At 33.9% G+C, this 1,153,433-nt stretch overlaps 13 protein-coding genes and 1 long non-coding RNA gene across 49 annotated transcripts; 6 read left to right on the top strand and 8 right to left on the bottom strand.

Annotated features, from left to right (window-relative positions):
* Positions 1 to 50,591: 50,591 nt before the first annotated feature.
* Positions 50,592 to 72,557, top strand: LOC143234191 (growth/differentiation factor 8-like). The gene is made up of 4 exons (XM_076471352.1): positions 50,592 to 51,656; positions 61,267 to 61,457; positions 63,576 to 63,761; positions 68,964 to 72,557. The coding sequence occupies exons 1-4, from the start codon at positions 51,089 to 51,091 to the stop codon at positions 69,348 to 69,350; spliced, it is 1,332 nt and encodes a 443-aa protein (XP_076327467.1). The 5' UTR covers positions 50,592 to 51,088; the 3' UTR covers positions 69,351 to 72,557.
* Positions 72,558 to 87,652: 15,095 nt separating this feature from the next.
* On the bottom strand, positions 87,653 to 112,444 carry LOC143234189 (protein Abitram). Its single transcript, XM_076471350.1, has 6 exons — positions 112,385 to 112,444; positions 112,090 to 112,162; positions 111,832 to 111,877; positions 105,961 to 106,075; positions 103,042 to 103,188; positions 87,653 to 89,575 (listed from the first exon to the last, which is right to left on the bottom strand). Exons 2-6 carry the CDS (start codon positions 112,160 to 112,162, stop codon positions 89,447 to 89,449), a joined length of 510 nt encoding a protein of 169 aa, XP_076327465.1. The 5' UTR covers positions 112,385 to 112,444; the 3' UTR covers positions 87,653 to 89,446.
* Positions 112,445 to 116,458: 4,014 nt separating this feature from the next.
* On the top strand, positions 116,459 to 116,984 carry LOC143235706 (uncharacterized). Its single transcript, XM_076473918.1, has one exon. The coding sequence runs from the start codon at positions 116,583 to 116,585 to the stop codon at positions 116,982 to 116,984; it is 402 nt and encodes a 133-aa protein (XP_076330033.1). The 5' UTR covers positions 116,459 to 116,582.
* Positions 116,985 to 146,554: 29,570 nt separating this feature from the next.
* Positions 146,555 to 163,013, bottom strand: LOC143234187 (inhibin beta chain-like). The gene is made up of 2 exons (XM_076471349.1): positions 162,296 to 163,013; positions 146,555 to 149,425 (listed from the first exon to the last, which is right to left on the bottom strand). The coding sequence occupies exons 1-2, from the start codon at positions 162,711 to 162,713 to the stop codon at positions 148,569 to 148,571; spliced, it is 1,275 nt and encodes a 424-aa protein (XP_076327464.1). The 5' UTR covers positions 162,714 to 163,013; the 3' UTR covers positions 146,555 to 148,568.
* A 60,949-nt stretch (positions 163,014 to 223,962) lies between these two features.
* Positions 223,963 to 294,438, bottom strand: LOC143234186 (serine/threonine-protein kinase OSR1-like). Of its 4 annotated transcripts, none has more exons than XM_076471346.1 (18): positions 293,862 to 294,438; positions 275,174 to 275,409; positions 271,460 to 271,572; positions 270,219 to 270,327; positions 264,659 to 264,800; positions 263,368 to 263,423; positions 260,164 to 260,273; positions 259,203 to 259,304; positions 253,660 to 253,793; positions 244,290 to 244,338; positions 242,033 to 242,098; positions 240,237 to 240,359; positions 237,091 to 237,672; positions 236,673 to 236,734; positions 234,211 to 234,263; positions 231,337 to 231,401; positions 228,124 to 228,185; positions 223,963 to 226,482 (listed from the first exon to the last, which is right to left on the bottom strand). In XM_076471346.1, the coding sequence occupies exons 1-17, from the start codon at positions 293,978 to 293,980 to the stop codon at positions 228,162 to 228,164; spliced, it is 2,145 nt and encodes a 714-aa protein (XP_076327461.1). In that variant the 5' UTR covers positions 293,981 to 294,438; the 3' UTR covers positions 223,963 to 226,482; positions 228,124 to 228,161. The 4 variants fall into 4 exon arrangements, with proteins under 4 accessions (XP_076327461.1, XP_076327460.1, XP_076327463.1 ...); XM_076471345.1 differs by having other exon boundaries at positions 231,333 to 231,401; positions 293,862 to 294,437; XM_076471348.1 differs by lacking the exons at positions 275,174 to 275,409; positions 293,862 to 294,438 and adding an exon at positions 274,717 to 274,950 and having other exon boundaries at positions 231,333 to 231,401.
* A 16,490-nt stretch (positions 294,439 to 310,928) lies between these two features.
* LOC143234183 (partner of Y14 and mago-like) lies at positions 310,929 to 337,606 on the top strand. Of its 2 annotated transcripts, XM_076471343.1 has the most exons (4): positions 311,170 to 311,213; positions 315,343 to 315,436; positions 321,340 to 321,551; positions 330,090 to 337,606. In XM_076471343.1, the coding sequence occupies exons 3-4, from the start codon at positions 321,469 to 321,471 to the stop codon at positions 330,565 to 330,567; spliced, it is 561 nt and encodes a 186-aa protein (XP_076327458.1). In that variant the 5' UTR covers positions 311,170 to 311,213; positions 315,343 to 315,436; positions 321,340 to 321,468; the 3' UTR covers positions 330,568 to 337,606. The 2 variants fall into 2 exon arrangements, with proteins under 2 accessions (XP_076327457.1, XP_076327458.1); XM_076471342.1 differs by lacking the exon at positions 321,340 to 321,551 and having other exon boundaries at positions 310,929 to 311,213.
* A 2,803-nt stretch (positions 337,607 to 340,409) lies between these two features.
* On the bottom strand, positions 340,410 to 360,483 carry LOC143234182 (carbonyl reductase [NADPH] 1-like). Of its 2 annotated transcripts, XM_076471340.1 has the most exons (10): positions 360,331 to 360,453; positions 355,474 to 355,609; positions 353,867 to 353,906; positions 351,862 to 351,943; positions 350,700 to 350,878; positions 350,159 to 350,271; positions 347,715 to 347,840; positions 345,276 to 345,417; positions 341,608 to 341,671; positions 340,410 to 340,684 (listed from the first exon to the last, which is right to left on the bottom strand). In XM_076471340.1, the coding sequence occupies exons 3-10, from the start codon at positions 353,885 to 353,887 to the stop codon at positions 340,584 to 340,586; spliced, it is 828 nt and encodes a 275-aa protein (XP_076327455.1). In that variant the 5' UTR covers positions 353,888 to 353,906; positions 355,474 to 355,609; positions 360,331 to 360,453; the 3' UTR covers positions 340,410 to 340,583. The 2 variants fall into 2 exon arrangements, with proteins under 2 accessions (XP_076327455.1, XP_076327454.1); XM_076471339.1 differs by lacking the exon at positions 355,474 to 355,609 and having other exon boundaries at positions 360,331 to 360,483.
* A 5,253-nt stretch (positions 360,484 to 365,736) lies between these two features.
* Positions 365,737 to 369,393, top strand: LOC143234181 ((3R)-3-hydroxyacyl-CoA dehydrogenase-like). Its single transcript, XM_076471338.1, has 2 exons — positions 365,737 to 366,128; positions 367,205 to 369,393. Exons 1-2 carry the CDS (start codon positions 365,963 to 365,965, stop codon positions 367,801 to 367,803), a joined length of 765 nt encoding a protein of 254 aa, XP_076327453.1. The 5' UTR covers positions 365,737 to 365,962; the 3' UTR covers positions 367,804 to 369,393.
* A 1,286-nt stretch (positions 369,394 to 370,679) lies between these two features.
* LOC143234180 (acidic mammalian chitinase-like) lies at positions 370,680 to 422,410 on the bottom strand. Of its 2 annotated transcripts, none has more exons than XM_076471337.1 (9): positions 422,267 to 422,410; positions 402,879 to 403,036; positions 393,919 to 394,210; positions 393,211 to 393,337; positions 392,375 to 392,484; positions 388,364 to 388,487; positions 385,237 to 385,404; positions 373,736 to 373,855; positions 370,680 to 371,771 (listed from the first exon to the last, which is right to left on the bottom strand). In XM_076471337.1, exons 2-9 carry the CDS (start codon positions 403,015 to 403,017, stop codon positions 371,637 to 371,639), a joined length of 1,215 nt encoding a protein of 404 aa, XP_076327452.1. In that variant the 5' UTR covers positions 403,018 to 403,036; positions 422,267 to 422,410; the 3' UTR covers positions 370,680 to 371,636. The 2 variants fall into 2 exon arrangements, with proteins under 2 accessions (XP_076327452.1, XP_076327451.1); XM_076471336.1 differs by lacking the exon at positions 422,267 to 422,410 and adding an exon at positions 409,879 to 410,283.
* Positions 422,411 to 430,470: 8,060 nt separating this feature from the next.
* Positions 430,471 to 453,106, top strand: LOC143234178 (inositol hexakisphosphate kinase 3-like). Of its 8 annotated transcripts, XM_076471328.1 has the most exons (8): positions 430,607 to 432,975; positions 433,688 to 433,987; positions 437,026 to 437,464; positions 437,652 to 437,705; positions 438,766 to 438,910; positions 443,390 to 443,493; positions 444,517 to 444,692; positions 448,924 to 453,106. In XM_076471328.1, exons 3-8 carry the CDS (start codon positions 437,206 to 437,208, stop codon positions 449,500 to 449,502), a joined length of 1,317 nt encoding a protein of 438 aa, XP_076327443.1. In that variant the 5' UTR covers positions 430,607 to 432,975; positions 433,688 to 433,987; positions 437,026 to 437,205; the 3' UTR covers positions 449,503 to 453,106. The 8 variants fall into 8 exon arrangements, with proteins under 8 accessions (XP_076327444.1, XP_076327450.1, XP_076327443.1 ...); XM_076471329.1 differs by lacking the exons at positions 430,607 to 432,975; positions 433,688 to 433,987 and adding an exon at positions 430,471 to 430,600; XM_076471331.1 differs by lacking the exon at positions 433,688 to 433,987 and having other exon boundaries at positions 430,607 to 432,393.
* A 2,845-nt stretch (positions 453,107 to 455,951) lies between these two features.
* On the bottom strand, positions 455,952 to 473,281 carry Mettl5 (Methyltransferase like 5). 5 transcript variants are annotated; one of them, XM_076471324.1, is made up of 7 exons: positions 473,144 to 473,218; positions 470,730 to 470,885; positions 467,662 to 467,781; positions 467,196 to 467,310; positions 461,630 to 461,814; positions 460,716 to 460,798; positions 455,952 to 457,760 (listed from the first exon to the last, which is right to left on the bottom strand). In XM_076471324.1, the coding sequence occupies exons 2-7, from the start codon at positions 470,815 to 470,817 to the stop codon at positions 457,563 to 457,565; spliced, it is 789 nt and encodes a 262-aa protein (XP_076327439.1). In that variant the 5' UTR covers positions 470,818 to 470,885; positions 473,144 to 473,218; the 3' UTR covers positions 455,952 to 457,562. The 5 variants fall into 5 exon arrangements, with proteins under 5 accessions (XP_076327439.1, XP_076327438.1, XP_076327441.1 ...); XM_076471323.1 differs by having other exon boundaries at positions 470,387 to 470,885; positions 473,144 to 473,166; XM_076471326.1 differs by lacking the exon at positions 470,730 to 470,885 and having other exon boundaries at positions 473,144 to 473,281.
* A 56,514-nt stretch (positions 473,282 to 529,795) lies between these two features.
* On the top strand, positions 529,796 to 946,885 carry LOC143234172 (coiled-coil domain-containing protein AGAP005037-like). 10 transcript variants are annotated; one of them, XR_013018535.1, is made up of 21 exons: positions 529,796 to 530,004; positions 641,311 to 641,914; positions 675,771 to 675,836; positions 771,682 to 771,824; positions 821,139 to 821,319; positions 838,839 to 839,037; positions 849,068 to 849,215; positions 860,676 to 860,838; positions 868,931 to 869,237; positions 872,496 to 872,626; positions 879,219 to 879,290; positions 882,336 to 882,383; positions 883,639 to 883,740; positions 885,730 to 885,884; positions 893,440 to 893,555; positions 894,420 to 894,550; positions 903,158 to 903,233; positions 910,130 to 910,213; positions 910,850 to 910,989; positions 941,870 to 941,920; positions 946,718 to 946,885. XR_013018535.1 is itself a non-coding variant. In XM_076471309.1 (21 exons), exons 2-21 carry the CDS (start codon positions 641,359 to 641,361, stop codon positions 946,721 to 946,723), a joined length of 2,841 nt encoding a protein of 946 aa, XP_076327424.1. In that variant the 5' UTR covers positions 529,796 to 530,004; positions 641,311 to 641,358; the 3' UTR covers positions 946,724 to 946,885. The 10 variants fall into 10 exon arrangements, 9 of the variants coding, with proteins under 9 accessions (XP_076327424.1, XP_076327427.1, XP_076327426.1 ...); XM_076471309.1 differs by having other exon boundaries at positions 910,850 to 910,955; XM_076471312.1 differs by lacking the exon at positions 883,639 to 883,740 and having other exon boundaries at positions 910,850 to 910,955.
* LOC143234174 (rho GTPase-activating protein 23-like) lies at positions 938,715 to 1,009,828 on the bottom strand. 10 transcript variants are annotated; one of them, XM_076471320.1, is made up of 17 exons: positions 1,009,756 to 1,009,812; positions 1,007,093 to 1,007,172; positions 1,003,272 to 1,003,369; positions 986,895 to 988,022; positions 977,328 to 977,444; positions 976,059 to 976,170; positions 966,019 to 966,082; positions 965,654 to 965,755; positions 960,035 to 960,124; positions 958,439 to 958,636; positions 953,887 to 954,064; positions 950,977 to 951,110; positions 946,665 to 946,973; positions 941,813 to 941,902; positions 941,017 to 941,142; positions 939,971 to 940,112; positions 938,715 to 939,459 (listed from the first exon to the last, which is right to left on the bottom strand). In XM_076471320.1, exons 4-17 carry the CDS (start codon positions 987,469 to 987,471, stop codon positions 939,152 to 939,154), a joined length of 2,547 nt encoding a protein of 848 aa, XP_076327435.1. In that variant the 5' UTR covers positions 987,472 to 988,022; positions 1,003,272 to 1,003,369; positions 1,007,093 to 1,007,172; positions 1,009,756 to 1,009,812; the 3' UTR covers positions 938,715 to 939,151. The 10 variants fall into 10 exon arrangements, with proteins under 10 accessions (XP_076327435.1, XP_076327429.1, XP_076327433.1 ...); XM_076471314.1 differs by having other exon boundaries at positions 976,059 to 976,173; positions 1,009,756 to 1,009,811; XM_076471318.1 differs by having other exon boundaries at positions 976,059 to 976,173; positions 1,003,272 to 1,003,372; positions 1,009,756 to 1,009,809.
* Positions 1,009,829 to 1,146,415: 136,587 nt separating this feature from the next.
* On the bottom strand, positions 1,146,416 to 1,151,579 carry LOC143234171 (uncharacterized). Its single transcript, XR_013018534.1, has 3 exons — positions 1,151,429 to 1,151,579; positions 1,149,552 to 1,149,770; positions 1,146,416 to 1,148,313 (listed from the first exon to the last, which is right to left on the bottom strand). It is a non-coding gene; the product is annotated as an uncharacterized LOC143234171 (long non-coding RNA).
* Positions 1,151,580 to 1,153,433: the final 1,854 nt, after the last annotated feature.

Below are 1,153,433 nucleotides of genomic sequence, written 5' to 3'. Positions count from 1 at the left end.
GCACTAACTGTGCCTAATTTAGTAGTGATAGACAAGGGGAAAGGCATCTAGTTAACGTCATAAACCGCTAACTCTCGGGCTACTCATTTACTATCAAATAGTGGGGTTGATCGTTACATAATAACGCTCCTACGGCTGAAAGGGCGAACATGTTGGTTGAAAACATTCAAAAAGAACTATACCCATCGGTTCAGAGTATTGAGCTTTAGATTTGTTCACAATAATGCAAAGTGATGACATTCATTTCGTGTTTGAATCGCTCACAAACATGCGATTAAGCTATGGCATATGATTAAAACTAACTTGTTTTATTGAGCTTGTACTATACATTAAATATTTGAATTTTTTGTGACGACCTCAGAAACCTGAGGTGAATACATATATAGCTCTTATTGTCAGTGTAGTGGTTTGTGTGTTTATTTTTGAATTTCGCGCAAAGCTACACGAGGGCTATCTGCGCTAACCGTCCCTAATTTATAAGTGTGAGACTAGAGGGAAGGCAAATGGTCATTACCCGTCACCGCCAACTCTTGGGCTACTCTTTTACCAACGAATAGTAGGATTAACCGTCATAATATAACCCACACAGGGCTGAAAGGGCGAGCATGTTTGGTGTGACTGGGATTCGATCCCACGACCTTCGGATTACGAGTCGAATGCCTTAACCACCTGGCCACGCCGGGCCGATGTAATGGTTTTGCCAGGTACTGTGAAAAATTCAATAGAAATAAGAATAAAACTGTATAATAAAAATAAACGAAAATACGTTCATTCACATCGTTAAATACTCTAACCGTATTTGTGTTTTTTTTTAATTTAAGAACAATTCAAAAAATAAGGTTTACTACAGCCTTAAAATAATTGCTAAATAAATATTTAGATAAGCTATATAGTGCGTTTGTTCAAATAGCAAGACAACATTTCGGATTTATACATTTTTATTTACCCAATCTTAATAAATGATTAATCTTGTTAAAAAAAATGGTTTCTATTTTGTTATTACTGAGAGAGAAATAGAAGCACTCGCTTAGTCATTCCAACAATATTAACAAATTACAATGGAAAATAACATTATTAGATTACGTTTGAATTCAAAAAGAAAAACAAAAGAAATTTCTTAATTAACTGGTCGATTTAAGGTTCATAACCTTAAAACTCACACTGTCGTTGTCGTTTTCTTAGTGCAAAACTAAACAGTGGGCTATATGCGTGCTGTGCACTGCATTATGCCAGACTCCAGATTTTAGCGTTGTTAGTCTGTACATTTACCGCTGAAACATCAGGAAACCATGTATGCTATCATTAGCCCTTAATAGAGTAAGTGTTTAAAAATTTAAATTGTAAAGGTTTCCACTTTATTTCGTGCTGTTACCACCCTGGAGATCAGAGTGATATAAGGAAAATCGGAAATTACATTTCGCTTGCATTAAAATAACAATAGTGTATTTATACAAAGCGTGAAAATTCAGACCATATAAGAAAAATAAAACGGAGAAAAATATGCTTTTTATACAGTATATTTCATCAGATATAATTAACATTGCTTTTCGAAAAAATATTGAATTTTTTTAAAACTTATTATAATGGACCTTGCGATGTATACATCCAAAAGTCGGATCTCAGAAACTACCGCACCGATCATCACCAATCATAACTGTGTAATACCTTTACAACTAAGCAGTATTTTTTTATAGTTGAGCAATAAATAAAACAATTGAAATTTCCACAGAAATGACGTTTCAGATTTAATCAATAAAACGTACAAACAAAAAGAAATGACTTTCAGATTTAACCAATAAACATTTTAAAAAAGGAGTAAGTTTCAAATACAAAGCAATCAAAAAACAAACTTAAAATAATTATTTGTTTCTTTATTGAAAATCTCATAAGTGTTGGAACAGAAAAGGAAGGCACTTTAATTGATAAATACGTCTACAAAGAAATATTCCATAAATTTACTTTGTAATGTAATGTTGTAATGATAGTTTATTTTTAAACTAAGATTTCAATAAAATCATTTTTCTTATGGATGGTGAACAATATTGACTATCAAGTATGATTGCATTATTGTAGAACTATCAGATAATTCTAGAAAAGGCTGCAGATCCAATATCCTTCCGCAAGAACTAGCGGTTATATATGCCTGGAGATGGGTATTTCTGCTAGTTCTTTTAATAGCAATACAGTAAAGAAAGTTTAATTATTTTTCCTGAAAAGGGGTCGAAAGCCTGTTTTAACCACTCGCGCCACTTTAAAGTAGAGTGTTGTGTGTAAGTCAATAGACAATAAAATGACGTCACATATGGGAAGATTAACAATACATATTATACTGTCTTGACATCAGTGAAACTTGTGCACGCCATGAACCACGAGAAGAATTATGCACTCAGTAGGCTACAACACAGCATGACATTTAGTACTCTTATTTTTGGTTTTATTTACTTTTGAAACAGGACATTTTCGGAGATAGTGCGGAGTACAGCTAGTATAAATGTGTGTATATATACATCTTTAGTGTATTACATAGCGTATTTTTTGTTATTTTAACCTAGAAATACTTTTATCTTTTTAACCGATTACAACTATTCTTCAATCTTAAGTGGTATCAACTAAAACATATAAAATGGTAAATTGAATCTAACGTCTATTCACGAAGCTGAAGTTAATTGTACTGAGAATTAATCGAATTTTATAAGAACTGTGTTCCAAACCCTATGTTGTCCTTGGAACTACTTCCTATATCGTTGATCATGTTCAGACTGATGATCATGATTTCTCACGATTCCCTGACACGCAATCTCCACTGTAAAAAGCTTCTGCGATGAATAGTGGAGCCACTCTTATTAAACATTACATTTTATAAACTGTGCTCAGACCCTCCACTATGCGTGAACGTTTGTTTCCAAGATCAAAGACAAATAAGCCTATTGGAACTGCAATGAGAGACTTGGCAGACATGTTTACGAAAGAGATTGTGTGATTTCAGATTCTTTGTTCTTGTGAGATCTTTCTTGTGAAAACAACAGATGATTTTAAAGTTTAGCCGGAAGCTTCTAAGCGTATGCTTTTGTCAATTTCGAATAATACTTTATGTTATTTTGTTAATTGTGCCTAAATTTATCACAGCGTTTTTATTTTTTTTTTAAGTTAAAGGGTTTTCTTTCGTAACCATATCCTTCAATAAGCGGATTAATGTATTACCTTCTGATTGGATCGAGTGTGAATTCGGATCCTATTGTTGTGTTAACCACTCCAGTGTCTAGCTTTTCCTTTTCTATACAGAACTTTGAAGGTCTCTTCTTTACAGCGCTCTTCTTTTGGCTCTTTATCATTTAACACCTCATTATAAGAACATCCTTTCTTCAAATTACTGGACTGCGAAGTGATGTTTTAACGTGATTTCGTTATCGAATTTGTCATTAACTAAACATACATATTTTTGCTAAGATTATCGTTCGTGGCAGCTCTAATCTGGGGCGACATATCATTGTATTAGCAAATGCAAACCATTATTTAAAAATGGGATTATTTCTTGTACGTGTTACTATATCGAAAATCCTAAAATCTTTCCATATGTTTATTATTACAGTAAAAGATACAAAAAGCTTAAAAGCCATGGTCGCTCTCTAAAAGTTTAATTTTAAAATTATGAGTATTTTATACAAATGATATAATAATACAATTTAACAGTTTAGATATAAAATATTATTGGATTAATAGTTCTTTGTGAGAATAAGCATTACATTCTATTCGTTCTGACAATTTGTTTGTTTTGTTTTTCCCCAACGAATATTGGGATTGACCGTCACATTATAACGCCCCCACGGCTAAAAGGGCGAACATCTTTGGCGCGATGGGGATGCAAACCCGCGACCCTCAGATTACGAGTCGCACGCCTTAACACGCTTGGCCATGCCGGACCTCGTTCTGACAAAGATGTCTCGTGTCAAAGCATTCCATCATAACCTTAAATAAAATCTAATTTCTATTTTCTCTTTGGTTTATTAGAATGTATAATATATTTCAGCCTGTATAAATTACGCAAAACCACATTTTGTAAAATCAAAAATGAAAAGAAAATAAATTTTGCTTGTGTTTTTGTTTTAATTAAAACAGTGAAAATTGTACCCCACCCCTCCCCATTGGCACCGGTTTCCATTACTGGTTTTCATTTAAATTGATCTACTATAAATGTAATTTTGAATAATATTATCTTATAGCTGTAACTAAGCGTAAGCCTAACTTTTGCAATGTAAGATCATGGATTCAGTTTGGTTACATTAGGGAAACATCTTTTCTTTGCACGTTTTATTTGTTTAAAAAAGCATTTACGTACTCGTGTCGCGTTTCAGGTAAATCCACAGACAACCAATTATAGGCTCTCCAAACCTTCTTGAGGTTTTATTAGGAAGCCTCATGAAGAAAATTTCGAAAACGTAAATATGCATACTTATTTTGAACATTTCCTGTTCAAAGCAACTACCCAACCCTGAAGCATCCCTAACTGCTTTGACTTCTTATGAGACTAAAACTTCAAAATTTCTAAAAGAAGAGTTTAAACTGTTATTTTGAAGAAAACCTTATGTTATATCGGTTTTCAACTAAAATGGTTTAATCTCTGAGAGTTCTTACAATCTCTCGTCCCCCATTTTTGGGTAGAAATCCAAGTCTTTACTCAAACGTTGTGGAAAGAGAATTAATTAAACACAAGCACAATATATATATTAATATAAAGTATAATTTGGAAAGTGGTTTGTTATCTCGAATACTATTTCCGTTACAAACGTTTGTAGCATAACGAGAACATTTTTACAAAAAGTTAAATAACCAAAATTTTGAGTTAAATAAAAAGGGGCTACACGTATGTCTTTTTATAATGCCAAAACATTTTACATGGAAAAACGTAACAGGAACAACAAATCAATGTAAAATTAAGTTAACCCTAGTTACCCTACTTATCTCTATCTATATCCAGATTATATTGTGACTGATACATTTTAACTGTGTATCATAAATTATTAGAATTGTAATTAAATATGTACAACTAATTAAACTTCAGTATGTACATTTTATAATATGCTAATATTTTTATTTCTAGAACTTGGTCCAATTGTTTTTTCTAAGAAATTATGTATGAAGTAGCTTCGTATAAGAAGTTTTTAATCAGTTAATTTTAGATGTAGTTCAATACCTCAATGAGTCTATTCTTTCTAAGGCGATAAGTGTATTATGATAAATGTAAGTCACAAATTTTACTATCTTTCTAAGCTTTACTTAATCATAAATATGACGTACACCTCTTTACTTTTTCTCTGAAGATACTATTGTTCTAACAACTTATGGTTTAGCTAATGAATGTTTAGTAAGTATTTTGTGATGATAACTTAGACACACCTCATGTACATGTATTATTTACAAGCAATAATGTTGTTGTTATAGATAAATATCACCATTTGGATTCTCTTTTATTCAAGGATTAATATCGTACTGAACAGTAAAATAGTGGCATAAAAAAGTATGTTAAAGGCTCGAATGCGAACAAGAAAACTTAAGCTTGAAATCTTTAATTGTCCTTCATAAGCGGCCCCGGGCATGGCCAGGTGGTTAAGGCACTCCAGTCGTAATCCGAGGGTCCCGGGTACGAATCCTCGTCACACTAAACATGCTCGCTCTTTCACCCGTGGCGCGTTATAATATAACTGTCAATCCCACTATTCATTGGTAAAAAAGTAGTCCAAGAGTTGACAATGGGTGGTGATGGCTTGCTGCCTTCCCTCTAGTCTTACACTGCTAAATTAGGGACGGCTAGCGCAAATAACCCTCGTGTAGCTTTGCGCGAAATTAAAAATCAAACCAAATCCTTACAAAACATTTTAATTGACACAAAAATGTCGATAGTTAGCTACTATAACGTTACTCTATACGAATTTATTCGCCACACGAATCGTTGATTTAATTATTTAACAATTATGAGATTGAAAACCTGTTGGCAAATTTCTTATTTAGTTTTACACAAAAGTTCAACACGAGCACTAACGTAACTAATATACAAAAATATTCGACCAGTTCTCCTGATCTGACTTTTTTATTGAGCGTTGTTAATAAGCTTCACGAAAAATTAAATATTTATAGGAAAAAAACCACAAACACATGCCTACATGCTAAGAATCAGTCGAGCTAAATTATATTTGGTTATTTCTCTCTAAAGTGGAAAAAAAAGGAACATATTACAACCATCATTAAAACTAATTTGATTCTGAGTAACTGAATATTCTGTAAAATAAAAAATAAAATATTTTGATTGCAAATAACAACTTTGCACTCAACAAATAAGATTAATTTTATCTAGTCGTCGTTGGTGAGCATTCTTGTTCGACGACTTTTCTATTGGTGTACAAGAAGGGTAATCGCTGGTTTCAGGTTTCTTTTGCCTGAGCTATTGATAATATATTTTTATGTCACTTCAAATACTAAACAGTCACAGTTATATTATTGTGCCGGAGAAAATTCAATGATTCATTTATTAATTTTGTGGACTTCTTGAGCTACTAGGGGTAATAATGAGTCTTGAACGTAATTTAATTTATCAAATCGCTGTTTGACATTTCAATTTGGGTTTTACCCTATAAGATAATTATGATGCATCTGATTGGTTTTCTAATAGAAATGAAATTTCTAGTCCTATTATTTAATAACAACCTGATGAGAAATTACATATGCATCAACTTCAAAATTATGTACAGTAAGTAGACTGACAGTTGAACTTTCACCTACATTATTCAGACGTAAGTACATAATGATATAAAAATTAAAGAGTCGCTTAAAAGTTCTGACACTATTTGAAAACAAAATCTATTCTTTAACTTCTTCCTCATGAATTTGGATAGATATTGAACTTTTATAGAATATGCAGATGATGCTGGTAGTTTGTAGTTTATATTTTGATAGTTCAGAAATCCCTTTTCAAATATAATATTTCGTTAGCATAGAAAACAAAAATTAAATCACAGTAGAACATTTACATATATAAAATTTAAACATTATGAATATTTCATTCTGAAGATTTTAAAATTTGTTTGTGGCTACTTCTTAACGTGGGTTTTGAATTGTACAATAAGGACCAACAGAGGCTATTTCTTATCACACATGTCAGGGAGAACAAGAATATATATCTTTCAAGGAGCAATCAGCTGGGTTCCAGGGTATGTTTCAAGGCCGAAAAGCTAGGTTCCATGAGGGAAAAAAAAAAGAATATACCTCAACAGGCAGTAATTGTTGATATTTTACATTCAGTCATATTCTGATGGTAAAGTTTAAGAAAGTCATGGAAATCAGAAACGGTGGATGAATTCAAAGCATTTTTAGCTTCTATAGAATAGGTATTTAACTTTCTCAACTCACATTTCGTTGTTATTGAGTTTTTTCATTCAAACATATGATTTCCGCTTTACCAAAATTGGATAAAACAAATAAATTCTATCTCAAACGAGGGAATACTTGTTTCTGTCTATAACTTTCTTCTAAGAAGTAAACGTGAAGGTTTGACCAAGTTACTTATTGCACAGTTGAGAAACATGTACTTGTAACGTATAAACTATATAAAGAATTCAAATAAACAATAGATTTTTACGAATGAATTTAGAAACTGTGTAAACTGTCTTACCTTAAATATCTTTACTGCTTTGTTTCTAAATCTGACGGTTCCTGATTGCTGTATATTTATAAACCATTAACTTTAATTACAAAATATAGTAGTAATTTTAGTTATAACACACTTTATGCTTCTCGCTAACCGTCTGGAATCGTTCCTAATTTTTATTCAGCATGTAATTTATATTTCATATATGTCTAGCACAATTCAGACCTCCGTTTTCTTCAACGTTGACTGGTTAGTTCACTTTATGTCGTCCCCGTCTGTGTGCTGAAATTCTGTAGAGGACTATCAGATGATTTGTGGGTCGATTTTATTCGTTTTTCGTAAATTAATCCACGTGTATCTCGTAGAGAAGATGGACGTAAATATATTGCTAGTCAGCTCGGTCCGTAGTCCGTTTCATGTAAACTAGACGCTACTTCACACTATGCGGAGTATAACATCGAATTCCTTCAATATCGGCCGAACACTCTTTCGCTTAAAGGTAAAATTTGTTATTGTGTAGAAAACGTATAACTTGAAAATATATGTATACATTATTCTCACCGAAATGAAAGGTCTTCAAGGATGAACGGACAAATTTTTCAGGTGATATATTAAGAATTTCTTTTAAATGAACAAACCACTAATTTTTCCTCGGTTAGTGATCACTTTACTTATGCCCTTATGAAAAGTAGTTAATTGGAAGTTCTCACTTATAGCTTCGTAAAACTATCATGTAAATGTTATTTGAAACTGTTATAATGTTATTGACCAATCACTGCGATGTATACAACCATTTTTATATAAATTTTATACAGTTGTTTAAATTTTAACACAAGTTGTTGTACCGACGACTTGACAGTACTAAATACAAGATTCAGAAAGTGGATCAAATTATAGAATAGTGTTTCAGAGTAAAGTAACGACAACCGTTATATAAATATCGAAAACTTTGTGTTCACAAGTGACACAGCGGCAAGTCTGAGGATTTATGATGCTAAAAAATGGGGTTCGTTGCGCGTGGTACGCATAGCGTAGTTAGCCCGTTATGTAGCTTTATGCTCAACTACAAAAAAACTGAAAAGGTTTAATAACTCTCTTACGGTATGAAGATAAAGTTACATATTTCGTTTGATTTGAATTTCGCGCAAAACTGCTCGAGGGCTATCTACGCTAGCCATCCCTAATTAAGCAGTGTAAGACTAGAGGGAAGGCAGCTAGTCATCGCCACTCACCGCCAACTCTAGGGCTACTATTTTACCAACCAATAGTGGGATTAGTCATCACATTATAACGCCCCCACGGCTGAAAGGGCGAGCATGTATGGTGTGACGGTGATTCGAACCCGTGACTCTTAGATTACGAGTTAATCACCTGGTCATATTTGAAATAACCGAACACCAATACATTAATATAATCTTTTAGAATCCACTTTAGTATACAGAAAATAGTTTTTTTAAGGTGGCACTTTTAGTTTCATAAGTCCGATGTAAATACGGATATAAAAATTAAAGATGGGTGGTGTGATGTACTTACGAATAGGTAGGTCTTCTAAAACATTCAATCATGCATACTTTTCATAAAGCATTTAGTTTAAAGATGGGTGGTGTGATGTACTTACGAATAGGTAGGTCTTCTAAAACATTCAATCATGCATACTTTTCATAAAGCATTTAGTTTAAAGATGGGTGGTGTGATGTACTTACGAATAGGTAGGTCTTCTAAAACATTCAATCATGCATACTTTTCATAAAGCATTTAGTTTCGTATAAGTCTTATTATATATTTAATCACTGAGAGAGTTTGTAATATTGATTATTGACATGTCTTAAGGTACGTTTAGTTACTGGCAAGTCTTGTAATATTGATTACTGACATGTGTTAAGATACGTTTAGTTACTGACAAGTCATGTAATATTGATCACTGACATATGTTGAGATACGTTTAATCACTGACAGATCTTGTTTAATCAGTGACAGGTCTTACATTGCACTTAATCACTAACAAGTTTTACGATATTAATCATTGGCATATCTTATGATACTTTTTATCATTGTCAAATTTTGTGATATATTTTATCACCGACAGGTCTTATGAAATGGATTATTCATATATCTTATGATGCGTTTAATCACTGACAGGCCTTATAATATGTTTAACCAATGGCAGGTCTTGTTACACTTCGTCACTGACAAGTTTTACGACATCAGTTATTGACAGGTCTTATTATACTAATCATTTATATGTCTTGTGTTACGTCAAGTTCGTAACATGTCTTGTGATAAGTTTAATCACAGGCTGTGTAGCATATCTAGTCATTGAGGAATATTTGTTTATAACTGGAACAGCGTAAACAACAGTAGTGGTTTGTTCTCACTGTTCTTGTCGTGGGAGCAAAATCAACAAAACGCAATATACCAAAGAAATATTTTTAACACTTTTATTATAGCCCTCGTGTAGCTGTGCGTGATATTAAAACAAAAACAAACATTATCAACGATTTCTAGCGTTGTAAGTACACGGACGTGCTGCTGTGTCGCTGTGGGAGGGGGGCATTAGCATGCAAACATTTAAGTAAAAATGAATCTTTTACTATAAACATTTCCCCTCCTAAATTTTGTATCAAAGTTAAAATGGACGAAGTAGTTTATTTGTAGGTGAGTTTGAAGTTATTCAACGCCTTTGTCTTATTTTATAAACCAGGCTTTTCATACAAGTTAATACTTGACTAATATCACAATCATATGAGTTAGTTTACTCTTGAACTATACAAGTTAAGCCTATTAAGTCGTCGTTCTTAGAGCGGTCTCTAGGGGAAAAGCCAATACTACGTTTGAATATTAATTTGCGTTAGTTCACATCAATATTCTGAATCAAAATTTAAATTCATTTTATTGGAATAACTATTTACTGGTATCAATGCGATTTTTTGTCTTATAAGTTGTAGGACTAAAAATAATGCGTCTGTAAATGTATTTATTCCTACTTCGCTTTAACAATTAAATAAATGTGCCCTAATTTCACTAGCAAAAGCTAGAATAGCCCTAAATAATTAAATATCGAAGTATCTGAAGTTTTTATGTTGTAGCGGCTCCTGATATCGTCAGTGAAACTGTTGATGAATAGTATCAGATTTGAGTTTCAAATACCAATCTAAAATATAACGTTAGAAATTTTAATAATAATACAGTTTTTATCTCACTAAAATATGAAAGATAGAAATTACTTTTATTCAAGAGAAAAACGTGTCAGTTTTTTTTTCTTGCTTCATGTATTTATGAGAAGTGTTTTCAACCTCTACAATACCTAATGTGCAAGTAGGCTAAACGGCCAGGTCAGAGACCCAAAGGTTCATATGTAGCCGTCCCTAATCCTCAACTACTGACTACTGTAATTGTTAAAAAAAAAAAAGGACTTAGAGGGAGCCTGGCCCTCTAGTATCCGTACCCTGATATACTCGTTTCATTTCAAACTACGACCAACATGCACACATCTTGTTTCCTACGTCTGTAATTGACATTATAACACAGACTGATTGCTTCTCAAGAAACAGTATTCAGAAGGTTATAAAGAAGATAACTTGTCTTGAAAAGATTATCACTGATGGCAGTTATATAAGCTGTACTGCTTATTTCCAAAGAAGTTTTTTCTTTTGGATTTAATACAAATTATGACAACTGGTTTCTATGTAAATATTGTTATTCTTGTTTTATCTTTTCTGTAAAATAAATAAATTTATGTTTCTTTCATTAAGTACTGTTTCTAACAAAAGAGTAATCCTTGCAAAATTCTCTGTTATCATAGTTAACTAGTAAACTAGTTTTCATTGTTGGTATTTTGTATATAACAATGTATATTTCATTTACTGTATGTAATGCGCAGGAAATAGCTACTGTTTTAACTTTATATTAAATTTTGTAACGAGTACAGTTTTCGAACTGACCTTTAATTCATGAATTTTGCTCATCGGATTGTTTGTTGAACATTTTGATGTTAGAGATACACGCGTAATTTGAACTGTGACGCTTACTAGTTAATAAAACAAATTAATATTTTTCGTTAAACTTTGTTTTGGAAACGTGAAAAATAAATTGTAAAGGTGTATATATATATATATTGTTTACACTGTGTCAAAGCAGTTTAAAAGAGTGAGCTCTCTTCGCCATTGTAGATACAGTTTTCAAGTCGACTGAGCTTTGCAAAGAAGGTAGATTTTGAAAAGACGAAGTATATAACAAACTTTATCGTGAAAGTACCAGAAACTGTACACTAACAATAGCATGTCGCTCATAAACTTGATTTTATTTTAAAAATATATAAGTTAGAGGTGAGTTAAACATCGTAAAGATAATTACATCTCAACAACAATATAAGATACATTTCTTAAAATCATGGTATTAACATGTTGCTACAGAGATTTTTATTAAAAGTATAAAATTTCAATACTTACGGTGTTATATGTCAATTAATCCAGTGCATTAATAGTTTGATTTTTCTCTGTATGTAGGTTTATTCTGGATTGAGCTAAAAAAATTAAATTTGTTAAGACAGGTTCGTATTTGTGGCTCAATATAAATATTAGAACTTTGTTAATAAATTTACAGTTGCATGATATGAAGTGAAGAAATAAGATAAAGTAATATGTTTTACTATAAATGACGTCAATTAATTACAGTGCTCCTATCGGATCATTTTACTTAAGTAGTAGTTTCTCAAAATAGGCCAAAGTGCCCTCAAGCTAATCAAAGTAATTTTTATCTATTATTTTTTCCACCTCTAATGATAATACTACAATTAGCATATGTGTACAGATCTCTGTTTTTTAATAAAATAATTCTGGTATATGAAATAAATGTAAACGTAGGTGTATATTTTAAATTATTACTAATAAAATATAGAATGGAAAAAATCACAAAATCGCAAGTGAAAACATAAAATCTAGGTTGGTTTCGGAGACATAAACCGGTATTTATTTTTATAAGTGTGTTTCGAAAAAAAGATAAAGTTAGCATTATGTTGCTGAGAAACCTTACAAAAATAACTTTATTATTTAGATAGCCTATCAAATAGTTTTTCAGACTAAGAAAAGTAAGTAACTTTGAGTAACTATAAACGTTTTCCTTCGTTTAAACATGCTACAAAACAGGATATTATTACAGTACGGTAAAAGCTTTGATTTGCTGACATTCAATTGCTTCTACCAGGGGACACCACATTGGCATAAATTAATGCTTTACAAAACTTTTAAACATGCTACAAAACTGGATATTATTACAGTACGGTAAAAGCTGTAACTATAATAGCATAAGCAGTTTGATTTGCTGACATTCAATTGCTTCTACCAGGGGACACCACATTGGCATAAATTAATGCTTTACAAAACTTTTAAACATGTTACTATAACGCCATCATATTGACCTGTTGTAGTTTACGTCTTGAAAGTAATACTTTATATACTTAATTGTTAACATATTTAATAACTAGCAATAGATATATTAATTTTTCCGCCCCTTTAATTTTGTGGGTTTTGGTAGTAAACGTTCTAATACTCAACATCAATGGTGGAAAAAAACTGTTTTTAGAAGTTCTTAATTAACTTGTTTCTCTTCAGTTTGTTTGAGAAGAAATAAGGAACAAGAGTAAACTTCTTCGTACTTTACAAGAGTTGTTACGTTTATAAATGTTGTTAAATTTTGATTTGGTTTGTTTCGAATTTCGCGTAAAGCTACACGAGGGCTATCTTCGCTAGCCGTCCCTAATTTAGCAGTGTAAGACTAGAGGGAAGGCAGCTAGTCATCACCACCCACCTCCAACTCTAGGGCTACTCTTTTACCAACGAATAGTAGGATTGACCGTCACATTATAACGCTCCCACTGCTGAAATGGCGAGCATTCGAACCCGGGACCTTCAGATTACGAGCCGAGTGCCTTAACCACCTGACTATGCCGGGCCAAACATCATGAAATTGTATCAAAAAAAGCTTATTTTTGCAATAGCATAACTGAAACTATTTCATGGCCCCCATTCCCTTGAAGTTAAACATTCAGTAGCGTTTTGTTTAAACTAGATATTGCCATGAAATCTTCTATAAAGTTCATGGTCGTCTGTTTGTTTTGTTATGTCCAAAGCTACATAAAGGGCTATGTGTGTTCTGCCTATCACGGGTATCGAAACGCAATTTCTAGCATTATAAGTTCACATACATAACACTGTGCTTCTAGGGGGTTCATAGTCGTAATTCTATAAAATATTTATTTTGAAATGGACTAATGAATTCGGGCTTGCCTTGCTTTTATCCGCTTCTGAAATTTGTTAAACTGTTAGAACCTGATATATGATTGTTGCTTATCATATGTAAGAATCAAATTACAAACATTTTGTGTCAATATTTTTGAAACTAGAATCATTATATGGTTTTGGTAAAATGTTTTTAAGTGTCCTCAAAAGTTATCAGCTTATATCAGTATAAAAGCTTACTGACCTGATTTCATGAAGAGCTCGAGAACCCTAAACGTAATAGTTTTTTGTTGTTTTTTTAATTATACGAGCTCTCTCTTTGTGCATGAAAACGTCCAGTTTGGGGAAACGTCAATGTAACATGCAATACTCGTAGTTTAAATATGCGATGTCTGGTGTAAAATAAGCGTGGGGACAACCATAAAAAAATAAAGCAATATATTGATGTAAAAAATGTGTACGTTTCCCATAAGAATATTTAAATAGTCTGTAATACTGAGAATGTAGGGCCTCACTGGTGTAACGGCATACAGGTCGATTAGCTCGTTGAACCAATCAACAGGTATTTTCTGCTATAAAAGTCTAGTTGTATTAAAGAAATGTGAAGCATCAGGTTCCTGAGTTGTTTATATAATCTACGAAGCTATCAAGTTTGTGAATTACACCAACATCTGAAGTTTGGCAGTTTTAGCCTCCGGGTAAATCCCCCTTTCACCCCTGCGGAAGATATTAAGTGTATATGCATGCATGCTTTTAGAACTGAATTAGTGACATATTGAGTGATGTTGCATTTCTGGAAAATGTAGAGAACAAAAACACAGAAGAACGTTTTGTTCGTTCATTGTTAATTGAGGACGCAGTACAATAGGTTGTCTGTACTGTGTTAAGTACGGATATGGAAACTCGTGTTCGACGTTTTAAGCTCTCAGACTGTACCATTAGGGGAGCAAATAAGAATTAAAAACTTTACCACGACTCACAGTGTCTATCGTAATTTATGACTATTATATACTACATTTGTTACATGTGACTGAGATGATGTAAGTGCACGTGGGGTCATACTTTGTACCATAGACAATGGGCCTGTGGATCACTGTATACGGGAGTTTTTAGTGAACACCAAAGTACCATTTAAAGTGTGATCGTGAATAACAGGAACGAAGTTGGAACAATAACTGAGTTAATATTTTATAAATCATACACTATCACATTTTCCGATTCGTCTTTTTTTTACTTGTATTTTAGTTTCCATTACAATCTCAAGTAATGGAAATAACACCGAAGTGTTAACTGTGTTATGATTTTTAAATCCCGTGATATTACTAATTCCTTTCTCTAATTTGTTGTTGTTTTTTGTGACCTGTCGCTCATTATTAATTCAAAACGAAGGGTGCATTTTATAATAAGTGATGAACATACAACTTTGTACGTGTGAATTTTTATTAAATTTCAGTACCTGCACGAGAGTGTACATGTGTGGTATTTGTATTGACTGCCTTTTCTCTGTAGTACTTTATTTCTTTTCCCCTTCACATATAAACGAACTGGATGATTAATAAAAACTGGTTTATTTGGCCTACATCCCATTTAAGGGATAACGAAACGAGTTTTGTGCTAGTATTTTTGCAAAAGATATAATTTACGCAACAGAGGTAACAGAGTTCTGAAACAGTTTTATGTTTCGAGCGTAATTGAAAAGTTGGCAAAGCTTCGACTTTTCTGGTTTACGAAGGAGATTATTTTTGTCTTATAATTTCTATTTGTGCCCATGCATATCAAAGACGTAGTTACATAAAATCTGAAATGAAATGCAATGTAAGCAATGCATGACATAAACTGCTATCTAATGTATGTATTTCAAATAAGTAAACAAGTTAGTACAAGAGGTAAATCCTCGTAGTTTTTAAAAGTTTTTATTTAGTTTTAAAACTTCCCACTAATTTTATTGATTTAGTTTGGGCATAATGTCTTCTCTAAACCATAGGGAATGTTACGAAGTACAATATAAAATGTATGCACATAAGTTACACTAATATGAAATTCTTAAGCATTTTTCTGTTTTTTAGATCTGTGTTTATTCTGTACAACACGTTTAGGCATTGTTCTTTTCTGTTTGTTATGATAAAGCATGAGACCAGTTTACAATAACTCAGGATGGGATTGGTTTTGAACTAATTGCTTTGCTGCCTTTTCGTTGTCGCTGTTTATTTCGTCAATTTGTTTTCGTTTAAAAGCCTGTAAACTGATACTACAATTTATTTTCAAGTGCACAAGAAAATCAGTTGAAACATGTCAATATTTAAGCTCGACGTTAAGGGTTAGTAGGGTACGTAGTGACTGAAGGCTGCAAAAGTGATGTAGTGTTCACTCTTATTTCACCCAAGTCTTCCAGTTTGTCCCACATCGAGTGAAAAGCGTGTTTACTACCGCCTAGCAACACGGTTTCAGGTCACGGTAACTAAGCCGTTCCCACCAGTATCCGCGCGCTAAGCGGTATGAGTTACGAACGCTCTCTCGGCTGCAACAGAATGTTAGATTCCGATTATTTCTAACCTAAAAACACGTAAATTCGTCTTAATAAATTATGAAAGAATTCTCCAGGCTTATAGCATTCAGTTTTATATATTTAGTAGTATATTTCCAGGTTTGTTTCGCAAGTTGCAAAAACTGATCAGTTAAATCTCGTCTACAGCAAGTTTGACACCAAATGATTTTTTTATTCACATTTCTTAAATATATAATTTTACTATTTTGTTTTTTAATAAAACGTATATCTATAGGTTTGGGCACTTGAGTCACGAAAGTGCGCTTTTCTTGCTGAAAGATTATTTCTATCTGAACATATAAAATAACTTAAGCCCCGTTTTCATCTAACTAACTGCACAGAATCTAATCAATACACGAACTAGTAAGTAATTTAAAGCTATGTTTACTTACGAAAAAGAGAAGTCGGTTAATTTTTATATAACGAAGAAGTTTACAACGTTGCATAAATCTAAACGCACGTTGCAGTTATGAAACCGTTTAGAATTATGTGAACAAAATCGGTAATTTGTACAGAAATACATGTGTGTTGGTATAGTCACTATAGTGAATATTATCACTTCTGTTGTATAGTTATTGATTGATCGTAGAATCTAAACATTTTTCTGTGGGTATTTGAATACCATTAGTTAAGTAAGAAAGTGCCTAGTAAGCTTATGTTATTTCCTCTACTGTGATGAAAATAAAACTGAATGACACGGCCTGCTTAAAAACTTACGTTCAACGATAACAATATTAAGAACAACCCAGTGTATTTCTTAACGTGAGAAACTGTTATAATACGCTGGATAATGATCCCAAAGTGAGTGAGAAATGTTTTAACTAAACCACACGTAGATAAACAATTCTTAGAAAATATTACTACACGTAAACCTTTTTGTTTTTTGTTGTCATAATTTTGTTTTTAAAGTATATTTCCTGAGATATTGTTCGAATGCGTGAAACTTGAAACGTCTTTAGTGTAAGACCACAATTACTAAAATGTGTGGTTTGGATTCGTAGGACTTCTTTGTTTTAAGATGATATTTTCAACTTGAGCTACACCTCGTGCGAAAGAAACATCGGCTAAATACCTCTAAGGTTCTAGTAGTTTAGCAGCCACTAATTTCGAGCTGTTATTAACAACTGGTTAGCAACATCTTCCACCTCATCGGCAACTCCTAAACAAGTGGTGGTGCTGTATGTCACGATTCTAACGCTCTCATAGCTGAAAGTGCGTAAAAGTTCAATAGCATGTAGCATATCGCGGTTCGAGCCTTGGACTTTCCAATAACCACCCGCACCATAACCACTCACTAGGTTAAGTTCGACCATATATATATATATTCTGGGCTCATGAACAAACACATGCTTCAAGTTTTGTGCAATGATCTTTAAGTTGTATTTTCGCCAATCCGTAACAACTGTTGAGTTCATTAACATATGTTACGGAGTTGTACGTTGTACCGAAACTATATAACATATAACTGGCGCTATATTATATAGGAGTTTGCCTCATATAGAATAGAGAGTATCTCACATATTTTTGCATTCGCATTACTTACTTGGATAATTTAAGCAACATATGATCTCAGTTATTACAAATGACTATAATCTATTAACCTGAAGCAACCTGAACGAGATCAAACGCACTAAAGAAACGCTAAAAGTTTGAATAATATAATCTGCAGGAACAGCTTTAGGGTCATGAAGTAACGTAATCTTACACGTTAAATAAGCGTTGTTATGGCAAATGTTGTAAGTTGTTTTAAATTTTAAAAACAAGCTTATTTCAGTTTAAAATATTTTCAACTTGCATTACATGGAAACAGGTTTCAACGTGAGGCTTACTCAGTATAATGAGATAGATAAATGATGTTCGTTTTAATCAAATTACACTTTTTTAATTCTAGAAATTTTTAAACGTTAGTCCAGTACTATATATATATAGTATATGAAAGCTAAACATTATGTTAAGATAAATATAGTTTTGATTAACATTATAAGTATTCTCATGATGAAAGAATTGAGGTCGCTGTGTTGTTTTTTTCTAATACAGTGTCCTTATTTTAGGGCATTACAGATCCTTTATTTGTGATTTGTAATTCTATATATATTGTTATTTCCACTTTTCTCTGTTTATTTATATTTAATTAATTGATCCCTAATATCTCTAACGTAGTACGTCATTCGAGTCTTATGTAAATTATTCTATTTCAAGTACATAGGTTAGTGTGACTTTTAACAATGGTTTTATGCATTGTGATCCTATAGACCTAGAACAAGTTAGTCTACTGTTCATTATTTTACGAAATTTACTATCATAAAACTTAACAAAGATGGATGAGAAAATTAGAAGTGAAATGAACGCACATTTTTTTCTTAGAAGAACAATTAGCTTAAAACGTAAAACTACAAACTGAGAGTTTCAAGGTTTGTAAACGTACTTAGTATTAACTTCGGTTAGAGCAAATTATATAATTAAGACCAAAACTAACAACAAACCAGATGTTACGAAGACACTGCCTCCAAGTTGATCACGTTTTTGAGTTCATTTAGTATGAAATAAATTCGAGTTCTTTCAAGTAATTTGAAACAGCGTTGAAAAGAAACTAATAACGGAAATTGAAGAGAACTTTTCTAGAATCTAAATTTTCAACGTTAAATTTAAAGAGTTCTAAAGACCTTGAACTGGTTCTCTATGTGATTAGACTATGACCTGTGACTCCATGTATATAATAATTAATTATTGAATATAATGCTATTTATATATAATCCGGACTTCGAAGTGTTTGATGGCGTAACCTACTGATATCGTTGGCCATTTTGTCACGAAAAACAAGTTCAACATCATTGTAAAATGATTTATTTTATTGGCATATGATAACTTGGAATAGAAAAGGAAACACATTTTATGGAGGAAGCTTGTAATTATTTCTGGAAGCTAATCATTTTATCAAAGTAAAACATTTGTAAATCAATATAAAAATAGTGTGCATCTTGTTTTCTAAGATGGTTAATGTTTTTCGTAAACACACGCGAAATCAGATTGAAAATGAAACAAAACAGCATATCATTGTTGAATTATAACATTACTTGAAGCAAAAATCATGTTGTAAAGTGAGTTGAAGTTAACGTAGGTATTTATTAACATTTTCGTTTAGAATCTGCAGTAATTTCATATAAAATAGACAATTAACATAAATTTTTTTGAACTATCAGTTATAAAGTTTTCTACAGGAGAATTAATCATGCAGCATCTGAGTTCTAACTCACTCAATCAATCTAATAAGCTAGATAAAATAGTAAATAGCAGAGTTTATTTTAGATAAAAACTAGAATATCCATAGCCTCATCACCTAAAAAAACCCACTTTATATATGTTATGCGTGTACTGACAATTACGATGTCCTTATAAGGAGTGCTAGCCACGTTTCAAGAACGTAGATAATTTAAATTTTGAAATATATACTTTATTTAGTTCTCCTAGTGTTTAGTTACTTCGTATGTGTATCAACTTTAACATGTAATGGATCACAGTTACAGAGAGAATACAATTAATACATACTTAGGTGTAAAAGAACTAATTGTATTTCCATGAGCCAAATTATTTTATGTCTCAGCTACTCACAAAACCAAATATTACAAAATTAACAAGTTACAGTCTCGGTTCTGACTATATATATATATATATAATATACGAACAAGGGCGAGGAAGATTTTAGCTGGTTGTTATGTAATGTTTGAAAGGTGACAGGAGTAACAGAAGGCCCAGCATGGCCAGGTGGGTTAAGGTGTGCGACTCATAATCTGAGGGTCGCGGGTTCGCATCCTCGTCGCACCAAACATGCTCGCCTTTTCAGCCGTGGGGGCGTTATAAATATGACGGTCAATCCCAGTATTCTTTGGTAAAAGAGTAGCCCAAGAGTTGGCGGTGGATGACGATGACTAGCTACCTTCCTTTTAGTCTTACACTGCTACATTAGGGACAGCTAGCGCAGATATCACTCGAGTAGCTTTGCGCGAAATTCAAAAACAAACAAACAAGCTCTCACAGAAGGGTCTTATCAACAGTTGCATATTTAGGTCCTCTGCAGCTTGTCATCTCACAAGTATGTTAGTTAAGTTTATGTTACAAATAGACGCTATTGACAACTCTGCAGCTTGTCATCTCTCAACTATGTTTAGTTTATATTATAAACTGATAGCATTGACGACTCCTTAGCTTGTCCTCTTACAACTATGTTCATTTTGTGTTACAAACTGGAAATGACGAGTAGGTAGGTTATCACCAGACAACGTTTTACGGTCGGAAAACTGAGTCAGTTGGGAACGTAATGGTGATTTATTTTTCATTTTGAAGTTTCTGGCTGACAAGCGATTGGTAAAGTGTGCCTCACATTTGGACGAAATTTGAACCAAATTTGAACGTTAGTTACACTTATAAAAAAAATTTTGCACATCCTGTTTTGTACTTATTCCACCAAGAAAAACAACGTTATAAAATGTAATAGAACTTTGATTCAGGGTTTTTACAGCATTCGAAAAACGTTTATTTTGTATTATATAGATCATGTATCATATACTGTAGAGTAATTATTGGCTTCATGCTGCAAAAATGAAATTTCTTAGCGAATTCTGTTTTATCTGTGTGTGTGCGTGTTTTTCGAATTTCGCGCAAAACGACACGAGGGACATTTGCGCTGGCCCTCCCTAATTTAGCAGTGTAAGGCTAGAGAGAAGGCAACTAGTCATCACCACCCACCGCCCACTCTTGGGCTACTCTTTTACCAACAAATAATGGGATTGACCGTTATATTATAACGCTCTCACGGCTGAAAGGGCGAGCATGTTTGGTATTACTGGGATTCGAACCCGCGACTCTCAGCTTACGAGTCGAGTGCCTTAACCACCTGGCCATGTTGGGCCTCTATGTGCTTGTTTTACGCATACAAATTCTGCATTTTCACAAAGTTGTAATTATAATTAGCTGCACTTTACGAAACTCAGGTCACGAGAGTACAGTACTCTTGTCGCAGTTGGCTCTTCTCTCTCGAGAAAATCTTACAAAACTGCATAGACTTGCTATAACTTTGATCATACGATTAATCAATCCTTACTGAAGAAAGAAGTCGAAAAACAATCAACTTAAAGTCCCCAACTAACCTCTCCTTTGCGTCAGTTTACTTTTTCAACGATGCTTGATGATGAAAGCTATAGAAGCAAAACAATTTTGAAAATTTATTTTGAATATGAACTGTCACTGTATTGACACACAACTACCGAATTAAAATGTCATTTCAATAATTTGCATTACTAAGCATTTCATAACCTGGAACAAATCCGTTTAATTTTTTACTAACGTGTATTTTGATTCATCCACCTGTTTGAACTTGTTTTATACTTCGTCCATTAATGAAGATTATAGAAACAGTTTCGGTTAAGATGGCGTGAGCCAAAGAGCTGGCTAAGGAATCCACCGCTCATCTGAGTTTATTCCACAAGACTGTGAATCCAGCATTAATGGTTCACTTTAGTTCTTATATACCTATCTATGTATGTATTAACTGTATTCACTCTATACCTGTGATACATTACATGTTGAAATTGATACACAGTATATTGCACAAAAAATTGCGCATTTTTGAACCATTGAGTACGTTATAAGAGTGACGGTCAAGCCCCACTATCCAGTTAGAGTAATAAAAGAGTTGGAGGTGGGACCTGTTGATTGGCTGCCTTTTTTCTAGTCTGGAAACTCAAAAACAGGGGCTATTAATGCAGATAGCTCTTATATACATATAAATATCTAAAACAAAACCCATTTATTATATATATATATATCACCAATTACGTGTTCAGTAGCAGTTCCATCTCCCGACTGTATCTAATTATATAAGTTTTTCACAGTTTACCTTCATTAATATAACGAAATTTCTGCTGACAAATAGGAATATCATACTTAAACGTGCTTAGCAGCAGGTTTATGAAACTCGGTAAACTTTTAAATATGATATTTGACTGAGATAAAGTTTGAGAGCTCAACTGTCATTTAGAAAATATTGAATACAATGTAATAATGATAAAGGGACTAGTATGTTCATTTCAAACGTTTGTGAAATCAATTTTGTCATTAGGATTTGTAAAAGTAATCAAACACATCTGGAGTCAAATATAATTTCCTCGCATTTGTTATATTTTGACGAGTATTTGTTTTGCCGCTTGAGGTATTTTGCGCCACAGTATTCATTCTTTGTGTGTGTGTTTACTTATAGCTAAGTCACATCGGGCTATCTGCTGAGCCCACCGAAAGGAATCGAATCCCTGATTTTAGCGTTGTAAATCCGTAGACTTACCGCTGTACTAACGGGGTGCTTTATTCTTTGTATTGCACACAAATGGCTTTTCAGACAGACTCATGACTGCTATACGTCAACCCTACTCGATGAACTCCGGTATTTCATGATAGGCTTCTTGGCATGGTGTCATAAAAATGCAATTAAGAGGAATGTGACAAAAAAGTCGTCCAAAATCATACGTGATTTTCGTAACATTTGTTAGGTACGGTAGTTAAACGGGATTAACTCGATGGAAACGTAAGACAATAGAAACGTCAACCGAAAACTTGCCTCAAATGAGTACGGTCCAGCGCGAAATACACAAAAAGACCTCATGAACAAAGACGGAGAAGATCAATATATTATCATCAAAACTGTGTGAAAAACAACCTTGTTGGGTAAATTCTCTTCCAGAAAATCAATTTTCAAAACAATGCGAAGTAAGGATATTTGTTCTTAATCATGACTAGGCCCAGCATGGCCAGGTGGTTAAGGCATTCGACTCGTAATCCGAGGGTCGCGGGTTTAAATTCCCGTCACACCAAACACGCTCACTCTTTCAGCCGTCGGGGTGTTATAATGTGACGGTCAACCCCACTATTCGTTGGTAAAAGAGTAGTCCAAGAGTTGGTGGCGGGTGGTGATGACTAGCTGCCTTACCTCTAGTCTTACACTGCTAAATTAGGGTCGGCTAGCGCAAATAGTCCTTGTGTAGCTTTGCGCGAACTTTAAAACAAACCAAAGCAGTCATGACTGTCCATTGGAGACACTGTTTTTATTTACCAAAAGTTTTCAGGACTTCTCTAATGTGTTTGTAAATATACAAAGGTGCATATAATTTCATATTTTTATACTGATATATAACACGTATTTTCATAATAATTATTATTTAGCTGACAATTTGTAGTCTGTATGTCAACAGAACAAACTTGAGCTCATTAATCAACAATGTGTTTTGTTACTTATCATTTTTAACTGACAATGTTAAACTGTAAGCCAACAAAATTTGGAACTCATTAATCAACAATGTTTGTTCTTACCAACTCTTATCTGCAAAGTAAGTGTTATGTTTAGCAGTTGCTATTTTAAAATTATTATATATTTGTTTTTAAAACAATAGTCCTACAAACTTTTAGCTAATATATATATCATATATACCTTGAGGAACCCAGTAACACTTAAAGTTTTTTGAATAATGTATTCACTTCTGTATTATATTTAATTTTTGAAGGTAGAAAATTACTAATATTTGCAAAGAATTAGTTTATGTTTATAGTTGAAAATAACGTTGTAGTTGTACCAGTTTTCCTTTATCAATAGTTGTAACAGTTTTCCTTTATCAATAGTTGTACCAGTTTTCCTTTATTAATAGTTGTACCAGTTTTCCTTTATTAATAGTTGTACCAGTTTTCCTTTATCAAATTCATTTCTTCTTCTTAAGCTATCCAACAAGCTGATGAAACTATTAATTTTTAATTTTCTGTTGAAGTTAAAGAAACCGGTTTCACTAAATAAAGTAGTTTATCAACATTTTCATGAAAATGTTTTCTTGGTCACGAGTACCTCTTTCTCCTTTCTTTCTCCTGCTTGTACAGTGGTAAGTCTACTCCACTGATTTACACGCTAAAATCAGGGTTTCGATTCCCCTCGGTGGGCTCAGCAGATAGCCCAATGTGGCTCTGCTTTAAGAAAACACGTTCACATAATATCCTTTCTAGAAATAGGTGATCTAGAATAGCTGAAGTGATATAACCTGTTTGATATTTGAACTGACAACTAAATATACTTATTTACTAACAGCATAATTGTCGTGAATACATTATAATCGAATGGCCCATTAACTTAATTTTTTGTAGTTCAAACTGTAGTGCTTTTGTCATTTTGACCAGGTATCAAATTGCTAGATAGAATGTATGAATCTAGAGATTCTGGTGGTCACTTCAAGAAACATATGCAAGAGTAGAAAACAGTACTGCTTTACCAACTATTTTTAGATTTGCAACACCTGTATTCTAAAAGTTTGTTTCAGTAAATAAATCGGAGGAAGGTATTATTTTTCAAATGCTTTTATATAGCAAGGAAAACAGATTAGTCTGCTTATTTAAGTGCAGGGTAAATTCCGCACAATTGTTTATATTTATTTTTTTTTAAAAAAGATAGAACTTATGAAGTATTAAAATAATGTGATGCTCATCATATTGCTTTCGTAAGTCTTAGGTGTATAAATGTATTCAAATAGCGCGTAAAGTTAGTATATAAAGCTGCAAGGCTTTCATTATGTTTGGTAAAGTATTGATTTTTTAAATTCAGATCTGATTAAGATGTAATCATGAATGGCCTATTCTTATTTCTAAACATTGTTGCTTTTATTAAATCCCAAATTTCTCGCTCATGTTCAAGGACATACAATATATAATTAAAGACCTGTATTATTACTGGGACCGAAAATCAGTCTAATCTACAAGTTAGTAAATCTGCGTCAGGAGCTAAGACAAATAGAAGAATGTTTTACAGGAAATGTGATACACAAGGTTCTAAAGCGAGTTGTATTTGTGTCCTATTTTCTCAAAGCCCATTATAATGTTTAAAGAATAAACTACAAGTGGGCTTAAACAAATTTCATTTTTATTTAAATACCAAATAACTCTCCATGACATATATATTTTAATTACTAGAAAGGCCCACTTTGTTTTTGTTTCCAAGACAACGTGTCATTTTTAAATACGATGTGTTTTTATGCACATCAATCTTCGTAGCTGTATATTAACCAATAAATACACTTAGTTCATACATATACCCCGAACGAATACGTACGAATCGTCAAATCTTGAATGTTGCCCTTGCTAAATTAGGTAATCCAGTTTTATATCCTTTGCTTTGATCTGCTGATTAGCTGTGGTTGAAATATAAACATTGCAAGAGGTTATCCTGCGTTCACTTTACACAGAAAAAACGAATTGAACATGGTTATCATTTGAGCTTAATCTGTTTTCATACAATCCTTTTCAAACTGTCTTGGAGCTATTGCTGGAGAAAATTTGAATTTGTTTTTACGTGAAATGATTTAGCCAAATGAGTACAATTAAGAATTGTAAAAAAAAAAGAATGTAACACATAATTATCAATTATAATTTAGTGAAAATCAAACTTAAAATTCCAATCTAAATTATCTTTAGAACCGATTTATGTAAATAATTCAAATCATTTTCATAAGAAGCAGCTTTTGTGTTACCATGTAAAACACAATTAGTCCACGTTATGTAACAAAATTATTCCATGTTCAGTTTCTTGTTACTTTACTTTCATCATCCCTTTTCGAAGAGTTCTGAACCATATACCTTACTAACTCTTGCACTAGAATTTATGTTTGCTTAGACTTTCAGTTGTGTTCATACGGCACTCAACCAACAGAAGGACTTGGTAAGTATAAGGCCTCCCCTAAACCAAAACTTTTAAAATGTGTGTAAAAGATGTATACTGGGAAAAAACTTATATTTTATTAGTTGATCTGAAATGCTTTAAAACAAAGGGAAATTAATTCCTTCTCGTTGTTGTTGTTCGCTTAATCTAGTTAGAAATAAGTGGATTGAAAGTAAATTTATTTGTAAAAAAATCCTGGTTGTGTCAATGTTATTTGTAATTATTAACCTCACATGATTGACTCAATAGTGTTTTGAGCTTTAATGTCGATGATGAGGAATGTTATTCAGTCAAATTTTGTATCACAGTAGTTTATTTTATTTTTATGAAATGTTTTTGCAACATTTTCTAAATGCGTGCCTTCCGTACGAACAATAATAATAACTGCCTGTGTTGTGTTGTTTGTTTTTGAGCGCAAACCTTTCAAATTTACTTACTATCTACGTTGCACCCAACATAGGGATCGGATCCTAAATGCTGTATTGTGAGTCCTTAAGTTTACCACAGCGTCACCGGGTGATTGTGCGTTCTAATCAATAGTAAATTACGCTATTTTTGTATATGTAAGTTATAGAAAACATATACATATATTTAAACATGACTAATACAATATTAATGCCTCTTGTAAGTGCACTCCCTGGTGGCTTAGCGGTGAATTTGCTTGTTTTAGAGCAAACCCACATTAATCTATCTGCTGTGTCCATCGCAGGAATTAAACCCCAGATTTTAACATTGTAAGTCTATAAACCTTCCTCTGTCCCACCAGGACACTTATCGATAAGACTGAGAGCTTATAACACTAAAAATGCGGTTTTGATATTCGAAGTGGGCAGAACACAGCTAGCCCGTTGTGTAGTTTGATACTTTACAAACGAACAAACATGTAAGAGCAAATACGATTCAACCATAATATATAACTATATATTAAAATTTTAAAAATAAAAACAGTTTAGTTCTTTTTGTTTAAATTATTTTCTAAAAGGTAAGAGGAATTTAACATCATTAAAATCAAAAAATAGTTTCGTTCACGACAGTAAGGCTGCCTTTATAGCATTTATTAATAATGTATTGATTTCTAATCCTTATAAATGTTTCATGCAAACAGTACCGCTGATAATGTTATTTCTAATGTTGCTGTAAAATAAATAAAAGAAAGTAAAGAGATTAATTATGATGCCTAATTGTCAATACATTTGCTATTAAATTCATTTGAAAATACTAAGTCTCCAATATATGCATTTATAAAAGTTCAAAATGAGATACAAAAGTACTGGAGTTAGACTAATAAAAACCAACTTAACTTTCTTAGATAATCAGGAAAATTTCTAACAGCTAAATGCTGTAATAGATAAAATTCTGTTCATATTTGAAATCATGCGCCATAAAACAATTTTGAAATTGTTGTACTTTTGAAACTATTTATTGTTATATTAGGTATATTGTTTCAAGATAGTGAAACTAAATTCTTATGATCCAGATAAAAAAAAAACAATCGATTAATTTCAATATAATTTATTTCTTCACTATTTTCTAAACAAAACATGGTGTAAGCACCAGATGGAGCTCGTACAAACCTTTTTTATCCATTCAATAACCTTGCCTAAATCCAACTTCCCACTTCATAAATTTAACCATTTTGTAACTTGAAATTATGTTACGGTTATCTCGGATGACTTATTTACAGCTAAATTAACCTAAGTTACATGTAAATAAGGGTCTAATAACTACTAAAAATTACCAGCTTTCAGTTTTAAGTTAGTCCGACCGTAGAAGAAAATTTAGATATGGTCTGTCAGCCAAAACTATGAAGGCAAACTTTAATCTTTCAAAACCTCAATTTTATTTGTCGTATCAGGTACGGCAGCCTAAATTTGATAAGTCCTAAATACACTATTTAAGTATGAACAAGGTGAACAAATAAAGAACGTGTTGCATGTCTACGAGGTAACAAAAAAAAATCAGTTCATCTGTATATTAACCTTTTAAATCTGTAAAAACCATCCAATTAATTAATGTCCCAAAGTAACACAATGCTGGCAAATCTGTTAAAAAACAATCAAACTGAAACATCCATATATAATCGAATGGTTTCATAACATTTTATAAAATTTTGTTTAAATCCTTAAAGGCTGTACGTAAAAAAGCCAGTAAAAAATGAGACTCAATGATACAAAAGTTAGTCCCTAAAGTTAAGACAATTATTACATGAAAACGTTAGCAAATCAAATAGTCATTGCTCTTTATGTGAACAAAAATACAACTTTTCCATACAGAAAAGAAGTATTAAAAACTTATGATTTAATGTATCTCATATATTGAGGCCAAGTTACTGCTCATCTATAAAAATCTATTACTAAGCGAAAAAAACCGATGGCTAAGAAGCACTGCGTAGCCAATTTATTAGGACCTCCAGCGAAGTATCGTGTTGGGCCACCTGTTGTCACGATAATAGTATGAACTCAACAAAACATACACTCTGCAATACTATGGCAGCTTCCATATTCTAGCCCGTTCACGGAAGAGTCTGTTTTGCCATCAGTTCAGATATTTTTCAGAAGATTGTGAATTTTCAGGTTAATCTCAGAGTTGCTCAATCGAATTTACATCTGTACAATGGTGCTGACCAAGGAAGATGACTGAAGTCTCTATCCTCTCTGTGAATAAGTTTTGGACAATAGGAAAGATCGGTTGCACTTTGGATGAAGCATTGTATATTAGAGTGGAATACAACAAGATAGTTAAGATGTAATAAATAAAGCACAGATAAACTCTAGTTATCATCCATTCTTTTAAAGATTTAAAGAACCTAGTTCCCACTAGGAGATTGTTCTTCATACTATTATATCACTTCCTGCAGCTCAGTTTGCATCGTCGGAACCACAAGAGAAGGGTCATATGCCTCATGTGGTTTTTCTCTATATATTTTCTTTACTGTCAGCACAGATAAGGGTGAACTGCCAACCATCAGACCACACCAAACGCTCCCAACCCTTCACTGTTCACACCTCTCTAAGTACCAGTAAAGTCGTGCTTCCCTTGTGGTTTCTGAGATATAGATTTTCGGTTGTCGAATGTCACTCCTTCTAATGTCTTCCGCGTAATATAATTAGAGATAGTCGATCGTTGAGTACTGTTGAAAAAAATCGATCAGTTAGAAGAGTCTGACGACTGTTGACTTTACAAACTGGTTCAAGTGTTCCTTTAGTTAACCACAACCATTTGGTGGCCACAGTTTTTCCTCGTGGAGTATTATATTCCCTTTCGACCATCACTATTAACAATCTTTTATAATAGATGACACTATGACAACATATTTGCAATTTTAGGTTTCAAACAAGTACCTAACACATCACATGATCAATGTATTTTATATGTGAAAATAAATGAAGTATTTTACAAATTTGTTTGTGTATACGAAGAGGTCACAATAAAGTGACCATTCCCAATAATGATAAGATATTACGATTTACAGCTGATGAATGGACAGCTAAGGTAGAACATTTATTTATCTATCGAATATGCTTTGATATAGAAGTTTTACTTTGTAAGTTGTAGAGTGTTAGCCAAAAATTATATATTCTTTCTTTAATAATAAATAATAATATAAATTTGTTATTGGGGCATAAATCCACGCCCCCCGCTAGTATAACAGTAAGCCTATGGATTTACAACGCCAAAATAAGGAGTATGTGGATATGCATCCATGAATAATTAAACGTTTATAAATAGAAATGTAAGAACAGTATACCTAATAACTTTCTCTTATTGCTAAGCTGATTTTTAGTTTCGCTATAAGTACGTTTCTTGCTCTGATTGGAAGTGAATATTTATAATTACAATACTTATGTTGACAGTCATCCTTCACTACTTAACTAAAATATTTAACCAAACGTTCGTGTAGATATCCATGATTGAATTACCAACTGAAATGTTGAACCAGAAGTTCAGGTAGGTATCCATGACTGAATTATTAACTCCAATATTTAACCAAAATCTCGTGTGTTTATTAGTCTTTTAATTACTGACTGGTGACTTAACTGGAAGCTCATATACTTATCCATCACTGAATAATTAACGTTCATATTTATCTGGAAGTTCATGTAGATGTTCATCATTTAATTACCAGTTATATTATTCGAATTTAGGTAATTAGTTACCTGGGTGCTAATTTAATGGGGTGGAAATATTCTGAGATGTATGGAAATAAATGTACATATAATACTGTTTAGCTGTATATCTTGTTTATGGACTTCGAAGGAAGAGAGGGAGGCAAGGAGCTACGTTTTATGTTGACAGCTTTTAATGGGAGTCCCGCCTAGCCTCCTCCTGCTGATATTTGAGACTGGAACACATAACAACGTAGTTTTGTGGTTTCTCGTAAGTGACCACATTGCATCCAATTTGCGCTTCCACCGGAAACCGTATTCTAAACCCTAGATACAATTATTCTTTTCATTGAAACTCGTCACCAGAAACTGGTATATCAGTGTATATAGACACAAGAATAAGTAAAATTGAATATTTATGCCGATAATATAAAACATTAATTAATCTTACATTCCACCTTTTCTATGTTGCCTTCTCAATCCTGCATTTTAACTTTCAGCATACACACACACACACTTATATATAGGTTTGTTACACAGAAATAGGGAGCTATATCCGGCGCCCCACCCCACACCTAAGGCTCTGCCATCTAGAACTATAATATTTAACACAAATATATGTTGATAGAGAATGTTTAGCTCATGCAGATATCGATTTTTGAAGGACCAGCTATAATATTTAACTGTTAGCTCATGGAGATATCAATCTGTAAACAGTCAATTTTAATATTTAGCTGTTAGTTCATGTAGTTATAGATCTTTGATTAACCAAATAAAGTATTTAACCGTAAGCGCATGCAGATATCGAATTTTGAATAACTCACTACGTTTATCCGTAAACTCATGCAGATATTGAATTTTGAATAACTCACTACGTTTGTCCGTAAACTCATGCAGATATTGAATTTTGAATAACTCACTACGTTTGTCCGTAAACTCATGCAGATATATCTCTTTGAATAACCAATTATATTTAACCTTAAGCTCATGCAGATATCTATCTTTGAACAATCAACTATAATATGTAACTCTTATCTCGTATAGATATCGGCCTTTGAATAATCAACTAGAATACTTAACCAGAAATCTACATGTATACTTGTCCTTAAATAACTGAAATGTTTAGCCAAAAGCTCATGGAGGTAGTCACGCTTGTTAACCAACTAAAATATTTAAACCTGGTGTCAAGAATTTTTGAAATTGAATTTTGTATTATCAAGGCATATTTAAACTGACTCGGCATTAATAAGGTGATAAACCACAAACAAATTTATCCTTCGCTTATAAATTAACGAAATATTTGCGATGAGTTCCTCAGTAATCCACTGACTGCTGATCCACTCAGTTGAATGCGAATATGCTGTACACAGTGTTCGGCTCGCAAAAATTGCGCGCGCGCTTAAAGCAGTCCAGTGAAAGGGTTAATTTCGTCTAACTTTTTTCCCTAGTATGATGCCGCCTTTGAAGTATGGAATGTTCCATAAATCCTTGAAACAAAACTACTGGAGTCAGGAAGACGGTGGTATTACAGTTTAAAAATTAGAAAATCTAGTTGTATTTTCAATACGTTGTTTTTGTTAGGTATTCAAAACATGTCTGCTCGTTTTAAGGAACATCTACATTTCTGCATGAATTTTTATAAAACGCTAAGTTACGTTGACGATATATTATGACTATCAGTACCACTGAGAAGACATATAGCGACAGCAGTCTTCAAGTAGTGGAATATCGTTTAAACCGAACTATGAAAACAAAGCCGGGTGAAACGTCGACCTCAACAATCAATGTCTTTGACTTAGTTTTTAACAGCTTTGAATGTCAAAACAAAGTCACTGTGTAAATTGAATTACTTCTGCGATAAACCAGAATAATTGGTCTTATGATAAGCAAGGGTGAAATATAAATACACAGTCATGTGTATCTTCTGGTGTTTTTTTTTGTTTGTTTTTTCAGGAAATATAAGACTCAGATGTCTAGGTAGATGTGTATAGTGGTAAACTTCATTGGCTCTTTACCTAACTTTTCAAATCCTAAAGAAATGTTTGTTGGTATCTGGTATTACTTTTGTTCTATGTTCACATTGGTTATTTTATTCATCTTAATCCTTGGTTTTTATATTGCATAAAAACGTTTTCCACGACAAAATTCTTTCCTTTGTTCAGGTCGGCCCGGCATGACCAGGTGGTCAGGGCACTCGACTCGTAATCTGAGGATCGTGGGTTCGAATCCCCGTCACATCAAACATGTTCGTTCTTTCATCCGTGGGGGCGTTATAATGTGACGGTCAATCCCACTATTCATTGGTAAAACAGTAGCCCAGGAGTTGGCGGTGGGTGGCGATGACTAGCTACCTTCCCTCTAGTCTTACACTGCTTAATTAGGGACGGCTAGCACAGATAGCCCTCGAGTATCTTTGTGCGAAATTCAAAACAAAACAAATTGTTCAGGTCTTGTTCAGGTTACGTAAATGTTTGCAAAGCAAAGTATACACAGAACAATGTGTAGTGTCTATTATTCTTTTTCTTTTTACAATTGTATTTTAGGTACGGATTGGCTTTATGGTAGAGTTCTGGATTTTATAGTTGGGAATCCAGGTTAGAATCCGCGCGATGACAAAAATATTCCCTCTAATGTAAATTGTGGGTGCTTTAAAACACTTTAAAGTTGATCCCTTCACAGGAACGTTTTAATTGTAAATAATCCCGGCGAGCTTCAGGGCTCATAACCATAAAATTTGGAGTTCGATTTCCGTGGTGTTAATAAAAGCAACCATCATTTGCCTTAGCGTATAAAAGCAAATAATTATTTACAAATACCAATGAACATAATGCTCTATTTTTATACAATGATTAGTTAAACGAACACTCAGAGCAGTTATCGTATTCAGTGTTTATTTCTCATTCGCAAAAAAGTACTGAGATTACGCTAAACAAATACAACGCTAAAGTCAGGGGTTCGATTCTTCTCGGTGGACTCAGCAGACAGTCCGATGTGGCGTAGCTATAAGAAAACAGACACAAACACACAGACACACACGCTCAGCAATAAACACTTTGTATGTGTGAATATGTATGCAGTTAATGATGTGTAACAAGACGTATTTTATATCCTCAAACTTTTGTATGTAAATCCAGTTAAGTTTAATCAAACACGATATTAAATAAATGTTTTATGACAATAAAAGACCATCATACGCGGTTCCATATCTTAAATTATTGACAAAATAACCGAGTAATCATTTCATCAGTTTTCTAACCAAATTAAATGCTGCGTACAACATTAATTAACACTCATAAAATATATATATAGTGCAGAAACAAAATCTGTAAATTCTTTCCAAACGTATAACGTGCGCAACGTAATGCAGTTTCTGAAACGAAAAGACACCAAAAACGTTGTTTTGGCACAAAGTTCAAGTATGGGCTATCTGATCTATGCCTACCACAGGGAATCTAACTCAGGATTTTACCATTGAAAGTATGTAAACTTAGCGCTTACTCACTAAGGGATTAGAAGTAAAAAAAATAAAGATCTGTTTCGTATATAAAATATATAAATATAAATAAATCACTAGTGTGGAAGGAAAGAAATTTCTTGAGAAACAGTAAGTACATTGTTATGTTTTTCTGACTTTTAAAAATATATTAATATATATTTATTACTGTTTAGAACACACTGTTATGTATTTCTAAGTTTGTAAAATACACTTTACTGCCTGTTTAAAACACATTGTTATGTGTTTTTGGCTGTTTAGAATATATTGTGATGCATTTCTTACCATTTATTAATTGAGTCTACTCTTTAAAACAAACTAAAACTCAGAGTAACACATTACTCATTTAAAATAGCAACTCATTAACTCTACTATAATTGTTTTATATGGGAGAAGTGTGTGTGTGTGTGTATATAAACCGGATATATCATGAAAGTAGGTCAGATTTTAAAACATACATCTACTATTAAGTACAAATAAAATGTCATTTCTAATTACAAGTTTAGAAATAGCGCTATAGAAGTCGTGCTGTGTAAACATACTCAAGAGAAAGAAAGATACTAGGCTTACAATGTCAGTTTGATTATACAGTAGTGTTGTATCATACGTATACATAAGAACAAAGTGTGCATGAAAAAGAAGTGAAGTACAACAGAAGATGTCTTGAATATTCTGTTTTTCTGCAGAAGTATTTTCGTATTTGTTTATTACGCTGAAAATTTGACTTTTACAAATTATAACTAATATCAGTGTTTTTAAACGAAGCATTTACAAATTATAACTAATATTAGTGTTTTTAAACGAAGCAAGTGATATAAAAATATACACAATAAATCAAATTGTGTAATCTCAGTACTAATAAAACAAATGGTCTGCAAGGTTTTATGTCAGAGGTATTAAAATAAGTTATATGGCAGTGACAACTACTTGAAATAAGGATAATTATAAGGATACGAGTCAAGTATTATATTAGCACAGAAAAGTCGAAATAAGCGTTGTATCGGTGATACCAGACATATTAGACGCTATATCGAGACAGATAAGTGAAAATAAGTGTTATGTCAATGATAGTAAACGAAACATGTGCTGTATAAGCCAGATAAATCGAAACAAGCGTTTTATTAGTGGTACTAAACGAAACAAGCATTATATTAACACAGATAAGCTGAAATAAGTACTTTATCAGTGGTGTAATACGAAACAAGTGTTGTATTAGCATAGATACACATGTAAGTGTTGTATCAGCAGTGATAAATGGAAAAGCACTATATAAGCACAAATACTAAGAAATAATAGTTGTTTCAGTAATAGTAAATGAAATGAATACTATTTAATACAGGTAAGTCAAAATAAGTGTTTCATCAGTGGTACTAAAAGAAACAAGTACTCTATACGCTCTGATAAATGGAAATAAGTGTTTTACCAGTGGTACTTAAAGAAACAAGCACCATATACGCTTTGATAAGTGGAAATAAGTGTTTCATCAGTGGTACTGAAAGAAACAAGTAGTATATACGCTCTGCTAAGTGGAAATAAGTGTTTTATCAGTGGTACTAAAATGAACAAGTACTATATACACTCTAATAAGTGAAAATAAGTGTTTTGCCAGTGGTATTGAAAGAAACAAGTACTATATACGCTCTAATAAGTGAAAATAAGTGTTTTATCAATGGAGCTAAACGAAAAAAGCGCTATATAAGCATAGACAGATATAAATAAGTATTGTATCAGTAGTGCTAGAGAAACAAACACTCTATAAGCACAAATAATTCGAAATAACTACTGTGTTAATGGTGCTAAACTGTATAAGTGTAGATAAGTGGGAATGTATTTTTTCAGCTGTTAAAAAATAAAATTTGTTTTTCTAATGCTGTTTGAAGTTAAGCACAAAACAGTGGACTATCTGTGCTCTGCTCAGTACGGGTATTGACACTCAGTCTATAGCTTGTAAGTCCGCAGATATACTGCTGTGTCACTGAGGGGCCTCTGTTCTATACTGCTGTGTCACTGGGGGGCTTCTGTTCTAACCAACGGTAAGCCGAAATAAATACTATATCAGTATTGATAAAAAAAAAGTGTATACAGAAGTTACCTTAACGCAAGTGCAATGAAAGAGATGTTGATGTGTATTAATGCTATCTTTATATAACAACTGATACACAACTGTTATTTTACAAAATTAAAATTATTTAAACAACAGATGATTTTCCTAATGCTCCGGATATTTTCTGTGCCACATGTTTATAAGATCAAGATTTATACCTGAATAAGGCAAGAAAGAACCTGTTACTTATAAATGGTTAGTATGTTCTTTATTTAATGCAGCCTTGCGTTTAGTGGCTGAAATTTCGGGGTCCATAATATGTGTCTCTGGTGTTATCTAAAACATCTCTTAATAATTTGTCAAGAGAAACACTTGGAGAGTAATACGGATGTATATACAATATCGGTTTGATTCTGAACTAAACGTTAGAGATGTATAACCTTATTATAATAGAGGGTCTGATATGGTTTTCCATTTAGCGTATCAAGAGAGAGAATATAGATGCGATGCTGCTGAGCACACTTTGTATTTTTACTTGCGGTCGCTTTATAACAATCCCAATATTTGGCCCTTTCACTTGTAGACACCTTAAAACAAGATCACTGTTTGGCCCTATCACTTGTAGACATTTTATAACAATCCCATTATTTGGCCCTATCACTTGTAGGCACTTTATAGCAATCTCACTATTAGGATCTTTAACTTGCTGGCACGTTAAAGCAGCCTCACTATTTGCCCTTTCACTTGCAGACACTTTATAACAATTCTACTATTTTGCTCAAAGTTTCGAACAAATTCCTTTTGGCGGCGGACGACGCTAATTGGGCGCCTTTCCTCTGCTCAGTAGTTCAGTATCTATAGCTAAGCCTTACTGCAGGATTTTTTAAATCCAGGCGTTTTCAATTAAAATTCCGGATAAAAATCATCTAGTAATCCTGTAACAATTAAGTCCTTCTGTTGATTTTTTTCTTCACTAAGCATGACAATGATCAAATAAAACCTGATATAATCACAAAGTGTTATATCAAAATAGCTAATTAAATCGTGAACACTACAGACAATTATTTTTATCCTTAGTTGCAATTTTTGTTGTTTGTTTTTGAATTTCGCGCAAAGCTACACGAGGGCTATCCACGTTAGTAGTCCCTAATTTAGCATTGTAAGACAAGAGGAAAGGCAGGTAGTCATCACCACCCACCGCCAATTATTGGGCTACTCTTTTACCAACAAATAGTGGGATTGACCGTCACATTATAACGCCTCCACAGCTGAAAGGGCAAGCATGTTTGGTGTGACGGGGATTCGAACCCATGACCCTCATGTTGTGAATCAAATGCTCTAACCACCTGGTCATGCCGGTGTAACGATTTCAAATTACCCCCGTTTTTAAGTTACCCCCCAATAATATGAAATCGTTTTCAGAGTACAGGGGGAGTAACATGAAATCGATTTTAAATTACCCCACTTGATTTCAAATTACCCCCTCTTCTAACGCCAAAATGACAAACATAATGATTGCTTTCAATATTTGTAGTGCGTGTCGAGTACGTATCTAAGTACATGGTAATAAGCAAAAGGCGTGTGTGTGTTTCGTATAGCAAAGCCACGAAGGGCTATCTGCTCAGCCCACCGAGGGCAAAAAATTTACTGTAAGGGCAAGCATGTTTGGTGTGACGGAGATTCGAACCCGCGAGGATTACGAGTCGAGTGTCTTATCCACCTGGCCATGCCGGGCCCCAAGCAAAAGGCAAAAAAAAACAGACGGGGTTTACATAAAATAAAGAGTTCATATGTGAAGTATTCGGGGTGGGGGCGAGTAGGTGACAATACGTTTTTTTCCAAATAAATAACAAAGTCTTTTTCGTGAACAGCGATTTTTATTTGGTCAAATCTGACACTGAGACTTTTTACACCATTGAACACTGAACGCAATGATAGTCCAAATTCGTTCATAACATTGCAGGTTCAAAATGCTGTTAAAACGGGTCTATCGGGAAGGGGTAGTTTGAAATCAAGGGGGGTAAGATGAAATCGATTTCAGACTACTACCGGGGATAACCTGAAATCGATTTTGTCCTACCCCCCGGAAATATGAAAACGAATTCAAATTACCGGGGGGTAACATTTACAGGGGGTAGTTTGAAATCGGTACACGGGCTTGTTTGAAGTATGATCATGTATGCATAAAACATAGTTTTACTTTGCATTAAAGGAAACAAAAGTTTAACAAAATGTATTTCAATTTTAAAGAAACACTAAAATAGTATATTGTCAGTCGCATTACAAAGTAGCATATGCATACAAAAAGCTATTTGTAAATTGTACAGTTATTCATTTTTATTACATATTTCACCTTTGGAAGAATACAGTTTTTCCTCAAAAAACATATTTATTCATAAAGATAAAATCAAACATTCATTTTCCATCAATCAATAAGAAAAAGGTTCAAACTATTTTATTTATGCCCGCAGAACTGGTATATTGAATGACGTGGCGTACTTTTTTATCTTCAGACTTTTTTACATGAGAATCCACAACTCAGTGTAAAAACCATTAGTAATATTCACATATTCTCATAAGATACTTAAATATAATCTGTTCAGAGAAAAAATACTCACTTTATTTCCTCTAATTGACGATCTTAATGCCAGTAACCGATTTAAAACTATCTTATCTTCACTTTCTTATTCTACATTCAAAGTATACAGTCACTTTGAAATCAAATGTTAAATAAGTTTAGAATGCTCGGTGCATATCCCGTAAATTCAAGCATATGTGTTGTGTACAGAGAAGAACAAGCATTTGAAGTATAATTGCAATGGAATACTATGTTTAAGCAGTCGGACAAGACACCAGAATATTTGTATTTTGTAGTCTGAAAATAAGCATCAATAAGTCACTCCAATTTATCCATATAATAAAATTTAGATTTATTTCAAATAGAAATGCTAGTATTTGCGCTTTCGGTTATCCTTGCTCCTTCAAACATACATTTCTGTATTTTGAAATGTTTAAACCTATATACATGTTTCTTAGGTTAATTTTACATCCAGTTTCAACGAAAGTGTTACATAAAACGTAAAAGCAAGCTCATTCGTTCTTGGACGTTCTAAACACGTTTTCATAATTTCCTCTTCCCGTGATTATCTATAAAATATAGTATATTTTGTCTTTTCAACTTTTTTTTTTCTTGTGTTGTTTTAGCTGCACTAAATAACAAAATGTCGGAATCGCTAGGATTCACCTGAAAATAATACATCGTTTGTAAATATTCTACATTTTCACTTCCCCAGAAAAAAGAAAAAATCGAATTATTTTTTATTTCTTTTTAAAACTAGTTTATTGCTAAGTGGTAACTGTAAACTTTTCACAGTTTTCTCTTACAAAATAGCTTAATAAATAAAAGGGTTTTATCACAAAACAAACAGTATGGTGCAGATTCACTTAATACCATCATCACTTATATGTGATACAGAGTGTAGCAGTTTTTCCAAAGATATTTCATTTCGTCGTTTAGCTATTGATTAAAAAAAACACGATCGAGATTTAAAACGTGATATTATCAGTTCATTATGTAACACTATATATAGAGAGCAGTGAAAGACTAGAGGGAAGGTAAATAATCATCGTCACCCAACGCCAACTTTTGGGCTACTCTTTTACCAATGAATAGTGGGATTGACCGTCACATTATAACGCCCTTTATGGATGAAAAGGTGTGAATGTTTGATGCACACGAGCCGCACACCTTAACCCACTTGGACATGCTGGGCCAGGAGTTTCTTTACTCTGGATAAGACCTAAGTAGATTGAGGAGATCTAATGTTAGTTGAGTTCGAGACCCTTAATTGGTCCTACTTTGAGCACGATTTCCTAAACATTATATACATTCTCCTGTATACATCATATGACAGAGCATGTATCTGACTTAATAGTTTTCATAAATAACTGAATATATTATAGTTTTTCACTGCAAATATTTCAAAATAAAATTTTAACAAGGCTCTCTGCTGGTGACAATATTGCTGGCACTTTGCCTTACGATGTCTTGTAAATAAAAGTACACATTTATTTTAAAATATGCTCTTTAATTACTTATATAACCCAGGTAAAAACTAAACTGACTTGTTCTAAAACATAAAAATGCTTTTTAATCAAGTATGGTCAGTGACGCACAAGGTCGACAAACATTTTGTTTTTGTTGGAACGAATACAAAGGTTTCTAGCAATGGAATCCATGGTGTCAGGACCAGATTAAGGACAAATTTTGTGGGAACCCCAAAATAATCAAATGTAGTTCAGTATTGTGTATTAACTACACTTTGACCAATGGGTAGATAATATACAAAATATTAATTCTAGTAATTATAGTAAACATAAAAATAATAACAACGAATGTTTTTATATTTTTAATGACCAAACAAATATTTACTAAAGAACAGTATGCAAGGACATGTTTTCACTAAGTCAAGGATCCCTTCGAAATAGGGAGATCCACCCCCAAAAAAAAAAAAAATTAGGTCTTACTTGGTGTCAGAGTGTTTCGATGTGGCACAATAAATGCTTGCTAATGTTTATTCCTATATGATCATTACTATCTTCATTTATTTGTCTTGTGTGATTAAAATGTTTTGTATATTTGAAATAATAAACTGGAGAAAAGCAATGGTATCGAATAAAAACATTAAAAATGTCAAAGGTTAAGTAGGTATGATGACTTTTGTAGTAAGTACCATTGTCAAAACTGTAGAAATTATTATGTTGCTTTCTTTTTTATGTTGTCTATAGGTTGGACTGAACAGTTCATACATCACAGGGTATTATGTTACTGTTTTAAGCAAATGTAAGCTTTGTGTCTGACTAAAGATCGTACGGGTTATTTGCATGGCATACTGTTTTATGGATAATAAATAACAAAAACCTGGTGAAGTTAGTTAGTTAGTTATTTTGAATTTCGCGCAAAGCTACACGAGGGTTATCTGCGCTAGCCGTCCCTAATTTAGCAGTGTAAGACTAGAGGGAAAGCAGCTAGTCATCACCACCCACCGCCAACTCTTGGGCTACTCTTTTGCCAAAGAATAGTGGGATTGACCGTCATATTTATAACGCCCCCACGGCTGAAAGGGCGAGCATGTTTGGTGCGACCGGGATTTGAACTCGCGACCCTCAGATTACGAGTCGAACGCCTTAACACACTTGGCCATGTGGGGCCACCTAGCAGAAATAACGCTCATTTTATGCGTTGAAACAACTAATCTAATTTCTTTATTTCCTGTTTTTATTATTTACAACAACAATTGATTTTAAACGAGAGCTGCTACCTTTAATTGAACTAAGAAATGAATCTTACGTGAGTTATTTTAAGGCACTAGTAGATGAAGTGATAATTTGGTGTTTTATCTTATACTGTTAACCTTAATACCCATTAAATGAAATCATAAATTGTTGTTTTACCTCATGTGATTAACTTGAATACCTATTAGGTGAGATGATAACGCATTATTTTGTGGTATGTAGTTAATTTCAATACACATTAGGTGAGATGAAATATCTTTTTGTTTTTATCATCTGTGATTAACTTTTGTACCTTCTACATGAGATAATAACTTATTGTTTAATCTTATGCAAGTAACATTAACACGCTATTAGGTGAAACGATAACTTATTATTTTATCTTATGCAATTAAATTTAATACATATAACACAATAGGAAATATATTAAATTGTTGTTTTATCTTATGCGATTAATTATTCAAAGTTTTCTCTCTTTGCCTATATCAGACACGATAAGTCCATCGCAAGTTTGAGAGGCAATGGTGTTAACTGGTGGTTCAGTTTTAGTTTTGAGTTTCCAGTTGGGAGTGTTTTTCTTTCCCCGTAATGCATACTCTTATCTATCTGGGCATTATGAAAAAAGGAAGCTTTCCTAATTCAAAACTTAAAACCAAAGATCAACAATCAGCTAACAGTACCATTGTCTCTCAAACCTGCAATAAACCTATCATGTTGCGGTAGGCAATGAGTGAAACCTTCGTCGAACAATCAGATGTCTAAACCTACTTGAAGTACAACTAATTATGCGGTTAACATCTACTAGGTAAAATAATAATTTATTGTTTTACCTTACGTAATCAATTCAATACTCACTGGTTAACCACTAGTACAGGGTGTTCGGAAAGTTACTGTGCAGTTTTGAAAGCAGCGATAACAGCATTCATTTAGTATATTTCAAGCCAGCAACTGATAGCGGTGTTTAGAAACAAAATAAGAAGGATCCAAGCCTGTATTGATGCCAGTGGGGGTCACTTTCAACATTGTTTATAATTGTCATTCATATTCACCTCCTGTATTCTATATTGAAACATGTCTGTTAATAAATATATAAGTGCACAGTGACTTTCCAAACACACTGTAGGTGAGAGGATAACTTGTTATTTTATATTAGGCGAGGCTTTAATTCTATTAAGGTGAGATTATCATTGTTGTTTTATCTTATGCTGTTAACTTGAATACCAACTAGGTAAACTGAAAGGTTGTAGATTTGGGGTTAGTTTCAACACCTTCTAGGTGAAATGGAAACTTATTATTTTATATTATGTGATTAACTTCAATATCATCCAAATGAAATAACAACCTTTTTTACTTATTGTTTTCTGTTATGTGAGTTGCCTTTATAAACCATTAGTTGTGATAATAACTTGTCCTTTTATCTCATGTAATAAGCTCTAATACTCACTGAGTAAGAGGATAATGTATTGTTTAATCTTAAGTTACTTGTTTTCATACACTATCAAATGAGATGATATCTCGTTGTTCACCTCAAACGTTTGACTTCGATACTCAGAAGGTGAGATTATAATTTATTCGTTAATCTTATATGAGTTATTTTACTAACTAATTTGGTGAGATGAAAACTTATTGATTTACCTTTTGTAAATTAATTAAATACCCACCATGTGAAAATATAACTTATTTTATTGCCTTATTTGATTAACTTTTAATACCCACATGGTGAGGTATTGTTTTACCTCAGGTGATGAACTTCAATAACCACAACGTAGAACGACAACTTATTTTATTATCTTGTGCAAATAATTTTAATGCCCATGAGTTGATATTATAATTTGTTACTTAGTATAATTCGCTTGCTTTAATACACCTTTAGGTGAAATGATAATCTATTGTTTAAATTATGTGAGGAACATTATTACAACATTAAAAGATTATAACATGTTATTTTACCTTATATGATGAACTGTTAACACTCCGATAGTTTAATGTAATATGATTAACTTTAATGTTTTGTAGGTGAGATTATAATTTATTCTTTAATTATATGTAATTACCTTTAATACCCATGAGGTTAGATAAAACTTATCGTTTAACATTACTACGTAAGTGTATTCGTAATAGAAGCAAAAACTGTGTAAAGGACAATGTTAGATAATGTTCCCTTCCTTCTTTCTTTTGTTTTTAAATCCTTAATGATCTCATAAGATGCTAATTGCGTAGCTTGGATTGTGTAAGCTAATAATTTAGTCATTTAAACTGGTTAAATATTTTTGTTTTTAAATTCAAACTCAAAACTCTAAAAGAAATATTAAAATGTGTCCTACTTTAGGAATTTATTTATCTTATAATCCTTCTCGGGCAAAAATCCTTAAACAAATTGCCAATACACACCATGAAACCAGTCAGCTATGGGTGATATAAGTTAAAATTATATAGAGAAGTATAAATTATAGTAATCGAGCCAGCCAGCTGGGAGTTATGGATGCTAACAAACATATACAAACGATCGTTCTTTATTGTAAGGTGTGAGTTACTTAAATACACCATTATATAAGATAACTTTTTGTTTTATCTTATGTGAGATGATAATAGTTATTTTATCTTATGTCATTAACCTCATGTGTTTTACCTCAAATAATTAACGTTAATGTTTTCTTATGAAGATGATAACTTTTAGCCTTATGTGATTAAATTTAATACGCTTTATGTGAAATAGTAAATTGCTGTTTTATCTTATTGTATTAACCTTAATACTCAGTAAGGTGATATTAATGTTTAATCTCATGTGAATTACAGTAACACACAATTAGGTGAAATGATGACTTGTGTCGTATCTGATTAAGTTTAAAATCTACTAAGAGAAGTAATGGTTTGTTGTTTTATCTTATCTAATTATCTTTAATAACTTCTGGTGAGATCCTGATTATTGATCACCTTATGTGAGTTACTTTAATACATCATTGTTTACTTGATATTGTTAACACAAATAATCAGTAAGTAAAATGATAATTTTATGTTATTCAACTTAATACCCACTAAGTGAAATGATAAGGTGTTATATATTTATTATTAACGTGAAACCGACCAGATGAGATTACAAGTTTAATACAGTTTAGGTTACATTATAACTTACTGTTTTATTATATGCAAATAACTTAGATAAAGTCTAGATAAGATTATAACTTATGAGATTTAGTCTAGTATCTATTAAGAGAAGCAATAATGTATTGTCTTAAATGCATAACTTTTAATTCCCATTAGGTGAGATGTTAACTTGTTTTATCTTATGTTAATTATACTAATACTCTCTAAGTGAGATTATTACTTGTTGTTACATCTTATACAACTAACTTGAATATTCTCTGGGTGAGATAATAACTTGTTATTCTATCTTATATCATTAAATGTAATACTCACTAAGTTATAAGGTGATGACATATTGTTTAATCCTATATCAATAACATTTATAGTCGTAAGATGAGATTATAATTCACTGTTTATTCTAATGTCTGTTGCTAAAATACACCATTAGGTAATTTATTCTGCTACCTTAAGTGATTAACTTTAATACACTATTAACTGAGATTATTCTTGTTGTTTTACCTTATATGAAGTAGTTTAAGTTAATTTAGGTGAGATGACAATTGTTGTTTTATCTTATTTGAATAAATTTAATATTCTCCTCCTGGGACTGTAATATCTTGGTTCATCTTATTTTGCTAACCTTAATAACAGCTAGGTGAAATAATAAATTGTCGTTTACTTTGTGTTATTAACTATAACCCACTAAGTAAGACAATGACTTGTTGTTGTATCTTGCGTGAGTTACTTTAAAATACCTTTACGTTAGATGATAACCTAGTGTTTACGTTACGTGATTAACAATGATATTTATTTATTAGGTAACAAGTCACATCTTGTTTTATCTTGTGTAATTAGCTTTTATACAACATTAAGTGATATCATTGTTGTTTTATCTTATATCGTCAACTTTACTGTACATTAGTTGAGATGACAACATTGTTTTACCTTATGCCAGTTACTTTATACCATTTAGTGGAGGTGGTAAGTTATAGTTTACTTTTTATATTATTAACTTTAATAACGTTTTGGTGAGATTATAACTTATTGTGTACTCTTATGTAAGTTATTTTAATATATAGTTAAGTGAGATAATAGCTTATTGTTTTACTTAATGTGATTTATCTGTAGTACCTTAATACTCACAAGGTAAGATAATAATTTGTTGTTTTATCTCATATGAATTACTTTGTTACCCATTATATGAGAGGATAAAATGTTATTTTACTCTATACGATTAAATTTAATTCTCACTAGATAATATTATACCTTCTTTTATAATTTTATGTATTAAATGTTATTACATTATTTGTTTATAGAAAAAATTAAAATTTTCCTTTAATTGTTCAACCTAAATACAAGATTAGGGGAGATGATAACTTATTGGTTTACCTTATGTCATTATTTGTAATATTCACCAGGTTAAATAATAATTTAAAGTCTTATTTATCATAAATAAATACAATACCTACTAGGTGGGATGATAACTTTCTATATTTTCTCATGTGGGTTACTTTATATCACTTCAGTCGAAACGATAATTTCTGTTTTACGTTATAACATTAATAGTTTGTAGGTTAAATGATAAGTTATTGTTTTACTTTTTCTGGTTAGCTTTAATACCTATTAAATGAGTTTGTAATTTATTGTTCTGTTGTATATTATTAACTTTAATACCAACTAAGTGAGATGTTGACTTATTATATATGATGTGAGGTATTTTAATACTAAATGTATAAGATGATAAGTTGATATTTTATTTTATGTAATTAACTTTAACTTCTAATAGGTGAGTTAATAATTTCTTCTTTTAAATTATTTTATTAACTTTAATGCTCATTATGTGAGATGATATATTGTTATTTAATCTTTTTTTAACTTGCTTTAATACCTATATGTTGACATAATATCTTATTGTTTAGTCTTATATAATTACATACAATGTCTATTAAGTTTCTCGATAACTTGTTGTTTCATATGATGTTATTAACTTTACTACCGTCTAGATGAGATGATAACTTGATATTTTATATTATGTAATTAATTATAATTCCCATTAGGTGGGATGGTAATTTATTGTATGATTAACTTTAATAACTTGTGGATAACTTTTGGTTCTTCAAGCGCCCGTGAATTAATCTTACACCACAACAACTAATAATAATTTGTGTATATCTGAGGTTCTGGTATAAGTAAATAGCTCAAATAATCTCTTATTTTCAAGAGTCTATAAATTATGTTTATTCGCCAGTATATAGTTTCATTTTTCTTGCTTGTATGAGCTACATTGGTATACCAGTATCTTAGCTGGTTTATGTTTATGATTATTCTCCAGTATATAGTTTAATTTTTCTAGCTTGTATGAGCTACATTGATATATCACTGTCTTAGCTGGTTTATGTTTATTCACCAGTATATAGTTTCATTTTTCTTGTTTGTATGAGCTACATTGATATACCAGTGTCTTAGCTGATAACGCATTGTTCTAGCCCATAAAATTTACTTTTATGTACGTCAACTGATAGCTTCTTGTTTCCCTTTCTTGAGTTCTCTGAATACACTACTATAGATGATAAAGTATTGCTCTTGCGTACATAAATTACTGTACACACAATCTAGGTTAGCAAGTATATCCTGGTTCTAAATAAGGAAAGTTTCATTCGCTGTAGCAATGGATGAAGTAATGAGTCATTATTCTAAATTGTCTGACAAGAATAATTTTTACACAGACCAATATGAAATAATGATTACTTGATCTAACTTAAGTACGTTTCATTTATATGTACTTTTAGGTGAGCTGGTAAGTCATTGTTCTAGTTTATATGATCTCCATTGACTTTTTGTTCTATTCTAATGTATGCTTCTTCTGTGAAGTACACATTGAACTAATAACTCTTTAAGATGACCGAAGTCGGTTGAAACGATGTTCTCTATTTTATTTTAATAAAAGTTTTTAATACTCATACCAGTCGCCTTGAAATACATTTTTACTTCAAGTGGGTTTCTCGTCATCACGAATTAATAACACATTGTTCTAGTTCATGTGATCTAATAACTTATTATATTTAATGTATGTTTCTGCTGTGAAGTACTATATCATTTAATAACTAATTGCTATAGTTTGTCGACTTACTTTTACTAATTACTAAGTGATATGATATCTTCTTGTTTGTAGTTTAATGTTACTTTACCTCCAAGTGGGTAAGTTAATGACTGATTGTCCTAGTTTTTTTATGTTAATCATATGCACTATTTGATGAGCTAATAAGTGATTTTACTAGTTTATTTACATTAATTATATGCGTTATTTGGTTAGGTAGTAACTTGTTATTCCAATGTTGGTAACTTTTATACACTAGATAAGATAAAGACCTTTTATAAAAGTGATCTTATGTGATCATTTTTATAAGCCACGAGGATCACATTGTGTTTTTTTTCAAACTTACGTTTTACTCTACAGTAGATGAACTAAAAAGTGATAATTATAGTTTAAATACTCATTTTGACGCGCCTTACATGAACTTTATTTTGTACACAAATACCACTAACTTGAAACTTCACGTTCTAATTTATGTATGCCACTAACCTAACTGATAACTCACAGTTTTATTTCAAGTGACTATATACACCACTAGTTTAGCAAGTAACTTCACGTTCTAATTTATGGGACATTATTTTGTATTACACTAACTCAGTTCGTAACTCAATGTTCTGGCTTGTGTACACCACTGGTTAAAGGTTACCATTCTTCTAGCTAAGCGAATACGCCTTTATATAAATTTAGGAGGTAATTTAACAAGTTAAGAAAAGCTGAAAGCATCTGAACTGTTTTGGTAAAAATATCTCCCGTATACTGAATCTGTACCTTACCTTAACATGTGAGTAATAATTGGAATATCGTAACTTTAGCTTGTTTTTGTTTGTAACTTTTGAGAAAGTAATTTATTTGTTACGCTTTTTTCGCTAATTTTTGGTGATAAAATGGACTTCAAAGGGTTATTTGCTGTTTTTTGTTTTTGTATACTTGTAGCAAATACGTTAATTTTTTTAAAAAAATAGATATTTTTACATAAATATATTTCCCCTCGATAACTTAGCAGTAAGCTTGAGTGTTTAGATTGCGAAAAATTTAAGTACGATCCCTGACGTAGGCATAGCACAGTCAGCTCTCTCTGTACTTTGAGGATTCAACAACAAATAAACAAAAGAGAAATACCTTAAATACGACAAAAGACGGTTAACTGACTTAAACGATTTCTTAGATGACACAAAAGTTTTTCAATGACATTTGAAAGGCATCTAAACTAAATATTCTTACTAGTTCAGGAAAGAGACTGCAGTGGTATCAGGTCTTATTTGATCTACGGGCTTAGATATCGGACAGGTCGACGAAACTTGGCTGATGCCGCCTGGTCAGAGCCCCTTTATTTAATGGTATGTCGCTCCGTGTCAGAAACTGACCTTGATTCTATTTAGTTAATACTCAGTCGTATAAAAGTTTATATTTAGAGATTCGACCTGGCTACATTAGCTTATTTTGGAGCAAAATCTAGACAACTTAGCAAAGAAAGTGAGACAGGTTAGCTACCGAAAGCTTTCCAAACACTTGAAATAATCAGCCGTCTCGACTATACGTTGTTATCCAGACAGATATCTGGTGAATAAAATACTCGTATTTATACCCCCAGTTTCTGGTTGGTTCTAAAGTTAGATTTTATTAAATAGAAAAACTAGTCAAACTGCCTCCAAAGAGACGCTGTAATAGAATATATTGTAGTACTCTGTTTGGAAATTACATGTGACCTCAAGTAGCCGATAAAGCGGTGTCGGCAAGACAGAAATAGAAGGATTCGGAGGTAGTGCTGTGCTTGTAAGGTGACTCTTCTCAGACTTCTACCTCCACCTCTATAGGTCACAGAACTGTCTCATATAGGCAGACATATGAAAAAGAAGTGTCACATTTGTCCTTTTCATTGTGGACTTCTCTTTTTGATTCGGTTGGATGCTGCCTGAGTTTTCAGTACAAAGTGTACACATTGATGAACAGCAGTAAGTTAGGTCTCACCATTAGAACATCAAACACTTTTCTTAAAGAGTTTCACGCCTTGAATTATAAGATGAGAGATTGTATGTAATATAAAAACATTCGTATCGTTTGCTAACATGTACATTAAAAAAATTATTTCCAAAACTGTAACAGCAAAGCATTTAACAAAAGCGTCACATGCAACGAACTGTATACATCTTAGCAATTATTTTATAATAAAATTGCCACAGAGTTTCAAGAATCATGTTACTAAAATTAACAGATTGAGATAACACGACATATAAAAATTATCAAAAAAAGAAAAAAGGCTTTCTGTTACGTTCGAAATGGTAGAAGGTTTACACAGATAGTGAACGGTAAAGGTGAACGTTTCGGAAAAACAGAGCAATATGGTGCATAGGAATTTAATAGAACGTTCGTAAATATTTAAAATGAAAAGGATAAAAGTAAATGTATACACAAAAATCAAGTGAAAGTTTGCTATTATATAACAATAAACTTGTGAAAGTCACTAATGAAATTCATCTGAAAATGGATAAAAAGACGATGAAAAGAAGTGTCTTATACATAAAACGCATAATTTATTTTTATACTTTTTTATAAAATAATATTGTTTAGGTAAATAAAGTATGTAGGTGAAATTTATACTTGTAATATGAAAAACCCGTGGTATTAAACTTATATAGTTATTACAAATTATTATTTAGCACTTTCGTCGTGTTTGTTATAGCTGATACTGTCAATAACAAATGTAAACAAACAGTCGCAAATTTAGCAGTTTACTATCACATCTTTTACTTTGTAAAGACAATTATAAAAGTTAATGCACTTTATGATCTTGTGTTGTTGAGTTTGCAATTCTTCAGCTTCTAACAAGTGACGCCACTTGCACAGTTATTGTTTAATTATCAAAATATTCAATGAAGTATTTAAGCAACAGCGATTACTGCTGATAATTAAAACTAAATAAGGTAGCATTTAAACTGCGATTCAATACAGTTTTCAAATTAACTTCACGGTTTGAAATCGATAAATTCTTAATCTGAGTTTGAAATTCATCATTATCTGTTATACCGTACAGTGTTTTTACAAGCCCTTAATTAAATGTGATAATATATATATTTTAGGTGTATGTGTGTAAGAATGTTTTATGTGTAGATGACATTTTTAAAGACAGTCGCTTATAAGAATCATGCTAACTTTTCAAATGTTGTGATGATTTAAAGGAACATTTCTACTATATTTTATAAACTTTATTGCGCGAAAACTGTTAATATATTTTTCTTTTTTTATGTTTCTTTCTTATTGTTTTTTCACGCACATTTTGATATTTTATGATCAGCATCAAAAGTTTATAAAATTATTAATTACCCATTTGCAGTGAAAGGACAAGTTTGACCACACTTTATACTTGAACTAAATACACATGTGGTACATATAGATGATGGTGACAGTTATTCTTCATATCTAAGAGCTTCACGGCCACTGTTTGGGTGATCATCTGCCTCCTAAGGACCCACTCGTGCACGATTTCAGTGGCCAGTCTTAAGCCAGGGTTCCATGAAGTAGACAGTTGATTGGTGCAAACTAAGAAAGTGGGTGGTTACAGGCAGCAGTGTCGCTGCTACAAAAAAAAACCTCAATTGCCAAGTGAAACAGGAGGCGTGTTTAGATGCTCCCCCACTGTATTCCCTTCCCCCCTTACCATATGATCTGAATTTACCTATAAAACCCCTGCGCGCACCCAGAGGTTGAGTTCGTTAGAACTACAGCATTCAGTAAGCCGCAGTCCACTGGTTGGCCTTTTTCTTTCCCAGAAACACACACATACACAGAGTTTACTACAGAGATTCTGATAATCGACTTGCCATGTTACGAAAGAACTCTACCGTTCTTCGCCAGTCCAAAGTTCTACTTGGAGCCATGTGTTTGGTTCTGACAGCCTGCACGCTAGGGATGTCGTCACCGACGGAGAATACTTTCACTGCACAAGATGATGACATGCAGAAACTGGAGGTACTGACCAAGATGGACATAGAGGCACGAAACCTGACCGAACAAATAGATTCATTGCTCCAGCAGCAAAAAGAATTATCCGAACAAGAACCTGAGGAGTTTGAACAGGATCCTGCTTCAAGGGAGGCAGAGACAGTCGCCACGGGCTCGCGGAGGTGCCGGAAGTGCTTGCCACCAGAGCAGGAGAAAGAAAAACGATTGGAGATGATCAAAGCACAAATTCTCACTAAACTAGGTATGAACCAGCCTCCAAACATCACAAGAAAAAATCTGCAGAACGTCCCTCCCCTTTATGATCTTATTAACCGGTATGGCATTCAAGTTGATGTCCCCTTTTTCCAACGAGACCAACCTGAACCTGACGTACAGGAAGAAGATACAGCCACGCCAGATCTGGCGTTCGCTTTTGCAGCAGATGACCGTGAGTACTTTATTTTACGTTTTACTGATGTTGTGCTGCACGTGCTACTCGTTCGCTTTATTATTAAGGCTTATATCTGATGCTGTACCGTATAAGCTAAGTTTAAGCTACTATTGTTATAAAGGAGCGCTTTACTTTTTTTGTTAACATTTGGCCTGAACAATGCGTTGTACACATGAATATGTTGTGTGTGCGTGTGTGTGTATATATATATATATTTACCATATATTTCCTACTTAGTTTAATATGCTATCGCATAACTCCAATAATAGAAACAGTAGCCATCCTTCGTCTACATCTTCGTATTTGTAATTTTTGGTTTGTTTTATATGAAAAGAAAACTAAAAAAAAAATAGTACATTATTTAACTTACACAGCATATAAAAACACAAAAGTAATTAATTATATGCCAGTATTTTTAGATAAACAACGGAGGAAGGAATATATAATAAGTCTCGATGTCGTAAAAATAACTTGAATTGTGAAGTAGACATAATTATTTCACCTGCAACTCTCACAAACCAGCAAACGAGGTACGTATAAAATCATCGTTTAAATTTAATTGTCTCCCAGTCGTACAGCGGTATGTCTGAGGGCTTATAACCCTAGAATCCAGGTTTTGATACCCATGGTGGCAGAACATAGGTAGCCTATTGTATAGCTTTGTGCTTAACTAAAAAAAAATAATTTTCGTAACAAATAGCAAGAAGATACGGTTACAACTGTAGAGATAGAAAACACAATTAAGATTACCCAGTCAATATTTAAATTATTTTTTTAAAGGAAAACTAAAGTATAAATGATATATAAAACATCATTAAACATATCAACGCTTAAAGCGTGTAAAATAAACTTCCCTCGAGATCTACTAAGCTTCCACAAATAGATCAACTTGGTTCTAAGATCATTACTTGTTTTTTATTTAAAGTTCTTTAATACTGTTGTCGATATATTTATCAATAACTGACATGAACTGCTTGTTAGCTTACAGGATTGTGAATCTGAGAGTCCATGGTTCGCATACTGTTGCCGCAAAATCGCTTTCTGCTGTAGGGCCAGGGATGCGTTATGAAAGTGACGGTCAAATATATCGTATTAGGTTGCCCGTGGTTTAATGGTTATCGTGTCGGATACGCAAAATCGAACCCAGCACTCTGAATCTGTGATTGCATTATAAAAGTTAAGTCAAATCCCACTTTTGGTCAGACAAGAATAGCCCAAGAGTTGACGGTGGCTGCTGTTGACTGGCTGCCTTCTATCTAGTCTATCAGTTAAAAATTAGGGACGGCTAGTGCCGATAACCCTTTCTGTAGCTTATAGCATATGTCCGAAGGAAACAAATTACTTACAAAATTACATATTACAAAATAACTTAAAATGACATACAAGAAGTTCGCGTTTAATATGTCTAAATTTATAGCCAAGTAGTATAATTAGGCTTACTTTTAAGTCGGTTGTAAAAGTCAAGTAGCGGTAAATGTTTATCACTTCAGTTCCAACTAAATATAGAATCAATACGTAACAGCTGATATATTCCACAAATACTCGTTTATATATATGTAGGTATGCACATAAAAGATGAGAAACTCAGTATATCAAAATAGTATTACCGAATAGAATTATGTAGGATTGTATGTGAGTACAGCTTATTACCTGAAGATGTGCAAGAACTAATGTACTGCTTTAGTGCAAAATTTTAAATGTTCTGTAAAAAAAGATGTAAATATAATACAGGGAAAAGGTAATTCATATACGTACTCTATACTAAAAGAAAAAAAAAAAAATATGGCCATTTATTTTTCATTTTTATAACTTCCATCACTGCAAGTGTTCTTTCTTCAGTGAAAATTAGCCAGTGAAATTTGTAATTGAGTAATTGTTATTATACGTAATATCTTATTTCTTTCTAAGAGTGCTTTTTATACTCAGTTGAGACTTGCTAACCAGGAAGAACGAAATATATTCTGACATCACCCATGTTTCAGTCTAATATACGTTTTTCGTCAAAAACTAATTTTTAGTTCATTTATAAGTTTATGCTTTAAGCATTTTGAAGGAAATAACTTCTCCTGATAACATAAGGAAGCTCAGGGAAAAAAGTCTGATAATCTGGATGCGAACTTTCAATCTTACTCTGCCCAAAACCAACAAATGACAGCTGAAAAAATGAAAATGATTATTATTTATAACAGATTTTGGTGGCTGCGAAGTGAAACAGACAACAATTGAAACTATAACACCCATCTATCAATTCCACAAACACGGTAAACAGACGTAACGGTGTTCTATTGGGTGATTTTTCATAAATGTCAAAATTCACTGAATGTAACTTCGAACATAATTTTCAGATATTTCCATGCAATGACAAATCGAGTAAACTACACTGTTATTAAACATCTTGCAATTTTATATATTTTGCCAGCTGTTGATTAGGTTGTTGTTTTCCAGCTCCAGTCCATCCATTATTCAGGGATGAGCGTGTGGTTAGCGTGTCAGGCTGCGTTCCGGAGGGTCCAGTGTTCAAGGAATCATTTCGCTGAGAGCTCCCCGCTAGAACAGCGGTATGTCTCCGGATTTACAACACTAAAATCAGGGGTTCAATTCCACTCGGTGGGCTCAGCAGATAGCCCGATGTGGCTTTGTTCTAAGAAAACACACAAACACATACACATTTCGCTGAGCATGCTCCCCACTTTCATCCGAGGCGATGTTATAAAAATAAGATCCGAACCAATGATTCGATTTACAATGCTACAAAAGTTTCTTGTTGCGGTGGGTGTTCCTGACAGATTGCCTTCCACCTGATTGGTAGTTCGAAATTAGGTGCAATGTACCTAAAAACTAAAGTTCTCTAACCTGGTCATTTAGGTCATAATGTGCCGTATATATTGAAAATTTCAATTCCGTTATTCATTAAAAAGCATCTTAAAAGCTCGTCACAGTATTTGTTGTTGTGTAACGAAACTTTTCAGGATTACGCTCCTAGCATCTTTCGATCGATTTTATTCCACGAATTATCAATTCAATAATAAAAACACTAATAAACTAGAAAAAACTGTTTTACAACACATGTTTAATAAGTCAATTTTAGTTTTAATTTGTAAAATTTCTAATAATTTTATTTTATATTTAGAGTTGAAGTTGCTAGTTTAATTTACTTAGTCGGACGTATATAGTTTATTTTGCTTGAATTTGTTTTTATCTACAAATAACTTTCTTTTAAATTTTATTTAACGGTTGAAAAAGGGCCTTTTCCAGTTACGAAAGCGTGTAATATGACAAGGTGAACAATGTCAGTTGTCGACTGTTGTAACTGTTTAGATACATCTACATGTTCACACCCAAACGCTTGTCAAAATAAAAAGGTTTTATTTGAAAGTGGACGCACTTCTAACTAATTCGTACTTTTAAGTTTCAAATATTTTGGTATCTTAAGACACTTTCGGTCTTGCAACGTATGAAGTATATTAAGGCTATGTAGGCGTCAGAAAACTCATAAAATTCTTGGATACATTCATCAAACCGATCGTTAATAACATTAATACAAGAAAACAAACAACATTCAGAAGGTTGTTTTCGTTAAAGTGAGTAAACTTTACGCATAGTATTTTACCTTTTGCAAAAGTTATCGAACTTCGTATTTTCAATGCAAGTAAGCGTTTTGTCTAAGGTTACAACTAAACTATCTCAGATTATTGTCAAAATATAAAAGCCAAGAGTTCACTCATATGAATAACATGGTGTAATAATCAAAACTGAAACATGCTACCTGGTTTTAAAACTGTCATTGGTTTCGGAGATTGTTCGTTTGTTCTCTTTTAAGTTGGAATTAAAGTAATTGAAAAGTAGATTTTCATATGCTCAATTAGAAAATAAATGCACGTGCTAATATCCATATTAAATATTAATGAGTCTTCTCTGCCAATTCAAAAACAGTTTGTTTATTGTTAAACTCAAAGCTACACAATAGGTTGTCTGTGTTGTGGCACCGTGGCTATCGAACCACGGTTTTTAGCATTATATATCCAGAAACTTACAGCTGAACTGCTAGGGGACACCAATCAGGGAATTTTGTATTATTATTCTTATCAAACTGCAAAAAACAGTTTAGTAAACTGGCACGAACTATTAGGTTAAACACTTTAGGAAGAAATGGGTACTGTGTAAAGAATTAAAATCATTTCTGACGTAAGATTAGTAGCAATATTTCTCATGATGCTACATTTCATTCAAGGATATACTAACAGATATGAGAACACATTTATACAAGGTAGAGAACCCTACTAAAGTTGTGCTGACACCTACAACACTGTTTAAAGAATATAAGCTTGCATGTCTAACTTAATATGCTTTATTTAATAAGCTGCTATGAAATTTACTTTTGTTATAATTGTGAAATACTTTGACTCTTTCGAAGCAGATCGCTATAAGGATTTTTGTTGTTGTTTTCTAAATCGACATGCTCCATTCAGAAATTTGTTATTCTGTTTCTGATGTATAATGTTCCCATGGCAACGGGCTGAAGAACTGTTAAGGGCAAACTATTTATAAATAACTTTTGCCTATATTTGGGTGAGGCCCAAAACTGTTGTGGTAAATGCTTCCCCTTGACCTATGCAGTGAGTTCGTTTTGACTCAAATGTTGAAGGGTCATTGCTAATCTCTAATAACGCTATAAATAACTAATGACCTTTTTAAACATTTTCTTTGCTCCATGATTAAAAATTGATTGGTAAGAGTATTATCAGCAATAGGAATGATTTTTAATAAACTGATTTAGAGTAGATGTTGTTTGATAGGCAGATATTTTTAAAGGGACAGCACACTTGCTGGTAACTTGAAGAAGCTAAGGGTCGTGATGAATAAGCATATAACTCTAAACTACAAATATCCTGCAGGTTTCACTGAGCAGGGAGTCTTTTTGGCTTTGCCCGATATTTAAACAAGGCGCGGATTTTGATAGCACGTGACAAACGACCTCGGCGTTCCAACACGCTCCAGGCACGTGGAACGCGACTCTCGTACAGTGTGCCAGGGAAATTTATCGTAGCCAAGTGAAGTGAACTCCCTCCAAAAATAAACTACATATTCAGTGCAATTAGGCCCTCAATATTTGGAGTCCAATCACAGCTTTCACCAAACCTTCCCATAAATCAACGAAATGTTAATTATACCGTGACATTAATTACACCGCAAGAGTCATATATTACAAAATAAAAATTGTGATTCATGGCCATGTGAGGTTCATAGGTTGATAGTCTTCAGGCTGCCAGTACAGTAAAGAACGGTTGGAATGATATGGTGTATTTTACTAGAATCCTTGATATAACTGCTTACATTCAAAAAATATTCAAGAGAGGGTGGATGTGAAGGAAACAACAGGTATTAACAGAAATACTTCTACCACTGTTATTAACTAGCGTTTCAAAATACAATTATATATATATATATATATATCGTTTTGCGTTACGTGTTAGTAGAACAAGTCTTAAAATACACTTAATTACACGGGTTAATGTATTACCAAAACTTGTTTCCGAAAGCGTCCAGTAGTAAGCTTTACGAACTTAAAGTGTTTTTACCTTTAGCAATGATATGTAATTTATTTTATGGCCAACAATTGCCTGTTATCGTTTTATGCATCAGTACATTTACAGTGTTAACCTTAGAAGCTCTTTCAAAAACTACATCCATTGTGTCTATTTAAGCTCAAATTTTGATCTCAGTTTCATAACTTAATATCTGAATCTATCCATTAGTTTTTACGCAGTAACAAATGGTGAATATCCTGGTCTACCAGATAATACACACACATACACACACCTACATATATATATTTAAATTTGATAACGTAATCAAACTTAAGAGTAGGGAATTGTTTATTGTAAATATAAATTAGTAAAGTGGTTTATAAGCAACCCAGTGGTACAGCGGTATGTCTACAGACTTACGACGTTAGAAATCGGCTTTCGATACCCATTGTTGGCAGAAAACAGATCAGATAGCCCATTGTGTAGCTTTGCTTTTATAACAAACAAATATTTAATCTTATATAATAGACAAATCTGTGTTGGATTTACGAAACATAGGTTAAAGTTTAAATTTCGGTCTGAATTTGTGGTAATCAGTTTCGAAAAGAAAATACATGGTATTCTAATAGTAGTTTCTATTACGAAAAATCTGTAAAATTTAAAAGAATTGAACATCACTAAAAATATCACTTAAGCAGCGTCTAACTATCTTGTTTCCTATAATCCATCTTGTGCAGGATAATAAAATAAATAAACTGTAAACAAGTATGTTGTATATAGGTGATTTGCTGTAAACAAGTGTATTGTACATATGTGATTTGATGTAAACAAGTAAGTATATTATACATAGGTGATTTGATGTAAACAAGTAAGTATATTGTATATAGGTGATTTGATGTAAACAAGTAAGTATATTGTACATAGGTGATTTGATGTAAACAAGTAAGTATATTGTACATAGGTGATTTGCTCTAAACTTTCATTAACTTAACAAAAACGTAAGCGTAAAATATACACCCACCCATAATCAATAAATACATTTGAAGTAACGTTTGCATATGAACATGATGATGCGATGTGATGAGAAGACAGTAAGATACAAAATGATAAATATTTATTTTACTACATAAACATTTTCTCCCTTTGTTTCACATTGTTTGTTACATAATAAAAACAAAATACATAAAAGCAAGAAGTTCTCTGAACACTAAGAGTTAGCTAGATTTATGCTAGCTTTACCTCGCTGTAAAAAGTAAATAATGTTCATGTTCCTTCAGATAACGTTGTGAGCGTGTCTGACAAATCGAATTTTTAACAATGACATTGTAAAAGCCTAAGGCCGAGTAAAAGTGTTAATAGTGTTAGACGTTGAGCACAAAGCTACATAACAGGCTATCTATGCTCTACTCACTGGATGTATTGAAACCCAGTTTTTAGAATTATAAGGCCTTAGATTTACCGCTGAACCACCTGGAGGGCGGAAGAAAAAATGGTGCCAGGAATAATCAACGCTTTGTCACCTACTTAACTTGCACAAGCAAGAAAAAACAAAGAACAGTCTTATAACTGGAAATAGTTTAATCTGACAACTTTACTTTGGAGTGGAAACAACAACAGCGGGTACAAAGGTTTTGTGTCATTCTGTATAGTACAGAATTACAAAGTGTTTCCTATCAGATTTAATTTGAGAAGCGTCAGTAATTGAACGTAATTACGCGTATATGTCGGAGTGAATGTATTCGTCACTCACGCATAGTTTCAGCTGTTTTGTTGAGTTGTCATGGTTACCGTAGGAAATTAGGTCATTTGAAAACCTACTGTGTTTTAGTGAAGAACGTATATCCGTATTCTCGAAACAATCATTGTTTTTAACTTGTTCCTTTCAAGGAAGACAATTTCAATTTAAAAGTATTTGTTTAGTTTTCCTCTTTCTTTATTTTTTAACTAAACCTAATTAATTATCAATTATTAAACCTTAGAAGTAAGCTTATTTGTTTTTGGAATCAAAAGCTATCACACTGTAAGTTCATTCCACATGGCCTAAACTAACACAGAGATGTAGTGATCAGGCTTATAAAACCATTTTCTAAGTTAGGAAAAAAAATCCGAAGGTCGAATTGAATTAAGGACGAAGGGCATTAAACTACATTACTGACCACACAAATCAAGTGAGAGGGCGTGCTGAGGTTAACTTTGACTGTCCGTTTATTATCCCAGCATGTTTCATTTGCACGCGGCGAGTTAGGCCAACAAGGTCAAAAGATGCCCTAAGCAAACTAGAATAAAAAAAGGAAAGAAAGAAAAACGAACGAACCTCAACTTGCTGAGAGCAATATGAACCGTGCTTTACGCCCTGATAAAGTTCCAGCTGTGCAGGGTCATGAAATATGGGACAGTAACTGTACAAACTCAAGTGGAGACCTGGAGGTCAGGAAAGGGTGAAGGTCGACCACTACCACCACGGCCTCTGAGCCCATAAGGTAGCCAACAAAAGGCCTGTCATGCACGATGATGAACCGGCAATAAGGCGGAACAACATATGGAGCTTTTAGGAGGGAGAAAAGCCCGTAAAAGTTTGGGAAACGGTATAACTTGAAAGGCCTTGCTGTACGCCTCGGGCCATCAGGGGATAAACATATGCTGGCTTCTTCCACTGTTCTTGCTGAGTGAGGTACAATACCGGGCACTAAGTAGCCGCCGGCAGTTGTACAAAATGATCTATCTCGCCATTAGCTCGGGTGTCGAATGTTCCACGATCTAGATTTCGAAGAGTATATGGGAAATGGTAGGCGGTAGGGTGGGGGACTGTGACTTTCCCCTTTTCTTCGAGCACAGCAGGCTTGTTTACTGGTTTACGGCGGTGAAACATGCCCAAAATCATAAGTCATTCTGTTGTCGTGAGTGATATCACTTTGGGAAAAAAAGAAAGAAGACATAATTTAAAGAAAATTTTCGTTATTGCTATCATCTATGTGTAAAGGTTATATTAATGGTGTCAGCGACCCTCAACAGTTAACTACGTCCTTTCTGCTTGCGTTACACATACCCACGTATGGCTCAGTATGACAAGAAGATAGAGACACGTGATAACGACGCTGAACGATAGAAAAAAATTATAAATCATGTATTTGCATATCCAAAATTAAGAGCGGATTGTGGATTTGGTGTTTAGATATTGTAATTCACTGCTTTTACTTTAGACATTAAGTGTGTTATTTTACGTTCACATATCCTGTATCGAGAAACCACACTTTAATTGAATAAGTTTCTAGGTTTCCGTTTGCCTACCAGAGGGCGCGGAAAACTGATACCTAACCATTTTTGTCCGCAGTTAAGCACAAAGTTGCACAGTGGTATTATTTGTGCTGTGCTCTGCGTACTATGGGCATTGAAACCCGGTTTCTAACGTTGTAACTCCGTTGATATACAACTGTGCCACTACAGAGAGGGAACGATACCTACCAGAGCTTAGCCAATTTAATTTGCGTGCGAGAGCTCTTCTGTAGTGGGCATTAATATTGTTTAAACGAATAAAAGAAAAATAATTTTGTAAGTAAGGGTCATTTCAAGTTACGTGGAAAACTTTGTTCCAGAAAAATCTATTAAGGTCATTTGAAGTACGGTATGTGTAGAAGTCCTTCTGGTGTATCAATATACTCCTGCAAGCTAGTGTTAACAGCATATTTATGTAAATGTAAATAAAAGGAATGTAAAATATTTGTGTCGTTTTTATGGAAAGATCGTTTGTAAATTGAATGTTTATACACACACACACACATATTAAATTTATATATATGCACACGTGTATATAAATAGATAAATTTAATGAAATATTATATTTGCAGTTGTGAGACCAAATACAGTGAAGGTTAAAGTGTTATTGCTAAAGTTATTTGAGAACTTCAGAAATTCAGAAAATTTATCTCTTATAAATTTAAATTTATTTTTGGATGTCCATGATGTTTGGGGTTTTCACTTGCTTTTGTACTGTACATAGAATACGTTTTTAGACACTTATTACCGTAATTTTTAGGCACAATTGCTATTCCAAATAATGCCATTTATCTTCCTTTAAACAGCGTCAGAGCAACTTACAATGCCAGAAAAGAACATTCTTCGCTTTGTCTTCTCTGAGAAAGTCATGAAGTCCAGTCTGCGGAAGGCTCATCTTTGGTTATATCTGAAGTCTATTAAAGGTCTCCACAATGGAGGTGTCACAGTCTACATAAATCAGGTGGTTCGAGGTATTGAATCTCTCAGCTTGTTACAGGTAAATTATACTTCGTAATCGGTCAGTAGGTTATTATTGAAATATTTACTTCCCCAGTCAATAAAGGTTTTGTCTTTAAACAAATATAATATTTCCATACTAAAGTATTTATAAAATGTTTGTGATTTTTTAAAAATCTGATCCATATTGTTTTAATTCAAAAATCAAAACAAACTTTTACAGAAAACGCAAATCCCGTAAAATGTTTAAAACGTTCTTCTCGCAAATTATTTAAAAAATAAAAATACAACCGACCGTAAGCTCTAGGGGTTACTTTATTCTACAAAAATGCAACCGACCATAAGCTCTAGGTGTTAGTTTATTCTACAAAACTACAACCGACCGTAAGCTTTAGATGTTAGTTTATTCTACAAAACTACAACCGACCATAAGCTCTAGGTGTTAGTTTATTCTACAAAACTACAACCGACCATAAGCTCTAGGTGTTAGTTTATTCTACAAAAATACAACTGACCATAAGCTCTAGGTGTTAGTTTATTGTACAAAATGACGGTTTATCATGATCTTATACTATCATAGAATATAGTTTATCTAATTCTACAGTAATCATGAGAAGGATATTCTATTATTAAGTACGATTCTCTGTTATTATTATTATTAAGTACGATTCTCTGTTATTATGGTACAAGATAATTACTGCGAATTTCAGTCTAGGACTCGACCCCTAAAATCACAAACTATACCCTGTCGAACTTCTCCGGATCTGTGTAGAATTTCTGTACAAAATATTGATTTATCTGCTACAGTATTTCCGTAAAATTCACGTTTTAAACTTTTAAAATACTTAGTCACAGCTACACAGGTATTACAGACCTTTGAAAATAGAGTCTACGATAATTTCATCGAATCTCCGTCACACCAAACATGTTCGTCCTTTCAGCCGTGTGGGCATTGTAATTTTACGGTCAATTTCACTATTCGTTGTTAAAGAGTAACCCAAAAGCTAAATTAGGGACGGCTAGCGCAGATAGCCCTCATGTAGCTTTGCGCGAAATTCAAAACAAACCAAACCAAAACCAAATTTCATCACTTTTGTTTGGATTATATATATATATGTTTATTTATTTATAGCTAGGTCTAACTAAAAGCTCCACACCTTTATTGAGTTCAACCCAATTTGTAAAGTTAATAAGTAATATATTCTACACTCGGAAAGTTTTCCAGTAATACTGTGATGTTTCGAATACAAGGAAAAAAAACTCTTCTCAAGTTAAAACACCATAAGAATACTCCTTGAAACAGTGAAACATCTGAAAGCATTCAGAAACAAGCAGTAATTAAAGAATTTCATTATTCAAGCTGTATTAAATAACTTATTAATGCTCAGTTGTTGTTGTTTTGTAAGAAAGAATAAAGTGGAGATTGTAGTACAACTTCTATCGAGAGTCCTATGCAATACTAAAGACATATTCAAAAGAAGTAATATTAAGATTAGATCCATAGGCCTGGTATGGCCAGGTGGTTAAGGCACTCGACTCGTAATCCGGGGATCGCGGATTCGAATCCCCGTAACACCAAACATTCTCGCCCTTTCAGCCGTAGGGGCGTTATAATGCGACGGTTGATCCCACTATTCGTTGGTAAAAGAGGAGCCCAAGAGTTGGCGGTGAATGGTGATGACTAGCTGCCTTCCCTCTAGTCTTACACTGCTAAATTAGGGTTGGCTAGCGCAGATAGCTCTCGTGTAGCTTTGCGCGAAATTAAAAACAAACAATGCAATACTCAAATATTCTAAATACGTTGTCCAACATTAATTTAAAATTATTTTATCAGGTATTCATAATAATAAGTGCCCAGTGAATCAGTGGTAATACTAGGAGGTCCAACTACTAAAAATCGAATTTCTATACTTGTGTTCGAGAAGCACAGATAGCCTATCGTGTAGTTTATCACTTGATAACAAACTAACAAACATATTAATACATCTATAAACAACACACAGCCTACACCATTGCCTTATTTCTGGGTATATTGGTTCTTCTAACAGATGTAGAACGCTATATTCAAGAACTTAAAGATTATTTCCAAAGTTATGTATATATATATATTTTATAAATCAAACATCAATCTCATAAAAAACAATTAATATTGGTGCAGTATCGAGTCAAGCATATCGATCTGAGAAGACATCATGGCCACTGGATCAAGTTAGACGTACGCAAAGTCGTGTCCCACTGGATTCATCACCCTGAAGATAACCTGGGGCTAGTGGTCGAAATTGAAGATTACAAGGGAAACATCGCTTCCATTGCTAACCCTTTTGAGAATGATCAAGAGTCTCACGTAAGTTTCTATTAAACATCGCATTAGACTGTATATCCACCATTCCAAAATACTATTTTTTTTCTAATCATGATTGTATATAAAGTGGTAAAAGCAAGGTCATGGATTCGGTCATTTTGGTGAATTTGCTGTTGTTTAGTTTTATGCATATAACGTATAATAGTATAGCTTATATACAATAATTTATATTTTTGACGTCATTTCTCAGTAGTTGTCAGACATAAATTTCTAAGCACGACCTTGGTTCAAGTACACACAAACATATGAACTAATATAAGTATAGATGTATTTATACAACTTGCTGGGAACAATAGACCATTGTTTCGTCCAGAAGTTGAAAATACAAACACGTATATCGTGTAATAGTTATGAAATGTGTACAAAATTTCACATCGAAAACAACTGTGAGTGCTTCAACGTGTGATAATACCTCAGGCACAAGCATTCCTCATTGTTCATCCTTCGAGTCCCTTGTGCATATTGGGAAAAATGTGCGTGTATATGCTCTTGCATTTCAGATATGTCTTGTTAAGGCTTAGTGTGTAGAAGGAAAACTTTCTGAAAAAAGAAAATAACATAAAATGTCCAAAGATATCGTCGTTAATTTTTAGACATCATTTAATAGTACAGAAAATTGACATGCCGAGCTGTGGATTGAAAAGTCCAAGGTTTGAGCCCGCGATGAGCCATTTTACACACTTCACATTTTCAGCTTTGGACACGTTATAAAATTAGCTGTATAGGCTGTTCATGCTGCTTACTGAGTGCCTTATTCCTAGTGAATGAACATTTCTAATCACGGACGATATTAAACTCTAGTTTACTTAACTTACATGAGGTACTGTTTATGAAAAATTCCATAGAATCACTTAGAACGTTGTAAGAGTAGGCAAAAACGTATATAGTTATCAACACATAGAACAGTTAACCTTATTACACTTAAGAAATTATTTTTTCTGTTACAGTTGTCATCACAAAGATTGGTTCATGTTAAAGTACCAGTAAAGAAGCATAACTGACAGCACGAAAACTCAACAGTAAGCCATAAACTGATAGGCAAAAGTAATTTAAAAAAACAACAGGAAAGTTACTAACGTTATTCATTAACACGACATTAATAAGAGAAGTACAAATCACGTCCGGCCCGGCATGGCCAGGTGGTTATGGTGCTCGACTCATAATCTGAGGGTCGCGGGTTCGAATCCCCGTCCCACCAAACATGCTCATCCTTTCAGCCGTGGTAGCGTTATAATGTTCCGGTCAAACCCACTATTAGTTGGTAAAAGAGTAGTCTAAGAGTTGGCGGTGGATGGTGATGACTAGCTGCCTTTCCTCTAGTCTCACATTGATAAATTAGGGACGACTATCACATATAACCCAATGTATAACTTTGTGCTAAACATCAGACAAACAAGATCAAAAGTTTATAAAATTATAAGAGAACAGAGTTGTAGTTTTGAATTGTTAAGAAAAGATTACCATATTGGTAATGAATGACAAAAGAAACAATATAAATTATGGAAATAAAAAAAAAAATTATGCATGGTTATTAACACACACATAAAATGTGTTGAAACCTGAGTCCGGTATATTGACTGGTACATCAAGTCGAGGCCTAACACCAAATTTTAACGGAGAAACTGCCTTGGTAGTTTAGGAGTTCAGGATGACAACTCAGCTAATACTGAGCCAAAGGTCAACACTCCAGTAAAAGTTAATTTCAATTTTGAAAGTACAAGTCTTGTTCAGAATCATGAGTTTAGATTTACAAATTACCATTTTTGTGATCACTGGCACGTCGTAGTATGTGAAGACACGACTGTGTTGTTTCCATTACAGGTAAATACTTGTTTCTTGTTCCACTCGTTGTGTTATTCACGTAAGATTTATTATAAAAATTTAGAGAACCTTAATCGAAACCAAACTAGAATATCAAATTTTCGTTGTACACCGTCTTTTTGAAATATATTCAAGGCGTTAACAGACCATCTACAAACACTGCTTCAACAAAATGAATGCACATAATGGAATCTGAACTGAGTTGTGTTTTTTTAACACGTAATTATAACTTAATTAATATTATGCCAAGCCTCACTTAACAGTTACTTAGTCTGAATTATTTTGTGGCAGTAGCTTTTGAAAGTGACCGTCCATTAATCTTTAATGTATAAGTAATGCACTGAATTATACATAGCTGTGTGTAATTTTTTATAGAATTATTTATCTGGATTAGTAATTAAAGTGTGCTAAAAACGTTACGTTATTAATTCACATTACAACTTACAAGTGAATCAATGCGTAATGAATAATAAACTGTTTTATTCACGTTTGTTTTATATAGTAGCCGCCCAGTAACTTTATGATATGCATTCCTTGTTGCCGTATTATATTCATTTATGCATACTATGATATATGGTTGTGCTACTGTTTGCAGAACGTAATCGTTGGCCCGGCATAGCCAGGTGGATTAAGGGGTGCGACTCGTAATCTGAGGGTCACATGTTCGCATCCCCGTCGCACCAAACATGCTCGCCCTCCCAGCCGTGAGGGCGTTATAAAGTGACAGTCAATCTCACTATTCATTAGTAAAAGAATAGCCCAAGAGTTGGCGATGGGTGGTGATGTCTAGCTGCCTTCCCTCTAGTCTTACACCGGAAAATTAGGCTAGCGCAGGTAGCCCTCGAGTAGCTTTGCGCGAAATTCAAAAGCAAACAAACAAATGTAATCGTTTGAACCAAACAAATTATGTAACGTTTGATCGTGGTCATCGCCATTTAGTTTTCTATGCATTAAATGTTAATGTTATTGCTATATTGATATAGATTAACATTAGCAAGATGGATTAAATTAATAATCAGATTAAGCAAGTCCTCAATATTAAGCATTTGCAGTGGCTAAAAGTGATCTCGTGCAAACGTAATCTCATTTGGTTTTAAATTCAAATAACTTCATCAAAAAATGGTGTGTGTGTGACGATTGTATTTTTAAACATTATTCTTGCTCGTATATAACTGTGACTGCGTCATTTATAAGTTCTTCCATCTTATGTGTCAATTAGTATTTATTAATTCAAGGCACGTTTGATTTCTATAATGACTAATCAGATTTAGACCAGTATAATCTCTGGTGATATTCATACCGAACATTTTATATTAATTGTATATTTACTCGTGAACTCCTCTCATAGGTTTAAAACTATCAGGATTAAACTTGATAAGCGACTCAGAGTGCCCAAAGTTACTGTTAGTTTGTCTACCTGAAAGGTTATTACAGGTACGAATGTGGTTTAGAAGAAGGTTTTAGGAACTGGATTCGAACCTAACATCGGATGTAATTTTGACCACTTCCTTCAAGAACTTTACGGTGTACTGCTTGAAACTCTGATCACGCTTCCCCTCTCACAAGCTAGGAGGACAAAACGTGACACATATGGTCAAGTACTACGGGCAGGCCCGTCATGGCCAGGTGGTTGAGGCACTTGATTCCTAATCGGAGGGTCATAGGTTCGAATACCCGTCCACCAAACATGCTTGCCATTTCAGCCTTGGGGACGTTATAATGTGACGGTCAATCCCACTATTATTTGGTAAACGTGTAGCCCAAGAGTTAGCGGTGGGTTTTGATGACTAACTGCCTTCCCTCTAGTCTTATACTGCTAAATTAGGGACGGCTAACGCAGATAGCCCTCGAGTATCTTTGCGTAAAATTGAAAACAAACAAACAATACTACAGGCAAGAGTACTAACAGGGTTTAATTTGTGAATATTGACCCCCCCTCTTGAGATATTTATAAAAGTAGTTGAGGATTCTTAAGGAGTTGAATGAGAACTTTTTAAAATTCACAGGGGTCTCAATAACCATGCACCGCTTATGGTTAGTTTTGTACTACATATAGATGGAGAAAAATGTGTTTAACTGTTACAATAGTGCTCTTGAAATTAACTTCATTAACTTTAACCATTGTTCAAATCACACTTTTCTTCTTTTTGTTTTGGCAGGGGGGGGCTGTTATGATGTATGTATGTAAACAGTATGTATTTAAAGTTAGTATTTTACAGAGTAACTCTTGATAGGTACATACATGCCTTTTATTTACCTTTAATAACACGTAACTATAGTTTCAAGCAAAAATGTTAACAATGACAACTATGCAAGAATGAAAGAGTAATACGCTGTTGTTGTTTTTAATTTCGCACAAAGCTACTCGAGGACTACCTGCGCTAGCCGTTCCTAATTTAGCAGTGTAAGACTAGAGGGAAGGCAGCTAGTTATCACCATCCACCACCAACACTTGGGCTACTCTTTTATCAACGGATAATGGGATTGACAGTAACATTATAACGCCCCCACGGTTGAAAGGGCGAGCATGTTTGGTGTGACGGGGATTTGAACCCGCGATCCTCAGATTACGAGTCGAGCGCCTTAACCATCTGGAGATGCCGAGACGAGTAATACGATCTCCTGATTTGAATTTTAACTGTTAAAAGGGAGCTTTTGTGAAATTTAGCCTCCTATCTTTCTTTTAAAAAGATGACGTATTCGAATTTTATTTATACTTTTTTCTAGCAATGCTTTCTTCTCTTTACATTTCAAAATAATATGTACAATTGACGTTAGGGGTGTATGTAAATATTGTGCATGTGTAATTAACTGCAGATATCGTATTAATTTGCTTTTTGAATCTCTTTGTGTTATAGCGATATCATCTTATATATATGTGTATTTAAAAATGCTTTGTTTGTTGGTTTTAGAGCAAAATCACACAATAGGTTTTCTTATGTTCTATCCGTCACAGAAAATCTAACTCCTGATGTTAGCGATATAAGTCGGTAACTCATCTTAGAACTGCCAGGAACAGTTCAATAATTTTTTTTTTAAATTAGGAACGAGTCATCCGAAACATGCATGGATGTATATTATAGTACTGTTTGATGATTGAAATATATATTTAAAATGTGTTGATTTATTAGATTACCAGATTGCTTAAAGTTGCTTTTAATATTGAAATATATGACCTTAAAAATCAGTACTTGCTAGTGTTCAGCATTATGATTACATTATTGGCTATTTTTCCGCCATGTTTGTTGGTTTATTTTGCAAAATAGTGTGTACACGAAACTTTTTAGGAATACGGTAGCGATAATTAATGTAGAGTTTTTAAGTAAATTACTAATTACAAACATAACTTTTTTTTTCATGCAGAGACCGTTTATAGAGATAGAAATGAAGAAACCCCAAGCGATGCGCTCCAAACGAGACACAGATGGTCTTGTGTGTAATCTGGACACAACCGAGGTCAGGTGTTGTCGTTACCCTCTCACTGTAGATTTTGTGGAGTTCAAGTGGGACTGGATCATTGCTCCAAAGAGATACGAAGCTAATTATTGCAGCGGAGAATGTCCATTTGTGTTTCTTCACCGTTACCCTCATACCCATTTAGTTCAACAAATCGATCCCTACGGATCTATTGGCCCTTGCTGTGCGCCGTCTAAAATGTCTTCCATAAGTATGTTGTACTTTGACGACAGCAGCAATATTATTTTGGGATATTTACCGGGAATGATGGTAAAAAAGTGCGGCTGCTCGTAGTTAGGTTTAGAACAAATCGTTTTGTAGCTGTACTGTTCTTCTTGGACTAATTATAATTTAAAGACTAAGCGTTCCTCGAGTTATCAATCATCTGGCTTAAAGCCTTGAACTGTAAAGGCATCTTTTGTTTTTAACTCTACCGTCCAATGGCCTATATTAGAGGCTCAGCTGTGAGATGTCAGGCCTAAGATCATTTTTAATTTTATCTCTGTTTGTATGTGGAGATTCAATTGTACACACATACATATACACCAACACACACATACACACACAGAAGCTGAGAAAATAACCAGTTGCTTGTGAGTTTTGTAATTGGGATATTCCACAGCAGAGTGTTTGCTAAGGGGAGAAAGGGTTGCTTCATTTGGGATGTATATAAAATATATTCTGACATGACTCATCCAGAGAATTAACTGGTCCATGCTATGTATATGGAATTTGGTGGGGGGAGTTGTACTACCTATATAGTACAGCACTATAAATGTGTATACAGGGTAAAATGTCACCGATAATTTAGCAAAATTTCAGTATTTATCTTTTGTGACAATTAACTCCCCCCCTCAGAGAAAAATAAAAACTATCTTCAAGCTGCTTTCTGAAACAAATTCTGTTTATTAAATTTCTGTTTCGAAAATCCCGGTTTGCATTATCTTTGTAGAATAAAATGTTTATTTTACTTGTGTAATTTGTTATAGTGTGTGTCTAGCGAGGAAGTGTAGGTGTTTGTAACATTTGGAATATATACGATTAATACTCTATTCCTTCAAAGTAGACAAATACAATAAAAATTCAAAGAACGAAACGGAAATATCATGATGGCAATTTAGACTAGTAACGATAAAACATTGTGATCTATATCAGCACGTGATTCATCGCTTGACCGTTTTTACTACACAGGGGACCTGAGATAGAAAAGAACGTTTTCCTCCATTCGTTTAACTCCTGTATCGGAATTGTGTTTACTCAAGCAACGTTTAAATGAAGCCATGTGTGATATATCTATATTTCAAATGATACCAGTCTTTATTTATTACACTACCTTACTCTGGCATCTATCGTGAATTAGGATTTTTTTTGTCAGAAGCATGTGGTTTAATACCGTAAGGTTGGTGCTAATTACGTCTGAGAATTAAAATCTTATTAAGTTGTGCAAATTAATAACTTTATAGGAAATAAGTAATATTTCTGAATTAATCAGTGAATAAAGATATGCAACAAAGTTATAAGTTAGAAATGAAAAAGAAGAGCCATTATAAAACGTTTCACGATAAACGTTTCGATGTTGTAAGATTCTTATTATTGGTTCATTATTCAAATTTTAAGATTCAGTAACTTTTTACTTTGTTCATCAGTAATTTTTTATATAGTTTGTGACAACTTTCGGATTGCTTTTTTGCCATGATCAAAACGACGTGTAAAAATATCTTATTGGAACTTATTCATGTATATTTCCTTGTGAATTATGTCTCATAATCAAGATTATTATTTCCAGTTATTATTATGCAGATTTTGCAAAAACAGGCCTAACAAACTTTTCATTGCCCCAAAAGCCCTTACGTTTCGAGTTATGTTAGGGTATATCACGTACAAACACGAGCAGTCATCTATCCTTTATTTTTAAAAGTAATATGTGATACTGCGAAGCTCACATTGTATATATCAAAGGATTTTCTTTTGTGAAATCTTATCAAAAAAGGGATACTAAGTGTTTAAGTAACAGCTAAACTCTGTTGCTTAGCTAATGATGAATTTCACTCTTTTAACCAATGGAAAAAGTTTATTTGTCCAAACAATGAAAACGTTTCTTCAACAATGACTACATTCATTTTACTGAATTAGTATTGTTGCCAGTTCTCTGAATCACTGCTGTAACAAACCTAGAACTGAACTACGAAGTTCATTATAAAGCTTGACGTCCATCATTTTTTAAATCCTGGTCCAGACAGAAGTTAACGCAGAATATTGTGTTAAACCAAAAGAGACAGCAGTTGAAGGAGAAAACCATATTTTCTTGACAGTGTCTAAGTTCTTCACTGACCTATACCGACAGTTCACGTATGATTTTCAACAAGGACTGTATAAAGGATTATTTAATGCATGATTAAGCAATCGTTTACTAAAGACTATTAGAAAAGTAGAATATAATTACAAAATATATATATCTTTATATTGGTAGATTTAAACTGGATAAACAAGAAAAACAATCCCAAAATATTTTACGTTAGTATTGTAAATATTAAGATAAGGATATGAGCTACGAACACTGGACCCAGAGTACCTGATCAACCCTAACTTTATGACATATCAAGGGGATGACTTTATTAACGCCAATCAGCACTTTTTGTTTATTTTTTAACATCTTGTTTGTTAATCTTTGGTGATTCAATAGTTTTATTCATTCATATTATTAATCTAAAATAAAATATATCATGTGAGAACATTTTGAGGTTTACTTGTTTTAAAGCATCATAGTTAAATGGTATAGGAAATCAACCAATAGTTTGTCGATGTGCCTATCGTTTCTAACAACAACAATTATTGTGATTACTCTATATCTGTGTGCATGAGATTTTATTATATTTTGATCTCATTTTCAATGTCTGTTTTTCAAACCACATTGTTCATATATGCTCATATAAGTAAGTGAATAGACAAAATTTGGGAGCCGTATAGCCGAATGAAACATAAACCTTAAAACTGTGATATCTTGGAACAGTAAAGCACCATATTCGGTGCAGCAACAATAAATGGAGAAACTGCAAATTCGCAGTATCGTGTGTTCTGGGTTTATCACGAATATTTACCGTCTGTCATTTTCAAGAGGTCAAAGGGTGGTGTGGATAAAACCTTATAGAAATTAATCGTTAATGTATTATTATACTCTTGTGTAGTTTTAATTTCTAAGTTAAGTGTTGTCATGTTCTTCACGAAATCTGTCACGTCTAAGCTTTGCAGTTCAGTAAATGTATGAGAGTTGATAAATTCCATTGTAGTAAACATACAATCAAATATCAGATAGTCAAGCAGCTTTGTTAAGCGCACAATACTTAATTGCGGCATTTTATTATGTTTATAAAGGTTTGTGAAGAAGACGTATCTTGTTTAAAGTACTGCTATTCATGCCTGTATTTGGTAGCAAATATTTCTGTTGTCTTCAAATAGGACAGGTTAAGGTTAAATGTGGTGTAAATAAACAAATAAAATAACTTTGAGAGTTTTTTCTTTCTTTCTTTCTTCACACACTGCACATTGTTTATTCAATGCGTATGTAGGTCATGTCAATCTCTTAAAATATAATCCAAAGCAAGTCCAAATAATTTGACGCGTTATTAGTTCTCTGAATACATGTTATAATAATGGCATTAAGAGTTCTAGGAAGAAAGGAACATCGAATGTAAATTTACCAATGAAATGTAACATAAAAATTATAAAAAAAAAGCGGGTTTCACGTGGCTTGTGGTTAGAGTGGATTTGACGAATCGCGCGCGACTCGCATCCCATTGTCGCATTCCCAAATTTGGAGCCGTGAATACGCTATAAGATTGATGGTAGAATCGCACATTTAGATAGGAACAGCTAGTGGAGTGTTTGATAGCTGCTTTCTTTACAGTTCACGTAATCCGAAGGTCATGGGTTCGAATCCCCGTCACACCAAACATTGCTCGCCTTTTCAACCGTGGGGACGTTATAATGTTACAATCAATCCCACTATTCGTTAATAAAAGAGAAGCCCAAGAGTTGACAGTTGGTGGTGATGACTAGCTGCCTTCTCTCTAGTCTTACACTGCTAAATTAGGGACGGCTAGCGCAGATAGCCCTCGTGTAGCTTTGCGCGAAATTCAAAACCAAACCAAACCTCATAGTTCATCATTTCAAAATTAAAGTCGGATATAAATGTTTGCACCAAAAATCTGAAAACATAAAGAAGAAAGTAAAAACATATAATTAGACAGTGTTGTCACAAGGTTTACTCATAACATGCTGATACGCCCAAAAATGATTCAAAATGTTTTAAAGAACATATGTCTTTTTTACCAGGTGCACACGATATGTACATAAAGAAATGTGTTTGAACGGGTCCTATTATCTACTTAAAATGCAGCCTTGAAAGGTAACGTGGAAAATTGTTCAATGTGTGTTTGTTACAATATTTTTTGTTTGTTTGTTTGTTTGAGATTTTTCAGCAAAGCTACACAACCACTACTTGTTCTAGCTGTCCCTAATGTTGGACTGATTGACTAGAGGAAGAACAACTAGTAAACAGCACTTACCGCTAACTTTCGGGTTTATATAGTTATGAATAGCGGAATTTTATCGTAATTCGTATAATGCAATCACGGCTCTAGTGTGGAAAGAGATTTTGCGAAAACGTGACACGGGATAGAGGGCGGCAGATTCCTAATTCAGCATGTTAACCATTAAGCTACGACCGAACTATTGTAAAATAAATTACGATGTCAGGTAAGCGTGTGTTCATGGTCAACAAACTGATAAAGACTGACAGTAGAGAAAGTAGTTTCAAGGCCACTATGTTACAAAAGTACCTGGTTCAATAATTTTGTTATACGAATATCCTTCATTAGAAATGGGTTCGCCTAAATCCTTCAGCCATCAACCTTCTGTTTGCGGCATTGCACGATTAAATAGTAATGTGCCGTGAACGAAATAAACAGATACCACACATACTGTTGAAAGCACAACTACCTGTATCTGCAGAGATTCGCTGCTGCAATAGCGTAGGTAAACATATTATGAGAAGGCATGTTTAATCCTTTATGAGATACATTGATTTGTTTGTTCCAGAAATTTGAGTAAAGTTGCACAATACTTGCGCTACCAGTCTTACGTTCGAAGTGATAAACAAGAGGGAAGGCATTTAGTCAAGAACACCAACCCTTACCACTTGGGCTTCTGTTACTGAATATTGAGTTTCGACTGTCACTCTTATAACGCACAACTTCAAAGTTCGGAGCGCTTTTTGAAATAACGAGACGTGAACCATTTACTACTGAAATATTAACTGACGAAAACTTTCATTTATGATATTTAATTAGTAACTGTTGTGCTGTTATCACTTTATTTCGCAACGCACGTTGCATTTATTTTGAACATCTGTTTTGAAATAAATACATACTTTAAATTCAAACAACTTATAATTTTATAATGTAAATATCGTACAGAATAACAAGTTGAACGTTAAACCTTCTCTAACTTCCCTAACAAGTCGTTAGATGGTACGTTATTTGTAGTTTTCCATTAAATAGTACCTTGTGCGCTCGTGCTCTAAGCGACCTTGAGAGGGACCCCTGGATTTCAACGTGTCCCCTATTTTTGATTTACTAACAAGGAAAACATGCTCGCCTTTCCAGCCGTGGGAGCGTTATGAAGTTGTGGTCAATCCCGCTATTCGTAGGTAAAAGAGTAGCCCAAGAGTTTGCGGTGGATGGTGATGATTAATCTAATCTTACACTGCTAAATTAGGGACGGCTAGCGCAGATAGCCCTCTGTAGCTTTGCGTGAAATTCAAAACAAACCAAACTAACAAGAAAAAAAGACACCAATCAGCTGCAACCACTTTTATAAGGGTTTGAACCGAAAAACGGGATTGACTCTCACACTTGTAACACACCAACAGCTGAAAGTGCGAATGTTGTTCAACGTTATCGCGACGCGAACCTATAAACATGCAACTTGATGTACTAACCACTATGGTACACCTGTCTCCAACTGTTAAATTACATTTCTGTACAAATTAATAAAATGTATAAAGTATTATTGAAAACTAATAGCAATTAAATAATAAAATACTAATAACTTGACAACTTTGACATATTTTAAGACAAGATTTTACTTATTGTTTTAAAAGTTAATTTTCTTAGCACTTTGAGGAAAATTTGGAACTGCATATATATACACTACGTTCGCCTTGCGGTGGCTCAGTGGGAAACTTGATAGTTTATAGCATTGAAAATCAATGTTTGGTGCTCGTGGTAGGTATAACACGCATCCCATTGTACGGATTTACGCTTAAGACAAATAAATACGAACTATAAATTCTATCACCATTGGAATTGCGAAACGAAGGCTGAAATATTTTATAAAAATAATTTAAAGAGATGACTTCACTCTTTACGCTAGAAAACAACTTCGCATGCTTACTCTTTATTTATAAATATGTTAAAAATTCGAAACTTAGCGACGTTGGCGCGCACAAAACTAGGAATAGTTCACCACTAAGGACTTTTCAGGTGTAAAGTATGTTTAAACCAATAACAATAAAAATGTTTTCAAGTTAAAGATATGTTGTCAAGGGAAAGGGTTATTTTGGCTTAACTGAAGATAAAACGAACACGGTAAAATATTATTTTATATGCCATTCGAAATTTAGTGTCATGCTTTTAAAAATGTGGCGTGTTTATTGGTGAAATGTGCGTGTTTTTTTTTTTTATAGCAAAGTTACATCGGGCTATCTGCTGTGTCCATCGAGGGAAATCACAGCCTTGATTTTAGCGTTGTAAATCCGTAAACTTACCTCTGTCCCAGCGAGAAACATCGGGGAAATCAAACATCAGAGTTTAGTTTATGTTTGTGTAAAATAATGAAACGGATTTGAAAAAAAGTTTACAGTCTTGCTTAAACTGAAAAACAGGTATGCAGAGAGTTACACATGTTTCGGGATTTGTAAGGACAAGAAATATAACAAAAGTTCAGAAGGTCAAATTAAACTCGCGGTACAGTATTTTTCAGTCCACTTTCTTCTTAAATTTGAATAAAAAAATAATTAACAAATTAATTATATATTACCCAGAAAAAAAAAACACTTTTTATTATTTATTTTAGAGCAAAGTAACATATTGGTGTATCCACGCCATAGTCACAGCGGGGAATCGAATCATCAATTTTAGTGTTTTAAGTTCATACCTTAGCGCTGTCTCATCGAAGACAACAAATGATAGCAAAATAACTTAATATTAATATATATATATTTATACTTTATGAATACTGTAACGTGAAAAAATGAACCAGTAATTATTTTTGTATTAAAAGATGTAGCCTATGTTAGACAAAGACCCATGTCACATAGAAATAAAAACATATTTTAAAGATAATTTCTTATATCATAATTATCTATACTAAGAGACATAGTAGTGATAGTTATGGACCATTTAACAAAGCCGGTGTAAGGTTAAACACGCTGCGTCTCTCAACAACATATCCATATCCTTTGATTATTTACTCCGACCACCACCAGGTGTACAACTTCCAATTCCAACTCCTTTGAAATAGCATATAAGTTTTCTTCTGTACGTTTCAATGTGACATATAGCAACTTTTCAAGCATACTTACATCATATTTATTTTTATGTATAATCTTATCACCGATGTTTCTTAGTAACTTTTTTTTCAGTATGTCTACTTACCGATACGGATTAATTGACGTGTTTCACTAAGTATACATAAATATGATTTTTTTTTCACCTGTAACGTTTACAAAAGTAATGAAATGTTTGACTCTCTACAGTTTCCACATAATAATGAATTTTTTACAGACTTGCCATTTCATACCGTTTCTAAGACTATTTATAATAAATTTTTGAATTTTACCACGATATAATGTGTGTGTGTGTGTTTCTTATAGCAAAGCCACATCGGGCTATCTGCTAAGCCCACCAAAGGGCATCGAACTCCTGATTGTAGAGTGGTGAATGCATAGACTTAGCGCTGTACTAGCGGGGGCCTGCTAAGATAGAAGAAACAATTACTAAAGTATCTTACTCAGTCCTTGGCCTTTTCGATTAACTGTCATCACGTTTGTATATGTTTGGTTTAGTTTGAATTTCGCGCAAAGCTACTCGAGGACTATCTGCGCTAGCCGTCCCTAATCTTGCAGTGTAAGACTAGAGGGAAGGCAATTAGTCATCACCACCCATCGCCAACTTTTGAGCTACTCTTTTACCAACGAATAATGGGATTGACCGAACCATTATAACGCCTCCACGGCTGAAAGGGAGAGCATGTTTGGTGCGACGGGGATTTGAATCCGCGATCCTCAGATTACGAGTCGAGCGCCTTAACCATCTGGAGATGCCGGGCCATTTGTTTTTGTAAATGTAGACAATTTTAATCTTAAAAAGAGTTTTATTTCTGTGTAAAGACCCCTAAACTGAAAAGGTGTAGACGTATCATAAAAGGAGAGTTACAAATATACTGGAATGTGTTAGGCATATTATTTACATATGATTCATAGTAGTACCACGGCTAAAACTAATCTATAATATTTTGATATACGTATACACAAAAAACATTGCTCTACATCTGTCATTCATAGTTACTTGTATTTCAGTTCTTTCCAATCTCGTTCACCTTGAGTCAGATTATAAATAGCATGTCCTCCTAGGTATCTATGCATGTTATAAATGCAGTATTGAAATATAAATAAAATTAGGTTATTAGCTGCGTCGTCAAGCAGGTTCACACGTTCCGCAAAAAGTGTTTCTTTCTTAAAAACATAAATGTTAAAACGACTTTACTCATACTCGCTTAATTAAGAATCTAGCCTCATTTACTTTAAACATGCACATTACAACATGTGGAGTAATAAAAGGTTTCGAAGAAAAGTCGTTGTTTCAGAGCAATACGAAATAACACTCATTTGTACTTCTGTACTATTCCACTACAAATCGAATAGCAGCGCTCTCTAGTAATATAAAATTACAATATTTTAATATCGTTGCATATTAAAAAGGGTCGTTTATTTTTTAAAGTTATTTAAAGTAATACTCATTTGTCCTTGTATACCACAAAACCACACTGTGCAATGGCAACAGTCTTTGGTGATCACAAGATTTCTAATTTTATTTTTGTATAATTATATACTTACAAATATTGAGCAATATTTTTTTTCCTTACAGTATTTTCAAACATTAATGAAAACCAATAAGAGTTCTTGCATTATTAATAACATGGCTAAAAGACTAAAAGAATGTGTAATCGTAATAAAAGCGTTTACGTGAACAACGACAAATCTAAAGTCAAAATACGTCAATTTCAGAATGTCTACATGGATTTAGTTGACGTGAAAAAATAGATATCCTAGCCATTTTCTACTACTATTACACCTGAAGACGGTGTTGTTATTCGATTAATCAAACCATTATTTTATATGATTGTTGTGCTTAATTATTCATTCAAGTATTCGGGTCAGTAAAGTAAGTGTTCTGCAGTAACAAGAAATCATGAGTTTATATACAAAATTCGAAAACAAATTCCAATTTTATCAAAAATTTCTACCGTTTGTTTTAACACTCCGACGAAAAGTGGGGCCTAATAGGCCCCAGAGCAACTTGAAAGGTTATTAATATTAGGCTAATAATTTTGTATTTAAATGAAATTGCCATTTAAATCCATTAATGAATGGATTAACGAGATTCCCACTGTCCCTATCTACTATCTAGCGAAACCACAGCAAGGGGAACGAGCTTGGAGAAATCAGGACTAGAAACGTCTTTTCGTAGGAGTGTTAAGTACTTGAATTCATTTGTTTGCTCTATACTTTAATGTTAGACGCTCTTAAACATTGCAGAATTTGTGTAATTAAATTATACCAGATAACGAAAAACCGAATGCACTAAACTGGTGAATGGTTCCATATTATCGCTTCTGCTTTCTAAGCTTGGTCAAATTAGCAACATTTTTCTTGTGTTCTTCGCTGTTTACTTTTTAACAGACGAACTATATTTAGTAACTTATGCTACTTTAAAATACGAGATTCTGTATATAAATTTTAAAGAAAACAGCAGCAATACACCAACTAAAAGTTGAACTGTTCATGAGATAATATTAAAGCACATCTACGGTATCAAAGTGCGGAGCACGTTCTTGCGGGAATCAGACACCAACAAAAAAGGCAGGCCTGGCATGGCCAGGTGGTTAAGGCACTCGACTCGTAATCTGAGGGTCGCGGGTTCGAATCCCCGTCGCACCAAACATGCTCGCTCTTTAACCGTGAGGGCATTATAATGTGACGGTCAATCCCACTATTCGTTGGTAAAAGAGCAGCCCAAGAGTTGGTTGTGGGTGGTGATGACTAGCTGCCTCTCCTCTAGTTTTCCACTGCTAAATCAAGGACGGCTAACGCAGATAGTCCTCGTATAGCTTTGCGCGAAATTCAAAAACAAACAAACAAACCAAAGACCATTGGTTTCATAGTCTGAGTACACTAGACCACGCCCATCCCTTTAGAAAAGTCAAACAATTTTTGGTTTCTTTTTGCTGACTGTGGAAAGAAAAATTTTGTCACTTGTAAATAAATCAAGATTGATTTAGTTGATAAAATAATACTAATAATAATCAGGTTAAAGTATAAAAGTATAAATGGATGTGTGAACATGGAATAAGAAAGATTTTTTTTTAAAAAAAAAGATTTTATAGTTCCAGAAAAGAATTACGGTTATTACGGTTGACACATAAATTATTTTTTCTCTTGTTTTCAGCAAAACAACAATTTTATGACACTCGTGTGAAACTTGTGCTGCTCCTTTGAAATATTTCTACCAATGACTCTTGATTCCAGGGAATATGTTATTGTGATAAAACACTTTTAAATTCATAAAAGCGATCTTTATCTTACATTTTAAATACATAAAAGTGATCATTATCATACACCAAAATATTATTTTTCTGACATAGTCTTTTTCTGTTTTATAAATTGTCAGCGAATTAGTTGTATACTCGTGTATATGATTCGTAATTGTATGACAGCTTTTTCGTTTTGAATTTCGCACAAAGCGACACAAGGGCTATCTGCACTAGCCTTCCCTCATTTAGCAGCGTAAGACGAAAGGAAAGGAAGCTCTTGGGCTGCTATTTTACTAACGAATAGTGGAATCGACCGTCACATTATAACAACCCCACGGATGAAAGGGCGAACATGTTTGGTACCACGGGGATTCGAACTCGCGACCCTCAGATTACGAGTCGAGTGCCTTAACCTTAAAACTGGCCATGCCGGGCCAGTACCACAGCTAAAACTAATCTATAATATTTTGACATATGTGTAAACAACGAACAATGTTCTACATCTGTCGTCCTTAGCTACTTGTATTTCAGTTCTTTTCCAGATATATGCATGTGTAAATGCTGACTGGAATAAAGATGGGTATTCACTCACGAAGCTATTCATTCCGAATTTCTTAAGTGTAACACACATAACTTCGCCATAAGCCGGGGTTTCAAACCAGTATTAGGATACTAGACGTACGTTATTACTTTAAAAATTGTGATTAGACGCAATTAACTAAAGAAGCCCATTTCTATTTCATTATACCCTTTTAGCTTACTTTGAAGTTAGTAATACAGTACAGGATAAAGTAAACAATTACTTTGCTTTTGTTGTTTCTTCCCTTCCACGATTTCCCCGAAATAATTCGGGTGTACTCCATGTTTAAAAAATAGTTACCAGAATTAATTCAGGTAAACTATTTCTCGCCGTATTTTTTATTGTTTGCTCGAATTTATTCACATATTATCATTTAGGGCTCGTTAAATGGCACTGGAATTGCTGTCTGTGCTGATCTCTGTCGGATTTACTCTGAATTATGTATCACAAATACCAGAGAAAATCATTTTTTTTTATTTACTGTAATTTCACTGAAATAATAAATATCACATATAAATATAAAAATAACATTTATCCATCGAATATATTTTGTGCAGAAATATAATAAAAATAACAAAATAAATTTTCTTTCATTATTATATAAATATAGGCTATCACAAACCAGAAATAAAGTACCCACTCATTTTTTCTTCATTTCCCAAAATTAATAATAAAATAAAAAACTTAACTCGAGAAGGGGCAAACCTTGCTTCCATAGTTTTAACGGCTATAAAACTAAACTAAATATTCAAAGGAATTGACTTCAAATAGTGTAGTACACACCTGAGTTCAGTAATTAAAGAACTGTCACTGGATAATGTTTGTTTCTCCTCATAAAACAAGGAATTGACAAGCACATTTTGCTGGGGATCAAGGACAGGTTCATCAAACCTTTGCTAATCCTCCTGTGTTGTTCAATCCCTCTGCAAGAATCCCCGAATCTATAGATGTGTTTGAAAACCTTCAATCCTGTATTGAAGCAAGACGTTAGCAACTGAGAAATATTTCAACACGTGTTAAGATCACTTATCTTGCAATGTCCGTTAAAAATGAATTTTCAAACAGCGTGTGGCGCCATACTATAGAAATAGCTACACAGCAATTGCTTTCACTTTGGAAGATGACTTTACTCCACCAGTAACTCCTGTGATGAAGATCAGAGCTTCATGGTTACAAACAGTATCATCATAGCTACAGCTACAGAAACACGAGCAATGCTTCCTACGGATGAACTGAAAAATATATGTTAACATATATGCTTCGACTAAAGTCGAAGAAAATCATTATCTCAGTGTAACAGTTGGTTGCATTATTCAACCATACTTTAAGGATGTGATGATTTAATATCAGTCGTTATGACTGTTTATAGCCATAGTTAATAATTAGACTTAAGCAATATTAATTCTTTTCATAACTAAATACTATTTACTGGTTCATCCCGAGTCGTCTTTATAGAAATTCTAGTGTATTCAATCGACTAGTCTTTCCATTACAACGTGAAACAAATATGTCAGTGTTTTCAAAAGGTTTCTGGGTTGTGCTGTCTTCTATCCAAGGTTAATCAAGTGCGCCATTAGTTAGATGAATATAAAAGGTTTTGTCTGTGTAAGTGAGGAAAATTTAAAAAGTTTCGTAGTTTAAAAAGGTTAAACTGAAAAGGTATCTACAAAAATTTTATGATAAATTTAACAATCATGAAAATGTCTGTGACAGATCTGAATTTCTTTGGCGTATCTTTTTTAAGGTTGCGAAAAAAATATAATTGTTCTTACACGTTAGGCTAAACAGTAACAGCGTTAACAATAGGCTACTGTTACTAATTATTAATTTTCATTCTGTAGGTACAATGATTAAGAATAGTATAGAAGTGTTCACAGTTTGTTGGTTGAAATGACTGGGTTTTATTTGGGAACTCTGGACTGGCAAGTACTTTTAAGAAAAGCTAGTTATGAAGATATGCAATTTTTATATAGAGGTTGTAGGAGATGTTGGAGGCTGTCCTAATTAAAGTAGAAGCAATAGATAAAGAGAAATGGAAATTTCAGTAGGATTTCAGGAAGAGCTTAAGCTGTTTACGTGCAAGGGATACATCAGCTAACAACAACATCCTGAAAGATAGAAATAATACTATTAGATTTAAAAGAAGTGAATTTAGTTATAATGAGCCTATTCTGTTCAGCAACAAATTTCAGCCCTTGGCTTCTGAAGGGGAGAAATTATTGAAGAGAAGAAAAACAAAAAGGTAAGAGAAAAGTGTGGATTATAAGGAAGTTACAGAAGATTAGTTGATGAGGCATTTAGACAAAATACTGTGGGGTAAATACAGAGAAAGGAATCAGATTATGCTACTTAGGAAAACAGGTGGATGATGTAACTGAAAGAATAGATGTGATGAATAGGTTAGCAGAGATGCAATTACATCAGTTACTGAAAGAGTAGGAGATGTAATAAATAGGTTAGCAGAGATGCAGTTTTTGTGGTGCATATAGGGGCTAATGATGTAGGGAAAGGTAGGTCACAGGAATTAGTTAATAAATACAAGGGACTGATAAATACATTTAACTTAATATTGTCAGGGATACTGTCCAAGATTAACTATGAGGATGACGTTATAAGCAAGTCTCTAGGACTAATTTTAGTCTTAGGTTTATATGTAAAGAGGAACAGATTGGTTGGTTGGACTAGTTGGATCAGTTCAGTGGAAGAAAGCAGCTTTCTGGAATGGATAGTTCACATTTAAAAAGGGTATGGGTTGTTTGCTTAGCTGGCTTGTTTGCCAAGTCTATTAACTCAGCTGTAAGAGAAGTTTTAAACTAGAATTAAACAGTGGTGAGGGCCAGGAAAAACTAAATGCACAAAAAAAAGGAGATAGAAAAATATTTAATATAAGAAATGAATATAGTAGTAGTTACTATTTTGATGTTAGAAGTATACAAAATAAAACATGACTTTAGGGCAGCGATGGGAATGGCAAAATTTGATATACTGGGAATTACTGAAACATGGTTAAATGTAGATGATTTTAATAACAGAATATTCTTTAAAATACAGAGTTAAGGTCATTTAATAGGGACAAAGCAGTAAAGAGGGGGATCAGTAGCTTGATACATAAAATGCAAGTTGCATCTTGTTGAAATTGATGATGTCAAAAATAATAGCAAGGATCAATTTGGTTTTCATTAGTGGATGTAAAGGAAAAAGGTTTCTAGTACAAGTTTGTTATGGGCCATCAAATGACAAAATTAGTGTGAAAGTTTACAATGAGATTAAGATTTCATCTGTTTTATGGGCAATTTTAATTTTAGACACTGACTGTGAAATGCTAGTCAAACCATGGAGAGAGAAAGGTTTCTGAAAGCTGTTCAGGATGGGTTTCTTTACTGATTAGGAACCAACTAGAAACAAATTGATTTTAGATTTTGTTGTTAACTTCAAATACAGGAAGGACTGAGAGGGTAGAAATTGGGGAACATTTAGGTACAAGTGACCATTGCAATATTAGGTTTGATGTCTTGCTGCACATGGAGATAAGGAATTATGATATTTTGATTACAAATTTCAAAAGAGCAAATTTTGAAGGGATGCAACAAGAATTATTTAATGTGAATTGGACAGTTGAGTTATTTGGAAACACTGAGAAGATGTGGAAAAATTTTAAAGATAAACTTATAAATATTCCAGGTAAACATATTCTCTATAGAAAGAAAAGGGTAGCTGCAAGTAAACTAAACAGGGTCATAAAAAGTTTAAGAGAAAAAAATTAAGGAAAAGCACTATAAGTTTAAGAAATTTAAATTGACTTGTATGACAGAAAATTAAAAAAAAAAATTATAAAATAAAGTTAGTGAAATAGGTTGGCTGAAAACTTAAAAATTAACAATAAGGATTTCTTCAAGTATATAAAGGATAAACAAAATGTTACAATGAGAGTAGGACTCTTGAGGGGTGATAAAGGAAGACTGATGATTATGAGATTGCTGGAGATTTTATTTTTGCTTTTCATTTTTTTATTTATGAAGATTTGTATTTTCTTATAGCAAAGCCACATCAGGCTATCTGCTTTCTCGACCGTAATGAAGATTCAAGCAGTGTTCCACATCCTAAACAGTTAATAGATCCAAATGAGGTTAAACAAGATGACTACATTAACTCCAAGCTAGTTAAGGAAAAATTGAGAAGTTTAAGAAATGATAAGACACCTGGGCTAGGTAATATTTTTCCAAGGCTTTTGAAGGAGGTTAAAGATTGGATATATGAGTCCTTGAATAGTGGGCAAGTACCAGAGGATTGGAAGTAAGCTAATGTAATCCCTCTTTACAAGGGAGATGATAAAAATTATTCCAATACTACTAGACTCATTAGTCTTACATTAGTTCTGAGAAAAGTTTGTCAAAAACAAAGTTTTTTTCAAAGCCATTTAACAAAATTAAGAACTTTATTGGTAATCAACATGATTTCACTAAAGGAAAAACTTGCCTTATAAATCTTTTGTTATTCTTGAAAAGATTACTGGTTATTTAGATGGGAGTAAGGGTGTACCTGTATTCTCAAGTGTGAGGCATAAGTTAGCTAATTGGATAGAGAAGTGGCTGAATAGAAGAAAGCAGAAGAGTTGTTGCAATGGATTTAACTTGTCCTGGATTAATGCTCCAAGTTGGATACCACAGGGTTCAGTCTTAGAACCATGCTCCTTCTTGTTTTACATCAGTGACATAGATGAACGAATCGTTAATAAATTACTTACACTTCCAGATGATATTAAGGTCTTGAGTGTTAACTAAATGGCAAATTGGTTCTAATTATAACAAATGTGGGTTATCATAATTTGATATTTAAGTATAATTTAAATGGTAACAGTGCTATGAAAGAAAGGGGATGTGGTGTAATAGTCTATCAGTCTCTATAAAGTTATCCAAAGAGTGTGCTGTTGCTAGGAAAAATAGGATTTTAGGTTGTATTTAAAAGAAATATTGGATACAAGTCTAAAGTTATAATTTTATCATACAGTTCATTGGTTAGAAAAGGGTTACTAGAATGATGCCTAGAATGGAGGAGTTGTCATATGAGGAGAGGATGAAAACTTTCAAATTGTTTTCTCTTGAAAAAAGAAATGTTAGGGGGAACTGACAAAGGTGTTGTAAAGAGAACTGATAGTGTTGGTGCATCATCTTTTTCATACCAATGAGAAGAGTAGGACTAGGAGACAAATTTTGGTAGGGTACGAGTCATCTTCAGTTAAGATAGTTTCATTTTTTAACATGGTTGGGCTTTGATACAGGTTGCCTTCAGATGTTGTAGATGCAGTAAATTTGTTTTTTTTTTAAATTAGCATAAAGCTACACGAGAGCTATCCACACTAGCCTTCCCTAACTTGGAAGTGTAAGACCAGAGGGAAGGCAGCTAGTCATCACCACCCACTGCCAACTCTTGAGCTACTCTTTTACCAACCAACTGTGGGATTCACTGTAACATTATAATGTCCCCATGGCTGAAAGGGCGAGCATGTTTGGTGCGACAGGGATTCAAACCCATGACCCTCAGATTACGAGTCAAGCACCTTAACCACCTGGTCATGCTGGGTAAGTAAATTTGTAAATTTAAAAGGCATTTAAGAAAAAGCTTGATAACTATATGAATGATAACGGTTTGTTTTAAAAAACTTTTTTTAATTTAGTTTAGAGGATGGAACAGCTCAGATGGACCAATAGGTCCCAAAATGTTATGTTAATTTATTTAAATTAATATCAGAGCTAAAAACAAAATCTATAGTATTGTGACATATAAATATGTTATTTCATACCTGTTATTTATAGCTACTCATATTTCAGTTCATTTCAATCTTTAATACCTTGAATCAAGATATAATCCTTCTAGATATCCATGTATTATAAATCCACAACTGAAATATAAATAAGATAAAATTATTATGAACATTATCAAGCTGGTTCATGTGTTTCTTGACAACACAAGTGTTAAAACTTTTCTTAGATTTGATCAACTAATAGTACAGAATTTATTTGATATAAAACACACACATTTGAGCATGTGATATCAAGCATGAAAGAGTTTTCCAATAAGTTATGTAGAAGGCTAAATAACATCTTCCATAAGAAGTATTTAACCACTACCATGATTGTTTTGCTTGGATTATTTGATATCAAACAAACAGATTAGAAGGCTTACATGCTGACAAGATAGTGAACCATATACAGATATAAAGCAGAAATGAAAAAAAGGTGTTACACAGATATATAGTAGGAAGTTTTATGTAGGTAGGTTTTTACGCAGATGTCAGAACTTCATAGTTACACAAGTTTTTTTCAGCCAAAAAAATTTAAGCAATACAAAATAACATTCAACTGTTGTATAGCAATGCAGTCTAATAATATAGAATCAATACTTGGTATATCATCAGTATAATTACATAACTAAGAGTCCCTCGTATTTATAGTGGTTATTTTAAAGCAGAAAATAATCACACTCGGTTGTTCTTGTCTACAAAACCATAACTTACAACAGCAGTGCCTTCTATTTACATAAAATAACACTATCTTAATATGATTACATAATTAAGAATGGTTGCTTAACTTGTTATTCAAAAGCAATACTAGCTTGTTTTAGCTTGCTAATAAAGAATGTTAAGTAACAGCAGTTGTATACAGCAGTTCTTGTGAAGTGTTTGCAGCCACTAATAAAAGATTTTGACAGAGCTGAATGATTAAAAGTTTGTTTATAATACTAAAAGGTTTGTATGTGAACATTATAAATCCTTAAGCCAACATGCATCTATTTCAGAATGATTGTACATATGCAACCAACACACAAAAATAAAATGTTTATTATTGTGTGACAAAATCAATATTTATTGAGATAATGTTGTATCATTTTCATAATATGAATATATATATATATATATATATATCTGTAGAAATTCCCGTTTCTCAAACAAGTTATCGTAACACTTTTTTTTCTTGCACCATTTTAAATGTAGTCCCTGCACTTTCATATTTTTAAACTTATGAACAACAAATACAAACATGTAAGACAGTAATCCTGCATGTATTATATAACAGCTGTAATTCAACTGCTATGTTAAGCCTACAAGAATGAATGTCTTATTGGATGATAAAGAAATATAAAACAGTTACAAGCTTTTTTTTTTTTTTATTATCAGCATAATATATAGAGGGAGTTTTGGGCTTTACAAGTACATTATTATATATAATGATGACTAAGGTGATAAAATTTTCTATAAAAGGCACCTAATAAAAATATATTACTTTTATTTAAAAGAAATCAAAGCTATCATACCTGTGTGTGTAGATTTTAACAACACACAGGGCAAAAACAAGTCTTACAAGAATAACAAGTCAAGCCCACAGATCTAAGAGAAAAGGTTATACATGGTAATATTTTCCAGTAGAAATTACAGAGATAATGAAAGTTTGCACAGCTAATTGAAGCATTTGACTGTAAGTGGACAAAGAACACACCATATTTGTATCTCAAAGAGTTAACCTCTGAGGTAAGTATAGGCTACACTTTCCAAAACTTCTGCTAAACTGAGATTATATAGTGACACAGACCAAAACTTGAAATTAAACCTTTCTGAAAATCACCTATCCCAATTACACTACAAAGAGAATAAACAGGGTTTCTTGTAGAACATTACAAATATGGTATTATCCTGTAGTAATTTTAATTATCTTTACCACATGGTAAAATAAAAATATGAAAATACCTTTCACACCCCCACCTAACAAAAAATAAGAAATTGTGTGACAAACATTTCTGGACTAAGTTTTTACTTGAATTGTAATGGAAAAAGTATGGTTGTTAAGCCTTTCAGATTGGCCACATTTTCAATTAAAAATGGATGTATAAAATTAAAATAAACATACAAGGCAGAGTAAAACAGCAACTAGTTTTTAAAGAATGTCTTAAAAACCCAGAAATACAGCACTGTTTTAAATAAGAAAAAACATCCATGTTCTGTAAATCAGAGCCTAAAGATCATAACCTCTTCATTACCTTTCCTTTAAATTGGAAGTGAGTATTAAAGCAAAATAATGGATGTATGTAATCAGTCAATTTACAGAACTAATTGAATGTTTTACAGCATATGCTAAACTAAAATGTAAGATAATTTTGACATTTAGTAAACGAGTAAGGAATACAATTGTGTTTGAGGGGAGAAAACAGATACCTCAGTTTTTTGAAGTATACACAGCTTGTGTGTCCTCTAATTTTAAGAATATTCTTATATACTCAGTGAAATTACATTTGTGGAGAATGCTTCCAAAAGTATAATAGGATAATAAATATTTAACATCTGAAACATAAAAGATCTAGTATCGATTTCATGTCTCCATTTTCAAACTTATAACTCCCAAATTGCAAGTCAAGCACTTTAGCCACCAGGCCCACTTTTGACCTATGAAATAAAAAAAGACAATATGACACTAGCTCTTTCCTTACCTGAAGTAATTAGAAAGTATAGAATTTTTAAAGAATGTTTAATACACAACCATAACTGATTTATGTAATTGCCATTCCTGAAAACTCACATTTTTAGGATCATTAAAGAAAAGGTTAGGGATATAGATTGAAAAAAAATTGCCCAGATATCTCTGTTTTTCCACTGGTGTGACAACAGTAAATCTAAAGACTCACAATGCTAAACTTTCCAGTGGACACTGGAGGAAGCCCAGTGCAGCTTTGCTTTAAAAAATAAATTTCCTTTCCCCCCTCTCTCTCCCTATGCATACATATATGTGTGTATGGTATATACAGCATTTATATCTTCAGACTAAATTGATTGTTGCTACATATTTCATTTGCAAGAAAAATGTATCAGTTGACTTAATTGGAAAAAAAAAAGCTGGTTTATTGTATAATTTTACAAAACTTACAAAAATGTTAAATTAACATAAATGGATTAAGTAGTACAGGATATTTTCATTTTTTCCAGTTTCTGGTAATTTTCTAATGATAACAAATTCTTCTTTTGGTTTTCCGACTTATGTAATGGAGGAAGAATAACTGCAATGTATCCATCTGACCACGGCTAGAAGTAAAGAGGAGACTTATTAAACATAGTCTTTATTTATTTAATAAGCCAAAATTAATAAAAAATCACTATTACAATCTCATATTCAAATATACTTTTTATATAACCATTGTTCTTGTAGTAATTGTTGGTTTTTTTTGGATAAAGATTTTATAAATAAAAACAGTTCATGTTACATTTAAAAGCAGCTTTTATTTACTGAATAAAGTTAGTGAATAAGTAACATAAATAACATAATGCTAGTCATAAACTGTGAAACATAAGTACCCTCAAATTCAGAGTTTGGTATCACAAATTCAGTTTGGAGGAAAGAATCACGTTTGACAAAAACAAGAAAAAAACAATTATGAATACCAATTGCAAATGAATTAGCAAGATATATTTCTGATTGTTTGGAATATAAATGTAATGGGGATCCATTTACTAGTAAGTGCAGTTCCAATTTTTTGTAAGCTGCATAGTAGTTAACACACCAATGAACATTCAGGAAGTCTCGGGAATGTTTTACAGAATTGTGTCAGGACCTTTGACGAACAGTTCATGGTGTTCACTGAAGGTAGTGCATAGAAGTAAGGGTGCAACACATTTTGTACACTTTGTATCAAGGCAAGGTCTAGTCCAATCACCCAAGAGCATCCAGGAATACTTTCAGCTGTAAATCTGACCCTCAGAAGCACAACATGATTTGCATACTTAAAACACACTGATGCTCTCACACCATAACTATATTGAAATGGTTATATTCAACAATACTGCATTATTTGTATCTATTTCTGGCTTTATGTACACTACTCTTAGGAATAATGGTTTAAAAAAAAGAAAGTATTGGTTGAACTGGAGAAAAACAACATATCTGATTGTGCCACCACTACTACTGGTGATCTTGGAAAAAAAAAAAAAATCCACATAAAATGTTCAGTTAACTATGAAAATGAAGCAGAACACTTAGTTTAAACTGGACTCATGCAATCTACTTCTCATCAACAGATGGCTAATAATCACTCCAGCTGCTGTTCTGAAATAAATAAAGAGCCACTGAAAAGAAGACCTGGATTACTCGTGGCCATGCTGTATAAAGTCATCATACTCTGGCCTAACTGACCTACTGCCACCTAGTCCAGGCTATTACACACAACCTTCACACTACAGACCTTGATAAACCACAGTTAGTGACCACATCCTTGTGTTAGTCAAATTTTAAATTTCAGGGTAGCTTTAACTACATGCACACACACACACTTCTGTCAAAAAATCTATGCCTGCATTATACAAAGAAAATTCCCTGTAGCAATCATTGAAGAAAAAATTAGCAAAACTGACAATGAGATAAGGGAGGGTACTGTCTTATCAGGGCTACAAACATGAAACATTGGGGAGAGAACTTTGTATTCGCTCAATAGAATGTGAAGTATTTGCAAAACTCATATCAAACTGATTCAAGGAATCGTATTCTGGTGTTTACCCCCCTTCAAATTTAAATTTTTTGTTGTTGTTTTGGTGTAGTGTATAATAACAAAAAGCATGTCACACTCACTAGAAAAAAAAGTGTACCATTACTATTTATAATACATAGCATCCACTAACTTTAGGGATAGCCACATTTTAATCCAAAAAAATATCAAAATTCAGTACAGATGAAGAGCAAATATTCTTTCAGAGAATAGTTTTAATTACCTGTACACAATATTGGTTATACCAACTTTTACAGGACTTCACAAAATCATAACATTTTACTGAGACTGCTAAGTTGATACAACTAAGATATGGCTAACTTTATAATCATCTGGTTTGGTTTGTTTTGAATTTTGCACAAAGCTACACGAGGGCTATCTGCGCTAATCATCCCTAATTTAGCAGTGTAAGACTGGAGGGAAAGCAGATATTCATCCCCACCCACTGCAAACTCCTGGGCTACTTTTTTACTAACTAATAGTGGGATTGACCATAACATTATAATGCCCCCATGGCTGAAAGGGTGAACACGTTTTGTGTGATGGGGATTCAAACCCAGGACCCTCAGAATATCCACTTGACCTATATATAATCATCTGTATACAAATATAAAATAGCACGTGTGAATGTTGAGCTTTGGGTTGTATTAAACCTTCATTTATATAATAGTAATAATAATATTTTGAGTAAAACTTTTTCTCCTTTATAACCTTGTAAATTATTTTTCAAATAACCATATATTGTGTCGTATTTTTTGTACATTGCATATCTAACATTCTAAATGTACACAAACAATTTTATTACAATTTCTACTGCATTATGTAAAGTAACAGTATATTTGATTATTGGGTGGACAGACAATACTAACATACTAAAAATTAAAAAGTTGTCTGATCTACATTAATATACTTTTACCAAATGTATAAACTGGGATTATGTAGACTAAAGCATCTGTAGTTTATGCTTTTTCTTTTTTATATATAATAAATTTTAGGCCTATTGGTTTTTTATACTTTGACTTTTAGCATTTAAACCATAGTTTTTGATATGTTAAACAATTAAGTTGTTAACCTAATTACATGAACAGGTTTCCTATTAAATTGCAACTCACTTTAGCTGAACAAAAATCAATAGACTGCTAGTAAGCTTTAAGCTGGCGTACTGATTTCTGAGCATGTGACTTGTTTTTTTCAGTTTCTTCCAGCCTGTACGAGTAATGAAGACATGCTAATCATTTCCATGTGTTCTTTCTAAACTTTCATCCACATCAACAACTTCTTATTTAAGAGCTTATGATGCTGTTTTAATATTCAGTTATATTTTTAAGTTTTTCACACTGATCATTGGAATTAGAAAAAGTCCAAAATCAAATATTTTTTATATTACCATGATATTTAATTTCAATTTCCACCTCATAGACCATTTTAATCTCTGTAAAAAGAGTTCATATAGTTACCATAACAAGTTCTATTGCCAAATAAACTATACTGTCTTGATTTTTTTTATGATTGACATAAATTATATATTATCTTTCACACAGTGTAAGCCCTTTTCTAGTTTTATCACAAAATTTAAGTTTTTTTTTTTTTTTAAACAAACAGTTACTTAATTTAGTTTTAGTAGAATAATATTGTGAAGGGTTTTGTTTGTTTGCTTTGAATTTTGCACAAAGCTACACGAGGGCTATTTGCACTAGCCATCCCCAATTTAGCTGTGTAAGATTAGAGGAAAGGCATCTTGTCATCATCACCCACTGCCAATCCTTAGGCTACTATTTTACCAAGGAATAGTAGGACTGACCATCACATAATAATGACCCACAGCTGAAAGGGCAATTATGTTTGGCATGATGGGGATTCAAATCTGCAACCCTCAGATTATAAATGAAGTATCATAAACACCTGGCCATGCTGCACCAGCTTTGTAGGGAAAAACACCACAGAATGGTAATGATTGTATTTTCAACTTGTTACAAATTTTACACTCCATTGCACATACAATATATTTTCATGCCCAACACTTTAGGGTTAAAAAGTAATTTAATCATAAATTCTTATTCCTGAAGATACCTATCAGGTTATATGAAGGGTAGTTACAAATGTCTTAAAAAATGAAGTAGGAATATTTGGTAACCTTAGAATATTCAATTAATGAGCCTAACAATTAAACAAATAGTAAATTCTACAAATTGCCCAGTTATATCTTCAAACAAGGATGAAATATTATAGCTCAGTACAAAATTAGTGCCTTGCATTCAACAAATTTATTTGCCTTACACGAAAACTAGTTCATATATATATATGAAGCATGACTTATTTATATGTACAAACTTACATCTTTCGTTATCACAAACTTGTTTTTCTTTCAGGAATTTCAAGCCAAACACTTAATGGGATTGCTTACCTCCTTTGACAAGACACCACATAAAAGTACTGTATGAAGTTCATTCCTACTTGTTTTGCATTTGAATAGTTGCACAAAACTACACAAGTGTTATATGCACTAGCCATTCCTAATTCTAAACTAATAGGCTCAGAGAGAGGTAGCTAGTCAACAGCACCCACTCCACTCTTTGTGCTACTATAATTGAAAAGTAAGTATGATGAGAGAGGAGAGGATTATGTATATATATCCACAGAGAAAACTTTAAAATCCTCATTATATTCTTAATTTAACCAAGACTTAAAGACATTAATATCTAACATGCCAACAATAAAAATTTCTAGTATTAGTTTAAAAGCAACTGTTATTTCTCTGAAGTTCCATTAACAAACAACTATCCAAACTCTCTTCCTCACTACATCTTGAACTTTTGCACTCAGTAAAATGTGTCTTATGATAATTCAATGATCTCATCTGTATACAAACCTGTGGATCTCCAAATACAAAAGCCTCAGAATCATTCCCTTTCCCATGTGTTTCACACTTACATGAAAGCTACTTCTGCTAAAGAAGATCTGCCTCACTAATCTCTGACCTTCAATAATTTTGTACTTTGAGAAAAGTTGATTATGATTTAATTCATGCTAATGCTACACTATAAACTTCTTTACATGCACCAGTAATATACTAGTTAATTAAATGCAGACTGTCTTTATTTAAACTGTTTTTAAAATAAGAAGAGATATCTTATATTGAAACAATTGTAAGGAAGGCACTCATTTTTTATTGTGGTTGATATGGTTAGCTTGTTTTTCCCAATGCTGAGTAATTACATAGAATTTATTAAATATGTTTCATATAAACTAGAGCCAAAGATGAAATTAAATAGTCTGAATTTAAGAAAATGAAAAACAAAAAAACTTAAAGAACAAAAGCTGAGTACCCTGTATGCATGAGAATTACAGATGGTTAAATAACAAGTGATGAAGCCAAAATTAATTGTATCAGGATTATAATTAGAAGTCCAGTATATAAATAATTTAGATATTAGTGTTTTATCAAAAATATTTCATCTGCCAGGTAATTTATTTATCTTTTGATACAAAAACAACAATATTAGTTTGGGGACAGTTTGTTTTGTTTTGTTAATTTTACACAAAACTACATGAGGGCTATCTGTGCTGACTGTCCCTAATGTAAGACTAGAGGGAAGGCACCTGGGCATCCCCACCCACTGCTAACTCTTTGGGTCCTCTTTTACCAACGAACAGTAGGACTGACAATCATATTATAATGCTCCTATGACTGAAAGGGCGAGCATGTTTGGTGTGATGGGGATTTGAATCCATGACTCTTGAATAATGAGTCGAGTTTCTTAACCATCTGGTCACACAATAATTTATAACTGGAATGTATTGTCTCACCTGCTGAGCATCTTTGATGTTAGCAATATTTCTATTAATAAACCCAAGATCTTATGATATTCAAGAAGCTTCTGAGATTTAAATTAGTCTTAATTCTATTTATTAAGTTAACAATGAAATCAACTATAATAAAATGATAGATTAATAATTTTAATCAATAATGTTAATGAATCTAATATTAAAGAAAGAATAAAATACAACTAACTTAATGCACCATCATCAGGTCACTGTCTGTGAAAAACATAGTTACATTTGTAAAACAATATAATCTTCCCTAAAGACTTGTGGTGATTAATGAAAGCACATTAAATGACCTGAACAATGTAATTTTAGAATAGCTTAGCATACGAGAAAGATTACTACAACACAACTGTTTATCTATAGTTGTGTAACGGGACAGAACAAAGAGTACAAAAAACTGTCATGTTTAGGATTAAAAAATAAGATGAATATAAACTATGGAATAAACAGTAAAAACATTAATACTCAAATAAAATACAAAAGCTAACTTTTAAAGGATTGTATAATTAATATATCCCTAAGACTAAAGCTATAATTGAGGAATGTAAATATGAAAAAACGACATTTGTTTATTTATTTTTTAATCAGCATTTCAATTCTATTGGTGTAGAGTTAACATTTTCAAAACATAAATAATTAAAGTTAACTTGGTGCACGTATGCAGTGTCTTAAGTGGAATGTTCTTGCTGTGCAACAGTCATTTATGATATACAATTTGCAAAGAAGCTACTTATACTACGTAACAACAATTTCATAACTGTTGAATGTAATTTACAAATATGGTATGTGAATTGTCTTTATTGCTAGGTTGTTCAACAGAAAATACAGAATTATTGATGATGGAATTTCTTAAGCCTAATCTAACTTAATGATAGGTGGCAGATTCAAGGATAAATTTGATTTCATGCTTCGTCCTTGCCATGGTTCCAATTTTTGGTGATGAGAAAAAAATTATATTATCTTACAGTAAAGTACTGCTGCAATGAAATTATGCTGTATTTAAAAAATGAACTTTAACATAGAACTAGAATAAACTAAAAAACATGAATAAAGATTATCTTGAGTAAAATTATAAAAATGTTTTGGGATGGTAGTAAGAGATGTAATGATAGGTAGCTTTCTGAACTTCAATGATCAGAATACATTACCAAATGAAGATTCAAACCTTTGGTACTACTAATTTGCATAATTTATTGATAATATATCACCATAACTAGCATCTTATATTTGACTGAGAACCCTCTTGTTTTACATATAAGTAATATAAATGAAATAAACCACTCGCATGTAGTTTTAAAATGTTATATAGAACAGTAATCGTGTTTTACTTTAGAAATAAAAATCAAGAATATACACCGTTTATGTCCATGCATTTGATGCTGTATGTCAGACTTCAATAACTATTTACAGTGAGCTTCCATTGAAAGAACCACAGTTGAATTAACTGAAACAAATCTAAGATTAACAGTCATAGTGTTTTTGATTAATTAAACATACCTAATTAACATAATCAGAGATGCCAACTATTTCAAATGACTGAGTATAATGATTGTAGACAGAGCCGTTTATCATTTGCAGCTACTAAGCCTGACCAATGTCTCTAAACTGTTTATTATTATATTATTATTATTACTTATTATTTATTACTACTATAGATTGCTCATTTATGACTGTTTTGTGTATTTAATAAATAAATTTTAAAAATTCATTTGAAATTACATCTTATTTAGTTCAGAGTAACAAACATACTGGTAAAACAACACTGAACATGCACAAACAGTAAGCAGAAAAGGACTAGTTTATATCATGTTTATGACACTTATCGTAAAGGTTTTGCAGCTGTTGCAGCCTTTGCTTTCATGATAATGTCTCTGGATGGTTGGGAGTTATAACAACATTGTCTATTTGATTGCATACACATCTTGTGTGTTATAATACTGCTCAAAACTGAGGAGCTCAAGTTTGGTCTGAACTTGCTTTTGTTTTTAGTCACTGAACTAAATATTCTTTCACTGTCAGCATTAGAATGGAAGATTGTAAGAATTTCAAGCATAACCCTACACAGAATGTCATACTTCTGGTTGCCATTTCCATCCAACTGTAGACAGCTGAACCCAAAACTTGTCTACATTCAACTGAAGGACAGTTTCAGAGAAAATATCAATTTGATAGTTCAAATATTGCCCTTACAACTTGTCAATAATGTTGTGCTCATGTGTATTGACAAGGACAAGGATACCTGTTTGTGAAGAAGCACAGAGAAGAGAAATCTTTGCTTTCAGTTTTGGATCAGCAACCTCTGTGTGAATCAGAAGTTCATCATTTAGAGGGAAATGTTTCATCATGTAATTTGTAGCTGCAATATAGTATTTCTTGACACTGGTGTAGAAGCTGATCAGGTCCAGGTTCTTTTCATATTTAACAATGTATTCCTTGGCAGCATTTCCAATAGAAACTGCCTCATCAAATTTGTGTAAGGATTCATTGTTGTAGTCATGTTCAGTGGTGTTGCCTTCAAGATATTCTGACTTGATGTAACTGACAAGTATATTTTTAACTTGTGTAATCAGAGTTCTATGCATAATGTGTATGCAAGGTTCTTCTCTTTGCAATATCAAATTGGCTTGCTAAAATAAAGGAATTGCAGATTGAAGAAAAAGACAAAATAACAAGTTCATTTTGTTGTCCAAGAAACCTGTTAACTTATATAACTTGCTCTGTGCATAACTTTTCTTGGTTACTTCCTTGCTAGCTTTTGTTTTCTTCTCTTTTCTCATTGATTGTCTCCTTAGTTCAAGGTCAGACTGCCTAAACATATATTGAATTATATCAAACGTTTCTTTGTCTGCTTTTGGAGATTGTTGTCTTGTGTACCTGTGTGGCTGAGAGGATATCCTGACTGTTAAAGTCTTGCTGCCTGACTGAGCTGCATGTTTAGATCCTTTTAAATCTAGTTTTTCCTTTTCACAGTGAAAATACTTCTTCAGTGGCTTCCACATGTCCAATATTCTGTTGAGGCACACCCCAAATGATAGTCATCTTGTATTAACAAGTTGTAGAATTTTTCTTGTTTCTTTGTCATACAATCCTTGAAACTCTTTAAAATGTTGTTTTCTGCTAGCACTTTTGTCCAGAAAATAGTAGATATCTATCAATATATCAGGAACTGGGCAGGGCAGTTCTCTGGAAGCTTTCTGGGTAGCAATATTCATGAGGTGACAGGCACAGCCCATGAAGTAAATGCTAGGCTATCATCTTGAGATGTGTCCCATCACACCTTTACCTATACCAGACATAACTGAGGCACTGTCTAAAGAAAAACTAAGACAGTTTTCCCATGGAATTTTCCTCTGTCAGTTCGTGGTCCAGAAGCTTGAAAATATTCACTCCCATTGAAGCTTCTTTCCATTCCACCATAGTCAAAAGAGAACAAACAATTTTTCCAAGCAAAGGGTCAAGATATCGTACAACCACTGGATTCAGTTTTTAATCATCCATGTCTGTAAATCCATCTGTGGCTAAACTGTAAACACTGTTAGTAAGTATGCTTGAAATCATTTTGTCATCTTCACAACCCAACATTTGTACAATGGCTGTAGTTTTGGTTCTAGCACAGCCATATTTTGTCACTATATCAGAGTCTGGGAACATTTTTCTGAATAGATGTCCTGCATGATCTGCTACAACTAGGGGTAAATTATGAGCAATGATGAATAGCATGAGCATCACTTCTGCATTTATGGTTTCATATTCTGAATTCTTACTCATAAATGTCATTATCTGCATCGTTTTTTGTCTTCGCCTCAGCCTTTTGTTGGTGAGATGCCGATTTTGTATGTCTGGAACAATCGTTTATCCCCCGCCATGAGCCACAGAAAAATCGATGTGACAAACTGTACAAAACGCACTACTGTCACTGACTTTTGATGCAATGACCGGATATTTTGCACTATACTCTTTCCTAAATTTTTGATTCACAGTTTTAGCCCTTTTAGATTTGCCAGAAACAAGATAATCTGGTGAATGAGGTCTCTTTTTCTCCATCTTGTGAATGATCGCATTGGTGTTTCTATGTCGCTTAAAAAGCGAGAAATACCCATCTACATGAGCTCTGATTGGCTGAAAAGCACTGATGATGTAACTATGGATTCCCCCACATACCCAGTATGGAGAAGCACCGCGCTCAAACTATTGGTAGACTTCGGAGATACAAATATTTTTTATTATTTCAAGCACAATTATCGCAAGCACAATAATTACAAGCGTGATTATCGCAAGTAGCCATTTGGACTATGTCTTTTATTTATTATCAAAATTTATTTGTATCTCACTAGAAATTTTCTTTACACCCCTTTCAAGCCCTGGGGGAACAATTTATCACTTTATTGTATAGGCCTATAAAATAATTTGAGAGTTGCAACAAGTCGTAATATTTGTCTGTATGAGTTTATAGTTGTAATGTATACACCAAAATCGTAATAGTTGGCATCTCTGCATAATACTATATAAACAGTATGAAATATACATGTAATAAGTAGATCAACTAAAAATATGTGCAAACCTTCAGTGATAACAAAAACTGTTATTAGTCACAAAATTATACATTTACTATAATGAAAATGTATTTGCAATAGGTAATTAGTTCCTGTCACAAGATTAGCTATTTCCATGCAGTGCTGCTCTTTATATGCAAACTTTTACTTTATGTATACCACAAACCTTCTGCTCCCCTGTTGAAATTACTATATGAGGACTTCAGCAAAGGCACCACACAGGGAGAACCCCACCAACGACAAAAGATCCCTGAAAGCGAGAGAATATAATGCCCACTCTATAGGATATATCAGGTCGAGGTATGAAAGACAATCACTAACTAGATTGAAAGCACCCAGTACATGACATATTACAAAGCAAATGTGAAGTTCATAAACCCAGTATAGTAGATCCAACATCTTAAAACAAAGATCTTTGGAGTGGGTGACCCCTTTGTGGGGGATATGTGTTACCACCATGGAATTTTTCAAATAAAACATCACTAGAGAATGTCGAGCAAGAAGAATGATATGATGCAATGCCTGACATATAGCTAGAAATTTGAGAATAGTAATAAACAAAGTGTTTTTGTTGCACACCAACAGACCAAAGCTTTCTGGTGATTGACCCATGCCACCCAATCCCTGAAGGGTTGCATCCATAAACAGATTTAGATCCAAATGTGGGGCAGAAAGCAGCAAGCCTGCTGACATACAAGCTTTGTCCAACCACCAATGCAGGTTGTTTTGCAGGGAAAGAGAAGGAGAAATGGGGTCAGAAAGAGGGTCCCAAGCAAGGTTTCAATGTTCATGGAAGGACCACTGAAGAGATCATGGGCATGATTGAGAGGTACCAGTGCAATTATGGAAGACCACATCTTCAAAAAGGAGAGTACTTCACAAACAGTAAAATATGATCAAGCCAAGAAAGCACGGTGAACCAAAAGTTCTATCTAACAAAGTTGTAAAGGAAGAGTCAGTGTTCAATTGATATTTGTCATGAAAAAGATCCCCTAAATGGAAAAGATATGGAGTGGATCACAGAAAGGACTTTTCCAATTTATCCTAGCCATCACATAAAATAGCTATTGAGCACAAGTGACAAATTCTTGTTCAGAAGGAGTAAGAAGGAATCAATCATCCATGTAATAATGAAAATGTAGTCTCAAAGCATGGAAATGAATGTGCAAAACCCTGGACTATTCAACAAAACACACAAGGGGAGAGACCAAAATTGTTAAACCACCCTGAGGTGGACAAATTGAAAATAAGGATGAGATTGAGATGAGATCAGGGTGTGTAGGTAAGCATTACAGACAGTCATTTTTGTCATCCATAATCATGGGGAGAAAGCCCATCTCATAATGAGAAAAGACTCCATGGTGAATTTGGGTAATGATATGAAGCAGCTGAGGCGAGATAAACTGATTACTGCCTACCAATCCTTGGTTTTCTTGGGGGCAACAAAATGGTAGAAATGAAATCCTCTAGAAGGATGCAAAAGCTATACTTAAGTTGCTTCTGGCAGTTGCTGGCTGACCATGCAATCTTGAGGAGGATAAAAGGCAACAGAAGAAACAATCACTGGGAAAGTAAATGGATAACAAGCCCTTCTGGCAGTAAGTAATCATTGATCTTTGACAAATGAATGCCAATGAGGATGAAGCTCAAACAGCCAAGTCCCCCACTAGACCCAAACACACCAGGTAGTCATTGGTACTGTTGGCAAATGAAAGTATATCTTCAAGGGAACTGACAAGAAGTACCACAATTACAAGGAATGGGAAAGGGTGGAACAGGAAAAGGGAATTGGAGTCATATGAGACTGACTGAGAAAAACATGCTGAAATATTTGTAAGAATGGATTGTTGGTGGACTGTTGTCACCAAAGACTCAATAGTTTCTGAAACCATATTAAAAACTTATCATCTCAGTTAAATCTCCAAGATACTTCAAGGGTAAAAAGCCAATACAGCATCCCGACGTACGATGTTCCAACAACAAAGAAACTACACATGTAATGCCAGAGCCAAAGACAATATATGTGGAATAAAGTAGGAAAGAACGGCAAGTGTATCTGCCAAAAACCTCTCAGGACTTTTATGGAGAGCTTCCAATGGGAGGCATATGAAAGAAAGATACCATAAGAGGTTGGTAAGGGTGAGATATAGAAGAGAACATCAAGCATGGGTAAGATTTGCATTTGATTCAAGAGCTGACCCCAAATAGGTAATAAAGAACCTAATTACTGTTGATCTGAAAATGGATTGTCCATATAATGGAAAGAAAGGGTGAACTGATTGGAAGTCCTCATGGACTGTAGCATGCTAATTCCCTCACTTAATTGCAAGTTGATCAGCACATACCCAAATATCAGTGGAGGGAAAAGCAAATGATTTGAAAGATTGTTAATGCAATAAGGAAGGACAAGGTGAATAAATATATGAACAGGATAAAAACATCACAAGCCTGAGACACAAAATCCATACAGACTGAATTAGGCCTAGAAGAGTAGGAATAGGAAGGAACAGCAAACTCTGAAGATGAAAAAAGACAATAAAAGCCCTCATCAGCCTGCACAGGTTTAGCTGACTTAGGAGGAGCCTGGGGATAAAGTTGACAAATGTAACATTCGATCTCTTGACACATAAATTCACCATCAGGTTATCTGTACCTCAAGCATGAGAAAAAAATGATGGTCACTGGAGTAACCCCTGAAGTGGTAATATTGACTTCAGGATTCACTGCATTAGAAAAGGTTTATGAAAAGTGAGTACAAAAATATATCTACTAGGATTAACTGATAAATAATATTTTAAGAATTGGAATGAATGAAGATAAATGAAGGAAAAATATAACCACTGTGTGGAAAAAATATTCAAACTGGAAGTACACAAAGAGAACTTATAAATTTAAACACTTTGGTAGAGGAATGTAGGGTGTGTCACATGTGAATTTCATACCACTATTATTTAAAAAGGTGATGCATGATAATTTGCATGAGAAATATGTTGGAATTCCAACAGGGAGGAATGGAGGGCTTGAAGCATGAGTAAAGAAAAAGCTTTCATATAGAGGGCAGCACTGATTAAGAATTGCTAATTTATGAGAGAGGGTAAGTAGCATATCAAAATTTTGTTTTAACATTGCAAAATAAGAAAACTTGTCTTCAATAAAAGTTTCAGCCAAATAAGCAGCTAAACAGAACAGAGTAACAGTAACATTGTGGTTAGAGAAAAAGAAAGGGGCCTTTTTAGATCTTGTACACTAGTCACTCATTTTATTGAAGTAATGCCACCCCTAAATATAACCCCTGTGCTCTATCATGATGATTTGCTTTGAAGTGTGAAAGTAAAAGCTATATATAACTTACTATTAAAAACACTGTCAGAGAAGTTCTGTTCATGAGAGAAAAAAAAACACACTGCTTAAATGCAGACTCCCAAACCTTCAAACATAGCCCTAAGAAACAGAATTAAACAGAACATTACAGATATAAAGTAAGGACATTTTATTACTGTTAAACAGACTTATTTTATTTCTTTCATAGAACTACTGAATTGGATACTATCAATAAATAAAGTAACTGCTTCAAAAACTTATGCAACAAATATGCTCCATAAAAGTGATATATCTTATGAAAAGTAAATACCTTTTTCACCAGGAGTGAAGGATTGTCGATGAGCGATTTATTGATTTCAATTAGAGTTCCTTGAACACGGCTGTACATTGTAAATTGCGTCCCATCTTTGCATTTAATCAGACAGAGTGTAGATTCTGGCTTCATAAATTGTCCTCCCTTACATTTGAAAACAGAAATAAATTTTTATTGTACATGATGCATTTAACAAACCTCACAATATAATTTTAATTATAGAAATTTTTTGAAAACAACTTAAAACAGAACTTTTAAAATTTAGTTCATTCAATCAAAGATCCTTTATTAACGAATACATCTGTAACAAAATACAAACAACTGATGTTGGATATTTATTTTTACCCATAAACATGAAGTATAAGGTATTTAACCCTTTCAAAAAGTTTCTCATAAATTATGAAGCATATAGAAGTAAACATACTTTATATGAATAATCTGATAGTTTACATAAACTTTTTCTAGAAATAAGCTGATATTCCATATATAAAACATTTTAAACAATAATTAGGTTAAAAGCACAAGCACATAAAACTGAATTGAAACAGTTGAACTGATTATCTCAATTTTGTAGCAAAATATTTCTTAAATTATTATTTACCAATTATAGAAAATCATTTTCACTTTTTGGAAACAATTAAGCTAAATATTAAATTTTAACAATCAGATCTCCAATAATTACATTCTATCATTTCCCTTGCTTCTTACCAAATGCTCTACAATGACGTATTCATGAGATAAAGCTTCTTTGAAGAATGGCAATATCAATGTTGTTCCACCTCTTTTGTTGAGCTTTCCATAAACCAGTTAATATCTCAGGTCTATGGCTTCAAAGTACTTGCACAAGCACACAAGTTCCATGGAAGTGCAATTGATTCTTACACATACTTTGTACCTGCCAAGGTATCAATTCTATAGAAATGCAATTGCAAATGCAACTGATTTTGAAGAGTGGCTGGATCATTTAGTTTGTCAGCCTTCACCAACTTAAAATTCTTGTTAATAACAAAAAGATACCGTATTTTCCGGTTAATAAGCCGAATCGCCGAATAAGCCGAGGCCAATTTTCAGCTCTGAAAATGAGGGTTTTGCTTATTACCTCCCAATAAACCAAAGCCATTTTTAAGAAGTGACAAGTTTCTTCAAAATGATTTCTTAGTCTCATTTCAGCATCAGCATGCATGTTGTGTGTGATCATTGGCGTTCTGTAGTAAAGCAGAACGTGTTGTATTGAGACAGAGATGGAATCAATATGTCATTCGTTATTGGCTCCACTCACTGTAATTAGGTAACCAATGAAATTCCAGAAACAACGTTTCACTGTAGTCTTAACGTGCTTTGCTGATGGGACAAAATTACCGCCTATGGTAATTTTCAAAAGAAAAACATTTCCTAAGAAGAAGACATTTCCGAAAGGAGTGATCGGCCAATAAGCCGAGCCCAAAAATCAGGTCCAAAATTTAGGGCCAGAAATTTGGCTTATTAGGCGGAAAATACGGTATGTATAACTTTACTGCAATATATTTTTTTAAAGATCACTTTACAGATGAAGTCATTGGTCCCAATCAGCTTTAGTGTTGTTTTGAAACACAGTGCAGTCCTTGATGCTCTTTTCTGCAAGTACTTTTTGTCTTCATGATGAACATTTTATGCCTTTTTGAAATATTGTATCTTTTGACTATGGATTGTTTACTATAGTTGTACATTTCTTTTTAAAATGAACAGTCACATACTCCCAATAACCAACATTAAGTTTGGAAGCATTTCAGAAGCTTTAGAACACTAATCAGAAAAGTTTGACTATATGTGTGACAGGTGCTTGCAGGGATTAAAATATTTAATTTATAAGTTTTCATATAATGTGTAAATTACCTACTGTGTTCACTTTTATATTACACGAAAAAAGCACAGGCAATACCAAGTCCAGACTGTTAAAAAAAACGAAAACTAGCAATCTCAGATACATCTCTAACATAAGACACAGATGAAATATTGTTGAAAAAAGATAAGGTTCAATAGCATTCACAAAAACAACTTGAAAACAGCATTTTGTAATTTTGCTTTCCACCAACATACTAAACTACAAAATTCCTCAAAAAATATTTTGTTTGGATAAATTAAAACTACCAGAAAAAATTATTATTTTTTGGTCTGTTTAGTGAATTTCTTGTTTATCAAGTTATGGTGAAAGAAACTGGAACCTTTAGAAATCAAGAAACTGCTGTAAAAAATAAGAAATTATACCTAGAATTACTTGAAAAACTTCAGATATTAAACTGATATTCCATATATAACTATGATTAAAATATTTATTTTTCAGCTGAGGTACTTCTTAAATAATAGTGTCAATTATTTTGAACAATCAAATATTTATGTTGTAAAAAATTTTAATGCATTATAAATCTATCTTATTCTGTTTAAAATAAAATGAAGTTAGTGTTATTTCTATAATATATCTATTATGAATATTCTAAAATTTTATTTCTCTCTTCTAAAACCCACAATATCAATACTTTATTGCTGTTGTGTCAAACCATTTAAGCACAAATACCCACTTATAGAGATGCATGGTTTTGAAATTACAAGATTCAGGTCATGTGAAATACTATTTATTAACAATATAACAAATGTGCCACTGATAGCTGGAAGATGCATAATGCAATTATAATGCATGCAAAATGTAGAGTGACATTATCTTGGAACAATTCCTTCTAAGGCACAAAAAAGGTGAACTTAGTGGTTTTGATGTAAAGCAATGACTTTTTTTTTCTTTTATATTTAATCAGCATTTTCAAAATAATAAAAATTATTTTAAAACTAATAATTTTTGTTTCCATAGTTTTATAATACTAGATAATTCCAAAGGCTAAAAAAAAAATCAAATAAGAAATATATGATTTTTAAGTCGGTACTTACTTTTTTCCAGCGACCAAAAACTTGGTTGTTCAAACGACTTTGGAAATCTATAGAGTCTATTTCCTTCTCCTTAGTGAACAATGGATGGGAAGGAGCTATTGTAATGACACATATCCTGTAAAAGCAAAATCCTACAAATGTAAATATCTTTGATCATGAAAAAGTAATTCAAAACCATCTGTGTGCTTTCAACCTTAAGTATGTGGGTTCAGTCAAAAGTGACAACTTGACTAACCCTGTAACTGTTAAACTGAACACACTACAATTCAAATGTACTAACTTTCTTTTCACAAAATATAGCAAGATTTTTACTGTGAATTCACTAAGCTTCTACCTTTTCACTCAAATTGACAATGATTTTCATATTAAGAATAAAAATACTTCTTTTCAAATTATTTTCATAACCTCTGGAACCTCCTAAATAAATATTGAAAATTAATTTCCAGTAAAACTTTATATGCTGTCTTTTACCTTTTCTACACTAAGAATAACTGTAGCAAGATCGATGTATGGTGAAGTGGAAATTTGGAAAACATATATATCAGTAATATCTTTTCTCTTTCCTAGAATAACTACAGACTGTAGCAGCAAATTACATCTCCTAGCACTTTCAGCTTCTAACTTTTCACATCTGCTTTTATTTGATTTTATTACTGTATCGTGGACTGTCTGTGCATGAAAAGAAATAAATCATAGAGGAAGAGCTTAGAGTCAAGAATCATGGTTGTTACATGACACATACCAACTAACTGACCTTGTGAAGTTAATATTTAGTTTCTTCATTTTTGTTATCTAACTTCAGAAGGTTTTAATTTTTACACGTTTGTTACTTTTGTTAAAAAATAAATAAATAATGCTTTAGAAAAATTATTCTCTTACTTCAACTTGATGCCATTTGTACCTGGATGCTGTACTTAGTAACCCTACTTTTCCCCACCATATTCTTGTCTAAAAATTTAATTTATATAGCTTTCAAATATGCACTTTAGAGTGAAAAAAAAAAAAAGAGTACAAAAATCAGATAAAATATTCCAAAACAACTAATTTATCTGGCTTTCTAAACATTCTAAAAACAGATTAAAAATTATCACTGGTTGGAGCAACAACTTTACTGAACAACTACTATCACTGACTTCCAGAGTTGAACAATGAATTTATGAATTCCTACACATTACAGCATTCTGTTTCTGTTGGTAAAAAACCTATCTATCAGACAAGTAGGACTGAGTGAACAACTGACTTGTAATGCATGAAAAGATAGGTTTCACTAGTTTGTTTTACAAATTTATTGACATATCAATAAATCAAGATGACAAGAGGCTCAAATTCTAAATTCTTCTTTTCCAGTATGTGTAATTTGTGATTATATTTGGTTAGGTACCACATGAGCTGTATTGGTGAAGTCTGAATATCTATATCATAAAAAAAATGAGATAGATCAAAGGGCAGATGTATCGTGCAACAAAAAGAATGAAGCTTAATTTGATTTAAATACAATGGTACCTTGGTTCTTGAACGACTCCCTTCTCGAACAATTCAGTTTTTGAACATATTGTTTGAGAAAAAAATGTCTTGGTTGTCAAACATAAGCTTGGTTCCCGAACCAAGCTGTCATGATCCGAACCCCCAAAATAACCCAACTGATGACCCGAACGACCCTTCAACCATTTTTGGCCCACACCAAGCTTGCCCAAAACATTTTACCCACACCTATCGCTCAGTCCACATCCCCGCTAAAATCTGCTGTGAACGTTATCGTTTTTCTTTTTTTTTGTTGTTGTTTTCCTAAATATTAAGATTAAATAAGTCACCAGGGGGTCAAAGAAGGATAATGAAAGCAGCAAACCAAAAAGAAAATTTGTCAGAGCCACAATAGAGGTGAAAAAAGATCTCATAGCGAAGTATGAGAGTGGTGTTCGTGTGTCTGACCTTGCTACACAGTTTGGTATGGTGAAGTCTACAGTCTGCACCATACTGAAAAATAAAGAGGTCATCAGAGGAGCTCATGTTGCAAAAGGAGTGACAGTGCTTACGAAACAAAGATCACAAACAATGGAAGCGGAAGAAAAACTATTGTTGATTTAGGTAAACGAAAAACAGTTAGCTTGTGATAGCATTTCTGAGACCATCATTTGTGAGAAAAAGCAAAGCAGTTGCATGCTGACCTCCTGAAAAACACCCCTGGAAAGAGTGCTGATACAAGTGATGCCTTTAAGGCTAGTATGGGGTGGTTTGAAAAATTTAGGAAGAGAAGTGGCATACATAGTGTGGTGAGAGATGGGGAGAGTGCTAGTTCTAACAAAGACACTGCTGATAAATTTATGGAATTTAAGGACTATGCAGAAGCTAAGGGTTTTATTCCCCAACAAATGTTCAACTGTGATGAGACAGGGCTCTTTTGGAAGAAAATTCCAAAGAGGACCTACATCACCAAGGAGGAGAAGTCACTGCTAGGACACAAGCTAATGAAGGACAGGCTAACTCTATTGTTATAAAGTAATGCAAGTGAGGACTTAAAACTTCAGCCTTTGCTTGTGTACCATTCTGAGAACCCAAGGATTTTTAAGAAAAATAATGTCCTGAAAAGTAAACTAAATGCCATGAAGTGTTTGCCCCAAGTCTAAAGAATTACCTCACGGAAAAACAGTTGCCACTCGAGGCCTTCTTCTGATGGACAATGCACCTGCTCACCCACCAGGCTTGGAGGACGGGTTGGTGGAGGAGTACAGTTTCATTACAATGAAGCTCTTGCCCCTAACACGACTCCTCTCATTCAGCTCATGGACCAGCAGATCATATCGAACTTTAAGAAACTCTCCACCAAAGCACTGTTTCAAAGGTGCTTTAAAGTGACCTCTGACACAGAGTTAACCCTCAGAGAGTTATGGAAGAATCACTTTAATATCCTCCATTGCTTGAGGATCACAAACAAAGCCCGAAGGGAAGTGTCTTTGAGGACCATGAACTCAGCCTGGAAGAAATTGTAGCCAGACTCAGTAGCAGATAGAGACTTTGAAGGCTTCGAGGCTGAGCCTGTTGTCGAGGATATTGTCTCACTAGTCAAGTGTATGAGCTTGAGTGTGAGTGGTGATTATGTTGAGGAGTTCGTGGAAGACTACAACACAGCTCACCACAGAAGAACTCCAAGACCTTCAGAAGAAACAGCAACAGAAGGCAACTGAGGAAGTGTCTTTAGATGAGGAGAAGGGAAGGGAGGATATTCCGAGTTCACAAATCAAGGAAATGTGTGGAAAATGGGGAGAGTTACAAAATTTTGTGGAAAAATTTCACCCTTACAAAGCTGTAGCAAACTGCAGCATAAACCTTTTCAATGACAATGCCATGTCTTACTTCAGAAACATTTTGAAATGCAGGCAGAAACAAACCTCTTTAGACAAGTTTTTAGTGAGAAATAGGTCCAGTGAGTCTCAAGCAGGTTGTAATGGTGCAAAGAGATAGAAAAGAGAAAGAACCCCAGAAGGAAAGTAACCTGACGATTTTATGGAAGGTGACTTCCCTTCCAAACAATAATAACCCTCCTACTCTCCATGTTTCTCACCACCTTTCACTTATGCCATCAGCTCTTCTCAGCACAGTTAAAGTGCAGTTAAATTTTCATTTATTGTTTTTTTTTTATTGTGTTTATAGTTTTTGTGGTTGACTTTATGCATGTAAGTATTATTATACAGGTATAAATAAGCAATATTTTTACTTAAAATGCTTCATGATGCATAATTCTTGGAGGTCTGTAACAAATCAATTTAATTTACAGTATTTCTTATGGGAAAAATTGATTCTGTTTTCGAACAGCCTTCTGGAATGGATTAAGTTCGAGAACCGAGGTACCACTGTACTTTGATCAGAAAGTAAGAAATGAAAACTTGTATAATATTAAAAGTGGATTATAAACTGCATTTTGATGTCAAATTTACAAACATAAAATGATAATAAAATTATTGGTAAAAAGAAAGCTGTGACACATTCAAACTGACTGAGCCTGTATGCATTAACTTTCTTTAAATGAAAACTACATCTCTAATGTCCATCCCATAGTCTGCATGCATCTTTAAAATCGTACTGCTACACTTACTGTGAGAATGACAAGTTTAAAATAAGATCTTGTTGATTGTACAAGATAAATCTACCAGAACTGACACTCATAAATATGTACAAACATGAACACAAACTGAGTAAAATAAATATTATGCAAATGGTGAGTCTTTTTTTCAAATTTTTTAATGATAACTAAAATGGTCGAAAAATATGTTCTTTCTCAATATTATCAATCATTTGAGCAACACTAGTCTATTCAAATATATGCTATCTATTATTAAAAAAAAAAGGTTATTCACAAATAGTAAACTTACTTACAATAATAAGACTATTAACTGTATCTCAGAATAGCTGGTATGGGTATTGACACTTTTATATTGATAAGGAGAGAACAATGTTTCGACCTTTCTAGATCGTCTTCAGGTTATTTTCTTGTCCTCACCTTATCAATAAAATACCCATACCAGCCATTCCAAGATACATTTTTACTTCAAGTGGGTTTCTCCTCATCAAGAACGACTATTAACTGTTGGTAAATAAAAAAATAATATTAAAAAAATGATACAAAAATGTAAAGACAGTCTCGTAGCAATAATTCATTACATCAGTATGGTAGTTACTGATGGTAGAGTTAAGAAAAATATTTTGTAATTATTCAAAATATAAAATATTTGTATTTATACTTTAATCATATTCTTAAGATGATCTAAAAGTTCAAAACATCTAGAATGATGAAAATCAATACATTCAGGTTAGAAAAAATCTTGCAAAAAAATGAGAGGAAAGGTGTGAATGCAACTTAGCAATTAACTCGATCATATTGATTAATGTCTTGTAAAATAATCAATATTACAACTAAATCAAAATTAAGTGTCATGAAAACATTCAAGTAATCAAAATTTGTATTCATGATTAATACAGGGTTTTTATTATTGCAACTATCCAACTATTGCCATTATCACTTCTCATTATTGTTTTTGATTAAGTTAAGCTTGTTCAGCTTCATCAGTTAGTGTCGTAATTCACAAGTATAATCAACTAACTGTAGTGAATGTTTACAATTATTTCAACTATCAAAGTCTCACAAAAGAGTAATTAGTTGGTTGACTGTAACAGATTAACGAACCCAATGATTAACCAGAAAGTCAATTCCAATGATCACCCAGTAAATATGTGTTAGGTGTGGAAAAAGAAGAATACATCTTTTACATGAACCAAATAAAATTACTCCTACAAAAAAAGCTCTTAAACGAACAATTTTTTGAAACTTTGTATGAGCCACACAAATTCCAAACTTCAAAAATATACAGCCAGCATTACAGTTACTCGCAAATTCCCAACAAAATGTGACATGCCTATTTTATATATTTAAATTTTAAAATACTTAGTGGTTGGCTGTATTTAGTTTCATTACATTTTTTTTAATTGTATAATGCATGTGCAGCATATGTATTGTTATCAATCAGAATTTTACAATAGACAAAAAATAAAACAAGCTTAAAGTTGGATTAAAACTGTAATTACATTTTGAAATAAATAAATCTATATATCAATATGTATATATACAACAATGAAATGAAAAACATTATGTTGTTGGTGGTGCTTCACTACTTACAATGTTACAGGTCAGTCTTTTTAAAAGTAGAAATTTGGGAAAAAAAACAAAACACAATGGTCATGAAATACCTACTCATTAAAGATTATGATAGTACTCCTTGCTGGACCCAAAATTAAAGATCAGAAGACTAAGTTACATGCCATTTATTTATCAGTGTAAATTGTATAATATTATTAACACATAACGGAACAGACACTTGCCCATTTGAATGAAAAAGAATGCACTGGTCTCCACTATTAGACTGATCTGAAAAAAAAAAATCCAAATGCAGCTTTTTCATACTGTCATTGTTATAATTATAAGAAATTTCTATTAAATTACCCAAAGGTTACATCTAATGACATACAGACGTAAGTTATATTTCTCCTTACAAATCATGTAAGTTTAAACATACTATTACCACACAGTATAGGCTGCTGAATTGTTCACTAGTAATATTAATATTACCTACTACTTACCGACTACAAAATATGGGGTATAATACCGTTCCCAAATACATGGGAAAAAATCTACAATACGCATTTTATCCATCTGTGAAATAATGGAAAAAACAATACAGTATTTAAAACAAAGTTGTCAATTCAGATAAAGAGCAGCATAACCAAACGCTTGGTACGCTGTTTACTTAAAAATTAAAACCAAAATTCTAAGTAAATAATTAATGTAATATACACAAGTAATTACATTGTCACGTAAAGTATTGGAAATTACTTTTTAATATTTATTTAAATGAATAGTAACATATCATATCACCGAAATTGTACGTGGTGCTGGATAATAATAACCATTCGATACGTTTATATTTGTATTATTTATCGCTTAATTTTTACTTTGATTTTCAAAAATTCAAAACACAGTGGAAATATTTATATCTCTTAAATTAAAAATTTTTATACTTTTTGATAATCATAATTTCTCATTTGTTATATTTTTCTAGAAAAACAGGAAATTGAAACATAGATGTAACCTTTAATTTTTTTTTTCGTTTAGACGTTTTCAACAGGGACAGACCTTTTGCGATAGTAAAGTCATGGGTAAGGAACCTTAAAGTTTAAATTTAGAAAAAAAAAAAAAAACTATACATCTCTCATAGAAAGTTTTATTGTCCCCCCCCCCGCTATTACAGCGGTATGTCTACGGATTTATTGTTTGTTTGTTTTGGAATTTCGCACAAAGCTACTCGAGGGCTATCTGTGCTAGCCGTCCCTAATTTAGCAGTGTAAGACTAGAGGGAAGGCAGCTAGTCATCACCACCCACCGCCAACTCTTGGGCTACTCTTTTACCAACGAAAAGTGGGATTGACCGTCACATTATAACGCCCCCACGGCTGGGAGGGCGAGCATGTTTTGGCGCGAACCCGCGACCCTCAGATTACGAAGTGCACGCCTTAACGCGCTAGGCCATGCTAGGCCCTACGGATTTATAACGCTAAAATAAGGGGTTCGATTCCCCTCGGTGGACTCAGCAGATAGCCAGATGTGGCTTTGCAAAAAGAAAACACAAGCACAGAAAGTTTTATTCCAACCGACAATCATTAGGAGAGCAAAAATAGGCCAATAACGTTGGATATTGAAATCAAGAGGAGTAATTTTGCTATTATTATTTTTAGACATTGTATAATATGATAATCGTAACAATTAAAGACCACTACATTTTGGACAAATTTTGGAACAATACTATTGTAAGTACAACTTCTGTAATTTGTTAAGTAACCGTCACAGACAATTCACAACTTCAGAAAGCCGAGATTATTGTCAACTTTTATGGAAAAAACAAAAACAATTCAGATTATTATCCTTTCGATAACCACCACTGTATCAACGATGGACCATCATTGTAGCCTTTTTATAGAATCTCAACAGACCCAGTTTTACCCCTATACTTTTAATATTTTAATTTAGATGTTTATTTACTAGAGAGCGCATGATGCTACATCTAGAAAACTCATAAAAGATAAGGCCTCGCTAGTATATTGAAATTTCACAAATTATGTAGAAACGAGGGTGCAATACAAAAAGCAGAATCAGTGAATCGATCGATGAATCACCCAATGAGGTAAAACGTTGTGCTGGTCTTAAAAGTAAAACTTCAAAGATAACAGCTGCTTACTAACAGTTCTGAAAATTCGGTCTTCTTTGTTTTAAAGTGCGAAGCACAATTGACTGTTTTTGCTGTGCTCACCGCGAGCATCTATCCCTATTTTTAAGTATTAAGCTCTTAATCTTACTGCTGACCTACTCGTGGAGAAAAAAACAACAAGAAAAAACAAACTAGTCTCCTTCACAAATGCAGTTTAGTTTTTGAATCTTAAACTTTTAAAAGCTTGAACTAAACAGCCTGGTCATAGATCCCTACGGTTCAGTATAATCACCCATAATTTTAAAATTACTGCTTAATAGAAAGAAAGCCGCTCAGCAGCATTCACCGCTTTCATCGGCTTAGAACCAAATGATGGGATTGATTGTTTTTCCCGTTATAACGCGCTTACAACTGGAAGTGCTGGGCGCATCCAGCAGTATCGTGGCGTAATACTATTCATAAGATGAAACCTTACTTGATATTTCAGTCTCTTGTCCTCCAAAATGTATAGCAACTCTGAACAACTTAGGACCCTTAGGCTACTCTTTACCAACAAAACGTGGGATTGACCGTAACTTTATAATGTATCCCCCGCCGAAAGATCGCATTCACATTGCAGATTGTGAATCATGTGCTTTAACCATACACTGTAACAGCAGGAGTGAAAAATAATATTCGATTTTGTTTCGTCCTGAGGTTACATATAACCGTTTGAGCATTTTAACTCTGATATATTATCAATGATTTTCGTGCGAAATTATCTGATGGCACCGTTTCACTTCCAGGTAGTCGTCCCTAATTTAGTAGTGAAAGGCTAGAGGGAAAGCTTCTAGCCAACACGACTCACCGCCAACTCTTGGGCAACTCTTTCAGTGACAGATAATGTGATTGACCATAATGCATAACACTCCCACGGCTCAAAAGATGAGAATGTTCGGCGACGGGGATTCAACCTGCGACCCGCAGGTTGCCAATCATATTGAATCTTCAACATATTTAGGTGACTATTCTCTCAATGATGACCACCTTGCCCTCTGTTGGACACAATTGTACAAATAATTATGATCAGTTTAAATATATTGAAAATGAGGAAGTTAAGGTCAATCAATATATAAAAGTATGTAAATCATGCATAACCTGATAAAATTCCAGTTTCATACTTCATTTTCCATTACAATCATTATACATTTACACATACGTAGATCATCTCTCTCTTATTTTTTCTCCCATTTCCCAGTGGAAAAGCGGTAAGACTAACAGACTTAAAACGCTAAAATTGTAGGTTCGATCTTACTTCGGTAGACACACGAGGTACCCATGAAACAAACAAACCTCTTACAACAGCAGGCAACTAAGACGTATGAGTCAACTAATTAGCCTCCGCAACTTTTCACAAAAGCAGAACCTACACTTCTTATATTCGATACATATCACTACAACATTGTTACTCAAATTTTATTGTTATACGCCCTGAGCACACTCGTAGATTTCTATCAATAAATTGAAAACCAGTAATGAAATCCAGAAATTTTTACTTATCGATTATTCGAAGTCGCAACTGCTATGAAAAATGACTTCGGTCTGGAAGTATTCATGCTTTTACATATATATTAAGCTGTGTATCGTTTTCCAAGATAAAAAAAATGGAGCCTGCTTTCTTTACATTTTATCTATGTGAAAGATTTTTCCGTTTGTGATCTACTGATCTGATGCTCTGGTTACTTCGGAAATAATATCAACAAATACTGTTGTTTTTTTTGTGTGTGTGTGCATATTTTTGCTGTTTTTATTCTCTTCTTAAGCAAAAAGAAGTGTATGTTTATGTTTTTCTTATAGCAAAGCCACATCGGGCTATTTGCTGAGTCCATGGAGGGGAATTGAACTTCTGCTTTTAACGTTGTAAATACGTAGGCTTGCCACTGTACTAGTGGTGGGCAGTGAAAAGAAAATCATTAACTCAATCAATGAGGCAACCACAGAAGATAATTTTAAAAAGTAGAAAGGAGAAGGGAATAAAGAAGAAAATCAATAATTATTTGATGATCAACTGAAACACCATAACGTTTTTATTGATCCAAAATTGAATTAGTGAAAAAACAACAACACAAAATCCTAGTTTAGTTTAATCACTGGGTCGTATCTTATAAACTCGGCAAAATGAAGCAACTATGCATTACCCATGTTCAGTTTATTCATGCGTTGTAACTTTGAATCTACATTCAGTTTAAACCCTAATTCTCCAAACCGCATTTTGTTCAGTACATTTAACTTATTCTTAGATGTTTATTTTGAAGTTCGCGCAGAACTACACGAAGGCTATCTGCGCTATCCATCCCTAATTGGATGCAGCTAGTCATCACCAACTACCGCCAGTCCTTGGGCTACTATTTTACCAACTAATAATGGTATTGAATGTCACTTCATAGCGCTCCAAGGGATGCAAGAGTGAGCATGTTTGGTGTGACTGGGATTTGAACCGACGACTCTCAGAAAGCAAGTCGAGTGCCCTGACTACCTGGCCATGTCAGGCCATTCGTAAGTAAGTTAGTGTTTTACTTTGCTGTGAGATATCACCTGTTATGTATGTGACATTATTAGCCAATCAGCACTTAGTATTTTGTATGTGCGAGGCTATTCTAAATAATTACAGGAAGCTGCGGCACGTCTGAGTTTTGTTGTTACTCGATAACAAGTGTTTTATGCGAACCCAAAGACATAACATGGTTGTCAGAAGTGGAAGTTTTATTTAAATTGTGCCTTAGAAGCGGCACACAGTCAAGATAAATACAAACTTTACGTTCACAAACTGTAAATTGACATAATCGTACGAGATACGATTCTCGCGGAAACACACGTGTTCTTCCCAGAAAAATGGCGGAAGCAAGTTTCAAGCCACCTGTTTTTAATGACAAGACGAATGCTAGTGCGGCATGGAAGAATCCCAAACAAGATTTGCGGATTTTCTTCATGGCATCAGGGTTATCAGAGGCAACAGAAGAACGTAAAGTGTCTATATTGTTGTACACACTCGGTTCGAAATACACGACAGTTTTCGATAATTTTGGACTGACAGAAGCTCAACAGAAGAACTATAAACATGTAATCAGAGAATTCGACAACTATTTTCAGCCAACCAAGGTAACAAAGTTGTACATGAAAAAGTTTAAGGACCGAAAGCAGCAACCAGGTGAGACTGTGTCCCAGTATATCAGTGCACTTAGAGAGATAGCACAGAACTGTGAGTATGGTGATACTCTCGAACAACAGTTGTGATCAGCGTAGACGTCAGTGATCGAGCATTAAGAGATAGACTGTGGTCAGAGGATCTGACACTGAAACAGATTACAGAGAAATGTCATCACCATGAACAGAAACTAGAATCACTGAAGGAAATCGAAGGATCCACAAGTACCGTAACAGATGTAAACTATGTACTTCGAGGTCGAGGTCAAAGCAGAGGTCGTAGTCGCCACAGAAGTCAAGGTTCCAGAAACCAGCAAAGACGAGGCACACAGGTCTACAGAGGAGCCACGACACGGAGACCGCCACAGAGGAACTGTACTCGGTGTGGAAAACTACCACATCACAGTCAACAAAGATGCCCAGCATTAGAGAAAACTTGTAATTATTGTAAATTAAGAGGTCACTTTGCTGTCATGTGTAGAAATAAGAATAGAAATGTACATCTTGTAAACACATGTGATGATTATTTTCAAGATGTCAATAATTATGATGATTGTTATGAAATGTGTAATGTAGAGGAAAGTATGAATTCTTTGAATATTTACTCCATTGGTGTAAACAAACCTACTGAGTATTGGTCTGTCATATTAAGTACCCCATATGAACAGGGTAAAGGTGCAGTGCGTATGAAAATAGACACACAGGCAGAGTGTAATATATTGAGTAAACAGTCATTTGATCGCATGGCACCTCATGGTTCATTATCTTTGTCTAAGTCACAGGTAACCATAAAAGCATTTGGTAATCATAAGATCACACCTGTTGAAAAAACTACATTTACTGTTATTCACAAAAGCAAAATGTATGATATTGATTGTGAAGTTGTTGATGGTGATGTACCTAATCTTCTTGGAGGTGAATCTAGTACTAAGTTGGGGTTAATACAAAAAGTAAATGCAATTAGTACTTATGTACAAGGTAAATACTCGCATGATCGGAGTTCACAACATAGGCTACCTCCAGGTCCCGAGATTCCCACTGTTCAAAGCCCCCCTCATGAATCAACACAAGTTACGCCCCCCCTTCGATTGATAAATCAAATAAGTGTACTAAAACCCAGACTCAGTCAGACTCCGAGTTCCTAGCCCGGGTTCCTAATATAAACAAAGTGCCACAGAGTATTCGTGAAATTTTGCTTCAGTATAAAGACAGATTTCCCACAGACAGAGTAGGCAAAATACCGGGAAAATGTACGTTGTATATTGACCCAGATTACAAAGATGGCCCTGTGTCACAGGCTGTTAGGCCGATTCCTGCAGCGATGAGAGACAGAACCAAAGTACAGTTAGACTTTTTAGAGTCACAAGGGATCATTTCGAAAGTACCAGTTGGTATACCGACACCGTGGTGTAGTCAACTACATGTTGTACACAAGAAAGACGGAAACTCAGTGAGAATTTGCATTGATCCTAAGTTTCTTAATAAAGCACTACTGAGAGAATACCACCCTATCAATACACTAGAGGATATACTTACTCGTATTAATGGAAGCAAGTATTTTACTGTCCTAGATGCGAACATGGGATACTATCAGCTACAGCTCGATGAGAATAGTCTATTACTCACCGCTTTTAACACTCCGTGGGGTCGTTATATGTACTTACGTTTGCCGATGGGAATTAAGTCGAGTCCTGAATTGTACCAAAGAGCGATGGAAGAAATATTTCAGGAGCATGATCATGTGAATAACATTTTTGACGATATGCTACTCGATACTGTTACACTACCTGAGCATTGTAAAGTGCTATGCAACACGTTGGAAACAGCTAGACAAAATGATGTGACATTTCGACTATCAAAATGTTTGTTTGGCCAGCCAGAGGTAGACTACACAGGTCATGTGATCACAGGCAACGGCATCAAAGTTTCTAATGAAAAAGTGCGTGCAATACATGAAATGCATACTCCAACCAATCGCGACGAAGTAAGAACACTGCTCGGAATGGCTACGTACCTGTCCAAATACATACCTAATTATTCTGATTTAACTGAACCTCTACGAGAAGTAGTCAAGAAGAAGACAGAAGAAACGCATGGATTCTATTTTGATGTACCACAGCAGGAGGCGTTTTCAAAGCTCAAGACTGCTCTCAGCCAAGCTCCAGTTCTGAGATATTATGCACTTAATGAACCGTTGACATTGTCATGTGACGCATCACAAGGTGGACTAGGTGTTGTGATATTACAAAACAATCAACCAGTTGTCTATGCATCTAAAACACTAACACAAACAGAAAGAGCGTATGCACAAATAGAGAAAGAACTATTAGCAGTTGTATTTGGTTGCAGAAAATTTGATCACTTGTTATAAGGCCGAAATGATATCACAGTGGAGACAGATCATTTGCCATTGGTCCGTATTCAAGACAAACCATTGGGACAAGTTCCATTACGACTACAGAAAATGCTTTTAAAACTACAGCCGTACAACATCAGGTTAGTCGGAAAACCAGGTAAAGACATACCTATCGCAGATGCATTGAGCAGATTTCCAGTGAAAGATGAATATCCTGGCCTGGTAGATGATATGCGAGATTGTCAAGTTTTCGCAACTGAAGTCGCAAGTTTGTCTGCATTCACCGAAGAAAAGCAACAAGAGCTAAAGATCGCGACAGAAAATGATACAGAATATCGAATTCTCAAAGAACAGATTGTGAAAGGATGGCCCGAAAATCGAGACGAGGTACCACCAGAAGCAAGGCCATATTGGGATTTCCGAGAATAGCTGACAGTATATGATGGTATATTATTCAAAGGAGAGAGAGTCATGACACAAAGGTCAATGAGACATAACATACTGAAACTCGTACATCAAAGCCATCAAGGAGTTGTGAGATCAAAGCAGCTTGCACGTGACATTTTATTTTGGAAAGGAATGAACAAATAAATCGAAGACACTGTCTCAAAATGTACCACATGTCAAACAATGAGAAATGCACAACAAAAAGAACCAATGATCAGCACACCTACACCAACGTTGCCATGGCAATATGTTTCAACAGACTTATTTGAAAACCAAGGAACACATTATCTAGTAGTAGTTGATCATTACAGTGGATATTTGGAGATCAATGAATATGAAAAAGAGATCACATCCGAACAAACAGTTCAGAAGTTGAAGAAACTTTTCGCTACGCATGGCATACCTCAGATTGTGTATTCGGACAATGGTCCACAGTATGATGCTAAAGAGTTTAAAGATTTCAGTCAGATCTGGGGATTTAAACACCAAACATTCAGTGCCCGATATCCACAAGCAAATGGACTGGCGGAACGCGCAGTTCAGAGAGCGAAAAGACTTGTTATAAAATCTCTGAAAGAAAAATCAGACCTGCATTTAGTATTGTTAGACTACCGAAATACACCAAAAGATGCAAAAATTGGATCACCAGTGCAAAGGTGCATGAGTCGTAGAACCAGAACGAGGTTACCGACAAATGAGAAGTTGCTTATTCCACAAGTGATAAAGTGACGTCAGAAATCGACATTCAGAAACAGAAAAGTAAATCAAGATATGATCAGAATTCAAAACCACTGCCACCACTGGATCTTGAAAAATGTGTAAGATACAGACATGAAAACAAGTGGATGCCAGCTCAGTTATTAGGGCAAGCTGAGAAACCCCGAAGCTACATATTACAAACACCAGCAGGCAGGATGATTTGTAGAAATCGTAGACATTTATTGCAAACAAATGAAGATGATGTCTATCACAGTGCTCGACAGAGATATCTTAGAAGAAAATCACAAGATGATTTGATTGCAGAAGAGTCTGTCCCAGGAAATATGCCAAATATCCCTAAAACACCCCCAAGACAAAATATGTCTCAATCAGGGTCACCCAGAGCTAGCCATATATGTGAATCTCCACAATTGAAACAAAGTATTACACATGCTAAAAATAAAAATAAAATGCAAATATTGCTCCTGCTCAAAAGAGTGAAATTTTAACAAGAACAGGTAGAATTTCTAAAGCTCCTACAAAACTAAGAGATTTTGTTATGTGAATTGTTAAAATGAGCAAGAATGTTACAAGAAAAATGTAATACTTAATGATTGAGAATAAGAGTTGTAAAAGAAAGAATACTTTTGTATTTGTAAGAGTTAAAATACTCTTGTATTTGTGTAGTAATTTGGTAGAATTTTTTTTACTTCATTTTATATATTATTATGTTGTTATATCTGATTGATATAATGTGTTATGTAGTTAGTAAAAAAAAAAGGCCCAGTTTTTAATGTTAAAGAAAAAATTTAATTTTCTGTGTTTTTACACTTATCATATTAAAAGAAAAATACATTTATCATATTACCAAAATAGACATTAATAACAACATAGTTTATTATGTCTTTTGATGTTATAACTATAAGATATGTAAATCCAAATTTATGTAACAATAGTTAATTGTCTTAATTGTTAAAAAAAAAGGGAGATGTTATGTATGTGACATTATTAGCCAATCAGCACTTAGTATTTTGAATGTGCGAGGCTATTCTAAATAATTACAGGAAGCTGCGGCACGTCTGAGTTTTGTTGTTACTCGATAACAAGTGTTTTATGCGAACCCAAAGACATAACATCACCTATTGTTTGAGATGAAGAACAATTTTAGTAGGCTTTTTTTCTTTTGCTCAAACATTTTTGGATACCTTTAACTTATTATTATGTGTTACATAAACCCAAAAGATCACACTGTAATCAGTATTGTTTAACTAGACCTACAAAGAGAAGCAACTCGTACAGGGAAATAATATACAAATCAGGATATTGCTGATATTACACACATTACCTAGCTTACGCAGGATTAGAAAGTGCCTCACTTTTGAGGATGAAACGTATGAGAGACAATTAGTATCAAAAGGAGGGTAGTTTAGATTTATTTCGTTTGTTTTTTTTTTTGTGGTTATGAGATCAGTTAAATTGAATAACCTTGTACAGAGTTACGTTATTTAAAATAACAAATAAAATATGAAGTTTTATTGAAAACAAACATCTGAAATGTATTTTGGAGGTTTTATAGATAATACAAATGAAATTTGAAATTCTTGAGATGAGAAAATATTTTTAATTTTAATTAAAATTACTTTGCACACAAATTATTCAAAACAAACATTCAGTGTATTCAATAATAAACCCTTTTTTTAAGTTAGGAAAAATACTTCGCTAAAGATGTGATTTTTTTAAAGGCTTATAATGTTTAACGAAAGACTGACAAATTTCGTGAAGACATAAATTATATCAAACACTCGCAGTATCGAATCTATAAAGACTTTATACGAGTACAAAAAAGGTCTAGTGGTCAGTCCAATCCTATGTGGAGAGAGTTCAAATCACACATCAAGAACTCTAGCCTGAATTTATCAACTATTTATTTATCATCCGTTACTTTCCTTTGGAAAGAGTATTCCATCCAGAGAATATGCACTATTGAGACCCATGTACTCACGATATACATATGGTTTGCTTGTTTGTTTGTTTTTAGAATTTCGCACATGCCTGGCATGGCCGAGCGCGTAAGGCGTGCGACTCGTAATCCGAGGGTCGCGGGTTCGCGCCCGCGTCGCGCTAAACATGCTCGCCCTTTCAGCTGTGGGGGCGTTATAATGTGACGGTCAATCCCACTATTCGTTGGTAAAAGAGTAGCCCAAGAGTTGGCGGTGGGTGGTGATGACTAGCTGCCTTCCCTCTAGTCTTACACTGCTAAATTAGGGACGGCTAGCACAGATAGCCCTCGAGTAGCTTTGTGCGAAATTCCAAAACAAACAAACAAACCAATCGAATTACATAATTAGGCCTAGATGTGGGCTTTTTCAGTAACCGAAATGTACATCTTTAATATAAGCTTGCTTTTAAGCTTTTCGATCAAAGTTTATAGTTCGTAACTTCGTAAGTATCAGTCAGTAGGCCTAAGTATACATGCAAGTAACGTGGCAACAAGATTATTCTGTGACTGCATGTTTACAGCTTTCAGGTTCACGTAATCAGAGATTACCAATTTGCAAATTGAACAGTCCACATAAGTGGTTGCAAAAATAATCTTACACTGCTAAATTAGGGACGGCTAGCACAGGTAGCCCTCGCGTAAGCTTTGTGCGAAATTCTGTTTGTTTGTTTGTTTTTGGAATTTCGCACAAAGCTACTCGAGGGCTATCTGTGCTAGCCGTCCCTAATTTAGCAGTGTAAGACTAGAGGGAAGGCAGCTAGTCATCACCACCCACCGCCAACTCTTGGGCTACTCTTTTACCAACGAATAGTGGATTGACCGTCACATTATACGCCCCCACGGCTGGGAGGGCGAGCATGTTTAGCGCGACGCGGACGCGAACCCGCGACCCTTGGATTACGAGTCGCACGCCTTACGCGCTTGGCCATGCCAGGCCATAATTCGATTGGTAAGAACACGAGAATCACAAGAACAAACACACAATTTGTAGGCCTGTGATGCAATAAAACAATTCAACAGACCAAACTGTAGGGGGGGATGATTGTATGCACCATGCCCGCACCTAAAATGAAGGGGGGATGTATACCCTCCACCCCACCCCCCAGGATCTACGCCCTGCCTCTTATAATAATTTATTTATTTTGAGATAATCGAAAAATAATCATTTGATTTATAACAAAAGATTGTATTACGACTATGATTGCCACTTCAATTTCAGTATTGTGAGGATTATGACTAACAATGTCTTAAAACAAGTATATACCGGAGATATTGGACTCTAGAGCAGTATTTTACAAATAAGATATTTTCGTAAATAGTGTATTAGTTTATTTTGAAGTTTTGTTAACGAATGTATCAAAATGTGTAATACTTAAGTCTGAGATGTTATTTATATATACTAAAAATATATTAGTCTACGTTGAGAAGTGAGTTAGTGTATTGCTATTTAACGAACTATTAGGCGAACACAAGGTTAACTTTACTTTCACCACAAGGCTATATTTCCTAACAATCAACATTAAAGGGTTTTATAAACTTGGAGTTTGGCCCTGTATAGAACCAAGCCTGTCAATGGTTTTGAATATGTGTGTTTTCAAACAAGGCCACGTCGAAACCATACGCTGTGTTCATTTAGGGGAATCGAACTTCTGATTGTAACGTTCTTAATCCGTAGACTTAGTGCTGTCCCAAAAGGGGACATTTCAACACGCCATATTTGGCAAACTGTATGTTGAGTCAAAGGCTGATGGACGATGATGACGTCAATATTTGCAGGGTGGTTTTGTGTACTGTTAATTAATATTTGACACGCGATTAAATCTAGTATTTTGTAACGCGTTTAGAATATGATGTCATAATCCTTCCTTTATATAATTACTGTCTGTATGTACGCGTGTGACCACTTGACTACCGTTGCATCAAAGTTTAACTTGCTTGATGTCAGTTAGGGATCATATGGGTCTAAGAGTTACTTAGTCTTTTGAATTTAAACAGAGAATGGAGAAACAACAGGTGTCCTACGGTACATTTTTTGAAAGAAGCTATGAGAGCTTAGAAACGTATTCCATATTTTCACAAGATTTATGTATAGTAAAAAATTTAGAGGCGTATTTGCCGGCGATCAATTCGTAATCGCGTTAGACAATCTTCAAAGTTTTAATTTATAGAAAAATAACTGGGTAAGGAGTAAGTCATTCATTTATTATTTTACAGACGTTAAAGTAGGCGAAATAATGGTTTTAACACTATGAAATCTAGACAGTAATCACATGTGAAAGTATGATGATACTGTTACAGTATATACAAAATATTTGTTTAAATCCCATGGACAGAAGTTAGCATAATGGTTTTAATACAATAAAATATAAATATATGTTGAAGTATAGTGTACATTTATGTATAACATGAGATAAAACTATAAAGTGTAATGTGTAAAATTTATAAATTCAAATTAGTAAAGTGTAAGTTTTATTGACAATGCACATTGATTCACAATAAAAGTAAATTGCTTTGTAGAACACCATTCATCTTTGTAAAACACGTGTAAATGAATTATTATGTCAAGCTATAGGATAAAATCAAACCAGTGAAAGTGTAAATTTAACTAATGCATGATATCGTCCTTTATCCGGTATATAAATGGTAAGAAAGTGTAATTAAAAAATTAGTGTTAAGGGTCTTTTTAGGACGATTACATAAAAGTGGTCAAAACATTTTAAGACATCAAAAACTAAGCTTTAATTATTTCATGATATCGTCTTTTTAGTTAAGGAAATTGATTAATAATTTAGTGACAAGTGTCATTTTTAGGGCAATTTAATTACAAATAATTTAATTAACTAATTAATTAGTGTTTAACATCATTTTAAATCTTTATGCAGCGAAAATCTTGTAGATAGCAGTATCAATTGATGACGGCCGCAGTATAAGGGTTAAGGACGATTTAATTACAAATGATTTAATTCTCTAATGAATTGGCTTTAACTGTTCTTACGGCCCGGCATGGCCAAGCGCGTAAGGCGCGCGACTCGTAATCCGAGGGTCGCGGGTTCGCGCCTGCGTCGCGCTAAACATGCTCGCCCTCCCAGCCGTGGGGGCGTTATAATGTGACGGTCAATCCCACTTTTCGTTGGTAAAAGAGTAGCCCAAGAGTTGGCGGTGGGTGGTGATGACTAGCTGCCTTCCCTCTAGTCTTACACTGCTAAATTAGGGACGGCTAGCACCGATAGGCCTCGAGTAGCTTTGTGCGAAATTCCAAAACAAACAAACAAACTATTCTTACTATAACAAATTAATTATAAATTATTTAATTAACTAATGAATTAGTGATAAGCGTCCCTTTTAGGACGATTTGATTATAAACTATTTATCATAATTCATATTGCTGTCTAGTAACTCTCTCTACTTTTAATCATTAATGTTGTTGATGTTTTCATTTTACTACTTCTTCTAATTTGAGCATCCCCGTCGCACCAAAGATGATCGCCTTTTCAGCCGTGGGGGCGTTATAATGTGACGGACAATCCCACTATTCGTTGGTAAAAGAGTAGCCCAAGAGTTGGTAGTGGGTGGTGATGATTAGTTGCCTTCCCTCTAGTCTTACACTGCTAAATTAGGGACGCCTAGCGCAGATAGCCCTCGAGTAGCTTTTGCGCGAAATTCAAAAAACAAATAAACAATCTAATTAGAGAATCAGATTAAGCTTAGTAACAAGATGTATTTAGTTTTAAAAAAAATTTTGAAGTCCTACATAGTAGGACTAAGTAAAAATTGAAAATAAAAGAAATAAATGTATTAAAAGAAACCATGGCGTTAAATTTTGTGAAGTCGGTATTAGTGTGTGATGATTTTCATATCTTATTGTTCAAAGCATAATGCATGTTGTAAAGATATAATACACTTAATTAAAAATAGACGTATACTCCGCAGACAGTACATTCAAAATCGCAACCCCACACTTAAAACTCAGATAAACACAATAAGGAATAAAATACGAAACTTAATCAGACAACAGAAACAAGAAAACTGGGACACCTTCCGTTCCGATCTAAATCATAAAACTGATCCTAAACAATTCTGGACACATTTGAAAAGATTTACAAACACAGGAACAACAAACACAGTATATCCACCACTGGAACTGGATGGAGAAACAGCATACACTAACACAGAAAAAGCCGAGATATTTAAAAAACACCTAGAAAACACGTTCAAAACACATCATGAACCAGACATGAACAGATACTTTTATAATACAGTCACAAACTTTATTGATCAAAACAGAAGCATTTTTACACCTAAATTTCCAGTAAACACTATTACACACCAAGAAAAAACAAAAGACTGGAGCACTCATCAACTGGTAAAACATATCACTGTTACAGAAGTCGTAACTGCTATTAAAAACACAAAAAACAAAGCCCCTGGAGAAGATGGTATTCAAGCTATCCTCCTAAAACAAGGCACTCAGAAATTATATGAACACCTAACAGCGTTATTTAATCTCTCACTATCAGCTGGATATATCCCGTTTCTTGGAAGGAAGCAATAATATTAATGTTCCAGAAAGAAGGAAAGCCAGCGAATAAACCAAACAACTACCGCCCGATTAGCTTAACCAGTTGTATTGGCAAAGTATTAGAGAGGATAATTAGTAATCGTCTGTCAGTTTACTTAGAAGAAAATTCAAAATTACCAGAAATTCAAAACGTATTTCGAAAAAACCGCCAAACTACAGACCACCTGATTCGACTTACAGAATCAATTACCGACAGCTTCAACAAAAAAGAATGCACTGTAGCTTGCTTTCTCGACATTGAGAAAGCATTTGACACAGTGTGGCATAACGGCTTACGACATAGATTGCTTGAAATGGTATTACCCCAGGAAACTATTCGCTGGCTGTCCAACTTCCTGGATAACAGAATGTGTAAAGTAAATGTAAATGGGGCCCACTCAGGGTCCTTTTCACCCGAAGCAGGAGTCCCGCAGGGAGGGGTTGTTAGCCCTATATTATTTATCATGTACGTGAGTAATATGCTTCTGTCGGACCTAAATTTAGGTTATGCATCACAGTTCGCTGACGATGTAGCAGTCTGGAAAAGTGCCCCTACTCCGTCAATAGCAGCAACGAACCTACAACCAGTCCTAAATAACATCGAAGAATACTGCCAAAAATACAGAATCAAAATTAATATTCCAAAAACCCAAGTCATAGTATTCAGCAGACTGAATAAGCTGAAAAAGATCCACCAAAACTCTATATGAATGGATCACTTTTACTGACTGCTACTTCTGCTAAATTTCTAGGTCTAACCTATGACTCAAAATTAACGTGGCTACCACATATTAAAAATGTGCTGATACGAATCTGGAAAAGAGCAAACTATGCAAGAAGTCTTTCAGGTAAAATCCAAGGAACATCACCAGACAACATACTTAAAATCTACAAAACGTACATTAGACCAACAATAGAATATGCATCACCTGCCTGGATTAACATAGCACCCACACATGTACAGAAACTTCAACATATACAAAATTCTGTACTAACTTCAGCATATAAAGTACCACGTAGCACCTCAACCACATTCATGCACAAGTATGCAAACATAGATACAATAGCTGAAAGACTTGCATAATTCTCTAAAATGTTTCAATAAGAATTGGCATAAAAATGACTTAATGTGTGATCTCGACAGATATCACGTACCTGATGTAAATGGTCCTAAATACCTCTCCCCTTTTAACATATATTTAAGAAATGTAACACAAGCTGGCCACTATGCACTAGACACTTATTCCTTGTTTCTTTTTATTTTTATAATTATTATTTTCTTTTTAGATCAGTATTATTATTATTATTTTTTTTCTTCTCTTTTTGAATTATAATTCAAGTATTGAATAATAATAATTATTATTACTTTCTTTCCTGTGTGAGTGTTTGTGTTACTACAAGTAGTAGTAGCATTCTCTCAATCGAGAAAAAGGAGAAAAATACAAAAAAAAAAATATATATATGAAAATACAAAAAAAAATAAATGAAAAAAAAACAAAAAAACTTCTTGTTCGTCCATGCATGGACTGAGCCCTGAAATGGACCTGAGTATGATGTTATACTTTTACTCTGGCCCAAAGCTTTAAAAAAAAACAAAAAAAAAAAACCCTAAAGACAGACGCTATAATCGTTCGGGAGGGAGGAAGAGATCAAATGTACCTGACCCTCCTGGGTATTTAACAACATCAATACCCAAATACCCACACAGTCAAACTAGAGAATCATCAGAACAGTTTTAGTTAATGTCTCATTTGTTTAACTACCTAGACTTTAAAAAAAAAGAAAAATTGAGATGTACTCATTAGGATTAAAAACAAAAACAAATATTAAAAAGTAAATATTTAACACAGTTAATGAACTAACAAAAATGTCCAACTATATATTTTCGCATAATGTTAGTTATGGAGATTTAACTGCTTTTGTTTTTAATGTCTTATTACCAAGAATCATGGGTTATAAAGCTTATTATTAAACATTGATTACCCGAAGCTCATTATCGTTTGTTTATGCAAAAGTAATAACAATTGTATGAAGTAATTAACTGAACAATTAGGGACAATTACACTTAAGCATTATACAGATACAGGCGATTAATAATTATTGGCTGTCCTATACATATATAGTAAACAAACGCACGTGCCTTCAGCATAACGTTTAAGTACCTTTGTTACGCAATACTATTGAATACAAGCAAGGCTCAAGACATAAAGAATTTTCAAGACTGTTTATACTCAGCTGTCTGCTTAGATACGTCATGACGAGTTTTTCTACATCTTTTATTTTCATTTTTTTTTACACTGTACAAGAGTTACAGTTTGAATAATTACAGATTTTTACATAGATTTAATCCCCATGGTTTGAAAAGGAGATGTTCTTGGCCAGTACTTACTGAATGTATTGACAGTAGCCATTTCCCACTAGAAAGATATCTACTATTACTTAGCCTCAGATCTCTATATACGATGAAGTACATTCAAATCATGATATTAAAAACACCACAAAAACAACAAACAAACAAATAACTTGGATACTACAAATATCATAAACGCTTATTAATCGGAAAACTACACATAATTGACCAGGAATATTCGTAAATTTTGGACATTAAAAACTGTACAACTTTAGATAATTAACTTTGAATATTAATATTTTTAGCAATTAACAAATGCGCATTCTTGATATTCTCTTTAAATGCAGTTCATTAACTTATGTCAATGGTAAACAAAATAGGCTAAATATGGTTTTAAATCAAAATTAGAGAGTCAGAACACCAGAGGCAATTTGGGATATTTTTTCTGTGCTGTTACAGGTATCGAAATCTGATTTTTATCGTTGTAAGGCCACAGATGAATGGGGCTCATGATAGGAGCTTGTGGGTTAAACATCTTTCACTACACTTATCTTGCTCGCTTGAATACGTTTAAGGGAGTTAATCGAAAATAAACATTGCTTTAATGCCATTCGGCCCAGCATGGCCAGGTGGGTTACGGTGTTCGACTCGTAATCTGAGGGTCGCCGGGCTACATAAAAATGCCAAAAAAAATAAAATGTTACGTTTCAAACATCTCAATAGATGGCGGTAAAGAAACCGTAGTGAGTTTCGTCTTTAAATATATTGTAAATAATTTGTTTGCTCGCAAAATAAAATATATACATATTTTATATAAAAAACGGAATTTGCTGCATTTTGTCATCTTAAGCCTGTACACAGATTAAATAAAGACAATAAGTATTATTGAATTTAAAAGATTAAAATATCGCTTAAAATTAGTTAGAATAAAATAAATATATTTGAAAAATCTGAGAAAAATATCATAAATACTAAATTAAAAACTTAATAAAAAATTACAAACAAACTTTGAGGCAGGCTTATGTGTCAAGGCTGGATATAATTTTGCCAGTCGTTAATTCAAAGATATAACTATAAAACCTTAACTGAATTTTAAAATAAACTATCTGTTGTTCATGGTAGTTAATTAAGTGTTTAGTGCTATGGAATTTTACAGAATAACAGCCCTTAATGTTCAGTAATTTATGTGTGATGCTGGTCTGCAATTAGTATCAGGAAAGCTTAAAATATTTATGATGATACTTAACCAGATACTACAAAGAAAATATTGAAGATCATTAAAACTTTTATTCGTTTATTCAGATATTTACTCCGTAGAAAATTTTGAATAATTTAGTAATTTATTGGGTTTGGCGTTGCCCGTTTGTCAACGTGTCGGACAGCAGATCAAAAGATCCAAAGTTCAATACACCATATACCACTTAATACATTCCATACCTCCAGGAGTCGTTGTAACTATGACTGACAATGCTGTAGTTTGTTTATAACCAATCGAGTTAGTGGGCATTGCTGTTTATTTGTTGCTTTCACTCTGGTTAGCAGTTTTAAGTCATGAATGAATAGACCTTATTGGTCTTTGACACGTTCGTTTAAATTGGGTGTTGTATAAGATTCCATTCAGGTTGAAAATACAAAATACTAAAATTACTTACCATTAGAGATACTATATCAGTCATGGTTCTTAATTACGAAGTGTATATATTACTAGACGCATTTTAAGAAATGCATTCTTTAAAATCTATAATTATCCCAAACACACACCATATAAGCAAGAATTATGCAAAAGTAAAGATAATCTTCCTTTGTTTAAAATTTCTAGTGTACACTTGTGTCATATGTGAAACATACAAAGCCTTTCTTCTCTCTTGAGTTTAGAAAGGTGAATATTTCTTGTCATAAAAATGTCAAAAAATACCGCATTCACACACTTTTTGCACATGCAGTATAAATATATATAGCCATTTTTGAATGGGTTAACTTTCTTCTTGGTAGTTACATTGCCAAGAATCATTCCTCTTTAGTGTTTTTTAATTATCTCACAGATGGTACAGCTAAATACTTTAAATCTGTAGGAATATGCTATTTAGTAACATCGAGTGTGTAGAGGTTTAAGAATGCTTATATATTCCCTAATTGTTTCTATTAAATTGTTAAGTCATGTGAGTTAAATTTGCCCTCTGGGCAGAGTGGCCAGATTATATGATGTATATAATAGTTAATTTTTTCTGTCTTAATCAGTTGTTTCTTTATCTCGTCAAATTCTATGACCATTAAAAGAGTGAAAGCACCACTGGTGGATGAAGTCTTACAAATGAAACTTTCTTACACCCAGTAGAGGATTGTGGATCTGTGAAGTACATGAAAACTACCCCCCCCCCAAATGGACATATGATGCTGTAATTTAAAAATAATTACAAGAACTGCCTTACACATTTTTCTGTGACAGCTTATCAATATATAGATAGAAAAGAGGAACCGCGTATCTCCTGATATTCAAGAAGATAGCCGAGACGTTCTTGCACTCTCTCTGTACAGTTTCAAGCAGATAACTGCTCAGAAAGGGTGGATTCAGGAATCCAATAATGTCTAATGCTGAGTCTGAATGATCCAGAACCCGATTTAATGGGGCACTTGGTCAAAAAATAGTTAAACCTATTCACTGTGGCGGAGATGTATATTTCCCAGTGCTCACACTGTAAATGGAACAAATGTTCCCCTTTGTCATCGCTGCTTACACCTTCCTTTGCTATATTCAGGCTCATCATCTTGACTATCATCACTAGATGGAGAATTAAAATCTTCTTGTCTCATTGCCTATTCATTATTACGCATTTGAATATCACTTGACTTACTTTGACTATTTTCTAAGCTATGCGAATCAAGCGCATCAAGCATATTTATATGATAATTAGAGTTATTATTCGACACCATAACGACCCGAACACGGTCGGTACACAGTTCTCGTACATTATGCTTAGGCATCTTGTTGGTTGCTGAAGGGTTGAATGAAAACCATTGAGGAAAACCATATATCAACATTAGGTGGATCATGATAAGTACATTCCAATTCATTTTGCTCCCATATATCACGTGCAGCATTTTTGAATGACAATGGAAAACATTTGTTGCACTCGCAGTGTGAGGGGGTGGAAGCACTGGGAGATATATGTCCTAGCTGCAGTGAAAGGGTTAATGACTGGAACAGTCATAACTGAGTTATATAATTTTTTCATTGTGGCAGATAGCTCAAACCAGGAAGAATAATAAGATGTAGGTCACTTTTTCAGATGATTTATGTTATCTAGTATATGAGAAGGCTTATTTCATTTTGACAATTCCATAGCGTGGTGAATTCATCATTAGTAAGATTATAGAAGATCTCTTAAACAAAGTGGTAGAGTGCGTATTATACACTTCTGTGGCCAAAACATATATAAAGGGTATTTCAAACAGCTCACAGGAGGGGAAGAGGTCAACAGCAATAGCTTTAATGGTTTCAATTTGGAAAATGCTGATTCAACTCAGAATGAATAATCACAGGCTTATTGAAAGTAAATGAGTAGCCAGCGCTTCCCTAGGCAGTCATAGTGTTTGTGTTGCAGTAGCAAATTGTACCTCTCCTAGATGACAACTTGAGAAAGATGGCATTTCAAATGTAATTACTGGCCACTTTACTCTGTAAAAGATTCAAATAAGGCATAAGTACACCGTGGTTGTCAATCGTTTCCTTAGATAGAATTAAACTAGAGAAACTCAGGTCAAGATTGACCACCCATCAGGAGGACACCTTGGTTATCTCATGCCTAAAGATATGGTAGTCAGTCCAATTAAAACCAAGCTGGGTGGGACTTGATATGTGCCGCTAAGGTTGAATTCCTGGTAAATAAAGCCTGGTTTTATCAGAAGTCTGGTAATCATTGAGACGTATTAGACACTTCAAGCGTAGTCACTATTTAGACAGTTTATACTAATTTTTTTTTAGTTAACAATTACAGGATGTAGGTGAAAACAGGGGCAAGTCTCTGTATTTTTGTTTGTTTTTCCAGACACAGAACAAAGATACTGCCGCCTCTTATATTAGACCTTACAATTGTGTCTTAAGGATTGTCAAATAGTTTTGATATGGTTACAGGTGAATTGAAATTCTTCCTGTGAGAATACTTTATGACTTAGTGAATATAATAGGAGTGAATATCTGGAATTAACATGCATTTAAGATTTTTTCATTTGAATCACATGTGAGATCAAACTGATTATCAGAAAGAACATCTGAGACTATTGGTTATTGACTGCACAATACATTTGAGAACCTATTTTACTAAGTTGTTGATATAATATGGCAGTAGTTTTGTAGACCTGATGGCCATTTGAATCAGATAGCAATATATCGTCACTATAATAATTCCTATCAAACAAACACTATGCCAGCCTCTCTGAGATAGAATGGGTGTTGAAAAATAGAATCAAGCAGCCTTCAAAGATGCTTAGTCAACACTATTAGTGTTGTCACGAAGAAGAAAGGTATATTAGGTTTTACGTTGGTTTCAGATGGATAGAGACACTGATCTGTTTTTAAGCTTTTTTCAGTGCCATGGACAAACACATATTTGAATGTATTGGAAGAAGTATATTGATTCAATTCATCATATTTGACTTCTGGATATTGTTAAGTTAATCAATGAATCTAGGCCTACAACTAATTGCTCTACTTGAGAGAATTTGCATAAATTACACATCATGTTATTTGGTCTGGGTAATGTTTCTATTACCTTTCAGTAGCCTAGAGGTATTGCACTAAAAGAGCTATAATGAGAGACGTGTCTTGCTGCTTGGTTTTGTTGTTTAGTCTTACTGCCAAACTGAATATGGTTCTGTAGTGACTAAGAAATATAAGTTTGAAGTGGAAGCCGAGAAAATGTGCACTTGTATGTACACAAATGGAATTCTTTGGTCATATTATGCTAAATGATGGAGCATTGATACTTCCAAAGATTATTATGAAATGAGAGACCACATCACATTACTCATACTCTGTGGCCAATTTCTTCAAGTGTCTGCACAGATTAAAGTGAAATGTGTTTTAAGAGGACTGAAGATTATGACCAAGTATTTGAATCTCACAAGCATGATTTAGTTGAGGCTTCACTGTTATTATAGCTGAGACAAGATATTCGATTCATTTTGAATATTTATGCCAGCGATAATGGAGTTGAAATAGTACTATAACGTATGCAAAACAGGGTAGAGGGCGTAATTGTATATTCTAGCTCTATTCTAATGGCTCCAAAATGTAGATTCTACACAACAAAGAAAGAAATAACTACTTGTAATTGTATTATTTTCGAGCATTATTGTCAGAACTAGTTGGAAATTCACAATTAATGTGGCATATGTATTACTGAAGTGGTTACAGACACTCTCTGCTGAAATACTGTATAATAATATAACTACCACAATCATAAATCATCTTTATTCATTGGTTTGCTGTTGTGCTCAAATGTACCCAATGGGCAAGTTGCTCTATGCTCATTACAGGTATAAAACCCAGAATTTTAGAGTTATAACTATCGATTTTAAATGCGCAGCAGAGTCCGTCTCTGATAATTAATGTTAAGACAATTAGTAATAATTCTTTTGATAATTTCCTAAAACCCAATATTTTATTTATTTGAGTTTTATTTTTCCAACAACACAGATATCTACTATTATGTGTGTCACTACTACTGTTTAAAGAACTGTGAATTTTTTGAAAAATGTACGAGTATTTATATTGTATATTTATATAGAGGGTGATTAAAAAGATAACAGCACATTTGTAATGATTGTATCTTCAAATTATCCCCTTCTGGTATAGCCATAAGTCTACGGATTTACAATGCTAAAATCAGTGGTTCGAAATCCCTCCGTGGATTCAGCAGATAGCCCGATGTGGCTTTTCTGTAAGAAAAATACAAGCACATCTTCAAATTATTCCTAGGAAATCAATTCGTTTTTACCACACACACACACACAGTGAGAGGTATAGGCGTTGTCAAGGTACAAGTTGTTTTAAAACCGTATTTTACTGTAGATCTAAACTGCTTTTTCCCTTAAATTAGTTCTTTTTTATTTTCTCATTCATTCGGTGAAATGTATAGAATTCGTCAGTGTGCAGGATGGTGCAATTGTTGCTAGACTGTTTCTTGAACAAAAGAAAATTCCCAAAATAAAACAAACGTTGACTTTCTGTAGTTAAACCCTAATGGCTAGCGAATTGAGTTCGTGAATCTAATGTTAGTGGCTTTTGCACCGTTGCCGCAAGAATGCGTTTCGCACTTTCAAAGTGTGGGATCGCATTAAGAGTAACGTAAAAATCCCTTTATTCTATGAGAAAAGAGTGGTGGGTTTGTTAACAATCTGTCTTCACTCTAGTCTGTCTGCTTAAAACTGAGAACGATTACACACAGATAGTCCTTGTGTAGCTTTGTGTAAAAATTCTAAAACAGAAACGAAGAAAAAATGTACGAAACGTTTGTTCTATTAGCCTGTCAGTAGCTATTAAGGAGCAGCTTGCTCCTGGAGTGAGCTTATGGTCGAAATGTTCCACAATAACTATATATTTAATTGTTGAGGGCAGTAATATGCATTATTTATTTTTTTGTTATACTCTGCAATTATTCTTAGACTAACATAGTCGTGTTTAAACGAAAATTAACGAAACAGTGTTAAGAAATGATTATAATATATTATGTTATTGTATCTTGTAGTATTACATTAGATAGTATATAATGACATGATGCAACACAAAACCTATAGTTTTATATTGTTTCTCAATAACCAGAAAAGATTGTCACTTTGCCGTAACGAACCTATTTATCTATGTTCAGTGTATCGCTTTTCAGACAGAAACAATTTTGTTATTACTATTGGCGTCGTATAAATCCTTGCTCTGGAGATTTGGACGCCAGCCAACCAAATGTAAGCTTCAAATATTATAGCAAGTTAGCCTACACAACCACATGAAAGTTACAAACATAAACCTTAACAAAACTGAAATGGACTTTTGTTATTTTATTTGAGAACTGTATTAATTTGGCAATTATACACTGTTTACGACTGGTTTTATTATCATAATTATAAAGTTTTTCGTTTTTTCACAAGAAAATATGAATGCTTAAGGTATTCTTAAGCATAATGTACGAAGCGATACGTCAACGTAATGCAGATTGAAAATGTTGGTTGCTTTGTAATATTGTAAACCCTCTGAAACGATGGAAAGGCTCATAGCAAGATGATTCCTGTCTTCAGTTTATTGTTACAAAACTAAAAAATTATTTAACCAGCGTAAGTCAGTCAGAAGATTTACTGTTTTCCCACCGAGGGACAACGATTGTTTTTGGTTGGTTTTGTTTGAGTTTCGCGCAAAGCTACTCAAGGGCTATCCGTACTAGCTACCTAATTTAGGAGTGTAAGACTAGAAGGAAAGCAACTAGTCATCACCACCCATGTCTGGGATTCAAAGCCGCGACTCTCAGATTACGAGCCGAACGCCTTAACCGACCTGGCCATGCCGGGCCGGGCACAATAAGTAACATGCAAGTAATTAAACATAGGAACTACACTAACTGATATAAAGCATTTTATGAACTGTAACATTCCATGGGAACAAAATCAAAATTTACACACTTGGCTACAAACAGTGATAGATGTCAACATTCTTTATTGTGGTAATCATTGAAAAAGGAAAACAAACAAACAAAGAAACAACTGTTAATGGAAAAGGCCCAGTAAAGATGTATGTAACAATGAAAAGTAGTTGTATTTGGGTCTTATTCTACTTCTGTATATGTAAATCTTATTCTCTTACTAGGACACTCTTTTAACTGCGCGTAGGTGTCCTTTTGTCTGGCAGCGGTCTCAACTCTACCAGCTGGCTGTTCCTATGGTGGCCTTATTATATATTTTATAGCTCCACCTAGCAACTGGAACGATATGATACTTTAAAAAAAAAAGAAGATTTATTTTAATTATACATTGGGTGGCTACCAGCAGAGCTATGAACGTATTAATGTTATTGTGTTTCCTTTACAATGTTGTAATAATTGTTTTTAGGCTTTGACGCTATGAGTATGTTTGGCATGTCAATGAGCTAGCTGAAGGCATACAAACAATATGGATTCTTCGTAAGGAACTTGAAGTAGCCATATTTTTAGTTAGAATGAGTTCTCTTTCTTGAAACGATTTTATTTCCTGTAGTAGGTAAAACCTTCGCCAGGTGTAGTTCGAATCACTAAAACCATATGAAAGATATATTCTCTAACCCAAGTTTACCTTTTATTTGCCCCCTGTGGCTCAGCGGTATGTCTGTGGACTTACAACGCTAAAAACTGGGTTTCGATACCCGTGGTGGGCAGAGCACAGATAGCCCATTGTTTCGCTTTGTGCTTAATTAAAAAATCAACAACAAATATTTTATTTGCACATTTTACCCTCAAAAAATTAAACATTTTGAGTGGAAATAAGGACGTTGAAACTTGAAATAAAAACATAATATTGAAAATTAAAAATGCTAGGAAGATAACTTTATTTGGAAATTTACGCTCATCCTTTCCAATAAAGAAATTTTTAATATAATCTCCAATGGAGGCTCACTGAAACGGAAACAAACATAATTCATCTATGAATCTGTGCACAACTCCCCAACTGTGGGTATTACAAAACGGAAAACAAGTTTGGCAATCGATTTTTCGTAGTTGGAAAGCTTTTGATTCTGCAACAATACTGGATAAGGTCCAATAAATATGTGATAGTAGAGGGAATTTACAAAATAGTTTTTATTAATTACACTTGACAACAAAGAATATGCAACGCTGAAACCTCAAGTTTTTCGGGGTAATTGGATGGTGTTGATTTTAAAAATCTAGTCAGAATTTGCCCATCACTTGTAGATTTTGAGTTATTGTAAGCTCTCAATATTTTATCAACGTTGTGTGAAATACCATGCAATCAGCTCGGTAACATAGATGTATGGTGTGCAATTAAGTTTACTTGTACAGTTTAACAGACCAAAGACATACATTTTTGATAACTTCAAATACTGGCTGTATTGTACTGACGTAAAATTTTAAATATATTATTCATATATGCTATTTTTCTCGATATATTTGTAGGAAATTGCGCCACCGCTTACCTGCTCCATTCAGGAATCACGAAACTCTCACTGCTCAGTTTTCTAGAACATTCGAGATGCCACTCGACTGAACATAAATGGAAAGGAATCAGACGCCTCTGTCTCGGTTACTTCTCACTCACTAAGTTGGTCACTTCGCCTCCTTCCACACACAGTCAAAATAAAGACCAATATTCTTCATCGCATTACACACGCGATATAATCAAATTGTGCAAACCTTAATTGTATTTTAAATATTGTAATATAGCTGTGTAAAAATAAATTATTTTACATTTTTAAATACCCAGTTCAACTAAAGTTCGAAAGCGTAAAACACAAATCACCGAAACAATTTCTGCTACACAGAAAAAAACATCATACACAAAGTAAAGGTAGCTTACTACCACAGTTTTCAGTGTAACATTAATGACCAAGAAAAGTATTGGGCTCCACATGTGTGTTATGCAGCTTACATACATGGCTCGACACAGTGGCTCAAGAAGAAAAGAGCAAATATACCATTTGCAGTTCCTATGATACAGCATGAACCTAAAGATAATCAAACTGGCTATTATTTTTGCATGGCTGATGTTTCTAGATATTCAGGCAAAACAAAATAATATAAGAAATATCCATATATTGTATACTCTTCAAAAAAAGAAACGCAAAAGGGATATTTTTGTTATTTTAAAGAGAAATATATGTAAGAACGTTACAAGCTCAGAGTATGTGATGTTACATGTGTTAAGGCACTGATTGTCAGACCAAAATGACAATAAAAGTTGCGCTCTTTGAAAACGGAGGAAAACATCGGATTTTTCGCCAAAACGCATTCGTGCCCAATAAATTTGTTTGAGAGATCTGCATGTTCTGCAAGTGCAACATGTGCAAAATCCCTATAAAAGTGACAGGTTCTCGGTTTTCATAGCTCAGTGTTAAGCCACCGACACACAATACAGTTACGCCAAGACTGACTGAAGCACAACACAACAACGCCATTGGTCGCTTGGAAGCAAGCGAATCTCGATCAGATGTTGCCAGAGCTGTGAATGTCCACCCAAGCACCATCACAAGGCTATGAAATCGTCACCAACAACATGGAGCAACTCGTGACCGTGCACGATCTGGCAGACCTCGTGTGACCACGCCCGCACAAGATCGCTACATCCGGTTACGTCACCTTCGGGATAGGACCACCACTGCGACGTCTACTGCCTCAACCATACCAGGACTGCGTAGGATTTTCGATAAGACCGTACGCAACCGTCTACGAGATTCTTAGGCCCCATGTGCAACCCATCATGGTGAAAGTCAAAGACGTTTTTCAACATGACAACGCCCGTCCTCACACAGCCCGACTCACCACTGTCTTCTTGAGACACCACAACATCAACGTTCTTCCCTGGCCCTCCAGATCACCCGATTTAAACCCCATCGAACATCTTTGGGACGAGTTGGACCGACGTCTGCGACGACGACAACCTCAACCGTGGACTCTACCTCAGCTTGCAGCAGCTTTGCAGGCTGAGTGGACAGCCATTCCACAGGATGTGATTCGTCATCTCATCGCTTCCATGGGCAGGAGATGCCAAGCAGTTATTGATGCTTACGGGGGGCATACTCGTTATTGACGTTGAGTGACGTTAAACTTCAACTAGTGAGCGTGGACTTCGCCTTTGCAGACTTTGGATGTTCAGCAGTGAATGTGCAAAGTTTCACACATGTCATACAGAACTACCCGGAATAAACTTGTTAACAATATGTCTCAAATTTTGCCTTTTGCATTTCTTTTTTTGAAGAGTATATATGCAATGAAACCAGTATCTCATGGGGATGGTCTTTCAATGCCACATCTACCAGCGAATTGGAAAACAGAAGAGTTATCCTGCAAGGAAGAAAATGAAATATGTTTAGCCTCTTCATCTCGGAATAAAAGTACTGTGGCACCTTAACATAAACTGCCTCATCTGATCCTATCGAAAACTAAATTATCTGATTTGTAATTTGTCTCTACCAAAAGAACATGAAGAACTTGTTGACTCTTGTTTACAGCAATGGGATTTATTGGCTCCAGGAACACGATTTTAAATTTACCGAAGTAGCCATCAAAGTCTTACTTCTCACTACAGAATACAGTATATTTTGTGTTTATTTAGAAATGTTGATGTACCAATGGACATCATCCTTAAATTGGATACTTTTATTGACTCATTCAAAGCTGGTCTGAAAGCTGTACTTTTGTACAATAAGAATACTAAGCCATGGATACTTGCTGTTCATGCTACGAAAATGAAAGAAACTTATCAAAGCTTGAAGGTTATATACTTTGGACTATCAAATATGCTCACGATAGATGGAACATATGTGGTAATCTAAAAGTTACTGTACTTCTGTTAGGCCTGCGGATTTAGTATACCAACAATTGTCGCTTTTTCTGTCTCTGGGACAGCCGATATGATAAAAAACCATTTAAAAAAGAAGGCATAGCCATTGAGATAAAATTATATGCAGGAGAAACAGTATGTCGAGTATTAACCTTTAGTGAATCCTCCAAAGGTGTTTCTGCTCCAACTTCATGTTGAACTGGGACTCATAAATAATTTTATAAAAGGAATGAACAAAGATAGCAATGATTTCAAATATTTTCTGATAAGTTTTAAAATATCAGTGAAGCAAAAATGAAAGGCGGTATCTTTGTCGACCACAGATTTGGAAAATGCTAATGAATGATGATTTTAAAACAGTACTCAATCAGAAGGACCTTGCCTTAAGATCATTCAAACTGATGGTTGTCAAAAAATTTCTTAGGAAGTCACAGATGAAAACTATGACTGATGACTGATGATATGGTCAAGAACTACAGAAAAATGGGATCTAAGATATCTCTAAAGAAGCACTGATTATACTCCCCATTTAGACTTCTTTCCAAATGTTCTAAGTGCAGTGAGTGATGATGCTTCCACCAAGATATTTCTTCAATTTAAAACGATATCAAGGACGACGGAATCCTGCGACGATGGAAGATTAATGTTGGTTTTTACAGCGACGACGTGAAACTGAGAACAGACAAAAGAGGCGCAACAAACAAGTCAAGCAGGTAACAAAAAATAATACCATCATGAAAGTTTTGAACATAGCCTGAATGTAATTTCAGTACGTAATATTTTTATACTCTTTGCTTTTTAAACAGGTATTGCTATTATGAATTAGTTTTGAACACTCTTAAATGTAATTTTTAATGAATAAATAAACTTATTAAAGAAAGTTATTTTTACGACATATTTTGGATAAACCTATCGTAACTCGAAACTAGAGGTAATCAGCAATTTTCAATTGATTTTTAGTATCAGAATCGCCAAATTACTGAAAAACAGTTCCTGTTTAGGTGTAGCTGTTGTTGTTTTTGCTGTGTTCTATATATTTTTGACCTAAAGGTATTTATTTCCGAATTGTATAAATGAGTCTTGCCTTTCTAACTAATACGAATAAAAAGGGAAGTTTCAGTAACTAAGCCAGTTATGACTCTTGATCTTAAAAGTTAAGATTCTTATTTTTAAGAGCCCCCAGTAAGTCAATGATACGTTTACATACTGGTAACACTAAAATCCGTGGTTCGATTCCTTTTTGGTAGACACAGTAAATGGCTCAATGTGACTTTGCTCTAACAAACAAACATAGTAAGCTATTATGTTTATGCCTTTATTATTTCAGAATCTAAAGGCTTTAAAAGTATGTGATATAACATATTCAGGTCCATACACAGAATTTTTGAAAGGGTGATTATAATTTGAAAGGGCAAAACCCGATACATGTAAAAAACATTATTCAAAGCATGCTAATGCTACAGGGGTCTGGGGACATGCCCCAGAAAATTAGTACACAAAAGAATAGGTGTTATGAGATTAAATATGCAAGCAATTTTGCAGGAAATATAACTTAAACAGCTGTATGGCTGTTCACATTAAATCCACAAACGTCCGATAAAAGTTAACAAATCATCATTCTGTTGTGATAATGCATAAAAACTAGACTTAAATTACCATAAATATGTACATTTTATTATAGTAAAGTACTGTACTATCTAATACTACATGTAGAGTAGTTATTAATTGTTAAATTATATTACTAATTTAGATAATTTTGACAAAAATAGTATATTAGCTATTTCAATCATTGGTTATCACTTACGTAATGTATGCACTATTGAAATAGCATGTCAGCATGCTCCATTCCTCTAAGTTGTTTCCCCACAAATAACTTGTGCACAATTTCAATGCTGATAGCAGTGTCATAATGATTATGTATTAATGGTAAAACATCAACCATTTTAAAATTGTCATCTCCACATCTCCGCGCATGTGAACTAAAAATGTATGACATAGACAGAGGCTTTTCCAACCGTCAGTATTCTCAACCCAACGTGTAATATACATACACAATGAACAGTGGAAGAAGTAACAAATCGGATCCATGCTAGATGCCCTTTTGACAGATTGCATCTTACAGTTCTCCATGTTCAGATGAGAAGTTAATCCAAATAACTATTCACTTAATTAACTTGATCGATAGCATTCGTATTGGTGGAACTGAACATGGATTTATAATAGCAAGATTAAGTGAGTCTCACGCAAAGAGTGTACAAGGTCTTGCTTTGCAAATCTCGAATTTATTTTTGGACAGAAAATCCATCACATCCTTGACTATGCAATTCATTCAGAGATAATCCAACATCAGTCATCTTTGTAATTACGCATACAATATCTGTTGCTCTGAACATTTGCTCTGAACATTTGTAGCCTAACAAAGCCAATAAATTCTTCTCTAACTTCAAATTTGTCATATACAAAGTGGAAACATTGATTAATGCTCCACATTGTGAGAAGACACTTTATCAGAAAGAACAGAGTAGAATTTAGCCTTTTTTACTCGAATTACATCATATTCTATGACCTCAATGATGTCATTTTGTGAGCGAGGAGATAGATAGGTAAAATTGTTTTGCTTTGAATGATATAAATGAGTTCTCAATATTTCATAATTTCCAGCATTCTGTTTCAGATAACTCATAAAATTGTTAGGATTTTTGGTATTACCACGAAATACCAAGCCTTGTTTTTTCTGCGGTTATACAGAATTGAAGGGCACTGTTAATAATAATTTTAATTCTACTAGATGATAGATGTTCATTGGAAGTCTTACAATGCCATCCAATCCAGCGCTGCATAATAACCATGAGCATTTGTTTAATCAAAGCTGTTTTTAACTTATTTTTACATCAATGAGAAAAAATGCTAGGAAACATATTTGTTGGTGCCACATACTTATAATGTTAGAAATACTTTTCAGCATATGATAGATTACTAATAATTTGGAATTTTTAATCCATTGATTTTGTTTATGTCAATAAATTACCAATGCATAACCAAGTTGGTTCAGAAATACCATGACAAATCTCTGATGAATCCATAATAGCTGTATTATAAGGTGATGATAACGAACCAGGATGAACAGAGTTGTTAGTGCTTTAAGCAGTTTGAAGCTCAATTGAACCAGTCTGCATATTTCCAGTGCCATCACCACAAAACTATATCTCAATAGTGTCAACCTCACAATCATTGCAAGCATCAAAGATAACTGCTGGTTAAGGAAACTTCGTGACTTATTGAATTCCAAAGATTCTTCCACGCATTTTGCTTTCTAAACCGAATGTGATAATAATATTCTTTTTTGTTTAGATGTTTTAATCACAAGAAATTCCAATGAAACATTGAAACAAAAGTTTATCGAAAATAAGTAGTGTTAATAAATTACTATACGAAACATGAAACAATGTATTTATAAATTCGACCAAAAAATTGGTGTTTACAAAGCGTTAATTTGACATATGTTCAATACCAACTCAAACCAAAAAGAATCGAACAAGAAATGAACTGCTTAAGAAATGTTGCTGTATAACAAGGATTTTTTTTTTCCAAAGAATTATTAAACAAGCTATTGAAATACTCAAGACCGCAAACAAATTCATGAACAACGATACAGGCTTTCAGTCGAACCCATTATGGAAGCATTGTTCAACAGAATATGTATGAATACACCAGACTGAGAAAATAACACTTGATAGATGTCGCTGTGCAAAAACGAACAGTATACTCACGAAATTGACATATGCGCACGTCGAAACTAGTCGGGTTCTCATCTTCATAATTTTGTGAATTGTGTTTATAAAGCTGTTAACGTTTACATCACAAACTTCTATATAACTTGATTATCCATAGTCTTAAACTGGTATTCAGCATTTAATCTTAGTGAGTCTGAGTTTTTAGGCGAAGTTGTACTGTACTTCTGAAACCTAGTATTCAACCAAACAGACTAACTGAAAGTTTTGTTTTTGTTTTGTTTGGATTTCGCGCAAAACTATACGGGATCTATCTGCGCTAGCCGTCCTTAATTTAGCAGTGTAAGACTAAAGGGAAGTCAGCTAGTCATCACTACCCACTGTCAACTCTTGAGCTACTCTATTACCAACAAATAGTGGGATTGACAGTCACATTATAGCGCCTCTACGGTTGAAAGGGCGGGTATGTTTGTTGTGACAAAGATAACTAAACTAAAAGTACAGGTTTAACACCAGGTAAAAGGTTTAGGTAGGAGACTTTAACATCACTACAGGAGACTTTAACTGTCTTGAAATTCCTAAAAGATTGCAGAGACATTAAAGTGATTCCAAAATACGTTCATATACACTGCGATGTCCCTATAAACAAAATACCAAAGTTATTAAAAATGTAAAAGTGAAAATCTTAATAGAAATAATCTTAGAAAAAAAACAGTTTGTTTTTCAATGGAATTAGAACATTACAAATTACACATAGAACTAACGACACATTTGAGTAATATGCACTGGGATCATATAGGCATTGTTAGAAAAAAAAAGAATTACAAAAAGAAATGTGCATCTCTAACCAACAAAAAGAAAAGTGGTTTCATTCGACCCAAAGTTTAAACCGGTTGTTTTAAGTAACACCACTGAGAATATACTGAGCCACCATTTATGAGAAACCCAACTACATGTATTGGAGTCCCCCGTTGGTGCAGCAATAAGTTGAAGGACTTACAATGCTAAAATCAGCAGATAATCCAATGTGGCTTTGCTATAAGAAAACACACGCACATGTGTTGGATTTGAGGTTGAATTTTGCAGTCTCTCATAAGAAAGTGAATTCTAAAGAAATTATTTCACTCAAAGCTACACGAGGGCTATCTGCGCTGCCATCCCTAATTTAGCAGTGTAAGACTAGATGGAAGGCAGCTAGTCATCACCACCCACCGCCAACTCTTGGGCTACTCTTTTACCAACGAATAGTGGGATTGACCGTGACATTACAACGCCCCCACAGCTGAAAGGGCGAGCACTGTTTTCGATAAAAATAAAACAGATTAATTTTTTTCGTGTGTTTCGAGTATAATAAAACTTTCAGTGTAGTATTCCTAAAATGTTCTTCCTTTAATCTTTGAAAAATACTTTATTGTGTTAAAAACTGTGTAGTCGTTGGTACAAATAACAAACTCACGTTACAAGTACTAAGGTCGTCTTTGTTCATGAAATATTTTAGTTTGCAACTTGTCTTACAAACATTAAATGATGTTATTAAGAATAAAACTACATAGCATTCGCTAGTTTCTGTCTGTGCAAAGTCGGAACTGATTGGAGTTCTAAAGCTAGTTTGCCACTTTCTAACTTTTCATAGTAGTTTGATAATCTTTATTTTTATTCATATCTGTCCGTTTTCTTTGTTGATGTAGATTGGATATTAATATTATACAGAACTTTGAAACTCACTGACAAGTATATATAAATAAGACCATAGTCCTTTACGTCTTATGTGTCTATAGAAATGAAAAATACATCTCGAAATAAAAATGAAGGTTTATTTGTATAGAAAATAACAGGCATAGATAGAGCCTAAGCATTTTTTTATTTTAAAAGTCGTGTTGAACAAGTTTGTAAAGACCGAATGTGAAACAAGAAGGGAAGTATTTGGTGTTAAATACAACTAAACATTTTTTTGTTTTTAAAGCTGTGTGAATGTAAAATAATAAATGTTTTTATACAAGCAAAAGCTTTTATTCAAAATTCCGTATCAACGATACAATGAACTTTATCCACAACAGAATATCACAGGGCATTCCACGTTTGTTGCTTCAAGTATGGATTTCAAAATTAGCACTTCTATAACAATACTAGAATCTACTGCTATCAAATTTAACATTTTTGTTATTTAGTTGCTATATTTTGTTTGTTTGTTTAACAGATCTTATACGTAAAGTAACAATAAATTATTAAAGATAAGTTGACTGTTATTCTTATGATGAGGGTACCTGTATATATATATATATATATATATATATAGGTTAAAATTTAAAATATTTCTAAGTCAGACAAACAGCGTATTAAGATGTAGAATACATTCAACCTACATTGTATTATAGTTGGATGATTCCTCTAATTTGTGAGATACAACTTACTTCAAATACCTCCAATTTAATTTTCATACCACTTTCTTTCTTACAGATTTGGTAGCCTGTATTTATATGGTATGACTAGCTTTAATGAGCTTCACGAACATATCTGTCATTTCTTTATGTAGATCTCATTGAGACAACGCATTTCCAAATATTTTATGACAGCTTTCAGACAGACAAGGATTGCTTTTTATTCTTATAAAGACAATACTTCGACCTAATGAAGGCTTTATCGCATACACCCAGAAAAAAAAATCACATTTCATGTTTCTACAAGATAAAGTCTGACCGTGTATAGAACATACGTGAATGTTTATCAAACGTACTGCACCATCATTACTTTCTTCAGTATCTTTACTTTATTCTCTGATAAAGCATAGAATATAGCGTGGCGTGAAAATGAAATTATCGTTAGCTTCATCGTGTACAGACCAGAAACTATTAAGAAATAAGCCATAGTTATGAGAATAAAATTGAAATGAAGGTTAATCGACGCATTGATGTTGTGAACTACACGCGTCACAGACATTTGTTTTCGAAACGTACAATTTTTTTGCAATATCAAAATTCATGATGTTATTTTGCAAATTGGAATTAACTTTGTCCTCTATATGTTTCTCTAATAAGTTTCTATTTAAACTTGTATTAAGAGCAATTTATCAATTGATTCTTGATAAACAAATCGCGTGTTCTATGAAAAATAGGAGCATTTATTTTTAACTTATTATACAAACATTTGTTATGCATTCTTTAATATCTCGGAGAACTAATATAAGGGTAAGTTTTTTAAATCTAATACCTAAAAATTTTTTCTCATATATAACTAAAAAGTATTCTTTTTTTGTTACGTACTGAAATATGCTGTATTAATTAGGAAAACTGCTTTCAAAAACACGCGAATTAAATGTTTTGAACAATCTAATTAAAACTGAGTAAGATAATTTACAATATTATATGTTCTTAAAAATTTTAAAGAATGTAAGTTACTCTGTAATAATGTTTTTATAATACAGTATTTTTTTATTTTTTGTTGCCTTCACACACAACTTAATAAAAAGACAGTATTTTAAGAATAAATCCTGCTCTGACTTTGAATTACTTAAAATATTTATTACGACGTAGAATAAAAATACGGAAAAAATATATATATTATTAACAAATATCTTAAGATTGCTGAGCTTCCTTTTAACCTACCAAGCCATAGATTTTTTCAATACAATTATGATACGTTCAAAATATAAGAATTTACTGGCCACTTGAAACATAGGCTAAATTCTGAAGGTGTTAGATAATAAATGATGAGCATTAATACAAGCAAGAAGTAACTTGTAGGTTAAACAGCTTTTTTTCATGGCGTTTAAAACAAAGGCACCACAAACGAACTATCACAGTGCGACTTGAACTAATTCAAGAATTCACAATCTCCCGCAACCAGAGCTAAGATTGGCCTCTGACCTATTCTAGCTCAGAAAAATATTACATCACTTTTATTTTTGGAATCGGTAGTTGGACCAGAAACCTTTAAGGCTATTATCTTCCGATTTATCGACACAACACTAGGACGGATTTTCAAGTTATTTACTGATATCAGTCACTACGTACAGCCACATTCCTCCACTTTCATGTTTGGAAGATCGGCCTTGTAAATATTTCGGTCTCCATCAAGATACACTATCGACATTTTTGTCAACTTTGTTGGAGCACAACAAGGAGTTATAGATGCAAACGGGTTCTTCCGACGATACTCATCTAAAACTTGAGAATAATAATAGCGATCCGGAAACAAGTCGGGCGTCTGTGGAGATCGACCACATTCTCCTACACAGTAATTAGCGCTGTACCCTCTGGGCCACACGATCCAGTCGTCCCAATTAAGTTGTTTGAAACTAACCCACAGGCTCTGCTTACAGCATTGAGTGGTATGAGTGTTACACGTAACAGCATATCTTCTGCTTCTTCGTCGAGGTATGGGCTCTGTAGATATTGCTAAGAATGGTCTGATACCCGGTGCCGATGACTGGTTATGTCTATGGGAATGACGATGTCGTCTCCGATGACCTCTCCTTCTTATCCCGTTAACGCCGCTGAAAAGGACTGGTTCTACAGCTGTACCACAACCACTACAGTCAACAAGTAGAGTTAATTTTGTACTTTCAGGCTTAGAAAACCAATCCCGTACAGGGACGCGTAGGTTAAACCGCTGCCATCCAACTGTAGAAGACTCAACATCGTGGGATCGGAGCCATCTCAGTGTTTTCACTGTATTGTTTGGGAATCGGTCTGCCTGGAATACGTATAGCGTCAGATTATTTCTCGGTGTTGTCTCATCTGAAACTCTTGGCGTTTTCTGACGGAGCTGAATCCACAGATTTGCCGATACTACTCGAAGTCGTTGAGAACGGCTTTGGGGATGGTAGAAGTCCAACAGAATATTCTCGTTCCATCTACCACCTGCAAGAAAAATACAGTTTATGTTATTAACGTTTCACGTTCATTTCTACCCGAATGGAACATTTCTGTAAAAGGGATAATTTCAACCCATATGCCAGTCCTACAGCTCTCTACATAGGTTACTAGATATAATACATAATATGTTTTAAATATGCAAATATAAAATTAACTAATTAATAATTAGAAATAGGTAATTAACCAAGATCATAATTGCTAGGCGATTACTACAACCTCAAATTTGCAGTCGTTGAGAGTGTATATTGTAATACAACTTTCAATTTCTTTTTGCTTGTTTTAATATTTTTATGGGACATATCAAGTAAATGAAATTTGTGCAATAAAATGATTAGCGAGAATGTGCAGTCATGACCAGAAACGTTCTTTATAATAAAACTTATAGGAATTAATAAGATTTTTATCAATAAGTAGTGATACACAGTCAAAAACCGGTTGCCTTATCTGTCGGTTTTGTGAACGCAAGTCGTTATTCATATTACATTACTGAATATACTTCTGGTTCGACTATTAGCAAGTCTGTATTTCTTCCGAGACATTTAAGTAATTTAGTAGTGTTTAGTGAGTCAAAAGACGTAAAGAATCAATACTTATCATACAGTCACTGTGGTATTTGGCATTTCGTAGCCTATAATCCTATACGGTCCCTACGCCTCAATGGGTTTTATAAATAGATTTTCTTCAACCATTTAGGCATCTAATTATTTGTGAGCCTGTGGTTTTGTTGATTACAGACCTTCTAATGATATGAGTCACAGAAGAAAAAAACACCAGTAATATTACAGCTCGTCCTATTAATTAGTGTTGGGGTTCCCTGTGTATTTTACATGTATATTTCATCCATTTGTTTTATTCTTGGCCAGTTCTCTACACGTGCGTGGTAATCGTCGAAAGCAAAATTATTCGATACCACGTAATGTGTAGACCCTTCCCCCTCCAGTAATGAACGGAATAAATTCACCCCGGTAAAGATTAATAACTACTACAGTAAATGCCACGGAGAAAATATTAAGTAGAAAACTCTTTTTACCAAATTAACAAGTGTGTACGTAGGCTTAACTTATGTTACAACCACACAGCATTTGCGAAAACTCATCTGCACAGACTATGGTCAGATTAAAATTATCTCTAGAAAAATCCTAGACATCTCGTACTTTTGTTTCTTGTTGTTGTTTTTTTTCACTTTACTTGGTTATTCAATTATAAGACTTTTAAGTGCAGTGTGTCAGGCGAACGAATAGAACAAAGACAATCTGTAACAGTGAAGTGCAGTGGGTAACACAATTTGGACTTCAACAACTCTAACCTAGGTCAGTAGGTTAACATATTATGAGCCAGAACTACAGAGCAAAGTGAAGTAGGCTAAGTTTACTCGTGAATCCGAACCGTTAAATGTTTAAACATAAAAGGGAACTGCATCTGTGATGAAACTCAACTGAAGCCCTTTTGGTCAACATTACAGTAAATTCACCATAAAACAAAACCGAGTTTACGTGGTCTTTCATACATTCCATCGGTGAGACTGGGCAATGGTATGTTTATGGACTCACAACGCTAAAATTCGAGGCTCTGTTCTCCACGATAAACACAGCAGAGAGCCAAATGTAACTTCGCTTTAAAATAAAATATAAAATGTATGCCTTGCAGATAAAGTAGATAAAGGAAACTTCAAAAAACAACAAAAACAGAAAAACATGCCCACAAAAGTTTAAATATTTGTTTCTTTTCTGTTCTTTATCACGTGGTGCAATATAAAAAAAGCCACACTAGAAGCTTTTTCCTTTATAATACAATATGTTTTATGCAATCGATAGACCTTTATGAAGCCAAATATATGGGTTTCAAATTCTAAGTTTTTGTTTTCTTTCTACATTTTTACTAGTGTTAAATATTAATGAGGTTTGAACAGCGGTACTTTTCATATTTTTATAGCTTTCATTGTCACATTTATTGATAACAAATTTCCAGGATTATTTTTAGTTACATATGCGGTGTTGTCTGATTACTTATATCTTGATTATTAGTTATCATATCAATAATATTTATTTTAGATAATCGCCAGAAATATTTTTACATATAATTGTTTTGTCACATTATAAAAATTATGAATTTCAAACCATTATGCGTGTATTTACTTAGGAATTTGTAAATTAATTTTCGATATTTATATTTTAATGTTAATATATTTTTAATTATAAATTTTATTCCACATCTATTTGAAAATTTGCTTAATATCATATCGTACTTTTCAATGCTGCAACAAGAGCTATAAGCCTAGCATGACCTAATCATTAGTTCATTCAAGTCTCATTCTACGTGTTCGAATCCCGTCGACAAACATGCTTGCCCTTTCAGAAGTGAGGTTATATGTGGTGGTCAATCCCGCTATTCGTTGGTAAAAGAGTAGCCCAACAGTTGACGGTGAGTAGTAGTGACTAGGTGCCTTCACTCTAGGCTTACACTGCTAAATTAGGGACGACTACCACAGATAGTTCTCGTGTAGCTTTGCGTGAAATTCAAACAAACCAGCCTTTTAGAAGTGAGAGCATTATAATGTAAAAATCGATCCCACTACTCGTTGGTAAAATTGTAACCCGAGAGTTGATAGTCGATGTTGTTGACTGTTTTCTCTCTGCTCTATCGTTTCAAAATTAGGAACGGCTAGCGCAGGTAGCCATCGTGTAGCTTTGCGCGAAATTAAAAACAAACAAACAAAAACAACAACAACAAATAAACAAATCCAATTCTAAATCAGACAGCACTCATTAGATTTGTAGACAATTTTTATCAAGATACGTTTGTCACAACAGGTGTAAAGAAACTATTGGCAAATAAAATCAAGTTTTACATTTTTGTTTATCCCTGACGTAATGTCTGATGGTGAGACACAGAAGAATAAATAAAAGGTATTTATCAAAATAACAGAATGTTGAAACCGTTGGCAGGTATCCAACAGAGAAATCATCGGTTCTGAACGTTGTTTGTAGCGCGTCTGGAAACCCTGCAAGAACAAAATAGATCATAGCTATTTGTTTTATATTACTTCTACGTTCGCATTACTTCAAACGATGAAGCCGATGACAGGTGTACAAAAGCAAAATCGACGATTCTTGTTAAAATATCCATATTATCTATAAAAAAAACTGTTCGTAGCGCGTCCAGAAGCCAGTCATACAAGGAAAATAGACTCAACAGCTATTTGTTTTGTATTAGTTATACAGTCACATTCCTTCAAGTGGCGCGTATTTCAATAGCGAAATAATCAATTATGGTTAAAACACCAGTATTAGCTATAAAAAGACTTGTTTTTAGTGTGTCTAGAAGCACTAAAGTGACACACACACACACAGTTATTTGTTTCATATTACTTTTGTGCTCACGTTCCTTCAGCTGGCAGACACGACCATGCACACAGCTCCACAAGGTAAACCTGTGGAAGAAACAAGCCCGGTCGAACTCAAACGTCACTGAGGTCACTATCCCGAGCCATGCTGTGAGGCCGCAGCACAGATATGGACCTTTTAGCGGTCAAACACATTTTGTTGTTGTTGTTTTTGCAAAGTGCAAATGCATAACCTCAGGTCTAAAATAAAACAGAGACGCAGACTTTAATATGCTGAAAATCGCCACATGTTGTCCTTACCTAATGTTTATTATTTAATTGTTACTATTTCCTGAGTCTGGTCGTCTGGTGTATTTAATACTGCTGTGACGCTCGTGACCAAAAGTGTATATTTTATTCATTAACATTTTATTAACGTTAGTATGAGCCATCTTTCTCATAATATACTTGAATGTCTCGGGAATGTTCTTCCCCATACCTCACTCCCCGCTGTGCTAGCAATAACGGCGTTTTCTGCAAGAGCGACTGCGAAAACACTCAGTTTTCAAAGTTGTATTACGTACAAACTGTTTCCTTGAATTACAAAAAGAAGGGAAGGAACGTGCTTAATTTGCTTTCAGATCGGACGAAACAGAATATTACCATTCATAAAAATGGAGTATTAATAATTTTAATGGCATGCACTAGATGCACGTGAATAATTTAATGAATTACTATATATGAGAAGATTCGTTGAAAACATTTACCTCGTGGTGCTTACTTCTGTATCTTCAATTTGCATCATAAACGCATTAAAAAAAATTCTGACTCCTTTGAAGTTTCAAAATTTAATGGTGATTATTGAAAACAAAGTAAACCAACAAACATTTAAGGATGAAACTTAGAATTTTTTTTGTACTACGAACCCTGTTTTCTGTTGCTTTTTTTTCATTCATATGAAGGAATATTTTTTACTTTCATTTCCTACTCGCACCGGCATGGCCAGGTGGGTTAAGGCGTTCGACTCGTAATCTGAGGGTCGCAGGTTCGAATCCCCGTCGTACCAAATATGCTCGCCCTTTCAACGGTGTGGACTTTATAATGGGACGGTCAATTCAGTAGCCTAAGGGTTGGCGGTGGGTGATGATGACTAGCTGATTTCCCTCTAGTCTTAAACTGCTAAATTAGGGAGGGCTAGCGCAGATAGCCCTCGTGTAGCTTTGCGCGAAATTCAAAAACAAGCTCTCCTACTCGTCATATTTTCATAAGAACAAACCAAACATTTTAATAAATACATGAAAACTTTGTGAAAAACAGATCTATGTGTATTAATGAAAAAAAGGCGTAGGGTTAGAGAAACTTAAATTATTCTCCTAATCACAATTCTCCTAATACTTACATATAGATTAATGGGTTATTGCAAAGATTAATTTTTCCTCAGTTTTAATAAGTACGAAATGGTTACTCATTTGTTTCTAGGTTAATTAATATATAAATATAAAATGTCTCAAATTAGTTAACTACTAATAAAGCAGTTAAATGCTAAGCCTTTATAAACAGAAAAGTTCAAACATGCGTCAGGACTTCTGTTACTAACAGTGTATTCCAAACTTTGGTTGCTATGTTAACAGATTTGGAGATAATGGCACTTAGTATTGATAAACGTGTGGAGGTGGTACGGATTGAAAGTATTGAGTATTGTAACGATTTGTTTGAGGCCGGTAATTTTCAGTATATTTTCTAAGCATTGTTACGGATTATGATTTATCTCGGACAAATTTCAGATTTATTATATTACGTAGGTTAAGTATTACGATTTCAAATGGCTGGAAATTTTAGTTTTAATTTAGAAATTAATTGAATATCGATATATCATAAATTTATATTTGTCAACAAGATTGATACACATAAACATTAATAATACAATTAATAATAATGATTATTACAAATAGTTATTTCAAATAATGGTTTACATACAAGATTTTTATAAGCTTACAAACAATACTCAGTCTTCTATCTACTCGGGAACTGAATATTTTATCGATGGTCCAGGTCCACGACGAGCGAATTAATTCTGAGTTGATACTGTTACACGTTGCTTAAGCTAACTAACTCTTTATTCTTGCCTGACCTTACCCTTTGCAAGCTGACTTTTTACCGATGAAGTTATATAATGTCCTCATAGAACTACTAGCATCCGAAGTTAATTCACTGAAGTCTGCAATGTTCAAAATCTATAAACTTTCCCAGACAAATATCTGTAGTTTTCTGATTAATAAGCTTGTTTCACAATTATAGCTTTCGACGCTTATTGTATACTGACTGTAGCTGACAAATAATATTATATTACTGTCTGTCGATGTCTTGCGATGGCTTGCTTTTATGTACTCATTAGAACAGATTCTTGAAAGTTCAACAATATTCGAAGATACACTAGCGCTTTCGTCAACCATATATTGTTGATTCTTACTCTCGAGAATCTTCTACAAATTTAGAAAACAGACGGAATTTGTGCAATACACGTCTAACAGTATACGTCATATGCATTAAACTAAAACAAACGCAGATATTAATCAATGTATAACGATAAATCCGTTACAACGTGTAAAGATATCCAGCCTATGCCAAGACTTCTTGTAAGAAGACCCTGTATAAAAGAAAAGGTTGTGATATTTCTCAGAAAGTTGTGTTAACTATAAGTATTTCTTTTCCTTTATGTTTTATTAGAAGTCAAAATGTGTAGTAAATGAGTGTATGGATTTAATTTCGCTATATAGAAAGAGTCAAGTCTGTTGGCTGGGCAGCTATAATTGAATTGTAGAAAGTCAAGCATGTTAGCTGGGCAGCTATGACTAAATTTTGTATCAAAAACAGTGAAAATGTGCCTTTTAACTATTGCGTCATCAATAAAATACATTACATCAACAAATAGTAGAAAACGTTCTTTGTAAGCTGAAGGACTTATAACTAAAAATCTAGTTTCGATATATGCAATGGACAAAGCACAGATATCCCATCGTGTACTTTTGCGCGAAAAATGCAACACAAATTCGCACTCAACATTTTAACGTGATACATGTTAAATATATATTTATCGGCGTAGATATATTATGTAACAAAAAATTGGGACGAATGGACACACACACACACACACACACATATATATATATCCACTAATATTTTTCTTTTTATCTCTTTAATCCTACGATTTTATTTTTATTTCTCAATAGAATTATTTCATATCTAATAATAATAAATAATACAAAATATATTATACTCACTCATAAATGTGAAATTCCGTAGACATTGCGATTGAATTTATTTTATGCACGTGACTTATGAGAGGACAATATTTTTAATTAATTTTTTTTAAATATGTGTTTCATACTGACCTTATTTAACGGTTAGCTAATTCTTATTAAATTGAAAATAAGATTTATTTCTTGTTCTTTTTATCGAAAATGATGGTGCATAAAATACGATTAAAGTAGTTATTTTCTTCAATAAATGACATCATTATAAACAAATGCACACTAGAGAAATTATAGAGTTTTATAATTATTTTTTGTTGAAGTTTGTTTATTTTTGAATTTCTCGCAAAACTACACGAGGGCTACAGGCGCTAGCCGTCCCTCATTTAGTAATGTAAGACTAGAGCAAAGGCAGCTAGTCATCATCACTACCCACCGCCAACTCTTGGGCTACTCTTTTTCCAACGAATAGTAGGGTTAACCGTTACATTATAATGCTACCACGGCTGAAAGGGTGAGCATGTTTGGAGCGATGTGGATTCAAACCAGCGACCCTCGAATTATGAAACGAGTACCTTAATCACTTGGCCATGTCGGGCCTTTTTGTTGAAGTAAAACCTAAAATAAAGTTTAGACAAATAGTTCATAGTTGAAATGTTGTATCTGAAATTCTTGGCCAGCACGTTAAGTTTTTTACTAATTATTTGTACTAGGTCTGAATTTCGGGATTCTGATTGTAAATTCTGTGAAAGCCTTAAGTTTTTTCAGAGAAACAAATGGTATAGTATTAGAATGAGAACAGTTAAAGATAAGTCCATCAGTTATACGGTAAACATTGTTTTAGTTTGCTGAATTTCAAAGTGTCAATAATTTGTTGGTATAATTTAGTTAAAGATAAGTCCATCAGTTATACCGGTAAACAATGTTTTAGTTTGCTGAATTTCAAAGTGTCGATAATTTGTTGGTATAATTTTTTTATTTTGTTGTTTTTGTTTGACTGGTTATTGCAAAGAGCTAATTATACTTGTTCGCAGTCATAAAATTGATTTCCTTGTTTATTTTGTCTGTTTCTACAGCACTATAGACCTGCAGGTATTTCTACTGTTCGAAAACATAATCGGTAATAAATAAATTATGGATTCTGCATACCAACTGTAATACACTTTGGGACTTTTCCTAACATAATAAAATGGATGCTGATGGAAAATGACAGATTTCATTGTTCAACTTACTAAAACACTTGTTCAGTAAGCAGTCAACGAACATGCAAGTCTCGCTTACCAATAGTTTTCGTTTTTCAGGAAAAATGTATGTTAATTGCTTGTTTACTTTGTGTGTGATAGCGTACTTCATTTCTATGTGTGTGTGTGTGTGTGTGAAATTTCGGTGACTTCAACTTTTTCTTTATCCATTTTGCTTTATTTTAAAGCTCAAAGTATATGTAATAATTTATTTAAATTACTTTTTATCTTCGTTGTTTTCTGTTGGTACTATTTATCTTACTGTATTTCTTATCTGTTGTTTCTTCTATATATTTCTGTTTAATAATCGGTATTAAGCAATCATGGAAATTAAATAACGCCCCCTTGCATTCTTATTTATTGGTTTGTTTACTCTGGTGTGCAGGTTTCACATTTTTCTTGCGAACCGAGAGCTTCTACCAGGTGTTTAGTATCAAGTTGTTTGCTGAGTGTGAGAACAAACGCGAAGAATGAGCTCTGGCTTTTAATTGGTAATTCTCTGATGGAGGGGTCGGCGAGGGCAGGTCATAGGGCACGCCTTTATGTACTGTTTATAGAGCATTTGAAGGCTTAACAAACATGTTTGTTCTTCAGTTGTTTAGAGTCTGTTTTGTTACTAGTATCATAAAAGTATTTTACTTCTTCACTGAGACAGCAGTGATTATTCCATTTACTGATTTATTTTTACAGTATTTTTGCTACAAAGTTTCGGTTTTTGCTACAGTTTCAAAACCAGTTAAACAGGTTATTTATGGCTTCACGATAGAATCCTTTGTTATGTGACGTCACGTTCATTCATTTGTTAGCAAACATCGCTTGCATGACGTTATAAGTCCTACTTTTCATAGTTGCGAAACATTCATATCGTGTATACACGCATGCACGCAACGCGCACTTTACAGATATCTTGTCCAAAACTTATTTGGGATTCATTATTGGATTCTCTGACATTCTCTTCTATGATTTTTCTGAACTAATAGGGAGTGATTTTGTACAAGCGAAATCATAGCTGTCCCTTTATTTTTCTTGTTTTTCTTCGTTTGTTCGTTTTTTTTTTTTGCAAGTTTGTCATGGCTGAATAGCGATTTACATTTGCGAAAATAAAGTAACAAGTATGAGATTTATCCTACAAGTTTTAAGAAAGCGTGTTATCCCACTGAAGAAATGCGGTGGTCACGTCACTTTATCATGTGATCTGTACAATATATAACCAGTAGAACACTTTGGGAAATTCCCTGGGATGCATTATATACGTATTTAAGGCCACTATACTGGAATTTAAAAAAGAAAGAAAGAAAGGAAAATCAGTATATGACGCAGAGTCCACTGCACAATGTACCACACACATATGTCATATCGTAGGTCCTACAACAGAACGCATAAAAAGATTTAGTTATACATTGTTTCACAAATGTTGGTTGGCCCGGCATAGCCAGGTGGTTAAGGCACTCTGCTCGTAAACTGGAGATAGCCTATTTGAATCCCCGTCATACCAAACATGCTTGCCCTTTCAGATGTGTGGGCGTTATAATGTACGGTCAATCGTACTATTTGTTGATAAAAGAGTAGCGCAAGAGTTGGCGGTGGGTGGTGATGACTAGCTGACTTCCCTCTAGTCTTACACTGCTAAATTACGGACGGTTAGCGTTGATAGCCCCCGTGAAGCTCTGCGCGAAATTAAAACAAACAAACAAACAAATGTTGGCCAGCTGAAGCTCAGGCACCTATTTTACTCGGAGATCACAAGAGTGCTTTACACATTGCTTTCAGGGTTAAATAATTTGGTTGTTGACGTAAGACACTCCTGTGAGATTAAGTCAACAACAGAGCATAGCCCATAGTGTTGTAAAATGTAAGTTTATATATATATATGTTTTTTGTGTAATAATGAGTGACGTGTAATCTTTCAACGATTCTTTTGTATAATATAATGCTTTAAATATAATATTTAATAATTTTTCTTGTCAATGCACATAAAACAGATATGAGACTACGCATGTGTTATCTGTATATATTTTTTCACTTATCTGTTCGTATGCTGAAGTAAAACAAAACATTCTCTGAGACTACATACCTATTTTCTTCTAGAAGCACAAGTGTGTGTGTTTTCTTATAGCAAAGCCGCATCGGACTATGTGCTGTGTTCACAGAGGGGAATCGAACCCTTGATTTTAGCGTTGTAAATCCGAAGATTTACCGCTGTTCCAGCAAGGGGGTACAGAAGCTTAAGTACTGTATGAGAATGAACCACATTAAACAATGTGTTGTTAAAGCTTAACAAAGAAATGTATTACTCATTAATTAAAGTAATATTGTAATTTGTATTTCTTTCTGCGAAACACACATATTTTCCTTTTTCTAATAATGCTTAATTTTTCCCAATGTTTTTTTGTTTTGAATTTTTTGTGCTTACGTTAACAAAAATAAACAACAAAACAAATGTAGAAATAGTTTTGGAATATAAGAATGAATCATTCCTAAAAGTTTTCAAAATGTACGATCGAGAAAACCTTGCATCTTTTGAGACAAATTAAACTGATGAAACATGTTAATTACAAAGTTGAAGCCTTTACGTTTAATGAAAATAAATATTAATGATAACTGGAAGCGTAAATCGGAAGAACCTCAGCATTTAATCTTCTAGTTAACCTAAAAAATAAATTTCGCTTCGGTTGATGTTTTATCTATATTAAAAACAAATCAGGAAAATAAACTGTGTTTTATAAATAGATAAATAAAACATCAACCGTAGCGAAAATATTTTTTTTCAGGTTAACTAGAATATTAAATGTTAAGATTCTACCGATTTATGCTACCAATTATCATTAATATTTAGTTTCATTAAAATTTTGTGAAAATAAACTGTTTTTTTTGAAAATATATGTTTGTTATATAAGAGGGTATGTACTTACTATATCAAAATTTTGAAAAAAGTAAAAAACAACATTACTATACAATGACAAAAGTAAAAACAACATTACTATACAATGACAAAAGAAAAAAACATTACTATAGAATGACAAAAGTAAAAAAAAAACACGTTACAAAACAATGAATACATTCATTTAATGATTTATGATAAAAAAAAAGAACCATACCTACCTGAACTGAAATAGTTAAGATAAGGTTTAGTAAACCTGTTTACCCCTTGCTGGAATGATTAAAATGTTCATATACAAAAGTTATATTGGCTGTATATCATTCTGCCTTTGAATAGCACTTTGATTGTAAGTTAAAAGATTGAATGTGATTTTACAAGTCACTACGCTTGATATTGTAAAATATGATTACGCTAAAAAAGTACAATATCACATAAATATTTAAATAATAAAATGATGAACAGAGCATGACGAAACATATTTATTTTAACGAAATAAAAATACGAACAAAGTTTTATCCATATAAGTATAGATACTCTCTGGAAAAGACGACATCTAGTGGTGCTGAGCTAAACTGGCAATATTGAAACTAAGTTTGTTTTGCTTTTTGAAATTCGCGTGAAACTTATCTGCGCTGAATTTAGCAGTGTAAGACTAGGATTCAGCTAGTCATCACCACCCACCGCCAACTCTTGAGCTACTCTTTACCAACAAATAGTGGTATTGATCGAACCATTATAACGCCCCACGGCTGAAAGGGCAAACATGTTTGTTGTGATGGTGATTCGACCCAGCGATTCTCGGATTGCGAATCAAGTGCCTCGTTAATTGTTAAGAAATATTAATATTCAAAGTTAATTCTCTAAAATTGCACAGTTTTTAATGTCCGAAATTTAAGAATATTCCTGGTCAATTATGTGTAGTTTTCCGATTAATAAGAGTTTATGATATTTATAGTATTCGAGTTATATGTTTGTTTTTTGTTTTTGAATTTCGCGCAAAGTTACACGAGGGCTACCAGCGCTAGCCCTCCCTAATTTAGCAGTGTAAGACTAGAGGGAAGGCAGCTAGTCATCACTATCCATTACGAGCTCTTGGGCTACTCTTTTACCAACGTGTAGTGGGATTGACCCTCACATTATACTATCCCCACGGCTGATAGGGTGAGCATGTTTGATGCGACGTGGATTCGACCCCGCGACCTTGAATTAGGAGTCAAACGCATTAACCCACCTGGGCATGCCGGGCCTATATTGAAACTAATAATTCAATATATATATTCCAAATTAGAGGAAGATGAATTGACCATTACTTTTGCCTTGGGAAATACACGTAACTTAAATACTGGGATGAAGATTACGCTTACAAAGAAAAAAAACTGTTTATTACACATTGATAATATTACTACAAAACTGAAAATATGCAATGATAAAAATTTATCGATATGATACTACAATCGAATGATCAGGAGAAGTCGAAATTAGACAAATGAAAAAAACACCACAAAAAATTAAGAATAGACAACAGTTTGCATATTTTTATACATTTTATTTTAAAAATCGAAATTTAAAACTGTTCATGTCATCTCGTAACAAATCAAGTTTTACTCTTACTGATAAGTAGCTTTTATTGCGAATAACACGAATATTTAATGTTCAGACGCAAATGTTTTCTGTATGTTAAGGGTGAGGGTAGGTAATTAAGTGGGGCAAACAACTACAGAAGAAAAAAAGGCACAGTATCTACAGTCTACGAATATTTCATAATATTATAAATATACTCGTGGGCTTCATTACCTCAGTTTTGATAATTACCATAAAAACAACGTCAGAGAAGATGTAATGCACTACTTTTTTCGTGCGCATGACTATAGTTTATAACTGCAAATAACTGTGTGTAAATGTGGCGCGTGCTTTAAGTAATTAATGTCAATTTGCACTTTAATGCCTAGATATTATTTGCAGCAGAAAATATAAAAATAAGTTTGTACCTAATGAATTGTAGCGGATAATTAGATTGTAATTATTTTAAATTTGCGTTCTATGAACAACTATGAAAAAATAAACAACTGTTAATTAAGTAGTCTCTCCTGTGTTCCTAAGTGCTTAAAGTTAGAGCAATTACGAATGGATTAAAACAATAGCTTGAGAACTTTCACCTACCATGTTCGGAGAAGACTATAATTTCTGAGGTTTTTCCGTAGAACTCCTCATGGTCGTCTTCGTCTTGCTCCTGGTCTTCAGTTGTCTCTCCAGCTGGCTGGTCCTGCGGCAAAGCTTCAGGAAATAAATGTCCCGAGCTCCGCCGGAGGGCTTCTAGAACGACCTCCCTAGTTACAGGGGATGTCATGTTGGGCCGCTGGTGTAGGTTTAGTTTGGAAAGAATCTGTTGTTTGACAGCCTCGAGCTTCAGCTGCTTCCCCACGTGCCGATCTAATACCGTAAGACATTGCGGACATGCATTGATTAGTATTGTGTCTGATTGCCCCGGGCCATTGTCGAGGTTCTGTTCTACTGATTGCGATAGAACTGCTGCAACCAAACCCACGAGGGCTACCGTCAGTTCTTCAGACTTGGACATCCCTCTTCTTCTGAGCTCAGTGGGGTACTGGGCAACCCCTCCGGCAGACCCTATAACTTCACGGGAAATTGGGCGATGAGCACCCCGACTAGCGGCCGGCGTTTGAAGCTTCGAAGTGGCATAAGAAGGTGTTCGGACCAGATTAATTTTTCATTTTGTTTACTACCACGTTAACAAGGTGTGAGATGGCCGGCAAGAAGGCGCCAAGCAATCCCCGGATTTGACAAGGCTGCGCACATGTGCCTCGTGTCTGTATCTTAACACTTTACCAGCTATCAGTGCGAGCTAAGTGCGCGCTGTGTTCGTATAGGCAGACCGAGCTCTCACCTGATTTCAACCACTTACTACATATAGTCTTTCGTACCCTCTGCCCGCTCTCTCACGTGACTTACGGCACCCATGAAGTTTAAGCCTTCTAGACGTATTAGTTAATAATAGAGACAGGAAACGTGGTGTGAAAAACTCTTTTTATTGACAGCTAAATGGTAAACTGCTAACAACGCTTAGAAGCTGAAATACAATTTAAAACACTTACTACTCATGAAGTTGATTTACTTTCAATCACAGAGAAATTGAAGTGAATTATATGTACTTATATATATACATATAATAAGCATTAAGAAGGTATTTAGAAAATAATTTTTAAGTCCCTGTCACCACCTTAAAATCATAACAGATATAGTCAGAGATGTTGTCTGATGTCTATCAGACAAAATCCAGAGGTTGAGTTAAACTAACCAGCAATCATGGAAAAATCATTTAAGGGTAAGAGTTGAGTGCTTGCACTCACAAAGACTCAGTTCCTACTGTTTGTTGAACCAGTTGTGGGAAGTAAGTTACTTTTAAAGATTCTTCTACTTCCTACTTAAGTTCATTATTGTTTTATAGGAATGATTTTAATCGCTTATTAACAATGAAAGTAATTAATGCAAATAATAATTTTCAAGCTACTTAATTTATTATTTATATATATACACACAAGTACATATTTTTTCTCTTTCAGAAATTTTAGTCAACTGAAGGATAAACTAAGATTTACATAAAATTCAAAATAATTTCTCGTGATCCACGACTTTTTTAACGCGCTAAAACCTATCTTTAGAATAAGTTGTACTTCTGTAAATAAACATAGTTGCTTTTATGCCTCCCTAATAAGAGCAATATTTTATCCAGCAAGAATTATTTTACATGACCAAAAATGTAGTAAACGCAGTCATGTCTATGACAAACACTCACGATTCAATAGACCTCGCTTATTGTAACTTCTCAGCCTGTCAACCTATTAGATTAAATCACTACTTTTTATAACCTGCTACGTACATAATAAACTCATGTTACAAGAAAGGACAAATACCTTTGTTTTGTAGCACTTCAGTGACGTCTTTCAACACAAAACGTATCACCACAATAAGTCACATATATGGTTTAAACTTAATTACCTTGTATCTGTAAGCCAAAAGAAACAAAAAACGTATACCAATACGGTTCTTGTTCAATGTGCTTTTTGTTTGTATTATTTTAAATAATTATTTTACATAATTTTGATACACGCTTCATCACAACACTCATTCAACAAAGTTAACCACACTTGGTCTATTAAGTCTGTCACCAATATTGGTAGACTTAACGAGACATTCTGCATCAGACTACTCATTCAATGAAGTTTACTTGACTTACTTTATTAGGCCAGTCATTCTACAATGCTTACCAGATACGCTCCATTACACCAGTTAATAAGATGACTAAACGTGCTCCATTAGGCCAATCAACAACGTTAGTAGACTTGTGATTCGTAATGAAAAAAACTCGAAGTAAAAATATATCTCTAGACGTCTGGTATGGGTATTAAAAATTTATTAATATAAACTAGAGAACAACGTTTCGACCTTCTTAGGTCATCTTCAGGTTAACAAAGTGAGTTTGCAACTGACCGTTAGTAGACTTAACTAAGCATCTTACGTAAGGTCAGTCTTTCAACAAAGCTGGCCAGACTTGCTTTATCAAGCCAGTCGACAGCTTTAGTAGACTTGACTAGACATTCTCCAATAGGCCAGCCAGTAAGTATGATGGTAGATATGCTCTATTAGAGCATTCAGTACTGCCTGTTGACTTAACCGGATATGCTACATCAAGCCGGTCAACAAGTTTAGTCGACCTGACTATATATGCTCCAACAGGGCAATCAGTATGGTCGATGGACTTGACCAAACGTATTCTATCAAACTTGACTAGATTTCCTCCATCAAGCCAATCAACAAAGTTAGTAGACTTGTCTACACAGGTTTCATCACGCTAGTCAACAAGGTTGGTAGACTTGACTAGAAGTGCTCCATCAGGTTTGTCAACAAGGTTGGTAGAGTCAACCATATAAGTTCAACTAGACTAGTCATTCAATAAGTTTGCCAGACTTACACACTTTGACCCACTGATCAACAGCTCAACTGTGTTTGCTCCATAATGCACTTAACTTTTCAACAAACCACGTAAACTTGGACTCAAAGAAATGTTCCTCAATTCATTAACTAGACATATTACATTATATTTATTAGTAACCAGACTTACTACCACTAGCTTTATTAGACTCGTCGATCAGTTCTCCATTAACACCGACATCATGAAATCTGGTTTTCAACAAATCAAGCAGACTTGATACATTGTAATCGTCATTTAATAGTAATCCAAGACTACTGCAACAGACAAGTAGTTTGCTGATGGATGCATTGCGTGTGTAGAAAGATACAAGTCACAATACGTAACTAAGATAACAGCTTCTACATGTCAAAGAATACACTGTATCGTTGGAAGCCTTATAAATAGGTAAAAGAGATATAACACACGGATAAATGAATAGAAACCTTTCTTTAAGAATAAATAATTGATAAGTCGAACTTCTGAAAGGGCTCTGTCTATATTACTTTTAATCAGAATTACCGGCCAAGCATAGCCAGGTGGTTAAGGCAATCGACTCATAATCCGAGGGTTGCGGGTTCGAATCCTCGTCACACCTAATATATTCACCCTTTCAGCCGTGGGGACGTTATAATGTCACGGTCAATCCCACTATCTGTTGGTAAAAGAGTAGCTCAAGAGTTGGCTGTGGGTGGTGATGACTAGTCGCCTTCCCTCTAGTCTTACACTGGTAAATTATGGACGGCTAGCGCAGATAGCTCTCAAGTAGCTTTGCGTGAAATTCAAAACAAACCAAACCAATCAATATTATCTCTGTAGTCAAAGCACCCCGACGTCTGAGGATAATGAGATCACCCTGCCAGCTTAACACTGATTAAAAAAAGTCACCTTAATGAAACCTATTTCTAGGCCATGTTGTTGGAACAAATTATCTATTAGAATAGATATATATATAAATATAAGTATTGTGTCACAGAACAAAATATATAATGTACAGGTAAAAAATACAAAACTTAGGTGGAAAGACAAGAAATTAGAGTTAATCTCACTTAATAACAACCACGTGGTCTGTTCGGTTCTATTTCTTCCATCGGGATTACAGATATTTTAGTTTCCTTCATTAAAACGGAATCTGGCTTGATACGGAGATACTGCATGTAAGAATGTATCAGGAGGAAGATGAGTCAGAGGCAGTGCAGAGATAAAAGGGGTACACTATATAGTTATAAATATAGATTATATTTTTGCGTAGGAGGTACGTTTTAGTGATATACAAAACAGGAAATAGAAATGGTGTAAAATGCTACAAAGAAAAAGTCTCTTTTAAAGAAAGTGCGTTTGTTTTAGTTAAGGATGTTTTCAAATATTGCTATACTGTATTTGATACGTTTCAGTAATGTTATATCGTACGTCACTAGAGAATACTACAAACTTGATTATTTATTTTATTATTTGGAATTAAGCACGAAGCTACATAATGGGCTATCTGTGTTCTGCCCACCACGACTATCGAAATCCGGTTTCTAGTGGTGGAAGTCTGCAGACATACCGCTGTGTCACTGTGGGGCAATCCTATAAGACAAAAGTATTTATAGTCAATAGTTGTTTGAAAATAAAATATTAAAACATTTTTAAGATTAATTTTGTGCAATTTTATATAAAAAGGCTTAGGACATTAACTTCATGTTGTTGTTTGTTTTATTTTTCTCATATCAACGAACAAATGCATCCAATGTATTTAAGTTACTAAAGTTATCTCAGTGTTGGATGCATATAGATGTTATTACAAATTGAACAAAAATAATAACAGTGTTAATACAGAAACTTCACGTAAATTGATTATAAATCATGAACAATTTCTCTCACATGAGGTTAAATAAAAAAAGTTTTTCAATACAAAGTTACCCAGTTGAAGAATTGATTTTTTTTGCGAAACGCTGTTGCAAATTTAGCTTCATAAATTATTCATTCATTTCCTTTGTGTGGTTGTTGTTAAGCCTAAAGTTATGCAATGGGCCATCTGTACTCATACAACAACGCGTATCGAAACTCAATTTTCACATTTACCACATATATTAAACCTGCAAGTTAACTGGTAACAATTACAATTTAGGGATATATAATAATCCTGCAACTAAACTAATAACATGTGGAATATATATATATATATATATAACCCTGTAAATAACCTGGTAAGGGAAGGCTTTACAAAAATCCTTCTTTCTGGTACCACATGCAAATGTTTACAGAAAAAAAAAAAACATTTTTTTTGCATTGAAAATTACTGAAAGAATGAACATGTAAGAAAAATATCAAAAACCTGATGTCTGAAGTTTTCTTACTCTTACGAACAGCGTTTAACAAGTATTTAGTTCGCGAAAAGGTCCTTAGGCGCTAAATTTTATATTATCGCGATAGAACGCCTCATTTCAAATCAAATGGTGTGCCGCCTATTAAAATAAATGTATGGGCCTGTCAAAGATTTTTAGTGGATTTTGTGGACCTCTACACCTCAGAATAACCCATCCTTGCTCGATGTATAATAATGCTGCTCACGTATAGAGTCACCTGACTTCGTAAATACAATAACTAAGATTATGAGAAGTTCTTAGTTTTTAATATTTAAAGGTGCTCGCTTTATAAGAGGCACAGCACTTCGTTGACTAATTCAGTAATTGTTACAATAAATGTGTTTCTCATAATATTTTTTACAATAAATGCGTTAATCATAATCTGGTCAGAAAGTACGTCATCAGAAGCAGTTTCACTTGAAGCACACATACAATTATTTTTGCGGCAGCAGAGTTTGGTCCAAAGTGGCTTTTTCATTTTGATAAATCTCTTGAATACAGAAACTCACACTAAAGTGACATTGTAACGTGTTAAAAACAAAAATATATCTATTCACAAGTTTCTGTAACTATTATGAGTGTGCGGTGTGTAGAATCGTCTGTGTTGAAGGTGGATGGTAATGACTAACTGCCTTTCCTCTAGTCTTACATTGCTAAATTAGGAACAGCTAACGCAGATAGCCTTCGTGTAGCTTTGCGCGAACTTCAAAACAAATCAAATATCTCTGAAAAGCTGTTTTTACTTCATTTCCATTTATACGTAGATTGTCTTCACGCTTCCAGCATTAACCAGCAAGTATTTCCTTACAATATTTATAAGTCTTAGCTGGTTATAAAGGAAATTTCAGGATAAATTATAAGTATTTAATCAGTGACGCCACATCCTTTACACAGATGGTAAGGTCAAAGAAGGACTGCAAATTAGAACTATTAGATATATATATAAGTATATGTTCTGCAATATAGTTATTTTACTCAGTTAACATCTAATGTTCCGGAGATAAATAATTAAAACATACAATGTCAATTATTTATTTTAGCACGTGTTGCCTCCAGTGGCCCAGCAGTAAGCCTGTACTTATTAGTCTAAAATGCAGGTTATGATACCCTTGATGGGTGGAGCATAGATAGCCTACCGTGTGTGTGTTGTGGTTAACAAAAGCTAAGCCAATTAGTACGTGTAATACGTTTATTAACTTATTTGGTTTGTTTGTATTAATATGTATTTAACAAATTAAGCAAGGCATTAAATGCTGTAGAAAAAATAAAGATAGATATGACGTAGTCCATAACCCACAAAATGTTTTTAAGAAATCTTAGTAGAAGTTCCTCCCCCCCTTTTCGTTAATGCTCATCAATTACACTGTGGCATGTTTGCGGACTTCCAACGCTGGAAGGCGGATTTCGATATTCGTAGTGTACCGACTTTGGGCTTAACGTTATAAAGAAATAAACACTTCTTTTATTAAATTTAATTCATTGTTTACTACCAATAATCCTATGTAACAGTGAAGTTAGAAAAGCTGTAAAATGTATACAACTCGTATAGGTTCCATTTTAAAAGTAAATTACTCTTAGAATGTTAGAGTTATACAGAACCCAATTTGCATTGAATGAAGAACGCAGCTGTCTTTCTGTGATTTTGTGACAAGCATGTAAAGGCATTTAAAATTATACGTTTACAAACAATATCATGGACGGTAAAGCAATTAGTTGTTGTTTGTTCTTTTATATGATTTGATTTACAATCAACGTTAATTAAGAAGTCATATTTTGTATAGCCTTCTTTATGTGTTCCTTAATATACAACCATTATGGATAGTTAAGCAGTCAGTTATGTCTGTCCTTTTATGTCTTTTAGAATTTATGAGTTCTGATTATTTTCCATTTATACTGGTTATTCTTATTACAAGTCGTTTATACGAAACTGTATTGTATTGTTGAATAAAAGATTGCTTGGATTTCACTAAAGATTAAAAAAGTTATGTTGCTATACGAGCTATCATAATATAATGCAAGTCAATTTCAGTTTCTCTAAATTTAATTTTACAAAAGTGATATGTGTTTTATGTAAACACAAGTGGATAGCTAATAAACACAAATGGATAGCTAATGCATTTGGACGTACGTTTTTATCCATTAATTTAAGAGTTTTCTTATATTAATTTGATATTTATTATATATGTATGTGGAAACAATTGCTAAGAAAATTGAAATCGCTAGAATCCAATAAAAATAAAATTGTTATGCATATTTATATGAATTTGCGATCAATGGACTGTCTGTGTTCTTCCCACCAGATACTGAATAGTGAACTCTGATGTTTTCTGTTATAAGCCACTGAGCCAATGGAAGCTACTATAACTTTTATCTCTCTTGCGTCAAAAAATGTTTGTCTTTGTTTATTTTAAGCACAAATCTTCAAATTACCGTATCTCTATAGCGGCCACTACTGGAATTTAACCCTGAATTTCAGCATTACGAGACTTCAAGTATACCGCAAACCCATCACGAAGGCACATTAACAAAATAAAATATATTACTGGAAACAAAGAACCTACATAACGATTTGATTTTTTTTGTCATAATGCGACAGCAAAATACATTTCAACTTTAAAATTTGATTTGCGATTTTGTACAAGTGTAATATCGAAATATTATGGCTGCATTCGTTTGAAACTTTTGTACATGGTTATAATATATTATAATATATGTTTATTCACTCATATTTAGGTAATTTATATGGGTCAGCTGTGAGTACCTATAAACGGTAAATAAAATGGATGTATCCAGCTGTGATTAAACAGCTGTAATTAAAAACTATTTCTGAGGAAGGTCTTGCTCGAAGCATTCCAAAGAAGTGAAATGAGTAGACCAAGAAACTGCTATTGTAACACTTGATAGTAAGCTTGGATGATTCTGAACTTGATCTTATAGAATACTTGAATGCGTAAAAAAGTAGTAAGTGAAACACAGTCTTGTACAAAAGCACCTAAGATCTGACGCAATAAAAACAAATAATCCACATGGCTCAACTTGAAACTCAAAAGCATTCAATCCATTTAAACTTGGATGATTATGTGGATAGCCTATGATGCTTACATGAGAGGAATTATACCAGTATGGCATTGACAAATAATGAAATTATCTTTACTATCAAGTTTGCCAACAGGCTTCCAAGAAACCCATTGCAGCACCACAAGAATGCCAAAGACATGTTGCCCTGGATAGGAGTAATTCCTATGGCAGCGTGACTCAAGGTGCCACATCAAAACATTTTCTGAAACAAATATCTGACAGTCATGGCAACATTCGCTTAAACTCCTCCAAAATGTGCTTTGGAGATAGTACTGTCTCATAACAAAATGTGCTTTGGATATAGTACTGTCTCATAAACCTTGAAATATTTGATTGTTAACGCCATCAAGGTTACATTAAGTGTAACCATACATTTCATCATAAGTTGGTAAAGCTTCCCAGAACATGTTAGCAAGGCAGAATTCCCACTGCAACAGTTAGATCATGATAGACGATGCTCTGAAAGGAAGGAATGCTTTAAATGTCATCAGGAATTTCCAGTTATCCTACATTTAAAGCAGATGACACTGTGATTATTCTGTCATATATAATAAAGGAAAAAAAGATTTATTTTGACCATTCATTAGTTATCCTTCAAGCAGTAAGTGATGCTGCTTTGAATAACTTTAAAAACTGGAACACTGATTAGTTCTAACTATCAATATAATTGGATGCACAAGCTTGCTTCTGTGCTAAGGCGTGGTGATGGTTAACCAAGTTTGTCTAGAACACGCCTTTTATTGATATGTGTATGTAAATATTTATGCGTGTTAAGTTTAGTTCTGATGAACAGTGATTCTGCCAGACATATGTTGAATTTAATAGTATCTCATACTTGCCAAGTAAATTTGTCATTTGATCATTCATTATTGACTTAATTCTGAATAACAGAAATATAGTCGAGGTAAAAAGATAAACAATACTTCATCTTGCTACAAGTTGAAAAATGAAGTTCATTGACTCTGACCTCTGGTCAAACATTTGTATTTCAGGTTTGAATCAGCTGCAAAAAATACAACTATCAACCAGCACAGCGTTGGAACAGGTGAACTGTAGATCTATGGTAAGACCATTCAGTTATGAGTTGAAAGAGCCTAGAAACAGTAGAACTGCATAGGCACATGTTAAATATGAAGATGCAGTACCTTTAACTGTACAACCTTTTTTTATATCTATTATGCTGAAATTGCCTTCTGTTGTGGTGAAACAGACACACGGAATACTCTGCTTCAGTACATAACACAAAGTTATCTTCTTTACACAATTACTACTCCAGTGCCAGCTTTGTACGAGTACTTGTTCGTAATTGTGGACAGAGGGTAATTTATCTTCTAATTGGACTGGTTATCAGCATGATAAATTAGATGAAATTGACTGAAGCTGGATTTATAGTTAGTACTGTTTTAGCTGTTCTCCATCCAAGAGCAAATGCATAGTGACCAGAGGTTATTGACTAAAGATTGTTTATAAAATATGGACTTGAAAAAAGTGAAATAAACTCTGCAGTTTGGTTGTGAAATACGCTGATATTTTGTGAGACCAGATGACAGAGTGGGCAGAACAACAGTCACTTTTTATCATATAGGCACAAGGAAGATGCCTCCAATAAACAATCACTGCACGAGGATGTTTACCAGTTTTAAAATAAAAAGGATGTGAGAGATGAAATAATATAATTTTCAAAGAGTGTTTAATCATTTCCAGTTGTATCTGTGAATAAAAAAAATGGTACACCAAGCTTCTGAGTGGAATACAAGTTCACACATGTTGGTGACTTTCTTATTGCAGTGAACACATAAACATCTGGATCTCTCTGATGGCAGTTATTGGTTCAGTATTCTAGACATGAGTTTTGGCTACTGACAGGTTGAAAGGATGATGAAAGTGGACCAAAGATTACTATCTGCACTTGAAGTTATTTAAGTTCTATGTCAAGTAATTTAGTCTATTTAAGTACCTAATGGAAAGTAAATTGAGTAGAATGCAATGCAGAAAAGACTAACAATGTGCTTGTCATCTTTATATTTAAGCATATGTTTCATTCTGCTTCTAACAGTTGTTGTTTTAGTGGATAAAGAAGGCAGCTTTATAAATGAAGCTGCAGAATATTCAGGATGGTGTCTTTACAGATTTTTCAAAACTCCTAATGAGAAAGAACTGACCCTAGTCTTTGACTACGAGAGAAATATGTAAATATGTAGACTTTACATCTTATTATCAGCATTACTAACCTCTTTGTTTTTAAATAGCTGTACTGTTATCTGCTCTGATTAAAGCTGATACACATTTTAAGTAGGATGAATATTGGGAACAAGTATGCCAGTCACTGAAATGCTCTTTAGTGAAGATGAAGTTTTAGATTATCCATTCACCGTCCAAGTAGGCCATCATGCATCATCAAAATAGCTTACGAAATTCGAAAATCCAGAAGGTGTGGTTCTATGTAAATTTATACTATCGAAGAAGAAATGCAGCTTCATCATACAACATCACGGGGTGGGCAACAGCAAGATAATGTAAAGAGATTATCTTGTGAGGTTGTGAAAATCTGCCCATTTGCTGTAATTTTACAATCTAGATACTGTACAAGTACAGTGATCAGAGGAAAACAAATCATTCACACAGTAATGATTTTACTAGTGGATTAACTCCACAAGTGATACATCAGTAGCTTTGGGAGAAACAATTGAAAGACACAGATTTTATGCAGCAGGGCGAAAAGTGGCCTTCAAACATCAGTAAATATAACATAGGTGCATAGCATCTATGATACTTTTATGAGCAGTTATACATGCAAAATTATGTGCTATGCTACTACCATTAACTACATAAATGTAGTAACGTTCTATAATGCATCTAGTGGTCCCAATGGCTTTGAGGCAGATGATACTGATGAATTTGAATGACACAGAGACTGAAGGTCTGTAAAAAGTGTCGTGTATTGCTGCCAATGTTTTGAAATGTGATTCTGTGTATGTTGCATCAAAATGCTCAGATGCCTAAAGATGCTAACTATAGGTAGATCAAAGTTTATTCACTGATTGACATTTCACTGCAATTCATTGCTGATAAGTAGGGTGATGGTAGACAATATCATCGTTAGTTTGATCAGTTGGATTATACAAAATGTCAATCTTATGGTTGCAAGATTTATAAATCTTGACAGGCATGAATATTTACCGCATGCATTCATTCCATACAGGGTAACGCAAACGATGAATGGCTTTGAACCAAATGGTCTGATATTTATATATTCAATGGATACAACACATCGTTAATTTTCATGTGCAGATGGCTCAAGATATCCACAAAAATATGTGGAGTAGACACGATATACATTAGCTGACCCATACGATTTTTTTGCGTTGACATGTTCCAGAAAATGCATATCTCAGCATGGAGTTTTTATTTGTATAATTAGTTTTATACGTGAGAAAAATACATCCCCTCTCTGTGAACTGTGCTTATTCCAAATCTTAGGCAGACACTCACGGTCAGACCTAACGTAGGTGTATACGCTTCAGTATGTGGCCAATATACCAAATAACTCACAAAGTTTAGTATGTTGAACATATGCAGAGGTATAGATACTTGAAACTGTTTTGTCTTTTTGAATAATGCGATATCAGTTACGTGACGTTAGGGAAGTAGTGGAATACTTTAATTTGAATATAGATCAAACACAGCTAGTTATAGGTGATAATTGACAAGGTGTTCACCCTGTGCAATTCTTAAAGCTTATATTTAGTTGTTGTCTACACGATGTAGAAGTTAGTGACTATAGTATAAAATGCACTGTCTTTCATTCCTTCTTCTTTCAAATAATGTGACGTTTACAGTGAAAAAAAAAACTGCCTATTCTGCATTTCGCTTCGTTCGAGTTTGGCTTAATCACAGAGTTCAAAGAAGTACTAATAAACTTCTGGTACTAATGTGTATTTAAAGAAGAAAACGACCTTTATTCTCCAAATAATAACGAAAACCGTTTTACATCAGCCAACGTTTCGCCTTTGCAATTTCATCAGGAACTCCAAGTAACACAATAGTTTTGGCTTACTTGATTATACCACACGTTGTTTAAATAATCTTGAGATATAAGTGAGCCAGCGTAGACAACTGGCATGATATCAACAAGTTTTACCTGATGTTAGGTATTAGAAAAATAAAGAGTGGAAAATATGTATTGTTGTAGAGGGCGTAAGAGGCAGATGGTTTGTCTATGGTATTCGGCATACAAGAGCATCTTTGTTTCTCAGTCAAATATTAACAAACAAGACTCCAGGGAATGGACTGTGAGAAAACTTATTACAGAAAAGCGAACGATAGTAGCGCAACAGCAAGGTCATGCTGTTTCCTACCGGAGACGTTACTAGTCTTTCAGCATTGTAGCAGTTGTTTGAATTTCGCGCAAGGCTATTCGAAAGCTATCTGCGCTAGCCGTCCCTAATTTAACAGTGTAAGACTAGAGAGAAGGCAGATAGTCCTCACTACCCACCATCAACGCTTGGGCTACTCTTTTACCAACGAATAGTGGGATTGACCGTAACATTATTATAACGTCTCCACGAGTGAAAAGACGAGCATGTTTGGTGTGACTGGGATGCGAACCCCGCCCACCGAATTATGATTATGAGTCGAACGCTTTTAACTACCTGGCCATACCAGGCCGTAGCAGTTATGGCGACTAACTACTTGCCACTAAAGCTAGCCTTAGTAAGCTTCCACAACTATTTTGCAAGATTTTTTAGGTTAAATATAGCCTTAGTCACAAATTCAGTATGTCAGATACGTGACTAAAAATGGTATTAATGAACTCTTGAATTTCCATTCCTACTTAATATATTACTTTGTATAAATATATCTATAAACTTCTTCATCATTATTCAAACAGTTAATTATTTTTCAATTTTTATAATTTTTTGCAAGAAACGGTAATGTTTTCATACTTTAAAATCAGGTGTCGCAAACTCGTTTAAAAATTTTGATAAATGTGCTGATTCTAAAAAAATATTACCTGATTAAGTTTCGTCATTCTTTAAGAGCATTAATAAAACACCTAACTGGCAACAACTACGAAATAGACAAGCAATTTCGGAATAATTAGATCATTAGTTTTTCATTATGTTTGTGTTACTACTATCAAAACATTCATACGTAATACAATCGCCAGAAACACGTGTTTTCGAAACCAGGAAGTGTAAATTAAAACATACTTAATGCAGTCGTCAATTAGCGTCGATTTGAATGGTTAACTATGCTTCCTAATCAACGACTCGAAAAACTTTCCAAGAACAGGTACACGACAAGTCTCATTCCAAATACTTCCCTGGCGCCAGCTTTGGAACCATCGATTCAAACATGTACTTTACACTGGAGGTTTGTCTACTATTACACAGCATTCTACAGTTCTTCGAAGGGCGTGTTCTTTTACGTACATAATATGGAAATAATACGATTTCCTGCAGTGCAACTCTTCTCCTAATACTCATCAATTAATTGTATGCTGACATAGTATTCTGTCTTTTTCGTTTTCTATAATATGATTCGGTCTGAAGATGTATGAGCTGAAAGTAGGAAAGGTCAAGCAAGGGAGAGACTTCATTTAGACATCGATAAGACTACATGTCTTTCATAACCGGAAGTTATGTCTGGCCCGTAATGAAAACTAGTTAGCAGATCACTGAAATTACGTTTAGGCTCAGTTGAACTTCTTAGAATACACAATTCAGAAATATTACATGAATTGTCGTCTCTTTTTATACACTTTTGTACACTTATTTATATATATTTGTTTTCTTTTAAACATATTTAAATTAACAGGTTGCATTAATTTTAAACTGCATGAAACACACTGAAGTAAATTTTTAGTGATGTTGAGAAAACCCACTCGTAGAGAAAAATATATATGTAAAAACGGCTCGTTTTTTTCGAATCAATTTCATTTAACATGTAAAACGTTTAGTATTAGTAATGCTTCAGTAACACAAGCTTTTGTCAAATTCACTATTAAAACTGCTTGTGAATTCTCTTACCAGTGTAGTTTGAACACTTGCCGCAATCCAGTTAAGAAAATTCTATTATTGCCATATTTTGTTGTAAAACAGTTTTATTATTAAGATAGTTTAGTTAATGTTAAACCCTGATTTTAACACTTTGATGTTTAAGTTGTATTAGATAACACGTTTTAAAATAATAATTGTTTATCGGCTGGCACATAATTAAAAGTTTCTATTAACTGTAACTACTATTTTTTATTATCTCATTGATTGTTTGGTTTGTTTTCGAATTTCAAGCAAAGCTACATGAGGGCTATCTGAGTTAGCTTTCCCTAATTTAGTAATGTAAGACTATAGGGAAGACAGCTAGTCATCACCACCCACCGCCAACTCTTGGGCTACCCAACGAATAGTGGGATTGACCGTTATATTATAACGCCCCCACGGCTGAAAGGGCGAGCATGTTTGGTGTGAAGTGGATTCGAATCCGCGACCGCCGGATTACGAGTCGAGTAACAAAATTGGTTGAACTAGAAAGACACTTCCTTAATTGTTTACTTATTATATTGTAGAAAAATGTGCTAATATATTCCGTGTTTTGTGTTGTATTTTATGTTAACGTCTGGAATAGTCTAATGTTTATTTCCTCAAGAGAGTAATGAAGAACTGCATGTATGTATTCGAATGTCTGCTTTACAGACACATTTTTTCAGTGTCTGCACTTTAAAACGTTTTGTTTTGATTATTGCACTATATATTTTAATTATTTTAAACGAAAAACAAATATTTTTAACAACATGATTATTCCTAATTTTTCTATATTTTAGCATAAATGTTTGAAGTTGATAAAAAAAAACAACTCATTAAAATAGACAAATTCGAAAATACCTAAAGTTTTGCTAATATATTTCAAACTAATTTGCGTTAATTGTAAAGGAAGTAACTGCTTTATTTTCTCAAAATATTGTTCTAAAATATAATTAATTACGTCACTTTTTTCTACCCTTTATTTTTTCTGTCTATGGTGTGTAACGCTTAAGCTATGAGAACATAATCCATCAATAACCAAAACTGTAATATTGTGTTACGAAGAAATTTTAATAACATTGAGTCACAGCACTATTTATTAGCCCAATATGAATTTCCAGGGACGGTACTGTGTAACAGCATTTAAGATTCTTTATCTAGTTGTACTCTTGTTTTCCTGAGTTATATTTCCTCCTGATTCTTATACTGAACTTTCATATATCTGATGAAAGTGCTTTCCATTCATCTTCGAAACGTGTACCGTTTATTTACACAAAGTATTCATGTCCAAGGTGCCAGTAACAGTTCCCAAGTTATCTACAATGGCCTTCATCTTCATTCTTACAAACTTCAGTCACAATTTCATGGAAGTTTCTTGCGCCTTTATTTTAGTTCTTTTAGTATGATATAAGGCCATTGTCAGTGCTGGTATGTTGAGACACATTATAGGTTATTAACTCCGAGTCAGATGTTTTCTTTGCCACATAAAATTCCTTATTACCACAGTTATTGTTTGAGTAAATTGCTACACACAGTAAAAGAATGAGAAAATAATCAATTTGCCATCTTTTGGTACTCCTTTAAAGGAAAATCATTTCATTTTCTTCTGACTTCTCCACAAAGACAGTCGTGAACCCAATCTTTCCATAAATTACAGATTAAAGCTTATTGTTTTTTCTCTTCAAGATATCTTTGGAAAGCAATATGATAATATATATGGTCAATGTTCCTAATTCTTTCAATCAATTCACCCTCGAAACCCAACATATGAATGTCCACCATCTTTATGGTACTTTACCATAGATTCTATACCTTTATTTATGATAATGAGTCAATGTAGTTAATGTGTTTAGGAAACACCTTTCCACCGTTTCTGTCATCTGTACTACAATTTGCGTAGTAGTTTATTACACTACCTCATTTAATGTTATTGGATCTCTCATCCATGTGGTAATTAACTCATTAGCTAACTTACTAGTCTATTATTTAGATGAAATAGACAAATAGTTTGTACAAATAGCCATATTTTCCGCATTCCTTTAGATTAGTGATTTGAGCTCAGCACAGCCACACTATTATAAACGATGAAGGCTTCCATGGGTACTCATCTTTATACGGACACTAACAGTGAGCACCAAAAAGATTCAATAAAATGACATTGGCTACAGCTACCTAAAGCTTGGGAAACTGATACCACTTTCAGCTCAGAGTAAGAGAGTGACTGGACAATGATGATGAGATAGCACAGATTAATGACACCAACACGACTGTGAGATTTGTTGACAGCTGAAAGCCACCTGGAGAGGTTACCTGTTTAAACCACTCGCACCATTATAGAGTATTGTATTGTCTAATAGTCAGTTAGTAAACACTAAAGTGTTGTTAAGTCAATAAAACGCACGCATGTCATGAATCACGAGAAGAATTATGCACTCTGTAGGTACACAACACTGCATGACATTTAGTACTCTGTAAGCAACAACACTGCATGACATTTAGTACTCTGTAAGCAACAACACTGCATGACATAGGAACTTCAAAAGTAAGAAATAAAAATGTTTGTTACTCCTGAAAGATAAAACAGTTTAAATTATGTTACTAATTTGACTTACTGGAATTTGTATATGGTCAAAGTGTGAATCCAGAACTGTTATAAGTATCATTGTGGTAATTCCTTAGAAATGTACCGACTTGAAACGAAAATTTAACATTCGTTAATATCACAGTTCTCTAAAACTCTTATTACACAATATGCTTTTACATTTTTTTTATTTTTCTGAGAACACATTCATCCAATGACGTTACATACATTTCCTTAGTTTGAGGCAGTTTTTCCTATAAAATACAAAAGTTTATGAGAGAAATCACACAAAAATTTAATCATCTAATATTCGAGAAACAATCACCAAAAATTAATAACTGACGCAGAACAGATAAAAAAATCAGCTTTATAATAGAATAATTTAAATTCCCGCATCAGTTACAAGTTTCCAGTCAATTTCACCTGTTATTTTCTGGATTCCAGCATGTGAAAGTTTGTTTACAGGTTTGTTTGTTGTTAAGCGAAACACTACACAATGGGCTATTTGTTGTTCGTCCGCACTAAGAAGTACATGTGAGAGATTAAATGATTTATCGTTTTACACTTGACAAATGGAAACTGGACAGACGATCCCCTTCACACTTGTCTTCCCCAATAACACAGCGATATGTCTGCGAAATTACACTGCTAAAACCCCTCCACCCACACACACAATGGCTCAACGCTGAGCTTCAAGGTTTATAACGCTAAAACTCGAGTCTGATCCCTGCTACAAACATAACTCGAATACCTCGTCGTACAAGTTTGCACTTAAGCAAACTTTTAAAGTCTAGCATAAATATTCACACTTTATCCTATACTCTTATATGTAGCATATTAATTTTGTTTTGTTTTTCAAAAGACATATTCGTAAAACAAACAAGTAAATTCATTGTAGTTCTTCGTCGCTATCAGAATTGTTTTTACCTTATTTTCATGTTTATCTATTCATCAAAAGTTACTTTTTAATTGACAATTGTTTCGCAGACATCATGTGTAACATTCACAAAAATTACACCACATAGCAATAAACAGTCGCTTATTAACCATTCATAAACATCACCTTCAACAAACATTTTTATCTTGCAAAAGATGTCCTTAATTGCTATCGTAAATAAAGCATAAATAGAATTATTTTAAAACGTTATTTAAGCAGCTACCACAGAGAATTCTTAATTCCGTTTTATATTGAAGTATTTATTTTAAGCTCACTGAATGGCAAAGTACCCTGATGCGAGTCTCAAAATAAGTGATGAAGCAGTATTAACATAATATAATCATTTTACAATTTTGTGCATTTTGAAGCAGAATCATATAAACACATATAAATAGCTTACTTCTTGAGTATCTCGGCTTAACGAAAATTGTGTATTTTCAACGTGAGATTGCTTAAAATATTTTAAGAGAGTCATCAATTTCACGACTGCTTGTTTGTTTGTTTTTAATTTCGCGCAAAGCTAAACGAGAGCTATCTGCGCTATCCGTCCGTAATTTAGCAGTATAAGACTAGATGGAAAGCAGTTAGTCATCACCACCCACCGCCAACTCTTGGGCTACTCTTTAACCAACAAATAATGGAATTGACCATCACATTATAACGCCCTCGCGGTTCAAAGGGTGGGCATGTTAGGTGCGACAATAATTCGAACCCGCGACTCCCAGATTACGACTCGAGCACCCTAACCACCTGGCCATGCTGGGCCTTTCATGGTTGCAATGCATCACATAACTTTTTTTAGCTTTTAAATGTACAAACTTAGTATTGAAATCGGTCAAATTACAGGCTCTCGTAATATTATAAAACTCTTACTGATTATGATTTAAACTGTGTCATGCAGAGACTTCAAAATGAAATGTTGTTATTCATCACAATTTAAAGTGTGTTTTTCATACAGCAAAGCCACAAAGGGCTATCTGCTCAGCCCACCGAGGGGAATCGAACCCCTAATTTTAGCGTTGTAAATCCGGAGACATACCACTGTACTAGCGGGGGGCCACAATTTAAAGATATAACCCATTTCACCAACATTGGTTAATAAGTTTCATGGACGAAATTATAACCCACTCAAAATTGGAGATAAAGTATAACCATACTCAATTTTGCAAATATTTGTATCATGTCAACTCACCGCGCAGCTACCAACACCTTGGGCCATGCCAAACGTCAATGCCCTTTAGTGATTATCCGTAGAATGATTTCTCAAAAAACACCATTTCGATTTGTACTCATCGTTGGATTTTCACAGCTTCGCGAGGTCCTCTTGAGGTTCTCTTCAGTAATTCTCCATTTTTTCTGTACGCTTCATATTTGGTGTATTACATTCAGAAATCTTCAATTCACTGTTAAACCTGACACATGGTTCTGGCAAGCACATTAACTCGAAAAATACCTTGATGTTTTCAAGTATACTTTTACATTCAGTCTTGACATGTATTTTTAAAAGCCTTGTTTCAACTGGGCTTTGCAATAATCTGACGTTATATGTTGATAAAGTTGCTATTATTCCAGATGACTATTATTTTATAAGGTTTCACTTTCAGAAGAAAACGGGATTTATAATTGTATCCATTGTACACATCTTCGACATCTTAGTTTCTAAAACTACCACCAATTGTAAAAGAAATTAAGTTATCAAAGTACCTGAAGATATATTAGATATTAATTTTATTTTCAACGCTATAAGGCTTGAGTTCAGTTGAAACGAATTGAAATAACATCTTCAAATTAGTTTGTTTTGAATTTCGTACAAAGCTACACCTGCGATATCTGTGATAGCCGTCCCTAATTTATTAGTCTAAGACTAGATAGAATGCTGCTAGTTATCAGTAATCTTGGGTTTACTCTTTTACCAGCGAATACAGAGATTGACCACCACATTATAACACCCCCACGGCTGAAAAGGAGAGCACATTTGGTGGAACGAGGATTCGAACCCGCGACCGTTAGTTGCAAGTTGACCACACTAACCATCTAGCAACACCGGGACTACAAATTAGTACATTAGTTAGTAAAGAATTAAAAAAGGAAGTAACTGAACACAATAAAACGAAGTATTTTCCAATCCATAAACCAACATTTTTAAAGAAACGTTTCAACAAAAGTGTGGATGCAGGATATCACAAAAACAATTGAAATTATAGTTAGCCATCTTTGAGAGATGAACTACTTGACTCTGTACATGAAAATCATATGAAAACCAATAACACTCTGTGAACGTATGTATTATCAGGTCATCCCATAAATAATGTCTGAGAATTTAAATCAAAAAGTGCATCATCATTTCTGTCTTTGTAGATGGCTTTAATGACTAATATATGTAATAGGAAGTGTATAAAAATGTTCAGACAAATAAAAAAAACTAACCCAACTCCACTTTTTCAGATCATTAATCAAATAAACCCTTATGAAGATGGATGTGTCTGAGGAGCAAATGAGGCATATAATGCTTTATGAGTTTAAAAAAGGGAATAGTGAAGCAGGAACTATATGATACATTCAAAATGTTTATGTTGTGGAGTCTCTCAATGATAGAAAATGTCGAAGGTAGTTTCAGAAGCTCAGATCAGGTAATTACAGCTTAAGTGAAGCGCCACGTTCAGGTTGTCCTGTTGAATTTAATGATGACTTGCTGCTGGCTGCACTTGATGAAGATTGTGTTGTAACAGTTGAAGAACGAGCACAGAAGCTTAATTCAACCCATTCAACAGTTCACCGTCATTTGCAACAGATTGGAAAGGTGTCAAAACGTGGAAAATAGGTCTTACATGATTTGACAGAAGGCAACCTGAAAGCAAGAGTAGACATTTGCACTTCTTTGCACTCTCATGAACGTAACTCATCTTTTTTTTACAGGTTAGTGACTGGAGATGAAAAATTGATATTTTATAAAAATGTTAAGCGTCGCAGGCAGTGAGTGGCTAAGTGTAGGTAAACTGACTAAAGCACAGGCCAAAATGGACCTTCACCCATGAGGAACACCTTTATACCTATACTAATTAATACTTAACATCCACCTGCAACGCCCCTACAATCCTTTACCCGTTTATACTCTCGTCCCTAAGATATCTGTCTGTCAACGGTCACATTCAAACACTCTCTCTATTTTAACCTGAAGATGACCAAGGAAGGTCGAAACGTTGGTTTTTCCTTATCAGCAAAAGTGTTAATACCCATACCAGCCGTTCTGAGATACATTTTTATTTAAAGTGGGTTTCTCGTCATCAAGAAACCTTACCTATGTTTGTTTGTATTGTGGTAACCCTACATTGTAGTAGTTGCTGTATCCACCGAGAAGAATCTAACCACTGATTTTAGCTTTGCAAATCCAAAGACTTACCACTATCCCAGCGGAGGATTTAACATTACTTACTGTAAAAGAGCCCCGCCCCCCGCTAGTACAGCGGTAAGTCTATGGATTTACAACGCTAAAATCAGGAATTCGATTCTCCTCGGTGGACTCATCAGATAGCCCAATGTGGTTTTGCAATAAGAAAAACATACATACCGTAAAAGCTGTAAGTTGTACTAAAATATACTTAATCAGTAAATCAACTAAACACGAAACTAGTGTTATTTTTTGTTTAATAGTAAACAGTAATTTAAGCTTTATTTTGAAATCATTGTATCTTGAAATTATTTTTTAAAATATTTTGTAAGTATTCTCTATAACACTATGTAACACAAATTTTGTTCCTAGATAGTATGTGTTATTTCTTAAAAGCTTATGTTGTAAAAGTACAGAAAATGGCCATTATTCCCTTCAAACTTTTGTGACCTGGATAATGAAATTTAGAAATTAACCTATTTTCTATGTAAAAACGGGCAAATTTGCACATTTTCATTTACATAAGGTCTGAATAAAACAACATATGAATGTAGATTTACATGTATTTATATTAAAGTTATACAAAAATGTTTAGAAGTGAGTAGTTTTCGAGATTTGCGACTGTAATGTAAATCACTTTCACGTATCAGCCCCCAAATATAGTCTCCCATTGTGTTTTTTGTAGCAGCTTTCAAAGTCCAGTATATCTTGGTGGAAGCGCTCGCCTTGCTCCTCTGAGTATGCTCCCATGTTCTCCTCGAATTTATCAAGATGAGCGTCAAGGATATGGACTTTCAGGGACATCCTGCAGCCCATTTTGCTGTAATTCTTCACCAGAGCCTCAACTAATTCCACATAATTTTCGGCCTTGTGATTGCCCAAGAAGCCTCAAACCACTGCGACAAAGCTGTCCCAAGATTTTTCCCTTCCTACTGAGCTTCTTGGGGAATTCTGTGCACTCCAGGATCTTCTTTATTTGTGATCCAACGAAGACAACAGCTTTGACCTTTGACTCAGACAACTTAGGGAAGAAGTCTCGAAGGTACTTGAAGGCTGCAGACTCCTTATCAAGAGCTGTGACAAATTGTTTCATAAGACCTAATTTTATGTGCAATGGTGGGAACAACACCTTCTGGAAGTCCACTAGTGGCTCACACTTGACATTGTGCCTCCCCACAGAAAACTCGGTCCGTTGTGGCCAGTGCTTCCTGTTGTAGTGCGCTGCGGTGTCCCTGCTGTCCCAAAGGCAAAAATAACAGGGAAACTTGGTAAAGCCTCCTTGGATAGGTCTATGTGCTCACTTAGGCAGCTAGAACTAAACTGAAGTGGTGAGTGGTGAGCCCCTGTATATATATTACTGTGGAAAGTTCTAGAAAATTCTAAAAGGTTCTTGAAAATTTTTGTAAGTTCGAGAAAATTCTCTATCAGCTACTATGCACTGAATCTACCTGGAATGTTCTGGAAAAATGGTAAATTTGAATTTTTCATTACCCAGGTCACAAAAGCAAAGTTTGAAAAGAAAAATAGGTATCTTCCATTTACTTTAGGCATAAGCAATTGGAAAATAACACTTTCTGCTCAGGAACAAGAAAAAGTAAAACTTTTGTTACATAGTTTAACGTTTTGGAATCCGTGACCTACTCAGAGTAATATTATTTATAACATCTGGATTTCACGTGTTTTAAACTGATGACGAAAACAAGTTTATAATTAAGAAACAGCAAAATAAGTGTTTATAATACAACTGATTTTTTTTTACATATTACAGGCATTCATAGAACTATGCTTAGGAGTGAAACCATTGGTTTATTAGTAATTTGCAGATAACTATTTGCTGACTACAAAATCATAAAAATAACCAATAGTTATTTTAGCAAAATTGCCACAGTAATCAGAAATCTTACCAAAAAAAGCCCTTACACATAGATAGACGATAAAGTAATACAGCAAAAGCTAAAAAAATGGATGTGAAACTCTAAGTCACGCTTAATGTAACCCAAGTTTATGAGAAAGTAAAACCTATGCCAAAGAGGAAATGCGCTATCTATCAGATTTAAGTTTGATATTCACAATATACGTGATTAAAGACCAGAACTAAAAGTGGAATTTAAAAGATCAGGAGTTCCTCGTCTGAAACGGACACATTCTAAACTTACCTTCCATTATCATAAAAGGTGAAAAAAAAAGCGAAGGAAAATGCTGAAAAACGAGTTACTGAAACAAATTATGTTACATATATATATATATATATATATATCACAGCAGTCTATTGCATCAGGCTAAAATTTATATAACAAAAATAAGTGTGAGAAAACAGTGTATTACATCAGATAAAAGTTTATACAAGTAAAATAAATATGTGAAACAATTTCTATTGGATCAATTTTCATTCTATATAACAAACATGAAAATATGAAAACAATCTCTAATGCTGCATATGCTATACGTGACCATATATATGTAAAGCTGTCTCTTTTTACACCAGAATTTGTAACACGTCAGATATTCCAGACGTATAATTCATTTTTTTCAACAACAATTATCTCTTGCGTCATTGTCCCGTGATAACTAAAACATATTTATATTGTAAAAGAAAATCAGAAACAGAAGGTATTTCCACAACACACGTGTGTGGCCTTCTTTTTTACAGGAAGCATGCACCTTACACGTTTGATTCCTTAGGGCTTTATACTGAGAAATACGGACTTAAGTTGCTGTCAGACCACCATAGGAATGAGAAAAGATTAAAAGATTGTATCAGATCAACAGTAGTTAGGTTGGTTTTGTTAGTCGTCACATGTGCCATGACTCGTCAAAATAAAAATGACAAGAGGAACATGTGTTCATTAATCATGGAAACAAGCTTTATCCCCCTGTTCAGCAACTTAGTTGACCGTGAGAGAATTTCCAATTCTTTAAAAGCTGATAATATAACTACCATATCAGATTCATTTGTTTTTAAGTTTCTTGAAAAAAAGGAACATGAGCAAAATAACTTTAATATAATGTTAAGGAATTGATCCGAATACAAACTTTATTTGTAGATACTATATATATATACATATATATATTTAGTTAATTTTTAAATACTATTACTATACAACAAGGGTCGTGTTCTTTAAAGTTACTCTCGTGAAATACCAATTTAAGCATAATGTTGATTTATCTATTTTTTACAGCGACCTCTTGAAAATTTATCTTCAAAGAAAATATGGAAATGTTTATTTTGTTTTGAATTTCACGCAAAACTACACAACGGCAACCTGTGATAGTCGTCCCTAATTTGGTAATGTAAGACTAGAGAGAATTGTTATTTGTTATTTTGAATTTCGCGCAAAGCTACTCAAGGGCTATCTGCGCTACCCGTCCCTAATTTAGTAGTGTAAAACTAGAGGGAAGGCAGCTAGTCATCACCACCAACCGCTAACTCTTGGGCTACTCTTTTACCAAAGAATAGTGAGATTAACCGTGACATTATAATGCCCCCATGGCTGAAAGGGCGAACATGTTTGGTGCGACGGGGATTCGAACCCGCGACCCTCAGATTACGAGTCGAGTGCCTTAACTACCTGGCCATGCCGGACCAATATGGAAAGGAAACACACCTCAGGCTTGCAGAATAATACGTAAGACTGCTATATACGAGGGCTGTTCAAAAAATACGCGGACTGACGTCATAAAACAAAATGTACTTTATTTAGAAGTTACAGGTCTGGGACACCTTCAAAGTACTCTCCTCCCCAACGCACACACTTATCCCAACGTTGTTTCCACTTGTTGAAACAGTCCTGGTACGCTTCTTTTGTAATGTCCTCCAGCTCCTTCGTCGCATTTGCCTTAATCTTGGGAATCGTCTCAAATCTTCTTCCTTTCAAGGGTCTTTTGAGTTTGGAGAACAAGAAAATATCTCAAGGAGCAAGGTCAGATGAGTAGGGGGGGTGGGGAAGAACAGTGATCGAGTGTTTGGCCAAAAACTCACGAGTTCTGAGGCACAAATTTCGCAGCAACGCGGTGCATCTTCAATATTTCGGTCAAAATCTCGTAACAAGATCCAACTGATATCCCACACTCTTCAGCAAGCTCCCTGACAGTCAGGCGTCGATTTGTCTGCACCAGGGTGTTGATTTTTCGACGTGGGGGTCGTCAGTTGACGTGGAAGGACGTCCAGGACGCTCATCATCTTCAATGGACTGTCGACCATCCTTAAAACGTTCATGCCACTTGAAACATGCCGTACGCTTCATAGCAACATCACCGTAAGCCGTGTTAAACATAGCAAAAGTTTCAGTCGCAGAGTTTCCAAGTTTAACAAAAAATTTCACAGTGAGTCGTTGCTCCTTCAAGTCATTCATTCTGAAATCCGCCAAACGAAAAAATCGCACTTCACTTAAAACCGCGCAGCTAATACACAAATGAAGATATCTGCAATCGGGAAATGGCATCGTAATCAGCTGATCTGTGCGAACCTAGCGACACTAAGCGGATTCCCCTGGAACCAACTGGAGCCGCGCAATTCAAACAGTCCGCGTATTTTTTGAACAGCCCTCGTATGTATGTAATATAATTATGTGACTTTTCATTTTTATTATTTCATAGAAACTTTTTCGTACATATTTCGAGTTTAGTTTAGTTAACATTAAAACAAACCTAAGAATCTTTTAGCCAAAAGAAACAAATAAATTATATTGACAATAAGACCTATGTTGTCCTGGCCACATAAAATGAAATGAGTCGTCTCTTCAATATAATGATATATTAGGTGTCCAAGATTTTCGAAGACAGTTTTGGAAAAACCATACTAAGAAAACAATTTAACATATACACATATACAAGGTTTATTGCAAGTACAAAAACATTTTTATAAGTTTCGTTTGTTTTTTACAGTGTATGGTCATTGCAGTTGAACACATGTGTCACGAGTTACACGCGAAATATTTTAGTCTGTGCTCAATCTACTACCAAATATTTTCAACATTGTAGGAGCAACCATTGTGAGGAATTCTTGGATACATTGACGAAATTTATCCTTACTCGCAACCTCATATAAACCATGCCGTTTATGAAGCCCCACAAAAATATATTCCATAGGCGTAATGTCCCCATAATGATTGGACCCAGTTGCGAATTTAAGGTTGTGTGGGCCCAAGAGCTAATAATTTTTGTGAGTCCTAAATCTCATGTAATTTTATATAGAATAAAATTATCAATGGAACCAAATTAAGACCACGAGCTCTGGAGTTAAGTCTCCCTCTAGCCCCTACCTAAATACGCCAATTATTGGGCTTTCGCACTCAATTCATAAACTGTGGAATGTTTAATCGAATGTGTTTCTGGCGCTAAGCGCGAGTGGAAGGGCACCATCTTGTTTGTCTGTTTGTTTGTTTTCGGAATTTCGCACAAAGCTACTCGAGGGCTATCTGTGTAATAGTAATCCGAGGTCTGCGGGTTCGCGCCCGAGTCGCGCCAAACATATTCGCCCTCCCAGCCGTGGGGGCGTTATAACGTTACGGTCAATTCCACTATTCGTTGGTAAAAGAGTAGCCCAAGAGTTGGCGGTGGGTGGTGATGACTAGCTGCCTTCCTTCTAGTCTTACACTGCTAAATTAGGGACGGCTAGCACAGATAGCCCTTGAGCAGCTTTGTGCGAAATTCCAAAACAAACAAACAAAACAAGCTTTAAATGAAACAAATACGTAAATGTAGATATTACAACACTTAAAATTCTTTTATTTTTTACTATTCCTTGTTAATTTCTTTCATTGATTTCGTGACTTCGAACGTTGCTCTTTAGGATGTAATTTTACAAATAATCTTTGATAAAACATTTAAATGACATTTTCAACTAAATCTAAATTAAATACATACATATATGTGTATTCTGACTTCTTCATGTCGAGATCAAAATGAAATTGCCTATCCATTACCAAACAAGAAGCCTAACGACTGAATATGTTTTGACTGGTATAAAGTTATGATAAATTGATAATAATCATTGTTATAGTTGTAATCTGCAGAAACTCCATGAAATTAAAATCATGAGTAAACGTTCGCAACTTTGTAGAAAAAGGGCCACCTGTTAATATGTAACTTAAAGAAGTGTAAGATAGTTAGTGGTAGAATAAGAATAGCTTTCAAGGATTTAATATATAAAATAGTGTTGTGTCTAGAACTTACGGAATATAATTGGTTACACTTTATGAGTAGCTTATTTACTATAGTAGAGAAAAACGGTTATTGCTTGTAACTATAATAAATACGTTATTTCCTCTTCTCTGTAAATGGACAACACACTTTACTGTCATTAAATGACCACTGCGATTATGATGGAGGGTGCGCGCGTGTGTGTTTTTATTATAGCAAAGCCACATCGGGCTATCTGTTGAGTCCACTGAGGGGAATCGAATCCTTTATGACGTAGAAGTTTATCACTTATTTTATTATAAAGATTGTCTTACATTGTTAGTTACGTTTTACATTTAGGGCCAACCTAAATCTTCTTAGCTGGCTAAATTTCGTGAGATATTATTAGGTTTATGGCCGAAAATATCGATAGCAACATGGATACCCAAATGATGAAATAATGCATTTTAATTTTTATAAGTAGATACGTAAGAATCATAGAGTTGATTTGCTATATGGACGGTCATTTTAATTTTTAGTTTCGCTATGATTACGTAGTTTACAATGACTGGAAGTTATTATTATCTGATATTTATTTAAGCAATTTTTTTTCACCACTGAAATTCTGAGTACCGGCGTCAAAGGAACGTACAGCATAGTCTATCTTAGCACTTTTGTCCTTCTTTACACTTTTATCATTTTTCTGCTAATATTAAACACATTTATAACTGTATTTTTTATTATCTTAATTCCTGCGTTTTTTTAGAGTAAGTACATAATAAAACTACTTTTATGTATATATTGTTATCAGGGGCGTAAATTTTTTACACCCGATGGGAGGGATGATTTTTACAACCACATATGTGGACTGTTCAATTTGCAAATTGGTAATCTCTGATTACGTGAACCTGAAAGCTGTAAACATGCAGTCACAGAGTGATCTTATTGCCACGATAGTTGCATGTAAACTTAGGCCAACTGACTGATACTTACGAACTATCGCTTAGATCGAAAAGCTTAGAAGCACACCTATATTAAAAATGTACATTTCAGCTACTGAAAAAGCCTACATCTAGGACTAATTATGTAATTCGATTGGTAAGAACACGAAAATCACAAGAACAAACACACAATTTGTAGGCCTGCGATGCAATAAAGCAATTCAATAGACCAACTGTAGGTGGGGATAATTGTATTCACCATCCCCCCAGGATCTACGCACCTGATTGTTATTCTTCTAACTTAGTTTGTTGTCTTGTACGTATCTTATCTATGGACTTATTGTATGTTGACATGCCGTTATATTAAATCTCATACTTATATTCTTCCGTGCCAGTTGTCTATTTACTGCTTATAGCTTAAGTATTAACTCCTGCGTTTATTTATTCACCATTCTGTTTATCGTTTATAATTTATCACCACGAGACTATTTACCGCTTAAAAGTTTCTATTGCGCTTGTTATAGGTTTATTTGCAATTGTACTTACAGGTTGCCTTTTTTATTATACTGTATTGTATGGCTATATACAAGTGTGACTAACTGCATGTTAAAAATTTACTTTTCGCTGTCCCTCATTTCTTTATTAACTGCTATACTTATTGTATGGCTATCAAATAAACGAAATTGCTATATTAGGCCCAGCTTGTCGGCGGGTTTATTGTTTTTCTTTTCATACGTGTGTGAACTTGGAAAGTTTTCATTTAATTTTTTATAAAATTTCTTGTAGAAGCTAATGTGTCACTGAGGGATAGCTGGTTAACTTTTGATGAAGGTAGCTCAAAGTTTCACCAGTTACGTTATAATGATAGCAAGAAAGGATTTTGAAAAGCTGTCAAGCTTGAGAACAAACTGGGATAAAAAGATTATTTTGCCACCTAGGCCTACATGTTTGACAGATTATCATGGCACCTAGGCCTACATGTTTAAAAGAATATCTTGGCACCTAGGCTTACATGTTTGAAATATTATCTTGGCACTTAGGCCTACATATTTGAAAGAATATCTAGGCACCTAGGCCTACCTACACGTTTGAGAAAATATTTTCGCATCTAGGCCTACATGTTAGAAGACAAGGAATTGTTTGGTATGTATTCCACATTAGCAGTTGTAAAACTTAAAAACACTGTGGGGAGACTTACACCTTCTGAGTATCACCCTAGTTATACATTTATTTACATGGACTTCGCTTATTTGTCAACCATTTTTATTATTACATATATGCATTCAAAGTAGCTTGCAATACACTCACATACTGCTGTGCCTTTAATATATAATTTTCTATCGTTCGTAACTGTAATATATATATATATATACCTTTAGCGCTTGTCATCACTATGCTTTATAATACTTTGCCTATAATAAGTTCATTGTTTCCTAATAGCTCTTCAATCTATTTACTGTTTCGTTTATCTCGTAATTAGTTACTGGTGTGCTTGTATATTCGTGAGGTTTGCTTGTCTGTCCGTTTTTCGCTATATCTATTGTACTATCATTTACTATTATGCACAATATTAAACTCTTTTTCGTTAAATTATTTGTCTGTTTGAAATAATAAATGGGTCTATTGTGCATGCACTTTATAACAGTCAGTAGACTCTATATGTAGGGTTTGCCAAGGTACTCGGTGGTCATAATACAAATATACATGCTAAAAAAATCAACAATGACAAAGATTTTCACTTTAAAAGATTGTTAGCACTCACTTTCACTTATTCCTTTACCCAAACGCCCAAAAACAAGGCAAGAACTCATCGCTAAAATACCAAACCAGAAAGTGGCCAACCCACTAAATTGTTCATCTTTCTCATTCTTGATTCAGTTGAGATAACTCTACAAATGTTACACAACTAACGCCAGGTTAAACCTAAATCTACTCGATGTGTTTGGGCAGTACACGATATCATCACTTAGTCGTAATAGCTAGTAGTAATCTAAAAAAATCATAATTCCAGTGTCTGGGAATGTCTAGCGTCTGGAAACCTTTTTTATTTCAGCCAAGGCCTTTCATTACTAACCCTGATGAAACTGTTTTGTTATTGTCTGGAGAGTAAAGGTTGTTTTTTTTTTCCCAACTTTATTACCAAAATGTCAAAATACCTCTAGTAGGCACTACAAATTATAATGAGAATAAGCTAATTAATTACCTTTTGGCTTAAAAGGTTTCATGTATATTTGTTTCTTAGGTTTCGAACAGGGTCATACGTTTCTGTTGTTACTTCAAATGCTCTTTAGGCACAGAGTATTAGAACATAATACAACTGTTTACTTCGCGTTGCCTGTCAGTGACTTAACATCTTTATTAATACATGTGAAGCTGCTATGATTAGGATCGTTATGCTCTGTTCAGATTGTCAAAATTAGAGAAGGTTATGTCTAAACCTCAAGGGTCGCTCGCTTACCTGACCATTTAGCCACATGCGCGTGATTTGCAGTTCTTTTTTTTTTAATTCTAATCCTAATTATACGTTTAATTAAATTAAAACAACCAAATAGTTATATTTTTTAATTCTCTATTTCAAAATATCTAAGATTTCTACAGTGGTCCAAAAATTGATGTGTTTACATTACTCATGATTCGTGTTGTAATGCATATTTCTTGATCCACTCAACGTATTTTAAACATCTTAGCCAGTTTTGTTTTGTTGTTTTTTTTTGACAGAATTAACACATATATCGTTCATAATAGACAAAACAGCAATTTGTATATTAGGAAGAAACACAAAAACATCTTATTTCTCGTGATTACAGATGTCTTGTGTTTCTTTGTATTTAGTTTACAGGATGTATTTAGTATGAACAAAAATATTTACCGTAATAAATGTTTTAAGTAAGCAAATATCTTATGTAAAACTGAGTAAAATAGCACATAAAATAAACAATAAATTTGCCCATTCAAATACGTTTTTACAATAGTGTTATGTCAAATGGTAAAAAATAAACATAACATTGTATTTTATTGTAATTTTCATTTAACCAAAAATCACATAATTTATTCACCTGATAAAATATCATTCACATATCACTTGTTACATATTATAACCATCATTTACGTTGATTTGTCCATTCCTCGTCCAGTTTGTCACTCAATGCAATTATGAATTAGCGAAACGTTTGTTGAATATATTACTGCTCCCCCAAGATAGCTTATTTGAGAGTGTGATCGAAATATAAGCTACATACTTTATATATCAAACCTCAAAATTCAACGAATGGAAGTTTATTCATTCCCTTTTACAATCCTGAAAATAAAATAAAATAAACATCAGAGGTGGAAAAGATAACGACGCTATTTTACGAAATGAATTAAGTTAACAACAAGTGTGCAACACTTCAATTAATTAAACTACATTCATATAAACACTTTTTCTTTAGCATTTAAGTTATTAAAAATAAAATAAAATTTAAAAAATAACAGTTGTAAGAGCATAAAAGTACAAGAAGTTACACTATAGTTTACTTCTAGTAAAACTAAGCTGTAGCTTTAGTGTCATCACCCAGTTTAAGTATAGTAAACTCAGCTAACCCTGAAGTGTTGCTATGCCAGCACGATCCAGTGAACTAATCAGTCGTAAATGTTATTATTAGATACCATCCATAAAACGCAGCTGAATGATAAATGTTATTGGCTAGTAAAGTGAGCTGAGTTTTAAGTGTTATCATACTACGTAACGTAAAGTCAGCTAAGTCTTAGGCCCAGCATGGCCAGGTGGGTTAAGGCGTTTGACTCGTAATTTGAGGATCGCGGGTTCGAATACCGGTCTTACCAAACATGCTCGCACTTTCAGCCGTGGGGGCGTTATAATGTTACGGTCAATCCCACTATTCGTTGGTAAAAGAGTAGCCCAAGATATGGCGATGGGTGGTGATGACTAGTTGCCTTCCCTCTAGTCTTACACTGCTAAATTATGGACGATTAGCGCAGATAGCCCTGGCGTAGCTTTGCACGAAAAACAAAACAAAACGAGCTAAGTTTTAAATGTTATCATAGCAGTAACTGTCCAGTGAATGTAGCTGACCCTTAATTATATTTAGAGAAACCGATCTTATCCTTCAGGTTTATCATAATAGTTTTAACCAACTAATACCAAGTGTGCATCATAGGAGCATACATAGTATACAATTATGCACAAAAAAACCTTTTTAAATCAACCTGCAAAAGTAACTTAGTATTGATCCATGTACTCATTGAAGATAACGTCTTGGTAGCGCTGATAACCTACTCACTTAGTCACTTAAGTCAAATTGTCTAGCAATTCATTACTGTTCATATTAACTATTATCTAGTTTTGGTTGGTAATCTGTTGCCGTCTCCAGATGGTTTGGTATGTTCGAACTTTGGTCGTCTTGTATTGTGACTTCCATATACTATCTTGACTTTAGGATGTTCGTATATCCTCTGCACGATTTCAGGATCCCTCGACATTGTGAGATACGGATGTGTGTATTATTTTGTTCCTGATTATTCTTAGTGTTTATCATTATTATATCTTCATGGTATCCATTATCAATAATTTTAGTGCTGTGCTTTATTCATTCTTCTTTTCAGCTTTTGTATTACGAATATTGTTCATTCTGAATCTGGCCAGTATTATGCGACGCATTTTTACACTTTTCGAGTGATGTGGTTTATATTTATGTATTTATCTGCTTCTCTCGGTTTTCGGTAAACTGTACACAAATTGTTTGCTTTTAGTGACCATAGCGTAGAGGAGTGGAAGTTTGATTTCTAATACTTTAGAACTTTTAAAATTTCAAGTAAATATGTGGTGTCTTTATATGATGTGGAGTTTTGATCCTTTCCATCGGAAATGGAAGATAACTTTGGTTAGAAATGTCAGGGACATTTGGAAGTTGATACGCAAAGAAAATATGTCCAAGGAAAAATATCAAACTGTCTTTTCTATTTTAATCTGTGCTATGGCCAGTTTATTTGTTAATTTCTTTCACACTAATAAGGACGTTTACGTCATCATTCAAAACAAATCGAGTACAGACACTAACGAAAAAACTTAAATTCCAAATATATTAAATATTTTTTTGTTTTACCATGAAATAAGAAAGTTATGTCGATAAACCTGGTTGAATGTGTTTTTTTCTTATAGCAAAGCCACATCGGGCTATCTGCTCAGCCCACCGAGGGGAATCGAACCCCTGATTTTAGCGTTGTAAATCCGGAGACATACCGCTGTACTAGCGGGGGGCAAACCTGGTTGAAACTTTGTATACATATCGTTTATAACTTAGTACTGAAGTACTACAACACGCTTTAATTATTTTTATTATTATATTTTAACTGAGTTCGTTCTAACATTCGTCTTTTTTACGCAAGATTTCAGGCCGATGTGAAGTTGTTCTCTTTTAGAGCTTCATGTTTAACAAGGTTCTTAAAATATATTGAGAGTTCGAACTAATATGTGGGTCATTGCTTACTTCTTCAGGTCATGATAAACGGGTAACCAGTCGATGTTTATGTTTAACGCATCATTACACTGTTAATTCAAATCTGTAATAAATCCATTTGGTTTTCACTAAATTTTCAAGTAGTAAAACGAAATTAGTATTTCACTCTTAAGTTTGATGTGTAGCGCATATGTTGTTACTCTGTTAATATTTTTTAACAATAAGTGCCCCCCCCAGCGGCATAGCTGTATGTCTGTGGACTTACACCACTAGAAACCAGGTTTTGATATCCATGGTGGGCAGGGCACAGGTAGCCCATTATGTAGCTTTGTGCTTAATTCCAAACAAGCGAATTCAATAACAAGTATAAAATTGTCTATTAATTTCCTCAGCAAAACGTGAATTTCATGAAGAAAAAGTGATGTAGAAACCTAATCTATTATTTTATTCATCACGCCCACTGCAATAAACAAGTTTCGCCGAATTCAAGGTTCATTAGTGCTACTTAGAAAAGCGAAACAAATAAATAAAATAAGACTCACATAGTGGTGGAAAGTTAGCAGTTTTGTTTGATTTAGCTTCTTTTTATTTAAATTCACGTTTTGGCAAAGAAAAGGTAAATAAATAAATATCCAGTGCGCTCAATAATAATGAATAGTTAATTGTAACGGCGTGTCATTTGCTATCCAAACACATACAGTACTTTAGGTTATTAATGGTAAGTAAATGACTATACAACTAAACTAAACAAGCTTAAATTTCACATTTGAATTACAAAATAAGAGGGAAGATTATATGAACACATGGGTTGGCGGTTTGGGCGCTCGACATGTAATCTGAGGGTCGCTGGTTCAACTCCCCGTCACACCAAACATGCTCACACCTTGTAACCCTAGGGTGACACGAAGTCTATGCGCGCTAGCCGTCTTTAATTTAGCAGTGTAAGACTAGAGGGAAGGCATCTAGTCATCACTGCAAACTCTTGGGCTACTCTTTTACCAACGAATAGTGACATTGATCGTAACAGTGTAAAGCCCCCACGGTTGAAAGACCGAGCATGTTTGATGTGACGGGGATTCGAGCTCGCGACCCTCGGATTACGAGTCGAGTGTCTTAATTGCTGGACCTGTCACCTGAGGACAAGTGAAAAGTTGTGACGTAAGTTTTCGAACTAATTCTTCCCAGATGATTTCAAAATTATGTTCAAATTGGTTAAGAACTAAATTCTGAATACGTTAATATCATTAATTTGAAGTCTTGTATGTAGTTGTTGAAAGACATAATCATTATACTAACAAATTACATTATCTCACAGACCAAAAAAAACGTTAATTTAAAGCGTATGGGATCCAAGAATACAGATATGCAGAAAGTCTCAGATGGATCTCCCATCCAATGAAGAATTGGTAAAAATATAGTCAAGCTCTGCAGTTTGTTTATCTACCCACCCCCCAAACGCATTTTTCCATAAAGTTAAACTTTGTTGTAGAGCTTTTACCATTTCTCAAAATTCACGACCAATTACTGATATTTCAGTACTGGGAGGTAAAACAGCATCATGTATTCTTGTATGGTTTGCGTACCTGAGCACTACCACGTGAGTGGAAAGCGCACTACCCACAGTTCATGCAGGTGCCAATTCACATGCTGTTACATTGGTGGTTGCGAAATCATTCATAATCTGTAGTACAAGTAATTCTCCTCTATTTTCATCTAAACAACTGACTGATTGTCCATTTTTGACATCATTTGCGGCTAACTAAAACATTTCTTACATGTTCTACAATCAAGAGTTCAATATCATTGAATTTGGCGAATTGCAGTGGGCGTAGTGAATCAAATGATAGATTAGGCCTCTACAACACTTTATACAGAATAAATTAAATGTAACCGAGCGGTATGACTATTTCACGTACTGACTGTTCACACTTCTTGTTTCAGGCTGACTTTATGCAATTTTGGTACCTCGCACACACTTTTCTGACACTAGTAATCTGTTACCTGATGTGTTTTTGTTTATGTATTCACTGGCGGTTCTTAGAGTACAGTAAATGTGTATGGTTAAAATGTGTTACGTCTTAAAACTTATAAGTCGAGTGAAGTTATTTTTTCTAGAATATTAAAGAAGCATTTCGAAACCTTATCAGAGATATATGTTTACACCATTCAAAACGAGTAGATGTTAATCGAAAATCATGATATCACAGCTATAGTGAGGCAAGCTGCTGATTACAGAATAATGTAAATCAGTCCTTTTCTCAGTTCGTTATTTTGAAAATCAGGCATCTAATTACAATTCATCTGATTGGAGATGTAAATAACTGGTCATTCAACTTATATTGCTTATAATAATTTTAAACAATATTTTTTTAGTTGTTACTTTGATGTACCAAACTTAAAGCTTTCCAGAGTGTTCATGAACAAAGGCCAGATCTAAGAAAAGACATATGAATCACAGATTTTTTATTCACATGGAGAGTCATTGAACGAATGTAAGCTGGCCAATTACAACAGTCTGTTGTGATGTAAGTACAAATGTCTCAAGGTGTCATTATCAACATGAGAAACCAGTATCAGAAAAATGATACGATTTCTTGGGCACCTAGATAAGATAAACCATGAACCATAACACCTGTCGACACTGATTCACTGTAATCATAGGGCGTTGCTCCAAGCTGCATCAAGTGCTAGCAACCACAAATGAACGTCGTGTCTGTGTAAAAGACGTTGAAAAAACAGACTCTCCACTCGACAGGTCTGTATTTCAGTGGACGGTGAGATGTACTTCATTCAAAACAAGGTAAAATTGGTTCCAAGAATTTGCTCAGTGTACCAAAAGTATTTATAATCTTTCAAGAAATAAATCACGCTTCATTTTATAGTTAGATAACAGATGTATGCTTATTCAAAGATAATCCACAAAAGGGTCCACTCCATTTCCTTATAGGGATGTGATGCACATTGCAATGCGTACATTGCGGTCAAGGAAAAACTGTGTTGAAAATACCCTCCTTAGCATTATAGGAATCACGCTTTACAATCCTGTACACAAATCTACCACATGGTACCAGTGTGGTCTAAACGACCAGTTAGTAACATTTCAAATCACATGTCAAGACTAGAACCCTATATTAAGCTAAGTGAAACGAGTTGATTAATACTCGTCGCAGTATTCTTATGATATCTTATCTCACTCTTTATACTGTAAGGGATCATGAATCACTAGCTTGAGTGTTAAACGATTTGATTATTTTGATCCTGTTGAGACACTATGGATAGCAATTTACAAGACAGTATCAGTTTGGTTTGATCATATTCGACCTTAAAAAATAAGAAAATATAGTTGTATGTCCGTCGTTATAACGGATAGGAACCCTTCATGGCAGACAAAGAGGAATAATATTCCATATATATGTTCATCAGGTTCCATCAAAATCTGATAATCGTTTACTGAATTATAGCCCCACAAAATGTGTTTCCATGTTAAAAAATAGTTTTTTTCTTCGTGACCTTGCTGTGATCTTGAACTTTTGCCTTGTCCATCCAAAAATTATGCACTTCTACGTTTGTTTATAAACCAAATACGTACCAACTTTTGTCCAAATTTATTTAGTCGCTTTCGAGAAATCTTGCTGACAAACATACACCGCACACACACACAGGGGAGAAAACATAACAAGTAGACACGTTTTACATGTAAGGTATCTGCCAGTTACTAGTTTATTTAATTATGGCCAAGATCATAAATGCACTGCTCAAGGGCAGTGGAAGAAAAAAAATTCCAAGTATCTCTTAACTAAAGTAATAACTTTCGTGCAAGATTAACACAAACAACTAACCAGTTTTATATTAACAAGTTGCTTATTCTTCTTGTTTCGGCTGTTTTTATTCGTAGACAGCTGCTAAGTTTAATATCTAATTAGTGATGTTCTTTTTTTACCAACAAGAATTAACACTAACCTTGTAAGTTATTGCGTAAGAACTTAATATTAACTTGTTGATAAAATCTCCAAACAATGTAGTAAAAAGAAAAATAGTTATATTATAAATACATTTCCAATAAATTATACGAGTTATATAAATTAACGATTAGCTGAAGAACAGCACGCGCTATATATGTATAATATTTACGGAAATATAATTATCTTAATTTTTTACTGCAACTTTTGGTGATTTTTTTCAACAAATTCATTTAAGTTGTTTGTTATTATTTGCACAATGCGCGTTATTCAATTCTTATCCTTCCACGCACTGTACAATTGTAAGCAAAGGCCACATCGTAGCTGTTATCGAAAATATATTTTAAAGAATGTCTCTCAGTGGTATGCTTATAAGTGGGACAGCAATAAGTCTATGGACTTAAATGTATCGGGCTCAAACTCCCGCGGAGTGCACAGCAGATAAATAGACCAATTTAGCTTTGCTTCAAGACAAACAAACTCAAACATATATGACAAACAGTAAATAAAAAGAAATTATTCTGTATATCTGCTGCATTAAATTGGACAATTATCTTCATTTATCAGAATAGCTGTCTCTACTAAAGTCTCCGGGTGGGTTTTGATTTCATAGTTAGTTCTAAATATCGCGCAAAACTACATGGGATCTAAATGCGCTAGCCGCCTCTAATTTAGCAGTGTAAGACGATAGAGTAGGCAGCTAGTCACCACCACCCACCATTTCTAACTCTTGGGCTGGTATTTTACCAATGAATAGTGGGATTGGCCGTTACATTATAATGCCACCACGGTTGAAAGACCGAGCACGTTTGGGGTGACGGGAATTCAAACCCGCGACTCTCAGATTAAGAGTCGAACGCCTTAACCCACCTGGCCATGCCGGGCCAATTTGTTTGATGTTAAACATAAAGATACACAATGAACTATCTGTACTCTGCTTACACTACTAGAATCAATTGATCAATTCTGCCTCGGTGGACACAACAGTCAGTCAGACGTTACTTTGCTATAAGAAAACATAGATTACTTTTTTATAGTGTTTTATGATCTGAAACAGATGCATTACACACTTTTTTTACACACAAGTTATATAAAGAAAATAACTTGAAGGTGTATTATCCAACAGGAGGTGCGAAAAGCCACCCAGTGATATAACGATAAGTCTGGGTTTCAATACTCGTAGTATACACAGCACGGACAACCCATTGTGCAGCTTTGTGCATAACAACAAAGAGAGAGAGCGAAAACGAGAGGCACTATGAGTAATAGCAGCTGGTCACTTCTAACAGCTATTACTCACAAGTTTTGTTTCAACTCGGCATTAAAACATATACTTTCTATTGCACCCTGAAAAGAAACTAGTGGTTACAGTAGATAATTATTATTGTTTCTGCACTAAGTTAATACAATGTTAATCTTGATAGAAATTGTCTTCCACAGACTGTAAATAAAACTGATATAAAGGTTGGACAACGGTACCCAAAAGAAAATCAGTGAGTCAGTAGTAAATTTCTGGACTTCTAAAACTAAAGCCCTGGAGTCAATTCCTTGTTGTGGACAAAATGCATATCTTTGTTTAAAACAAAATCAGCTTTGTCAAAGTAAAAACTGTAGTATTTTGTTGGATAAACTTCATTTTATCTCATGGTTTCCGAGTTGTTTTGATATCCTTTGTTACAAATTGAGTCCATATACTGCATATATTGAGTAGTTTTACGTTTGTGCCTGTTATAGGACTCGATACAAAAAAAAATGGACAACGAAACTGGGTTGAATAACTCATTTTCTACAGAATATAAATGAAATCCTAGCAATAGGTAGGAATGCAAATTGCAGCATTAATGGGATTTCTTTTTTATGCTTTGTGTATGTGTGTAAGTCAAATGTTATTAGGGATCCTGTGAACAGCAAAATCATGGACAATCGGTTCCGTAATAAAAAAAAACAACGGGTTTAGCTATCCGTGGTGAACAGACTATAGATGACCCATTGTGTAACTTTCTGCTTAATTCCAAACAATCAGTCAATAATAGTTGAAAATAAAATTGTCAGTACTTTAATACCAGAACATATATGCATTTGTCTTTCTAAGATAGGAAAGTAGTTATGTGATCAACTTTGATCAACGCAATAGAATTCATTTATGACTAAATACTGCTTTATGTGCGTGTTAACAGTAAATATCCTACGATACCTGAGTGTTTTTGAAGAAGAAAAAAGGGCTGAATTCCTTTCAAGATAAAAACAACATCATCGGATGTCGAAATGCAGATGAAAGATTGATGACGTCTTTTCAACGTCATCAGTGTGAAACCGTTTGAAGGTGAAGTTCTACACCTGGATACTACATCGTGAAGGTCGAAGGTTTTATACTTTTCTAAAAGGATAACTGCTTCAGCCTGTTGTACTCATGGCATACTTTTATTTTATCGACTTGATTAATTACACGTCTAACAAACATAACGAGAATATTAGCATATCTTTTAAACAGTGAAAAATAACAAAGATCGAAAACAAAAAGAGTCACTTGAACTGAAAAAAATACTATTAGAATCGGTTTATACAATAAACCTTATTTTTAAAGTTGGTTTAAAAGGTAAGTCTCAATTACGTATAATATTTAACGCAAAACTAAAACTTACAAAATGTATCACTAATCAAAATAACTCCACAAAACTGCGACTACGAATTCAACAAATTAACGTAAGAATTCCATTCTAATATGATAAGTTATACATAGTCTGCAACAACTACCTAAGGTATGATTTCCTTAGCAGGCTAGACTTCTCTACAGGATTTAAAGGCGGCTGCTTACACTTTTAAAATATCGAGTTATGGTCTTTTGGTTTACTTCAGCAATTTATTAGAAACACTGGTAAGTCTATTTGAAAAAGTTAAGGTCGCAAAACAAAGTCTGTAATTTCGTCTGTTGACACGTACCAAAAGAAAATTAAAAATTCTGCCATTCGGTTTTAGAGGGCAGACAAAAACAATTATCGTAATTCTAAGGTCGCGGGTTCGAAACCCCGTCACACCAAACATGCTCGCCATTTCAGTCGTGGGGACGTTATAATGTGGCGTTCAATCCCACTCTTCGTTGGTAAAAGAGTAGACCAAAAGTTGGCAGTGGGTGGTGATGACTAGCTGCCTTTCCTCTAATCTTACACTGCTAAATTAGGGACGGCTAGCACAGATAACTCTCGTTTAGTTTTGCGTGAAGTTCAAAAACAAACAAACAAAAACTATCATAGCTAGAAGTTCTGATTGTCTTCTTTTTGGCCATAAGTTCAATACAGACGGCTATAACTGAACACTAGGAATCTCTAACCTAGCTATTTATTCCATGCTCAAAGAATTTGTCGTTCGGGTTGAATATACTAAACAACCTTTTAACTTAGAATTATAGAGTTTATGTTATTGTTTCCGTCCTGCAAAACTATATTATGTGTTATATGCACTCTGTTAAATGGGGGAATCGAACTCAAGATTTTAGGGCTGTAATTTCGTAAAATTAACACTTGCTCACCCGGAAAAAGCAAGCAGGTGTATCTTGTTTTTTTCTCGCGCGAAATTACACAATGGGCTGTTTACCCTAATTTCTGTTAGGAATGCGTCTACGGTGACTTTAGTAAACGTTTTGTCATACGAGGTATTCCGGCCTTTTCTAACACTGAGGCATATTTTTAAGCTTTGCATCTGTTTCTCTGTACCCAGAGTACCGAGCAAGAGAAATTAAATTTTTTATTTATATTTCATAAAGGTTCGTTGAAACTAACTTTTATACAAATAAAACTTTAGTTTAGCCACAGAGAAAGCGATTTCAACTGCACTAAATCCTGTAAAGTTCGACGGAGACGGGTTATTTTCTATTGCACGAAAACGCTTTCGAAATTATCAGATAAATAAAGTCTGGGCCTTAACCACTTCAAGAATGAAAGATGCATGTATATAACTTTAGACCTTGACATATGTATAAATATATATATTATAGTAAAATTAAATAATTACATATGAAGCCAAATAAGTAAACAAAATCATGAGGAGGGACTGCGTTAAAAACAGCTAATTACAACCTCTGATTCATTATATCATAACTATTATTTTTAAGCCATAAACAAAATTTGTATTTTATGTTTTATTTATGCCTTAAAAATTTATCATTATAATCCCGCGTTGTAGCTTGTACCTAGGATCTTTTTAAAAAAATATATGCAGCGCATTTTGTTACATTTTAATGTATGAATGGGGTTAAAATTTATGGTTATAATTTATATATTCGAATCCCCGTCACACCAAGCATGCTCGCCCTTTCAGCCGTTGGGGCGTTATTATGCGACAGTCAATCCTACTTTTTTTGGTAAAAAAAGTAGCTCAAGAATTGACGGTGGGTGGTGATGACTAGCTGCCTTCCCTCTAGTCTTACACTGCTGAGTTAGGGAGGGCTAGCGCAGATAGCCCTCGAGTAGCTTTACGCGAAATTAAAAACAAAACAAATCAAACAACTTTTGTAAAAAGGACGTTTTAACGATGAGCAAAAACATATAAATCATATACATATAAATCATATATATATAAATCATATACATATAAATCATATATGTATAAATCATATATATATAAATCATATATATATAAATCATATACATATAAATCATATACATATAAATCATATATATATAAATCATATATACGAGAGTTTGTTTATAGTTAAGTAAAGAAGTACAAACTTGTGCTTTACTTACCACGAGTATAGAAATCCGGGTGTTAGAGTGGTAAATCCACAGACATACCGCTGTACCACCTGAAGAGCGCTACATGACCGTTATTTACCCCACCCATCTTTAACTTTAATTAGTAATAAACCAGAGAGAAGGCAGATTCTCAAAAGCACCCACCGCCTATATATACGAAAACATTTGTTCAAATATATTGCTGAACTGATTTACGGGACTGATGCAGTGATAGCAAAAGCAACACACAGCCACGTCAGTTTCAAATCAAGTTATAAATTTCAAAAATCTGTTTCTCCCCTGCAGAAATTGATCATAATCGAATGTCCAAATCGTCTCCGGAGCGCATTTTATTTTCTTTAAGCACATACGTGTTTTGTACACAAAAAGACAGTTTTTATAAAATTGCAGCAGCAAAGGCACAGTATTAAAAGCTTTTAAAACAAGTCACGTGTGACGTAATATTTCGTAAAAATTGGCGATGATATAACATGATCAAACACATAAAATGGGATTAAAACATAAACGTGATTCAAGACTTGTTCGTCTCCTCAATGACAGAAACAGTTAAAACTTTTTCCGTTAATATGTAACTTAATACGATTTTGTAAGCCATGCTTAATAGGGTTAAAGATCTTATAAAAAGACTTGGAAGAAACTCGTGAAAAGCATGGAAGTGGAAAACAACTACAATTAATAAGTAAGAAGGTGACGTAAGGTTCACATTATCACAAAGTGAAACAAAAGGCGAACGGTGATAGTAAGTGCAACTGAATGATTAAAGCATTGATTTCAAGAAGGTTCGTGAACCTCTTTACCAGGATAAAGAACGAAGATCGGAATATACGACGTATTTGTGATACTATTACAATGCTACAAAAAATGTCGGATTTTACTGACGGTGTCCGAAACGGACATTGATGAAACAAAACGAAGAATAATTAAAATATGTTTAAAGAGTGGGATCTAATTAATGGTGGATGTAAATCAATAAGAAGCAAAACTGACCATCTAAGTTGAAGATAACCACAAAGCTGAAACACAGTGGTGGACCTTTGATATCTGAAATACAGTGGTGGACCGGTGATAATATCAGAATATATAAGTGAACATTTTATAACTAATTTGGCTTATTTATCAAAAGTGATGCAAAATGTTCGATTTGAGAAGAGATATTTAGCGCAAGACGTATTAGGATGCAAAAATAATAATAGTTATCGAAATCAAACATAAATTTATCTCCAGGTTATTGGTATTAAAAACTACAAATTCATTAGTGCAGTAGACACAGACTAAATACAATGACCACAGCACAGAAGTAACTGTACGTTTAAAGTTTTATATATTTAAATTTACGTTGCCAATATTTTAATGTTGAAAAACTTGAAAATTTACGATAACTATATCTATAAAGACATACGAAGTAAACCCTTTAGTTTACAACTGTGACTTGTATTACTAGTTGGGAACTAAGCTGAAATTCTATCCAATTTTTAAAATGTTTTAATAACTCATTTACACTAAATATTGTTGCGAATAGTCTAACGGTGTTTTTCATATAATTTATTCAGTTTGTCAGTGAAGAAGAAAGATCCACCATTCGAAAGCGCTATGGTTATAAGGTTTTTATTATCATATGATTTATAAATATATTTATTCCATGTGATATATATATATGAACACGTTTGTAGATATGTTTCATTTTATTTATTTATATTTATATATATATTATTATTGTGGTTACTTATAATGTGGAATTAGTATACATAGTGTTATTTTTCAACAGTGTAAAGTATTTAAACACGTTGAGAGTCGCTTTGGAAGAACGTCTGAGAAAAAACTTAAATAGTTCCATGATCGATCAGCCGTACAATTAGCCGTAGCGCGCATGTAATTTAATTGGGTGGAGTTTGCTGCTAGTGCATGTATAATGCTTATATTTTACGAAGTTGGTAATTAGCGCAGAGGAAAATTTGAAAATGGGTCACTTTCAGTTTTTCAGCCAGGTACCTAGCCATCTTGATCGTTAGCTACCTAACGCGGAACTGGCGAGTTAGACACGCGGAATGTAATGCACGTGAAGGCCGCCTATGATGACGTCTAACTGGAACTGATGGTCCGCGAGCCGACTTCTACCCACCAACAGTGGTACTTCCTGGCGCCGGATAGGCCAACTGGCAGACTGGTAATTTGCTATCAGAAATGCCTGCAGAATGTCAAACACAAACTTGCTTGTCGACGGCTCTTTGTAGCCGCTGCATCGTTGATCGGTTGATCTGCAATTTTCACGCCGTCTAGTATTAATATGTCAAAGCACGTGAATCTTTGATTTCCTTCAAAGTGCCGCCTTGTCAAAAACGCAACAAAGTGCTAGCATGCCGAACGTTTTTTTACAACAGTCCGGGAACCTGAAATCTACTTAATTATCCTCTTTTGCAGATTTTATTTATCTTTACGTGATCCGATATTAACAATACAACATAAAAATTTATAGCGTGTTCTCTAGCTTGCTAAACACGGGTGCCATAAACGTTTAATCTGAGACTGACAATCTATTAGCGCTGATGTATGATGTGTCAATATGTATTTCTACCTGTGACCAGACGCATAAAAAGTTAATAAAAGACAAGCTAGTACACGGCAGACAGTATTCTAAAAACTGGTTAAGGTTTCATGGGTGACTGTACGTTTCAGGTTCACGCGGATGTAACTGTAACTTACTCATTTCTTGGAAAGGTAAACCCGTTCCAAAAATTTTCTCTTTTATTGTTTCGAATTGGTTTTAGTTTTGTCTTTTGAAAACTTGTGAGGTGCAATAACACAAAACTGTTTTATGTCCACATATCTAATTATGAGTGCGCTAAATATTTTTAATACAGTGTATTTTATTGTATAATTTTAGTTTTTTTTTTTTAGAATTTTACGGTGATGAGCCATTAAGGTGTAGAGCTCAAAAATCGTAGTTTGTAATTTTTTATGTCTTTAATGGTAACTTATATGTAGTGCACCCTTTCCAATTTCGCTGATTCACTTGTTTATTTGTTTGTTTTTTATTTCGCGCAAAGCTACTCAAGGGCTATGCGTTAGCCGTCCCTGATTTAGCAGTGTAAGACCAGAGGGAAGGCAGCTAGTCATCCCCACCCACCGCCAACTCTAGGGCTACTCTTTTACCAACGAATAGTGGGTTGACCGTCACATTATAACGCCCCAACGGCTGAAAGGGCGAGCATGTTTGGTGCGACGGGGATTCGAACCCGCGACCCTCAGATTACTAGTCGAACGCCTTAACCCACCTGGCCATGCCGGGCCGCTGGTTTACTTAACATTAGGTTTGCAAGAATTTGAATTAATTTTTTTTTCTTGAATTTGAAAGTTGTTTTATTGTGTTGAAAAGAAATTAACAGTTCGATTTTTAACTGTTTTTGTACCACTAATATCATTTTTCAAAATATTGCTGTTTTTGCAATCGAATGCGTTAACTCGCAGCGCAGTGTGTGTAATTTACACTGCTGTTTCTAATTATGGAAAGAGATATTTTCGAAATAGTTATCTAACTTGCAATGAATATAATGTGAATGAACAGTACAGACGTTAAAAATATTCATTTTGGAAAAAGATTTGATAATAATTTTACTTGTCGTGAAGTAAAGAAACAAAAGATGTGCCTGCTACGTATTATAATAACTTATATCGAGAGTAAATAAAATTATTAAATAACCCATTGATTAAAACTTTGATAAGAAAAAAGCTCTGATCATTTAAAATGAACAATTACATTTTCCTTCCAATATCAATCAAATATTAAATGCTTTTAATGAGGGTTTGGTTTTCCTATGAATTATACATAAGTTCAATTGTATGCAACTTTCCTATAACAGCAAATACTATTCAAAGACAGATGGTGTTGTTTACATATAATTAAAAATAATTTCTCAGAATATTCACAGTACGCTATAGACCACTCTTCCTTCTCTTCGTCCACTTGTTTAAGTGCAAATAATAAAGGTTTAGTATTTCATCTAAACACGTGATTACACTCAGAAACAGGCAGAATTTTGTAAGTGATATCCAAATAGATTATTCTCATGTTGTATTTGTCTGATCTCTAGAAATCGTTATTGTGAATTTTTTAGTTTGTTTCTTCCTAGTTGTGCTTAACGTCTTAACAAACATGTAATGCAGTGAAAAGCATTGCGTAGAATTTAAGGGTAGAATAATGTTAGTGTGATATAATTCAGGTTAACACATTAGTCTGGTGTGTATCAAATTTGAAAATTATTTATATCTTTACATCGTTGCTTGCTCTTAATTTCACTCAAAGCTACAGAAAGGCAATATGCGTTAGTTGTTCCTAATTTAGTAATGTAAGGCGAGAGAGAAGGCAGTTAGTCATCACTATCCATTGCCAAACCTTGGGCTACTATTTTACCAACGAATAGTGGGATTGACCGTAACATTATAACACCCCCACGGCTGAAAGGGCGAGCATGTTTGGTGTGACTAGGATTCGAACTCGCGACCTTTAGATTACGATGCGAGCACCCTAACCACCAAGCTATGCCGGACCTCTTACATCAACCCAAATGTTTTGCATTACATCTATCTGTGCGTTTTATTCAATGTAAACATTACTTTCGTAAAATGTTGCACAAATGACTGTGCATTGCCTTTACTAATTTTAAGGTGATAAATTAGATGCAAGGAAAGACTTCAAGAACACCTATCGCTAAATCTTGAGCTACCCTTGTCTGACCGAAAAATGGGATTTGACCGCCACTCTTACAGTGCACCCACATCTCCAACGTAGAAGTCTGATTTTGTAGCTACTTTACCTATAGGCCACGCCCTGCCCTCCAAAAAACGGACACCATTTGAATAAGAGAATCTTACTGATAGCAAGATATTTCACAAAACTAAATGTATTATAATGACAAAGCCTAGAGTGTAATTGTTAAGCTACATTCTATCTCGACACGCTCATGCATGTAGTAAAACTTACCTTCTTAAAAGGTACAAAAATTTAAAACAAAAAAAATCTAAAGAAGTCTAAATTACCATGAACTCCAGGCAAGAAAAAATTAATAAAAACAGACTAATTAATTTAATTAGCGGAAAGGAACATGCCCCACTCCCTGGTTCCAATCTATGATAGCTACTTTCATGAGACAATTCGGTTTCGGTCAGTTCGTGACCTCCAGTGGCACAGCGATATGTCTACGGGCTCACACCACTAGAAACTGGAATTCGATATCCGTGATGGGCAGAACAGAGATAGCTCATTGTGTAGCTTAATTCCAAACAATCAATCAAGTCTATTTGCTCGTACCAGAAATATCAGGTATGGAAAAAAAAAAGACTATATCTTCAGATTCACTGTTTGTGAGTGAGTGTGAATGGAGGGTTGAGAACCGTTACAAATAGTTCCTAAAAAGTGACGATCTTCTTTGAATTAAAATTACTTAGTTCGTAATTATATGATTATTAATTGTTTGTTTTGTTTCCGAATATTAAATTAACTCTTCTCCAGGGTTATCTGCGCTAGCGTTTCTAAGTTTGAAATGATGAACTAGATAGAAGACAACTAGTAAAAGGCACTCAATTCCAACCATTGACCTATTCTTGTCTGACCAGATATTGAGATTTGACCAATACCCTTATAGTGCACCACGAGGCTCCACAAAAAAACATAACTCGATTTTTTATTTTTATCGGCAGTAACACAAAGCGAGAGGTGTACGCTAATCATGGGGCTCTCTCGGCCCCGTATGATTATGAAAACCAAAGAGTAAACATAGTTTTGTGTTTTATAAGTCAGAAATATTGATTCTGCATATATAAATCGATTAAATACAGTTGTAAATTGTATATCACATTCTCCCCTAAGTGGAAAGAATACAACTCTAAAAAATTGAGGTTGGATCCCTATTGCGAGCAAGGGACGGATAACTCACAGTTAAACTTTACGTTTAACAGGAAAGGAAAAAAACCCTTAACATGATGCCCTGTTAGGCTAAAATAGAAACAATCAATACAGAAACAAACATAAACTTTTATGTAAGAACAATTTTTTTTTCCGTCTGGACACCTCTGTCATTTGATAATGTGGCTGATATCACCTGATATAATATTGAACATTTTCAAGATCGTAACTGATCATTTGAGATGCATTTAGTTTCACTGATGTTTTTTGTTTGTGTGTAATTAATGCTCTTTATTGCCAATACTCTCCATGTGGTGACGTTTTTTTTTTTTTATAAAATACCAAATAATTTAAATGTTCCTCTGAACGTATAACACAAAGAATCTTCCTTCCATTACTCATTATTCGCTTCGTAACTCAGTATCTTGTGGTATATGGACTTTTGTTTTTATATTTATGACATTGTCTTTTCTTTTTGATTTTAAATAGTTTTAATGAACTACTCAAACGTTTGAAGAGCTCGATGCTGCGTTCGTTTACCTTTTGATAGCTAAATATAGTTTTTGTTCTGTGGAAAATCAGCTATAAAACAAAATTTCCACCTCTAGCTATAACAGTTTGGGAAATAGACGGTACCGAAAAGTATCTCTTTTCTGAGATACGATAATCGAAAGCCGGTTCCTAGCAGTGTGGCATGCCGCTGTGTCACTGAGGAGGGTGGTATTTTCAATATGAATGACATTTTTCCAGCACTTAGGACAAGAAGCCAAATGAAACACCCGAAAATTCCGACGTAGACTTCCTAATTTAGAACTTCTCACCAGACAAGAGAGCAACCCATCAGTACACCTAGACACCTACAAGTACTATTGGCTCCACAGGACCAGATGATTAGGGCATTTGCCTCGCAATCTGAAAAGTTCGAATCTCCGTCCTCCAAACATGCTCGCCGTTTCAGCCATGGTGGTGTTATAATGTAACGGTCATTCCCACTATTCGTTGGTAGAAGAGTAGTCCAAGAGTTGGCGGTGGGTGGTATGACTGGCTACCTTCAAAAGAGTCTTTCATTGCTAAATTAGGGACGGTTAGCGCAGATAGACCTCGTGTAGCTTTGCACGAAACTCACATTAAACCAGCCAAGTACTAAATGAATAGCAGTATTGTCTGTAACTTTCATAACGCGTCTGAAGTTGAGATGTTTGTTTATTTTAAAGTTGACCACTAAGCTACACAATGGGCAGTCTATGTTTACCACGCGTATCGGAACTCGTCTTGTAGCGTTGTAAGTCTGCAGACATATCGTTGTGCGACTGAGAGGCAAGCTGAAATGAGAGACGTGTTTAGCAGTATACCATGTATAACATTAACTTAGAATCTTCCGATTCGCATCTCGGCACGATAATCAATAGGTCACGTCGACCAGAGGTCGGCTACAAGATTGAAGGATTTAGGTGGCTTGCTTGCCCAGTACTTACCCATCTAAGATCAATAACAAATCATTAATGAAGTTAAAGTTAATAACGAAAATAATAACATAACTAAAAATAGTCTCATTATTTGTGTAAAATTTCTAGAATTTAATACCCTTAGACTAATAAGTACCTGTTGGAAAATTCCCTTGTAGGATACCCTTAGTCGGTATTAATGACATTTTCTAGTCTGCGCATTCTAAGATCGGAGACGTATTCTCGGAATGAGCTAACGCACCAGTGCATGGCTCTATTTTTAACAATAGTTGCAATTTTAGGTTATTACCCCTTTGTTCAGCATCATTATCATTTTTCCTACAGACAGTTTATTTATTCATGAAAATAAATGCAACTGATAATTTACAGCTGAATTTTGTAATTAATAGAGGGAAAATTATTGCACCTAAGGGAATGGAGTTGTTCGCGAGATATATTATATATACGTATACACTTCTGAGCGCAAGATTTATCAGTTAGTGGAAAATAAACATTGTATGTATAATACACATTCATTACATTACAGTATAGTTTTGCGTGTATGAGGTATTTGTTAATTTCACTCTACACGACTGTATTCAGTTTAATTAGCTCATACATTAAGTTTGCTGGTGGTTTAATGATAGTTTAAAAGTAAAACTTTGTTGGAGGAACTATAATGTGGTAATTTGTGCTGTGTTGATGTTTCATCTTATTTTGCAGTCGGAGAATTCATGAACTTACTTTTCGTGACCCCATTGAAGTGTAGCGGTTTAGTAATGTATGTAGATATATATATAGTATTATCAATATACTGCTGTTGTTGTTTCTAGCCATTTTAGAAAACTTTAATTGTCAAATTTTTACATATTTTTTTTGCTTTTAAGAAACATTAGTAATATATCTTTTAACGTGCATTCTCTGTTCGGCCCCTTACGTGGCCGAATGGTTACCATGCCAACCTACGGTCAAAGGATCTGTGGTTTGAGACATATGCCACAGAACACAATATGCACTCTTAGCTGTAGGCGCGTTATAAAAGTAACAGTTAGTTCAGTAATTCAGTTCAAAAAGCTTTACAGCGTGAGTGTGGCAGTAATTGAAATTTGGGGACAGTTTTACGTAAACTGGTTATTTACCTAATCATTTGAGCTTCCCTGACAACACGGTGCTGTTCGGGGTGAATATTCTTAGTGTCAGCATGATTCGTTTTGAAGCGTATTTCTGAAAGTTCTCTAAATAATTTGTGGGTTTACAAATATGTGATAAAAGTTTATTGAGGAATTTAATGGGGGAGGAAAGCCTGTGATAAACTCTTCAGGCGTAAATTAGTACTAACATCATTTGATTTACATTGGTTACCTAGTTTTTATTTCTTTTTGTTTAAATTTTGAGCAAAGCTACACGATGAATATCTGCGATGCCCATTCCTAATTTAGTAGTGAAAGGCTAGAGGAAAGGCAGCTAGTCATCGGCACCTACCGCCAACTCTTGGTCTACTCTTTTATCAATGAATAGTGGGATTGATTGTAACTTTATAGCGTCCCTACAGCTGAAAGGGCGAGCTGTACCACTGGAAAAAAGTTGTGTTGTGTGCACGTTTCGGAGAATGTGCGTCATAACATTAAATAATTATTTTTCCTTTTTTTCTAGTTTTAAAGGTGTTATACGGTAATTAAAAAGTAGCAACTGAACATTTATCATAAATGTGTTCTTTTATGAATATTCTCAGTCATCGAATTGCGATAACAACATCACTATCTGTGTTGGCTCTGCTTTAACAGTAAGTACCACAGACAGTAATGGCTCTACGATAACAGCATCACAGACAGTGATGGTTCTGCGTTAACAGTATCATATATACTGATGGTTCTGTGTTAACAGTATCATATACACTGATGGTTCTGCGTTAACAGCGTCACTGACGATGATGGTTGTACAACAACAGCATCACACACTGTAATAGTTCTCCTTTCGTAATATGAGTTTAAAATGTTAGACTTAAAACGCGACGGATTAAGAATGGCTTGAGCTCCGAGTGGTAGGAGAAGAAAAGGCTTCCATATCCTGTCATAAATATATTAATCTCTAACGAATTGGGTCAACTTCACTGTCAAAATTATAATGTTAAGCATGTACATGTGAAAACATTTTAATGATATACATACCCTTATAACACTGGAAACAGTAGACAGTGTTGTTTAGAAGTGAAAGGACAAAGTCAAAAATTAGATTTAAAACTACTTTCAAAGAACAATGGAAAGTAAATCATAGATTAGGCTTCAAAATTTTATTAATCTTCACATTTATAACAATAGAAACTCAGTGGAATTTAGCAAATAGTTAAGAATTTGTTTGACCACTTTTGCTTTAATACTCACAGACAGTTTTTCAACCATTGTTGCAGCATTTTTTAATCAAAGTGTTCTTAAGGGTTTTACTCCAAATATCTCTAATACAGTTCCTATAAAGTTTCTTTAAGTAACTTATGATTGGTCAAATTTTTTATCTATCAAATACAAGCTCTGCTCAAATGGGTTGAAATCGGGACTCTGTGGAGGCCATTGTATCATTTGAATGACTTCAACAGCTTCTTTTTTTAGCTAAGTAATTTCTGCACAGGTTGGATATGTGACTCAAGTTGTTATGTTCTGTGTAGTAGAATCCTTTACCAATAATACGCAAAACCACAGGATATACCATAACGGATCAGTATCGGATGGTACTTGCGCTGATCCATTATTCCATCTATTTTGCAAATACTTCCTGTCGTCTCAACAAAAAAACACCTCCAAACCATCACACTACTTCCCCCATGCTTCTTAATAGGTACTATACACTGAGATATGTATCTTTTATCTTTCTACGCGGGACGTACAACCTATGCCTTGAACTAGATATTTCAAGCTTGGAATCGTCCGTCCATAACACCCTTTTCCAATCATTAGCAATCAAAGTTTTCTACTTTTTATCAAATTTCAGTCTTTTGACAATACTTGGAAATCAAGGATTTTAACTGCTACACACTCTTGACAATACTTGGAGATCAAGGATTTTAACTGCTGCACACTCTTGACAATACTTGGAGATCAAGGATTTTAACTGCTATACAATCAAATATTCCATTCTCATTGATTTTTCTTGATACTGTAGATCTGGACACCTTTGTATAATTTGGTACTTGGTCATTTATCTCGTGCTTGAGATCAGTGGCAGGCTTCCTTCTGTCTCAAAAGCTATATAAGCGAAGTTACTTAACATCAGTATAATTGAGTTTAGGTGTTCCGCCTTTTCCTTTCCTATTTTGAAATATACCTGTCTCGGTCTCACGATGTATGATGTACTTGGCAGTGTTTGGGGAGCATTTCAAGTCTGCATCAGTTTGTCGGGGAATCCAATAAGCATCACATAAAGCTTTTATGCGAACTGTCTGCTATACTGACAGTTTTCTACTCTTTTTGGGACGTAACATGACAATAAAACTTTAAAAAATGGTGTTGAATACTATTTTTATCAAGGATTATTTGTGGAATAATTTTAAATTGATTTATCCTAGCATATTCTAGCTTCTTTCTATATAGTTTGAGAAACATTTATGAGGTACAATAACAGTTATTTCAGTATGTTCAATCACGCAAAACTCTTATGACATGTCCTGGATATAAGTATATGGGAATTTTAATGAATGATGAGTATTCTCAATTTGGTTCGTTTAGTTGTTAACAGAGATCAGTGAAGCATTAACATAGTGTTTAAATTTAGATTATGTAGTGCCATGATCTTTATCAGCCCCATAAAATGAAAAGAATGACAAAATATATTGTCCTAATACTTTTTTAAAATACTGTTATAGAAAATTTCCACAAGCTACACTCGCAAGTAGTTTGTGCATGTGTAGTATAATTCGAGATTATAACATAAGCTGCACGTTTGTCAATGATTTATGACTTATAATGATCCCAATAGTTGTTAAATACTGTTCAATGGGTAATAAGACAATAAATTTTAAGTATAGATAAATGTATAGTGTTACAAGTTTATAAGTATTAAAGATAAACTAATGTAGTTTCATGTTACAGTATGAATTCATTCTGGAAAGAAAAACATTGAATTCATTTCGATTTGTTTATGGTGGTTACAAGGTCGGTCAAATGTCAAACCCTGTAAAGATTTATGGTAATTATACCAATGAAGTTTCACACTTTTGAAAGGAAGAAAAGTATTTTTAATTTTAACATAAATATTTCTTTACAGTAATATAATTTGTCCATGAATATAGTTGTAGTATTTTTTATTTACTAATATAAGTAAATAAAAATACTATAACTATATTTATGGACAAATCTTTAGTGAAAATACTTCATTAAAAACTGATTTCATGTATACAAACGACTTATAATGTTGTCTAAACACTGGTAAATTTTGTGAAGATGTACATACTTTATTAACAATGATAGTATTAAAGCTATGTACTGGTACAATATGGTCACATGGTCGGTTCCTGGGACCGAGCTCATATCGAAAGAGTTAAAATAACAAGATAAATTCATAGATGTCATCTTATTTTTAATATTTTACTTTTCTGTATGGGCCCACCATAGACTATGGGCCTCTGGCAGTCGCCCAAGCCATAATTCGTGAATCAATTTCGGAAATCTAGCTGGATTCAAGAAATAAACATCATATAAATTCCACTCTTCATTCAATAACTGCTAACGTAAAGAAAGCTCGTAAGTGGTCATATTAAGTATTCAAACTTTGGTACTCAGTTAATATCAAAGCGTACGAGTAATGATTGAACTAATCAAGTGCTGAGGTATAGTACTATGTCTCATATGAAATTAACTAAATAAAATTTTGTTTAGTACACTTCACCTAAAATGTTTTTATGAGTTATAAACTGTTATAGGGATACATTGAGTGTGTGATACAATCTGAATATTTTTAACCAAACTGAGCAAACAAACTCATTATGGGAATCTAAGTGATGAATTTTACGGATTTCTTTTATTATGTGTAATTAAACCGTTAATATTACATATGTTAAAAACACACGAATGTAATTTTATTAATCGTTTTAGATAAACAATTTTATTTTCTACACTAATTTCGTTGACAGGTTTACCTGAAAATTATTGTGAACAATTTGTACCAGTTATCTTGATATTATGTTTGGTTCTTGAATGTTAATAGTCAAGATTATTATCAGATCTAGTTTATTAACATTTACTCATATATGATCTATTTGTTTCTCTTTCAACAGGCTGTAAATTGCTTGCATTACATACACGACAACACAGATTTACTTTAGTCCAAATTATTATTGGTGAGCTCGTATTTTTGAAAAATTAAATGCTGTAGCTGTGAGGTTTACAGTTCGCAAAATAACAAAACATATTATACATATATTTGACCTAACACAGTGTAATATTTATTTAGAAAATTAAATCAGACGAACTAACACAGTATATAGTTAAACCAGTTTTCAAAATGTGCCAAGAGTTTACGGAAATAAGTTTAAAACAAGTATAAAATTGTGACTGTAATTGTTAAAATCATAACTGAATAAAAAGTGGTATTCGATGATTTATTACCTCTCTATGTACGTGTTTGTTGATGGAGATAGTCATGCATGTAAATCCGTTTCCCAAAAGGATAAGAATGACATGAACAAATTTACTAGGAAAAAAGTTCGACAATATTAGAGAAAAACGAGTCTTTGCTCATTTCAATCAGAGGGAAAATAAATTATACGCAGGTTCTTTTTTCGAGCATGTTAACTAAAAAAGATTCATCATGCAATATCAAAGTATAATAAGGTTTATGAGAAGCTTTTCTAAATTTGTATTACATCTGTTTCACGGCACAGCATGGCCAGGTGGTTTAGGCACTCGACTCGTCATCTGAGGGTCGCAGGTTCGAATTCTTGTCACACTAAACATGTTCGCCCTTTCAGCCATGGGGGCGTTATAATTTGGGATCAATCCCACTATTCGTCGGTAAAATAGCAGCCCAAGGGGGGGGTGATAACTAGTTTCCTTCCCTCTAATCTCACACTGCTAAATTAGGGACGACTAGCGCAGATAGCCCTCGTATTTTTTGCGCGAAATTCAAAACTAAATAAACATCTGTTCTGTCTTTCACATCATCACGTTTGGCTCGACTCTTCATATATATGTGTGTGTATTCATAAAAAAGTGTATATTATCAGAAAAAATTCAATTTATAACTCTGTACTGTTGCAAGAAACCACTTTTGGCTTGGTATTATTTTGAATTTCGCTCAAAGCTACAGGAGAGTTATTTGCGCCAGCCTGCCCTAATTTAGCAGTGTAACACTAGACGGAAGGCAGCTAGTCATCACTTCTCACCGCCAACTCTTGGGCTACTCTTTTACCAACGAATAGTGGGATTGACCGTCACATTACAACGGCCCCATCCCCGGCTAAAAAGAGCGAACATGTTTGGAGCGAATGGGATTGGAACCTACGATCCTTGGATTACGAGTCGAGTGCCTTAACCACCTGGCTATGCCGAGCCGGAAACCATTTACTGGCAGTTCTTGAATAATAATGGTAATTACGTTATTTTTACCTTGAGAGGTGTAAAATAAAATATGTAGGAATAAAAACACTGAGATTTTTTGTTTAAACAATATTAATATATTTGTTTCGTGATTGGTATTTGCCTTAGACAACTCAGTTTGTTTGTTTTTTCTATTGAATTAGAAATATCATTATATTTTTCTAATAATTTAATGAAAACTAAAGGATTGCTTGTCTTTTAAACACAAACTTGCACACAAAGACATCTACGATGTGCGAACCGCAGGGATAGAACCCTGAAATGCATTGTTATAAGCCTTTAAGCTTACGACTGGGCCACAGGAAATCACAAAAACACAAATATTAATGAAATTAATTTTATACAGTTATTTTTGTTGTTTAATTTCGCGCAAAGCTACTAAAGGGCTATCTGTGTTAGCCGTCCCTAATTTAGCAGTGTAAGACAAGATGAAAGGCAGCTAGTCATCACCACCCACCGCCAACTCTTGGGCTACTCTTTTACCAACGAATAGTGGGATTGACCGTCACATTATAACCCCTCCCCACGGCTGAGAGGGTGAGTATGTGTGGTGCGACGGGGATTCGAACCCGCGACCCTCGGATTACGAGTCGAACGCCTTAACCTACCTGGCCATGCCGGAGGCCTATACAGTTACACTGGCCTCTTAATTTAAAATTTAGCCCAATATCATGGTAATTATACTTGTAAATTAACGATCATAATTACCAATGTAACATTTTGTTGCTATTGTGAAACCTTAAGGAGAGTTTTACTCGAGTCGGTCATAATTTGCCCGTGATTCTATGTAAATTAATCTAAACGAGTTATAACCGTTACCTAGACTTGATATTTCTAGAAAAAATTAAAAGTTGCTGCCTAGATTAATTTTCCGCCTTTCTTGTCGTTCACTTGTTGTAGGAAGACTCTTCACGAAGAAGCTAATTTTGTATTTCTTTATCATCAACATCATAATTTAAGAAACCATCTGATATTTATTCTATTCTGTAGTGGAAAGAGCACAGATAGTTCATTGCGTAGGTTTGATCCACTTACAAACTAAACAAATACAAACTGAAGCGAAGCTTCGGTAGCCCTGACAGAACCACAGCTACCGTCGCAACGGAGAGACATGCTTTTAGCAATTTTATTCGGTAACTGGTTTATTAAGGTTTAAAGAGACATGTCTGTAAGTACAACCATTTGAGGACGTGTTTGTGCTACAAGACAAAAGCAGCTTTTAGCATTAACTGAAATATAAAACAATACAACTTTTAACATCAGGACAATTACAGTCCTCAGCAGTAAACTGACACACTTACAACTCTTAGTACTAACACAGCAGCACATTTACAACCCTTAACAGACAGACAGTCAGCAACACACTCATAATCCTTAGTACTAAGTGAGTAACCAACACAACCATTAGAGATCGGAGATTCTGTAACACTCTTATAACCATAACCAGTCAAACAGCTAGCAAAACATTCAGAACCCTTAGCAATAAGACCATAACACAAAGTATTTAACAGCAAGACAGTTAACAACTCACACTTACAGTTCTTTGCGTAAAGGCAGTAAATAACTTACTGAAGACTCTTTAGCAGTGAGACAGTTACAACACTTTGCAATAAGACAAACAGCAACACACGGAATTTAGAAGTAAAGCAGTCAAAACTCATATATATGGTCTTTAGCTTTTAAACATCGGCAACATACTTAGAACCCTTAACAATAACATAGTCAGAAATACATTTGAAACATTTAAAAATAACACGCTTACAATCCTTACTTACTGAGTATCTATTCCGTAACACACTAACAACCTTTAAAATAACACACAATGCGTAGCAGTAAAACATCCAGCAACGCACAACAGTTAGCAACGGGACAAGCAAAAACAAATAAACAGCATCTAGCAACAAGAGTCAGCAACACACTTATAATCCAAGAAGACGGTCAGCAACATACGTACGACTCTTAGAAGTAACATAACACACAAAACTTAGCAATAAGTCAGTCGGCAAAACACAACATTCAGCAGTAAGACAAGCAACAACTCATAAGTAAGCCCTAGTAATAAGAGTTAGCTACATACCTATCACCCTCATCAGTAAGACATTCATCATCACGAAACTTCTAGTAATAAGGCAATGACCAGCTCATTCAAAACCATTAACAGTAAGATAGTAAACAACACACTTAAAACTCTGACTAATAATTCAGCAACACACTTGCAAGCCTTAAAAGTCACACATTCGGTAACATACAACCCCTAGCAATTGAACAATAACCAACAATTTTATTACTCTTAGCAATAAAATAGTCAACAACCTTTACAACCCTTAGCAGTAAAGCAGTCAGAAACACTTATAACCCTTACCATCAACACATCCAGCATCACTTATATCCATTTACAGTAAGAAAGTCAGCAATATACGTTTATCTTCTGAAAAGGCTACGGCGTCAGTGCTCCTAATTGATAAATAGTTCGGGTGTATCTGATGACAGCTTGACCCAGATATAAGCTCATTTATTTACACTCTCTCTGAGTCAACTCTGCAATGCAAGATGAAGACCCCAACTACGACTAACTAGTAGCCTTCGTGGAAGCATAACTTATTACGCCTTCAAAGCAAGCGAAATATCAGTATGTTTAATCACCACCTGGAAATATTGGGACACAAAATAGTTTCGTCATCCGTAATGGACTTCTCACTTTCTGTAGATTTACATCACAATTTGCAGTTTTATTTCTTCCAACAAACTAATACGTTTTATCATCAATAAAAAAAATCATAGTCTCTTTGATATTTAACATTTAAAAAAAAAACATTAATTTCAATAATATTATTAAAAATGTTGTTTAAATAATTTTGAATGTTATTTTTATAAATTTTTTATACATCTGAAGAATATTTTGCAATATTAGTTTTGTACATTATTTACGAGTAACCTAAATTTTCTAAGCTGTGTAATGGCTGAAAACATTGTTCGTATGTAGGGTATACAGTTGTAATTCAGTAAATTATAATGGTAAGTTTTAGTTTTCTTGTGTAATTGATTTATATTACATACTTCTTGACAAGTTACTTTGTGTAATTGGCCTAATTAACTTATAAGTTACATTTCTTGGTTATGATATATATGCAATCACCAATAGGCCTAAATTTCGTGTTAAAAATCACGTAACTGAAGATGCTAATGTTATTTGTACACAAACTAGACTTAGTGTTTTCTAAATATTCGCCTGCTTTACGCATGTCGTAACTTATGTGTGTGTATTTATATATAACAAGGTTATTTTTTATTTATTTGTTTGTTTTAGAGCAAAACCACATTGGGTTTTCTGCTGTGTTAACCGCGGGGAATAGAATACCCATTTTGGAGTTGTAAGTCTGTAAACTGCCACTGGCACACCATATATCCTAGTTGTCAATAATTCGAAAATTCTGAAATGTGAGCTTTCCAAACATAACACAAACTAACAACATGCACACGAAAAACAACAAAATCATAACCTATACATACTAATTTTTTAAATAAAAACGAGGAGTTAATAACAACGAAATAAATTATGTCACTGTTTAAAAAAGTATTTAACAAGCCAAGAGGTATATACGTATTAGGCACAAAGATACACCATGAGCTATTTGAGCTGTGCCCACTACAGGCAGTGAAACCCGGTTTTCAGCATTTATGTTGAGCCAATTAGATAGCCATTCTCAATAACTTTAATATTAATAAATGGACTTATTTCTTTTATTTATCAAGATCGTTTGAAAGAAAATAATTGATGCAAATAAAATGGCGTTTTAAGCAGCAAGTGAACATCTATGAACTGGATTTTCAATTTCGCGCAAAGCTACGCAAGGACTATCTGTGACTATAAGACGAGAGGGAAGACAGCTTGTCATCACCGCCCACCGCCAACTCTTTTACCAACAAATAGTGGGATTGACCGTCACGTTATAACTTCCCCACGGGTGAAAGGGCGAGTATGTTTGGTGCGACGAGATTCGAACCCGTGACCCTCGGATGACGAGTCAAACGCCTCAACTACCTGGCCATGTCGGGCCTCTATGAAGTGGAAAAACAAAGCAAAACGTGTTTTTCTGCGTGTGTGTCATTACAAACATTATAAAGGTTGGTTCTTCGGTCATTTAGTAATTTAATAAATCCTAATTTCATTACAATTTGCAGATTATTGTTAGTATTTGTGGACTATATTGTGTGTGAATCAGTATTTAGTTCAATGAAGATATGAAGTGAAACCAGAAAAGGGGCTTCATATATTTATATGCTCAAGTTCGCTTTTTTATTTTGTATAATATATATAACTATTATTTTATTATGGGCAGTAGTGGGACTAATTCTAAAATGAACAGAACGTTTTGTTTTCCTGCCACACTCTAACTAGCGCATAGCTAAATTTACCTAAGGTGTAGAATTAATATTCCTAGAGTGCTCATATAATTTTAAAACAGTGCGTTTTAACAATAACTGTACCATATGTTTTGCGAAAAGCGAATTGTATCAGCAATAAAAATAAGATAATACAAAAACTAAAGTATAATCGTATGATAACCAAGCACGTATTACAAAATATCTACACGACATTTGCTAGTACCTTTCGGCTGGATATTTAGTAGTGGTCACTGTGCCCCCGCTGGAAATTCGAGGGTTTATACAGTGTTGATGCACACACAAAAAAAATCTGCAATTTTGAGCCAATGGTGTGGTATAAGAGTGACAGTCAAATCGAATTATTCGTTCATATACAAACGTAGCCTATGAGTTAGCGATTATTAGTAAGCTGTTCTGCTTCTAGTTTACTAATTTAAAATTAAGAATGGCTGTGTGCAATTTTGCTGGAAAATTCTCAAACTGCTGTGTGATACGCATAATGTAAAGTATCTAGTTTGCCATCTAGTGGTAAAGATTGTAATTATCACTGATTTCTCATCACTTTAAAAACCAAAAATATCCAACACATCTCTTTATACAGAAGAGATTAAATCGACTTGTTTCATACAGATTATAATATTTTGTGCACGTATTCCAAATAAATCACCATTTTTATATTAAAAGTTGAACTGGAAGAGGCATTACAACTTGTAATTATAAGTACCAAATGTGTGTGTGTGTGTGTATATATATATATATATAGAGAGAGAGAGTTAAATTCAATCTTTAAAATTCGGATAATAAAAGGGCTAACCAGGGAAAGTTTAGACAACTACTGTTAATTTTGAAGTATATCTCCAACTTGTTAAATACTACTTCTTAAGATAACTTATTGTAGGTTAAACAAAATTATCCTTTTTTAAAGCATAAGAGGCAAATTAATTTACCTTACAATAACCTCCAAGTATGGAGCATCGTAAGAGCATTTCTAAATAATTTATTCACTTTAATAACAAAATAATTTTTGTGACTACATTATTAATTACACCACCTCACATATACATTATGATACGATTTGGGGGGATAGCAACCATATATTAATAGTTGTCTTTAAACAAAACTTAAAAATATTAACATTTGTATTATTCACCATCTTAGTTAAATGCAATGATTTATTCGATCTTTAAGAAAATAATAAATCAAATTCTTTTATTTCTAAGACACTACTAAAATAAACTTTAAATAAGATAAATGAAAATGTTCTTCATTCAGTGATAATTCTTAATGAAATAGAAATGTCTTATCTGTCCAAGAGTGGTGCATAGTATAGGGAAACAAGTGTTTAACACATTTTTAATTAAGTTGGTGAAAGTTCAAAATGGAAAAAAAAAATTGTAAAAATTTTATACCAAAATATAATGCACACAATTCAAAATAAGAGAAATCTTCAGAAATTAAAAGTAAATATGAATTTTGTAATATGACAAATAGCTACATGATAGTTCTTCTAATTTTACCTGGACTCAAAACACTGACAAAAAAGACTAAAATTGTTGAATATAAATAAGGTTATGTAATTTATATGGAATAACATAATTTTTGGCCAGTTTTCATAAACAAAAATCTCTTGGGTTCAATTATTCATTAAAAAAAATAAAACATATAATTAATATGTTCGTCATTTTGAAGAAATGTGTAAAAGAGCAGAATGTTAAAACAAAGTTTTGGCCTAAGTGATTTTATAAAATATAGCACTGACTATAAACCCTGTAATCAAACTGTATATTAAGTATATCAATACTAAAATAGCATAAATATTATTATCCTTTGCTCATATTTTTTCTCTCTCACCTAGATTTAAATCTATTTTACTTAAACATGACTTTAATAAATCCTCACAAAAAATAGTTTTTCAATATCTGTTTACAATAAGATATATACTTTATCCATATTATAACTGCAAATATAAACACAAATAATTAATCTTATAATTAAAATACTTAGTTATTTAACTTCATATAAATGTTCTAAAAGCAGAAGAAAAGAAAGGTGTACATAATTCATTCTTGCATGCATTACTGACATTTAAACTTGCTATTAAAACTACTAAATAAAGCAGTAAAACTTTAAGCAAGCTCAAACATTCTTTAAAAGAGGTCAGAAGGTACTGAGCCAATAAACAATTTCTCTTAAAACTTGAAAATGTGAATTAAACAACCAGTACTTGCTGCAAAAAGAGTATAATTGAATGATATTTTCACTTGCTAAGAGAAAAGTGTTTCTTTAATTTACCTAGAATTAAATGAACCAAATATTTTCATAATGAATGAACAAAAATCTGCAATTCCAAGTTAATAAGTTATTGGACTGCAGGTATCCCATGAATGACTAATAGTAAGGTCCATCTCATATTTAATACTTGAACAAGTAAATTATAATTAACATAAAGTTAGAATAAAATTTGACTCCTTGGTGCACATATATTATTATTGTACAAAAAGTAAATTCAAGTATTTTAATAACTTATAAAATGAGCTATAAGTCCTTAAAAGAATAGTAAATTACATACTACCAAACCCATAACAGATATTACATCTTGAAAATATTCTGTCACACCAATGAATATGCAAACAATTACTTAAATAAACTAAACACCTTACTTGCTGTTCACAAATAAATCATTCAAAAATTTCACTGGAAAACAAGAGGAAAGTGGGAAGTTGATCACAGTTTCATTTTACAAGTTACCATTGATTAAAATATTTATACCCTTGTATTTGAACAAACACATAATAATGTACTACAACAAGCTTCCTATCACAGTAAATTGTGTAACATAATTTGCTCAATTACAAAGTCTAGACACTTCATTCATTTTCACATTCTTGTTTTCTATCTTAAACATGCTTCACTTTCTTGTGTATATGTAAAAAAAATATATCAAATAGTTGTAGATTTTCCATTTTAATGCATAAATACTTGTAAAATGACTCAGTGGTTGAATATTTAAAATATGCAAAACAATACATTTGTTTTATTCAGTTTTAACAACTAATCTCTAATCCAGGATACACTTCAGTCAGGAAATGCAAGACGTAAGCAACGATAACAAAGGTATCAGGGTATAAATTAAAAACATCTTAAATTGGTTAGTCACGTTGCTTTCTATAACCTGCATATCCTTGTGAAAGACCTGTATGAAGATAACCATAAAAAACTAATAAAGACATTGAAAGTAAAGTTGCTTTCCTTGTTCATTTGTTTAATGCAAATGCATAGCTTGTTGTCCAGATCCTGGTGATCTTGAGAATAAACTAGTAGAAAGCTTGTTCTTTTTGCCAAGTTGCATAGAATATTTATATACTGCACACTCCTTATTCAGTTCTAGAGAGATGGCCATAGCCAATAAGTAACTTTTCATCTAGGACACTACAGCTGTCCTCTTCATGTTCTTGGTTCTGTTAAAAATTATACAAATAACAATATTTTATAGAAATTCCACTTACTTGAACTAAAGCAAATATAAAACAAACTAATTAATTTCAATTCACTTTCTCACAAACATCTTAAATTTTAATATTTTCTATATGAGGTATATAACAGGCAGTGAAACATTTTTATACAAATGTTCTAAAACCATTGACATTTTCTCAAAAGTTCCAAAATTAGCAAGACATTAGTGAGCATGAACCCAAAATGAATGAGTTAACATATGGATTTCAGACAATAAAAAAGGTTTTCTAATTCTTCTGTGCTCTTTTAAAGGTTTTTATCTGGATAAAAACTGTCATTCTTAAAAAATGGTTTTGTAAGAGCTCCTCTTTATCAGTACTTACAACTTCAGTAGTTCTCTCTTTAAGCAGTAATAATGTTTGTTTTTCAAATATTGTAGTGTTGGCTGAAGTTGCAAGTTACTTATTAAAATACACAGTAAAATAACCATATATTAGTATGGAGAATCTTTTTATTTGCTACTAGCAAATAAGTTGTGTCCCTGATGAAGCTGTAAAGTGAAATATTGGAATGCAACATCGATTTTTCTTTACCAGTATAAGGCTTTTTTATGTCTGTTAAACAATACCAAATATACAAAAAACTTGAATAATGTAGTTTACCCCAGTTACAAGTTATTATTTTGATACACAAATATTATTCACAGTTTTGTTCTAAGCAGTGAATATTTATGGGTGAATTCCCTGTATTGCTTTTCACGATTTTGAATACCTTAGTACTGGAATATTAAAGAAAATTTTATTTTGATCAAATTGAAAAAAACATAATATAAATTAGTAGTGAAGGTAAAAGTAATATAGAGGATGTCAATAATATTTTTAAATACATTTTAAGAATAACATAAATCATAATACTATTAAAAAAAAGAGCTTTATATTTTCTCCAAATAACTAACATACCTTAATTTGTTTTATGCTAAAAACTTTAAATTTAGTTAGTGCTTTTCCTTTCTTACTATTGATATTTATACCTTGGATTTCAAGCAAGAATATTTTTTAAGAGATACTGATAACTATTTAAAAATACTGAATTGGCAGTTTTCATCATGTTTTTTAAGCACAAAATTAAAGCCTAATTTTATTTTTGCTGTAATTACTTGAAATTCATAATACAGGTTTAGACTATAAAATAAATTATATTATTATAATTTTCAACATCGGTAAGTTACTGTCACATTTGCAAAAGTATATTATAAAATTATGAATTTTTTAGGTAATTATCATGTAGTTTTTAAGATCTCCGATATTCAACTTTCATAACTATCAACATAAAAAAAAAACAACAACATTTATTCAGTTGACATTCAGTATATACATGTACAGGTATTTAGCTGATTTGATTATTGTTCGAGCTTAAAGTGAGTTATAGGAAAACTTATTACCACCAATATCTCTTTTTACAATTTCAAAACATTAATATTCGTTTGATTGAAAGGAGTTTCTTCAGCATTCATTAAAAACATAAATAAAATTTTCACTTACCTTTCACTAGCTGTTATCAGTATCAATAAATAACACAATTAATTCACAGGGAACATTAATATAAAGCAATTAATATAAGAAGGATCAAAGTTTAGAAGTTCCTACCAGCAGGAATGTTAATGATTCCAAAGATGGATTGTCTATCAACTTCTGCAAATTAGCTGCAACTGGAAGAATATTACATATTCTAAGTAGCTTTTAACACTAAACATGAATATAATAAGCTCTTTACATTTAAAACAAAATACAAAAACATGTTTCATTGCTTCTTTGTCCCAGAACTAGGAAGTAAAATTAACAAAACATTAACAAATAATTAACCTTTAGAAGAATTAGACTGAGAACATCATGGATTTGTTTAAAAGCAGAAAGATGATTTTTAAAGTTAATATTGGCTATTTTAAACTGAAGAAATCTGCATATTTCATCAAATACAATGACCCTATGAATTTCATAAAAATAATTATTTTTTGAAATTACCAACTTCATTATATAAGTGTTAAGTTATGTGATCTTCTCTCTAACTATTAAATGTTTCATAGTTGTGTATCCTTATTTTATTCAAAAATTTGGTGCTGAAGTTGAAGTCCAGCAATCTTTACATGCAATATCCAGATTTCCATAATCATAAATTTAAAAAATATAAACAACAGATATTTCCACTTGAATATTATTATACAAGTCCCTAGTAATATTATGGTAAGTAAAAACATCTTAAAACAAAGAAACCTTTAAGAATTAAAACAACAAAACACAAAAGACTTGTGTTTTAGAATAAGTTTAGATTATGTGAATAACTCTTTCTCACACACACATGCAAATTTGTGTATATGTGTAAACAGGGTGGGGCAAAAGTGACTATACAGTTGTTTCAGTTAGAATATAACTTAATTTCAATTGTAACATTTTTTTAGTACCAACCATATGTAATGCGAACGGTATTAACCATATAGTACCACCTAAATTTTTGCCTCACTCTGTAGAGATGCATGTTAATGACAACAATATAGTATCTTTTTATTTCAAAAGTGCTAACAACTTTTTCCAGAAGAATTATTTAAAGGAATTATCCTTCTTTATGTTTATATAACTAAGTCATATCTAGATTAAATCTCAGCCTGTAAACTGTCAAGATCAATTACATTTCAGCTGATGGAATCCAAAAATAGTGATTTCCTTAACTAAATTAAAGTTTAGTTTCTAAATTCAAAATGGGGTAATTGAATAAAATCAAGAAAATCTAAGCTGGAGGATTCCAGAAAGGGTCATTACCTAAAATCAGTTAAAGCTCAGCTGGAGGAATACAAAAGGTGTGATTTCCCAAACTCATTTAAGTACAAGTTTGGGACCTATGGAATGATAAATGGCAAAAATCTATTATTCCTTTTAATTGAACTGAAACGGGAATAATATCCCAAAATTATTCAAAGTTTTAGCCTCTGAACCTAGGAGAGTGATTATTCAAGATCAAATAAACCTAAGACCCAGACATTTGGGAAAAAGATTGTTGTCCAAAGTAGTTTTAATTTTTATCTCTAGATTTTGGAACACATGGCTGCTTAAAATAAACTAACCCTGAATATCAGGAACTAAACAACAATAAAAAAAGAGTAACATCAGCCCTATTCTCAATGATAAGAAGTTGTTTAAAATTAATATTCTCAGCTTACAGAGGTTGTAGGAATAATGATTAGTTGAAACTATTAATAGTCACAAAAAAATCCAAAGAATATTGCTGTCCAAATCCATCATATCTCATGCAGCTCTTGCAAAGGATTTTTGATTCAAAATGTTATTTATAGTTTTTCTTTCAGTATTTTATAAAACATGGTGTAAGTTTAATTGTTTTTTTAAATTCAAAGACTGTCAATCTCTTACATAATTTTGGGTTAGGGGATTGAACCCCTTTCTCTGATTTGAGAGTGCAGCAAATCATAACTCTTTCTATCCTTGACACAACATAACGTTTTGGGACAACATGGCACCTATTGGTCCTTCTTGGCTATTCCATCCTCTGAACTAAATTAATTTTATAAAAAACTTTAAAGCCACTCTCATCATTCTTGTATCTCATAATCATCAGATACTAGTCTTCCTTTACCATCCCTCAAGGGTTCTACCCCCATTTTAACATTTTGTTTACCCTCAGTGTATTTAAGGAAATCCTTACTGTTAATTTTTCAATTTTAACCAACCTTTTCTCACACACCCTTTTTGATGTCCTAATTTCCTGTTTCACAAAATTTCTTAATTTTTATAATCTTATAAATCTCCTGCCATACCAGCTATATTATTGTGAATAAATATTTGTTACTTGTTCATTTTTGCTCATGTCTTTTCCTTTGCTGTCTATGATCAATTTATTCTTTATTTAACAGTTCTGAACGTGTATTCTTGTGTACACATTTAAGTATTTGGTGAATATCGGTATACCTGAATAAAAACTGCAACAGGAATGTTAACCCACCATCATCATTGTATTCTATGGGGTTGTGTTGTTGTTTTTTGCAATTTATGCAGAAGAATATTCCCTTGGAGGAGCAAAAATATGTTTGTCTGAACTTGTATATATATATAAAACATTTTTAAGATGCAAATTTTGAGGAGAGGAAAATCTACTGTTAGTGGCAATTCATTCAGTATTTTGAAATTGAGTTGATATAAAGAACTTTAATAAATTATAAACTGAATACAAAACATTATGCTTGATGCACATTTACTAATCCTAGGTAGAATATAGACTGAATATAGCTTAATCACCAGTGGACTTTTCTAGCACATATTGAATGTGAAATGCAATTGAAAGCATTCATAGTCATAAAGATGATGACATTGAATTATAAGCAAAATTCACATCTACCTTAAGATATGAAAAACATTTTGAGTACATTTATAGCATGATGCAAGATGGGGTGAATTGACAGATTTCACACTTCCCATGAAATGTGAAACATTGTTGGGAAGATCTAAAACAATGAGTAAGATAATGAAAAATTACCAGCAGAATTCATAGCTCATTTAAAATATGAATCACTTTACATTAATGAGCATCATACCATTGTACATGATAAATAGAAAGATTTAACTAAGTTTGAATTTAGTTTTTCAAATGTTTTGGGATTCAGATGGTGCCAAGTAATAATGTGTGATGGGTTGTTTATTGTAGTTTCCAAAAGATGAATCATGTACAGAGAATTTGAGAAATATATTCTAATCAACTCAAGCAAAATTCAAAGAAATACATACATTGGATATAAATGAGAGACATATTTATACATTTTTGATGACTGAAGGATGACTAAAAGGAAACTTACCTACTGCAACATTTTTTTCTTCCACTAATCCAGCCTGTACAAGTTCTGATGCTACCCCATCTACAAAATCTGAAAACAACAACATAATGAACATGAACAAGTTTAAACCTATGACAAGTTCTGAAGTATTTGAAGCATCTTACTGGAACTATAAATGGTTTTGTAATAAGAAATAGAATGTAGATAAATGCGTGCAAACAGGCTGCTATCTAAGACTCTTGACCATTGCCAATTATTATTTTTAGTTTTTCCTTGTGCTTAATGATCAGCAGAATTAAGTAATTTGGACAGAAGGTCTACTTGCGACCTAAACCTGTAATGCAAGTTGAAAAGACATAACAAATTTAATAATTATTTAACTTTGTGTTTTAGACTCAAAAGTCAGTTCTCTGGGGAAGAAACCAGTGACAGTAGACTTACTGTAATCTTGATTTCGGACTCTTAACCAATGGTTTATTACAAAATTTGATGAATATACATCATATAAACCTTTTGTAAGCATAAACTGTTACTCTTGCCCTAATCTAACAGTGTAGTTAGGAAATGATGTATAACATGTACAAATAATAAGATGATGTTGAAAGAGGACTCACCTCTACAATTAGTAAGATTTATTGAAGAAGTAATAGCTTTATTAATGGATATCTTGAAAGAAGTAAGTATTAATCATATCTCAGAAGTTAAACTATGTCTGAATGTCTATTCTTATTATACCCATCCTTATTATTCTTCTATTTTTAGTTTTAATGTATCCCTCCAGTGAGACATCAGTGAGTTTATGGACTTAGAATGCTAAAATCAGGGGTTCATTTCCCTTCAGTGGGCACAGTAGTCTAAAACAAACAAACAAACTTTCAATTTACTAAGATATCAATTCTTCTTGTACACTTTGAAAATATTAGTTGTTTTTTTTATGATAACTTTATACAGTTATATTATTCCCAAATTTTTAGCAGCTTGATGACAGACCTAAAGTACAATTTCCACCACTAAAATATCTAACATAAAACTGTCATGTTCAAAGCACACTTCCTTTCTCAGGACAATTTCCATACTCCATCTCTTGTACAAAGGTGACACTTTTTCCAATGTAAATTTCAAAAATCTGATCATGCAGAAACCCATAGTTGTTGCATCCTGTGACTTGACAGGTATGTCTTTGTATGGAATAACATGAATACCTATTTCATTTTACAGCTACTTCAGGTATGTGATGGTTAACTTAGAGGTATGACTCAAAGTCATGTCTTGGTGAACCAATATACTGTAGGCCTCATTTACAGATAGACTCATGGAAATCTTTTGTCACTGAACTTTGTGTTTATGGATTCTAACCTGTTACAGAATACCAATTTTTTTTTCTTCCAATGCTATTAAGTATAAAGAGCATCCAATCTTGGAAATTCTAAGTCCATGATCTAAATACACTAATGATCTGAGAGTATGAACATTTAAAGTTGAAAAGGGTTGTTATATGCCTTTCCCAATAGTGATTAATTTTCAGTGGCATCACACTACCTGTGAAATATCAAATAAAACCAAAACATAGTTCTGGTACAAACCATTCTACAGTGACTTTATATCAGCTGTGGTTGTTGTGTAACTTGCTGATTTGGATCTTCAAAACCATTTTAATATAAAATACTTAATGTTCTGCACTAATTCACTAATAAGACAGTTTAGTGATTATTCCTATATGGTCCCTATGTGTGACAAAGTAGCTTGATATTTTCTTGTCTAAAAGAGTGAAACAAGACAAATGTATAAACCAATATTTAAATTGTTCCCTTCGGCAATTCATAATTTATTAAATTGCAAGAATTATTTACTATCTTTTATCTAAAATTAAACTCATGTGATGTTTACAGTGACAATATAATTAGACTGAATATGTAGAGAACAAGTCTAAAATAAATATTATGTATTGTACGAGCATTTAGCATATTATTTACAACGTAAGCAGCATACTTAACACAAACATACTTCTAATTTCAATTATTTTCATGTGATCTTAAAAGAGCATACTTAACACAAATGTACATCAAATTTTAATTATTTTCATGTGATCTTAGAACAGTATACTTAACACAAATGTACTTCAAATTTCAATTATTTTTATGTGATCTTAGAACAGCATACTTAACACAAATGTGCTTCAAATTTCAATTATTTTCATGTGATCTTAGAACAGTATACTTAACACAAATGTACTTCAAATTTCAATTATTTTTATGTGATCTTAGAACAGCATACTTAACACAAATGTGCTTCAAATTTCAATTATTTTCATGTGATCTTAGAACAGCATACTTAACACAAATGTGCTTCAAATTTCAATTATTTTCATGTGATCTTAGAACAGTATACTTAACACAAATGTACTTCAAATTTCAATTATTTTTATGTGATCTTAGAACAGCATACTTAACACAAATGTGCTTCAAATTTCAATTATTTTCATGTGATCTTAGAACAGTATACTTAACACAAATGTACTTCAAATTTCAATTATTTTTATGTGATCTTAGAACAGCATACTTAACACAAATGTGCTTCAAATTTCAATTATTTTCATGTGATCTTAGAACAGTATACTTAACACAAATGTACTTCAAATTTCAATTATTTTTATGTGATCTTAGAACAGTATACTTAACACAAATGTACTTCAAATTTCAATTATTTTCATGTGATCTTAGAACAGTATACTTAACACAAATGTACTTCAAATTTCAATTATTTTTATGTGATCTTAGAACAGCATACTTAACACAAATGTGCTTCAAATTTCAATTATTTTCATGTGATTTTAGAACTTGTTTCAAATGTTTTGTTTAAGAAAAATATACTTTATAAAAGTTAATCACTATTACCTTACCTCTTCCTTTACAAAACTCAAACCTAATGTCATTCAGTTCTCTCTTCCCATTTCTGCAAGAATTTAATAAAAAATCTAGTAAATATTCAAGTAAATTAGATTGGTTGGTTGGTTTGGTGTTTTATGGCATAAAGCAACTGGGCTATCTGCACCAAACATCCAGTAAAAAGTTAAAAGTAAAATTATTAAAACTCATAAAAGGAAATTAAGGTAAAACAAGTCAAAGTTTAATTTTTGAATTAAAGACATAAATAGCATTAAATCCGATTTTTACATCCAGTCTACAGCAGTAAGAGGAAAACTACAGTAATACAAGTTGTAAAGGACTTTCTGTAGCATAATCGTAATTATCATAATTCGCCAGGAAGACTAACGGGTAAGTTCAGTTAGATAACTGATCTTCTAATTCCTTCCTTATTTTAACTTGCAAAGTTTTTACAAATAAAATTATTAAAAACAATATTTTTAAAAATGACTTAAAGTATTGATGCACATAAATACTTTAGAAAAAATGAAATATGAATAACTTTTTTAATAAAATTAAAATTACAAATTTAACATTAATTTGATATACACAATAGTGTGCAAAAGTGTTATAACAAACTCACAAATTAAAGTTCAGGCTACTTTCAAAAAACAATGGAAGATTGATCATTGGTGAAACATCAAAATGTTATTAATCTTCATAGTTAGTGCAACAGAAATGCAGTAGAAGCCCTTGAGTTTAGCACACAGTTAATATCTTGTGTGTCCCTATTTTGCTTTATTAACTACAGACAGTCTTTCAGCTATTGTTACATCATATTTAATCAAAGTGTCCTTTGGGATTTTACAACAATGTCTCTAATACACTCCCATAAAGTTTCCTTGGAAGTATATTTTTGATTTGTCAATTTTTTTATTGATCAAATTCCAGATATACTCAGTTGGGCTGAGGTTGGAGCTTTGCAATCATTCCATCATTTTAATGACTTCAGTTACTTCTTTCTTAGCTAAGTAGTTTCTGCAAACATTAGATGAGTGTTTGGAGTCATTATCTTCTTGGTGGTAGAAACTTGTATCAATAATATACAAACCACTGGTTATACCATGTCAGATTAGTGTCTGATGATACTTGCACTGATCCATCATTACATATATTTTTCAAGTATCTTCTGTTGCCTCAGCAGAAAAACTCCTCCAAACCATCACACTACCTTTCCCATGCTTCTTAGTAGGTGCTATACATTGTGGTATGTATTTTTTACCTTTCTTTCACAGGATTTACAACCTGTGCTTTGAACCAGATATTTCAAATTTGGACTCATCCATCCATAACATCCTTTTCCAATCATCAGCAGTCCAGTTTTGTACTTTATAGCAAATTTCAGTCTCTTGACAATATTTGGAGATTGAACTAAAGATTTTTAAACTGCTTCATGACCAAGTATTCTATTCTTGTTGAGTCTTCTTGATACTGTATATCTGGACACTTTTCTGTTATTTGGTACTTTGTCATTTATCTCATACTTGAGAACAATGGCAGACTTCCTTCTGTCTCAAGGGCTGTATAAATAAAGACACTTAACACCAGTATCATTGCATTTAGGTGTTTCTGCTTCTTCCTTTCCTGTTTTCAAATTTAACTGTCTAAGTCTCACGATATAGGACGTAATTGATAGTGTTTAGAGAGCATTTTAAGTCTGCAGCTGTTTATGAGAGAGTCCAACTGGCATCACGTAAAGCTTTTAGGTGAACTCTTTACTGTATTGACAATTCTCTATGTTTTTTGGACCATGGCATGACAACAAAACTTAATATATAATGTTAAACACTGTTTTTATCAAGATTTATTTGTGAAGTTCTATTACATAGATTTCTTCTAGCATATACTGGCACCATATGCTAGTTCCTTGCTACCCTCTTTAAATATAGTTAAGACACTTCATGGGTTACCATGACAGCTGTCCTCTGCTGGGACAGCTGTAAGTCTTCGAACTTACAATGATAAAATCAGGGGTTTGATTCCCCTTGGTGGGCACAGCAGGTAGCCCAATGTGGCTTTGTTATAATAAAAACAAACACATGCATGACAGTTATTTCATACCATAAATTTGATCAGTATATTCATTACAGTAGAATCTTTATGACATGTTCTTGGTACAAGTGTATGAAAATTCTCACCCTGACTCATTCAGATGTCAGTAGGGATCAGTGAAGCATTACCATAATGTTGAAATTTACATTCTATAATGACATGAAAAAATTAGTCCAATAAAAAGGAAAGAATGACAATATATTGTCTCATCCTAACACTTTTGTACAGTACCATATACATTGGTCTTATTTTACATGTAAACATATACAAACGATATTTCCTGAAAAGAGATGTATTAAAAGTTTTTACACACACTGATTAAGTACTGAAATATAAATAACTTTTGCACTAAACTGGAACTAAAAACCTAAAATCAGTTGCTTACCTTAGCCGTAAAACTAAGCTAATATTTGTGTCTGAGTTGGTAGCTTTGACAGGTTCTTCTTTCTAATAGAAAAACACAATTAGAAACAAAAAACAATCTGCACTAATAAAGCAAACTTCTATGTGTTAAATGCAATACTAAATACACTTCCTATTGAAAGGCTAAAGGCTATTAAAGACTCTGACCTAGTATCTCATTATGTACATAATAAACAGGTGTTTACTATTATAAATTATTTTAGTATTACTTAATTGCATATATCAAAATTTTGCTCAAGTTAGCACATTTTTTCATAGCTATAACTCATAAGTTACTCTACAGTTTCTTATCAAGAGAAATTTGTTTAAGTTCATTTAAAACATTTTTCTGTTTTTATTCAAAAAGTCTGAACAGACACGAGCTCTCAAAATCTTTGTACCTCAGATGATATAATGGCTTGTTCTTCTTGATGTATGGTACTTTGGTGGCAGATCACAGGGGTAACAACACAAGTTTGTCTGTCTCCCATCTTAAAATCCCATTCTTGTGTTAACTGAGATGTATTATTGTTACCAAATGTTTCATTAGAAGTGTTAGTTTGTTCTATAAGATCCTTTGTCTGTTGAGTAACCTCAAAATCTTCAGTTTCTTTCAACAAAACTGTTTGTTGGGGAATTGTATTTTCCAGATTTGTTTCTGATAATTTTGTGGTGTTTTGTTGACCTTCGGTTTGTTTAGATAACAAATTTTCTGAATCTGAAGTTTTGTTCAGAGCATCTTGTAGCACTGTTGGCTTCACAGTTTCTTCAGATTCACCAACAAGAGCATCTTGTTTTAAATTATTTTTCAGGTCTGGGGAGGAAAATTTTGTAGAAAAAGTAAATGTGTGTTGAGCCTCATTAATTGGAGTTATATTTTCTTCTGGTGGGTGATTTTTAAGTGATGATGTACTTGATACAGACTCCACTTCTGAAGGTGGTTTTTCTTCTGTCCATGGTGGTACAACAACTACTTTACATTCCTGTGAATAAAGATATACAATAAATAGCTCAAACATGTTCTATAAAAATGAAAAAAACATTAAACCTAAGTTCATTAAAAGGTAGTATTTTATTATTGATCAAATATTAACTGAAATTTGGAAATATTTAGAAAAGAAAAAGCTGAATACAATTAACTTAAACACTGCATTTATCTATATAGTGATGATAAAGTTCAAACATGTACAAGTGTGTGTGTATTATATATGCATATGTTTATACATATATATATATATATATATATAATGTACTGTCCAAAAGTATTAAGAAACAGTCTAAAATTAGATTTCAAACTACTTTCAAAGAATAATGGAAAATAAATCACAGGTGAAATATCAAAATTGTTAATCTTCATATTTAATACACCAGAAACTCATTGGATGCACTTGAGTTTAACAAACAGTTAACATTTTTGTCCCCCTTTTGCTTTAACAATTGCAGACAGTCTTTCAGCCATTGTTGCAACATATTTATTCAAAGTGTCCTATGAGATTTTACTTGAAATGTCTCTAATACACTCTTCATAAAGCTTATTTAGTATTAACTTGTGATTTGTCAAGTTTTTGATCTATCAAATCCCAAATCTGCTCAATTGGTTTGAGATTGGAGCTATGTGGAGGTGGTTGCAGCATCTGGCTGACTTCAGCATCTTCTTTCTTAGCTAAGTAATCTCTACATAGGTTGGAAGAGAGTTTGGGGTCATTATCTCCTTGGAAGTAGAATCATTTACCAATAATACAATTATGGATCGGTATCTAATGGTACTTGCTCTGGTCTGTTATTTCATATATTTTGCAAATATCTTCTGTTGCCTCACCAGAAAATAACTCCCAAACCATCACACTACCTTCTCCATGCTTCATAGTAGGTGCTATGCAATGAGGTATGAGCTTTTCACCTTTCTTCTGCTGGACGTATAGCTTAAGCTTTGATAGAATATTTTAAACTTGGACTCATCTGTCTGTAAGACCCTTTTTCAATCATCAACAGCCCAATTTTTATACCTCAGATTTCAATCTCTTGACAATATTTGCAAACTGAAGTAAAGATTTTTAACTACCATATGACCAAATATTCTATTCTGATTGAGTCGTCTTTTTAACAGTGTAGATCTGGACACTTTTCTGTCATTTGGTACATGGTTGTTTATTTTATGTTTAAGATCAGTAGCAGTCTTCCTTTAGTCCTGAAGGTTGCATAAATGAAGATACTTAACACCAGTGTAATTGAGTTTAGGTGTACCTCTTACTTCTCTGTTCTCAAATTTATCTGTTTCAGTCTAACGATCTATAGTGTACTTGCAAGTGTTTGAGGAGAACTTCAAGTCTGCAATAATTTATTGCAAAGTCTAACCAGCATCACATAAAGCTTTGTGAACTATCTGCTCTGCTGACAATTTTCTATATTTTTCTAGCCATGGCATGATAAATTTATTATATAGTGTTAAACACTGTTTTTATTAAGGTAGATTTGTGTAGTGCTATTAAACTGATTTCTTTTAGTATATACTAATACCACATAATAGCTTCTTTCTATATAGTTAAGACACTGCATAGGGTACCATGACAGTTATTTCAGACCCTAAATTTGAACGGTATGTTCATTGAAGCAGAACCTTTATGATATGCCTTTGGTACAAATATATGGGAATTCTAAAAAATGGTAAGTATTCTCACCCTGGCTTGCTTACTTGTCAACAGTGATCAGTAAAACATTACCATAGTGTTGAAATTTACATTCTGCAATGGTGTGGAAGAATTAGTCTCATGAAGTGAAACAGTATGACAAAATATTCTCTTGTTCTAACTCTTTTATACAGTTTCATATAAATATATTTGTATTCACATTTCCAAAATGTGATTTTTTTTTTGTCTAAGTAAAATAATAAATAACACTAACAATCAAGAAAAATATTCTAGTGGAGGCTAAACTCTATATACTACAAAACACTAACAATAAATAAAAATATTCTAGTGGAGGCTAAACTCTATATACTACAAAACACTAACAATAAATAAACATATTCTAGTGGAGGCTAAACTCTATATACTACAAAACACTAACAATAAATAAAAATATTCTAACAATAAATAAAAATATTCTAGTGGTGGCTAAACTCTATATACAACAAAACACTAACAATAAATAAAAATATTCTAGTGGAGGCTAAACTCTATATACTACAAAACACTAACAATAAATAAAAATATTCTAGTGGAGGCTAAACTCTATATACCACAGAACACTAACAATAAATAAAAATATTCTAGTGGAGGCTAAACTCTATATACTACCCTAACTTCTAGTGAGATTACAAAATTCCTTCATTTTTGACTGTACAAAGCTAAAGTAGCATAACACTGTTTAATATTTTGGTAAAGCACACACACATACATATAATTTGTCCCAACAGATTTACCTAATATATATATGTATATATCCACACACACACCTATCAGTTAATATTTTATTAACAATCATGAGTATTCAAACTTATGACCTGCCAAAGTTAAAATTTAAATTGAATATCCAGTTCAAAATTTACTCTAGCAAAGTTGATGTAATCATCTTCATCAGTGGATTCTTCATCAGATGACCAAACCCAGTCGCCACTTTCCATTCTGTGCAAACGCCCAATAGCACCAGGCAATCGTCTATTCTTCTTTAACTGCAACAAATAAAACATTCATCTTGCATCATTTTCTATCAAAATACACCTTTGTTTGACCCAACAACAAAATTACTGTATTTAATACTAATAAGTTAACATAGTGTGGGAGTTTAGATGTAGAAAGAGAAATATACAGATGAAAAGGTTTTTGCCTGTTTGTTGTTAAGTATAAAGGTTATCTTGGCAGTGTTCACTGCAAGGATCAAACTCAAAATTTTAGTATCATATACCCTCAAGCTTACCACTAAAGGTCTAATTATTCTGATCCTCCAATAAACATCTGGTTATCCAAAGATATTTGGACTAGCTGCAACTATTCTAAAAAACTGACAATAATATACATGACAAGGTAATTTTTATTTTACAACTTTACCTTATTTTAGTACATTTGAATATTCATTGTTTTGCAAGTTTTTCTGTAACCTGCTGAGAAATATTCTCATTTACAATAACAACAATTTAGATTCTTTCTAAGAAATTAATTACTTTAAAGAAAACATAGAATATTTGATTTTCAGCAGGTTTGTAGAGCTCCCTAGAATTGTATACACTTTTGGCCTATTCCTACAAAAGGTAGGAAACTATAAAACGTAGTTTATTTAGAGTTTCAATTTGTCAGTGAGTGTAGAATTTCATTTATTAATAAAACACACAGAAATGTTCATGCTACAAAATTAGAATGACTACAACATTAGATAAAAGATAACATATATATTTTTTTAAGACTTATGGCATCAAGCATAATGATTGTATGTGAAAATATTGAAAAGAATTTCAATGATGAGATGCACATCATGATTAATCCATGTGATTTTTTATTTCTTTTCTTATTTCTAACAAAAAATCACAAAATTTTATGGATATTTCTTGAACCTCCAATTTAAATCAATTACATATAATCTCACTGTAATGTTGGATTTAACCATCACTTTTAGAGCACAACCATAGCTCCCAAATTGCAAAGCTTGTTTTTATGACATTGGGTTGTGGACCATGCATTCTCGGATTTGTGGTCCAGGAACATAAGTCACTAGGCCAGATTTATTTTATAAAACTTAGAAATTTTCAATCCAACTCTAAAAAATGCATATTTTTTTATTTATAGATATCTTTTATGCAACTCTGATAAAAGCATTAAATATATTTATACTTACATACTTAAAACATTTTAAGACTCTGAAGTAACTGAATTTTTTTTATTTAAATTTCATTACATTTTAAAGTAGTGATGGAGTAAATAATAATTTCAACTTAATTTTTGTTTTATAAAAACAAATTCAAGTTCAAAAAGTTTTGAAATCCAACCATTCAATATACATTGATAAATGTTATGCTATATGGTATGCTTTTTCTCTCTGTTTATGTGATGATCTGTCATTTCTGACAAAAGAAATACACAGTATTATGTTGATGAAAAGCCCCTCGTAATTTCTGGTAAAGTTCTGAAAACAATAATGCAAAGATAATCAAAAAACACAGTATCTCAATAAAATTGATAATTTTTGCACTAAGTTTCAAGGATGATAGTTTTAGATACTTCTAAATAGTTATATCATTTTTTAAAATTAAAAATTTTAATTTAAAATACATGGCACCAGAGTATAAAATTATCAGATCAATTTTCACAGCGATCAGTTAACTACATTGGTAAACAAATTCTTGTCTATTACCTTTTCTGCTCTTTCCTCTTGACTTGGGCCACACTTCACCAAGGTTTCCACCAAGTAAGTTTTGTCCTAAACGTTTTTGGTGACCAAAGTTATTAAATTACACCGTTCAGATATAACAAAAATACACAGATATATATAGTAGTTAAAAAAATGTTTTTATTCCTTTTCTAGTTAAATCAGCTAGTAATAATCTTTGGAAATAGATTAAATTTCATTATGTTTGTGATAAAAAATTGTATTTATTGAGGTATTGCTTGATAGAACTTTGAAACTGTTTTATTGCAAATGGTAAATATGACAGAATTCTGAGTTGTGTATATATATGTATATCTATGTGTCATGTGAAAAAGTTAGGACACCCTATGAAAGCCTGTGTATTTTTGTAACATTTTTGGATATATAGATATTTAATCTCAATTTTAACAATACTGAGAGATTATAGGAATAAAACTAAACAATTAAAACTGAAGAAAAGACTTTTCAAGATCTTCTGTAAATGTAATTCTACAAAAATGCATATTCTAACTGAGGAAAATGTTAGGACACCCTGCCCCCTAATACTTAGTGTTACCCTCCTTTGGCTGAAATAACTGCAGTGAGATGCTTCTTGTAGCCATCTACCAGTCTCTGACATTGGTCTGAAGAAAGTTTGCCCCACTCCTCAATGCTGAATTCTGTCAGCTCTTAGATGTTTGAGGGGTTTCTTGCATGTACAGCCCGTTTCAAGTCACCCCACAGCATCTCAATGGGATTAAGATCTGGGCTTTGACTAGGCCATTCCAGGACTCTCCATTTCTTAGTTTTCAGCTAGTCCTTGGTGGATTTACTGGTATGTTTTGGATCATTGTTGTTTTGCAGGGTCCAGTTCCACTTCAGTTTTAATTTTCTTACAAATGGCTCACATGTTACTCAAGCACCTTCTGATACACAGTAGAATGCATGGTGGATTCTATAATTGTGACCATGACACTTCCACCTCCATGCTTCACAGTTGGTATGAGGTTCTTTTCCTGGAATGCTGTATTTGGTTTAGGCCAAACATATCCTCTGTTCTGGTGTCCAAATAATTCAAATTTGGACTCATCTGTCCAAAGAACATCATTCTAGAAGTCCTGGTCTTTGTCTACATTCACTCTGACAAACTTCAGTATGGCCGTGATGTTTCTCTTAGAGAGCAAAGGTTTCCTCCTTGCACACCTCCCATGCAAGTTAAACTTGTGCAGTCTCTTTCTGATTGTAGAGGCATGCATTTTCACATCAGCAGTAGCCAGAGCCTGCTGTAGGTCCCATGATGACATGTTAGGGTGTTTGGAGACCTCTTTTGGCATCTTGCTGTCTGCTCTCGGGGTGAATTTGTTTGAACGACCAGACCTAGGCATGTTAGTAGTTGTTTTGAAAGCCCTCCACTTGTTGACTATTTTCCAGACAATGAAATGGCTGATTTCAAAATCCCTTGGGATCTTTTTAAATCCCTTACCAGACTCATAAGCTGCTAAAATTTTCTTTCTGAAAGCCTCAGACAGCTCTTTTGCTCTCACCATGGTGCTCACTCTCATTTCAACAGTCAGGAGTACACCAAACTAAATGTCTGAGGTTTAAATAAGTACCCTTCATTATAAATTTGTAAAATTAATTTAAAAAAGCATTTCTTAACAGACATTGAGTCCAAAATCACAATCTGCGAGTTAAAAGATCACTATACAATCAATATGACAGTTTTACTTAAATCATATGGAGAAAAACATAAATTCGATACCGGGTGTCCCAAAAGTCAGTAGCCATTTTCACACTGAGGAAATTAGCACTATCTTTATTGTTTCTTTACAGATTTTATAGATAATTGCACTGAGTATTGACAAACACGTGAATGTAATTTGTATTGAAGATCTTCAGTGACATATTGATTTTTAGAGCAAATATTTTGAGTATACCTCATTAATTTGTACAGACATTCAGCCTATGGCAACTGAATTTTGGGAGACTCTGAAAATGTTTCATATAAATTCTCAAATACATATGGATAGGTGCTGGTTAATATGGAAAATACTTTTAGAAACCATTAAAAGAAAAAGATTTATAGAATAGACTATATTTTGCTCTTCTTAGACAATATCTTGGCAGATTGATACACATGAACATATTGACACAATTTTCAAATTGCCTTTTACATATATTCAGTATTTATATTAGTATAAAATTTAATCTGAATTTAAATATAAAATGTTAGTTGAAGTATTAAATGTACTCAAAGACTTACTTTAGCTTTTTTTAAGAAAGGATATTTTAACAGTTCTGTGGCTGTTGGTCTGAAAAAGAAAATCAGTATTAGATGAACAGGTCCAATAAGTATTACAAAACACGAATATTGTAGCTAACTGCTGAGTTTGACAAAGAAATACTTGACAAAGTAATACCAAATTTATTTTTGATAACACAAGAAAAAAGTATTAAAATATTTTCTCTGTTCATTTAGTGTTGTTGCAGTTTTATAGTTGATACAAAACTGATTACTTCATAAGCAATCAATGGAGAACAGTTTAAAGATACACAGAAAGCAAGTCAAAAAAGAGGTAAAGTTTCAAGAAAGCATAAATTAGACTAAACTGTGACTTACACATTTGAACATCAGAATTAAAAGAGTAAATTCCTAATTTTTCAGCAAGACTGAAAAGAAAATTATATTAACGATGTAAATTTGAGATATCGAAAGGACTGCTTTAAAGAAATACTGTTTCAATCAGCATTGTTTGGTGCAAATACTTTAAAATTATCACAGTTTTTTTAGAATAAACACAATCAATATTAGTTTTATGTTTTTATTATTTTCATTTAAAGGCTTCATTATGAGTGCAGTTCATCATTACTTTTAACTGTAAAAAAGAAAAATACTTCATGCAATATTAAAAAAACAACAAGAAGATGATGAGATTTGGGTCCTTTTTAATCATATATTTTTCAAACTTTAGCTATTTCTAAACTCTACAACTTTCTAATGACTAAGCATGTTAGTAAAAATGTTTTATAACCAGTTTCAAGGTTTTAGTAAGGAAATCCTGAATATCACGTTAACTTTTATGTTAAATGCATACTTAATTAAATCTGTTGCATTTTTAGGTAAAACTCTCAAGTTCTACATTTGTCCATGTGTATAAGCCTTAGTAAAATTTGCCACTTGAAATTCTGTTCCAAAACATTTCCTATAAAACTACCCAGTGTGGTATCAATTTTAAAGTTTAAAATTGGATTAATTTTTCATGAATGTAATGATACATATACCTAAGGATTTGTATCGTTGGGTTTAACAAAATATTGTTACAAAACCCTAACTTTGGTAAAATTAAGACATTTATCGTCGCCATTCTCTCTTAATTATGATCTGTTTTGAACTGCCAAAATACATCAGTGCTTTTATTCTCAAAATTGTACTGTTTCTCAGTGAAGAAATTTTAAAATTTAATCTTATTTTTAGCATAGTTTACCTTATTTCTCGTTAATTATAATTGAGCCAAATTTGTCAGTTTTAAAGATGAGACTTATTATAAATTTGGAGCTAATTGTTTCGGCAATTTGTTTTCATTACCAATAAAATAAATGTATATTAGCAATAATTAGGATTTGAAGTTATTTTGTTCTACCTCTATAACATCATAAATGTATAAAAATATCTTGTAAATTTCAAAAGCTCCAGAAATTTGATCACTTTTTAATAGTTGGCTACTTGTGTTTCTTTTTTATTCTTGAAACATTAGTCAACTAGTTGAAAAGTTTCTGAGACTTTCAAATTGTACCTGATTATTTTGGTGATCCTTTGTGTTAATTCTTTCATCATGACCAATAAATTGGTGACAGTGTAAAAGACTATGAATTGTGTAAAACATTTGTAAGTTTTAAAGAAATATTACTACATTATAAAGTTATCTAAAAGTATTTTTTTATTTCATAAAAAGTATAATAATATTAACAATTGATAATTATAGCAGACTACCTAAAGTGTAATTTCACATCACCCTAGCTTCTATAGCAAATATGTTTATTAAAAATTAAGAGGCTGTAACTTTCTTTCACCTGAAATGTATTTCAAACAGGTACTTTTATCCTTTCACAAGATTTGCTATTCTTATTCAGTGGTTCTCTCTGTATGGGAACTATTACTTTAGGCATGTCATAAGCCTTGTGCTCCCTCTTGTTGGAATTATTATATTCCAACGTGTCTCTCTTGTAAATCATTATGCATCACCTCTTAACCAATTGTAGCATCACATGCTCACATAACACACATGGATATCTACACTCCTCTACTGAACCTTCACTTCAAAGTTTAGCAGAAGGTGTAATTACCAAAGAGGCAGAAAGGAAGGGTGGAAAATGTTAGAGAGGTAAGTGCCAATCACAAATACACTTTCAGAATAGGAAACTTATAGCTTACTATAGGGTACTTACCTCTATTAAGAAGATTAGCTAAAATCCCACATTCAGAAGGAGGGACCAGTGCAAGGGAATCACAGAAGTACCATTGAAAGCATCCAAAGGATACTCTTGACAATGAGAGAAATTAATTCTAAGATCAAAAGAGGAGAACTGCATGACTTCTGATCCACATATATTCTTTGCCCAAATATATAGTTTGTAATATACAAGGGCAGAAATTGTGAGGTGTAGACTGGCTATGGTGCAATGGCCCATGGTTAACAAGTCAACTATATTCAATACTCCTCTCTGGGTACTGGCATCCTCATGAAAGTAAGATGGAGATTAAGACCTGCATCAGTTGCTGGGTAGATCACGAGAATTATCATTGATCTATCAATCTGGGAATTGTAACTCAGCATCAAAAGGACATCAGTCACATGGAATCAACTCATCTGAGGACTTATGGTAATTGGTTCACTCAACGCTAAGAACTGACATAGAAGAAAGCGTGATATGATGAAGATAGTAGGAGATGAACATACTGGGTGTGGTTTACATGCCAGTAGGCAGAACCTTCTCATATGGATGATGAAGACGAGAAGTGAGGGAAAACGTGAGATGTCAGATTTGATAGGGAGAAACATAGAAAAAGTTATTGGAGGAAGAATGTAGAAAGGAGGAGGCTAAACAAATCAAAAGGCAGAGCCAAACTGCATGGGTGGAAGGATGAAAATGGAAATGGTAGAAAAAGAGGAAAATCCTTCCAAACTATTGATGTCCAAAGAAGAAAGGATCAATTGGGAGAAAGAGGAATACAGGTTGGGTGAAAAGGGCAAGTGAAATGTCAAAGGCAACAAAGTGAACCAGCAACATCCACAGACCAAGAGAAGGATATATGTTTGAAGAGACAGATGAAATGAGAAATACAAGAAAAGTGGTTCAAATGGAGGGAAGTGAGGGCATGAAGGTCTATACTAATGTCCCAGGCTAGAAAAGCAGGATGTGTGGGAGGCCTATGAATCTGGAAGAAATGCATGAGCAGAGCAAGAATAAGGAAAGTAAAAACCTTATGGTATCTGGAGAAGGAAGTCTGATGTTCATAAAGCAAGGACACTAAAGACCCATAGAGGAAAAGCCAGGTAAGAAATTCTATCACCAAAGTCACAGAAGGCTTGTCAATAGGAAATTCCCTGTCAGTATACCAACAGCAGAGACATTCTACTTGCACTGGTACACTTTGGACCTTCTCATCAATGATTGGATAAAAACAGGTATACAGATGGGGGTCAGGAACATATGGGTGTACAATGTAGGATTCAGTGTGATGAAGAAGAGAAAGAAAAGGTGTAAGAGGGACAGGTGCTAATAGGAGCAGATGTTGTGATTTTAGAAACTGAAGTTGTACTGGCCAATAGCGCACTATGCAGTTGACACAACAATGTATTGGAGTGGACCAAAGAAATTAGCTAATGAAGCAATCATGGCAGAAGGCATTGATATCCAAAGTCTACTGATGAGATACAGGTGATCAAAAGAGGAGCAATGTTGTTGTATTGAGGCCTGTAGCAAAGACATCCATTTGAAGAGAACCCATTCAATGGCCATTCCATGGGATACATCTGGGCCAGTCGTGAAAGACAATCTGCAGTAACAATGAAAGTGCCCCAAACTTGACATGTGATAAGAGAAATATGATTTTTATGGGCCCAATATAAAAGATTCAAGTTCTAAAACAGAGATATCTGAATCAGGTGTCCTATTAGTGGTTGATATGTGGCACCACTATATAGTTGTCTGAAAAAACAAAAAACAAAACAATCACCAGACTTGATATGCATAACAAACTACCAGTATGGTATCATCTGCAGATCAACAGCCCAAAACTTCCTGGTTGTTGACCCTAGCCCTTGATCCCTGAATGGATGTGTTCTTTAAAAGATGTATATTCAGAATCAGAAGAAGAAGTGGGACACCCACTGACATATGGGCTTTGTCCAGCCACCACTGCCAATATTTTATTGAAAAGAAGAATGAAATGTTGATGGAAAGGAGATTTTGAGCAAGGTTACATCATTCATGAAGGGATCACATATGGACACAACCAAGTAGGATCAAAACAACAGTTACAGAGACCCACATCCCAAAAAGCAGCAGAACCTCCTAAGCAGTAAGTGACCATGTTGAGAGAGTATAGTGAACTAAAAGTTAAATGTAATGTAGTCATAATGAAGAAGTCAAAGTGCAGTAGATATTGGTGTCAAAGAAAACCCCCAAATGCTCTATAAGGTGAGTCAAAAAAGTACTCCTTCAAATTGATCAGTCAGCAAGAAAGAAACTCTAACAGACAAGATCCCAAACCCACAGGGTAGTTATTGCTATTGTTGGAAGTGGGTAGTACATCATCAAGGAAATCAATGAAAAGAAGCACCATGACTTGAAGGAACGGGTAATGGTTGGGAGGATGAAGGACCGGAAATAGGAATAGGTAGCATCTGAGGCTCTGACCAAGACATACAGGCTATAAAAGTCATAAGGGTTGACTGCTGATGGGCTATTATCAACCACAGGTCGGTATTGTCAGGGACGACATTAAATACATAAAACCTCAGAAAGAAGCAAGTCTCTGAGATATTTGGAGTAACCATGTAAGTAACCCCAAAGTCAAGGACAAAATATGGGCTGAAATGAAGGAGAGTAAGTGGAGGATATCAGCAGACAATCTCTCATGATGTCAGTGGAGAGCCTCCAAAAGCAGATGTATGGAAAAAAGATACTTGAGAAGGGTAGTTAGGGTAAGATGAAGGCAAGAATGTTGAGCATGTTTAATGTTATCATTTGATTTGAAATCTGCTCCCCACTGAGGTAAAAATAAAACAACTGTTGATTGAAAAACAGTCTGCCCAATGGGAAGAAAATAGTGTACTGAACACAATTTCTCAGGAAGTGAGACATCTTAATCTCTTCACAGAAACACGAGATGAATGGAACAGCAAGAACCCAAATATCAGGGGAGGGAGAAACAATCAAAAGGCGGAGAAGAGTGTTCATGTAACAAGGGAAGCCAAAGTGATAAGAAAATAGGTAAAAGAAATAAAACATCATAAACCACTGAGACAGAAAATCCCATGAAAACCAAATTGGGCCTCGGAATCTCCAAGGTTATGAACTGGAAAGATCAGCAAACTCTGGAGGCAGAAAAAGATTATCAAAGCCCTTGTCAGCCAGTAAAGGCTCAGCAGGTTCAGATTACCCACACCTGAGACCCAAGAAAAACACTAGTCGCTAGTGTAACCCCAAAGTGGTGACATTAACTTCATAATCCACTGCATCAAACTCAAGAGCAGAAATAAAGTAAATTACATGAACTGACAAATATAAGAAAAGGAATCTAGTTGAATTATTCAAATACAGTTGATAATGCAGCAAAAAACAAACAAAAATGCATATTCATACTCAAATGCTGTCAAACAAGAAAGGAAGGTTAGGCAGAAAAGTGTAGAGGGAGCTGCATGCATCATGTGAGTATGCCATGTTACTACTGGTTAAAGAGATGATGCATAATGATTTACATTAGAGGCCCATTGGAATATACTAATTCTTATAAGGGGGGAGTGCAAAGCTTGTGGCATGTGTAAAAAATGATTTTGTGTATAGAGGGCAAAATTGAAGGAGAATAGCAAATCTTGTGAGAAGGGTAAATATAATATCAAAATATGCTGTTTAAATATAAGGAGAAGAAATACTTGTAAAAATATAACTCTGACATGCAGTATTATAGTTCTATGCAGTAAACAATTAGGAAGAATATGAAACAAGTTTGTGTCACACACAACACTAATATTTTTAGCTATACACATGCTATTATATTTAAGAAAGAATGTAGGAAAGTGGTTTACATAACTGAAAAGGAAAACAGTCACATTTTTTTACTTTTAAAGTGCTATTTATTTTCAGATAATCATGAGAATTAATTTTGCAACTTCAAGACACTTTCTGCAATTTAGCATAACTATTAATTCCATTGTTAGGGGGTTTCAAAACTATATACCAACATATGTACATCAAATGTTATTATTTGCTTCTACTGAAAAAATATTTCTGAAAGGTACATACTTCCTCTCGCATAAAGGCTATTCTCATTTGGTGCTGCCCTCTATAAGCAAACTTTTTTTGCATCCTACCACTTTAAACTCCCACCTATCCACACTGGTTCACTGCATCACTCTATGTAAACCATCGTGTGACAATCGTCCACCAATACGACAACACTCTTCTGACACAAGTTACTCTTCCTATTCAATTCTACCTAACAATCTCTTTGAGGTCAGGCAAAAGGAAGCACTGTTTTTAAGTGGGGAGAAAGGATGGGAAGAGTGAGAGGAAGTAAGTACCAATCAGAAATATATTTTCAGTGTAAAAAATATTACCTTCCAAAATGGTACCTTACCTTCACTCACAGAAAAGATAAAATCCTCCTTTGAAACGTTGGAGGGAACAATATGAGGGATATAGATAAGTATGTAAAAAATATCTATGCAGTGTGAACCCACATTAGGAGAGGAACACAGGTGGGATATTACATCACTTCTATACAAGGTATGCTCTTTGCCCAGTTAAGTAGTAGGTGTTGTATAAATTGATCAATATAGACAGGAGCACATCCTGTGGTGAGGAAAAACTGGGTTATTTTGACCCCATATCCCATTGCAATCACTAATATCATAGCCCAGGATAACAATGAAAGTATGACCCTAATCAGAAAGTGGATGTTATAGAAAGTTAAAATGGATGTGTCCCATAATGTAGAGTGGCCAAGTAGCAGTCTGCTATATAATCTGATAAGTGGTAGGAGAAGGGTTTACACCATCTTCACCTCAAGATTAGAACAGAAAGAGAAAATTTCCATACTAGTCTGATAAACAGGTCAGGTATATACAAATTTACAAACTACACCAGTCACTTGGGTACTTGATGACTGAATGATGGTGGGAAGGAAGTGTCAGTATGGTGGTTCACTTCAAATCCAAAACAAATTGGATGACCAGTGAACTGAGGTAAAGAAGCAGAGAAACAACAATTGCTCCATGCCATAATATACTCCAGACAGGATTGCACAGGAGCTGGAGCACATGGATTATCAGTTGACACATCAAGCAACCACATAACTGAGGGGAATCAAACTGGATTCATGCAGCATCAACCTCTAACACCCATTGCACAGAGGTAGAGCACTTGAGGCAAAAACCTAAGACCAAGATTAGAAGAGGAATCACAACTAACACATATGAGAACTTATGTTGATTGGTCCAACTCTAATCCTTAACCATGATATGGGAACTGACACCCAGTTGATAGTTGGAAAAGGGATCCCAATCAGAGGGGTGAAATGCAACAAGGAGAATCTACTCAGATTCATGGAATATACTATTGTGGCATATTGATATATGTACAACATCATCTCCTAAATAGGGCCACACAGAAACTGGACATGCAAAATCAACCTCCAGACCCACTGTATAAAGATAAAGCTCATGAGTGGAGGATTTACACCATCTACACTAGTAGAATGCCATCAGCCTACTCTCTACTGAATGTAAGTGATCACATTCAGAAGGTTACCTCATGGTCCACTACTCCAGTTGCTAGAAATTAAAAAAATGGCAAGGAGAGTCACACTTCAATAAAAGCATTAAAGGAGAAATGCTATGGAGAGTCTGGAGGAATGATGACACTGGAGACACTGCAATGAATAAACAAAAAAAACATATTATACAAAGCAGGCTGTCCCATATTTATTCAGTTAAAGGCATGGAAAACAATCCCCTTCTGCTATATCCATGTGTTAGTACAGTCTGAACTGGGCATGTGGATGAAGCAAAATACCATGATAAAACCTAGTAGCTATCTTGTGGAACATCCCCATCTTGACAGTGTGCATTATTGGTCATGGATGTACATCAAGATTGGTGGGATTAGCTTCCACCCAAAGAAAACTTTGGTGGGACATGCCATACAACCTTTGTTGAGATATCCTGTGCAACATCAACCTCTAGATAGAACTGCATGGAGGCTGAAGCACATGTATCACCAGCAGACATTTTGAGTAACCACAGTCCACAGGATGATCAGAGCCAGGACCACAAAACATCATCATCTAAGGCCCATCGCATGGTGCTGGAGTAACTTATGTGACTAGGTGGCACGTGACATACTCCAGTACAGTGCAGATTTTAGAATGGCGTGAACTACAGGTGAATAAATCAGATAAAGTGCCCCTACTGAGTCAAACATTATTGGGTTACCACTCAAAAAAACTGCTGGCAAAAAGTACAACTACTAGTCAAACAACAGACTGACAGACAGACCCTTGGAGTATAGAACAGGCAAATGCTTGAAAGGTGAAGTTAGGAAAACAAGTATAGAATAAAGTATAGGAGCAGGCTGAAACAAACAAGCAACCAAGGGAAAAAAAAGTTTATTTTTGCCTTTTAGATTTCATACATACCTCCAAAGATTCAGAAGTATCTCAGAAAAAAAAAAGACTTATGAAGAAAAAGCTATCCATAGGTCATAAAGATATATACTTTTTTTAAATACTCTTATTACAAACTACCAAAGAATGCTGCACAGGGAATCCAGGAACAAATGAATGGAATATCTGTTATGTCCACTAAAGGGAATCAAACCCCCTACTTTTAGTAGTTTAAATCTGTAGACTTACTGCTGTACCACAATGAAACATTTTTAATAAAAAAGTTAGTTTTAAAGCAAAGCCACACTGGGTATTCACCATGTGAAATCAAACCAACCACAGTTCTTAAAGTTGTAAGCTTGCAAACGTTTTGCTGTCCCACCAGGGTACTGACAAGGCCACTGTCCAACAAAAAGTGATGGTTAAGTAGAATTAAATAGAGAAAATCACGTGTGTCAGGAGGGTGTGTTGTACTCATAGTGGTGGAAGATTGTCACATGATGATTTACATGTGAAGACATTGTGAACCACATTGATTGTGGTAGATGGGAGTTTCAAGGCAAAAAAGTTTGCATATAGAGGGAAGCACTAAATGAAAGTAACTTTGATGGAAGAGAAGGTAAGGTTTCATATTGAAAGTAGAACCAGTATTTGACAAACATAATATACTTCCTTTTCAAAATAACAGACAAATAAAATACAAAAAGAAAAAATGTAGTCATATTCTGAAATTAAAACAGCTCACCTTTTTGAAGGATCTTTTTGTAGGCAGTCACTTATCAATTTCCTAATAGACTTTCCATATTGTTTGTATTGGTCTTTGGATTTTGATCCTGTTTCAAGATTAGGTGGTTCATTTTGTAAAGTTAGCATTAATATCTAAAATGTTAAAAGATAAAAGAAGTTAAACAATACTTTTAAATATGCAATGTTAAAATATTGAAAGTAAATGTGAAAAATAAACTTACTTGGAAAGTTCAGAATATTTTTAATAATTTTTAATGCAAAAAATCTAATGTAATTCCCATGCAGATAAGTTTATTTTTCTTAAATTTTCTTAAATACTTTTAGTAATATACTGAGAAAAAAATACTTTGTATTCATTTATCATTTTCTCATGGCATAAAAGTAGCAACAAAAAGATTATGCTCATTTCATCATATTTTTTTAAATTCAGCATCTCATGTTAGGCATTTAGTTCTTATACAAAAATGAAATCAATAAAAAAATATTCTATGCATATTTTGGAAGCTTCTGGTAAAACCTAATATTTTTTACCCCTAAACACAAAGTATTAATCCAAGCATTTAAAAAAAATTAAATGAAAGAATTTTTTTCAAGAACAGTTTATTTAGCTAAAATTTACTTTGCTCATATTTTAACCTTGATCTTAATTTAAACAATTCTCAATTACCAAATGTATGATAGAAATAAACATATAATTTATCATAATATTCTCCAAAAATGTCTTTATGCATACTTTATATATATTTAGGTTTGTTTAGTGGAATTTCAAGCAAAGCTACATGAGAAGTAGTTGAGCTATTCATATCTTATTTAGAAGTGACTGACTAGAAGAAAGGCAACTAATCCCTACCATGCACTACTTTTAGGAAACATTTTAACAATGAAAACTTGGATTAACCATCACATAATAAAGCCCCCACAGCTGAAAAAGAAGGCATGTTAATGATGGAATTTGAACTTGCAACCCACTATTTGCAAGTTGAGTGCAATAACCCCCAGGCTAGGTCATTTTCAGGTTATTTATGATGTCATGAATGTTACAGAGTTCTATTTAACAAATAACCTTAAAAATGAATACTTTTATAAAAGTTATAATTGTTTTATACTGAAAATGTATTTCCAATAGTTACTTGCCTCCATCATATAAATAGCTATTCTTGTTTAGTGCTGCTCTCTATATGGTAAAATGTTTTTATGCATGCCACAAGCCTTTTATCTACCCTTAGTTGGAATTGATTGATTCTAATGGGTCTCTCATGAAAATCATTAGGCAACAACTTCCATAAATAAGAGTGAGACATACTCTCTTGACACATGTGACTCCCTCTCTTCATTTCTACCAAACTATCACTCTTAGTTTTGGTAGATGGAAGCACCAGTTTTCAGTGGAAAGAAATGATTGGAAGTGTGAGAGGAGGTAAGAGCCTATTAGAAACACATTTTCAGTGTAGGAAAATAATAACTTCCAAAACACTAACATTACCTCCTTCAAATAAATAGCAAGAATCCCACAGTGAATAGGTGGAGGGACTGGTACATGGGAAAGTATGAAGCATCTGAATGACACTCTCCAAGATAAGATGGTCAAATTCTAGGATCTGATGTGGGAGCACGCATCACTTCTAAATCAGGTATACTTTTCACCCATCATTGAAAGATGTTGAATATATAAGCAGAAAAATAGAGGAGCACATCCAAGTGGGAGAAAACTATTGCCTGATAGTGATCCAAACCCTGCAATATTTATGAAACTCAATTCCAAAAAACAACATAAAAGTGGGTAAAATGAAAAAGATGCACCCTATGTGTAGAATGGCTAGGGCATGATGGATAGTCAACTACAATCCAAGAACCAGCTACCAAGTACCAACATCCATTTGGGAAGTAGAAAAGAGAATCATACCACTAACAAGTTGACTACAATTCAAAACTCAGACCACTGGGAACTGACATTCATGCAAGGGTAGGAAAGAGAATCACATTAATGCAAACCTGTCTGAACTAGATGACAGTCAGGGCAAAAAAATGACGAACCAGAGATAAAAAACAAAAGAGGTAACTGACTGGAAAAGAAAAAAAGGTTCAAAAACTTCACACAGAAGAGTATCCTCCAGAAGGGAGAGCCACTAAAATTTAGGAAGATCAGAAGGTCACTCCACAGAAGAAAATGTCAGGATTGGAGATTCAGTTAGCAACAAGGACAAATCACCTGGAACATGACCCTCCAGGAAGTGTATGTCGAGTGTATGGGCTCAAAATTCATTGTTTACCTCAAAGTGTCCCCTTGGTGAGTAATATGAGCTACCACTATCAAAAGTCAAAACAGAACAGGATTAGTCAGACTAGACAAGAAGAAGAGTGTAAACTAAAGCATCTCAGAATGGTGGAAGTATCTGGGTGTAAAGAGGATAAAAACTTAAAAAAAACAACATAATCCTGAAGCCTCCTACTGAGAGAACAACACACACACACACACACACACTGATCTTTGGAGAGGAGCATCAGTAAAGAAAAACAATCCATAAGAGGACAAGGAAGTGGTAAACCCAACTTTGTGATGAACATGTTGAACTATCAGTGCATATTGTTGAAAAGGGAAGGAAGAAAATTGAGAAAAACCCAAAGTAAAGGGTTGGATAATCTAAAATATTCTTGAATGCATTCAATGAGGAGAATGGATGTTCCCTTAGGAAATGGCATTTAAAAATGCACCACAAAGAGGCTACAATGTAAGGAATGTAAAAGAATTCAACTACCCAAAGCTGACTATATGAGGAGTAGATGAATATGATAAGACTATTCCCATTTGAAATAAACTATCTGAAGCCAAACATCCAATGAATGTTTTGCAGAAAATCCCCCAAAAGTGTAAGTTGAACAAAATGAAGACCACCTCATAAAAGAAGTGTGGAAACACACCACGTTCAAAGGTCAAGGCATGAAACTGGTGCCTAATCATGAGATGAAAAAAAAAAGAAAAGATAAGAATGTTTACTGTTGGCAGTATCAGTCCTGCAGAAACAGCCTACCCAGATGTGATCAAAGACAACATATTAAAACAGGGAAAACTGAAAATGTGATTATGGTGAAAATGATCAATCCAGAACTCCAATCAGCATCAAGTAAACAAAATGAATGAAGAAAATCTGTAGGTAAGACAGGTAAGGGATGGGCAGGTGCCAAACACGAATAAAAAATAAACGACCATAAGACCCAATTAGCAGTGGCTGGTAATAAAAAAGTACCCCACCACAAAAATTACTAAAAGTAAAAAAGCCATGTGTGGAGATAATGAACTGAATAGGACAAATATGCTAGTATGAAAAGGAGTAGGAGGTATCCCATAAACATCCATAAATACAAACTGAACACTGAAAAAAGGAAATAGAAGGTAAACTTTAACTGTAGGAGTGTCAATAGAGTAAAGCAGTGCTAAGACAAAAACAAGGTAGGGGGATAAAATGGATAGGATTAACAGAAATAAAATGGACATAAATCAGGAAGAAAACCTGTCTGATGGAAAGCTAAAGCAAAAAAAGAATTAATGCCTGTTGCAAATATCCAATCTCAAATGAGAGAGCAAAAAAAATCATTATAAAACAGTGTCATGAGAAAGGGCATATACAGAGAAACATACCAGTCAGATAGGTCTAGCACATCCTGCAATAAAGGCTTGGAAGACACTCCATGTCAAGGTGGAGAAAAAATGACAAACTATAGGTCATCTGCAAACAGGTTCAGCCATTATAGGAGGAAGGGAGCAATACTGAGAGCAGGTATGATGGACCCTGGCCGTCAGGGGCCCTTAGAAATGAAATTAATAGTAAGAAGTAAAAACTATAAAGAAAGATAAAAAATGAAATAATTAATACAGTGGAAATGTTAAGAAACTGTGTAGTGAAATAAAGATATGGATGTGATGTAATATGTTGATGAAAAAAAACCTTAAATATTAATGAACCCACAAACAGAACCACAGGTAAATTGAAAATAACAGATACTTATTAAGCCTAATTGAACAAGCTATTTAACCTAATTCTCAATTAACCCAGAAGTATAGCTACAGGTAAACAAGACAAAAAACACTTGTAAAACTTAATTGAACAACACGTAACAAAAAATATCAATAAGCATTGAAAGAAAAACTTAACTGAACAATAAGTGTGTACAATATTGGCATAGCTGTGTGTGGACCCTAGCATAAGTATTCTACACAAACCAACTGAACACAAAAAGATAGAGAAATAATAACAAAATGAAATAGATGTGATTGTATAAAAGTAAGAAAGTGTGTAGTAGCTCTAATCTATGTATGCGACATGATGTATCTAAAGAAAACATAGTGAAATTATTGATAGATATACTAATAAGATGAATTACAGGTAATCCTGTACAGGTAATAACAAAGACAATGGTAAGCCTAAGCAAATGGTATACTACAGGGTGTTTGGAAAGTCACTGTGCAGTTTTGTCTGTTAATAAATATATAAGTGCACAGTGACTTTCTGAACACACTGTAGAAAAAAATACAACTACGACTAATGGCTATCCTAAGTTTTACTATAAGTATTAACCAATCTACCAAAACTTATGTTCTGGAACACAAATAACAGCAGATAATAATTTTAAAAATAAAAGTATATAAAAACCATAACAGTATGACATCTTATTTTTCCAAAGTTGGTGGGCTGTATATCAAAATGTGTAGTCCTCCAAACTTGAGGTAAGGCCTGATGAAAGTTATTTCTTTGCATGATCCATCTCCCAATGAAGTATAGGTGAAAAATTTTATCATGAAGCACTGTGATTTGAAGTCTATGTAAATGTGCTAATAAAACATACAAAGTGGTAATGTAGAGTTTGTAATGCAAAGTGAGTAACCAAACACAACAGTGTTGGCAGAAACAATAAAAAGTTTTTGTAATGAAGTGATAAGTTCTGTAACCAGATAGAAATAGAAAATAATAACTACTTCAAAATAACTCATTGTATTACAAATAGAACTATTGTATAATAAGGAGTAATCTTGCTGAGAAAGACATTAATATAAAGATATGGAAATATATTAAAACAAGACACCTGAAGAAAGCACACAGTGAACTTCATAACATGAGTCATACAAAACAAGAAGTACTAATTCACTAGAACTGAACAGAGGGAGTTACATATTTCAAAAGATTATGTCTTACTTATACTGATAGTATGATGATTTGCATGAGATACTCATTGGATTCAGTAACTTCCAACTGAGGAGAGATAAAAGACTTGTGGCATGAGTAAACGTTTTTGCATATAGAGGACAACACTAAATGAGAATAGCTATTTATTTTAGCAGAGGTAATGTACTGTATTGGAAGAAATATTTAGGAAAACTAATCTAAAAAATATGAGAAACAGATTGCATAATACATGTATTATATCAGCACTAAATTCCTTGTCATGTGAAAAACCACCAAAAAGTTGAACACAAAAATTTCTTTCATAAAATTTTATTTCTATATTTTTTCTAAGTTTCCAAGTTGTAAACTAGTATTCAAATACCTTCATGGGAGGAAAATTGTGATAAGGTGCTTTTCCTGTCACTAATTCAATAGCAGTTATCCCAAAGCTCCAGATATCTGCCTTAAAATCATATCCAGTCACCTATCCAGAATGATATGGATTGTTGAGATGAATGAGGCATGAATACTATATAGCCATTACAACATACAGTTATTAAATAAATGTAAACATAAATATTAGTCACTTCACAATATATGTAAACTGTATGCAGATTTCTTCCAATATTTCAAAATATTACTGTAAATGTCTGTTATAAAAACAGCCCTAAAGATTTAAATATTAATATGAATATTTGGTGGAGTTTTTTTATTGCTTTCCAGTAAAGCTATACAATAGGGTATCTATGCTGTGCACACCAAAGTAAATCAAAAGCAGGAATTTATTGGATGAATATATAGATACCCAATGATGCTGGAATGTATTACAGTAATACAAGGGTATTCAATAAGTCATTGCTGTAGAACACTGTTTAATTTTCAACTAACAATTTCTGTTTATAAGAAATTATGTTGAATAAGAAACCAAAAGAATCCTGGTAATAATATCTTGAAATATATAGGAATCCAGCAGTCTTATACCAAATCTATTTAATTTGTGTTATATATTTTTGCCCCTGCATAATCACTGACAACTCTATAACTGAAATCGTGGATCAACAGTAAAAAATGGAATGCTAATTAATAAAAATCATGAAAGTAAAGTAATTATTTATATACAAAGTAAGTATTATCGAATATCACTTCAGATAATCAAAACAAAGTGTCTAATTTGTTTTATAAGTTTAATTAACTGTCCTGAACATAAGATTCTGCAATTTAAACTGAAATATTCTAAATATATGGGTACTTATTACTTAGATGCCAAGTAATAGAAAATTTTGACAGAAAACTTATTAAACAGATTATAGAATTTCATAAAATCATCTAATTCTGTATAGCACCTGTTCCATTACTTCAGGAGCCATCCAACATGGTGTTCCAACAAAAGTATGGCGAGCCTTTTGTCGTGACAAATCCCCTCCAGTTGCAAGCCATGAACTCACTCCAAAATCTGTTTTAATATATTCATAACAAAATCCTTTATTTGTTGAAAACATGGAAACAGTTTTTAAATGTTAGGATGTACAAGCTGCTTTCATCTGTAAATGGAGGTATACTTCAGTGAGCTTCTTTATAGAAATAAAAACTAAGATAAATTAAACCTATTTCCAAGATCAAAAGTTCAAGTTATTTCAATGAATACAGTGTTTGTTACAAACTCTCAAGATTAATTATTTTGACCTTGAACAACAATAATTTATTATGAGCACAATGTGCAAATTAACCAGTTGAAATCTATTATCACATTACATTGTTAAAAGGAATAGAAATGTTTACTAGCTTGTAATACATATTATTGAATCAGTTCTAATAATTAATGTATAACAAATTACCCATACAGATAATATCATTTCTAGTTCAAAAAGTAAAATACTGAAGGTAGTTGAACAAAGAAATCAATGAAAATAAAGAGCTTGCATGTTTTTTTTATGATTACTTAGAGCAGCATCTAACTTTTCTCCAATTATAGTTATAACTATGTATTCAATTAAATCTATTATCAATATATCAGGCCCAGAATGTCCAGGTTGTTACAGTGCTAAACTCGTTTTTTGAGTGTTCCAGGCTCAAATCCTTGTCCCACTAAACAATGTTTGCCCTTTCAGCCATGGGGGTGTTATAATGCATGGTCAATCTCACCATTCATTGGTAAAAAAGTAACCCATGAGATTATTGTGGGTGGTAATAATTAGCTTCCTTCCCTCTAGTTTTTCACTGCTAATTTATGAATGACTAGCACAGATAGCCTTCATGTAGCTTTGTGTGAAATTCAAAATAAATAAATATTAATATATCTATACCTTCTGTGAAAAAAAAACTTTTACCTTAAAATTACATTAAAGAACTTATTAAAAAAATTGCATTCAAGTTCAATGATAAATTTCATTAAGCTACTCAAATCCTGATATACATTTAATCGGTTAATTAGGAATACTCAAGTCAAATCACAATTAGATATGAACAATCAGTTAATGTAGATTACTGAATTTAAAACATTTTGTCAGTTAGACAATTAATTTTGCATAACAAGACCAGGCATAAAAACTAGTTGAAACACTCAAGTCAGGTATTCAACCATATTAGACTGTTTAGCTCAGCTGTATCTATAAATAATTCAGTACAAGTTTTGAGAGAAGTTATTTAAATAAATACCAGCACACTAACATTAAATTTGATTGAACAGAGTAATCTGAAGCTATGAGGACCTTATTTACTTTGACCTAGAAATATTTTTCTCCAAAATTAAAAAACACCTATGACAACTGTTTATTAATGTATTTTCTTTAAAAAATGCTCTGTTATTCAACATATAGAACAACAGTTTTGTAAACAGTATCAATAGACTGTTGAAACTATTTCCTTATCATGTGTTACTTTTATGAAAAAAAATGAGAAAATATTCCTGGAAAGGAAATGTAAAGAAAGATATATACACTGCTGGCCAAAATCTTAAGGTCAATGAACATAAAAAAAAAAAATATGCATTTTGCATTGTTAGACTCAACCACTTATTTGAGTAGAACTTCAAAAGATGAAAATAAGAAAAGGGAAAATAAAATCAAAAAACTTTTTAGCATTTAATAGGGAAAATGTGAACACTATAAAATTAGCCTAAATTCTAGCTAGTCAAAAGTTTAAGACCATACCAAAAAGAAGTCCTAAATAGGGTAGGAAATGCCCAACAAGAGGTCTCAGTAGTAAGTTGCATGGCCATCATTGCAAATAACTTCAAACATTCCCTTTGGCATGGTCGATATAAGCGTTTGCAGAAGGCTGGCGAGAATGTTATTCCAAGTGGTGAAGATGGCTTCACAAAGATCATGCACTGTTTGGAATTGACGTCCATTTCTATAGACTTCCCTTGCCATCCACCCCTAAACATTTTCAATGGGGTTCAGTTTGGGTGAACACGCTGGATGGTCCAAAAGAATCACGTTATTTGCCACAAAAAAGTCCTTTCTCCTGCAGGCATTGTGGATTGCAGCATTGTCCTGCTGAAAGATTCAGTCATTTCCACACAAATGAGGGCCTTCAGTCAATAAGGATGCTCTCTCCAACATGTCAATGTAGCCAGCTGCTGTTTGACGCCCGTGTATAACCTGAAACTCCATTGTTCCATGGAAGGAGAAAGTACCCCAGATCATCATGGAACCTCCTCTACTGTGTCATGTAGAAAATGTTTCCAGTGGCATATTTTTATTGTGCCAGTGACGTTGGAAGCCATGTGGAACATCCAGCTTACATTTTTTCTCATTAGAGAACAAAACTTTCTTCCACTTTTCTACGTCCCATGTTTAGTGCTTCTCAGCAAAGTTTAACCGAGCTGTTTCGTGGTGTGGAAGGAGGCCTTGTCTTTGAAGATATTTAAGTTTTAAAGCCTTTCTCTCGTAGATGACATCTCATTGTTCTTGAGCTGCATTCTGCATCCATAAGGGCCTTAATCTGGTTCGATGATCAGCTGGTGTCTTGCTGGACAACCCATCGAATCCTCCTGCTCAAAGTCGGTGAAATGTTCTTGGGCAAACCACTTGAAATTCTCGTTCTGTATCCCTCAGGGTCCTTTAAGAAGTTTGCAACAAAAGTTTTACTACGCCCAATCTCACCAGAGATGGCACGTTGAGAGAGACCTTGCTTTTGCAGCTCGACAATTCTGCCACGTTCAAACTCTGTCAACTTTTTAGCCTTTGCCATATTTTTACCCAATGTAACACAGAAGATGTCAATGGGAGATGTTGACAATGCTAATGCTTGAACACAAATGACTAAATTTCGTTACATGTTTACTGATTAATGCTTCATTTCAGTATGGTCTTAAACTTTTGACCAGTTAGTATTTAGGCTAATTTCATAGTGTTCACATTTTCCCTATTAAATGCTAAAAAAGTTTATTAATTTTATTTTCCCTTTTCTTATTTTCATCTTTTGAAGCTCTGTTGAAATAAGTGATTGAGTCTAACAACACAAAATGCATATTTTTTCTTTATGTTCATTGGCCTTAAGATTTTGGCCAGCAGTGTATATATATATATATAAATATATCTTACCTGCTATTTGTACTGTACCATCATCGCCTAACAAAATATTACCAGCTTTTATATCCCTAATAAAACACAAACAAAAAATATATTTCTATATCAAAGCAAAAGAAGAGATACATACAAGTAAGTATAAAATATTCAATAGGTTTTTTCAGTATTTTATTACAACACTTAGGGTTTATATACAAAAATAACCAAGAATATTTGAAACTTATTTAAATTTAAAGAATATAATAATATGTAAAGGCATTTATTTTAAATTCATTTAAATAATGGATTTAACATTTTTTATGCTATGTCCATTTTCCAAATAACATACTTTCAAGATTTAAAATATCAACTTCAACAACTTTATGAAAACCTTCATTTAGAAGCGTCACAACAAAATATCAGAGATAAGTCTATCATTACTCTGATTTTCTTATCATGATCATGTGTATAGCTTGAAGGTACTGTTTTGTATGCCATCAAAACTTGCAGGCATGATGATACAGGTAATTTTATATATAACACTGAACACCTGGAATTACAATGATTGAATTATACAGTAATTAAAAGTTTCTGTTTAGAAATTCCTGTTGCAGAATTCAGGTACAGAAAAATAAAATTGGAAAGAAAAGTTTTTTTAAATTATTTAATTACAATTACTCTTTATAACTCAAACCTTTATACAAAAAACAAAATAAATGAATTTCAGATCTGTAATTAATTATCAATTTCTGTTGTTTTTTCAAAATAATTAATTTCTGAAATTGAATATGGTTTATGTATTCTTAAAAAAAACCATTTAATTTTCAGTTCCTTAATACAAGCTAAATGTAAACAACTAAACATCTTAAAACTAGCAACATCCTTACAGGAATTTATGATGTGAGAATGAAAGAATCTTAAAAGGAAATCATGGATAAGAAAACAGGTTTAATTCAATCAGGTAGTCATTAGTGCTGATCTCTGAAAAATCTCACAATGGAAGTGTTTTTTATGTATGGTGTCTGAGTACAAATTTTTACTACTAAGAAGTTAGGATCTATGTTCAATAGTCTTGTTTTGTAAGTGCATTAAAGTTTTGATAAAAATAAATAAAACCAATTATGATTTTGTTTGTCCAAGAATTTTAAGAATAACTTAGTACACTCTGAAATTCCTCAATGAATAAAAATTAATTGAAGAATTTCAGATTTATATATATATGATTTAAGCAGTCATCTGGATTCTACAAGATAGTTTTGACAATTATAAGGATGAAAGGTTTTACTAAATATGATAAGCTTATAATTATGTGATGTGAATATTATACCTGTGAATCTGCCCATTATTGTGAAAGTATTCCAAACCCCTTGCCACTTCTTTCAGAACTGTTGCTATGGTAGCTTCATCAAAAACCCCATGGGTGCAGTCTTCTCTTTTTACCTTGTGCTGAATTATATCTAAAAGTGACCCTATAACATAACAAAACTCAGTATATTACAAATATTAATATTAAATTAATATTTTACATTTATTTAGTATCCTTATTTATAAATTTTGTTCATCATGTTGTGGGAAGGAAAATTTATTTTAGAGTAATAATCTTTTTTTTTTCAAACCAGAAATTTTGTGAAATTTTCTTGATTATAATAAAATATTTGCTTTAATATTTTGTAATTTATTTCATTTGTCAGTAATTTTCTTTTAGTTTTTAGATTTGCTGAAAGTTACTCAAGAACCGTCTGTACTTGTTCCTAATTTTGAAACAATAAACTAGAAAGAAGGCAGCTAGAAAACAGCACTCATTTCAGTTATTGAGATACTCTTGTCTGTCTTAACAGTTGAATTTGATTGTCACCGTCACAATACACCCACAGTTTCAAAACACAGAACACAATCCTTTTTAGTTTGTTTTTTTTTATAACAGGATGTTAAACCAGTTAAAGAATGTAACATATTTATAGTGAACCATTAGGCCTAGTTACTGTGATATTCGTGTGTACTGATGTTTGACAAAAAAGTTCTAAAGTATCTTCATTATGCAGATCCAGAGCTGTTAAGCAAATAATAAATCAGACACAGAGACCAAAAGGAAATAATAAACATAAGAGAATTTGAAAACAAACTTTTTATTCATATCAGTGTTTGTGTTACCAAAATAGTATTGTGTGTAAATACTGTTTGACTATTGAGGTTTAGGGCAAGAATATAAGAACTAAAACCCAGGAATAACAGATAGTCAAAATCAAGAGACAGAATCAATGGAATGTACCACTTCTTGTGTTTAATATGATTACCTGACAACACTTAGCTCACAGGCAGTAGATATGAGATAACCTCTAACCAGTACCTTGATAAATGGCAGCGTACAACACAGATTTCAAAAAAATTATGGTCTTGACAATCCCACTGTAAGAGGCAGGGTTCATCTGTCACATTTTTAATCCATTTTGAACTGTAGTGCTTAAAAACTGTCAATGTTCCTCTGGTAAAGGGGTTAGGATTATTTTCAATCAATAATTCAAAAAAGTTAATTTACTTAAATTGTACTTTATTTGTAAAATTGCTATCAGTAAAAAGTATGCAAAGTTAGCTAATACAGAGAGGATTTATCTACTAAAATCTAGAAAGCAACAACATAGTGGACATCTGAGCTATAACAGAAGTATGTATTTCAGCATATGTTTCAAAACCCAGTAGACACCAATTGTTCAAAAGGTGAATAGAAAAAGTTTTGAGAACAATAGCAATATCATAAAATTTTGAAAAGCAGTAAATAAAGTCCTTAACTTGTGACACAGAATAACAGAAAAACACAAATATTAAACATTAGAGCAATCCATTAGGCAAGGCTTCAAATCAGGAAAAGTTAATTTCTTCAAAAAAGTATTTAAAAAATTCTTCCATCTGTGCCATCATTACAAGATAAAATTAACCAAAAATAAGAAAAACATAAAGTTAAAAAAAACTTGCTTATCCCTACCTCCATTATGAAATTGTATAAGAAAAGATATTGGGTTGAGGAATAATTCGTGAGCATTTTTTCAAGTTAAAAAAATATATTCATAAATGAAATGCTTTCGCAAAATATTTCATGTCATTTGGTAGATAATTTTTTGCTCTAATAGATGGTGTGTTTGATTTTCATATGTCTTTAATTTTTGCTTTCATTTTCAGCTCATTAAATGGAATGTCAAGTGGACAAAATCGAGCATTTTCGACACCATCTGCTTTTCGCATTTAATTTCTTGCAATTTCGTTTACAACAATGCATACTATATACCTAGGTATTACATGAAATAAAGTATCATAATAAATGTTTTGGGTGTAATGTGTTCATGCATTGAAGTATTATATAGTCTTGCATGTAATGCTTGAATGAAATTATTTAAAAACGCTCAAGAATTATTCCTCAACCTAATAGATCCAAGCTATAAACTGAGAATTGCATAACAACAAATAGTAAAGGTGAAAACAACTCGAAGGGACCACAGAAAATGTGAATCTCATGACAACAACAGAAAAACTCAATACCCAAAATTCTGGAAAGTATTTGCTTCTGAAAAGGTAAAAGAGAAGAGGTATTTAAATAAAGATTTGACCAACAATGACATCTAACAATTCATTAAAGCATTTCCAAACTGTGATCAAAAGATAGGACAAATGAGTTCAAAGATTTAGCAAATATGTTTAAATAAGTCTAAAAAAGGTTCTGGTCAAATTGATGGTGTTAAAATAAATGTACTAGCCCATAAGGCAACAAGCACATTACTGATACTTCTGAAGGTAAGTTTGAACCAAGAGAGCAGCAGGTAGCGAAACACACGTTTGTTTTTTGAGAGAGACAAAAAGTGGAATTGTTGCAAAACAAATAAAACATGGTTTGAGCCTTGAAGTAGAGGTGATGGAAGACCCAAAACATTGTAATTGGGAACAATAGTTGAATATTTTGTGACATTAATTGTAATTTTGACTAATGAATTATTTTATGTAGCATTAAACAATATAATCAATGCTTGTAGATGATCATGCCAGTACATTAATTGAGTCAGTCATTCAGCTTTACCCAAGAACACGGATCATATTGCATGTTTTGTATCAATATCAAATTTATTTAGGAAATGTTTATGCACAGCTTTAAAGCACATATTTAAAATGTAATTTCATTTATTTTTCTTGAAATAGTTGGTTAGAATCTTCAAAATAAATAATATAAAACAATGTTCCATCAGTGAAGATTTTTAGACCTACAATGTTTGTAGAAGAATGACATAAACAAGTAAGAGAAGAAATTTATAGAAATTAGTAAAAACAAATTTAGTTGAAACATTAACAAAAGCATCATCTTAGCTCAAATGTCTGACAAACTTTTTTAATATGTAAACATTATTTTAAAATTTAAATGTATTAAAAATGTTTTTAGGAATTATTCCAATAAAATTTAAAACAAATTGTACAAGTAAAGGAAAAATTAAAAAAAGGAAGTAAATGTAGGAATGGCTGATACCGATTCTCCAAAAACAATACAAATAAGGTAGCAAAGATGGCACTTGCATCATCCCTACATAATGGGACAGACACACAGTGTAGTGGAATGTTAACAGATAAAAATAGGATAAATTAAACTTAACTGTGATTTAATAGTTTTGTATATTGATATATGTTAATTCTTTTCTAGATAGTACAGAAAGCATTTAGATTGTTTTTGAAGGATTGATATTAGCCATCCTTAAGTTTACCTTATTTTTGTCAAGTTTTTTCTTTACTTGTTAGCTTGTTTCAATAATGGAGTGTTTCAATAGACACAGAAAGGTTGTTATTTACACTCAGTGGCCACTTTATTAGGTAAATCTACCTAGTACTAGGTATGACCCCTTTTACCTCCAGAACAGCCTGAATTATTCATAGTATGGATTCAACAAGGTGCTAGAAACATTCCTTAGGGATTCTGGTCCGTGCTGACTCAATAGTATCACACAGTTCTTGCATATTTGTTGCCCACACAGGGATTCTGGTCCATGCGGACACAATAGCATCACACAATTCTTGCATATTCATCACCCACACATTCATGCTGCAAATCTCCCATTCCACCTTATTCGAAAGATGCTTTATTGGACTGAAATCTGGAGACTGTGCAGACCATTGGAGTAAACTGAAGTCACTGTCATGTTCATGGAACCAGCTTGAGATTATGCGTGCTTTGTGACATGGTGCATTATTCTGCTGGAAGTAGCCATTGGAAAACGGGTACACTTTGGCCATAAAGAGATGCACATTGTCAGCAACAATGCTCAGCTATGCTGTGGTATTTAAACGATGCTCAATTGGTATTAAGGGGCCTAATGTGTGCTGTAAAAACATTCCCTACACCATTACACCACCACAATTAGCCTGTATCATTGACACAAGGCAGTTTATGCCAAATTCTGACCCTACCACCTGCATGTTGCAGCATAAAATTAAATTCGTGAGACCAGGCAATGTTTATCCAGTCATCAGTTGTCTAGTTTAGGTGACCTCATGCCCAATGTAGCTTCATCTTCTTGTTCTTAGCTGACAGGAGAGGAACCTGGCATGGTCTTCTGCTGCTGTAGCCCATCCACTTCAAGGTTTGACACAGTGTGCATTCAGAGATGCCTTTCTGTACACTACTGCTGTAAAGAGTGGTTATTTGAGTACTTGTGGCCTTTCTATTAGTTTGAAGGAGTCTGGTCCTTCTGTGACCTCTCTCATTAACAAGGTGTTTTCACCCATAGAACTGTCGCTCACTGGATGTTTTTTGTTTTTCACATCATTCTGTGTAAACTCTAGAGACTGTCATGTGTGAAAATCCTAGAAAGTCAGCAGTTTCTGAGAAGCTGGAACCACCACATCTGTCACTAACAATCACTCCACAGTCAAAGTCACTCAGATCATGCACCTTCCCCATTCTAATATTTGGTCAAACAATAACTGAACCTTTTGACTATGTCTGCATGCCTTATATATTGAGTTGCAGCCACGTAATTCGCTGTTTGGCTATTTGCGTTAAAGAGGCAGGTGTACCTAATAGAATGGCCACTGAGTGTATAACCAAGTTCTAAATACAATGAGGTTCTAACTGTAATATTTATTGCTTAATTTATTATTGGCTGGTAATTCATGTTTCACCCTGTTCTAAAACTTCTTAAAGAAACATCAAATTTCTGTAAGAAAGCTAACTTCAAGGGGTAGTGATAAGGTAATTTACACTACAAATAGGATGTTTTAAAAATTACTCCTAGTTATTAATGACACTTATGAAAGTATGTCACCTCAGTAAAACTAGTTGACACCATTGTTTTGTTTTTTGAGTTATTATGTAATAAAAAAGAAACAGAAGAAAAAAGAACAAGAAATTCAAACATTCTGCTATAATATATACAGACATTCCCAGAACTACTGACTCACTCATTACATACATAGAAACTGTTGTAAGAGTAAAACTGTATAGTATTGTAAAGTTTGATGGCCTGTTGAGGAGATGTTTAATATACAATTTTGTTGAACAATCTGAGCCATCCCAACAAAGGCAGTACTACAACCTGCCTGATTTTCAGTATAATAAAAAATTTACTACACTTTGTCCCAGACCCTACATTAAAACAAGCATAACATAAAATACTTCTTATTTTTAACCATCACGTACATTTCATATTAAATAAAAATGAACATCAGAAATCCTGCCTACACCAACAGCAGGTAATAAGTTTAATTCACAACAGTCTTCCTTCCTGATAAATCTTTCTTTTATTTACAAATTTTTACTTCATTACTTTAAACCATTTTTTTTTTCAAAACACAAAAATAATTGAAATAGAATGAATTTAAAAATAAATACACAGTAAAATATGATGCTTATCACTTACCTCCTTCAAGAAGTTTGATCACTAACCATAATTCTTCCTTAACAACAAAGGAGGTATAATATTTCACAACATTTTCATGATTGCATGCACTCATTGCCTGGATTTCTTTCTGGGTGCATAATTAATAATAAATGTTTAGCATTAAGTCCAGTCAACAGAAATACATATTACTCTATATTTGAACCAATGGTGAAAATTCACAATCTCTTTATAAAACATACTGGTTAAAATTTTAGCACTCTTATTGAATGTATTAAACATATTTGATACAGAATATTTAGAAAGATTTAGTTTTACTTTCAGTGGCATTAAAACCTCAGCTGTGCTTGTTTTGTTGACAAGCATATAAGTGATTAACTTTTTCTTTTATTCGATCTGTAAAACTTGATGTAATTGAGTAATATTGACAGGAATAACTTCAAAGCTTGAATTTAAAACAATATACTTTCCACAAGTACATTGTTTTTGGAAGTAAAATTAATAATGTAAAACAAATTATTTTGTTACATTTTATAGAGCCTAAATATCTTTGAAAATCAGCTAAACACTTCTCATAAGTGATTTTTGGGTAACTAAAAGATAATCGTTTGATGTTCTTTTAAAATAAAATTACATAATATAAATACATCTCTGACTTAGTTAAAATTTGCAATAAATAAATCATGTACATTCTTCACATAAAATTTCAAAATTATGACCATTAATCATTTTCAAAAGTGATAACAGTTACCAGCAAGATGTATGTTGTTGTTGTTGTTTTTACACAGTACTTTTAAAAATATTATTATTTGAAACAGTTAAGTCGACTTGGCACAATTATATTTCATGAAGTTTTTTTTTTAATTAACTTAAACAGACAATTTATTAGAGTGTTTTCATTTGACTACTTTTTATCAACAGAAATTACAATACAGTGCTGTTAAATGTTTGTTATTATCTTTTTTATTTGTTGATTGATTGATTGCAAGCTACGTATGAAAAAATTAATTAGTAGTTTGGAAACTTTCTAGTTCTTTCTGTGAAATGTTTCAGGGTTGTAAAAACGGTTTTAATATTTGATTGTGTACAAAACACTTTGTTCTGTTTAACTTTACACAACAAAGTAGATTTCTAATGCATTATTCTGTTTACATAAATTTTATATAAAAAGTAATTTAATGCACAAATACTGTGAACAATCAGGAAAGCTCATTAATAAAAATACATCTTTTTTTTTCAACTACACTAATTTGTTTACTCACAAGAAGTTCTTCCATACTTGTGTTCCATTTTTCCAAATTGATTCTTTTGATTGCACAATTTTCATTCCTTGGTTTACATACTGCACTATGTACAATTGCTGTTGCTCCAATTCCTGTGAACAAATTTTTAAAAACAATTTTAAACAAAATTTACTCAAGATATTAGTTTCACCTGCAAAAATATTATAATAACTGTTTCTTTGGTATTTCAAAATCTAATATACTTTAATTTTGACAGATCCATTAGCAATTTTACCTACAGAAAATTTTTAAAGTCTTAATAACTTAGTCAATTATAATTCTAGTTAGTGAATCAAGATCATCTTATCATATATCTGTGGACAATCCTCTATATTTTGCAAAAAAAATAAAAATATTTTATATTTCAAAATAACATATTTAGATGCTTTTAGTTTTGTTACATTGAATAACTAAATCTATAATATTTTCAAATAATCATACCAAGAACCTAAGTGTAATTTTGTTCTATTAATACATTATTTTAAGCATGAGTGAAACTCATTAATAACAGTTATATACATTTGTATTCTGCACAAATAATTACAATAAAGAAAAACCTGAAATTCCAGCAATCAGTCTGTTGTAGATGTACCTGTATTGTTAATACATTTCATTAACTGTATATTTCCAAATTTATAGTTACTCAAGAAAAACTGAGTAAATTACTTAAAATTTAAGGGATTACAATAATCTATAACAGTACCAACAGTTTTTTCAAACATACTTCAGTTTGTTTAACTACTTGATAAAGTGAATCAGTGTTTTTATCTAATTAATAAAGTCCTTTACTTTGGAATTATTTGTTAAGAAATTCTGAGCAGCAACTCACTCAGCTATGACTATACATTTTCTTGACAAACCACACAGTATCAGTAATATTTACAGCTTTATCCTGACACTATAAAACAGCTTCTACACTTGAGCCTCTGTCCACTAAGAAATAGTACAAAATTCAACAGCTTCCACTCTCTCTCTCTCTTTTATAATAATCTGAAAAAAATTAGGTAACACAGATTTCTCCAACAAGTACACACATCAAAATATGGTTGATGAATATTTTGATGTTCTAAATGCTGTAATTGTACTTCATCCTTATAACTCAGACATTACTAATAATAAATTCACTCTCCCCTATCAATCTACAGAATATTTAAAATACAGCACCAACAGTAGATCCATCAGATACTTACAAAAAATACCAATCTAACTATAAATGTGTGTGCTTTTCTAATATCTAGACACAGCTTATAGTAGATGCACTCTCTTCTTAAAATACATACTAACCAAAAGTAGATGCACTCCTTTCTTAATATACTTATTATTCCACAAATATGCACACTCTCTTTTAAAACTACTTGCTATGCCAACACTACTTTGTCCAAACAATCAGCTCATGACTATTTGTACTTGCAATTTTCATGAGTTTATTCACCTCCAACTTTTGGTTCACATATTTCCTGGAAATTCATAGAACACCAGAAATATCTCTGTTGTAAATTTTTTTCTCACAGATTGAACTGCACCACTATTATAACACATTACCTCTTTATTACCCATAAGCCAGCAACAGTAACTATATTCTCTTCTTACAATCCACAGATCCATTTTTTGTCTTTCAACCATTTCAAACCTATAAGTAGAATTGAAACCTCAAACAATTTTAAACAGTGTCACATTTGCATTATAGTGTTCTTTCAACTTGCATTTGTTGATTTTCATACACTTAATTATCTTCCATTTGACTTGTTTCATATACTTATAGGTTTGGTGTTTTTAGTTAAGCACAGGATGGCTCCTACCCTGCTAAAATATATATTTGTGTCCCTTATATTTATCATTTTCACCATTAAATCCAAAACAAAAAATGATGATGCAATGACACTTTCAGTTCCCTTAGTTATTTTAAACATCTCAATTAAATCCTCTCTAACTCTTTTTTTCCAAGATGAAATAATTTCATAGATCATAAGCTGACCCCCATGTGGCAACCTTTCTATCTTGTGTATTATCCAAGCAACCCTCCTCTGAAACCTCTCCAACAATTCACTACCTTTTCAAAGGTAAGAACACATCATTGGACACACTTCAAGTGTAACCTAACCAGTGACCTATATGATAAAATTATAACATATTCAGACTTGTATCCAGTATTTCTGCAGATATAACCTAAAAGCTATTTGTGATACCACTAGTAACAGCACACTGCTATGATGATGATGAGATTTATTAACTAGATTACCAAAGACGTTGGACTGGAAAGATGTAAGAATCATAACTAAATTATGTTTATAAAATATAGATTATTGCATATACTCACTTTCTTATATGTAATTTAACATTATTTGGAGAAGTTTTTAATAGTATTCCCTGTTATGTAACATTATGTATTAGATTTTTTCTTCTGGTTCTTTTTTCTTAATTCATTGATACTGTAATTATTATATGGTGTAATGTGATATCAACAAAAGTACTTCTTTAAAAGTTTAATTTAATCATTTATGTTTGAGCTTGAAATGTTTAGCAACAAAGTCCTGGCTAGATACAACTTATTAAATTACCGATTTCTGATTTTTTTTTTTTAATTGTGATTTCCTTAGTTGTAGTAGTAACTTTACATTAATATTATATGGTTGTTTGATATTGTTGTGACGTGCTCTTTTGTTGGGGTTGTTCTTTTTAAGTTAAAATATAACTTGCTTGTGGAAAATAAAGTCAGTACACATAATAATAACAAACTCGTTAAATTTCTTCAAGTTTATAAACACTACAGGCTACTGCCACCTGTACACAGTTCTAACAAAAATAACGTTTGGTCTTCAATATAGATTTATTCATTAAACCCTTTACTAAAGTCAAGCCTAGAGATACAGCTTTTGAGTGGACTATTTAATTTTTTTCTTAGCAGTATTACAACGTTTCGATAGTTACCTGATGATAACCACAGGCATGATCAAAACGTTTTAATAACAGTATTGTTACTGATATCGTTAAACAAAAAAACAAACCAATATACGTTATACCATTACCAGGGTTTTTCATAATGTGCAGTTGATAACTGGTTATACACCTGTAAATTTTAAGTTCAAGTAGTCAGATATTAAAAACAAAACAACAACAAAAAATTTAATATTAGAGAATTCCATTAGAGTAAATAAGCAAGTGTATTTATTATAATAGTCTTTATGTTTGGGATTGTTACTAGGCTTGTATATACGAAATGTTATAAAGCGCCGTACATTTAAAAAGGAAGGTAAAATATAATCCAGTTGAAAAATCCGTAGGAAAAGCACTGCGAAAATAGCTTATAAGTTATAGCAGACATTAACACTGATCCTAATAATTCACTGAAACTAAATGCCAAGTACTCTACACACTGATCACTGACTAAGTGCTTTATTGATTCTCGTGTTAATTGCATATTCTTCGGCCAACAATATGTTTACCATCATTAAACTTCTAAATTTTCTAGAATCACTTCTATTATTTTACTTTTCCTTAACATAAAGCGCCCTCTAACAAATATCTAAATTAAAACAGTAATAAATAAAGATTGTAAAACAAGTCAGAATAAATTATTTGACACTATATCTATATTTTCTTGCTTCATAAAATAAAGTTCATTAAATTAAATATCATACACTACGAATGGAATTACACCATGAAAAAAAAACCCTGTTTTAAAATAATACCAACCAATAATTTCCCCAACTTCATAGTCTTCTTTTTTATTTGACCAAACATCTGATGCACTGTTGTAGGAATTGCTTACTTCAGCCATTTTAACAGCTAAGAGGTCACCCACGCTCCTGCTGAGTGCAAGGTCTCTTAGCAACACGTCTTTAAAATCAAATACTTGACTGGAACTGATCTTATGACAAGGACTTGATGGTTCCGAATCGGTTCTGTTGCTCTGGCTGGTACTTGTTTTTCTAAAATTAAGGTTTAAATTAATTACATATAAGATTGTGAAATAACGAAATCTACATTTTTTATTCGTTTATTATTCCATTTATCATTTAGTTCAACTATGAATGTTAGTTATATTAAATTTGAAGTGTTAACTTATCTTCTGAGTAGAGCACATTGATTTTGAGCATATACATGCTACGTATTATAATTTATCTCAAGCTTCCAATTTATTACGTTACGTATTATAACTGTATGAATCTAAGTTCAATTGTAATATTAATTTAGAAGTTAATTAAATGTGGAGATGTATCAACTTTGTAAATCTGTTACATACAGAACTATGCCTTCCAATTTCACCCCAACTCACTACATATACATACAATCGACTCAATCACATGGTAAAGTCATGTCAATTAATGGAGGATATAGTACCATGAATACACACACAGCTGTCGGGCTCGGCCCTACTAAAATTTTAAAAGAAAAGTAGACAGCTATATAATGTTTTAATAATTGAGAATATGGATTTTCAAATCAGACATCAATAACATGTACACAAATATGTCAGTTCAATAAATATTTAATCTCCTTGATACATAGAATATCAATTTACATTATTCGTTCTTTATTTATATTTTACTGAACTTGTTTTGCATACATATTTTTCGTGCAATAAAAAGTTACAAATGGTCGTTATAGCAGAAAAATATGTGCTGCTATCTAGCAACCACAATGGAACTATCATTCATGAAACATAGAAATAATATACGCTTATAAACTGAATTCACGTAGTTTTCCTTTCTATTATTTCCCCACAAAAATACGTGTCGCAGAAAAACAGAATAATATTACTAGTAGACAAGCTGTGAGACACTCAATAATGCCAACTTGGTGCTCAAATAAGGCTATAACTCAATTTTAGCATTTATTTGTAAGCATCATAGAGCAATAGACTGGATTATGTGTTTGTGTTTGAATTTCGCACAAAGCTACTAGAGGGCTATCTGTGCTAGCTGTCCCTAATTTAGCAGTGTAAGACTAGAGGGAAGGCAGCTAGTCATCACCACCCACCGCAAACTCTTGAGCTACTCTTTTACCAACGAATAGCGGGACTGACCGACACATTATAACGCCCCCATGGCTGAAAAGGCGAGCATGTTTGGTACGACGGGGATTCGAACCCGCGACCCTCAGATTACTAGTCGAACGCCTTAACACACTTGGCCATGCCGGGCCCAATAGATTGGATGTGACAGCTATTTTATCTCGGCTCACCCTTACGTATTAAACGTGAATTTTATAGAAAAAAAAAACTTTGCAGTCAAAAAAACTACTTGTACTGATTAATTTTGCAGGCTCACATTTTTTATTTAAAAAATGTGCTAATAAATGAAACATAGAACTTGGTGCAGAAAGAGCCCTTTCCGAGCGGCAATCCGAACGTTTTAATTTTTAGATTTGCCGCTAGAAAAAGTACTGTGACGTAATAGTTGCCAAACAAACCGCCAACGCCAGCGCGTTGAATATAAATAAACATGGCCAGTGCATACGGAGAAACAGAGGCGGAGTCTGTTTTGACTTTGTGTTCTGAACGGTGTTGAGTAGCGCCATATCAATTCGAACCTACTCTGAACGAACCTAGAACAGTTACTTTTGGCACAGATCTGACAAGTTCCAGTGATGAGGACAGTTCCACGAGCGAGAGTAGCGGAACTGTGAGTGATACTGATAGCGCCCAGGCCGGTTGCGAGTCGGTCATACCTCCAGTAGAAGAATGGTAAGCCTAAGTCATGACAACAAATATGGTCTATATTGTTTCACGTGCAATTTTAAGCATCTCGAAACCTGTCTGGTGTTTATAAATTATTGGTATCACAGACTGGGTTTTATTTGTTTATACATTGCCGACTATGGTAACTAAAACTCGGCCCTTCTACAATCATTGTACCGGGTATTTATGACTGGTAACAAAATGAATTTCAATTATACGTCATAATTCTGTAAAATCAAAATAGGTGTAGCAGTCTGAATAGTTAATTTAATATTTACCATAAACGTATAATTTATATCATGTATTCCGTATGTTTGTGCAAGGTATTGGTGTGGTTCATGCGAGCAAATGCTAACCAGGAGAGAGTGCATTTGTTGTGGCTCATACGACAAGGTGTCAAACCGATTAAAAGATAAAGAGTGCATTACCCAGACTCATACTATGAATTTGTTGACCAGTAACTATGTTATCATAAAACAAACATGAAATAGAAATATCAAGACAAAAAATAGTCTCACAAAGTATGTAATCCGAAAAAAGCACCGATAGATTTTCATAAAACACCAGCACCATATCTTTTAATTTATTTTTTAAATTTCCAATAGTACAGAAAAAATATCACATATAAAATATTTTACATGAACCTCTTACACATTAGTTGTGGATGAAATAAATTTATTCTTCATAATAACAATTTTATTTTGTTCTTTTGCAGGATGGTACAGAGGGGAAAAGAGAGCCATGGAGTTCGCTATTCCAAGAATTTGGCGTGAATCCACTAATCACTCAAGCAATTGCTACTTCTGCATGGTGGACCCTTCGAAACGTCTGGCCGACAAGAATGCATCTGCTATCATGTATCCGGACCTTCCATCATCCATCGTCCCAGTGCCACACTGCCCTGAGCTTCCTCTACCCACTCCGCCAGAAATAAAGCAGCCATCCTCAGAAGAGAAGGTAGACTTTGAAGATCCAGATTACAATTTCAGAGGTGCAGCTGGTGAGAGAAACCCATACCAAAGAGACCTCAATGACTTGATCAGAGATTTTAGTCTTGCAAAGTCGAATGCCGAGCTTTTGACATCTAGGGTCAAGGAGTGGGATTTCTTAGATGAAAGTGTGCAAGTCACAAGTCAGAGGAAGCGTCGCTGACATTTTTCAAGCTTCTTCACTCCTCAAGATGGACTCTGCTTCAGCCACAATGTATCCGGTCTATGTGAGGCAATTGGAATTGCCTGTAACCCGAATGAGTGGCGCCTCTTCATTGGCAGCTCATCCAGAAGCCTCAAATCTGTGCTGCTCCTAAACGGGAATAAGTATCCGTCTCTTTCCCTGGTTCATTCGGTGTACCTCAAAGATGAATACAACAGGGTCAAGACCTTGTTAGAAGCCTTGAAGTATGGTGAGTATGGCTGGGAGGTTATCAGAGACTTCAAAATGGTGACATTCCTGATGGGTCTCCAAGGAGGTTTACCAAGTTTTCCCGTTATCATTTTCGTTCATTTTTGTATAACTTTAGTATAAATACATGTAAATTTCTAAATTTCATTATCCAGGTCATAAAAGCAAAGTTTGAAGGGAATAATGGTCATTTTCTTTACTTTTACAACATAAGCAATTAAGAAATAACACATACTATCCAGGAACAAAATTTGTGTTACATAGTGTAATAAGTAAAACGTATATCTCTTTTGACATTAAAATCTATTCATGTTATGAAGTGAAATTGATAAAGATAAATAATAAAGATGTCACAATGCATTTTTGTTTTATCTGTTTCTGTCAAGAATAGTAAGGCATCATAAAACTGTTGTGAGAGATTACCACAAGTGTTTATGAAAAGAAAATTACAGAAGAACAAAATATCAACAATAGAATATTCATCACGGAATTAATGATGTCTATATGATTTTTTTATTGGAGTTAGCATGAAAGTTACATTTCCATGTCAGTGGGAATCACACAGTGTAATGAATTAGAAAATCTTAACAGACGATACCTCAGATGGAAGTCTGACGGGGCATAGCTTTAAAATGGGAAAGTCTACTGCCACCATGTCTCTCTGATATATACTTTCCCGTATTGAATATTTTATACCTTCTGGTAATCTTGAGTTCAGATTATGAATCCGTAAATCAGTGATTCGCATCCTGTTGCATCAAAAACAAACTTCGCATTTTGAAGCCTCGAGTGCGTTACAAGAGAAACGGTCAACCCCCAATATTCGATCCGACAAGAATATCCAACGAATAAGCAAAGTGTAGTATTGATTAAATATTCGCTTTTCCTTTAGTTGTCTATCTTCAAAATTAAAGATTACAGTGCGAAGATAGCACTTTGTATAGCTTTGTATGAAAATCTGAAACAAACAAGTAAGATCCGGTTATCTTGAATTGCATTTTGTGTTTGTTTCTTTCGTGATCAGATTAGATTTAAAACATAGTAAGTTGCTGCTGCAATGTTCATAATATATCGATTGAATATAATCCAAAAATTACCTTATGCTAGTATCTCTGAATAATAGGACAACTCTTCGAATTAAAACTTACTGGATTGAAAATTTATTTTTCGCAACATCATTTTTCTAAATTATGATCTCGTTGTATTTTATTGTTTGTTTTGGATTTCATGCAAAACCACTTGACGGGGAAGGTATCTGTGCTAGCTGTCCGTAATTTAGCAGTGACAGACTAATCAATACCACCCACCGCCATCTCTTGGGCTACTCTTTTTATAACAAATAGAACTGACTGTCACATGACGCCCCTACGAGTGAAAGGGTGAACATGTTTGATTATGGCGAGTCGAACCTTCGACCCGCAGGTTGTGAGTCGCGTGCCCTAATCATAAGGCCATATTGGTTGCTGATCTCGTTATATAAAAACAACGATCGAATCACTGCTTTTTACATTATTCCTTTCACAACACAACCATGTTGTGTATATATTTTTTTAAAAAAACAAGATTTATAAATTATCTATATTTTATTCTAATCAAAACTGTTACCTTTAAAAAAATAAACTCCGAACTTTTTATTTTTAAATAAAAAGTTTATGGTTTATTACACTTCGTCAAAGTTGTGTTACATCCAGTATTAACTTTGTCCTTTCCAAGTAACAAATCGTGATTGAAATGCATTAATGAAAATCTATCATGAGCACGTGATTGATTACACGTAACGATCTTTGCAATATCTATTAATGACTCTGCAATAAGATAAGTGCAAGTGATTAGTCGAAACCATGCTATAGTAAACATTATATTATGCCTAAAATCTTCATGAATCACATATACACGAATATAAAAAAATACTCATTCACATATATTGTAAAATTACATGAAAAATTGTATTTCCAACAGCAACCTCAAAGTGGATGTTTGTACCTCTTAAAAACAAAATACGTCAATATATCCGTTATTACAAACGAACACAGAATTCTACACATGTCCACCAACTTTCATCAAAACCCGATAGTTTTTTACTGAATTATAGAGCAAAAATAGTATGAAGAATCGATCTTCATGTTTACCAATGTAAATATTTTGCTTCCAAAATCTAATCGCTTCTTATTTCAGTTATATTCCCAATGTACACCAATTTTGGTCCAAATCCATTCAATCGTTTTCGAGAAGACTTTTAAGCAAATACACAAATAATCGTAGGTACACACTGAAGTGAAAACATAACCTCCGTCCACCTTTTCTTGATTTGACTTTCTTGCCTCAATACATCTGTAACATTAAAACTTCCTATATTACTATAGCTAGCTAGGTTACGTATTATCGAGGCCCGGCATGGCCAGGTGGTTAAGGTACTCCATTCGTTATTCGAGGGTCGCGGGTTCGAATCCCATTCACACCAAACATGCTCGCCCTTTCAGCGTTACAATGTGACGGTCAGTCCCACTATTCTTTGGTGAAAGAGTAGCCCAAGAGTTGACAATGAGTGGTGATGACTAGTTGCCTTTCCTCTAGTCTTACACTGCTAAATTAGGGAGGGCTAGTGCAGATAGCCCTTATGTAGCTTTACGCGAAACAAACTAATTTAATTACTAATAGCGGTAAAAGCATCGAGGGACTCGACATGGCCAGGTGGTTAAGGTGATCGACTCGTAATCCGAGGGTCCAGGATTCGAATCCCCGTCACACCAAACATGCTCACCCTTTCAGCCATGGGGGCGTTATAATATGACGTTCAATCCAACTATTCGTTGGTAAAAGAGTAGCCCAAGAGTTGGCAGTGAGTGGTGATGACTATCACTCTAGTTTTACACTCTTAAATTAGGGACGACTAGCGCAGATAGCCCTCGAGTAGCTTTGCGCGAAATTCAAACCAAACGTTTTACAGATAATTAAACCAATGGGCACGCATCTCCTGCCTGGATAAACATTACACAAACTACAAACAATACAAAATTCAATCTTAACTTCATCCTATAAAGTACCACGTAGTACTTCACTCACATTAATTCACAAACATAGAAAGAATATCTGTAAGACTCTTGCATAATGCACTAAAGTATTTTAATAAGAATTGGCATAAAAATGACTTAATGTGTGATATTGACATATGCTACGTACATGATGAACATAGTCCTAAGCACCTCTCTCCTATGAATATATATTTAAGAAATATAAATCAAGCTGGCCACCATGCACTAGACACTTAAAACTAGTTTTATTTTATTGTATCTTACTTTATTTTTATTTATTTTGTTGTAATTATTATTAGTAGTGGTACTTCATATATATGAAAAAAAAGATTATGAATATACAAGTGAAGAAGAAACACAAGAAAACAAATAGAAAAATTGAAAAAAAACAACTTTTCAAGATTATACATGGACATTGCCCTGAAACGGGCCTGAGTACGGTGTAATACTCTACCCAATAACACACCGTAAAGAATAGATGACATCAAAGTTAGGAATGGAGGAAGAGGTCTCATGCACCTGACCCTCCTGGGTATTCAAAACAAAACAAAACATATCCAAATACTCACACAAAAGAAGCGAAGCCCCCTATGGACGTCGGGGGGTAGTGACCCTTTTTACACCCGCGAAATATATCACGTAACCTTCCTTACGTTAACAATATGTTTGTGACACCAGGTACTAAAATGTTCAAAATTTATGAAAACCTGACAGTAAATTATATGGATATTCCTGTTTGGATGAAAACAATTCATGAAATGGCTTCTGAGGAGGTGGAAGATATCGGTGCTGGCGGTTGTCTCGTGGGATCAGTCATATAAATCATACTGCGCAGTATAGTAGTCGCTTTGTCAGTTCAATAAATATTACTATCTAAAAAGAACCTAATACTTTTTCTTCCTATTCCTAAGTAAAAATTTTCTGTTTCAACCGTCTGATTGTTTAAACTTGTATGAAACTGACAAAATGAAATAAAGTTCTATTTTACTCAAGTTTAAATGATCCTCTGCTGACAGCCGTTCGGTGGGTTAAGGGTAAGTTTATGAACTTACAGTGATAAAATTCGGGATATGCTTTCCCGCAGTGGACACAGCAAATAGCTTAATGTGACTTTGCTATAAAATCAAACAAACAATAAAATTCACTCACCAAAAACAATAGTTATACTTATGGAGGTATATTCGAATCTGAACAACAAACCAACAGCAATTTAAATATTAACCATATGACTTTATTACGACAGTAATTTACCACTGACAGTCAATCGCAGTTTTGGAAAAAAAAACAAAAAAACTTTGCTGAATGGAAACAAATTATATCCAGTTTTGATATTTCTGTAATTTAATACACAATTCCTTATCTAATAGCCCATTCAAACGTTAATTATACAAGGTAACTTTCAAAGTTGCTCACAAACAGTGGTTTAATTATGCCCCTGCAACTGCAGAGAGGCCCAAGACAAAATGAAGCCCGAATGAGCCAGAATCATAATTACAATTATAGAGAAGCAAATATAAGGGACCTAATTATTTTCATGAGCTCTCATGTTTTGTGGTTACGCCACTTTTCACAAACACCATTAATTATTTACTTCATCACGATAGAAACCAACAATGACTCAATATGTGACTTTATGAAAACAAATAAAATACAGAAAGCCTTTGGATAAGGATATTTGGATGTTAGGTATAGGTTAATGTCCCGTTTCTTGTCAACAGAAAGAGTATAATGACTTCAGAGAGAACCTATTAAAACTAGCTACGTCATCATGAGAATTTTTTAGAGTATCTGACCAGTGCTAGGCTATTTTGTATTTGTTGTTCACTGTATGATTATTCGGTATGACGTCAGTTATGCAATAAAGAATTCTTCAGCTGTAGTGCTGCTTGTCACGTAGAACTTTCAGCAACTTTAATTGTAAAAAAAAAAATCATTTATTTCTATAATTCATGTCTTCATAATTGAATACTTAAAGCAACCTGTCGTGATGTTACTGATTTACAACGTGGAACATCAGTAAATATGGCCCGGTATGGACAGGTGGGTTAAGGCACTCGACTCGTAATCCGAGGGTCGCGGGTTTGAATCCCCTTCACACCAAACATGCTCCTCCTTTTCACCCGTGGGGATGTTATAATGTGATAGTCAATCCCATTATTCGTCGGTAAAAGAGCAGCCCAAGAACTAGAAATGAGTGGTGATGATTGTCTGTCCTCCCTTTAGTCTTACAATGCTAAATTAGGGACGGCTAGCGCAGATAGCCCTCGTGTAGCTTCACACGGAATTAAAAAACAAACAAACAATCAGTAAATTATAGTACTTGCCATAAGACATTAATATTAGGCCTATAGGTATTTTATGAATTAGAAGAGTATATGATAATATTCTAACCAGACACTATATTTCTTATGTCCATTTCCGACTTTTTAAGAATTATTAAGGAACGAATTAAAAAAAGTTGTTTAAAAATGTAATAAGCTCATTGTAAAAGGCATACACACCATAACCACTAAATCACGTACAATTACTCTTTTAACAGAAAAATTTAAGGGGAGAATAAATTAAAAAGCTGGTATTGATCTAAATTTTGAATAAAATGGTGATTAAAATAAATCGAATGTAATAGTATTTATAAAGTTTTATTTATTTTTATGAAATTATACGAAACAAGTTTATTATATATAAAAGTTAAAAATAATATGTGATCAGTGTTTCTAGATTTTTCAGGGGGTCAGACCCCTGGCTATACATCTACCCTATTCAGGCTTTTTATTGGTTTAATACTCTATTATACGGTTTCCCTTCATAATTAATAAATCAAGAAGCTAAAACGGACAATTTTACATTATTTTCTGCAGCATGTGTGTTTGTGTTTTTCTTATAGCAAAGCCATAAAGGGCTATCTGCTCAGCCCACCGAGGGAATCGAACCCCTGATTTTAGCGTTGTAAATCCGGAGACATACCGCTGTACTAGCGGGGGGCTTTCCGCAGCAAATGAGTAAAATGACCAGAGCATGCATAAAACTTTACCAAAATTCTATCTTTCCCAGAAGATCGAAAAAAGCATAGGCTTCGGGAAGACAATGAATGTATGTGTGTGTTTAAAGAGCGGTTTGTTTTTTAATTTCGCGCAAAGCTACTCGAGGGCTATCTGTGCTAGCCGTTCCTAATTTAGCAGTGTAAGACAAGAGGAAAGGCAGCTAGTCATCACTATCCATCGCCAACTCTTTGGCTACTCTTTCACCAAGGAATACTGGGATTGACAGTCACATTATAACGCCACCGTGACTGAAAGGGCGAGCATGTTTGGTGCGACTGGAATTCGAACCCACAAGCCTTGGATAACAAGTTGAGAGCCTTAACATGGCCAGGTGGTTTAAAGATAGAAAGAAATATTGAAATGTTTAATGGTTCAAACTTCACGACTTCAAATTGTCCTTTTTTAAATATGAGTTGATTCTGATCTCCAGGTGAACATGTGGTAAATCTAGGGACATGTAATACTAAAATCAGAAATTCCATTTCTCGTGGTGGACAGACGCAGAGTAGCATAGTAGATTATCACTCAGTAAACAGCACCAACGTTAAGTTGATCTTAAAATAGTGTACCTTATAAAATGTTTACACTGCATGGAGCCACTCGTATAATAAACCTACTCTATTAACTACGGGGCTAATTTTTGTCACAAATGTTAGTCCATTTTAATTTCATTTTAACTCTCAGAGTTTAATGCTATTACTTTAATTACTCAGTATTACTTTATCTTTGAAAAAACTAACAGCGTGATTGCTTACTGTGAATATTTTTTCTTATTGAAAGCAACAGTATAATAATAGAAATATGTTGCTTTGCTATACAGTTGGCATCTCGTAGGTTTATTTTCTGAAGGTTATTGCACTTTAACTCCTTGAAACTCAGAAGCAACAGCAACCATTTGAACAATAAAACCGATAAATAAAACTGACTGGTGGTTAAAAGGATGTTTACAGTAAGATCTGTGCTAAGTGGTTAGGGCGCTTGACTCGTAATGTGAGGGTCGCGGGTTCGACTCTCCATCATACTAAACGTGTTCGCTCTTTCAGATGTAGGGATGTTATAATGTGACGGTCAAACCAATTATTCGTGGGTAAAAGAGTAGCTCAAGAACTGGAGGTGAGTGGTGATGACTAGCTGCTTTCCCTCCAGTTTGCTAAATTAGAAAAGGCTAGCGCAGATAGTCTTTGTGTAGCTTTGCGCGAAATTCAAAACAAACAACACGACCTCCTTAAAATAATAAACCCACTACGCGAAAGATAGCAACGTAAGAAGGTTGTGACCTTCTGAAAAGTCGTTTGTTACGGTTACTAACACTGTGTTTATGCTATGTAGTTTCGTTTTTCCTATCTACTGTTTTTTTCTGAATATGCTTTCATTTTTGTTTTCCAAAAGTTGTAGTGCATACTGGTGGGATTTACACATTTTGATACAAAAGCTTGGGTAAACGACCTTTACACTCTAGATATATATATTATTTTTAAACCAACGTTTCGTCTTTACAATTGAAAATGTGGCAAAGGCGAAATGATGGTTAAAATTTATATATATATATATATACACATCTGGAGTGTAAAAATCGTTGTTTTTTCTCTAAACTTTTTTGCTAAAATGAATGTGCTTTTACTGAAAACAAAAACCTTTGGTATTTTGAAAATTAAAAGGGTGGGTTTGGAAAACAGAAAACTTCATACAATTCAGTGTGATTTTTTTAAATAATGTTTTTTATTATAATGTAGGATCCAGTGTTATGTAATAGATATAACACAAACTACACGAATATCAGGGTTTTGCTCAAATAGGTACAAATGTAAACGTGTTTTCAGAACATTGGAACTGACGTAAATATGCTTTGTCAAGAATGTTACATATAGGAGAGGAGTTCGAACAAACCCGCTATTATTGTGATGCAAAACGTTATGCTTATAGAGTTATAAAGCAGCTGCTTATGGTATTTAACATTTTCTAGATAGTTTAAATTCTTATGATAAAGGATTAACCTTTTTTTTTGGCTTGAAATAGCCGCATGCAATGGCTGCTGATTTCACTTTGTAAGTGGATTCCTGAAGCAGTATTGCTGTTGTCAGGTTTTGCAAGCCTGATTATTTACATTAGGTTTCTGTGACTTGGAATTTATTGACGATAAATGTCAACATGAAACAAACATCAACACAGTCGATTTGTTTTATAATAATATATTGAAATAAGTCAAACGTATACACGATTGTTTGTTGAATTTTCATTGAATGTTTGTGGATTTTATGTGAACAGCCATGCAATTATTGAAGCTATATATCATGTAAAAATTGCTTCCAAATTTCATCTTATAGCACCTAATGTTTACACTTTTCTGGGGGAGGATCATGCCCTGAGATCCCAGAGCATTAGTTTGCTTTGCATGCTGATCTACTTAGCACAATACATTCTGCTTGAGAGCTTCACATAAAACTAGTTTATTTAAGTTTTCCCAGCTATTTATATTACTAGTTAACTGGCTAGGACTCTTTAAAATTAGGTCTATGAAAGGCTCAGCATGGTCAGGTGGTTAAGGCACACGACTCGTAATCCGTGGGTCACAGGTTCGAATCCTCGTCGCACCCGCCATTGGGTCGTTATAATGTGACGGTCAATCCCACTAAAGAGTAGCCCAAGAGTTGGCGGTAGGTGATGCAGACTAGCTGCCTTCCCTCTAGACTTACACTGCTAAATTAGGGATGGCTATCATAGATAACCCTCATATATCTTTGCGCGAAATTCAAACCAAACAAAAGGTATATGAAAATCCAGATTATGTTGAAATATTGAAGCAACTTTAATAATAAATATGAAATAGTCATTTCAATTGCACACCTAGAATGCGGGAGAATTGTGTGGTGTATTTCTTGATAAATATACAGTATTTTTACCAGTTTTCAATTTTGCAGATTTTTATTGATTACCATTGGTAAAATAGACGTATTCTCAACATATGTCTATCACCCATATGATTTCGTCTTTGCCATACGATACCTTTGGTTTGTTTTGATTCGGATTTTCTTTGTGAATATTGTGTGAATTGTTATTAAATTAAAAGTAATGTATACAGTTTTTAAAAGTATACTAAAGTTACTACTATATTTGCTGGTTGTGTATGGTCCAGCATGGCCAGGTGGTTAGGGCGCTCGACTGGCAATCCGAGGGGCGCGGGTTTAAATCCCCCTTGCACCAGACATGATCGCCCTTTCAGCCGGAGGGGCGTTATAATGTGACGGTTAATCCAACTATTTGTTGGTAAAAGAGTAGCCCAAGTGTTGGCGGTAGGTGGTGATGATTAGCAGCCTTCCTTTTAGTCTTACACTGTTAAATTAGGGACGGCTGGCGCAAATAGCCCTCGTGCAGCTTTGCGCAAAATTAGAAAACAAACAAACAAACACAGAATGGCGCTAAGTTTTTCATGTACAAACTTATAATTCATTGCTCCCTCGTCTCTTAACTGATTTCAGAACGATTTACAGTTTGGTTCAGGAGGTCAAACCCTTTCAACTGACGTATTTGACCATGCACAAGCTCTTATAGATTAATTTACTCTAATCCTGCCGAAAATAATTTCAATTTGAGGGCAGACTGGTAAAAATTTTGATGAGTAACAAAATTGAGTCAGAAATATTCGCGTCTCACTTTTGGTATTGCTTGGAACACAAAAATATAGCTAATGAAAAAGAAAAGAAAGAAAAAAGATCTCACAGATTAATGTACTCTAATCCTGGCTAAAATAATTTCAAGTGCTGTGGCTATTGAGGATTCCCTGTTGTTTATCTTGTTTGCTTGCTTTTCTGAGCTCAACTATGGGCAAAAGATAACTTGATATAGTAGTTAACTTCATACGTTATGATGATAATAAGGATACCTAGTATCTTGCTGTTACATTTTTCATTTCATATATGATATAGGGGTTGGCTCCCTAAAGGCACTGACTGAATAGTATACAAAGCATTAAGTATGTAGATATTACAGTCATCTAATGTTCGTCTGTTATTGGCTTGCAATTCCGGTTTCATCCTCTACTTAAAATTCTTGGAGGAACACAATATATATGTAAGAAAGCTAACTTTAAGGGATAACAATAACATCCCTTAACACTAAAATTATGATGTTTTTAGCTTATGTAAAATATGAAAGAAAGAAATTATCCTTTCGATACCCCTACGAATTTTGCAGTACTTTATTTAATATTCTAAAAAAGATTTGATTGCAATATACTCAGTCGTTTTTGTTGTAGTCTGGCAATAATAATAAGACAATTAGAAAGTAACCATTATAAGCGGATATTCCTTTCCTTGCAAGTCAAACACGCTTAAATTTTCGTTGATGTTTATAGCCTTAGTAGTTAACAGTAAAGGTCTTAAAGTGTTGTTTGATGCGCACCTTTATTGTTTAAGGTGCTTCTAGCCCGAACATTCTATTAGGGTTTTGTTCAGTTACTTGTGATCCCTGTTTTGAACCGCCATCATGGTTCATGATACAGTCACTATAGAATATAAATGATCATACATACTTTAACTCAAGTCCAAGGATTTATCACATCACATAAATTTAAAACTATATTTCTTATCTCTGAATTTCCTCAAACTGTGTACTAACTTTTTTCTTAAATTATCCTTCTGCTTTAGCTCCCTAGTGGCACAGCAGGAGCGTAGATTTTTTACACCCGATGGGAGGGATGATTTTTACAACCACTTATGTGGACTGTTTAATTTGCAAATTAGTAATCTCTGACTACATGAACCTGAAAGCTGTAAACATGCAGTCACAGAGTGATCTTATTGCCACGATAGTTGCATGTAAACTTAGGCCAACTGACTGATACTTACGAACTATCGCTTAGATCGAAAAGCTTAGACGTTCGCGTCGCTCTAAACATGCTCGCCTTCCCAGCCGTGGGGGTGTATAATGTGACGGTCAATCCCACTATTCGTTGGTAAAAGAGTAGCCCAAGAGTTGGCGGTGGGTGGTGATGACTAGCTGCCTTCCCTCTAGTCTTACACTGCTAAATTAGGGACGGCTATCACAGATAGCCCTCGAGTAGCTTTGTGCGAAATTCCAAAACAAACAAACAAACGAACGAAAAGCTTAGAAGCACGCCTATATTAAAGATGTACATTTTGGCTACTGAAAAAGCATACATCTAGGCCTAATTATGTAATTCGATTGGTAAGAACACGAGAATCACAAGAACAAACACACAATTTGTAGGCTTGTGATGCGATAAAACGATTCAACAGACCAAACTGTAGGGGGGATGATTGTATGCACCATACCCCCACCTAAAATGAAGGAGGGGATGTATACCACCCATTCCCCCAGGATCTACGCCCGTGTGACACAGCGGCATATCTGCGGACTCGCACCGTTAGAAACCGGATTTCGATACACGTGGTGAGCTGTGCACTGATAGCCCATTGTGTAGTTTTGTGCTTAATTCTAAACAAACAAACCGTCTGCTTTAAAGAGTTATAAGCCTTTGGTTAGTTCCACATATAACCACTTCCCATTTCTATTTCAAGTCTGGACATTGACCAAACTTTCTTCAGCATGATGGTCTTCAAGTGCATTGTTGATTTGACCAGATCTATTAATAACTACATATTCACGCAGGCTGTGCTATTTTTATGTGGATATTTAACTGGAACTTGACACATGCGAAATGAGATGTAAGTTTCTATGTTTTTCTATAATTTATAGTAAGTTAAAGTTATAAAATTTAATTAATACGGTACTTGTTTTAGTCATTTATAGTATAAACTAGATTGCTATATATTATTAAATATCTTAACTAGTAATAACCATATCAGCCAGAATGGTTATTAGAAACACATTGTAGTTTACCTGTTACTTATAATTACGACCTCTGTGTTTGGCTTTCTTTTTGTAAACACTGAATAGTTGCAGTTGAATTAAATTTAACGTTAATTTAAATTATTATTTTGTGTCTACGTATTTTTATATAGATTACAAGTGCTTATTTTATAAAGAAAAACAATACGACTCTCCTCAAGTTCCATTGCTTATACAGGTCAAGTACAAAAATCAGTCTTCAATATACTGGTGTTCTTTAAAAGCGACTGCTTGACTTATTTTCCACAATAAATTTACTTTTCTTCTGGACTCGAGTAAACACACGCTATACTGCTGTATATGTTCTTACTTTGTATAGTAAATGTAAATGTTTTATAAATACAAAACAAAAACAGGATGTTACCACAAGAACCTGGCCTGCATCATTGCTTTTGAATTCAAGGACGGTGTTTGTGCGATGTTCAAATACGCTTGAAAGTCACATGTGTTTTGTTCATCCGTCAATGAAACAAGTTTCGGCAACGCCTACGTGTGAACACTCTTTGTTTGTTCTTTTCACCTTTATTTACTGATTTATTAAAAGGTATTTCTGACGTAGATTTAAATGAACGTGTACATATTTTAATATAACTGTAAGCTATACACATACACGCAGATGGAACATACATTACAAAGGAAAACATCTCAGTCGGCCAGGACAAAACATCCTAGTGAAATTGAATGCATAAAATTCTTTGTTTTTTAACTTCACGCAAAGGCTATCTGCGTTAGCCGTCCCTAATTTAGTAGGGGTAAGACGAGAGGGAAGGCAGCTCATCATCACCATCCACTCTTAGGTTACTCTTTTACCAACGAATAGTGGGATGGACCGTAACATTATAACGCCCTCACGGCCGGAAGGGCGAGCATATTTGGTGCGACCGGGATTTGAACTCGCGAACCATAGATTACGAGTCACGCGCCTTAACTACCACGCCATGCCGGGCCATGGGTGAAATAAAATAATACTTATGAGGTCAACAATATTTCCATACGATAAGTCACTCTTAAAGTGAACGAACAGGCATAAAACGGAAATAAATTACTTTATTGGATTATGAGATATGTCTTGTTTTTGTTTTGGAATTTCGCACAAAGCTACTCGAGGGCTATCTGTGCTAGCCGTCCCTAATTTAGCAGTGTAAGACTAGAGGGAAGGCAGCTAGTCATCACCACCCTCCGCCAACTCTTGGGCTACTCTTTTACCAACGAATAGTGGGATTGACCGTCACATTATACGCCCTCTCGGTTGGGATGAGATATGTCAAACGAAACATAACACTTATGCAAAAAAAAAAAAAAACCATTTAACAAATTGAAAAGAAGAACAGTTATACATGATTTTAATTGTTTCTTTTATTTAAAAAAATAACATGTTTGTTTTACTTAAAATTTGCCTCGGGGAGGATGGTTAAAAAAACAAACAGACTGTGATATAATACACTTGCTCATAGTAAATAACAAAATAAAAATAATTCCACAATACTCCCGTGGTTACACTGACACGACATCTTGAATATGTTAAAGTAGTGATTATTTTGTGAGAAAATATTTAAATTATTGAAATACTTAATTTATTTCGTTATACTCGCCAGATATTAAAAACTTTAATTTTATATTTGACTGCCAGCAAGTTAAATATTCAACTTCATGTTTTCAAACACAAAAAACAAATCTTTTAGCATCTGCAGTTGAAAATAATTCAGTTTTTTCAAGTTAAGCACAGTATATTTTAACTTGAAAACACAAGCGTATGTAATATCTTTGTTCGTTTGTTTATGTAGTAAAATCCCCCAAAATGGACAAGTAAATGAGAAAAACCGCAATGTTATTTTTCAACTTTAACTTTTATTATTTCTTTTACAAAATATTAACGACACATAACTACCACTGTATTGACGACGTGTAATTACAATCGTATTGACGATGTATAACAGTGTTAACGACGTATTATTATAACTGTATTAACGATGTATAATTATAACTGTATTAACGATGTATAATTATAACTATATTGACAACGTATAATAGTATTAACGACATTTTATTACACATCGTTAATAGTTGTAATTATACGTCGTTAATACAGTTATAATTATACGTCGTTAACACTGTTAGTCAATACGGTTGTAATAAACTGTATAACTGTATTAACGATGCATATAACTGTTAACGACGTATAATTATAACTGTATTAACGTCGTTAATTATAACAGTATTATACGTCGTCAATACGGTTGTAATAAAACTGTATAACTGTATTAACGATGCATAATTATAACTGTATTAACGACGTATAATTATAACTGTATTAACGATGTATAATTATAACAGTATTAACGATGCATAATTTTAACTGTATTAAATAATTAGAACTATATTGACGACGTATAACAGTGTTCACGACGTATAATTATAACTGTATTAACAACATATAATTACAACTGTATTAACGACGTATACAGTGTTAACGACGTACAATTATAACTGTATCAACGATGTATAATTGTAACTATATTGACAACGTATAATAGTGTTGACGACGTATAATTATAACAGTATTGACGACATATAATTATAACTACGTCTTGTATGTAACTTTTCTTTCAAAGCATTTTACAGATTTAAACGTTTGTCACTTATTTTATATCGTTTGTTTCTGATATAGTTACAAATGATTACATAAAAACACGTCAATAGGAAAATAAATTACAAAACTTTCTGCGTTTGAAATCACTGTTTAACTTATTTCGCATATAATACATAAAAAACACGATAGAATAAACCTAACGATTCAATGAGTACTTGAACAGTAATGTTACATGTACGCGTTGATGGAGAAACTTGAAAATATAATACAAATATTCAGAAAAAAACACTACACAGTTTCACTGATTTTTACAGTATACATGTATATTAACTATTTTCAATTATATTGTGTGTTTTACTTAAATTTTCTCATTTATTTTCCCAATATAAACAAGTTGTTATTGTTTTTTTCTTTCTGGATTTATTTTAATATAAAATATTAGCTGACGACTCTTTTTATTTTAACCAACTACTTCGTAAAAAATATATCATTATGTATTAGCCTTGAAGTAATTTGTTTTTAACGCTGTTAAATGTTTTGCTAAGAACCCAAAGGCTTTGAAGTTATGCAGCTACGAATTTAACTTATAGAATAAATTATTCTAAACAACATTCATATATACGTTGATGTTTATAACCTTTGGGTGTTCATTTTTCTATTAGTTCTGGATAATAGCTCGAGTGAGGGCACCAAGAGCACCATAATGATGGTGCCAGAGGAGGATGATACAGAGTTTATCAACGAAAACGAATATTTTAAATTTACTTACCTATATTTGGGAGAATTTGACGAAACAGAGTCAGTTGTATCATCCTCATCATCTAAGTCACTGTCAGGGTTAGGGAGTTGGACATTGCAACGCACGTGATGAACTAACGCGTTTCCCATGGTTATTGTTCAGGTTCTGTAGTATCAAGAAGCAACTTGGAAACTAGCAGACATTATAATGCAGTCTATTAACAAAACGAAAAAGTTACCAGAGCAATTACCACCACATTTCCTTACGGACAAAGCAGGTGATGATATTTGAAATGAAAGGTGTCTGAGATGTCGTAGCTCTCCGAGTGTGACCTGAGCCTCAATGTGCTATTTGCTCTTCCAACATGTACTATCAATAACGATCAGGCAAAGCCGTGAAAAATAATGACACAGCAATTAACAGGGAGCAGGTGCTTTATCATGAGGTACAAAATTAAGATATGCTATCTCAGCAGTGCGCGTCGCACTTTTATAAGTCACAGTCTCATACTATCGTGACGTTTTCGCGGTAGAGTCTGAATCGAATGTTGTAAATCTTGACTGCTTCAAATCAGAATTAAATATCCACCATCTTCATCGAGGTTACGCAAACCATGAAGCAGACATGCTCCGATGTTGCAAGTAACCTGTGCTCTGTCATTATAATACTTCGTAACGAGAAACAGCTGCCATTAACACAATACTTGATAACTTTTATATCACCTGTGCTCAAATGATGGACCGTTTTACCCTAATGTATAGGGTACAGCAAAAATGAATACACAGTTGTTTCCTTTAGAAAATAGATTTTTTTTTTTGATATTAATGTGAAACAAAATAACCGATTTGAATTTTCTTGTTGGTGTTATATTTTCTTGTAACAATTGTACAATACCATCATAGCCTCCCAGTGGCACAGCGGTATGTCTGCTGACTCCCACCGCTAGAAACTGGGTTTCGATACCCGTGGTTGGCAGAGCACAGATAGCCCATGTAGCTTCATGCTTAATCCTAAACACACAAACAAACAAATACTATCGAAAGTCAAGTATCCAACTGTACCAACCATAAAGTGTTCTCTGTATAATAACTTTAGCCTCGCTCTGTATACAGAATAATATGCCACGTATAATGTAGATTAGAATCATTGGGTTAAGTTATTATGTGAAAAACATCAACGTAAGGGTAAACGTGGCCAAAAAAATACGTCGCTTTATACCTTCGGTTTTAGAGGTGTTTGAACCGGAGGTGTTGTAGCACCCCCACTTTTACATTCTGGACTTGCTCCCTTGATTTAAGTTCTTTTAGGAACACAGTAACTTATGCTTTCAATCTCTCATTGTACAATCTCTATGTCTAGCCAAGAACCACAATTTGTAACTCCTTCCTATACCAATGGTTTACGTAACAATATCATATAAACTAAAATATCAAAAAAAAATCCAAAACTACTTAGGGCCAAGAGAACAGCCTAATCATTGCCAAACACTGATTTATTGCTGTGCAATTAAATTTCCACATCAACTCACCTGCTAGGCACCTAAAGTAACCTTTATAACAAACTGAAATTTATGACATATAATTTTTATACGAAGTGTGTCAGTGTATATATAACTATATGTACTTCCGCAGGGTCCCCGAAAGTGTTCTATTTCAAGAGTAAATAAAACCAAAATATTTTTATTTCTTGCTTTTGAAGTTCATATGTCATACTATGCTGTAGCCTACAGAGTTTATAATTTTTCTCGCTATTCATGACATGCTCAAGTTTTATTGACGTCACAACAGTACAAATTGCAATGTTAAGTGTCCTTTAGGTGAGATTACTTTAGTGTCTACTGACAAACTGACAGATAAAACACTACTGTATACTGGTACGAGTGGTTAAAATAGGTGGTTTCTCCAAATGGCTTTCAGCCTCCAAAACAAGCATTGTTTATACATCCTTTCCGGTAGATACTAAAGATTTGTTAACAGAGATTGTTCGAGCGAAATTCTGTATTGCCAAAAATATCACTTTGCATTGTTTCATACAAACTTTTGAAAATCTCGATTGTGACAATGAAGTTCAAATTAAAATAGTAGTAAATTATCTGATTTTTCTTTCCAATATACAACCTTCAAAATAATTTCAAAATTTTTCAAAAAGAGTAAGCTATGAACTGCATATTAAATAATACTTTGCAATAATATTTTAACAGCATTTTTAGTACAACACCAACTTACAGAAACTTAAATGAGTTATATCTTAATATGTGGCTCATCTATGGTATACTTTGAACTTACTATGGGCTGAACAGCTTGTATAATTATTTGTTGAATTTGGTAAATATATATCATCATTTAATTAACTGTTAAACATTATTCGTCCCATTTTTTTTCTTGAACCACACTGTATCTTAAAAATTACGCTCAGTAACAAAATTTGATTCTCAACTGCAGGTTTCTGTGACATGGCGTATTTTTTTCTGAAAGCCATACAAATTTTTAGTTGGCAGAGAAATTACATTTTCTAACAAGCACTTGTATTCACATACCAGTAAAGGAAAAAAAAAAACTTTTAAAAGTGTAGAAACAACTATTGTCAATGTTTCAAAAACTATTCAAGCAAGGTAGTATGTCTGTGCTATTTTCTATGAATGATGCAAATACCATTCCTATTATGTTGTTTGCATCATTTTGAAAGATTGATGTTAGTCATTCTTAAATTTTAAAGATTTTTTCCCTTTACTTGTATATGTATATAAGTGAACGTTACAAAAGGTGTTTATATTAGCCATCCTTGCATTTACTGTTTCTTTTTGTAAGTTTTTACTTTTTTGTTTTATTAATGCAGTGTTTAAATAGACATACAGTAAGGTTCCAACTGTAATATTTATTGCTTTCTTGTTATTGCCTGGTAATTCCTGTTTCACCCCGAACTTGAGCTTTTTAAAGGAATACTAAATTCATATAGGGAAGCTAACATTCAGGATTAATGATAGCATCGTTTACATTACAATTGTAATTTATTTTTAGCCGCGGCATAACGGCTCTGAGATTTTTGTTTTCAAATACAGACTTTTAGTTCATGGCTCCATCATTTTTTAACCGATTTCAGATTCAGTTACAATTTTGGATTCGGGAGGTCATATCCTTTTGATCTATGTGTTTGACCACGCCCAATATCTCATAGACTAATTTACTCTAATCCTGCCTGAAAATAATTTAAAACTTGAAGGTAGGCTGGTAGAGATCCTGCTGAGTAATAATATTGGATCGGATATACGATCGTAAAAGTATAGCTAATAAAAAAGAGGAAAAATGTTTCATAGTTGAATTTACTCCAACCTGCCTAAAATAATTTCGACTACCGCGGCTATTGAGGATTCCTTCTTGATTTTAAATACTGCTCGTTAATAATACTTATAATAATAATACTTCAGTCATTACATAGTTATTGTTGTATAGTATTGTAAAGTTCTGATGAACAATTGAAGAAATATTTAAAATAACATTTCAATGAACAATCTGAAGTGTCCATATATAGAGAGTTCTACTGCCTATGTGATACATGTACAAGTTGAGTTAATCAAGTTTCCAAAGCTATCAACGTCACAATGATTGTATCAATAATAGTAAACTGTTGTAGGGCTACGCACATTTTGCCTTTGTTTCATAAAAGAACAAACACTCATTTCGTATTTAAACTGTCTATGTTTTGAGGTTATTTAATTACATACTTCCTCAAAAGTTTTGTGCTGTGTCGTATGTAATTAAGGCTTGGTTTATTTGAAATTGTGATGTGACGTGTAGTGTGCAGCCAATCAAGAACAAGTTGACGCGCAACCTTTAATGACGAGTGTTCTTTCGCAGACAAAGATCGTTTGCAATCTGTATCACTACAGCCGAAGATGCTATGCAACTTACATATTCTTAAAAGTTCCCCGCTGGGACAGCGGTTAGTCGATGGATTTACAACTCTAAAATCAGAGGTTCAATTCCCTCGATGGACACAGCAGATAGCCCGATTGTTTGCTTGTTTTTTTTTTTAATTTCGCGCAAAGCTACACTAGGGCTATCAACGATAGTTTGTGCGATGGGGATTCGAACCCGCGACCCTCGGATTACGAGTCGAATGCCTTAACCCACGGTTGTGTAAGATGGATTTGGCTTTCTTATAAGAAACACAGACACACATATTCTTAAAAATATTCATTTTCAAAAAATAGACAGAAGATGAATGGCGGTTTCAGTTTTGTCCTTTTGATCTCACCAGAATATAAGTACTTATTTGTGGGTTATTTGATCTTATAATTTGCTAGTTAATAATTTCTAAATGGTATTCTAGGATCAATTTTGCATTTAGAAGTTTATATTCTTAAATTAATATCTTCTTGGAACATACAAATGATGTAGGATGTAAGGAAGAAACCTCTATTTTATTATGAAATGATGAGACTTTGCTTTGCGAAAACTAATATAATTGGAGCTAATATTTACATAAATAGATTGATAAACACCAAATAATACAATCAGACATGCCACTAACGAATAAGTGTTTGTTTCTCTGTTTGTTTTGAATGTCGCGCAAAACTACAGAAGGGCTATCTGCGCTAGCCGTCTCTAATTTAGCAGTGAAAGACTAGAGGGAAGGCAGCTGGTCACCACCACCCACCACCAACTCTTGAGCTAGTTTCTTACCAACAAAGAGTGAGATTGGCCGTAACTTTATAACGCCCCCACGGCTAAATATTGGGTTTTGATAATCACGTTGGGTATGGTGCAGCTAGTCCATTGTATAATTTTGTACTTAACAACAAACAAACAAACCTTTGAAAATAAAACCAAACCAAGCCGTCTTCCTCGTAGGAAATCTTATATCTGTCATTGATGTTGTTATAGTCTGATGAAAACTACAAATTTAAATTGATAGTAACATAGTTTTTTTTTGCTAATGTTAATTTATATATTTTCATATAACGATCCTACAGTTTTGTTCCATAATATTAGTTTATATATTTTCTTATTACACCTCTAAGTAGTACAGCTGTATGTATGCAGACTTTCAACGGTAAAAACCGAATTTCGATTCCACTGGTGGGCAGAGAACGGAGAGCTATTTGTGTAGCCTTGTTCTTAGGGACAAAAAATTAATATAACAATTTAGGCCTCATGTCAAACCTAAATATTGCAAGAAAATAACGTGAAGACGTCAAACCATGAATTCCATTTTTTCATATAACAAGTTAAGCCTTATATCAAAGTGTGGTATTGAACTAACCTTTCATAGAGTTTGTTAGTTTGTTTTTCTTATAGCAAAGCCACATCGGGCTATAACGTGAAGACGTTATAAAGCCGGAGACATACCGCTGTACTAGCATGATTCGTCTATATGACAATAAACTCTTCTTATTTGAAAGTGATTGTGATTAAATCAGTGGTTAAAGTGTAGCTGGATCCTAAACGCTTTACCCCTTGGGTCGTTTCCCTTAGAAAACTTTTACAAATCAAATATTGAATACAATATTTAATTAAATATATACTTTATAAAAAGAAAAATACGCCAAACGGCGATAAAAATACGTGGAAAACATAAACATTACACTGTGATACGCTTAGGTATGAAAGGGGTCTTGAAAACTCATGTTATGATAACCAAGTGCTTATGTGGATTAAAGTGTAAGTACGCATAACAACATCAAATCATGAACTCTACTATCACAACGAGTTCTACCTGTTTGAAAGTGGCCGTGCTCACTATAGAACAACAACACGGAACCTGTGTTCTGTGGAACATAAATCTGGTATTTGAATACCTACAACGTAATTCTAGCTTAAAACAATAGAATTGTCGTAGGTTAATAAAACAGAACACAGTATTTATACTGAATTTCACACTATTTGCATATGCATAATAATATTAGCAAATTCAGGCTTACCCTGATATAAACTGAAAGTCAATACAAAGATTTATTCAAGTAAACAAGTTGAATTGAAAACCGCTTGTCGTTTGTGGAAAATACAAAATAACTTGTGTTCTTATCGCTACAACAATAAATTGCTCACACAGGTTCATATATATAATGTGTGTGTGTGTGTAACTGCAATGTAGTATTGTCGAAATTGTCCGGATTACGTAACACTGACTTTTGAATTCTCTAATCTGACAGAAATTCTGGATGTGCTCCATCAGTTAACAGAACACTACTGATTAAAATGCATAGTTCATTTTCTTCGTTCACTTGTTTACTAATTCTATTACTTAGAGTATACGTGTAAACTTTCAGTACAATGATATGCTTAAATTTCAGTGTCATTTCTGATGATTTGATGTTTGTTTATATTTAAGCACAAAGCTACACAATGAGTTATCTGTACTGTGCCCACCAGGAGTATCGAAACCTGGTTTGTTTGTGTGCTTGTTTGTTTTTTAGCGTTATGTTTGCCTTTGAAATTTCGAGCAAAGCTACACGAAGGCTATCTGCGCTAGCAGTCCCTAATATAGCAGTGTAAGACTAGAAGGAAGGCAGCTAGTCATGACCACCCACCACCAACTATTGGGCTACTCTTTTACCAAAGAATAATGGGATTAACTGTAACATTATAACGCCCTCACAGCTGAAAGGCGAGTATGTTTGGTGTGACGGGGATTCGAACCCACAACCCTCAGATTATGAGCCGAACGCCCTAAATACATGGTCGTGTTAGCGTTATGAGTCCCCAGTCTGAGAGCTGAACCGTTGGGGTTGATGTGATGTTCTTTTAGCTGCTTTAAAGCTATATATCGACTTTCAAATCAAACGTATTGAAACAATATTGTTTGCAATAATTGCTCCATCCAATTTAGTATTATTGACATTTAATGCAATTATATTAAGTTTTCCTGTTAAGTTGACAAATCGTCATCAGAGCTGCAGCTATGGTAAGGCAGGAGGGGCATTTGCCTAGGGCGCAGTTCGAGAACTTAGCCTGTTATTCAATAATTCATGGAGAACATAACACACTGGAAAATTACACAGGGTGCAAAAACGACTGGATATGGCTGTGATTATGATTACAGAATTAGGTTATATCTATGGTGACCAGATGTTCCAATTTTTTTACGTTGTTCCAGTTCTAATATATATTTTTAGAACGCTCTAATTTCATTGTTTTCATTTTTCTGTACTTTTTTAACACTTGTATTCAGTAATTTAAATCCCTGGGACCATGAACCAATAGATACAATTTGTTTGAATTGAATAGAGAAATTATCAAACAACTCGGAATGACTCAGCAGGCGACATGATGTTACTATTGCAGGTGTCACTGAACATGAAATTTTCCACACACCAAACCAATGAAAAATGACTGAGAGCTTGTTTGTTTGTTTTTAAATTTCGCGCAAAGCTATACAAGGGCTAGCTGCGCTAGCCGTCCCTAATTTAGAAGTGTAAGACTAGAGGGAAGACAACTAGTCATCACCACCCACCGCCAACTGTTGAGCTACTCTTTTATCAACGAATAGTTGGATTGACCGTCACATTATAACGCTCCCACGGCTTTTATGTGGCCAGATTAGACATTAAGTATAATTTCATAAATAAACACATTCAACAGTTTTACTCTTGCCATGTATATTACACAAATATTTTGAATGATCGGCGTTGTCAGTAATTACTAGTTGAATCCAACTGTGACCAGTTTCACAACACATGATCATCGAACCTCTAGCACATGCATTTCCTTTTATATTTTGTTTAGTCACGGGCTCAAAAAGCTTCTATTAAACACGTACTCATTGAATAGGTATTTAATTATACGGTGCAGCACTTCGCATACTTCCAAGCAGTTTTTTATTTCAGAAATCTTCTTCCAAATCTAACTTTACTTCGCCTTTTGCCCGAATTGTTCCATGCCTATGCCTATTCGTCCAACAAATATTCTGTCTTCTTCAAAGAATCGAACACACCATTCTAATGTTGCAAATCCGAGAACTTACCGCTAATCCAACGAAGTCAAAACACAACATACTGACACACACTTTACTATCAAGTAACGAAAACAATTTAAAGAGCTTTAAGCACAGAGTGGTGGTCTAAGCGTCACTTATAAAATTATAAAAATGACAACAACAACAAAAATTCAGCCGAGATATTCTTGGTTTTATTTTCAACCTTCATTAAAAGATTTCCTTAGAGATTTGTTTTTCTGTTTGTTTTGATATTTCGCTCAAAACTACACGAGGACTATCTCATAGACGTAAAAGCATAATCAATTTTTTATCTAAATATTTGTTGAAAAGGTTAGATGAGGCTTTGAACATTCCGTTTGTTTGGCAGCTAGTCATTACCACCCACCGCCAACTCTTGGGCTACTCTTTTAGCAACGAATAGTGGGATTGACCGTCACATAATAACGCCTCCACGGCTGAAAGGGTGAGCATATTTGGAGTTACTGGGATTCAAACCCGCGACCCTCAGATTACGAATCGAACGCCTTAACCACCTGGCCAAAAAAAAATATCATGGCAGGGGTTTAGTTTTACAGGAAGATTGATTTCCCAACTGGGGTGTTCAGGGAAACTGATATCCCCCTTCGCCCCGCTCGCGATAAAATTTTTGTTGAAACATTGAGAATTTGAATTAAATATTCGGTCTGGCTTGTTTTTATTTTACTCGATTGATACTGGAGTTGTGAAGTAGTTTCAGAGAATAGCGAACGTAGGAGTTCGATCGAATCAAGATGGCGGAGAGAGAGCATAACCACCTGGCCATGCCAGTTCAATTAATATTTATGCTGCTACTGAAGTGTATATGAATATACACTAAAAGAAAACACAACTCCTTCACTGCACATATAGAAGTTATATTCACAGTTGAGAGTACAAAAAGAAGTCCAGTGAGGGTTGAATGTTATGCTCTGTATAACTTTCACAACTCAGCTGGATCGAATGAGCGGTTATTTCGAAACATTCCATGACATTTTACCTCGGAAAACTACTTAATAGTCGGGAAACCAAGAGGCATAAGTCCCTTTCAGTCGATGATTTATTTTTTCAACCACATAGCCTTCCTGGCTTATAAAAATCGATCATTTATCACTCAATATCTTAGATATCTCTTATTGTAAAATTCTTTTCGATAGTTTTTTAGTCCCGTTAATCTTACGAATAACAAATCATCCTAGCTTATGACGATAATCAAACAGATGTCACTCGATATCTAATGGAAATTTTTGAATGATATTTTGCTTAATAGCTCGGAAAGGAAGGGCTGCAATACCCTTTCAGCTGATTTTTCGAACTTCTTACAACTATTTTCATTAGGGCAAATTTCTGATGGGATACATCTACTCACTCCAGTCACCATAATTTATCAGTGGTAATCACATGATATATGCATGTATCGTACTGTGAAATACCACACAATAAGTTTGAAAATGAATACTGCCACTCCACTTTCTTTTAATCACTGATACTATTATCGTGGGCTGTCCTGTCGCTATACGATCAGGTTTCATCTCACTCACAGCAACTGGGGATCATCGTTAGCTGACACTTGAAGTTCTATCTCGTATCTAGATCTGGCGCTTACTTATCTAGCCAGATAAGTATTTCTTGTTTCTTTAATTCATACTCTGTGGGAATAAGACAGTGATATAATTTGTCTTTGACACTTCGGTGTCTTCCTCTAATCCCTCGTCAAACAAGTACATAAGATGTTCGTCAGTAAAATAAGGACACAACTTGTCGTCACGTATGTGTTTTCATACTTTTCTGAATTGTTATGACTCGTTCGTTATTGGACTAACTTGTTGAAGCACAATTTTTGAAAAGACTTTGTCCAACCGTAACTGAGTTGCTTTCATCCCACTAGTTTGAAACCTTCCAGGATAACATCATGCTTTAGAACTCCGGATATCACTTGCTACATTACATGCTGATAACTACATTCAGTACATCACATCACCACGCACTCATAATTGACACAGATTACATGTGTCCATGGTTTCTTGCGCTGGCATCGCCAGTTGGTTTATATACTAGACTCGTAAATAAGTGACGAGGGTTCGAATACCCGTCATACCAAACATGTTTGCCCTTTCACCCGTGGGAGGCGTTATAATGTTCGATCAATCCCATTATTCTTTAGTAAAATGGAAACCCAAGTGTTGGCGGTTAGTGGTGATGACTAGTGCCTTCCTTCTAGTCTCACACTGCCAAATTAGGGACGGATAACGCAGATTGCCCTCGTGTAGCTTTGCGCGAAATTAAATAAAAACAACAAAACTTTCATTGTATAATTCCCAGTGGTTACGTTTAAAACACCTAGTACTCAGAATGTGAGTCGAAATATCTAAAGCACCTTCAGTGGAAAATTCATTCATGTAATAAATATCATTTACGTTTCTTCTTCAAACGACACTTTATTTCTTTCAGCATTATTCACTCAATATATCCAATTTATGCTAGTTGTGGCCTGTTTTTTTATAGCTATTGGTTTGGTTGTTATGAGGCGGAAGAATACACAAAGGACTATATGTGCGTAAGACTAGAGGGAAGGCAGCTTGTAATCACCACTTACCGCCAACTCTTGTGGTATTCTTTTGCCAACGAATAGTGGGATTGGCCGTCACATTATAACGCCCCCACGGCTGAAAAGGCGAGCATGTTTGGTGCGGCGGGGATGCGAACCCGCGACCCTCAGATTACGAGTCGCACGCCTTAACCACCTGGCCATGTCGGGCCACGATGGTAAGGGCAGTGAATTTTATTATGAATTTCGGGGTGTTTCTTCTCTTTGACCGCTTTAATTTCGGTATTTTTCAAAATTGAAATGTGCTTCAGGTAAAACATTCTAGCTATTACAGAGTTGAGAAGGGTAGGTAACAACTCTTCACAGCGCAAGATATTTATACACTCAGATCAGAAAGAATTGTTACGATTGTGAATTTAAATTTTCTAAGTCGTAAAAATCTATTTCAAAGAAATCTGATTACTTTGGGGACTCAGAAGAAGACAACCAACAGATTGTACCCCAGCTGTGATAAGCAAAGCATCTAGTAAAAGGTAAGAATGTACAAACATGAAGATCAGTGACAACAGCCATCCACGTTTCTCAAAAAACGATATACAACTTATTCAGGAAGGATATCTGTTTGGAAAAGTAACACAAGTCATGTTTACTAAAATGCTTTAATAACCGATTCAACCACTGCGTACATCCACCAACTTGAAAGTGAAAGGGGTATTCGTGCCATTTCATACAGAGAAATACTTGTGAAATCGACAGATACAGTGCATATGGATCTCTGTGATATTGTAATACTCAAATAAACACTTGGAATACATCATGACAACTACGCTGTATGACTATCTTGCTGTATCTTGTTATAATGGAGCAATGGTGTGGTCGTCTATATATCTCTCTATCTATGTGACCGAAATTATAAATACAATATTGCCATCTGTTGTGCAGTAATAGAAGAAGACTTCAATGTTAGAAGTGGTTTCTGCTAGATGTCAAAATGATGCATGACCATATGTGGTTATATGGAATGTAACTTCGTGGTGAGACTACAAAATCTTTAGAATATAACATGGTCAGTCTCCATACGTAGGAAACTTTATAAGTAACTAGAATATTAATTGCATTACTTTTTTTTTTTTGTTCATGTATTTTCTGCTATTCTTATGTTGTCATACATTCTGTAATCAATAACTTAATACATCTACAATGCGTTTTAAAGTCTACAAGGCTCCAGCTGTAAGTCAATCGTTAGGCGTATCTTAGATATTAACTTATTTTCACATCTATTTACATCAATATTTATTGAAAACTTCATAAAAAATTATATATTTTAGATCAAGACAAGCACTACGAAAATATATATACAAATTAAACAACACTAGTAAAGCAGTTGATAACAAATCTAACATCAAGACAAAACTTTCTGGAGATATTTTCTGTGACATTTCGTTCTTTCCTACAGGAGTAGTAAGCGTGTCACATGTAAGAAGAGAAGAAAAGAGAGAGAGCTTGTTAATAGAAACATTATGATTGTGTCATTATTAGACATATTTATTCGCATTATGAAAAATTAATATAAAACTATCCAAAAACAAACTGTACTTTTATATGTGTTTACCATTCCTGAGACATGGTGAAGGCAACGTAGGTAAATGAACAGCAATGGAAAAACATTTGCAATTGAACTTTGGCAAAAATACATGAGAAATAATAATTAAATATCAATCAACCTTTCCGAATGTTTTCAAAGTAACATTTCAATATAATAATAAGTTAACAAACAATGATTTATAAGCATAATGAAGTAATTTTTCTGGGGGGGGGAACGTACTACATCGAATCATGTAGTAGATTAGCCCTGAAATAAATCACTTTATTATGTTTATAAATCGTTGTTTGCCAACTTATTATTATATTAGGATAATATGCTTTCTTACTTTAACAGTTCAACATACCTGTTTTTTTATAACTTGCTTATTAATTTTGTACTGAATATTTGTGAATAGACTTTAAGTATTATAATACCATGCCACATTTATTTGTAGCTGTTTTGAGATACGATGTTTGAGCAATTTATCTAGGATTCATAGATAGCAATGTTAAGAAATGCCCAACAATAGAGATGAACAAGCAAAGGTAAGTCACATCTGGTGAAAAAAGAAAAGAAATATGTAACACACACGAGTATATAATCAGTAAACAACTGGTTTGCAAAATAGAATCGAATAATGAATTAGGTGGAACGTCGTAGTATTATTCACACATTAATGATAGAACAAAAGATTTTGTCCAATTACAATATCTGTTGTCCATTTCTGGTATTTTTATTTACAAAATTGATAAATAGTTTGTTGAAAATATAAATAAAAAGACAGACAATGGCTCTCAAATGTAACAAAAATACTATTCTGGTTTCAACAACAAGACATGGGACGGTGAAATTTACGCTTGTTTTCCCATAATGCACAGTTTCGAGCATTTCGGCATTAGCCCTTTCCATGATTTGCCCACGATAACTCCTTATTTCTGAAATGTTTTTTCCGAGTGTTTAGTTTATTTGTTTTGAATTTTGCGCGAAACTACACGAGGGCTATTTGGGTTAGTCGTCCCTAATTTAACAGTGTAAGACTAGAGAGAAGGCAGCTAGACATCACCATTCACCATCAACTCTTGAGCTACTATTTTACCACCGAATAGTTAAATTGACTGTTACGTTATAACACCCCCACGGCTGAAAGGGCGAGCATGTTTGATGTGACGGGGATTCGGTCCCACGACCCTCGGATTACGAGTCGAGTGCTTTAACTACCTGACCATGACAGGAATCAATATATAAAAAAGCGAAATACGAAGACACTCTGCCACAGAAGACGTTGATGATAGAGAGAGCAGAACATTAAGCAATAAAAGTATAATTAGTGTGAGATGAGTGGAAAAAGCAAACAGAGAAAGAGAGAGCAGACGAGAAACAAAGTAAAGCCACGAAGAAGGAACGTTCGTACAGAGAAGGAAAGCCTAACGGTTAATACAGGCCCAATGGTTGATATATATTAGAGCAGTGGTTCTTAACCTTGTTGGAGGTACTGAACCCCGGAAGTTTCGTACTTGCATTCACTGAACCATTCATAATTGGTTTTGTTTGTTTGTTTTGGAATTTCGCACAAAGCTACTCGAGGGCTATCTGTGCTAGCCGTCCCTAATTTAGCAGTGTAAGACTAGAAGGAAGGCAGCTAGTCATCACCACCCACCGCCAACTCTTGGGCTACTCTTTTACCAACGAATAGTGGGATTGACCGTCACATTATAACGTCCCCACGGCTGGGAGGGCGAGCATGTTCATAATTGTAAAAATAAAATATGATTTTTTTCAAATTCAAAACATAAGTAGATATCTTATTAGTGCACAAAATGAACCATGCATCAGTTGCACACAATATCACTGTGTTCAAAGAACAAAACCAACAAAACATGAATTTCACACAAAAACATAACTCAATGAATATTGCAAATCAATGTGACTTTTGCTGTTGTCTTTCAGAGACAAGTTCAGAAATGCACGGCTCCACCTTGGCAAGTGCCACTCTCATATCATTTTGCAACAAAGTCTCTTCCTTTTCTTCGTTTTTATGTTTACCATCCTCGAAAAGGATTGTTCGCAAAGATACGTTGTAACGAACGGTATGAGTATCTCAAGGGCTTTCTTAGCAATAAGAGGGTACGCTACGATTTGGTGACATCAAAACGTTGTTGTCCTGAAAAGTTGCTGTTGAACCTGGCTCTGCTGAAGTTCAATGATTTCGTCGAGGTATTCATCATTGACATCTGCTGTCGCAACACTAAACGTAAACGGCTGTCTCACCCATGCTGGATGTGACTCTCTGATGGGGAAGTATCCGTCGAGAGACTTTGCGAGCTCATCTAAGTGCATGGCAATTGCTTGCTTCAGTTCCCCGGATACAGAAATGTCTCCGATTTGAGACACATCTTCGATCTTACTTACACAGTCGTCCAGCAGGGGAAAATTTGCAAAGTTATCATTCTCTGCTCATCGTTTCCATAACGGTAACTTTTTTTTGAAAGCCTTCAGGTTTTCCTCCACTTCGATGATGTTGACTCCACCGCCCTGCATCTGTTGATTGAGAACAATGAAGATATCGGCCATGTACGTCAAAATGAGAATGAACTCAGATTTTTCGAAGCAATCTGCATGACAATGTTGGTGCTCTCGCAAAAACAGGGCTAATTCCACACGCATGGCAAAAACACGATTCAGAACCTTTCCCCGGGATAACTACCGAACGTTAGAATGGTACAGAAGTACCTCGGATTCAGAGCTCATTTCATTACACAGCTCTTTGAAGATGCGATACTTCAGGGCACTGTTTCGCACAAAGTTCACTCATTCCACTACAATGTTTAATACTTCTACCAGTTTTGAAGGCAATGTTTTCGTTGCCAACGCATGCCTGTGCAGAACACAGTGCGTTACAATGATGTGTGGTGCATCGGCTTTCACCAGCGCACCAAAACCAGAGTTTCGTCCCAGCATGACTGGAGCTCCGTGCGAACAAACTGCAGAAACCATATCCCACGAAAAATCGTTGTCTCTGAAGAAGTCATCCACAAGTTTCTTCACGTCGGCTGCATTAGTTGTTGTTGTAAGAGGCTTACAAAATAAAAAAAATCTTCTTTAATCTCGTCGTTCTTCACGTCGGCTGCATTAGTTGTTGTTGTAAGAGGCTTACAAAATAAAAAAATCTTCTTTAATCTCGTCGTTCTTCATACAACAGGCTGGCTCAGATTGGAAACGTCGGTGGTCTCGTCGAGTTGAAGGCTGAATTTTGCTGGGCTTGAAATCAGATCTGCAACTACTTGAGCCAAGATGTCATCGCTCATGTCATCTATTCTGCTGCTGATGGTGTCATTTGAAAGAGGAATTTGGGATAACTTATTTTCAGCAGCTTTACCCAGCATGATATTCGCCATCTTCAACGCAGCTGGTTTTACGAGTGTTTCATCAATGATGTGTGGTTTGCCCTGCTTTGCAATCAAGTACGCAACTTCGTACGATGCTGTGAAGATCGGTTTGTCGATGGATACAAAGCCGAGAACAGGCAAAGTAGCCTTTTCATCGAACTTGGCTCTCTTTACCTTGAATTCAACAAGCGTTATGTTCTTGTATTTCCCATCTCCATGCAGTTGTAGGAAGTGTTCTCTTAGTTTTGCAGGTGCTAGACTAGAATTGCTCAACTTGGCATTGTAAATCATGTATTGAGGACGCTGACTCCCATCATTTTCCGTTATACACGTGAATCCATATTGTACGTATTCGTCCGACCACTTTTCGTTTTTGTTCGACATAGTTAGTATGAAGGGATTGAAAGATTAGGAAAAAAATCACAAATGACGCACGATTACTACAGTCACAAGTCGACTGCTAAGCGCACGAAGTTCCCTGCAGCACAGATATTAAGGCCAAATGATGTGACGTGATCAGCCGCAGCCAATGATGGCCAAGTGGAGCATGACGTCACGAATCATATGATTGGAGTGAACGGAACAGACACACACACAGTATGTGTGTCTTGACCTCTACTGAACCCCTGAGACTGACTCACCGAATCCCTGGGGTTCGATTGAACCCAGGTTAAGAACCACTGTATTAGAGGAAAACTAATAATGTTGAAAGAGGGAAGAGGCATAGTTTATTTTGTCAAAGGGAGTTCGAAAGCTCCTCAAGGACTATCTGCACTAGTCGTCTCTAATTTATCAGTGTAAGACCACAGAGAAGGCAGCTAGTTATCACCACCCACCACCAACTCTTGGGGTACTCTTTTATCAACGGATAGTGGGAATGATCGTCACATTATAACGCCCCCATGACTGAAAGGGCGAGCATGTTTGGTGCGACCGGGATTCGAACCCACAACCCTCGGATTACGAGTCGGACGCGTTAACACGCTTGGCCATGCCAGGCCTGCAAATAGAGTATAGCTGTTGTTGTTTTGAATTAAGCACAAAGCTACACAATGGGCTATCTGTGCTCTGCCGATCACGGGTATCGAAACACGGGTTTTAGCGTTGTAAGTCCGCAGACATACCGCTGAGCCACTGGGGTGCTAAAGCAATTGAATAGAGCTAAGTGAACTTTTGACAAGAAGAAGAGAATTATATAGTGTTCATGATATGCCAATGTGCTGTCCGTTTATTTTTCTAATTTATTACCAACAAGTCACTGTAGAATAATCCTTAGCCAAACAACAACACACTGTATATGTATGTTAACTTGCCATAAATAATAAAAAAGTAAGTTTCCTGACAGTAGGACCAATTATATCTCAAAATTATGGTTTCTTCTTCGTTAACTAAGAATGGCCAGTTATTTGAGAAGTACTAATCACAATGGGTAAATCTGGCAATTCCTGTTAAGTAAGAAATTTCATATTTAAACAGTACTACACAAGATCTTAAGTGAATAGAGTGCTGGGATATCATCTTGAAGGAAAATAATATTTCAATAAATACATGAATTTAACAGAAAGGGACCATCAGCTAGTGTTCAAGTGCGATTTATTTGACGAAAGAAATGAATTTTTTAATTTAATACTTAAATTATTTTTTAAAAATAGGTTTTATGAAAATCCTTTAATTTTAGCTAAATTATAAGTTCGAAAGTGTAATAACAGTAACATTCGGGCTTACCTCAAGGAAGTTTGCTAACAAAAACGTCATTAGTGTGTGTTTGATTAAAATACTAAAGTTTATGGTTAAGTATTTCATCTTGTTTCGATAGCATCTGTGTGAGGTGGAAAGCTCGCTCGTGAAAAACACATCTGTAAATAAGTCATGCTGTGCAAGAATGGCAGCTCAATATGTGTCAGATGAAAGCGGTAAGTTAAATGTGATTTATTTAAGTACAACTTTTATTGTGTGTTTCCGAATAGCATTCTTATTGCATTTTTCTTGAAATGTTAAATATTTTCGAAGACTTGTTTATATATGAAAAACATAATGCAAACGTAAGAAAGGTTAGCATTTTAGTGATATTATGGTTTAATTTTAAAAACATTACTAATAGTAAATGAAAATAAAATTATGGAGCGTGGATAATTTTGAAAATAAAACCATAAAAAGTACTTACCAAATGATAAGTCATAAAATAATCCAAAACGAGTACTAGTGATATGTACAAAGTAAAAGAACTATTTTTAAAAGGTGTCTGTGTACTTTTGAATTACGAGGTCGTATCTGTTATCACTTTCACATTCATGGATATGAATATTTACCTAACATTGAAATTTAGACATCGTGGTCGTGAAGTATAAATATTGCAATGTAATAGTATAGCTGAACAATTCTTTTTATTATGGAACTATGTATAGCAGAATTAGCTTGCCCTTTCGAAAAAATAAAAACAGTGCTAAAGCGCTTGTAACTCATATAATAATGCTAATTGTAATAAATATCTGAATACTTACAAACTTTCATTAATTACATAATTGTAAAAATATTTAATTTTTTAACATGCATTACTGTACTTATGGATTATTTCCTCTAACTATAATTTATGTAAGTTTCATATTAGAATATATTTAAATAAATATTCTAATAAATTTGATATAGATAATAAGATTCTGAGAATGGCTGGTGTTTTTCAGATGTTTTTGTTGCTCTAAATGAGTAGTGCATTATCTGATTGCAGTGAAATATAGAAAATAAACTGATCTGAGATTTAAAATATTTATAGTAGTTGCACTTAAGATTTGGTAATATAAAAAAAACAACTAACTTTTTGTGTAAGATAAGCTGGTTTTATTAAAAAATAAGATTAATTTCCTTCTTTTTTTAAATTTTAATGTTGATATGATTATATTGGTTAAGTGTGATATACAGACAAGGGACCATTTTACACTTGCCATATCTTTTAAGGAAATCATCAGTTCCTTTTTTAGAAGCCAGTAAAGTGCTCATGTTTGATTTACTTGAGGAATAAATCAGCAGCAACAAAACCATTCTGTTATAAATATAAAGCTGTCTTAACTGGAATCCAGCCTTTCTTTTAAAATCTTGAATGTATATCATCCTTTCTTATTTTCATTATAACACAGTATAAAGATATCAAGGATTTTATTCTGTAAGTTCTGTAGATAACCCTGTAAACTTCACAAAATCATTTGTTACTTTTCTTTACTCAAGAGAGAATAAATGAGATTTTAATCTGTTCTTATAAGATTATCCTTTCATAAATAGGGAGGTTAAAATATACACTATTCCAATTAAAGTTAAACTAGTTATCTGTGTGTGTGTGTGTGTGTGTGTGTGTGAAAGATAGAAAGAATTAACTTCTTGTTGTTGGGGCAGTAAGATACAGCTTCATGCATTCTATCATTTTGTCAACTATTAGAGCTGAGCATTTAGTGGAATTTTCTAATCAATGAGCTCATTAATCATTTACATTTAACTATCTTATTATGTCATCAAAGCAAAATTAAATCATCATCAAAGTAAAGAGACATTAAAATATTGAAACTTATGGTATGTTTTATATATAAAATAACTTTATTTATGCACACAAATCAATTGTTTGTCAATTTACTATTGTATTAAGTTATAAAATGCCTCATTTTAAGTAAATGATTTTGGTTATTTTCCTACTTCTAACTTAATACTACATTAACAAGCTCTTAAGTTTATGGGGTGTAAAAAATGTTTAAATTAAACATATTAAACTATTCAAAATAGTACACATGAAGTATAAATGTATGATTTGAAGCATTGTGTTTTTAAAAAATACATTATCAGAAAATGAATAAAAGTGTAAAATGGTTACCAATTCTTCTGTCATGTTTTCTTTATTTATTTCAGTTAAATCATTATTAGCAAAATACCTCATTTTGATTTTTTATGAAGATTATTATCTTAAAATTAAAGAACTCAAATAGACTAAGAATGACATTTAAAGGTTTTATTTAAAAAATTTTTCATCTTTTTTATTAGAGAAGTTAGCTAAGTATTTGCAAAATTGAAGTCCTTAACTGGGCAAAGGATTAAATATTTTTAGTTCTAATTAAACAATTAATCTTATCACTGGTTCACAGGTTAGAGACAATGCTATCATGCTTGTTGATGTACATTTAAAATGTTATTGCACTGATGTTTTATGAATTTATGTGAAGTTTTTGGTGTCAAACTGAAGGTGGTAATTCAAATTTTGGTATTATGCATCTTTCAATTTCTTAATTTAAAATTAAATATTAAAAAAACTTTAGTTTGCTCAAAATTTTGTATTCTTTTAGACTGTATCACTATAGTAGTTTATGATATTTGGATTATTCAAATCATGTATGAAACCTAAAAAAACAAAATTGCTTCAGATCCTCCACATGCAAACTTTCTTAAGGCTAAATAAGCTATGAGAAGCAGAAACTTGAGTACAAAAGTCATAATAATAAATAACTATTTGCTTTACTTATTCATTTACTGTTTTATGTTATAAGAAAAGTTTAATAACTTGTTTGAAAATAGTAATAATCTACATAGTTATGTAATGTAAAACTGAAATGTGATTGTATTTTACAAAATACTAGTCCACAAAAATGCATTGGATACAGTAAGATGATGAGAATGCATGTGACATGTCATTGTAACTTGTGTATTGTTAGCCAGACATGACTGAAAGATCAATATAATAAAAGGTATAAATATATATTTGCATCTATAATGTTATGAAATTTAAGCTACTTATACTAAACACTTGTGTTTTAGTGTTATAATTTCTAATCTTTATACAATGAAAAAAACAATTTATATTTATTTCCGAATTTTTTTATGGAGGTTACTTTGTCGGTCAAATTGACAGACCCCATAGAGTTAGAGAAAATAACATACAAAATATAAAGTTTTGCTGAAAATAAATATTTTAAATATAGTTATGAGAGTTTATGGATTACACAAATGGTATTTGAGATTTTTGGAATGAAGAACGGCTGTTTTTAATCATGGCATGAAAATTGCTTTGTACTCAGGCTAATAAAGAAAACTGACTATTTTTACAAACAAATCTTCAGTAAAAGGTACATCATTAAAAATATCAGATTGTTTTTGTGTATCAAAAGACTTGGAATCACTACAAAAAGTCTACCAAAATTTATAAAGATACTTAAGCATTAAAAGTTATGGTATAAATGCTTAATGTGTAAATATATACATGAATTTGTTTATTTATACCAACCTTTAAAAGGAGTTAGTCATGGTTGATTTAAGTTTTATTTTTCTTCATACTTTCTGTAATTATATTCTGCATTGTAGTAACAGAAAATCCTTGACTTAGAAGTCTATATTTCTGTTGACTTGTGGAAGACTTTGGATCAATGTCTAGGGAATCGGTAAAGTTAATACATATAGGAGTATTATTTTTGTATAAGATGTTAGAATTCACAAGTTAATAAATAAACCAGTCAGTAGCAAGACTTTGATTATTTTTAAATACAAATTCAAGGTCTTTGGATTGTAATGTTTTGTTTTAGCTGGCTATTAGGTGACTCAATTTGAAGTTTTTAAATTCAACAGTCATTTCAATATATGTAATGGCAGTGATAAATTTTTGTATAGTATTAGAAAGAGGCGATAAGAATTGTTCATCATGGGTACCATTTAAAATGCATAGTATTACTAATAACAGTGAAAGATAACAAGGGATTTTTTGGTCCATCTAGGTGATTTCTGTGCTAAATTCATTTTTATGTGCCATGGTCTTATGGTTCTGATCATTCAGTATGAAAAAAAATTACTACAAAGTAGCCTCTATCATCAGAAAAAATTAACTCTGGTTCCATTGTATACTTGTATATGTAGAGAGAAACTTCAGTAATTAGTGATCATATAATTAAAACATATGATAATATAAATGTGAAAGTCTAGATATATTTAGAATTATATTTAATTCTAGCTTCTTTTGTTTTGTTTTTTATGTTGTGGTTGAAGTACATGTAATATAGCAAATTTCTTTTCCATCTGTAGGTACGTACATCCCAGCGACACAGAGAACAGATGGCTCATGGCGTAAGCCAAGGAGAGTTAAAGAAGGTTATGTTCCTCAGGATGAAGTCCCCCTGTAAGCATTGCCTTGCAAATTACACATACATGAACATTTTCTCATTGCTGTAATTTTATTTGTGTTATGTTAATTATGATTACATTCAACATTGCTTTTCCATGTGTCGTAATTTTACACGAGTGCATTTAAAACTGTTGTAGTCCATTTTGCAAATTTGTGTAAGAATTGATACATGTTATATTGGGGTATGATACCACATATAATAATGTTGTTCGAGTGTACAATTCACTGTGTATAACTACAGGGTGTTTGGAAAGTCACTGTGCACTTACACCCTTCTGCAAATTAATTGAAACAAGATGGAAAATTACGATTTTTTTCAATTTTTGCATTTCATTTCTAAGAATACAAAAATCTCAAGTTAATACATGATATGACCGCTTTTATTTTTCAGAAGATCATTAATCCACTTTGACATTGAGTCCACAAGTTGACTGCAATCTTTACTAATTTTTGGATCATGGTACCACACCTCAATTATGGCCTCAGTTAGCTTATCTTTCATAGTACAGTCTTTTCCCCGAAGTCTTTCTTTACAAATCACCCAAAGATTTTCAATAGGATTTAAGTCTGGAGAGTTTCCAGGCCAATCCAGCACCTTTATTTGCATTGTAGTCACAAAATTCTTCAAGTTTTGATGTGTGGCACGAAGCCAGATCTTGCTGAAAAATGCCAGATCCATCTAGAAATCTTTTTCAATTCTGGAACGACTCTTCTCAGCAAAACTTTGATGTACTGTGGTCCTCGCATCATACCTTCTACTATATGTAAGCCTCCGACGCCATAGTAGTTGAAAAAGCCCCAAAGCATCTTCAAGGGTTGTTTTACGAACTGATTGATGTGAGATTCTCGAAGCTTCTCACCTGAAGATCTGCGAACATGCAGACTTCTTTGACTCTGTATGAAGAAATGAGTCTTGTCACTGAATAACACCTTCCTCCATTGTTCTTGCATCCAGTTCTTGTACTTCAGACACCATTGATACCATTTTTAATACATTGAGTTGATAAGAAGTTGTTTTTAGACTGGTCTCCTTGCCCTTCTAACGCAATTTTGTATGACATAATGTTCCTCAAAATTTCGTCATATATCCCAAAAATAGATCGATCGTACTGCAAAACACAGCTAATGACGCAGTCTGTGTGAAAAAATGACTATTAAAGGAAATCAGCGGGTCCAACAAGCCTACACTGGCTGCCATGCTTAAAATATTGTTAATGACCATTTGTTTTAATTAATTTGCACAAGGGTGTATATATTTATTAACAGACATTTTTCAATATATAATACAGGAGGTAAATATGAATGACAATTATAAACAATGTTGCAAGTGACCCCCGTTGGCATCAATACAGGTTGGAGCCTTCTTATTTTGTTTCTAAACACCACTATAAGTTGTTGGCTTGAAATAGACTGAATGAATGCTGTTATTACTGCTTTCAAACCTGCACAGTGACTTTCCGAACACCCTGTAGAAAGGAGAATAGTACTCATGTTATATCTACAGAACCAGAACTATTCTGTAAAAGGAGTGACATCAGATCATGTAAATATGGTTTTATATAGGTTGTATAAATGCTTAATGTAACATATCCTTTATTGATGACATACTGCACAGAAATGAACACACAAATAGTAACAAAGTAGTTGATACAGTGTGATTGATTAACTTCTTGCAGGATTTAAATATCTAAAGAGAACGTAAAACTAATTTGTTCTTGTATGATATATTAGCACTAATAATAAATATTGATATGTTAAAACTTTTTATGAAATCGCATTGTGAGAAGTACAGATAAAATTCCACTCTTTTGAAAAAATTGTTATTATCCATTACCACATATAGTTTCATAGTGTTTGAACAGTCAGTAATACTATAGGAAAGTGATTGGACACAAACAGATGTGTATATATATTTTCTTTTTTACAGAATAAACAGATTCTTGTCTGTTAGTCATTCATGAGTTTATATATGTTGTTTTTGATTAATTTGAGACTTGGTGGTGCATTGTTTGTAAGTTGAGCATCACTACATAACAAGAGGAAATCTCTGAGCAACATGAAGTAAATTCATTCTGTAATATTGATAGTTATTTGATGTTCAAAGTAACTAGTTTTCCACTGTATAATATTCTTGTGACTATCGTGTAGTTTTTAAAAAAAATTTTCGCTAAAGAACCACTTTTATGATTTCTTACTTTTTTTAATTGTATATTCTTCATATTGTAGTAAACTTTGTAAATTTTTCTAAAGTTTTTAGGCTTTTTTTTGTAAAACTATCTATCTTAACATTGATTTGAAACCTATCATAAATTAAGTTATTCTACTTTTTTGATTGTGCCTAGTGAGTATAAAACCTACCTTAAAAATGTTTTTGTACTTCAACAGACTAAAGTGTGTTTATACTGTTAGGTGTAACTACAAACAGATATATATGGCATTTTTGAATGTTTTTGTTATAATTGATATACTAGACGATCAAAACAGTTTATTATATTGAAGAAAGGCCAGGTTAGCTATGTGAAAATGATAGTTTATGCATGTTTATTAGGAATTTGATTAAATTTGCCAAAATATTGTGTAGTAAAAACATTAAATTAATTATAATATTTTATTGGATACCTTAACATGTGAGGTTATTATCTTGTATAATCAAAATTAATTTCCAAAACACAATGTGTTTCAGAAGTTAACTTTTTTTTTGTATACAAAAAATGTATTTTTGATAATTCATGTATCCTTTTACACTCTCTCACTCTTCCTACCAATGAAATAGCCAGTATATGGGTGTATTAATTTTTACTGTCCCAAGAAATGAACAGGAAGTAATAATGGAAATCTTGTGTGTGGATGTAAGATAGGGGGCTCATTGATATAGGTGGAGAGAATCACAATATTTAACTTGCTTTGGGCAATATAGTTGGGTATAAAGGCTAGAGAAAGAGTGGTAAGATTCCAAGTAATGCTAATATTGGTAGAAACGAGAAACTTTTTGGTTAAAGCTGTAGTGCGAGAGGAAGTAAGTGTTATTGGCGATATGTTTTCAGTAGACAAAATACATTTGTAATAAAAAAACAAAAAAAAAATTGTCAAATACATTTTATTGTTTAACTTTTACAATGCATTTTGTATAAAGAGTCCACCTAGAGTTCTGACTGATTGACTCTACATGGACAATATGTAGATTCATGAGTAAAAATTTGATGTTAAGTTTCTTTGCCATCAAAATACAATTGATTTAATCATAGTTAGAATCAATTTCAATTAAGGTAAACGTAATAAAGGAAATATTTTACGTTGTTATTTTGCATTGTATTTATGTGATACACAAAAGAATGGAATAAGTATTGAAATGCTACTTTAAGAATTTTGTATGACTACTTGTAAAGTCAAAATGACTTTTAAATTGGATTAATATTTGCATCTAAAATGATTCCTAAAAGTAGAAAAAAAATTCAAAGTTTGTATTTTAATGTAAAAGACTCATATGATCATTCAAAAAGTATTACTTTAAAATGTATATGAATTTTTTTACCAAAATAACTTAAGAATCTAACTTTCTCTGTAAAGTTTTAAATACTGTATACTTTGTATAAATAAAACAGATAATTGTAAATTGAGTAACAATTGTTTCTTAGTTTTAAAAGTCACGAGTAATTTAACTGCTAGGTCCAGTTATATGCACTTTTAATGTACCTTTGTGGTTTAATGCATTGTGAAGAAAAATACGGAAGAAATGATCTGAAACTTTGGAACAATTTTCTATAAATTGTGTAGCTTTTGGAAGTAAAATATTTTCATATTTAATGTTTGTATGAATTCACTGCTAAGAAAATTTAAAAAGATTTTATTATAGTATGTTTGTTTTATAAGAAACAAGCAAAAATATCGGTAAGATTCTGTGTTTTTGTGAAAGTTTTTTATTTTACAAAATGTAAATTTTATATTTCTTGATTTGAAAAATACCATCTATAATTTCACTTTACGTTCACTACTATAAAGTAAAAACATATTTATGATACCAAAGTTATAAGCAAGACAATGTTCTTTTTAAAACTGTAAATTCCAGTAGTTTAACTTGTATACTTAAAGTCATTTGTATATTTTTCTAGATTTTCTTTGCTTGTTTGAGCATTTACTTAAACTAATAAGGCCTTATATAAACAAGGTCTAACAGGCTAGTCTTGTTGGTCAGTTGAAACTTGATATGGTCAAGTGCAAAATAATTCAATTTAGCTCACCTTCTATCATGCTACAGAATTATAATTTGAATGAAGTAGAGAGAGGTAATGAAGTATTTACAAAGAAAAAAGTTTGGACTAATTGTGGTGGAAGTTGTTCATAAGCATTTTTGTTTCTAGCAGCATATTGAAATTTATTATTTTGTTCTGATCTCTCTGAACTGGAAGCCATATTGGTTTATGCAGTCGAAAAGAACATGATTAGATTACTAGTCTATGGATCCCCTGCTGGGACAGTGGTAAGTATTCAGATTTACAACAATAAAATCCGGGGTTCAGTTTTCCTCAGTAGACACAGCAGATAGCCCAATGTGGCTTTGTAAAAGAAAAATGCATACTAGTCTGTGGTTTCCCACAGGGTGTGCATATATATATATATATTTCTACAATTACACCCAAATACCTAATTTTGAAAAATGGTTATTGGTGAAAAATCAGTCATGCTACAAGGTCAACTTAGCACTGATTTGCTCAAAAGTATTATGAATTTTTTTTTTAGGTTACTGTAAGTGCTGTATTTGTGTAGATAAAAACTTGGCAATTCACAAAAACTAACAATTTCATTTTGACTGTGCTGAAATCAACACAAAACTTGTAATTTTTATGTATAAAATTAAATAAATACATTTTTTTTTTTTTGTTTGAAATAATCTAAACCTGGATTTATTCTCCTTTAATGTTTGGGAAAATGTTAGTTTAATTTCTATAAATTTTGTGAATTTGTCCTGAAGTCAGGATACATCTGTAACCTAACATTTTAGGAAAACATGGGACCATCTTGGTTGTTTCATAACAAAAACTACCTTAATGCCAGCTCTTATTATTCATATACTTATCAAACTTTTTCTTAAATTTACGTATAGTTACTGTCTCTGCAACATCCAAAAGCTACCCACAGTGTCAGAAAAATGAAACTGTCTTAGCTGAAGTTGACTCCTACCCTGATAAAATTTGTATTTGTGTCCCCAGTTTTACTATACTCACTGTTAAATATATAAAAAGATGATGTATCAATAGTATTTTCCCTTTACAATCTTAAACACTTTAATGAAATCCCCCTCAAACTCTTCTTTTTTCAAGAGAAATAGTTTTAGAGATTTCAACATCTTATATAAGAACCCCTCTATCCAAGGCATCATTCTAGTAACACTTCTCTGAACCCTTTCCAACAATTTATTGTTTTTCATAAAGTAAGGAGCCTAAGAGTGAACACACTGTTTTAATAAGGTACTCTCTCTTTCCTCTTACAAGATTAGCTTATTTTGTGCTGCACTCTGTGTACAAACTTTTTCAGAAATACATGATACTAGCCTTCATCATCCTTCTGTTGGAACCAAAGTTCCAACATTTGTCTAATGGATCACCTTCCCACTAATAGGAGAGCATTACTATCATGTGATGCACGTGTCTGCCTTTACAAGCCACTACTAAAGTATCATTTCACATTTGGCAGCTGTCAAGTTCACACATTCTTTCTTACATTTTTCAGTTTTTTGTTTTGTTTTTTGCCTTAACTTTATTTACTGCAGTGCACATTTGTGGAGGTTATATTTTTATTAAACCATCACTACTGTATTTGCCTCTTTTTCCCATTTATGAATTCCAAAGTTATAGTAACCACTTCAAGTATTTCACCAGTGTCTGATACCATACTTTCAGCCATGGGTGTGGGCAGCCCAGTGGGAGATATGTCATCACTCATTCACCTGGAGATTGAGCTGTATATGAGCTAACCTCTCTTGCTTCCTTCCTTTCCACTTCCTCCTGAGCCTTTTGAGCTAGGTCAAGATGACAATGATATTGAAAATTACTTGTCTTCCTCTTCACTACATGCTGGTTGTTCAACAGGTTATCCAGACTACATCTTTCAGGTATGTGATTTCTTACAACTGTTTCCTATGACTCTAGACCTTTACTCATACATGAAATAACTCTTAACTTTTTTCCCATACCCCAATATTAAGATTCATGTGGACTAAATTGATTCTTGACTGGTTAGGAGTGTTAGCGTACCTTGTCCTCTACAGACTTCAGATCAACTTGCCCTTGCTTATCATTGAGTGAACTTTTCCTTTCTCAACCATCAGTTGTTGGGGTCAATTCTACCAGTTTGAGGGGCAAACCCAGATTATCCTGTCCATCTCATCCAAGCCTAATTTTATCTTACCCTCAGGACCCTGTTCAGGTACATTTTCTTCTATCATCTCCTTTCAGAGTCTCTTCACAGGAACTTTGAGGGGTTTTCTGGTGAAATATACATCATTACTTCTTCATTGGCTAGTCTGTTGTCTTTAGCTCTTGTGATTTGTTTGTTGTTGGGAACTTATGTGTTGTGAAATAGTGCTGATGCAAATTTATTTTCAGGCTCCTTATTTGAGGGACCTCTGCATGGTGCTGTTTTTATGATGTTAGATGAGGTTCCCAAGTCTTTGGAGTCACAAGTAGCCTCCACCCATCAATATTCTATCATTACTAACTTAGTATCATGTTTGTCACAGTTGGGGCTAAGTGCAGCATTGGTTCCTGTTCCTGACCTTTGTCTTTCCCACTCCTTTCTGTTCCTGCTGCAACACCAAGGTTCAACAATTTAATAAACAACACGTGATCCACTAATACAATACCTGTGACTGTGGGGTTTGTTTGGGCCCAATTGTATTTTGTCTATTGAAATTCACTCTTTGGTGGGGACATTTTCTTGCTGTGATATGGATTCACAGAGTTATTCCCTATCTCTCCCTTCCTTTAATATCCAGTGTTGCTGTTACCTTCCTTGTTTATATGAATGGTTGGCTTTTTGTTCATTCCAAACAGGAATTGGCCTATCACACTTGTCAGCTTCTGGCTAATGATGTGTGGGTGGTCTGCTTTGCCAGTTTTAAGGAGTCTTTCCTTTGTCCTGCCCAGTACCTTATTCAATCGGGTGTTTCCTTCAAAATCCATCTTGATCAGGCCCAACCTTCTCTTCTACAGTTTCATTGTATAGAGCAGACTATTTGAAAAGCCCTGTTTGTTCCCTCGCTTACAATACAGCTTTTGAAGTTCTATTGATTTTTGCAGTGTGGTTTTCCATAATCTTTCTCATACCCCCAGGCAAGGTCCATAGCAGTTTCTTAAATAGGTCCTTTGCATCAATGGAACCTCCTTTGGAATTCTTTGGATACTTCATCACTTCCTGCATCTCTTGTAAATGATTTACATTGTTGGTTGAACAGTGCCAAAATGTTGGCAGGGGTCACACCTCCAGCTTAACAACCAGATTTAAATCTCTTCATTGATGCATCCTTTCAGCATTGGGGTGCCTGTGTAGATCATCAAGAGGTTTTGGGCATTTGGTCTGTGGAGGAGAGTTCTTTTCACATTAATGTTCTCAAATGCCTACTTTTTCTTTGAACTTTAGGCCATTTTCTTTCTCTTGCAAGCCATTGGCTGGATATGATCCATTTTATAAATTTTACTATGATGGCTTATATCAATCACTGAGATGGCATCAGGTCCAGATCCCTGTCTTTTTCTCTATCTTCTTTATTGGGCTCACACACATCAACCAGTGTTGATCCAGAGTGGTCCCTGCATTCTATTGTTTTTTCAGCAGTTCTGTCTGCATCTAGGTACACCCTCTGTTGATTTGATGCCTTTTCCACCATCTTAATTGCAAATTACATTGCTTTAAGACCAAGTTTCCATCCTCAAGCCTTGGCTATCGATGCCTTCAGCTAGAATTCGGCTCATTTGTTCCTTTATGCTTACCATTCCATCCATGATCTACATCATCCATACTACTTTATGTGCAGCCCTTCTGATTACTCCCTCCTGGTTCCCTCAGTTGCTCCAACTGCAGGTGATCTTTCCTCTTCTCCTCCATCAACCTTTGTCACCAGTGTGCCATCTGTCTTCTATCTCCATGCTTGGCTTTTATTAGGCTCTTGTCAAGGAGTTTTGGTTTCATTTACAGAGTGGTTTCACATTTAATCGATTTAGGCACTTTTCTTTGATTTTCTATTCAGATAAATGGAGCATTTATTACTCCTCAGCATTATTGTTTCCAGTCTTCTCTGTATCTCTGAGTTTCTTATGTGGCCCTTGGAGGAGGATTCTTCTGTCTCCTTGATTTCAGTGTTTCAGGCAACATTATCCCATACTTTGTTTTCCATTTCCATAGGATTTTTGCTTTCCATGTCTTTTCTGTGATGATTCATTCCTTCTGAGTTGATCATCAAGGCATCCATTGCTCCTGGACTGGAACCTTAACATGGCCCTTCATGCCATCACTTTAACTCTGTTTGAACTGTTGTCTATGTGTTCTCTGTTTCGCCTCTCTTTGATGGCCTGCAGACATTATAGGTCGAATTTATTCACCCTTGACCTTACCATCACCTTTTATACTACTCTTCATACCTTATCCTTTATCCAGGTTGTTTTCTTTCCCAAGACCTCTCTGGGTCAAGAAGGTCAGTTTTCCTTTTCTCCTATCTGCTTGTCATCTGTTTCTCATCTTTACTGTTGTCCTGATCTGGATAGACTCTTCTGTCTAGCCTTTACCCTCCACTGATGTATTGCTCATACAGCTTCTTTCATGGGTTTTCATTTCTACTTTTTTTATCCCTTGGCAGCCTTTCACTTCCCATGATCTTTTCTTGGTTACCCTTACCAATTTGGTTCAAAATTTGATCCAGTTGGCTTATTCCTTCTTGTCTCCTTTCCCAGTATGATCTCTTTCATATTTCCTTACATGAAATCCATCATCTTACCTTCTCCCTTTTCTCTCGTCTTCATTTGCCATTGGAGGAGATTCTACAATTGGGCATGTGGATAACTTCACACATGCTCGTATTCCCTTACATACACTACATCACTGTTTCTGCTTCCAAGGGGTGTTACCTGCCACCTGTGCTTATTCTACAGACTTTGGTATGCTTCACTTTGGATGCTGGTCTGGCAAGTAATGTCTGACCAAGTATTCTATCTTTACTCAGAATGGGTTCCACTTAGATGGCTATAACCATTCTCAGACATCTTACTATCAAGTCTGCACTGTAGGCCTGATATTTATACATTATCCATGGCTATGTATGCTTACCCTTGAGATAGTCTATCACAAGATCACTAGTGTAAATTTCTGGTGATAATTCTGTCAAAATGTGCCCATTCTGGACCATACCACACATGGATGGAATGGGTAAGGCAGAAGGGGATTGCTACCCATCCTCGTCATACCTAGGTTCAATAAATTTGTATGGTCTGCTTTTAAATATAGGGGTTTTGACCATTCGTTGCACTGTCTCAGGTGTTGCAGTCCCTCTGAACTCTCCACCTCACTTTTTCCCTATTTCTTTCAGTGGAGTATGGGAGTTCTTACCAATTCCAAGCCACTTGGTTGGTTGATCATGGAGCAATTATTGGATGGGTTCTATAACAATGGCTATAACCATTGAGTTCAGTGTATGGCAGTGGTGTTCTGCTGGTATAAAGGAAGTTACAAGATTATCTGGATGAGTAACTACCATATTTTGCAGCTTGTAAGATGCTCTGGTGCATAAGACACACCCAAATTTTCAAAGTAATATTCAGAAAAAGTTTGAAGCAGAATACCAAGTAATATTTACACCAACAAAACTCAATTTTACCTTTTTATGAAAATTCACATTTATAATTAACATTTTATTGCCCAAACAATAATATTTAATGATCAAAATAAAAAGATACACTAATATAGAAATAAATTTCAAAATAGAACAACAATTTTTGGAATAATGGAAAAGCAGATTTAATTCTTCACTCATATTTTTCACCGAGAAAATTGACCACTGTTGTAATCTTTTCAACGACCACTACCAGTCATTGATATTATCAGAATTATCAATGTTGTTTCTCCACTCAAAAAGGTAATCTTCTGTATTATCCATTGCATTACTGATACCATAGTTTTTGAAGGATTTAATGTTTCTCTGTATTAACTGCTTCCCAAGCAGTTTTAACCATGTGACACACCTGTCGTATAATTAGTTTTTTTGTATGACTAGTGAATGTAAATCCGTGTGGGCCCTTTATCCACTGACCCTATTCTTTCCTTATAATAGTTTTGAAGGGCTTTATTAATTGATATATCCAGTGGTTGTAGTTGGAATGCCAGACCACCTGGAATTACAGCAATTTGTGTTTTCCGTTGCTGTACTTTTCTTTTTGTCACTTCAGTTTTATGAACCATAAACTTGCCCCACATGCTGGTTTCATAAGCAAGCCATCTGCTCTTTTTTCTCAAACTTTTTCAAGCCAAAATTTGACCCTGTTTTCATCCACCCTCTTTAACGAACATGATAAATTATTACTGGAATTTTGTCCTTTGGCATGTTTTTCAATTAAAAATCAGAAGTGGTAGGAGTTTATTTCATCAGCACAGCATGTCATAACTGCTGTATAGTGACTTTTCACTTCCAGATGTCTTAAGTACAATTTTTGTAGCAAGTTTGCCCATGGTCTTATTCAAAGGGACATCAAAGGTCAGGGGGCATTGTCTGTGTTTCCAGTTTGGTTTGGCTCATAATTCTCTGGGCAATCTTTATATGGGTTTATACGACCAATCCATATTGTTTCATGAATCTGTAACACCAAATTGGAGTTGTTGAAAAGTCTTCAATCCCTTTTTGTGTGGCCTTGACCCTGGCCTCATTCATTGAAGTTTTTGTAGAAACAGAATTATCAAGCTTACTTTTATTCACTACTCAATCCTTAACTACTGCTTGTTTTGGTCACTGTGCTAATTTCTTACTAAGATTATGTTTGCTATTCTAAGTGGCACTCAATTTGTCCTCTTGCTTATGCCAGGCTCTAATCATCTTCTCAATAGGCCATGGCTCAAATTCTCCCTTCTATACCTCTATTACCACATATTTTGGCAAAATCAACTATGCGTAATTCATAATGAATAGTTTTAACCATGTTTCTTGTTAAAATTCAATGTGCTAGAAGTGTTATTATGAATTCAAAATATAAAAATTTACTGCAGTATGGTGGAAATAGTTGTATACCACTGTTTACCAATGAACAGAGAAAAAAATTAAACAAAATGATTTCAGTATCATACCAACCAAAGTAGGTTTAGGCTTGGCGTAAGCTGACCATCAGCTTTTGATGATAGGATGTGTGGTGATATTATAAATTTGTGTTTTTATTAAATCCATCTTATAAGCTGCAAAATACGGTTGTTCTCAGAGTTGAGATGACCAAGTGCAGTTTATCTCTCCAACTGAATGCCCCTCCTGACCAATACCTTCTCCATTTCAATGTGGGATTAAGTTAATCTTGTGAGGGAAGGGAAAATACCTTATCAGAAGTTATAATATAATATTCCTGGATGAAAATGTATTTTTGATAAGTACTTTCCTCTACTCATGCTTCCTACAATCTTTTTGTGCCTGCAACTTCTGCCAAACTTCAAAACTTTGGTGGTGGCACTTAAAGGGAGTCACTTGTGGCACATGATAGTACTGTACTGCTGGTGAAGAGGTGAGACACAAAAATGTGAATGAGAGAAGCGTTGGAACTTTGGTTTCCAACAGAGCTACAACAAAGACTTGTGGCATGCATTTCTGGAAAAGTTTGCCTACAGAGGGCAGCACAAAATGAGAAAACTATTCTAGTGAGTGGAAATACATTTTCATTTAGGAAAATTATTGCTTCCAAATATGGCCAAACCAGTGATCTGTACCATGAAATTATAAAATCTTCAGACTTATTTTTAATATTTCTGTAGGTACCATCTAAAATCCTATTTGCCCTACCAGTAGCAACAGCATACTGGTTGGATGACTTTAGAGACTGATAAACCATTACCAAGGTTACAGTTTTCCTTCATAACACTGTTAAGGTTATTCCTGTCCAAATTATATTTATAATTCAAATTATCTTGCATTTACCATTAAATTGCCAAACTCTCTAAGTGATCTAACACCTTTTGTAAATTAGCAGCATCCTCTTCACAGCCAGTAACACTGAAGACCTTGATATCATCAGCAAATTTATTGACTCTTCCTTCATCTGTGTCATTGGTATAAATCAAAAAGAGGGAAGGTCCTAATACTGAATCCTGAAGTACCCCCACTTGTGACATTAATCTAATTTGACTGAACTCCATTTGTAATAAGCCACTGTTTTCTTCCATGTAGCCACTCTCCTATCCAATTTGCTTTTTCCTCACACCTATATAGATAATTATTTTATGAGCTTTTTGTTGTTAAATGTTTACTGAAAATCCAGATACATCAAATCTACACAATTATCCTCATCTACATAAACAGTAACCTTTACAAAAAATGTCAAAAGATTTGTAAAGACTGTCCAAAATTTTTCCCACAGTTGATGTAAGATTAATGAGGATAATTTTTATTGCCTCCCTTGAAAAGAGGAGTTACATTAGCTACATCCCAATCCTCTGGTACCTGCCCACTATTCAAATACTGACAATAAATAGTAGTGAGTAGTTCATGTATCCAATCTTTAACCTCCTTCAAAACCCTTGGGAAAATATTATCTGATATAGGAGCCTTGTTGTTTTTTTAAACTTCCCAATTTTTTATTGAGCAGCTCAGAATCAATGCAATCACCTTGTTTTTTCTTGTTTCCAGTTATCAACTATTCAAGATGTGAAATACTGCTTAAATCTTCACTGGGAGAGAATAAAGAAAAAAACAAAATTTAATAACCTAGCCATCTCATAATTATCAAATACCAGATTTCCTTTATCATTCCTTAAGGGTCTTAACCCCATTCTAACATTAATAATTAGTAATTATTGCTCTTAGCTACATAAGTGAAATATATGAAGAACATCAGTAATAACACATGTATAAAGAATATACCAAAAACTGGAGATCAGCTAGATGTTCCAGTAAACTATTACTGCTGATGAGCATTTATACTAAAGTTGGAGAAATTTATAAAAATTGTTAGTTTGAGGTTTTTTAAAGAATATTTTGCATAGGATATTTTGTTTAACCTTATTACATTTTAAATTCATAATGCAAGTTTTATTTTACATATATAATTAAATTATTATATTAGCTTATCTCTGTATGTAAGAACAAGTATTAGTAGTCAATTTTGTAGATACATAATTAGTTCTTTCCTCATGCAAAACCATTGGATAAATATTATCTGGCCCAGGAGACTTGCTATTTTTTAAACAATTTTTTTTTCTTATTAAGTTCAGAAATAATGTGATTATGTTCAGTCTTGCTTCCATCTAGCATTTATTCAGGATGAGAAATAGTTGCTTAAATATACATTAGCAACAATTGAAGAAAAGGTATAATTCAGTAACTCTGTCATCTCATAATCATTAGATATGAGTCATCTTGTATCACCCCTTAAAGTTACTAAACTCATTTCAACATTTTACTTACCTTTGAATGTATTTAAAATAATCCTTACTCTTAATTTTTACATTTTGGCAAACCTTCCTAAATTTTCTTTTCACTTTTCTAATTTCATGTTTAACCAGCTCTTCTCTGTTATAACAGTCTAAACTGATTAAATTTATAATGATTTACTTTAATTTTGTTCCATAAACCTTTCAAGAACAAACCAGTTATTTTTTGTTTTACATGCAGCCAGCTATATCTTCCCTCTATAAGGAAAAACTTTATCTTGAATATTTAAAATTTCATTCTTAAATTTTTTTTCCCACATCAGATCAGTTAAGTAACTGTCTAATTCAAAATAAATAATTCTTGTTACATCCCTTCAAATTTTGTTTTAAAACTTTATAACAATAATTATACTTGGTAAAAAAAAGTCAAACTTAATTGAGAAATTATTGCTTTCACCCAGATGTTCTCCTACCTTTACCTTTTTAAATGTTAATAATTATTCAATAGCAGTGTTCACACTGAGGTTCTATTATCAACTGATTAAGAAAACCATCTTGTATGATTTCGTAAAAACCTCTCTCTCGTGGTTTAACTCTGAAGCATTTGTCTATGTGACCTCCATAATAGCTGAAATCAATGTCACTGTAGAGTTTCCATTGCTATCATCAATTTCTTCTGGTGATCAGAAACAAATTTCAGCTGAATGCATTGTATAAACTGGCTTGATCACTAAAGTTTTATCTCTCTTCCGGATTCATCTTCTGGGGGCAGACTACACTGTAGTGTTCAGAGATAAGTCTTGGCAGTATCTGTAGCAGTGTTATGACTTTTTTTTTTAATGCCTTTATCAACCCCTGTGCTTATCAGTTAATTCCTCTGACCTACCCTTCCCTAAGTCATGAGTCTTTCAAAAATGTTAATGTGAATAACACTTTCGTGCTTTAAATTTAATATTTGAACTGTTAACATACCAAGTGATATATTTGTAGAAAATGTTACTATGAATAAATATATTGATTTGTTTGCCTTTTTCTTGTGTTGTAGCTATGAAAGTAAAGGAAAACAGTTTGCCAAGAATAAACCAATACTTCCACCAGGTCTTCATCCTGAAGTAGTAGTCAAAGTACAGCAGGGTCAGTTAGGCACAAACCAAATACCTGGATTAACAGAAATTCCAACTGCTACTAAATCAACTAAAAATAAAAAGAGGAAGAAGAAACACCAACAACAGGGTAATGGAAGTGACCAAAACTTAACAAAAGATGTGACCAATCTGCATCTATCTGAATCAGGTTCGGATAAAAACAGTGAAACTTGTGAAAACAAAGCATCTGTTGACCCAGTAAAAAGGATTAAAAACTTGAAAAAGAAGTTGCAAGATATCAAAAAGCTTGAGCAAAAAATAGAGTCAGGAGAACTTCTTTTACCGGAAAAAGAGCAGTTGGAAAAGATTGCTAGAAAAGGGGAGATTGAGGCTGAAATAGAGGATCTGGAACTAGATCTTGAGCTACATGATGCTTGAGTCAAGCATTGGGTAATACTTTGCACAACAGTAAATAAAGATTGCTATAGAATTAATAACCAACAAACTTATGTTTAAAGATACTAAATTTATATTAAGAAAACTTCAGGTTTTGCTGGCTTACTCTAAGTTAAATAATGGATTTAAAAACCATTGTTTGATTTTTCATGTCAGTTAATCTTGATTGCAGCATTGATGTCATAACTTTGTTGTTATTAAAGAAGTTAAATACATCTATGCTAACACATTATGCATTAAACACAACACAAAGCATTCATTATTAACCTTATCTGCAACAGCTTAGCTCTATGAATTCATAGTTGTATGAATCCATAGTCAGATGGTTGCTAATTTAAGGCTGATTCATACCATGCTTTTGTGCCCTTGAGCAAAAACATTTTACCCTACTTGTTCAAGTCTATCATGGTTAAGTTTAAATCTGTAATGGAATAATTTTCATTCCTGGGGGGTAGGGGGTCATCTTGAGTCACCAGAAACCATAATTTAAAGCACTTGGCCCTAAGTGCCTTACAAAGGCATGGTAAGAGTTTAATTTTAATTGTCCTGATCTGCAGAACATATGTGAATTGCACTCTTGTATATAAAATTTCAAAATATAAGTAGAAATAATAATTCTAACCATTTTTAAACAAAATAGTTGAATTTTATATTTTGTACCATTTATATAGTATAATTTGCTATGTTTCTGAGAGGATCTCACTTGGAAACAAAACATTTCAATTTTTTTTTAGAATTTTTTTTCATATCCTAAACTCTAGGTTTATGTTTGGTAAGAAACTGTTGTTCCTTGTGAATGTAATTAGCGCATCTTGTTTCTTATGATTTTGCATCTATTTCAGTAGTTATTACTAAAGCTCTTCATTCTCACCCTTAATGGTGTCACATTGTATAGCCTGAAAAATCACTTTGAAAATAGTCACAAAGTTTTAAATATGATTGATACAGCTACTTGTAAACTGTGTGCCATTGTATAAAGCAGTGCAAGTGGTAATTTTTTTGTTTGTTTTTATTTATAACCAAATGTGTTGACTACTGCTAGTGGCATAATAAAGTTTCAAGAGCAATATGTTAGTATAAATAAACTTGAAAATGAATATAAAAAAGAACTTTGTGATCAACAAGTATCTCACAACAGAATTTTGAAAATTTCAGTCTTAAAAATGACAGACAAACCAAGTCGTATGATTTTTTTTTTAACTGAAACAAGATTACTATTTAGTATGTTTGTACCAAGTTCTTTTCAGTTTGGTTAAGAATTTATTTTATGAAAAGGAAAAAATTAAATGATATTTGTAATACCTGTTTGTTTTGTAAATATTTAGCTGCAATCTTTTAATTTTTTTATTTGTTCATCTTAAAAGTACTAGTAATGTCCAAATGTTACATCCAGGGTTTAAGAAATTAAGATAATGATATTCTACATGCAACTTCTTTGCTTAGTTCTAGACTATTGTGCTCTCTTTCTCTAAGCCTAGGAAGGATTCCAATGTTTTATCTAACTATCATCCAATTGTTATGATTAGCTGCCTCTGTGAAGTCTTAGAGAGGATAGTTAATGCTTGTATAATTTGATTCCTCAAACCAAACCTCCTCCTCCTCATGCACCCATTGTGGGTTCCTTCAACAGCGATCCATCACGCACCACCTGATTCGAACTTGGGATCCCTCAGGGTTGTGACTTGAGTGGCACACTTTTGTGTATCCATACTAATGCCATCACTAACAACCTCCTCCTCCTGTTGCAAATGGGCTCAGTGTAGACAATTTCCATATCTTGTGTTGGTCATCAAACCTGATATTTATTGAGTCGCAGCTTCAGTCCACCCTAAATCACTTGTTAAAGTGTACCACAATATATGGTTTTACTTTTTCTTTCTCCAAAGCCATTTGCACACACTTTTGCCACCAATGGGGTATACACTTTGTTTTGAAGCTCCATCTCAGTGAACTTGTTCTTCTTGTGGTCACTGAGGCAAAGTTCTTAGCTTATCTTTGGCCATAAGTTGACTTTCATTCCTCACATCAAGCAGTTATGTGTCAAGTGTACGAGGGTGCTGAACATTATCTGTGTCATCTCTTTCACCTCTCTGGGAGCAAATCGATGTTCTGTGCTCAGAATCTATTGTGCCTTCATTTGCTCCAAACTGGACTATGAATCTCTGGTCTGTACTACTGCCAGGACCTTTGATCCTGAATGTCATTTACCAACAGGGGGTTTGGCTCTGCAAGGGCACTTTCTGCACTTCTCCATTCCAGAGTTTGTATTGAGTCCCATGAACCTCTTCTTCACCTCTGCCATTTGCAACTTTCTTTGCAGTATACCATTAAACATTACCACAGCATCCTAACTAGGATTGTACATCCATTCCTCAGTTGGCCATGCTGTTTTGGAATAGATGGTCTGAACTTTGTATCCATACACAGCTGGCTTAATTGGGTTTGTTACTGAAGATGTTGCTTTCTCTACTGATTTGTCCATCTCACCTTGGCTAATTACCATCCCAACCTGTGACCTTTCTTTGAATCATTTGAGAAAAGACAGATACTTCTGATTGAAAGTATCATCTCCTCTTTGCTGAACATCTTTCAAACCATCCTTCCTGCCCTGTTTATACAGATACTTCAAAATCAGGTGACTCTATGGGACCTGTCATTGTTTGTTGTAACTTCATGGTTGCTCACAGGGTGCCTTCTACAGTTTCTGGGTTCACTGCCAAGTTGTATGCCATTTCTCTTGCCCTGGATCACAAAGAAGTTATTCAGTACACAGATTATGCTATTTTCTCTCTCTCAGCTTAATGTTAATTCTTACCCTGTTCTCCTCAATATTCAATAACAGCTGGCCAATTTCTTTCTCTTCTGTTTGTATCCAGTTTTCCTATATACTTGGCCATGTCAGTATTCATGGAAACAAGCTTGTTGACACTGAAGCAATGTCCATCTGCTCTGGTGCCTTCACAGCTGTGCCTATCCAATATATGGACTACAGTCCTATATTAAAGGCTTGGTTTCATGCCAGTTGAGTTGGAGTGAGCAACATCATAAGAAGCTTTTCCAGATAAACTGCATTTTTATTCTTAGGTCATCCTGTTTCCATGAGAATCAGAAGGAAGAAGTTGTCCTTAGCTACAGTTACATTTTCTTTTATCTTGGACTAATCCACCAATGTGTAGTTTTTTGATAGTCAAGTCACAATAGCCCACATTTTCTCTCATGTTGTTGCTACAACCATGAGTCATGGTACAGTTTTCAACGTTTCTCTCAGTTTAACCCTGACATTGGACAGTGTCATTAGCAATGGTGACACTGTCCAAGTTTCTTGTGTTTTTAACTATTTGTGGGCCATTGATCTTTTTAATTCTATTTAGGTCTTTTATCCGAATTTTGAATGTTGTTTATACAGATTTTACTTTGACTTTTTACTGGTTTGGTGCAGATAGCCTAGTTGCATTATGCCAATAAATGCCAAACAACCAACTAATGGTCCTTTGAGAAATGTATGTTGTACACTATCTGCTACAGTGACCTAAGCAATGTTTAGTTGAATATTGGATTAGATATTATTAGTTGTTTCTTTCATTGAACAGTGGTGGTTGGCTCTACCATAGCTGCTGTAGATGGTTTATAACAGATTTAGTTTGAATCATCTTATCCCCTTTGACTTTGTGATGTAGAATAAGTGTCCTGTTTGCTGTACCTAAGGCATTAGGAGATCGTACAAAATATCAACAATATTTTTCCATGAAATTTTCTATTAGACTTATTCAGTTAAGTCTTAATACTGGTATTATGGGGCAAAAGTAATGACAGTGAGAACTATATGGCTGTTCCACATAAGGTCCTAAATTCTTCACTTTTTCCTATTTCTGAAGTCTCCATCATGGGTTTATTCTTTTTCTTTTTGAGCTGATGAGAGCACCTACAGTGCTTCATTCAGAAGCATCAGCCTATGGGTTGCTCACTGATTATTACATCTTTAATATATTGTAGAAAGTGTTTCAGACTTCCTTACTGACAAAACTTTAAAAGTAGATCTAATCCTATTTTGTAGTCCTTGTCATGGGTATCATCCTACTCTTTTCTGTGAACTTGAAAGATCTTTTATGTACAACTGTATTTGGTACCACACCTATGATTCCACACTAAAACTTCATCAAAATATTGATTTTGACTATCTTGGTCTTCTAGTTCCAGTGAGGTAATCCAGAATGTGATTTATTTCAGGCATATTTACTGGGCAAGGTTCTTCATTGGCTTTACCTTCCTTTGAAACTTATAGGGTTTCTTTTGTTGTTGCTGGTATTTCTTTCATTCTTTACTGTTATGTAATAAGGTAGTATGTTTTTACATTGTACCAAAATGAGAAAGTACTTCATGCATGAAGGCTGTTCTATCATAAGGCAAGAAGTATTCTATATTCTAGATATGGAAGAAATTGAGGTAGGCCTCAGACTCTTACATGCATTTTGGATGAATAGTTATTGCAAACAAGACAGGATTGGCTCTCGGTTCAAGTTAACATTATAATAAGCTGGAGTCAGTTCATCCTATTTTGTGCCTCAATAGTTTTCTTCTAGGTTATAAAAATTAATATAAAGGTCTGTTTAGTCATATTTTAATGATTGGCATTGCTGTTCCTAGCTGTTTAATGACAGCTATTCCTAGTTAATCTTCTGACTGTGCTGCTTTTTATAGTGAATCAGCAGTCAATGGGTTAAAGTGATCATATACTTTTATAAAGTAGTTAATAGTTAAAATTATTAACTTCACCTTTAAATGTTAAATTCTGCATTGCAGTTGTACATAAGCAAAATAACCTTTTTTTTTTTTCCAGACATCTGAAAGGCAGACACAAACATAAATTCGTGGGTTTCTAAAAGGTTATAAAAGAGTAATACCTCATTTCCCTGTTTGTTTGTGTGTTCAAAAGTAATTGAAGTAAACTATGTTTTGTAAACATGGGTAATAACTTGTGAAATATGTTGAACTTAATATTTTATTGGTCTTTTTTGTTTACTTGAGGAATTTGTAACCAGAATGAAAGTTTTGGAAGCAATTAATAAGCTCGGTGGAAGGTGTTTGCATAAAGTACAACTCATGGAAGCTAATAAGGGGTTCTCAGAGGGAATTATCTGATATTGTCAGAAATATTGGTATCTTTTATGTAGTATTGTGTGTGTATATATATACACATATATACTTGTCCTAAACTGTCTTCCTCTGGAGCACCTTTATAAAATTACTTTTAGGTCATAATTCATCATATTTTATCAACTGTATGTTTACAAGGCACTGTAAATACTAATGCCTGTAGTTTCTTTCTTTTCTTTTGTTATACATCCAAAAGTGACCAGCACCTTATAACATCATTGGACATCAGTCTTGGACAAACTAAAGCATGAGTGGTATAGAAAGCACAGATATTAGATACAGGATTGGCAATGCTATTTCAATTTATTCTGCATGAAACTTTTGTGAAAGATTAAAATCTTAAAGATAATTATTTGCAATTTAAAACTCAAGTAAGAAAAAAGTGCTTTTTAAAGACACTGTTACTATAAAGTATTGTTCCTGAGGAATCTGAACAGCAGTAGTAGTTATGCTCACAAGAATCAAAAAGGAATATTTTTTCATACCCTTCTCTAAACATACAGTGTAAAATGAAAAATGTTTTAGGTCTTTTTGGAACAAATTGGTGACATTTTTGTTAGAAAGATTTTAAATAAAGAAAATATTTTTGGAGCTTAAAAGGCAGATGCAAAGATTGATACCATAGACTTACATTACAATAACCAGTTCAACCCATCAAAGTGGGTTGTTAATAAATTACCTTACAAACTGAAGTGTTCAGTAAAATCCTCACTTAAAGTTACAGCTAACAGGGCTAACTAAAAGCTGAGAGTGAGTAGCAGAAAAGCTTAAATATATATCATTGTAGTACTAGCAGGACTACATAACTATGCTGGAGTTGACTCACTATTTTATCAAATCTTATGAATTGATAAAAGTTTTGCTTGTGGTATATCAACATCTCTCATGTTTATAGTTACAATTAAAGATAGATGCTATTTGCATCTGTTAACCTCACTGTTTAGTAATGCCATTTGTGCTGGTTCCTTTTGTGCAACAAGCATATTATTGTTGTAGTTTAAATGCCAAAAGTGGAAGTATTAGAAACCAATAGATCTGAAATGCTATTTTTACACATCTGTGATTTTTAATCAGAAATGGACAAATTAAGAGGAATATGTAAGGTGTTGTGAAGTAATAATCTAGTTTAAATGTTGCTTTGATAAGAAAATTTCTTTTTCAAATGCCATAAGGAAGGCATAACTCAATAAACCATTCATGGAGAGAAATAAAATAATTGAAGATAACTTTTGTCTTGCAAAATTAATCTCACATATTTAAAAAGTTTTACTTGGGTAAAACAAGTTTAATTAGAGCAGTTTTATTTCTTTTTTCTTTTTTTTTTGTGGTTGTTGAAACTTAATCATATTTTTACTCTATCAATGTTGTTTAAATACATGTAGATGTTACATCAAGTTACATTACATTTTTTGCAGTCAAGATAAACTGTTGGTATTGGTACCCAGACCATTATTTTTTATTTTCATACATAAATTTTTCTGTGAGTATTCAAAATTATACTCTTGTTGACCTATATTCATCCAATTAGTGGAAATATAAATTTTTAAGGAACTTTCTTATGTGTGTATTTTTAACCAGATTTAAATAGTGGTTTTTTTCTTTTTTTCTTGAGATGTGTACATAATGAGAGTATTAGCACTTGTGTATTTATTGTTGCATCTCCTGTACTTATACTAAATGTGAAAGTACCACGTGCAAGATCGTTCTTTATGCTTGTAGATTGTCATTAATTATTAAAACCTTCAAAAGATAAAAGGTTTTACAATAAGTCTTCCAGTGGAAGTGATTTGAGTTTTCTGAATGTGTGTTTTGTACAAGTTTAAAATATAATGTTCTTTTGTCACACAATAATAAAAGTAGAGGAACAGGAACTAGGCGTCATTCCACAACTCATTGCCATAAGCAACCAGATCCTTATTTTCGACTGAACAAAACAGCATACAATTATTAAAAACTTGCTGCTTAGAAGATTAAACCTTGATAGACTTAATGTTGCTTTAAGATAGTAAATATCTGCAAGATTTTAATTATATCAAAATTACATTTGTTTGATTCTAATACAAGTTGTTTTACAAGGGAAATTTAGAGATACTACCTACTTTTGAATGGAACAGTCAGGTACTCAGTTTTCAAAACTGATATTAAAAGAGTCACTGCCCAGATTTGGGCTTTCTATTAGGGGGGGGGAGTTTATAAAACAATTGTTTCTTGTTCTACAGTTTTCTGTGTGTGCATTTTATCATTTGCATTGAATAGTCAAAGCCAAAAACAAAAGTACTTGTGAATGGGAAACAAACAATATAATCTTCTTGGACAAAGGATTTTTTAAACCCTTAGCTGCAGAGTTTTTTGTTGAAAATGGCAGCACAGTGCAGAATGTTATTTATATTTATGTTTCAATTCTATTATGTAATATTTCAGCATGTAAAAGAAAATTGCATGTAAATTTTTAATCTAATTTACTCACGTTTTTTTAGGTAAATCATTTTTGTGTGATAATCTTCAAAGCATAGTGTAGGGGAAAGATAATTTTGCATTGCTTGCACAAATAGTGAACCAAAGTTTTTTTTTTTTTTTTGCTGCACAAACAACAATCTTTGTTTATGTCTGGTCTTCCCCATAGAAGATTTATCTTTAAAAAAATGACAGGCAGGAAGACAACTTGGGTTTGGAATGTTGGGCCTACCAGCAGTATGGTAGTTGTCAATACTGTAACCATACTTAACACAAAGCTGTTATCTATTCCAATTCAAATTGGAGTAGAGTAAGATTGTCACAAAGTGAATCACAAGAAAATTCAAAAGCATCAGTTTATTTTATCACCTAACTGCTGTATCACCTTTTCTTAGCTGTGAAGAAATCAGTTTCTTTGGAAGCCACTTTGTTTTTTTAATTGTGTTTATGACATCAGTTCTATGTGAAGCCACAATCAAATAAAAATATGCTGGAATAATAATTATCCACTAAATCTTTCAGAATGACAGGGCTATTTTCATGGCATTGCTTTCTTTTGTTAGATCTACATCTAGTAGATTTGTAGGAATGTTCCCTTGCCTTTATATATCATAAAATTATATATAGCCTCCTATGATTTCACAAAGCAGGAAATGTTCTACACCAATTATTGCTTGTTTTAGAGGAATAGGCACCTTCCAACTCAATCTTTTCCATAGTAAAAGGCTTTCATCAGTAGAGATGTCACAAGAAGGGATGCAGGCAGCTTGAAAACTTTATACAGTTAAAAGTTTATCTATTTTGAATAATTTGTTGTTTCAAATGCTGAAAAATTTCAGCATCGATAAAAGAAAAAAATCAATCTTCTTCATTTCATAAAATATAAGTATTTAGTATGGAAAGTTTGGAGAAATGAAATTGTAAAGTTGGTTTTTGTACAATCAAAAGCCCTCAACCAGCCTACTTTCCTCTCTAAAGATGTATTTTCACTAATGCTGTTAAGTATTATCAGAAATAAACTTAGTGCCATATTTATGTCTCATTACAAATAAATTGTATAGCATTCACTATGGTTTCAAAAATTCCTAAAACATGTTATTACATTACTAATTTTGGGACAAACATTATTCCACAACTCACTTAGTCAGACTCCTGTCAGCCACATCATGTTCAGTCACTTACTAAATCTAATATTTTATCTATATCAATATCACTATATGAATTAAAAACAAACAAACATGAAAGCTTGATTCATCACTAGCATCCACATCTTTAAATAACTTAGAAATTTTGCCATGGCCAGAATCAGGAAACAAAAAAGTATGAAAATACACACAATCAAGTGCCATAATATTATAGATATTGTACATACATCGGCATGCTTTGACCCAATCATATTAGCAGAAAGAAATAGTCAACCAAGCAATTAGCTGCACTCTGCAGGCTGCTGCACAAAAGAAATTAAAGTGCAAAATATGGCATATTCTGCAGCTAAGGGGTTAACAATATGAAATTTAAAAGTCCCAAACAATCATGAGCATGTTATTTATATAGATTTGATTTTATTCTAAAGTTATTTTTTAAACTAATTTGAATATTTACTTCACTATCTGGGGAATAGCTTTTATATTTAGTGTACACTTTATGCTTACAGTACCTGACATCAGTTTACAAAGGCGACATAAAAAATTTTGTTTATTGTAAACAAGTGACAAGAGGAAACCTTATAATTTAGAATTGTAACATCTATAACTTCATTAAAAATCAAGGTTTTGGACTTTCATTTCAGTTTATTGAAAAATGTATTTATATCTGTTAATCTGAAATGTACGAAAAAAATTCTAGAAGCATCTGACCTTTCATATAATATGTATAAACTGAAATCTCCACATTTATTTTCTCATGTTTTTTAAACAGTTTTGAACAGTTGAAGTTAGCATAGTGTTTTAGCTCAATGATTTTATTCTGATGTTATTTATGTAAACCTTTTAACTATAAGCAACAGTATAGTTTCTGTATCATTGAACTTCCATTTTTATGTTCCAAAGACATTTTTCAATCTGTCAAAAAGAAATTTGGCACAGAAAGTACTAACAGTGTAAATATATCAAACTCTATGCATACCAATAAAAGTAATGTTAAATTAACAGAAAATGAATTTAATTTTATATCTGTTACCAATAAGTAAAATTAAAATATGCTACACAACCAGCTGGTCAGTTTTTCATATCCTTTGAAAAACTGATGATTTATTCCTACATCTACATCTTTATTAGAAAGTGTTTTGCACGTTTAATACTTGATATATTGTGCAAGTTACAAGTAACTGGTAATACAATATTTTTCAGCCACAATGGGATTTTCTCGGTTGTAGTTTTGTTGCACTGGATTTACACCCATGAAACAACTTTAGAGTCTTCCCAAATGTATTCACCTTTAGGAGACTTTATGTTAGGTGGCAGTAAAGCTGCATATACAATAGGTTCAGCACCTGAAAAGTATTTTATACACTTTATTGATAGCATAAAACAAAACAAATACACTGATTCTTCCAATGTTAGCTGTCCGAGATAAAAACAGTGCTAGATATATGCATTAGTTTGTTCTTTTCTTAAATTGTTTAGATGTGTTTTCATTTTGTTGTCTTAGTTGTTTACCATGAAAACAGCACATTACAGCAGCAAACTTATTTTTGAAGAAACGACCAAAGTTTTAAGTCAGCAACACGGAAAAGCATCTTTTATGTCTCTAGATTTGATTAATTGGGGATAAAGGGCAGATTAATGTGTAGGAATACAAAATCAAAGGAAAAATTAGGAAGAAACATACAAAAAATTTAACACTCCTAGAAAAGTGGGGCCTAATAGGCCCCAGAGCAACTTGAAAGGTTATTAATATTAGGCTAATAATTTTGTATTTAAATGAAATTGCCATTTAAATCCATTAATGAATGGATTAACGAGATTCCCACTGTCCCTATCTACTATCTAGCGAAACCACAGCCAGGGGAAGGGGCTTGAAGAAATCAGGACTAGAAATGTCTTTTCGTAGGAGTGTTAATTAGATATAATGAAGAATTTATCTCTTCCTTTAGTGTTAACAGAAAAACTGGTTTCAGTTTTAAAAACGTTGATACAAAAGTTTATTTTACTCATTAATAATAAACATTCTCCTGGAACTTAGAGGAAACCCTAACAGCTTTGTATATCTGACCATATTAAAGTTTGTTGTGTAGTTTGAAAAAATAAATTCATCCAGAAAACCTTTTCATGTCAAATATTCACAGTTTATCCAAGTAAATATGGAGTATTTATCTAATGGTGTGTAAATGTCTTTCATTTTTCAAACTTTGGAGTTGTTAGATGTTAAGTTTAAAATTTTATTGGACACAACAAAAAGAACAGAACTAATTACCTTCTTCAATGCTACGAACCCCTTTTCCACTTGACATGTCTGTATTTACGTATCCAGGATGAACCTAAAGCATGGCCGAAAGAAAGATTTGTAATCCACTTTTTAAAGTTGGTGTATAAAGCTTTCTACATTATATACATTTTCATCAATAATTCTGATTAAAGCAAACTACTTACACAGCTCTATAAATTTACATAGTGTAGCTAATTTAATATATACCAAGTTGATGTACAACATTAATAATTCTGAGAATTACTAATATTTAGCTTAATTTTGATCAGGTACTCTTAATAACAGCTCTTAAAGTGCAATATTGAGAGTGGTGCAATTACTCCCAATATACACAGTAATACTTAATCCGTTTGTATGTGTTTATAGAACTTCCAAATTCTGGTAAACAGCAATTACAAAAACTATCGTACCTTTTGAGCAGTTTAATTTGCACATACTTGACTGTAAAATTGTCTACTTTACAGATTATGCTTTTCGTCTATTACATGTTATTAAAATGTACATACCACTTAGAAGTTATAAAACATACTTCATAAATGTACCATATGTGCACTGGATTAATCGATTGGACTGTGCCCATATTGAAGAATTAATATTTATTATACATATCCTCACAAGATTTCATTAGTTTCTAGTAAACTACAAGTACATTTTATAAAATGGTCCACATTTTTAATGTAGTATTTTTTATGGAAACTTAAGGAGTTAGTCTGGCTATGGGATTTCCATGCTAAGCATTTTTTCCCCTCAAAATAACTAAATATTATAACAGTATTAAACTTTTATCTTAAGAACTTTCACTTTTCACACATTAACATTTAATTTTTTATTGCTCTTTAAACCACGTTTGGGGACGTAACACGTAAGTCCCACAGTGTGAGTGCTGAGAGTTGACTAAACAAACTTTATTTTATATAATGTAATATCCACACATGTTCTCATGGTGACTTAAGGTGTAAAATGAAAAGATTCTTATTGTTGTCTAACCCAACAAAGTTTTTTAATTTTTAAATTTAAGTTACTTTTGTTCAAAAATATATATCAAATATATGCATAAAAAGAAATTTACAATTTTCCATTGCTTAGAAACTTATTTGGACTTCAGAACATATTTTGCTTAAGACTTTTTCACACTATATTAGTTTTCCAAAAACTAATCAGTGTAGTTTTTAAACATGCATTTTGAAACACAAGCAATAATTCAAGCATAAAGTACAATGCCCCAAAACTGCTATAATTTACCTGGCTTTCTGCCTAACCTACAAGAAGGTTTAAAATTTTTTATTACTTACTGGAACATACAGTTTAGTCTATAGTCAGTAAAATGTGCTTGGGTAAGTAAGTTCGAGTTACCAATTTACCAATATCTCAAAAAATTTACCAATATCTCAAAAAAATTAAAAAACAATGGGTCCTATTTTAAATTCTAGCTTTCCAATACCTATAGTTTTTACGTGTAATTGGTGAATATCCTGAAACTCATATAAGAGAAGAAAAAATCTAAAAAAGGAAAATTCAAAACAAAGAAGAATGTAAAAGATAAGTAGAGATCAACAATTTATTTAAATCTCTTCAGATTATATAGTTTGATGTATAAATTACATTACACTGCCATGTTTATTCACATTAATAAAGCTGTTGTGTGAATTTTGACTTCTTAAAAGTTCAAAAACATTTTTATTTTGCCTGTACACACACATGTTGCAAAGTGCATTAATTATAACTTACACATGTCATAAATGAAAAAGGTTAAAACTACCAATTTGCAAATAGCACTGTAGAATATCCCAAAGAACTTTCCATACTTTTGTTATTTATTGTTACTACACGTTTAGCATAATTATTTGGGTTCATTTTTAAATCATTAGCACATTAAAATTAACTTTTGCTATGTAACTAGTAAAAACTATCAAAATTTAACAAATTAGCTGTGGTATTTCACTTGGCTTCCATCATTTCCTACTAATACAAAATCTAATGTTTAGCTACTAAAATACACTTTCTAAAATTGCTTTTAAATGTAGAAACCATGTTTATAGTGCAAGTACTCACCTCACTTTCAAAGATTATAATCAGTCATCCAGGTTTTTGTACTTGTTAACAGAACTATTTTAGAAAATTATATACCAACTATTTGAAACTCAAAAACATGCTAACTGGACATGCATTTTCTTCAAAACATGATATGGTTTGTTTTGAATTTTGCACAAAGCTACATGAGGGCTACCTGCACTATCCATCTCTAATTTAGCAGTGTAAGACTAGAGATAAGGCAGCTAGTCATCACCACCAACGGCCAACTCTTGAGCTGCTCTTTTACCAATGAATAGTAGGATTGACCATAACATTATAACAACCCCAGCCCTCATATTGCAAGTCGAGTGCCTTAACCACCACTTCAAAATATGAAAATGGAACATTTTCTATTAGCATAAAATTACAAACAGTACTCTGATAATTGGCTTTTACAAAATTTCAAAACCTAGTATTAGAGGCAAATTATCATTTAAAAATGTTGTAAAAAAAGGTTATTTGTTAGATAACACAAACACACAAAAAACGTACACATATACCAGCTGCTATTAGTAGTTCTTATAACAACATATTTTTGCAAATTCTTTGTGTTCATACACAATTGATGAAGATATATCGATCTACCCAAGGTTATATATTATTCTGTATGTAGAAAACATTAAAATACAACAAAACCTACAGAATTGTGGTAGATCAAGTCAGTCTAAAAATAAAGACTTCTCCTTGTAAAGACAGTTTAATATTTTCACCTTAAACAACAAATATTTAACCAACTGAATTAGCCTCCCCTGGATGAATCTATATAAAGCTAACAAGAAAAAACTGGCTGAGCTAATTACAACCCTGATCCTTCCAAATGATATTACTCTTACATTCTAGTTTTAAATTAATATGCAACCTATTGCTTGTCATAATTTAAATATAATGTTATTGCTTTAAATCTAATTATTATAAGAAATAATTAGACTTAGATGATCAAATAGGCAAGTGGTTTCCAACCTTTTTTTTTTTATCAGCCAAGAAATGGTTAATTCCAATGCTAAAATTTCCTGAGTTATTTCATACAATATTAACATTTAAGTACTTTTAAATTACATTGTAAAATAATAGAATTTGTTAATTATATTTGAAAATTTTTTTCAATCCTCCTGTGTACCGGCTGCAATATTTTCATGGACTAGGCATATTTAACTATAAGTTACTAACCATAACAATGGTTGATATATGATCACTACAATCTTTATTTAGAAACTTCTCCTTGGCAAGGTATCAATCAATGTTAATAATTATGTACAATGAACGCTTAATCATTATATAGCCAGTAAATTTTTAGCAACATTATACATTGTATATTCATTTTAAAAAAGTAAATACAAATATTGAACACATGCAACAAGTCAATAAACTTTTCTGAACATCTCAATAATATCATTTTTGTTGTCATGTAAGTTTTTTGATTGAAGTGTGCAAGAGTTTCTTGTATCTACTTAAAACCAGTTTATTATTTTAATGTATCTAAGCTACAATACAGTTACTTTTTCAGTTTTTATACATTTTACCTTTTAACTGGACTATTAAAATACTGATTTGAAATAATAAAATTCATCTTAACTAGGACTTACAGCATTCACCACAAGGTCTTCTCGAGAATCTTTATCAAATTCTTTCTGTTGCAAAATAGTTAGAGCAGTAACTCCAACCTTGGACATCTGATAATTAGTAGGAGCCCAGCCTTTCTCCCTTTTCAGTCCTGCTTTGGTATCACTATCATAATACTAAAACTATTTAATACAGTGTATACTAATGAGAAAAGTTACAACATTAGAGCTACATTACAAACGTTTTCACAGTAAGTACACAAATATTCAAACAAAACTGACGAATTATTTACAAGATTCAGCAACAAATGGAATAAAACAAAACAGTTATCTATGAGTCAAGTAAGCCAAAATGTTGACATGGAAAGTAATACTGAGTTCTCATAGTAAGATACTGAAACCAGTGCATGCTTTTTACTTTTACTGGTGGAAATGATATCAGCTCCTTTCTTTTTAAGGCCATTTCTGAGACAAAAGTAGAATGAACAGAAAATAAAGATCACAATCAAAACATAATTCATGTAAGTTGTAAACAAAAGGTTATCTTATTTGCTGTTAAAAATCTGTAGTAGTAAGAAACTAAATTAGTTTCATACATCCCACAAAGTCATTAGTATATTTATTCTAACACCATATTTTATTCTCCAAGAAACTAAATTATTTGAAACTGTTTAAACTTGCATTTGTTTTGTTTGTATCATCTTTAACTACAGGAATAATTGACCATGAGGTTCTGTATTTTTCAACATTATTACCAAACAGTGTTGGCCATGTACTAATAGTAATAAATTTCCTTTGAACGTGATAATAATGTTTGTTATAGTGTACCAATTCTTACTGCACTAACATGTTTACAGCATGACCAAATATATTTGCATATTGGTGTAGAATCAGTATTCACTATAATTCTGAATTTATTGTGTATCACAATTTTGTAAAGAATGTTTGCTGAATATTTTTCTATGATTTCATCTGACTCAAACTCTGACTAATCTGTGTGAAAGTGGTTTTCATGCCAAGAGTAAAAATACTCCTTCTCATCTTAAAACTTACAATTTCATTTCACTTAGAACCTCCTAATTAAATATCATAATTTTATTTTGGTATGACTGTATACTTTATCACTCATTTTCTCTACCCTAGCACTAACTGCAGTGAAATCAGCAATGAAATGTAAAATTAAAAGTTGAAAAGTACAAAGTAAATCTCAATTACCTTTTTTTTTCTTTTCTTGAATCACTGCATGTTGTAGTAGACAACTGCACACTATTTATTCACACTTCCAAAACAATACTTTTCAAATCTGACTTTACTTAGTTTGATTATTATACACCTGTACTTACTTTCCACAGTTAAGTAACAATTGTACCTTACAATATACAATATACAACAGGGTATCTGAAAATTCTTTTATTACTCTCTTTTTTTTAATGCTGTTCTCTAACCTAAGTACTTTAATAACCACAAACATAAAAAACAAGAACTTTAGCACTTACATGAACTTTCTATCATTGACTGCTTAAGCCTTTTTCTTTGTTGTTGTTGTTGTTGTTAGAAGTTAGTTCAGTTTTACGTTATTTCAAATAAGCAATTCAGAACAAACATTATTAAACAGAAAAACAGTCCTAAAATTTCTATAACTGACTTCCTAATTAAACTATAAATACAATTAAAACTTCCATTAGCTGTCAAGCCAAACAGATGCAACTTAGGCTAAATATTTTAAAACCTGGTGCCCCACGACAAATCTTGCAAAGCAGAATATTCTCTCTGTGTTTGTTATGAGTAGCTCAACAGCAAACAGCAGAGAGAAATAGGAATTTTTTGAGAGACAAAATAAGGTAAGAGGAGCATGGCATATGGATTTAACTTTGCTTCTTCAGTAAAGCAAAAAGCATGGAGGCTATAAATTTACATTATGTCTTAGCGATAATATATTCAGACTGAAGCAGCATTAATTGATAGAAAAAGTAAAAAATAAATATTTATTTTTGAAATTAAGCAATCAAAACGTTTATAATATAAAAATTTGAATTATAAACTAACATACTGATAGTTGTTCAATTGAATTTCAAATGTAACTGTAATGCATCATAACACAAACACTTTGATTCCACTAGTAAACACTGAATTAATAAATATGTTCAGCGCACTAAATTTGTAACAACAAATGAGTCAAAAATGTCTTTAGAAATGTAACAAGAAAGAAAACTTCCAAAAATACAAAAAAGTTAGTCAAATTACATTCATTTTCTTACTTTGAAAGAATAAACAAGGTCCAAAGTAATCCACTGTACTGCATGATTGCATACACGTGTGTGCAATTTTTTGCTGGGTGATCACATTACACATTCACTGGATTTACTTTATGTAAGCTCTCTCTATTTGTGTTTTAAACAGTAAGATAATAGTTTGTTTTTTTTCTGATACTTGCATACACAACTTCACCAGAACAAAACTTACCTTACAAATTCTTTCATTAGGCTACAGAGCTCTTCTTCAGTAAAGTCTGGTGCCAGAAATTTCTTTTGCAGTTCTTTATTGGGAATGTTAGAAAGCCTTCCTGCTGAGCTGGACACATTCACAACTCTGTAACACAAAAAAAATTAATTAATTGCAGTCATTAATACAGTCATCATTCCAAGTTCTTCTAAAGTTCGTAAGTGGAGTCAACAAACATTATATACAAGAAAATATGTATTTTATGTTAATTTTTTCTAAACTGAAATGGCCATGTTATAAAAAACAATTATTTATATACTATGAAACACCACAAAATGGAAATTATCTTATATTTTATTCTTTGGGTAACAAAACTGTATATATTTATATTTTGTTGTTTAGAAATAGAAAAGGAACTATCTTGATACAAGAAACGAATTAGTTACTTCATGAAATTTTCATGGTTTAAAACAATCATTTATAATTTCGTTGTAGCTTCCCTAGTATACATGATGAATCAATAACTTATATTTAATGAAGTGTATTCTTCTAGATCTTCTGATGAACATGACATTTACATAAACATCGATGTAAATTTAAACAAAGTATGCTACTGTTAATATTCATATCAGCATAAACAGACATATTAATGTTTCTTATCTAACTTTTCTTGGTAAAATGTAGCTGCCATAAAATTTAAATACAAAGATATAGTTAAAGTAAATCCTTTTTTAAAGAAAAGCAAACTATTAACCCTTTTGCCCCAGGTATTCTTTACATTGCATGACAAATAGTTTTAGCATCTTACATTCAAACTTTTATTAAACTACTTATGTTTTACCAATTAATACAGTATAATCTTAATAGTATACAAGTAAAGTTCTTAATTTTATAAGGAAATGTTTTTAAAAATTCTGAACTTCCCCTTGTGTTAAATAGACATCTCATTTTATCTATCACTCCTTCAAAATGTACAAAGTTAAACATAAATTGCTCCATGAAATATCCTAACTGCTCAGACAAATTATAATTTCTATTGCCTTAAGTTTTGTTTGGTTACAGAGGTATAAACAGAAAATCAAAACCCTCTTGCAACATGTACCTGTTGCATCATCCCTTTCAAGCTTTGTTAATAGTTCCCTTTTATATTTAATTATAAATTATCTATAACCAATACAAGTAAAGGTTTTCATCTATCAAATGACTTATTGTATAGCACTGTGTTCTGAACAGGTACGAATCAATTTCACTCAGAGTACAAGCTTCATTCCCATGGAAAAGTTAACATCTAGCTAAGATGAATTTCTAATGACTCTTCTTACATAGTTAGAAACCCAGAAAAAAAACAAATTTAGTTTGTGAAAACTGTCTTTTTTTTGCATGCCATTAGTCTACATTATTTGGTGCATTATTTAATGCATTACTACTACATTAACATAAAATATGTAGACTTAAATATACTCAACAATCAACAGCAAGAAAAAATATTGGGTGAATAATTTATTTCTTATTTTTCATGTCTATACTTTATTCACTACTATAAAAGTAACTAAAATGTAAAAATAGGAATCTTTTTATGTTACATAAAAGTAGATTAGGTAAAAGAAATAACATAATAAAAACATTTCACAAGGCACATACAGGAGCGCAGCACTTAGGTAATGTAATTTCATATAGTAACATGTTACTATGGAATGGATAGTAGTTATAGGGTTCAAAAGGTAATACACATAAATAAAATGTAATTATAAATCAATATATACTGTTAAAAGCTTAAAGCTACTTAGGATAAACTACTGTAATTATATTACAATTTGAAGTCATTCAAGAAAGAAAGAAAGGGTAATTTAGATTTATTTCAATTTTCTTTTCTTGATGGTTACAAAGTTAGTCAAATTTACTTAACATATTTTGAGTTAGGTCAGAGAAAACAGAAGAAATATAAAGTGTTACTTGAAGAAAATGTATGAAGTGTATTTAGGAGGATTTAGGGACTATGCAAAGGAAATTTGAGATAACTGCAATGATGAAAAATATTTTTAATCTTGATGAAACTTTGTAGAATGGACGATAACTGCCAGTTGTGGAGACAAGTACAGAGGACGATGTTTCAAAATTCTTCTGCCATATCGTCTTCAGGTCCATTCTACAAAGTTTCATCATGAATACTCTGCCTAAACAATTTATCAAATAATTTTTAATCTTAATGTGAAAATTACTTTGCATGTGGACTATTCAAAACAAATACTCAATATATTTATGTACAATTCTTTATTTTAACTTCTTATCTAACACTTAAGAATGAACCAAAAACCTTTCAATACAGTGTGTGTATCTTCAAAGTTAATGTTGGTTCATTCTTAAGTTAGATGTTTTTTTAACTTAAAATAATTTGAAAGACAAACAGCCACAGACTTCAATAACTTTTAAAAATACATTATATAGTATTATAATAAGATATTTACCTTGCATGTGGTCTCAACAGTGGAAACAATGCCTTACAAACATTCAGTGTTCCAAAGAAGTTTGTACGTATAGTATTTTCAGCTTGTTCTGCATCAGATGCTGTAGACGCCATCTACAGAAATATAAAAAATTACAAATAAAAATACACTTCTTTAATATATAAAAGCTTACATAAGACTTAATATAACAGAAAAAGATATGTATTCACACAGTCAACAAAATATTTCTGTAACATTATAAACTGGAATAATGTCCTGACATTTTAAAGAGAGGTGAGAATAACATTTTTTTAAAAGCTAAAGCAACGGATATATAACTTCCATGACAGAGAAAGAGTTAAAAGCATTATCTAACAATACAATAAAAGACCTAAATATTCTTTAATGGTCACTAAGTATTTTCATATTGCAAATGATGTCTTATACAATTTTAGCAATAATACATTTTAGAACAGTATTGGAGTTTATAATTTCATTTACTTCATCTCATAAACTAATATTTATATGTACATATATTACAACATTATTCATTACCATGTACCTTGTAGGCAATTGCAGCATTATTGACAAGAATGTCCAAACCTCCATATTCTTTAAGCAAAAAGTCTTTCAGATGAGCTACACTGGTGGTATTATCAATATCAAGCTGATGATATACTGGGTTTAAGTTTAAAGCTTTAAGTTGTTCCACAGCATTCTTTCCTCGAGCCTCATCTCTGGCTATAGATTGCAAGATAAATCTCTAAATGTTATGATGTACATGTACAAATAATATGTCATTGTAAAAAATAAAAACAAGATATCAGGATAGGGTGAAATAGTGAATTACTTAGCACTTTAATTATTTTTCATAATTTCTATAAATTAATTATAAAAACAGCACTTAAAAAAAATTTGAAAAAATGAAAAGCAATAATATAAGATTAAATAATTAAAAATACAATTTTGAAACAAAATTTTAAAATGTTTCTTGGTACATTTATGTGTTCACAATTTCTGGAGATGGTAAACCATTAAAGAAAAACCCCTGATGCGTATTTCAAAACAATGTGTTTAAGAACCAAGTTTTCAGCTAGTATATTGTATTATTAATATTTAATACAAAACCTCTTCAACTTGATCATACACATTTTATGTATAATACTAAACTACACAATAAAAACCTAAATACTTAACATACCCAATTCATATCAATTTTGTATCTTTGAACACATTCAGTAAAATTTCTTTTAAGGCTGCACCAATTAATCAGTTTCACTGGTAGCAGCTTGTCAGTGAGAGAACAAATTACTTAGAATCATCTGATATTATGATACCAAGTTACCAACTATTTGAAAATAAAAATTATGAATTGAGACCTTTAGGAACGAAATTTCAAATAGAATTGAAAAGCTAAAATAATTCTTACTTTAACTTCTTTCTTTTATTTAGTATTGTTAAAATTTACAAAGATTGTGAAGAGCTAATAATGTTGTATACCTTGAACTACTAGGTAAAACAAAACTGGATGTACTTATTATAAAAAAAGATAACTGGTGTGGAAATATTCTAATTTAGATTTATTAAAAAAATAAAAAAGGCAGTTAAATAACGCACCACTACAATCTTTTCAATGATACAGTTTATATACATGCATCATTTAAGATAAAATTATTCTATCCACTAAGAAAATTTACAACACTATTTTATAACATAAGACTTACCAGCCAAAATCACATCTCCATTGAATTTGCAACACAATTCTTTAACTATGGCATATCCAATTCCTTTGTTTCCACCTGTGACCTTTAATAAAAAATACAAACCTTTAACTTCATATCTGTATTTAAACATTACATCTGTTATAATAAAAGTAAATCTATGTTTTTATTTTCCCTTTATATACACCAAGGTACACATAACTCAGTTTATCTAAAGTCCATTTTTAACTTTAAAAACGTAATTGCCATAAATATTAGTTCTAAGCAAGATAAAAGTATAATTAATATATTAATTTATTATCAGATTATTACATTTAGGTAAAATGTAACAATAATCCAAGAAAGTTGGTGTAGTAAAGATGATAAGGTGAATGTAGTCCATTTAGACAACTCTGAATAAAATGCAAAATTGTATATTTTAAATGCATAAATTACAAGTATATTGTGCTGTATTTAAGGTAGAAGATACATTTCCAAATTGATAAACATAAGTTTGTTTTTTTCTTTTTATACAGAATAAACCGTGGCAATTAAAAAAAAACGTTTCTTGGATCTACTGTTTAGCAGTGCACAGAAAATATATAAAATTATTTATAGCTGTTTCACTGTACCTCATTATTTCATATTAGTTTGTGGTGTTTCAGAAATCTTGTTTTCTCATTATTACAAAGTAATATTTAATTCTTCTGAGAAAATATAAACAAATGTGTAAAAACATTATTGAATATGTTGATTACAAACATGTTAATAGTACTTCCATTGTAACTTATAAATAAGTAAGCTATTTCAAAAGTTTATAACCAGTGTATCAATAAACTATTAGTATTAGCATCCAATCCCTTAGTACTTACTTCTGACAATTCCTTATCAGACTAACACATTCACTATACAATGAAAAACAGCATTTTTTTACTCTTTGTAATTATGTGAAGGACTCGTGTTGATGGAAATAATATTATTTTGAAATTGAATATTTCAAACCTTAAACACTGCCATTACTTGATGGTAAGTTCAATAATAGGATGCTATAAAGATAATTTGTATATCAAGACACATCATAATGTTATTCAGCATACATTTATTACTCAACATTTTAACTTTTAAATGTGCACAGGAGAACAGCAGACACTGTAAAAATTATAAAAATTATTAATCATTAAAAAAACACCTGGAACTACTTTATCAAAAGATCGTTATATCAAAATAAACAAAAACCAAAATGTCACTGCAATTATTAGTTTTAAAATTCTTACATCACTTAATACTGCTTAAATTTATAATTTGCAGTTTCAATGTTGAAAGCCAGTGAGGTATTTGAAAACTAATTGATCAATTTGGTTTTGAACAGAAAGCTTATTGGGCAGTGACTTATAGATTAAAAATGTTGTTTTTTAAAACCACTAAATTTGAGCCACATTTGACAAGATAAAAGTAGAAAAAATGGCCTAGATTTAATTTGTTTATATTTAAAATCCTTGAAATCAGCCAATAAAATATGCCAATTAGAGATTATTCAATAGAACTTGTGTTATGCATAAAAAATATAAGCAGTAATTCTGAATTAATAGACCCTTCAAAAAGCAAATACAACTCAAAAACAAAAGATGAAAAAGTCCAAAATAAGTTAATTCAAGCAATATTTTATTTCTGTTTTATGCTGTGTTTGATCAGTTTTACTCAACTTTAGGACTCATTTTGATTATTCAGTTTATCAACACTTTTATTATAAGCCACAAATTAGCAGCTTTTTTAACAGAACTCAAAAATATGTATAAAAAATTAAACTCGGAACATGCAGTCAACTGCTAAATTACTTATTGACTATTACAAAAAGAAAGTTAACAACAAACAAAACTGGCAAGAATTAATGACAGAATATATAATTACAAAAAATAAGTATCCAAAACCAATCAACAAGCCTTGCACATTTGCATTTTTTATTACTTTTATATACATGTAGTTATTTTTTAAAATGTTTTCATGAGTACAAATACAACAAGCACCTTACCACAGCTACTTTTCTTGCCATTATAATTTCTTTTTCTTTCCTGCAACATAAAGAAAAGTTAACTAACTACTATATAATGTATGTAATATAATAATATTCAATGTATGGTGTTAGGCTTATCGAATACAGATAAATACATTTCATATTTTAAGCAATACCACAGAACAGTAAAAATCTATCCTAAATTTAGCTAAGTTCAAGAGCCACATGCTCTTATTAAAAAGAAACATAAATAACATTTCTTTAGTTAATACTATGTTTATGACTGTACAATTACAAATTAATTTTAAAAACTAATGTTATAGCACTCCCATGAAAAACATCAATGTATGACATACCTGTATATAGTAATGTAGATATCAGTATACACAAACTATAAATATCTTTATAAGTGTAAAACATCAACATCCATCTGACCACTTTCTGTAAACATCCACTAAATAACAAGTTACATTATATTTTGCCAGAATTCTAGTCTGGAATAGGACCTGGCACAGAACCCCCCATAAACTGAAAATAATTTATTGAATTGTAACTTTTTCATCAAAAAGTGTGGCCTGCAACTAGATCACAGACAATACCATGATCTTATACATGATGAATAGAGTAACATTTAAACTGTTCACAAAGATATTCAAATGGATTAAGATCCAGTGACTGTTTCTTAGTGAGGATGACAACAGTATTACTGTAGGTTACATTACTGTCTTAGAATAATCTGTATCCATGAGAGTCAAAATTCAGAACTGTGACATGGACAAAACGAACATTCCTCAAATACATTCTAGATGATACTTTCCCTTATAAAGGTCAAAGTACAACTGTTAACACACAGCAAAATTATTTGACCTTTCACATGACTCATGACAGTCTAAATTGCACACACCAATAAATGAAGTCTTACAAATGATCAGGAAATGAAAATAATGGTATTACTGCACTATTTCAAGAACTTTTACCATGACTATAAGAAGATAAAATTATCTATAAAGTTACACTGAACTCTTATTAACTTTAAGGTTCTAAAAAAAACATGTCTTCTTTAATAAAACTATTTGCTGTATGAGTGAACAAACTTTTCAACTGAGGAGTCTCATTAACACTTTCAAAAATGGATATAATAATTTCTTCACAATTCACTTGCATGATAAGGGTATTGACTTGATTTTAAATTCAATGTTATCCTCCAATATTTAACTTATTTCCATTTGGTAAAATTTAAAATTGCAAGTACTTTATCTCAAAACCATCTTATGACTAGGAGCCTTTCTAAAAGACTGTAGCATAATGCAATAAAGTGGAGAATGCCCATATTGATATCTGTGCTGTTACAATGTTACTATACATGTAGTGTTAACCATATTATCTCACTGTGATACCACAAATATCATAGGATATTTTACCCTTAACAGCATCCATTACCTTGAACAAAGAAGGAAATTACTGATTAAACCTTTATAATTAAGTCACAAATTGTTATTCAATATTCATTAAGTTACAAGTATTCAAAAATACTTTAGTTACACTTTTAAATATATATATATATATATATGATTGTCTGTCATAACAATTATGACAGGCACACATTTCTATTTCCAAATATTTACTTTTCTTCATTGTGGCTTCCATGGGCCTAAAGATGGCTCCATACATAGTTGTCATTTACATCACACATCCTGGTATTCCCCAGTGCATCTGCCACCTTTCAGGTTGAGCCAAAACATGTATGTTGTTTACATTTATCTGTATCACCAGAAAATATCAATTTTTTTTAAACAAATTAACCATGAATGAGAAGTTATCCACAGAAATACCCAAAATCACATACCAGGAAAGTTTAGATGTTGTTTAAGATATTAGAAAAAGTTAAAATTAAATGAAGATAAACACCCATGCTAAATCCCTAAGCAAAGACCACCTAGAAATTAGTATCTAGACACAGTAAACTATTTTGTAAATGCATAAAGTGCATATACTTTGAATGATTTAAAGGCTTACAAATTTTTGGAATCATGTAATCAGTTTGTAGTTGGGTTAAGCACTTCTGTCAAATAATTATCAGTAGAAAGAGCTTAATGTTAGCAAGAATAAAGCATTCTCAGCAATTAAATGATACACCCCTTCATGCATGGTTAACTGGTGAAAAGGATAAGATTTTAGCAACATGCTATAATTGTATGGTTGATCTTGGAGAGAGTTACAGTCATGTTGATTGTTATGCTTTTTGTTACTGAAACAGCAGTGAAACTTAGAAATGCAGTAACACTTAACACAAGAAAAAGGATATTGACTTTACTTCTCAAAAAAATAAAATGAAACAATTATAGGCAGTTATAATAAAATAGGTCCATTACAATATCAAACACAGATTCAAAATCTCCCAAAAATATACACGTGCCACCTCCAACTGATAAAGAACTAGCTATTTATTTCCAAGGCTAACACAACACTGACATAACTAAATTAGTTATGTCACTAACTCCTAACTGGACAAAAATATTCCATCAGTTTTGTCAGAACTAAGATATGAAAACTGCATAACTACTAACAAATACACTTTAAAGAAGCACTAAGTTTTTAAAACCATTACCATTAGTGAATAGGAAACAAGTGTGGAAGAGGCAGCAGAAGACTAAGCAAGAAGTAAAGAGCAGAAACAGAATGAATTACAGCCTCACAAATGAAGTTGTTTATTACACATCCATTGATAAGACTTCCAAAGCTTAATTGAAGGAGTGGGTTACCCGCCCACCATGAAATTTTCAACTAAAGCAATACAATATGGACGTGAATAATAAAAATATGACCAAAAGCAATTTACTGAAGCAATAAGTCAGAGTTATGAAAACATGGCCTTAAAATATAATGGGCTAATATTAAATCCAAAGTATGCATTCACAAGTGCTCCACTAGATGGAAAATTATTCATTTGATTGCTTTGTACAGTTTAGAAATGAAATTTTCTTCCATTAAAAGGACTTAGAATTTGGTAAATCATTAAATAATAGGCTTTATTTAAAAATGCATGATGTTAAATTTAGATTAAAAAGATCTCATCAGCATTACTATTAGGCAGTGTCAACTTACAGTATGTTGAAAGATATTTTGTGACTTCATGGTGTGGACTGAAGTTTATAATCATGCAGACAGAATTGAAACTGAAACAGAATTTTGTAAGAATAGTCAACAAATTCAAGTTATTCTTTATTTTACTTTTACCAAAATTAGTAAGAAGACTATTCCCTGGACCTGAGTTCAGTGTCTGGAGCAAGTGATTTAAATACACAAGATACTTTTCCTCCTGGAGAAACAGCAGATTCCAGAAACAATTATAAAAAATTTAATAAAGAGAATTTGTCAAATTCAGTATGATTCAGAGAAAGATAATGCAACTTAATGCAACAGTGACAGACATTCTTATGTTTGGTTTCATTTTAAGTACTTCTTGCAAAAAACTTGCTAAACCATAGAAACTTAGAACTTCTATAATTTATCAAGTTTCAGTTTCAATAAAATGTTGCCAAAGTTTTGGCCAATTTCAACATTTTAGGACGTTTTTCATGGGACATCAATCTCCCGATTATGCATTGCAGCTGATGCTATGTTATATTTGTAGTTATACATTTATGTGTTGCAAAGTATTTACCATGACTCTCAAAATTAATTTTTTTTTTTTTACTGATGCATATACATATATATGAATAGTGATAAAATAGTTGGCAAAAATTTTGTTAGCAAAAGTGTTTTCATCTTGTAGTCACCATGAGCTAAAAATAGTTTGTAATAATAGAATGAACAATTGAACAGATTTTTGCTTTACAATAATTCTTGAAATTGTTATACTTTACTAGTAAATTAGCTTTTAAGCTGTATATGGTAGCCCAATAATTTTATGAAGGAAACTGGGTTTTGAAGAGAAAGCCCTTAGCCATTGACAAGTAAATGGCAAACCTCATGTATATAAAATTTCATCTGTTATGTGAATATTGTTACAAGTATTCCTGGTTGACTACACTCTGTAAGTAATAATTAAATGAAAAAGATATTTATTTGAAGCAGATATCTAATCAAGAGGTACAACAGATTTACATAAATTTGTCAGTGTACAACAGACAATTTTCTTGAAGGATTGTCATCATCTTCACTTTGTCTTGAAATATATATGTCACACAAGTCTAATAACTCTTTCAACATGAATTCTTACATTTGCTATGTTTCTTGTTGATTCTACTTCCAGGTAAACTGGAATTTTTACTTCACATGCAAGTCCCACAATTTCAGATATATCAGGTTATATACATTAAAATTTCAAAGCAATCTATAATACTTGCCACTTTCAAACCAGAACTTTTCTTGAATTCCACGAGCATAGTAAATTGTAGTTGTTCTCTAGCTGGTTAGTACACGTATCCTTTCATTCATGCATGCATTACATTATTATATATCCTGGAAACAGCCAACTTTGAAACATTAAAACAGTATGCCAAATCCTGGAGAGGATAACTTAAGTTTCATTAACACAAAGGATTAATTTCTCAAATTTTGTCAACAAGCTTCTGGCAAGTTTCCAGTAAAAATGGTTCAATCAGTTGAAATGATTGCATAAGAACTACATATCCAAGCAGACATGTGTTTCATTTTTTCTTACTTCCCTTTTAATGTCTCAGGTAATTTTTCTGCAAAGTTCAAATTTTCACCCATAAGTCTTTGGAATTTGTTACCAACTTTTACAACCACTTTTGAGTTTTCATCATCACTCAACTGGCAATTATCTGAACCTAAATTAATTAATTCCAGTTGTTTTATTCCTTTTTAAGACAAGTTGTTACAAAATCATAACATTTTATACACCAAGTTGTTACTAACACTGTTATAATTGCATGAAACAACTAAATACAAAATAAGCTGTTTATGCACACACTGTTGGGAGGGAATTGTATGGTTGACACAATGTAATTGAAGACTCACCTGTAACAAAATAATCAGAACACATTTTGAAATAAGGCACTGGTGTCCAGTATTTTCTCCCTATCCTTGTACTTCAAAATTCTCTCCATTTTGTTGACAATCAAATCACAATTTCTCCATGATTTTTAGTTACTTTTGAAACAGTCTGGCATAACCATTTAATTTCCTCATGATTCAACATCCATAAATAACATGTATTAATCACTGTGTGGTTTAATTTTAGCTTGAGGATTATTTAAATTTCAATGAGAAGTGTAAACATCTCGGTAGCACATCATACAAGATGGTGGACGACCTTTTGAAGTTTTAGTACTTATATCACATGAAATCTGCATATAATCCTATTTTTGCTTGGAACATTCTTCTTTAATGTGGGAACCATAAGTCAAGAGACTAGTAATAATTTAGAAGAATGACTGGCATCCATTTGCATGTGATTTTTTTATTATAGCAAGGAATAGTTGCACAGAGTTTTATCTTACTTTCTTAGCTTCTTCCATGTGGTTTCCAGGGGTAATATAAAGTTAGACTAACTGGAGAGGAACTTAACAGCAGTGAGATTGCCATCAATATCTGCTGCACTCTTAACAATTACCTAAGGGACATTAATTCGTACATCAAAACACAACGAAATCTTGAAGAATAACTGGGTTGAACTTATTGATATCAAGATAGTGTTTAGAAACACAATATGAACAATAAGTTTTGTTTATTACAATATACAAACCAATTTGTGCTGTGATATAAGTAAAATGAGGTTTCTAAACATTGTCTCAAAACAAATTATCATTATAAAATCACAAGTCTTAAGCAGTTAGTTTAGGTAGAATGATTGAAAATCCACATACAATATGCTAGGTGTTTTGCTACACTAAAGCAAAAAATTACATAAAAATGATAATGCAAGCATGCTAGTTTACTGCAGACAATACTGAGCAAACATGCATACTATTATTTACAAAATGTCGTCTGTAAAAAACTAATAAATTAAATGTAAAGACTACTGTCTATAACTTTTTTTTATGCTACAAATTATAACCATCTTGAAATGTTTAATGAAGTTTCCTTTATGGCATTTATCAGGGCCAATGAAGACCTTTTACTTCAACACAATAACCTGAATAATACCGACTAAAAATACTTTCAGTTACATTTAGATTGTTTAATCTACAACTCGAAATACAATGTTTGATTTAGATCTGTGTGAAATCAAAGCGTATTTGAGTCTGTGGCATTTAGTAATACACTAACAATAGAACCAACAAAATTTTTCTTAAACTTAACCTTTAATCCTGCTACAACTAGTTGCAAGGCTGATAGTGATTACACTTATCATCCTTACTGGTACAGTAGAAGTAATACTACGTAAATTTAATGCAAAATGTTAAAAGTACAGAGGGTAATCAAAATTCGGTTATTAATATCTACTTCTTATAATTACATAATTATCACCACAGTTTGGCAGTAACTAAGATTTCAAAAGAACCACAACTTACAAAATGTTTTTATTAATGTTAGCACTAGTACTAACACGACCGCTGTCTGGTATGTCAATAAAATTACGATCAACACACTTATGCTTTACTCTCTATGGTACAGTACAAAGACACGTAATTTTCCCGCGCTCAACTCGCTACCAAATTCTCAATGTCCTTGAACAAAAACTCCCCCAAGACCACTCTAACTGATTCTAATTATGAATTAGAAACCAAAATAAAGAACAAGTTAAAAAATTGACAAGTTTTATAAATTCTTATTTATGGTAAATGACGTTTCGATCTAGTTTTACTCATCTGGTTACTAGTAAAATCCAGAGCTTTGTTTGTTTGTTTTGAATTTCGCGCAAAGCTACTCGAGGGCAATCCGTGCTAGCTGTTCCTAATTTAGCAGCGTAAAACTCTTGGGCTACTCTTTTACCAACAAATATTTGGATTGACCGTTAATTTATAACGCCCTCACGACTGAAAGGGCGAGCATGTTTGGTGCGACCGAGATTCGAACCTGTGACCCTCAGATGACGAATCGAATGCCTTAATCCACCTGGCCATTCCCCGGCCTAAATCCAGAGCAAAAGCACATATGCAAAATTTCTATCACAAGACGGCTGGTATGATTATTAAAACTTAGTAAAATAGAAAGCAACGTTTTGACCTCCTTAGGTCAACTTCAGGTTAACAAAAATCTTGCCATGTACAAATTTTGAAAATTGTATGTGCAGTATTTTGAAGTTTTATTTTAAATTTTTTACGAAATTATATATGTTACTAAATATTATAAAAGTCATTAGAAATTAAAGGTTTGTTTGTTTGTTTGTTTTGGAATTTCGCACAAAGCTACTCGAGGGCTATCTGCGATAGTCATCCCTATTTTAGCAATGTAAGACTAGAGGGTAGGAAGCTAGTCATCAGCACCTACTACCAACTCTTGGGCTACTCTTTTACCAACGATAGTGGGATTGATCGTCAATAATAATTCCACCACGGCTGAAAGGGCGAGCATGTTTGACAGGCCTACTTAGAGTAGGAACAGGGTGGATATACAGTACATACAATACAAACTACTTACTGATATTGTTACCGGCCTGGCATGGCCAAGCGTGTTAAGGCGCTTTAAAGTTTTCTAGTTGTTACTAGAATATTAGAAACTTCGCGTTCTGGAAGTTAACATATCTAGAACATCCGTGTAAGTTAACTAATTACGAGTTCCATAATCGCAGAGGTACCTCCAGGATAGCCAATAGATTTAACTGGAATCGTATGAAGAGAAACATATAATTAATTAGAAATTGAGTAGTCCATATCGGAAAGTTCTAGCAATTATTAACAACTCTGAACAAAGAAAAATCGAAGAGCAGAACTAGGCTTTTTCTTAAGGACAAACAATTTATAATAAAAACATAAAATTATTTCGTTAACGTTTCTTATCAAATTGAGAGTCTGTGTACACTTAATGACATATAGTGATGATTTTATAACCATACATTAAATTCCACCGTTTGTCTGCTTATTAAACCTACAAATGATAGAGCTTAAATCATTTTGAAATACATATTATTTAAAATAAGTTAGATATATTAAAATACGGTTAGAATTAGTAGAGTTTACTGTGCAGTATTTCAGAAGATACCTGCAATATCATGTTAATTTTAACTTGTCTATGATATACGGTTACCTTCGCTTTTGTAGATATAAAATTCCTGTTTTAATTTTCTCATACTGTTAGGCACGGCATGGCCAGGTGGTTAAAGTACTCGACTCGTGATCTGAGGGTCGTGGTTTTGAATCCCCGTCACACCAAACATGCTCGCCATTTCAACCGTAGGGGCGTTATAATGTGATAGTCCATCCCACTAGTTGTTGGTAAAAGAGTAGCACAAGAGTTGGTGGTGGGTGGTGATGACCAGTTGCCTTCCCTCTAGTCTTACACTACTAAATTAGGGACGTCTAGCGCAGGTAGTTCTCGTGTAGCTTTGTGCGAAATTCAAAAAACAAAACAAACAATATTGTTACTTATTACAGTTTCAAATATCCTAAAACTGACTTAAAGTGTAATTAAGATTTAGAAGTTAAATGAATGTCGATATGTATCTAATTTATGACACTTCCTAATAAGAGCGACACACAAATTTTCTTTTTTTTTATATACAAATATATTTTAATATACATTCAATAACATAATTTACAATAACGGTTATTAAAAATAACGATATGTATATACAAAAGGTTTACAAATTACAAACAATGTCTTCTATCTGGTCTGGCACTGTGTGTCTCAACGAGGGTTCACTGTGAGCAAATTAGCATTGAGTTAATGTAGATACAATTCACTTAACGTGGAGTTAGTTAGCTCTGTGTTCATCTTGTTGTCACCGTTCCCACGTCAAGTTTTATCCCTTTTGATGAAGTTATGTATTGTTTTTGTAGAAATATTAATGTCCGATGTGAATCAACGAAAGTTAAATGGTTTTAACGTTCACATTTTATAAACATTCCTGGTCAAATACCTGAAGTTCTCGATTAATAAAAGTTAATCACACTTATAGATTCCAAGATTTATGGTACAAAACTGTACGAAACCAATAATATATACTGTTTCATGGCGCGTGGTGTTGGTTACATTTATAGGCACGAGGATAGTCAACAAACATTGGTTCCCTGATTGAAATTTTCAAAATTTAATAACAATATGCTTTGGGAACAACGATTTGATAACTTACAGCCCTATCCTCTCTAGATGGTAGATTTGGTGGTCTTCATTTTCTCATGAGTACACCATCTTTGCAAAAGTAACAATTTGGAACTTTCTCCAGTTTATTTGGGGGAGTGTGTATTTAAAGAGTGAAGAGATATGTGAATAAGTTTGCTTTAAAAAACGAAACTTCACCAGGGGAAATAGATCCCTCACATCCATCATTATCATCCACCGAAGAATCATGAACAGAACAATTATCCATAAGATCCCTATCATATCTAAAAAATCTTTGATACAAATCTATAATATCATCCTCTGAATGTATGTCTATCGTTTTGTTTTAGATTTAATTTCTTTGCCTGAGCTCAAGTCACAGCACACGAAAGGAACACGTAAGAATTCCCCTCAATTACAACATAATCCTTAGATGAAATAATGATTGGCTCACTAATCATTTTGGGTTCACCAACAACTTTTACCCATGCCAAATCATGCCCCAACAATAATCAGCCGTTATATAAGCGACCAAATTAACAATCTCGAGTTATCTGGTGAAATTACACCCATACGTGTACACAAACACATTGGGTATTGCCTCTTTTTTTCTTTCCAAACACTAACAATTGGACACAACTTGACTAGGTTTTCTACAAATTTGATGAAATTTTATCTCGGCTGTCAAATAATTTTGAACTAGAAGACCTGAATTTTTAAGAAGAATTCTAAACTTTAGTGGATTGAAGAGATACACGTTTTTATTGAGATGGTAGGATTTTTTAAAAAGTGATTTTATGAGTTAAAGTGTAATCATCAGAAAAGGCAGGTGCTTCCTGTTGTATTTCGACTTTAGTTTTATCAAAGCGAGTTTTGAGGTAGTCACGTGAACATCGTTTAAAATTTTCAGTTAGACACAGTTGTCTTAGTTTCCCGAAACTATCGTTAATTTGCATAGAATTATACCATTTATTAAAATAAAGCTCTTTCTCGAAGGCAAATTCCATATGAAGGTCAAAACGTTTTTCTGTAATTAAAGTACTGATACCCATACCAGCCGTCTTAAGAATACATTTTTACTTGAAGTGGGCTTCTCGTCATCACGAATTGTTTGTTAGTTTGTTTTGTTATTATACACAAAGCGACATAAATAGTTATCTGTGCTCACCACAGGTCTCGAAACTCGGGTTATAGCAGTAAAGTCCGCAGACATACCACTCTGCTACTGGGGATTTTACTCAACTCCCTATGTAAAAGAAGAAATTAACTTTACAAAGAAATCCTATACTCGCACCAACAAATTTCTGCCAATTGTTGTTGAAACATTTTCAAATAACCTGCAGAAACAACAACAACAACTACTACAATTTCAACTCACAAACAAACAATAATACTCCAAACAACACTGAAATTATTTTAAAGATAATTCACAGTTGGAGAAAATTAATTTACCATTAAATACAAAATTTCTGTCAGCTTCAAATTAACTCCAAAACATAAACCTAAACTAAAATCATTACTAAATAAATATTAGGTAGAACAGGCAATATCTATTCAGAATTTTACATCATAAAAACCGGAAGAAACTTGGAAATCAGAGTCACCGAACAAAATGAAAAACTCTCCTACGATTACCATCATTACGACTGCAGGGCCTGGCATGGCCTAGTGCGTTAAGGCGTGCGCTTCGTAATCTGAGGGTCGCGGGGTCGCGCCCGAGTCGTGCCAAACATGCTCGCCCTCCCAGCCGTGGGTGCGTTATAATGTGACGATCAATCCCACTTTTCGTTGGTAAAAGAGTAGCCCAAGAGTTGGCGGTGGGTGGTGATGACTAGCTGCCTTCCCTCTAGTCTTACACTGCTAAATTAGGGACGGCTAGCACAGATAGCCCTCGAGTAGCTTTGTGCGAAATTCCAAAACAAACAAACAAACAAACCCTCTAGTCTTACACTGCTAAATTAGGGACGGCTATCACAGATAACCCTCGAGTAGCTTTGTGCGAAATTCCAAAACAAAATACGACTGCAATAAATTATAATTTTAAACAAAGAATTATACATAAAGAAATGCATAATAAGAGAGGCTACTTTAACTGAACAAAATTGCCTTAATCCAAACCAGTATCCCGGATGGCCTTTGCGTTTCTTCCCTCCACCTCATAACCTCTACAGCATATTAATGGCCTTGCAATGTTTATTTCAATTGTTAGGCCTGAGAACTAACAACAAATGTGTACATATATTTGTATTGTGCATTGTCTTAACGCTGGTTTCATAAAATTCTTCCATAAATGGGGTGAAGAGGGGCATTAAATATGCTTAAACACTAGTTGGAAAAAGTTTGTAATAAAGTTTTCCACTACTTATTGTAGTCGTATCCAAACTTTATTAGCTGAAAATTGGTTCACAATATTACTTCTTAAAAAAAGTATACAAACTTTTCTTGTATTAAAAGTAAGATCAGTACATTGTGTGGAAATTATATTAAAAATGAGCCTTTCTGGTCATAAATATTAATATGCAGAAATGCCATGATTTCTAAAGTAGCTAAATAATAGCTTCACAACTGTGCAAAATTCAATGCATTAAAAAGTATGTTGCATCTATACAACAATATGCATTAAAAATACTTTTACTAGTTCACTGAAAATGATGTAAATGTATGAAGAAGTTGTTTAACAAGTGCCGTGTACAAGTTTTGTTCATAGAGGAAAACGTTTAGAAAATAGTCTTAACTACCGACAGGAGAGGGCGAATACTCACCTAATCGGTGTGTTTGTTAACGTTTGTAGATATGAGTTGTTTGTGTTAGGTATTAATCTTAAATTGTGAGAATTAGAATAGCGTTAGCAAAACAACTAATTTTGCGATAAGTCTCAACAAAAAAGTTTTATGTATGTATATTTGTTGCCTAAAACTTAATGTATTAATTCGTTAAGAGGATATGGCTTCAACTAAATTGCTCAGTGATCGGTTGGCTCTTGTTACTGGAGGTGGTAGTGGAATTGGTAGAGCAGTGTGTCAAGCTCTTGCTCGAGAAGGAGCAAAAATTGTGGTAGCTGACATAAACGAAAATGCTGCAACATCAACTTTACAGTCACTTCCTCCAGGTCAGTTTTTGTGCATACATCTAAAAACGTGAAGATGCTCTGTGTGTAAAAATTGTTTTTAATCTCAATCTCAAAACTTGTTTTCGTTTTTATATGCAAAAACGTGAAAAACTTGCTTTCTCGTCATCACTGATTATTTTCGACTCCTGTTACTCTTAGGTTTAGTTGTACAGTTTGTCGTATAAGTAATGTAAATACAAACTTTCCAGAGACCTTTAAAACTAGTAAAACATGTTTTACACAAGTTTAACTTTAGAACTTGTATAATTGTTCTAAGAGCATGTTCTCGAGTTACAGTTTAGTACTTTACCTTGTAAAAAAATGAGCTGATCGAATACTTTAATAATAACAATATTAATAATTGTAATGCTTTCCATCCTCCAGTATTTGTTGATTTTCTTATCCTAAGTAGTTGACAGTGATCCTAAATCATTAAATGGTTACATAAATCCATAAAGAAGGATTTTAAGACATTTCTCATAATGTCTTTTAGTCCTATGCCTTTGTAAATTGTGCTTTTTGGAGAATAGGATGGAAAAATCGTTGTGGGAATTAATATTAATTTAGTATAAAAAAGTATAAAACAAGATATATATATTATAGCTATATGTACTATATCTACAGGTTACTTTTAAATACTTTCAAAGTTAACTTATTAAAAAATAATGATCAGGCTGTTTGTAGCCTAGCTATAGCTAGGTAAAGACTCTGAAGATCACATTATGTACTATTGTACACTGTATGTGAACTGTGGCAAGATTTCATTGTCCAGATACCTGCATATAATGGATTGAAATGTGCTGTACTAAAATTTAAAGAAACTTCTAGTACCTTTAAGTACATTGATAAGTGCCATTTTTGTAAGTAGTGCAGAAATCATTAATAAGAGATTGATGAATTAAATGACAACATATGTTTGATGATAATGATAAGTTAAATGATAGACTAAAAGGAACTCTTCCTATTGCACAAACTATAATTCACATGATTTAATTCTGTTTGTGATTTTCATTTTATCAATAATAGAAATATATGCATTGCTTAATATAAAAACTGTTTGCTCTACTGAATTTTAGGAGGAGAAAATTCATATATTGTGGAGATAGTGGATGTAAGCCAGTCTCAAAGTGTGAATAATTTATTTACGACCATCAACCAGAGGCTTTGTCAAGCACCTGACATTGTTGTAAATAGTGCAGGAATTACTCATGATGGATTAATGAATGAAATGACAGAACAGATGTTTGATGATGTGTTAAATGTTAATCTAAAAGGTACTTTCCTCGTCACACAAGCTGCTTGTCGACTGATGATTGCACACAAAATAAAGATTGGTTCAATAATCAACATTTCTAGCATCATAGGAAAAGTTGGAAACATTGGCCAGTGCAATTATGCAGCATCTAAAGCTGGTGTTGTTGGGTTAACTAAGAGTGTTGCAAAAGAGATGGCTAAATATGGAATTAGGTGCAATGCCATAATGCCAGGCTTTATTGATACTCCCATGGTTATGACTGTTCCAGAAAAGGTAATGACTCACTTTAAAAAGTTAACACCAATGGGAAGATTTGGAAAACCTGAAGATGTTGCAGAAGCTTCTTTATTCTTAGCATCTAGCAAAAGTAATTACATAACAGGTGAAGTAATAGAAGTCACTGGGGGCCTTTTCATGTAGCAAAGTTTTTACTATGGTAGTTACTTACATGTAATATTCTGATTATGTAGCTTCCATCTTGTTTTCCATGAAACCCTACAGTTCCTGAAAGATACATTTCTATTAATGTAGAAAATTACCTGTTTACAGTGTTTGTAAAATAATCTGTAAGGTAGTACTTTACACAAAGATGTACTAGATGACCTGAAACTTAAGCATATTAGAAGGTAATTAAAAACATTTTGTTTTACTTGTTAAAGTTTCAACGTGAAACTTTTACCACCTGCCAGTAAAATATGAATTAAAAATAATGTTATATTGTAATATGCAATAAAACAGAATTGTGGACTTGTAACTAAAACTTACATCCCAATATATTTGTTTCACAAATCTGTTTATAGGAACATTATATCTCATTTAGTAATTAGTGTTTTGAATATATATATATCAAGTGTTTTAATATAAATTGCATGTATATATTTTTTTAATAACCAGAATTACACATACACTTTACACTTTTATACTATGATTGTGAATATTGAATATACAGCTTTATGTTTACTATTCTTCATTCTGTCATTATAATGTGCTGTTATCATTTTTGTCTGTTTGTGTTGGTATTGGTTCATTACAATATTCTGAAAATCTTGGGAATGTTCTGCTCTATTGTGGAAAACAAAGTATTGTTCAAATGTTGATACTTTAATTGGTTCCATACTTCTATTTCCTGTCTACATTTCATTTTTAAGATTTTATTTATTGTGCAGTTAGATTTCTCTTTTAAATATAACTGAATCAGAATGATAACAGACTTGTCACTTATGTTCCCATGGTCTCTATAATAATTGTAAACTTATCAATAAAGTAAACTTCTCCTCAAGATGCTAGAAATATTAATTAAAGTATTTTTTCCTTGAAAATATTAATAATAGAAACTTTGTATTTTTTTGAAACTTTTCTCTGAAAGCCTAAGTTTGGTTTACATGATCTCAGTAATGGATAGATAGGGTTGAATATGTTATATTAAAATAAATTTGGAGCCTCAATATATTGTTACATTCCATGTTGTATTCCCAGTCTCATAGCTGTGTGTCTTTACAGTAACCCTGCAGCATATTTTTTATTGCAAAATATACCATAATATGCTGTCATATTTAAAGCATACTATTACTCCCTGCTGGCTGTGCATAATTCATTTAATATACAAAGACTTTGAAGTTTTTGATAGTTAAACAAGAAATATGAATGAAAACTTTCTTTAGTTATCCTATACTCTCTTGGCCTTGTTACCGTCCAAAGTCACTGTTTTTAGTGGCACAAAAGGTCCAGAACATTTCCCTGATTATAAGTAGAATTCATCTTGAAATTTTGTATCAACTCACTTGATCCTTAACTTGTCCTTGGCACAGAATCCAATACTGGTCATAAACTCCTTTTAAAAGTATAAAATGTATAAGAGAGTGTAATCTAGAAGTTTAGCACACAATTGATAAAATTTAAAAAAACAATTTTTACCTCTGCCTAGTTTGAAAAAAAAATTTGATTTATGAATGGTGTGTTCTAGATACTGTTGGGTACTAGGTAACTTAATAAAGATATACAGAATACAAAGTGTCATACATCTTTCCCATTCTTGATTTTGTATACAACCATAAAGTAGTAAATGTTTAACATAGTTAATGTGAAATAAGCCTATTTAAAGTAAATGATACACAGTGTAAAAAAATTACATTTTCTATATATTTAAATGTATGTTTACATTTATGAAAAGACGTTGTTGGTTGTTAGACGTTCATATTAATTTCTATAAGTGATCTACAATTTTCATGATTCATTCAACACCCTTTAAGGAAAAAGGTGCAACTTGATTTTCTGTTAAGAGAAAGCCTTCTTAAACATCTGTACATACAGGGTGGTGCAAAAGTCATACCTCATAACTATTTGGAATAACAACAAGAACAAAAAATACATTTTAGTTTATTAAAGTAAATCTTCAAATTGTTAGCCATTAATTTTGAGGTGTGTACAGATTCAAAGTTAATGGTCAGAAATTTGAACATTTACTTTAATAAACTAAAAAGTATTTTTCGTTGTTGTTATTCAAATTCCTTATGGAGATCAAGGATTGACTTCGAGTTTTTTATTTCAAATTTTAATAGTTCAGGGAATGGGACAGCCTAATGGGTCAATAGGTCCCTTGTTGTCTCTAAAAGCTGTTTTATGTATATTTAAAAATAGAGTATTATAGCAAGTACAATAGCCTTTCCTAAATGTTTTATGTAGAACCAGTGGTATATTTGCAGGATTAACACAGAGTTGTTAGCACTTTACAAGTAGAAATGTCTTGAGTATACTGGAATGAACAGCAACTGCCTGTTGTAAAAAGAACACAAATGTAGAAGATGACATTTTGTAGTTTTCCATCTTTTGATGAGGAAGAGAGAACAATATGAGAGCTGCTGGCTCTTTCAAACAGAGTTCTTCAGGAACAATCATTCCTCTTCAATCCAATGTGTGAGAACATATTTCAATCATTTTTTTTTTTTTTTTGTAAATTTGAGAACATTAGTTATGTTTCACATTGTAGTATTGATGGAAAGTTGTGAAGGAGGTTAGAGAAGGCATAATGATTTTGACACTGATTGTAGTTTAATTAATGTTCATGTAGTGCAGGGATATGGAGAGACCAAGACATGTAACCAAAACATCTAGTTCTAACATGTATTTCAGTCTGTTTTGGTCATATTTTACCATTAAAAATTGTGGTTGGTATGAGAAACATTGAAATATCAAATTAAATTCATATGCTTTTGAGCTGTTTTGGAAGAAGGTCATTTAAGAGATGTAGGGCCCTTTTCAGAGAGGCTGGGACTAATGGGTTCAATACCCAGGTGAATTTTGACATGGGGTGGGGAAATGGAGTACTTGGAGAAAACTCACTTCACAGAACAGACTGTTCCTAGTCTGAAAATCCAGTTTAATCATTTGTTGGAAAAAAATGTATGTAAACATATTCAAACACACTGTACAATCCTATTAAGGATATATTAAATGAAAGTTAATTTTATTCATAATTTTTTCTTCATACAAATAAAGTATCCAACAAAAGTAACTTGTAATACATTTTTATTGTAAAAAATTTTTACAGACAAAAAAACACTTAAATTCTGGAATATTTCAACACAAACTATGTCAATCCTAATAGCGATAAGTCTCTTACATCCATTCAGTGTATTCATGATGTTAAATATGAGATAGTCACTGATGCTGGACTAACATTTTCTAAATTATGTGCACAAGAAAAAGATGAGAAATGAGGATTTTTGTGAATTTTTTTCTTTCATGATATTTCACAGTTAAATATATAATGCAAAATAAAATTATATTGAAAAATTTTCTTTGTGCACATGGCCCAAAATGTAGTTTAACCTATAGTTACTAGTACTAGCCAGTTAACTATGTATTAGAAAAATATCTATACATTTTATTTTTTAAGTTTTCTGCTACATTTGAGGAATTCTATTCTTATTACAGAAGAAACTTGGTTAAAAGTAAGTTTCCCATTATTTCTCAACTAAATAGAATAGGATATGGTAGCTCATAAAACCCTGCTTTATCTTTTCGCTCTTTTTGCCTACTGAATACTTACCCATTTAAGGTAAAAAAAAACCCACATACAAGCATTCTTTACATGTGTAACATCTAATGTCTGTGGTTAGTTATTCTTTCAAGTAGTGGGAATTTTTGGAAAAACACAAATTAATCATGCGTGTATCACATTCTGACTGTAATACCACAAATTAATGGTCTTTTCTTGTTTAACTAACACTTTTTTTTTATTTTTTTTCCAAAATCTAATCACTTAATGCATCTCTAATAGCATTATGAAGAGGAAACCTTGTTTGACCATCACAGGTAGCATTCCAATCGTCTCTGTTAAGGTTGTATGTCATGACTCCACCAAAACCTTGTTTCTTTGCCCACTTTGCCTAATGAGTAGGATTGCATTGAAAGAAAGAAAAAAATATGTAGTTACATTTTAAAACATATTACTATAAAAAAATTGCTACAACACAAAAATTTCATTTGTTAGGTTATAAACTGAAACATAGCAGAATTGGATAAGAAAGAGTTCAATATTTTATTTATTGAGGGTCTCTTACAAATATTTTCATCAAATATTAGTGTTAATAAATGTTATGAAGATAGATGTAAGAAACATCAGTTGGGTTTGAAGAAACTAAAAAAGCTTCCAATTTTTGGTCAGTCTCTGAGGAATTGGAGGATTATAGTACTCTTAAGTTGTAAAAAAAAAAAAAAAAAGATTCATATGGCCAGCAAGTTAAGTGGTAGGGAAACAGTGAAATCCCCAGTGGTTCATGAAACTATCTGATACACAGGAAACATGATCAAGAAGAAAACATGTTCAGCATGGGTTTGATACGGTTCAATAAGAAAGAAAATATCAACAAATGTGTGAGAGAGAGAAAAAAAAAACACGAAAGATGAAAGCAATATGCTGTCAGTCAGAAAAAAAGCTATTTCTAAATCGATGTCATTCATTATAGCAATAAACAACAATTTTTATGTTTATATGAGTACATTCCTGATAGGAATAGATAAAACCTAAATAAAGTTGATAGACACAAGAAGGAAAGTCAAGTGTAGGTGTAGCACAATTGTAACAAAGTGTGAAAACAAAAGAGTTTTCAGAAATGTGTATGTGTTATGAGAGTGGCTGTCAAATCTCACTATTTTGATAAGAGTAACAGCACAAGAGTTAGTAGTGACTATTGTTTACAAGCTGTTTTCCTTCTGGTCTATCACCTCAAAATCACAATACATAGCAGGAGTCTCCCAAAGAGGCAAGATGTGGCTTTGTGATTAGCATGTTAAGCTATAGTTTGGAAGGTTTGGAATTAACTGCCATTGGTTGTTTTCCTTTTAGTTAGCAGTTATAAATTGAAGTAAACTATGTCCAAATTTTGGGAGTCTCTGAACTGGTTAGGACACTCAACTCATGAGTTCAAATTCCTGTCCCACCAAACATGCTCACCCTTTCAGCCATGGGTGGAGGGAGGGGGGCATTATAATGTGACTGTTAGTCCCATTATTTGTTGGTAAAAGAGTAACTGAGGAGTTAGCAGTAGGTGATTATGACTAGCTGCCTTCCTTCTAGTCTTTCAATCCTAAATTAGTGATGGCTAGTGCAGAATAGCCCTCATGTAGCTTAGCTCAAAATTCAAAATAAACAAACTATACTGAATGTCCTCAATAGAAAGTTTATTATTACTGGATATCTGTACAAGTCTCAACGATATAATAAAGATGCAGGGTGAATACTTATTTCAAGAGCTTTCTATGTATGTACTTATTTGAGCGAGGTACAGGTGTTACCCAAATTCAACAGTCACATTACTTACATTTTAGAATACTATTTCCAACTTGATTAAGTTCAATCCTTATATTTGTGTATTTTATTTTAATTTTAATTCCTCAGTGATCTTGCTACTTTTCTCAGTGGTTATACTTGGTCGTCCATCACTCCAATCATGTTTAGAAACATATTACTTTTATTTTTTGTACAATTTTACCCAATGATTAAACCAAACTAGTAACCTTTATTAAACCATTAACAAGAAAGCCTTCATTATTGTGGAATTAATTAAAAAGAAGAAGTAAATATTATAAAACTATCTTCAATAAACGATCTGGATTTCCGATGTTTTTTACCAATCAGATACAGTACCTTATTACTACACGTTATTATTTTAGAAAATTGTGCATAAATTATTTCTCTAAAAATAAATACATTTTGATTTTTTCTTACAAATAAGTTTACCAGCATAAAATACGGTAACCAAATTAATGAACTGTATTAATATTTAAATACTGCTAGTTTATTAATTCATTGTGAATTGAAGCAACCCCACCCAAAGAACAATGGGCTTACCTTTAAAGTGACGCTTTTCTCGCTTTCATATGCTATCCACTCGTAGCCTTTGAAAGCATATGGTACGAAACTGAATTCGTCGAAAACAGTTTGAGCTCCTTCTTTTAAGAATCTACAGACCTGTGAGGATACAGAAAGGCAACATCAAGAATCGAAGACCATTATTATAAACTACAAAAAGATCGTATTCATAATATACATAATAACGTATTATATTAATTATTATACACTACGTGGTATCGGTTAGTTTTTGTTTTTGAATTTCGCGCAAAGCTACTCGAGGGCTATCTGCGCTAGCCGTCCCTAATTTAGCAGTGTAAGACTAGAGGGAAGGCATCTGGTCATCACCATCCACTGCTAAGTCTTGGGCTACTATTTTACCAAAAAATAGTGGGATTGAACGTCACATTATAACGCCCCCATGGCTGAAAAGGCGAGCATGTTTGGTGCGACTGGGATTCGAATCCGCGACCCTCAAATTACGAGTCGAACGCTTTAACCCACCTGGCTATGCCGGGCCTCCAGTCAGGATTAAAACTATAAAGAAAATAAAGTATCGCAATGCATTTCCTTACCAACTGTTAAAATTCTCAAACGGGACAAATTAAATTATTTCCTTCGGCGAATTTTTGTTTACTATGCTTCTACTTGAAAAACAAAACAACTAAATATCGTGGTTTAAATATTTTATTATCGTTTACTGTTTAATTCTTATGTTTTGCCTACTGCAGGTATCGAAACTCAATTTTTTAGGATTATTAATCCATTGAGTTAATGCAGGATAAAACATAATTCTAAACGATTCCCTGCAGCTGACGATAACAGTTTTGTTATTATGCAGTATCTAAATATTCTTGCGCGTTCGTCGTGGGATCAAACCCTGGATTTTTGCTTCTTAAGTCCACAACTTTAACGCTGAGTCACTACCAAGAGGCGAGAATTTTTAAGTATATGTTATTTTAAAAATACCATTAATGGATTACATTTTCTATAAATTATATGTTTACCGGAAAATATTCCATCTGTTAAAACTGGAAATAATTTTAATTTTAGCGGGAAAGTTAGTTTTTCTCTAAAGCTAGCTTATTAGGAAACTGCGCTGTTTACTTAATGGTTGTCATATACGTTTAGTGAACGTTTAGGTGCACTGATACTTAACAGATAAGCTTAGAGTATCTGGAGAATGCTGATTCCGGAAATGTTGTGCTGAGAATAAACAAATACAAGTAAACTAATAAGCAGATCGTTTCTCCACATTAATATTTGCGTTTGCCAGTAAAGTGATCAGTTTCCTAAGATTACTTTCCATTGTGATATTAACTGCTTGCTGGGGATGAAAATATTTTTCAAACGTCTACACCGTGTAGATACCAGAATAAATCAAAATCGAGTAATGTGTGGATACCAAATCATTATAGCCGGACTAAAGACTTAGTGTGAAATTCTATAAGTTATTAGGTTATGTACTTCACCTAGTTATCTATATGTATAATCTCAATCATCTCGATCCAATTAGTTTGTACAGGCTTGTACATAATAGCCAGAGGTTAATTAAGAATTATTGGTGCTCTTAACTTGAAGAAAACTGAGGATCCTTTCCATTAAAACAAACTTTTATAGTGATATACACGAAGAAATAGACCCATATTATGTTTATACACACTGCATTAATAAGTTGTTTTACAATATACCAAGTTTACATAAAAATGCTTAATTTTGTCACATACAAAACGTAATAACAATGACTATTTGTATCAGGTTAGTTTGTTGTTAAACAGAAAACTATACAATGGGTTATACGTGCTGTGCTTACCGTCAGGGGCGTAGCCAGAAATGACCATTGGGGTGGGGGGGGGGTAGTTTGAGTGCTTGATGCAGGAGCCAAGCCATGCTAGAAGCGTCCATGGGCATGCCCCCCTCGGGAAAATTTATAATAAAAGCATAAAAGAAAACACTGAATTATGCATTCTGAGACCACCTTTATGGCACATTTTAGAATGGCACACTGAGGTGTTTGTTTTATTTTTTAATCATAAATAAATATATAGGTCTATATATATATATATGATATATAACTTAAAGTTATCAGGCCCAGAAAAATAGGTCTACAGACCTGTCATCAACATATAAAATATAGAGTCATTCAGGAGAGTGCAAAATATATGTATAGTGTCTATAATCTGTATTCAAATATCATGGACAGTGTATGTTCAGATTCCCTGGATTTCAAGAATTAACTTTACAAATAAACAGGCAGGGTGTTTTGCACCGTGGCAGGCTGGCAGCACCATGGCACTAACCTAGTACCATTATCGCCATCTATAGTGAATGATTCACTATACATGGCGTCAATGGTACTGTGAATGTGACGTTGACAAACAGAAGTTGCGATATACAATCATTCACTGTGTCAAGCCTGAAAAAGCAAAAGACACTGCATGGGTTCTTTAAACCCATTCACGAGGCTGAACCTGATCAATCTGCTGCAGCCAATCAGGTTGAATCAGAATTGTCAACTGAATTGTCAGAGTCATCACCGTGTCCTTCTACCAGTGCTGCCACTACCATCTCAAGTTCAGTCTGGGACATTGGAAATTACATTTCTGATGATGTCAGCATAGGTAAACAGGTAAGTCGACTCCTCATTATATTAATTTTGTAAAATCATGTAAACACTCTGATTAGTTTTAGACTGAATATTCATTGCTGCTAGTGATTGTAGGCCTACAGCCACAGGATGTTAGGACTGCTCTGTGAAGTACAGCTCTAAACCTTCCTCTTCGAGGTTATTGTACTCTCTTAATAAACTTTCCTATGTGCAAAATAACTTAATTAGAACACTGTCTTTCTGTCTCTTTTAGATAAACGCTGAAACCAAAAAATGCCTCCTTGAGAATGCCTGGAAGCCAGGGAGTGATTATGTTTTCCCCCAGTGTGGTCCAAGAAAGCTGCATTTTCAGCATCGTTGGCTTTCACAGTGGAGATGGCTACTCTACAGTCACCATGCAAAGGGTGCTTTCTGCAAGTACTACTGTCTTTTTGCTCCTGATGGTGCTGGTGTTGGAAGCCAGAAATTGGGACAACTAGTGAAATTTCCATACACAAACTGGAAGAAGGCTGTTGAAGACTTCAGGGCACATGAATTGAAACAGTACCACCAAGACAGCAAAGAAAAAGCTAACAATTTTCTCCAGATCGTAAACACAAGTTCATCTGTGCACTTGCAGCTTAATGCAACTTACAAGCAAGAAATTGAACAGAACCGGCTATATTTAATGCCTATTATTGATATTGTATTGCTGTTTAGGAGACAGGGTTTTGCTTTGAGGGGAAAATATGATTCTAGTCCAATGTTTGTTGGTGAAACTCATGAAGAGCCCATCAATTATGATGGGAATTTTCGGGCAATTTTGCGCTACAGGGCAAAGGGTAATGTCAAGCTTTCAGCACGCCTTAAGAATACAAAGAGGAATGGCTCTTTCGGTGGAGAATAAAGCACCCGAATCGAAAAAAAAGTGTGAAAGGTCTCTGCCCTAGTCATTGTCTTTCTATAATTAATCCATGCAGTTACAGATCCCCTTGATACCATATCAGGTTGGCAAGACAGAGATTCTGCCACGCAAGCCAATCAATTGTTGTGTTCTATAACACAGCCAGAATTCATCATCACTCTACTTACCATTGCTAAATCGTTTTCCTTTAGTTTACCTCTGTGCTACTTACTGCAGCAACAGAACATTGATTTAGGTGCTGCGATGCATCACGCAGAAATAGTGGAAGATTTAATCCGTTCACTCAGAAATAATACTGTGAATGAATTTAACAACATTTTCTGTGAGGCTCAATCTATGTGTAGTGAGCTTCAAATTGACATCATAATGCCAAGGCAGGCTTTCGTTTTGTTGTATTTGTATCATTTGTTGATCACTTTCTTTTACAAATATGTGACCGTCTGTCCAGTCACAAAACTCTCCTTACAAACTTCATGTGTCTACTACCATCAGGATCTACCACAGAACGGTCAGAACCTACAGCACAACAATGTGACCAAATTAAAGAGTTGGTGAATATATACAAGGCTGATATTGACAGAACTTCACTAACTGCAGTCGGTGAACTTAGGGTTTGGTACAAATCACTTGCGAACAACAGACAAAAAAGTATCATAGATGCATATGCAATGTGCAATGCAGAAATGTTCCCAGTCATTTCTAGACTGTTGAAAGTATTTGCCATGCTGCCTGTGTCAACGAGCTCAGTGGAGCGTTCGTTTTCAACTCTCAGAAGACTCAAAACGCATTTGAGAAATACCACCACTGAAGATCGATTGAATGGCCTGGCCTCATTATACATTCACCGTGATATAAAAGTTGAACCAAACTGTGTTGTAGATGTCCTGTCAAGAACGAACAGGCGTTTGAACCTTTCATAAATATTCGATTGTATTTCTCTCGTTCTGACCAAACTTGCTGTATTAAAAGAGTGTTCAATAAGAAATTTGCATTTGACCATTTGTTGTGTGTGAAATTATCTGCCATGCAATCACGGATCATTGAACTTGTCTAAAAAGTTTGGGTCCGTGGGGGGGGGGGTTAACCCCCAAACCCCCCTATGCCCCTGCTTACCGTGATTATTGAAATGAAATATTTCGTATTGTTTAGATTCTTCTCACATTCCACTGAGCCACCGTCTGCTATAGGTAAAATGTAAACGATTACAAAACACAGTTAATGTGCGCATGTGCGTTAATCCTCTGCATAATACCTGTTCAAGTAGGCAGACTCACTACAAATTCATAATGAAACTAGTAAGTGCTAGTATGCAACTTTTATTTGTAAAAAGATTAGCACATGTTTAAAACCTTTCTACATGCTGTTTACACGTACGTGGTGAGTACTTGCAGAAAAGAATGGAACTTTAGGTACTTCATCTTAATATGCCTAAATAAATATGCATTCTATACAAAGCCAATCAAATATTGCTCTTAGATACAGGGTGGCCCGTAAGTCCCTACCCATCCATATATCTTATGTATCCAGTGTATCTGTGTGCTGTCCCTCATTCTCGTTGCATAATATTATGCGCCGCCATGTTCTGTGAGACATTTTCCTCAACATAGTAGGGGTTATTGTTTCAAATGCCGCGTTAACAGCTGCCTTCAACTTATCATTAGTATTATAACGTTGTTTATAATAACATATGGATGGGTAGGGACTTACGGGCCACCCTGTATAGGCAAATTTTTTCAAATACTGCTTCCAAATCACACACATATTACGTTGTTTAATTTTGTTTCAAGACAACCCTGCCTATATGTTATAACTGTCAGCATTTGATTGGTTTAAAATGTTGCATTGACTGTTTAAGAACATCCATTAAAGCTGCGAAACTATTTTCTTTTCTTTTTTTTTAATTTTTGCAAATTAACTACAGGATAGCTGTGTCTATATCATTCTATGCCTAAGCCTTTTTTCAGGAAAAGGGCCATTCTCACCACCATTTCTTCCTTCTGCCCACTCCCTCTACTCCTGGCTTCCAGTTTGCCATACCCCTCGACTGCTACCTAGGTCACATACTCCTCAGACTGCCATTGATTCTGGAAAGGTGAAATTAGTAGCTATTTAAGCTACGACAACGTGAAAAAGACATTGTGTTGAAAAATTTGGATAGTCACATTACTCGCGACACTCGATTATCTAAACAAATAAATCCATTAAAGATCATGTATTATATTCCTCCAAGTGAAACAAAAGACGTCTCGAAGCATATTAAAGGATAAAGGAAGAAATATCTCCTTAAAGGCAAATGTCATTTTTGCAGCTACACGATATTTCATTACTTATGTTACCGATTACTCAGGCCTGCGAATTTAAACTTCATAAACGTTGCTTTAGTTTTAATAACAAATTTCTATAATTCAGCTACGCATATTTCGAAAATAACTTCAATCACGTAAAGATTTTTTTTTTTCAAATTGGGAAGAAAAAACAACTCTTACTAACATCAAATTATTAGTTCGTTTACCACAATGAACATTTTCTGTTATTGTGTTTGTTTTGTAAAACGACCGATAAGGATCTCGGGTCGCAATTGGTCTGGAAAAATATATTGCCAGTGGTTGTCAACGTTTTAAGCATAATGAAATGCAACCAGATTTGAATGAAAATGGTTCATTTATGTAAAAGTGCATATGACGTTTTGTGGAAAATCTGCACCTGATGGGAAAAATGGATATCATGTTCAGTGTACAGGAAGTAGTGTAGAACATGTAAAAATTTCAAGACAATTAAACCATTGTAGGGCTACGTTATGTTTGTCAAAAGAAACGTCATTTTGTTTGCTACATTACATCTCCTAATTTATGTTACATATTTCATCAAAAGTGCACACACAATGTGTCGTGAATAGACTGTTTTATAACGATTAGAATATTAATGTACCGTCAAAATAATTTTTGATACTTAGAAGTAAATAACTTTAGAAATTTTCAAATTAAAAATAATTTAGCTTGTTATCAGACTATTGTCTGTGTGACAGTCAGTAAAATCTGGTTGTAGTTAGAATAATGACCTTTACTATGAATTCTTATTAAAAATTACGTTTATTTCCAGCTCATCAAGCCTGGCATGGCCAGATGTATAAAGGCGTTCGACTCGTAATCTAATTGTCGCGGGTTCGAATTCCTGTCGCACCAAACATGTTCGCCCTTTCAGCCGTGGGGGCGTAATAATGTTACGGTCAATCCCACTATTCGTTGGTAAAAGAGTAGCCCAAGAATTGGCGGTGGGTGGTGAGGACTAGCTGCCTTACCTCTAGACTTATACTGCTAAATTAGGGACGGCTAACGCAAATAGCCCTTGTGTAGCTTTGCGCGAAAAGTCAAACAAAAATTTACTGCACATTATTTCAATGGGACATTATTTTTTTTAAACCTTCTCAAAAATTTCCAAAGAATAATACAAAAGTACGTTATTGTCGCATATGAAAAATGAAAATAACTTACAGAAGCAACTGTTGTGAACCTTATATTAAGACCGAAAAATTTCTACAATAAATCAAAAATATTCTTCCAATCCTTTTGCCTTTTCGTCCGCCAATGAATTTAAATATTTCATATGTTGTTTTATTTCATGTTAACAAGGGTACTTTTTCATAGAGTGTTGAACTTCATAGAGGGTTTTACGAGCGATTTTTTTAATTTTTTATAGTTTACAAGTATCTGCTGTAAACACCCACGCACTAACAGTAACAATCAAAAGGTGATTCTTATGACAAAGTTATTATGGCTCCTAAAATCGTCAATAATTGTAAGAAATTACTAATTACTGGGGGAAGGGGGAGTTGGAAGCATTTCAACTTATTGCTACTTAACTTTCTATGGAAACTTTTTGTTTTAAATTTCGAGCAAAGTTACAACCGCTGAAAGGGCGAGCATGTTTGGTGTGACAGGGATTCGAGCTAACGACCCTCAGATTACGAGTCGAGCGGCCTAACCTCCGAGCCATGCTGGGCCTTGTATGAAAACTATTAAGAACATCAAGTTGCTCCTTAAAAATTGACACGTACATATATAGTATTATTCTTCTTGTCATAACCTCACTCAGAATCAGTCTTACAGTCATTCGCTTGGAATGTTAGAAATTGCATTTATCAAGTCTCCCGATGACTTAGTAGTAACAGTTGCGAGTTCGATCCACGTGGAAGAACCAGCGCTGATAGTCCGTTTCGTGTCTGAGTTGAAACAAATAGTTTGGACCCGCCATGCCTTAGATGTTAGCGTGCTCGTACGGTAAATTCAAGGGTTTAAGGTTTACGGCCTCTTGTCGCAGAGCCAGGCTCTATGCTTTAATACCGTGCACGCCCAATAAGAATAACAGTTGACCCTATTATTTGGTCAAATAAGAGTAGCCCAAGAACTAGACGTGGGTGCCGTTGGTTAGCTGCCTTCCCTCTGGTCTATATGTTTAAAAGTAGGTATAAGTGCATGAAGAATATTCCTTTGTGCGAAAATAATCAGGACATCTCTGCTCCAATCAAACAAGTAAAGAAGTGTATCGTGTTTGCTTACAACGAAATATTCATATATTTTTCATTTGTGCAATGCTTAAAGGGTATCTGTAATAACTTCATTTTTTGTGTGCTTAGAGAACGACATTTATGTGGGTGTTTTTTGCTTTCTTGACAATGTTTTTATTCTATGCTTATATTTATTTGTTTTTAATATTCCGTGAAAAATATTCCTGTTGCCACATTCTGGTCTAAATCTAAATTTTAGTCGTCAGAACTTTTAACATATACCACACGTAGTGATTTTAATGCGTTTGTTTGTTTTTGGAATTTCGCGTAAAGCTACACGAGGGCTATCTGTACTAGCCGTCCCTAATTTTGCAGTGTAAGACTAAAGGGAAGACAGCTAGTCATCACCTCCCACCGCCAACTCTTGGGCTACTCTTTTACCAACGAATAGTGGGATTGACTGTACATTATAACGCCCCAACGACTGAAAGGGCGAGCATGTTTGGTGCGGCGGGGATTCGAACCCGCGACCTTTAGATTACGAGTCGAACGCCTTAACCCACCTGGCCATGTCGGGCCATTTAATGCGTTTATAGAATCAAACCTACAGCCAGACTTCAGTGATCCCGATGATTTATATACTCTATATCACAACACTTGACACGTCCATCCAAATCAGTTTAAAGTACCACAAATTAATTTACTAATTCTAATAGTTTAAAGGAAAGTTAGTTACTAATTCTAATAGTTTAAAGGAAAGGTAGTAACTCAATGTATTTGAGTCTAAATCTTGAATAGCATTTGCTTCAAGCGGTGCCACGAACACACTTTGAAAATGCTGTAGTATTGAGTGTCAAATTTCATTTAAGTCCACTGGTCATTTTTATGTTGTAGATTTACAGAAACAACGTTTAACATTCACGAACACATACTTGCAGGTAAGAAACGACTCAACATTATATTTATACACATTGTCTAGTCAAATTATTAAGACTTCTCATTTATACATCAGACAGATTTGTCGATGGAAATAAGGCATTTATACAAAGTGTAGTGTGATATTTATGGCTGCATTAAACACAAAGACATTTCAATGCGCCTGTACCGTCTTTTCTTTAGTTTTTTTAAACTTTTGCGATTCCTCTTCCTTGACTTGTGAAACTGCCCTTGGTAGATAGTCTTATTTATGGATCACACTGGAACAACGCTTTAGCCACTTCCTCAACCTATATGTCTTTATTGTTCTTTGTTTTCTTGAGGGTTCACAATTCGGGTCTCATTTCCGAAACAAAACAACAACATATGCGCTCATCATTTTGAGGCTGTGGGTATGTTATTAGAGTAATAGTTAGGTCACACCATTTAGCCGGACAAGAGAAGTCCACGAGTTGGCGGTGGCTGCTGTTAGCTCCTTCCCTCTTGCCTTATGGCTAGTATCCGACTTATAATTTGTTGTTTACCCATCAACGAAAATCCTCGCTCTTTTAGGAAAGAGGGCCTTATAATGTTAGGATTTATCCTACTACACGTTGGTGAAAGAGTAGTCCAAGAGTTGGCGGGACAGTGTTGATTTGCCGCCTTTCTTCTAGTCTATCACTGCTAAACTAAGGACGGCTAGAACAGATAGCACTCGAGTACGTTTGCGCGAAGTTACTAAAAACAAACGCCTCCCTTCAGTGTGCGAGTAAAATAATTAGGGACGTTTATGGTGAGGCAGCCTTTACGTAGCTTTGCGCGAATTCTAAAATAGCCATACAAACTATTACGATTTGGGAAAAAACTAATATACAGTATCGTGTCTAAAGACTGAGAGTCAAATTGCTGTTCTGAGTTAGTAGTTTCATCGGGTGTTTGTAACGCACAACCTGTGCCTTAATTTCTTCACCTTTTTAAAATCCTTCATACCAAGGTTTTCCTTGTTCCTTACTTCAAGTCGTTGTGTTGCAGTGTTCGATATTTTTAAACAATTCTTTTACCACCAGTGTTTCATAGAAAGTTCCGGCGTTTTTTATTTACTCTGTCTCTTTTTTTTTTACATCCTGTATTTTTTCCTTGTCTGCAATCACTAAGGTCACATTGAAATTATTTTGGTAATAACATTGCGAATTTTTTTCATTATCTCACCTCATGTTACGTTTCTTAACATGCTTCTAGTAGTGATGAAAACGTGTTTAAAACTGGTTGTAGGGAAAAAACTGTTATGGTTTATTTGTTTTTGAATTTCACGCAAAGTTACAAGAGGGTTATCTAAGCTAGCCATCCTTAATTTAGCAATGTAAGACTAGAGGGAAGGCAGCTAGTCATCACCACCAACCGCCAACTCTTGGGCTACTCATTTACCATCGATTACTTGGATTGACCGTCGTATTATAACGTCCCTACGGCTAAAAGGGCACGCATATTTGATGCGATGGAGATTCGAACCCGCGATCCTTAGATTACGAGTTAAGTGCCTTAACCACCTGGCCATACCGGGCCTATGGATCTAATCTTAATATTACTTCTTTTGAATATGTTTTTAGTCTGTTGTATCCATGTATTTTGTTTTCGTGCTGGTGTTTTACATGTACTGTAACATTGTTTTTTAACCAAATGCTGAAAGGTCGTAAATATGTGATAATTCTTTTAATCAGATACAGTTTATATGTCACCGGATAGAAATTCGTACCATTTAGGCCTTGGGCCTTTTTTAAAGAGTAGCGAGCCAATCTCAGTGGGCGGCACAGAGTCTTGAACAAAGTGAAAACGGTTTTCTCTTTTGGAAATCTTATTTCAAATAGTCTGTGATGTAAGCAGCGTTTTAATCTGGTATACTTTACTTTAACATATTTCATTTCGGCGGTAAATAAGCGTTCTTCTTGTCTTTGTCATGCGAGGACATTTTCAGAGCTTTACACCACAGCATCCAGTATTGTTAATCTACAAATCACAGGCCAAATTCGAATTTATCATATGCAGTACATTTTTTAACTCCGAGTTCTACGGATACTTTTAAACTTATCTTTCGATCAGCAGTGTACCAGAATACCATACACACTGTTTCACAACAATGTGCCACATACAAGTAGGCCCGGCATGGCCAAGAGCGTTAAGGCGTGCGACTCGTAATCTGAGGGTCGCGGGTTCGCATCCCCGTCGCGCCAAACATGCTCGCCCTCCCAGCCGTGGGGGCGTTACAATGTTACGGTCAATCCCACTATTCGATGGTAAAAGAGTAGTCCAATAGTTGGCGGTGGGTGGTGATGACTAGCTGCCTTACCTCTAGTCTTACACTGCTAAATTAGGGACGGCTAGCACAGATAGCCCTCGAGTAGCTTTGTGCGAAATTCCATAACAAACAAACAAACAAACACACATACGAGTAAATAATTGTAATGTATTTTCCTTGGGCTACCTACTTACGTATTTATTATAACTAACACTCATTGATTGTTATTACCCTATATATACTAAATAAAGTTAAACTCGACTCATTTTTAACCTACCTCATTGTAATTGATCTTTCCTTGACCTCGACCAGGACCTTTAGCAAACGAATCAATATCATGCGTATGTGGATCGGCTAGTATGTAAGTACGTGCATACATAGGAATACCAATCATTATTTTCTCTTTGGGCATACCACTTCCAACCCAGTAGAGAGAGGTCCATGCCTGAAAATATCGAATACGTTATAAAAACACAGCATGTTTACATAATTTTTCGTATAAAGTGTATAATAATTACTATGATTTTCGAAAGCGTATGAGAAAGTACGAAACATTGGTGTATGTGTTTTTTTCGTAGGTGAGACCAAAGACTAGAATTATTTCATATTTGTTTATTAGTTTTTGGCTTTTTAGCAATGTGAACACAAAGTAAGACACATAAGAAATACATATAGTTGTCTCATATGTTTTACTATCTGTTATAATAATGCCCTTTTTTTTGTCTGTCACTTTACTATCTATATACACATGCGCGTGCATTTCGTTTCAACAGATGTAAACAAAAGGCGATACAAATATACTTTAGAAGACATTTTATATAATAACATACTAAAATCAAAGTTTTAAAAACGACCTAACGTTAGGTCGTAAAACAGTATTAGATTTATTTATTGATAGTATTATGTACGGTAAAGGTTATCCCTAACTAAGACGTACACAAGTTGCAGTGATAAATTATCCCTTTATCAAGCATAGGCCGTACCTAATAAAAGCTTAACTGATGTTAAGATTTAGACAAGTGGGTTTATACATATTTCAGTGTTGCAATTAGAATTCTTTTATATTATTTTAGAAATACTGTACTTAAAAAAGTATTGTTTCAATAAAAATATTAAATTGGACTGCAAATATTTTGCGGTTGTGTATTTGTAACTGAATTGTCATATTATAGTGTGGTTCACATATCATTGTATATTTTCTCTGGTTCTATTGAAAAAAAAAACTTTTGATGGAAAACAGTTATTAAACTATGCCACAAATCCATCTTCAAGAAATAGAATTAAGTTAAATTAATTAACTAAAAATGAAAAACCACAACAGCAGAATAACGTAACATTACATCCGAGTGCAAGTTACCTGGCGGATAAATATAAAGTACATCCTGGTTTTGGAGATGTCTGGGAATACACCACGTACGAAGCAATTTCGTGAAGTATTTAGCATATAACCTGAGATCTATTGTTACATTTAATGGATTAGCATATTAAGGTCGTGCAATAAATTTTAATTGGTTCTAATAATTCCTTATTAATTCTTAGACTCTGACAACTGTGGGATAATACATATATTTATTTTTCAACATTTCGCGCTTTGCCAAGACATGCATTTTTATTATAAAATGACATGTCATAAATTTGACAAATTTCTGAAATCTTTGATTGACTAATGACAAACATTGTTTTTTTATATATTGTTTCAGAAGTTGTAGATTTATCAGTGCATTATTTCATCAAATTATTTAAAATGTGGCATTTATTGTTAGTTCGATTAATAAACACAAACAAAATTATTTCGGAAATTCATACAGCTCAAGAGGTCCAAAACGATTCCAGGATCTAATTACATTCAAAATGCAAAGCACTTAAGCTCTCTTTTCACGATCTCGAAAATTGTCATGAAGACGGCGAATAGGAGACGTCTGCTGTTATCAGAAATACCAACCTATTCAACATTCTCTAATAATAATATAATATATTGTTTGCTTGTTTTGAATTTCGTGCAAAGCTGCACGAGGACTATCTGCGCTAGCCGTCCCTAACTTAGCAGTGTAAGACTAAAGGGAAGGCACCTAGTCATCACCATCCACTGCTAACTCTTGGGCTACTATTTTACCAACGAATAGTGGGATTGACCGTAACATTATAACGCCCCCACAGCTGAAAGAGCAAGCATGTTTGGTGTGACGGGGATTCGAACCCGCGACCTTCAGATTAGGAGTCGAGTGACTTAACCATCTGGCCCAACCATTTGGTATATATAGTTCACATAAACTTCCATTACTTCACCGAGTGTTATTATTACTTCACCCCTACACCTGTGTATTTGGTACAGTCCACATAAACTTCCATTACTTCACCGAGTGTTATTGTTACTTCACCCCTACACCTGTGTATTTGGTACAGTCCACATAAACTTCCATTACTTCACCGAGTGTTATTGTTACTTCACCCCTACACCTGTGAATTTGGTACAGTCCACATAAACTTCCATTACTTCACCTCTACACCTTTTTATTTCATGAATATGATTGACCGTCACATTATAACGCTCCCACGGCACAAATGGCGAACATGTATGGTGTGACGGGGATTGAACCCGTGACCTTTAGATCACTAGTCGAGTACCTTAACCACCGGGCCATGCCGGGCCCAGAATATAAGATATTCATAACTATTATTTACGATATATTGGAATATTAAATGCCCTTCAACATTCATTTATCTAATTAATATATCCTGTGTTTGCATATATAAAACTGTCATGCATATGGTTAAACCAATACCAGTGGTTAGCATTTAGGACTGTGTGTCTGTGTATCTAGCGTTCTCTTCTCACGTTGTAAAGGCGGTGATCAAATTCTAATCTTACAGTCAGAAAACTGTAGCCTAATAGATGGCTGTGGGCGCTATTGATTAAGTACTTTCCCGGACCTTTATCCTATTTGTTCAAAATAGTTCTATGATTCAGAGGTATAGCTCTAGACTAGTGGCACTGAAAATTGGGTTTCAATACTAGTAGTGGGAACAGCACAAATAGGAACGGCTAACTCAGCTGGTCCTCGTGTAGCTTTGCACAAAATTCAAAAATAAACAAACAATATTCTCTCAGTTGTCATTTTTTACTTAAGAAACGGCAAAGTAAACGATTATGTTTACCAACAGAATATCTTTGATAACACGAATACTGCTAGAAGTTTAGTTTTGGTTGACTGTTTATAGATTGGGGCGACATTTCGGTTTCTTCACTGCGCACACTGCACAAGTACAGAACAGAAATGTCGTCCTACTCTAGAAACAGGCAGACTCAATTAATTGAATTCAGAACTCTACCATGTCTATATGTTGCCTAAACTGTGTTTAAAAAATCATTCAAAGAAACTACAAAGTTTCTCCAGTATACTCACGACATTATCCATAATCTCCTGACTGTCAGGTCTCTGATACAGTGGACTGTGATGAGATGTATAGGGCGTGGATGGACGCCAGTAGTGGAAATCGTAACACATCAAATTCACAAAGTCCAAGTAACTGAAATTTATCGTTACAATAACAGGACACTTGAACACTTGCCTCGAGTAGCAATTATAACAACAAAATATATTATATTAGTTAATATATTAGTTACAACAATGAAAACGAGGATGTATCTGACATTTCAACCACAATGTATAATGTTATTTATACGGGGCTGTAAAAAGTTCTTTGAATATTTGTTTTTCATTGTTGTTGTTAAAAGGTTATTTCATCCTAACTCGCTGCCAGATAAATGTTGGAAAAATCATTAGATGTGTTATGAATGTAAAGCCTTAGTTAGTTATGTAACATGTGCTGTTTTAAAAAGGACTCAAATTGTAAACAGAATTTTAGATGAAAAGAATACAAAGCATAAGAAAAACTAGTACTATCTATAGTGTTTTACAAATACATTTAATATTATTTTATATTTTTAAACTCCAAAAAATGTTTGAGGTTTGGATTAGTGGGAGGGGGGGAGGATCCTCTTGAACACGCTTACGTAATTAGTCACAATAAAATGCTGGATACGTGTTTTGCTCCAATAAATACTTTTATATGCTTTGTAAACTTTTATATTTCGCCTCCAAACAATATTTGACTAAATATGTGTATTTGACATATTTTTAAATGGTCCGTTAAATTAGTGTTGCTAGGAGAATGGATTTGATAATCTTTTTTTTTTTTTTATTATATATATATACAAGTGTAGTGCTTACGGTGACAACAACAATTGCTGTACCAAAGGTAGTACAGGGTGTTCGGAAAGTCACTGTGCACTTATATATTTATTAACAGACAAAACGGCACAGTGACATTCCGAACACCCTGTATAACAGGTATATCTGAAATTATCGTTCATTAACTTGAAACAGACTTTAGCGTTGTATAAGCAAAGCGTTTTAAAAATTCTGTGAAATGTATATAGATATTAATATTTACAACGTTTCATTTTGCCCAATATGCTATTGTTGTATACATGCTAGTTTTGTAAAATAAAAAATATTAAAGAATTAGCGTTATTTAAGTACATTTTGTTGCTTGACAACTCTTGGATTTGTATATTGTTACTGGTTGAACTAAGAAAAAAAAACTAATAATTCCCGAGTTGTTTTGCAAGTTTTATTAATAATTAAATAATAAAGTATTAATGACTTATGTAGGTATATAAAAATTACTTTCCTAAAATATTTTACGACAAAGAACAGCACTTAGCATATTCAAACGTCGTTCTTGAAAGATCTGCAAAACAGGTGGACCAAATGTCATTAAAATTTCACCAAAATTTGTAATTCTGTTTTTAAAAGATATACTTGAAATGAAGGTATTTGTATAAAACTGTTGTTGTTCGTTACTATTATAACAGAATATTGGTGCTTTTAAGTCTATCTCAAAGTACAACCCGAGATAATACATGATAATAATATGCATGATAATATATAAAGTTAAGTTTGTGTCTGGTTGTTTGCACCTTTCAGCCCCTATAATACCAGGCCTACAGAGGATATGGAATAAGCGCACTCAGGTTTAATGTCTGTGGCGTAACATTTTTAGTGTAAATAAAAACTTTGTAATCCATTTTTCCCACAGAAGACAGACAGGATCTTTTGGCTGATTTAAGTGGAAATAGTGTAAGAAACATTTAATATTTATGTGTATTTCACAAAGAGGCGTACCACTATTGTGGTGTCGTCAGAATGAAAATTCATCAAATGCTATCGTGTCTACTAACAATTTTTTAATGAAATAAACAAGCTGAACCCACGAAGTTTTGAAAAACAGATTGGTTTCTATTCAATTTATTTTGGGAGGCGAGTTGGGTACAATAAACATGTCAGACACTGATTATGCACCTCGCAGTAAAATGTCGAGAAAACATTTTAAAAATTGATTGTCAATCATAAGCAGTAAAACGTATGCAACAAAAATGACAAAGTGAGATGCTATCATATCAAACTGAAACACGCCTTGACACCCAATAGAAAAGACAAGCTGCTCATCGCCAAACCGAGAGTGAGCAAGAACAGGAATTTCGCAGAGATAGTGAATGCACCTACCACTGAGGGCGCCATTCATAAGAACTATAAAGAACGTAAGACTTTTTTTTTTATCCTTTCTGTTTAAAAATAGCTAAAACTCGACGCTTCCCTGGGTAATATCCGGGCAACACCGGGTAAGGACGGCTAGTTAACGATAAAGTTACTGGTTTCCAAAATTCGATATTTTCATTATTCATCATTAGGTGGTGCATTTAAAAAAAATGTAATTTTGGCACAGATTAACAAGAATGATGGTTGGCTTCATTTAGAGAAAACGTTATGAATAAATCAATATTAAATGCAAGAAAGACTCTTGCATCGTCGTAATGAAGTAATTGTGAATCTTAAGCATTGTTAGGTAATTGCTTGAGTAACTGAGTAAAAATGAAGATGAATCTATGTTATAGAAATCTCTGGGTGTGGCACCCATGTTAGGAAAGAAAGGAAAATGGCGTGAAATAGATCATCTACTCGGGCAATGAGGTAAAGAACTAGAAAAAATACAGTAAACTGGCAGAGAGAATTAAATGTTCATAAAAAATCCCATATCTAGCACATCTATGAGGAAGTATGAAACAAAAAGATAGTCACGAGATGTACAGTGACAAACAATGACGCTGCTCTAGTAGTAGAGAAAATGCTGCTAACATTAATGTTGGAGGCAAGAATCGGGACTTTGATGTGGGATTGACAATAAGAGAAACGTGTAGCAGTACAAGTTAATAGGCCGCCGATTTACCGACTATGAATGTACCCAATCACCACAGAGCTTTTGTTTTTGTTCTTGGAAAGTCTAATGAGTTGCAGAAGTAAGCCAATAAACTGTCAGAACTACTTGTGAGTAGCATGCACACTACTTGGAAACGTGTGTGAATACTGAGGAAATATCATGTCTGGAGCTGGATATCAGATGCTTTCAAATGTTCTCCATGAATAAAAAAGAAAAACATTCCTTTAGCATCAAGAGGACAGCTCTTAAAGTTTTCAAAAATGTTAAAGTTATTTCACATTCAACGAGGTCAGAGCACTGTCTCAACCTTAATGTAAGTAAAGATAGCTCTTTGTCTTGATCAACTAATGTAGTTAGCAAATTAAAGTATAATGTTTAATCTAAAAAAAACTTTTAACTTAAAATATGTCTGAGTGTGATCCACATAGTGTTTTGATCGAGAAATTGTTAAGAAAAATATATAATTTATTGAAACTTTTTATAGAGGAATTATTTAAAGTGATAGATAAGAATCTAATGTGAAAAGTTGTATGTAATAAAGTGAATAATTATTCAAATTTGATGCGTTTATCGTGGAACCTCAGTCTCAGAGTCATCCATTTACTCTCACTGCAAACTTCCTCAGGTTAGTGGCTTGTCTGCTCCACTCACAACTGTATACCTCAATTTAATATAAATTTGGTATGATTGGCGGTAAAGTCGAAACTCCAGCGACCAGTACACACGCCTGCCCGTCACAGTGACAAGCACATATTTTATTAATGCTTCTGAAAAATAAATTATATTTAAGATCCAACAAAAGTCTATCAACAGACTTGTCAAAAGTGCTAAAGTTTACCCGTTTTGTGTGATTTACTAACATTTTGAACATGCATATGTATTTTACATTAAAAAGAACGCTTCTGAGTGTAGTTATTGCTAAAAAACCATAATATAGCATGCAAATAATAAATTATACTTAAAATACTACTTTTCCTCTAATTTTTTATTTTATAAGTTCTCGTTGAGACAAAAAAAAAAGTTAAATAATATGATACTTTAAATTTTATGAAAACCACTGTTAAATCAACATGCTTTTTATCAACTTCAATAATCGTGTTGTAAGCAATGGATGTAGAGTTTGTTATACTTACTGAGCTAAAGCTGGAATGTCATATGCTGTGATAACTATCGACCGAGGAGCAGCAACGGCGGCTGTAAGTAAAAATTCTTTCTCTTCTGCCTTGAAAAAGTTTCTAAAATCCTAGGAAGAGCGAAACGATATTTTATTATGTACATGCAACGTTAAATGATATGGCTTTTTTCAACTTTGTATGAATAAATCTCAGTAATTTTGTAATTTCTATCTTAGCACAGGCAAGAGTTATCGTAAATTTTTAATACGTTATTATCAAACATTAAGAATTATCCATTATTTATTAGACGAACATTTTAAAACTTTTAATATTTATAATTTTCCCTGCCTTTTCACATATTTATCATCGTATATATATATATATATATATATATATTAGTCCAAGGAGTTGTGTGTATGTGTGTGTTTCTTATAGCAAAGCCACATCGGGCTATCTGCTGAGTCCATCTAGTGTTCAAGGAGTTGTGCATAGAATACAATTTTATTGTGAATAATAAGTAAGTTAATTAAATAAAATATTGTTTCAATAACATATGATTTTAAGATAAAAAATAATTTTGAGTGAAAAAAATTCTTACCCAGATTCTAATATAAAACTGGCGAAAAATTACATTTCATCAACTTTAAAATTGTTGTCAAGTAAGTCGCTTATATAAATAGTGTCCAACTACAACTGTTTCCGTCTTACCAGAGCCGACCAAAGAGTTATTGTTTTTGGCGAGATGTCTCGTCGGCACTGGATATTGTAGGTGTGGTATAGTGAACTTACATTCTTTACTGTTATATATTCTTTTTGTTTTTTACTTTCATTCAGAAAACTTTATTAATAATTACCCTTAACAAATATATAAAAGAAACTCTATCTAAAGGGGGCGATCCTTTCCAAGCTGGAAATTCCCAGTCAAAGTCAATACCATCGAAATTAAACTTTTCCAACAGTGCAACTGCCGACGTCACAAATCTGTAGGGAGGGGAAAATAAATACCTTAATAAAGTAAGTGATAACTTAACCTCAACTTATTTTTATGTTATCATAAAATAAAATTTTGTGTTGTCACCTGCCTGCCAAAGAAATGTCTTTCAAGTAATTACTTACACATAGATATTGCTTTTTATTCTTCTCAGAGATTAATAGCAAACACTCCTGTATAGCTCAAGCGGTTTCATATAAAATTCCATAATGTTAGGTGTATAACAGTAAAAAGGATCTTGACTGTACATATTCAGGGAAACAGCATGAAACTAAGATAAAACAAACAAACAAAACATTCATGCTTTATAATGCATACAAGAATTTGAAATCTTTATCTTACGGCCTCTTGTGATTCATTGGCAAGTTTTAGAACATATAAAGCTAAAAAGCAGGTTTTGGTACTTAAAGTGGGTAGAGAAGAGAGAGCCCGTTAATTAGACTTGCGTTTATCAATAAAGAAACAAATCCTTATTTTAAATTATGTTACATTTCTTTCTAAATTCATTAATCAAGTTGTTTTCCCCACAAAATTTAAGTATAGGCTTTTAAATGGAAGACGTAAATCTCACTTTTTTCTACCAGGAGGAGAGTTCACCATTGCCGAGAATTTGCCACCGCTTCCGGCTCCAACGGACAACAGCACCTTTAGCTCAGGTTGATTTACCTTCAATGCTGTAACATTTCCGTAAACGTACAAGTCTTTTGGATGTTTCGGAGCCAAATAATCGTACGCAATACTTGCAAACCCTACTATTATATGAGTACAGACAGACGGATCAAGAAGGTCGGGTTTTAGTGGAGTGTCTTTATAACCATGCCGGATCGTATAATAGCATACTCTTTTCAAAGGGGGTTTGACCTCTGCAAATAAAAAATAAGAAAACCTTGCATCTGGTTAATTCTATCAAGATTAACAAAAAAAATATTTTTTTTGTATTTTCATTTATATAATTTTCAAAGAGACGTGATGAATACATGTGTAACAAATAAAAGCCGGAATGTATACACAGAGGTATTTTAAACGTAATTCAACGTAACGAAGGGTGAAGTAAAATGAAATAACCTTTATGTACAAATACAAACGAGGGGTCTCTGCAACACTACAGTTGTCTCTTAATAATGCTATCAAAATAAATGGCTGAGCGTAGCCTAATATTTAGCGTACCTGTACTGTGAATCTGAGGCTACTTTGTTCGCGTTCCTTTACCGCAAAGGAGGGGTTTGCACTTTCGTGTTGTGGTTGCACTATAACAGTGCGTCAACTTTCATATTTGCTCAGACAAGCGTGACCCAGGTGTTTACAGCGTGGTTTGCTGATTAGCTACCTTCCCTTTAATATATCAGTTTGTTTGTTTGCTTTGTGTTTGAATTTCGTGCAGAGCTACACGAGAGCTATCTGCGCTAGCCGTCCCTAGTTTAGCAGTGTAAGACAAGAGGGAAGACAGCTAGTCATCACCACCCACCACCAACACTTGGGCTACTCTATTATCAACGAATAGTGAAGGCCCGGCATGGCCAAGCGTGTTAAGGCTTGCGACTCGTAATCTGAGGGTCGCAGGTTCGCATCTCCGTCGCGCCAAACATGCTCGCCCTTTCAGTCGTGGGGTCGTTATAATGTTACAGTCATTCCCACTATTCGTTGGTAAAAGAGTAGCCCAAGAGTTAGCGGTGGGTGGTGATGACTAGCTGCCTTCCCTCTTGTCTTACACTGCTAAATTAGGGACGGCAAGCACAGATAGCCCTCGAGTAGCTTTGTGCGAAATTTCAAAACAAACAAACAAAACAAAACGAATAGTGGGATTAACCGTCACATTATAACGCTCCACGGCTGGATTACGAGTCGAGTGGCTTAACCATCTGGTCATGCTGGACCGTAATATATCAGTTCAAAATTATGGATAGCGAGGCAAAGATGTATTCAAGGGTTTCATCATACATATTTTGAAATATAACCCTTATCTAAATCGAATGTTAACTTTCCCTTACCACGATGATCGAAATTCAACTAAATATGGAGTTTCACGGTTTACCATCGTAATTATTAGCTTAATTTGTCTTGATAAATACTATTTTTAATATTACTGGTACTTACCTAATTTATTTTTTTTTATTTTTGTCTCAATTCCGACCATTGTTGTTTAGAGTTGGATTCTGTTTCTTACAAATATTTACAAAGTTTGTCTGTAATATCACTTTTAGGAATTTGGTCTAACTTTATATATATATATACCTGTTAACATTTAATTCATAAACGAGCAGACAACTCATTTTGAAAAAAAAACCAAAAAACAAACTGTCAAACGTATTTCGTCCTAATTATTTTTTTTTCGGAATGTGTTGGCTTTTCGCAGTTTTGAAAATATTTTAAGATGTTGTCATTTCATTATTTTTTTTATTGCTGTCAACTTTCGCCCACTTCCGCATAGTGTTGTTAAGCTTTCATTTTGTAACTTAGTACATGCCTGTAACCTGTTGACTGCCAAGTATTTCAGCTGCTACAATACAACTCTAATGCCTCTTCATTTTGTAACTTTTTCGTGACGCCATTTTGGATCGAAAGTGAAACAATTTGTAAGTAGGTCAAATGCATGTGTGGTGCTGACATCTAGCGTTGAAGGTAGGTATTATTGAGAACGAATTAACTCGTCCGTGGCACTGTGTTACCGATCGGCTTGGACGAGTTATCTTGTCTACGGCACTGAACAGGTTAATGTTTTCAGTCTAGGTCAAAATGACCAAGAAACTGCTTTTCTTTTTTTAAGAAACAAACAAACCATTTTTTACTTATCGTTAGACGCTAGGACAGCAGAAAAATATATAAAAGAGTCCTAATTTCAATAGTTTAATAAAAATGTTGTATTAATAATAAAATTTTTGTCAGCTTTACATAAAAATACAATAACTAAATCAATTTATTCTATTACTTTTATATATTTTTGTGATAAACGCAGAATAATAGGCCAATAAAATAATTTACAACACATAACATAAATTGAGAACTGACTGTACTTCCTACGATTTTACGCCATTAATAGTAAATGAACCAAAAAATAAAAAGTCCACACAAGTCACATTAAATTAATTTATTTCACCTGAATTCAAAGTATTTCCGGCCTTTTCAAAGCTTAACGATGCTATCACGTGCTTCACCATTATACTCTGAAGTCAAAGGAAACGTTTACCATCTGATAAATTTATAATGAAAATTAGAATTTAATTAGATCACAGAATATCGGTTAATGCTGTAGAATATAAAGCGTTGCCTATAATTACAATAACTTACTCAATTGTGAGAAATTTTACTTTCGCGTGCAGGTTAAAAAATGATAACGGTTTACAAAATAAAAAATCCGATGATACGATAATGTACTGAAGAGGACGTATTCCGTGTCGTTATTCACATTATGAGACTTTATAAAAATTCATAATTATTTTAGTCCATTGAAAAATGGAAAAGAAATTAATATCGGTAATTCAAACAATTGTTATTGAGACTGTTTATTTTATTTATATATTTATGGTAAAGCTAATAAGGCTATCCGTCGCTGTCCCTGATTATGAACTACAGACCAGAGGGAAGGCAACAAACCACTAACACTTTACCTCAAATAACGCTCTCATAGCTTAAAGTGCAGAGAACATTTTATGGTATTTCAAGGATTAGAACGCAGATCGCTAGCTCCGCAATCTAGAGCTCTACCACAAGGCCAACTCTAGGCTCGGCATGGCCAGGTGGTTAAGGCACTTGACTAGTAATCCGGGAATCGCGGGTTCGAATTCCGGTCGCACCAAACATGCTCGCCCTTCCAGCCGTTGGTGCGTTATAATGATACGGTCAATCCTACTATTCTTTGGTAAAAGTGTAGCCTAAGAGTTGGCGGTGGGTGATGATGACTAAATGCCTTCCCTCTAGTCTTACACTGCTAAATTAAGGACGACCAACACAGATAGCTCTTGTGTAGCTTTGAGCGAAATTCAAAACCATACAAACAAGATCAATTCACGCTCCGGCAACGTTCACCATAAATAAATAATTTGGTTTGATTTGAATTTCGCGCAAAACTAACCAAGGGCTATCTGCGCTAGCCGTCCCTAACTTAGCAGTGTAAGACTAGAGGGAAGACAACTAGTAATCACCACCCACCGCCAACTCTTGGGCTACTCTTTTACCAAAGAACAGTAGGATTGCCCTACTTTTATAACGCCCCCATGGCTGGAAGGGTGAGCAAGTTTGATGTGATGGAAATTCGAACCCGCAACTCTCGAATTACGAGCCGAGTGCCTTAACCACCTGGCCATGCCGGACCCCATAAATAAATAAATAAAATTACAAACACCACTACGATGCAATTGTAAGTTAAGTTTCTACGTTCTCCCTATTTTGTTGATAGAGATTTTAGCCATTCTCTCACAAGACGACAGAATGCTGAAAAATACAGCCAACAAAGAACTGTCCTCTGAAATACTGTATTGTTTTAATAGTGCACACATTCAATAATGTGCATGGTTTGTATTAATTTAGCAGGTACGTCTCTCCTTCCTATCTATTAAGAGCAGCTTTGTGCTTAACATTCAACATGCAAACACGTTATGTTTCTGGAGTCATTAATGACCACTGTTGAATGTACGTATGTACATAGATTTACATTTTTGTTTCAGTGATTATTTTATTTATTCCGCAATACGATAGAATTTTAAACGTTAGTCGATAGCACACAAATTTGAGATTTTATTTTTTTACTCGTTTGCCCTCAATGCTCAAGATTTTCAAAAACTGAAATATTCATACTATTTGTAGCCGTCGATATCAGATAAACCAAATATGTATATAAAACAGTTCATTTCCCATATAAATTGTACTAAGCCTTAACAGTGACTGGAATAAGAGAAACAATTATTTGAAGGGCATAGATCTGCCTTTTATCAACTGTAGTTTATTATAATAATATTTAAACATATACAATATCAACCTAGCAAATGTCGCTAATTAACATAAAATACAAGCTCAAGTATAGAGGACTAATGTTTTAAGCCTTAAGGGTTTCTTGTGTAAAAACAACAAACATTTTCAGTTGTTTATTACTTATTACATAAAAGAATGTTAATTTTTCTATCTACAATTACAACATATTTACTTTATGTGAATACTAACTGAAACGTTCACACTTAAAAATATTGAAAAAAACACCATTTAAAATGTTTTACATGTGGTACTAAAGCAGTATGAGCCTTCCAACTGGCAATAATTCGATTTGGCAATGAAACTGCACATTGAAGGTCTTTGGACAAATATGACATCAATCCTCAATCATTCGACTGCAAATAGCAAGGAGGCCCGGCATGGCCAGGTGGTTAAGGCACTCGACTCGTAATCTGAGGGTCGTTGGTTCGAATCCCTATCACACCAAACATGCTCGCCCTTTCAGCCGTTGTGGCGTTATAACTGACGGTCAATCCCACTATTTGTTGGTAAAAGACTAGCCCAAGAGTTGGCAGTGGGTAGTGTAAGACTAGAGGGAAGGCAGCTAGTGTACTAGTTTGTCGAGCACGAGGAAACCTTTAATAATCTACTCTAGTCTGTCAAGTGATAAGGTTTTAACCTCTTTGAATTGTTAATTTGCGTTTTTAAAACCAGTTTTCAAGATTGTGTTTTTGCGGTGGTATTTGTTTATTGTTTATGTTTGAATTTCGCGCGAAGCTACATGAAATTTATTAAAATTGTTTCAATTTTGAGTCATGTTGTCAATTGGGTTAGCAGGGGAATCGTAACGACTCAAAGATTAACTCCACGCTGCAAATGCCTTATAATGAACAATGAATTGATTGTTTGGAATTAAACATAAAGTTACACAATGGGCTAACTGTGCTCTGCCCATCACAGGTGTCAAAACCCGGTTTCTACGTTATATATCTACAAACACCATGTATGGGAGGAACTTTATAATGAACTTTTGCAATAAAGGTACAGGTTACTTAACCTATCAACACACAACTAATAAAGGTACAGGTTACTTAACCTATCACACACAACTAATAAAACACAACTACAGGTTACTTAACCTATCATCACACAACTACAGGTTACTTAAGGTACAGGTTACTTAACCTATCATCACACAACTAATAAAGGTACAGGTTACTTAACCTATCATCACACAACTAATAAAGGTACAGGTTACTCAACCTATCATCACACAACTAATAAAGGTGCAGGTTACTTAACCTATCATAATAAAGGTACAGGTTACTTAACCTACCATCACACAACAGGTTAAACCTATCAAGGTACAGGTTACTCAACCTATCATCACACAACTAATAAAGGTACAGGTTACTTAACCTATCATCACACAACTAATAAAGGTACAGGTTACTTAACCTATCATCACACAACTAATAAAGGTACAGGTTACTCAACCTATCATTACACAACTAATAAAGGTACAGGTTACTTAACCTATCATCACACAACTAATAAAGGTACAGGTTATTTAACCTATCATCACACAACTAATAAAGGTACAGGTTACTTAACCTATCATCACACAACTAATATAATTAATTGCAGTAAATTTACAAATTTTCGTAGTTTCATTTTCTTGGTGTTTTTTGTGTTCTAATTATTCTTAGGCCAATCTGCAATTTTTTCAGTAATTTTAAATAACTATTTCTAAGACTTTATAAAAAACAATTAGTCTCGATTAAAAATATATATATTTTTAACATAAATTACGTAATTTGATCATCTATAATATTTTTTTCAGTTATTACTTAGCACACCAGTTGATTATGAGCTATATTCATTACTTCATTGGGCATTAAGCCTATGGTGTTAATACTTCACTTTCTATTGTAATAGAATTATGTAAAATTTTTCTTTTTTCTGGTCAGAGAGTAACTATCGCCAACTGCATCATGCAAAGAACAACAATTGGAAGTGTTGTATAGCTGCCAGTAACCAGTTCGAAAACAGCTAATCATTAACGGTACTCAGGGCACATGCTGTAGACAATGAGAGATTTGAAGTGTCTGTTTAAATGTGATATGATGGTTGCGAGTTCCCTGATTTTTTGTTTTTATGGTGCAGTAAATTATGGAGGAAACAAACTAACCTGATCCCATAAAGGAAAAAGGTTCCCAAACCCTATAATGAACATATGTGAAATAATGGATAAAATGTTTGGTGTGGAGACGCGTGTTTTTTTAATAAGTTCCTGTTCGTTGAACATATGAATGTGTTTTTTTTTCCTAATGCATCCCGTGAATTAATGTCCTCAATAAAATATTTTCTGTTATATTACAATATCTGTTTCAAGAAAAACACCACCATCAGTGCCTGAATTTCGAGAGACCATAAAGCTGACTTCATACAGTTGAGAAGCCCCCCTTACACAGATTATTGTGATATGATTACAATTATAAGCATCTAAGAATCTCAGAACAAAAGAAACAGAAAAGTCGGGTGAGAGAGAATATTTTCACGTGAACTCAAACTTCTAAGTTAGTGCTCGCGATAACACTTACGTATTAAGAAAACTAGGAATCACGTTGAACCTATCTTCACGCTTTTACTGTCTAAATGAAAGCGAAAGCCAATGCAACAAAATCACATACTTGAAGAAACTAAAAAAATACTGATAAGAAGCTTTTTCAAATGTGCATTACTTTGGTTTTGGTTTGTTTTGAATTTCGCTCAAAGTGATGTTAAAGCGATATAATAAAGTTTGTTTGTTTGTTTCTAAATGTCGCGCAAAGCTACAAAAGGGCTATCTGCGCTAGCCGTCCCTAATTTAGCAGTGTAAGACTAGAGGGAAGGCAACTAGTCATCATCACCCACCGCCAACTCTTGGGCTACTCATTTGCCAACGATTAGTGGGATTGACCGTTATGTTATAACGCCCTCACGGCTGAAAGGGCAAGCATGTTTGATGTGACGGGGATTCGAAACCGCGACCCTTCGATTGCGATAGAATAAAGAGAAAGCATTTACTAAACATCACCCACTGCCAGTACTTTAGTTAATCTCTATCAACGAATAGCGGGATGGCTCCGTATGACCAGGTGGTTAGGGCACTCGACTCGCAAACTGAGGGTCATGCGTTTGAATCCCCGTCCTAACAAACATTTTCACCCTTTCAGCGGTGGGGACGTTATAACGGAACGATCAATCCCACTATTCGTTGGTAAAAGAGTAGTCCAAAGGGTTGATGGTGGTGACTAGCTGCCTTCCTTCTTGCCTTTCACTGCTAAATTGTAGATAGCTAGCGCAGGTAGCCTTTGTGTAGCTTTGCGCAAAGTTCGAAAAACAAACAAACAAACAAACAAACAAAATAAACGAATAGTGGGATTTACCGAAGTGCATGAAACAACAAGTTTGGACTATTCATATTCTATATATGCAAAAGCGGCTGGTATGGGTTGAGAAAAATTGTTTTTATGCAGAGAAGCGAACAACGTTTCGACCTTCTTCGGTCATCGTCAGGTTCAGAAATTTTCTCAACCTTTCCAGCCGTTTTTGCATATACATTTTTCTCTACAAATGGGTTTTCTCGTCATCACCGATTGTTCATATTCTACTTTAACGCGTTCGGTGATTGGTTGTTTTTTTGAATTTGCACTTGAGTGAAGGTAATTTATAATGTCTCGGGGCGTTAATACCAGTTTCATTTTTTTGAAGAAAAACTGTGTACATCTATCAAATTAACGTCGAAATAGTATTTCATGAGTAAACATACACATTGTAAATGTTATACTAAGAGTGATGGTATATGTGACTGGATATAAGAGAGAAAAAACGAGTATGAACTTACGTCAGTTTAAATATAAGAAATTTCTTTAAAACCTCTCTTTATTCTTCGAACGTTTTTGCTTTTCTGTTTGTTAGTGTTTTGCAACTGAACAAATAAGATATGAACAGTTAATCCGGTACAAAAACCACGTTCTGTAGATTAACATATCACATCAGTAGACAAAGCTCATCCCGAGTAAGAAATTAGATCTGGACTGTAAAATGTTTGTACAAGATTCACACTCTTTTCGGAGTTTCACGCTATGTTCTCAATCATTGTGAAAGACTGTTTTCAAAAGTGGTTTCTTGATGAATATAAATGTGTCAAATGGTCATGTGATCATTACTATCTTCCAAATAAAACAGATAACTATTATTTAAAATTTCTATTATTTGCACCAATAATTCCAAAAAGAAAAAAATCTGTTTTATTAATTTAAAGCCCTTCGTCTATGGCACAGCAGCATGTCTGTAAACTTACACCCCTAGAAATAGGGTTTCGATACCCATGGTGGGAAGAGCACAGATAGCCCAATGCGTAGTTTTGTGCTTAATTCCAAACAAATAAAATAATCTAAAGAGACGATCAAATCTCGTTATTATTTCCAAAATTAACCATAACCCACAATCTAAAACATATTTCATATTTAGCTTACTCGACTTTTGAAAATAATAGGTAGGATAATGATATAAAAATCACTGGTATTTATTTCATATCAGATATACTTATACAGGTCCTACCTGCTTTTTTCTCTTTCGCTTTCTCTTCAAATTCTTTTAGAGTTCCTTTGTAGTAGAGGTATCTATCTTGGTAGGCGTAGTATACTCCGGTGGTAAGAAGTAAAGCCATTGTTGCCAAAGCATATTCTGCTGCCACCATGTTTTTTCCTTTGAACTCACTGCCAATAAAACGTTATTTACACAATTCTTCGGCGACATAATTAGCTTTAACGCATTTTCGTAGCTGTGCTCACAGTCGTAATACATTAAGTTTTAAAAAAGGAATTAAATGCTTTCTATATATTCATTCATGTGCAATAACAAAACGAAAGTTGACGATTTAACGCCAGTGCTATGGATATAATTCATTAATTCGTAGTAATTATTAGTAATAAAATAATTATTTCACTTGGTTTCTCATACATTTATTAAATAGTTCATTTTATATTATCATGAACTAAATGAAGGTCGGAGATAAATGGTGATTTCTCATTAACACAGACCCTATTACGGGCTCGGCATGGCCAGGTGGTTAAGGCACTGTACTCGTAATCTGAGGGTCGCGGGTTCGAATCCTCATCGCACCAAACATGCTCGCCCTATCAGCCGTGGGGGCGTTATAATGTGACGGTCAATCCCAGTATTCGTTAATAAAGAGTAGCCCAAGACTTGGCGATGGGGGTGTTGACGACTAGCTGTCTTCCCTTTAGTCTTACACTGCTAAATTAGGGACGGCTAGCGCAGATAGCCCTCGTGTAGCTTTGCGCTAAATTCAAAACAAACCAACCCTACTACCGAAAATATTTTTTCACAGTACAAGCAACACGCATTTTAAACTTCCCACACCCATACTAGTGCCCTACTATTTATTATTTGTCTTTTTTATTGTGCACGGAAGTTTAAATAATAGTACTTTTATTAAACTTTCTACATAATGGGTTTTGAGAAACGTTAAAAATTTATTATCAGCATGTAAACAATTTTGTTTACATAACTTTCGGACGCTCTTTTCATTTATAGTTGGTAAGAATATATTTTTAAATCAAATAATTTGACTTTTCGACTAAACTGGATCAGATTTAACTCCCCAGGCAGCAGGCCCGTTTATTCCTCCAAATTAACGAAACCTTTCATCAAAGCCACGGTATTTTATGATACGTGTCAATTGCGACGGAAAAACGAACTAAGAATGGCGCAATATTTGCCCTCCAGTGGTACAGCGGTATGTCTACGGACTCGCACCACTAAAAACCGGATTTCGATACCCGTGGTGGACAGAGCACAGATAACCCTTTGTGTAACTTTGTACTTAATTCAAAACAAAAAAAAATCCTGATTGTTTTCCTTCAAAAGTTATAATTTTATAGATAATAAAATTGCTGATAAGTATCTGGAAAATGCAATGATACAAACACTTATCTTCTCTAATTTCAAATGTTAGTTAAGCCTCATTTTGTATATTCTTGTAACATATGATCGTAGTACCAGCATCTGTTTTTGCTACGTACTTTTTTATTGCTTAAGGAAAGGTAAATGAAATGTATAACCGGTTAACAAATCTAGCTTCCACATTTAATTTGCAGTATGTATATTAATATTATGCGAAGGACTGAAAATATGGATAATTCTCTAGTTAATAACGTTTACACTGTATTAGTTTAATTAACAAAGTACGTGTTTTAATCAAAATGTGGTTCGTAACCAGAACTATATCGCACTGTTAAAACACGTATTGTTTCGTTTTTCTTTTTTTTTAATTTCGCGCAAAGCTACACAAGGGCTATCTACGTTAGTCATCCTTAATTTAGCAGTGTGAAAGTAGAGGGAAGACAGCTAGTCATCACCACCCACCGCCATCTCTTGAGTTACTCTTTTACCAACAAATAGTTGGACTGATCGTGACATTATAACGCTCCCACGGCTGAAAGGGCGAGCATATTTGGTGCGACAGGGATTCAAACCTGCGACCCTCAGATTACGAGTCGAGCACCCTAACCACCAGGCCATGCAGGGCCTCGTTTTGATTTATTGCAGTAAAGAGACAGTCAAGTTTATTACTCTAAATTTAGACAAGTTTGGTATTTTACTCTACTTCTTGGTAAAGAGCAAACAGAAAAGACAAGTTCAGTTTAGAGTTATTTGAAGAATAACGAATAATAAGGTTTAAAAACGAAGTTCTTAAAAATATTTTACTGCAATTTTCTAATGTTAAAACGATAAAACATTTTACGAGTATTATTTTATTTTGAATTTCTGTGAAAGTTAAATATTAAATAATCGGGGCATAATGTGACAAAGCTTATGTCCCAGGTTTAATTGAAGACCTACACGTGATTTTATAATGTTATCAAAATTATTTAATCAGTATAAATCCTTGATGTATATTTTAGTTGTGTTTTACCACGGTGAGGACGCTTGGACTGAAACAAACCCGTTCGTGTATTAAGTGAGTCTTTAAGTAGAAGAATATTTTAAGAGTAGAAGAAGACATCAATCCGGTAGAAGTAGGGTTATAACTGAAATAAGCATGTACCAACTGTCTTGTGATCGATACAATCTAGATGAGTTGATTCTGAATATAAATGATGTCACTTCACATTCTTGATCGTTTCGAAATATTCAAGATGGCGGCAGAAATGGTTTCCAAAATATATATTTGCCAGTATCTCAGTTTTTACTTGTGATATAACAATAAAATATGTGTCTACACCTAGATGTTTGCATTTTTAATTACCCTTGAATGAATACTTTATCCAATATGGAGGCCATGATGGCAGTAAATGTCTATTATGCTGTTACCTTAACTCAGGATAAATATTTTCAGGTGTTAACAATAAGCAAATACAACATAGATATACCGTAAACATACGTATTTAAATACACTAGTTTCATCTGAACTTAGTTTCACGCTTGTGACGTGGGATATTTATTCACTTAACAACCTTCTGCAACAGGGGTTTTAGTTGTTGTTTTTACCATGGTGAGGACACTTGGACTGAAACAGACCCAATCGTGTATTAATTGAGTCTTTTATGTAGAAGAATATTTTAAGAATAAAAGAAGGCACCAGTCTGGTAGAAGTAGGGTCAGACATTTTATGAGTCCGCTTGCTTCCATAGCAGCTAGAGATAAACATATACTTATCTTGTAATTAAATAAAACTATACCAATTACGCTATCATATATATTCTAAGAGTCCTATTATATGATATGTTGTCATATTATCTTATCAATCTCGACAGTACATTCTGGAACCCCTCATCGCTTTCAGCAGTGTGGTTCTTTACTGTTTCAGTCCACTTTCAGCAGTGTGGTTCTTTACTGTTTCAGTTCACTTATTATCGCAGTTTCTGTTGCTTTCAGTCTTCTTGCACATCACACTGTATAGCAACTAATTTGCTTCACAGCTATAGCTGGCTGTTCAGTAAGGTCATTCACTTGTACACCCACAGCAAGCTACCTGATGTATATTGGATATGGTTACTGATTTATCAACTGATAATTGGAACTTTTCATTAATCGGGAGTCATGGCGTTGATCAGACAGGTTGTTATAATTCCGCTTACTTCCATAACTAACTACTCCACTTGAATCCGCCACTGCATGGCTCTCAAAGCCTAAGTGTAGATTATATTTGCCTGCAATATTTTAAGCAGAAGCAGAAATAAGGTCAAATTTATGTTTTGAAAGCCATCTTGAATATTTTGAAACACTTAGGGATGCCAAAGTGGCATTATCCAGATTCGGAATTAGCACATCTGAATTGTATAATAATCATAGATAAACATTTGCACATTTTTTTGGTTTTCGCAGCATAAGTAAAAACTGAATGAACAAACAAATTTGTAAGATCATAATAGATTAATATGTTTGTTTTAAAATTTCTCACAAAGCTACATGAGGGTTATCTGCGATAGTCATCCATAGTTTAGCAGTGTAAGAATAAAGGGAAAGCAGTTAGTCATCACCAACCATCGGCAACTCTTGGGCTACTCTTTTACAACCAATAGTGGGATCTTTTACAACTAATAGTGAGATTGACCGACACATAATAACACCCTCACGGTGAAATGGTGAGCATGTTTGGTGTGACGGGGTAAGACCGACACATAATAACACCCTCACGGTGAAATGGTGAGCATGTTTGGTGTGACGGGGTAAGAGATTAATGCAATCTCAAACGGAAATTTACAGGATACATCTTGACGGGGGTTCGGGGGAGTAGTCGCCCCTAACAGCTTGCTTTCCTTTAAAGCTCGGTATCAAGAAATGTTTTCCCAACTGAAAGCTTTCAACACATTTAATGAGCCCGGGATATACAACATTTGTTGTCATAACACTATGGAACAAGAACCCTGATTGTACATTTTTTCAGAAAAGCTAGATTCCCAAATCCAATTCTTATGTGTAAATATTCGGACTCTGCAACTAAAATATGTATACATAAGAGGAAATAATGTCGGGAAATCATGATAAGTATTATCCATCCATTCACGGAAAACTGCAACCTTTCAGGCCATATCCAGTGTGTTTTTTCATAAAATTTCCCAACTTTTCCAATCAATTAATTTAATATATTAATTTTAAAATAATTCTCTTTTGACTATAGGACCTTTGGTGTAACGAGCCCTTGGACTAGAGACCAACACCGACAAAACATATTTAGGTATGATGTGGGCAAGCTGAAAAAGGCCATTTACCCAAAATTGGTCTTTGTGACTCGAATTATACTTGAATAACTTTTGTCAAGGGAGAATGGATGTTTGATTAACTATTACCGAACTAACCAGGTAAGAGCTTATGTAATAGTTATTTAAAGGACGGAAGTTGGGAGTCATAGATATATAGGGTGGTTTATTTTTGTTATAAGGTTATGTTAACTGTTTTGCCTTAGAATATTAGGGGTAACTGAGCTTCCCAAAACTGGCTGCAGTCAGTGAAGGGCTGTAAGAGTTAAGATGTCGTGGGTCAAAGCACGCATCTCTTTAATCTCTACTTAGTTTGTCATATGCGTTTGATCATGTACGACGGATAAAATATCCTCAGCGCTTTGGAGTGTTATGTCTACAGATATTTTCCGTCATAAATTTAAAAAATAATGACAAGAACTGGAAGCGGACAAATTTCTATTTTTTTAAATTAAAATATTGTATGTGACACATCGGCTTTGTTTTTTTATATACTAACTTTCATCATTGTTAAATAATGTTGGTCGCATATATACGTTTTATGTAAATTATATTATTAGAATTGTTTACTCACTTATTGTTAGTATTATATATGTATATATAGGATTTATAATAATTTTAGTTATCGATTAACTCCACATCTAGGAAAAAACTGACACATTAAATTTCTAATTTATTATTATGTATTGAAACACGATAAATCAGTATTGCTTACAATTTCAGATAAAATTCACTTTACTTTTATACTTTTAAACACTATGTTACCATCACTTGCTCTCCAGTGGCTCAGCGGTATGTCTGTGGACTTACAATGCTAAAAACCGGGTTTCGATACCCGTGGTGAGCAGAACCCAGATAGCTCATTGTGTAGCTTTGTGCTAAATTCAAAAACAACAACCATTATTTATTTTTTATTAACTTAAAGCTCTCTTCACTATGTCTCCGGATTTACAACCCTAAAATTAGGGATTCGATTCCCTTCGGTGGGTTCAGCAGATAGCCCGATGTGGCTTTGCTATAAAAAAACGCACACGCTTTTTAAAAAATGTCCGGCATGGCCAAGCGTGTTAAGGCGTGCGACTCATAATCTGAGGGTCGAGGGTTTGCATCCCCGTCGCGCCAAACATGTCCCCTCCTTTTCAGCTGTGGGGGCGTTATAATGTGACGGTCAATCCCACTATTCGTTGGTAAAAGAGTACCCCAAGAGTTGGCGGTGGGTGGTGATGACTAGCTGCCTTCCCTCTAGTTTTACACTACTAAATTAGGGACGGCTAGCACAGATAGCCCTCGAGTAGCTTTGTGCGAAATTCAAAAACAAACAAACAATCTTTCTTCACATACATTAGATTAGATTGTAGCGAGTCTTTTTATAATCAGCAGCCATGTAAAGGGATTTAATATTGTTTCCAATCAGGGAAAAATATAAACAGACAAAATTTTAATATAATGTCACTTTTCCTGTGAAAACAAATACATTTACAGTCCTTAAGATCACGCCATTGTTGTTATTAATCAGAACTAAAAATGTTTTGTTTTTTTCTGCACCGTTGCATAACAATTCAATCTCTGTGTGTTTTTCTTACAGCAAAGCGACATCTGGCTATCTACTGTATCTACCGAGAGGAATCGAACCCCCGATTGTAACATTGTAAATCCGAAGACTTACCATTGTCTTAGGAGACCATAACAATTCAAATGAAATAAAACATGTCGCGCTGGTGGTGCCCTCACAAAATTTTGGGAAATTCAAAACCCTCAATTAACTTATAAGGTGTGAAATAAATAATAAGTTATTAGTGTTAATCTCAGGCTGAAATATAACGTATTCTTAGCCAAGAATATTTCTATCCAATAATTGTTAAGAATACGAAATCACTAAAACTTAGATTTACATAATCCCTTTAACGACAGCCATAGTCAAGCACATCATTACAATTTTAAACGATTTAAAAAATCAAACATAATAATAATTACGCATTACTACAAGAAGCTTGAAGAAAAAAGAAATACAGTTCTATTGCTTTGATTATAACCTAACTAATACTACATTCAAAATGCTTATTTTTTACGTTAATTTGTAAACTTATGTTTTCAAATTTTCAAAATATAATCTGTCCACCGTATATCAAAATCTGCAAGTTTATACTGAACTCTTCTATCAAAACATAGGCGTAATATACTGCAACAATAAACCGAGAAACAACAATACATTCGTAACATGTATTAATACAATTAAGCAACAAGTTAATAAATTAAACCCTTAGTTTCACATCCTTCAACTATAATTGCGTTTCGTATTTTAAACTTTTATTTTGTACCATATTAAATCTCACCTGCGGTGTGACTTTTCCGCCGACTGGTTATAATTATTAAAAACAGAAGACAAAAACACTTCTCGGTCACTTGTTATAAAGATGTGAACTCATACACGGAAAGAAAGTATCTTTATATGCGTTGCTACATCAGTTTTCAATGTTCACCTCACAGGCTTTTGTTTAAAAAACGTCCAATCATTCACCCTAATTAGCAGACCAATATCTTCTGAGTTGTTAAGAACGCGATGTTTGACTTACCACATTCATAAGCTTCCTGTAATGATAGACCTTAAGTTGGTACATTTTTCACATAAAAGCTTCGTCACTACTTCATCCTCGTATTTTCAAACTCAGCCACTTTCTCGCACAAGACTAATGCTTGGAGGCCATGAACTAGTCAACGCTGAAGTTGCACGTTCGTGTACTTCCTACTTGAACTTGAGTTCTAGAAAAACTCCACTCGGTCTTGCTACATTGTGCTGATAAGTCATTGACCTGACATTGACCGCTATTGCATTGAAAGATATAGTGCAACCAGTATTTCTTATACGATGTGATTATTTTTACAGCTTTGAAGAGGGGTTTCCCTCGCATGAAAACTAAAATACGATCAGGTTATCGTCAGTAAAAGCTAGGTTACACTTCGAATAATCACTCTTGGCAGTTGTTACGAAACCATTTTATTCTGAAGCAGATAGGTAACTAAAGAAAATCTGTAGCTTTTATAATTTTTCTCAAGTCAAGGGGTTATCAAATTTGATAACGTTTCTTGTAACTTGAGAAAAATAATGAAAGTTAAAGATTTTCTTTAGTTACTTTTCACGCCATCTACGCTCACCATAGGAATCGAAACCCGATTTTTAGCGTCGTAAACCTGCAGATTTGCCGCTAAAAATTGGATTTCGATTCCCATGGTGAGCACAGATGGTCCGTTATGTACCTTCGAGCTTAATAACAAAAACTGACAAACCAGATCAGATTAGCATAATGTTGACATCTAGGAAACCAACAAACCAAAATCGCATAAAATCAACTTGATGTATTTTCCGTGATGAAAGTAATACACATTTTAATTTTATGGAATATACCTTTAATTAAATATAATTTTTAGATTATCTTAAATAACTGTAAAGCACAGAGCAACACAATGTGCTATTTGCGCTCTGTTTATTGCTGGTATTGAAACCACATTTTTAGCGCTATGAGCCCAGAGACATACCACTTCACTCACATGGTTGATACAAAGATAATTTATTTATTTATTTATTTTTGAATTGCGCACAAAGCTACTCGAGGGCTATCTGTGCTAGCCGTCCCTAATTTAGCAGTGTAAGACTAGAGGGAAGGCAGCTAGTTATCACCACCCACCGCCAACTCTTGGGCTACTCTTTTACCAACGAATAGTGGGATTGACCGTAACATTATAACGCCCCCACGGCTGAAAGGGCGAGCATGTTTGGCGCAACTGGTATGCGAACCCGCGACCCTCAGATTATGAATCACACGCCTTAACACGCTTGGCCATGCCGGGCCTACAAAAATAAAAGAGGCCTACAATATAAAAAATATGATTACCAATTATACTGTGAGTGTATTAGTCAAGGTGTTTTTAATTTAAAATAAAGAAAAACAAAATAAAACTATTTTCATGAATAGGAAAATAACTTCCAAATGTAGGGAAGATCGACAGGCGCTAATTGAAATAAAATCAAAACAAAATAGAAATGAAAAATAACAGAAATAGAACAATAATTTGAAAATATCGAATGATTGTTTTTTAATACATATCCTAATACTATTATTGGTTCTTTTTTTTATATCACTGCTTGATGAAATTCGTTCATTAATTGTTTCAGTTTTATTTTGATGTAATTAATCAGCATTTATTTTCGACCGCATTTAATCTATCTTTAGCATTGGTTTGATTGTTTAGAATTAAGCACAAAGCTACACAATGTGCTATCTGTGCTCTGCTCACCACGGGTATCGAAACTCGGTTTCTAGAGGCGTGAATCCACATACATACCGCTGAGCCACCAGGGGGCTTTTAAAAATGGAATTTTATTTGATTTGATTTTTTAGTAAAATTTTAAAACAGTAAATGTTCAATGTTGTACGTTTCTGTTATTTATTTGCCGTTTGTTTGTAGCAAAGCACAAAGCTACACAACGGGCTGTGTTTGCCACGGGTATCAAAACTCCGTTTTTAGCGTTATAATTCCACAGACTTGCCGCTGTGCTATTGAAGAGCCATTTATGTATTACATGTCTTTTAAACCAAATTAATAACTCTGTAACCGCAAAAATGCTTAAACATCGTTGTAGCCTCATCATTGCAATAACAAATTTTTAAAAGCCTTCAGATAAAGTTTAAAAATACATCTCCAGAAGCATTAATACCAGCTTTTATTTTCTTGAGAGTTAATAAATGTTCATTGGTGGTTAGTTTTCTCTGCTTGTCTGTCTATTTATTTATCAACCCATAATTATATTCAAAACATATGTGAAATAATATGGCAGAATTAATTTAGTGGAGTAAACTGGTATCATATATGAAATTTAGTCATTTTTTGTTTTGATTACTTTAGATTAAAAGTAAAACTAAATATATATATATTTGTAGCTAAACAAAGAGAAAAGTAGTTCACATCAAACAAAAATAAAAAAAAATTCGTAATGACTACTTACGCTGTATAATGTTATCAGGCTTACTTTAGATAGTTTAACAAATTAGGGGCAATAGATTAAGTTTTGTTTATTGTGCACAGTTTAACGATCATGGAATGTAGCTTCCTACTTTCTCTTTCTTTCCATGTATCGATGACCTGCGTTAAATATTTTGCCCTTTCAGTCTTATGGTGTTAAAATGTGACTGTCATTTACACTAATCGTTGGCAAAGAGTAGCCATTGATTGAGACGGCGACTTCAATTTTTGATTTGTTTGGTTTGTTTTGAATTTCGCGCAAAGCTACATGAGGGCCAACTGCGCCAGACGTCTCTAATTTAATAGTGTAAGAGTAGAGGGAAGACAGTTAGTCATCACCACCCGCCGCCAACTCTAGGGCTACTCTTTTACCAACAAGTAGTGGGATTGACTGTAACATTATAACGCCCCCACGGCTGAAAGGGCGAGCATGTTTGGTGCGACAGGGATTTGAACCCGTGACCCTCAGATTACGAGTTGAACGCCTTAACCTACCTGCGGTACTGAAAGCATACATTTTAAACGTTACGATTCGCTATTGTTGAAAATTGACAATTTCTTCGTGTTTCAGAAGGCCGGTTGTACAGCTTTGTGTTTAACAACAAACAGAGAAATCTTAAGAATTCACTAAGATCATTATTTAAAATAGCTTCATTTACACTCGGCTTTTAGACACTTCTGATGTCTTCTGGGTCAGGGAATCGTATTTACAAGTCATGTGGCAACCTCAGGGTTTTTTTTTTTTGAGCGGAGAAAAGGAGGTCAACCTGTCACAAAACAGAAAGGTCATGCATTTCTCACAATTCCCAAAATTGCGGGAGAGCCCGAGCCAGAGGTAGACCCTAAGGGCTTGAAACACTTACAGAATTGCCGACAAGGAGATAAACATATATACAATTTAATTTGTTTGAACTATAAAGGTCTGAGGGAGGTTTGTGCTATTTCGCTAAGTTATCATTATTCATCAGCCTGAGTCGTAATTACAATTATAGGATAATAAATGTAGGCAGCGAGGGTGAGTGTCATCTTTTGTAGTTATACTACCGCCCCTTAATCAACTGTCAATGAGTGGCTGTTTTACATTAACGTATACAAACCAGCCGTCTTTAACAGAAGTTTTTTTTTAATTTCGCACGAAGCTACTTGAGGGCTATCTGTACTAGCCGTCCATAATTTAGCAGTGTAAGACTAGAGGGAAGGCAGTTAGTCATCACCACCCACCGCCAACTCTTAGTCTACTTTTGTACCAACGAATAGTGGGATTGATCGTCACTTTATAACGCTCCCACGGCTGAAAGGGCGAGCATGTTTGGTGCGACCGGGATTCGAACCCGCGACCCTCAGATTACGAGTCGAACGCCTTAACCCACCTGGCCATGCCGGGCCCTTTGCCAGAAGACACTTTAAAAAGTACCTGAAATGGAATTTATCTTTTGACAAGAATAGCTAATTAGTACTCCTATACAGATAACTATAGACAGAAAAAATGCAATTCAGAAATGAAAGTACAAAACAATAACTTTACATAAACTTTTCCCTTAGTTTACAATTACTTATCCTCTCAGTGGACTCAACAGATAGCCCAGTGTGGCTTTGCTGTAAGAAAAACACACACACAGTAACTAGGTCTAATCGTAACAGCTAGAAGCAGTGATTGTGTTATTCAGCATGTAGCGCAGAGTCATCTATTGATAACTATATTAAATATGAAAAAAAGATGATCACAATGATGTCCTGAAACAATAGATGGAAATTTATATGTTCTGACAATTTTATAAAATGATTTTCGAAGACAAAAAATTTAAATTGGGAATGAAAAAAACATATACCGTTTAACAATACGTTATATAACTTCTTTCATTTTTAAAGCATTGTTAAGAAATAGTTAATTCTACGTATTACAAATTGTACTCAGTCAATATTGGAAGCAATATTTATGATTTTAAATGTTTGATATAAATGTCTAAATACAGTAAAACCTGTCTAAGGCGGAATCCCATGGGACGACCAAGGAAAATTTCCAGCTTAAGCAGGTTTTCCGGCTTAGAGAGAGAACATGCATTTACTTAATTATGTATAATTTTTGAACGTAACGTTATACTTGATTGACTCAACGGAAGTAAGACGCTTGTGAATAAAGTTATTATACTGTTATTGTTATATTTATTAGAATAAGAACAAAAATAGACATTCAAAACATACATAAGTACACAAAATCTTAATCAAATTTATTTGAAGAAAGTGTCCAATTTCAACTGTTTCGCCTTTTTATTGGGCTTTCTCATGCGGTTAAAAGAGAACGCCAGTTCTACGGCCTTTTCAAGGAGTTCATTTTCCACTTCATCTTTGCATACAATTTGATAGTGTTAATATAACTTAACACTTGCGATGAAATATGAATTTCTATTTCCTCACTATCTTTTCCATTTTGTTCATCTTCTGAATCTCTCACACTGTTACCATCTTACGATTCTATTATAGATTTTAAATCAGTTTCATCAATTTCTGTTAAAACATTCTTTTCAACGTTCACAAGACTTTCCACGTTCACAAACTCATCTGCATCAATCTTTTCAATTAGAGTTTGGATCTCACTAGAATCGTCATAACAAACAACTTCTCCACAATCTCCGCCATTATCAAGAATAAATCCACAGTTTTGAAAGCACTTTATTACACATTCATCCTTTACGTATTTGATTGAATGATTTAAAAATGCAATTGCATCTAACACATTAGTTTTCATGGTCATTTCAGATGCTCTCTTACTGTCGTCCATGTTTGCAATAATATGCTGAAGCATCAATTTTCTGTATTTCAATTTTATACACTGTATAATTCCATTATCTAGTAGATGTAGAACTGATGTTGTACATGGAGGTAGAAAGACTAAAGGAACATTTGAAAGTTGAACTTTTGCATGACAAGTTGTATTATCTAGAAAAAGTAGAATATTCCTATTTTCGTGTTCCATTCTTTTGTTTAATTTAACCGCAAAAATAATGACTGCAGAAAAAAGAACAGAATATATTTAACCAATACTTACTGTAACAAAATGTCCGATAATTTTTTAATATTTAAACAAATTATTAATGAAACAAGAATTTTTTAATATTTAAACAAATTATTAATTAAACAAGAATTTTTTAAAATATTTAAACAAATTATTAATTAAACAAGAATTTTTTAAAATATTTAAACAAATTATTAATTAAACAAGAATTTTTAAAATATTTAAACAAATTATTAATTACATAAGAAATTAATACTTGACCAAAACATTTTTTTCCGCCGTACTCAGGTTCTAATCCTACTTGTTGATAGATGAGGTAGGTGAAAGATAGTTGCGCAGTTCCACCATATAAAGGGCTTTTTATAAGAGAAATCTTAAGATAATGCTGCAAAATTTTGATATTTCCGGCCTGTACAGGTTTCCGCTTTATGCAGTTTCCGGTTTAGACAGGTTTTACTGTATGCAAAATTCTAAGTTGTATTGCATCTTCAAATTCGTAAAAATCAATAAATTTATGCGATCCTGTATACAACACAAATAACGTTGTCATTCTGATATCATAGTATATTCACCCGTTCAGTTAGGTTTTTGAGGTTATATAAAATGCATCCATTAATCTTATTCGGATTAGGATTATTATCATAATTCCAGTTTATGAACGCTATTCTATCTGGAAGCGAAAATATTACGAACATAGTTCTATATACGACCTCTTAATGGCACGGTAAATACGTCATGGCTCTATTTTCATTCTCGTAAAGCCTCATTTTAAATTATTTGACAATGCAGTTTCATAAGGTAATCAACTTTATCAAACTATTGAAAAATAACCGTACTTCGTTTAATGTGAATTTTAAAGCAGTTATTTCTGCAATTGCGTCTATTGTTTTGTTTGGGCTATCTGTACTGTGCCGACCACGAGAGTCGAAGCCCCATTTTTAAAGATGTGATCCCGCAGACCTACCACTGATCCACTGTGGGGAGAGGCACGGTTTTGTGTTTTCCCCCATTTCTTGTCTTAGTAACTTCATTCACGTTCTATAATGTAATGGTCAGTCCCACTCTACGTTGGTAAAAGAGTAGCTCAAGAAGTGGCGGTGAGTTGTGTTCAATAACTGTCTTTCCTCTAGACTCTCGTTTCTAAATTAGAAACGGGTAGCATAGATAACCTTCGAGTAGTTTTGCAAGAAATTCAATAAATGAACAACATGTTTTGTTGCTTATTCAAACTAACTGGTATCGCAATAATCAAGAACAAAAGCAGATGAACTCACAGTGAATATAAAAACCATGTAATGGGTTGTTTTTTACATACTTGTCTTCAAAGACTAAAACCTCTTCATTCCTGAAAAACACAACTGAAAGTGAAAAATGTGTTGCTTTGTTAACAAAGATTATTGTATTAATTTTCTGGTTAAGGTATTAAGATGATTGTTTGTTTGTTTTTTGAATTTCGCACAAGGCTACTCGAGGGCTATCTGTGCCAGCCGTCCCTAATTACTAGACGGAAGGCAGCTAGTCATCACCACCCACCGCCAACTCTTGGGCTACTCTTTTATCAACAAATAGTGGGATTGACCTTAACACGCTGGCCATGCCGGGCCGTCTATTAAGAAGAGTATACTAAACTAAATACTATATGTTTCTATCTTTTCTGGAGAATTAATGATAAAATAACAATAAAACAAATTTTCTTTCAAACTTATACACCATTGGTTCCGGCTGTAAGAATACAGACTAAAATTCGAAATTCGATTTCTCGCGGTGGACAGAATGCACCTAGCGCGCCCTCTAGTAGTACAGCGGCATTTTAGCGGACTTATGCCGCTATAAATTGGGTTTCGATACCCGTGATGGGCCATTGTGTAGCTTTTCATTAAGACAAAAAAAAGTCGCTGAAACTATCAGTAATTAGTGGACAGCAGAAATATTGAAATTAGCATAATATATCAATGTTTTTATAATATAAATATGTTAAAACCTACTTAAGTCATGTAATCCCTCAATTTAGAAAGTTATGTTTATACTGTGCACAACTGGTATAGTCCACATAATGCGTGCTACGTATTACAATTTTAAATAGCCTAAAATTGAGTTAAATTGTAATTTAGATTTTGAAGTTAAATAAATGTCGATATGTATCCAATTTGTGATACGTGCTAACAAGATTGATTCACACAGTTTTCGTTTTTAATAGCAATATGTTTTAATATATAAACAATTATACAATTGTCAATAACGATTACTACAAATAATGATCTATATACAAAAGTTATACAAACATACAAGCTATATTTAGTCGAATTTCTAGTCTGGAACTTCCCTGATTTCTTATCGAGGGTTCACGATGAACGAATTTATTTTGAGTTGATGTAGATACAATTTACTGAACAAGGACCTAGCTTGATCTATGTTCTTCGCTGTTCACAAGTCGATTATTCACTGTTGAAGTCATATAATATCTTCGTAAAAATACTTATGTTCGATGTGAAATCGCTAAAGATAAATGGTTTGGAATGCTCGAAATCTACAAACGTTCCTGGTCAAATATCTGAAGTTTCCGATTAGTGAGCGTAAATTACAATTATAGCTTCCGATGTTTATAATATATCTCCGGTAGCAAACTAATAATATATAGTCTCTTGGCGTGTCTCTTTAGTTACATTTTACAGGCATGAGGAGAATTTTTAGAAGCTTCAGTTTGTGCAACAATATAAAAATACACCATTGTTTACTTAAACACATTTGTGACTAAACCGAACACTCCCACTTGCATAGATTTTACTAGTTGTCACGATTTAAACATGCATATTTCATGGGGAAATGTAAGTTCTAAACACATGCAAGTATCTTGTTTAGATTTTCACGAAATAATTATACCCTAGACTGTAGTTTACTCACTCCCAAACGAATATTTATGCACAGTTCGATAAACTGAAAATTATTTGAATAGTCAAGTTTTATAGGTTATATGAGCAAGATGTCAGTTTATGATACATTCAAATGATGAGTATCGAACCACAATAACATGAAAACTTCACAAGTTCAAAATCATAATTTTTCTACTACATTACCAATTTTGAATGATCGTGAAATGTTTTCGCAGACACATCATTGATTCTTTGGTTTAATCTAACAAAAATTTGATAAAATAGATATATGTTTGAACTGCTTCTTTACAATATAAAATATATTACTATTCTCATCGTTCCTTTTCAAAGAATAGTGTATTTGTATGTAGTGCTTCTCAGACTGATCTGGACAAAAATCTTCACGTTTTGATACTTTAGAAACGCATGCTGTTGAAAACATTAAAGTTTACAGTTAGTTGAATTGCTTCATTTGAATTGAAATACTGACAGTTAATCATGTGTTAAGTATTCACAGGTACAGCTTAAATAATTCTTTGATTTCATGTATTTTAAACGTACAATCGCTTAAATTTCTAAAATTGTTTTATCAAAGAATACAGAATGGGGCCTGTGTGCCTGACTGACTGTCACATAAACTTTACAAAATACAGAATTAGAATATTATTTCATACAAAGATGTTTCATACAAAGATTTCATTCATATCAATGAATTTCTTTATAATCAAAAAAGGAGCTGAGAAACCATCATTCTCATACACCAGATGAATGACGGAAATCAACAGGTAAGGGTAGCACACTTTGGACATGACAAGTATTACGGTGTAGCTTTTAAAATGCAAACTAACCTGCAAGATTATTGTAAAGACGTAACGACATGGACTGTAACTACAAGTTAAAGGCTTTAAATGCGTTCAGTATACTCTACTAACCCCTAATATAATTTACTTTCCAGTCTGATAAATGCAACAACAAACAAACATAAACAAGATACTGTGGTATTCGGTTTCACTGGTATCCAATATATGAAGTTTAAAAAAATAATGATAATTTTGGTGCTGTCACTAGGATATAAAAGGGCAATGCATCTGTTGTAAACAAGACCTATTCTGTGTCTACTTTTATGCTCAAGAGACGGCCCCACTTTAGGCGCGAATTTCTCTTCGTAAGTTATTTTCCATGATATATTTCCTCGTTTAAATTTTAACCTGAAGCCTGTCACACGTCAAACGAGTCTTCTATTGACTGATATAAAGAGTTAATTCACTAGAACTTGTTAGTTAGGTATTTTTAACAATTCAAACTACTAACAGTGGCGGCGCCCCCCAAAATGAGCCAAGCTCCCCTCAGCCCCAGTATTGTTACATACGAGGGCTGTTCAAAAAATATGCGGACTGTTTGAATTGCGCGGCTCCAGTTGGTTCCAGGGGAATCCGCTTGGTGTTGCTAGGTTCGCACAGATCAGCTGATTACGACGTCATTTTCCGATTGCAGATATCTTCATTTGTGTATCAGCTACGCGGTTTTAAGTGAAGTGCGATGTTTTCGTTTGGCGGATTTCAGAATGAATGACCTGAAGGAGCAACGACTTGCTGTGAAATTTTGTGTTAAACTTGGAAAATCTGCGAGTGAAACTTTTGCTATGCTTAACACGGCTTACGGCGATGTTGCTATAAATCGTACGGCATGTTTCAAGTGGCATGAACGTTTTAAGGATGGTCGACAGTCCATTGAAGATGATGAGCGTCCTGGACGTCCTTCCACGTCAAATGACGACCCCCACGTCGACAAAATCAACACCCTGGTGCAGACAAATCTACGTCTGACTGTCAGGGAGCTTGCTGAAGAGTGTGGGATATCAGTTGAATCTTGTTACAAGATTTTGACCGAAAAATTGAAGATGCATCGCGTTGCTGCGAAATTCAGCCCTCAGAACTCGTGAGTTTTTGGCCAAACACTCGATCACTGTTCTTCCCCACCCCCTACTCACCTGACCTTGCTCCTTACGATTTTTTCTTGTTCCCCAAACTCAAAAGACCCTTGAAAGGAAGAAGATTTGAGACGATTCCCGAGATTAAGGCAAATGCGACGAGGGAGCTGGAGGACATTACAAAAGAAGCGTACCAGGACTGTTTCAACAAGTGGAAACACCGTTGGGATAAGTGTGTGCGTTGGGGAGGAGTGTACTTTGAAGGAGTCCCAGACCTGTAACTTCTAAATAAAGTACATTTTGTTTTATGACGTCAGTCCGCGTATTTTTTTAACAGCCCTCGTACATATATTCATAAAATATTGAAAACACAATCGTCATCGTTGCTTAACAATTAACATCAAAGACACATAGATTTGTAGAACTAAACGTCTTCATTAAGACGGAAGTATGTGTCATGCGTCCCATAGCAACGCACTGAATGAACTGAAACTCATGTGCTGTATTGCCATTCTATCTTGAGCTTTGACGAATATTAGACAACCACGTTGATTTCAAATTACAACAGGTCATTGAGGATTTTACTTGATAAACCAAAGGTTTCATTGGTATTTACCCATTAATTTCATTTATCTTTTATTGAAAAGTAAAACATAGCATGCATGTATAAGTGTATTGTGTATTTTGAAGTAATATTGACTATAAACACAACGTGATGAAAGATAGTCAGCCTGATAGTGACCTCACTTTTCCTCAGAGTGTATTAACTTCACATGGGATAATTCATTTCTGCTATGTAAACTATGTCTTTATGTTATATTTCTTTTTATTTGTAGCTTTACTCTTAATGGTATATTAAATGTTCAATCTGAGCTAATCTTGATTTTCTTTATTATTATGTATTACCTTGGGTGGAATTTAGGTGAGCTTCCTCTTTTACATATATGCATATTTTCATAAACAGATTATTTCTAATTTGTAATAATGAATTATTAACCAGAGTATGAGTTTCCAATGAAAACTGTATTGAAAACGCAGTTCAAAATAGCACACCTTTCTGAAATGTGCCTTGAAATTTACATTATTATAATTTACCATCTATACTTCATATTGATGGCATTTTGGGAAGCCCCTCCACAGTTTACCTCAGCTCCCCCCCCAAACGAAAATATCCTGGCGCCGCCACTGACTACTAAATATTCTTAACCTACATTTGTAAGCCTTATTTTACTTTTTAGATGTATTTTACATCATTAAATTATTTAATGATCAATATAAACTTAAAGGTACTTTAATCTCTAAAAATTTGGAGATTCACAGAATCATGAACGTAAACAATTCGCAGATCCCTGTATGTACGATGGAGGGGAATGGTATTTCCTTTTCCCTTCGGGATTTATGCACTGCCCCCATTTTTAACCAATGCTTACGGTCGGTAAATCTTAAAATAATTTTAATTGGTGGACACGATAGACAATTTTCAATTGTGTATAATAATACCTAGTTTGGAGATTGTAAAGCACAGCGTGGATAAACTTTGTTATACATAACAGATTACATTATTTCACTTTGTTTGACAGACACTATATAAATAGTCAAATATAGGACAGGTTACTGCAGACGAAAGTTTGGTTTTTTTGAGCAGTGTGAAAACGAACATAAGTATGCTTACAGAAAGATTCATGAATGAAACATTAAGTTATTATTAGTAACTTTATTCAAAATAGTCTTTATGACAATTTGAGCAGTTTCAATTTGCAACAGACATGCCAGAAGCCTAAATTTAGCTTCATATTATATTCAACTTCGAATTGCTGATCCGAAAGAAGGCAACCAATCAGTAGCATCTACAGACAACGTGGTTATTCGTAACCGACTAATGGGTTTACCTGTTACTTTCATACAGTTGCTGTTACAGTCTAGAGGAGATTTCAGCATCTAACAAAGCGTATCTCCTTCCACTTATAGAGGCCCAGTTTTCAGTACTTGTCAGTGCACAGTCTAGGTGCGTTAGGCCGTGCCTAATTTCGAACTATTGGCTTTAGAAACAATGTACTGCTAAAAACACTAACACACACGTATATATACATCACGTACTCAAACCTTGGAACTTTTGATTCGGAGTTTGACACACTAACCACTAGGGAACGCCCATTTTAACAAAAACTTACAAAATAAAGATTGTTTTGACCAAGTTACCTATAAATCTGTTAGCTACGATCTGCACCTGTTACAGCAAACTAAAGTTCATCAGTCTGGATAAAAATCAAAATAAAATAAAGCCAGTATGATCACTATTTTTATTTCTAAATTATTATAACAGTCCATGAATACAATTGTGTTAATATGTATACAATAATAGAAATGTGTTACAAATTAAAGTAATAAAATATATTCTGTGTACATTTGGATTTGCTGTCTTATGCACAAAACTATACAATAGATTATTTGCGCTCTTTCCACCATAGTAAATCTTACACGGGATTTTACAATTGAAAGTTACAGAAAAAAATGTAATATGTTAAAAAAAAAAACACTTCAAATTAAGAAAGATAATAAATATGCGGTACAAAACTCTCAAAATGCTGAAAAACGTAGCTTTGTCACAATAATATATTTATGTACCACGTAGCTGACCTAAATCCTGTTTTATTATTGCATAATATAAGTTATAAGTTACAAACAAACACATGGGTGCTCTAATTAAAAATAAATAACAGATTTAGGAACGTGAGAATGGTTCCAGATTACATGGCTTTAGTTTCGTTGGAATGTTTGCCGACTTTCGCTTCTCCTCAGATATGTATTATATTGGATTCTACATAATTTTTATTTTTATTACTACGCTCACCCTATTATTATATGTAGGATCGGAGAAAGGAAGGAGAGGGGAAATAGGAAGCAATTGTCTGGGTCCCCCAAAGCGAAGTTACCCCTTCCATCAAATAATGGCTCGGTTTGCCCAAGTGGTTAGGGCGCTCGACTCGTAACATGAGGGTCGTGGGTTTGAATCCCCGTCACAACAAACATGCTCGCCCTTTCAGTCGTAGGGGCGTTATATGTGTCGCTCAATCCTACTCTTCGTTGTTAAAAGAATGGCCCAATAGTTAGTGGTGATTGGTGATGACTAGTTGTTTTCTCTCTAGTCTTACACTATTAAATTAGTGATAGCTAACGCAAATAACTATCCTGCAGCTTTGCGCCAAATTCAAAACAAACAAACCCACCTAAAAAGATAATAAAAATACAATAATATTAATTAAAAAACTGAATGTTTAATTGAAAAACATATTTGCAACTATTCCATTATGACTGTTTGTTTGTTGTATAACAGTAATAATAACACAAAGCTACATAAACAAGCTACCTGTGTCCTACCCACCTCAGATATCGAAATCCAATTTGTAGAGTTATAAGCCCCGAAACTTCATGCTGAGCTACTTGGAGCGTCAATGCGACAACAGCAGCTTTATACATTTGATTTAAATCAGTTGTTTTATAAATTTTCTTCACATGTTCTTGCAGTTTGCTCTTTCGTAAATACTTCTTCGGCTATTAAAGGACCGGCATGATCACGTGGTTAAGGTACTCGACTCGCAACACGAGGGTCGGGGATTCGAATCCTAATCACACCAAACATGCTCGCCCTTTCAGCCATAGGGGCGTCATAAAGTGACGGTGGAGGTGATGACCAATTGCCTTCCCTCTAGTCTTACACTGCTAAATTAGGGACGGCTAGCGCAGATAACCCTGTTGTAGCTTTGCGCGAAATTCAAAAAATGAACAAACAAACCTCGGCTATTTAACGAAAACAAACAAAAAATTATTTATTATAGAAATTCGATGTAATTATATTTATAATTAGTATTTTGTTTGTTATATGCCTGTAAGTTGTGTTTGTGTATAATTTTAACTGTAGTTAATGAATAGCACTGAATTGTATTTGTGAAGTACGGAAGGTCCCTATACAAAATTTGACCCTGAGGTCTCGGTCCTGGTTACTTGTCAATATTAGATAATGTAAGACTATTTGCATCACATACATCTCACACTGTAAGACCCACCAGTAATAGTAAAGTTATTAAAGGTTATAAAAACCTTTGAGGCTTAAAAAGTTGAGTAATTTTCTTTGTTACAAAGAAAATACTCTAAATACATAATAGAGTATTACTCAGTGTAAAAATTTAGGGTATAAACTCTGTAATATAGGTTATAATACCAACACTAATTACTAAGTGGCATACCGGTATGTATGCAGATTCCTAACACTAAAAATCGGGTTTCAATAGTTGTGTGGGCATTGAACAGATAGCCCACTGCATACCTTTGTACTTAACTACAAATAAACAAACCTTTTGCGATTCTAATACGTAGCAAAAGTTACTTTGTCTAAACAGGAAATTTAAGATTTAGATGAGTCACCACAAATTTCATATTAAAAACTGTATACTCTCGTAAGCTGTATTTGTAATTTTGTCATCGTGAACCTGACGATGACCAAAGAAGGTCGAAACGTTTTTCGCTCCTCTACATAAAATTTTCTCAACCCAAACCAGCTGTTTTTTCATGTATAAAAAGTTAAATAATCTAGGCCAAGAACATCTAAATAGTTTAAAAAAGATTTGACGTAATAGCTTCTAATACATTCAAGGATAAATTATAAATGTTAGGTTCAGTGAAGTGTTGGAAAAGGATATAGCTAGTGGAATGAATCAGTATTTTGCATTTTTGTTTTTAATTTAGCTTTTTTATCTGTGTTAGCTATGGTACATATCGAATTACTTTGTAGAAATAGGATTATTTTTGTGTTAGTGTGGTACAGTTACAGAGATGGAGTTTCTGCAGAGCATGCTAAGATAGCAGCTATGAAAGTCTGTCTGTAGTATTCTTATTTTCACGTTATAATACCGATGGTGTTTGGTAAACTTCCCCAAAATAGCAGTACCATTACCTGATTTTACCAAAATTGAAACACACTTTGGATGGAGAGAGGAATGTGATCAAGCATTCCAATATCTAATATTCCTTTAGTGGATACTCCAGTACTAGAATAGCTATGCAAAGACAGCAAATTGCTATTGGCACTAGAAATAACGAAATTATAGTCTTATCTAAGTCGCCATGTTTCATTGTAAACTTCCACTTTTAAAATAAAGTTCTTAACCATTCTCACTTTTTTCTTCAACTAGCCAGTGGTTTTCTTGTACATTGCTCCAATATACTGCCCCTCCGCTAATACAGCGGTAAGTTTACGGATTTACAAAGTTAAAATCAGGGGTTCAATTTCCCTCGGTGGACTCAGCAGTTTTAACCCGATGTGCCTTTGCTGTAAGAAAACCTCACACACACACACACATACGCCTTAATATAATTATTTTTCTACCCGTTTCAAGGTTTACATTTAATTAGTCCCTGACATCTTTTATAAAGAAACTATCGACGTCTTTGCTACTCACGTGACTTTCCTTTCAATTACTATTTCAGAAACCATATGTTAAGAGGCTTTTATGATGTCACAGCAAATGGTGTGAGTAGTAAGAAATGCACTTTCACCTCGAAACAAGATATGTCCAATACCTTAAACAGATTAACTTGAAAAAAAACTAAAAACACTGTTGTCTGAAATTAGGCACAAAGCCATACACTGCGTTATCTGTGCTCAGCCCACTCCAAGTTTCGAAACCCAGTTTTTAGCGTTGTAGGTCTGCAACAATACCACTGTACCGCTGGGAGAAAAAGGTGTTGCCTATCTATTCAGGCTCGGCATGGCCAGGTGTGTTAAGGCGTTCGACTCGTAATTCAAGGGTTACGGGTTCGAATCCCGGTCGCGCCAAACATGCTCCCTCTTTCAGCCGTGGGAGCGTTATAATGTGACGGTCAAACCCACTATTCGTTGGTAAAAGAGTAGCCCAAGAGTTGGCGGTGGGTGATGATGACTAGCTGCCTTCCATCTAGTCTTACACTGCTAAATTGGGAACGGCTAACGCAGAACTATCTATTCAACATAAAGTAAATGAAGTAAGATGAGTAGTAATGTTTTTTTTTTAATTTAATACAAATAATTTCTCATAACTGAGAACAAAGGACTTCAATACAAAGTTCACAAATATCCAAAATAAGACATGATCCTATTTTTTATAGTTTTCTTTGGCAATTTATTTTAGATACATTTTTAACATTCTATTATGTTTATTTTAAATCTACGGGAATAGCCTTATGTGAAAAAACATCAGGTAAGGATATTTGCAGTTAGTAAATACAGTAAATAAGACGTTTTGTAAGAGCCAACTAATCAGATAACAAATATTAATTGTTTATGTCATCAAATTTACTGTTACTTAAAAAGTATATACAGGAACTCTGTGGTGATTGTTCGCTTTATGTTGAATTGCGCGCAAAACTACTCGAGGGTTAACTGCTCTAGCAATTCTTAATTTGTAACTGATAGACAACACTGAATGTAGTTAGTTAAATTATCTTCCTCTTGAGCTACTCTCTATTAATAACAAATAGGATTGATTTAACATCATAACTCTCCGACGGTGGAGGGGGTGAGCATGTTCTTGCAACCCACACATTGTAAGACGCATGTTCAACCACTAGGCCATGCAAGACCCCTCAGTAATTGAAAGCAAACGATAATTATGAGGGAAAACTAAGCTTGACCGAAAATATACTTGAAAAATATCGCCTTTATTGTAGGTCTAGGATAGAAGTGCAAATTGTGTTTATAATTGTAAATGTTTTTATTGTATATTTGTATTTTATGCTATTTTAGTTGTTACCTAATTGCTTCAATAGGGAAGGATATATAGGAAATATAAAAATAAAATTTATTAAAATAAAATAAGTTAAAACTAATTAGATATGTAAAAGGAATTTTCTATTAATAATGCTAACAAAATCTGGTTTTCTTTCTTTCTTTTAAACTTTTAATCACAACTTTCATTGTTTATATATAAACAAAGAATAAAATGAGTATGTTGTTACAAGAGAGTATGTTGTTACAAGAGCAAAACAAAGACAACAATTATAGTTTTGTTGAAAAAAATGACTACTAGATATATTTACATGATTTAAGCACAACATGAATAAATTAAAGCAAACAGAAACTGTGAGGGAAAATGAAGTATTTTTAGATTATTTAGTGAGTTGCGCAAATAAATGAAAGATGGATTTTAATTATGATAAATGCAAGATACTGCATGTAAGATATCATAATTTAAATAACAAACATAGTTTGGATGGGAATAAGCTTGATAGTTTCATGAAAGAAATAGATATTTGTGGAATGATTGATAGAGGGAAGGCCGTCAAGTTAAAAGACTAAATAATTGTATTTTGATTATATTTACTTTGTCTTTCTTATTCAGCATTTTTTTGCTAGCTGATTTTTAGTAAGTTTTCAATATAATTTCAAGCATGCGTCATCTTCATCGTGAAAATCGGTATCGGTTTATTAATTTTTTTACTGAAATATTCCCATTTCTAAATCAATGAGTGACAATTTCTATTGTAGAGTGTTTTTTACTGTTTTCAAAAAGTAACTGTGTTTATAACAAAGAAATAATTTTATTTCTTCAGCCTCAAATTATCTCAAACAGATTGTCATTTGCTAATTTCATATCTCTTGGTTTGTTTGTTTGTTTTCGAATTTCGCGCAAAGCTATACGAGGGCTATCTGCGCTAGCAGTCCCTAATTTTGCAGTGTAAGACTAGAGGGAAGACAGCTAGTCATCATCACCCACCGCCAACTCTTGGGTTACTCGTTTACTAACGAATATTAGGATTGACAGTAACTTATAACTCCTCTGCGGCAGAATGGGCGACCATGTTTGGTGCAACGGGGATTCGAACCCGCGACCCTCAGATTACGAATCGAGTGCCTTAACCACCTGGCCTTGTCGGACTGACATCTTTTGGTATTGTTGAAACACACACTCAAAATAAACAGCAATGAAGTGACTAACAGTAACAAAAATTCATTAACAAACTTCGTAGTCAATCCATTTGTGTCACTGACTCTCTTATCAATTAAAATTAATTTCTTCACTCGCACAATATGTGTTGTTTTATTTTCAATTTATTTTTTTCAGATAAAGGTATTATCAGAGTAACATCAACATTCCTTTTGGCAAAACAAGGATGAAAGTGTTTGAACTAAAAAATAAAATTCTACAACAATACAAATGAAATAAATGAGTTGTTCCATTACAGTTTCTTATTTATAGCAAATTTACTAAGGTTACCTGTCACCATTCCAAAGTTGGAAGTATTAACCAGAAGGAAAGGAGTCAGTAAGCATCATTCTATCATCCAACATCAACGCTAAGGGATTGGCTAACACTTTCCTAGAATCCACATTTAAAGTGGAAAAATGATTTTTGATATTGTACAGATGTGGATCCTACTATAGAAGACAGGAACTAGGAAGTTACTTGCCTCAAACTTTTAATCTGACAATGAAGTGCCACTTTGAATGGGGAATATAGTATTCTCTGACAATGATTTCATTGTATTGAAGTTTTTGAATGTTATACGGTAATTCCTGTACGATGAATCCAAAAATGATATCCATTTTTCTCCATCATGTACAGATTTTTCACAAAACACCATATGTACGTTAATATAAGTGAAGGCCCGGCATGGTCAGGTGGTTAAAGCACTCGACTCGTAATCTGGGGGTCGCGATTTCGAATCCCCGTCACACCAAGTCGTTTCAGTCGTGGGGGTGTTATAATTTCACGGTCAATCCCACTATTCGTTGGTAAAAGAGTAACCTAAGTGTTGGCGGTGGGAGGTGATGACTAGCTGCCTTACCTATAGTCTTATATTACTAAATTAGGGACAGCTAGCACAGATAGCCCTTGTGTAGCTTTGCGCGAATTAAAAAAAAAAAGCAATATAAATTAAACATTTTTATTAAAGTCAAGTCACGTTTTGTTATGTTTAAAATATTGACAATTATTGGCTATAGATTTCTCTAAACCAATCACGACTTAAGAGTCTTATCGATCGTTCTAGAATCCAAACATAACAAACATGATAATGAAATATGTTCATCATGGTAAACGCAATAATAATTTGTTCCAAGTTAGCGTTTTCCCTTCCAGATGGCCCGGCATGACTAGAGGGAAGACAGGTAGTCTTGTTTGTTTGTTTGTTTTGGAATTTCGCACAAAGCTACTTGAGAGCTATCTGTGCTAGCCGTCCCTAATTTAGCAGTGTAAGACTAGAGGGAAGGCAGCTAGTCATCACCACCCACCGCCAACTCTTGGGCTACTCTTTTACCAACGAATAGTGGGATTGACCGTCACATTATAACGCCCCCACGGCTGGGAGGGCGAGCATGTTTGGCGCGACCGGGATGCGAACTCGCGACCCTCAGATTACGAGTCGCACGCCTTAACACGCTTGGCCATGCCGGCCCCTTCCCTCGTCTTACACTGCTAAGTCAGGGACGGCTAGCGCAGATAGCCCTCGTGTAGGTTTGTGCGAAATTTAAAAAATAAACAAACAAACATTTCCAGATTCGTTTAAAAAATCCTTACGTGCTAGAAAAAAAATTCTGTTTTCAAAATCTGTGCAGCTGAATTATGGAAAATGTGTAATTAAAACTAAATTAATGTTTATGAACTTTAAATTCACAGGCCTGTGTAATGAGGGACATTTGTAAATAATATATAGCGAAATTAGCATATAAAGCCTTTCCAGTCATTACTCCTTCTCCTGCAATTCAGATTTATACCACTGTTTCAAAAGAGACACAAGTTAAAAAAGAAATAGGAGTTTACTCGAACCAGCTGTAATTAGAGCAAAAATAAAATAAATAGTGATTATTTCAATTTTCATTAATCTATTCATACAAATAACGTTTGAATAATTACTCGAAACTAAATTTTCATTGTTTGCGCATTGATTTAATGAACAAAAGTATATTTATATTTTGTACATCTGATGTTATTAAATGCTTAGACATATCTTAGTATTTATGCTTTTTCGTATAAATTGGGCGTTTTAATATGTAGGTAAAATTTTTTACACTGCTGATAGCAGTAAGCTGGTTGCTAGGCTTACGTTATTGGTTAATAGGCAAGTCACATGACCACTAACAGGATGTGATGTATCAAACACAGCTGAAACTTGTTATGTTTCAAGAGGTCTATACATTATAATAGAAATTTTGTCTAATGAAAGATAGTAGACTTTTATACCACAGACAGGTAGGTTATGTTAAGAAATAAGTTGAATTTACAGATTGTTTGGAAGTAAACTTAACATGTTGTCCAGTTCATTGTGATACTATTATTAGTAGTATTAGACACTTATAGTGACATTGGGTTATAATATTTCTTTAGCATTACTGGTGGTTGAGGTAATAACATTTATTTAGGAATTAATATATACAGAATTCAGGTCAGTTTTAACAGTACTTATAAAATGCTATAGATCTGGAACATTGCAAAGATCTTCTTTTACAAACATGAAAAATAAGACATTTAAACATCAACTATTTTAGTACAATGAGAACCTAAAATTCAGAGTTATAGTACATGCTGGAGCAAATATAGTATAAACAAGATAAGAGGAGCTACTTGAAGAGTACAGGAAATTAATAAATGCATTTTATTTTAGAGGTTATAATTACTTTTATTAGGGGTAGAACTGAGATTTAATTATGGTGAGCAATTTTAAGTAAATCAATAGGACAAAATGGTGGAGTGAAACTTTGTCATTTGGAAGAAGTTGTGTGGTTAAATTGGTTGGACCTGTTTGTTGGAGAGAAAACATCCTGTGGATTGGATGATCTTCATTTTAGTATGTGAGAAACATTTTTTTTTTTTTTTTTGTAAATGTTATTAATTTAATCAGAAAAAGTAAATATTGATTTGGGGATATGTGAGAAAAGTACATTGTTTAATATAGTTGTAAAGATTGCAAGAAAATGGTTGTGGAGAGTGCATGACAATAGGTTAATACTGATTAGAATGATTAGAGATGTTCAGAGATCAATTAATTTTAGTAATCATCAAGGAGCACCTTGCAGCAAATTACAAAATCTTCATCCTTCATGTAATGTATGATCACATAGAGCCTAACCAAGAATTGGGCTGTGCAGGTTTCTTTTTTTTTTATTCCAGTACCAACATCCAAGCTCTCCAAAATATCCACTTGCTTCCCATCACTACCAGTAAAATTCTATAACAACCCCTGGTTATATGGAATAGTTTGCAGTCAATGGCATTAAAAGTTGTAGCATTGAAGGAGGTTGAGAGGAGCCTGGAGGAGTATTTTTAAAAACTGAGATAAAATATAAGAAAAGAGGTTTCATTGAGTAGTTTGGAGTAGGGTTGTATTAGAGTATTGTATAGACTAAGTGAACCAAAGTCCTTTTGTTATCCTTTGGAAATGAAATGATAGTTGGTACTGATGGAAAAGGGTACATGTAGTTGAAATGCTATTACACACTTTTCTTACTGGAAAAATGTATTAGTTAATAATGTATGAGATACTGTAGTGCAATACTGTGTTTATTGATTATTAACAATTATGAACTATCATTTTAAGGTTTATACACTGTAAAACATATTTCTGATTGGTTGGGTGAAAAATTAATGTTTATACTGTAGCCATCATGTAATAACAAAATGTCTGATAAGTAAGCCTCACTTATGGTCATAAATCATATTTTGTATGTAATGTCACTGATTAACTGACACACCCTGATGGGTGCAACTCATTTCAAGGATAAAATTGTACTATAGTGTTTTACAAAATACAGATAAAGAACTTAAGTTGTTCTTCCACACATAAAAAAACTAAACTTCACAACTGAAATGTATTGAGTGAAAAACGTGTTTAATTGTTTCATAAATACAAAAACACATTTCAAATTTTTAACATGGGTTTTTCTGCATTTTTTTTTCTAATGCAGAATATGGTACTTGTAATTCTCCAGAAGAACAGTTAAAATAATTTGAACAGAACAGTGCTACTTTGACCATGTAACTTTAGAGTAAGTGTAGTTTTATGGACTTCAGTCAATTGCTGTTTCTTATCCTTTATTATCAAGATGTGATGTAATTGTTTTAATTTGCCTGTATTTCAATTTTGAGTTCTCTCCAGCACGTGTCCTTTGTAGGGTTTTAAGTTGACTACTTCTTCCATATTCTTTACCACACTCTAAACAACTGTAAGGTTTCTCCCCAGTGTGTACTCTTTCATGTCTTTTAAGTTCATTATTCTTTACCACACACTAAACAATTGTATGGTTTCTCTCCAGTGTGCACCTTCTCATTGATTTAATGAACAAAAGTATATTTATATTTGTACATCTGTTATTAAATGCTTAGACATATCTTAGTATTTATGCTTTTTTTTTATAAAAATTAGGTGTTTAATATGTAGGTAAAATTTTTACACTGCTGATAGCAGTAACCTAGTTGCTAGGCTTACATTATTGGTTAATAGGCAAGTCACATGACTACTAACAGGATGTGATGTATCAAACACAGCTGAAACTTATGTTTCAAGAGGTTATAAATTATAATAGAAATTTAGTCTAATAAAATCTAGTAGACCTTTATACCACAGACAGGTAGGTTATGTTAAGAAATAAGTTGAATTTACAGATTGTTTGGAAGCAAACTTGTCATATTGTCCAGTTCATTGTGATACTATTATTAGTAGTATTAGTCACTTATAATAACACTGGGTTATAATATTTTTTTAGCATTACTGGTGGTGAAAGTAATAACATTTATTTAGGAATTAATATATACAGAATTCAGGTCAGTTTGAACAGTACTTATAAAATGCTATAGATCTGGAACATTGCAAAGATCTTCTTTTACAAACATGAAAAAGAAGACATTTAAACATCAACTATTTTAGTACAATGAGAACATTAAAATTCAGAGTTATTGTACATGCTGGAGCAAATATAGTATAAACAAGATAAGAGGAGCTACTTGAAGAGTACAGGAAATTAACAAATGCATTTTATTTTAGAGGTTATAATTACCTTTATTAGGGGTAGAACTGAGATTTAATTATGGTGAGAAATTTTAAGTAAATCAATAGGACAAAAGGGTGGAGTGAAACTTTGTCATTTGGAAGAAGTTGTGTGGTTAAATTGGTTGGACCTGTTTGTTGGAGAGAAAACATCTTGTGGATTGGATGACCTTCATTTTAGTATGTAAGAAACATTTTTTTTTTTTTTGTAAAGGTTATCAACTGAGCTGTAATGTATAATCACATAGAGCCTAATTAAGAATTTGGCTTGTGTGGGTTTCTTTTTTTTCTTCCAGTTCCAATATCAAAGGTCCCCAAAATATCCACTTGCTTCCCATCACTACCAGTAAAATCCTATAACAACCTCTGGTTATATGGAATAGTTTGCAGTCAATGGCAGTAGAAGCTGTAGCATTGAAGGAGGTTGAGAGGAGCCTGGAGGAGTATTTTTAAAAACTGAGATAAAATATAAGAAAAGAGGTTTCATTGAGTAGTTTGGAGTAGGGTTGTATTAGAGTATTGTATAGACTAAGTGAACCAAACTCCTTTTGTTATCCTTTGGAAACGAAATGATAGTTGGTACTGATGTTAAAAGGGTACGTGTAGTTGAAATGCTATTACACACTTTTCTTACTGGAAAAATGTATTAGTTAATAATGTATGAGATACTGTAGTGCAATACTGTGTTTATTGATTATTAACAATTATGAACTATCATTTTAAGGTTTATACACTGTAAAACATATTTCTGATTGGTTGGGTGAAAAATTAATGTTTATACTGTAGCCATCATGTAATAACAAAATGTCTGATAAGTAAGCCTCACTTATGGTCATAAATCATATTTTGTATGTAATGTCACTGATTAACTGACACACCCTGATGGGTGCAACTCATTTCAAGGATAAAATTGTACTAGTGTTTTACAAAATACAGATAAAGAACTTAAGTTGTTCTTCCACACATAAAAAAAACTAAACTTCACAACTGAAATGTATTGAGTGAAAAACATGTTTAATTGTTTCATAAATACAAAAACACATTTCAAATTTTTAACATGGGTTTTTCTGCATTTTTTTTTCTAATGCAGAATATGGTACTTGTAATTCTCCAAAAGAACAGTCAAAATAATTTAAACATAACAGTGCTACTTTGACCATGTAACTTTAGAGTAAGTGTAGTTTTATGGACTTCAGTCAATCTCTGTTTCTTATCCTTTATTATCAAGATGTGATGTAATTGTTTTAATTTGCCTGTATTTCAATTTTGAGAAGTCGTAAGCTACACACACAAGAAAATTCTTTTTTTTTTTCAAGTGTATAAGTCAGCATCATTTCCATTTCAATTGAAATTCACATAGAATTCAGAAACAAATGATAACAGTTTAACTTAGTAATATGTTGCTAAAGAGAAAGATCTAAACATTTTGCACCATAATTATACTCCTGAATTATTTCTAAACTTGATTTATCATTTTATACTTCATTTAAATAATAAGATTGCAGTATGATATCAAAATAATTTTGTTTAATTAGTTTGATTCTGTACCTGAATGTATGAAGCTCAGTTTTGGAGACAAGGCAACCATGTTAAATCTATGCATTCACTAGGTATTATCTGAGTGTTCAAAAAATATTTAAAAGAAATATGAAAAATATATAAATAGCATAAATTGGAATTAAAACTTGTTACATATATTGAATGGAATCTTCAGATCGTAACTATTAAAAGAAGATTATCTAACCAATTTGCAAAAAAGCCATTGATAAGGGCCAAACCTAATGTATTATCAGAAGTGTTTACATAGTAATACCACTATTATTTATTTTTTTATCAGATTTAAATAGTAAAACATCATGTGATAAAAAGCAATATGATATATATTAAGAGAAACAATTGGTAAAAGAAAAAGGTAAAAATTAATTTTTGTTGTTGTTCTGTGTGCACAAAAGGTAAAACATAAACAAAACAATATATAACATTTGGGCACATTACATTCTACAGAGAATTATAAGCTAGGAAGTGCAACTGTTTTCCACACTAGGATGTATTTGCTTAATAATTAACGGTAAGGAAAATGTAAACTGTTGTTGTTTACCTGCTTGATTACTATGAAATGGAGTGATTGTTGCTACTTAATATTTTTATGAAGAAATCTGCTTTTGAATAGTACTTTTAAAATTAAGAAAAATAATGCCAACTAGTGGTTATAACCACTACAAATAATAATTATGAAATTGTTTAGAACGTACATGAAGGATCTGCCACAACTATAAGTTTGTTTGATTCTTCCAGACTTAAAACATTGTTTCAGATCAGTCCTTATTAAACTTCCAGAAATAAAATGTTGATCTAGATGGGATTATATCTTAGCCAGTGAATATGAAAATTAACTTTCATTTGGTGTTTTAAGAGCTGGTGAGTTTTGATCTAAATTAAATTACAAACTTACAACGATTTGTAAGCACATAACTTGCATACGTTGTCCATAGAGTTGGATAGTTAATTTGACTATAAGTTAATGTTTCTAGTGATTACTGTTTTTGAATGTTTCATTTATCCATGTAAGTGAAATGTTGCCAATATAATTTCTTATCTTTATTTTCACTTAATTTAAAGTTATTTAGTTTAATTGGTTAGTGTCTCAACTCAGGAAAATATTCAACTAATCAATATTAATGATTTGGATTATTACTGTTTCAGTTATTCCTCTTATCTAAATTTAATAAGAATAATTGGGAGTGATTGATTAATGTGCCTAATAATTAATTGATTAGGAAATGTCATTAATTTCAAATACTTGGACAGTTCAAATCATCAGAAACATCTACTAATGAATTATTTTGTTATATCATGCTGATTGACTTAATAGATGTTCATATGCAATTGACTTTCTGGACATTCATATGCACAAAATTTATTTGGAATGAAATGTACACATTAAGCTTCAGGGTGATTTCAGCATCTATAAGTTATGGAAGTACATATGGTTGGATATTTAGTATGTTCTTAATATATTTTACTCCATAGAGAAGAGATTATTAAGTATGAAAATATATTTTGGGTAAGCTAGTGAATCTTGATCTCATATTTAAAACTAAAATCACTGTTGATTATGTTTTTCCTGACTGTTATGCATAATCTTGGTTTTTGTTTCATTAGCAAGTAAAACTATCAGACTCAAAGTAAAACAAAAAAATTATTTTAAAAACCAAAACAGTTCTAAAGTAAAAGCTAGGTTATACGTGAAGTATTTGTTCTATGTTTAATTTTCTGTTATTGATTCCTTCTATGAATAAGTACATTTGAAACTAATAGTGAGTTTATCTTCACCTGTCTTTTACCAGGTATGAAATTAACTTTTTGTGTATCTCAGAACAGCTGGTATGGATATTAACACATTTACTGATAAGGAGAAACAATGTTTTGACCTTCCTAGGCCATTTTCAGGTTAAGATGACCTAGGAAGGTCGAAATGTTGTTCTCTCCTTATCAGTAAAAGTGTTAATACCCATACCAGCCATTCTGAGATACATTTTTATTTCAACTGGGTTTCTTGTCATCAAAAGATAAACTTTGTTTTGCTGCAAACTTTATATACATTGTTAAAATATAATTAACTGTTTCTTTTCAGTTTCTTCATACAAGTTTCAATTTAACACAATTGGAGTAGTGGATAAAACACTAAACCAAACACTTTTGTCATTCCTATAATTGTATGTTGATAGAACTACTTTTAAAGGAAGCAGAGAAAATTGGAAATAGTTGTGTTGAAAAATAACTACCTTTTGAGTCCCAAACTTCTTTTGTTGTAATGGAAAATTTTAACTACATTTTGAGAGACCAAGAAATAAGAGAGAACAGTTCAGAAGACTGTGCATCAGCAATAATGGAATCACATGGACCAAACAAAGATGTTAGAGAGATGTACCCCTTTAACCACCAGGTTGGAGGTCATTCACAGATGTTGCTTTTGGAACCAGATACTTTATGCAAACCTCTCATTCAGCAAGAACTTCATTTCTACCTTAATGTTCCTAGAGAAATGAAACACTTCACACCCTGCTATAAAGGTAAGTTGGTAATTGATGTAGAGACTTATGTTTTTTATTTGTTTTTAAATTCAAAGACTACTTCAAATGTGGAAATGAAACTATTAAATTATTGCATTTTTATGAAGAGTTTTTTGATAATATATGAAAGTTTTATTTTGTTTCTAACATTGTTCAGTGCAAATATAACTTAGTTTTCCTCGTACAGGTGCTAAACGGCATGGGAAACCACTGGGATTTTCCAAACTAACAGGAAATATAAGTAACACACAATGTTTTTATTTTAAAAGTAACTTTTTAAGTACATACATAAATTTAAGTTTGACTTATAATCAATGTTGCAAAATATAGTGTGCTGTAATATAAAACTAACTTCCCGAGATACAGAAAGAAAACAATTTTGAAAGGTTTTCTAGTTGATTTAATATTGTTTTCATTTATTTTAAGTTAATTTTTAACAGCTTGTGTTTGATCAGAAGCTCTTAATGATACATAAGTAGTTGTAGCTAAAATGTAACCAATATCATGTATTTATTTACAAAATGTATGCAGATTACTGTAAATGCAATTTTAAATATATTACCGAGGTGTGACATGGAATACTTAGTTTCATGTAGAGACATAAAGGTTTTTTTTTTTAAATAGTGCTTTGAGGTCTTGCTTTTAACATATAAAGTAGATTGAAATTAGTCACAAATATAGAACAAAATGTTTGAATAAATTCATATATTTACATGTAACAAATAATTATATACTTATTGCAATGAAAATTTACTGTTTAATCCAGTAACACCTATCTCAGGTCTCAGCTTACTTATTCATAGGCTGAGGATTGAAATAAATGTTTTTGGATCAGATACTAAATTTACATGACTTCTTAACTAAATCTATTAATGAAGTTTGTTTCTCATACATTTTTATTCAATTCACTTTCCTTAACTGGTTGATTTAAAGAGGCTTAGATATTGAACTTCTGTAATAGCCTGTCATGAATTTTTTGACCATTTTTATTTATTATCTACATTGTATATAATTAGATCTAGTCTAGTCCCCTGCTGGGACAGCAGTTAATCTACAGATTTTCCACACTAAAATCAGGGGTTCAATTCCCCGCAGTTGACACAGCAGATAGCCTGATGTGGCTTTGCTATGAGAAAACTTACAAAGATCTAATTTAACATTATGTATTAACTGTCACTTTTTACATAAGTAATATTAAACAATTTAAAACTTTACATGGAAAGTTCTAACTTTTGTTTTCAGTATTTTCCTATTAATGCTTTTTTGACATAAATTTGCTTATCTTCATGTGTTTCTCCTAGGGGTTATCCAGGTTAGTGAATTGGATAATAGATCGGTTATTCTCCACTCAACAAAACACAAAGACATTTCAGCAAAAGACCAATGCAGTCATAAGATGAGGGAAGTCAGTAGAAAGTACAAATGGAATTCTGAAGAAAAATTTCGGTAAGTACTTCATTAATTACTGCTGTTAGTCTAGGGAGTATCTACAACAACTGTTTTATATTTATAATAACTATATTGTACGATGTTCATTGTTTTAGGATTTTAAAACATTAAAGGTGAGAAGAATGTTTTGGAAGTCCATTCCTTCTAAAATAGCATTAGCAAACAAGTATTTTCATCAGGCAAGATCAAACAAGTTTGTAAAAACTAACTGAAAATTTAACTACAGCTCGTCTAACACTTTCTAATTAGAACTAGAGCAGTACTTAGATACTGCTGCATTGGAAAAGTCATGAAATCTCAAGAGTTTTTTGAGGTTTTTGCAAGAATTGTACTAGATAACTTAATTGCAAGTATTGGTAAGTTCTGCGAATGTGACTTTTTAGCATCAGTAAACTAGTATGACCATTTTATCTGGAACATGCATGTACATCTTGAAGTTTGGATTTCTCTAGAAATAAATATACACATAAAAGAAAAATTAGCTATTGAGGTTCTGAAATGAGGATTCTGAGGAATTTTATACATTCTACATCACTTATAATTGGGCCCCAATTTTTGTATTTACATAAAATATATCTCAAAAAATGTTATTCATAATAGTAGTTGAAAATTTCCAGATTTAAAAAAAATACACAAGCAATTTTTTTATTATTTTCAAGCCCTAGGTACAAATGAAGGTGGCACACCTGTTCACATGTGAATTCGTTTGCAAATACTTGTTGTTCAAAGGACATGTATGCATACTTGCATTTAGATCTTATCTTAATACTTGGGTCTAGATTAATTACACTGAGGATGGATGGTGTTGATTTGATGTAAAGGAGGCTGGTAAAAAAAAAAAATTACATCCTTGAGTCTTGAAGTGGTTTTGATTTGTATTTAGGTTCTTTATTGTACTTGTTGATGTTTATTTTGACATTTTATGAATTTTGTGACAAAGTATTCTATTAATGCAACAAAATGGACTTTTGATAAGTAAAAAGCAATAATTTTTTTTATAATTTAACAACAAATCAACTAGTATTAAGCTTAAATTTACATGCCATATTGCAGTAACTGTGTTTCTAAAAAGTACTGTCACTTTTCTTCATAAATGTAAAAGACCTCTTTTTCTGTTACTGATTATGTATTAATAGAAGATAGCAGCTTTACAAGTGCAGTATGCTTTAGTTATGACATAGGCTTGGTCATTTTTGACCAACCTTGCAACCATCATGTAACAATTAAACTACATATCTATACATACACTTTAATATAGTGTACTTTCATAAAATTTAGGAAGCTCTTTATAAATGCTATAAATTCTTTTTATATCAAAAATTGGATTTTCAATAAAGTTTTTCCACCAAAAATTTGTCTGAATTTATAGGGTTAGTCTGATTAATTCTTACTAGTCTGAGTTTAAGGGAATTTAAATATTAAGATTAAAAACAGTTTTCAGATTTCGTTTGCATAACCTCTAGAATCTCTTAAATAAATATCAAAATTTTTCAGTAGTACTTTATTTTATATTTTACTTTTTCTACTTTGACTTTATACAAGATTGGGCCACTTGACCAAACTTGTAACCATAGCAACAAATATAAATAAATAAATCCAAATTACTTTTTTTTTCTAGAATGACTGTATTGTCAAACAATTACAGTACTGTTTATTACAGCAGCCTAAACTAATACAGTTCAGATCTCCTCATCATCTAGATTGGTTGTTTTACTGTCATCAGATTAGTGTCAAAGTAAATTATTACAGCAGTTAAGCTTTGTGTAAATACAATACCAAGTTATTACCTTGTTGGTCAACTTGTGCTATACTCATACTGTTACATATTTTTGCATTAATTTTCTTTTATTTAACTTAATAACTTTGTAATTTTTATTACAATAAATAAACAAAATCCAGTACTTAGATGTAGGTTTTTTTTTTTTTTTTTTTAATTTCAATGAAAATTAATCCTGTTTATTTTTTAGGGAATTTAATGTTTTACTTTATTTATTTTAATTATACATTTCAGAAAACAAAATATTAATATAAAACAAAAAAAACAATGTGTTTGAACTGTTATGATTTAATTGATTTCTAATGAAACTAAGCAATATGTATCTATATAAATATAATAGTACTGACTGTTGTATGTCCACATAACTAGTAACTACTTCATAGGGTATGGATAGTTCTTTACCAAAATTGGTATGGAAGTTCATTAGGTATATGTGGAGGTACATACAGATTTTCCATTTTGCAGTTCTTCTGAGCATTTTTGTATTTTTTACCACTACTTTTCCCCCTGCACATGGAACTCAATTAAATTTTGTATGGAGGTTCTTTGGGCCTCATAGGAAGATATATACAAACTTTCAATTTTTATGGCTGTTCTTGTATTCATGTTGCTGTTTTATTATCACTACTTTGCTTCCTCTTGATGGATTTTCAACAAATGTGGCATGAAGGTTTGTAAGTTCATGCAGAAGTGTTTTTGGTTTCACTTTTTGTTTTTTCAGTTTTTATGGGCATATTTCCATTTTTGCATATCAGGGAAGCAACTTTTCATCTCCTAAGATAACCTTTCATTAATCATGAATTTATATAACTTCTCTCCAGGGAATGGGTACACCAGCTAGTATCAGGATAAGTTACTTAGCTGGTTCAGGTGGTCTTGGAGATGGCAATCTATAAAGTTTATGCAGAATAACTCTAAATCTATTATGACAAAAACAAACTAGCCATATATGGAAAGTATTGGATTGGAGTATTTAATTTTTATTGGGTTACAAATAATCCAATAGCAAACATCAAAATGAATTGTTGACAGCATATGGTAAGAGAGGTGTGGCATGTGATTTTAGTTTATGTACTATGACTTAGTAAAGCAAGAAGAATGGAGGTAAAGTTTTCACTTTAGCTCAGGAATATCTAATCTATAAGTGAAACTTGGAAGTTAACACAGTGTGGAAAGATGTTCAATAAAGGGCTATTCAAAGGAAAGAAGTGTTACAAGACACAAGTAAAAATTGAATTTAATTTGAAATTAAAATTTGTATTCAAATTTGAATAATAAATTACATTTTTGTGGCAGTGTGTATATACTTGGATTGCTAATTTTGTTTTAATTTTTATTTTAAAAGTATATATAGTATTTACAACATTTTGTAAATTCTTTTTTTTACCAATTTACCAATTATTTTTGCATATTGTTATTTTATTTATCACACTTATTAAGTGTGAGAATTAAGAAAACTGCTAAATATTCTACTCTAATATTACAAGAAATTTTTAATTTTTTTATATTATTGAAACTGTTTTATAAAGAAATGCCAACAGCCTTGTTAAAATATTCACTTGTGTGGAATAAATATTAGTAAATGTACTTTTATAATTTTTACATTTAGTTGTTTAATATTTTTGTTTTATTGTGTGTCGTTTATTCAAGACAGGTTGTTTTAGGTACTGTGGAAAGCATTTTACTTTGTCTTTCCACTAAACTTCTCTGCATTTATTCTGTTCTTGTGCCCTTTAGGAGTGGTAGTAAGGTTTATGACACCTGCTCCTTGTCAGCCAGGATTTTCAAAGTTAGTAAAAGGAATAACATCCAGTATTAGCAACATCAGTTATTTTAATTTATTCAATTTATTTTCCTCCTTGTCCATTCTATTTGCCAAAACTTACTGTTTTTTTTTTTTTTTTGTTTCAGTCTCTTTCAGATAGAATAGCTGTGGGAAGTTCTTTAAATAAAATTCTGTTGTTTTTTCAAATATATACCTTGATATAAGTTGATTAAAATAAATTTATCTTAGCTTTTTGCATGTCTAGAATTAAATAATTTAATACTAAAATAATCTCTATTTTACCTGCAAACATAAATTATCTCTTACCATTTAGGGTAATCACTTGTCTACCAGGTGTCCCGTGCATGACTGAAAGATAAATTTTATTAACTTTGCCTCTTAACAACATTTTTACAACTTTTGTTAGATAGTGTGCATGTTTTCCTGTCATAAACAAGCTTAGTTTTATGAGTAATAAATAAATTGTGAAAAGAAAGCCAACAGGTTAATATGCTATTTAGTAATTTAGCCTTTTTGTTAATACATACCATGTTTAAATTACATTTAAAATAAAATATGGTATTTACCCATAATCCATTACAGCTCTTTAAAAGTACTAAAAATATCACATGCATTACAAGTAAGGTGCATGTAGATGAAGACGTTAATGGTTGATAAAATTGACAGTACAAAGTATAAGTTATATTATCCAGTTAGTTACCCAGACAGTTTTATTGATAAAAAAAAAAGTAATTTATTTTTGTGAAAGCTAGGAAATTGATAACTTTGATAAAAAAGTTTAGATTAATAACTTGTTGTAGCATATTGTATCTACATTAACATAAACATTTAACAGTATTTCAAGTATTAGTTTTGAATATGGTTAAAAAATGTTACACAATTTTTTAATAAGGTTGTATTTGTTTACTTACAGGGTGAAAGTTTACAATTGTAAAGATGAAGTGATGTTACTCCAAGGTTCTTACCCTCATTACTGGGGTGATCACAATGCACATAGTTACAAATCGAATCACAAACGTATCCCTTTTTAGTGGAAAGAAAGTTTTATAAAGACATGAATGTATTTTATACTGAAATGAGTTTATTATAAGCATCTCTCTTGATAATTTTCAAGCTCTGGTTAGATCAGAAGGCCTAAACCTTTATGTAACCATTATACTATTTGAAGAGACTTAATATGGAGAATAAGTTGGATAAGATTCACACTTTGTCATTTACTGATGCTATTTCACTGTTTTTAGGTGAAGTGTTACAGTTTATATTCAGTACTAGTTAATAAATTGTTGTTCCTTTGTGTTTAGCAATGCTTTACTTAACTGAATAATAGTTATTTTATCTGCTGATAAGTAAATGTATAATAAAACCTATTTAAAGCAGTTTGTAACTACAGCATATTAGGTTTGTACTTGCACATTTAGCTAACAACACTTGTGTATAATTCGTTATGTCATGTATTGAAAAACAGGTTTGTGTTATGAAGTTTTAAGAATTTAACTTTGCTTTATCTTGTATTTTCAAGCAGTAAATCTAGTAATAAATGTATTAAAAAGTACAAAACTTAAGAAAGATATGTTTAGAATGCCACATGACTTGGTTATAGCAGGTGTATAGTATTTCATATTGTTTACATATTAATAATTATATGGCAAGGCAAAATTATGTGCCCAAATTGACTAAAAAACGAAAAAAAAATTTATTGGGAGTATGTATTTATTTAAATATAGTTTGGGGGAATGACTATTATTGAAAGTAACCAGACTTTGAATAAAATCAAAATGTATGTTCTCATATAACTAACTGAGTAATTTGTGTTTCAAGCACAACATTTGAAGGGTCTCTTAAAAATCTATTCAATTTAAAGTTAGCTATAAATTCAAACTAATGTGTTCTCGATCGAGAAAGAAAAAAGAAGTAATTTTTACTTTAATCTTGTTTCTGTGGTTACCAGTGCATTAGGATTTAAACACTTCAAAATACAAAAGTTGAAAAAAATCTGCATGAAAAGAAAGTCAGCAAGTTTTGACTTAATTCCTGCTTTAGATTTTTTACTTTTGGAAAATGTTACGTACCGATTTCGCAGACCATGCATATTGGATCTTAAGATGGGTACAAGACAACATGGTGATGATGCATCAGAAGAGAAGAGGCAGAGACAGTTAGCTAAATGTGCATCAACCACTTCTTCATCACTAGGTGTCCGTGTGTGTGGAATGCAGGTGAATTTCTAGGATTATTCTATTTCACAAACCATTTGTAATACTTAATGTTCAAGAAAGTTTTGAACCACTTTTTTTTCAGCTCAAGAGACAAGAATGTTATTCTACTAGATTAGCATATATGATTCTCTAGCTAAAATGTTTATTTACAAATTTTTCAGAATTTTCATATGTGTATCACTTGAATATTAAAATAAACTTTTTTCTGAAGAATATTAACATATAACTATACTCTTGATGCATGTAGAAAATGTTTGAGACTCTTTGCATCTTGTTGGTTATTAGTTGTTTCTTTTGAAATATTAAAAAAAAAGTGCAATTGACATTGATTGTTGTACAATTTTTTTTTTTTTTTTTTTTAAACAGGGTGAATTCCCAAAAACTATACATGTTTAGTAAGCTTATTGAGGACATTTAATGTGACAGTTATTGATAAGTATTGATAAATCATGCTTAAAATATTCAAATAAAATGCTGTTGTTTTAATAAGAACAGTATGTGTGCAAAAGTTTACTATATTAGGTCAAAACCCATTGTCTGCTAAATATTATTGTATTTATGCTAGCACTTGGACTTGACACTTTAATGTTGGTAACCAATATACTGTATTATTTTCATAGGTTTATTGATCAGTAATTATAAGGTTGACTTTTGAGTAAAACTAATAAAGATGCTGCCTTTTTTTATTTGTTTTGCTTTAATGCCTATACAAAAAACAAAACCAAAGAGCACTAAAACCAAATGTATTTGTATTGGATTTCATAAGTATTCCCTAGGTTCTTTTAATGTTTAATAAATATAATTTCATTAACATAAGAAATAACTTTTTGTATTTTAATTAATGCTATTAAGTGTACTTCTAATTAAGTCCTATATGGTGTGTATTATTTTCTACACTTTTACATGACATGCATTATTTAAACCAATAGATTATCAAATCCTAGATATTCATTAATATGAATAAAGTTTGATATTAATTACTGAGCTGACTCTACACAGAACTGGCTTTGTATTTAATTATATTATAGTTTTTAGAGGATGGAACAGCTGAGATGGACCAGTAGATCCCATGTTGTCCCAAAACTTTATTTTACCAGTGCTGATCTGTGTATTTAATATATTATAAAACATACAAAATTTATTTAGATGGACAGTTGTTTCATTTTTAACTGTCCCAACTTTTACAGACTTGTCATAGCAATCTACAAATGCCTGTTCATGTTTTCTGCACCTACTATAAGATAGACAAAGTAGTTGAAATGACAGCACTTGTCATGCTGATACTTTACATGCCAGTGTCATCTAACAGTTCACTGATCATGTTAAGTATGTTTTTCAAGTGTTGAACATGATGTTATTGTGAATGTATTCTAAAATGTACATAGCTGTTATAGTACCTGTGTCCAGTTAATGAAAAAGTGTAACCTTTATGTTGCACATAACATGGCTAATGATTTGGAGGTTGCTCATACAAAGTGAGTATATGACCCATAACTCAAATTTGGTAGAATTTGCAACATTACTGGGTATAAGCTCACAAATACCCCTGTTAAAACCTGCTATGCTAATTTCTTAATTAAACATACTCATTAAAATATCTTTGGCAAAAATGTGTAATCCATAAAGCAAAGAATGATTCAAATTATACTTGTCATAAGACATCAGTATTATGCTTATTACATTTTTAATCTTGTCCAGTCGTAAAAGGTGTATGCACTGTATAACTGTATCAGGTGGCTTATACAAGTAGTATTTCTATATGATATCTTACCTCTCTCTCTCACAAAATAGTTTTTCTCAATTAGTATTACCCTTAGTGCAAACTTTCAATGCTTGCTACTAGCCTTCCACCTCAAGTGTTTGCATATTCACATGTAAATGATTATGCAACAGCTCTCCACTAATAGGAGCACAAAACAACCCCTATCATAACTAGTGCCCTCTGCACATTTGTGCTTGTTAATCACTTCTCAATTGGCAGTAGTACTGTACAGATGTGCTTGTTTTCGCTCACAACTTTGTCAGTGTTTTCTCTGTACTACAGACTTAGTTTTTTTCTTTACTATGTTTCTGTTATTTATTTACTTACAGGAGCTTTATTGTTAATGTATTATGGATTCCTCTGGTGCCTGGCTTGATATCCTTTATTTAAATATCTGCACTTGATATCAATTACACTGCAGCTTTCATGCCATGGACTTCAATTCCAAATGCTACCAGATATTAATTGTGTTTGTATTGAATTGTCACCTGTGCCAAAACAATTATGTTGCAGGATTAGGTTAAGCACACCATAGAGATGGGGTGTTCTGTAAGACTGTTAGTTCTCTCTAGTGGTATTTTGATTCATAAATATGTTCATTCCAGACCATGCATTTGTGACACACATGAGTAGAGCAGACAGGGATCGTTTTTCTCCTCTGATGCTCTGTGGCATTGAGACTTTTCATTTGGAAGATCATCTTCCATACCAATTCCCATTTTGAGGTAAAAAGGTGAGCAATTCTCTACCTACCGTGGAACTGATGTATAATTTTAGATACTATGAGATGTTGGATGAGGTCAAATGATCCCATAAAATGTTTTACCAATTAATGGAACCACTGGGTATTAAATGGCTAAAGTGCAACAGACCATAGTGGTAGTTTGACCTCATCCAACACCTTATAGTACTTATATTTTTGTGACACAGTCATAAAAGTGTGAGGAATATACCTAAATCAGATATGATGTAATCTTCCAATAAGGTATGATACTTTCTTTTTTGGTTCCACACCTTCTGGTCTCTCTTTAGGCACTTCCTAAAGGGGAGATCATTTTTTACTGGTGCTCCACTATTCCAGCTATTATGTGAAGAGGTAAGATATGATATTGTAAGTAAACATTTTACTAAACTATAAATCTATTTCTGAGAGATATTTACCTCCTTTCACATTTCCCATCCAGCTTTCCCAGTTCTGGTGATATGTGGTGTAGGTATTCTGAGCAGTTTCAAAATGATTAACAAGTGCAATATTGGAGAAGGTGCCAGTTAGAATAAGGGTTGTGTTGTACTCCTATTGGTGGAATGCTGCTGTATAATCATTTACATGTGGATGTGTAGAAGGATAGTGATGAGTGTTAACATTTTGCACGAATAGAGGGCAATACTAATCAATAAAAACTATTTTGTGAGAAGAATATGTCAGTAATACTTTCAGTTTAAGAAAACGTTAATTGGCCTGAAGATTCAGAAAAATGCATCATTGCCAATAGATATGACAAATATAGTGTGGTTGAAATACTATTATTATATGCTCTTCTAATTCTTGAAAATCCTTAGGAATGTGGTGTTTAAACATTAATTTCAGGATTAATGTATATGTATACTTATTTACATCTGTAGCAATAATAATGTTGCTGAAACAAAGAAAACTCGTAACCTCGTCATGAATTACACATTATAAATTTATATTGATCAGGATATGTATGCCTCTGTTCATAAAGGATAACTTCTCTTATTTTTTTGCACAATTTGTTTCAGAAGCTTGAATACGTCCCTGTTAAATATCCATTGAAAAAAGTCTTTATTGTTAATTTACCAAAGCTATTTCACTTTGCTTGTAAACTTTCTTTTATCTTAGAAATGTTTGTTTTTAAAAAATATTTAAAGGACGTTATCTTGTATTTTGATATAAGAGGCAATAAACTGATTTCTAAATATAACCAAATTGTAATATTATAAATCATAAGCATGTTTAAGAGTTCAAGTTTGTTGCCTCCTTAGGAATAATGAATTATTGTTAATTAGTAGGTAAATTTAGTGCTTAAAGGATGTAGTAAACTTTTTTTTGCTTTTATCATATAGATGTATTGATTAACATTCTTTCCAAAGTTTTTTTAGACAAGATTGAATTAACTATTAGGTTTGAATATCTTGACAAATATAATGTATTTCTCCTTATACATTATTGTTTAGCCTAAAACTACTCAATAAGCTTATTATGGATCTAACATCGTGTTGTGAAAATGAGGTGAATGCAAGGTAAGTGAAAGCTTATTTAAAACTGAATACTAAAGCATGTTTTGTTAATAAAGATTGAGAGAGGTTATTCTTTTTTTTTTTAGCATCAGGTTTTTTTTTGTGCAATTATTGGATAGAGGGAGTTTTTTTTAGTACATTTAGTTATTCCATAAGTAAATATATATTGTTTAAAAATAAAATACTGTTATGTTTTTTAAACATATTTAGGTTTATCAAGCTGACTGTCAAGCTTTTTTGTGGAAAGACAAATACTATGGCCGTTCCTTGGATGAAAGTGGATTCCAAAACACATTATTTCAGTTCTTCCATAATGGATTCACATTGCGTGTAGGTGTTATAGACACAGTTATTGAGAAGCTGCAAGAATTACGGAGAGCTGTGGAAAAGCAGCATTCATTTAGGTTTTATTCAAGTTCTTTACTTATCATCTACGAAGGCTGTGGAGAAGATGAGGGTGAAACAGAAGACTTACTAGATGACAGTTTAGAAATGACTCTTGTCAAAAATAATCCTTGTCCATCTGAATCTTATATCGTAAGAAGAGATTGTATTGAAAAAAAAATTGCTAAAGAAGATTCAGCGACAAAACAACAGAATATGGAGAGGTTTTACTCTTCTGTTGATGTAAGAATGATTGATTTTGCTCACACTACACATGAAGGTTATGAAGGAAATACTGATGTTCATAGAGGTCCAGACAAAGGTTACTTGCTTGGATTGGATAATTTAGTTCGTCTGCTACTTGAGGTTCAAGGGATGTGGCAAGAAAATAGCTTAAGTAAATAAAATATTTCTACTGATATTTTACATAGAAAGATATACTTTAAAAAGGAAGTTATTGAAGAGAGAATTTATGGTCCCAAAGAAAGAAATATAGGGATTTTAGTCTCCAGTTTAATATTTAATTTGATATTGTTCCAAGGCATCTTACAAGAACAACTATCATATGGTTTATACCTTTACCATTAGATATGAAATAAATGATGATAATTTTTATAATTAACAAAATTTAGATTTCAAATCTGTTTGGGTAGTTTATTTACTTTTGAAGAATTATTTCTATTTATTTTACTAATTGTTATTGAAGTTTTCATTTTATAATGTTAGTATGTAAAAAGACGAAAAAATTGTTTTATGAAGTTAACTTCTCTTTGTGTTCATTTTCAAAACAAGTTCTAAAATGCGTTTTGAATGTGCTAATGTGTTAAATTTTTTAAAAGACCTGTTTGTTTAGTCTAACTATTCATAAAAATGAAAAATTGCAAGTTATAGAAATGATTTTATTCTAAGATTTTACCTATTTGCAAAAAAAAAAAAAAAGCCAAAAAAAACTAGTTGATTTGAAATATGCAGTGGAATAGTTTAAGTTTAGTTTGTTTTGTATATGTGATAATTTTTCATGAACTAACACCCAAAATTATATCCAATACATTTTGATGTTCATGTGATAAATCTAAGAGGTTTGTACATTTTTTGGTTGTAAATTGGACTTCTTTTTTGTAATGTATGATGTACATGTTAATGCATGTTTTCTGCATACATGAATATAGGTGACAGGTTGTTTTGTTTTAAAGTAGAAAAAGTGTGAGGGAGGGCTTGTGCTTAATATTTATGCCTTGCAGCATCAGAAACATTTTGTATACTTACTCTATGTATAAATGAGTGTTAACCTTCTTAAAGTTAGCATAAAGAGAAATCATATATAAATTTTTTTTTTGGGGTGTATATTTGTGTTACTTGTTTTGTATTGAATTTTATAATTGCAGTCAGTATTTGTGTATTAGATATCTCGGCTAATTGCAACCACCACTATCTTTATTTAAGGGATGTATAAAGGTCTTTAAAAGTGTGAAGTTATTAGCACTGGATTTATGTTCCAGCCACCACTGAGGCTATTATTTTTCATATAACAGTTGCTTTCCAAATTCCAATGTATGTCAATAGTAGTAAATATCATATTGTTATTGATGATAAAATTTTCTATTTGTATGTCTATCTTCATTCATTAGTTGGTAACTTAATGTGTTCTGTTCTATTGCTTGTGAATTTAGGTATTACTTTAAAACTATCTTTTTATGAATTCAAAGGTCCAATTAAATATCACTTTCACGAAGTTAATTTGTAATTGCTAGACTGGAAAACAGCAGTTGTAAATGCACATGTGGATTTGGGTATATTTTTTAAGATATGTGTTGGCAGACTTTTACAGATGTGCAACAGTTACTTTAATAGCTGTTGCTTAGCTACTTCTACTCTGTATATACATGTGTGTGTGAATCCCTCTTCACTGCACTTTATTGTACCTGTTACAAGCACCACATAGGCAATGCCTCAAATGTTTGTTTAAATTTGATTGTTTTGAACTAATGTTACAAGGATACCTAACATAGTAGGAGTTGATAAGTTACATCAGTATAATGATAAATGGATTTTGTACAGTTTTTAAGCATAAATCATTGCATACAGTGTTAGAATGTGTTGTTTTTCATTAAATTTTAGAATGTTACATGTGCATTATTAAATGATTGAACTGACTCTTGTTGGTTTCTTAGCACAGCCTTATTTTTGCTTTAGAGGTTTTCTAGGTATATTTTAAGAATAATTAGGTTGTTTACACACACACACACACACACACACACACACACACACACATCCCTCCCCCCCTCTAAGGTTAGCTCCTAGATTTAGTAGTACCCTCACTAATCCTCTTAAGGATGAGACATGTTAACTTGTAAAACATGGAATGTTATTGATTTAATAGTAATCAAACATAGTTAAAAAAGTAAAATATTCTAGTTTAACTGTTCATGGCAGTGGTCTAAGTAAAGGTTCATAATTTATGGAAAATCAGCAGTAGTATATTGTATAGAATCCATTTGGATCTGCAGAGATAAATATAAATTTCTGGTGGCCTGCAGACAAAACCATTTGAAAAACCACTGCCTTAGGGCATCAAATACAATAAATACTGATTAGAAGTTTTAAATATGGAAATATACACATGTGGTTTCTTCCATCTTTGGTTATTTATCACTCCCCTTTAATACCTGTGCATTTATACTTTTTTTGCATTATACAAGTTTATGCTCAACTCAATCTGTAGATTCAAATCTCATCATTGAACATCTTTGCCCTTTTAGCCACTGGGGAATTATAATTTTATGGTCAAACTTGCTGCTTGCTTTGAGCAACCCATGTGTTAGTGAATGGTGTTGACTAGCTGCCTTCCCTCTAGTCTGTCACTTATAAATTAGGGATGGCTAATGCAGTTAACCCTCAAGAATAAAATATATTTTGAGCTCCAATTCATTGTGAAAATATTTTATACAGTTTTATTTTAAATATTACTATATTACCATAGTTTTCACCTTGTTGAAGGTGAATTACCTTGAATGCTTCGATAAGAAGTGATCTATCTACTTGAATATAATAGTTGTGGTTTACACGACCTACTAAAAGAAGCTTGTTGATAGACTTTTAGAAGTTTCTGTAGTTTTAAAGTAGAATGTATGTAGTTAGGTATACATGTGTTATCCCAGTTCATGCATTTTGGTTTAAAAAAATATTTATAATTATAATAGGCACAAGATTCAAAGATGATGACAGTGTACGACTACACAATACTATTGTGATAGCAGGTACAATATACACAGAACTTTCCTTGTACTCTTCCAACCCAAAAAGTGCAAAGGAAATATTTTGCAATGACAGACCAGTGATTATGGTTGAAAGTGATGTTGTACTTGTGTAATTTCTCAGTGCAATAGCTATAATAATAATAATCATAATGAATAGCAGATATAATCTTTTGTTGGCTGTAATCATTCAGTATTTTTCTTTTAAACAAAAAGGCCAGTTTCAAAAAATAAATACATGTATTTTTACATAACTTTGGTTGCTGTTAAATTGTCAAATTTTTCTCATAGAAGTAAAATAAGAGAACAAATTTATTTTTATGCAGTTACATTCATATCATACTTGTGCTTCCATACAAAAAACGAATGTACAACTGTTCTCGCACTTGGGTTTCTTTATTCCACATTTTTTGTTGTTGTGTTTTGATTCATAAGTTCTTGTGATAATGTTAATTATTTCTGTTAGAAGGTTTAATACACTAGTGATTTTTTTTTTAAATATTTAATTATTTTCCTTCAATATTTAATGATTCAGTTTCATTCTAATTATATTTGATTGCTTTGGGAGTTGTTTGGTGTTTAATATATTTGGGATAATATATGTATATATTAACAAATTGTGTAATACACTTGCATTTAATAATTTTCTGGTCATGTTTTCTTTATTTTCATTACTTGGAGGTATTTCTCAAGAATAACTAAATTTAACAAATGTATTTGTTTGAAGTTGCATTAAAGGAACTGTATTGTTGCAACTGCATAATGTGTAATTTTTAATATTAAATGAATGTTCTCTTTTTTTTATTTCTATGCTTGCTCACTTGCACATGTACTCATAGCCAGTTAAATAATCAGTTTATTAAAATTTCGTTTGTCGCCTCATTTTAGTTTTAACATGTTAAAAGTCCTGTCACTATGTCAAAAGACGGAACAAAAATCAATAATTGAAACAGAACACAAAACGAGTTGTTGCACTAACAAACCATATATTTAATAATTAGGAATTAATAATTTATAAAATGTCTCTTTTAAATTTAATTATTATAGTGCAAGGGCTGACATGGCCAGGTGGTTAAGGCACTCGACTCGTGATTTGAGGGTTGTGGCTTCAAATCCTCATTGCACCAAACATGCTCACCCTTTCAGCTGTGGGACATTATACTGTGGTCAATCCCACTGTTCATTGGTAGTGGAAGGTGATGACTAGCTACCTTCTATCTAGTGTTGCACTGCTAAATTAGGGCAGATACCCCTCATGCAGCTTTGCAAGAAATTCAAAAACAAACTCATAGTGCATATTGTTTTATACAAGACAATTTAATGCTATAAATAAATGACCTTATGACACCAATTTTTTTAATTGAACACTCAACATTTTGCTATATAGCTTCCTCTGGAGCATTCCACTAAAACATGAACTGTAATGGTTCACACAGTTAGGGTTTGTTTTTTAGTGTAATGCTCCTGAAGAAGCTATATAGCAAAATGTTGAGTGTCCAATTAAAGAAAAATAAATTTAGAATTATAATGTTCATTTCTAGTATACTCGAGGTGAACCAGTTTATTACTTTCATTTTTCACTTTCTAAAACCTGTTTATACTTCCTGTTCTTGTTTTTACAGCACAAATGAGAGAAACTGTGAAACTGCCAAAAGTTTTATGTTTTCTAAAGGAAAACTTCAGGCATTGAGAATGACTTCATGCTTAAAAACTTGAAATAAAGTTTTCACACAACCATATTCTACAGCAGTGCATACAGACACAATAAATTTTATTATATGGTATTAATTTGTTTTGTGAAGTACTCTCACAAATGTACAAAAGGTCATCTGCTTTAGCTATTCCAAGTTTTGAAACAAACAACCAGTCAACAGCGATCACTGCCAAATTTTAACCTGCTTTAATTGAGTAAAAGGATTTTTTTGGCAATGAGATGGAAGTCGCAAACTGTGAAATCTACAGCAATACGAAGGCCGTTCATGGCACAACTTTCAAAATACTGATAGTTTTGAACTATGATCTTTTACGTATAATAAAATGGGTAGACCTAATAAGTAACCTATCATGGTAATGGCTACAGAAAATATTGTATGAATGGAGGCATTATAAGAGTAATGTCAAATACTGCTATATGATGTGAAATGCCCATGATTTGGTGGTGGGTGGTGTTGACTAGCTACCTTTTCTCCAGTCTTCTATCACTTCAAAATGAGGAACAGCTAGTGCAGATAGTCTTTGAGTAACTTTAAGTGAAATTCAACAAACAAGAACTTCTCTATTAACTATTCATGTAGTTTATCACATTTCATCCTAACTGCAACTTGTGCTTTTGTGTACTACTCAATACTCAATGTCAGAAGCAATACAAAATATCTTTTTCTTCTGTTCATTGAAATATTTATTCTGATTTGACAGTGTCAAGCTTGCTTTTTTTATAGTTATCAACTTGTCTCACTAATGACAAATTTCCTTCTGTAGCAAATTTAATTTTTGAAAAATAAAATCCATTTGTTATTTTTCTTATTGAAAAACCATGAACCTAATATACCAATAAAATATAAACTCCCATCTTTTCTATTTGTTCAAACATCCCTCTTGTACTGAGTCAAACACAATAGCCCTACTCTCCTCTAATGGTTTTCTCAGCTATTTTCATGTGTTGGGACTCTTATCTCAATCTTTCAAAATAACAATTCAAGGAGGTAGGTTGTATCTTTAGTCTGCTCAAAATTTCATATATTTTTAGAAAAAATGTAGTTGCTAAACTTGATAAAATAAAATGGAATTATATGCTACTGATATAGTAATTTATGATTTTTTGGTTATTTCAAACATACTTATAAAATCCCCCCAAAATTATTTTTTTCACGTCCTCCATATTCGGAACTTCTAAAGGCTTAGCAAGCTACAAGCAGCAGCAACTGAGTACAAAGGTTGTAACAAGAGGAGGAAATTATTTGCTTTATTTCTTCATTTACTGTTCTATGATTTAAGAAACATAACTTTAAGATCTTGTTTGTAAATATTATTAATCTACATACATAATGTATAATAATTGAAATGTGGCTGTATTTTACAAAACAGTATATCACTAAACACAGCCAAGACAGGCCACTTTGTAAAGACTAAAGGTCAGTTTTACATTATTGAATACAATGAGTGCTCATGTGCCACATCATTGTAACTTCTGTACTGTTAGCCAGACATGACTGAAAAATCAATACAATAAAAATAATACATATATAAATGTATAATGTTATTAGATTTAAGCTATTTAGACCAAACAATTGTGTTTTTGTATTATAATGTGTAGTCACTCTAAAATGAAAAAATATAATTTATATTTATTCCCAGTTTTTATGGTGGTTACGAGATTAATCAAACTGATAGACACCATACAGTTAAGGTACAGAAAATATTATACAAAATATAACGTTTTACTGAAAACAAATGTCTGAAATGTATTTAAGTTTTTTTTAAAGATTGTACAAATAATATTTGAGATTTTTGAGACAAAGAATATTTTGCAAATCGTGACACAAAAATCACTTCTCACTTGGACTAGTAATGAAACAGACTCAACATATTCACAAATAAATCTATTGTTAAAACACTTTATTAAAATCTGACAAATTTTTTGAAAATACATATACAGCATTAAGAGTTATAGTATAAATACCTAGTATGTGCTAATGTGTATACAACTCCTATTTTATACCAAGCCCATCATGAAAGGGTTAAACTAGTTGAAACACACAACCCTTGTTAGTAAATTACTCAGTTTTACAGACTGAAAGGTTATTTTGTACATTAGAAGGCCAAAATGTGAATGATTTAATTCTTGAATAGTGTACTTGATGGTACTGCAGATCCTCTGTCATTTATAGCACCTTGTAGTTTCATTTAACTTATATGGAATATTTTCTATAAAGCTTAATGTTCACTAAACGTGTTACTGAGGTACAACTATAGAGTTTCAAATAATCATAAATGTACAATTATTTACTTTCAGGTGGATTTTCCATCCTGCACAATACCTATTCAGGACTGTACTATTATTAAATTTTGGCCAACAAGGCAGGGAAATCTACCAGTATTGCTTACTTAAGAGAAATCTTGGCCACCTTGCTTATCTAGTGAATCCACAAATGAGTGTCCCTTATGTTAGTTTATTGCAAGTCAAGCAAGGCCATCTAATTACAGTACTCTGTGACCTGTTGAGAGCCATGTCAAAAACAGCATATAGGCTTTGGCCTTTTCGAAACTCAAATTAGAAGCTTTTTCCATTGAATTTAAGGGAAATTGGCAGGCTACCTATCCGTAACTAACCAGTTTGTTTAGATGGTTGATAAAAATTAATATTACAGCTTATTTATTTTATTATCAGCAAGGATTCAATTTTAGCCAAAAATACTCCAAACAAACTTGTTTAAAGACAAGTGTCATTTCTGTATCCCTTTCTACTTCACACAGACAAATGGTAACATCAATACTGCTACCACACACAGCAAAACATAAAACAATGTATATGAAGTACAGAAAAAAAAAATCCATTTTCCACCCTGTACTATTAATAGAAATTTGTCCATCCTGTACTTTTATTCAAGACCTTACTATTATTCAGAACTGCATAGTAAATGGCAAAAACATAAAAATATTCAATGGACAGTACCTGTAGAGTAAGTGTTTGTGCAAAATGTTAATTTAATAAACCTTGGTCTACTATGACTCATGTTAAAATCAGTGTATGATGACTTTTGGGAGGGGGAAAAATATGTTTTACATATCAGCCTGGGAATTGAAAATGTGAAATAATTTCTCACCAAAGCTAATAAATATCGATTGTTTTCATAAAATTTTTTCTTTTGACTTGCCATGATTTACTTCAAGAGCAATTTCAAAAGCAGAAGAGTACCTGTCTCTAGATTTCTCACATGCTTACCAAATGTAAAATGGAGAGTGTATCAACCAAGTTCAGAGGGTACTCACATTTACTTCATCCCTGAAAAAAAATATTGGTATTTTCTTAAGTTGGAAGTAAAAATCAGACACAAATGTATCTGCTGCTACTAACCAACAGTTGCAATATAGTAGTATGTAGCAGTTCAATGTTCTCTTTGGATAAAAACTTTTCCCACAGTACGTTTTAACTGATCATGGTTATAATGAAAAATTACTATCTATATACAAGTGATTTTTATATCATAATTACTACTTTTTCCATAATAAATTATTTTTTTCTGTACGACTGATTGGAAGATGTGATGATGGAAAAGAAAACCTAATGAAATCTACTTGAATGTCCACAGATTGATGTTTGTGAAACTTGTAACTTGACAGAAGGTCAAACCTAAGTTCAGAAATCACTTCCATGTTTACACCCCATTCTTTAGTTTTCTTTCGTATATGCTGCAATTGAAGGAAAATATACTTAATTATACTATCATAATACACTAGTATTAGGTTTGTAAAATTTTAACATAACATTCTTCATTTAAACCCTTAGGGTTTTTCTAGAAGTGTATACAATAGTATTTCAAATACATTACATTTGCCACATTCATTACTGATGACGTAATCTACTCAGAGTTAATTAAGCTGGATGGGACACAACAAACACAGTAGTGATCAGAATACTTTTTAGTTAAACCACTTCTTATGATGTGAATGCCATTTCTAAGACAACAAAGCATAAGTGATAAGACATTATTATTATGCCCATTATATTTTTTTATTCAGTTCCTTAGGGTTTTTCACAGAGAAAAAGAGTGTATAACAGTATTTCAATCGCACTATGTCTGCCACATCCTTTGCCAACAATGTTTCACTCAATACAGAGCTGCCCATGTTGGCTGAGACACAGTAAACACAGGTGGTGGTCAGAACAAGTGCTTTAACTTTAATCCCATAATATTACTAACACAGCTTTGAAGTTCTAAAAATCTATTGAATAATATTCACAATGATCTTACACTTGTGAAGAAACCTATTAAATATACCTTACAGTTGTATGTCACACAGTTCATATAACAGAAAATATACATTTGAGTATTTAGATATTTTTATTTAGTGAATTAATGAAAACTACATGCAACACAACAGAAGCATCACTAAACCAAATAACAACTAAAGGCAAATAGATATTTCCTATTACAGTCAACTGTCATGCTCTATAACATCTTATTTGTTTTGCCTAAACATCTACTAAACTGAGAAGAAAGAAGTAGAGCACATTGCAACAATAGATTAGACACCAAGTCAATCACCAGTTTTTTTCTACATTTGAAAATATCAACACTGTAAAATTTAGTTAATTGAAAATATAATGTTATGCCTATAGTTTTCCAACATTACATTTTAATCTAATCCTTTAAAGATTTTTAAATTAAAAATAAAGTAAATTAATAGTATTTCAATAACATTATATTTGTCATATAACAGGCCTAACATAATGTCTCATGACAAGTATAATTGTTATAATGCTTTGCCAGCTTGTAAGAGGCAGTCATACCATAACAATAGTTGTAAGACAAACACACAGCATTGGAAATAGTGAAATAAATGGGCAAAAAGGATTTAAAACAAAAGACAAATTCTACAGGAATGATATCCCTGTATTTTGTGTAAAACTGAATGCCAGAGAACAGTCAAGTTATATTGTAACATCAATACATAGCTTTTAAATGTAGAGGTGCTAATACTGTGCCTAGTAACAGTAGCTTGAATCAGTTATGGCTTCCAGGACTGAAATACTATGTGAAAAACATGTACAAATCAATGTTTTGATTTTTCAAGAATATTCTAATGTAACCAACTGCAAGATATTCCATGTTTTAGTAGGAACTGCATGCAAGACTCTGAAGAGGGTACAATTAATAAGAAAAATTAATGGGGTTGAAAATTTGAAATTATCCAAAGGTTAAGTATCATGGGTGCTGTGGGTGTTTGAACATCCCCTAAATGTGTTGATGGAAGTGTTGCTGAGCACTCTAAAACTGTGCATGAAATATAATACCCAGTACCCTAATTATTAGGGAAAGTTGGCACTGTTGTCACAAGGTACATGCTTTACAAGTTCAATGATGGTTGACTACAGAAATTGCTATAAATACAGATGTGAATGTTACTTTATGAACAGTGAGATATAAATTATCACAAAGTAGTCTCAATGAATTGGTAACTGGTCAAAAACCAAACTGTTAAAATGAGCACTGGACAACACACAGTGAAACAAGCACAGCTACAGACATATGCTAGATACAGATGTATCTTTAGGAACAACTGACAATGAAGCATGTTAGGAGATCAGTACAAGTCTAGGGTTGCAACTCAATCAACAGTGTTGGTGATCTACACAAAACTGACGGTAACCTGACTGCTGACAAGTATCACAGATTGTGATCCATTATTAGCAAACAACTTATATAGTGGAAATTTATCAACCACCAAAATAATGATTCCCATCTTACAGCCATTATGGCATATCAATATCTTATGTGTAAAGAGAGTGAATGAATACATAATAAAGCCTCAGTGTAAAAATCTTTAAGGTAGGAAGAACCAAAGGTGCCAAGTAACTTTGATGAACTGTGGGAAATTATACAGGATACATATCACATGTGAACTTTTTGGTTGCATGAAAACATATTGTAATATTATACAGAGTCAAGACATACAGAAATACTAGGTGGAGTGAACAACTTGTGTATTTCTTACTGACTTGCTGCAATAATGTTTTGCACCATTAATAAACTAACCATCTAATTCTCATTGTTCATTGTTTGTGACTTCTGTATGTCTGTCACTTGTGTGTCTTCACAATTATTTCAATTACTGCATGTAATTATTTATTTATCATTAAAAATTACAAAGTTACATGCTGGACTATTTGTGCTGTGTCCTTTTCATTGATTTAATACTATGAGTTTTCAAGCTTAGCACTATTTACCTTAATGATGCTACACATAAATTTGATATGTAGGTTTTAATTCAATGTGTGACTAAAAAGATTAATCAGAACTTACACAATTTTTACTCCTTACTGATCACCTTTCACTATAGTTTATACAACTTACCCTGTATTCCAACAAACAAAATAACATAAATCTTAAAGTTTTAAAAGTTATATTTATAAGTGAAATAACATAAATTTTGATAAAATGTTTGCAAAGAAAATATTCAATACAATGTAATTCAAGATAGCACCTTACTGTGCTCAAATTGTTACCAAACTTCCTGTGTAAATTCAATTGATTTTGCAAAATTCCAAAAAAACAAAAACATCATATTTAGCAAAGGGATAAAAATCTTGGTCAACAGAAGTTCTATATGAAACTAAAATTATAGACCTATTTTAAAACATACCTCTCTTGTGGCAGTCTTGTGCAGGCTGTACACAGCTCGAGTGGCCATATTAAGCCCAGTTTTTAAGAACAGCATATCAATTCCTGATCATAATACCAATTTCTCAGTAACTTACATCAACTTTATATCAAAGCAAACTACTTAGATAAATATCATAAACAAAAATGATCTTGATAATAAAAATAGGCAAGTAAATATACTGTTCTTATCTGTAAAAATTATATACATTGTTTCATAAATCAAGTATAGTCAATGTTAGTGATACTTTCAGCTGTAAATCTAATAACTCGGAGGTTTGGCAAACTTAGGAGATCTAAGTTACCCCTATATCCATATACTAAACAAACAGTAAAAATAATTTCAATAATGAAAAATACATAAACATTTAACATCATATTTGATACTGTTACTGAAATTAAAAAAGAACAGAGTGTGCTTATAGAATACATAAATACTGTTGGTTTGATTAAAAGTATTATTGCAGATTTAATGTTAACTGAAAATTTTGGCATCACAACACACTTAAAAATTCATATTTATAGTTCTATTATTTACCTAAAAGCTTAGTTTAAGTAGTTCAGTTCTTTCTGATAATCTAATCCCTTTTTTAACATAGCAAGTATTAACTCAACTTGTATATTTTGATACACAGAACAGGATTTGGTGTATTTAAGTTAACATCAATAAAATGTATTGCACATCAATGCATGTATTTCACTTAACTATTTAGTTTGTTAAGATTAAACCTTTTATGAAGTTAATTGGACTCTTGTAATGGGTACCATGCCCACAATTTGAAACAAAAGTATTTATCTTAGTATGGCAATTAAATACAGTCAATGTTAATGCAAGTGGAATATTGCATCACTTACATATAACTATATCATTACTTTTCTACATCACAAAATTTTTACCTCTGTTCTGTTTTGTCCCAAATGGGGGATTCATGATAACAGTATCAAACAGCTGGTTCCACTGTGTACCAGGCATCTTTGTCACATCCATCTGTATCAACTCCAAATTCTTCAATTCATATTCACAGTAATTCTGATAACTAATGTCCAGAGCATCCTTATCAATGTCAATACCAAAGCACATACTGAAATATTGGAACCATTTTTTTTAACTCTTGAAACTTGAAAAAAATAAAACTACTTATGGTTTAGTATATGCAATGTACAATATAAAAAGCTCTATCAGAATAATTTGCCCATGTTATTACAGCACAGTATCATTACAGATGTGAGACATGGCACCACAAACAACACATACAGCATCTTTATACACTTGGTGTACAATAAATTCCTGACAATTAAATAGTGCAATGCTGCCACAGATAAGCTTATAGCTATAAGATGGCACCACAGCTCCTTTCAAAGAAATATATTCAAACATTGAGATTGTTAAATGATGTAGAGCCAAAGGGCAAACATTCTAAAAATGTAAGTCCTTAACAATTTCCATAGAAATAGAAAATTTCACATGGCAATTTATTTAACATAACTATTGGTTCCCAAACCAAGCTGTGATGGTTTTGCATAGGCCAAAAAGAAAAACATTCATTGTGGTAAATAAATGAATGCAGGTATATCTTCCAGCACTATTGGAAAAACAATAAACAGGTATTTGAATCTTATGAAGGCTCACAAGTTACCAGCCATACCTTGAAATCAAAGGTTGATTTTATGAAAAAACAATTACAACAGTTTCAATCAATACCGTATCTACTGGCTTCAAATATAGTTTGAAAGTTCTAACAGATCTTTTTGTGCTATGGCCAATTTAACCTAGTCTTTGAAAGTCAACACTCACATATTACAGAGGGTATGTAGAAAGTTTGCCAAATGTGCAATTCTAAGGGTAACCTTGCAAACCTTTGCAAAAGATAATTACTTTGAAAATTGTATTGTTAATCCTATTGCTTATCAATATTACATTTTTGGAACATTTGTTTTTCTTTTATGAGCTATCTTAATTAATTGATATTAACTGATAATCATTTTATTTTTATATAGTAAAATTTGATATTGGGATTTTTATTTAAATAAACTCCAACTGTTTTGTTATACACCTTTTTGAATTGAGGCAAACATGAAGGATATGGTAATCTGGTAACATTTTATTATTAAAATCTGATAATTATGAGTAATTTTTCTGTAATAATTTTTTATTATGTAAAAATAGCTTTTCATTACATGCTTCCTTGCATGCATGAGCACCACATAAATTTAAAGTGTCTGTTTTAGGGGATGAAAATTTTTGGCAAAGAAAAAATGTCCATGTATCTAAGTTTTGTAATGAATTTTGGGTCTTATTAGAAACATTACACTGAAAAAAAACCTTTGTGGTTATAAGGATTACACATAGAAAATGTGAGATTTTTGATATGACAAAATAATTTTAATCTTAACATGAACATTACTTTGCACATGGACTACTCAAAGCAAATTCCCAGTACATTCATGAACAAATATTTTAGTTTATTAAAAATTCTTTGCTACAAAAATATGATTTTTTTATATGTGAAAGATTTATAATGTTAATTGACAGACTACCATATTTTGTGGAAACATACACACTACATTTAAAGTTAGAAGTATTAAATCTATAAAAAAATTTAAACTAGTACAGAGAGATGACATGGTCAGTTAAACAGACCAAGCCTGTGTTGAAAGAGTTAAATCTACAGAGAATTTTGTGAGCTCACAATGTATACAGCTCATTGTATTCAAATACTGGAGGCAAAATGTACTTAATATGATAAATCAGCAGTCAATGGGTTCTGAAATACCTGCTTTAAACATATTATAAAAAATGCATTTTAAAAATAGGATTCTAAATAATTATTTCAGTATACAGAGATGCCAACTATTTCAAATGACTGAGCGTAATGATTGTAGACAGAGCCCTTTATCATTTGTAGCTACTAGGCCTGACCAATGTCTCTAAGCTGTTTATTATTATATTATTATTATAACTATTATTATTTATTACTGCTATAGATTGCTCATTTATGACTGTGTTTTGTGTATTAAATAAATAAGTTAAAAAAATTATTTTGAAATTATGTATTTTATTTAGTTCAGAGTAACAAACATACTGGTAAAACAACATTGAACATGTACATACAGTAAGCAGAAAAAGCCTTTGTGTAAGGACTAGTTTATGTCATGTTTATGACACTTATTGTAATAGTTTTGCAGCTGTTGCAGCCTTTGCTTTCATGAGAATGTCTTTGGATGGTTGGGTGTTATAACAACATTGTCCATTTGACTGCATACACATCTTGTGTGTTGTAATACTGCTCAAAACTGAGGTGCTCAAGTTTGGTCTGAACTTGCTTTTGTTTTTAATCACTAAACTAAATATCCTTTCACTGTCAGCATTAGAATGGAAGATTGTAAGAATTCCAAGCATAACCCTACACAGAATGTCATACTTCTGGTTGCCATTTCCATCCTTAACTGTAGACAGCTGAACCCAAACCTTGTCAACATTCAACTAAAGGACAGTTTCTGAGAAAATATCAATTTCATAGTTCAAATATTGCCCTTACAACTTGCCAATAGTGTTGTGCTCATGTGTATTGACAAGGACAGGATACCTGTCTGTGAAGAAGTGTAGAGAAGAGAAATCTTTGCTGACTTTCAGTTTAGGATCAGCGACCTCTGTGTGAATCAGAAGTTCATCATTTAGAGGGAAATGTTTCATTATGTAATTTGTAGCTGCAATATAGTATTTCTTGACACTGGTGTAGAAGCTGATCAGGTCCAGGTTCTTTTCATATTTAACAATGTATTCCTTGGCAGCATTTCCAATAGAAACTGCCTCATCAAATTTGTGTAAGGATTCATTGTTGTAGTCATGTTCAGTGGTGTTGCCTTCAAGATATTCTGACTTGATGTAACTGACAAGTATATTTTTAACTTCTGTAATCAAAGTTCTATGCATAATGTGTATGCAAGGTTCTTCTCTTTGCAATATCAAATTGGCTTGCTAAAATAGAAGAATTGCAGACTGAAGAAAAAGACAAAATAATAAGTTAATTTTGTTCTCCAAAAAAACTTAACTTATCTTACATGCTCTGTGCATAACTTTTCTTGGTTACTTCCTTGCTAGCTTTCATTTTCTTCTCTTTTTTTCATTGATTTCTCTACTTTAGTTCAAGGTCAGACTGCCTAAACATATACTGAGTTATATCAAATGTTTCTTTGTCTGCTTTTGGAGACTGCTGTCTTGTGTCCCTGTGTGGCTGAGAGGATATCCTGACTGTTAAAGTCTTGCTGCCTGACTGAGCTGCATGTTTAGATCCTTTTAATCTAGTTTTTCCTTTTCACAGTGAAAATACTTCTTCAATGGCTTCCACATGTCAAATATTCTGTTGAGGCACACCCCAAGTGATAGCCATCTTGTGTTAACAAGTTGTAGATTTTTTCTTGTTTCTTTGTCATACAATCCTTGAAACTCTTTGAAATGTTGTTTTCTGCTAGCACATTTGTCCAGAAAATAGTAAATATCTATTAATATATCAGAAACTGAGCAGGGCAGTTCTCTGGAAGCTTTCTGGGCAGCAATATTCATGAGGTGACAGGCATAGCCCATGAAGTAAATGCTAAGCTTTTAAATCTTCTTGAGATGTGTCCCATCACATCTTTACCTATACCAGACATAACTGAGGCATTGTCTGAAGAAAAACTAAGACATTTTTCCCATAGAATTTTCCTCTTTGTCAGTTCATGGTCCACAAGCTTGAAAATATTCTCTCCCATTGAAGCTTCTTTCCATTCCACCATAGTCAAAAGAGAACAAACAATTTTTCCAAGCAAAGGGTCAAGATATCGTACAACCACTGAATACAGTTTTGAGTCATCCATGTCTGTGGATCCATCTGTGCCTAAACTGTAAACACTGTTAAGTAAGTATGCTTGAAATCATTTTGTTATCTTCACAGCCCAACACTTGTACAATGGCTGTAGTTTTGGTTCTAGCACAGCCATATTTTTTTGCTATATCAGAGTCTGGTAACATTTTTCTGAAAAGATGTCCTGCATGATCGGCTACAGCTAGGGATAAATTATGAGCAATGAGGAATTGCATGAACATCACTTTTGCATTTATGGTTTCATATTCTGAATTCTTACTTATAAATGTCGTTATCTGCATTGTTTTTGTCTTCGCCTCAGCCTTTTATTGGTGAGATGCCGATTTTGTATGTCTGGAACAATTGTTTATCCATGTGCCACAGAAAAATCAATGTGACAAACTGTACAAAGCGCACAACTGTCACTGACTTTTGATGCAATGACCGAATATTTTGCACTATACTCTTTCCTAAATTTTTGATTCACAGTTTTAGTCCTTTTAGATTTGCCAGATACAAGACAATCTGGTGAACGAGGCCTCTTTTTTTCCATCATTGTGAATGATCGCATTGGTGTTTCTATGCTGCTTAGAAAATGAGAAATACTCATCTACGAGATCTCTGATTGGCTGACAAGCACTGATGACGTAACTATGGATTCCCCTAAGTACCCAGTATGGAGAAGCACCGCACTCAAACTATTGGTAGACGTTGAAAATACCAATATTTTTTATTATTTCAAGCACAAACATTATTATTGCAAGTAGCCATTTGGACTATGTCTTTTATTTATTATCAAAATGTATTTGTATCTCACTAGAAATTTTCTTTTCACCCCTTTCAAGCCCTGGGGGAACAATTTTTCACTTCATTGTATAGGCCTATATGATATATAATAATTTGGGAGTTGCAACAAGTCATAATATTTGTCTGTATGAGTGTATAGTTGTAATGTATGCACCAAAATCATAATGATAACGCTCAAATCGTAATGATTAGCACCTCTGAGTTTAGAGTTAACTTATAACTAATATATTCTATATTAAAAATTCTGTATTATAAATTTTTTCAAAATGGTTGGTTTGGCATTTTATAGTGCAAAGAAACTAGGGTATCTGCAAATTTTCAAAATGTTAACCTGAAGAAAAAATATCCCTAAGTTAAAAAAAAATTAATTTTTATATTGGCTGTTTAGATTATCATGAACGTATCACTTAATCTTTTGGGTTATAATTAATGATTTCATTCAGTAGTTATATTTCCTAGCAAACTAATTAAATTATAATAACATTTCTACTGAATTTATTCCTCACACAAGAAGCACAATGTCAAGTGCTTGTTTTATAATAGTTAAACTAACTTCTTAATCTATTATCTGTAGTTATCTAAATGTTAAAGAAAACTTATAATGCAGAATGAGGAGTATTGTCTTATGGTTGAATAAGATAAATCTGAATGCATGATCCTAATCTTTGATTTTTCAATTTATAACACTGTGTACTACGTGCTATAGCTAAATGATAAAGGAGATGTCTGTGTAGGAATTATACTACATTACACATTCACTAATGTGTAGACAAGCTTAAGAATGCACATGGAAATAATATATTTTAATTTACCTTGCACCAAGCAAACTTGCTCCAATTGCCAGGACTCCACAACCACATCCTAAATCTGCTACCGTACAACCATCCAAATCTTTATAACGTGTGTCAATTGTATGCAACATCCGTGCTAAATTATACAGAAATAAAAATATAAAGGCATGCATTTGCTGTACAGTACATATATATGTATACATATGTAAATGTCTCAATTGTTCAATAAAAGTACTGATAATTTAATATTATTTGGTTCCATTTATAAACTTCCACAGGTTTTAATACCTTTATATAAATAACTGGTTAAATCACAATTTAATTCTAATGTAACTGAAGTATTTATGATAATATTATCCTTAGAATCAAAAGAATCATGAAATAAAAATATTTGCAGAATGAACAACTTAAAATAACTATTAACTGTGGTATGCAATAATTTAGATTAATTGTATAAAGAGAAGGTGTTTGTCAATAAAACCCTTACCTGCAATATGTGGACTTGTTGGGTACTGTTCCAACTTCACTTTTGGACTTTTGAAGACTTCCAAACCCTGCAAATAACTTTCTAGTTCTTTCAGCTTCATGTCACAGGTCCACAGAGTTTCTACATGTACATATTAATAAATGAAAACCATTCAACAATCTTCGATATAAACACGTTTTTTTTTTTGTTTCAATAATAAAGCATGTAAATTGCAACCAAAACCCCACATGAAAGAACTTGAATATCACTTGCACAGAAGGTAGACTTCTTATCTTTCATTACAATTATTTTTAAAAAAACCATTTACTTTTAGACACTGAAGTACTGTACACCTAAGCATAATAGCAACTCAAAACAAAAGTGTTCAATGCAACAAAACCTTCACTTTAAGCTATGCAGATAAACAACTTAATATCAGGCTGTTTCATAAATAAAACCATAATCACACAAGATATTTTTTACTTCTATATGTTTTAAATGGCATATAGAACTGGTTGGTTAGCAGAATTTCCTAAGCAATTAATTACTCATTAATCAATTATTGACAAATGCTAAAATTTATAATCTAAAAATTGTGTTTTGATGCTTGTGGTGTGGGCACAGTACATGCAACCCATTTGAAGGGGCAGTAAACAGTTTTGCCTCTGAGTCTTTTAAGATCTAATTGAGCCATGCACTGTTTCTATATGGTTGTTACAAATAAAAAAACATACTTAAAATAATTACAAGTTTCAAATTACTTGTCCTATAGAAGCTAAATTTCATCTAAGGCATATACAAATTTAAATATTTTAGTACAGAAGTTCATGTGTAGTTTTAATCTTATTTAAGAAAGGGAATTGACTTACTGGAAAGGGTTCAGAGGAGAGCTACTATGATAATTTTTGGGATGGAAGAATTATCTTATGATTAAAATTTCTGTAATATATTTTTTCTTGAGAAAAAAGGGTACAAAGTGATTTTACTGCAGTTTAAAAAAGTCTCACTGGGGGATGACATGACAAAGACCCTCAATTTCTTTATTCCAGAGAAAACAGTACATGGATGAGAGCATACAAGTATGCAATTTGGAAGAACTATGCACCAATTAAGACAGGGTAATTGGCTTATGGAATGAGTTACAAACAACAGTGGAGACCAATGGGGTGGAAGAAATAGTAGAATTTTTTACCACTTGAATTTATTACCAATAACCATTTTTCCTGGATTTTACTCACTTTTATACATACAAGATATTATAAATAGTATGTTACCCAATAGGTTGTATAACACAATAAAAAACAATCCTCCACAACCTAAAAAAAAAGAAAAAGTCTGAGTAAATTTCAACAAAGGTAATCCTTCTTAATATGTTTCCAGAAAATTGAAGTATGTTCCAACAACAATTCTCTTTCTAACAAGACCTTAGTTACTCACACTACTACTGACAAACAGTAATACTTTAAACTATAACTTTCTCATGATTCAAATGAAAACCTTCATATCTTCTAAACTCTTACAGTACCATGTAAAAGTACTTATCCACTTCCACCCCCCTGTGCTGGTAATCAATTTCAATTATTTTCTTGTGAAAGACACACCTGAAATGGTCAAAAATAATTATACTAATCTCACACAAAGAACAAAACATGTACTGTGACTCACTTTAGTGACAACACATGAAAAAACATCTTGGAAACACAAGTTGAGTCTTTGCTCTCCAACATTATTATGCAGTTAATACTTGGTTGAAATATGAGAACTGAAAGTTGTTTTAGATAAACCTCCACAAAGTTTACACACTACGCTGAAGATATTTTTGCCCACTTTTGCTTACAGATATCCTCCAGTTATTGAAGTTGGAAGGGTGTCTTTGATGCACAGCAATTTCAAGTCTGTGCACAGATTTTTAAGTTGATGTAACTATGGGATTTGGCTCAACCAGTCAAGGACTCTAATTCTATTTCTCAGACACCATTCTTGGATTGTCTTTGATCTATGTTTTGGTTAATTAATCATTGTCATGTTAAAATGTAAACTTTAGTTATTCAGGTTTACCTCCAACATATGCATACATTTTTCACTGTCCATGATCCCTTGGATGCATACATGTTCTCCAGTGCCAGCTGTAGAAAATATCCCCACAATATTATGGGCTTACCACCATGGTCCACAGTTGGGACTGTACGTGCCAGGTCATAAGCAGTGTTGGGTTTCTACCGTACATACCATTTGTTTATTAACCCCAAAAGTTATATTTTGGTCTTATCTAACCATAGAACCTTCTGCCACATTGTTGTAAGTAAAGTTATATCAATGAGAATAAAAGCTGAGTAGTGTGTGGGCATGAAGACCTCTGCAAAATGCATTTTCAAAATTTTTATATTATATCACTAACTTGCCTTACAATGCACCTTTTTGTTCTTTGTAAACTGGTTTGAGATTAATAAATATTTTTAGCCATTTTGAGTTATGTTTCTTTTACAAGAAAATACCTAAATACAGGAGGGTGAAGATACTCTATATACTCTTCATTCAGCCAAAGTGTAAGAAATTGTAATTGTTGTGTATCCCTTCAGATGCAGCTCACTGGTGGCACATAATCATTACATATATAATCATAATATTACACACTTATTACTTTATACACAACACAAACCTTCCATTAATAATAACTTACATTTGCAACCATCTTACCTATCATTAAACTTTGATTAGTTTATAATGTAACTCAACAGTCACTTACTTTGTACAAATTGTTTGTTTTTGATCACCTTGCGACAGTGATATGTTTTTAGTAACTGTGAGCATTTGATATTGATAATATACTGACTTGTGGTACATAAATACATAACTGCCAAGATTAGAGGGTTTTAAAGAATTTTCCATTACTATTGCTTCTACATGTAGGATTTAATATATCAGTGCCTGACTGGTTTAGCTTCTTAAGGTCACTTATTAGCATTTATGAACTGTTTTAATTTATATTTTTATGATAATAAACAATTTCTGAGTTTACTTATTACTGAACAAGTCATGCCAGCTGTCAAAAGCCTAGCTGTAAGTGGTAGTTACAAACTGTCACATACTTTGTTCAAAACTAAATACAGGGTGGCAGTAAGTCCCTACCCATCCATATATCTTATGTATGCAGTGTATCTGTGTGCTGTCCCTCATTCTCACTGCATAATATTATGCAAAATACACTCTTCAAGTGTAAATGGGCTTACATCAGCCATATTTCTCTGAAAAAAAAGAAACAAATTTATAATACATGCATAATTGAATATAACATAACATATGAATGGGTAGGAACTTACGAGCCACCCTGTACATACAAAGAGCTTAAGTGTATTACTAAACATAAAGTGCTAACTACTTTTTTCTTTATTAGTTAGCATTATAGTTTCTCATTTCCCATACAACACACTTCATTTTTCAGTCTTTTTCCCCTTTCTTTTTGCTTAGCTCTTGAGACTTGGTTGCTTAAAGGTTATGTTTTTAATGAAAGAATAAACTATGTAAAGTTTGTTAAGTATGCTAAAGGCAGAGTAGGTTACCTTTATTATTATTTTTAAATGTTAATAAAGTTAAGAGTTTCAAAACCCAGAGTCACTCAATAGGGCTTGTCTGCAGAGTTTACTTGCTGAAGGAAAAATAGTTTGTCTTTGAGATAACTGGTGGATTGAAAACAAAAATTCAAGTAATTTGTTGAAGTTACAAATTGCATGAAGAAAGGAAATACAAAATTTTGAAGTTATTGTTGCTTTTGTGAATAAATGAGAAAAATGCTATATTTACAATAAAGTAAAATGCTGCAATTGAAAGGGCACAAAATCTTTCAAATTATAAATGAGTATTTCACAGTAATGTTTGTGTGAAAAGAAACAACTATCACTTTTCTTTCTTTCCAATGTAATTTAATTGTATATCGTTGTTTAAATTTATTATCCTATAAATAAATGTTTAAATATTTTTACTAATATTTAATCTAACAATTTAAATTTTAAATAGGTATTTATGACCACAGGTGACATACTGGATCTATCATCACAAATGTTGTTTCACAACCAGCAGTGTGCAGACCATCATTTGTCCATCATAACCATATGATGTTTGAACAAAAAAATGAAAGAATATTAATATTCAAGTTGTCACCATTTTTAGTTGAACTTGCATTTTAAAATTTTATAGACTATAAATTTTCAGAAGTCAGTGGCTCTTGATATTAGAATGATTAAGCAATTGTGCATGATCAGAACACAATAAATTATAAGGAAAGCACTTGCAATGTAGTGTCATTTTTTGTTCTTTAATATACCAAGACACGGTTTTCCATATATGGAAATTTAATGTCATTGTGAGAACAAGGATTAGCATTTTGGCTAGTAAACAAAGCAGACTATCTTCACCCATTCTGCTCTTAACCACAGCTATTACATAAGCCATCAGGTAGTTAAACATAGATATTCACTCATAATTTCCCAAACCTCACTCCTTTCAAAAGGTAAAGTTTAACAGTGCACTTAGAAAATAAGTGGAATAGCTACAGCTCAATGGATGATAACAGAATCCTTTTAGGCCTATATTATACTTAGCCAGCTCTATACATCTGGTTGTATATGAGCAAACCCATTTCATTTAACTATGGTTGTCCCATTTCATTACACTCCCACATAAATTATAATTCAAGTTATTATAATCCACATCCAATATTTTGCAATTATTATAAATAAAACTCATTTGATATTTATTCACTCTATTCATCAAATGATCTAAATCCTTGCATACAGTTGCAGCATTCTCTTCACACTTAGTAGTACTAAATACTTATATATATAATCAGCACCTTTAAGTAATTTATTGACATTTATTTCATTTATGTTCTTGATGTAAATCAAGAGCAAAGTTCCAAAGACTGAGCTCTGAGATACCTGACTTGTGACATAAATCCTGTGTGTGTGAACTCCATATATAGCAACACCCTGCCTTCTCTTACGCAGCCACTCTTCTATCCAATTAGCTAACTTATCCTCTACACCTATCTAGATTTTTTACAAGCCTTTTATGTATCACCTTGTCAAAATCTTTTTGAAAATCAAGTCTACGCCTTTACCCTCATTCACTCAAACAGAAACCTTTTCAAAGAATGTTAAAATATTTGTAAAGCAAGATTCCCTTTATGCCTTAGTGAAAATATGCTTGCTATCTACTAACATTTTTAACTTAGATAAAAGATGCTTTGAAAGTCATTTAACAGACTTTTCCACACTTTCCCACAACTGATGTAAGACGAGTACCAGTAGTAATACTAATAGGCCTATAGTGTGTATGTTTACTGGATGATAAATATAGTGTAAATAGTAATTATTCATTTACTGGCTTTAGTGATCTGTTATCATAAAGTTGATTTAATGTTACAAAGTTTTCGAATTATTTAACGTAACAAAGCAATTTGTACTTCACACAAATACATATGAGCACTGAAGCACTTTCACCATACCTTGTAAAAGACCACGTGCTAATGAGCTTACTCGTCAAAATAAACGTAGTCAATATGGCCGCCGAACAGCATCCTGGTAATGGTATGTATAACTACCATAATTTTTTATGCCATAAACCTCAGATTAGGCTGAGATGTACACTATGTACAGTAAATATACTAAGCTAGTACTTCAAATAGCTATTAAAAACAAATCTCACCACAAAAATTAATAAACAATAATAACTAAATATTCTGTACAAACAAATGCTGCACTTATGTTACACACGTTAAGAATAATGAGAAATGATACACTTATCCAACCAAGAAATTCAGATTGAAGATGAATGGCGGAATACTTTCGAAACGTCGTTCGCTACGCTTGTGTTTTTACAAGATCCAGTTGTGTGTCTATTAAAAGTAAAAACAAATCTTGGGAGGAGCTCTCAGATATGATTCCTTTTTGCACTGCGGTGTTATGATTAAACTAATATGTGAAAGAGTTTTCGTTTCATGTTTTGAATTTAACTTGATTGTTGTACGTAGGGTGAGTTTGTTGGGGATTGAAACTGGGTAAGCTAAAGCGCTTACCACCATATACCTTATGAAAAACTGCGAAATTCTGTAAGCATGTCGGTTTAACTAGTCTTGGCTGCAGCGGTCGTGCTTGGTCGGAGAGAGAGGCTTCAGTGAAAAGCATATCAGTTCGAAGGAATATGTACTTTCTAGTGTGTGTTTTTTTTTTAACTTCGCGCAAAGCTACTCGAGAGCTATTTGTGCTAGCCGTCCCTAATTTAGCAGTGTAAGACTAGAAGGAAGGCAGCTAGTGATCACCACTCACCGCCAACTCTTGGGCTGTTCTTTTACCAACGAATAGTGGGATTGACTGACACATTATAAGTGGTCTGATGTAACCTTTGTATTTTCCATCCATTCAACTACGTTTCATCATAAATACTCAACCTGAACAATCGACTCGTAATCCGAGAGTCGCGGGTTCGAATCCCCGTCACACCAAACATGCTTGTCCTTTCAGCTGTGTGGGCATTATAACGGTCAATCCCACTATTCGTTGGTAAAAGAGTAGCCCAAGAGTTGGCGGTGGGTGGTGATGGCTAGCTGCCTTTCCTCTAGTCTTACACTACTAAATTAGGGATAGCTAGTGCAGATAGCTCTCGTGCAGTTTTGCGCGAAATTCAAAACAAAGCAAACCAAATAGTCTATATCGAAGAAAGTCATTTATAGCCTCAAGGCTTTCGTACTTCCTATTCCCCAACCAATGCTAACATAATAACTGATACCGATATAAATACAAGATATGCAACGCGAGAATATTATATTAATAATGCTCAGATGCAAAGATATAAAATTTATTATTATTTCACTGTAGATTTAAGAGTTCTTTCCACTGAAGTAAGGAGTGTGTGTGTTGTCTCATAGCAAAGCCACATCGGGCTACCTACTGACCCCACCGAGGCGAATCGAACCCCCTGATTTTAGCGTTGTAAATCCATAGACTTACCGCTGTACTAGCGGGGGGCCTGTAAGGAGATCCTAACTGTTAAATAAGATAAGTTAGTTATAATACACGATACTTAACCACTAAGAAAATATTCGCGACTTCATAATAAATGGTAACTTGATAATTTGTAATTTTATGGAAAGCTACATGAGGGCTGTTTGCGTAAGACTAAAGGAAAGGAAGGCAGCTAGTCATCACCACCAACCGCCAACTCTTGAGCTACTCTTTTACCAACGAATTTTGGAATTGACCGTCACATTATAACGCCCCAAACGCTGAAAGGTCGAGCAGGTTTGTCGTGATGGGGAGTCGAACTCGCGACTCATAGATTGCGATTCGAGCGCCTTAACCACCTGGCCATACCAGGCAACTTCATAAATCGAAATTACTGTTAAAATGTTAAAACTGGAAAATCATAAGAAATCAATATGCCTAAAATCTGTAATACACATACAGTTTACATAATGTTTATTACAAATTTTACAAAGTATTATAATTTTGAGCCCGGCATGGCCAAGCGTGTTAAGGCGTGCGACTCGTAATCTGAGGGTCGCGGGTTCGCATCCCCGTCGCGCCAAACATGCTCGCCCTTTCAGCCGTGGGGCGTTATAATCAATCCCACTATTCGTTGGTAAAAGAGTAGCCCAAGAGTTGGCAGTGGGTGGTGATGACTAGCTGCCTTCCCTCTAGTCTTACACTACTAAATTAGGGACGGCTAGCACAGATAGCCCTCGAGTAGCTTTGTGCGAAATTCGAAAACAAACAACTATAATTTTGTTTTTCTTGGTGTTAGCTTTATTGTTATTGTATTTGAATATTATTGCATTGATCAATTTTTGGATTATTGTTTGCCATAGACATGATATTGTTTGTGAATTTATCGGTTTTATTTTATAACAGATGGAAAAAGTAGATTTTCATTATGTAATAAATATTTGCGTATTTATGATATACGTGGCGTTTTGTAGAATTATTAAACAATTGCTTTGTTATTAATATTCCAATACTTATGAATGCATACACACACGCTTTATTTATTTTTTGCTCATTGTGAAAACTTTGATATTATTAATTGTGCTTTATATTTTCATTTTTTGTTTATTATTCTTTTATATATTTGAGCAATATATACTGGTCTCGACTTTTGTTTCAGGCATTTAATGAGCTACTTTTTAACGTATGGTCAATGTTTATATTTTGACAATTATAAACACACGGCTACAAATTTAAACTTAATAAACGTTAATTTGGTTTTAATAATAAATAAGTGATAAGAAAAAGAAATACGCTAGCAATAAAACAACAAAAAGTTATACCATTTGTCAAAGAAGCACAAGAGATATAATTTTAAACAAAATCAAATTTCAATAATAATAAAGAATTATCTGAAGAATAAATACTCAAACAGAACAAAATTATATCCATGGTAAATTCAAATGAACTGTATTTACATACTTAACTTATACTGATTATGTGCACAAAAACGAGACTTGTTCTGGATATGAAATTGCATAGTGTTACAAGACAAAATTACAGGACAGGACAAATGTGTAACACTTAATGACAATTTTTTGTTAAATTTCATACACAGTCAGTGTGCCTGCTACTTTACAAAGGACAGTCACATCTTCAAGATGTTCCTAGTTTTAGATCATCCGTCGGATTCACTAATAAAAGTAACTGGTCATTCTTATTACACTTAGTTAGAGCCGTAACCTGAAGATGTTACTTGTAAATTCATTGAAGGACATTGTTGTTAACTTCTTAATATAAAATTGCTTTAAGCTATAACAAAATGTACGTTTAAAACATTCTACATACTTACTGTGCACCATTAAATGACGGATTTTTCTTTGATACATCTTTGTTATTGAAAACGTATACTGCTATTATCCTTGTTCTGTAGCCTAAGTGTTCTTTATTTCTGCTGTACATCCGCCTTCCTCAATAAAATATTGTCATATATACAGTCATGTGAAAAAGTTAGGACACCCTATGAAAACCTGTGTATTTTTGTAACATTTTTGGATATATAGATATTTAATCTCAATTTTAACACTCCCACGAAACGTGTGGCCTAATAGGCCCCAGAGCAACTTGAAAGGTTATTAATATTAGGCTAATAATTTTGTATTTAAATGAAATTGCCATTTAAATCCATTAATGAATGGATTAACGAGATTCCCACTGTCCCTATCTACTATCTAGCGAAACCACAGCCAGGGGAACGGGCTTGGAGAAATTAGGACTAGAAACGTCTTTTCGTGGGAGTGTTAACAATACTGAGAGATTAAAGGAATATAACTAAACAATTACAACTGAAGAAAAGGCTTTTCGAGATCTTCTGTAAATGTAATTCTACAAAAATGCATATTCGAACTGAGGAAAAAAGTTAGGACACCCTATCCCCTAATAGCTAGTGTTACCCCCTTTGGCTGAAATAACTGCAGTGAGACGCTTCTTGTAGTCATCTACCACTCTCTGACATCGGTCTGAAGAAAGTTTGCCCCACTCCTCAATGCAGAATTCTTTCAGCTGTGAGATGTTTGAGGGTTTTCTTGCATGTGTAGTCCGTTTCAAGTTACCCCACAGCATCGCAATGGGATTAAGATCTGGGCTTTGAATCGGCCATTCCAGTACTCTCCATTTCTTAGTTTTCAGCCAGTTCTTGGTGGATTTAATGGTATGTTTCAGGTCATTGTCGTGTTGCAGGGTCCAGTTCCGCTTCAACTTTAATTTTCGTGCAGATGGTCTCACATGATCCTCAAGCACCCTCCGATACATAGTAGAATTCATGGTGGATTCTATAATTGTGAGCTGTCCAGGTCCTGCTGCAGCAAAGCAGCCCCACACCATGACACTTCCACCTCCATGCTTCACAGTTGGTACGAGGTTCTTTTCCTGGAATGCTGTATTTGGTTTACGCCAAACATGTCCTCTGTTCTGGTGTCCAAATAATTCAATTTTGGACTCATCTGTTCAAAAAACATTATTCTAGAAGTCCTGGTATTTGTCTACATTCTCTCTGGCAAACTTCAGTCTGGCCTTGATGTTTCTCTTAGAGAGCAAAGGTTTCCTCCTTGCACACCTCCCATACAAGTTAATCTTGTGCAGTCTCTTTCTGATTGTAGAGGCATGCACTTTCACATCAACAGTAGCCAGAGCCTGCTGTAGGTCCCGTGATGACATGTGAGGGTGTTTGGAGACCTCTTTTAGCATCTTGCGGTCAGCTTTCGGGGTGGACTTGCTTGGACGACAAGACCTGGGCATGTTGGCAGTTGTTTTGAAAGCCCTTAACTTGTTGACTATTTTCCGGACAGTGGAATGGCTGATTTCAAAATCTTTTGGAATCTTTTTAAATCCCTTACCAGACTCATAAGCTGCTACAATTTTCTTTCTGAAGGCCTCAGACAGCTCTTTTCTCTCACCATGGTGGTCACTGTCACTTCAACAGTCAGGAGCACACCAAACTAAATGTCTGAGGTTTAAATAGGGCAAGCCTCATTCAAAATGCTGAGTAACGATATTCTAATCATGTGCACCTGGTGTGATACACCTTTATGTGAGTTGAGCTATTTTTTGACTGTTTTTGAACCTGCTTATTCTCCTCACAACATGACGTTTTTACCAATGCTAATGAAACCATTGACATTTACTTCTCCAATCTTTTGAATGACAATATCCTACATATTAATTGTATAATCCATTAAGATTTTAAAATGCGACTTGATCTCTCTGTGACATTTTGTTTACAATAAAATTTTTCTTGACTTAAGAGATGGGATTGATATCAGCTCATCATATGGCCAGCTTCTAGCTGCATCTTTTTTATCGTTATTCTGAATGCACGTGGCGGGACAGTTCTCGTCGAGTTAACGTTGGTCATCTTTAAATGGTGCGTAAATGATACTTTTGTATTATTCTGCTCTAATGGTCACGTTTCTTACTCTCTAGACTACGCAATTTTCTGACATTAAATTGATCTGTGAACTTAAACAGAATCATGACTTATTTTATCAGATATTCTGCTAATACTAACCTTTACTGTTTCTACATCTCTTTCCAGTATACACACAAAAGGGAAATTGATTTATTCACACCGTTTCACTCCATTCTACTGTATCTTGTTCACTGTGTATTTAGACTGAATCTATAACCTTTATTCTAGCCATCAGTTCTGACACCATGAAATCAGCTTTCTGCAAATCATCTGGAAAAAACGTGTGTTTTTTATAACTGCTGCATAAAATCATACATAAATACCTTAATAATAAATATGAACAACATCCTGTCATTTTCTATGTTCAAAAATGCCCAATGTACCTTATTTTCTTTATGTGGTAAACAGAGCGTATTGTTGCAACACATACACACAAAAGAAGACACCAAAAAGTTTCTCAAATGACTACATCTTCAGTTGCAACTGAGTTTTATACGTAAGTCATCTCTTCGTCTCAGAAATTCATTTTAAAAACGGGTATCGAACTCATTAAATTCATTGATCATTTGCGGTTGTGTATATTCAGATACTGATAAACCGACAGGTCAACTTAATTTTAGAATCGATGAATACAAGGAACCTCATTTTAAACCGAAAAAAAAAACTTTCTGTTTTATTTTAATTTCGCAAAGCTACTTGAGAGCTATCTGCGCTAGCTGTCCCTAATTTAGCATTATAAGACTAGAGGGAAAGCAGCTAGTCATCACCACCCACCGCCAACTCTTGGGCTACTCTTTTACCAACGAATAGTGGGATTGACCGTCACATCATAATGTCCCCACGGTTGAAAAGGCGAGCATGTTTGGTGTGACGAGGATCGAACCAGTGACCCTCAGATTACGAGTTGAGTGCCTTAACCACCTGGCCATGCTGGATCAACAACTTGCGGATCCCTGCCTTTCTGCAATAAAAAACATATCCTGAAAACAAAAATAACTTATTTTGTTTTATGTTTTTGCTTGTTAATTTTCGCGCAAAGATACTCAAAGGTTATCTGTAGCTCTCTGTAATTTCGATGTAACAGTTTGTTTGTTTTTCGAATTTCGCACAAAGCTACTCGAGGGCTATCTGCGCTAGCCGTCCCTAATTTAACAGTGTAAGACTAGAGGGAAGACAACTAGTCATTACCCCCACCGCCAATTTTTGGGCTACTCTTTTACCAATGAAGAGTAGGATTGACCGTTGCATTATAAAGCCCCCACGGCTGAAAGGGCGAGCATGTTTGGTGCGACAAGGATTCTAACCCGCGACCCTCGGATTACGAGTCGAACGCCTTAACACACTTGGCCATGCCGGGCCTCGATGTAACAGACGAGTGATAAAGCGACTCGTCAAAACTACCTATCGCCAACTCGTGGGTTACTCTGATGGAAGAATGGGATTAGCTGTCAGATATAAAGTCCCTATCCTGACGGCTCAACAAGCGAGCATATTCGGTAATGAGATTCGAACACTTGAACCTGAATTTACCAGTGAAGTGGCCTATCCACCAACAGCACTTTTATTTCCTGAAGACAGTTTAAAATTGCTGGTTAATTTTTTTAATTAAATACCACTGTAGGTTCATGTTGGCTAAATCTCATTTAGCCGTCATGGATGAACTGTTACTCTAAAATGTGTACGCTCCAAGTATTTATAGCTATATAGGTTTGTTTATTTATTTGCCGTACCATATATAACATATAATTACACACTTTTCCATAGTTTTCATTTTTGCTATTCGTACATTATATTTTACGACAATATCAAATACAACAACAAAACAGTGGACCAGCTTTTTATTATTTCAGCTAAAGAATTTTGCAGTTTTACAATATTCCAATTTTTTTTTTTTTACTCCAGCAACGTTTGATAAAATATACAAAGTCAAATAATTTAAACACACCTTCTATTACTTTATCCTGTAAAATTTTATTAGAATTATATTTAATAAACTGATTAACTTCAAGTTGTAGTTTAACTAAATACGCTGGTACTACATTGACAAGTTAACAGGCTTGAAAAGCGAAAAAAGAAGAATAAAAAGTCCTAACTAATTATGCATCAGGTCTTTACTAAGGTTCTATTCTATTTGTGTTAGGTTGTTTTAGTTACGTGTTATATAATAACCAATAGTTTTCTTGTTTGGTGAAGTGTTGAAGATGATCAATTAAACTCTATTGAAATCAACTGTTTGTGAGTTTGATTTAGTTAGGTTACTAAGAAACGAAGTTTCCATGACACTAGTTCTCGAATCACATCCAGTAAGAATAAATTTGAATTTACTTGTCATTTTATCTACGTCTGATACCAAACAGCATTTGTTTTAAAACCCTGCAAAACCTACAAACAAGGAGTCTTGAGTGTATCTTAGTGTCACTGTAAGTAGTGGTTGCTATACGGTTGGACAGTCTTTCAGTTTACCAGTAAACTGATATTAAGTGTGTACTGGCATATTCACATGCATTCCTTAGCGGTGTAATACGATGGACTTTTATATGGCATATGAAAGTAAGACATTATTTATTATTTCCCGATAGAACACTTGCTTTGTTTTGAATTTCATGCAAAGTTACACGAGCGCTATCTGCGCTACCCATCCATAATTTAGCAGTGAAAGACTACAGGAAAAAACAGCTAGTCATCACCACCCACCGCCAACTCTTGGGCTACTTTTTTACCGCCGAATAACGGAATTAATCGTTACATTATAACACTCCCACGGATGAAAAGGCAAATATGTTCAGTTGGATGGGGATTCGAACTCGCTATCCTCAGACATTAATTTCTCTTCGTACATCATTTTCTGACACATCTGAGTGAAATTATAATTCTTCTACTAGTAGGATTCAGAAAAATAGTCAAAACTCCTTTGCGCAAGTAACATTTCATTAACAATTAGAAAACTGAGGAAATGAGAAAATTCGACTTATTAGAAATACGTTGCTCTACTTTGTTTGTTTGTTTGTTTTTTGAATTTCGCACAAAGCTACTCGAGGACTATCTGTGCTAGCCGTTCCTAATTTAGCAGTGTAAGACTAGAGGGAAGGCAGCTAGTCATCACCACCCACCGCCAACTCTTGGGATTCTCTTTTACCAACGAATAGTGGGATTGACCGTCACATTATAACGCCCCCACGGCTGAAAGGGCGAGCATGTTTGGCGCGAAGGGGATGCGAACCCGCGACCCTCAGATTACGAGTCGCACGCCTTAACACGCTTGGCCATGCCGGGCCTACTCTACGAGGTATGTTAAAAAAATACGCGGACTGACGTCATAAAACAAAATGTACTTTATTTAGAAGTTACAGGTCTGGGACCCCTTCAAAGTACTCTCTTCCCCAACGAACACACTTATCCCAACGGTGTTTCCACTTGTTGAAACAGTCCTGGTAAGCTTCTTTTGTAATGTCCTCCAGCTCTTTCGTCGCATTTGCCTTAATCTCGGGAATCGTCTCAAATATTCTTTCTTTCAAGGGTCTTTTGAGTTTTGGGAACAAGAAACAATCGTAAGGAGCAAGGTCAGGTGAGTAGGGGGTGGAGAAGAACAGTGATCGAGTGTTTGGCCAAAAACTCACGAGTTCTGAGGCCTAAATTTCGCAGCAACGCGGTGCATCTTCAATTTCTCAGTCAAAATCTCGTAACAAGATCCAACTGATATCCCACAGTCTTCAGCAAGCTCCCTGACAGTCAGACGTCGATTTTCCCGCACCAAGGTGTTGATTTTGTCGACGTGTGGGTCGTCAGTTGACGTGGAAGGACGTCGAGGACGCTCATCATCTTCAATGGACTGTCGACCATCCTTAAAACGTTCATGCCACTTGAAACATGCCGTACGCTTCATAGCAACATCACCGTAAGCCGTGTTAAGCATAGCAAAAGTTTCAGTCTCAGATTTTCCAAGTTTAACACAAAATTTCACAGCAAGTCGTTGCTTCTTCAGGTCATTCATTCTGAAATCCGCCAAACGAAAAAATCGCACTTCACTTAAAACCGCGTCGCTAATACACAAATGAAGATATCTGCAATCGGGAAATGGCGTCGTAATCATCTGATCTAAGCGAACCTAGCGACACCAAGCGGATTCCCCTAGAACCAACTGGAGCCGCACAATTCAAACAGTCCGTGTATTTTTTGAACAGCCTTCGTACAGCATGCCAAGCAAATGCGCGTTGTGTGGGCTGTGGGGAGAATCACCACATTACACAGTGTACTAAACAGAACCCGAAACCCAAATGCTGCAATTGTGGGGAAGAACACACGGCAAATTATAAAGGATGTCAGAAATATAAATCCATTAAAACACACTTGTACGAAATTAAAAATCCCAACACGAACAAGCCGCCACCACCACGAACAATTAAGGAACCCACACCTACCACTCCAGCACCACAAAGCACAACTACACAGACAAACACTTACGCTGCAGTGGTTAAAAATTCATCATCCCGACAGGAAAAACCATCACCATGTGAAGAGGAAATACCAAAACCACCTCAAAATACACAACCAACAACGATTGAAACCACACTGTTCCACTTTCTCGGAAATAATGGCAGAATATACAAACCCTACAAACACCAACAGTCTCACAGACATAATAGTTAAAATCATATTGAAAAACATACACAAATTCTTGCCGCAAATTTTAACCTCCATCATAAACACAACCAAACATGGATAACTTCACAGTCCTTCACATCAATATCCAGGGTGCTCTTGCTTCCAAGAAACATGAGATTGAAGATACAACAAGCTCCATAAAACCTGATGTAATTATAATTAGTGAAACTCTCTTATATAACTACCATAGATTCAAATTAAACGGCTACTCCATTATTAGACATGACAGGAAGGATAATAGAGATCCAAACAGAGGTATTTTATTATTGTATAAGACTGAACTTATAGTTCAGGAACTTAGTATCCCATCAGTAATGAATCAATAATTATTAATGTAAAAAACGCAAAATCAAACAGACGTTACTGTGGCGGGCATCTACTGCTCGCCTAGTACAGTGTTAGATGTAAATCTATTGAACATATTGTATAATAGCAACTGTAATTTTATTATTATCGGCGACCTAAACAGTAGGTCTGTTACATTCAACTGTCGTAGTACAAACGCAAATGGCAATTTACTTTTTCAGTTTTTGGATGAATCAAACATGACTTTATTAAACGATGCAACACCGACACATATCTCGTACGCACACGGCACCAGTGAAATACTGGACCTATGCCTGTGTTCGTCAAATATGAGTCGCAAATTCGTAAATTTTCATGTTGGTCACGATTTGGATAGTGACCACCTCCCAGTTTGGTGTATCTTCAATCTCACCCCCCCCCCCACTTAAATAAAATCATAGTTAAAGACCAACTGAACGACAAAAAAGCTAATTGGCCAGTTTTTCAAACTATACTAAATGAAACCTTACCTCCAGAAGTACTACATATTGCCGCGGACGCATCAGATATAGATGGATACTGTCATATCATCTCTGAGTGTCTAAAACATGCAGCCAACAGATCTATACCGAAACAAAAACACTTCACAACAACTCATTCATGGCAACCACACAAAGACATAATACACTTAATTAAAGACAGACGTATACTCCGCAGACAGTACATTCAAAATCGCAACCCCACACTTAAAACTCAGATAAACACAATAAGGAATAAAATACGAAACTTAATCAGACAACAAAAACAAGAAAACTGGGACACCTTCTGTTCCGATCTAAATCACAAAACTGATCCTAAACAATTCTGGACACACTTGAAAAGATTTACAAATACAGGAACAACAAACACAGTATATCCACCACTGGAACTGGATGGAGAAACAGCATACACTAACACAGAAAAAGCCGAGATATTTAAAAAACACCTAGAAAACACGTTCAAAACACATCATGAACCAGACATGAACAGATACTTCTATAATACAGTCACAAACTTTATTGATCAAAACAGAAGCATTTTTACACCTAAATTTCCAGTGAACACTATTACACACCAAGAAAAACAAAAGACTGGAGCACTCATCAACTGATAAAACATATCACTGTAACAGAAGTCGTAACTGCCATTAACAACACAAAAAACAAAGCCCTGGAGAAGATGGTATTCAAGCTATCCTCCTAAAACAAGGCACTCAGAGATTATATGAACACCTAACAGCGTTATTTAATCTCTCACTATCAGCAGGATATATCCCCGTTTCTTGGAAGGAAGCAATAATATTGATGTTCCAGAAAGAAGGAAAGTCAGCGAATAAACCAAACAACTACCGCCCGATTAACTTAATCAGTTGTATTGGCAAAGTATTAGAGAGGATAATTAGTAATCGTCTGTCAGTTTACTTAGAAGAAAATTCAAAATTACCAGAAATTCAAAACGGATTTCGAAAAAACCGCCAAACTACAGACCATCTGATTCGACTAACAGAATCAATTACCGACAGCTTCAACAAAAACGAATACACTGTAGCTTGCTTTCTCGACATTGAGAAAGCTTTTGACACAGCGTGGCATAATGGCTTACGTCATAGCTTACTTGAAATGGCATTACCCCAGGAAACTATTCGCTGGCTGTCCAACTTCCTGGAAAACAGAATGTGTAAAGTAAATGTAAATGGGGCCAACTCAGGGTCCTTTTCACCCGAAGCAGGAGTCCCGCAGGGAGGGGTTGTTAGCCCTATATTATTTATCATGTACGTGAGTAATATGCCTCTGTCGGACCTAAATTTAGGTTATGCATCACAGTTCGCTGACGATGTAGCAGTCTGGAAAAGTGCCCCCACTCCGTCAATAGCAGCAACGAACCTACAACCAGTCCTAAATAACATCGAAGGATACTGCCAGAAATACAGAATCAAAATTAATATTCCAAAAACCCAAGTCATATTATTCAGCAGACTGAATAAGCTGAAAAAAGATCCACCAAAACTCTATATGAATGGATGACTTTTACTGACTGCTACTTCTGCTAAATTTCTAGGTCTAACCTATGATTCAAAATTAACGTGGTTACCACATATTAAAAATCTACTGATACGAATCTGGAAAAGAGCAAACTATGTAAGAAGTCTTTCAGGTAAAATCCAAGGAACATCACCAGACAACATACTTAAAATCTACAAAACGTACATTAGACCAACAATAGAATATGCATCACCTGCCTGGATTAACATAGTACCCACACATGTACAGAAACTTCAACGTATACAAAATTCAGTACTAACTTCAGCATATAAAGTACCACGTAGCACCTCAACCACATTCATGCACAAGTATGCAAACATAGACACAATATCTGAAAGACTCTTGCATAATTCTCTAAAATATTTCAATAAGAATTGGCATAAAAAATGACTTAATGTGTGATCTCGACAGATATCACGTACCTGATGTAAATGGTCCTAAATACCTCTCCCCTTTTAACATATATTTAAGAAATGTAACACAAGCTGGCCACTATGCACTAGACACTTAGTCCTTGTTTCTTTTTATTATTATTATAATTATTATTTTTATTTTTTAATCATTATTACTTTTTTTCTATCTTATTGAATTATTATTCAAGTATTGAATAATAATTATTATTATTACTTTTTGTTTTGTTTTGTGTGTGTGTGTGTGTTACTACAAGTAGTAGTAGCATTCTCTCTATCAGGAAAAAGGAGAAAAATACAAATATATATATATATATGAAAATACAAAAAACATAAAAAATAAAAAATGAAGAAAAAAAAACACAAGAGAATAATAAAAGGAAAAAAAACACAAAAAACTTCTTGTTCGTCCATGCATGGACTGAGCCCTGAAATGGGCCTGAGTATGATGTTATACTTTTACTCTGGCCCAAAGCTTAAAAAAAAAACAACCTAACGACAGACGCTATAATCGTTCGGGAGGGAGGAAGAGGTCAAATGTACCTGACCCTCCTGGGTATTCAACAACATCAATACACAAATACCGACACAGTGAAACTTGGAACAGCCTTCGTACTTTGTAATTTACGTTACGTGAAAATAACTGAAAGACACACAAAATACATTATTTGGTGTTTAAAAAAGTAAAATAACTGGAACATTTTGAGAAATGTTATATCTTATATAAACATACCTTGTTTTCATTAGGATTGATTACAAAAATTACGCTAGCCGTCTCTAATTTTGAACTGATAGACTTGGAGTGGATCACCTATTCAATAGCACCCACCGCCAAATCTTGGAATATTATGAGAACAAATAGTAGGATTTCACTGTCACTCTTATAACGCACCCATGAGCTCAAAGTACGCATGTGGCAAAAGATTGCATTACTTTGTTTCGGTGGGTATTTACTTAGGTACGCTAAATATTGTATCAAACGTCACGTAGATGTTTCAACTTAAAAATAAGTAAAATTACACATTTTTGATGAATTAGTAGAGTTTACTGAAGCTGTGACAGCTGACAGTTAATTAACTAATTTTGTGATTTCATAACCTGATTGAAAAAGCAATGTATGAAGAACTTTGACGTATCATTTAACACTCAAAGACTGGGAAAATATATCCAATATTAAGGTCCCTGAGTTTTCTAATAAATATAAAAATATACTTGTTTCATTTGGATAATATTTCTGATGGATGAAATTACAAATACTTCTCGAATACCTCCTAGCGTCATCTAGCGAGAGGTAAGAACATTAGTAGCGTATCCAAATATGTGTTACAACGTGATGCATCTCGGCTGAGCTGGAAAGTCACAATTATGTTTAAATCAATAACGATCTTGAATTTTAATGACAATTCTTTGTAAATGTCATCTATGAGACCATGGGAAGTTGTTTGTTCGTTTCTGAATTTCGTGCAAAGCTACACGAGGGCTATCTGCGTTAGCCATCCTTAATTTAGCAGTGTAAGACTAGAGGGAAGGCAGCTAGTCATCACCACTCACCGCCAATTCGTGGGCTATTCCTTTACCAACAAATAGTGGGATTGACCTTTACATTATAATGCCCCTACGGCTGAAAGAGCAAGCATGTTTGGCGTAACGAGGATTCGAACCCGCAACCTTCAGATTACGAGTCGAGTGCCTTAACCACCTGGCCATGCTGGGCCCCAAGAGAAATACGATGAACATTTTTTTTTGATGTCATACTTTTTCCATTTCTGATTTGTTTTGTGTGAACAGCAACAAACCCCCAGAAAAGAACCCTAAAGGTAACAGTTACTCTATTACCCTTGACTAAATTATTATTTCAATTTTAGCAAGCAGACGTTAAAATTAATTATTTATGAATAACGGGAACTTTAAAAAATAGCATATGAATTGGGTCAGTGGTATTTTACGTATATTTCTATTATTAAATTATGGTCTCTATATCACGAAACTGTTTTATTTTGTTATTGTTAAAATTCCTCTGAAAAGCTTCTAATATAAATCTGTAAGTGTATATTTTGATTACTATTCTGTTAGCCTAGAGACCTACGTGTATAAGAAAACGGAAGTCTTTGATAGTTTTTAGACTAGTTGATAGATAACTTTCATTCTACGCATATACTTAGCCCGGCATGGCCAGGTGGTTAATCCGAGGGTCGAGGGATCGAATCCCCGTCACAGTAAACATGCTCGCCCTTTCAGCCGTGGGGCGTTATAATGTAACGGTCAATCTCACTATTCGTTGGTAAAAGAGTAGCTCAAGAGTTGGCGATGGGTGGCGATGACCAGCCGCCTTCCCTCTGGTCTTACACTGCTAAAGTAGAAATGGCTAGAGCAGATAGCCCTTGTGTAGCTTTGGAAGAAATTCGAAAACAAACAAAAACATATACTCAAAGACAGTGAAAAACGAACTAAAACTCGAAAGCGTCACTTTTAAAATATCTGCAGACTTTTTTATTGGTTTCGTGTAAAACTAATATTTTACTATAAGTTATAACTCAAGGATGATTCAGTGAGATGAAATTTTGTATGCATGATTTACGAAAGAGTCCACTTACAAATTTTTAGATTAAATCGTTAGCGATTACCAAACGTTGTAGTTAATATTTAGATAAATGGTTTGCTATTTCTGAAAATAACTAGGCTAGTACATTAAAAGTACACACTATGTTCACTTTGGAACACGCAATTCTTGTATAGTTATTACAATTATTTGAACGCAAGAGTATAAAAAACAGCATTACAAAATAACTAATAATTAGACATATAGTTACATACCTAGACCTTCATTTACAGTTGAAATTTATCATTTCGTTTTTGCTTTTTTATTTTAGTTAATTTAACAGACCCTCAAAATATGAAGGCGTTTGGAAATCTCGTTCTAACTTTTAAACGATTAGCAACTTCAAACGAGCCACTAATCTTATTGTTCTAAACTGAACCGTAAAACGTATTTACAAAAAATTACATCTAATATTTTTGAGGTATTGCCTATAACAGATGAGTTAAAGCTCTTCTATAGTTAACCTTTTACTATACCTTTTATTTGAATATTTTGTCTCATTCTCTTATTATGTAATTGATTTACGTATCTTGCTTCAATCCTCAACGATATTCTCAAGTGTATCACACAATATTTGATCATCAGTGTGAAACAATGGACAACCTTCCAAACTGTAAGTTATAATAACAACGATAATACTAACAAAAATAGTTGTGATGTAAGAAAAAAAAACTATTTAACTTCAAAATGTAATATGAGATTATTATTTTGGAATTAACGTTTACAAAAATATTCCTGAAAATTCGCATGCATCTGTTGACTATTACAGTTGTAAATTTGAAAAATTAGTTTAAGGTCGGTTGTTTTACTAACGTTTTTCTTTTCGAGGAAATGTGTCAGTGCATAGCTTTTTTTAAAATGTGTAGTATTGATTAATTATTTGACACTAAGATCGTGCTGCTGCACTAACTGAAAAGGATTGACGTTTTATTGTTTCTCAAAGTACACTTTCTTTGTGTTGGATTGAAAGTAAAGTTATTGGATTAAACTCCAGAAATTACCTATTGTCTTTCTTTACGCATAAACAACACCTTAGGAATTCAATAAAAGTTTGTTGTTTTTAAAATTATTTTCTTACTTTTGATAGTCAAAGTTTCCAAGATTAACTTGACTGTTGTTGTAAGAAATCAACAAATATTTTTTAAGAACGTCAAGCATCTGTATTGTATCAGACATACGTTATACTATGTAACTTTTCTCTTTTAATTTTTATTTTTGATGACAAAAAGTACAAAATAAGACCTTACAAGTACAATAAATTGACTTTGTTAAAAAGTATCTTAATAATTGCTGCTAATAGTTTAAACCCTTTAGTTTATTTAGAATGGTACTCACCTGGTGTAAGCAGGGCCACATTAAGGTTTATTTGGGCCATAGGCCCAGAAATTACTTAGGATTAATAGTCATTAAAATAATAATCCTATTATGATGAAGCTTACAATGTAAACATTCAAAACACGAATCTCGTAAACAGTCATCACTAATCATGAACGGGTAATATTATTATAACTACACAGTATTTTTTATAACTGAGCAATAAGTAAAATGTTTAACATTTCCACAGAACTTGTGTGTTTGAGATTTAAACAATAAAATTACAAAAAGAGTAAGTTTTAAATATAACACAACCAAAAACAAACTTAAAATTCTTACTTGTTTTTCTTTATTGAAAATCTCATGATTGTTGCAACAGAAAATCAGGACACTTTCATTGAAAACTGTGCCCACAAAAAAGTATTTCCATAAAATCTACTCTGTAACGTAATACTGTGATGATAGTATATTTTTAAACTAAGATTGCAATAAAATCTCGTGGGTGGTGAACATCATAGAATATCAAATATGAGTAAATTGTTGTAGAATGATCAGACAACGCCAGGAAAGCCCACAAGTCCAATAGCCTCCAGGAACTTGTAGTTATACCTTCCTTGAGGGCGGGTATTTCTGCTGATAAAGATAATAATAACAGTAACTCATTCTTGCTTCTCTTTCAGGCACGACATGGCCAGGTAGTTAAGGCGCTTGACTCGTAATCTGAGGGTCGCTGGTTCGAATACCTCTCACACCTAACATGCTCGCCCTTTCAGCCGTGGGATCGTTACCATGTGACATTCACTCCCACTTTTCTTTCATGAAAGAGTAACTCAAGAGTTGGTGGTCTTATACTACTAAATTAGGGACGGCTAGCACAAATAATACTCATGTAGCTTTGCGCGAAATTCAAACAAATTTCTATTTTAATAGTTTTGCGAACTATTTTTTTTTTTAACCTGGTGGCTTGCAGAACTCTTGTATGGCTGGAGCTCTGGGCCTGAACCTAGGTGGTCTATGCGTTAATCTCGTACTGGGTGTGAAAGATCTTGAACTCAAGGGATGGGTGAGCCCAGGTTTGTTCAATGAAACAGTGGTTTAAAGAAATTGAAGTATTTTAGACATATTGATTAATAAAAACAAATTGTATATTTTGTAAAAATAGGAAACAAAATACTATGGTAAAAAGTATGAAGAAACAACTAGTGTGAATGCTGACAACATCAGCATCAGGGACGTAGATTTTTTACACCCGATGAGGGGGATGATTTTTGCAACCACATATGTGGACTGTTCAGTTTGCAAATTGGTAATCTCTGATTACGTGAACCTGATAGCTGTAAATATGCAGTCACATAGTAACCTTGTTGCCACGATACTTCAAGGTTTCCATGTAGGTTTGTATAAGTGAGGTGTTGTGAACACTTTTCAAAATGTTAACAGAAAAATACAAATGTGTCACAAATTAACTACCACATGAATTTATTCCTGCACACTGCACAGTATAAAAGATGGCCATAATACTTGACAAAGTTACTAATAACTTTCATTGCATGAATTACGTTTTCAAATATTAATAAAATTAGTAAATACCGTTGATAAGTTTATATATACTGAAAAATTGTTCATGTTGTTTGATAAAAATAATTAAAATGTCTTTGCAAACTGTTGAAAATTACACATCAATACAATGTAGCACATAATTATTCATACTTTTCATTGAAGTAAGATTCATTTAGTCCTCTAGTCTACATGTTCCCAAACGTAGACCTCCTTTGTGATGATCTGTTTATGAATTATTTCATAAGCTCTTCTATATTTATCTTGTCGACCTCATCTTTGTGAGTGTGACAAACTGCCACATGGTTGAGACGACACTGAGACATAGTTGACCTTAACCACGTCTTCAACCGTCTTAATGCAGAAAAGCTGCGTTCATATTTGCAGCTAGATACTGGACATACAAGCAAAATTTTCATGAGAGGAAACACTTCACTAAACATCTGCTGGCTTGTTTTATGCATTTTACAGTAACCATCCTTCGCACCTTTCAGAGATACTGATTTTGTTGTTCTTTTGAACATGGGCAAATGCAACTCGAGTCGTTGTGCAGAGAGTTCTGGATAGAAGTTTATAACCGAGTTGTCAATTTTGCCAGATGTGATCATGTTCTCAAGTGCCAGATATTGCCTCAAGTTATTGTTGTCTGCATTGAATCTAGTGTCCACAAATTCAAAATATTGGCTTCTGTAGTAATCTCTAGCTGCTGCAGCATGGTGTGCTGAGCCATCACCTGTGATCCTTCTGGGGGGTCTGCGAATGCATGGTAGTTCAATAGGCACCAGATCCAGGGAAGTTACCTTTTTCTCAGTTTCATCAAATATCTTGTTGTAATTTTCCTCTGTTCGCAATACCCGCAATTGCTCAACTGTCATTGCAGATGCTTTAATCATGCCAGATACTGTCGCTGATTTTGCTTGGAATGCACGGTTTAGCTCCTCTAATACAGCTAATGGTTGCTGAACCATCAGCAATCCTTAAACTGTCTTTCCTTTGTCAAATCTGTCCAGCAGACCTCGTGCTTTCACTGCTGCATCTGATTTTTTATTTGCTAATTCAGACAAAGAATAAACAATGTCACTGTAGTGATCATTAGCACATGTAATTGCAGATAGGCGGCACAACCAGCGTGTTGGACACAGTGGGCGGATGTATTTAACTGGACCATTGTAGCTGTCTGACGATACAATATTTTCAAAGATTGTCTTGTATTTGCCTGACCTCTGAAGCAAGACACCAAGTTCATGTACCCACTGAATAGAATCTCGAACACATTCACAAGCTTCAACTGCATGTTGCATTATTAAATTAGCCTTGTGGGCTCTGCAGTGAAAAAACAAAGCTGACGGTTGCTTCTCTTTTATTTTTGCCTGGCATCAACTGTACGCACCACTCATGTTAGCGGCTCCATCATAAGTTTGTGCTCTTAATCCTGATAGTGGTAAATTGACTCTAGTCAGTACATCAAGTATAGTCCAGGATATTGTTTCACCAGTTGTATTGGAAACACTGTATAAACCAAGAAATGTCTCATGGACGTCAAGGTTCTCATCTACGTATCGTACATATATTGCTTCCTGTTCGGCACCTATAACATCTTGAGTGCCATCAACCATTAATGCAAAGATTTTACTTTGCTGCACTTCGTGTGCCATGTTCCTCAGTATTTGATGGCTGAACATCTCCATTATTTCATTCTGAGCCTGGGGTGATGTGAATGTGGTTTTCTTTGACAAGTAGGCCGTCAACTCAGGATCTTCCTCTTCCAGGAGCTTCATTAACTGCAGGAAGTTCCCCTCCGTATCAGTATGTCGGATAAAACGCCTAAACAAAAACTAGCAATACAATTCGAGTAGAGACTTCAGGCCATTGAAATCGCTCCTTTTGTGTTCTAATTATACACGAAAATACAATATTTTTACTTTATATGCAAAAACGGCTCGTTTGGGTTGAGAAAATATTTTACATAGAAGAGCGAACAACGTTTCGTTTCTTTTGCGTTTCTTTTTTTGAAGAGCATACGTGATGATGAGAAAACCAACTTGTAAAGAAAATTATATATTTATAAACGGCTGGTATGAGTAGAGCGAGCACTAGTAGAGGAGCGAACAACGTTTCGACCTTCTTCGGTCATCGTCAGGTTCACAAAGAAAGAGGTAACTGACCGGAAGCTGACCACATGTTTGAAAGGGGTTGTGTAACTGTGTGTCGAAATGTAGAGGGCGGTATTAGATGTTTGAATATATAATTTTATTTATTTTATTATATTAATATAGGTATAAAGGCGTTCCTTTATATTGGTTTATTTTGGGTTTAAGTTGTTGTACAAGTAAGGCTTCTTTAATTTTGCGTTTGTTTATGTTTGTTTCTTTATTTAGTATTTGAGTGTTTTCTATTGTTATGTTATGTTTATTTGACTTGCAGTGTTCGAGAACGTGTGAAGGTGACTTTTTTATGTTCTTTGAATCTGGTTTCCATTTTTCTACTTGTTTCTCCAATACAGAAGTCGTGGCAGTTATCACATTGTATTTTATAAATAATGTTGGTGTGGTGTTTGTCAGTGTAATTTTTACATAGTATAGACCTCAGTTTTGTGCCTGGTTTTTTGAATAAATTTGGTATTAACTGGAATGTCATATTTTGTTACTAATTTTTGCCAAATGTTGGTTATTTGTTTGCTGATGTCAGGAATATATGGTATACAGCAGTATATGGTTTCGTGGTTTTTTGATTCGTGAGCTGTATTTACTTTAGTTGGTTGATTTTGCTTTCTGTCTTGGTGTGTGCGTATAATGTTTTCTACGGTTTGTGGAGGAAACTTATTGATGTTGATGAAGTATTGTTTTATTTTGTCTAATTCATCGTTAATTTTATCTGGTGAGCATAGTTTTATGGCTGTGTTTATTTGGTTTTTTAGTATGTTGAGTTTTTGTTTTGTTTCATGTGCTGAGCCTCAAGGAATGTTTTGTCCAGTATGGGTGATTTTTCGGTGGATTTCTGTTTTGAATTGTGTGTCAGTTCTTGTAATTTTGAGGTTAAGAAATGATATTTGATTGCTTTCTTCCTGTTCACATGTGAAGTTAATGTTGGGATGTATATAGTTGATGTGATTGAAAAAATTAAGTGTGTGTTCTGTTGATTTGAATCCCGCAACCGTGTCATCTACATATCTGTACCAGTATAGTGGTGGATGTAATGCTGTGTTAATTGCTTGTGTTTCAACTTGTGTTATAAAAATATTGGCTAGAACTGGTGATACTGGGTTGCCCATGCTTAGGCCATTTGTTTGTATATAGTTTTGGTTGTTGAACATGAAGTTTGTCTTTATCGTGGTGAATTCTATTAGGGTTGCTAACTGGTTACTGGGAATTTCTATAGTTGGGTTAGGGTCTCGGATATAGAGTTCTAAGGCTATCTTGCAGGCTTTAGTGGTTGAAACTTCTGTAAAGAGGGATATAACATCGAAACTGGCCATTAAGGCTTTATTATTAAGTTGATTTAGATTAGACATGAAATTAAAAGAGTCTTTGATGAATGAGCTGGCTGATGTTACATATTTGGAGAATGCCCATGCTATGTATGTACCAAGATTGTAATTAAACGATTCATATGTGGACGTTATTGGTCGTAATGGACAATCTGGTTTATGAGGTTTGGGGATGCCGTATATTTGCGGTGTGCGTTAGTCGGTTTTACGTGGGTAGGAATAAAGTGTTTGTGAAATTGTGTTGGCTTTTTTCATTTGTAGTAGTAATTTGTTCAGTTGCGTCTCGTGTGTCTTTGTTGGATTTGTGTGTATTGGTTTAAATTTGTTCGTGTCTGATAGGATGTTATTCATTTTTTGGATGTATTCATTCGTGTTCATTATGACTATAGCGTTACCTTTATCTGCTTTTAGAATTTTTATGTTTTTGTCTTGTTTTAGGTTTTTAATGGAATTAATGTCTCTTTTTGTGAGGTTGTTTCTTAGTTTTCTGTTTTGTGAAATTATGTTGATGGTTTTGTGAAAAAATTCTTTGAAAAAATCGTTTAAGATGTTGTTTTTAGGTGTTTTTGGAAAATATAAATTTGTAATTTTACCTGGGAAGTTTGGCTGTTGGATGTCAATAAAATTATCTAAGTTGTCTTCTTTCTGTTGGTTGTGTTTGGTTGTTTCCTTGTTTTTCTTCTCTGTAGAAAGTATCACAAGTCTCCTGGCTAGGTCTTCTAAACATGTTTTGATTTCTATGGTTGGAATGTACCTAGGTGCTATTGCGAAGTTGAGTCCTTTGTTAAGTAGTTGTTTCTCGTCTGTGTTTAATTGACGGTCGGATCTGTTAATTATGAGGTTAGTCAACGGTTTGTCGTTTTGGTGTCTTTTCTGTTGTTTGCATCTTAGTTTTTCTAGGTTTTTTTTGTGGCAGATCTTTTTGTCTCTGTCGTTCTTAGTATTGATTTGGTTTATATTTCGCTGTATAAGTCCGTAAATCTCTGGTTTAATGCAGCATGCCAGTTGATGGTCTAGGTTCATTTTTTGTTTTTGTAAGTCATGGAGTTCTTTGTATTTTGTGTTCAACATGGCTTTAAGTAGTTTTTTTCTGTAAATTTTGGATAATGTTTATGTATGTATTAAAATTTTTTGAAAGTTTTACCTTTACAAAATTAGGGGTTAGTTGTTCTTTTCTACATTGCTGAATAAAATAAATGTCATTTCTTCTATTAATAATTCGTTGGTTTAACTTTCTTAGTTTCTTAACGATCGTGTGAGCGTGTACTGTTAATAGTGGTGTACGGTATGCTAGTTCAGACATAATGGTAACAGGTAAGTACAAATACACTGAGAAAAACACAAAAAAATAAAAAATAAAACAATATTTTTACTATCTATGATAAGAGAATATATTGTTCTTTTACCATAAAGCACCAGCACTTTATTAGAGGGCGGTGATAATCTGAAATTCCATAGATTAATGAGGGCCATAAACACAGGTCTAATGAGCCCTGTTGTAAAATCGAGGCTCAGACTAAAGGGAGCAGAAGGGGGTGATGTAGGGCGCGTCTGGATCCGAGCGGCCCGAACCTGTCGTTAACTGTATACTAAACGTACACTACGGTCAGTGCATTCGGCAGCTAAGGAGAGTAAGGCGTTCGACAATAAAACCGGCTAGACATGCATAAGAACAAATTGCGTAGGAAAACCGCACATTATACACATAAGATTGATGCAGCTACAAGCTACAAATGGCCTGCCAGATGTAGATCACAGGAGTTTACGCTTGGGAGTAATATTTTCGAATTTCATGATCTGTTCAATCTGTTGCGATGAAAATTTTACTTAATCTTACACTACGTACAAGACCTAGAGAGATTCTGTGATAGTGCTTGCAAGCCTTGCATGTATACTTAGGCCTACTGACTGATACGAACTATCGCTTAGATCGGAAAGCTTAGAAGCACGCCTATATTAAAGATGTACATTTCGGCTACTGAAAAAGCCTACATCTAGGCCTAATTATGTAATTCGATTTGTAAGAACACGAGTATCACAAGAACAAACACACAATTTGTAGGCCTGTGATGCAATAAAACAATTCAACAGACCAAACTGTGGAAGGGATGATTGTATGCACCATACCCCCCACCTAAAATGAAGGGGGATTATTCCCCCATCCATCCAGGATCTACGCCCCTGATCAATATAAAAAATCTATTATAGTAACACTTAAGATTTAATCTGTTCTGAAATTGTGTGCACGCTTCACAATATAAATGCGCATGTGCGCGCAGTTCATTTCAACTGACGTAAACAGAAGGTGGATGTAAATATACTTTAGTAGACATTTTGTACAAGAACGTACTGAAAACCTATCAAAGTCTTAAGAAGGACTAACGTTAGGTTATAAAATAATATTATAAGTTTATTTATTGATAGTATTAAGTGCGGTAATATTTAGACCCAACTAAACTAAAGCAAAAAAACCGCATTGAATTTACAATGTTAATTTATGTCTTTATCGAATATTGCTAAGTCTAAGACAAGTTGACATATAATTTTGTTTTAGCATTCTTTTATATTATTCTAGGAATCCTGTATTTAAAGCAGTAAGATGCAGTATCAGTCTGATCGCAAATGTTTTGTTGGTTTCTTTTCAATAGAATGAAATTAACCAGTACTTTCTTATAGTAAAATAACATTAAAATAGGTAAATATTAAAGCATTTAAGAAATTCGTTTGTTTGTAGTTAAGCACAAACTATACAATGTGTTATCTCTGTTCTGCCCACCACAAATATTGAAATCAAGTTTTTAACAGTATAAGGCTTGAGATATATCGTTGTGCAACTGGGGGTAGTTACACTAAATGGTAGAAATTTCACATATAAATAAATACAAAGAAAGCCGAAGTTAATTTATTACAAATATTCAAATTTATTCCATGTAAGTATTTGGCAGATTTTATTTACTGGCCCATGGTTGTCTTATCATGGGTGTCCAAACGGTGTGGGTGTGTGGAGGGGGGATCTTGCCCTCCTGGAAAATGAGAAACATAATTCTTTCTGTATTAATTTCCATGCTACTTATTGCACGCAATTTTCAATTTTAATTATAGACGCCAGGTTTGTCAGCAGTTTTACTTAAAATCACTAGATACTTATCTTGTAGCTAAATGTTGAAACACATCGCTACTAGGGCGACTTCTTGGATATTGGAGTTGGCGATTCCCTTTTTACTCAGGTCCTCAAAGAGACCGATTCTGTCTTGCCAACATCCCCTGAGCTCTGACACAGTGTGATCGAGGTAAACCTCTGGCTATCTGTAGGTAATAGCAGCAGCAGGTCATCAAGGAGACTGACGCTCTTCCATACAGTATATATAATTGCAGGTTTATAGCATGACGTAAAGTAACCTTACAAACATCAAACTTACCAAATCCGACTGTGGGAGCTTCCCTATTCTCTTCACTGAAAGTCTAAAGGTGGGTCCTTGATTTTGATCTGCCTCCCAGTATATTTCTGCAGACGCCCTTGCGTCTTATCTTGATATTTACATATCCAAATAATCTTTGAACTAAAATAAATCTTTTTAATTAAGTCCAATTTGTTAATTAGATTATTTAAAATATTATAGTTATTGTTAGATAGTCTATCATATCCAGAAAGCACTTGCTAAAAATACTTAATGTTAACTACCTAGATATGTACTCCTTATGTGCAGACAGTCAGGTTAGTACAGAAATTTTAGTCGTTTTCAAAATTATAAATAACTCTTACTCGAATGTGTAAGTATTTTAAGGAAGGTTAAACTACGTAGAAACGACATATTAAACATGAGTTAGTATGCAAAAGTATTTTGATAATTCTTTATAACTTTTAATCAATATTTCAAATTGTTTGAAATAAATTGAATTTTATATAACTTAGGCTTAACAGTATCTTTGAGTTTATTCAGATTAATTAACTTGTAATAAACAGGTACTTTGTCCCAAGTATTCAAGTATGAGGTATAATGCAGCCAGCAATATCTGTAAAGAAATATACTTTTGCCATATTTGTGTTTTAAGTACATTGATAAATCATTTCTGAAAATGTAAATTAGTAATATTCACATGTTTTTAAGAATGTTAAATAGTAAAAAGCTGAATGGGTAGAGATCACGAGCTACCGATAATATGACAAATTATTAACAGAAATGGCTCCAGTGTTTGGTTATCTTTATCAAAAGCTGCAAATACAACATTTAGCACATATTCGGATAGGTAGAAAACACTGTCCGAGATTAAACCTTTACCTGTTAGAATAGTGAGGAAAACGTGCAATAAATAAGGCCCGGCATGGCCAGGTGGGTTAAGGCGTTGGACTCGTAATCTGAGGGTCACGGGTTCGAATCCCTGTGGCATCAAACATGCTCGCCCTTTCAGCTGTGGGGGCGTTATGATGTGACGATCAAAACCCCTATTTGTTGGTAAAAGAGTAGCCCAAGAGTTGGCGATGGGTGGTGATGACTAGCTGCCTTCCTTCTAGTCTTACACTGCTAAATTAGTGACGGCTAGCGCAGATAGCCCTCGAGTAGCTTTGCACGAACTTCTAAAAAGAAACAAAAAAAAAGCAATGAGTAATTTGAAACAAAATCGTCACAGTTCACTACATTCAGTAAGACCACAAATGAACGGCATCATTTGTAAAGTCTGTGCAGATTGTTTTCTAAGAACACTTATGGAAGCACTAATATGTGTAAACCATGCACTAATACTAAGGATGCTTTATACTGATATGAAGCCCGTCAGCAGTAAAAACTTTACCAGTGATATCGAATTTTAGGAAGTGATGAGAACTGGTTCTTCCAGTATTGTTTGAAATGCTAGTTAAATACGGGGCTAGAGATAGGTACTTGATCAGTTCGATCATAAGTTATGTTTGTTTGTTTGTTTTAAGTTAAGCACAAAGCTACACAGTGGACTGTCTGTAGTTTGCCCGTCACAAGTATTGAAACCTGCGTGAATTATATGTATAGTGTTGCACGTATATATTGTTTGGTTTGTTTCTGAAATCACAAGTTACAAGGGACTACCTGCACTAACTGTCCCTAATTTTGAATTGACAGACTAAAAGGAAGGCGCCCACTACTAACTCTTGAATTGCTATGGCTGAATAATGAGATTTGACAGTCATTCCTATAACTCACCCATGGTATTAGAACGGAAAATGCGTATCGGTGGCAAAGGGTTGGATTGTATTGCATCAGTAGGTATTTATGTAAATTTATGCATAAAATGCAACTGAAGATATTAAAAATTAAGTAGAATTATAAAATCTTAATTATCTAGTTGTACGTATCCTGAATTTACGATAGTTGGAAGCTAATTAACTAACTTTGTGAATTTATAGTTTGAAGTTTTAAATATCAATATATAAAAAGAATTAGAGCATTTGTTGATATTCAAAGACAGGAAATGAATATATAAAAGCTTAAATTAGTTTAATGAATAAATTAATTGTTGGATACCACTGTCCATTTTATTACGCACTCGCAAAATGGGAAGCGCAATTTGATGGCAAAGGGCAGGAATACGTGAATCTCGAATTCATAGTTCGGCACTCTCACCACCAGGCCTTGCTGGCTGACGCGTTTATCTGCCTAGTAAGACAATATTATTTTTCCTTAAAGCCATAAGTGATTTAAAAATAATAATATCAACCTCTTAGAATGATCTACTACCAGCCCAGATATTAATTTATAAAGATATTTGGGACGGAATTATGGTTTCGGACATACATTTGACAGAGTAGCGTACAGGATTGCTGGAATTATATTAAACGACGTTGGATACATAAATAATTAAGTTACATGACATTCACAGTCAAAATAAAATCTTAATGGAATGGCATGTATCAGAACTTCATTTTGACATTCTTTAGTCTAGCAAAAGTAGTGTGATGTCATCAAAACTTTATTACTTTTAGGAAGGCTATATAGCAACGCTTTTCTAAGCGTATTCATATTTTGCTTTACAGATGTGTTCAGATCGTTGGTTTAAAACATTAGACTTAAGGAACATGAAAAAAATCGATCAGCTGCTCAACTTGGGGTACCAAGAACATCCAGAAAGAGACCCCAAATTAGTCCTGCTCGAATTGTGGTAAGCAAAGTGCGACACTTTGTGACAAGTGAAAATCCATAACTACAAAGATCGGTGATATAAAAAGTCCACACGCTCTGAGCAACTCATGTTATTCCGAAGAAGATATAGCGGTCAAGTTCACAGACTTTGAATTTGCCTCTGAATTTCTGTGCGGTCGGACTGATGAAACAGACGCGAGGAAGCTATTGTCTTTATACACTAGATGCGTTATGGATAGCCAGTAGAGAGTGCTCTTGTGCTTTGGGTTCCCTGCTGAGACAGCAGTAAGTCTACGAACTTACACCGTTAAAATCAGGGGGTTAGATTCCTCTCGGCGGACTCAGCAGATAGTCCGATGTGGCTCTGCTATAAAAAAAAAAACACATATACATTTGTGCTTTGAACATGGCAGCCTAACGACAGAGTATCTTGCAAACGAAACTTTGTGTTCAGGGCATTTGTGAAGAAATGCATGTTCATTGAGAGAGCGTGACCGGTCGTGACGTCATTGACTTTATCAATGCGTTGAGACTTCAAAATCGGTTTGATATAACATATTAAATTTTCTATAAAAAATATACTGATAGCTTGGTTTCGGTTGATCGATTTATTTAAACGACACATTGAACAGAATAACGATAAAATTATCTTTAATGTCATTTATCATTACACATACATTAATCCAAGCAATTTTGGGGTAATTATACACAAACTGTTAACTGTTTGTGAGATGTAACAATTATTATTCAGAACTTGTAAGTTGAATGTTAGATCGTTTCTGTATAAAGCTTAAGTATATTTAATGTTTTGATCATCACATATTATTCATTTTAAGTAATACGATTATTTAGGCACTCGTCAAGTGACAGTAATAGCATTTATATATTTGGTATTACTAGTGATATAATGCTAAAAAGATTACATGGTAAAATGCTCTCTCTGCCAAGTCTTAATTACTAACAACCGAAACCTTTCATCAGATACATGTTAATAAATTTAGTTTATATTTTATTTGTTATATAGTTTATTATTATATCTTTACTTGACCTGAGAATCTCAGTTTAAATCATATCATTTTAATACTATATATAATTACATATAAAATCAAAGCCTTGCTCTTCGTAAGGCTCATTACTGGTTTATATAACATTTTATACTTATAAAAATACATGTCATTACATCTCCTGTGTATCAAAGAAACCTTGTTCTTGTGATTGAGTTTAGTACTAATTTAAATATATCAAGATGTATAGTTAAATAATTATGTAAAATGTGTAAGTTTCTTTCTCATACTGTTATTACAAGGGTTTAGGAGTATTGGTTTGGTTTGGTTTGAATTTCGCGCAAAACTATACGAGGGCTATCTGCGCTAGACGTTACTAATTTAGCAGTGTAAGACTAGAGGGAAGGTAGCTAGTCATCACCACCTACCGCCAACTATTGGGCTACTCTTTTACCAACAAACAGTGGGATTGACTGTAACATTATAACGCCCACACGGATGAAAGGGCGAGCAAGTTTGGTGTGGTAGGGATTCGAAATATATTACGAGTTGAGTGTCTTAACCACTTGGCCATGCCAGGCTGAATTTAGGAATAACCATAAATAATTATCAATTCTAAGCAAAGCAGCCACTTTGTCATTGACACAGTGGTATGTCTGCGGATTTACCACACTAGAAACCCGATTTCGATACCTGTGATGGATAGAGCACAGATAATCTGTTGTGTAGCTTTGTGTTTAATTTTAAAACAAACAGAACAAAATCAACAAAGTACCATTTATCAAATTATTTTATATATAACTGAAATTCTATTTAAATCGTATCTCATCTTGTTTTAAATATTTCATGGTTCGTTTCTTTTAAAGGAGATATTTCATAGCTTTCACTTTGTGTTATTGCCTTTGTTTAAAGTTCAAAGGCTCCCACTTACTCACTTGTCAGCTTGGGTGTTTCTAAGTCTAGATTCGATTCCAGCGATGGGTGCTCCACAGCTACAGATTAATGTTTAAAAAACGATTAGACAGCAAACATGTTTAATTCTTTAGAAGTATCTTGCTGACTTTATTTGTTTCCGTGATCGACAAAGAAAAACACCTTTTTGGTATATCAACATTTTCATTTAATTTTTTTGTATATAATTAAACACAAAGCTACACAATGGGTTATTTGAGCTTTGCTCACCATGGGTATTGAAACAAGGATTCTAGCGTTATAAGTCCGCAGACATACCGCTGTGCCGTTTTTTTAAGAATCTAGATGTTTCTTTCAGGTATGTGACTAGTTTTTCTGTGGTTAATGTAGTATTGTAGATTAAATTTATACGATAGAATTAATTTTAAGGATACAAACGGATTATAGAAACGTTCTCACTGTCATAAACTGGAAACGCTCGATTCTTACTTACGTTGTAAAATACAATTAAACTAAGAAAGTTTTCTCGACATCACTGAAAAACTTTTTATGTAGATGTCGAGAAAATATTTTTAAAAAATATTTTATGTAGAAGAGCGAACAACATTTCGACCTTCTTCGGTCATCGAGGTTGAATTTTGCTAAACTAAAAGATTTGAGTAGATTATTGAAATCAAAATTCATTACCATCAACTTAGCTTAGAAGTATATTAATAGCTATTAGTAACCAACAAGAAGTATAAATCTAGGTTTATGATAACTAAGGTGTAAGAAGATTTGAAGATTCTATTAAGATGCTTGCCAGTAAAGTTGTAGCTAGGACGATACATGTAATATTTAAATCAGTAGAGGTATACTACAAATGTAGAGTGAATAATTTTTTGTTTGACTTTTTTTTTGTAATGATTATATTGGCCCAACGTTCAGTGAATATGTAAACAACGTTATGTGTTGTCCTTTAATTTTCTGAACAGTACTTATTACATTGTTGAATCATGGTAGAAAATGATAACCTTACAACATGCAAATGAAACTGATTATTAAACACAACTTTACATGATAACTATACGAAACTGATACTACTATCTTATTATAATGGACGTAGGGTGTATGTAAGTGTCTATACATGTAACCAAAACTCGTGCGTTACCTACTGAATGGCATCACAAACAAAAATCCATAAAAAATTCACATTTTGGGTATTCAAGACTTAGATAACTAGAAAAATAACTGTGATATGTGCAGCAACCATTTCTATATAACAGATAACACTTTTAAATAAAACAAAAACACAACTTTCACTAGGATTACGTTAGGGTTTGATTACATCCTTATTGATTTAATTTGTAAATGCAGTACTGAGAAACTGGAGCTCATAAAAACTATTATTTTTTCCATAAACGGTACCACTTTTAATATACAAAAGCATTAAAATTTACATTAGTAAAATGTATGAAAATTTGGACTTCTGTACATTGAATCATTTTAATGTGATGAGTTGCGTATTACTGAATAACACGATCCAAACACTTTTACCATACAGTACTTCTCAGAAAAAAATTAATTTTAGAAAATGTTCACTGTTTCTAAATTCTTTTCAAATATTTCTACGATTAGTAATTACTAGCACAAACTGCCAACCGTAGGGCATCGTTTCTGTTAGTACGTATTATATTTAAAAAGCAAAAAAATTGTACACTACTGACAAATAACATCTTATTTAAACAGCGTAACTAGATCTCATGGGGTCTGTAGATCAAAAGTACATGGATGTCCTTAACCACTATTCTTGACTGTGTGGACCTCCAAAAAGGTGACCAGAAGCTCTTGGAATGGATGCAAAGCAAGATAACTAGTTGTTTTTTTGTACGACTGACGTGTAATGGCTCTTATTTACTGTTGTAGATATTTCTACTGCCTGGCTGGTTCTTTTGCATTATTCGGTTTAAAGAATGCAGCCCAATTTACTTAATGATTTGTTTTTTCAAGAACAGTCTATAGTGGGCTATCTGCTATGTCCTCACAGTATAAGCCGTAAACTTAACACTGTTCCTCCGAGAAAAATTCACTTAAGGAAAACGAAAGCATCTTATTTCTCGGACGAAAAATTCTATAAGTTAGCTTTACAAATACACACTGGAATTCAAATGTTTACATTATATGTTAACACGACAATTTCACTTCCTTGCTAACTTTCTCGTGCGTATTGTACTTCTCATGTCTCTAGTTCTTCGCTGAAATGTAGTCCAGGTATTTATAAAACATAATTAACTGATTGAAAGTGAACAGCACAGCTAACAAGCTCCTTCATTCAGTAATAAATCATAAATAGTCTAGCTTTACTAAATTAAATCGCGATTTGATACCGCTCAAATCGTTTTTTCAAATTTCAAGATGGCTATGTTGATTACGCCACGTCCTCATTACACATACACACAGTATCCTACCAAAAGTCATGTGACGCGTCACTAATTGCAGGAAAATGGGTGTGACGATGAAATATACAAACAGTTTAGCTTATGAAGGTGATTAGTGGTTGGGTCGAAAGTCATTTAGAACTTGCACGCCGAACAACGACGAATACAAGAAAAGAGCTAACAGAGTTTCGGAGGACAAGATGTCATTTGGGGAAAATGTCTTTACGTGCTTTTGTGTAACAATTAAACCTTCCCAGATCAACAGTTGGCAACGTGCTAAAGAAATAGAAGTTCACAGGTAACAATGAGCCATGAAACAACCAAGCAGGCGTAAAATACTGACTGACAGGAGCCAACGCTCCTTGAGAGAGCTTGTTACCTCATCTCGTCGCTAGAGCCTAGAGAATCCATATTTGGAGATGTAAGCAATCACAAACAGTCTTATAAATGTTTCAACAACATGTCGAGAGCTGCATGCAATGAACTTTCACAGAAGACCTGCAGCCCACATGTCGTTTATAACAAAAAGACATGCACCCTGTCGATTGGCATGGGGTAAGGCACACCAAACCTGGAATCAATGGAAATCCATCCCGTAAAGCAAAAAGTCATACTACACGCTCTTCTAGTCCGGTGGACGTGTTTGGGTATGTAGTACTCCTGAAGAACACTTATTTCTTAAGTGTGTTGTTCCAACACTGAAGTTTGGAAGATGCGATATCATAGTCTAAGGGTACTTCTCTTGATGTGAGCTAGGTCCACTGGTCACAGTGTGTGGATACACGAATGGTGAGTCATACATTGATGTTCTGAACAATTCTATGTATCCTACATTGTGACAACTTTATATTACCGGCCCTTAAACCTTTCAACTTGACTCCATGCCACAAATGGGGATGAACTGGAACGCAGAATTAGGGTAAGGCCAAGATGGCCCTCTTCAGTGGTGAAGCTAACTAATGCTTTAATAGACGAATGGAGCACAGGACAATCTCCAACGACGCATATAATCTGTCATTAAGGCGGGCCAACGTGCTATTATAGCAAACCATCATTCTGATTAATTTCGGTTGTTTTTGTCGGCTTGAAGAGCTCTGTATTCAGTCTGTCTGTTGTACAACTACCGTATCTACCGTATTCAAATATCTTTACATTATTTTGCACAACAATTAAATATTCCCAGATCAACACTGGAGGACAGCTCTGAATTAAATGAAACGTGATATCGATAATGGATAATGGCCTGTTTGACCTTAAATTTGAAAATAAATGTTCATTTTCATCACCGTCTATTTGATTTTTTTATTTTAAATTTGAAAATGAATGTTGATTTTTTATAACCGTCTATTTGACTTTAAATTTAAGAATTTGTAAACACGACAATCCAGACAAGGATTTTGTGGTGAAAAACCCCTCGAAACAGCTACTTTAGGGTCAAATAAACGCTTTCATCACAGGGTTATACCAAACATGCTCGCCCTTTCAGCCGTGGGGGCGTTATAAGTACGGTCAATCCTCCCACTATTCGTTGGTAAAAGAGTAGCCCCAGAGTTAGCGGTGGATGATGATAACTAGCTGTCTTCCCTCTAGTTGTACACTGCCAAGTTCGGGATGGTTAGTGCAGATAGCCCTTGTGTAGCATTGCGCGAAATTAAAAATAAACAGATATTACAGGGTTATATTTTTCTAATAGCTGTGTGAGAATAGGAAAAAAACATAAAAAATAAACATTTCAAAGTGGATGAAATGCTAAAACGTTTTGGTATTATAATGATACAAGTGACAAAGTTAGGTATAATGATATCCATAATATTAGAAAGCATGTTATAAGAAGCTTTATATCACATTATATTGCTGTATTTTCTTAGGTGGATTCTTATTCCACAGGTAAAAAAATCATCTTAAATTACCAATGTTAACTCCGATCAGAGCCTTCCTTGATCTAACTGTAAGTAAAGAAACCAAGTGAAAAAAATCAGTAGTTATTGCATACTCCAAAGACACTGTGTTATCATAAAGAAGGTAAAGAAAAACATGAATAAGAGACTAGACTATTGTCGGTAGGCGATAAGAGAAAGTGTAGGAAAAATTAAAAAAAGAGCTCTTATATTTATCTTGATACAGTGAATACATTTTTTTTCCCATAAATGAATATTTTTCCATGGTGAAATGTGTGTGTGTGTGTGAAACACCTAAAGTCAGTGTACTTTCTCATTAGAATACAACGCGAGGATCGAGATTTCGATACTTGTGGTTGGCAGAGCATAGATGGCGAATTGTGTAGTTTTGTGCTTAATTGCAAATAAACAAACAAATTATGATAGTATATATGTGAAGCATTTAAAGTCAATATGCGTTTTCAAGAAGGTGAGTGACAAAGACTTGAAATCTGTGAGAACCTTCCATCGCGAAAATTAAAAAATCGGTATGTGAAAGTGATTTTTATGTACTTCGCTGACAACAATCTAATTTGTCAACCAAAAAATAAACATGCATACACTGCTAATTGCAGTGCGTATCTGCATAAAAGGTGATTGATAAATAAATCGTAATTATGTATTCTGATTTGCGACTTTAACTGATAAAAAAAATCCTCCCGATACAAATGCAAAATATGAAATAGATGTTTCTTCGATGATAACGGATACTGTAAATTAGTTGCTCACGCATGTTCACAAAGTCGTGCAGTAAAACGGTATTATGTGAGTGTGTGTGTACGTGTGTTGATATATTTTGACAATACTTTTATTTCTCAATCTCATCAGAAGAAACTGCAATAATTGTTAGTTAAAAATCGACGTTTGCTACTTTTTTTTATCGGATGTATACAGAGTAAAACTTTACCTTGTCCCAACGTTTCACTAAGCTTACATGGCATTATTATGCGAGTACAAGAACCGAGGTTAATAGAAAATGATTTAAATTAAGAAAATGACGTATTTATGATAATAATAATCTAAAAAGCATATAATCTAGCAGTTGTATTATTAATAAAACAGTTATCAATGAATTGTCTAATACATAAAAATAAAGCTCTAAGGCCTGTATGTATTTGAGTATGATCGAACCAGTGTTATAAATACAGATCTTACTGTAAAAGCTGTAACTTGCAATCAAATACACTTACTCAGTAAGAAAACTTCAAATGAAATTATTAACAACATATTTTATTGAGTAGTGTAAAGAGAACATGCTCGCTGTTTAGATTTGCTGTCAGTGCCAGTCACCCGGATGTAAAACTTCTCAGCTAATACAAAATGGCCGAACAACGACCCCAAATCTTGATTAGATTAAAGTCGAACGAAGAAGAAGAGAAAATCGGTGTAGCGTTTGCACATATTTTGAGATAAAATTAATACATCTAAAAATTATATAGTATTAAAACTAGAAAGTCATTTTTCTTCAGTTCGACCATGTAAAATATGTATCATTTTATCATGATAGTTATTAGATTTTTGTATAGAGGAATTACTAAAGACTTATTTGAAGGTGTTTTCTAAATAGCAGAGATTGCTTTTAAAAGATATCCTGCTTTCAGTGATTTATTATTTTACGTACAAATCAAAGCAATATCTAGCATAATTTATTATATACAAACTGGCGTCCACTATTAATTAAATGTTAAACATATTCTTGATATGGCATAAGTGTACAAACGATTAGTGTAAATTAGGCATTAAATAATCAGTAATAACCGTACAGTAAAGCCCATTAAGTACGTTTAAAGTACTTATTATGAGCAGAACCCTCACAGTTTAGGAAAACTGATTAATTATTGGTGTTGACATTGTTACACATAGGGTAATTTCTCTTAACTGTTACATTCAACCAGCCATGATTTCCCAAGATCAAACCTTTGGTAGCGACATATACCAAGAACATAATCTGTTAATGCATTTCTGTCGCTCAGAAATCTATCTATTCGTCTGTTTTTTCAGACATATTGTGTTATTAGTAGTTATACCAACTACTTTTGTTGAAGCTAAAAATAACCACAAGTAAACAATTCAGGAAGATGAATGCGTTAGATACAAGAAGACGAGTTTTTTGTTTTTTTTTGTAAAGCACATGTATAAATAGTTTACGCTAAATCCAAAAGAGACTGTTTTCAATTCAGGACTAAAAATGTTCAAAATGCTTTACTTTCCATTCAAATAAAAATCCACAATTTTTGAATTTTTTGTAATTGTGTTGATCTTTTTAAGTAACATAGTATGTGAAAAATATATAACAGATGAATAAGAGTGAAAGTGGAACTTAAGATATTATTTTTGATATAATGGTCAGTTTATATTGCATAACCATTTTATATCATTCTGAGGTTGAAAACATGGGTTATTACAAAGAAAGATTCTATTCGATCTTCGTTGAAGATTCTTTGGCATAATCTTGTAGTGTAAACGTTCTTCAATTAAGAAAAAAATTCCAAAGCGTTCATCCCTGAGTTGTAGTTTTGTTGGCTCGTTATATAAGTTATAACCTAATTAAAACACTTTTTAATATTAATATTTTAATTTATATTTTAAAATATTAATATTAAAAAGTGCATTCAGGGAAAGAAAAAACCTTAGCGTCTGCGGACTTATACTGCTAGAAACTGGGTTTCGATACTCGAGTAGCTGTGTGCTTAATAACAAATAAACACAACTTATCGCAAAGAGCTCGTCTGTTTTGTTGCTAAGCGCAAAACAAGGCAACGAACTATAGCTCTTAGACTTATGAGCCACCTGAAGGGTGTAAGGAATTTATAAAAAGTTACATTTTCACTATAATTAACAGGAGATCGTGTAAGTGTTTTATAGGTTTCGTTCCCTTAGCAGGATGATTTATTGCTACATCATAATAATAAAGGTTCTGTTTAGATGGTAAAATGTGATAATTATGAAATAAGAGTCTGAATGCATAATTTCTTAAACCAGTGGACTAGTAAATATATAATTACTACTCGAAATTGAATTTCTACCCAACTTTTAGAAAGTATCAATACCTCGCCCATTAAAACAAATTTGAAAGCTTTTATTATTAGTCTAGAGGGCAAAGTACTTCCAAACGAGAAACTGACGAACTTTTCTTATAGATAATAGATCTACATGATCTATAAGGTCTTATTACGAACGATACTTGTTTTCGTATAAAGTTCAATGACATTTAATGTTTTATTAGACCTTGAATATAAAATAGGTCATGCAAATATTTGTGCGCTAAGGTAATACAGATGGTTTAGACTTCTTAAATTTCCTGGTCCAAAATAAAAGTTCTAGTCAAGTTGTGATTTTCTACTCAGTAAAATATATAATTTACTAATAAAAGGCTCTATTGTCCTCAATAAATTTCATCTCAAATTATAAAGTTTTATTCGCACATATTTACAATTTGATTATTAGCGAGATATTTTCTAAACTGAAACAATGCAAGATTAATTTCAGTTTTACTTTAAAAAGCACATACATTAATATTAGACTTATTACATGTAGTGTTTAAATACGTAATAGGCCTAAAACTGACAAGTAAAATGGAAATAATACTCTGTTATTGCTACTATGAAGTACTTAATAACCAATATGTCTTGAGAATAAAGACTGTTTCGAGTAAATATTAATAATTAGTTTATTTTGTGAATGACTGTTTTACGATTGTTTAGTTAGCTGTTTTTATTATGAGAGTATCTTATTGGAAATTATATTTGTGACTTATTGATGTTGAGAATATAGTAAGCATAAGATTTAGTAATAAAAAAAACAACTAGTGCGTGATGAGCGGGAAACAGCAGACAGAGAAGGACAATAGCAGAGGAAAGCAAACGCGGAAAGGTTTGGCGTAAAGTTAACTTCGGTAGAGGTAATAGGCCTAACATGTAATATGTTAAGAGTAAGACTAATAATAGCAGAATAGGAAAGAACAATAATAACTTATTCCGACAAATCATGGTTAGAAATTAATTGAATCAACCTAAGTGAACTTTGTCAAAGAACAGAAGATATTTTGAAGAAAGAAGACCAAACAATTACGATTGCGGTAAGTCACACCAGATTTTGAGTGAATTATACATGTAATACTAGTGCAATAGAAATAGGGACACGTAGTTAGTTTGGCTTGTTAATCGAAATTCTTAAGTAACTGAATACGTTTTGTGATCTGTTATAATTTATCTCGGACGATTCTCCGATTTATTATATTACTTACGTTACGTGTTACTATTTCAAACAGCTGAAAATTTTAATATCTGAATTTCGATATGTATCAAATTTATGGTATTTGCCGACAAGATTGATGTGCATTATTCTCTATATTTTAATAAACAAATAACAGTACAAGTTATAATAACGGTTATTACAAATAATGATTTATATATACACAATAATTTTACAAACTTACAAACTAGACTGAGTCTTTTATCCGGTCTAGAACTAAATGTTTTGTTGACGGTCGAACGTCTTCAACGAAGAAGTTAATTCTAACTTAATATTATTACACCTTGCTTAAGCTAGCTAGCTTGGTTGGCCTCACGTCGCTGACTTTATGTAAACAGATACAGATTTTCGACAAAATTATAGAAATTTCTTTTTGTATGAAAAGTAGTGTTAAAATGTAAACATCGAAAAGGAAAGCTGTTTCCTGTTGTGTTTTAACTTTCTTTTCATTCAAATAACTTTTAAAGTCATCACTTGTATAGCGTTTAAATTTCTCAATTAAACGTAATTGCTTTAATTTGTCGAAACTGTTGCCAATATGCACAGCATTACACCATCGATTAAAATAATTGTTGTTTTTTTTGTGGGCGGATACCAGATAAGTTTGTCTTTCCAGCGATAACTTCATGACCTTTTGTGATAAGTCTCAGGCACTAACTCTTATGTTTTGAAAACAGCTGCTTTAACCATATCATAATCTGTAAAATCTTCTAGAGAGAGAGCAGCATAAGCTATTTGCGTTTTACCAATCAAAATACTCTCTAACAATAATGACCGGTTTTCGTTGGGCCATTCCATGGTTTGGGGAACTTTCTCAAAATATTGGAATTATATATAATTTCCATTTTTAATGAATGGTTATACTTTAATATATCGATTTGCTTCAAAATTATCATTTTGTCTTGGTAGATCAATGTTGAGTCTAATTTCCATCTCTTTAAGTCTAATTTCTTTCTCGGTTTCGATGCGGGCATGTTCAAGCTCGATCTATTTGAGTTTTAACTGTATTTCTAACTTATTTCAATCACTCGATTCTGGTTGGCTCGTGGAGACACTAGAGGGTTCCCATAATGCTTTTTCTCAGTCAACAAATCATCATCAACTAATATTTTAACAATACGCTTTTTAGTTCATTTTTTCTCATTGATTTTTCAACCTCTAATTCTAAAATTTTGGCAATTTTGAACAATTCACTTTTGTTATATTTTTCTAGTTGTTAGAGGGAGGGTGATTCAAGAAAACATTGATGATAAGATATAAACAAATCGTGTTGGAACTGATGAATATAAATCAAATTATGATTTGAGTTTATTTAGAATTTTGTCTCTGATTCAGATCTCGGACACGAGCCCCCCCCCGTTTATTATGTTAGGTATTGTAATTTATCTCGGATGAGTCTCCAATTCATTTTATTACTTACGTTACGTATTACGATTTCAAATAGCCAGAAGTTTCAATTTTCATTTTGTAGTTACTTGAATTTTGATAAGTGCCAAATCTATAATATTTGTCAACAAGATTGATACACACTATTTTCTTTTTTAACTCAAATATATTTTAATATACAAACAACAATGCAATTATAATAACGGTTATTACAAATAATGATTTATGTACAACAGTTTTACAAACTTACAAGTTATACTGAGTCTTCTATCCAGTTTAGAACTGAATATTTTATCGACGATCTAGGTCTACAACGAGCCAATTAATTTTGAGTTGATCTTGTTACACCTCCCTTAAGCTAGCTAGCTTGATTAGCCTCACGTCGCTGACTTTTTACTGGTGAAGATATTTAATGCCTTCGTAGAAATATTAACGTCTGAAGTTAATTCACTGAAGTTGAACCTTTTGTAATTTTCGAAATCTATAAGTGTTTGTGGTCAAGTTCTGTAGTTTTCCGATTAATAAGCGATAATCACAATTGCAGCTTATAGTGTACTTTCTGTAGCTGACAAGTAATAATAACTGTTTCTCAGCACTTTGGTTTCTATAGTTTAAAGCGAGATCTTCGAACATTCTATAATGATCAAAACCACGCCAGCATTTTCGTAAAACCAATATTGTTGATTCTTATTCTCAAGAATTTTCTATAAATCTCGAGAACATTTGGGACTTGCCCAATACATATTCAACAAGATACGTCATATGCATCAAACTGACACACGCTTATGTATTAAAATAAACGTATGACGGTAAATATGTTACAGTGTAGGTGGAGTTTTGACTAAAGGAAGAGCCTATAGTGATTATGATGTTTTTGTGATTACTATAGTGTATAGAATTTGTGATATATACGTTAAACTAGTTTCGAATATAAATAATATTTTGAAAACGCGTGTAGTGTATGCTGTTATAGTTGAATTTGTCGCCAACATATCACAGATACCTACTGTAGAAAAATCCTAACCCTAATAAGAACAACACCAAACACGTTTAAAGGTTTAAACTGAAAGAAGCATAACTAAAAGCCTTTAACTGATAACTGAAGAACTCAACCTTAACATGTTACACAATAGTAAAGGTATTTTATCGTTTCGGCTACAGCAGTACAAGTTTTATAAATGGATTTAATTATTGTTTGTTGATAGGCCTGTCTATGAGTTAGCTTAATCACTGAGAGCCCTAGGTTTACATTAAACAATACTATTACGATTTATTTTAATAATTTTCTTCTGTTTCTTGTTGTTGGTGTGAACGCGTTTTCTAAGTCAGCAAAACATGATTATAATTAATTACACTTGTTATAAGATATTAGTATTGTGTCTATTATATATTTTCAGTATTTCATTTTTCATAATACGAGCTCCCGAGCCCTATCTGTATTTCTTCGTTAAAAAACGAAGTTTCAAATATCAAAATTAAATAATAGAACTAGTTCTAAGAGAGCTATGAGTTAATGTTTGTTTGTTTTTGAAATTTCGCGCAAAGCTACAGGAGGGTTATACTGCGCTAGCCGTCCCTAATTTAGCAGTGTAAGATTAAAAGGGAGCTAGTCATTACTATTCACCGCTAACTCTTAGGTTACTCTTTTACCAGTGAATAATGGGATTGTCCCTCATTTTATAACGCCCCTGCGGCTGAAAGGGCGAGCTTGTTTAGTGTGACGAGGATTCGAACCTGTGACCCTTAGAATACGAGTCGAGTGCCTTAACCACTAAGTCATGCCGGGCCTACTAGCTAATGAGCACGTACGTTCAGTTTTAATTTAATCAGTCTGTTTTTTCTTTCGCTAAAGCTTAACAAAACAAAATATATTCTGAGAAAATATTAAGAAGATAACTGTTTTGTGTACTTTATAAACTGTGATATAAACGTATTTAATAGTCCGTGTATTTGTTACATATAAGACTATGAATAACTGACATAAAAAAAAAATTTTTATATATTAAACTGCTAAGAGTTGAGTTTATTGATTTATTATGTAATGTACATTATTCGACGTGTTTTTTGGATTATTCGGTAAAAAAGACGAATACAAAATTCTATATACTTCTTAATGACGAGAGTGACTCATTTCTTCGATTAGGAAATTGATGAGGTAGTTTAACTAGTGTTTACTAATAGGCCTAAGCTTACAGTCCTGCCAGATGTTAATGAAATAATTTGATTTATTTACTAACTCCCTTGCATCACTATTTCTTCATTAACAAAATAAACTTAATGTTACAAAACATAATTAAGTAACTGACTTGTAAACTCAGTTTACAAAATAGCATTTTGTGGCATTTTCATGGTTATTGAAAGGAGCCTATTTTGCTAAGTCAGGAAAGCATCCTTTATAAATTCTTAGGGATGTACTATTTATTATATTTGCAGTGATCTTGAACATGTTTGAAATACCATCACACCACAATCAACTAACGCATGTTGAATAATACTTGAATTGCCTTTAAACCTTGGTTTACTGCATTCTTTTAGATATTAGCTTCTTATTGTGAAACCAGTACAAGCAACCTCAAATGTAGGGGAACAGAATTTATAAATCTCATTGGATCGCTAAGGAAATCAATGCTATCCTTAATTGAAAAAAAAACAAAACCCATTTGAATCTGAGTACAAACACATTTTAGCTCGACTCATGGATAAACTCTTTTTTTATAATGACATTCAATTTATTTTTAATTTGACTGGTACACCGCTATACGGCAGAATTATGAACACCGATAGTTCTGGAATATCAAAATTTAATTAAAAAGTGTTGGCCTTGCATATTCTGATATTCAAGCCGCTAGATTTGTAAACTGTGGGTTGCGGGTTTGAATCCCTATGTCATCAAAGATGTTCTTCCTTTAAACTGTGGGAGCGTTATAATATGTGATCGCGTCTACTATTCGTTGATAAAAAGAAAGTGATGTCACTACTAAATTTTGATAGCTGCTGCTATGCGCGAAATTCAAAACAAACCAGTTAGAAACTGTTGCTAAATTATTAAGGTTTTGTTGGAACAGTTTAAAAGTGTCAGAAGGAACGTAAGCTCGCTATACAAGCCCTTGATTTTACTTTCTTAATAATGATATGATAAAATACTATTGAAGAGATAATAATATATAGTGTATGTTGGTTAATGATGTTTTCCAATAACAGACATTTCCAGTTTATTGTACATGAGAGTGCCTATAAAATTTAAAAGTACGTTTTTAGTATTCAGAGGTAAAAATTCTATCTTACCAAGTCGAAGATTCGTATAGTAAATAAACTTCATTAGCTGTTCTTTGTGTCTGGATAGGTAGGACGCTCATTTTGCAATCTGTAGGTCAAAAAATTGATACTCTTCACCGGACATGTTCGTTCTTTCAGCCGTGGGGACGTTATTATGTTACAGGAAATCCTATATTCGCAAAATGTGCCGAAACATTTGGTAGTAGGTAATGTTGGCTATGTACCTACTCTAAAGCATATTACTTCAAAATGAGGTATGGCCTGGCATGGCCTAGCGCGTAGGGCGTGCGACTCGTAATCTGAGGGTCGCGGGTTCGCATCCCCGTCGCGCCAAACATGCTCACCCTTTCAGCCGTGGGGGCGTTATAATGTAACGGTCAATCCCACTATTCGTTGGTAAAAGAGTAGCCCAAGAGTTGGCGGTGGGTGGTGATTACTAGCTGCCTTCCCTCTAGTCTTACACTGCAAAATTAGGGACGGTTAGCACAGATAGCCCTCAAGTAGCTTTGTGTGAAATTCCAAAACAAACAAACAAAATGAGGGACTATTAAAGTATACAGTCTCAGTAAATCTCTGCGCAAATTTCAACAAAAACTTTACTTCATTCTTAAATAGAACAAATACCTCATCAACATAATGGATATTAACAGGTGGTGTAAAATGAGGGCAGTCATTTATGATTTAGCCATTTTTATCGGTAACACAAACCAACTAGAGGTAAAACTAGTCAGGAGGGAAGGTAAACACGAACCGTTACTTATCAAGTCGCTTTCTTCACAGAAACCCTTCGTTAAATTAAGAAAATTTATTATTTGCAAATTCGATTTATTTCTTACATATTTTCTGCGTTACCCATTCATTAATTGATTTTAATCAAATGTGAACTCGAAGTATAATTAAAGTAAAGGTATATTTGTGAATAAAAACTAAATATCTGAACTAGCTTTAAATATATCACCACCAAACTTCATATTAACTATTTTTTTTAAATTAAAAATTTGTAGATTGTAATTATTATAAGTAAGTTACGCCAGAAATTGTTCAAGAATTTGGTTAAGTTATAGCTGAACGAATCTCCATTAGAGATTATAGGCTGAATAAAGCAATAATGTAAACAAGTATCTTAAATAACTTTTGTGATTGGAGAATACTTAATCAGTTTAGATATTTAAGTGGTATCACAGATAATCTGTTTGTCCCTTTCTTTATATTGTCCCCTACCTAGAACCACACATTAATTTTTACCTGGTTTACTGATAACAGCTTGTTAGTTAGAGTTTAAGTTATCCAAAGCATATTTCTTTCTTTTGCTAGTGTTAAAAGGTTTATTACATAATTATACTAATCCTGTTAGGCCTAGTGTACAGTATTGGGACACTTTGAACTTTTATTAATAACCATGAATAACTCGTAAAAATCTCTAAATTTGGATGTATATATATTTCATCCATACATCACAATAAGTATGAGACGCTTTGAAATATAAGTGTGAATTACTTTTGGTAAATTTACTAATTATAAAGAAATAAAACCCATTACGTAACATAACAACATACTATGACTATTTATAATGGCGTTACGCAGGACGTCCCTAACAGCAAGCTCACAACAGTACCAGCTGTTTCTTACATAATCAGCGTATAGCCAAGGTTAGACAAATTATCGTTGAATATTCTACCATATCTCTCTTTTGCTCTTACACTAACTAAAATATTGTTTATTACACAAAATAATATATGCAGACGAATATATATTATAGATACGTTATACAGTAATTCAGCTTCATAATTTTTTTATGGGCTGGAGTGTTCTAGAGCGTGCAACTCATTCCATGTGTGCATCTAAATCACCTTAAAATGACGTCGAAATTCTCTTTGTCAAACAATACAGATATATTTAAATTTATTTCAAAAACGTATCTTATATTAATATATCCTTATAATGTTTTAGTTTTGATTTAAAGTCTCTTTATGTACCTCATATTTACTAATTTATTTGTTAGTTTTAGATGTCGCATAGTTTTTGTATAGTTGTACTCTTATGCGTAACGGTTTCTTTATGCATACAATTTAAGACTTTTATTTTGGTTATTAAAATGAATAATTTATAGTTGACAATTTCTTTATGCAGGTTAGGTTTCGGGATATTTCACTAGTGTTAAAATTTCAAAATTTATTAATATTATAATGTATAGGAAAAAACTGTAACTGTCCAAATATTCAGACAGTTATATTTAATGTTGTCAAATTCACATAGATGTATTGCGTGTTTTTGTGTTGTGTTGAAAATATTCTAGTCGTTTATCAGTTACCAATAATTTATACTGTTTCGTGTTCTTATTTAATAGATAATATAGAAAAAATATTTTTTATCGTAAATTTATTAACTTACAGGACCAGAAGTATTCCAGAATTTATTGGTGTTGAGAGGGAAATTGTTCCTGCATATCTTTTGTTTTGAGTTATAAAAACGAATAAAATCTCTCTTAAACTTTAAAATATTGGGTTACAGTTCTCAATGGAATAGTGTTATAACGTTCAATGAAATAAACTTTACCGTCAGATTAAGATATATTTAGGTTTTGTTTTTTAATTTCGCGCAAAGCTATGTGAAGGCTATTTGCGCTAGCTGTCCCTAATTTAGCAGTGTAAGAGTAGAGGGAAAGTAGCTAGTCATCATCACCACCGCCAACTCTTGGGCTACTCTTTTTTTACGGAATAGTGGGATTGACCGTAACGTAATAACGCCCCCACGGCTGAAAGGGCAAGCATGTTTGGTGTGATGGGGATTTGAACCCGCGACACTGAGATTACGAGTCGAACGTCTTAACCCACCTGGCCGTGCCAGGCATGGTATTTAGGTGAGTAGCTTCTGTGAGACTGGTATGATGAAAATGCATCTATTTCGTTTTTTGGGAATTATAAATTAGACCTCCTGTGGATGCTGCAGATCAAATGTTGTGGTAAACGCGTTCTTGTAAAGACAACACGTGCATCAGACATACTGGTACATAACTGATGAAATAGTTTGAAGTTAGAAGTACGTCATGAACCAGCATATTTTAGCGGAATTTAGACTATCTACAGAGTTTAAAGTTTTGCGATGAACTGTTATAGAAAACAATTTCATAACCATTTCAACAAATAGGTCGTGTAAAATGAATACCTCGGAAAATTTTATAAAAATGAAACTTTGTTCCTAAAAGTAAGATAAAACTTGTGGAATTTTCACGAAAATTAGTTGATCGATTTTAAAACGCAAGAAACATCCAAAGTTAATTATTTTCAAGGGAAAAATATTATAATAAACCCAAACTAAATTTTTATTTGTTCTTTCTTATATAGAAGTTACGCCCTGGCATGGCCAGGTGCGTTAAGGCACTCGACTCGTAATCTGAGAGTCGTTGGTTCGAATCCCCATCGCACCAAACATGCTCGCCCTTTCAGTCGTGGAAGCGTTATAAAGAACCTGACAATCCCATTATTCGTTGGTTAAAGTTTAGCCCACGAGTTGGTGGTGGGTTGTGATGACTAGCTGCCTTCCCTCTAGTCTTACACTGCTAAATTGGGGATGGCTAGCGCAAATAGCTCTCGCGTAGCTTTGTGCGAAATTCAGAAACAAACAATATATAGAAATTAATTATTTCTGGTTTTAAAATTATTAATTTTATGAACAAAGTGAAATTATTTTAAGCAGTGTGATTTACAATAAACAACTGTTTATTTTAAAAGACAAATTACTCGTAAAATAATTCACATGATTTTTATTCAGCATTTATGACGTATACTTTATGTTGGCTTAATTTTAATTTCACACAAAGCTACTCGAGGGCTATCTGCGCTAGCCGTTCCTAATTTAACAGTGTAAGACTAGAGGGAAGGCAGCTAGTCATCACCATCCACCGCCAACTCTTGAGCTACTGGTTTACCAACGAATAGTGGGATTAACAGTAACTTATAACGCCCCCACAGCTGAAAGGACGAGCAGGTTTGGTGTGACGGTGATTCGAACCCGCGACCCACGGATTACGACTCGAATGCCTTAACCACCTGGCCATGTCGGGCGTCCTTGTGTCATAGGTAACCTTGTGTAAAGCAATAAGATTCGATAAATAATTTTTAACGCAATGTTTTAGTTTTAAATGACTTTATATTACATTTTTAACACTAACACCTGTGTTCTGCTCATGTATAGACCAGACCAAAATTTACGAGTTCTTATTAATTAAATCTTTTGAGTCACTGAGTTATCATTTATTTTGACTTGCAAATATTTGGAGCTTTTAAGTTCTTCATGCAGGCAATTGCGAAAACATCAAACTTGTCTTACTTTCTTCGGTGTTACCGTTAATTCATTATAGTAATGCTTTCTAAATGTGTCTTATATCATGTTGTTAGTTATTTTATAATTAAAATTTAAAGTTCTTAAACCAACTGTACATTTTTACTCCAACTATCTGGAAAGTTTTAAAGAAGTGCAGTTAGAAATTTACGTGTGCATTCTTTATACAAAATACGATTTCTTATCTAGCAGTATTATTGAAAACTAGGAAGTAACTCATGAGCCATTTTAAATGTAGACATAATTAAAAGAATTTCATTTCCCAAATATCTATTTGCAACAAGCTCTCTCTGATCAAGGAACATACGCATGCGTTTAAAATCCATTCGTTTATTGTGTATTTGAGACGGAGATAATGTAATAATACTAAACTCTAATAGTATGTTTTTCAGAAGCTATGAATTTCTTAGTTGTATCAAATTATTACATCGATAGAACAGCAATAACTAACTTTATTTAATTGTACGTGTGACATTAAAATATTTTGAAAGTGTTTCGATAATATTAAAGTGATTCCAAAGAAAGAATGGTAAAGTATGAGTTAAACAGCGGCGTTATTGTAAATTTATATACATATATATTACATGTGATTCCTCCCTGTTGCAAAAACGTATCTCCATCGACACTTGAAGCGTGTTTTCAGTGACTATTCTATTGAATTTAGTAAAAGGTGAAGTGAAACTGAGAGGTAAAGGGAAGTAATTAGGGTTGATATTAAACATTAAATCTATGTAATTACCGATAAAATGATCACTATTAACATTTATTAAAGTTTTGCGGAAGGCTTTAAAATAAAAAAAATATTAGAATTTGAATGAACAAAAACAACTATACCACATTTTTCTTAAGTATATTTGTTGATACTAAAAGCATGTTTTTTAAAAACGCTTTGATGATGGTGGAAGATATAACTGAACCAAGAAATTTAGATTTTTTGTATTGGTTTGGTTTGTTTTGAACAGCTGCAGTTTTTCTAATGAAATGTGTTATAAAACATCTTCTGGTTAAAGTTAATTTCCAATAAAAGAGACAAGAGACTTAAAATTACGAAATATGTTTTCATCAAATAAAGATGAAGATTTCGTCGTCACTATTCAAAAGTATTTGGTCCAAAACTACGTTAAAAACAAATACATTTTATTACCTTGAAACCAAATATATGTGTATACTATCATATATCAGAGAGATAAAAAATATGAGTAACGTATATTTTCGTTAATATACCAAATTATTAGATTTCTGACGAAGGCTTATATTTCAAACAGTAAATATATATTAAGAGGTCTTATTAAGAAAAAACATCAAACCTTTGTTTCATGAACGATAGATTCAGTTAGGATTCACATAATATTATGTATTGCTTTGTATTCTGTATAAACATATATATGTTATAGAAACAACAAAACATACATATAAGGGTACATTTGGATAAAGCTACTGTTAACATAACAAATAGTTGCCCATTGCATTTTTTAGAAAAACATTAATAAATCTACTTTTGTCAAAACAAAATTATACTTGACAAGAATCCTTTAAAAAACAAACTCCATTTTGGTACATTTGTAAAAACAAAAACAAAACAGAGATTATTTTACGAAAAATTATATTATTAGAAAATTTAAAACAACATTCAGTGTTACATTGCTAATTCGTTTAATATGTACAATTTACTTAATAATATTGAATAATTATTGTATTAGGTTGAGGAATAATTCGTGAACGTTTTTAAATAATTTCATTCAAGCATTACATGCAAGACTATACAATACTTCAATGCATGAACACATTACACCCAAAACATTTATTATGATACTTTATTTCATGTAATACCTAGGTATAAAGTATGCATTGTTTTAAACGAAATTGCAAGAAATTAAATGTGAAAAGCAGATGGTGTCGAAAATGCTCGATTTTGTCCACTTGACATTCCATTTAATGAGCTGAAAATGAAAGCAAAAATTAAAGACATATGAAAATCAAACACACCATCTATTAGAGCAAAAAATTATCTACCAAATGACATGAAATATTTTGCGAAAGCGTTTCATTTATAAATATATTTTTTTAACTTGAAAAAACGCTCACGAATTATTCCTCAACCCAATAATATCTGTTCCTCGTTGGTTCAACGGTAAGCTTATAGCGTGTAAATTCAGGGTACGTTCTTCGCCTTAGATACAGCATATATAACCAACTGAGTAGCATTGCACCTAACAATAGCCAGCCAATATCTGATATAAAATTAAATGACATTCATACTCAAGTTTCAATTTCAATCGCTGTTTGCAAGTTTAGGACTAGTTTGCTTTTGAAAGTTATTGAAATAGTAATATAAATATTCGTCATGTTCTAAAATATTTAAATGTATGCTACTAATGCCTGAGTGACAAATCTTTGTTGAAGGAATTAAACTGTGCATGCAATTATAAATGTAGCAGGTATTGAAGATTTTTTGTTCGGAGAGGTGTTTTGTTTTAATCCCTGCTTGCCCCACAATTCATTACATAAAAGATTTAAATTACATCTGTTGCAGTTTGTCTTGCATGCTTTGAAACATTAAACAATATAAAACTGATTAAAATTGTATCAACTCTTGGACAATGTGTTGCCTGTCTTGGTGTAACTCTATTTAAAACATACTTATATCGTTACGTTCCATCAGAATTCATTCTAATTATTCAATTTCACTAAGTGAAGACAGGACGAATTAAAAATTGCACCGTTGTTAAGCGTTATAGAGAGTATACTTAGAGTGTAGTATATCAGTTTTGGTGAAATGTCATCTTTCTATTTCATTATCCAATAAATTATCTTAGTGTGAAGTTGTGACAACTTCTAATTAAATTTATTTTGTTTTGAGTATCGCAAAAAAGCTACATGAGGGCTATCTGCGCTAGTCATCCCTAATTTAGCAGTGAAGAACTACAGGGAAGGTAACTAGCCAACTCTTAGGCTATTCTTTCGCCAAGGAATAGTGGAATTGACCGTCGCAATATAATCCCCCATGGCTGAAAGGGCGAACATGTTTAGTGGGATGGGGATACGAATACACAACCCTCAGATTGTGAGTCGAGCATCCTAACCACCCGGCCATACCGGGCCCCCAGTGGTACAGCGGTATGTCTTCGGACTTACAATGCTAGAAACAGAATTTCGATACCCGTGGTGCGCTGAGCACAGTTGGTCCACTATGTACCTTTGTGGTTAACTTCAGAGACACACACAAACTAAAATAATACTCCTTTAAATTTAATAAAATTTCGAAAATGACATTATGCTAGAAAAACAATAAAAAAAGATACGAAGAAAACAATTGAACTTTGAAGTTAAGTGGTTCTCGCGCTCTTAGTGTTATATGTCTGTGTGTTTTAATATTTTAAGTTTCTGTGTAGTATTGTCATTTGGCGTAAATTCGTTAAATATAGAAAGTATTGTTTGGTTGTTTGTTTGTTTTTTGAATTTTGCACAAAGCTACTCGAGGGCTATCTGTGCTAGCCGTCCCTAATTTAGCAGTGTAAGACTAGAGGGAAGGCAGCTAGTCATCACCACCCACCGCCAACTCTTGGGCTACTCTTTTACCAACGAATAGTGGGATTGACCGTCACATTGTAAAGCCCCCACGGCTGAAAGTGCGAGCATGTTTAGCGCGACGGGGATGCAAACCCGCGACCCTCGGATTACGAGTCGCACGCCTTAACACGCTTGGCCATGCCGGGCCTATAGAAAGTAACACTTATACAATACATTATTTATAATATTTAATTTCTTCTAACGAAATATTAGAGAAATTGGAAACTTTTTTTTTTTTGTAGTAACGAGACACACTATCTAACGTTACTCCCGGTAGCTCAGCGGCAAAACGCTAAAATTCCTGATTTGATACACGCGCAGAGAACATCATTTATGCAGCTTTACTTTTTTAACAACAAAACAAACACATTACGTATAACATGAAATGTAATACTTCTAAATAACTATCTTTTCATATTTACCGGCATGATATTTTATCTGTCTTATTGATTTTGTTTTGTATCAACTTGAAATTATGTTTATTTTCAAACATTTGGTGTTTCCCATACAACTGTACTCGTAATAATTAACCATTAGTTAGCACTTAATATAAACAAATTTTAAAAAAAGTCCTTTGAAACGTTTTGAAAATAATATTTCGCAGGCAATAATTTTCAAAGTTAGGGACAAATAAAACAGTGATTTACCACACTATACATTGATATTCCATAACTTTCAAACAAGTTGCAGGGAAGAATTGCACCTGTGCAAGTTTCTTTTGGCGAGCTCCGAGGACAAAAAGTAATTGGCAGTGGGTGGTGATGACTAGCTGCCTTCCTCTAGTCTTAAACTGCGCAGATAGCCCTCGTGTAGCTTTGCGGAAACTTCAAATCAACCCAAATCAAAGTGCAGGATCCTTTTGCTATACAAACATAAAACAGCGTGCTCAGCAAAATATTTCTGTTTGATTCAGTTTCATTTCATTCAGTGACCTCACACTCATTCACTACTAAGTCTCGAAATGTGTTGTACATAGCTAACTCTTGGGCTACTCTTTTACCAACGAAAAGTGGGGATTGACCGTAACATATAACGCTCCCACGGCTGAAAGGACGAGCATGTTTGGCGCGACGGGGATGCGAACCCGCGACCCTTAGATTACGAGTCGGACGCCTTAACACGCTTGGCCATGCCGGGCCTGTGGGAGCGTAATAACATCACCTTCAATCCCACTGTTTATTGGTAAAGAGGAGTCCAAGAATTCTGAGGTAGATTTCTTCGATTTTTGCTCATTCGGGCGTGACAGTTGTTTCATTACGTCAATATGTATGGCTTTATTTTGAGTTCCAGTATGGGTAACTTATTCGATAATGTTTAGGGGTGGGAAAGTTTCTCCGATTGTATAATTTATTTTACTGCAGAGCTCAGCTGAATTTCTTTAAGGATATCATTACATAGAATACCAGAAAATTATGATATATATAGGACAGTATTTTATGTGTGTTGTTATTCTGTGTTATTATTTGCATTATTTAATTACATAAAAACATTATTTATTCTATTAATATCATTAATATATTAAAAGGTAAGCTTAAGTTTTGTGACAAATACAATAAAAAATGAAGAAAAGACCAAGGTGTGTACTTTATTCCATCTTATTAATGTTTTTTTCATTATCCATTATTATAACAGTAAGTAAAATGTAAAAATAGAAACTTATGAGATAAAGTAAAGTTCTTTTCTTAGATAACCTGGTAATATTATGATAAATATGTATGTTTTTCATCTGTATTATTTTTTATCTTTAGATGATTTTTTCAGATACTCGAACACTTCATTTTTTAGCTTATTATAAATAAAATATTTTCTGTTGGAGAAAATAAAACAGCAAATTCTCATATAAATTAATTTCCAGCAAAGTGGATTGTATTAGTATTGTTTTCAATGGACTACATCTGCCTAGAGCTCAGAGGTAGTTGACGTTTCGGTTTCTGGTTTGAACATAAACAGGATTAATCCTTATAGTTAGTCAGGGCTCATATACAAGGACCCTCTGCTGGTGTAAGAAAAAAGTGGTGACAAGGTTATGACTTAGTGTGTTTAATGAATGGTTTGTTTGTTTTGAATTTCGCGCAAAGCTACTTGAGGGCTATCTGCGCTAGCCGTCCCTAATTTAGCAGTTTAAGACTAGAGGAAAGGCAGCTAGTCATCACTATCCACCGCCAACTCTTGGGCTACACTTTTACCAACGAAGAGTGGTATTGTCCGTCACATTACAACGTCCTCACGCCTGAAAGGGCGAGCATGTTTGGTGCGATTGGGGTTCGAACCCGCGACCCTCGGATTACGAGTCGAACGCCTTAACACGCTTGGCCATGCCGGGCCCTTAATGAATGGACATTCATAATTATGCGTAGTATGTTTTGTCTTGATTTATGGCTAACTTCGAGCAACTCCAACTCAAAGGATTTCAGTGTCGATAGCTATTTATCAAGGCATTTTTACTTATTGTGTTGTTACTGATTAAAAAAAACTTGCTAAAGAAATCAAACGATAGTATATTTCACACAAACACACACAACATTGCTTCATGCAAGGACTGAGTGTAAGAAAAATTAACTGTTTCTGTCTCAAAAACTGCAAAAAGAGTAAAAATGATTCCAGCTTTTAAAATATTGTTTTTTATTTGTTATTAAGCACAAAGCTACACAAAGAGCTATCTGTGCTCTGCTCACCACGGGTATCTAAACCCGGTTTGTAGCGGTATAAGCCCGCAGACATACCGCTTGCCACTGGGGTGGAGAGCTAAAATTTTGTCATACTTATTCATATGCGTAGACGTATGTTTCAGACAAATATGAGTAAATGTGTATTTACCGTAAAACATTTGTGTGTGTGTTCGTGTTTTTTTCTTATAGCAAAGCCACATCGGGCTATCTGCTAAGTCCATCGAGGGGAATCGAACCTCTGATTTTAGCGTTGTAAATCGGTGGACATACCGCTGTAATAGTGGGGGGCAAAACATTTGTGTTGTGAAGCAACTCAAACATTGTGCTTTTTCACAAAAACACAAACTGTGTTCCATAATTTGTATTTTTTTATTTATAGCAAAGCTGCAAAGGCTGTCTGCCACTATCTCTGATTTTTTAACAACTCATCAAAGGGAAGACAGCTGGACAATAGCACTCTGCAACTCATAATCCACACTAAGATATTTTACTGTTACTTTTATAACGCAGTCACAGCTTTAAGCGCATAGAGGAAACATGTTGTAGTATTTGAACTTCGCTTCCCTGCTCCGAAATCCATAGCTATACCATAGCTTTCCCCGTCTTCCAAAATTAAGACTTATAAACTAAAGCACGAGCAGTTGTTGTAGCAATATAAACACGTTTTTTTTGTGTTTTTTTTTCAATGACACGAATGACATACGATTTTCACTTGAATGTTTTTAAATACATTGCTGTGTCGTGAAGTCACCTTTTTATGACGAATTCCGGTTGGAACCGTTTAGGAATTGCCTGAGGTAAGTTTTAAAATAATATGTTTGTTTGATTTTCTTTTACATTATGAAGTGTACTTATATTTTTGGATGTATATAGATAGTAATTACAATCTTAATATTACAACTGTCTTATATACTGTAATAAATTGCACTGGATACAAACCAACCGAAATGAAGCAATCTGTATTTTTTACTATATAAAGAAAGACAACAACACAAAAGCACCGAACGCTACAGACTTCAGAACAATCTGTTTAATCAGTCATATCACCAACCTGTTCTTGAAAGTAATACAACACTGAATAGCAACCAAAATAGACCAGGAAGTATGCAACTTACAGAGTGGGCTCAGATCAGAATATGACTCAAGGGAAGGTATTTTAAATCTGAGAACAACCAGTGAATATTTTACAGAGGTTCAACAAAATGTAACACGCTTCCTAGAATACACTAAGACTTTCGACAGATAATCGTGGACAGAACGCTCGCGGGAGATAGGAATTGATGAGAAATGTACCACATCATCACAAAGAACTAACAACAGTAGTAAGAACAAAACAGTGAGTAACACTGGAGTTTAATATAAAATAAGGCATAAGACAGTGATGTGTATTATTAACATCTAAGACCTAGGATACGCAGATGACACACAACAACTAACTCTTCAGTGTATAAGTGTAAACTAAATGAGAAAGGAAAAGACTGTGGAATGGAAATGAATAGTAAAAAGACCAAGTCGGTGGTAGCAACTGAGAACGAAGATGTGCATATAATCATTCTAATTATAAAGAGAGCATCAGTTGAACAAATACAAATGTTTACATATATAGAACACATGAGCATTGAAGAAGGTAAGGACGATATGGAAATTCAAAGAAGAATAGAAATAGCCAGGGGTGGATTTAAGAATATGTCAAATACGTAGATGGATAACATCAAAGATTGGATGGAAAACATCATAGTAACTGTGTTAGAATATCTGAAAGAAGAGAACAATGGTGCCCATAATAGTGAACCTGTTTTGAGCAGATGACGCATGATGATGAAGACAGATTGAACAAAAGTCAACATAATGAATGTGCATGAGCCAACACATCCGAGTCCAGTATTGTTCCACCGAAGCGATTGTTTTGTTTATAACTTGATCTCATTTGTAATCGATTAAACACCAAGCTTGTATATCAAGCTGTCTTGTTTTTAGTAAAAGTTTGCTGTTTAACAGTGTATTGTTCACACACGGGACTCGCAGATCTTGTTACAGAACAACAACAAAAAATCCATAAAAAACAACAACACAAAACGGAACTACGAAACTCTACACGTCTTCATCGTTAAAATTGTAACTGTGTTTCAAACAGCATTATTGATGTCATGTGCACGTCAGGTGATGTGTAAAAAAAATGACAATTTAGTTACATTGCAACAGTGCAGGAGGAGTACTGCATGTGATTTCAGTATATTGGGGACACGTGATTAAGTCTGACAAAATGCAGGGGCCCGGCATGGCCAGGTGGTTAAGGCACTCGACTTGTAATCCGAGGGTCGCGGGTTAGAATCCCCGTTACACCAAACATGCTCGCCCTTTCACCCGTGGGGGCGTTATAATGTGACGGTCAATCCCACTATTTGTTGGAAAAAGAGTAGCCCAAGAGTTGGCAGTGGATGGTGATGACTAGCTGCCTTCCCTCTAGTCTTACACTGCGCAGATAGCCCTCGTGTAGCTTTGCGCAAACTTCAAAACAACCCAAATCAAAGTGCAGGATCCTTTTGCTATACAAACATAAAACAGCGTGCTCAGCAAAAGATTTCTGTCTGATTCAGTTTCATTTCATTCAGTGACCTCACACTCATTCACTACTAAGTCTCGAAATGTGTTGTACATAGCTGCAAATTCATGCACGCGCTATTTTACCCGTGGCTAAACCATGCCATTAATTTTAATAATACCACGAGGTTCTTTCGTTACGTTGTGATAACACCAGCTAGACACGTTAGCATGTGTGCGTCACATATTTTCATATGATTAGCAGGCCTTCGTTTTCAAATTAACCAGAGACGTGCGTGTCTGGAGAGCATAACAGAGGCCATTGTTGGGAGTTTTCACTGGTGGCGCTACAATTCATGCGCTTTCGAAACGCTGACCGTATGCATCTGCGGTGTCAGCGAGCACGCGCTCACTGTGGGATTGTGATGGGTTGATAGAGTGGGATTGGACTTAACGCAGTTGAGGCATGTTCTTAAGCAGGATAAGTCGCGAGAGTCCATATGTCTAACAACTCCATATCAGAGTGTATTTCTAAAACCAAAGCGCATATCCACCAACAAAATATAAGTAAGTCTACGAAATAGCAGGTCTGACAGATATCGGTTATGGTAAGTTGCTTGTTTACGGTTCTTAAACACCAACTTCCATGTATTAGTACATCTGAGAGTTTCCGTAAAGTACATAGCATTTTGGCGGTATTAATTCACAAATAAGAAACGTTTATGAATTTCATTGTTTATTAGAATAATACGTCGCTTTTCAGTGCTGTGTAATCCAAAGCTAAAGAAGTTTAACGTTTTCATGTAGTTTATAAACATTAATTAAATCACGACTTCATTAACCAAAGCAGAATCGTTGCTTGTATTGATTTTCAGACAGGATAGCCAGGTTCTAAAAGCGAAAACAAATAAATCAATATGTACACAGCTCTAGAGCTATGTTTCTATGTATGTATTCAAATCACATAACGTAAAGTAAATTTACAATAAGTTTTGTAGGTCAGATAGATTAAATAAAGTGCTAAGTGTGAGAGTAAGTTATGGTTTGTATTTAAGATGTTATTATCATCAATGTCTGGTGTAAGCAAACTAGCTACATAAATCACAACTAAGATTTAACCCGATAATTAATACTGCTAATTCAGTTTACCTTTTTTCTTATAATGATAAGAACGCATTGATTCATCATTTATGTAACCTAGCTGGTCGCGATATTTTCGGCCCTAATCCCAATAATATCTCATAAGTTTTGGCTAGCTAAAGTGATCTGAATTCAGAATATTCCTTTATGGAATAGTTTTAAACTTTAAAGAGTTAAACACTAGACATAAACTTAACAGTGTTTTTATTATTAAGAGCAGTGACTTCTAATTTATGTCATGTTGTTATTATTGACTCATACATACATATTTTCTGTGACATATATATATAACAGAAAATATTATTACAAAACATTCTGTAAGTTTATTACAATTCTAGATTTATTTCTAAAAACACTACTAGTTCTAGTTTTAAAGTATTAACATCGACATATAAAGGTTACCAATTAGCGGTTCTTGGAAAGGTAATATATTTATCAAAACCATAATAAGCCCAAAGTTTGAGACCATGAAAACTCAGTTACAGAAGCATTAGGAAGTTGTTTGTAACTATTAACTACGTGTACATGAAGAATATTTTAAGATGAAAGGTTTGAACCCTTCGTTGCTTACGTTTTCCACACATTATTTGCTGGATACGAGGTTATTTGTTTGTTTGTTTGTTTTTGAATTTCGCGCAAAGCTACTCGAGGGCATTCTGCGCTAGCCGTACCTAATTCAGCAGTATAAGACTAGAGGGAAGGCAGCTAGTCATCACCACCCACCGCCAACTCTTGGGCTACTCTTTTACCAACGAATAGTGGGATTGACCGTAACATTATAACGTCCCCACAGCTGAAAGGGCGAGCATGTTTAGCGCGACGGGGATGCAAACCCGCGACCCTCAGATTACGAGTCGCACGCCTTAACCCACGTGGTCATGCCAGGCCATGACGAGCTTATTTACTATAGTTCTGAAGCCTTCATAAGGCACAGTTTATTTCGCGTGGAAATTAAAGGGGTTGACTAAAAGGTAGTCATTCGTGATAAAGAGAAACCCATTTGAAGTAAAAATGTATTCTGAAGACGACTGATGTGGGTATTAGTACAGATTACCTAAGAAGGTCGAATCGTTGTTCTGCACTTTATTTTAATTAAAGTTCTAATACCCATACCAGCCATCTTGAGAATACATTAAAAGTTAGTGAGTTTTTCAGTTTATCGGGTGGTTCAATGGTAAAGATGAGTTCAAGTTCTCCATGGATCAAACAGTTTTAGAATCAATGATTTATAGCATCGACGCTGTATAATAAAAGCTTATTAGTTACAAAATATAAGTACACGTTATTTTAAAGCTTCAAGGAATGTCTTTTAATTAACAAGTTTTTTTCTATTTTATTACTAGAAGATATTAACTTCTACAAGATAGCAAGGAAATTTCTGTTTTGGTTACAGCGTGGAAAAAAATATTTCATTGTTTTTGTAAACTGAGGCACATTAAACCTTAACGTGTTTTCGTTATGAATGCATTCTAAAAATACAGCCAAGATCTGTGGTCTTAGGCATAATTAAAGAGATTATTTGCACAATATAGAATCTGTTATATTATAAATCTTAGTAGTTTCTTTATGTTTGTTTGCTGTATAAGCACAATGCTATACAATGTGCTATCTGTGCTCTGCACACTGCGAGTTTCGAAATTAGATTTTTTGCGTGAATAAGCTCCCTGATTTAACGCTCAGGAGATATTTCCTGTTGAGATTTATTATAATCTCTTGCACAAACAATTTAAATATACTACAACAGTGATATGCAGACCAGTAATAATTAAACAGTAAATGGGCAAACGCCAAATTTCATAAATGAGAAGTTAGCAAACATCGTATTTCTTAGATAATAAGTGGGTAAACATCGTCTCCTCCTAACGAGATGTGGGTAAACGCCGTATCTCCCCTCTAAAAAAAACAACCAACAAAGTTGGCAACTAGGATTAAAAACTATGTTTTCTCTCAACTACATACTCTAGTTTATTTTTTAAACTAAGCTTATGAATAATTTTCAAGGCTTGCATTTTCATATTAGACCCATTTTATGAATTAGATCTGAGTATGGGCCCGGCATGGCCAAGTGTGTTAAGGCGTTCGACTCGTAATCCGAGGATCGCGGGTTCGAATCCCGGTCGCACCAAAACATGCTCGACCTTTCAGCCATGGGGGCGTTATAATGTGATGGTCAATCCCAATATTCGTAGGTAAAAGAGTAGCCCAAGAGTTGGCGGTGGGGGGTGATGACTATCTGCCTTCCCTCTAGTCTTACACTACTTAATTAGGGACGGTTAGCGCAGATACCCCTCGAGTAGCTTTGCGCAAAATTCAAAACAAACAAACAAACAAGATCTTAGTATTTTCTTTGTACTTTGTTTAAATATGTTTAGGACTCTGTTGAACCATTTTCATGAATTAAGAGTTTCCAAACTAGACATGGTTTAAGGTTAAAACTTTGTCGTTTCTGCTGAATACAGCTACTTTCTCTGTTCTGTTCACTCCTGTTTAAGAATCTATTAAATAAAACTTTAGTTAATTAAGACCTTTCAGATTGTCTCTCTCAGTGAACTAACATTGGTCATTAAAGATACTTAGAGCGAATGTGATCTTTTGTTTCTTATCTGAACAAAATTACCATAAGAGATACGCGGAAGTGCAATAAAAAGTCAAATTAAAGTGAAAGACACTTAATAGTCCTAGTCTCTAATGTAATATTTTATCTAATTGTTCAGTATGAAAAACTACTTTTGGATGATGTCTGATGAATTTATTCAGCACACGTGAGAGTGGAATAAGAATTATCAAGAGTAGAATACATTAAAAGTTCTATGCTTTAAGCTAATTTTTATTATGATAAATAATGTTTTCTCAGGGCTAATTTCAAGGATTCCGGAGGGCTTACTTAAGAAATTTGAGAGATTGATTTTCGATATGTACCAATGAAGTTTATCAACGTACCAAAAGAAAGTCCAGACAGTTAACTTGTTTATTTAGAATTAATTTTCATTTAAATCCATTAGTTGTTTACTGAGTTCGCCATAGGTTTGCTACCATATACATGCATTTATTTTTCACATATTATAAACTTTCAAGTAATTCGATTTCTTTAACAAACGGAATTATTGCGTTTTGGCAGTGACACATGCTTATTTATCAAGTATTCACCAGAATGAAGTCACGTGCACTAGCCTATATATATATAAAATATATATATTTTTGACTGAACCTTGGATTTAGTAATTTCGACAGCAAATAAAGGTTTTATGATATCGTTCATTTTGTATGAGCGACGTTTTCATAAGCTAACAAATTTCTGAATGGAACTTTTTTATCAGGAATAATTGTTTTACATTGAGCCTTCAGGCACCGTCATTCAGTTTTTTCTTGTATTTTTCACTTAGAAAAGTCGAAAATAATTTACATTGTAATTCTCTTGTACATTTGAATATTTTACTTGTGGAACTCATAACAAGTCTGATGTTAAATGAAAAACTATTGACATGTAATATAACTTTTCTATGCTTGTTTTGAACCAGGTTATTACCATTCACCCAGAGTCATACGTTGAGTAATGATAACTCGCGTTAGGAAACGTGCTAGATAAACGAGAGAATTCTTAAAGGGCTTTAATTCTTTTTTTATTTTTTTGTGGGCTGGAAGTAACCCAGTTATTCAGCGTGTAAACTGTGAATCTGAAGATCTTTGGATAATGGTCTGTTACCGTAAAATCGCGTTTAGTACTTTGAGGCTCTGTAAAAGTGAGAGTCAAATTCCACTATTTGATTAGATAAACTCAAGAGCTGGCAGTTGGTGATAATGACCAGCTTATTAATTAAAATTATAGGCCGATATATATATATATGTAGATAGCCATTATGTAGCATTACGTGAATATTCGTAACAAATAAATCTTTTGTTGCATATCTTAGTCTTGCTTATGGTGTGACAGACCAGAAAAGTACTATTCGATATTATTTTAAAAGTCATAGACTGGTCTGAATTTCGCGCAAACATACACGAGGTTATGTGTGCTAGCTGTTCCTCTTGCAGTAGTGATTAATTATAGGTTAAGCGGCTAGTCAACACCAACCACCGCCATCTGTTCTAACTAATACTGAAATTGACCATCACATTATAATGTCTCCATCGCTGAAAGGGCATTATGTTTGATGGCGGGATTCGAATCCACGACCCACAGATTGCGAATCGAGTGCCCTAATTTTTAGGCTATGCCACGCCCTAAATGTCAACGAGTCTTTTCTAATAACATAAGTTTTAAAATATGTTTGTAATAACCATTTAACCCAAGAATTACTGGTAGTGTTATGAGGCCCCATCGAATTTATAATCACACTTTTCTATCATATTTATTCATGAAGTTGCCTATAGGTTCATAACGTTGTTGGTCTTAAGGTTTCTAATAGAATATGAATCACAAAAACAAATGTAAACAGAAAAGTATTATCAATAGTGCAATTAACCTTATCCATTACTGGTGAGGTTCCCTATGTATTTTACTTAGAAATTTAACGATTTCACCCATTTTATTTGTTTAGGTATTGGTTTTGATTTCTTAGTGCAAAAATAACACAATGGGGAGATATGAACCATATATTTTAACATTGTAAGTCCGTAACCTTATCACTGACGCACCGGGGGAATATTTGAGTAATTTTACACTTCCAGTATAATGAAAGCCTGAAACATAAAAATCCTAAAACATAAAAATTATTCAGTATGATACAACATGTGTACCCTGTTGGTAGTGAATAGTTTAAAAACAAGTCAATAATTTGTTGGTCATCGTTTTACTTGATAGTCACAAAATTCAGGAAAATGGTCAATTTGTACTTGGTACTATTACATTACCGCAAATGTGATAACTGATTTACTATATGTTTAAGCAATAGGGGCATTTTGTTAATAATGTTCTTGGGTATTTTGAGGAATTATCATCACTGTGGTTTTTATTCAATATGATTTTATATCTTACAATTTAAAGAACACTTTTCTACATCATATTTTCGAATACAAATGCGTTAGATCATTGTTGATAGTACATCAGCTACAGAATGTTTTCACAGTCTGAAAAATGAACCAGGAAAAGCAGCTTAAAAAAAATTAAAAGGTGAAGACAATAGTCCATCCACGTTTCTGCATTCTAACTAATGTATCTGGCTTACAAAGCAAAGTTCACACGCAGCTTTCCAAAGGCAACGATTCCACAACAATACATGCGTTTCAACATTCATGCCCAGATGCAACGTTTCTCAGGTGGTGGTAATTTTCCAAAGGATTTTTGTGCGCTCCTATTTCAATATCACATGATGAGCACGCACTTAGTTATGGTTTTTTTTCGGTTTGCTCTGACTGAAACTTTCAAGAAATTGTGTTGAATAGAAATGGTGACGTCGTTCTCTGAACGAGCTTCCCCCTAGGTGGAAATAGATTGCCGATAATTCAACTAATAAGCTAATTCTTAGAAAACTTTGCCAAGGTTATCACTATTTGCCAAAATATAGGTGAATTTTATATTGCTTTATATTGGAAACACAGACTAATCCTTCTTCGCTGGTGACACTATTAACTCTAACGACAGTCAGATACCAAAACTTCTTATGGTTTCATGAATTACCAGATTGCTTCTCTTGCAAGGTTTCAGTTTATTTATAACAGTTTGAAATGGTAAATGTAAAGCATCAACGTTAATCTTCTAGGAAGTTTGAAAAATGTGTAGTAAAAACATTATAGAATAGTTGCACAGATTATATGTATCAGTTGGATAGCGTTACGTAGATCGAAAGGAAGATAGATAAATATACTAAGTTGTCTTCTCAAAGTAGGCTTAGCAAGATTATTTGCACACATTTGAACCTAAGATGCACGTATGATTCAGAACATTTAATAGTGGAGTGAAAATTGTTGCACTAGCGGAGCAGTTGTTTTAATCCAATTTAGTTTTCGTTTTAAAATTTTAAATATTGCATCTTATTACATAAGAGTTGTAAGAATACTTACACAAGAGCTTAAAACAGTAGGATAAACATGCATTTGAATAAATGAGCTGCGTTTTAGGATCTTCATGATTTTATGAGTTTTTTTTTCAATTTATACCCAATATAAGAAATAAGTTACGCTTAATTAGTAGGTGATATTATCTTATTTTAAGGTATTTTTAACTTTTATAACTTAATTTGAAGTTCTTTTTTTTCTACTTTAGTCATATAAGTTAAACGAGTGTGTTTTGCGTGCGTGTTTTTCTTATAGCTAAGCCACATCGGGTTACTTGCTGTGTCAACTGAAGAGAGTAAGTTAAGATATTTAATAAAATGTTTACGGCCTTGATCAGACTGGTTTAGAAGAACATCTTGGTACAGATTAGTCTGAAATTCGTTGGAGCTCAGTGGCCAGTTTTCTAGTGATACAATAACAAAATGAATATTTCTAAGCTACATGTGTTCCTTGAGAGTGTAGACGACAGTAACACGTACCAATAAAACTTGGTTTGGAGCAGAGAAGTTCTGCTTTGAGTAAGAAAACTGAAGTGAAACTCATGAATTCAGTTAGAAATATTTGTAATGCAATATGTGTTCATCGAGTATACATTTCATTTATTTTGAACTTAGATCAGTTTTCTCTTATATTGTGAAATTCTATGAGTTTTTCGATGAAACAATGACAGGTTACAGTGTTGACACTAGTTTTGCGGATAAGTGTCAAGTTGTAGAAAGATACTGGACTCGAGGGTGTAGTGTAAGTATAAGGTATGTATATATGTTCACGTTTGATTGTGTTGCTTTTGAGTTCAGTGCTCACCATGTGTGTGGATGGATCTTCGATTTTTGGAGTTATAAGTGCGCAAGCTGAAAAGGTATATACAAACACACACATATGTATGTTATAACCAGGTTATGAAATGGTTATTAAAAGTTTTAATTTCAAGTTTAATTTTTTAAAAAGTAAACAAATATATATTTTCATTTTTGTAATGATAAAGATGTGAATTTCATTTTAAGTTACGAGACGTTCTTTGATATCAGGTTTGTAGATATTTAGAAGTAAATTTTCCCTGTCTGTTTTATGAAATATGATATCACAAACTCCAGATTCTTTTGAGCATGTACTTGTTTCTGTTTAATATGTTTGTTCTTGTGGAATAGTAAGTATCTATGTTTACATTGTGTATTAATGATAGCCCCTTATGTAGTTGCAGTTTATGCTTAGTTAATTGTATTCAATACGTCAATGAAGCTCGACTTTCGTCATTTAGATGATTCATTTTTTATTTTCGTATCGAAAATGCAGCTCTCTGGTAACATAAACTTACATCAACCTTTTGACGTATTAGCTTTAATGTATTTTTATTAGGTGTTTTAAGTATATTTTTAATTGCAGACATATTTTTATTTGTTTTGATTCATGATGGGTAGTCGAAGTCTAGATTTTTTGTATATAAAGACTCTTTAAATCTATGCTTTTTATAATTTCACCAATAAGTATGATTTTTTAAATATTGGTTTTAGTAAATCTTGAAATTGATCTATCTATGAGAGACTAAACTCTCCAAACCTGGTATAAAATATAATTACCTTGTGTTTGTCCTTAAGTCACTGTCTGAAGATTTAGATGGCATATGTGCGTGCGTGTATATATATATATTGCATAGTGGGATTGAAAGTGCGAGCATGTTTGGTGTGACGAAGATTCGAACCCGCGACCCTCAGATTACGAGTTTAGCGCCTTAATTGCCTGGCCATGCCGAGCCGCTACACAATAAACTATCTGTGCTGTTCCTACCACGGGTATCGAAACTCGGTTTTTGGTGTTATAAACATTCAGACTTGCCGCTGAGCCCCTGGTGGTACTATCTACAGTAATTTTTAATGTAATAAAATATAATCAAGGTTTACAATAGTAAAAAAAAAATCCAATAAGGAGGAACATCTTCGGATACAGATGTTATTCTTCTATATCCTTTCAACGTCCCCCACATACATTTCTGTACATCAAGGTGATGTACAACTATATTTATCACTTGACTGGCTACGTTGAGCTACATGTTACGATAGTCTTACGCTGTAAGTTAATTGTACTTGTGCAAAACACTTCTTTTCAGGTGCTCGGCTTTACGGCACAAAGAGTTTAATTTGCACATTTTTAATATAAAACGTTAATTCTATATGGTTATGAACCAACTATATTTTGCGTACGTGATGCGAAAGGGATATATGGCTCCATTAACCCAGTGATTGTGTAACATTCGTATGCGCAGTATCACATAAGAGTTCGGTTAAAAGTTAATATCATATATACACTAATTCGTATAAGCAGCTTGCCATTCTTAGAATGGTAAGTAATGTGAAGGTATTGTTACAAACTCTTTCAGACGTTATTTTCAGTTTTATTTGTTGTTGTTTTTTCAAATTAGGGAAAAAATTATTTACATTTCAACTTCTAGAATACATTTATTAAAATAAGCGTTAACGCCTGTAAATTAATATCAGACAGTATTCGAATTTCGATGACAAAATTCTTAGTAAATGAATTTTATGCATGTATTCTAAAGATAAGTGGTATGTGTATTACAACTTTAATTAAAGTAAAGTACAAAACAACGTTTCGGCCTTCTGGACGCAAGAACAATGGAGGAAGGTGTTATTTAGTGACGAGACTCACTTCCTCGTACAAGGTCAACGAAGTCTGCATGTTTGCAGATCTCCAGGTGAGAAACTTCGAGAATCGCCCATCAATCAGTTCGTAAAACATCCCTTAAAGAAGATGTTTTGGGGCTTTTTTCATCTACTATGGCGTCGGAGACTTAGATATCGTAGATGGTATGATGCGAGGACCATAGTACATCGAAGGTTTGCAGAGAAGTGTCGTTCCAGAAGTGAAAAAGAGATTTCCAGATGGATCTGGCATTTTTCAGCAAGATCTGGCTTCGTGCCACAAATCAAAATTTGTGAAGAATTTTATGACTACAATACGAATAAAGGTGCTGGACTGGCCTGAAAACTCTCCGGACTTAAATCCTATTGAAAATATTTGGGCGATTTGTAAAGAAAGACTTCGGGGAAAAGACTGTACTACGAAAGATAAGCTAATTGCGATGTGATCCAAAAATTAGTAAAGATTGCAGTAAACTCGTGGACTCGATGCCAAAGCGGATTAATGATCTTCTGAAAAATGAAGGCGGTCATTTCATGTATTAATTTGTGAGTAATTTTTGGATTCTTAGAAATAAAACTCAAAAAATTGAAAAAAATCGTAATTTCCCGTCTTGTTTCAATTAATTTGCACAAGGGTGTATATCCATCCCGACAGCCTTAAAATTATTTACATTAGTGTGCTTGGATTTCCACCCTTGCATAACAAAGCAAGTACGGGGGGTACTTTATACCAGCGGTTCCTAATTAAACTTTTAAGTTTTGGATCCTCAAGACCTTAGACACTCTAGCTGAGGATCCCCACATGATTCAATAGAACTTTTAAATAATAGCCTTTCGGAGTTACCTTACTTCCATTGCAACGGTTTTGTTGTTAAGCATACATCTACTGGTTTGCCCACAACAGGTATTAAAACCTGATTTTTAGCGTGGTAATCATTGTTGTACTTATTGTAATTGATAAAATTCTCGATGATCGTTGTTTGACTACAAAGTTATACAACGGACTAGCTGCGTTTTGTTCATTTTAGAGAACTGAGCCCAGGATTTTTGTGTTCGAAGCCTATAAACGTACCGCTGACCCATCTGGGGATTACGTTGGGGAAGTGATAAAGAGAATATTGCTTGATATTCTGAGACCCTCTAGATTTTTTGTGGCTCCAGTTTGAAAATTATTGTTCACAGAAGTTAATACATGGCTAAGTTTATGAACATTCAACGATAAAAATATTCAGCCTGTTCATCTATAAGCGAATTTTAGTGAATTACGGATCATAAAAAGATGTTTTTGTTAAAGCTTATGGTACAAAATGATGTACGAGAAATTTCTAGTTTAAAAATTATATCATCATAAATACGTCAGAATTAAAGTGTAAAAGAGAAGAGGAAACCGAAAGAAAATGATTTTTCCTGAACTCAAAAAAAGAGCAAAGTACGTTTTTATTCTGATCAAACAGTGACGATTTGAAGCTTTTAATGCATTTACTGTAACTGTATAGTCTACGTCTTTTGTTTGTTTCAGTTTAACTAACATACCACTGTGCGTTTCAAGCAGCAACATGTGTATTTACGAGCGCCCGACTATAACAGCACGTTTAACGAGTGAAACATAGGGAAGGTATACGTATGATCAAATGGTTTGGAAGAAAGGATGAAACACAGCATGCGTGAAGTGTCTGATTATACATAATTATTAATTTCTAGAGCATTTAATATTTACTCCTTCCCCCCATTACTAAGCAAAGTTTAATCTTCTGATTCTCTTTCGACTAATAGAGACTAAAAACGAAATATCTGTTGTTTTTTCTGTGGTAGGAATATATATAGTTGGAAACAAATGATCACACAGGGGGCACTTTGTTCCTGACAGTTCCGTCGACACGACTAAAACCCCAGAAGAGACTAATTAGCACCTAATCAAACGAATTTCCACGTATATTATACTGTATAATATGATTTAATTTTTGGCGTTTTTTACCCTCCTAAGAAAGAAATACAAGACGTGGATGTTGAATGAAATATTAAGACGCTCTAACCTTAGATTTGTTATATATACATAAAGAAATAAGTGGGAGCACGAATAAAGCGTCAGTAGTAAACAGAAATAAATTTACCATAAATTGCTGTCAGCATGTTTTACACTCTCACATAGCAGAACAAACGTCCTTTGTACACGAATGAACGTTTTGCCTGTTATATAATAGCTGTTTTACAAGAGGCGTGCGACACAATACGACCTTTATATAAACGTAGTTTAACTAAACGTATCTGAGGTCGAGTCATCTTCTGAAGCATTCGCTGATTTTAATTATCATTTTTTTAAACGAATAATGGTTTTGACTATTAGTTTACCGTATCTGTTTTACATTTCCGATTTTTAAAACTTATATAAGACGTTTCTATATATATATACATAACCATAAAAGTGCATGTTATACACGTTTTTTTAAAATTGTCGTTGTTACGATGACGTATGGTATTCAACGGGATATCGTTTTACGTTGTTGTACCTGTACAATGTTTCAGTTCGTATTTTATATTTCTGATCATTATAATTCTGTTATTATAACAAAATTTATAGCGTACATTTCTGTGCGCTGTCATGTTCATGAGTCATAAGAGAATGTATAAACTATATGTTTTGTCTTTCATATAATTATCCTTGGATCTGCTTAAACTTCACTTGTTAAGACGCCATTACATGCCCTCCGCTAATACAGCGGTATGTCTACTGATTTTCAACGCTAAAATCAGGGGTTCGATTCCTCTCGGTGGGCTCAGCAGATAGCCCGATGTGGCTTTACTATAAGAAATCACACACGCGCCAATATATTTGTATTTTGTTACTCTTATAGATTCTAAAGCGATGAAACAGCATTTACTACACTTTCGAATGAGATACGTTGCAATTATTTGATGCAGTTTATGGTAAAAAGAAAAAAACTAATTTATTTATGATGTAAATCCGCATTTACATTTAACTTTGAAATTAAATGTATAAGTGAAGTTCAAATTAAAACCATAAATCAAAGGAGGTTTATATTATAGTCAGCTAGCAATGCAAACGTTTGATTTGGTTTGTTTTGAATTTTGCGCAAAGCTACTCGAGGGCTATCTGCGCTAGCCGTCCCTAATTTAGCAGTGTAACACTATAGAGAAGGTAGCTAGTTGTCACCACCCACCGCCAACTCTTGGGCTATTCTTTTACTAACGAATAGTGAGATTGACCGTCACATTATAACGCCCCCACTGCTGAAAGGACTAGCATGTTTCGTGTGACGTGGATTCGAACCCGGAATCCTCAGATTACGAGTCGAACGCCTTAACCACCTGGCCATGCTGGGCCCGTGGTTTTGTGGTTTGTTTTTAATTTGCACTTTAAAATGGTATGTATACTTGTAAATGCTAATTGGTACAAACTTGAAAGGTACCTCACACTTTTATTCAATATATTACTTAAGCTCGGGCTTTTCATGTCAGTAAGTAGTGTTGGTTGCTGTCCGGCCTTTGTCCTGGGAGAACAGTCAAATGTTCGGTTACTATGGCTACGGTAACTAAGAGAGTGTTTATATTGATGCTGAAGTAATTTTTGTATCTTGTTTACATGAACTGAGATTAAAATGGAGTTGTTTTTATAAGCCTCGAACCAAATATTTCTGTTTGCAATAGTTTTTGCATTAGTATGTTTTGTAAATGGGAATATATCATATAATTGTGGAAGGTGCTTAATACGTAATAAACCTGGAGAGATATACGAGAATTAGATAAATATAGAAAGTTCAAGATTCACCTAGTGTTAATATACTTTACGAAAATGAGTGATTTTTTGTACACGAAATATTAGTTTGAGAACTAATAAGCTTTGTGCGGTATGTATACATATATATAATTACTTATGATTTGATGGCCATCGTGTTCCACTAAAAGTAATCATGTTAAACATGTACTTTGACATTTCGAATACAACAAGGAAATAAAAACAAGTTACTTTAATCTTGAAGGTGTTCATAGTGCATGTGGGCTGTTTCTCACAGTTTTCATCTAATGTTAAAGGTCAGCTACATAATACCATCTAATTCAAGAAAAGGACGAGATGGAACACATGTTATCACAACAAGACTTTTTACAAATTACAAATAATTTATTCATTTTTTCTACCTATATAAAGTAATCCGATCTTTAGTGATAAATATCTAGAAGAAACTTGATTTCGTATACAAATAAGGGCTATGTTGCTTTAACTGTATCAATTAATAATAACGTCTTAATTATTACTGCTTAAGTTAGCTTTAAAACAAAACACAATTACAATAACAGTACCACAGATATTCTATCTTGTTAATTACTGTTTATAAGCACATACATAACTGTAAATTTATGCAGATTTGGTCTCCATGGATTGTTTGTTTGTTTTGTTCTTTTGAATTTCGCACAAAGCTACAGGAGGGCTATCTGTGCTAGCCGTCCCTAATTTAGTAGTGTAAGACTAGAGGGAAGGCAGCTAGTCATCACCACCCACCGCCATCTCTTGGGATACTCTTTTACCAACAAATAGTGGGATTCACTGTCACATTATAACGCCCCCACGACTGAAAGGGCGAGCATGTTTGGCGCGACGGGGATTCGAATCCGGGACCCTCAAATTACAAGTCGAGCGCCTTAACCATCTGGGCATGGCAGTCCGTAAATCACTAAATACAGACAAACCCTTATTGATGGTTGAACTCGTGTCCTACAGATTGCGAGTCGAACGCCTTAACCACCTGGCCATGTCGGGCCCGACTGGGATACATATGTCGTAAAATAGTTTCATTTATATTGAATTTTGTTCCGATAGTTCTTAGATTTACATAAGAGTAAGATGTTTAGGCAAACCTTTTTAGTTTTTTAAAAAAATCTTATGTTGTAAAGCAGTAAAGTGTTATATAAAATTGCTTCGGAAATGTCTTGGAAGAACACGTTTTTGTACTTAGTTTCTTATACAGAGGGTTGTATTAACACCATATCAAATATACTGCTCAGCAAGCAACGTGTCAACCACAGCTGATGTAAAGTTGCAGTGGAACAGGATGTATCAGAACTACATTTTGACATTGTTTAGCCTTACATAGATAGTGTGATGCCACCAAAATGTGATCGCTCTTAGGAGAGTATGTGTGTAACGGCTCTTTCTCACGCAAAATATTCTAATACTAACATTTCTAAAAGGAAGGAAATTCGGTATATTTAATGGTATTGGAGAACAAAGGAATATGGAACAACTTGGGAATCCAGAATCGTTCAGAAAGATATTCTGAAACAAATCATACCTTAACTATCAAAAGCAAAATGTGGAATCTTAAAGCCAATGAGAATCCTTGAACATAAAGATAATAGCCAAAATCGTCCACGTGCCCTAGGAAACCGTATGCAACATAATCAAGTACAACGTTTCTCTGGAAAAGCAACACGAGTAACGTGTACACAAGATGCTTTTGTGTCATGTTTATATAACCGTCGCACACTTTAAGGAGCTGGAGAATGAAGCAGTTATTCATGTAATTCCCAGTTAATTTATCAGATCAGCGCCATTTAATTTCTTTGCCATCGATTGCTGAAAGAGGCGCTGGGATATCGCCATTCTGAACACTGGGTGTCTTATGTAAACACACAGGCGCGCTTTAAAAACAAATGCCTTTCGACAGAGCCTTTCGCAATAGAAAATAAGCTTCAGGGCTATTGTCAATATATATCGTCGTCAGATAAAGTATGACCAGACTTAGCGACATATATTATAACAATGTAATTATAAACTAAAATCGTTTTAACATAACGTACGCAACCTCTGTAAATACTTGTAGCTTGAAACTGTATAATTTTGTCTTGGGAGTGAAGACTCATTTGTTTATAAATTGAAAATTGTTAAAAGTTTAATTAAAAAGTAAACTCTTTTATGGAAACACGAGAAATGTACATGGAAGTGAAGTAAAATGTTTGGAATTATGACATTAATTTACTGTTATATTTATTGTAAAAATGCTAAATTACGAGTCTTTCTTTCGATAATAGACAATCCTGGAACCTTTTATGTAATAAATAGATCTGCGCAAAAATGATACGTTGACTGCTATTAATCATTCATTGCTATTGTAAGTTTTCAGTTTTCAGTGAAAGCACTTGAAACGTTTATATGAAATATTAAAGTCAACTGTTTGTTTGTTTGTTTTTGAATTTCGCACAAAGCTACTCGAGGGCTATCTGTGCTAGTCGTCCCTAATTTAGCAATGTAAGACTAGAGGGAAGGCAGCTGGTCATCACCACCCACCGCCAACTCTTGGGCTACTCTTTTAAAGTCAACGGAGCAGTAATCTTTTTACTCTTTTACTAATCGAAGTAATGAAAACAGTTAATATTTTGAGTCTAAAGTTTGCACTCTTCGTCAAATCAGAAATTTACACAACGAAGTACATGAAAAACTCCATTCTACATAATAACCATGGTAAGATACAGAAATATTTTTGTTATGATGTGGGTGTCATTTGAGCATCAGGACAGTCACAGTTGGTGATATACGAAGAAACTGTCACTTGCTGCTCGATACACTGTAATTCTCTAACAAGGGCTTCTACCTCTCTACGTTAATGACCCGATCCTCAGACATGGCAGTGTTTTTATACAACATTGGACTCCTGCGCGTTCAGCTCGTTAGCAAAATAATGTCTTAAAAGGCAGTATATTACCGCACCCCTGTGGCCAGTCCAGTCGCCGGGTGTTTTATAATTAATCCTTGATCGTCTCCAGCGAATGCGTCCCAAGCACCCAACTTTTAGGAACACTCTTACCCAATTTCTTTGCCAGAAGTGAGATACAATCTCACAGTCCCATATTTTAGATTTTCTAAATAGGATGTGACATTTCTCTGTTAAATATTACAAAGGGTAGATCCGTTAAATACTAAAGACAATCTAGTGTTTTTTGTTACATCGTATTTGTTTAGTTAATTCTTATGGAGTAATTGCCTGTTTGCTTATTGATAATCTTTTGATAAAATTACTAGCTCAGATTTTATCCAGAATAAAAAACCTGTGCAATTTGATTTCCAATGCTAGATTTACCATTACTTAATTTAAATAAAATATTGAAAAATGCCCGACTTGTTGGTTGGTTATTTTTGGGCTAAGTCATGTTGGGCTATCTGCTGTCTCTATTATGGGGGTCGTACCTCCATTTTAGCGTTGTAAGTCTGTAAATTTTCCGATATCCCTCTGAGGGCCACAAAAAATTAACATTTCTAAGTTATTTTATCGACTATTTTTAGTGACAGAATATTGCCGTTTACTGAAATAAAAATTCACTGACAAAAAATACGTTACGTTATTAAAATATACTTATACATGCTTCACATATATATATATATTTAAGTACGAAGTACAACGACTCTGCATCCTTACTTCCTTGGCCTGGCATGACCAGATGGTTAGGGCACTCAACTCGTAATCTGAGGGTCGTAGGTCCGAATCCCCTTCACACCAAACGTACTCACCCTTTCAGCGATGGAGGCGTTATAACATGACGATAAGTCTCACTATTAGTTGGTAAAAGAGCAGCCTAAGTATTGGCGGTGGGCAGTGATAACTAGCTGCCTTCCCTCAATTTTTACACGGCAAAATCAGGTACGGCTAGCGCAGATAGCCCCCGTGTAGCTTTACGCGAAATTAAAATACAAACAAATAAACAAATCTTGCTTCCTATCCATAAGTTTATCTGGTGCAACTTCGCTATTTTCCAAGACGCAGTAATTTCTAGTTTACCACATAATACGTTTTCTAAGAAAATTAGTAACTAAAACCCCAAGAGTAAGATTTCAGATCTCAGACAGCATATTTTTGTTATGTTTTTATCTATAGTAATGTTTGTAAATAATAACTTGCTTTGGCGCCGGATTCAGTTCTCACTCTAAAATTTTGTAATGTAGAAGAACTGAATCATGATTGTTAACGAAACAACTTAGGTGTTATAATGTGACCTTTTTTGTGTTTGGAAATATTTTTGTGGACAAACTTTCAACACATAAACTTCAACTACTTTTGTCTCCGGTGCTTTAGAGCGTTTATCGCCTCTTTTTAACTTTTAGAAAGAGCAAATTTGTATTTTACTCAAGTATTTTTAAGGGAGTAATACTTCTGCAAGAGTTTATTGTCTACCTGTTGTATTACTGTTTTGTTTTTAGCCTTTATTTATTTCCATAAAAACAAATTTTTAATCAATTCGTTAAACCTTAGTCAAAAATTATATCTTTATACCTTTCTCTGAACGTTATCAGGATAACCTTAATACCACTTGAAAGCGATTTATTTTTAGTTCTGTTTTACTCCCTTTTCATTCATTGCGCTACAGAAGACGAAATGACTGCAGCTCAAGATAGTAACGATCATTTGGTGTAAAAAAAAAAAGTATTCATACGTTGACAGTATTTGGAACGTTGTTTTAAAAGAATAGTGTTGTTCTATGTAACTCGTTTATTCTCTATACTAATTACAGGAAAAAAATACGCAACTCATCCAAGTGAATACAGCACTTCAAAAAGTGAGGAGGCGATAGAAAGTCTTTGCTTCTGCGAGTAACGATTGAAACGTTCAGTGGTTTAGTTTAGTTTAGTTTGTTTTTTTATAATTAAGCACAAAGCTATAGAATGGGTTATTTGTTGCCTGCCTAAAACAGGTATCGAAACCCAGATTTTAGAGATTGAACTCGCGGACATACCGTTGTGCCACTGGGGGAGTGAAACGTTTAGTGGCTCTTGTGTCGATCCCAGGTTTTTTGTTCTCTTGTCAATGATAACCTTGTTGACACTTTAGTGAAAACTTTTTGTTGGTATATTTGTGCATATCTTCCTAGTTATAGCCATGCATTTTGTTTATAAGTTATTTCATACCAGTTAAATTTGACATTTGTTTTACAAATATAAATAGGAAATTTCCTTCTTTAAAATTAAAATTAAAATAAACCCCTTATTTCAAGCAGATAAACTATATTAGTTTGCCATGCTGTGTACTATTCATATATCGACAAAAAATTACACTTAAGTGATGTATTTCTTTCAAAAAAAGTATCCTAAATTATTCCTACGCCAGGGCTATTTTTCTGAAGCGTATGACATAACGCGTAATTTGGTTTTGTGTATTCAGTGCTTGCTTAAAGGTTTTTTTTTTGTAATCGCTCATTTCCATAACGGATGTTATTACACACACTGTTTATTTGCCTAAAATGATAGACGAGTGTTTCATAAGTTTTCTTCAACAATTGTGGTCCAAGGATTCAATCTTTGTAATGCACGAGGACTCCTATATTTCTATCAACATCAGCTACCCTTAGGCCACTTTTGTAGTATCCTAGTTTATTGCAAAAATAAACGCATAAATAGTGTACATTGGGTCTCACAAAGCAGCGGATTGCAATCCACGCACGACAGTTATTACGTTGTTGAGAAAGAATCCTTCTACCTATTGCTTTTGAACAAAATAAATATTTTTGATTCTTGTTTCCAAGGGCGTTGGTATTGAATAAATTGCAAAGAATAAAATATGCATATCTTTATACTTTTATAAAAAGGTTATTTATATTTTGCGTCAGAATGAATTCATCCTGTTCTGATTAATTTCGTAACTTACCTTTCAATTTTTGTTGTCGTTATTTTTTGTTGTAAATTGAAAATATTTAGCATTGATAAAATTGATCGAAACAGTCAATATTTAAAATAATGGTTTTCTTCCTACTGTTTTGTTTTCTTGGGGAATTAAGATAATGTATAGTACAAGTTGGAAGAAATTCGAAATATCATTTATTTATAATACATTTGTTTGCGAGAAAAAGGATTTTCTTTACGGACAGAATGTACATTGCTTTGAAAGGAAACATACTGTAAAACAAAGGAAATATTACAATCCACAATGAGCTAAAGACATTTTCTTTCAGTTTACGTTTCATAATGGATGATTTTTAATCAATCGTTTGCTTGGATTCTTGTTTGTTTTAGAGTAAATATATCCTGGGCTAATTGCTGTGCTCGCCGCGAGATATCGAACCGAGGATTTTAGCGTTGTGAGACCGTACATTTACTGTTTGTTTTTGAATTTCGCGCAAAGGTACACGAGGGCTATTTGCGCTAGCCGTCCCTAATTTAGTAGTGTAGGACTAGAGGAAAGGCAGCTAGTCATCACCACCCACTGCTAACTCTTGGACTACTCCTTTACCACCGCATAGCGGGATTGCCCGTCACATTATAACGCCCCCACGGATGAAAGGGCGAGTATGTTTATGTTTCGTGTGACAGGAATTTGAACCCGTGACCCTCAGATTACAAGTCGAGCGCCTTAACCACTTGTCCATGCCAGGCCTGTACACCTACTGCTGCCCTGCCGAAGAATATTTATTAATATTTATTAAAGCGACTTTGTAAGAAACAACAAACTAATCATTTTAGGTTTGTTTTAAAGCAAAATCACATTAGGTTATTCGCTGTGTCTACTTTGGGGAATCAAATTCTGGATTTTAAATTACAAGTCTGTAGATTTACAACTCCACTGTGGGCTAACTTAATAATTACAACAAAGTTTTGGGGGCGATTAAAATTTATTTATTTCCTTTTAATCAGGTTATTGTGTTCCTGTTGCTTATTTGATTTAAAATTACTGAATAATTATTATTTGATAATTCAAACACCATATAAGAAAATAACAAGTGGTTTAATTTATAGGAATAATTAATATTTTTAAATGTTAGAGTTGTTGTTTTAAGTCTCATGTCTTTTTTAAAAGCACAATAATTGACAATAATTATTTTTCATAGATAATCCTTTAATAGCTATAAATTTATCAAAACCATGAAATGTAACGTTTAACGGTTAAGTGTAGCAGAAAAATTATTATATTGAATGTGGTTTGTAGAAACAATAATTTCATATTGTAGAAGTTGCAAAACGAAGAAATTATTGCGAAAGATACGAGAATAAAAGTGAGATGGCGCTTATAACATGATGGTACAAATCAAAGCTTGGTTTTGCTATTTCTTGTTAATATTTTTTAATAATTTTTTCCATAATTATGTTATAAAAATTTGATGCTCATTTATAAGAGAAACTTTTAATGTTTCCAGTTCAGTGTAATGATTAATAGAATAAGTGTTTTAGTATGCGCCACATATTAATAGAATATGTATAGTAAGGTTTACATAAAAGGATCGTAGAACAAACAAAGGTCTTTATAAAATCTGTCGGTTTAAAACCATAACAATAATAAACACCGCTTTAAATCACATAACTAAAATAAGTTATTTTAAACGATGAAAAGATAAACACATCTCACTGTTAGTGATTGCGTCTTTATTTATCCGAAAAGCAAGTATGTCTTTTTTTGGTAGAAAACTTTTTAGAAGTAAATTTGTCTTTGTAAAAATGTATCTCAAGACGGTTGCTATGGGTATTAAAACTTATTAAAATAGAGAACTACGTTTCGACCTTCTTAGGTCATCTTCAGGTTAATAAAGAGAGAGTATGCAACTTCAAGTGAGTTTTCGTCATTACGAATAAGTTTGTCTTCGTTTGATAGGTGAGTTTGTTGAAGTAATTTTGTCTGTGTTTGGTAGGTAAGTTTGCAGAAGCAAGTTCGTCTCTGGAATATTTTTCTTTCTTTGAGACAGCAAGAGAGAAACTAGTTAAATGCCCAGTTGTTTACAAAATGCTTTAAAGCGTTCTAGTTGTTACTAGAATATTAGAAACTTCACGTTCTGGAAGTTAACATATCTAGAACATCCGTGTAAACTAACTTATAACGAGTTCCATAATCGCAGAGGTACCTCCAGGATAGCCAGTAGATTTAACTGGAATTGTATGAAGACAAACATATAATTAATTAGAAATTGAGTTGTCCATATCGGAAAGTTCTAGCAATTATTAACAACTCTGAACAAAGAAAAATCGAAGAGCAGAACTAGGCTTTTTCTTAAGGACAGACAATTCATAATAAACACATAAAATTATTTCTTTAACGATGCTTATCAAATTGAGAGTCTGTGTACACTTATAGACATACACTGATGATTTTATAACCATACATTAAATTCCACCGTTTGTCTGTTTATTAAACTTACAAATGATAGAGCTTAAATCATTTTGAAATACATATTCTTTTAGATATATTAAAATACGGTTAGAATTAGTAGAGTTTACTGTGCAGTATATCAGAAGATACCTGCAATATCATGTTAATTTTAACTTGTCTATGATATACCGTTACCTTCGCTTTCGTAGATATAAAATTCCTGTTTTAATTCTCCCATACTGTTAGGCACGGCATGGCCAGGTGGTTAAAGTACTCGACTCGTAATCTGAGGGTCGCGATTTCGAATCCCCATCACACCAAACATGCTCGCCATTTCAACCGTGGGGGCGTTATAATGTGATAGTCCATCCTACTAGTTGTTGGTAAAAGAGTAGCACAAGAGTTGGTGGTGGGTGGTGATGACCAGTTGCCTTCCCTCTAGTCTTACACTGCTAAATTAGGGACGGCTAGCGCAGGTAGCTCTCGTGTAGCTTTGCTCGAAAGTCAAAACAATCCAAAACTCATATTGTTTGGTAGCTTGATAAGAGTTGTATAAACTTTTACGCACTTGTAGTTTAAATCCTTTCCTGATACAGTCCTTGTGCAGAGTGCCAATCTAAGTGAATGTTAAGAACAGCGATGATTTACTTATTAATAGAGCAATTTTTATTTAGTATTTCACTCTAGCTTGACGTTGTAGAGCGACTTTATTTTACTCAGAAGTGATTTATTGGGAACATTTCGTTAGAAGTTTGCGATCATCATTTTCATAGAAACCCATCACATGTATTCCAGGTGCATCCTGGGTGAATCTTAACGTAGACGTGCTGGTCTTGTAAAAATAATGTTTTTCTGACTCGCTGGTCTAATGAGAAATAGCTCTTTAACCCGCGTGCATGCCCGTCATAATTTGTTGAACAAAAACAGATAAAGTATATATATATACACGTACATTGCAACATATCAGTTTACTTTCAGGTTGAAATAACAGTGTAAAGTCTGTGGTTTATAATGGTTTTTCATCTACATAGATCCACATGAATTAGTTTTGAAGTAATTGTGTATTCTGAATTTATCGTAGGTAAGTGACGTTAGGTTTAGAATATTAGTTGTTTTGGAATAACAACGAATTGCAACTATAATCCGAGGGAAATGCCAGTTTTTATTTAGAAACCGAAAATTACTCTTTTGGTACAGTTATTTAAAACGCTAATCAAAATCAAAAGATAAGATTAGAAATAATATTATCGGTTCTATTTATTTGTCAACAATAGAGTTTCTCTACGGCAAAAATTAAACACCAATAGATACAAACTTGCGAAAGATTTATCTGCGTAAGTGTATTCTAAAAACGTCGTGGCGATAACACACTATTAGATATCACCTCGAAAATAAATTATAGGCTTAAAATTAGAAGCATGTAAGTGTGTGTGTCTTACACGCACTATGCTAGCTAGTTTTATGTGTCTGTCTTATTCCATTGGCTTGTCGACAAGATGAGCCATGTTTTGGTTTCCAGTTAACGTAATGTGCAAAATATTCAAATCAATACATCTGTGGTGTGAACACTTCCATATACAGATATACAAATGTACGTGTGTCCTTGTGTCATGCATACATGCGTAACTATTATAATACATTATATCGAAATAATAAATGACGGAATAATATTTTTCTTCTGCAATGCTTATGGAATCTATCTTTGAATTGTTATTTTCATAATAAAATAAAAGTATGAAACTGAGAAATTCCTGAGAAATAACGCTTTCAGAGGTAAGACGGTACACAACTAATTATGACAAGAAATGTATTTTGTATGTAGCAAAATCGGATGATTACCATCGTGATATTAAGACCAGTGTTATAACAAAATCAGACTGCAGTCGTTCGATGTTTATACGTGATGGTTCTTGGTTTAACGTTAGGCTTGCGTGTCGTTGTGTTAAAAGAAAAACTCATTCCGTATAGATGTCACAACGTAGGAAAATTAGACGAGGAAGGATTAATAGCCTAGACTAGCAATGATACATATTTGGTTACTTTATTACTACATTACGGGACTTTATCTTTAGGGTGTTTAATATTGGATTATGTGTTGTTGTTGTTGTTTTGAAATTAAGCACAAACCTACATGATTGGCTATTTGTGCTCTACCCATCACGGGTATCGAAACCTGGTTTCTGATGGGGCGAGTCCGCAGTCATACCGCTGTATCACGGCGGGCACGTGTTTTTTTTAAACAACGGATTAATATATGGACTTAAAACATATATATGGTGATTCTAAAGTGAGTGATTGCAATGAAAAATGATTTTAGTTCATCTTTTTGGCGTAATAGAACGACATCAGCTGTTTTTTCTGTTGTTACCTAAATTAGTTTTCAACATATTTAACATCTAGTGTTCAGAGCGAAATGCCCTTTGAAATATCATTTTTACACAACAGTAAATTCATTTCTATCTGCCCTTATTGAAATAGCTGATACTGTTTCGGTTTTGAGCTCTGAAGACTAGTTAATAATCGAAGCATTGTCGACCTTTTAAAGCTTGCCAACAGTTTAAAGTATAGTTGTCATTTCGTGGCCAATTTAAGTTTAATGTTTCAAACTGAAGGATAAACATATTCTGAGGGACTGTTCCTTCCATTATAAGACCTTATGATTGAAAGTAAAGAACAATGCAATGATATGTAGTAACCATACTACATCTGTTACATCTGGTGCCGTCAAAGGCTTTCACCTAAATGCCAAGAGTGATCAGATCAGCTGGGATACGACAGACGTAGTAGTTAGTGGCTTAGGCGCTATTTTTAGTCTTAATTTGTTTGGACAACAACTCTTTTTCAGTGTGGAATAATGCTTCTGAACTTTAGTTTTTCGTTAATTGTATTTAAATTACTACACACATGAATTTATATTAACGCGTAACTACTTATTATATTTTAACACCAAATCCCTTATTATTTATGTATTTTACTTGAACTGATAAAAAAGCGAGCCATTAAGGTAATTTATTTGCTATACCTTGCATCTCCACTAAGAAGTTTTTATATTGTTTGACGAAGGAAATCATGTAGTGATGCTAATGTAAAGTGAAATAAACTATTAAACTTTATAAAATATTTCATGGGTAAAAATCCATAACTGCTTCCTCTTGATGCTGATGGGTAACTGTAATTATAGATCTGTTGTACGAATTTTTACTATGAAATATATATTGTTAATTGAAAGTGTTGAGTACAGTCGCAGTTTGATTACACTCATCTTCAAATCTACATGTAAATATTCTTTTGTTAAAAAGATTGAGAAATTAGTTTTGATATCGCTAGCTTTTTCGATAATTTGAAGTTTTATGGAATTTCTTATCAAAAACATCAACTCACATTTGTTCCAACGCTTATTGTAGTTCCTTCTGTGTAGAAGGTGTAAAATGTAAACACACTCATGCAGGAGCTAATGTTTGCATTTATTACTAACATCTTGATACGTTTATCGATCTAGTCTCCAGTTTTCTTTTGTCCCCCGCTGGTACAGCGGTAAGTCTACTGATTTAAAACGCTGAAATAAGCGGTTCGATCCCCTCGGTGGACTCAGTAGGTAGCCCGATGTGGCTTTGCTACGAGTAAAACACATACACACACCAGTTTTTTTTTCAAATAGAGGCCTCGCATTTCCAGGTGGTTAAAGCGTTCGACTCGTAATCTGAGAGTCGCGAGATCGAATCCCCATCACATCAAACATGCTCGCCCTATCAGCTATGGGGATATTGTAACGTGACGATCAATCTCACTATTCGTTGGTATAAGAGTAGCCCAAGAGTTGGCGGTGGATGGTAATGACTAGCTGCCTTTCCTTTAACTCTTACATCGCTAAATTAGGGACGGTTCTCATAGATAGCCCTTGTGTATCTTTGCGCGAAATTTAAAAAAAAAAACTTTTCAAAGGGAATGCTTTTATCTATGTAAGCTTTCACTTCAGAAAGCTTAAAATTTTAAATAAGACAGCAAACAGCAGGAATCTTTTTGCATGCACCATATAATTTAAGTGTATTTTGAAAACATTCTAAAATAACCATACACGCAAATATACAAAGTATCATAGAAATGCAGTAAAATAAGAAAAAAATCAAGATATCTGAATTATGCAACAAGATTGATAAACGAGTGTTTTAGAACACACTTTAGTTGAGCATAATGTATCTGTATTTCAATTGTATTACATTGTAAGTTCTGTTATAAACAAAGAAAGTTATATTGTTATACAAATAATGTAATGAGATAAATACAACCCTCTCATTGGCCATTTTATACTGATGGGCGTTTCAGAATGCTAATTAGTTACAAACGTAAATTTCATGTCAATCTTTTAAAAAAGAAATGCGTGATTTATTAATATAATTTTCTCTTTTCTAGAAACCCTTAGTGGCACAGCGACCTGTCTTGGGACTTACAACGCTATAATCTGGGTTTCGACACCCGTGGTGTAGCTTTGTGCTTACTTACAAACAAACAAAATCTTTCCTTGAAAGTCAGAATAAAAGCATTAAAATTTACATTGATTCGAATTTTACTAGCATCTTATATCTGGAAAAATCTTTGATGATAATTCATGGTGTTGAGAAAGAGAGCAATAATTATTTCATAAATATACAGGGTTTTTTTTATAACTGCTTCAACGTTGTTGAGTGTATTTCAAGGAAGTGTAAAATAAAAATAATAACTATTACTTGAACGTCTATTATAAATCCGAAAACCAATTTTAATAGCATAATAATAATTTACAGATTAAAGTAAAAATAGCTATTTCGTTGATAAGGCCTCTTGTGGCACAGCCGTATGGCTGTGGACTGTGACACTAGAAACCAGGTTTTGATACCCTAGGTGGGTGAAGTGCAGGAAGTCCATTGTATGGCTTTTTACTTAACTTCAAAAAACAATCGTTGATAAGCTGTTAGTTTCACATACGTCATTTTTGTGATTAAGGACCATATAAATATATTCATTCTGAGTACAGAAGGAAATCTTAAAATTAATATAATACTCTATGGACTGTAATCGGAATAAAGATCCTTTGTTTATTGGACTTCAGACGTTTTCAACTAGACACAGACATGACTTTTTTTTCTTTTTAACAAATGTCATTTAGCCTCTGATGTCATCAAGATGTCACCTCTTTCTAAATCTAGAACGGTACTCTAGTGGCCTCAGCTATGTTTGTATGAAGTCACTGCTTACGATATATTTTGCATTTCAAATGTGTAAACAATTATAAATACAATAAAGCTTGTTTCTGCACACTATTGACAGAAAAGTTGTAACTGCATTTGGTTGCGATGAAGCATGGTTGAAAATATTGAAACTAAAGTTGAGGTGTAACGGACCTTACTGACTGTTTTAAATGTCCCTTTTTATACTTTCTTTTGCATAAACTCAAACGTATTTCTATAGTTCGCAATATTACAGTGTCAAATTATCTATTCAAACAACTCTATTCAACTAAAGACTCTCATTAATACTTATGTAATTATAATAGAACGGAAATAAACAGAGCGAGTTCCATCTAACCAACACAGAGCCGGAAGTTGTTTATAGTATGTGTTATAAGAAAGTTTCTCTAACGTTATTGTGATGAGTTTTGTTCATTAACAGGCAGTTGTAGTCAGGTTAATGATTTGCTTTAAACGTCGAATCTTTTAAAGCTAAACTATTGCGCTCTAGAATGTATTAGCAGCAGTAAATATAGTCGTTGAACGTGAAAATCCAAAGATGTTTTTTTTTTATCTGTCTTAATGTAAAGCCTAAGAGAGCATTATCGCAGTACTTAACAAATAATATTTCGCCTTAAGTGAATGAAGTTGAACCCTATAAATTTTTTATACTTAATACAACCATAATAAGTGAGTTTAATAGGTTGTGTAATGCTATAAAGGAATGACGAAACAACTAAACTTTGTAAGCGAAAAAATCGTTTTTGCTTTGAAGGTGCTGCTAGTACTTTAGTTCCAATAGCCATTACACGAAAAAGGTTTTACTACATTAACAAAGTTATATCACACAGCTGGAATGTGTATACCAGGTTCTCTAGCCACCAACAATGCTATAGAGTTGACTGTTCTTTGCTATATCATTCATTGTATTAGTTTTAATTTAAACAAATAGATTGTTCATAAACGTAAACCTGTAGTATTACAACGTAAAGTGTGACACTTATCATTGATAAAAGTGTACACAGTTTAAGTAAGAATTCAGTCTACAATACGTATCGAAATGTTAATTGTGTGGAAGGTTCATTTATTCATTTTGTTTGTAAAAAAAAAAAAAAAAAGTTCACGAGCCTGTGCATTATTGAAAGATATGCCACGAAATTTTCTTCCCTTTTATGAGTGCGCGGTATGGCCAGGTGGTTAAGGCGTTCGACTCGTAATCCGAGGGTCGCAGGTTCGAATCTCCGTCACATCAAACATGCTCACCCTTTCAGCCATGACGACGTTATAATATAACGGTCAATCCCACTATTCGTTGGTAAAAGAGTAGCCCAAGAGTTGGCAGTGGATGGTGATTACTAGCTACCTTTCCTCTTGTCTTACACTTCTTAAGTACGGACGGCTAGCGCAGATAGCCCTCTTGTAGCTTTGCGCGAAATAAAAAAACAAACAAACAAGAATGTACAAACTATAGAGTTGAAATGATTATAACATTCGAATATTAAGGTGTTTGTAGTGTTTCAATTTTTGTACAACCTATGTGTTTGTACGACACCTTTTAAGATTTTACTTCGAGTTGTACTTGATAACAGACAACCATTGAATTTTTTTTCTTCTCCCAAATTCAACTTTGTACTGAAAGAGTAAGTAGCCTGTAATGCTGAAAACCGATTTGATAAACATAATAGTTTGAGGAGAAGAAAAAACTTTAAAGTTTGGTTTTCACATATCCATATTTTAAGGCTTCCCTGGTGGGACAGACAAAGGTCTTCGGATTTACAACACTAAAACGAGAAGGTTCGATTCCTCTCGGTGGACATTACAGATAACCTTGTGTGACTTTGCTTTGAGAATAAATACACACATCTATTTTTAACTGAAACCTTGAATTGCAGTTTATAAATAAAAAATTAGGCCTTAACGAAATCACAACACTACATAGGTTATCATGTGGTATATAAAATGGGTCCTGGGTTTTAGAGATGGCAAAGGAAGTAGAATAAATATAGCGATGAGATACATCGTCTATCAGTCTCAGCATCTGTTTGCAAATACTTGCATATAAAGGAAAAACGAAAAAAGTAAATCAAGCGCAATAATAAAGAAATAAGAGAGCAAAATGTGGGTGCTCAACTCCACAACGTCACATCTATATCACCCTTCATAGAAAGGTGTAGGAAGGTGATTGCTCTAAGGATAAAATAAATGATAAAAATAAGGTTTTAGATACTCACATTTTGCTTTTTTACTTTATGTTTTAATATTATTGTTTTATACTTTTATTATTTTTCTTTCCTTGTGTGAAACTTTGCGAGCGGAGATAGGAAAATGATAGGTGTATCCCCGCCGCTATGTGGGTCCTACATCATGAGCTATCTCCAAAACTAGAACATATTTTATATTCCACATTATAGTGTGTTCTGCTTACTTTATTCTAGTTGTGTAGTATTGTAATTTTGTTACAGTTTGTTTTGTATTATGAATATCATTTATGTCATCATAGGTTTAGTCTTGACCTTTTTAACAAAATACTTCCGTTTGATGTAAGTGTAACTTATCTCTTTATATTTTCATTATATATATATTGTTTCAGTGCCATATTTTTATTAAAACTTACTTGAGAGGCGCCGCAGGTGCGTCGCCCGATCACTGACGTAACTAACGGTTTTCGGCACACGCACTTTCTGTAACGGTTTTTTTGTGTTTTTTTTTTTGGGGGGGGAGTTCTACATGAATAGTCTGATGTTTCCGTTAGTGAGAGAAGTGTTTTTTTTTTTTTGCGAAGTTTGATTGAGTTTAGTTTACACGGTCATTTCAGATCGAAATCGAAAGAGTATTTGAATCTAAACATTAATCGTAGATTTTTGTTTTAAGCTATAATTAGTTGTTTTTTTTATTTACAACTCTAAGAGTTTTTAAGCTCAAGGATTAATCTTAACTTTCGTAACTTCTGTAAGCCTTTTGGATTTTGAGAACTGTTGAAAAACCGTTTATAAAATATCGACAAATTTTAGTATAGTGGACAATGAAACAATAAACTTTTATAACTGCACATCTAGAGTGAGTTTCAATTTTTAATTAACAACTTGAAGCCGAATTTCGATATATTACGTTTTAAATGGCTACGTCGAATTCTAGAGACAGTTCCTATGTGGATCTACCAAGAAAGATATTTTTTTGTATTATACACTTTTGTAAATTATTGTACGTAAGTTATTATATGATGTTTGTGTTTTTCATAATATATATTTATAAAGTTAAAAAACTGTCGAGTTGTCATTCTTTTGTATATACAGGGATTGGACTAAAAAAGTTAAAACACCCTCTGGAAGCTGATTAGTAAGCTTTGACTGTTAAAATTGCTTCAATTTTTTCACAATATGGCGTCTGTAAGTCTCTGAAAGGTTTCCTGAGAGACTAGGTCCCATTCTTATGTATACTTACTATATGTGTGTGTGTGTGTGTGTATATGTATCTATGCGTAATATGTGTATGAATATTGAAAGCCTTCCTGAATAATTTTATATGAATGAAAACTTCGTGTCTTCCACTAAAAGTATAGTAACGTTGTAAGTATTACATTACTGTAAAAGCTGTTAGCTATGCATTAACTTCTAATCTATATTGACTGCCCTCGGGACGTAGAAACTTGAATTCACAGTTGTGATCATGCGATTACAAGACACTAAAGTAGGTCATATACTAGCTTTTATAATTTCATTTGTTTGTCGTTAAGGGCAAGCTATACATTGTGTTATCTGTACAGTGTCTGTTGCGGGTATATTAAAAAAAAAATCGTATTTGAACCCTTACGATGTCAAAGGGATTTATAGGATTCTCAAAACTTAAACCTCAGATTTGTGTAGCACAGATACTCCTCGTGTAGCTTTGGGCGAAATTCAAAACAAACCGATTTACATGACAACTGGTAGAAACTGGTTTAAGGATCGTTGACAATAAATGTATACGTTTAAAGTCTGAAAAGTTTTATACTGGGGGCCTCATAAAAAAGGAATAATCTAGCATACTTTTTTGGCTGTCAGGATTTGTTGCATAGGTTTGTCTGTAAATGTACAAAAACATGCAAATATCTGTTTTTGTTAAGAATGACGATCCACACGGCAGATCACACTTCAAATTTTCAAGATGTAAGCTCTCAACTTCACAGTTGAGTCACCGAGGGCACATTGAAGTGGTTGTGATTCTGCCTAATTACTGGTTTCCTGTGAACGAATTTCCATCGTTAATTTATTTGTGTTTAAACTCCAGCAAACTGAATCGAGGCTTATTCATGAAATAATGCTTTTACAAACAGGAAGGTGTTTGTGCACTCTGACTTCAAATTGCTGATAAAAGAAATATAAGATAATTAATCTAGAATGACAACTCTTTGTCTGTTGTTTTTTATTTAAATTTTGCGTTGCATAAAAATTCTGCCAAGATCCACGCTCTCTTTTTAAAGTGTACTTTTATAACACATGTGATGACCGTTTTATGGTATCTTCATATACGTGGTGGGTAAAATGATTATACAGGCTTTGTTTTTCGCTCTTATCGAAATGCTGCTAGCGAAAAGACCGAAACGTTCAATTTGCTGAGGCGGGAAACAGGAAAATAGGAACTTGTTAGGTGCTGTCTCAGCAGTTGGTTGTTGGTAGAATTTACTTGTCATTTCCTATTCCTGCGATTTTTGCAAAAAAGCAAAAACTAGCTAAGACATATAAAGCATAAAGTGAAGAAATACTGATAGATTATTTTGGTGTAATTTATAAAATAAATTGAAACACGAGATAATTTCAATGTAAGTTTATTGATTAATTAATATTTCCTTTTTTTTCTTTCAACCAGAATTTTACACAACTCTTTGATTATGCTTTTAAAGATAAGTATAGAAAACAAAACAAATTCAATTCTTATTAAGTCTAAAGTTTGTTTTCGAACTTCGCACAAAGAAACATGTGGGCTATCTACGCTAGCCATTCCCAATTTAACAGTCTAAGACTAGAGGGAAGGCAGCTAATCATCACCACCCACCGCCAAATCTTGGGCTACTCTTACCAACGAATAGTGGGATTGATCGTCACATTATAACGGCCCGTTGGCTGAAAGGACGAGTATGTTTGGTGCGGCAGGGATTCGAACCCCCGACCTTCATATTACGAGTCGAACGCCAGGCTAAGTATAAAAGAGGTTGAAGGTGTTACAGTCCAAGTCGCTATGTCCAATAATGCTCTATTTGACGCCCGTGCATCTTGATAGTAAGTAGTCCTCCAACGTCGTTTTCTTCTTCCTTACATGCTTTTTTTTTTTTCATCAAGAGGATGAGAACGAGAAGTTTTTTTCAAAGCATGTTTGAACGGATTTATCACTTAGACTGATAACTTGACTGGTACGTCTTGATATGGGATAGCATGAATATCTTTTTCATTCTCGAACTGCTTGGAGTATGCGATAGTTAAGTATATATAATTATGTCATGGAAGAACGTTTGTCCCTTTCCCATACGGAGACCAGTCCTTATTATGTTTGGTATTATCGCTTGTGGCACGTGAATTATTTTTGATAATAACTTTTGAGTTCATGGATACGCATCTTTAACAAGGTGCCGTAATTTGCTTACCATGCCTGGAGTACGACGTTTTTTAGAGTTTCTGGTTAGTACTAGTGCTCGTAGTTGATCCATGTTCTTTTGTTTTCTGATACTATTACGTTTAAGAGATATTTACGTTTTAGAAACTATACGTCTCTAGCCTGAACATATATCTTGATCTAAGAGCATGGATTTTTTTGTATCGGAAAGGGTTGTTACATATTTTTCCCGAATAAGATCAGTTTTCGATAGCATTACAAAACCTAAGTAATGCCAAAACAATTTCAAATGTAGTTTTGGTATAAACCATTCTGTACAACGATACTTGTGGAGAAAAATAACAAACAAACCAAAACATAAACTAAAAAAAAATACATAATTTGTGTTTGTTTTAATCATCTTGCAATGCGGCACTTTTGGTCTTGTTTTCTCCGCAGTAAAATATTTGGGATGTGAAATTTTCTTACTTCCATCGAAACAGTTTACGTTTCAGAGTAGTTCATCTGTTTCCCAGCAATGTTTTACACATGTTCGATAGCAATACTTTACAGTATTTATACAACACATTTATCAGAGATTTTTGCTATGTAATCCTAAATATGCGATTAAATTGGGAAAGTCAGACTTAGAGTTAGAATCATAATACGATAGTTCTTTTATATTAGACACTGTTATTGAAGATCAAGGTAAGTATTTCATATAATAGTTGTATTGTGTTTGTTTACAAAAATACGCTTGTAATCTACGTGTTTTACTTGTATATACTCTTCTTCGTGTAAAACCCCAAAGGAGTGAATAAAGAGCATAACGTTAAGACTAGAATAGACCAACGGACCTATTACTAGTGTCTTATGGCGAGAAAAATTAATTATAATCGTGTTTAGCCTGGATGAAATGGGTTTCACCATAACAAATGTTATAATAAATGGCTTATGTAAAAATTTTTCCGACCACAACTGTGTCTGTTGTGTCCTATCCGGCCTGATGAACTCTGTAATGAATGAAACGCGTCGCGGACAATGGATGTGTTAGGAACAGTGTGTTTGTGGTTTAAATGCAATTTTTCACTCCTGAACATTCTTGAGGCACTAAAAAATAAGTTAGTGTTAAAATATAATAGGCCTAATATTAATGACTTATGACAAGCATAACTCATTTAGAAGACTATTTTAAAAAGTGTAAGCATCAGAACGACCTGTTAAAACTATATTGTCTGTGCTTGCGACAATTGTCACCTGAGTTTAAACCTTTGAGTGAGATACCAAGTATTATCTTGAAAGTTACTGTGTCAAAATATCAGCCCCCCAGTGGCTCAGCGGTATGTCTGCGGACTTACAACGCTAAAAACCGGATTTCGATACTCGTGGTGGGCAGAGCACAGATAGCCTATTGTGTAGCTGTGTGCTTAATTCAAAACAGCAACAACTTCAAAATATCGGATTCATAGGGAAAATAGGCACTTAACTGTGGTATTAAATTAAGCTTTCAAGTATTAGTTAAAAAGAGAATAATCTGCTCATCTTCAAGGGCTAAACCTGAATAAGGACCAACGTCACTTCTTGTTATATATAGCTGCCTGTTTCCTTCAGCACTTTAGTTTATCTTTTTTGAACAAAAAGTTGTTTTGTATGCTAAAAAATACATGTCATAGTTCATGATGACCATGAGTTTGCATAAGCTCAATAAAAGTTCTTATTATGAATAAAACTGACTTCTAAGGGAAGAAGATTAAATCCACTGATATCATAATGAATGAAAGCTTATAGAAGTTTCATTTGAAGTCTCTTTACGGATTAAGTTTCCTCTGTAAACTAAAATGATTAAATCCACCGATCTTCGTAATGAGCAAAAGCCTGCATAAGTCTGACATAAGATTTTGTACAAAGGTCTTTCAACAACAACAAAAAAAAAAAAAACCATTCGCATCGATAAAACATGGAACAAATCTTAGAATATCGTGGATTGGAATTTATAAAACAAGTTGGGAAGTTAGAGAAAGAATACTTTATATTGGAATCATGGTATGATATTTCTCTGTTGTTTACATATACAAGTTACCGCTTCTTCCGTCATTTTAATTACTGGAATCTATGTTGATAATTAAAGTGTTAGTGAGCAGTATTGTTCCGTTCTTTCTCACCAAAGACACTCTTATTAAAAGCGGGGACATCAAAGAGAAAATAGAGCCATTCATAGCAAGACAACTACACATGTTTCCACAACCTCAACATCGATAACTCTTTGTTATACTGACAGGCAACTAAGCGATAAACGCGAATAGATAGTGCATGCTTAATGTTCCTTTGTCAGGAAAGACATAAACATATTATTAAATCTTGCTACGTCATTTACTCAAAACTGTCTTCGCGCTTAGAAAACAAGACAACTTTTTGAAAACTTTGTACATAGTTTGGGTATAAAATGCAAATTACGACACTTGAAGCTCGTTTTGGTTAAAATCTCACACATGATTTTATTAATTTGAAAAAAAAGCTATTAATCGTCAACTACACGTTTTATGATTTTGTTATATTTACATCACGGTTTATATGGTCAAGTTTGGCTACTCCACAGTCACTCTAGAGTTGAGTGACCTTCAGACATTAGTTTTCCACGTTAAAAAGTTCGTGGGATGTTTCAGTGATGGAGTTAGCTCCTTGCTGTGAGCTGATGTAGTGATGATATACTAGTAAGTTCCTTGCACTAAGCCTAGCGTAATGTTTGTGAACACTTGACACAACATTTCTCTCAGTATTTCAGAAATCGCATACAGTCACATGGCGGAAGTTTAACTGATTAATTCAGTTATTACTGAAAAAAAAAGTTAGAAAAGTGAAAACAAAAATCATTTCATAATAATGTGAAACGCTTATGGATAATTCCGTAAGTCCATGCAACAAATTCCACTAACAAATCCTCACGAAAAAACAACAGATATTTAAATATTGTTCTACGTGTTATAGAGAGTTTAGCTTGAAAATACACGCTTTGGAACGATTAGCAACAGAAAGAATAATTGCAAAAATCTTAAATATGCAAATATTCCGATTATTTTAACTCGCAATAAAAATATCTTGAACAACGATTGATAAAAAATTGCGAATTAAAAATTTATGTAAAACTAAACAATACTGGTAGGTGCACGTAAAAATTATATTAGATTATTATTAGACATAGCAAGTCATTTATGGTGCAACATTTTAATCGCAAATACACGATCCGTTTAACCTCTTAAGAAGATTTACTACAGAGTTCTTGTTAAATTTGTCTGAAGAAAGTGGCAAAGCATTCTTTGACATTTAAAAAGAAAATCCGGAGGAAGCTATATTTATAAGTTTGCTTGTTTATTACTGTCAATGATAGCACTAATGTCTAAAGGTCACTCATCTGTAGAGTAGCTAAACTTGATCTTATAAACCGTGATGTAAATATAACAAAGATGAGATTCAACACAGAAGTGTTTTAAAATAGTGCCTTAATTAAAGTTTTTATAAATGTTATTTTATTCCAAATTTAGGATTGTTTTTTTTCTAAAGATCAATGTGTGTGTGTTTCGTATAGCAAAGCCACAAAGGGCTATCTGCTCAACCACCGAGGGGAATCGAACCCCTGATTTTAGCGTTGTAAATCCGGAGACATACCGCTGTACTAGCGAGGGACTCTAAAGAGCAAAGCCATATTGAATTTCTCCTCGGATTTTAACGTTGCAAGCTTGTAGAACTTATCTCTGCCCCTATTTAGGGTAGCAATAGTTGTTCTTACCGTGGACTTACTTATGAAACAAAAAGTTGATAAAATATCCTACAAAGTTAATTTTCTTCCAAAACTCCACTGTTCAACGAAAAAACTAGATTTTGTGCTATTATTTAAGTATTCAATAGGTAATTGTGTGCACATTTAATACTCGTGCAAGATTTTAGAAATCAAAATAAAATAAAAATCGAATATTACAAGTTAATAAATAATAGAATGTTTCAAGTCTAGAAGTAAGTAGCTGTAAACTGGTGAAACTTTTCTTACTTCTTAAAGTTTTTAATCCTGTAAAACACGGTGATCGATAATTTATTATCATTTAGCAAAATTTGAACGTCTATGATATGATGCAACTCCAAGTTTGAGAAAGGCTTAACATAAATGGCGAATCGTCGTAATTATGTAATGATGTATTAGTACAGTGGTACAATTATTGTGCACTTCAGAAAACTTAGATTGATTTTTTTCCCTAATATTTTACGTAATTATGTCGTAGGTCGTTCTTGTGTGTTATAAAGTACAACATGTATAATTTGCGCCTTCACAGAATGGAATGTAAAGAAAATAAAAAAGCTACTATAATTTTGTAACAACGACATTAAAGCTCCTTATCTTAGCGAATGGGAACAATTTGACGTATTCAGGTCAGAGATAAGACTTTAATTTATATAATCGTCTGATACCGTTAGGTACTGCGCACGTTTTCTCATAATACTTTAAGCGGAAATTGAACGAACTGTTATTTCCGTGGAAGGACAAGAGTGCTTCAGGTAGCTGTCTGGTTAAATCTTAAAATTTAGCATTATTATTCTCTCATAATCTCTAGGGAAATACCATTCGTTCCATTAACAGTCAGTTAATGGCATTACTAAATTAACAATATATTTAAAATAATTGCAAAAGATTCCGTAGAAGACATATGTAGATCCAGCGCACAGGGATAACATCTGTATCGCGTTTTTCTTTAAAACGAGCTGGAAACCGGAGAAGTACGTTATTAAGTACCTCTTTTCCTTATTCCATTAATTTTTAGGCCTTAGGATATTGGTTTATTACATTTATTTAACCCTTTTATATTTAATTAAACTGTTATTTCCGAAATAAGCGTTTTCTTATGAAATAAAATCCGTATAGTTTACCATACTCAGTGAACGTAGGTACACTGAAATGTAAATGCTGAACATATATCAACTTTACCGGTTTATAGATTTAGCTGCATAAAATATCCTGCGCCATTATGCTTCTAACAGCTGAGGGTCATAATGTGGTTTCTTGTCTTGCAAGTCATCGTGAGCTTTTCGAATAATCACCTGAAAATTTATTATTTACATGGCTTTTGTATAAGCTTTAGCAGATAATAAGTAGAAAATTACAATGGCACTAGTGCTAAGTCCTTCGTCATTTTGGGTCTGGTGTCACTATTTCCTAGACAGAAAATTTGGGCTCGGGTTATAAAATGTTACATATTAAAATATACCTTTTCAAGACTTTCTAGAGATCTTGGATATAGATCTTTACGAAAAAGGGCATGAAAAAGGATTTATTATCATATTACCATACGAGACGTAATATTTTCATATCACGTACAATACTGGGAAATACAGAAATCCTAACGAGCGCATATCCCGAGAAAGATAACACTGAACATAATAACAAAATACACTGTAAAAGGTAAAGATAACACGGAACGTGATAAAATACTTTGAATGATAAAGAAAACATTAAAGATACTATTAAAAATAAAATCAAACTGAAATAGGCATATAATTCACAGGGAGAGACAGCACGCTGGAATCTTTACAAATTGCACTGTGAGAAATAAAAACAATTATGAAGAAATTCGAAAATTGCAGTGAAAGACGAAAACAATATCAAAAGTAAGCAGGTATTTCACCGAGATAAAACTACATTTCGATCGAGTAGAACAGAATGAAATAGATAAATGATAAATTTGATAGAACAGTGTGCCACATCGCTGGTGATTTAAATGCTTTAATTAGGAAAATAAGCACGTTCGAAAGGAGCTGAAACATCGAGTGAAAGAACCCTTAGCACTCAAGATTACAACCAGAAATATTTAGAAGGAACCCTATGTCAGTAGAATATAATATAGTGTAAATGGAGTTATTACTTAAAAAAAAAAAAATGTAATTATATGATGGCATCAAAAGAGGAATTACTTGGGATGCAACGTGCTTACCATTAACAGAAAAATATAATAAAAGGATTCTCTGGGATGTAATATGATTACCGTTAAAAAAAAACTATAAGAAAGGGAATTTCTAAGACGTAATATGCTTATCATTAATTGAAAACTATAAAAAAGGGATTCTCTAGGATGTAATATGATTACCAGTAATAGAAAAATATAAGAAAGGGATTATTAGGACAGTCTCGCTTTGTCAGTGTTTAATTGTATAAGAATAGCATGTTATAAATATCAGTATTCAAGATTTTTAAAATAACAACTAGTGTAGTTATAATTGTATATTTATTCAGTGTAATTAGAGGTGCATTTTTTAAATAGTGTAATTAAAAGTGTACTTTTATCAAGTGTAATTAGAAGTGTATTTTTAACTACTGTAATTAGAAGTGTGTTTTTAACTAGTGTGATTAGAAGTGTATTTTTAATTAGTGTAATTAGAAGTGTGTGTTTTGGTCAATGCTTGAGTAAATATAATTTGTATTAAAAAGACATTTTATCATGTGTTAGAAACGATTAGCGCAGTGTTGGCAGTTCATAACAAACTGTGTAAGTAAAATGTTTCTGACCCCCCTCATAAAAAAACAACAAAACGTTTTATTTAATAAGACTTAAACAATAGATTTTTAGCCCTTGAAATGATAGACAAAGATAATAACAAAAAACGTTTTCGTGAATACAAGCGAAGTAGTTAATGAACTACGTCATCTTTTCATTAAATGCATGAATAATTGTGAAAGGTATAACAAGAATATAAAACGTAAAAGTTCTAATTATCGAAACTAACACTAAAAAATTCTTAAAGTTAGGCCTCGAAAAAATGTTTTTTTTACTATAACAAATTCCATGATAATTTTGAAATAAAAAATGCACAATATATATGTATAATATATAATGGCTTGTACAAAAAATGAATAATATTTCTATTGCTTTAAAATAGACAACAAATATATGTATATATGTTTGACGAATAAGGACATTAGTGAAGACCATTTGACAGGTTTCCCAAATACGTTTTCACAATGTTTGCACAGCTTAGGTTGGAGATATTTTTCTGAATGTATCTTTCGGTTCCTTGCTGAAACTTAATACTTTCTGACTGACAAAACTTTGTAGACTTACAAGATTGCTAGAAAAAACTAGATATGTAAACCCTATAAAGGCATGTAGTTCTTGAAGCAAAAAGAGAGGTTTTCATTGTCTTAATACATACGTTCGTTGATTAATATTGATTTAAGCTTATAAAGTTGTTCAGTGCTTTAGATGACTTATTTCAAGGCCATCGAAAGCTCTCATATATAAATGTAAATTGCTTTTAATTTTTATTTTCTCCCCTACAGAGCACTTATTCTCTCAGAAAATAACACCAAACAATTGAGAGTTACAAACCATAAAATGTTAAAAAGTTAAATAAAAGCTAGGTTTCCTATGTGAAAGAGAACTAAAGTTGCGTGTTAATTAATGCATATCTTTATCATTAATTGTTTGTTTGTTTTCGAATTTCGCACAAAGCTACTCGAGGGCTATCTGTGCTAGCCGTCCCTAATTTAGCAGTGTAAGACTAGAGGGAAGGTAGCTAGTCATCACCACCCACCGCCAACTCTTGGGCTACTCTTTTACCAACGAAAAGTGGGATTGACCGTCACATTATAACGCCCCCACGGCTGGGAGGGCGAGCATGTTTGGTGCGATCGGGATTCGAACCCGCGATCCTCGGATTACGAGTCAAACGCCTTAACACGCTTGGCCATGCCGGGCCATTTTATCATTAATAGAATAGCCTAATTTGTTCAAGAATGGAACTTTGATTATTTTCTTTTGATAAATTTAAGTATCATGTAATAATATTTCCTTCATATCTCTGTGTGTAGCTGGCTATCTGCAGTGTCCACAGAGGGGAATCAAACCACTGATTTTACCATTGTACATCCGTAGATTTACCGCTGTCCCAATGGGAGACTGCCTTTACATAAAGACATTTGAAAAATGCTAGCCACGCATGCTCAGTTTCGTAAATGCGAATTTGCTTCTTTTAAACCAAACAGTGCGAAAGTAATGTTTGCCTTAAATCAAGTGTAATAACTCTCTAGCGCTTTGCGGCTAACATCTTGAAAGGGCGATACGGCAAACTCATTACAATGAGTCAAGATCATGGACCAAACGGACCTTGAGGTCTGTTTCTTGCCTATTTTACTTTTTGCTTCTATACTACTCACTTCGCCAATCAATATAACTTTTCAGCAGAACGCCAATACAGAACTGGACTACCCGTAACCAACGTATTTTATCTTGAAATGGCTGTAGTTAAATCAGCAACGAAAGGTTTAGTTACAGTGCTAAAAAATAAATGTCTAGCAAGTGGAACAAATACAGCCAATAGAATAATTTAGAAGATAAATTTCCTCAATTGTTATGCTGCAAGAGTCTTCTTAGTGAAATATACGACACTTTTATAATTTCTAGCCAATATATTTCTATTGAATTAAAGTGACAGTTTAAATGTGTGCAACAGAATGGTGACAAAAGCACATCTCACATATTAAAGGAAACTGTTTTGGTTAGGCAGCTAATATAGGTTTGGTTTGTTTTAAATTTCGCGCAAAGTTACACGAGAGCAATCTGCACTAGCCGTTCCTAATTTAGGTCTGAAAGACTATAGCAAAGGCAGCTAGTCGTCACCGCCCATCGCCAACTGTTGGACTACTCATTTGCCAACGAATAGTGGGACTCACCTCTACATTATATGCCTCAAGTTTGTAAGAGCGAACTTGTTTGGACGGATGGTGATTTGAAACCACGACTCTCAACCATTAGTAATGTAGGTGTATGTATGGTATCGTGCAAGTTGCACCAAATAGAAATATATAGGCGGATGCATACAATGAACTAGCAACGTCAAGTACTTGATGAAACATATAATTTTGTTGTAAATTTCACGTTTGTGTAAAACAGCTTTTGTATTTATTTCTTTGTACTTTAGCAACTTTCACTACATCTTTTTATGATATAAAATCCATTCGCATGTCAATCTGTCTATCCTTCATAATCTACTGTTTAATATATACTGAGGGTTAACCACACTTTAAGAGTAAAACGTTTCAAGTCCACACTACCCTCAGAACTACTTTATTGTCAGTTGTTCAGATCATGATGACTGAGGTTATACATTCGTACTCGACTCCTTAACTTTTGGTAAACTACTCTCGTTTCTATAGATTCTGTTATCTAGTTTTGAACTTTGACACTGAGCCCGTGGAAATTGGCAACAACTTAGGCTTTTAAAGAAGAAGCAACACAGTGCACGTGATCTAGTCGATAGTGTGGCGAGAACGAATCAGAAAGTTCAAGGTTTGAAACGTGATGCCGCTCAACAGACACAGCACTTTCAGCTTTGGGTACGTTATAAAAGTGACAGTCAATCCTAAAAACAGCATGTTGCCGACTTGTTTCCCATTCTTTGGTCGGTATTTCAAAATCACTAGCGGTTACACCACCCAAGAGGCACTTAATATGTTTGTCCCAAAGCATCGCGATATGTAACGTTTAACTTGAAAATTTCATTTCTAATTATAATTTTGTATGAACACGCACATGAGTAAAACAGGAATAGGTTTCTTTCAACATCACAATTTAAACCTATAGTATTCTCACTAAATATAATTAGTTTATTTTGCGAAACGTATTTATTCAGTAAATTGAACACGTCCTGTTATTAAAGTCATATAACTTTACAACGTTGTCCACGTGTCAACGTTTATAGTTAAAATGTACTGAAAAGCACAGCGATCTGAAAGACTCGCTTTGATATTTGGCAATACCAGACTTAAAAAGTAAACCTATAAGTGGGAGCGTGGGCTGGCTTTTTTACTGTTTTCAGCTGTAGCACATGAATCATTCGGCCGATGTAAAGGTTTGTTTGTGTTTTTCTTATAGCGAAGCCACATCAGGTTATCTGCTGAGTCCACTGAGGGTAATCGAACTCCTGATTTTAGCGTTGTAAATCCGTAGACTTACCGTTGTACCAGCGAGAGACCGATGTGAAAGTACCCGTACATCATGCGGCATTAAATGCTACTTGTTGGCCCGGTATGGCCAGGTGGTTAAGGCACTCGACTCGTAATCTGAAGGTCGCGAGCTCAAATCCCCGTCACACCAAATATGCTCTCCCTTTCAGCCGTGGGGGCGATATAATTTTACGGTCAATCCCACCCCACTATTCATTGGTGAAAGAGTGGCCCAAGAGTTTGCGGTGGGATGGTATGTCTATTTGCCTTCCCTCTAGTCGTACACTGCTAATTTATGGACGGCTAGCGCAGATAGCCCTTATTTAGCTTTGCGCGAAATTCAAGAACAAAGAAACGTTACTTTGATGTCACTTCCAATGTTGTTGTTTTTTTCAATCGCTCGATTGGTTTTGCCATCATTCGTGGCATTAAGGCAGTAAAATTGAAAGAGTTGCCACACTTGAACCATTTGTCTATGAACCTTTCGACTAATTATTCATTAAAACTCGATCTTTGGAGGATGCTCTTAAAAAAATTAGACTCTATATGTGTCGAAATGAATTCAGCCAGTTTCTCACAACAGATGCCAGACAGACAATGCACAACTGTGCTTGGTATATATATGTATATTCCAAGAACCCACGAGTGAAAGCAGAGTAGAATATATTATAATATTTCAACGACGAGACCTTTCACAAGCACCTCGATTCATAAGGCCAACATAAGCATTGACTTGACTTCTGTGTAACGACCAACTAACGAGTGATTTCATTAGTAAATTTCTAATGTTAATGTTTTACCTCATTACTTGGAGTCGTGAACGTGTAGAAATAAGAGCTGTTTTATCTAATAGGAAAGAGCTTTCCACATGATCATTAAATACAGTACTATGGACAATGATACACATTTGCAGCTGCGACCTAATTCAAGTAAAAAAAAACATTAAGAAGCTTTAGAGAAGCAATCTGTTCGTCTTCACTAAGCCACCTGCATTAGTTAAGCACATAAGACACATAACTATGATGATAAGCGATACTTTGTCATTATGTATTGCAGCGTCTACGTGTGTCTGGGTTTAGCAGGGAAAACAATTTCTTCGTGTTCATAAACTCTGTCACAAACGTCCACTAGACTCAGTTCTTGTCTGTTTATTATATTGTACGAACTTCCTTATGAGATTCAATGTGTTCATATATATTTAGCATACTATAATACTAATTGCAATGACGAATACTTTAAATAAAAACTAAGCACAATCACCATACACGTGCTTAGGGTTGCTTTAAACATATGTTCTGTTGTGAATGATATACTAAAGTGTTATGATCTGACTTACTGTTTCCAAGAAAAGTTTATCAACCGAAAATTACAACGTTAAAACAATAAAGTATTTTAAGTGTTTTTTTTTGCGTTGTAACCAGAATAAACATCACATTTATATATGCACCACAGTGGCACAGCTGTGTGTCTGCGGACTTATAACGCAAGAAACTGAGTTTCGATACCCGTGTTGGGCAAAAGACAAACAGCCTATTGTGTAACTTTGTGCTTAATTTCAAAGAAATTTATGTGTTAAGTATCTTTTTATTTATTTTTAATATTGAACATATTAGATGTGTATAAAAACTATTTTAAACAGGTAAATATAGTGGTTGTTCGGGTGGATGATGACATGGATACGGAAGCCTTATAACCGACTTTCTTATACTTGTATTTGAGTTTAATAACCGTAAGGGCATGAGTAGATATAACTTACTGTTTACATTACTCCACATAACTGTAGTAAAAGTACCCACTAGCAGATATAAGTGTTTATGGTCCACAGTAACTCTAGAAACCACAACAAGAAGCCACCAAAACAGGTATGGAATTTTGGAGATTATTAATATTGAATTATACTGCTAAAATAATGGACTCATTTATAAAAGGATAAATTTAGCTCCAAACCTAACATTCAAACCTTAACTATTACTTTAGTTATCATTTGGAACTTAGCGTAAGAAAAATATGAAATATCTAGGTTCCGAAAAGTTAACATACGTTCAGCAAATCCTGTGTGATACATACTGTGCGTAACTTTTCTCTCCTAAAATTATTGTTTAATTGTTAAAACATTTTGAAGGTATGAAAATTAATAATGATTTGGTTTAGCACCAGATTTTCATTGCAGTTAAAGTAGTGTTCTTGAGAAAACTAAAATCTTACTCAATACAGTATTCTGAAGTCCTCGTAATTAAATGCAAGGTATCATCTCGTCTAACATTCATGATGTTCGAACAACACATATGTTCAGAAAGTCTTGATAGAAACAAAATAAAAACCCTATAACCCGAGCACTTTCGAAAGGTGGATCTTTCTTCTTCATTAAGAAAGTTTGTTTTGTTTTGAATTTCGCACAAAGCTACTCGAGGGCTATCTGTGCTAGCCGTCCTTAATTTAGCAGTGTAAAACTAGAGGGAAGGCAACTAGTCATCACTACCCACCGTCAACTCTTGGGCTACTCTTTTACCAACGAATAGTGGGATTGACCGTCACATTATAACGCCCCCACAGGTGAAAGGGCGAGCATGTTTGGTGCGATCGGGATTCGAACCCGCTATCCTCGGATTACGAGTCAAACGCCTTAACACGCTTGGCCATGCCGAGCCTAGAAGGAAAGTACACCTTTTAAAAGTGCTGAGGTTATAGGGTTTTTATTTCATATCTCTTGATCACGAGAAACCCACTTGAAATGAAAGTGTATATTAGAACGGCTGGTATGTTCTCTCCTTATGAGATACATTTCATTTTTCGTCTAAGATGTAATTCTTATTTAGCAGTACTACCGACTTAGACTGTACACAGACTTCACCAATATACGTAATTATCAGAACTTTGTTCTCTATCATCTTATTATTTTCTTGTTTTTATAATGGTTTTGACTAAAAAGGTGCTTTTGCAAATTTATATAGTTGGAGTGGTGTCATTAATATAGTGCCGTTACGGTTTTACTTGAATAAAACTATTTGGTAGTGCTTAGTGTAATTCGAAACGGTCTCAGTTAGTTGGAAGTAAGTATATATATATATATGATAATATAGATAGTGTATATATATATATAATATGATAATATAGATAGTATATATACATAATATGATAATATAGATAGTGTATATATATATAATATGATAATATAGATAGTATATATACATAATATGATAATATAGATAGCTAGAAACTAAATCATCTTATATTCAACTTTTTTATATCGGAATTAATCAAAGTTAAAGGGTTGAATCAACGCCATTTTGTTTCCATGACGATTTTATCTGAAATATTTATTCGAATAATTGTTTGTTTGTTTTTTGGAATTTCGCACAAAGCTACTCGAAGGCTATCCATCCCTAATTTAGCAGTGTAAGACTAGAGGGAAGGCAGCTAGTCATCACCACCCACCGCCAACTCTTGGGCTACTCTTTTACCAACGAATAGTGGGATTAACCGTCACATTATACCGCCCTCACGGCTGGGAGGGCGAGCATGTTTAGCGCGACGCGGGCGCGAACCCGCGACCCTCGGATTACGAGTCGCACGCCTTACGCGCTTGGCCATGCCAGGCCCCGTATTGGAATAATAACAGAGACTTTAAAATATGGTGTAAAACTTAATTTAGATTAGAAAAGATATATTTTAAATACTCTTCTACACCTAAAATTAGTGGCAGTTAACGTAATGCGTAATTCTTAAGATATCCTCGGAGCAGTTGGGCATACATACAAACAGTTAATAGTTTATTAAATAATATACTTTTAATAGGAAAATACGAAGGCCATGAAATAAAAAATTAGACTGTTATAGGAAATCACTTTTAAAAAATATGATAGTGAATTATTTACTTGGCGACGTTTCGGAGAAACTTTTATTCAAGCCAGAAACAAACTTGTCGGTACGCATTGTAACCACTAGTGATTTTATTAATTGAGCCAGCAATAGCCTAATGGTTAGTATGAACATGCTCTGCACTTTCAGTTATGGGAGCGTTATAACCACGACAATCAATCCAAATTTATGGAAAGAAAATTCATTTGTAGTCGGCAGGGGCTACTGGCTGGTAGCCCTTCCTCTGGGAAGCGATTTTAAATTACAAATTATTATGTCTGAATCTTCAGGTTTCTGACCGGATCGTTTAGACTATTCGTTGAATAAGATATACTTCCTGTTTAATGTACTAATTACTAGTCATGCCAAGTAATTTGTTGAATAAGATATACTTCCTGTTTAATGTACTAATTACTAGTCATGCCTAGTATTTCATCTATAACTGTACCATGGGGTTCAGCTACAATTCCGGTATGTGTACATTCAGTGATTAATACTATGTATTTTAGATAAACTAGAGATAACATATTTACAATAAGAAAACAAAACTGTCATTAAACGAAAGAATTGTTTCTGGTTTGAAAAAAATAGCGTTTCTTGGAAGCGTCGCCAATTAAATAAATTACAACTAAAGTTTTTAAAGGTGATGCTTCTCTAAACGTTTATCTTCATATAATCTCTTATACAAGTCTCAATCTGTTCTATACAAGTTTGCGCTTTCAGAGGAAATGAACTTCAAAATAGCGGGAAATTCATTTCTTGAAAGGAATATTATTAATGACGCAGCTATGTTTTTTATTGTTTTGGGATACTTCAGTAATCACGTCATAGATGTGTGTTTTTGTAGTCTCTGTACTGTTACTGATAAATGTCTTGATTTATGTTTCTGTGAATATTTAAACGGGAACTTTCGAGTATGCATATTTCATTATTTTTATTTATGTTATAATATACTTACTTTTAAACAAACGTATAATGCAGTGAAAGAAGCAACTGACTGTTTTTGATATAAGCATTTCGAAATGACGTTGAAGAAACACATCTCACATTTCAAGTTTATTGAGGAAAGATATTGTTTTAAATTTTAAACTTGTGAATTAGAGAGCCTTATACGAAACCACATCAATTTAAAACTGGAAAAGACACAAGAAAAAAAATGTCAATAGGTGAAATGCCATTGCAACAAATCATAAAAAACGTGTTTATGGTATTGTGTCTTAAGTGAAAAAAATGTAATTTTTTAAACGTTCCTGAGAGGTACATTCATTCAAGAAGTAAACATTTTCAAACCAGAAAAAATTCTAGTGCAACGTAAAAGTTAACATCGGGAATATATATATATATATATATTTAACATTCTTAAAGAATAAAAAGAATAATTGAAACATAGATGAGTTGAAATACATATTTTAAGTTTAATAGTAGTGATAATATAATTCAACAATATATTTACATAAAAAATGTCTATGCTCTGAACTTCAGCACTATAATAAATTTGTTATGCTCTATTATAAACAATGTATGTGAGGATTCGATATTGTCTTGTAATTGTAACTACATTTGGGATTGCCAAATCTTTTCCAATATCATATATTGTCACAAGTTTCGAAGTTTCAATTTCGTGACTTCCAGCAACATAAATTATACCTTGTTATAATAATGTCATTGTTTGTGCATGAATGGATCATTTCATAGATTCTTATATACATGTTTTAAACAACCATGAGTACTAATTGTTTGGTTATTGTAAACAGTAGTTATTAAAAAAATTAGAAAAAACACAAATTTTTAAACGAAAGCTGTAATGCTGATAAATCAAGTAAAGCACAATAGATCGAAGTGTGTCGATAAGGTTTACCGTTCTGTTTTCATCACTCCAGATAATAAAATTTTACTTTAATGCCAGTCATGTTTCAGAAATAAATTTACTGTAAAAGAATCTGCACCTTTTGTGAAAATCATGGACAAGTTGCTGTTAGGGAATACGCATTGTAACCATTAATGGAATCGAATGGTGCCTTTATTAATTGGACAAAGCGTATTTTAGTAATTAGCATGAACTTGGCTCGGACCCTCAATTATGAACACGTTGTAACCACGACGGCTAATCCACCTTTATGGGAAAAAATAAAATTGTAGTCAGCGGCCAGTACTGGTGGTTTCAAATTGCAAATGATTATGCCTAAATCTTCAGGTTTCTGAGCTGACCATTTAGTTCACTCATTGCATAAGGCACCTTTTATATTAAATGTGCCAAGTACTAGTCATACCAAGCATTACATCTGTAACTATATCATGTAGTAATGGGAATCAGCTAAACTTCAGGTATAATTGCATTCAGTAATTAATATTAGAGTATTTAGGTAAGGCTGATAGTACATATTTACGACAAGAAACAAAACTGGAAAGTTCAATGATATCTTTGTATTGTTAAGCGAACAGTGTCAACAGCCTTCAATTGTTTTAAATGTCTGTTACTTTTATAATGAAGGTTGAAGCATTGCAGATAACAAGGTTACATCAAGTTCATTACAATAAATCTAATACCAAACACATAGAGAAGACGAAACACGTCTATATCAGCCAGTTATATGGACTTAAACATATAGTGTAATTAAGTACATTAAGAGCAAATATTTAAAACGCTCAATTAAACATCCGACCACAACAAGCTATCAACTTACACAGTGAAAGAAGAATCAACCTGGTAATCAGCATAACTAAATATACTATTATTTTGTCTTACTAATAAATACCAAACTGCATTGCTCCATCAGTTGGACACTCTCGCTATTAATATAAATACCAGACTGCATTGCTCCATCAGTTGGACACTCTCGCTATTAATATAAATAGTGGACTGCATTTCTCCATCAGTTGGACACTCTCGCTATTAATATAAATACCAGACTGCATTGCTTCGTCAGTTGGACACTCTCGCTCTTAACATAAATACTAGACTGCATTGTTTCATCAGTTGGACACTCTCGCTATTAACATAAATACCAGACTGCATTGTTTCATCAGTTGGACACTCTCGCTATTAACATAAATACTAGAGTGCATTGTTTCATCAGTTGGACACTCTCGCTATTAACATAAATACCAGACTGCATTGTTTCATCAGTTGGACACTCTCGCTATTAACATTAATACCAGACTGCATTGTTTCATCAGTTGGACACTCTCGCTATTAACATAAATACTAGAGTGTATTGTTTCATCAGTTGGACACTCTCGCTATTAACATAAATACCAGACTGCATTGTTTCATCAGTTGGACACTCTCGCTATTAACATTAATACCAGACTGCATTGTTTCATCAGTTGGACACTCTCGCTATTAACATAAATACTAGAGTGTATTGTTTCATCAGTTGGACACTCTCGCTATTAACATAAATACTAGAGTGCATTGTTTCATCAGTTGGACACTCTCGCTATTAATATAAATGCTAGACTGCATTGTTTCATCAGTTGGATACTCGCTGTTAACGAAATTTTCGGTCGCCAGTCTCAGCATTACTTAATATAATCAATATTTTAAGAAAAGTAGTTAATTAATATTAATCTCTCTGATTATTAAGTTTATACCAAGTTTATTTTAGTACTGTTAGGGAAAAATCTTTATAAAATTAAACCGCACGATTATTTTAATTCTATTTTTACACATCCTACCTTATTAATCACATAAGCATCTCAAGGCAACTGATTAAAAGGCAACGTTAAAATCAATGTATCGGGTTTGATAAAAAGACAGTATTTAACCAGTATTTTACGTTATAGAATATGACGGTTCAAAATGATTTTATAACCAGGTAATGCAATTTTATTCTGGACTACACCATGCTACATAATTATTGAAATTGTGACGGAAGAGCTGAGGTTCTAGCAGTTTTAAAACCGTTTCTATAACGTGCAACTGAACCGGACAACGTTTATCAAAATTTACTTTTGATAGCAAATACTGCGAAATCTATCTTCTTAATGACGCTTCATTCTTTGTTTTATTGGCCTTACATCGGAATGATCTAACACTTATACATGAATATATTTTTTCATACATTAAAATTAAAATCGTAATTTAGCAGAGTTACTGATATATTACTGAATGAAAATAATTTAATTGTTACTTTACTTAATAAACTGCATCTCAAAATTTTACTTCATTACGTATTATGCGTCGAATACGTGAACAAAAACCTAAACAGTTAATAGTCTACGCCTGTCCACCGATGTGCCACCAGTAAGTTTGCAGATTTATAACCCTAAAATCCGGAGTTCGAGTCCGAAAGGTAGATACAGTGCAGATAACTCATTGTGTAGCTTCGCACTGAGAAACAGCGGTACCGGTAACATCAACAAGTTTCCACATGCTCAACCTCTTCATTTCTGGAGGTAAATAAAATTGCTTTAGCACTGTACGTTGTCGTGAAATATATTCTGACTTAACCACTTACGTACAAAAATAATTGCTGCAGTAACATAAAACAGTAACAGCGTTTTCAGAACGTACTATTCTGGAATGGAAATTCTAAGGTGAAAGTGATTGACGTCTTTGAATTTCGCTGAAAGCTACAAGAGGGTTATCTGCGCTAGCCGTCCCTAATTTAGCAGTGTAAGACTAGATGGAAGGCAACTAGTCAGCATCACCCACCGCCAACTCTTGGGCGACTTTTTTATTAACAAAGAGTGAGATTGACCGTAACATTATAACGTCCCCACGGCTAAAAGGGCGAGCATTTCTGGTGTGATGGGGATTGTAACCCACGACCCTCAGATTACGAGTCGAGCTCCCTAACCATCTGACCAGCTATGATTGGTGTTTCGTTTTCATATAAAAAACTGATAATGAATTTTACGTAAACTGCAGATGAAAATTACAAAAAAAAAAAAAAAAATTGGCAGAAGTTGGCTGAATATTATTTTAAGTCAATGTATACCAGAAAATCTATGGAAAGAGTTTACGCGATGAATGTTTGAGATTTCCTTGAACGACCTGTGATGTTTTCTTGATGACTGCATTTGAAGGTTAATAACCTTATTTAAAACGCGTTCATAAGAACTCTTGAAGAACCGTTCATCTGAAGGAACACCGTTGCTTATCGCAATATTAATTGTGCAGTCAGCTTTCTTGTTTCGTTTTTCAAAACGCATTATAGTGCCTAATTAGGTTTAGTCAGTGTGGTCGTTTATCAAAAGTTATTAACTTCATGACCGTTTACAGAACGCGCAATACGTAATACTTATTAATATGCTTTACTCTAAGTGTTTCCTCTACGGTCATAAAGCTTATTTCTTTAACCAACATATTCATGCGATTTTCTGTTTTATGAGATATAATGTCAAGTGTTATACGTACATTAGAAGGAAATTCCCAGTAGAAAGCAACTTAGTATTTACAGCAAGGGTTAAGAAACTCCGTTTGAACTACGTGACGGGGGTATTGATTACAATGAAAATACTAATCGAAAATACAGTTATTTAGTTTCAGTAGACTATAAGAGATACCCAGAATATCTGATCTTTAAAACTAATTGCAAAATTGAGTGAGGGTCGCCCTTTTCGATTATTTTGAGCCGTAGCACACAAACCAATCATCCGATGTAAAGAAATATATTACTAAGCGCAAAGTTATACGTCACTTTCTTATTACGTTGAACCCTCATTAATGACATTAAGTCACTAAAATTGATATGAAATTGGTTCTGACAGTTCCTCACAACAACTTATGACATGAAACAGACAACTCTGCTTTGTAGAGACATGAGCTCGAAGTTATTGTCACGGTCACGTGACGTTAAATTAAAAAAAAAAACACCTCACATGTTTGTGTTAACGTTTACACCAAATGATTCTTAACTTGCTGGTATGTTCTGAAGTTGGTAATTGCATTATTGAGATATCAACCTTTTTACCATAAAAAGTGATACTTAAGATATTGTTATTTTTTAAATAACTCCAGAGTTACTGGCTGATTAGTTATTCTGTGAAGTGATTAAGTATTCTAGTTTCAATGACATTCTTCGAAAGCTTCCAACTGTGTCTGGCTGTCTGGAATTTCTAATGAAGCTTTTCTAATTTATTATATCCCATATTTTGTGAAACCAAACAGTTTTTAGAGCCCTCCAGTGGCACAACGGTAAGTCTTCAGGCTTACGACGCTTATGGTGGGCAGAACACAAAGAGTATTTTTTGTGCTTAACAAAGACCAAAGCCGAGATCCTTTTCAAGAAGTTTTGGAATGAAAATGTTTATTTGAAAAATAAATGAGCAGAAGTTTGGTACCCTTTGTCATAATAGTACAATAGAAAATTAATTTTATGTATTTACAGTTGATATATAAAGAGTAAGATTGGTTGATAAGATTCGTAAGGAGAAAATCCGAAAGGATGAAAACCAAATACTGTCCTATCTTAAATAACATTGTAAAACTACGTAGTCTAAGGCAATTTACACCCTTTATTTTCTTTCAGCACAATACAAACCATTGCCATCTGTGATATTACCTTTTGTTAGCATGTTGTCGATCACTGTTGTTCGTGGCCTTGTCCTTTGAGTAACTGACATCATTCTAAAACCCGTAATATGCAAAACTAATATGTAATAATGCAAAAAATAACTTAAGTTATAAGATTTTGTTTCTTATTATTAAGCACATGGCTACATATCAGTGTTCTACCCATCGTGGCCCGGCATAGCCAAGCGTGTTAAGGCGTTCGACTCGGTCGCACTAAACATGCTCACCGTGGAGGCGTTATAATGTGACGGTCAATCCCAGTATTCATTGGTAAAAGAGTAGCCCAAGAGTTGGCGGTGGGTGATGATGCCTTCCTTACCTCTAGTCTTACATTGTTAAATTAGGGACAGCTAGCGCAGATAGCTCTCGAGTAGCTTTGCGCGAAATTCAAAACAAACACATCTTCTTCTACCCATCGCGGGTATCGGAACTCGACCTTTAGCGTTATAAGCCTTCAGATTTATCACTACGCCATAGAGGAGATACATAAAGAGAATGAGCGAAATATAACTTTTTTTTTTCTCGATACTGAGAACAACTCTAAATCATGGAAGCGTTCAAGGATGAGAAATGTGGTGAAAACCTTTCCAGACCTGCATACATTGGCAACACCTGCACACTGGAAAAATCAACTGTAATGTTAGAGAAACATCAACAAACGGACTTATACGACTAGAAATCGGGTTTCGATACGAATGGTAGGTCGAGTACAAACAGAACTTTGTGTAGCTTGACTACAAACAAGGACAAGGAGAAAATGACGTTGAGTAATATAGATAGCCAGTAAAAGTATGTATTAAATTTTAATAATATAAATTATTTAGATATATTATTATTATTAATTACAGAGAGATATTATTAAAAAGACTACGGATGTTAACGGATTTTTGGAAGTGAAGGAAAATACCCCCCCCCCTTCGGAAATGGTTTTAATTAAGCTGTCTTTTGATACATTAAAGAACCCGAGTAAATTGAGAATAAACACCAAAATTGGTATGGAGAATATAGCAACAGTCTTGGAAGCAAAAAATAACAAAAAATACACTAACAGAGAAAATATAGTAAACCATTAAAACGAAAAGCAAAACGACTCTAGGAAGTTATAACAGTATGGAAAGAAATTAACGAAAAATACAGAACCATGAAGTGCAGAATTTGTAGTTTGAAATAGCAAAAATACTGATGTAAAAAGCGAGAGAGATAAAATAGTGGCTCAGTATTGTAAGCAAACAAACAAAAAACTCTGGGTGATTCACTTACCTGAAAGGGCTTTAATAATTGACTCTAGGGACTGATGATAGTGTAGGAATAATATAAGGCTTAACGTAAGTTTTAACTGAAAACATTGGAAAAATGACTGAGAAATGATTAATCAATATGTTACAACAAACCTGTGCAATCGTTTGCGATTAGTGAGACGACACCAGCGCTACCTGTGCTCGTCGTCCTTAATTTAGCAGTAAAAGCCTATACTGGCATGGTGCTACTTACTGGTTGCCCTTCTTCTGGTCAGGAGTTTCAAATTACTAATGATTATGCTTGAATCTTCAGGTTTCTGAATTAGCCCTTTTGTTGCATAAGGTACCCTACAGGTTGTTACGTGTTATAATTGATCTCGGATGAGTCTCCGATTTATTATATTACTTACGTTGCATATTGCGATTTCAAATATCCGGAAGTTTCAATTGTAATTTAGCAGTTATTTGAATTTCGATATGTATCATATTTTGAATACATAGACAATAATACAATTTATAATAACATTTATTACTAATAGTTATAACGAATGGTGGTTTATATGCAAGAGTTTTACAAACTTACAAACAATATTAAGTCTTATATCTCGTTTAGAACTGAATCTTTTGTCACCGTTCACGGAGAGCAAAATAATTCTTTATGCAAAAACGGCTCGTAAAATATTTTCTCAACCCAAACAAGCCGTTATTGCATATATATTTCTCTACAAGTGGGTTTTCTCGACATCACTGATTAAAATAATTCTTCGTTGATATACCTATACACTTTCTTTGACGGCTATATATCTTGAAGCACCCGTAAGTTTTCACTGACGACAATATCTAATGTCCTCATAGACAAAATAACGCCCGAAGTTAATTCACGGAAGTTAAACGATTTGTAATGTTCAAGATCTGTAAACGTTCCTGGTTAAATTCTGTAGTTCTCCGATTAATAAGCGTTAATCACAATTATAACTTCTGAGATTATTGTATACTGACAAATAAATAATAAATAATCTGTCCCTCGGTGTGTTGGTTTATATAGTTTGAGGCGAGATTCTCGGACGTTCAACAATGTTCGAAAAACACTTAAATCACATATTGTTTATTCTTGCTTCGAGAATCTTCTACAATTTAAGAGAACAGGCGATACTTGCGCAATACACATCCAACACCTCACATGCATCAAACTGAAACATACCTAGATATTACAATAAACATATAACGGTAAATCAGTTAAAGAGAACTGGCACCAACTCCTCCCACCGCCAACTGTTGAGCTACTTTAAACCAATGATTAATTTGATTCACCATGACATTATAACGGCTGAAAGGGTAATCATGTCAAATGGGACAGTGGTTTGAACCAATGACCCTCCTCATTTATACAAGTCAAACGGCGTATCAACCTGGCTGTGCCGGACCTAGGCATTAGGGGGGAGAAATACTATATTATTGTGGTTTAATAATAGTTTCATTAAATGATACAGTGTGTGTGTGTGTGTGTTTGGGTGTGTTTTCTTATAGCAAAGCCACATCGGGCTATCTGCTAAGCTCACCGAGAGGAATCGAGCCCCTGGTTTTAGCGTTGTAACTCCGTAAACTTACCGCTGTACTGGCGAGAAGCTAAATGATACAGTAAATAGAAGGTACGCTATAATACACACTGTTAACTTAAGAAGTAATAGAAAAGTACGAGGGCTGTTCAAAAAATACGCGAACTGACGTCATAAAACAAAATGTACTTTATTTAGAAGTTACAGGCCTGGGACCCCTTCAAAGTACTCTCCTCCCCAAGGCACACACTTTTCCCAAAGGTGTTTCCACTTGTTGAAACAGTCCTGGTACGCTTCTTTTGTAATGTCCTCCAGCTCCTTCGTCGCATTTGCCTTAATCTCGGAAATCGTCTCAAATCTTCTTCCTTTCAAGGGTCTTTTGAGTTTGGGAAACAAAAAAAAATCGTAAGGAGCAAGGTCAGGTGAGTAGGGGGGTGTGGGGAAGAACAGTGATCGAGTGTTTGGCCAAAAACTCACGAGTTCTGATGGCTGAATTTCGCAGCAATGCGGTGCATCTTCAATTTTTCGGTCAAAATCTCGTAACAAGATCCAACTGATATCCCACACTCTTCAACAAGCTCCCTGACAGTCAGACGTCGATTTGCCCGCACCAGGGTATTGATTTTGTCGACGTGTGGGTCGTCAGTTGACGTGGAAGGACGTCTAGGACGCTCATCATCTTCAATGGACTGTCGACCATCCTTAAAACGTTCATGCCACTTGAAACATGCCGTACGCTTCATAGCAACATCATCGTAAGCCGTGTTAAGCATAGCAAAAGTTTCAGTCGCAGATTTTCCAAGTTTAACACAAAATTTCACAGCAAGTCGTTGCTCCTTCAGGTCATTCATTCTGAAATCCGCCAAACGAAAAAATCGCACTTCACTTAAAACCGCGTAGCTAATACACAAATGAAGATATCTGCAATCGGGAAATAGCGTCGTAATTAGCTGATCTGTGCGAACCTAGCGACACCAAGCGGATTTCCCTGGAACCAACTGGAGCCGCACAATTCAAACAGTTTGCGTATTTTTTTTAACAGACCTCGTATATAGGTGAATACGCAGATATAAGAGCAGAGGAGAAAACTCAGAGATCGGCAATGGTGTTGGCGGTGGAAGATATATAATGATATGAAACTTAGGCAGTGTTGAAATAAATAAATACCAGCGTTAGGTAGTAATGTTAGTTAGTTTGTTTTAGTGCAGAGTTACTCAACTAGCTGTCTATAATTTTCCTGCCACAGGCAATTGGACTTCGGATTTTAGTATCATAAGTTTAATTCTCCAATGTTCCATACCTGAATGATGAACGAGAGTTAGTTTGTTTGTTTTTTTGAATTTCGCACAAAGTTACTCGAGGGATATCTGTGCTAGCCGTCCCTAATTTAGCAATGTAAGACTAGAGGGAAGGCAAATATATATGCAAAAACGGCTCGTTTGGGTTGAGAAAATATTTTACATGGAAGAGCGAACAACGTTTCGACCTTCTATGTAAAATATTTTCTCAACCCAAACGAGCCGTTTTTGCATATATATTTCTCTACAAGTGGGTTTTCTCGACATCACTGAGAGGGAAGGCAGCTAGTCATCACCACCCACCACCAACTCTTGGGCTACTCTTTTACCAACGTATAGTGGGATTGATCGTCACATTATAACGCCCCCACGGCTGAAAGGGCAAGCATGTTTGGCGCGACGGGAATGCGAACCCGTGACCCTCAGATTACGAGTCGCACGCCTTAACACGCTTGGCCATGCCAGGCCATGAGAGTTAGCCATCTATACAAATATAATAGTAATGTCTGTCTGTCTTGTAACTACTTCGCAGGGTGTCGATGGATTATCACCAACATTGATATGGAGGTTCATATATATTTTCAGTTTTGCATTTTGTGGTTTTCATGGGCGTTATTTTCATTTTGTACTACTACTTCGCCCCCTGTTGATGAATCATCACCAAAGTTACCATGACGATTTGTTGGATACGTGCGGAGATATATGCAAACTTGCGATTTCACTTTTCATGCTTTATAGGTTTTATAACGACTTTTGCGTTTTTTTTTTTATAATTACTTATAAGGGAAGCGACTTTCGTGTTCTAAGATAACCTTTCATTAATCATGAATTTACATAAGTTCCGTCCAGGCGATGGGTACTCCAGCTAGTATCTAAATTCATTACTGAGTATTGAAATTAAAAGGTTGCAGACAGAAGCATTTAAAAGTGGGGCAGCTGTAAAATAATAATTCTCTATAACCCCTAGTCAAAGTAAGCTAACTTTATAATCGGAACCATCACTCAGCTTATAAATCAATGAAACTGTTTCAATATAAGAAATTGATGGATGTACATGATATTATATTCAATACACATAACAACTGAAACTTGTAACAATTATAATGCATTGTTATATTAATTGTGTACAATCACTTTTACGATATTTTCAGAGCAAACATAACGCTATCTCACTAGCAATTGTTACTGTAACAAACAGCTTATACAAATAGTGTTCTGACCATTGATGTGTTTGTTTTATCTCAGCAGGCTTGAAGAGTTCTGGATTGAGTTAAACGCATCGTTGGTAATGCATATGACAAATAGGATGTGCTTGGAAATGCTATTATTATACCCTTTGCTAATTCTTGAAATCTCAAAAGAATGTATGTTTAAAACTGAAATAGGTCTGATGATCATGTGTTATAGCAAATATAATTGTAACTATCTCAAGAGGCTTAGATTAGATCTAAGACAGTGTAATAAGCTAATAATCTTCAGAATTGTAAAACTCAGTAATATTCAAAATTGTATTAAATATTAAGTAAATTAACTTCAAATATGTAAGTATGTCACTACTTAACATAATTCATAAAATCCACATTTCTTCCTACGTTCTGTCATAAACGTTACATCAGTGTATGTAGATCTTTATGTTTCCTAAATTAAGTTTGACGTACGTTTAACCATTGTTTCGGTAGTGGAATCGTACAGAAAGTAAAACTGGCACGCACACAAGTACTGAAATAGCTAAATAACTTAAAAATAATACTTTGTATAATAAAAATATTTAATTAAATTAACCAGATTAATATATGAGAAGTTACAGAACTTCGTGTGTTAATAAGTTATCAGATGTGAAAACCGCACCTACAGCACGTGATCCAAGAATGATTAAAGTTACATTCTGAAAATTATCTGGAGAGTATAAAATATATTATGATATATAAACAATTACACTAATAAACTGACGTAAAACGAAACACCCATGATAACTACAACAATTCTAGTATTAACAGTTTGTTTGTTTTGGAATTTCGCATAAAGCTACTCGAGGGCTATCTGTGCTAGCCGTCCCTAATTTAGTAGTGTAAGACTAGAAGGAAGGCAGCTAGTCATCACCACCCACCGCCAACTCTTGGGCTACTCTTTTACCAACGAATAGTGGGATTGACCGTAACATTATAACGCCCCCACGGCTGGGAGGGCGAACATGTTTAGCGCGACGCGGGCGCGAACCTCGGATTACGAGTCGCGCGCCTTACGCGCTTGGCCATGCCGGGCCTCTAGTATTAACAGATACTAATGTAATTAATTAAAGGAATGATATCATTGTTGGTTTTCAACTTTACAAACGATAAAGAGAGATAGTATTAAACATTCGCTAAATTTTTTATTTATTTTGAAGATAATTGAAAAAGTAAAGCGCAGACATGATAGCTTTGAAAATGTCCCGGTATTCTGTAACCTTTTCACTTCAATAACACCAGTTGGTGTTAAATTTCTGGTAAAACACAATAAACTTAGTGTTGAAGTAAGAAATTCTGTAATGGTGTACAAGTCTATTTCTAACTGATAAACTATGAAGAGAAAATATTGTAACATAACGCATTTAGATCTTTTGCACTTAAAGATTTAAAACGCAAATTCCGGGGTTCGATTTCTCGCGGTGGACAAAATACAAATAAACCCTCGTGTGGCTTTGCGCTAAAATCAAACGGAACAAATATATAACGATACTTATATAACAGTCCAAGAAAATTGTATTTCATGCAATAAAATTTTTTACCGAGGTTAAGTTTTGGTAAATAAATAAGTTTAATACCTTCAAAAACACCTAAATAAATACTGCAAATATACTAATATATTGGCTTTGTTATAGCCTTCATTATTATGTGTAGTTAGTAATGAAAAATTCAAGTTCAAAGAAATACAAACGAACAACTCGTACGTTGAAAGTATTACTGTATATGCTGAAGGTCATTATGACCATATAATTATTGTTCGTTTATTTGTTTATTAAATTTCCAGTACAATTATACGAGGCCTATTCCGTAGCCACCTATAAACTAGAGGAAAGACATCTAGCTAAAATCACCCAGCTCCAACCCTTGTACTGTTCTTTACAGACGGAATGCTGTGATTTGATTGTCACTCTTGTAACGCACCTGGGCTCTAAATCTGCGGAGTTTGATTTTGTTTTACCGGTAACGTAAGACCTCAGATATAGTCTGACACGACAACCACTGAGCCACGTCCAGCCTGATTTTTGGTTTTCACCAAAAACGTTATTATATAAGTACTGTTGTCTAGGAATGACTGAAAAACGATACAGCATCGGAAAGCACTACTCAACAACGGTAAATGGTACATAACAGTTGTGCGGACCCTAAGAATAAACAAGTCTTAGAAAACATAACAGGTAGCCAAGACGTTTGTCACAAAACTAAAGATAGACACAAACAATTAAAAAGAACATACATTCACTAGTTATATAACCTTTATACTTTAACGGCTCATCTGTAATTTAAAACAGGTTTTTTACCGCCCATAAAGGGCAACTTTAAAAGTGTAATCTAGTTTTACTGAGTAACTTACACTTTTTTAATCTTTTAACATTCAGCATGCTGTAAAATGTTAATAACGCATACCTTTCAACACAAGATCGAAACAAGAAACGAAACCGGGTTTTAAAAACGTTGTTTCTTTATTATAAAACTCGGATATTCTTAGCATATAATAAGTGGTTCAAAGTATCGATCATGCCGGAAATATCTGTAATATTTATTGTAAGTACACTCTAAACTAGATCTTTCATGAAACATGTCAAATGTATAAATACAATAAACTAGCAGCTTGGTTCTTAAGCACCACGTATATCTATTTGTTATATATTTATGTACGTACTACCACTATTCATTATGTCACACTGCTGTTGTATCCGCAAACGGACCTAATAGAAATACGATTTTATCAACCATATCAAATGAAGGTAAAATCTCTGCATGTTGACTTGTATTTTATTGTGTTTTTATCAAAAAATGTTCTGTTGTTTGCCATTTAATACCGATATGTACAGCACCATTGTCATCTCTACAGTATGGAAGAAGCAAGCATAGCCAACTTTAATACACAGATCTCGACTTTCCAAAGATATTATATTCTAAGAAAATAAACCTTCACGTCAAAGGTCTGGAAGAAACTGAATCTTATATATATAAGAAACATTACCTCGGTAACTGACAGTAATTCTACATAAAATAATTTGCAACGATATCAATATTAAAAAGGTAAAAACTACATTATTAAATGCTTGACAGTGTGACGTGAGGGAATATTCTGACAATATCTAAGCTTAATATATGTATATTGTAGTTAGTATAAAAACTATAATGGTATGATTGGCTGTGGAACAAAGCATATTCATGCAGATACGTTCAAAACTACAATGATATGATTCGCTGTGGAACAAAACAGATTTATGCAGATACATTTAAAACTACAATGGTATGATTAGCTGTGGAACAAAACAGATTCATGCAGATACGTTCAAAACTATAAAGTTATGATTGGCTGTGGAACAAAACAGATTCGTGCAGATACATTTAAAACTACAATGGTAATATTAGCTGTAAAACAAAACAGATTCATGCAGATACGTCCAAATTCTCTTTCTCACAAATTACTTAAAAGATAAGCTTCATAAATAACATGTTCACATGAATTATTATAGTGCAAGCTAAAACACAGGTCTATAAAAACGCGAATCAAAATCTGTCTACCAAAACATAATCACTGATACATGGAGAATAAATTTGCACAGTGCGTAGAACTCAACTTTATTTTAGACGTTGAAAAACAGTGTAAAAACAATGCAGGAATATTTTTAACTCTTACTCAACTGGGCGAGCTAAACCATGTTAATTCATGAATAGTTTTAAACTCTTAGTTAATTTAGCTGAGGAAAGAGAGCGAGTGATTTAGCAGAATTATTAAACTTAACAAAAACTTACAATCATCAAAGTCGGCACATAATTTTTATGTACGTACTACCACTATTCATTATGTTACACTGTTATTGTGCCCATAAACGGACCTTATAAAAATACGATCTTATCAGTCATATTAAATGAACTTAAAATCTCTCCAGAAATTTTTTTTTTTAAATTAGTAGATGTGTAACTTGCAAACTGTAAATTAATATCATATAAATATTATTATGTTGCATGTTATTTTAATATTTTAATCACATATATTTTCTTGGGGTTTCCGTAATATAAACATTTTGATTATGTTGTGTTCCTAAGGTATATTGATTCCTTCTTTTCCAAGCAACTACTGTATTAAAGCGAAGCCCACAATAAACATATACAGGTTTCTGTCTTATTGGCTGTCTAGATGTTTCCATTAAGGGTGCTTATGCCTTTTCCACCACTTACCTATTAGCTTATTCACCTGTTCTTTGTTTATCTTGGGTCGGGACTAAAGTTGGATTTTCTACCATACTTTTACAACCAGAAACTCGCATTCAAGTGTCGACAATATCCATTTGTTGCAAACTCCAAATATCTACCACCTCGATTGACGTGACATGCGACGATACTTCTTAACGAATATTTAGTATACTCAGACAGTGTATTTGAATATGCCTTTCGGCAGGTGTTATATTAACACAAGTTCTTCGTTTGACTGTTTACAGTCTCCAACTGCCAAGTTTCGTTATGTGAATCAGGAAACAATTCAGAGGAAAACAAACACGTTTCACTTTCGGTAAACTAAATTATATCTTTTGATTGTTGTCTGCTTGAGTATTTCAACTCATCCTAAATTTAGTTATGTTCATTATGTTCTATTTTATAGATATTTACTTAGATACACGAAACTTCAACTGTATTTTTTTTAAGTTTACAAACTACAACGTTATTTTTTTTCACTTGTAATAATAACTAAGTTTAAAAAAGAGCAGTTTTTGATCAAGTTGACAAAAAAGAAACCTCTGGAATATACTATTACAACAACATTAACACTAATACATCAGAGATTAACACAACATTTAATTGCAGTTTGCCATTATTCCCAAACACCTGTCTAAAAATAATCAACACTTGGAGAAAACTTGCCATAAAATATAAAAACGTCCTGTTAACTTCAAATTAAACCCTAAAATCTGGACTTACACCAAAATCATTGTTAAATAAAAATTACATAGCATCGCACAATACCAACATTATTTATAAAATAATGCACAATAACTGTTCAGAATTCGACATTGGAGAAACCGAAGAAAAATTGAAAACCATTTCCGCCGAAAAACATTTCGGCTCGCCATGATCAGGTAGTTAGGGCGCTAGACTCGTAATCTGAGAGTCGCGGGTTCGAATATCTGTCACATCAAACATGTTCGCTCTTTCAGCCGTGGGGGCGTTATTATGGTTCGATCAATCCCACTATCCATTTGTAAAAGAGAAGCCCAAGAATTGGCGGTGAGTGATGATGACTAGCTATCTTCCTTCTGGTCTTACACTGCTAAATTAGGGACGGCTAGCGCAGATACCCTTCTTGTAGCTTTGCGCGAAATTCAAACCAAACCAAACCAATACTTCTAAACCCTTGTAATAACGGTATGAGAAAGAAACTTACACATTTTACATAATTATTTAACTATACATCTTGATATATTTAAATTAGTATCAAACTCAATCACAAGAACAAGGTTTCTTTGATGCACACGAGATGTAATGACATGTATTTTTATAAGTATAAAATGTTATATAAACCAGTAATGAGTCTTGCGAAGAGCAAGGCTTTGATTTTATATGTAATTATATATAGTATTAAAATGATATGATTTAAAATGAGATTCTCAGGTCAAGTAAAGATATAATAATAAACTATATAACAAATAAAATATAAACTAAATTTATTAACATGTATCTGATGAAAGGTTTCGGTTGTTAGTAATTAAGACTTGGCAGAGAGAGCATTTTACCATGTAATCTTTTTAGCATTATGTCACTGGTAATATAAATAACCTACAGCTGTCACTTCACAGTTGAGCTGTGTTCGTCTTATGAGACCGAAAGTGGAGCTGAAATTATCTTCGATAGCATGATCAAAAACGTTAATTACAGTTTATTTAGATTTCTAGAATAAAATAATTATTGGCGATGCAAACATAGTAAAAACTTTTGTTATGTTCTTTTCAACATTACTATGCAGTTAGAACCAAATTTTATGCTTAGTTCATCGCCTGAGATTTGCTATCGTTTCTCTGCGAGAGAGATTCCTAATTGGTCCTTTGTGTGTCTTCAACATGGCGTTCCGTGCAACTAAGTTACGTCAATAGTATCCAATTAACTATCTGCATTTGTCAAGTTATATCTGTCAGTCGGAGTATTCAGCTGTCTCCATTGCCTATTCTTGACACCAGTCTCCTTCGCTTATTTAAAAAATCTAGCCTTTGAATTAAAATCATGCTATTTCATAATAAGCCTCTTATATTAAGATCTTTGTCACAGATCAATCTGAGAGAAAAGAAGTAAATAAACCGAGATTGTATGTATTTTGATCAATAATCCTCAGTTATTGGTTGGTTGGTTGTTTTAGAGCAAAGCTACATATGCTGCGTTTACTGTGGGAGATCGAAATCCGGATTTTAGTGTTATAATTTTGTAAAGTTACCGCTTTCCTAACAGGGGATTCCATTCATTGTAATAAATAAGATAAACCCCTATTTTAAACTTTATCTCTAATAGTTTTATACAAGTGTTGAATTGGATCTGATAAAAAAATATTACCTATTGCGTAATTTAGATTTAATTGTTCTTATATACACGTAAAATAACGTGCAAACTCTGTATATCCCACACATTTATCATATGTTGAGGAGGACATATCTGTATATTTCTTAATTAAGGAATATTTTAAAAATCTACTTTATTGCTTACCAAAGTTATGAAAATCCTTTAAAATATCTTGGATTGAAAGCATTTATTAAACCTGTTTTGTTCGGAATGTTTAGCGTGGCTGGATTAGGGCTTTTAGAACTACTAAAAGGGCAGTTTATTCAATTAGTTCCTTTATTTTCTAAAAACAGTATTACTGTTATGTAAAATAGAAATAATTAGAGATGTCGAAAAATGTATCAAGATCATATGTATGCCTATTGTCAGGTTGATCTTTTTAAAATCGGTATCAAAGAGGGCTACTGGATTATCACGTCAGTGCTTCGCCAGTTTTCCAAGTATGAAAGATGGCTACTGGATTATCACGTCAGTGCTTCGCCAATTTCCCAAGTATCAAAGAGGGCTACCGGATTGTCACATCAGATTTCGCCAATTTAGCAAGTATCAAAACGGGTTACTGGATTGTCATGTCAGTGTTTCACCAATTTTTCAAGTTAACACTTTGAATAAACACTTAAACATATATGCACATTGTCAAGCAGGTTATTTAAATCTGCAAACATATTTCCACGCTTTTATGAAAGTTGGTTTACAAAACCAGGAATTTGATTCGTAATGAATCGACTAATTTTTTCTCAAAGAATTAGCTACGTTCGGCTCGAATTATGTAAAGACAGTACGTTGATTTGTCTCAGCAACTATACAGTATTTTGATAAATAGAATACAGGCTACTATGCCTTATAATTGTTTTATTCATTTTCAGTTGAAAAAGTATGAAACTTGAATGCTAGCTTAAAAATAATTAAGAAACGTTTTCCACGAAACGTTCAACCTTAATTATATTACATATAGCGATTTAAGTATGTTTCATTATCCTTTTTTTATTAAAACTGAACCAATGAAAATTAACCAGTTTCGATAACAATATGCTACATTTTATTTACATTGCAGGTTATTTAACTTTGGATAATGTATGGTTTGATAAAAATGTATTTTAGTACAACTTCCTCTACCACTGTTGGGTTGCGTATCAGGTGGTCCAAAGTTTGAGCTGCGAAATGCTGTTGAATGAACTCTTTTCAAACTTTCAACTGTGCCTTAAAGGCATCAAATCAGATACATTATTATATTATTAATAAAATACTAAATTGTCCATTATCTGTGTATTAGGTAATGGGACAAGATTATAGAGAATTCCATGGAATGCATGCTCAAAACATATTAAAATAGTTTTTGAACTCGAAACAGTTTCATTTCCAGAAAACAAAAACGTTCTAAAATAGGTTTAGTTTGGTTACATTGTTAAAGACTTTAAGACATTATTGACAGTAACGACAATAACAAAAAGGATTGTTAGGCCGAGGAAATATTGTTGTCATAAAGTTAAAAATGAATATTTATATCTAAAATTGACACAAGCTAGAAATCTTAGATGTGAAGATGAAAATGTATAGTTCGTACAAGGCCCCTAAGATAGGAACTGTTAGAAGTGTAACTTTGAGAATGACTTTACAATATTTTGAATAATAACCAACTGATTCTTTTAATTATTAAATATTACATTTCGAAAAATTATAATCGGATCGAGTTTTCATGTTTTGTATTTATTTTTCATTCATTTTGATGTATACGATAGTAGACCTCTTATGTGTCTCTGTGGGGTTGGTGTCTAGTGGTAACGCGTCCATAATGTTAATTTGAAGGTTGATGACTTATGTTCCATCTTGGAGCTGTGAATGTGTTATAAGAGTAACGGTCAAATCCCGCCTTTCGGTCAGACAAAATTAACACAAGTGTTTTCCTGTTGGTTCAAAATTAAGGATGGCTATTGTTGTCCTCTGGTGCCTGAGCGGTATGCTTAAACGTTTATAACACTAAAAATCAGGAATAGATATACACGGCTGGCACAATGCAGATAACTATTTGTGTGCCTTTTATCTTGAACACACAAACGCAAAAGTCTGCGCAGTCAATAGTATAATACAGGGTGGCCCGTAGGTCACTACCCATCCACATATCTTATGTATCCAGTGTATCTGTATTCTGTCCCTCATTCTCGCTGCATAATATTATGCGACGCCATGTTCTGTGAGACATTTTCAAGTGTAAATGGGCTTACTCGGCCATATTTTTCTGAAAAAATCAGAAACAAATTTATAATACATGCGTAATTGAGTATAACATAATAACATATGGATGGGTAGGGACTTACGGGCCACCCTGTACAACTGGTTTCCACCCTACTTAAATAATTCTACTTAAAACAATACAATAACATGTAACGAAATAAAATTTGGACGAATCCCGGTCGCACCAAACATGCTCGCCCTTTCGGCCGTGGGGGCGTTATAATGTGACGGTCAATCCCACTATTCGTTGGTAAAAGAGTAGCCCAAGAGTTGGCGGTGGATGGTGATGACTACCTGCCTTCCCTCTAGTCTTACACTGCTAAATTAGGGACGGCCAGCGCAGATAGCCCTCGAGTAGCTTTGCGCGAAGTTCAAAACAAACAAACTCTTTGCTCAGCTAAGTTAACCAAGAGTTTAAAACTATTCGTGTATTATGTATAAACTGTTTTAGCTTGCCCAATTTAGTACGAGTTAAAAGTATTCCTGCATTGTTTTTACACTGTTTTTCAACGTCTATAATAAAGTTGAGTTCTATGCACTGTGCTAAATATTCTCCATTTATCAGTGATTATGTTCTGATGGACAGTTTTATTGACCTGTAAACGTGTTATTTATGAAGATTATTTTTTAAATAATGTGTGAGAAAAATAATTTGAACGTACTTGCAGAAATTTTTGTTTTGCTCCACAGCTGATCATATTATCTAAGCATGAATAATTTTATATTCAATATTGTTAGAATATTTCTGCACATCAAAATGTAAAGCTTTCAGTGATATAGTTTTTACCGTTTTAATACTTATATCGTGACAATATTTCAACTGATAATTACACATATATATATACGAAAGGTTTAGTTTCTTCCAGACCTTTGACGTGAAGGTTTATTTTTTTAGAATATAATATCCTTGGAAAGTCGAGATCTGTGTATTAAAGTTGGCTATGCTTGCTTCTTCCATACTGTAGAGATGACAATGGTGCTGTACATATCGGTATTAAATGGCAAACAACAGAACATTTGTTGATAAAAACACAATAAAATACAAGTCAACATGCAGAGATTTTACCTTCATTTGATATGGTTGATAAAATCGTATTTCTATAAGGTCCGTTTGTGGGTACAACAGCAGTGTGACATAATGAATAGTGGTAGTAAGTACATAAATATTTAACAAATAGATATACGTGGTGCTTAAGAACCAAGCTGTTAGTTTATTATATTTATGCATTTGACATGTTTCATGAAAGATCTAGTTTGGAGTGTACTTACAATAAGTGTTAAAGAATGTCGGAGTTTTGTAATAACGAAACAACGTTTTTAAAACCCGGTTCCTTTTTTTTTTCGATCTTGTGTTGAAAGGTATGCGTTATTAACATTTTATAGCATGCTGAATGTTAAAAGATTAAAAAAACTGTAAGTTATTCAGTAAAACTAGATTACAATTTTAAAGTTGCCCTTTATGGGCGGTAAAAAACCGTTTTTAAGTTACAGAGTAACCATTAAAGTATAAAGGTTATATAACTAGTGACTGTACGCTCTTTTTCATTGTTTGTTTCTATCTTTAGTTTTTGTGACAAACATCTCGACTACCTGTTAAGTTTTCTAAGACTTAATTACTTTTAGGGTCCGCACAACTGTTATGTATCATTTACCGTTGTTGAGTAATACTTTTCGATGCTGTGTCGTTTTTTAGTCAATGCAAAACTGAGTTTTCATTCTCAGGAAAACCGTGCACATTTGTTTAAATCACATAATGCTAGAAACAGTAGACAAGATGAGTTAATCGATTTACCAATGTGATTTTTTTACATTAAACTGTTAACAATAAGATCAGATGTAAAGTGAAATGTATAAATTAATTAATTTCATGAATTAACTCTTCAGAACAAAATAACAGGAAACTTAGTGTTATAGTGTAAATACGCTAGAGCAATAAGTAATATACAGAATACATTGAATAATGAATTAGGTTTCTTTTCTATTAACGATATTTTCAGCGGTGATTCTAGAAAGTTTCAGCTAAGTTCTGCCAACGTGGACGATTTAAATTAATCTATTTCAATATACTATATTAAAAACAAAAACTTTTCAAACTCATTAAGATAATACTATCTTTTTTAATAATTTAACATCTTTACAAGAAACAATTAAAAGACGGTCCTGATTCAGTTGGTGTAAAATTGATTGTTCACGTTGCTGAGTTAACCATTGCGATAATTGTTTCAAATTAGAAGAAATAAACGATTTTTGAAAACTACAAAATACAAAGAAACACGCGTACGCTGGTGCATAAAATTTGTGCTGTTTGTAATATTGAACGAATGACCTCTTGTATAGTGATCTGTGGGAGACAAGAGATACATCTGAAATGCTATTGTTACATATGTGAAATGTTATTTTCACACGCCTATGATCTTTAATCTGAAATGAACAAATTTATATGAGTGTGATGAAAATATATCTGCAGTTCATGCGATTTAAAAAAAACATTATGCCCACTGATTTCAGGCCCGGCATAGCCAGGTGGTTAAGACACTTGACTCGTAATCTGAGAGTCGCGATTTCGAATCCCCGTCACACCAAACATGCTCGCCCTTTCAGTCGTGGGGGTGTTATAATGTGACGGTCAATCCCACTATTTGTTGGTAAAATAGTAACCCAAATGTTGGCGGTGGGAGGTGATGACTAGCTGCCTTACCTCTAGTCTTACATTACTAAATTAGGGACAGCTAGCACAGATAGCCCTCGAGTAGCTTTGTGCGAAATTCAAAAAAGAAATACACTACTTAATTATGGACAGCTGGCGCAGATAGCCCTTGTGTAGCGTTGCGCGAATTAAAAAAAAACACAAAGCAATATAATTGGCGGTGGGTAGTGATGACGAGCTGTTTTTCCTTTGGTCTTATACTGCTAAATTAGAGACAGCTTGCATAGATAGCCCTCGTGTAGCTTGGCGCGAAATTAGGAAAAGCAAACAAACCATAACAATAAAAGGTTTAATTTTTAAACTCAAATATTATCGATTCATTACTTTTTATTATACCAACTATATCTTGATTGATTCCTATCATAAATGTATAATTATGGATGAAATGAAACTTGATTAAGATATTACAGAAATATTCTGAATATAGATTTTCAGGTAAAATGAAAAATAAAAAAGTAGACATTTTAATGTCCTTGGAAGGAAATGTTGATGAATACACTTTTAACAGTTAGTTTACTCGGTTTGTGTTGAAATTTGCGCAAAACCGTCCCTAATTTAATAGTGTAAGACCAGAAGGAAGGCAGCTAATCATCACCACTCACCGCCATTTCTTGGGATACTCTTTTACCAATGAAAGTGGGATTGATCGTTACATTATTATGCCCTCACATCTGAAAGGGCGAGTATGTTTGGTGGAACGGAGGTTCGAACCTCGACCTTCATAAAACCAAACAAGTTCCCCTAACCATTTTACCATGCTGTGCCCTTACAGTTAGCAACAACGTTGTAACTAGTATCAGTTAGTTTTTAAATACGTTTGATGTGGTTGTTGTGTAGTTTGACAGGAAGTTATCTGTGCTCTATCAACCAAGAGTATTTTTAGCACTGCAAGACAAGAGACTTACCACTACACTACTTGGGGTTGGGAGGTTATTTTTTATGGAAGTGTGAAATAAAACAAGTGAAGTTAATTAATTGTAAATTGGACGTTCTATTTAATATTGTAAAAAATTGAAAAAAAACGGTAAAAATTAGTATATTTAGAAAAACTTGAATTTTAAAACCCGAATAAAAATTATCCGATAGGTTACAAAAAAGGGGTTCTGGGTAATAACAGGGCGGTTTCTAAAATTTTGAATAAATTACATGAATCTGCTATTGCTTTCTCTTTGGTTTCGTTTGTTGTTATGGCTGAGTTATCGAAAATATCTTTAGTGGCATTATTGCCATTTAAAACTTGTTATCTTGACAATGGAAATGGTGTGGACTTGGTGAACCTAATTTTTCAAGACGGCCCAAAATGGCCAGGTGGGTTAAGGCGTGCGACTAGTAATCGGAGGGTCGCGGGTTCGAATCCCGGTCTCACCAAACATGCTCGCCCTTTCAGCTGTGGGGGCGTTATAATGTATCGGTCAATCCACTATTCGTTGGTAAAAGAGTAGCCCAAGAGTTGAAGGTGGATGATGATGACTAGTTGCCTTCCCTCTAGCCTTACACTGCTAAATTAGGAACGGCTAGCGCAGATAGCCCTTGAGTAATTTTTCGCGAAATTCAAAGTAACAACAATTTTTCAAGATCTTTTTGATGGAAAGTCATACAGAAGTTTATTTAAGAAAATCACCTGAGCAAGGGTTGGGGAAAGACTAGTACATTGAATTGTAGTGTGGGAGAAAGAGTCATTTTTAATGGAGTCGAGTCAGTCCGGACCCATGTTACTAGTGGCTTACCTCAAAGACCAATGTTCAGGTTTTTATTTTTCTTATTTATGTTGATAGTAGTGATTGGGGCAGGGCTATAATTAATTATTTAGTAGAGTTAGATTAAGACGTTAAGTGCTTGTGTATTTCCAGGTGAACGGCTGGTATTGGTAAACATACAACCGTTTCGACCTTCTTAGATCATCTTCAGGTTAACAAAGAGGAAGGTCGAAATGTTGTTATCTGCTTTATAAACAAAAGTGGTAATATACATACTAGCTGTTCTGAGATACATTTTTATTTCAAGTCGGTTTCTCGTCATCAAGAATTATTTCTAACTGAAATGAGGATGTTGAAATATTACAGAATCACATGAATTGATTGGTAAGTTTGATAAATATCTGATAAATATATATTTGTGTTACCATAATTTATATCACAGGTTTAATATAGATGGACATCAACTCGTGCCATCTATGCATTTTAGTAGTGAAGTCAATAGAATTTACAGTGTATTTGTAGACATATTGATAAGTCAAAAGAGATAGTTATCTCTGTAAAAATCATTAGTTAGTCTTAGTTAAAAATAATGTGTACAGTTGTGGTCTCCTTACCTTAGAAAGGATATTGACTTATTGGAAGAATATCATAGAATAACCACTTAGATGGTCTGAGAATGAAAGGGGAATCCTCTATGGATAGGTTGTAGGACTTTTTATTTAGTTTTGAAGTGATTTTTATTGTAGTTTACCAGATTATCTGGAATATAGATAGGATATAGATTCTAGGAACAGAGTACACAAGTTGGAGTTTGGAAAGGCAAGCTAAGTCCCATTCAGGATACTTTTACTTTTGTTTGGTTGTTAGTGCTGGAGGATAGCGCTTTACAAGAGTTTAAGAGGGAAGTCATTGATTTCCTGCAAAATTAGGGTTATGCTTACATTTTTACTTTTCTCAAGAACAGGCCTTTTGGTGTCCGTGTATTACATTAATATATTATTTGATCAGTACTTTTATTTTACTTCGCCACGTTAGCAAGGATAGCTTTATTTTATGTAATAATAAGACCAGTAAACAATGCACTGGTAACAAATTTATATTTTTATGAATATATATATACATGTATCCAAGTGTTGTACTTGTGTACTACCGTTAAACGATTCGGTATATTTACAAATTAAATTATTTTAACAACCACGAAACTGCACAAACTACTGAGACTATTTTTGATACATGTGTATCTTTGTTAATAAATACAAAATGATAAAATCACTATATCTTGGGCACTTTCGTAAGAGGTCGAGTTATCAGGATTTTATCATTTTGTTTCACGACTTCTTAAACCTACGTGTTTTTTCTGACATCAAGTTTGTTAATAAGTAAATTTTCTGCATTAACTTTAATAAATATTAAAACTTTATGAAAAAAACGTTGGCGACGTTGCCAACCATTTGATGACGTAATAAACTACCTGTACTATTTTGGTTTGGTTTGAGTGTCGCGCAAAGCTACACGAGGGCTATCTGCGCTAGCCGTCCTTAATTTAGCAGTGTAAGACTAGATGGAAGGCAGCTAGTCATCACCACACACAACCAACTCTTGGGCTACTCTTTTACCAACGGATTGTGGGATTGACTGATATATTATAACGTCCCCACGACAGAAAGGGCGAGCATTTTTGGTGTGACGAGGATTCGAACCCGCAACACTAGGATTACGAGTCGAACGCCTTAACCATCTGGCCAGTGCGGGCCTTGTACTATTTTACATTATACAATAAATGTCTGGTACTGTTAATACCTATTAGCATCGATAATTACACTGTTTGTTGCTCTCCAGTAGCACAGCGGTATATCTGCGGACTCAAGCAGCTAGAAACCGGCTTTCGATACCCGCGGTGGGCAGAGCACAGATAGCCCATTATTTAGCTTTGTGCTTAATTCTAAACAAACAAGCAATTACCGATGGTCAACATTGGTAATCCTAGTATGATTTAAAATAAAGGAAAGACCTGGGAAAATCAGCATCCGAGATTATTTTGTCAATGGTGTTTTTAATAACTTTGACTGTTTATATTAAAAAAAATAATTTGGGTAATTTGTTTAACTTTTAATATATAGTATAATATCCAAGAAACCGCTGCTTCGAAAGACCATCTTTCTAGGTTATTGTGATTTCAAATTTTGATTTATATTACTGTGGGTTGAGGTTGAATTATTATATTATGAACAATATTGATTTGCAGAATAGTTATACATGTATTTGTTTGTATTGAGGGATTTCTACTAACGTGTTTAAGGAAGACGGACGCATAGTTGGATTCAAAACGTTGTGGGCTGGAACTTCTGGGTTCCACCCCATAATTAGCTTAACTGATTGGTTTGCTTTTGTTAGCATAAATCTTTCTCACCTGTGATTAGATAGATAAATAGAGAAGCGGCGTATCCCCACTTCTCAACATTCTTTGGAAACTATTAGGGCAGTTTTTTTCTCCTAAATTCTATCTTTTATAGTTCTGTATCTTATACAACTTTAGCTTTTGTAAAGTATTTCTTGTTAATGTGTGTATTTGATATAAAATTTTCCCAAAACTTGTAAATAGTATATTTGGGTGATTTTTATTTGTCAATCCCAATATTCGTTGCTAAAGAGTAGCCCAAGATTTGGCGTTAGGCGGTGATGACTAGCTGCCTTCCCTTTAGTCTTTGTATGGTAAATTAGGGGCTAGTGTAGATAGCTCTCGTGTAGCTTTGTATAATATTCAAACAAACCAAAAACAGTATTACTTTTATAATAATACAAAGGTAACAATTAAAAAAAGATTTTAAAATGAAGGTTTGTTTTTGTTTTTTGTTTCTTTTAACTTTGCGCAAAGCTACTCAAGGGTTATCTGCGCTAGCCGTCCCTAATTTAGCAGGGAAGGCAGCTAGTCATCACCAGTCACTGCCACCTCTTGGGCGACTCTTTTTACCAAGGAATAGTGGGATTGACCGTCACAAATAACGCCCTCACGGCTGAAAGGGCGAACATGTTTGGTGGGACGGGGATTCGAACCCACAACTCTCAGATTAAGAGTCGAACACCTTAAAAATGAAGGTAACATAAGATTAGATTTAAATAAATAGTTACCATGAAACTTCAAATAAATCTCATAAATGACCATCTTTCATGCAAAAATTACAGCCTTCACCCAATTTAGGCGAAATGGCGATAAAAATGTAAAAAGAGTTCGTTTGAAATATCTAAGACTCATGGTTGTTGTTACTTCATTGTTCATTATGGTAACTTAAATAAACTGTAGAAAACGTGAAGGGGACTCAAGTTGATAGTATCGACACCAATATAAATCTATCTTGTATTCATTCTTATAGGTATTCTTCCTATTTGTTTTTTGAAAGAAAGAGTTTACTAAAAATAGTTAACAGAACAAGTACAACTTTTATCTTATCGCCTGTTGTATGTGAATGTTTTATGTAAATATTAGAATATTCTTAATTACATTTTGTGCTTTGTAAACTTTTTGTTTGCAATACATGAGTGACATATATATATATATATACATAAGGAAAAATAGATGGGTTATTTAAAGACCTAAATAATTGAAGCTTCTCCAACCAGTTTATCTTGGAAGTGAAAGATAACGAATATATATCATCCTTTGACAATTTATGATAAGCAATATGGACATTGCCTTTCAAAAAATCCTCGAAGTAACCTACAAGTAATTTTCGATATCTCAACTATCAGTTGTGTTACCAACCTGAAATTAAACAATCAATCAATGGAATAACAACAATGACTTTAGACTCATGTGGACAGCAATTCATTAACAGCGAACTGGGAGATAATACAAGAATAGTATTCTGTTAACAAAACGAGTGGTTTTTCATCAATAATGGGCTCGGTATGGTCGGGGGGTTGTGGCTCTTGGCTCGTAATCTGATGGTCGCGGGTTTGAATTCCCGTTACACAAAATATACTCGCCCTTTAAGTAGTGGAAACATTATAAGTGACGTTCAATCTCACTATTCGTTGATAAAAGAGTAGCCCAAGAGTTGGCTGTTGGTGGTGAAGACTAGCTGCCTTTCGTATAGTTTTACACTGCTATGTTAGGGACGACGAGCGCAGATAGCCCTCGTGTAACTTTGCGCGAAATGTAAAACAAATAATCAACAATAATATTATAACAATTTTCGATAACCAATAAAAAAGTCCTTTTAAGCAATTTTTCAGACTTTTAACATAAGCATTCACGTTGTATTAAATAATGTATTTGGACTACCACCAATCCTATCACCTTCCTGTTACTCGCACCTGTATGAGGCTTAGGTAATTTAGCGGAAAGCTTGTGTATAAAAAAAACACACCAAAAACAACTGAAGGAAAAGCATGGTAAAAGTCGAGATTAGTTACTCAATACAAATACTTAAACGTAATTATTATACAAACATACCATGAAAAAGTATCAACAACTGTTATTTTTTATGTGCCTAGTCTATCGTTATATTTGTTATGTACCTAGGCTATAGCTAAAATACGAATTTCTAGAACATATATGGCAAACACTGTTTACAAGGGAAATATTTATTAAGAAATAGATCGATCAAAGTTAAAAACTGACATTTGAAGAACGAAATATATGTGAGACTTATAATGCAGTTGCAGAAATAAGTATGTTGGTGGAAAAAACAACACGAATGTGTGAGTCATCGCACATATACAAGTAGAGATAATAACCACATTTACAGTGGGTTGATTGCACTTTATAAGAACGATTTCCACATTCGAATAGAATTGTGTGTTATTAAATATCATCAAGGATGGACTTAACAGCTGAGTGAAATAGTATTGTTTCCTGAATTCTAATTATTTGTAGAACGAATTATCGAACTATATATAAGCAAAGGGAAGTTTCTTATATTATCTGAAGCAGAAAAAAAAACAAACTCGTACAACATAACTTCTAGGGCATTATCAAGCTTCTGAACCCAAGCAAGTCAGGAGAAACGCCTACGAAAACGAAACTCCTCTGACCCAAAAAATGTGTTGCTTTGATGTTGGGCAAATCTCATACTATTAATAAGATTAATAAGGATTTGAAGGTGGCAAACATGCGTGAACTTGAAAATCAACAGCGATTTTAATGAGAAAGGGTGGCTGTAAAAACTGGAATCATATCAATCATCATTAACTTCATATTGAACACTATATCTGTTACGTTTTTTCATTATAAAAAAAACATTAAATAATAAGATGGACACAGGATAGGTTGGGTAGGTCAGGTTAAGTTTGGCTACACTAGGCTAGGTTAGGTTAGGGTAGGGTAGACTAAGTTATGTTAGACTAGGCTAGGTTTGGTTAGATTAAGCTAAGTTATGTTAGGTTAGACTAAAGCTAGGTTAGTTTAGGTTAGACTAAGCTAGGTTATGGTAGGTTTGACTAGGCTGGGTTAGATTAGGGTAGACTAAGTTAGGCTGTCTAGGCTATGTTAGGTTAGGTCTGATGTAAGTTTTATAACCTGTTGCGTCTTTGATCAATATGAATATGATTTTAAAAACTAATATGGAGGGCCTATGGGAAGTCTGTTAGTATATGTATTAGAAGTTGGAAGCTTGCTCTTCTTTTGAAAAGTTTACGATGAAGATTGCGGTGTCTTATAACAGTGAGTAACCACAGTTATCTGATAGAGGATAATGGGGGTTGAATACATTAGAAATTCAGTTTGTTTTTGTTAACAGTTAATGATGTAGGGGGCGTTATAATGTGATGATCAATCCTCCTCTTCGTTGGTAAAAGAGTAGCCCAAGAGTTAGCAGTGGTTGGTGATGACTAACTGCTTTCCCTCTAGTATTACACTGCTAAATTAGGGACGGCTAGCGCAGTTAGCCCTCGTGTAGCTCTGCGCGAAATTCAAAATCGACGAAAAATTAAAGGAAAACGTACAGGTCTAGACGGAAAACTGTTAAAAGAAAAGAGTGAAAGCAAGCGTGATTCTTAAAGGGATATCGTCTGTTGAACTTTGTGACGTATAGGTAACAAATCTATCTTTGTTTAATTCACTTACAAGTTCTCTGTTCAGGCAACAGTATAAATAAACCATGGAATTATTTTTCAATTACACAGTTTTATTTCTAGATAACGTACCTATTTATAACTTACCAAAATATAGTTTACAGTTCTTTGATTTGCTATGTATAAAGCTACACAAAGTTATACCTACCACGGGTATCAAAACCCAATTTATAACATTTTGAGTCTGTAGACATATCGCCGTGCCACTGGGAAGCATATTTTAGGAAGACGAATTTTTCTGCAATATAGACTTATTTAAGTAGAAAATTGAAAGTAAACATTTTTTCGCTGTATTTTCATAATGCCTGCAGTTGAAGATTGAAATTAATAGCTTGTGGATGTGAAAGATAATATCACCATTCAGCCATTATCAATCAAAAGTTAAGTGGAACACTTAGAATAGTCTAATGTCATTAATTCGCCCACTACTAACATGTTTTTACTTTGGTTCGAGTCCACATATTTCATAATATTGAATAATTTTATAGGGCTTGCTTGTTACAACATTCAGTGAAAAGAGCTGACCAAAAACATTGAAAGAAATCGCTCACTTTTTAAATACTAGCATAAAATACCTGCGTTCCATTCTGGAATTCGAAAGCACCTCTCAAGATTTGGAAAGGCTTCAGTGTACAAGTCAAGCTCTTCCATTCTTCCACGTTTCTTCTTGCTATATTTTACTTAAAGTGGTTATGTAACCAAAAATATTCCGCTTGGATACCATCAAGTCGTATCTGAGCGCATGTAGCCAAATTTGATCCTAATAACTTGTGAGTGGAAGTATGAATACAGTTTTGAAAATGGTGCCTTTGGAATCCCGATTGGGCAGAAACCTAAAATTCAATGCTATATTAGAGATTCACGACCCTGTTTAAGTTTACTGTTAGTTTTCCATCATGTTATGGATGACACTATATGAATATGGACAACCGTTGAGCCAAGAAAAAGAATTGTAAGAAGTGTTCGTGGACAAGAAATCTGTAAACTTTCAACATAAATTCATATAGGAATATACACAAGGAACTTCAGTAGTAAGTAGTGAACGTAATTGCAATTTTGATGATGTTTTCACTTAATTTCGTGTGTTATTAAATTCCCAGTGGTCAAAACAGTTATTGGTTCACATGAAATTTTGTGCACAAGTAGTTCAGAAGAACTGTGTTTAAAAAAGTCCTTTTGGGCCCATATGCATGTCACCAGTAATTGTAGGGGTAATAAACGTATTTATACAAATAATTTTTGATATCAGTGATTTAACTATTGTTAAATGTGAACAATTGATACGGAAAGTTGGCATTGTTTTCGATTTCTTCCATAATCATTTCCTGCCCCCCAGTGGCTCAGCGGTATGTCTGCGGACTGACAACGCTAGAACCGGGTTTCTATACCCGTGGTGGGCAAAGCACAAATAGCCCATTGTATTCTTATTTTACTTTATAATTTTGTCAACAACAATATTCAGTATGCTGGATGAACAGTTTAAAACAATATTATGTTTAGCTAAAGCTTATTGTACACTTCAAACGTAACAATTCAGATCCATGCAGTTTGATTATTTTTTTCCTACAGATCTGACATGGCCTACTAGTTAGTGTGCCAAACATGAATCCGAGGGTCTAAGGCTCATATCCCTGTTGGTGGTTGCATTATAAGGATGATAATCAAGTTTGGTTAGAGTAGTTCAAAGGATTGGTGGCAGGCGCTATTGACTCGCTGTTTTCTCGCCAACTTATATACTCTATAATGTTCTAAAAAGTAAAGTGTGGGTTTACGTTTTTACTTTTTATTAAGGATAGATGTGTAGGAGAAGCCTTGAAGGTCCCATTTTTTTTCGTATGTTATGAAATCAGCTCACTATTATGTATGACTAACGTGGATCACTCATGCTTGTTTAGTGAGAATACCCGAAATAAAAAAATAATTGCAAAGAGCTAATTCTAATCTCGATCTGATGATGGACATTTGAAAGAACTTGGAGCTTGCAGTTAAATCAAAAACCTCGTCATGTATTGGAAAAACCTACTAAACATGCTTAGTTTACAGCGTTACTTTTCGCAACAGGCAATGATGTAATTACTCATATTCTATTAGCTATTTAGTCTGAGGAAAACTAACTAATTAATAACGGTTTAAGTCATTTAAAGACCAATTGAATAACTCAAATGCCAGGTTTCTGTTAATTTAGTATATTTAGTAACAATTAAATCGTCATTTAATAAAAATATCAACTTACTGTTGAAGGTTATGTGCAGTCGTAAACCGCAATCCACACAGTAGTTTTAACCCAGTAGGTTTGGGTCAATATTAACCAATGAAGACTAAAAAGTAACTTCTAATGAGTAAACCCCACTTTTGAGTTTTATTTCAGATTTATATTTATAAAAAATACATTTATTGGGAATAAATAAAGTTTTGTCTGTTTGTAATTAAGCAAATATACACCGTAGGCTATCAGTGCTCTGTTATCACGAGTATCGAAACCCGGTTTTTAACTGTATAAGTCTGCAGAAATACCTCTGTGCCAATGGAGGATGATAAATAAAGGCAAAATTTAATAGTCTAAATATAGAGTTTGTAATAATACAAAATATGTATAGATAGCTTCATGAAAGTTTAGATGTTACAATATAAAACTGAACTATGGAATACATAAGATTTTGATATGAATTTTGTATTGTTTTAAAAATGCATCAAAATATTTTAACTGTACTATATAAATAATTTATGTGTGAAGCAACTTGAATCTAACACAAACTGTATGTGGACAAAACAGTTTGTTTTACATTCTTGGTTTCCTTTAAAGTAAGAATCATTTTAATATTTTTTTTATTAATGTTGATTTTCATATTAAAAACGCATTTAATTTTCCCGAAGAAATGGTCGTGGAGCTATTGAAAAAAATATCTGTGGTAACTATTGGTTCATAATTAAGAACACGAAAAAATACAACGGCTCCTCAAGAGAACAGATCTTAAATAGATTATCGTTCTCAGAGTATAAGTGTTTGAATCCGAAACAACCAGTTACAAAACCAAAGGGCCTGGCATGGCCAGGTGGTTAAGGTACTCGACTCGTAATCCAGGGGTCGGGTGTTCGAATCCCCGTCACACCAAACATGCTCGCCCTTTCAGTCGTGAGGGCGTTATAATGATACGATCAGTCCCACTATTTGTAGAGTAGCCTAAGAGTTGGTGGTGGGTGGTGGTGATGACTAGCTGCCTTCCCTCTAGTCTTACACTGCTAAATTAGGGATGACTAGCAGAGATAGCCTTTGCACGAAATTCAAAACAAAATCAAAACCAAATCAAACAAAACTAAAAATAGCGAAAATGATGTAAACGTAAATGTTGCAACCAGTTTTTAGGCTTTCCTCCAACCACTGTTATACTAGAAAGAACGAAATAACTCGAATAACTTTTGTCTATTATTATAGTATGTGTCTAGGATAGCTAGGTTAGCTGATCACAGCAACAAAAGCTTAATAAAACGTAACAGGTAAACTCTTTTGGGGCAATACTCTCCGTGACGATAAATGATGTATGTTATTGAGTCGTACATGAACGCCGGAATGACAATCACTTGATCACGTACTTCGTGTTGCACGTCAGTTGAAACTGGAAGTCGGAGAGTTAGTTATATCGATGTGGAAAGTTTCTTTAACATCACTCAATCTTATGTACTCGTTCCTTAAATCAAACATAATCATTGTCCTTGGCGGAAAAACTACATCAACGCTAATAAGTGCCAACCAGTCAACACTTAATAAAGAGTATTCGCTAAATAATATTATTCCAATTTATTAAATATCTGAGAATATTTACAAGAATCAGGAAACTTAAAGACGTGTATCAGTTGAAAAATACTGTAGGTAGGTAGACTGTTGTCAAGGTTACCGTTGCTATTTTCTTTTGAAAGCGTCAACGACTTGCACCACGACAGTGTAATTTATAAGGTACTCGATTTTCAGCCAGCTTATATTTAATGTAACGAAAGTAAATTATCTGATCTTTTGGGGGAGTTCGGTTTGTTTTGAATTTCGCGCAAAGCTACATAAGGGCTAGCCGTCCCTAATTTAGTAGTGTAGGACTAGAAGGAAGGCAGCTAGTCATCACCACCCATTACCAGCTCTTGGGCTACTCTTTTACAAACGAATAGTGGGATTGATCGTCACATTTTAACTCCCCCACGGCTGAAAGGGCGAGTATGTTTGGTGTGACGGGGATTCGAACCCACGACTCTCGGATTATGACTCGAGTGCCTTAACAATCTGGCCATGCCGGGACTATATTTTTAAGGGGAGTCTTATTTCTGAAGGGCCCGGCATGGCCAGGTGGTTTAAGGTGTGCGACTCTTAATCTGAGGGTCGCGGGTTCGAATCCCTGTCGCATCAAACATGCTCACCCTTTCAGCCGTGGGGGCGTTATAATGTGACGGTGAATCCCACTATTCGTTGGTAAAAGAGTAGCCCAAGAGTTGGCGGTGGGTGGTGATGAATAGCTGGCTTTCCTCTAGTCGTCTTACATTGCTAAATTAGGGACGGCTAGCACAGATAGCCCTCGAGTAGCTTTGCGCGAAATTCTAAAGAGTATTACACTATTTTGTACTATAAAATATGTTAGTGGAGCGTGAAATGTTATGTGTTTTATATTGACAATAATTATGATTTCAGTAGTGGGTGAAATAAAGAGTTAGAGACAAACGGTATTGTAGTCGTCACTATCAACATGATTATGTGGGTGTTGTTTTGATATGTCATATAAAACTTAATTGATCATTGATGCCATTTAGGATTCATGGCGTTCAGTCCGTTTTGTTGGAGTTCCCTCATTGTTTCTATTGGTGCAAACGTTACAAATTGGAATAACCTTAAAGTAATTTTAAGAATAATCATTGATTTTCAAATGCCTTGCCGCAGGAGTTTTTCAGAAATATGCTGTTTGACACCCCTGAGATGTTACCGGGCTCTTATGGAAAACGTGATATATTTCTCTTATAGATATGTATATATACATACAGAGAGAGATGATTACTGTTTTCCCAGATGACGCAGTAAACTGTTGACTTTGAAAAACAGTAAAAGATTATTGTTTGAAAAAAGGTTTTTGGTCTATGCATTAGCATTCCTTTGCTAATACTATAACAGTCAATGGAGAATTTTCTGTCGCATTTAGTTTTCAGAACTTCATGAACATTGGATGGTGTGGACTACTGTGTATTAGTGTACCAATAAATTCCATTGTTGGTGTCATGCTTAGGTTTGACAATAAGAGCTATGGGAAAAGATTTGAAGTTGTTGAATCCTATTGAAAAGTATATGTGGAAAACTGTTGAAGTTTGTGTCAACAATTTTGGATTTTTTGGAATGGTGAAAGACGCATAGATACATTCTATTGAGTATGTTTGAAAAAACAACTTGTAACGAACTCCCAGGCTTTCTTGACGATAGATTGTGGTAGCCAGAACTAAATAAATATATTTCTATGTGTCTTCCCTCAGAACTGTGACCAGTTTCATTGTAGTTTTAAAAACTGTGTTTTGAGGATGTTACAAACATTTTCAGTTGATAGCTATTTAAAAAAATGAAACCGGTTTGGATTATTAACGTATGAGTAAGTTACACAATTATATAAAAACGTAATTTTACGTGTTGTAATTTTAAATCGAGTAATTTAGTGCATTCATTCTGAGGTAATTGTCTAAGAGCAACATTTTAAGTAAATATCCGTTTTTTATGTTCTGGAGAAGCTATCGTTGTCACGTTTGAATGAATAAATATCCACTCCCTTGGCAACGATTAGATAATTATAAATTTTTAGTGTTGGTAATATGGCTTTCCTATGACCAGAGCTAAAGGTTTGTTTATAAGTTTCAAGAATTGTGGTTTACACACTTAACTAGGAAAAGTAACGCATGCCTTTGAATTTCCTGAAACTTACGAATGAAGTTTAATTTAAGTTTTCGATAATTTACTGTAATGAATACGACAACTTTGTATCTTTGACTGGATGATTATTTTTGTTGAGACTCTTTGTTATTTACTATATCAAAGTTATAAACATTTGCTGAAATTATTAACCTGGCTCTGAATTCTTTGATTATGTGTCTACCATATAGAAGAGTCAGTGCTCATATGTATAATAATGCAGTTATCATTCATGGAATGAAATATATGGATCATACTAGCGTAAGTTATGTAGCAGTTTTATTTATTTATTGTTGTTTTTGTTTGAGATTTATGTTGAATATTACCAGGTATTCAAAGCGGGTTGAATTACCAGTATACTAGAAAAAGATCAGTCATTTATGTTATACAGATTTTTCTTAACTAGAAGTGCATATTTGGATGTGTGTCTAAACCTCTAGTAACTTCAGAGATCACACAGAAGTGCACCAAACGCACGCGTTCGGAAACTAATGTATTTTTATGTAACATATAGTCCAACTTAGGCTCATGAATTTTTCATGTCATCTCAAGCGCTTAGCAAACTTTCCTTCAATAACCTTTACTCTTGGTGGTTGATATGGAACGTAGGATTTCCTATAGGATCTCTCGTTTTTGCTCTCAACTGTATTGTACAGAATTCTTTATGAGTAAGTTAATCCACGGAAGAGAGAACACGCTTTAGTCTGTACAATAATGAGTCTTTTACAATAGATTTACTAAGAATATGAGTTTACAAGTACAAGAACTGTACTTCTAAAATGTTTATTACTTTATCAGTGTTGGGTAAGTAAATAGGCGTTCGGTCCAAATATTAACTTAGTAAAAAACGTACTTAATAAACGTCGGAATAGTTAAATATTAAAGTGTGTTTTAACAGACAGATCACGAATAGCAGTATTTATCTGTCTATATTATTGTGCATTCGATTTTATTTTATTTTTTGTTTATTCAGGTTCAGTTTATGTACGACATAAATGTAATATGTAACTTCCATAAATCCAGTACTGAAGTTGGACATTGTCCGTAGAAATAATGAAAAATGACAGTTTTGAAATTGGAAACACATCAAATAAATAAAATGACGCAAAGAATACTTTTCCAAAACAGTTGTCATTTAAGATTTTGTTTTTCATATTTTCTAAAATGTGATTAACATTTTTAGAACATTAATTGGGTATTATTATTTGCATAAACAGGCTGTCGGGTGTGTGTTTTGTTATAGCAAACCCACATCGAGCTATCTTCTGAGTTTACCGAGGGTAAATGAACCCCAGATTTTAACGTTGTAAATCCGGAGACTTGCTGCTATACCAGCGGGGAACAACCTGTCGGCTTTTATATTTAAAATATATTTGTTTGCACAAAAACAAGAAAAGAAAATGTTCAAAATTATTTTAAAGGCACATAATTTGAAAGAAATATATCAGGTCATTCCTTAAGTAATGTCCGATTTTAGGTTCAGAAAAAGAGAAAGGATTTTAAACGCTGCTAATGTTATTTAATCAATAATGTATGTTCCATTATTATTAATTACTTCCTGCTAATGATGCACAAGCTTCTGAGTGCCACTTCTATAAATTTCTTGGGGTTTGGAGGAAAAGAATGTAGAGGGGTAGTTTTTACATCTTCATGTATTCTAAGCTCTTTTCCATCAATATAGTTCTGCAAACTTCGGAATAGATCATAATCAGATGGGGCAAGGTCTGGAAAATAAGGAGAATGTGGAAGTTTTTTCCAGTCTAGCTCTTTAGTCTTTGCAGATGTGATCCTTGCTGTATGGAGCAGTGCATTGTTCTAGTGTAACACAACACCTTTACAAATAATCAGAGCAGGCCTCTTTTCTTTTAGTGCAACACTCAAACGCTCTAACTGTTAACAACAGAAGTCTGTTGTAATTGTTACATTAAGTGGCAACAACTAAAAGGGATCACACTAGCAATATCTCACCAAACGCTTAACAAAACTTTCCTTGTGTGGAGATCCATTTTGGGCTGTGCTTTAGCCACTTTATCTGCACTGAACCATTGTCTGCGGCGCTTAACATTTTTATAAAATATCCATTTTTCATCTCCAGTCACTAATCTTTCCAAAAAAAGGTAAGTTATGTTCACGAGAATGCAGAAAAGTGCAAATGTCCACTCTTGCTCTCAGGTTGGCTTTTGTCAAATCATGTGGGACCTATTTTCCAAGTTTAGACACCTTTTCAATCTGTTGCAGATAACAGTGAACTGTTGAATGGGTTGAATTAAGCTTCTGTTCTAGTTCTTCAACTGTGACAGCACAATCTTTATCAAGTGCAGCCAGCATCGAGTCATCATTACACTCAACAGGACGTCCTGAACGTGACGCATCGCTTAAGCTGTAGTCACCTAATATGAACTTCTGAAATCACCTTTGACATATTATGTCATTGGAAACTCTGCATCATAATCATCTTGAATGTTTTGTGTAGTTTCTGCTGCACTATTACCTTTTTTAAACTCATAAAGCATTACATGCCTCATATGCTCCTCAGACACATCCATCTCCATAAGGATTTATTTGATTAATGATCATAGAAAGTGGAGTTGGGTTAGTTTCATTTATTTGTTTTAACATTTTTATACGCGTCCTATTACATATTTTAGTCATTAAAGCCTTCTACAAAGACAGAAATGATGATACACTTTCTGTATTAAATTTTCGGATATTACTAATGGGATGACCTGATATTTTTGCTATGAGTTCTCTGGCATACTTTAGTAGTTAATGCGCTTGATTCGTAATTTGCGGGTTTCGGGGCCGAAACCAAACTTTTTGCCGAAAATGTTTACCCATTAAGCCGTTGTTATGGAATATCCCAAGTTTTAGTGATAAGTGGTTTTGACAAGATGTCTTCCCTTAGGTCTATTACCTCAAAATTAGGGACAGCTAATGCAGGTGTCCTCGACTATTTTTACACGCATTTCAACCAGTTAAAAACAATATATTTTTTGGTATCGGAAGGGAACCGTCGAAAATCTTCAATAATTCGAGTGGAATCTACAGTAGCTGAAAGGACGGGGAGGTAAGGGGTCTCGAAAACCATAAAAAATATGCAGAGCGTATTTATTGACCAATTTTAAAAAGTTTATGGTAAATTGTACTTTTGATTACTCATCTTTTAAAATATGAAGCTATGCAATATTATATAATAACGCCATAGAATAGTTTTGTAAAATGGTAACGTGTAAAATAGGATTATATCCCAACAATTAAAACTACTAGCAGAAATGACCTTGATCCAGGCAGGTATAACTACTAGTTCCTAGGGAAGGCTATAAAGTTGTAGTATATGCTATACGTAGTTAAAAACGGCCTTTTCTAGAATTATCTGATAGTTCTAGAATGATGCACTCATACTTGATATTAAATATTGTTAGCCATCCATAAGAAAAATGATTTTATTGAAATCTTAGTTTAAACATAAATTATCAATTAAAGTGCCTTCCTTTCCTGTTCCAACACTCATGATAGTTTCACTAAAGAAAAAAAAATATTATTTTAACTTTGTTTTTTGATTGCTTTGTATTTGAAACTTAGTCCTTCTTTTTGAATGCTTATTGGTTAAATCTGAGAGTTACACTCTTGTTTGTAAGTTTTATTGGTTAAATATGAAACGTCATTTCTGTGGAAATTTCAACTGTTTTATTGATTGCTCAGCTATAAAGAAACTGCGTAGTTATAAAAATATTACCCAGTTATGATTGGTACAGTAGTTTCTGAGATCCCAGTTTTGGACGTATACGTCACAAGCTGCATCATAATAATGTGTTGAGGCCAGATATTCCGTTTTATATTTTTATGAATGCATTTTACTCTTAGAATGAAGTTCACGTTTTGTTATCCACACTCCAGTCTCTACTAATTCTCTTGAGAAACAACTCAAGTATTTCTACAAAATAAGTAATAAACGACCAAGATTGTGTGAAAGAGATGCAACCAACAAATGGTAAACATCTAATTATATAGCCAATAAACATAATGAAGAAATGCGAACCTATCATCAATATAAAGAATGAATTGGTTGTTAGTTCCATTAGGTTTTAATTCTTTTGTTTAAATCATTAAGAACAACTGAAATCAGTTCTTGGTGTCTTCTGTGTGCATCTATGGGAAATTATTCAAAACGCGTTGAAGAATTATAACCTTCAAAACGTCAATAAACAAAGCTAAACGTAAAAACTTTGAAGCACTGATTGCTTCTGTGACAATAAATGACATACCTAGGAAGCTCGAGCGGTAGAGTTTGGTATTTCAATCACTAGATATAACTCAGAACAACTGAAGTAAGCAAACATACTTCTTACAGGTGGCTTTGTGATCCACCATTAACCAGTAATATCTTGGATTCTTTGTAGATCAACGAACTTTGGGTTGTTCACATAGCACAGCTGAGAGTTCCTTTTAAAAGTTTAAGATTCAGTTAGGAGAACTATTTCCTTCTTGTTTACCTCGTTCCAAATAGATATGTGCTTAAAATTATTGCGAAGATCTCTATCTTAACAAAAACAATTGCTTTTTGACTTTAATAGTTTCATTATGAGTTCAAAACGAATTTTCATTCAGAAAAGTTAAATGCTTGGACTTTTCTCCTGACATGACCTGTTTTACATCCTTTTAAAAACACCAGGTCTTTTTTTTATCCTATTATGTATACCATATCCTGATTATGCTTATACCGAATTCATTTGATAGATCGAGTTTTGGTAAACCCCTATTCATCGTGGTCTCCAAGTTAGTGTTTGTGACAGCAGATATACATATCTTTAAAACACTAAACATGATAGAAAAGCCGATTTCATTATCGGATTAGTTCTCTCAGTTTGCCCTATCTCCTGTTTATATATTTTTTAATGTTGAAAGATTGAGGATGCTAGGGTTAAAATTACAGAATTGTAAACAAATGCATTAATCTATATTGCAATTCATTTGAAATTTTGCTTTGCACCTTTCCCTTTAGATTCGATATATTTTTTGCAACTATGTTGTAACAATTAAGTCGTAGGATCACATAAAAATAAATGAAACAAAAACTGCTTATTGCAATAATACATATCAATGTAAGAACCCATGCTAGTAAGGTTGTGGCTTTTACGCTTATTACTACATATTAATAACTTTATAGGCTATGTTTAGGCTGCTAATTTGTTATCGTTTTAATAAGAAGGATTTTATATTCTGCTATTAATGATTTAATGAGGGAAAGCCCTAAGCGTGTGGATAAAGAAATATGGATAATAATAAAACAGTAATACGATAATACGATCGGTAGCCTATACGATCATTTAAATCAAGTTATCGGTCACAGTTATTTTCTGAAAAAATTCTGCTATTAATGATTTAATGAGGGAAAGCCCTGAGCGTGTGGATAAAGAAATATGGATAATAATAAAACAGTAATACACATTAACTGACCGATAACTTGATTTAAATGATCGTATAGGCTACCGATCATAACAACTGGTAAACTATATGATATTGCTAAAGCTATTGTGGAATGATTTTGTACAATGTAATTGATTTATATTATATGTAAATGAAATCACTCTTTGTTTAATTTTAGGTATCGTCACACATTTTCGGATTTTCATATGTTTTATCGTTCAATCACACTTATTGTAAGTTATTTATTTTTAAAAACAGTGAAAATTCGTTCGCTGAATATGTGTTTAAGTCTACTTCCATGCTATTTTGTCGTATTTAAATAGACCATCCAATATGAAAACATGTTCATGTTTACTGCTTTATTGTGATGTTGATTATGAAATGTTTTATTGTTTGTAAACATACTTCGCTTAATTCATATAACCGTGATTTTACTGACTTTCATCTTATTATTTACCCAAATTTTACTGGATATTTAAATATTACTGTGACAGAAAGTTATATTCACTTTTATATTTAACTCAACAGAAACTATCTCAGTGAGAACAAGGTCGCAGGTTCGAATCTCCGTTACACCAAATATGCTCGCCCTTTCAGCTGTGGGGACTTTATAAGTGAAGGTCAATCCTATTATTCGTTGGTAAAAGAGTAGCCCAAGAGTTGGCGGTGGGTGATGATGACTACCTGCCTTCCCTCTAGTCATTAACTAGTTTAGGGACGGTTAGCGCAGATATCCCTCGTGTTGTTTTGCGCAAAATTAAAAAAAAAACAACACCAAACAAACTTATGTAAAATCAACGGTCTGATATTCACTTGTCGATAATTTTGAGTTTAGTTTTGTCTAAGTATCAAACAATATTCCTAGCGTTATATTTGGAAAGCTTATAGCTTTAATAGATTTTTTTTTCTTAGCTTACGTTTCATTTACTCTCTGGTGAAAAAGCTTTTTATGGATAAAAATCAGTCGACCAAAATAATGCTTGCATTGCATTAACTCCAAATATATGTTTCGGTTTCTTTTTTCTATGTATAACGCTACCAAAGAATTATGTTGTAGAATCTTCGAAAAGTGATTTTATTTGGATGCGTTTAAATTACGTCTAATCAATAACACCTTAGGTTTGAAAGAAAAGGTGTGACCAAAAAAGGATTGAACGTGCGACTTAAAATAATTAATTCTAAATTGGCGACCAACCTGGTAGCTACACTTATATCATTGATATGAGTTCTACAGCAAATGCTTATTTATTAAATACCCAAGCTGCATATTTTGTTGTGTTTACAGCATGATGATGGGCAAAATAGCATACGCGGCCTAAGTAACTAATGAATGAATATTTGTTGTAAATTTCATATCAATGCTATGAGTGTATTGCTAGTGTAGGCGCCAATTTTGATTTCATTAATTTTTAAGTCCTACGCGCAATCCTTTTTGTCCGCACTTTTTTGTAAATGTAGTGTGTTTTTCATTAGATATCATGATTTTTTTTGTCAATATACGCCACAAAATCCCCCTGCTGGTACAGCGGTAAGTCTACGGATTTACAACGCTTAAATCAGCGGTTCGATTCCCCTTGGTGGATTCAGAAGATGGTCCGATGTATCTTTGTTATAAGAAAAACACACACACCACCAAAACATAGTAAGTAAGAAAGTGACATTTCATTGTGACAAACAACATTAACTTTAGGATCACAATCCTATTATTCGGAAGATATCTATACTTTACAAAACCAACCAGTCTTTAATAATTTTCTTTGTAGTTACGCCAGAGAATCGAGATAAATAGTTTCTTGTCGACACCGACATGCACTCGGTACTGTCGTATCAAGCATCATTATTTACGTTAATTGTTTAAGCTAATGTCAGGTGACTCTAAACGCTCTTTAATTAGGATAATTTTCTAAAATTTAGCAATGAATAATAACTGTTCACCCTTATGTGTCGTTTGAAAACTTTAGCTAAAAACGGATAATCTAGTTTGCTTAGCCTAACCAATACTTATGTATCTGCACCCCCTTTCACTATAATTTTATTGCTCTAAAACAGCCATCTTTAACCCTATAACTAAAAAAAATGAAAAGTCTACTTTTACACCTAGATAATTTTACACCAAAAATATTGGCCAAATTTAAACGTTTTGTTGAATAACCTTGCATATGTTGCTATTACTTAGACAAAATGTGACATATAATCGTGAATTGTAAAGATTTATCATGTGACATAAAATATCCATGAAAGCTGAGGATGTTTTTTATCAAATAAAATTTCCGTACTTTCGGTACGAAGAAAGATAAAGAATCAAAACTGGAGAATTTTTATCTCATGTATTTCTTAATGAATTGCCTTTTAATTCGATCTTCTGTAGATGAAGTGGTTTCACTTCACATGTATAGCAGGAAAGTGAATAATGATTTTTTCAGGGTTATATATTTGTTTATACTTCACACATTTTGGGTGACGTTGATTCTAAAATACTTTTTCAATTCAAGAATTAGACATACGAAATAACATAAACGAGTACGTAGGTAGCAGTGTAATATTTAACTCTCAAATTATCAACTCGTTCGTCTACTGTTTGTTACTGATGAAATCTACATCTTCTTTACACTAAGTAAGCCTATCATAACGTTCATTGTAAAGAGTTGCTCAAAAAATTGGGTTAACTTATCCATTTTCTAGGTAAATTACGTTGGGGAAACCAGGGGTAATTAGTGGGATTAATTGCAACAATTATGGCGCTTTTACCTTTTTTGGTATGACTCGTATGTTAATACGAATTCGGTAATCGACAGTCGTGGACTTAAATGAAACTTTACATAACTACATTAGGAAAATGTTATTATAAAACTTATGGAATTTGGAATTTAGCGATAATATTATGTTTAATATGTATTGTACAGAAAACAACGCTGATTATAAATAATTGACTCCGAGTGGCACAGCGGGATGTCTGCGGAATCACACTTCAAGTAACCGGGTTTCGATACCATTGGTGAGCACAGAAAGCCCATTTTGTTGCTTTTTGCTTAATTCCAAACAAAAAAGCAAATAGTTAAAAGTTTAAATACAACGCTACCTATTATATAACTGTGCCAATAAACATTTTGTATTATATCGTAACTATCTGTTACGAAGTGGCGCAGCGATATATCTGCGGACTTATACCACAAGAAACCAAGTTTCGATACCAGTGGTGGGCAAAGCACAGATAGCCCTTTGTACCTGTTTAAGTATTGGCTAAGATTAGAACGAACAATTAATTGCTCATAATTCCAATTTGTAAATAGTAGTTTGTTCGTATGTTTTGCATGCCTTTGTCTTTCACTAGCAAAATCTGAGATATATCTTATCTGCGAATATTAATAAAATTACTCATCCATACAGAGCCTTAAAAGAAACGCAATGGAAGAAGGCGTGGGCTGCAACTTACATTATTTCGAGGCGTACTGCAAAGGTACTCGTGCTACGCGCGACATTAAACGTCACTTTTGTTCTTATCGATTTCTATTTTATTTCCAATCTTCTCGCTCAGCTGATTCCTTATTTGCAACAAGAAGGCGTAAAGTTGATATGGTTATTAAGTTCGAACCCTCCATTCGAGGACTTATTTCTTTAAATTTGATCTTAGGGTTATCCACATTAATTCTTCCACCTAATTTAATATAAATTGATTCAGCCAGTACCTTAAAACAATTTGTAACACCAACATAAAAGCGAAAAAACTCTATTTTATTTATATTAGAGCAACTTGTACGAGAAATACAATGTCATATTTACAAAATATATTCATAACATTTCCAATTTCGTATCACTCCTCATGGGTATGGGAAAAAATCTTCCTCTGTTTTTTGTTTCTTCAGGCAGAAGAATATGATGAACCATACGTTTCCTTCTATCTCCCTTTCTTTTTTTGTTAGAAAGAAGATACCTATCATTAACAACCAATAGTTTATGAATTCATTTGCCATATGTAAAAACACACGAATCAATACAACTTAACCAGATGGAATCATTATATAGCTCTCAATTGATACATTACTATAGAATTGAGTCTTCTATATACAGTTACAGCAGGAACCCGTGATCCGTGTCTCACTTGTCACAAGAGGTTTGTGTCCCTCTAGGTTTCTCAAATGATAGACTTCCTATACTCGACAGCAGAATGGCTACACCCATCTATTTCTTTGGTTTAAAGATTTGGAACCAACATTTATTGAATTTGTAACAATATTGTAGGCTGTATTGCTAAAACAGCTGAAGAACAGTCGTTCTTAAAGTTGAGCAATAACTTATTAGGTTATAAGTAATAACCCTTTAAAGAAAATTGTGGTTTTCAACAATTACATTAAAAAATCGACAAGAAAATTTAATGGTTGCGTCAGCTATAATAAACGCTTCCGCAGATGACAAACTATGCGTACAGAAAGAACAAAAAAGGAATCAGACTTCAGATTGAAGGGTCCAGGGTACCAGATATGATGCTAGTGAACACGCTCCGCGCTTTTAACTGAAGGTAGTCGATCGAATTCTTCGGTTCAAAGAATAGTACAAAACCCTTTAGCGGCGGGTGCTGTCTTCCCTCTCGACAGTAGTTCAAAATTAGAGGTGTCTATTATCTGAATCAAATGGCAGTTTAGTCCTAGTGAATATGAGGTGCCGCTCAGGTTGAAAAATTCTATTTCCTTTTCATTAAAACCAAATAGGAAAAAAAGGTTTCATGAAAGACCTTTTAAAAATTTCTTTATGTCTTATTACGACTTTTATGTTCTCGCTTTCAACGCCAAAGAAACGGCAAATTGTATCTGACAGAGAAACACGAAACTTTTGGGGAAATTAATTAAAAGGCTACACGAAGAGTTTGTACCTACGATCTGTTTGATGTTAAATGTTATTTTGTATTCTTATCGATAAATATTTTTTTTAAAGTCTGTATTGAAGCTTGGCGTGGCCTAATGATAAACGTGCTGAGATGCAAATTAAAAATGTTCAAGTCCTACTGCACGATATTGTTCTACGGTTCAGATGTGATTGCTTTATAAGGCTGATAATCAGTCCTGTGGCGTTGGGTACTGATGACTGACTACCTTCTGGGAAGTATTCAGAAGTAGGGACAGGTATACCTGAATAATAGGAGTCTGATATGGCTCACTTAGCTGATGTTGAAAATATAAAACATTGATGCAAACATTTCTGAATTTTTGAAAAAAAATTGTTACATATTGCAGGAGCCAGCGGGGCCTATTTTAACCTACAACAGGAATATATATATATACATTGATAGATAGATTGGAGATGCATCCGTGAAAAGAAGAAAATGCGAGCTTTGTTCATAATATTGGAATGTCTTAACTGACTGGATCTTGACAGGATTTGTTTAAAATCTAAACAATAATAGACAAAGAAATGCTAAACATTAACGTTTGTATTGTCACTTTACAATGAATTTTTTAGTTTTGTGGCTGTTGTGCTCTTACGATTACGAGAAATCCATTTGAAGTAAAAATGTATCTCAGGACTGCTGGTATGGGTATTAACACTTTTACCAAAATAAAGCAGAGAGCAACGTTTCGACCTTCTTACGTCATCTTCAGGTTAATCCAGTGTTAATACCCGTACCAGCCGTCCTGAGATACATTACTATGCTCTTAGTTTTTAAAACCTTTGCATGAGTATGCTATACTGTACACTTTGGAGACTTGCACTTCGTTTTACAATCCCATTGTGAATACACCAGAAGGCCCGACATGGCCAGATGGTAAGGGCATTCGACTCGCAATCTGAGGGTTGTGGATTCCAATCTCCGTCACACGAAACATTCTTGCCCTTTCAGTTGTGGGGGCGTTATAAGTGGTGGTCAATACCACTCTTCGTTGGTAAAAGAGTAGCCCAAAAGTTGGCGGTTGGGTGGTGATGATTAGCTGCCTTCCCTCTAGTCTTACACTACTAAATTATGGACGGCTAGTGCAGATAGCCCTTGTGTAACTTTGCGCAGAATACAAATATCAAACAATCAATCATATATACCAGAAACAAGTCATTAACTGGCAAAGAAACACATAAACAAGAGTTTACTTATTATTCAATACCAGAAAGAAGACATTACTTTCTGAAGGATAAATCTTATAGTAAAAAAAATTGAGGTTTTTTTGCTTGTATAGTTTTCATTAATTTCTACAAGGATCTACCGAACCAAAAACTGTTTAAGAATAAAAGACGTTATATGATTCATTATGAATCAGTCTTTAGGTTCTCATTGCACCTCAGATTTTTCTGCTAAATCAAATCCTATCTCCATTATCTTTTGCATTATGGAACTTATTGGGTCGTTTTGTAAGAAATGGTTTGGCAGTCGTCTTTGGAGATGAATATATGACATTTATATATATATGTTGTAGGCACACAGTGTATAGAATGTTAACAGAAGAAAAAAGATAAATTAAGCTCAGTTGTAATGGAATAGCTAAAGTATTGTTTCTTATATATACACCGTCTATCAGTCTTAACTTCCATTCACCAGTCTCACATAAAGAAATAAAATAAAGCAAAGGAATAGTAATAGAAATAAAAGTAATAGAAATTTGGAAAGTATTGTCAAGTTGTTAAATCACCTTATCCACAATTTAAAATGGTTATTAGAAATTTTAGTAAAAAGTCTTTAATTTTTATTTCTTTATATTTATTTAATACATTAGTATATTTGTTACAAAAGAGCTTAATCACTTTATTTAAAGTTTCTTTATTAAATCCATTAACTAATAATTTTTGAACATTACTGATAAGATATTGTAATTTATTGCAAATTTTACGATATTTGAATAATTGCGAAGTTGTAATGCTTATAACAGAAGGGTATGATACGTTACTATTAAAAGAGGGTAAACTATAAATTGGGTAGGCAAAATATTTTGTTTTATCAAAAATATTTACATTGATATCCTTATCAATTATTTTAATTTTTCAAATCTAAGTAATGTGCTTCTATATTAGATGTTAAAGTATTTTCGTTTTCTGATTTTACTGGATAAATAGTGTTAATAACATTATTTATTTCAAGATTATTTATACAAATTAAATAGTCTATATATTTGTAAGTTAAGGTAAAAATATCTGGATTTGTGTAATTTTCAATAAATTTATCTTCATAATAGTAAAGCTATAAATTTATTATACAAGTAAAATAGTTAGCTTCCATTTGGAACTCTTATTACTTGTTTAAAAACTTGGTAATTGAAAAATACATTATTATTATAAATACAAAAACCTAATATATCTTTTATGTTTTTGGAGCTAAATTTTCTTTCTTCCAGTTCTATGAAAGGATAACAGATCTGTTGTATTAATAAATTCAAAATAAAGATTAAATCTTTCAATGGAAATGGGAGTACAATATGTTAAATCAAATGTTTGAATATTATTTATTAGTTCACAGCTACTAAGATATTTTAAAATGGGTTGATTGTTATCCAAAAGCATTTTTTATTATTAACACATTTTTAATCTTATCAAGTAAAATATTAAGTAATTTCTTTACTTAAATGATCTGTTGTTTTATAACTTCTTATTGAATTAGAAATAAATATAAATTTAATTGGATATTTATGGAGTTTGGGAATAACATATAGAAAAGGTAAATCTATATAAAAATGTTGTATAGAATAAAGTTTATTATAAGCTTTAATGAAATTACTGATTACTGCATCTTTAGATTGGTTACTAAATTAAAATGTTTGTGTATTATTGATTTTTTTTATCATAATTAATGTATAAAACTTTTTACAAATGATACCAGTATTAGCCTTATCAATAGGAATTAGAACATATTTTCTTGCTATTCCTGAATCTTATTTTTCAACTGATGAAACGATAAATCTGTATGGTATTTGTTTAATTTTTAGGGTCCGGCATGGTCAGGTGGATAAGGCAATCGACTCGTAATCTGAGGGTCGCGGGTTCGAATCCCCGTCGCACCAAACATGCTCTTTCTCGCATCCGTGGTGGCGTTACACTATTCGTTGGTGGTGGTTGGTGATGACTAGTTGCCTTCTCTCGAGTCTTACACTGCTAAATTAGGGAAGGGCTAGCGGTGTTAACTCTGGAGTAGCTTTGCGCGAAATTCAAACAAATAATCCTTTATTTTATATGGGGTAATCTAATTTTTTATTTTTTTCAGCACATACGAGTTTTAAATTCAATAAGGTTTCAACTTTAATATTTATTGTTTTTCATTATTAGTTCGTAATTCCCGTTTAACTCTGTATTTTAGCTTTATAAAGGCACGTCATATTTTTGTATGGGAGCTGACTTGTGAGGGTAATTATGACATCATTTACACTATAATTATTATTTTCTAAATTACTACTAGTTATTAATAATACTTATAAAAGTGGACATTGTTTCAACTTAATGAAATTGGTTTACACCATTGTTTTGGTTTTTGAGTTATCATGTAATAAAAATAAGCAGAAGAAAAATGAACAAGAAATCCAAACTTTTGATAGGATGTTTACAAACATTTTCAGAACTTGTGACTCAGTAATTACATATATATTGTTATAAAAGGAAATACTTTATAATATCACAATATTATGATGAGGAGAGTTTCTGCGTAGTATAATAATTTTATGATCTCTGTTCTGCTGCTGTTCCTTCAGATACGGATATACTTGATTAACATAGTTTTCAATCCTTACTTTGTATACCTGTTCTATAACAGCTCTCTACCACTATGTTCTGAAAAGGTATTCAGACAATTCAGAAACTGTACGGTAGAATATCAGTAATGTTAAATAGATTAATTTTGACATTCTATTTAAGAGTAATAAATATTATTTCATTATTTTCTACTAGTATTCTTAATTAGAAGTGTTAATGAAATTGAATTGAAAGTATCTGAATGAATGATCCAAATAAGAACGCTACCTACTTAAGTTCTTATTTCAACAGTTTGTTTTTCGTGTAGCATCTTCAGATCATTATATTCCTCGTGGGTTGCCACTAACAGAACTGCTAATACAAATTACCGTGCTTATCATGTAATAAATCAGTATACTACTTACTAATGAGAACTTTTAATTTTTTTTTCCTAGTATAAATACTGGTGTATATCCTTCAAAATCAGAGATAACCACGTGTACCGTGTTGCTTTCAATACCTAAGTCTTGCCATGGAAGTCTTCGTTCCTAATGGTGTACCTTAACAGTATAGTAGATCTAAACTGATCAGTAAATCAATAAATATCTTTAATTAATTATTTTCAACATTTCAGTTTGAACCAGTTAAGTATATTATAACGATAAGATATGACTTTGAAAATACTGAATGTTGGTTCCTTAAAGTGAAACTTAAATTGGCTGACGACGCTATGACTAACAGAGTTAACCCTTATCACACTTCCTTTTTGTATGATAACTGTTGATATTGAAATATCAGAAACTACAACAACGGTTACTTCCTAATGATACTTGAATTGATGAGGTTAATTGATTTTTCTTTTTACACTAATTTGAATATTACGAATCGTTGATTACGTAATGAATGCCACTTGGAACTACGAGATCTAGTTACAAGTGCGTCTGTAGTCGACTTGGAAAGGAAACAGAAAATGAAAATTTTATGAATGTTCTATACACAAAGACTACGTGATCAATACAGTACGGTACTCTACTTTTCAATCCGCAATCCCATGTTTTGACGTCAGAGATCAGTAAGTTGTTGTAAAATGCATGATTTTATTGCTTTTCCAAAGATAAACTTGCGAGAGCAGAACAACGTTAGGAGCAAACAAAAAATAAACAAAAAAGGGAAGTGAGCAATACTGTATCCCCAATAATATCGCTGGTCGCGAGAGCAATATGATAGTGTGATTGTCTAGGTAAGACGAAAGTGGGGCACCAGGTGCTCTAAGATTAATACGTACTCTGTTCACGCACGCTGTCATACTCGATATCAGTTGTACAGTGCAATGCTGGCTGATCCTCGAAACACTGCGTGATGAATGTGAGAGTAAGTTGCTTTGAGTGTAATGGAAACGAGGATAAACTTGCCAATAAATGATAGATTGCTGAGCGAAGTCGAATTACTTCCCAATGATTAATATTAGTTTCTTGTCTTTGTTTTTAATTTCGTAATGCAGGACTAGAGGGAAGACAGCTAGTCATCGCCACTCACCGCCAACGCCTTGGCTGCTCTTTTACCAACGAATAGTGGGATTTACTGTCACTTTATTTCGCCCCCACGGTCGAAAGGACGATCATGTTTGGTGTCAAGGGAATTTGAACTCTCGAACCTCACATTACGAGTACCATAACCATGCCTGGCCTATTAGTTTCCACTTGAGATCAAAATAGTTTGTACATATTTTGACTTTAGGTAACTCAGAGACGAAACGTGGCTAAAATTGCAAACAATGAAATGAAGAAAGAGGTTATAAGTTCGTTTCTTTAAACTTTGTTCTACACATTTCTCTCAGTCAAACAATTTTTTAAGGTTGATTATCACATAGTTTGAAGAATGTTAGTTGTCATTACTATTTCAACCATAATATGAAATCAGATACAACAAAAACTGAAATAAAATGATCTGGCACGATCATAGCATAAGCTTAACGTCTATGTAAATATGATACAAATAACACCATATTTTTATCCCACTTCGAATCATTTTTTAATTCATAATACGAAGTAAGCATTTAATTTTCAGTGTGTGAACATTTGCTATCATACCAGTTTTCAATAAGTGCCCGGTACAAGCTATTGTGTGTATACAAGACAATTTTACACATGAATACACATACGGATATTTTTTATCTCTTCAGTAGGCCCACCATGGCCAGATGGTTAAGGTACTCGACTCGTAATCTGAGGGTTGCGGATTGGTTCGAATCCCCATCCCACCAAACATGCTCGCCTTTTCAGCCGTGGGGACGTTATTATGTTACGGTCAACCCCACTATTCATTAGTAAAAGAGTAGCCAAAGAGTTGGCAGTGGGTGGTGATAACTAACTGCCTTCCTTCTAGTCTTACACTGCTGAATTAGGGACGGCTATCAGAGATAGCCCTCGTGTAACTTTTCGCGAAATTCAAAAAACAAGCAAAACAAACCTCTTCAGTAAAGAACTAAATCTAAAATTCGTGTGTATTGAAACGTGCGTAAGTTTCTTATACTGATACAAAATCAGACATAGAAGGTTCATTATACCACAACTAGAGACACCCATCTGTTTGTACGCAGGAATATTATGTACTCACCCTGACTTTGATAACATTTAAAGACAACCTCGTGCATACGCACAGAATATAGCTATCACAAATTTAAAATTGTTTGTTTGTTTATTTGTGAATTTCGCGCAAAGCTATACGATGGCTCTCTGCGCTAGCCATACCTAATTTAGCAGTGTAAGATGAGAGGGAAGACAACTGGTAATCACCACTCACCGCTAACTCTTGGGTTACTCTTTTACCAACGGGCACTTAAAATTTAGTACCCACTTCTAACGCCCGTTATGCATCCACTTCAAATACAATAAAATTAGCACACAACTCCACACGTTTCTGAACATAAGAATCACAAACGAAAAAACACAAATAAATAATCCTCTGTGGTAAAAGATGTTAAGTGTTTAAATTAAGTTATATGGTTTCATAACATTACCTGATTAGGAACCTATATCTGTAAAAACTACATTACAGTTACCTTTAAGTCTGGAGTAGATAATGTAAGAAAATATTTTAAGCGACGTTGAATACAATTTGAGTAAATCAAAACGACTGTGCCGTGATATAGAGTTTATCAATAAAAGATATACAGATATAACTAGGAACTTTTAATGAATCTCTGTATACATAAGTAAAATAATAAAAACAAAACTGAAACAAGCTACTTTTTATTACATATTTTTTGTTTGCTAGCATGTTATTTTAGTCAATAGTTACACAGTGGGCTATCTGTGCTGTGCCCACTAAGGTATCGAGCCCTGAATTTAGTGTATAAGCCTTCACACGTACCTCTAAGCAACTGCGGGACACATATAATTGAAAGAAAAGCTTAAACTTTTACTATGAGTACAAATTGGTTTTCTGTGCAGGTTATCTTAATATATCTAAGTTTGCTTTGATTTATACAGACACTACTTATAGTTCTAGTTAAAACTGTAAAGATATGTTTGCTTCAGTTGCTAGGAAGATATATTTCTAATACAAGGTAAATTCATTCGTTGTGTTGGCACGGGTAGTGTTTTCGACAGTTTTGTTCCTGTCTTATTGTAGACAGAAAGATTATCGATTTTGTGCTAGAAATGCCAGTTGACTAGTCATTCTTACATTGTTAGGTTGTTTATTTGTTTTATATAAAATACATTTTATTTTTAAGTTAACAGAGAAATTGAGGTGCATTAGTGTATGAAGTTTTGGTTTATTCATCAATCAGACCTTTCAATGTGTAGTCCTTGAGGAAATCGACGTTGTTGTTTTTTACGCTCAATAGAAGGAAGCAAATAAATGCTCAATTTTGTTGTTGATATTTAATATCCCTTTTTGAAAATCTCGTGCGTTCTACGTGTGTAAACACGAAGTTTTAGGTCAGTTATTTTGAATTTCGCGCAAAGCTACTCGAGAGCTATCTGCGCTAGTCGTCCCTAATTTAACAGTGTAAGGCTAGAGGGAAGGCTGCTAGTCATCACCATCCACTACCAACTCTTGGGCTACTCTTTTACCAACAAATAGTGGAACTGACCATCACATTATAACGCCCCTACGGCTGAAAGGGCGAGCATGTTTGGATTCGAACCCGCGACCCTGAGATTACGAGTCGAACGCCTTAACACACTTGGCTATGCCGGGCCTCGAAGTTGTAGGTGTTGGAGTTTATTAGACTCAGATGAATACTTTTAACTAGTTATTCCACGTTTGAGACATAAAGTTTGGTTCCTGTGGGGGGAGTATGGGTAGAATATCAAAGCCATAGTTTTATATTTTAACATACTTTTTTATTTATCGGATTAACGGAATATAAAACATCAATTTGTAACGTCCTGGAGAAGATATATATATATGTTAATAAAAACGGTTTGTACAGTATTTCCGCTAGTGACGTAGGTATTTCTGAATTCATGGCACGCTTAAGGATGAGGAGTGTTGGTCTCGAGGTGTCATGTGGCTTATAAAATATGTTTTAGTGTAGTTCACGTATTTGGTTCTCAAGTTGTCGAGCTGTTGCTTTTATAAAACTGCGCCTACGATTATTTCATAAAGGTGACTTACACGTACTATGTAGGAAATATCTTACTGAAACTTACTGACTCTAAACAATACGACTCGTTTTTCCGAGAAATAAGTAACTGTAAGTTTACCGCCTGAAATAATACACATTCAGAGTTTCTTCTAAAGTATTAGTAAACTATTTATCATATGTAATACATTTTCTATTGAACTTATTGATAAATAATTTAGTTTTCAAACATAAGAAAACATTATTCTATATTATCCTGTAATAAAAACAATTACTTTTGGTCAATACCAAAATGTCATCTATCTTACAAAAAACAACAAACTAAATGTATCCGAAAGTGTTCTGTTTCAAGAATAAATAAAACCAAAATAACAAATACTTTTATTTCTTCCTTTTCAAGGATAAATGTCACGCTATGTTGTAGCCCACAGAATGCATAATTTTTCTCGTAATTCATAACATGCACACGTTTCATTGACGTCACGGCAGTACAACTTGTAACATTAAGTGTTCCTTATGTAACGTCATTTTAGTGTCTACTGACCAACAGAAAACATAATACTTTCCAGTGGTGCAAGTGGTTAAAACAACTGTCCTCTTTAACGGTCCCTTTTCGTAAAAATAATCCGTTATGTGTGAATGTGTCTCTTGCATTCATTAGCTGAGGTCAGCTGACTCGATTAGTGTAATTTTATGTGTAGTATGTATAAATTAGCTGACTCTGTATGTGGTCAAATTTTGTTACAAAGTATTTTGCACGAGAAAATAATAAAAGCATCTTAAATATAGCATTTTTCTACTTTTCTAATGACTTTTTGGCTTTGAACTTAAAGATATAAGTATTTAGTCAGTTTAATGAGTCAGTTATTACCTTCCACAAAGCAGTGTATACAATTAACATTTGATGAGCTCATTAGGAAATTGGCCTGTTATGGCCAAGCGTGTTAAGGCGTGTGACTCGTAATATGAGGGGCGCGGGTTCGCATCCCCTTCGCGCCAAACATGCTCGCCCTTTCAGCCGTGGGGGCGTTATAATGTGCGGTCAATCCCCCTGTTCGTTTGTTAAAGCGTAGCACAAGAGTTGGCGGTGGGTAGTGATGACTAGCTGCCTTCTCTCTAGTCTTACACTGCTAAATTAGGGACGGCTAGCACAGATAGCCTTCGAGTAGCTTTGTGCGAAATTCAAAAACAAACAAACATTAGGGAATTAATACTGAAATTACTAATTTATAAAGGACGTTACCTAAAATTGTGCTTCATACAATTTTTGCTTCTTTAATAACGAATAATCTTATTTATTCATTATAAATCTTTGTAGGAATAAATTCAAAGTAAATTTATGAAAATTTTGTATGTTTCACGATCTAAGATTTTACCTTTTTTTTAACACTTTAGTGATGGTCTAAAAATACAAAAGGAAACTGTAAATCAGCATAATTACTTCACGAAACATTCTTAGGTCCAGATACATTCTAATTATCGTGTAACAGTTTTATTTTTCCGGTAAACTTCATCGTGTTCTTGAAAATTAAGCGTTTAAAATGAGAAAGTTGTGATGGAATCTAATTATTTTTGCGCCTCAAAATTATAGTATATTATCAACAATTTATTCAAGTGATCGTGATATTAAACTTACGGCACCCACTAGTACAGCGGTATGTCTCCGAATTTACAACCCTACAATCAGGGATTCGAATCCCTTCGGTGGCCCGATGTGGCTTTGCAATTAGGAAAACACAGACATACATCTTAAATTTAACTTCTAGTTGCTTAAAGGTTGTTAGTTGTTCGTTTATTCCCTTATTTCCATGAGTTGATGAAACGCTGCGATTCATTCATCTAATAGTTTTGTTATATAAAATGATTTATTTATTTTTAATACGTGTAATGTATGCGTATTTAAGAACAAGGAAACAAACTGTACTTACAAACTGTCTCTAATATACACATTTCTTTAATATGGTAGATTGAACAGTAATTTCCCAAATGGATACACGCTTATAACAACAGGAGTAAAAAAAAAATGAAGGAAATAGCAATTCGCTAGCCAATGATTTTACAACAGACTTTTTTCTTCTCTGACGTCATGTGAACAAGGTTACTTTTAAACGCTAGTGTTTTAAACAGTATTTCCTGTCCCTAAGATAAAAACTAAAACAAAGCAATTACCTGATAAAAGTATTCATATGTTTACAGCTTCTTTCTCTCTCTCTCTTTTTTTACATTTTGACCAATAAAAGTAGCTGTAATAAGTAACGTGAAAAAGTAATACTGTTTCTGATAATCTGTCGAAGCTTAAGGACAGCGAAACCCTTCATTTGTTATTCTATTAAAAACTGTAAGTTGCAAGAATATTGCATACGTAATATAATGCAATTCGGTTCACAAATTAAGTATTTATTGTATTATATACATAAGAAGTAATATACAGTGAGCTTGTCTTCATGGAAACAATTATGTGTTAGTAACCAACAAATAGGTTACAAGTTATTGAAAAATGAACTCCTTCCTGCTATTCATGCTCTGCCCACGACAGGTATAGAAATCCAACATTAAGCATTATTAGGCATCAGTTTTATAAATAACTAATTAAGAGATAGAAGAAGAATATAAAATACAATCATTTATGAAAAACAGAAAAAAACAAACAAACTATTTTATATTTGACGAAAAGCAAATTGGTTGTTATTGTTCGTTATTAGGCACGAAGCTACACAAAGGGCTATCTGTATTCTGCCCAAATGAGTATTGAAACCCGGTTTTTAGCAGTATAAGTTCGCAGAAATACCGTTATGCCACTGGTGGACGAAGCAATTTGGAACGAAAAATTTGGCACATAATTAATAAATGAACTTTTGTTTCTTGGCACTGCTTGTCTACAGACATGTACTTTTAAGTTTTGATCGAAGTGAATGCCTTTATTGTATTTATCACACAAGCATAATATACACCATACGAACTTACGTCCATTTAAATTTTCTGCACAGTGTATATTGGAAACACCAACTACTATCCAGTTAGACCTTTTAATTATTAGTGAATGCGCGACTTTATGATTTGCAGTTCGTTGCCACAATAACGCTATCTGCATTTTGGATCTGCAGATAAACTATGAGAGTATTTTTTTTTTCTAACTTAGGCAAGAGTAGACCAAGAGTAAGTTACAGATGCTGTTCATTAGTTGTCTTTCCTCTAGTCTAACAGTTAACAATTAGTGACAGCTATGTGCAAATAACCTTTGCGTAAATTTGCGCGTAAATTATTAAACAAACAAAACATTGACAACCATTTAAATGAAAGAAATCCCAGTTTTTTGTTTCTTTTTCAAAACATGTTAACATGCGCTATAAAGACAGCTTATGAGCCACTAACACAGATGTGTGTGCATGCATTTGTTTTAATACTTATCTGGATATACTATAATGTCACGTGAGATCTGTTATTGCAACAATTTAACAACTTTTATATGGATAACTGTTATCGATTGTCTGCTGTCTAAAGTTACAGAGTTATAGTGCGGCTTTACTTTTTATTACACTAGATGAACAAACTAAATATAAATTACTTTAATTCTCGCCATAGAAAGTAAACAAGAAACTGTGTTTTTAGAGTCATAATATAAAGAAAAAACACTTAATATTGATCTGGAAAAAGTACAGAAAAAGTATATTTCTGTTATCGTAGTATATGATTGTACTTGGCAAAACAAAAACAAAAGAGTTGAATTTTTAGAGATGACTGCTTCCTTCCATCAGTCGTCAAGCTTGATGACGGATTTATTATCCGACAGTCGGGAATTTATTTTTATTTATACGAAAGCGAAAGTAGCGTTTTCAAATTTATATGGCTTTTGTAATATTGTACGAAAATTAAACGCGTGGAATAACAGTTTTAACCATCAGCTTTCTGTTACTGTTTGTTTGTTTTTCGAATTTCGCGCAAAGCTACTCCAGTTCTATCTGCGCTCCTAATTCAGCAGTGTAAGACTAGAGGGAAGGCAGTTAGTCATCACGGTCCACCGCCAACTCTTGGGCTACTTTCTTACCAATGAATAGTGGTATTAACAGGTACGTTATAACGCCTCTACGGCTGAAAGGGCGAACATGTTTGATGTAATGGGGATTCGAACTCGCGACCCTCAGATTACGAGTTAAGCGCCTTAACCACCTGGCCATGCCGGGCCTAGTTTCTGCTATCATTAGACTGATAATCCTGTTGCACGCTTACATTGTGTTTGGCTGTATCCAAAAGGCGTCTTAGTTTCGGGGAAAATGGCATGTTGGGTCCCATGGTGTAATGGTTATCACTCAGGACTTTGCATCCAGCAATCCAAGCTCAAATCTCAGTTGGACCTGTATTATTGGCCCAGTATGGCCAGATGGTTAAGGTACTCGACTCATTATCCGAGGGTATCGGATTCGAATTCCTGTCACACCAAACATGCTCGCCCTTTCAGCCGTGGAGGTGTTATAATGTGACGGTCAATCCCACTATTCTTTGGTAAAAGAGTAGCCCAATAGTTGGCGGTAGGTGGTGATAACTAGCTGATTTCCCTCTTGTCTAAATTAGGGACGGCTAGTACAGATAACTTGAGTAGCTTTGTGTGAAATTAAAAAAATTTTAATTTTAATTAAAAAAAAAACAAAGCGAAACAGATCTTAGTTTCGTGTAGAGGATAAGCCTTAAATTGCGTTTTTACAGTTTTTACACTACTTACCAACTTATCTATGCATAATAAACAGCGCGAATTGCATATTAAGTATATGACTTATCGAAAATATTTCAGTATCAACTAAAAATTAGGGGATTTTGAAGGTATAAATCTGTTCTGTTGTTATAAAAGGCATAATTATGGAAATATAATATTTTTGATTTCCTTCCTCGATGTTGGTTGACAGCTCCCATTGTGTAGCTTTGTGCTGAATTCTAAACAAAGAATGTTCTTCTGTAATACTTTAAAATGTAACTTTATATAATGATTTTCTGAGTACCAACTGGTCATGAATAACCACTTTTGTTATATATAGCATGTGATTTTTTGTAGTACATAGTTCTTAGCTTGATTTTGTCTTTATAAAAACCGACCTCTCAATTTCAAAATATATCTGTATGCCATCCTCCACACATTTTTAACAGTAGAAAATTATGATTGAATAACTTGTAATTGATCAGAACTATGCTCTATATTAATTTAGAAAAAGAAATTTTAAAGCAGTAGAATCTTCTAAATAATTTACAGAATTGAATAATTTAATTTGTTTGCTACTTTATTATGAGGTTCCAAACTTTTGACTCTAATACTGACATTTTCCAAAAAAAGGTCACTTTTGTAGGGTTTATCGGTCCTTCCGTCAAAAGTATATAACGGTCGATATGGGTTGAATTGCGCGCAAAGCTGCTTGAGGCCTATCTGCGTTAGCCCTACCTAATTTAGCTGGGTAAGACTAGAGGGATGGCGGCTATTCATCACCATCCACCGCCAATTCTAGAGCTACTATTTTACCAACGCAAAGTGGGATTGATCGTCAATTTATAACACCCCCATGACTGAAAGGGCAAGCATGCTTGGTGTGACGGGTATTAGAATCCGCGACTCTCAGATTATGAGTCGAGTACCTTGACTTTCTGGCCATGCTGGGCCACGGTCGATATGAAATCTTCCAATCATAAGAACAATATTTTAAACGCATACCGTGTTTTTGTTTAATATGTTCTTTTTCCAGCAACTATGATGATCAAACATTGTTCATGGATTACATTTCGTTCAATGTCTGTCGTTTATCAGAAGATAATATATATATATATATATATATATATAGAGAGAGAGAGAGAGAATGAAATAAAAATAGTATGAACATTTTTATCGTTAAACAATACATTTTGTAAAAATGCTATAGCATACAAACCAACATTTCAATTTTTTTAAAATAAAATTTCACTGGTTGCTTTCGGCATAATTTCCTAAGAATTTTTAATTTCCATCAAGTTTCAGTTTCGCCTATTCAAGTGTGGTGCAGATCCGTGAAGTTATAATATGTCAACAGGAATGATATAGTGCTGTTTTTAGTTGATTTCTGAGTGATATTTGATGCGTTTCTCTTAAGTGAAGTTTTTCTTTATTCGGTATGCTATTTTTTAAAGCGAAGAATGTAATAAAAGTTTAGCTAACGTTGGCTCTTTTCTAATGATTTATTTGTAGGTTGTTCAGACTTAATTTCATTTCTTCAACTTTTCAGTTGACTGCCTCACTCTCTTTTGATAAACAGATTAATAAATTTAACTACTTGTTTAAAGTACCAGTGGAACTATGGTCTTGAATTTCTTGATTTTAACCGTCAGGTAGCGGAAACAGTATTGAGGCTACTCTGTACACGCTAACTTTCTATGCTTTCAAATTATCTTAATCGCAACATCAGTGCTTGTTTTGGCTAATCTCAAACATATTTCTTGATGTATCTAATGCTATTCATATGAGGGTGTTAATTTTTTTTTTGTGACTGAGTTAAAGGTTGGCATTATTACCTACAAAGCACATTTACAGTTAAACTTTTATAGTTTAACACATTTACAGTCTGATTTAATGAAGGTATTGTTTGTTTGTTTTTGAATTTCGGGCAAAGCTACTCGAGGGCTATCTGCGCTAGCCGTCCCTAATTTAGCAGTGTAAGACTAGAGAGAAGGCAGCTAGTTATCACCACCTACCGCCAACTATTGGGCTACTCTTTTACCAACGAATAGTGGGATTGACCGTCACATTATAACGCTCCCACGGCCTAATAAAGGTATAAGAGTTTCATGACTTCGAATAAGTAACAAGTTCATAAACGCAAAAGAGACATATGAAACAACTTGAACCGGTTTAAAAACTACTCTTATCACGAAATCAGTCACAAACTGTAAAATCCAATTATCTTCGAGAGACAGGCTTTATATACAAACAGACAAATCTATCTGCATTATTGGCGCTATGAAGTTAATACTGCCAACATCACCAAGTACAACCACCCAGCTACGAGCTGTAATATCCTTCAGATATGTCTACCTTACATTATACCATTTCCCTAAAGGTGAACACACCAAATGTCAAAAGGTTTTAAGTGGGAAGATGGATCCTGTCGGAAAACATTTGGTTTATGCCTTAAGCTAAGTGTGTGTGTATGTGGCTAACGTCGTATCTGAAACATCTGGTTATTTGTCAAACGTCATTGAAGATGAATCCCTCACTGAATGATTTTCAAATAAAAGTACTTGTTTGGCAACTTCGTGTCTTGGAGAATCTATAAAGTTGTGGCATCGGGTATTATTCGTCATAAAAACTCTTGTTGTCAGTTGGTTTAGTTGTGTTTTTCTTGACATTTTATCTAGTTAAGTAATGTTATATTGAAAGCTTGTTTTCATAGTTTATCTTCACTTGTATAACATCATGAGTAAGAAATATTTCAGTTCTGTTTATTTCAAAAGTATGCGTACGCGTGGTCAATCAAGGGTTGCATAAGTACGTATGTGAACTTTATGTTCACATAAAGAGACACAATTAGAGAAATGCGTTTTTATTATTCTTGACCAAGTAAGGATTCTATGGATTATTGTGAGCTGGCTTTAAATTATTTTGTTATAATTACCCATATTGGTTCAGTTTTTTTTTTTATTCTTATAAGTGAATTGATGGTAATTCACTATAGTTTTTGTTTGGGTGTCATATTATGACGCCCCCACGGCTGAAAGGGCGAGCATTTTTGGTGCGACGGGGATTCGAACCTGCAACCCTCAGATTACGATTTGAATGCCTTAACCCGCTTGGCCGTGTCCGGCCATTTACAATAGTTTTCACGAACTTCCAGATCTATCTGTTACACGTTTTAGTTGATGAACGACGATTATTCATACGTATAATGAAATCTAAGTTAAAAATAATTTAGTATTATTTTATACTGTGTGGAAAGTAAGCAACCCTGTGAACTATATAATATATTAACAAGTAATCTTTACGTGCACGCATATTTAAAATGTAACTAATTTACGTATTATGTACACATTACTGAAGTTTGTGTTTGTTTATTTATTATATAGATAAAGATAAAATATAATTTTGTTTCTATGATAGGGGATCTGCTCCCCTACGCTATTTACCATAGCAGAATTTATGGAAAGTAGATTCGAAGAAGTAAGATGGAAAAAAAAAGTTAATTAATTTAAATTGCTCTTTGTATAAATAGTGGATATCCACATGAAATAAAGATGAAAATTACTTAATCGCCCAATACCGAGTTGAATTTTAAGAAATGATATTTGATGTTTTTCTTATCTTCTTCATGTATGAACTCCATAATGAACTCGCTATTTAGCTTACTTACCTCTTTTTGTATGTTAAATATTTATGTTGGGGTCCAGCGGTATGTTTGAAGGCTTAGAACGATATTTGTAGTAGGCACAGCACACAGAGCCCCTTGTGTATCTTAAAACTTAAAAACAAACCAATAACTCTGTGCTGGAATAAAATTTTGTAACAACCTATACATTTCAATTACGTTTTTTTTTTAATAAGTCATGATGTCACTTTTCAGTGTTCCAGGGCTATTTAAATTCGACTCTACACTAGGTACTATATTTTGTGATCTTTTTACTGGGGTTTCTCTTAATATTTGATTTTTTTTAATAAAAAGAAGACTGTTGTTTATAGGGATATTTTTCATGTTCAGCTTACAATTACGTGTTCAGCTATTTAATGAATATCCAACTAGGTATAGAATAGTAAGGAATTAGCAAAACTCATAGATGCAGCTGTGTTAGCTTAAAACTATTGAATCAAAGCGATTACAACAAAAGTTTTGTTTCACCACTTTCATGCTTCAGTTACACTGCGGATCGATGACAAGAAGTCTTGGAAAGAGCAAACTAGTTGCACACGTAAAGCAATCAAAGTTTGATCGCTTTTTGATGTATTTGTGTTGAGAAAATACTTAGTTTTAGAGGGAATGAGATTTGCGTACTTTAACATAAACTTAGCAGTGTTAGTAAGATAAGCTGTATCTGACATTTGAAATACAATAGTTAAGGCAGCGAAATAAACAACATTTCTTGTACCTTACAGAACAAGATTTTTTTAGGTGCTCTTCTTTGATTTTTTTGAATCTCGGACACTACTTCATGGCTGAAGTTTTACTTTACATAATAGTCATGGCCAACTAAGTTTTACTTTACATAATAGTCATGGCCAACTAAGTTTTACTTTACATAATAGTCATGGCTAACTAAGTTTTACTTTACATAATAGTCATGGCCAACTAAGTTTTACTTTACATAATAGTCATGGCCAACTGAGTTTTACTTTACATAATAGTTGCAATCCAGTTTATTGTTTCCGTTAGAATAAATGTCAATTTAGGAAGTAAGGAGAGTTTGTCTGGTTTGTTTGTTTGGAATAAAGCACAAAGCTACACAATGGGTTATATGTGTTCTGCACACCACAGGTATCGAAACCCGATTTCTAGAGTCCGCAAACATACCATTGTGGGACACTGAGGGGCAAGTAAGGAGAGCCTTTGATTAACACTAAATATTTAAGAATAAGTCTACATAAGAAATATGGAATATAGAAGAGCTAAAAATAAAACCATAACACATTTCAATGTTGTCATTTGAAATACTTTCCACTTACTTAAAATGATATAAGTTGAAAAGAAAATTACGAATTAAGATATATATGCATCATAAAATTAAATAAATGAAATACATTACACGGTTTATCTATTTTTACACAGCTAATCGATTGCAAGTGCTTGAAAAAAAGTCCATAAAGTTCGTAAAAGATGCCTTTCAGCATCAGAAGGTTCGCCATGCACCGAAGCACTAGTATGCCTTCTGGAACTCGATCTGATGAGAATAAAAAGACTATTCAATCAGACGAACAAGACCAATCGTCACCCTCTGGTGTCGAAAAAGGCGTGAGAAAATCTGCATCTCAAGAGGAACATAAAGGAAAACATACATCTAATCAAGTAATTCAGCCGAGCCGTTCATTAGATTCAGCTGAGTTAAAAAGATTGAGTAATCTAAAAAACTCTAACCATCGAAGTGGAGATACTGATGGTGGCAGTGATGCTGGTCAAAATGGATTACTAACAAGTCGTTCAAATGAAGTGGCTAGTGGAAAAATAACACGTGACACTTTAAAGCGTGCTCAACGTGAGACTCAAAAGAAATCAGGCTCTGAACAAGGTTCAACTCTCCCCGCTAGGTGGCGTGCTGCCGGACGGTCCAGAAGTGTCGCTGACTCCAGAGGAATGTATTATGATGAACACACAGTAGAAAATACCGATGGCCGGAAAGTCATTATGAGACGTGATGGAGGTGTCCGTTATATTGGTGAGTTTAAATTGTACATTGAAAATTCATCTTAATTGATATACTTGTATTTAACCAAAAAATTAGTTATTTTATACAAAGCCTTAGCACGAGGTACTGATGGTTTGAGTATTGTTATTATTAAATGTTCATTCACATACTCTATTTGTAAACCTCTTGTAGAAACAATTTAGTATTCCAAATAATTATCTGAATTTTTAATTTTGTCACCGTATATATAAAACAACAACAAAAATACGAAACACTTGTGTGCTTAGTAATGACGATATGTTCAATCATAACAAATGTGATTCCTAACCAATCAAATGAGTGTCAAGTTCAAGTCGTTAGCTACTTTGGTAGTGTTGGTTCGAATCGTGCTTGAATTTCTGTAATACAACATCACATAATGAGTGTAATCGAAGTACATTTCCCGTATGACTTCCAAAAGAGAATTAGAAGTGAAAACACAATTTTTCAACTATATCAAACTTATGTTAGAAAATCGGGATCCTACAAAGAATCTCACTTTTGGACTTTAAATTGCTGCAAATAATACACAGTGTATATTAAAGTTATATCTTGTATAAGCTTGCTTTTGGACTGCAATAATTAGGCATATCTCGAATTTACTACCATTAATTTCCCAGTTGTTACCTCTTTAGCTTTCAGAATGGTCACCAAGTGGTATGCTAGACATCAAGCTAAAAGGTTCCTTCCTCAGTTTTTTGTTGTAAATGTAAGTAAGTGTTATTTATGACATAAAAGGCATATAAACGTATTTGAACATAATTACTAACCAAACACACAATCTCGTTTAGTTGTCTCAAGTGTGTTTAAAGAGTATAATATAATTCTTAACACAGTATAAATACTTGAAACAAAAGACAACCGTAAACACAAATAAACGTATTTTCTCTGTATAATAAATTTTCTGTTGTAAAAGAAGCTTTTAAGTTTATATATCTCTAAAACTTTATTGTTTGCTGAAAATGATAACAAGAAAACGTGATGCTTAAAAACAAAATTAGAAATTTTATTCACTTTTAAATGCTTTAATTCGTAGACGCCAAATTGAATTTTGAGCTAAGAATGTAATATTTGTACAATCGACAATGTATGTAATCCATGAAGCGAGTTAACACCTGAAAACTTTGTTTTAAACTGAAATTTAATTTAATTTTATTTGTACAACCGACAATGTATGTAATCCATGAAGCGAGTTAACACCTGAAAACTTTGTTTTAAACTGAAACTTAATTAAGTTTTATTTGTACAACCGACAATGTATGTAATCCATGAAACGATCGAGTTAACATCTGAAAACTTTGTTTTAAACTGAAATTTAATTAAGTTTTATTGGTACAACCGATAATGTATGTAATCCATGAAGCGAGTTAACACCTGAAAACTTTGTTTTAAACTGGAATTTAATTAAATTTTATTTGTACAACCGACAATGTATGTAATCCATGAAGCGAGTTAACACCTGAAAACTTTGTTTTAAACTGAAATTTAATTAAGTTTTATTTGTACAACCGACAATGTATGTAATCCATGAAGCGAGTTAACACCTGAAAACTTTGTTTTAAACTGAAACTTAATTAAGTTTTATTTGTACAACCGACAATGTATGTAATCCATGAAGCGATCGAGTTAACATCTGAAAACTTTGTTTTAAACTGAAATTTAATTAAGTTTTATTTGTACAACCGACAATGTATTTAATCCATGAAGCGATCGAGTTAACATCTGAAAACTTTGTTTTAAACTGAAATTTAATTAAGTTTTATTTGTACAACCGACAATGTATGTAATCCATGAAGGGATCGAGTTAACACCTGAAAACTTTGTTTTAAACTGAAATTTAATTAAGTTTTATTTGTACAACCAACAATGTATGTAATCCATGAAGGGATCGAGTTAACACCTGAAAACTTTGTTTTAAACTGAAATTTAATTAAGTTTTATTTGTACAACCGACAATGTATGTAATCCATGAAGGGATCGAGTTAACACCTGAAAACTTTGTTTTAAACTGGAATTTAATTAAATTTTATTTGTACAACCGACAATGTATGTAATCCATGAAGCGAGTTAACACCTGAAAACTTTGTTTTAAACTGGAATTTAATTAAGTTTTATTTCTACCTTCGTGAGTCTTCTTGATCTTTAGATGTGCCATTGGAATTCTGGTGTATAATTTTACTTTAGATTCACACATGTTCATGAGTGCTTGAGTTTTTTCTCTATTCCAGTGAATCTACTCAATACGTTTATTCAAGCATAAGATTTGACAGTTCAAAAGTATTTTTTCTAACGTTAAAGAAAATTCAATACCCTGTAGAATTCATATATTTATATGACAACCGACATATACGGTGTCAACCACCCTTACCTTAATAAATCATGACCTTTTGATAAAACTACAAATAAAACTTTCTATTGTATTCTTTTACAAAAAATAAAGATCATCTGTTCGTACTGATATAGCACATTAATAGTATGTGGTATTATAGACTTTACAAATAAATCAATATGGCTTTCGTAAAGAATACAGTGATGAACTATTGAGAAGTGTTTCAGATGGGTAAAATTAAACTTGTTTCTTTGATCAATTTTTATGACGTCAGTTGGATATTACTAATGTTCATTGTATTTCATGGTAAGAACAAATCAAAAGTTAGGCACTTATTGTCATGTATTTATTCGTTTAACGAGCATATTTCTGTTGACCACTTATTTTTAATTTCTCAGTGACAAGACGTGAACAAAAATTCTTTATCTAGAGTTAAAGGTCGAGAAATGATTTCTTAGGACAGTCGGGCGACTATCACTGACTCCCCGTGAGGGGATTGACAAACATGATTTTCAAATTACGTAACTACAAAGGTAAAATATGAGATTCGATTCTCCCCACTGATCAGAGTGTAGATAACCTATTACGTAGCATTTGCGCTGAAATAAAGAAACCATAAAATAATTTTACTCTCGTGACTTTTTTTATGCATATTAACATATAAATACATATTTTAATTTATATTTGAAAGTTCGAAAACGGAAGATTCAACGCTTTTGAAAAATATTTAAAAACAACTTCGATTCTTATGATAATTTTAGTCTTAGCATTTTACACGACATATAGTAAACCTCTATGATTTTATTACGTAGATTTGAAGTAGAGATTACATTGTATCAAAGGGGATAAGATTTGTTTGTTTGTTTGTTTGTTTGAATTTTGCGCAAAGCTACTCGAGGGCAATCTGCGCTAGCCGTCCCTAATTTAGCAGTGTAAGACTAGAGGGAAGGCAACTAGTCATCACCACTCACCACCAACTCTTGGGCTACTCATTTACCAACGAATAGTGGGATTGACCGTCACATTATAACGCACCCACGGCTGGGAGGCCGAGCATGTTTGGTGCGACCGGGATTCGAACCCGCGAAGGGAATAAGAATAAAAGAAACAGGCATTAATGTAATTTTTAACGATGGTACGTCAAATTGCATAAAACAGTTTGGTAAAGACGTATGTATATACACGGGCGTTTTGGTATTTTAATGAATCCAGTAAAACAACAAGACGTGTCAGTGTTTAATTATACTACAGTTTGTAATTTAAGAAAATCTGACAAAATAACTGGAGTTGGGCAAATAGTTTTATAAGAGACTTTTTGAAATTGTGCAAAATCTGATTGAGTAGATATTTTGATTTTTCATTTATGAGTTTAGTAAATAATATATTAATTGGTAAAATTTGCCATTAAATGTAAATATTTAGATATTTGTTGGAACAGAATAAATCGATAATCGAAATTTTTAACTTCTTGGAACAATATGAGTTGGAAGATTTGGCTAAATACATGACAACCATAACCATGGAGAAGATGTCTCGTGGACATTGTTAGATTTTTTACAACCGTCCAATGAATACAATCGAAAAAAAACAATACAACTCCAAGACTAAGACAAAGCTAATAGTTTTTCATTCACAACAAAATGCAAATATGTTGAACCATGAAATATAAATGGTGATTGCTTACGTCAGATGATAGTGGACCAATAGCATCTATTCTGTGATCCTGTGGTTAAACTGTTTGCGTTTTCTGATTAGGTATGACATTCATACATAGACACAAACACATATATATAGTGTTGTTTATTTTTACCCATTTCTATGTTTGTTCTTAGGTGGCTACAGGAATTATTTTTTCTCATTAATCCGCGGGGAGACAAATATAACATATTTGTATAGAAGTGATCATCGAGTCAGAGACAATCACCTGAGACCTGATAAATTACATCTTTTGTAATTATTTGTCCTGTTTTCCGACACCTAAATTATAAGCAACTAGTAATTCATGGAAATTTCCAAATTTTCTTAATATATCTTTTGTATGATAACTATGGCATATAGAGTTGTTTGTCACAAGTTATTGGATTTGCAGTTTTTTTACGGTGGAAGTTTGATTCGGACAACTGTCTTTGATAAAACTCTTTAGTATATTTTGTTTGTGTTCCTGTATTTTTTTTTAGGGTTTTACGAAAACAGACAAAAAGTTACAATGCTAAATGACTCTTGTTCCGATTCATAAATAGTTCCTGTTAATAAGAGCCTTCCTGCTCATTGTTGTATTTAAAAGTAATTTTTTTCTACTGTAAAAAGATATCAAAAGTCAATAGCGTTGCCTGGTAATGTATAGTAAATTATCGACTTACTTTGTTTCATAAATTCGAACATGATTTTGAATTGTAGTTCATATGAAATATAATGTGTATCTGACATCAATAACAGTCATTCGACTGTCTCTCTCGTAAGTTAAAATATATATTTTGTAGCGTTGCTTTAGAGGAAACTCACATTTAAAACAGTGAGATATGTTTAAGCTTGGTGTCAAAGCTCGTTATGTTCTTTATGTACGAAGAGATGTTTTCCCAAGGTTTACAATATTTAATGAGCAAAGAACATGAATGAAGTTTGAGATTAAGAAGGTATTATGAATGGCGTAGTGAATTTTGTACGAATAACCTCCCCACTCCATTTAACTCAATACGGATTTCAGTTACAAGTTGCTTAGCTATGTACTAACTAGAAACATTCTTAGATTTATATATATGTAAAAAAGGCTGGTATAGATAGAGAAAACTCTATGTAGAGGAGCAAACAACATTTCGACCTTCTTTAGTCATCATCAGGTTCACAAAGAAAGAAAGATGTAATTCGAAACGTTGTTCGCTCCTCTACATAGAGTTGTTACATGACTTGTGGATTTGCGTATTCAAAACTATTTCTAATATAACGTAGTCAAGTCTCTATATAGTTAGATATAGTTGGAATATTTTTAATTGTAAATTCATAACACATTTATTTTATACTACAAAACCATGTGATTGGAATAAACATTATAAGGGTCTCGAACAGTTTGAAATAGACATCTGAGAGTAAATATCAGTACCTAAAGTAGCTTTCTGGATATTTTAACTTGACATATATTACATAGTTTTTATGAGTATTATAAATATAGGACTCAGAATTAGTTAATTATCCTTAAGGAATTTGATGAATAATAACTAAATATAAATAACTCAAAACTTTATCGAATTTGCCTGATGTTATGGCTCATCCTTAGAATATCAGTAGGTTTGACTTCCTACCTATCAAACGAATTTATTCGCCGAATCATGAGCCTCCAGTGAGAAATAACTAAACAAAGACTAGTGAAATGTTCGACAATGTGATTAGTTTTAGCAGTCTTTAGACATCGGACTTTATTAGATGTATGTATAGTGCATATTTAAATAGATAGCTCTGTATGTACAAGGCAAATGTCACATATTATTAGAGATGTTGCTGTGGCAATAAACATTCCTTCATCAATATATTTAAGCTAAGCTAATAATATTGGACAGAACACAATAAAAGTAGCCTAAATATATGATGCTTGTTTATAGTGTTTATTCTCATAGGATACACGTGAAACTACACTGAGAGTTTTATTTATTTGATTTAGCGCAAAGTTATACTGTGGGCTATTTTCAGTGTCTGTCACGGGGATCGTGTCTTGAATGTGGACATTACAAGTCTTCAAGCATTAAGAATTAACTTGCCGTCGTAAAATACGAATTGTTACAGCTAATCAAGCCGTTAGTTTTATTTGCAGTTAAAGAATCTTTTGTCAGAGATGTTTCCGCGTTTTAATCTATAATTCGTTCACTGATACTCTAAAAGTTAGTGTGTCAGCACTTAGTAATTATTAGCGAAATAAAACATCAGATAAGTTTGTAAAACGTCCTCTCGCGTGAGTTACTTTTAAGACTGTTTTGAGAAGGAAAATAAATCATGATTAATATACTTATCTTCTACTATTATTATTATTAAATTTGTTTAACGCAAACTGGAGTTTATTATGAGGCATTTCTGTAAAAGTAAATAAAATTCCAACCTATATATCTAGATCTTTCGCATATTTACCTTACAGTTGGAATCCGAAATGATACTTTTCTACTATTCAGGATTAAAAAGGGCCCATACTAAGGAAATTCTGAGTGTGATTATTATCCTAATGCAAAGCCTAACTTATGTAATAATGCCATACTCGGAAAAAGAGGATGTCCGAATAATCTGTTACCATAGGCATTTCAATGAATTTCACAAAATGTGTTTCACGTGCTGTCCATGTAATTCGAAAATAGTTTGTAGACAATATTTTCCCTCTCTTTCAGTACTTTAAAGTATATTTACGTCATTGTTAATGATCAGATACTAACTGTATATTCGATGTTCCTGATCTTTACTTTGTACACGTGCACTTTGGACAGTCCTCGGAAAAAAAGAAGTCTGGTAAACTTGGGGCCAATTTTTGGGCACTAAATCTGCCAATAAAGGTGTCACTCAAGTAAGCTACAGATCACTTGTAGTTTTTTCGAACAACCCTGTAGGTTACTGACGAGTTTTCCACCAACTTTTAAGGCACAGTTTTGTTGTTAATATAGTTTGGATTAAACATTTGATAAGTCTAGATTACAAAATGTAAATACATGTAATATTCTGCGTATTTAAACAGTTCTATTCTGATAGTATTACATGTTTAAATATTTACAAACGTAGAGGGGGTGGACAAAAAGTGCCTCTCCCCCTTGAAAAGCTTGTTAATTTATTATATCTTCTATTAAATAACAGAAACAATATGTAAAACTGTATATTTAGAACGGATTCGACGAGATCTGTTCAAGTATGATCTCAAATCCTAATTTTAACATTGACTTTCGTAAATACCTTAACTTTTCATGTTTTTGTTTACATATTTTCATAAAAAGTGCACGTGCTGCAGTTTCTTAGATATTCTTATTCCAGTTAGCCTACAAAATGGTCACATAAGTTTCTCTGCAATAATCGAACGTAAAAGTGAAACTCAAAATAACACAAACCAGTTTCATAAGTTAATATTTAGTCGAAGTCTCCTTGGATTTCAGTACTGCTTCACATCAACGAGGCATGCTTTCAATGAGTTTGTCCAGATATTCCTGAGTGACTGATTTCCATCCTTCTTTGAATACTTGAAAAAGTTCATCTTCCTTGTATGGCCTGTGATGTATCGTTAATCGGTTTAACTCAGCCCATAAATATTCAATTGGATTGATATCAGATGATTAATTTGGCCATTTCATAACATCAGTTCTCTGCAATAAGATCTAAACAACTGCATAAGAATCGCTTATTAGAAGTGATAAGTGAAATTCATTGAATATAGCTTCTCAGGGTGTCGTATTATGGATATGAAGTCAAGATAAACATAACGATGAGTCATCGTGGGATTTAAAATTATTAAAACTCTACGGTACGTTAATATAAATGACGTTGCAAATTATGTTTTGTATTGTATTGGGAGCGCTTATTGTATCTTTCTTAATATAACTTGTTTGAAACGAGCGGTGTATACACGCCTATTCATTATACGTGTAAGTGCAAAAATACATTAAGCTAATTAAATTTTGTCTGTAAAAAGACGGCAATACTGTCTATGTAAGGATGGCTCGGTTTGTTCATCGAAATAGTTATTTAAATATCTCCTCAATATGTCATCATAACTTTACAATACTGCACAATGTTTCTTTTTATAACAATACCTTGGCCCGGCATGGACAGATGGGATAAGGCGTTCGAATCGTAATCTGAGGGTCGCGGGTTCGAATCCCGGTCGCACCAAACATGCTCGCCCTTTCAGCCATGGGAGCGTTAGAATGTGCGATCAGTCCCACTATTCGTTGGTAAAAGAGTAGCCCAAGAGTTGGCGGTGGGTGGTGATAACTAGCTGCCTTCCCTCTAGTCTAACACTGCTAAATTAGGGACGGCTAGCGCAGATAGCTCTAGAGTAGCTTTGCGCGAAATTCAAAATAACAAAATAACTAACCTAAAACTTGTGTTTACACACGTAGAACGCACGAGATTTTCACGATATTTTCAGAAAGGGATGTTAAAAATCAACAACAAAATTGAGCATTTATTTGCTTTCTTCTATTGAGGGTCCGGCATGGCCAAGCGTGTTAAGGCCTGCGACTCGTAATCTGAGGGTCGCGGGTTCGCATCCCGGTCGCGCAAAACATGCTCGCCCTTTCAGCCGTGGGGGCGTTATAATGTGACGGTCAATCCCACTATTCTTTGGTAAAAGAGTAGCCCAAGAGTTGGCGGTAGGTGGTGATGAATAGCTGCCTTCCCTCTTGTCTTATACTGCTAAATTAGGGACGGCTAGCACATATAGCCCTCGAGTAGCTTTGTGCGAAATATTCCAAAACAAACAAAAACCTTCTATTGAGCGTAAAAAACAACAACATCGATTTCCTCAAGGACTACACATTGAAAGGCCTGATTGATAAGTGAGTAAACCATAGACAAATGCATCTCAATTTCTCTGTTAATTCAGAAATAAAATGTATTTTATATAAAACAAATAAACAACCTATCAATGTACGAATCACTAGTCAACTGGCATTTCTGGCACAAAATCGATAATCTTTCTGTCTACAATAAGACAGGAACAAAACTGTCGAAAACACTACCCGTGCCAACACAATGAATGAATTTACCTTGTATTAGAAATATATCTTCCTAGCAACAGAAGCAAACATATCTTTACAGTTTTAACTAGAACTATAAGTAGTGTCTGTATAAATCAAAGCAAACTTAGATATATTAAGATAACCTGCACAGAAAACCAATTTGTACTCATAGTAAAAGTTTAAGCTTTTCTTTCAATTATATGTGTCCCGCAGTTGCTTAGAGGTACGTGTGAAGGCTTATACACTAAATTCAGAGCTCGATACCTTAGTGGGCACAGCACAGATAGCCCACTGTGTAACTATTGACTAAAATATAATGCTAGCAAACAAAAAATATGTAATAAAAAGTAGCTTGTTTCAGTTTTGTTTTTATTATTTTACTTATGTATACAGAGATTCACTAAAAGTTCCTAGTTATATCTGTATATCTTTTATTGATAAACTCTATATCACGGCACAGTCGTTTTGATTTACTCAAATTGTATTCAACGTCGCTTAAAATATTTTCTTACATTATCTACTCCAGACTTAAAGGTAACTGTAATGTAGTTTTTACAGATATAGGTTCGTAATCAGGTAATGTTATGAATCCATATAACTTAGTGTTAAACACTTAACATCTTTTCACCACAGAGGTTTATTTATTTGTGTTTTTTCGTTTGTGATTCTTATGTTCAGAAACGTGTGGATTTGTGTGCTAATTTTATTGTATTTGAAGTGGATGCATAACGGGCGTTAGAAGTGGGTACTAAATTTTAAGTGCCCGTTGGTAAAAGAGTAGCCCAAGAGTTAGCGGTGAGTGGTGATTACCAGTTGTCTTCCCTCTCATCTTACACTGCTAAATTAGGGATGGCTAGCGCAGATAGCCATCGTGTAGCTTTGCGCGAAATTCACAAACAAACAAACAAACAAACAATTTTAAATTTGTGATAACCATATTCTTTGAATATACACGAGGTTGTCTTCAAATTGCTATGTTATCAAAGCTGCCTTCTCTCTAGTCTTACACTGCTAAATTAGAGACGGCTAGCATAGATAGCCCTCGAGTAGCTTTGCGCGAAATTCACAAACAAACAAACAATTTTTAATTTGTGATAACCATATTCTGTGCATATGCACGAGGTTGTCTTCAAATTGCTATGTTATCAAAGCTGCCTTCCCTCTAGTCTTACACTGCTAAATTAGAGACGGCTAGCACAGATAGCTCTCGAGTAGCTTTGTGCGAAATTCAAAAACAAACAAACAATACCTGTGTAATGATTGAGTCATGTGTTCTGGGAATGTATGTAAACATCATAGCAAAACGTTTTAATCTATTTTTTTCTTCTTTCTTCTGCTTGTTTTAGTTACATGATAACAGAAAAACAAAAACAAGAATGGCAACCAATTTCTCTGAGGTGGCATAATTTCAAACGGAGCATCTACTTTTATAAGAGTCCTTCATTACTAGTAGTAATTAAAAAAACAAAAACGTTCATTATCATTCTAGTGTAAACGATGTTATTATTGCCTTTTAAGGTTAGCTTTCTTACCGAAATTTGATGTTTCTTTATAGAGCAGCTGAAATACTTAGTGAAACAGAAATTACCAGCCAGTAACAAATTGTTTGTTTGCTTGTTTGAAATTAAGCACAAAGCCACATACTAGGCTATCTGTGCTGTACCTACAATTGGTATCGAAACACGGTTTCTAGTGTTGTAAGTCCGCAGACATATCGTTGTACGATGGGAGTCCCAATAATAGATAAACTAAGTATTACAGTTGGAGCCTCACTCTATTTAGAACTTGGTTATAAATAGAACCTTTCTATATTTTTTGGAACACTGCGTTAACAAAAAAAAAAAAAACAGTAAAGAAAACTTCTCAAAAACGGAAGTAAATGTAGGGATGGTTAATAAAAACAATACAAACAAGACAGTAGGGATGACATTTGCACTATCTCTATAAAATAGCAAGGGAAAGAATTAACACATAGCAATATATATATAAATAACTGTGTTTGTATTTTTCTTATAGCAAAGCTTCATCAGGCTATCTGCTGAGCCCAGCAAGGGGAATCGAACCGCTGATTTTAGCGTTGTAACTCCGTAGACTTACCGATGTACTAACGGGGGTCATATAAATAACAATAATATAACTATTCAATCACAATTGAGTTTAACTTATCCTATTTTTCTCCTTTAACATTCTCCTACAATGTCTGCCTATGCTGTTATTTGTAGTAAGCAATTTTGTGGCAACGGGACTCAAATCACTGACCCTCGGATTTGTAGTGCAGCACCTGGCCACTTTCAACTCAAGAAATTATGATAACCGTTGAGAAAAAAATGAAGTCTAATAAAAGTATTTTTTACACTAAAACAAGATAAAAGAATATAAATGACAAAGTATACTCTATAAACAAGAACAACAAAAACTATTCGTAGCGTTTTTGTTTATTTTATTTAGAACGTAAATTTAAACAACAGCAAGAACAGTGAGTGAAACACGAGATATAAGCTGCATTTGAACTGCTGCCTTTCGTCAAACTTCAATAAAACGCCCCTGAATGCTCATATGCCAGACAACCCTTCAGGGAAACTTTATTGATCCAATACTCTCAAACCTGTTGAACATCTAACTCCAACTATTAACATAAACAACTACTGCGGTCGTGTGCGCTGCTATTATGTCACGTTTCACGAACATATCAAAACACAGTTTACGAGGATATCTTATGAGTTCGCTCTCTGGAAACGGTGGGTGGTGATGACTGGCTGCCTTCCCTGTAGTCTTATACAACTAAATTAGGAACGGCTAGCGCAGATAGCCCTCGTGTAGCTTTGCGCAAAATTGAAAAAAAACAAGTTAAATCCAAATTTAAAAACAGTGAAAGTCAATTTTTATTCACCATCGAAACAAATCGAATAAATAAGTGTATGAGACGATTTGCAGCGGTGCTCTTATAACTGCTGAGGGTGTTCATATTCAGATGAGAAGCTAACGGAAATCTGTGGAAAATCTGAATGAGACTTAGGGGGTTGAAGACTATATATACATATAAACAACAGCGTCATATGTTTCCAACGTTACTTGTGATTATTCCATAATTTCAAACAAGGAAGACACACAACCAGGTATCGCTGAGTCTCTGCGCAGTTTAACATCATAAGAGAACCACGTGATATGACCTCACAGTTCTGTAGCAACGCCTTCTGCAGAAGAAACCCATTGTGTTAAAGAGGTACCCATATGACAATCGGTATCATAACTTGCTATCCACCTTTGTACTGAAGCTGCACGCGTTCCCAAAGGCACGTGCGCATGACATTTTATTTTTAAAGACTTTTAGACACATGTTTAAACTAGAAAACAGCTGGCATGTTTCACATACCACACTATGTAGAAAGTAGAAAGTTTCTGTTATTACTGAGTTGATAAAATACTCGGTAAAGATGATTTCAATATTAAAAATAAACATATGGAATACAAGAGGAGTCCTCTCTTGGGCAGAAATAGCGTTGGAACTGTCGAATTTTTGGTAAGTTAATGTTATGTAAATAGACACCTTAATGGTGTAAATTCTTTTTACAGTTTTGTTAATTAAACGTACATACTGAATAAAGTTTTTACTCTACTAATGGCCATTGTTCCATTGTTGATTTTCGTGTGAGTGTAAAATGATGCATGTTCCTCAGAACCACGGAGTTCTTTTGAACGGTGTTGTTATATTGCTCACTTTATCCGTGATATGTGATAGAGCAGCTTTAATCCATAATTGATGTAGGAAGAGTTGAAACACATTGTAAAATGGTGAGGAGTGAGAACGGATGAACGTTGATGTATATTGGGCTATAAGGAGTGAACAGGATGTTCAGAAGTCTTGCAAATAAATGTTTTATTATAATTGAAAGACATTTAGAACGTAATGTAATACATTCGTCAACAGCTGGCTTTGAAAGATAGTTCTAGTACAATGTTAAATAAAATTCTTAACTTCACTGTTGAATTGAAAATCAGAAAAACATCGATCTTTACACAATTATTTGAAGTAGCACTGAGAACGGGCATATTTCTAGTCTTTTTTTTTTTTTTTAAGTTAATAGTTACAAATGGCCGACCAATTACGGATAAAAGCGCACGTGGCTCTACAGGCAGAATTTAAGTAGGTAGACAGACCATGTACATCTTCTTTAATGATGAATGTTTGATATTTGAAAATTATGTTTAAAACCTCCGAAAATTAACTTACATCGCTTGGAAATTCAGGTGATATTTATTTTAGGATATAGCTTTCAATGCATTAATAAATAATTTTAGGATATAGCTTATAATCCATTAATAATAAACGGCCCGGCATGGCCAAGCGCGTTAAGGCGTTCGACTCGTCATTCGAGGGTCGCGGGTTTGAATACCGGTCGCACCAAACATGCTCGTCCTTTCAGCTGTAGAGGCGTTATAATGTAACGGTCAATCCCCCTATTCGTTGGTAAAAGTGTAGCTCAAGAGTTGGCGGTGGGTGGTGATGACTAGCTGCCTTCCCTCTAGTATTACACCCCTAAATGAGGGACGGCTAGCGCAGATAGCCCTTGAGTGGGTTTACGCGAAATTTAAAATAAACAAAGCAAACAACCCAATAATAAATAATCTGAGGGTATAGTTTTCAATGCATTAATAAATTATTTTAGGATATAGTTTTCAACACATTAATAAATGATTTTAGGATATAGCTTTCAATGCATTAATAAGTTACTTTAGGATATAGCTTTCGATGCATTAATAAATTATTTTAGGATATAGTTTTCAATACATTAATAAATAATTTTAGAATGTAGCGTTTAATCTATTAATAAATAACTTGAAGAGATGGTATTCGTTACAGTAGTAAATAATTTTATGATACGGCTTTTACTTCATTAATAAATAAATTTAGGATATGGCTTTCAATTCAGGAATAAATAAATTTAGGAAATGGATTTCAACGTGATAGTAAATAATTTTCTTTTTTTTTTAATAGTTCAGTTCTTCTTCTTGAATGTTTGATTCTTCGTAGTGTCCTCTCGTTTTTTTAACGATAAAATAAAATTCGAATTCAGAAAAAAACGTTTTGTTAGGAACAGTTGAGGAACGAAACATGTGGTATAAGGCATGAAAGATTAACCTACGTTTAAAGAAAATTTGTTTTAATGATATATGTTGCATCAACAAGAACATTAACAAAAACAGTAAATTGCAGAAGTGGGAATTTTTCCTTAAACGTTTTTATTGTTTTGTACAATCACATTTCATTGGAAATGTTGGGTTTAAAGTTTATCCACCACAACTTGAATAGCTGCTGTTTTTGTTTCATTATTTGTCCTTGAGCTTTTTGTTTTCTTATATTTTAATACGTAATTATGTCATCTCTGCATATGTCTCAGCAACAGTGCTTATTAATGATACGGATATGAGCTGCATGTCAAGTATAAAGGTGAAGGAAAACGTAGAGACTTCACAAAAGAAGTTCATTTCGAAACTAACATAAGTTAAATTAGGTTTGATTTGCTTCCTTTCGCACAGAATTGTAACAAAGTCTGCAGTAATCAAAAACACATTTTGAGAAAACATTAGCTCAAAATGTTATATGACAGTGCCCCGATTCAGAAAAATGCAGTTTACTGAAATTACATAGAACTTAAAATCCTCATTTCTGTTTTTCGTATACCTTATGATTTGAGAGAATAATTATATATCTTTGTTTTGGCAGTAGACGTCTAGAGAATGATTGCTTTCCCAGAGTATTTGTATAGAGTGTGGTTTGTGAGAGCAGTAGCACGTGTAGGAATAGATATGTATTCAGATATGTTTTTCAGGTATTATCGTCCAAGTAAATTAAATTCATTCAGCTTATTTTTTAATGTAATGAAAGCAAGAGACTATATATAAGATGTTCCCAAAACGAATTTAATATTACGAATGAAATCTTTATTTACGCTTCCCTGTTATCAACGTTTTTCTCTTAGTCTGATTAAACAACAAAAAAAAAAACAAATTTAAAACTTCATTTCAAAAATCGTATCGTGCAATTAAATTTTCTCGGCAGTTTAAAATTTTACTCTCATTTTACAAGAAAGCTGTTGAAATGGGATTTTGTGGGGCTTTTGTCTGGTTTGTATTTAGTTTCCGTTACACGTAACTGTTAATTGTTTGTTTTCAAATAGTAATGGCCATTGCCATTATTTTGGCAATAGAGGCACAATAGTTTGTTTTAAACACATTACGAACCAATGCAAAATTAACAGTGACATCCTGAAACTAGATGATTCGTTTATTTGTTTGTTTTTAAGGAAAATAAAAAAAATAACACGAACACTTCGTGACAGGAATTTAATTTTTAAATAAAAGAAACTTTATTCAACAAGATTGTTTAGGGGTATTGTTATCTCCCTTCCACCCGCTTACGATGATTTTTATTTATTACATTTTCGTGGGATACTTATTCGAAGAGGTTGGTCCTACGTTGTCCAGTGACTTTGAAAGCTTGGGATTGGTTGATGGACAAATGAAAGAAGCTGAGATATGTGTGGAGGATTCCAGAGCAGAGAGGAATCCAGAAGTGATGACGTGATGTCGTTGAGAAGAAACAGTAGACAAATTGCTAAGATCCCTACAACGGACAACCTTCGTAGTTAGAACTGAGCCACTCAAGACAGATATTAAAGATCCCTATAACGGACAACCTTCGTAGTTAGAACTGAGCCACTCAAGACAGATATTAAAGATCCCTATAACGGACAACCTTCGTAGTTACAACTGAGCCACTGACAGATATTAAAGATCCCTATAACGGACAACCTTCGTAGTTAGACCACTCAAAACAGATATTAAAGATCTCTATAACGGACAACCTTCGTAGTTACAACTGAGCCACAAGACAGATATTAAAGATCCCTATAACGGACAACCTTCGTAGTTAGAACTGAGCCACTCAAGACAGATATTAAAGATCCCTATAACGGACAACCTTCGTAGTTAGAACTGAGCCACTCAAGACAGATATTAAAGATCCCTATAACGGACAACCTTCGTAGTTAGAACTGAGCCACTCAAGACAGATATTAAAGATCCCTATAACGGACAACCTTCGTAGTTAGAACTGAGCCACTCAAGACAGATATTAAAGATCCCTATAACGGACAACCTTCGTAGTTAGAACTGAGCCACTCAAGACAGATATTAAAGACAAATAATCGGATATGAGACTAATAATGATTACAGTGTGGTTCTATAGTATATGTATTTGAAATATTCTATAATCTATTTTATCTTCATTAATTCGTCGGTTAGAATAAACCATCTGTTAAATGACAAATTATTTTCAGCAAATAACCACAACTCTATCCGCAATGATTAATGAGCCAAATAAATACCCTGAACATATTGTTAAATTGAGAACAATACAGGCGTTAAAGCAATCTTTTCATTTTACTCATTTTCCCTTCAATAATTTTACGTCAGTGTGCATTTGATTAATTTGGAAGGCGAGAGAAATAGAGGATTAGTGATTATATAACTACAACACCAAGACACTGACATTACAGCCGTTCTTCATCAATCGATATGCCTGTCACAATCTGCAAGGTGTACTCGGTTGCTTCCTTATTCCAACCAGCTTGGCGACAAGACCGTGCCCTCTGCTTTTCCACCGCCTGTGACATGTCGTATCCAGTGCATTCGCACATAAAAAGAAAGTCTTCAATGTACACGGAGGGAGACTGTTTCTGCTCTAAGCATGCGCACTAATTGATGATGAGCCTGTTGTAGGCTGGATGGTGAGATTGAAAAAGCATGATCTACACCTACACATGGGTGGAAGTGGGGAGTTGTGTCACATATACACCATTTCTATCAAGTAGGTGGTTTCTTGGTTGTTCCTATTGGCTATTTATAAACATAATATTGTTTTGTTCGTTCGCTTTTCTCAGGAGCTCGAGAACGTAAGAGATATATCAACAAGACAGAGACAGGTATAATATATAAATGCATCAAAGAGATTTCTATGGTATTGAAGCACTCGATACCAAAACCGTTAAAGAGATAAAGACATTTTGTAATTTACTGCTATTTTATGTGAGAGCTCTATTATTCTAATAATTTTTTCCACCTGAAATGATTTGTGAAATAAAATAATTTTTGTTCGAACTTTATGTTAGAAACAAAATACTGAGTTCAGGTTCACATTTATGTGGACATTACTGATTTAGATATTTTCTCGCGTGTTCAATGGCGCGTTGGGAATTTAGTGATTGTATTTGTAACAACACTGTTGAAATAAATATGAAGCATATCCAAAATCAGGAAATATTCATTTGAAATCCTCTTGACTAAACACTGATTTAGAAGTGGTATCCAGTATTATTGCGAATTCTACTATTAAGTACACTCCGAACAGTATTATAATATTAGCATTATTATCAGATCTGATTACACTGCACAACAATTACTTTTGAAAAGTTTTGCTTTCTGAAAAGTTTTTGCTGATTGTGACAGGTACCTGGTGAGTATGCACAAATATAGTTTTGGTTTTGCTTCATCACGTAGGAACTCTGAGAAATAGACAATTAACTGCTTACTGGCAATAACGTATTTAATTGCGTTTATGTTTCTAATATGCTATTAAGTTCAACATAATTAAAAGTGTTTTGCTCCTGATTTTCGTTTGTATTCAATGTCTGGTGCATCACATTGCAGTGTCCAACAATAGTCAGCAAGCATTGACGGATTCCAGTTGCCCTGATATCGTTTTTCCATTGTAGCAATGTCCTGGTGAAACTGAAGATTTCGATGAAACTGTACGTAATGGGCAAATTTGGATGTGATTTTCGTGATCAGCAGCCAAAATTCTATAAGGAACATCCAACAGTGTTCAAGAAGCAAAAACTTTGTTGTGCAGTGTTATTGTACAACTTGTGTGGAAATTACTGTATAAACGTAGTTATTGAAATAGGTAATATTTGTTATAATTTCGGGCACTATACCATAAAAATACATAAAACTAATTCTTAAAGCCTGAGTGGTTAGGGCACTCGACTTGTAATCTGAGGGTTGCGAGTTTTCATCCTCATCACACCAAACATGTTCGCCCTTTCAGCCATGGTGGAGATATAATGTTCCGATCAACCCCACTATTCGTTGGTAAAAGAGTAGCCCAAGAGTTAGCGGTTGGTGGCGATGACTAGCTGCCTTCCCCCTATTTTTACACTGCTAAATTAGGGACGGATAGCGCAGATAGCCCTTGTGTAGCTTTGCGCGAAATTCAAAAACAAACAATACCTAAGCGTAAAATGCCTAAAATGCCTGCAGTTTGAATGCCCTAAACAAAGCAGGAATTCAAATAAATAAATTGGAATAAAATAAATTCCAAAGGTAAAAACAAAACAATGAAGACAATTCTCGAGGAGTAAGATTACAGAATATGTTGTTTCACCCACCTGCATTTAATGTATCAATTTGAGTATAAAACGTAAGGGTCAAAATTATTAGTCTTTAATATTATTGTTGTTATTTCATCTTGAAATTAGTTCCAATTTTGTATTGTGTTTTCTAATGTTAGAACATAACATATTTCGTTATCTCAGTGACAAGTCTGAGGGTTATAGTGCTAAAATTTCAAATTTTTATACCCCCAGCAGGAACAGCAAAGATAGCCCATTATGTAGTTTTAGCTAAACAACAAGCAGAGCCAAGTTACAAAAATAATTTAATAAAATAAAAATGCATTTTTACCACGAAAGGTTTCTACCCGAGCCTCCTCCGTTCGTTAGATAAAGTTGGATTTAAAACTTCCAATTTCATTTATTTTTTCGTAAATGATAATGTGATTTTACTTACTGTTGGGATTTTGCGATATTTTGAGAAAATATAAAAGATGAAAGTGTTGTTTTAAGATACAACTTTAGATATTAAAAAGTGGTATATTTTCCCGCTGGAATTGATATACTTTTACGTAAATACTTAAAACTATTGGATATACATCTTTGTTAAGTGAAAGCAATTTTTGAAAAATATTTAATTTGAAGTGAAGAAAGTTATCCATTGATAATTTGCTTGTTTGTTGTGAATAAAAAAGTACACATTGGGCTATTTATACTGTACCCATTGTGGGTGTTGAGATCCGAGTTTTAGCATTATAAGACCTCATACTTACTACTACACCTTACTATCATTTGATAATAAATATTTGTATAAAGTTTTTTTCCAAATAAAATATCATTAATTAAATTACATTAAAATAGTGCAATTATCTTTTGATTTTTTTCATCTATGTGTGGTGAAATTTACTTTGATACCTCTAATGAAATTATGACAGCTGCATCCTACGATGCTCCACAGTTAATATGTAAAGAACGAAGTTTATGTGTTGTAAATGATGTATGTTTCCCCATTATAGCAGACTCACAAACTGCTTTTCATAGACTTATATCAAAATTGAAGCAAGACAGCACGAACAGAACACCTTACCATCTCCTTTTTACTATTATGTATATAAGTAGACTTGGAAGTTTAAGTCCTCACAAATTTCAGAAATTCAATTTGAAGGGACTGTTTATCCCTGTTTAGTATTAGATATCTACCAAAATATTATTTTTTTGTTTTCGATTATTTGTGAAATAACTAACCTCGTTTTATGTGAGCTGGCAAAACGACTCCATTTCTTTTGCTTTATAATTAATACAAATCACCGATATAAGAATATTAGGATAACAATTACTTTTATTGATGTATAACACAACAGTCTTCACTACAGAGATGCCCAGAACAATGTAAGTTAAAAAAACAAAAACCAATCACCACAAACAATGATTTCCAAGATACGATAATTTTGGTCTTTTGCAAGCTTTGTTTGAAATTGATCACATATTGAAAAACTAGCTTCTAATATTTAAACCCACTTCAAAATTTAAAGATCTGTATCTGTTCAAAACAGACTACATTAAGTTTTGTTGTTCGCCATGTGAAATAAACTGGGAACTGGGTAATCAACCTGCCTTCAAGTATCACTAAACATACAGTATATTACTCTATGACGCTTGCAAATTACTGATAAAGTTGCATTAGAGCTTCTATAACAGTAATATTATTCTGCTTATTTACCAAATGTACTTTGGTATTGAAACACAAAAAAAGTCAATCTACTACATGGCAGTGAGTTCAGTTTATAAGCATATACTATTTCCATACATCATTAATAACAGTTTCATTTCCTTAGGCTAGATGGCAGTACATATAGTTCTTATAAAATGACCGTTTGTGACTTAATAACTCAAACATGATATCTGCCATGACAGTTTCATTAATAATAAATAATTAATTAATTAATATTCAAGGTATCAAGGAGATCAACTATTTATGCATCCGACTGATCTGTATACATGTTATCTATGTATGAGTTTAAAAATACCAGTTTCTTAATTATCAAAACAATACTTAATATAGAGTTCTACTTTTTTCATATTTTCAGTGGCAAAACTTATGTGTGTGTTCGTGGTATTATATTTTCTGGTGTGGGATGTGAATGATGTCCTCTTTATTGGTTGACATGTCTTTAGCATGTGGTGGAATTGATTGCATGCGCATCTGGTGAGGTGCAGTGAAGTTGGAAAACATGATGTCTGTAAATATTTCCTTAATGCCAGTTCAGCACATTGGGGTACTTGTACCATACTGAAGGAACTATTCCAGTTTCACTGGCCCCTAATGTAATCCAAAATTAGAGAAAATAACAAAACTGTGTTGATATTAACAATATATATTACCAGTTAATTACAAAAATTAAACAACTTATCAACCTACTTCAATGAAATTGTTCTAAAAAGAGAGTGAAGTAATTAAACATTTCAAAACATAAGTATTCTGTAGAGATGGCAGTGCCAAAATGTACAGAAACACGGTAAAGATGAATATATAAAACTATACAAAAATCCCTACATAAGTAGCCAGTATGTACTGAGTCAATATTAAATGTTTGAGATTGTTAGCTACTGTAAGACTGTATAACACTACTAGGTTTAAGTGTTTTTATTCAAACCTGAATTCGTGTAAGTGACAGAAATTTAGTAATTAGTTGTAGGTAAAACTTATTTTGAAAAGATGTAACTACATATATTGTGATTTGTGTATGTTTTTATGTATTAATCCCAGCTTTGTTTTGTGGTTTCAGCATTGCTACTATTGCATTGTACTTAATTTTCGAAAAAAAAATATTTACGTTATATTATACTGTATATGTTAAATAAGTCTTAGTTTCTTAAAATTAAACGATACTTAAATATTTTACACTTGTCAGGCCACGTTATATATATCAATATGCGCAAACATTTTCAAAGTAATAATGGCCTTATACATATAAGAAGTATACATTTAAGAAAAATACACGGTTATTATGTATATATAAGGTCGTTTTGCGTTTTTGTGTTACTTTTTGTTGAAAGTCTGAATGTTTAGGTGTGGTTTATCAGTTTGTTTGTAATTATGTACAAAGCTACACAATGGGCTATTTATGCTGTGTGAACCACAGATATCGAAACCAGATTTATAGCTTTATCAGTCTGCAGAGTTACCGCTGAGTAGGACAGGATGCTTAATTGGAACGTAACATATACAGTGTCTGACCTTTGTGATGTATCTCACTTTGTGTGGAATATCTTATGCAATTCAAAACGATGACATTGATGACTGTATTGTATAGAAATATGTTATTTTATCTTATATAATGATTCCTTTTACAATAAGACTGACACCTAGTGATACATCTAGTGTTCGTGCAGTTCTAGGGAAGATACAAATCCTAATGGAAAGCCGTTTGGTACAGTCGTTATTTCTCCAACTTGTAGTTTGCTACACAATGGGCTATTTATGCTGTGTGAACCACAGATATCGAAACCAGATTTATAGCTTTATCAGTCTGCAGAGTTACCGCTGAGTAGGACAGGATGCTTAATTGGAACGTAACATATACAGTGTCTGACCTTTGTGATGTATCTCACTTTGTGTGGAATATCTTATGCAATTCAAAACGATGACATTGATGACTGTATTGTATAGAAATATGTTATTTTATCTTATATAATGATTCCTTTTACAATAAGACTGACACCTAGTGATACATCTAGTGTTCGTGCAGTTTTAGGGAAGATACAAATCCTAATGGAAAGCCGTTTGGTACAGTCGTTATTTCTCCAACTTGTAGTTTGCTCACTGAAACTTAGTTACTCCAAACAAGATGTTTCAATCTGAAGGAAAGCCTTTCTACTTCTCGAGTCTGTTTTTGAGCTACTGTACCATATTCGTGATTAATCTCAGTATCTCAAGACACATACGAACTCGATTTCATCTATTACGGTCCCCCGCTGGTACAGCGGTAAGTCTACGGATTTTCAACGCTAAAATAACGGGCTCAATTCCTTTCGGTGGACATAGCAGATAGCCCAATATGGCTTTGCTAAAAGAAACACTCACACATCTGTTATGCTGCCACATTTCCATCCGTACACGCTCGACTAATTTTGAGTTATCTTAGAGAGGACTAAAACTAAAATTATCTCTACATATTGGACATACAGATACGTTTTAGCTGATCTTAGAACCTGTTCAGTATAATATTCCTTGAACTGCGTGCACGAACCAGAAGTGTTAGTTAACAAATTCGTTTTTCCTCGCTTATTACTCTTTTCATTTTCAACTGTGGGCGTATTATAAATGTGATAGCTATTCTTATTATTCAATTAAGAATAGAATGTAGGCGGATAGTGCTTCTGACTACTTGTACTAGTGTGATTCTTCAAGATTAGGCGCGCCATGTGTTTGGAACTTGTGGTCTGACCTTATCGTTTAACTCCTGTGTTGCATGAGATGCCATTCAAATAGAAGTGCTGTTTGTTTTGGTTCAAACCTACAAAATAGGCTATCTACTCTCTGTCCACCACGCCCCCCTGTGGACTTACAATGCTATAATCCGGGTTTCGATACCCGTGATGAGCAGAACACAGATATCCAATTGTGTTGCCTTTTGCTTAATGTCAAACAAACAAACAAACTGTTCACCATAAGAAAAATTCGAACGCTGGATTTAAGCGTTGTGAATTCGTAAAATTAGCGATGACCCACGGGGAGATATTTGAAGTACTAGATATCTTAACTTTGCTCCAAATTATTATTTATTAAGTCAGGGACGTAGATTATTTACACCCGATGGGGGGGATGATTTTTTTGACCACTTATGCGGACTGTTCAATTTGCAAATTGGTAATCTCTGATTACGTGAACCTGAAAGCTGTAAACATGCAGTCACAGAGTAATCTTGTTGCTACGATACTTACATGTATACATAGGCCTACTGACTGATATTTACGAACTACAGTGGAGCGCCGTTAAGCCGCGGTATTTTTTTTTGGGGGGGGGGGGTCAATCTGCTTAACCGCGGCTTAAGTGATCCGCAGCTTAAACCTTTTTTCACGGATTTACCGCGGATTAACTTTAATGTATGGAGAGGTGTGATTCGGTAACAATGGCGGCCTCCATAAAGCTGACATAGAGAGCGGATAAGGTAGATTAACGGTCGATTTCTATTGTAATATATTTTATTTATTTTCCAAATTAAACCAAATCCTTTTTAAATATTCCCTTGAAGTTATAAAGACAAGGAGAGTGTGAGAAAAGCCAGGTAGTACATTTAATACATCAAAAATTTTGTGACAAGACTTGCTCCAGTGGCTTAAGCGATTTCGCGGTTTACTGGTCCGCGGCTTAATGGCGCTCCACTGTATCGCTTAGATCGAAAATCTTAGAAGCACGCCTATATTAAAGATGTACATTTCGCCTACTGAAAAAGCCTACATCTAGGCCTAATTATGTAATTCGATTGGTACGAACACGAGAACCACAAGAACAAACACACAATTTGTAGGCCTGTGATGCAATAAAACAATTCAACAGACCAAACTGTAGGGGGAGATGATTGTATGCACCATACCCCCATCCCCAGGATCTACGTCCTTGTATTAAGTACATGTGCATACTATAGTCTCTCAGTTTTTTTTTAATATGTAAGAACTTCGTGAACATAAATTGAAATATTTCAAAATATGGGATTGTTTGATGTGTTAGCATTAGTAAAGGAAGGATCGAACATGTCAGGTTGCAAGTTTTTTCTAAATTATAAAAGAGAACTCTTTGATATTTTTCATTTTTATAATATTTGGATAATTAAAAGTACTTTATAAATTTATATCCTCTCACAGGGCGCGAGTTAACCCTATGTAAGAACTCTAGATTTAGAAGTTGCCGAGTGGGGTTCAAATCCGTGTGACACCACAAATTATTTTCCTCAGTGTAAGTTGTGGGTGTTCCATTCAGTCCCGTAGTACATAAGATGGGAGGTAGAGCACTGTTGTCTGGCTGACAATATTAGGGACAACGGGGAGATAATACTAGAACGTTCTGTCATAAATAAAAGCAAACAAACAAATATCAACTACTCTCAATATACTAAAGCATAACCTCTGAAGATAATTTGTAATGAAGTATTTAATGTATTTTGAAAGAGAACAACAAATGAAAAGAGACATGTTCTTTCAAAGTAGTATGTTAGAGAACCCACATCTGTTTGTTGTGTATCGATGTTACGTAGGAGTGACAAAAGTAACTTTGGTAAGGTAGAGCTAACCGGATTACTCTCGTGTTTTGGAAATCAGGACATAAGTAGTTCGCTATGAGACATCGAGGACATGTATATATCATATTACAACAAAGATAGAGAGTGATATGATTTACCATCTTTTGCTATAAAAGACAACCGCACTCCATGAAACATATTATTTATATTTTATACGTTTGATTAGCTGAGTAATGCAGTTATGTGTCAGACCAGCTCTCATTAGCCTCTGTAGATCGAAGATGGTGTACTTTATATGTTTATCATTTAGTTAACTGCTAGTGTGTATTCTGAATACTTACCCACACACACACAATTGAACTCATTCATTTCAAAACGAAATCGGAGAAGCTAGAAAGAAATTATTAGAAAACTTTTTTTCTTATTCGTTTGAATTAACCCAGTTTAATGGGGCAAACAAAGTTATTTCTTATTGGTGAGAATTAATCCGATTTAGGGGAAAGAACAAAGTTCTTTCCTATCCGTGTTAATTAACCCAATTTAAGAGAAAGAATTTCATCTATACAGCTGAATGGTTGTAAATCACACCACAGTCTAGTTCAACTGGTGTTTGAGTTCATTCATGATAATTGAAATGCTACAGTAATAAGGATATGAGAGATCTGTAATGTTCATTAGAGGTACTTTGTTCTTTCGTACATAAAACTGGAATTGCCCTAAAACAAACCGATCAAAGAGTAGTATAATATTTTTTTGTCAAGCCTTAGTTTATAATTGTTGACAAAGTGTAGTTATATAAGAAATACAGAAACATGAAATCAAATAACACACATTCGAAACGAAGCACCTGCGAGTTTATCCAGTAACAAAGTCATACCCGTGTAAAAATGTAAACACTTGTGTATTGTCTATATTGTTGTGCAGGCTGAAATTTCTAGAAACTTTCCTCAAGCCTATAAATGTAACCAACGCGCCGTGCCAAGAGACAGTATATGTTATTGATTTGCTATAATTGATATACTACAAATCTCGGAAGCTATAACTGTGATTAATGCTTATTAATTGGGAATTTCACATATTTTACCACAAAAGACTATAGATTTCGAATATTACAAACCATTTAACTACAGCGGATGTATTTCGAACATCAATATTTTTACAAAAACATTACATTACTTCACTGGTGGAAAAACTCAACTTGAGACTGACGAAATAAGAATAGTAAGAGGTAGCTAACTCCCTGTTAGGTGAGTTGTAACTCTATCAACTACAATTAATTTGCTCGTCGTGAACTCTTGATAAGATATTCAGTTTCAGACCAGACTAGAGACTCAATATTGTTTGTGAAACTTTTGTGTATAAACCATTTGTAATAATTGTTATTATCAATTGTATTATTGTTCGTACGTTAAAATATATTCATATTAAGAAAGAAAACTGTATGCATCAGTCTTGTTAGCAAATATCATAAATTGAATACATATCGACATTTCTTTAACTTCTAATTCTAAATTGAAATTGAAATCACAATCAGGCTACTTGAAATTGTAATACGTAACAAGCATAATGCACACACACTTATAAATCAAAACAGCGTCTTAGTTGACACATACTAGTCGGAAAGCAACAATGAGAAGAAGTGAGCACCAACTGTTCTTTGTTTGTAATTAAATCTAAAGCAATCACTTTTGTGTGTACTGTTATAATCATGAAATATGTTCAGGTAGAAGATAAAAATAGCATTTTATCTGTTTATAATATGTACTTCCACTATCCTCAAATATTTTTTCATGAAATTATAGCTATTGTAATACTTCTGAGAGACGAATGAGTGCTGAATTAAATGCACCTTTTTTTCAAAGTTTATTTTTAATACTTATGGGACATATTCGTGAATGATATGTTAAACTGCATATAATGAAAAACATGCCTAAGGCCTTATAATTACCTAAACTGTGTTCTTTATTATATTTTTGTATTTTAAAAGTTAAGTAAAGTAATTTATTGGGACCACTCGGTATCTTAACGCTAAGTCTGAGGACATATAGTAATAAAATTTAGGGTTAGATCTCTACAAACGCAAAATGAAACGCAGATAGCTCATTATGTGTTTCGGCACTTACGCTAACAAACGATTTGTTGTGGAAGAGTATGTAGAAGTATTAGGATCGTAGAAGTAACAAAATATATGAACAGTAATTAAACAACTTTTGATAGATTTTAGTTTTGATATCTTGATTAACCCTAAACGTGTTTTTTGTTTGGAAGTCCGTGTGAAACTACACGGGAGATATTTGCGGTAGCCATCTTTATTTCAGCTGTAAAGGATTAGAAGGAAGGCAGCTAGTCATCACCACCAACCGCCAATTCTTGGGGTATACTTTTATTAACGAAGAGTGGGAGTGACCGTAAAATTACAATACCCCACGACTGAAAAGACGAGCATATTGGTTGTGACGGGGATTCGAACCCACGACTCACAGATTACGAGAGGAGCACCTGGCCATGACGGGTTCTCAGTGGCAGAACATTTTCATCTCTGTTAATGTATACAGCTCAACATGGTGTATGTTCGTGAACTTAAACAAACTTAGGCATATTACAAAACACTTTCGGACTTCCTGAGTTATTGTCAAAGAGCTCGTACTATAAATCAAACAAACAAAACGTGAGTGCATTATGTTCATATTCTATTAAGCAAGAAATGACCACTGCAAAGGCTAGAATATATATAAAAGTCTGTTTTCTTTAACTCTTTTCTGCTGCAAAGAAAGTAAAAGACATGCAACCATTCACACAAACACACAGGATGCAATTATTAACTATTCCTTACGTATTCTATAACAGAAACTATTGATAAAAATACAGAAATTAGCCTAAGAGGCGGCTATCTGCGCTAGTCTTCCCGAATTTAGCAGTGTAAGAATAGAGGAAAGGCAGCTAGTCATTACCACTCACCGCCAACTCTTGAGCTACTCTTTTACCAACGCATAGTGGTATTGACCGTCACTTTATAATGTGAAAGGCTGAAAGGGCGAACATGTTTGGTGCGACGGGGATTCGAATCCGCGACCCTCACTCAGATTACTAGTGAGCTACTCTTTTACCAACGCATAGTGGGATTGACCGTCACTTTATAATGTGAAAGGCTGAAAGGGCGAACATGTTTGGTGCGACGGGGATTCGAATCCGCGACCCTCACTCAGATTACTAATGAAACGCCTTAACCCACCTGGCCATGCCGGGCCGCCTTGTGATAGAGCTCTATATTTTGAACATGGTAAGCCGGATTCGAATCTGTGCTGTACCAGAAAATATTCTCCATAATTTAAGCTGTGGTACGTTTTTAGAGCGACAGTTCACCCCTTAGCGTGAATGGTGGGTGGTAAAGTATTGTCAAGCAAGTGCTTTCTCTCGGGTGTTAGTTCATCCCTTAGCGTGAATGGTGGGTGGTAAAGTATTGTCAAGCAAGTGCTTTCTCTCGGGTGTTAGTTCATCCCTTAGCGTGAATGGTGGGTGGTAAAGTACTGTTAACCAAGTGCTTCCTCTCGGGTGTTAGTATGTTGAAATTCAATAATTTATCCGATACCTTAACTTTACATGGTAAGATTCGGATGTGATTGGTGACATCAATATAGTCCTTTAACCAAAAGGTATAAGATCAGGCTTAAGAAACTGGAAAGGACTAGTAACATTATATTGTTCCACAAACCGCAACAGCCATAAGAAAATACGCTTTCGAATGACTATTAACATGATCAACTAACACTGTTTGTTGCTTACAGAAATTATTAGTACAGAAATGTTCTTTGCTTGTTAATGTTCATAACTTTGAAGGATACGTTTCTGGTAGCATTATATTATTGACAATAAGTCATTTTAAATAAGAGATGAATCATTCTGATTGACAGCGGGGTAGGACAAGTTCTAGAATCCAGAACATAGTGGTTAATCTTCGGCGCTCTTTACTTTCGCGTAAGAATATGAACTAGATGGCCACATCAGAATGTTTTGCTCGGAGTCACACCAAAACTCTATAGAGAAATATTAATAATTAAAAGAACATGGCATGGTAATTGCATAATTCTACCAGGAGAGGGCAGGAAAACCGATTGGTCGATAACGTGACGACATTTCCTTTCAAGACATTTGCTTTTGCTATATTCCTGTTTCCTTCCTCTCTCTCAGTTTCCATGGTAACCGGAGATTTTGAAGGTTTGCGGCAAGAATGTTTCTTTTTAATTAATCACCTAGGATTTACAAATTTGAGACATTGGTCCGTATTTCTTGTTTAAAAGGTTTCATGATATAAAGCAGAAACAGCGTTACAGTGGCAGAGTGGTATCTTTGCGAATTTGCATTGCTAGAATCCGTGTTTTGATACCCCTGTTAGGTAGAGCAAAGATAGCCCATTGTGTAGCTATGTGGTTAATTAAAAACAGACAAACATGAAGCAAAAATAAAACACCTACACGTTAGAATATGGATTTATACTTGAACTGCGATGCACAGACTAAATTAATAGTATATCTCTAATATTTTTTATGTGTGTGATCATATGCAATTGGAGTATCATAAAAACTTTTGTTTTTAAGGAAATAACTAAACTTCTAGCTCTATATTGATTGAAATATTGCTGTGTGATTTTTCATCTCAGGAATTGCTGGTTCAATAGAATATTGTTCAGTATACCTATTCGAAAAAAAACCAAAATCTCACTGATATCTACTGGAACACACTGCCCCGTTTGTTTTATCCCAGGATATCATGAATATTAATTTTAGAAACTATGAATAATAAATCAAAAGGAAATCGTATAACTGTAGACCTTGGCACGCACAAACTCCAGAGCTTCGTATTAAAACCGAGCTATTGGTTGGTTGGTAAATCAATATGAGAGAAAAAAAAAAGATTTTGGCTTCATGAGTCTGTAACCATTTTTTTCTGTACAATCTACAGATCAAGTTAGTAACGGTGGAGAAAATTTTCATGTAATATCGTAGCTTTTATCTTTCTGGGCACCAAACATGCTCGCCCTTTCAGCTGTGGGGGCGTTATAATGTGACGGTCAATCCCACTATTCGCTGGTAAAAGAGTAGCTCAAGAGTTGGCGGTGGGTGGTGATAACTAGATGCCTTCCCTCTAATCTTACACTGCTAAATTAGGGACGGTTAGCGTAGATAACCCTCGTGTAGCTTTACGCGAAATGTAAAAAAACAAAAATTATCTTTCTGGATGATTTAAAGCTTGAAGTATCAAATGAAAAATTGTAAATAATAGTTGTATAATACACGTTGTACTAACTTGCTGAAGCAGAACAAGTGTATATATATATGTACTTAATTTTATTTAAATTATGCTGAAAAATTAATGATTATTACGTTTCTGTCTTCTTACAACAACCGTAAGAAATGCGATGACAATGCTCGCATTTCAAAGATTAGTGTTTTATATTTTTCCACTCATAAAGATCGTAAAAAAAAAGATTTGTCATTTCATGACGAAGATAAATATCAGTGAAGTGACTTGATTGATGAACATTGAACGATATTGTAAAAACAACGTTTCAGAAAATACGAATCTAGCTGGTGAAAACACACGCAATGAAAGGATATGAGCCGTAGTCTCTAAAAGTGTACGTTTACTAAAGTTAATATACGTATTATAAGTTTTAAACCATAAGAAAACTATTATATCGGCCCGGCATGGCTACGTGGATAAGGCACTCGACTCGTAATCTGAGGGTCGCGGGTTCGAATTGCCGTCACACCAAACATACTTGCCCTTTCAGCCGTGGGGGCGTTATAATGTTACGGTCAATCCCACTATTCGTTGGTAAAAGAAAAGCCCAAGAGTTGGCGGTGGGTGGTGACTATCACTTCACTTTAGTCTTAGACTGCTAAATTAGAGACGGCTAGCGCAGGTAGCCCTCAAGTAGCATTGCGCGAAATTCACACCAAACCAAACAATTATATTCACATTACATACCTTGCTTCGTCATTGTTCACATATTTTAATGACTTACAATGAACCACATACAATAAGTGTGTGTGTGCTTTCTTATAGCAAAGCCACATCGGGCTGTCAGCTAAGCCTACCAAGGGGATCGAAGCACTGAATTTAGCGTTGTAAATTTATAGACTTACTGCTGTACTAGCGGAGGGCGACGGTAAGAAAAAGTTCGCCTGCATAGCACGTGATCAAACAAGGTTTTTATCGAAGTTTTGCGTGTTACGTTATACTTGTAGTAACTACAAAACAATAACATTTAAAAGCCAGTTTAGATTTGTGAACATTAGGTTATTCAATAGGTTCTTTTCATAATATCTGGATTTTAGAACCTCAAAGAAAAATATTCTCAGAAAATAAAGTTTAAATTTATTGGTTGTTGTAATTAAATTTCTGTTTCACACACCACTAAACATCTATTTGTTAACAGTTTTTATATGTTTTTTGTATTGAAACATAAAGTTTTAATATTCTAAAGTAACAGTTAATTTAAACATTATATCTGTACAATAATGGAGAGAATCCCTCCCTGGTACAGCGGAAAGCTACGCATTTACAACACTAAAATCAGTGGTTCGATTCCCCTCGGTAGACTCAGCAGATAGCTCGATGTGCTTTGTTATAAGAAAACACACACACATAATGGAGAGTTCTATATGTTGTTTTCGACTAGGAAATATTCTTGTTGAGTACATGCTTAAAACCAGCTTCCAAGCACTAATGAAATCGGCTCAAGGCCTTATCTCGAAAGTCGAAGTTATTGTGAGCAGTACGAATATAGTTATATTTATATATATATAAAACGTGGATAAGAAATCATTTTGACGGTAATGGACCCTCAGAAAGGTTTATTTCAGTTAGAGTGCTGACTGTGGATAATGGAAAGAGCATTGGATTCACTTCGTGAAAAATGAAAGTTGATACTTGAACTACAATGAACAACTCAATAATATTGATGTAGAATCTCAAACTCACTGTTATGAGTCTTTTTTCTAATTTAATCCCATAGTAACTTCCTAGTTAATATAATGTTAAAATCCGATTGATCATAAGTGATAACCCCAAAGCATTGTGTGATATTCACTCCAAATTATCCTGGCTGTTCTTTACGTTGAAATTTTTCGACACTGTTCTAATCTTGACATATTCTTGTGCTAGATGTAATGACAATGGTTATTACTTATATTTGCTAAGTTTTACACGAGCTAGCTGTACTAGCTATATCTAATTTGGGAATTATGGAATAGAGAGAAGGAGCTAACTAGTCAACAGCACCCGCCGCCAACTCTAAGGTTACTTTAATCAATTATTGGAATTGGACCGCTACTTTTATAACGTGAATAAAGTTCCACAGTGCAGAACACGATTTTTCGGCACCAGTACACGAACCATATACTATCAGGCTCACAGAGTTAAAAGGATTGCAAAAAATCCCCAATGGATGCCATAAGATCTAAAAAAGCCCCCCAGTGGCAGAGCGATATATCTGTGGAGTTACACCGCTAAAAAAATGGGTTTCGATAATACTCATGAAGGGCAGAGCACAGATAACTCTTTGTGTAGCTTTGTGCTTAACCACAAACAAACAAGCATGAACAAATATAAAAAAATGGTAGGAAGGAAGAACAAATATATAAAAATGGTAGGAAGGAAGAACAAATATATAAAAATGGTAGGAAGGAAGAACAAAATCAGTAATCTAGAGATTTATTTTCAATAAAATGAGACGTAATTTTCACAATTTAACTACGTGATCAACTTAATGGATAAAAAAGACGTTTGTGAAATCTTCCAAACAGTTATCTGATCAGTAAACCACCTCCGAAATCCTGTAAGAGATGTAGAATATGTTCACTTAATCTGAATGAAAATGAGGCATACGTTAGTCACCTTAAGAAAAACAATTATAGCTACTACCACCAGCTGACACCACAGATTTTTTTTGTTATAAAATGGATAAACTGAGCAATAAACGACGAAAACAGAAACATGGCACGAACGAAGAACAAAAGGAAATTACTTAAGGATAACATATAAAGGTTATTAATTTAACATATCTTCTTTACAAATTTATCCAGAAGAGTTTAATAATGTATTTAGTCTTTCTATACGAGCCTAGCATGGCCAGGTGGTTAAGGCACTCGACTCGTAATCCGAGGGTCACGGATATGGTTACCCGTCACATCAAACATTTACGCCCCTTTCAGCCGTGAGTGCGTTATAATGTGATAGCCAATCCCACTATTCGTTGGTAAAAGAGTAGCCCAATAGTTGGCGATAACTAACTGTCTTCCCTCTAGTCTTACACTGCTAAATTAGGGGCAGATAGCCCTCGTATAGCTTTAGGCAAAATTTAAAAAGACGAAAAAGTGTTTTGCGTTCCATTTGTATTTATAGACACAATTGTTAGTAAATGTGTACATAATGTTGTAAACTCAATTTTCTTCGTGTAATCTTTATATTTATTTACACTGTGCTTATTAAAGTAGTTTATTATTTTATTTCGTTTTTATGATATGCATCTTAGAAGATATATTCAAAGATATTACAACTAATATATAGTTCTTATTATTAGATATTTGCTCTACACATAAATATTAATTTATCATATGTGTGTTTTCTTTGGTATTTGGAAATTCGTTATCATGTCGCGTCAGTGTAATATTAATGCTTTTTTTCCGTAATGCTTTGCTCAGTATACAAAGATTATTATGATATACCTATAAATGTAAGCACGTTTCTGTAAAGTTGATTGAATGTATAATTAAACCGAGAAATTAGGTTCCGTCATTATGCATTCCGTGACAATGAGTTAAGCCTCGTACCTCCAGCATCACGAGGTCTTCAAATTATCATCATTAATTAGTGTCTTAATTATTGAGAAACGATTGCCAGTTTACAAACAATGCGATATTTGCATATATATGTTATTTGTGCCAAATTAAAATGATATGGTAGAAATCATGGTTAAAAAACTAAAGTAAAAAAAAATTCAATAAATGCCCATTAGTAATAGTGACCATGTGCTCATGTGTATAAGCCACGAATGTGTTATTTTATTTCATGTGCTTTAGTGTGTTAATTTACTGCTGTACGTTGTGATGTCACTTCTAGCATGTGCCTGAAAATAAATGGTACAGTTTTAACCTTTAACTCTGAAGAGGCACATATTTCTTACAGGAAGTGACTGTATCACGGAAGAAAACCAATCAACGGGTAGTAGCAGTGGAGGAGCGCCACCTCGAGGTGTGTTTTAACATTGTACTTTTTATTGCTGTAATGTATGCATATTTACTTTTGAATGTTGAACTGTTAAGTTTGGTAACCAAATTGGTTTTTTGCATAGTAGTCATCAATTTCTTCTTCCAGTTAGAAGCGTATTTCATTAATGGATATACAGATATTTTGAGGTCATTGAGGCGAATTATATAGATTGTATTTACGAGATTTCTACCTTTCATCACCTGAACTAAATAGTTGATTTCTTTATTTTCTACTTGGATACGTTTTTAAAGTTAGGGAAGGGGGCGTGCAGTTAATGAATAATTTTGTTTATCCCCGCGAAATGAAAAAAACAACAACATATATATTCACGTAAGTTATGCAAAAAGGGGATCGTTTAGAATGTACAAGCTACATTGTGTCTCGTTTTCTTTCGATTATTTTGGAGCTTACTAACAGAAGTAATACCAGGCATGTGCTGTAGTAATACGTCTTTGTTCCAAACCGTTTCATTGTAAACAAAATTAATAGTCTTATGTCAAAATGCAGCGAAATTCTACAATGGAACAATGTTAATAAATACAATGAAACATTACAAACACTAATAAAATACAATGAAACTTAATAAATACTATTTAATACAACGCATCTTTATTAGTACTTAACACTCAAACTCTTTTTTTTTCTTGTAGTTTCATAATGGAAGGTTTTATTGATGTACCTTACTTAGGTGTTTAATTTTGAGACAAATTGGTTTTCGGCTAATATATGTAGTGTTCTTTTTATGATATAGTTAAACATAATCGATTCCTGACCACTGTTGAGAAGATTCTGATGTAATCTAACATCTGTTGCATTTTACAATTTTATTTCGTTCCTTTTTATTTCCGTTTTGTTGGTTATCAGAGTTTGGTGGTTACAGTTTTTATAATGGCAGAAGTATCCGTTTTTAAATGATAATAATGATTGTTTGATAACAGATATCTATTAATGTTTATTAAAAGCTAATTAAACGTTACTATAACAACGCTTGTGTACACGGACATTCATTATTAAACCTTTTGAAAGTTAAACAGGTTCTTGCTCTTAACCATTGCTTTGCAGGTTAACCACGATACGAATACTTTTTTTTTCTGTTTATATGGCTTAAATAAACACCTGGTATATTGCATTGTTAGTCTACTTAATGTAAGCAAATAACTTGAGTGTTCTGCAACTGTTTGTGTGTGGAGCTGGAGATTCATGAAAAAGTGGTCTAAGCATAGAAAACACGATAACCTGTATGCTGAGGGTGAGTTTTTACCAAAGTAAACAGGTATAATACTTCCTCCTATTTTTTACTACTCTTTGTGATAAAATGGCGAAAGGCGAGTGAAAAAGTGTTGTGGAAATCGGTTGAGAAGAATCTCGTTGTTATGATGGGTAGTTTGAAAGAAACAAGGGAAAGAAAAACGGAAGTGATGGTGGCTCTTATCAAGGATTATAATACTAAAGGATTTCGAGCTTAAGAAAGGACCCATTATAAAAGAAGATAAAAGTTGATTCAGAGAAGAACCAGTTGAGCTGAATGTGAAAGAGGACGAAGAATGATTTTGAAAAGCGTGAAGCATGAGTTTTAATTAGTAGAATATAGTAGTTTTAATTAGTATAGCAGATACTAAATGACCTGTGGTAATATGAAAGACAGATACATCGAAGACCCATTCAGACCTATAAGATAGCTTCGAGCAGAAGTTGTCTAGCAAGTAGTCATGAAATCAAGAACCAAGTTAGCATGGGAATACAAATAGGATTACTTATAAGACTTTAAGAAGTGTCCCACGAAGGTGCAGATAACTTGTGGAATTTTAACTAAGATTTTAGTGTTGTGTGATACCCAGATATTGGAGAATCGTATGTGAAGATTCATTTCTCAAAGAATAGAGTCATAAGAGTTGTGTAGTTTCGACGATCTCTGTTTGCTCGATGTTTAGTTTAGTTTGTTTTGAATTTCGCGCAAAGCTACACAAGGGCTATCTGCGCTAGCCGCCCCTAATTTAGCAGTGTAAGACTAGAGGAAAGACAGCTAGTCATCACCGCCCACCGTTAACTCTTGGGCTATTCTTTTACCAACAAATAGTGGGATTGATCGTCACATTATAATGCCCCTACGGCTGAAAGGGCGAGCATGTTTGGTGTGCCGGGGATTCGAACCCACGACTCTCAGATTGCGAGTCGAACGCCTTAACCCATCAGGCTATGCTTCGCCCCTTCCACTAATGCTAATAATCATGTTAGACCAAAGCTTAAGCATTGGTAAAATGTTTTATTTTCCATTAAACACAAGTAAAAAGATATAATTAGAGTACACTAAATTGTATACAATGCAACAGAGTATTATAATATGAGGCCCAATGTTTAGTTGTTAGAGAAACGCGTAAGGTACGAGGGCTACTAAATTAGAATACTAAAACATTTCATCTCGAAGTGTTATCTTATTCTTAAAAAACTAAATGCAACGAAGGGATGATATTTGTGATGAAATTCATAAAATATGTTTGTAAGTACTTAGTTGTGCCTACTGCGGATATCGAAATCTGATTTCTTTTGGGTTGTAAGCATTTTGATTTAGATTTCTCAAACTGATGTACTGCTGAGTTTAACAGAAAATTATTAAAACACTAAAAGTAAAATAAGTACCTGAAGCTAATAATACAAATTTATTGATAATTTGCAAAAATATGTTTTAGTATGTTTAAAGAATATATAATGTTTGGACCAAAACAGATGAAATCTAAATATCTTGTTTGTAGGCCCCGCATGGCCAGGTGGGTTAAGGCGTTCGACTCGTAATATGAGTGTCGCGGGTTCGAATCCCCGTCGCACCAAATAAGCTCGCTCTTTCAGCAGTGGGGACGTTATAATGTGACGGTTAATCCCATTATTCGTTGCTAAAAGAGTATCCCAAGAGTTGGCAGTGGGTGGTGATGACTAGCTGCCTTCCCTCTAGTCTTACATTGCTAAATTAGTGACGGCTAGCGCAGATAGCCCTTGAGCAGCTTTGTGAGAAATTAAAAAAAACAAACAAATTGTTTGTAATTAAGCACAAAGTTACACAATGGGATATCCGTGTTCTGACCACCACGGGTATCGAAACCCGGTTTCTAGCAGTGGAAATTCACATACATACCACTGTGCCAGTGCTGGGTTAATTATGATGAAATATTACATACAAGTAACTTGTTTTCTAATATAAACAACTGGTACAGAATTTTCTATCTTCTAAGCAACTGCGTTATGATTTTAACATGTAACTAGAACGTTGTGTAAAGATTTTTTCTGTTGTGTTTTAACCAAAGCTTATTTGTTTGGTGTAGATGCACCAAGCTATACAAAGACTTTCTGGGCTACCTGTCTCTACTTTTGAACTAACAGATTTAAAGAAAGGCTAGTCACCAGCACTCAACCCCTTCAACTCTTGGACTACTGTTGTTGATTAGTTGTATTTCAGTTACTGCTCTAGCGCACCCACGATACTGAAAGCTCGGAATGCGAGTTCTTCAGCAACAGGATACAAACCATGGATCCTCATGGTTTTAATGGCTATAAGCTATTTTGCAATCTAACTAAAACATATATACACATCTTCTCGGTAGTTCAAGAATCAAATACAGAGTTTGTAGAGAATCCAGACGTCTTCTGAAAAAAGTGTTTTGTTTTATTGTGTTTTCGTGAAATCGCATAGCGATATGACAGCGGATTTTACTCCTTCTAACTAAAGACTTTTAATCACCTTTTCCAGACATCCGTTTGAAACTGATTCTTTTGTCTTATACAACACTGGATGAGAGGCCGAGGATCTAGGTATACAAAGCCGTGGTGCCAAACTGGTCTGACATCTAGCAGTACAAAAATAGCTAGAAATTTGACATGTGAAAACAGTGTAAGGAAGCCACACTTTAAACGATGTCTCATTCAGCTCTTAAAGTTAGTGCAGTTACGTCAAAGTGGTTTTATGTATATACGTTGAGATAGACAGATAAATACAGTTTCTTCGTTCATTATACTCACAATGAGATCGAGAGGCTTAAGAGAGATAAGGCAAACCTGAAAGATAAAAGAGAACTCACGCTGTCTTGGAATGACGTCAGAATTCAACGTGGAGTGCAGTTTGCTCTATAGCATTGGACGTCAAGTGCTTACGTTCATCTTAAGTGAAAAATGACAAACAATCCTAGCCATGTCTAATGTTATTAACTATATGAACACATAATGCTTGATACAACATGAGTAGGCGTGTACTTTTATTCTTGTAATAGCGCATATTATGAGGGAAAGATTTCGACTATAAATAATATATTATTCCAATTAAAAATGGAATAGCTGTCACTTTATGTTTAAATATTAGTTTTTTTCCAATTTTCAAGTGTAGTTACATTTTATCTGTTAAACGTTTTCATAATTTAGTGTTGTTATAACTTTAAAATAGTTATTTAAATATATATATATGTGTGACCATTAAATCTGTGTTTGAAATTTTATTTACCACGTTCACGACATTGTTCTTGGAATCGTAAATACGTTAAAAACTTGCATTGTTCATAAATTACTTTAAATTAGTTTGACAGCTGAAAATTTGACCACCGGCTCACAATGAATATAGTACAATGAATGTTTTGTAGGTCTTTAGGGCCCACTGTTTAAGAATCACCGAGGTGTCATGCTGACATCCTTTAGGAATTTAAAATATCTGAGACGGCTGGTATGGGTATTAAAACTCTTGTTAAAATAAAGTAGAGAACAACATTTTTACCTTCTTAGGTCATCTTCAGGTTAAGAAAAAGCACGAATATCCAAGATATCTGCGGAAAAATCCGTCACAACGCGCAGTTGTTATATCTCGCCTTCTAAATCAGTTAGTATAAAGCTTCCTCCGTCTGTTATTACGTTTTTGGCCTTACGTAACTAATGAAAGTATTTCGTATATCACAATATGCCCAAAATTGTTGCTGTCCATGAATAAATAGTCAAATATTGCCCCTGGAATTCCTGAAGTGAGTTTGTTGCAATGGGTAGAAGTCAAAATATCATATCTAGTATGTAAAAAAGACATTCCATGTTATACTGAACATAGTGCAGCGAAGAGTTGTTTATAACACTTGATATTATCAATTTTCAGCTGTTTATATTTCTAATTTATTTCATAGTTTTCTCCTTGTTATCATCACAAACGTCTTGACCCATCTTTTCGGGCAGCTGTTTATTTTCAGAGAACTTTATTGACAAGTTGAGCAGTTTAACATCCACAGCTAATTACTGGAGAACTTCAGGAGCTGCTGATTGTACATTCCATAATATATCCACTGGCAGCAGTACCTTTGTGGGTTTGTATTCGAATTAACCAGAGGGAGATCTTGAACTAATTGCATTTCCAATTGCATATTTTTCATTTTTAGAAAAGACCTCAAATGGTGATGGTAGGTATTTCAGTTTAAAAAGTACTGATTACTTCCATTTGCATTATTCTGGTCAACCATGTTTTATAACGAACTTCAGAAATGATTTTTTTCACTTTGCTCCCATAAAAAGTTTGACATATTCCTGCTCTTTTGAGCGCCTACAGTATGGTTGCTTTACCAACCATACTAAAACTGTAGCGCAGGCTACAGGTCACATCCTGAGAAAGCATATGCAGTCACGATTTGGAGTACTGTGCCTTATTTTTTCATTTCTGTTGCTTCTTTGACTTTCATAGTTCGCTGTGAACCGGTTCCTTTCATCAAATATATACATTGTATCTTGCTGAGAAATTAATGATAAACAAGTCAGATAAATGAACCAGTGTTATCAGGAATCATGCTGATGCACTGAATCCCCGTTTGACAACAATTACCATTTGTGGGGTAAAAACCACATTTGCTTTTTCATGGTTTTTCTTACTGTCTGCATCTACCTGCTTTGGAGTAGAGATAGATCCTGTTGCGAGTAGTTTGTGCTCTATGCTTCCTGTTCTTGGAGATTTTTCACTCTCTGAAGTAGCTGCTTATATCTTGCAATATTCACTCTAAACACCTATATATTAACACTTGTTGTCTGATGGGAATTCTTCTGATAGGGTAAGGTACCACGAACTGATAGATGGAGATTTGCAAGAGGCGTCCTCTACTGAATAAAACTGTACATGTTACAGTTACAGTACATTTTTTTTTTACATCAACTGAGAGCTGTTTTGAATTTGTGCGCAAAGCTACGCGAGGTTATCCGCGCTAGCCGTCCATAATTTAGCACTGTGAGACTAAAGGGAAGGCAGCTAGTCGTCACCACCCACCGCCAACTCGTGGACTACTCTTTTAACAACGAATAGCGGGATTGACCATCACATTATAACGCCCCCACGGTTGAAAGGACGAGCATGTTTGGTGTGACGGGCTGAGTTGAGAGTTGGATGGATTTCAGATCATAAGAGATTTATACTAGATACGTACCTAAGATAAGTTCGAAATGTTTAAAACATGCTAAACCGTAAATTGGGAAATATTAAGCAAAATATCTGCGACCTCACAAGCCTATAAGAATACTAATAGCAATGAGAAAAGGTATAAGAGACAAGATTTGGTGGTCTATTCATACACAACAGTCACTTTAGGAATCATTTAGATATACAGTGCTACAACAAATACTTCTGTCAGTTAAGTAAAGTCATATATAAATGTTTTCACTACATTCAAAACCTAACAACAGACACAAAAATGTACTGCTTTAAATGGTGTATAAAGCAAAAGATGAAAACGTCATTGCCGCGTTGACCATGTTTCAGCCATCTTAAATAGTTCAAATGCCTCAAGGACGCTAGGTTGTCATCACGGAGATTCTTAACAAGCAAATCCCATATAGGAAAACAAAATAAAAATCTGAAGACTAATGGGGTAAATATTTGGGATTTAGAGCAAAATCAGGATTTGACAGTTGGACTAAGTGACAATAATAGTAACTCAGAAGCAACTCTTCCAGCTAAATAGGAGTTTTTCATTAGTCTGAGTACAGTTTGTGGCCTAGTGCATAGTTAGTATGTCTGCCTGCAGATTGGAGGGTCTGATTTTTGAGAAGTGAAGCTACTGCAAAAATCCGGTTCTCTCATTGGCGGACGCGTTAAAAAAGTGACAGTAAATTACGTTATTCTGTTCAAACACCAGAAAACAGCTATTGTCATGGTACGTGAAGTTGATTGCTGCTTTCACTTTGCTCATTAGGGTCAGTAATTCTTATTTAACGACAGCTGTATTTGAACTCTAGGATTCTCTAAAACTGCTCTCGCAGCAGACTTGCGCAGACGTGCTGCCTAGATTGAATGAAAATTCCAAGAATTTCCAATTTAGAAGTTACGTGTTTCTAACGAGAATTATATATCTTTATTTTTCGAACTACCTCAAGAACAAGTTCTTTTAATCGATCTAATATCGCCGAGAATAAATAGCACCCATCTTAGATCATGACGTTTAAAATGCTTACATTTCTTGCTGTATTAAAGCGTAGCGTGTAAGGAAATTGATTGTATGTAACTTTACTAGTTGTGCATTTTTTGTTGCATAGTTTATAATTAGTTTCGTACTTTTATAACTAAACGATTGCAGATAGCGTCATAATTTATATATTAAAAGATGTAATATACTTTGAATTATTGGAAGGCTTACCATCTAATTTAATGTATATTACATTTGAGAAATTCTGTGAGTAAAATCTATTTCTTTTGTTTTACTGCTATTTTCCACCAGGTTTTTACAACATAATATTATATATCATTACAATCACAATAATTACCACCCGACATAATAGTCGAGCAATGTAACAACTATTTATAAATTAAAAATATGAATTTTACGCCTTTATAAAAAGAGGTAAAGAAACTTAGAATATACTAACGAAATGTGCAAGCAATAAATGTGATTTTAGTAACTATGACAAACTGTGTCTTTATTTATATTTTAAAGACAATACTTGTCTAAAATAATAAATATAAATTATTTTTACGTAGGATAGTACATTATTTCATCTTTTTTTTCTTCTATTTTATTCTGTTTTAACAAATACCGGATTAGGTTTGAAGAAAATCGTATTAACTCTCATTAAGTAACAACACATACCATGACCAGCTGATATCTGTAATTTTAAGTATTATAATCTTCGTAACAATGATGGCACTGTCCAGAATAGTTCCAATGGCTTTCCTCTGTCAAGAAACAGTAGTACAGCTGAGTATTGTAGTTTTAACCTCTGTCAAGAAACAGTAGTACAGCTGAGTATTGTAGTTTTAACCTCTGTCAAGAAACAGTAGTACAGCTGAGTATTGTAGTTTTAACCTCTGTCAAGAAACAGTAGTACAGCTGAGTGTTGTAGTTTTAACATCTGCCAAGAAACAGTAGTACAGCTGAGTATTGTAGTTTTCACATCTCTCATCTGTCCAGTTAGGGTGGTACAACTGAGTGTTGTAGTTTTAACAATTATCGTATTGTGTACAAAATATGGTACTGGCCAGAAGTGTAGTTTTAAACCACTCTCACTTGTCAAACAAAGCTGGAACAACTGTAATCTAAAGTTTCAACAATTATCATCTCTCTATGAAAGGTGTAACAGCTGAGACCTTTATTACAAACACATCTTATTTGTCCAGCTGAGGCAGTTGTTATGTATACCTCAATATAAATTAACTTAAAAGACTTATGAAACTCCTGCTGGTGGTTGGGTGACACTCTCTTACTACTGACACGAAGCAGTTGTTCTCAGCCAGTTATTATTTTGAGTATCTTAATTGACATTAGTTCATATGTTTTCTACTACAGCTATCTGTACATTACCTCATATTAATGACATGATACTTACCCTTTTGATCCGCAATGATTATGATTCCTAACAACACTTTGTAGAGGTTTTATACGTATTTCTTATCATTTAAAATAATATATCCTTTCTTACAAAATGGCTAACATTATTTGGACATACAATAAGACTAGACTATTTTCAGTACAATTCCTGCAACGTTTAACCTAAAGAAATCACTTCTAAAAGGTAAACTGTAAAACGATGGTACTTTTTAAACAGTTTTTATTTGGAATTTTCAAAGTATGCGCGAGTATTCAGATGTTAAATAATAATTTTTCTTTTCACATATGTATAAAAGAACATTTAGAACGAGTTATTCTTTCAGAAATGATAATAATAGAATCATTATTAATTGATATATAAGTATTAAAGTCAACTTTTTTTTGAGTGCCCTACTTATCCATGCCAATATTCTTAAGTGACGTCATCAAGTTTTGTCTTAGTTTTGGTTTGTTTTAGTTCTATCGATAGAAGAAGAATCTAAACATTTTTTTATTTAAAAATTTCGCTGATTTCTGTAGAACACCCGCGTCAGCTGAATTCAGTGAATCCTCATTGCAGAAAAGTAAACTGCAGAACTCAGAACAAGAAACGTTTTATCCAAGTCACCTGTAAAGAAAACACACAGAAAAACTTAAGTAAAAACTGCAGCCATCTATACACGTGGTTAATAACATACTTTCCATGATCTTAAACTATCTTGTTTCTGGTTGAAAAATATAATTTATTGCTAACTCATCCTCACGAGTGACAGTAGTGCAGACTCAGCGTGTGCTGTCTGTATATCTAAACATCTTACCATGTACTTATCTGTAAAACACATGTCACCTTCTGATGTATCACTGAGGTTATGTGGAACTTAGCTTCTGAACCATTAAGTGATGATGTAGTGTCATTACAGTATTTCTTCCAATCCGCTGCCCATTGTTTGTAAACCGTTCTGATATGTTCGGATTTCTCTGTCTTTGGGAATAAAAGAAAGTAATATATGATTCAAAGCTGAGGAGTGCTATTAGCTCAGACTATGAGCACGTGGATGTTGAGTGTATTCCATAAAACTGTTTTTAAAAGTACGCTTCTAGTATCGAAGAGTTCTTTATACGTGACAGAATGCGTTTTTAAGAATTGGAGTACCTATATACACACAAAAAAAACAACTTGTTACATATATAGCAACATCGTTTCTTTAAGATTTTGAAAGCTTTAGAACACATGTATAGACTTGCAAATTGCTCTTTTAAAGGACCCTGTTTCAAGAAGCACTTCCAGTCTAACAAATATGAAAGCATTTAAAGCCTGACAAACATGTATTCTAAAAGGCATAATTAAATTATCAAAAAAATTATTGGAATGCCAACAAAAAATCATTGGATTTACAATTCGTTGTTTTCAGTTATAACGAAATCAAACAAAATATCTTAGTAATGCTGGAATAACAAAATTCATTAAGTTATAATGTTTTTACTGCAGTCGCAAAATCGGTCCTTGCTGATACTCTAAATTACAACTGAATAAATTAAGTTACTGGCTCGCTCTGTATTCTTCGCTAGTGTTGAGAAGTTTGCAAGCTGATTTTTTACCGCTTGAATGTTTTGTAACGTTCGAAATCTGTAAACACTCCATGTCAAATATCTGTAGTTTTTCGATTAATAAGCGTTAATCACTATTATAGCTTTCAAGATTTATAGTATATCGTATGGGCTTTCTTATAGCAAAGCTACATTGGGCTACCTGCTGAGTCCACCGAGGGGAATCGAACCTCTGATTTAGCGTTGTAAGACCGTAGACTTACTGCTATACCAAGGGGGAACTAGTATATCGTTAAGGCGAGGTTATAAAAAATATTTTAGTTTGCCCAAAACAGCGGTATTATTTTCGTAAAACATATACAGTTGATTCTTACATTCGAGAATCTACAAATATAGGGAACAGGCGGGAATTTCGCAATACACACTAAATAGTATAAGTTTCACGCATTTCTAAATATCTATTTAACTAAAACAAACATTGATATTAAAATAAATATATAATAGTAAATCCGTTACAAACAACAATCACAATAACAACTTCACAGAATACAATCATTTCTGGTATTCCAATCTCTTTTCTAATGTAACAACTCTTGAAGAATTATATTATCTCAGCAGATCCAAGATAACGGTACTTTGAAAGAACGTATTCGACTACAATTCCGAATATAATGGAACTCAATTTTCTATGTCAATACATCCTGATTCAAAAATAAGGAAAATCATGTCAGCAACAACAACGTTTCGAAGATAACGTCTTCAAAACAGTCGCGCTAAAATCCGAGATCAAATATATTAATGACACATTCACAATATGGCCACACAGTATAAACATACAATATTCAACGATATAGAACACGATTGATATAGACACATAAAAAAAAAGATATAACCGTGTCCCATTCATACCTCTGAGGATTAAGAAGAAACATAGGTCATATACAACAGGGATTTACAAAAGAAAAATATATGGTGGTATATACACTTTGATTATTTATTTTGAATTTCGCGCAAAGCTACTCAAGGGCTATCTGCGTTAGTAGAGAAAGACTAGAGGGAAGGCAGCTAGTTAATACTATCAACCGCCAACTGTTGGGCTACTCTTTTGCCAACGAATAGCGGGATTGAGCGTCACACTATAGCGCCCGCCGGCTGTAAGGACGAGCATGTTTGGTACGACGGGGTTTCGAACCTGCAACCCTCAGATTACGAGTCGAGTGCCTTGACCACTTGGCCATGCCGGGCCTACCTTGAAAATGAACAGCCATCTAACCACGATTGTCATAGACTAGTTACTCTTCTAATAGAAAAGAGATTCTCAGAACGTGCTTAGAAAAATTTAAGAAAACGACTTGTTTAGCTCTTGACAAAAAAAAAAACGAATAAATAAAATAAAGCCAAACGAAATTCAATAATAAGTAGGAAAATAATTACAAGCATACAGCTTCTGACAGAACAATAATCAGGTTTCGTTTTAAATTTCGTGCAAAGCTACATGAGGGCTATCTGCGCTAAATGTCCCTAATTTAGCAGTGAACGATTAGAGGGAATGCAGTTGTCATTACCACCCACCGCCAACACTTCAGCTACTCTTTTATCAACGAATATTGGGATTAATCATAACATAATAACGCCCCTCATGACTAAAAGGGCGATAGTGTTTGGTGACTCAGGGATTGAAACCAGCGACCCCCAGATAATGAGTCAAGCGCCCTAACCAATTGGTCACGCCAGGCCGACAATCTTCAGAAGTCGAAATACAACACGATCTCAGAAACTTGAAGAGCACAACAAACAACATAACCACCTAAGTATGTGTACCAGCGCTTGCACTTCAAAAATTGTTTCTAGGTAAATATATAGACTCAGGGTAGTATGTATGAATGAGTATAATAATGCATAATGAATTACATACACAATCACAAAACGTACAGGTTTATGCTTGCCTATAGCTGTGGTAAGTATAAGTGTCTTGAACACTAATTTTTGTGAATCATAAAGAAGTGTTTGCAAACGGTTAATACTTTTAACAAATTATATTAATATAAACACATTTTCAGAGCACCTTTAATCCATTTTTTTTTCCTTTGGGGTATCTCCCTGAGCCTCCTATCACTAGCATACATTATAAACTATTCTGAGTTGCCTGACCAATTCAACCCAGCATGACCACGTAGCTAGGGCGCTTAACTCATAATCTGAAGTTCGCGGGCTCGAATCTTCGTTACACCAAATATGCTCATCCTTTCAGCCGTGAGGGCGTTATATTGTAACAGTTAATCCAACTATGTGTTGATAAAGAGTGGCCCAAGAGTTGGCGATTTTGTGGTGGTAAGTAGCTGCTTTCCCTCTAATCTTATACTGCTAAATTAGGGACAGCTATCGCAGATAACCCTCGTGTAGCTTTGCTCGAAATTCATAAACAAATAAACAAACCTGATCAATTTAAAAGTGGTTCCTCCATTTCCGCTAACTGAAGACAAAAATGCAGTATAGAGAAACTTCATGTCAATGTCTCTAGGTGCCAGTAGATGAGAGAGAGGAACAAAGGTCAAATGCGGTTAGTGGTGGGAAACACAGTATACTTGAAGTACTGATCAATATCTGCATTAGCTGATCGTGTGGTGAAATGAGGTCGCATAATTAGTGAAGCTGAACTCTGCTCAAACAAGAAAAATAAAGATAAAGGAAGTCTTATATAGATATCCAACTAAATGATAAGGCACTAAGCTGACCCGATACACACACATACCACTTGATACGTCGTAATACGAGGACATAAAATAGTTCGTTTGAAAGTCTCAAAAATCTTGACATAAGTCGAAGAAATACAATTTTTACTCGCATACTTTAGAAATAATGAAAGTATTGTGTAGCTATGAAGCAGTCCTTGTGTTTGATGACCGAGCTCCTCTTGAACCTCCTACTCAGTCATGAAGAGCTTCATTTAAGCAACGTAAACTATCCGAATATATCAAATAACGTCTTCGTTTTTTGTTGATTATAAGCATGGTATAAATGTAATGTCAATTGTCCTTGTGTAAAAACAACAACAACAAAAACGTGTAAACTGTAAACTCGCTGGTTCATTCAAGAGTAACAAAGAAGGCTTCCATCTGGTTGTTATTCTCTACACTAAAATCTTGTTTAAAAATAATTATTTTTAATGTTATTTGGAACGAGTTAGATAAGTAAAGTTTCGGATATAATGTATTTCTTTGCCTGTTTCTCAAACGAAACAACGTTGCAACTTCTATGTCAAATCTTTAACTTAAATACCTACTTTGTCTAGAAGCTAGAACATTGTCTCCCTCTAGCTATTGACACGGTCAGTCCAATAAAGGTGAAACTTCCTTCCCCTCTGGAAATTGATATGGTCAGTCCTATAAAGGTGAAACTTTCTTCCCCTCTAGAAATTGACATGGTCAGTCCTATAAAGGTGAAACTTCTTTCCCCTCTAGAAATTGACATGGTCAGTCCTATAAAGGTGAAACTTCGTTCCCCTCTAGAAAGTTTTATCGTCAATCTCTTAAAGTCGAAACGCTGTCCAACTCTAAAAACTGAAGTGGTCAGTACCATAAAGCCAATAAATAAATAGTAAGGTAGTCTATTGTTCATACTAGTTTGTTTAAATGCTGTATCGAATTTTTAAATTAAAGTGTCTGAAACAAATAACTAATACTGACTTTGAACAAATGGTGTTCGTAAAATACATAGATAAAAATAACGTTTGTTGTATAAACTTCAGAATCTATCGGCATGACTGCGAGCAGAAACCGGGTTTCGATACCTCTGGTGGGCAGAGCACCGATATCCCAATGTGTAGCTTTGTGCTTATCTAAAATATTATTTTTCTAGATATTAATCAATATGAAGCATTTCCACTTATTGCTAAAACATTTGGTCATAAGTAACGTAATTAATATAAATAAAACAACAATAATATAAAAGCCGTATAAATTAATAAACACAATTGTATATTAGACTCTGACTTGAAATGCTAATTGTTATAAACCTATATATACATAAAAACGAAAACCATAGGATATATTGAATACCAGAGAGATAATTTCGCTGAAAGCAAGATATTTTGGCTGTAATTTGCATAGTATCTCACGCACAACTTAACAGATTCAGTTTAGTTTTAACTTCATATATATATATTAAGCAAACAATGCACGATAACATTCATAAATGAAACTGATTAAAAACAATATTCCAAATTAACATCACTTTATTTTAATCGTTAAAATATTATGAACTCACTATTATTTACCCAGCATATAAAACTGTGACCATTTGTTTCATGAGATCCACACAAGAATATCCACACTGCTATGTGAAAAAAATCTTTTCATAATTGTTCGTGGATTTGTAAAAGTACACATCCAACATCACGAACCGATGGATGTTGCAAAATGAAAAAGAAATCATAAAGGTACAATCGAAACTTGGGCAACTCATATATTTAAACAGTGACAATCTGATATAGCGCAATATTTTAAGCTATTGTAACAAGATGTATGTGTAAATACGCAATTTTTGAATGACGCGCAGAACCTGAGAAGAAGTTTCTTTAGTTTCTAGCTCTGAGGATTGTTGATTCTTGCAAACATAGCATTGTTTTAATAATTAAACCTTCCGTAGTAAAGACAATACATATTTTATATGCAATATCTGAAGAAACCTCACAGTCTTCCATTTTTAACAATGAGAGAAAAAGAATTATGAAATTCGAAAACGTTTGTTCATTTTCAAGATGAATGCAACATATTTTTGTCCGAGAATCCGTTATATTTAAAGAATTTTCCAGATGCATTCCGTTCTTAAAATAAAGCCTACATCATCGTGATATTAACTGAATGGTTTTATGAAGTAGCAGTCTAAATAACTGGCCCTAAGAAAGAAAACCAATAATAAACATTCGTCCGGGTAATTACATAATACTTAGAATCAGAATTTAATGGTCTAAATAACAAAATACTGTAAAAAACACTCAAAATGTCACAAGAACAATAACATTATTTATATAAACCAGCATATATTTGCCATAATAATTGTACAGTGGTAGCAGTGACCAAATAAAATTAAACAGTGAATGTTCATTTATATACGTACTGTTATAATACTGCAATTGTCTATTAGGATACATAAAACGTTAAAAAACTGAATAAACTCTTCATAGTAATAACCTAAAAATAAAACGTACTTATTGATATATGCTACTACGAAGTATAAAAATCGTGTGGGCCACATCAGCTTTCAAACCTTTAACACATGAAGCAAAATTTTGGTTTCTGATTTACATAAGATAAAAATTATGGCCCGGTATGGCCAAACGTGTTAAGGCGTTAAACTCGTAATCCGAAGATCGCGGGTTCGCATCCCCGTCGCGCCAAACATGCTCGCCCTTTCAGCCGTGGGGGTGGTATAACGTGCGGTCAATCCCACTATTCGTTGGTAAAAGAGTAGCCCAAGAGTTGGCGGTGGGTGGTGATGACTAGCTGCCTTTCCTCTAGTCTTATACTGCTAAATTAGGGACGGCTAGCGCAGATAGCCCTCGAGTAGCTTTGCGCAAAATTCAAAACAAAAACAAAGAAAATAAAAATTAATGATATTAAAACTCATTTTAGATAACTTTGTGTAATTACGCAACATTCCGAAATTTATAGATAAATTCATTCGTGGCTAAATATCAATTTATTGAATGTATAGGTCTCATTGAGTGAGGAGTTTTTAAATCGATATTTTCTACGGTGCTTTGTTTGTTCAGATAAGACATGCCATTACCTCCACGTGTTAAACTGCTAAATTATGACAAAAACAAAATACAGAATAATATAAAACTTTCGTCACTAGGTGGAACTTGATGTAATTAAAATGTGATGAGATAATTTATTTTCCCCTCAGAATCTTTAATTCACGGTGCTTTATGTACACTTGTAAAATAAAATAAAAACATCTTGGTGAAAATACTGCTTATACAGAACTTAAGTTTATTTGAAAGAAAAAGTATTGGAAAGAAATACGGTTTGGTGATGCACGAATGTCCTCAAAATAATCGACATTCGATTATTTTATTTACACTCTTATAAACAAGGAATAAAAAACGTTATTTGACACCAGCTCAGCCTTTTTCGTAATTTAAATTTTTGATGGTTGCAGTTTTAAATGACATCAGGCCGATTGGAGCGAATAACTTGTATATTCCATTTTATTTTTCAGTTTCTGCCAAAACAACCTGAGCAGGCTATTTCACCCATTTTTGATATGACTCCATCTCGCTAGTTTTATCTACGCCACCGTCATCTATACATTATTTCGTATTTTTAATTTAAAAAAAAAAATCTTGATGTTACTTTCGCTCGCTTCTAGTAACCTTAGCTGTATTGATTTTATGTGGACCTATGTTGTTCCCGTCTTACGTTTGAGGCTACACAACTTTAGTTTATAACTAGAAAATCTACCTGCATCTCGCGCAACATTTATTACGTACGCTTCACGGGGATGGTGAGACGGCGTGTATGTGCATCATTCGCCATGCAGTTTTACCCGTGCTACGAGCGACATCGAACGTTACTTATGCTCGTCGTCGGCTTCACGTAGTATAAATTTAAATGGGTGCCAAACTCGAATCTTTCGTCCAGTTGCTTATCCATTTAAATTGGATCTTCAAGGGATCCAGTTGAGTTTTTCTACTAAATTACGACTTGTCATGCAAGTTATCATACAGTATATATATGTATTACAGGTTGGTGACAGAAACATTTAGAACATTAGAGTATTAGATCTACTGTCTTGTTATTTGATTGATGTTCAAAACTGCCCCCCCCCAAGAGCTAGAATGCTGTGTTTGGTCAGATATATATATATTCAAAGCTACGAATAATTGACACTTTCTTAGATTTCTATGCTCTAAATGCTTATAAGTAAAACATGTAAACGCACTTAGACTCATTTGCCTGTATCAGAAATTTCGGTCAAATTTCGCAAAGTTATTTATTTGCAAAAAGCCGTCATTAATTTTGAGCTACTAGACTAGAAGAGCAGTTTCTAAACTTTGTTATAATGGAGTTCCCTAATGTAAGGGAAAAAGATAAAAAAGCGCCTCCTATAGTTTATGGTTAGGGAAAATTTGCGCTGTAAGAATTACACACCTAAACCTGATGTGTACCATTTGCTAAGAAATGCCATCTAGCAAAATAAACAAACGTTATTTATGATATTTTTCTAACAAAGCTATTTTTTTAAACCTCTAAACGTTAGTTGCTTTTTCAAAAGACAAAATGGCATATATCTAGTGCCATCCCTGGTTTACTCCTACGTCTCCCGAGGGAAGCGCGTCCCATAGTTGAGAACCACTAGAATAAAAGAAATGCAGCAAATTAAAATTAACCACGTGACAATTGTTTTATTACTTACTTCTTCTGAACTTTTACAGTTTAAACCACATCTTAGCTAAGATGTAAATTTTATTTTCACTTACCGTTTAGATCTACCTACAGTAAGAAAAACAATGTCATATAACTACACAGAATTGTACTTATTGTCTTAAGCCTTCTCTGTATCGCTGAGGAACAACACACCAACCACGCGCCGTTTCATTCGGTAGGAGTTTGTTGCTATGACGACGTATTTACCTAGAGGCTGCTGAACGTTTTGCGTCAAAAATGCGAATTGATGAATATAATAATGATATAAAAATAGCTATTATGGTAATATTTGGGCAGCCATGATTTTCAACATAGCTCTTCATTTTCCGCAGGTGCATCTATTTACGTGAGCATATTTAGTATTTTTCAGCACGTTAAAATGTCGATACGTCTTTAAACCAAACAGTTTACTGTAATATTGAAGCATATAAGATTGTGCATGATGCATAAATATTATGACGTAGACGTAAGTTATCTAATATTTCTCTTTGGTGTTTCCTTAACTCAGAATTGCGTCTTTACATCTGTTTAAATTTACGTTTGCACGTAAAATTATTTGTCTGAGAATTTTGTACGAACTCATGCTAAAACTGTGCAAGTAATTTGTAGAAGTATTAAAGATATATTGGATATGTGTATGTTTATGTCCATTTGTTTTACTTCCTTACATTAAACATCAGTTCAGGAGTGACCTTGTGGTAATTGTGTTTTTACTACGAATCCCAACTCATGCTTTGCATCCCGTTGTTGCAAAAACTCGCTTCATACTTTGAGGCGGTGAGTACCTTATAAGAGTGACAGCTTAATCCGACTATCCGATCAGGCAAGAGTGGCCCAAGAGTTAGAGGTTGGTGGTACTGATGCTATTAATTCAAAATTATGGTGGCTCAGCCATTCCCAAGGAAACTTGAGACGCGAAAATTCTAAGCAAAAACAAACTACGGTGAATGTCGCACATGCGAGGATTTATTTTAAAAGAGTAAAATTGACCTATATTAACATTGACCAAGACGTTGATAATTCAGGATGTTTTAACGTATAATAGAAGCTTGTGTAAATACAGGAACTGGTTTAAATATAACATTCAAATATTCTATGGTTTCTGTATTCTCTCAAAATAGCAGTTCCATGACATTTGCATTAGGAACATGCGTTGCGCTATTTCCTTACAATGCCAAAATCCGAGATTCGATTCTCGCGTTGGACACAACAGATTGCTCAAGAGTGGCCTAGGATTGGCAATGGGCTGGTGGTTAGAATGCTAGTGTGTTCCAATCCCCTTCACCAAACGTACTTATTATTTCAGCCGTGGGGGTGTTGCAATGTTACGCTCAATCCCATTATTAGTTAACAAAAGAATAACTCAATAGTTGGTGGTGGGTGATGTTGATTGACTGCCTTCCCTCGAGTAGCTTTGCGCGAAATTTAAAAGAAACTAAACAAATGAAGTTTTTGGTTAAGACAACCAAACCAAATTCTCTTTAATATCCTTCTATCAGGCCACCTTCTTAGACAAATTTCTGCAAGCCACCAGTTGCCTGTCACCTCCCCTCTGGCTCAGCGGAGAATGAAAGAGCTTTTACGGCTAAAAATAAGATTTCAACATTCGCGGTGGGCAGAGAAAATACGGATAACGAGCCCAATGTGTCGGTTTGTGCTGAAAAATAACAAACTTGACAGCTGTCTTTCATATATAATACTGGTGACAACCGCAGGCAGATATTTTTTTTCCACTCATTTTAGTATTACCAATAACCGTTCAATGATTTAAAGCGTAAACTCAATAAAGGAGATTTTTTTTTGTTGAAAATGCCGTGCTAATTAAAAAATTTCACATTGAGAGCTTATAATAAACTAGATATTTTAGAACAAAATTTTAATCTCAACTCTTCACGTAGAAAAAACTCGAATTTAGTTGTAGTTGTGTGGTATTAAGTACAAAGTTACACAGAGGGGCTATCTTTGTTTTGTTCAGAGGGACCTAAAAAAGGATCAAAGTTTTGTTTTATATATCATATAGAAAACTGTTTTCTAGTTGAGTTTTATGGTAAAATGTAATACGTTAAATAGTGGATTACGTTGAGATTAAGTTTTTCTCATAACAGTTTTAGTTTGTTCGAGACAAAATGTACAAGTGTACAACATATATTGTGAGTTACTTTGTTTTATATGTACAGGGGCTTTATCTGTTTATTAATTATTAATAAAGAAAATATTTCCTAGTAATAATCTTTATAACAACTCCTTTCCTGTGGTAAATCTGAAGGATTTTAATGTTAAAAACAGGATTTCTATACCAATGATTGGCATAGCACAAGTACCCTGCTGTGTAGCTTTGCTCTTAACAACAAACAAGTAAGCTTAAAAGAATTATAACTCTGCGTTAACTTACTTACTTTTTCGCGGTTTCCTGTGTCGACTTTAAATCTTCTGATACTGTTTGTAGCATGAAATGTGTAATTATGTAGTCCTGTGACAAAAACATATTGGCTCAGCAACAAATATGAAGGCTTATAACGCCAGACTTCGAGATTAGATGCCTGTTGTGGCCACAACACAGATAGCCCACTATGTAGCTTCCTTCTCAACAAATAGACACGGCTGTTCCTGCTCCTAAATGCATCAGATTTATAAGTAAAGAAGTTAGGTTTGGGTTTGTTTTGAATTTCGCGCAAAGCTACACGAGGGCTATCGACGTTGGCCGTCCCTAATTCAGCAGTGTAAGACTAGAGGGAAGACAGCTAGTTATCACCACCCACCGCCAACTCTTGAGCTACTCTTTTATCAACGAATAGTAGGATTGACCGTCACATTATAACGTCCCCACGATTCAAAGGGCGAGCATATTTGGTGCGACCGGGATTCGAACCCCCGACTCTCGGATTACGAGTCGAAAGAAGTAAGGTGAAAGAAACTAAAAGCTGGCTTTGCACTGATATTCTTAAGTATTCATGTAGCAGCACAATCAGTCTTCCTCGCATCTAATTAACATTACCGGTTGTGACACGAAGACCATCTTACGGGTTCGTCTGTTCTTCCCAGCTATAGTAAAAGTTAATTCAAATAAATAGAAATATATAAATAATTTTCGTTCGAAATAAAGCAAAAAAAGATGATGTTGTGTCAGTAATACTTTATTTAATTGTGATCTGTAAAGACCTATTTGAAACTGATAATAATTACATTTCAGTTACATTATCTTATTCACCCCACAACCGTTGTCGTTCATGTAATTCATGATACACAAATAGAACATGCATCACAACTGAGTTCGTTGTGTCTCAGCCGACGTGATGAGCTATTGTTACTACTGAACGTCCTCATATTGTTGAAATATTGGGGGATAACCTCTTGTTTCGCGCACGATGTATGTACTAAAATGATTTGAAACACTGTATAGTAAAAAATAATAATGAAACATGGATATAGACGGTACTGAATTTTCAATTTCCCGCGAACGAAGCATGTACTGGGTTAGTATGAGCCAAAGCCAAATAATCCACTTATTAATGCTTTTATGTGAAATTATATATAAATCTTAGATGTCTATACGTTTCAGATAGATAAATCCTTTGAATAATGTTATTGTGGGATAATATAGATAGACGTGAACGAAACAAAAACATGTTAAGCAGAATATGAAGTTGACGTATTTAGATTTAATGCAAATAAGCGTAAGAAAAACATAGGAATTACTATAAAAAGTATTTCTCTCTATAAACATTTTCTTTTATAAACTTTTTTTTTTCTTCTGGGTAATCGCCATGTTTGGCTGAGACCTTGAGGTGAGATTTTTCTTGGTCGAACTCTCGACAAAGCAGCGTTATAATATATTGAATTTTTAAGCCTGTGACATGAAAAAGTGTAAAAATCGACTGTCTTAATTTATTTTTATTTCAGGCATTTTTCTCTGTTTACTATCTCATAATATATTAACAAAGCGTCGGGCTCGCCTACTGCAATAATGGAATTGGATGTTTTGTTCCCGTAGCGTGTAAACTCGTTCTTCGCTTACCAAATGTATTTAAATTTTAGGCCTATTTTTTTTATTCTTAGGCATCTGTTGGAATTTGTATTAAGATGTATTGGCACACTCAACTTACGAGTCGAGTGCCTTAACCACCTGGTCATGCCTGACCGTAAATCGCTAAATATCAACAAACATTTATGTGTGGTTGAAGATTTATTAAAAGGAAGAGCAAACCACAACACTAATGTTGACAATGAAAACTGAAATGAAAAAGTTACGTCATAAGTTAGACAAACGTTGAAAAAGAATGTTTGAAGTTGAATGATGTAATTAATACTGCTTTCTGAGAAAGAGTACAATTTAAATATTGTGGAATTAAGATTCAAATAAGTTGGAGCAACTTTCGGTTTCACATAAAAGAAATTTGAAATAAACAGTGGGTGTTTTCTTATGACAACTGAGGGGAACCGAACGACTGATTTTAGGGTTGTAACTCCGTAAACTTACGACCGTACCAGCAGGGGACAAGTGAAGAGGTAACTGGCTAGTCATAAAGCATTATAAAAGTCAGTGTGAGATTAAATAAAGTGGATATACGAGTTTATCTGTGCTTTTGAGTGGCTCTGTGAAATACGAAATGAAATCGGCGGTGCAAATCACACTAAACATAAAATGAACTGTGCAAGGGTTCTGTCTGTACAAAATCCACGGGCCTGACATAGCCAGGTGAATTAAGGCGTGCGACTCGTAATTTGAGGGTCGCGGGTTCGCATCCCCATCGCAGCAAACATGCTCCCCATTTTAGCCGTGGGGGCGTTATAAGTTACTGTTAATCTCGCTATTCGTTGGTAAAAGAGTCGCCCAAGAGTTGGCGGTGGGTGGTGATGACTAGCTGCCTTCCCTCTAGTCTTACAGTGCTAAATTAGGGACAGGTAGCGCAGATAGTCCTCGAGTAGCTTTGTGCGAAATAAAAAAAAAAAAACAACAAAAAAAACATTCTCATCCGCGCACATGAGACATAATGTGTATTTTTGCACTAAACAAATCACTGATCTGAAGGTGTCAAAGATAACACTGTGCAACACAAATTTTGTTCCTGGATAGTATGTATTATTTCTTAATTGCTTGTGTTGTAAAAGTACAGAAAAGGGCCATTATTTCCTTCAAACTTTGCTTTTGTGACCTGGATAATGAAATTTAGAAATTAACCTATTTTCTATGTAAAAACTGGCAAATTTTCACATTTTCATTTACATAAGGTCTGAATAAAACAACATATGAATCAAGATTTACATGTATTTATACTAAATTTATGCAAAAGTGTTTAGAAGTGAGTAGTTTTTCGAGATTTGCGACTATAATGTAAATCACTTTCACGTATCAGTCTCCAAATATAGTCTCCCATCATGTTTTCATTATATGCTCCCAGATCACAAAAACAAAGTTTGAAGAGAAAAATAGGTCTTTTCCATTTACTTTAGGCATAAGCAATTGGGAAATAACACTTTCTGTCCAGGAACAAGAAAACGTAAAAATTTTGTTACATAGTGTAATGTGACTGGATCACTTTGTTTCGTCCATATCCAGGGTTACTGATGAAATCCCAAAACCAGTTTAACTTGATGTATCACGACCACACTAACAGTCTTTTTGTTACATAGTGTAATGTGACTAGATCACTTTGTTTCGTCCATATCCAGGTTTACTGATGAAATCCCAAAACCAGTTTAACTTGATGTATCACGACCACACTAACAGTCTTCACTAGTGGTTCAAAGGCTGTTTAGGCTGTAACCTCTCCCCATAAATACAAAGTGATAGCAAAATAACGTACATACTCAAATATCCTTCACCGCAATGCATTTAATGATCTTGTGACACCCCTTTACAATAGCCTTGTGACCCCTTTTATATTTATTTGGTAATACGATTAATAGTTGTTTTGTAGTAGCATTTTCTGTTTGTTATTGGAATCATTCATTTTCATTATTCCACGAGTTGTCACGTATTTAACTGGATGCTCTATTTACCAAACACGTTTTGGTTCAGTAATTCTCACTTGCTGCCACGAACTTTGGCTTTCCAGGTTAAAGCTTAAATTCAATTTAGCGTTGTTGTTTGTTTTTTGTTTTGGTTTTGTAGAAAACTGTAAACATACATGTGTACGTATGTCTAAAAATCGTAATTGGTACGTAAGATTGTAGAGATCCTTTATCAATAATCTATACGATCACTTGAGTTCCTTAATTACTTAGTGATATTTTATGGTTATTCGATTAGTAAATGTTAATTAATAAATAGTTTTATTTCATGTTTCAACTGGTAATCCACTGCCGTTTTCAGGGCAACCTAATTAATAATTGGACCTAGGTGAACGTACAGGCTGTAACAACGATAGCAACTTTAATTAGAGCTCTTAACACTTGGTTTAATCTAGGTAGCAAAATATTTATTCTTTGATTTTGTTTATACTTTCAATACTGTCATCAGTTGTCATATAAAACACATGGTAATATTTAGCTTGACAGAATATGGGAACTACTTTTTTTTAAATCTTGGTAATCAACTTATTTATATCACTCAGAACTGGAAAGCAGATTTAACTGATTGGGTAAAGGGATGTTACATTTTTTTTAGTCACGATGTGCGTGTATTTGTATCAACTTAAAGACTTTTGGTGAAAGTCTAGTGTGTTTAAATGCTTAGAGAATCCGTTTTTAGATCGTATCATCTTGAGAAATTCATAAATGTTGAATCTTTGTTGTTGTTTTTAAACAAACTTAATGATTTGTTTTGTGAATGTTCATAAATTTTAATGACTGTCCTTTCGAATTCATTCAATCATTCTATATCTGTCTATCTATATATATCATACATTTTTACAGTACGGTATGTTCTAGTGATAACTGTAAAATTCATGTTAAATAGATTGGGAATTTCTCGAGCATTAAGAAAGTTATTATCTGGTTAAGAAAATATTTAGCCATTGTTTTCCAGTAGCTAATTACTTCTTCGAATATAAGTTTTTTTTACGCTCTCATTGTAACTATCGCTAACTCCTAAGTAAACGTAAACTACAGCCAACTATATTTAGTAATACAATAATATTTGAAATATGTATTATATACAAATCTATCAGCGAGTACTCGGATTCATGGATTTCATTGTAGATTTAGAGTTTCCAAGTTGTTTAGCAATTTCTTTGGTTAAAGTCAGAATAATCTAGGACGTTCAGTTTTCTGTATATTAGATTAATAATTATATATGGAAACATTTCATAGTGGCAATGTGCCATGGTAACCATGAAGGTAATTCAATTTCCTGTACAGTATTTGGAAGTATGTATGTGTGCGTGAAGTAGAAAGGCGAGTTGCTGTACATTTTCGATGTACACTTTAATGCAAGTAAGTATACGGTGTAGTTCAATCGCAGAGATATAAACATGTTTATAATTAATTACCAATTTCGACATTTATGCTAATAATAAAATCGTTTTGTTGGTGTAAATCGCTCTGAAAGTTTTGTAAAAGATAACTACTTAAGGCACAGTTGAATTTACTCACATGAAACAAAATGTCTTTATATTTAGTTTATGATGTGCTGCCATCTATTTTTAACGTAGAGCTTTATTCCCTTTAAAATAAAGAGCAAAATATTTTCTTGATAAAATCCTGCAAATATAAAACGAGAATAACTGACTATAAGAGAATAAATGCCATTGAATATGATCCGAATAAAATATTGCAGAGTGTACAAAAATTGAACACATGATCAGGTTTCAAAAGTAACTTACAGCAGTTATTTATTTATTACTTTTAAAATGCAAAAACCTGAAAGTTTTTCGAATTTTTAAAAATTATTCACTTTTAATATTTTTACGATTTAAATGTTTACCGTATAACTGGGCGTTTTGCAGACTAACATTTTATTAAGTTAGGTTACTTGTTTGTTTGGTTTTTTAAAATTTCGCGCAAAGTTACTCAAGGGCTATCTGCGCTAGCCATCCCTAATTTAGCAGTGTAAAATTATAGGAAAGGCAGCTAGTAATCACCACCCACCGCCAACTCTTGGGCGAGTATGTTTGGTGCGACGGGGATTCGAACTCACAACCCTAAGATTACGAGTCGAACGCTTTAATCCAGCTGGCCATGCCAGGCCTTAGGTTATTTGAATTAGCTCTTTGTTCGAATATTGCTAGTATCAATTGATTATCTATCAACTTACGGACCGGCATAACCAGGTAGTTAAGGCACTCGACTCGTAATTCGATGGTCGCTGGTACACATTCTCCTCACACCAAGTATTTTCGCCCTTTCAGCCGTGGGGGTGTTATAATGTGACGGTCAATCCCACTATTCTTTGGTAAAAGAACAGCCCAAGAGTTGGCTGTGAGTGATGGTGACTAGCTGCTTCCCCTATTGTCTTACACGGCTAAATTAGGGACGGTCAGCACAGATAGCCCTTTAGTAACTTTGTGCGAAATTCAAAACAAACAAAATCTACAGAAATATCTAAAATATTTTGCGTTTTTCCCATAATTCATTATCTAAGGGTAATTAAAAAGTTACTTTTAATGGCAGGCTTAATCATTATTCAGGAATGTTAATTAAAGAAATAACTTTTAAAAGTATTTTCGAATTCACATAAGTGCTAAGTTAATTCTAGATGGATACTAATCACATGAAAAGTGGTAGTAACACACGAAGATTGATGAGCTATGGATATTATATACTTCGCTGGCTCATTTTACATCGGTTTAACGATTATGGCGCCATCTCGTGTAGCGTTTGTGAATAATACAAATTTCAAAATAGGTTTATTATCAACCTATATTTCAAACGATTTTAATATAATAAAATCTGTGAATAAATAACATGTGTGACAGTATTTATAAGGCTTAAAGTTCTGTTACGAGGTTACTGTGTGTTTTATATTTTGTGTTTTCTAGCCATTTCCAAGAATAAGTGTTAGGAAAAGTATTTTACAGATAAATTAATACATTAATTAAAAATACAGATAAATGTAGTTCACCACTATACGACTTACTATCTTTTTTCTGTGACTTACCTGCATTCAAGATATATAAAAAAAACAGACATCTCCGAAATTTTTATATCAGTGACATGAAGCAAATTTGAAACAACTGGTCAGAAGTTACGTGTTATGCATTTTGGTTTTTGTAAAATATAAACGATTTCAATAATAATAATAATTATAAATCATTATTAATTATATTGAGCTCGGAGCAGAAAGAACCAAGAAGATAAGATTCCTCAGTGCAAGAGGTTATTTAACTTCTGTATGTAGAACAGAAATCAGTATATTTCAAAAGGTAGGACCATGAAAGTTTATAGATATTATATCACCAGTCTCGAGGTTCAGCCAGTTAAACTACTCCAGGTTTTCAAAATAAACATAATCGGAAAGAAATTGTTTTGTTTATTCGTGAATTACATACTAGAAGTTTTTGAACTGAAAAAAATGTGAATTTTATACGAAATTTTAATCGCACTTGATTGGAAATGATTAGCATAATCTACGGCTGTGATACTTCGCCGTAAACGCAAGGATTAAATTTACTTCAAAGATTTTGTTGTAAACAGTTTAAGGCGAATCCGTGATCGTTCAACGTGCAATGCTGCCGATGTGAACTTAGGTCTGTAGATATAGGTCACAGCTTTTCTCTATGAAAGATATTCGTTTAATAAGGCCATTTAACATTGTTGAAGAAAGGAGCCTTCAGTTACTGTTCTTCAAAAAGGCGGGAAATTTCACACATAGAATGTTTAGTGTAGCATGCTCCTAAACTAAAAGTTAGACACATCTCCATTAACAAAATAGGAAATAAGAATTTGATGTTGATGAAATCTCTAAGCCAAATGTTCACAAGCTTACACCAGTATCATGAAATCGATTAGTGTTTTCACAAGCAAGTTGGGAAACTAAACCGATATTGTAGCGATTCCGTTCGATCACGTATCTGTTATGTCCTGAAATACATCATCAAAGGAATGTTGGTGTCCCTTCAGTCTGCTTAAATTTGGTTTCGAGATTTTCGTACAGCGAAGGATCTTTAGAAAGTTTGAAAATATGTATGTTCTGAGACTGACCTCACTTGTCTTAACAGAAGCTCTATTAAGCGAAAATTGTGATGTCTGACAACAGTAACTATGGTCATCAAACTGAGGACGAATGATTAGTAGTTCTATGGGAAGTACAGGACTTAAAGTGTTTTTATGAGGTGCGACTAAACCTCAGTATGCATTTTAATTGTTTGGTTTGTTTTGACCTTTGCTTAAAGCTACACGAGGGCTATCTGCGCTAGCCGTCTCTAATTTAGCAGTATATAAGACTAGAGAGAAAGCAGCTAGCCATCACCACCCACCGCAAACTCTTGGACTACTCTTTTAGCAACGAATAGTGGGATTGGTCATCACATTATAACGCTCCCATGGCTGAAAGAGCGAGCATGTTTGATGTGACGGGGATTCGAACCCGCAACTTTCAGATTACGAGTGGAAGAACCGATATAACATAATACAGTTGAAGTTTTCAACAGCGATATTTGAATCTGATTAAAATAAGTGAAAAATATAGACTGAAGTTTAAAAAAATTCATTAACCAGCATTGCTTCTTCCAGAGGAATTTTTGCTAAAAAGCTGGATTAGCTTTAATCTGTATGATTTATTCTATAGGAATGTTTACTAAACTAGCTTTACCCTGCATGATTTCTTCTAGAGGACCAACCATTGAACTAGCTTTAACCAGCATTGTTTCTTTTAGAGGAATGTATACTAAACTAGCTTTACCTCCCATGATTTCGTCTAGAGGACTGACCATTGAACAATCTTTAAACAGCATTGTTTTTTTAGATGATTGCTTACTAAACTAGCTTTACCCTGCAAGATTTCTTCTAGAGGACTGACCATTAAACTAGCTTTAACCGGCATTGTTTCTTCCAGGGAAATATCTAATAAGCCAGCTTTAACATGCATTGTTTCTTCTGGAGGAATATTTACTAAACTAACTTTATCTTGCATGGTTTAATCTGAAGGAATGATTGTTAAACTAGGTTTAACCAGGATGGTTTCTTCGAGACGAATGTTTACTGAACTAAGTTTAACTTGCATGGTTTAATCTGAAGGAATGTTTACTGAACTAAGTTTAACTTGCATGGTTTAATCTGAAGGAATGTTTACTAAACTAACTTTATCTTGCATGGTTTAATCTGAAGGAATGATTGTTAAGCTAGGTTTAACCAGGATGGTTTCTTCGAGACGAATGTTTACTGAACTAAGTTTAACTTGCATGGTTTAATCTGAAGGAATGTTTACTAAACTAACTTTATCTTGCATGGTTTAATCTGAAGGAATGATTGTTAAGCTAGGTTTAACCAGGATGGTTTCTTCGAGACGAATGTTTACTGAACTAAGTTTAACTTGCATGGTTTAATCTGAAGGAATGTTTACTGAACTAAGTTTAACTTGCATGGTTTAATCTGAAGGAATATTTACTAAATTAGCTTTAATTTTCATAACTTATTCTAGCAGAATTTTATTTATAACAAATACTTTGTAACACGCCTCACAATTAAGCATCGTTTTGATTTTTCTGAAAATTAAAGTACGGAATAAGACACTATCAAGAAATTTATCAAGGTAGTGCTATTATTAAAGGTACAGGTAATCAAGCCAGAAACCGAGTCAACTGTATTTGAATACCCTATACATAAGAGCAATCAGCTCGTATATTCAAATGTACTTAAATATCTTAATTAAGCCCTTTGATGAAAGCGATGTTCGTGTATATATGTGTATAAAGTCTGGCTATTAACACACAAAAAGAACTAAACGCTTTAATCAAGTCAATTTAGCCTAACTACACAATAAGCCAGTTAAGTTATACTTATTAAATACATGTTTTAAATACTGAAAGATAATAACAAATATTTTTTAATTATCTTCTGGGTCGTTTTACTGTTTGATGAATTTGATAGCTTCTTTTGCAGTTACTTATTTTTCTGTCCAATCAATAAATTCCGTATAATGTTTTAACACCCTAATGTTATTACGTTCTACATACGTTGATGTCTATATAACATTGCACTTAGTATTTGACAACAAAAGAATATCTGATACATGTAATACATTCTTAACATGGTATGTGCAAATGTTCGAAATTTAATAATCCTACTTTCACTGTCTTTTTTTTTGTCAGAATTCAATCTGTGTATTTTCTCATATCAAAGCCACATTGGGCTACCTGCTGAGTCCACCGAAGGGGAATCGAACCACTGATTTTAACGTTGTAAATTGATAAAAACAAGTCAACTAACTTGGCCACCAGAATAATCCAACAGATTGTTTCATCGGTTCAACACGGCCAGCTGGTTAAGGCATTCGACTCGTAATCCGAGGGTCGCGGGCTCGAATCCCCGTCACACCAAACACACTCGCCCTTTCAGCCGTGGGGGCGTTATAATGTGACGGTCAATCCCACTATTCGTTGGTAAAAGAGTAGCCCAAGAGTTGGCGATGAGTGGTGATGACTTCCATTTAGTCTTACACTGCTAAATTAGGGATGGCTAGCGCAGATAGCACCTCGTGTAGCTTTGAGCGAAATTCAAAACAAACCAAACCAATCATCAATTCAAACACTATCTAGACGTGTCCACATATTGACAGTTTTTTTTTTTCATCTACACCTTGATCTTTTCCGTATGTCCCCTGCTGGTACAGCCGAAAGTCTATGGATTTACAACGCTAAAATCAGAGGCTCGATTCTTCTCAGTGGACTCAGCAGATAGCCCTACTTGGCTTTGCGATAAGAAAACACACACACTAATTTCCGTAATTAAGCTGGAGAAAATAAAATACATTCATAGCTTTTTGTTTAATTTTAATGTTCAAGGTTTAAATAAAAGTTGGAACAAATAATTTATTTAACCAAAGTTTCATGCCTCCCGAAGTGTTCCTTGTCTAAAAACGATTCGTAAACTGAGCCAGGCTAATCTTAAAGAAAACGATTTTTTTTGTATTGTTATTATCCTAATCAGATAAATATATATTTTTTCCATATTCTTCATAACTTTCCTCCTAAAAGTGTGTAAGGTATGTCGGTCAGAATATAGACGATGTTCCTCTCGTTTACCACATCAATTTGGAGCTGCTACGCTGTTTGTATTACAATATACAGAAACGCTCTATTTATTTTCAAGATTCTAGTATGGTATTTGGTCTTTGCAATTTGAACGACGCCCTGTTCGGCAGCTGCTTAATGATTACTCCTAATCAGAGAGTGAACAAACTGTCAGCAACACCTGTTACCTATATGGTTACTCTTAAATAAGTAGCGGAATTTACTGTCCCTTTTATAACGCGCCCACATCTGAAAGGACTGATGATGTTCAGGATCATATCGCGGGATCGAACATAGGACCTTCAATACGCAGCTCAAAATGTTATAAAGCAGTGGTTGTTTGTTTTTTTTAAAAATTAAGCACAAATCTATAGAGTAGGCTTTCTGTGTGCTCTACTAACTATAGGCATCGAAACCCGGTTTGAAGCGTTGTGAGTCCACAGACACACTGCTGTGCCACTCCATGCGTGGTCTGATCGCGTATGAGTTTGGCGTTGGCTCTGAAGAGTTCATCTGAACAACTATAGCTACATGTGTTGTATATTCCAGTTTTTTGTTTTTTGCTCTGAAACTATACAAATGAGCTCGCTATGATGTGCCCTCTATCGGTAGTAAAACTCATTTTCTTAGGCTTATAAGCCTCTAGACCTTCTTTTGAGCGACTAGGGGTGGTGAGGTGTGAGGTTTTTATGGGTGTATATCCCGTTAACTGGATATAATTCCCTTTTATGTCTTCTTTGCCTCACATCGATTTTCCTCTTCTGATTATCAGTTTGTCTTAACATCTGCTGTGTCCTCTTTCTTACTGAATAATCATTTTATGAGCCTTCTTTTATATTCCTTTTTTACGCAGCAAATTTCATAGTAAAAAATTAATATCTACATGAATTATGAACTGTATTTTTATTGTTTTTATCCGTCTTTGTTTGGCTTTGAGAATGTTCTACGCTCGAGCATATGATCTCGTGCATAAAGTCTACTCTAGGTTAATCAAAAAACAACAGAGTCTATAAGAATACAGGCTAATCAGCTATCCCATTAGTTTTGTCATAACTAAATTAAACTTGCCATAAACACATGTTAACACTCCTACGAAAAGTGGGGCCTAATAGGCCCCAGAGCAACTTGAAAGGTTATTAATATTAGGCTAATAAATTTGTATTTAAATGAAATTGCCATTGTTTTAAGTTTGAGCAAAATTTAAGTTTGATGAAATGAATCAAATGAAATGGCAATTTCATTTAAATACAAATTTATTAGCCTAATATTAATAACCTTTCAAAGTTGCTCTGGGGCCTATTAGGCCCCACTTTTCGTAGGAGTGTTAAATTAGTATACAGGTAATAAATGCGTAGGCAAAACACTATAAAGGAGTGCCACTTTTGGAAGATAAATACAGTAAAACCTGTTTAAGGCAGAATCGCAAGGGACCGAGTAAAATTTTCAGTTTAAGCAGGTTTTCCGGCTTAGACAGAGAACATGCATTTCCTTAATTATATATAATTTTTGAGCGGAACGTTATACTTGCTTGACTCAAGGGAAGTAAGACGTTTGTGAATAAAGTTATTGTACTGTTTATGTTATATTTATTAGAATAAGAACAAAAATAGACATTCAAAATATACATAAGTACACAAAATATTAATAAAATTTATTTGAAGAAAGTGTCCAATTTCAAATGTTTCGTTGTTTTAATGGGCTTTCTCATTCGGTTAAAAGAGAACGCTAATTATACGGTCTTTTCATGAAGTTCATTTTCCCATTCATTTTTCCACACAATTTGAAAGTGTTAATATAAGTTAACACTTGTAATGAAGTATGAATTTCTATTTTCTCACTATCTTTTCCATTTTGTTCATCTTCTGAATCTCTCACATTGTTACCATCTTGCGATTCTATTATAGATTTTAAATCAATTTTATCAGTTTCTGTTAAAACATTCATGTCAACGTTCACAAAACTTTTCGCGTTCGCAGAATCATCTGCATCAGTCTTCTCAATAGAGTTTGAATTTCACTAGAATCGTCATAACAAACAACTTCTCCACAATCTCCGCCATTATCAAGAATAAATCCACAGTTTCGAAAGCATTTTATTACATATTCATCTTTTACGCATTTGATTGAATGACTTAAAAATACAATTGCATCTAACACGTCAATTTTTATGGTAAATTCAGATGCTCTCTTACTGTCGTCCATGTTTACAATAATATGCTGTAGCATCAATTTTCTGTATTTCAATTTTATACACTGTATAATTCCATTATCTAGTGGCTGTAGAAATGATGTTGTACATGTAAGTACAAAGACTAAACGAACATTCGAAAGTTGAACTTTTGGGTGACAAGTTGCATTATCTAGGAAAAGTAGAATATTCATATTTTCTTGTTCCATTCTTTTGTTTAATTTGTTCAAAAATTCCTCGAATATAACACTTATCATCCGCGCTTTATTATTCGCTTTCCATTCCACAGGAAGTTGATTCTTCCTTAAATTTGTGAGACAGCGCGGATTTTCACTTTTACCTATTACCCATGGTTTCTCTAGTTTTCCATCAACAAATACGACCAAAAATACAGTCAATCGTTCTTTCTAATAGCGACCTCTGGAATAATGACGGCAGAAAAAAGAACAGAATATATTTAACCAATATTTACTGTAACAAAATGTCCGAGAATTTATTAATATTTAAAGAAATTGTTAATTAAATAAGAAATTTATATTTAATAAAAAACATTTTTCCGCCTAACCCGGGTTCTGAACCTACTTGTTGATAGATGAGGAAGGTGAAAGATAGTTTTCCGTCCGCGTTACGCAGGTTCTGCCATATAGAGGGCCTTTTATAAAAGAAATGTTAAGACAATTCTGCAAAATTTTGATATTTTCGGCCTGTACAGGTTTCCGCCCTGTACAGTTCCCGGCTTAGACAGGTTTTACTGTAAAATGAGTGGTGAAGCCATACTGGGAGGATATGTCCCCTATGAAATGTTTTGCCATTTTTCCTAAAAAATGGTGCGTACTGATAGCACCAAGATGGCTATTTTTATACACTTTAACTGTATTATATATGTATACAGGTGCAAAAAATAGAAAAGTGTGACAGAGTCGCGCACAATCTCAAATAGGAGCGTTGATATGAAGAAATGGAATTACTTTTATGCGTTCTTGTATGGTTAATGACATCCGAGCCAGTTGCTCAGGTCTGTGGTAATTTTCAGTGTCTTGAAATTTTTACATGTACTACAGTAATTCCTGTATGCTGAATCTGAAGGTGATATTCATTTGTCTACATCCCGTACAGATTTTACCAAGAACGTCATTTTCATTGAAACCACGTTACATTTTATTATGCTTAAAATGTTGACAACCACTGGCTATAGATTTCTCTGGACCAATCACAACGTGATTGTCTTATCGATTGTTGTGGAACCCACAATAGACACACCGCTAGTATATAAACGGTTAACTGGTCGAATGACGTGTCAGTTTTAGATAATTTTTATTATTTCAACGTCATTTATTCATTCCTGTGGCAACGAGAGGTTATGTAAATTATCCAAACATATTCTGTTATATTTATGGTAAATGTATTTGTAAAGAATCCAGGCAAAGTGTTACAGAATTTGTCAAAAAAAAAGCGTATTACGCGTATTTTGGAATAAAACATGGGAACCAAGAGAAATCATGGGCTCCGCAAAAAATTTGCATGGTTTATGTCGAAGAGCTGGAGTAATGGACCAAAGGTAAAAAACAAGTCTTTACCTTTTGGAATTCCCATCGACTGATGCGAGCCCAGGAACCACGTAACTCGCTGCTATTTTGCTCATGTAACATGCAAGGCTACAACGCTCGAAATGAACAGAAAATTTATTATTCGAAGCTCCTATTTGCTATAAGTCCTGTTGTTCATGGACTCGTACCTACTCTTTCATCTGACTTTGGTGTCAATAGAAATGATGATAGGAATTGTTTCCAACATGAAGCTTCTGGTGAACCCCAACATTTTACATAAGGTGAACTTAATGATTTCATGAAAGGTTTTGGCCTTCCAAAATATTCTTCAGAGATTTTGGATCTCAGACTTCAGGTTAATAACGTCCGTAGAAGTTAGTGGGACTGACCGTAACTTCGTAACGTCCCCACGACTGAAAGGGCGAGCATGTTTGGCGCGACGGGGATTCGAACCCAGGACCTTCGGAATACGAGCCCAACGCTTTTACCAACTTGGCCACTTCGTGGCCTACGATGGAGCTATAAGATACATTTTACGTTATCTTAAGAACCAGAAAAAACAAGTATCGCCCTCACAATTGAAAAGGCGAGCATGTTTCGTGTAACAGAGATTCGAACCCGTGATTCTCAAATTACGAGTCGAACGCCCTAACTACTTAGCTATGCCGAGTCCGATAAAGAAAGAAAAATTACACTTCCTCTACTGTAATTATCTATTTCCTTTTTAACTGGGACAGAGGGGGATATTTTCAATTATTCGATAAAAATAATAATACAAATTCAATTCATTTAATCGTAACGAAGATGTGATAGTTTATCGACTACGAAGTCTATGAGTCTGCTAACTTAATATTCACTGACAGACGTAAAGTCACAGTAGACATCAGAACAACAATTTTAGTGAATTATTTACTTTTGTTTTTGCTTTACGAAACATAGAACAAAAACGTTTATTAATCTCAAGATGTGGTATCCTGGTGAACAAAATTCTTTCACTCTAAGGGATTCCTCACAAGAGATTCTAAGGGATTTATTTATCAGAAGAGACAAAAATCTGAAACTTTTTGAAAGAAACATTACTCATTAAGTTACTGTAGACTGAGGTTATTACATTTTCTTCTTCTGTTTTTAACTTACAAATAAATTTTTATCATTTCGTTGAAACACAAACTCGACAATTACAGCAGTGGATTAACTAACTGATAAAAATGCTCAGTCAAGTAATATCTCATTAATTCAGACTCAGTGTTAATTACTCTATGACTCAACAATCAAACATCATCTAATCTAGCCTAACTCACGTTTTGTAATACTCAAATTGTTCTAAGACTTCGGAAGAAATCAATAAGTTAAATCACGCCCACCAGTCTGTGTCAAACCACTCTATGTTCAAACAATAAAAGAAACGTTTTAACTTTAAAAAACAACAAACAAACAAACAAAAATGTCGTAAACAATATTTTGGTATTATACTGTCCATTAATGTTGTCTGTCCTGCTCATTATGATTGGTTGAATAAAATTAAAATAATACTTATTTTGTCGTTGTTTTCTTTTCTTATTTTTAGAAAATTGACTTGCAGTCAGATTGTGTATAACTTGTATTAAATAATCATTTAATATAATACATAAATGAACACATATTTGTGATTAATGCTTTTGTGTCATTATTTGAGTCGTGATCTCTTTGTCTCCAAGCTAGTTTTTCCACAATGTTTTTTCAGAGATAGCATACATTCCTTTTTAAATTCTGTTACACGTAGCTCTGTACTGTTTTATCTTAGTTCAATTTGCAGTGCTGAGTCCCTGAGGAAAAGTGAAATGTCAGGTTTTACGAAATAGTCAATAATACCTTGTCTCAGTGCATATACTACTTTGATACTGCGAGAGTTACTGAGAATATTCGGGCCTTAGGCTCTAATAAGCAACTGCTACTCAAATAAATGAAAACTTATTTAATAGAAGATATTGTAATTTACAGAAGATGATTTTAAATTAGATCTAGTGCACTGTGAAAGACATTTTGGTTATGAGCTGTGTGAGTCGATGCCACTGGATTCTCCAGTGTGTATTAATAGAAATGTATTCCTTTTGTTTTTATGTTTAATTTTTTTTTATATAAATACATAGTAATATTGTACTTTCTTTTTTGTCATTTTAAAAGGAGTTCGATTTTATTTTGCTTTTGGTATATATTTGGCTAACTTAGTTTAGATTTATAACTATATAAGCTGAATCTTCTGTTTAAGTCTGAAGTTAGATGACGCAAGAAATGTCGTTACTGTCTATAATTATTATAGTTTTTTACGACTTTTGGATAACTGGTATGGCTAAGCGCATAAACATATAGGAATGTAGATATACATGTGAATATTAAAACGCACGCATTGATTTTTGTTGTTGTTTTTTTTGGGCAAGGATACAATACATAATGGGTTATCTGTGTTCTGTCCACCGAGAGAAATTGAATACTGGATTTTGTATGTTGAGACCGTGGACAGTTGTTAGAAGCAGGACGATAAAATTGGAAGTGAATCAAACTTGAAGAAAACTGCCTGCCAATAGAAGGCAGAAACGGGGAGTATTTTGAGACATGCTCTTCCAAATGATGGTGACAACTAAAGTAGCAATTCTGATGATGAGGGACAAAGATATAATAAGACAATGTAAAATCTGTAAAGATAAAATAACCATGACCAACGTACACAGACTTCTTTCTTTTGTTCTGTTTCAGAGAAAAATCCACAACAGGAGCAGTCTACTCCGTGTCTCCCACGAGAATCGAATCTCAGATATTGACGTTATAAATTCTTTAGGGCTTTTATTTTAAAATCAATACCTTTATCTAATATTTACGAAACTCTTATCTCCAGTTACCTGATCCATTTTGGGATAATTATAGGTTTATAATTAATTATAATTTTAATCAAAATTAAAGCTCTCTCCCTGTGTCTTGGCGGTAATTCTGAAGGATCATGACGCTAAAAACACAGATATCCCATTGCATAGCGTTGCACTTAATAACAAAACAAACATCAAACTTGCGGAAATTGTAAACTTATTGAAATATATGGGTCAGCAATGTTGGTGCAGCATAAATTTAAATACAAGTGTGAAAGTTCGTAACATTTATAGTAACAAAATTGTTCGACGCCACATTTTGGGAACCTCGTTAATAACTCTATTTTCAGCATCTATAATGAAAAAATAAACAAAACTAGTTCGTTAAATTACAAGAACAAATCCCTCTTTAACAGTTTTATATGAAAATGTTATTATGTTGGATAATGAACAACATAACAGTTACATTTATAACGCTGTTTTGGATATTTACTCTGAAAAAGAAAAGCTTTGTTTCCAAATGCCCCAACTTATCTTCATCTTCCCGTGGGCCCGGCATGGCCAGGTGGGTTAATCTGAGGATTGCGGGTTCGAATCCCCGTCGAACCACACATGCTCGCCCTTTAGCCGTGGGGGAGTTATAATATACGGTCAATCCCACTATTCGTTGTTATAAGAGTAGCCCACGAGTTGATGGTGGGTGGTGATGACTAGCTGCTTTTCCTCTAATTTTACACTGCAAAAGTAGGGACGGCTAGCACAGATAGTTCTCGTGTAGCTTTGCCCAAAATTCCAAACCAAACCAATCATACACACTACAAACTTTAGAATTACATTTTTTCGTTGTTAAGCTCGAAGCTACACAACTTGTGCTTTGTCAACTGCACGCATCTAAACCCGAATTTTGGCGTTATAAACTCTTAGACTTACCACTTTGAAGAAAAGAAGTAATATACAAAATATAATATTTTGTACTTTTCGTATTGATTCTCAGTTTAATTGTAATAATTTCGTTCAAGCTTTTCATCAAAGTATGAGTAGCTTACTTTAGATTTTAACCAACTTACTCAGTTTAAATGATCCTTTTAATTATGCTACAAATTTTATCGATACCTGTACGACTACTCATGTTTAAGGTAATTAACTTAATTAATCTCTGTTTTACCTTTGTTAAAGAAGAAAAACTACTGACAGCTGTGTTTTTATTATTTTTGTTTCTGAGGTTAATAGAGGTTTATATGAGAAAACTAACAAAAAAAGAAAATTTCAAACCCTCACTTTATTATCTGGGGATCCTGTAATTCAATAAAAATTTATAGCTTTAAAAATATAATTATTTTATATAAATATCGATAAGCGATAGTGATCATACAACACATTTTAAAGAAAATGGCAAATATCTCATACGTGATTATTTGAAAGAAGTCAATGTATCTCGACAATCAAATTGTAGTGTTCCAAAAGAACTGCTATGTTCTAGTCAGAATGCAAAATAAAACTACGTAAACATTTCGTAGAGCTTAAACACACCCAGATTAAAGACTTATTTTTAAGCCTAGCGTTTACACACAGATAGATTTAAGAGTTTGGTTTTAAGCCTAGAGCTTAAAAATGAATAAATTAAAAGCTATTTTTAAACTTGAAGGTAGCTTATAAAGCTTTTTCCTGTTTAAAAGACAGTATATCGCCACTGGCAACAATAGCAAACTCTGTTTGTGTATTAAAATGTCCTAGTTGCAGTACCGAGTATATAGCAAACTCTGTTTGTGTATTAAAATGTCCTAGTTGCAGTACCGAGTATATAGCAAACTCTGTTTGTGTATTAAAATGTCCTAGTTGCAGTACCGAGTATATAGCAAACTCTGTTTGTGTATTAAAATGTCCTAGTTGCAGTACCGAGTATATAGCAAACTCTGTTTGTGTATTAAAATGTCCTAGTTGCAGTACCGAGTATATAGCAAACTCTGTTTGTGTATTAGAATGTCCTAGTTGCAGTACCGAGTATATAGCAAACTCTGTTTGTGTATTAAAATGTCCTAGTTGCAGTACCGAGTATATAGCAAACTCTGTTTGTGTATTAAAATGTCCTAGTTGCAGTACCGAGTATATAGCAAACTCTGTTTGTGTATTAGAATGTCCTAGTTGCAGTACCGAGTATATAGCAAACTCTGTTTGTGTATTAAAATGTCCTAGTTGCAGTACCGAGTATATAGCAAACTCTGTTTGTGTATTAAAATGTCCTAGTTGCAGTACCGAGTATATAGCAAACTCTGTTTGTGTATTAAAATGTCCTAGTTGCAGTACCGAGTATATAGCAAACTCTGTTTGTGTATTAAAATGTCCTAGTTGCAGTACTGAGTATATAGCAAACTCTGTTTGTGTATTAAAATGTCCTAGTTGCAGTACCGAGTATATAGCAAACTCTGTTTGTGTATTAAAATGTCCTAGTTGCAGTACCGAGTATATAGCAAACTCTGTTTGTGTATTAAAATGTCCTAGTTGCAGTACCGAGTATATAGCAAACTCTGTTTGTGTATTAGAATGTCCTAGTTGCAGTACCGAGTATATAGCAAACTCTGTTTGTGTATTAAAATGTCCTAGTTGCAGTACCGAGTATATAGCAAATTCTGTTTGTGTATTAAAATGTCCTAGTTGCAGTACCGAGTATATAGCAAACTCTGTTTGTGTATTAAAATGTCCTAGTTGCAGTACCGAGTATATAGCAAACTCTGTTTGTGTATTAAAATGTCCTAGTTGCAGTACCGAGTATATAGCAAACTCTGTTTGTGTATTAAAATGTCCTAGTTGCAGTACCGAGTATATAGCAAACTCTGTTTGTGTATTAAAATGTCCTAGTTGCAGTACCGAGTATATAGCAAACTCTGTTTGTGTATTAAAATGTCCTAGTTGCAGTACCGAGTATATAGCAAACTCTGTTTGTGTATTAAAATGTCCTAGTTGCAGTACCGAGTATATTGGAGTTACCACCAGAAAACCTTTAGTACTCATGGTAGATGGAAACTAATCTAGTATGAGGGACTATACTGTACTCGTGAATGTGACATCCGAAAACGTTTTAAGTTATTTCTAAGAGTATTGTCGAGAAAAGTCTGCACGTAAAACAGATTCCACAGAGTGAGGTTAGAAATTAATAAAACTGTCTCTGCCATCATATTTTACTCCAATCTAATACTGCTTGTAAACTATAATGACGTAACTGTTTATTGTTTGCATTGTATTTTATATTGAGTCGAAAAGTAATGTCAACTTGGTCGAATGAAGAGAAATTTGTTATAAATATTTTACATGTATGCTTGTAGAAATTACACTAGAAAGTTACTTTAGTGTTAGTGTAAATGTTACTTAATTAAACTAGATCAGTAAGATAATAGTTGGATATGGATGGGAGTTAAAACCAACCTTCATAATAAATTTGTGTTTGGGTGTGCGTTAAAAAAAATCGATCTTTGTAGAAAATATGTGTTTAGGTAAGGAATAAATATCAACTTTTATAGCAAATATTTGCTGAGATAACAGTTAAGAAATCAACTGTTATAATTATTAGGTTGTGCAGAAATAAATGTCATTTTTGAACTGTGAAGTTTGGAAAAGTATAAACCAGGACATGCTTTAATCAAAGTAAACACCATTTGCTTCAACACACTTTTGCCAACGTGTGACAATGCTGTTTATGCCTCTGCTGAGAAATCAGAGTTTCTATGGTCATTGAACACCCTAAAAGCTTTTTCCGCAGTTGCCTAGTTTTGAAAATTGACAAAGTGCTTGAAAAATGAAAATCTATATGGGAAGGGTCTGGGGAATAAGGTGAATGAGACATAACTTTGATTTCCAGTTCGTTCAATTTTTGGAGCGTCATCCTTGACAGGTCTCATAATGCCGATTTTGTTGATCTTCAGTCAGCTCATGCGGAACTCATTTATCCAACTTTTTTGCCTTTCCAATCGCACTCAGATGTAACATCTTTTTTCCTGGCAATTACTTCTGGAGGTAGTCATACCATTCCTAAATGATGCATGAATCTCTTCTTTAACATCTGTTGTATTTTGGCATTGGTTGTATTTCTAAAGCTCCAGGGAAGCCTGCATGTTGATTGTTTAATCAGATGTGCATAGCCTGTATCTATGTAATTGACAGTTCCTGTTGTTCGACTCAGTCGGCCATCTGGTCCCATGAATATCAGTGTGGGAAGATCTGCCCTCATTAGAGTGAGAATATCTTTTACATACAAGTGATGCTTGATTACCTCATCAAGTAACCATTCAAAAAACGTACTTACGAGGATATTCTCGTGATTTGTCGAGAGCACTTTAGGATGTGTCTTATTGTCCAAAATTGCGGACTATATATGTAAATAGCCATGCTCTTGGTGGCACCTCTCTTTCGCGTCTTGAACTGAATCTAATAAATAGCTTTGTTTACCACTGAGTCGAACCATCGGCACAATTTTTCTATAACAGACCCAGACCCAGAGTTGTTTTTCCATTTAGCACTCAATAAATTCGAGAGTTATACCATTCAATCTAAAAATTAGGCATTTCCCTTCATTCATATGTTTGATAAAAATGAAGTTGTACGTCAAAGCTCAAGATAAGATGTTGCATGTTACATCACCTCTTCCTGAGTACAGTCATTCCAAGCAGTAATCAGCCATTACATCCTCACAGTGGCCTGTGGTTTCAGCAAAAGCGAGTCTTTATGGATTACATAACATCATGCTGAGACACTCTAAATGTTGGGGTTCCGGTATAGTATGCGCTTGCAGGGATCTTACACTTAGTCTAGTCCTAGTTCCCTGCTCTCAGATGGCAGAATGGTGAATCATCCATCAATTCTACGTGATTACAGACTCCTCTATTATTTTTTTCTCCCTGACAGGATTCATCTTGTCTAGGAGAAACTCACAATTGCCTCATGGATCATAGACTTCACCAGTGGGTTTTGCTGTCTCATCCGTTGATGAATTTTATCCACTAGCAAAAGTTCCAGTTTCACAAGACTAGTTTCGAATGGCTTTAACTAGAGTTAAGGCCGTGATATACTGATTGTGAAAAGACTAAGGGTATCATTTCTTCAAGCACAAGGCATTTTTAAGTTCTAAAATAAAAGTTCTGAAGATCACAGAAAAACATACTTATCAGGAGAAAATCAGGAAAACTAAAAAATAAAACCTTTAGTCAAAACGTCATTTTCACATTCCAGTCTGTAGTATTGTCAAGTGAGTCATCACATACGTTCTGTATCAGGAGGTTTGAAAGAAAATGTATTACTGAGAAAACCTGAATTCTCTTACTGTGACTGAGTTTGAGAAAGAGACTGGCTCCAATGTATGACAAAATGGAAAAATCTTTATTCAATTTATAAATACAAACAAGTGTCTATTGAACAAAGACTGAACTTTTATTCGAGAGAAGTTTCTGTAAGAACCTTAAGAGGTCGTCATCTTTCCTTCTTAGAATCCTTGGAACTAAAATTCTTATGTAGATCAACAAAACGTGGCATTAAATTTTTTTTATGAAAGAAGAACCACTGACTTACCAGGAAGCGTGTAATATCAACATGATTGTTAATCATTCCCATTGAGACAAAAGGGAGGTAATTATCTTAGTATCACCTCATCCGCCAATGGAAAATAGAGCTGTCTAATTTCATATAGTATGTATATCTTTACAGAAATCTTTAATACGGAAAGACAGGTTATACGTTAGATGAATGATCCAGAAGAATTGGTAGCTAGGAGAAAGGAACTTAATGGTTTTCTTAACAGGCATCCTGTGCTAAAACAATATACGCCTGAATGAATGACCACACTTAAAAGTACTAGACTATTTTTAATGAGAGGCAATAGTGTGACTGGATATCATCTGATGTAAGTTATATACAAATTTTGTTTAAAATCGGTATGAAAATTGTAATTTATGAAAAACTCGTATAAGATATAAACATATCTTCAGCGACATATGGTTGGCACGCTTTGGGCTTCTGGTACTGCAGCTGTTATCCTAAATGTCTTAGAGAAGACAGTTTCTTGCACAATGGATGTTCCATGTATCCAAGTTTCTGACATATTTCTAAAAATAACACAAATTTCCACTTGCTTAACTCGGTTTTTGACACTTCTGATCGTTCTGTCATCTTGATAGCGGTCGAAGCGTGAAAAAATACTTCTTATATTCAAATTCGTTTATTCATGAAGTATGCTAAACCTATGATTAATACAACAAAAGTTTTGAAAGCATGTTGTAGAAGTTGAAATCACTTGTACAGGAAAACTTAAACCGAAACAGTAAAAACATGTTAAGCTGTCAGTTTAATGAAAAAAATCATAAGTAGAACGGAAGTTATGTTTATGTGGTCGAGAAAACAACACGCACATAGAAATAGACACATTTTAATTTTCTGAACAATATATAAATCAGGTTTATTTCATAAACAGTATTTTATATTAGAATAGACAAATTATTAATTTCAACAAGGCCCTCATTTTCTGTATATTTGGTCCCGGCATGGTCAGGTGGTTAAGGAAGGCACTCGACTAGTAATCTGAAGGTAGCAGGTTCGAATCTCCGTCACACCAAACATGCTCGCCCTTTCAGCCGTGGGGGCGTTATAAGTCATGGTCAATCCCACTATTCGTTGGTAAAAGAGTAGCCCAAGAGTTGGCGGTGAGTGGTGATGACTAGCTGCCTTTCCTCTAGTCTTACACTGCTAAATAAGGGACAACTGCCACAGATATCCCTCGTGTAGCTTTACGCAAAATTCAAAAAACAACCAGTAAATAAATGTTTATGTATAAAAGTAAATCATTTTTATTTTTTAGATCTATAATGCCCCCCGCTAGTACAGCGGTAAGTCTCCGGATTTACAACGCTAAAATCAGGGGTTCGATTCCCCTCGGTGGGCTGAGCAGATAGCCTTTGTGGCTTTGCTAAAAGAAAAACACACAAACACACATTTAGATCTATAGACAGTTACATTATTAAGGGATCAAATATTGTTCTTCTTGATTTAGACTTTAATGGTGTGAAAGTCCACACTTAAACCATATTTAGACCTTAATGGTGTGAAAGTCCACACTTAAACCATATTTAGACTTTAATGGTGTGAAAGTCCACACTTAAACCATATTTAGACTTTAATGGTGTGAAAGTTCACACTTAAACCATATATAGACTTTAATGGTGTGAAAGTCCACACTTAAACCATATTTAGACCTTAATAGTATGAAAGTTCACACTTAAACCATATTTAGACTTTAATGGTGTGATAGTCCACACTTAAACCATATTTATACTATAATGGTATGATAGTCCACACTTAAACCATTATTTTGCTTTGAAATTTGATGTGTTTGTTCTCTAACATTAACTTTTTCAAAGTGTCTGGTTATATATAATAAATAAACGCAGTGTTACAAAAATTGTTTAATCTCGAAGTCTAAGTTCAAGGGTCGCCCAGTTCTAAGTGCACTTTGAAAGACGTGTTAGTTGGTTATATTAATTTCCGAGAATTCCACTCTTCATCACTAACCCTGAACACCTGTTAACTAAATAAGCTAGACCTATATTACAGTGAAAAGTAGTAAACATTGTGAACATGCTTTGCAGTCACTATGAGGAAAACCTATACACTGGAAAACACTTTTTCCCCACTTCACCCATCCAGTGTAAAGGTTTTCTCTCATTATGATTATAAAACACGTTCATATCAACAAGATATTTGGACGTCTGGTTATTACTTAAAATACAATTCATTTTGATTCGTTTTTGTTTCTTAGGCTAACGAAAGTTACTTATATCTAAGTGCAGTCAATTCTAAGTGATACATCTCTTTGTTGCATCTTATAAGTTAGCAGCAGTACATCTATTTTAATTCATAATCCACCAAGTGAAACTGTTCTATTCTTCATCCTTAGCAGTCAATTCGGCTTCACTAAAAAAACCAGTAATTCAGATAATTGGCCCAAGCTCCAACTATGATACAAGATACTTTGCCTTGCAGTTTATATAAAGTTACTCGATCTAGTACCGTTCCAAATGTTTTTGCGTGTTGCTCATTGGTTGTTGTTCAATGGGGAGGGACGTACTTTTCAAACTTAAATTAATTTCAGTATGTTAGGAAACCTTTCAAATCTAGACAAACAAATTCGTATAAAATATATTATTCACAAAATATATGTGTGTAATATACGTGCACTCGATGCATTTTAAATAAAATTATTTTAACAGGTGTCTGTAAATTAGAATGTTTCACACAAATTGTTTTACAAAATCAAATGTCTTCAGGCCTTTTTTTGTGAACATTTTGATAGAATGTATATGTACTTAAAAATACATCTGTTTACATTATTCTCAAACTTCTTAGTGTCAACTAATTGTTTTCTTAACTATTTCGTAGAGTTTTATAGTGCTTGGTTTGGCCTGATGATAGAGCTCTGAATTGCGCAGCGAGCGAGCTGGGTTCTCGTACATATAATACCACAAGATATATTCCTCACTTTAATCTGTTGGTGTATTAGACAAGTATTAGTGTATCTTTCAGTGTCGATAGTTGCTTTCTCTCTACTTAGTAATTCCAAATTAGTGATAACCTTAGTAACTTCCTTAAATAAAATACTATTTTCAAACCAAATATCCTTTGGCATGCTCTCAGCAAATACCTAATGATTTGTTTATAAAACATTGCTCAATACACACCAACACTTATAGAACAAATATCAAAAAAATTATCATTTTTACTTCACGAACTTCTGGATTCGAATACGTACGTGATCCTTATTAAACTGGGCTGAAGTGTTTTGACATCGGAGAAATATCTATTGTTTTTAGTGTGTTCTGTAAACCTCGTGGTTTTTATTTCGTAAATAATGTTTCCTTAATAATAAAATCAGTAACTGTTTATTTGATATGTTAGGTTTTTAGAAGAACCCGTTTCTGTTTTAACCGATGAAAACAGACGAAAGAGAATTCAAGCCACGAAACGTAATTCACTTATTAGTGTACCACCATGTTTTTTTGAGATTTTTAGGCAAGTTCAACAAGGTTAACGTATTTTGTGTTTTTGGTTTGTCAGTTGATATCAACAAAACAAAAACACAGAATACATTAATCTTGTTGAACTTGCTTAAAAATCTCAAAAAACATGGTGGTACACTAATTTCACAGTATATATCGTGCAGTAGCATCGATAAAGAATCCAAACGTAAGATGTTATAGCTTTACGCATAAAGAGGATTGTATATATATTAGTCGCAGTAAGAGTTACAAGACCCATAATGTTACATTGGTTATGAAATTATTCATTACCGACATCTGATCAAAAAGTAGGCTTACTTTACAGATTAAAACTGAGAAGAAAAAAGGTGTAATAATTAGATAGTATTGAATCATCGGTTGAAGGCGTTGACAAAAGATTAGCGTGCCCAGATTGTGTATTGGGTGCGCTACTTGTTACTGCAGTTTGGGGCCGCACGCGTATTATAAAACTAATGGTCACGTTATATGTTTAATCAGAGTGAGTGCAGTTGACTAACTTACTGCCTTTACGTCAGTCTATCAATTCAAGATTACATGGCCCAAAATGGTCAAGTGATTAGGACTCGTAATCTGAGGGTCGCAGACTGAATCCTGATCACATCAAACATACGTCTCTTTAGCCGTAGGTAAGTTATAATGTGACAGCCAATCCCACTATTCATTGGTAAAAGAGTAACCCAATATGTGGCGGTGGGTGGCGATAAATAACTGCCATCCATCTAGTCCTCGTGTAGTTTAACGCGAAATTACGGATATTTATATGCGGGTAGACCTAGTTTATCTTAGAGTGAAATTCGAAATAAATAACCAGTTTGGCAACGTTCTTATGATTATTTGTTCTGTTAATTTTTTTTCTCAAAATATTCAGCTTATTTTTGCCTATGCGTATTGGATTATATTTTTAAACAGAGAACATTTTGAAGCAGATTGTACTTTATCTTTGAAAACATGTTGAATTATTAGAGCACTGTATTAAAACTGAGGCCCGGCATAGCCAGGTGGGTTAAGGCGTTCGACTCGTAATCCTATGATCGCAGGTTTGAATCCCGGTCACACCAAACATGCTCGCCCTTTCAGCCGTAGGGGCGTTGTAATGTGAGGTCAATCCCACTATTCGTTGGTAAAAGAGTAACCTAATAGGTGGCGGTGAATGGTGATGACAAGCTGTCCTCCTTCTAGTCTTACACTGCTAAATTAGGGAGGGCTAGCGCAGATAGCCCTCGTATAGCTATGCGCGAAATTCCAAAAGAAACAGTTAAAACTCAAATGCATTACGACAAGAAATAGTAGTAAAAAATGACAACTTTATGTTGTAGTTTCTTTCGTGAACATGTATATATCAAAGAAAACCAGTGATAGTAGTTTATTATATAACTCCTGAATTAGATAAGGCACAATACCCATTCCTATCTTGTCTGGAAATGATGTATTCTGGTTTTATAAGTTTATCAGGTGGCTACATACTTCGTTATAGTTTTGAGGTACTATATGATTGTTTGTTTCGCTTTCACTTTTACATCGAAACTCGATTGGGAGACATTGTAAAATTACATTTGTCGGCTTAGACAAATATATCAAAGGACATCAAAAGAATGCTTGTAAGACATACGCCGTTTGAAATTAAAATAAGTTGACCAAACTCTGTTATTTTTTAAAATTATATATGCTGTTAAAAGTGAGTTTTTATAGCTAGATCTTCTAACTTTATGATTTCGTTCAAAACTTTTGAACTTGACAAAAAATAGCATACATTTTACATTTAGACACTCTCTAATATGCAAAGCTCCCCAGTGACACAGCGGTATGTCTGCAAACTTACAACGCCAGAAACTGGGTTTCGATGCCAGTGGTGGTCAGAGCACAGATAGCCCATTGCATAGCTTCGTGCTTAACTACAAACGTATAACGTGTAAAAACGTGATATCCTTTTAGAAATTCACCTAACAATATAAACCTATAGGAGTTTCTAAAGAATATACTTCTTTTGGATGGATGGGTTCACAAAAGTTATGGCTTACTATGATAAGAATTACGTATTAGTTTTCTTTCAAGATCAGGCTATTTGTACTCCCAGGAAAAATAAGAAACAGGAGAATTTGTCGAAATACCAAAGATATATATTGACTTGTTGTACATCGTATTGAAGAAATGATATACAAATCAAATGTTATTATATTTGGTACGAAGAACTTTTATCGAACTACGTCCATATGGCCTCTGGGACTAGAAAAGATGGCGTGTGACTTGCTTATTTGTTGTTAAGCACAAAGCTACACAATGGGCTAGTTTTGGTTCATGCACCTGCCCTAGATGACCTGGTATTTATTGTGATTGACTCCCAACTTCGTCCTTTCAGCCGTGGAGACGTAATAATCTTACATGAATCTCACTGTTCGTTGGTAAAAAGTGGCCCAAGAGATAGTGGTGGGTGATGACGTCTTCCTTTGATCCATAACTTCAAAATTATGAACGGGTACCACAGATAGCCTAGAATAGCTTTGTGCAGAATTCTACAAAAACACCTGCTCATTGCTTTTATCAAAACCTAATATTTTTCATTATAAGTCCTAAGATTGCCCGCTGAATCGCAACAGATGGGTTGGGGTGAGGGACCAGGGCATATGAAGAACCCTCCGATCATTATCATTGTTCTTATCTTAACAAATATATACTCCAACATTAAAAAGGTTTCAATTGATTTAAAGTCCCAAAGGAAAGAACATTTCATATTTCATAGCTTTCTTATCACATTGTCTTCACTTATTTTACATGTGGTATCACAAGTTTTTTTTGTTTTTTTATATGAAAGTTCTTTCTCAACTTCAGTCATACACCATAGAATAACCTATGTGATCTGCAGTTATCTACCATAGAATAACCTATGTGAACTGCAGTTATCTACCATAGAATAACCTATGTGAACTGCAGTTTTCTACCATAGAATAACCTATGTGAACTGCAGTTATCTACCATAGAATAACCTATGTGAACTGCAGTTATCTATCATAGAATAACCTATGTGATCTGCAGTTATCTACCATAGAATAACCTATGTGAACTGCAGTTATCTATCACATAATAACTTTTGTGAACTTCTCAACTGTAACTAAATACCACAGAGAAACTTTTTTAAACTACTTAATAGTAATTAGCTACCACACAGAGACCTTTTTTTTAAATTACTTAATATTAATCAGTTACCACAGAAAAACCCTTTTTTAACTTCTTAATAATAATTAGCTACCACAGTAGTAGTTTTCTTATGTTATTAGTTTTCTAATAATCTTTCCTTGTTAGCATCATATTGGTTTTATTACGTTATTAATCTCATTGTTTGTGCTGAGTATTTTTTTTACATTCCTGGTGTTACTACGAATATGAATTGTCATGAAACGTTGTACGTTCTACCAGTGGCTCGTAAATGAAACGATTTTATAGATTTTCCACCTAATTTCCTCTAAAATGAAAAAAAAAAAAAAGAACACGTGTTGGTGGGTGGGGGGTCTTAATGATCCATTATATAAAGAAAACTATTTTGTAAGTTTATTACCCAGGTAATGGCCCTTTACGATGTAATGTTTATGTACAAGAGACTATAGCTGAATTTTATGGTTTATTGAAGTTATTCAAACAGTGATTTATCTTTTTATGTACACTATTAACTACTGCGGCTGTCATCTTTTTAACTTGTTTTTCTAGGAGCAGAATGAAAACGTAGACTAATTTTTGGAATGAAGAATGGCTGCCAACTTTTATTCCCTATAATCGCTGAACATTATGCTAAAACTATTTCTTAAAATGTTCGGAATCTTATTTAAAGTGGAAAATCTAAAATGTGTGTAATAATGTTGTTTGTTTTGAATTTCGCGCAAAGCTACTCGAGAGCTATCTGCGCTAGCCGTCCCTAATTGAGCAGTGTAAGACTAGAGGGAAGGCAGCTAGTCATAACCATCCACTCTTAGACTACTCTTTTACAAACGAATAGTGGGATCGATCGTAACATTATAACGCCCCCACAGCTGAAAGGGCGTGCATGCTTGGTGCGACCGGGATTCGAACCCGCGACTTTCGGATTTCAAGTCGAACGCCTTAACACGCTTGGCCATGCCGGGTCTGTGTAATAATATAATAACACTGATAGATTTGAAATTCTTTCTTATATTTAGTGCCTTTCCTATTCCTTTCGGGCCCAGCACGGCCAGTTGGTTAGGGCACTTGACTCGCAATCTGATGTTCGTAGCATCGAATTCCCATCCAACCAAACGTGTTCGCCCTTTTAGCCATGGGGCGTTAGAATGTAACGGTCACTCCTATTATTCGTAGGTATAAGAGTAGCCCAACAGTTGGCCGTGGATGGTGACGACTTCTCTCTACTCTTTCACTGCTAAATTAGGATCGGACAGCGTAGATAGCCCTCGTGTTACCTTGCGCGAAATTCAAACCTATTGCTTTTAGTCCTCACAGTCATTTTTTGTTTTATTTATTTTTGGGGGATATTTTTTCCAAGGAACATATTTATAACGAGATAGTTTTAAAACCGATCCAGGGTATCCCTGCATTCTAAGGTAGAAACTGAACTAATGTGAGATAGATTCAGCTTATTCGAAAACTGTACAACCATTAATTATTCACTTCACGAAACAAGTTATTTATATATAATGCAAAGGCAAAAACGACAACAAAAACCCACCTTGGACTAAATTACCATGTAGCATCCTTACAAATAATAGAGTACATTACGTATCACTCAGTAATAGTTTGTTTTTTTATCTAGCACAATTTGTTAGACAATTAAATTAATCATAACTGATTTATTACTTGGTTTTCAAAACAGTAATTTTTTATCCTGCTAATATGAAGTATTTATGAACCCATGATATTTTCGGAGGTGTGTTTCTGAAGAATAAAAGACATGAAAAATTTACTTAATGACAATATTTGATAATTAAGGTATAGTTTAGTACATTTGCAATAGATGGCAGCACGTTATTATTTTTTGTATAAACTTAACACGGGAGAAAAATAAGACAAACGTCAACGTTGTTATTAATGAAGAATTACTTATTTTGTAGTTTTAATTAGAGTTATAATAATTTTATATATTCATGGTATTAAAAATTAATTAAACATGAATTGATACTGATGTCATAGCTTTTAGGCTCAAATAACACTAATTTCTTATAAATAACACAAAATGTAGACCGAATCCTTTTATTTTTCCACCTTTTTTAGACAGAAATATTGAATTTGATAATTTTTGGTAGCACTAGTAGAAAAATTAGTTTATATTTTAATCTCAAAAAGTTTTTCTTTTCATTTATTTTCTACCTGTTTTCAATTGATAGCATTCATCTGTTACAGGAAACATACATATATATTCTGTTTTCGGGTTTATTGATTTAGTTAGGAGACGGCTGTTTTCGCTTGCGCGTAAAGAGCATGTATCGCCATCACGCGGTCATATTGTGAACAACCGACCGACAGTGCTCATTAGATATATCGTCTTCCTAAATGTCGGTTGCTTTTCCGTCCTGAAAACCCAAACCACGTGATAAAAGCAGATTGTCTGGAAAGGGTGAATTATTAGCACTTCTAAAACCAGTTTTTCTCACACTTATCGTGTAGTATGGTTTAGGAATGAGTTTATCATGTTCAGTGAAAGAAAGTAATAGATGTGGAACACCCATCAACACACCTTCGGGATATCGTCTAGAAAATATAGTCTTCTTAGATGTTATTAGCTTTCTGAAGTAAGTTTTAAAAGTAATTTCCAAAACTTTGCTAACAGTTTTAGCATCGAATTTTATTGAAATGAAATTTACTAATTAATTTATAAACAAACAACAAGAAAATAAGTTCGTGACCTCACTTCCTGTTCTATTTTTCTTGTTTTTAAATAGCGGATGGCCGTTGGTGGCCAAGTGGATATATTTTGTGTATCTGTGCGTTCACGGTCCGCATCCAGATGGCAAAGAAATATGCTCCTTACTTTGGGAACTGTGGGTGTGATATAAGCGTATCAGTCAAATTTGACTTCTCAACTAGAATACCCCAAGAGTTGACAAAGAGTGCTTATTATTAGCTGGTTTTCCACTAGTCTATCAGCTCAAAATTACGAACGGCTAATGCGGATAGTTCCCACGTAACTTTGCGTTAATATCCGAAACAAACCTAAACAGCGAGCAGAACAAGCTCGAGGTGATGTAATCAGCTCCTTAGTGCTTAAGTGAAGTTCTTGTTCATAGGAAATACACCAGTATGTCTACAGTCTGGATTACTGTATCCTGTCTATTAAAGACAGCTTTTTGTCCTTGATGAACAGCTGTTTTCAGAGCTATAATATTGAAGAAGATTCTCCAAAAACGCATATTGTAAAAACAAAAACATGAGAAAAAATCGGTTTTTAAATTTTATAAGTAAGAAAAGGACGTTTTATTTAAAATATTAAGCTACATACACAAGTAAAGCTTTTGGTGCTCATAGCTTTGCATTAGATATTATTGTTATTAGTTGAAAAATTAATGATTAGAATTATCGATACAGTGTGGAAGGTGTTATTAAGCGACAGCCATCTGGAAGGTATAGATGAAAAAACAAAGAAGATTACAGTGAAGCAAGATTTAACACGAAGAGCCGCGATGAATAGTCCAGTAGTCCACAGAAAAGACAGTAGTCCCAAACCATAGTTTATCATCAGTATAAACCTGAAATACAGTAGTCCCAAACCATAGTTTATCATCAGTAAAAACCTGAAATAATTGCTAATTGGTCTACAAATCAGAGAGGTTTACATTAGCAACATATATCTGAACTCATGAAGGAAAGTTTTACTTCGTCATTACAGTTCATCTAATTTGTAAGGAAAAATAAATGGTTGAAATAGAGTTCTATTAATAGATGTCCAGAAATTAACATTTTTGTCATCTTCTGATCAAAGGAAGTACTTATGAACATATAGGAAGTACATAAACCGGTTAAAAGGTAACGAAACGTTTAAACCAAATGCAGCAAACTATGATATACAGGTATATGTACTACATCAAAGAAAGAACCAAGAATACTAAATCTAAGGGTAAGTAATTTATTTATAATATTTTTGTTTTATAGACAGAAATTCGTGTTTTCATAAGTGGTTCGCTTGTAAAAAAGTAATGAACAGTTACAGTGTATCTCAAGACGGCTGGTATGGTATTAAACCTTTTCTTAAAATACACTGGAGAACAACGTTTCGACCTTAATCTGAAGATGTCCGAAGAAGGTTTCGAAGAAACGTTGTTTTCTGCTATATTTTAATACAAAGTGTTAATACCCATACCAGCCATCTTGAGATGCATTTTAACTTCATGTGGATTTCTCGTCATCGCGAATCATGAACAGTTAATTAACTGTTTGTAACTCATTCATTATTTATTAATCGATTTTTTTGGTATCTTGATGGTTGTTAATTTGTCAATTTATATAGAAATAAAACAATAAAAACAAAAAATGGAAATACCGATCTACCATCTTATTCCACTGTATCTTGATAAGTAGACATTTTTTATTCCTAACAAAACAAACTAATAACATTAAAATATACAAATGTTCAAACTATTTTATCACGCCATTTTAATTTTAATATTTCTACATACCTCCCATATCTCAGTGGCATTTATGGATTTTCAATGCTAAAATCCGGAATTCGATTCCTCGTTGAGGACAAAGGCCAGATGCCCTATTGTGTAGTTTTGGGCAAAGGTAGAGCCCTTTATGGTGGTTATCCAAACGCACACAAAGATTTATCATGGTTGTTTGAACAGTATAACTATTTATTATTTAATTAAGCGTATATTAACAGCCAAAATCCTTGTACATTTGTCATTGAAAAATAAATAATCTACAAACATAATAAAGCTTAATGATAGACACTTTGGTTACAAGTGAATTTGTTTGAGGAATATCGGGAAGTACATAGGTAATCTGGTAAAGTTGTCAACTAATTGTTTCAGAAAGTTAATTATACTAAAACATGAATCTGTTGACGTACTGACGAAGGCTTGAAGGCATGATTAAATTGTCGTTAACAAAAACATATATATATATACCCGCCGTTGAGTGAACTATAAAGTACCATTCTATTGTACCCTGACTAAACAGTATGTTTGAAGACTTATTACGCTAAAAAAATCTGGTTTTGATAGTCGCGGTGGGCTGATTTTACATAGCCCACTGTGCAGCTTTTTGCTTAACTATAAACAAATATCATATTGCATCGGAACAATTGTAACCTGATGTTAAGTCAGAATTAGACGGTTTGTAACTAAAGTGTAATATTTCTCTGTGATTGTTAGATTGAGGTGACTTCATTTTTCATTTCTGACAGAGTGTATTTCTGCATATACGAGACATTATTAACCCTATTGTATAAAATATTTGTATGATTTGATAAAGCAGTTAAAGTTTATTATTATACCAGATGTCCTTGAAGCTACGTTAATATATTCGTCCAAACATGGAAGTCTAAACTCAACTTCTCCTCGGTGTTGTTTTTCTGTCCAGCCACCTAAAGCTACATTAAGCTTCAATGGGTGAGATTCCATACTATCGATCTAGAATGGTTGATGAGACCTGATACATTTTGGAACTGCAGTTCTCAGTTCATCAAGTCATGCGTTTTGCTACCTAATGAAGGGTTGTATATATATTGTGTATGTGTAGTATATTACATGACATCTTCTCCAATTTCTTTGCACACTACCTAAGGTCAAGGATATTTTTGTAATTTATACTAAAAACTTCCAAAGGATGCTAACTGGGTTTATTAAGTTTCGAAACTAAATCCCCTTGAATGGTAAGACAGTATAAAATATCTTTATAATCCGTAACACGTTTGGACGTTGATGGCAAATAGGAAACAAAATACAATTTTTGGGCAATTCCTTTTCTCTTGTTCGCATAAATATTAGTTTAAAATCATAAGTTTCCCAAAAAATGCATATGCGTAATTACTTTTTGCGTAGTCTACGCCATTTCATAATTCCTTGAAAGTTACATTATCATTAATGTATAATACTTCATTACATATATAGTTTTGTATCTTTACGTTTAATTACTTGCTTTTTCTCATTTGTGTTGCTTGAAGGTTTACCATACAAGTTGTCAATAAAATCGCAACAATACGTCCATTAACATTTACGTTGCTACAAGAGTTACCATACAAGTTGTCAATTAAATCACAACAATACTTCTATTCTCATTTATGTTGCTTTAAAGTTTACCATACAAGTTGTGAATTAAATCACAACAATACTTCTATTCACATTTATGTTACTTTAAGATTTACCATACAAGTTGTCAATTAAATCACAACAATACTTCTATTAACATTTATATTGCTTTAAGATTTAACATACAAGTTGTCAATTAAATCACAATAATACTTCTATTAACATTTGTGTTGCTTTAAGGTTTACCATACAAGTTGTCAATAAAATCGCAACAATACGTCTATTAACATTTACGTTGCTACAAGAGTTACCATACAAGTTGTCAATTAAATCACAACAATACTTCTATTCACATTTATGTTGCTTTAAAGTTTACCATACAAGTTGTCAATTAAATCACAACAATACTTCTATTAACATTTATGTTGCTTTAAGGTTTACCATGCAAGTTGTCAATTAAATCACAACAACACTTCTATTCACATTTAAGTTGCTTTCAGGTTTACCATAAAAGTTGTCAATTAAATCACAACAATACTTCTATTAACATTTATGTTGCTTTAAGATTTAACATACAAGTTGTCAATTAAATCAGAACAATACTTCTATTCACATTTATGTTGTTTTAAGATTTGCCGTACAAGTTGTCAATTAAATCACAACAATACTTCTATTTTCATTTATGTTGATTTGAAGTTTACCATACAAGTTGTGAATTAAATGACAATAATACTTCTATTAACATTTATGTTACTTTAAGGTTTACCATACAAGTTGTCAATAAAATCGCAACAATACGTCTATTAACATTTATGTTGTTTTAAGATTTGCCATACAAGTTGTCAATTAAATCACAACAATTCTTTTATTCACATTTATTTTGCTTTAATATTTACCATACAATTTGTCAATTGAATCACAACAACTCTTGTATTCATATACATGTTTCTTTAAGATTTACCATCCAAGTTTTGAATTAAATCAGAACAATACTTCTATTCACATTTATTTTACTTTAATATTTAACATACAAATTGTTAATTAAATCATAACAATACTTCTATTCACATTTATGTTGTTTTAAGATTTGCCATACAAGTTGTCAATTAAATCACAACAATTCTTTTATTCACATTTATTTTGCTTTAATATTTACCATAAAAGTTGTCAGTTAAATCACAAAAATACTTCTATTCTCATGTATGTTGCTTTAAGATTTACCATAAAAGTTGTCAGTTAAATCACAACAATACTTCTATTCTCATGTATGTTGCTTTAAGGTTTACCATACAAATTCTCAATTAAATCACAACAATACTTCTATTCGCATTTATGTTGCTCTGAGATTTACCATACAAGTTGTCAATTACAGCACAACAATACTTGTAGTCACATTTATGTTGCTTTAAGATTTACCATACAAGTTGTCAATTAAATCACAACAATACTTCTATTCACATTTATGATAATTTTAACATGAAAATAATAGAGCATAAACAGAGTGTCTCCTTGTCGATAATACGTTAATAGAACTATTAAGTCTGCAAGAACGGAAATAAACACATTGCAATCCCACTATTCGTTTGTAAAAGAGTAGCCCAAGATTTGGTAGTGTGTAATGATGACTAGGTACCTTCCCTCTAGTCTTACACTGCAAAATTAAGGACGGCAGATAGTCCTCGTATTTGGGTTATTGGGTCGCGGGTTCGAATCCCGGTCGCACTAAACATGCTTGCCCTCCCAGCCATTGTGGCGTTATAATGTGACGGTCAATCCCACTATTCGTTGGTAAAAGAGTAGCCCAAGAATTGACGGTGGGTGCTGATGACTAGCTGCCTTCCCTCTAGTCTTACACTGCAAAATTAGGGACGGCTAGCACAGATAGCCCTCGAGTAGCTTTGTGCGAAATTCCAAAAAAGAAACAAACAAACATTATTCTTTGGTAAAAGAGTAGCCCATGAGTTGGCGGTTGGTGGTGATGACTAGCTGCTTTTCGTCTGGTCTTACACTGCTAAATTAGGGACGGCTAGCGCAGATAGCCCACGTGTAGCTTTACGCGAAATTAAAAAAAAAACGAAAAAAATTGGGTTATTACGGAATCTAAAAAAAATTTTAAAAAATCATCTAACGCAGCCCTTCAGTGGCTGCGTCCGTTTGAGGATGAATTGTAAAATCAACTCTAAATGTGTTATTACATCTGAATCACTTGTAATAATAACTTTCTAAACTGGCATTCTTACTCTCACTATAATTACAAATCTGTATGCATCTTACGATAAAACACAAGGTGTCCAAATTTGAAATTACTACTATTATAAGAAGTAACGAAAACATTTCTCCCAAATGAAATAAAAAAATGTAGCAGTTTTCCAAAGTCATTACGAAAAGACCAAAATTCAACAACGAAGTCAAACATGAAAAACATCGTATTAACACATAATCCATTAAAAATTGCTACAGTAGAAAATTAAACCTTCTTTTAGAGCTACAATCACCCTTAAACAATGTAATTTGGATCCTATAATTTCATTTGTCTGTTCTTCATGTTTGCCGCTTTATTGTTTTTGTCTCAGTAATGTCTTTTCCATGTTATTTTGTAATTTTGAATATTTAATTTCCATTGGTTTGGTCTTGAAGCTCTTTAGCTTGTAAATATATCATGCTTGAAATATTCTCACCTTTCGGTTTTGTAGCTTATGACGTGAAACAAGTTAGCTCACATAGGATATCGCTGTATCAGCATACATCACTCCTGTTGATAAGAAACGTCATAAACGTGCAGCTCTCGTGAAGAGCACTCGTCATCCCAGCTGATAAGAAAGGTCATAATCCAGAACTGAATGTATTTGAACACAGAGAGTTTGTTTTTACTTATTTACTCATCCACCATTTTGTATTTCGTCACGTGGTTTTTAAAATATATTATACCAAATCTGTTACCTCACGTGGGTGTTTTGCTGTGCAACGGAAATTAAAGTTTCTTATAATAAAGGGAACTTTTTTTCTGTAAAAACCCTCAAAGATATGAGATACTTAAGAAATAAGAAAACTCAAATCGCTGAATTTGACAGCTTGTTTTTTTAACTCGTGCAATGTTTGAATGAGATTTCTGGAAACACTAGCTAACATATCCACTGTACGCATTGTATTATTTTTCGTTGACTTCACAGAGATGGTATACGTGTTTTTTGAAAACTAATATAGAATTTTTTTTCACAAATTAAACCCTACTGGCCAGCTTCGTCATATCAGTTAAAATATTTTCAATATATTTTGTATAACGGGAACTTCTAGGTGCCCTGAAGACCTGAGTTCTTGAATGTTTCACTGAGAACAGAGTTCGGAAAGTAGGGACTAAGGCTTTAGAAAGTAGATGACTTGAACTAGTTGTCAAACTTCTAACCCCTGAAAAAAACAAATAAAGTAATTGGTTTTTGATTCCCCAAGGGGCATACCCAAGAACATCCGAAAACTTCATGGGAAACAGAGGTTGAAAAGTCTTCATAATAGACGCACACAGTTTTCTTTATGGGTAAATGCCCCTAAATAATCTATATTTTCTGGCAAAGCTCTTCGGGCTATTTACCGCCATTTCTTATTTTTATATATTCACCACAGGTGATACAGCCAGTCAGCAACATCCTATGACCAACCATCCACGCTAAGTAATTGACTGTTACTCTTATAACACAGTTATAGCTTAGAGTGTGTGGAATGTTTTATGGCATAACTCGGATACAAATTCGGCTTACCAGTTCCAAAATATAGAGCTATGCCACTGGGCCAACGCGCCCCCAAAACTTATTATATCTTAAACAGTTCTTCCACTTTCACACGCATCCTTGTCATACAATTTAAGTTTTGACTAAAATTTCACATGGTAATTGAAGTCTCACGAATATGAAATATTAAAACGAATGAGAATGGATTTTAAACTTAACAGCAAATAAGTGGGTGTAGGTACATCTCTGATATTGGACGTTGTGAATAAATATTCGATAAATTTTCTAAATATGGAAATTATAACGAGGAAACTTGTTTAAAACTGGACTAAATGTAACAAATAACCGCTGAAGAGATTTAATAAGTCGTTTTAAAAGCCAAACAACGCAGCTTTTTATTTTATGAGACAAACTACAAAGATCTGATAAATAAAGATATTAATACCTCTGGAGTGTTATTATCTTTAAAATGTGCCTCACACAATTTGTTACTTTATGAGATCTGATATAAACTTTACAGCTCCCTGGAATTCCAAATTCATGAAGTACAGATATGGTTTGAGTATTTTATTCTACATTACCAAAAATAAAGTTGAAATACTAAAATAAATAGATATCTGTCAAAGTTTCAAACGAGGTGATATTAATAAATTCGCCAGATTTAGATAGATACAGAAAGGCAGGAGATAAACATTATTTCTGGAATGTCATCCCCAAGAAAGTGATTCAATTATATTCTGACGATAATGCATCTCTTATGTTCAATAAATTCGAATAAGTATTGAACTTTTAGGGTAGTGTGAAATATGATCTTGATGGGATTGTTTACTTACATGCCATTTAATGTATTCTTTTCAATAAAAACCAAAACCAATTTAAGTAATACTATATTTGTAAGGTTACTAACATTATATCCGTTGAATGTTCTTGTAAACAGATTTGAAAATGTGGACTTTTGGATAATGCACATTTTATTCAGGGCATTATGAAATAACACCACCGCGCTTTTGAGAAACATGCGTGTATTAGTCAAAAGCTAACATAACGTACAGTCGTTAACTTAATAAAGTAAAATCCAGAATTTATTGTGTCTGAGATCACCTAGTCATCACCACCCACCGCCAACTCTTGGGCTACTCTTTTACCAACGCATAGTGGGATTGACCGTCACATTATAACGCCTCCACAACTGAAAGGATGAATATATTCGGTGTGACGGGGATTCGAACCCGCGACCCTCAGGTTACGAGTCAAACGCCTTAACACACTTGGCCATGCTGGGCCCTTGAGTTACTTCGTTATTTTCTGATAACGTCGGCACTTAGCCATTAGGGATGGACTGAAAGCTTATTGTGAAGCTAGTTACGGTCACTGAGCAAATTTTTCTCTTTACAATAAACAGAAAAAAAGAGATATAACGCTAATTGTAGAATTTAATATAACGCGTTGTTTAAAACCTTTTCTTACATTTAATTATGAAACCTGCTCATTTATGTGTATGTGTTTGCTTCGTATATTGTTTGAACAACAAAACTGACTTCGTCGCTAATGTTACAGAGGTTTCTTCTACAACAAGTAAAACTACCAATTATCTTCTCATGAAAACCCAGCCAGTGGTAATCAAGTACCTTAATGTATAAAAGAACATTATTACTCGCTAAGTTGCGTTCATAGCATCATAAAACGACCAAATACTTGTATGTATATTCGTTTCTATAGTAAATAAGTGACAGTATTTATTGAGCTTTTGAAATGTTGGACTTTCTACAAACTAATTTTAGTTAGTCAGTTAACAGTTTGGGTTTTCTTCCTGAATCTTATTTGATTTGAATACTAAAGACGCATACTTCTTTGACCAATCGTTTCTCTCATCACGTTATTTTTGTATGAGGTTTTCAGTTTACTAACGAAAGAAATCTTCACTTTTAGCTAATAACAGTTGGATTGCTTTTGGTAATTTCGAAGAGTTGTCTGTCTTTATATGTAACAACTCCATTACACAGAGAAGTTATGATGTACTTAGATGTCATTTCTTTACTTGAATTTCTATAGAATAGGTTTACAGAGTTACTAAAATTAAACGTGAAATTGAGTCTTCAACAGAAAACAGAACACTCAACAAACACATTTCTAATTATTCTGTTTATATGATACTGACTTTGTTTTTATCGAAGTGTTTCAGTTCCTCAATCTTGGATGAATTCAACCTGTTACACCGCATTTTTGTTTGTCTGTTGTTTGTTTTTTAATTTTGCGCAAAGCTCCACGAGGGCTATCTGCGCTAGCCGTCCTTAATTTAGCAGCGTAAGACTAGATAGAAGGTAGCTAGTCATCGCCACCCACCGCCAGTTCTTAAGCTACTCTGTTACCAAAGAATACTAGGATTGATCGTCACATTATAATGCCCCACGGCTGAGATAGCGAACGTATTTGGTGTGACAGGGATTCAAACCCGCGGCCCTCATATTGCGAGTCGAACTCTCTAACTAGCTGGTTATGCGTTATCCAGTGTAATAGCCGTACTTGTTATAGTACACTTTGCAAGAAAAGTCAGGATGCGTTTCGCAGCATGTTTCAAAATTAGGATTCGCTATATGGATGATATATTTATCTGGTTACCTGAAAATATCTGAAAATTTCCATTTTCACTCTAATAATACTGATCTTTGTATTTTGTTTTTAATGAAAGGAAAATATAAGTATTATGTCTTTTTCTCGATGTTTGAGTTTATCGAACAAAATAGAAATCGAGTATTGTAGAAGATATTTTGTTACGTCACTCTTGTTACGTAGGAACTTTCAAAAGAAGATTGTTAAAACTGCTATTTTGATATGTTGATAGGTTATAGAAAGTTATGTGTTTGCAATGTTTAGCAGATCTAGTAAATGATAAACAAACAGAGAGTAATTTCGAACGGGGAGAACGAAGCAAAATAAACAAATACAAGTGAAAAAACACAAACAGAATCTTTAATCACAACAACAATTATTTGAATAATTACCTGGCTGGCTTCACGGACCTGTTACATGACTTTTAGCTGCTGGAGCAGATAGAAATATTTCCTTGCGTCTGTACAAAACCAAGACAGGATTCGGAGTCATGATATATAGGACTGTTAAGAATAAAATAAAATATTTAAAGTGACATCTCACAGTACAAAGTTGTCCACATTGACAGTTATAACATCTTAAACGTGTACTAATTAGAATGAATTGGGAGAATTATCGTAAGTTTACGACTTTTGCACATCCTGATTATGGACAACTATTTACAGGCAGAACATCAGACCAAAGGCAATAAAATAATCGGTTAACTCATTAGAATATTTTATTTTTACTGCACATTTAAATCACTTGTAATTAAGTTAGTAGGTGTATTAACGATACTTTTAAAAATACGAATAATGTAAACATTTCTAAGATCATCTCACTTTACGTAAAGGCCCGGCATGACCAGGTGGTTAACGCACTCGACTCGTGATCCGAGGGTTGTGGGTTCGAATCCCCTTCACACCAAACATGCTCGCTCTTTCAATTTTGAGGACGTTATAATTTGACGATCAATCCCACTATTCGTTGGTAAAAGAGTAGCCCAAGAGTTGGCGGTGAATCGTAATGACTAGTTATCTTCCTTCTGGTCTTACACTGCTAAATTAGGGACGGCTGGCGCAGATAGTCTTCATGTAGCTAAAATGTACAAAAAAAAAGGCTATTTTTCTGCAACAGTTGTGAAAACGTTTTCATCAGTCAGATTTGCATAACTGGGAAGCTGAATATAAAAAATTCGTTTTTTGTCATTAAATTTACATACACTTTAAATTTAAGTACACTTCAACTAATATGTTTAATTGTTTCTAGTTTAACACAAACCTGTAAAATGTGCTGTGCTCATCACGTGTATCGAAACCCAAGTTTTAGCGTCATAAGCTCACAGACTTACGTCTGAGCCAATGGTTTGTTTGTGTTTTGAATTTCGCACAAAGCTACACGAGGGCTATCTGCGCTAGCCGTCCCTATTTTAGCAGCGTAAGACTAGAGGGAAGGCTACTAGTTAACACCACCCACCGCCAACTCTTTGACTACTTTTTTACCAACGAATAGTGAGATTGACCTTCACATTATAACGCCCCCATGGCTGAAAGGGCGAGCATGTTTAGTGTGACGGGGATTCGAAACCGCGATCCTCAGATTGTGAGTTGAGCGTCCTAACCACCTGGCCATGCTGGGCCGTGAGCCATTAGAGGGGAACAAACTGACAGGAAGCATTTGCTTTACCTGTTGAGATTAATCTTCATAAAGGTTTTTCTTGATACCTTACCTGGTTTACTTATAAAGATAACTTTTAAATCGAAACGAGAGAATTAGTTTATATCCTCTTTATCATCCCCTGTTTAACAGTTTTCAGCGTTGGTTGGTTTTCTCGTCATTGGTTGATGTATAACTTCGGGCTGGTAAACCTTTGATAACGAGAAATGGTTTCGTTGTTTGGAACTCGGGTTTCTTTGGTTTTTTCAAATTGTTCTTTGATTTTCCTCATAGGTTACTTGAGCTAACTCTTCCTAATTTAGCAGTAGTAGACTAGATGGAAGACAGTCAATACGACCCACCGCCAACCCTTGGCTTACTTATTTACCAACAAATAGGCCATGCAAACAAAAAAATATGTTTAGTGTTATTTAGAAATTAATGCAACCAGAAATCTTTAAACGATAAAGTTTTTGAATTTCCAAAAAAACAACATTGTTACCAGAGGTTCATTACTTTCTAGCTGACGTTCTAATTCTCTTTTCGAGCTGATTGCAACTGAAAACAGAATTAGAACACCTGAACTTCGAAAATCTTGAAAAATAATTTTGGTTTTCCTGCCATTTTCTAGAAAATGCTTGGAGCTGAAACTTAAAATTATTTTCGTCTTCTATTATAACCACAATTTAAAGCTGGTTTACACTTGAGTTATTTCTTATAGAATTCATTTTGAACGTTGGATAAAAGAACTCTATGAAGTAGAAAATCTTTGAACTAACATCGCCTGTGATGTTTGGTGATGCACGTGAACAATAACCATCCAGCACTAACAAAGAAGCTATATGTATCATATCGTATTAATTATACAAATTGTTTGGTATTACAAAGTTATTTAAGTATTAAGCGTAAAATATTCGTAAATCAAAGCAAATATTTTTCTATTATTGAGTTATGTTTTTACCAGTAATAACGAAACTTAATCGAACGCTTGTTAATCATTTCAAACGCACGAAATTGAATGGGCTGAGCACAAAACTATGCAATGGGCTATCTGTGCTCTGGTCACTATGGATACCAAAACCCGTTTTCTAGCGTTGTAAATCCGCAGACATGCCGCTGTGCCACCAGGTGACCAGGTTTAGTGGTTAGAAAGTTCGGAATCTGAATGAAAAGGTTCACGGTTTGCGTCTTGTAGCCTCAAATATAGTTTTGCCTACGATGGGGTCATGGTGCGCTGTAAGGTAAAATTCATCTATACGGTCAAATAAGAGTATCTAGAGAGTTGACAGTGGGTTATATTGATAGCTGACGTCAGTTTAAAATTAGAGGCGGCTAAGCACAGATAGCCCTTGCGTAAGCTTGCCCAAATATTCCAAAAATCAACGAATTTCACAGCACGCTGATCTTTTACACGTTGTTGTAAACGAAATCTTTACATAACTGTATTTCCACTTGCTTGTTTATTTGAACTTAAACACAAAGCTAAACAGTGAGCCCACCACGAGTATCGAAACCCGGTCGGTTTCTAGCGTTGTAAGTCTGCAGACATGCTGTGCCACTGAGGAGCGTTTATTTCCAATAGAGCCAAATATAAAGTTTTAATGTGGTACAATATAAATGCGTATACTGAGCTACAAAGAGGGAAAACATTTCCGCCTTTTGAATAATGCAACGCATTTAGTAACTATTTTAACGAGCTGTTTTTCGACAATAGGTACACGTTCCTATCAATGTTTTATCAACATAAGATAAACAGGTTGCTAAAGCCCATCTGTAAACCTGAAATTTACTTCAAGCTGGTTCTTGTCCTTCAGCTGTCTCAAAAATGTTTTTCGCTCTTTGCATCCACCTAACCTGGCGTAAACGGTAGCAGTATACAAAACAAACACAAAAAAGTTTGTTTTTGTTTGAATTTCGCGCAAAGCTACTCGAGGGCTGTATGCGCTAGATGTCCCTAATTTAGCAGTGTAAGACTAGAGTGAAGGCAGCTAGTCATCACCGCCCACCGCAAACTCTTGGACTACTATTTCACCTACGAATAGTAGGATTGATCGTAACATTATAACGCCCCCACGGCTGAAAGGGCGAGAATGTTTGGTGCGATGGGGATTCGAACCCGCGATCGTCGGATTACGGATCGAACGCCTTAACCCACGTGGCCATGCCGGGCCCAAGACAAACGGTACAGAACTATACAAAAACATTTCATATTATGTAGTAGCACCTTTTTGCCCCTTAAACTGACTACTTTCTATGTAGTACTATAATACATAAAAACAAACATATATAGATTCTCCGATAAGAGGAAATAAAAAAATTATACAACACGCCAAAGTTGAGCATTATTACAAATACATATGCTTTTGTGAATTGGGTAGTGGGATTTTTTAACAGTCTGTTTGCACAATAGGTTATCTATGCTCTCTACAGTCTAGGGAATCAAACCATGGATTTTAGCGTTGTAAATATGTAATCTTATTCTCGACCTTATCCTCCGGGAGGACGTTCTAAAACAATTCTATCATAAAGAATAAAAGTGTTCTTAGAGGTACTTTTATCTCTCCACTTGGCCCCAGTGGTACAAATTATTCGATAAAAAGACAATTTATTTTTAAAGCAATATATACTATTCATAAAGTTTTAAAAAAGAGCTTTGTTTGTTTTGAATTAAGCACAATGCTACACAATGGGCTATGTATGCTCTGCCTCTGGGGGCTACAGAAAAGCTATTTGTATCACGAAGTATTGGCTCGGCATGGCCAGGTGAATAAGGCACTCGACTCGTAATTCGAGGGTCTCGGCTTCGAATCCTCGTCACACCAAACATGTTCGTCTTTCCAGCCATGGGGGCGTTAGAATTTTACGGTCAATGCAACTATTTGTTGGTAAAAGAGTAGCCCAAGAGTTGGCGGTGGATGGTGATGACTAGCTGCATTCCCTCTAGTCTTACACTTCTAAATTAGGGACGACTAGCGCAGATAGCCCTCGAGTAGCTTTGTGCGAAATTCCAGAAAACAAACAAACAAACAAACATGTCATCAACTTTCATAGCAGTATATATATATATATATATATAATGAAATGTTATATGGAATAATAATAATAATCAAGATGTGAAAAATATAATTTGTTATGAATACAACGTCCATCAAATAGTTAATTAAAATAAAACAAAACTTAACTGATGTGCAAACTGAACCAGAATATGTTATGTTTATTTTTTCACAAAAAATAAAACTTAAAATATAACCTGTCACGTATAGGGTTAATGTATTCTTTGATTTGCTCCCCCCCCTCTTGCTGCGGAATGCTGTTTTGCTTCTTCAATTCTCATCAGCACAGCTTGGATCAGCAAGCCAAAGAAATACACTAAGGCCTCTTATAATGGTGACATATATATATATAATATTTATAAGAGTTTTGATTTATTATTGGTTTACCATATAATAAATCTAAATTTATTTAGGTGTGTGAATATTACTGTGGCATTGAAAAAATAATCTGTGACGTACAGGCTTAGAAAAGTAGTTCCTAATTTAGTCACTGAAAGGTTGATCTATTATATATTAGTGAGTAATAAATTAAACACAATGTAATAATATTACCAAAATTAATTATGGATAATATATGTTGAGTTAAAAGGGATTTTGAAAAACAAACTGTAAAAATTATAATGTTTCAGTTAGTGGTACATCATTATAAAACATTGCTTATAATGCAACATTAATTTAGGACATGGAAGTGAAAATGGCTTCAGACCTAAGAATCTCTGTCATACCTCCAATCTTGATAGGTTGTTACTTATAATCGTAACGCTTTCCAATACAGATTATATCGGTAACAATTACTTTAGAGTTGTGCAATATTTATGGACCTCGGATCTTGATAGATTGTTTCTTACAATAATAACAGTATTCCAATGCTCTTTTTTTTTTTTCGAACTATATCTTTTAACTATCACGTACTATCTTCTTGCGTTGTCTTATTTGAAGCTTGTTCCAGATACTATAACTTTTCACCACCGTTTCACGAATTTTAATTTTAAATATGTAGCAGAGTCAAATCGATAAATTTGGTGGTCACTTGACAGGATGCAATGCAGCCCTCAAGAGAACTCCGTACACGAGCAACAGGTTCGAGTATTGATGAGTGTACAGACCAGTGTTATCATGTATTAGGCTCAATTCAGAACCAGCTTCTCCAGAATACGACAGCAAAATGGGTCTTAAGATGTGGTTCATATCATACGTTCATTGATTGTATTTATTAGTAGATATAAAGGTCAGTGCTTCATCAATACTTATTCCTATCATTCCTATCCATATTAATTATATCTATGTGCTTCAACTTCCTGTGTAAAAAATGTAATTAGATTTAGTTTTACATTATATTATAGGAGCTGAAGCCTATTATATAATTGCATAATAAATTAGCTGATGTGTACAAAACACTTTCTTGCGAACGTTGATATATTCCATTAGACAGCCTTATGAAGTTTTTAAGCAGCTTTCACTGATAATTCGTCAATTGAGGCTGCGGACATACGATTCAGTCTCAGATCAGGTACCCTACGATTTTGGTGACCCAAAATCGTTAGATTACTGTTACTTGTGTTATAAATGATGATCTATCGAGTGTCTGGGAAACATCATTGCTTGTTTGAAAACTGTCCCACATTATATTAATAGCACCTGTAGCCATTTTGCTACGGACCATATAACAATAAATTAAAAAATGGCAACTGACATTATTCCGAAATATTGGATATATCTTGTCAAAACAACAATATAAGTAATTCTACAGTCTTCCAGCTACTTTAGGCAATGTATTGTGCTGTATAAAAATATAACATACAAACCAAAGGTAGTATGTAGAAGGGATCATTGAACGTCAGCCAATAAAGCCCACGTTGTTATTAGCTTACAATTATAACATCAAGAAACAACTGTCTGGCTTTATTGAAATCATACACACTATCCTATATTCCTTTAAAAGACACACTTCATGTACTGATTTCTAAGCGTCCTACGTAGATGTTACTCGATAGATATATTGGTTAAATTCAAACCAAATTGATAAAAGCTAATAAATCTGTTAATATTATCTGCTGTTTCACGTTGTTTTTAACCATAGAAATCGACCAATCTGAATATTGATCGCTTCATTAGATTGTTGTTCTCGTTCGATTAATTTTTCTATCAGGATGATTAATCGTTGGTTTCGAAGCTTCAGTTTAAAACTTTTGTGACAAAAGTTGCACAAAAGTAACTTTGAATTTTAATATTTCAATAACGTTAAAGATGTTTTTGCAAATTTCTTGACACGTGTGCAGTTGTAATTTGATGAAGAAACTATTTAGAATGGAAACACGTGTCCAGTTAAAATTCGATGAAGATATAATTCAGAAAAGAAATTTGTTTTAAAACTCAGAACGTCTTTAGTTTCTTCATATGGAAAGTGACGTCATTTTGATTGAAAGTTATATTCTCATGGCTTATTATTTGTCTAAATAGCTTATACTAGATTACATTATAACTTTAAAAAAAACTGATTAAGGTAAGTAAAAACCAACATTGTACACTATAGTGAAAAACACTGTATATTGTTCAAAGTGTGGGGAACCCCCCCTCATTGAATTATTAAATCTGAGCTGCAGAAAATTGAAGTATACATAAACAAACTTCTCTCTATAATATATACTATTCTTGAAACAGTGATTTTGACAGCAAATTCGTTTGAATAAATTTTTCATACTGTAATTTACCTTAAACGCTGGCTGTAAAATGTAAAAGGATTTCAAAGATACGTGTAACTGCGTTACACCATGACAGGATTTCAGAAAAAGTTTAACTGTAAAAAGTGGTATTATATAGTGTTGATAGTTATGTAAGGAAGGTGTGCTGTTTTACACCATCACAAGGCTGTGAAAAGTTTAACTCTAAAAAGTGGAGTTATGTAACGATGTTACAAGACTGTATTATGTAAATGTTTGTGAGTTGTAGGAAATTTTATCGTGAAACTTTCATGGTAATTTAAATATTGTTTTCTTATAATAAGCGCTACTAGAAATGAGGCTTTGATACAGATAGATTTAAGCGTGAATTATTGAACCCAATTGCGTTGCTTTTAGAATAATGTTTGTGAATACAAATAACAGCGTTAAGTTTGCAATATATAATTAATTAACCGGAGTACGCTATGTCAGTAAACATTAAGTTACACATGACAAATATGACAATTGTATATATGTAAAAACGACTAACTGAGAAAATGTTCTCAACCCAAAGCAGCCGTTTTTACACGTATATTTTTCTCTACAAGTGGGTTTTCTCGTGAATCACTGATTATGAAAACTGTATATATGGTTTTCTGATTTAATGTTCTTCACAAAGAGGGACGATTCTGATAATCATTGATTATACCGAACAATAAAATCATGCGTTAATATCATGTATTAAGGTTAATAGTTGTAACACACTGCTTTAAAATGTTTCTTTTAATTCCTGTTACTAGAACAAACGAAAGCACTTTCTTTAATATGAAATAAAGAATAGAAAACACGTGTCTTTTCAAGATTTTCTGCCAATTCATCACCAGTTAATCTCAAGTTTCTGTAATACTAAAAGGGATTTAGAAACAAAATTTATTCATCAAACGATTGTATCGCATCAGTTGTTTTTTTTTAGAAACTCACGTAATTGAATCTCAGCTTTTTTTTAACATAATGTACTAATGTTTTGTCTCTTTGTACTCTCGCTTCTTACTTTAAGGACTGGTTATTTTTGTTGTTGCTTTTTACTTTAAGGACTGGTTATTTTTATTGTTGCTTCTGCCTTTAAGGACTGATTTTTGTTGTTGCTTCTGCCATTAGAGTTAATTACTTCTTGTGCTCTATTTCATTTAACTTCAGTTCTTTCGAATTCTTCGTCTTTAGTCAAACTAGCAAAAAAAAAATGATATCCACATCTTAACCATTGATCTTTCGTTCTTTGCGCTTGCGCCGTGCTTGTTTTCGTGAAGTACATATGAGATAAAGGCGTTAAATTTATGGCTGTGTGAAAACATTAATCTAGTTCTTATTTTGTTGTTCTTTTTTTTTCTCACGTCGACGATTAGATTACCTTAAATAGAAATTTGTATTGAACTTTTGGTTATTCTGATAAATATTCGTTAAATATCGTGTATAAGTACATAACGTTACATAAACTCTTTTTCCCTTCGCTTCTGTTGTTGTTTTTGAATTTCGTGCAAAGCTACAGGAAGGCTTTTTTCGCGAGCCGTCCCTAACTTAGCAGTGTAAGACTAGAGGGAAGGCAGCTCGTCATCACCACCCACCGCCAACTCTTAGGCAACTCTTTTACCAACGAATATTGGGATTAACTATCACATTATAACGCCCTTACGGCTGAAAGGGCGAGCATATTTGGTGCGACGGGTTTCGAACCCGCGACTTTCAGATTACGCCTTAACTCACCTGCCCATGGCGGGCCTCCCTTCGGTTCTGTGTAACTAGTAAAACAACGCATTCTTCGCATTCGATTTCCTGTATGTGTGTCGCAAATAAATGTGATCTGAGCAGTCACAGTGTGTAATATATATAGATGACGTAAGACCGCAATAAACATAAAAATACTTTTTAAAATAGAGAGAGCGAACATTTGTTTAATACCATACTCAACAACTTCTTAGAGTTTTTGCATATATTCAATTTAAGTTTTAGTGTTCGGGTGTGAAGGTTTGATTTCACTGTTTTTTTTTTCTTGCAATTAAAACTTAAATATTTTCAAGCCATTTACACCGCAGAAAATTGTCAATTTCATTGTAGTCCATCTAAGATATGTTACGAAATCAAATCATCAACTGAAACACCGAGACTTTGAACAGGTTAGAAACGAGTTTGGTCAAAATATACGACGAACGTATGTGTGATATTGATTCTGCTTTACTGGCACAGAATTGCGGTGCTACAGTGTCATACAATGTCAGATATTTTGCCTTACTGGAAGTTAATGGACAAAAAAAATCGCATAAAAATTTACTTATTTACGTTTGTTAAATACAAGATCTGAATTTTCCATCTTTACCATAAAAAAGGACAAATCTACCTGTCGAAAGCGCTAGAGTTTAAAGCTTGTTTTGAAAACATAGTGATAGTGTTCACCCCTGAAAACATACCACATTCTGTTGTCGACTGAGCTTGCAGTAACAAAAAATTCAAATGGAACTTTATATTTAAAATATATACAACTTACTCCTCTCTGACATGGCCAGGTGGATAAGGCGCTCGATTTGTAATATGAAGGTTGCGGGTTTGAATCCCCGTTATACCAAACATGCATGCCCTTTCAGCTGTGTTGGCGTTATTATCTTATGGTCAATCCCATTATTCGTTGGTAAAAGAGCAGCCCAAGTAGTGAGTAGTGATGATAGCCGCCTTCCATCTAGTCTTACATTGTTAAATTAGGGACGGCTAGCGCAGATAGCCCTCGTGTAGTTTTACACGGATTAAAAAAAAAAACAACTTTCTGCAAACTAGGAAAGCTAAAGAAACGCTGATATTATGTAAGTAAGTTATGATGTTAGAAAAATACGTAGGTTCGAGAAGACTTCATAGAAATGGAATTATAGGGTTCCTATTTTATGTAAGTAAGTTAGATTTTCAAAGAAAATTATAGTATTGTCAATTGCATAACTATTTAACCCCTTTGATAAGGTAACGCTAAATCAGTTCGGATACAAAAGATTAATTTGAAAGGTTCCAAAAGTAGTGTAATGGTCTCTGTCAAAATTGGTTTAACGTGAAATCAGTGTAAATGCATATGTTCAAGCCAAAACTCACATAGTAATATGACAAACCTTTCATGAAGACCAAGGAGCTTTCTGAACAAGTCAGGGATAGAGTGGTTGAGAAGCACAGATCAGGAGATAGTTACAAAAGGTTTCAAAGTCACTGATTGTTCTTTTGAGTACAGTGAAGTCCACCATTAAGAAGTGGAATGTGATTCGTACTACTCAGTCACTACTCAGATGAAGCCATCCTTCTAAACTAAGCAGCTGGGCAAGCAGGAAGCTGGCTAGCGATATCATTTTGAAACCAAATGTGACTTTCAAAGACTTTGTAAGTTTTTGTTTTTTGCCATTCGCCCACACAGGCCATTAATAAAAAAAATCATCTTAAATTTATGGAGTTTGTGACAAAGCATTTAAACGATACTTCAGCCACGTGGCAGAAGGTTTTACAGTGAAACAAAATAAATTGAGCTTTTAGATCTAAATTTAAAGCGCATGACCTGTTCAATACCAATCCAACTATCAAGCGTAGTGGTGGAAGCATGGACTGTAAATCATGTCAGGATTGAGGGAAAGATGGATGGTGAAAAACACAGGCGAATCCCAGAAGAAAATATATGTGAGTCAACCATGAATCTAAAACTGGTCAGAAGGTTCACCTTTCAGCAGAAGAATGACTCGAAGAAGAAGGCCAAAACAACACTGGAGTGGTTTCAACAGAAGAAAGTGAATATCCTGAATTGGGTTCAAGTCAGGACTTTGACTGGTCGACTCCAGAACAAAACTTGCAAGGAAAATACATCAATTCATATTTTCTGATTGCTGAAATATTCAGCCTCAATTCGGTATCAATTGATACATTTTTTGTAAGTTGACTGACATTCAACCTCCTTACAGATAACAGTGTTAAATTTGATTATTACAGTTTCGAATAAAAACAAGTTCGTTAAAAAACGTTTACATTATTTGTATTCAATCAAAATGTGACATTATTGGTGGGATTGAATGCTTTTTCCAGACACTGTAATTTACTAATATTTTCGGTCTCCCGGTCACATCTAACATGCTCGCCCTTTCAGCTGTGGGGCGTTATAATGTTACCATCAATCGCACTATTAGTTGGTAAAAGAGTAATCCAAGAGTTGGCGGTGGATAATGATGACTAGCTGCCTTCCCTTTAATCTTACACAGCTAAATTAGGGACGGCTAGTGTGGATAGCCCTCGAGTAGCTTTGCGCGAAATTCAATACAAAACAAACCAATCTTTTCGGTCTTTCGCGTTTTTGTAGTTATATGAACATCATAATTAAATTAATAATGCGTTGAACTAATAAAGCAACGGTATAATAACATCCAATAAAAATTGCAATTCCTTTATCCGCATTTTATCCCCATTCAATAAAAAACAACTTTATAAAGTAACCATATTTACTGAACAATAGTACGTATCTTGAACAATAGAATTAGATCATTTGGGAAAAAATTATTTGAATAACTTGATTAGATGATGGAAAATAAAGTACATAACTGGTAAGGTAAACACTGCCACGTACACTTGTTTAAGATCGCGATGAGCATGTTAGTTACAATATATGGTTGTTATATTGACGGAACTGTCCATTACATCAAATGTGAAAACGTTAACTACAGAAGGTCAAACGTACCAGTCATATTATTTAATTCTATTGAACATTCACCATACAATAATAATGTTAATAAATCAAATATACCTAGAATTAATTTTTGCTTTATTCGGTCATTTACCATCGTATTTAATGGATGTTATTATAGTAGCCTTAAAGATGAATTGCTCAGTCAAATCTTTATTAGTACCACACAGCCTTAATGATATAACGCATTAGATGACAAAAACAATTACGTTTCTGCCAAAGTTTTGAACTTTCTTCTTTCCAATAATCAGAAATAAACAACATCTACAGTATCTTCTAGACTGTATTCCTATAGTATCTTCTAGACTGTATTCCTACAGTACCTTCTAGACAGTATTCCTACAGTATCTTCTAGACTGTATTCCTATAGTATCTTCTAGACTGTATTCCTTTAGTATCTTCTAAACAGTATTCCTACAGTGTCTTCTAGACTGTATTCCTTCAGTATCTTCTAGACAATATTCCTACACTGTCTTCTAGACAGTATTCCTTTCATATCTTCTTGACAGCATTCCTACAGTGTCTTCTAGACTGTATTTCTACAGTGTCTTCTAGACAGTATTTCTTTAGTATCTTCTAGACAGTATTCCTACAGTATCTTCTAGACAGTATTCCTACAGTATCTTCTAGACAGTATTCCTACAGTATCTTCTAGACAGTATTCCTACAGTCTTCTAGACTGTATTCCTTTAGTATCTTCAAGACAACATTCTTACAGTATCTTCTAAACAGTATTCCTACAGTATCTTCTAGACTGTATTCCTTTAATATCTTCTTGAAAGCATTCCTACAGTGTCTTCTAGACTGTATTCCTTTAGTATCTTCAAGACAACATTCCTACAGTATCTTTTAGACAGTATTCCTTTGGATCATCTGGACAGTATTCCTACAGTGGCTTCTAGACTGTATTCCTTTGGTATCTTCAAGACAACATTCCTACAGTATCTTCTAGATAGTAATCCTTTAGTATCTTTCAGACAATATTCCTACAGTATCTTCTAGACAGTATTCCTATAGTATCTTTTAGAGAGTATTCCTTTGGATCATCTGGACAGTATTCCTACAGTGTCTTCTAGACTCTATTCCTTTAGTATCTTCAAGACAACATTCCTACAGTATCTTCTAGACAGTATTCCTTTAGTATCTTCTAGACAGTATTCCTACAGTATCTTCTAGACAGTATTCCCACAGTATCTTCTAGACAGTATTCCTTTGGATCATCTAGACAGTATTCCTTTGGATCATCTAGACAGTATTCCTACAGTCTTCTAGACTGTATTCCTTTAGTATCTTTAAGACAACATTCCTACAGTATCTTCTAAACAGTATTCCTACAGTATCTTCTAGACTGTATTCCTTTAATATCTTCTTGAGAGCATTCCTACAGTGTCTTCTAGACTGTATTCCTTTAGTATCTTCAAGACAACATTCCTACAGTATCTTTTAGACAGTATTCCTTTAGTATCTTCTAGACAGTATTCCTTTAGTATCTTCTAGACAGTATTCCTACTTATAGCATCAAACGTGTTTCTGACGTCAAAGCCAGTTAGCTATTTCACGTCTTGCTTTATATTTCTGTTCACTAAAGATACACTTATATTTAAGCCCTTCACATCAGTCACTACTTGCCTGTATGCGTGAAGAACATTATTATTACAATCTAACCCATCAGGTACATTTGTGCACCCAAAATGATAGCAATTTGGTATTTTTCGTTGCAGATTTGTGTTGGTGTATATGTTGGAGGTAGTTATAGATATGTCATTCTCCTTGTTTATTTCCCTGAAAGAGTTTTCCTTTTTATATCAACACCGAAAAGAAGCTTTTGTTAAAAACAATACAACTGGTGTTTGAATGGCTCGAATACAAGTTCACGTTATCAACAATACAATCATAATGGGCAAATAAAATAGAATAGTGTTGACAGGTGCACAAACTGTGTTAAACTTTATACAGTCTACATACGTGTACTAACAATCTGATTTCATTTCATAACAATATCTTCAGATGAAAACAATTACGAATTGAAGGCCACCCGTAATTTGTGCGGTTATGAAATGTAAAACAGGTGTTTATAACGGTATACGATCAATGGTGTTAGAATCCACAAGTCTATGTCTGGTTGTTGTTTTGAGGTCAAGCACAATGCTACTAAATGGGCTCTCTATGTTCTGCCCACCACGGGTATCGAAACCCGGACTCTAGCGTTATAAGTCCGCAGACACAACCCTGTGTCACTGGGTGCCTCTATGTTTGGGGTTTGTTTGTTTATTGTTTGTTTTTTTTAATTTCGCACAAAGCTACACGAAGGTTATCTGTGCTAGCTGTCTCTAATTCAGCAGAGTAAGACTATATGGAAACAACGAGCCATTACAGCCAACTCTTGGGCTACTCTTTTAACAACAGATACTGGGATTGGTTGTCACATTATAACATCCCCACGACTGAAAGCGCAAGCATGTTTGGTGTGATAAGGATTCGAAACCGCGACCCTCAGGTTATGAGTCAAACGTTCTAACCACCTGGCCTTGCCGGGTCCTTTATTTGGGGAACACAGTTTATGTTGTTGTGAAATGACACAATGTCTGGGCTGTATTTTTAAGCGAAGCATCTGTTTTCATTTTCTCTTTTTACCAGGAAGATCACTGTTAGTTGCTACATTAGAAACCATATTAAACTTTTTTTATTATTCTTGTTTTTTGACTAACTTCAAAAGAAACCTAAGCAGCTCTTTCCTTGCTTGAAGTAGGTGTTTATCAGTAGAGTGTAAGAATCTGTGTATTAAACTTACAGTTACTACTTTCTCTATATTCAGTATAGTTTAATTTAACAACTGCCACGTCTTTTGAGCAACAAAAGGAAGTCTAAAAACCCGTGGGACAACTTGATGTTTCAAAATAACTTGGGAACAGTCTTACATAAAACACATCATGTAAACAGTAGCTTCTACAAGTTCTGGATTTTAGAATTGTAAGTATGTAGCCTCAGGTGTCGTGTATTTGAAGTTGTAAGCGATCTAATAAAACCAATAGTAACTATCAAATGGATCTTCCCCAAGGAACCACACCAGAATAGTGCTACTTCCATAGTAAATGAATTTCATGGAAATCACCTGCAAAAATTACATAAGACTATTACTGCATTATTTATTATATTAGCCAGAAAGGAATTTTGTGGATTTACAATAAACTAATGAATTACTTGTGTAAAATTGTACCTTAAAAAAAAACGGATCCGGAAAAAAAACACTTGGAAACAGCTGACACTTGTTATTCTATTTTATGTTTTCTACTAAGCAGTTTCTGTACCTCCGGAGAGTACTAACCTGTATGTGTTATTGCTTAGTTCAGTGTTGCTGTTATTACACTCACAAGCGCATAGTCTTTGAGTAGTTTTGCACAGATATTCTAAAATAAAAACTCACTCACGGTTTGAATACAAATCTAACTTACTGTACTTCTTTCCTGTCTCAGTAAGACCCACTTCACATTAATCATGGAAATCTCTACTTATCACATTCTACCACATGCTTGTTGAGTCAGACCACTGTTTAGCAGGATATGCTCTACGAGTAGGCCTCATTCTACATTTTAAACAGCACTGCTACTGGTTTCTTAAAATGCAGTGGATTAACGGATTCAGTGCCCAGGACTCTAAGGTCATAAGTTCCCTTGTATAACAGGAATCGTGTAAGAAATAAACGAGTAACACGGAGTTTAAAATGTCCCCATATCTCTAAACACAAGAGTTCTTTTCCTCCATCTTTTCTTGTTCACAACTAAAATCTATATTTCCTATTCCTAAATACAAGCGTCATATTCACTCAAAGTGTAGCCAAACTAATCATTAGCAGTTTCCATTAGCTAAGCCATTAGATTTGCTGTTTTCCCAATAGCTACAAACTGTTGGATTTTTTAATGCTAACATTATCTGAAACTATGTAAGTAGTAGTTTTAAGCCGTAAGACTCCTAGGTGTTCACATATGTGTGTCACTTCTTTTGAGTTCTGGTTTGTTGATTTTATTCTATATTGTCTCATTTCCTGCTCAACACTAATCCGCGCTGCTGCTTTTACTGACATGAAATGTATTACGTTATCAATACCTACTTCCTGTTCTTTAGAAGTTCGCAAATCGGCCGTCACATTCATTCGCATCCAGGATACAGGTATCCAAACTGTAAGCTGCTACAATACAAAGTATAGGATGAAACCTTAATGATATTGTTATACAACAATACTGCTTCACTCACAATAATGCCAGAGTGTACAATGTCAGAGAAAAATGTTTATAACGAAACTAATTTTATTTATTCTCACTGACTCTTACGCTACTGATGATTAAAAGGTCAAAGTGCAAATGGTAGTAATGGTGAAAACTATACGTCCCTCGTGAATCAAGTTTGACTCTCTTTTTTTGTTAATTATCTTCTCCTGAGAGTTATTATCATGAAAGTACTTTTGATTAGCAGTGTGCGAACTCTTAAGCAAGAGTAAATTAATGAATTTGTATCCTTAAAAGCCTTTTTCATAATAACCATTTGCAAAAGTTTCAGTTCTAAAATTAATATGTATAGAATATCTGAAATTATCCACCCATTCAATTAATTAGTGGTTCTATAATAAAAAGTAAAGAAAAACTTTAAAAAAAAAGAAAGAAATACGGGCACACAGTGTAGTGGAATGTGAACAGAGAAAAACAGGATAAATTAAACTCAGTTGTGATTGAATACTTACATATGTACATGTATATAAGACCCACCATGGCCAGGTGGTTAAGACACTCGACTCGTAATCTGAGGGTTGCGGGTTTCAATCCCCGTCATGCCAAACCCTTTCAACCGTGGGGGCGTTATAATGTCACAGTCAATCTCACTATTTGTTAGTAAAAGAGTAGTTCAAGAGTTGGCGGTGGGTGATGATGACTAGCTGCCTTCCCTCTAGTCTTACACTGCTAAATTAGGGACGGCTAGCGTGGATAGCCCTTAGCTTATTTAAGCTTATTAAAAGAACATCAAATGTCTGTAAGATAGCTAACTTCGAGGGGGTAAAGGTAATCTCACTTACTCTGTAATTATGACTTCCTTTATTACTACTTGTTATTAACGATACTTATAAAAGTGGACATTGTTTGAAACTATGTCACCTCAGTGAGGTTAGCTGAAACCATTGTTTTGGTTTAGGAGTTATCTTGCAATAAAAATAAACAGAAGAAAGAAGAACAAGAAATTCAACCATTTACTATGATGTTTACAGATATTCTCAAAACTTGTGAGTCAGTCATTATATATATATTGTTACAAAAGGAAACACTGTATAGTATTGTAAAATTCTGATGAACTCTTGGGGATATATAGAAAATACCATTTCTATGAACATTCTAAGTCATCCCTGCAGAGGTAATAAGCAATGCTGCTGTCTGCTTGATAAACTTAATTTGCTAATTATCTTTAGAGCGTAAACACATGTTCTAATCTATAAACTAGTCAACAGATGTATAACATAATATATGGTCCAAAATTAGGTTTCCCATGGGAAATAGAATAAATTTAACTGCTAAGATATTTTATCTGTTAGTTTATCGTTTTTAGCAAATTTAGCTTCTAAACCCTGTTAACGAAACCCTAAACATTGATTAGGAACATCCTAGAATATAGCATTGTATTAAGTTTTGAAGTAAAAACAAATGGTATGTAATGGTACATACGAGACTTGTTTACCTTTCGGCTTTTACTCTTAAATAAAGATAATATAGGAACCTCAAATAAGTCTTTTGTCTAAATCAATTATATGTTAATTGTAACCAAACATATAACACCGGAAATAGGTTACAAAATGAAGGTTTTGTCGATTAGTTAATTAGGTATGAATATAACATTAAATCACGGTAGTGCAAACTCTTGCTTCTGTATAAGTTTAAACGTTTAGCATAAGTTAAGCAATGTTTCAATTTTATATTGACAAATGAGAAAAAGATTAAGGAAATACCTGAAAAATGGAGTGAAAGTAAACCTGTTAAACTTTAGATACATTAGCATGAGATACGATTAATGTAAGACAGATGTTATTAGTTCTAAGTTACCTGTGAAAAACGTGATATTGACTGCACGTTACCTTTGCAAAACAGACCTTAATGGTAATAAGTTGTCTTTGTAAGACAAATCATACTGGTTGTAAGTTACTTTTGCAAGACAAATCGTATTGATTGTACGTTGCCTTTGTGAGACAGATCGTATTTGTTGTAAGATATTTTGATAAGACAGAAATTATTTGTTTGTTTTGAATTTCGCGCAAAGCTGCTCGAGGGCTATCTGCGCTAGCCGTCCCTAATTTAGCTAGCAGTGTAAGACTAGAGGTAAGGCAGCTAGTCATCATCACCCACCGCCAACTCTTAGGCTACTCTTTTACCAACGAATAGTGGGATTGACCGTAACTTTATAACGCCCCCACGGCTGAAAGGGCGAGCATGTTTGGTGCGACCGGGATTCGAACCCGCGATCCTCGGATTACGAGTCGAACGCGTTAACACGCTTAACCATGCCGGGCCAAATAAGACAGAAATTACTGGTTATAAGTTGCCTTTACTCGTGAATTATGTTCAACTTTGAGTTCCATTTTAAGAAAAGTAATTTTACGTTTTGTGATGCGTCCTACACTCTCTGTGAAGATTAATTAAATTTATTGATTCACATTACATGTTACGTTAAATAATTTATCAACATAACAGGCCATAGCAATTTCTGAAAAATTCAGGAGCGTATATTTCCAAAACAAACTTTAAAAAGTAAAAGCGTAGTGAAAGTCAAAGCAAGGAAATACTTATCAGAAGTAGTAAATAACGCAAGTGATTAGAAGTAAACTAAACGTTGGTTTCGTCCAAAGGTATTACGGTTAACGTTCCACAGATCCCGAGTTTAACGAGCCTACAGCTGATCTTTAGAGAAGGTTTAGTTATAAGAAAGGCAGTGATTTCTTACCAAAAACAGGCAGTGATGACATAAAAAGTAGTGTCGGGATTTTGTTCCTTTCATGCATTTAAAGTTTTCGATATTCGCTTTTCAGAATTTCTCTCCAGACCGAAGACGTTTGTGAGAAAATAATAATTTTTATTTTCAAATTTTAGCTTGTTGACTTTCTTATCTTTTTTCAAGTATTTTGGCCTGTTTTTAAGTGTGTTTTTTATCGAAACATATTCAGGCATTTAATCATCCAGTGTTAATTGTTACACGAGAATTATCAATAAATTTTTGTTAAGCAAGCCAACTACATAGTTCAGACCTAAACATAACCCAGTTAATAATGTAGGTAGTTTAAATGAGTTCAGACCTAAAACATAAACTGGTAAATAATAAATGAATCTTTTAATATGTTGCTATGACTAAAAGTATTTGACGTCATAAATATCAAAATACATAGATTTATCAGTTAGGTATTCCTTCTGTTAATTTAGGATATTTAGGTTAGTCCTAATTTCATTCGTTTAAGCATTGAAAAAATAAATTTCACAATTTTACGTGTAATGTATATAGATAGATATACAAATCAAATTAATATCGATTTTATTAATGCAACTACCCGTAATTGAAAATAGAATATTTCTTTTAAAAAATCCATAAAATTAGTAGGTTACTTAAGGTATTACCATTGATTTCCTGTCCGTGAAAAAGCCTATTAGTGATCGAATATATAACAATACGTACGAGTTATTGTTTTTATTATATTTTCTTTGATAATGAGGCAGATAATCGTCGTGTCATTGGTAGGCGTCCAAGTACAAACATCTTAATACTGAACAATGTTTGTACTTCTAAGTTCTAGATAAATATATCCAAGTCCATTAAAACTTCTTTCTTTTACTAAACTTTAATTCAGTATTCGTAACGAGAAACGTCTACAGTTTGAATAAACAAAATCGCTTTGAACTCTCAGTGAAATGAGATTTGTAAAATATACATTATAATTTTTTTATGTTGTTTCTTCATCCCTGTTAATGCCCAAAGTTACTAATTGGGCTCTCTGTGCTGTTTTCAACTCAAACATAGGGCCTATAATTGTAGCGTCAAGAGCATTCAAACTTACTGTTGAGCCACAGGCTTAGATGAGGAAGGCTCACTTTAGGCTCGTGACTTGTTGATATTGAACTATGGTAGTAAAATGACCGCGGATAGGGGCTCACTCTGAAATGGTGAGTTGTTGCTTATGGACTATGGTAGTAAAGTGACCCTTGTTAGGTTATTACATTTTTTTTTTACAGATCTAAAATTTTGAGCAACGAAAATGTACTGAACATATGTATATTTCGGGTTTCATACGAAACGTACATCACGTGTTAAGGATGGGAATTGTAGTTTGTTTTTATTTCAGTCATCTTATCATTTAATTAATATAAAATAACCAAAACAAACGAAACATGATATTTAATGCAAAAAAATCAGTAAAAGAAAGGATGTTAAAATTTATTAACATTTCTTCAAATCCTTAATGTAACGTAACCTTAGTTTTCAATAATCTTTCAATAATAAAAGTTTCTAAACTTAAAATAGTTATTCTATCGATTCCCAAAACTAAATTTATAGTTTTTAATTTTTTTTGTATATAGATACTAATACGTATTATAGTTTGATGAAATATGACGCAGAATTATATATAATAATCATATTCCATTAATTCTTGGTGTTACAATAGGTATTAAACGTGTGTGTGTTTTTCTGGCAGTAAAGCCACATGGGGCTATTTGCTGTTTCCATCAAGGGGAATCGAACCCTTGATTTTAGTGTTGAAAATCCATAGACTCACTGATCTCTAGATAGTTATTGGTGCTATCTATTAAACAGTTTCAGTCTGTCCTCCTCAAACTTTCTTTCAAATCCGTATTACTGAAAATATAATGTATTTATTTATAATTACCATTAAAACTTAATGAAAAGTTATGGTAAGAGTTAATAAGTGACTACCGTGACAGTTCAAGCTTGTACAATCACGGAAATTTTATTTTTCTTACTTTCATTGAGAAGAAATCACACACTGTTTGCTTTAACCCCTTTGGGAAGGAAGGGGGGAGCAATTTCATACTTTAACGAAATTGATGCCAGTCCTACTTATACATCGTGAACCTTTCCCAGTCACGGTATTGTAGTGCAGGAACAAAACCACATACACTTTTCCAATGCGTGTCGCTCAGTGGCTTCACACATAATTGGAAAACATGCTGTAGCAGTACTTTCCACCGTTGAGTTCAAGTTGAAATATGGACGTTTAAGCTTAGAAACAAGTCGAAGAACGCCTCGCTGCGGCCTGACTGCAACAGTTGGCTGCGTCATTCAAACTGAAATTCGGGGAGCATGCTTTGAATGGAACAAAAACATCTCCCGAATTTAAGTTCTAATTCCTTTTTTGAACACAATTCTTTTTGTCGTTTATGTTCGTTTCGTCAACAAAATTTTCCATAAGTCTTTTAATATTATTTATGATTTTTAATCGGGTGGCAACTATTGCACCATAGATTTCAGGTTTAAACAATCCGTTGGGTCTTGAGAATAAAATACACATACGATTTCGTTTTCTGTCTGGTTTTCCTCTGTAGGACTGTCTTTGTCGTAAAGAGCTGCGATTTTATTTATCTTAAGAGTTTCTTAGACAGCATAGCAGAAAGTTATGCCACTGTAATTTTAGCAATGATAGTTTCGTTACTTATATTTGTGTCGTAAAAAAAGAAAAAAAAAGGTTTTCCAAGACTGCCCGAATTTTTAAAATTCCTTTTACAGCATTTAATGCCAGGAAGACGTTTCCTTCCATCAGCCATGGTTTTATGAAATTCTCTCTTTTGACTTATCACATCTTAACTTTCTTTCACTTTTCAGAAACTTAAAAATAATATTAGAAGAATGTTATTATCTTTCTCGCCTTTTGAAAACAACAACTAAAATATTGAAGATTCTCTGACTCATAATACACTCTGTGTACATACATAGTGATCTGGTTTCCAGAGTTTTAAAAAAAATGTTTAATATTTTGGAAACGTTTTTATATTGCGTTTTTCTATGAACACAATTTAAATAATTATACAACGTAGGGAAAAATTGAGTGTTCTAGCCTTGCCCTTCGTTAACTTTCTACAGCAGAAGCGTTCAAATAGGAAAAACCAACGAGAAGGATTGTATGTCTGTTTATAACAAGGCCACAGCGGGCTATCTGCTGAGTCCACCGAGGGGAATCGAACCCATGATGGTAGCCTTGTAAATCCATAGACTTACCGCTGTACCAGCGGGAGACAGCAAAAAGGGTAATATGATCTGGGGAAACGAGTTATGATAATAATAATAATAAAAAAAGAACATCCTACAACACACTCATGCGAATGTTTTTTTAGTTCACTAAATATTTTTTAAAACAAATTCCAAAACCATAACTTTTAATTGATTAGTTTCATATGTTTTTAAGACAGACGAAATAAATACATACCATGTCTATGAACTTCTTGAGAATCATGTAATGAGGGGGCTTCAGCCTATAAAATATAACTGTATTTTTAATTTTAAATTTGTATTCTTGTAACATTCTCGACTTTATTTACATAATAATTTAATTTATAAATTGGGTTTTTGAGCGCATGTTGGGGAGTAATAGCTTCAGTACGTCTTTTTGCTTCTGCAATGCCGCATCTATCTATTACCATATTTTACTAATGCCGGCATGTAACACAATAAATATTTACATAAACTAATACAATTTCGAGAAGTATGTTAGGTCGTCGAAATTCATGCGTTATAAGACTGTACCTATCAAGTATAACATACCATTAATAGCTTCCTTGTCTTCTAACAGGATAACTTTTTAGAGTTATATACGGAAAATTACTTTATGAAGGCGTTTGTTTTAGTCAGTTTTTGTTTTGTTTGTATTACTGTAATTTCTTTCTTCGAGTTCCTTAGAGTTAAAATAAATACTGAGCAGTATTTTTAGAACATCAGCTTATCAGATAGTATCTTTTTTTTATCATATTCAAATCAAAGCATCGTTTCAAAACTTACGAAATAATTCTAAGTAGGTATGGAATATATCAATCAAAAATCGTGTATAGGTTTATTGTTATCTGTATTTTTACTGTCAACCATAATATACGGCATTGATCTGAGATTATAAGGGGAGTCAACTGTAGTGTAGGACGTTGATCTCAGACTATCAGGTGGGGAGTCAACTGTAGTGTAGGACGTTGATCTCAGACTGTCAGGTGGGGAGTCAACTGTAGTGTAGGACGTTGATCTCAGACTATCAGGTGGGGAGTCAACTGTAGTGTAGGACGTTGATCTCAGACTATCAGGTGGGGAGTCAACTGTAGTGTAGGACGTTGATCTCAGACTGTCAGGTGGGGAGTCAACTGTAGTGTAGGACGTTGATCTCAGACTGTCAGGTGGGGAGTCAACTGTAGTGTAGGACGTTGATCTCAGACTGTCAGGTGGCGAGTCAACTGTAGTGTATGACGTTGATCTCAGACTGTCAGGTGGGGAGTCAAATGTAATGAAGGACGTTCATCTCAGACTATCGGGGGGAGTCAGCTGTAATGTAAGGCGTTGATTTCAGATTATTAGGGATGGAGTCAACTGTAATGAAGTACGTTGATCTCAGATTATCAGGGGTGTAGTCAACTGTAATGTAGGACGTTCATCTCAGACTGTCGGGGGAGTCAGTTGTAATGTAAGGCGTTGACCTCAGATTATTAAGAATAGAGTCAACTGTAGTGTAGGGCGTTGGTTTCAGACTATCAGGAGGAATCAGCTGTAATGTAGGGCTTTGATCTCAGACTGTCAGGGGTTTGCTAATGATCTTGCATTACTCTCTTTAACTCTCATCAACAGTCCGTCACTGTAGTGCTACCTATGTTAAAGTAGTTAAGCATTACCACGAATCTTTCACACACAGACACATGAGGACTATAAATCTTCAGATCCTTTGATTTCTAACTGATTTAAATTGAAAACATAAGCACCTGAAATCGGTTCCGATAAAAAAGTTTTGATAAACTCAAACAGATTGAAGACTTTCCTGATTCCATAGAACATACGTACCTGGTTTTGCTCTCTAAATGCTGTTACATAAAAGTATCACTGTATCATTTAGAGATTGGTGGCCTTAACTTGTACCTGGAAAACAGCGAGACAATATTTATCGAAACTTCCATAGCACGCATTAAATTACAATTACAATTTATCTTCCTTTATGTTATAAAGGGGTTCACTCACAGAGAATAGGTTTTACAGAAACTGAAAGACTCGTTTATCCTCTTTTTTTTTTAGTGAAATTAATCAAAGTCGCAAAAATATCACATGAAAATCTTTCATTTGTTAAGCTGCAAGTAAAAAAAAAATACAATGCATTACGAAGCAAAAGAACAAACGGGAAAACGACATTATTATAAAAACATTGATTCAATCAGCACATATACGTTTTGCACGACGATAACTCCACAAGTCAAAGTTATATAAACAAAACAATGACCCGAAATCTTGTAATAAAAACAGCCACATGGTGTGTTTCATTTTTACGAATTATATTAACAGCGTTTTCAGTCATGAAATGTCATACAAAAATACTTCAGAGTTATAAATGTCTGTATAAATAAAGTCTATCAGCAATACATCTGGTCACCTCGTATGTATTAATTCCTATACATTTAACAAAGCAGAGGCACGTACGTCACTAAAGTGTATTGGTTCATTCTTTACACCCAGAGTAAAATGTTACCTCGTTACCGTTTCTTCCTATTCGATCGTAATCTTCGCTAAGGAATATCCTCTGCTTTAGACTTGTAGAACTTAGGGATGCACTAAGACTTCTAATCGAACTCATCCATGAAATACGTTTATCACTTCCATATGCATCAGTATTTACACCGAACAATTTCATGAAATATGTTCATCGATCCACATGCACCAAAACCTGTACCGAACAGTTCACTAAATACGCTTATCGTTTCATAGAAATATGAAGATCTTTTATTAATTTCTTGGAAATTACTTGAGAAAAAAACGTAGTAAAACTTAGATGATTTTACAACTTATTCTAGACTGTAAAAAGTAACCTTGTGTTTGATAATTTCCCTTTAATCTAGTAGATACATATTGCCACCGCATTGGAATCGTTATTTTGAGATGTCAAATCAACATTTTTAGTACGTAATGCCTTATCCATTGCTGTTTTGAAAGTTTCTAATATTCCATCAATCTATTTTATATCACATTTTGCGTTTTTGCTCACATTTCATGATTTGATAAATTCTGTTGCACCAATGATGGACACGTTTAACAGCTCATTGGAAAAAGCAGTCGCATTTATCGATCCGATTGAATACGCCTCTCTGTTCTAATAAAACCGTTCATTGCCCTATCAGTTTGTCACAAGCAATTAATAATGTTGTATTAAACGCATCTTTTCAATAAAGCAGTCTATTAGTTTCTGCGGTAGTTAGACGTTTCTCGTCATAGTTCAATAGCTTTAAATGATAAACCGATGCACGTTTTTTGAGCAGCGTGTCTGGGAGAAAGGTTACTGGTTTTTGTTTTTGGTTCGCGAGGTGATAAATTTAACTCGTATTACAGGAGAAATAAAAACTTAGATTTATTACATTTTTAACACAATTTACCATCGTGTTAAAATGATGTGGTGACACCTGTTGGGAAAATTTCTTAATTATTTTACAATTATAATAATGAATGTGGGACCTAATGATGGGATTTCTATATATAGTAATGAAAGTGAAGCATTACTAGATCTTCGTTTTTAGTAATGAGGGTGAGTCGTTATGTAGTTTTCGTCTGTATTAATGGAACGGAAACGTTATAGAGTTTTGTCTACAGTAATGAAACTGACGCGTTACGAGATCCTCGTTTATAGTAATGTAAATGAGGAAATTATGGGATCTTCGTAAATAATAAACAATAAGTGCGTTATGGTATTCTCATCTGTAATATTAAAGCAAGTGTTGTGAGATTCTCATCTGTAATATTAAAACAGATGTTGTGAGATTCTCATCTGTAATATTAAAGCAAGTGTTGTGAGATTCTCATCTGTAATATTAAAACAGATGTTGTGAGATTCTCATCTGTAATATTAAAACAGATGTTGTGAGATTCTCATCTGTAATATTAAAACAAGTGTTGTGAGATTCTCATCTGTAATATTAAAACAAGTGTTGTGAGATTCTCATCTGTAATATTAAAACAAGTGTTGTGAGATTCTCATCTGTAATATTAAAACAGGTGTTGTGAGATTCTCGTATGTAATATTAAAACAGGCGTTGTGAGAGTCTCATCATATAAAAACAGGTGTTGTGAGATTCTCATCTGTAACATTAAAACAGGTGTTGTGAGATTTTCATCTGTAATATTAAAACAGGTGTTGTGAGATTCTCGTCTGTAATATTAAAACAAGTGCTGTAAGATTATCGTATGTAATATTAAAACAAGTGTTGTGAGATTCTCATCTTTAAAATTTAAATTGAGATATTATGGAATTCTCGCCTATAGAAATGAAACTAAGGTTATATGAGCTTTATATTATGTGTCTGTGTTTTCGATTAAAAATGGATTGGTTAATTGTACTTAGATTATCACAAGGAAATCTCCAACACTTTATAATATCTAAAAAGTTCCTGTAAAATTAAGGTGAATTGAACTATTGTGTTTATCAAATGATTGAATCATTACAATGGTTACAAATATTGTATAAAGTTCGACTTCAAAGAACAGGTTAAAAGTCTCATTAAAGTCGCATGGTCTGTCTTGTTTTCTAGCAATCCTTAGACTAAAAATAAAATCAGATGTAAGCTCTCTGATCACACTGGACTAATTAGTACGCTATGTGGACCGGTAGAGGGCTCATCGGTTGACCGACGTCACAGAAGATTAATTGAATCGATAGACAACCTTAAACGAGCTTATTGGTTGATATCGAAATTTTGTTCCTGGCAGACAAAAGTTCTTAAGAAATTGTTGTTCTTTGATAACTCAAATTCTCCTAAGATTAAATAATAAAATTAATAAACTCTCGGAACGCATGAAGCATGTTGATAAAATAATGTATATATAAAGCTTTTTGAAGGAAAATAAACTTACAATTTTAGGAGAAGAATTTTGATAGTTCAAAGCTAGATTTTGAGATGTAGTTACCAGACACATTGGAATTCTTAAGCGCTGGTCTGCAAACAGTAGTAATAGCGGAAGTACATTTTGCTCGTGCATGCTAATAGACTGTCCAAGTTATTTTCATTAAATGGAGAGCTAAGCTTAATGGTTATAACCTCAGTAAAATTTTAAAATATGACATTAGGTAATTACTGCAGAAAAGCAAGTTGATGAAAACGAAGGAGTCGAGCTGCGAAATACGGATATTCGTTTCTCGAGAAAGATTAAATTAAACATTTTAGTGTGAAAACTTAAATGTATTTTAAAATATAATTTGTTCTTGATTTGTTGTTGTTTTTAATTAAACAATAAAGCTACACAATGGGCTATCCGTGCTCTGCCCACCATGGGTATTGAAACCCGGTTTTTTTTAAGTGTTGTAAGTACGCAGACATACCGCTGAGCCACTAGGGGGCTCTAGATTTGTACTTCATTGCTCTAATTAATTCTAATTATCATTTTTGCCCAATTAATCTTTGTTTTTTTTAAACTAGTGTTCCTTAAATTCACCAATATGTCCAGATATTGGAATATTAAAATAAACTTTAAACTGATTCCAAATATCTAACTTTTTAGCTCAAGAAAAAGAGACAAGCCGTCCAAGGTTTCTCTTTCTCGTACAGTTAAATAATAAAGTTTGGGAAAAATGTACAGCAATATATCAGTAATCTCTTTTTTCTTTCTCGTGTGAATGTTCACATGTGGTTAAAGCCGAATTATGATCACAGTGGAGTCAAGAGGCCATTTCAGGTCTGTGGGAGGGATTTGCTTTCTTTATATGCCCTATTTTTTATTTTATCGAAAATTTACATGTCAAAACGACCTTTAAGCAAATAAAAAGCCTTTAAAACAATACAAATTCACACTCGAAATATATCTCAGGAAACTATTAAAAACAAAAGAATAACCACTGTGGACTTGTATCTACTCTGCCGTTTGGTTAATCCGGCTCTACTCTCGGTGTACGTTTTCAATTATTCAAACATTATCGGAGTTAGACGTAACTTGTACTGGAGGTTATTCTAGGCTTACCGAAGACTGACAATAGTATCATATACTCCAATACGCTCTAAGGTTGTCCGATTTAGAATGGTTGGACTATTTCAGAAATATGTATGGGACTTTAAATGAATCCTTTTTTTCCTCATCACGTGAAATTAGAATATGAAGGTTGTATAGAAAAAAAAGGTATTTAAAGAAGCGCAAGCTACAGACATATGATGCACAAAAAAGGTCTATACTGATTTATTTTCCACAATAAAGTTCTTGTTTTTAATGTAATTAGAAAGTTATTGAACATTTTGCAAATTCATAATAATAATAAGAAAAACAATTTTTCCAACGCTTTGAATTTACTTTGCCAAGATGGCTTCTGTCCCTGGATTGTGAATAACATTATATGGATATGGACTTATTGTCACAAAATAACGCAGTCTGATAGCCTTTCTTTTTGTAGTTTTACTGAAATAAATAAGTTTACCAGGTTATAAATTGTAATATCCCGTGATCGCACATTTAAAAATCGATCATCTACGATCATATTACAATAACATAAATATCATGGCCGAAATGGCCAATTAATAAGTTCTTAAATCATCTACATCCGAATATAAAGCAGCAGCTTAGTTTAAAATGTTGTTTTGTTTACGAAAGTTTAAACAAAATATTTACATAACCAAGATGTACAGAAATGATAAGTAAACTTCACTTACTTATGGTCACTTGTTTGATACAATAGACTAAAGAAATATCACACTAAATAATTATATGATTTTTTGGTCATTCTTAGATATCGTTCTATATTAATATTCTTCTACTATCTAATACGACATAACCTGGTGGCTAGAACACTTCTCGAAAAATTCTCACCCTTTTTGCCGTGGGATTGTTATAAAGTTACGATCAATCACATTATTCGTTAGAAACTGATAACACAACAGCTTGCGGTGAATGGTGTTGGTTTAAGTGCCTTGTTTCTGGCATATCACTTCCAAATTAGGAACGATTCAAGTACTCGCACAGTTCTGTAATTGGTTTAAACAAAAAATCCAATGAACAAAACGTATTTGAGTACACATATTTTAGTTTAATAAGTGAATGCTTATAAATTACACGTGCATTGAGGAATGTTAACCAAAGTTTTATTTATACCTTAGAATCGGAAGATGCACAGCAGAGTTAACTATACAGTGTTAATTAAGTTTGGGATGGGCCTGTACTAAAAGTACATGTCTGATAACACGATTGCTGGCACAAAAGAAGTCTCTAATTGTGATTCTGCAAGCTTACATAACAAGGTTTGAAAGTTAGTGCTTTTCACATGACTTAAAGGCAACGGATAGAGCTCTACAGCAATGCAATAATAAAATCTAAAAATTGTACACGGGTATTTAAGAAAGAATACATCAGTAGTAAGAAGTCTTTAGAAACGTAACTTGCGAATTAAAATTACGAACTGATAAATGTACTTCATAGCAGATAGTTACAACAGAGTAGGAATATATGATTTTATCAGTGGGCGCAGATAATGAAATCCAAAGTTTTATATGGAATGTAGACATCGAACTAGAAGATCAGCTTATGGTAAAAATAGTTAAGCACCCTGTTGTTTTCCTTTTCATTAGACTAGCAAAAACGTGTATGGAACTTACATACAGATAATATCAGTTTTGATATAAGCACAGATTTTGGAAGAACCATTTATAGAACTTGTAAGTGTGCGAGTTGATAACGGTGAAACAGAAACATATAAACAGAATACATGTATAGAGAGAACACATATATAGAACATTCTTTGATAGTGTGTTTAGGCAGAGTATTCACTGTTGAGACTTAGTTGAATGAACTGCAACTGCCTGTTGTAGAAACACATATATAGAAGATGACGTTTCGAAAGTCCTTCGTGTTCAGACTAAAGGCACTTACTGTCCATTCAACTAAGTTTAGCGCAGGTAGCCCTCGGGTAGCTTTGCGCGAAATTCAAAACAAGCCAGTTATTGTTGTACAGTAAAAGTGTTGAAATATATGTATATATTTATTAAACTACTTCACGGTAATAAGTCGCTGATGTTGCTGTTTTAGGGTAAGGCTACACGATGGGCTATCCGCGAAGTATCTACCACAAGAGAATAAAACCCCAAATTTTTAAGTCCGACAACTTACCGCTGACTGACTGGAGAATTGAGTCAAGCTTTCAGAAGTTTAAACAAAACAAAGAAACTAGATGGTTCAGTTAAAATAAACGAAGATAATGAAGAGTTAGAATTAAACTAATATACTTTGATTCCAAAATTGGAAAGTCAAACAGTTATTACAATTTACTGCTATTTTTTTAATGTGTGGATTTAAATAAAATATATAATAAAGTTGATATTCTCTGACATGAGATAGATTTCTCTGATAAATAGAAAATAAAGTTATTACTACTTCATTTATCTGAGTGTAAATAAAATGACAATAGCATATAAAGGTTGTCGGCCCAGCATGGCCAGGTAGCTAGGGTGCTCGACTCGTAATTTGAAGGTCGCTGGTTCGAATCCCTGTCACACCAAACATGCTAGTCCTTTCAGCCTTGGGGGGCGTTATAATGTGACGATCAATCCCAATATTCGTTGGTAAAAGAGTAGCACAGGAGTTGGCGGTGGGTGATGATGACTAGTTGCCTTCCCTCTACTCTTACACTACTAAATTAAGGACGGCTATCCCTCGTATAGCTTTGCGCGAAATTCAAAAACAAACAATTAAGGCCGTTTTGTTTATTTAACACGACTGAAAATATCGTGATAAAAACAATTTACTCCTAGTTGGAAGATGTTTGTTTTTATTGTTTGGTGAAGTTCGTATAGAACTAATAAACCCAAAATTTAACTGTCGAGTCAGGCACTTCGTTATTCTTCTTGCTGACAGAGACGTAAGTATTGATTTTCGTCAACAGAGACACAATCTAATATTGTTTACAAAATGCTCCAACATTACGCCCAAATATAAAGAAACATACTTTCAAAGACCATCGCTCGCGGGAATCTCCAAGTTTATGATGACTGTTTTGTTTTACGCTAATCTACTGCATTCACCAACATGGCGAACACGAACCTCACTTACAAGTCAGTTGGTGAGAAAATAAACTGCCGCGCTTGATGAATAATTCAGAAGCATGATTTCATTTTTCTTGGTAAATCTAACGAATATTTTGAATAATTTACGATTATTAAATTATTATTATTCTGTGGTAGAGCTAACCAAAATAGGCTTAACTTTCTCACTTAGCATTTGCCGGTGATTACAATTACCATTTTTATCTCGAAATTAAGAACATTGATTTCCATACAAAAGTCTAGCTGTCAGCAGATTTATCTCTTTGTCTTTTAATACTGAGAATAATTAGACAAGGATTAGAAGACAAATGCTTGAAGAAGTTGGATCTAATTGGTATATATCCTTACAATTCAACCATTCAACTATGTGAATTTTATCATAAGAAAGTTTGATGTGTGAAACAGCTCCAATCCATTAATTATAGTCCCTGTTTATTTAAGTACAAAATATAGTCATTTATATTGTAGTTACGGCTAACTGTAGGCCACATGCTTAGTTCTAGGGATATTTTAAAATTAGTTGCTGCCTAATGATTTTTTTACAGTTTTACTTGTTGTCCATAATAATGATTACTTTTTCCATTTGTTTGAAATTAGCAATGATGCATACTGTTATTGACGTTACATAATTAGTATCCAGAGCACTTGATGAGAGATGTAATTATTGGTACAGAAAGAATCAAGGTTAAGAGAAATAGAATCTTTAATAATAGGTATTCTGATGATACATCATTTAAAGGTGAACTTGGGAAAAGGTACAACAGTTACAATTTGTTGATAAAGGGAAGCACTATAGACTTAGAATACGTGCCAACAAAATTAAGACAGTGCTAATTTCACGATCTGAGGAAGGTCACACAATATGGCCTCCCAGCCCAGCATGGCCAGGTGGGTTAAGGCGTTTGACTCGTAACCTGAGGGTCGCGAGTTCGAATCCCGGTCGCACCAAACATGCTCGCCCTTTCAGTCGTGGGGGCGTTATACTGTGATGGTCAATCCCACTATTCGCTGGTGAAAGAGTAGCTCAAGAGTTGGCGGTGGGTGGTGAGGACTAGCTGCCTTCCCTCTAGTCTTACACTGCAAAATTAGGGACGACTAGCGCAGATAGCCCTTGTGTAGCTTTGCGCGAAATTCAAAAATAAACTTCTTCTATGGACCCCCAGTGGCACAGCGGTATATTTGCGGACTCAAACCACTAGAAACCGGGTTTCGATAACCATGATGAGCAGAGCACATATTGTGTAACTTTGTGATTAGTTTCGAACAAACAGACAAAGAGGCCCAAAATATAACTCGAAGTGAAAGGTAAAGTGTTGCAGCAAGCAGAGGAGTTTGGTTGTTTAGGGTCAGTATAATGGTGGCAACTGTAGAAAATAAAGATAGACATTGTACAAAGAGAAATCTTCAGTATTAAGGATATTCTGAGACGATATATCAAACAATAATTAACAATAATTAACTGCTTATAGCCAGTCCTATTCTACGGAATGAAAACATGAACTCTGCTTACTGAAACAAAACTACAATTTGAAATGGCCTGGCATGGCCAAGCGCGTAAGGCGTGCGACTCGTAATCCGAGGGTCGCGGGTTCGCGCCCTTGTCGCGCTAAATATGCTCGCCCTCTCAGCCGTGGGGGTGTATAATGTGACGGTCAATCCCACTATTCGTTGGTAAAAGAGTAGCCCAAGAGTTGGCGGTGGGTGGTGATGACTAGCTGCCTTCCCTCTAGTCTTACACTGCTAAATTAGGGACAGCTAGCACAGATAGCCTTCGAGTAGCTTTGTGCGAAATTCCAAAAAAACAAACAAACAATTTGAAACATTTCATATGTAATGTTATTCACGAAAAATGAAGTAATAAGGAAGTATTGGAATGTACGAAAACATAAAAGATAACTCGTGATATATATAGGAAATGGAAAATGCGCTATTTTGAACATTTAGTTAACTCTGAGGGAATGCTAGCAGATATCTTGATGGGTAAAACTCATAGGAAGAAGGGAGCAAGAGGCACAGAGACAAACGGTTGGTTCGATGACGTTATAAATAGGGTTAAAGATGAAAAGCTTGTGCAGGCAAAGTAAAATAGAAAACAACGGAAAACCATGTCGTCTACCTTAGGAATGACTGACAATTAGCAATATATAGGTTAACAAACATTGCATTATTTGTAAGTTTCTTAATTAAAAATATTGATCAGATGAGTTATTAATTTTTAGATCTCTATTTCAAGAGCCAGTAATGATCCAACCTCCTTCCACTGCCAAGAGTTCGTAATTCCCAACGAACACATCATGCTCCAACTATGACTGTGTGTTCTGATGAACACACCATGCTCCAACTATGACTGTGTGTTCTGATGAAGCGTGAAACGTCATTAAATGGTTCTATCTTTTACGTGTTATTCATAGGTCAGTCAAGTGGGGTAAGACAAGATGAATGGATGGAAACAAAGAATGAACATTCCAATAAGCGGTCTAACTCGAGACAGTACCATAACATAGCAGGACATTTCATCCCCATGGAGCTACAAAACTCAAACATGAACCTAGAGGTAGGCTTAATGTTCTGACGTTTCAATAATGTGTGAAAGTAAAAATAAGTTAATAGTTTTGTTTCCAGTCTGTGTTATGCACTCCATTATCAACTAATTAAACATCTCTCAATGTAATGGAATCAGTTGTGATTCGTTTCCCTTTCCCATAATGTACATTTAAAGTTTTAAACATCACAAAAATTGAAAGTTCAATTTAATTTAAAGACTTTCACTTTCCTTAAGCAGATTAACTTTTGTAAATCACGTAAGGTTCAACAAGAATATATTTTCCTAGTTTTTATTCGATGCTTATGTGATCTTAATGAACCGTACTTTGTTCTTCAAACAAACAAGAACATTGTGACTTGTAACTCAGCGATCCACTATTTCAAGCATCACCTGATGGCTAACATAACCTCGACATCTCCTTCTAAACTCAAATGGCCAGCATCGATTGAAACTTCATCTAAATCCAACAGTGTTACCATAGAAACCACGCTCTGGGATACTTGACCTGTGCTAAAAGCAAAATATTGTAAACTTACATGTTCAACATGATAGGATTGAACCTAATATGCTTTCAACAGATTCGCATCTTATCTCCAATCTCTCGCCGTTCAACAACTCTTGCAATTATTAGTCACTTTGCAAAGGATATTTATCTGTAGGTTTAATATATGCATCACGGTGAAATGTAATTTCATAGTATATTTTAGGAAATGCATAAGGAAAATTCAGGAAATATTTCAACTGAAACACATTACATCACTAAGATTTTCAGTAGAATTGGGACGTAACTTTCTTAATAAGTTACTTAATATATTTTTTATGCATTTTCAAATGAACGAACCAGTTTCTGTCTTCCGTTCTCTCGAAGCAGCTCTAGAATGAGACTGATTTAACCAAATGATTATTCAAAGAAAATTGTTCCAGAATTTTGTATAGCTTACTATCTGTCATTAATTTAACGATTCAGTACGGATAAGAAACAAGATAAGAAAAATAATCGTCATCCATTCCTTTATCAAGTAAATCAAGAGATCTTCTCCGCCACGTGTCAATACTTAGTTTCCATTGCATTGTAATTGATAATTGCTTTTGTAAAAATAAGTTTATTATAAGAAAGGTTGCAATATACTGTGAGTAAGCATTAAAGAACTTTTAGCCGAAGACACAAATTGATGATAATTTATTTTTCTTCTCTTTAAATGTGTGTGTAGGAAATTACATTTAGATTACTCAAAAATAAGTTTCACTGTGTCGGTATTTGGGTATTGATGTTACATACCCAGGAGGGTCAGGTACATTTGACCTCTTCCTCCCTCCCGAACGATTATAGCGTCTGTCTTTAGGGTTTGTTTTTTTGGTGTTTTTTTTTAAGCTTTGGGCCAGAGTAAAAGTATAACACCATACTCAGGCCATTTCAGGGCTCAGTTCATGCATGGACGAACAAGAAGTTTTTTTTTCCTTTTATTATTTCTCTTGTGTTTTTTTCTTCATTTTTTATTTTTTTATTTTTTTGTATTTTCATATATATATATATTCAATACTTGAATAATAATTCAAAAAGAGAGAAGAAAAAAATAATGATTAAAAAAAAAAAATAATAATTATAATAATAAAAAGAAACAAGGACTAAGTGTCTAGTGCATAGTGGCCAGCTTGTGTTACATTTCTTAAATATATGTTAAAAGGGGAGAGGTATTTAGGACCATTTACATCATGTACGTGATATCTGTCGAGATCACACATTAATTCATTTTTATGCCAATTCTTATTGAAATATTTTAGAGAATTATGCAAGAGTCTTTCAGATATTGTGTCTATGTTTGCATACTTGTGCATGAATGTGGTTGAGGTGCTACGTGGTACTTTATATGCTGAAGTTAGTACTGAATTTTGTATACGTTGTAGTTTCTGTACATGTGTGGGTGCTATGTTAATCCAGGCAGGTGATGCATATTTTATTGTTGGTCTAATGTACGTTTTGTAGATTTTAAGTATGTTGTCTGGTGATGCTCCTTGGATTTTACCTGAAAGACTTCTTGCATAGTTTGCTCTTTTCCAGATTCGTATCAGTAGATTTTTAATATGTGGTAACCACGTTAATTTTGAATCATAGGTTAGACCTAGAAATTTAGCAGAAGTAGCAGTCAGTAAAAGTGATCCATTCATATAGAGTTTTGGTGGATCTTTTTTCAGCTTATTCAGTCTGCTGAATAATATGACTTGGGTTTTTGGAATATTGATTTTGATTCTGTATTTCTGGCAGTATTCTTCGATGTTATTTAGGACTGGTTGTAGGTTTGTTGCTGCTATTGACGGAGTGGGGGCACTTTTCCAGACTGCTACATCGTCAGCGAACTGTGATGCATAACCTAAATTTAGGTCCGACAGAGGCATATTATTCACGTACATGATAAATAATATAGGGCTAACAACCCCTCCCTGCGGGACTCCTGCTTCGGGTGAAAAGGACCCTGAGTGGGCCCCATTTACATTTACTTTACACATTCTGTTATCCAGGAAGTTGGACAGCCAGCGAATAGTTTCCTGGGGTAATGCCATTTCAAGTAATCTATGACGTAAACCATTATGCCACACTGTGTCAAAAGCTTTCTCAATGTCGAGAAAGCAAGCTACAGTGTATTCGTTTTTGTTGAAGCTGTCGGTAATTGATTCTGTAAGTCGAATCAGGTGGTTCTGTAGTTTGGCGGTTTTTTCGAAATCCGTTTTAAATTTCTGGTAATTTTGAATTTTCTTCTAGGTAAACTGACAGACGATTACTAATTATCCTCTCTAATACTTTGCCAATACAACTGGTTAAGCTAATCGGGCGGTAGTTGTTTGGTTTATTCGCTGGCTTTCCTTCTTTCTGGAACATTAATATTATTGCTTCCTTCCAAGAAACGGGGATATATCCTGCTGATAGTGAGAGATTAAATAACGCTGTTAGGTGTTCATATAATCACTGAGTGCCTTGTTTTAGGAGGATAGCTTGAATACCATCTTCTCCAGGGGCTTTGTTTTTTGTGTTGTTGATAGCAGTTACGACTTCTGTTTCAGTGATATGTTTTATCAGTTGATGAGTGCTCCAGTTTTTTGATTTTCTTGGTGTGTAATAGTGTTGACTGGAAATTTAGGTGTAAAAATGCTTCTGTTTTGATCAATAAAGTTGTTAACTGTATTAAAGAAGTATCTGTTCATGTCTGGTTCGTGATGTGTCTTGAACGTGTTTTCTAGGTGTTTTTTAAATATCTCGGCTTTTTCTGTGTTAGTGTATGCTGTTTCTCCATCCAGTTCCAGTGGTGGATATACTGTGTTTGTTGTTCCTGTATTTGTAAATCTTTTCAAGTGTGTCCAGAATTGTTTAGTCAAAAATAAGGATGTTTTTCGTTTGTTCTTTTGAATTTCGCGCAAAGCTACACGAGGGCTATTTGCGCTAGCCGTCCCTAATTTAGCAGTGTAAGATTAGAGGCAAGGCAGCTAGTCATCACCACCCACCGTCAACTATTGGGCCACTCTTTTACCAACGAATAGTCGGATTGATTATAACGCCCCCACGTCTGAACGCCGTTTCGAACACACCCTCGGCCACGTCGGGCCTTAACACACCCGGCCATAAAAATAAGGAAACCACGTTAACAATTACATCCAGATTCTTTCTCATTAGTCTAGAAACTCCATGTGCGAGATCTTCAATGACCCATTATTTTTCTGCTAGTAAAATACCACTCTTTTAACACCATGGCCCGGCATGGCCATGTGGTTAGGGCACTCAACTCGTAATCCGAGGGTCGCAGGTTTGAATCCTCGTTACACCAAACGTGTTCGCCCTTTCAGCCATGGGGGCATTATAATTTTGTGATCAATCCCACTATCCGTTGGTAAAAGAGTAGCCCAAGAGTTGGCGGTGGGTGTTGATGACTAGCTGCCTTCCATCTAGTCTTACACTGCTAAATTAGGGACGACTAGCGCAGATAGCTCTCGTGTAGCTTTGCGCGAAATTCAAAAACAAACCAATCTAATACCACATCCGTAACTGTCATCCTTGCAAAGACATAAGATTTTTCTAACAATATTAATTACTACCACCTTTATCAAAGACATCAAGTATTTTTACACCATATCTGTAACTGATATCCTTACCGAAGATTTTAACTGTTTCTAATACCAAATCTTTAACTGTCAGTTTTACCAACTACGTAAGCTAACACCTCAAATGTAACTGTTTCATTCACCAAAGAGTTTAACTATTTCTAACACACAACTTTAACTGTCACTCGTAATAACGTAATATGATAACTATTCCTAACAAATAACTGTAATTTCACTGAAAACGTACCAGAAACTTCAACTGTTTCTAACACTGTCTGATTGTTATCGTTTGTCAACACTGTCTGTTTACCGTTTATTAAGCCTTTAACTTCTTGTAATAATGCAATAAATAACAGAATCTACCACCGTGTTGTTGTAATTAAGTGCTTGCAACAGGTTATCGAACACTGATGTTGTAGCAAACATTATTTTTAACATTTTTTGCATTATGTGTGTCATTTCTTACCAAATACTTTAACTGAGCCTGATGGTCATTTAATGTCTTTTACACGCTAGCGTCCCCCGTTGGGACAGTGGGTAAGTCTTCGGATTTACAATTCTAAAATTCGATTCCCCTCGGTGGACACAGCAGATAGCCCTACCTGGCTTTGCTGTAAGAGAAAAACACACACCTTAGCACCTAGTGACAATTTTATTGTAAAGGTTTACTACTTGTGATAAAACCAAATATATAAAGGTTATGGAACTTAAAATCATTACAAACCAAAATATTTGAAATAGTCTTCACTAATGTTATAAATACTAACATACAAATCGTTAAATTATTGCCAATTAATAGGTTTAAAATAGTATTAATAGATTTCCAAAAACTAACGTACCAAACATTACATCATTACAAACTAATAAGTTTGAAACAAGTATTACCACATTTGCAGAAACGAGCTTGACGTCAAACACGAAGCGAACTTATGTAAACATCACACAAGTTTTCATAACAGATTTTCTAATGAGAATCCAGGTGATTAAGGCACTCAACTCGTAATCTGAAGGTCGCGGGTTCAAATACCTGTCGCACCAAACAGGCTCACCCTTTCAGCCATGAAGGCGTTATAATGTGACTGCCCTTTCCATTATTCTGCGCTGGCCGTCCCTAATTTAGCTGTGTAAGACTGGAGGGAAGGCAGCTAGTCATCATCACCCAAGAGTTGGCGGTGGGGGTGATGGCTAGCTGCCTTCTATCTGGTTTTACACTGCTAAATTAGGGACGGCTAGCGCAGATAGTTCACGTGTAGCTTTGTGCGAAATTCAAAACAAAACAATCAAGTGAGAACAAGCAAAAGCGATTTGTACTCGCGGAAATACTCTTCATGCAACTCACAAATAAGACAAGATCATATTAAACTAGCAAACAGTAGATTTAAAACTGTTATTGTTATTTATCAGAACTATTATTCAGCTTACCCAGCGAGTAAATACGATAAGGTAATACCTGAATTTTGTATGGTTTCAGATACAAATATCAAACTACATGTTACCAACACGAACTGAGGAATAAAACCCAGATACCATGGAAACTTCGGTTGGGACTATATGCTTTTGTTCTTATTTTGGTATCTTTTTAAAGCATGCGTTAATTATTTTAGCCGCGCATGCGTACCTTTGCAGTAGTTATGTGAACCTCATGGATATATATATATAGGTGGGTCTATAACAATGATAAAGGGTAATGCCATTTTCTTCCACAAGGTATTGTTTCTTCTGTCTAACTTACTATTCCAATAATGATGTCTTAGTTGTTTTATTTTATCTCAAGAAAAGGTTAATTCTGTCTTTAAACTTTTCAAGAATAGAAACAGCCCATAAAAACATACGATCTTCAATAAAGATGCTTGAATAGCTGAAGAGTAAAGTTACAAAAATACTTGAATAGCTGATGAGTAAACTCAGAAAGATGCTTAAATAGCTGAGGAGTAAAGTTACAAAAATACTTGAATAGCTGATGAGTAAAGTTACAAAAATACTTGAATAGCTATTAGTAAAGTTAGAAAAATACTTGAATAGATGAAAGTAAACTTAGAAATACACTTGAATAGCTGAAAGTAAAGTTAGAAGAATGCTTGAATATCTGAGGAGTAAACTCAGAAAAATACTTGAATAGCTGAAGAGTAAAGTGAGAAAGATGCATGAATAGCTGAAGAGAAAATTTAAGAAAAACTTAAATAGCTGATGAGTAAAGCTAGAAAAGTACTTGAATAGCTGAAGAGAAAATTTAGGAAAAACTGAAATAGCTGATGAGTAAAGTTAGAAAAGTACTTGAATAGCCAATGGGTAAAGCTAGAAAAATACTTAAATAGCTGATGAGTAAAGTTAGAAAAATACTTGAATATCTTAAGAGTAAAGCTAGAAAAGTACTTGAATAGCTGAAGCGAAAATTTAGGAAAAACTTAAATAGCTGATGAGTAAAGTTAGAAAAATACTTGAATAGCTGAAGAGTAAAGTTAGAAAAATACTTGAATATCTTAAGAGTAAAGCTAGAAAAGTACTTGAATAGCTGAAGAGAAAATTTAGGAAAAACTTAAATAGCTGATGAGTAAAGTTAGAAAAATACTTGAATAGCTGAAGAGAAAATTTAAGAAAAACTTAAATAGCTGATGAGTAAAGCTAGAAAAGTACTTGAATAGCTGAAGAGAAAAGTTAGGAAAAACTGAAATAGCTGATGAGTAAAGTTAGAAAAGTACTTGAATAGCCAATGGGTAAAGCTAGAAAAATACTTAAATAGCTGATGAGTAAAGTTAGAAAATACTTGAATATCTTAAGAGTAAAGCTAGAAAAGTACTTGAATAATAATGGGTAAAGCTAGAAAAATACTTAAATAGCTGATGAGTAAAGTTAGAAAAATACTTGAATATCTTAAGAGTAAAGCTAGAAAAGTACTTGAATAGCCAATGGGTAAAGCTAGAAAAATACTTAAATAGCTGATGAGTAAAGTTAGAAAAATACTTGAATATCTTAAGAGTAAAGCTAGAAAAGTACTTGAATAGCCAATGGGTAAAGCTAGAAAAATACTTAAATAGCTGATGAGTAAAGTTAGAAAAATACTTGAATATCTTAAGAGTAAAGCTAGAATAGTACTTGAATAGCCAATGGGTAAAGTTAGAAAAATACTTAAATAGCTGTGTATAAAGTGAGCATTCCTTGTCAGATTCTTGACGTTTATTGTTGTGTACCAAGTGCGCCCAACTTGCTCACAACAATACACTTTAAGGATCTAACGTGGAGTTATTGAACGTACCAACATTTTCTATCTCTTCAATGTTCACATCTCTCACGCATTAACACAACATCTAACATATTTAGATAGAATTCGAACCCGCGACCCTCGGTTTACGAGTCAAACGCTTTAACCCACCTGGCCATGCCGGGCCGTTACACGGAAAATTAAGGCTCTTGTATAGGTACCTTCGAAAGACACGAGTATTTGACGTTCTATAAGGAATGACTTCATGACTCCAGCATAGCTAGGTGGTGAGGGCGCTTGACTCGGGTTGCGGGATTGAATCCCCGTCATACCAAATATGCTCGCCTTTCAGCCGTGGGGGCGTTATAATGTAACGTCAATCCTACTGATCGTTGGTAAAAGAGTAGCTCAAGAGTTGGCGGGGGTGATGATGACAAGCTTCCTCTCCTTTAATCTTACTCTTCTAAAGTAGGGACAGCTAATGCAGATAGCTCTCGTGTAGCTTTGCACGAAATTAAAAAAGAAACAAACAGACACTAGCAGAAGAATGGTGGGATAAATGTAGAAGATGAAACCACAAAGCCTTTTCAAAATCGGAGAATATTATACGAAATTAATCGATTTCTGTTAAAATATTTGGTAATGGTTCCCCAAAGTCGGAGAAGTTAATCCTGTGTAGAAAAAAAAAGAGGACAAAATCTAATCTATGTAGGTGGAAATAGGTTATAGTATTCAATAACTTGATTTGGAAACAGGCTATAGTATTCAATAACTTGGTATTAACACCTAACAAGAATACGTTTAAAGGTTTAACTGAATACACTTGTGAGGATGATTGAAATACAGGAACTAATACTTTAAGGAGGAATATTGAATTACTGGAAACTTCGAAAATTGTGGAAGATCCATCGTAGAGAAGAATCGTACAGAACATTGCCAGAAGGAAATTTGTCCGAGCATGACAGAGATTTGTAGAGGTAATTCCATCCAGAGTGCGATATTAGGCTTATTTTATAGAGCCATATGAATATCGGCCATAATTATTGGAACATTTATGTAGTTGTTCTCCAGGGTGTGGTTACAGTTGGGTGTAAGTTAAGCTAGGAAGATATCAGCTGACATAGAAATGTCTGAAATATGAAAACCCAGGGGTATATTTGTGGATTTTCAAAGCCAATCTCGCGAAAGGCTGCGAAGAGACTAGCTCTGTTAAGGTACACTGTTGAAGCAGAGGTACCATCTATAATAAGGTAAATGGGAGAGTATAATTGGTCAGTCAGAAATTTAAAACGACACCAATACTGCAAGGAAATGGAGGAAATCAAAGTTGATTACTAATCTTTCACCACTTGAATCTAATGGCGAGAATATAATCACGTGCTGTATGTTAAATTGTATGCCTAGTATGGACAAGTGGTTAAGGTGCTCGACTCGTAATCTGAGAGTCGCGAGCTCGAATCCCCATCAAGTCAAACACGCTCACCCTGTTGCCCTTTCAGCCGTGGAGACGTTATAATGTGACGTTCATTGGCGGTGGATGGTGATGACTAGCTGCTTTCCCTCTCTTACACTGCTAAATTAGGGACGGTTAGCGCAGATATCCCTCATGTAACTTTGCGCGAAATTCCAAAATAAATAAATAACAATAAACGTTTAATACTTTCACGATGCTGGAGAATAACTGGATCAGTGTTTCAAGAACATTCACGAAATAAAGTGGTGAAGTAACACAGTTTGAATTTTTTAGGAAAAAAGTTATGTTCATGAGTGGAGAGGCCTAAACTGTATCCTACAGGATATTAACGACTTTGACCTAGTAAGAAGACCAGTCGTTTCAATAATATTTTTTCGCTTTTTTAACATACGGCTAGCTGAATTAGAATTGGAAGATGACCACGATTGACTGGAGGAAGATTGTAAACCTTTATTAGTGAAACTACATTTACCAAATCAACAACTATATCAGGAGTTATAATGAATTCAGGATAATTGTGTAATAAAAGAAATAATTTAATATTTTCCAATGTGAAACGAAAATATGAGCTTTAATAATATAGTTTATGAAATAATAGTTTATGTATAAGAAGAAGTCATTACTTTGAATATAGATAGTAACGGGGTTACTTAGTAGATTTTGCTTGGAGTTACTTAGTAGATTTTGCTTGCTCTATTATATCCAAATAATTATTAGCTCATTTAAAAAATAACGCTTCAGTTATTTCATTTGCAGTTAACGGTGTAATATCTGACAGCATAAACATTTCGAAATTAATATTATTTATAAAAAAAAAAGTTTCATTGTTGTGCCTCAGATTCAGTCAACTATTGACAATAACATTTTGATTATTACGTCATACACAAAATCAAATGCAACAACGTAAAAAGTTATTTTCAGCTTTGCCGTTGTCTTTCGAAACAAACTTAGATGTATTATTTTATATGATTTATCCGGGTGTACTTAAGCTCAGCTTGAATATTTAAGCATTGAAATAGATTGTTTTTTTTTGTTTGTTTTTTTTTAATTTCGCACAAAGCTACTCGAGGGCTACCTGCGCTAGCCGTCCCTAATTTAGCAGTGTAAGACTAGAGGGAAGGCAGCTAGTCATCACCACCCACCGCCAACTCTTGGGCTGCTCTTTTACCAACGAATAGTGGGATTGACCGTCACATTATAACGCCTCCACGGCTGAAAGGGTTAGCATGTTTGGCGCGACGGGGATGCGAACCCGCGACCCTCAGATTACGAGTCGCACGCCTTAACACGCTTGGCCATGCCGGGCCTCACTGAAATAGAAGAAGTAATCTGCGCTAGCCGTCCCGTATTTAGCAATGATGGACTAGATGGAAAGTAGCTAGTCGATACCATCTATACCCATCTCTTGGGCTAATTTTTTACCAACGAATAATGGAGTTGACCGTAACGTTCCATCGACCTCATGCTTAAAAAGGCGAGCATTTTCAGTGGCGGGGATTCGAATTCACGACCTTCAGATTGCAAGTAGATAGCTCTAACCATGACAGACTGTAGATAGCGAAATAAATTATATTACAAGAAGAATATTGTAAACTATTGATGAATTGTCATAAATATTATGCTAACATTTAGAGTAATTAGTATTACGGGTACGCACACACATATCACCTTACACCTTCCTAACATATTTAAAACATTATTATGGTATAGCTATGGTTTCAATTGCATAAAAAAAGTGTCTTGATACCAATTGCTAGTGTGTTAACCCCTTAGGTCAGTTGGTAGAGCATTTGCCTGACTTACAAGATATCCAAAGTTTCCTGAATGCAGGGACTTGAAGATTATGTAAGGAAAAATACGAATTGATGCCCGACTAGGCCCGAGTTTCTGAAACTTTTGTGAGAGGAGACGACCACAGCAGTTGAATTGCTAAGAATAAATTACTGGAAGGTTAATCCTATGGCTCCATTGGTGGAGAACGTGTCTTACATCCTGAAGGTCCTAAATCAAAAGATCCAATCGTTATTCAATCTTTAATCTCCACATTAACACGCAAATACACAGATACATTCATTACTGAAACCCGCCAGAGTGGAAATGTTCAACCTCTATATATTGCGGAAATGACTCAACCACTTGTAGTATTATTTGGCGCGCAAAAGGGCCTTTTTTAAGTTCATACATTTCCGGCAAATAAGAATAAATCTTAAATTTTTCATAACCCAATGTTAATACTGTTAATGTATCTTTATGGTGTAACATAACTTCAATGACAAGTTTTTTTAAACCTTTGGATTTGATGTTTTATTTATTTTCTTAATAAAAAAGCAAATGGGAATTCATTCTCCATGTTACTACTTTTAACGGAATTTAAGGTTCAAAATGTAGAGGAAGTTACATATATGTGGAATCATGAACGTCAGACATCCGATTAGCATAGACAGTCTTATGTATTGAACAAACTGTTTGTTTGTTTTGTGAATTTTGCACAAAGCTACTCGAGGGCTATCTGTGCTAGCCGTCCCTAATTTAGTAGTGTAAGACTAGAGGGAAGGCAGCTAGTCATCACTACCCGCCGCCAACTCTTGGGCTACTATTTTACCAATGAATAGTGGGATTGACCGTCACATTATAACGCTTCCACAGCTGAAAGGGCGAGCATGTTTGGTGCGACGGGGATGCGAACCCGCGACCCTCAGATTACGAGTCGCACGCATAACCCACTTGGCCGTGCCGGGCCATTGAACGAACTACACAAACAACTTCCCCCCATAAGGAATACCCCTGTTTAATCTACATCTGAGTTTTCTTTGCACTATGTAACCTCATTTACTGATTTTTAACCGGGACTTCAGAATAACTAAGACCGCCTCTGCCGATTGGTTGGCTTAAACGGTTTACAAATAATGAATTTTTTTTCATAGGCTGCATTTAACACGTCTTGTGGAAAAAGAGGACGTTGCACTATACGAGTTTTGGAGGTATTAGTTCAACATCGATAGTAGGAATTAAAAAATATGGGAGGAGCTACAACGGCTAATATTTAACATTAATTAATTTGGTACAAGACATCTTGTACCGCTGTCCACTAATGCGCTATAGTCCAAACCCGTCAATCTTTTGAAGACTAGAATAATAAACCTTTTGTCCTTCAAAATGCCATTTCTCCTCATAAAGTGGTCAAATTATTTTCAAGATGTTTTCGTAAAATAACAGAGTATCTCTGTTTGTTATTTTATATCTGATTCTGCTCCGACTTATTATTTTTCTTTTTTGTGCTAGCTACGACAAAAAAATCATGAAACAGGATAAACGTAATGTGCTTTTACTCAAGTCCAGTGTCACGGAGGGTTTGGAGTTAACCATGTAGCCCCAGATTTATTTCTGGCTGATCCATGTTTATTCTCCCTAGAACTTTGAGAAAATATAAAATATCAGTTTTAAAATATATATGTCACTGTATAGTGTCCTCACAAAAATTTCTTTGCCCTCCCCCTTCAAAACCAAAGTTAGCAAACAATAAATTTACACCTGAAGAAATTACGTATGAAAGTACCTGTACAGAAAGAAACAGAAAGTACGCAGCACTGACTATCATAAGTACTCGTTTTCTCTTTTGATATGAATATTTTAATTGTGATTGGTCTTTAACTTGATAAACAGACAGAATTGTTTGTTTGTTTGTCTGTTTTCTATTTTTGCGCAAAGCTACACGAGGGTTATCTGTACTAGTCGTCCCTAATTTAGCAGTGTAAGGCTAGAGGGAAGGCTGCTAGTCATCACTACTCACCGACAACTCTTGGGCGACTCTTTTACCAACAAAAAGTGGTGTTGACCGTCACATTATAACGCTTTTACGGCTGAAAGGACGAGCATGCTTGATGTGACATGGATTTGAACCCGTGATTACTAGTCGAATGCCTTCCTTAACCACCTGGCCATGTCGGGACCAAACAGACGGTTTCCATTAGTTAAGTCGACAGAGGAAGAGATGATTCAACAAACACACAATAAAACGAAAGATATACGCGGATATATACAAACAGATTGCGACGGGGATACATTAAAACATTTAAACAGACATTTACATGAATACTTCAACTTGGTTGTCTAAATCGTAATTACGGCGCCATCTCTTGTTCATACATCGAACTAACGTAACTTCTTTGACATTGAATGTTCATTGTTCACATTAATTGGAAGAAAAATAACTCAAGATCTTAAAATCATTTGCCAGAGTTGCTGAAGTTTTTGAAAGATACTTATAAACAATAAAATTAAACATATTGTGAAACTGTAGTTGCATCTTAGTACGTTTATGTAAAACAGTTTACAAAATCCTTTTTTGTCATCATGTAGGATAAGTTTCTGTTTAAATGAATCGCTTTTAGACTAATTTCTACCGTTGTTAATATTTATTAATATTAAAATATAACTCTTCCTCTTTTGTTTCTAAAAAAAACTCAATGTATTAGAAATGTATACTTGTATCGAGTCTTATTATTGTCGAATGTATACAGTTGTCTAGAAAGCTTCGATAATTAAATTTTACCAACTGCGACTATATAGTAAATATATTTTGTTGAATAATCCAGATGTTTAACGCTCCAAGAATGTTAATATACTGCCAAATCGAGGCTGCAGAAACTTGCTTATAATTTAAATTTATTATTTTCTTAGAAGGATAAATTCAGTAATCGTGATTTTTTGTCATACAGATAAAATAGACAAACTGTATTAAAATCTGCTTTTATGACACTAAATGATTGTACGAGTTCCAAATATAACCTGACAATTGTAAAATTTGATTTAAGCTCTTCCACTATGTAACGGATTTACTTTTATACACTTATTTTAGTACCTAAGTGTATTTCAGTTTGATGCAACGAATATTGTTGGAAGTGTATTGTATTGTGCAAGTCCCGCCTGTTCTCTAAATTTGTAGAAGATTCTCGAGAGCAAAAATCAACAATATATGTTTTGCAAAAATTCTAGTTGATCTTAGAATATTGTTGAACTTTCGAGAATCTCACTTAATGAGTATATAAACCAACGCATTAAGAGACAGTTATATAATATTGTTTGGTCAGCTACAGTCAGTATACTATAAGCCTCAGAAGTTATAATTGTGGTTAACGCTTATTGATTGTAAAACTACAAAATTTGAGCAGGAAGGTTTATATATTTCGAAAATTACAAATCTTTAAATTTCAGTGAATTTACTTTGGATGTTACTATTTCTACGAGGACATTTAATATACCTTCATCAGTCAAAAGTTAACTTGTAAACGGTGAGGCCAGCAAAGAAAAGACAGCTAATTAGCTTAAGCAATATTAACTCAGAAGTAAGTTGTTCGTCGTGGACCTGGACCGTCCATAAAATATTCAGTTCTATATCAGATAGGAGACTCAGTATAGCTTGTAAAACTTGTATATAAACCAATATTTTTAATAACTATTTGTAATAACCGTTATAATAAAATGTATTGTTGTTTGTATATCAAAATATGTTTGTGTTGAAAAAGGAAATTGTACGTATCACTCATGTTGGCAAATAAGATAGATTTAATACATATCGATATTTATCAGTGATGTCGAGAAATTTATATGCAAAAACGGCTCGTTTGGGTTGAGAAAATATTTTACATAGAAGAGCGAACAACGTTTCGACCTTCTTCGGTCATCGTCATATTTTCTCAACCCAAACGAGCCGTTTTTGCATATAAATATCGATATTTAATTAACTTCTAAGTTAAAATTAAAATTTCAGGATATTTGAAATCTTAATACCTAGTGTACGTAACATTATAAGTCGGAGACTCGTCCGAGATAAATTATAATACGTAACAGCTGGTATTCTGATCAATCTTTGTTTTTCAATTACTTCACAAAGTCTCAACAGATGGCACTAAAGTCATATAGCGGATCATAATTTTAACCAAATGATCCATTTGGCAACACAGATCGTTTGGACAATGTGTTATAATTTAACAACAGCAACAACAAAACATGTTGTTTTTCCCAACTTCTCTACTCGACGAGTCTCTCTGTCTGTATCCCAATTTGTAAATGACAAAACCACATACTATCTTATACACCTTACAGAAAATCTTTATTGTGTTATTAAATTAATATGTTTAAATTAATGTTAGGTTTTTCTCAAAAAATTAAAAATTTCAATTAAGTACATACACTGGTGTCCGATTTCAAACTACTTGTCAGAAAAGATGCGCTATGCTGTTATTAAAAACGACTAACAAAGACAACAAAAACTGGATTAAAGCTAAAATATTGCATAGATTGATTAAACAAAATAATATCTATGGTCAGGACCCACTCAGCTTACAGTATTAATCTCGCAGTTTCTAGTTTTGTAAAATTTATTTATACGTTTAGCAAAGCATTCACACTATAGTTATGTCCCAACATCCAAACACAGATCTACCCAACCGACCTGGCATGGCCAGGTAGGTAAGACGTTCGACTCGTAATTCGAGGGTCGCGGGTACGAATCCTGGTCACACTAAACATGCTCGCCGTGGGGGCGTTATCAATGACAATCAATCCCACTATTCGTTGGTAAAAGAGCAGCCCAAGAGTTGGCGGCAGGTGGGTGGTGATGACCACCTGCCCTCCCTCTAGTCTTACGCTGCTGAATTAGAGACAGCTAACGCAGATAGCCCTCGTTTAGCTTTGCGCTAAATTCAAAAACAAAAAAAAACTTGATTTGGACAAACACAAATAATCAATTTGCCACTTTTTATTAATTAAAATAACATTTTTGTTTGTGTTAGTTTCGGATGTAAAACATAGGTTAAGTTGTATGATATTAATAGCTGGTAGAAGATACGCTTGGCCTAAATAACGATAATAACAAAGTGAAGTTCAGACATTTAGCTTTTTATTAGCATCCTTGTTTCTCAGAAAGTTTTGTTTATTCAATTATTTGTTTTATGATTTCAATTAGAACTTGAGATTTAACAATACAGTAAATCAAAATATTATTTCACGTAACGTGTGCAGAAAACGAAGCTTTGGTCACTGGATTGATTCTTCCTTCACGGTTTTGTAGAATAACGTGTGAAATGATAGTCTGAATTGCGTGATTCTAGTAAATTAAATATGGTATTTCAAGTAGTCTATCAAAAAGTGGGCCTAGCATGGTGTGGTTGTTAAGGAGCTTGTCTCGCAATTTGTGAGTCGTGGGCTCGAATTCTTGCCAACGAATATGTTTACTGTTTCAGTTGTAGGAACGTTATAATGTTCAGTCAATCCCACTATTCGGTGGATAAAACGTAGCTCAAGAGTTGACGGTTGGTGATATTGACTATCTGCTTTACTTCTAGTCTTGCTTCGGCATGGCCAGATGGTTAAGGTACTCGACTGGTAACCTGAGGGTCGCGGGTTCGAACCCCTGTCACACCAAACATGTTCGCCATTTCAGTCATGGAGCGATATATTGTCCCGGTCATTCCTACTATTCGTTGGTGAATGAAAAGCTCAAGAGTTGGCGGTGGGTGGTGATGACTAGTTGACTTCTCTCTAGTCTTACACTGCTAAATTAGGGAGGGCTAGTGCAGATAGCCCTCGTGTAACTTTGCGAAAAATTACAAACAAATCCTTTAGTCTATCACTGCTAGCACAGATAGCCCTCCAGAAGCTTTGCGCGAAATAGAAATCAAACTCCTAAGAAACTAATTTCTTTACTATATTGACCTAACTGAGGGCAAATTAATATATTAAAAATAACAACTTAAAAATAGTCACTTATAAATAGTAGATGTTCCCTGAGCTCCAACAATACAATATTAATTTGAAACTATCAACATAGGTAAAGATAGAAAAATGTTTGTTTGTTTTTGAATTTTGCGCAAAGCTACTCGAGGGCTATCTGCGCTAGCCGTTCCTAATTTAGCAGTGTAAGACTAGAGGGAAGGCAGCTTGTCATCACCAACTCTTGGGCTACTACTTTACCAACGAATAGTGGGATTGACCGTCACATAATAACGCCCCCACAGCTGGAAGGGCGAGCATGTTTGGTGCGACCAGGATGCGAACTCGCACCCCTCGGATTACGAGACCAGCGCCTTAGCCCTGGCCATGCCGGGCCAAAGAAAATCGACTGCTAAATCTTATTTTGAAAGTAGACTCATGAATAGAATTTTTTTTTATATAAGCGTAAGGTCCAGGTTCAGTCACAACTTTAATGAAGTTATAATTTAGTACTTGTACACGTATTACGGAACTCCAACTACTTCCAACTTCAAGAGACAAACTAAACTTCACAAATACAAAAATGAAGGTTTAAAAATATTTTAACTTGTTGTTGTATCTAGACAAACATTTTCAACATAATTGTTATTTCTGCAGTTTCTTCTTTACTGCGCTTCCTAGTGACACAATGATATGTCTGTGGACTTATACTGCTAGACACTGGGTTTTGACACCCGTGGTGGGCAGAGCACAGATGGCCCTCTGTGTAGATTTGTGCTTAACAACAAACAATAACAATCCTTTTCTGTTTAAATGTATCAGAATAACTTATCGAATTATATGTCTACCGTCTAGGATTGTTACAGTTGTAACATTGATTTACTAGATTATGTTACTGTGCAAATGTGTTCGGACAAGGTCACAATTAGATTTCAGGCTACTTTCAACGAACAGAATAAGGTAACTCACAGGTAAAACATCAAAATTTTATTGCTCGTCATATTTAGTAAAACATGAACTTAGTGGAAGTGCTTGAATTCAGCAAATAGTTAATATTTTCTGTGTTCCCCTTTTGCTTCATACATAGTTAACACACTACATGGGTTACCATGACAGTAATTTCAGACCTTGAATTTGTCAAGTAGGTTCATTCAAGCAGAATTTTTATGATACGCCCTTGATACAAATATGTGGGAATTCTAAAGAATGATAAGTATTCTCACCCTGACTCATTCAAATGCCAACAGGGATCAGTGAAGCATTACCATAGTGTTTATATTCTATAATGGTATGGAAGAATTAGTTCCATGAAGTTAAAACAACGATAAAATATTCTCTTGTCCTAACACTTTCGTATATGTCTACAGAATAGGGTTATCAGAAAATTAATTTATTACAAGAACTTACCAAATTATATGTCTACCGTGTAGGGGTGCTATGGAAATTATTAGATTAAATATGTGCCTTATAGGATTATTACAGGCTTAAAGTAATCACAAGAACTTACATGTCTAGCGTGTTTCAGAAGCTTATCACCACTTCAAAAACACGTACAAGTGAAAAGTGTAACTTTAATTTTCTTTTAACACAGAAGCAAAACACTTACAAATTACAAAATTCACATTTTAAATAAATTTCATCGCTCGTTGTTGTCTACAGCTTTCCAATTATCGCATTATTGATATCGATTTTTCGAAGTAGTGACATTCTTACCTGTAATAACATAAACACATGACCACGGTGTCTTTTGAGAAGCCTCCGCAGTGGCACAGTGGTGTGTCTGCGGACTTACATACTATAAACCAGGTTTCGATAAACCGTGGGAGGCAGAGTAGCAGAGATATTGAGTAGCTTCGTGCTTAATTCTAAACAAGCAAATTCTTTTGAGAAACATCTATCAAATGTGAGGAACGCCAGTGGCATGCTAATAGGTTAGGTTTGCATCAGTGTCTATACACCATTTTACATTCGTTTGTCAACTAACTGTACTAAACAGTTGTTAAAACATAGATCAGTCTAGCATATCTACATTATTGTATACAATCATTTATCAAAACATTTTCTAATGAAACACTGGATATAATAATGAGCATATTTTCGCGACATAAAGATAATTGATTTCTTATTTATACACTGCTGGTCAAAGTCTTAAGGTCAATGAACATAAAGAAAAAATATGCATTTTGTATTGTTAGACTCAACCACTTATTTGAGTAGAGCTTCGAAATATGAAAATAATAAAAGGGAAAATAAAAATAAAAAACTTTTTTAGCATTTAATTGGGAAAATGTGAACACTATGAAATTAGCCTAAATACGAGATGGTCAAAAGTTTAAGACCATACCATAAAGAATTCCTAAACAGGGTAGGAAATGCCCGACAAGAGGTCTCAGTAGTGAGTTGCACAGACGTCATTGCGAATAACTTCAAACATTCGCTTTGGCCTGATCGATATAAGCGTTTGCAGAAGGCTAGCAGGAATGTTATTCTAAGTAGTGAAGATGGCTTCACGAAGATCATGCACTGTTTGGAATTGACGTCCATTTCTATAGACTTCCCTTGCCATTCACCCCCAAACATTTTCAATGGGGTTCAGTTCGGGCGAACGCGTTGAATGATCCAAAAGAATCACATTATTCGCCACGAAAAAGTCCTTTGTCCTGTGGGCATTGTGGATTGCAGAGTTGTCCTGCTGAGTGATCCAGTCATTTCCACACAAGCCAGGGCCTTCAGTCAATAAAGATGCTCTCTTCAACATGCCAATGTAACCAGCTGCTGTTTGACGCCCTTGTATAACCTGAAGCTTCGTTGTTCCATGGAAGGAGAAAGCACCCCAGATCATGATGGAACCTCCTTCATTGTGTCGTGTAGAAAATATCTCCGATGGGATATCCTTATCGTGCCAGTAATGTTGGAAGCCATCTGGACCATCTAAGTTAAATTTTTTGTCATAGAGAAGAAAAGCTTCTTCCACTTTTCTACGTCCCATGTTTGGTGCTTCTCAGAAAGTTTAACTGAGCTGTTTCGTGGTGTGGAAAGAGGCGTGGCCTTTGAAGACGTATATGGCTTTCAAAGCCTTTCTCTCGTAGATGCGGTCTTATTGTTCTTGAGCTGCATTTTGCGTCCGTAAGGGCCTTAATCTGGTTCGACGATCGGCTGGTGACTTGCCGGACAACCCTTCGAATCCTCCTGCTGAACGCCGGCGAAATTTTCTTGGGATGACCACTTGACATTCTCGTCCCTTATCCCTCAGGGTCTTTTAAGAAATTTGCAACAGCAGTTTTACTATGCCCAGTCTCACCAGCGATGGCACGTTGATAGAGACCTTGCTTTTGCAGCTTTACAATTCTGCCGCGTTTAAACTCTGTCAACTTTTTAGCCTTTGCCATGTTTTTACTCAATGTAACACAGGAGATGTCAGTGAGAGATGTTGACAACGCTAATGCTTGAACACAAATGACTAAATTTTGTTACGTGTTTACCGATTAACGCTTCGTTTCAATATGGTCTTAAACTTTTGACTAGCTAGTACTTAGGCTAATTTCATAGTGTTTACATTTTCCCTATTAAATGCTAAAACAGCTTTTTATTTTTCTTATTTTCATCTTTCGAAGCTCTACTCAAATAAGTGGTTGAGTTTAAGAATGCATATTTTTTTTCTTTATTTTCATTGGCTTTAAGATTTTGGCCAGCAGTGTATTTAAGCGCAAAGCTACACACAGAACTATCTATGTTCTGTCTACCACGATACGTCCGCAGACATATCGCTTTGCCGTTAGGGAGAGCAGCTAAACAATTGTTGTTGTTTTTTAATTTCGCGCAAAGCTACACGAGGGCCATCTGCGCTAGCCATCCCTAATTTAGCAGTGTAAGACTAGAGAGAAGGCAGCTAGTCATCACCACTCACCGCTAACTCTTTGGCTACTCTTTTACCAACGAATAGTAGGATTGATCGTTACTTTATAACCTCCCCATGGCTGAAAGAGCGAGCATATTTGGTGTGACGGGGATTTGACAAAGATAAAATTGTGTAAAGTTAGCAGAGCATTTTGGTGTATAACGAAATTGTTTTTTGGAATTTCGCACAAAGCTACTCGAGGGCTATCTGTGCTAGCTGTCCCTAATTTCGCAGTGCAAGACTAGAGGGAAGGCAGCTAGTCATCATGACCCACCGCCAACTCTTGGACTACTCTTTTACCAACGAATAGTGGGATTGACCGTCACATTATAACGCCCCCACGACTGGGAGGGCGAGCATGTTTGGTACGACGGGGATTCGAACTCGCGACCCACAGATTACGAGTCACGTGCCTTCACCACCTGGTCATGGCGGGCGCCCTAGGTAGAGTATAACCACAAATATACAGGGATCGGGAAATTTTAAATCTATATGTTATATAAATTACAAAATTAAAACTGTTATCCTTTACTACTTAAAGAAATAACTAAGAACCGCAAATTCTTAACTTAGTGAATTTATGAACATTTTTGTTTATTTCGTACTATGGGGGCCTGGCATGGCCTAGCGCGTTAAGGCGTGCGCTTCGTAATTCGAGGGTCGCGGGTTCGTACCCGAGTCGCGCAAAACATGCTCGCCCTCCCAGTAACCCTATGAAATCCTCCAATTTTGTTTTATTTGTTTATGAATTTTGCGCAAAGTTACACGAAGGCTATCTTCGCTAGTCGTTCCTAATTTAGCAGTGTAAGACTAGAGAGACGGCAGCTAGTCATCACCAACCACCGCCAACGCTTGGGCTACTCTTTTCCCAACGAACAGTGGGTTTGACCGTCACATTATAACGCCCATACGGCTGAAAGGGCGAGCATGTTTGGTGCAACGGGGATTCGAACCCGCGACCCTCAGATTACGAGTCGAACGTCTTAACCCACCTGGCGATGCCGGGCCTAATCCTCCAATTACATTTGATCAAGCTTGGAAAACAGAGCCTACTGTTAATAAAAGTCAACAAGTAATTGCATATAGTTTCGCAGTCCCAAGTGTCTATTTCTACTTCCTTCCACCTTCCCCCAGAGATTAGCAGCCAAGTAAGATTCTAATGTCTTCTGGTATGAGTATTTTAAAACAGTTTAGTGTTGCTTATGTGGATTATGTTATTTTCATTACATACTACTCTTTGGCGGACAAATGTATATTATCGTAAAATCAATTTTGCGCTGACATAGTTTTGTTTGACTACGTGTGTTGTTAAACACAAAGATGCCCAGAGCAAAGATCAAAACCCAAATTCTAGCAGAATAATCAGTCATCGACCTTACTGCTAAGTTATCAGGAAGGAAGGCGTCAAATTTTTGGGAAAATATTTTATTTCAATACATTCAGTCTAATATTTAAAACAAACAAAAAACGATTTCAGTTTTTAACCCTGTTGAGAATTTACATTTACTAACATGTACACAACAAGTTTCGTTGTTAAATATCTCTACATCATTATTCCACTGAAAGAAACCATTGATTTATGTACTTAGTGTTCCTTTTATCGACGTTATGAACGATCTTTCGAAACACTGTTTTAATTAATAGCCTTTCCCTTTAAAGAATCGGATTTTGTGTTTAACGGTTTTTATGCATGATTAAGTTGATGGAGTGAATATAATATTTAAAGTTGCATCTGTGTTTTCTGTGTTGATGTGCTTTAGATCACGAGGGGAGGAGAGATAAGGGGATGTGGAAATCAAAATGTGCTTTAGATCACTGATATAAGGGGATGTGGAATTCAAAATTTCCCGCTAAATTTGCAAGAATATAAATTTAAAATTTGCGGACGAACATAAATCGAATTTTCTGGATAAGTTAGGACATAAATTACAAGGTAGGTGCATATCGCAAATCGACATGTATTGAGTTGTATGTTTTCATTGACAGTTTTGTCCCTACGACATTTAAAATTAACTTGGTAACATTTTTAATGAAATGAGCTCAGAAAAATGAAGATTTCTTACAAAATACACGCAAGTTTCTCGATGTGTTAAAAAGATATTTAAATATCTCGTACGCAGAATATTGTTTGTTTGTTTGCTTTTGAATTTCGCGTAAGGTTCACACGAGGGCCATCTGCGCTAGCCGTCCCTAATTCAGCAGTGTAAGACTAGAGGGAAGGCAGCTAGTCATCATCACTATTCGCTTGTAAAAGAGTAGCCCAAGAGATGGGCGTTATAATGTGACGGTCAAACCCACTGTTCGTTGGGAAAAGAGTAGCCCAAGCGTTGGCGGTGGTTGGTGATGACTAGCTGCCGTCTCTCTAGTCTTACACTGCTAAATTAGGAACGACTAGCGAAGATAGCCTTCGTGTAACTTTGCGCAAAATTCATAAACAAATAAAACAAAATTGGAGGATTTCATAGGGTTACTGGGAGGGCGAGCATGTTTTGCGCGACTCGGGTACGAACCCGCGACCCTCGAATTACGAAGCGCACGCCTTAACGCCGTATGGGCGTTATAATGTTACGGTCAAACCCACTGTTCGTTGGGAAAAGAGTAGCCCAAGCGTTGGCGGTGGTTGGTGATGTCTAGCTGCCGTCTCTCTAGTCTTACACTGCTAAATTAGGAACGACTAGCGAAGATAGCCTTCGTGTAACTTTGCGCAAAATTCATAAACAAATAAAACAAAATTGGAGGATTTCATAGGGTTACTGTCTTGTTTTTATACTGTTCACTACCGATCGTGCCTACATTTTGCATCGTATTAATTTAATGCATTTGGCTGTTACAAAAATGAGTATAACGAACGCTGAGTGTATTTGATCACTTTTCATGTAAGTTGCGAAAGGTTGCTACTGGACGAAATTAGTTAATTATGAGAAATGTAGTAACTATTAACTGAGACACTTTATATTTTAAATATTTTAATTTAAACTAGATTGAGGAAACGTTTTTACAGTTCAACCTGGAGCTTTGTTTTTCTTTGTCTTGTTTTGAATTTCGTTCAAAGCTACTCGAGTGCTATCTGCGCTAGCCGTCCCTAATTTAGCAGTGTAAGGGAAAGCAGCTAGTCATCACCACCCATCCCCAAATCTTAGGCTACTCTTTTATCAACGAAGGTGGGTTTGACCGTCACATTAAAACGCTTCCACGGCTGAAAGGGCGAGCATGTTTTAGTGTGACGGGGATTCGAACCCACGACCCTCAGATTACGAGTCGAACGCCTCAACCCACCTGGCCATACTGGCGATTAAAGGCCTGCCTTTAATAGCTAAAATGGGTGTGTGTGTTTTCTTATAGCAAAGCCACATTGGGCTATCAGCTGAGCCCACCGAGGAGAATCGAACCCCTGATTTTAGTGTTGTAAATCCGTAGACCTATCGCTGTACCAGCAGGGGCTTGACAATTAGATGCACAGAATTTATTGAAAGTGAAATTAATATTACTGATAATAAATGCTAAGAGTGAAAAAGTTAGTTAAGCAGATATAAATTAACTTTGATACACTAAAAACAATAACATATTACAAAAACGAGTTTTTGATTAAAAAAAAACACATTTTTTTTAAAATAATGTGAAGTGTGTGTGCGTTTTCGTATAGCAAAGCCACATTGGGCTATCTGCTCAGCCCACCGAGGGGAATTTCACCCTTGATTTTAGGGTTGTAAATCCGGAGACATATCGCTGTACTAGCGGAGGACACAATGTGAAGTACTGTTTTCCCAAACACGAAATTTCGTAATATTATTTGCTAGGTTTACAGTGCTTTGTGCAATAACTTCACATTAAAAGACAGGTACTTAAGAATAAATGTGATGTTAAACAACAGGTATGCATACACACCAAATCCAATCCACCACAGGTGAAAACTAACCAGCGTATTTCTTTGTCTGAGATAAGTGCTGGTAAGTCTGACGTCAGCAATTCCGAAACTATTGTACGCCAAACTTACTTACAGATTTGTCCGCCATGGCCAGGTGGTAAGGGCATTCGACTCATAATCTGAGGGTCACGGGTTCGAATCCCCGTCGCACAAAGTCCCCCTATTTGTTGGTAAAAGAGTAACCCAAGGTTTGACGGTCGATGTGATTAGCTGTCTTCCCTCTGTTCTTGCCTAGCGCGTTAAGGCGTGCACTTCGTAATCTGAGGGTCGCGGGTTCGCGCCTGAGTCGCGCCAAACATGCTCGCCCTCCCAGCCGTGGGGGCGTTATAATGTGACGGTCAATCCCACTATTCGTTGGTAAACAAAGCCCAAACAAACCGGTGGGTGGTGATGACTAGCTGCATTCCCTCTAGTCTTACACTGCTAAATTAGGGACGGCTAGCACAGATAGCCGTCGTACTGAATAACACATTAACTATTATTGTCTAATTTATTAACAAACTCTGAACATAATCAGTGACTGATTTCTCATTAACTCACCCATTTCTTCACTGAATAACTATTTAGCTGACGTTTGTATCGTTAAGTTTTTGTTTACTTACTGTTTGTTTGTTTTTGGAATTTCGCACAAAGCTACTCGAGGGCTATCTGTGCTAGCCGTCCCTAATTTAGCAGCGTAAGACTAGAGGGAAGGCAGCTAGTCATCACCACCCACCGCCAACTCTTGGGATACTCTTTTACCAACGAATAGTGGGATTGACCGTCACATTATACACCCCCACGGCTGGGAAAGGTTATTCCAATTTGTAACGTTTGCACCAATAGAAACAATGAGGGAACTCCAACAAAACGGACTGAACGCCATGAATCCTAAATGGCATCAATGATCAATTAAGTTTTATATGACATATCAAAACAACACCCACATAATCATGTTGATAGTGACGACTACAATACCGTTTGTCTCTTTATTTCACCCACTACTGAAATCATAATTATTGTCAATATAAAACACATAACATTTCACGCTCCACTAACATATTTTATAGTATAAAATAGCGTAATACTCTTTAGAATTTCGCGCAAAGCTACTCGAGGGCTATCTGTGTTAGCCGTCCCTAATTTAGCAATGTAAGACGACTAGAGGAAAGCCAGCTATTCATCACCACCCACCACCAACTCTTGGGCTACTCTTTTACCAACGAATAGTGGGATTCACCGTCACATTATACGCCCCCACGGCTGGGAGGGCAAGTATGTTTTGCGCGACGCGGGCGCGGACACGCGACCCTCAGATTACGAGTCGCACGCCTTACGTGTTTGGCCATGCCGGGCCTTTTACTTACGAAACTTCAAAACAACGTCGTCATCATCATGATTAGCACCATCTAGTGAACTCACATCTCAATTAAAATATTTAAAATGTATCACATGTATAATTACAAAGTAATTCCTAGATTGTATCTATAAATATTCGTTTTATTTTTCCTTTCAACTTGTAAAAGTGATTAAAATTACATATTCATTATAATAATGGTTTTGCAGTTTTGAATATTCTGAAAACGTTAATATACAAGGAAAAAATTAAGTATATGAAAAGTAACCCAATTTAAATACATAGAATAATAAAATATTTTTTTCAAATCACTACAAATAGTATAATCTGTGGTTAAACTCATAATGATATAATTAGAATGATTATATATTAAAATATAAACACGCAATTAACTTTAATTAAAATATTCCATACCCTAGAGGGTCAGCGGTAAGCTTACAGACTTACAACGCTAAAAATCCATGGTATAATAATACGAATTGGACAAAGCGCAAATAGCCTATTATTTAGCTTTGTACTAGAAAACAAAACAAATTAAACCGCATAAAGGGCTTTTTTTTTCTCTCATTTATATGTTTGTTTGTAGTTAAGCGCGAACCTACGCAATGGACTATCAGTTTCAGCGTTGTAAGTCTTCAGGCGTACCGCTTATCTGCTGGAGGACTTTGCTTATTAAAACACGAAGTAAGTTTTCTTACATAATTAAAATCTTTATTCAATTTTTCGACTTCATAATTATGATACGAAATTAAAATCAATCATAGGAATATCTTTTCGCTTATGTTTTAAATAAATAATGTAATCTGATTTGACATACTATTAAAAATCCTCTTTAAAGTATTCCATTTCGTAAGTTCAAACAACTTTACTTCTCATGGCTATCCCTAATAGTGGATAGTAAATGTTATACATATACCTAAAATTCTTAAGAACTAAATTAAAACCTTTTAAGGACACATATTGAAACATATCTAGTATTGAAACTAGATGACAGAAAATTCACATAGTAGTCTTTTTAACCATTGCTTTTAACCCGTACTCAGGATCGACACAAGGATACAACAACAATGTACCCATAGTTATTAAAATGCGATTAGGTTCTACTTGTTTTGGCAACTCTTTAACAAACCCATGTAAAATGGCTTTATAATTTCCTCCAAAATTTCATATTTTTTTTAGTACTTCCATTACTTTATCACCAACTATTAATTTCCTCTAGTCGTAAGATTGCGGACTTATAACATCAGAAACCAGGTTTCGATATACGAGGTGGGCACTATAGTCCATTGTGTAGCTTTGTGCCTAACGACAAACAAAACCTACTGTTGGTCATCTTAGCATTTCTGGAGGATTTTCTGCTGATTTCCGGTTTCAGAAAACTTCTTTTAGGACACTAAAACTAAGAACAATGGCTTTCTTAATTACCTGAATTGTTCATGATTTTTATTACATTTTATCACAAAAAGTGTTGTGCACTTGCTGTAGTTTATTAGATCTTCTTATTACAGTTAGCCTACAAAATGATCAAACAAATTTACTTGGAATAATCGAACGTAAAAATGAAACTCAAAATAACACAAACCAGTTTCACAAGTTAATATTTAGTCGACAATTCTTTGGATTTCAGTACTGCTTCGGCTCGGCATGGCCAGGTGGTTAAGGCACTGGACTCGCAGTCTGAGGGTCGCAGCTTCGAATCCCCGTCACACCAAACATGCTCGCCCTTTCAGCCGCAGAGGCGTTGTAATGTAACGGTCAATCTCACTATTCGTTAGTAAAAAAAGTAAATCAAGAGTTGGCGGTGGGTAGTGATGACTAGCTGACTTCCCTCTAGTGTTACACTGCTAAATTAGGGACTACTAGCGCAGATAGCCCTCGTGTAGCTTTGCGCGAAATTAGAAAACAAACAAACAATATTTCTGTTTTTTCCCCTATGGTTTTGTATTTTTGGTAACGGATACAAATAGCTTGGTTTACTTCACTTACAATACATTTCATCTTATTTTCAGTGAACTGGTTCTTAAGTTTATTTATGTATGTAATTAAAACATCTCTCCGTCAATTTTGTAATTGTTGTAATACATTATTTACCTTTTTGCAAATTGTTGGATTTTATTTTAAATTGTTGAAAGCCGTACGGTTTTAATAATACTTTTTCCTGTATGGATCAAACTTTGTTCTTATATTGTTAAATTACAATATCAGCTCTCGTTCTCATTTTTATATATTGCAACAATAACGCTTTCAACTGTTTCAAACAGTAAGTACATATGATCACCAATGAAGTATACGAAAGTATAACATTTTTATAACTCATTTATGAAGACACTTGATGTTATTATCACGTCTACTTTTCAAAATATCACTCAGATAAATGTAACCAAATTTAAAAGGATATCCATTATACTTTTTTGTATTTCTTTCTAAAAAGGGGTAAAACACCGAAAGAAAATTGTTGGTATTTGACTGCAAAGTTACATGAATGCATTATAGCACGCTCCTGGCTTTTGTAACGTCCATTATATTAAAAGGGAACATTTATAAACACGGTACTTTTCTTTGCAGTGTTAGAAATGCCCGACAGATCTTATGGTAACTGTGCAATATCAAATATCGTGTTTCTAAAACAGCGAATATGAAAAGTCTAAAATAATATTTAGAAATATATATCAATATATTTAGTATTTCTGTTTTATCAAAACCGGATTCTGGCCGTCTGTTGAAGGAATATTTTACATACAAGTATAAATTATGCAGTGAAACAACCGATGAAAACGTATTAACAAAGGTACAGGGTGTGTCAAAAGCCAGAAAACATTTATCACCAACTGAATCAACAAGGTGTATAATGTGTTTTCTCTGTTTCAGACCTCCACAGATATGACAATTCTTGACATTAAACACTATTACGAAAATAGTACAGAATTTCCGTTGATTTATGACTTTTGACATATCATCTATGTATGTATGTATGCACGTGTGCGTGAGCTAGTATCCTTGTTGCTGTATATTGTAATTTGTAAAGTTCCTTATTGCAGAAAGTAAAAGTTTTTTTAATTATTTGAATTTTATTAACTGTTTTACTAATTACGTTTTAGTAAAAAAAATTGAGTACATTGTAATAAAACAATTTTTGAACCTCGCAACGTCACTACAGTCCTTGTTGCCTGTCCTGTCATGCTCTATTTCTCAATCGTATATCTTGATAATAGTTTTGCAGCGTAGTTTCCATTGCATAAATCTCCATAGTAAAGCGGTTATGTAAGTCAAAAAATTCACTGCTGCCTGCATTCTTTCCATAATCCATCTTGGGTGCCGTACGAAAACGACTGTTTCTCAGAGTTCGCTTTAACATTCCGATCCCAAAGATATCCATGGGCGTTACGTGCAGCGAATTGACCAGTATTTCTTTGTTCGTAAACCCACATCATATTCCAGCTGCTGCTGTTATGCGAAAGTTGAACGGATTTGTCATGGAAGCAACATATGTACACGTGCCTTATGTCGCCTTTCCAGACGGAGATTCTTCTCAATTATATCGGGCAATGTTGCTGGAGATTACAAACCTGCTCACGACGTCTTACATGTTACAAAATGTACTGCGTTTACCACAATTGCGGAAGGACTTGGTGCAGGTATCTTTGTGGAAGGTCCTGGTGGCCCAACTTTATCCTTATTTCTTTGTTTGTCAGCACCACAAATGCGATCCATATTCGGTGGTATGATCCAACCTACGAAACACTCAAAATTTTAAAATATAATTAAATGCGTTTGATCGTGGATTCAGAGAAAGTTTGTGTGTTTTTTCTTATACCAAAGCCACATCGAGCTATCTGCTGAGTCCACCGAGGGGAAAGGATTCGGCGAAAGTTTGTGTGTTTTTTCTTATACCAAAGCCACATCGAGCTATCTGCTGAGTCCACCGAGGGGAAAGGATTCGGCGAAAGTTTGTGTGTTGTTTCTTATACCAAAGCCACATCGAGCTATCTGCTGAGTCCACCGAGGGGAAAGGATTCGGCGAAAGTTTGTGTGTTTTTTCTTATACCAAAGCCACATCGAGCTATCTGCTGAGTCCACCGAGGGAAAGGATTCGGCGAAAGTTTGTGTGTTTTTCTTATACCAAAGCCACATCGAGCTATCTGCTGAGTCCACCGAGGGGAAAGGATTCGGCGAAAGTTTGTGTGTTGTTTCTTATACCAAAGCCACATCGAGCTATCTGCTGAGTCCACCGAGGGGAAAGGATTCAGAGAAAGACATTTTAAAAGCTTCTAAATTTTTTAAGCTTATAAATTGCAGAGTACGTTAATTTTTTCCGGTGTGTATTACAAAAACATGTTCCAATTTTGTTTTATTTTCAGTTTTTGGAACACGTGACGTTGTATCGTTCCTCATTCAGAGCTGTTTCTTTACTTTAATTTTTTATCGTTAATTAAAACCATGTTTAACTCAATACGTCTTTATTTTTAATCGCCGTAAGCTAAATAACTAGTTTTGTACTTGAAAAATATTTTATTTTTACACATAGGTAGTTATTTTGGTGTTTTTCTTGCTTATGTACAAGCACGTGGACAGAACGTTTCTATGTCAAACAATACAATCTTCTTTTGAATTGGTTTTTAGTAAATACTTTCTGTAACTATATCGAGTGATAGTGGAAGACTTTTAGTTCACGTTTTCTCCCGAAGTTTTGAAAAGTGCAACAAAGTTTTTGAATATAATTGATCGAAACTCCATGAAACCGTTCATACGTGACTGGAAGCGTTTCCTTTGATCACTTTGTGTCTTCAACCTCACATAGTTGCATGAACATTGTAACTGATACTGTGAGTTACACTGTAAACCCTATTTTAAAAAAACTTTATAAGTGTTCTGCTAACAGCTCTTTTTCCAGATTCTGAGAAAACAAATTTTCTTAGAGAAAGTTCGGCGACATAACCATAAGCAATATGTATGTTAAACTGGGGAAATTTGATATAAAGACCAGAGACACAAATGTGTATTAGTATGTATCATATTCAAGTGGAATAATAATCTTTAAAATTAAATCCTGCAAAAGCATTTTATAGGACGACGAAAGAAAAATATTAGGCACAGTTACGAGTAGCAAAACGAAGCAATGACATTGCTCTGATAAAACTCGTTTATTAATACAATGAGAACGAAGTTAAAGTTAACGTTATGAGTTCACAAAAATAACATGATTACCAGATTAGAGAAAAGTTTGAACTGTAATAGCAACACTGTTTTTGAAATATCACACACTTGGATTCGTTTAATTACAGTGTAAAACAAATGTAACTGTTGCAGATAGAAGTTAATTTTACTAAAATTTCTAAGACACTGATTTGATGAGAGAACGTAAATGGTATTCGTAAAACGTTGTGTTTTTGTATAGTTTCAACCAGTGAAGTAATAAGTAGATTAAATTTTTCAAGAAGAAACGAAACGAATAATATAGTGAATCTCTAAGATTCGACCAATAAGATCAGGAGGATAGATTTAGTCAGCTTTATTCTATAAAATGCCATAAACACGCCTAATCATTTCTCATATTAGCATAGATTGAAGAAAAATTTAACTTATATGCGCACGTGTAACACAGGAAAAAAGTAACATTTGTACTTACCGATACGTTCCGAACCATGGCAACACTTAGTAACAAATATATTTATCCAAAATAAATTTTAAGTAGTTGAATAGAGATCTACTTTAGGGTTAATAATCCTTTCTTTGATTTAACATGTGGTGTTTCATTTGTTTGTTAGTTTGGAATTAAGCGCAAAGCTACACAGTGGGCTGTCTGTGCTCTGCCCACTTCGGGAATCGTTAGTTTTCTGCATACATGCCGTTTTGCCACTAGGAGGCAACGTGTGGTGATTAGTAAGCTTTGGGAACATTTAAATGTTTTTTTGAAAGTTGTATGAAAAAAGGTAAATATTTACTATGTTTTGAATAATTCTTATTTACTGTATCTGCAAGATATTGTTATAATATAAGTACAATAAAACAGCAAATTTTCGAAATTTAATCCACGAAAATAACTTCTGTGATTTGGAACTAAGTGTACGCACTTTTACCCCTAAAATCTACGTGTAAATAGTTAACAGCTGTGATACCCGTGTGTACATGACCGTAAAAGTTTGGAAACAAAAGCTAGAAAGGTCACATAAAATGATTTTTTTTTCGCAGAAGTGTGCAGAACACTACACGTGAATTTCAACTCACCAAACATATGAGCACTACGTTTAAAAGGGCACTAAAATATTTAAAATCGAAAAAAATTGTATATTTAAATTCACGATTGTTTTTGAATTTCGCGCAAAGCTATACGAAGGCTATCTGCGCTAGCCGTCCCTAATTTAGCAGTGTAATACTAGAGGGAAGGCAGCTAGTCATCACCGCCAACTCTTGGGCTACTCTTTTATCAACGAATAGTGAGATTAACCATAACATTATAACGCCTATACAGCTGAAAGGGCAAGCATGTTTGGTGCGACCGGGATTCGAACCCGAAAGTATCACATGTATCTATTACAATACTAGGAGTAATATAGCAGTTTTATAATTAAAATCAGTACACCAATTTAAGGAAAACAAAATATATACTTTATTTTCTTAATTGTTATTAATTTCGATAAATAAATGATATGTTTATGTGTGAACAAATATAATATAATAAACACTGAAAGGGTTTATAAAACCCGATTCCCCCAAGCATGTAGTCTTATAATGCTAAAATTTGGGTTTCGATATCCATGGTGGGTAATGTACAGACAATCCATTGCATAGCTTTAAGCTTAACAATAAACAAACAAATCCCGTGTGTAAATGAAAACCTGCAAAGGTATATTTGTCTTATAAGATTTGTAGTTGTGACGGATTTGCTATTATATCGATGTTTGTTTAAGTTAAATTTATATTTAGAAATGTACGTATGTTATACTGTTAAGGCTGTATTGCTAAATTCCCGCCTTTTTGCTAAAGTTGTAGAAGACTTTCGGGTGTAAGAATCAACAATGTATGTGTGTAAACGTTGGTGTGTCGTCAGTATTGTTGTGCTGGCTGAAATTTCTAGAAACTCTCCTCATACCTATAAATGCAACCAACGCGACGCGCCAATAGGCAGTATATACTGTTTGCTTTATTTGTTTACTATAAACCTCGGAAGCTGTGACTGAGATTAACACTTATTAATTGGGAACTTTAGATATTTGACCAGGAACGTTTATAGATTTCGAACATAACAAACCATTTAACTTTAGCATATTCACATGAGACTTTAGTACTTTTATAAATACATTACATAACTTCAGTGGTAAAAATCTCGATGTGTGACAGATGAAGAAAGAAGAATACAGAGCCAGCTAGCTCCTTGTTAAATGAATTGTACCTACATCAACTCGAAATTAACTCGTTCATCGTGAACTGTCGATAAGATATCAAGGAACTTCCAGATCAGACAGAAGATTCAATATTGTTTGTAAGAATAGTGGAAGACAGCAGATAAATTTTAGAATAAAGTCGTATAAATAATAACAGTTCATCCCTTTATTAGAACGATATGACGACACTCGGTGAGGAACATTATATCATAAGTTTAAGATAAATAAATCACTTGCAACACAATGCTTTAACCGACCTACAAAAACCTTCTTTGATAACAGTTTTACGCCTTCATTTTCAAATGTAGATAAAATATTATACACGTTTTATAATGTAATACCACATATGTTTTGTTTTGTACGAACCTACATTGATTGTAATAAAAAGCCAATTGAACAATTAACTTCAGTAACGTTACATTCTTGAGTGCTTCCATTCCTTTTAGGTTACGGTGCAGAGAACTGCTTTTTAATTTGAGAAATTACTTTTAATAAAGTGGATAAATAAAGCTTGGGTGATTACTATTCGTTCCAAAGATTCTCGCATGAGGATGAAAATAAATTTGATATATACTTGCGAATCACTTGAAGCACAAATTTTATAATTAGTAGGATGTGGCTACATAAGGTTAGTAAGAAATAGTTCATTATTGTCAGTTGTATTCACAATAAACAGGAGCGTGAAATTGCTCTATGTACAATGTTATTTACATTTATAATAACTTAGGAATAACCTCCGGTTCTGGATTGTTCGTAAAAGTATAGTTATGTCTAGTTGAGTTCTTTGCATTAACATAAAATTGTTTCTTTTTACCAGTTTAAAAGTGTTAAGTTATCATTACTTTTCACTCTAGAAAGGTAAGTGGTTGATGTGGAGAAGGAACAGTGGCGGCCCCTGGATATTTTCGTTGGGGGAGGGCTTGAGGTAAACTGTGGAAGGGCTTCCCAAAATGCCATCAATATGAAGTATAGATGGTAAATTACAATAATGTAAATACCAAGGCACATTTCAGAAAGGTGTGCTATCTTGAACTGCGTATTCAATGCAGTTTTCATTGGAAACTCACACTCTGATTAATAATTCACTACAACAAAATAGAAATAAGCTGTTTATGAAAATATGCGTATATGTAAAAGAGGAAGTGTTTTCCATATTTTATGAATATATGTAGGTAACAATATTGGGGGGCTGGGGGCTTGGCTCATTTGGGGGGGCCAAGCCCTCCCTGGGCGCCGCCATTGAGAAGGAATATCAATTTGTAAGTGGCAGAGAACTTCTAATTTGTAAATACCATTTCGAAAGAATTAAACTTGTTTGGCATCTTTTAAGAAATTTGTTTCCATCTGCCCCCGTTAGTAGAGCGGTAAATGTACAGAGTTATAACGGTAAAATCAGGGGTTCGATTCCCCTCGATGGGCTCAGCAGATAGCCCAATGTAGCTATGCTATAAGAAAAACACGCATATTCTTTCTATGTCGTTGCACTTTCTTATTCCCCGTGATGGATGTCTACGCGTTGTTGGTTGCTGAGTTGTAATATAGAACTGGTATGTATTATTCTTCATATTAAATTATCACTCATGTGTTGCACTTCCGACACATATGGACGATCCAATTTACCCATTTTTGCTCAGCATATATTTACAGGTATGTTTGTATTATTGTCTATGAACTCAATACATACTGTGCTAATTTAGTTTAACGAATTTATATATTTTACTTCATCTCTTTCCTTACGCACAATATATTGATTTTTTTAAAATTTAATATGTGAAATTTTCTTTACCAAAAGATTCATGTTTAGGAAAGGTGTGTTAATAGTAAGTAAAATACAAACGTAGCAGAAAATAACTTAGTTTTAATATTAGTTTTCATTCGTTACCACATAAACTTCTTTCCTTCTGTTTCCGACGCAGTCTAACGTAGATGATTTCACCCCATCTGGAGCACAAGTTAAGTTGCAACAGTCATTATTTTCATAGAATTTACTTTTCATTTCAATCCGTATTGCTTACAGGACGTGCCAAAAACAATCAACAACACAGAAACCCGGTTTCGTAATGCTACTCACTGCAGGGGACCCTGGTGAATTATTATTTTTAGGACACAGAATGCAACGTATTCTCTCTTGTTCACCTGCCACCGTTTCTAACATTCGGGCATTAAAATGAAGAGTTGGTTTCCATAGTAACCTTTACTGACGAGCCTCGTTCCACGGCGGCGCGCGCCCTAGCGCGAATGCGGAGGCCGAGCAATCGAAGGTCGTAGCCCAGTCCGTTAGCACTCTTAGTAGCTATCTGTCATGTTCGTAGTAGAGGCTGTGAAGGCATCAAAGTACAGACTGTTTACTGTATCACTAGATACTATTAGAAATAATTAATCGATCGATCATACCTTATCTAATACCACTGTTGTTCCCCAGAGTTTGATGAATTATTCTATTTCGAGTGACGTAATTGAACAACGCTTTAAACTGTTGTTGTAGGTTCCGTCTGAAGCTCTTCATTGGTCAATCGCTGTCCTCTCGACAACTTGCTTACATAATTACACATGCAAAGACTGAAGGCGAAGAGACGGTAAAGATTCATTCCATCCTTTATTAAAACCAGAATTCTATGAAAGGCTTACGTGATCAACTAATTTGCTAATGTCCGCAATCTATTTTGTGTTTGTGGTTGTCTTAAAATTCAAATCATAGTTTTAGATATAATTTCTCGTTTTTTTTTTGTTTTTTTTTGGAAAAACCACCAACAAATAGTCAGGGGCGATTATTCAATAAGAACGTATATACGAATCAGGATTTGCTTATCAACTAAATCAATAGGTTTTTACTCTAATGACACCTACAGATGCTTGTATTGAATGAAATACTCTAACTGATCTTTATGGTAAATATATTTTTCTTAAATATATGCTTTAAGTATTTCAGTTTAGAAAATTAAAATCCTTTCTGTTTTTTTTTTTTTTTTTACGTTTCATGGACATATCTTTAATGCAAACATGCTGCCTGCCATTATATCAAATGTCAAGTGTTCCACCTTCATCTGTAAGCCTGAGAACTAAAATATCTCGATATTTTTGGTAGGCAGATCGCAGATTACCTACTGCTTAGCTACGCGATTAAACGCAAACAAATAAACAATAGCTACTGACTCTAATTCCTCAAGCTTGGTAGATTACACCTTCAAAGCAAAAAGAATGAAGTCTATATCTGTTTATTACTTCCATGTTTCTACTGTACTTGAGAACGGTTCTTAATATTTTACTTTTAGGTAAAGTAGTATACATCCGATGTTTTACTTGATATCTGCCAAATTGAAACGTTGCTTATAAAATGCCGTCAATATAATATTTCAAAAAATTGATAACAGTTTAAAAAATAAAAGGCCTCGTTTTTTGTTGTTTTTCTCACTTACCCGAACAACAACTTCTGAATCGTTGTAGGTAACTACAAAAACTGTGGCCAACTTCAGGAGTTCTGTAGCGCTGCTAATCAGTTTTAATAAAGTGTGAAACTTTAAGTATTACATATTTAATAACACTGAAACAAATTATTACTTTGAAATTTACATGAGTATCAGACGAATCTCCGGAAATGCCTTTGCATTTTATATTAGGGAAAAGCAGATTAAATGTATAACCACTTACTTAATAACTATTGGACTCTGAGACGCCATGTTTCCCGGAGTAGCGCAATTAGGAAAAAGACAAATCACTCGGTTAAAACCAGATGGTTCACCATCATCTTCGTCTTCATCTTCCATAACTTCGAATAGCTCTTCGGGTTCGTCAACGAAAATTCCTAATAAAAAAGTGACAAATAAGAGTTCTCGCCATCGATCCCTATTGTACCAAGTATTGGTATCTCCACTGAAGAAGAAAATTGATGTCTCTCCTCAACAACCTTGCAAAGCCAAAGAAAGTACCTCAGATTTGGTAAGATAGTGTTTGTAAAAGTTTATATGGATAAGTATACTTTTGTGGGATGTTAATAACATGAAGCGATAATGACAGCGAAATATTAAAATTAATATATTCAACATTGTTTGAAACCAGTGTGTTTGTAGGATTGGGATAAATCTTTTTTTTTATAACATGGTTTGAAATAAATGTGTTTGTAGTGTTGTAATAAACCAGATTTTTTTATTGTGGTTCGAAATCAGTATGTTTGTAGTGTTGAGATAGATCAGATTTTTTTAAGGTGGTTTGAAATCAATGTGTTTGTAGCGTTGTAATAAACCAGATTTTTTAATTGCGGTTCGAAATCAGTATGTTTGTAGTGTTGGGATAAATCAGATTTTTTTATAACATCGTTTGAAATCAATGTGTTTGTAGTGTTGTAATAAACCAGATTTTTTAATTGCGGTTCGAAATCAGTATGTTTGTAGTGTTGGGATAAGTCAGATTTTTTAAACTTGGTTTGCAGTGTTGAGATAAATGAACTTAGGCACTTTGAAATCGGCCAATAGAATCGTTCGTTTTCACTCATAAAAAAATCATAATTTTTTCCTACACAATGAATGTAAATTTTGAAAGGAGTAAACTAACTGTCATTAAGAACGATACGTGTATTATGTTACTTTACAACAAAATTTGTGGATAACACAATTCATTGATGCTGTTCACTTGGCGTGTTCTCATTTTCAAATTGAGTAAAGCACTAAGATTGAATGTATAGTACAGTTTTTGAGGTTTACAAATAATTATCAGATAATATATATACACAAATATATATAATGACTTTACCTGTATTAGCTAGTTGAGAATTCGACTTCGAAAATATGCTTAATAACTGGTGTGTGAAACATCAACTATTATTCTAATTGCTTCAAATTATTTCACTCAGTTTGATACGAGACCAAGGATCAATATGATTCCACTCAGTATAGATGAAAGATCTGACGATACCGCTGTATCCTTGTGTAAATATAACACGAAAGAATCGTAATCCTATTTTGAAACCGTGATATTTTCTTTAATGGAAGAAGGACCGTCGCCTGAAGGTATTTTAATACCACATTTCAGCTCATAGTTAAATATCAATTGTTGAGTGTATAACACCACGTGTTGACGAAGCATCATCCGTAGTCGTTGTCTTGTGTGTCATTACATTACAATAAGACTTATACTAGTTTTTTATCAAATACTCTCTAACGTATCTGTCTTAGATACTTTGTTATTGTATCCCTGGTGGCTCAGCGACAAGTCTTATATTGTTAAAACCTGGTTTCGACATCTGCAGATGGCAGAACACACACAAGTAGCTCATCACGTAACTTTTCTTCATTTTAACAATGAACAAAACAGTTCTACCATAAATGCAAAATACAAATACACTTGTTCTAATGTAATGTTAGTTTACAACTGCGTTGCTGCTTAATTATTCAATGCAAGGTTTAATCTCAACATATGTTGAGAAGTAGCTTATATTTCACCATAACAACTTGCCTCTCTCTCTCTCTACTAGCACGGCACAACTTGCAATCTGAGAGTTGTGGGTTCGAATCCCCATCACACCAAACATGCGCGCTCTTTTAGCCATGAGGGCGTAATAATGTGTCATCCAATCCCACTATTCCTTGGTAAAAGAGTAACCTAAGAGTTGGTGGTGAGTGGTAATAATTAGCTGCTTTCCCTCTAGTCTTTCACTGCTAAATTAAGGACGGCTAGTGCAGATAGCCCTCGTGTAGATTTCCTCGAAATTGAAGAAATAGACTATAGCAAGTAGGAAATTGAATTCATCAATTGAAATACATTTTGAAGAGTCGTAGTATCCTTAGGGAAGGAGGATTTTAAGGAAAACACGTTTCAGCTTTCAAGACGCCGAAACATCTTACACTGAAAGATGCAGTGCATGGGAAGTTAACACTTCGGTTATAGAAGGATACTGGCCATAATACCACAGTTAACACTCGTATAAAATAGTAAGTAAGTAAAATAATAATAAGCGATAGCCCTCGTGTTGTTTTACGCAAAATTGAAAATAAATCCAAACAATTCACACACACTCCCTCTAGTGGAAAAAACAAACATTGAATTCTGGCATAGATGTTCCATATCCGTGTGAACGAGAATATAGTGTTTTGTAAAAGTGAGTTTAGTTAGCCTGCAGTGGGCAGAGCACAAATCGCCCATGGTGAAGCTTCGTGCTTAACAACAAACACTTATACCTTTAATAATATAACATCAATAAAAATAGGTATAATGGCTTGCGTTGACAACAGGAATTCTGCTGTGACAGAAGACAATTTGGTATCTTTGCTCAGAAAACACAAAAGAACAAAAGAGAAAAGCAGGCAGATAAACCCGTAGAGAAGCATTTTCATATACTGATGATAACTGATATCTCGTTTATGAATTGTACTGTGCTTATTAATTTTATTTGCTTAATGCTTTTAATAGAATGTTTAATAATAATGAATCTGAAATGGTTCCTTTAGTATTCATTAATTTACATATATAGATTACACTTTAAGAACGTAAGCACACAAATGGTACACAATATTTTGTTTCAAACTTTCCAGAACTATGTACCAACGTTATATCAGAGGTCACCTACAGTGTATCAGTTTACGAAGAGAGCACGAAACTTGCCGAACGTAGTACGAAAAACATGAATTTATAATGTTAAAAGTACCATTACGAAAGCTTCTGAACTGAAATGAGGATTTAGAATTCTTAATCCGCTGTTCTAAACAAAGTGATTTTTGTGTATCTTATGTTTACGATTATCTTTTTCTCAAATGCGTTTACAGCAGCAGCATCTTACAGAAATTTAGACCGTAATTTCCGTTTCGAGTTTTGCAAAATACGTCATTGCCATGGAAACATTGTTATTTAAATAGTAAACATCAAAACGTGTCCTGAATTTGTTAAGTTTATCACGGAATCATTTTTTATTATCATATATTGCTTCGAATATCATTTGACAGGAGAAATTATATGAAATTTAAGTCTATTAAATACTCAGCGTGTCCGGAAGTTGTATTAACAAATTTATTAACATTTGTAGAGATGTTTAGTTGTATAATTTCCAGAAATCCTGTCTCTGCATTTTCCAAAATGTGAAATATTTAAAGTATCAAATTTATTAAACGATGAAATCATTTAGTATTTAAATTTTAAATACTATTTTCAGTATTCTCATTAAATCATATCCTATCGTTTTACTTGGGGATTGAGAAATTTGTCTGTTAGTTATTCAAATAAATTAAGGCCCCGCATGGCCAGGTGGTTAAGGCATTCGACCTGTAATCTCAGGGTCGCGAGTTCGAATCCTCGTCACACCAAATATGCTCGCTTTTTCAGCTATGTAGTCGTTATAATATGACAGTCAATCCCACTATTCGCTGGTACAAGAGTATCCCAAGAGTTGGCGGTGGAGGGTGATGACTAGCTGCCTTCCCTCTGGTCTTACTCTGCTAAATTAGGGACGGCTAGCGCAGATAGCCCTCGAGTAGCTTTGTGCGAAATTCAAAACAAACCAAATAAGTTATTCCTGCAAATCATATACGATAATGTATACTTCATGATGGCGAGAAACCCACTTGAAGTAAAAATGTATTCTAAAGATGGCTGGTATGGGTATTAATACTTTAATTAAAATAAAATATAGAATAACGTTTCGACTTTCTTAAGTCATCTTCAGGTTAACAAAAAGAGTTTGCAACTGACCGTTGTCGGGCACAATGTCTTAGGAACAAAAGTGTAAACGGGTACGAGATTGTATGGGATGTTGCAATTAGGTGTTAGGTTATTAATTAGTATAGATATAAAGGTGTTCCTTTATATTGGTTGAAGTTTAGTTTTAGTTGTTGTATAAGTAAGGCTTCTTTGATTTTGTGTTGGTTTATATTTGTTTTCCTACTCAGTATGTTGATGTTTTCTATGGTAATGTTGTGTTTATTTGATTTGCAGTGTTAAAAAACGTGTGAAGGTGACTTTTTATGTTCTTTGAATCTGGTTTCCATTTTTCTACTTCTTTCTCCAGTATAGAAGTCGTGACAGTCGTTAGAGTTTAGTTTATAAATGATGTTGTTATACTTGTCAGTGCAGTTGTTGTTGTTTTTTACATAATATGGACTTTAGTTTTGTATCTGGTTTTTTGGTTTCGGCAAAACGGACGTTCTGGTCTCCTACACTAAAAGTTGCAGTATCACCAGTATATCCCTCCCACAATCGTAATGAATTGTAGGTGGATGATATGCAACATCCGAACCACCACAGGGGGACAACCGATCTGTAGCAACCATTTTACTTTTTACTTTCTTAATATTTCTAAATTCGTATTATTTCATACATTTTTCGCTTTCACTTTTAGCAAGTGAATAATATAAGAGTTATTGGATATGTCTTAAACTGTTTGTGGTTTCGTTTCAGATTATTAATTGAAAAGTTACACTCTAATCAACCCTTTTGTGTTCTGCTCAGTGATAAGTAGATGGATTCTAATAACACTGTTTACAACATAACAATGATGAGTGGTGTTACCTTGTTTAGAAAGCTAGTTCGTTTATTGCTTGAAGTAGTACAGAATGATACATATTGTTTGTATTTTACATATTAAGCAACGCATAACCAGCCCTCACGACCATGAAAGGAGTCACTTACGCCTGTTGTAATCAATTGATTTGAATCACAGTTATAATGATGATAAATTCACTCAATAAAAAATATTCCAGTTGCTAGGAGGCACAGAAACAACAACAATAACTAATATATTCTGTTGTTACGCAAAACTAAAGCCGCTACAACTTTTTAAATAAATAATTGACACACCGGCGAGAAAATGCCATTTTTTAAAACATGTTTCATATATAAATTATGTTCTTCGGTATTTGTAAACAAAATGTGAACTGTTTATTTAGTCCCAAATCTTTCAATTGATACGAAGTCCTTCTTACGTGTTGCGAGGTATCTGGAAATGTGTTTGCCGTTTAAACAATGTGTACTTCCTTCTCATTATCTTAAAGTTAACGCAGCAATACATACTGTATGTCTGATCATTGTTCAAAGTTATTACCTTCGAGCCATGCTTTATTTGCCTGTACTTACTGTTTTTTAGGCCCGATATGGCTAAGTGGTTGAGGCACTGAACTGATAATCCGAGTGTCGCGGGTTCGAATCCCCGTCACACCAAACATGCTCGTCCTTTCAGCCGTGGGGGCGTTATAATGTGACGGTCAATCCCACTATTCGTTGGTAAAAGAGTAGCTCAAGAGTTGACGGTGAGTGGTGATGACTAGCTGCCTTCTCTCTAGTCTTACACCGCTAAATAGAGACGACTAGCGTAGAAAGCCCTCGTGTAGCTTTGCGCGAAATTTAAAAAAGCGTACAAACAAATAGTTTTGTGACTTTGTGAACTCCATATAACTTTAGCTTTGTTCTTGTTTTGCTGCCAGTTAGCGACGTTATCCTGTAAAGACAAAGTGTCTTATACAAGGGTCGTGGGTTTGGATACTAGTAAATATTTCACGTCAGTGAACAGATTCTTTCGCACGTTGAGCAAATTAAAATTCATAAAAGTCTGCTCTGTGAATTGATAAAAAGTGTTCAGCTATGTTCTTAAGAGTATACCTGTATGGTATAAGGCTTGTGTTTTCTACATTTGTAAATAAATTTCTGGTCAAATTTGACAATCACAGGCACTAATGTAAAGGCCGATGACACATTTTACATATTAGTTGTATCTAAGATACGCTACTACATGAAATGGTTTCACAGTTTATACGTATTGTCTAAGTTTTTAGAATTAAATTATCACGTGATTACGTGATGATTAAATGTTGAGTGAAACGAATGCGAAACTTTTTATTATTTTACAATGATAGGAAGTGTGTGTGTGTTTTCTTATAGCAAAGCCACATCGCGTTATCTGCTGAGCCCACTGAAGAGAATCGAACCCCTGATTTTAGCGTTTTAAATCCGTAGACATACCGCTGTACTAGCGGGGTGTGGGGCAGGAACTTAAAGACATGGCGGTAACGTACAGCATTTATCAACTAGCACAAACCTGCGATGGTTTTATCGTCTTGAAAGTTTTACGTGTTCTACTGTAGTTCCTGTACAATGAATCTGAAAATTATATCAATTTGTTTCCATCACGTACAGATTTTTCCCAAAACGTCATATGTGTTTTTACATAAGTGAATCATTTTCATTGAAACTGTGTCACATATTGTCATGCCTAAAAACCTTGACAACCACTGACCATTTTAGATTTCTCCAGAGAAATCGAGACGTGAGAGCAGTATCGATCGTTCTAGAACCCAAACGTAATAATAATAAATGTTCATTATGGTAAACGAAATTATATTTAATTTTTTTTACAAATCAGGGAAAAGAAACTTACATGACAGAAAAAGAAGACGTTATTCTTGAAATATTTGTGTCTGTATTATGGAATATTTTTATTAAAACCAAAAACAGCTTTTATGAAATTTAAACTTCTAGGCCATCACCGTTTTTTCGATCTGTGAACGATTGAGGATCAAATATGAGTTTAACTCATTTTCTTCAAATATTAAATCAACTTCTGGATTTATTCACATTTATGGATCGCTCCAAGTCCATTGACGTCTTTAAACTATTTCTCCACCGTCGTGCTAAATCTAATGTTGAAAATTATGCATTATTGCTTGTCACTACAATTCCTCCTGGAATGCTTCTGGGAAGGGTAGTGAAGTCAATCTAGACTACATATCTTACCCCACTTTCAACGATCCCTTCACCGTACATGAACATCAAATTACAAGCTGAAGAATAACATTAATGTCCATCAAGAGCTTAAAAGATGCATGTTTGTATGGGTTTCTGTGCATTTAGCTTTTTTTTGGCACCTTTTACGTGAAACAACAGTTCATTTCGAAGCAAGGCCGTAGACTTTTGAACCTTGAACTATTAACTTTCGTCACCTTCCTGTTCTCATTTATTATTTTGTTTTCAGTGTCAGTTTTGTCTCAATGTGCTTTTTTTGGGGGAGTCGGAAGTTTTGTATGTAGTATTAATTTTGGGAATGGGATATTTTTTTCGAACTGTTTTGAAATATGGTTTCGGAGCTTGTTGCTGTCTTTTTAACACTCTTCTATGCATGTTTTCTAATTTCTATACATTTTTTGAGAATATCTAGTTAAGTTTTTTTTTTAATTTCGCGCAAAGCTACATGAGGACTATCTACGCTAGCCTTTCCTAATTTAGCAATGTAAGACTAGAGGGAAGGCAGCTAGTCATCACCACCCACCGCCAACTCTTGGGCTACTCTTTTACTAACGAATAGTGGGATTGGCCGTCACATTATAACGCCCCCACGGCTGAAAGGGCGAGCATGTTTGGTGCGACCGGGTTCGAACCCGCGATCCTCAGATTACGAGTCGAACGCTTTAACCCACCTGGCCATGCCGGGCCTTCTAGTAACTTCTTCGCTGTATAGATATTTTGTAAGTAATTTGTTTTGTATTTCCTGTAGCTATACTTTTACACGTGACGACATTACCTTCTGGAGTGGTCGGAAGAAAAAACAAGAACAAAAGTTTTAGGTGCTAAGCCTATGTGTATAGCACGTGACGCATCTGCCTCGCAAAGCAACGTTATTAACAAACACAAGTTGTTGAGAAAGTATGATTAACTCCATGTAATTATGGGTTAGTTGATGGGGGATTCGTATGAGAGAATTGAGCATTTGTTGCCAAGGAAATATTATGAGCAAGTATAAATGCGAGGCTCCATGTCCCCTGCTAGTACAGCGGTACGTCTTCGGATTTACAACGCTGAAATCAGGGGTTCGCTTCCCCTCGGTGGGCTCAGCTGATGGCCTCATGTGGCTGTGCTACAAAAAGAACACACACGCGCGCGCGCGCGAGGCTCTACAGTTCGCATTCCTTCTTGCTAAAAACGCGCTCCACACTTTGTAACCGCGGGTATGCTTATTTAAGTAGTCTGAGAGTTGGCATTGGGCGATGTTTACGAACTGCCTTCCTTATAGTCTGCCAGTTTAAAATTAAAGCAGAGACAGTCTTTGTGTAGCTTTTAGATAAAATCTAAAGTAAAAATGTAACATCAGACATAAATCAGAAAGGAAATTGGTGTGATTTTTATCTCTGAATAGCTTAAAAGATGTTTTGAAATCGAATAATCGACAGTTTTCGCATATATTTTACTACAAAGACTTAAAAGGAAAATTAAAGAGACAACTAAATATCAAATATACTCTTACAGTATACTCCTGTGAAATATTTTGAGTAAGATTTAAACAAGAATAATGATTCAAGCAATTCCCTGGTTTTTATTTGATTCATCAAGTATGTGTGTATATGCATATGTATGTGTGTTTGCGAATCTTTTTCTTAATCTGAGATACGAATTCAGTAGTAATACTGTTACGTTTTAATTCAATAATTAATGATGGATACTACCTATGCGTGTGTGTTTGTGTTTTTCTTATAGCAAAGCCATATCGGGCTATCTGCTGAGCCCACATAGGGGAATCGAACCCCTGATTTTAGCGTTGTAAATCCGGAGACTTACCGCTGTACTAGCTGGGGGCACTACCTATGCAGTTTGCCCCTGAAAAAGAAAGGTCGTCTTTTCGAAAGCGCTTGGGTTATAGTGTTTTTATTTCGTTTCTATCAAGACTTCTTGAACCTACGTGTTTTTCTAACGTAATGAACATACATCACATTTTTCTGTATGTAAACGAACTTATTGGTTAAAAGATCCATAATAACACACGAGACTCAAAAAATAAATCAAAATATTCACTAATTACTGTTAGGTTTTTTCCTACCAATTGTACTTAGAAAATCGGTATTATAATCTTGTTTTTACACTGACTGTAGCAACAATCAGAAGATTCTCACCGGTAATGGACGATATAACAACAAGACAGTACGGTTAAGGTACTTTGTTTTTATACATTTTCTTGCATTTTCTGTATATGTATTCTTCAAGTTGCTTGAAGGCTATCTGCGCTAGTTGTTCATAATTTAGAAATGATAGGTTAGAGGGAAGACAGTTAATCCACCACCAACTCTTGGACCACTCTTTACCCAAGGTTCGAACCCGCGGCTCTCAGATTACTAGTCGAGCGCCCTAACCACCTTGCTAGAGGAGTTGTAACACCAAATTTGATGTTTATTTTTATGTGTAGTTTTTACTTCTAAGTTTTATTGTGTAACATAAAGTAGTTAGCGGATTAGCATGGCATGGTTTGGTGATTATAGCGCCCAACTCGCAATCTGTATATCACTGAACATGTTCGCCCTTTCAGCCGTGGGGGCATTATAATGTGATTCTCCATTTCACTATTCGTTAGTAAAAGAGTAGTCTAAGCGTTGGCAGTGGTTCATGACGACTATCTGCCCTCTTTAGTCATACAATACTAAATTAGGAACGGCTAGCGCAAATCGCCCTCGTGTAGCTTTCCGCGAAATTGAAGAAGCAGACTATAGCAAGTGGGAAATTTAATTCATTAATTGAGATAAATTTTGAAGAGTCGCAGTATCCTTAGGGAAGGAGGGTTTTAATGTAAAAACGTTTTAGCTTTCAAGACGCCGAAACATCTTACACTGAAAGATGCAGTGCATGGGAAGTTAACACTTCGGTCATAGAAGGATACTGGCCATAATACCGCAGTTAACACTCGTATAAAATAGTAAGTAAATAAAATAATAATAAGCGAAAACAAGACGTGTAACTAGTTTTTGTCTGGAAAAAATATTTTCCTTGTAAGGAAGTTCGTAACTATTGCTTACGTGACGTAAGTTATTGGATTCAACGAGAGTTAGAAATCAGTTATCCAGTCGTGAAAACATATAGAAAATAGAAAGTTATCGCTAAATAACGTTTTGATTAAGCTTTAGTGTCATTTTAAGTTTTAGTAAAAGCATATAGATTCTCTTCAGTGTTGTGTATGTGCTCCAAATATACAATTTAAATAATCGTTTTTAATATGTTCTTAGATTTTTTTCTAAAATAAATAACTCTTTGTACACTGCCTAGTATACAAGTGAAAAATCAGCATTTTGAGCCATAAAAAGTAGTTTCTGAATGGCATGGGTTTCAGAAATAATAGTGCAAGTTAGGTAGATAAATAATAATGTAAGTGAGTGAATATGACACTTCAGTGACTTTGTAACTATTTTATCTGTCGTAGAAACCCGCTAAATATTTGTGGTCAAATTATCATCTCTATTGCAACAGTACTTTTTTTTTCAAGTACAGAAGTTCTACAACAATAAAAAAAATTGCAGACACCGAAATTTTTAAGTCCACTTGTCTTAGGACTAACATTTGTTAAGCCTTATTAGGTACTGCTTATATATTTCCCCTCGGTGGACTCAGCAAATAGCCCGATGTGTCTTTGCTATAAGCAAACACAAACACACACATACGGCCTATATTCGATAAAGAGATAAATTAACCTTGTAACTTGTGTCGTTTTTTTTTTTTTTTTTTGCTTTAGTTCAGTTAGGGCTAAACTTTATTGAACCTATTGCTATCAGTAAATACAGTTATAATGCTACTCTACGACCGCCCTAACTTTAGACCTTTTTAAACACTTTGATAAGCTTTTAATATGTTTTTGTACAAAATGTGTATTTCCCTCTTATTTAAATCCCCGCCGCACGAAACATGACGGTCAGTCCCACTATTCGTTTGAAAAAGAGTAGCCCAAGAGTGGATAGTTATGACTAGCTGCCTTCCCTCTAGTCTTACACTGCAAAATTAGGGACGAATAGCGCAGATAGCCCTCTCGTAGCTTTGCGCGAAATTCAAAAACAAACAAACAGAAAAACAATTATTTATTTAAATCTGTTTAAATGAAGTATGAACTTATGTGCATTTAGAATGCAATGTGCGCGCTCATTTTCAGGACAGAGAAAAACTGAACATCATTGTAATAGGCTGTCAATAAATTTTGCTTAGGTCACATATTCTGTAAAATATCCATCTAAAGAAGCTTAGTCACACTTTGTGAGAATAATTTACATGTGCTATTGCAATGAAGTGATGCTACGAATACGAACAGTGACGTCACAGGCGACATGTTGTGCACATATATATTTGTCTCAGGGAAACATATGACTACTGTATCGTTGTCAGGATGGAGAGTGCCTAGGTAATACGTCACAGCTCTTTCTGAGGAATATTATTCTTACGGTGTATTGGTAAATGATTCAGAACCAAGGAAAACAGAGTTTCAAAGAAAGGAGTCTTAAGTAATCATATTGGAAGCGATGAAACCTACGTAGTGAAAAGTTCATGACTGAAACAGATACCGAAGACACACCTCAATTCGTCAGCTGCAGAATGAAGGCTGTGGATACGAAAGAGAATCCTCCGACACTCCAAACAAAAGCCATTGCAGCGAAGTTGTGTCTAAGTTTTAGCACTGCTAAGGAGGCAATAAATAAGATTTTTTCAGGCGAAGAAAGGTCGTAAGTCAAACGTTCACAAACTTCCGGCCTATCCATGACTTATAATCAAGAAATTAGAATCAAAATGAATTCATTAGACTACATACTTACTACCCTCCTTTCCCCGATGTACTTCTAATGTACTTTACTGCCTTTAGCTCTTTAAACAAGGTCCTGAAAGCCGTACATGTCTAGTATGAGGTCTGTGGAAAGTCTGTCAAGATTTGTGGTTCAAAGGTTAACCTCACCCCTACCTCCATCCGTAATAGTGTTGTTGTTTTTTCATAGCAAAGCCTGGGGCCCGGCATGGCCAGGTGGTACGGGCGCTCGACTCATAAACTGGCGGTCGCGAGTAAGAATCCCCTTCACACCAAACATGATCCCCCCTTTCAACTGTGTGAATGTTATAATGTGACGGTCAATCCCACTATTCGTTAATAAAAGAGTAGCCCAAAAGTTAGCGGTGGGTAGTGATGACTAGCTGCCTTCGCTCTGGTCTTACGCTGCTAAATTAGGGGCGGCTTGCGCAGACAGCCCTCGTGTAGCTTTGTGCGAAATTCAAACCGAACAAATAAACAATTCATAGCAAGGCCACATCGGATTACCTGCTGCGTTCACCGACGATAATCGAACCTCTGATTTTTACATTGTAAATCCGTAGACTTATTGCTCTTCCACCGGGATGTACCGGCCTGTCCTAAGATTTTATTACAGTGGAAATTGCGATGTCTTGCAAGAGCACGTGATATTGGTCACGATAATGAACATGATCAAATGGGAAAAGTAGTTCAAAAAGCATCATGGGGCTTATAAAGTGTGATTAATCTTCAAATGTTACTTTTTAAATAACCCAACTAAAACCACATCGCACTTAAATTGTCGTTGTTTTCACAGACTTACTATAGCCGACAGAGGGCGCGCTCTCCATATGAGATTCCTGCCAGCGTATACGAAGATGATCCAGGTATTATGTCCGAAGCAGAAACTTCAGCTACTGGGTTTCGTAGACCTTCAAAAGGGCGTTTTACGCTTCCAATGGTCAGACCTCCCATTAAAGTTCAGGAGAAAACTCTGGGTAAGTAAAGAAAAGTTTATTTTATTAGATGGTTCTTCTACCAATAGTATTTTTTTTTCAAATTATGTTAAAAAAGTGAACTAACTACTGGGAGAATATAAATATTTCTGTGTTATTACGTAGAAAAAAACAAAAACAGCCTCTTCCATGCATGTCAAAGGTAAACTGAAGTAAATACTTTTGCTCGTATTGCTAAGTTTAAAACCTTCTCAAAATTAAATGAACGTATTTTGATTTATTTTACATAAATCTTGCATTCTTGACGTTCCGAAAGTTCTCTCTTGGTTAACGTTTTTGGAGTCCTACTTAAGAAAAATAACAACAAACAGGAAAATCGAGTTAAGTAAGCAGAAACCTTTCTGTCTAGTTCTATGTTTTCATAAGCTTCACACGTATTGATCACCAAACCGTTAAGGAAAACGTTTTTAAATAAACACTCTACTAGAATGTACGGTGTATTTTACTCTCTGTTTTACAAGTGTGAGATACTTCGCATAGTTTATGCGAGCTTTATATCTCTTCTAATAAGACGAAAAAAAGACATACTGTATCAGAATTTCTGGTATGAGATACTTTATTCTACATACAAACAAAATGTTGAGATCACGTAACCAAGAGAAAAAAATAACGTATTCACAATTTTCCATTTTTATAAACAGAGGACAGCACTTGTGACAAACATTTTTCAGCATAATGTTAAAAGGAATTGTATGCAAATTTTCATTCTATTTGATTCGACCAGTTGTTTCTACGAAACTTTATTAATTATTTAAAATAACTTCTGAGCAAAAGAAGATTGTATGATGATATGTCAACCTCAATATTCTGCTACATTCAGTGACAAAGATGTTTTTCGTATAATACCAAGTGTTTTTCAGGCTAGCTGAATCGTAAAGAAACATCGTAGATAATTTGACGCTATTTCGTTTAGCAATCTGTAATGATGTGAGCTGGATTAAGTGCAATCTTTTGTTAATTTCTTATGTGTGAAAACACATCAGAACCAGTGTAAGGATTATTAACCATAAAACTTACTTATTTTAACACCATATATTACTAATTATTATTTTTAGAATGAACCTGCTCAGAAGACTTAACAATCCAATCATCTACTTTCTCGACTCGTAATCTCAGGATCCCGGGTTCGAATCCCCGTCACACCAAACATACTCGCCCTTTCAGCCGTGGGGGCGTTATAATGTGACGGTCAATCCTACTATTCGTTGGTAAAAGAGTAGCCCAAAAGTTGACGGTGGGTGACGAAGATTAGCTGCATTCCCTCTAGCCTTACACTGCTAAATTAGGGATGGCTAGTGCAGATAGCCCTCGTGTAGCTTTGCGCGAAATTCAAAACAAACCAAAAACAGCTACTCTGCTTGATCCCGCAGTGGGTGAACGACCGCAACGTCAAGTGAATAACACGAAATTAATAATTATTAATTATAATATCTGAGTGAAATTAAAGAAAAATATGTATGATGTCAACCATACTATAGCTTCGATATCCAGTGGCGATTTAAATTGTGTGTGTGGTTACATTGAACACTAACATTTGTTTTAACCTGCTTCGTCGAAGCAAAAACGTCATCTATGACTGCTGTTTCAGCGTATGAGTACACTGAGATGTTTTAATAAGCACAACAAGTTTTGTTCACCTATGCTAATTTACTAAAATAACTATACAACAATGGTATATTATGGTAAAGAACAATTAAATATCACATTTGGCATTCATCTTCTAATTGACTAATAAGTTTTCTAACGTATTGGCTAGTACACTAAAATGGCTAAAACGCACCAGGACTTAGCACGCCGTATTATGTTTGTTTGTTTGACTTTTTTGAATTTCGTGTAAAGCTGCATGAGGACTAACAAACAATCCAGTAATACATTTTATGGACTTCGAAAACAATTTCCATAATAATAATAATAATAGCCTTTGACAAGGTTATAATACGATGTTTTAGCCTAAAATTTGAAACTTCCGCTCATTTTCTAGTACAACAATGTCCAATAATAAAGATGGCGTAATCATGGACGATTAACCAACAAACACCCAATACAAAGTTAATTATGAACGACTAAGTAATAAACATTGAATTACTGGTTAATTATGAACGAATAACCAACCATTAATATTAATACAATTGATTTACTCTTGAACAAGTAACTTACAGGTATCTACTTCAGATGGTCACTATGAAATAATAACCTATGAATATTTAGTTTGTTTGTTTGTTTTTGAATTTCGCGCAAAGCTACTCGAGGGCTATCTGCGCTAGCCGTCTCTAATTTAGCAGTGTATGACTAGAGGGCAGGCAGCTAGTCATCACCACCCACCACCGACTTTGGGGTTACTCTTTTATCAACAAATAGTTGGATTCACAGTCATTTTATAATACTCCTAAGGCTGAAAGGGCAAGCGCTCTAATGATCTGGCTATGCCGGGCCTGTCTACATTAATGTGTTTGCAGAGTTCAGATTCGGCACACAATGCACCCCCTCGTCTCACATCATTTGCATAACTCAGTTTTATAACTAACTGGTACAACGCGATAGATCCCGCTCAGCACTATGAAAATAAAGACCTTGCATGACGCCTTATAGGAAACCTACATGATTATCATGTCACGTTTTGGACTTTGAATGAAATTCGGTTATTTTTTCAAATGCAATATATCATCACCTTACCTTAACCGCTTACCGCCAACTCTTGGGATAAATTTAGCAGTTTAGAGGTAAGGCACCAACGAATAGTACTCTTTACCAACGGTGGATTAACCGTCACATTATAACGCATCCACGGCTGAAAGGGCGAGCATATTTGGCGCGACGGGGATGCGAAATCGCGACCCTCAGATTACGAGTCGCACGTCTTAACACGCTTGGCCATGCCGGGCCTATCATAATGTGAGATACACTGATATGTTTAGTGGGATTGATTGTCACGGTATAACTCTCCCATGGCTGAAGGAGCAAGTGTGTTTGATGTGATGGAGATTTGAAATCATGACTCGCAGATTGCCATGCCAAGCCCCGATGCGAAATTTTTAACAATAGATTTCAATGTCATATTCTATACGCCATTAACCGAAATGTAATTTTAGGTTAACGATGTTTACTTTAATATTCCATGGAATAAATTATTTATGACTTTTGTAATTACCTGCGATATACATAATTATTTCAAGACCATCTAAACATATTCTGTATGTCGGAACTTTAAAATGATACTAACTTATATGAAGACTTCAATTACTGTATCCGCCATTTTAATAAAACAGGCAACAAAATAATTCGCGGCTTGATGAATATTTGGTGATAGATGGCTTTTCAGTCACAACAAAAAAGTACACAAGTCATCTTTCGATACAAGAAGCTCAAATAATCTTTGCGTGTTATTAAATGTACGAAAATCTATTATTGTTTCCTTTACTGAATATCTGTGTTAATTTCCTCAAAATCGAAACCACAAAGATAAACGTGCTGTGCTTATGAGCAAACTTTTCTACTCGCTCTATTGGAGCCCTGCATGGCCAGGTGATTAAAGCGTTCGACTCGTAATCTTAGGGTCGCATGTTCAAATGCCATTCACACCAGACATGCTCGCCCTTTTAGCCGTACGGGCGTTATAATGTTATAATCAATCCCACTATTCGTTGGCAAAAGAGTAGCTCAAGAGTTGGCGGCGGTGGGTGATGATGACTAGCTGCCTTCCCTATAGTCTTACACTGCTAAATTAGTGGCGGCAGCGCAGATAGTTTTCGTGTAGCTTTGCGCGAAATTCAAAAAACAAACAAACGCTCCAGTGATATTATCAGCTACGATTATAAACATAACTAGGTTGTAATGTAATCATTTGGTAATAGATATGCTAGGAACAGCTAATTTATCAAGGATACTAAAGCAATGAAACACAGGTGTTTATGAAACCTGTCTATCGATTTAAAAAGAAAAGGGCCTTACCAAGTAATTAGCGAACCGAACTGTGAATCTTAAACGTCCTTGGTTTGCGTCCCGTAGCCACTTTAAGGCTGTGGGTGTGTTAGAAAAGTGACGGTCACATCCTATATTTGAGTAAAGTAGCTTAAGAGCAGGCAATGGGCATTAATAACTGCCTTCCTCTGTCATCTATTAGTCGAAAATTTTGAGCGACCAGTGCAGACAGACTTGGTGCAGCTTTGCGCCAATATTCGAAATTTGAACAGCCAAAAATATAATTAACATCAACCATATAAATTTATATTTTTATGCATTTCTCTGCATCATTATTTGCTTATCTACGAATCTCTCTGTCTCAAGTTGATTCAACGAAATTGTTTGAAAAAAAGTGTCGGTTGAGACTTGTTTCGGTCCACAATTAGATTAATTTATGTTTTCGCCATGAGTTTAGTTTTGTTTTTGGTTTCATGTAGGAGCTGTGTTATTACAGTTGAGTTGAAAATTAGCCGAATCGTTTGTTGTCTTTAACTCTTAAGGTTTAATTAGTTGAGGAACTAAGTCTAGCTTGTACGAATGTCAATGCACGTGGAAATATTCTTCTCACATTTAACTGGATGCAGCGTGTCGTGTGTGATATGTTTGGGATGTGGGCTTCGAAGCACTTCAAGATTACATTAGATACGGATATTTAATTACTTTCTAAACAGTGGTTTTCGTACCGAGAAGTATGTGAGCTCTAAATTAAGTTTCGAATCTTTAATGATATATCTTTCTATATTATTTTCAAGAATTGTCCACATAACTTTACAGTTGTACTTGTCTTGCATGCTTTTGCGTCAGAGTAATTTAAAGATTTTGCGTCAAGGGAAGTTGAGCATGTTTGCTTTGCATCTCGCGCAAAGTTACACGAGGGCTATGAGCGCTAGGCCGTCCCTAATTTAGCAGTGTAAGACTAGAGGAAAGACATCTAGTCATCATCATCCAACGCCAACTCTTGGGCTACTCTTTTACCAACAAATAGTAGGATTTAACGTCACATTATAATGCCCCCACCCGGGTGAAAGAGCGAATATGTTTGGTGTGAGGGGATTCGAACCCGCGACTCGCAGCTTATGAGTCGAGTGCCTTAACCACCTAACCATGCCGGGCCACGTAACAACAAATAATAGCTCAACTAAGTCCCACTACGGCATGTGCTCTCAACTAAGTCCCACTACGACATGTGCATTGATAACACTTTTGTACTACCCTTGGCAAGCACCTATTTAGCCCTAATAATTGCTTGTGATGTCGGTTTTCCTCTTCTTTCGTTTTCGATTTTCATCATAAATCAACGGCCCTTAGCTAAGTTTTCGTTGGTTGTTTTTTAACTCTAACTAAGAGTTAATAGACAATTACAGAGACTGGAGTTATGCTACGGTGACATCTACCTAGATAACTATGCAGCTGAATTATAGATTTTCGCTTGTGGCTTTAGACTTTTTTTAAACTAGTCGTTAAGAATTCTTTATAAATACACATTCTGGCCAGTGAAATGGTTGTTTACTGTAATTCGAAGAAACGGCTGAAGCTGCAGGTAATGGTGGATTAAGTTGAGCTTTCTTTGTCATTATTTTGGATTTGTCAAAGTCGTTCGGTGGGCAGAGCACAGTTAGCCTATTGTGTTGTTATGTGTTTAACAGCAAACAGTTAAATACACCTCGTTATGCTCCTTGATCGCGTTAATAATGTTCTGTATATTGTAAATCAGCTCAGCAGATGAAACTGTTAAAACGGTACACCCAATGTGAGATGCTTGTATTGTTGAGAAAGTTAATGTGTCCTTCCCCCTCCCCAAGGTTATCTACTGTTTCTCATCCAGTAACAACTTCTGCTTTGTTTCACGGAAACTGTTAAAACGGTACACCCGATTTGAGATGCTTGTATTGTTGAGAAAGTTATTGTGTCCTTCCCCCTCCCCAAGATTATCTACTGTTTCTCATCCAGTAACAACTGCTTTGTTTCACGGTGCGTACATGCCAGACCTCATGTCCTTTTGTTAGCTACTAAGATATGGTAGGATGTGTTAAAAGAAGAAATGACCGCAACGCGAATTTTGTTTGTTTGCTTCATGGAAAATACTGATCGTTCGACACGTGTGATCGATTCCGAATGCTATCGCGAAAATGTAGGAAAAACAAATAGTGATTCTTCATAAGTATCCCGTTTTAATAGATTTGAACACTGTTTACACTCACTTACAAGATATTTCTACAACATTAATGTGGCAACTTGAAATTCACATCATTTAACACATTTGTTCCCGAACATACTATTATTTCACATTTTAAGCATGAAAAGGACATAAACCTACAGCATCACTAATAATAAATTAAGTTCATTGTTTCATTGATTCGACCTCAGGAAACATGGGCTGAATGAGCATAATGAACCTATAAGTAGATGAGAGCTTAAAATCCTGGCAAAGGTAAATAGGAAATAAGAACTGCTTATAAAGGAAATTCTGTGGATCATTAAACTTAAACCGGGTTTGAGTGAGCAAAACAACAAAATGTATTTATTATTGTTTGTTTGTTTTGTATCTTGCGCAAAGGAACACGAAAGCTATCTGCGCTAGCCGTCCCTAATTATGCAGTGTAAGAGTAGACGGAAGGCAACTAGTCATCACCACTCACCGCCAACTCTTGGACTACTCTTTTAGCCATTTATTATTGTAAGAGACAACTTGATATTACCACATAAATTCGGAATTGTTACTTATGATTAGTTATTCACATAATACATTATCGGTATATTAAGAAATTAAATTATCACATCCAGTACAATTGTACATTAAACAACAATACAAAAGATACTGTAGATTTTGATTTTCTAGTGTTTTGTATAATTTTGTAACAATAATATTGTAAAAAAAATTGTAAAATAAATTTTGGTGCACTGTATTATTTTGAGTGTGTTTTGTTTATAGCAAAGCGAGATAGAGCTATCTGCTGTGTCCACCGAGGGGAATCGAACCTCTGATATGAGCGTTGTAACTCCGTAAGCTTATCGCTGTCACAGCTGGGAATATCTTTTTGAGACCAATAGTCTGTTTCTTTTGGTGTACTCGTATTCACCAAGCTTTTTTGTTCAACTGTCTTACTCCTATTTATTTCTACTAACGACCAATATGACTTGAAATAACACCTATGTGTCTCAGCGGTAAGCCAGTTGGTTATAATTATAACGTTCAAAATCAGGTTTCGATACCCGCGGTGGACAGAGCACAGACAGTCAGCTGTGTAGCTTTTTGCTTCTCAATAAAGAAGTATCGGCATGGCCAGGCGGTTAAGGCACTTAGCTTCTAATCCGAGCTGTGGTGGCGTTATAATGCGACGGTCAAACCCACTCACTATTCGTTGGTAAAACAGTAGTTGTAGAGGTGAGTGATGGCTAGCTGCTTTCCTTCTAGTCTTACACCGCTAAATTAGGAATGACTGACGCAGATAACCCTCGTGTACCCTTACGCGAAATTAAAAAAAATATATGTAGTAACGTCGAATATGTTTGTAAATAAACTATTTTCAGTTGTGTTTTTCGTATTTATAATTACTTGAGTGTCTAAAATAAGTTATATTTGCCATCCTTTTTGTTGCTGTTTTTTGGATGCTTATAAAATGTTTCTTGTAAGCCATTAAGCAGTATTTATGATTAACACTGCTAAATAAATGTAGTTTAGGTCAATACATGAACACGTTATCTTTATTAACTCATGTGTTTTAAACGGACAATGGGGGTCTTGATTAAAATAACAACGTATCAGTTGTGTTCTGAGCTTTTATTTTTCTAGCATCTCTGCTGGACTTCACTTTTCTAACGCTAAAGGTATATTAGATTTCTATACCTTTTTATTAACGTGGGCGTAATTATCCAGTTACGGACCTCTTCAAATAAAAGATAACATGTACAATTTCGTGTCCAAATCGTAATCAACTTTCTTTAACAGTCTGATAATGAATAACGCAGGAATGTCTTTATCAACACTGGCTATCATTGACCTTTTTAGAAATATAGATAAAATATGGTAATTTTATATAACCATTTTCAATAAAGTTTTACACGCGTTGTGTATCTTACGAAACTTATTTAAACCGTGCTGTGTTCTTGAGTAAGACTGCAAGTTGATATAATCGAAAAAGTAATAATTTTTAAAATAAATAGCTTATAACAATCTTTTTAAAACGTAAGATTTGAATGACTACTTTCCATAGGTTAAAACGACATAAGAGGCTTAGTTAGGCCTTTTTGGTATGAATGGACCAGCTTCAGGAAAAGTTAAAAGTTTGACATTCAGGTAGCTCATACATCTTATCCGAAGTTTACCTCAGTCACAAAAAGCATGCCACGTGCAAAAACAGCAGAATTCTCATAGATTTGCCCACTACCACAGTCTAAAATCGTATATACCCAAGAACATTCTATTATAATACAGCCAGACTTTCAAAGCCTCTTCCTTTTTCTTTCACAGAAAAAATAACAGCAAATACTGTCTATTATTCTCACTTTTAATTTTTGAAAAGGGCAATCAAAAGCACACTTTCCGAAAGTAGGTTTCTTTTTTTTCCTTAATCTTCAAAGACTATTTAAAAATCACACTTTTAAGGAAAAATGATCAATCACCAAATAAAATAATAAAACCTCCGTCCTCCAGTTAGACAGTATAAGATACCTTGGATGATAATTCACATTTCAGAGATCATAAATCGCAAACTTCCTCCTCTGGTTTGTTTAACACGACATAATATATCCATACGTCATTCATGACCGCAAGATTTCGGTAGTTACTGAAAATATCTTCGAAGAAAAAAAAAACTGAAGAAAAGTTACAAAGTATTTCAACAAACAAGCTATTAATTAGCAGCAGATTTGGTTTTCGAAATTGATACGATTGTACAAGGGTTAATAAAATCAGTTTAATAAGTAGCACCTATAATCGAATAGATGGTGTTGCTATGGGCTCAAAATCAGCTTCTAATTTAGCAAACCTGTTTTTGCGTTTTTATGAGAAATAATGGTTGAATAACTGTACGGAAAGTTTCAAACCTTTCAGGTATCATAGTTACGTGGACAATTCCTTCGCTATCTCTAAGGAAAAAATAAGTTATCTTATTTTTGGAGTGTTTTAAACACAACATTCTTAATATCAAGTTTGTCCTTTTTAAGATCTACGATAGGAATCGAGAAAAACAGTAAGAAGTAACTTAATAGCTCTAGTGACATGCATTTAAATAATATTAAGACACTCTTTACAGGGCTTAACAAATTAAATACCCATAAAGGATATTTTTAATGTACTTGACCCTGGTGATATAGCAGCTATCTGTCAGTATCTCATATTTCTAAAGTCTTCAATACGACAGATGTTACAAGCAAACAGACCATACACAATACACAGCCGGTTCCTGAGAGCAATTTATTGTCCTTGTAAAGAAGTATCGATCGGATCATTTCATCACCAAAATGTATTTATATCAAAAAAGAACGTCCATCATTCTCCAAATATTACTTTTATTCTAAATTGTTTACCTCGACCTAGCTGAGTTTCAACCTTGTACACAAATAATGGGTAATGGAATGCAGAAGCAGACAAAGGCAGGTGGGAAAACAAGGCATTTTCAGCAGTTAGTTATTTGTTGTTGTTTGTTTTGTTTCTGTAGTTAAGCACGAAGCTACACAAATGGCTATCTGTATTCTGTCCATCATTAGCATCGAAACTTGGTTTCTAGCGTTATAAGTCCATAGACATACTGCTATGCCACTGGTGAGAGACATCAGTTAGTGGACTATGTCGGTTTGTTCTTCTAGTATTTAGACGGTACAATGTTCAGTATTCCTCGGCACAATGGCTCATGATTGTTATCTAATCCGAAGACTCGTGTTCCTTGGTAAAACTTCTAGTGGTATTTGGTTTGTATTTAATAAGATGTTTAGAATGTTTTGGAAATAAAATGTTTAGCACAATTTAACACGTGTGAGTGCTTTAAACACTTTGTCAGTTAAGACACATTTATATATCTACTTACGATAGAAGCAGCACAGGGTATAACAACACCAAGAGTCTGTATAAAATCTGAAAACTGTATTTATGCTACCGACATCAAGCTTGGAGATGTCATAGAATGTCCTAATCATAGCATATTAAAAAAAATAGGTTTAACTGGGCAGAATAATGATATCAAGTACTAGTCATTCTCGATAAAATCTATATTTCAAAATTGATGTAAGCCTATCTAATGCATGCAGACTAATGGATTTTAGATTCAAAAGCTATTGGTATCACTGATGTGACAAGTACAAAATAAAAATATAAATTAGTTCATCGGTAAGCTTACCAGCTTGAAGGTACTACACAACACATGAGAGTATGATTCAGTGTCATTACTGTGTATTTGAATACACGTTGATTGTTTAAACTACTTCCGTTCTATAGAAATGGACAGTGAATTTTAATAATACCCAAAGCCAGACAGCGGGATGATTATGGTTAAAACCAAAACTTCGAGTATGACTTCACTACGAAGCGCCGTACTTAAAGGCAACACTGAAACGCTGATGCAGTATTCAGGATAACCTAGAGTGAAGATAGGTTTAAGGAACAATGGTGAAATTCTGATATAATCAATAAAGCCAGATTATAGTTGTTAACCCTGAAGCATTATAAATGTTGCTACAAGTTAAAGACACATTTAAGTAGTTGAGAAGGCAATCTCGGAGTAAGTGAGCGAATTATAAATTGAATTAATTGACAAGCAGTTATTTACAAGTTTATATATTTTTTCTCAGAGAAAACTACGTGAAATCATCCTGTATATAAAATGGAAGATTCTCTCTACCTCCACCAAAATCACTCTAACGAAGAACATGGCTTAGTTTATACATCTGTGCTATAAGATAAGGAAAATTACAAAGAAACAGTAGGACAAATACATAAGTAAAGTGTTGCAGTACCAACATGTTGTTTGACCCTGATCCAAACATAACAAACTTTATGAAAAGAACTAGTTTATAGTCAGTCAAAGATGATGGAGGAAGTACCACCACACATTTCATATCTAATTGATATTTAACAATGATAAAACTTGCACAAGGGACACTGCAATTTTTAGAGAATATGGGTAGTTATGATTTCATGTAGTACAATATTTTTACAAGTTGTTTCTTATTAATGTTTTAAAATATATTAGTTTGTTCTGTAAGACAAATCTTTGTAGTTACTTTTGGTAAGTTTCGCCCAAAGAAATTTTGTAGCTTTTTTGTTTAACACAAACATGACCAGTTCTTAATATATATAGTTATAGAAATTTAACACCACTAATTTAATTGAGTTATATGGGTGATTTGGTATCTGTAGAGTAGATCAGAATCGAATTGTGACTCCAAATTAAGTAGTTGGTTGCTTGAGTTACTATTTCCATATCCAGACCAATCAACTTATAGACTTTGCAACAAGTTTGAAATAAAATTATTTGTGTGAGACTTTTAAATAGATAATAAATTATTTATGTTAATACCTGGAAAAGCTGAACTTCAACAAGCTGGTCAATAGTATTGTGAAACCCAAATTAATCTTTTTCAAATTAAATTATTTATTTATTTATTAAATAATTTTGACTATCTTCTTAATGTTAAGACCGAGGCAAAGGCAGCACCGGAGAACGGCCAGATCTCGTCCCGAAAGGCAGAAGTTTGAACATGAACTTGTTTAAAGTTGCTGTCCTGGGATCTAAAAATCCAATGCCTAAATTTTTGCTGTGGGTGGAAGAAAACCCACTTTCTCCAGGTTACAGGATATGAGAATCCACGGAAAGTTTGTTTACAATAGCGACGTTCAACGCTTGTTGTTAAAGTGTAAAGATTCTTATTTCTCCGAGGCAAAGGCAGCACCGGAGAGAACGGCCAGATCTCGTCTTCGATTTCGCACAAAGCTAATCGCGGGCTATCTGCGCTAGCCGTTCCTAATTTAGCAGTGTAAGAATAGAGGGAAGGCAGCTAGTCATCATGCACCCACCGCAAATCAACTTTATGAACTTTATAACATAACAAATCACTAACGAATCTGTGGGTTGACCGCAATATAGAACACAACACGTGAATTTAAGATTCATTTCTCAGTTTGTTGTGTTAGGTCAGGAGCTAAAACTATTTATATTCTAGTCTCTAAAAATAATTAATATGTACCAAAACCTGCAACTCTTGTTTATAAACTGTGGAACTGAAATGCATGAATTTGAGATTCATATTTGGGTTTCTCATGCCAGTTTAAGAGCTGAAATTGTTATAGGACATCATGAGTATCTTGAATTCGAAAAGTGATTGCCTATTTTAACCAGTTTAGAAAAATTCTAGGAGACAATCTATTGGTTGCGTAAATAATTGGACAGATCAAATGAGGAATTAAAACACATTAATCGGGATGTGAACCCACGACCCTCGAATTACAAGACAAGTCGGTCTGGACTTCCACGCCTAGCATGGCCAGGTAACCAACTGGCCATGCCGGGCTCTGTATGCCATATGACGCAGTTATATGATCGGCTTTCTCAAATCTCTTGGTCAGTAGGTAACAAGTGGTTTGGTTTTAATTATAATTACTCAGTTATAATTCACAAAGGAGTATTAATATAAGTTGCCTGATAATCTAATAGGGTCAAGCGGATGGATGTATATACTAATAGCTCTCTGTGGAAATTTTCAACCATAAGGAAACGGTACTTTAATGCCACATAAAATATTAGCACCTTGTATTTTATATTAGGTTTAGAAGTTGTTTTCATTCCAAATTGTGCTGGTATAGATACCTTTTGAAGGTGATTTGGCAACACTTAAGAGTTTTTAATAAGCAGTTGGTCCATACTCAATAATAGATATCCGACTTTGAAATTTCCCGTGTTTATAGCAGTTTTTATATTGTTAAATCAACCATTGTTGTTTGTTAGATAAACTTGCACGACCTTGACACGTTTATACATAAATGAATACTCACTTGATTATGTGCGAGAATATACACACAATTAATCCAAAATCCAGGACCATAAAGAAAACCGTTTGACAAATGTAATCAGTAAATATATTATAAAACATGACCTGATAGGACAGATATCTGTGATGGCAGTACCAATATACTGGTGTGTGTTGATCTTTATATTTATCTAATTTCTCTATTTTTGGGCCTACTTATAGGAAAAATTGATCCACCAGACTTTAAAACCAAATGGACACAATGTCCTCCATTTAGAACGCTATTTGTTGTCATTATAATTAGTTTTGAGAAGGCAATTGTTTCTAGTGAGAGTGAGTTGGAAAAAAAACAAAAAATTGACTATGAAAGAATATGTCCAGCAAGCCCAAGAGTATATCACTCCAAATATTAGGAACTGCCAGCACAGATAGCCCTGGAATAGCTTTGCGCAAAATTCAACTAATAGACTGAAGAGATTAATGAAATGTTTTATTGATAAGAAATCGCTAAGTGAGATAATTACAAATGATATATTATTAACAAGAAGATAAACCCTAAACGACTGAAGTAAAGAACCTAATAATCAAAATCAATCAGTTCTATCTATAAGATGTTGTAATGTTTTTAACTTACAGGTTGTTATTTACCATATTTAATCCATTTATTTTACCAGTAAATATATGAAATGGCATTAAAATTATATTCGCAGAAAAAGTTATGACTATTATTAAAGTCTATATTGATCACAATGCAAATAGTTTGTTTGTTTTTGAATTTCGCACAAAGCTACTCGAGGGCTATCTGTGCTAGCCGTCCCTAATTTAGTAGTGTAAGACTAGAGAGAAAGCAGCTAGTCATCACCACCCACCGCCAACTCTTGGGCTACTCTTTTACCAACGAATAGTGGGATTGACCGTCACATTATAACGCCCCCACGGCTGAAAGGGCGAGCATGTTTGGCGCGACGGGGAATGCAAATAGGAAACAAACAGTTTTTATTATTGTTTTAAGTCAACGATGTTGGAGCTGTTTTTGTTTGCTTAAAAATATTTTCAATACGGTCTAAAGATCTGTATAGACTAAGAGAGCGAGATCCTTTCCTTCTGTCTTTGCTAATAAATTATGATTTGCCATCTGAAGGTTTATCCTGTTTGTAAAACACTTTTTTTTATCAAACATTATGGAGGCGGTAGTGCTAACTTCAGGGTGAACATGTATCAGCTTATAATAATATATGTATCAGTGTCTGTAATAACATTTCTATAAATTGTTGTAAACAAAGAATGGTTATTTCGTTGGGGAAGAAAATTAATTTATTCTAGACAAGGACCTTTTTTTTTTCTTTGCGTCTTTTAGAGCAAAGCCACATTGGGCTATCTGTTATGCCCACCGGTAGCGTTGTAAGTCCTTGAACTTACAACTTTCTCATGGGGAGACCAAGCCATAGAAACTGCACATATATATTACGTCTGACTTACTTTTTCTCTGCTTTTGTAAGTTTTACTATCACCTTGTCTAAATGTCTTATTCTTCTGAGTCAGTGACTTATACCTTAGTTTTGTGATATTTAAAACCCGATCATACGATTACCTAATCTTCGTAATAAGGGTTTATTTGTAGTTATGCACATAGTTATGCAATTGGGAATCTGTGCCGCGCCCACAACTTTTATAGAAATTGGGATTTTAGCATTATAAGTCCGCAAACATATTGTTGTGTTACTATGGTATCTTGTATCTCATCCTCACTGGGCAACACTAATAACAGATCCGAAGACATGATTGATACATGATAGAACAATTGTACAAATTGTTTCAGGTGAACAATAAAGACAAAACCCTGTGTGAAGATGAAAAAAACAACAAACAAGCACCCACTGAAGATGAAACAAGAACAATACGCTAGGTTACTGCACCAATTTGAAGAGTTATTAGATTGCAGTAAGGTTAAAATTAAAGATAATAAACTGTATTAAAAACATTACTGAAGAATATTATTGGTTATTTAATGTGTTGCTAGGCTATACGTCAGCATCATAGCAAAAAGTAAGACATTAATTGTAATAGAGTTTTAAAGGTTCTTTGCTACTGTATATTCAGAAGTGAGATTTGCGATTCTACAGAGTTTAGTCACTGTACCACTCCGGTGATCAAATATATTATTTCATTCTTCAGTTATTTTACTGGGATATTTATATTTCATATCATATTCATTAAATGTACAGTATCTTTGAAGTCAATGTTAATTAAGGGTTTAACTAAATATCCACCTTTTTACATTGGAGAATTAAAAAATATTTTATGTACGTGACAGCGAACGGATTTTAGTCAGGAGCCTTTAAAATAAATTCATATTACCGTGGATCATATATGACTACATTTAATAGACTTGTAGAATTTTTGTATTTTGTCTCATTTTAAACATTTTTACAACAGCGACGTCCGAAGTAAGGCATAAGTCTGTGTGTGAAATGCGTTGATAATGTTAAGTATGTGAACTCGAGGGTTAACACTGCGCATTTTGACAGTGCGAGTGATTTGCAGTATGTGCATATTTGTAACTTCTTTACATTTACTTATTCTAGATTTTGCTATTTCTTTTCCAAATCTATCGAAGTGCTTAGTGTATGTTGATTATACTTTTCTACCTTACATTTTTCCGTAATTAATATTTTGCCAAATATTCCTGCAAGTATGTTCCATAGTGCATATTTTAATTTAAAATTTTCTTCTCCAAAAATGTAAGAATTGTAAAGTGGTTAAAATGTAAATTTATGAAAATAAAAAAAGCAGTAACTTGATTCAAGCCTGTCGTTGATTTATGAAACGGGAAGATTTCTATTAACAGCGAGATAAAACGAATATGCTTCTGCTGTAAAGTGTTAAAAGTATTTTCATTGGTCTATATAATATTGATTTATTTTCATTATGAGAATATGTACATGGTTTATTCCTAACTTTGTTCAACAGAAATTGGAGTTTTCTTCCGTCTGCGGACTTCCAACGCTAAAAAACCGGGTTTCGATACCCGTGATAGGCAGAGCACAAATAGCCAATTGTGTAGCTTTGTGCTTAATTCAAAACAACAACAACAACAGTTTATTCCGAGACTTTTCTATAAACGTAAATAAAATTTGACCTATATCTGCGTGTTAAGGCGTTCGACTCGTAATCCGAGGGTCGCGGGTTCGAATCCCGGTCGCACCAAACATGCTCGCCCTTTCAGCCGTGGAGGCATTATGATGTGACGGTCAATCCCACTATTTGTTGGTAAAAGAGTAGCCCAAGAGTTGGCGGTGGGTGGTGATGATTAGCTGCCCTACCTCTGGTCTTACACTGCTAAATTAGGGACGGCTAGCGCAGATAACCCTCGAGTAGCTTTCCGCGAAATTCAAAACAAAAACAAAGACCCATATCTGCAGAATATATCTTTATTTTGTCAAATATTTTTGCAAATGTGTTGTATGGTGTATATTTTAAATATAAAGAATTACTGGATTAGTGAGCTTGTAAGATATCGACAGCTCCCGATGAAGTTATAAAAGCTAAATAATGAGCTAATAAAGATACATTCTAGAGATACAGGTCGAATTTTATTTACGTTTATAGAAATATATGGTTTCTTTTGGTTAAGTTTCCATGTATGAAATGCAAACATCTTACAGGTCATAATGGGTTGGAAGCTACGTTATCAACTGGCAACGAAAGCTGTTAGCATTCGATTTTGAAACACACCACATTATTTAAGTTGTTTATTAACGATAGTCGTCAAGCTTACGTATGTAATCAGGATTTCACTGTTTTGTTGGAGAAACAACGATTTGTTTGTGTATACAGTGCATGCGTAGATAAACATCTTATAACACTTAGAATTGCTGAAATAATATATTTATGTCAAAAGAACGCAGAACTGCCTATTATTCAACACATTTTGTCGTTTGGCCAAATAAATAAAAAACAAAAATACGTTGTTCCTACAACAACAGTAAATTACAGCCATTTTGACCGTGAACTCTGAAAACTCTGCCATGTCGTGAGACACACAAAATACATTTATATTTTTACAGGTTAAAAATAAATAGAAATAGAAAGAAATTAAATCATATCTTATGTTCTTAATTTCCCCATAAAGGAACAAATACCACCTGGAATGGTCATCTCTTTTAATCAATTACATCATAATACATTAGTGTGTTGTCTGTCAGTTAGTCAGTAGACACTAAAATGACATCACACCAGGAGCGCTTAAAGTTACAGTTTGTACTGTCGTGGCGTCAGTAAAACATGTGCATGCCATGAATCACGAGAAGAATTATGCACTCAGTAGGCTGCAGAACAGCATGGCACATAAACTTCAAAAGCAAGAAATAAAAATATTTGTTACTCTTTAGTTTTGATTTCATTTACTCTTGAAACAGAACACTTTTTGGGACCCTGCGGAAGTACATCTGGAATTTTATCTTTATTATTATCACCTGGTAGTGATATTATAAACATGAAATATGAAGTGAAGGCTTGTGTTGTGATTGTTTGCCTAATGAACAATTTTTTTTTTAAATATATTTTTGTACTCTACACAGGTGTTGTTTTTCTCCAGTATCGAAAAGAAACCAAACGTTCTCTTCTCCCAAATGAGCTGACAACACTTGATACGATTAAGGCCTTATTTGTTCGATCGTTTCCTAAACAGCTGACTATGGAGTACCTTGATTCTCCACATGTTAGGATTTACATTCATGATGCCTCGAAAGACATGTTTTATGAACTGGAAGATTTAAGGTAAGTTAAGCTCAATTTAATAACGGAAAAAGTTCTTCTAAATCTCCTGGAAAACATCACATTTACTCATGTGGTAAAGAAATACATTGCGACGGGTGTGATTATTCTTGGGGTAAAAGTCTCTTACCGTGTTGTTGTGTTTTTAAAGCTGACTTGGATGTGCTACATTCTTCTGAGTAACAAATTTTCGTTTTCAAAAAGGGTCTAAAATGGAAAAACAAAGTATCATAGTATTTTTGTTCCATAATTTTAATAATCCAGTAAGTTAACGGTAAAGTTTTCGAATTTATAACGCTGAAATTATAGTTGTAAGGATTCGGTCTATAATTTTATAGAATATATGTAAACATCTTCTTTCGTAAAACCAGGCAAATGAATGTTTGCTGTTGAAAGAAAATTATCTTTTTAATTATTTGAAGCACAAATTTAAAAGTTTTGCTAATTATGAATTTAATTTTGATGTGCTGAACACTGTTTAGTTACAAAATTATATATATGTATTATAAAAACATCGAAAAAATGTTTCGTACGGACAGTAAAATAAGGGAAAAATCAAATTTTTATTGTACATAAGTTTATTGGGTAAAGACTGTAAATTATTGATTTTACATAATTTTTACACCAGTTTTCATTTCATCTCATCAAATTTCTACAATTTTCAAAATAAATGTTTCCTTATCTCTAAGATCATTTATCTTCATCACTGTATTACAAAAATATACTATATCTAATAAATATTGAGTACCTTATTGACTTAAAACTTCCACACCGTATTTACTCACACAGTTAACTTCATTCGATCTCAGGTTTTTGATGTCTGCACGCTCCACTACAGAAGACCATATTTCTTATATTTACATCACATAGTTCCACAACTTTAGTTACACTGACAGGTTCTGATATCCAAACGACTATCTATGAAAATAAGTTAATATTTAGCGGGTTTATCTAGTCTTTATTTCGTTAAAAATGAGGCAATTGAGGTATCTTGTTTGCACATTTAGTTCGTATTTCTAGTTCATATCTACACGTGAGAATAACAGTATTACAATGTTTATTTGTATTATATCTAAATTCGGTATGCAGTTTACGCTAGTGTAAACTGATATGTGTAAGTAGCTTGCCTAGATTTCTGTGATTCTAAGCATATCAAGTAATCGTATACAACCTAATTACAGCTCTCTGATATAATTACTGAAACTTGTCGTTGGTTACCAGTTGTGCATTGTGCAACCACGTGAAGATGACCAGCTGCAACGTATAGAAATGTTCACTGTTTTATTGTTTATTCTATTTGCACACTCGAAATATCTCGTTTATATATATATATATATACACACATAATTAATTAATGATCATTTAGAATGAAAACGTAATCTTTCTTTAGTGAAGTTTTGGTTAGTTTAAATTAAAATATTAAATTTACTTTTCAAAAAGCTTATAACTGACTGATTGTTTGGAATTAAACACAATGGGCTTTTGCGATCTGCCCACTACAGGTATCGAAACACGGTTTTTAGCAATATGGATCCGAAGGGTATCATTGGGGGGGGGGGGTGAAATGACTAATGAAACCATATATTTATTATATATGTGTAACGATATAAATATCAAATTAGTTATTTATAAACCGAACCAATTTCCAAGCTTTTATTTAAATTTTAGAACTGAACAGATTGTGAGCAATAAAGAAAAAAAAATACAGAAGTATTAGACTAAATGTATTTATTAAATAGAAATTATCCAGAGGGCGTAATTGACAATAGTGTATCTCGCTTCAAAGTATATGACTCTGAAGCTAATAATCAGTCAGACGTCATTACTATGTGTTCCCCAGGTCACAATTTAAAATTAAAGAATGTAAGACTGACTGTCGCTTGTACTTCTAGCACTATGAAAATAAATGTAAGTTACACCAATGTTATTATAGCTTACAGACAACATGAAACCTTGAACCAGCCACGTCGTTGTAAATAGACAAATAAGTTTTACTCAATGTCAATTATTATGTTTAATTAAAATCCAATGATCTTTCTCGTGCAGATCTAAAAACTGTTAAATGTATAATATGTGGAAACAATTACGATGATCATACAGAAAATTTAAGATTTAAAATTAATTTACATAAGTTTTACTTTATAAATCTTAGTCAGAGCCCTTGAACATTTGACAATTGTATCTTATGCACCCATAACCTATTAAAATAACGTGTTTTTTTGTTTCCCAAATTGGTTCTGTGACAATGAGAAAAAAATTAGTTTATGAAATTATTTTATGAAAATGTTTGGTAGTATTTCGATCTCAATTAACCCAATTGTGTTTTTAATATTTTAAATTTTTATTTGAGCACTTACAAGTTTAATTTTTTTTATTGATGTTATAGTGATTTTTAGAATGTTTTTCACTGGGATATCTTTATATATATATGTGTGTGTATATATGTAGTTCGACTTTGTTAAAGATTATAGGTAATTCATGTATTATGTATCATGTCTAAAGATTATAGGTAATCCATGTATTATGTATCATATCTAAAGATTACAGGTAATCCATGTATTATGTATAAAGATTATAGGTAATCCATGTATTATGTATCATGTCTAAAGATTATAGGTAATCCATGTATTATGTATCATGTCTAAAGATTAGAGGTAATCCATGTATTATGTATCATGTCTAAAGATTACAGGTAATCCATGTATTATGTATCATGTCTAAAGATTATAGGTAATCTGTGTATTATGTATCATGTCTAAAGATTATAGGTAATCCATGTATTATGTATCATGTCTAAAGATTAGAGGTAATCCATGTATTATGTATCATGTCTAAAGATTACAGGTAATCCATGTATTATGTATCATGTCTAAAGATTATAGGTAATCTGTGTATTATGTATCATGTCTAAAGATTATAGGTAATCCATGTATTATGTATCATGTCTAAAGATTAGAGGTAATCCATGTATTATGTATCATGTCTAAAGATTACAGGTAATCCATGTATTATGTATCATGTCTAAAGATTACAGGTAATCCATGTATTATGTATCATGTCTAAAGATTATAGGTAATCTGTGTATTATGTATCATGTCTAAAGATTAGAGGTAATCCATGTATTATGTATCATGTCTAAAGATTACAGGTAATCCATGTATTATGTATTATGTCTAAAGATTATAGGTAATCCATGTATTATGTGTCATGTCTAAAGAAGCAAACGTTCCTATCTCCAGTGTTTTTTGTTTTGGTTGTTTTTGAATTAAGCACAAAGCTACACAGTGGGCTATCTGTGCTCTGCCCACCACGGGTATCGAAACCCGGATTTTAGCGTTGTAAGTCCTCAGGCATACCACTGAGCACTGGGGGCCCCAGTCCCCAGTAACAGGAAAAGTTTAATTTAATATATCAATTTAAATTATATCATGGACTTTGAAAAAGATTAATTGTGTTACACTGTTTCACTCAGAGCCAAATCAATTAGCTACTTATCCCACCCATCACGAAAATTAAATTTTAAGTATTCAGTTCATGCTAAGAACCGTCCAACAATAATATACGGTAAATCTACATTTTTATTGTTTAAGTTATGTCACATTTTATAACGTGAATAATAGTCTGGTTAATTTTTAACAATTGAATGTACAATATCCTGTTACGAAGTAAAATTTGGTATCAACATTATTCATGACTGCTCTCCTGTCGTTTCGAAAGTCAATGTGAGCTTTTCCTATGTACAAAGCTTTTCAAACACAATTCGGGTAGCAGCTGTCATAAACTGGAGACAGACAAGCACCACTGTCCGCAGTATAGGTTAGTTGAGGAGTAATGTTAAATTTGTTAAAGCGATACCAACCAACCGAAATCCAAAATATAAATTTTAAAGAAAATGATAGCTCGAACCCGGTGATGATTTAAATATTTTAATGTATCTGAAGAAGATTACAAGGCCAACAAATTTGCACAGCTGATTATCCGTCAACATTAGCACGGTTCCACCAACTTTATCCTTATGAATTAAGCCGATTCATGTTGTACAAATTAACATACTTTGTGTAATAAACTTATAAAATAATGTTTCATTTTAAGTGATGCATTTGGTAACTTAATGAATTTTATGTGGGTATTATTATATCAACATCCAACGTGTAAAATATACGTGTACTGTACCTTACAGTTAATAACTTTGAATTAACATTAGATTGTGTGGATATTATATCAATATCAAACGTGTAAAATATACGCATACTGTACCTTACAGGTGCTAACTTTGAACTAATGTTAGAGACAACTTAAGGCAGAAGGAAAATTTGGTAACTTAGGTTTACAGATCTGGCACACTCTAATGTACCTTTTACAATAAGTTACAGACGTTTACCAAAAGCTACTTCAAACACCTTTTCCTAGCACCTCTGTATTTCATGTTATTTCGTTAACAATGTAGTTTCCCAGCAGTTCATGAGTTGTTATTCTTCTAGGAAATATATATACATTTATTCTGGTATGATATAATAATCTCATATTAGAAAATATACATTAAGTGCACTCCACCTCTGAATTATCGATTTAAAATGAATCTGTACTACCTAGACTAGTTAGCCTTCGGATACTACTTAGAAGCGTTTAACCTAAACAGTGACATAGTGATTAATTATCGTTCAATTCAAGTATTCTTTCTGGCCAGGTGGTAGGGCGCTCGACTCATAATCTAAGGGTCGCGGATTTGAATCCCCTTCATACCAAACATACTTTCCCTTTCAGCCGTTGGGGCGTTATAATTTTCGGTCAATCCCACTATTGGTTGGCAAAAGAGTACCCCAATAGTTGGTGTTGGGTGGTGATGACTGCCTTCCTTACTAAATTAGTGCATATAGCCTCTGTGTAGCTTTACGTGAAATTCAAAAACAAAATTCAACTATTCTTTACCCATTTAAATAGATATTACCGATCCATATATCATTTTTGTACTCTCCATTTTAATGTTTGAAGCATTTCTTGTTCCTACGCTGATATTTTGGAGAACTTGTCTTGGACTGAACATTAGTAGCCCCTTAGTGGTTATCCCTTCATTAGATGGAGATATTTCTTGGGTATTGATCCTTCTTGTTATGATTGCTTTTCGTCATGGTTGGTCATGATGACAAATCAACCTAGACTTGAGTTACATCTTTTTAGAAATGATTGAGCAATAGGTATTGTTGATAATTTTTGCAATTTCGTATGACCTTCTTTCTTTGTCATTGAGTCGTGCATTGAAGAACTGTTAGCATCCTCAACACTACCCACCACCAACTATTAGGATAGTGAGTTGACTATGTAGTCGAACCCGCGACCCACAGATTTAGTGTCGATCACCCTAACAACTAGACCGTACAGTGATCTGTAAGGGAAAATAACCCTCAGGTTATGTGCGTTTAATTCGTCATCAAGAATACCAACTGTTAATCACGGACTGTTTGATGGAAGTTAGGCATAAAGCCACACAATGAACTATTTGTTTCCACACAATGATCAATTTGTTTCCATACAATGAACTATTTGTTTCCACACAATGAACTATTTGTTTCTACACAATGAACAATTTTTTCCACACAATGAACTATTTGTTTTTATACCTACCACAAGCATCAAAACCCGGTTTCTAGCGTTTCAAGTCCACAAACATGCCGCTGTGCCAGTGGGGGAGGGGACAGAGGGCTGTTTTTTCTTATGTTTTTTATGTTTAGCTTATTATTATGTGCATTTTAACAACAGCTTTAGCTTAAAATTCCATATGTTCAATGAATATATATATATATATTATTAACTAGTTTCTATGCCAGTGTTTCAGGTTTTGGTTTGGTACAAACCTAATATTCTACAGTTAAACTGGATGCTTCTGAAACACTTTGGAGCAAACATGAATTTAGCAAAACTCTCCATTTTATTTCTTGCGAAGTTGAAGTCTTAACACCCAGTTTTTGAGTGTCGTGTAGTTAGTGAAGTGGTTCTGGTTTGAGAGAATCAACTGTACTTTGTGTTCGTGCACTTTTCCATGTTTGTATAGGCTGCTGTCGCACAGTTTAATTATTTCCATTAAAATCTGTGTTTTAATTTACGGGGTATAGGAATTATCCATGTATCATAAAGCCATCTTAATGATCCAAATATTAGAGATTTCTGGGTCATTTTGACGGTGGAGATTTATAAATATCATTATCTCAGTGGTACTTCTGACATCTCTAGATGTTTTAACATAACCTGATCATATTACAGTGATGCAGCCAGGCTTTACACTATTGGAGGGAGCAGAAAACTTTAAGAGAGGGCCAATAAACTAAAAAAACTGAAATTAATCTAAAATTCCAATAAAATGGTCATTATTTCAAATCATATGTAATAGTGTTTATAGAAGGTTTGTTTTATATTAAGTGATACGAGACTTTTTCACTAAGACATCATTACTAATCTCTTATTGCTAGTCACGACAATATTCTAAGATACATTATGGGCCTCTATTTGCCTTTTCTTCGATTGTAGTCTTGTATAATGTTCTTATTGGTCACACAACTTCCAATTTTCACTCGTCTAACTTTGCATTTGCCAATACTTTGCACTAGGATTTTTTTGTTACGTCATTCTCCAGTACATTTGCGAAATGAATATTTTGGCTCATTTGTCGATTATTTATAGTCAAATGGAATCAATATTTATTCCTCTAATGACTTCAAAATTCTGAACAATCTATGAGATATCAATATTCCTGATCAACCCCAGCTTGACAGTAAATAACCGACTTTCTGTTTTGCTTTACTTTAATGTAGATATTTTCCACATAGACGTCATTAAACGAGACTTATAGTTTCTTAATTATCCAATGAACAATCAGCCGCATATATTATTTGATTTTAAAAGCGTTTTCATAATCTTCGAATCGCGTTTTCGGTTATATTATAATTTTGTTTCACTAGCGTTTAGCGAAAGTTTATTACAGACTTGTTAGTTTTAGTTGTACAAAGCTGCACAATGGGTTGTCTTCCTTGCGTGAACCTCAAGGAGTTGAAGTGTATGTTTTTCATCTAGTCTGCTATAACCATTCGTGTTGATTTACCTTTAATGTGGTTTCAGTACCTCGTTGAAATATCTCTAATATACTCTCATATTTTTATGTTCATTTTAAAAGTCACTTTTGACTCTAACGTGCTGTTGGATTTTAGTTGAATTCTTTTGAGACCGAGAAAAGTTTTAACGTCTCTTTGACAAAATGAACTTTTTAATTTGTTAGGTAAGTATAAATAATCTAACTAAAACCTTATGAAGGCGCATCTTAACACTTCATTGTTCAGTAACTGGTAAGCCAAAAAAAAGGGTTTTAACAGCATGTAACTACTGTTTTCATTCCTCTAGCTTCTCTCCCTTCTAAACACATTATCATTACTGTAGAGTATATTTAACAATATTATATCATTATAAGTTATTTAATTATAACTTCACAAAATGTTTACTTCTAACTCAATGCTATACAATGGGCTGTTTGTGATTTATCTACCGTTAGGAATAGAATCTCGGATAATGGGGTTTTAAAACCTTGAACGTGCTTCTGATCCACCAGTTTACCCCAAACTTTTAGTGAATTAATCTCAACCAAAATAATTTACGTGACAGTGATTTCTATATACAAATAAAACGAAAAAAAATTACGAACACTTTTTTTTTTAAATTAACGAATGCTATGAACACCACAGCTAGACATCGGTATGCATCCTTCCCTTCCGAAGTTTAGTATAGTTTGGTTTTTTGTTTATTTTAAGTTCGCGCAAAGCTACACGAGGGTTATCTGCGCTAGCCGTTCCTAATTTAGCAGTGTAAGACTAGAGGGAAGGCAGCTAGTCTTCACCACCCACCGCCAACTCTTGGGCTACTCTTTTGCAAACGAATAGTGGGATTGATCGAGACGTTATAAACCCCCACGGCTGAAAGTGTGAGCATGTTTGGTGTAACGGGGATTCAAACCCGCGACCCTCAGATTACGAGTCGAGCTCCCTCACCACCTGGTCCTGCCAGGCCGCCCAAGCTTAAAGTGTTGTAGTTACCAAATATTTAATCTCGTATTCTTCTCAGCTGGTAGATGAATAGATAAGCTAGTCAATAGTACAAACTTTGTTTCACAGATAATAATACTTCCTGCAATTTTTCGGGACAGGATATAATATTATTAAAATTAAATTCATTTCTTGACAAACAAACCATCAGTATTTCTTCAATGAAACAATTACACTTCAGTCATATATCAGCATTTCAACCAATATCGTGTACTCAGAGGATCCCACCTTCACCTTCCGTAACTATAAAAACGTTCAGTTCTTTACTTTATACAGAAGCACTGAAGCCACACGGAACACTGTCAACAATATACCTTTATAAGGTATTAATACCCGTCGTTTCACACGCACTCATATTAGAATATTGCCATTTGTCTTTGTGATGTGTACACAGAAAACCAATTCGACTTAATAACTAACTTGTGTAAACCAGTTAAGCTTCATTTTTCCTTCACTTATAAAACGCTTTTCCGAAGTTTTGTCACATTATTTCTCTCTTTCTGTTTTCTTCTTAAAGCTTGTTCTCCATATTCCACCTTAACATCTAAGGCAGCGTCCAAATCCATTATGAGAACCTTATGATGTATCGTTAATCTCCCAGGTTGAGCCACTGATGCTAAACGACACACTTCTGAATGAAAATTGTAACTTCATCTTGTTGGGCTGTTACTGCCAGAAAACATATTAAAAGCCCGCGTATTCATGACATGGTCTTCTTTACAGACAAATACTTTCAATCTGTACTCCACGAGTTACTACTTTGTCTACAGACATATACTGGGTCGGATGTGGGACAGTGGTTGGAGTGTCAGTTTGCAGAAAGAAAAATCAGGGGTTCGTGATTTCGCTGAACCTGCTAACAACTTCTGCTGTGTGTGCGTGTGTGTGTGTGGTATTGAAAGTGACGGTAAAGTTTATTATTCAACATTAAGGCAATTGTGGTTGTGTGTGCTGCTAGCTGGCTTCCTTACCTCTGGTCAGTAGCTCAAAATGATTTGATCTGGGCGTTTATTCTATGTACGATAAGATGTCTTTTGGGTTAGAATGTGCGCTATGAAGCTTAGGACGCACGTGAACGTCATGGAATCGCTAGTATCAAGCTGTTAGACACAACCATTGCAAATGCAGTGGTAGACAAACTGGTTACTCAAGGGGTAACTGAGAACCAGAAATTATGAGTTAGGAAAGGAAGGTTTTTAACAGGAGCATCTTCCTTTTACTCTTGTCTGTTACATCCCAACGTAGCCTTTGATTCTCAAAGTATTTTATTATTATTCTTAGCTGGAGCACTCCTCCCCTGGATGGAAGTTATGCAAATGATTAATGAAAGGTTATCTAAGGGAATGAAAAGTTTACGTGGGGTTTAAAAGGCACTTTTGTTTGGCGTCGACATCACATGTTTTGTTATCAATCTTCTTGCTTAGTTGAACTTTTATTCGTGGCAGTAATAATGAAATGAGTGGCAAACTCGAACTTTTGATTCAACCAGTTTTTCAAAATAAATTTTTGACATCAGTCAAAAGTACAGAAAGCTCTGTATTATATATATATATAATTATTTATACAAGTTGCAAAGTTTTTGCAATAAAACTATGTATATATGTATGTATATATATACATATATATTGGATGTTCGTTTAGAAATACAATTTTCCAAACAATTTTCATGCTGTTTAAGGTTATGTTTCAAGTAATACTTTGTAAGAAGAATGAATAATGGAGGTATTTGTTGCAGTGTCATAAGTTTATAAATGATTTTGATTTTAGATATTGAAGTAAAGAAACATTTGTAGCAGATAAAGGTTTAAAGTGCACTTCACAGAATAACATTTCCTCTGATAAAGAGACATCATAACGACCTGCCAAAAAGTAATAATTATAACTGTTCCAATTTAAAACTTTCGATTCACTAATATGATACATTTCCTTTTTTTTTGTAATTTTGTTAGAGACATTCGAGATCGTTCAGTGATCCGTATTTACGAACAAAACCGCAACGAAGGAGATGGATTCAGCACCTCTGATCAGGAACTAAGTTACTTCTCAGAGCCAGAGTTTGATTCAGAGTATCAGTATCAACACATTCATCGAGCAAAGGTAGGATAATGACATAAAATAATAGAATCAAAAAGAGAGAAACAAAACCTATGTACTTAATTGTTTAGTAGAGTAAACAAAGTTTAGTCTGCTTAGAAGATAAACCAAATAGTTAATTAAATAGTTGTGGTCATGATTGAATGATACTTAATCTCGTTTCAAACATAGGGCAAAGAAAGATTTTTTAGGTAACGGGATTTTCTTTGTTGCATTCCTTGAGGAGGTATATACTAAACTAGAATTTGGCTTTTATTTTATACATATAAATAAATAGAGAACATTATGGTTTAAGCATACTTCTACGTATGAAAGCAATTATAGTCAGGTATCTAAGAAATGTGATAGATTAAAAGCAAACGCTATTATTCAAACAAGAAAACGGCCCGGCTTGATCAGGTAGTTAAGGCACTCGACTCGTAGTCTGAGGGTCGCGGGTTTGAATCCCAGTCACACCAAACATGCTCGCCCTTTCAGCCGTGGGGGCGTTATAATGTAACGGTCAATCCCACTATTCGTTGGTAAAAGAGTAGCCCAAGAGTTGGCGATGGGTGGTGACGACTAGCTGTCTTCCCTCTAGTCTTATTATATTATTATTATTACCACTCGATTCCATGAAGGCACATAGAGCCGCAATCGCTTGCGGATTCATTAACAGGCTGGTTTTTTAAGTGAGCAGATTGTTAGCCTACTGCGCAACCCCCAACCAGGAGGAGAAACCTGAGCCGTCCCTAATTTTGCAGTGTAAGACTAGAGGGAAGGCAGCTAGTCATCACCACCCACCGCCAACTCTTGAGCTACTCTTTTACCAACGAATAGTGGGATTGACCGTCACATTATAATGCCCCCACGGCTGAAAGGGCGAGCATGTTTAGCGCGACTGGGATGCGAACCCGCGACTCTCGGATTACGAGTCGCACGCCTAACGCGCTCGGCCATGCCGGGCCCTCTAGTATTACACTTCTAAATTAGGGACGGCTAGCGCAGATAGCCCTCGCGTAGCTTTGCGCAAAATTAAAACTAAAAAAACATAAGAAAGTCCGGGTATTTTAAACGTGAGAAACATCTATGAAACATTGCTTTATGAAGGCACAAAACTTGTATAGAAAGTTATATAAGACGAAATGGAACTAATAAAAGTTAAATATGCTAGAACTGTAAAAAAAAAAAGCAATATAAAACTCACAACGTGTTGATGCAAAACACCAATTTGTTTCGTACTTGATTAGACATTGTGTAATATTCACAGGCGAAGTAGTATAGTTATTCCTCACCAAAGAAAAGCACCACATATTGTCTGATCTTATTGTGTCTGTCTAGTTAAATTTATTAATGTAACCAATAATTTCATATGTCTTTATCGTGCTTTTACTTACTCATGGGCTTGGCATGTCTTAGTGGTTTGGGTGCTCAACTCACAATATGTAGTTTACGGGTTGGAAACCTGTCGCCAGTGGGGGTCACTTCAGCTGGTTGAGGGTTGAAGGTATAATGTGACAATCAATCATTCGGTGGTAAAGTGTAGCCCGAGATTTCGTGGTAGTGGATGAGATGTTGGCTAGCTGCTTTCCATCTAGTCTCTCACTCCGAAACTAGGGAACTGAGCATAGCTAGATGGTTAAAACGCTTGACTCACAATCTGAGGGTAGAATCCTTGTCACACCAAACATGTTCCCCATTTCAACCGTGGGCTCGTTAGAATGTTTCGGTCAATCCCACTATTTGTTGATGAACGAATAGCCCAAGAATTGGCGTTGGGTGGTGATGACTAGCTCTATTAACCCTAGTATTTCACTAATTAGGAACGACTAGCGCAGATAGTCCTCGTATAGCTTTGATCGAAATTCAGAACAATCCAAAACTAGGGACACTTTTCCCAGTGGCACAGCGGTATCTCTGCGGATGTACAACGCTAAAACTTGGTTTCGATACCCGCAGTGGGCTAAGCACAGATATCCGTTTGTTTAGTTTTGTGCTAAATTAAAAACAACAACAAACAACGAAGCTTCGCGCGAAATTTAATAACGAACAAATTGAATTTCGTTTATAATTCTTGACAAATTTTCAGCATTATTAATTTGTAATTACTAATCTGTACACTTCAGAGTATATTGATTCTTTCGCTAAACAAACAATTTTTGGACTAACTTAACTCTCATAATCAGCGTGAACCTTATGAGATATTACAAACAAACGAAATTGTAGTTAATAGCAAGAATACTTCACTGATGATTTGATGACTTACGACATTATATCTTTTTTCATCTCAGTTTGTTATGTTTATTAGTTACTTTTTATGTTTTTACAGCTTACGTTTGACCAGAATTAGGTTTTGATTTAAATAAATCAATAATTTCGTGATTTCTTTCACTAATTTACTGATTTTTGCTTAAACTACTGCTCGAAACAGTATTGTATTATTCCTTATTATCCCCCCGCTAGTACAGCGGCAAGTCTCCGGATTTACAACGCTAAAATCATGGGTTCTATTCCCCTCGGGTGGCTCAGCAGATGGCCCGATGTGGCTTTGCTATAAGAAAAATATATATATATATTCCTTATTAGTATTGCAATTACGAAAATATGTAACAAAATAAAACTAATAATCACAATCTATTAACTCCCATGTCTTCTGTTCGCCCCTTTCACCTGCATTTCTATATAAGGGTTATCAATCTAATACAAATAGGTGTAACAATTTTAGTTTATGACACAAAAACACAAGGAAAATTTACAATTAATTAAGCGTATTTTCTCATCTATTTTATTGAAAACTTTTGTTTTATTTATGAAGTTGTTAATTAGATAAATTATCAATAAACATTACATGTAGTTCGTTCACACCCCCTTCCCCCTCTCAAAAAGGGCCGGCATTATGAAATAAAGTAATTACTATGGTTAGTTATTTCAACAACTGAGATATCCTCTTCTTATAATACAAACAAAAAGTGTAATCTGAAACGTCTGATAAACACAAAACAGGGCCCGACATGGCCAGGTGGTTAAGGCACTTGAGTCGTAATCCGAGGGTCGTAGGTTCGAATCCACGTCACACCAAACATGCTCGCCCTTTCAGCCGTGGGGGCGTTATAAGTGACATTCAATTCCATTATTTGTTGGTAAAAGAATAGCCTAAGAGTTGGTGGTGGGTGGTGAGGATTACCTGCATTCCATCTTTTCTTACACTACAAAATTAGGGACGGTTAGCGCAGATAGCCTTCGTGTAGCTTTCCGTGAAATTCAAATCAAACAACCGAACATTGTCCTCAGCTGGTACAGCGGTAAGTTTACGGATATACAACGCTAAAATCAGAGGTTCGATTTCCCCTCGGTGGACCCAGCAGATATATGAATGTGATTTTGCTATAGGAAAACACACCCACACTCAAAGAACATCAATATGTGATGTAATTAAGTGAGTAACATTTGGACTATATAATAAACTTAAATTAGAATTAAAGAATTAGTTCGCAGGATAGCACACAAACGATACAATACATTTGAAGAGCACACGAAAATTTGAGCACATTTGAATAATCAACTGTATACAGTAATTTGAAAGTTCTAGAGTTTTGGGTCTCTTTAGATAAATAAATTTGTTTTGTATTCCGAACCTCAGCAAAGAAAAATAAAGGAAACGAAACAAGAGTCGTTGCGGTTGGATGATTAGGATCCACTCTTAAGGTGCAGCGTGAACCTGTTTTATTTATCTAGATTTATGGCCTATTGAAATTAGTTGGAATTACCGTATTTTACGGCTTGTAAGACGCTACATCATGGAAGACGCACCCTAATTTTGGAAAGACAATTCTAAGAAAAAATATTTTGACTCAGCGACCAACAACTTGATTCAGCTTTGACTTTCTCTCAACCTACTGAATAAATACAGTCAAATACATCATATTATTCATAGTATATCAACAATCTTAGTTGGATTGAATGTTTTATGTTATTGAAAATACTTGTAATTAGTAAGTAACGAGATTACGATCTGTATGAGAGGCCGTTTTAAGTAGGCCTTAAGCTAACCTCTTGCCTTAACCCATCACTTTTGTCTTGGATAACTCATGGGAATTTTTCAAGTAATTTTAAAGAAAAAAATGTGCGTTTTACAAGGCGTAAAATACAATAGTTACCTTTCTTTTTTATCATGGTAATGTTTATAATTTTAAGCATGCCGGTTTTGCACCTACCGGTTGTGACGTAAAGAAAGTGTTTGCGTTTTATCACGTTTTCGGGCTTAGCACAGTGTTTGCCGTGAAATTTTTTCTAGGGGACCGCCAAAAAATTGGCCGAAACAAAAATACTGGATAAATTTTAGCTCTAAATAAATATTCTAAATTTTTAGAATGTTTTATTTTTACTACAGCACTGTTTTTCAATCGCCATACTAAAATTATAGGTTGGGGTCCCAGATTTTTTTATTCACATCAAGGGAACCTAAAACTAAACCCGTGTAGAAACACTGGTTTAGCAACATTTTACCACAGTGAATGGAATTTGTGATCATTGGAATCAGATCGGTATTTTATTGTCATGTATTTTCTTGATCTTAGAAAGCCTTGTGTACAGTAGCGTAAGGATTCCCGCATGTGCGGAGGGGCTCAAATAATCCAGAATCGTAACTGCGATTTATAGGAAAATAATTGTTGTTGGCCCAATTAATTATTATGCTTGGGAGTAGAGTGTATCTTTCGTAGTAACACCGCTTCTTGTAGATTACAGTGGTTTCAAACAAAATCCATTTTGTTTTATTCGAGTTAATATCTGCTGGATTTCCCAGATAATAGCAAGTATGTACGTGAAAGCCCCTGAAAAATACCTTCTAGAGTTATCAGTTTTTACCAGGCGTACGAGAATACGCTTTTGACATAATCTTTACCTTCTTATTCAAAAGTAACATGTTCTGAAATCAATTTTTGTTCTGCTATTCTTTATTATTTTTCATTTTTGACATTTTTAACTCCTAATATTTTGATGACATAAATCTGAGACTATTGTATCTAAACAATAAAAATGTATTATACGGCTTATGTAGTTGAATAAATAAAAAAATTTGGCCGAAATCATCACTGAAATGTGTTTAAATGCGGAGAAAAAAAAATATCCATTAATATATCCAAATATAACTAACTTTTTTGTGTCGATCAAATACTTTTAAGTAAGTAAAGCTTTCAGTTTTTAATTACAAGTATACCTTGTAGCAAAATTATCATAAACGTTTATAAAGGTTTATTTTCTCATTTGTTTAGATTTAACCACAAAACTACACAATGGGGTATCTGTTCTCTGCCCCCTACGGGTATCGAAACTCGATTTCTAGCGGTGTGAGTCCGCAGACATACCTATGGTATTTTCTGGAATTGATTGTCTCATCGTGGGAGTATGGATGAATTATAACTATGATAATTAGACAAATTTCTCACAGAATTATTTTGTTTTTGTTTAAAGAAAACATCTGCATGCGTTTTAGTTAAGGTGCAAAAATAAAACTTACAAATTAACTTGATTGTCAAAAAATAACACGGTACACAAATCTGTAACAAAAATAAGATAATCAATAATCTCAATGGTTTTGATATTACTATGATATAATATTTATTGAGCAGAACAGTAAATAGATAAATTAAGTTTGGTTTGAATTTCGCGCAAAGCTACACGAGGACTGTCTGCTCTAGCCGTTCCTAATTTAGCAATTAGGTTAGATTGGCGGGAAGGCAGCTAGTCATCACTACCCACCGCCAACTCTTGGGCTACTCTTTTACCAACGAATAGTGGTACTGACCGTCACATTTTAACGCCCCTACGGAAGAAAGGGCGAGTATGTTTGGTGTGACAGGGATTGGAACCTACGATTCTGAGGTTACGAGTCGAGCTTCCTTACCACTTGGTCATGTCGGGATCCCATTTAGATATAAAGTATAACGTGTTTGGAGTTGAGTGTCTTAACCACCTGGACATGCCGGGCCGGATAAATTAAGTACTATTTGAAAGCATTTTATATATTGAAACCCCTACGGTAACTTCCAATCAAACAGCTTCCTCTCTCTCATAGTTATTTGGGTATTGATGTTTATATACCCAGGAGGGTCAGGTTTCGTCGATCTCGTCCTCCTTCCTTTGTATTTGTTTCAGCATCTGTCAAGTGTATTTATACATTGTACACGAGGGCCAGATTAACCCGCACTTACTCAGACCCCTATCAGGGCAATGTGCATGTACAATCTACACGTACACTTGGTGCAAATAAGTCATTTCTCTTTATATCTCCATAACTATTTGCACTTTGATTAGATAGGTATCAACTATAAAACATTCACATAAAACTCTTTTAATGTTTAGTAGTTAACCCCTAAACTAATGTGAGTTTAGTTTATAGTTTTAGTATATAGTTGTGTTTACTGTTTAAATCTACGACTAAAATTGTATTTTGATTGTGGATAAAGATGTTAATTAAATTTAGGTCTATTTGTTTTGTGGGTGAACAGTAAATTCCTGCTATTGTAACGGTAGAACGATTAATTAACAGGATATCGGTAGTTATATTGTTCATTGTTGCTGCTGATTTGAATTTCAGTAACTGATAGATTTGTTTTGCGTAGCAGCAACATTCCTCTGTTTTTATCCTGTTTATCTAATCTGTCTTTCCTGATGGTTGTATTGTATGGTATTTTAAATCTATTGGTTTTGTATAGTAAGGTTTCACTTAATATTACAATTTGTGGATCAGTTTGTTGAATTATGTCTTCGATCTCATGTTTCTTGGAAGCCAGTGCACCTTGGATGTTGATTTATACAATTGTGAATTTATGTTGATACCAGGTATCCCGTAAGTGTTGTTAACATTTGTGATATGTAAGGTATGATGTGTTGTTGTTGTTGTTTTTGCTGTGTTTATTAGGAGGTCAAAGCAATTTGTTGTTTGTGTGGGTTTTGTATACTCGGCTATAAAGTTTGTGATGAAATTTGTAATTATGTTTACAAATAGGTTCGTCTTGTCGTTTGTGTTTGTTTCCTTAGTGGAGTTGTCATTATCTTGTGGTTTTGTGTGTATGTGTATTGTTATGTATTATCTGCGCGCTATTGTTTATCGCACATATTGACTTTTGCTGTTCGTTTTGTTTTGGTATTTGTTGTGTGATTGCTTTTTAAGTGTTTGTGCGTATGTTACTTTGCTTTGTGTCAGTGTTGGTTTTGTTTGTTGTCTATTAGTGCGTTTTTATTTGATGGTGTGTGTGTTTTTTTTATTTCGTGGATTCGCTGTTTAATTTGTTTGTATTTTTCACAGCCTTTATAATTTGCTGTGTGTTCTTCGCCGCAGTTACAACATTTTGGTTTTTCTTGCTCTCTTTTGCATTGTGATATGGGATACTCCCCCACCATATCTGCAATACCTAGGTGTTGCTTGACACAGTCAAACAGTTAATTTGGTTTGCTTATTTTTAATTTCGCGGCAAAGCTACACAAGGGTTATCTGCGCTCGTAGTCCCTACTTTAGCACTCGTGTAACTTTGCACGAAATTCAAACCAAACCCTACTTTAGCAGTGTAAGACTAGAGGGAAGGGAGTTAGTCATCACCACCCACCGCCAACTCTTGGGGTACTCTTTCACCAACAAATAGTTGGACTGACCTTCACATTATAATGTCCCCACAGCATGAAAGGCAAGCATGTTTGGTGTGACGGGAATTTGAACCCGCGATCCTGAGCTTGCGAGTCGAGCTTCCTAACCACGTGGCCATGTCGGGATCTCATTTAGATATAAAGTACAACGTGTTTTGCCGGTAAATAAAAGTGAAGAAATTAAAATGTATCAGCCAGCTGTTTGTAGTAACTAGGAATGTTCTCAGTAAATATTTATCATAAGTAACCATTGTTACTAATTATAATTTATTTCAGACAAGTGTCCCATTTATTTTGTGACTTACGTTACGTATTATATTATATGTTAATATGTATCAAATTTATGGTATTTGCCAACAAGATTGATACTCGGAAATTTCTTCTTTAACACAAATATATTTTGATATAAAAACAAAAACGATACAATGTATAATAACGGTTATTACAAATGATGGTTTGTATACAAGAGTTTTACAGACTTACAGACAATACTGATTCTTATATTTGGTATAGAACTGAATATTTTTTCGACGATCCAGGTTCACGACGAGTAACTTAATTCTGAGTTGATATTGTTACACTCTGCTTAAGTTATTTAGGCGTCTTTTCTTGGTTGGTCTCACACACCTTACAAGCTGACTTTTTACCGGCAAAGATATTTAATGTCCTTGTAGAAATAATAACGTCCAAAGTTAATTGACTGAAGTTGAACAGTTTGTAATACTCAAAATATAGAAACGTTCTTGTTCAAATTCTGTAGTTTTTCAATTAATAGGCGTTAATCACAATAATAGCTTCCGAGACCTAAAGCACACTGATTATAGCTGTCCAATAATAATCTTCTTTTCTCGGTTAGCTGCTTTTATATGAGCCACATAAGTTTCTCGAAGTTTGAACAATGTTCTAGCGCATTTTTATAAAACAAATATTGTTGTTTCTCACTCTCAAGAATCAAATTTCGAGAACAGGCGAGACTTGTGCAATACATAGTCAAGAATATACATTACATGCAAAAAAGATGTTGTTTTGAATTAAGCACAAAACTACACAATGGGCTATCTGTGCTCTGCCCACCACGGGTATTGAAACCCGGTTTTTAGCGTTGTAAGTCCGCAGACATGCCGCTGAGCCACTGGGGTGCCGAAAAAAAAAACTGAACAGAAAAAAACATGCGTATTGTATCTCGGATACATTTTTTTTATTTTAAGTGGGTTTCTCATCATCAAGAGAAGCATAGGTGTTAAAGAAAACGTATAACGGTAAATTCGTTACACCATACAATTCGTTTTGTGCATGTGCAGGTGGTTCTTAGCAATTTCGACCGTTTTCTACCACTGATATAAATAGCTCCAGAAGGTCACTTAAAAAGTTATGGTTTAATTTTACTTGTATATTTCTTACATGTTGAATGTATCAAAATACTATTTCCTTTTCAGTACAGCTTTATGTTTTGTATCTTGTACGACCAGATCTTCGAAAATGTTAAGAGCTGACGCCACTTTGAAAGAAATATAGCACAAAAAACGCTCAAAGTTTCGTGTGAAATTTGTGTGCCAATCTGTTGTACAACAAAATTAAAAGCCTTATAGGGCAGTGAACAGCTGATATCTGACCCCTAAAAAGAATAAAGTCTGATATTTGTTTTATTTTTCGACCGTCCCCTAATGATAAAATTCTTAGAGTTTATAGAAATTACTTTTTAATTACTATCGTATTTATACTCCATGTATAGCTCACCACCTTGGACACATTGCTTTAGTTAAAATCGATTATCATTTTGCTATTACATAAGTTTATTACTATAGAAAACGTTGTTAGAAGGAAATTGTTCTAACTAAGGGGCTCAATATGTAGTTTCGAAATATGTAGTTCCTTCTATCTTGAGGCCTAGCATGGCCAGATGGTTAAAGCACTCGATTCGTAATTTAAATATCGTGGATTCGAATTCCTGTCACACCAAACATGCTCGCCCTTTCAGCCGTGTGGGCATTATAATGTGACAGTCAATTCCACTATTCGGTGGTAAAAGAGTAACCTAGTAGTTGGCTGTGGATGGTGATGACTAGCTGTCCTCCATCTAGTCTTACACTACTGAATTAGGGATGGCTAGTGCAGATAGTTGTCGTGTAGATTTGCGCGAAATTCAAATGATTTCTGTGTAAAAAAAATTATCATACACGCCAGTTCCGAGAATAACTTATTACTTATTTTTCTACAACAAATATTTCATGTTTTTTTTTTCAAATTATGCATTTTGTTTTATTTGCTACATATCTGATGCGTAAAAAGGTCATAAAAGCTTTTGGTTTTATTTTTTACTGTCTCGACTTAAATTCTGTGTTCTCTTCTACACAAACATGATTGTGAACTTAAATTTTATCTTTGTGGTTCGATTAATGTTATCGTTTCAGTATATCGTTAAATTACCCTCATACGTCTACAATAAATAACCATTTAATTATTGTTTTATATAAGCTAAAAATATTCACAACTTTAGGTGAGTTTAACTACTTAAAAAATTTCTTTCTTGACAGTGCTAATTACCTTTATCACTACTCAGAACTACTCACTTCTTGAAAAATGTTTTGTCAAATATTGTGAAGTTATTATCTCGACAAATTAGCACCCGTCTATACTGGAAGTCCAGAGAACAAGTTCGTACGATGTACTAGATGTTTATAGACCAAGATATCTGAAATAGATTAGCTGCATTAAATATATATATATTAATATTTCTATAGATTATATGTACTGGTTATATTTAGGTTAATCATTCATATCTAATCCTTTTGTACTAAATATTCGGCCCGGCCAAGTGTGTTCGACTCGTAATCCGAGGGTCGCGGGTTCGAATCCCGGTAGCATCAAACATGCTCGCTCTTTCAGCCGTGGGGGCATTATAATGTGACGGTCAATCCCACTATTCGTTGGTAAAAGAAGAGTTGGCGGTGGGTGGTGATGACTAGCTGCCTTCTCTCTAGTCTCACACTGATAAATTAGGGACGGCTAGTGCAGATAGCCCTCGAGTAGCTTTGCGCGAAATTCAAAAACAAACAAACAAACTAAATATTCATAGGTTATTTTTTCATAGTGACCATCTGAAGTAGATACCTGTAAGTTACTTGTTCAAGAGTAAATCAACTGTATTAATATTAATGGTTGGTTATTCGTTCATAATTAACCAGTAATTCAATGTTTATTACTTAGTCGTTCATAATTAACTTTGTATTGGGTGTTTGTTGGTTAATCGTCCATGATTACTCCATCTTTATTATTGGACATTGTTGTACTAGAAAATGAGCGGAAGTTTCAAATTTTAGGCTAAAACATCGTATTATAACCTTGTCAAAGGCTATTATTATTGTTATTATGGAAATTGTTTTCGAAGTCCATAAAATGTATTACTGGATTGTTTGTTTGTAATTAATCACAAATCTACACAATAGGATATCGAAACTCAGTTTTTAACGATGTAATTTCGCAGACATACTACTATGCCACTGGGGGGCGTACTATTGGAACTGTATGGTTGTTTACAATATGCTATTTTGTATAAAGTTATTCGTAAATTTCACGTCATTGCTTGTTGTTCCATTTCATATCTATATTTCATAAGATGAAGTTTGTTTTAAGATTCTGACTAAAGTTAAAGTGAATTTTTCAGTTTTTCTGTGTTATAGAATTTCATTTCCTTACATTTCGTCATTATTACTTCTTATTCAATTTTCTATTGTTTTCTGCTCGTTCAAAATTATTAGGGTTTAACAAAAGATCTTGCAAATATTATGTTCTAATTCGATTTTTTTCCCACCTTTCTTTTCTACTACTCGCTTTCAACAGAACTTACGGCAATCAGCATCGTCAGGACCACACGGCAGAGCTAGTCAATATCCTCCTTCACCCGCAATGATGACAACAGATGTAACTCAAGGTCCTTCTTTGGGATGTTACTCCCCAGCCCCATCTGAATGGAGGAAGAGGACTCAACACATTTCTGGTATTGGTAAGCAAATCCATTGTTCCAGCAATATAACGCTGGTAAGGTATTCAATGTATTACTGTTAATTGATGATTTAAATATATTAGGTTGAGGAATAATTCGTGAGCGTTTTTAAATAATTTCATTCAAGCATTACATGCAAGACTATACAATACTTCAATGCATGAACACATTACAACCAAAACGTTTATTATGATACTTTATTTCATGTAATACCTAGGTATATAGTATGCATTGTTTTAAACGAAATTGCGAGAAATTAAATGCGAAAAGCAGATGGTGTCGAAAATGCTCGATTTTGTCCACTTGACATTCCATTTAATGAGCTGAAAATGAAAGCAAAAATTAAAGACATATGAAAATCAAACACACCATCTATTAGAGCAAAAAATTATCTACCAAATGACATGCAATATTTTGCGAAAGCGTTTCATTTATGAATATATTTTTTAACTTGAAAAAACGCTCACGAATTATTCCTCAACCCAATAATATATTCTGATCTTGATTATATGTAATATAATCTTAAATGTTAATACTGCAACCGATTAAGTATTGATAAATTTTAATCATTATTAATTTTTCAACTGAGAAAATTCAGCTTCTTAAAGAAATATTGAAAAACGGGGATATGTTTATTAGAAAGTCTTATCTGCGGATTTCACTCAAGGCATCATAGAGTCTCTCTAAAATGTTTAGATGAGCCAACATAAGAAAGCTTAAATAAATCCATTAAGGACAAATAGTTTTCTTTTTATTTGTTTATCAAAACACGAGGGCCTGCCATGGCCAAACGTGTTAAAGCGTTCGACTCGTAAACCGAGGGTCGCGGGTTCGAATCGCGATCGCACCAAACATGCTCACCCTCCAAGCCGTGGGGGCTTTATAATGGTACGGTCAATCCCACTATTCGTTGGTAAAAGAGTAGCCCAAGAGTTGGCGGTGGGTGGTGATGACTAGCTGCCTTCCCTCTAGTCTTACACTGCTAAATTAGGGACGGCTAGCGCAGATAGCCCTTGAGTAGCTTTGCGCGAAATTCAAAAACATAATCAAAACACGAATGTCCCCCATTGGGACTGTGGTAAGTTTACGAACTTACAACAACAAAGTCTGAAGTTAGGTTTTTTGTCACAGACAGAACGCAGAAAGCCTACATTGTAGGTTTCCTCGAATGCAATGAAATAAAACAAAAGATGAATTGAAACATAAAGCATCGTCCTTGTTTTCGTTAAGCACAAAGCTACACAGACTCTGCCGCGGTTATCGAAACTTGATTAATGGCGTCATAAACTGAGCCACCATTAGGGGGCAATGAAAAGCACAAATATAAAACACTGTATTCAAATAATGTTATTTATTAAAAATAATATACTTTAAAAGCAGAGTATTTATATTTGAATTGTAAAAAATGTAAGTTATAAAGCATAATAATATTAAAAGAATTGTTTTTTTAGAACCTTATTAGGTCTACTTTTCAGATAGGCAAAAGGCAGGTAAGAGTTTGGTATTTTATCAAATAAGTTATACATATAAAAACGACTGGTATGGTTAGAGAAAGCTTTAGTAGAGGAGCGAACAACGTTTCGATCTTCTTCGGTCATCGTCAGATTCACAAAGAAAGAAAGGGTTACTGACCGGTATCTGGCCACATGTTTGAAGGCAGTTGTGTAATTGAGTGTAGGAATGTAGAGGATGTGCTTAGATGTTGGATATATTTATTAATATAGGTATAAAGGTGTTTCTTTGTATTGGTTTATTTTGGGCTTGAGTTGTTATATAAGTTGTTATATAACACGACCGCCTTCAAACATGTGGTCAGCTGCCGGTCGGTAACCTTTTCTTTCTTTGTGAACCTGACGATGACCGAAGAAGGTCGAAACGTTGTTCGCTCCTCTACTAGTGCTCGCTCTACTCATACCAGCCGTTTATAAATATATAATTTTCTTTACAAGTTGGTTTTCTCATCATCACGTATACTCTTCAAAAAAAGAAACGCAAAAGGCAAAATTTGAGACAAATTGTTAACAAGTTTATTCCGGGTAGTTCTGTACGACATGTGTGAAACTTTGCACATTCACTGCTGAACATCCAAAGTCTGCAAAGGCGAAGTCCATGCTCACTAGTTGAAGTTTAACGTTACTCAACGTCAATAATGAGTATGCCCCCCGTGAGCATCAATAACTGCTTGGCATCTCCTGCCCATGGAAACGATGAGATGACGAATCACATCCTGTGGAATGGCTGTTCACTCAGCCTGGAAAGCTGCTGCAAGCTAAGGTAGAGTCTGCGGTTGAGGTTGTCGCCGTCGCAGACGTCGGTCCAACTCGTCCCAAAGATGTTCGATTGGGTTTAAATCTGGTGATCTGGAGGGCCAGGGAAGAACGTTGATGTTGTGGTGTCTCAAGAAAACAGTGGTGAGTCGGGCTGTGTGAGGACGGGCGTTGTCATGTTGAAAAAACGTCGTTTTCGTTTTTCTTAGGCACATGGGGCCTAAGAATCTCGTCGACGTATCGTTGAGCCGTAAGATTCCCCCGAATGTGCAAAAGGTCTGTTCTGGCATTGTAGGCGATGGCAGCCCACATCATGACGCTGCCACCACCAAATCTGTCAACTTCCTGCACACAGTTTGCTGCAAAACGTTCGCCTCGGCGATGGTAAACACGGGTCCTTCCATCCTGCCTACGAAGCATAAAATCGTCGATGAGGCCATACCCGATGTGCCCGAGTCCACTGCAGCCGTGCTTGACGATGTTGCTGGGTGAGGATGACACCTCTGACTGGACGTCGAGATCGAATTCTTGCATCTCGTAGACGGTTGCGTACGGTCTGATCGGAAATCCTACGCAGCCCTGGTATGTTTGAGACAGTAGACGTCGCAGTGGTGGTCCTATCCCGAAGGTGACATAACCGGATGTAGCGATCTTGTGCGGGCGTGGTCACACGAGGTCTGCCAGATCGTGGACGGTCACGAGTTGATCCATGTTGTTTGGTGACGATTCCATAGCCTTGTGATGGTGCTTGGGTGGACATTCACAGCTCTGGCAACATCTGATCGAGATTCGCCTGCTTCCAAGCGACCAATGGCGTTATTGCGTTGTGCTTCAGTCAGTCTTGGCGTAACTGTATTGCGTGTCGGTGGCTTAACACTGAGCTATGGAAACCGAGAACCCGTCACTTTTATAGGGATTTTGCACATGTTGCACTTGCAGAACATGCAGATCTCTCAAACAAATTTATTGGACACGAATGCATTTTAGCGAAAAATCCGATGTTTTCCTCCGTTTTCAAAGTGCACAACGTTTATTGTCATTTTAATCTGACAGTCAGTGCCTTAACACGTGTAACATCACATACTCTGAGCTTGTAACGTTATTACATATATTTCTTTTTAAAATAAAAAAAATAACCCTTTTGCGTTTCTTGTTTTGAAGAGTATATTTTCAAATAAATCTTATCATAATTGGCAAAACAGAAAGTATGCTTCTATGAATTAAAATTATCAACGACTTGGAGTGTTTCATAGTTAATTGTCAGTATTTATCTTATTTTTAGTTTTTCTAAATAGTTTCTGCGAACAGTATGTATGATCAATAAAGAGGAACGTGCGGTAGTATAGCCATTAGCCACATCGCCATTGGCGAAAAGAAACAGCTAAAAAACATAGTGTTGGTTTCGCCACAGTGGCGAAAGATACTAATTTTTCGGTCTTGGATGGTTTTCCTTTCTTTATTCTGCTCAAGTTTCGGTCTTGACAGCTTTCGTCGTTTTTATCACCATCCACGCCATTAATGATGACAAATGACCAGAGGCGCTCCCCAGCGAGTTCAAGAAACAAGAAACGTCTTTAAAAACTACCACTGACTGTAATCTATATTTTCTTTATATATGTATTTTTATGATTTCAGGGATATTACAACTAACAAATTAAATTTAAAAAAATATTACTCAGCTGTGCTAATGATTTATTTTATTTTCATTTCTTATGCTACATGTTTGATTCTGCCCGTTGTACACAAACAGTAATCAGAGAAAACCTGGCTTTCGTCAAACCAACATATGGTCTGTATTAAAGTGGAAATCCCAAGTTTCGTTTGACATGTGTTTGAATTGAGATCATGACAACTCCTAGATCAGATAAAAAGACGTCTAAACAATTAGAGATATCAAGTTTTTTTTCAAAATAAGGTCAAAGCAACAACATCAACTGATGGTGGGAAATCCACTTCCAAAAGAAAAGACAGCTCTGAAGAAACTGAAGCTTGCAGCAGTGATCAGACTGTCAGTATAAAAAATATATAATTTTCACACAGATTTGTTAAAGAAACTTGGTTTTCACAATTTCCTTGGTTGGAACACGTTTCCCAACAAAATACATTTCATTCCAAATTATGCAGGGACAACAAGAAGACAAATATTTATGCTACCACTGGGAAAACTGCTACTAAGCCTAAAAAATACGACTTGGTGAAGCATGCACGGTCAGAAGATCATCGCAGTGCAGTAGCATCACAAGTTTTGAAGAAGGACATGTCAACTGCTGCTGCAAATGTGTATGTGGGGTGTAAAGGTGGCATTCAGGCACAGATGGCCACATTACTTGTACAAGCAAAGATAGTTTATGTTTTCTACACTATTTTCTTAAAACAAAAGGCAATTTGACAATTTTCTAAAACTGAAACATTGTGAAAATATCTGTCAAAAATTAAGTAGCTAGCCAACTTTTCCAAATATCTTTGTTTATTACTTTAATTGGTGGTCTAATTTCAAAACACAAGTTCTTATATATTTTTAACAGGGAGTGACCTCTCTAAAGAAACTACAGACTCAGTCACAAAGTAGAACAGAGGGCTTCATATACACCCACAGCCAGTCTCTGGATGATATGTACAGTGCCCTAAATCATGTAGTTCAGGATGAAATGCAGGCAGACTTTCGGGCATCGCCTTTCCCATTTTTGCTTTTGAAGCAGATGAAGCAACTGATGCAGGAAACACCTCTATACTGATAATTTATATCAGGTATCTTTCATCATTAGGTGAGGTTACAAGTCCATTCCTTGCTGTGCGTGAACTGACCAACACTAAGGCTGATTCTATCTTTAACACAATGCGCTCAGTCATGGCAGATCAAGGATTGTTTGATGTTGACTTGGTTGGACTTGCAACTGATGGTGCAAATGTCATGGTGGGAATAAAAACAGGTGTTGCTACAAAATTTAAGGAGGAATGCTCCTGTTAATAACAAGTCATTGTTTGGCACACTGATTACAGTTGGCAGCTGAAAAGGCAGCAAATCAGGTGCCATACCTTGTGAAGTACATTTCAGTTTTGAACCAGTTTGCAAAAAGCCTGAAATATTCTCCCAAGTTGTGTCGGGTTCTGGAAGAGAGCAAAGCATTGCATAGAGAGAAAAGCAACAAAATCAAGCAAGTGTTCTTTACACAATGGCTCTCTATTAATGATTCCGTCCAAGCACTAGCCAACTGTATTGCATCTGTGATAAGCTGCCTACAGGTCGTAGCAATGGAAAGTGGTACTCCAGGCCGAGCCTTGCTACATGGTCTAGTCCAGCAAATGTCATGTTACAGCTTTATCATGATGACGCATTTTTTATTGGCTGACGCTGTTGGCATTCTTGGACTTTTGTCAAGATCTCTACAGAGAGCTGATTTATCTTATGATCAGGCTAAAGCAATTATTGATGGGTCAATTCTGTCAGTTCAGTCGCTGGTACACATCCCTGGTCCTTACACACAGACTGCACTGAAGGAACTCCCACAAGCTCCTGATGCCAGAGGCCATGAGATCAAAGATATTGATAAACAACGTGAAAAGTACAGATCAGCTGCTGAGTCATTTGTTGAAGAGGTGGTCACAAGACTACATGTAGCATTCCCAGACACTAACATCATGTCATGTTTTTCAATATTTAGCCCATGTCACAGTAGAGCAGTATCTGATGAGGATGATCTGAAGAAACTCATCTAGCACTTCTTTCCTTTCGTCAATGAGGATGAGGCACTGACTGAATGGCTGCTACTAAGGAACATAATAGAAACATGAAGAGCTTCTACAAGAAATACATCCACCAGACCTTTCAAACTTTTCCAAATCTGTCTCAGCTTGCAGCAATTGGATTAATAATTACAGTTACATCTGTTGACTGTGAGCAGGGAATTAGCAGGTACAACAGCATCAAAACAGATGCCAGGAGCAGTCTGTCTGTGGCCAAGACAGAAATGTTACTGATCTTATCCATGTAGTCCAAACCTTTAGATCATTTTAACTTCGACTCCGCATTCAGATACTGGGTCACTTAGAAAGACAGACGTGGGTACCAATCCCTGTTGAAGAAATGTGCTTCGGAACTTCAGGTGTCAACTTCTACCACATCTTCTGTTGAGAATGGTTTGGCTGAAAAGCTGCCATTGGATTTATCTACTTACTAGTCATGCTACCGTATTCTAGTCTTAAGTCATTTTTTTTATTCTGTGTTAATTTGAGAAATGTATCTTTTTATTTTCCTCTTTGTCATGTTTATTTTTTATTTTGTTTGTTTTTTGGCGGGGAAGATTGCTGGGGAATAAAAGATAGTACAAAACTAAATATCTTGTAGATTTTTACATAATTACAACTATTTTTAATGGATGGAATTGATGCATATTAAAAGTCATGCACCACACAGTTTTTGGCGACCTAAAACTGTGGCTAAACAACTGTCACTGTGGTTAAAAGAAAATTACTTTGTTTAGCCACAGTGGCTAAGAGAGTTATTTTTCTAGTGGAAGCCCAGGGTAGTGATATTACTACGATGTAATGAGTGCTATACAGTAGTTGTAGTAATGAGAGCCATATTTATAGGGTTTAGTATTTATATCAACAAGAACTTAAACAGAAATTATTGCGTCACGTGATGACAATAACCAATATAATTTCGATGTGGAATAAAATGTATCGGAACTATATTTTGATATTATTTGATAGTGTGATGCCACTGAAAATTTATTGCTTTTAGGAAGGCTATACAACTGTTCCCGCATAAGCAAAATATTCACGCATTCAAATCATAAACATACGCTTAAATCAAGGGTTTAGAATTTCCAAGATGGATACATCCCTTGCACTTTGAAAACAAAGGAATGTGGATAGATTTGGGGAACAAGGACCATCCAGAAATAAACCTTAAACAAGTCATAAATCAGACATGGCACGCAGAGAATAATCCTCTAACTCAGAAGTCAATGGCAAAATTTGTCTTCGTGCCTTAGACAACATTGTGTTTAACCGTCATATACCTCAAGCAGTCGAAGAACGAAATGTCTATTCATTTTATTCGACGCGAAGAATACCGTTACTGTCACAGAGCATGGAGTCTATGTCATTGAAATGTTGAAACTAGCTTTGGTAAGTTGTAATTTTCTCACGCTAGATGAGTTACGGAAAGCCTGTAGAGAGGTATTGTGTGCTTGGGAAATGACAGCCTTACAACGGGGCTTCTCGCAATGGAAATTATGTTGCAGGACTATTGTCAATAAGGAAACAAAATGAAAACACCATGACGTACGTAACGTCATGAAATTTAATGACGTGATAAAACTCCAGTATCGTTTAATATAATGTACTCAACCCTAATGTAGTAATAGAGAGCTATATAGTGATGAGAAGGCTATACAGTAAATAATTAACTGTATGGTAAAGATGGTACTAGCAATATGCGATAACATTGGAATATGTGTTCATGAACGCACTGCGCAGCAGTGTTAGGATGTGTATATTTAATGATAAGGATACTGTGCGGCATTGTTGAGATTTGTAGTCCTGAAAATACTGTGCATTATTGTTGGGGTTTATAGTGATAAAGGCACTGTGCATCATTGGTTAAATTTGTAGTGCATATGGCACTGTGCATCATTGGTGGGATTTCTAGTAATGAAAGCACTGTACATCATTGTTGGGATTTCTGGTGGTTATTACATTGATTTCTTGTACCGAAACAACGACGAATAAGTTATTTTACTCTTCTCTAATATTTATGTATTTATTATTTTTCGATAATTCCAAATTAATAGTTAAATCTTTTTCTGTTGTTGTTTTAGAACCTCGCTATGAGCCACAAGGTGCTTACTCCACAACTTCAGATCATCCCTATCCAACTATGGGACAGAACCAGTTCATTTCTGCCTGTGAACGAAGTTATGAATTGGCTTACGATTCTTCTCCTGAACGTAAGCCGCAACCGATAAATTATTCTTCTTCTCCGCGAAGAAGAATACAGCATCAGAGTTCGTTTGGCGGATACAGCGCCTCCTGGTATGAGGACCCTTCGTACTACAGAAGCCAGGTTTATAGACCACGGTCTCGGAGTGTAACTCCTGTTATCGATGAGGAGACAAGACATGTGAAGTGAGGGTTGTAACAAATTATTCAGTGTATAAGGGTTTTATTGCTCTAACAAATTATTCAGTGTATAAGGGTTGTATTGCTCTAACAAATTATTCAGTGTATAAGGGTTGTATTGCTCTAACAAACTATTCAGTGTATAAGGGTTGTATTGCTCTAACAAATTATTCAGTGTATAAGGGTTGTATTGCTCTAACAAATTATTCAGTGTATAAGGGTTGTATTGCTCTAACAAATTATTCAGTGTATAAGGGTTGTATTGCTCTAACAAATTATTCAGTGTGTAGGTGTGAAACACGCATTAAAATTTATTTGATGTATCAACTTCTGTCCATGTTTTAATCAATAGAATGAAATATAATAGTGGTATAATTTTAAACAACGTTCTAGAACGAGTTTAATATAATTTTTATTTCTAACGGGGTTGGTAGACATAGAAGTTTTAATCACTTTAAAAGCTAAAAATAATAATAATTTCAACTTAGCTTTGGTGGTTATTACAATTGTAACCAACATTTCGGGCACAAATTTTAAACTACACATACATTCAAACGACACTTCCTGGCGAATATACATTATAAAACGTTATAACTGAAGCTTAAATCTGATTTTATTTTGATATGTATTTATTTGTTTAGTAATTGCGCTGACAGCTAAGCCTTAAGAAGCGCCATTTCTTAACAACATATTTCGTAATTTTATATTAACATAAAATATTTACGTACTGACAGGAACCTTTACTGAACCGATAAACGTATTATTCTTTCCGGTTTAGACTTTCAGTGATATCAGATGGGGCATAATGGTTAGCGTTACGGACAGTAGATTCCAGGATCTATAGTACGTGTATACCATTGCGATAAAAATGATCGCGCTTTACATTTTGGAGCCGTGGGTGTGTAATAAGTGTAATGGTGAAATTCCATTAATCGTATAGACAAGAGTAGCCTAACAGTTGCTGGTGGATGTTTGTAGTATCTTTTCAGTCTTTAATCTCAAAATAAAGAAAGGCCTAATGTTGAGGGTGTTTCCCCTCACAATCTGCAGACCGCGGGGCCAAAATCAATCAAGCGTTGGGGGCGTTTTAATATGACGGTCTTTTTCACTATTTGTTAGTAAAAATAGTAGTCCAAGAATTGGCAATGGTTGTTACTGGTTTGTTACCTTCACTCTGGTAGAAAGGCATCCTGCTGGGTCAGTGGTTATACTACGGGTTCGATTCCCCTGGTGAACAAAGCAGGTAGCCCGATGTAGCTTTGATATAAGAAAAACACACACTGGTCGAAAGTTCAAAATTAAGGATGTCAGCAAATAATATTAGTAGCTTTGCTATGACCAAACAAAAAGTTAGGAACAGCTAGCGCAAATTGCCCCTGTGTAGCTTGGCTGAATATGTGAAATAAACATACTAGAATCAAAAGATTATTAGATCTAAGAATGTGCCTAGTTATATGCTTGTTGTTTGAGTGATAGATCTAAAAATGTACCTAGTTATATGCTTGTTGTTTGAGTGATAGATCTAAAAATGTACCTAGTTATATGCTTGTTGTTTGAGTGATAGATCTAAAAATGTACCTAGTTATATGCTTGTTGTTTGAGTGATAGATCTAAAAATGTACCTAGTTATATGCTTGTTGTTTGAGTGATAGATCTAAAAATGTGCCTAGTTATATGCTTGTTGTTTGAGTGATAGATCTAAAAATGTGCCTAGTTATATGCTTGTTGTTTGAGTGATAGATCTAAAAATGTACCTAGTTATATGCTTGTTGTTTGAGTGATAGATCTAAAAATGTACCTAGTTATATGCTTGTTGTTTCAGTGATAGATCTAAGAATGTGCCTAGTTATATGCTTGTTGTTTCAGTGATAGATCTAAAAATGTACCTAGTTATATGCTTGTTGTTTTAGTGATAGATCTAAAAATGTACCTAGTTATATGCTTGTTGTTTGAGTGATAGATCTAAAAATGTGCCTAGTTATATGCTTGTTGTTTGAGTGATAGATCTAAAAATGTACCTAGTTATATGCTTGTTGCTTGAGTGATAGATCTAAAAATGTGCCTAGTTATATGCTTGTTGTTTGAGTGATAGATCTAAAAATGTGCCTAGTTATATGCTTGTTGTTTGAGTGATAGATCTAAAAATGTACCTAGTTATATGCTTGTTGTTTGAGTGATAGATCTAAAAATGTACCTAGTTATATGCTTGTTGTTTGAGTGATAGATCTAAAAATGTGCCTAGTTATATGCTTGTTGTTTGAGTGATAGATCTAAAAATGTGCCTAGTTATGCTTGTTGTTTGAGTGATAGATCTAAAATGTACCTAGCCTAGTTATATGCTTGTTGTTTGAGTGATAGATCTAAAAATGTGCCTAGTTATATGCTTGTTGTTTGAGTGATAGATCTAAAAATGTGCCTAGTTATATGCTTGTTGTTTGAGTGGGCTCGGCATGGCCAAGCGCGACTCGTAATTTGAGGGTCGCGGGTTCGCATCCCTGTCGCGCCAAACATGCTTGCCCTTTCAGCAGTGGGGACGTTATAATGTGACGGTCAATCCCACTTTTCGTTGGTAAAAGAGTAGCCCAAGAGTTGGCGGTGGGTGGTGATGGCTAGCTGCCTTCCCTCTAGTCTTACACTGCTAAATTAGGGACGGCTAGCACAGATAGCCCTTGAGTAGCTTTGTGCGAAATTCCAAAAAAAACAAAAAAAAAAAAAAAAAAAAGTTGTTTGAGTGATAGATCTAAAAATGTGCCTAGTTATATGCTTGTTGTTTGAGTGATAGATCTAAAAATGTGCCTAGTTATATGCTTGTTGTTTGAGTGATAGATCTAAAAATGTGCCTAGTTATATGCTTGTTGTTTGAGTGATAGATCTAAAAATGTGCCTAGTTATATGCTTGTTGTTTGAGTGAAAGCAAGAAATAATTTTTATAGAATACTACTTCCAAAATTTGGGTTCGAAATTTACAATAAACAGTTGCTATATTTCGTATATTTTGTGCTTTTACTTGAAATTTAAAAATCCCAAAACTGTCTGAGTTTTTATGTTTCATCCTTTAAGATTAGGATCATGCTTTAGTTTCTTAGCTATTCTTAAACTTATTTTTAAACGCATCTTAAAGTTAAACAATTCTTTAGTATACCACTTAAAACAATGAATGTGTACAACAAAAACTGTTAACATTTATGATAATTTAAATTACTTTTTTGTGATGAATCGTTTCTGTAAATATCATCCAGTTTTACCACTGATTTTACCAATCAGGAAAAGAATGGAGTTTATGGAACATCAGTTAGCGAGTTTGACAGGATTGGTGCAAAAGGTGTTGACGACTCCCCTATCCAGACAACAGTCACGTGCAGAGGAAACGCATGACGTTGTTAAGGAATCTGAAGGTATATTTATGCACTATATGAACTGTACAAAATGCCTTATGTTGCGACGACATTTTATTAAATATTTTCTGACATCTTTTATTCCTATGAACAGCTAAGCGATAGCATATTGAAATATTTGTATATGTTTAAAATTATATGTAGGTTAGTTTGAATGTCTTAAAGTCTTTTTGTAACTGGATTTAAATAATATTCAATGCTACTATATCTACATACTACAAGACGCAAAAACCTTTGATGATCGCTTTTGAATGTAAGTCGTTTTTCTCATTACTTTGTAAACAATATATAAACAAATATTCTTGATAAACAGATAATGTGACTTTTAATACCTAGAATTAATACATTGTTTATAAAGTCTACATTCGTACAAAAGAACATCTACTAACCAAAACGTACTAAAACTTAGATTTTTAATAAATTATCTGCCGATAGGTGCATAAAAACACCATCAACTTTTAACATTTTGTTTTTTTCTGTATGGTAGTTCGTCTGTATATATAATTCGAAAATGATTATTAGAAAAAAAACGTTTGTACAGAAACTGATCCACTATGATTGTCTTCTTTGGAAACAAAAATTAACGTTCAGAAAGGGAAAGTTTTAGTCATTTCTGTTGAAGCTATGTATCTACTGCAGTTTTAACAATAGACAAAAATGAAAGCGTTGGTGGACGTCTTAGTTAAGTATATCAAGTTACAATGATATAAAGTAGACCTTTTCTGCTTTCGAATTAAAAGAAGAAAAATAGTGTATATCTATTGCAGAGTTTAAACCAAGAAACATTTGAAAAAGGCCACCATAAATCTAGCTGGCATCCTCATTCCGATCCACATCTGCTAAAACGTATTGGATAAGGAGTTTTCTGGGTCCTAATGCGAATCGAAAGGTTACTTTGTGTCATTTGGCTAAATACAGAGTTTGACACGAGTCATGGAGCAATAAAAGACTGAGGGAGTCAATTGATATCATTGCACTTTTAACTTATTGGAAAGAAGTTCGTAAGGGTCATCAGTTATCTAAAGGAGTTATGTCCCCATCTAATGGAGCTCTTTGTGAATGCATTTGGATTGCATTCGGTCACGTTTAAACAAAAAAGGGCCTGTCTCATAATAGACCAAACGATCTGTGTTATTGTTTTCACATTCCCTAAGGTCAGGATTTAGAAAAAGAAACAATAGCTGTATTAACATCAAGAACGAACCCTGGCGGCCAAAAATAAATAAATAAATAAAGGAAAACGAAAATATAATTGAGGTTGATAAAGAGTAGAGAAATCAATGAAAACAATGACTCAGAATGACACTAAAAGCGGACGGGAGTAGCGATTTAGTGATTTGTGGAGACTATGTAATCTAAAACACATATATTTCGTTATAATTATTTAGAAATACTAAAAACATACTATGACGAAAACATAGAGCACTCTCGAAAGAGAAACTATTCGTTATATGTTTTCCTGTGCCTTAAAAGTTCGTATAAAACAGAGTTCTCCAATAAGGAAGCTGTAAGTAATTAATAATTTTACAATATTGACATTATTGTAAATAGTAATATTGTTTCTATTGGTTCAACAATAACTCTGAATTGGAAAAGAGAATTTCTGGAAACAGTTTCACAGAAAATTAATATGTTTTAAAGTTGGCATCCCAGATCCTAAATAGTCGTATATCATATGCATAAATAGTGTAATGAAACATGATATGTCTAGGTTAATAGTTACTATTAAAATAATAAAAATGGAATTTATCCTGCAAATTTCAAAAGAAAATATTAACACTCCCTATCTTCTATTCCAGCAATTTGCTGTTAAGGTAGGAGGAATGATTATAGTTAACCACAAATGTGGTAACTATGAAAGGTAACATTGACATCTGATAGTTGACGAAACAATATTGAAAAACTAGCTGGAGTATTCGTCCTCTGGATGGAAGTTATATATATTCATGACTGATGAAAGGTTAGATAAGGGCATGAAAAGTTGCTTCCCTTATATGTAATTGTAAACACTGCAAGTTTCCATGTATCTTCACACCTTCCCAATAAACCTTCATGCCAAATTTGGTGAAGAACCATCAACAGAGGGAGAAGTAAAGGTAAAGAAAGCAAAACGCCCACAAAACTGAACATTTTTAAACATTCCCCTAATGAGCCTTCATATCAGTTCTGCTGAAGATCCTTCTACACCCTGCGAAATAGTTATACAGTCAGATGACAAACAGTGCTATTATATGCATGCAGATTATATTAATTGTAACATAGTTTGTTGACAGTAAAACCTCTCTAATATTATAATTTTGGAATATTAGCAATAATATTACAGGTTCTGATTATTATCCAAGTGAATTCGACATGAGCTCCACAAAAACAGTTTTTTCTAATACTATATTTCTGAATGGTGCTCTCTTCAGGGTATCTGAATGGTACTCTCTTCAGGGTATCTGAATGGTGCTCTCTTCAGGGTAGAGGGTTTAAATTAACAGTTAGTAGGTTTTTGCAGTAAATGCTTTAAATATTATCCATACGAACGGTTAAGCCTAAAAAATTGTAAAATAAACAGTGTTTATGGAACTCGAGTATCTATTACTTGTAAAATCGGTTACATAAAACGAATGTTAGTCTTCGAAGGCATTATTATCTTATAAGTGTCTTGTTCAGTGTGTTTAGTATTTACTGGGATTCAACAATATATTTGTAAACGTTTGTACACTATGTTTAAAAGTAGTAAGTGTAGTTTTACAGAAACGAATATTTAACATCTTTATTATTGACAGTTAAAAAGTTAGAAAAATGAATTTGTGATTGATAAACACATCAACCAATAGATATGAACTCTCATATAATTATTTAATATAAAAATTAGTGAGAGATTCTACCATTATCGCTAATTTTGTTTATTAATATACCGAAAATTTTATTTAAAGGAGCGGCTAGTTAATTTTAACACTACTTATTTAATTAATAAAAAATCTGATTGCAATTGAATTTATGTAGCTTATGAATCGCTTATAAATACGCTAATTCTGATAACGTGATAAGTTTAGATTACTTAATGACTCAGCCCGGTATGGCCAAGTGGTACACTTGACTCGTAATCCGAGGGTCGCGGGTTCGAATCCCGGTAGCGCCAAACATGCTCGCCCTTTCAGTCGTGGGATCGTTATAATGTGACGGTCAATCCCACTAGTTGTTAGTAAAAGAGTAGCCAAGAGTTGGCGGTGGGTAGTGATGACTAGCTGCCTTCCCTCTTGTCTTACACTGCTAAATTAGGAATAGCTAACGCAGATAGCTCTCGAGTAGCTTTGGGTGAAATTCAAAAACATATGAACAAACCTTAATGACTGTAATGGTACTGCCCCTGTATAATTTGATTCTGATTTAAAATACATTTGAAGAGTTCAGTTCAAATGAAATTTGAACATATATACATATTCCTTTCAAGTAAAACAAAAACCCTACACTACTTTATATATCTTTCGTCGAGTTATTTGGTTTTGTGTTTAAATCATATATTTTAACTTTCTGTGTAACTTCTTCTAACTTGATTTTTCAAACCTAGTTATAATAATTTTGTGGAAACATATGTTCATTTTGATCTGATTTTATTAACTCTATAACACACGACTTTCTCGAGCAGCTCAGTTTATATATTTAGACAGTCGTAGCCGGATGAGGCAGAGTAGGCCATTGTCTCCTCTGGAGGGTGTTATAAAAGAAATTTTAATATTTGAAACAAACGAAACGTAATCAGTAGAAAAACGAGCTTCAATCAGTCACCACAAGAACCCTAAACAAAAGGGCCTCTAATCCCTCAACAAAGGGACTGCTAATGAATCAACAATGGTGCCATAATCAGTTTTTTTATTACTATGTACATAGTGTATTATTTAAAAGTTAGAACCCACATAGCCCCAGTTCTAAATAGACAGTCCACAAACCCCCGGTCACCTTATACTTTATATTCACAATAAAATTTTATAGCAATGTAATGTTCTAATGTAATTATATTTTCTTACGAAAAGGGGAGCCTTTACGTGACAAAAAATGCATTTGGTGAATGGGGTGCCTTCGAGAGTTGCCTCCCCGCTTTTTCAGCGCCGGATACGACCCTGTTAGGTCCTCTATCAAGAACGTTTTGTAAATTGGAATATTGTGGAATTTGTTAGTTATCAGTAATAATGTTGTTATAGCGAGGATCTGTGAAGTACTGATTAGTATAACCACTGTATGTTGTTTTATTATTATTAGCTTTACATTATTTTAAAAATTACTTATTATCACAATGGAAGATCAGATAGGAATTTCCAAATTTCATAATTATAGATTTTGAATTTTTCTCTAGTTTTGTTTGTTTGTTTTTCGCACAAAGCTACTCGAGGGCTATCTGTGCTAGCCGTCCCTAATTTAGCAGTGTAAGACTAGAGGGAAGGCATCTAGTCATCACCACCCACCGCCAACTCTTGGGCTACTCTTTTACCAACGAATAGTGGGATTGACCGTAACATTATAACGCCCCCACGGCTGGGAGAGCGAGCATGTTTGGCGCGACTCGTGCGCGAACCCGCGACCCTCAGATTACGAAGCGCACGCCTTAACGCGCTAGGCCATGCCAGGCCTTCTCTAGTTTTAATTTAAATGATATAAATTCGAATAGAGGTTAAATCTGTTTAACGATGTATCTCCACGGATGTATATGTAAATTAATCTTCTGCCTGATACCCCTATTAGTAGGAAACATTTCACCCCTTCCACGATGTAGTTGCACCCAAGTTTTATTTGGTCTGGTCTTCATATAAACTCTATTTCTTTTTTGAACCAGGTTTTTGAAATATCTTAATTTATTCAGGAACAATGCCATAAGTACACGTATGTTCTTTAAATGTCGAATTTCATTATGAATTTCGCCACACTATAGCAATTTTCGTTCTTTGCGGTAAATGGTTGAAACACATGACTAACAGCTTCACAGCGCTTTTTATTTTTACGATCAAGTAAAGGATCGTTATATCGACGTAATATTTAAATTATTACTGCTTTAAAAAATGGATCAAACTTATTTACCATACGCTTTACTGTTCACGTTTTGGTATTCACTACATTCTATATACAGTGTTCGATTATTCTACTGAATTCAGATTTAAAAGGTTTGTATCAACTCCTATTCTTTGTTGTATTTTGAACAAAAAATCATCTTTGATTGCCAAAATTTGAAATGGCACTGACACTTTTTTCTTTTGTATAACGTAGCTACTTATAATATTAGCTTTATCGTCTATATCTATGTATATTATTTCTTTATGTCTGTGGGTCGCGGGTTCGAATCCCCGTCACACCAAACATGCTCGCCCTTTCAGCTGTGGGGACGTTATAAGTGCGGTCGATCCTACTATTCGTTGGTAAAAGAGAAGTGCAAGAGTTGACGGTGGGTGGTGATGACTAGCCGCCTTCCCTCTAGTCTTACACTGATAAATTAGGGACGGTTAGCGCATGTAGCCCGAGTGTATCTTTGTGCAAAATTTAAAAAAAAAAAGCATTGTGCGTGATGTACGCATCACAGGTATCATTATATTTTCTCAGACTTATTATTGAACCACCAGGGGATATAGTGAATAAACTGACTTTTAATGCTTACTACTTACTGGTGTTGCCACTATAAATAGTCTTATGTTACAGTGTTTGCGAGTTACAATAAGTACGCCAACTATGAAAACAAAGTACCATGAGCGAATTGTGGAGAACCTACGAAGAAAGTCAGTACACTTGTTGGTTAAAAAACGTGTCTACGTTTCTTAAACATAAAAAAATATTACTGCTATCTTGAGGCCTGTTTTAAATCTGTTTACTGATCCCCCGTTAATAATCTGTAAATTAATACATGCATACATACATATGCACACACGCAGCTGTTAATTAGAATGTCAGTGGGATGTTTAATGAAAACTAAAATTAAAGCCTACCAGGGGCACAGCGGTATGTCTGCGGACTTACACACTAAAAATCGGACTTCGATATTCATGGTGGGCAGAGCAAAGATAGCCCATTGTGTAGCTTTGTGCTTAATTCAAAACAAACAAAACTAAAATTAGGTTTTATAGTAAAAAACAAACAAACTCAGTTTCAGAAATGTTGTACGTCTACGAGGTAACGTTTTTTAAATACAATATATACATATATTTATAACGATATACCGTTTCAAGTTATAATGTTAAAATCGAGGGTTTGATACCTGCGATAAGCACAGTACTACTTGCTCCTTATGCAACTTTGTATTCAACACCAAACAAAATTGCTTGTGGAAATTAAATAGTGTAAAAACAATTGACTATTTTTATTGTTACTAAACAGTTTATCTACCTACATACGATATAATAAATTAATACTCGTTATATCATAATTTAAGTACTAGCCTTTTTTTTAAATTGTTTACTGAATTTCTTATCTTTAGTCATTTTTAGTCAACGTTTAATAATTTCATCTAATAGTTTTATTTTTAACCTTAAGTTTCAATAGCTAAATTCGTAATTTTGTGTTATACTGTTGTTATCTTTCTTTCAATAAAGTGTTGGGATGTGATTTTATTTTTATCGATTAGAGGAAAAGTCCGTGTCTTTCTCTGATGGCGTTACAGATGTAGGAGACCGTCACTCTTCTGCAGAACACGTAGGTAAGTCTGTTACGCTCTGTATATCCTAGATCGTACAATCGACACAAAGTCATTTATTCTCAACGTGCATGAGTCCATTATATCGTTAGAATGGAAGTACGTTAAGACTGTCGAGAAAAAATATGTTTCTGATTCAGAAAATCCTGAAATATTTTATGTTTATCTGTTCGTTATAAATTTTTACTTAAAAGTAAATCCCTCTATTCGTTGCTACAAGAGTATCCCATGACTTAACAGTGGATGGTGATGACTAGCTGCCTTCTCTCTAGTCTTACGCTGCTAAATTAGGGACGGCTAGCGCAGATAGCCCTCGTGTTGCTCTTGCGAAATTCAAAAACAAGCAAAAAACAGCAAAATCTATCTTAGTACTTCAGAAGAAGGCAGTGTTTTATGGGCTTTATACGGTAATCAGATAACAAAAACACGTATTGTGAGGCTTACAGAGTAGGGGACTTTATCTGTTTCTTACATTTAGTTACTTGTAGTGTCCTTTTTTCATATCCGATATTTATCAACATAACTGTGCCTATTTAAATTCCTTATTAAACGATGAGGATTCCAGTACTAATTAAAAATACACTTTTTATAAAATTGACGAATAGTTTTCATCTAGTTTATGTCTAATAGAAACGAATCAAATAAAAAATCTACAAAAATAATTTAGCTGGTCTGCCATTTTTTTGTCCATCTACAAGTAATATAAACTGAACTGATTGTTTTATTTTTAATTTCGCGCAAAGCTACACGAGGACTATTTGCGCGAACCGTCCCTAATTTAGCAATGTAAGACAAGAGGGAAGGCAGATAGTCATCACCATCCACCGCCGACTCTTTGGCTACTCTTTTACCAAGGAATAGTGGGATTGACCGTAATATTATAACGCTCCCACGGCTGAAAGGGCGAGCATGTTTGATGTGACGGGGATTCGAACCCGCGACTCTCAGATTACGAGTCGAACGCCTTAATTCACCTGGCCATGCCGGACCCTCTTCAAGAGTGATAAGGTTTTATTCATTTCTAACCCATACTTACACTTTATATTTAACGTTTTATATTTAATTAAATTTTCCTTTGGTATTTTACTCCAAATGTCTCTGATAAAGTTTCTTTGGCAGTAACATTTCATCTGTTAAGTTTTTTATCTATCAAACCCCAAATCTGCTCGATTCCATTGAGATAGGAGGTCATTGCATCATCTGAATGACTCCAGCAGCTTCTTTCTTAGTTAATTAATTTCTGCGTAGATTGGATGAGTGTTTGGAGTCATTATGTTCTTGTTAATAGAATCCTTTATTAATAATACGCAAACTACTGTATATCATTACAGCTCAGTATCTAATTGTACTTGTGCTGGTTTACTATTCTATATATTTTGCAAATATCTCATGTGTCTCAGTAGAAAACACCACCAAACCATTACACTACTTTCTCCATGCTTCATGGTAAATGCTATGAACTGAGATAAGTATCTTTCACCTATTTTCCGTCAGACTACAACTTACTCTTTGAATCAGATATTTCAAACTTGGACTGATTTGTCCATAACACCATTTTCCTGTCATCAACTGTCCAGTTTTGTACCTCTTTAGCAAATGTCAGTTTCTCGACTTTGGAGATTGAAATAAAGTTTTTTAACTGCTACACGACCATACATTCCATTTTCGTTGAGTCTTCTTGATACTGTAAATCTGAACATTTTAATGTCATTTGTTACATGGTTGTTTGTCTCGTGCCTCAGGTCAGTTGCAGTCTTCCTTCTGTCTCGAAAGCTGCATAAACGATGATACTTATCATCAGTATCATCGAATTTAGATGTTTTGTCTCTTTTCTTTCTATTTTCAAATTTACTTGTCTCGGTCTCTCAGTCTAGAGTGTACTTGACAGTGTTTGGGGAGCATTTCAAGTATCTTGTAATTTATAGGAGAGTCCAACTAGCATCACATACAGCTATGATGCGATCTCTCTGCTCTACTGACAATTCTCTGCGGATGGCATGACAACAAAACTTAACATATAGTATTAAACACTGTTTTTATCAAGGTTTATTTGTGAAGTGCCATTAAAATTATTTTTCAAGCACATAACGATACCATATGCTAGCTTTTTTCTATATAGTTAAAACACTGCATGGGGTACCATAACAGGTATTTCAAACCCTAAATTTCATCAGTGTGTTCATTCAAGTAGAACTCTAATGACATGCTCTTGGTACAAGTAGCTGGGAATTCTAAACAATTATAAGTATTCTAACCCCCGTTCATTCAATTGTAAACATTACTATAGTGTTGAAATTTGCATTATGTAATGATATGAAAGAATTAACTCAATCAAATGGATAGAATGGCAAAATATTCTATTGTCCTAACACTTTTACACAGCACTGTAGATACTGTCCATAATATAATCGTTTTGTCATGATACTACTGAGTTAAGTCCGAAAAAAATATCAAACTATTTTAACTACCCATTATTTTTTATTCGTCAATTTGTTTCTGGTATTAAGAAGAATGCTTGGTCAATTTCTCCATTGGACAAAGACAGGGTCAATAATAATGAAATACCGCACTATTATTTTAGGTCAGGTCCCTATTGCGGAATCTAACAATCCATAAATTACCTTTGCAATCATCATTTTTAATAAAGCATATGCAAGAAACGTCAGCTCATTTTGTGTCATTTGTACCCCACAGTTTTTATAAATCAAACGAAAGTACAACACTACACATCCAAAATTATTTTGTGTAAAATTAATTAGTTAGATTTTAATAATTAACACCTACTGCATTACATACTTACAATTTCTGGATTACATAGTCGAGTACATACGATTTTTGTTCCTGTGCTAATTTAACTTTCAAAGACATTTCACTTTTAGCACGTGCACTTTAACTTTACTGATATTGTCTGACTTAGTTTAACAAAACAAAAATTGTCTCACTTATATAATTCCTCTTACATAAGTAATATTATTTTAGGATGACCCAATGATAACCTTAATACTTTTTCAACACCTAACGTGAATTTTCTTTAATTTTTTTTTTTAGCTGAAAAACCGACCAAATCCGCTATCAAAGCTAGAAGTGGCTACAAAGGTAAGAAATAATTTTCAATTTCAGATGTAAGTTAGTTTGTGATCTTTTAAAAGTGTATAATCTTAGTACATTACTTACAGAATTAAAGGGAAACTTAGGGTTTCATAATTACGCTCCATTTTGAGTATTCTATATTACATATATAGAATCAAACGAGTTATATCAAAGAAGTAAGTTATGCAGATATTTGCACAGAAAGTCATAAGAGAAATCATGTTTATAATCTGCTTGGCTTCGTATCCAAATAGCCTGGTAACCACATAACATACTTTGTTAGTCGAAGGTGTTTTTTTTTTATTTTTGCATCACAAATCCATACTTTATGATATTTATTAGTGGTCACAGAAATTTGTAACAGCCTCTTAATTTCACGCTGTTTATGTTTAAATTACATAGATTATCGTCTCGCTGGTATAATTAATTTTTAGTACTGTAATACTCGTTTCTCTGTTTACTTCTGCCGTTGTTTTAAATCATGACGTTGTCTACCAAATGCGTTTCATTCCACCCCTAAAAAAAAAAATGGTAGCAGAAATCCCTCGTAGCATAATGTTCTGATAATGGCGATTTTTATTCTACATGTATATTTCTATTTAGTAATTCAAAGTGAACCATGTAGAGTTCGAGTTTATCCATTTTGTTGATCTTAACATTGGATCGAATCCGCACACCACTTCATGACATCAACATGTGTGTTCTCTTCCATACATGCACTTTCACTTGTCTCAAACTTCTTTTGTTGTGTTTGATCTTCTATCTTCACACCAACATTACTACTGTAGAAAATGTTAGTTATTTACTTATGTGTAGCGTGTCTAAATTATTCCAATTTTTTAAACAATCTTGTCTAATATCTTAGAAATAACGATCGTAGACAAATCTTTCGTCATGTTATTGTTTGTTTGTTTTTGCTGTAAAGTAATCATTTTTCTCTGTTTATTTTACCAGTTTAAGACGAACTGGATTTATTTTTAGGTTCAATGTGTTCAGCATTAATGTGGGCCTAAAATATTACCACGTTATTGGCCTTTAATATAATCTGGAAACTTTTACGCAGAAAAGTAACAATATCTAATTAGTATTTCATTTATATATATATGGACAATAATGTACACACGTCCACAATATGGTAATGTTGGTGTGCCATGGTTTGCCTTTATTTTTAGTTATTTTTTACGTGATTTTATTTATATTGTTCTATATTCTCATATGTAAACACTTTTGCCCTTCTCATTCTTTGAACTTTGACCCTCAGCCAAAGATGAACGGCTACCTGGTGGTAAACCTAAACCTCCCCCTAAACCTACCTCTCTACTTTCTACGCCAGCGGAACTCAGGCGTTACGAAATTCCTAAAGGTAGATATTAAGATACTTGTTCCAGTCTCTAACTGTGTTTCACACCCTTTCACTCTCTAGCTTATTTTTATTCTTCGTCTTTGAACTTCATCTTCTTTCTCTATTGTATCAAGGGATCAAATATATCCTATTTCTACACAATAGAAACAATTAAAAAGTGAGACAAATTATGCCTATAGATCACTTCTCTCCAGATACATGGACAATCTTAACTTCATTCCTATTTTTGCTTGAAGTTTTAGCCATAAATGTAACAAAAAATATGCAATTATCCATTATAGTATAGAACTTCGTTATTACATTACTGGCTAATGGATACAAAAGATTCAGACAAGCCACCGGTTAAATGTGTCTTTGTATTCCATGACAAGGTGACAGGTCAACTTGATATGAGTAAGAAAGCATGTAAGTAAATTATAGCAACAAAACCATAAAACTTCAGCAAGGACGAGGTTTAATGTAACAAATAATTTGCTTTATTTTTATCTCCATTGTTTTGTGAGTAGGAAGACTGAGACGTACACAGGATAAACGTATTAAACATGTATCGATATGCTAATTATTACTGAAACGTTCTTGTCACATATCTATACTTTAAGTACAATGGATAAATGTCAAGTATAGGATTATAACATGCCTGAGAAGCCCAAATCATTTGTTACCTAATTGAAATAAAATCAAACAAAGACTGTTTGTGTGGAAATAATGTTTCAATTCAGGTCATGTAATACAAGAATCGACTTCATGCGTTGTAATTAAGAACCTTTATGTGTAGAATGCTTGCGTTTGTATCTCCGGAACCTTTTTTCGCAAATATTTTGATCAAGCGCTATAAATCTCATATCGTTTGAAAGGCCTTTGTCCAGCTCGCACATTGACTTTTCAATTTACAATTACATTACCTGTTTGTTTGCTCGGTCAAACCTTCTAATACAACGAGTATGTTACGCGATGGCACAACTTCGTTGTCTTCACGTGACGACTGACTTCGATTTCAACTTTAGTTTTTAATCGCAAAGTATTTCACACAAACAGCACTTAACCCACATGTGATTTCCTAAAAAAAGCGAACGTTGCACTAAATACAATTTATATGGACTTTCTCGACTGATTTAGGTTTAAAATACGCAAGTTCGTTCAAAACCATGTGTTTAACACTTTGTGAACACGTATTGAGACGTTTGTGCAAATTTAGTTAAGTTTGCCATTTTTTTATAACTTCACATATATTTTACTTTGTAATAATTTAGCTTCTGTTCGTTTAATATGATATATAAACACTTTTTTAGCTAATTTGTTCTTTCGTACGGGTTTTATTTTTTATTTTGTGAATTTCTTTGCTACAGTTCATAAAACCGTGTCATACACTGATCACTCACAACTGTTTCATACTTTGTACACTACATTACTTTATTATTTATTTTACGAGTAGTTTTATTAAATAAAGTTACGTTTGCATGCGTTTGTATGTCTCACCGAGCAAAATATTGTTTTGCAAATAGACCAATATTTATCGATCTAACACACGATGCCTGCTACAGGGCGCTGCTTAAATGGCTTCCGTAAAAAAATGACCGAATACGGAAAATTCAACCCAAGGGCATGAAAACTACCGCAAATATTTCGTGAGTCGAGGCTAGTTTAATTTATTATTTATATACATTCCAATGATGATTCATAAGAAGTCAATGTGTTTAATGTCTTAATATTTCTCAAATGGACAAAGCAAAAATCTAAAATTAATTTAATATGTTCAGAACAGAACGTCGAATATTTTTAAAACGTAATAATTGAAATACACGTTATACTAAAAATTAATCTCACTCGGAGAGAAGTTTACGTTGAACACGGACGTAGAGTGTAAAAACACACATAGTTCATTGAGAAATTATAATATCAAGTAAACGTCTTCATGTATGTTACGTATTAACATCAGTGCTTAATCAAAGCTACGAAATGGTGAACAACTAATATCTATCAACATTTCAGTTCACGATCTCAGCCCGGAACTCTGCTCAAGACTCCGTTATCTCAGACGACAGACTCGAGATCTGCAGGCTGAAGTGCGCAGTCTCAGAAAAATGGCGCAAAACCAAGCTGTTACTGCTCGAGAGAGTGTCCAAGATACGTGTTTGAAAATAAAGGTAATTTTTTTTAATAACGTGAAATATCACGGAAAAAAATATAACGAAACAAACTGTGATTAGGTTAGAATAGGCTAGACTTATTATTTACCTATGAAATTATAGTATACAGGGGGTTTTCTTTGAGACGTTTTGTTAGGAAGGGATAATCTTATTAAGTTACTAATGTGAATAGTATGTCTACATTGACAAAAACAATTTTTAAGGTACCTAACTTTATCCCACCAAACGTTATCACCCTAAAATTTTCAATTTAGTGGTGGAATGATTGAGTGTAGGGGTATCTTTCCCCCTGCCCTCAGGAAAGAAACCCCATTATCATATTTTCCCTCACTCGGAAATATGTGTTGATTTTAGGAACTTCGTTAAACTTTAGCCATTTATTTGTTATTTTAGCTTGAGGAATGATTCAGTGAAAATTGAAATTTTGTCATATTTTTCTAGTGTGTTGAGTTTTTATTTTGAGTATTATTCGCGAAGTGATGGACGAAGTTTTTATCTTTAAAAAGAATAAATAAATTATACTTTTAGTTATACAAAAATCAAATGAGAAACAGTAGTTAACTAGAATTGAACTTATGTCTTTTTGAATTTCGCACAAAGCTACTCGAGGGCTATCTGTGCTAGCCGTCCCTAATTTAACAGTGTAAGAGTAGACGGAAGGCAGCTAGTCATCACCACCCACCGCCAACTCTTGGTCTACTCTTTTAACCAACGAATAGTGAGATTGACCGTCACATTATAACGTCCCCACAGCTGAAAGGGCGAGCATGTTTGGTACGACCGGGATTCAAACCCGCGACCCTTGGATTACGAGTCGAACGCCTTAATACACTTGGCCATGCCGGGCCTTGAACTTATGTTTTAATATCCTCCTACGTTAACATTTTACAATAAATCCAGTTACAATTCAAACGACATATTTGTTTTTAAATAACAGCAATGCAGATAGTCTCACTTTATCGTATTATAATCAATATCAAGAAATTTACATGTGTCACACAAATTACCACCCTTCCAGAATTGATTACAAAATATCTCGCACACGTTAGGATTGTGCTGTAGAATGAACACTCCACTCAGAAACTAACTGTTCTATATCGTGAACAGAAAGTTTGTGGATGTGATTTTGTGCAAGAGAAAGTTAGAATTTGATTAACACAAATCTGTTTCGATGTTTCTGATTTGCACATTTGTTGTTGTTGTTGAAGTAAATATAATTTTACATCACATTATCAAAGGATCTCGCGACAGCATCATCTAACAAGCATACCATTGTCACATAGCATGATTAACTTTTAAATAAAATACGTGGTAGTTGAATTGTGAACTTATAAACTTTATAAGTTATTAGTGGGTTCTTTCAGTGATTATCTATAGATAATGTAAACCATAAATTAGACGTAAACTACTTAATAAAGCATAGTTATTATAGATGTTTAAGAACACAGAAATTACGATAAATATATATTATGATTTTGTATATAAGTTTACTGGAATTCTTCTACAGTAGGTATCTGTGACTTGTTGGCGATAAATTCGAACAATAAACAGACAGCACGCAATCCGCTTGTTTTAAAATAATATACTGAAAATAAGCCAAACATGTACAAATGTTTTTACTCTATAGGATATCACACTTATCTGAAACACTAAATAATTCTCTTTTCCTGTAAAATGTCCAAACAGACTAATTCAATAACTCTAGAGTTCAACTGGCAAGACAAATTGTTTTTCTTTACTCTGGTTTTTACTGTACAATTCGCAATAGATTAATATTGTTACTCTGTGGGTTACCATAGTTTTATCTTGAAATTTAAGTAATTATCTCCCATTCGTCAAAGTCCACACAGACAGGTTCAGTTACTTTAGTTTAGTTACCTTGACAAGATAAATTATTCCCCTTATCTCTGTTAGACTGTGAAACTCACTTGAAGTTATCACCCGTTAAGACTAATCACTTACACCAGACTAACTTCACATTTTTTTTTTCACTAACTGACTTTATTTATTTTATAACTGAACATTTCTTTGCTCGTGCTCGCTTGGTTTCCTATGTATATAACTTGCCCAACTGAGGCCTAGAACCTTCGACAAACTGAGAGGTGATATAATGTAACAATATTCACACAGTGAGAGAAACTTAGATGTTTCGAGAAAGATGACGTCAACAATACTACAACAATTAGGTTCGGCATGGCCAAGCATGCTAAGGCGTGCGACTCGTAATCTCAGGGTCGCGGGTTCACATCCCCGTCGCGCCAAACTTGCTCGCCCTTTCAGCCGTGGGGGTGTTATAATGTGACGGTCAATCCCATTATTCGTTGGTAAAAGAGTAGCCCAAGAGTTGGCAGTGGGTGGTGATGACTAGCTGCCTTCCCTCTAGTCTTACACTGCTAAATTAGGGACGGCTAGCACAGATAGCCCTCCAGTAGCTTTGTGCGAAATTCAAAAACAAACAAACTACAACAATTGAACAACATGCATGCAATACAACTCTTACGAGTTACGTAACGAAATGAGTTATAACTATCGCATTTAAAATAATTAACTTTCAAACTCTTGTAATAAAAACTAAATAATTATGAAATATTAAGTTACTCAATAAACTAAATAATAACTTACACTAAATAGTCTGGTATATCCAACAATATGTAACGCTTAAATATAGTTAAACATACTTTAATATGGCTAAACCTTTATATTTAAAGAAAGTCAGTTATCAAAGCACCTTTTAAATCCAGCTACTGGACAAAATAACTAACAAATTTTAATATAAACCTCTCTCATTTGTAGAATAAAATTAATTTATTAACTTTCTTTGTAAAAACGAAGTCATAAATACTTCGATTGTCATTAAAGTTTAAATACAATGTTTTAGTACTAATTCATGTTATGCTGTTAAAATAATCAAGTATTTCATCATAAGTTAATCTAATTTCCCAAAAGGCTTCTCTAGCATTGCCTTATGTCGCTAGTTCATCTCATAAAATAAAAACTAGTGAAGCGACATGCTGCTTTAGAAGCTTTTTTATGTTTGGTGTTTCTCGATCGATACATCATAATAGATTTGTGATGAACAGACAAATATTCTACTACATTAACGTCGTGTTTGTAAAAATATAAAAAAATAAGTGTTTGTCATTTGAAGTTGCTAGAAACTAAGTGTTTCGGATTTTAGAACTACAAAACCTTAAAATGAGATTACTCAGATGTTTGTTGTTGGTCTGTCTTAGTATGAAAACGATTAGTGCCGTTTATAGATAGAATGTTATGTGTTACGGCTTATATTTTTTAAGAGAGCCGTAAGCTACGTTTTCTCTAAGTCTTAATGCGTATACAGGGTGTTAGTAACGTATCAAAGGCTAAGACAGCTTCATGTTATTCAGGAGTCAAACTGTAGCGCATTAGCTCTAGAAGTTCAGAGCATGTTATTATAGGATACTTCTAATCTTCTGCAAAGAAGATCTGTTTTCGTAACCAAATGTTGAAAGTTACGATAAGCCTTTTTGAAATCGTCTAAATGCTTAATAAACATATTTAGAAAATATGTAGCATTATAATTGGCCAGGTGTGTTAAGGCATTCGACTCCTAATCTGAGCGGCGCGGGTTCGAATCCCGGTCGCACCAAACATGCCCTTTCAGCTGTGGAAGCGTTATAATGCGCAAATAACCCTCGTGTAGCTTTGCGCGAAAAACAAACAGGTATTGTAATATCGATGCAAGTCGTTGAGCTTGACTACGTTATTTTGCAACTTAACAATTGCTACGAGTTTTAATGAAGAATATTATATTTTTATTAATAAAATAAGAATTACATCCAAATATGAACATTAAATACACATACGTATTGCTATACAATATTGTTAACATAAACAATTGGAGCCAATTAACCCACAAATGAGGACAAAATTATTGCTTTGTTGTTGTTTAGTATTAAGTCTAAAGCTACACAAAGGACTATCTGTGCGTTGCCCACTACGGGTATAGAAACCCGATTTCTAGCATTTTGAGTTCGCACACATGCCGCTGTGCCATTGGGGAGTTCATTGCTATGTACAATACTAAAACAAATCCCTGAATTTCGTGGCTTTTTTCCCTTGACTTTCCAAAAACCCAGGCATCCAAAAATGTCTCAACATGAACATTTATACCAGCGTACTGAAATAAGTTTATATAATTTGAAAAACAAGAGTGAAAGGTTGCGATAATTTGGCGCCGATTGTCCAATGTCGAGTATCGATCGGGCGGACCGAATGTTTAACGTGGTTAATGGTCAACTATAGTCACATTATAAGTGAGACAAAGCCTTAATGACATGGCAGCTGATATCGAGTTGCCTTCCATCTGGTCAATATTACTTGTCATCTAGTCCACATGTAAGTAAGATATTATTTAGATTTGAAAATTTAATTTCTTGTCAATGCCCCAACTATTCCCGATAACTTATTTGTTTCACTGGTCTAGTACATATACTTAGACAACCGTTTGTAGAACTGGATTCAGGGCTGAAAAAGCATAGGACAAGTTTTATCGTATCTCTCAAAAATGAATTTATAAACACATCGGATACTTTTGTTTTGAATTTCGCGCAAAGCTACTCGAGGGCTATCTACGCTAGCCGTCCCTAATTTGGCAGTGTAAGACTAGAGGGAAGGCAGCTAGTCATCACCACCCATCGCCAATTCTTGGGCTACTCTTTTACCAACGAATAGTGGGATTGACCGTACCATTATAACGCCTCTACGGCTGAAAGGGCGAGCATGTTTGGTGCGACCGGGATTCGAACCCGCGACCCTCGCATTACGAGTCGAACGCCTTAAACACTTGGCCATGCCGGGCCCCAAATCAGATACAATTAACAGTTTATTAATTACTACCAGATGTCCGTTGAAGCAATTCCACTGTACGTTTCCTTAAAAAATCGTGTTGAATAAATATAAAATGTATAATCAATCCCAAGCTATCCATTTGAGAATGGTGTATATTCAATATGATTGTTTAGTTTGCTGTTTACAATTGTAATTTGTCATTTCATGTGTCATATCAACAACGAAAAATTGCATTGCGTTTGTTTTTAAGCAAAGGAAACTGACTGCAATGCATGTAAAAAGTCTGGATTTCAATGCGATTAGTACATCCGACACAATAAAGCGCTAAGGTTTGCTAAGTAGTCGCAGGAATTTTTTTTTATAATGGATGCCAGTGTTCCTTGTCGTTTTGCTGAGCGCAAGAAAAGACCGCTACCTAAGTGAGTGCTTTTCGATAGTTGATATTTCTATAAGAATTGTCATATTAGAGATATTCAATTTATCCAACACAATACAATAAAATCATGCATGTATATAATACAACATGGAAAACAACCACAACAACATATACTCAAATTTGTTTCTCTCTTTATTTGTCTTTTATTTTCTTTCATGCATCTATCTTCAAAATATTTCTTTCAATTAATCAACAAAGGAAGTCTCATTTTTTCGTGAAATTTTCTGAGGAGAAAAAAACACTTGTTTTTAATTAGTTTTCTCTCAAACTGGCCTACTTGGGCTACTCTTTTAACAACTAGTACTGAAATTGGCCTTAACATTATAATGTCTGCACGACTGAAAGAGTACACATGCTTAGTGTGATAGAGATTCGAGCCCGCGACCCTCAGATTACGAGTCGAGCGCCTCAACCAACAGGCCAGGTCGAGCCACGTTGTTGTAATTGCGACAAAATTGTGAAAAGGTTTTAGAATGAGAAATCCAGTTTCTATTTCATTTTTTCATAGTGGCGAAACAGAGGAGGATGGCCTTGCATGACCTAGTAGTTAAGGTTCTCGATTGGCAGTCTGAGTATCGCGGGTTTGAATCCCTGTCACACCAAACATGCTCGTCTGTTCAGCCATCAGGGCGTTATAATATGACGGTAAATCTTACTGTTCGTTGGTAAGAGAGTAGCCCAAGAGTTAGTGGTGAATGGTGTTGACTCTCTGCCGTCCCTCAAGTCTATCACTGATAAATTAGAGACGGCTAGCGCCGATAGCTCTCTGGCAGCTTTGCATGAAATTCAAAACACACTAAACCAAACTCGTCGGGGGCCTCATTGATCTTGGTGGTGTCCGATGCAAGTGCACGCAGCTACCCCGCCCATTTAATCAGGCTCTGGTTGTTTGAAAAATAATATTTTAACACAACTGAAAGGGAAAACTTCAACACAAATTTTACTTAGGAAAGCTGCTGACGTTTTCGCCATTATGAAAAGGTGCGAGTTCTTCGTATCTCGAAGACGAATATACATAATATGTAGAAGGCACTGAAAAAATACGAGTATTATCGATTACAAATCGGGATATGCTCTTAATCTGAGAAAAGACTAGGCTTAGAAAATGAAAGCTACCATCAGATACTGTCAAATCAATCAAAATAGAATGCGTTTCAACTATTCAAAATTATATGCAAAAACGGCTCGTTTGAGTTGAGAAAATATTTTACGTAGAAGGTCGAAACGTTGTTCGCTCTTCTACGTAAAATATTCTCAACCCAAACGAGCTGTTTTTGCATATATATTCTCTACAAGTGGGTTTTCTCGACATCACTGATTATTCAAAATTATGACCCCGACTTGCTGATGAGTGAATAATGTGTATTTTCTTATAGCAAAGCAACATTGGGCTATCTACCGTGTCCACCTAGCGGAGTGAATAGGGAAGAAGTCAATGTTAGCAATATTAATAGAGCAATTTAACGTTTTGAATAATAATAATACCTATGTAAAAACTAACATTAGTGTTGACTACTTTTATAAAACAAAGTATTTCTTGTTTCAAACTTGCTATATCTTTTAAAATATAAATTATTTGCTTGTTTTAGGATTTCACGCATAGCTACACATGGATGTGTGCGCTAGTCATCCCTAATTTAGCAGTGTAAGACAAGAAGGAAGGCAGCACCCACCGCCAATTTTTGGGCTACTTTTTTACCACTGAATGGTGGGATTGACGTAATATTACAACGCTGAAATGGCGAGCATGCGTGGTGTGATTTGAACCCACACCCCTCAGATTACGACTCGAGCACCCCTAACCACTTGGCAATGCCGGGTCTGAAACATAAACATAAAATCATGTTGTAAAAGTCGTAACTTTGTGATTGTTTGGCAGTTGGCATTTTGTTTGATTTATTTAATAAGAGAAAAGTTAATACATACACGTCAAATCTTGCTTTTACGTGAAACAATTATTTTTTCTTCTCAAATTTTATTTTTGCTGTTAGCAATGGCCTGGTTAAATATAAAACAATGAAGAAAGTTTTAAAGAACAGATTTGTCAGTTGGACAAAATTTTAGACAAAACAATTGAGTTTAAATTGATTTCATTCTTGGGTTTGGGGAGCATCCATTCTGAAAAAGTTATTTTATTGTAAACAACAATACTTTGAAGTGTTATTTCAAGTTGCAAAGCATAAGTTTTACAAATCACACGATCAAATAAAATATGACTTTTTTTATAGAATGATGTTCGTAACTAAATCATGATTTATCAGGCAAGACGTTTTTTTTTCATGAAAGGAAATGCTAGCAATCGCTCAAACTCCTGGGGATCATATAATGATTGAAAGAAGTCGAATAACACACGAAGAGAATCTCTATCGGGAAGATGTAGCCCAAGTGGAGAAGGACTTGTCGTGAGTTATTCTGGTGTTAATACATAACTAAGTGTTGTTCCCTTATATATATAAATGTTTATAAAATGTATGCATGAAAGAACAGCTTTTGAAGAGTTGTGAATACACATTCCTACTACCATATGTTTCATTTGCTTTTTCGTTATGAATTAAAGATTATACTGTTAACATCTGGACGAACATTACTGCAATAAATAATGTCCACATTAGAAATGCCAAAGCAAAATAAAAAAAATATCCCACACCCACTTTTGGAACTAGAAGTTTATATGCGTTTGTCAAATGGTTGCCTAACTTCTGCAATGTTGTTAAAATTTTTAGGATCATATATGAAAATGAAATTATTATTTTATTTCCGAAAAGTAATATTATTCCAAAAATTTAAAATGTTTGATCCTAGAATATAAACAAGTTGAATTGTGTTGACCTATTTTTCTTAATTTTTATGTAGTACTATTTGAATGTCTTGTAATTATTGGCCACATGTCGAGACATTAACTAGTAGAGAGTTAACTGTCTCAATAAAATATTTCCAAAAGAATAAACCTTAACGAGTAAAACACACGAATAATTATCATTATATAATCACTGTCTTCAATAGAGAATACCGGAAGCTTGTTATCAACCTGAAATGAAAGGCTTTATAAATTAAATACGTTAATTTAAAATCTGTTTTATCGTGAAGAAAGCTTTCAATTGTTTCGGACGATTACAGTTGATAAATTTGTTCACGTCGTCGGTTAGGTTTTAGTTAAGTCATTCTAATTATATAATCAGATTAATGATTAAGGAAATGATAAATAATTAGAGTTGAACATTAAAGACCACAATTAAGCTGTTATTTTTAATCGTGGTTGTGTGTAGAGACTTGGAAAGCCAAGTGGAAGAGCTTCGTGGAAACGTTATTAACAAAAGATGCCGCGTGAACATGAGCTCAGTGGAAAACATGGCAGTTCTTTTGAGTAGAGTTAGTAAAACAGTTGCGGATCTGAAAGGTAAGATGTTTCAATTTGAACTTTCTAACATAATAATCTAATAGCATTAAAACATAAATAGATTAAAGACATTTACTACCACTGGTCCACTGGGGCGACTATACTCCACAATTTATAAGCATTATAATGAAATCGAAGATGTTGAGATTGAAAAGCACTACTATAGTAACAATTAAAACTGGACTTGTCTCTTTAAATGATCAATGATAACAAACCAGATTCTCACAGCTGCCTGTGGGTCAGGTGATGAATTATATCTTAGATGTGAAGTGTTGTTATGCTATTTTTTTTAATTAATCGCAAAGCTACAAAATGGGCTATCTGTGCTATGCTCACCACGGGTATCGAAACCCAGTTTTTAGCGGTATAAGTCCTCAGACATGTCGCTGTGCCACTGGGGGGCAGATGTGAGGTGTGAATCAGGGCTAAATCTATTAGACAATGTATACCTATTGGTGTCGAATAAAGCCCGGCATGGCCAGGTGGGTTAAGGCGTGCGACTCGTAATCTGAGGGTCGCGGGTTTGCATCCCTGTCGCACCAAACATGCTCGCCCTTTCAGCCTTGGTGGCGTTATAATGTGACGGTCAATCCCACTATTCGTTGGTAAAAGAGTAGCCCAAGAGTTGGCGGTGGGTGGCGATGACTAGCTGCCTTCCCTCTAGTCTTACATTGCTAAACTAAGGACGGCTAGCGCAGATAGCTCTCGAGTAGCTTTGTGCGAAATTCAAAAAACAAACAAACAAATATATATATATACCTGTCATTCTGAGATATGTTTGTCATCCTCATGTTATTGACTTATCTTAGACTTATTTTTATGCTACTCTTTATCTCTTTCTTTTTTGCGTTTATTTTTCTCTAAAAAGATGCTTTACAATATCACAATCCCCCCGCTAATACAGCGGTAAGTCTCCGGATTTACAACGCCAAAATCATGGGTTCGATTCCTCTCGGTGGGCTCAGCAGATAGCATTATGTGCTGTAAGAAAATAACGTAAAGATACTACTCCTCCTTCAGTAGTTAAAACAGTTGAAAACTAGAATTGTGTCTTTTTCTTATAGTAAAGCCACATCGGGATATCTGTTGAGTCCACCGAGGGCAAATTAGAATTAATTGCTGATATGAGATTTTTATGCTAGTAGCAGTAGTAATATATGTCTTCAAAATTTAAAGTTTTTCTTTTCTTCTCTATTCACCTCTAAAGGTAGTTTTAAGACTTGACAAACTATTATGGAAAATCCCAAGTATTACAACACTACTCCCGCAAGGAACAGTTATAAAGTTTCAAAGTTTGCCCTATCCAATATTTCGAAAAATTGACTTACTTATATATATGTGTGTGTCTGGTATTAGTCTAACCTTATGTCGATTATATTTGAAGCAGATTTTGAGTATTGCTCAAAATGTCGGGAAAACCTTCAGATTCTCTCAGGCACCTGAGAATAAAACGTTTCGTTCCTTCAGGATACCTTTTCAGCTGGCCAAGAAAAGCTGGATATTTTTTACATTCTGTGTCTACTGACTCAAAGTTTGCAGTAATTTCGGCGGAATATACTTTTAGAAAATAGTAATTCTATACTTATTTAAGTCTTTAGCAGATATAAAGACATTAAAAAGGAAACCAAAACTAACAGTAGTGTTTCAAAAATCAAAAGTAACTGGATACATGAAGACACAGGGACGCGCTGTAATAAAAACGTGTATGTTGATTGGAAATACTATTTGTACGTATTGTTTATACGTTTGGTCAAAGTACTGAAATGCTTTACGTCGACAGTGTTGGTAATAACCTAAGAGCTTGTCACCTTTTTCGTATTATGGATCAACAGTATAGTAACACGCACCAAACCTTCTTTTTATGTCTTTATTACATCTAATTATATAACCTTAGATCTATTGTTTTAAACAAGCTGTTTACCCAGTTTGGTTTTTCCGTCTTATGTAATTAGCACAAACAATGAAATTTAATCTAACAATCAATTGTTTCATACTGAACAGTATTCAAATAACACAAATAAATATATACGTTGCTCTTTTCCTTTGTCTTGATACAAACACGGCCCATGGTTAACGTACCGGACTGTGGGTCTGAGGTTCCTGTTATTCGTGGTCCGTTGATGCCCAAACAAAAACTACATTCCCAACTTTGGGACCGTACGTACGTTATAAGTGTGATAGTTAAATCTCACTGTTGGGTATTTCTAGAATAGCCAGTATGAGGGCTTGTGGTGGATATTGTTGTTATGAATTTAGGTGTAAGGAACACCGCTTGGAGTTGAGAATGTGGCAAGCGATTGGTCAGTCTGTAAAAGATTCCAGTGGACTCTGTCATTAGAAATAATTGGGCCGCTTTTTTAGGTTACCAGTATGAAGACTATAAGACCCTCCATGGTTATGAACCTTTATAATCCGATATAGAGAAAGAGATGCAAGGTCAGAGAGAAATAGTTCAGTTCGGGTTTGAGAAAGGAATATAGAAATTCAACGAGAAAAATCGACCGGGAGATGTGAGAGAGAACGAATAACCCGAGAGAGGTGAAGAAAGAAATGAATGTGCTACTAGAACAAAACCTATTTCTATGTGTTATTAATTACGAGTAGTAAACATTAGTTTGTGATATATATGTAAAAACGGCTGGTATGAGTAGAGAAAACTCTATGTAGAGGAGCGAACAACGTTTCGACCTTTTTCGGTCACCGTCAGGTTCAAGGAAGGTCGAAAAGTTGTTCGCTCCTCTACATAAAGTTTTTTTCTACTCATACCAGCCGTTTTTTACATATATATTTTTCTCTACAAGTGGGATTTCTCATCATCACTGATTATTAGTTTGTGATATTTACATTGGTTAAATTTTTTTCTACCAAACAATCAAAATATCCCTACTTTCATATATTGTTACTGAAAGGGTTTATTAGCCGTCCCTAATTTAGCAGTGTAAGGCTAGAAGGAAGGCAGCTAGTCATCACCACCCATCGCCAACTCTTGGGCTACTCTTTTACCAACGAATAGTGGGGTTGACCGTCACATTATAACGCCACCAAGGCTGAAAGGGCGAGCATGAATATAAAGGAACAACTTTAATTTATAACCCAATATCTAATTGCAACGCCCCCTACAATCTTGTACCCGTTCACACTCTTGTCCCTAAGACATATGTGCTCAGTAACGGTCAGTTGCAAACTCTCTTTGTTAACCTGAAGCTGACCTTAGAAGGTCGAAACATTGTTCTGTATTTTATATTAACTTAAGTTTTAATAACCATACCAGCCGTCTTTAAAACAAAGAACATTAAGTTCATGTCCTTTTTTTCACGTTTCTCATGGCGTTGAATATGTGAACGTGAAACACAGGCATAATAGTCAATATCATGTAGTTGAGAAACACCTCAATGGAACTTAGTTAAAAGAACAATAAGTTGTCTATGTTAGTGTGTAACCATAGAAAAAAAACACACGTGAAATAAGGTCTTATTCAAGAGAATCAAGTGGATGTTTACAACAAGAGTTCACTCGGAGGATCGTCCAAACCTACAATTTACACTGGACGACATTGTAACGTATTGAATTTCAGTATGTCCTTAATGTTCTTCTTTCTCTTGACGCGCTCATTGATTTCTTTTCTCTGAATGTTCTCGTTCCTGTTTTTCTCCAGAACCAAAAGCCTGTCAACTCGTGTTCTTTGGTTAGTTTTGTGAAAGAGTAACCTGAGCGGAATGAATAATTAGACATGTCAAAAGGTAACTAACGTTGTTTATAAATTCACCCAACAAATAGTCAGGGTCTGTGAGCAAACGTTTAAATTCGCAATCCAGGCGTGGCCTATGATTAGTGGGCTCCAAGGCTTCAATATTCGCGTTGTATTGCTGCAAAAATGTACTCCGAATTTTGAGTGACCATGTGTGTGTTATAAGAGTTTATGTCAAATTCCACTTTCAGGTCAGCCAAAAGTAACCAAAGAGTTGGGTTTATTGCTATTGACTAGATGTTTTCTCTCTAGTTCATCAGTTTAGATTAATAAGGAGCGGCCATGCGCAAATAGTCCTTTATTTAGATTTACGCGAAAATTCTGTAGCAAATTAGTTTAATAATATGTTAACTTGTTTTCTTAAGTGAAACGTGATAGAGCATAAGTGTAACAGGGTGCAACCATTTGTTTAATGTTTGAAAAATTGAGTATTTGTAAATTATAATTCGCTGGACCGTTTAATAAACACAGGTTTTTACGAGTTGACGTCACGAGCAGCTTTATCGTCACGTCTTCTTTTATGCCCTGAAATCTGATAGATTCCAAACACAATCGAAGAAGCAATTTTTTTGAGAATGTAATTTGTTCGGTTACCTTATCTATTCTTTGCCAGTCCTTCATATGGCTGTGAATTTCAAATTTTGAGAAGTGTTTTGTTGTTGATTTTTTTTCAAACAGGAAGCGGATCGTTATTTGCTACTTAACCCTGACGCTTAGGAAGAAAATGCTTGTTCATTTTGTGAAAAACTGTATATGTTTTGTTTTTGAATTCCGCGCAAAGCTGCACGAGGGCTATCTACTCTAGTCGTCCCTAATTTAGCAGTGTAAGAGTAGAGGCAAGGCACCTAGTCATCACCACCCACCGCCAATTATTGGGCCACTCTTTTACCAACGAATAGTGGGATTGACCGTAACATTATAAAGTCCCCACGGCTGAAAGGGCGAGCATGTTTGTTGCGACCGGGATTCGAACCCGCGAGTCTCAGATTAGCAGTCGCACGCCTTAACCCAACTGGCCATGCCAGACCGGAAATAAAACAAGAACAACATATTGGTTTCAGTGTACAAATACAGTCTTATCAATCTGAATTAATGCGGTTTACATATGTTAATGTATTTTCGAACAGTGCATGTTTAATTTATTCACTCGATATAATTTTCGATTAGTACATTTCGTGGTAGTAAAACGTATTAGAGCAGTTTTTAGTGTAGATTGTTTATTTATTATAATTACTTCATCCCTTACAGTTCCCATACAGTTAACTTTGTTTCATATCGTAACACATTTTCTGGCATTACTGTTTATTTCTCATAATAAGGCGAGAATTTTTCAGTAATTTTATGATTTGAAATGCATAAAAATCAGTTATTTTCTGATCTATCTTAACATTTGATCAATAAATTTGTATTTTAGCCTGACGCACGTATTTTTCCACGATCGATTTAATCATGCACTAAAAGGTGATGATGGAATTCAGACAGGATCACAGTGCTGCACTCTAGAGGACTTTCAAACACCTAAATATAAGCTTGTAGCACAAGAGAAAACAGGAGCAGTTAGTTTGTTTATAGTTTTGTAAAGTTGCAAACCATTTCTTAGGTGCATTACATAAATATCAATTATTAGGCTCTTTTATAAGTATTTATCTTACTTCAGCCTTTACTTTATGTGTAAACTTATTCAATAGTGAATGGAGACATCACAGACTTTTACACTGATGTCTTCTGGCGATAGCTTTGCATCATATGCCCACTAAAAACGTTCCATGCTTATGGATTTATATTTTTTATTATTTTAAATGGCATATGGCCTGAATTTTTTATTAGGTTGAGTGGTATCTCATAGTGTACTTAGATCTCTCTACGCAAGATGATTGTATTCATATATTAGACACAGCTAGCAGTTCCCCGCATGTTTTGATATTGAGGTACACTGATATACACTAGAATGAAATCAAGTATCTGTAAGAAGTTGGTGCAGGGTATCAAAATGAATTCATAGGTCGCTTCGTTTTTTATTGTATGACTGCAACTGGCTGTTGGAGCGAAGAGAACACTCAGAATACGTCAGTTCAGGACGTGAACCAAAACAGTGACGAAACCTGTTTAAATATGATCTCAAATCCTAATTTTAACACTGGTTTTCTTAATTACCTGAAGTTTTCATGATTGTTATTACATTTTATCACAAAAAGTGTTGTGCACATGTTGTAGTTTATTAGATCTTATTACAGTTAGCCTACAAAATGGTCAAACAAACTTTTCTGTAATAATCGAACGTAAAAATGAAACTCAAAATAACACAAACCAGTTTCACAAGTTAATATTTAGTCGACATTTCTTTGGATTTCAATACTGCTTCACCCCTGCATGGCCAGGTGGTTAAGGCACTCGACTTGTAATCCGAGGGTCACGGGTTTGAATCCCCATCACACCAAACATATTCGCACTTTCAGCCGTGGTGGCGTTGTAATGTGACGGTGAATACCACTATTCGTTGGTAAAAGAGTAGCCCAAGAGTTGGCGGTGGGTGGTGATGACTAGCTGCCTTCCCTCTAGTCTTTCACTGCTAAACTAGGGACGACTAGCGCACATAATCCTCGTGTAGCTTTGCGCGAAATTAAAAAAACAAAACAGTACTGCTATACATCTACTTGGCATTCTTTCAGTGAGTTTGTCCAGATATTCCTGAATGATTGACTTCCATCCTTCTTTGAGTACTTGAAACAGTTCATCTTCCTTGTATGGCTTGCGATCTATCGTTAATCAGTATGACTCAGTCCATAAATCTTCAGTCGGATTGATATCAAGTGATTGGCCTGTCCATTCCATAACATCAGTTCTCTTATTTCTAAAATATCTTTTAGAGACTCCACAGTTACAGAAAAACTTGTTTGATCATTATGTAGACTAATTAGAATACGAAGATATAATAAACTATATTTGGTGTCCAACACTTTTTATGATAAAATGTAACTAAAAGCATAAAATGTTTAGATTTAGAAGAAATATAGTGTTAAACTTAGGATTTGAGGTTATATTTGTAGAGTTCTCGTCGAGTGCATTCTAAAAACATGTAGTTTTACATATTTTTCTGTTATCAGATAAAAGATATAACAAATTAACCTTTTCAAGGGTTTAGTTTGGTTTGTTTTGAACTTCGCGCAAACCTATACGAAGGCTATCTGTGTTAGTCATCCCTAATTTAGGAGTGTAAGACCAGAGGGAATGCAGCTAGTCATCACCACCCACCGCCAACTTTTGGGCGATTCTTTTACCAACGAATAGTGGGATTGACCGTCACATTATAACACTTACGGGTGAAAGGGCGAGTGTGTTTGGTGTGACGGGGATTCAAACCCGCGACCCTCGTATTACGAATCGAGTGCCTTAACCACCTGACCATGCCAAGCCACATTTTTAGGGGAGGCACTTTTTTATCCACCCTCTGTAGTTTTAGACTTTTCACTTCTGGTGGAATGCATGTAGTATTGAACAATTTTATGTTTTTGTGTATGACAACATTCAGTGTAGAGAAATGACCAAACAGACTGAGTGAAGCCATAAATTTATTACTTAAAATGCATAGGGGACCCCAGCAGTAATTAGTGGGGTTAATGTAGTTTTAAACGTATCTTGTTTAAATTTGTTTTTCTGAGTCATATGTTGTTACAGACCATGTAAAAGCAAAATTATGGAACTACGAGCAATTTATTGTGTAAATTGTTTAGAAAAACACGTTTGTAATACTCATAAGTGATTATAATGTTAAATACAATTTAGTCACGAAAAAGAAATTTCGTACAAGCTTTAAACAAAAACCTAAATAGGCTTAAGAAAGTAAATGCAAACCTGAATAGGCCTAAGAACGTAAATGCTCGCACATTTTATTACAGAATTAGACGAAACAAAATATTTGAAAACGTCGTTAAGTGACAAACTTTATTCAAAAAAGTTGAACTAACGATCATACAAAGACTTAACGTAAAGAACTTAGACGAGGAGAGATGAATCGTGCTGTCTTCTGATGGCTTATTAATGATTGTTAATCATAAAACTTCAAAAACACATTTACTATTGCAGATGTTGCCTGCTGCCTTTTTATTTTAATATCTATTACCTCGAGGTACCTTGAAAGTTATGTTCAGATAGTATAAGATATGAGAGGAAGCGATATATCAATATTTAAATACTTTATAGTCTATGACGTATTTATCAAAAGTAAGTTGATATCGAGTTGGAAAATACAATAAATTATATTTTGTCAGATATTAATGCTGCTCCACAAATACTGTCATAAAGAGACAGTTAGTTATAAGTGTTACATAGAAATGTGGAAGCGAAACATTCAAGAAAAACTGCTACAGCCAGTTAGGTACGGTCCGGGTCTGGGCAGGGCCAGGTGGTTAAGGCACTCGACTCCTAATCCGAGGGTCACGGGTTGGAATGCCGGTCGCACCAAACGTGCTCGCCCTTTCAGCCGTGTGGGCGTTATAATATAACAGTTAATCCCACTATTCGTTGATAAAAGTGTAGCCCAAGAGTTGGCGGTGATGACTATCTGCCTTCACTCTTGTCTTACACTACTAAATTAGGGACGCCTTGCGCAAACAGCCCTTGTGTAGCTTTGCGCGAAATTCAAACGAAGCAAATGTCTTGAATGTTCCGATTCACAGCCCGTTACGCTAACCACTAGATCAGAGGTTGAAAAAGTAAATACATGCCTACAAATGGCATATGAATTTATATAGGGAGAAAAAAAAGCACATAATATACATATTTTACTTTCATTATCTCAGTGAAATGTTTCGTATTTTTATTTTAACTCATGTTTGACAGTTTTGTATTTTCTTCTCCAGATCGTTTTCCAGGACTTCAGGAAAGGATAAAGGCGATCATGAGTTCAGAGATGGAAATTGTAATGAATGAAGAAAAGTGAGTTCTGTTTTTTTTTCTAAGTGTAATCTACTGAATGTCAAATCAGGACAAATTGCGTGTTTCTTAGATCTTCAATATATACATTTTAAACTGAAATGTTCCCACTGAAACTAGGCCACGTGATATACGAGATGAGAACTGTATGAACTCAGTTGTTTTTTTCGTGAAAAGCGCAGAATAAAGATATTATTGTGAAGATACGTTTAAATTTGTAACAGGTGCGTAAGAGATAACAGGAAGTGTTTATTTAAACCAGTTTTTTTCATTCTGATTTCTGATGCACCATATCAAAAAAGAAATGCATCAATAGGAGGCATATTTAGAAAACTGAAAGTTTATTTCTTTCGGATTTTCCTTTAAGACTACTCAAAAACGTCATCGATGTTAGCCTTTTGTAATTTTGAAATGATAGACTAAAAGGAAGTCGGCTAGTCAACGACTAGCAACACTCGTTGTAAACCTTAGGGTTATTCTTATCTGACCGAATTCTGAGATTACACCTTCGTAGCTCCAAAGTAAGAAGTATGAACCATGAATATTTGGATTCACACTATGGCACGTTAACCATTAGCTCATTTCCGGACCCGAAGTGAAAATACTACCATTAGAATGAGTAAATAAACAAAGACAAGCCCAATACGTTTCAAATATTAAAAAAAACACGCCTTTTTGTTTCTGTTGTGGCCGACTGTACTCCAGACATAAGCTACAGAGAATAAATAACCGTGTTTGTACGGTTTGTCATGTCTTAGTTGTTTGGGCAACTGGACTGAAGATGAAGAGGTCAATATAAAATAAAAGGCACATATAGTTCTGGTTTGACCGATGTTATTCTCAGCAAACTAGAAGAAACGGCATTGACCCACGAATCCATATGAGGCGATAGATATGACACTGTATATGTGAGTGTGTTTTTCTTATAACAAAGCCACATTGAGCTATCTGTTGAGCCCACCGAGGGGAATCGAACCCCTGATTTTAGCACATCCCGCTAGTACAGCGGTATGTCTACGAATTTACAACGCTAAAATCAGGGGTTCGATTCCCCTCGGTGGGCTCGGCAGATAGCCCAGTGTAGCTTTGCTATAAGAAAACACACACTAGCTGCGGGCCGATATGACAGTAGAGTCAACATAAAAAAGAAAGCCAGTGGTCGTCCAAACAGAATTAAGTCCTTCAACCCAAGCTCTTTGGTCGTATCGTGTATTACATAAACAGATTCCGAATTTGTTTTTAATGATACAGATTGTGTTTAATCGAGGCAATATAACTTGCTCGCTTGACTTAAACCATCTTATACGTTATCTCATCCATTACTTTTTTGTTTGTTGTCCATGATGAATTCGCTGACAGAATAACATGTATTAATGTGTACCCCTCCAGTGTCTCAGCGGTATGTGTGTAGACTTATAACATTAAAAGCAGATTTTTGATACTTGTTGTTGGCATAACACAGATTTAGAATCTTAGTGCTTGATTACAAACAACAAACAAATAATAACATCTTTGAAGATACTTCCCACGCAGAATGCCACAGTCGCCCCCTTTGTCTGTTCTGTGAAGTATTGCTGTAATTCGTTTTATAATTAACTGTGAAGCCAAAGTGGTATGTAACTGAAAAGTAGGATTGTGAAACCATAAAGTTGTGTGCAACTGAAAAGTAGGATTGTGAAGCCACAGAGTGGTATGCAACTGAAAAGTAGGATTGTGAAGCCACAGAGTGGTATGCAACTGAAAAGTAGGATTGTGAAGCCACAGAGTGGTATGCAACTGAAAAGTAGGATTGTGAAGCCACAAAGTGGTATGCAACTGAAAAGTAGGATTGTGAAACGATAAAGTTGTGTGCAGCTGAAAAGTAGGATTGTGAAGCCACAGAGTGGTATGCAACTGAAAAGTAGGATTGTGAAACCATAAAGTTGTGTGCAACTGAAAAGTGGGATTGTGAAGCCACAGAGTTGTATGCAACTGAGAGGTAGGATTGTGAAGCCACAGAGTGGTATGCAACTAAAAAGTAGGATTGTGAAGCCACAGAGTGGTATGCAACTGAAAAGTAGGATTGTGAAGCCACAGAGTGGTATGCAACTGAATAGTAGGATTGTGAAGCCACAGAGTGGTATGCAACTGAAAAGTAGGATTGTGAAACCATAAAGTTGTGTGCAACTGAAAAGTGGGATTGTGCAGCCATAGAGTTGTATGCAACTGAGAGGTAGGATTGTGAAGCCACAGAGTGGTATGCAACTGAAAAGTAGGATTGTGAAGCCACAGAGTGGTATGCAACTGAAAAGTAGGATTGTGAAGCCATAGAGTGGAATGCAACTGAAAAATATATTCCAGCTGAAAGAGGTCTCTGAAGTTTTGGTCTCCTTTGTAAAATACAACGCCCTCCAGCAGCCAGTGAAATAATAGTCAAAGTATAAAATTGAAGAAGAAAAACGAAATTTCCATAATTCTCAACAAAACTCAACTAATGTATTACACTATCAAACTGTAATATTTCCTGCAGTTTTATTAAATAAATATATATAAATATGAGATTAAACATTTCTCTATAGCAGCAAAATAGGTGACTAGGCCTGTACTGAAAAACACTGAGCTAATAGATTGGGTGTGACCTTTGTAAAATATTTAAGTCAACCACTGTTTAAGAGCATCTAAACTTTGTCTGTGCCAACAACATATTTTACAATTAACGTATAATAGATTTAAACGTATTAAAAGGGTTGTTGACAGAGAAACAGCTGCGAAATTACCAGAAATCAGTAAAGTATAAGATTTTTACAATAACCTTATATCGTTAACATTAAAACATATTTTTATGAAGTATGTTTTGGTAAATTAAAATAGATATGCTACTTAGAAGTAAAATTCTTCAACTGAATGACCAACGTAACTCCCACTTTTCGTTGACAAAAGTTAACAATGAGCGGTGTTGACGAGCTCACCACTAGTCAGTTAGGTGTTCAAGTCATTTAAATACGAGAAGAAATAGGTAAAGAACATCAATCTATAAGTTCACGCATCAGATAATTCTTGACAATAATTTTTTTATTTGTCAAAAAACAGACACATATCATCCAAACACTCAACAAGTTGTGTATAGATAGAACCTCTACTTAGCCAATGAACATTGTTGTACATACGTAATCCTGTGTACACTGTATTCACCTTTCTCAGTACATTTTGAAATTGTCTTTTTTTCAAAGCATTTGAAGAAATAAAATCAACTACCTTGGTTACAACTTTCATCACTTTTCTTAAGCTCCTTTAAGCCAGCTTTTACACCCAAAGACTCCTCGTGTATAATACAATGAAAGCCTACCAGTGGATGTCCAACATATTCACAAAATCTGCTTCTTTACCAATCATGCTGTGTGCACCATCAGTTGTCATGGAAACTATTTTTGACAGGTCAACCTGTTAATTGTATAATTTCTTCACAACTGCCTTACATACTTCAACCCCGTGGTATGTTCAGTTGACGTAATCATGTTTACCAGTTCTTTGCAGATTTCATTACCTCTATAAAATCAAGCAATAATGGTTGACTATCTGATGAGTTAACATCAGTGTTCCCATCAAGACAAATGAAAAGGAATTCACATTAACCAATATATTTTGTTTGCTGTTCTGCTATTTTGTTTCCATCTTTAATATTCTATCTTTTACCATGTTTTCTATTCACTGGCAATTCCTTAAGGTGCTAAATAACTTTTCTTTTTCAGGAAAACCGTCAAAAATGAAACGAGCAGATTTTTGGTTTGGTTTATTTTGAATTTCGCGCAAAGCTACTCAAGGGCTACTTGTGCTAGTCGTCCCTAATTTAGCAGTGTAAGACTAGAGGGAAGGCAGCTAGTCATCATCACCCACCGCCAACTTTTGGGCTACTGTTTTACCAATGAATAGTGGGTTTGATCACACGTTATAACGCCCCCAAACCTGAAAGGGCGAGCTTGTTTGGTGTGATGGAGATTCAAACACGCGACCCTCGGATTACGAGTCGAATGCCTTAACCACCTGGCCAAGCTCGAGCCCAAGCACATTCTAGCCATAATTCTTTAATGTACTCCCCATCACTAAGTGGTTTTCCATGTTGAGCAATAGTCTTTGAAATCTAAAACTAGCAGCAAGTAAGTTGGAACTACTTGAAACAAATTTCATCAGAACATTTGACGGCATGTTGTTGTTGCTGACTTCAAGAACACATTTTGTTTTTGCTCTCTCTTATCACGAAGCCATTCATGAACAGTTTCATAATCCCATCTTCACAAGGGAAGTCCTGCACACCACTGTTTTAGAACATAAGATGCACAATGTTTTATCACCGTTTTTGATCATGACAAATTTTTCAGTCCATGATTTTTTAAAATCTCTGATGCCGCTTTCTTCCAATTGAACGTGTGTCTTTTTCTCTTTTATGACTCTTATACGTCTTGGTTTTGAACCATCATTTTTTTTTCGGTTTTCACGATGAATTCGTTAATGATATAACACCTGAGTTATTGGTAAACTGTTATACTGTTCTTCGCGAAAACATTTCTTTTGCAGTTAAGTAAAAATTATATTATGTTGGTAGTTTAACGTCCGTCTAGGTATTTTTCACGCAGAGTAGGTTGCTTGCGTTTAGAGATTTATGAGAAATAGATATATGGATATAGAAAGTGGTCAAAATACACTCTTTATTAAAATAATACTAATTTTGTTTTTTTTAAGCGCAAAACTGCATAAAATGCTTTATACATTGTGCCTATTTCGAGTGTCCAATTACAATTTTTATTGAATAAGTACTTAAACTTACGACCAGTAAGACTGGTCTTTATTGGCTACTTTAATTTCACGTTTTTTTTTCTGTTCTGAAGTTTTTCACCCAAGTAACTGTCGCCTTCTTCACAGCTATGTATTATATTTGTCTTCATCAGTAATAGCTCATTTTTAAAACTGATTTTATTTTCAATTCCGCGCAAAGCTACACAAAAGCTATCTGTGCTAACCTTCCCTAATTTGGTACTGTAAGAGTACAGGGAAGGCGCCTAGTCATCACCACCCACCGCCAACTCTTGGGCTACTCTTTTACCAACGAATAGTGGGATGGCCGTAACATATAACGCCCCAACAGCTGAAAGGGCGAGCATGTTTGGTGCGACCGGGATTTGAACCCGCAACCCTCAGATTCGAGTCATGTGCCTCAACCACCTGGCATAAAGAGCTCATTTCCAAGGAAACTCCAAATGTCATTGTTCCAAAGGCCAGAAGCCAAATAAGTTTATTTTAATATCGTGTTTTGCCTAAGTTTTGCATGTCACAGAGATAAGAAGGTTTCAGATTAATGAAGTAGCAATGCAAAAAGTGCACGAGTATGTCTAATGTAAAAACAAAATTACATGTAACCCATCCATTCTTAAACTAATATTGAACTTCTTGCTTAACATTTATTCCAAACGTACGAACAAGTATCAGCAACAAATATGACATATATAATTAGCTTTTATGGGTATGAAGTTAATCTCCACAACAGTTAGTATAAATAATTTAAAATATCAAACCGAATCAGAAAATGGATTAAAATATAAGTTAAATTTACGTGCGAAGTAAGATGTTGTTCGTTGTTATGTACGAAGTAATATGTTGTTCGTTGTTATGTACGAAGTAAGATGTTCGTTGTTATATACGAAGTAAGATGTTCGTTGTTATATACGAAGTAAGATATTCATTGTTACGTACGAAGTAATATGCTGTTCGTTATGTACAAAGTAAGATGTTGTTATTATGTACGAAGTAAGATGTTTGTTTTTATGTAAGATGTGTGTTATTACGTACGAAGTAAGATGTTGTGTTGTTATGTACGAAGTAAGATGTTCGTTTCTTCATACAGATAATTAATTAACGTGATAAATCATTCTTTCTGTAGTTACTATTGTCTTTTGTCTTATATATTGTTTTAATTTATTAGCGTATATTTTACATCTATAATTTGGATATATATATATATATAAACACACACACACAATCGTAGTTACTATGTCATGAAGGTCATTCGTGACTAAAAAAATGTGGATGTTGTGTTCTGAGTAATAACCAATCTCAGAAACACGTGATCAAATGACTTTTTTCAGACAATTAACAATGCTATTTAATAATTGTTACTGCAGAAAAAATTAGAAACCTGTTTCTCTGTGTTGTTTAATTAGTGTAACCAATTAGTAGAAATTCACTCATTTTTACTTGTTATCATTAAACGAAGACACTATGTTGTTTTCTACGTAGAAAAATTAACTTCTACATCCCACTAAGCATGTTATTCTAAGCTTAATATCACAAACATGTTGTTAATAAATGTTAACAGAAATAGTAATCTGTGTATTCTACAATAATGACACTCTCTATACGTATACCAATTTTCGAAATTATCTAGTAAATTTTCAAAGTCTTGTAAGTTCATTGTGCTCTGTTAAATTAGGACGTGTCTTTTCTTCTACGTAATGGAATCCACGTTTTCATGAAAAGTTACAGATAGTGTTTTGGCCTGTAGGTAGCTTGGAATGCGTCGAATCAGCAATTTGTTGGGCTGTCGATGATTGTTCTGGTTTTATGTCGCTTCCACGTCCTTTGAGTATTTTGTGAAATACCTTTTAATAGTTCAGCTTTTACGACTGTAGAAAATGTACAATTAGAGTCAAGGGTTTAAAACGAAATAAACCTCACCGTTGGAAATCCTTAACTACCTTCAGTCTTTAAAGAAGATTCGTCGACTCCCGACGAGCAAGCTTTAATCCATACGAAGGCAGATGTTTTCGACATCCATTTCAATAACTACGTGCTCTGTTATACAACCACTCTATTTACGGAAGTTGTACTCGTTTTGTGTAACGTTTTTCGTGACTTTTTTTTCATTACAGGTTTATTACTGACGAACCAGATAGACTAGAAAGGGCACTTAGACGCTGTAAAAAAGTAACCGGTACTTTAGTGACGCTCAAACGGTGAGAAAATTTTAATATCGCTAGATATGAAATACACTAAAAATAAAATCTGAGACGTAAATATGTTTACACTTTTCTTTATCATTCAAAACGTTCTAGTGATTAATTCTAGTATGTGTGATAACCTCGTTACAGAATTTATATTTCCCCAGTTATATTCTACGATCGTTGTAATATATAATCGAATAATGAAATGTTATCTATTTTATGCGTAATATAAAGTATCACAAAATATTTCGATTTTCTCTTCAAAGTTATCTAATGAGAAGGAAGGCCTTAAGAGTTGATTGATTCTCTTGCTTTCGAATACTCTTATTATTATTTTTTTCTCACCAGGGTCAGCAGAATAAGCGTCGATAAGTATTGCAGACATAATGCTTTGTTAAGAATATTCAAAGCATACTTGGTATCGGATTATCGTCTGTCATCCAATCCCATGCAGTATGGTAAAAAAACACAAAAGGTACCTTCATGTATCCACCAATGAAACGTCGGTTCTTACTTTTCAACTACAGAATTTTCAATGGCAAAAGTACAAAACTGAATTATTTTAATTAATTCGGTATTTTTAATACTATTTCTTGTCATAGTTTGCCAATTATAATTATTTAGATCCAGATTTTTTTTGATTTCCAGATTAGCCTCTGTGCAAGAACAACGGCACACAGGTGCTCAATCAATGCCTGGAAAATCACAGTCCGCCGATGGATCCAACTCCAATGGGGATACTCATACTGCCAAAGTAAGGACCATTGTGTAACCCGTCAGTACCCAGAGTGAGTCTGTCCTTCCAGTCTTTATAAACCGCTCAACCTTTTCCCAAAAGATTTACCTTTAACACTTTAAGATATGTAGGTTAAAGTGCATCTTCACCACAAAAGATGTGCCTTCTTCAAAAAAAAAAAAAAAGTTTAAGCCTTGTGCATTCTACTTTTTAATGAATAAAATTCACAATTAGGTAAATTTAATTAGTATTTTTTTTAATTCCAATTATCACTTTCACTGGAAATTAACTATCTTATAAAATGTTTTGTGTTTCGTTCATATATTGTGTAACAAAATTCAAATGAAACTGCCTTTTACGTATATAAATCAATCTTTAGAAATAATAAATACCAAAATTTTTCACACATTTAAAATCCTAGGATTTCCAACAATTTATCTTCAAGTTTTTTAATCTAATATATTCAATGTATGCTTGACAACAATCTATCTTCACTATTATCCATATATACCCGTTCAGTCTTTACGTTATATACCTGTATAGTTAGTCTTAAACTTACTGTTCCTTGTTCCCGCCCACTTTATTTTAGTCCTGACTTTTGTTCACGTCTGGAGATATATTGTTCTTTATTGTACCGTTTTAACATTCTCCGATCTACTAAAACAGTTTATAAATTAGTCGTATTTCTTAAATTGTAAAACTGCTTTCAATATGAACTGTTACACTTCACTCTAAGTCTAAAATTGGAAGTCGATCGTAAATGTTTTGTTTGTTTGTTTTGAATTTCGCGCAAAGCTACTCGAGGGCTATCTGCGCTAGCCGTCCCTAATTTAGCAGTGTAAGACTAGACTAGAAGGAAGGCAACTAGTCATCACCACCCACCGCCAACTCTTGGGCTACTCTTTTACCAACGAATAGTGGGATTGACCGTCACATTATAACGCCCCCACGGCTGAAAGGGCGAGCAAGTTTGGCGCGACCGGGATGCGAACCCGCGACCATCGTATTACGAGTCGAACGCCTTAACACACTTAGCCATCCTTCTAGTCTATTACTTCAAAACTAGGTACGTCCAGAAACTATATGCGAAGTTCAACAAACAAGTTGTTTTATTTATTTTGTCTTTCAGATCAATAATCATTATACAGTTGCTTTTCGTTCAAACTTTGAAATATTTAATTAACAGTATTGTTTTCCTACATCTTAATTTTAAGAACATTTTCATCGTACAGTCTGCCTTTTTTGTTTTATTGTGTTCTAAACAGTTTTCTCTTTGTTACAAAGCGGTGTAGTTTCGTTAACATTCCACTGTGCGTTGCTTCGAATATAAAATTTTTGGATACAGTTCGTTAGAAATGTTTCGTCTTAAATGCAAACAATGAAAAGAAAAGGTCCACGTTAGGACGTGCAGAGACTATTGGTTTCTTTTGTCTATTGAAGGTGTCTATTCTCTTTCTCTGACAGTAGCATGGCTGGAAAGGCTCCTATAAAACGGAGATTCAATAACTTTTCTCCTCGTTTTAAATCGTCACAGAGCGTTTGTCAACCTGGAGGTCACCGAAGGAAATAAAGTTTTGTCTTTAGAAAAACATAATGCTATCGTCTTAAGCCTTTCAAGTATTAAACCAAGCGTATGCTGAAACTAAAAGCCGATGTGTTCATTTTATTACAACATTAAGTACAATGAATTATTTTCCACCGCTTTGTACAGAAAAAATAAATAAGGTTGAAACATAAACTTTGTGAAATACTCAGTTTATATTTTTTTTTTTATAATGTCCTTAATTTTATAAATTGAGGGAAGATAATATTGTGTGTGATTTTTTTTTATAAAACTTTCAACAAGTCATATTGTGAAACCCGAGTGTTTAGTCAGGGTAGCAACCAGTGCAAGAAATGATACATAATAAAGTGTATATATTTTTCCTTGTTTTAAGCATAAGAATGGACGTTCAGTGAACACAATCAAATCATTAAAGTACATTCAAAGTGTTGTTTTTTTTATGCTTATCAGCGTACAGTTGCTGGGATTAATAGTTTAAGACAGGGATAAAAGCAGATAGGTTTTAAACCATATTTATCACTGTTTTAAGAATGTCAATCGTTTTCCGAAAACTAACGTAAAGTTTTGGGAACACAAAATGGAAACTTTTATCTCATTTTATCAATAACTTTCTACTCAGAGTGAGATACTCACATAAGGCAGACCTAAAAATTGACCAAGTAGATAAGGTGAGATTAATTAGAACATTTTAGAAATATATAATAATTGGAATGCATCGATTCATCAGTTGGGTATCCTGATGATATAACAGCAGTATAGTTTAATTCATAAGTTTTAGGACATTGAGTCGTAGCCAAAAGCAAAATAAAGTCCACCAAGTAGCATTCAAGCAAAGATTTATGTTACGTTTAAGTATTAAGCCTAATGTATAAATTAGACTATAAATAGACATACTATTACTAACATTATGGAATCAGTATTTGAAACGCTTTAAGCGGTGAGTAAATGTTAATTATTAAATATGTTTATGGCATTTTAATATTTATATTACCTACTTAACCTTAAAACATACAAAATATAAACGTTTATTACTTTCAAATATATTTTACCCTTTGTACACTCGAAATAGTTGAAAATTCGTGTCAAAATGTCCTCATTGTGTTTTTACTTCCTGACTTAGAATGCACAGAAAATACTCCAGATTGCTATTTAAGTATCTTTCAGATTGCACACGTTTTTTAATACACGAAAACATTTCGTTTTCTTGCGCAATTTTTACTAAGAATGTGTTGATTAAAGAATTACTTCGAGACTGATGAAATAAATGAAGTGTAGGTGTATTTTGGAAATACAGAAAATTCGTTTCAATAAATTTTATAATTTTTGTTAATCATTCAACATTGGTTTCCTGTCATTTTTGACGGATTTATATGCTGTTTCAACATAAACACCGCAGTTGTTCTGAGAAAAATCAGGTGATGGTCTTGTTTCTAAGGGCAGGATATATTGTTAAGTATTCCCTCCCCCTCCCAAAAAAAAAAAAAAAGTAAAATAATTCTCGACAGAGTGACAAAGAAATAAGCCTTTTATAGCTAGTAATAAAGGCATTTAACGAATACTGTTAATAAAGTCCTTCTGAGGGACAGCGGAAAATTTACGCGCTTATAATAATGAAAACCAGGGTTCGATTCCCCCACAGAGTACGTAGCATATAACCCTGTGTGTTCTGCTCTGAAACAAACAATTGTTAATGAAATTAAACAGTAATAAAGAATTGAATATAATTTTTGCATACAGACAATATAAAAACAAATTGTTTGTTTCACGTGTATCCTTTGAAAAGTATTCGGTAGCTCAGGAACAGCCAGTCCGACAAATGATAAAAATGACCACTTTGTTCTCTGTGTCTGAATTATAATGAAAATTCAAGGAGTTATTTCTGTGTTACCAGCGAATAATGAGGCCTAGTTGCCTTTCCTATTTTGTTAAACTTTGTTATGGTATTTACTTAAGCTTTTGCAATAAGAAAACCTTTTTTCGGTGAATGCAAACCATAGAAATATTTTTTAATTCTATGATCTAATCCGAAGATACTAAAATACATATTTTAAACTTCATAAGTTACCACGTTTTGACTAACTACACCTATAAACTTATATTTTAGAAACAACTATACGAAAAATACAGGTAAATGTTGTAAAACGATTTTGCATACGGGTCTTTGATATCATAAATACGTACTAATCGCAGAAATTACAAATCAATTAAGTAATAATATATTATTTAAAATAATAATAATAATTTTATGTTTGTTCTTAAGGGTAAAACTATACAATGGGCTACCTGTGGTATAAGCCATGAAACCTATTATTGAGCAACGATAATAGTATAAAAACAGTAGATACATATTTTGAATATGTAATTAAAACGAATCGAGATTTGGCTCGTGACAGTTACCATACGTGAAAAACTAAAAGATCGCTACAATTACGTTTACTGTTTAAATTATTTCGAAATGACAATAACTTACGTTGTGTATGACGGAAGCAAACATTTAATTTTAGAGTAAATATTCATTGTGTCGCTCAGAAATTAAAAACCATTAGTGGTCGGAAATGAAAAGCTGACACTTTTGAATTTTGGGTCACTTTTATTGAGACTAAAGACTCAAGTTTGGTTTGAAGTTTGCACAAGGATACTCAGAGCGTGAAGCTTGCATAAAGATACTCAGGGTTTGAGGTTTGCACAAAAATACTTGGAGGTTACCTGCGTTGTTGTCTTTAATTTAACAACAGTAAACACCATCCACCCCTAGCTCTTGAGCTACTCTGCACAAACGAATACGAAACTTGTCCCCACAGCTGAAAGGACGACCATGTTCAGTGAGGGGATACAAACCCACAAACGGCACAATGTGAGTTGAGCGTATTGGCCATCAGGCCACGCCAGATCTAGAGTTTAAGACACGAATTTATAACAAACTGAAATCTGAACAAATAAATTTAACATTTAATTGTAATACAAATATTGTTTGTACCAATGGACGATGAGAGACAGACTCCCTAGTGGCGCAACAGTACGACTGTGGACTTAACGTCGCTAAAAACCGGGTTTCGATACTCGTGGTAGGTAGAGCACGGATAGCTCTTTGTGCTTAATAATAAACAATAACAGTGATAAACAGAAGATTTCTTTGAATTATATTTATATATATAGTACAATACTTTACAGTACAAAACAGATGCGTCGTTTACAAAGACTGGTTTGGTTCTTTTCATGTTGTTTTGTAAAGAACGCTGATTAAATGTATTAATAGATATTTAGTTTGTGACAATTCGTTAAGTTATTTTTATCTCGGTTTCATACTCCATACTTGAAGAAACTATTCGATTAATATGATAGCATAAAGTAGATATGTCAAAGAGAAAATAGACTGTTCCTTATCCTTAAAGTATGTGTGAAGAGATAGACGTATATCTGATGTAATACTCTATCTTATAATAAGTTATAACTTCTATTTATTTTATTTTTTCTGAAACTACATGAAATACTTCGTTCTTTGAGTGAAGTATTTTAGGTCTTATCAGCTGTCCCTCAGGAATAGTTGATTTTATTTTTCATGAAAGAGGGCGAACAGGTCTAGTAGTATCGTTTTAGGCTCTGGATCTGCGGATCCGGTTACCGAAAGAAAGATCGCATTTCGTACTGAGGGATTGACTGAAAGTAGCTTTGCGTGAACATCCGAAAACAAACAGTAAACAAGGTAATGATAATTCTGTATGGTAGAAGTAACTATAATTTGATGTTTATAACGGTAAGATTGAAACAGTGAGAAGATACTATGTTGTTGATGGGAGTCACGTATGCCAAGCTAAGGATTTTTAATTACCTCAACAACCATACAAGAAGGAATGTCAACGATGTCCAAAGGTCAAACATTTCTTAAAATAACAGCATTTTTTGTATTGAAGGTTTGACTATCTGATATTTATTATACCATGTGAAAAGTGGGTGTAGGAACCACATTATTTCATATAACAGGTGAAAAGTGGGTGTACGAACCACATCATTTCATATAACATGTAAAAAGTTGGTGTACGATCCTCATCATTTCATATAACACGTGAAAAGTCCGTATACGAACCTCATGATTTGATATTCCAGGTAAAAGTCCGTATACGAACCTCATGATTTGATATACAAGGTAAAAATTTGGTATTCTGTTGATAATACTTCAACCCGTTGATAGAATGTTCCACTTAATTCTAAGAACTAATTCGTAATACGCATATGTGTGTACAATAACTAGCAATATAAAAGCAGACATTATATTACAGGCTTCTCAGCTTGATGAGAAAAAATTACTTCAATAAAGAAGCTACTGAAGTCATTAAAGCTATTAACTCGTGTCAGAAGTATATGGAATATTGTACGTACTGTCTCAGTTATAGTGACAGAAAACAAATAATGCCAAATGTAATTGTTTAGAAGTAGTGTGGTATACAGTTCAATATTCAGAAGGTATGTATGATGCTTATCCAATATTCAGAAGGTATGTATGATGCTTATCTGCTATCAAATTCTGAATGTAATTAGAATGTTTATCTGCTATCGAATTCTGAATGTAATTAGAATATTTATTTGCTATCAAATTCTGAATGTAATTAGAATATTTACCTGCTATCGAATTCTGAATAAAATTACAATATTTACCTGCTATCGAATTCTGAATGTAATTAGAATGTTTACCTGCTATCGAATTCTGAATATAATTAGAATATTTACCTGCTATCGAATTTTGAATGTAATTAGAATGTTTACCTGCTATCGAATTCTGAATATAATTAGAATGTTTACCTGCTATCGAATTCTGAATATAATTAGAATATTTACCTGCTATCGAATTCTGAATGTAATTAAAATATTTACCTGCTATCGAATTTTGAATGTAATTAAAATATTTACTTGTTATCGAATTGTGAATATAATTAGAATATTTACCTGCTATCGAATTCTGAATGTAATTAGAATATTTACCTGCTATCGAATTCTGAATGTAATTAAAATATTTACTTGTTATCGAATTGTGAATATAATTAGAATATTTACCTGCTATCGAATTCTGAATGTAATTAGAATATTTACCTGCTATCGAATTCTGAATGTAATTAAAATATTTACTTGTTATCGAATTGTGAATATAATTAGAATATTTACCTGCTATCGAATTCTGAATGTAATTAGAATATTTACCTGCTATCGAATTCTGAATATAATTAGAATATTTACCTGCTATCGAATTGTGAATATAATTAGAATGTTTACCTGCTATCGAATTGTGAATATAATTAGAATGTTTACCTGCTATCGAATTGTGAATATAATTAGAATGTTTGCCTGCTACCGAAATTTAAAATTGTGTTTCCTCTAGTGCATTTAAAATATACACTATTCAACTATTCGATGTTTGCAGAAAAAAACAATATATAAAAAAACGTTCTTTATTCTTGTAGAAAACTTTGTATCTGTCATCACTGTACCGAAACCAAAACTCGAATATTTATAGCACATAGCTAGAGGAAAAAAATTTCTTACGAATAGGTTTGCGATGTTTGGAGAACTCTCCATAGACCTGCTAGCTAAATAAAATATGAGTTATCCAGAGCTTCGCCTCAAGCCACTGGTGTAGCGCCGAACTTGAAACTTCTGAGCTGAAAGTGGATTTAAAGAAAGCAAAAAAAAAACAACGGTGTATTTCATCAACTTAAGTGTCAAACTATTTATGCATGGAACGATATTTTCGAATATTTTGTCTTTGTATTATAAATAATATCTTGATTATGTTCTAGTTTCCACCTCATATTCCATCAGGTGTGTTGCTAAATCTGTAGATTAATGTTAAAAGTAAGTTATATAAATATATGTTGAGTAAAGAACACCTGATTCATAACTCAGAGTTTTAGTATGGTTAAGGCGCCCGACTCGTAATCTGAGGGTAGCGGATTCTAATCCCCTTATATAAAACATGCTTGACCTTTCGGCCGTGAGAACGTTATAAAGTTACGGTCAATGCCACTATTAGTTGGTGAAAGAGTTGGCGGTGGGTTATGATAACTAGCTTCCTTCCCTCTAGTCTTACAGTGCTAAATTATGGATGGCTAGTGCAGATAGCCCTCGTGTGGCTATGCACGAAATTCAAACAAGAACAAATTTAATCTGCTATTGTAATCCTGTCGGTTTGATGGCTTTGGAATTAAAGGCTCTGGTGTAGTGATGTGCAACAAATAAAATATTATTAACTATTATTATTTATAGAAAAATATCTTTAGTGATCCATTGAAGACGACGTGATTGAGGTCATCATCAATCGTATTATGATATGTAACACCACTTGTTACTCTCAAACGTTGCGTTTGTGAAACTCAGTTTGTTTGCAGGTAAGGACAAAGCTACACAAAGGGCTATCTATCTGTGCTCTTCCCACCACAGGTATTAAAAATCGTTTTCAAGCGTTGTAAGTCCGCGGACAAACCGTTGTGCGACTGGGGCCATTAAATTAAGAACTTAGTTTAATTTAAGTATTTGTAATATTCAGTTATATATTCTAAGTGTGTGTGTGTGTGTATTTTTTATAGCAAAGCCACATCGGGCTATCCGCTTTATCCACCGAGGGGATTCGAACCCCTGATTTTGGCGTTGTAAATCCGAAGACTTACTGCTGTCCAAGCGGGGGCTGTATATTCTAATTTGTTTAGTTATTAGAAGTAGGTAAAAAGTAAGTCTGAGGGCTTCTAATACTAAAAACCGGATTTCGATAGCAATAGTGAAGGAAATACAATCATTGTGTAGCTTTGCGCTTAACAACAAAGTAACAAGATTATTGTGAGAAATATAACATAACACGGTGTTATAATTTTTACGCTAACAGCTTATTCGAGAAATACCTGCACATGTTAGTATTAATACTGTTACATAATTGTATAACATATAAAAATGATCAGTTGTTGTTGCTTTAACGCAAAGCCACACAGTGGCTATTCACGCTCTGGCCACCACGAAATAATCGAAATACAGATTTCTCTGTTCAATGGCGCGCACGAGGAGCTAAGCAACAGACGCTTTCCCCCAATAACTCTATGCATATGGGCTTGTCATTTTTGTGAGTGTAACACTATTTATTTGTATGCGTAATACTTAGGCTCATGTGTTACTATGTTGACATGTACATGCAGTGGCGGATTTACGGGAGAGTGATAAAGGTGCTTTTAAACAATATAAAAAGAGGGTGGCTCTTCTCTCCAACTCCGCCAATAACATTGTACGATTGTGAGAGGTTGGAAGCTAAAGTGTGTTATACTTTTCTAATTCCAAATGTATTGAAATCTAAGTCACCCTACGTGCCTTCTTTTCAAAAATATATGGAGGCCGTGTACGCTTTATCAACACAACTTTGTAGATCAGCAAGTCACGTGACAATCACAACCGATGCAAAGTAGTCAGTAGAAGGCATTGAAGGAATAAGAACTAATTTTTAACATTTTTTGACATTCAGAGGTACTGTGATACCACCGATAATTGATCACTTTTCGGAAGGATATCTGAAAGCCCTTTCAGATGCAAAATATTCTTACACTCACATCACAGCGATGTGTTCATGTCAGAGATTTAAGATGTTTAAGTTGGAGATATTCCTTTTAAGAGATGTATTCAGGTCAGAGATTTAAGATGTTCAAGTTGGAGATATTCCTTTTACTTAGTGACTTTGGAAAACAGAGGGAAATGGATCAACTTGAGCCACCAGGACCATCTATAGAAAGCCTGCGACAAGTTGTACCCTAACCCTGTTAAGCAACATTTAATGTTTTTGTAACAGATGATAATTCACGAACACAATGATCAGTATCAAAAGCCATGCATGTACTCCAGGCAACAATAAGCAACATAATAAAGAAGAATCCCCGCCTGGAAAAGCAACACAGTATATATGTACACAAGTTTTTTCATCGAAATATTCACTTAACCGTCGTATATCTCAGTCATATGGAGAATAAAATGATTATTCATGCTATTCCATACAACGACAACACACGCAACTACGTATTTCTGTGAGATCGGACAGTTTAAACAATCAAACCACCGTCAACGTACACCAGATTGATAGCGGAAATCATGAAATGGGTGGTTGTGTGTTTTTACACATCACAGCTTAATGACGGAAATGGATATTACGCTACGGAGATATAGTCAAAACGCACGGACGTGACGACATGGACTGTAACGAAACAGGGAGTCTCCAAAATCATGTCGGTATAACACACTCATCTTCTGTGTAAGTTTTCCATGCAATAACCAGTTTAAGAAATATCTACACATAAAGAAATCATAATCAGGTGTGCTTGGACACGTTATCCAACGCTTTCAGTTTAAAGGTCTTATACAGTCAGGAAGAATGTGTCCACTGATGAGAATTGAACCCCTGATTTTAGCGTTGTAAACCCGTAGTCTTACTTCTGTCTTAGCGACGGACATGAGGAAGAGGCAGTAATTCTGATGAAATAACTTACTGTTGCTAGAAAGTGGCCAGCAGATGCATGTGTATGTTTGGGCGGGTGTCTTTCAAATATGTATGTATTTAAAATGAATATGTATTATTTTATGTTTATAATTTTAAATATTTTTATGCTCATAATTTTCGTTTATCAGTAATCAATGTTATCAAGATAAAATAAAATCTCCTTGGTAGTTTTTGTTCTTATAATTCCTTTAAACTGTTTTATACAATTCAAGAATTCACTGAAAACAAAAACGTGCTGTACTTCCTCTGTTACTGTGTTTGGTAAAACATAATCTTTTCTTTTAGTTACTGTAACCCTAGTTATCTGTCTCTTGAAAGTGTTCAAGTTTTGAAGTAAAACAACTGTTGGATGAAGTCCAGATACATTGTTATAAAACACGACAACGAGAACAAACTTCGACACCTTCAAGTGTCCTCTTCAGTCCAACAACTGCCCGAAAGTTGTCGAAGATTAGTTAGGTACCGAAACATGTTCCCGCTTAAAATTGCATTCCGTAATAGGATACCAAAGTTTCATTGAAACAACTATCACTATTGTTAACTGTCAATGGCTGACCAACATTATCTGCATATGTTATAATACATTAAGAAAGACGTATGACGTCCAGTATATTATCAAAACAGGCTTAGAATACCTCATTCAATAATGTTCGTATCCTTTCAAAGTGAATGAAATACCTAAACTTGTACCTGTTGTTTTGATATAGCAAAAAAAAAAAAAGTTTAAGAAAGCTTAGATAGCCCAATATTAGTAATCTGAGGGTCACGGGTTTGAATCCCCATCACACCAAACATGCTCGCCTTTTTGCACAAAGCTACTCGAGGGCTATCTGTGCTAGCCGTCCCTAATTTAGCAGTGTAAGACTGGAGGGAAGGCAGCTAGTCATCACCACCCACCGCCAACTCTTGGGCTACTCTTTTACCAACGAAAAGTGGGATTGACCGTCACATTATAACGCCCCCACGGCTGGGAGGGCGAGCATGTTTGGCGCGACTCGGGTGCGAACCCGCGACCCTCAGATTACGAAGCGCACGCCTTAACGCACTAGGCCATGCCAGGCCCCTGCCAAATGTACAAAGGAGTTTTGTCTGACCAATAACTTAGTTAACCAATAAGGCTAAAGCGTTTTTTATGTTTTGTTTTTTTTCGCTTCTGAACATGTCATGCTCCGTCAGCATGACCCGATGGTCAAATATTCCAACTATTAAATCAGTTTTAAGATAAGCGATGTCGCTACGGCTGGTCCTTTCTAATTTAAATGTTGTATGTGTTCATATAATACGTACATAGTTAGGTATAAAGCTAAATGATATACAAATTGCATAAGCTGAAACTCTCGTATAATACATATGTATAAGTGCACAACAAAAATCTTTTTTTTTACCTTGATTCATTTTGATTGGTCTACAACAGTTTGTCGTTAGAATTTTATAATTTTGAATCATGCCGTAGGCCCGTAACTTATATTTTTAGGCGTGTCTGTTGCCACTTGTAACACTTATACAGTATTCAAGTTTTAAAAATATATATATCGATTACTTTGCATGATGTAAGCAGAATTAAACTATCGGAAAACACTATAATGCGCATGTGTACAAAAATGTTCTTTTTCTTGTTTTAGGCCCGGCATGGCCAAGCGTGTCAAGGCGTGCGACTCGTAATCTGAGGGTCGTGGGTTTGCATCCCCTTAGGGCCAAACATGCTCGCCCTCCCAGCCGTGGGGGTGTTAAAATGTGACGGTCAATCCAACTATTCGTTGGTAAAAGAGTAGCCCAAGAGTTGGCGATGGGTGGTGATGACTAGCTGCCTTCCCTCTAGTCTTACACTGCTAAATTAGGGACGGCTAGCACAGATAGCCCTCGAGTAGCTTTGTGCAAAATTCAAAACAAACAAAAACAAACATTTTCTTGTTTTTTGTGTGTTATTTTTTACTTTGATGACACAACGTGTGACAAACACGTACGAATATCAAAATAAAGACACATTATCGGCTGCGTGTAATTTGCTTCTAGCAGCCCCGCAGTGTACTGATCTCGAATTAAATTTAAAAAATAAAGAAATATAGAAATTTGTAATAAGTTAATTATTTCTTATTTTATTTGTTACAACCACCAGGAAGACTGTTCATATGGTTTATTTCATTATTATACCGAAAGGTGGTGCTTAAAGATGAGAGAAGTGAAAAAGAAAGTTAAGGTCATACTATGATAATTATAATTGTTTCCCCGTAGCATCGCGGTATATGGTTGCGGACTTATACACTACTAGATAATGGACTTCGGTACCCCTGGTGAGCAGAACACATTTTGCCCTATCTGTAACTTTGTGCTGAGTAACAGACAACTATAATAACAATTCAAATTTATGCAACTCCATGTATTAAACCCTTTTTATAAGTTTAAGTTTGTTTTAGCGCAAACTACAGTGTAGGCCATCTGTCCTTGTTGGGGAATCGAGTCAGTCAATTTTAGTGTTCCAAGTCCATAAATACACCGCTGACCCAACGAAGACAAACACTATTTATAAGGCACTCGACTCGCAATCTGAGGGTCGCGGAATCGAATCCCCATCGCACCAAACATGCTCGCTCTTTCAGCTGTGGGGTCATTATAATGTAACGCTCAATCCCACTATTCGGTGGTAAAAGAGTAGCCCAAGAGTTGGCGGTGGGTGGTGATGACTAGCTGTTAAATTAGGGACGGTTAACGCAGACAGCCCTCTTGTAACTTTGCGCGAAATTCAAAAACAAACAAACAGTTTTGAAAGATCATTAAGTTTGGCTTAGAACTATAAATAAAAATATTCTCGAAATGTTAAGAATTACTAAACTTGGCAACTTGCCAAGTAACCATTTCCAGATCTTATTTTCACTTCATTTTTATCTTTTTCTTCCATTGGGTCAGGATCAGGTTTAGGACTTACGACACTATACCATGTGTTCCTTTGCACTATATTAAAACAACTAAGTCTTCGTTTGTTTTTCGGAACTAAGGCATGAAGTCTCCCACTATTTAATAAATTAATGTTGAAACCTATCTTCTATTTGCCTGTGTTTAACAACATTGCAGCCTTCTTATGAAGTTATTATAATGTATTTCGTGAATTTAACGGTTAAAAGCAATATTCAACATTATGTTGTCATTTATTTGTTTGTTTTTCTGTTAGAAATATTCTCAGTATAACACCTTGCCTTTACATGTAATCTAGGTGATCGTACTTGAATTTGACGTTTTTCTGAAACTGACCCACATTATTGGTTTGAATTGTTATTTCATTATTATTGATTTATTTGTCATATATCAGCCAAAGCAGAAGCACACATACGAAAAGCTAATTTATTTATGAAAATTCAAATGGTTATATTTAAAAGAACAGTGTACTTGTTCTGTTATATTTGTAGTTTTATGTTGACAGGAAGTTAAGTTTCATGCATTAATCACTCGACATTGTGTCTAATATAGCAATTGTACCTTAATGAATCTACAGTATGTAAGAAACAGATTCTTGTACTCCATGAAAGTGGTTCGTAATACGTTTTCATGTGCTTTATAACTGCATTTGATTTTCTCTTATACTTACATACTTATAACACATTTCAGACCGTCAGCTCAGATGTTCGTACTGTTTTTCCTGATGACCATCGTAAGGCACATCAGAAGGAAACTGCTCTAGATGAGTTGCTTAACGAACTTCCGTTTTTTAATCAGACACATGAAATGAGGCCTAACCAGTCTGCTGGCACTCATTGTCATTCTGCTTCCCATAATTCTGAATCTGTATCACATGGCTCCTTCAATCAGCACTTTCCTGGGAATAGGAGAGCCGGCCAAAATCCTTCTGAAGATGGAGGAAACAAGAAATCAGTTGATGAAAGTGGAGATCGGCATCGATCTCTTTCTTTAGATAAGACTTCTGTTCCTCCTCTATCCAATGATCGAAAACAGCAAAATTTCCAAGAACCTCCTCGCCTACCTCCGAAGAAAGTTCCACCTCCTCCACCACGCACATCTAGTCGCTCAGCAATGCAGTTTTCCAATATATCGACAGGTGAAGGCTCTACTGCACCTGCTGATTCTACACAAAGCAACAAGACTCAGCTAGTGAACAAGAGGAACCCACCATACTTACAAGAGCTTAGGTCCGCGTCTGATTCACTGCTAAGATCTACTTCTCATGACGAACCGCAGTTGAAAGCAAGTAACAACCAAGTGATCACAACACAAGCTTTGACAGAAGATGTTACTCGGCGGGAGTATTCTTCTAGTAGCAGCAGCGAAAGTGTGAATTCTCAGGAAGGTTTCCATTTAAGGGATGGACCCGCTGCGAATTCCCAGCTCGAACGCAGCTTATCTGAAAGGGACGGGCCATCTGTAACAGATGCCACCAACTTGACGAATACATTCAGACCTTCATCAACGTCGTTGTCTTCTCGGAATCGCCAGGAGATTTTGGAACAGAGGCATCAGGAGCTATTGAACAAGCAAAAACAATTGCAAGACCAGTACACCAAGCTACAACAGCTTCAACGCGCACAGCTTCTCACTCGTTTTTCTTCTCTACGAAGAGCACTCAGTGACATAGAACCCGGGGATCTCAAGAAGACTGGAAGCGAGACCAACATATTATCAAAGAAACATCGTGCTCTGATCTCTGCGTCTGGTTCTATGACTCATCTACCAACGTCTATTAAGCCTAATATCATGGCACCCAAGGACAATGAAGTATTATCTCAGATGGTAAAAAAAAATACGTAAGGCCGATACACTTCCACCATCATTCGATAAGTTGCACGAAACGGACATAATTTAAATACAGCATTTTGTAGAGGTGGATGTGAATATATTGATTTACTACAGCTTATTCAACCCAATTTCCATCGGCAACCCAAAAATTACTCCTGTTGTGTTTTGTTTTTTAACAAAGAAAAATATTTAACATATCAACAGTTTTCAGTCTAAAATGTTTTGCTCATCAACAGATGATTTTTTTTCGGAAGATTTAATTTGTAACTTTATATGCCGAATGTTTCTGTAAAAAAAATGGCATGTATCAGAACCTTCCAACCTATTTCATTAAATTTCCGATAGGGAAGGAACAAACAGTAAAGGGGGGGAGCACTAAAACAATTACAAATTCATAGATGTGCACAAAATTTTTTTAGCTTCTTTCTGTGCAAGTACAATCGTTTAGGGATAGTTGTACAATAGGTTCCATTTACAGCAGCACTATATAGTTCGATGTCTCATTCCATTAGTTTTCTAAACAGTTTTTATCACTCTTATAAGTAGGTATACTTATTTCTGTCAACAGGTAGTTTGAAAGGATGTGACTTCAACTGGATACACCACTTCTTTGCTGAGAAGAGGAGTGGATGCCAACATGGCCTTGAGTTAAACTCAAATGACTCTTCTGTTTTACACACTTAAAGTTTAATAATCAATTATGTTCGTGTTTATGTGGTAAATTTCACATCAGAGCATTTAATGAGACAAATCTAATTAATTGCGTCATTATTGAGAAAGTGGGATGATAAACTCCAAGGAGGAAAAATGAATATATACAACTCATATTAGCTGTTTTCTTCATTATGTAATACACAATACAATTACAGCACTTTTACCAGAATTTTAAAACGAAAGAACACGTGGACTTTAATTTATCGGATGCTCATACGAGGGGTGTTCAGAAAGAAACGGGGTGTTCTTTACTCTTCTGACCAATCATATCATGTTCAAACAAACAAATGTAGGTCAATGATGTTGAAGATGTAGCACGAAAAACAGTGGGAGGCAGACATCACTTCTCAACATATTTCACAGTAAGCACGAGGTGTTTTCTTCATCAAGTCAGTCGGTAAAATTCAAGTGTTTCATTCATCCAAATAAGTAAAGTTGCTTTATGAGCATTCAGTTGTTTTTGGTGGTCTTTTTTTGTCTTTTTTTTAGAAAAGTTGTCTTGACTTTTAGAAGAGAAAAAAATTGAAAGTCGCAGGATGGGAGGTCAAGGCAAAATACGGGACGCTGAAAGACTGGTCATCCGAACTTCTCAACTGCAACCATAACAGTACATCGTTGAATGACCAGTGTCACTCGCAACTGCTGTTTGATAATTGTGTTGTACATTAACTACAGTGATCCCGTCAGTTGCGAGTGCATAATGACCTTTGAACTGAGAAATTCGTCAGTTCGAATTTACTCATATCCAACGTGTGGGGAGGGCAAAACTTCGTTTCTTTCTGAATTTCCCTGTATTTTGGAGCAACGTTTCTGTTTACCTTGTTGTTGTTTTTTAATAACGTGGTATTATGGAAAAATTCTCCCAGTCATCATTAACAGATTGTTATAAACTGCTTTCGATGTACCAGGAAATGGTTTGTATAGGTTAGATATTAGTGTATCCAAAAGTGAAACACCTTTTAATACAGACCTATTTTTCATAAACGTAATAAAAATAATATAAATGTAACTGGGACTATTAGAAAATTTCAGATAAACTCTACATTTATTTACTTCGTGTACAGGAATACACAACATGTATTTATTTTGACCAATTTCACAATTGTAATGGAAATGTTGTAACATCCCTATCAAAAGCCACACAAATGTTGATAGTTTTTGGTTTGAGTTATCTTTAAGTAACATTAAGTATTTTAGGTTTTATTTATAATACCTTCGAATATTCCAGAATAAAAAGTAGTTCAATCTTTCGATTTTGTTTGATTCATAAGACTGATATTCATAATTTTTTCTCACATTTTCCCACTCGTTTCACAAAACAATTCCATAATATTGTTTTGTCAGTTTTGTAATTTCACGTAGTGGCCATGAAAGTAATTTGTAAGGTGTTTTTGTATTTTTTACTTTCGTTGTCTTACTCATATTAGAAACGTTCTTAGGAACCGGCATTACACAAAAAATAAAACGAAACGTCTGAGTGATAAACCCAGTTACTTATTTTCGAAATTAAAATATCTGTTATGAGATATTGATGTGTGAAAGTTCAAAGTATGGAATACTGTTGGTATTTATTTGTTGAAACAAAAAAAAAAGTTCCACTGTTTGAGTTTTCTTGCCTTGTCTGGTTGCAGTATCCGTTAATATGTCAGGTATTGTTGAAAGCAGGCCCTGTTTTATCGATTGAAGGCCTAGAACTGAGAGCTTTTTGTACAGAAGAATTATATATCAACTGTATAAAATGTGTATATTGTATTAGATTGATTCTTTGTTTTAACGTGTTTCTTGACAGATTTCGTTAAAATTAGTTTGAAATAATCCATGTTTATGCACCGTTTTAAATTCACCGTAGGATAATCGTTTGTTGTACATGATTAGCATGAATATACATATATTTGTGTATAAAAAAAAGTCACGGAGTAAAACTTTAAAAGGAGATTGTTTGGTGTGCAATATAAATCTTTCTGAACGGATTATTTTGGCAAATCGTAAAAGAGCTTAAAATTTTCTCCGCCGAAAACATTTTTTGTCTTCAATATGCCCAAAACGAATTTATGTTCGAAATATACTAGTGTACTCAGTAGCTTAAAATTACTATTGATAACTTGTGGAAAACCTTACTATTATGGTTTAACGTGTATAAATAAATTTAATTAAAACACGTGAGAAGAATGCTATAAAACTTAATTGAAAGGAGGTGGAGTGGGTGAATGACCTTGTCAATTTAAAATGACATGCCCAAAGGTAAAAGTTAATATTTTCAACACTAGGGAAGTAACACGAAAATTTTTATAATAAAAATAATGATTTTTTTTAATCATCGCGAAAAAATGTTTTGGAATTTATGTGGGAAAATAATGTGCGAATGTCTATCACAAAAATAAAACAAATGGGGAAAGTATGCATTTATTTTATTTCACATACACACAAAAAAAAGAAAACAGTATGAGAACACTAATCCCAAATCAGCATGAGTAAACATTTCTAATTGATAGTTTTGTTTAAGTGCTGGTTTCAAAGTCACCTGTAACAGTTTGCAAGGCGTAACGGGCAATATACTAAGGCAAAAGATTTCTCTGTTTTCACAAAACACCACTACGGGCGCGACTACCAACACTTTTCAGCAATACCGCCATTATTTTCACAACGTCTATCCAGATAGCGCCCAAAACATCTGTCTCTGTGGTATCTTTACTGGCTATCCGGCATGAGTGTTACATCCAGGATACAGATATGTTATTGGAGTTTTCTTATGACACAAACGTATAACAACTCCTAATAATGTTGTTAATGAGTTCACATTCTGTCTCCAAAACGAGTATTTTGAGAACTACGTCTGTGTATGAACCACGTTTTATGGTGGTTCTACCTCAGTACTGAAGCCATTTTTATAGTACAACTCCACCAACACGATCGTTACTTCAGATTCGGTTATTTATAAATATACCTTAATGACACAGATGTTTGTGAAACCGCGTATCTTTACTACCTGTTGATATAAAGCAGAGTTTCTGCCTGCATGGTTGATTTCTTGATGTTAGAACCAGTTATGAGGAATTAGGTACAACGGTGCCCATCTGATTTAGTTGAGAAATCCATACAGACACCAAAAACGTCGAAAGTAAATGGATAAGCGTGCAGCTGAGCGGTTCGAATATGGAATCAGTTTCTATTTTCACTTGGAAAAGCCGATAGCAGACGAGTGAGTAATTTTCCATGACTTAAGATTTTTAACACTTGTGTTTCTAATGAAGAACTGGACTGAAATGCAGCTTTCTTGAACGACTTACATACAAAAGTTTCTCGGTTGCACCAAACCTGCTCGCCCTTTCAACCGTGGGTGCGTTATACGTGATAGTCAATCCCACTGTTCGTTAGTAAAAGAGTAGCCCAAGAGTTGGCGGTGAATGGTGATAACTAGCTGCCTTTCCTCTAGTCTTACACTGCTAAATTAGGAACGGCTAGCGCAGATAACCCTCGAGTAGCTTTGCACGAAATTCAAAACAAACATACAAAACTTTGTTTCAGAATTGCGTTGCTAGTTCTTCTGGGGAAAAATTAATTATAGTTTCTTTCTAAACATCAATTGAAGTGCATTTTCGTAAATCAAATTTTCTGTGAAATAAAGTGTACCATTTCGCGTATTTCAAATGTTTCATACACTATATGCTCAGTGCTTTTATTTGGAAAATATGTTAACTCGTTTATGTATTATGTAGAATAGAAACGAATATTTTCTCTGAAATAATTTAATTTCCTTTAAAAATTCTATTAAATACAAACTTGGCATGTGCGCGTGACAAATTTGAATTTTTAAATAATTTTAGTATATCATTACATACAGCATATTTGCATACATATGTAAAATTCCATTTTTAGCGACCCCTACTGAAACATTAACTGATTTTAATGTCATTCAAGTATGTTATATATCATAAAATAATTGAAAAGATACACTAATGTTCTTTGATAGATTCTTTGACATACACTAATGTTGTTACCACACTTAAGTATGAATGCGAGCAAATATATTTAACATACAATTAAACGTTCTTAGGAATGGACTATCTACCGGTTCTCGCTTTACCTGTCCAGAACTTACTTTTATTAGAGAATGAAGTTTCGATTACAGAAATTTGTCACTTAAGTGGTCCAATACAGTTCAGCTTCTTGGTTCTCAAGTACAATGTTAAACTATAGGCTAATTATGCTGTATCTGCCACGAATATCGAAACTTGGTTTCTAGCATTATAAGCCTTCAGACCTACAGTTGAGCCATTAGGAGTAATACCATTCCAATAATGATAAAATAAAATATAAAAAAAGATGCGTAAGACATGAATAAAACAACAACTATGTTAAACCAGTACAGAATGATGTGAAGAAATCTGGAACTTAGACGAATTGATTTAGTGAGTTATATGGATAAATCAAGAACTATTTAAGGTAAAAGCGAAATCGTTCTGTGATATTAATACATTAACAGATATGTAAAGTGAGGACGAAATGGTTTGCGAGTTGTATGGATAAACAAACGACTTTATTTGATAAAAATGAAATGAGCAATACGAAAAAAAAAAAAAGAAATTGTTTATGTTAACTAAAGATGTAACGTTGTTGGAAGTGAAGTGAATAAGGCAACCACCAGGAGGGACCAAAAGGATGTCCGGCATGGCCAGGTGGTTAAGGCACTCGACTCGTAAGCCGATGGTCACGGGTTTGAATCTCTATCACGCCAGACATGCTCGCCCTTTCAGCCGTGGGGGCGTTAAAATGTGACTGTCAATCCCACTATTCGTTGGTAAAAGAATACCCAAGAGTTCCTTCCCTCTAGTCTTACACTGCTAAATTAGGAGCGGCTAGCGCAGATAGCCCTCGAGTAGCTTTGCGCGAAATTCCAAAACAAACAAACAATCGTTGAACTACAGAAGGACGCTGTGTTAGACCAAAGTAATCTGCGTGTGTTTTCTTATAACAACGTCACATCGGGTTGTCTGCTGTTTCCACCGAAGGGGATCGAACCCCTGATTTTAACGTTGTAAATCCGTAGAATTACCGCTGTCCCAGCGGGGGACTATACCAAAGCAAAATAGTTTTGTGAGTGGCACGAATAAATTAAATGTAATGTTATACGAAAACTAAATAATTTTTGGGAAACCGTGAATAAGTCAACAGCTGCGTTAAAAAATAAAAAATATTTTGTTCGCGATATTAAAAAGTAAGAAACCGTGTTAAATAAAAAAAGAAACGAATGAGTTTTGTGAAACAAATAAATCGCAGTTGTGTCAGACGAAAATGGATTTTTGAGTGTTGTGAAGAAACAAACATCTCTGATCGACGAAAAGGAAATGGTTTTACAAAATCAAGTGTTTCGTTAGTAAAACAAATTGATTTAAAGTGATGTATAATTTATAAAACAGTTTTATCAGACAAAAATAATGTGGTTTTACATTCGACATCCAGCACTGCATTCGGGCACATAGCGAAGTGGCCCCACTTGCTTTCAGGAAAATATCTTACAATTTGATAAAGTAAATTTATTATTAATAAAAAATAAAGGAAGAAAAATTATTCCTTTAAATTAAGTGATTTATTATTTTATAAAATGCTTCATATTTGACCATCTATTATTATACTCGCAACGCGCTGTGGACCCTAGTCAACTGCCCTCTTTGCCCCGTTGGATAAAACGGCCTTATCGACATCAGTTGACAAGTTTAATATATTAACACAAACCACTCAAAATGCATCATTCTGAAGAATACCAGACATTGACATCACCTTGAAGTGACTTACGGTATGACCACGAGTTTTATGAGATGTGCACAATCGCAAGAAAGCAACAAAGAAAGTAAAAAGTGCAACTAGTTAACCACCAAAACTTTTGAAAGCTCACGTTTCACAAGAAATAAAAGTCTTCGTAGAAGAGAAGTAATTTCTTTAATTACAAATACTTGAGTGGTTCCCACAGAACTTTATAAGTGTTCGTGCAGCTCAAACACGGAACATTTTCATTATATTTTTGTCGTTTACTGATTATTATGTTACGTGTCCAAAATTACACAAATCATGTTATAACCTTATATTTTGTTTGAGGCAGCAGAAAAGCCTTATATATATATATAATCTTTTTTTTTTCCCATGCAGTAGACCAACATAATTCAACTTCTTTTTTTTTTCAGGCAGCAGACAAACCTTACGTTATGAATGCATGACTCCTAATAATGGCTTAAACAGTTGAATATATAAAATTAAAAATATTAAACGTTTCAGTTCACGGGAAACAAGAAATTACATAAATATTAACCAACGCATACATTTTAAAATTTAAAATACAAAAGTAGAAGCAATTAAGTTATATTTCACAAAAACTTTCAGTTTCTGTAATCGCCAGCAATTTTAATAAATAAAATCGCTATACACCAGCCAAGGCAAGCCCGAGAAAGTACAGTTCTCAATTGGTTTTAAAAAAAAGATCGTTTTTCTCTACTTTTTCCTTTACATATTTATTATAATAATAATAAAAAAAGTTTAATTCATTCTTAAAACCACAGGCTTTAAATATAAAGTGTAATAATTGAATGGCTATGTTAAATGTAAAAATAATTGTAAACTCGCGCGTTCAAATGTTCATTCTGTGTTTTTTGGTACAAAGTTTTTACAGTCCAATAAACTTCGTCTTTATTTTCCTTCTCATTTCTCAATGCTTAGAAATGTTGTGGTTTGATCGTTTTAGAGAAATGCGTCACAATGGGTTATTTGCATTCTATCCAGCAGAGAAAATCGAGCCCCGAATATAGCTCGGTATAGTAAAATGATTTTATTTGTTTGTTTTAAATTTCGCGCAAAACTACACCGGAGCTATCCTTAACCAAACTGCTTGACAACCCATGACTTTGTTTACTACGGCGTTTTCAATAACAAAAATCACACACCCCAAAATAAAGAAAACAGTGAACAAAATTATCACAAATATTGCAATTAATCTTATCAATTACTGTCAAGAGACCCGTAAGTTTTTTTACATTCAGTTTATTAGATGTAAATATTATGCAACATATGACCGGCATACACCTGATTCGTTCATTTGACAGCTAAAAAAAGCATTTCTCACTCCCAAGTCTGAACGAAACATTTATTTTACACTTAGTAATATAACGGGGATGGAACCTGCGTACCACAAGCCCACATATTTATTGTGTAAAATACAATACAGGCCCAAAATTTAAGCTCTAATTAATACACGAATATCATAATACATGACTAACACAACAAGATATATGTATCGCATCAATTTAAATGTCTATTTTACAGCTTTCGTGCATACAACATGATGACAGATATAATGCCTAGGAACTACATCCATTTCTCAAACTTAGAATTGTAATCACAAAACTCGGTAAATTTGTTTGTTACATGTTTAACCATATTTTACTTTGCACACTTCACAATCTGGGTTTTTCTATTAAGCACCCTCTAAAAATATATTCGCAGTTGACTATAAAAGAAACAATAAAAAAGATAAATAGTTCAGGGTTCATCGTTACCAAAATATTACTATATCTTAACAGTTATCTTACGCGTAGAATTTTATATTCAAAGCAACAACTTTTAGTAATTAATACATTTAAGAAAGGTGCATCTTCGTCTGGTTGAGAGCTATAGTGCAAACTATTCGCGAAAAAAACTCCACATAAGACACTACTCGTAATGTATTTTGATTTGAAGAAAACCTAAAAGTAGTAAGATATGCAACCAACATTCGTTACTCAAGATACAGTGTATTTTGTGACGTTTAATTTTGTAATTTTCCTTTATAAAACGCACATTCATCTATTAATATCAGAATCAACAACTGTACTAGACATACAAGGAAAAAATCAACGTATTACACTGAGCGCTTTAAGTTTTAGGTTTGTTTGTTTTTTGAATTTCGCACAAAGTTACTCGAGGTCTATCTGTGTTAGCCGTCCCTAATTTAGCAGTGTAAGATTAGAGGGAAGGCAGTTAGTCATCACCACCCACTGCCAACTCTTGGGCTACTCTTTTACCAACGAATAGTGGGATTGACCGTAACATTATAACGCCCCACGGCTGAAAGGGCGAGCATGTTTGGCGCGACAGGGATGCGAACCCGCGACCCTCAGATTACGAGTCGCACGCCTTAACACGCTTGGCCTTAAGTTTTAGGGCCAGCTGAGACTTTTTTCTGTATCATTTCAAGTTGAGAAGCTTCAACAGTTACATTCAACTTTAAAATAACTTAACGATCTGTTAAGTGTTCCCAGTTTCGATAAACCTGTAAACGAAAATGGGCTAATATCTTATTGAAACCGGAAACTATTGTTTGTTTTACAACAATGCTAGATTGTAACATCTATTGTGTTCACCGCGGGGAATTAAGACCACATAATTTGGCGTTGTAAGTCCGTAAATTTACCAAAGTTACGTTGTAGGTGTTTTGAGAATATATTTTGCGACACGTCTTGGCAACAGTTAACTAAATTTCTGGTCACATTATTTTGTTTTGTTCGAATCGTAAAGGACGAAAGCACAATTAACGTTAGAGTATGTTTGTGTTTTCTTATAGCAAAGCCACATCAGGCTATCTGCTGAGTCCATTGACGAGAATCGAACCCATCATCTTAGCGTTGTACTAGAGTATACGTAAAGCAAGGATTTGATCTTATTCGTGTTTCTTGATTGTCTAGGGGGGGGGGGGAGTGGCAAGCAGTGGGTTTATTTTGTAAATATTAACATTGTTTACTGATATTACTAAAGCTTGTATAAGACGACTGATTTGGTTTGTCAGTTACCACATTATATACTTAATTTGGGGGGGGGGAATGTTGTAATTTAATAAGACCGCAAAACAAATCTAAAACCCTAAATATAAATACACAGGAAAAGATGATTCATATATCATCCAAAATATATACGTATACCAGGTTAATACCAAATACCTTCTCAAGGACTGAAATGGTTTAAACTACTTACAGGGAATGGGTATTCGAACACAGTCTGCTTGCAACTGTTTAAACCAATAATTCATTAGGATTAACTGAGATGTGTTAGGGTATCAGGTTTCAGATTATGTACAGCTACAGATCGGTTGGTTACATCAACCAACACACAACAGAAGTTCATTTAACAATTTCATACATTGATCAAAACAATAACTAGTCTTGGCATGGCCAGGTGGTAAGGGCGCTTGAGTCGCAATATGAAAGTCACGGGTTCAAATTCCTGTCATACCAAACATGCTCGCTCTTTCAGCCATGGGAGCATTATTAAATTACAATCAATCCCACTATTCATTGGTAAAAGAGTAGTCCAAGAGTTGGCAGTGGATAGTTATGAGTAGCTGCCTTCCCTCTAGTTTTAAAGTGCTAAATTATGGACAGCTAGCACAGACAGCTCTCATGCAGCTTTGCACATAATTACAAAACAAACCAAACTAATGAAAACAATAAAAGGTCTTGATGATAAAAGATATGAACTGTTTATCTAACAACGTTAGAAAAACAGCACTTTTAACACTGTAATAAGGTACCAAACAACATGAAAACCACATGGAAGACTTTTTTTTTTATTTTACATCACATATTTTGTTCTTCTCTTCACAAAGACACTTAATAACCCGACAACAGTAACAGTTCAATTTCCTTGTTAGTTTATTAAGAATAATTAACAAACTTAACTGTGAAACAGTAGGGCCTACTGTAACAAGTTTACAAACACAACAATATCTCTCTATACAACAGTGAGGATAGTTTTCAAGAAACTGAAAAAAAGCAAGGTAGATAAATAACAGGACAAAAATACATTCAGATACACACAGAACTGTGCAAGACTGGGAATAAGTTATGCACAATTATCTACACACATGTGTTAGCTCAGGAAAACTTATAATATAATAACAAACCAAGAATTTTGTTAACTATTTGTTTACGAAATGGAAAAATATGAAGTTACCCACAGACATTGTACCAACAATAACTGACTGACATGTTTCTATGGATGGAATGAAAAACAATGAGCCCAAATAATCTTTCATTATACTTACAATAGGCTATAACATTTCAACATATATTTTGCAAAGCTGAGCATTTAAAAATGTACAAGAATCAATAAAGAGCCTTGCGACAGAGATAAACATCACAAATCAGTAAATAAACACCTGCTTATACGAAAGCATCAACAAGACAAATAAATAAATAAGCTTTGTTAAAAAATTAATCAGACAAAAAGATTTATTGATTTTCAGATTAATATTTCTCCTGCACCAACAGTGGAAACAACAAAAGGTTGCAAATGTAACTTGCAAGTAAAATCATGCTGCTGCTAAGCTACTATTCCAACATGCACTGGATAAAACTTGTCAGACATGCCTGTTGAGGAAGACAAGAGTCCAGTGCCTGAGTTTCCAAGCTACTATTTCAACGTACACTGGATAAAACTTGTCAGATATGCCTGTTAAGGAAGACAATGCCTGCGTTTTAGCTTTCTTATGTATTAAAAGATAATTTTCATAATCATGTAATACAAGTTAACCACAAATCCTAAATTTTATTAATCAAAATTAATTAACAACACTTCTGAAAAACAGCTCTAACCACTGCTACCATGAAGTCGGATACTATTGTCTTAGGCACTACCATTGACACTAATCCCTATTAGTCATCTGCAAATAAGCAAAGCATTTGATAACTATTTCTTTTCATAGCTAACCTATTCAGCCCTCACTTATCTAAAAAAAGCCTACCACAGAAGCCCTAAAACTTTCACACAGCAATACATTTCTAATGGAATGCACCCAAACTGTAAAAAGTATGTTCCACTTATTAAAATAATAGAACAATAACAGTCAATGCTTTAAATTTAAAGTTCAGAAATTGTGCACAGTAATGGAGCAGCAAGAAAGTTACTAATGTATTTGTACTTTGAAGCCTAAGAATTTTGCCCTCATTCAAAACAACTCACTATAAGAGAACTATTTTATATATCTTTTAACTATATACTTATGTATGAACTCACTATTGAAAATCAGTTTTCTCAAACTACAAACACGTAATTTTACCCTAGTACAACCTTCTGTTTGACATACTGAAACATCCTTAAGACTTATATATACTTGGAACCACAAGAGTTTTCAAACCTATGATTCAAATTTTATCTCTTTCTTTCTTTATATTGTACTAAACTGATCAATGAGTAATCTAGTTTAATAACCATGATTAAAGAGATTTGCATGAGCAGGACAAGTACCTAAGACCATCTACTTCAAGATTAATTTCTCTAAAGGCATATAAATAAAAATTTGTGGGATAACAGGGTATAAGCTATCTCTAGTAATGGTGAAGATATTCTTAGCTTGAGCCACAAAGAGTCATTCCTCAGTCACATGTACTGATATATATATTACACAATGCATCATAATTGCACACAATTTCAGATCTACTCTAACCAAAGCAAAATATATTTTTTTCACAGAATACTACTTTTTGTCTTGATTGGTGGGTGACTTAAGTTGGCAAGTTGTTTTTCATGACTGGCCTTCTTATATTCGTTTTAAATTTTTACTTTATCAGTTAATATAGGCTGTTCATTATCAAGATCCACATTTTGGTGTGTCTGTGCTGAAAAGAAGACACAAGGTGAGATGGAAGATGTACCTCCCTAACTTACAGTGTACTGGGAGTCATTAGTTTGGGCAATAGTGGAGGGCTAATTCAAGATGAAGTTGGAATTAAAACAGTAGTAATAACTTCAACTGTATGACTAAGACTTTAATGTAAAAGTGTGTTTGAAATTTCATGACCAGCTACTGTTGACTTCAATGACTAAGGCCTTCTGCAGACTTCCAAGTACACTGGACATGAACCAACAATTTGAAGGGATGAACAAGACGTTCCTGGACTCCTTAGAGTGACAGAAGTTACAACAGTATATACATGAGTTGTTGTAGTGGAAGCTGTTTTTTGTTTATTCACTGCTTTTGGTAGGTAAACATTAGATTCAGATATCTGCTCAGACACCAACAGAGTGACTATGGAAAATTTTTATTGAAGTTAAATGCACAGTTAAAGTGTAGGTTGAAATGAATCTTTATTGTTTAAAGCTCTTTTTGCTCAAACAATTTATTAGGCTTTTGTGCAATTCCTTGCAATCCTTTACATGAATCATCATATGTTTTCCCATAATGAACTAACTTTGCACTTTCACATTTTGAACAAATCTCAGCGTTGTACTATGGATTTTATTATAGAGGCATACAAAAACATTGTGATATATGTGTACAAATAACAACCAAATTTCACATTACTTGCTCACCAATATGCCTTTAGTTTGAATATAAATCAACAAAAATAAGAGGGGCCATCTGCTACTTGGTCAAGTAAGTCATCTTGTTCAATTTCTTGCTTGGCTCTTTGCCATTCTTCCTCAACTTTCTCCCTAGCTATCTGATAATGACTGGATTTTTCTTGATGTTTGTATATATCCCGTTGAAGAATAGCTCTAGTCTCTTGTTCAAAGGATTTGATTCTTTCTTTTGTTAAAGCAGACACTTCCTCATAAGTGTGGAGGACTGTACCATCACCAATTTTTTCAAATGATTTTCTTTTATCTTTAGTTCTTGTCTCAACTTGAGAGTCAGAGACTCTCTGATCAGATTCAAGTTCACTTGTAGACAATAATGGCAAAGAAGTGAAACCGGGAGCAGCTATCAGATGTGGGTATTTCTGAAAGTGTCAGGGATTTTTCATGACTCTGAGGAACAAACATGAACTGACTGATTACTGATTTGTGTGTAGTAGGTTCTAGTCTTTCACATTTTACCAGTTTTCTTCGTTGGCCAGTTATAGAATATTTTTTTTCATTACTAATGATCTGCTCATTAGTATGTATAGCTGCTTTCTTTTGCCGATGCCGTACTTTTTGATGTGCTGCACTCATTAGAGAGGAGACAAACTCTCGACCACTAATTCCTAACCAGAAAAAAAAAAAAAAAAAAAGAACTTTGACCATCTTTGCATCACATGGATTACCCATGATAGTCGTCAAATATATAACTGTATTGAGTTTATAATCCACTATCATCTTGGTATTTAATGGTTTAAACTTTATAAATGTTTTGAGGAATAAAAAAAAAACTTTGTAAAATTTCATGCTAACTAAATAATATTTATTTTTTGAATATGAAGAATTATTTTGTTATAAGCCATTTTTTCCTTACTTATATTTAGAAGTCCAATGGAAATTCATAAAAAATAATTTATCAGACATTTCCTCTAGAAATAACTACAAAATAAAAAAACAAAAACAGAATTTAGTTAAATTTCACACATATATTACTTGATACTTAACAAACACTACAAAGCTACAGATGTGATGTTTATATGATACAAAATCAAAAAGCTTTTGAAAGAATTACAATGATATCAAAACATTAAAAAGTATAAATGGAAGACTGACAAGTTCACAGAGTTATCAACTCACCAGTTCCCTCGTCCATTTTATGAATATTTTGAACTAAAACTACTTGCTCAGCTACAGCAAGGGGTTCAAATGATCTTTTTACATAATTTTCTGGGAAGTTTGCTAGGTTCTGTGTAGGTGATTTTGTAAACAGCCATTCTGCCTATAAATACATTTTGTCTTTTTAATAGTAAGAGACTGCTGTAAATATTTCATAACAAAAACAATTCCGATCATTATAAAGAATAGTGTAAAAGAAACAAAATCTTATCCTACTATATACAATGTTGAACTTAGTGAAAGTTGTAAACAATATATAATAACACCAGTTCTTTGGTGTAAAAATACAACTGCACTAGTTAATGTGTTGCACTCACAGAACAATACAAAACATACAGATATTAGCATATGCCAGTACTTGTAGAATTAAACACAGACTTTACATTAAAATACTTTTTTACAAGCTTTAGGCCTTCTTACTGGATCTTCCACCCGACAACAGTCCTCAGTAAGATAGTTTATTATTACGCATAAAGGGCTATCTGTGCTCTGCCCACCATGGATATCAAAACCCACTTTCCAGTAAAATAAGTCCATAGACATACCACTCTGCCACTAGGAGGAGGCAGAAGCTCACAAATAAAAACATTTTAATGTAGAGAAGAGTGAATGTATAATTCTACATATCAATTTATCTATTTTATGAGCCATAAAAATAAATATGCTGGTGTTTCACAACGTGAGATTATCTTAACCATGTAATGCAACAATATATTATACCAAGACAAAGCTATGTTCAAATGTAGTAATGTTATACTCAAGTGACCATCATTTTATACTAAACTTTTGTATTAAACATTTAACATTCACTTAAAAAAATATAAAATAAGCATTTTATAGTTTCCCTCCAGCAAAAACTCTAAATATTAAGGTGTAAGTTCAGCAACACAGTTTGAAAAAAATACTTGTATTCTTTTTGGTACATCTTAAAATAAAAAAAAGTATTACATTTACATTCCCACATGTATATACACAGTATGCAGTTAAGCAAACAGTTTATAACTTACATTTTTAATGATGGTTTCTGTAACACAACACTGATGGGGCATGTCTGTAACCAAAGCAATCATATTGTTGTCTGCTGACCTCACCAAGGTAGGCCCAAAAACAATAGCAAGATTACGAGCTTCCATCTGAAAAGGTATATATACATATACATGTATAAATACAGGGTGCAATCTTGCTGGTACTAAGTATTGGAACATATTTCTTTTAAGATGGTACTAGTACCAGAAATTACTTGAACTGCTTTCTTGTTTTTTTCGTTTTTCAAAAATAGGTGCACTTCACCCAGCTGAGTGCTTCTACTTTTGTTTTGAGACTATTATCCTTTGGTACATAGTGTTTTTAAAGAACAAAATATACACCTGAAATTATCCTAATGATTAATGCTTGTATGACTGAAACACCTGCATCTAACAGTTCTATAAAATCTATATTAAGTTTCCAAACTGCCATGTTATAATTCTTATATTACTGTTGTATCATAGGTATCTTCATTAACAGAGACCATACACTTAAACCCTAGTGAAAGATTCATCCTCATTATGTGACAGTGAAGTACAGGTGATTGTAAAAATATAATACATATTAATCAGTTTTCCTTACTGACAACCATGTACAGCATATTTCAAGAACTTTAAAAAATCTTCAAGAAAATTGTTCTTAGAAATCCTATCATCATCAAAACAAAACAGTTTTAAACACCTCCCTAATGTATGAATTACAACCAATCAGATAGAATATAAATAAATACTGACAAGATTGTTGTTTAAAATATAAAAATTATATTTTATTACCAACCTTGTTATTACTGGCATGAATCGAAACCTTATTTAAATGGTTCATTATACATTTCAGTGTCTCAAAATTGTGAGGAGGAAGAAGATGGATCTGAAAGTAAAACCTGTTGTAAGTAGAGTCATGAAGTTTTGAACATATTAATTCAGACATCTTGTTACAATTTGTCACATTACGAAAAAATTCATTCAAGTCTTCTCAATCCATGTAACAACATTAAGGGGTAAAATCTTAAATTTTTTACAGTTTAGTTTGTGTTGAACACTGGACAACATCAAATCATGTTAAGTTCGTAAAGTGTAATATAACATGCATGTTCTTAATAACTGTTGATTTTGGAACTACTTAAGGCAGCTAACACTATTATCAGTTCTATGTGAAGAATGTTTTTAAACTAACCATATCTACACACCTCTTATTTTGATAACTTATGGATCACAGTTTTCAGATAAAAGATAAATGCAATTATGCAATTTTAGAAAATTGCACAAAATCACATAAATACATATTCATTAGATATAATGGAAGTTATAATTCTTCCATGCTGTAAATGTATTTCTCATAAGTATTTATTTCTACTCACAAACATAGCTTTTCTCATTCAGTGCTGTCCTCTATTTACAAACGTTTTTTTGCACGTCACATACCTTTTGCTCCAATACACCCCTCAACTCACGTTTAACTGATTCTTGCACATAAATTATCATGTGACTCCCTCTATGACTTTCTACATATTACTTTGAGTTTAGACAGTAATGTAAGTACCAGTAGACAGCAGGTATAAAATTTGGGAAACATGAGTGGAAGTGTCTGTCAAAAATACATTTTACGTGTAAGAAAATTATAACTTCCAACAAGGTACCTTATTTCTAGTCATGTGTGATCAGAAATAGGACAAGTGGAAGAGAGAAAGTAAAAGCATTCCTTGAGGACAAACAAAAGAAACTTTCTGATGAGAAACTGCATCACTTTGATACATACCTTGCCCAGATGTGGAAAAGGTGTGACAGATTCAAGTGGAAAATTATGGGGCACACATCCCAGTGAGAGAGAAAAGGATTGGACAGTAATTATAACCACAACATATTATAACTTAATTTCCCTAATGAACAGAATGTGGTTAAAATAAAAGATATGCCCAAAGGTGTAGAGTGGTTAGGGTGCAACAGACTGTACATGGCAAGTTAACTGTGTCCAAAACTTGACCACCTGGGACAGACATCCTTGCAGGACAGGATGAGAATGATACCACTGATAAGTCAACTACAATTCAACACTCATTCTTCTTCACCTCATGTTATGCCAAATGAAGGGAGAAATATCTCCACCGATCTGTGAACAGGACATATCCCACTCAAATTAAACAGACTAGAACCACCTGAAATAAGTAAAATTATTGGCATTAGGAAATCAAGGATTAGCACAAGAAGAAAAAGTATAGCAGCAAACAAGTGCATCCACCATGACCTACAACAATGGTGTAGGTAGTGCACTCAAGGCAAAGTGAGTGAGGGATGAGGGATACCTTAATTACATGTGAGAACCTATGCTAATTGGTTCAGCTCTAAATCCAAAATTCAACTACTGTGAATTGACTTTCATGTAGGTATAAGATCCCAACAATTATAACATTACACTCCAAAGCTGTAACAAACCCATGTTGAGATAGAGAGTCCATTTGGAAGACATTTCATCACCTACACCAGCAAAACACAACTGTCCTATTTGCAACTATATGGAGTCTTTATTGTTTATAGTGGTGGTAAAAACTTTCTCACTCTGTTGGAAGAAACAAAGAGGGGAAGGTAAAATGAGATGAGGGTCAGGGGTAATGTTCACACCAGACAGATCACACCCAATTTATTCACTCTAAGGAATGTCATGGACAGGCAGCAATTCCCTTTTGTTTTACCCATGAAGTCCATGGATTAGTATGGTCCAGAATAGGAATATTTATGAAGCAAATATGTCTCAGGCATTAACCTACGAGCTATCTTGTGGAACATTCAATCTTGAGGTTATGTGATTGAAAAGAAGAGGGTGCATTTTTGTGGCCATGGAAAATGAAGACAACATGCCCTTCCAGTGTATGTTTGTTTTAGTACAATTCTGAGTAATCAAAGTATATCTGGACAAGCATCACTCATAACAGAGCAGGATTCTGGTGAAAACATGGGACAGACCCCTGAAAAATAATCTAATAACAAAAGAAGGAAAACTTATCTAGTTACAGTGGTTTGAAGAATGAAGGATGGTGACAGGCAGAAGATGTGCCCCAGTGAGGAAGAAACAGCTGCCTAAAGCAGATAATGAAAGTAAAGTGCCTGGATCAGAGTGAAGACACCAGGAATTGATTACAGGAAGAAGGAGACAAGAAATAAAAGACCAACTGAATCACAAGAGAAACCCAACAAGTAAGGAAAAAAGGGAAAAATATCACAAGCATTGGAATGGTACAAGGGAAGTAAGAAGTGGAATCAACAGAAAGAAATCATGAAAGCAACGAAGCAATTAGAGCAAGTACGGAACAGAGAAAGTAATCTGGAACTGAGTGAGAAAACCAGATCCATGCTGTGCAGATATGATCAATCAGAAAGACCTGACCCAGAATGGCATGGATGATCAAAATAAACCATAGAAACACTGACAGAATGTGAAAACTAAAGTTATAAACTAGATCTAATCCTGTCTGAATGTATTAGCAGTGAGGGTGAGTGAATGATGAAATGGAAATCAAAAACAAAAGTAACTTGGAATTGAGAAACGAGTCAAATTCTTCCCATGGAGGAGTATCACATAGGAGAAAGAGCCAATGAAAATTTGAGGACTGAGAGGCCACTCCTTGGGAGAAAAATGTATGAGAACTAAAAAGGCAATCTGTAATGAGGACGAAAGCACCTGAAACTGGATATGCCAGGAGATATATGTAAAACATGTAGGTTCATAATAGAAGATCCACTGTATATCACAAAAGGAACAAGTGTAAGAAGCCACCACTGTCAAATAGTCACAATAAAATATCCAGACAAGAGGAAGAAAATAAACTAAACCACACTGAACTGCCAGAAAAGCTGAGATGTTAACATGGTAAGACTTTTAGTCCACAGACCACTTTCTTGAAGCCTCCTGCTGATCAACCCATGTCCAAGCTTGGAAAAAAGCATCAGGGAAGAGAAACAAATCCAAATAAAGGAGGGAAATGTTAATGCATATTATCAAAGAGGGAAGAAGAAAAGTAAAGGAAAGAATCGACAGGAACAGTACCATTGAATTTGCAACATCTCCTAAAAATATTGCAAATGTGCCATACCCAAAGGGAGAAGTACTTTTATAGAAGGCATATATCCCAAGGTTCTAAAACCTTGCTAGCAATACAAAGGATTTACTGTTATACATTTACTTTAATATCTATGTTTGTTTCATGTTATATCTATTTAGAAATGTATGTAATTATACTGTTAAATGTGTATTGTCCAAGTCCCACCTGTTCCCTAAATTTGTAGAAGATTCTTGAGAGTAAGATTCAACAATATATGTTTTACAAAAGCATTGCATATTTTTTAATATTGTTACCAAGTGAATTTTTAAACATCTCACCTAATGAGTATAAAAGGTAGCTGTCACAAAATGTAGGAAGGTAAAATATTATTTAGTAGCTACTGTCAGTATACTGTAAGGCTTGGAAGCTATAACTGTGACAAATGCTAATCAGAAAACTACAGATATTTGACCAAGAACGTTTATAGATTTTGAATGTTACAAATGTCAGTGAATTAACTTTGGATGTTAGTATTCCTAAGAGGACATTAGATATCACTGTCAATAAAAACTTGTATGTTTCAAACTAGCTAGCCATCAAGAGAAGTGTATAGTGTATCAACTCAGAATTAACTTGTCGTTGTAGACCTGGACCATCAATAAAATATTCAATTCCAGACCAGATAGAGGTCAAAATAGTTTATCTAATTACCAACTTACCTCTTAGATGATCTGTAGGTAAACCAAAAATACTAAACATTTGTTAAGCCTAATCGAACTGTGCAGGATAAAATATATTACTAAGCTCTAATGTAAAAAACCCTAACATAACAATAAGTATGTACAATATCAAGAGAAAAAGTTTGGGCAAGTCTCATAAACAAAGGTAAGATAAAGAAGTATAAATAATAACTTAAAATGAAACAAACATCACATTATAAAAGTAATCAAGTGTGTATTGACAAAAACATATTTGAGATGTGACGTGTGTGAAGAAAAACAATATAGTTAACATAATTAACGATATACCAATAAGGAGAATTACAGGTAATACTAAAATAACAAAGATCCATGTCAAACATAATCTAACAGTGTAAAACAAAAGTTAGATATAAGCTCTAATTTCAAACATGAACTTGACTATGAGCATTTCCCAATCTAACTAAACTTGTATTACTGAATCCAAATAACTATAGATAATAGTATTAACAGTAAAAACATTAAAAAAACCATAAAAGTATAGTATATGAAAAAACTTGAATAAAGCACAAATGTACTGAACAAGAGTACTGCCCATCAAGAAGTTATAGTTAGGTAGAATTACACAGAGGGAGTCACATGGGAGTATGGAACTACTCCCAGTGGTGGTTTGTCACATGATAATCTGCATGTGAGAATCTGTTAAACCACATGAATTGAAGAGTGTGTGTGATGTAAAAAGGCTTTTGCAAAAAGAGGGCAGTACTGAACAAGAATAGATATGTATGTGAGCAGAAGTAAGGTGGCTTGTTGGAAACAATTATATTGCAAATAGATTTTGCATAGATTTTGAAAACAATAATAACTCTTGGTAGTACAAGCTAAATAATGACTTTACCAATTGATGAATTGTTCGAAGTTTTGAAGCCGGGTTCTCTAATTTACTGGCAGCAATGAACTGTGAATACAGAGAAGAGGTAAAGAGAGGTTCTGATAACTTTCGGAAGAAAGCTTTTAGGAGACTAGAGACTACATTCACATCATTCCAGTGAGCATCTTGGAGGTCAATAGTGGTTGTCTGTTGGTTGACAGCATTTATTAATAAACTGACTGTTGCATTATTTCCTGGTATTCTGTAGATTCCAACTGTGTCTAGCCCTCGGGTTTCAACAATACCGATACACACATCTACTATCAGTGGAACAAACTATTTTCCAAGGGACAGAAAACAGAATCATGATTAAATTTTTCCATTAGGAATTATATCACAACTTGCTGAAATAGATTTCAATATTTTCTCAAATATTTTACAAGTAAACAGGTATTTAATAAAAAAAAATTCAATTTTTAACAAGTCTGTTTAGTTACATTATAATTTCATTTCTACCGTTCGCCTAAACTAGGAAAATTAAACAGATGAAACATCAACAGCGATCCTATTTTCTATCACTAGCAAGAACTAAAAGATACCTAGACAAAAAAGTTAATATTTTCCTAAATTTAAAAAGTATTTCCACTTATACTTACCTCTGCTGACACTGACAACTATCCCTCAACATTTTCTAGTTTTAAACTTTGCAGAGATAAGTATTGTTTTCATTTGCTACAGTTAGTAACACTCCACTTAACTGCTCTTGGCAATATTAGTCTTGTGATATTCTCCACCTACATCAATGCTCCCTCTATCCTGGTACTGTATATAAACACTTCACTCAAATAATGTAATCACTTTTTCAAGACTTACATCATCCTAGTTATTAATCCTGGCTCTTAGTTGGCAGGAAAGTGTCAATATAGATAAGTATTATTGGAAATACATTTTCAATTCGGGAAAATGTTAACTTCCAAAATACACTTTCCTTCACTGACACTGACAGCTAAATCCTACACTGAGAGGGTGGAGGTACCAATGATGGTATTATCTATACAGCAAACATCTGCACAGATCATGGATGTACCAAGATAAGGTTGGCAGCTAGTGAGGGAAACCACATTACATCCACAATAGGTATGCTCATCACTTGAAACCGAGGTCCAGAAGGAATGGTGGAGTAGTAAATGAGTGGCCTGTAAAAATAGGCCAGAGTAAGCAATATGGATCAACTTGTGAAGCCACCTTGACAAGGTAATGGGGGATAAATTGTGGGAAACTGAAGGATCCCAATGAATAGAAAGTCAATTTCCAGTACCACAAATAGTGTGAGCCATGCAGCACCTGTAGGCTCTGATAGGGCATAATAAACTAAAGGGATCTAAAGGTAAGAAATAAACTATATTCAATCGAGAAAACGTGGTTGGGCTGAAAGAGTTAAACTGCTACTAAATTCATCATCCTTGGAACATGGTAAGCTAGAAGGCTGATAACATTGGAGTGAACCCAGTAGAGAAAATCCAAAGTACCAAGAATGTGTACCTCCTTGACAAGATAAGTAAAACACAATTATTGAATTGTTGGAATGAATCATGACTATTTTATCTTTCAAAGAAGCAAACTATGAACCACTGCCAATTGAACATTAAGAAGTTCCAAACTGTTGACGTGGAGAGAAGATTTGTTGTCTGGCCATAGATCCTGGAATTCTTGACTATTGATATATGCCCCTTATCCATGAAGTGATGCTTCTGTGAATAGATGAACCTTGGAATAAGTGGGTAGAAAATGAACAATGATAGTAGAGTGATTGTGGTCCAACCACCACTCAAAAACTAATATGTTGCTCTTGAGTAAGGAGATTGCGTGATCCCCTGGATTGGAGATCATGTCCCACTGGTTATGCAGTAAAAAGACTGCATCCTTCATAGCATGGAGCTGGATGAGAGTTGGCTGAGCCAACTCAAATATGTGTTAAAAAAAGAGCCTAAGATGGTCAATGCATTGAGTCAACAAAAGAACATATTTCTTTCTTCTGATAAAAAATCCAACCTTGGTTGCCTAGGGAAAGAAATGGTGCTAGAAGTAACCAGTCATCAATATAATGATATGTGCACTGGCTCAAAGAATGAAGGTGATGAAAAAAAGCTAACACCACTCTGCAGAAGACATATGGTGCAGATGCTAGTTCAATGGGCAGAGTCCCGAACTGTAAAACCTGACCCTTCTGCATAAAATATAGGAATAAGGAAGGATGACTTGGCTACAAGAATGTGAAGGAACGTGTCAACAACATTAAACTTGGTCAATCAGAAGATCTGGTAAAAAATAAAATTGCAGGCTGAGTAAGGACTCCTTGATGAACCAAGGAAGATCCAGAATTGGTTAAAATAAGAAAGATAAATAATTGGATGCCAATCTCCCATCACTGGGACACAAAAGAGAGACAGAAATTAGGTCCCAAAAGAATGAAATTGACTTTCTTTATCCCCCTTACAACTCAGGAATGAAGATCAACACTTTGTGGATCTATAGAAGGTGAAAACACTACAGAATAGTAGGATAAAGTAGTTGGAGATGTGAAGTAAATGATCAACTTCAATGCCAAAACCTGGAGGACCCATGAATCTGTGAAAGAAGTCCAAACTTCGTCCAGAAAATGATGTAACCATGCATCCATAGATCTTACTGGTATAGGATAGTCACCAATGTCCTGGGCACCAGTCTGCTTGACAGAAGGGACTATGAGGATGAGGACAGAATCTATTGTGGGTACTAACAGTTCAAGGAACTGAAAGTGGGAGCTGAGACACATGACAAGTAAACATACCCAGCTAAAACTGAATGAAGTTAAGAGGTCAAGGATAACAGTGAAGAATATAAATAAGCAACATCAATCCTTGATTCCAATACAACTGAAAAACCTGCAAACAACAATGGATGGAGAAAAAGAACTTCTTGTATATCACAGAGTGCAGCAGCAGGTAGATGAACTCTTTCTAATAAGGCATCTCTACCCAATTAGTCCAAACAACACACAAGCCAGAAACCCAAAGAGAGAATAGAAGCTAACAATCTGACCATTGTAGAAGTCAGCAAAAGACTCAATTCATCCATAAATTGATGTGGGTAACACAGTGGCTTCAGACAAAAGATGGAGAGAAGATAAATATCTCAGGACAGTATTGAGGGTAAAAAAAGTGCAAGAAAATTATGATTTGTTCAAACTGATCACAGGACCCATTCTGGAGTACCGTAAGTTTAAAAGGAGATCTGGCCTTTATGAACGTAAATAAACATCACTCTGGTGATGATAGGCCAAAGCATGCTGTTCTCATAAACATGAGAGACAAGGTATAACTATCTCCTTTCATAACTAAGTGGTAAGCCTCCTAAGATGAACAGTAATATTATCAGGTGAAGGAAAAAAAACTAAGTAGTCCTCTCCCCCTCCCTTTTAACAATCATGAAAGGAATAGTCTCAAAACTGAGAAAAGCTCCAAATTTTTACAAATTCAAGTGACTAATTGAAGAAAAGGAACAGCAGGTGGTTGATCTAAATTGGTCTCATTAAAAGCCAACCAAATTCTCCTCAAAATGCCCTGGATGATCAAGAAAAGCAGCCTCAGAGCCTCCAGGAGAGACACCCCCAGGCCAATTTTATGTTTTCATCCCACAATGAATCAAATCATGGAAAGCCTCAACTAAGAGTGACCCCCCTCCCCCAACTGTTGAGGGATGCTAGAAAACAGAGGAGGAATAGAAGAGGTCTGATTAGCCTCTGTGCTGGCAACAGTAACAGAAGAATTTATGTCTGAAAATAGCAGATCTTTTTTTTTAAAGAAATTACATTTGTACAGAAATCCACAAGGCAATGCAAAAATCACAGTCAATGATGCAACCAAGCACAGCATCAGAGAAAACTGTAATCAAATGCTTTGTCAAGAAAACATTATTACATTATCACAGTGAAGTGCTTATATGCAGTATCAGAATAGAGGTTGTAATTACTTAGTGGGTAGCATACCACAAAACAAATATTGCCAAGGGCATTTAAGTGGGATATAAAAAGTTGGAGCAAAAGAGGTCAATGCTTACAGATGGGCAAAGTTTAAAACCTGAAGATGGAGTAATAGCTGACAGTGTCAGCAGAGGTATGTTTTGGAACACAAATTAAAGATTCCAATGAGAATGTATAAATGTATATGGTCCCAAAGTATGTTGTAGATTACTCAAGAAAGCTTTATCTTACTTACACAAAGCTCAAACTGACTTCAAGTCCCTATATACAAAGTTCTCTTTTATTGGTTATATAAACTCTCAAACAGAAGACCCTAACCTGATTATTTTGTGAGCTCTGGTATTCTTCCAGACGTAAACCTGAACTAGTCCCTTTGGCTGGAGTGGAGTTAAACATTTTTAGACCATGGACAACTCTACCACGCCATGCAGAAACAGACTTGGGTACTTCATCTAAGGAGGAAAAAAAAACAACTAATTTTGTAATTATGTGCACACACAAACATACACACAACCATAATAGCAATGTTCCTTTTCTCATTGTAGTTTCAGAAGCACACGGGTCTATCTGATATAGTAAAAAGAAGAGAAAGCCAGAACTTAGAGAAAAAAATTAAACACTACCAGCATCCAGCTCAAAATCCTAACTTACCCATTGGACAGTAACAGTGTTCAATAACATTTGTCTCTTTGGCTGAAAACTAATTCAAACTATCTTATTACCCACCTTCTATAACTGGACCAGGAATTCAGTAAGGTAAATTATTAGGATACCATGAAAATAAATCTGACAGGTTTCACAAAAATTATGGATTTAAAGAGTTAAAATGTTTCAGCCAAGAACAGTTTTTGGGAGAGGATGACAAAGAAAACAGTAGTGAAAGAGAAGAAGCAAGTCAGAGCTACCAAACCAAGAGAAGAAAAGCTAATGAAGAAAGAAGATTGAGAGCCAGAAAGAAAGAAAGAATACTCCATCTCAGTTATATAACTTATGAAAAAAAACAACCTTAACCTGGACATAGTGGAAAGTTCTGAATTTGAAAGCTAATGCAACTTCCAACACATCAGGAATATAGAAATATAAATGATATTGAACACCTCATTATGGAAGTGACTGACATAATGCAAACACACACACACACAAATAAAGCAGCAAGAACAATAAAAACGAGAACTAAAAACTATAACTTGGTTAACAGAAACAAAAAGCAACAAAATTCTAATTGATTTAAATGGAAACAAAAAAATGGTTACTATACGATCATAAGAAAAACATAATAAATCACATCTTCAGTGAACAAAGATGTACACATCACATCACAGAGTGCACAATTTAAAAGAGTTAAAATGTTATATAATGAATGACAGGATCTTAAGTCCTTCACTATTATAGGCTATTATTTATCTTCATCCTGAATATTACATTGGGCACAAAATATTTTTCCTATCTATGCAGTACAGGGATAAATCTAAGAGAAAAACTGATGAAACTGTATTCTATTTTAACTGAATACATTGGTTTAAGATATTACAAAAAAACCCCAAAAAACAATAATAAACATCTCATAGGCACTCAACTCGTAATCTGAGGGTCACATGTTTGAATCACTATCACACCAAACATGTTTGCCCTTTCAGCCATGGGAGCATTATAATGTGATGGCCAATCCCACTATTCGTTGGAAAAAGAGCCCAACAGTTGGTGGCGGGTGGTGACGACTAACTGCCTTCCTTCTTGTCTTACACTGCAAAATTAGGGACGACTGGTGCAGATATTTTTTTTTTGTAAGTTTAACTGACATTCAACCTTCTTACACATAACGATGTTAACTTTGATTATTACAGTTTTGAATAATAACAAGTTCATTGAAAAACATTTTCATTATTAGTATTCAATCAAAATGTGACATTATTGGTAGGATTGAATACTTTTCAAGACACTGTAATTTACTAATATTTTCGGTCTCCCAGTCACAATAAACATGTTTGCCCTTTCAGCTATGGGGCATTATAATGTGACAGTCAATCTCACTATTCGTTGATAAAAGAGTAGCCCAAGAGTTGCCAGTGGGTGGTGATGACTAGCTGCCTTCCCTCTAGTCTTACATCACTAAATTAGGGACGACTAGCACAGATAGCCCTCGTGTAGCTTTGCACTAAATACAAACAAACAAACATTGTATACTTAATACTAGATATATTTCTATTTCACATTAAGCACGGTGCCCTGGCTTTCTTTATTGCTTTTAAAACTAAAACATACAGAGTACAGAAAATCACACGCATTATATTAAAACAGTTTTGAACATGCAAATAAGAAAGTCATGTTTCAACCATAAACCATATAACATTGTAGTGCAACAGATGGTATCAGAACTACATTTTGATACCACTTGGCATTTCACAAGAAGTGTGACACCCCAGAAAACTGATTGTTTTTTGGAGTGGTACATAATAGCCCTTTCTAACACAAGGTATTCATACAAGCAGACCACAGAAATGTGTTCAATTGGGGATGTAAAGTTTGCAAGACAGAAATATCTCTTGTACTAAGCAGCATTTTAAAGCAAAAGAATACGTATCAACTTGTGGGTGTCATAATAAAACTTGCAATAAATCATTCTTCAGCCACAGTAAACAAACTGCAGTATTCTGTAGCAAGTGAGAATACTTGAATAGAATGGTTTGTAGCAAAAGTCATAAACATGTCCCAGGTAGCAGCACCCAAGATAATCAACAGGGATCTCTGTTTACAAAAGTGCCAGCTGTAACACATACATACAGTTTGCTTCCACGTGTGTATACATTCAAATATCACTTGCCTCAAACAGCTGGAGGTTGAAATGGGTATTCATGTTGTTCCATATCAAGGTACAATGGTGAAGCCACCAAATGTAGTCTAGTGTGATCAGACTCCTGAAACAAGTGGTGAAGCCCATTGTTCATATATACGATATGGAAAGCAGACACTTTTAATATAGCAACCTTGCACCAAAAATTATGATGCAGGACTACTGTCAGATAAGCTAGATGGACTGTATGATATGGAAAGGTTCATATATTATTGTATCAAGATAATGCACTCTACCTCAGTAAATGCTCAACAAAACAAGTTATAGAATGTTAACTGCATTGTTTTCTTTTAAAGTTTTCACTGCATAGTAATTCTATGCAAGTGGTCATTCTGTCTCAACATTGCCAACTTTAAGAGAACACTACAGATATTTACCAGCATGATATGCCCTTCCTCCTTTGTGTGCACGTATCCCCGAGGAAGATCGATGTCGCAGAGCAAACTTCTTGATTGGTCTGGGTAAAGGTGAGAGACATCCTGTAGTATTCCACACCTGTTGTAGCTCAAACACTGTTGCTTTTTCTAAAACTGATGTTGGTTTGTTCAGCCAGCCCTGCAGTAATGATTTCGTAATTATGGTTCTAGTAGTCAGAATATAAAAAGTTACAGCTAGATTTTGCATTGAAATTCTTAAACTATAACAATCTGAAAACATTTATTTCTTATTCTTTACCACATAGTTGATAAACTGTATCAAAATATTCCATTTCTCTTGCAGTGAACAATTTGGCCTCAAAGCACTCATCTAATCAGCAACTGAGCATGATTAAAAGATGTTACACTGACTTTACCAACTAGTCAATCACTGAAGTTCTCAAGAACCTTTCAACTTTTGCTTTACCATTTCTTTACTTTGTGAATGAAAACTATATTTAATTTGTGTGATGTGTTTTTAGTTATCTCTGTGTAGCATGATGAAAAATTTAGTCACAATGTCTGAGGCTGAAATCAAGATTATTTAAACATATGCACATAATTCAAACTACTGAAATAATTATAATATTGGCTGGCAAAAGTAATTTTCAGAGAACTGAATCTGATACCAAACAGGGATGCCAGCAACTATCAGCAAGACTTAAAAACATGAAGGTTGAGTTGACATTCAATTAAACGACTGCTCATTACTTGAATGTTATCTGTAATTTTTTGACATGTTGTTAAACATCTCTATGCACCGTGATGAAAAATGTATTTATGATGTCTGAGACTGAGCTGAAGATTACTTAAACATGTTAGCTAAAATCATTATAAAATTGACTAGCAAGTGTAATTTTCAGAGAACTGAATCTGATACCATACAGAAATACCAGCAACTACCAACAGGGCTTAAAAACATCAAAACTGGGTTGACATGGAGTCAAATGATTGCTCATTACATGATGACTATCAAATTATATCAGACATTTCAATGAAATTTCCAGACAAACAGCAAAATAAGAACCTTAGAAATGCAAGACACTGTCAGATGCAGTCACATTATGAATAATTTAGACATATCTAATAAGCAATAGTCTATTTGTTGATTTGCTAAATCAGCCCTAACAAATATGTTGGATATAATGGATCTTTACATAGCTGAACAGTAATGACACATATATGTTGAATTATTAATTTAAGATGTGCAGAAACATTGCTTAAATTAGTCTCATTATTATATTCACCTTTGTTCATTTGTAACTAAGCACAAAGCTATACAATGGGCTATCTGTGTTCTGCCCACCATGGATATTGAAACCCATATTCTAGCATTGTAAGTCCACACACATGCCACTTTGCCACTAGGGAGCATATTCAGCTTTGATGTCCATCTCAATTGTATATAGTACTTTGTTTTCTACTTATTTATAACAGAGATAAATCTTACTGAAACACATTCACAAGCCTTCTTCACACTTTTGGTTGCTAAGATATTGTTCTTGCAGCTTGTGAAAGTTCTTTTATTTTACATTATTGAAGAAAGTATGAAAGCTTAACTACTTGAATTAATGTTAAAATATTACTTATATTTAATACTTGAATCTCTCTGAGACTGTATGCTGATTCACTCAAATATTAAGTTAGTCACTGTTTTACAATGCAGATAATGGTACAGAATTTCCAAAAATAAAATTCAGTTGAGTATGAACAAAAATATTCTACAGAAAGAGGAAAAATGTTTTATCTGAAAGTGATGTGCTACTATCACAATGAAAGTGCTAAGTTTTAATGATATTGAATATCCTATAAGAACTGAATTGTAAGTTAAGTAGCATGCTTTGTTGATGAGCTAACAAACCAAAGCCACGCCTAGTTGTAGAAGACGAATAAGCCAGATCAAATGATGAACTCAATTGGTAAGGTTATAGGGGGAGAAATCTCCTAATGAAGAGAGTTGCCATGGGATAAACAGATGGGAACAAGAACCATAATGGCAAAGAAGTCAGACCACCAGTATCCACAGGCCAAAAGAAGAAGAAAATACGTCTTAACGGAAGGTGAAACAAAGAACACAAGGAAATAAGTTCAAATGGAGGTAAAGTAATGGAATAGAGTATCATATTAACATCCCAATCTGAAGGAGTAGGTTGTTTAGAAGGTTTACGAATCCAGAAGGAATGGATTAACATGGTAAAGACAGATGACAGAAAAACCCTGAGGTAATGGGAAAATGGAAAGTAGGGGATGAGGCTGCCCAATAATTTGAAATCAAGGAGGCCAAAGACCCCCAGTCGAAAAGCCATGTGAGAAATTTGGAGACACCAGTAATGACAGAACAAGCAGCAGGAAATCCTTGAGCCATTGGTGAAAGACCTTCCACTTACACTGATACATATCCATGGAGGAATGATGGATAGATTGAGCCAAATAAAAAGTTATGTGACAAGAGAAACCAGATCTCTTCACCAAGGACAAGGCAAAGTCAAGCATGAAGACATAGGTTCTAAAGTTCGAGATGCAGAACTTGTAGCTTTGTTTTACAAAGAAGGTCAGATAGCAAGGGAAGTGGTACAACAGGAAATCAAAGTAAACAAGGAAACCATTTTTAAGTACAGAGCAATCAGAAGGGCTCAACAGAGAATGGTGTGGATAAGGGAAACTCCCCAGTGAAGCGATAAGATCGAATGATAAACATATAGGAATTTGTGAGACCAATCCTGACTTAAGGCCTCTCTCTGTAGCTAAATCCTGAAGTTGAGGAGAAACTGGTGATGGAAGGCAGTGGCAAAGGCCTTACACTACAAAGACAATTGAAAACAAGAGGATGAAGGGACCTTTTCATGGTGTAAATTGTGTCAAAACTAGATAGATGATCCACCATGAGGTTGAAAGTACCCTCAGTAAGAGCATGAAATGCAATCAAAAGAATGTGTTGCACATAAACTGAACACAGAAGATCCAATTTATGAAAACAAAGATATCTCTCCAGGTGCCAGCTTGGTGATTGATATAAGCCACCACCACTGAAATGTCAGAATGGACCATCACCAGACAATGTCTGGTTATGAGAAGAAAGTGATCCAAAGCTCAACAACAGACCAAGTGTTCAAGGAAATTGATATGTAAAAGACAATTCATCAGCAAATGGAAGCAGGAAGATTGAGGATGAGTAAGACTAATAGGGGATTCAGGGCCTGTTACCCCCCAAACAGGTAAAAACAAACCCAAAAGTTGTTGGCCCAGGTACAGACAGTCAGCCTCATAACATGGAAGGGCATACTGATTAAAACCCATGGGAGAAGAGGCATACAAACACCAACACCCAACTGAGAAGTGAAATATTTAGCATAAACCCAAAACTTCAGGCAATGAGAGAAAAAAAAATAGGACTGAGAAGAATAGTCATTATTAATGAAGGATGCAGATCATAAGATATAGGAGTAAGACACAAAATGCACATACCTGAGAAATAAAGTCCAAAAATACCTGGACAGCTGAAGAGAATCCTCAGGAAGGGTATGGGAAGGCACTGAAAATTCAGGAGGTGGAAACAGGTAATCAAAATCCTCATCAGTCTTACTAGATTCCACATGTTCAGGAGGAAGTGTGGTAGTGTGTGGAGATAAAGGTAGACCTAAAGAACATTCAGTCTCCATACAAATAAATGTAGACAAATTTCCCATCAGATGACCAGCACTTGAAACCTGTGTTGAATGTGAAACATCTGAGGCGATAAAAGTAACTTTGAAATTCATGTTGTAGCACTCAAGAAAAGCATGTGAAATAAAAATAAATGTGACCAAAATTAGGATACTTGTGTATATTAAATAGAAACCACTTTAATAATTAATCCAATCAAAAGAACTAATCAAGACAAAAAAGAAAGGTTTCCAATGCAAACAAGATATGATAGTTCAACAGAGGTTCATAAATGGAATCATGTTTACCATATAAGTGTACTGTACTTCTGCTGGTGGTGAAGTTACATATGATAATTTGCAGAAGAAACACAATGGAACCATTTGATTCCAAAGGGGTGTCAGAATGCTTGTGGTATACGTAATAAAACAGTTTGCACATAGAGGGCAGTACTAAAGGGGCTTGTTTATTTCTGAATTTTGCAGAAAACTACACAAGGGCCATCTGTGCTAGCTGTCCCTAATCTTGTAGTGCAAGACGAGAGAGAAGGCAGCCAGTCATCACCACCACCCGCTATCTCTTGGACTACTCCTTTACCAACGAATAGTAGGATCGACCATCACATTATAATGCCCCCACGACCCTGAGATAAGAGTCAAGCGTCTTATCCACCTAACCATGCCAGGCTGCACCAAATGGGAATAGCTAATCTTATGAGGGAAGGAAAATACCCTATCAGAAAGTTCAAGAAACACAGCAAGAAACATAGATAAAAAAACCTTCAGTAAAATCTATAAAAGCAAACATTAAATCTTTTAAACCACTAATTTTATACTTTCTATACTAAAAGTAAGAATATTCGTTTATTTACCTTATGATCTTCCATCTTAATATGTTGAAGTGCAGCCAACCACTCTATCATCTGCACATGGGTGTCTGCTTGAAGAAGATATTCTGTACCTCCAGGAAGACACAATCGAAAGACATGCTTCTTTTTTGTGTAGTCACGGGCTATTCCTGCTATGCTTGATTTTACTGGTATGTGTGTGTCTTGAATCCCTGAACCAACCTAGCTTATAATGATTTCCAACTTAAAGTAATATATCTAAACTATTAAATAAATATAACTTAATTAAGACGTAGCTTTAATGAAATTAATTTTCATAAAAGTACTCGTAACAAAAAAACTCAGGACAGAATACATCAAGAACCTCATTATATAAAATAACCAAATTTGGATATTTTTCTCCAGAACTTATGCTGCAATGTATTGTGTACCTATGATATGGTGCTCAACCTTACCTCACATTTTTGACAGAAAAGCTGCGAAATCTTATTTTGGTAAACTTGCAAATTATTTATTAAATATCTCTTGAAATTATGTTTCCTGTGCATGCTAACATTTTATTTGTATACACAACAAAAATGCATATTTAAGTGTTATAGAAATATGTTGAAATACTCTAACAATTCCATCTTACATAAGTGACTCAAACAATACATATGTTTTCCTTACAATTTAAGTGGAATTAATTCCTATTCAAAATAACAATACAAAGTCTACCTTCATGTGTGTCCTGGATATTTGCACCATACACTCTGATACTCCAAATGGAAATCCATAACTAACATCACAAGTTTCAAATGAATACAACTATTCCTTAGACTAAAATAAGCAAGTATAACCATTCAATATGTTTCAAAAGGATTAGATAACCCCTTCTATATGTTTCAAAAGGATTGGATAACCCCTTCTACATGTTTTAAATACATTCATAATTTTTCCATGCATTTAAAATGGAAAGAAAATACCACAATATACATTTTAGTTTAAAAGTGTGATAATTTGGTCTGGCAAATAGATTGACAAATTGTTCATTAACTAAGTGAAATAATATTGTTAGCAACTGTTATATAACGTAAAACTGTTTAAACAATATTGTACTTTGAAAAGATACTGAAGGATAATATCACATTTAACAATACAGAAATATCAAATAGTTATTGCAATTACAAACTTCTAAAACAATGGATTTTAACTTAACAAACTATTTATGGTAACAAAAGTTCATGTGGCTGACCTGACAAACATTGAAAACTTAACATAGAACTACCTAAAAATGTAAGATGTGTGTATCCTGTTTTATGTTCCAATTATACTGAAGCATAGTGAATAAATTTTCAAAAAAATGAGTTGTTTCAGTATTGAAAGTTGTAGTAAAATGCTGAACATACCTATAAAAAGGATGTGATGATATACTTCAGTTCAACAAGTATGAACAACTTACACTACATATGATTTTATAGACCAGTTCACACATATGTCAACATTTAGAGGACAATGGTCGACAGTTCTAACAAAATATTAATTAAAAATGCAATTATTACAACACAGGATAATGTATACTCAGCCACGATTATTTGTTCCATGAATTTTGAAAACTGAAAAGTTTTACCAAAATCTCACCTCAGATGGATATCTTTTTTCTTTTAAAAGATACAGAATCTCTGCATTAAGCACTGCCCACACTGGTCTCCAAGAACGATCACTTGATCTCTGTTAATAAAATCTTACATGTAAACTTTACAAACTATGGATTTTAAGCAGTAAAGAGTTAACAATGTTTAAACTAGTCAGCTCGAGTTTAACTTTTATTTGCTCAAAAACTATCTGTTCCATACAAATCTTTCACAACTCAATTATGTATGAAGAACTACATTTATAAAGATTGTCACTGCCAATATTTCCCAAAAGTGCTTAGTTTTACTCAAAACCTACTGATAAAGAAAATCAGACAAGTAATTTATCTATCTAGTTTTATATTTTTATGGTTATCACTTAGCTCAAGGCGTTTGTGGCCTACACTATTAGTAACACCAAACCATGGTGAATATACCTAAATATAAATTAAAACCAGTATTTCTTTAAACAGTGCATAAAGTTCTCCTATCACTTTCCCAACAGGAAGCTATGAAAACATAGTCACTGTCTTTAATTACATCTCTAGAAATTCCTTTTTAAAAGTATGAAAAACCTGATCACAAGAAAAATTAATTAATAAATGGTTAAACATCCTATTTTTCTAAGTGGACAGTTTGAGTTTAAAACAATAGATTTGTAAAAAAAAAATGAAAAGCAATAAATGTATAAATTTTAGTAATTTTTTTGAAGATGTGGAAGACAAATTTTTCTATCTATATATCAACAAAAACTACCTTATGATAAAACAATCCTGCATCAGCTAAGAAGTTTACAATGTTTGCCATACTGTTACGAAGAAACACTGGTTAACTAATAAAGTGATGGTTAGGTTTAGTTTATGAATTATCTAACTTTATAAAAGCCAGTATGTATGCCACATCATGCTTGATTTCTTAAAATAGAGTGAATTACACAAGCCAAAATAGATTTATCTAGACAGAATACTTCAATTACAGTCTGTTCATTATGATTTTATTGATGAGGATGAGGTGAAACCATTATCACTGTAGTGAATGTTGATATAATAAGCCTGAAGTAAATAAGTAATGTGGGATCACCTAAACTGGAGTCAAGTGCATAGAATTTATCATGAAAGTAAAAATATCAATTCAATCTTAAACCTAACTCATTTCTGAATTAAGCTATTTTTTGTTATATCACAATGTTTTTAATAAAAAAACAAACTTCTTTAATCTGGATGAGGGACAGAACTTAAAATAGGAGTCAGATTAGAGGGTAAGCATAGATATGAAAAGCTATTCCATCCTGACTGAATGCATGATGGAAGACCAAAAAGTGAAAGGCATTGATAAATGGTGTCCCCAGCTGAGAACACACTCAAAAAAAGCTTGTGGACAAAAGGACCACTCTGTAAGGAAAATCTGGTTGGGATGATATAAAGGATCTCCAATCAGATTCATGGCTCCAGGAACATGGCCAGCTAACCAAACTATGTTGTGACTGTGAGCCCAGAAAAGAAGAACCAGAGTCTGAAAATACACAGAATTAGAAATGGTTCCAGTTGCTTGGTGATATCACTGATGGCTGAAGGACTGTCAAAAGCTTGAAGCTTGATGATATTGGTGTGGAGTGCAGATTCTTATACAGACCTTAGAACCATAATCTCTTGAAAGTTGAGGTAAGCTCTCCACCCTATTAAAGACGCATCTGTAAATAAATGTAACTATAGACAAGGTGGAGAAATGGAAACCCCCCATCACAGTCTGATCCCTTTCAAGCCACCAAGTTATGTCCACTCTGATCGTGGAAGGAAGGGTAACAGGATTTTTCAAGATATCCAGAAAGAAGTTTCATCGATGGAGAAGCATCCACTGAAGTGAATGCACACAAGCTTGGCCCACAGGAATAAAATCTTCCAAAGAATCCCATATCCCAAAAAAGAAAAAGAACCTTTCAAGCCAAGAGAGAAGGAACAATAATGGCCTTAGTGAATGCCCGTTCCATATTACCAAGATAAAAAGGAGAAGGCTGGGTCCAACTGAGATGTGAATTAAAGAAAACCCCCAAATGAAGCAGGTATTGAGAGAGGGTAAAAATAGCCCTTTCCAACTTGATTAGAAAACCCACCTATGCTGCTTCCTTTAGAAAGAAACATATGGTTCACTGGTTGTGAATGGAAATAGGTGAGCAGTCGCCAGTCCTCCACATGATGATTGCAAAGATCTAGTAAATAAAAGTAATGAGAAAATGAGTAAACAATGACAAATCATATAAGGACCTGAAGAGACACTGAACATCAGTGTCATAAACTAAAACAACTAACCCTCATGGATGAATCAAAGAAAATGATGTGACTTTAGAGCAATGGGAGTATGAAGATAGGTGTCCATCAGATCAAATTTGTTCATGCCAAGTCCAGAGAAAACTTTAAGAAAGTGAGAGACAGGACTCCATACTGAAGGGGAGAGGCTCCAGAAAGGAATTCAGCAGAAACAGATCTATAACTGATTTCCAACTACCCATCTGTTATGGACTGCAAGATACAAGTGATCCACCTGCTTGATAGTTCCTTTGCGTAGGAGGTCTTGAACGGCCTGGGCAAGACAAATGAGTGAGGAAGGATCCTGAAGAAGAGGAAAGGAAAAATATAATAATTGGAAGGTGGAGTTTTACTTAATAAAGCAGGGGAGGAACCACAGGATATAGGGTGAAACAAATAAAGAAAATGAAGAAGGATGCATCTTGATTCAGTTGAAGACAATTTAATGGTTGTTTAAATTCTGATTGACAAGTTGTAGGAAGGAAATAAGTAGTGAAATGTTGTGAGCATGTGTTGACTATGATGGACCAAAAAAAAAGTGTCAGGAAGGTCCAAGTGTTCTTCCTTGTTATGGCAGGCCTCTTCAGAATATGGCCACGTGGACAAAAAAAATTACTAACTGAATGTAAGACTCTAACTCTATGCAAACAAAGGATGAACTTCCTCAACAGATAAAGTCAATCACATGCATTGTCATCTATCACAACAATATCCATGTCTGACACATTAAATCTCAAATTCATTATCAAAATGTTGAATTCAGAGACAAACATTTAGTTGAATACAAAATTGTAAAAACAATTGAAAACTAACAAGAAACTTATAAAACTGGGAGATTAAACTTTGACTGAAAGGGTAACAAAGCACAATTTAAAACTGTAGTCACACTTGGAAAATTTAAACACATATCTAAACTGTGTCATGTCAACCAAGAAAATGGGAACTGAGCAGGAATAACAGAGGGAGCTAGTTGCACCTTTATAGGTCATAGAATACAATTGCTGGAGAAGAGACATATGATATGTAATGTTCAGAAATGGCATGAAACTGGAGAGGTATAAAGACTGGTGTCCTGATTACTAAAATTAGTTTAATAATGCTTATAGGATGTTAACCATCAAGATAGTCTTTTGTGTGGGTAGAGGTAAGTCTGTTTTGGAATACTATATTGATTTAATAATGAATGACATCAAAACTGCTAACTTATTTCTCCTAGTGATTTTGTTGCTAACAAGAACTGATGTTGTTAGGTCTTTTATTGATTCAGTTGAGACAGTTTAATGGTTGTTTAGATTCTGTAAGCCATGACTTGTCTGCTTTCTAACAGTATGATGAAAGGCATGCAGAATGGATGAAAATCAGACTAAATAGGCCCTAGTTCTGTGTACTGCCAGAATTTCATCTTTGCATCTAACTATTTGCAGTGACACCATGTATTATTCATCCTCACTCACTCACTGATTTACTAGAAAACTCAAATTTACATGAATATCAACATCTCAAGTTCATCTCAAGTCAGCTGGCTCAAAAGATTCAATATCTAAGAAAACTAGTTGCTGACTCACTGGTCTTTTAAATAATGTGTATGCTAAATCAAGTAAACTAATTAAACAATAATAAACAATTTGGTGTAAGAAAGGAACAAATAATTTTAACGTCATTATAATCTTAGTGACATAAATAAAATTAATACAATTTATACTTCACCGACTTAAACCAATTCAAATGAAGAGTTACTGTTCGAACACGTTAATAATGTAGTAGCATCTTAACCATTGCTCCATGAATCATACCAGCTGGCCTGAATAGCCCAGATACTGGGTAAAAGGTCTCATCCACATTGGACTTACCAAGTATGGTGTGGGTTGATATAATAATACACATTCTTTTTTACTTCCACTTGAAAATTTTTTTAATTAATTGAAACTCCACTTGAAATAGTGAGAAGACACTTAAAATGTGCACAGTATTTTTACAGCCTAATTTTTATATTTTCTCAATTTTCTACTTGAAAATAACTTTATATTTGGTCATCTACAATATAATGTTATAGTAAAAAAATCTCATGATTTATTAAAAAGTTTTTAACTTAAACTGTAAACCACAATGACATTGCATGCTCTAGTATGAGGCAAGAAATGTCATTAAAATATTTGCATAGGGCAAATTTGAGTTGGAATATTAATGGCAAGCTCATTTTATTGAATGACTAAAGAGAAACTAAAAATTATTACTTTGTAATGTTCATTATCCTTTTCAAACTGACAAGCTCAAAACTTTTAAAACTGGATATTATTTGTAGTAAATTTCTCATTATAGTACATACTTTACTCAATACATCTTTACTTCGTTTGTGGTTTGGTTTGAATTTTGTGCAAAGCTACTCAAGGGCTACCTGCACTAGCCGTCCCTAATTTAGCAGTGTAAGACTAGAGGGAAGGCAGCTAGTCATCACCACCCACCGCTAACTGTTGGGCTACTCTTTTATCAACGAATAGTGGGATTGACCATCATATTATAATGCCCCCATGGCTGAAAGGGTGAGCATGTTTGGTGTGAGGGGGATTCAAACCCGTGACCCTCAGAAAACAAGTCAAACTCCTTTACCAACCTGGCCATGCTGGGCCTACTTTGGTAGTGAATTCCCTTATTTAATATAAATACAGAGACCTTTTCAACTTGACTGAATTAAAATATGATCTTTTGTACAGAAAATACTGCAAGAAAATTCACAATCACATCACACTTATGACTGAGAAACTAAACTTATTGTCAGGCCTGACAAGAGGGGAGTCAGGGGGGCTACAGTCCTGAGACCCAAGGAAATATGGAATAGAGAATAATGTATTCTCACTTTCATAACATACTTAAGGAAAAATTGTAGTACTGCGAGAAATCGCTTTGCCTCAAAAAATACTTTTTATCAAAAAATATGTAAATTGTCAACACATTTGGCTTCCGCCAACCAGAAAAATTCTTCATACACCCATGAATCTACCATGAATTTATGAAGACTTCAAAAAGGGACATGATGACATAATTGTCCCCAGGCCCTGAACTGTCTCTCGATGCCCCTGCGTATTGTACAATACTTAAGGTTCTGTGCATCTTCATTATGAGTAATAAAGAAACCTGTAATAGTTATTCAAAGAATTCCTTGTAGACCTAAGATAAGAAAATAAATTATTAACAAATTGGTGAATTTATAACTTCTAGTTATTACTATTATGTTTTTGATATACTTTAGGATCCTTTAGTAAAACTGGGAAAATTTAGAGCAAGTATCTAAATTATGATGAAGGGTTTTTTAAGAAAAAAAGTACTTTTCCTTCCACAGTCAGGGCTTTACAAGCTAACCATCCTTGGTGCTCCATAGATTCATCTTCAGTCGGTTTTGTTTCTGTAGCTTTAACTTTCTCTGAAGTCTGGAAAAATATATATTAAAATTTAATATCTACAAGCATCACTCTCCATCCATACTCTTAATTATCTTTATTTCTAATACTAATCAGCATAACATTTCAGCACTTCAGGCCTTTGAGATGCAAAACACAATTATCAAAAGGTCCACCAAGAATAAAAATTTGCATATCAGAAGTAAATCTTAGCACAGAAAAATTAATTTCTTTTCAGTTTTCTAAAATAACATTTATTATATTTTAAGTTAGAGAAAGCTATTAAAGCTAACCTTTTCTCTGTGGAAAGGTCCAAGTTTTTGAAGTTGATGTGTGCTGCTCAAAGCTAATTGGTCACTACAATTAAAAAATAAGGTATAAAAACATTTAAGAACACATTTATTTATTAAAATGAAAGTTCATAAATAAAACTCTAAATACTTTCATTTACTATATTCGTTAGTGCTACATAATAAAGTGGCTGAAGGATGCACATGAAAGGCACACAACTGAATTTAGGCTCAATTGTAAGGAAAATTCCTCTTCTTTTCAAATATACAAATATACCTGCATAAAGTGATGCAACCATTGTAAAAAGTTTGATCAAAGTGACCCACCCTGAAATTCAGTGAATGTTTTTGGTTAACACAATAAAATAATGGTTCTCATGTATTATTTTAAATTATGAGCAACGGAGAATACTTTTGTAATCTGTATGGTTCATTTCAATATGTTCAAGTCCATTTCTGAAATTCAAATAAAATAATGCCACAAAACACAAACATTCATGGATTACAAACACTTGCTATGAATCATTTTTAGCAAGTCTTAATAAATATATGCATATAAATAATATTCAAATTAACATGTATAAATTAGACCAGATATCATAGCAGTAAAGACAAGGTGTTAATATTCTCTTTTAAAGAATATTTACTTTCTTTTTTTGGATATCTCAGCCATCACATGCATCACTAAATGTTCACAGAACCATTTTGGTGGGTTTTTATTTTCTATTCTCACTGGAACACACTGTAATAGCTTACATATCTATTATCAATTCAAAGCCATCTGACATGTTCATGATATATGCCACAATGAAGAAAAACAGTGATATGTCTAAAAGCATTGGACAAAAAGGTGACATCCAGACAATGGATCAGCAGTTGTATGCAACTACAAAACAACTTATATGGACTTTTCCTCATAAGTTCAAACATAATATCTTGTGTCTTGGAGAGTTCCATATGCAATGTTGTTTCATTGTTGCTGTTGGGTGGTTATGGGGTGATGGATGCCTCCATGGTCTGTTAGTGGTTTTAGATGTTTTTGCTGCTGCTAATGTCTCCAAGATGCTTATAGGAAAGCAATACAAATGTGCCATTCATGGATTGACAATGACATTTAAAGCACTGAAGAGATGTTTTATAACTGCTTCCTTTAATTGATGTCACAAAAATTCACCATCAACAAATCCCTTCTATCTTTGGGAAACATGTGAGTAATGCACAAGTTCCTGTTTGATTGGACATAGCAAATGTGAAGAAGGATCACCCTGAACTATAAGATGATATCAAAACATATCTAGTTTCAAATACGTCAACAGTCACCAACATTCTCTTATTGCAAGTTGTTTTTCTATACTGTCTAGATTCTGCTTTCAAACACAACAACAGAGAGACAACTGGAAACTGCACCTATATATAAAGACCCAGATTCAATCATACTGTTTTGCAACTAATCACACAAATTACTCAAGAATGGTAACTGATGTATATTCTAGAGATGACAGGTTTACCTGGTGCTGTGAAAAACGTATTTTGTTTTAGTGATATTTCTGTTTCCCAAGTTCCTGGCACATTCAGTGGAATCAGCAGTAATTTGGCAACAGAGAAAACAGTGCTTAAGGATTCTAACAGAAACAAAAGGATCACTGGTCTCACATTGAAAAAAAAAGTGTAACTCACTGGTGTTTAATTCAATACATCATAGGAAAATACAGACATGTCGTGCAAAAACGAAGCAAGAAAGCTACAGAAACAAAGCATAAATGCCATTGATAGTTACTTCTTTCTAGTATAAAATAAGATAAGAAACATGTCCAGGCTCTAGTCACACACATTTGAAATAACATGTCGAATAGATTTGACACAGATAGTGCCTCAGTTTCATTTATTAACATATCAACTGAATTGCACACAACAAAAGAGGTACTAATATCATTTTTTAACAGTAACAGCAATTTCTTTAATCCAATTAGCAAGTTTCCAATAAAAAGCTTTTGCAAACAGTGCAAGCTTAAGGCAACATCAAACTAGCTAACGACAGTCCATACATAATATTTCAGAGAGTGCTAAGTCTTGCTTGTCATTGAGATGTTTTATTGGATGTTGTTCTGAGTCATCCTATCTGAGCAGTATCAATCAGTTTGTGTCACAAAGATGGTGCAATGTGCAAGACTATAAAAACAAAACTATTCAATAAGCTGGAGGAATGTGGCAATTTCCCACTGAAGCTCCTAAAGATAATAGGGAAATCACTGTATGTGTTTTAGATGCTATGGGATATATTCAAGTTCTAAATGGGGAAATTCATCAAACATTTGATGATCAGGCTCTATCTTATCTGAATATCTTATTGAAGTACTTCACAAAGGCCAATACTACTAATGAAGTATTTGATAAATACAACATCAAGAATTTGGTTAAAACTAGAGAAAAACTTCAGCATGCTAGAAAATGTGCTCAAGGTAAGAAATGCACTTTGCTCAGAAGTTGTCCAGTTCCACCCTAGTAAAAGCTTTCAGATATTCCTGATGACAAGAGCAATCTTATCAAGTTGTATTGTGATTACATCATGCAACATATAAAGAAGAGCTTTCAAGGAGATTTGGAAAGAACACCATCTTCTTGGCAGCAGGAATGGCAAAGATGTCTTGCAAATCACATACATAGTGTAACAGAGATGCCACGTTCACAAGAGGAGGTTGATACAAAATTATTTCTTCACATAGCTCAGGCAAATTGAATATTTTCAATCAGAAATGTTAAAGACCCAGTCATCATTAAATATGCACATACTTATGTATTCATCCTCTCTACATATTATTTTCAGAACTTCAATATGGTAAAGGAGCTGTATATTCAGGAAGATGTGGTGACAGCATGTTACAACAAATGGAAAGTTATTTCAGTACATGATATTGTTAAACATCTGGGACAGAGCTTTTGTAACATTCTGAGATACAGTATTGGAACTGGTTAGTGTGTGTATCAGCTTTTTATGGTATTGGAAAGAAATCTGTGATGAAAAAAAAATCTCAATCTAATGTCTTCTCAAACATCATAGATTTGTCATGAAAAGATGTAGAATTCACCATAACAAGATCACAAATGTTTCTAGCCAAACTGTATGACCCTCAACACAACTTCAACCAAACACTTTAAAAACAAAGCTATCAGTAAAGATAGAAACCAAACTCTAAATTGAATTATAAGAAAGCAGACAGATTCCAGAAAAGTCCTGGTCATACCTCAAAGAGTTTTTGGTGACACATGAAGCATGTCTCTTGGCAAGCAAAAATCTGAAAATTATTTCATGTTGTCAAGCTAAATGTTGGCCCACCTTCAGATCATGGGTGGAACAAATTGGATGGCATTATTCTACCAATTTGGTATGTTGGTCATGCTGCATCCAATATTAAAAAGAATATGATGTGTTCATGTAGTTCAAGGCAAATTTGTAGTAATGGATGTTCCTGTCATCAAGATGGGTTGCCCTGAATAGCATTTTTTTTTACTTTTGAATGGAATGAAATGTGGAAATACTAACATTTACCAAACCAAAACTACCGAAGATAACAATGAAAAATTTGAAGAGAGATGTAAATGCGTTTAAGTAGAACAGGTGTACATGTACCATCGAACTGTAATCTACATTAAAATATAACTGTTTACATTCATTACTGTGCTCTATTATTTTCATATAAAAATGGAAATATTATATTGTAAGACTAACTTTTTTTCATAAACTTGTGCCACAGTCACACACCTCACCAACATTCAATCAGTTCGTTAGGCATGTATAGTAACTGGAATTTCAACTTCCCAAGAACATAACCAGGCATGTGTTTGCAATTATTAGTGTCATTGTAACTTTTATCACAGTAGAAGCTATTGTACCATTGCAATCTGAATGAGATAGTCCAAACTTCCGAGTTCATATTAATTAGAGTTTTAGTTTGTTTGTTTTGGAATTTCGCACAAAGCTACTCGAGGGTTATCTGTACTAGCCGTTCCTAATTTAGCAGTGTAAGACTAGAGGGAAGGCAGCTAGTCATCACCACCCACCACCAACTCTTGGGCTACTCTTTTACCAATGAATAGTGGGATTGACCGTCACATTATAACACCCCCACGGCTGGGAGGGCAAGCATGTTTGGCGCGACTCGGGCGTGAACCTGTGACCCTCAGATTACTAAGCGCACGCCTTAATGCGCTAGGCCATGCCGGGTCTAGAGTTTTAGTATGTAAATGTTTAATATTATGGAAATGTCAGATTAGTAATTTACAAAGTAAACTCAAGAGACAAGAGAGTTTTTAAATTTTCTAAAATTCAAGTGTCTTACAATAATTTTAAATATATTTAGAGTATCTAGTATTGACTCAAATGAGAATTTGCAATCCACAGATGTTTTTTTTTCTTGAACATCAGAATTGGGTTTATACAGATCAAAATAGAACATGGATTATACATATGTATTCTAACTTGCTTATAATTTGAAATAATGCATAACTCTTTCTTTTTTTGCATATTTATCAAACATTTGAGTGTGGGTCACTCTGGCCAAAATTTTGACAATGTTTGCACCACTTCACAGAAGTATAGCAAGCACATTTTGAAAGAGAAAATATTTTTCTTTCAGATGAGCAGACATGCAGTTGCATGCCTTTCAGGTCCATTAAACTCAACAAATAGAGCTCTTTGAAGCATGAGGTCACTCAACTAAAAGTTTACTCTTTATTACACCAAGTAGAAATGCTTTCAAAAGAATACAGTCTGTTTGCTGAATTTTCAGCAAAACTACTCAAGAATTATTTGCACCAGCTATCCATTATTTTAAAGTGATAGACCAGAGAGAAGGCAACGAGTCAACACCTCCCCCTACGAAATCTTTACTAACTAATAGTGGGATTAACTATCACCACCTAATAATGCCCCTCCAGCTGAGAAAGAAACATGTCCAGTGATGGATTTCAATGTGAGTTGAGAATACAGTTAAAATGGTAGCCAGAGTTATACGTCCAACTTAAATTCTACAAATCAACAACTTATACTTGAGCTGCCTCAAAAATTAAATACAATTCTGATAACACCTTGACAGCTTTAAAATTTGTACACTTTATTCTATCACTTTCCTCTTTGGCCTATACATGCTTCAAATGAATGAGCATGATCCTGTTTTGAAAATAACTGATTAGTCAATAAAACAAGAAACATTAACACTTACCATAAAACATAGCATTTTTTCTATCTTAAAAAAGCATCACTGATATATTCCCACCCACATTTCTGGATTACAATATTTAGTATAAATTATAATTAAAGAACTCATGTTACATTTTGTAGTAACTTCATGAAGTTCTAATAAAATGATCAGCTGAATCTAATTAGCTAGCATAAAATGAAATATAATAACAAGAACACTAAACTTCTGATAAAAGTAAACACTTTGGATATGTGCTTGCTTAGCCAAACAACCAGTGGTGTGAATACCTTATCCCAGGATTAAAGATGAATGCTTTTAATATATCTTTGTTGTAAAAAAATTCATGGAAAATGCTGTCCTTTACTTAATTAGATAAACTTTTCTATTGAACACTAATACCATATGTATTCATAAATCTGAAAGTATTTTTACACACCTCTGACTTGTAAATTGTAAATTGGTAAGCTAAAACGAATATGGAGAGAGTAAAAATATGCATTATACATAGTTTTTATCACAAGTGTTAGCCATACACGTTTCTAACGTTTTGCCATCTTCAGCACTTGAAGTGTAATTTTTAACTCTTCTAAGCTATAACTAAACCAAGCCACTACACTGATAAGCTAGTGTCTATACTACTAATTAGATTATAAGTTATTTAACAGAGAAATACTTTTTTAAAGAAGAGGAAGTATGTTGGTACTCAAGATATAAAACTAGCAATTGAGACACTGAATCTATATGGATTTACAAACAGTGGTTGTAAATGTAGGAAGTTTTAATTGGAAATAATTCAGGAAGGTTCTTTATACTATATGTTAAAAAAGCCAACTAACTGATATGTCATTACAGAGTTCAAGTCAACCACTAATGAAGATATGGTTGAAAGAGTTAAAGTGGAAAAAAACATTTGGGGAAGAATTATTCTTGCATGTATTTTATCTTTTGCTGCATGTTGAAATACAAAAAAACTGAGTTTCAGTTTCTAATTTTCAAAAAAATTAAGGTTGAGGCCATGAAACATGATTTAACTTTGGTAAATTGGAATAATAAGTTAAAAGCTGTTGTGGGGCTGATTTTGGAAATTTTTAAAAATAAATTCATTTTAATTCATGATAATTATGTTTTAAAAGACAAAAGTACAACTGAGAAGATCAAACCTAATTGGCTAAGTAAAAGTATAAGAAGAAAATTGGGGATAAACATTATAAGTTTAAAAAATTAAATTCTCATATAGAATATACAGAGGTGTAGGAAAGCTAGGGATTTGGTTAAAAAGAAAGTCAAAAATGGCTTATTAAGAAACCAGCAGCAAGGATATTTTAAGGCAAGCAAGAATCTAAAATTTGAACTTCATACCTTCTTGATGTGCTAAGACATCAATAAATTGACCAAATGCATAAGAGAACTACTTCCCCACCTCTCTCTCCGACTTGAAATTGCTTGCTAATGAGCTTTACATGGTTGACAAATGTTTATAACCAATCAAAATTGCAGAAACTTCTCTACTTAAACCACACAATTCTACTTTCAGTTTCGTTCATACTTTCACAAAAAATACTTTGTTTGTATCAATCAAATCTCATGATCTGAAGAGTTATGAAATTGTTCTAACCTACTTATAGCTTACAAATAAGCTGGATAAATTAACTTTATGGCATTCTATTCTTACAACTGATGTATTTTTGTGTTCTAAAATACATGTGTGAAAGATAACTTAATTATTTTTTGACACACAAACATGTGAAACTAAACAAGCCTTAAAAGAAAACAACAAATATTTTTACTCGAAAACTAATGGTTTAAGTACAGAGGAGTAAAACAAATCTTTCTTTTTTATAGATATTTTTTATTTATTATTTGTTTGTTTTAGAACAAAGCCACATTAGGCTATCTACTTTATCCACCATAGCCAAATCAATCTCCAGATATTATCAATGTAATTAAATAAATGTAACTATCTCTGTTCCACTCAGAAAATTTTATTGTTATATAATTTTTAACAAGGCAATAAAAATGTGAAAATCCTAAATTATTCGATTTGCAAAACAAATCTTTAGTGAAATAAAAGCTCTAAAACCTCATTATCCTCAGGATGTTGTGAAACATGACACTCAAATCATGTTGTGTTTACATTAGATCTACAGGTGACAGTTAACGGTTGTCAGCCTGGCATGGCCTGGTGATTAAGGCACTCAGCTCGTAATCTGAGGGTCGCAGGTTCAAATCTCCATCACACCAAACATGTCCACCCTTTCAGCCATGAGAGCATTATAATGTGACAGTCAATCCCACTATTTGTTGGTAAAAGAGTAGCCCAAGAGTTGGCAGTGGGTGGTGGCGACTAGCTGCTTTCCCTCTAGTCTTACACTGCTAAATTAAGGACAGCTACCACAGATAGCCCTTGTGTAGCTTTGTGCAAAATTAAAAAAAAACAAAAAAACAAGCCAGTGGTCTCCCACTGTGATTTATTGCTTTTGACACTTTTAAGGTTTACTAAAAGCTTTCTCAATTTTGTGGAGATATATATAATAAATTGAGATTTATAGTATATTCTTATAGGATTAATGGTTCTAGTGCTAGACCCAACAAAATTTTCAGGTGAATTTATAGATATCTATGTTCCAAGTCAAAATTAGTAATTATACAAAAAATGTCTAGTTTTGGTCTCTTTATCTAAATGAAGATATTGACTTATTAAAAAAGGTTCAAAGGAGGGCTACTTGGATGGTTCAGAAGGTAAAAGCATTTTCTTTTAAAAATATAGGTTAAACCTTTTTTAAATTATTTGTTTTCTTCAGGTAAGAAGATTAAGATGTAGTTTTGTTGATGTTTACAAGGTTATCTGTGGGAATAAGTTAAAGCTTCCAATGTCTTTATGCTGAAGACAATAGGATAAGAGAACAAAACTTTTATATTTGGAGAAAGATAAGTTAGACTTCAATTAAGACATTTTTATTTAAAGAAAGACAGGCTAGACTTCAACTGAGACAATTTTACTTTTCTATGTGACTGTCTCATGGAATGACTTGCTGTTAGCAGTAGTAGAAATCAGCACTTCAAAGTATGCTAAGAGGGGTATTAATCCTTTCGCAACAGGTAAGGGTTCAAAAGCCATGTCATCATATTTGTTGATTTGCATTCAAAATTTTATTGAACTACTATTTTGTTAATTAATTTCAATAAGTTTGAAATCAAACTGTACATTATAATTCAAACTTTACTATTATATATGAGTTAATTTCTTAATTTAAAAGTAAATATTAAAAAACACATTTAAATATAGATTTTAGTGAGTCACAGGGTATGTTGAATGCAGCACTGTTTAAAATTAGATGTTTATGATGTCAAAATACAAAGTATATAATTGTGTACAAATTAGGAACTCAAATTACTAATATTGGCAAGCTAAAATACAAAATAAGAACCTCATGCCTTCTTATTTTGCTGAGATATGGCTTACATACTGAATCAAACACAGTGGCCTTATTCAACTCTCAGCTGTTTTGAAATGATCCTTTTATACTCTGAATAACCAATCATCAGCTTCGATCGTGGTTTTCTCAGCCATTTTAATCTTTGAAAAAAGCTTTTTGTTCTTTTGATCCAAGTTTTCAAGGAGGAAGATTGTGTCTTTAGTCTGCTCAAAGTTTCATATTTGTTTTTAAATTTAAATAAATCTTAGTTACTGAGCTTAATAAATTATAGTGGAAGTCTATGGTATGAGTGAATGTAGTTATTTATGTTTGATATCCTCCATGTGAGAAATTGTAAAAGGCTTAGCAATCTATGTCCAGCAACAACTGAGTACAAAGGTCATAGTGAGAAGACATAATTGTTTGCTTTACTTCTTGATTTACTGTTCTGTATTTAAAGAACAATAAGTTTAATAGTTTATTTCTAAATAGCAATAATTTATTCACACATATAACGTATAATAATTGGAATTTGACTGTATGTTAGAAAACACTAATTCACTGAAACACAGCCAAAAGAAGAAAGACTAAAAGTCAGTTTTATATTACTGGATACATGAACTGAGTGCACGTGTACCAAGTCAATGCAAGTTATGTAATATTAGGTAATCACAACTAGAAGGTCAATATAATAAAAAAATAATAAATATATATGTAAATATACAGTGTTATGAGACTTAAACTACTTAGACTAAACAATCGTATTTTTATGTTACAATATGTAGTCATTCTATGATGAAAAAAGTATAATTTATATTCCTAATTTTCTTATAATGGTTATGATGTTGGTTAAGTGACAGACCCCACACATTTAGCATATAGAAAATGACATAAAATATAAAATCTTACTGAAAATAAATGTTTGAAATGTATTTAGGAGATTTTAGAGATTATGCAAATAACATTTGAGATTTTTGAGATGAATAGTTTTTTTACTCATTACATGAAATCATTTTGCACTCAGACTGGTGACAAAACAGATTATTTTCACAAACAAATCTTTAGCAAATTTATTTCATTAAAAAAATCTGATCTTTTGTATACCAAATACTTGCAATTTTTACTAAACGTCTACCAAAGTTTGTGTAGTTACACATGTTGTATCAAACATTATAGTGCAAATACTTAACATGTGCAAATGTGTACACAAACTCATTTATATTATACCGAGCCAGTAGTGAAATAATTATTTAATTCCTGTCAAATAAAGGATCAGTTTAAATTTTTACATTTCTTAAGAATGGGTGTGTGAGAACTTTATTGAAAGATCAACTGGTTCTTTGTTAACCTTAAGTCATAACAGCCAGAATATTAATAAAACTGATCACCAACTGGGCAATCAGAAGAAGTTGTTTGTTTTTTTCTTCACCTGATTATGGAATGATCTTCCTTTTCATCACTGTAATATATATCAGAATCCACATCAATATGTTCTCTTGGTGTAGCTTTCAAACAGGAAACTCGATGACCTAAAGGTACTTCTCCTAACACAGGAATACAAAATAACAGTTAAACAATAAAAAACATTAAGACTTTAGAACTTAAAGTTACTATATAGTTATTTTCTTATTTCTTAAATAAACTGGCAATGTACATGTTGTGCTTTACTTTTTATATGAATATTGCTCTGACATAAAAAAACCAGAATCTCTTCTCACTCATAGAAAAGAATTCATCAAATTATACCTGAATACAAAAAACATACTATTACAAGCATAAATACAAGTTTTGAAAATGAAAGTCTAAAATAAACTACATATTATATACATAAATATTATTTTACAAATATTAAAGTGTATTTGACAAATGGAACTTTCATTTTCAATTTGTTTTGATTCAGTTCCTTAATTATTAGGTTGAGGAATAATTCGTGAGCGTTTTTTAAATAATTTCATTCAAGCATTACATGTAAGACTATACAATACTTCAATGCATGAACACATTACACCCAAAACATTTATTATGATACTTTATTTCATGTAATACCTAGGTATATAGTATGCATTGTTTTAAACAAAATTGCAAGAAATTAAATGCGAAAAGCAGATGGTGTCGAAAATGCTCGATTTTGTCCACTTGACATTCCATTTAATGAGCTGAAAATGAAAGCAAAAATTAAAGACATATGAAAATCAAACACACCATCTATTAGAGCAAAAAATTATCTACCAAATGACATGAAATATTTTGCGAAAGCGTTTCATTTATGAATATATTTTGTTAACTTGAAAAAACGCTCACGAATTATTCCTCAACCCAATAGATTAAAAGTGCAAATATTAGTATCGGCTTTTATTGTGTTTTGAGTTGTAATACTCATCAAGTAAGTTGAAAAATCTTCAATTTAAATGAAAATAATAATGATAAATCATAATGGCCATATTTCATTGATTTGGGTGGTTAAAATAAAAAATTGTTATAACTGAAAACAATAATTTAAATTAGCTGACTGGTTTCATGATGTTAATGAATTTAATCCTAATTGCAATGAACAGGTTATTTTTTGTTACTAATTATTGTAACTGGTACTCACTAGCAATCAGTTTTACTAAATTAATCAATCATACAGTTCTAATCAAAATGTCTGCTAATGAAAAATATATGTATAAACACAAAAAATACACAAAATTTTACTGACCAATTGGAGGTTTCTTTCTAAGAACAACTCTGGATGAACACTCAGTGGTGAACTGTTGATCAGATGTTGCTCTGTCATCATCTTTATGCATTGTGTCTTTCATTTGAGTTATGTCATCTATTTACAGTTTAAAAATATCATAAACATAAATAAGACAATGTATTTATAAAATACAAGTAGATATATGCTGTAGAAGCATAAGACCTTGTACTAAATCAAGAATGCAACAAGTAGGCTAATGTTTTGATTTTTTTTAAAATATAACCAAAAATATACATATACATAAATATATATATAATACATCAAAAAAACAAAATTCTTACTTTTATCTTAGAATTAATATTTAGCTTGTAGATAACTTGAACATCATGTAGTTATTGAAGGTACTATAAAACATATATGTATCTTCAAACTTTTTCAAGTGCATTTTCTGATGATAAAAATTTTATGTACATAAAGTACTATCAGCTCACCTTGGTACTTAAAAAGTGCTATTCTAACATTATCATTGTTCTGCCAAAACTTAAAAATACCTGTGAAAAGGTAGGTAACAGAGGCAATTTGTAATGTAAATTAATGGACTTTTCAATAATTTGAATGTCAAATAAATAGTTTAGACTTTAACCTACAACAAAGGGTTCTTAAAACTGAAGTAAAATCTAAATCGAAAATATGCTATATACTATTCAAAGCATTTTATGTATATACCTACAAAAATAAGCCTGTATACCTTTTCATTTATTTTCTTAAGCCACTCAAGTACTTTACAACAATCAATAATTTCTATATATATTTTATGGTACATTACTATTGAGCTCTAGACCTGACATACTAAAGTTACATTCCTGGTTAACTGAAAATGTAAAACTTTATAACCTTTGCACAATATTATATACAACTATACTACAAAATTTCAAGGGACTATTAATACTAACTTTTGATAAGAACAAGCTGCCTGCTATGAATTAAGCTAAAGTTCATCTTCATGATGGACATACCTAACTAGATATAATTTTATTATGTTCCCATAAAGGTTAAAAGACTATTTTGTGACTTAAGTACCCCCAGTTATCAACATTTTCAACTATAAACTAATATCTCATGAGGTTTGGTCACCTCATAAGACTTACATTAGTCCTAATTTCACATATTAAGCTAACAGTGCAAAACAAGTCTATGTAATAAAAGTGCAATGATAAAAAATTATAAAATAGACATTTTAAAATGTTCCAACACGAACTGAAAGTTTGCATTAAACAAATAACAGTGCATACCTTACATCCAAACACTGGCTGTAAGTTTCAACTACTGTCATAAAATTAATGTTCATTGGATAACATAACAGCACTGTAACAAAAATTTCTACAATCAATCCTTACAACTTCTTGTGACCAATGAAAACCCATTAAATGGTTACAACAATGTAATGCCAGAGGAGCCTAACATCTGAGATAAACTGCTACAACACATTATTGCTTAGATATAGAGTCAAATAACAGAATACAACCTGTAGAAGAGCCAAAAAAAACACTAGTGTTTATGAAGATACAAAATAAAATGAATACCTGTATCATACAATAAATAGATAATGTAACTCTATATAAAACAATTAGAAAGAAAAACAATATGTTAAATATACTATGAGAAGTTAATAACAACCAATCCAACTATAACTTCTGTTACTTAAACCCAAAAAGCAGGTAAATGGAAGTAGTAAATAAAGTTAAATCTTGCATAAAAGCTGAAAAGCAAATGCAATATCATTAAAGAAAGGTCAGTAATAATAATAATTACTTAGAAAATAAAGCTACAACACAAGTAAAATGGCAAAAAGAGTGATCAGCAAAAACTAGTGATGTAATGTCATACTATATAATGAACTGTTATATAACTAGTATTAAATTATTCATCAGATCTTAAATTAATAAAGATAAAACCAATGGTAGTTAATACAGTGAAGGAGTTCATCATTACCCTAAAAATTTGCAAAAGAATTAAAGTGTAAATGTAAAAGTTTTGAAAATAATGTGGTATTCTGTAAAACTTTAAGTCATTAATCAACAACAAGAATACTATGAATTTCCCATGAAAGACACTTTTAAATTTTATCAGTACACAGACTAGCACATCAGAGTTCCAAAATATGCAAAGACCCAAGAAGTAACCAACAGTGCAGTCACGTGAAATGAATTCATTCTTCACAAACAGTTACATTCACATACCACTCTGAACACCCATATCCAGTCAAGAAAATTTTATTCAATAAACAAAAAGTCAATAAGATAAGGCATATACTATTTTACTGAATCATAAATATCTCTGTTGAACACAACTACATATGTTGAGCTCCTGAATGTAAAAGTTTCTTAAATTAAAGATTTATAATAAAAACAAACACTAAAGAATAGTAAATATTATTATAAACTATAAAGTACTGTAGAAGTTCCTGAATAATGAAATAGAATATAAAAATAAAGAGAATAAAAACTTAAAAATATTAATTCTCTTAGAATAAAACTGTACAGTTTAATATTGTGGTAAGGTTTATCTCACTATAAAACCTACACAGAAGCAATGAAGAATGAGGAACTGATATAAACTAAAGTGAATCATTCTTTAAAATATAAAGTGATTTTAAAAGGAAGAAAGGATATTTTAAAACATTTATTGAAGATCCAGATAAAGTCGTGTGTAACTTATCTCAGTATACACTTACAGAAATACAAAAATAAAATATTATATACAGGATTAAAATTTGCAACTACACTTGAAAAATTTGATTAATGTAATAGATAGTGTTACTAGGGGCACAAAATTAACACTTAGTCTAGAAACTCCAGCTTAAAATAAACTCAATTTTTTCAACAATAAAAATTCTTAAAAAATGTATGTCATTTCTGTTTCTTAAAATCATATGAGAAGTTCCCATTTTGTACTGCCCTATATATGGAAACTTTATTTATAATACATGCTACATGTCTCTCATGCATATCAACATGCATTATCTCTCCACCAATAGAGAGCACCAACATCACGTGATGCATGTAACTTCCTCAATGCGTCACTACTAAACTATCATTTTGAAGTTTGACAGAAGATTTATGCACTGGAAGATTGTATGAAGGAAGGTGGAAAGTTGAGAAGATAGAAGTACCTATCAGAAACATATTTTCAGTTCAGGAAAATTAAAAGTACCAATACGGTACTTTTCTCCTCTCATAAGATTAGCTAGAATTCCATATTTATTTGGAGGAGGGATTGGTGTGAGGGAAGAACAGATGTATCCCCCACAAAAAAAAAGGCATCCGAAAAATACCACAGTATATGAAAGAAACAGATAAAATTATCAGAGGAGGGGAACCACTTCAGAACCAGGTATATTCTTGCACTGAACTGTTATGAACAAACATGGCAGAAAAGGAAGGAAGCACATTCCAGTGAGAGGAAAAATCAGGAAAGTGACCCCAATCAGATAAATAAATAAATACCTTAATGCCACAAAAGGAAAGAGAATAAAGGAGGATGTATCCCATGATGGGCTGTATTCAATAAGCCAACCACATTTAAAACCTCCTCACTGGGTACCAACATCTCTGTGAAAAAGAGTCAACTGAGGATTATACCATCTTCACCTCAAGCCCTAAAACTGTGGATGTGAGAAAACAACCAACCTCAGGGTATGACACAGGAGTGGCATTGAGCTAGGGATCCAGGAATGTGTCATTCAGTATCCAAGGGATATTCTTCACATGCAATCAAGTCCCGTGATCATGAGCTCAATCAAAAACATCCAAAAGTCAATAATAGTACTTTCACAAGAGAAAACGAGGAATTTCCCAGGGCAGATATGGAAATAACCTCTATACACCCTCCATTGCCTACAACACAGAGGGGAAGAATCGAGGGAGATAAATGGACAATCCCAAACCCATGTGAAGATTTATGTGGATTGGTTCACTTGATATCCAAAACTAGCCTGCAAGTTACCAACATCTGCACAAGGGTAGGATGAGAGCACCAAATTGAAGGACTAAACTGCATTAAGACATATCACTATGCTGTATATATCATTAACTCCACAGGATGGTAGACCTTCCACACTGGCAGGCCACCACCACTCTACACTGAATTAAGCAGTTGTATCCAATTGTATGGAACCCATCCAGCATGATGCCTTCATGGTTATCACCCCAGCAGCTTGGAAATGGTAAATGTTGAGGATTGTCATACTCTACTGGAAAAAAGTGAAATAGATTTAGTGTCTAGAGGGATTGTTTCACCCAAACCAGTGCAATGAGTGATCACGAAATCTTATTTCGAAAAGCAGACCAAACTAATTTACTCAATCAAGGTATGGAAGAAATGGGCAGTTACCCACCTTCTGCTTTATCCATGCTATTCATGGATGGTATAGTTTAGGAGGCTTACTTATGAAGCATATATCATGAGATTATTGGCCCTCCAGTGGTCTTGTGAAGCACGCTATTTCAAAGGTAAACATGCTGGGCAGTGGAAAGAGTACACGAATCAACAAGGTATACTATGCAGATTTGTTTGTGTACATAAAGAATACTTGATCAGACACCACTTGCCATAGCATAGAATCCAAGACACAAATTTCAAAGCAGTGGCCCCTGAAGGAAAAGAAAACATTAATACAGACTTACCTAGTGTCATAGCTACACTGAGGTCTGAAGTATAATCACAGGTGGTAGGTGATACCCCGAGGAAGCAGAAACAGTAATAAGATGTCAGTAATGGGAAATAAACATCTGATGGATAATTCACATGCCCAAATGCAGAATCTCCTGCAAAAGAACAAAACGATGGCAAGCATGGGAAAAGGTGAGGTGGTAGATTTGGTGGGAGGTAACATGGAATAAAATACATTGAGAAGGGAACAAAGAGGAACAAACCAACTGGATTAAACAACAAATCCAACTAGTAAAGATTTGTTTGTGTTTCAATTTCATGGAAAACTACATGAGGGCTATCTGTGCTAGTATTTTATAATTTAACAGTGTAAGACTAGAGGAAAAGCAGCTATTCATCACCACCCACTACCAATTTTTGGGTTACTCTTTTACCAACAAATAATGAGATTGACTGTCACATTATAATGCCCCATGGCTGAAAGAGTGAGCATGTTTGGTGTGACGGGGATTCGAACCTGTGACCCTCAGGTTACAATTCGAGTGCCTTAATCACCTTGCCATGCTGGGCCACAAATAAAGGTAAAGGGAGAAACATCCCAAAAGGAAGAGGTTTGCCAAGGGATAAACAGATGTCCACAAAACCCTGAAGAAAGATGTGCATGCAATATAACAACAAAAGACATTTACTGGGCATAGAAGTATATCCAAATCAGACAGTGGCTAGAGATGAGAAATAGAAGGAAGAGAAATGAGTGAAAAGGAGGAGTTGCCCTCATGAGCTCCAGACGTCTTGAGAAGGAAGGAATGATCTCGAGAATGCAAAAGGTATATTAATTGGTAAAGTGTGCAAGTGATGTCAATAGCAAGTATATCCAACTGATAAAGCCCACAGGCTAAAAGGAGGAAATATGGCTTAAGGGTAAAACAAAAAACGTGGAGCAATAAGCTCAAATACAGGTAAGGGAAAGGAATAGAGTAGAGCATTACTGATCCAATCTGGAAGTACCAGATGCAAATGCAGCCAATGTATCTGGACAAATATAGATGAAGAGGATAAGGACAGAGGAAAGAAAGACCCTGAGGTAACAAGAAAAACAGAATGTATGAGATAGGGCTGACCAATACCCAGATATTGAAGAGACAGAAGACCTCTTTTCAAAATTTTATGAAAGAAACTCAAAGACGCCAGCAACTTTTGGACGAGAAACCAGAAACCCCCAACCTAGGGTTCAGATGCAAAAGAACATTCTGTTTCCATTGATATACAGCCATGAATGAAGGATGAATGAGATGAGCTAAATAAAATGCCATCTGAAATGAGAACTTGGATCCCCTCACCAGAGAACAGACAAAACCCAGGCATGAAAATAGAGGATGTGATGTGTGGGAGGCAGAACCAGGAGGTCGGGGAATAAGGAGAGAGGAACAGGAGAGAACAACTATAACTGAAGCAAGCAGGAAACCATGGTTGAGCAGGACAGTAAGAAGAAATAGGAAACACTTTGCCCAAAGTTTTATAAATGAAGGAGACTATCCAATAAAGTAATTGGATAGGAGATAAGCATAAAAGAACTTTACTGACCAATCCTGATTGAAGGCATCTAATGCCAAAGCTCAAGGATGGGGAACAAGAGACAAAAACAAAGGTAACTGGTGACTGATGGTAGTAACAAATGTATTGATATAAGGGGTATCTCACAGCTTGCAAAGCCATTGAAAAACAAGGGAATGAAAAGACCACTCTGTTAAGTAAATAAAGTCTAATTGGATAAGACAATCTGCTACAAGATTGAAAAAAAACCTGGTTTGTGACATGCCATCAAATTAATGTGATGATCATGGATCTAAAGGGAAAATCTAAGGTAAGAAAACAGGGATCTCTACTAAGTTCCCATTTAGTGATTGATATAAGTCACCATTATTGAATTATCAAAGTGGATCATGACCACCTGACCCCTGGAGATAAGAAGAAAATAACCAAAAGCCTAATAAATAGCAAAACGTTCAAGATCATTGATATGAGAATGTTCTTCTGCAGACCAATGACTTGAAACCACAAGGTAGTCAACCCACACATCCCAACCCTAAAGGGATGTATTCATGATCAGATGTAAATCTAGCCATAGAGAAGGAACTGAAAGTATGAGCCTTACAAACCACCATCAGAGATCATTTATAATATATAAATAAAAGGTGATGGGAGAATCCAAAGGATCCCTAACAAGGTTTTATTGATCATGGAGGACCCACTGAAGGGGCTGTATATGAGCCTGACTGAGAGGTGTGAGAGGAGTCACTGAAGAGCACATCCCAAGAAAGAGATATAATCTCAAGAGTATAAATTGAAGGAGCACATAGGGTGTTCTGAATGTCCCATTCCATAAAACAAGCCAAACATGAGAAATATGGGCCCAAATGAGATTAAAAACAGACTTTTTCAATTTGATCAGTCAGCCCACTCAAACAGTTTTGAAGGAACTGACAAGCATGACAGACTGACTTCTATTAAGAATGAGCTAGAAAAAGCCAATCATCCATGTAGAAGTGCTTATGTCTTCTGCCAAACTTCAAAGTTAAGATTTGGTAATAGTGCATAGAGCAAATCACATGCATCATGTGCTGGTAGTGCTTTCCTATTGGTGGGGAGATAACATATACTGATTTACATGAAACACATTGGAATATTAGATTCCAATAGAGAGGGTGCAGAAGGGTTGCAGCATGAGCTATACAAAATTTGCATATAGAGAGCAACACAAAATGGAATTACATATCTGCAACCCAGACTAACTACAACACAGTTCATCTACCTAACATGTCTGTAACTCCATTCGTATAGGTCACAAGTTCACTTCTCACTATATATGTAACTGCAACTCAATTCATACGTCTAATACATTTGTAATCACGTCTCTAACTCATTTCACATAGCTCACAGTTCACTTGGAATTCATGCAGTCAACAATTAATTAATTTATAATTACATGTATGTAATTCATTTCAAACAGTTAACAGTTCATTTGCAATTACATGACTATTAACAAGTGATATTACTATCATTTCACCTGTCACAACTAACTGCCACAGTTAATATACAAAAGTTACTTGTAATTGTGTGTCTGTAACATGGTTCACACAGCAAATAATTCATTAATCACTACATTTGTCTGAAACAGCTCAAATAGCATTCTTCCTGTCCAGACTAATGTTGATTTATATATAAACATGTTATTGAAATGACTAGTCAAAACATACAAAAAAGACAGGTGAAGCTTATGTCAGTCTGCATATTTTAAATACAATTCTGACTATAGATATGCAAAATTATAATTTAATGAATTAAAAAGGTTCTGCTAACTTTTTCACATGAGTGTTTCTAACAAATATAAGCAAAAATTTATTAAATAACTTTGATAAATACAGTTTTCTTCTTTTATAATTTACATTTCTTTCTCTAATAGAAGGAATGACCAAGTTTAATATTACTTTATAGCAACAAGAAAAAATAAACAAGAGTTATCAAAATAACATGATTTTTAATTCAAGTGTTGAGATGTTTTATTTATAAATATACAGGGTTATTATAAAGTCCTCGTGCAGTTTTGAATTTTCATAACTTCAGTTCTATACATGATAAAATCAATCTGCAAAGAACATTGAGAAGTGTGATGCATTTTATTTTATCATGACTTAGCAATACATTGATTATTTTAATTTTTTTAATTTATTCATTATTTTATTTGCAAAAATAGGATTGACCCATGGGATCAATAGAAGAGAAAGTGAACTGTGTCCTGTGGTTAGCCAAAATAAAATCTGTCATTACAGTCCAAAGAAGATTTAGAACCAATTACAATAGAGATGCACCAAACAGGAATTCCATAACTAACTGAATGAATAAATTCAAAGAAACAGGTTCTATAAATGATTTTTCAGTAACCTCATTTTCGAACCATTTAATGTTTTCCGATGAAGTAACATTTCACATCAGTGGTAAAGTGAACAGGCATAACTGCCACATATGGGGCACTGAAAAACCACATGAATTTGGGGGACATGAAAGAGATTCTCATAAGATCAATGCCTGGTGTGCATTAGAAAAGAACTGTATAACTGGGACAATCTTTTTTGAAGGACAGGTTGTTAATGGTGAGAGTTATTTAGAAATGCTGTAAAATCACTTTATTCCTGAACTTACACAATTAGGACTGATAGCAGATACAGTGTTTCAACAAGATGGTGCACCTTGTTGACACTTTGCTCTCACAGTTAGGCAGTTTCTGAATGAAAATTTTCCTAACACAGATGGATTAGGAGAGGTGGACCACTCTCCTGGTCACTATGGTCACCAGATTTGAGCCTACTGGATTTCTTTTTATGGGGACATGTAAAAGGAAGTGTTTATTCAATAAAACCCCACTCTTTAAATGACCTGCAGACTAGGATAACCAAAGTGATTTGGGATATTTCTGAAATTCAACTGCAAAATGTATTTATAGAACTTTGGAATCACATCACGGTTTGTATACATAATGATGGTGGACATGTTGAAAATTAAACTCTCAAGAATAAATTTATGTAAAAATGTAATGAATTCTTTCATTAACCCTTTTTACAGGTTGATTTTATCATGTATAGAACTGAAGTTATGAAAATTTAAAACTGCACATGGCCTTCATAATGGCCATGTACAATTTTTATTTTAAAAATGTGCACTATAATCACATCTGAATAAAACAGCTGAAAGAAATATAACTTTGAAAATAAAAAAATACATAAAAATGAGATTTCACTTTCTACAACAAAATGTAAGATTTAAAAAAACTGGTTTACAACAATTTTGATTTACATTTACTTTACATAACAATGTTTTATAAAAGTGTACGATAGATTAGATAGATTCAGAGCTTACTGCACACTGTTAACTGTTGTTCTTTTTCTTTGATGATAAATACTGGAGTATCCAGACCAGAAGGCAATTTTTTCTGAGAAAATTCTTTGAAACCCTTCCATGTTGCAGGATGGTGTTTTAGCCCTACCATTTGGTGATGAGGCTTTGGTAATGCTCGATGGTTAACACTTGTTGGAGATACTGTTTCACTGTCACTCTTTATCTCTCTCCCCTGAAATTTTGCAGCTCTCAGAGTCATGATAGGATGATGAGGAGACATCTTAGCCAACTCACTTCTGTGAAGATTAATGCGCTCTAGTTGCCTGGCTAAAAGATAACTTGGTTTAAATTGATGGCATCTCTGGTCTATCAATTGAAATGAGGAAACATGTTGAGACCTGGTAACATCAGGTGTCAAACTATGACTGGAGGGTTCACTCAGTGTATCTACAACTTCTTCTGAGTCTTGACATCCACATGGACAATACTGTTGTAAGGTGGGATAATGAACAATGCTGGGAACTGACCCATCACTCCTTTCTCCTTCCAGAGCCATAAGACTATGACCTTTAAACATGTGCTTATCTATGTAATTCATTCATCATGTCCTGTCTTTCTTCTCTACTCTTAGCTTAGGGTACAAAGAACTGTTAAAAACTAGAATCAGTAGCCTGCAGACTTTAAATATCTGTATAACTGTATGCAAACCTATCAGATTCATTGCTTGTGACTTCAAAAGCAGATTCTTGTTTTTCCCCAAAATCAAAATGAAGAATAACTTCCTGATAAAAATGAAAAGAACCGTTCACATGATCTTCTGTATTAATCAAGTTTATACAGGGTTGTTGTGAGTTACTGATATTCTATGCATGTTATTTACAGTTGATGAGAGAGTTGATTCTGTTACTTTGATATGACTGTAGCCATGATGCTTACCAGCATCCCTTCCTCCACAAGATACATCCTCACTTTCAACTGCACACACTTGGTGCTGAAACTTCTTAATCTTGTATGTTGGTTCTTTTAAAGAAAATTCATCCTTTTTAAACTGTTCTTTATATTTTATGTTGTCTCTAATTTCAAATATGATTTTCTATTTGCTAAAGCTATTACCATTCCCAGTAGCAGTCCCTTCTACAGGCTGATAACCTAAATTGGAAAAATAGTGAAAATAAAAATAAATACAGTCATTCAAACACACTCCAATTCTTTTTTCCTCTGAACAGTTTTATGAACTATGTTATTTCTGCAAAAATTAATGTTTTAATTTTTAAGAACCAAAACAATTTCTTAAAATTCCTGAGGATGCATTAATGTAAGAAAAATTAAGGCAGTTCTAAATCTGGTAATGTACATATATACACTTAAAGATAATTATATATATTCTTTTAACAGTATAATAATGATAATTTGTATTAAAAAAGGGGAGTGAGTACTTGGAAACTAACAAATATCAACAGAACAATGAATTTCACATAATCAATATTTTCATTCTTAACAATAACACTTGTAGGTAATTTAAGTAGGTGCACATTCCAAAATGATATTTCAAAAAGGCACAGAAAAGAAAGAACCTGTCAAAATATCTTTGATCAAAATTTTTACATTGTATTTGAAGAGAAAAATAAAACTTCAAGAATCAGTATTCAAACTGTATTATTTGAATGTTATAAAATTTGTTACACATTTTACTTACCAGTTCCAAAATCAAAGAAGAAATCATCTACATTGTTTGACCATAAAATTTTGCCCCAAACTGAAAATTCAAATAACTTTTTTGACATCAATTAGTTTTGTGGAACAAATACTTGAAATTAGTTTTTTTAATCTAAATTAAACTACTAAACAGTTATTTCTTGTTTCTGAAAACATTTGTTAAAAGGTAAACTTGTACCAACAAATGTATTATTTTGTCATAAATTACATGAAAAAAATATTCAGTATAACTACTGTTTATAGTATTATAATTTGGTATCAATTTTTTTTCTTTTACGTTTCATTATGGATGAATATGAATATATAGAATTTTTTTCTGTTTTTCTAATTAATACTTATAAGATAAATATATAAAAATATATAAACAGAAAAAAAATTTATACTAATATTTATCTTGTGATAAAGTTATTTTAGAAGCAAAAGAATTTTTTCCAAAAATTTTTGTATTTTGATTAGACAATAAAACATAATTTTTAATAATTGTATTATCAAATGTTTATTTTGATCTAAAATGTATTTATATATTGTGAATAATTTAATACAATTTAAAACATTAATTTTTGGACATTTTTCATACATAACTTAGCCTGACCACCAGGACATACACAGTCAGGGGGTTCATTTTGAATAATGAATATATAGAATACATTTTTTGTTTAAAGGATTACACTAGTCATTTTCATTATCCCCATTTTTGGACTAATCAGTGTTTACCTTTTTCCATTCCATGTCTTTTTCATAATAAGTACAAAGCTGCTGGGAAAAAGACATGCAAGTGATAGTCACAAAGTCAAATGTTTAGAATGTGAAAAAGTCATGGAAAATGACAATAGAAACAGACATATTCAAAGCTGAAACAGTGATATGTTGTAGAGTGGTAGAAGTCCATAGTTCTCTGAAATCGTATCTGAATCACAAAAAGAAGATATCAAAGCTTTTTGTTCTGCTCCATCTACATCATCACTCATGATGAAAATCAAAACTACTGAACAGTCAGTAGATTTAGAGACTGATTCAAACTCTCAAGAAATCAGTTTGACTAACCCAGTTTTGACAAACACTAAATATTTATATTTATTTAACTCCTAAATTTAAATCAACTTCAGGCTAATCAAAATTTTAATAGGTAAAATAATAGTTCTCACACAATGTTCTTAGAAATAACAAACATATGATAAGTTAGGATAACAAAAATACTAAAATAAAATCAGATTTTTGTCTTGTTTTTTTTAATTCTTCACAGACTTATATACACACACACACACTTCTGATATCATTACAAAAAAAGACTATAATAGCAAGAATTCTCCTCCAGAAACAATGCTGTGCCTAAAGCAAACTATGGTGGGAGAAATGGCTGGTCAAAATTATCACCACAATGATCATGTTCAAATTGGGGAGAAAGAATATTGACTGAATGGACAGGAAGATGCAGTTTAGTGTGCACGAAGGAACCTGCAACACATTGAACAATGACTGATGCACCTTTTACAAACAAGTCCTCATTACATAAAAGTCCTATGACAGGAACATTGTTACTATTACAAGAGAGAGTGGAAGTTACTGTCACTTGAGAATTTAAAATGAGGGGAAACACTATTATGATTATGATTTCCTGCTTAAAAGTAAAAAAAAAAATCCACACTAGTTACATGAATCATGAAGTTTGAACCAAGAAAACATAAATGAAATTGAGCTTGGTAAGAAACCATTGCAAATCTCAAGTGATTAAATATTTTGATACATGTCTATTCTAAACAACACCAAACAAAATAATGAAATTATACCGAGAGCAAGCACTAATTGGAACATGTGTCACTCTCCTATTGGTAGATGGCTACTGCACATAATGATGGCATCATGTATTAGCACAGATCACATTAAACATGTTTTTTTGGGTAAAAGGTAGCCCAAGGATAGTAACATTCAAATCTGATAGGCAGATGCATAAAGATTTAGTTTGGTTTGAATTTCGCACAAAGCTACATGAGGGCTATCTGCACTAGCTGTCCCTAATTTAGCAGTGTAAGACTAGAGGGAAAGCAGCCAGTCATCACCACCCACTGCCAACTCTTGAACTACTATTTTACCAATGAATAGTGGGATTTACCATCACATTATAATGCCCCCATGACTGAAAGGGCGAGCATGATAGGTGTGACGGTAATTTCAACCAACAAACGTCAGGTTACGAGTCAATTGCCTTATCCACCTGGCTATGCTAGGCCATGTCTATATGACTAGGCAGAAAATTTCATAATATTAAAACTACAAACTTGAGCTCAAAATTGTCAAATACAAACACCATAGTGGTTCAGTTGTTTATATTTAAAATGAAGTAACAAATTTTATATTAATTAAATTTAAATAATTCTCAACAAGTTAGAATAAACGATTATTTTTATATCTTTAGATATTTCCACTAATTGATCAGCTGTAATTTAACAAACTTTACTCTAAAATCTGAAGTTTGATTCCTTGTGGTGACAGAGCAAGGATAACCTATTGCAAAATATGTTGTGAAATTTATTGCCAATAATATTATCTAAATTTAAAAGTCTAATTGAAATTTTTTTTATCTGTTCTATCCCTGTAATCCTGTAAAACTAACAGTCTATCTTTAACTCCACAATAAGAGATGGTAATAGTTTTTTTTCTTTATGTAAACCATACTGATACATATATTTGATTTCTAAATTGTTATTAAATAACTTACTTGTAACAAGAGAATATTAGAGTTACATGAAATGTTCTTGGTTAAGTCACATGCATAACAACTGTCCCTTAGTAATAAAAAAATAAATATAAAAATTATCTAAGCATACTTTTTTTGGTTTTCAGGTTTTGTGCATTTATTATAAGTTTCATTGCAACTCATAGTAACACACAGCATCATCTGTCAAATTCTAGATGTGTGTTTTCTGTTGATAATTTCAAAATTTTCATGAGTAAAGATAATCATTGTAAGACCAATTTTACAGTTGTAAAAAAATATTGCAAAAAGACAATTTTTCAAATTCTTTTAGCTAAATGTTAATAAAACAAAATTTTTCTAAAGCTTGAAATCACTTATAATTTTATTATTATGTGAAAGATGTGCAACACATTACTGAATGTTGTGGCATTTTTTACAAAACAAATAAAGTTACATCAATCAATCCCTGTTACTGAAAACAGAGAAACACACATATCAGCTATGCCTAACAGAGATCTATTGTAGATGTAATCCTATGGGAGACTTGACAAAATATAAAATCACAAGAAATAATAAAGTTGTTGGTAATTTTTAGCTGTGGAATAGTGGTTTATAGAATAGCTATGAGTTTTTTGTGTTTTTTTCCAAGTACAAACTTTTAGTTTGTAGCTCTGCCATCTCTTGAGTGACTTCAGATCTAATTACAAATTTGGACTCAGGATGTCAAACCCAAGATATCACAAATTACTTTATTCTACTCTTTCTTAAAAGCTTTTCAACTTGAGGATAAATTGGTTGATATCTTAATAAGTCATAAAATTGGGTATATGTATATACATGCCCTATGCTAGGTATTACTGGCTCTACACAATAATTTAGCTTATAAAAAATAAAGAAAAAAGGTCTCATAGATTAAATTATTCTAATCCTGCTTAAAAAAATTTCAAATTTAGAAGCTATTAAGGATTCCCTCTTGTTTTAAGTATAGTTTATTAGCCTAAAGCACCTACAACATCTTTTTAGCATTAACAAATGAATAATTAACAATAGATGAAAATATAAAACATTACCATTGTCAACAATCTATTAAATATGAAAACATAAAAGAAATTAAGTAATATGTACAAGTTCACAATATGTTTTCTCTATATAAGTATGCAATTATAATAATCTTTTTAAAAGCAACTATAATTACAAAAGAGGCATTTTTCTGAAGTGGTACACATGTTTTGTGCACTTTTTATACTGTTGTTTACCGAGTGAATTTTAAGTCCATTCACTCAATTAGTTCTAAATGTAATTTGAGAATCAGCATTATAATTCACCTACATGTATAATTAAAAAACATCTTAACAAGTAATGTAACACTTCAATTATGTCACACTAAAAGTGAACAAATATTTCAGACTTGTAATGCAGAAATAAATTTGTGAAAGATCAAACTTTTACATGCAAAAAACACTCTTTAGTAGTCCGAGAAAACCTTTTTTTTTTCCTTTAAACTGACAGAACATTAGATAACAAACTAAAGCCACTAGACATAGCTCAAGGTCAGGATCAACGATAATCTATACAACCTTTAAGGACTGAGCAAAATATACAATAATAATAACTGCAAAAATATAATTAAAATTATAACACATTACAACTACATATTTGTAATGTTAAGAAGTTTCAGGATTCTTACTTCTAACAGTTTATTTCTTTAAGAGAAATCAGTTGTGAAGTACATTTGAAATCAAGGAGAAAAACTGTTTATTAAGCAGAAGTAATTTTCTTTTGACATGGACAAGTAATGTGCATTTGTATAGTTTCAGCTACTCCTTCACTGGGATGTTAGAAAACTAAATTCACTCTGCAGGAAAGTTAGTTATTGAAATTAAGTTCTTTAGGATATAATTATCTTGTAAGATGTTTAATTTAAATATACTTTGCCTATACATATACACATATACACTCACACATGCCTGAAAATGTTTGCAAAAGTTTATTTTTCTTGTATTATATACAGAGACAGGAAATTAATATTTTTTTGCAAATAATATGTATTTATGTATTTCAACTAATGAAAATGTTTGAACAGATATTTATTTCAGAAATATGTACATTGCATGAGAAGTCTTTCATAAACAACAACTTCTCACATAATGGCTTAAAAACGGAAACTGTTGGAGTTTCCATTTTATGTAACATGAATTTAACATACTGAAATCTTGGAAAGTAACATTCCAGTAGAAGAAATGTAGAATCAAAATGCCAGTTTAATTTTTCATGGTAAGTGATGAAGCATAAACAGAGTGCCTGTAACATGCCAAGTTATATTAGACAAATATAGACAGTTGTTTGACAGGTAATTCAGTATAGCTAGAAGCCTGCAAAATAATCCAGCTACAAGTTTGAGTATAATGATAATAGATCATGGTCAGATTTTTCTGCAGTCTCTGAGGAATTATTAGAAAGTTTGGCATATGTTCTACCTACTTTAGCCCTGAAAGCACCATTTAGTATAACACAAAATTAAATGCAGTTATACCATCAAAATTACATATGCACATGTCAGGGTGTATCATGAAGGGCATTTACAAAATTGACATTGTTTATTTGTTTTGAATTTCGTGCAAAGCTACTTGAGGGCTATTAGCGCTACCCTTCCGTAATTTAGCAGTGTAAGGCTAGAGGGAAGGCAGCTAGTCATCACCACCCACTGCTAACTCTTGGGCTACTCTTTTACCAACAAATAGTGGGAATGACTGTCACATTATAATGCCCCCACGGCTAAAAGGGTGAGCATGTTTGATGTGACCAGGATTCGAAACCGCGACCCTCGAATTACAAGTGGAACATCTTAACATGCCAAGCCACAAAATTGGCATAAGATATATAAAAATACAACCTATAATACATAGAAACAAACACAAAGAAAAAGGTCCAAAAAATAGAACCATTATGCATCACAACCAATGTTTTATTACCTTATCAGTACAGCACAGTACAGTACAGTGTAAGCAACAATCCCTATGATAATACAGATGTACTTAAAATAATCCATTTCATTCTCATTTGCATTCGTGTTTGCACACAATATTATCTGTATAGATTGTTGTTGGGAAAAACATTCACTCTGTATGTGTCCTATCATTTTTGGGGCCCCATACATGTGGTATAATAATTTGATAAGAACAAGTTACATTACTCTTAATAAAGATTGTACAGGAATTATGAGTACAGTAGTCATACAATAAAGCTGCAAGATGTTCTTAGAGCCATAACATTTTTACAAGAGCCATCTATATTCTATACAATTTGTGTACACTTCATATATATTTGCATCAAAATAGAATTTAAATATAACTGCAGGTCATCATCCCAATGTTAAATGTTAATCAACTTTACAATGAATTTCACTCTAATTTGATATTTACACAAGGTTCAACTACAGTATCTTTAAAATGCCCACACCTATCTGTAACATGTTAATTCTATGCAACTAGTTTATACATAACATTATATTTATATTACTTTGATTAAATTAGTGTGCAACAAATAAATTTTAATGTTTTATAATAAAAAACAAAACTTCCGATAATTTTCCTAAATATCAAAAACAATAAGTTTGTAGTAATATTATTACAGTTATTATTTTAATGTAATAAACTGACTATTTGCTAAAACTTATTTCTCAACTCATTAAACATACATATATATACACACTAGAAAAATAGATTATCAAAATACATATACAACTTTTGTTTTTCACTTGTACGAAATCTTATTAATCTCAAATGTCTCTCATTTAATTCAGCATAAAAGACCTTAAATTATCTTAGCCGTACACATACTCTTCACTGAAACATCCTAAAACATGTGAAACTGTAACAGTCTGTTCAGTCTTAGAAATCAATCTAAGTACTTCTTTCTTAAACTATCAACATAACTGTAACCTGAGATTTCTCATTTACAGTTGTTTTAACCAATATTGTTTCTTTTCCCTTATTGTGAACAGTAAAATTTTGAGGCATGTTAAAGAACACAGGTATTTGATATGTATTACCCATACAACTAACAGGATAATCCTTTAACATGGTGTTGAAATTAAATTAGTTTTTCATTGTAATTTTAAAGTAGCTTTTGCACCAAGCTTTTACATTGCTTCAGAGCTAGCCCATTTCATTTCACCACCCTCTAACACCATCTCAAGCTTGCTTCAAATTTTGTTTCTGATATGTTTAAATTTTTGGAAGTTCTTTGCCTTTAAACTGGATAACTTTTCTTGTTCTTGAAAATTCTTTGGCATGCTTCCAATTAAAATACTGAACAACACATATGTCACGTTTTTTTAAGTATTCTTTTTAAAATCCACAAAATGCCTTTCTTGTACAAAGTGCATTAAGGAGTTTAATCTTTTATTTCTGCTAATGTCTCACATTATTTTCACTTGAACTACATTTTCTATGAGTAGCACAATTGTTTATTTTTTCTACCTCATGTACCACCATAATTTTAAGAATTGCATCACAACTCCATCGTACTCCTTTCTTAATTTGACAGTTTCTTGTTCCCTGCCTTTCAATGTGGTTACTCATTCTTGCACAAAGATTGAACACTAAAATGAGACTCATTGAGAATGATCATTATAAAATGTAAAACAAGCACAGTCAAAGCAATAATGCAACAGCAAAATCAACACAATAACTGAACAGTCAGCAGGTGAATTAGTTGAAAGAACTAGCAAAAACCTTGAGCATACATCTGTCATGCATGGATGATATCCAGGCACTCAGGAATGCAACATGTTACAGTAGAGAAAGAGGCCTGTGGTCAGCTGCAATTATAAGGCAGATATAAGTTTTACAGTCTAATTATTAATCAAAACACACTGCTTTATAATTGGGCCAATATGGTATACATTTTGTTTTACACAATTAATATTTAAACTATTTCATTTCTTTATAAAACACTGTGATTATTGTCCAACACCAGACCACCTGGGACTGTACATAGAGAGGATAGTAGGGAGGAGGAATGTCTCAGTGTGAGGGGTAACCTGCAATGATATATATATATATATATATATATATATGTGACATGGTGGAGTGTTTCAACCAAGGCCTGGAAATGTAAATTAAGTCCACAGTAGGAAGGGAATTATGTCATCTGCACATGATACTAATTGTGAGCAGGCCATCTCCAACCAAAATCAGAACCACAGATATGCATGTCTGGAAGATGGAAGGAAGGCAGAGTATCATGGTAGGAAGAAATAATTGCTTAGGTATATATATAGAAAAGAATATCACGTAATACTACAACCAAACACTGAAGGCATTGGTAACTGTATGTCAAATCCATGAGAGGAAGTGCAATATACCAGTAACACCTGTAAAATGCAACTGCCATACTCTCAACTCAGTGGTATGATTCATCACTCAAGAGGACAAGTCTCCACAGTCTAGCACCCCAGTGGCTAGAAAGTGGTAATCGGTAAGGACTCTCATTTGCCTCTAGAAGAAAAGGGGAATGTGTTGGAGAGTCCACAGGACCACCTCATCAGAGCAGTACAATGGTTGACCATGATACCATATTTTGGAAAGAAGATGTACCATGCTGCTGGACTGGAGTTGATCAAGCAAAACCTTGGAACTGTATATTACATCTGCTGCAGAAAGTCTCAATGCCAATAGGCAGCAATCTTTGCTTTATAAATTATGTCGGTAGTATAAAGAAAACATTAACAAATCCAAAAGTAAAAACCAGCACATCTGTACAGTACTATTGCCAACTGAGAAGTAATTAACAAGTGTAGATGTGAAGAGGATGCTGGTTGCAATAAGAAAGCTGTTCCACTCCTACTGATGGACAGCTGTTGCATGATCATTTGCGTGGAAAGGAAAAGTGAAAGGCAAGTGATTTTCATTGACGATATGCATAACAGAGGGTAGTGATAATAGAGAAAAGCTATTTTATAAGAGGAGGTAAAATATCATGTCAGAAGAAGGTATTTTTAAAACAGTCTTGATATTACAACTTATCTGGTAGACAAGCACAAACATATATTTTAATATTACAATAAGCTAACTCAATGACCTCAGTATAATTGTTATACAATGCAGTGTTCTGTTTTAACACTAATCACTGTTTCCATAGAAATGTAGTAAATATTCAGTTTTCATGTTCTATAATTTTCAATATGAAAAAAATGACAACTGTAGCTAAAGCTTGAAGAGATTTTTAATACCTTTATGCCAACAAAGTTTACATGCATAAAAAGTGTAAAAAAGTGTTACCATTCCACAAAGCAAAGCTTACAGAACAGTGTCAGTAACTTTTTACATAAGCAGTTAACAAAAATGATAATTCGTGAAATATACTGAGGTGGATTTGTATTTCTAAGAAAATATTTGAAACACTAAATGTCTAAAATTCAATATTTTTTAGAACAGCTTAAACCCTCCCCAAATTCGAGTGACTTCCAAATATTTTTTGATATAATATATATATATATATAAATTAATAAAAGCATTTATGAAAGATGGTTAAGCATATTAATGTTTTCAAAACATTATTTCACTTTTTACACAGTACCCCAGAATTTGAAAAATATTACCTATAACTTAAAATATTATCAAAAGCAACCAGATGTTAATAATTAGGTTTTTCCTTTCATATAACTTAACATTCAATAACGATATGTCGTGTTCAAATTAAATAACTGAAATCATTAAATAATCTGAAGTAAGCAGGATGAGCTACAAATTCTCTAACATAGTGCAGTATGCTGACACATTAGATATTTTCTACATTCTTTATTTAATAAAGTGAACTTTATATTTTTTTTACATTCAAATGTATGTAGTTTAACACAGAAAGTTGGTTACGGAAATAGTTAAGTTCCTTTCATCCTAGTTATTTATTGCACTGTGTCATTCATCTATAGTACCATGCATACCTTTTCCTGGGAAAGGTTTCTATAATGATGAAGAATACATATTTTTCTATTGGAAGTTCAGATGATAAGTTGTGATAAATAACCCCTTACTCTTCTACTGAAATGAACTCTGGTGACATAGGTAGTCCAAGTGCCTTGAGATGGATGACATAATATAATTACTTATATGATGCTGTGCATTCTCAGTTCCCTCTTTCTCAAACTCCAGTCTCCTAACTAAAGTTTACATTCTTTGTTTGGTTAGAGAAATAATCAAAAAAGTTTAATAAGTAGACTTGTTTTTACTAAGCCTCTTAAACAATTTTGGAAAAGTTAATAATCCAATATAGATGCTATCTTTCATCTTGTGTACTTGCAAATTTTGACAGACTTTACCTGTCAATTAAATGTTGTTTTCACTACTTTTTACACTTGAATCAGTTTTCTTGTTTGCTTCAAAGTAATTTATAGTTACAGTGTTCAGATATACTCCTGCAAAGCACTTTCTATTATTCTTATACCAACACAAACAGTTAAAATAATTAATAACAAACAAAATGCACTACTCTATTTATTTAAAAATAATACACCTTAAATTTTAAAAAACTAAATTTATTGCTGTAATTATTAATAGGATATATAATTCCATTTTATCATTTTTTTAGAAAACACAAAATGTATATTCTAGGTAATATAAACTTAAATTTACAGTTCATGGAAAAGCTTTTAAAAATACAATGCAACAGCTAAGTTTGTTAATTTTTAAGAATCAATCTATTCTTTAATTTCATTATTTGAGTTTGTATTTACAGTTTTAAAAATAATTATTAAGTTGTGAAATAAAACTAAAAAAATTAAAATACATAAAGTGCTGAAATGATAACTGGATAAAAATATTTTACTGTTAGAGAGGCTACAAACCAACTAAAGTTTTTTGAGATGTAGGAATAATAACTTAGAAAAGGTAAATCAGTTAAGAAGGTTTATCAAAGAGATTTTTACAACTCATCCTGATAAAGTAATTTTTAACTTGTTTAATTAAGTTTTGAGTGATATAGAAAAATGTGTGTTGGCTCATGGTCTGATATTTGCTATTCCACCAAAAAGTCTTACATTTGAAGATTCTATTAAATCAGAACTGTTGTTGCAAAAATTGTCTAAACAAAAAGATTATACAGACACCAATGAATACTTTTAGAACACAAGAACCGAAGTTAGTGCCATTGCTTGAATAAACGTCTTATTATAATTACAGCTCTGGAAGTGAATTTACAAATATGAGTAAAGGAGAATTTCATGCTATAAAACATTCAAGTGAAAATTAAAATATAGTGATTATAAAAGGAGGCATAGGAAAAGTGTTGTTATTTTAAGTAAAATTGATTATATTAATAAAGATAGACTTTAGACAATAAAATTAACTTTGTAAAATTATACATACATACAATTAAAACTAGTGAAGATAAGTTAAAAATTTACTAACAGATAACAAATATAATAAAGTAAAAAAAATTTGATTACAGTATTATTTATGGCATTTCTGAGGTTTATGAAGTTTGACCAACTGTGTCTAGCATTAGTATATATAATTATGAGCTTGCTGGGTTTTAATTAAGTTCTTGAAACTATTAAAAAATTAGTAATGATCCTAATATAAAAAGACAATTTTAAATTCTCTCAAGAAATGAAAAATTCATATCTTTATAATGGATTTCATTACAATAACTTTGAGATAATCTCTCAATACTAATTAATATTCTGCTAGAGAAGATCACAAATGTATGTTCAAAGCTTCTATATCAAATGTAGAATAATGAAATGAGAATTCATAAATATGTTTCAAAAATGCAAAAATGATGCCTTTCAATTTGATAATGATTTATATGAAGTTGACAGTGTTGCTAAAAGAGTACATTAGCCCCATAACTCACCAACTCTTCCTGTATCACTATAACACTGGCTTGATGAAAGTTCTTTATTTAAACCAATATATTTCTTTAGTATTCTCAGACAGAATAATTTGTCTGATATTATAATTCATATTGGTTTTATTTGCAATTAAATCTTGTCCTTGTGTAGCACTAACTGTAATACAGTTTTTATTAGAGTGAAGTGGCAACTCAAGTCTGATAATTTTTAAATTTCCAAAAATTAGTACAATTATTTTCATATAGTTCATGAAAATATATAATATTCAGTTCAGTAGCACTGCTAGATAAAGAACATATTTTAAAAATATTATACTTACATTATTCTTTTTTTTTTACATTATATTAGAACAAAATCTGATTTCTATTTTGGAAAATAAAAATATGTTTTGGATAGTGGTGAAAGGCATTGTACACTAGCATTTTCAAAGTTAAGGATACATAGAAACACTGAAAATAGTATTAAATCAGTGCACTTAAGAAAACCACAACAGTAAAATTAATGTTGTTTTAAGTCTTTAAAATATATAGTAACACATAACTCTTTAATAATCATAATAAAGTCTTGTTATTTTAAACAAATAACATGATACAATCTTGTTATTGCTGTTGACTGATTAATCTGGCAATTTCTCTGTGCCAAATAAAAATATCCAAGAAAATTATCTTAAATCATTTTTCAAAGGAAATCACTTCTTTAAATTTATGTCATAGAATAACAGAGATAACACCAAACCATTTTGTAGTTCATGTTTAGTTTAAGACAAATTGGTTTACAGTTTAGCATCTACACATTTCTAATGCTACTTTGGAAGGTAAACATTTTCCATCATTGGAAATGTATTCCTGACAGATACTTACCTCATCACATAGAATAGTTATTTCCTATTTGTACTGGCCTTGGACTAACTCTCCCCTGAATTCACATATTTTATGTGAACTGTGCAAATGCATTGTGATGTTATCATTTGTCAATAACTCCCCACTACACACTTCAAATTAGAATATGCAATTTGATGAATAAGGCATAGAAATGATCTTGAGGATGGGGCAATCAAGATGTGAAGGAAAGTGTCCAATATCTCAGTGTTGGTCATCCACAGCCTGGGTAAAAAAGACCACCTAAGAGAAAAGACATTTACCATCTGGAATTGTGGAACAGCCAGAAAATAGTTGAAAAATAATAAATCAATAACCACATGCCAGTTCCTGGTCTTCTTGGGAACCACAAAGAAATATAATAAAAATTTCGAGAAGGCCTCTTAATGGCATGTTTGACTACAAGATCCAATATCATATCCTTAAAACAATAAAAACAGATGAGGTCAGAGGGAGAAGAAAAGGAAATGGTACAGAAAAAGAGAAGCAATGGAGAAGTAGGGAGAAAGACTATGGTTGAGAACTTGAAGAATCAATCTGTTGGTGGAAAATATGCCAAAGGTTAGTTAACCAAAATAGGCAGGCACTCGTGTAGTCACTGACAAAAATTGGTATCATAAAAGTAATCAGACTTCTTAGATTGTTATGAAGTAACAAAACTGCATGCTATACTATAGTATCTAGTATCTTTAAAAATTTCCTTCTTTAAATAATAAGTTTAGTATTTCTTAATTTACTGCTTTTGTAAACCATGCACATTAACTGATATGAAACTGCAATCTTAAACTGTGAAGTAATTAAATAACTCAGAGGTGGCAAAATAAATTCAAGAATACTTCACTACATGACCAAAAGTATGTGGACACCCCTTCTAATTAGTGAGTTTGGCTATTTCACCCACACATATTGCTAGCAGGTGCATAAAATCAAACATATAGCCGTGCAATCTCCACAGATAAATATTAGCAGAAGAATGGGTTGTACTGAAGAACTCAGAGACTTTCAACGTAACACTATCACAGGATGTCACCTTTCCAACAAGTCAATTCATCAATTTTCAGCCCTGCTTGAGCTGCCCAGGTGAACTGTAAGTGCTGTTATTGTGAAGTGTAAACATCTAGGAGCAACAACAACTCAGGCACAAAGTGGTAGGCCACACAAGCTCACAGAACAGGACCCCCCAAGTGCTGAAGCTAGTAGCATGTAAAAATTGTCTGTCCACAGTAGCAACACTCACTACCAAGTTCCAAACTGCCTCTGGAACTAATGCCAGCACAAGAACAATGTTGTTCATTGTCATACTATAATGTTGTTCATTGTCATACTATAATTCATCAGGACCTTCATGAAATGGGTTTCCATGGCCAAGCAGCTGCACACAAGCCTAACATCACCATGCACAATGCCAGACATTGGCTAGAGTGGTGTAAAACACACCGCCATTGGACTCAGGAGCAGTGGAAATCTGTTCTCTGGAATGATAAACCACACTTCACTATCTGGCAGTCTAAGAAATGAATATGGGTTTGCCGGATTCCACGAAAATGCTGCCTGCCTGAATGCATAGTGTCAATTGTAAAGTTTGGTGGAGGAGAAATAATGGTCTGAGGCTGTTTTTCATGGTTTGAGCTAGGCTCATTTGTTCCAATGAAGGTAAATCTTAATGCTACAGCATATAATGACATTTTAGAGAACTGTGTGCAAAGCAAGGTCCATAAAGACATGGTTTGCTGAGGTTGGTGTGGAAGAACTTGATTGGCCTGCACAAAGCCCTGACCTCAACCCCATCAAATACCTTTGGGATGAATTGGAACGCCAACCATGAGCCATGCCTTCTCGCCTGACATTAGTGCCCGACCTTACCAATGCTCTTGTGGCTGAAAGGAGAGAATTCCTGCAGCCATGTTCCAAAATCTAGTGAAAAGCCTTCCCAGAAGAGTGGAGACTATTATAGCAGCAAAGGGAGGATCAACTCCATATTAATACCTATGGTTTTGAAATAAGACTTTCAACAAGTACATATGGGTATGATGGTCAGGTGTCTGCATACTTTTGGCCATGTAGTGTACAATGGCAGTTAAAATTAAAGTTTAACAGGAAAATCTGTTACCCATGAAACTCATGAAGAAAAATTCTGACACATTAATTTTTGGAAACATAAGAGGAAAGATAAGTGTTCATTCACTACATGTGTATTGGAATTCTCTATGGAACAAAGTATTAGCCAACAAAATCATAATAATAATGGAAGGTACCTGGGCTTCTGTCTTTTGATGTTCCTTTGACACCATCATCATGTTCCCTCAAAATCCTACACACATTAGTCCTAATTCCTGGTGTACTGCATTTCATTCTACTAAGGAAAGTGAGGTTATCAGATTACCAATATTCATATGGAGATATTGATTTTTTTCTTGAAGCTTCATGCTTAGCAAGAATATGATAATTGTAGAACTTGTCAGGTAATAAAGTATAAACACAGCATAACAGGTGCAGTTTCATAAACAGTATGATACTATATGTATACGTACAAACACAAAACAACTAACACATGGGCCAAAATAAAGGCACTTTTAACAGATCCAAGGCATACAAAAGTTTTTAAAACTACCTATAATTAATAACACTTCTTATTGAACACTATTTCTTTCATGTTTGTCACATTAACCTTTGAAAGATATTAGCCATCTTAACATGTGTAGTTGTATATATAAAACTGTGTTTGAAATGCACTATACAAATCAAATGAGATAGTAAAATAAAAGATGTTAATTCAATTATACAATGTCTGCTAGAACTGTAAAAGCTCTACAATTAGTCTAAGGATAAAGAAATGCCAAATAAGTAAGGTCATGTATCATGACATTTTAGCCATCTGTTTCACAATGAAAAAGAAACACTAATTCACCACACCAGGATGGTTCATGGGTCAAAGCCCATATTATCAGATTTGTTGGATTACATTCAACATTTTATTAAACCACTATTTTATAAATTTATGTCCATATGTTTAGTATCAAACTGTAGATTATAATTCAAAGTTTCATATTTTACATTTTATTTTTAATTTAAAAGTAAATATTTAAAAAATACACCAACACCAATTTTTATGTATCACATGGTATGTTGAATGCAGCACTGGTTCAAATTTGATGTTTTATGTCAAATTACAAATATATTTTTGTATGAACTGAGAGCTCAAATTACCAATACTTAAAAGCTAGAGTATAAAATTAAGACCTATCATTTCTACATGATGAGACATCATTAATGTACTGAATCAAACACCCACTCACCTCCTTCAATATTTGAAAACAACTTGTTATATACATTTAATTGTATATATGACATGTGAATAACCAACTGAAAGCTCAGAATATCTCACAATTGATTTTCCCAGCCATTTTCAAATATAACAGCATTGTTTCTTTGTTTCGAACAAATCATCGAGATGATGGGTAGTTTTTAACCTGTTCAAAAATTTTTTTACCAACATACAGCTCTGTTACCAAATTTGACAAATTATAATGGATTTCTACTGTATTAATATAGTAATTGTTTTTTGTTTATTCAAATGTATGTATAAAACCTAAAAAAAAAAATTTTGTTTCACATCCTCCACATGAAAAATTTCTTAAGGCTTAGCAACCTATAACAAGCAGCAATCAATTAAAAAGGTCACAGGTAGAAAAAATAATTGTTTGCTTTACTTCTTTATTTGCTGTTCTATGTTTACAGAAGAAAAATAATTAAAATCTTGTCTGTAAATAGTAATAATGTATCTACATATATAATGTATTATAACTGAAATCTGACTCTATTTTTTAAACATTAGTCCACTAAAACATTGCCAAGACAGGAAACTTTATTAAGGACTAAAGGTCAGTTTTATATTCTTGGATGCTGTGAATGCATGTGCACCATGTCACTAACTTCTATCTTAGCTGGCAATGGCTAAAAAGTTAATATAATAAATACATATATATAAATGTATAATTGTATGGCATTTAAGCTATTTAGACCAAACATTTTGGTTTTTGAGTTATAATCTGTAGTCATTCTAGAAAGAAAAAAGCATAATTTATATTTACTTCCTAATGTTTTATGGGGGTTATGAGATCAGTAAATCTATTGAAAACATACAAAGATTCTAAATTGACTGTGTAAATAACAAATAAAATAGAATGTTTTTTTCTAATTAAACATTTCATAATAATTTGGAGTTTATAAAGACTTCACAAGTGAAATTTGAAAACGTTTTTATACATAAAGGAATTTTTAATCTTAAAATGAAAATTACATGTCAACATTGAGAGAGAAAATTTTATGAGGAAAATTCTTTAATTAAAATAACTTAATACTTAATTTAAAAACCTGATATTTTGTGTGCAAAAGCTTTGTAATGTTTGTTATTAACCTGCAAATGTTGTAAACATGTGCATACATTATCAAAAACAATAGCATAATTACTCTCATGAATACCTCCTTAATTACAAGATAGGTGGGATCCACTTAACCCATAATGAAAAGATTTAATACAATGAACTAAATATAGCATTTAAATCAAATGGTTATACAATCACAGTTATTCCCTCTCTTAAAAACAAAACAGCATACACCCATAAATAAATATAAATCGATTTACAAATATAAAAGCAAGTTTATTTAACAGATACACAGTGTTTATTAAATTACCCCCAAAAGAATAATTTAGTGACCACAAGTTACTGTAGTATTTATGTACATAAACAGGTTTAAAGTAGCTCTGAAATAAACTAAATGCTGGATAATATTCTGCACCATGTAATAGTAAACCATACTACATTCACATTCTGATGAGCTAATTAACCACACATAACATGAAAATAAGAAGCCTGAGTCTTATATCAACAACATATTAATGTTCAAGTCATCTTGTCTCCGAAACCTGAGTCTTATATCAGCAACATATTAATGTTCAAGTCATCTTGTCTCCGAAACCTGAGTCTTATATCAACAACATATTAATGTTCAAGTCATCTTGTCTCCCTTACTTGATTGATAACATAAATCTACCCAAAACAACATAAACAGTTTTAGTTTAAGCATAAACTAAAATTGTTCAGACCTGACATCTTTAATGAGGAATTTTTATGCTTTCATAAAATAAAAAAACCAAAACTTAATAATATTTAGGATGATAATCAAGAGTCTGTACAAGAACAATAAAAAAAATTTTCACCTAAAGTAAAAATTTAAATAAAACATAATATCATGTTTTGTTTTTAACAGTTAAATAATCAGGAAGTAACTTCAAAATGCTTCCCTTCCACAGCATACCAATTAATTTAAAACAGTTCCCTTTCAAAATTTTATATTCTAAGTGTCTATTAATAAAAATCTTAGTACTGATGCTCATTAACCGGATATGTGACCCCAAACTAAGACTGACAAGGTTCTGATGTCCCGTTGCATTATTTAAATGTTGTCAACAATATGTGCCTTGACCAGTATTTTGATATTACCAGCAAACTTGGACAATGCAGCTATGCTAGTATCTATATCACTAATATACATAATAAATAAAGTAGTCATGAGAGAAAAATCATGAACAACCAACTTGTACCCTATCGGTATTGTGTCCACATGCTATTGTACTTTACGACTTTTCTTGTCCAAATGAAACTTGAACAGCTCTTCAAGACTGAACCAATTAATTATATCAGAATATTCTAACTTATAAATAAACCTTATCACAAGCTTTGAAACTTTATAAGAAAATCAAAGTTTATAGGTTTATGATAAATTCCAGTCTGGTAATGTACGTATATACACATATTACATTCAGTTGAAAGACATTATTGCTATAACCTCTTGCACGACTTGGAAATTTACTTCTTTTTGAACACTAGCTTAAGATCATTCAGTCATGCAACAGTCATGTCTTTCGTTAATCTTAAAAAGTGTTCAATGGAAGATGATTTTAGTAAAACTTACAGAACAATGTTATACAAGTTAATTTTTAAGATACATGTATAGTATCTAGAAATAGTCTTATAATTTAGAAATAATGGAATATGTTTAAATACCGTCTCACCTAAGTTTCTTCACTGATGTATTGTGCTTCATTTGTATTGTCTCACTTTGATATAAAATGTACAGTCAGTGGAAAAGCTTCTGGAGGTAAAAAAAATGCTGAAGTCATTTCAGCAATACCTAATGCTATAATTAATTACTTTAAATTATATATAAATTGTTAATCAAAACATTTAAACATTTACTGTAGGAACTACAAAAAGCTATATTCATGTACACATTATGTCATGATCACAAGACATTCCTTGTTTGTAGTATTAGACTATATATAAAGAGATTATTCTGTAAACAATCAAAATAATACAACATTTACAAGTCACATGCAGTTCACAAGTACTTTTAACAAAGTAGACAATTAAAATATACAAAATAGAGGTATAACTACTACAAAACTAAGAGAAGAAAATCACTAGACCTGTACAGGGTGGCCCGTAAGTCCCTACCCATCCATATGTTATTATGTTATATTCAATTACACATGTATTATAAATTTCTTTCCAGACAAATGGATAGGTCGTGGTTCTGTAACATCCCCAGCACCCATGAAATGGCCCGCAAGAAGTCCAGACTTGACAACATGTGATAACTATCTTTGAGGATACATAAAGGACATTGTGTCTAAACAACGTTATAATTCTAATGATGAGTTGAAGGCAGCTATTACTGCGACATTTGGAACAATAATCCCTGCTATGTTGAGGAAAATATCTCACAGAACATGGCATCACATAATATGCAGCGAGAATGAGGGACAGTACACAGATACACTGGATACATAAGATATATGGATGGGTAGGGACTTATGGGCCACCCTGTAGATTGGATGACATAAAAATGTACATTATCTTTACATAGGTAAATACAATCTTAATTTTTATCCTGTAAATCAAATACCTAACTCAGACAAGGTAAAGAGGCATCTTAACCCTTAAATGGCAACAACCATCAATTGTTTTAGGGTTAATATCACCCAAAATCAACATACTCTTATAATACCATTCAAGCATGTAATAAAATGTGCAATCACTAAATAACTATAACTACTATCTTTGTACCTAGGTCTCATAATTAACTAAAAGTTCTAACAATTCTCACCTAGATATTTCTCTGCCTGTAAATATACAAGATCTTTTTATACTAAAAGGTACTTACCTTCTCATAAACAATCTACACACATGAATGACATTATCCCCTAGTGTGAACAATAGTGCATAAATCTGTACAGTTCATGTGATGTTCAAACGTAATTTAATGTAAAACAAATAAGTACATTTGAAAACCAAATCTATAAATGAATGTAATTTTTCATTTTCCTCTGCACAACTTCAACATCTTTTTAATAAATTCAGAGTCACTATCATTAATATAAATCACAATACAGTAGTGGACCCAGCACAGAGCCCTGAGGCACACTGCTTATAACTGTGATCCAGGCAGATCTAACTCCATTTATTACTAATCTCTACTCTCTACTCTCCAGTCAATTGTCTGTCCAAATCAGTAACATCTCCCCCATGCCTACAGATATAATTATAATAAGTCTTTTGTAAGGCATCTTATCAAATGCTTTTGAAAATCAAGGTAAACCAAATCCACAGTATTTTCTTCACCAACTCTTGCACTATCATCCCCAGAGAACATCAGAAGATTTATAAAACAAATCTTTCTCTTAGTGAAACCAAGCTGGCTCTTTGACACTATGTTTATGTGACATTTCTTTATGTGACTTTTCCAGTACATTTTTAATCACACTCTCCAAAACCATTCCAACTACTGATATAGGACTAACTGGTCCATAACTGTCTTAACAATTATTACCTCCTTTACATAATGGACTAATGATAGCCAACTTCCAGTCTTCTAATATTCTTCCACTTCTCAATGGAATAATAACAAATATTAGCTAATGGTTCACAGAATCTTAAAGTTCCTTTAAAACTCTGGGATAAAAGTCATCTGGTCCAGAGAATTTATCAATTTCAAGGCTTCCCAGCTTTTCTCTCACAAGTTTATAACTTAAAATGATATATTTTACATCAGTATTTCTCCATAAATTAATTAAGTGCCCTGGTTGAGGCATAATAGTTGTATCTTTCTTTGTACAAACTGAAGAGAACGTATAATTTAATAAGTTTACATCTTATGACCTTCTGAGATAGCTCCCAACTATCAGTTTTGAAGAGAGCCAATCCTTATCCTACTATTTTGCTTACCCATCATATGTCTAAATAATTTCCGATTATTTAATTCTTTCAAGGTTCATATCCACTGCAGTTTTAGCCCTTTTAACTTTAACCAGCTCTCTTGATTTCATACAGTCCTTATCAACTCCAGTAAGTTTAGATTTCATGAATTTATTATTCTTTTCCGTAATACGATATCTTAGATCTTTATTACACCATACTGGCTGTATCATAAAGTTATTATTGCTTAGTAATATTAATAGTACCACTGTCTTACATACATATATATGTAGTACATCTGCGCTCATCACCAGCTCTCATTTCCGACGGATGTTACTGCAATTGTGCTATTTAATGCTTTCATTCACAAAAAAGAGGCTAGCATCAAAGTTAATAATATTTCGGATCGTTCAATGGGCTTTAATAAATGCATTCCACAAATGATTAAATTATACAAAATATTTTTGTTATAAATTCTTACCTCAAAATCCAGCAATCACTGTACTTATGTGACACTACGCATGCGTACCATAGAATCACCTGGAGACTGTTTCCCTGACCAATTTATCAATACATAAAAAAAGGAGAGTTGCGAAACGTGTTTTTCTCTCTTCTTCTCTCTAAATTTATCTATTTATTTAAACATATAAATACGACTTTTCAAAGAAAATCTTGTTGTGAAATTATTACAAATATTTTAAAAATATTTATATAGGCGTTTATTATTCTATGAGCTATTGTGCCTTTACATTTCGTATTGTTATTTTATGTTGTACTGTAAATTGTATATCGTGATATTTTTTTAAAAAGGATATTAACATATATACATACACATGGGTGGACAATGGGGATCACCTTTTGTCTACCCCCTGTATATATATGTATATATTATAACCATAAATTTTTAAGCCATAAACAAAACACATTGAAATTAAACAAAATACGCTGCATATTTAAAAAAAGATCTTAGGGTACAAACTACAACACGAAATTATAAAATGTATCCTGTGGGACGTTGTGGACTTGAGCATCCACATCTCGTTTTCCTAATTTCTAAATTGCTAATCTTCCCATGTGAGACTAGCGAATTAGAGGTTAAGACTAATAGACGATGTATTCCCACCGCAATGTGGGTCCTACTTCCTTTATCACTTCCAAAACCTAGGATACAATTTATAACCCCACGTCGTAGCTTGTACCCAAGGATCTTTTTTAAAATACAAGTATGTGTTACAATACTTTATAACAAAAGCAATCGCTTGATTTCATTGTTTAATGTAGAGCATAAATGATGCAAAAATATATTAAAAGACTAATCCTGATTATCTTCGCAGTTTATTTACGATGAGTTTTAAAACTTAAGAAATAAGTTTTCTGCTAATTAACTGTTAGCTAAGAGCTACAACTGAATAAGAAACTACAATTATGGTTTGACTTCGTATGAGTGCAGTCAAACAAAAATTAAGGGTTAACACGAACATAACAAGAAATATATTTATTTATAAAAATATTTAAAAAATATTAAATGAAACAAAAATCAGGAAATGATGAGCAGTGAGCAATATGTTCGGTATATTTTGAAGTTGTAATTATAAACACAGAGCGAGTGTATAATTTAATGCTATGTTATTTATGTATACTGTCCTTTACTGTCCTGATGAAATTGCAGCAAAATTTGACTGTCTTGAAATACACACATACCTTGTTAACTGCTGATAAAAGATGCTTTGCAAAGTCATTTAATGACGTTTAAAATTTTGTCAGATAGTTAGCATGGTTTTAATAGAGGAAAATAACGGTACAGCTGTAAATTTTGTGGATCTGGATTTTCAGAAAGCATTTGACAAGGTTTGCTTAAAAGTTTATTAAAATTTATCTTTGGAGACGTGTGGAATAGGTTGACCCATTGGAGAGAAAACTGACTAGATGGAAGAAAGCAGAGGGTTTTTGTAAATTAAGTTGGGTCAAACTTATTAATGTCACACGTGAGGTACCACATGGCTCAGTGTTGCGATATTTGCTCTTTTTTATATACATCAGTAATAGAAGTGAAAAGTGAAGGAACATGGATTTAAATTTCATGAAGACATTAAAGTTTGGGGTGTTCCTGGCTGTTTGATGAATGCTACTGCTTTACAAACAAAAAATTTACGTGGTGAATTGGGCGAACAAATTGCAAATGAATTTCAATTATAATAAATGCAAGGTGATGCATACGGGATATCACACTATGAATTAGGCTCGCTAGCATACGACAAACATAGTAATAATTGAATGTTGTATTATTAATTTGTGTGAAAAATTGTTTTTATGGAGTAAGCTAGATTAAGTTGGTAAAGAGTGATTCTTACGTATTATTTTGTGAGCCTCTGTTTTATTTGTTTAGTTGCAGTTAAGGGCAAAGTTACACTATGGATTATCTGTTCTGTGCCAGCTGCAGGTATTGAAACACGGTTTTTAGCATCATAAAACTTAAGAATTACGTCTGAGCCACCGAGAGCGGCTTGGTTAAGATAACTTTAGGCATGAAAAGTAAAAACACAGACAGATAATGATCCCCCGGAGAGTAATATGGGAGAACTGTTTTGACCAATCTCAAACAAACTTGACATGCATCCTTAGGGCCTCCTGGGAGGGTTAAACAGGGCGGTGTTCGGATACAAAACACCACTCCTGTGTCACTCCCCAGGAGGCCACTGTCAGTGTGTCCGCCATTAATCTGTATAGTGTTACGTATTATAATTTATCCCAGACGAGTCTTCAACTTATTGCGTTACGTATGTTATATTTTACGATGCTAAATAGCCAGAAATTTGAATTTTAATTTATATGTTAATTTAATGTCGATATGTATTAAATTTATGATATTTGCCAATAACATTGATACACACAATTCTTTTTTCTTAACACAAATATATTTTAATATATAACCAACAACACAACTTATAATAACGGTTATTGCAAATATTTATAACAAGTAATGGCTAAGATACAAGAGTTTTACAAATTTATAAACAGTACTGTTACACGGGTGCATTTCTCTTGACGGTAATTTAGCTAACTGCTTCAATGAGCACACGTAAGATTTTCTCCGACAACAATATCTAATATCCTCGTAGAAATACTAACGTAGAAAGTTAATTCGCTGAAGTTAAACGGTTTGTAATTTTCGAAACATATAAACTTTGCTAGTTAAATATCCTTGGTTTATAGCACACTGACTTAGCAAACCAACGATATTACTAAACAGTTAGCTACGTTTTATAAGCTTCAGAGAAGATTTTCTAGAAATTTCAGCTAAAGCAACAACACTGGTGTTCTGTATACACACATGGTATATTGTTGATTATTATACTCGAGAATCTTCTACAAATTTAGAAAACAGGAGGGACTTTCGCAATACACATTTAACAATATAAGTTACACGCATTTCTAAATATATATTAAACTGAAACAAACTTCAATATTAAATTAAATATATAATATTAAATCCGTTACAATAGCTTTTAATTTATTTCAACCTTGCTTAGCATGCACCATTAAAACTCTTTAGGTAATCACGCAGAGGAGATGGCTTTTGTATATGATCTCATGTGTACTTTCTTGGGGACACTGTATGTTCCACATACTATTCTATTGATTTCTACTAAACTTCGAAGTCGCTCTGGAGATAGACATTTGAGAGACACGTTCGGATCTGGACTCCTCTTGTCTTTCCCTGGAGAACTCCATGACTGCCTCGTGCGTTGAACGGGTACGTCAACGTGTCACAAAATCAATGCACAATATTTAGATTCTACTCTATTTAATTGAGCTAATAACAATCGCCAAATATGTATGTGAATTCTTAACAAACGAATCTTAATTAAATAATAAGAATACAATAATGGATAAAGTTATCTTAAGCAACCATTTTTTACAGTAAAATACATAGCAATTTACACAATTCTACAAACTAGTGAAGTCAAGCTACTGTCTTCCTAACAAGCTATGGTGTTATATTAAAGATAAAGTAACTAGCAAAATATTCTTAATACATTATATAAAATCGAAATTAATGCTATTTCTCATTGATAAAGAACTCACACGACCTTTATACACAGCTCTAATAAGCTATAATTTTAAGTCATATCTAAAATAAATTTATACCCTTACAAAGGTACAAGAATGTACACCCTTGTGTAATATTAAAAATTCAAAATACGAATTCTATTTCGTACAAAATCTTAACCTATGTTACTTATGTGTTTAATTTTGTACAGATTATATACATAAAAAAGTCATTAGAGTGCATCATTTCAGATTTAAATGTTTGTTTATTTATCCCGAAACAAACTCTTGGATCTCTATCAGTAGGAAGTGGAGAACCCATTCCCACACCCTCCTCTCAAATGTAATTCTCAGATACAGTTATATACACCCGTGGTGTGTAATATGTTAAAGAACGCCCTATTTCATAATTTAGAATTTCTTTTAAAATAATAACCTGAAAAATCAATTACACTATCTTATGCTCATTATTAATGTTAATTATTAATTTGTGTAATTTAGTTTTATTCATACAAATGGTAAGCCAATTTTAGGTTTATCACATTTCCCTCAACTCTTAAGAGGAATCGTTCTTGAGTTCTTCATAATTATATGATATTATAGTTGTTCCACATTCTCTCATTGAACTCTCAGTTATTATCAAACTTAGCTTTGAAGTAAAAACAGTATTGAACTTTACACTGTTAGCCACAGTTATTACAGTTAGTTTTAATATTATGTACTTTACACTGTTAGCCACAGTTATTACAGTTAGTTTTAATATTATGTACTTTACACTGTTAGCCACAGTTATTACAGTTAGTTTTAATATTATGTACTTTACACTGTTTGCCACAGTTATTACAGTTAGTTTTAATATTATGTACTTTACACTGTTAGCCACAGTTAATACAGTTAGTTTTAATATTATGTACTTTACACTGTTAGCCACAGTTAATACAGTTAGTTTTAATATTATGTACTTTACACTGTTAGCCACAGTTATTACAGTTAGTTTTAATATTATGAACTTTACACTGTTAGCCACAGTTATTACAGTTAGTTTTAATATTATGTTTTGCTGAGTATGATGATTACAATGTTCAGATAAGAGTGTTTCAAAAAAAAGATTTCTTAAAAACCGAAATAGATGTGACATCGGAATTAGATGCGAAACAGTATCGATAAATATATTTTAAAATCCAAGGTTCGATTGGTGACGGTGAACATAGCTAAAACAAACAAATAAGTATATTCTTCTTTGTATTAGGATTGTTTATTGTTACGGATGCTATTGGTCTGTGATGCAATCAAAGCTTAACACTGAAGATAAATCAATAATATTTTTACTGAATATATTAAGGTTTGTGTTTGTATACACATATATATATATATTTAAATCATCTAACTATACGTCGACTTGTACTTATACAAATTTCGACAACCAAATGATTAATCTCTCTTCATTAAACAGCATATATTACGCCAAATCTGGTTTATTTGATTTTGGTTATTTCAGGCAGGAAGAAAGACCAATAATCATGAATGTTACACAGTATAGTGAAATAACAGGTATGCGTTTCAAAAGTAACTCATTGCTTAGTGTAACGGCTTATTGTTTCTTAAGTGTTCTATGTTCCTAAAAATAAGTATTTCATTCGAACATCATTTGTGAAACTAAGCCTAAAAACACTTTAATCTTCTGAGCCCAAAAACAATCAGTTTGGTTACAAAGAATTAAAGTATTTATAAATTGCACGTTTGGTAAATTTATTCATTAATTTTTGTCTTCTTCAATTAGGGATTCTTTTAAATACAACTATATATTTGTGTAATTACTATTTAAATTCCTTTTCAAAAATATATCACATTATTGTTGGTTTATCAATTTCAAGTGTGTGCAGATTTTTTGTCCAAAATGTTTGAACTAATCTTACCTAAACATTTCTTTAGAATATAAAATACCTATTAAACGCAGGAATTCGTCGAGCATTTGAAAACAACAATAATAGCTCATATGATTGTCAGTAATCAATAATAACAGTTTTTATTTTTATAGATGATTTAACTTCTGATAGTTGAATAAATGAATTTATCGATATCCACCAACAGATAATGAAATAACTTCACTGAAAAGAGTGATATAAGTTTGTGATTTTGAAAACTGATTGAAATACTTTTTAATCTGATAAATTTAACTTTTAAATTTATTTGTGGTGGACAAAGTGCCAGTAGTTCAATGTGTACCTTTGCGTTAAAACAAACAACTAAAGAAGAAAAGAGTTTGTTTGTTGTTTGTTTTTTGAATTTCGCGCAAAACTACTCGAGGGCTACCTGCACTAGCCGTCATAATTTAGCAGTATAAGACTTGAGAGAAAGCAGCTGGTCATCACCACCCACCGCCAACTCTTGGGCTACTCTTTTACCAACAAATAGTGGGATTGACCGTAACATTATAACGTCTCCACGGCTGAAAGGGCAAGCATATTTGGTCAAAGCGGGATTAGAACCCCCGACCCTCGGATTACGAGTTGAACGCCTTAACATACTTGGCCATATCTGGCCAATGTATTTAGTACGTGTATGATTGTCTCTTGAAATTTACCCATCTTACTTAAAGTTGCCAAGTTTTAATATAAAGAAGAAAATATTTCACCGAATGTTTTAAATTCTAATTTAATTCAAGAAAGAAATGCAGGACTTACAACATTCCATATTAAATTTGGCAATCATGATACGCAACTGTCTTAAAATAAAAATATCCACGCTTGCTGTGCTTAAGTTTCAATTAATATTTTGAGCATGTTTTATTTTCTATACCAGCTTATGTGCTTAAAATTAAATCATTAATAGTACTAACTACCACTGTTGTTATTATTCTTTATCAACGGTAAAATCAGTGGTTCGATTCTCCTCAGTGGACTCAGCAGATAGCCCTATGTGGCTTTACTGTAAGAAAAACACACACACGTTATTCTTTATAATTTATTGAATTATTTGTTGTTTCCTAAACTTGCCATTTATGAATCAATATAACTGAGTAGGAAACACTCGTGATTTAAGAACTTTTATTTGCATCTTAAAACAATTGTTTTAGAAATGGTCTTTTCATAGTTGATAATGTACCGTTGGGTGGTTAAGATCATTTTCTATATTCTTTCGCAAACTTTAATTATAACATGTGCGTTTAATAAATGGCTGTCCCTCCATGAAACAGCACTAAGTTTACGAACTTACAACGCTAAACTGCGGTGTTTGATTCACCGTGGTGGATACAGTAGATAGTCCAATGTGGTTTTACTTGAGCCGCCATCTGCTGGCGATATTTCTTAATTTTCCTTATGAAAATCTAACGTAATTTCTGAGTTGCTGAGTGTAAGACCAGAGGGAAGGCAGCTAGTTATCACCATCCACTCTTATGCTACTTTTTTAACCAACGAACAGTGGGATTGACCGTCACATTATAACACTCTCATGGCTGAAAGGGTGAGCATATTTGATGTGACGGGGATTCAAACCTGCGGTTTACGAATCGAGTGCCTTAGCCACCTGGCCATGCCATGCCCAAACAAACTGGTAAAAGCGTGTTTCCAATATACACATTCATAATAAACTTGAACACTCAACATCAGCAGAAGGCTAGTGAACAAAAATAAACAAAGAAACGTTTTCGTATTTCTACACCCCCCCCCCCTTCCTTTTCCATTCCGATATATCAGCGGACTAATACTTCTAGAAACTGGGTTTTGCTAACCATGATGGGACGAACATAGATGTACCTTTGTGTAGCTTTGTCTTTAATAAAAAAACAATAACAGTTTTATTTAGGAAATCATTATAGTGAATTTTTCGATATTTTTACTTTTCTTTATCGGATATTAGAATTTTACTGTCTAATATACTTATGAACACTACGTAAGTATAGCCTCTGTATTGTTAACGAATTTAGATGTTCAGTTTTAAACAAAAACAAACAATTACTTATAAAATCACACTACAGTATTGTGAGCGAAAAGTTTTTCAGGTACAATAATTTAATGTACAGATTGTGATGTCTGTAATTTAAAATTATATTATTATCTGTCTGGTTAGGTTAACTACATGACATCTCAACTATATTGAACAAACTTATGTTTGTTATGACTTCGAAACATTTTTTTTAATGCAAAATCATAATTACAAGCGTTTTGTATCTATATGCTTAGAGCATGTGCTATTAGTGCGGTTATCTTGTCATATGAATCAGCCATAAATTGACGGACCTACAACCAGAGCCGGATTATTTATTAGGCACAATAGGTACAGTGCCTAGGGCCTACGAAAACTACGGGTCCATGCAAATTTTCCTTAATAAAAGTTAATCTTTGGTTTAACTCATACGGCTGGTAGATCCTACGAACAGAAGGTGCCCACCTAGGCCTTATGATCGTATTCATCTGGCACTGCCTACAATATTAACATCAGATTTCTCGAGGTGAACAGGGTGTATATAGAACGTTGTGTTTTTTCTTTACACTATAGAAGCAGCAACAATTGTCTTATGAATGTCTGACGACGAGAAAGATTTCTGTATAGATCTATCCCATCATTAAGTAGAAATAAATAAAACGCTGTATAAGAAACTTTTATGTTAGCAGTTTGTTTCTCTTTTTTTTTCTCAAAATTTAAATATAATTTCATGAAGCACTGTGTCCACAGCTTAACTAATAACCAAAAAATTAAATAATTCAAAGTAAACTTGAGAGAAGTGCGTTATTTTAGTTTAAAGTTATATCTTTAAGGAAATGTTTATTATGAAATCTGTTTCTTATAACTGTTGCGCAGTCTTACATAATAATATTTTATAAAGCAATTAAAATTAAGAATGGATATACGGAGTCTCTTGATATATATTCTTTTCACAACGACGGACCATTTCAACCATAAGAGCGTTATAATATCCCAATCAATCCCACTTTTAGTTGGTAAAATAGTAGCTCAAGAGTTGGGGTGGTGGTGATGACTAGCTGCCTTCCCTCTAGTCTTACATTGCTAAATTAGCGACGGGTAGCTCAGATAGCCCTTGTGTAGCTATGGGCGAAATTCAAAAACAAACACAACAACGGACTAATGGCCATGGTTACCATACGTCTAGTAGATTGTACCTTACATTTATTGTTAACGTATGATTTCTTCCTCAATAATAAGCACCTCGACAGCAAAGATTGAATGTAAATAATCCGAGATGTATTAAATTCTTTACGAAGCTTTAAAATGGGTGTGGCATACAATAAGATATGACGATTGCAATTTACAGTTTCTAAATCGGACAAAAACTGATCGAGTTATGACTGACTACATGACCATCAGTAACATTTAATAACAGTACTTCTTGTCGTGTAATCGACGGATCAGATATGTAATCGCTTCTTCTTCTTCTCTGTCTTTGATTTTTTTTTCGGACCAGACCCAATACATATTTAACAAATATCATCCAACCCTTATGACAGCGTCTAGAAGTTTGATACTTTTAAGCATGTCATCAGTAATCGTCATTATTCTCTAGATTTACTGCGCGTGAAAAGGACCCGATTTTGTTCAACTTTCAATCTGTGCAGTCGCTGGGAATGCGTCCGTGATGGACTTTTTGACAGCCCTTGCTGAGGCAAACCCATCTATTAAGCCTAAAGATGCCGTAATGACACTCAAGAATAGATTTTGTTTAGAAATGGGCAGTGACTATAATTGTGGTGACCTTTCGCCAGATGAGAAAATTGAGAACAAGGTCTCCAAATTCAAAGTGAAAATGGTAAAAAGTTTCATAATTTGATTTGGAGACAAGAAAGACGGATAACAAATTCGTGAATTTGAGTATTTTTAGTAAGGTACTATGGCTACTCTCAAACCCCATGTCTGTTTGATAGTTCACAGCTCACGAATAAAACAAGTAAACATGATACAGATTACATATTTGGATACAGGTATATATAATAGATCCAATAAACTATTACTGGGGTTTATTTTTCTTTGAACTACCTCCCCAAAACGATACCTGGTCTTTGGTTGATGATAGACTCTTTGTTAAGTTAGAATAACGTGTTGTTTGTTATAATACATTTTATATCAATAAGCATAATAGCGGTTGATTATTGTACATAATTAAGTCCAATACTAGGAATAAAAGACCGTATAACACCAAATGTTTTTTCTCTTTTGAAACTTTGTGCTGTCAGTTACGGTTTGTGTTTTAGTGGAATATTCCTGAAGAAGCAAAACGTTAAGTGTTATTTCAAGAAGATGTTTTTGTTGTTATAAGTTCGTTTGTTTCCAACATCAAAATATCTTCTATAAACCAATAAGCAGTACAAAAATTAAATTTCAGTTTAGAGAATGTTTCCTTCACAAACCATCTGTCATTCCACGTTGTGAAAACAAATCTTATTTTATATACTGTATTTTAACGAGTTTTAATTTAAAATTGATTGATTGCATTTTATAAAGTATTTTAGAAACTACTGTAATTTAAATTTCTCTCGTGAAAAATATTTTTAGAGCATTTAGAATAAGTAACGTTTTTTCATGAATCAATAGGTTGAAACATTAAGCATTAACTTGGTTTCATTGTTACTGATGAATTACATTAGCCTGCGGTGATTTTAGTCTTCAAATTTTCGCATGTTTTACACTAATTCCGGTATGCCGAATACGGAAATGATATCCATTGTTATCTATCTTATGCAAATTTCTCACAAAACATCATACGTGTGTTTATATATGTGAATATTTTTTATTGAAATAGGGTCACATTTTAATTTACATAAAATGTTGACAACCACTGGTTATAGATTTCTCCAGACTAATTAGGAGTTGAGAATCTTATCATGACAATAAAAATATTCATTGTGTTAAACAAAATAATTTCATCTAAGCAAAAGTTGTTGTTTTTTTCTTCCCGATTTGTAAGAAAACTCATTGTGCTACAGAGAAAAAAATGAATATCATTTTCGAAATCTACGTAGCTGAATTATGGTTTGAATTTTGTGCAAAGCTGCACGAGGGCTATCTGCGATAGCCATCCCTAATTTAGTAGTGTAAGACTAAAGGGAAGGCATCTAGTCATCACCACCAACCGCCAACTCTTGGGCTACTTTTTTATCAACAAATAGTGGGATTGACCGTCACATTATAACGCTCTAATGGCTGAAAGGGAGAGCATGTTTGGTGCGACGGGGATTCGAACCCGCGAATTAACCCCCTGGCTATGTCGGGTCTTCTGAATAATGGAAAATTCGTTATTAAAAACTAAAACAACTCTTACAAAGTTGAAATTCGCAGACTTGTGTAATTTTTAACACAAACTTGTATATCAATCTTTGTAGAAAAAACAACAACAACACTTTGAACATGAAGATATCTTGGAAAGCTTTTATCACCTTCATTAGAAATAGTTATTAAAACTATCGTTAATACAAGTATTAACATAATTTTTGACATAATTCTAGGGACCCGACATGGCCAAGCGTGTTAAGGCGTTCGACTCGTAATCCGAGGGTCGTGGATTCGAATCCCGGTTGCACCAAACATGCTCGCCCTTTCAGCCGTGGGGGCGTTATAATGTGATGGTCAATCCCACTATTCGTTGATAAAAGAGTAGCCCAAGAGTTGGCGGTGGGTGGTGATGACTAGCTGCCTTCCCTCTATTCTTACACTGCTAAATTAGGGACGGTTAACGCAGATAGCCCTCGAGTAGCTTTGCGCGAAATTCATAAACAAAAAGGCATAATTAAAAAAAAAAGTTAGAAAACTTTAGCAGTTTTTAATTACTGGGAAAAAAGTGAATCTTCTCTCTGCTATTAAACCCCTTGCGTCTCTCGCTGGTACAGCGGTAAGTCTACGGATTTACAACACTAAAATTAGGGTTTCGATTCCCCTCGGTAGACTCAACAGATAGCCCGATGTGGCTTTGTTATAAAACACAAACGCAAAATCAAACCCCTTGCGACTAAGCTCTAAGTCTGAGAGCTTATAACACTAATACTTGGGTTTTAATATCCATGATGTGCAACAAACAGATAGTTCATAATGTTGCTTTGGGTTTAGTAACAAACAAACGAATCTTCCGTTGAATGAATAAAGAAAGAAAAAGAAACTCTGAGAAAGAGATCATATTAATTAACGTGATATAAAACATTACATCCTCTTTAGCATTTTAAAAACGTACTTTCATTTGACACTAATAGCATGTTTTCTTGAATTTAATTTAGTTTATTGGAAACAACTGATTTTGATAAGTGTGAGTGAAGAACACACAGTTTGATAGATCAAGTGTTGAGGGCGTTTGACTTGTACTCTGAGAGTCCCGGGTTCTAATCCCTCGTCACACCCAAACATGTTCGCTCTTTCAGCCAAGGGGACGTTATAATGTTACAGTCAGTCCCACTATTCGTTGGTAAAAGAGTAGCCCAAGAGTTGGCGGTGGGTGGTGATGACTAGCTGCCTCTCCTCTAGTCTTACACTACTATATTCGGAACGGTTATTGTAGATAGCTCTGGCATAGCTTGCGCGAAATTCGCAAACAGTTAACCAATAACACGTTTGATATACACGTGCTAATTTATTTATGTTTATCATTCTTTGTATTTTACCATGCATTTGCCTACCATTCATTGCGTTAGTGGTAAGTTTGTGGACTTATTACGCTAGTCTATTATGTATTATTATGCTAAAAAACAATGACGACGACTGTGAATCATTTTATTAAGGCAAAAATAATGTAAAAATCACTTCTGAAGATACGTGTATGAAAGGAAAAACACACCTAATCAGAAGAGCTATCAGTTAATATATTAACGGAATTGTTTTCTTTATTTAGTTGTTGTTTTAGAACAATTTATGCACAGAAGAGATAGTCCTGATGAATAATATATTATTTGTATTTTATAACCTTTTAAAAAGCACCAAGTAAATACTCTCTCTTACTATAATTTGTGGCATAACTGTCATTCATTGATTACTTGTGAAGTTATAGTTAATTTTTTATTTGTCTCATTACCCATGTATCTATCTAAAACAGAGTTGCCTTTATATCTGCCTGATATCACAAATCCTGAGGAACTGTCTGAGAAAATTGCCAAGGAATTTGTTAAAAATGGGATTCTGACGCCCCCAACCTCTAGTTTATGTTATGCTGTCATAAAAACACGAAGGAAAGAAAGATCGGATACAAATGCCAGCATTTTTTCTTTTCTTTTGATATGTTATGCAAGCAACTGTATCGAGCAGCCTCGAAACACTTAAACATTTGTGGTCATATTTATAAAAATAATTCAGAATTTACTTCTGTAACCAAAATATAAGATTAATTTGAAATTACGCGTCACTTTCAATAAAGTTTCCCTGTGAGCCCTCATTGGTAAGACTGTGGACTCACGTTGCTAAAAATCCCGTTTTGGTACTCGTGGCGGGCACAGCACATGTCGCCTATTTTGCAGCTTTGCGCTTAATAAGAAACAAATGAAGGGATGTAGAACTTCCGAAAAGATTATAGCCTAATGGATCGCTGCAGAAATAAACCTCTACCCTAACATTCATAAACAAATTAGAGAGATGTCGACAGCCTGTTCTAATATACAGTAAAGTCATCTATTCAGCATTACTTGGGGCCCGGCATGGCCTAGCGCGTTAAGGCGTGCGCTTCGTAATCTGAGGGTCGCGGGTTCGCGCCCGAGTCGCGCCAAACATGCTCGCCCTCTCAGCCGTGGGGGCGTTATAATGTGACGGTCAATCCCACTTTTCGTTGGTAAAAGAGTAGCCCAAGAGTTGGCGGTGGGTGGTGATGACTAGCTGCCTTCCCTCTAGTCTTACACTGCTAAATTAGGGACGGCTAGCACAGATAGCCCTCGAGTAGCTTTGTGCGAAATTCAAAAAAAAACAAAAAAAAAACAACAATCAGCATTACTAAAAATTAATTTTAACACGCTGCGACATCTAGTGGCAGTAAGAACACTGTTTGAATCTGTACCTGACAAAACATTGGAGCAAAAGCTTGCTTACATTGAGCTGCGAATTTAGATAATAGATAAGTAAATCGCTAACTTAATTCACTCAAATTTTAAGATTGTTACATACTCTTATATATTTTTAAATTCCCGCTAAAAAGAACGAACTGTATATTTTATTATAGAGCCTCGTTTGTTTCAAATTAAACACAAAGCTACACCACAGGCTATCTATGCTTTGCCCGCCACGAGTGTTAAAATGGGTTTCTAACGTTGTAAGTCCGCAGACATGCCGCTGTTTCACAAAAGGGGGGATATGCAACCTCGTTTACCAGATTATAGAGCTGAAGGAACAAAAATTGTTAAGACTGATCACAATACCCAATACATGAACAAAAACCTGGGTTTCAACATTTGTTTAAGTCACATTAAATAAAGACTATTGAAATCGAAACTAAATTTACAGTATCGTAGGGAAAGAAAAGCTAAATAACATGAGGAATTTACACTGAATAATGAATTTACAATACTGTTACTAGATAACTTTAGGAAACCCTATAGACATGAGGGATTTACACTAAATACTGAATTTACAATACTGTTACTAGATAACTTTAGGAAACCCTATAGACATGAGGGATTTACACTAAATACTGAATTTACAATACTGTTACTAGATAACTTTAGGAAACCCTATAGACATGAGGGATTTACACTAAATACTGAATTTACAATACTGTTACTAGATAACTTTAGGAAACCCTATAGACATGAGGGATTTACACTAAATACTGAATTTACAATACTGTTACCAGATAACTTTAGGAAACCCTATAGACATGAGGGATTTACACTAAATACTGAATTTAATAATACTGTTACTAGATAACTTTAGGAAACCCTATGGACATGAGAGATTTACACTAAATACTGAATTTACAATACTGTTACCAGATAACTTTAGGAAACCCTATAGACATGAGGGATTTACACTAAATACTGAATTTACAATACTGTTACTAGATAACTTTAGGAAACCCTATAGACATGAGGGATTTACACTAAATACTGAGTTTACAATACTGTTACTAGATAACTTTAGGAAACCCTATAGACATGAGGGATTTACACTAAATACTGAATTTAATAATACTGTTACCAGATAACTTTAGGAAACCCTATAGACATGAGAGATTTACACTAAATACTGAATTTACAATACTGTTACTAGATAACTTTAGGAAACCCTATAAACATGAGGGATTTACACTAAATACTGAATTTACAATACTGTTACCAGATAACTTTAGGAAACCCTATAGACATGAGAGATTTACACTAAATACTGAATTTACAATACTGTTACCAGATAACTTTAGGAAACCCTATGGACATGAGAGATTTACACTAAATTCTGAATTTACAATACTGTTACCAGGTAACTTTAGGAAACCCTATAAAAACCGTTGAACTAGCTGAAACTATAGTTTGTTCTTATTATTTAAAATATGTTAAATTAAATAATGACAATACACTTCAGGTAGGTAAAATTCTGCGTATTCTTCAGGTGTTTTATTATCAGATGTTGAATTATGCGTATAGAGGGTGTGCAAAAAAGGTTGGAAATATAGGTGATTTTCAGCTTATCAGGTATTTGACTCATTATGGAGCTGTCAAAGCATGAGAAGGTTGAGTTAATCCTGCTGTTTGACAGATAATGTTGGTACCAGAGGAAGGTTGTTGTCGATTCTAATTCGAGCCATCCACAAAGTTGGAAAACACAACTCACAATGCTGTTGGGAAGTTGGTAGCTAAATTTAAGGAAACTGGAAGTATGGATGACACAAATATGCTTCGCAGAGATAAAAAAAAAAGAAAGAATGGAAACACGTTCTCTAAACTTGTTTCGAATTACAGGGACAACGTGTTGAACACGTTCTGTAGAATTCGTTGAAGAAGTGTCCATGATTCCAGACTTTTCGAACACTTCTATATAGCAAATAAGACTAGTCATAAGAGTGAATATGAAAGAATAGAAATAAATTCATTTTAAGGATGAAATATATCCAATATTTAAAGTTCGCTTTTATATAAACGTCAACTACTGTTTAGTTATATCTGAAATCAAAAGTTTTTGTAATAGTTTCTAGCTATGCGTAAGCTTAAATCTCTCAACTAACGCGAAACATACAGGCTATAAAACTGTTCTTTCCATGTTGTTGCTAAATGTAGGGCTTGATAAAAAATATTGTTTTCCGTTCACTCTGATTGAAGTGATCAACTTGTACGTTTCTTTGAGAGAGTCTGAAACGTCATATATAGTTCGAGATAGAAAATATCCTTGGCTAAAGACATCAATCAGCCCTACAGAAGAACCGGAGGACGTAGCGAATATGCTAGTGTATAATAAATTCAGCAATATTCATGCCCCTGCAACTTCTAAACTCTATTTGGTGGAGTTTGTTACTTCATGGTTTTTTGAAGTTTAATTAAATTTATTTGCTATTTTAAACGAATTTTATAAAGAATAAGACAAGTGAGTATAATGAATAATAAAGGTATAAAATGCATATCAACATTTAATTCTAGAGCAGTGTTTCTACAAAGTTAGATCATTAGCGTCACTGACGCCATCTTATAAAAACTAATGTTTTGAGTATGTTAAATTATTACAGATTACAAAAGAATCTTAAGTGGCTTTTGGTTTATTCATATGTGAGTTAAAGTACCTTTCCCTATCGTACGTCTATAATAGCTTATTTTCGGGTTTACTCCTTTAATTACCTGTGCGAGTTAATTGTTTTGTTTAGTTTGTTGAAGTTTTAATAAATTACAAAGTTACACAGTAGCATATCTGTGCTCTGCTCGCCACGATTATCGAAACCCGATTTTCCATCATTTTAAGCCTGCAGAGATACCGCTGTGCCACAGGGGAGCACTTCGTTTGTTATCTACTCTTCTTACCGACAACATACTTTCTTGAAGTTAAATAATCTTACTTAGGTTAATTGCTGTTCATGCTGTAACTCTTAGAGCACTTCTTTCTCTCGTCGCTCGGGCTAAATCCAATGACTATGGCTACACTATATTGTCGGGCATCCCAATTTACACTGTACTTTCACAGGCTCTCCACTGTAAGATGACGTAGACTTCTAATGTTACGTTTAAGAAAACCAGAAGCACACCAGTCGTTTGAAATTCTTGTCCGAATCAAGTTAATTAGTTAGCATGCTCGGAAAGTGAATTTGATGGTTATGCATCCGCGGCCCATTACTAAACAACAAACCCTTCACTTTAAGATCGTTGTTGTAAAACAGCCATTGGTTTCGAAGTGAGGATGAAAGTTTTGAATCTTTGTCAGCTGCAAGTCGTTTCTAATTATATTGTTAAATGTTCTAGAAGGTATGCTAACTTTTATTACAATGTTTGAGCCGTAAGGTTTTCTTTCGTAGCCACTACCTTCAGTTTATGAATGAGAGTTTTGACCCGAATGGTTTCAGGATATATTGTTGTTAAACGTGCACTGCTGTGCAAGTTTTCCTCTGTCATGAAGAACACTCAAGACTCATTTCTTCGAAATGCTGTTTTTAGGCTTAAAAATTTTACTGTCAAAAGGCTTAGATTTATATTGCACACTAATAATTTTAGTTACTTTCACATTTATAATGAACATAGGACTATTATTTAGAAACTTCTTTATATACCATAAGTATTTTTATACTGCAGGAATCTCAGCTTTCTAAATATTAGTGAAACAAGTGTATTCGCAATAAATATAAACGGAATCGCTATTATGAATATATTTACAATTTATTAGCATGTTAGATTTAAAACTGTGCTCTTTATACATTGATTTCGAGATAAAGAAACAAACAAAGACAGCAACAGCATTATAAAAATAACTGCCTAACAGATGTCAATGAGATTAATAACACAGCTTATATTTTGCATATTACTTTCAATATTCGATGTTTGGAAATTTAAACACGCAGTTTCAATAACAAATTCTAAGAATTCATATGAAATTTAATTTTTTTTTCCTTTGGTGTACTTGGTATTAATCAGAGGTCTAACCTACATTACAGAGCGCGTGAAGAACGTTTTCTAAAATAAATATAAACTTTTCATTCTACACAAATAAATTTAGTGATTTACAAGAAAGTCAAGCGTTTATTTAAAGAAAAAACTGAAGGGAGGAATATATTATACTTTTTATAATATTGGGGTGGTTGTTCGAACCTGATAACTTAACTAAATGATCTGAAAATTTTGCCACTAAAATATCACTAATATAATGTTGTGGTCCGAGGATCGCAAGTTCCAATCCCTGTAACACCAACCATGTTTACCCTTTCAGTTGTGGAAACGTTATAATGTGACGATCAATCCCACTATTCGTTGGTAAATGAGTAGCCCAAGAGTTGGCGGTGGGTAGTGATGACTAGCTGCCTTCCTTCTAGTCTTAAACTGCTAAATCAGGGACGGCTAGCGAACAATTTTGATTTTTCAGAATTTTGTGTAAATATTGAAGATATCATAGATGAATTTAACGCCAGATTCGAAGAATTTGAAATGTTAAAAATCAGGATAGAGCTGTTCAATAATCCTCTTTGTGTTGACATAAAAAATCAACAAGCTGACGTTCAACTCGAATTATGTGATTTACATGCTGATCCATTTCTGCAAATCAGACAAGAAAAAGGACCAAAATCAATTTCCAAATCTGCGTGGTTTTGGACAAAAAATGACATCAATGTTTGGTAGCACATACACATGTGAAATGTGTTCTCCACGATGATATTCATTAAGAACCACAACATAAGTCGCCTCACGGATTCGTCTCTGCTGCATCTCTTGAGACTAGCAACGACAGAAATCCATGCCGACATACCCGCTTTGGTCAGTGCTGCTGAACGACCTCAAAGTTCACATAGATATGTTTGTTATTCTAGTTTATTTTATATGCAGCGTTTTTTCATTACCTTTATTTATTACGTAATTGAACATGTAATGAAATACATCTTTTTTTCCCAAATATGCCCGCCCAAATATCATGTTACGTAAAGTATGTCACATTCAGATTAACTCCTTCCCCCAATCGTAACTCATATAACCATTTTGAAATGACATAAATTAACCCTCCCATGGGTCGATTTACTCTTTATTTTGCATTACGTAATACACCAACAAGCCCTAATTTGATAAAAATATAATACCACCCGTCACTAAACTCGTGAATATAGTTATGGCCCTCGGGAACTCCAAGTTGGAAACCCCTCGTATATACGAAGTTATTCATCTCATAAATATATATATATCAACGAACAATCTAAAGCATATCATCGGACGTGTTTCTTCTTTGCTACTTTGTAACGCATTAGTTTTATAAAGTATAGGTTTTAACAGACTTTTTGCTCGTGTATTAACTTCATCAATCACGCAATTACACGAACTTTACAAGTAATTTCACTATCTCACATGGAGATTGTTTTTTTTTTGTTTTGAATTTCGCGAAAACCTACAACGCAATAATCTGTGTTAGCCGTCACTAATTTAGCAGTGTAAGACTAGAGGCTGTTTGTTTTGTTTGGATTTGTTTTGGAATTTCGCACAAAGCTACTCGAGGGCTATCTGTGCTAGCCGTCCCTAATTTAGCAGTGTAAGACTAGAGGGAAGGCAGCTAGTCATCACCACCCACCGCCAACTCTTGGGCTACTCTTTTACCAACGAATAGTGGGATTGACCGTCACATTATAACGCCCCCACGGCTGGGAGGGCGAGCATGTTTGGCGCGACTCGGGCGCGAACCCGCGACCCTCAGATTACGAAGCGCACGCCTTAACGCACTAGGCCATGCCAGGCCCAAGACTAGAGGCAAAGCAGTTAGTCATCACCACCTACCGCCAATTCTTGGGCAACTCTTTTACGAACGAATAGTGGGATTGACCGTCACATTATAACGTCCACACGACTGAAAAAGCGAGCATGTTTGGTGCGACCGGGATTCAAACGCGCGACCTTCAGGTTACCAGTCGAACGCTTTAACCCACCTGGCCATGCCGGGCCCGACCAACATGTTATCAAAATGAAAAAAAAAAAACGATTAAAAATAATGTTGGTTACACAAGAGTCGAAATCTGCCTCTGCAGATGTGTTAGTGTTTACTATCATTTTTAGCCTTGTAATTAAATAATATTATTTTCTCTATAGCTGGCATTGTAAGGATTAATTCGATCTGTGATCAAATCTTTGGGTTCTCGCTGTTTCGTTGCTAAAGCTGACTGTCTTCATCTGTGTCAACTCCGTATGCGTATTCAAGACATTTGAATTCTGATGTATATTTTACCTTCATCAGCTAATGTTGTACAAGTTAGATAATTTATATCTATGACAAACGATTTTCTTGTTAGAGAAGGAAAGGATGGATCCAGACCGTTTCACTATAAGAGCTTAAAGTATTCTCTCGACTGTACCAGGGCCCGTATGTAACGAAATGTCAAGATAATTTAACAATAACAGCAACAATTGTTTCAGAGAAGACGTACATTAAAGTGTCAATAATTACGAACGTTTCTTACCGCAATACTAAAGGTAAGCCTACAGCTGCTGAATGTATGTTCCTGCTCATTGACACTCTTACTTTTGTTGGAGTTGTTTGTTTAAGAATCTTGAGAGATATCAGCGCATAACGTCCCTAAATTTAAACTGATAGCATGAAGGGAAGCAGCGACTAAACAGCACCAAACACCCACTCTTGTCTTCTCGAACAAAGGATTTTACCATTATGCTAATAGCGCACTCATGGAATCAATGTGAGGAAGTGTGTGGGGTAACAGGAAGCGAGCCATGAATCTTCAGGTTCGTAGTCCCGGCGTGCAAACTAGGCTACACCGTGCTGGAGATGATTTTATGAATATCTCTAAAAGAGTAAACACCGAAACTCCTAGATTCAATTCAACATAAGAAGAAAAAAAATCTGTTAAGAATTTGTTCTAACGTTGGGCGATATCTTCTATTTAGCCCCCCGCTAGTACAGCGGTATGTCTCCGGATTTACAACGCTAAAATCAGCGGTTCCATTCACCTCGATGGGCTGAGCAGATAGCCTTTGTGGCTTTGCTAAAAGACAACACACACACAAACACACATCTTCTATTTAAATATATAAAGTAGGAGAAATATTTAATGTTACATCACCGAGATTAAGAATATATTTGAAATTCTGTCACAACTCGTATTGTAAAATCATACGTCCGTTATTTAAGCCTGTTTAGAAGCAGAAAAATAATAAATAGAAATAGTAAATACAACTAGTAAATAGAAAACCCACACTAGAGACGATAAAAAGATATTACAGATTTGGTTTGTTTTGAATTTCGTGCGCAGCTACAGAAGAGTTTTCTGTGTCAGTCGTCCCTAATTTAGCAGTGATAGATTACAGGAAAAGCAGCTAGTCAACGTGAGCCAAGGTTGACTCATCTTCATCTTTTAAACTACTCATTTCCGAAACGGAGATTCGAACCTGTAACCCTCAGGTTGCGAGTCGAACGCTCTTTCTTATTCTTTCTTTATTAATCAGCCGTCATAGAGGAATATAATCAACAATACATGAATGATTCAAGACTTCTCATGAAAATTGTACCTATGATTGTACCTTGAGATACATAGATTAAACAAAACTAAAAACTAAAATTATTATCAAATATATTAGCAATAATATGAAATAATACTTGAGATACATACACAGAAAATTAGTAGTAACAAAACTAAAAACTAAAATTATTATCAAATATATTAGTAATAAGATGAACAACAATAAAATGATAATCATTAAAAAGTAAACAAAGTTATCCTTCCAAATTGCTGCGGCCCGGTTTGGCCAGGTAGGTTGAGGCGTTCGACTCGTAATCTGAGGGTCACGGGTTCGAATTCCCCTCGCACCAAACATGTTCGCCCTTTCAGTCGTGGGGGCGCTGTAAAGTAACAGTCAATCCCACTATTCGTTGGTAAATGAGTTGCCCAAGAGTTGGCGGTGGGTGGTGATGACTAGCTGCCTTCCCTCTAGTCTTACACTGCTAAATTAGGGACGGTTAACGCAGATAGCCCTCGAGTAGCTTTGCGCGAAAATCAAAAACAAAACAAAAAGGAAACACATTGCTGCATAGTACACCCTCAGTTAACAAATGTCCAGAGTCGCGATAAATACTACAGCAATGTTAGTTTGTCGCGTAACCGAAACCGTAAGAAATTGAAATGAATTTCAGCTTAAAGATGATATTCAAAGATATTCACAAAATGAGCACCACCACGACGCGATAGAATCTTATTAGGGGCAGAATAAATCACAAACTCAGCTGTACCCATACATAAGCTTGACAATTTAAGGTAATAAGTACTCAGCTGAGGTAAACATCCAATCAAAGCCACCCGCTCTTTTTCACGATCCATCAACTCACGGCCAAAAACTGTCTTCAACAAACAAAAAACTAAATTTTACGTGTCCTGTACTCTGAACCATTAGCAAAACAAACGAGCAATAGTTTCTCTAGCAACACCACGGGAGGAACATAAGCCCATCAAATGATGAAATATGTGAGCCAACTTAACATTTATAGTTACCACCTAATGCCATATAAGATAATCTAAATTACAATACTAACAGCCAACAGAAGAAACCAAACAACTTTTCTTAACAGATGACTAGTCAGTAGCGGGTACGGCTCTTCTCTAAAACTGATGGAGGACTTGGGGGTGAACACTATCCCGAAATACAGTAAATATCTTTCAAGTAAAGGCCCTAAAATAAAATCAATAAAAACCATTACTACTTGAAAAATAAAAACTAGTGTGGGGAAGCATCTACCTGAAGGTAATCTAGAAGTAAGTAAAGATAACCAATCGTGGGGAAGAGAAGAATAAGGAAGACAGAAACGTTTACTGTTAAACTCATTAGTGAGTTCACTATTAGTGGACAACTCCGATTCTCGGAGAAAACGAGAGATAACTTCATAATGTAAATGACGAAGTCGTGTGATACTTGCGTCTACAAGTTCAGGTAGATAAAATTTTCGCCTACGATTATCCACTAAATTAGGGTTAAGAAAAAAAGGTTGCTCAAAAATTTCAAGAAAATCCTCAGTTGGTCGCCGAGTGAAACCACCCGAAAATGTTACTCATTCTTTAAAGACTTCATCAACATATGAAAGTAAGATTCGCATAAAATGATGCAACATTGAAACAAAATAAATCACCATGGTTACAATAATGCTTTCATAATATTTGTCTGCTGTTTTTTTTTTTTTTTGTAATTTCGCGCAAAGCTACTCGAGGGCTATCTGCGCTAGTCGTCCCTAATTTAGCAGTGTAAGACTAGAGGAAAGGCAGCTAGTCATCACCACCCAGCCCCAACTCTTGAGCTACTTTTTTTACCAACGAATAGTGGGACTGACTGTCACATCATGAAGCCACGGCTGAAAGGGCGAGCGAGTTTGGTGTGACGGGGATTCGAACCCGTGACCCTCGGATTAAATGTAGATCTTCAGAGTTAATCAAAAGTATGGCTAGAGAAAATGAAACTGACAGAAACATTTGTTTTTGTTTGTTTTTGAAATTCGCACAAAGCTACTCGAGGGCTATATGTGCTAGCCGTCCCTAATTTAGTAGTGTAAGATTAGAGGGAAGGCAGCTAGTCATCACCACCCACCGCCAACTCTTGGGCTACTCTTTTACCAACGAATAGTGGAATTTACCGTCACATTATAACGCCCCCTCGGCTGGGAGGGCGAGCATGTTTAGCGCGACTCGGATGCGAACCCGCGACCCTCAGATTACGAGCGCATGCCTTAACGCGTTCGGCCATGCCAGATCCCTGACCGAACCAAGCTGATATATTATGATTTGGAGCTAAAATACATAAAAACATTATGGTAAAATTTCTGTACTTTCTGTAGTGAGGTTAAATGAATACCTTTGTTGTTTTACATATAAAGGTTATTGTAAATAAACGTATCAAAGATTAAAACCGTTAAAACATGTGTATCTAAGAATGACAGAAACTTATCTGTTTTTAAAATATTCTTTCTCACAGTACAAGATATTGCTTGTAATAACATAAGACTCTCGCTCTCAGGTTGACGTGAACAAAGGAATATTTTGATAATAATCGATAGAAAGTAACACGATGTTTTGGTTAATATACTCAATTCAAAATTATTCTATTTACCTTGTAAAATACTTTTGTATAACTACACGTATAGGACACTAGGAAATCGAAACGTATACAAATTATTCAACAGCAATAAAAAAATCAGTTTTAAAATACCTTACAAACGTTATGTTACTACTATGGACTGAGAAACTTCAAAAAATCTAAAAATACTTTAGTTGTAAGAATTAAATATAAAAAACTTAACTTTAGGGATCGGCATGTCTAGGTGATTAAGGCACTCGACTCGTAATCTAAGGGTCGCGGGTTTGAATCCCGGTCACACCAAATCTGTTCGTCCTTTCAGCCCTGGAGGCGTGAAAGTGACAGTGAATCTTACTATTTGTTAGTAGAAGAGTAGCCCAAGAATTGGTGGTGGGTGGTTATAACGATTTGCCTTTCCTCTAGTCTTACACTGCTAAATTAGGGACGGCTAGCGCAGACAGATAGCCCTCGTGTAGTTTCGCGCGAAATTCTAAACAAACCAAAAACCAAACTTAATTTTCGGTAGCTACAAATTAGCAAAATTATTTATCTATATTATTTTAATTTATGAAAATCATTGTTAACTTTTTCGTAACATATATTAAAACAAGTTTGTTTTACAAAGCGTCGAAAAAGTTTTTTTGTGAAAACGATTTATTTTCACAATACAGTTTTATTAACTCTTGTGCCAGGCCAAAAAACAGATTTTTAAAAACGCAATTTCAAACTGTCGCTGTTAAAACTAAGCCCGGCATGGCCAAGCGCGTAAGGCGCGCGACTCGTAATCCGAGCGTCGCGGGTTCGCGTACGCGTCGCGCCAAACATGCTCGCCCTCCCAGCCGTGGGGACTTTATAATGTTGCGGTCAATCCCACTTTTCGTTGGTAAAAGAGTAGCCCAAGAGTTGGCGGTGGGTGGTGATGACTAGCTGCCTTCCCTCTAGTCTTACACTGCTAAATTAGGGACGGCTAGCACAGATAGCCCTCGATTAGCTTTGTGCGAAATTCCAAAAAACAAACAAACAAACGCTCTTAAAACACCACAATATATATCTAACTTTGTGGCCAATGTATTTTTTTTAATTCTACTATCAAAAGTGACGTTGATAAGTAAGATGTCGCTGGTGTCATTGATCTTACGGGACGCCTCCGTATCATTTGATAAAACAAAGTTCAAAGTTTCTTTGATCAGTTAAAATGTATGTTTTGCTTGATAGTTTGTATGTTATACGTAACGATTAGCTGTTAAACGTCTCTTTATAGCTTATTAGTTATAAATGATATTGATTTGTTAAGTGTCTCTACGTCGCTGTGATTTGCGAGATTGATTTATTGACCTGTCAATATCGTGTTTTTATATCCCAGCGAGGTGGCATCAATCTAGAAACCTAATAAATGATTGGCAAAGATTGAGCGTATGTATTCATTAATAAAAACGTCATAGATTCAACAGAAAACACTTGCAAAAAAGTATTCATAATTTCTTCTTGTCGAGAAAATTTTGCTTAACGTTTATCATTATCTGTATTACATAGTACATAAAAATTGTATATTTCTTCTTTATATTTGCACATATGATACATACTATATTATGTATATAGTACTTATTTCATACACACGGGGTTTATTCTTTAGGGTACTTACAGTACACGTATAAATGATCTCTTCTGGATAACTAATAGGCAGCCCAGCATGACCACGTGCTTGACTCGCAATCTGAGAGTCACGGGTTCGAATCCTTGTTCCACTAAATATGCTTGGCTTTTCAACCGTGAGGACATTATAATGTGAAGGTCAGTCCCACTATTCGTTGGTAAAAGAGTAGACCAAGAGTTAGCGGTGGGTGGTGGTGACTTCCTTCTAGTCTTTCATCGCTAAATTAGCGACGGCTGTCGCAGATATCCCTCCTGTAGCTTTGCACGAAATTCAAACAGCTACCAAGAATCACATATGTCCAAAGTACGTTACTGATAAATCAACTAATATCTATAAATGTATGAAACTAGTAATGGACATTGCCCTGAAAAGGGTCAGAGTAAACCCAGACCACTCTGACCCAAAAGCAGCAGCCATACCAATTTACAGTGTATGATCATGTAAGAAACGATTGAGGAAGAGGTCAAAGTGCACCTGACCCTCCAGGGTACATATGATTACCCAAATCCCGAGAGAGAGAGAGAGATGTCCAAATTACATGTGACAAGACTTTTTTATATAAGATAATACGCATTACAAATGCTGTCATTTAGAACTCTTAGTGTTAAGTTGGAATAATTAGCTGAGTACAAGCTTGCTACTTGACCTTATAACAAGGGAAAATCCTGTTCTACGTGTGATGAAAAATATTTTTGATGAGTTGTTTTATTTTAACCAATTCGAAATTGTTGTAGAAGAAATAACTGTTATTGTTTTTGAGCTTGTGTGTGATGGCGCCAGTAATTTTATTTCATTTTTACTCAGTAATCACTGTGGTTATATTCTAACCGAAATATCTAGAAATATAACAAGCATTATTATGTTTGTAATTCGGCGGTGCTAATTAGCTGGATTTATCCAGTTTTACGTACATTATCTATTGTAGCATCATTTGAAATATTCTTCATTAAAAATAAGTTGTTGTTGATCAAGTTAGCCCTACACAGTAGACTGTCTATTGAAACTCGATTATTTTGGTGTTATAAACTCTTATAACACTTACTGCTTAACCACTGATGGATAGAATTAGGAATCTAAACTATAATAAAGATAAAGTGTTTCGTCATAAACTTGCGTGAAATCGTTAGTAAAGAAATCCCGCTGTTATTAAAGCTGTGAGATATAATCCTTTCAACACCTTAAGAGGGTTAAGCTATGTTCAAATCTACAATTAACCCTAGAATTATAGGCCATATCGGTTTCTTAAACACCTTTTACGAAACTATCTATGCATCAATTTACTTGTGGGCCCATACATCATCATCCCCGTCACACAAAACATGTTCGCTCTTTCAGCTGTGGAGACGCTATAATGTACAGTCAATCCCAGTATTTGTTAGTAAATGAGTAGTCTAAGAGTCGGCGGTCAGTGGTGATGACTAGCTGCCTTCTCTCTGCTAAATTAGAGACGGCTAGCGTAGATAGCCCTCGTATAGCTTTGCGCGAAATTAAAAAAACAAACAAACCATATATTAATTTATTGTTTAGAGAGCCCCTACTAGCACGAAACATAAACACATACAAACTAAACAAAACTGATGTAACTACTTCCACGTTATTTTACACATAAAGTGATTGATTCGATCGAAAATATAACTAGGCAGTTCTGTAGAGTGAGTGATATACAATAACATATTGGAGTAGCGAAGAGAACGTGAAAACAGTATCCGTTTACGATAATCTTAAAAAAATAATTACTAAATCAACTAAAACACTTAAATATAACTTACCTAAATATAATACGAAGCTGGCCAGTTTATTTGTGTTTGAATTTCGCCCAAAGCTACACAAGGACTGTCTGCGGTAGTCGTTCCTGATTTAGCAACCAAACACTAAAAGGAAGGCAGCGGGTCATAACCGCCAACCTCCAACGCTTCGGTTACTCTTTTACCAACGAATAGTGAGATTAACCATTACGTTATAACATCTCAGCGGCTGACAGGGCAAGCATGTTTAAAAGGATTGCGATTTCTACCCGCGACCCTCAGATTCCGAGTCGAGCGCCCTAACCACCTAGCCATGCCATGCCGAAGTCGATTAGATTATTCAGCATGAATTGACTTTACCTTTCTCAAATCTGTTTCCTTTTAGGTCCAACCTACCAACTCAATGTTATTATTGTAATGAAGAATCTTAACCTTCAGCTAGTTAGTTTTAAATTATTCATAAACATCCATCTATATTTTATTAAAACAATACACGTTTTCAATAAATATCTATAGTTTTTTTCTGAACTTGTTCGTTCTTCCTCTGTAATCCAGTCAGTATGAGCGAACTATTCGTGAAAGCCTTTGTTACAACCTAATTTTAGCCAGAAGGAAACTTTTTTTTTTTTGGGGGGGGCGACGCGCTAGAAAAGCATTGCGTAAGAGAAGCTTACAAGAATAGGCCCGTTTTATAGGTGTTCGAAATTCGGAAACTGAATTTTGGATGCCGTTTTGTTGGGTACAGACAGATGGAGAAGAAAAGAAAATCTCTGTTTCAACTCATTATGTAGAAAACGATTCCTTTGCTACCACAATCCTGCACGCGAAGTGAGAGTGTTTGAAATTTAAGAAAATATTTTTTAAAGGTTCAGGCCAACGTTTCCAAAAGTGGGAGCCGCCAAAAATTGGGCCGTAAACAAAGATGCTAAATTAATTTTAATTCTATATAAACAATAAGCAAAGAAAAATTATGTTTAATTAATTAAATTACAGGATTGCTTCATATTTTAAAATGAAAATAAGATAACCTTACATAAAACTAAGTGTGTATCTAATTGCTCATCAATCTATAAATTTAACCCAAACAGAATAAATTGTTAATGGTCTGATTGTAATACATATAAATTGATAGGAAAAGATCATGATAAATTACAAACATACAATTTAATGGAAAAAGTACTGAATGAATATTATTGAAGTTCACTAGCAATTGGCCCGGCATGACCGGTTGAGGCACTCGACTGATAATCCGAGGGTCGCGGGTTCGAATCTCCGTCACACCAAGTATGCTCGCTTTTTCAGCCGTGGGTACGTTATACTGTGACGGACAATCCCACTATTCGTTGGTAAAAAAGTAGCCCGAGAGTTAGCAAGTGGATGGGGATAACTAGCTGTCTTCCATCTAGTTTTAAACTGGTACATTAGGGGCGGCTAGTGCAGATAGCCCTCGTGGAGCTTTGCGGGAAATTAAAGAACAAAAACAAACAAACATTAGTAATTAGTTTTTGAAATTGATACGTTACATTTTAAGGCATGCTTATAAGTTTAAGGATCTCAAACCTTTTTATTCACATCAAGGGAGCTTTAGACTAAAAGAGTTTGGTTTTTAACCAATGTAAATGACAGTTTCATTAATAAGAAAATATAAAGTTGTTGTTATATTAAAAGCATAGGCCCGACATAGCCAGGTGGATTAAGGCGTAATATAAGGGTCGCGGGTTCGAATCTCCGTCACACCAAACATGCTCGCTGTGGAGGCGTTATAATGTGACGGTCAATCCCACTATTGGTTGGTAAAAGAGTAACCCAAGAGGTGATGGTGGTTGGTGATGACTAGCTGCCTTCCCTCTAGCCTTACACTGCTAAATTAGCTGATAGCTCTAGTTTAGCTTTGCGCGAAATTCAAAATAAACAAATAAACTTTAAAGGCGCTTAGATACAACACAATTATTTGGGTACAAACTTTTACTTAATACATAAAACATACTTATTATTTTCATATTTATGTCCTGTCAAAGTAAAGATGCAAAAAACTCAGTGAACGGATATCTATGTCTCCAATACTAAGAGAGTGTAAAGTGTGCTTGTCATCTCAAGTTCTTGATCGAAGGTTTCTCTGTTTACCCTAAAAATGATGACCGATTTTAACTGGGGAAGCCTTTAATTTTATAGCACCTAAAAATTGGCAGCATTTTTAACCCTAGGATCATCGACTTTGTTAACACACCCTCATGCTATAAAACGTTTCCTGGTGCGACAACAGTAAGTTCACTGACCTGCAGCGCTAAAATCCGGTACATTATTTCCCACAGTGAGCAAAGTGCACATAACCCACTGTGTATCCTTACATTAAAAGAACAACAGCGAATGTGTCAATCTGTAAAGAACATTTTATAGTTTCTGGAGGTCTAACCACCACGAAACTACTAAGGATTCTTGAATACAACACAGGAAAATTGAAAACTTATCACCTTATTCGTTTTTCCCTCTTTCCCTCTCTCTCTTTTTACAAGTTTCACAGCCATTTCAACTTCTTCCCGTGCTTACTACCAGCAAATGGTACTCCGACAGGACTCCCCGCCGTCCCCGTAAATACAACGAAATAATACCGCTCCTGATACAGGTGCCTTAAATAATTTTATTTATTGGCAAAATTGCTTGTAGTTTCATGACGCTGTTCATTACAGACTTAGTTCTTCATAATATAAGTTTCAAGCATACACATTAATAATGCAATTAACTCTGCAAGTTTCTGATGGGGACTATTACACCAAAACTGGTAATTTTAAAGTTACTGATATGTAAAACGTGTGAACTAAAAACGCTTATTGCAATCCGCACATTGTATGTGCCATGTTAATACACTGTTTTGATGTTGCAGAAAACATTACATATATGTTATGTTAATACATTGTGTCCATACAGCAGAAAATAATATAGATATGCATATACACCCAAAATAAAATATTAAATACATAAATATATAATGCATATATTATAGATATGTATGTATGCATACTTAATAGAGGAGTAATCTTTTGGAGCGTTATAATACCACGTAACATACCATGGATACTTAGATACAATTATCGCATCTGACTTTAGTTTTTAATACGGAACTTGTGTCGATTAATTCTATGTGTATTTAACACTTTTGATAAATACATCTATAAATTATTATCTTATACGTACTTCGAGTTGAATTTTCTTCAGCCTTGTTGGTGAACACCCATACACACACTTCACAGAAGTAAAATGATCTACGTGCACTTTAAACATAAATTATAAATTATTTTTATCCACTTATATTCAAAATTTCTTTAAATAGATAAGCAAATGGCGGTCTAAACATTGCGTGTACTTTTACTCTTTGAAATGGGTTGACCACAAGTTATTAAACTTCAAGGTATCAGCTTCCACCCTCCTCCATCTATTTGAAAACTATCTGCGCTAGCATCCCTAGTCTAGCAGTGATAAGCTAGGGAGAAAAGGTTGAAAATCAACACCACCAAACAGCAACTCTTATGATACTCTTTTTACCAACGAACAGTGGTATTGGTCGTTACATTATAACTACTGAATTGAGTATGTTTAGTGATAAGGATTTACTCTCAAGTAAATCTGAGTGCTTATAAGGCTGCAAATTGGGTTTCAATTCATGTGCTATTACAAGCACAATAGAGCAACTATTTGTGTTTGATAGCAATTTGAGTTTGTTTGTTTTCAAATTCGTGCAAAGCTACAGGAAGGCTATCTGCGCTAGCCGTTCCTAATTTTGCAGTATAAGGCCAGAGGGAAGATAGCTCGTCAACCTCACTCACTGCCAACTCTTGGGCTACTGTTTTACCAACGAGTAGTAGAACTGACCGTGCGTTATGATGTCCTCACAGCTGAAAGGGCGAGCGTGTTTGGTGTAACGGGAATTCGAACTTGCGACCCTCAGTTTGCGAGTCGAGCACCCTAACCACCAAGTCATGCCAGGCTCATCAACTTGAGAGCATAAAACTTAAAGAACAGAATAATACAGGTAATTCAGCATTTTTGCTCACTTTTATCATTTTGAAATCTGTATACCGTACAATTGTTTCTAAGTTGTAAGTAAGACACAAGGAAATTAAACAATTTATTTTGGACTAAACATTAAAATACTATTATATTTCTTGTGTTATATAGGGGCTTGGGACAGACAACAACAATCCACAATGTTTCAGCTCTATATCTCCTCCTACGGATCACAGACACTGACCATTCCTCAAAAGACCTTGAACGAGAGGAGGGGTCCGTTGTCCATACATCGGACGTCTGTGTAAAAGTGTAGGTAAGGAGAGAATTTGGAAAAAGGAAAAACCAATCAGAAATCGTTTCTAGGACTTCAGGTAGTGGTGGCAAAAGCGTTGAGACAACAAAGGCAGTAATGTATAACACAGGCTCTCAAAGGAAAGAGAACAAAGTGCAGCAATGTAACGCATCATGTGATTGGATATTGAGCATATCTTACCATACGTACAATACCGAGTTAATAAATATATGATTACCTAATTGGGAATTTACCAAATGTCTTTGAGTTACGTGAAAGTTCATGAACAACATGGGTTTTAAAATCATAAATAGAAGTTAAATTCATGTATATTAATAATATTCATTTCTCTCTCTACTTATAATAGAAAGTTTTTATTCTGTTTTCATGCTGAAATTAAATACTATAATACATGAATATCAAGTCAGTGAAGTTAACAAAACAGCTGGATTCCTTTATAGGATTCTAGTGACTAATCAGACAGTTACAGTGATTTGTCCGCTGGCCTATCAGTTAACGCCCACATTCTTTTCACATGAACGTCACTCAATCTAATTAAAATAAAAAAAGCATTGAGCAGGCCCCCTACTGTCGAAATCTGTTTAATAACTGCCATCCAATATCCAGACGAGGAGTCCAAACGATTGCTTAAACAAAGGTTGTGTGTTGTCTTGTACGTGTTTTTCAGTAGACTGAGAAGGCCCCGCATGGCCAAACGTGTTAAGGCTTGCGACTCGTACTCTGAGGGTCGCGGGTTCACATCCCCGTCACACCAAACATGCTCGCCCTTTCAGCCGTCAGGGCGTTATAATGTTACGGTAAAAGACGGTAATGTGACGGTTGGTAAAGGAGTAGCCCAAGAGTTGGCGGTGGGTGGAAGTGACTAGCTGCCTTTCTTATACTGCTAAATTAGGGACGGCTAGCACAGATAACCCTCGAGTAGCTTTGTGCGAAATTCAAAAAAACAAACAAACAGTAGACTGAAGTTTACAAATGTTCGTTGGTTTTTAACAAAGTCCACAAGTTTCTCTCACCAATCAGAAATAATAAATTATTTTTATTTTTTGTTTAAAAAGGAGTTTATTTTTAAAAGTAATGTAGCCAAGGATTTGTTTGTTTTAATTTAATTTAGAATGCTACGATTAAAATTAATTGTTGTTTCAGTAGTTCCCCATAGATGGCGAAAGTGTTAAGAAGCAAATATGTCGGCATTTGTTTTTGTTGTTTATTGTGTTAGTTAGCCGGATGGGGAGGAAAGTAATGGAGGAACAAATATATAAACTTGTAAAACAAGTAATAGTAGCGATAAAAAAAAAAAAAAGAATTATATGAGTGAACAGTTGTATAGTAATCAAATAATTCTTCTCTAAATACACGTACACGGACGGACAGTAGTAAATTGTTTTACAGTTTGAGGCATATAACATTTATCTTATCTAACCACGCCACATTTAAAGACTTCTTGTGCTTTACAAGCTGTATTCAGCAAGAAAGAAAATATTTGCTTATAAAATATTTATATTTTCGTTTCGAGAATGAAAAATTCAATTCAATTTACTTTCCGCCAAAATTTAAACAATACCTAAATATTTATGCTTTTATTCAATTTAACAAAATACAAAAAAACTACAGCCTGAAATATATATGAATAGCACACTACTTCAGACTGCCACATCGGCAAAATTTTTAAGCCTAACCTATGATTCAAAATTAACTTGAATTAATCATGTCAACGAAATTAAAAATAAAGTCTGGCGTAGAACCAACTATGCTAGGAGTCGAACTGGTAAAAACAGTGGAGCATCTACAGACAACATACTAAAAATGTACAAAACATATGTTAGACCAGTAATAGACTACGCAGCTCCAGCATGGATAACTGTAAGCAATAAAATAATTAAAACCAAACTACAAACAATCCAAAACACACTCTTCACAACAGCATACAGAGTTCCAAGAACAATATCATCTCAATTCATACACAAATATTCGAACATACCAACCATACCAGATAGACTCCTACATATTACAATAATGTACTTTAATAAGAATTGGATGGCAAATCAATTACTATGCGAACTAGATAGGTACCTCATACATGATGAAGCTAGACGTAAACATCTCTTTCCCGGTCAATATATATTTTAAGCATAAATAAATAAACAATAATAATAATAAAATAAAACACACACACACACACACATATATATATACATACATACATACATGTAAAAATATAATGAAAAAAAACAACAAAAAGTGCTACCAACAAACTAGACATATTCTTGATAGGGCAAAACACTATCTCTACATGCATATCAATACATGAGCATTGCCCTGAAAAGTATTGGAGTACATTCAGCTCACTCTGAACCAAAAATGCAGTAACTACCACCATCAAACACTGCAGGACAGTACAGGAAGGAGGAAGAGATCAAAGAGAACCTGACCCTCCAGGGTATGTACATACCCAAACCCCGAGAGAGAGAGATCTTATTCAATATAGAAATATTTAGTTCGATGACAAACAACTGAGCGTGGGTCCATTATATTTCATGTAACAAAATGAAATATATAGTACCTTAAATTAGCTCTTTTTTCACGTAATTACATTTTGCTGATATAAATAGTGTAATTTTACTCGATCATTTTTATTATCTCTTGTTAGTCACAGATAACCTGATGATTCAGCAACTCTGTTGGTCTTAGATTTTGTTATTAAAAAAATGTTCTGGTGTATAAATACACATGCGATATGCATGTAAACAAATACCTGACAACGACGTGAAATAAATACAAATAAAGCGCTTAAACGATTTCTCTCATTTATTTTTAGCATAGTAATAATTATCTCAAAAAAGGAAAGAAATGCAATGAGACCGTCTTGAATATCACACAACCATCAACAATTTCAACTACATCCGTATTTTATCGGGTTTTTTTTTGGTGAGCAGGAACGTGTCCTTGTAACTATTGTTCCAGGGCGAAATCACATGTTCCATTGATTGAACAGACTTCATATTGTATGCAGTATCTGTTTGACGTTAAAACAGTTAATTAATTAACAGGTGAATATTTATGTAAGCGTAAGCGCATACGCATATTTTTTAACAGTACAAATAACCAACTGATACCTTGATTTTTCAGCGTACAGCAGGAATATAACATTTATAGTGAAATAGTTATTTCAGAAATTCACTTTATATAAAACAGCAGCAAGAACAAAAACAACAACAAACGCTTTAATGTGGTGTATATCTAATTTATACCATTCCAGAATGTCCACCAGTGAGCAAGCGTAAGTTTACTAATTTATAACATTAAATCTTGGGATTTGATTCCCCGTGGTGGATAGAACTCAAATAGCCAAATACAGTGGTTCCCAACCAGGGGTGCTCGCACCCCTTGTGGGTGCGAGATAACATTTGTTTTGGCCACCTTCACTTTTATTCTTAAATAAATAATTACTGTGAGGGGTGCAAGAACATATTAAAATTTTTAGGGGTCCGGGGCAGGAAATAGGTTGGGAACCACTGGCCTAATATGTAGCATCGCACTAAATCAAACAATTGCTGGATTTACTGTAGAAAATGTGGCTAGTAGAAACGTAGCCTTCTGTATTACTAATAGTGTGGACAGATGTTAAACTTCTAATGCTTTTATTGAAGCTAGAAAGTAAATAAAAAGTAATATTAATCACATTTTAATCATTTGGTTAGGTCATGCATCTAGACACCATATATTTTTTTTTTATCTATAATCTTGTCTGGATACATAAAGATAAGCAAAAAGTCCTTTTAGAAGGAAAACCCTGCAGCTTACGAGAAGGTGTGAGCTTTGAAATGTATAATTTGTTTTAAAAACTTTCTTAATAATTTTAGCAGATAAGATCCAGTATTTACAACTCAAAGTACGAAAAAGAGCAGAGTTTACGTTTTTAAACAATGGTTTTAATATTTAGGTTATATTTGTAATCACGTGTCCTACTGGAGACGTGCTTAAAACATAAGAGAAACAGATAACTGACGATGAACCTTCCTGTATACAGTACACGTAGAATGAACGTCGAAATTACTTCTGTTGGCAACAATGTGAGGAGTTATCACTCTAACCACATTTTTGGAATTAGTTCTGTTGGCAACAATGTGAATAGCTAGCATTCCAAACTTATTTTGTCATTTTTTGCTGTTAGTTAGTATTAAAATTATAATACATGTTTTATAATTAATTATGTTTTCTCAGATATTTTTAATTACAACAAGTAGTTTGTACTAAATGTGTGTAAAATATTTTATTTCGGAAACATTAAACTTTATGTTTGTTTGTTTTGTTTTTTGAATTTCGCGCAAAGTTACTCGAGGGCTATCTGTGCTAGCCGTCCCTAATTTAGCAGTGTAAGACTAGAGGGAAGGCAGCTAGTCATCACCACCCACCGCCAACTCTTGGGCTACTCTTTTACCAACGAAAAGTGGGATTGACTGTAACATTATAACGCCCCCACGGCTGGGAGGGCGAGCATGTTTGGCGCGAACCCGCGACCCTCAGATTACGAAGCGCACGCCTTAACGCGCTACGCCATGCCAGGCCTATAAGTATTTGATATTTGTTCTTTGAATTTCACGCAAAGCTACACGAGGGCTACCTGCGCTAGCCGTCCCTAATTTAGCAGTGTAAGACTAGAAGGAAGACAATTAATCATAACCACCTACCGCTAACTCTTGGGCTCTTCCTTTAGCAACGAATAATGGGTCTGACCGTCACAAAAAAAGCGAGCATGTTTGGTTCGACAGGGACTCGAACCCTCGGCTCTCGAGTCGAACGCCTTAATCACCTGGCCATAAATTTGTTCTTCGTCTGCTTTCATATATTTTCAAGTATATTTTTTATTCATTTAATTTTTTTTCCTACTCTACAGAATCAAATTGAACTATATATATGTGAAATTTCCTTGTCCTATAAGGAACTTTTCTTTGTTTTATTTAAGTTGCTTTGTTGGCTGTGGTTATGTATTTTTATTACTCCGTTATTAAGTTCATTTACTTCCTTGCATATTTGCTCATCTTAGTTGCTTTGCTTATATTTTTTCGTTAATTTTGTAGACTGTTTATTACCAATCATCCAAAATTGTTTCTTTACTTTCGTAGACTGTTTATTACCAATCATTCGATATTGTTTCTTCATTTTCGAAGACTGTTTATTACCAATCATTCGATATTGTTTCTTTACTTTCGTAGGCTGTTTATTGCCAATCATTCGATATTGTGTCTTTACTTTCGTAGGCTGTTTATTACCAATCATTAGATATTGTTTCTTTACTTTCGTAGACTGTTTATTACCAATCATTCGATATTGTTTCTTTACTTTCGTAGACTGTTTATTACCAATCATTCGATATTGTTTCTTTACTTTCGTAGAGTGTTTATCACCAATCATGTGAATTGTTTCTTTATTATCTATACTTTTTATTAACAGACTATTGAACAAACACATATAACCACCATGATATATGTTTCTCTATTCAATGTTTTAGTACTATACCTAATGATAAAACTCTTATAAATCGGTTCCCAGTGGCTTATGACACTAAAATTCAGTCCGGCGTGTAGCTTTACGCTTAACAAGAACCACTTCGCATCAGTTTACTATACTAAAATTTATCAGTTGAAAAAGATGAAAATTGTGGAGACACTCAAATTAAGAAATTAAATTTTTGGAGCTTATTTATCTTGAAAATCATTTTCTTATGTTGTTGTTTTACGGCGCAATATCGAACAAGCAATCTTTATCTCAGCCATAAATAAGCTAACGTAGGAAGTTCTGAATGGATTACAATCTGCGAGGTCGACTCGTAATTTGAGGGTCGCGGATTCTAATATCCGTTGCACTAAACATGCTCGCCCTTTCAGCCGTGGGGACGTTATAACGTCACGATCAATTCCACTATTTGTTGGTAAACGAGTAGCCTAAGAGTTAATGGTGGGTGGTAATGATTAGCTGCCTTCCCTCTAGTAAGGGATGGCGAGCGCAGATAGCCCTCGTATAGCTTTGCGCAAAATTCGAAAACAAACAATATACGAGAGAAGAACCTAACGCGAGAATGATTTGTTTGTTTGTTTGATATAAAGCACAAAGCTACACAATAGGCTATCTGTGTTCTGCCCACTGTGTGTATCGAAATCCAGTTTTTTGCGTAAAAGCCAACAGTTTTTTTGGGGAACAACATTATAAGAATTAGCTTAAACAATTTAAAAACATTGTCAAATATAATGAAGAAAAACATTTGTTTTCTGTTGTTTCTTAATTTGTTTTACCTATATAATTGCTGGGCGCTTTTCACTGTTATTTGTTGTTAATCTTGTTATTTTCGAACTTGTACGTCACACATTCCTAAAACTAAATACTTTAGTATAACAATTAATTTGATTGCAGTTCTGATATGTGCATGACCTTAAAATAGTCTTGAGGCATAATACAGTCAAAATATATCCTTATGAACAACAAAGACAAGTGAACTGATGAGCAGTGTTAGCAGGTTTCAATGGCAATCTTCTGTCAGATTCATAGAAACGATACTACAAATGACTGTTTTGTATATTCGTGAAAAACTATACAAAGTCTAAATGCGCTACCTGTTCCTAATTTTGAACAGATAAACTAGAATGTAGGCAGCTGGTCAACAGCATCCACCGCCAACTCTTGTTCTACTTTGAACAAATACAATACTAGGATTTTATTGACATTCTTATATAGTAACCAAGATGCTAAAACGACGGTTGTGCGGTAACGGAATGTGAGCCATGAACCATAAGAGTCGCAGTCCAGCAAACTAATCATAAACCCATTCCTGGTCCAACTGTGAACAAAAGTTAGATTTAAAAGTTCATTTTGACTGCATATGTATTATACAAAGCTCTGTGGACATGTGTGTACCTTGTCTGAGTGTGTATGATAGTTAAGCTCTGTGAACAGGAAGTTTAACTGTATACTTATGATAAATAAGCTCTGTGGACATGTATGAATCTTGACTGAGCGTGTATGATAGGTAACTTCTAAGAACAGGAATTTTAACTGTATGTGTATGATACACAAACTCTGTGGACATGTATGCATCTCGACTGAGTGTGTATGAATGGCAAGTTTTGTGAACAGGAATGTTAACTGTATGTGTATGATACACAAACTCTGTGGACATGTATGCATCTCGACTGAGTGTGTATGAAGTTTTGTGAACAGGAATGTTAACTGTATATGTATGGTACACAAACTCTAAATGAGTGTGTATGGTATGTGACTCTGTGGACATGCTAACATTATTATGATTTATAAAGCTAGCAATAGATTAATTTTACTTACGAAACTAACTAAAACGGTAAATTGCTTTTTATTTATATCCAGATTAACAGATTAGATAACCACTTAACAAGATCTGTTTATCGTTAAAAACAGGCTTACATACTCGATTCGACAGTTTTATTCCAACTTTCTTTAAATGTAATTTATTCTTAGTCTCCTCAAAACAGCATATAACATTTGTTCTACCTACCTCACTCTTCATACAGAAACCACCACCTCAAAGATCACTTTAATAGGTAACGACTATCTCACGTATTGTATTCAAGCTCTAACACACAAGTTTCATCACGAAAAAATATTTTTGTACGTGTGGGGGTTAAGGAGACCAAAAAGCGTAAAACACAAGCTGTAATTCTGTAATTGTATTACAGATCTGTTAACCGTAAACCTTTAGATGCCAGTATAACTTTAGCTTTTGGGTAAATAATTAGGTGAAAATTTAGAGTTTTTTTTTAGAATGATGCGTTTTATTATAATTGGGTTTAATATTTTAATGTAATTGTCAATCAAAACGGATCAATGAAACCTTAATTTGAGGTAATTTTAAAACTATGCTCTTGTGTTAAATGTCTGAAAGAGTTGGATAATATATAATTTGACATAAATTACTGTAGGACATGATTACTGTAGGAAGCTATACATTATGCTGAGCTTAAGAAACAATGGACATGATTACTGTAGGAAGCTATACATTATGCTGAGCTTAAGAAACAATGGACATGACTACTGTAGGAAGCTATATCTTATGCTGAGCTTAAGAAACAATGGACATGTTTACTGTAGGAAGCTATACATTATGCTGAGCTTAAGAAACAATGGACATGATTACTGTAGGAAGCTATACATTATGCTGAGCTTAAGAAACAATGGACATGATTACTGTAGGAAGCTATACATTATGCTGAGCTTAAGAAACAATGGACATGATTACTGTAGGAAGCTATACGTTATGCTGAGCTTAAGAAACAATGGACATGATTACTGTAGGAAGCTATACGTTATGCTGAGCTTAAGAAACAATGGACATGATTACTGTAGGAAGCTATACATTATGCTGAGCTTAAGAAACAATGGACATGACAACTGTAGGAAGCTATATATTATGCTGAGCTTAAGAAACAATGGACATGGTTACTGTAGGAAGCTATACATTATGCTGAGCTTAAGAAACAATGGACATGATTACTGTAGGAAGCTATACATTATGCTGAGCTTAAGAAACAATGGACATGACTACTGTAGGAAGCTATATATTATGCTGAGCTTAAGAAACAATGGACATGGTTACTGTAGGAAGCTATACATTATGCTGAGCTTAAGAAACAATGGACATGATTGCTGTAGGAAGCTATACATTATGCTGAGCTTAAGAAACAATGAATATGATTACTGTAGGAAGCTATACATTATGCTGAGCTTAAGAAACAATGGACATGATTACTGTAGGAAGCTATACATTATGCTGAGCTTAATAAACAATGGTTTCGGCCATTTCTGTGTTTACTTCTGCTATTGTGTTGGGCTCGGCATGGCCTAGCGCGTTAAGGCGTGCGCTTCGTAATCTGAGGGTCGCGGGTTCGCGCCTGAGTCGCGCCAAACATGCTCGCCCTCCCAGCCGTGGGGGCGTTATAATGTGACGGACACTCCCACTATTCGTTGGTAAAAGAGTAGCCCAAGAGTTGGCGGTGGGTGGTGATGACTAGCTGCCTTCCCTCTAGTTTTACACTGCTAAATTAGGGACGGCTAGCACAGATAGCCCTCGAGTAGCTTTGTGCGAAATTCCGAAACAAACAAACACACAAAGCTATTGTGTTGTCCTTAATGGCTCGGCGGTTAGCTTAAGGGTCTATAATTGTAAAATTTGGAGCTCGATCCACGTGGTGAGCACATCACAGATAGTCCATTATATAGATTTGTCCTTAACAACAAACAGACAAACTTCTTTTTTTCTAGCAAATAAATTATCTAAGTTTCTTTCTATTATATTTGCAAAATGTAACCTATATCCGTAATTATATATTTACGTGTTGGATAGTTGTTTTCTTTTCTTTTTCATCGAAAGTGAAACTGAAAGGAAAATTTGTAATGTAGAAGCCTAATACGTTTTTCGATTGGCCATACCCTCAGCTGTGGATTGCAGTTTCACCTATTCAAGGCTCATTAGCACAACTTGGATCAGAAACCGAAGACGCCATGTCATAACATTATTTACATATTTAAACTAATTTACTTTACTTTGCGGTGAATTAAAAATAACTCATAAACATACCTTCCATAGTTTCTCACAAGCATGAATGTATCGTAGTTTTCTGGAGGATAGTCCTTTTAAGCCAATTAGGAAAATAAAAATTAAAACTTAATCTGGAGTTACAGGCTATTTGATTTATCTATAACATTAGAACCAATTTTTTAAAACATTAAAGAAAACATAATTTCGAACTATTTGTAGCTTGCAAGTATCTATATTATAATGAAATTGTTTTAAGCATTTTTAAGTTACGCAACTTATATCCAACTTCGCGAAACCTATATGATTTAAAAACGTGTTTTGCTGTATAAAAGTTAATTAAAGAACTAAATACTTAAATATATGTGCAGGAGGAAAGAAACCTGTATTTGTAATAGCTTTCGTGTAAGGCCCGGCATGGCCAGGTGGTTAAGGCACTCGACTCGTAATCCGAGGGTTGCGGGTTCGAATCCCCGTCACACCAAACATTCTCGCCCTTTTAGCCGTGGGGGGGGGGCGTTATGATGTGATAGTCAATATCATTCGTTGATAAACTAGTAGCCCAAGAGCTGACGGTAGGAGGTAATGGCTAGCTGCCTTCCCTCTAGTCTTACACTGCTAAATTAGGGATGTCTAGTCCAGATAGCCCTCGTGTAACTTTGCGCGCAATTCAAAACAAACAAACAAGCTTTAATGTAAGTGAGTTTAATGTTGTAAGTGGATATCAAAACTGAGTCGTAAAAACGATTTGTTATAATCTAATTGGATTAATTACTACTAATAATAATTCATATATATATGAATTTTTGTCCATAAATCAGTGAAGTTAGTTTACCTAATAGTTTTAATCTCTGTAAAATATTTGACAGTCCAGGAATATTCAGAAGAACGTAAAGTAGATACTGATTCTGATTGCAAATTACATTTAAAAAAAATCTAAATTACAAGCTCTGTTTGTTACAGAACATTTAATATTTTTTTCTAAGCTAAATTGTAGAACATAGTGCTACAGTATATCTCGGTTTGCGAAGTTTGATATAAAAGCCTATTTAGATATAAAAAATATAACGAAACATAATGTGCACCGAAATATATTGTTCTCATAGAAGTTTTAGTCAGTTCTCTATAGCTTTTAGGGTGTGTGAATGTCTTAAGTAAACGTTTGTAGTGTAACGTAATATTTCACGTGTTTATAGCCTGAAAAGTTTCAGAATATTTCAACACAAGTCTGACAATCTACTGTATTCTTTAACATGTTTTATCTTACGGAAGAACATGCAGCTCTTTCACGTTTAGAAGAAGAAGGAAGAAATTAGTGAGTAGAAAAACTAAATTTGATTTTTCTACCCTTATACAAAAGCGCTTGTCAGTAATTTGATGTTACTCACAAGCTAATGTTTGTTCAGAAGACCCTAAAAGAACGTTAGTAACATTTCCAAGATGGAAAACATAACTTTATTTGGGTAATGCGTTTTAACAATTTTCTTTCATAATAATTATATACACTAACTGTTGACTAACTCGTGAAAGTTAAGTATTCGTAGTTTTAATTTTATGAAAAGAGGTTTATCATATTGAAATGCTTTTAGATAAAATTCATCTCAGCAACAGTAAGTATTGATTAGATGATTGACAGCATGTACATATGAAGGTGCTTAAGGGATAAATTAGCTAAGGCTATTACTAACTTTTGTCAAAATTAATCGATCGTATAGATTAGAACTAAACACTAATTTATAAACCAATAAAGCAAGTTGTATGAAACAACTGACAATAAAAGTGCATATTATCTTAAGTAAATACACAAGAAGTGTTAAACATTACAAAAATTAGAATTCATTTAATCATCAATTGAGTACCCCCGCTATGGGTGATGTTTTCGGCTATAAATCCAATAATGCTATCCTTTAGTATATATCCATATTACAGTTAAAATTGAAGTTACGCAGTTAAACACATTTAACATAAAAAAAGGAAAATTTATCTTTACAACTTATGATTTTATACGGCGTATTTATGATTCAACAACGTAAAAGATATGTCAACGTAAGATGTTCGATATTAAAGAAATGTATGAAGCTTTAAATGTGTTTATTGCTTTATATTCAGTTAACCATATCAAATTATTTGTCGATTATATTTGTATTGTATCTTGTGAGCTTGGAAAGATCAGTTAGTTGGATGTAGTAATTGATTAAACAGAAATTTGACACTTTAATTATCTGTTTATAATGTACTAATTTTGCAGCAGTTTCTTTTTCCCTCAAATGAAAATATTCTGTATAGTAAACAGACATACCCTACTGGAATAACAATTTACTTAGCGGATTTTTGAGTGGTTTTAACATTATTCGTACATATTGTTTCACTAGGATTTCAGAAACTATGTAGTCAAAACATAGGATTTCAGAAACTATGTAGTCAAAACATACACATTACAAAGTTTTACGAGATGATTTGAAAGGATTTCATTGTTTAATTAAGCACAAAGCTACACAGTAGGCTATCTGTGCTCTGTCCATCACAGGTATCAAAACCCGATTTCTAGCGGTGTGAGATCGCAGACATCCTGCTGTGCTACTGGGGGCGATTCGAAAGGGTTTGGTTGTTATTAAGCACAAATCTGCACAATGGGCTGTCTGAGCTGTGTCTACATCAAATTTGGAAACCAGAATTTTAAAATCACATAAGTCCTCAGACATCCTGCTGAACTAACAGATGTAACGCACTGGATGAATCAAAACAGAGAATATTAATAATAAAGCCTCCTAGATAATACAGTTCTGGATTTTGTTTTTCTCGTGAGTTAATTTCCTAGACCTCTTTAATTTTATCTGTTTCTCACATTCTTAACTAATTTACCTACAGCTCTTTATTTGATAGTGACTTAACCCACAGCCATCTCCTTTATTACTTACTATAATATTTACTAACGCACATGGGTACTAGGTTAAAGTGCAAATGATATATAGGCAAATCGCGTTTAGAATTCAATACGTGACGTGTTATCATATCGGAATTTTCCAAGGAAGAATCGTTGTAGAACGAAAAGCAAGTAAACACGTGATCGTTTTTATGTATGGGGGTTTTGCACAGAAAGATTAAGAGGATGACTGGCCACTTCTATAGGAACCCAGGTCATTAACCCCTCCCACCAAACGTGCGTTGTATATGTAATATCCCACACTCGGCGTGCTTTTCACGGTAGAGTTCGTGACGTCACGTGCCTCTCTTCAAGTAAAATGCAGCACTGATGTCAAAAGAGGCGAGAAGGGCGTATGGAGAGCAATATTTTCTTACAGGATACAGCGTTTAAAGAGGAATCGCAGGTCATTCTATACTTTTCTGTCACGCTTTAAGATCTTCTATGGTGAGGGAAACAGTATAATTTCCACCTTCAAATATTCGTAACCGTTTCTCTTGCAACAGGAATTTAAAACAACCACTTAGTACCCTAAATGTTCAGCAGGGTTATGGAGTGAGATATTTGTTTTAAGTTTGATTTAAACGAGTTGTTTTAGTGATGTTGACTTAATTATCAGTTATGGTCACATTTGTAATTTGAACATTTCCTTTATTTATTTATTTAAAAAGGCTTAGCGTCAAGTATTATAAGTGTGATTGATTAGACACATAAGAAATTGTGACGACTATCCCTCCGATGTTTTTGTGTACCGGTATTACTATGAATTTTCTGAAGATGGATATTTTTTGTTCAACAAAAATCGCTTCCCTCCCTCTCCGCGTCGTTTACTTGTGTTATACCGAAAGAAATTTCCATAAAATCGGCCCCGTATGGCCAGGTGATTAGGGTGCTCGACTTGAGGGTCACGAGTTCGAATCACCCTCGCACCAAGCATGTTTGCTCTTTCAACCGCGAGGTCGTTGTAACGTCACGGTCAATCCCACTATTCGATGGTAAATGAGTAGCCCAAGAGGTGGTGGTGAGTGGTGTAAATTAACAGCCTTCCATCTATATTTTACTTTAAAATTGGGGACCCTTCCCAGTGGCATTACCATGTGTCTGCGGACACATTACCAAGTTTCGATAGCCTTAGTCGGCACAGCCAAGTAGCCCATTGCGTATCTTTGTGCTTAACTACAAACAAATTAAGATTCGGGATGGTTAGAGCGGATAGCCCTCGAGTAGCTTTCCGCGAAATTCGAAAAGAAACAAATCTTTTTAATCTCATATAACCAATAACCGATGGTTACTTCTGTACGAACCCTACGGAAATGTCAAGCTCAAAAAATCTTTTCGTGGATCTTCACTAAGATGTTGTTTTGTTTATAAGGTGCACATACGATGTCCTGTCCAATATATTTACGATATAGCCCTTACCTTTCTGTGCTGTTGCGAGTAAGACGATTATGGGTGATGACATCCTTTGATTTTGGTATAGAATAAAAATACCACACAAGTCAACATATAAAACCAGTTAAGCTGAAATCAGATCAACTTTTACGCCTCCTCTTAACATACTTTATATTTTGTGAAGCATAATAAAGATCCTATTGAGATTAAAACAGCTAATGAAATCATTTTCATAAACTCTGATTGTCTCTGTTAGCATTGGAAACGACATGTTTTGAGAACAATCTCGCATCAAATGTATTTTTATTTTTATTTATTTTTTTCTTTACAAACTGTTGAATTCCAAGCTAGGTCTGGTATGGAACACTATTGTCTAGAATATATAACGCACACATGTGAGCCTCTTTGAAATCTTGACGTCGGAAATTAATGTGAAAAACTGGTTGAACAAAAGTTGACGAAATATGCGGGAGGAACTTTGGTGGACCCGTAAAAGATTGAGTTTAAATGTATAAAGGTCTGGTCCTCGAGGGCCCTCCAGGTGTTCCATAATCTGGTCCAAAATGCAAGATACTGACACGCGACGTCACGGCCGAATCCATAAGAGAAAACAGATCAGATGGGGAAGAACCGGTAAGATGAAAAGGTTTGAGAATCATTTGTATGAGCAAGGAAATTAATGTGGCATTTGTGGCCGGACGTTTGCACTCGGTATTTTTGCTTATTGCTTTTATTCTGTGTTTCTACACGGTGATTGATGCGTGCGCACGAGGACCCGCTATTCTCATGAAAACAACGAAATAAATGCCGCGCGAGCAAAGGATGCATTTACTCATGAAATAATAGAACAGGAAAGGACCACAGAGAATAATTACACTGAAAATTCTACATTCTATGGCGAAACTATTTATCAGAGTAATTTAAGCTTTCTTTATAACCACAAAACTGAGCCTCTTTCAGAAATGGAATCTGTAGTTTGAACTTTGACCGCAAGTCAAGACACGCAGGTTAATGAATACTGTTTGCCGAATTAAAAATCATTGCCTTCATGCAGTTGATAACCAGATTGTCTAGGGTGAAAACAATTTATTTTTAATTGTAGTTGTTTAGGAAAATGCATTGTAAAATAAGTTGCATATTAATCTGAATAAAGTAAAACTCAGTTGTTAGTTTCACTTGAAAAACTTTTCAATGTGTTTTGTTTTGAATTTCGCGCAAAGCTACTCGAGGGCATCTGCGCTAGCCGTCCCTAATTTACCAGTGTAAGACTAGATGGAAGGCAGCTAGTCACCACTACCCACCGTCAACTCTTGGGCTACTCTTTTACCAACGAATAGTGAGATTGACGGTCACATTATAACGCCCCCACGGCAGAAAGGGCGAGCATGTCTGGTGCGACCGGGATTCGAACCCGTGACCCTCAGGTTACAAGTCGAACGCCTTAACCCACCTGGCCATGCCCGGCCTAAATCCAGAGCAAAAGCACATATGCAAAATTTGTATCTCAAGACGGCTGGTATAGTTATTAAAACTTTTATTAAAATAGAAAACAACGTTTTGACCTTCTTTGGTCAACATCAGATTAACAAAAATCTTTCCATGTACAAAATTTGAAAATTGTATGTGCAGTATTTTGAAATTTTATTTTAATTTTTTTTACGAAAGTATATATGTTACTAAAATATTATAAAAGCCATTAAAAATTAAAGGAATAAGAAATATCATTAATGTAGTAGACCTTATAGTAGGTTTGTTTTTGAATTTTGCACAAAGCATTACGAAGGCTATCTGCGATAGTCATCCCTATTTTAGCAATGTTAGACTGGAGGGTGAGAAGCTAGTCATCAGCTCCTACCACCAACTCTTGGGCTACTCTATTACCAACGAATAGTGGGATTGACCGTGACATTATAATAACCCCACGGCTGAAAGGGCAAGCATGTTTGGTGCAACCGGAATTCGAACCCTTGACCCGGAGATTTCGAGTCGCACGCCTTAACCCACCTGGTCAAGCAGGGCCAATTCTTCTATGATTCCATTGAATGAAAAACAGCGCTATTTGGCTTGAAGAGTCCTGGTTATTGAGCGAAAGGCCTCGTTGGCACCGGATAAAGTAAATATAATGTGATGGATATATTATTACACATTAATTTTTATTCTTACTCAAAAGTTCTTAGAATTACGTGAGAGGAAGACAAACAACCTCGTTTTACTCTTCCTCATTTGAAAAAGAAATAGAAGGCGTGGATAAGTCCCTTGTTTGTAGAACAAACAACCGTAACCATTCTTCCTAACTGTGTTTGTTTGTAGTTAAACACAAAGCTATACAATGGAATATATATGCTCCTGATTTCTAGACATGATGCTGTGCTATTGAGGAGTACCTGTTAGCCACATGTTAAGTGTATTACAGTGAGCTATATTTAGGTAGAATCCTTCGGTTAGTCATTAAATGAAAGAGAATCACGTGTCTTCCTTTACAAAAACAAAAGATAAAAAGTGATATGATTATAAATTTAGAAATGAAAGAAAGAAATCACTGAACCACCTATCCAAATTATCATTTAACGTAGACGTCATATTGTAATCATTACATGAGGATAACCACAGGACACGTGCCTGCCTTTGCTTAGCTAATTACCAGTTAGTCCGTATGGAAGTTAATTAGACCTTGGGATAAATGTGTTTTGATGGAAAGCATAGCAGATACGTAAAATCCCTCTGGCGGCGTGTACTCTGTTCCCATGCACGCAGGGAGAAAACTAAAAACGTCTTGTTCTGGAAGTCGAACATGAAAACGTTCTTTGTTACGTACTGCACACGCACACTCGGAATGTTTATTGTTATTATCAGTGCCTCAAAGCAGTGATGGTGAAATATCGATTGGCTGTTGCAAGGTGTTGGTAACGGTTGCTATGGCAACTAATATAAAAATTATGAGGGCTGGTGCAAATTCTAGGCAACGGTTGCTAAGGCAACTAATGACAAAATTACAAGGTTGCACGTTAAAAGTAAGTACAACATTTTCTTTGGTGGTCGTTAGTGTGGGAGTTTCAGCAATGAAAAGGGACGGACCGAACGTCATCAACTTTACTCTGACATCATGGAGATGAGGGACTTTCGTGTCAATAGCACTTACGTGTGCAACAGTGGAAGCCGATAGATTTTTCTTTCTCTCTGCCAAGGATATATTGATATAATATTTCTCTAGACAAACAACCAATTAGTATGTTGGTGTTGGAAAAAAAAATAGAGCCCGTGATCTATAACATAGATCATTAGAGGTCTGTGAAAAATTATTGATTTCACCTGTTAGCCAAACTGCGAAGTATGAAACATTTCTAACACAATGTTTAGCGCACCCGTTAGACTTACATTTTTGCTGTAAATATTGTGTAAATAATTATTATATTGATGGTCGCAAGACAGAGTAACAAATACAGATAATATATATCATTGTGGTTTGTTTGAATAGTTCAAACAACTCGCTATTGCGACGATAAGAAAGAGAAACTAGCAAAACTATCTACACTCGTAAATATCTCATTTTTCACGGCCCGGCACGGCCACGTGGATTAAGGCGTTCGACTCGTAATCCGAGTGTCGCGGGTTCGAATTACGGTCGCACTAAACATGCTTGCCCTTTCAGCCGTGGGGGCATTATAAAGTGACGGTCAATTCACTATTCGTTAATAAAAGATAGCCCAAGAGTTGGCGGTGGGTGATGATGACTAGCTGCCTTCCCTCTTGTCTTACACTGCCAAATTAGGGACGACTAACGCAGATAGCTCTTGAGGAGCTTTGCGCGAAATTCAAGTAAACAAACACACATTATTTTCCACATATTTTTGCCCCTCTATCGGATGAATGGAGTATTTGCATTAATTTAAAATCGGTTAAAAACATGAGTAAATTCTATGATGCAGTTGATTTTGAAAACCCTATTAATTTTTTTATTATGTAACCTTGTGATCTTCTTTTACGAGACTTAAGCAACTCGTTGGAAAGCTACTTTATCCACTATAATTTAATAGAGCTTATAAGGTTTATATATATATCGTGTTCGTGAGGTAAACATTATTTAATATTTTTGATATGATATATCACGTTACTCCATACCTGTAATTACTGCATAATGTATTCTCTACTGAATATTAATAAGTCCAGCCCCTAGCTCTCTGACTTTCACAGAAACGTCACAACCCACACTCATAAAAAACTACAGGACCCGTCTGACAGGTCGGGGCTCTACGTCATTTCACGGTTGACTGCTTGAAATGGGTGTGTCTTTGTAAGCTAAAAGAGATTAGAGAAAGGTCACGACTGTCTTCCATCTGATTATGACAATAAGAAGAAAAGTCATTCGTTAAATAGGACTAAAGGTTGGTGCTGATATTATAGATAAGGTTTTTTTATTACATTATCATAAAAATATAGTTGTTGTACAGTTGTAGGCATTATTTCGATTCTGTCTGTATTTTAAAATAAAGTGTAAAACAATTTTACTACATCAAGCTTTACTTTTCATAAACATTGTTTTGTTTTAAAAGTTTTATTAACTAGTATTTAAAGTGCTTGTTTCGTTTTGATAGCTTTTTTCACCTTTATTTCATAAATACTTGTTTCGTTTTGGTAGCTTTTTCACCCTTATTTCATAAATACTTGTTTCGTTTTGGTTGCTTTTTTCACCCTTATTTCATAAATACTTGTTTTGTTTTGATAGCTTTTTTCACCCTTATTTCATAAACAATTGTTTCGTTTTGCGCATAGTCATTTTGAATGTCATACTCCAAAACCGTCTTAAACCTAACACAATAGCAAGCACCTTACTATGGCTGTGACAATTTTATAGCTAAATGGTAACAATTTTAATAACGTACCTAGAGCGTCTTGTCCTTCAATGGTAGAAAGAAAAGGATAACAAGACAATGCTTTACTGTTTCTTTTCCACTCTAATGCTAGTCGAAAGTAATACAAATCATCAATGTCTTTCTCTTTCATCGGGGGTTTAAATGTAACCCAACAGTATCTTATTTCTGATGACAAACGAAAATAGCACAATTGAATCGACTAATATAATATGTAGTAACTTTATTTAAAAAACTGGTTGTGGCAAATATATCTAAAGCAACGGTATGGACATTCTTGAGAATTTAAAGTGAAATAAAATGACATTATTAGCACGAATTATCTACCTATAGTAACCTAAAACTAAAATAATATTTACTGGTTTTATGTACAGTTTTCAATTACAATTAAACGACAGCAGCATAGTCACAATTTTTTTCGAGTTATTCGAACATAATATGTTATTTTTACAATATCGCTGTCAACTAGTGGTAATTTGGTGTTTTATTCCGAAAATAATCAACTGTTTCTACCTAAGATGAAACGTTTCATGAACGTTCAAGAACCCGCGAGTGAAAGGTTAGTGTAACTAAGTTACGTGCAACAACAACATTGATGTTTGTTGTAATCCAGTGAATTGAAAGTTGAGTCTTATGGAAAGAGAGCCTACAGTTGGCTACTGAATAAAGAACAAATAATCCCTGATGTAAATATAAATTGTTAGTATACAATTTCGGTTATTGTGTGTGTGGTATAGAAAATAATTAAGATCAAAATCTGCTGTGAGAATGTTTTAATATTTTAAGTTGGTAATGACAAGCCTGGAAATTCTAAGTATTAAATCTTACGCAATTTGGTTACGCGACATTTAGTGACTAAATTTCGGGCTCGGCACGGTCAGGTGGTTAAGGCACTTGACTCGTAATCCGAGGGTTGCGAGTTAGAAACCCCGTCACACCAAACATGCTCGCCCTTTTAGTAATGGGGGCGTTATATTATGACAGTCAATCCCACTATTCGTTTGTGAAAGTGTAGCTCAAGAGTTGGTGGTTGGTGGTAATGGCTAGCTGCTTTCCCTCTAGTCTTATACTGCTAAATTAGGGACAGCTAGCGCAGATAACCCTCGTGTAGCTTTGCGCCAACTTCAAACAAACAAACAAACAAACGACTAAATTTCGAAAACCCAGTGTTAACACCCTTATTAAGGATCTTTTCCAATAGTAAGTTTAAAATTTTAAAATAATTTTATAACCTTAACTGTGTTTTAAAATTTACACTATTTTCGTGTTAAATTTTTTCTGATGGTTAAATTCTGCTTGAGACCCCACGTCTTGATAACCTATCGACACACCTTCTCTTTTATGTAGATGTTGACTTTCAAGGATTTACTTAAGCACATTAAACGCCTAAAAATGAATTGTATCTAACTGGAGACCCAGAAAAATATGAGGTTTGGTTAGATAGTCGATATACATTAAAGTGTCTTCAGTCGCTTTTCTCATAACTACAGCCGTTGATTTTAAAGCAAGATAATCATCAGCTTATATGGCAGTTGCCCAGGAAAAGAAAAAGGTTTATTTTTATCAATGGTGTAATTCCATGCACGCTAGCAACAGTTTTGACAAACTGAGACAATTGTGTTTAATTGGTGGTATTTAAACGCTATACAAGTGATGACTTTAAAACTTACCTGAAAGAAAAAAGATTGAAACACAACAGGAAGTAGCTGCTCTTTATAATGATTACACATTAACTCATAAAACAAAATTTTGTTAAAAGGAACTTTCCGTCATTTCAGCAAAATCCTGTATCTGCTCAATCCACTAATGAAGATTCTTCTATGAAAATCCAGCTCCTCCAGTTTGAAATCTTCTAACAGTTAGAATAAAGCTTCACCAAAACCATCAAGGTCTGTCTGCCGTTTCTGTAAAATAAACCTGGTCATGTTATGTCCGGTTGTTGATTTTCGAAAAAATAAAAGAAGGCGACATCCAGTGCATTTGTGTCCACATACGGACGTAGTTTCACCAGATCATTCTATGTTGTTGGTTTGACCACCAATAAAAAGCCCGATGTAGTTAGGGATGAATTTAAACATTTTGTATCTGTTTGTCCTGTGTGTTTGACAAAGGACACTAATAATCTTATATCCATACGTATTTAACGTGATACTGGAGCTACTCTCAGAGTGTATATTGTCCTTAGATTCGAGTTCTGCCACTGGAGTGCTGAGGGTGACTTTTCATAACATTTATTTGGCATCAGACCTAGTTTCGGGACCAGTTGTGGTTGAAGTAGGATCAACTATGCCAATTAGATGTGTAACATTATTGTTGGGAAACGATTTGTGAAAAACTTTGTATATAAATCATTATTTGTATATTAAATATATATTTGTATTTAAAAAAAACAACTGTGTGTATCAAATCCTGTTCGCAAATATCATAAATATGATACATCTCGACGTGTAAATAACCTATAAATTCAAAATGACATTTAACTCAGTTTCAGGCTAGTTGAACTTGTAATACGTAACATAATAAATTTGGGGCTCGTCCGAGATAAATTATAATACGTAACAACATTCACTGCTCTTTCCTTCAAAATAGTGTGTTTTAAAGCAGGGTCTTATTCAACAGTCACTCCATATAAATATTCTGTAGTATATATTTCTGCAATCATAAGTGTATTTGTTCGACGTGCTTGGTAAGGTCATAGAAATTCGCTGTAAACCAATATACGTGGCTTTCATCGGCGTAGAAAATTACTGTATCAGCATACACAAATCACTCCTTTATAGTAACGTTGTTTTTTATGATATTTTGTATTTACTAAATGAATCTCTGTCTGATTAGCAGCCTTTAACAATTAAGAATTAACTGATTCTTCATGGTGATAATTTTAGCTTTAACTAAGTAAAAAGAAATGGAATTACATCAACCAGAACGTAATTATCTTGTAACATTCATATTGTACTCTGGAGGGAGTTACACTTTTGAATAAAAGGTTTAGAAAAAATCAGCTTTGATTGGTTTATTTTGAATTTAGCGCAAAGCTACACGAGTGCTATATGCATTAGCCGTCCCTAATTTAGCAGTCTAAGACGAGAGGGAAGGCAGTTAGCCATCACCACCCGCCGCCAAATTTTGGGCTACTCTTTTACCAAGGAATAGTGGGATTAACTATTACATTATAATGCCCCATGGCTTAAAGGGCGATCATGTTTGTTGCGACGGGATTCGAACCCGCGACCTTCGGATTACTAGTCTATTACCTTAACCACCTGGCCATGACCTTCGAACTTTAGATACTTGTAAAAGATCTTTTTTATTTCAACTAACGTTTCACATTTACGACTTCATTATAATTAATACAGAGACTGTTTGATATTAGAATTCTGAATATACCTATCAATTTGGAATAGCTTCCGTTTGAGTTGGATGTAATGCAGGAGCTACCATAAAAGTACTTCTATTATATGTAAATATATTTCAGTACAGTTTCCTCAATCACACACAAATATATGTACACGTATCAACAGCCTGTGTAATGCGGTCCTTAAATGTACCATACAATAATCATGAATGTAATCGTCACACTTTCTTTTATTGTATCACTAAAACGATCATTGTTCAAAAGTTGTTTCTTACGAACGAAACGTTGAATAATTTTTGGAGTTTGACTACAATAGTAGAGTATTTTCCATGTTTTCACCGCTGACCTCCTTATTTCGAATGTGTCTTTTTTTAATGATCTTAACTTTTAACTTATGCGCACTTGATTTATTCAAATTTGAATTCCAAGTAGGAATACTTTTTTAACTCTACTCTTTCCAATTTTAGAGTAACGTTTCACAGAACAGACGTTTCGAATATCAATGTTATAAATCACATCAACTGAATTTTTTTATATTCATCAAATTGGCCATTTATTGCAAGCAATGTTCATACTTTAACACACATTTATGGTGTATGAATATACTTAATGCACAAAAACCTTCTGAGCTAGACTTCTAAAGATTGGAACATTTGCCACTACCAAAATAACTCCAATAAAAATCGTGTCGTGTTTCGGTACTCTTAAACACAAGGGTACTTAAATTCTTCTTTTACATGCATTCTCTATTATAAATGCGATATCTACCTAACTAATTTACGTGTAAATTTAACCATGATCGTATGATGATTTAGTAGGAATAAATATGTTCCTCAAGCAACAACGATATTTGGTTGATTTATAGAGGCGCCAAAGAGTTTGTCTGATTTAAGCAATGATGTTGTTGTTTTTTGTAATGCATGCGCTCAGGTTCCTGTTGTTGCCTATGGCACAAAGCGTTAGTTTTGTAACCAATCGTTCATTTTTCCCAGTACGAACGAGCTTGTTACGAATATCCAGTTATACCTCAATGGCCCGGTCCTGTAAGGAGTTTTACAAAACGAAAGCACTGCAAACTTATAAGTGTACTCAGTTGAGAGTCATCTATATTAAAGCCTTTAGGAAAGATGTATTTTTATCCTAAAAAGTGTGAGGGATTTACTGTTATATATTTATTTTAATATCGATGTTTGTTTCGGTTAAATGTACATTTAGAAATGCATTTAATGTATAGTGTTAAATGCGTATTGTGAAATTCCCACCTATTCACTAAATTTGTAGAAGATTCTCGAGTGTAAGAATCAACAATGGACGATGCATGTATATAAATACCAGTGATTGCCAGTATTGTTGTTTCAGCAGAAATCTCTAGAAACTCTCCTCTCAACCTTACAAAAGAGAACGCAACGCAAAGAAACAGTGTATATTATTGATTTGTTACAGTTAGCATATTATACACCTCGGAAGCTATAACTGTGATTGGCGCTTATTAATAAGAAAACTACATATATTTCACCAGAAACGTCTATAGATTTCAAACATTAGAAACCGTTTAACTTCAACGGTGAAAAACTCACGTGTGACCAACGAGAGCTAGCTAGCTCCAACATTAAATGAATTGTACCTATATCAACTCGAAATTATATCGCTCATCGTAAATTATCGATAAAATATCCAGTTCCAGATCAGATAAAGGACTCAATATTGTTTATAAGTTTGTAAAACTTTTGTACATAAATCATATTTGTAATAATCTTTATTATAAATAGTATTATTGTTTGTATATTAAAATATATTTGTCTTAACAAAGAAAACTGTGTATTAATCTTGTTTGCAAGTATCCTAAATTTGATACATCTCTATATCAAGTTTACTTCTAAATTTAAATTACAATCTAACTTAGTTTTGAAATCATAATACGTAACATGATATATTGGAGGCTCGTCCGAGATAAATTATAATATGTAACAAGATACGCTCATGTTTTTTTTTATGTTATTATGCATATTACAAGATCACTGGAAAATAACACTGACGCCATTTTATTAAGAATGGATACATTTTCTCACTTTGAAGCTAGTTACAAATTGTGTTTCGAAAATCATTTTTAATAACTTCGTAGGTTTCTAAAAGTTACAAATGTAGGATTTAACCTTTTTATGTTACTTATAAGATTGTTGATAGAACACGGTTGGAACATTTCGCATAAAATAACTGCATATGAAACACTGTAAAACTTTGTAACTTAAAGCTATATTAGGGCCAACAAATGTCTTTATTATCACTTAACATCCAATATGTGTCTTTAGAAACTATTTGTGAGTACAGTACAAATTTTGGAATCGTTAGAGATGCTGAATGGAAACCTATCAAAATAATCTTCATGATTATTTATGGTGTTTATCAAAATTCCGATCACATAATTAACAAATACACTTTTCTAGGTTTCGCCTATAACATAAAGTGCTAGAAAATATTAGTAAGAAAATCTTAAAGAATAGTTTTTAATTATCTTATTTGTTTTAAAACGCATAGTTACCTATGTTTGTTTGTTTGTTTTTGAATTTCGCGCGAAGCTACATGAGGAATAATTGCGCTAGCCGTCCCTAATTTAGTAGTGTAAGATTAGAGGGAAGGCAGCTAGTCGTCACCACCACCGCCATTCTTGGGCTACTCTTTTACCAACGAATAGTAGGATTGACTGTACATTATAACGCCTCCACGGCTGAAAGAACGAGCATGTTTGATGTGACTGGGATTCGAACCCTCGATCTTCGGATTACGAGTCGAGCTCCTTAACCACTTGGCCATGCCGGGTCATACGTAGAAGGGTATCTACACTTTACCCACTAGGGATATGGAACCCTAGATTCTAATGCTCTAATTTTTCAAGTTATCGTGGTATTATATATGTGTAAAAACGGCCGTTTTTACATATATATTTTTCTCTACAAGTGGGTTTTCTCGACATCACTGATTATAGTGGTATTAGGTACTTTGAACAAGGTAAGATATTTAGAAATATTAATCCACAATACATATCTGTAAATAAATAAAAAATTAAGGTTAGTTAAAAAACTAGACTTGTATAAAATTCTGAAAACAAGGAATTCTTAAAACGCGTATCTGTCGTTTTTAAAATAGTTGATAAAATTCTAAATATTAAAGATTCGTTGTTTGTATTACGTTTGTTTGTTTTTTGGAATTTCGCACAAAGCTACTCGAGGGCTATCTGTGCTAGCCGTCCCTAATTTAGTAGTGTAAGACTAGACGGAAGGCAGCTAGTCATCACCACCCACCGCCAACTCTGGGCTACTCTTTTACCAACGAATAGTGGGATTGACCGTCACATTATACGCCCCACGGCTGGGAGGGGCGAACCCGCGACCCTCGGATTACGAGTCGCACGCCTTACGCGCATGGCCATGCCGGGCCCGTATTACGTTTGTATCGAAAGTTTTTAAACCATTTCGAAGCGGAATATATATATTTTAGGGTGTGCTGTGCTGCTGATGTTCGTTTGAAATAAAGAAATAGATTTGAAAACACCGTACGATAATTATACGGCAGAGCAAAGTGAATAGCTTTGTATCTTTTGGATCGTCTATCCAAGACAATTTTTAAAAGTTTCCATCGTCTAATTAATGTTTTACTTTGGATTGTAGGAAAGTATCTTCTTCTATCGTCAAGAAGAAAACATGTTCGGTGGTTGGAATAAAATACTGATAAAATTTTTCGTTCAATTATTATTGTAAACGAAAACTAAAAGAAAAACTAGTAGGTTTTAATTTCGTGAAAAATCCATATAAAAACTAAGCACGTATATGAATTCTAAAGACAATAAAAAAACATTAACAATTGTGAGCAAAAACGTTGTTTTGAACATAAAACTTCTTCGTGATTAAAATGAAGTTCAACGTTGTCTGATCAAAGCGAAACGTCAGTTTGAAACACGGATATCTCACGATCAAAACATAAAACTTCACATTTCATGAAACCAGTTAATTAAGATAACCAGGCTACTTTGAAAATGGTAATAAATATAATAATGTTAAAACTTTATCAACCATGTTTCAAATTTCACGTCATTTATGGTAAATAGTATTAAAATAAAGTGCAACAGATTTTGCTGATGATCGGTAGTATTCCAGAATATGTATTAATAGTTCCCTTGTAAGATGAATACTTCTAAGGATTGAAAAGTATTGATAACGCATGATCGTAACACTTGTAAACAGATATCTTCTGTGTAACCACTTAAAGAAAAATTAACCTGAAGATGACCTAAGAAGGTCGAAACGTTGTTCTGTACTCTATTTTAATTAAAGTGCTAAAACCCATACCAGCTGTCTTGATAATATAAATCTTTTCTATGTTTTACCAATAATGTTACCTGTGTGTGTGTTTTTCATATAGCAAAGCCACAAAGGGCTATCTGTTCAGCTCACCGAGGGGAATCGAACCCCTGATTTTAGCGTTGTAAATCCGGAGACATACCGCTGTACTAGCGGGGAAGAATGTTATCTACCGAAAACATTAAAACAAATATTTCGCATAGCTTGAATTATGTTACATATATGAAGGTTATGTAATATTTAGTATGTTTAGATATATTTTAAGGAGTAAATTTTTCTCAGCGCCCTCCTACCGTGTTTCTCCGAAAATAAGACAGGGCTTATATTAATTTTCACTCCAAAATATGACACTAGGGCTTATTTTCGGGGGATGTCTTATTTTGATATATTAAAAAAATGAAGTTACAAAGTAAAACTATTAAACTAACCATTTAAAATAAACTATTATTAAACTATTAAACTAACTGATTAATACTTAAACAAACTAATTAACTAACTATTAAACTAATTAATAAATTATTATTTTTATTTCTTTCCTCTTCCTGCCACTCTTAACTAGGGCTTATTTTAAGGGTAGGGCTTATATTAAAACTATCCCCAAAAATCACACTAGGTCTTATTTTATAGGTAGGTCTTATTATCGGAGAAACACGGTATTCTCTTGGTAAAATTTACATTTGATATCGATTTTTACCCAATAAGTAACGAAAGTTAGATAACATGAATTCTTGTGAGGTACGTTTTTATGTTACAAATACCCCCCTACCGCACTACTTATGCATAATAGGTAATTATACTTCTCCATAGCCGTAATGTTAGTTTTAAATTTCGCTTCAGAAACTTGTAAATAAATGTGAAATAGTTAAAGGTATGGCACTTTTTGAAAACTACTTTTCAATTTTTACGACGCTTTAATTTTGGACGAATAATTTTGGCGCACCGTATATTTAAAGCATAGCTGTGATAGCTCTAAAGTTTTGTGTCTCTGTTGAATATTCACGCAAAGATACTCGAAAGCTGTCTGCGCTAGCTATTTTTTATTTTGAAGAATAGAAGGGAAGGCTAGTTAACACCCCTTACCGCCAACTTTAGGACTAATCTTTATAGTTAAAATGATGTATCTAAATCAGACTTTCCACCTAACAATTAAACAGGAGAACTATCGCTTGAAAATGATTTCGTTATTATAAGTGATTTTAAAACGATGAAACCTGTTTGCTCTAACAGTGATTATGCGAACATGTGCTATTAGCTGAAATTATTTGTGGATCTATACCATAACAATCTCAAAATGGACTGTACTTGTCTGTGTTGCTTTTACCTCTATTAAGGGTTAAAGGTATCAGAAATGGAACTCGAATTTTTGAGCAGATACATAGTTGGTTTTCTGTGATATTGTTGACTTGATCTTAAATACATGCTCTAATTAAATTAATTAGTCAATCTTACAAAACCACACCGATTATCATTGTTTTTATTCTGGTTAGAAACGGCAACTTTGTTTCCCTTGCAATATTTAGATTTAACTACAAAACGAATAACGTGATTAATTAAAAAAAATCCCTATTTACAGTTTATAACGAAGCTGATGAATGGTGAAGGGGCAGTGTTGGTTAAACTAAAGAATAAATGTATTTAATCATTATTATTACCAAACAAAAATGAGTTCATCTTTTCAGAATGTGTTTCAAAATATTATAATCGTCGAATTAATTCTTATTTAATATTAATGACAATAGTTTGAAATTTTGGTTATCTTTTAGAAAATAAATCTAAGAGTCTAAAGTCATTCCTATTATTATCATGACCTTTCAGGTCGCGAAAAATCGACCCAAATTTAAGGGAAAAAAACGTAAGAGCCGAAAAACAGATTGGGGGCGTCAGACTATGTAACCGTAATCCCATAACACATTCTGCCAAAGCTTCTTCTGATGAAAACATACATTCATAAGTGAAATCTGTAAAATTCTTTGTCAGTAACATAGACATAAAAAGAAAGGAGACTGGAACACCTGTGGCGTTTGTAGATGCTGCGATACCTTTGGATTCATGCTCGAATAAAACAAGTGATATTAAGTGGAAGCTATGAAGTGATGTTGAAAGTGATGAGTGATGAGAAGAACAAGTGACCTGAGAGGTCAAAGTGGAATCAGATTAGAAGAAAACAAGGATATTGATACTGGAGAATATGAAAACACTGAAACCTCTAAAACCATTACTGCTATATACAGCTGTATCTTTTCTTGTACTTCAAGGATTTTATATCTGAAAATATAAAGGTTCTGAGTAGTAGAGTCAAGTAGTTTATTTCTATCAGTCTGTGTGTCCTAGATCTCTCTTTCTCGGGATTTGGGTGATCTTATGTACCCTGGAGGGTCAGATATGCTTTGACCTCTTCCTCCTTCCTTCAGATTGATGGTCATGCCCTATGAGTATATATAACTACTACTTTAGTTTAGAGTCAGAGTAGTTTGACTTTACTCCGACCCTTTTCAAGGCAATGTCCATGTACTAGTTTCATATATTTAAAGATATGATTTGCCCTATAAGTAGGAAGTCTAGTTTGATGGTGACCTTTTTTTTTCCCTTTTTAATATATTATTTTTAAATTTATTTTTGTGTTTAAAATATATGCTGATCAGGAGAGATTTTTAGGACTATCTTTATCATGTATGCGGTATCTGTCTAGATACACTTCTAGAACATGATATTTCGAAACTTGGCGTCAGCCTCACAAAGTTTTCGTCGAAGTTTTACTTCCCAAAGAATGACAACAACAGTAAAGCGCAGGTCAAATCCACTTCAAAGCTATTTCTTCCTTGTATGTATGTATAAGCAGTTTTACCGGTTTCTGTTCCCCTTGAGACTGGAATGTAAGCTAGATCTATCAGTATCGCATCAGTATGTGGTTGTGATTACCAACTAGTACAGTAATTCTAGTGTATAAAGAATAATAAAATTGAGTTAATACTTCTGGCATATGAATAGTCAGAAATAGGTTTCGATAAGCTGCAGCGAGGAAAACAAGTGATATTTTATATTGGACAAATAAGCTGGTGCAGAATTAACAAATACCTGAAATTCACTCATTTGTAACAATATGGACAAACAAACTGGCTCAAAATTAACAAGTAAACTCCTCAAACAGAAAAAGAGAACAAATAAACTGGTTCAGAATTAGGTAATGACCTTAAATTTAGACTTTTGATAATATAAACAGAAACGGTTCAAAAGTAACAAATACACCCTTCTACATAGACTTTGTGATAACAACAAATCAAACTCACCATGATCACCTATCGTAATCTTGAATTTGGATTTCGTGACAATATAAAAAAATAAACTAGTACAGAATTAACTAGTATTATTTGGACTTCGTGACAATATAAATAAATATACTGGTACAGAATTAAGTAGTATTATTTGGACTTCGTGACAATATAGACAAATAAACTAATAATATGTAAATCAGTTCAAGTATCACTAATTTTACAAACACATGAAATGATTCCCTAATTAACTAATAACAAACCAAACCATTTACCACCAAGTCAAAATAAATTAGTTCTTGAGAAGTTTACTTGTTAACTGTTAGCAGTAATCGAATTTAGAAAAAAAACAAAAAAAAACATGAAGTTTCAGGTATCAATACCACTAGCGTTTACATGATTTGTTTTAAATTTCTTCAATAACTTGCATTCAAAACAATTAAATTAAAATGGAGGCACAAACAACGCCACCATACGGAATCACGAGGACATATGACTCACTAGGATACGTGACTCGTACAGATAACAAGCTCAATATTACAAAACTGAATTCACTGATAAAAAATTAGAAATTCACAATTTCAGATTCAACATAATTCACTCGAACTCAAAATAATAAAAATAATAATATTCTCCAGCCTTACTTCACTTTTAATGCCCGAGCTGTTTTTAGACTTTCGAAAAACTATAGAGATTAAGCCACGTTCTTCACATGGCATAAACCCTGCTTTTAGCCAAATGGCAAGCAGTGATTTTCGTGTGTTTACAACCAGAATAAATGAGTAAATCTTGTACATAAAGTCACGAAAACGACGCACACAGAGTGGAAGTTATAAGTCTCAGATGTAAGTCGCACGCAGCAGACAGTCCGACGTGGCTTTGATATAAGAAGATACACACACACTCAGGTTTCAATGTAACAGCTTCCAGGACATCAGTAAAAGGTTTACAGAGAAGATAAATTGATACTTATGATCATATTCTCAATAGGTTCCGAGCTTCACAACATTTTTTTGCTGTCAGAATCGGAAGTTAAAGAGTAAAAGTAGTCTACCAGAGTTCTAATAAATTGTATTACTGAGCGAACAGTGGTTAGAGGTAACGTTTCGCTTTCTAAAGCGACCTGATACTTTCACTCTTTATCTGATTCAGTCAGCGTATAAAATTGTACAAAACAGCTTTATTTTCTCCTAAATACGTGAAAGCTGGAGTGGACTATATGGGTTAATCATTGTACGCTGCAATACAGTGAACAATACAGAAATTGTCCCTGTGTAACTGATGGTTACACACCTTATATTATACAAGTCGTGGTTGCGTATCAACTGAGAAGGGCTATTGAAACAACCATACGTTAAATATTAACCTCCGAAAGTCAAATCTACCAATAATGTATCCTACTATATAAATGTGTTAAAATAATTTGACCGTCCTGGTAATAATTTATGAAACCTTGTTCTTTAGAACCATGCGTTATTTATAGACGTGTTTGAAGTCAAATTTATCAGTAATTTCTCCATCTAGATAAGCGTGTTTTCATAGTAATGTTACGACACTTAGTTATTTAAGACGATGTGTTGCATAGGTCTTTAACAAGTTGCATTTTAAGTTATGATGACTACTGTATAAAAAAATATAATAACCACTTTAACTGTTAGTGTGATGATTGCCTTAGAAAACCATAATCTGACGCAGCTGCTATTCTACTTTGTAATGTCATGTAATCATGACTTGTTGTTATTAAAGTAAGAGCAATTTTCAACTCGCGAACACAAGTATGTTGCAACCATTGTGAAGAGTGTCCCTTGAGACATGGCAATACGGGTCCTCATTATAGCTAATACTACGATCAGCTACTGTGCTCTTCACGGTGTTGGTTGTCACAAACCCTTCACGACAGCTGTCTGGGTCGTTCTTGAGATCGTACTGGTAACTAGTTTGTGTTGTTCTTGATGTCGAAAATGTTATCTTGGGGAAAGACGATCGATAACCGTACAGTTTAGAATCTGCGAAATCGCATCAAGTGTTATGTGACGAAGGAGGGTGGAACTAAAGGAAATACGATTACAAATCATACGGTTCATAACACGGTTCAAAATTCACGTTACGGGCGGGTGCAACTGTTCTGAAGTTATTAACTTATTGGTAACTCATCCTTTATCTTTTCAAGCCCCTCCCAACAAATTTAGTCTAATGAGAGTTTGAGCAATTTCTTATGATAATTTTTTGTCGTATCTAAGTCTAGATATTTCTCTATTGGATTACGCTCGCACACAAACAAGCTCTATCGTTTTTTTTCGTAGCTTGAAGCTAGTTTTCTATCATAAAACACATAATCTCAGGAGTATGGGTTACGGTTCAAAAGGTCCAAGATTCGAACCGCGATATTCTCCTAGACTCGATCAGTACTTTTCAGCGGTAACTGTGGTGCTGTGGCAATCAAAGAAACTACACGCTTAAGGGCAGCTTCGTTGGAGTCGAATGCTGCTGAGTTGTATCCCTTTCATTGGCCAGCAATTTAAAATTATAAATGGCTGAACCTGAATTTTCGGAGTCTGACTTAACCGTTTCGCTCAGGTGCCTTATAGGGTACAATTTAGATTTGGAACACCTATACCAAGCACACGTTCCAGTCCGAGTAAAGATTAAGACCGATTAAGACCGCAAATTATTATTCTACTATGATAATATCACACGTTACAAATCAACGTATAATAATATATTTGATATACGTTCGCAGGTCATTAAGTAAACATTCGGTTCAAAATGGACGTTCAGAAGATAAATTCACATAAACACACATATTACGTAGTTCATAAAGCATTTTATAACATTAAACACACTATTACTAACAAATATTTTGAGTGTTCAAATAAATTAAAAAGGAAATTATAATACTTACAAAAGTTAAAGTAATACACACGTATAAAATTATTGAATCGATAAATATTTATATCATTGATACCATGAACAACGCAGTAATAACGTTTTCCATGTAAATTGACAGGACAATTTTATAAATATTTGATATTTTGATACAAAAACGTAATGTCTAAAAAACGTTTATTAAAAATGGTATACTGAGTGATAGTAGCGTCAATTTCTACATCAGTGGTACGTTCATGGACTTGCAAGCTAAAATATGGGGTTTCTTTCCCAGTGGTGGGAAGAGTGCAGATAACCAACCCACTGTGCAGCTTTCCACTTAGAAACCAACAACCATTAAACAATAATTTCTTCATACATCTATTGTGAATTACAAGACATTCATCAGTCAGCTGTGTTTTCAAACTCAACATCTGTTGTGAACTACAAGACATTTGTCAGTCAGCTGTGTTTTCAAACTTCAAATCTATTCTGAGCTACAAGACATTCACCAGTCAGTTGTGTTTTCAAACTTCAAATCTATTGTGAACAACAAGACATTCACCAGTCAGTTGTGTTTTCAAATACAACATCTATTGTGAACTGCAAGACATTCGTCAGTCAGTTGTGTTTTCAAACACCCAACATCTATTGTGAACTGCAAGACATTCATCAGTCAGTTGTGTTTTCAAACACACAACATCTATTGTGAACTGCAAGACATTCATCAGTCAGTTGTGTTTTCAAATTCAACATTTATTGTGAACTTTTTGGTTTTTTTGTTTTGGAATTTCGCACAAAGCTACTCGAGGGCTATCTGTGCTAGCCGTCCCTAATATAGCAGTGTAAGACTAGAGGGAAGGCAGCTAGTCATCACCACCTCTTGAGCTACTCTTTTACCAACGAATAGTGGAATTGACCGTAACATTATAACGCCCACACGGCTGGGAGGGCGAGCATGTTTAGCGCGACGCGGGCGCGAACCCGCGACCCTCGGATTACGAGTCGCACGCCTTACGCGCTCGACCATGCCAGGCCTTTATTGTGAACTACAAGACATTCATCAGTCAGTTGTATTTTCTTACTCATGTTTGAATTAGGATAAAATAAAAATGTAATTGATAAAACAGTTTTCATTAAGCAGCACTTTATGAGAAAGCTGAGGCCTTTCTCAACGATCTTTTTTTCTCATATTGAAACAATGCATTTTATGTTTCAACTGACTAAAAGAACCTTCTTTGTTTGAAAATAGCTTCCTTTCTTGTTTCTAAGGCCTTGGAACAATTGTAAAATTTTTGTTTAGAAGATACATGAGCTGAAGTGCAAAAGTAAAGTAATCCAAAGTATGAAGGAATTACAATCTTCATTTTTGAGGGAATATTATTTATAAATTATGAGTATTAATAACTATATTGGCAATAGGTTTATTGTTGTTTGTTTTAGAGCATAGCTACATTGAGTTATCTGTAATGTTTACAGAGGATAATGTAACCTCGAATTTTAGTGTTGTAAGTCCGTAATCTTACCACTGTTCCATAAGGGGACAGTGTAATAAGAAAGTATTGATGTATAAAATGGCGCCTTAATATTGATAAAAGCTCAATAAAATATAACATTTTTGAACAACATCATATTCTTTATCTAAACACATTAATTGATGTCAAGTCGTTTGACGTACCTTCTTTTATATCAAAGAAATATACCCTCAAGTGAAGAAATCAAAATTATATCTTTTGAAGAGATTTCTTATCTTAATAACCACAGGTCTTAAACATTCAGTCTACAATTTTATATATAAATACTATCGGGTGTGACACAAATGATTTGTGAATAAACTGGAAATTAAGTGGAAATAATACACATCGGATGAAAATGAACTTTATATAAGCACAGTTTATATGAGCACAGTCTTTTGATAGATTGCAGTGTTATTAACTGTCATCCAACCAATCAGACAGCGTGATGACTACAAATATACAGGTAACCGTACAATTTCTGGCAATGGTGTGGTAATTGTGCTTGTGACTTCCAGGAGGACAGGTATTTCACATGATACAAGTGCAGTAATTAACGTTTTATCTGGTTATGGCTTTTCTATAAAATACTTTGAGGTGAAACCCAAAGTTTCAGCAGGAACTGTTTGGAAACTCTGAAGATGGTATATGAAACTAGTACTATTAATAATAGAAACGTTCGGGACATGGAGCATAAACTCTTAAACTCTTTGAAAGTGTCGTTCAGTAATTCTATTCGTATAATGCTCAACAGTCTGGTACAGATTTTGCTAAAGTTCTAGTTAAATGTACAGATGTGAATATTAATTCAAGAATAACATAAATATTAGCATAAAATGATCTCAATAAACTTTTAGCTGCTTTAAAACGAAAAGGTTGAAATGGACATCAGATAACGGGATGTAAACGCTGAAAGTGGTGCCCTCTACAGATAAATCTAAATTTAAATTGTTTATTCGTTGGTAGAGAGAGTAACTGCTTCACTATCAAAGCACAGCATTTACAATGGAGGATAACGAGGAGCCAACACAAGCGCTTGCTGCATCGTAGTCAATGGTGCACACAAAACTGATGGTATTATTACTGCTGACAGGTATAAACATATTTCTATTCATCATGTCTTTTCCCCAGGAATATGACTTGTTGGGCAGAGATCCATCTTCCACAGAGGCGTAATTCGAAACATGCAACAAATGAAGTGAAAGGATAGCTAGAAATAAAAAGAGATCATTGAAGTAAATGAACCTTGGCTTGAACAAAAAAAAACAAATAAAAACTTCCTGAAATCGAGAAGGTCAAACGGCAAAAGAAACAAACAAGTTTGACTGAATTGTGAGAAGTAATAGAGGGCATTTGAAACAGTGCAAATACCGGTACCCTAAATTAATACATTTATGACAGCATAAAAGCAAGGATTAGTTCTCTGTTTGAAACAAGTGCTGTTATGATGTGCATAACATTCCTTTTTTTATTCTTTGTAACAATGAGAAATGGACTTTAGTTTCCAGTACTAACTGTGTGTAACCCCTGAATGTAAAATACTCTTGTACTCATTTCAAATGCCGTATGCGCTCAAATAAGGTCAAGGTTAAAGTTTGCTATTGTCTTAAATGTGAAAGAATTAAAGGGATTTTACAAGCAGAGTATCTGATAAAAGTGTTAAACGTTTAGGAATGAGAATATTTGTGTTAAAAAAAAGGACGACTGCTGTTAACATTAATTTTTACATCGTGGAGATTAAATATAGAAAGTCCATTGTTTGTTTGTTTTTTCAGTTTTGCGCAAAGCTACTCGAGGGCTATCTGCGCTAACCGTCCCTAATTTAGTAGTGTAAGACTAGAGGAAAGGCAGCTAGTCATCACCACCCACCGCTAACTCTTGAGCTACTCTTTACCAACTAATAGTGGGATTGACCGCCACGTTATAACGCCCCCACGCCTGAAAGGGCGAACATGTTTCTTGCGACGGGGATCCGAACGCGCGACCATCGGATTACAAGTCAAACGCCTTAACCAACCTGGCCATGCTGGGCCGAAAGTCCATTTATGATAACGAGAAATCCATGAGAAATATATATTCTAAACGCGGTTGGTGTGGTTTCTTTGGAATTTCGCGCAAAGCTATACAAGGGCTATCGGATTACGAGTTGAGTGCCTTAATCACCTGGCCATAAATTTGTTCTTTGACTACTTTGATATATTTTCAAGCATATTTTTATTCATTTATTTATTTTTCCTACTTTACAAAATTAAATTGAATTATATATACATATATGAAATTTCCTTGTCCTTAAGGAACACGCTTGGCCATGGCGGGCCATCTTTACAAATAGGTTTACGGATAGGCTTCGAAATAACCTATTAAAGAACAAATTATTTTTAATGAGCGTGTGATATAAACAAATATTGGTTATTTTATTCGATACTTCTCTCGGTATATTTATTTTTTAATTTAAAATGGTACCAAGACTTATTTTCCCTGTTAACAGTATGAAAAAATATAGTATATAGTTTTACTGAGAAAAGAAATTAGCATGTATGTGTCGGTTAGCAGTAAATTTGTAATACAAATATCTTATATCGCTTTCATGCCATTGAGCGTAAATGAATTTTTTTTAAATGACAAGAAAAAACATGCTTTTGAGTAAAACTTAGACAGATGATTAATTTTGACATGAAAACGAGACTAAAACATTATAACTGTTTCACATTGTTTCAGTAACTTAAACAAGTGACGAAGTATTCACGACGAAAACAATATTATTAACAATTGTAATATCAGTTAATTTGTTACGCATTCATTTTTGCATTTTTAACTCGAACAACAGAATATTCCAAGATGGAAATATCTCTCTTCCTTAATCACTTTGATAGCCAAGGGAATATGAATCATGGAATCAACTTAGGACACCAGGACTAACCAGAATTATTTTTACAAATAGTTGTACCTCAGCTGTAATAGGGAAAGTGCAATGTCTTGTAACAGATGGTAACTCACGAAGACGTAGATCAGTGACAAAACTGTCGTCCACGTGACTAAAACAATAAAGTTACAACAATAAAATCCGGGGTTCGATTCCACGCTGTTGACACAACAGGTAATTCAATGCAGCATTATTTTAAAATAAACAAATACAGTATAATCAAAAACTATCTCAATCAATAAAAACGACAAATCCATCTGTACACAAGCTGCTTCTACGCTATATTTGTTCAACACCTGAAACAACTGGAGAATGGAACACGATGACATGTTGGAAACGTCGCCAGACGCAATGCTTAAAGTTGTGCGATCAAACTGTTGAAACGAGAAGTATTTTGGAACACATGCAGGGAGAAATGGTGTGCTTTTTTTATATGACAGCCTTAAAGATGGAAGCTTCTTTATATTAAAACTACACTTCAGAGCTATTTTGAAGGATTGTAACGATGTGATCAAAACTCAAATCGTTTAACTATAACGAATTAAACCTATGTAGTATAATAAATTAGATTTGGTATTCCATAAAATAATTGTTATTAAACAATTCCATGCCTGAAAATTTAGAATTATAAATTAGTTGCTATATTTTTTTTCAGTGAGGGTATAGCTCAAAATTTTCGTTACAATTATTTTCCTAAATAAATAAAAAATCATAAGACCGTAACAATAATCATTATTGATAAATGCAACAGCATTGTTTATAACAACAGATAAATCTTTACACTTATTCATGTTTTCTAATTGTTTATAGCTTTTTCTTTCATTGGCTAATAAATTTTCAATTTTAAGTAGAAATTTTGTCAAAGTTTTACAGCTGCTGAAAAATCTACAGTTGTGGAATTTTAAAACGTGTAAACGATATTTTGTTCGTCAGAAACTTGAAAAATATGTTTCAACTTATGGAGTGTGGGTGTGTTTTCTTATAACAAAGTCACATCTGGGTATCTGCTGAGTCCAACCGAGAAGAATCAAACCCCTGATATTAGCGTTGTAAATCCGTAAACGTACCACTGTACCAGCGGGGAACCACCTTATGGAGGTTTGTCATTAAAAAATTACAATATAATTTATCAGAATATACTTTTACAAATTCTAAGTAAATCTCTTTGATGCATATCAAGTACAAGTTCTATTGAAAGTGAGGTAAAAAAGGGTTACAGAGACTAAACTAGCTGATTTTTATGCACGAGAGAAAGATGTTTGCTGGCGATATAAATGGAAATTATTTTGGGGTATAAACCCCCTTGTGACAGCTGTAGAATTAGTTGGTTTATTAATACCAAAACCAGCTACAACGTGGCCGGAAAGTCAACCAGGCACATGATAGGGTTAAGCTGTCGTGATTTTTTTTTTTTTTTTTACCAAGCGTGACTATTTTGTCTCTTGATAGATATTTCATCTTATAAAGCTGAGGAAAGTTGTTGCTTTGCTACTAACAGTAATGAGTTTGAAGTATTTAACAGCAGTTCGGTTCTTTCTGTAACAAACAGGATTGATCCACTCACATGGGTGTCCTCAGAAATCTTTCTGGTGGTGTGGGGGAGCTTTCCAGGGGGAGCGAATTAGTGTGAAGTGAATGAAACAAATGCATATACATACGCTGGGTGAATAGAAAAAGAATTATGTTTCTCATTTTTCAGGGGCACAAGTGCACTCTGGTCCACCCCACTACAGACGCCTATACCCACACAGTTAATACAGATATGTAAAGGCGAGCTCTGAGTTGGTTATACTAAGCTAACGTCAGCTTGCGTAAAACGACGAGTGAAAGGTCATCATTTAACATTTTATTAAGTGAATGATGTTAAGTAGGGGCATAATGCCTCTTTCCATCTTATTTTTGATGTCAGTGTAATTTACGATTTTTTTTTACATCAATATCTGATATATATTCATTAACTTGAATTATAGTTTCTTTTCAAACAAATAAGACGAAATTACTTATCATCAAACAAAGTACATTGTAATTAAACGTAACTACTATACGTATGTTTAATACGATATCAAAATAACGGTTAAAAAATAACCCTTATGTAGTACTTGCTCGTACAGCTTGGTGGCAATGCTCAGTAACTTATTACTGAAAACCCTGAATCTGATACAGCTTGTTTATGAATTAGTTTCATAGGATAAGCTGAACAGGTACAGTTGAATAAACCTTTAACAATTCACGAACCATGGTGTATTGTTAAATAAAATTAACATTAATTAATATTCTTATTGAGTATTGCAATAATGTACATTCTCAACTGGGAAGAATACGTAACTGTTAAAGAATAAAAATGTCTTCGGATCGAGGATTTAGAATTTCCAAGATGAAAGTATCTCTATTTCTTAAGGGAATTAAAGAACATCCACAAAGAAATAAGGATCAGTTTAATACACCAGGTAAAATTCTTGATTTCGGAGCCGATGAGTCGTGTCGGCAAGGATGACAGTTTTTTTTGTGTTTTTTTTTTTTAATTTCGCGTAAAGCTATTCGAGGGCTATCTGCGCTAGTCGTCCCTTATTTAGCAGTATGAGACTAGAGGGAAGACAGCTAGTCATCACCACCCATCGCCAACTCTTGGGCTACTCTTTGACCAACAAATAGTGGGATTGACCGTACCATTATAATGCCCCCTCGGTTGAAAGGGGATGCGAATCTGCGACCCACAGATTACGAGTCGCACGCCTTAACCCGCCATGCCGGGCCCAAGGATGACAGCAAATTATTTAGCTCAGATAACGGGTGATATAGCACCGTTGACTGACTGCTTTCCCACTGGTCAGTAGAACACAGTTAGGGATGCAGGTTATAGCCTTTAATAGCCTTGCCATATAATTAGTATAAAATATTCGCTCTTCACTGTGAGGTTCAAAGGTCGTTTAATGATTCACAGATGCTTCTATATGCCGATCAAGCTTTACTATTATCCCTAGTTATTTCTACGCCCACTCAACACTTATTATACCTATATTTAAACTTATGTGGGGCATTCGCCTAGGATGCCTGTGAAAGTGTGTCATGTTTAGTCCCGCTAATTTGTGAGTTGGGGTATGAACGTAGTTTCAAACATGGCGCCCATGATCCCGAAGAGGGCCTGGAACACAAAAAACACAAACTTCGATGTCAGATTCAGGGTCAGGGACCCTGAAAACCTACCCCTATATCCCCATCATGCTTAGCTGACCTTCCGGGCACATTTTAGTTACTCATCAATAAGTACTATAGCTGCCCCAAGGAGGGAGTCAAAGCCCCAGAAATAAATTCCCAGCAAATATTTATTGCCATATTTAAATATCACAGAATAGTTAATGTACTTCTCCTGGTAATAACATATATGTTTCAAAGAATGATAAATTCTATTATCAGATACCAGATGTTTCCTTTCTGAGAAAAACAGTCGGTTTGTCAGTCAGCTCACAGGTGTTCAAACAGCTGTCGTTAACAAATAAACTTACTTTTGCCCTGATCTCCAGCTGTGGTTTTAATATGTATTGATAGATTTCCGAAAGAAATTAATGAATACAAGAAGGACGTGCTACCAGATAAAATGTTACATTTCACTTACTTTCATATCAACTCATCGTGTATCAAAATTAAAGCAGGAATATTTATTGTTTCTCTTACAATTTTATGAGAAAACAACCTATTGTTGAACTCAGATTTGAATCTCACAACTTTAAAAAACAAACTAAAAGAGGTTAATTAACAAAAAGGTTAATTAACAAAAAGGTTAATTAACAAAAAGGTTAATTATTATCAAAACTAGATCTCAAAATGGAAGCTCAGGGGAAATGTGACCATGAACATAATGATATAATATAATGGTATAATAACTATTTGATAAGAGAGTTAAAGATGGCTTGAGACCGTTGCGTATGTAAACCTGTCACGGTGAGACCATTAGTACAAAGGATCACCCCACCAAACAAAAATTCAAATAGATTTCAAAAGATCTAAAAATTTCGAATAGCTGAATATTATTATTCAGAAACAAACCTTTGGAGAGAATGGTTAATAATATCTTGCATGAACCAATTAGCTTTTTATATGTTAAATAGATATATATCTCCTTTTGAGAAACGCAGAAACATAAATTGAAAGTTATACGGTATACTAAGCCTGAAATAAATACGAAAATTACTGATGCATGTCAATAGGACGATTGAATGCAAAACCACTGTAGGTAACTAAAAAAAAGTAAAAATACTATCACGTGTTATGTATATAGAGTGGCGTAAAAAGTCTCGACCCGTGAGAATTTTGAATATAACATCTAATTACTGTTTTGTTTATAAAACTAAATGCTCGATTTGCTGGTCTTTAACTCCGAACCTCTTATTGATTCACACTAAATGGTCAGCTATTTGAACATTTACTTTAATAGACAAAAACATAATTACGTGTTATTCAAAATTTCTATGGGCATGTCTTTTGTGCCACCTTGTATTTACTTGGTCTGCGTATCTTTTCCCTGTATTTTGAGTACTTTTCAGGTATGATTGAACTATTTTTTTCTTATTTATAATTATTAGTGCAATACGTATGATAAAAAATACATATACGTATGTTTCAAAATCGCAAACTCATTATTTCGACCTGTTGGTCCATTTCAACTGTCTCATCCTCCAAACCAAACTAAAACTTATTGTTATCAACGAACCTATAAACATCGTGTCTTTTACTCAACCTGAAAACCTACTTCTTTGAGGTTAAATTTAACGATCGATTTTAAGGTGTTAATAATCAGAATTGGAAAGTTCAGACAAATTTGTAAAAAGGGGTAAAAATCTGGGTTATTGTCTTTCTGGTAATTATACTTTTATTTCGTTATATCGTCTGCAAATGCAATACAGCAAACTCTAGATTTTGTTACGTATTATCATTTACCCCGGATAAGTCTCCAGTTTATTATACCACGTGTGTTAACGTATTACAATTTCAATTAGTCGGAAATCTGAATTTGGATTTAGAAGTTAAATGAATGTAAATATGTATTAATTTTATGATATTTACCAACAAGACTGATACACCATTTTTATTTCCTTAACACAAGTATATTTTAATATACAAACAATAATACAATTTATAATAATAATTATTATACATAGTTATTAAAAATAATGATTTTTAACGTTTAATGTTTAACGAACTTACAAACAACACTGAGTCTTCTGTCTGGTCTGGAACTGAATATTTTATCGACTATCCACGACGAGCGAATTAATTCTGAGTTAATACACAGGTACACTTCTCTTGACGCTTATCTAGCTATCTGCTTCACTGAGCACACATAAGTTTCACCGACGACAATATCTGATGTCCAATCTGAAATACTGACGTCAGAAGTTAATTCAGTGAAGTTGAATGATTTGTAATGATGAAATATATAAACGCTACTGGCCAAATATCTATAGTTTTGCGATTAATAAGAGCTTATCACAACTACAGCTTTCGATGTTTATAGCATACCAACTGTAGCAAACCAACAATATTATTAAAACTGTCTCTCCACGTTTTCCGTTGGTTACCTTTTATAAGCTTGTGAGGAAATTTTAGCTAAGGCAACAATACTGGTATTTTACACATTTAACAATAGAAATTACATGCGTATCTTACTATATATTAAACTGAAACAAACGTAGATGTTAACATAAGTATTAATTCCTTTACAATCTGCAAATGAACTTTTATGTACTTACCAGATAAGCATATTCACAAAAAATAAATGTTTTGATCTTACGCCTCAATCATCGTTTTATTATTACTGTTATTAGTTTATTGCTTTGTTCAACAACTGTATTTCTTTATTTATATATTCAATAAATACTAAATCGAAATATAAAAGCACATTGAGACAATTTTGGCTCATCTCATAATTGAAAAAATAAATTAACACAAGTCTACCTGAAACTTACGAACCATACAATGTTCGTAATGTCGAATTCTGTATTAGAAATACCTTTAACGTAATTTAATTACCCATCAACTATTTATGTGTAATTAGGTGCACAAGGTATTAATACTAAACAAGATCACTTATACAAAGAAAAAAAATTACTTTTATGTTGGAATCTTTTGGACTGACTGCAAACCAATGGTATGAGCGTAAGAAAGTCCCAACAATTTGTAGTAACATAGTTGATTGGATTAAGTCAATCTTGATGACGAGATCTCAGAACGGCTGAGATACATGTTGATTGGAGGATTGTTTGGGAAATGTAATACATATTTTATATTTAAGGCCCCACAGTGGCACAGCGAAATGTTTGAGGACTTACAACACTAGAAAGTGGCTTTCGATACTCGTGGTAGACATAGAACTGATAAGTCATTATGTAGCATTGCGTCAACGCTGATATCCTGTGTGGTGTCTATCCTTAAATGTATGTACGAAAATATCATGCAGTGTCACACCGATATTTCTTAGCAGCACTGGCCTCATTTTTTTAATGTCATATCTAACTATAAATTTAGCTAAAGTTAATCAGTGTTCAGGAAGATAAAAAGAAAGTAGTGAAGGTGAGTATAACATAAAATTCTAATCTGTAAAATTTAATAAAGACACCCAGTCACTCTCAATTTTACGCTTCCAAGTGTGCATATGGTTAATCTCAGATTGTAGATTTAATTGTTATGATACAACAGGCTCAGCATGGCCAGGTGGTTAAGGTACTCGACTCGTAATTCGCGGGTCGCGGATTCGAATCCCCGTGATACCAAATATGCTCGCCCTTTCAGCCGTGGGGCCGTTATTATGTGACGGTCAATCAATCACATTGTTTGTTGGTAAAAGAGTAACACAAAAGTTGACGGTAGGTGGTGATGAATAGCTGTATTCCCTCTTGTCTTACAATGCTAAATTAAGGACGACTAGCACAGATAGCCCTTGTGTAGCTTTGTTTAGTCGAAATTTAAAAAACAAACAATCATGATACAACGGGAAATGTTTCGAAAACAAGTATACACATCGATAACCATTGACAGCGAAATAACATACTGTTAACTTTAGAGTAAAAAAATGCCCTTGGTTTTTTTAATCCAACATTTCAAGCCAAAATATATATAAAATGTTCATTTTAAAACAACCTAAAGTGTGTTGTTTTGTATGAAAATGTATTATGGTTTGGTTTACGATCCTTAGCTCATCCGAGTTACCACGTATAATTAATTAGATTACAGAAAGCCATCATTCGAATAAATGAACGAAGATCAATACTTCTAAGATGTTCCTTCCTTCCATTTTGTGTTTTTTTACAACACATAACTTGCGTTGAATAGTTTGTTTGTATTTTCGCGCAAAGCTACACTAGAGCTATTTGAGCTAGCTTTCCCTAATTCAGTTGGTGTGGCAGGTAGACATCATCACCCATCATCAAATCTTGACCTACTCTTTTACCAACGAATAGTAGAATTGAGCGTAAGTTTATAACGCTCTTCATGGCTGAAAAAGCGAACATGTTTAGCATGACAGGGATTCAAACTCGCGACCCTCGGATTATAAGTAGAGCGCCATAACCATCTGGCCATGCCGAGCCACACAGTGAATAAAAAAAAGTTATTCCTTGAGTATTCCATCAGACCAAATATGATCGCCCTTTCAGCCGTAGAGACGATATAATGTGACTATCAATCTCACTATTCATTGGTGAAAGAATAGCCCAACAGTTGGCGGTGGGTGGTGATGACTAGCTGCCTTCCCCTTTAGTCTTACACTGCAAAATTAGGGACGGCTAGTGCAGATAGCCCTTGTGTAGCTTTGCGCGAAATTCAAAACAAACAAAAAACCAAAAACAAATCCTTGAATATTCGATTACCCGTGGCGCCAGTGTATTAGATACACGTGTGACGTATTCATGACGTCATATCTACACCCTGAAAATGGAAAAAAATAAAGTTCTTCGTGACGGGAAACGGAGGCGAAACGGGAAAATCGTGCCCCCTATTGCGTACGGGATAAAAATTTCGCGAAGTTGGTGGTTGCATATCACGTAATAAAAAAGATTTTCCTGTATCAATCATATAAACAAAAGTTTCATCATGATATGAAGATATCTTTACAAACGTCTTTCAAATCGCACTTGAACCATACTGAAGTTATCGTAAAATAATTCACTGCACAACAAAGTTTTTGCTTCTTGAACACTGTTGGATGTTCCTTGTAGATTTTTGGCTGCTGATCACAAAAATCACATCCAAATTTGCCCATTACGTACAGTTTCATCGAAATCTTCAGTTTCACCAGGACATTGCTACAATGGAAAAACGATATCAGGGCAACTGGAATCCGTCAATGCTTGCTGACTACTGTTGGACACTGCAACGTGATGCACCGGACATTGAATACAAACGAAAATCAGGAGCAAAACACTTTTAATTATGCTGAACGTAATAGGGTGTTAGAAACATAAACGCAATTAAATACGTTATTGTCGGTAAACAGTTAACTGTCTATTTCTCACAGTTCCTACGTGATGAAGCAAAACCAAAACTATATTTGTGCATACCCACCGGGTACCTGTCACAATCAGCTAAAACTTTACAAGAAGCAAAACTTTTCAAAAAAGTTGATGTGCAGTGTAATGATAACTGTTGCCAGTATTATATACTATCGATTTTGCTTCTTAACCTTTAACAGCTAAGTACTTCAGTGCTGTAGAAACAGTACGTTTCGAGTTCGTTGACTCTTGCATCTGTTTTCAAGTATTAAATGCAGACAAACAAATAAATAGGGGTTAAAAAACGCCTTTCCCAAGTCATTGAATCATGTGGGCTAAGGCTTAAAAAATCCTGACAAGTACTTAATGGATCGTGTCCGGTAGACGCCAAATTTCCTTCTTTTCTTGTCGTAAGGGGAATTCCCCTCTTACATATTAACCCTTTTTTTATAACAGTGATATCGCACTGAAAACATGTAATTTTCTTATCTTCAAACAGTTCCTTGCGTTTCTAACAATATTCACAATGTCGATTACACTTCAAAGTCAAACTATCTGAAATTTAATTATTTGCGGAACTGGTAGTCTTTGAAATAACGTTTCGCTTACTTATTTACAACTGACTTAATTATCTTGAACAACTAATATTTGGTAAAATGTGTGATATGAATTTTGTGTGAAAAGTAAAGACAAACAACGTATAACCAGAAAGTTGCAAGGTGTTACGTTTTGATATACGTCTGTATTGTATTCAACACCACAAACTCACACACACAAAACAAGCTACCGTAAGGTAAGTTCAGCGACATGAAAATTCTTACCGCGTTTCACGCCGGGGCTTCTATCTGGCTACGGACTGACGTGTCCGCCGTTTACACTGACGAGCAATCCGAGCAGATAAAACTGTAATCTATATAGCTAGTTTTTTCTAAATATCTCCAACAGCTCTGATGTAAAAATTCTCAAACAAATGCAAATTATTCTTTCTATTCTTATTGACTAGGAGAAGTGAGACGCTTTGGAAATGTTTTAATTTTGGGGGCCTTTGATATGAGATTTTGAAATTTCAATGGGGCATAAACTGTCAGTCACTTCTTATTATATTGTATTATATATACTGCATAGGTCAGAGTTTATGATAACGTGGAAGAATTCACAAGAACACATATAAAAATGATAACAAACTAGTTTACTACATACATGGTTTATTCGGACTCTCGTATAACGTGGCTTTAACGTAACTGTGGTAGTTAAGGTTCCTATAATAAGAACCACCATCGTAAGTTATCGGCTGAAATTCAGTTAACATTACGGTAGGGTAACATACCTTGTTTGTGGAACAACTTATTTACTTCTTAGCTGCCAATTATTATATTTCTGAAGTAGTTTCAAAACAATATATTCACAAACGTTCTTCCATATCCCTCCTCCATGGAGATATTTTTCGTACAAAATATTTAATTGAACCATCAGTTCTTGTGTAAATCAAGATACAATGAGCTCCATTGTGGTTGTGATATAATAGATAAATTCACTGCAGAAACGAGGACTCTCCGTAGTACAACTTTATCAAATCCGCCTTTAGGTTATAGAGTTATATAGTCTGAACAATATTTGAACTGCAAAGTGTGGTTTAGGATTTGTAGAGGTAACTTAATTAAAAAGCACGGTAACCGAACTTCCACTGTCATTATCTATCCCTTCCACCCGGTTAATCTGCTCCACACCATAAAAGCTGATATTCAAACGATGCATTAATACGGACAGCGTCCCAACCACTACCGATTCTGTTATATCCTGCCGGCCTAATTAGCCTGGAAGTGGTCGAGAGGCCTCGTTGACAGTAACTGTGGAAGGTATATGATTAAACACTTCTCCCTGTTTTCACTTAGAAGTTCTTATTGATAAATACTGATGAGGTCTTCTCCTGTTGACTCTGTATATATATGATTATACACTTCTCCCTGTTTTCACTTAGAAATTCTTATTGATAAATACTGATGAGGTCTTCTCCTGTTGACTCTGTATATATATGATTATACACTTCTCCCTGTTTTCACTTAGAAGTTATTATAAATACTGATGTAGTCTTCTACTGTTGACTCTGTATATATATGATTATACACTTCTCCCTGTTTTCACTTATTGTTTATTGATAAATACTGATGTAGTCTTCTTCTGTTGACTCTGTATATATATGATTATTCACTTCTCCCTGTTTTCCTTATTGATAAATACTGATGTAGGCTTCTCCTGTTGACTTATGACGCTGTGGAAAATACTGTAGTCTTCTTCTTTGACTTGTTTATATGATTATACAGTTCCTGTTTTCACAATGAACAAGTTAATTGAAGAAAACAATAATTTTCCAATTCCTTAACAATGATTTTAATTGAAGAATGTAAATAATTTCAATGATTAAAAATTATTTCTCTAAATCGTTTGTGCTGTACTAAAAACAACACTTATGAAAATTTTCACTTCAACAATTTACCCTAATCACATCGAGACAGTTGTCAAGCGGTTTGTTGTATCCCAGCCGTATCAGGATTCCTGGTATTAATAATTTATAGCATATCTTAATTTGATGATACGTTCAGAATAATTTCATATCCAATCCATAAAGCCATAAACGTACGTCAGTAATGTTTGGTATATTTACTGGTACATGGTTCATTTCTGTAATTAAGATGTTATCAGGCTTGGCATGGTCTGGTGGTTAGGACAATTGACTAGCAATCTGCTGGCTACGGGTTCCAATAATCTTCACACAGTACGTGCTCATACGTTCAGCCGTTGGAGCGTTATATTGTGACGGTCAATCCCATCATTTGTTAATAAAAGAGTAGCCCAAGAGCTGACGATGGATGGTAATGATTTGTTTCCTTTCCTCTAGTTTATAACTGCAGAATTAGGAACCGCTAATGCAAATATTCCTCAAGTAGCTTTGCGCGAAATTCCAAACAAACCAAAACATAAAAAAAGAGAACTTATCCACAGCTGAAAGGTTGGACGGGTATTCAAACTCGCAACATGTAGACTGGGAATATAGGGCCATCATGACTAGGCGATGCCCTACTCTGCTATAATGATTCACCTTTTTTGGCAAAGTAATATTTATAGTACATACATAACTGTAAATGAAATGTCTATTTATTGTCAACGTTACTTCTAATTGTATTTAAAATAATAGCCACTAACGACACAGTTTTCACGCGAATTACAGCCTAATTTGTTTTATACAATTCTAGTGTAATAATGTGTGCTCGTTTCTGATATCCGATCAAAGCTACATAAGAGCTATCTGTACTAGCTGCAACAAATCCATGAATTGAGATAGACTAGAAGAAGACAAACGAATGTATTTTGTTTCGCTAGTTCATACAGACGTTAGACAATATAAGATTTATTAAGAAATGTAGCTCCTTAGCTGTTTTATTAATAAATAATTATTTATAGTATTTTACAGTCACCATTACATAAAATATTTATCCACCTCTTATGTGTTTATAATTACTACAACTTGCACACTTTGATTCTACGTTATCAAACGTCATTTTCGTTTCTCTGCCTGGTTGTTCGTGACCTAGTGATTAGTTTATCGGGCTGCGTATCCGAGGGTACGAGGTCCGAGGCTCAAAGTCTTTAGTTTATATCTTGCAAAAATGGCATTCAGGTTGAAAATATCACTAGCAATACGTTTCTAAACTAATCCGATTTCACTGTTACAAATATATACGTGGTAATAATTTTAATGAAATCTTGCTGATGCCCTTCTAATAAAGAATTTCCATTAAAGTGTGAAAAAATAACCTCTTTGTGGCTCACTGGTAAGCCTAAGAATGTATAACCTACAAGTCAGGTTTCGATACCCGCGGGGCACTCCACAGCTGGTTATTGTGTAGCTTTGCGCATAACAACAAACTAAAGAAATAAAAAGACAGCCAAGGAACATTGACACAAACCTCGCTCTGCACACTGTTATATGAAAATTAAAAGCACATAAAAAACTATGTAACAAAATTTTTACTTTTTCTTGTTCCTGAACAGAAAGTGTTATTTCTCAATTACTTATGCCTAAAGTAAATGGGAAATACCTATTTTTCTCTTCAAACTTTGCTTTTGTGACCTGGGAGCGTACAACAAAAACATGATGGAGACTATATTTGGAGACTGATACGTGAAAGTGACTTACATTACAGTCGCAAATCTCGAAAAACTACTCATTTCTAAACATTTTTGTATAACTTTAGTATAGATACATGTAACTCTTGATTAATATGTTGTTTTATTCAGACCTTATGCAAATGAAAATGTGCAAATTTACCTGTTTTACATAGAAAATAGGTTAATTTATAAATTTCATTATCCAGGTCACAAAAGCTAAGTTTGAAGGGAATAATGGCCGTTTTCTGTACTTTTACAACATAAGTAATTAAGTAATAATAAATACTATCCAGGAACAAAATTTGTGTTACATAATGTTATCTTTGCAAGCGAGGCCTTTGTTTATCAAACAAACTTTTGCTTACCTCGACATATGACAGACCGGGAAATCTGACTTAAGCAACAGGAATTTGATAATTATAACCAGCTGTGGATTTAAATAAACAGAGTCTTGTTTAAAAAACTGGTTACTAGGACGCTTGAACGTTGTGCGACTGAGACAAACCTGAAATTGAGGCGAAAACATTTCCTGTTATGATGTATATGTGACTTCGTTCAAGAAGTGCTTCCTTTCCACAAATGGAGATTCGAACACAAAGGGAATCTTCCAGATAAATCTCATTCTATCACTTTAAAGTACATTCTATCCCATGTTTATATCAACTGGAAGTTAATCTTGCACTAGGCTCGTTTTACCACATCCCTGTATTTATAAATACATTCTAGGACGTGAATTTATCCAACAAGGTGTGTGTGTTCTTGACTGCGACAAGTACATTAAAGAATGTTATTCTGAAGCTTTGTGAGATAAGATGGACAAAATGATAAGTATTCCGCTAAGTTTAGTCTTTCATAACATCTCTCACAACGTTATTTATAAACAAAGCACCTAGCGGTAAAAATATTTACATAACATTCGCTTAAGCATTAAATGTTGTTGATGTTATACCAAAGTCATTTTATAAGAAATTTCCTTCGTTCGATTCAAAGAACGGTAGTTACATTCTTTGTAGTGACAGACAATAATAATCGCCTGTTTTTCTTTCCCTCGGACTACCATACTTGAATCCTTTTGGGGGTGTGGGGTCTCTTACCTGGTCGTTTAGCTCGGTGTTTTCGAAGTGAGAACCGCGGGCCTCGAAGAACATGAAGCATTTTTTGAAAGTCCATCAAAAAATGAGCCGAGAACAACGATGCTGAATTAATTTTAATTCTAAGTAAACAATAATTATGTTGAATTAATGTGGTATGTCGAAATGAGACTTTACTCATTTTACTACGACATTGTTTTTAATCATCATGCTAAAGTTATTGGTTAAGATGGGGCCTCAAACCTTTTTATACGCATCAAGGGATCCTCAGCGTAGAAGAGTTTGATAACAAACGGTAGCCCATGTGTCTTCCAGATTGGAAATACCAAGACTCCTCTATCTCTTACACTGATGAAACTTCATTGCTGTTAATATAGTGTACCTATACAGTTTGCTTTTATTATGATATATATAGCAAATATGTGAATTAGAAATCGATTTTTATTCCACCAATGAATATATTCAACTGTACTATTACAAGTATTTTTATGAAGAACCAAAGAAAATTCTGTTATAAATGAAACGAGGTTATTTCTTGAAAGGAAATAAGAAATTTCAAAATAACTTAATCATTTCTTGAATTTCTTTGTGTGGTTAATCTACTGTTGGTCAGGAAGTTTGTCAAAAATCAAGAAAACAGATCTGCCGTTTATTTCGGGCCCGGCATGACCAGGTGGTCAAGGCGCTTGATTCTAATCCTAGGGTTGTGGGTTCGAAGAATCCCCATTACACCAAAATATGCTCGCCCTTTCAGTCGTGGGGGTGTTATAATGTGACGATCAATCACACTATTCGTTGGTAAAAGAGTGGCCCAAGAGTTGACGGTAGGCGCCTTTCCTCTAGTCTCACACTGCTAAATTAGGGACGGCTATCGCAGATAGACCTCGTGTAGCTTTGCGCGAAATTCAAAACAACAAACTAAACCAAAAACCACTCCACTCAAAGTCTAGTAAGATGCGTAATAAATTTCTTATATATTTTTATTAAAAGCAGTTGTTCATATACACCATTAATTAAATTTGAGTTTTCTAGTAAGTCAGTGACTGAGGATGAATAATACATGGTGTTACTGCAAATATAGTTAGATGTAGAGATGAAATTCTGGCAGTACACAGAATTAGGGCCTATTTAGTCTGATTTTCATCCTACACGCCCCCCGCTAGTACAGCAGTAAGTCTACGGATTTACAACGCTAAAATTACGAATGCGATTTCTCTACGTAGACTCAGCAGACAGCCCGATGTGGCTTTACTACAATAGAAACACAAACATATCCGACACACCTGATATGTGGTGTTACAAAAAGGAAGTGAAAACACCATTAACTCAACATCACTCATTTTAAAAAAATATATTTCATTATTTTCAGTCGAATTAAATAATATATATATATATATATATATACGGCAAAACAATTAAAACGTCAACCAATCACTAACATTCTATCATCAACCGTTCACGTTAGAAGAATGACTGTCACCCTTATAATGCATTCACAGCTTAAAGTACGGAAAATGTTTTGTGATACTGCACAAGTTTGAACAAAGTAACAACTATCATACAAGTGCATTTTAAACAATATATTTCTCATAATTCTACAAACGGATTGTTTCTAACAATCTGCTAAATAAGTATATTTAACTTGGACGTTTATTTAGGTTCAACAAAAAAATACTTTTAAGACTGATACACTAGACGTGACTAGTCAACGGCACCCACCGGCTACTTTTTTAACTGAACGAACGATGAGGTTGGAGCGTCAGTCTTTTTGTGTGATCACGTACGTCCCCGAGGAGTGGGAACCACGTTTTTGCGGCGACAGGCCAACGAACCATGGACCTTCAGATTCGCACTTCGAGCACGTAAATCATTAGACAGCGCCCGATACTACAAGTATTGCACAGTTTTCCTAAACTGTTCAAACATAGAAGCAAATGTAGGTCACTCTTTGAGAAAAATATCGCTTTGGTTAATGAGATCTTGACTGACTAAAATTATAAACCTAAAAAAGCACACACGAAGTCCCAAAACAGTTATACTTTTCAGAAGATGTAACTGCTTGTAAAGAATTTAAATCATACTCTCATATAAAATATTTCCTGAAGTCAGCCGTTGTTTATTGTTGAATATTCTTATTGTAACAAGATCACAGCGATCCTTACGTACGATTTTTCTACTTTCGTCTAAAGTATAGTTTAAAGATAGAATAAACTTTTCCTCCTGAACAGAGGGTTGAAAGTATTATATGAAACGATCTTAGATATGCAAATCAGCAAGTCACGTGATACGCACTTCCGATACATTTATCAGAACTACATATCAATAGTTTCTAGAGTTACGTTGGTAGTGTGATGCCACCAAAAACTTATGTCTTTTTTGGAAGAGTAAGTAACAGCAATTTTCAAAGCAAAAACAAACAAACTTGTATACTCAAACCTTAAAGATGTACTCATGTCAAGGATTTAGAATTTCTAAATCACGGGTTTCCCTGATACTAAATGGCTTTGGAAAACAAAGAAATATATGGATCAGCTTGAGGTTTATGATTATCCATGAAAGAGACTTACAGCAAGTCGTACCTCAATCGTGGTGAGCAAAATGCGGCTTCTTATATCAGATGAAAATCTACGGACACAAAGGTCATTTATTAAAGCTGTCTGTTGTCAAACCAATGTAAAAGTACGCAACATAATCAAGAAGGATCTTCTTAACACACACTATACTTAAATAATCTTTAAAATGTTCCAATATATTTCATTATAGTTAAATACCCAAATTACTGGTTTTATAATAAGCATTTAACATTGAAATTCAACTTGTTATATTTAGTAATATATTATATGGAAGCAAAATTACAGGAGGAAATGACTTCCGTGTAAAATCCTGAAACAGAAAGAAAAGAAATTCCTCCAGGCTTATATGCCAAAACCTGTAATTATGTTCCAAGGTCAGTTTTCTTGTATGCAGTCCGGAAATTTCTTTCCGATTTCTTTCCAGTTTTTATATAATTTTCCAGTACAGCTACACTAGAACTAGGTACAGATTCGTGTCCTTAGTTTTGGAATGATACACTATATTGAAGATATCTAATTAACAGCACCCACCGACATATCTTGGATAATTTTGTCCGGTCGAATAACAGGATCTGATCGTCACTTCTTAGCCCATCCAAGAAGCATGTTTGTTGCCGCTTAGGGACGCGAACCATAAACCTTTGGATCTTTATAGTCTGAGCAAGCTAACCAATAGACATATCTGGCTCCCTTATTTCAGACAATATTTCGAAGTTAATGCATTGATATAATTTTAGAAATATGTGGACTTATTCTTAAAAAAGGTGAGGGTCATCGAAAAGATAAAACACTGTAGCATTTGTTCACTTTCGGCGAGGCTTAAAATATCAGAACAAACTGAAGCCTCTTTAGTACTTAAACTTATATTAGTCATACAGTACATGCTCGTCCTTTCAGCCGTGGGAGCGTTATAATGTTACGGTCGATCTCACCATTCATTAGTAAAAAAGAGTAGCCCAAGAATTGGCGGTGGGTGGTGATGACTAGCTGCCTTCCCTCCAGTCTTACACTGCTAAATTAGGGACGGCTAGCGTAGATAGCCCTCGTGTAGCTTTTCGCGAAATTAAAAACAAACAAACAAATATTTTAGAAGTGAGAGTGTGCTCAAGTAGGTGCTTCTATGTTACAGAAACAAGATATTTTTATGTATGTCTAACATTTCTTGAAAATATAAACTGTCTTTAATAGTTAATTTTTTTCATCTCCGTCTTAACTTTAAAAAATATCATGGGCCAACTTTGACCTTCAAACTACTCGTTTCTAAATATCAATTGTGCTAGTTAAGTATCTGATATAAAAATGTAATTGAGATTAAAACATTTGAGTTAGTTGAGTGGTATATGGATATGAGCAATATTTTTGTAATGTTTTCTTTATGTAATCTTTTAGTTCAGAAAAGTGGAAAGGAAACTGTAACAAAAACCACAAACACGTTCACAAAACTTAGGAATAGCTGTTACCATCTGATCCTAATTCCTCTTTGTTTCGATTTGACAACTGTTATTGCATAGTATTAGCAGTTTCTGTTAAATGGTAATATCTCAGTTTGTCTAGAATGAAACCCGATTATTTTTGACATAGTGGTAATTAAATTAATTAAATTTTGTATAAAATCCTTATCTTCAAGTTCTGACTACAGAGTCTGATTAATGAATGATAATCTGGACGTGATAATTTTTGTCCCAAAAGCAAAAGACATCTTCAACCTCTGTAGTAGGAATGCATAGTATCATAGAATCCATGATCATTTCTTATACAATTGAGATTCCATGTGATTTACTGATTGATTAATTTTGTCCCAAATGCAAAAGACATCTTGAACCTCTGTAGCAGGAAAGTATAATTCCATAGAATCCATGATCAGTTCTTATACAACTGAGATTCCATGTGATTTACTGATTGATGTTTGACATTGATGAAATTTAATTGGATGTTTTTGTTTTCAAAATGTTGGACAATGACCGTAAAAACGTGTTTCAAAATGGCCAATACAGCTACTGGAGGCACTAAAATTCAATTTTAGAAGAATCTTCAACATAAAGATAGTGTAATTTATCAAACTAATGTTTTGGATAGTAATGTTTTCATTTATGAGTTTTATGTGTAAGTTGAAATTTGTAGTGAGTGTGATTTTATTTTCATTGAGCGTTTCATAGACCCAGAAACAAGTTTTTCAAATAAGAATTTGGCACATACATGAAAGTAATGTAATATTTATCACCGTAGATGGTTTCAATAAATAAATTATTTACCTAGTTAATTTTACGTTTATTTTGTATTTTATATTTTGGTATCCATATATGTTCGTTTTATGACAGTTACAATATTTAGACGTTAATCATGGAAGAATAAAAACATTACGATAAAAAGATCTGTCAACAGAAGGCGCCAGTGCTCATGGAACCATTTATGATCCATTCTCTGGAAAGTTCTGTACCATCTTTCCTGTTGGAAAAATTAGCAAGCGTATATACCAGATCGGTAACTTTATAAATGATTAACTCCATATTCAAAGTGTTCAGCTCACAGAAGTGGAACACATATATTTCAAGATCAATCAGTCTAGGATGTTTAAAAATGGAGAAAGAACCTCGATCTCTACAAGGGCTGCTCTACTTACTGGAGAAAAAAAAAGTAAAAAACTTTAAGACATGTTTAAATCTGAATTGATTACTGTGATCATATCCATTAAAACAAAATTATTATTATTCAAGATATTGTTACTTGTGGGGAAGTGATGAGCAGTAGATGTCAGCCTTGGTATAACGTGGCTACCATGTTTAGCCTCCGCATGTAATTCAGCTAGTATATATTAAAGAACCTCCTTCAGTTTTACAAACATTTCCTACATAACTTGTTCAGATTTCGTTATGCTCTTTGCAAATGGAGACTTCAGTAATACTTGTGAGGATCCAAAGATAAGTCAGCATAATTTATCACAGCTGAGTGAATATAATTAAGGTAAGTATTACACTTTATTGTCTTTCAAAGAGAAAGGAGATTATTGAGTTAGTTAACAAATTTGCAGTTAATGTAAACTTTTGGGATATTTTGATTCAACAAGAACAACGGGTCGAGTAAAAAATCGAACAAAATCGAACAGTTTTCTAGAAATGTCGATAAAGACGACTTTAAGAATGACGATATAATTTAAATTTCATGAAGGTTCAGACGAAGGTTGTTGGGTGAACACTGTTTTCTGAAGATCGTCTTCTCCTATCAATTACAAAAAATATATATATAGTCGCACTGTGTGTTGCAGCTTCGGGTATATCCATATAAACCCATTAAACTGTTAAACTCCCAGCCTGTTTTAAAATTCATATTATGTTTAGGGATTCAAAAGGTCAAAGTAAGCAAGTTATGGTCATTGCCCTGGTTATTATTATACTACCGAATTAAGGAATGTGATTAGAAAATTAGTGCGTTTGGTGAATTTTATGAGATGATTCACACCGTTCTACTTCCTAATGCACACGAAGGCATCAAACAAATCTGTAATTTATACAGTGATGAAGAAGGAAGTAGCATCTACTTGCACTAAATAACCTCACTTCATCTAGTTGTTTCACGAACAGTGTTTGTATACCCTCATCGTGAAGCTGATAAATGACAAACGGTAAAGGTTTTACTACCAGTTTTTGGTCCATTTCATAATCGGGGTTTGCTACCAGCTGGAGATCGAGAAAAGAACGGCCATAATAAGTTCATATAGACAGATTGAACTAATTAAATATTCCCATTGATACTCTTGAAACATTGGAAAGCTACAATGATTGTGTACATGGATAACCCTATGATAAATCAGTATCAATATAAAGAAAAGTAAACGTATCAAGTGATCGAACAGTGGCTCAACTTTCATTAGACGTTCTAAGTAAATCTGCCTTTTTGATAAGTTTCCATCAGCATTTGAAATTTCAGCGCATCTTTGAAAACCAGGAAAACAGTCAGCGCTTTCAGATATTTTGAAAATAATATTTCACATCTCTTACTCACGCCTGACTTTCAGTTTCGTATAATCTCTCTTTATCTCCGTATCACTTCTTAAACGTGTTTAAAACTTTGAATGCGATCATTCTGAATTTTTATAATCTTACTGTTTACGTGCTGTTGTTTGAGCAGGTTAAGCATTTAACGTATGGTGTAGTTGATTCAGAGCATCCAGATGTTATGCATATGCTCATCGAATTAAAGAAACTCGTGGAAACAACATAACGGATCTATCTTTGACTGTCAACAGTTATCCTTAATACAGGTCTCGTATGTTATAGTGAATTCTAACACTAACTGATGCTATCCTAATCCTCTTTGGAGAAGCCAAAAAAACTGTCTACATACACTCAAAACAGGGAAGAATAATGAAACATATATTTCAACAGGTGATGATGATAACGAAACTATGCCTGCATTTATTATTTAAAGTATTTATTTAACACAACAATATATTATGTTTTGTTCTCTATTTAAAACTAACAAATAAATACCATAAGATACCTATTTCTTGGCGTTACAAGTGTCAAATACTATTAATTACGTGAATATTTTTTGCTGGTTTATACCTCAAAATTATTTTTAATAAACACGTTTCTGAACCCATAAAATGACCACTGAAAATGTAGCCATTGTCAAAGCAACCTTCAACTCACAAATAAATACGAGAAATGAAATCTTCAGAAAATGCAGATTTGATAGGTAACGCTTGTCTGGGATTGAACTGTGATATATCCAAGAACCACGTCAGTCATTCTGAGAACACCCTCTGATGGAAGGTATTCGAACTTTTGAGAGACAACCTCAACTTATTTTCATCAGTGTCTTAAAGTGACCAGTAAATCAAACCGACCCTCCGTTTTCTCATTGGTAAAACTCGGAGCTTATAATGTTAAATATTGGGATTCGATACCTGTGGCGGGTATAGTAAATTATGTATCTTTGTACTAAACGGAAAACAAACAAATCAAATTGAAACTAATTTCTACCAAAAATGATCATGATCTTTGCTCTTAGGCTACTGTATATATATATCATCAGATCGTGATTTATCCCACTAGATGTTTTAATATTCCGGCCTTTAATTCTAATTATTATTTAGTTATTACACAAGTTCTATACTAATAGTAGTTCAACTTCCAACTAAATTTCCAGCTAGGTAAGGCAAGGTGTGGCTTAATGGCTGGCGCTCCCAACTTATGAATCCAGGGGTTCTTGGTTGGCATCCTATCATCGTAAAAAAACAACAACAACAAAACGCTCCGTATTTAGAGCTGAGTGTGAGTTACAAGCGATACAGTTAAATCCTATTATTTTGTCAGCAAGAGTAAAGAAAAAAGTTGACAATGGATGTTGTTGGCTAGCTATCTTCTCTCTAGACACTCAGTTAAAAATTATAGACGTCAATGCTCAGACAGTTATCCCTAAGCAGCGGAAAACTTTTAATAATAAATAGACCAGCTTTAAATCAGAAAATAGTTTCGACGTTACTGCAATCAACAACGTTATTAAAGCGTTGTATAAGCAGCGTTATCTGACAGAATTTCAAGTTATTTTGAACAATCGAATGAAACTGGGCTTAAAATCTTCTCGGCTCAAATACTAGAGAGAAACATGTGACAAAACTGTAGTTTGGCGCCATTTTTCTTTGTGTTTTTGAGTGATCTGACTTGATGATGTTATCAAACACCTGAGTCGTGAAGGTTACAGTAAACGCTACTAGTTATTCCGAACCTACTGCTATTTAATCTGCATAAAGCAATATTTTCTCCATAAATACAAGACATTAAAATTCATATATAGAATGAAAAGTTGAAAAGTTTAATGTCAAAGGAATACCTATAGTAGTAAATCACAATACCGCAAGTGTTCAGACGAACTTAATGTAGTCTAATAAAATCGTGACACTGTTGAACAGTTGTTTTTAAATCACTAAGATATGCTGGATTAAACAAATTAGCACTCTTTACAATAATAAATAATAGAAGTTTGTGAATAAAATATTAACAAAACTGTTTGCCAAATATCTCTTCATAACTGATACACAGAGTGATAAAACAATTTTATTGGTGTCCAAACTAACATTTTGTTCTTACATTAACTGTAGAGTTTGTTAACTTGAAAGCAATCAGTTCCATCATTTACCGATTTAACAAAGATTTTCTTAGGAGTTTACTTCAGTACAGCATGCGCAAATAAGATAAAGGTAGGCTTATTGTCGTGATATTTTTATTTATCTTTGGGTAATCCAAAGCTACGCAATGGACTACTTATACCGTGTCCACCAAGAGATCGAAACCCGTCTTCTGGCGTTATAAGTGCCCAGCCTGTGAAAGCGGGGTACATATTGTGTTGTAACTTAGTTTCAAAATTTTCGTTTATTTGTTTTTTATCTGTGCCCCCCAACGCTAGAAACTGGGTTTCAATACCCGTGGTGAGCAGAGCACAGATAATCTATCATGCAGCTTTGTGCATAACTGTAAACAAACAAACAATCTGTTTTGTCTTGCATCCATAAACAAAGCCAACCTATACAGCCGAATGATGCCATGGTTTTAAAGCTGGCCAGTGTACCATCATTCCTATTCATCAGTGTTGTTCATCAATTACTTTCCTTAATCGGTGAAAGGGCCACTATATTGAGTCTCGTCAGAATATCGGAGAGGTCTAAAATGGTCGCTTTCCCGAGTCTGAGGTAAGTACATAATGAAGATCTCTTTATTAAGATTTACCATCATAGCTCACGGAATTGGGAGGTATGTATTATACCATGTTAAACATGACCCAAATCTAATAATTTCTAATGTGTGCATGTTTCAACTTTTGAGTCAGCAGTTGAGTGTAACAACTTTTATCTCGCTTCAGACAGACTGGCTGGCATTCAGTAGCTGTTAAATTACTTCTTTTTTTTAGAGGACTAAATAAACAAATACACGTGTTTCATACGTCAAAAACTTATTTAATCTCTAGTACGTTGACAGATATTTTTAGATGTATCAAAAACCTTTATTGTTTTCGTGATAAAAAGTTCAAAACCTTGAAATGTTAAAATCGGAATTTTTTTCAGTACCTTTTGTTTATGTTTTATGCATACTTTTGTTCCACATAAACAATTTGTTTAGTTTGGTTCGTTTCGAATTTCACGCAAGACTACACGAGGGCAATTTGCGCTAGTCTCCGCAATTTAGCTACAGCTAGTCAACACCACCCAACTTCAACTCTTAAGCTACTATTTTACCAACGAACAGTTGGATTGACCGTAAAGTTATAAAACCTCAATGGCTGAAATAGCGAGAATGTTCGGTGACAGAGATTCGAACTCGAAACGCTCAGATTGCAAGTCGAGCGCCCTTGCCACCAGGACACACATGGACCTCACCCCTCACAAACAAATATTTCGTACAGTTGGAATTTATTTCTGTGACGTGAGTTAGCGATAAGTTTAAGAACACCCAGTGTTAAAATCCGGGGCTCGGTGCACCATTTTGGCCAGAGTTCTGATGGCTCATCTTGTGGCTTTGTACTAAAAACAATCTTCTAGAATTACAAACTAAGCTATTTCAGCTACGCGGTTTTATCTTTAGTTGCTCTGAATGACAAAGTATATTAGTTATTAATTCCAATTACCGTAATGACTTCCGAATTTGATACAAGAGGCCCGTCATGACCAGATGGTTAGGGCGTTTGATTCGCAATATGAGGGTCGGAGGTTCAAATCTCCGTCACACCAAACATGCTCGCCATTTCAGCCTTGAGGACGTTAGAAAGTTACGGTCAATCCCACTATTCGTTGGTAAAAGAGTAGCCCAAGAGTTGGCGGTAGGTGTGGTGATAGCTGCCTTCCCTCTAATCTTACACTACTAAATGCAGAGTCAATGGGATGAGATACGTGGAATCTCAGATCTACACACTGGTCTCAAATAAGTGGAACGTACCCACCTGATACAATGGGGTGCTAACTCGATATGTTATTATATTAGGTTGAGGAACAATTCGTGAGCGTTTTTAAATAATTTCATTCAAGCATTACATGCAAGACTATACAATACTTCAATACATGAACACATTACACCCAAAACATTTATTATGATACTTTATTTCATGTAATACCTGGTATATAGTATGCATTGTTTTAAACAAAATTGCAAGAAATTAAATGCGAAAAGCAGATGGTGTCGAAAATGCTCGATTTTGTCCACTTGACATTCCATTTAATGAGCTGAAAATGAAAGCAAAAATTAAAGACATATGAAAATCAAACACACCATCTATTAGAGCAAAAAATTATCTACCAAATGACATGAAATATTTTGCAAAGCGTTTCATTTATGAATATATTTTTTTAAGTTGAAAAACGCTCACGAATTATTCCTCAACCCAATACTACAGCTGGCATAAGAAAATGACTATTAATTCTTCAATGAAATGCGTTAGGCTTTAAAAGTTGTGCACGTCGAAGAAACAATGGCTTAGGAAATGTTTAGTTAGATCAAGTCTACACGAAGACAGTTGTATTGTTCACGTCGTGTGCTTAAGGTTAAGTTTAGGTTTTTCTACTACAGGGTAAATTATGTGAATATGGCCAACTTTCATAAAATGTATAAATATTCAAAAATATCGATAGATATCTGCAACTTTCTCAGATACCTTTATGTCCGTTCGTAGGTGGGAGATTTTGATCATTCATATAATGACGTCATTTCCTGACTTTCAGTTTTAAGTGCGGCTCTTCATGGTTAATATCATGATTAACCTCATGACTGATGCGGATAGTCTCTGTGATCTGAGTAGTTGGTATTACGTTATGACTTTCAGTTTCAGATTCGCTTAATTTGTGAGATTGCATTGTTGATAGTGTGACGTTAATTTGACTGCTGTCAGCTTCACGTGCGACTGGTCTGTGGGATCCGAGTCATTGCTATTATAACGTCATCTTACGATTTTCAATTTTAGGTTCGGCTGATCTGTAAGAGCTGTCTGTTTGCCATAACGATAACAGTGGGGACTAGCAGCTCGTAAAAATTCGTTCTAAAAGGCACCGATAAGTCAAATCTGTATGTTTTTATGTAAAACCACACGGTTTCATATATATCATTCTTATATTTAATTATTTCTCTACCTTGCTGTTATTTACTAAGAAAAACCTTAAAACATCCACGTGGCACATCAGACATAAAAATATGTCTAGAATGTAGAATGTAAAATATCGTAAATCAATCATATAGAAATGTATAAAACTGCACTATAGTGCAGTATAAGCAGTGTTGTGTTTCATATAGAAGATCTCAAATTCATTCATGAAATATTAAAGCGGAAACCGTGAGATCCAAATATATTGAAATACACGTTATTAATTCAAACACATATAAAAAAACGACATCGAACATTAAACTATATACAGTAAAATCGTCTTCTTACACTGAATACTCTGTTAATTGGAACTAAATATTAATAGTATTGGGACGGAAGTGACTTAGCAGTTAGCATGCTCAGATTATTGATCCAAGGATTCACGGTTCGTAGACTGTGTTTACCAAAATATACTCTTTGTTTTGGTGTATTATAAGAGTGACGGTCAAATCCTACATTGCTCGGTCAGGTGAGAGTAACCAAAGACCTGATAGTGAGTTGATGTATTTCCTCTAGGGTACAACTTCGACACTAGGGACGACTATGCGTAGATTGTCTTCTGTGTAGCATTCCGCGAAAATTCTGAAACGTGCAAACAAACTTAATAATGTCATGTATCTGGACGTTCATGGTGTTAGAAAAACGCGTAGATTCAAGAAGTCTTGATAGAAGTGAAATAAAAAAATCTATAACCCGAGCGTTTTCGGAAGGTGAACCTTTCTTCTTCAGAGGAAAATTGGACATGATGTTTAGCCCTAGGTCAAAAGCAGTATCATAGAATGAAACATTCTAGCGCAAAAAGAAGTTAAAAACTTTGTTTAAGTTGAGTTTTGGGGGAATTGGTATGATATACCCATAGGGGGTGGACTCAGAGAGGGGTGGGAGTAGCAGTGTTGACACCCGCCACGCATGGCCAGGTGGTTAAAGCGCTCGACTCGTAATCTGAGGGTCGAGGGTTCGAATCCCCGTCACCCCAAATATGCGCGCCCTTTCAGCCGTGTGGGCGTTATAATGTGACGGTCACTCCCACTATTCGTTGGTAAAAGAGTAGCTCAAAATTAGGCGGTGGGTGGTGATGACTAGCGCCTTCCCTCTAGTCTTACACTGCTAAATTATAGACGGCTAACGCAGATAACCCTCGTGTAGCTTTACGCGAAATACAAAAACAAACAAAAAATAACATTAAAAATATAATACAGTCTGTAAGACAACACGAAGAGCCTAAAAATGTAAGATGGTTTGTAGCTTCCAGCATTCTTGCTAGTTCGATTTAAGTTGGTATTTCTTTTTGACAAATCACTAAAAATGCTGCTTACGAGAGTAACCTGAACGATCTAACAAAGTGATCAATCATGTGCAAGTTAAGGTTCAACTTGAAACTATGTGTCGAAATTAACTGAGTATTTGCATCTGAATAATACACATAAATAAACTGGGTGTATTTTGTATGACATAGTTCATAAATATAAGACTTTTCAGATGCTATGTTTCAATATTAGAAGCAACGCATAACTTAAAACAACTAACCTTCGAAACTGATATAGAAGTGAACCTGTGTCTGGCTTTTATACTTCCGAGTGTAAAATGTCAAATACACAATAATATATATAGTTCAACGTACAGGCATGCGTTAATTGGACTGAGAAAACGTGAAATTTGAACACTTGTTCTGTGTGATATAAGCCGATTGATTAGCAGCGGATACGGAATACGGCTGCTCGTTTTGAAAAAAAACAAAAAACACAACTATTTGTTTATCTCCGCATAGACTATGGATGTTACAGTCTCTAGATTTATCGAGCTTATAACGATTATATAATGAAAGAAAGGATGTATATTGAACCTAAACATTGTTCATATACATCAATCAGTTTTTGCAGCTATCACCTGAAAGACTGTTTTTTCTACTTTAGAGATGTAACACAAATAAATTCAAATATATTTTTTTTCTCCGTTGAATATTCTTACTCGAAAGGAATAAGGAACATTCATCTGGTAGCACAGAAAGCCTAGTTGCTTTGCACCATAAAATGCCAGCCTATCTCGTAACAAAGTTTGTTATTCACGCAAAACGTGACAAATGTGTGCTTACTCACTCGTCGTCATATACGAGTATCAACATATCCTGTATATTGTTTACTGCGTTAATATCATCATTGTTATACGACACACCGTAAATTTAGCACTACTAGAAACACTGTGACTTTAGTACTACTATACATGTTACAAGTTCACCATCGTGGCTTCCTTACTAGTGGATATATACACTATAATTTTGTCACGGGCCCCGGAAAAGAATCGTTATGTGTGGACCCCTCCCTCCATACCCAGATATGCAACTACAAACTGACTGTCAACAAGATGAAATTTGTGATTCCTTAATAGGATATTTGGTTCACTCTTTGATAAAAAGCATGCATTATTACATAACGTATTGACAGGTTCAACATGGCATACGTGTCCTACTAACCTATTGTGTTTTTGTTGTAGATTTTACAGATATTAAGAGCAGTATGATAATGGATTTCTTTGTCTTTAGTTTGTCTTAATTAACTATAACAATTTATGAATAAATATAAAACTTTAGGCTTACATTATAACACAAAGCATGTATAATCAGTGTTTATTACGTATGCTTTTTATTCGTTATATACAAAACAAGCAAATTATCCAAGTCACTATTAATAACACTTCAACAAACCAATGATGAAAATGGGCTAAACTTATCCCCCTAAAAGTCACAAATTAAATGAATTAATAAGAAAAAAATGCCCATGCAGTGAGTTTCGAGTATGTTTAATAGGTGAATGTATGAAAGCAGTACTAAATTTTACTTAAAATTTCGCTTAACGTGACCAAGTTGTTAGGGCACTTTCCTCGTAACCTGAAGGTTGCGGGTTCGAATTCCCCGTCCTATTAAACATGCTCGTTCTTTCAGTCCTAGGGGCGCTATAATGTAAAGTTCAATCCCATTACTATTCGTTGGTAAACGAGTAGCCCAAGAGTTAGAGGAGGATGGTTATGACTGGTGCCCTCCCTCTAGTCTTAGAGTGCTACATTAGGGATGGTTAGCGTAGATGGCCTTTGTGTAGCTTTGCGAGAAATTCAAAACAATTTAAACATTCCTGTAATTTAGTAGAAAAATAAGATAGAACTGGTTGAATATTAGTCAGGTTTGTAGTTTTCTTCTGTTTTAATACATAAATGGATTTATCATCATTATATCAGATAACTGTTTTCTTTATGGTTTTCATTGTTAGAAATGTACTTTACTTGTCTGGAAAAAGGATCAACTACTCTGCCGAAATCCAAAGTAAACGCGAACTGGTTTTCATGTGCAAGAGTCGCCAGGTCTGTCAGTCACTTTGATTTGATTTGTTTTGAGTTTCGTGCAAAGCTACACAAGGGTTATTTGGGTTAGTCGTCCCTATTTTAGCAGTGTAAGACCAGAGGGAAGGCAGCTAGTCATCAACACTCACCGCTAACTCTTGAGCTACTCTTCTACTAACGTCGTGAAGATACGTGAGAACTGCTTTCAGTTTTGCTTGTAAATATGATAGAAAATGCATATTATTTGCATGCGATTAGCTACAAGGCTCACGCAGTGCTTTAAATCAGTCAACAGACTTTCAGTGTTGCTGACTTCAATACCAATGGTAACTTTAGAGGCCTGCAATACTTAATTATGCTGTTTATTATCACAAGTACCTTTAACCAGGTTCCAGCCATCAAGAAACATTAGACTTCAGTTCCTATTTGAGATGTAAGATTGAGTTGAAGAATTCTTGATAGTGCATCCAGAATTTCAGGAAGATGATTGTTTGTTTGTTTGTTTTGAATTTCGCGCAAAGCTACATGAGGGCTATTTGCGCTAACCTTCCCTAATTTAGCAGTGTAAGACTAGAGGGAAGGCAGCTAGTCATCACCACCCACCGCTATCTCTTGGGCTACTCTTGTACCAACAAATAGTGGGATTAACCATCACATTATAATGCCCTCACGGCTGAAAGGGCGAGCATGTTTGGTGCGACCGGGATACGAACCAGCGACCCTCAGATTACGAGTCGAACGCCTTAACCCACCTGGTCATGCCGGGCCCCCAGGAAGATGAACTGCAAAAGACCTGACACTATCCACTCTGTCTGTCCGTTGTTTTCCCAAAAGGGCTGATCTTCAATTTTCTGTTCGAAACCAATAACTAAGAGTGTTTGTTTTCTACCATATTCTTATTGCTGCTTGAATTTCCTCTTTTGTGCTTACATTGTCGAAACATTCTTCAATTGGAAGTGAATTTCAAGCTAAAAAAAAAGAAACAAATATTTGATATATTTAATTCATCAATATATATATTCAAACAGCAAACCGAATTCAAGGTTTATATATTCAGAAACACTTTTTTCAAAGAGATGTTGCAAGTGAACGTTGGCAATAAATATAACTAAGATTCAAGCATTTTTACTCTTGTGGTAAAAAATAATATAATTAAATTCCTTAGTGAAAAAAATAACATAGTATAGTTACGAATGTATATATATATATATACATATTATTGTGCATATGTTTTATGTATAATAAACCATACAATGCTAATCACTTTAACATGTTTCTCGTAGACCTACTAATGAAGAAGTCAGCTCAAGAAGTTTCTACTGTCCAACTAACACTTGGCCTGATGACCTGCTATTAGTGACATTATGTCTAGGAATGTGCTTAACACTTGGGTTAGGGTACAGTAACCGGACAATTAGGTAAAACTTTTTAAAACTTCTCGACAACCATATAATGGAGTAAATTAAAATGATAATGTGGTAAGTCTAGACGTACAATTCATATAATGGAGTGAAAGACAAGTTTAAATTCAAATCTAGAATAATTACATATATAAAAAAAATGAAAAAGTAGAACATTTAGACTCTACGTGTTTATTTTTTTAAATAAAACAATAATTACAACCAACATACTTGTTCCAGCATGTTGTTACCATATTAACTTACGTATTTTATGATACCATATAAAACTCTTGGATATCTTTGTACCCAGCCGTGATCTCATGTATTTGGTCACAAATGACATAATTGAAAATAAAATGGTTTAGTTTTGTTCTGTTATGAACGCAAATGGTTAGAAAACTGACCACGTGAATCAAAACTTATCCTTTGCTTCATCATACAAACTGTATAGATCTAGGCCAACTGCATTACCAGCTTAAATTGGACAATTATTATATTTAATTTGTAATATAATAGTTTACCTTAATATATTACGTTGGTAGCGGTTAAAAGCAACTTTGTATAATTAATAAAGTGTGGTGAAGTGAGTTGGATTACTTCGTTTGGAGCCAGAACAGGCAATAGTGTTGCAACCACCACATCAGAGGGCTATTCATATCGTAAGACTCAGCTAAAGCCTTTGAGTTACAGCCAAAATGTTATATAAAATGTGCAGAAGAATCTCAAAATTGGGGAATGCAGTATCCCTTATGATCAACTTTTAATAGTTACACATGTAAGTGACAAGTGTTTCTAGGAGCTTGGAGGAAGTGATACATTGGATAAATTAAACAACATAATGTTACTTTATCTCCCCTTTCAACGGATCCTTAGAGACCCAGTTCTCGGGATTTTTACCCTTCTTACCCTCCCTCTCGGCGGACCTGCGCGTCGTAGCTTCATCGCTACTGAACACTTTACCAAACACACCATCATAAGTTTACCACTACCAAACACACCATCATAACTTCACCACGACCAGACACACTGTAACTTAACCACTACCAAACCACTCACCAAACACACCATCATACCAAACACACCATCAACCACCAGACCAAACATATCATCATAACTTCACCACGACCAGACACACTGCAACTTAACCACTACCAAATATACCATCATAACTTTACCACTACCAAATACACACATCATAACTTTACCACTATCATCACCACCACGACCAAACACACTGTACACCACTGCCAACTTAACCACTGTAACCAACCACTACGCACTGTAACTTAATCACTACCAGACACACAACTGTAACCAGTATCAAACACACCATCATAACTTCACCACGACCAGACACACTGTAACTTAACCACTACCATACAGACCTTATCATCATAACTTTACCACTGCCACCATACTACTTTAACCACTACTAGACATACTGTAGTTTTATTACTATTAAATATACCATAATTCCATCACTACAAGAGATACTGTAACTTTATCCCTACTAGACATTGTAACTTCGTCACCAACAGACATTCCATAATTTTATATAATGTAACGTTATCACTAGTAAATATTTTGTACGCATAACGATAAAGTAATTCAAACCTAAAAACCTTAAAGTGCTGTCGAAACAAATAATGGTTTTTATTGTGAATATTATTATCGTTACAACTCATTACTTTACTACTTTGTTATTTTAATATTTTCACCTTTACAACAGTATTCCTTTTGTTTTATGAACAGACCTAATCTCCTTTATCCGTTTAATATTTTACGTTGCCGGTTTGGTTTAAATTTCGCGCAAAGCTACACGAGGGCTATCTGCGCTAACCATCCCTAATTTTGCAGTGTAAGACTAGAGGAAAGACATTTAGCCATCACCACCCACCGCCAACTCTTGGGCTATTCTTTTACCAACGAATAGTGGGATTGACAGTCACATTATAACGCTCCCACGGCGAGCATATTTAATGCGACGAGGATTCGAATCCTAGACCCTCATATTACGAGTCGAGCGCCTTAACCACCTGCTCATGCCAGGCCTACGGTGTCGATTACGTAGCTTTTGAAATAGTACCTACCTATTTAGACAAGAATACTTTATTTGAGGCGTGTTCCATATGTCCGGTTTCACTGTCTTCGGCATATTTACAAGCAAGTTAGCATCTTATTCTAGTATACGAAGTTAAAGAATTGAACATATTTCCATTTTCTCTCTCTTTCTCTCTCTCTCTCTATATATATATATATGTATGAAGAGAGAGAGTTGATAAACAGATGGATGCACGTACATGATAATCATGGAAATATATAGTTTAAGAATAGAAGCATCCTGGTTTGATACCATTAATAATTACTAAAACCCTGTAACAAGTGACACGTGAAGAGTTTTGAAAAGCATGAAGAACATTTTACTGAGTTTGAATAACTTCGACCTTGTTGAGAATTTGTTTTTAAACTTAAAATGAGACAGGTTCATGATAGGCTAACGTCGAAATACGAAATATTAGACTCATTTGAAACATTTTAAGATATACTATAACCAAAAACACAAATAGAATAGCTTAACAAGTGTAATATCAACTTTTTAATATTGTTTATTATTCTTACCAGTGATTTCCGGTTTATTTTTTTGTTTCTAAACAGACTGTGTTGCTAGACAAAACAGTCCTTGTTATTTTGTATTAAATAATTTTAAGTTACAGTCTGGTGAATTCCAACTGTTTATTGAGAGTAGTAATAAAAACGTTTAGAACAGAGAATCTTTCTTAGATGACACCAGCCAAGTATTTCAAAAATGCAATCTGTAGTGCACGTGCTGATTGTTCTGGTTATTTTTCGACACGTCAGAAAGCAGGTTTAGGATTGAATTTGAATTACATCGTTAGCTGCTTTCTGTTTTTTTTCCTATATCTACTTATATATTTATATATAATGTTAACGTAAGCTTTATCTGAACAGTTAAATTAACATTTACGCCAAAAAGAAATAATTATATTACAGACAGCAAGAACAAACATTCGATGCAATACAACATATTTAAAATACAAAACAATTCTTAAAGAAAGCCTTGCACAAGAAAACAGTCACCAGGGTACAAGCTATAATGCGGGCTATAAGATGTACTCTGGTTTTAGGAGGTGTTAGTGGAAGTAGGACCCACATAATATCATTCATCAGCCTTAAACTTTATTTACAAAGCCTCACACATGGAAATAATAAATAAAAAAACTATATAAAATAGAACAAGCTGTGAATATAAATGCTAAAGCCCACAACGTCCCACATCTGTATAACCCTTCACTGCCTGTTCTTCCCCCAAAAAACAACAACAACGATAATAGCAAACAATGTGTAAAACTGTAAAAGGGCACTTCAAAGAGAATAATTATTCACCCATGAGTACCACAATAGTTTCATGCTTTAATATAATAAAGTAATTGATCATTTGGGTAGGGTCAAAATATTTATCTTTGTGTTTAGGCTTTTCAGACTGCATACAATTCACAGAAACGCAATGGAGCAACACTTAATTAAAGTTCATCTCAGGTAGTGTTAATTCTTTCTTTGTACAACTGAAATATTTGACTTTAGATGTGTGTCAGAATCTCAAACTGAAATAATTCCGTTAGACGATGTTCATAAAGTGACTAATTCGTTATTTATTCCACGCCTTAAGGAATACGAGAGTCTGTTGGTTCTTCAGTCCGCTCTCTGCGACGATGATGCCGTCTAGTTGTGAGCGTTTCAAATACTAAATTTTAACCAAACGTGAAGAGAAATCAAATGACTCTCAAACGATGTAGTTGTTACATATTTGCTAACCAGATATATTCAGGCCGCACGTGATTGGTAGGATTTGAAAAACTTCTACGTATACGCTTCTATTGATCGTAGAGGGCGCCGAACAACAAAATTGGTTAGAAACATAAATCTTCTGTTGTTTGGAGTTATTTCTTCAAGATCTCACAGACGTAATCAAGATAAACCAAAGTACTTATATATGCACGAATGGGCCAGAATAAAAACGTCATGCACGGTTGAGTTGACACTAGCTTCAGAGATAGAGGTCAGTACAAGGTTATAGCTACAAACGTAACGTTCACTTGTCTTGTCTTTGATTAATCAGACCGTCCGAATAAATCGATGAAACCACTCAGTTTACTCAATGACGTGAAGTTCTCAGCTCTTCAGCTCAATGTCTTAAGATGTGACTATAGCCGCATTTAGTTATACCGTAGCTAATTGCATTTTTGAAACTACCATAAACAATTTGATTACCAGCTACATAATTGATAGATAAATTCGTGTAAACAAATTTTCACTGTATTTTTCATTCATTTAAGTATTCAGCTGGTATATCTATTAATTAATTTCATTACTTCTCTTCTATATCGTTTGTCCAAGCTTTTAGCGTTTTCGCTAATTGTGTGATATTACTTTTCGTCTGATACAGTTGAAGAGTTAGCGTTGTAATTAAAGCGACTAGATTTCTCGAAACCACAAACAAGGACATTTCAGTGGTATGGGGAGGAAACAGAAGTTGTGTTCTTTATATCAGAAACTAACTCATGAATTACTGTCTGTAAAAGTATGTCAAAAGAATAAATGTTGCTGTCAACTGCTGCCCCTTAGGGTAAAGGTTTTTTGCAGCAACTATATTCAAAGTCTAAGATATTGAATTTTATAAGAACGTAAAAAACAAATCACCATTAATTATTTTGGTTACTATGCTCGGTAGGCAGGGAAGTTGATATGTGTCTAGGAAGTACAAAGTTTCCAAACAACTTTGTCAAACCGATACAAATGCTTGTTCTGATAACAGTCGTTCAAATACACAGACAGAAAACTGGAAACAAATATGGCCGCCATAATTGTACTTAAAATCTCTAAAGAACTTGACAAGAGTTTTATAAATTCTGTGGCGTTACGCATTCTAAACAAGGCCCACATAAGCGCATTTTCGAGGTTTGTCGTTTTTGGCAGAGCTGTTAATAGACACAGAGATACCAAAAGATACTTAGATGGATTCGAGCCAAGTTTGTATAAAAAGCCTTTAAAAGGAATAGCGTGTAGCCTATAAGCTAAGAATTATATTTTGTTGTATTATATTCTGGACTAATCTTTACCAATCGATAGTTAAGTGTCACATTATAACGTCACCACAGATGAAAGTTTAAGTATATACGGCGCCATGTGTCGATCCCGCGATCAGTAAATTGCGAATCAGAAACCCTAATCACCGGATACGCGAAAGCAGTACTTCTCTTTTCCTTTTTTTTTTTTTCCAACCGATGGTTTACTAGTTCCGATCCTGGTATTTCAAGAGTTGCTTCCCAAAATATTATATCTTTAAAATAATTTTAATTACTTTGTAAAAAACAACCTACGGTAGCTATATTTTAAAACATTTTTTTACAAAAATCCGTCTTGCGAACCAGCTGATGTCTCACTCACTGTTGTTTGGCGGTTGGAAACAGCTCAACTCGATGTTAGGCGGCTAGTGCAACACCACCCACCATCATATCTCGAGCTACTCTTGTCTGACAAAATGGAATTTATTTGCTTCTATTAAACTTCAACTACGACTCGCATTGCAGAGTGCGTTTGTACATCAACAGAATGTGCGCTACATATCCCTGGGTTTTCAGATCAGACACGCTAACCATTTATATATGACTGGCCCAGAATTTTGCACTCATAAAAATATTGCCTCGATTCCCGAAGCACAAAATAAGGCATTTAAAGATTAAGGTATAGATGTTGAAGAGCTAAATTTTAAATTAGAACTTTAAATGTTAAAGTCATCACAAACTCCAAAAGGTGCAGTAGTGTATCACAAAAAACGTTCAGCTCAAATTTTAAGGTAACCCAACCGATATTTTTTTTTTACTAGTTTAGAACAAAAGCCAAATGAAGTCATTTTCATTATTACAAATTTCTATGGAAACGATTTTTTAGTTTACTGAAACCGTTTTCAAGAAACAAAGCAAAATAGCATTCTCTTAATTCAAAGGCATCTTACGAAGTGGTCCAGCATGGCCAGGTGGTCACGAACAGAGGGTCGTGGGCTCGAATCCCTTTCCCACCAAACATGCTCGCCCTTTCACCCGTGGGGCGTTATAATATCACGGTCAATCCCACTATTTAATAGTTAAGAAAGAGTAGCCCAAGAATTGGCGTTGGGTGGTGATGACTAGCTGCCTTTCAGCTGCTAAATTAGGAACCGATAGCGCAGATAGCCCTCGTGTGGTTTTGAGCGAAATTCAGAGTCAATCTTACAAAGAGGGTAAGATGGTTGAAATTACTATTATTTTAAAGAAAAATAAAAAGAATAATGTATTTTATAAGTCGAATTATCAAAATATCTGATTTGTTCCCAGTAATTCTTAATAAAAAAAAAGCTTCATATTTATTTTTTATTTTTGCAGAGTAACATATGACTGGGCACGGCATGGCCAGGTGGTCAGGGCACTCGACTCATAATATGAGGGTCGCGGGTTCGAATTTCCGTCACACCAAATATGCTCACCATTTAGCCATAGGGGTGTTATAATGTGACACTTAATCCCACTATTCGTTGGTAAAAGAGTAGCTCAAGATTTGACGGTGGGTGGTGATGACTAGCTGTCTTCACTCTAGTCCTACTGTGCTAAATTAGGTAAGGCTAGTGCAGATAGCCCTCGTGCAGCTTTGCACGAAATTCTAAACAAACCAAACAAAACCAAAATGCCACTCTCTGTAATCGATGTATGGTAGGCAGAAAGATATAAAAAAACAATGAATTATTATGTTGACGCTGTTAGATAAATCTTTCTATCAGAATTTGAAAGTACACCTGCGTATTTGCTGTTTTTATTTTTTTTCAGTCGAAAATTGAACACCTTGAAGTTTGAAACACCTTGTTCCTGTATTAACAACAGTTACTGAATATTTTTTTTACCTCATTAGTGTAATGATTATTAAGTATTTGTACTAAGATTAAGTCATCAAATGTTTAATGTAATTGAATATATATTGTATATTACGCAGCTGGTTGTTTGTTGTTAAGCGAAAAGCGCTCCGTGTTCTGCTAACCACTAGTATCAAAAACTCATTGTCAGCGTTACAAGACGTCATACTCACTGCTCAAAGAGGAAAAAGGAATATTACGTAACAATAGTTTCGTAAGTTGTTTTGTTTTTGCTAGTCATTCCTAATATTGATTACGGTTCTGATAAATTTGTCATTACATTAAATTCCGAAATTGAATTATATATACATTGTCAACACAATGCTTTGTGTGAAGGAGATTCGAACCCGTGACCCTCGGATTACGAGTCGCGTGCCTCAACCACCAGAACATGCTGGGCCTCTGAGTGAAGGTGGTTCTTAATAAATACCTCAGATGTCTTGTTGTCTTCATTTCTCTTTTTATCATTTTTTTCCACGTTTAGAGAGTTCATTTAAATGTTACTTAATAATTTTAATTCCACATTAATATTCTCAGAGATTCTTTGTTTAGCTCATTTCTTGAGATACGAAGAAACAAACATCGACTGAAGACTATATATATATTTAGTTAACCTTTGATGGGTTTTTTTTTTACATTTCTAGTCATTATAAATCGACTGTCTAGTTGCCCTGAATATCAAGCCTTGTTTCATGTGGTACATTTTATCTATTATTCACTACAGTAGTACTTAGATGCGTATCTCAGTGTGATGTGAGATCTAAGCCAGAGATAAGGACATGAATTTAGATAAGCTATTTTTTAATAGTATCTGATTAAGCGATAACGTGTGTTAAGATATTTGAGTGACTAAACCACAACAGTAGGGCGAGTATAGCGAGTATTTTAGCGTTAGTTGTTTGTGTTGCAGAGTACATCTACCTACAATAGCGAGTGTATCTCAGAATATGAGAAAAGCTCTCATATTCGATCTGTAATCTACCTCACGCGTCATTCAATATCATAAAGCAAACCAACTTCTGTTGAACTTCATGCAAGACGTTGGTTTCAAAACTGATTGAATTGCAGGATGAAATTAAAGCCTATTTTTATATCAGTAAACAGATCGTCTACCGCAGTTGCACTAAACATTAATTTTGATGGAATTTTGTTTCGTGTTCTAACGGCATTGTAAAGAAAGAACAAACATCATAAATTAATGACAGTTTTATAATTTTCTAAGGTTGTTTTTTTCCTTTTGTGTACCTTTCCATAACATAAACATACTTCTAATTAATACAACGTGAAAATATTAACAAATTTACTGACAAGTGTTAGTTTCTTTACTCACTAAATCCAGTCAACGCAGGAAGTTTTAGTTTAACTAAAACTGAAAGTAATAAAATTTGGTTATTCTTCTAATGAGAGCTAAAACGAGATGCCGCTGTTTTAAAGCAGGACAGAGCTAATTTGGAAGGTTAAAACGTCACTCGGCCTGGCATGGCACTCGACTCGCAATTCAAAGGCGACGGGTTCGAATCCCAGTCACACCAAACATGCTCGCCCTTTCAGTTGCGGGAGCGTTATAATGTGACGGTCAATCCTGCTATTCATCGGTAAAATAGTAGCTCAAGAGTTGGCGGTGGGTGATGATGACTAGCTGCCTTCCCTCTAGTCTTACACTGCTAAATTAGGGACGGCTAGCTCAAATATCCCTGAGTGCGCCTTAACCCACCTGGCCCTACTGGGCCACGTAAAAGTGAGATTACTGTAAAAAGAAATAAGGGTTACAACAAAACAAGTGCCCAAAATTCGGATAAAAAATTAAATAGATTTAAAAAGACTAATGGTTCGCAAAAAGTTAAAATCATAAGCAAGCTGGACAGTATCACCATCGTCAGTGATACTGTCCAAAGTCAGGGGTTAGCCTTTAGCCCATTGAAAAAAAAAAAAAAACATGTCAAATGTTGTGCCGTCACTCACAATGGTAACGACGGCACGACAGTAAAGCATGGGCGATGGTGACTTCAGAGTCACAAAGGTCACACATTGGTGAATCAGTCACAGGCGAAAGAAAACGAGTTGAAACTTTGATCAACACGTACTATCTACACCAGAGTTAACACTTACTTCATTTACCCCTATACATAAAATACTGCAAATCTATGTAACGTTATTATACCTGTGGCCTTTACCTGAGGTGACATTAAATACAATATAAGTATTATTGCTGATATAGTTTCTTTTTTCGCTCTTATATTGTTACAAATCTTTGAAACGCGATTGTTCACATCTGTGGCCTTTATCTGAAAGTGACCTTACAGAGAGTCTATATAATATTAATGATAGTTTCTCGTGTGCCTCTGACGTTACAAACCTGTCTATCGTTACTGCATCTGTTACTTTTACTTGAGCGTTAAAGACAATGTCATTTTCATGTTTGACCACCCTATGTTTTCATGTTTTTGAAACTGTTATGTGAGACGTTTTAGCAAATATGACAGCTTTAAAGGCTTCATTCACGAGTTTTAACGCCTAAGTTGAAGTGGCTAGTTAACTGAGAAAATTATGTTAGAAACTTACAACTGAAAAATATGGTGTGTGAAATTTATCAAAATCAGATAATAGGTGTTAAATAACAATAATGTAAAAAGGTAAAATAATTCGTTATTTTGTAGAAAAATTATGTCCATGGGGAACATAGTGGATTTTATATTTAAAATGTCCATTTTTGACCATTTTATTATTTTCCTCAGATACGTACGAAATTCGAAAATTCATTTTTATAAGCAGGTTAGATTCCTCCATAGTAATGTTCTAGCACCAAGAGAAAAGTGAAGTAAAAAACGTAAAAAAACCCTACTTTTTTTGTCTAAAGCGATTAAAACACAATTCTTCATACAACACGGTACGTCACGTATATAGTTATAAACTAATTTTAATAGTAACCACAATTTTTATCTATATCATTATTTACACGAACGAAAAATTAAATGTTATAAAAGCAATCTAATGCTAACCTATACGTTTCACACACACATATATATACCAGGAAATCCGTACCTGTTACCCTAAAGAGTAGAATGTCCACTCATAGTGGGACTGGTAAAAATTGTAACGTACAACCATCTTTAGTTCTGGACTGAGTACAACAAAGAAATATAGGCCTGACACGGACAGGGGGTCAAGGCACTGAACTCATAATCAGAGGGTCGCGTGTTCGAATCCTTGTCACACCAAACATGCTCGCCCTTTCAGCCGTGTGGGCATTATAATTTGACGGTCAATCCCACTATTCAAGCACAAAAAAGAACAACAAATATCAAAAGACATTGATTTTAAATCTTTTGTTACAAGCGCAACACCGTTCTCTCAGTAGACGATCTTTCTCGCTGCTGATTAACAGAACTGTAGCAGATGAAAGTAATTTCGTCACTTATGCGTTTACCATTTATCTGTATAAAATCTATCTTATATGTATGTCATTCCATTCTATACATAATAAGAACAATCAGAGATTGTATACCCTCGCTTTTTTCGAGATTTTATACGTTTATACTGAATAACGTCAAGTTTGACCTTTTAAAACTCAGAAAATCCTTCTCAAAACCACTAACCTTTCAACTATCCAGATCATTTTTTGTGATGTGATGAGTAGTCTTGACCACGAAGTTTAGTACAAATTCGGTAACACTTTACAGAGTTTTTAACCCTCAATCACAAATATACCCTATTTCCCATTATATAAAAAAAAAGTTTCAAGGTGAAGTGAAATCCAAACCACATTTGGGAGAAGACTTCCAATATTTTAAAAGTTTTATGACCATCAGTCAATTAGTTTTTGAGCTAAGCGCTCGGAAATACACACTCACACAGACCCGACTGTAATACCTTCACAGAACGGGGGTAAATATCAACCCAAAATTACGGGTTTATAGTATATGTACATAGATCCTATATTGTTTAATACAGAAATATACAAAAGAGTTTGGATTTTATAAAATACCTTTTTGTGATCTCGTGCTTCTAAAAAAAGGACAATATTTTATTAAACATTCATCAAAAGGAATTTAAAGAAGCTATGAAACTTACCCCTTGTAATTTTATGTTTTTTAAAACTTATTGGCTTCTAGTCAAGTCTCAAATAAGTATCATTTTTACGTAACAACTCCATAAATTACATTCATAAATTTGGAAGCAGACGGCACACAAACATTTGGAGATGACACGTGAGAACAAGCACCCTTAATGGTTGTAACAGTTAATACAGAAAGACTAGACTAGTGCAAATAAAGTAGCACTTTTTTTCATTTAAACAATAGATTAATCAGAAGGAATCACCTTAAAAGCTAAAAAGATGATATTTTGAAACATCCTTGAGAAATCACAATTTGGGATTGTCGTAGTAAAAACGCATCATAGAGTTATAAAAGAATTATAAGTATTTAAAGATGTTTACTGCAGTAGTCTGCGGAGACATGCCCCGCTCCCTGGTGTTAGACTTATTCACTAAGATTTCATTTTACAACAGACCAATGATCGAAGACATACTATCCCGAAGTTCAAGTATAAAACAATATGGCGTTCTTAATAAACGTTGTCTGGTCATCACAGGAACAAAATTATCACCTAGTGAACTCGAATTGGATGAAAGTGACGAACTTGTGAAACCTATGATGCTTCACACAATGCAACGCAACCTGGCAATATATTTATGTGAACTGGAGAGCTCCATGAGCGGCCGAATATTTTGGTAAACTAACTGATACCGTGGCACAAATATGGAAAGCTATTAAGATCAAAACTGATATTTTGATTAATTTAATGTTTAAGGAAATAAAACTGAAATATCGTTGCATTTGTGTGAGTCCAAATTATCTGTTTTGTTATAGGTATGTTAATTTAAATTTGGTTTCCTTTGTATATCTCGACTTCATTTCTTCTGCTTGCATATTTTATTTTAACCAATATTGTTAATTTTCTCTTCGAGTTAATACTGAGAGTTAGCTTTACGAGAACTTAGAAAATGTCTTTAAAAGGTTTAGTTTGAATTTCGCGCAAAGCTATTAGAGTGCTATCTGCGCTAGCCGTCCCTTACTTGGCAGTGTAATAATAGTAGAGGGAAAGCAGGTAGTCATCACCACTCACCGCCAACCCTTGTGTTACTCTTTTACCAACGAATAGCGTGATTGACCGCACATTATAACTTTCCTACGGCTGAAAGGATACGCATGTTTGGGATGACGGGAATTCGAACCTGTGACCCTCGGATTACGAGTCGAACACCTTAACCACCTGGCCATACTGGACCCTTTGAAAAGTAAAACGCTTTCGTTCCACTTTTCTGAAGCTCTTCCATTCCCAATTAAAATAGAGACCTCTTTTCGACTGCGCTGGATTATGTCGTAGTTTTTCTTTAACCATTTTCCATTTAGTAAAAAGTAGTGCACATTTTACGTAGATAAGGGTATCTCTAGACATTAGTATTATTACGCGCACAACGAGAAAGAAACATTTTGTGATGTTCACTTAGCGTTGGTTACCATGCATTTCCGTTCTATTGATTAAAGTAAAACTATTATTTTGAACGTTAATAGCAACATCGTAATCGATAATAACAAAATATTATAGCAAGTGAGGTAAATGTGGGAGAAAAACAAATCGCATTGTGACAACGTAGATTTCTTTTATTTAGAAAATGTCACTATTATATCAGGTTAAGTTGATAATTTAGTAAGACTACCTACCAGATACGTTAGCAATTTGTATTTTAAAACAGGTTGTAGTTTGTTTATTTTAGTACTTTAGAAAATATCTGAACTAATTGGGTGAAAAAACAAATTCGATTATATAGTAAATAGGTTAATAATAACCATCTATCTACTCGCCTTGACGCTAACTTATCAAGAGGTCTTCCGTTAGTACAGGCCAAGCCTGGCCAGGTGGGTTAACGAGTTCCACTCGTAATCTGAGAGTCGCGTGTTCAAATCCTCATCGCACCAAACACGCTCGCCTTTTCAACAGTGAGAGTCTTATAATGTTACGGTCAGTCCCACTATTCGTTAATAAAAGAGTAGTCCAAGAGTTGGCGTTGGATGGTGATGACTAGCTGCCTTCCCTCTATCCTTACACTGCTAAATTTGGGACGGCTAGAGCAGATAGCCCTTGTGTAGCTTTGGGCGAAATTCAAAAACAATCCGCTGGCCCAGCGGTAAGTCTACGCATTTACAACGCTAAAATCAGGGGTCCGATTCCCCTCGGTAGACTCAACAGATAGTCCGATGTCGCTTTGAAAAAGAAAAAACACACACTTATAAAGAGCTAGGTGTAGCCCAGCGGTTAGCGTGGCGGGCTGCAACGAGAAAGACCAAGTAAAGTTAAGCCAAAATTTCCTGCTGGCCACGTTCTGCACTTTCAATCGTAGGGATGAAATTGACAAGTAGGTGGGGATTACTCCTAACCCACTCCCCTCTCTCTGGCCAATAGTTCGTAATTAGAGGTGGCAATGTCTAAGCTTTGGGATATTTGACCCAGCTGTTTATCCTATGTATTGCACAATGTGACGCTCAGATTGAAAATGTCAGAAACTAGTTACTATTCACGAATAATAATAATAATAATAAGGCTTAAAATACTAAAGTCAAGTAAGTGCAAGTTAATTTCGAGAAATTACTTATATTTAGGGCGATACAAAATTCCTTAACATATTTTTATTTGTTTGTTTCTAATTAAACACAAAACTACACAATGGGTGGGCTATCTGTGCTCTTCCCACCACAGACATCTAAACTCGGTTTCTGGCGTTATAAGTCCGCAGACACACCGTTGTGCACTGGGGGGCATTAATGTTTCACCTTAAATTTTTTAGTAAATACAGAAAAGAAATCTTCAGGACACAGACAATTAAATGTTGCCTGTTACTTAACTAGGGGACAGGGTATATCCTGATAATTAGGGCGTTCGAATCGTAATCCGTGGGTCGTGGATTCCACTTCCGTCACAAAACATGCTCATCTTTTTTGCCATGGGAGTGTTATAAGGTAACGGTCGATTCCACTATTCGCTGGTAAAGATCAGCTCAAATTAGGGGCGGCTAACTTAGACAGCCCTCAAGTGACTTTGTGCAAAATTCAATAAATAATAAACATTACTTGAGTCGGTGCATATTCAGTGGCGACAAATAGTCAGGAATTCAAGACTAGTTTTCATTAACTGACAAAACACTGTGTAAAAGTTTCATCACAGAGCCTATAGGTGTCGATCGTCTTCAAACCCTAGAGAGTAAAAGATTGAACGTCGGTAAGCTGTAAACTGTGTTACTTTCAACCGTTTAAATGTAATTTCTTCCTTTTCACAGCGTTAAATATTCGTTGTTCGTGATGATGTAACAACCCAAGAAGGGCTACTGACTAAACGTCTGAGTAGGTATTCAAGACTTTGAGTAAAAAGTTGTATGAACCTTTATTACTGTTAGAACAAAGCAGTGCAATAGCCAAAGGTATTTTAACACGCATACTTTATCTGATAAAATGATTACCACTGTGAAACTGATATCAGTAATAACAGCTGAACAAAGATTTGGTGGCATTTTCCCCGGTAAATCATGCATGATTAAAGTCGCCTTTCTCTTAAGACTAAGAGTCACGAGAAAGGATGAACAAAAATTGGTAAAATGCTGGATAATATACGCACATACAGTACATTTGTGACTTAAGAGAGTTTATATATTGTTAGCAAATACATATGTTATAAGAAACTAATACGATAAGAACTGTAATGATTTGAATTCTATGAAAACCATATAAATTTCTTGTAGAAAGAGAAACAGATGTTAAAGCTTCGTTGAGCTATTTCGATAAACGGTTGTTATTCGTCAGGTTTTTCCATGATGAGTAAGGAAGCACACAGTAAAACATGATATATAATTAGAACAACGGTAAGTTTGATGACTTACAACGCTAAATAAAATCTAGAGTTCGATTCTCTCGTAGGGCAGATAGCCCATTGTGGTTTGGTTCTATAAAAACAAACTTATTTACTTGATTCCACATTCGGAAAGATTGGTTATTTATTAATTATTTGGAATTTAGCACAAAGCTACACAATGGGCTATCTGTGCTCTACCCACCACGGGTACCAAAACCTCGATTTTAGCTGTGTGAATCCGCGGACATACCGCTGTACAACTGGAGGGCATACAAGAAAATAATGATTAAACACTCAGTATTGTCACAGAAAACAGTCACACGTACCATGTTTGCTCACTTGCTGATGTGATGCATGTTAGACATGTGTAGAAACGGAAAAAAAAAATACTCATTAAAATAAAAACAGAAAATGTCCACTAATAAAGCTTTTCATAAACATCATAAAATATTCGAGTTTAATAACGAGTGTGAATAATCAATCTTAAACTTATCCTGTATTGATAGAGGTTTCTAATTAGCGTTGACCTGGTGACAAGAATAAAAACAAGGACGCAGTCTTATCGGAGCACCGAAAGAAAGCAAAAGAACGTGGACCGCTTGGCAAATTAGTTCGAGCTTACAAACGTGTACCTTCAAGTACCGCGCTGCGTTTAGAAGACAGATCGAGAACAACACGTGGCTATTTGTTCAAGGTAAATCTAATAACACGCTGTCCCACTGCATTCGTATAAGAAGTGGTTGTTACCTGTACGATTGAAAATTACCTCTACTTTGGACGTTTTGAATTCAGGGCAATGCATCTGTTTCTTCTTCTTTAACTTGGTAGAAAGTCGAAGTCGGTTGTCGTCTTGATGAGTACGATATTTTGAAATACAGAAGTCAAATGATGTCTGCTAGTTTTATGAGAAAATATAATCAGAATTAGAAAACATTTTGTGATTATTTACTTCTGAATAACATGAGTGTTTCAAGAGATACGTTTGAAAGGTGTTTCGTGTTGTGTACATGTGTTAGCAAATCAGAAAACTTAGAAATTAAGAAAATCAGGAGTACCGATTTTCTGTCGGTCAAAAATTAGATTCATATCAGCAGTCATAAGATTCTCAATTTTAATGGATGAATTATTAAGAATATAACCTCCTGTTTCTCATTAATAAGAATTTTTTCATCACTAAATATTTTTCTAAGAATATTGTGATTGATATTTGTCAATTTACTAGGAAGATTTCGGTTATATGATTACATAAACGACCTTAAAAATAATTGTTCTCAGTTTTTCACGAAATCCTTTACAACGTGGAATTTTAAAACAAATTATGATGATACAAATGTACAGTATATACACGTGTATAATGTGTGTGTATGTAAATATATTTTGTTGCTTTTGTATTTATCCGTGAATTATATGTTTATATACAGAGTGAATGAAAAGTACGTACACAGTAGAATGTAGCTAAAAGTGGTTTACGTAAGACTGAGTTGTTTTATATCATTATTTTGCATTTATTTATTTATTCAAAACTCTCGAGGAGTTTAAATATTATAACCATTCACAAGACAACTTGTGTTGGAACAACGTTATTTCAAGAGAGAAAAATAAAGACATGCGTAAGTGATATTTCAAGCTATTGTTTATCGTCACCTTGAGGCATTACCATCTTTGACATGCAAGTTTGAAAAAAACATGTGCGCACTTATTTGATTTGACATTAACTAATTCACTTAAATCAGTAGAGAGGAAAAGATATGTGATCATAGTAACGAAGCTTAATAGTTTCAGTGAACTACTTGATGAGATTCAAATAAAAGCAGTTCAAGGCCGGAATTTAATATGATGTTTTTACATTCAATTTTACGGGTTGTGTAAAGCAAACAAAATAAGCGATAAGAAAATAGAACAAAAAACTTTAACAGTTAATTAAAACATAACTTATCATTTTCCATTTTGTCGAATAAGATAACGTATCAATAGAGAAGATTTTGTTTGTTTGTTTTTGAATTTCGCACAAAGCTACTCGAGGGCTGTCTGCGCTAGCCGTCCCTAATTTAGCAGTGTAAGACTAGAGGGATGCGAACCCGCGACCCTCAGATTACGAGTCGCACGCCTTAACATGCTTGGCCATGCCGGGCCTAAATAGAGAAGAGAGAGGAAAAGTCAGTTTCCCGTATTTTATATTTATTTTAGTTTGAATTAGGTTTCGCCGAATTACATCTTGTTACATTTGACTTACATTGGGCGGTAAATAATGCAAGATTTTATGTTAACGAATCGATACTTGAGTGAAAGTTTGATTTAGGCCAAGTTATAGATGTTTGTGAAGATATAAAATAATTTCAAGCAACACATATAGGTCAGTAATATAGCTTAGTAATATGGCGTGTTTATTTGTTTTTACGGTTCTGAATTCAAATAGGCTAAGAGAATTTAGAGACACTGTTCAAGTTTGGTATACCATTCATGGAGTTTTTTTTTTTTCAGAATTATGCAATGCGGTGAAACGTTTCAGGATGAAGATTTACAATTAACTATATACGGTTTGAGTTTGGCTGTTGTTTGTCGTAAAATTTTCAGGGTAACCTTGCTGTGAGAGACAAGTCATATACTGCAGTTATAATGATTATTATTAAAGTTAGTCCGTCGTTTCTGTATTCGTAATTCGTAAAAATCTGAAAGTTTAAACTATGAATTATTATCCACTAATTTACGGTAGAGTGAAGTAACTGGGGTATCATACGAAACAGGTTCGTAATGTGGAGGAAAGAAATACTGTTATTACTAACCTTACAGTTTAATGGTAACTGAAAGTTCTTGATAGACAAGAGAACCATGTTCAACCTCGATGTAATTTGATGCAACATTAAGGATATCGTTAATATACAGTTAGGGTCTGGCTGCATTGGAAATTTTAAAGTTCTCTTTCTCCACTAACGAAACGTTTTTTGTGAGTACCTAACACTCCAAAGTCGCTCAAATTCTATTACCAACTGTCGACCATATACTCGAAAAATCAAATCCTTGATGTGTCTCCGGTTTCCTAAGATGATTTCCAAGATACCTAAAGTGGTTTCAGTACATAACTATTTCTGTACATGTGCAAAACGTGAATAAAGTCAAGTAAAATGGTTATTATAGTAGGAACTACGCTAAGTACTGACGTCAGTAAGCAATTAATTAATTAGGTAAATCCCCTTTTAACCCAGGTTAAATCTAGTGAAGCAAAGTTTTCGCTCACTCTCCACTTATTAATAATTAGTAATTTCGATTTATTGACAATTACTGAAAGTTCTGTCTTGGCCAGGCGGTTAAGGTACTCGATTCGTAATTTGAGAGTCGTGGGTTCGAATCCCCGTCACACCAAACATACTCGCCCTTTCAGCTGTGGGTACGTTATAATGTGACGGTCAATCCCACAATTCGTTGGTAAAAGAGTAGCCCAAGAGTTAGCGGTGGGTGGTGATGACTAGCGCAGAAAGCCCTCATGTACTAGCCATCCCTAATTTTGCAGTGTAAGACTAGAGGGAAGGCAACTCGTCATCACCACTGACTTTAACCTCCTGGCTGTGCCAGGGCTTCTTCAAAAAAAGTTTCAATAGCTTTGTTATCTCATACCAATCCACTACTTTAACATTATAAACTTTCATTGCAGCTTCGAAATTAGGTAAAAGTAATGAACATATTTTAAGTGAAAAAAGATAATTTTTACTGCAGTTTACCTGACACCACATGTCGAGTGAAGCTTTGACCTTTCTAGCTTTATTCATTAGTCTTATCTCATTTCTAACCGTTTGTTAATTATTTTTATCTCTATCAAAACTCTATTCTGTGTATGTTAAACAATTATACCTAATAATGTTACATTATATCAAAACACTATTCTGTGTATGTTAAACAATCCCACCTATTAAAGTTACATTATATCAAAACTCTTTTCTGTGTATGTTAAACAATCCCACCTAATAAAGTTACATTATATCAAAACTCTATTCTGTGTATGTTAAACAATCCCACCTATTAAAGTTACATTATATCAAAACTCTATTATGTGTATGTTAAACAATCCCACCTATTAAAGTTACATTATATCAAAACTCTATTCTGTGTATGTTGAACAATCCCACCTATTAAAGTTACATTATATCAAAACTCTATTCTGTGTATGTTAAACAATCCCACCTATTAAAGTTACATTATATCAAAACTCTATTATGTGTATGTTAAACAATCCCACCTATTAAAGTTACATTATATCAAAACTCTATTCTGTGTATGTTGAACAATCCCACCTATTAAAGTTACATTATATCAAAACTCTATTCTGTGTATGTTAAACAATCCCACCTAATAAAGTTACATTATATCAAAACTCTATTCTGTGTATGTTAAACAATCCCACCTAATAAAGTTACATTATATCAAAACTCTATTCTGTGTATGTTAAACAATCCCACCTATTAAAGTTACATTATTTCAAAACTCTATTCTGTGTATGTTAAACAATCCCACCTATTAAAGTTACATTATATCAAAACTCTATTCTGTGTATGTTAAACAATCCCACCTATTAAAGTTACATTATATCAAAACTCTATTCTGTGTATGTTAAACAATCCCACCTATTAAAGTTACATTATATCAAAACTCTATTCTGTGTATGTTAAACAATCCCACCTATTAAAGTTACATTATTTCAAAACTCTATTCTGTGTATGTTAAACAATCCCACCTATTAAAGTTACATTATATCAAAACTCTATTCTGTGTATGTTAAACAATCCCACCTATTAAAGTTACATTATAACAAAACTCTATTCTGTGTATGTTAAACAATCCCACCTATTAAAGTTACATTATATCAAAACTCTATTTTGTGTATGTTAAACAATCCCACCTATTAAAGTTACATTATATCAAAATTCTATTCTGTGTATGTTAAACAATCCCACCTATTAAAGTTACATTATATCAAAACTATTTAACTTCTATTGTTGTTCTTATCCCAAATAAGTAAAAACAAGGTTGTTTTTCACGTTGAGCTAGATTTGATTGAGTTGCTAAGATTTGTAACATCGAATTAGCGATCATACAACCCGAACTAGTTCAACCTAATTATATTCGCTCGCAACGATGTATTCTGTGCTCGTTTTAATGAATTTACCTTGCTATTGTGCTAATTAATTATTTCAAATATGATTCTCGAGCATTTCTTTGTTCTGTGCGTAACTATTCGATCTCAGTACAGATATTAAAATAAATATTCTGTCAGCACAGCCTTTATCTCGATAAATTTCTTTAAAAGTATCCATTTCATTCAAAGTGTTTTGCTTTGAAGGTTTTAAAAAGTATATGCGGTTCCATATGATTGATATGATTGATGAATGTCTTGTGTTTGAGGAGGTCCTAGAATTGAACACAGAAAGACCTGGTAAAAAACGACAACAAAGTTTTATTCATTTAAATACATAATGCCAAACATATAAATCAATTTGCACAAACAAAAAAACAGTCTTAGAACTAATATAGTGAGGTATGTTTGTCGCAGTTGACTGGCGGGTTCTGTCGGATTAATCTGTATCACATTAACTACAATGATTGAGGAGTTTAGAAAAGTTATTCAGTTGTTCGTTTGGGTAATTTGTCACAAATACAACTAAAATATAAAAAAGTAATAAAACAAAAACTACAACGTATATTGAAAACAAAACCTAAAGTTTAACACTTTTCTCAAGAGGTTTGAAAATTCGAGTTTAATTGATAGCGAAAGATTAATAAAGACATCAGGAAGTTTACGACATTTATGTGTGTTTCGGATACGTTATTTATAAATATTACCGAAATTTCATCTTATGTATCGGTTTGGTTTGAATTTCTTGCAAAGCTACACGAGGGCTATCAGCGCTAGTCATCCCTAATTTAGCAGTGTAAGACTAGAGGGAAGGCAGCTAGTCATCACCACCCACCGCTAACTCTTGGGCTACTTTTTTACCAATGAATAGTGGGACTGATCGTCACTTTATAACACACTACGGCTGAAAGGGCGAGCATGTTTGATGTGACGGGGATTCGTTTTCAAATGTTTCTAAATGAAACTTATGATCCTCAGTATTCCTATAGTGACATTTTATTATCATAGTTCCAGTTGTTTCAGACTACATATACACCCAAAACATCTTCAAGTGTTTCTAATAAAACTGTGATCAGATCCTCAATGTGCCTCTGAAGAAATCTTATTGTCATATGCCAAACAGTTTTCAAATGTTCTTGAATAAATACCTGTGATCCTCAACGTGCTTCTGGTGACATCTAATTGTCATAGGTCAAGTAGTTTTCGGTGTTTGTGTTTTCTTATAGCAAAGCCACATCGGACTATCTGATGTGTCCACCAAGAGAAATCGAGCCTCTGATTTTAGCGTTCTAAATAAGTAGACTTACTACTGTCCCAAAGGAGACAATTTTTCCAGACATTACCATAAGCTCTTAAAACACCTTCAAACGTTTCTCAATCCTCTTCTATAGTGACAACTTACTGTCAAAGGACAAGTAATTTTTCAGACATTGTTGTTATAGATATGTAGTTTCTCTAAAGTCCTTCTAGTGTAGAATTTATTTATATCACACACACGTTTAATCGGCTTAGATGATCTTGCGATAATTGACATCTCACGCAACTGTAGTTCTCTGGAAATCATCTCACTGGATGTAATATCTAGCAGAAACAAATATATTCTGTAAACATTATTTCTAAAATATATCTAACTCCTTTGTAAGTAACGCTTGCATATGTTGGAGGTTCGTAACTCATTTCGATAAACGTTTTTGTTGCAATCAGTTACTACTATTGCAGTTAAATTAACATATGTAGTTTAATCTGTACCACGACAATTATAAAAAAACCAGTCACTTCATTACCGAGCAAGCGAAGCTGTTGCAATAGTAACTGAACAAAAGATTTAAATCGTAAACGAATTGTGGCAGTGAAATCCAGGAAGTTATGAAGTACATAGTATCAAATGTAATCCACCAAATATACATTCTAAAGAAGTTCTGTCCAATGTAAGAACGGTTGTAAAATTCGTATATGACAAAACACCAGACTTTTTACCAAACGAGGTGATATAATTGAAGTAGGTAAACCTAAGAATATACTACATATAAAGTGAAGGTAATATATATATATATGTATATAATATTGAAAAGCTTCTATAAATATTCATATAGACATAATATGGATTAAGATGTTCTAAGACACTAACAAGAGTTTCTGAACAAACAAGAGAAATTCATTTATATTGGAGACATCACATGAGCGATTAGTCAATTAACTGGAGAACCATTATGAGGGTTCACAGTAAACGAATCTTCGGTTCTTCTCAGTTTAGCGTCTTTCATTTGATTTAAAACAAGCCTCTAGTTTTCTTTTGTCTTACCTACATGTAAAGTGGGCTCGTGCTGAATTTCGATAGTTGCGCGTGGTAAGAAAGATATTTTCTCACTTGTTGAATATTTTAAGGGTGAAAAAAACATTTAGTCAAGCTCCCTGTTCCTTCGTTTGGAGTTGAAGTCGGTCTACTTAAAATGGTTGATTTTGAATAACATAAATAATAAGTTAAATGAATCTAAGGGCTTGTTTCACATCTCTTTATTAATTCAAACTTGACATTTAACCTCACATGAACGAAACTGACTCTGAATATTGCATTCCGTAACGTGCGTAATACAAAATGTATCTTGATAAATAAATACGAAGACTAAATTTACGAAACTACTTCATACTTGTTAACCAGATTTTTGAAAAATATTTCTTCCGGGTTCGATTTCCTGATCTCTTTGAGGTGAACCGAATGAGCCAAGGGTAGAGACGGATACTTATTCCCGTTATGGAGCAGCGCAGCTTTGAGGCTTTTGGACGAGCTATTAGTGAAGTGGCGTCACTCTTTCGGGTTACAAGCAATTCCAGTTACCTCACACAAACCGGATACGTTGTGGCAGAAGCAGAGCCCACCTTGACGAGTAAAGAAGCTTGAAAAATGTCGGTGACACTTCCTCTTACTTGCGACTTGCACTTGAAAATTCTTGTAAGTTCTACAACATTCTAGAAAGTTTTTTGAAAATCCTTGTAAGTTCGAGAAAATTCTCTACCAGCTAGCTACTCAGCACTTAATCTACCTGGAATGTTCTAGAAAATGGATACATTTGAAAATCGCATTACCCAGGTCACAAAAGCAAAGTTTGAAGAGAAAAATAGGTCTTTTCCATTTACTTTAGGCATAAGTAATTGGTAAATAACACTTTCTGTCCAGGAACAAGAAAAAGTAAAAATTTTGTTACATAGTGTTATTAACCTCATTTTTCTCAACCTTTGTAATCACCCGTAAACAAAAAAAAAACGGTTGAATTTATTTGTCTAACCTTACAGAATAGTGTAAAGTCTGGACTGCTGTAGAGAATAGTGTAGAGTCTGGACTGGTGTAGAGAATAGTGTAGAGTCTGGACTGCTGTAGAGAATAGTGTAGAGTCTGAACTGGTGTAGAGAAGAGTGTAGAGTCTGGACTGCTGTAGAGAATAGTGTAGAGTCTGGACTGCTGTACAGAATAGTGTAGAGTCTGGACTGCTGTAGAGAATAGTGTAGAGTCTGGACTGCTGTAGAGAATAGTGTAGAGTCTGGACTGCTGTACAGAATAGTGTAGAGTCTGGACTGCTGTACAGAATAGTGTAGAGTCTGGACTGCTGCGTTCACATCTTTATAACATTTTCTCTTCGTTTTCTACAACAACACTCACGTTCTTTTACTTTGATCGTATTTTCTAGCTTCTGGAGATGCTATTTATTGGTATTATGTCTGATATAGAGAATAACCTGCTGGGTTTTATCAAATAGGTTCCGTACCTAATTTTAACTGCTAAACTGGTTTCGTTTCGAAGAACGCTAATTCAATGGAATTTCCTACCAGTTAACAATGACGGTACTTTTTACAAGACCATGATAAGATCAAGTATTCAGATGCATATAGTAATTAAATTCCACATGATACTTCCACTGGTTCAGGAACATCATTTACATGAGGAAGTCAGTTTTTGATACTTTAAAAGATGTCACTCTAGAAGCGAACACGAAAACCGTTATTATTCATTGTGGTAATACTTTAGTAAGGTAAGTCCTCTGACGACAATTATCAAATTGTTTCATAGTGTAACTACTTATAGAGAGGTTCCCGGATGAGGTCCCCCAAAAGTAGTTCTTGCTGTTATTTTAATCTGATATTTCCAAAAATCTAAAAACAACAATGACCATTTGAGTAGAAATAAAAAATCAAATTTTTAATAATTACAAAATCTGATGAGTTTAAAGTTATACTTTTGCCACCTATTTCATTCTTCAGAAACAAACATTGGGAGTTTGGAGAGTTTCTTTGTCTGTGTGAATTTCAGGTTCGGAGTGAAGACGCAAAGTTCATCATTGGTGTGTATTTTTGCGCTGTTTAGGAAAATAACACTGGTGGAGTGAATAAATAGTCAGAAATGTGTTGATATTTTTACGTTTTTTAATCTTTGTATTCTCCTCCTCAATGACTCAGCATTAATTCACTGGACTTACAACGTTAAAGATTAGGTTTTGATATCCGTAATAGGTGCAGAACAAACAGCCCATTGTATAGTTTTATGCTTAACAGCAAACAAGCAATATTTCTTTTTCGAAATTCCCTGTGGCTGAACGATAAACCTGAGAACTTATATATATCTGTGTAGTGAGAACATCACAGAAAGCTGTTATACAGTTTTGTATTAAATCAAAAACGACTCTTAGCGAATGTATTCAAATGACTAGTTAACTGGAACTATTTAAAACCCTAAGCACCAATACTTCTCACACACCTTCAGACACCTTTCAGAGAGCTTCAGTTATACGTGAACTTCGCCACCCAATACTACATTTAACTAAACAGAGCAAAACCATATCTCAAAACGGCTGGTATGGGTGTTAACACTTTTACTGATAAGGCAAAACCATTAAATTCCACTTACATAACATTGGACGGCCAAATCTATGTGGCCAAATGGTATTCCACTTCCTTAGGCCGCCTTACTCGTGACTTCATATCAACGTGTGGCTTTTCAGCCTTCGTCTACTTCAGATTCTTGTTTGTATATAATCTTGTTGCCGATACCATGAAGTGTAACCAACTTCATGATAAAAACGCTTTGGCGTGTTCTCTCTCATAACCACAGCCTTTACTTTGACAATCAGATCGTTGATTCGAATTGGCTTGCCCCCCGCTAGTACAGCGGTAGGTCTACGGATTTATAACGCTAAAAACAGGGGTTCGGTTCCCCTCGGTGGGCTCAGCAGATGTGGCTTTGCTATATGAATTGGTTTAAGATGCTGATTCGGAGCCATTTTTATCTTAAAAGCGAGTTTTCAGTTTTCATTGCACAATAAAAACTCAAATAAACAAACCGTATTTTTTCTATACTTCGAACTACTCTTTGCTGTAATATAAATTCTTGGTTTCTTTTACCTGAGCGTAGTCAAAGTTATTTCGTACGTCAAGACTTCATCGTGGTTAATGTTCAAGTAAAAAGTAGTTGCAGCTTTGCAAAGACAAACAGGAAATGTCCTTGAAAATACACAATAATTTTGTGTTTTGTGTGTGTTTGTGTTTTTCTTTTAGCAAAGCCACAACGGGCTATCTGCTGAGGCCACCGAGGAAATCGAACCCCTGATTTTAGCGTTGTAAATCCGTAGACTTACCGCTGTACTAGCGGGGGGGCACAAAATAATTTTATACAATGCGCTCAAGGTTATACAAAAACAACGCAACAAAATCAAATAACATATTTATTTGCAACATTTTAAAATTTCAACAATATGGGAAATACAGGGTTGAATACTTTATATTAAAACGATTTTCAATATGCAAATCAGTAAGCCATGTGACAGTAACAGCCGATATAAAGTCGCGGTGAAATTGTTTGACGTTACGTAGGTAATGCGATGCCACTGAAAACGTATCGCGTTTGGAAAGCAGAATAATCATATGTTCAGATCATGAAGATATGTTCAAATTGGAGACTCATAGTTTAATTCCAAGACAGGGGTATCTATTGTACTTATTAACATTTGAAAACAAACAAATACGGATCATCTTAGGGTGCCAAGACCATCCAAAAGAAACCTGCAACAAGATGTACACCAGCTATAGTGAACAAAGTGCACTATTTCATACAAGTGTATGCAAAATAATAAAGAAGAATTTCCATTTTAGGAAAAGTGGCACAAGGTGCTTCCATGACATATTCATTACAGTGTCGCATATCTCAAGCAACTAGAGAATAAATGAAGGTTTACATGCTACATCATAAGAAGCGAGGCACGCCCATCAATTTGCCTGATAGAGCGTGATCGAATTGTTGAAACCCGTCATCCTTGGATATTATATGATGGATGAGGGGGAAAGCCTGCAGGGAAGAGTGACATATTTTGGCAGCCTTAAGGCAGAACCTTCTCCGTAACATCTACCCTGCAGGGCTTTTGTTAAGACATATGGTAGTCAGCTAAAGCACAACCGTGACGATATTGGCTGTAATGACGTGATGGTGCTTTAAAACCGTTTTAATATAGTGCACCCGATCTACTGTCTGTACATTAAGAAAGAATGGATAGTTCAATATAATCCTGAACAATACATTAAACTTGAATACAGATTGCCATCAAAAACAGAAAATGCTAATATTTGGAAGCATCAGCCTGAAAAACGCCTGATGCGCATAACGGCCAATTCAGAGACCCTAGAGCTGGTCGGCATGGCCAGGTGGTTAAGGCCATGGGGACGTTATAATGTGACGGTCAATCCAACTATTCGTTGGTAAAAGAGTAGCCCAAGCGATGGGTGGTAATGGCTAGTTGCCTTCCTTCTAGTCTTGCACTGCAAAATTAGGAAGGGCTAGCGTAGATAGCCCTCGTGTAGCTCTGCGCGAAATTCTAACAAACCAAACCCTAGAGCTTATAGATATATATTTATAATTTTAAACTACTAGACAAAGGGAGGGCAACTAGCCAGTAGCATGCAGCTATAAGGATACTGTCTGGTTCTTTAAATCTAATAACGAGATTCACTGTCATTTTCTTATAACTTGCTCACAGCTGTAAGTGTTCAACAGCGTTATGTCTTGAACCTTAGACCATTTCAATCATTAGTTTAGCACACCTATCACCAAGTTAGTGCTTTCCAACCAGTACTGACATCATATGGCAACCAGGTTAAACAAAGTTACATTTGATTAAGTCCGATCCATGTAAAATTCCTTGTCATAATGCTTTCGCATTGTTCATAAACATTCTAAGGCGATATGCTGCTTGAAAAAGAACATCAAATCACTAATTAAGATTTTCGAGAGAGAGTCAGATTTAAAATAATAAAAAAGCTAAACGTTATATACGTTAGGCAATTTATTATAAAGTCAACTATCACGAATAACGTAACACTCGAGACGTCAAGTTTGGCACCGTCTGACTTACTCAAAATATTACAATAATGGCTAGAAAAACGGTAACTCAGCTTTGTTATTAAACATCAGTCTAAACATAATATATTTTTGTATTATTTAGTTACAGTATTTTCGAAACTTTGGTGTGGTGTTTCTAGATCATAAAGTATTATTTTATAATTCGTTAAGAACATATAAATATAATTTATTTTCTGACAACTTTCCATCTTCTAAGTTGACTGCAGTCCTCGATATTATTTTAATGGGATCAATTTGTCTTCACAAGAGACTTTCAGAGACTCTTAATTGAGCTTTCTTCTATACAGATTTCTTCTCAGAAGGCTCATCTACTTTTCGTGATGTGTCATAATCCATCAGCATTCTATTTGTCTGACGTCTCGTATCTCGTGCTATGTTCTTCTAAAAAAAAAAGGCTTGGAAGATCTGTAGAATATTATCATTTTTTTCATATAAGAACAAAATGAGGTATATCTCTCTACAGCTTTACAGGGACGAAGTTTTTTTGTTATTTAGATATTTTAGTTTTGTTTTTTTCAGGTAATTCATTCTGACTGAGTCTCACCACTGTCACTGATACTTGTTGATTTTAGACATAACAACATTTCGCTCAGTTGGTAATACTAGAATAGAAATACAGTTTCTCCAAACATTCTTCAATAATATTTACAGAAATAATCGAAACACTTATTTCTAAATGTAAGTCCAATATTTTATAGAAATCATTATGAGGTCTGCTAATGCCATGTTTCCCAAACACTTAAGTTAAAATACAATTGAAGCAATGAAAATAACAGTTCTTTTTAAGAACAAAACACAATGACAGTTTTTCTCACAAGAAGAAATCAAATAACGTTGAAAGACAAACATTTTTAAAAAGAACTTAGATCAACCAAACAATCGTTATTTGTCAATACAATTGTTAAGTTGTTCATCATATAAATGTCACGTTTTATATAAGTGTGGCCTAAATGCCAGATCAGAATCCCATAGTGTTCAGATATAGCTAATAAATAACCTAAGTATGGGGAATTCTATGTCACCAGTTCTAGCCAACATTTTTATGACGCAGGTTGAATCTCAAGACGGTCAATTCAACCTTATATCCACCACTATACTGGTACAGATATGTTGAAGATACAACTGCTGGATTCACATCTACAGAATACACACTTAGTTTGCTTAAACCACGTTAGCTATATACATCCCAACATTAAGTCCACCTGCTAACAGGAAAAAAAACAACAACTAGACGAATAGCATTTCTTAACTTCAATATCACTAGAACCGACAGATACACAGTTCAAAACAGAAATCCACAGAAAAATCACTCATACTGGACTATACAGTCCCTGGAACTCAGCACATGAAACAAAACAAAAACTTAACATATTAATAAACCAAATAAACACAGCCACAAAACTATGTTCACCTCATAAAATTAACGATGAAATCAACTAACTAAAACAATACTTCATCAACATCAACAAATTTCCTCAAAAAACCGTTGAAAAAATTATACGCACACACCTAGACCAACAGCAAACAAACAATAATAAATCCCAAGATACAACAAACTACAAAACCTTTCACTGCTGCATACCATACGTTCCAGACACCAGCGAAAAAATAGCGAACATTTAGAAAAAAAAAAACAACGTATGACAGAACACAACATTCCAGTAAACACCAACTTTATTCAAAAACCAGGTACAAAACTAAAGTCCATACTATGTAAAACTTACCTTCCCACGACTTCTATATTAGAGAAACAAGCAGAAAAAGGGAAACCAGATTCAAATAACATAAAAAAAACACTTTCACACGTTTACGAACACTGCAAATCGGATAAACACAACATAACCATAGAAAACACCCAGATACTAAGTAGGAAAACAAATATAAACAAATACAAAATCAGAGAAGCCCTACTTATACAACAACCAAAACCAAAATTAAACCAATATAAAGGAACACCTTTATACCTATACTAATTGATAACCTAACATCTAACTGCATCGCCACCTACAATTCTTATCCCTATACACTCTCTCTCCTAAGACATGTGCTCTGCAATGGTCAGTTGCAAACTCAGTCTTTGTTAGCCTGAAGATGACCTAAGAAGGTCGAAACGTTGTTCTCTGTTTTATTAGTAAAAGTGTTAATACCCACATTAGCCGTCCTGAGTTACATTTTGACTACCAGTGGGTCTCGTCATCACGAATATCCCTAATTTCGAACCAATGATCACCACCACCGACAACCATACGAACTTTATTACTTTTCTAAAGAACCTAGAGTTGAGAGTGTTCTGATCTGTAGTGTTTATAGTCTTTACGATAACAAAATACGAACTATAATGACTAGAGACTTAAGGCTAACGATAAATTTAACCGTTAAAATCTGTTATTCTTATACTCTTTAAATAAAATATTTTATTCTTGCACGACATACATATGTAAATCAGTATCTGTACATCATTTGGAAACATCAAAAAAAACGTTTTGACTGTCGTTTCAAAAATAAAAAAATAGTCAAACTAAGTACTAGAGAAATTCATTGTTCGAATAAACAAATTACTGATGTTGCACGTTTCCATGGACGGCCAGGTAGTTAAGGCACTCCACTCGTAATCCGAGGGTCGTGGGTTCGAATCCCAGTCGCACCAAACATGCTCGCCCTTTCAGCTGTTGCGACGTTATAAAGTGAAGGTCAATCCCACTATTGGTTGATAAAAGAGTAGCCCAAGAGTTGGCGGTGAGTGGTGATGACTAGTTGCCTTCCCTTTAGTTTCACACTGCTAAATTAGGGACGGCTGTGCATTTCCTTTCGGAAGCGTGAGAAAGTTGTGTTTTTATTATTTAGATATATTTACCAATTACGAGCTTTGATGCTCACAACAGAAAATAAAGACCAGAAAGAATGCAATAAAAACTAGTTGAATCGGTTGACTATAGCTTTCTTTTTCCTACTTCTGAAAATGACCAAAAACAAACAGACTGGTCCTTAACAGAGTTTTATATTATTTTATCTCTTATTAACTGATTATATCATGATGATAGCACATTTCCAAATTTTTATTTCATGTGTGGTTTGGTCCACATACACATAAATGTGTTTTGCTTTGTTTTTTTGTTCCCTATAGTACTTGAGTTACCATTAGTTCTTCAGTAACTTAGAACAACTACTGAAAACGTGCGTAGTCTTCTTAAGTAAGTTATGAATAAGTACTCTCAATTAATTATCGGATTTTTTTTTTAAGGCTCGAAATCCTGTCACTTTACATAAGGCCACCCAAGTTAATAATCCGTGACCGTGTTATTGTATACCGACCTTTAAAATGTGTGCCATGTGGTGATCAGTTATATGGCTGTCAACCAATAGGATTACTTCCTGCTACCTTATAAGCTACACATACAAATTTGAAGTTACATCTTCTCATACAAAGCGCAGTGTGTAATTAGGATAAAGCAGTCAAGCAGCAGCAGCCTATTATTTAAAAACAAAACAAATTAATTAATGCTCACCCGTAAGTTAATTTGTGTTCTTTTAGGGCATTTAAATTAATTTTTATGAGTTCGAAACCCTTTTCACCCGAGTCAAACAAAATGCTTTATTTTGTAAATTTTCGAATATAGAATTACGCAAACCATCGAATCGTCGCTACTTCGAAAAAAACAAGGAAAAATAATTCATCAAAAGAGAAGGGCCTGGCATGGCCTAGCACATTAAGGCGTGCGCTTCGTAATCTGAGGGTCGCGGGTTCGCGCCCGAGTCGCGCCAAACATGCTCGCCCTCCCAGCCGTGGGGGCGTTATAATGTGACGGTCAATCCCACTTTTCGTTGGTAAAAGAGTAGCCCAAGAGTTGGCGGTGGGTGGTGATGACTAGCTGCCTTCCCTCTAATCTTACACTGCTAAATTAGGGACGGCTAGCACAGATAGCCCTCGAGTAGCTTTGTGCGAAATTCCAAAACAAACAATCAAAAGAGAAACTGACCATGTCCGAAAAAAACAAAACCTATTAATAACCTTAGAAAATTAGATTAATTTTTTGTACTCGCCCATAAAAATAAACGCTTATTCAAAATTAATATTACAAAAGGTACGTTTTCACAAAACTTTAAATTCGCTTTTGTGAATATTTACAAACGGGTCTGTATCTCAGAACGGCTAGTAAGGGTATTTACACATTTACTAATAAAGCAGAGAACAACGTTTCGACCTTCTTAGCTCATCTTCAGGTTTATTAACACTTTTACTAATAAAGCAGAGAACAACGTTTCGACCTTCTTAGCTCATCTTCAGGTTTATTAACACTTTTACTAATAAAGCAGAGAACAACGTTTCGACCTTCTTAGCTCATCTTCAGGTTTATTAACACTTTTACTAATAAAGCAGAGAACAACGTTTCGACCTTCTTAGCTCATCTTCAGGTTTATTAACACTTTTACTAATAAAGCAGAGAACAACGTTTCGACCTTCTTAGCTCATCTTCAGGTTTATTAACACTTTTACTAATAAAGCAGAGAACAACGTTTCGACCTTCTTAGCTCATCTTCAGGTTTATTAACACTTTTACTAATAAAGCAGAGAACAACGTTTCGACCTTCTTAGCTCATCTTCAGGTTTATTAACACTTTTACTAATAAAGCAGAGAACAACGTTTCGACCTTCTTAGCTCATCTTCAGGTTTATTAACACTTTTACTAATAAAGCAGAGAACAACGTTTCGACCTTCTTAGCTCATCTTCAGGTTTATTAACACTTTTACTAATAAAGCAGAGAACAACGTTTCGACCTTCTTAGCTCATCTTCAGGTTTATTAACACTTTTACTAATAAAGCAGAGAACAACGTTTCGACCTTCTTAGCTCATCTTCAGGTTTATTAACACTTTTACTAATAAAGCAGAGAACAACGTTTCGACCTTCTTAGCTCATCTTCAGGTTTATTAACACTTTTACTAATAAAGCAGAGAACAACGTTTCGACCTTCTTAGCTCATCTTCAGGTTTATTAACACGTTTACTAATAAAGCAGAGAACAACGTTTCGACCTTCTTAGCTCATCTTCAGGTTTATTAACACGTTTACTAATAAAGCAGAGAACAACGTTTCGACCTTCTTAGCTCATCTTCAGGTTTATTAACACTTTTACTAATAAAGCAGAGAACAACGTTTCGACCTTCTTAGCTCATCTTCAGGTTTATTAACACTTTTACTAATAAAGCAGAGAACAACGTTTCGACCTTCTTAGCTCATCTTCAGGTTTATTAACACTTTTACTAATAAAGCAGAGAACAACGTTTCGACCTTCTTAGCTCATCTTCAGGTTTATTAACACTTTTACTAATAAAGCAGAGAACAACGTTTCGACCTTCTTAGCTCATCTTCAGGTTTATTAACACGTTTACTAATAAAGCAGAGAACAACGTTTCGACCTTCTTAGCTCATCTTCAGGTTTATTAACACGTTTACTAATAAAGCAGAGAACAACGTTTCGACCTTCTTAGCTCATCTTCAGGTTTATTGACACTTTTACAAATAAAGCAGAGAACAACGTTTCGACCTTCTTAGCTCATCTTCAGGTTTATTTATTATTAACTTGAAAGTGATCTAAAAAGGTCAAAACGATGTTCTATAGTTTATTAGATAAAGTGTTCACACCCATACCAGCCGTCCTGAGATGTATTTTTACTTCAAGTGAGTTTCTCGTTATCACGAATTACAAACGTATCTGATTTACGATAGAAATACAAAAATACAGAAAGACAGATTAACATAACCTTAAATGCAGACTACACAAATAACCACTAACAACATATGCAAAATCGCTTGGATTATGAAAAAATAAATAACTCTCAGAAAATTTTAGTTCCTTTTAAGAGAGTGCTTCAAAGATGGTGAACGTGCAAGCAGTCACGTGCGTCAAGACCTTCTCCAGCGCGTGGCTGTTCATGATCTTTCAACGGAAGAGATCGATATTCCTCTTAGAGAAAGAGAGAGACTTGTCTGTTAGTTGCTTGCCGATTAAGTTCTGCTTTGAACACCACTGCATGATCAACGTTATCTTTCCTGGCCTCAAAAGTGAGCCATTAGTTTTGTCCAGTATATCAGATATATGTGTGTGGAGGTCGTAAATTCGCGTTGCAAAGACATTGTATCAATATCGTTAAACTAAAACTGACGCCTTTATTAATAATTAAACATAATGGAATGCTTTCCCATTTCAGCAAATGTCCTCTCGTGCCGTGATTAATATGTGAATATGCCATTACTATCTTTGCTATGTAACCATATATATGAACATACACATATACGTGCCTCCACTACAAATACACATACATATATTCTGTATGTTCCTCTTTATTTTGTATTGTTAAGTTAGCCATCTATAAAAAAACACGCAATTTTAACACTTTGTCTTTCGCTGTATTTTTAAACGATGATGAAAATGAGTAATAAAAATTATGACTAGAGGTGTAATATTTTCCGAGCACTTTTTGAATATATCTTTAGTTGAGAATTATATAATTAAAACATGTTTTATTTTTATGGTTCCAAACGAAATAAGACGAACAACAGGTTAACCATATTTGTTTTAAATTTTACCAAATTCTTATGAGGTAAAAAACAAACACATTATTTTTACGCAGATACATAAAACCAATTTTAACACTTGATGACCATAAATATTATCTTGTGTTTCAGATGCAAAGATAACTCATTGATACGAAACCGGTCCCTTCAGTATAAACTTAACCCTGATAGCCGATTAACACAAATGTGTATATTTGCATATAACGCAAATGAAGGTTATACATAGAATATATCTTCTAGTTTAATAAAAACGCGCAACATAACAAAGCAATACTTTTGATTTTCCCTAATAGCCTCTCTAATATTGACATTAAATACAATTTTCCTTCTGGAAAGGATTGGTTTGTTTTGACGCAAAGCTACACAAGGGCTAGCCATCCCTAGTTTAGCAGTGTAAGACAAGAGGAAAGGCAGCTGGTCATCACCATCCACCGCCGACTCTTGGGCTACTCTTTTACCAAGGAATAGTGGGATTGACCGTCACATTATAACGCCCCACGGCTGAAAGGGCGAGCATGTTTGATAAGGATTCGAACCCGCAACCCTCAGATTACGAGTCGAACGTCTTAACCACCTGGCCATGCCGATACTTCTGAAAAAGACACCATTTACTTCTAGAGGTTCAAATCTACATTTGTGTAATTTCTATTTTCTTCTGTTTTGTTTCCAAGAACACAACTAATTATTTACTACTACTCGAAAATAAATTGTCACATGGTATATCTCGGAACAAAGGTTTAGCTACATAAACCAGGAACTATTATTCACGACTATCCTGTACTTTTTACTTTGGACGTTAATTTGAAATGCCCAAAAGTGCTTTCAACTTTCAGTTAAAACTAATCCACAGATTGGATCGAGCATATCAGCTGTCGGCCTTGCGTAGTTTGACATAATTTTGATAACGCTGACATATCAGGAAATAATGGAAAATATTAAAACAGCTGCCTGAAAACTCTTGGTCGTAAATTATGTTATTTGCTCGCGATTGAAAGAGTGATTCAATAGTAACTGATGTGAATCTAAAATCAGCTTCAGTTTGTTTGTTTTTTCTACTGATGTGACTACATATTTTACACTTGGTCACTTAGGAACGGGTATGATTGCAAAATTAAGTTGAAAACTACTTGTTGTGACTCTAAAATCAAATTTAAGCCGGCTCAAGTTCCAACTTTTAAGGCTGTGGAATCAGCTTCGAGTTCTCTTCTCAGTGATGTCGAGTTCTCTTCTTTTCCAACTGTTGTGGCTGTAAAATTTGCTGAAATTGTTTTCACTTCCAACTGTTATAGCTGTAAAATCAGTTTTAAGTTTTTTCACTGCCATTTGTTGTAGCTTTAAAATTTGCCTTAAGCTCGCTTCATTTTTAACTGTAATAGCTGTAAAATCAGCTTCAACTGCCCGCCTTTGATTCAGCAGTATGTCTGAGGGTTTATACTGATAAAACTCAGGATTCTATGTGCAGAGGCAGAGAACAGATAGCTCTTTGTATAGCCTTGTGCTTAACAGTAAACAAACTGTTATAGCTGTAAACTCAACTACAAGTTGTTTTTATTTCTATCTGATGCGTCTGTAGAAACTCGTTTTAGTGTGGTTCATTATTGTATCATATGACTATAAAGACAGTTTTAATCGGAATCAGTATAACAGCTAATTAGTCTATAAAGTTATGCTTAAGAAAAGTTTGCCGAAAGAAAAGCCGAAGTGAAAGCTGGTAAGTTTACAGCTTGTCCATTTTCCAACTAAATGGAAGTTGATCGATTAAGTTGAAACAAAACTGGCGAAAACGTTGTAAAACCAGATCTGTGCTGAATCTCTTACAAAAGAAGAGGCTGTAACAAAAACAACTTTAATCTGATTCAGTTTTCACTGAGACGAATGTATAATATTAAAAAATTAGCTCAGAACCAGTACAATACTAAGTCATATGGCTGTAAAATTCAACACCAAGCTGCTATAAGGCATACCGCTGTGACTATGACATCAAGCTATTTAATGATGCAATTGTAAGTTCAGCTTCAAGACAGTTTTTTTTATCAACAGGCGTGGCCACAGGGGCAACTTAAAGCCGGTTTTACAACAGCTACAAAATAACTTTTTAATTTGAAGTAAACTGGATATATTGAAATTAATTCATGTGCCGTTATAACTAAGTGAAATGGGAAGAATTATTTGGTGGAAGAAGACATTTCACATTTTCAAGTTCTAAACGAACGTGTAGAAGTAATTCTTGATGATGAGAAACCCACTTAAAATAAAGATGTATCTCAGAACGGCTGGTATGGGTATTAACACTTTTATTGATAAGCAGAGAACGACGTTTCGGCCTTCTTAGGTCATCTTCAGGTTAACCAGCCGTTCTGAGATACGCGAATATATAGAAGATTATTCGTCTTATTAAATGCTCTGATTAGAAAACTGCCAACGAAATTTTGTTTGAAACAAAACCGTATAAAAGAAAAAATAAAGTCCAGTAAAGACAAAATGCGTTCACAGAAAAATCAAACAAAAACAAAACAAGGGTGTAACAAAAACTTAAAAACATTTCTTCTTCAGCTATAAATATGATGATTTCGTGATGACTACTTAGATAATCCCAGAACAACTGGACGAAAGATTTATGTTAGCAAATTACAGTGTCATAATATATCTGTGGTACATAAAGGGTCTAATTTCTCCAGGGTATATATCAAGCCATTTCTTTTCACGACATAAAGACTAGTTGGTTGCATGTTGTATGAAAGTTAATTACGAACCATCAACGACTCCACCAGTTTGGTCAAAAGAGCACCAGCGAAAAAACATATTGTGATTATTCGGTGGCAAAGTCAAGAAGGTTTAATGCAAAGATGTTCTATGATTCTGTTAATTAACTTATTTCCGAAATCTGTACGAAGGAATAAATATTTGTATATAGAGCCTTTATGTCAAAAGTAACAAAGTAAACAGTTTGATCATGTTTAAGACTTTAAGATTAGTTTTTAATTTAAAACTGAAAGTTAAACCTTTCTCAAACAGTCTGTATGGTAAAGAACAACACGTAGTAAACGTGCTAATAAAATCAGTATTGATCGGGCATGACCAGGTGGTTAAGGCCCTCGACTCATGATCTGAGGGTAGCGGGTTCGAATCCCCGTCGCACTAAACATGCTCCCTCTAGTCTTACGCTGCTAAGTTAAGGAGGGCTAGCGCAGATAGCGCTCTTGTAGCTTTGCACAAAATTCACAACAAACAAACAAATCAATATTGTCAGCAATAGCGAAATAAAAGTTTTTAAGATAATTACAAAAACAAGTTCAGAATTAAATTAGAAGCCTGAGGTGACGCTAAATCAAATATAACAAAGTAAATTATTTAATTTACCTACGAATAAACTGTTCATTTATTTTGTTCTAAATTAGTTCCAATTATAGATTATTAAGATAAAAATGGTGAAACTCACATACTTAAAATATTGAACTTAAGCGGCTTTCGAAAACCACATGAACTAAACGGCCAGGTTAAAAGCTCTTAAGAGTTCAGATATCTATATTCCTATAACTTTGCTGTAAAGGACTTTTAGAAAAGAATTACATGATTCGCTGTTAGTTTTATAACACACCTGCAACCGGAGCACCTTCATGTCTCGAACCCTGAACCCTTTAATCTGCAGCTCGCTACTTTAATCACTATGCCACGTTTGCTGTAAGTGAAAAACAATTCTTACTGTGTTATTTTTTTTTAATTTACGAATTTAAAATTTGTTATCTATTTCCTCACTAAATGGGCTGGGGGTGGCATTGTGGTTAGCATGTCTGAACAGTGAATTACCTGATTCAGAACTCTAAGCTGCTACCACAACAAAGAGCACTTTGAGGTCACAGATATACGATCAGAATGATGGTCAAATCTGATTATTCCGTCAGAAGAGAGTAGCCCAATTGTTGGCGATGGGTGCTTTTGGCTAGCTACATCCTCTCCAGTCTATAATTTCCAAACAGAGTGTGGCCTTGTGTGAAAATCGTGAAACATTTTTTTAGCCATAACCATTTTGAGAGTACCAATTCGATAAACAAATAAGTGGGCTACACATGCTCTGATTCATACATTTATTTTAAAACGATAATAACTTGATTTGCATAATTTAACAACAAATAATCAGGAGTTTGAACAAAAAAAAGTATTTTGAAACAGCACACGAATTTGCTTTAACGTTTGGAAAACTGTTCTGCTTGAAGTACGTTTGGTGCTAAATAAAAACGATAAATTTCCATCAGTACCAAAAGACAGAGTGACCAGCGACTACAGAAGACGTCTTGAAAGAATAGTGGTATCACACAGCTTCCAATTCCAAGAAGCTGTTAAACCATTTCCTGTATTAGTCAAAAACAGTCCATTTGGTTGTTATTTATTAAATGATGCTAAGGGAAAATGAGGTAGCTTTTCTTAAAGCTTGTATTACTTTTATATAACTAGTTGGAACATATAAAGACAAAAAATACAAAAGCAAGTAGAGTAATTGGAAAAATCCTTACACACTTTTTAGAACATCTATGTTGCTTTCTTATAAACAATGTAGTTTTCAGCTATATAAGTGTACATAAAATCGCCCTGTCAATAAAAGATTAACAAACAAAGAGATGTGTTAACTTACTACCCGAACGCCACCATCTAAACATGACACACAAGCTGTGATAATAAACCCATAAATATCAAAAGTAAATGTATGTATACACAGTACACGGAGTTTCTGGTTAGAACTAAACGCTTACAAAGTTTGCTGCGTATACCATGAGAAAAAGTTGAACCACAAACTGTATAAATAAGGCTAAAAAAAATGATTAGCTCAGCATTATATATGTAAACTTCTGTCGATAGTAACTCTTTCTGGAATGGTAAACAGTTAAATCATTGTATTATTAAAGGTCGTAACTGAGCCAGTTTCAGTGTTGAATATATATATATATATATTAATTACTACTTCGGTTAGTTTATGGGCTGGCGTGTCTTAAGTAAGGAAAGGACATATTATTACACATATGTCTTTGGAACATTCCTAATGTAATAACAACATTTGCAGACTGTTAGCTAAAAGACTGATTATAGCAGTGAAGGTTGTTGCTATTTGTTCATTAGTTAAATCTTACAACCACTGTTAAGTTATCCTTTGGTGGAGGACTTGAAGACATTAGTATCCGCTTCCATGAAGGCTTTGTCTGGCATTTTGAGCTGAACGGATTGTTACTTTCATCATGCATCCGTAGCTAAAACTGTATAACGGGTTCAACGAAATCATCATGTCTCAAACCTTGGATCCTTCGCTTAGCAGCCCGACACCGTGATTTTTAGACCCATTTTTAGAAATAAAATGCGCACATTACTTTATTATCATATGACTAATTTTGTTGTTACTGTGTTTTCACTATAGCGGTGATTACATATGTGATAATTTATGTAATTTATGTTAACCTAAAGATGACCTACGAAGGTGTCGAAACGTTGTTCTCTGCTTATTAATAAAAGTGTTAATACCCATACCAGCCGTTCTGAGATACATTTTTATTTCAAGTTGGTCTCTCGTCATTAAGAAGTATGAAGGCCGTTTAGATCGGAAGACCTCAGTGATTACCCTCCAGGAAGTGTATTCGTGGGCTTCATGCGCTTCCACTTGTGTGTTTTTAAGTTAGGGAAACGCGTATCTTTTCTTCCGTTACTTTCCATGCACTTCTTTGATTGATTGATAACAACATTTTCCCGTTGCGGTTCACTATCAAACACTATGGAGAAACTTCGTATATGAACAATATTTACTCAACCTGGTAGCTAGGGTGGTGCTTGACTCGTAATCTATGTGTCACATGATCGAGAACCCTGTCACCAAACATTGTTAGCCGTAGGGACGAATAGAGTACTGGTCAAAAACTCATTATTCGTTGGCAGGGAATAGCCCGAACTTGCAGTGGATGGTTTTGACCAGATGCTTTCGATCTCTAGTCTATAAATAAAAAATTAAAGAAGGTCAACTAAATAACATTACACCTTTTATTTAACCTGAAGATGACCTAGGAAGGTCGAAACCTTGTTCTCAACTAAATAACATTACACCTTTTATTTAACCTGAAGATGACCTAGGAAGGTCGAAACCTTGTTCTCAACTAAATAACATTACACCTTTTATTTAACCTGAAGATGACCTAGGAAGGTCGAAACCTTGTTCTCAACTAAATAACATTACACCTTTTATTTAACCTGAAGATGACCTAGGAAGGTCGAAACCTTGTTCTCAACTAAATAACATTACACCTTTTATTTAACCTGAAGATGACCTAGGAAGGTCGAAACCTTGTTCTCAACTAAATAACATTACACCTTTTATTTAACCTGAAGATGACCTAGGAAGGTCGAAACCTTGTTCTCAACTAAATAACATTACACCTTTTATTTAACCTGAAGATGACCTAGGAAGGTCGAAACCTTGTTCTCAACTAAATAACATTACACCTTTTACTTAACCTGAAGATGACCTAGGAAGGTAGAAACGTTGTTCTCAACTAAATAACATTACACCTTTTATTTAACCTGAAGATGACCTAGGAAGGTAGAAACGTTGTTCTCAACTAAATAACATTACACCTTTTATTTAACCTGAAGATGACCTAGGAAGGTCGAAACCTTGTTCTCAACTAAATAACATTACCTTTTATTTAACCTGAAGATGACCTAGGAAGGTAGAAACGTTGTTCTCAACTAAATAACATTACACCTTTTATTTAACCTGAAGATGACCTAGGAAGGTCGAAACCTTGTTCTCAACTAAATAACATTACCTTTTATTTAACCTGAAGATGACCCAGAAAGGTCGAAACGTTGTTCTCAACTAAATAACATTACACCTTTTACTTAACCTGAAGATGACCTAGGAAGGTCGAAACCTTGTTCTCAACTAAATAACATTACACCTTTTACTTAACCTGAAGATGACCTAGGAAGGTAGAAACGTTGTTCTCAACTAAATAACATTACACCTTTTATTTTAACCTGAAGATGACCTAGGAAGGTCGAAACCTTGTTCTCAACTAAATAACATTACCTTTTATTTAACCTGAAGATGACCCAGAAAGGTCAAAACGTTGTTCTCAACTAAATAACATTACACCTTTCATTTAACCTGAAGATGACCTAGGAAGGTCGAAACCTTGTTCTTTCCTTATCAATGTTAATACCCATACCAACCGTTCTGAGATGGAGCATTACTCCTTGTGACGTGACTAATAATTTGACTGCACAACCTGGATCCTAAAGAGTAAATAGTACCTTCTGTGTAAAAGATACTATATTTTAGGTCCTTTAAACTTCTTCCGCCATCTTTTTCTTTTTTGTTCTTGTTGTCACAGTTGTCCTACTTTTCAAATTCTAATATCCTAATTGGTGCGTCTCATACGGAACAATCGTCTAGTGGAAAACAAAACACCTCTATTTTTAACTTGTTTTTATAAAATTACACACGCACACTCACACACACATATTTATATAAGCCTTTTGTTATAACTGTAATTGTTGCAGTGTTAACGTCTATTTTTAAGTTCGCGATTGGCAAGACATGGTCATAATTAATAATTCTTGTCAAGCGACTTTAGTGTTAGGCCTATCAATGTTGTAACAAATAACAAATGACTTAGGTAAAGGAAGATTCGACCATAACTATGGCTATCTTGACCCAGCCTGGTTGACGAGCTCTGTACTGAGAGAAACGCGTCTGAGGCAAACCATGTGGCGGAAATAATGTGGTTAAATACTATTGTACACTATTTTTTTACTTCAAAACCCTAAAAGACTGGACCAAAAAATCAGTTTTAGAATTTATGGTACTAATATATTGTGAAAAGATTAATTAATCATTACCTATTTAGTAACTTAAAAGTAATAACATAATAATATCGTAGAGTATTTCCTAGGTCCATAGGCACAGATCGCCTAGTTGCTTTGCGCCATAAAACACCAAACCGACTAACCATAAAAGTAAGAGCAGTTTATGTTGAGAAATTTGTCAACGTCAAAGCGATAGTTTAAAAAAATATATATATTTTCTTAGATCCCAGCAATGAGTTAACTTTTCATCATTTGATATTATTTAAACAGAGCGAATTAAGATAAACAGCTGATTTAAAACAGTATATTAAGTATATACGTTCTACGTGACGGCTTGGCACGCCTTGGTCACGTGCAAAATATTTATATATTCCAGAAGATATTCTACAAAAAGAAACCAGTTATTTATAATTTTTTACAACTGTAGTATTACGATTGCTAGATGTTATTGTGTTATCAAAGGAAAGTCTCAGAGCTTACAACGCTAAAATTATAGTTTCGATACTCGTGATGGAGAGCGTACAGATAATTCACGTGTAGTATTGAACTTAATAACAATGAAGCAAATTATTATGGTGTATCTGAGCCAGATTATCGGAGTTTTTACAGCTATGAATAAGCAATTCTTACGTTTTACTACGGCTTTAGGAGTTCTATCACTTCTGTATAGATATCATCGGTTTCAGAGGAAAGAGAAATCACAGTTACAGATGAAGAATCCATTAGAGAGTTTTCTGTTTACTACTACCTCTAAAAAATAAACGAATCATGTAAACAAGTAACTAACCTTTCATATACCATAGATTCAGACGAAAGAAGTATTACATAACCGTCTGTTCAGTAATGATTTCAGAAGATAAATGAATCAGTAAACCGTCTGTTTACTACTGGTTTTAGAAGATTAATGAATAAGCTAACCGTATATTTACTACTGGTTTTAAAAGATAAACGAATCAGCCTATCGTCTGTTTACAACTGGTTTTAGAAGATAAACGAATCAGCCAACCATCTGTTACTACTGGTTTTAGAAGATTAACGAAAAAGCTAACCGTCTGTTTACTACTGGTTTTAGAAGATAAACGAATCAGCCAGCCGTCTGTTTACTGCTGCTTTTAGAAGAGAAATGAATCAGGTACTAGTCTGTTTACTTCTGTGATACGTTCGCACATATTCTAGTTTTATCTGTTATAATTCTATGCTTATAGAAATAATTTCAGATCAGTAAAAACAACCAATCTTACCCTGAGACAAATTCTCACTTTCACGAATCTTTGCTGTTTCATTAGCACAAAAACGTGTTAGTATTTATAGCTTTTTTCCCGAATACTAGGTTTAATAAACAACTGTTCAAGTAATACGTTTCAAAAACTAATTTTATAAAATAAAACGTTCAGTCATGAAATACTATCGCTATATGCTGTGTCACCTCTGTCATGAAATACTATCGCTATACGCTGTGTCACCTCTGTCATGAAATACTATCGCTATATGCTGTGTCACCTCTGTCATGAAATACTATCGCTATATGCTGTGTCACCTCTGTCATAAGGTTTTATTGTTAGGACTAAACGTGTGAAGTTGGAAAATATGTAGTCGTGTGACACACTTTGCAAATTTGCATACAGTTTATTTGTTGTTAAGCGCAAAGCTATACAAAGGTTTATCTGTGCTATGCCCACTACGGGTACCTAAAACCGATTTCTATCGTTATAAAATCAGAGATCTATCACTGAGTCATTAGGAGAGGGAGCATTTGCCCATAGATTCGCTATATATGCCAGTCCAATTAGTTTGAACACAAAATTTGATCTAAGCTTTAAAGAAAGCTCTATCCATTTGCTTTATATTTTGATATTTTTACCTTCATAAACAGATGCTGGAAATGATAATTGATTTAAAGCTGATAATCACTGCGGTATATCTATGTAAAAACGGATGGTTTGGGTTGAGAAAATGTTTAGGTATATATTTTTCTCTACAAGTGGGTTTCTCGTCATCACTGCGGTATATCGTGTATTGGTTTAAGGCTGATAATCACTACGGTATAACCTGTATTGGTATATCGTGTATTAGTGAGTATCTAATAATCTATACGGAATATCATGCAATGACGAATAGCTGACATTCACTACGGTATATCGTGTGTTAGAGAGTAGCTGACATTCACTACGGTATATCGTGTGTTAGAGAGTAGCTGACAATCACTACGGTATATCGGGTACTGGTGTACAAGATTTGTCAACATAACTTCGACACAAATTGTCCGTTTGAAATGTCAGATTGAAATTTATTGGTTTTTGTTTGCTTGTTTGTTTTAAAAGCACAAAACTACACAATGAGCTATCTGTGCTCTTTCCATCTTAGATATAGGAACCGAACTATCAGCTTAAGAACTCTTAGACTTACTGCTGAGCCAGAGGGTGAAAGATGTTTTTTTTTTCTCAAGATAAGACAAGAATTTAAAAGGAAACGTGGTTCACTAACAATCATTTTTGTATCAGAAATTGCAAAGCACAGTAAAAAAATATTCAGTTAGTTCGATATTTGTAGAATGGTTCTACTTGACCTACTGAGCACTGTATTAACTTTTTAAAACCAACCAGACTCTTGGTGATACCTATTTATATATTTTGCGATAGACAAGCCACCTGTATTTGGAAAGCCCCCCACTAGTACAGCGGTATGTCTCCGGATTTACAACGCTAAAATCAGGGGTTTGATTCCCCTCGGTGGGCTCAGCAGATAGCCCGCGGTGGCTTTGCTATAAGAAAACACAAACACACTATTTGGAACAGTGCTGACACCTGGTAGATATAAATTAACGTCGTCCACTAAGACTAAGTTGCAAGTGGATATGTTAAGTTAATACATTAAATTAAGCGTTGTTTTAAATTTGAAAACTATTCTGAGGAAATAAGTCTAACAGTTTCGAACCACTTTTTAAAACGTACGTTTTGGTTTTCACTTTCGCGACACAATTCATTGTCATTATTCTGTCAGCCATATGGTTTTATAAAATTATTTTGTGGCGCTTAAAAAAAATAATAATAATTTGTCACTGGTCTTCATCACTATTGAGCAGGAAAAAAAGTGTTAAATTAGCACTCGTGATTTAATTTGCTAAATGCAAACTACCATTGCTTGTTTTCGTTCCACACTGATGCTCCCGATATAAGTTAGCAATCGCAAACCCACCTCTCTCTACCGCTGTCGACTTAGTAATTTTTATATGACCTCGAGGAATGT

The sequence above is a fragment of the Tachypleus tridentatus genome, chromosome 12, assembly GCF_004210375.1.
Source record: "Tachypleus tridentatus isolate NWPU-2018 chromosome 12, ASM421037v1, whole genome shotgun sequence".
Lineage (NCBI taxonomy): Eukaryota > Metazoa > Arthropoda > Merostomata > Xiphosura > Limulidae > Tachypleus > Tachypleus tridentatus.
The sequence above is the reverse complement of the archived record's forward strand: the minus strand, read 5'-3'. Positions and strand labels throughout refer to the sequence as shown.

Coding starts and splice junctions, on each gene's coding strand:
- LOC143234191 (XM_076471352.1), top strand. CDS start 51,089: ATGTTACGAAAGAACTCTACCGTTCTTCGCCAGTCCAAAGTTCTACTT. Junction 51,657..61,266: donor CGCTTTTGCAGCAGATGACC/GTGAGTACTTTA, acceptor TCCTTTAAACAG/CGTCAGAGCAACTTACAATG. Junction 61,458..63,575: donor AATCTCTCAGCTTGTTACAG/GTAAATTATACT, acceptor ATATTGGTGCAG/TATCGAGTCAAGCATATCGA.
- LOC143234189 (XM_076471350.1), bottom strand. CDS start 112,162: ATGGATAAAATGCGTATTGTAGATTTTTTCCCATGTATTTGGGAACGG. Junction 111,878..112,089: donor TACCCCATATTTTGTAGTCG/GTAAGTAGTAGG, acceptor TTTTTTTTTCAG/ATCAGTCTAATAGTGGAGAC. Junction 103,189..105,960: donor TTTTTGGTCGCTGGAAAAAA/GTAAGTACCGAC, acceptor TTCAAATGTAAG/GGAGGACAATTTATGAAGCC.
- LOC143235706 (XM_076473918.1), top strand. CDS start 116,583: ATGGCGGAAGCAAGTTTCAAGCCACCTGTTTTTAATGACAAGACGAAT.
- LOC143234187 (XM_076471349.1), bottom strand. CDS start 162,713: ATGTCCAAGTCTGAAGAACTGACGGTAGCCCTCGTGGGTTTGGTTGCA. Junction 149,426..162,295: donor TATAGTCTTCTCCGAACATG/GTAGGTGAAAGT, acceptor TTTTTCTTGCAG/GTGGTAGATGGAACGAGAAT.
- LOC143234186 (XM_076471345.1), bottom strand. CDS start 293,980: ATGGGAAACGCGTTAGTTCATCACGTGCGTTGCAATGTCCAACTCCCT. Junction 260,274..263,367: donor TGGTACAGTACAAATAGCAG/GTAAGATATATT, acceptor ATATTAAAACAG/ATTTTGGAGTGAGTTCATGG. Junction 237,673..240,236: donor ATTACATCAACTTTGCTAGA/GTAAATTTTGAA, acceptor CTTTATTCACAG/GAATGTAAAGTAGTTGTTGT.
- LOC143234183 (XM_076471342.1), top strand. CDS start 311,183: ATGGCAGCTCAATATGTGTCAGATGAAAGCG. Junction 311,214..315,342: donor ATATGTGTCAGATGAAAGCG/GTAAGTTAAATG, acceptor TTCCATCTGTAG/GTACGTACATCCCAGCGACA. Junction 315,437..330,089: donor CCTCAGGATGAAGTCCCCCT/GTAAGCATTGCC, acceptor CTTGTGTTGTAG/CTATGAAAGTAAAGGAAAAC.
- LOC143234182 (XM_076471339.1), bottom strand. CDS start 353,887: ATGGCAAGAAAAGTAGCTGTG. Junction 345,418..347,714: donor CTAATGAAAGAATTTGTAAG/GTAAGTTTTGTT, acceptor GTATTATGATAG/TGATACCAAAGCAGGACTGA. Junction 340,685..341,607: donor GGTTCGTAGCATTGAAGAAG/GTAATTAGTTCT, acceptor AATACTTTTCAG/GTGCTGAACCTATTGTATAT.
- LOC143234181 (XM_076471338.1), top strand. CDS start 365,963: ATGGCTTCAACTAAATTGCTCAGTGATCGGTTGGCTCTTGTTACTGGA. Junction 366,129..367,204: donor TTTACAGTCACTTCCTCCAG/GTCAGTTTTTGT, acceptor ACTGAATTTTAG/GAGGAGAAAATTCATATATT.
- LOC143234180 (XM_076471337.1), bottom strand. CDS start 403,017: ATGGTGGCAGCAGAATATGCTTTGGCAACAATGGCTTTACTTCTTACC. Junction 393,338..393,918: donor TCTCCTCCTGGTAGAAAAAA/GTGAGATTTACG, acceptor CCCTCCCTACAG/ATTTGTGACGTCGGCAGTTG. Junction 392,485..393,210: donor CTTTTATATATTTGTTAAGG/GTAATTATTAAT, acceptor CGCTCTTCCTAG/GATTTTAGAAACTTTTTCAA.
- LOC143234178 (XM_076471329.1), top strand. CDS start 437,206: ATGGAAAATTTTAACTACATTTTGAGAGACCAAGAAATAAGAGAGAAC. Junction 437,706..438,765: donor CAAACTAACAGGAAATATAA/GTAACACACAAT, acceptor TGTTTCTCCTAG/GGGTTATCCAGGTTAGTGAA. Junction 444,693..448,923: donor TCCGTGTGTGTGGAATGCAG/GTGAATTTCTAG, acceptor AAACATATTTAG/GTTTATCAAGCTGACTGTCA.
- Mettl5 (XM_076471323.1), bottom strand. CDS start 470,492: ATGTATTTATGTACCACAAGTCAGTATATTATCAATATCAAATGCTCA. Junction 467,782..470,386: donor AAACAAACAATTTGTACAAA/GTAAGTGACTGT, acceptor ATGTACATGTAG/AAACTCTGTGGACCTGTGAC. Junction 457,761..460,715: donor ACAAGACTGCCACAAGAGAG/GTATGTTTTAAA, acceptor CTTCAATTGCAG/CATATACGAAAGAAAACTAA.
- LOC143234172 (XM_076471304.1), top strand. CDS start 641,359: ATGCCTTTCAGCATCAGAAGGTTCGCCATGCACCGAAGCACTAGTATG. Junction 910,214..910,849: donor ACTTTAGTGACGCTCAAACG/GTGAGAAAATTT, acceptor TTTGATTTCCAG/ATTAGCCTCTGTGCAAGAAC. Junction 910,956..924,616: donor GGGATACTCATACTGCCAAA/GTAAGGACCATT, acceptor AACACATTTCAG/ACCGTCAGCTCAGATGTTCG.
- LOC143234174 (XM_076471313.1), bottom strand. CDS start 987,471: ATGAATTACATAGATAAGCACATGTTTAAAGGTCATAGTCTTATGGCT. Junction 941,143..941,812: donor TTCATGCCAGTAATAACAAG/GTTGGTAATAAA, acceptor ATACCTTTTCAG/ATGGAAGCTCGTAATCTTGC. Junction 940,113..941,016: donor CAGAAACCATCATTAAAAAT/GTAAGTTATAAA, acceptor ATGTATTTATAG/GCAGAATGGCTGTTTACAAA.